The sequence below is a fragment of the Trachypithecus francoisi genome, unplaced genomic scaffold, assembly GCF_009764315.1.
Source record: "Trachypithecus francoisi isolate TF-2019V2 unplaced genomic scaffold, Tfra_2.0 Lachesis_group10, whole genome shotgun sequence".
In the NCBI taxonomy this organism is placed as follows: Eukaryota; Metazoa; Chordata; class Mammalia; order Primates; family Cercopithecidae; genus Trachypithecus; species Trachypithecus francoisi.
In genome coordinates, this window is record NW_022681455.1 from 56,324,568 (window position 1) to 57,370,410 (window position 1,045,843).

The 1,045,843-nt window shown below is 38.6% G+C and overlaps 7 protein-coding genes, 2 long non-coding RNA genes, 1 other non-coding gene and 4 pseudogenes across 43 annotated transcripts; 6 read left to right on the forward strand and 8 right to left on the reverse strand.

The window, feature by feature from the left end:
• Positions 1 to 168,807: 168,807 nt before the first annotated feature.
• On the reverse strand, positions 168,808 to 170,487 carry LOC117088547 (annotated as a pseudogene).
• A 26,037-nt stretch (positions 170,488 to 196,524) lies between these two features.
• Positions 196,525 to 703,151, reverse strand: DST (dystonin). 20 transcript variants are annotated; one of them, XM_033217521.1, is made up of 104 exons: positions 702,936 to 703,151; positions 702,314 to 702,348; positions 650,474 to 650,674; positions 603,190 to 603,397; positions 485,590 to 485,651; positions 445,822 to 445,911; positions 445,252 to 445,287; positions 443,447 to 443,524; positions 441,192 to 441,284; positions 411,009 to 411,175; positions 390,553 to 390,665; positions 390,347 to 390,453; positions 388,001 to 388,120; positions 385,228 to 385,323; positions 385,009 to 385,136; positions 381,590 to 381,683; positions 381,126 to 381,280; positions 379,354 to 379,816; positions 379,140 to 379,268; positions 378,912 to 378,989; positions 378,663 to 378,824; positions 378,472 to 378,576; positions 375,739 to 375,834; positions 375,016 to 375,141; positions 374,227 to 374,379; positions 373,891 to 374,045; positions 373,558 to 373,684; positions 372,601 to 372,784; positions 371,633 to 371,790; positions 370,643 to 370,821; positions 369,681 to 369,819; positions 368,683 to 368,876; positions 367,429 to 367,591; positions 366,635 to 366,718; positions 364,584 to 364,691; positions 363,971 to 364,069; positions 353,824 to 353,952; positions 350,937 to 351,025; positions 343,432 to 343,567; positions 336,850 to 342,351; positions 336,576 to 336,725; positions 336,217 to 336,432; positions 335,893 to 336,042; positions 334,346 to 334,579; positions 332,975 to 333,127; positions 331,364 to 331,597; positions 330,616 to 330,882; positions 326,544 to 327,074; positions 325,085 to 325,261; positions 317,227 to 317,350; positions 311,875 to 312,083; positions 310,947 to 311,264; positions 310,303 to 310,469; positions 308,069 to 308,225; positions 306,991 to 307,117; positions 300,711 to 300,773; positions 299,876 to 300,117; positions 298,860 to 298,989; positions 295,545 to 295,744; positions 293,588 to 294,083; positions 290,455 to 291,926; positions 275,155 to 275,316; positions 273,495 to 273,665; positions 270,715 to 270,881; positions 268,380 to 268,539; positions 267,855 to 268,181; positions 267,246 to 267,330; positions 265,899 to 266,140; positions 264,766 to 264,972; positions 255,849 to 255,968; positions 255,547 to 255,654; positions 253,856 to 254,074; positions 249,381 to 249,584; positions 247,833 to 248,064; positions 246,714 to 246,940; positions 244,850 to 244,972; positions 244,626 to 244,727; positions 242,175 to 242,276; positions 239,722 to 239,895; positions 239,283 to 239,438; positions 236,051 to 236,248; positions 235,573 to 235,701; positions 232,674 to 232,844; positions 231,581 to 231,736; positions 230,889 to 231,095; positions 228,161 to 228,280; positions 225,786 to 225,955; positions 224,317 to 224,476; positions 221,680 to 221,874; positions 221,031 to 221,159; positions 215,723 to 215,866; positions 214,541 to 214,729; positions 212,344 to 212,473; positions 210,541 to 210,704; positions 209,587 to 209,749; positions 208,615 to 208,769; positions 208,370 to 208,444; positions 207,461 to 207,478; positions 204,588 to 204,705; positions 203,201 to 203,272; positions 202,080 to 202,279; positions 201,561 to 201,671; positions 198,646 to 198,769; positions 196,525 to 197,798 (listed from the first exon to the last, which is right to left on the reverse strand). In XM_033217521.1, exons 1-104 carry the CDS (start codon positions 703,114 to 703,116, stop codon positions 197,536 to 197,538), a joined length of 23,388 nt encoding a protein of 7,795 aa, XP_033073412.1. In that variant the 5' UTR covers positions 703,117 to 703,151; the 3' UTR covers positions 196,525 to 197,535. The 20 variants fall into 20 exon arrangements, with proteins under 20 accessions (XP_033073412.1, XP_033073413.1, XP_033073393.1 ...); XM_033217510.1 differs by lacking the exons at positions 603,190 to 603,397; positions 650,474 to 650,674; positions 702,314 to 702,348; positions 702,936 to 703,151 and adding an exon at positions 594,879 to 594,996 and having other exon boundaries at positions 197,536 to 197,798; XM_033217513.1 differs by lacking the exons at positions 203,201 to 203,272; positions 603,190 to 603,397; positions 650,474 to 650,674; positions 702,314 to 702,348; positions 702,936 to 703,151 and adding an exon at positions 594,879 to 594,996 and having other exon boundaries at positions 197,093 to 197,798.
• Positions 624,644 to 625,345, forward strand: LOC117087397 (annotated as a pseudogene).
• On the forward strand, positions 693,931 to 694,040 carry LOC117088826. Its single transcript, XR_004439356.1, has one exon. It is a non-coding gene; the product is annotated as a U6 spliceosomal RNA (small nuclear RNA).
• Positions 703,152 to 703,508: 357 nt separating the features above from the next.
• On the forward strand, positions 703,509 to 776,799 carry BEND6 (BEN domain containing 6). 3 transcript variants are annotated; one of them, XM_033217524.1, is made up of 7 exons: positions 703,509 to 703,989; positions 732,639 to 732,858; positions 743,588 to 743,765; positions 767,389 to 767,603; positions 769,471 to 769,663; positions 770,993 to 771,129; positions 775,220 to 776,799. In XM_033217524.1, exons 2-6 carry the CDS (start codon positions 732,739 to 732,741, stop codon positions 771,118 to 771,120), a joined length of 834 nt encoding a protein of 277 aa, XP_033073415.1. In that variant the 5' UTR covers positions 703,509 to 703,989; positions 732,639 to 732,738; the 3' UTR covers positions 771,121 to 771,129; positions 775,220 to 776,799. The 3 variants fall into 3 exon arrangements, with proteins under 3 accessions (XP_033073415.1, XP_033073417.1, XP_033073416.1); XM_033217525.1 differs by lacking the exon at positions 703,509 to 703,989 and adding an exon at positions 715,328 to 715,367; XM_033217526.1 differs by lacking the exons at positions 767,389 to 767,603; positions 769,471 to 769,663; positions 770,993 to 771,129; positions 775,220 to 776,799 and adding an exon at positions 760,355 to 763,122.
• Positions 713,275 to 715,319, reverse strand: LOC117087395 (annotated as a pseudogene).
• LOC117087399 lies at positions 726,196 to 726,707 on the reverse strand (annotated as a pseudogene).
• LOC117087400 lies at positions 775,836 to 782,244 on the reverse strand. The gene is made up of 2 exons (XR_004438799.1): positions 781,477 to 782,244; positions 775,836 to 777,782 (listed from the first exon to the last, which is right to left on the reverse strand). It is a non-coding gene; the product is annotated as an uncharacterized LOC117087400 (long non-coding RNA).
• Positions 782,245 to 793,401: 11,157 nt separating this feature from the next.
• Positions 793,402 to 795,400, reverse strand: LOC117087398 (TOX high mobility group box family member 2-like). Its single transcript, XM_033217527.1, has 3 exons — positions 794,491 to 795,400; positions 794,406 to 794,440; positions 793,402 to 794,162 (listed from the first exon to the last, which is right to left on the reverse strand). The coding sequence occupies exons 1-2, from the start codon at positions 794,834 to 794,836 to the stop codon at positions 794,436 to 794,438; spliced, it is 351 nt and encodes a 116-aa protein (XP_033073418.1). The 5' UTR covers positions 794,837 to 795,400; the 3' UTR covers positions 793,402 to 794,162; positions 794,406 to 794,435.
• On the forward strand, positions 794,642 to 803,216 carry KIAA1586 (KIAA1586 ortholog). Its single transcript, XM_033217523.1, has 4 exons — positions 794,642 to 794,855; positions 795,417 to 795,500; positions 798,760 to 798,840; positions 800,683 to 803,216. The coding sequence occupies exons 1-4, from the start codon at positions 794,835 to 794,837 to the stop codon at positions 802,858 to 802,860; spliced, it is 2,364 nt and encodes a 787-aa protein (XP_033073414.1). The 5' UTR covers positions 794,642 to 794,834; the 3' UTR covers positions 802,861 to 803,216.
• Positions 803,217 to 837,684: 34,468 nt separating this feature from the next.
• On the forward strand, positions 837,685 to 920,907 carry ZNF451 (zinc finger protein 451). 5 transcript variants are annotated; one of them, XM_033217528.1, is made up of 15 exons: positions 837,685 to 838,717; positions 839,290 to 839,373; positions 847,499 to 847,579; positions 873,217 to 873,342; positions 877,525 to 877,636; positions 881,865 to 882,015; positions 883,590 to 883,716; positions 890,849 to 891,002; positions 891,494 to 891,641; positions 896,594 to 898,197; positions 900,195 to 900,338; positions 901,722 to 901,852; positions 903,343 to 903,529; positions 910,331 to 910,399; positions 919,024 to 920,907. In XM_033217528.1, exons 1-15 carry the CDS (start codon positions 838,697 to 838,699, stop codon positions 919,068 to 919,070), a joined length of 3,186 nt encoding a protein of 1,061 aa, XP_033073419.1. In that variant the 5' UTR covers positions 837,685 to 838,696; the 3' UTR covers positions 919,071 to 920,907. The 5 variants fall into 5 exon arrangements, with proteins under 5 accessions (XP_033073419.1, XP_033073421.1, XP_033073423.1 ...); XM_033217530.1 differs by lacking the exon at positions 903,343 to 903,529; XM_033217529.1 differs by lacking the exons at positions 837,685 to 838,717; positions 839,290 to 839,373; positions 847,499 to 847,579 and adding an exon at positions 850,563 to 851,338 and having other exon boundaries at positions 919,024 to 920,804.
• A 1,574-nt stretch (positions 920,908 to 922,481) lies between these two features.
• BAG2 (BAG cochaperone 2) lies at positions 922,482 to 935,614 on the forward strand. Of its 5 annotated transcripts, none has more exons than XM_033217535.1 (4): positions 923,205 to 923,333; positions 924,750 to 924,944; positions 932,506 to 932,615; positions 934,243 to 934,722. In XM_033217535.1, the coding sequence occupies exons 2-4, from the start codon at positions 924,931 to 924,933 to the stop codon at positions 934,653 to 934,655; spliced, it is 537 nt and encodes a 178-aa protein (XP_033073426.1). In that variant the 5' UTR covers positions 923,205 to 923,333; positions 924,750 to 924,930; the 3' UTR covers positions 934,656 to 934,722. The 5 variants fall into 5 exon arrangements, with proteins under 5 accessions (XP_033073424.1, XP_033073426.1, XP_033073425.1 ...); XM_033217534.1 differs by lacking the exon at positions 923,205 to 923,333 and adding an exon at positions 923,374 to 923,559; XM_033217536.1 differs by lacking the exon at positions 923,205 to 923,333 and adding an exon at positions 923,989 to 924,099.
• Positions 935,615 to 939,510: 3,896 nt separating this feature from the next.
• RAB23 (RAB23, member RAS oncogene family) lies at positions 939,511 to 972,335 on the reverse strand. 5 transcript variants are annotated; one of them, XM_033217541.1, is made up of 7 exons: positions 972,202 to 972,335; positions 960,169 to 960,388; positions 957,596 to 957,681; positions 947,118 to 947,274; positions 945,453 to 945,535; positions 944,674 to 944,766; positions 939,511 to 941,335 (listed from the first exon to the last, which is right to left on the reverse strand). In XM_033217541.1, exons 2-7 carry the CDS (start codon positions 960,321 to 960,323, stop codon positions 941,196 to 941,198), a joined length of 714 nt encoding a protein of 237 aa, XP_033073432.1. In that variant the 5' UTR covers positions 960,324 to 960,388; positions 972,202 to 972,335; the 3' UTR covers positions 939,511 to 941,195. The 5 variants fall into 5 exon arrangements, with proteins under 5 accessions (XP_033073432.1, XP_033073431.1, XP_033073429.1 ...); XM_033217540.1 differs by having other exon boundaries at positions 972,030 to 972,330; XM_033217538.1 differs by having other exon boundaries at positions 971,748 to 972,287.
• Positions 972,336 to 1,008,331: 35,996 nt separating this feature from the next.
• Positions 1,008,332 to 1,011,141, reverse strand: LOC117087405. The gene is made up of 3 exons (XR_004438800.1): positions 1,011,098 to 1,011,141; positions 1,010,239 to 1,010,460; positions 1,008,332 to 1,009,515 (listed from the first exon to the last, which is right to left on the reverse strand). It is a non-coding gene; the product is annotated as an uncharacterized LOC117087405 (long non-coding RNA).
• Between the last annotated feature and the right edge of the window lie 34,702 nt (positions 1,011,142 to 1,045,843).

Here is a 1,045,843-nt window from a genome sequence, read left to right on the forward strand (position 1 = left end):
AATGAACAAAACATCTGAGAAATATGAGATTATGTAAGGAGAACAAACCTACAACTATTGACACTCATGAGAGAGAAGGAGAGAGAATAAGCAACTTGGAAAATATATTTGAGGACATAGTCCTCAAATTTCCCTAATCTTGCTGGAGAGGTAACATGCCAATTCAAGAAATAAAAAGAACCTCTGCTAAATACTATACAAGAGATCATCCCCAAGACACATAGTCATCAGAGTCACCAAAATCAACATGAAAGAAAAAAATCTTAAAGGCAGCTAGAAAGAAGTGATGGGTCATGAACAAAGGGAACTCCATCAGGCTAGCTTGGACCTCTCAGCAGAAACCATAAAAGCCAGAAGAGGTTGCAGGTCTATTTTCAGCATCCTTAAAGAAAAGAAATTAAAACAAAGAATCTGATATCCTATTAAATCAAGTTTCATAAGCAAACGATAACTAAAATCCTTCTCAGACAAGCAAACACTGATGGAATTCATTTCAATTAAATCAGACTTACAAGGGGTTCTTAAGAGAGTGCTAAACAAGGAAGCAAAAGAACAACATCTGCTACCACAAAAGCACACTTAAGTGCATAGCCCAGAAACACTATAAAGCAACTACACAATCAAGTCTACAAAACAACTAGCTAACAATACAATGACAAGATAAAATTTCACATATCAATACTAGCCCTTAAGGTCCCTGCCCCACTTAAAAGACATAGAGTGGCAAGCTAAATAAAAAGACAAGACCCAACCATCTTCTGGCTTCAAGATACCCATCTCACATGTAATGATACCCACAGGCTCAAAGTAAATAGAGAAAGATCTACCCTGCAAATGGAAAACAAAAACAGAGCAGGGGTTGCTATTCTTATATCAGCTAAAATAGACTTTGAACCAACAACAATCAACAAGGACAAAGAAGAGCATTACATGATATAAAAGATCCAATTCAACAAGAAGACTTCACTGTTGTAAATATACATGCACCTGACGTCGGAGCACCCAGATTCATAAAACAAGTTTGTCTTGACTGATGAAAAGGCTTGGACAATACAATAATAATGGGAGACTTCTACATCCCACTGACAGTATTAGACAGACCATTGAGGCAGAAAACTAACAAAGGATTTTGGAATTAAATTCAACACTCAACTAATTGGACTAAATAGACATCTACAGAACACTCCACCCAACAGCCACAGAATATACAAGAAACACTCTGATATGTTTCTCCATAATCTCATCTCAAATTGTAATCCCCACGTATCCAGAAAGACATCTGGTGGGAGGTGACTGAATCATGGGGGTGGTTTCCCCAATGCTGTTCTCATGATCGTGAGGGAGTTCTCATGAAATCTGATGGTTTAAGACTGTGGCACTTCCTCCCTCATGCTCTCTCTCCTGTCACCTCATGAAGAAGGTGCCTGCTTCCCCTTCACCTTCAGCCACAATTGTAAGTTTCCTGAGGCTTCCACATCCATGAAGAATTGTGAGTCAATTAAATCTCTTTTGTTTATAAATTACCCAGTCTCAGGTGGTATTCTTCATAGCAGTATGAAAACAGACTAATACAGGAAATTTGTACCAGGAGTGGGGCACTGCTATAAAGATAACCTGAAAATGTGGAAGCAACCTTAGAACTGGGTAATAGGCAGAGGTTGGAAGAATTTGGAGGGCTAAAAGATGAGGGAAAGTTTGGAACTTCCTAGAGACTGTTGAATGGTTTTGACCAAAATGCTGATAGTGACATAGACAATGAAGTCCAGGCTGAGATGGTCTCAGATGGAGATGAGGAACTTATTGGGAACTGTAGAGTAAAGGTCACTCTTGTTATGCTTTAGCAAAGAGACTGACAGAATTTTGCCCCTGCCCTAGAGATCTGTGGAATTTTGAACTTGAGAGAGGGTATCTGGCAGAAGAAATTTCTAAGCAGCAAACCAGATTTAGGGTATCTGGTAAAGAAATTTCTAAGCAGCAAAGTGTTCAAGAGGTGACCTGGCTTATTATGAAAGCATTCAGTTATATGCATTCACAAAGAGATGACTTGAAATTGGAACTTATGCTTAAAAGGGAAGCAGAGCATAAAGATTTGGAAAATTTGCAGCCTGACCATGTGGTACAAAATAAAAACCCATTTTCTGGGGAGGAATTCAAGCCAGCTGCAGAAATTTGCATAAGTAACTAGGTGCTGAATATTAAGAGCCAAGAGAATAGGCAAAATGTCTCCAGAGCATGTCAGAGACCTTCACAGCCACCCCTCCAAACATAAGCCCAAAAGTCTAGGAGGAAAAAAATGGCTCTGTGAGCTTGGCCCAGGGCCCCACTCCTCTATGCAGCTTCAGGACTTGGTGTCCTGTGTCCCAGCCACTCCAGCTCCAGCCATGCCTCAAAGGAGCCAAGGTACAGTTTAGGCCATTGCTTCAGAGGGTGCAAGCCCCACACCTTGGTGGTTTCCATGTGGTGTTGGGACTGTGGGTATACAAGAGACAAGAGTTGAGCTTTAGGAGCCTCTGCCTTGATATTGGAAGATGTATGGAAATGACTGGATGTCCAGGCAGAAGTCTGCTGCAGTGGCAGAGCCCTCATGGAGAACCTCTACTAGGGCAGTGCAGAAGGGAAATGTGGGGTTGGAATCCCCATGCAGAGTCCCCACTAGGGAACTGCCTAGTGGAGCTGTGAGAAGAAGGCCACCATCCTCCAGACCACAGAAAGGTAGATCCACTGACAGCTTGCACCAAGCATCTGAAAGGCTGCAGGCACTCAACACTAGCCCAAGAAAACAGTCACAGGGGCAGAGCTGACCATGTCTTGGGAACTCATCCCTTGCATCAGCATTCCCTGAATGTGAGACATGGAGTCAAAGGAGATCATTTTGGAGCTTTAACATTTAATGAGTGGCCCACCAGGTTTCGTACTTGCATGGAGCCTGTGGCCCTTTTGTTTTGGAGTGGGAACTTTTACCCAATGCCTGCACCCCTATTGTATCTTGGAAGCAACTAACTCGATTTTGATTTTACAGGCTCATAGGCAGAAGGGACTAGCCTTGTCTCAAATGAGACTTTGGACTTTTGGGTTAATGCTAGAATGAGTTAAGACTTTGCGGGACTGTTACAAAGGTATAATTAGTTTTGAAATGGGAAAAGGACATGAGATTTGGGAGGGGCCGGGGGTGTAATGATGTGGCTTGGCTCTGTGTCCCCATCCAAATCTCATCTCCAATTGTAATCCCAATGTGTTGAGGGAGGGGCCTGGTGGGAGGTGATTGGATCATGGGGGTGGTTTCCCAGGCTGTTCTCATGATAGTGAGGGAGTTCTCATGAGATCTGATGGTTTAAAAGTGACAGTTTCCCCTGAACTCTCTCTCTCTCTCTCCTGCTGCCTTGTGATGAAGGTACTTGCTTCTCCCTCACCTTCTGCCACAACTTTAAGTTTCGTGAGGCTCCCCAAACCATGTGGATCTGTGTGTCAATTAAACCTTTTTTCTTCATACATTACCCAGTCTCAGGTAGTACCTTTGCAGCAGTGTGAAAATGGACTAATACACATTCTAAGATCATAGAATGCTTGGTCATAAAGCAAATCTCAACAGATTTTAAAAAAAACAACATCATACCAACCACTCCCTTGGACCACAGCACAATAAAAATAGAATTCAATATCAAGAAGATCTTTCAAAATTACACAAATACATTGCAAATAAACCACTTGCTCCTGAGTAATTTCTGGATGAACATCAAAATTAAGGCAGAAATTAAAAAGTTATTTGAAATTAATTAAAATAGGGACACAACTTGCCAAAATCTCTGGGATTCAGCCAAAGCAGTGTTAAGAGGAAACTTCATAGTGCTAAATGCCTTCATCAAGAAGTTAGAAACATCTCAAATTAATAATCTAACTTTTCACCTAGAGGAACTAGAAAAAAAGAACAAACTAACCCCAAAGATAGCAGAAGAAACGAAATAACTAAAATTAGACAACAAATGAATGAAATTGGAATGCATAAATTCATATAAAGATCAATGGAACTCAAAGTTAGTACTTCAAAAGAATAAACAAAATTGATAGACTGCTGGCTACATCAACAAAGAAAACAGAGAAGATCCAAATAAGCACAATCAGGAATGACAGAAATGACATTACAACTGATCACACATAAATACAAAGGACCCTCAGAGACTATTATAGACAACTCCATGCACACAAATTAGGAAAGCTAAAGTATATGGATAAATTCCCAGAAACATACAACCTCCTAAGACTGAATCAGGGAGAAAGTTCAAACTTGAGCAAACAAATAACAGGTTCCAAAATTGAATTATAATAATAAATCAAAAACAATCCTGGCCCAGATAGATTCCTAGCCAAATTCTACCAGGTATACAAAGGAGAACTGGTACCAATCATACTGAAACTATTCCAAAAAAGGAATTATATTCAAGGAGGAGGAGGAGCTCCTCCCTAACTCGTTCTATGATGCCAGCATCAGCATGATACAAAAATCTGACAGAGACACAAAGAAAAAAAAGAAAAACTTTAAACCAATAACCCTGATGAACGTACATGCAAAAATACTCAACAAAATACCATTAAACCCAACCCCAGTAGCACATCAAAAAGATAATACACCACAAACAAGTAGGCTTTACTCTTGGGATGCAAGGCTGATTGATAAATGTGATTCACCACATAAATAGAATTAAAAACAAAAACCATATGACCATCTTATTAGACACAGAAAAAGCTTTCAATAAAATCCAATATCCCTTCATGATAAAAGTCCTTAACAGAGTAGGCATTGAAGGAACATATGTCAAAATAATAGGAGCTATCTATGACAGACCCACAGCCAAAATCATACAGAATGGGCCAAAGCTGGAAGCATTGCCCTTGAGAAGTAGAACAAGACAAGAATGCCCACTCTCACCACTCCTATTCAACATAGTACTGGAAGTCCTAACTAGAGGAATAAGGCAATAGATAGAAATAAAAGGCATCCAAATAGTAAAAGAAGAAATGCTGATGATATGATTCTATACATAGAAAACTCTAAAGACTCAGCCAAAAGGCCTAGAACTGACAAATGACTTCAGTAAAGTTTCAAGATACAAAATCAATGTACAAATTTCATTAGCATTTCTATACACCAATTACATTTAAGCTAAGAGTAAAATCAAGAAAACAATATCATTTACAATAGTCACACACACAATAGAAGAATGAAATACCTAGGAATACAGCTAACAACTGGGTGACAGATCTCTACAAGGAGAACTACAAAATACTGCTGAAGGAAATCAGAGATGAAATTAAAAAATGGAAACATATTCCATGCCTGTGGATTAAAAAAATCAGTATTATTAAAATGGCTATACTCTCCAAAGCAAATTACAAATTTAATGCTATTTCTATCTATGCTATTTTTCACAGATAAGCTATTTAATATTTAGAAAAAAACTATTCTAAAATTCATATGGAACCAAACAAAAGCCCAAAGAGCCAAAGCAATCCTAAGCAAAGAGAATAAATCTAGAGGCATCACAGCACTTGACTTAAAACAATATAAAGCTACAGTAACCAAAACAGTATGGTTCTGGCACAAAAATAGTCACTTGGACAAATGGAACAGAATAGAGAGCCCAGAAATAAAGCCTCGCACTGCAACTATCTGATCTTTGTCTAAGCCGACAAAAACAAGTAATTAGGAAAGGACTCCCTATTCAGTAAATGGTGCTCAGATAACTGACTAGCCATATGCAGAAGACTGAACTGGACCCCTACCTTTCATCACATAGGAAAATTAACTCAAGATGGATTAAAAGTTTAAATATAAGACCTCAAACTATAAAAATCCTAGAAGAAAACAGGAGATCCCCTTCCCTACATTGCCCTTGACAAAGAATTTTTGGCTAAGTCCCCAAAAGCAATTGCAACAAAAACGAAAATTGACAACTGGGATCTAACTAAATCTAAAAGCTTCTGCACAGCAAAATAAATGATCAATAAAATAAACAACCTACAAACTGGGATAAAATACTCACAAACTGTGCATCTGACAAAGGTCTAACATCCAGAATTTATAAGGACCTAAAAAAATCAACAAGAAAACAAACAAATAATCCCATTAAAATGGGTAAAAGACAAGAACAGACACTTCTCCAAAGATGAGGTTGTATAAGCAGCCAACGAATGTATGAAAAAAATGCTCAACATTACTAATCATCAGAGAAATGCAAATCAAAACTACAATGAGATAGATACCATCTCACACCAGTCAGAATGGCTATTATTAAAAAGTCAAAAAATGAAAGATGCTGGCAATGCTGTGGGAAAAGGGTATGCTTATACACTGTTGGTGGGAATACAAATTACTTCAGTGACTGTAGAAAGGAGTTTGGAGAGTTCTCAAAGAATTTAAAACAGAGCTACCATTTGACCCAGCAGTCTCATTATTGGGTATATGAAGAAAGAAAAATAAATCATTCTACCAAAAATACATTTGCATGTGTATGTTCATCCCTGCACTATTCACAATAGCAAAGACATGGAATCAATCTAGTGCCCATTAACAGTGAATTGGATAAATCAAACATGGTACATACACACCATAGAATCCTATGCAGTCATAAAAAAGAGAGAAATGTCCTTTCCAGCAACATGGAGGCAGCTAGAGACCATAATCATAGGCAAATTAACACAGGAACAGAAAACTGAATACCACATGTTCTCACTTATAAGTGGGAGCCAAACATTGAGTACACGTGGGCATAAAGATGGGGACAATAGACACTGTGGATTACTAGAGGGGAGAGGGAGGAACAGGAGTGTGGGTTGAAAAACTGTCTATTAGGTACTATACTCAGCACTTGGGTGATAGGTTCAGTCATACCCAAACCTCAGCATCATGCAATACAGCCTCAATATACCCCTGCAACAAACCTGGACATGTACCCATACATCTCAAATAAAAGTTCAAATAATTTTTAAAAAGGTTTCCTGTTTTGATCTCTATGTGAGAAATTAAATTCTTTAATACTTGAACCATTATACATTTGGAGACTTGTTTGTTACTGCAGCTGGCATACATCACTCTAGCAGGTACTGTCATTTAATCAAGAGGTATTTTCATTAGTACTACTATGTATGAATAATAACTACCAAATACACTAAATAGTCATTTCTGTTAAGAATGGCACCATAATTTATAAAAATATACTAACTCATGTAGATATTTTACAACCGTGTAGCAGATTTTTCAAATGTCCTTAACTCCTTGATCTTAGAAATCCACATATTTTTATCACATTTTGGGTAAGTCATTCAGATATTAAACATTCTCAGTGAAACTTGCAAATACTAAATAAATTACACATAAGCATGTGAACTATAAAAATGTCAGTAATAGTTGGTGAATTCAAGTGAGACAGAAAGGTGGTTATTAAGATACAGATTACATGTATATTTCTGACAAAGGAACACTACACTAATTACACAAATGCATGTGAATCCTACTTAAATCATAATTTGTTAATTCTCATAGGTTTTTATATAATTTTGGTCAACATTAAAGACTCCTGGAACATCTTTCATTTGTTGAAGAATAAAATAATAATATTGTTCAAAGTGGCAAATTTTTTCCTGCAGATCTGGTCTTTATTTCAAAACAGCTTTGGATATTTTGTGCCACTTAGATTGGAATTGTTTCTGTATATTTTCTCTCTGGCAAACACAGAAGTAAACAAGTGCCAGAAAAGCTCATCTTTCCTTTCCCATAAGAATTCTTACGACCATTATCCACACCCTTGAGCATTAGACCCGCTTTATTCAGTTTATGTGAATCAGCTAAAATAAATGGTGGGATGTTTAAACAACTGTGAGATAACTGCCTGGGGGTTACACTTAATGATCTCCAAAAGCATTCCAGCTGACACATCCCTGTGTACAAGCCAGAAGGGAGCAAAAGGTTTGACAGTAGGGGGTTGAAGAGGAGAGAAAAAACAGCTCTTTTGTATAAGTGCTTTATTCTTTGTCCTCTCATCCTCTCATTCTGTGTTGCCTGTGGAGGGGCCTATAAACACTGCATACCCCACCATTCCCCAAATGAGCTAAACTCTTCATATGGCCCAAGAGGCTTCTTTCGCCCCATTCCCTTTGTTCCTTTCCTTCAGATATGCACTTTACAAAATATGCAGATTTGTGCATTCATACAGCATAGTATATTTTACAAAGCTCTTTCACATCTGTTTTCACTGATCTCTAGAACAACTCTTTGGCTGAACGGATCATGGTCACAATCAGATGAAGAAAATGAGGCTCATGGCAGCAATTTCCCCATGTCACACCCATTGGTGGTGAGTGACTGAACCTGTGTTGGAACCTCCACGTACCTCATTAAACACTCCACTAAATATGCAAATATCTTTACCTCTCTAAACACCTTCCTTCTTGAAAGAGTAATGAGATACCCTAATTTCCTTGTTCTTAGATAAATTATGCTCATGCATGAGAATGAAGTTGCTTAGGCTGGGCTAGGGATTAGTGAGGGTAGAATGAGGCTGAGATGGATTCAATGGCTTGTGATGTGGTTTGGATCTGTGTCCCCACCCACAGCTCATGTTGAATTGTAACCCCCAATGTTGGAGGTGGGGCCAGGTGGGAGGTGATTAGGTCAACAGAGATGTTTCTCACGAATGGTTTAGCACCATCCTCTTGGTGCCAATCTCCTTATAGTGAGTGAGTTCTCATGAGATCTGGGTGTTTAGAAGCGTGTAGGACCTCCCACCTCACTCTTGTTCTTGCTGCTCCCACCACATTTGACACCTTGCTCCCCCTTTGTCTTTTGCTATGATTGTAAGTTTTCTGAGGCCTCCCCAGAAGCCAATCAGATGCCAGCATGATTTTTCCTGTACAACCTGTGGAACTGTCAGCAACTTAAATCTTTTATTTATAAATTACCCAGTCTCAGGTATTTATTTATAGCAATGTGAGAACTGACTAATACAGTTTGTGGTGAAGTCGGCTGCTAGGCATCTTTGCCTGGGACCCCATAGTTCCTGGAATTGCTGATAGCAACAGCAGGGGCCAGAATGTCTTTCTCTTGGCAATCAAGCAGCAACCTCTCCTTTCCAATGCAGCTCTCATGAGGACCATTCCATTCCAATTGTCAGATTTGATAACTCCAGGATTGTGCAGGAAAAATTCTGGAAATACTTAAGGGTGACTCAGAAACCTCAGGTGCAAAATAAAAGCTGCATTCATTTCATCACTTAAAAAATAACATGAGATGCTTAAATGAGTCTTTGTGTATGTTGATTAACAATATTGTCTGTCAGCAGGTGAACCAGAAAGATACACCAGTGAGAACACTGAGATGCCATCTCTTCTTCTGACTAGCAATGTCAGTGCATCTCAACTATGTGAGTCAGATGATAACTTTCCCTTTATCTGTAAGACTACCAACCTCCTTCAGTAATGTAGGTTAATGTTTAATAGCATTGCAAGGAAGTTAAGTCTGATAAATCACCTAGTCCCTCAGTGACTCATCTGAATGCACTTCCTTCCCTCCTCTACCCTCCTTCTCTTCCTCACTGTCATAAATACACACATACAGACACACATAGAACACAAAAAGCTACCATCTTTCACTACTATGTTACCTTCCAAATAATGTTTTACTTACCCACAATCCACAAGTTGTACATCTATTATTTAATCTTTTTTTTCATTGATTCAATGAATATTTATTGTGTTCAGTTCATACCAAGGACTCATCTAGGTCACCTAATTTCAGTTCCACAAGCTTTTCCTGTGGGATTCCTTTACAAATATTCTTGCTAATATCATTCCTTCAACAAGTATTGACTAAGTCCTGAACTATCAAGAAATAAGTTCGGATAGATGGCACAGGACCAGGCTTTTATTGCTCTATTCTACTTGCTTCCAAGTTTTCAACGCTTCTCCAAATTCCTGATATTATCATGGATTCTTTGTACAACTGAATGCAGCTCAGTGTAACTGTCACTCATAGAGCCTCCACTCTCAGCCAAGCACTGACCTGGCCCACTGGAGATGAAGAGTGAACAAGACACCATTCCTACCCTTGAGGGGCTCACCTGTCTTTATGGTGAGGAAAGTGCTATCAGAAAAGCCCAATCAAGGACTCTGAGCAGGTAAGAAAGGAAGAAAGATGGAAACACTTGTGGCTTGCATACTGCCTGACCAGGCCAGGAATGTAGCACACAATCTTTTGTATGAAAGAGATTTATCCTCATCACTTTACAGATGAAGACACTGAGCCTTATAGGGTCAAAACAATTTGCCCTGACTGGCCACAGTGGCTCACGACTATAATCCTAACACTTTGGGAGGTCAATGTGGGTGGATTACTTGAGCCAGGAGTTCAAGACCACCCTGGGCAACATGGTGAAACCTCATCTCTACAAAAAATAGACACACCACACAAAATAGCTGGGTGTGGTGGCACATGTCTGTAGCCCCAGCTACTAGAGGGGCTGAGATAGGAGGATCACTGGAGCCCGAGAGGTTAAGGCTGCAGTGGATCATGATTGTGCCAATGCATTCCAGCCTGGGCGACAGAGAGAGACCCAGTCTCAAAAAATAAAAATAAAAAAGTAATTTACCCAAATCTCCCTGACTATAAAGCCAGTGTTCATCCTACTACACCACACTTTACTATGATCCTCACAGCTCAACATCTCAATCCTCTGTCTTCCCTCCAGCTTTCATACCCCAGGTATTCCTATTCCTAATTCCTAATTGAAAAGACATCAGAAACAGGACCACAGCTTAGCATGTTTGGGCTGACAGAAGAAAAGAAAATGAGAGCTTTCATATGTCTTTGAAGATCATTGCCTTTCAATGAACAATGATAATATCAAATAACAGTTATAAAGTTAGAGTTTACAATGCCATTTCACATTGAAGTCATGAATAGTAAAAACTGTGAGAGGGAACTAAGAACCTGTTTTGTCATTTTTACAGATAGCTAGCATGGTAATGAGGAAAAGCAAAGAGGTAACAGTCAGTGGGCATCACCCCAACCACCACTATTATCATTATCATCAACCTCAACAAGCAGAAAATGTTTAAATAAGATTTAGACACCAAGAATACTTCCAGAATTTCATAATTTTACTTACCTACAAAGTAAAATATCAAATTCTGCTGATATTCTTCCTCCTTGTGTAGTGGATGAATGTTTTATCATTATAGTATGGATTTGTCTCTTTCTTTATTTATCCCCATTAGCTTTGTGCTGCTAATCTGAAGCAGCACTTCCATGGCCTGTGAGTTGAGTGGTTGCCTCTAGATCTCAGTTTCAAAAATTAAGAAACAATAGAAATACCTGATCCTTGTATTAACTGAGCATGGACTAGGTAGAAGACTGAGTACAGGCATATATTAGATGGCACCTGGTCACAAGAGATAAAGCCTATAATTAAATAACTCAATACCACAAGAAAAAGCTGTGTCATAAGAAAGATATAGAAAAATACATTCTAAAAGCTTGAAAAGAAGAAACAGTGAATTCCAGAAAAACTTAGGAAATTTTTGTCAATACGAAATAACTTTGCTGTGAGACGATGTGTCAAGAGTGGGTTTTTTAGAATTGCTATTTTCTATGTGGTAAGTTTTCATTCCAAACATTTTTGGAGGAATACTAAAAGCACTGGTGCCTTCAAATTTCAGGTATGTCAAATAAGCAACTATTGGTTGGGGTCATACACAAAAGTCTGTGTTTCTAGACTAGAAAAGCACCTCAGGAAGTCTTTGTGTTAATTATCATCAAAATTTTGTTACAATTGTAGGTATCATGAGGATTTCAATAGAATTCTAAAGAATTTTTAAAATGGGAAATTTTAAGCTGGTAAGGGTAAACAAGAAATGTGTGGCCAGGCACAGTGGCTCACGCCTGTAATCCCAGCAATTTGCGGGGCCGAGGCGGGCGGATCACAAGGTCAGGAGATCAAGGCCATCCCGGTTTACACAGTGAAACCCCATCTCTACTAAAAATACATTTAAAAAAATAGTCGGGCGTGGTGGCAGGCGCCTGTAGTCCCAGCTACTCGGGAAGCTGAGGCAGGAGAATGGAGTGAACCCAGGAGGCGGAGCTTGCAGTGAGCCAAGATCGCGCCACTGCACTCCAGCCTGGGCAACAGAGCGAGACTCCGTCTCAAAAAAAAAAAAAAAGAGAAAGAAAAAAGAAAAGAAGTTTGTTCCTGTTGAGGAATGGTAGTAAATTTCCTCTTGTACATAAGATTTTGTTTTTTCTCACGTGCATGGTTTTTCTTTTTTCTTTTTTTTTTTTTGAGACGGAGTCTCGCTCTGCCGCCCAGGCTAGAGTGCAGTGGCCGGATCTCGGCTCACTGCAAGCTCCGCCTCCCGGGTTTACGCCATTCTCCTGCCTCAGTCTCCTGAGTAGCTGGGACTACAGGCGCCCGCCACCTCGCCCGGCTAGTTTTTTGTATTTTTTTTTAGTAGAGACGGGGTTTCAGCCTGTTAGCCAGGATGGTCTCGATCTGCTGACCTCGTGATCCGCCCGTCTCGGCCTCCCAAAGTGCTGGGATTACAGGCTTGAGCCACCGCGCCTGGCCCTCACGTGCATGGTTTTTCATAATAAGAAAAAATAACTTTGTAGCAAATATTCCCAGAAAAAAACTAAAATTACAAATAAAGGTACAAAGACTAGAGCCACACATACTATTGTTCTATTACTACGAAATATGTTCAGTCAAATGAAGAGGCCTGGATCCCAGATACACCATATAAATAATTCAAAGTTTGTCCATCATAAGTTTACCATGGGAAAGCTCCTCTGTGGTCAGAATAGCATGCAGAACATTGCACAGCCTGAAAACTTCTGCCAGATGCATTGTTTGAGGGTTGTATTAAATAAATCAAATCCAGACACCTCCGTCTGACACAATTTTCAATATAGAAAGGCTTCCCAAGAAATGTATAAGTCAATTGTAATTATCTCACAAAGACACATATTATCCATGCACACGTTACCTGGATGATAGATTGTCCCCCAACCAAGAACAATCATATCTCATCCAGTATGTAAGATTCCCCACCACTGAAAATCACATTCAAACCTATTGCATGGCCACTTGAGTTAATGAACTCTTGTTTGTAAAAATTGTGTCAATGGTCTACTGAATTACTACTAAGTTTCAATGGCCTTCTCAACATAGATGTGCTTATTTGAAGTAATCCTTCACTTTTAAAGAAATGTTGAAGGAACTTCTATTACAATTATGAGATGTTATAGGAATATGTATGCAAAATACAGTCTAATACAATAAATATGTTCAAAAAAATTTAAGTAGGCCGGGCGCAGTGGCTCAAGCCTGTAATCCCAGCACTTTGGGAGGCCGAGACGGGCGGATCAGGAGGTCAGGAGATCGAGACCATCCTGGCTAACACGGTGAAACCCCATCTCTACTAAAAATACAAAAAAAACTAGCCGGGCGAGGTGGCGGGCGCCTGTAGTCCCAGCTACTCGGGAGGCTGAGGCAGGAGAATGGCGTAAATCCGGGAGGCGGAGCTTGCAGTGAGCTGAGATCTGGCCACTGCACTCCAGCCTGGGCGACAGAGCGAGACTCCGCCTCAAAAAAAAAAAAAAAAAATTTAAGTAATTCAGCAATCTGTATAAAAAGACTTTCTAAAGTAAGTACACTTTAACCCAGTAATTCCACTTTTAACTATCTAAGGGAATCAAGACTTGCATAAAGATTTATGTGCAAGGTTCTCAGTGTAGCATTTTTTGTAAAAGCAAAAAAAAAAAAAAAAAAACTGTCCAACAAGCAAGTGTGGCCAAAAACTTATTATAAATAAATGTATTAGAATAATATATAGTCATCAAATGGCTTTTTGACAAATATTTAATCATGTAGAAAACAATTTCATAATAAAGGTTAAGAGAGAAAAAGGAAAAGAATAAATATTCAGCACAAAGCCATCTCCAAACTTAACAAATAAATTTAGGCATGGAATGAAAGCATACTTAAAATATACTAAGTTAACAGCACAAGAAAATATTATTATGAATAATTCTTATTTTCTTGTTCAACTTTCCTACATTCTTAAAATAATTACAATGAATATGTACTATTTTTTAAAGGAAGTCATATACCAAAAGCAAACCATTTTTGTAATTGGTGCTCAGTGACCAAAAAAAAAAAAAAAAAAAAATAGCAATGATGTTTGTTTGGAAGAACCACAAACAAGAAAATGAGACCATTTTCCAAGAGATGAATGAATGTGCAAATTTCACAAAGCTATGAGTAGCCATTTGGAGGAAGAACCAAATTTTTAAATAAACGTTGTGAAAGAATGTGTCAAAACTCAAAACTTCCAATACAAAAAGGATGCAGTCTCAGAGGGCATGGCAGAGATGAGTGGTAGCATTATATCTGTAGATTCTCTCTCTCTCTCTCTCTCTCTCTCTCTAGCAGTAGAGCAATCAAACAGTAAACATAACAGGGGTGGCCAAACTGGGGCAAGTCAACCAGTTACTTGGGGTGGGGCGATTTCCTCAATTAATAGATAACTAAAACTGTAATTATGATGATGTAGATGTTTGCAGTTTTGTTTTTTGTTGTTTTTTGAGACAGGATCTGGCTCTGTCACCCAGGCTGGAGTGCAGTGACACCATCTCAGTTCCTTGCAACCTCTGCCTCCTGGGTTCAAGTGATCCTCCCACTTCAGCCTTCCAGGTAGCTGGGACTACAGGCATACGCCACCACACCCAGCTAATTTTTGTATTGTCTATTTTTGGTAGAGTTGGGATTTGCCATGCTGCCCAGGCTGGTCTCTAACATCTGAGCTCAAGTGATCCGCCTACCTCAGCCTCCCAAAGTGCTGGGTTTACAGGTGTGAGCCACAGCACCCGGCCTGTAGTTTTTAAATTAATGTTAAAAAGCGATCTTCACACTTGAAAGCACAATCTGGAAAACTTACGGTTATCTTGGTATCCTGTTGTTGTTGTTTTTCCATCATCAACCTACTGCATTTGATTAACAAGACTGTGTGAATCTATCCCAGCAGTGTCTGCTGACTATGGCTTTTCCTCTCCATCCCCAATGCCATTATTCACCTGGACTAGTGCAATAGCCTCCTAACAGCAGTGTCTTCCCCTCCCGATACATGCCCCCACCCATGCCAGAATTACCATTCTAAGACACAAATTTTATTATACCCTTCCTTACCATTCTTTCTTAGCTCCCACATGACTACAGAATAAAATCAATCTCATTACTCTGGCAATTAGATGAACTTCATCGACCTACCCATTTCCTGTCTAGAAGTTTCATCTTCCGGCTATGATTAGTTCACCCTACACTTCACCCACTCCAAAATGTGCATTGCTTTTCTGACTTCCTGGCTCCATGGGCATGGTTTTCTCTCCTCTGTTTTCTTTGCCTTTGAACCACCTAAATTAGAATCATTTAGGATGGCATTTGGGCATTAGTACTTTTTAAGCCCCCAGGTGATTCAAATATGCAGCTAAATGTTAAGAGCCACTTAACTAGTCTCTATTCAAGCATTTCCCTCCCCGCACTCTATTGATTTTGGTGTCTGTGTCCCCAGTACTTTTTCCTACCCCTCCCAAAAAACTGAATCAATCAATAGCAGGGACCTGACCATTCATTCATTCCTTCATCCAGTGGATGCTATGTGCCAGGCATTATTCATCTTTATATCTGAGCTCTTTCTTCTTTCCTTCCACCTAGCTATGACATAACTTGGCATGGAATAAGACTAACTGACAATGTGTTATATTTCAATGAAACCATCACTAGGCTTTTCAAGCATTTCATCAATATCTTAAATAGCTTTTTCTTAAAGAGCAATCAGTTAGCAAAGGTGATAGGTTCTTCTTTTTTATTACATTAACTTCATATAATTTAGGGCTTGAAAAGGTCTTAGAATTGTCCTTAGAATAAAACCCTAGGAGTAGCATTTGTCTTGAGCAACTTACCTCAAACAACAAAAAATGGTTTTCTTCTTAGTAAATGTAGGTAAAACAGTTCCTTCACAGAAGCATAAATATATTTTAAAGAGGTTCATTTCTCATTTCTCTTCTCATTTCCTTTTGTTAGGACAAGAAGAAGAAAACATATCCAAAAGATGACATTTATTATATTAAATTGGTATAGTCTTCTCAAGTACTTATGTAATGTAATACTTAAATGAAAATTTTCTCAGCCACTACCCTCCTAGGGCTCCCTTATCTCTATGGAGCAAATCAAAGTCCTCTTCCCACTCATTAAAACCTTCCTCCAGAACCCTGCTAACCCTTCCCCCACCCTCCATCATTAGCCCACCTTCTCACTATCCTGAAGGCAGAGTATTTGCAATAAATTTTGCTAATCTCCCAAACACAGTTTGCTTACTCTTTCTTCCTGGCACAAATTATTCCCTTTTTGACTCTCACATGGAAAGGGAACAATAATGCTGATTTTTTTTTATTTTGCCTTTCCCTAAGCCTTTTATACTGGCAGTTAATTAAATTTGGATTTCATTAGCTCAATCTGTTTCAGGAAACAGAAAAATCAAAACAAGCAAAATATTTAAAGACACCCTTGATAAGTCTTAAAAACTGGCCAATCAGAAACCATCTTAGTGTTTGGGCTACAAACTAGGCCACGATATAGTTTATGCAAGGTTTAAACAGGGCATATTCAAAACAAATCTGTTAGAGAAGAAACCACTCATAAAATGAATTGAGGAAAGGTCAGTTTGATACAAAGCTGCATGCACTGAGCACTGTGCTATCACTGACATTCAGTTACAAATACACATGCACACACACTAATTTGTACACATACAAACACATGTGAACACACTCAGATACACAGGCATACACACACACACACACATACCAATACTCATGTATACACACATGCACTCATACACACATACACATACACATACCCATGCATACACACATACACTCATATATGCACACACACATACACATGCACACTTAAGCACACTTGCATTTTACTTCCCAAATAAAATTCTAAGTTCCATGAGGCTGATACCACGTAAGCTACTTCTTTTATATTCCCATAGCATTCAGCACAGGGCTGAGCACATAGTAAGTACTGAACAAGTACAAGTTAACTCAAAATGTTTACACGGTTTTGTGAATTGGTATGCCTAAATTTCTAATTATTTTGCCTTATGTACATTAACTTAACATCTTGTTTTTTCCAACTGAAAACTGTGGATAATAACCTCTACTTAACTCACAGGGTTATAGAGATACTCAAAGCAGATAATCCTCGACCATATATACTATAAAGTGATATACAAGTATGAGAAGGGGTCAAACTCTCCTAACAATCTATAAAAATAAGCCTGGAGATGAAAAGAATGTTCCTAGAGAGAGATGAAACTATCTCAAGGCAGAATTTCAATTTTCTTTTCTGAAAAGAGTAGTTTTATTTTGTTACCTTCTTGGCTTTTATTTGAAGATAATGCTGATTTGACTTTAATCTTTCATATATCATATTAATTGTTCTTAGGAAAACAAGAAATAAAAGGTGGAAGAATCACAGCTGACATTCAGGTCTATGAGTAGATTTCCATATTAATAGAAATCAAAAATGATCAATCCTCACATTGAGGCTAAAAGATATGAAAGACATGATATTGAACTTGATCTGCCACTAAATGGAAGTGCTTCAAGACTACTTGACATATTTGAAGCAGGATATTTTATCATAGGGTTGCATTTTTCAAACTCTTTTACATTGCAGCCCTGTGGTAGAAAATTAATGGCTCCCCAAAAATGTCCATGTCCTAATCTTCAGAACCTGTGAATATTTTAGGTTACACAGCAAACGGGATGATATGGTTTGGCTCTGTGTCCCCACCCAAATCTCATGTTGAATTGTAATCCTCAATGTTGGAGGAAGGGCCCAATAGGAGGTGATTGGATCATGAAAGACCTCCCCCTTGCTATTCTCATGATATTGAGTGAGTTCTCATGAGATCTGGTTATTTACAAGTGTGTAGCACCTCCCCCTTCTCTTTCTCTCCTGATTTGTCATGTGAAAATGTGCTTCCTTCCTCTTCACCTTCACCATGATTGTAAGTTTCCTGAGGCCTCTCCAGCCATGCTTCCTGTACAGCCTGCAGAACCAGGAGCCAATGAAACCTCTTTTCTTCATAAATTACCCAGTCTCAAGTAGTTCTTTATAGCAATGTGAGAATAGACTAATACAGAGGAAATAAGATTTCTAATCAACTGACTTTGAGACAGGGAGACTATACTGGATTACCCAGATGGACCATAAGTAATCACAAGGATTCTTACAAGTAGAAGAGGGAGAGAGCAGAGGAAGTCAGAGTGATGTGACGTGAGAAGGATTCAGCCTATCATTGCTAGCTTTGAAGACAGAGGGAGAAATTACAAGCCAAGGAATGCAGGTAGCCTATAGAAACTGAACAAGGCAAGGACAAGGATTCTTTCCTAGGGCCACCAGAAGGAGTACAGCCCAGTCAACATCTTGATTTTAGCCCAGTGAGACCCGTGAGTGAGTTCTAATCTACAGAACTATGAGGTAACATATTTGTTTGTTTTAAACTACTAAATGTTTGGCAAGTTGTTCCAGCAGCAAAAGGAAGCTAATACAGGTCCCTGTACAAACATTCATGCAGCAAAAGTTACATGAAATAACATTTATCTTGCTGCATGGAATGCTGATAGTTTCTATTCTACTCCAGCTTATTTCATTTAAAAAAAAAAAAAGGGAAATGCTGGCTATTTGACCGCATGAGCCACTAAAGGGTTTCACAGCACTCTGGTATGGAAAACACTCCCCTAGGGAATATAGGTTAGGATTGCTATGGTACACTTTAAATATGAATAAGGAAGAAAATTAGTTACAATTATAGTGAAATCATAAAAATGATTCCTGCAATTATGCTCAAGAGATGAATAAATTTTAAAATGACTCAGTGTTTGCTGACTTTGAAGTCACACTCCTTGTTTTCACACTACATTCACCTCCTAAGGGCCAGCCAAGACACAAAAGCCAGCGAAAGAGCAGAAAGAGTAGCTAAAAAGGCAGGTGCTTATGATAGTCACTCAGTATCTGTTTGGGGGTTCAAAGTATACAAGCCAAAACCAAGGAAGTCCGAGGGCCAGCTATCTGAGAACCAGTTAGCACTTTAATGATCAGCTGCCACTCACAGTTCCTGAAACCTGGGGATGCACAGGAATAGAGAATACTGTGCTAAAAGTGTCAGAGGTAATGATAGCAGTACAGTGATGAAAGATGATTATTAATACTCATTAGCAATGATTTTAAAGTTCTGACCTGTATATCACAGTGTCTGTGCCCCTGTAAATCACACAAATTCCCTATTGGGATGAAAATGTTTAGTATTCTTAAAGAGATATCACTTTCTAAAATGATACAAACTCTGAGTCCTAAGCTATGTAAAACTGCCATGTTATTTAAACTCTCCAAGTCTTGGTCACATTAACTTTAAAATGGAGACAAAATTTTTCCCCTTCAGAGATTAAAAGCAATACAGGTAAAGTGTGCCTAACAAAGCTCCTGACATAGTGCGGGCCCACTTGGTTGCAATTATTCATTACTGTGTTCACTCATTCATTCTTATAGATGTTAACCAATTGCTCAGTTCTTAAGGATATGCATTGAGCACCACGCTAGCAGCTAAAAGAAAGTTTCAATACACATGTCAGCTTTCCACTTTCGGACTGTCATTCTTGTGACATCAGAGTTCCTTCCAGCAACACACAATGAGACAAAGTACATAACATCTAAAGGTTCTGAGAGAATCCTTGCAGTTTGTACATACATTGGCAAGCACTGAACTACAGTTAATTTCCAGCACCTATAATAAGTAGCAAACAGAGCATACATCTTCACCTAAAATGCACATTATGGAACTATTTCTCTCTGCTAAAGTTGTGTGATAATACCTGACTCTGAAACTTTATGTAGTCTCCAGCATCTAGAAAAGCCTATAGTAATGCTCAGTAGATATATGTGTGTAGGGTAAACACCCGTGTAGTAATAACTTAACCATACTCTTAGAATGACCCTGTATAGCCAGATGCACCTGAATATGTGTTCTGAGCTAGGAAATCCAGGAATGGCCAACCTGGAGAATCATTCCTTATCTGGTAGGAACATCTGACCCCCTGGCCCCTTTCTTGGAATGCAGGCTATACAGGGGATTGAGGTCTTGAGTTTTAGGTTAAATGAAGGTTGCCAGGTGGAGGTCATTAAGGGGAGGATATTATGTGAAAATGCTATAAAAACTGCATAATGTTTGCAAGCAGCTGTGGTTTTGGTTTTCCTGCCCAGCCTACCGCCACTGGGCTGGGCAATTATCTTTTACAACCCACCACCATTGGACTGCAGGAAGGCTGATACATTGTCCAGCCCACCGCCACTGAATATAAGGCAGTTCCTAACCCAGCCCTCTGCCACTGGACTCTCTTCCTTATAAGTAACCCCCTATTAAAACCCCATGTCTCACTTGCTGGCTCTAGGTCCCTCCTTCGGCCTCTGGAACGTGGTCCCTTCCCTATTGAGGTTAACAGAGGTTTGGCCCAACAGAATGAATAAATAATGAATTAGCAAAAAAATAAAGAGATGAGCTGGGTTGATCTTGCCACGTATTCTAGATCAGGGTTTCTCAGCCTTAGCACTATAGATATTTTGGCTGGAATCATCCTTTGTCGTGGAGGACTGTCCTGTGCACTGCAGGATGCATAGCAGCACCCCTGGTTCCTTCCCACTTGACACTAGTAGCAATCCCTCGCTAATTCTGACAACCAAAAATGTCTCCAGACATTCCCAAGTGCCCCCTTAGGAGGACAAATTTGCTCCTAGATTGACAGCCATCGCACTAGAACAAAGATTCTCAATTCTAGATGCATGTTAGAATCACTTAGGAAGTTTTTTTTTTTTTTTTTTGAGACAAAGTCCCCCTCTGTCACCCAGGCTGGAGTGCAGTGACGCCATCTCGGGTCACTGCAACCTCAGCCTCCCGGGTTCAAGTGATGTTCCTCCCTCAGCCTCCCAAGTAGCTGGGACTACAAGCGCACACCACCACGCCCAGCTAATTTTTTTGTATTTTCAGTAGAGACGGGGTCTCATCATGTTGGCCGGAATGGTCTCCATCTCTTGACTTCATGACCCACCCGCCTCGGCCTCCCAAAGTGCTAGGATTACAGGAGTGAACCACTGCGCCCGGCCAGGAAGATTTTAACAACCCAGTGACAACTCAATGTTTAGGCGACACCTCAAACCAACTAAATCAAGCTCACTTAAGGTGACATATGGCCATTCCTATTTGCCAAAAGCTCCCAGGTGATTCAAATGTGCAGCCAAATATTGAGAACCACTTATCTATACCTTTGAGTAGCACTTCTGCTTGCCACTGAAAATGTGATCCATGGACCAGCGACTGGGCATTACCTGGGAGCTTGTCAGAAATGCAGAATCTTGGGCCCCACCTCAGACCTACTGCATCACTCAGGGTCAAGGGAAGGGAAGGAAACCACAGCAGTTATCTGAACAGTGAGAATTTTATATAAAGAACTGTTAACTAGGGATAAAGTTAACTAGGTAATTGAAAGAGTAAAAGTAAAACTCTAAAAATATATTATGGAGGTAACAATTGCAGAAAGCAGTTCCAACTCTAGAGTTAAGGGAACAAAAAGAAAGAGATTGGATCCCTGAGAAAAGGGCAGTTTCTTGGCCAGTGCTGGGGTCTTTAAAGGGGCAAGGTGAAGTTCATTCTGAGAGTGTTGGAAAAACACCTGCAAACTGGAAGCTGCTACCACAGAAAGGAACGGCTGCTGTCAGACTGAAGCAGCATTGCTGGGATGACACAGAAGCTGCAAGCAGGCAGGTGCCTTCTCCCACTTCTGGCCTTGCAGTCTCTCCCCTTAGCACCCACTACCCCAAAAGCTGAGCACAAAGGAGTGGGTGCTAGAGGGAGACTAAAAGTCAAAATGCAGGTCGCAGAGTCTAGCTCCAACACCACAAAGCAGAGCTTAGGAGGGTGGGTTTGGAGTTGAGAGGCAAAAGCTGTAACTGGCACAGCTACTGAATCAGACTCCGCATTGTAGCAAGAACCCCAAAGTAAAACTCTACATGCATTATAGTGTGAAAAGTCCTGTGTTAGAGGATGTCACTCTATTTCGACTTCTAAATAAGTTACCTCCCGTTAGTCAGTAGCTTGGCAGCAACCCCCATTTTAAGATAATCACATTTCGCTCCCTAATGCTGAAGATACAAACCAATACTTCACTGTCGTTTATCATCTTACATGTAAAGAGTATTTTCAGGCCGGGTGTGGTGCCTGTAATACCAGCACTTTGGGAGGCCAAGGTGGGCAGATCACCTAAGGTTTAGAAGTTCGAGACCAGCCTGGCCAACATAGTGAAACCCTGTCTCTGCTAAAAACACAAAAATTATCTGGGTGTGGTGGCACACGCCTGTAATCTGAGCTACTTGGGAGGCTGAGGCAGGAGAATAGCTGGAACCCGGGAGGTGGAGGTTGCAGTGAGTCAAGATCATGCCACTGTACTCCAGCCTGGGCCACACAGTGAGAATCTGTCTCAAAAAAAAAAATTAAAATTAAAAATAAAGAGTATTTTCAATGGGACAAAGAAATGAGTTCAGTCAAGGTGTTATCTCTAAAGTTAGATGTTTTCTTGCCTGTTACTCTGCTTTTATTTAAAATCATTACAAATATATTTTTCTTAGTCCTTCCTTAATTGCCCGAGGAAAATTCAAAAATTTCACTTTGAATTTATATATGGAGCAATTAATATCAACAAAACAGGGACCCCCCCCCCAACCCACCCACCCAAAGAGAGTCTGGGTTCTTTAACTCACCAGGGAAATAGTAAGTCCAGGCATTAAGTTTTTGGTTTTTGTTTTGTTTTGTTTTTTGTTTTTCCCCCATGCAGGTGCCTCAGCTTCTCACAGAGAAAGCCCTGTTAGCCAGAGCTTGGAGTATCTCCCTCTACCAGGCATCTGGCAAATGTGTCTGGTTCACCACAAGGGATACCAGGTGGGAGAACATAGTAGCTCAGTGCCAACACATGGCTACAGCTGAAGAAATAACTGGTCAGTGCATGACCTTCTTAGGGGCATCAGCATATTCTCCTGGATAACATCCATGCACTGACAACACATTCCCTGGGCCAGGGTCTATTTGTGAATATTCCTGGTACGCTTCTGCCACCCAGTGGAGGATCTCTAACTCAAGCTTAGATCATAAAGTCTAGTATTTTGAATTTAAAGCCTAAGCATAATTATTCCTGAAAATTGTCAATCTTTTCAACAATTGTTTTAAAACTTCATTTAAAGTATGACACATTCATGTATGTGTTAATATAAAGTATATATACATATGTATTCAATTTTATGCTTAAAAATTTATAGTATGCTTTTATCATTAGACTAGCTCATATCAAAGTGCAAATAAAAAGAAAGTGATTTTTTTTCAAATCTAGGGAGATTCTGCATAATTTTAAAATACACTAAGAAGATTGGGTTTGCATTGAATCTATAGTCAAAGCAGAAGATTCTATATATGCGTGCATATTCAGTCTTTAGTTTTAAACACATTATGAATTATCTTTCAACTTTTACATGAAATAAAACTAAGTAATGCAAAAAGTGTCAATAATTTTGATTCAAAAGTTCTCATCTGTGTTCCAGATTTGCCAAAACAATGTAATTTTATACGATCGTTTTCTTGTATATAGGATCCTTTTTCTCACATGTTTTATGAGTCATGTATTCTGAAATTTTCAGGTTTTTTAAAGTTTCCATGACACGTGACATTAAGGATTCTTTTAGGGTAGATGAATAAGCTGATGAATAAATATGAAGATAAAGATATTACGACAGCTTTCAGACAACAACAAAAAAGGTGTTACTCATCATAATCGTATTTACTATGTAGAAACTAGAAGACCTAGTATCTAATATTAAAAGAAAAACACAAAGTTAAACTGTCTTATAAATGTATTAATTTTAATCATTAATGAAATAAAACATGAGATTATAGATAAAATCTCTTCTAACTTTCACATTTCCTTAGGCAGCTTTGACTAGGTTGCCAAAAATATCTTATGGAAATCCTGATTTAAAATTAAAATCATCAAATAAATCTAAGAATTACTAAGAAAAATTTGTGATGAAGACACATGAAAGCTGACAATGATTTGAATTTTGAAATTTAACTAAAATAAATGAAAAAGTTACATGAAAATTTCCAAACAGTTGGCTAATTATACAAAATGCATTCAGCCATGAGAAACTTTCATGAAAGGAAGAAAGGTTTCTATTGTGTTAAGTTGCAACTATAACAGCTGAGATGCGCTAACTCGTTTTGGAATTTATCCTGGTTTATTGCAAAGTGCATATGGTGAAAACTGCATGTGGTGAGTCAAACGTAATTAAAATAAAACCAGAAAATTAATTTGAAATGGCAATTTAGTTGAACCAGAACTGCACCAGAACTGTTACTCTACCAATCATAATCACACGAAACTCCTATCTTCACTTTACTATACTAAATGGGACTATCACTTACAATTATATTTTGATTCTGAATCAAACAAAAAGGCAAGATTGAATTAAGTAGCAAATCTCTACTGCTTTTGTGAATTTACTGCATTGTGTGAGGGCTTAACTTTGCCATTTCAGTCAAAACTGAAAATCAATCAATCAATGCATTCCATAGATTAAAAACTTTCAAAGGTCAAGAAATAATGCATAATGCTCTACGGTGCATATAATACATTGCATATTTCTACAATGTATATTCAAGTGAAAAGCAATTTCACATTTTTTTGTTTATAATGTTAGGCTTTAGGTTTATAGAAAACTTATTAGAGAATATTGAGAATTCCTATCTATTCCCTTTGCCCATATACACACATACATTTTCACCTATTTTTAACATCTTGCATTAGTGTGGTATATTTGTTACAACTGATGCACTACTGATATGACAATACTAACTATAGTCCATAATTTACATTAGGGTTCACTCTTTGTGTTACACATTCTATGGGCTTTGACAAATGTATAAATGTATATAGTGGTATCTCATTGTTTTAATGCACAGTTCTCTAAATGACAAATGATGTCGAGTATCTCTCCTGTATATTTATTTTTTGGTGAGGAGTCTGTGCAGATCTTTTGTTCATATTTTAGCTGGGTCATTTGCTTTTGTATTTTTGAGTTTTAAAAGGAGTTCTTTGTATATTTTGGATACTAGCCCTTTATCAGATATGGTTGCAGAAATTTTTTTCCCAGTCGGTGGCTGTTTCTTCCTTCTCTTAAAAGTGTCTTTCGGCCGGGCGCGGTGGCTCAAGCCTGTAATCCCAGCATTTTGGGAGGCCGAGACGGGCGAATCACGAGGTCAGGAGATCGAGACCATCCTGGCTAATACGGTGAAACCCCGTTTCTACTTAAAAATACAAAAAACTAGCCGGGCGACGAGGCGGGCGCCTGTAGTCCCAGCTACTCGGGAGGCTGAGGCAGGAGAATGGCGTAAACCCGGGAGGCGGAGCTTGCAGTGAGCTGAGATCCGGCCACTGCACTCCAGTCTGGGTGGCAGAGCAAGACTCCGTCTCAAAAAAAAAAAAAAAAAAAAAAAAAAAAAGGGTCTTTCACAAAGCAGAAGTTTTTAGTTTTAATAAAATCCAACTTCTCAATTTTTCTTTCATGAATAGTGTTTTTGGTACTGTATGTAAAAAGTCATTGCCAAAGTCAAAGTCACTTTGAGTTTCTCCTGTTATCTTCCAGCAGTTCTATAGTTTTGCATTTTGCATATACGTCTATGATCCATTTTGAGTTAATTTTTGTGAAAGGTGCAAGGTCTGTGTTTGGAATCTTTTTATTTTATTTTATTTTATTTTATTTTATTTTATTTTATTTTACTCGTGGGTATTCAATTATTCCAGTACCATTTGTTGAAAAGATTGGTTTTTTTTCCCATTGAATTGCCTTTGTCTTTCATCAGAGATCAGTTAACTATATTCATGTAAGTCTATTTCTGGGCTCCCTATTCCATTCCATTGGTCTATTTGCCTGTTCTTTCACCAGTACCACACTGTTTTGAATACTGTAGCTTCATAGTATGTTTTGAAGTCCAGTTATGTCGACCTTCTGACTTTGCTTTTCTCCTTCAATTTTTTTTATTCTGGGTCTTTTGATTTTTCAAATAAACTTTAGAATCAGTTTGTCAACATCCACAAAGTAACTTGTTGAGATTTTAATTGGGATTCCACTGAATCCATAGGTGAAGTTAGGAGGAAATGACATCTTAACACTGAGTCTTTCTTTCTTTGTACATGGAATATATTTGCATTTATTTCGATTTTATTTGATTTCTTTCATCAGAGCTTTGTAGCTTTCCTCACAGATTTTGGACATATTCTGTAAAATTTATACCTATTTATTTCGTTTTGGAGCTAATCTGAATGGTATTATGTTTTTAATTTTAAATTTCAATTGTTCATTGCTGGTATATAGGAAAAAATTGACCTTTTATTAACCTTATATCCTACAACTTTGCTATGAGTAAGGTTGCTTATTAGTATTAGGATTTTTTTGTTGATTCCTTGGGATTTTCCACAGAGACAATCATGTCATCTGAAAACAATTTTATTTCTTCCCTCCCAATTGGTATACCTTTGATTTACTTTTCATGTCTTCTTACATTATCTAGGACTTACAGTATGATATTGAATAGGGGTAGTGAGAGGAGACATCCTTGCCTTATTCCTGATCTTAGTGAGAAAGCATCTAGTTTCTCACCACTAAGTATGATGTTAACTATAAGTTTTTTATAGATGTTCTTTTATCAAGTTGAGGAAGTTCCCTCCATTCTTGGTTTGTTGAGATATTGGTTGGTTTTAATGTAAATATTATTATATTTCAGCATTAAAGTAAACCAAAATCGCTTGGTTTTTCATTGATGGCAATGTGAAAAGTAAAATCCCTAAAAAACAAGCATGTTTTACAATGATAATAACATGAGATATTGGAAAGTAGAAACAAGTTATACACAATGAAGTTATGGTTCTCAAAAGGTCACAACACTCTGGACTGATGGCATCTAAATGCCATTATTATGACTCAGAATTTGGCCTTGAAGCCACTGCACATTATGTTACAGTTAGGGTTTAAAAGCTGGTAGCCTTCTATCATTTTTACCCTTTGGTTGGGGCCTCAATTCTTCACTGTTCATTCTTTTGGGGTGCACATTTCTCTAGACCTTAGAAGGGGCATCTGGAAGATGACAAAATCCTGGTGTGGAACCAGAATATCTGGCTCTAACACTCAAGGGTTGTGTTAGTGCCAGCAAGCTTTTTGGTTTTCCTAAAGTTCAATTTCTTTTATGAAAGTAATATAGTAATATGGATGTTAAATTAAAAAAAAAAAATCCTTGCACACATGGTTGTCACCAAGTGAGTAAACAGATTGGAAGGAGCCAAGTCCAATGGTGAAAGAAATACTTGGGGAGACGTGGCCACAGCTCATGAGAGGTGATGTTGACTAGAATTAATGTGAGCCAACAGGTTTGCAGAACAAAAAACAATTTAGATATATTTAACTATTAAAATCAATAGAATTTGACTTTAATGGAACACAGGTAAGTTAGGGTGGTGTCGAGTATTATTCTCAGATGTCTGTCTCAGGCAATTGCAAACTTGAGGTGCCTTTCACTGAAACACTAAGAGCATGGAGTAGATTTGACAGCAGGATGGTTGAGGATGGGAGTTAGAAGCAGTTGAGTGTGTTGTCCCTGTAACCTATAATGTGCGACTGGGAGCTGGACATATGGTCTGAGGATGAAGGAGAAATGATCTAAAAATAGTAATGAGGAGTGAAAAGGACACCACCCCACTCTCAGCCCCAAGGTCTAAACAGTTGGTGGTAAGGGATAGTATATTCAGGATAGAGCCAGTTCTAATTAAAGCGGGAGTTGGAAGGAGTCTTCAGAGAAACAGGTGACGTCTGGGAAGATTGCTGCAAGTATTCTTGCTCAGCACAGCTATAAACATACTGCCAGCCCCATCAACAGCAACAGCAACAGCAACAGAGACCAGATGCAGAGTTCCAATTTTCTTTTCCTCTATTTAATCTTTTTGAAATATCTGGCATAGTTTCTTGTTCAATTTAAGAAATGCAAGTTAGTACCTACAATTACAAATACATCATCATCCTCTTAGAGCTTAAGGGGACTTTAAAAGTCATATAACTCCTTGAAACAACTTATATTCAAAATCATAGTACCAAAGTATAAATTTCTATACAATCACAGTAAACAGAATCAAATAATTTTCTTCATGTGTCACTTGCAACAAAAACCTCATCTTTTGTAATGAGAGAGAGCAGGCACACAAACCTGGAAGGCAAGAAAGTCGGCTTCTTGTCTCCAAACTTGCTTTTTAAATGTGTGACCTTTAGCAATACATTTAATCCAGAGATGTCAGGGTTCAAACATGGAGCTGAATTAGATCACTTCATATATTCTATCCAGCTAAAAATTCTTAAGAGTCTGTGAATGGAATGGCTACATAGAACCTTTCTGCTTTGGAGAACAGTGGCATAACAGAGAGTTTCAGCTTAATGAATTTTCAAATGCCAACTTGGATTTGAAAAATTGATTTTACTTGTTCCCTCAAAAATTTCACGTCATAACTTTAAGAACAAAGTATTGTGATTCAGGTCCATTGCATGGACAAATTAGCTGTGCTTCTTGGTAGTTAAAAGTGGCAGAAAGACAGAAACAACTATTTGATAACATTATGCAGTTTTACAATAATAAGTTAATTCTCCAGCCCAACCACCTTAATGATGTGCACTTTTGTTAATATATTTAATATATTGAGAAAAGTCATTTACAATCCCTGTATACAGACTCATGAAAAAAAGACATTTTCATGCCCATAAGAAATATTTTATATTATACAAAAATCACATTTTTATGGCCTCATATTTTCTGATCAGACTTCCATCTTCATCAATATCTTATTTCTCAGTTAAAATTCTGGCTTCCTCTAATTATTATTCTGAGAAATTCTCCCTCAGAATGTTCCCTAATCCCAGAAAGTCTCTACATTCCTTCTACAACTGAATGATGTCTTACCTCAACATTATTTAATATATTCCTAAAATAAAGGGGAGTAGAACTTGGATATTTTTACTCATATTTCCCCTGTGGTTAAGAGTTCCCCTTTCTCCCAGTAAACAAAAATGTAAATATTGTTTTAACTCTACTTGCAATCTCATATAGTTCCACTTTGTAAGCTGTTTTCTAAAATATGAATTGAAGTATAGGAAAATTAAACAAGGCTAGCCAGCTTAGTGTTTTCTATATTTAGTTGTTATGTTTTTCCTTCAGCACAAAATTCCACATAAGGTAAAGAAAAGACAGTAAATGCCAGAAAGATTATGGAGTAGCCAAAATGTGCCGGAAGCCAACATGAATATGAGGAAATTCATTAACAGATCCTTCTAAATGTGTGTATAAATGATTAAATGTACAGATAAAATGATATTTTTATGGGATTTGCTTTGAAATAATCAGAGTAGAGGGTGGAAGTGGGGATAAGGAGTGGAGAGTGGAATTAGATTAAAACAAGATAGTCATGGGATGACAGTTGCTTGTTCAAGCTGAGTAACAGGTACCTGAGTTTGCTATATAATCCTCTTTGTTTTTGTATATGTTTAAATTTTGAAAAATAAGCTTGTATTACTTATTTTATTTTAAAAATTTAAATTAGACATTTTTTTATCCTGGAATGTCTTCTAAAAAACTGGGTAAATTGCTCATTCATTGGATATAAGCGTTTAATATATTCTTCATATATTAACTTATTTCATCAAATAATGTTTTAATCTTAAAATGTCATCGTGACCTTGTGAAATTTTTTCTTGAAACATAATCCATTAACTGTCATTCTACCATTATTTGTTCTTGACTTAATTTCCAAAGAACCATACAAACAGGCTTTGGCTTCCATTGCTTTCTTTAGCCCAAGACACATAATTAGACAAAATAAATAGACCAAGGTACAATTACTCAGTCTCTATTCGATTGGTGATTGATAAATACTGCTCTAAAATCTATTTTATTAATTACTTGGTTGATTGGTGAAGATTTCAATCCATGAAAATGGTCAAAATCTATTTCCTACACCAGGACCCACCTTAAGGGGCTTTATTTACCGATCTGAACCTATCAAATAGTCGATTTATCTTATTTCATTCCGACAAACATATTTTGAGCATCTGTGGTATGAAGGCCACAGTTTTAACCTAGGAATTAAAAATCATTCAGACTCAATTGTTCCTCTCAAGGACGTGGATAGAAAAGCACATGGGAAACTATAAGGCAAGGCAGAATAGCTACAGTGGTTTGGTAAGCAGAATAATGGTTTCCCAAAGATGTCCACATCCTAATCTCTGGAATCTGCAAATATGTTGCCTTGCATGGCAAAAGAGACTCTACAGATGTGTCTAAATTTAGGATCTTGAGATGAGATTACCCTGGATTATCCAAGTGGGCCCAATGGAATCAAAAAGATCATTGTAAGGAGGCACAATGTCTGAGTTAGAAAGAAATTTGAAGGTGCTATGCTGCTGGCATTGAAGATGGAAGAAGGGGCCACAAGCCAAGGAATGCAGGCATTCTCTAGAAGCTGAAAAGGCAAGGAAACGGATTCCTCTAGAGCCTCCAGACATGAACACATCTCTACCAATACCTTGATCTTAGTCCATATGACCTATTTCAGACTCTGACCTACAGAAGATAATAAATTTCTGTTATTTTAAGCCACTAAGTTTGTGATCGTTTTATAGAGCAGGAGCAAGAAACATGAAGATAGGAACAAGATTACTTCTAATTAGACATCAGAAACAGTTTTCTCGAAGGGAAGAACTGCAAATATGACAGAGATTACCACTTCATCCTTTAGATATGTACTTTCCAACACAATAGCCACTAACCACATGTGGCTATTTTATTTTTAATTTTAATTAAAATAATATTCATAATAGCCAAGATGTGGAAACAACCTAAGGGTCCATCAACAGATGAATGGATAAAGAAATTTGGCTACATAAATATAATGAGATGCTGTTAATCCTTTTAAAAGAAGGAAATTCTGCAATATTCAACAATATGCATGCTATGGTGTGAATGACTCCCAACACTCAAGTGTTGAAACTTAATCCTTATTGCAGTGGTATTAAGAGGTGAGGCCTTTTGGGGAGTGATTAAGTCATGACAGCTCTGGCTTATAAAAGGGCGGCTAAGAGCCTATAAAGAATCCCTTATGGTTTTATGAGACTAGTGCCTTATAAAAAGGCTGGTAAGAACTAGCTTAGGCTGTTTTAATGCTTCCATCTTCTGCCATGTGAGGATGCAACAAGGAGGCCCCCATCAGACATTGAACCACTAGTGCTTTGATCTCGGACTTCCCAGCCCTCAAGACAGTGAGAAATCAATTTCTATCATTTATAAATGACTCAGTCTGTGATATTTTTGTTAAACTAGCCCAAAAGGACTAAGACAATAAATCAACCTGGAGTACGTTATATTAAGTGGCATAAGCCAGTCACCAAAAGACAAACACAGCATGATTCTATTAATATGAGGCATATAAAATAGTCAAATTCATAGAATCAGAGTGGAACAGTGGTTTCCAGGAACTGGAGAAAATGGGAAATGCAAAGTTGCTGTATTTTATTATTCTTTGTACCCAGGCTCTAAAAGTCCAAGATTGACAAATGAGTGAAAGCATGAAGTCAAGTATCAAAATCCAGGATCAGTTAGTTGGAGGATAAACTAGCCACAGCAAGAGCTACAGAAGAAGACACCAAACATCTGTAATCAGAAAGGCAAAAAGAAGTGGAAGACATATGACAGAAAATTGAGCTAATGAGACTTGATTCATATAGATACAGCCTGGCTACTTTGGACTACTTTGGAAGGCTTGGGTGCCTATCTTTTTACGGCCACTGCAGAAAAATTTAAAGCTGGGGGTCTTAACACCAGCCATACATTGGAATCCACTAGAGAGGTTTTAAAAACACCAATGCCGAACTCCTCAGCCAAATCAGTTGAGTTGGAATCTCTAGGAGAAGAGTTTGAGTATCAGTATTTTTAACACTCCCCAGATGATGCTAATATTGAGAACCACTGTCTTAAAGGCATATTGATGCCTGAAAAGTGGGGAGGTCTACAAAGTAAAAACAAATTCACCACTCCTGATATTGTATACCATAGTATTTAATAGGATTACTACTGACCCATAATTTCATTTAAATGTAGGTATTCTGATATTAAATCTCTTTTTATTTTTATAAAAATGAGAGGCCACTTACAAATACATGTTGCAGCCCAAATAACTTGTCTGACTAGTTAAGTAAGTCTTACTCAAAAGCTTTACTATCCAATACTAAGGAATATATACAGACCAAATGAAAAAATACATATTAAGATATGTATGTATTTGATATGAATATCCATATTGTTATATAATATTTAGAACATATTATATAAACATATATTACATTAATAGACACATTGATAGATTTTTTTTTTCATTCTACCAGAAATCTATTTGACTATTTGAACCATAAGCATACTTGAGAAGTAGACATGTAAACCATGGATTTTAGTCCCTGGTACAGATGTAGCAAACTAATAGATACTTAGCTCACAAAAGCCAGGAATAATATATAGCTATTAGTTTTTAAAACATATGACAAGTATTTAGCAGTGCAATGCCAATGTATTTTAAAAGCACCATTTCCATAAAGAGAAAACTTACAAAACTTTTAATATTAGCCCATCAAATGCTAGTTCTACAGAATACAATGACCCTTTTCCTGGCCAAAATGAATATACAAAGATGGTGACTAAATAGCATAAACCAGAGATTACAATTCTTGGATTAGTGTGTAGAAACTAGTTCCAGGATATGAGTTGCTACATCAGAGCATTTGTTTGAAAACATGTGTTCCTAGTATAATGAGGGAGTGGTCCAGATCAGAGCCCCTTGGCAGAGAGTCACTGGGGCTCAGGCAGTGCCGCCCTACTTATTGTAATGCGTGCTCCAGTTCCTTTTCAGATAAGCAGTGAAAAGAAGGAAGAACATTGAGAAGAAAGCTAGTGGAACCCTTTATAATTATATTTTTATGAGGGGGTTGTACCGTGACAAAGTAACTTTTCTTTAAATGGACCTGTAGTACCACTCCAGATTTTTATAAGAGGGAAACAGGGTTTTACTTTTGATGAGAACAGCTACTTAAGGTGGTTATAGCTGTGTGTGTAAATATGTGTGTGTGTGTGTACGTATATTTCTGTAAAAATAGTGACCCACGAGATGTTGAAACTGAAGGCTTTAACTTTAAATGCTTGCCCTGGAAACACCTCTTGGGACCCATTAGGCCCTGGGATGAGCCTTGACATGGTCACTCCCTTTGAGGAAGGACTGAGGAAGGCAGATATACATGAAACTACAGAATAGTCCTTGCAATGGCAGAGGGATGTTCAAGATTGTATGTTAGCACAAAGAGGAAACACTTATCCTAATGCAATATTGGGAAGGCTTTTTGGAGTGGGCGGGGGATGCCTCAACTGAGTCTTGAAAAAATGACAGCAAGGATGAGGACTGAAGGTTTGCGGTAGTAAGTCATAAACACAGGAAAACAGCATAATGAACTGACAACAGAATTGTGTGAGCAGGGAACTATAAAACTATTCAGCAAATCTGGAATATGACATGCTGAAAAGGTGACTGGTGATGAGGCTGGAAGAAAAGGCAGTGACTAGAGTATAAGGACCATATGCGCCTTGTTTTGGAGACAGCTTTGTCATTTGCAACCAGTCACATCGGATCTTAAGATTGTTTGATCTAGCTGTACTATATAAGATTTAAGTGGGTCAACAATGGAAGCCAATTTTTGACTTAGAAGGTTAATGCAAGCAAGCAATGAAGAAGCTGTGAACTAGAGAACCAGCAGCAGGGAAGGAGAGGAGGGATGGGGTTTGTGATTATTTAGGTGGTAACATAGAATTTGATGATTGGTTATGGGAGAAGGGGTAAAAGAATCGAGACTGACTCCCAGCTTTCTGGCACATGTGACTGGGAACATGTTGGTATTTCAGATTCAGGGAATGATGAGGTTTGAGTAGGAACATTCAGTAAATCGAAACTGTAAGTTCAGATACATAAGTTGCTTGGTTTGAGATATCTCTCAGATGGTCAGATAAAAATATCCAGCAGGTACTTAGATACTTAGCTCACAAAAGCCAGGAATAATATACAGCTATTAGTTTGGATACATGAATTGAAGACTAGAAGAGATTTTAGGACAGGAATGAAAGAAAAAAAGCTATTTTGGAAGGCCAAAAAATATGAATGGTAGTGAAAACGAAAAACATTATAAGACACAAGGTTGCCAAAAGAGAAAGCAGTTACAATGAGAACAACGGACTGACACCATTTGGGGCACCTCAGTACCACTGAGGTGCATACAGAGGAAAGGGTGCCCTTGAGGGGAAGAGGGAAGGGTTGGAAAGGAAGCAAGACAGCCAGTAGAAACTGATTCTTTCACAAGGAGGGTATAGTCCACAGTAGCAAAAGTTTCAGAGATGTTAGTAAGGAAGTTGAATCCATAGCCTTCCACACTAGGAAGACTGGCCACATAGCACATATCTTTAATTGTTGTGACTATGTATCTGTGCTTGGCAAATCCCCCTGGTTTCTTGGGATCATTCAAGGTGGGGCAGGGGAGGAGGATGCAGTTTAGAGATAGCTAGTAAGGAATTAAAATGGCCACAGTATAGGACAAGTGGAATGATCTAGGGTATCTGGACATCCTAGTAGGGGAGTAGAATTTCTCATATATACACTGCACAAAACAGTCCTCCCTTATTTGTGAGAGTTACCCCAAAAAAAGATAGGGATGGAGCAGTCAGAGAACAGACTAGTTGTTCTCTAGTGAGAACAGCTCACTAGTCTCTAGACTAGTGAACACATTACCTAGCTGTAACCTATCTCAGCTTGGACTGCCATAACAAAATACTGTAGGATGAGTGCCAAAACAGCAGAAATTTATTTTCTCATGGTTCTGGAAGCTGGAAGTGCAAGAACAGGGTGCCAGCATTGTTGGGTTCTGGTAACAGCTCTTCTTCTGGATCACAGACAGTTCTTTCTCGCTGCCTTCACAAATCAGAGAGAGATCTCTCTATTGTCTCCTTTTCCCTTCTTATAAGGCCATAGTGTTATCAGATTAGGACTCCACCCTTATTATCTCCCTTAATCTTTATTACATTTTATAGGCCCTGTCTCCCAACACAGTTACATTGGAGGTTTGAGTTCAACATACAACCATTAGGAAAACACAATTCAGTCCATAGCATAGCCATTTGGATCCTTAATAGAAAGGGAACAGATGTCCCAGCCAAATCAGCCTAGTAACCTATTATTTGAGTAAGGAAAAGCACATGAGGTCAGAAACATGAAAGACTCCTGTAGTTCCTCTCCACTTGCATCTGCTCCATTCAGTCTGTTTTCTGCTCTCTTCCACTTTGCCAAGAAATAATACTCTGGAATCAATAAAGAAGGTGTGTGTGTGTGTGTGTGTATATATATATATGCATATATACCTTCTTTATATATTATATATATGCATATATATATATACACCTTCTTTATATATAATATATATACCTTCTTTATTGATTCCGGAGTATTTTATATGTATATGTGTGTGTGTGTATATATATATATATTTTTTTTTTTTTTTGAGATATAGTCTCACTCTCTCATCAGACTGCAATGAAGTGGGGTGATCTCAGCTCACTGCAACCTCCACCTCATGGGTTCAAGCGATTCCCCTGCCTCAGCCTCTGAGTAGCTGGGACTACAGGCGCATGCCACCACACCTGGCTAATTTTTTGTATTTTAGTAGAGATGGGGTTTCACCATGTTGGTCAGGATGACCTCTATCTCCTGACCTCGTGATCCATCCACCTGGGCCTCCCAAAGTGCTGGGATTACAGGCGTGAGCATCGTGCCTGGCCAGAAGGTATCCTTTTAAATTGTATTATTTTCTTAACAAAAAAAGGGTATATATGCTCTCCTTCCCAAACAAAAGAGAGATTCATTTTCCTGTTGGAGATGTCACACTTTTTTTTTCTTGATAACAGCCTGGACCTTGAGTCCTCTTCATATTGAGTAAGTCTAATTGTAAGATGTGGATTGTATAAAAGAAAGATTCCTAGAATCAGGAAACCTGGGTTCTAAGCTCAGTTCCAATATAAATTGTCTGCAACATCTCAGCCAAGATATTTAAATCTTGGAACCTTTTTCCCTCAACTTCAAAGTGATTGGGTTGAATTCAGTGATCTTAAACTTTATTCCATTCCTAACATTATATAATTTTAACAATACAAAAAGCTTCTAAAGTTCAAAACACTCAGCTTTCATAGTCTCCAACTTTGGATTTTCTATCAGAGTTTTATGTGCCATTTGTGATTTTCCCACGAGAAGAAATAGAAACATATTGTGATATTATGGCTCTTAGTGCATTCTCTAAATGGAACAAAAACACAGTTTCCCTTGTAATTTTGAATCAGTGAAGGTTGCTTTCTATACATGCAGTACAGTAACTGTAAATCCAAGCAAAAACCACTAGAGGGCAGGACAGCAACACAGATTCTTTGGTTCCTTGGCATTTGAGCACTTGTAGACAAGAATCACCGGAACCTCTGAGCACAAGCAGTATTATGGGGTGTTACCGCAAACGCAGACTACGTAACTTTACAAAAATCAATGCAACCTATAATTATTTAAAGCCAGTGTAATAAATGCTATAGACATTTTGACAGTCTTAAAAACAAGGTAAATACATGAATGTAAACTCAATAACTAATTGACTTTTTCTTTTCATCCAGATGTCTGATTGTAAAACACAGGACAGCTAAATTCTGTTTCCTTTGAAGGAATATCTCCTCATGGAGAGGCCCCGAGCTATTCCCTGAGCAAGGTGACCGTGTTCTCCACCTGTGAGAGCCTCCTCGCCCCTCAGGCCTACACGCCTGCCTTTTGATTGATCCCACAGGGCAGATGAACATATAGGCTGACCAGTCACCTATGAGGCAGCTTGAAGAGTTCTCTACAAACATGGTGAAGGATGACAGCTACACCGATAAGATTATCTCATTACGAAAGTTAAATTTAGAAGTATGGAGAGAATTAGTCATTTAATTGCAGGAAGAAATATGTGAAAAAGATAAAGAGTGATGAGCTCTGATTCCTTCTGAAGGACCAACAGAAAGGCCCATCTTTAGATCTGAGTTGAATCTTGAATCTCACATTTCCAAACTACAGTTTCTACTCTGCCCTAAAGGTTGTTCCTAGCTCCCTTTGAGACTTTTCTCTCCTCTCCCGCCATCCCTCCCTCTCCTTCCCTCTTCCTTCCTCCTTTTCCTCTTCCTTCTCATCTCCCCCTTCTCCCTCTACCCCTCCTCTACCTGTTTTTGCACATGGATCTTCGCAATTGCCTGAGTTAGGTCAATTAAGTCCTCCTTTATTCCCCATGAAAAGGAACTTAAAAGCATACCACAGTAAATAATAACGTATCATATAATCAAAATTTGCTAAGAGAGGGATCTCAAGTAATTTCACCACCAAAAAAAAGATAAGTACGTGAGGTGATGGATATGTTAAATTAGCTTGACGGTAGTAATCATTTCACAAAGTATGTGTCTATTGAAACATCACAGTGAATACCTTAAATATACACAATTTTTATTTGTCAATCATACCTCAACAGATTCGGGAGAAGAAAACACACCTATGCTAATTGCTATGCCATTGCTGACCGATTTTCTCTTTTAATCAACAAGTAAGAGTTGTATATATTTATGGTATACAGTATGATGTCTTGATATATGTATACACTGTGAAATGGCTAAATCAAGCTACTTAACATATGTGTTGCCTCACATTCTTAACATTTTTTTGTGATGAAAATAATTAAAATCTACTCTCAGCAATTTTCAAGTATGCAATATATTGTTTTTACTGTAATCATTATGATGTGCAATAGATCTCTTGCTTGAACTTATTGCTAACCAATATTTTTGCATGTGGTACTTAATGTGCTATTATATTGCAATTGTGTGAGCATATCCTTGAACTGCCATGAAGTTAAATTATAATTTTATTACATGCCTGCTAAGAAAAACCACAATTACAAACACATCTTTTAAAATTCTAAATAGTTTTTTTTTTTTTTTTTTTTTTTTGAGACAGAGTCTGTCTCTGTCACCCAGGCTGGAGTGCAGTTGCATGATCTTGGCTCACTGCAACCTCTGTCTCTCAGGTTCAAGTGATTCTTGTGCCTCTGCCTCCCAAGTAGCCGGGACTACAGGCGTGTGCCACCACACCTGGCTAATTTGTGTATTTTTAATAGAGATGGGGTTTTGTCATGTTGCCCAGACTGGTCTTGAACTCCTGGCCTCAAGTGATTCACCCACTTCAGCCTCCCAAAGTGCCCTCAGTTCACAGGAATGAGTTACTGCACAAGGCCAGTTATTCTTATTTTTTATAAAAAGGAAGTATAGTTTTATAAAAATACTTCAAGAGATGAAGTAGTTTGACATTTAAAATTCTGAACAGCAGGCTGGGATAGGGTGCACAAAATTTCAAGCCCAGTCTAGTCACTGGGGCATATTTCTTCTGCTTCAGAATTATCATTTAGTATACAAAGACTGCAGCCCCAAGGAGTCTCTCTCTTTTAGATTACTTCACACTCAACCTCAAGCAATGAATCAAAATTATTGTGTAAGTATTCCTACCAGTTTATGGCTCCAGCACCTTCTGTTCCAGGTAAGCAGATCTCGGCTGTGACTGTCTGCACTCACCTTTCTCTCCAGATGTCAGGGTGGCAGTTTATCCCTCAACCTCAGTTTGCTTAAAGACCAAGAAAACTCACTGATTTTCAATTTGTTCAGCTTTCTATTGTAGTAAAGGTAAGAGTGATGAATTCTGAGCTCTGTACTGCTGAAACTAAAACTAGAACCTCAGAAATGATATACTGACCACTTACTACCTGCCTGGCACCATGCAAAATGTTTTATAAGCTTCTATGCCTTTATTTTCCCAATAACAATGTGGCTGTCTGCTGCAATCCCCCGTACTGTCATAACGCCTCTTATATTGCAGTCATCTTCAGACCTCTAGGTGATTCCTCCTCAGTATGTGAAGATTTTAGTTCCTTATTCAGTTGTTGCTCCTCTCATAACTTTTAGAAATTTCAAAATCATGTAGATGACTCTTCCAATACCCCAGCCTCTTAATCCATTGACCACCTTCCTCTCTTCAGTAAATTGTGTCCTTCACCCTGCCTCAACCCCCAACTCCATGGTCACACCAATGGCATTGGTCACTACAAATAACTGAATCGCTTCATAATCTCAATCTTAAACATGTCACCTTCTGACTACCACCTCGTATATCTCCAGCTCAATTTCTCTAGTACTCCTATCCCAAAGGTATTTCAATGACAGTAGATATGCAACCATCCATTCTACTTTTCACCATCCCTTGCCACCTTCATGATCCACCTTCTTTCACCTACTTGATCTCTTGGAGTATTTTTACAAAACTGTATTTCCTTTCCTTAAAAAAATAAGAATAGTCTATTTACAATTTTAAGCATGTTTTTAATTGTAGTTTTTCTTAGCAGGCATGTAGCAAAGTTATAATTTGACTCCATGGCAGTTCAAGGATACGCTCACATAATTAAAATACAGTAACACATTAAGTACCATGTGCAAAAAGAAAATCGGTTAGCAATAAGTTCAAGAGATCTATTGCACATTATAATGACTACAGTAAAAACAATATATTACAGATTCAAAAAGTGCCAAGAGAGTAGATTTTAATTATTTTCGTCACAAAAAAAATGTTAATGACCGTGGTCCATCATTATTTTTCTCTTGCATACAGCCTCAAACCCATTTCTTCTTCCTTATATTCTCTTAGTATGACTCCCACTCTGGTGAAATCTAACTCTACTTACTCCTATCCCTGTACCTGTGAAAGTGAACATGGTCAAAAAATATTCAACCATCCTGACTGGTTTTAAGTTAAATATGTGTCCACTAACCCTTAGTGCTACATGGAAGTCCAATTGTACTTCCCAGTGCATTCACTCTTCCATTCCCCTAAATCCCTTTTCAGATTTTTTCTCTCCTCAACCCTTCAACACCTTCACCATACTTCTAACTCTCAGCTGATGGCCACATTTCCTTTTTCTATTGCAGGGGGAAATAAAAGAAGCCATCAGGAGAAAACTTCCATGCCCTCCCCTGACTACCTCTACCCACTTATCCTCCATCTCTGTCCATGTTCTCTGCCTTCATTCCTGCTACACTTGATGAGTGGTTATTTTATGTAACTAAGTTCAATCTTACCTCATGTGCACTGGGTCCTCGTCCTCTTACCTTCTCAAGCACACCTCTCCTGACTTCATTAACAGATTTTTCCTTCTCTAATAGATTATTCCCATCCAAAATATGCTATAAATTTCCCCATCTTAAAAAAGTATATATCTAGTATTGAGCTCACTAGCTACTAATCTATTTCTTTGAATCCATTTTTTCAATAAAACTTCTTGAAACTGTCTGTGCCTATTGTCCAAAATTACTTCCTACCCCACAGCTCCCCCCAAATACACACACATACATACGCGCACGCACACACACACACATACACTCTTAAACCTACTTCATTGAACCTTTTGCTCATCTCCAAAACTGCTCTTGCCATGGTAACCAACTACAATGTTTGATTAAATAGTCAATTCTCAGTCTTCACCTCCCTTGACTTTCCAGCAGCACTTGTCACAGTTGATCCCACCCTCCCTCTCAACACTCTCTTCGGTTTCTGGGACATTGCCCTCCTTTGCTTTTCCTAACCTGTTTTGGTGGTTCTTTTCATCTCTCTGTTATCAAGAAGTAACTCAGAGACATTTAAATCGTTGTTTGGCACTGTATGTAGTTATTTTGCATGCAGAAGTTTTCACAAGTGTCTGGTAGGCAGAGTCAAGAGGGGAAGGAAAGGTGGAAAAAAACTGCAGGTGGCCTGTAACAGAGATCTTCTGTACTGTTTGTTTGTTCATTTGTTTGTTTGTCAGGGAGTCTCACTCTGTCGCTCAGGCTGAAGTGCAGCAGTACTCTCTCTGCTCATTGCAACCTCCACCTCCCAAGTTCAAGCAATTCTCCTGCCTCAGCCTCCTGAGTAGCTGGGATAACCTGAGTGCCTGGAAAGCCAGGCACTTTCCACCATGCCTGGCTAATTTTTGCATTTTTAGTAGAGACAGGGTTTCACCATGTTGGCCAGGCTGGTCTCAAACTCCTGACCTCAGGTGATCTGCCTACCCTGGCCTCCCAAAATGCTGGGATTATAGGCCGGAACCACCGTACCCAGACTTTTTGTATATTTTTGAGTAAATTGATTAGCTGGCAGACAAAGAGATCAGCCTGAGTATTATGTTTTTGAATAAGCTGATTAGACCTACCAAATTTAAAAATCTCAGATTTTTGGGGATTCTCCATGAAAGCTTAGGAGTTTAGCCATGGGATATACCTGACAGGCTGTCTTAGGTCATGTCTGGCAAGATCCTTAACACCTCTACCTTAACAGCTCTACCTTAATTAGACCAGTTCCTCCATTTGAATTTTTCCCTACACTTTCCCTACACTTAGACTTTGTGGTCTCACAGAGATCAGCAATAGACATGTTATCTTTATCTGGTTACTTGTGGCTTCCTCCAGCTCACCTCTTTAAATATCATGAGATACTGACAACTCCAGACTCCTGCATGTCTAACCATCTACTTGACACCTCTACTTGGATACTTAATAAGTCTCTCAAAGCAACACATATCTTAAACTGGTATCTTACCTTCTACCACTCCCCAAATTATGTCTCACATAATCTTACATGTTACAATAAATAGCAACTTCATCCTTCCAATGTCCAAAACCCTAACGTCATCCTTGACTCTTTTCTTCCCCTAATACCATACATCTAATCATTCAGCAAATCTTGTTGGTTCTGCCTTCAAAATAAATCTAAAACTTGGTATCTTTACCTTGTTCCAAATAGCCATCAGCTCTCCTACATCAGCGTGAAGCCTTCTCAGAGCCAGGGTATCTTCAACTCAAGACTGTATTTTAAAATAAGGCCAGGACACTTCCAAACTCAAAGCCCTAAAATCTTCCTGTCTTATCCAGGGTCAATTTCAAAGTCCCTATTATAACCCCCAAGGTCCCACACAATCTGAACACACACACACACACCCCTCCCACTCTCATTTTTTTCTTCTCTCCCCTACAGCCTCCACTCCAGCTATACAGTCTTCTTGCTAATTCTCCCACTCACCAATCAGGATCTGCCTCATAGTTTCACATTATATGCTTCCCCTGCCTAGAAATCTCTTTCCATTAATATTCATGTGGCTTGTACCTTCACATCTTTCAGATTTCTGTTCAATGTTCACCTTATCAAAAACCCTAATACTTTTCTAAAATAAAAACACACTCTACTCAGGACTCTCTTCCTTTCTTTTCTGCTTTATCTTTTCCAAAGTAATTACATCTTTAACTCACTATGCACTGTTGATTTTTTTATGACCAATATGTACTCACTAAAATATAAAGTCCATAAGAGTGACTTTTTTATTTGCTACTTTATTTTAAATGCCTAGAACAGTGCCTGGGCACAGTGGGCATTCAATATATATTAATTGAAAAAATACTAAATTTCACAGATAAAAAATAAATTTTAGAGATGGAAAATAATAAGTAGCTCATCCACTAGGAGTGCAGAACTGCTAGAAATTGCAGAGCTTCTAATTAAACATAGCTCTTCCTCAGTTGATTCCAACATGGTTGGGAATCAATTCCCCATGGGTATCTCATGTTTCTGCACATCTTCTGAGTCAAGGCATTGCTTGCCATTTGTTTTAAACTATGTTTTCAAGAATTTTTGTACACTGATCAGTCCTAGAAATTAAGAGAGAGTATCTGCCTCCCAAACAAAGGTGTGCTTGTTGCCCATTATAAAAAAATTGGGTTCCCTAGGTTCAGGGTTACTCTCCTAAAATGAAGCCCATTACACATTAGTTTGGTGCAAAAGTAATTGAGATTTTTGCATTGTTGGAATTTGCCATTTGATATTGGAATACATTCTTAAGTAAATGTGGTTATGTTATACATCACTTTAGTGGGCATTTCTCACTTTAATTTTTTTGCCAAAAATTTATTACTTGCTGTTTATGTTTATTTTAGACCATGTAGATGATGTTAAACAAAAAGTAAATTTGAGCAATTTTCTTATTCTAGTTCAAACTGGGTCGTAAAGCAGGGGAGACAACTCACCATATCAACAACACATTTGGCCTAGGAACTGCTAATGAATGTACAGAGCAGTGGTGGTTCAAGAAGTTTTGCAAAGGAGAGGAGAGTTTTGAAGTTGAGGAGCATAGTGGCCAGCCATCAGAAGTTGACAATGACCAACTGAGAGAATCATCAAAGTTGAATCCTCTTACACTACACGAAAAGTTGCCAAAGAACTCCACGTCACTCATTCTATGGTCATTCAGCATTTGAAGCAAATGGGAAAGGTGAAAAAGCTCAATAAATGGGTGCCTCATGAGCTGAGTGAAAAATTTTTAAAGTTGTTTAGAAGCGTCATCTTTTCTTATTCTATGCAACAACAAACCATTTCTCAATCAGTATGCGATGAAAAGTGGATTCTATACGACAACTGGCAATGACCATCTAAGTGACTGGACTGAGAAAAAACTCCAAAGCATTTCCCAAAGCCAATTATTCACCAAAAAAAGGTCATAGTCACTGTTTGGTGGTCTGCTGCCAGTCTGATCCACTATAGCTTTCTGAATCCTGGCGAAACCACTGCATCTGAGAAGTGTGCTCAGCAAATCGATGAGATGCACTAAAAACTGCAATACCTGCAGCCAGCATTGGTCAAGAGAAAGGGCCCGATTCTTCTCCACGACAACACCCAACTACATGTCTCACAACCAACTCTTCAAAAGTTGAAGGAATTGGGCTATGAAGTTTTGCCTCATCCACCATATTCACCTGTCCTCTCATCAACCAACTACGACTTCTTCAAATGTCTTGACTTTTTGCAGGGAAAACACTTCCACAACCAGCGGAATGTGGAAAATGCTTTCCAGGAGGTTGTCAAATTCCGAACCACAGATTTTTATGCTACAGGAATAAGCAAACTTATTTCTCATTGGCAAAAATGTGTTGACTGTGATGGTTCCTATTTTTATTAATCAAGATGTGTTTGAAAGTAAGTAAAATCTCAGAGCATTCATAGGTCTTGACAAACACTATACTACTGTTCCTAGGTGTACCAAGTGAATACTAGCCATTTCTATCCTTGATTCTTATAAACCTTAAACTTATTAAAGATATTCCATTTGGTTGACCCTTATTCGATTCTCTGTATAACTTACATAATTAACTGTAGAGGAAAGGTTTAATCTTTTATTTATGTTAATATTTAATCCAAAATGCCAGGTAAATCCTTTGAAATCATAGTTTTCAATTATCTGATAAAAATATCATGTCATCAAAGAATACAAGTTTAAATTTCAAGTTTTTTTAATAAATAAGAGCTAAGTAATGTGTACACACAGACATAGAGAGTGGAATAATAGACATTGGAGGCTCAGAAACGTGGGAGGATAGGAGGCAGGGGTGAAGGATGAATTACCTGTTGGGTACAATGTACACTACTTGGGTGATAGCTACACTAAAAACGAGACTTTACCACTACACCATATATCCACGCAACATGTATCCCATGAAATTACAAAGATAAAAACTAAAAATAAATTAAAATAAAAATTTCAAGTATCCGTTAAGCCTATACTCATTTGTGTATAATTAAGAAACATTAAAGCAGAGAATTACAGATATGGTATCAACATCAAAGGTTTTCATATTGTTTTCTTGAAAAATCACTTGTTAATACCTAATTGGGAACAAACTCAAAGATAATTCACACTGTTTCTTCCTTAGGTATGCCTAAAATTAGGTCTTTTTCTTTTCTTTTCTTTTTCTTTTCTTTTTTTTTTTTTTTTTTTTTGATGGAGTCTTGCTCTGTTATCCAGGCTGGAGTGCAGTGGCACGATCTCGGCTCTCTGCAACCTCTGCCTCCTGGGTTCAAGCCTTTCTCCTGCCTCAGTCTCCCCAGTAGCTGGGATTACAGGCAAGCACCACCACGTCCAGCTAATTTTTGTATTTTTAGTAGAGTCAGAGTTTCACCATGTTGGCCAGGCTGGTCTCGAACTCCTGACCTCGTGATCCACCTGCCTTGGCAAAGTGCTGGGATTACAGTGATGTCATAATTTTAAGGTAAATGTTGCTTTTTTGAAGCAGTAGCTCTTTCCTAAATGTTCAATCTAAAATAGCAGAAAATACTCAGCTTAAAAGTCAATAGTACATTGTCAGTACACTATAGTTAATAAGTATTTACTTAAGCATTTGGTGACTTTAAAAATTATTACTACAATGTAACCTGAATTTTTTAAAATGTTAGTAAACACTTTCTAAAACTATATAAGGAGCTACGCAGATGGGGTTCAGGACAGAGGGTTCAGGACAGCCTGACTAAAGCTGGTCAAGCAAAGAATCTTTGTCAGTGTGTTCTGGTATTTTATTAAATAAATCATTTTGTGGGATATTATAAAGGCTGGTAGTATTGTCTTATAAAAATAATGGTTTGTGATCTTGGGTTGGAGATAATCCTCACAGAAACACAGATGTAGGAAGTAAAAATATAGCACAGAGATCAACATTAATTTAATGTAGTAAGATAGTAATTCAAAGCATTCCTTTATGGTCTTCCCCACCCCTGAGTCCATAATCCTTCAATCTTTGAGGGTCTTCTCCTTTAACTCAAATAGGTTTCAATGCTCACTTCTTGAGTTCTAAGTATAACATGGCACAATGGCTCAGATAGAAACTTGCAGAGCAAGCCTTTCCTGCCCTTAGACTAAATAAAAGATACCACAACCATCTAGAAAGGAGCAGAGTAAGGACAAGAGGTCTCCAGTCACCACAGGCACAAGAACCAAATCAGTGTCCAGTTGCCCTTCTCTCTATGGTCCAGTTAGCAGCCTGTGTGTTGCCTTGAATTGTCAGCAGGAATGACAGTCATCTCTGCCTCAACACGTTGCCTAGCACCCCCATCTGACCCCCTCATAGAGGCAATCTCTCCATTCGCCAGCCTGAATATGAGGTGGAGGAGGGTCCTGGATACCTGGCTGGGAGTAGTACCCACCCTGCACACATCTGATCATGGTGAAACTAGATAGAACCAGATGTCCTACCTCATCTGAACAGCCATGGACCCCCACTCCTATTACATTAGTATAATAACTTAGATACTCTATATTAATATCTAACTGATAGGGTTCAAAACATACTACCCAAATCATTGAAACTTGGCATACTGAATATTTTAACCTGAAGGTATTTGAAAAATAGCATGTGCAAGAAGGTCTCTCTGACCTTCTGCTCATCATCTATCTTAAAGCAGGTCAGTAAACCCAGGAAGGATTTTCTTATCTTGCCCTAAAGCAAGTCAAGAGACCCTCATATGAAAGATGCCTTCCTATATACAGAGTATTTGTATCTTTGAAGATGAAGGGTCACAAAGAATATGAACAAACAGACCTTGCCAAGTTTCTCCTAGTTTATTACCATTAGATCATGCCGTTTTTGCCCTATCCTGTTTCTCCATGACTCTTCATTCTTCATCAAGCTTAGCATAATAATACTCAGGTTTACCTGTTTCTCAGGTTATTTATTCTGTATGAAGCCTCCTATGTTGCAGAAAACTTATCAAATAAATTTGCATGCTTTTCTCTTGTTAATCTGTCTTTTGTTATAGGAGCCTTGGCCATGAACCTAGGATGAGGAAAATATATTTTTTCTCCCCTAGATAATATTATATATATTAATACATAATATTAATTATGATAACTGATTAAGAATTTTAACACAAAACAAATCTGGGAAACACATGGTTCTAATTTAATATCATATTTGATTAGATATGTTGTCTTTCATCATCAGATTCTTCATACATTTTAATTAAGTGCACATATACAAAATGAAAAAGACAATTACGTTTTAAAAATCTTTTGAACATACTGAAAGTAATCAATGGAGGTTATTTTGAATAACTGAATTATTCAGTTAGCTAAAATTTACTATATTAAAAATGCAATATGCAATTCACATATATTTATTCAAATAACCTGGAAAATTATAAAAATATATTGAGTTAGAAGAGGACAATAATGATTCCCCACTTCAGAAAGTAGCTGCAACATGGGCGGTAGCATGCCCATTGTTTCTTTCTTACCTAAAATTATCTTCTTTCCAGTTTCATTAGACGCTCAAATCTTGCCAGAGGGACAAAAACTAATCTACTTATAATTGAGTGATATTGTATCACACTAATATGAGATAGCATGACAAATCAAAATAACAGCCATGTTTTTCTCTCTGATTGACAGTTTTACAATCCTACCTAGTGAGTAGTAGACAACTTTTGGAATTCTTCAAAACATCTTTTTTTAGCAAAGTGACCATTTTGATTAAGTTAGGAAAGAAATTGTGGACACCTTTAATAAAATAACTTAGTTCAATAAACAACTCATCTGTTGAGTTAAAAACACATATTCATTTCTATTTTGACTAGATTAGGAACAATGGTAGGCAACACAGGAATGATTTAGTTTTAAATAGGACTAGACATTCACGCCTAAGTCTGTCTCTAAAAGTTACTTCCACTGGATAGCTGGACTCAATAAAAGGGAAATCTTAACAGAAAAGGGGGAATTCTTACATACCAGTTATATATTTAGGAAATGACTTGTAGGCCGGGCGCGGTGGCTCAAGCCTGTAATCCCAGCACTTTGGGAGGCCGAGACGGGCGGATCACGAGGTCAGGAGATCGAGACCATCCTGGCTAACACGGTGAAACCCCGTCTCTACTAAAAAAAATACAAAAAAATTAGCCGGGCGAGATGGCGGGCGCCTGTAGTCCCAGCTACTCGGGAGGCTGAGGCGAGAGAATGGCGTAAACCCGGGAGGCGGAGCTTGCAGTGAGCTGAGATCCGGCCACTGCACTCCAGCCCGGGCGACAGAGCGAGACTCCGTCTCAACAAAAAAAAAAAAAAAAAAAAAAAAAAAGGAAATGACTTGTAGAGACACATACATCTTCAGAATGGACTTTTTTCCTTTTTATGTAAACCAGTATGATCAAGTTAACATCCTAATTTGCAGTAGATGATGTAAAACTTTATTACTTTGCTTCGGTCCTTTTATTACTTAGACTTAGTCCTTTCTTGCAGCTATTAATATTATATATTGTCAAATGCTCTAAAACTCTATGTTTAAAATTCAACAACTTGGTTTTAGACGAGCTTTAGATTTCATAAGTTTGTTTTTACGTGTGAGTAGAAATAAATAATTATTATCTCATTAAATAAAAGATTTAAAACGTTAAAAAATATTAAAATGTTAAAAATACTTAATGAAATAAGACAAATTAAATAAAATATGAAAATATCAAAATTAGAAATAAAATATTATTTATTTAAACAGAAGTAAATAAAAATGTAAACCTTGTACCACAAGGTCAATAGTGAATTTTGACAACAGAATAAAAGTGTTTGGCCTGGGGAATGGAAAACACTAAGGTGATGGATTCAGAAACAAATAGGTGGCCACTTTTCCAGATGCCTACATGTGGTGTAGGGGAACATGAAGCAAAAGGAGAAATATCAGGTTTCAGGTTAGAAGCCAGAAGCCCCAGGTAGAGGAGCCCAAGGCAAGACAGTACTCTGGAGCCATGGAGGCACTTAGAAAACTGCATAAAACCATACCCAATTTGGAATCATGGGTGAGGTTTGAACTCAACAAATCAAGCAGGCCTGAGGTCAAATCCTGGCTCCAACAGTTAGATACTCCTATGCAACTCACTGTCCTGTCTAAGCTTAGGTTTCTTCAAAATGTAGATGGAGATGATCACAGTACCTACCTGCTAGGGTTGCTATGATGAATAATGAGACAATCATCCATAGAATGCCTGGCTAGGAAACCATCTCACAGTGGGACTAACCCAGCACCTGCAACTGAGAAAAGTCACTCTGAGAAATGGTTAAGTTTGGAGTCAGGCTAACGTAATAGCCTGATTACAAGTAGCTATTTTGTGGAATATAAGACAGATTACAAACACATAAATATGGGGTCAGGCTGCCCATCATACATTTGGGAGTTGGGTCATTTTAAATGTTTGTTTTAAGAGGCTCACAATTTACCCCTAAAAATTCTTGAACTATTTCTCAGATCCTTAATTATGTGAGTCAAAATAAATTAATAGTTATATAAACCAAGTATGTAAACTTGTCTTTTCACAGTGACAGCTGCAAATACTTTTTAGGTCAACTATTTTTAAAATATGAGCTCTTCCCATTAAAAACTCTTAAATACATTTTAATAGTCTGTCCTATCTCAAATTTGATAATACAATATGCATACTGAACTTTAGGTACAATACAGAACAGCTTTCGCACTACCAAAGCCAGAGTATAATTGTCTCTTCAATTGCCGTTTGGTTATAAGACATACTTCCCTATCACTCTAGTGGTATAGCATAAAACAGTACTTCACCTATACTAAACTGAAAGATGTTACAATTCATCAACTATTCACTAATTATATATCTGTCTTCTATTATACACGGAAAAAAATAAAGCAGAGACCCTGCTTGTCACATTTTCCACAAAATCCTCAAAGCCCAGGAAAGATTTGAATAAATAACAACTTATAATAAAGCATTAATATGAGTCACAGAAACAAAACTTCTTTCTAATTTGATGAAAGCTATGCATTCACAAACATATCCAAAACAAAAAGGAGTTACTTTGTAAATACTGAACTCTACTATTATAGTATGTCTTCCCACCTACTATCTTAAAATATATAACAGAAAATCACGCCTCCAAATAGCAAACAGGGAGAAAAATACTAACCAGCAAACTCTGCTAATTGAGTTCACAGACCGTCATTTTGGGGGTGCGGGTCTTAACACCATGATCACTTAACCAGCTGAATCTAAATACTCCAGTAGCAGCAAGGCTCCTGCGTCATCTGGACAATTCCAAAGGAAGAGTCGTATAGTTCAGAGCCTTCAGAGCCCAGGTTTAGGGTCAGAACAAGCCTGGATTCAAATCCCAACTTGGCACACCGGTTGTGTGACCAGCAGGCAAGCAATGCATGCCTCTCTCCTTTCAGTTTTGTCATCTTTAAAATGAAAAAAGCAACATCTATTTACAAATTGCTTTAAACGGTGTAAGGTATATAGTATAGGCTCAAAAATGATAGCTAGTATCACTATCATTATTACATGACATGTGTCTACTGCCATGTCAAATTGTTTCTTTAACTTTGACTACCTTAAATATTTTGTATGTACATATAATCATATACAGATGCACACACACTTAATAATTATGAGGACTATCCTATTATCACTGGTTCCCTGGTTCTTTGAGCTTTACCCAGTTGCAGGGCTGTGGGGGAGGAAAAAGATAGATGGAGAAAGCCAGGGGTGGAGGAAGTCAGGGAAATGTATTTCACATTAGTGACTATTCAAAAGCCAAATCTGTATAACCACAATGGACCATTTCCTATCTTGATTTTTATGTTGCTGCCTGGATAATGTAGGGCAGCTGCATTTTCTCCCCTCTTACAGTTTAGTTCAGAGGTGAGAGGAAATGAAAAGGACTGTTTGTCAGGAAATGTTACTGTTTTTCAGCTGAGAACACGCATGGAACAACAGCTGTTTGTGTAGCAATATGCCTAGATAGTTCCACAAACTGTGGTCACAGGTTTAGATAAGGCTGCCACGAACTTGGAAGGCACCAAACTGTCGAGAAGGTTCAAAAAGTTCCCCTAGGACTTACTATAGGTGTAGCACGTAGTCTCCAATTTCTGAACTAAGTTTAATAAAGGCTTCATATATCAGCATGTGATTCTTAGCATAGTCTAGACCACTGTAACTTCAGCATGGAAAAGATATGACATAGACACATAGAGAATGCAGTCATAACCACAAGGTTAATTTTCTCCAAGGACAGAACTTTAGAAGACTCTTACTAATGAAGTTTTTCTGTAGCTGCTTTGACCACGAAGTATCATACCACAAACTAATTTCATAAAAACTAAAATTATCTGCTCTTTTAAAAGTTTTCTATTCAATATAACCTCTATTAGATCTTAAAACCAGTGGAAGTCTACAAGCACATTTGGTTTTCTATGTCGTGAAACACAAGTTGCTTTTCTTTGAATATAAATGTATATTAATCTCCAGATACACTGGGCATGTTTAGGAATATGTAATTCATTTATTTAAATATTAAATTTTAGAATTATTTGGAAATAATTTGAAATTATTTGGAATTATTCCAAATAAATTTGGAAATTATTAAGATGGATTTTGGTATAAACCAAATTCACTGCTATATCAGCAAGGTAAAGCAAAAATAAAATATTTGTAAATAAACACAGAGAGAATACATTTTAAACACTAAAAACGCATTGGTTAATATTAACTATGCTCTTTAAGTAAATCATCAATAAAAATATTTGGATAGCAATTTCTCTGTTATTTTTATTTTATTTTTCTGCTAGGAAAACTGGACTACCAGGTAGAGAAACAGGCCTTTATTCCTCTGATATAAAGCCAAATACAAATGTTTTAGTTATATTTTCATGGATGTAGGGGTGCAAGGGCAGTGTTGCATGAACATATTGCACAGTGGTGAAGTCTGGGCTTTTAATTTACCCATCACATGGATAATAAACATTGTACCCTATAAGTAATATTTCATCTCTCGCCTCCCTGCCACCCTCTCACAGTTTGGAGTCTCCTATATTATCCAATTATCCACTGATGGACACTTAGCTTGATTCCATGGCTTTGCTATTGTGAATAGAGCTGTGATGAACATGTGAGTGCAGGTGCCTTTTTGATGTAAATGTTTTTTTTTCTTTGGGTTTATACCCAGTAATGGGATTGCTGAATCAAAGAGTGGTTGTATTTTTAGATCTTCGAGAAATCTCCATAATGTTTTCCATAGAGGCTGTACTAATTTACATTCCCACCAGCAGTGTATAAACATTCCCTCTTCTCCATGCCAACATCTGTTGTCTTCTGACTTTTTAAGAATAGCCATTCTGAATTGTGTAGGATGGTATCTCATTGTAGTTTTAATTTGCATTGATCTGATGATTAGTCATGTTGAGCATTTTTTCATATGCTTGTTGACCATTTGCATGTGTTCTTTTGAAAAATGTCTGCTCCTGTCCTTTGCCCACTTTTTAATGGAGTTGTTTTTATCTGGTTGGATTGTTTGAGTTCTTTGTAGATTCTGAATATTAGTCTATTGTTGGATGCATCGTTTGTCAATATTTTCTTCCATTCTGCAGGTTGTCTTTTTTTTCTGTGTAGAAGCTTTTTAGTTTAAGCTCCATTTGTCAATTTTTGTTCTTGTTGCTTTTTTTTTAGGTCTTTGTCATAAATTCTTTCTCAGGCCAATGTCCAGAAGAGTTGTTCCTAGGTTTTCTTCCAGCACTTTAATAGTTACAGGTCTTATATTCAAGTCTTTAATCCATCTTGAGTTAATTTTTACGTGGTGAAAGATAGGGGTCCAGTTTCACTCTTCTGTATATGACAGTGCAGTTTTCCCAGCACCATTTATTGAAAAGGGTATCCTTTTCCCACTGTATATTTTTGTCAGCTTTGTCAAAGATCAGTTGGTTGTATGTATGTGGCTTTATTTCTGTATTCTCTATTCTGTTCCATTTATCTGTATGTCTATTTTTATACCAGTACCCATCCTGTTTTGGTTACTAAAGCCTATTAGTATAATTTGAAATCAGGTAAGGTGATGCTTCCAGCTTTATTCTTTTTGCTTAGGACTGCTTTGGCTAATTGAACTCTTTTTTCGTTCCCAAAATGTGAACATAAATATGAACTATCTGTACCCACCTGCAGGTCTAACTCAGAACTAAGGTACATAAAATTGAAAGCAAAACTGAATGCTTTAAGAATAAAAATTAAAACTAGGACTAAACACTGCAATAAATCAGAAGTAGTGCCCCGTGTACATACTTAACTATTTACAGATAAAAACAGGCATTACCACAACACTAACTATACTCATTTATATATAAAAAACACAAGTTTCATACATCACAAAAAACCTTCCATTATAACACAGAAGTGATATTACCAGACAAGCATCAGTGAAGTATACTGCCTTTTCTAGTTATTATTGTACAATGCTGCAGGTGTTAATTTAGAATTAAATAATTCTATTAATTTTAGAATTCTTTTTTCTTTTTTTTTATTATACTTTAAGTTCTAGGGTACATGTGCATAACGTGCAGGTTTGTTACATATGTATACTTGTGCCATGTTGGTGTGCTGCACCCATCAACTCGTCAGCACCCATCAATTCGTCATTTATATCAGGTATAACTCCCAATGCAATCCCTCCCCCTTCCCCCCTCCCCATGATAGGCCCCGGTGTGTGATGTTCCCCTTCCTGAGTCCAGGTGATCTCATTGTTCAGTTCCCACCTATGAGTGAGAACATGCAGTGTTTGGTTTTCTGTTCTTGTGATAGTTTGCTAAGAACGATGGTTTCCAGCTGCATCCATTTCCCTACAAAGGATGCAAACTCATCCTTTTTTATGGCTGCATAGTATTCCATGGTTTATATGTGCCACATTTTCTTAATCCAGTCTGTCACTGATGGACATTTGGGTTGATTCCAAGTCTTTGCTATTGTGAACAGTGCCGCAATACACATACATGTGCATGTGTCTTTATAGCAGCATGATTTATAATCCTTTGGGTATATACCCAGTAGTGGGATGGCTGGGTCATATGGTACATCTAGCACTTGATCCTTGAGGAATTGCCATACTCTTTTCCATAATGGTTGAACTAGTTTACAATCCCACCAACAGTGTAAAAGTGTTCCTATTTCTCCACATCCTCTCCAGCACCTGTTGTTTCCTGACTTTTGAATGATTGCCATTCTAACTGGTGTGAGATGGTATCTCATCGTGGTTTTGATTTGCATTTCTCTGATGGCGAGTGATGATGAGCATTTTTTCATGTGTCTGTTGGCTGTATGAATGTCTTCTTTTGAGAAATGTCTGTTCATATCCTTTGCCCACTTTTTGATGGGGCTGTTTGTTTTTTCTTGTAAATTTGTTTGAGTTCTTTGTAGGTTCTGGATATCAGCCCTTTGTCAGATGGGTAGATTGCAAAAATTTTCTCCCATTCTGTAGGTTGCCTGTTCACTCTGATGGTAGTTTCTTTTGCTGTGCAGAAGCTCTTTAGTTTAATTAGATCCCATTTGTCAATTTTGGCTTTTGTTGCCGTTGCTTTTGGTGTTTTAAACATGAAGTCCTTGCTCATGCCTATGTCCTGAATGGTACTACCTAGGTTTTCTTCTAGGGTTTTTATGGTATTAGGTCTAACATTTAAGTCTCTAATCCATCTTGAATTAATTTTCATATAAGGAGTAAGGAAAGGATCCAGTTTCAGCTTTCTACTTATGGCTAGCCAATTTTCCCAGCACCATTTATTAAGTAGGGAATCCTTTCCCCATTTCTTGTTTCTCTCAGGTTTGTCAAAGATCAGATGGCTGTAGTTGTGTGGTATTATTTCTGAGGACTCTGTTCTGTTCCATTGGTCTATATCTCTATTTTGGTACCAGTACCATGCTGTTTTGGTTACTGTAGCCTTGTAGCATAGTTTGAAGTCAGGTAGCGTGATGCCTCCAGCTTAGACTCCCATACAATAATAATGGGAGACTTCAACACTCCACTGTCAACATTAGACAGATCAACGAGACAGAAAGTTAACAAGGATATCCAGGAATTGAACTCATTTCTGCACCAAGCGGACCTAATAGACATCTATAGAACTCTCCACCCCAAATCAACAGAATATACATTCTTCTCAGCACCACATTGCACTTATTCCAAAATTGACCACATAATTGGAAGTAGAATTCTTTTTTTCTAATTCTGTGAAGAATAACTTTGGTCATTTGATGAGAGTTGTGTTGAATATGTAGATTGCCTTATGCAGTATAGTTATTTTGATGATACAGATTCTCCCAATCCATGGGCATGGGCTATTTTTCCATTTTTGTTTCAACTATGATTTCTTTCATCAGTGTTTTGTAGTTCTCCTTTAGTTTTAGAATGCAAATTCTTAGCTGGTAAGGACTATATTAGAGGAACACTAATGTGATATAGCCAGAAGAATACTCAGAAGTATGTTCAAAAAATCATTTAGTTGTGGTTGAATCTAGCTGCAAATTGTGTAAAACATTTTTTTCTACATTAGTAATATTTTCTTTGGATAGATTACTATGGATGGAATTTATGTCTCAAAGGATTGGGGTTTTTAATACATGTCACCAAATTGCCCCCCAAAAGGGTTACATGTCTGCCCTTCCATTAGCAGAGTAGGGTAGGAGACTGTTTATTCTCTTGTCACCATTTGCAACACTGGGTTATATGTTTTTTAAAATCCATGTCAATTAACTAGATAGAGAATGCCATCTTTCTACTCAGTTATAATTTGCTTTTGTGTGATTTGTTTAAAAAATAAAAACTTCTAGATGTTTCTTAACCATTTGTATCTCTCCTTTTACAAGCTGCCTATTAAATGTTCTGTGCCCATTTTTCAATGGGTATGTTCTCATACCAACTACTTTGTAAAAATTCTTTATGCATTAAAAATTATAAGCAGATATGTCTGGACATATCACTAAATATTTTACCAACTTGTCCTTTTTCATTTAGTTTTCCATGTTGTTTAATTTTAAATTTTCATTTCATTAAATCTATTAACCTTTTCTCATGTTTTTTTTTCCTGCACTTATGCTTCAGAAGCTCTTTCCACTCTGAGATAGAAAGTGCCATATTTTCTAACTTTTTGAAACAGTTTTATTACTGAGGTATAATTGACATACAATAAACTACACATGTTTAAAGAATGCAATTTGATAAGTTTTGATAAATATACATACTTGTGAAACAATCACATCAAGATAATAAATATGTCTATCACCTGCAAGTTTCCTGTGTTCCTTTCAATCCTTCATTTCCAATTCTCTTTGCTCCCTCCCTCTCTCCCCTTCCTAGGCATCCACTGATATACTTCCTGTCATCATAGATTACTTTGCAGTGTTTGAGAAATTTATACAGATAAATTCATACAGTATGTACCCTTACCTCGATTCCTCCAATCAGCATAATTATTTTGAGATTTATCCACATTGCAGTGTATATCAACAGTTTATTGCTTTATTTCTTGGTAGTAGTTCATAGTATAAATATAATCACAATTATTTTATTCATTCATTTGTTGATGGACATTGGGGTTGTTCTAGTTTTGGCCTATTATAAATAAAGCTGCTATGAACATTCACGTGTTAAGTCTTTATATGGATGTATGCTTTCTCTTCTCTTGGGAAATATCTAGTAATTGAATGGCTGGATCATACATGTTAAGTTTTTTAAGACACTAAAAAACCTATATTCCAAAGTGGTAATATCATTTTACTTTCCGAGCAGTAGCATATGACAGTTTCAGTTCCTCCATATCCTTACCATCACTTGGTGTGGTGAATCTTTCATGCAGCCATTGTAATAGATGAGTGGCGGTATCTACTGCTGCTTTAATTTAATTCCTTAATGGTTAATGGTGTTGAGGATCTCTTCATGGGATTATTTTCCATTTGTACGTCTTCTTTGATCCAATCTGTGTTCAAATCTTTTGCCCATTTTTGATTCTGTTGTTTTGAGGGTTCTATATATGTTCTGGTTACAAGTCCTTTATCAGATAGATACAGTATATGCTTTGCATATGACAGTATGGAGTTTCAGTAATGACAGTATGGAGTTTCAGTAAAGAGTCATCGGTTAGCTAAGTGCTATAGAAGAGGAAGTAGATAAGAAGTCACTTATTCAGAGAAGCCTTTCACGACTGCTCAATAGAATTTGAGCACTTTCTTTTATTTGTAAAATTCATCACAATTTCTAATTATGTATATATTTGTCCATCTGCCCTTGAGAAACATGGCCTCAAAGTAGAACCCCAAGATTAGTAGCACCAGCATGAACTGGGAACATAGAAACCCAAGTTCTCAGACTGCCCAATCCCAGACCTGCTGAATTTGAAACTCATTAGTACAATAATGATACTACCCACCTTAGAGCACTTCTGTGGAGATTAAGTGAGATGACATATATAAAGCACTTTTGCACACTTTAGCTTAGTATACAAGGAAAACACAACCATTTTGAGTTATAATTGGCATTATTACTTCTGGTCCTGGTTTGGTGGCATAAAGAAGTTGCACAAAAAAATATAATCATAAGTTAATTGTAAACTACAATGAGATTAGGCTGTTTCCCATAGAAAGATGGCTGCATGGCCAGCAAGAGGCTTGTCACAAAGCATTAGCTTATAATTCAGTAAATTATAGAATCTGTTCCTTGGTTTTAGCTGGCTCAGAGTCTTGACTTGTGCTGTAGTTTGAATATTCCCTCCAAAATTCATGTTGAAATGTAATTGCCAGTATAACACTATTGGAAACTGGGGCATTTAAGGAGTGATTAGGTCATGAGGGCTCTGCCATCATGAGTGGATAAAGCATTATTGTGAAAATGGGCTAGTTATCACGGGAGAGGGCTCCTGATAAAAGAATGAGTTCAAACCAATTTCTTCTTTTTGTCTTGAGTGCATGTTTGCCCTTCTACCATCAAATATAGCAGCACAAAAGTCCATACCAAATGCTAGCACCATGTTCTTGAACTTCCAGGCCTTCAGAACGGTGAGAAATAAATTTATCTTCTTTGTATTATAGCAGCAGAAAACAAAGACAACTTGCCAGTGAGCCAAGAAAGGATTGCTTTTTTTGGATAGACTAATACTAACTGGGCTAATGATAGATGATGCAAAAATGAGTCACTCTATGAGCTGTCATAAGGGCTATAAGTACCACATGAGTTGGACCACTGGTTGGTGCAGTCAGAACTTCCTCTCTCTCTATAGATTGTCTCTGCACTGTGAAAGACTAAATATACAAATGGACAATGGCCAGGCTAGATATAAAAATCAAACTTTCACTCACAACCTGCAGCAAGCTTCCCAGGAACAAACCCCCTTACCTATAATGAACAGCCCAAATCAGCCTGCTACAAGTCAGACATGCGGGAAATCAGATTGCTATGTCTAGTGACAATCCCAGAAACTAAGCCACAACTCCTGTAACAATTGTCCTGAAATAGCCAGGATTTAATTTACAACTGACAGCTTCTCTAGTCTTTGTCCCCTCTTTCGACTTAGGACCAACCAGAGAAAACCAAATTTGCATCTCTAACCAATCACATAGGATGCCCCTCTTCTAGTTAGCCTTCCTACAGCCAAACTACGTGAACAGTCTCCAACTGGGGCATATCTAAACTCTTCGTTTTTTCCACTTTAAGTTTTACCACTCCTTTGACTGCCTTTGTGTCCTTGCCAAAACACAAGTGACGATGGCCAACTCCCTTGCTATAGCAACGTCAGAATAAATGGCCTCTGATTTTCTCATTTGTTTGGGCTTTATTTATTCCCACAACTACATGGTGAAGCCAGGCTGAGATGCCTACAGGGAGGCCTGCCATGGATACCTAGTTTAATTCCTTCCATGGTAATTGCCAAGGAATGCTGATACAGTCTCCACTGTGTTATTGCATTATTTTAACTGTGAGAGTTTGGGGCTCTGCTATTGACTCATTGCATTATCATCTACTCCATGATGGTGATAATGATGACTAAGAGAACTCCAACAATGATGAGGACAACAGACAAGGCTAATAACAGCTAACATTCACAAAACACTTGCTGTGTGTTAGGTTCTCTCAGAAGCACTTTCATCACATAAATTAACTCATTGAAGACCCCCAGATTTCTCAAAGTACATCAGCCTCTGCTGGGGACTTGTTAGATATGCAAATTCTCTGACTCCTTCCCCACTGACCAAATCAAGACCTCTGGGGCTGGGGCACAGCTATCTGTTTTAAGTGGTCCTCCAGGTGATTCTGATTCAGCTTAAGTTTGAAACCCACTGGAATACCCCATGAATTAATTCTAATCCCTATAATTTAGTTTAGAACATTGAAGCATACCTAGGGCAGTTAAGTAACTTAACTGAAGATATGGAGTTTCCTGTATTATTTTTAATCTAACTAGTCTATGTGGATACTATTCACTTTCGGAGATTTTAACTAATTAATGTGGTAGAACAAAAACAGATTATAAGAAAATATTCTGATATTAAAAATGTTTTACCCAGATCCCTGCAAATGGGAGAGTAAAAGCCAGACTTAGAGATTGTATGAGTTCCTTCAAAACCACCAAGATTAACTATTTTTCCCTGCAGCCATGTTTTCCTCAAGGATATGTAACAGTGAATTACTGAAGAACACAAATTGAAATCAGCCTCAACCAAATGAGATCATTTATATGAAAACAAATTTTTTAAGGAGTTATACAAATTCAAGTTACTGTCATTATTGTTAGGACCAATAGCAGCATCTGTAAAATTATCCTCCTGGTATTCTCACTGCTCTGTGATTTAGGTTGTGTCTACTCAACCAAATTTTGATCAGTGCAGTGGGAAAAAGAAATATATCAAACCAGTTATTTGGTACTGTCTAGCCCAAAACAATGGGTGGATCATTTTTCATCCAGTTATTTTGGCAAAACCAATCTGGGCTCTGTTGCTTTGTTTTGACCAAGTAAATACTCTCTATGCCTTTTTTCACATTTAAATATCCACAAATCTTCCACTGCCACCCTTAATTGTTTCATGGAACTGCTCCTAGCTCAGACCTTAGCTCACTCTTCCAAGAGATTCGTCTCATTTCTTTTTCTTTTACAAATGTGCTCCACAAACTCACTTTTCCTGGAGGCTCTTCTTGATCCACCAAAATAACAACTATGAGTGGACATGACAATGTTGGACACCCCTAGTTTTAAACATTTTCTGGACAATGAACCTTTTTAATTTAGAATGGGTTTCTGAAGGGCTCTACCACATAATAACAAAAATTGCTACATCAGTAGCAACTTATACCATTTACTGAAGGCCTGCATTGTTCTAAGATCTTCCAGTCCTACTCTGCAAGGCTGGAGAATGAAAGGATATATTCCTCTAAGAATAAATTATTTATTCAAGGGGGTCTGCCTATAAACAGCCATGAGGCCTGTTTCATGAGGACAACAAACAAGGCTAATAACAGCTAACATTTACAAAACACTTGCTGTGTGCTAGGTTCTCTCAGAAGCACTTTCGTCACATAAATTAACTCATTGAAGACCCCCAGATTTCTCAAAGTACATCGGCCTCAGCTGGGGACTTGTTAGATACGCAAATTCTCTGACCCCTTCCCCACTGACCAAATCAAGACCTCTGGGGCTGGTCTAGGTAAGGCTCTTACATTTGAGTATCTGCAAATGATCCCAAATGAATAGGATCACTCCAAAATACAGTAAAAGAAAAGTTTGATACAGCACACAAGGAAGACAGCCTATGATGAGAAAGGAAAACTTTTCATGTTTGTATTCCACTGAGTTTAGACACAGTCACACATGCATTATCCCAGACACAGTTTTACATTCACTGTAATGCTCATTTCTTCTCTTGGCTTATGGCACTCAAGGTGAGGAAGAAAAGGGTTTTTTTCTTTTCTTTCTTTTTTTTTTTTGAGATGAGTCTCGTTCTGTCGCACAGCACATTACATATTAGCCATCATCATCATCGTCTCAGATGGAAACTGGACTTAGAGAAGCTGCATCACTTCCCCCCAGGAACCACAGTTACCAAGTGGCAGAGGTGTGAATGGAACCCAGGCCTCATGAAAGTGTTCCACCACATTAAAAACTATCAGGATCAAAATGCTTTACCTTTGTGGTTCTTAATTCTTATTCTCAACCACCAATCCAGGCTTCTGGTTTAGAGCTTCAGCTCTGGAGTCGGGCATCCCTCTCTCTGGCCATCTTGAGGCCCATCTTGGGCCTCCCTCAGTGCCTCAGTCTTAACATCTGTGAAGTGGAGATAACATCTAGCTCACAGAATTCTAGTGAAGGTAAAATGGGATAACACATGTGTAACTGTGTCTGAACTCAGTGGAATACAAACATGAAAAGTTTTCCTTTTTCTTCATAGGCTATCTTCCTTGTGTGCTATATCAAACTTTTCTTTTACTGTATTTTGGAGCAATCCCATTGATTTGGGATCATTTGTAGATATTCAAATGTAAAAGCCTTACCTAGACCAGATCAATTTTAAAAACACAGTTTTACATTCACTGTAATGCTCATTTCTTCCCTTGGCTTATGGCACTCAAAGTGAAGAAGAAAGGGGTTTTTTTCTTTTCTTTCTTCTTCCTTTTTTTTTTTTTTTTTTTTTGAGATAGAATCTCATTCTCTCGCCCAGGCTGGAGTGCAGTGGCACAATCTCGGCTCACTGCAACCTCCGCCTCCCAGGTTCAAGCAATTCTCCTGTCTCATCCTCCCAAGTAGCTGGGACTACAGGTGTGTGCCACCATGCCTGACAAATTTTTGTATTTTTTTAGTAGAGATTGGGGTTTCACCATATTGGTCAGATTGGTCTTGAACTCCTGTCCTTGTGATCCGCCTGCCTCAGCCTCCCAAAGTGCTGAGATTACAGGTGTGTGGCGTTTTTTCTTTTATGTCACCCCACTTTATTTATCTTCCAGTGCTTTAGAGAGGAGCACTTTTCTCTAACCCAGCTGGTAGTGCTCCATACCTGTTGGCTGTCATACTCTCTAGAAGGCAGCATACTTCCCAGAGCACTGGAGCTTCCTGATTGCACAGTTCTCTGATAATGGAGATAGGCTCCACCCTGTCCCCTTCTGAGCCCTGCCCCCTCTCACCCTGGCCATCCACCCTTCAGCATCTTGCTTTTGGGGTGGGGTCCCTGCAAGGTGGCCTAAGCCCAAGTACCTTCCACAGTGTCCGATGGACCAACTGAAAACTCATTCACCTTTGCCAGCCAAGCTATCACCCTCTCTTTCTCTTCTCCCTTTGATCAAAGATTCAGGCGGAAGACCAGCCAGCCTGCTACGTAAGCAGATGTATAACAGACCAGGGCTCCATGTTAGGGGCTTCTCTAATAACTTTAAGAGATTCTCTTGGAGCCTCCACTTGTCTGTGGGAGAAGACACATTCACAGGAAGGGAGAAAGTAGTGGCTCACTATAAATACTGGATTCTCAACTCCTCTCTTGAATGAGTCCCTGGATCTTTTTGTTTCCTGCTTATATAGACTTCTGGGGAGAAAGGTGGTCCCACGATGGTTGGGGTGGCAGAGCCAGCTTACATGCTTCTTTATGATCTCTAAAAAAGTTGCTTAGCAGCTCTCTTTTTGTTATTATCTTTATAAAACGGAGTATTTCTTGTCTCTAGTAGGCATTTCCCAAACTAATAGGAACTACTCTGTAGCATGCACAAAGCACAGCACATTATATATTAGCCATCCTCATCATCCTCTCAGATGGAAACTGGACTTAGAGAAGCTGCATCACTTCCCCCCAGGAACCACAGTTACCAACTGGCAGAGGTGTGAATGGAACCCAGGCCTGGCTCCAAAGCCCTCGTCCTTCAGCAGGTAGCTTTCCCTGCAGGCTAGGGGAGCCTGTCTGGTGGTCAGAGGGCCTTGTGTCTAGTTCACAGGCTGGTTTCCTAAAATTAGTAAAGGTTTATTAGATGGCAATGTCTATGTTTTATTATCCAACATAAATTTATTACTGCACTTAATCAAAACCTCCTACAGTGTCTGAAAAGTAGTACTACCCTTATTATTTTGCTAGTGGTCTTTTAGATTTATTTTGTAGTTGTGGTTCTTATTGGTAGAACGAGGATTCATATGGTTTTCTATCCCTGAAATAGTATTAAAAACAAAAGAGTTTTGAATTACTGATCTAGAATATGAATTTATGTTGTTGATAGTCAATATTACCAAATCTTTGGTTTTCTCTCTGTTAATGAAGGAAAAACTCCAGGTAGCACACACTTCATTAAACAGACTCAGTTCACTTTTGAAAGCCACATTCTTTTGAACTTTATAGTAGATTTCCAAACATTGATATTCACCAGTGTTCAGTTAAAGCGAGAACTAAAGCTTGTGCAGTGGAATCTAAACCAGCTTTGGCGGCTTCCAGAATCATAAGAAAAATATTTCCCTTTAACTCAACTGAAAGAATACTTTCCAAATCTAGTTTTGTCATCATTCTTTAACGTTTTCTGTATAATGGATAAGTTTCTAGGCAGAATGCCAGAAAAAATATATAAATGCAAGCAGCTAGTCACAAATGAAAAACTTCCAAAAGATAATATGATGCAGTCATATCACATTTTTGGAAAAAATGGGATTACTTATGCTAGTAGTCTGGACATCTAAGTCAGGATTGGAGAGGCTCAATTTCCTAGCATTGGATAAAACCCCAGAGAGGAAAAAAATGCCAATTCAGAACGATACATGCCAAACAAATCTTAATTAAAAGTATTTTTCTTCAGAGATACATGGTTTTTCCTCTTTTCTTTGACCTAGATTTATTTTTCCTGAGCCCCACCTCGCCCCTCCCACTTCAGTGGCCTGTTCATCAGTCTCCTGGGAGCAGTTCTGGGTTTCCTCCACTCCATTCTCAGCACAAGGCTGTGGTCTTTCTCCTTGAGGACTACAGAGATCGTGGGGTTGAAATGAGCTATCAAGCCATGAAAAGACATAGAGGAAACTTAAAGGAGAGGAGTTTGGGATGGGGCAGGGACTTGGGGCAAGGCGCACAGGCAGGAGGAGACGAAACAGATACAGAGGTTGGAGAGGGAGACTTTGTGCCCTGCCACAAAGTCATACAGCTGGAGAAGGACAGCAGCTTTTCAAGGTCAAGTTTAATGCTTTCACTACTTTTCCTGGTTGATGTAGAGAGGAGGACCACCTAGGTCTAAGGACTAGTGGAATATTTCATATATAATTATATGAAGACACTTATTTGATCAATTTCCCACTAGACCTTTAAATTCAGAGATTCTTTGTTGGCTGTGTTTATATTCAAGTAGCAGTTTGGCTTTCCCTAGTGTTAATACAATATCAAACACCCTTCTAACAATGAATGAAGTTTTCCAATAGTTTTGTCACACTGGAGTCATTTGAAAATCATGATAAATTAGTTAATATCCACAAGTGATTTTAGATTGGGTTGGATTCCAGTCTAAAATTACCTGCATATTTTTCCATGAGGAGTTGTTAGCTTATGGAGCAAGTAATCTATGTTCCCTGGCAGCCCAAGGCGTCAGCAAGTGGAAAGAAATCAGACCCCTTTGTTGACTGAACACACAAAATCAGCATTCATGTCTCCTTATGCCTGTAGTACTAGGGTCTCTAGGCACTTTCGTGGGTGTGTGAAACATACTTCCAGGGCATGATAGAGTCATAACGTTTGTGGTCTGTGCAATGGCCGCCGCTTCAGAACTCATCTCCAAGGAGCTACATTGCTCAATTTACAGACAGGAAGCTGGAGCCCAATATTAGACTCCTATGCTCCAGAAGAGAAGAGAGAATACACTTGGAAATAAGAAATTTAAAACTGAACGGAAGAAAAGAATATCCGTATTTAAGAAAAATTATGATAATACATTTGTGGGAAACAGAAAATCCAAGAAATTTTTCTCAGCACATTTGAAAATTTTGATAAGATGTGATAGAATTTATTTTCACATAATGTCAATAAACTCCATTATTCAAGGATGGAATAATAATTATATTTGTTGTGGTAAATCCAGAGAATGGAAAAAAAGAAATGAATTGTCAAGCCATGAAAAGACATGGAGGAAACATGAATGAAAGTGAAAGAAGCCAGTTCTGAAGACCACGCACTCTATGATTCCAAACATATGATATTGTGGAAAAGGCACAACTATGGAGACAGTAAAAAGATCAGTGGTTGTCAGGGTTTAGGAGAAAGGAAGGGATGAATAGGTGGAGCACAGAGGATTTAATGGCAGTGAAACTATCTTGTATGCTATTACAATGATGGATACGTGTCATTATATATTTGTCTAAACCCATAGAATGTGCAACACCAAGAGTGAACCCCACGGACTTCGGAGGATAATGATATGTCAGTGTAGGTTCATGGCTTGTAACAAATGGACGACTCTGGTACAAGCAGTTGATAGTGAGGGAGCCTGTGCATACATGGGAGCAGGGCATATATGAGAGGCCTCTGGCACATTCCTCTCAATTTTGCTATGAATGTTAAACTGCTTGCAAAGATAAAGTCTATATTTTTAAATCTAAAAATCACAAAAAATAATGATAAAAATATTTTTGAAATTTAAAAAATTACACTTATAAAAACTGATACTGAAATGTTGTTAATAGTCAGAATTTTAAAATGATCATTTTCCCTCCCCTGTTCCAAATAGCATGTGACTGGGTTCCAATGTTTGTATTTCATGCTAAACAAAGTTTGTATTTGGTGCTGGTTTGGAAGTTCTGCTTATACATTCTAATTTGTGGTTCTAGTTTTTGAAAATAAAAACTTCAGAAAAGGAATAACGTGGTTTCTACTGTACCTTGGGGAAAGGGCGGGTAAGTCAGAAGCAGCCAAACTTCTGGAAAACAGAAGTTTGATTCTAGACATGTATATACATGGTTTCTATTACAAAAACTCCTCTAAACATTCTGGATTATTATGACTGCACCATTGGGTTCCAAACAGACCATCTAAGTGATTGTTGTTTTAATGTGGTTCATCCTAACTCCTGTATTATTTCTTCTTGCAAAAATCCCACTGACCTGAGGATGAAACTTAGGCATTAATGCTCTTCAGGAGTGGGCAAAGGGATTGCAGAGGAGGACAACTGAATTGTGTGCTGGCCTCACTGATGCTACACTAAGACAAAATCAATGCCTTGCTTTATGCTTTATATAACATGTTCACATATATCAGAATTCTACCATCGACTATATATGCCATTTCTACTTTCATTTTTCAGATGAGAAATACTCAAATGTGATTTGTACAAAATGGCTTGGCTAGTAAATACTGCGGCTGGAAAACAGAAATTCAAAATTAATCTTGTTATCTCCTTTTAATGGCAAAGGAAATGAAGACATGGATGCTTTGTAAAGCTCAACTCTGCAAATTAAAGAGACTAAGAGAACCACGATCTGAATCTTCTTTCTTCCATGCTCATACTTTTGCCAACACATCACCCTGAAAGGTCCGTGCACTTGTGGGGCAGGAATCCAGCAGAATATGTTCAGCTAGAACTTTCCTGGGAACCCAGTCACTTTCTCAGTAGGTAAGAGACTCTCCTGTGACTTGGTACTGTGAGACCACCACAGACAACTCATAGCTGATCAATTCAAATAAAATTTCAAGCTAGAAATTGCCTTTATGTGAGTAGAATCCTTGCCTTTATCAAGTAGAACCTCAGATTTCTCAAGACAGTTCCAGGAAAATATTTGCATTCCTGGGGACCCATCTGTAAAATACCCCAAGGTTTAGAGGGAAAATTTCCTTTAAAAGTAATCACCATAGGGATCACCCAGAGAAACATGTGGGCATTTTAGCAGGTAACTAAATGTCTTTATCTGGTCTTTGAAATGATCTACAAAAGAGCTTACAATTATTTGAGTTACATTTTACCTTCTGCTTTAAGGAGTAGCAGTTTACCTGAGCAAGGTAAGGCTTTTCAGTCTAGTTTCATCGCCCGAGAAGCCTTCCTAGTCTGTCCTTGTAAAAAACTTCCAGAACCTGCAATAATAATTATTGCCAAGCTTTTAAAAATTGCATGCTTCTCACATATGGAAGCAATAACTGTCATCTTCCATCATAATTTAAATGCTGAAACTTTATTTTGACCACATGTGGTTCTTCTTTGCTGGGTGAATGACTGTCTGTTTTTGTTTGTGGCTCTTTACTCATTTGCTGGGATAGAGCTAGAAGTTACTTCAGCTTGTCTCAGATGCCTCTTTCTGATTTAGAAGCAAAGTCAACTTCACAATAATAATTGATTGTAGGCCAGGCACAGTGGCTTATGTCTGTAATCCCGGTACTTTGGGAAGCCCAGGCAGGAGGATTACTTGAGGCCAGGAGTTGGAGACGAAACTGGGCAACATAGCAAGATCCTGTTTGTACAAAAAATTTTTTCAAATTAGCTGGGCATAGTGACATGAACCTGTAGTCCCAGCTACTCAATGGTGGGGGAGCTGAGGTGGGAGGATTGAGCCCAGGAGGTCAAGGCTGCAGTGAACCATAATTGTACGACTGCACTCCAGCCTGAGTGACAAAGAAAGACGCTGTCTCATACACAAAAGAATGTAAACCAATGGGAAGTTGAGACAGTGACAGTGATGGATAATCATATTTGACTATTTCGGCCAATTTTCATTGTGAAGAGTGATTCCAATTTCAAAATTCAAATTTGCCTTCAAAATTTTTCTACATTTTATTTTTGTGGCTAGTGTTACTCAGATGAAATGGATTCCTAGATAACATAGGGAATCAAAGAAAGGATTATTTTTCCTATAATCACTAACATAAAGCAACTGAATTTTTGTTATATTTCACCAAGGACATTTACCCACAGTATGCCTGCCATCATATAATACTAACAATCTCTTAAAACTTACTCTTCTAATCAAAATAACAAAAACTCCGGAATTAATGTTTCCAAAAGAATTACAGTTGTCCTATTTTCTTTCAAGACACTGCTATACAAATAAGAAAAAGAAAAGAGATGTTTTACAAAAAAAAATACAAAAACTTCCATGAAACTAAATTTTTCAGATATTCATATAAAAATTAAAGCAACATTCATCTAACTACAAAACAACTATTTTCTGTACATTAATGATAAACAATGTATTATCACATGTATGTTTACATAACAGATTAAGATTCATATCATTTGTTTATAATAAGTTGGATGAGAGTTCAGTTAATAATAGCAGATTTCACATTCATTCATTATTTCACTTACCCCATATTTGTGTCCCAGCTGAAATCTTACATCAAATTATAATCACCAATGTTGGGGGAGGGGCCTGGTGGGGAGGTGATTGGGTCATGGGGGCAGATTTCCCCCTTGCTGTTCTCATGATAGTGGGTGAGTTCTCACGAGATCTGGTTGTTTAAAAGTGTGTAGCACTTCCCCCTTCTCTTTCTTTTCCTCCTGCTCCAGTTATGTAGGATGTGCTTGCTTCCCCTTTGCCTTCCACTGTGATTATAAGTTTCCTGAGGCCTCCCTAACCATACTTCCTGTACAGCCTGTGGAACCATGAACCAATTAAATCTCTTCTCTTTATAAATTACCCAGTCTCCGGTAGTTCTTTATAGCAATGCAAGAATGGACTAATACAAATATCCTTCGAATTACACAAACATTAGGTGCTTACCTACATGGAACACTGCTGGACCTCTGTGGGATGCACAGTTGAACAAGGAACTTATCCTTTAAGATCTAACCAGGTAACAAGGGAGACAAAAGGCAGAATCTGGCTTATCCTGATGATAGCTATAATCCCATATCTTACCAAAGAACAACATGGATTACTTCTGGGTGGGAACAATAGGAAACAACATTTGAGTTAGGAGTAGAAAGACACTCCCAAAAGAATGCAACTGTGAACTAAGGTGCATAACTGCTGTGGGGAGATATCTGAGTAGGTGGCTTTTTGCAGTTCTTTAAGAACAATAATAATAAATACCCATTTGTTTAGGGTCTATCATATGCCAAGTGCCCATATATGATCTAATTTCATATTCATAGTATTATCTGTACAAGAATTATCTCCTTTTTATAGATGAAGAAACAAAGGTTCTGAAAAATCAAGTGGCTTCTCTAAGATCACCCAGATAGGAAATGGAGAAGTCAGTGGCCGAACTCAGATGTTTTTGATGTTGAAACCAATGCTCTTCCCACTACATGGCAATGAAATGAAGCAACTTTCCCAAGGACTCAGAACGTACACATGCCTGATCCCTACATCTTCTGGGCCCCTTATGTCACCATTCTTTCTTCCCCCAAAATGCCATTAGGATGTGTTGACAGCTAAGTTTTTATTTTAAAGGAGCCAGTGTGTCTTTCAACAAATCAATTCCAGGAGGAGAGTTTTGGAAATATGCTGTGGTAATATAATGGGATCTAAAAATTTCCAAGAGAGAGAATGAAGTTGTCAGAGCAGGCCCAGGGGCCTTCTGGTAAAACACATTTTCCTCATTGCTCATGTCTAAACTTTCTGTCTTCTCTCTCTGCTACTCAGGGGCCTGGCTGAGTCAAACATTGGTGGTTTTAAGCATCACGTATATTTCTATCTGTCCCATTTGCTTTTCAACACTCGGTTTTATGCTCTGACAATTTAGCCCAAGTCTTTGGGTGAAAAATGAGTAGAACTGTTTTCTTCATTTACCTCCTATCTTTTTTAGTATTTTTTGAATTATAATTTATATATAGTAAAATATACAATTTCAAATTGGACAACTAAATTACATTTCACATATGTACACATCTATATGGCCACTGCGCAGATCAAACTATACAACTTACTCATCACCCTAGAAAGTTTCCTCAAGGACCATTCACTCAATAACAACACTCCCACCAGCAGCCATTGCTGTTACTCTGACTTGTAATCCCATACACTGATTTGTCTATTGACCGTAGATTGGTTTGCCTATTCCTCAAATTTATATTGGAGGATTGATACAACATGTACTCTTTTGGGTCCAGCTGCTTTTGTTCATTGTTTGTGCATTCCACTCATGCTGTTGCATGTATAGCAATAAACAGTCTCCTTTTTACTACTGAATATCATTCTGTTGTACTAAAAGCTACTTTATGTGAAACAGTACTGAGAAATTATTTAGCTCTACCTTCTCAATATTTAAACTCATCCTTTATATTCTTTGTAGCATATCACAAATTTACATACCACAATCTAAACACACAAGAAACATAGCTTTCTTTACTGTAAGAAAGCCCTCTTGTTCCTACTTTCAATGATAGCAGAAGAAAAACACAGAGGTGAAAATTAAAAGTAGTTCAGTATGGTGTAAAACAGTGTGTACTGGCCTAAGTTGATTTGGAATGAATATTAATTCCACTCAAAATTCCACCTCCCAATGAGAGCTGTACCATTCCTCTCAGAGTCATGCCTGAATGCAGAGGGAGGCATTCCTATACTCAGGATAGTGACAGATGGAGTTTCGGGCAAAAAACAACGTTCAGGTTTTTGCTGGTCTCCAGTGGATGAGCCTCTGTCCTCTGTGAGGGTCTGGTCCCTCCTGGTCTCTTGGGTGTCATGATGCCACTCGCTGTAGCACTCAGCAGTCCCTGCCAGAGCCTCTTGCAGGAGGCCCCGGCACTCAGCAGTCTCCCCATCTCAACTCCAGGTCTATCCAGTTAACAGTCTACCACAACTTTTGCATCACCCCTGGGTCCCAGGAACACTCAGCTACCTTTGCTGCACCAAATTGAAGAATGTCGGGCAGCCTTTTGGTCCACCTATTTAGTCACATTCCTCAGACATTCCCAGCAGCCCTATGCTCAGCACCATGTTGAATTCATGGCTTCCCTATGTGGCTTGGGAGTCTCCTGTGAAACAACTGAGAAGCCATGCCTAAGACCCACACCAGGAATCCCCCAAACTTTCTGGGTGTTCCTACTGGCCCTTTCCCACCCCCTCACCAGGACTCAACACTCACAAGGAAATCAAGTCATTCCTGTCTGATCTCCTTGCCCTGGTCTTCCATTATCCTTCTTGCATGCAATGGGTCTTACCAAAAGTCATTTCATCCAGCCTTCAAACAATATAGTTTACAGAAGTGTTCTCCAGTTAGGCTGCACATTAGAATCACCAAGGAAATATTAAAAAAAAAAAAAAAGCAATATCACCTGAACTCCATCTCAGACCAGATAATTGAATCAGAGTCTGTAGAAGTACCTAAGCATTAGTATTTTTTAAGGCTCCCCAAGTAATTCTGATACACAACCAGGGTCAGAATCCACCCATTGCAATTAAATTCTGATTTGAATCAGGCTGACTCTTGATGAGTAAAGGGAAACTTTTGAGATTTAGAAAATGTCTTTCTGATGATAAGACATTATATTGCTAAAGACTCAAGAATGTCAGCTCTGAGAACCAAAACCAAAATCGCCTTCTCTGCTCTGGAGTAGGAGTATCTATTATTTTTCAGAAATAACAAAACCCAATGATTCTATGTACAGGTAGCTGAGAGGTATTATAAGCTAAAGAAATTTAAAAACATACCAATTTAATATTTTTAAAATATTACCATTTCATAGTCTATTATTTTTGTGCATTCATTTATGCACTCACTATGGCTCACATGACTACATACAGGAGTAGGCAGGACCAGCATATATAGAGGAGGAATATGCAGTCACATGATTGTTGTGATTGGAGCAGCAAGAGAGGGCCCTCTTCATACATTCATTTATTGAACAAATATGTCGTTTCTGAGTGCTTACATGGGGCCATGTGCTTTAGCATGTAGGAAGGGCACAGTGGAGAAACCTGCTTTCTTCCCTTAAGAAGCTAAGAGTCCAGAGAGGCAGGTGATCATATTGAAGTAGAGATCTAAGGGTGCATGGCTGTGGCTGGGTAAGTTGAGAAAGGATTTTCAGTTAAGTGAAAATTCCGGGATATGTGGGCACCAACTCAGGGCACACCTCTGAATTGCCCTTTCCTCTTTTTCATTTCGCTTTCTCCAATACCCCAACTTTTGTCCCCTGGGAACACTTTCCACATAAGCTACTGCACAGGAGCCCTTGTCTCAGGGGAAATACAGGCTAAGCTCCACCTGTCCATCATCTGAAATTTTTCCAGTAGAAGTAAGATTTCTGGCAGAATGAGAATAAGGAGGGAGAGGTTCTTCTGTAGCACGGGAAGGTGGCTGGGAAGAATTCTAGGACAACAAAAGAGGCCAGGGGGAGAGGAAAACTTGCTGGGAGACCAGAAAGAACCAATAACAGAAGTCAGCAAAGAATCCTAGTCCAAAAGGTGAGGGGAGGAAGGGGAAGCAAATTTGTCTCCTTTTCTGTTCAGGCTGGGGCCAGCCTCTCTCAGAACACTGGGATTAGATAACAGGGGCAATTGTCCTCCTTCCTGAAGACAGGAAGTGGGATCTTTCCCAATCCTATATAAGTGGACTTTCTTGTTTTAGCCAGAATGTATTATAAGAATCCTCACATCATTTATCTTTGAAATGGAAAAAGCAAAGGGGATAGGTGTTTCCACTTAATTTGCAGCAGATGGACCAAGATGGGGTAAAAATTCAATGTGAAAGTTTAGACAGGTTAAGCTGAGTGATGAAGATGCTAAACGCGTCTTTGTCACTTAGGACAAGACATTGACTTTCCTTTTAGAGAGTGCTCCTGAAGGGGAAAAATGCCCTTAAAGTGGAGAAAAGAGCAAAGAATAGCTTCTGAAGAAGCGAAATTTAAAATACTCTCTTTCTAATCCTTGGCTATGGAACTAGGAAAATGAACCTTGAAAATAATCCACTGCCCTGATAAAATAAATTTAGTGAGATGGGAAATTTATGGTTGGACAACTTAATACTGAACAACCCAAATGAAGTAAAACGGATTGAGGTAAGAAATGAAACCATATTTCTTTTAATTGTATGTTTTTAATAAAGAAAGCTTGGCTAATCCATAAGACCCACCTCCTGAAAAAAAAAAAAAAAAAAGTTAACCACAGACTGAGATGTTGAGTCATCATAAATCAAAATAACTCTTAAAAAGCAAACTCACAGTGCAAAGCCATAATTATCTGAAGTTACATTCTTGCCAGAAAATGGTTTTTGACCAAAAAAATGAAAGATGTTAAGAGCTATCACCAAAGTGGCAATAGAGATATTTCTACATGTTTAAATTCATTAAAATCACCAATCAGAAATAAAAACATTTAAAATTGCAGGACGCTGATTTTTTAATTTTTATTCTTAGAAATGTAAGGAGAAGCAGCACAGCAGTGAATTAGAAATGGTATAAAATGAACATGCCTGTCTTTTGAATTAAACCATCAAAATTATTTTTATTTCTTCTTTTGCATTATTGCTTATACTTGTATTTAGGTTGCATTTCCTTCTGTTTTGTCATTTTAATGAAAGAGCATTTTGTTGTTAAAAGAAAGCAAACAACCTAGAAATCTCCTCAAGTTGCCACTACTGGGAGTTTTATCATAAAGAATCTGGGCATCTTGTGGACTCCAAGGGCAGGAGGACAGCAGCCTGATGAGGGCCTGGGACATCATTAGGAACTAAGCAGGATTCTCTCTCCATCTCTCTTGGGGGCTGATGCAAACTCTGTTGGGATCCTCTCTGCATTCTGTTTTCCCTTTCTTTCTGTAGCAGACAGAGCAGTGCATTTCCCTTACTAATTAGCCACCAACTCCCAAAAGTCTGCTCAAAATGGCAGCTTCTACCTCTGAATGCACATCAGATGTTAGCCTAGCCAATTCAGAAAGTGGCCCCAAGTCAAAATTATCAGAAGGAATATAATTGACCAGCTAGGATTCAGTATGCGCTTGTGGTCCACTCCAACCTGGGGAGCAGGAGCAGGTGTACTCAAGGTCACATGGCCTGCCACTAACTTAGCAGGGACAAGACTGCACAAGATGATGGCATGGGCGGGTGAAAAGGATGATGTGAAGGAGCAACAGAGAGGATGATGGAGAATTGGTGACCTCACAGGCACTTGTACTACAGGGAGGTTATAGGTTTTGGCCTCCAGGAGAATGTTAGCTGGGGGAGAAGCAGGGAAGACAGGGCAGTGATTGTATCTTTTTAATAGGTCCTTTTTTTCATCCCTCGAAAGGGTATTAAATATTGCTGCTCACAAAACACTTTAAGCAGTGTTTACTAAATGAATAAACAAAAGGGAAACTAAAATACATTTTGGGGAAAACACACTCAACAAGAACACTGCTAACTTTTTAGTTAAGTTTGTTTTCTAGACCTTCCACAGGGGTCCTTGAGTGTTAGCAGCTCTCTCCTGGATGATTTGGAGATCTATTAATAGAAGAAGAAGACATAAGCATTGCCTCATGTGCACCCGAATGGTATTCTGAGACTCCCCACCAGTTGGGTCTACTTTCTACAAGTTAGCCCCTAGGGCCTTGGACTAGAGAGGAACAGCACAGAGCCGAGTTACAGCGTTAGTGTGAAATGCCCACACCCTAGGGCTCAGCCCATTCCTGTGGCAACCCAGCTACCGGAGGTACCCGTTTCTGTCATGACAAACACAGACACTTGCATAATATAATATTAGCTTATTACTGAATGTTTAAAACTTGGAAACATAATTTGCTGTAGTCAAGCTTTAAATGGCTACGGTGCTGGAGTCTGTCTCTCTAACGTTTAGCAAATATTTGCTTTGTGCCTACTCTGTGCCCAGCCTTCTGCCATGCATTAGAGAGAGAGCCATGACAACACAGGCATCAAGTTTACAACCTAGCAAGGACTCTAGGCTCTAAACAAATAATAAGCTGCCCACTTTGATGCAAAGAACCCATGCTCTGCATGACTTGAGCAGCACTGCTAAACTCTCTTTGGGTTCTTGGTTGTATTCCTTGAAGGCCACTACCAAAGAAAGTGACGCACTTAACAAATATTTTTGTAGTGTAGTGAACAACGCTGAGAGGGGTACAGAAAAGGGGGTCCCCATTGTGAAAAGAGTATGGGGAGGGGGAATTTCTGTTGTTTCCTTTCTCTTGTCTCTCCCAGCTTCTGCTAAGGGCAGCCCCTGTTACGTGTAAGTGCACACCAGCACATGAAGCTAAAACTGTGAAAATCCATCTTTCTGGACAGAAAACCAGTAAATGGGGACCTGGGAGCTGGAGAGTATTGTTGAAATCTCACAGAAGAGAGACTTTGGAGAGGGGAATCCGAAATCTGCATGTGAACCAACCCAAACCCTGGGATCAGCCCAAGCTGCACATGTGTATAACGCACCCGAAGAAGCAGAGGAAAGGCCTCAAGAACTGAACTGTACAACATATTCCATGCTCACATCCCAAACCAATCCTGGGCGGCCAGAGGCAGGCCTCTTTGAAGTCTGTACTGACATTGGAAGAAGAAGGTGAAATAGACCTTGCAGCCTAATGGGGCTGAGTGCTTGATAAAACAAAAATAAAGACAGACCAAAACCATCATTCTCCAGATGATTTTAATAAGACATAGAGTCTCACAATATGATATGTTAAATGTCAGGGCTGGGACTAGGGTGAGGTAAATGAAGCACTCACTTTGGACACAAAATTTAAAAGATGGGGGACCAAAAGACTCAGTAATCAATATAAAAGATATTTTAATGGCCAGGTGCAGTTGTGCACACCTGTAGTCCCAGCTACTCAGGAGGCTGAGGCAGAAAGATCACTGGAGCTCAGGAGTTCAAGACAACCTGGGAAAAATAGTGAGACTTTATCTCAAAAAAGAAAACATATTTTACTGCATCATTTTTTAAAAGCAAAATTGATGCAAAAATCCATGTGAACAAAATATCACAATTTGGGCAGGATCACTATTAATTATTTTTCCTTTTTTCCCAGGCTCCATTATGGCTCAGCACAGCACTGTTACTAATCCTGAAGGTCAGAACATAAAGGAGGCCCATGGTGTAGTCCACATAGTCAGTCTTCCAAGGCCCAGAGCAAGGGGGAGAAGAATGGACAGTAAATCTAGAGTGACAAAGGAAGGTTCCCAGAACACCCAGAAAGACTCAAGGTTTGCAGGAACCAAGTATCAAAAAATCAAACAGTTGTATGTCTGAAAATGAGGATCAGCTGGAACAGTTAAACTAGCTGGTTCCATGCAGCAAAAGACCAGAGCTCCCAGGGAATCTGAATTCAGAGAATGCAACTAAGGAAAAAAAAAAAAAACAATGCAGTTGAAGAAGGGGAGATCAAATGAAAATTTGTATAGTAAATCATGAGACACTGTCACAAGCAAACTGCAACAATCTCCTTCCTTCCTTCATTAAGTATACTAGCAGACAACTATTCAACTCTGACCTGCCTCCTAGTATAATGGAGAATTTATTTTAAGAAGAACTCAAGAGTCTTAAAGAAAAGAACTGTAGGCCGGGTGCAGTGGTTCACACCTGGAATCCCAGCAATTTGGGAGGCCAAGGAGGGCAAATCACCTGAGGTCAAGAGTTTGAGATCAGCCTGGGCCAACATGGCAAAACCCCATCTCTACTAAAAATACAAAAATTAGCTGGGCATGGTGGCACAAGCCTGTAGTCTCTGCTACTCAGGAGGCTGAGGCAGGAGAATTGCTTGAACGGGGAAGTGAAGGTAGCAGTGAGCCGAAACCGACCACTGCACTCCAGCCTGGGCCACAAAGCAGGACTCCATTTCAAAGAGAAAAAAAAGAAGTAGAAAAGATCTTCAGATCGTGACTCTAATGGTTTTAAAACATGCCTACAAATTATTTGGAATTTATCCCATCATGAAGTGGAGTCCAATTTTGCTCCCTATGAACTTGGGCTGGCTTTAGTAGCTCACTTCTACTGACTACATGCTATATAGAAAGTGATGTTGCATGATTTCTGAAGCTAGATAAGAAGAGGTCATTCCTACAGCTTCTGTCTATCTTGAGACACATGCTTTTGGAGCTACCATGTAAAAAATCTACCTATTCTGCAGCTGCCACACTGAAAAGACCACAAACAGAGATAAGCCTGAAGAACCCTACCACTTCCAGCTTCCAGCTATTTGAGTCTTCCTGGCCCAGGAGACAGAAGCTTCCAGATGACCTAGTCCCAGACATTCCTACAGCAACCACATAAGGGACCCTGAATAGGAACCATCTTAGCTTAGTTCATTCAACCCTTGGCATCATGCCAGATAATAACAATGAGTGTTGTCTTATGACACTAAGCCTGGAGTGGTTTATTATGAACCAATTAGGTAATCATAAAAACTTGGCTCTTCATCCAGTCATCCAACTGTTGCTTCCAAATGGCTGTTTAGCCCTAATATCGAAATGTGACTAACCAGTTAGAAATTACCTAAGAATGCCGATAGAATAAAAGACAAAGACCAAAACCATCAGGAATAAAAAAAGGAAAAACAAAACAAACACCCTATAGGGAACAGAAGAAAACTTAAACATAAAGCTGAGAAAAATCATCAAAAAGTAGAACAAAAAAAATTAAAATGTGAGAAATACAAGAGAAAATAATTTTTAAATTTAAATATCACACTCTACCCCATGGATATGTACAATTATTATGTGTCAATTAAAAACAAAATATAAAACATAATCTAAATGTTTTTAAAAGATTTTTGAAAGTGGGGAATCTGTCCAAGAGGTGTGACATCTGATAATAATGAACTATTACTACACAGAAGAATATGGATGAATTTCACAAACATAAAGCTGAGTAAAAGAAATCAGACATTAAAAAGAACAAACTGTGTGATCTCATTTATATAAAGTCAAAAACAGGCAAAATGAATCTGTGGGGCTAAAAGTCGGGTGGTGGTTATCTTTGAAGGGGAAATGACCAGGAAATGGCAAACAGTGTGTTGGTAATAAAAACTGTCTCTTGATATAGTTGTTATACAAGTGTCATTGTCCCATGCATATTCAACATATACTTTAATAAATTGTGCTTTTTTGAATATATGCTGTATTTCAACTAAAAATACATCTTAAAAATTAAAGGAGAAAATCAATCCATGAATTTATATTGCTAGGTAAAACTAATGACAAAAAGAGTATCCATTTTAGAAATAAAATCATACAGCTGCTGAAATTAGGAAAACAAAAAAAAGACACAGGAGCTGACATGACTAGATTCCCATTGACCACAGATGGGGCAATTTAAGTTGAGCATTAATGATAATAAAAATAATAAATACAATGGCTGGGCATGGAGGCTCATACCTGTAATCCCAGCACTTTGGAAGGCCAAAGTGGGAGGATTGTTTGAGTCCATGAGTCTGAGACCAGCCTGGGCAACACAGCAAGATCCTGACTCAAAAAATGGTGTGATACGGTGGTGCATGCCTGCAGCCCCACCTACTGCGATGAGAATTGCTTGATCCTGGGATCAAGTCTGCAGTGAACTGTGATCGCACCACTGCACTCAGCCTGGGTGATGGAGTGAGACTCTCACAGATAAATAACTAAGATGATAAATATGATGGATTAAAACATATCCAACAAGTTCAAGTCTATGAAAAAAAGTAATCCGTATTGGTCACCACTGGACAGTGATAAAAAGTTCAACTTATTATTTTAAGAAAATAATTGGGCCTTTATTCTGCCATTCCTATACAAATTAAACCTCAGAGGGACTTAAGAGGTGACTCAGGGGGTTCTTGTTGTAGATTATACTGGCTAATTAACTAAGAAGGAATGATAGGATTAGAATATCACCACTTTGCAATCTCTAATGAAGTATAGGTAAATGGTTACTAATATCACAAAAAGAGACAGGCATTACAAAGCTTAAGATAGAAGTACTGACACCCGCTGTGGAATAGTGCCGCCAAGGGGACTGAATCCGAATCTGATCAGACTTCTAAATGTAACTGCCAATTTCTAGAAACACAGTGGACAGAGAAGCTCATTAATCAACACCACACCATGGGGGTGCAATCAACAAGATTCAGACTCTGGGAAACACTAGAGCACAATTTAACCAGTTTTTCAGTGAGGAAATTACAAAGGAAAAAAAGGGAGAGATGGGGTGGGAGGTAAGCCTGTAGATTAAAAAGAGACGTAAGAATATATCAACCAATTGTAACACATAAACCTTATTTGAATCTTGCCTCCAAAAAAAATGTAAATTATAAATGGATGAATGGATGAATTTTAAAAATCATAGAAATGTAAATATTGCTGGATATTTCATGTTACTAAGGAAATATTGCTCGTTGTTAAGGTATGATAATGGTATTGTGATTTTTTTTTATTTTTATATTTTTATTTTTTATTATACTTTAAGTTCTAGGGTACATGTGCATGACGTTTATATCATGTATAACTCCCCAATGCAATCCCTCCCTCCTCCCCCTCCCCATGATAGGCCCCAGTGTGTGATGTTCCCCTTCCCGAGTCCAAGTGATCTCATTGTTCAGTTCCCACCTATGAGTGAGAACATGCGGTGTTTGGTTTTCTCTTCTTGTGATAGTTTGCTAAGAATGATGGTTTCCAGCTGCATCCATGTCCCTACAAAGGATGCAAACTCATCCTTTTTTATGGCTGCATAGTATTCCATGGTGTATATGTGCCACATTTTCTTAATCCAGTCTGTCACAGATGGACATTTGGTTGATTCCAAGTCTTTGCTATTGTGAATAGTGCCACAATAAACATACGTGTGCATGTGTCTTTGTAGTAGAGTAATTTATAATCCTTTGGGTATATACCCAGTAGTGGGATGGCTGGGTCATATGGTACATCTAGTTCTAGATCCTTGAGGAATCGCCATACTGTTTTCCATAATGGTTGAACTAGTTTACAATCCCACCAACAGTGTAAAAGTGTTCCTATTTCTCCACATCCTCTCCAACACCTGTTGTTCCTGACTTCTTAATGATTGCCATTCTAACTGGTGTGAGATGGTATCTCATTGTGGTTTTGATTTGCATTTCTCTGATGGCGAGTGATGATGAGCATTTTTTCATGTGTCAGTTGACTGTATGGATGTCTTCTTTTGAGAAATGTCTGTTCATATCCTTTCCCCACTTTTTGATGGGGTTGTTTGTTTTTTTCTTGTATATTTGTTTGAGTTCTTTGTAGACTCTGGATATTAGCCCTTTGACAGATGAGTAGGTTGCAAAAATTTTTTCCCATTCTGTAGGTTGCCTGTTCACTCTGATGGTAGTTTCTTTAGCTGTGCAAAAGCTCTTTAGTTTAATTAGATCCCATGTGTCAATTTTTGCTTTTGCTGCCGTTGCTTTTGGTGTTTTAGACATGAAGTCCTTGCCCATGCCTATGTCCTGAATGGTACTACCTAGATTTTCTTCTAGGGTTTTTATGGTATTAGGTCTAACATTTAAGTCTCTAATCCATCTTGAATTAATTTTCGTATAAGGGGTAAGGAAAGGATCCAGTTTCAGCTTTCTACTTATGGCTAGCCAATTTTCCCAGCACCATTTATTAAATAGGGAATCCTTTCCCCATTTCTTGTTTGTCTCAGGTTTGTCAAAGATCAGATGGCTGTAGATGTGTGGTATTATTTCTGAGGACGCTGTTCTGTTCCATTGGTCTATATCTCTGTTTTGGTACCAGTACCATGCTGTTTTGGTTACTGTAGCCTTGTAGTATAGTTTGAAGTCAGGTAGCGTGACGCCTCCAGCTTTGTCCTTTTGACTTAGGATTGTCTTGGCAATGCGGGCTCTTTTTTGGTTCCATATGAACTTTAAAGCCGTTTTTTCCAATTCTGTGAAGAAAGTCATTGGTAGCTTGATGGGGATGGCATTGAATCTATAAATCACCTTGGGCAGTATGGCCATTTTCACGATATTGATTCTTCCTATCCATGAGCATGGTATGTTCTTCCATTTGTTTGTGTCCTCTTTGATTTCACTGAGCAGTGGTTTGTAGTTCTCCTTGAAGAGGTCCTTTACATCCCTTGTAAGCTGGATTCCTAGGTATGTTATTCTCTTTGAAGCAATTGTGAATGGAAGTTCATTCCTGATTTGGCTCTCTGCTTGTCTGTTACTGGTGTATAAGAATGCTTGGGATTTTTGCACATTAATTTTGTATCCTGAGACTTTGCTGAAGTTGCTTATCAGCTTAAGGAGATTTTGGGCTGAGACGATGGGGTTTTCTAAATATACAATCATGTCATCTGCAAACAGGGACAATTTGACTTCTTCTTTTCCTAACTGGATACCCTTGATTTCTTTCTCTTGCCTGATTGCCCTAGCCAGAACTTCCAACACTATGTTGACTAGGAGTGGTGAGAGAGGGCATCCCTGTCTTGTGCCAGTTTTCAAAGGGAATTTTTCCAGTTTTTGCCCATTCAGTATGATATTAGCTGTGGGTTTGTCATAAATAGCTCTTATTATTTTGAGGTACGTTCCATCAATACCAAATTTATTGAGCGTTTTTAGCATAAGGGCTGTTGAATTTTGTCAAAAGCCTTTTCTGCATCTATTGAGATAATCATGTGGTTCTTGTCTTTGGTTCTGTTTATATGCTGGATTACGTTTATTGATTTGCGAATGTTGAACCAGCCTTGCATCCCAGGGATGAAGCCCACTTGATCATGGTGGATAAGCTTTTTGATGTGCTGCTGAATCCGGTTTGCCAGTATTTTATTGAGGATTTTTGCATCGATGTTCATCAGGGATATTGGTCTAAAATTCTCTTTTTTTGTTGTGTCTCTGCCAGGCTTTGGTATCAGGATGATGTTGGCCTCATAAAAAGAGTTAGGGAGGATTCCCTCTTTTTCTATTGATTGGAATAGTTTCAGAAGGAATGGTACCAGCTCCTCCTTGTACCTCTGGTAGAATTCAGCTGTGAATCCATCTGGTCCTGGACTTTTTTTGGTGGGTAGGCCATTAATTGTTGCCTCAATTTCAGAGCCTGCTATTTGTCTATTCAGGGATTCAACTTCTTCCTGGTTTAGTCTTGGGAGAGTGTAAGTGTCCAGGAAATTATCCATTTCTTCTAGATTTTCTAGTTGATTTGCGTAGAGGCATTTATAGTATTCTCTGATGGTTGTTTGTATTTCTGTGGGGTCGGTGGTGATATCCCCTTTATCATTTTTTATTGCGTCTATTTGATTCCTCTCTCTTTTCTTCTTATTAGTCTAGCTAGCGGTCTGTCAATTTTGTTGATCTTTTCAAAAAACCAACTCCTGGATTCATTGATTTTTGGAGGGTTTTTTGTGTCTCTATCTCCTTCAGTTCTGCTCTGATCTTAGTTATTTCTTGCCTTCTGCTAGCTTTTGAATGTGTTTGCTCTTGCCTCTCTAGTTCTTTTAATTGTGATGTTAGAGTGTCAATTTTAGATCTCTCCTGCTTTCTCTTGTGGGCATTTAGTGCTATAAATTTCCCTGTACACACTGCTTTAAATGTGTCCCAGAGATTCTGGTATGTTGTATCTTTGTTCTCATTGGTTTCAAAGAACATCTTTATTTCTGCTTTCATTTCGTTATGTACCCAGTAGTCATTCAGGAGCAGGTTGTTCAGTTTCCATGTAGTTGAGCGGTTTTGATTGAGTTTCTTAGTCCTGAGTTCTAGTTTGATTGCACTGTGGTCTGAGAGACAGTTTGTTATAATTTCTGTTCTTGTACATTTGCTGAGGAGTGCTTTACTTCCAATTATGTGGTCAATTTTGGAATAAGTGCGATGTGGTGCTGAGAAGAATGTATATTCTGTTGATTTGGGGTGGAGAGTTCTATAGATGTCTATTAGGTCCGCTTGGTGCAGAGATGAGTTCAATTCCTGGATATCCTTGTTAACTTTCTGTCTCGTTGATCTGTCTAATGTTGACAGTGGAGTGTTGAAGTCTCCCATTATTATTGTATGGGAGTCTAAGTCTCTTTGTAGGTCTCTAAGGACTTGCTTTATGAATCTGGGTGCTCCTGTATTGGGTGCATAGATATTTAGGAGAGTTAGCTCTTCCTGTTGAATTGATCCCTTTACCATTATGTAATGGCCTTCTTTGTCTCTTTTGATCTTTGATGGTTTAAAGTCTGTTTTATCAGAGACTAGGATTGCAACCCCTGCTTTTTTTTGTTCTCCATTTGCTTGGTAGATCTTCCTCCATCCCTTTATTTTGAGCCTATGTATGTCTCTGCATGTGAGATGGGTCTCCTGAATACAGCAGACTGATGGGTCTTGACTCTTTATCCAGTTTGCCAGTCTGTGTCTTTTAATTGGAGCATTTAGTCCATTTACATTTAAGGTTAATATTGTTATGTGTGAACTTGATCCTGTCATTATGATATTAACTGGTTATTTTGCTCGTTAGTTGATGCAGTTTCTTCCTAGCCTCGATGGTCTTTACATTTTGGCATGTTTTTGCAATGGCTGGTACCGGTTGTTCCTTTCCATGTTTAGGGCTTCCTTCAGGGTCTCTTGTAAGGCAGGCCTGGTGGTGACAAAATCTCTAAGCATTTGCTTATCTGTAAAGGATTTTATTTCTCCTTCACTGATGAAGCTTAGTTTGGCTGGATATGAAATTCTGGGTTGAAAATTCTTTTCTTTAAGAACGTTGAATATTGGCCCCCACTCTCTTCTGGCTTGTAGAGTTTCTGCCGAGAGGTCTGCTGTTATTCTGATGGGCTTCCCTTTGTGGGTAACCCGACCTTTCTCTCTGGCTGCCCTTAAGATTTTTTCCTTCATTTCAACTTTGGTGAATCTGGCAATTATGTGTCTTGGAGTTGCTCTTCTGGAGGAGTATCTTTGTGGCGTTCTGTGTATTTCCTGAATTTGAATGTTGGCCTGCCCTACTAGGCAGGATGTTATCCTGAAGAGTGTTTTCCAACTTGGTTCCATTTTCCCCCTCACTTTCAGGCACCCCAATCAGACGTAGATTTGGTCTTTTTACATAATCCCATACTTCTTGCAGGCTTTGTTCATTTCTTTTTCTTCTTTTTTCTTTTGGTTTCTCTTCTCGCTTCATTTCATTCATTTGATCCTCAATCGCTGATACTCTTTCTTCCAGTTGATCGAGTCGGTTACTGAAGCTTGTGCATTTGTCACGTATTTCTCGTGTCATGGTTTTCATCTCTGTCATTTCATTTATGATCTTCTCTGCATTAATTAGTCTAGCTGTCAATTCTTCCACTCTTTTTTCAAGATTTTTAGTTTCTTTGCGCTGGGTACGTAATTCCTCCTTTAGCTCTGAGAGGTTTGATGGACTGAAGCCTTCTTCTCTCATCTCGTCAAAGTCATTCTCTGACCAGCTTTGATCCGTTGCTGGCGATGGGCTGCGCTCCTTTGCAGGGGGAGATGCGCTCTTATTTTTTGAATTTCCAGCTTTTCTGCCCTGCTTCTTCCCCATCTTTGTGGTTTTATCTGTCTCTGGACTTTGATGATGGTGACGTACTGATGGGATTTTGGTATAGGTGTCCTTCCTGTTTGATAGTTTTCCATCTGACAGTCAGAAGGACTGTCTGTTGGTCTGTTGGAGATTGCTTGAGGTCCACTCCAGACCCTGTTTGCCTGGGTATCAGCAGCAGAGGTTGCCGAAGATAGAATAATGCTGAACAGCGAGTGTACCTGTCTGATTCTTTCTTTGGAAGTTTCCTCTCAGGGTGACGCCACCCTGTGAGGTGTGGGGTGTCAGACTGCCCCTAGTGGGGGATGTCTCCCAGCTAGGCTACTCAGGGATCAGGGACCCACCTGAGCAGGCAGTCTGTCCATTCTCAGATCTCAACCTCCGCGTTAGGAGATCCACGGCTCTCCCCAAAGCTGTCAGACAGAGTCGTTCGCGTCTGCACCGGCCCCTGCTCTTTCCCCTAATGGACTGCAGCTGTGCGCTGTCCGCAGAGGTAGAGTCTACAGAGACAGGCAGGCTTCCTTGAGCTGCTGTGAGCTCCACCCAGTTCGAGCTTCCCAGCGGCTTTGTTTACCTACTTAAGCCTCAGCAATGGCGGGCGCCCCTCCCCCAGCCTCGCTGCTGCCTTGCGGATAGATCGCCGCAGACGGCTGTGTTAGCAGTGAGGGAGGCTCCGTGGGCATGGGACCCTTCCGGCCAGGTGTGGGATATATTCTCCTGGTGTGCCTGTTTCCTTAAAGCGCAGTATTGGGGTGGGAGTTACCCGATTTTCCAGGTGTTGTGTGTCTCAGTTCCCCTGGCTAGGAAAAGGGATTCCCTTCCCCCTTGTGCTTCCAGGTGAGGCGATGCCTCTCCCTGCTTCAGCTCACGCTGGTCAGGCTGCAGCAGCTGACCAGCACCGATTGTCCGGCACTCCCTAGTGAGATGACCCCAGTACCTCAGTTGAAAATGCAGAAATCACCAGTCTTCTGTGTCGCTCGCGCTGGGAGTTGGAGACTGGAGCTGTTCCTATTCGGCCATCTTGCTCCGCCCCCGGTATTGTGATTTTTAAGAGTCCTGTCTTTCAGAAACAAGTTTTATAGATAAAAGTTTCTCCAGGGGCTTGAGAAGGATGGAGGAAGCAGGTGGCAATATGAATGATGCAGGATAAACCATGAGTTGAGGGTTGCTGGCGCCAGGTGATGGATCCAGAGACGTTCTTATACTATTCTGTATTCTTGTTGGCAATTCCCTACAACAATATAAAGACCTTTTCTCATCTTGTATGTCATAAATATAAAAGAAAAATAAATAATTACTCTCCTAAACATGTATGCCCTCAACTGAGGCTCTGCCATCAAACTGAAGCTCCCAAAAAAGTGGAAGGGTAGGATGCAGAAGCTGAAGAGGAAATGGATTCTGACCTTGCTGGAGCTGGGGTTTTCAGTATTTCCTGAGATTCTTTATTTTGCCTAAGCTAGTTCTAATTAAATTTCTGTCATTCATTTGTAACCAATGTAATGTATTCAAGCACAATGCCAGTTTCTAAGGACATAATAGAGACCAAGAACAGAATAATGAGTTCTGTGAAGGCAGTGAGTATAGGATGCCAGGCAGCTCACGGAAGAGGCACCCAAAAGGCTTTCCAGAAGAGACACTATTTTGTAGGAGCTGAAGTACTATAAGGGGCTAGACCAAGATGTCTCAGTCTCAGCACTATTGACATTTTGGGCCTGATCATTCCTTGTTGGGGGCAGGGAACACAGGGGTAGTGATTGTCCTGTGAACTGCGAGATATTTAGCAACATCCTTGGCCTCTACTCACTGTATGCCAGGGGTACCCACTCCCCTCTGCCCCCCATAGAGACAAAAAGATATTACTTCTACCCAATGTCTTCACCTTAACAACAGAGAGGTGAGTTGCATGAAATGTGGCCAACATAAAGTAATGACTGCCTTATGGAATAACAACATGATTTTCTCATAAAAGGTATCCTTTGTGGCCAGATGTTGACAACTTGCAGGCAGCTTAAATTCCTTAGGCAGTTTCTTGGCACACGCCTGGGAAAATTTGTTGACACATTCTTGTTTCGATAGGATGAATCTCTTAGCCACCAGTTCCTGCTGTGAAGCACTTCTCTCTGAAGAAGCTTTTAGATCTTTGCTGAAAATAATCAAAATTTCTCCATGGAGGAGCCCTGCTGCCCAGTTACAAAAATAACATCAAAGGTTCAGTCTTCACAATTCTGAAGCAATCATGGCAGCTTTGATGATTTTGGTACAGGAGACAATGAAAAAATGTTATGAAATGTATCTCTATTTGTTTTTCAGAAATCAAACCTAGAGGTTGGTTACATCTTATCAGTACTTTTACACATTCTGCAGTATCCTGTGTATTTTTTTTTCCGGGCCCTCTAAAGACGATATATATGATAAATTTACTTCTTTGTAAAAAAGATACATACCTGATACCAGGTCCCATGAACTGAAACAATCACTCCTCATTTCTTCTAATTACTTAAAAAGGACTAACTCAAGGTAACCATTCCTCTTACAAAGTCTGTTCTCTGTATTCTTAAATCTTCCTTTAGTGCTATAATTTCACTGAATCATCTGTAAATTAGAGAAAGCAATATCTACCTCACAAGGTTATAATGGAAATTAAAGAGTAACACATCATACTTCACTGCTTTGAAAAATTATGTCTCCCCATGTCTGAGCATCTCCAGAATGGAAGTGTATCTTACAATCTACAGCATCTTCAATTGCCATCGGTAAGAGTGTAGCCACATGTAGCTATCATCGCCTGTCCATGCACAAACCCGTTAACACTGGTAGCATGACTGGAACTCAACTTCCTGTGGAGGTGAAAGAAATACACAAGACGCCATACAATGTACGAAAGTACTTATAAAATCTAAGTGGGCTCTGATTGTGATTTTTGAAAAACAAATGAAGATTAATTCCATAACATTTTTCACCACATCCTGTACCAAAATCATCAAAGCTGCAGTGATTGCTTCGGGATTGTGGAGACTAATCTGTTGATGTTATTTTTGTAATTGGACAGCAGGGCTCTGCCATGGAGAAATTTTAATTATCTTTAGCAATGACAGAAAACAATAACAAAGTTCTCAGAACCATTTGAGAAAGGAGTTTGGGTCCTGGTTATTCTCTGGAAACCTTCTGCTGACACCTCAAGAATGCACCATGGCACACCAAGCCTTGCAGAAGAGGTTATCAGTGGCATGGGAGATAATAGGCATCTTTTAAGAAGTGCTGTTACCCACAGAAGACAATATTGGTAATGAATCAAGAACCTCAACAATTCTGAGTCAGAGTGATTCAGTGAAGATACATTGAATGCAAAAAAGTTTAGAAATACCTCAATTTCTTTGTACCTACCTTTTTATACATGCATGAGTGATATATGATGAATCAATGTCTAGCTAAGCCCAATACAGCTCTTTCAATATATATACAATGAAACTCTATGTGATATTAAAGCATTTAGCAATATTTTAGTTGCACCTTTTTCCTAAGGGATATATAAAATGATGATGTGTGTCACTTTTGATATGGTTTCAGGGAATGCAAGATAGAGAAGGACAAGTGCAGTGGCTCACACATAGTCCATTCTCAACAAGATGTAGATGTTCTTGCTGTTGTTGTTGGGACTTTTTAGTTGCCAAATCTGCTTGAATCAAATCAAGCAACATTTGAAGATAATCTGAAATTTTAATAATTTAATAAATTAATAAATTAATAAAAAAAATCCCCCAAACCAAGTTTGAGACAGATGATGCTACATTACAATTTAAACATAAATGTCCTCTCTAAACTATTGATTTAATGTCTGAATTTGAATCTTTAAATGATGATTACAAAGTGTAATTTGATTTATATCTTCCCTTCTCCTCTTTCCCTAGATCTCTTGTCTACATGAGTGATAAAATTCAACATCCTAAAGAGGCAGAAAGAGAAAGAAAAATAGAAATTAAAACAACTCTAACCCACTGGTATACACACCCATAATTCAATTCTGTATGTTTTTAAGCTTCTAGTAGTTTTGATTAAATCTTGCTGAAATTTAAATTGTATCAGAAGAAAAGTTTAGCATTAAAATATGGAATTCTACCAAATATGTCCCCAAGTCAGGAGAGATACTCAAAGAATATAAATTAAAGAAGAAAGAAAAAAACCTATAATCTCCAAATATTCTGGAAAACTCACATTTATTAATATTTTAAATTGCATGAAAATGCACGTTATAGTCATATGGATAAATAGAGCTATAGGAATATGTGTAGAAGTTTTGTCTTATACAACAGTATAATGTGATGTATTTTCCCTTCCCATGGTTAAAAAAAAAAAAAAAAACTTCCATTCAACAGATGTTTGGTTAAAGCATGGCAATTTTTCTATTTTATCAATGTTACATTTTCTATCTATAATATATTGAATAATTTTTCTCAAAACTTTCATAGAATTTAGTAAGAATTTAAACTGACTATAATTCACTTCTAAAATAAAATTTCATTGTCTAAAAGTTACCATAAAACACGTCAGGTCATTCCACACCAAAATTACTCTGTGGAAGAATTTTTCTGATAATATTTTCTGAAAACAATTTCAAGTATATGATAATTATATACTTATCTAGTAACCTTAACAAGAATGCTTCAATATGACTGACACAGGATAACGATTTCCTGGAACTTTGGGCCAGTCACTGGGCCCCATAGGCTCTGTTTTGTCTCCTATAGTTTGGGGATTGGAACAGATTTCCAAGGACCCTTCAAAACGAACCACGACTAAAACACATCTGTGTTGTTCAGATGATTACCCGCCAGAGGGCACCAAAGCACCTCACAATACCTTTTTTCAGCTCAGTTCCTGGAATCAGATTGCGGAAGTAGGTGGGGGTTGGTTGGTTTGGGTTTTTTTCTGTTTGTCTTGTAATTCGTTATTACATTAATAAAGTCACATTTCAAACCTGAAAATATGAGGTAATCGGACATCTGTTGATTATTCTAGAGGAGACATTTCTGAGCACATCCACAAATTTATCTTTATGAGTAATGTACCCATTTTTTAGTCATGCTTAAGATTGATATATTAATGGAGGATGGAAGATAAAGACTTCCAGTCTTAATCAAGTAGCCTATTAAATTAAACTCAGTGGTTTTGGCAGAGAGATCCTTTGCAAGATTGATGTTCTATTATGTGAGTCTGAAAAGCAGGACAAAGGAGAGTTGCTGGAGTCTCTGAAGTCCTATCCGTGTCCTAGATCAAAGGAAATGAAACATATTCCTTAATCTAATTTGTGATCCTCCTTCTGCAAAGAGTCATTGCAAACTGTGGAATAATAAACTAGCAAGATATGATGTGCTCAAAACATCACTGAATAATTGTGTTTGCGCTGCAAATAATCAGATAAATGAACATTTCTATTGACCTAAAAAGAATGAGAGAGAGAGGTTTTGAAGCACTGATTCTTTTTCACAGGATTTTAAATCATTCTCCTGGAATTGGAAGTCCTTGAAGATACAATGGTGATGAGAAAGCAGAAGGCTTAGACTACTAAAAGTGACAGGGGAGCGAAGGGAGGGTTGTGTCACATCTATCACATAATAGGTTGAGCACATAAAGAGAGTAAAGCCAGTTGCATTGTGCCATGGCATCTGTTCGACTTCACACTGGTGTGATATGGACCACTTTGAAGGTTACAATAGCAGAATTCAAAATTGCAAAGTCAGGGAGAACAGATGCTAGACTCAGGGATGTGCATGATACTGAGATTATTGCAAACCCGATGAAAGATATGAACAGTCCCTTTTATTAAATATGAAAAGAGTCCAAGCCATAATAAACACTGTGAACCTGAGGACTCAGAGTGATGATGTGGTGGCAAGAGTTCACAGAAATAGAAGCCAAAATGGAAGGGGATGGAACAATGCAATAGCAACAGGTAAAAACATTTTAGCAAAAAGTTGCCAGCATGAATTTAAAAAGGCATTGAAAAGATTTAAAACCAAAATTGTGTAGGTTGACAACACCAAATACACACGGTATCTTTCCAGGGAATCATCCCTAAAATAAGTGGAAATATATTTGAATAACAGAAATATGATTCTATAAGTCTCAGGTAGAAAGGATGTTGTAATTATTATCAGCAACAATCCCCACCTTTTTTGTTACTTATTCATATTTTTAGATCTAAGAATATTGGATTTAAATATTAAACAAATAGGCTGAGCATGGTGGCCCATGCCTGTAATCCCAGCACTTTGGGAGGCCAAGGTGGGCGGATCACCTGCAGTCAGGAGTTCGAGACCAGTCTGGCCAAAATGGGGAAAGCCCATCTCTACTAAAAATACAAAAACAAGCCAGGCGTAGAGACTCGTGCCTGTAATCCCTGCTACTTGGGAGGCTGAGGCAGGAGAATTACTCGAACCTGGGAGGTGGAGGTTGCAGTGAGCTGAGATTGCGCCAGTGCACTCCAGCCTGGGTGACAGAGCAAGACTCTGTCTCAATCAATCAATCAATATTAACCAAATAAAGGGCATAAGACAGCAAGTCAGGGACTTTCGGGTTTTATGATTTGCTTGTTCTGTGGTTGGGAGAGGTAGTTCAGGTTTGTTGACTCTCAGTTCCCTATAGTGTAAAACAAGAGGATGAGACTAAACTACATCCTCAAAAGCAGAGCCAGTGGGATGTCGGTCTCCTGAGATTTTTCCATGTCATGCTCTGTCTCATAAAAGACTAACCATGGTATTCAGTGATCATGATTTTGCTTCCAGGTTGTACAATTATTTGCTTAATTTTATTTTTAATATTATAAACATTATTTGAAAACAAGCCTAAAGTTGGAAATAACCTAAATGCTCCGTGACAAAGGATTCTTTTTCATCCTTATAGTCCATTCAATGGACTATCAGGTACCTGTTTGAAATGATGTAGAAGATTATCCAGTGGCTAAAGGAAAACACTTGGTTATTACAGGAAGAAGCAGCAGCTGCAAATCAGAATAACTACAATTTTGTTTTTAAAAATAATGACACCAAAATGGTAGTAAAAGGAATCTCTGATTGGTAGAATTATTTTAAATTAAGAACGAAAGATCCAAGCATAAAAAAATCAAAAAGTCAAAGCAGTTATCTCTGTGGGGTTATGAGTGACGTGTGTGTGTGTGTTCTTTTCTACAACATAAACAACACAAACGCAACCAATATCTCTTTAAGTCACATTTCTACTGAAGCCCGTGTAAGGAAGCACAGCTCAAAGTGTCCACGGTTCATCCACAAGGATATTAAGCATTGTTTTCAAACAGAAGTAATCTTTTCCTTTGGCTCACTGGCTGTTTGGCCTTCCATCAGGAACAGTCACCTTCCTGGTCACTAAGAGGATATGAATCAGGTCTCCAGGTTAACTGAACACAATGAGCGCTTGCCCCTGGAAACCCTTGCCCCATCCACCCCCGACCTGTCAGCCACCTCCTACTACGACAGGGGCACCCTGAAATTGCCAGATGACAAACGATTGACAAGTAGCAAGTTCAGCCAAGCTAGAGAGATACTAGCAGTATAGCAAGTGAAAAAATTATATAAAGTATGTTCTCATTTATTATATTTTAAATGTATAATAGTGTCTGAAGGAAACTCACCAAAATGTTAACGATGGTTATCTCTATGTGGTGGGACTGTGAGTGCCTTAAGTTTTCTTATTTTTGTTTAGCTCTATTTTCTAAATTTTCTACAATAAGTATGTATTATTTTTAAATTTTAAATAAAATAAGTAATTTTGCCAATTTGATCAAGCCAATAATTTGGGATCCCTGATTTAAAATAGACTGGTAGGCAAAGGATTGAGTGGTTTAAACTACTGAGACTTTTACTAAAATTGTTCAAATACATTTTACTAAATTTACTCAAGTTAACAGTGGCCCCATGATTAAGAAAACACTGATTTTGGCTCTCCCTCTGGCATCTCCTTCTGGGCCTTTCCTTGAAAGATATGCTCCTCTCCCAATCCGCCCACCGTGAAGACACCTCTCTCTACTTTCCACATGGGCACAACCTCTCTTGTTCCTGAATTCCTGCCAGCATTTATACACAGTCTGCATGGATCAGCCCTCCCTACTCCCACCAGCTCCACCACCTAGGCCCCTCTATTAAGAACCTCAGCAACCTTCTCTTGCTGTGCAAGTCCCTAGTTGTTTATGTGTTCCGTCCCAGATCTCGGGCTGGTGCGTATTTGAAAACTTTATAATTCTTCCACTTGGCAGCAAACCCTACAGCTCCCCTCCAACATTGCCCCTTACATTTCCAGGGCTTATGATAATGATGCCTTTCTCCCACATTCTTTGCAACATCTCTGCCCTGAATCTCCATCAGGACCAGGCACTACCAAAAGCTAGAAGAGACAATCAGTGGCTCAGTAACTTCTTTGGGGCATTCTTCCCAAAAACATGAATGTCTGACATCTGTGATGCACAGCCTTCAAAAGGAGTGTCCTACATATGTGCCCAAGAAATGGAGAGACAAATTGTCCTCTCTAAACTCATAAATGAATGCGTGCTTTTGGGGAGCAAAGCTCACTTCCTTAGCCTTCTGGGAACCAGGCTTAGGCCTCCTTCTCCTAAGTGTCCCAGACAGCAGAAGCAGCAGGTCATATACATGTAATAGGTATCAAGTGTATGGAGCTTCTTATTTGCAAAGTGATTACACACGAATCGTCTATTTTAATCTGCACAGCCCTGTGAGGTATGTTTTCACACCTTCATTTTTCTGATCTGGAAACTGAGGCTTACAGAGGTCAAGTCACTCAGCAGAGGCCACACCACTAGGAAATGATAGAATGAGACTTGAATCCAGGTCTTTGGACTCAATTAGGAGTTCCCGTTGTGCCACAGATCATGGTGGGCGCCGTTTTGAGGTCAGTCATGCTGTGGCATTACCAGTTGATTGTGTGTCTAAGATTTGCCTCATCCAGAGATAAGTGAAGTTCCTAAGAGGGGCCATCAGGACTGAGAGGTAGGTATTGGGTAATATTTGTCCATTTAAACTCACCTTGGACATTTGGAGTGAGGAGATCTTATACTGAATAGGTCTGTCCTGCGTGTTTCAGGAAGCTTAGCATCACTGCTCTCTGCCTAATAAAATCTGACTGGACAACCCAAAATATCCCCCACACATTCTCAAACAACCCCCAAGGGAACTGTGCCTTCCTTGGATGAGAACTACTTCAGGAATCTGAGAACCTCCGATTTAAGAGCAAGAATGCCTATATCGCTAATAGGTGACAAGTCAGAACAACAATTAGATCAATGAGCAAGTAATTACTGGGACAGACAGACCTGGACAAACTCAGAGTTTGCACTGGACAGCAAATGTGATGGCTGACATAATCAGCAAGCGTTCAATAGGTTGGAAAGCTGCCAAGATAAGTGCATTGTGAGCATGAGTGTTGTGTGATTTCATTAGAATGGAAAAAGCAAATATCTACATCTTTGACGGAGTGTGTGCCTCTCCCAGTTGTCCCTTGAGTTGCTGATGACGAGCTCTTTAGTGCCCCAGCCCCTCATTAATGTTAAATTCTTTGTAATTGGCAGAGGGAACCATCGAGACAGTACTAATGGATCCTGGCAGAAGTAGCAGTGTCAGGTGCTGTAAATGAGAAAACCTAGGCAGCGACCTTTCAGAAAAGAGGCAGGCAAGAATTAAAACCCTCAATGATTCCTCTACCTCCATGGAAACAAATAGTTTCTTTGACTAGCACACAATGCTTTTTCACAGATATCATCTTCAAGGGCCATTTTCTCCTGGCTGCTGTTAACAGATGAATAAGGTTTCCCGTTTGTCTAGAAGAGAGGATTGTGTGCTAGACCCTTTGGGGAGACCCTCTCCCATAAATCCAACTTATCTCCATCCATAGCAAACCATCTGAATGGCACAGGCAGCTGGTGAAAGGGGCTTTGTGCTCTGCTGCTTTTCCCATCACAAGCCTTGCCTGGTTCTCAGACAGCTGAGCTTGATGCCCTTCATTTTCTCTTGCCTGGCTTTAGGGCAACCATTTGCTTCTCCCTCAGTAAAGACTACAAAGAGCAGCTATGATTTTTTTCTACCCAATTTGCTAGATGTTATCTCTCTCTGTAAAGAGCCCAGAAAAAAAAAGATTCAGAAATTTAAGCAGCCTATTTCTCATGCAGAGGACACAGTCTCTTTTACGATAGCTATTATTGGGCACATTTTAAGGCTTATACAAGAGGGATTATATGAGTTTCAAGAAAGTATTTTATTCCATTTTTGTTTCTGAGTCACCGGTGAGTTGAATACTCTATAAACCCTGTGAGCATGTGTAAAATCCTTTCCCCAAGAGACTACTCTGGGATGCTCATGTTATCTCCCCAGAACTTTGCTTCATACATAACAAGTCCAGGAAACATACTTCTTGGGGTTCCTAAAATGGATTAAGGTAACCCCTTTAATCTCAGGAATCCTAAACCACCAGGAATCAAATCTATAAGGAAAAAAAAAAAACAAACAATTACAGCTCACCACAAACCTCTCCCCCACATTTTCAAATCTCTATTAATCTTACATAGCTATCTATACTTGACCAAAATGACTCACAGCAATAAATCATCTTATCCTCTGTATTGTTGAATATTCCCCCCCACACACATAAAAACTTGCATGATGCATTATTTCCTAAACTGAGGACTAGGATTCTTCTACTCTCCTAATGGCTAGACAAGGAAGAGAAGAAGACCTGTGTACCTTTCAACTCCTTCTTGATTCTAAGTTCAGAACTAACTTATATGCTGCTAAGAATAGTTTAATATAAATAATTTTCTGGTATAATCCTACCCTTGCCATTTAACTTCTTGGTTCTTGAATCTTTCTTTTTTTTTTTTTAGTGGTTTTGCTATTTTATTGCTTAGGATGTCTTAATGTAAGCTGCCTCCCCTTCCCTTTGGCTGTAGGTAGGACATAAATTTATTGTTTAGAATTTTCTAAAATATTCCTATCTCAATTCTATTCCCAATAGTCTAATGCACTAAAGTTACCAGGCCTCCCAAAGTTATAAAATTGTGGGTTCCAATGTGGTAATAAAATGCTCCCACCATTCTTACATGTCAGTGCCTCACGGATTGGGAGGGTGGTGAGTGGGTGTGACATTGAGCAATTTCATTGATCTGATGGGTTTAACTCTGAATCTTTACACCAGCTATAACAACCACTTCTTTCCAAGCCTGTTTTCCTTTCACTAAAGCCCTTTATAGATTAAGAAGCCACCTCAGTATATGGAAGGATTTTTTAGGACTGCAAGAAGAATTATAATCCCTAAAGAAGAATAAAAAGACAACCTTTCTTCCTGGCTTTTATGGAAAACCCAAATGTCACAATTAGAAATGCAGCCTTTGACTTAGAGATTTGTCTTACTTGAAAATTCAAGGAAAAGGTTAATGCAAATGTGTCTCTAACCTTATAGCATTTACCCTTGTATGTTATGGAGTTTATTTGATTCCTTCTCTGCAATTAGATTTGATAGAGGGAAAGAGATAAAAAGGATGCAGACACCGAAGCCACAGCAGGAGGGAACATGCAAAAAAGAACTAAAAGGTGAGACAGTCTCGCTCAACATACAAAACCTTGATTACAACACAGCCTCACCAAGCCTGAGCCTGAGCAGTGTTCTCCTTCCTCCCATAACCCTCTCTGCACTGGTGTTATACCAGGACTGACTTTTAGTTTTGACAGCCAAGTACTACAGCAGGAAAATCTGACGAGTGTCTGGTTGGGATCATGTCAATTCTCAGAAACTGAGAATCAGGAGTAAGAATGGGCTACTCCCATTTGAAAATAAATATGTTTTTAGAATGCAGAAAAATCCCAATGTACAACTAAGTAGTGCCAGAAAGGCAACTAGCTGGGAGGAGGATGTCATGTAAAGTCATATTTCTCTCTTCTCTTGCAAGCAATATATCTTGTGGAGCTCTGCCCCCTCTGTCAGGTTACAAACAAAGGGAGCATTCTTTACTCTTGAGGCCTTGCGGCAGGAGCAATTAGGTTGATGGGATTTGGTCTGAACCGCAGGCCAACACCTCTCAAAAGGATAAATTCAAGTTTCTTCCAGATGAGTGTTTCCACAGTTCCGCAAGTGGAAAACTGTTTCACAGCAAGAAAAAGAGCACAACACTTTTAGCAACTATTGCAGCAATAGCTTGTAAGATGGTTTCATTCCCATTGGGCCAGTTTGTGTGCTTAGCAGAACTGGTCAACCACGTAAGTGTAACTGTACTTCTAAGATTTTTAGGGTGTCCTTTGTACTATTAAAAACACATCCATCTAAACCTTATCTGAATTTACTTAACAAAAAATATAATCTTTTTGTTGGATCTTGATTAGAATGGTAAATATTTTAAAATCTTAAAATATCTCTGTGATCTTACAAATAAATAAAAGTTTTAATGGCTCATCAGAAACATGTTAATTTAGTAGCTTTTCCATTTTAGTTAAAATCAACTTTAAAATATTTAGAATTGATTTAAAATGCCATTATTCACTGATTACCGTTCATATATAATACATGGGAAATCACTTTCAAATGCTTGTTGTTTCACAATAGACTCTCCCTTCCACCTGGCTGGTAGAATCTCAATACTGTTTGCTTGCATGTTCACGCCTTCCCTATGTGATCCAAGTCTAAACTGATTGGTCCAAACCAACTACAGTCAGTTGCCAGTGATTAGTTTGGGAGTGGGCAATTGGTTTAGATCTGGCCAATAAGCTATGAAGGACGATCTTCTAAGGACTACGAGAAAACACTTCCTCCCTCTCAAGAGAAACAAGAGAAAACACTCACATTCTTCTACAGTATAATTTTGTGTCTACAAAGGACACTTTGACACAATAAGGGGAGATAACCAATCCCTCTCAGAAGCTGAGAATGGCAGAGCAGCAGAAAGTAGGAAGCTAAATGACCAAGCCAATGAATTCATCTTCTCTGGAACATTAACCTCTGAATTACTTGTTACGTAAGTTAGTAAATATCTTCATTGTTTAAGCTCATTCATCTAAAGTTTTCTATTACTTGGAACTGAGACAATGTTTTGTTTTTATGTCTTTCTTTGTCACCCAGGCTGGAGTGCAGTGGAGGAATCTCAGCTCACTGCAGCCTCGAACTCCTGAGCACAAGAGATCTTCCCGCTTCAGCCCTCACGAGTAGCTGGGACTACAGGCACATGCCTCTGTGCCCAGCTATTTTTTTATTTTTTGTAGAGATGGAGTTTCCTTATGTTGCCCAGGTTGGTCTTGAACTCCTGGACTAAAGCGATCTGCCCACCTTGGCCTCCCAAAGTGCTGGGGCAAGAGGAATGAGCCATTGCACCTGGAAGAAACAATTCTTAAAGGTATATCATAAACACCCAAAAACATTTGCACACAATCGCTTCAATTAAACTACCGTGAAAAAAAACTTTTTTTTTTTTTTTTTGAGACGGAGTCTCACTCTGTCGCCGGGGCTGGAGTGCAGTGGCCGGATCTCAGCTCACTGCAAGCTCCACCTCCCGGGTTCACGCCATTCTCCTGCCTCAGCCTCCCGAGTAGCTGGGACTACAGGCGCCCGCCAGCTCGCCCGGCTAGTTTTTTTTTTTTTTGTATTTTTTAGTAGAGACGGGGTTTCACAGTGTTAGCCAGGATGGTCTCGATCTCCTGACCTCGTGATCCGCCCGTCTCGGCCTCCCAAAGTGCTGGGATTACAGGCTTGAGCCACCGCGCCCGGCCGAAAAAAAACTTTTTTAAACCTTTTCTAATTTGTGCAAATCTCAGCAATCTAACCAGAAATTGTTCAACAATCTCTCCTTTGACACAACTAAGCAGGGGGGTATTTGCAGAATATTTGTAATTTTGTATTTCATAAATAATTCTAAACATTAAAATAAGTTATTCTAGGACAACCTTACTGTTTTAAATTATTCCCTATTTGTTGAGCTATAACTTTTATGTACCAGACAAATATAAAATTTTAAATCTCTACACCTATACACATCAAAAGTGTGTTCTTCAGAGATGTGGACAAATCAAAAAGAATTGAAATGACACTTCTTTCATATGATAATTTTAGGTGGATGATGACACAGCTTTATGCATTGCAGTGGGAAAAACTCAATGTGAAATGTCTTGATTTATCTACAGTAAGAAGAAAATCTTGGTTAAGAGCAAAACAGTGGCTACGCAGGGCAGTGACCACTTTGTTATTTGATTAAAATTCCAGTTGGTCATGGTTGGAACCACGTTCTTACTCCACAATCTCTTCTCCTCACCCCCCTTAAAATTCACTTACATTCCTTTTGTTTCAGAGTTATCTGCCATCAGCTGCCAGGGAAAGTTTGTTTCTATTTCTTGGGAACGAAGCTTCAAGGTCACTTCCTATCATTAATTCCCTGTGAGCAAGTGTCGCTTGGGACATTTCCTGTTCCTGTTCTCAGTGGTGCTGAGCAAGAGAAATTTTCGATGGTCTCTAATTTTTAATCTTCCACAGCAGTCTTCAAATATATACTGGATGCTGGCATACCATTCATTTTATTTAACTGTGACTATTTCAATAGAAAAATGTCCACATAATTTCTCCATTAAAAATGTAATATGCTTACTGCTGAGACTCTATCTGTTAGAATGGGCAGCACGGTATTTTCTGCCATTTTTGGAAACAAGCTAGGTGGAGTGAAATCAATGCAAATAAATACTAAGTATGAATCCAGAGTATCTAGTATTAGCTGAATATTGAGAACCAATTGTTTTGGTCATCTTTCCTAACTATAGCCAAAAGACAAAATTCAATCGAAAACACTTAAGTAAAAATGTTATTTTAATCATTGATGGCTTTTTAAAGAAGGAAATAATAGTACAAAGAGGGAGGACTGGCCTAGAAGATAATGAAGGCGAACTATAAAGTTATAATAGTTCAAGCAGTCTGATAATACGGCAAGAATAGCCATAAGTCAATTCAAAACAAAATGAATTCTAGATAAATGCAGGACCCACCAAAAACCATCCTACATATCACACAGCAAAAGAAATCTAAGATGTGAGAGGGTGTTAAATGTAAAATTGTGTCCATGAAAGAATGAAAATATGGATAAAAAGTGTCTGATGTTGAGACCCAGAGGTTTTTCTGAATATAAAGGTAGAAAAAAAATAAAGAAAAAAACCTGATGTATGTGACTGCATAAGAATGTAAATCTTCCCATCTTAAAAGAATCTTGAACAAGAAAGGAAACAATTGTGAAAAATTTTTAATAAGATATGATAAAAGGAGTTAATGTGTTCAAGAGAGAGAGATCTTTAAAATCAATTAGAATTAATTCAATGTCTCCATCATAGAAATATGGGTAAAGGATGTAAATAGGCAATTCACCAGAGAAGAATCACATAAATGGCCATAAATATGAAAAAATTGCTCAACCTCAATGAGATTCAAACAGATACTAATTAAAACAGCCACGGTAGCCACAGTAAATATGTATACAAAACCAACTGATATTCAGAGTGAATGTACAACTATTAAAGGTAATCACATCCAGCTACTAAAACTTCTTTCCTTTGAATTAGAAGCAAGGGAAATGCTCATGATATACTTTAATTAGAAAAGTATCATACAAAACAGTTTATGTGGAATGGTTGTAATTATTCAAAAATATGTGCTTATGTGTAAACACAAGCTAGAAAAAGACTTGAAGCCATATAGGCGTTATCTCTAGGTGGTGAGATATTAGGCTACTTAAAATTTCTTGTTATGCTTTTCTGTATTTGTCTTTTCCTTTATTAATCAAAAAACAGAAATGGTCAGTGGCCCATGTGGAATCTGATCTCCAGCTCCTTGCCTACATCACGTTCCCAGCAGTGGCCGCTTGAGGACACTAGGCTCCTGGTTGGCCTGATTCAGACCCCGATCCAGAAAAACCTGTCTCTGTTCCCAGCCTTCCTCACAGAGTTCAACTTCCACTGGCTTCACGTCCCTCTCTGAGCACACACCGTGAGAATTAATCAGAGCCTCTCTGTAAAATGTGAGATTTGTCAAATATATGAAAAACTAAACAGTAAAATTTGACAAACCAGCTAAATATAGGTGGTGTTAACATGCAGTTTAAAATAACTGCGGTCCCTCTGATGAGGGCACCGCACATGATTAACACAGAACTCTACCCTATGGCTGGTGTGATTCCTGCATTTTTCAAATGCTTTTACTTGGACCTTTTCAAAATAAACTGTACGATTGGGCTTTATGTGCTTATATGGCAAAGCTGCTCCCTGTGATACCATCACAAGGCGAAAGCATAAAATCTAGTTAAGAGTTCTTGCCAAAACATGAATCAGTTGTAGCATAATATTCTGAACTCTGGTCTTCTTTTTTTCCATTCTCTAATATTTCTTCACATCACAGCCCAAACAATTGCTCATAATTAAACTGAGTGCAGGAACAGGCCCTGGCAGGAAATGTACTTGGCAAGGATCCAACGGCTCTTCATTGTCTTCCACACAGAACAATTACATCAGTTCCTTCCATTCCCAGAGAAAGAATGGATTTTGCAGAGCAACAGATGAAAATAAAAGGAAGGAGGCAGCTTATTTACATATTTCTAATCAGGTTAATATATAATCTTTTTATGGAAAAAGGAAATGCCTTGAAGAATTGAATGATCATCTTAAAAACCTGCTTTCGCTTCCTCTAGGATCCACACCACATGCTGACCACAACTTCTGTTCACCAGTTACTCATGTCTGCTGAAAACCCTCCAGGTTCAAAGGGAAATTCAGCCAATAAGTGTGATATATTCCAGAGTCTGGAAGCTTCAAGAGAAGTTAAATGCCATCAAGTTGCTGTTTGAAAAGTTAGAAATGTATCATCACTCAGTTCTTCAGCATCTGCTATTTATTCAGTAGATTCACTGAAAATCCTAATGCAGAAAGAGGATTTAGGGTCTAAATTTGTACACTGAGATAGGGTAAGATAAGAGACATCTTATGAGTTGTTTGGCTTCAGCTCATCTGAATGGCAAGGAATCACAGCCCAACGTGCTGCATTCTGATGACCAATGCTTAAGGGCCAGCCAGGACCGTCAGGTGCCCAGCCCCACCTCAGGGGCAACCAAGGGGAAGAGACGTCAGCCTTCAGCCCAGGTTCCCCCCACTCACCCAGACCATCCCAGGCCTTTCCTCTTCTGCCTATTCACCAGCTCCTGGGTAGCCTGGAACTTCTCAGGGTTCCCCAGGAAAGGGTAGTTTGAGTAGAGGGACCCATCCTCATAAACCCAAGAAGTGCCAGAGACATGCAGAATCTGCAGTTCAGCCTCTCAATGACATCAGATGAAAGAACACTATATCCACAGGAGCGTCTGAGCCATTTAGGAGAAATGGGTAACGTTTTGGATGCCAAGAAGACCTTAGACTTTCCATTCATATGTTATTTGAATTCCTTGACCTCTCATCCATTTCTCCTAAAGGCCTCAGCTCCCTGGGCCATCAGAGAAGTGAAGATGATCAGACAAGTAGAAAGGAGTTTCCAGAATCCATACCCAAGTTCCTGCTCCACAGAGCTGGGGTGAGTCCCCTTGTGACTGGGTTGGATCCAAGAAACAGGGAGGCCAGAGGTGCTTAGGAAGGTGAAGGGGGACAAGGCAACAAGTATTCTGCCCCAGAAAATGAGGGGACAGCTCCAAGATGTTTATTCCCCCAGAGAATAAATCCTTGGGGTGTGTCCTACACCAGAACACTAATTCCACGGGGCCAGAGATATGCCAACTCCTGGAGAGGAAGGAGCCGGCCTCTAATCAAATGTTTACAAATGGATTCCTGTACAAATCCATAAATCTTAGAGACAGTCAAAGCAGACACCTTGACCCTGCAACTGGACACAAAGCACAGATTTCATGCTCTCTTTAGCTGAGAACAGTATTCCTTGAAATAGAGAAAGGAGCAAAATTAGAGAAAATCTGGATAATTTGATCTGAGAAAGCGTTTACACAGGACAAGGCAGAGACTGGCCAACCTACCAGGCCAGGTGACAGGCATGGTGGTTCTCTCCCTCCTCACTCAGGCTTGTCCATGTGTCAACGCATCAAGAGTGTTCAAAAAGTATTGGCAGGGAGAACTCTGTAAAAATGCCCCAATAAAGAAGCAAGAATATGATTTCTACACTAATAATGAATGCAGCACCATATAAGGCAGGAATCTCTTGTTTACAAGTGACAGATGCTCAACTCATAAGGGAGTGTGTAACTAAAGCCAAAAAGGGAATTTATCAGCTTACGTAAGGCCAGAGAGGGGAAAAAAAGCATCAGGCACATCTAGATTCAGAGGCTTCAATAATGTCATCTGGGCTTTGTCTGTCTCTCCATCTCTTGGCTTTTCTCCCTCCTTTATGTTGGCTTAATCCTGCAGACCAGTTCTCCTATGATAGGGAAGGTGGCTATCGTAATGGTATTGGTCATTCTTTTGTTCTATAGCATCTGGAACTCCTCTCTATGTTTAGGGAATTTCCTGCCTCATAAGTCTTGGTGGGGCGTGTGCCCTCCCAGTATAAAAGCTGAAAATGTCAGATGTTTGATTTCCCACACGCCTTTGCAAATGGGGATCTGGCATATAACCCAGACTACCCCAATCAGACATGGTCTTCCTAAATTGGAGCTAGAAAACAAAATTTAAAAAAAGAAACTTTGAGGCCTTCTCCCTGTTGAACTCACATTTTTGGGGCAACAGCAGCAGCTGCTACACTAATGTGATGCCCAGCATCCCAGGCTCAGTGTCAGCTCTGTGGGCTGGAGAGCTTAGGGCTCAGCCATGATGGCAACGGTGTCCTCACTGGACCAGGCCTGAGGTATAATTTAGAGCCATATTCCAGTTGGTGAACATAGCGCCTGATTCTCTGGCCACCCCAGGGATTCCATCTGCTACTTGGTAATAAGCTATTTTAAAAATTAATTTTTTATTAAAAAATGTTTAGGCCAGGTGCAGTGGCTCATGCCTGTAATCCCAGCACTTTGGGAGGAGGAGGTGGGTGGATCACGAGGTCAGGAGTTCAAGATCAGCCTGGCCAATATGATGAAATCTCATCTCCACTAAAAATACAAAAATTAGCCGGGCGTGGTAGCACATGCCTGTAGTCCCAACTACTCAGGAGGCTGAGACAGAAGAATTGCTTGAACCCGGGAGGCAGAGGTTGCAGTGAGCCAAGATCGGTCCACACGCCACTGCACTCCAGCCCGGGCGACAGAGCAAGATGCTGTTTCAAAAAAAAAAAGTTTAATAGACATATAAAATTGTACATATTTATCTTGTATAACATGATTTGAAATATGTATACATAATGGAATGACTAAATCAAGACAATTACCATATATGCATTACCTCATGTACTTTTTTTGGTACTGAAAACACTTCAAATCTACTGTATTAGCAATTTGCAAGAATACAATACATTGTTATTAACCAGTCAGGGTATTTTAAAATAGGTCTCTTGAACTTATTCTTTCTATGTAACTGAAATTGTGTATCCTTTGACCAACATCTCCTCCTCAACAGGCTTCTAACAAATTTCTTTTCTGCTTAAATCATCCAGAGTGGATTTCTACAGCTTCCAAATAAGAACCTGACTACAAATAGCTGCCCCAGATTCACACCTTCCCAACTCAGCCACCCTACTTCAAAAGGAATGTCTTTTCCAGTGTGTACATCAATCCAGGAAAGGATTTTTATTGATCTCTTAAGGGTCACATACTCACTTCTACCCCAAACATGTTGCTAGAGGAAGGATACTTTATTTTTGGCACAACTTGTATGAAATATCCATTTCTACGGCTAAGGATGATGGAGCTCATGGAAGACCACCTTACAAGTACCTTATGGAATGGATGAAGTGACATTTCCCCAAGAAAATAGGCGTCCATGATAAGCATTTTCCTCTTACATAGAATTTTCTTTTTACCAGCTTTTTGACAGCCACAAATGCCAAGCTGCAAATAATTGAAGACGTCTTGTTTGCTAATTCTACCTCCCCAGTAGAACAAAATAGGATACTTTAAAGTGAAAGGACCAAGAAATACGATAAGTAAAAGGGATCGTGTGTGTAAGGTTTCTCAAACCAAGATATATTACATTGGGAGGCCCAGGCGGGCAGATCACAAGGTCAAGAGATTGAAACCATTCTGGCCAACATGGTGAAACCCCATCTCTACTAAAACTACAAAATTAGCTGGGCATGGTGGCACACACCTGTAGTTCCAGCTACTTGGGAAGCTGAGGCAGAAGAACCGCTTGAACCTGGGAGGCAGAGTTTGCAGTGAGCCAAGATGGCGTCACTGCACTCCAGCCTTGCAACAGTGAGACTCCGTCTCAAAAACAACAATAACAAAATATTATATTTTCATGTCTCCAAACCCTGGAATGTTTGTAAAAAAGACATTCAGTAACATCTAGGCATTATTAGGAAATCACTGCTTCTAAACAAAATCCCTACCTCCCTCCCTTCTAGTTACTCATTTCTGGTCACCTAGAACTTGGTGAGATTCTTTAGACTCTCATGAACAGATGATTCTCCAGGTGGACGTTTGCCAGGAAACTTTGCTGAGGGAAATAAACAGTTTCAACCCTCATCTAATGTCACTGTCCCAGAGAACAGGAATCCTACCACATGCCTGAGTAGAGCCTTACATGATGCCAGAACTCTTGGGACATATGGACTCAGCCAGAGACAGAAAGCCAGTTTGAAAGAAAAGTGGGAGAAAGCCAGAGCCAAAGGGGAAAAACAGAAAGAATGTTAGAGACTGAGAAAGGAAACGTATGAAATTGCATCAAGGTCAGCAAAACCCTAGTATAAATAGTAACAGCTGTATGCTGAGTCCCCACAGGAGTCTGTCCTGGATATTTTCCACTTGACCCTCCAGATCCATCCTCCTCACTTCTCCACCCAGCTCTCTAACTGAGGAGGCTGATCTGTATGGACTGACTCAATCAGCTCCTTGTCCACTCGCTTCCAGTTGAGTTCAGCCAGTAGTAGGCACCCGTAGAAGAAGGATAGGAGGAAAGTGAGTCTCAGATTATTTTCCCTTCCTCCTTCCTGGCCAGATGACAGCTCTTACCAGGCAGTCTTCTCTGGAGAGGCACAGCCTCCAGGTTCTGGTCACCTCCCCTTCTTCTTGCCCTGTCAGGATGAGAGTGGTGGGCACTCTCTGCTGTTCTAGTCCAGTGCACGGTGCCATTCTTTTATGGTTTCCCTAAATCCTGCCCACACTTTGCAACAAGTCCCTTTACACAGTGGTTTTCACACTCCTTAGTCACATCATTTGCTCATGCCATCAGGTTCCTGCCAGGACTGTGACTGATGCAAAATCAAATCAAAATATGCCCTGAAAGACTTCACTATTGACCACATGTGGCTTGGGGTGACTTAGGATGGGTGCGGGGGAGAGCACATGGAGAAATCAAAGGCAGGAAGAAAGCAGGTTGAATAAGAATGAGGGTAGTAGACACGTTGCATTCAGTTCAGACATGTTCTTATGTGGCCTCAGGTGGAGATGTCAAATATGTTCATGGCTGGAGGGTTCACTTTTAGAGATGGAAGTTTAGTGATTCACATGTTGGAAGTAAATAAAACTAATGGATTTGGTTGTTTAGGAAACAACGATAGGGTAAGAAGAGCTGCGGGTAGCTGACGTATTCTCCAGAACATAGATGTTTAATGGGTAAAAGGAAGACTCGCTTCTGACAAGGAGTACTCAAGAAGTGGGATAAAACAAGTAGAGTGATGTCACCCAAGTCACAGGAGTAGAGGGTTTTAAGAGGAAAAAACTAGCTAACTAACACTGTGAATCCAATAAGAGGTCTCTTAAGACAAGGATTAAAACCTCTCCACTGGCTGCAACATTTCAGAAGACAAGTATAACCTTTGGCGTAACAGTTTCCAAGGAGTGGGGCTGTGGACAGTAGCTTACTGTGAATCCCACAGTGAAGAGAAAAGGGAGGAAGAGGAGGCAGGATGAAAAGACATGCTTTTGGGAAGCTTGGCTGAGAAAAGAAGCATGAGTAAGAAATACCAGTAACCAGAGTGGTAACAAGGTAAAGAGAGTTTTTTTTTTTTTTTTAAGGAAATGTGAGAATCTTTATATAATAAATCAGTAGAGAGGGAGAGTTTCAACCTGCACGAGAACAAAGAGAGGCAACCTCTAGCAAGTTGAACTTGGATTCAAGAAACTTCATCCTTCATCTATAAGGGGGAAAAGTAAGGCTAAGTAGATATCTAGACAAATCTTTTAGAGATAGGGGACAAGTCAAGACATTTTATACTTCATGGCTTCAATTTTCTCTATAAGTTAAGAGCTATGAAAATTTGATGTGAAGGGTTGAAACAGGACAGGGGTCTTGAGATTTTGAATAGTTACAGAAGATTAAAAGGAGGATTCAAAGCAAGACGGTGGAACAGAAGTCTCCACCAAGCAACCCACACACACAAGGATACCAATTTAACAACTGTCTATAGAAAAAAAAGCACTTTCATAAGAACCAAAATTCAGGTGAGCACTCACAGTACTTGGTTTTAACTTCATATCACTAAAAGAGGCACATAAGAGGTAGAAAAACAGCCTTTTTGTTTTTGAGACGGAGTCTCACTCTGTCGCCCAGGCTGCGGTGCAGTGGCACGATCTCAGTTCACTGCAAGCTCTACCTGCCAGGTTCAAACAATTCTCCTGCCTCAGCCTCCCAAGTAGCTGGGATTACAGGCGTGTGCCACTACGCCTGGCGAATTTTTTTTGTATTTTTAGTAGAGACAGGGTTTCACCATGCTGGCCAGGCAGGTCTCAAACTCCTGACCTCGTGATCTGCCTGCCTTGGCTTTCCAAAGTGCTGGGATTACAGGTGTGAGCCACCCCGCCTGGCCCAAAAAAACAGTCTTAAATCACAGATGTCATCCCTCCCCAGTCCCCTATTCCCCACTCCCTCCTCCCCCATCTGCCCCCTTCCTCCAGCAGCAATGGTGTGGGTGGAGAGAAGGGCATTTCAGAGCTCTAGGAGAGGGAAAGTGAAGCAATGGTGACACATTGAACTCAGTGCTGTCCTGTTACAGCAGAAAGGAAAACCAAACCACTCACCTGTAGAGAGAGCATTTAAACTAGCCCTAGTCAGAGGGGAATCACCATTTCCAGTGGGAGTTGAGCTCTTGCAAGCCTCTCCACAGCAGGCTAAAGCACTCTGGGGGTCTAAATAAACTTGAAAGGCAGTCCAGGCTGCAACTCCTAGACAAGTCCTAGGGCTGAACTAGGCCCAGAGACAGTGGATTGAGGAGGCACACAACTACTAAGACAACAGCTGTGGCAGCTAAGAGTGTACTGGAATCACCCTTCTCCTAATCCCAGGCTGTAGTTTGCAGCTCCAAAAGAGGCACATTCCTTCCGCTGGAGGAAAGGAGAAGGAAGAGTGGGGAGGACTCTGTCTTGCATCTTGGATACCAGCTCAGCCACAGCAGGATAGGGCACTGGCCAGAGTCATGAGGTCCCCATTCCAGGCCCCAGCTCCTGAACAACATTCCTAGACACACACTGGGGCAGAAGGGAATTTGCTTCCTTCAAGAGAAGGACACAGTCCTGGCAGCATTTCATCACCTGCTAACTGAAGAGCGCTTGGGCCCCGAATAACCAGCAGCGATACCCAGGTGCTACGTGGAGGGCCATTAATTGAGACTCTGAGACTTACTGGCTTCAGGTGAGACTCAGCACATTCCCAGCTGTGGCGGCTACAAGGCAAGACTCCTGCTTAAGAAAAGCAGAAGGAAAAGAAAAGCAGACTTTGACTTGCACCTTAGGTACTAGCTTGGCCACAGTGGGGTAGAGCACCAAGCAGTCTCTTGGGGTCCCCGATTCCAGGACTCAGCTCTTGGATGACATTTCTGGACCTGCCCTGGGCTACAGCAGAGCCCATTCCCCTGAGGATGAGTCCCAGGCCAGGCAGCATCCACCACAAGCTGATTGAGGAGCCCTTGCTTGGGCTTTAAGGGTACTTTGGAGGAAGTCTGGCAGTACCCCCCGTGGGCCTGCAGAGGCAGTGGCCACAGGTGAAGCTCTATGCCTTTTGAAAGAGGAAGGAAGAATGGGAAGGACTGTGTCTTGTGATTTCAGTGCCAGCTCAGCTGCAGTACAATAGAACACTAGGTAGATTTCCAAGGTTTTGACTCTAGTTGCTGGCTCCCGGACAGCACCTCTGGACCTGCCTGGGGCCTGGAGGAACTTTCTACCCTTAAGGGAAGGACATGGGCCTAGCTGGTATTGCCACTTGCTGATTGTAGAGCCCTAGGCCTTGAGCAAACATATGCCGTAGCCAGAGAGTGGTTAGAGGAGGCCCTGGGCAAGACCCGGTGCTGTGCTGGCTTCAGGTCTGACCCAGCACAGTCATAGTGGTGGTGGCCACAGGGGTGCTTGTGTCACTCCACCCCCAGCTTCAGGTGGCTCAGAATAGAGAAGGAGACTCTGTTTGGGAGAAAGTAAGAAAATAGAATAAGAGTTTCTGGGTAATCCAGAGAATTCTCTTGGATCTTGTCCAAGACCATCAAGGCAGTACCTCTACAAGTCTGCAAGAACCACAGCGATACTGGGCTTGGGAGGCCACCTAAAGCAGATACAGCTTAGATCACAACACCTAAATCTTTTCAAAAATCTGGACAGCCTTCCCTAGAAGGGCAGGTACAAACAAGCCCAGACGGCAAAGACTACAATAAATACCTAACTCTTCAATGCCCAGACACAGATGAACATCTACAAGTATCAAGACCATCCAGGAAAACATGACCTCACTAAATGCAATAAGGCACCAGGGACCAGTCCTAGAGAAACAGAGATATGTGACCTTTCAAACGGATAATCCAAAATAGCTGTTTTGAGGAAACCCAAATAAATTTAAGATAACACAGAGAAGGAATTCAGAATTCTATCAGATAAATTTAACAGCAGAAAAAAAGGAGAGGCATCTGAAAATAGCCTGAGACTGATCCGAAATGGGGAGAATGCAAGACCTAGATTTTTATCATTAAAGACCCAGGGTAGGAATGCTTGGTGTCCACTAGTAGGAAGATATAATTAGATACAAATAAGATATAAATGAATATAGAGAAGTAGGATAAAGCAATATTGCATACTCTCTTCTACCTTCTTCTCATCCTACGTTCCTGCTTAGAAACATATGTACATAAACATCAAAAACTATAACTTTAAAGGGGTCAGGGGTAGAGAAAAGAGTACTCTGGTATCCCTAAGTACCAGACGTGGTCATGGGGAAGGGCATGGGATTTAGTATTTAATATTGTATCATTTTATACCCACATAGGCAAAGTATGAGAGTGCCTATTTCCTCACTGTCTCTTCAACACAATCATTTATTAAAAATTATTTATCTTTGAAAATCTGATAGGTTTAAAAATGGCATCTCAATATAATTTTATCTTAATGTGATAATTTTTCTTATTATGAGGGAGGTTGAACATCTATTCATATATTTAGGAGTCATTTGTCTTTCCTATTTTGAGATCTGTCTGTTCATTACTGATACAGTTTGAGTGTTTGTCTCCTCCAAATCTCATGTTGAAATGTGATCCCCAGTGTTGGAGGCAGGGCCTAGTAGAAGATGTTTGGGTCATAGGGTAGATCCCTCATGAATGGCTTGATGCCATCCCCTTGGCGATGAATTGGTGCAATCCCCTCTAGTTTACACGAGAGCTGATTGTTTAAAAGACCCTAGCACCTCCTCCCCTCTCTCTTGCTCCCTCTCTTGCCATGTGACACAGCAGATCCCCTTTCTTTCCACATGACTATAAGCTTCCTTAGGCCTCACTAGAAACTGAGCAGATGCTGGCACCATGCTTCTTATACAATCTGTAGAACTGTGAGCCAAATAAACCTCTTTTCTTTGTAAATTACTCAGTCTCAGGTATTCTTTTATAGCAATGCAAAATGGACTAATATAATTACCTTTGCCCATTTTTCTAATGGGCAGGTGGTCTTTTTCATATTGTTTTTTGTAAACCCTTTAAATATAAAACTGATCCTCATTATTCTTGAATAATAATTATTCTTGAATTCAAGAATAATGAGGATCTCTCTCTTTTTTTTTTTTTTTTTTTTGCAAATCTACTCAATAAAATTATCTGTAATCTTCATATCAATACTCACAGGGTCATCATGGTCACTCACAGACAGGCACAGAGCAGCGAAACATTTGTTGGCTGAGGTCAAACAAGGTGACTCTCTGCCTTCCTGTTCTGGCTCTCATACTGTAAACAAGTGTCTTTTCGTGGTCTATTTAGTGCCATATTTTCCACATTTTCCACATTTTTGTGCTTTTTTTACTGGTGATTTTGCTGTTGAAAATGGCCCCTAAATGTAGGGCTGCAGAGCTCTCTAGTGTTCCTAAGGGTGAGCAGGCTGTAGTGTGCCTATGGAGAAAATCCAGGTGTTAGATAAGCTTTTTTAAGGCATGAGTTATAGCACTGCTGGCCATGAGTTCAATGTTAATGAACATTATATACTAAAGAATATATAACAACAATATGTATTCAATAAGGTATCTTTAAACAGAAACACATACAGAACAAGGTTATATATTGATTAGTTGAGGAACATGTTGTGACCAAAGGCTCTCACAGGAAACTAACCCTTTATTTCCCATCAAAGCAATAGTTCAGTAGTCACTAATTCAGCTTTCTCAGTGACTATATAGAACATAACTATCGTTAATGATGCCAATCTACTGTATTTAGGAAATTAACTCTTTGTTAATACCATGAAATTATTTTGTCCAGCTTGTCATTTGTCATTTAATTTTGCTTATTTGAGGGGCAAGAATTTTTGTTAATTTTTATGTGGTCTAGTTGACGAATTTATATTTACTATATGCCTCTGGTTGTTGTGATTTAGTTAGAAAGGGAAAAAATTGAATGAATGGAATAGACACCTAAATTCAGATACTACCTGCCACCTGGTTTGTGGACTGCTGCCCAAGCAGAAACAAGCTATCTCTCCATTCACTCAAATAAAACCCACCTGGTAGAGAGGAAAAGAGAGATTATATGACTGTTACTTCAAAGGAGCGCAATTAGACCCTCTGAGGTACTATTTCACTTTATCCTTGAAATATTTATTTAATGATGGCATAAGCCCATGGCCTCAGTTACAAATAAGAGCATGAAAGCTTTCACTATTCCTTTTACAAAACACGCAGCAAGGGTATTGTTATATTTTGGGTGTCACATTAAACTTCACCGAACATAAGCTACAAAAGTTGCTTTTAACAATTATATAAAACTTTCCCTTTAATCAAGTTTGACTGGGAGCATCCCTAAAAGAACCTTCTAGCAAAATACGGAATGTTTTGTCAATTATCAGCTAAGATCATCCACAGTTGTATTTTAATGAAGCTGAAAGTGACAAACTGACTCCAAATTGGAAGTCACACTTCCAGCACCTCAACTTGTCAAATCTTAAGTGAAGGCTGATTTTCAGACTCTGATAGCAACACTCTTGCACAATGCCACCATGCAAAAGCCTCTCCTTGCCCACAATCCTCCTCACCAGTAATTTGACTTCACCAACAGATATGAATCTGTGACCTACATGCAAATCATTCCTGATGACATGGATACTAAACTGTAAAAAGGAACTAACAAAAGCATCCTATTTGACAAGTGTTCAATTTTACCACCACTAGGGCAGTAAACAGATTATGCCTGTCAGGACTGGTGAGCTTTATTATGTGTAATCTACACAATAGTAAAATTGAATTTTCAGTGTCTGGTGATTAATCCCACGTTTGTGAGTTCTGGTGCCCTAGAAATGTGTTTGGAATGCTCAAGGCCTCCCTTCTAGTTCACCATTGGTTATTACAAAACACTTGTCTTTCATGTAAAGCAAAAGCAGTGTACTCTCTATATTCTCATAATTCTATTAGAAAAATGAAGTGGATTTGTTGTTCTTTAAAGAGGAAAGTGTTATGAAGAAACGAGTATCACTGGAGGTGAAGTTAGGAGATAGGTTCTCTGTTCTTCCCACCTCTTTCTTTCTTTGTCTGCTATGAACTAAATTGTGTCCCCCTTAACCCACTCCAAAAATTCATAGGTTGAAGCCCTAACCTTCAAAGGGACTGTGTTTGGAGATAGGGCTTTTAGGAAGTAATTGTGGCTAAATGATATCATAAGGGAGAGGCAGTAATCTGATAGGATTGGTAGTTTTGTAACAAGAGGAAGAGAAGAAGATCCTTTCCTCTCCCTCACCCTCTAGGCTCAGGACCCAAGAAAGGGCTTGTGAGGTCATTGCAAAAAAACAGCTGGAAGCCAGGAAGAGAGCCCTCACCAGAAACAAACCATGCTGGCACCCTGATGTCAAATGTCCAGCCTCCATAATTCTAAGAAAATTAATTTCTATTGCTTAAGCCACCCACACTATTGTATTTTGTTATGGCAGCCCAAACAAGACACTGCCTCTCCTTAGCCCAGAGACTCTGCTGCTTCTGCCATATTGGTTGTGAACAGTCTACTTTGCAGCCATACATTTCCTCACATAGTTCCCCAACCCATACCTCAATAGTACTCACAGTCCTAACCTTTACTAATAACTTCCTCCTCCTCCCAATTAGTCAAAATTTCTCCTTTCTAATCACTGTTCCCTTGAAACATTGTCAATACAGGATGCTATAACAGACTGCCATAGACTAGGTGACTTCAACAATAAGAATTTACTTTCTCACAGTTCTGGAGGCTGGAAGTCTGAGATTAGGGTGCAGCATGGTTGGGTTCTGATAGGGGCCCTCTTCTAGATTCCAGACAGCTGCCTTCTCCTTGGATCCTCATGTGGCAGACAGAGAACTAGCTAACTTTCTGGCCCAATCTTATAAGGGCATTAATCACATTTATGAGGACTCCACCCTCATGACTTAATTACCTCCCCAAAGCCCCACTGCTAAGCACTATCATATTGGGATTAAGGTTTCAACATATGAATTTGGGGAGACACAAATATTCATTCCATCTCAAGAATTGTTTTCTTAGGTGACTGGATGATCTGATAAACTATTCCACACCACAGTGATGATGTCTGGCAATAATTTCATATGTCACATTCATTTCTTCTCCTTCTTCTAACCGGTAGGTACCTGAAGACAGAGTAGGTCTCCTGAAACTTTCCCGGATTATTCTCACCGATTTTGATAAGGAAAGAAAAATCCTGAAAACACAGCATATTCTGGAGATGGGCAGAGGAAGTGGAGAGAAGCACCACCCAGAAGGTTAACATCAAAGGCAAACTACTTCCTTCACAGTCTGGTTCAATGCATTGGAAATTGACCCAGGTCTTTGGCTTTCTATTCAACAGTCTTTGCAACATATACTCTTGCCTCCTTCAGTGACTTTATTAAAATAAGGTTTTAAAAAAACCAAAATGTGATAATTTCAGGCACTAAAGCAGGTCTCCAGAAGAGATATTTGAGGGTGAGGGGTTCATTTTGATCCCCATTTCCTCCATAGCTTGATGCTTTCATCCATTTATCAATATTTAAGTGTGTATTAATCTTAGCTTACAAATTCAAAGATGTGAGAAATATAATTTTTTCCCTTAAACTAGGTACAATTCTTAGACCCCTTCACACTAATTTGTGGGGCTTCCATCCCTCCAAAGCCCCTTCACAGCATACAGTCACACCAGAATCCAAGAGGCTAGGTAGTGCATGGAAATTGGGGGAAAGACATTTAATGATCGGTGTCTCCCTAGTGCCCCTGCATCCTCATTAGCCAAGCCCAGAGTGTTTCCTTGAACAGGCATTTCTTTGCTGCTGCACCTTTTCTTTGCTTCTGGTCTTTCAGTAGCAATGAAGTATCTTGGAAAAGTTTTGGTGGGAGGAGGTGTCATATGCTAACAATTACAGGTCTTTTGCTTTGCTTTGTTTTGTTTGGGCAGCTTAGGTACTGCACCAGTACCTAAGGTACAACTACCACTCTCACACCCTCCCTGGAAGGTCTTTCCAGTTGCATAGGCCTTGACCATGCAATAGGGCATGGGTTTTCCTTCTCCCCTTTCATCTAATTCAAATACGTATATGTCTTTGACCTTTTATTTTGATCTGTGGGGGAAAAAATCTACCCCCTTCTAATTGTCCTTAAAATACTTTGCATGAACTTGTCAAAGCTGAGGCTTAGGAAAAGAAAAGCCAGGAAGAGAAATTATTACTGACAACTTCTGCTTCTGGTCCATAACAAAAACTTTTTCTAAGCCAAAAGATCACCAAAGGGTTTGGTTACACTTGGGGAACTGCGAAAGGAAAAGTACAAGGAGAAAGAGTAATATTTACTTAAGTATTCTGGCCCACAAACAACAGATTCTGCATAGACATATCTGACATTACAGGGCAATTTTTTTTCTGAATATTTTTAGGCAGCTGGTAAGAGCACCAACCTGGGGAGAAGACTCAACCCCACTTTTGCTAATAACGCTTATAAGCCACTTTTCCTCTGTGGACTAAATTCTGTACAGTTGTTCATTCAATAAACTTTTATAAGCACTATTCTCTGCAGGAAGTGAGGGAGGGTGTGGTATAGGTCCTGAAACTTTAAGGATATATATATGTTGACTTCCAGGAATACATAATCAGCACATAAGCCAAAGGTCACAATTGCAAGGATAGAGACGCTTCCAAGATGCTATGGAGCACTGAGGAAGGAAACTTAACATGGCCTGGAGAGGAGCAGTCTCAACTGAGTCCTGCAGAAGTAGAGGAAAATCAGACCAAGGGTGCTGGAAAGGAAGCACTAGAAAGGGTAGCACTGCCAACAGGAGTGACGTATGAGACTCATGGAGAGTTTAGTAGGGACCAAATTTGAGTGTGGCTTTCATGGCACATTGTCTTTCAGTAGCAATGAAGTATCTTGGAAAAATTTTGGTGGAAGGAGGTGTCATATGCTAAGGATTACAGGTCTTTGCTTTGCTTCGCTTCGTTTTGTTTGGGCAGCTTAAACAACATCAAATCATCTCACAGTTCTGTAAGTCAGAAGTCTGAAATAGGTCTCACTAGTTTAAACTCAAAGTGTAGGCAGAGCTGCATTCCCTTCCGAAGCTTGAGGGGAGGATCCATTTTCTTGCCTGTTCCAGCTTCTAGAGCATGGTCACAGTCCTTAGCTCATGGCCCCTTCCACCTTCAAAGTTAGCAAAGGCAATTCAAGTCCTTCTCACATTGTATCACTCGGACCCTTTTTTTAATAATGTCTTCCTGTTACACTTTTTCTGAAATTTTTTTAAAAATTGAGATAAAATCCACATAACATAAAATTAACTGTTTATAGTGTATAATTCAGTGTCATATAGTACACCCAGTGTTGTGCAACCACCATCTATATCAAGTTCCAAAACATTTTTATCACCCCAAAAGAAAGCCTGTACCCATTAAGTAGCCACTCCCCCCACTCCTCCCAGCTCCTGACAACCCTCAATCTGCTTTCTATCTGTGAATTTACCTATTCTGAATATTTCTTATAAAAGGAATTACACTATATGTGACCTTTTGTGTCTGTCTTCTTCCACTTAGCATAATGCTTTTGAAGTTCTTCCATGTTGTAGCACGTGTCAGTACTTGAATTTTTTTTTTTTTTTTTTTTTTTTTCGTGAGATGGAGTTTCGCTCTTGTCGCCTAGGCTGGAGTGCAGTGGTGCAATCTCGCCTCACTGCAACCTCCGCCTCCCGGGTTCAAACGATTCTCCTGCCTCAGCTTCCCTGTTATACAAAACAGCTTCCTGTTTTACATAACATTCCATAAGTCAATCCCATAGCTGAGATTATAGGCGCCCACCACCACACCCAGCTAATTTATGTATTTTTAGTAGAGACAGAGTTTCACCATGTTGGCCCGGCTGGTCTCAAACTCCTGACCTCAGGTGATCCGCCCGCCCGCTTTGGCCTCCCAAATTGCTGGGATTACAGGCGTGAGCCACTGCACCCGGCCTCACTCCCTTTTATGGCTGAATAATACCCCATTGTAGGGCTATGAAACATTATGTTTATCTATTCATTCGTTGATGAACATTTGGGTTGTTTCCACCATTTGGCTAATGTGAATAGTGCTGCTATACATAGTGTTTGGGTGCCTCTTTTCAGTTTCTTTTATGTACAAGTGTTTGATGTCTGTTTTCAGACTTTTTTACTATACCTAGGAGTGGAGTTGCTGGGTCATGTAGTAGTTCTATTTAAGAAACCACCAAACTGTTCCCCACAGCAGCTTCACCATTTTACATTCCTATCAACAAGGTATGAGAGTTCCAATTTCTTCACATTCTTGATAAAACTTGTTTTTTTTAAGTTATATTATAGCTAGCCTAAGGGGTGTGAAGTGATCTCTTGTTACGGCTTTGATTTGCATTTCCCTAGTGATTAATGATCCTGAGCATCTTTTTATGATTTTGTTTTTAAATAACTGAATTTGGAGGTTGTATGTAAGATGGATTTTAAAGGAAGTAAAAAGAACGTAGAAAAGCCAGTTTTCCAGATTAAATCTGATGACCTCATGAACAAACAGTGGCAGCAGGGAAAGGGAAAAAAAGATGAATTAGAGAAATATTTAGAAATTAAAACTGTAAGAATTTGGAGCCAGCTGAATGTGATGGTTTGAAAGAAAGGGAGAAGTGAAAGCCCTTTCATTACCCTCATTCCTAAAATGAAAGGGTTGGGCCAGATGGCCTAGAATGCTTCCCAGTACTAACATTCCCTCTTAAAAGTGAATTCATCTTGCAAATGTCAAAAGGGTTTATCAAGTGAAATTTACTCAAGGCTCCTTAAAACTGATGTTGCATGCGTTAACTGCTTCTAAGGATAAGCTCCTCTGATTTCAGGGACAGCTGAGACAGGACAAAATTTAAATGAAAACAACTCGATCTCATTATTTACAAATTAATTATTAACTTAATTAATTTAAACCATGTTAGCCTCTAAATATTCATCACCCTGTTTTACATAACATTCCATAAGTCAAGCACCAGGGATTTATCATGCTATTTGGGAATATGGATTCCAATGAGAATTATTTTTTAAAGTCTGTGCAAGAGGAGGACAGGACAAGATGGCCAAATAGAACCCTTCAGCAATTGTCCCCCTGAAAGAATATCTAATTGAACAACTGTCCATGCAAGAAAGTACCTTCATAAACACCAAAAAAAATCAGGTGAGCAATCATAGTACCTGATTTTAACATAATATCAAGGATAGAGGCATTGAATAGTATAGGAAAGACAGTCTTGCATTGCTTCCACCACCCCTCTCCCAGCCCTCCTCAGTGCTATACATGTGGACGGAGAATTTGTGTGCTTGGGAGAAAGAGACCGAAGTGAGTGTGGGACTTTGCACTGGAACTCCCTGTAGCCCTGTCACAGTGTTGTGAAATACAACCCAAAACAGATTTCTACTGGTACCCATGGAGGGAGCATTTAGCTAAACCCTGGACCAGCGGGAAATTATCCCCAGCAGGAGTCCTGGCTGGCTCCACCTTTAGCTGACTCACGTGACCTGTGGTTCAGAATAAATCTGAGGGGCAGTCAGGCCACAAAAACTATAGTCCTCGGGCAAACTTTAGTGTTGAGCTGGTCTCACAAGCAGTGGACTTGGGGTACACATGACCCAGTACAATACCAGCTGTGGAGGCCAAGGGAGTGCCTGCATCATCCCTCCCCCAGCTCCAGGCAGTTCAGCTCCAAGAGAGACTACCTCCACTTGGGGAAAGGAGAGGGAAAAGTACAGAGGACTTTGTCTTGCAACTTAGGTACCAGCTCAGCCACAGTAAAATGAAGCATCAAGCAGATTCCCGAAGCCCCTGATTGCAAGCCTTAATTCCTGGATTGTATTTCTAAACCCACCTTGGGCCAGAAGGAAATCTACTGAAGGAAAGGATCTAGTCCTAGCAGGATTTACCACCTGCTGGCTAAAGAGCCCTTGAGTCTTGAACAAACATCAGCGGTAGTCAGGCAGTAGTTGCCACGGGGCTTGGGTGAGGCCCAGTACTGCAATGGCTTCAGGTGTGACCCAGCACAGTGCCAGCTGTGGTGGATATGGGAGTGCTTACACCCTCTCTGCTAATTCCAGGCAGCCCAGCGTGGTCAGAGACTCCTGCGGATTGGAGGAATGAGAAAGAAAAAAGGAAGAGGCTTTTCAGGGTAACCTAGGAATTTGCCCTTATTCTACCCAAGCCAACCAATTATCTCCAATGCTGTGCCTCTAGGAGTTGGCAAGAGTGACAGTGCTTCTGGATTTGGGGAACTCCCCATCCCCTCTGCCCCCAGTGCTGATACAGCTGCAGCTGCAGTGACTACAGGTTTACATCACAACACTCAATCTTCTTTGAATATATCCTTCTCAAAAAGGATGAGTACAAACAAGTCCAGACTGCAAAGACAGAAATAAATAACTCTTCAGTGCCCAGATATTAACAAATGTCCACAAGCATGAAGAACATTCAGGAAAATTTGACATCGGAAAACAAACTAAATAAGGTACTAGTGACCAATCTCAGAGCAATAGAGGTATATGACCTTTCAGACAGAATTCAAAACAGTTGTCTTGAAGAAGCTCAGCGAATTTCAAGATAAGACAGTGAAGGAATTCAGAATTCTATCAGAAAAAAATTACCAAGAGAAATACAAACAACAAGAAATCCTGGAGCTGAAAAATTCAATTGACAAACTGAAAAATGTGTCAGAGTCTCCCAACAGCAGAATTGATCAAGCAGAAAAAATAACTAATGAGCCTGAAGACAGGCTACATAAAAATATGCAAAGGAGGCTGGGCATGGTGGCTCACACCTATCATCCCAGCACTTTGGGAGGCTGAGGCAGTGGATCACCTGAGGTCAGGAGTTTGAGACCAGACTGACCAATATGGTGAAACCCCATGTTGACAAAAAATACAAAAATTAGCGGGGTATGGTGGTATGCACCTGTAGTCCCAGCTACTCGGGAGGCTGAGACAGGAGAATTACTTGAACCTGGGAGGTGGAGGTTGCAGTGGGACAAGATCACGCCACTGCACTCCAGCCTGAACAACAGAGCAAGACTTCATCTCAAAAAACAAAACAAAACAAACGAAACAAAAAATACACAAAGAAGAAAAAGACTAAAAAAAAAACAACAACAACAAAGCACACCTACAACATCAAGAAAACAGACTTAAAATGATAGATCTAAGAGTTACTGGCCTTAAAGAGGATGTAGAAAGAGATACTGGGGTAGGAAGTTTATTCAAAAAAATAACAACACCGAACCCTCTAGACCTAGAGAAAGATGTGAACATCTAGGTGCAAAAAGGTTATATAGCACCAAGTGGATTCAACTCAAATAAGACTGCCTCAAGGCATATAACAACCAAACTCTCAAAGGTCAAGGAAAAAAGATCCTAAAAGCAACAAGGGAAAATAAGTAAATAACGTGTAAAGGAGCTTTGATACATCTCACAGCAGACTTCTCAGTGAAACCTTACAAGGCAAGAGAGATAAGATATTCAACATCTGAAGGAAAAATCTTCCAACTTGTAATATTATATCAGCAAAATTATCCTTCAAACATAAAGGAGAAATAGACTTCCCCAGACAAACAAAAGTTGAGGGATTTCATCAACATCAGACCTGTCTTATAAGAAATGCTAAAGGGAGTTCCTCAATCTTAAAGAAAAGGACATTAATAAACAACAACAAATCATCTGTAGGTATAAAACTCACTGGTAATAGTAAATACACAGACAAATACAGAATACTCTTAATACTATAATTAATGTGTAAACCACTCATGTACTTAGTTGAAAGGCTAGAAGACAAAACTATCAAAGAATACCCAGACAACTTTTTCAGAGATAGACAATATAAAAAGATATAGAGACAACAAAAAGTCAAGAGGTAGGAGATGAAGTCAGAGTGTAGAGTTTTTTTAGTTTTCTCTGCTGTGTGTTTGTTTATTTGTTTTGCAATCACTAACACTGTCATCAGTTTAAAATATTGGTTATAAGATGTTATTTGCAAGGCTGATGATAACCACAAAATGTAAACATATAACAGAGACACACACACAAAAATGCAAGAAATTAAAACATACTACCGGAGAAAATCACTTTTACACAAATAACAAAATGGCAGTAGTAAGTCCTTACCTATCAATAATAACATTAACTGTAACTGGACTAAATTCCATAATCAAATACATAGAGTGGCTGAATGGACACACACACACACACACACACGACCCTACTATATGCTGCCTATGAGAAATTCGATCTATAAAGATACAAACAGCCTGATAATAAAGGAATGGAAAAATTATCCAATGCAAATGGAAACTAAAAATGAGCAGGAGTACCTATACTTGTACTAACAGATAAAATAGATTTCATGACAAAAACTGTAAAAAAAAGAAAAAAGAGGAAGACAAACAAGGTCATTATATAATGATAAAGGGGTCAATTCAGCAAGAAGATATCACACTTGTAAATATATATGCACCCAATACTGAAGCATACAGATACATAAAGCAAATATTAGAGGTAGAGAGATATGCCCCAATACAATAATCGTTGGGAACGTCAACAACCTACTTTTAACATTGGACAAATCATCCAGACAAAAAAGCAACAAAGAAACATCAGACTTAATCTGTACTGTGGACCAAATGGATCTAATAGACATTTACAGAGCATTTGATCCAGTAACTGCCAAATACACATTCTTCTCCTCTGCTTATGGAACATTCTCAAGGATAGACCATATGGTAGGTCACGAAACAAATCCCAAAAAATTCAGAAAAACTGAAATCATATCAAGTAACTTTTCTAACCACCATGGAATAAAACTAGAAATTAGTAACAAAGGAACTTTGGAAACTATACAAACACATGGAAATTAAACATTACACTCCTGAATGGCCATTGGGTCAATGAAGAAATTAAAAAGGAAATTTAAAAATTTTGTGAAACATACACAAACGTATGAGATACAGCAAAAGCAGGACCAAGAGGGAAGTGTATAAAAATGGACATTTCCATCAAAAAAGCAGAAAAACTTCAAAGAAATAACAATGCATCATAAAGTACTAGAAAAGCAAGAGCAAATCAAATTCAAAATTAATAGAAGAAATAATAAAGGTCAGAGTAGACATAAATGTAATTGAGACTAAGAAAACATGAAGTATCAATAAAATGAAAAGCTTTTTAAAAAGCTTTTTAAATGAACAAAATTGACAAACCTTTAGCCAGACTAAGAAAAAAAGAGAGAAACCCAAATAAATAAAATCAGAGATAAAAAAGGAGATATTACAGCTGATACTACAGAAATTCAAAGGATTATTAGAGAACATTATGAGCAACCATATGACAATAAGTTGGAAAACCTAGAACAATTGGATACATTTATAGACACATACAACCTACCAACATGGAACCATGAAGAAATACAAAACCTCAATAGACCAATAACAAGTAACAAGATAGAAACTGTAATTTAAAAGTCTCCCAACAAAGAAAAGCCCAGGACCTGATGGTTTTACTGCTGAATTCTACCAGACACTTAAAGAAGAACTAATACTAATCCTACTCAAACTATTCCCCAAAATCATGAAGGGAATACTTCCAAACTTGTTCTGTAAGGCCGGTATTACCCTCATATCAAATCCAGACAAAGACACAACAAAAGAAGAAAACTATAGGCCAATAACTCTGATGAACATAGACACAACAAAATACTAGCAAACGAAATTCAATAACACATTAAAAGGATCTTGCATCATGATCAAGGGGGATTCATCCCACAGTTGCCAGGATAATTCAACATACACAAATCAATCAATGTGATATATCATAAAAACAGAACAAAGGGCAAAACCCATATGATCATTTTAACTGATGACAAAAAAGCATTTGATAAAATTTAACATTCCTGATAAAAACCCTCAGAAATGGGTAAAGAAGGAACATACCTCAACAGTATAAAAGCCATATATGACAAACTCATAGCTAGTATCATATTGAAGGGGGAAAAAACTGAAAGCCTTTTCTCTAAGATCCGGAACAAGACAAGGATGCCCATTTTCACTGCTGTTTTTTCAACATGTACTAGAAGTCCTAGCAAGAGCAATCAGACAAGAGAATGAAATAAATGGCATCCAAATTGGAAAGGAGGAAGTCAACTTATCCTTATTTGCAGACGATATGATCTTATATTTGGAAAACCCTAAAGATGACACCAAAACACTATTAGAACTATAAACAAATTCAGTAAATTTGCAGGATACAAAATAAACACACAAAACTCAGTAGCACTTCTAACAGCAGTGAATAATCTGAAAAAGAAACCAAGAAAGTAATCTCATTTATAATAGTTACAAATAAAATTAAATGCCTAGGAATAATCCTACCCAATGAGGTGAGAGATCTCTACAATGAAAACTATAAAACATTGATAAAAGAAATTGAAGAGGACACACAAAAAATGGAAATATATTCCCATGTTCATAGAGAGGAAGGATCAATATTGTTAAAAATGTTCATACTACCCAAAGAAATCTACAGATTCAATGCAATCTGTGTCAAAATACAAATAACATTCTTCACAGAAAAAGAAAGAAGTCCTAATATTTATATGACACTACAAAAGACCCAGGACAACTAAAGCAATCCTTAGCAAAAAGAAGAAAACTGGAGGAATCACGTTATCTGACTTCACACTATACCACAGAGCTATAGTAACCAAAACAACATGGTATTGGCATAAAAACAGACGGACCAATGGAACAGAAGAGAGAACACAGAAATAAATGCACAAATTTATAGTCAATTCATTTTCAACAAAAATGCCAAGAATATAACTGGGGAAAGGACAGTCTCTGCAATAAATGGTACTGGAAAAACTGGATATCCATGTGCAGAAGGATGAAACTTGACCCCATTTCTTTCAATGTACAAAAATCAAATCAAAATAGATTAAAGACTTAAATCTAAGATCTTGAACTATGAAACAACACAAAGAAAAAATTGGGGAAACTCTCCAGAATATTGGTCTGGGCAAAGATTTTTGGAGTAAGACCTCAAAAGCACAGGCAACCAAAGCAAAAATGGATAAACGGAGTCACATCAAGCTCAAAATCTTCTGCGCAGCAAACAATCAACAAAGTAGAAGATGGTGGATTGGCGGCATTGTTAGCATGCGTCTCCCACTTGGAAAGGCACAATAGTGTATAGAGATTCATGCTGTGAACATGTTACCAAGAAGCAACACAGAATCTTAACAGGAAAACTGAAAGAAAACACAGGCTCTTAGAAATAAGTGGCAGGCTGTAGCCTATATCATGAGGCAGGTAGAAAACTGCTAGTCTCCAGAGTGTGAAAGAGGGGTAAACTATCTCCAGGATTCACACTCCTACTGGCGGACCTGGCAATACAGGCCACAGGAGAAGGCCTGAACCCTACCCAGTAATGGAACTGACTTAGGGAGAGGTGGGAAATATAAAAGTAGAAATGGCGAGAAGAGCCTCACATGCATTCCCAGTCTCCAACCCATATGAACAGAAGCCATTCTTGATCCTACCTCACCGGGAACCTCACAGAAGTCGGCCAGCTAACTCACGTGGTGGCTGCAGGTTGAGAGAAGCTCCCAAGTGAAATTTGTAATATAATCTTGAGTGGGTAAGAACTCCCTTGGCCAGAATCAGGGATGTGAGCGGGAAGTGTGCTGCAGCCACAATGCAGGAGCTGGGTGCCCTCGCCTCATAGGCGGATTGGGAGGGGCGTGGCCTGAAAGCTATGGTTGCTATCTCCACTGGGAAAGCTTATGGCCTGTGACAGTTTTGAGTTCTGCGCACAGACTGCCTGGAACTTAGCTAGCTGCTGCTAGTGGAACCCTGCGGGTGTGAGGCCTGCCTTGCCAAGTGTGTGGGAGCTGAGTGTGGCTGACTTCTACCTGCTACTCCCCACTCCCGGTGTAAACTTCTGTGCAACAGAGACAACTGTGCTACTTCCTGGAACATTACCCCAGAGGTCAGAGAACTGGCCACAGACCTCCACTGGGGTTTCTGCTTGTCTTACACATGCAGAACCAGAGCATGGACTTGCCTGACCCAGCACCTACCTGGCTTTGCCCCTCTATCTGCTTTTGCAGCTCAACACAAAGGACAGAAATTTTGGGAGCTCTGTAGGGTAGCCTATTGCCCGAAACACCAAAGTACCTCTCCTGGGTAACATAAGGCAAGCACAAATCCCACCACTACCACCTCAGCTGGTGTTCTCTTGCAAGCATCACCTCCTGTTTGCAGGCCAACTGACACAATCCACTGCAGCATCTCCACGTAGCATAATGAAGTGCCCAGGAAGGAGAAAACTTGTACATGACCTCAGCTATCACCATTGCCTGTAACACCCAGGCTAACTAGGAAGTTCTGAGTGTCCATTTGACCAGTTCATTATGACTACAACTGGCATTTGAGAAAGCCAACACACTAAGGTTTTTTTTAATCAAGGAATCGCACAGAGTCTATATCATCCCCCTACCACCCCTGCCAGTGCTGGTGGTCGTACCTGCTACTGAGAGACTTGAGGATAGGTCACATCACTACATCCCTTGCAGACATTCCCCAGTACTAGCCTTGAGTGTGGCAACTCCACTGGGTGGCTAGACCCAGAGGAGCAGCAGCATTCATAGTAGTCTGGTTCTCAGGGACTCCTACTCCTAGGGTAAGGGGCAGTGCACCACATTAAGGGAACACCCCATGGGACAAAAGAATCCAGGTGGCAGGCCTTGAGTCCCCAAACTTTTCTGCTTGTAGAAAGTCTCTTTCAGCAGAGGCACAGGTGGAGTGCTGGGCTAAGGAGGTTGAGGAGAAGCCTGTGACTCTTCAGTGGTCAGGCAGCCCTGGTGCTCATGAAGTGTCTTGAAGAAGGGGAATTCTTTTCCCCTTATCTACCACTGCAGACACAGCTGGGGCTTCTCCCACAGGAGCTCGGCATGGGTGAACCTATAGACAGCCTTTCTGGAAAACTTCAGGATAATGGCATCCCCACAGGTGAAGTGCCCTCCAGGTTCAGGTTTGCACAGGGGTAGAGCCACAGTCCTCTCTACTTGGAACACCAACATACCTGCAGATGAAAACAGGTGCCTGTCTGATTGGAACAGCTGGAACACTGGGTTAGGAGTGAGTCTCAGAGCTGGATCACTTCCCTGCTGGCCCAGTAAGGGAGCTGAAGTGGCTCCCACCCTTCCCCCTGATGGGACCTCAGTGTGTTTTACTGAGAGCTCCCGCAGCCACTTCTGTCAAGCCTGGGACCTCTGCCCACCACTGGACATTGCATTTATCTATCTGCTTTAGCCACAACCAGTTTCTACCCAGGGGCACCTTATGTACTGGCCTGAAACCTGAATTATTCAACTCAGTAAATAAAATACTGGGGACAAATTAAATAGATAAATCTCATGGGGAATGAGATAAACTTCAGGAAAACTCTACCATTCCAGCTCCATAGGAGACAGTGCATTTGCTCACACACCAAGCACATTGCTACTAAAATCAACATCTGAGAAAGCCATAATACAAAGATCCATACAAAAAAACAAGGAACTCATACAAACTATTCATTCTGAAAGCACCAAAAGCCAAATTAGGCTACAATAAACTATAAACATTAAAGTCATATCCTAAAGGGAAAAAGTAAATTTAAAAAATAAACACAGTCAAATCACATATAAACTAAGAACAATTAGAAGAAGTCTACCCAAATGAGAAGGAACCAGAAAAATAATTCTGACAATATGACAAAACAAGGTTCTATAACACACCCAAAAGATCACATTATTCTCCAGCACTGGATCCAAACCGAGATGAAACCTTTGAAATACCAGATAATAAATTCAAAAGATTGATGATGAAGCTACTCAAGGAGATACAAGTGAAAGGTAAAAAGCAACATAAACCAACATAAAAAAGTATTCAAGAAATATGGGATTGTTAGAGCTCGGAGGCAGAGCAAGATGGCCGAATAGGAACAGCTCCAGTCTCCAACTCCCAGCGCGAGCGACACAGAAGACCGGTGATTTCTGCATTTTCAACTGAGGTACTGGGGTCATCTCACTAGGGAGTGCCGGACAATCGGTGCTGGTCAGCTGCTGCAGCCTGACCAGCGAGAGCTGAAGCAGGGCGAGGCATCGCCTCACCTGGAAGCACAAGGGGGAAGGAAATCTGTTTTCCTAGCCGGGGGAACTGAGACACGCAACACCTGGAAAATCGGGTAACTCCCACCCCAATACTGCGCTTTAAGGAAACAGGCACACCAGGAGAATATATCCCACACCTGGCCGGGAGGGGCCCACACCCACGGAGCCTCCCTCACTGCTAACACAGCAGTCTGCGGCGATCTATCCGCAAGGCAGCAGCAAGGCTGGGGGAGGGGCGCCCGCCATTGCTGAGGCTTAAGTAGGTAAACAAAGCCGCTGGGAAGCTCGAACTGGGTGGAGCTCATAGCAGCTCAAGGAAGCCTGCCTGTCTCTGTAGACTCCATCTCTGGGGACAGCGCACAGCTGAAGTCCAATAGGGGAAGCAGTGGGGGCCAGTGCAGATGCGAATGACTCTGTCTGGCAGCTTTGGGGAGAGCCACGGATCTCCCAACCCGGAGGCTGAGATCTGAGAACGGACAGACTGCCTGCTCAGGTGGGTCCCTGACCCCTGAGTAGCCTAGCTGGGAGACATCCCCCACTAGGGGCAGTCTGACACCCCACACCTCACAGGGTGGAGTCACCCCTGAGAGGAAACTTCCAAAGAAAGAATCAGACAGGTACACTCGCTGTTCAGCAATATTCTATCTTTGGCAATCTCTGCTGCTGATACCCAGGCAAACAGGGTCTGGAGTGGACCTCAAGCAATCTCCAACAGACCAACAGACAATCCTTCTGACTGTCAGACGGAAAATTATCAAACAGGAAGGACACCTATACCAAAACCCCATCAGTACGTCACCATCATCAAAGACCAGAGACAGATAAAACCACAAAGATGGGGAAGAAGCAGGGCAGAAAAGCTGGAAATTCAAAAAATAAGAGCGCATCTCCCCCTGCAAAGGAGCGCAGCCCATCGCCAGCAACAGATCAAAGCTGGTCAGAGAATGACTTTGACGAGATGAGAGAAGAAGGCTTCAGTCCATCAAACTTCTCAGAGCTAAAGGAGGAATTACGTACCCAGCGCAAAGAAACTAAAAATCTTGAAAAAAGAGTGGAAGAATTGACAGCTAGACTAATTAATGCAGAGAAGATCATAAACGAAATGACAGAGATGAAAACCATGACACGAGAAATACGTGACAAATGCACAAGCTTCAGTAACCGACTCAATCAACTGGAAGAAAGAGTATCAGCGATTGAGGATCAAATGAATGAAATGGAGCGAGAAGAGAAACCAAAAGAAAAAAGAAGAAAAAGAAATGAACAAAGCCTGCAAGAAGTATGGGATTATGTAAAAAGACCAAATCTACGTCTGATTGGGGTGCCTGAAAGTGAGGGGGAAAATGGAACCAACTTGGAAAACACTCTTCAGGATATCATCCAGAACTTCCCCAACCTAGTAGGGCAGGCCAACATTCAAATTCAGGAAATACACAGAACGCCACAAAGATACTCCTCCAGAAGAGCAACTCCAAGACACATAATTGCCAGATTCACCAAAGTTGAAATGAAGGAAAAAATCTTAAGGGCAGCCAGAGAGAAAGGTCGGGTTACCCACAAAGGGAAGCCCATCAGAATAACAGCAGACCTCTCGGCAGAAACTCTACAAGCCAGAAGAGAGTGGGGGCCAATATTCAACGTTCTTAAAGAAAAGAATTTTCAACCGAGAATTTCATATCCAGCCAAACTAAGTTTCATCAGTGAAGGAGAAATAAAATCCTTTACAGACAAGCAAATGCTTAGAGGTTTTGTCACCACCAGGCCTGCCTTACAAGAGACCCTGAAGGAAGCCCTAAACATGGAAAGGAACAACCGGTACCAGCCATTGCAAAAACATGCCAAAATGTAAAGACCATCGAGGCTAGGAAGAAACTGCATCAACTAACGAGCAAAATAACCAGTTAATATCATAATGACAGGATCAAGTTCACACATAACAATATTAACCTTAAATGTAAATGGACTAAATGCCCCAATTAAAAGACACAGACTGGCAAACTGGATAAAGAGTCAAGACCCATCAGTCTGCTGTATTCAGGAGACCCATCTCACATGCAGAGACATACATAGGCTCAAAATAAAGGGATGGAGGAAGATCTACCAAGCAAATGGAGAACAAAAAAAAAGCAGGGGTTGCTATCCTAGTCTCTGATAAAACAGACTTTAAACCATCAAAGATCAAAAGAGACAAAGAAGGCCATTACATAATGGTAAAGGGATCAATTCAACAGGAAGAGCTAACTCTCCTAAATATCTATGCACCCAATACAGGAGCACCCAGATTCATAAAGCAAGTCCTTAGAGACCTACAAAGAGACTTAGACTCCCATACAATAATAATGGGAGACTTCAACACTCCACTGTCAACATTAGACAGATCAACGAGACAGAAAGTTAACAAGGATATCCAGGAATTGAACTCATCTCTGCACCAAGCGGACCTAATAGACATCTATAGAACTCTCCACCCCAAATCAACAGAATATACATTCTTCTCAGCACCACATCGCACTTATTCCAAAATTGACCACATAATTGGAAGTAAAGCACTCCTCAGCAAATGTACAAGAACAGAAATTATAACAAACTGTCTCTCAGACCACAGTGCAATCAAACTAGAACTCAGGACTAAGAAACTCAATCAAAACCGCTCAACTACATGGAAACTGAACAACCTGCTCCTGAATGACTACTGGGTACATCACGAAATGAAAGCAGAAATAAAGATGTTCTTTGAAACCAACGAGAACAAAGATACAACATACCAGAATCTCTGGGACACATTTAAAGCAGTGTGTAGAGGGAAATTTATAGCACTAAATGCCCACAAGAGAAAGCAGGAAAGATCTAAAATTGACACTCTAACATCACAATTAAAAGAACTAGAGAGGCAAGAGCAAACACATTCAAAAGCTAGCAGAAGGCAAGAAATAACTAAGATCAGAGCAGAACTGAAGGAGATAGAGACACAAAAAACCCTCCAAAAAATCAATGAATCCAGGAGTTGGTTTTTTGAAAAGATCAACAAAATTGACAGACCGCTAGCAAGACTAATAAAGAAGAAAAGAGAGAGGAATCAAATAGACGCAATAAAAAATGATAAAGGGGATATCACCACTGACCCCACAGAAATACAAACAACCATCAGAGAATACTATAAATGCCTCTACGCAAATCAACTAGAAAATCTAGAAGAAATGGATAATTTCCTGGACACTTACACTCTCCAAGACTAAACCAGGAAGAAGTTGAATCCCTGAATAGACCAATAGCAGGCTCTGAAATTGAGGCAACAATTAATAGCCTACCCACCAAAAAAAGTCCAGGACCAGATGGATTCACAGCTGAATTCTACCAGAGGTACAAGGAGGAGCTGGTACCATTCCTTCTGAAACTATTCCAATCAATAGAAAAAGAGGAAATCCTCCCTAACTCATTTTATGAGGCAAACATCATCCTGATACCAAAGCCTGGCAGAGACACAACAAAAAAAGAGAATTTTAGACCAATATCCCTGATGAACATCGATGCAAAAATTCTCAATAAAATACTGGCAAACCGGATCCAGCAGCACATCAAAAAGCTTATCCACCATGATCAAGTGGGCTTCATCCCTGGGATGCAAGGCTGGTTCAACATTCGCAAATCAATAAACGTAATCCAGCATATAAACAGAACCAAAGACAAGAACCACATGATTATCTCAATAGATGCAGAAAAGGCTTTTGAGAAAATTTAACAGCCCTTTATGCTAAAAACGCTCAATAAATTTGGTATTGATGGAACGTACCTCAAAATAATAAGAGCTATTTATGACAAACCCACAGCTAATATCATACTGAATGGGCAAAAACTGGAAAAATTCCCTTTGAAAACTGGCACAAGACAGGGATGCCCTCTCTCACCACTCCTAGTCAACATAGTGTTGGAAGTTCTGGCTAGGGCAATCAGGCAAGAGAAAGAAATCAAGGGTATCCAGTTAGGAAAAGAAGAAATCAAATTGTCCCTGTTTGCAGATGACATGATTGTATATTTAGAAAACCCCATCGTCTCAGCCCAAAATCTCCTTAAGCTGATAAGCAACTTCAGCAAAGTCTCAGGATACAAAATTAATGTGCAAAAATCACAAGCATTCTTATACACCAGTAACAGACAAACAGAGAGCCAAATCATGAATGAACTTCCATTCACAATTGCTTCAAAGAGAATAAAATACCTAGGAATCCAGCTTACAAGGGATGTAAAGGACCTCTTCAAGGAGAACTACAAACCACTGCTCAGTGAAATCAAAGAGGACACAAACAAATGGAAGAACATACCATGCTCATGGATAGGAAGAATCAATATCATGAAAATGGCCATACTGCCCAAGGTTATTTATAGATTCAATACCATCCCCATCAAGCTACCAATGACTTTCTTCACAGAATTGGAAAAAACTGCTTTAAAGTTCATATGGAACCAAAAAAGAGCCCGCATTGCCAAGACAATCCTAAGTCAAAAGGACAAAGCTGGAGGCGTCACGCTACCTGACTTCAAACTATACTACAAGGCTACAGTAACCAAAACAGCATGGTACTGGTACCAAAACAGAGATATAGACCAATGGAACAGAACAGCGTCCTCAGAAATAATACCACACATCTACAGCCATCTGATCTTTGACAAACCTGAGAGAAACAAGAAATGGGAAAGGATTCCCTATTTAATAAATGGTGCTGGGAAAATTGGCTAGCCATAAGTAGAAAGCTGAAACTGGATCCTTTCCTTACCCCTTATATGAAGATTAATTCAAGATGGATTAGAGACTTAAATGTTAGACCTAATACCATAAAAACCCTAGAAGAAAATCTAGGTAGTACCATTCAGGACATAGGCATGGGCAAGGACTTCATGTCTAAAACACCAAAAGCAACGGCAGCAAAAGCCATGGATCTAATTAAACTAAAGAGCTTCTGCACAGCAAAAGAAACTACCATCAGAGTGAACAGGCAACCTACAGAATGGGAGAAAATTTTTGCAACCTATTCATCTGACAAAGGGCTAATATCCAGAATCTACAAAGAACTCAAACAAATATACAAGAAAAAAACAAACAACCCCATCAAAAAGTGGGGAAAGGATATGAACAGACATTTCTCAAAAGAAGACATTCATACAGCCAACAGACACATGAAAAAATGCTCATCATCACTGGCCATCAGAGAAATGCAAATCAAAACCACAATGAGATACCATCTCACACCAGTTAGAATGGCGATCATTAAGAAGTCAGGAAACCACAGGTGTTGGAGAGGATGTGGAGAAATAGGAACACTTTTACACTGTTGGTGGGATTGTAAACTAGTTCAACCATTATGGAAAACAGTATGGCAATTCCTCAAGGATCTAGAACTAGATGTACCATATGACCCAGCCATCCCACTACTGAGTATATACCCAAAGGATTATAAATTATTCTACTACAAAGACACATGCACACGTATGTTTATTGCAGCACTATTCACAATAGCAAAGACTTGGAATCAACCCAAATGTCCATCTGTGGCAGACTGGATTAAGAAAATGTGGCACATATACACCATGGAATATTATGCAGCCATAAAAAAGGATGAGTTTGCGTCCTTTGTAGGGACATGGATGCAGCTGGAAACCATCATTCTTAGCAAACTATCACAAGAAGAGAAACCAAACACCGCATGTTCTCACTCATAGGTGGGAACTGAACAATGAGATCACTTGGACTCGGGAAGGGGAACATCACTCACTGGGGCCTATCATGGGGAGGGGGGAGGAGGGAGGGATTGCATTGGGGAGTTATACATGATATAAATGATGACTTGATGGGTGCTAACGAGTTGATGGGTGCAGCACACCAACATGGCATAAGTATACATAAGTAACAAACCTGCACGTTATGCACATGTACCCTAGAACTTAAAGTATAATAAAAAATATAAAAAAAAAAAAAGAAAAAAAAAAAAGAAATATGGGATTATGTAAAATGACCAAACCTAAGAATAATTGGTGTTTCTGGGAGAAAAGAAAGCAAAACGTTTGGAAAACTAGAAAACTTCCTTGGCCTTGCTAGAGAATTAGATATCCAAATAGAAGAAGCTCAAAGAACATCTGGGAGCTTCACTGCAAAAAGGACATCGCCAAGGTATACAGCCATCAGGCTATCTAAAGTTAATGTAGAAAAGAATTCCAAGAGCATTGAGACTAAAGCATCCGCTAACCTATAAGATTAACAGCAGACTTCTCAGCAGAAACCTTACAAGCCAAAAGGGACTGAGGTCATATTTTCAACCTCCTTAAACAGAACATCTGTCGGCTAAGATGTTTTATGTCACAAAACTAAGTTTCATAAATCAAGGGGAAATAAAGTATTTTTCAGACAAACAAATGCTGAGGGAATTGTCACTACCAGACAAGCCCTCCAAGAAATGCTAAAAAGAGTTCTAAATCCTGAAATAAAAGATCAATGTGTGCCAGAATAGAACCTCTTGAAGCCATAAAACCCACAGAGCCTATATAACAAAAACACAATGAAGAAAATAAAGTACCTAGGTAACAATCCACATGATGACTGAAGCAATACCTCACATCTCAATATTAATATTGAACATAAATGGCCCACTTAAAAGATACAGATTGGCAGAATAGATAAAAATCATAAACCAAATATCTATTGTTTTTAAGAGACTCACCTAACATGTAAGGATTCACATAAACTCAAAGTAAAGGGATGGGAAAAGATATCCCATGCAAATGGAAGCCAAAAGCAAGCAGTAGTAACTATTCTTTTTTTTTTTTTGAGACGGAGTCTCGCTCTGTCGCCCAGGCTGGAGTGCAGTGGCCGGATCTCAGCTCACTGCAAGCTCCGCCTCCCAGGTTTACGCCATTCTCCTGCCTCAGCCTCCTGAGTAGCTGGGACTACAGGCACCCGCCACCACGCCCAGCTAGTTTTTTGTATTTTTTAGTAGAGACGGGGTTTCACAGTGTTAGCCAGGATGGTCTCAATCTCCTGACCTTGTGATCCGCCCGTCTTGGCCTCCCAAAGTGCTGGGATTACAGGCTTGAGCCACCGCGCCCGGCCGTAACTATTCTTATATCAGATAAAACAGACTTTAAAAAAATAACAATAAAAAATAGACGAAGAAAGTCATTGTATATGACAGAAGGATCAATCCAAAAAGAAGATATTACAACCTTAAATGTATGCACACCTAACTCTGAACCTGCCAAATTCATAAAACAATTACTCCTAGATTTAAGAAATGAGATAAAAAGCAACACAATAATACTAGGGGACTTCAACAGTCCACTGACAACTCTAGACAGATCATCAAGTCAAAAAGCCAACAAAGCAATAATAGACTTAAACTATACTCCAGAACAAATGAACCTAACAGATATTTACAATTCTACCCAAGACCTGCAGAATATACATTTTTCTCATCAGCATGTGTAGCATTTCTCAAGATAAACTATATGATAGGCCAGAAAACAAGTTTAATGATTTTTTAAAACTCAAAATCACATCAGGTATGTTTTCAGACCACAGTGAATAAAACTATAAATCATCTTTAAAAGGAACCTTCAAAACTATACAAATACATGGAAATCAAACAATCTGCTCCCAACTGATTTTGGGCTTAACAATAAAATGAAGATTAAAATTTAAAAATTATTTGAAATAAGTGATAATAGCAACATAAATTATCAATAACCCTGGGCAAGTAACAGCAAAAGCAGTGCTAAGAGGAAAGTTTACAATGCTAAATGCCTACATCAAAAAGCCTGAAAAATCACAAATTGACAACCTAACGTCACACCTTAAGGAACTAGAGAAACAAGAACAAACGAAACCCAAAGCTAGCAGAAGAAAAGAAACAACAAAGATGAGAGAACTGAATGAAATTAAAACAAAAAAATACAAAAGATCAATGAAAGAAAAAATTGATTCTTTGAAAAGATAAACAAAATTGATAGAGCATTAGCTAGATTAACCAAGAAGAGAGAAGATTTAAATAAGCTCAATTAGAAATAAAAATGGAGACATTATAACCAAAACCATAGAAATACAAGAGATCATTCATGACTAGTATGAACACCACTGTAAACACAAACTAGAAAATCTAGGGGAAATGGATAAATTTCTGAAAACATAAAACTCTTCTAGAGTAAATCAGGAAGAAACAGAAACCCTGAACAGACTAATAACAATCAGTGAGATTGAATCAATAATAAAAACAATTGCCGACAAGAATAAAGCCCAGGGCCACATGGATTCACAATAGAAATCATGCCTCTGCACTCCAACCTGGGTGACAGGGTGAGACCCCATCTCACACACACAAAAAAAGGAAGGAATCTAACTCACAGAATGAAAGTAAATGATATGATCCCAACAAGCACCTACTTTTCAAAATTAAAAGTGATAATTTTATTATGTGTGTTGATCCTAAATAAATGCAATTTGATAGTGCTATGGGGATGTGTGATTATAAAAGTACTTTGTTTTTTGAAAGATTGATGCATCCTTTGGTTTTATTATCATTGTCATTAAAATAGCAAAATAATTGAAACACTTCGCCTTTCATAGCTAAAACACCTTTCATTTTCTTGAGTGCTTTTTCCCCCTTCATTCATAATTGTTCATCATTTATTTTTCTTAGCTTAATCTTCTTTGAGGCATACATTCCATTCGACCACTAAATGGAATTAGCATCCTACCAAATCATTTCTGTTCTCTCAATCTTGTTCTTAACAAGATATAAAATGTACATTTTTCTAGAACTCAACCTGATCATGAGATCATTTCTACTGAGGGCTCACAGGAAGATCATGGTAAAGCCCAATTAAAAGTTGATCTATGAGGTTTGTGGGGAAAGGGATTCCAAGATATGACTTCTTCCCCCTGACTTTGTTTCTCCTAGCTCATATTCCTGGGACATTTTTTACTCTAAGGGGCCTCCCCATGTTGAGGTCTTCCCCAGTTCCTAAACCAATGATAAAGGAGTAAGCAAACATTGTAGTTTCAGATTCTCCCCTTCTTTCCGCTCATTAATTCCTCTTTGCAAGGTATTAGGGAATTGTCAAATGTTCCTCTCTGTCTCTAGCAACACTTTTTTCTTAAAGTCTCTTTCATTTCATCTTTGTATAGATACTTGAGATCTCTCACGATAGTTCAGCTTTTATGTTTGCATGGTGTGTGTGTGTGTATTTATCTGTAGTATAATAAAAAATAAATACTTGGTCTTTGATCCTCTATTCTTGGCACAAATCTCCTAAAATCTTTGGAATTTAGTGGCTTTACATCTGGATGAGATGACTCATGGTAGTGGGCAGCAGTGGGCTGCCTAGATACTTCAGGATAGGGGCTGGTCACCAGATAAACTAATCATGTAATTAGAGGGTTGTGACTTGCGACCCCACCCCCTGACCTCCAGTGTTGGGATTCACTCAGGATGGTGGCAGAAATATTAAAGGGAAATACTAGGGAAAGCTATAGGGAATAGTCACAAACCTTTCTGGAAGGCGGAAAGATTACATAGCTTGTAATTAATTGAACAGGCTGAAGGCGGCCAGTTCCTACCTTAGAGCATTATGTCAATAGGGTAAATACTAGGGATAATAGAGGCTTCCCAAGTTAAGTCCGTTTACCCTACCACCATTAACTAACCTTTGAGCCAGATAGCCCTCTCAGCGGTGGGGAGGTTGACCAGGGATATTGACCCCTAATGGCATTTACTTTAGACTGCAGTACCTGAACTTCAATCATTCGTAAAACTACTCTCTTAACCATGTTAATTATCCACAAGTGTGTTAACTCAGAGCTTCTGTTGTTAATTCAATACTGAATAAATGCCTGGAGTGCGAGCTACTGAGGGCCAGCCACAGTGACAAACCTCTCTTGGTGTGCAGGTGGTCAGACACTCAGCAGGACTGGCAAAACAGAATATCTGTGTGTCAGTGTACGTTTTATTCATCTGTCATTTGAGTCAGGGTCTGCGGGCAGACCCCCGCAGCTAATGCCCTCTTGTGAGGAGCAATACCTCACTCCAGTGAAGGCAGAGGGACTAGAGACTGAAGTCCATCACCAATGGCCAATGATTTCATCAATCATGACTATGAATGAAACCTCCAAAAACAAACAAACAAACAAAAATAAAACCCTAGATGATGAAGTTCAGAGAGCTTCCAAGTTTGAATGCATCTGCATGCTGGAAGGGAGATGCACCCTGACTCCATGAGGGCAGTGGCTCCTGTGCAGGGACTCTTCCAGATCCTGCCCTATGTACCACTGTATCTGGCTTTTCATTTGTCTCCTTTACAATAAACTGGTGACCAGCCCCTATCTGGAAGTACCTAGGCAGCCCAGTACTGCCCACTACCATGAGTCACCTTATTTGGACACAAAGCCAGTAATAGTAAGTAGAGTGCTTTTCTGAGTCCTGAGGGCTGTTCTAGCAAATAATTGAACCTGAGAGAGGGTGGGAAGCCCCAAACTTGTTGTTAACTGGGCAAGAGTTCGAGTCACCTGAGAACCCCACTCGCAGCTGGCATCTAAACTGAAAGTGATCTTGTGGACTAAGTCCTTTAACTTGTGGGATCTGACACTAACTCCAGGTAGATAGTATCAGAATAGGATCGAATTTTGGGGCACCCAGTTGGTGTCAGAGAGTTGGAGAACTGATGTGGGGAAATGATACATATGCAGTGCTGGGGAAAACAAACAAACTATACACCATCCTTTTATTTTCAACCTATTTTTAGATTGGAATCTAAAGTATTTCTTATAGACAGCAAATAGTTGGATCTTCTTTTTTTGTCAGTCTGACAATCTCTACCTTTTGATTGGATTGTTTCATTCCTTCACATTTAATATTATTATTGATATAGTTGGACTTGAATCCCATTTTGCTCTTTAGTCTCATGTCTTTTTTGTTTCTCTATTTTTAATTTATTCTTTTTGTATTAAGTGGATACTTTTTTCTGGTGTATTATTTTAATTTCTTTAATGACTTTTAGATTATATTTTTGAGTTATTTTATTAGCAGTCACTAGAGGAATTATAATGTATACCTTAATTTATTCGATTCTACTTTAGATTATTACCATCCTTGTCTTTTCTTTCTCTGGATTTGAGTTACCATATGATCCCATTTTCTTACTCCAGTATAGTTTTTTTCTCTCCTTGTGTCAAATATATTGTCAAATATATTATGCCTCTATATGTTATAGGCCCAACAATATGATTTCATAGATCTTGTGAAATTATATTGCAACTTTTAAATCAGTTGGAGAAAAAAAGAAGAAATATGTAATTATACCTTTTTTATAGCTACCTATACAATTGCATTTAACAGTCCTCCTTGAGTTTTTCATGTGAATTCAAATTACTCTCCAGTTTAATTTTCTTTCAGCCTCAAAAACTTCCTCATAGGTCTTGGAAGTATTTCTGCTATAAATAAATTTTCTCTGTTTCTGTTAATCTGGGGATTTTTTTCATTTTTAAAAAGATAGTTTTGTGTTTTTGTTTTGTTTTTGTCTTTTTTTTTTCCTTCAGCACATTGAATATGTTACCCCGTTCTCTTCTGAAATTCACTGTTTCTGACAAAAAGTCAGCTGTTAATTTTACTAGAAGTCACTTGTATGTGATAAGTCATTTTTCTTTTGCTACTTTTAAGATTATCTCTTTCTCTTTGTTTCACTACAATGTGTTGGAATGTGAATCTCTTTGTGCTTATCCTTCTTGAGGTTCATTGAGCTTCTTATAGGGTAGTTTAAAGTTTTTCATTAGATTTGGAAAGTTTCCAGCCATTACTTCTTTGAATACAGATGCTCCTAAACTTACAATTGGGTTTCATCCTGATAAACCTATTGTAAGTTGAAAATCTAGGTTGAAAATGCACTTAATACACCTAACTGAACATCATAGCTTAGCGTCACCTACCTTAAAGATGCTTGGAACATTTACATTAGCCTACAGTTGCACAAAATCATCTAACACAAAGTTTATATTATAATGAAGTTGTTATAAAGAATTTAAAAAATCAAAGTACAATTTCTACTGAATGTGTATTGCTTTCTCTACGTTGTAAAGTCAAAAAGTTGTTAAGTTAAACCATAGTATATTGAGGACTGCTTGCTTTTTTTTTTTTTTTTTTTTTTTTTTTTTTGCTGCTTCTCTCTCTTCTCCTTTTGGCACTCCCATTACACACAGTTTGGTGCACTTAAGGCTGTTCTACATTTCTCTGAGACCATTCATTTTTCTTCATTATTTTCTATTCTTCAAATGGTGTGGTCTCTACTGAGCTGTCTTTAAGTCTGCTGATTCTTTCTTCTGCCAGAAAAAAGTACCCATTTGAATCCTTCTAGTGGATTCCCATAGAAGTAGCTCTTGGCATTTCTTTCGGGTAGTTCATTTTTCAAAACCCACCAATTCCATTCTGCCTTCCAGAGATGATGCAAGCCTTATCCCCAATTACTCCCTCCTGGGGAATTTCTAGACCTTGCCTCTGCCAACTTTCATGGCAGATTGGTCAGTATTATCAGATATCAGATTCTTGCTACAATCCTTTATTCTCTGCAAGGCAACTATCATCACTCTTGTTTTAAATAAATGAGTGTTGGGGTTTGGTGCCCCTGTAAGAGGAATGCTGCCGCAAATGAGAATTTTTTTTTTTTTTTTTTTTGAGATGGAGTCTCCCTCTGTTGCCAGATTGGAGTGCAATGGCGCAATCTCGGCTCACTGCAACCTCCGCCTCCCGGGTTCAATCAATTCTCCTGCCTCCTCCTGAGTAGTTGGGACTACAGGCGCATGGCACCACACCCAGCTAATTTTTTGTATTTTAGTAGAGACAGGGTTTCACCATGTGAAAATGTAAAGCCAGAATTGAGTAGTAATTTGTCCAGAAATTGAAAGACTAGAACGCTGGTCTCTGGAATTTTAACCAGAGCAGTTATTGCATATAAGAATCACCTGAGACTTATTTAAAAGATGTGATGATTATCCAAACCTATAGTGAACATGCAACAAAGAGTTATTTGACTTATTAATGAGGAAATCAGCTGGATAGCAATGGCAATTCAAGGGAGTAACGGAGAGACCAACATCCATAGTAAATGAAAGAAAGTGCTGGAATAAGAATGCCAAAGTATGTATAAAGGGGGCAAATATCCTGTAGAGTTGTAAAACTTAACATCTGTAATTACCTTTTCTATAGCAATTATTTGGATGTCTGTCATCCAAAAATAATTTTAAATACATTAATCTCCTACAAGTTACCATCTAATTTCATGGAATCTGGGTCTGAATCAATAGTAAATAGAAAGTCAAACAAAGAAACAGTCCTAGAAAATTAGATAAACCTTGGACGGACCTGCTAGACAGTGCTTCCTCATGAAAAGACGTGTAGTCATCATTTCGTGTTATTTCCAACTTTTGGATTTTTTAAAAAATACGCATAAAGTGTTTAGCCCAGATCCTGCCACATAATAAATACTTGACATATTATAGCATCTTTGTTATTGCTATCTTTGTAATCCTGGCTCAGTCACAGCTAGCTGGGTGATCTTAGTCAGTGTACTCTCTTTGTTTTCCTTTTCTCATCTGTAAAATGGAGATAATGATGGTTTCTAGCTTACACAGCTATTATGAAGATTAAGGATTTTATATACACAAAGCACTTAGTATCTGGCACAGAATAATCACAAAATAAGTAAAAGTGAATGCTGTCATTCTTCACAGCATTTGGTGTCTCACTACAGTTGACATTTTTACAATATAAGGAAATGAAGCACTGGGAGGGAACCATTGCTGCCATGGCAAGAGGGTGTGTACAGCTAGCCAATGGATGCCCGAAGAACTTTTGCAGCTTGTACTCAAAGTGAAGAGCAAGCTATTTATAGCTGGGCTCCGAAACTAGCTCAGGGTTGCCTCAAATATTTTTAAAATGGACATATTCCAGGGTTCTGAAAGCAAAGATAAATTTTATACTCTTGTTTGTCTGCTTTTTGCCTTCATCCTGACACAGTAATAACATGGAACACACTTTCACAGATTACTACAAGAACTGCCTGAGGTTTTTCAACCAAGTCCAGGCCTATCGTGTCCATGACATATTTCCCTGGGGATGAAAATGTTAACTATTTTGTACTAAGAGCAGCTTCCTCAACATGTTTGACTGCCTTATTTGATGTGGAAATAGAAAGCAAACGTCACTGCCAACCAAACTCTCCATATAATCATAGCACAGATAGCCAACAAGATATTGCTATTTTCATAACCCCATTTTCTCCTGCATACAAGGAACGTCTAAAATGTGTGTAGAGAAAATTAATAACTATCTTTCCAGCAATGTTCTCTTGGCATTGGTATATTGGGAAACACATTTTAGATCAATGGCCAGTTTATACTGGCATTAATAAGACATCCTTTTGAGCTTTGTAGAAATCTCTTTTCAATGACTCATTATATGAAGGACATGGAAGATAATTATAAAGACTCAAAACTCAGAGACAGCCCAGTAATTTTTTTCAAAACACAATTAATATTGGTGAAAACAGGTTTGATGACAATTCCGGTAGAGACAAATTACTGGGCAGCGATCTGGATTCGTGACCTTTTCTTCTCAGGCTGTGTCTCCTAAGTTGAGAACGCAGCTTCTACGAAACCAGAGAACTTAGCACACTGTCACAGAAGGTGTGCGTTTTCTTTATTAGGTATATTTCAAGAATGAGATGGGCTATAATGTGTCACCTGTATAAATAGGTGATTAGTGTTGAAAGGCTTTCTTGACCTTTCTCAGAAGTGAATCATCTTTCCCTATTTATTTATTCAGCTATTCATTTATTTATTTCTCCTTTAATGATAGAAGTAATAAATGTATTACCAATTGCAGATAATGCATATGTCATTTTAAAAAGCACAAAGGAATAGACAAAAATTCTCCATAATTTGTAGGTAGCAGGAATCCTACCTACACATTTTGTTTTGTGTACTTCTAGTATCTTTTCATAATTTACAGATAGGGATAAGATAGAGGAAGTAGGGGGAGAGAGAGAGATCATACATATGGTTTGTAACTTGCCTGGCAGATAAGGGCTTGTTTGAGTTACTTAAGTGTGCATAAGAAATTACCTCAAAATTTAGTGGCCTTAAAAACAACAACATTGATTTCGCTCACAGATCTGCAATCTGAGCAGGGCTTGATGGGGGCAGCTTATGTTTGTTCCACTTCATGACCGGTGAGGTGGCTCAGGAGCTGGGGCTATGTTATCTGAGGGCTCTCTCACTTGCCTGCCTGATACCTAGGCTGGCAGACCCAAACAGCTGGGGCTGGAGCAAATGTGCTGCCTCAGGCATCCTTTGCTCTCTGTGTAGCCTCTTCTCATGATGTATCCAGTGTGGAAGCTTCAGAAGATCCAGACTTCTTATATGTGAACTTAAGGTTCCCAAGGCTTGTGGCTGGCAAAGAGCAGGGATGGGGAGGGAGAGAGGAAACTGTATCACCTTTCATGACAGCCTTAGAAGTACACAGAGCCACTAGCCAGTCCATTTTTACAGGGGGTGGCGGAGGACTGGAATCTATCCACCTTGTTGGAGGGAGTGTCAAAGAGGTTCTGAACTTTTTTAAAAACTACCAGCAACTGAATAGTTGAATAAATAAATAGGGAAGGGCAAATCACTCTGAGAAAGGTCATAAAAATCTATTAATACTGATCACCTGTTTCCACAGTGTCACATTATAGATCTATCTCATTCTTGAAATACACCCAGTAAAGAAAATACATACCTTCTGTGTGTTCAATGAATCTTTACTGGCTGAATGAGTTTAGCAAGTCATGAATATTTTCCTATATCCATGAATATTTTATAGCATATATTTAAAGGATTGCATTGGGGATATATAATTATTTATTTAACCAATCTCTAGTTACTCATTATTTGATATTTAGATTATTAATTTTGCTGTGTAGATAATTCTGAGATTAACATCCTAGAACAGAAGTCTCTGTTTTCTTTCAATCAATTTGGACATAAAATTTCTGGAAGAAAGGGCTAATATATTTTTAAGGTTTTTGGATAGCTACTACAAAAATGCCTTAGATTTTTTATGTCCTTGTTCCCTACTGCAAAAGCATCTGCCAATTAGCCTGGTAAGCCAATATATAAACATAGGGTGGCATATCAATATAAGTCTGGAAGCAAATACATAATAAATTGTTATTGATGTTATATTACATGATACAGTAATATTACTGATGTTTTCAGATTTTATAGGCATCCTGTTCATTTAGAGGAAAAAATGGAGGTAGAAATGGAATTCATTCAAGAAAAGAAAGCCATGAAATCCTATTTTCTTACTAGCGTTGGGCTACCAAGTTGACTCAATATTTCCAGGCAGGGTGACAACTAAAAGAGAAAATAACAAGTAATAACAGAATTGAAATGTATTTAAGGTAAGAGCAAACTGGTTGCTCACCAGAAGCATGGCTATTTTTGCTCCTAATTCTAGTGAGAAACTTCTTTGAGAAAGAACACTGTAAAAGTAATGCAGGGAATGCTTACTGGTTCTTACTTAGCCACTTGTGTCTTATCTGTAAAACTGGGGTGATAGCAAGACTTTGATAAAAACTACATGCATTAGTACATGTCAGGTGACTGGAACAATTCCTAGCACATAAATATTCTCTACATGCTAGCTGTTGCATCAAGAACTGACAGTACAGCAGCAGTTAAGAGACCAGGTCTGTAGTTAGACCACCTGGGTTCAAATCCTAGATCCACCACGTACTAGCTGGTCATTGGTGTTCATGAAATATTAGCTATGGTGATTATTAAAAGTCCTATAATAAACCTATTAACAGGTTACCCCAGGGCCACCTTGTAACAGATTCCTGATGTAAACTAGACACCACACCAAGTTTCATTTCAGTAAAATCAATTATGCAGAAGATACAACTGTGTGGCTCAGTTACAGAGCTCTCTGTAACTTTAAGAATAAAGGGGTTAAAAGTTGTAAGAATTGCCCATACATTATTTTTTCAGTCCAGCATTAAACTGAAACCCATACCTAATTTGCTTATGACCATAATACTATTATTTTTAGCTGATAAAAGTACAAATTTAACCACTGAAGGACTTCTATCATAGAACCCAAAACAAGGCTACCAAGTTTCAAAAGAGAGATTCTGGTTTTGTTTCTCAATATACTGTTGGGATGAGATTTAAATGTTTAATTATTGTTTTCTGAAACACCAATTCACAGTAGTGAATTCACCATGTCACTTTTTCTCAAGTAATGTTGATTTTAATAGCTTCAGCATTCTCCTTAGTGGAAAAAAAGAAAGAGATAAAAAAGGCACTATGAACCTTGTATATATCTGAAAACATTAAACATACAATACATATAAATATAATATAAATAATATGTAGAATTCTGCAGCATTTTGAGTAGACATAATTAAATATCTAGAATATATTAAAAGATAGACTCTACAACAACGAAGTACCTGCCCTTATATGTCCAATAAGAGCAATTCAGTCTACACAGTTTCAGCTCTTCATCTAGGAAGCCAAAAACATGTTCATATTCATTTGTTTTCTTGAATCATGATTCAAAGCTGATATCCAATGCAAAGGCTACTGAAAATGTGGCTGAAAAATAACTTAGAAGCACAGAACCATATAAAACAAAATGATATTTGTTTGGATAGTGTTTCATATCAGTTGTGCATCTTGATCTAGCATTATTTAACTCCTTTCCCTATTAACTGCTTTGCTATGGCCATTTTTTAAAATTTGCTTAATAATTTCTCTTAAAATGGAATGGTTAACAAATATATAGGATTTTATTGTCTCTTAATCTGTTTCTATTCTTTGAGATGAATTCCTTTCTATTGATCTATTTCTGAATTTCTTCAAAATTATGGCCTATGCTTAATATGCGGTGTAAATGTTTTTCTTGTTGGAACTGGAAATTGTGCTTCCCAGTCCCAGCTTTCCTCTAGCTCTGCTTTTAATTAAAGTTCAATTTTACCCTGTTGTTGGCCATATTATGAGAGGCATTATATGAAATCCAATTTGCATATACTGAAACATTAGAAGCACACCAGAGGCACTTCTTAGTTATTTAAATTCTAAAATGATTCCCTTATCCCACATCTGGTGAAATCATGTAATGTTCACTTTTCCTATCCTTTGAAATTCCCCTGTGAGCTGTTAGCATTAGATGAAATCATCCTCAAAGGCTCTTAAAAGAACTTAACTAAACATTTGTACCTCTCACATCATGCGTTCTTGTTTTATTCACATATAAAAACTACAAATTCACCTTAACAATTTAGTTTTACTTATTTCTAAAAGCACAAAGGCATTATATTCATACTTAGGAAAATAAGCAAAATTTATTATTTCTTTGGAATTCTTTCTCCCATACACACATACACACACCTCTACACACACATTCTAGACCTTGTATATACTCTACTTTGGTTATGACCCCTGTGGTTTTATATAGCAGAAACCCAACACAACTAATTTAAACAAGAAAAAAGTATTTAAAAATTCATATTACCCAAAAGTGCAAGTGTACATTTTTCAGACATTGATGTACCCAGGGACTTTAGCAGCAAGCAACATCATCAGGCCTTAATCTCAATCTCTCTCTCTCTCTTCCCCCTCCCCCTCCTACCCCACCCTCCGCCCCACCCCCTGCTTTTCTTTATTCTTACATAGGCATTTACCTACATGCACATAGAGCATTTACCAGTAGCTTTGGCTTACAGCCTGCCATCTCAGTGACCACAGTGAAAAATATCATTTCTTCTTGCAGAGTTCCAACAACAGTCTCAGACTGTGCTGCCTTGAATTGAACTGATTTGGATCAGGTGCTCATTCCTGAACCAAACATTGTGGCCAGAGGGTGAAACCTACTCATTGAACAGCCCCGGTCCTGTGTATCCCCCAAATCCAGGAGTAAAGTCAGGCCCACCCAAAACACTTGCACAGAGAGTGGAGACAGAGAGTGGTTCCCAGTAAAAAAAAAAAAAAAAAAAAAAACTATTGCCAGAAAATGGTGGACTATTTCCGGGAAGGTACATAAAATAAGTGTCCACGACACTTCCTGGATAGTTTGAGAAATCCAGTATCCCTCCAACCCAGATCTGATACTTGGCCTTCTCACTTAACTACTGTGCTTAAACAAACCAAACAGTCAGTAAATCAGGTCACTGAAAAACATCTGAAAACGTGTAGTGTGTTCAAATATAGAGACTTCAAGTATTTCTCTTCTCAAACAGTTGTGTTATCCCCCTATACACATAGCCCCTGACAACCAGTGCAGTAGCTTGTTATAGTCAACAGAATGATAAGAAACTCACCACCAGTAAAAAAGAGGGGTAAATAATTCAAGTTAAAATAACATTTATATCATCTATATTCCAAAAACTCATTCAAATGATAGTAAAAATAATTCTTTACACAAAAATCCCATGGCACAAAGTATCGTAGAAGAGATGACAGTAAAAATATTTTGGAAGCTGAAAACAGATGGAAAAGACCTGTGAAAGCTGAAAATCAAGTCAGCATGGAATCTGAGTCCCAGAAACAAGCCAGATGAAAGCAGAAGGGCCCAAGAGTTAGGGCATCAAGTAGAGTTCAGGTGAGTCTGAAAACAGAAGAACTAGATAGAAGGAGAGTAGATAGATATCCAGATCTGCTTCCTGATCCAGAGTAGCCTGGGACTGGCATCACAGCACTCAGGTATAGTCTCTGGGGAGGTTGGATGAGGGAGACTCTGTGCATGGCACAGAATGCATGCTTGAGTGTAAGGACATAATTCTGAAAAGTGGTGTTAGAGCACATACCTGAAAAGTGAGTCCCAAGCCCTCTTTCCCTCCCAGGAGTCTGAGAATTCCAAATTTGAGTATGGCTTTCCAAGTGATTACAAAGGTGTAGATCTCCTGGTAGAAGGATAGAACATTTTTTATGTAAAAGTTGTGATTTGATTTATCATTTTTGTGTTTTTGTTTATCATTCTTGGCTTTCTGCAAGAACACCAACTTCGTAAGTGATTCCATGTGCTGTCATTGGCATCACCTTCCACAGCTTCAGAAGGTAGGACTGAAGAGGGTCCCATGGAGCCGTGTGCTCATGGCAGGACCTCTCAGCCTTGCACCTTAGTGACTAGAGAAGATCAAGACCAGAATCTCAGCCTTCAGGTTCAATATACCTTTAAATGGCCAATCCTATTCTGTCCCCTAGCCCTAAATCACCACTGTGACCTCTGGAATATAGGGTCAGACACAAACTCAAGCACTGACAAAATCCCTACATCCTCGTTTTCTTTTCTGGAAATTCCCTTCACTTATGGTCATCAAAGAGACATGGCTTCTCCTGAAACTACAGTTTTCTGTGTTCCCTATTCAAGTGATGTCTGTTTATCTCCTAATCCCACACACCAGAGGGCCTGGAAGAAAGGAAGGCTATCCCTCTGCTCCTCATTGCCATCTCCATTTCGATCCATCCCTCCTCCCTCACCCCGCTCAGTTCTTCTGAAGCTCAGGTATTCACAGTCTATTATCCACCTCTGTTTATTAGATTCTTCTCCATCTCTGGGTCACTTCTCATACCATGAAGATTTTAGCCCCTAGCTTATGGTCACTTTCTCCAACTCTACCCCAGTCATAACACTTCATTATTTCAATTTGTACCTAATCTATCCCATCCTCTGGCTGCTCAGCTCCTTGAGCTCCTCCCCTCCAGTGATCCTTTCCTCAGCTCACCCATCCTCAGAATCCTTCTTTATTCCCTTGCATCCATGCTCAGCTCTCCCACATTGTCATATTCTCTTAGCCAAACACCAGCTCTGCCTGCTCCCCTGCTCCCCCCAACACACCTGTGCAGCTGAAGGTGGTTGGAAAAACATCAGGCCACCATGCTGACTGGTCTTACTCTAAGTTTGTGCTCAGTGACTCCACCTTGGCCTTTAGGACTGATCTCTAGCATCATAACACTTCCTTGTTTTGTTTTCAGTCCCATTTTTCTAGATTAATATTTCATATCTTCTTCTTTCTCCTCAAACCTCCAACATTTCCATGCCCATTCCCATCCTTCTCCTCAAATGATGCCCTTCCTTCTTATTTCATCAAGTCAATAGACACAATCAGAAGAGAGGATCTATGCACTACTACCACCAAATTTCCTAACCTCCTTGCATCTGTATCTTCATACTCTGCCTTTATTACCATTAAAACTGGATGAGTGGGCCAGGCATGGTGGCTCACTCCTGTAATCCCAGCACTTTGGGAGGCCGAGGTGGGCTGATCACTTGAGGTCAGGAGTTCGAGACCCAGCCTGGCCAACATGGCGAAAACCCCATCTCTACTAAAAATACAAAAATTAGCCAGGTGTGGTAATGCACATCTGTAGTCACAGCTACTTGGGAGGCTGAGGCAGGAGAATCACTTGAACCCAGAAGGCAGAGGCTGCAGTGAGATGAGATTGTGCCACTGCACTCCAGCCTGGGCGACAAGAGCCCGACTCTGCCTCAAAAAGAAAAAAAAAAAATGTATGAGTGGGCCCAGCTCCAATCTAAGGCCAACTCCATCAACACTTACTGGATTCCACACGTCCCCCACCCAAACCTACTCAAGAACAAGGGGTCCAGCAATTGTCTTGTCCCTATACTGAATTATCCATTTTCCCCTCTCAACTAGATTATCCCTATTGGCACTCCCATTAAAAAGGAGGAGAAGGGCTGGGTGCTGTGGCCCACGCCTGTAATCCCAGCACTTTGGAAGGCCAAGGTGGGCAGTTTCCTTAAGACCAGAAGTTTGAGACCAGCCTGGCCAACATGGTGAAACCCTGTCTCCACTAAAAATACAAAAATAGCCAGGTGTGGCAGTGCATACCTGTAGTCCCAGCTACTAGGGAGGCTGAGGCACAAGAATCGCCTGAACTCCAGAGGCGGAGGTTGCAGTGAGTGGAGATCACACCACTGCACTCCAGCACTGGCAACAGAGTGAGACTCTGTCTCAAAACAAAAAAGGCGAGGGGGAGGGGAGAAGGAGGAAGAAACAAGGAGGAAGAGAAGGAAAAGGAGACACCGTTCAATCCATATCCATCCAGCTCTCACTGTATCATTCTGCCACCCTTTCAGCAAAAGCCTCAAAAGATTATCCAACTGTTTGTATCAAATTTTTGCCTTCATTCCTTCTTGAATCCACAGCAGTTAGACTTCGGCCCTTGTCAATCAGAACAGATTTTTCTCTTGTCAGTGCAATGATTAATCCTCAGTCCTCATTTTATTCAGTCTGGCAGCAGAATTTGATAGTTATTCAGTCCCTTTCTCCTAAAACACTCCCTTCTCTTGGTTTCCAAGATACCATTCTCAGTGTTCCTTATACCTTGCTGAGCATTTCTCATCTGCCTTCTCGGCTGGTGCCTCTTCTCCTTCCCAGTCTCTGATTTGGGATGGACATTAGGACATTCCTTAGCATGCAGTCCTTCTGCAAGTCTTCTGCTTCCTTGTTCTTGCTTTGTATGTTAAATATAACCCTTGAAAAAGATATGTGGTTACCACTCAATACTAAAAATTATACATTTATATGCTTACCAAATAAAACAGTGGAAAACAATATAATGAGGTACATGGTCATACTTAAAAGGCTCTAATCAAACCAGAGACTGGTAGGAGGTCATTTTAAGAAGTCCTCTGGATTCTGATACTAGGTACTTTTAAAACCATGATTACAGCAAACTCATTAAATGTCATTTTTATTTTATAATCTTTTTCTAAAATGTTTATTTCTAGAAAGTTCATATTGGTTACACTGTGCTGCAAAGAAAACTCAAAATAGCCTGTTTGCTCCAGTTTTTGGATTTCAAATAAGATTCTTACCCACAAAACGAGAGTCACTAAGACTATATTTTATTAATTAAATTTGAAAATAATATTCTCTCTTTTTAAAGACAGTTTTGAAAGCCTTAATAGACCTGTTCACAAACCATTTTAAGGATCAGCCTCAGCAATACACATCTGGTTCATTTGGGCAGGGAGTCTTTGAGATGACAGACCAGGGTTCCCCTGTGGCTTTACGCAAATGGGAGCCCTAGAACCTTCCTGAACTTTCTGACTCTAACCATCCCTTTATTGGATAGTTTTCTGATGGAATGTCATTAGTAATCATAGCTGTGCTGTATTTAGATTTCATCCACTGTCATCTGTTGTGATTACCTTCATTTGGAGTAATACAAACTTTTCAACAATTTGTTCAAGAATAAAATGTATTGCAAATCAATGCCAGATGAAACTAATGATCAATCTGTGCCAAAGGTCAAAGCTATTCATTGTCACCCATTGTGTGCAAAATTTGGCCTTTATACTCACTTTTTCTTTTTTCAATGTCTCTTACTTTAATACATTAATATGAAATTGATGTTCCAACTGTTTGCTTTTACTGACACTTTGAAGTTTAGACTCCAAATATTAATCTATTAAAGAGAACTGGCAGAAAGTGTTGGTTTATTTGTATGTTTATTTTCCTCAGTGGAAGGTATAGAAGTTGAAAAGAAGATTAAGGAGGAGGTGGGGTTTCTATTTGGCCTAAACCAAAAATAAAAAAATTAAAAATTAAAAATATTATTTATAAAGATGTAATGCTTCAAAAAATACTTAAGCTTCTCACTAATACTGCACCTTACCATAGAATAACTACTAATGGTCACATGTGATATGGTTTGCTTTTAAAGTACTTTTTAAATTATTTACCTTTAATAACTCTATTAATATATTACAGTTGAGTTATTATGCACATTTTTATCAAGAGAAATTGTTCTATATTTCATTGCGTTATATAGAAGCTCTGTTATTTTAATTACTTGGGCACTTGTTAATTATACTAGAGAAAACTATTTTTAAAAATCTATTTGTGGCCAGGCATGGTGGCTCACACCTATAATCCCAACACTTTGGGAAGTCAAGGTGGATAGATCACGAGGTCAAGAGATCAAGACCATCCTGGCCAACATGGTTAAACCTCATCTCTACTAAAAATACAAAGATTAGCTGGGCGTGGTAGCATGTGCCTGTAGTCCCAGCTACTTGGGAGGCTGAGGCAGGAGAATCGCTTGTACTCAGGAGATGGAGATTGAAGTGAGCCGAGATCGTGCCACTGCGCTCCAGCCTGGCGACAGAGCGAGACTCTGTCCGAAAAAAAAAAAAAAAATTCTACTTGTAAATTACCACTACAAACTAATCCCTGTGGTGTTTGAGTAAAATTATCACTTGGCAGAAGTTAACATTTAATAATCTTATGTGATATGCTTTTTATGTCACTTTTTGTTTTGCTGCCCAGATTTGACAATATGCTTTTGCTAATAATATTTTATTTTATTTTGCCAAGAGATAATTAATCTCTACTTTTAAAAATGTATTTTGAAAACACTTATTTTACACAATAATTTTATATGCACCAAACTTTTTATCAATAAAAGGCTATTGTTTGGATATTTTCAAAACTTCTGAGAGAAAATCATTTTCAATCCACAATTCTATAAGAAGCCAAACTCTCAAACAATTGTGAGGGTAGGAGTAAGACATTTTCAAACATGCAGACTCTTAAAATGTCTATTACCCATGCAGCCTTCCTTTGGACATTTTCAGAAAATATATTCTAATAAAATGAATGTGCAAACCGAGACAGAGGAAGGCATAAGTCCATCAAGCAGGGGATCCAATCACAGGAAGAAAGGACTCCAGGGGTGATGATGAAAGCAAATCCAGGGACAACAGGCACAGAGAACAGTCACAAGGACAGAAGTCTCAGGAGCCGCTCTCCAAGAAATAATGCTGGTGATGGAGAGCAGGACATTTTCAGATATATATATACACACACACACATACACACATATGTATATATATGTGTATATATGTATATGTATATACACATATATGTGTGTGTATATATATCTGGAGGAGAGTTGGAGGATACATTTTTAAAAAACACCAAATATTATTTCGGGTTGTCATTTTAGGACACCAAAAACAAATTAGATTATTAGATCCAAAAGAAACAAAGTTATATAAAATAAATCTATTCATAGTACACTATGTGATCTAACTACAAATAAAATTTACACAGGGATAACAATGTAAGCAGTGAATGTTGAGCTAGCCAAATATTATTATTTAAATATGTTAGAAAAATGGAGGAAGGAAAATTGTGTGAGTGTGTGTACATGCTTGCATCGATATCTGCAATATCTTAGGCCTTTATGGGAGGTAACAAAGAGAACTGTACCCTCACTTTCTTTCAGTGGTACATCAGTGGATAAGAGCTAACATGGCAAAAGCCAACAAGAGCAAAATAATCATGTTATTTAGAAATAATGGCAGTTAACTCCAAAAGAAATAGTTACAAAAGTTGAAAGTGGTCGCTTACGTGAAGCAGAAATGAGATGCGTGAGTGCTATACTTTTACAGTAAACAAAATGAAACTGTTTATGAAAATATGTACAATTTCTATTTAAAAAATACAACTTTCTTAAAGGAGAGAAATGTAAGAAAAAATACATTCAGAACTCACTTTTCCTCACTATTTAGTATTCAGCTGTACACAGGAGAGAGAAATCTTACAAAAGGGGTTCAAAATATCTTGAATATATAAGTCTTTAGGAAGTGGTAATGAAGTTTTGTGGATGATCATCAATGACTCTCTTCAGAATCAAATGTAGATTAAGGTGTCTTTCCAAAAAAAATGGATTCAGAATTCCACAGTGTTCCACAGACTTCCCAAAACCCATTCACAGATGCTTTGGACATCCACATATCATAATTTAAAAGCCCTTGTTTTGGAGAAGATAATAAATATGCCAACATAATGTGAAAACCTTGAAGTGGACCACCTGAAAAGGGTTTCTTTACTCACCTGAGTGAGGTTCATAAAGCTGGCTGTGATCATGTGGCAAGGGGATGAGCCATGACATCTTTTCCAACAAGTCTACTCTTCCCAGTAGATCTCAAATAAAGCCAGATTCTGAGCCTCTGAAATTATTTCCTGCTCTCAGTATTAAGACCAGAGGGCAGTGTTTCCCTCAAGTATTAAATAGATCTCCATGCCAAGAGTTAAAGAAGGCAAACATTGGAAACTTAATGTTACGGGGTCTCCACAATTTTTCTCTCCATTGGCAACACATTGTTTAGTTAGAAAATGTAGGTCCACAGTTTCATCTTCTGGACCCAATTTGGCCATAAAAGATTAAAGAAACCAAAACCAGATTTTTTTTACATTAAAAATGATGAAGGTCTCATGGAATTTGGTGTATGAATGTTTGCAGTTAACATAGAAAGTCTTCAAAACACTACTGAGGCAAACCAGAATTGGCCAGGAGAACATAGTTTCCAGATTTTGAGTCATTTGTGGGGGTCCATTTTGGGGTTTTTGAGACATATTATAAAAGACATGCAAAGAAAAGAACTATATTAAGAAGCATTAGGTAAAGTGCTGGTTTGGAGTGACTTTGAACCAGTGAGCTTTCACAGTTGTACAATGACTATCTGTTGAGTAAGACTTTATACCAATCACTCCCTCCATTAATCTGTAATTCATATACAGCCTGCTGCCAGATTAAGGCATGCCAAATAACATTAGTTACAAAAAGCAGAAGAAAATTTGTCTCTCTTTTTGTTACACTGGCAGCCCTCCCTATCTTAAAGAAAAAAAAATTAAGATTTTGCCAGACACATAAAAGAAAAGAAACTTCATTTATTTTTCAGCCTTTTAAGAACTGGTCAATTACAAAGCTATCCTTCTTCCAAATTATTTTTTTAAATATAAAAAGCTACGAAAGTACCAATTTTCCATATTTGGGCCTGTATTCAACTGAATTTCACTACAACCCCCTTAGTTCCTTGACTGTTTCCAAAAAAGGCCCTTGTGAACAGGAATATTTAATGAAATTATTTTTCACTACCAGTTTAGAGGCTTCCCACACTAAACAAAACAAAAAAAGAATCCCAATGAAATTTAATAAGAATTAAGAATAAACTCTGACAAATTATATATTGATTAATCACATGTAATGAAATTGTAGGGATATAATTTTTTTAAAAACCAAGCCAAAATCTTTACCACTTAAGAGGCGCCTCCTCTAATAGCAGTGCAGAAGAGAGGGCTTTTAACCAGTCTCCATAACTGTACTCACTATGCCCTTCAGAATTATGGGCTAATACCCAGTCATTCCATCTCTCTGGCCCACCTCTCCAGCCCACTTCCCTGTAATCAGAGGCCAAACTGCTTTGGATACACATTTTAAATTCTATCAGCTACCTTTTAACTAATCTACCTCAGTACCCAGGATAGGAAAATTTGCAAGTAGGTATTTAACGGTACTTTTAAATAGTGGGGAATGGTGACAGGAACAATAGATGAACTCTTTATAACTCAGAAGCTCTGTTTTCACTGAAGTCATTAGTGCCCCCTAACAACCAAAGCTTTTCCCCTGCTTTCTTATTTACAGGTTGCTAACTGTAAGGTGGATAAGGACTGTCAAACTTTTTAGAGTTAGAACTCTCTCCGGCATGGCATGATCAAGAACACAAATTCATTTTAACTCTGTAACCCCAATGCTTTAGTGTCTTGCCTAATTCCTCTTTACTTCAAATATTTGAAAGATTGCTTTGTGCTTCTGGATCCATCCACAGACACTTGGAACAAGTCAAAAACCCAGTCTACATTTCTTGTTTTTCCAAAGTCTCCCCTTGATCATCCTCCAAGAGTACAGCTGAAGCTCTTGGTTGCCTACACTAAAGCCATTGCTCTTGCTGTCCCTGATTTCATCTAGATAACCTGCTCCCTCAAAAAGCTGCAAATGTCACCAAGGTATCACACCAATCCCATTCAGCTTGCTATTGACTGGTTTAGGAATAGTCCTGGCTGCAACTTTGGACACTCACTCATCAAGAAAGGTCTGGTGGAGGTTACATAGGAAAGACATGCCCTTAAAAACAAAGAAGGATTGGAAAGCCACCTACTGGGTTTTATGTTCACTATTTGTGTGATAGGTTCACTAAAAGCCCCAATCTCAGCATCATGCAAAATATCCATGTAATGAACCTGGGCACGTACCTCCTGAATCTAAAATGTTTTTAAAAGACACACACTTTCTCTGGGGACATTGTTAGGTCTGGGGATGATGCCTGGGATTGCTGCAGCCTCTCATTACCAGCCCAGGGATAAAGCCAATACTCAGAGGCTGACTGGGCCAAGGAATCACAGAGAAGGACAAACAGCATCTGACACGTTGTGCCTAGAACCTGCTCTGCTTCCAGATATCTGACAATGTGAAATAATGAATCCCCTTATTGTCCAAGATAGTTTGGGCTGAATTTTCTCAGACTTTTTGCAGACAGAGGGTAAATCCCTAAGACCTTTACCCAGCAGATATTTCCGTTTGTTCTCTGCTCTGTTCCTTGTTAGTATTCTCACAATCCCCATCCCAGAGTACCAATAAGCAGTGAAATAAACCAAAGGGGAAAGGCCCCTAGTCCAGAACACTCATAAAATTTCCAATAATGTCATCTGAAAGAGGCCAGATTTCTTGAAACATCTCAAGATATATCTTCAGAAAATTCTTGGAAACTAAGTTACAGTAATTACTAATGAAACAGAGTAGCACCCCTACAGAGTGAGTACAGAGTGAACTTATGGGCAATAACCAGTTGATCAATTATTGTCATTTGTGTTGGATGGTTTAAAGAAAAAAGTGACAATTTATAAACAAACAAACAAACAAACAAAAAGAACTCTTCCCAAATCATAGAGATAAGGATAAAGTAGGGGGGTATAAATGGAAAAAGAAAAGAAAAGAAAAGGAATTATAACACAAAGATAATTCTCCCCAATCAAGGGACCTTAATGTAGTTTTCTTGAGATACTTCACTTCTAAGTCAATCATATGTTAAAATCACCAATACATAAGCGTAATAAACAGCTTTCTTACCAGCAGTATGTTCTCAGCATTAAAGTCTACAATTCATATGCCCGTAAGTGGACTACTGCACATTGTAGGGGTTGTCTCCAGAGGGCTAGGTTTCCTCAACTTATATTAAAACAAGGTTTCTAACATGAACTACATACACAGTAGGGGCCCAGCAGTCAGAGGCAGTGCTGGGTTGCCGTGAGCTTTAGCTCATTGTTAGAATAACCCTCAACACAAGTTAGGAGTAGAGGATAGTGATCCCACCAGCTCCATACACTTTGCTTGGAACATCTGAGGGGATGTTATTCTGCTCCCGCCTTTCTTTCCAACAGACAAAATTGACTCTTCAGATGGAACTGACAGAAAGTGAACGACCGAGTCTAATGTGGTGAGGAGCTGTAAAAAGATTACTAATGGCTTTTGGTGGAAAAACAATTACGCTGAATTACAAACACATCTGCCACACACTCAGCAAACTATCAGAGAAGCCACATTTTCCTCACATTTTACTTCTTGGACCGTTTTCAATTTTCAAATAGAAGATAGCTCTCTAGTTATTGCTAACATCCATTTTCTTTAAATAAATTCAGAATAAAACTTAGAAAGCCTGATACTATTTCCTATAGAACTTGCTTTTATCCCCTCCATTTGCCTAACAGGAAATAAAAATAACACCCTCTATTTCTATAGTGCTTTACAATTTCAAAATTCTTTTATGGGCATTCATTTGATAAAGAACATTCATTAATCCATTTGCATTAATTCATCTGGTAAAGAACAATAAACTTATTCTCTTTGTAGCTCTGCTTAGAGTAAGTCCATAAAGATATAAGAGTGTGCACTCATGCCTGTTGCCTCATTCATTCAATAAATATCGATGGCCTAATCTGAGGCAGGCACAGTTCTAAACTCTGAGAATACAACAGTGGGAAAAAGAAACAGACAAAATCCTGTCCGCATGGTGCTTACATCCTCAGGAACACAATAGAATTGCTTGACATGTATCAATTTAGTCATGGGTCCATCAATACCAAATAGCTTAGTTTTTCTGTACTATGTTAAGTAGGGAAGGAGGTTTAAATAATTATTATAAGCAGGAAGACCAAAAACTAATAAATTGAGGTAAGTTAGTGCACAATAGTATGGGGAAAATTTATTAATTTATCATAAGAAAAAAAAACACTCCTTTGAAGTATTTCTCAAGTAAAAGAATGGATCTTTCCATTTACCATAAATCCAGCACAAAATAATGAACAGCATGGTACTTCTCACATCCATCACTCACGGATTCATTATGAGTGGAGCATATTACATTAGTTTTCACTTGAATTCTTGCATCAACTCTCAGGAGATAGTAAAATTATCCAAATTTTCCAGATTAAAACACACACACACACACACACACACACACACACACACAACTCAGAGAAGTAAGGTAATGAGCCCACAGTCACAAGTTTTTGGCCTCTGTGGTATCAGACCCAGATTTTTCCTCTTGATCTTTCTATTCCCGAGGACCCATGACTCACATGAAGTTAAACTTCTCATTTTGAAGAGATTCCAGGACGAATGCCTTTTCCATTAAACTTCCAAAACGTGTTTTCTGTGTATCTCCTGTGATATTTATCATCCCATTCGTCTATTAGGTTTATTGCATTCTTGTTCTTCACCTTCCTTTGGACTAGAAGGATTTTATGGTCATGCAGTCTGACTGGTTAAATGAATATGTGACTGTGTTTGCTTGTTTGTTTATTGAATAGAACAGTGGATTCTACTACGCAGTTCCTCTCATCAAAGGGGAACTGAAATTGCCCATGCAATAGATTATCAGAGCAGAACCTTCAGTGGAGCAGGTCTTTCAGGAAGACTGGTCAACAATATTATTATTGAGTACCCACTGCACATCAGGCACAGTTTCGGATATTTTCCATGTATTACACGGCAGAAGGTCAGCATTGGGGATTGGTATGTGTAGCAGTCAACCACATGAGTTCTGGAACTAGATCACCTTGGTTTGATGACCAGCTCTGACACCTGCTAGCTGAGTGGCTTTTGGCAAGTATGTAACCTTTCTGTGCCTCAGTTACCTTTTTTCATTAAGTGTATTGTGAAGCTTCAGTAAATTAATTAATATGACATGCTTAAAACAGTGCCTGGTTTCATTCTTCTACATGTGGCTTGCCCATGGTGCTGGTGGTTTCCCAGTACCATTTATTGAATAGGGCATCCGTTTTCCAATTTACGTTTTTATATGTTTTGTCAAAACTCAATTGGCTGTACTTACAGCCAATTGGCTTTATTTCTGGGTTCTCTATTCTGTTCCATTAGTCTGCATGCCTATTTTTATACCAGTACCATGCTGTTTTGGTAACTGCAGCCTTGTAGTATAATTTGAAGTTGGGTAATGTGATGCCTCCAGATTTGTTCTTTTTGCTTAGTGCTTTGGTTCTGTGCTTATTGCTTATGGCTTAGTGCTTATTGCTTTTGTTGCATGGGCTCTTTTTTGTTACAATATGAATTTTAGGATTTTTTTTTTTCTAGTTCTGTGAAGAATGATGATGATAGTTTGATGGGAATTGCATTGAATCTGCAGACTGCTTTGAATAGCACAGTCATTTTCACAATATTGATTCTTCCCATTCATGAGTATGGGCTATGTCTCCAGTTGTTTGTGTCATCTATGATTTCTTTAGTCAGTGTTTCGTGGTTTTCCTTTTAGCAGTCTTTCACCTCCTTGGTTATCTCTCACTATACAAAAATCAACTCAAGATGTATCAAAGACTTAAAGCTAAGACCTAAAACCATAAGAATGCTAGAAGGTAATATCAGAAAAAATCTTCTGGACATTGGTTTTGGCAAATAATTCATGACTAAGACCCCAAAAGCATATGCAACAAAAACAAAAATAAATAAATAAATGGGGCCTAACTAAACTAAAAAGCTTCTGCATAACAAAAGCAATAATCAACAAAGTAAACAGACAACCCATAGAGTGGGAGAAAATATTCGCAAACTATGCACCTGACAAAGGACTAACATCCAGAATCTACAAGGAACTCAAACTAATCAGAAGAAAAAAAAAATAATCCCATTAAAAAGTGGGCAAAGGACATGAATAGGTATTTCCCAAAAGAAGATATACAAATAGCCAACAAATGTAGAAAAAACTGCTTAACATGAGTAATCATCAGAAAAATACAAATTAAAGCCACAATGAGGTACCACCTTACTCCTGTAAGAATGGCCATTATTAAAAAGTCAAAAAACAATAGGTGTTGGCATGGATTGGTGAAAAAGGAACACTTTTACACTGCTGGTGGGAATGTAAACTAGTATAACCACTATGGAAAACTGTAGAGATTTCTTAAAGAACTAAAACTAGATCTACCATTCAGTTCAGCAATCCCACTACTGGGTTTCTACTCACAGGAAAAGAAGTCATTATATGAAAAACACATGCACACACACTTATAGCAGCATAATTCACAATTGCAAAGATATGGAACCAACCTAAGTGCCCACCAACCAACTAGTGGATAAAAAAACATGTGGTATATATACACCATGGAATACTACTCAGCCATAAAAAGGAATGAGATAATGTCCTTTGCAGCAACTTGGATGGACCAGGATTCCATTATTTTAAGTGAAGTAAATTCAGGATTGGAAAACAAAAAAAATATGTTTTCACTTATAATTGGGAGCTAAGCTACGGAAATGCAAACATATAGAGTGGTATAATGGACTTTGGGGACTCGGGTGGGAAACAGTTGGAAGGAGGTGATAAAAGACTACATACTGGGTACAGGGTACACTGCTCAGGTGACAGATGCACTAAAATCTCAGAAATCACCACTATAGATCTCAACCATGTAACCAAAAACTACCTGTACCCCAAAACCTATTGAAATTTAAAAAAAATTAAATAATGCCTGGAAAATAATTAAGCATTCAATAAATGCTATGTGTTACTATTATTTCGCCAAATTTGAAGATGAGAAAACAGAAGCTCGTAGAGGTAACTTGTGCAAGATTACCAAGCTGGTGAGTAACTATCCTCAGAGGGACTGAAGAGGGACCTGGGCTTGATATTCCCCCTCTAGAAGTCTATCATATCCAAGCTATCCTGCATATGATGGAATTAGCCACTACTAGAGTACTGTCTACATAACATGTTAAAGTACACTTAACTTGGGTAACAGAAATGAGTAGGCCGCCTAGCACCCACTAGTTATAAGTCTATCTACTTGCTACTTTAGAAATGGGCAAAAAGGGTTTTAAAAATATTAGACACAGTATGTTTCCCTTATGAGGAAGGGACAAGGTCTCAGTGACAGACAGGCCTGGGTAGGGTGAAATTCCACCCACACCCCATCAGGACAAGGCTTAGGGCACCAGGGGTTAGGAAACACCAAAGATAAATAGGCCTGTTTTGTCACTTTCCTGGGTTTTTGCTCTTCATCACTTACTAGACATACTTCTGGGGCAATAGAGACAAGGACAAGGACGGGGAAAAGCTTGGAGCTGTGTAACTCCTGATGGTTCTGTCCCCTTCCTTGGGCACAGTTCACTGAAATCTACCTGTGAAGAGGTCTGTGGTGATGGGGCACAGTTGAGGCAGAGAGAGTAAAGAAGCAAAATAAGAGTCCTCCCTTTGAGAGGAAAAATTGTCCCTATCCAAGTCAGTTCAAATTAGTCATCTTAAAAAAAAAAACAAAAAAAAAAACTAATTGAGTTTAACACTCTCGTCACTCCTCATCTGCCTCTCTACAGGGCGAAACTGTTTTGTCAAAAATTTTGTATGGTCTTCATTCTCTGAGGTTTGCTTTAATTACTAAAACATTTACCCAATGTAATAGCATCCTGAGTAGTTGGCATTAAGGTCTTTACTTCTTTAGACTGGACCTGTTAGATAATACAAGGAAGCTTTCTTGGATGATTTGAGTCTAAAGGCATCTCTTTCAAGACTCAGTGCTAGGGCTTTCCTGGGATACTCAGGAGCAGAGCATGTTCACCTTTGCCGAAGCCCTCTGTGCCACACCATCTCCTCCAAAAGGCCTGGCAGAAGAGTGCTCTCCTGTTCTGTTTGTAGCTAGCTGGGGTTACAGATGGAAATGAGCAGAAACTGAGCAGTGCCCTGCTATCTCCTGGGGGGCTGTCAGAACCCCTTCACACTAGAGGGGCTGTTGGAGCCACCCTCCTCAGAGCACTAAAGGCTCAGGCCCTTTCCTACTTTGGGGGCCTGTAGACTGTTTTCCATTTCCCCCTGAAAGCTGGAATGCTAGATAAGTGCTGGCTTTAGTTACAAAACCCAAGGGAATCCTAGAAAGCCAAGTGTGTGAGCCAAGCAACTCTGACCTGCAGTATCCATCAAGGACCTGGTTGCAACTGCAGTTCTTACAGTTTTAGAAAGGAATCCTGCTCAGAGGCCAGAAAGAATCATTTGGTATCACACAGGATCAATTTATTGGTTAGAAAAGGCTAATGATAACTGAAGAATTGTGAAATTTTCTTAGTTGTTATTTTAAAAGTGCAAGTATCCTTTGGCAGCCTTCAAATGATAAAAGCATGTAGCAAAGTTTAAAAGATTCTTGTCCTTTGTAAGCCTATCCACTAGGCCAAGAAGTCCTTTGAGCTCTTGAGAGGACCATGCTTGGCTATTAATTCTTTGGAGATATGAGAGGTGACGGATGTGCTGAAACCTCCTCAAGAACCATTTCCCTCCACCAGTCAGGAGTCAGGGAATAGTAGAGCGGAGAAAGGCAACCTTGGCAAAGACAAGAAAGTCACCCTGGATGCTCAGTTCAAGAGGAGGTCAAGAGCTGTGCAGTGAACACCACCCCATTATAATCTATTTGTGGAAAGCATAATGTGTATTTTTGTTAAAGGACAATCATGCATTGCGGAGAATTAAGTTGGCAGTCTGGTGTTTAAAGGATCAGTATGATAGACAAATAAAGTAAGTGTGAGAGGAAATTTTCACCAAAAAAAAAAAAAAAAAAAAAAAAATTGACTTGAGAGAAGATGTGCTGAGATGACAGCTACTATATGAACCATTTACTTAGGTCAAAGTGCCCGAGATGACAGAAAAGTCACTTAACTTTCTTAGACAAGCCCTGGAAAAAGAGGACCCTGTTCAAGCAGTTCATTTACTACCCAGTCAACCACAAACTTACCCAGGAGGGCATGAAATTGTGTCTGGAGCACCCTGTGGCCAATCCCATGAAGACAAATCATTACTTTCTGGAGTGGCCTTTAAAACTTAAAAATAGGAAAGATATTCCATGAAAAACTAGATCCTTTACTGGATAAGTCTAACTGGACTAAGAAAATAGCATGTTTAACTCTCTACTTAAAGGGCAAGAATCAAAATGAGGAGAGTTTTAAAGGACCTCCAAAAATAAATGAGTTAAGACCATCTTTTACCTGATGTTTTCAGACTGTGGCGGCAAGGGGTTAGCTGGGTAAGAGGGTGAAGCATTGTGAGGTTATGTTTCTGTGCTTCCTAAGGAATTATTAATATCACCAATCATAGAATTACCTCTGTTTCCTGACAGCATCTAATCCAGAATAAAATCCTACTTCCTTGAACTCTTACCAAAATCACCCAAATCCTATAGTAAGTCCTTTCTAACACCCACTTTTCAAGACACCCCACAATTTCCCATGGAGTGAGATTACCTTCACTGCAACAAATGAATAAACGCAAACTGTCTTATATTTACAGGCAGATTCCTGATTGTCTTTGACCAGAGAGCACTGACAATGCAATAATAGACAGAAGTGTTGGTAGAATTCTGCAGTTCAAATTGAGACAGCTCCCTTAGGCTGTGTCCACATGCATTAAAAAAGCTTGTCAGTCAGTGAATTCAGTTGGACTCACAAGAACCACTTCTATTCGTTCATTAAAACAGGGTCCAAAATCATTAGTCAATGGGTATTTGTAGCCTCTTTCCCTGTTTCTGCCTTTAATAAGACTCCTAGGCCATTCTTCCTCACTCCCTACCCCATATTCCTAAGGAGGAAAGATCCTGACTGGCTTAGTCAACCCTGGTCCATTGATTATACAAAATCTAGGGACTGAGAGAACCAGTAGTAATTGAGAGACAGGAAAGGTGAAGTCAATCCACGTAATAAAGAATTGAACTAGGGTGGGTGGGGAGAAAAAAGGAAGTCTGCAGCATCGGGTTTAGAGGGGCCAAATTGGAGATGAGGTGGGAATTGGGGAAGAGAGAGACTAAAGCACCTGCAGGAGTTGAGACAGTGGATGTGAAATACAATGAGGAAAAAGAATTTTAAAGAAGTTTTCCTGTGCTTTATGAAAGCGCTGTATACCCGCCTCTCCCAGCCCTCTCTCATGTTCACCACCTTCTTTACATAAAAGCAAAAACAAAATAACTTGGTATTTTGGAGATGGATTTAAGATTTAAACGCAAAACCTGAAACTATAAAAATTCTTGAAGAAAACCTAGGAAAAACTTTTCTGAACATTGGCCTAAGAAAATAATTCATGATTCAAGCCTCAAAAACAAATGCAACAAAAACAAAAATAGACAAATGGAAATCAATTAAACTAAAAAGCTTCTGCACAGCAAAAGAAATAATCAACAGAATGAAAGACAATCTACAGAATGGGAGAAAATATTGGCAAACTATGCATCCAACAAAGGACTAATATCTAGAATCTACAGGGAACTCAAACAATTCAACAAGGGAAAAACCAAATGACCCCATTACAAAGTGGGCAAAAGACATGAACAGACATTGTTCAAAAGAAGAAATACAAACTGCCAATAAGTATAAGAAATGCCGCTGATGAATATCACTGATCATCAGAGAAGTGCAAATTAAAACCACAATGAGATACTATATTATACCAGTCAGAATGGCTATTATTAAAAAGTCAAAAAATAACAGATGTTGGTGAGGATACAGAGAAAAGAGAATGCTTATACACTGTTGGTGCAAATGTAAATTTGTACAATCTTTATGGAAAACAGTGTGGAGCTTTCTCAAAGAACTACAAATAGAACCACCCTTTAATACAGAAATCTCCCACTGCTGAATATCTACCCAAAGGAAAAATATTATTATATCAAAGATACCTGCACTCATATGTTTAGCACAACACTAATTTACAATAGCAAAATCATGAAATTAACCTAAGTGTCCATAAATGAATAATGAGATAAAGCAAATGTGACATATGCATATGTGTGTGTGTATACATACACACACACACACACACACACACACACACACCATGGACTACTACGTAGTCATGAAAAAGAATGAAATCATGATTTTTTTTGCAGCAACATGGATGGAACTGGAGGACATGATCTTAAGTGAAATAACTCAGAAACAGAAAGTCAGATACTCCATGTTCTCACTTGTCAGTGTGCACTAGTTCCTACGTGTTTTATCCTCTGTATGCAACACAGTGCTTGGCATGGGGCAGTTACTCGACATACTTTGTTTTATCAAATAAGTGTTATCTGGCTTCTTGTTCTAGTCATCATCATCCTGCTTTGTCACCGGCAAAGCATTGTAAGGCACCTGTCTCTGTTCAACCAGCACGGACAAATACCCAAGTACTTCTGCTTTTTCCCTCCTTTTCTTTCCCAATTCAGGTTCTTTTTCAGGATAATAATAATGATAAATCCTGTTTATGGGCATTGTACTAAACTCTTCCTTTTTATTATTTCTACTAATCCTCACAATTCTGGAGGTAAACATTGCCCATTTTAAGGTTAGAAATCTGAAGCTTGGAGAGGTTTCATAACATGTCTAGGACATAGTAAGTAAGGAAACAGCGATCCAAAGCCCAGCCCCACTAAGTTTCAGACTTTACATAATTCTTTAGTCAATCCCTAACTTGCGTTGTCAGACCTATTTCCCATCATCTCCCTAAATTCCAGCTCGATAGGACCATCAGAAATTCCCTTCATGTATCCTCACAACTTTGCTTCTATTGTTGCCTCCTCCAGATGCCCCCTCACATGGTACCCTGCACAAAGCCCAACTCAAACATCTCCTCTGTCATGAGGTTATCTCTGCTTTCTCTACCCCTCCATTGGCTACGATCTTGCTTCTTTGTCACATTTAGTTTGAACTTCTCTTACAACAGGTATTATATTCTGCCTCGAATTAGAGCTATTCTGATGCACATCTTTCACTTTATCCTTCTTTACCTTCTCAACTAGGTATAATAATAGCAAACATATATACCACTTACTAGGTGTCTGAGAACAGTCTAAGCACTTAAAATATATTAAGTAACTGAATTCTTGTAATTAACTCTTTAAGGTATGTACAATGCATATGCATCCTCTCTGTTTTGCCGATGAGGAAACTAAGGCACAAAACAGTCAGTAAGCTTGCCGGGGGTCATAAAACCAATGAGTAGCAATAACGGAGCTTGCATCCAGGTAATACAGCACCAGCACCAGCACCCATGCCATGAACCATTAGGCCAGGTTGCTCAGGTGTAGCAAGATCTGCTGAGCCAAAGAATAAACAAATATACAAATGAATGAATGCAAGCCAGCAAATTCAGTGTAAAATCAAACAAGCCAGCCACATTATTTGGTTTATTTGACATCCAGTTATGCTAAATTTGTGGCATTAGAAAGAATTTTTATGTGTTAATCATTCACTTCAAAATGAATATTTTCTGAAGACACTATGCCTGGCCCAGGGCTAGAAACTGGCTAAGTTTGTGCTGTCAAGATCTCACAATCATCCAGGGTGGAGCTTGCAGGTGTCTGCCATTTGCACTGGAGTTGGTTGTGTAGAAATTTAATAACTGGGACTTTATGACTGTATTTAATTTTCTTCCTATTATGAACCATGAACTAAAGCAGTGGTTCTTCCCTCCTCATTTGACATTGTCTGAAGACATTTTTGGTGTCACAACTGAAGGTGCAGGTGTTACTGGCATCAGGTGGTTAAAATCCAAGAATGCCACCAAGCATTCCAAAATGCACAGGACAGCTGCCATGACAAAGATATATGTGGCCCAAAATGTCAATAGTGCCCAGGCTGAGAAACCCTACAGCAAAAATATAAAGAAAAATTCCTATGCCAAAAACCAAAGATGAACAAGAAGCTCTCATTGAGAGGGTACCTCTCAGACTCCTTGGAGGAAAGGCCAGTGTAAAATTGAGAAAAATTAATTAAACCACAGCAGTAATAAAGAAATAAACAAAGCATACACAGCAAAATAAAATCAAGTCTAAAATACTCCTTGAATCTGCAGTAGCATTTAGCAAATTAATCTAATTACTGGGATTTTTGCAAATGCTGCCAGTGGTACTGTTGCTCTGGAAGGAGGAAGATTCAATTGCCAGTCTCCCCAGAAATTCACTTAGGAAAATTTATTAGTTAGCTATCCTTGTGTGCTGCAGGGTTGAGGTTCTCGAATGAGCAAATGCTTCATCTAAGACAAAACTTCTAAACTCAATGTGTGCAGATGGCTGGCTCAGGAATACCCCCTCCATTTTAGAGGCTAATTATGTGTCCAGAGACCACATCCTGCAGATCAGCCCTCAGAGTGGAGGGTAAGACAGCTACTCCTTTACTGACTACATAGGAAAATGTGGGCTTCCTTGAAGTTCCAAAGACGGGACCCTAAGGGATCCTGGGGGGAAAATCCCCCCATTCTCCTTTTCCCAAAGTACTTTTTTTTTTTTTTAGTAGACAATGATGTCGTTCATTTAAAATGTTTACTTCAAGAAATATATATATGACAATTACAGCACTAAACCAAGCACCTTCGACCAAATCACATCCTCCTCTTTGATTCTGCTTCACTCTAAGCCTCTTTCAAATTCTTTTTCCTGAGCTGGAAGACCAGTCAGTTGCCCACGGGGTCAGCGCCTAACACGTTCCCAGCTGGGCAACTGTGTACCTCTCTAGGCGTGCACGACGCTCTTCTCCCCAACTCCTTGTTTTAAAGGATTTAACCCATTAGGAAGTTCATTTTTCAATCTAAGCCAAAAGGAGGTGGGGGACAAGGCAGTCTTCACTTCGAAGGCCACTTTCCTGCTCCAGGGTTCTAGAAGTGGCTGGCCACTGGAAGATCTAAGTCCAGCTCCACCCAGGGCAGCTCCAGCAAAGGCTGGGACCTCCAGTGCTGCTTCCTCAACCTTCTCCGTGACCACAAAGCAAAGGAGAGACCTCAAGGGTGCCAGGAGCACAGGTGACCGGGCTGCCTTCTAGGAAAGAGAACTGTCCAGGGAAACGGATCAGGTTATCCCATGGAAGCCTGAGTCAGAGATGGTGGTTTTGGGGTGATATGGACAAATTAGGTTAGTTCAGCAAAGCTCTGAAGTAGCAGAAGCTTCTCCCCTGGACTACTGATTGAACACAGAACAAAAGATGCGCCTGGCTCAGACTAAGTCTTAGAGAGATGCAGGCCAGTCTCCTCCCACAGGCCTTGGGACTGGGGGGACAGACACTGCTATGTGGCCTCCAAGGGCAAGAGTCACGGTAAGGAGAGACTGGGGTGGAGCAACAAGATCATTTTTGGCATTTTAACATGGAGACAGTGACAAGTGGTAACAATAGCAAAGCAAAACAAAACAAAAACAAAAACAAAAAACTTGAAGAGACCAATATTTAACTATTTCCCATCCTCCCAAGTCTCACACTTAAGTTCTATTCCCAACTCCCCATAAGCACCACTGAACTAAATATCTATTTTAAAGTACCCAAACCAGTCCAGACCCTCTGGAAACCAAGAACCCCAGCCAGAGCTGTCACCTCTCTTGGGTCCAGGCGAGAGGAGGGTTCCAGAAAAGGCACCTCATGACTCACTCAGCACAGCGCACACGGTGGGGAGTTCAGGCACTTGATGGGGATGCGGGTGGTAGTCACAGCATCCGTGCTGACACTCGAGGAAGGGGACTCTTCAGTAATCCCAACTATTTGGTACCAGAGCCAAGCAGACGTGACTAAAGGGAGCTGAGTCAGCAGAACGGTACCCCCAGTCTCAGCAACAGGACAGCCAGTGCAAGGTAGGATGCAGGCGGGGTAGAAAAGGAGGCCAAGGCACAGGGTGGTCAGCGCTGCTATGGAAAGGGCTGATCCTTCTTGCAAGGACTGGAGAATCCACTTGACTGCTGGCTGATCAGTCTCTAAGTGGCGAGTACGCCTAACAAGGCTCAGCCCTGGCTCCACAGGAAGCCACGAAGCCGAAGCCAACTCAACTGATACAAATGTTCCCACCTCTGCCCCACCTCCAAGTCCCCATGGTTCCACCATCACCTGATTTTCATTTGGACTTCATTAACAGCTGAGGTCCATATAAATGGCTAAACACAGACTCCCAATCTCCCATCGCTGGGGACAGGGCAGATTCTGTAGTGTCGCAGCCACAAGGCTGTGGGCGTACAGGCCGCCAAGAGGAGAAACAGAACCGACAGCGGCCTAGGACGATCTGCAAGAAAAAGCGGGAAAGGAGTGACCTGCTTCCGAAGCACGCGAGCATGATTTTGGATGGAAGTGGGCCAGCAAGGAACTGCCTTTGCCTAGCTGCTGCCGGTTCCTGTAAGGGACATTTTTTTTTTTTTTTTTTTTTTGAGTAAATGGCAATTCCTCTTCCATGTAGCATCTGCTTGGATCGCAATGCTAATTATAATTGGAAAGGGGTGTTTTGGGGAGTGTATTCAGGAGAGGAGGAAAAAACTTAAAAAAAACCTACATTGCTCAAAGTTTCTGCCTCTTTTGTAGGAATCGTAAGTCAACTATTAGCAAGTATTTTAAATCGACATCAAGGGGAAAAAATGTACTTTGGAAAGCATACAGAAAAAAGAAGTTAAGGTTGGATCACTTGTAAAATGGAACTTCAAGCCGGGCGCGGTGGCTCAAGCCTGTAATCCCAGCACTTTGGGAGGCCGAGACGGGCGGATCATGAGGTCAGGAGATCGAGACCATCCTGGCTAACATGGTGAAACCCCGTCTCTACTAAAAAATACAAAAAACTAGCTGGGCGTGGTGCGGGCGTCTGTAGTCCCAGCTACACGGGAGGCTGAGTCAGGAGAATGGCATAAACCTGGGAGGCGGACCTTGCAGTGAGCTGAGATCCGGCCACTGCACTCCAGCCCGGGCCACAGAGCAAGACTCCGTCTCAAAAAAAAAAAAAAAAAAAAAAAAAAGGAACCTCAGACAGTCCAAACAAAAATGCATCTTCGGTCAACTTTTACTTTTTAAAATTCCTTGTTTGACTTCATGTCCCAATGCATATGGAAATGACAGCTGCCGCGAGAGGTGTGGAGTCGGAGGAGTCTCCAGGAGCATCCAGAGGGTTCGGGGTTGTATTCTGGCAGTTTCTTGATCTTTTCTTTCTCGGTCTCACTTTTGTCTCTTGCTATCACCAAGGAGTGTGAGTAGCCCATGGCGACCTTCTCTGAGAAAATGTCATCCAGAGCCTTCACCACCTGGGCTGCAGTGGAAGACTTGGGCTTGTGGTCTCCGTAGACCAGTTTCCCGAAGGTCGGTGTTGGGCCCCAGCTGCTGGTGCTCTCATCGGCGGCCACAATGATGCTGCTCTTCCCACAAGCCAGGCTCCAGATTCTCCAGCCACAGAGGTCCTGCACTGCTTTCGGGTACATGGCAGATTCACGGCAGGCGTTGGTGGCCCCCCAGAAAAACAGACCACCCACTTCACTGAGGGCCAAGGAGCAGGTGTAACCAGCATAGATCTGGGACACCCCACGCCCAAGGAAGTCAAACAGCTTCACCAGGTGGGGGACCATCTCGTCCTTCTGCTCTGCGTGGCCCAGCCGGGCATAGCTACCGAAGCCCTAGGAGAAGGCTCGCTTCTGGGAGTCCAGGACTAGCGTGCGGTTAGCACCACAGGCCTCGTCTCGCACAACCACCTTTTGGTACAGGCAGAATCTGTCTTCTCGATGAAGATGGCCACTAGCGGGGATACCAGTTTGCAGTCGTACTCTATCCGCTGTGCCCGGGAAGTGAACTTCCCATGCGAGTTGTGTCCCAGCTGACCATATTCAGGCCACCCAAAGGAATAGAGGTTTCCTTTTCAGTCCATTATCATACTGAATTCAGCCCCACAGGCCATTTTAGTAAATGCTGGCCGTTATACATTATCTACACCGGGCTGCGGACAGAGTCTGTCTGGTTGGCAAGGCCCAGCTGCCACATCTTGTTCTCCCCAAACGCAAACACGGAGCCCGTTTCTGTCAAGGCCAAGGTGTGGTTCCGCCCACATGCTGCAGACATGATAACTTCATGGCAGAAACCCTCGATGAGTCTGGAGGCCTCTACTCTCTTCGTGTCGCCATGTCCCAGCTGCCGCCTTCTCATTTCCACAGCTTCCCTTCAGTGGTAATGAGAAGGCTGTGCGCAGCACAGGAACCGGAGACCACTGTCGGCACCCCGACCGCCGCCGGGCACCCATACCTGTGAGGCCCCCACACATTCTGGCCGAGACCGCAGTAAGCAGATTGCTGTTTAGGCACTCCTTTTCACCAATCATATCCCAGTGGGTTGCCCCCAAAATCAAAAGTTGCCCATTACACTTTGACCCTTCAAGTTTGACGCGCTCCTTGGCGCCCCGCGCGCTTGCCCCTGCCGGGGGCCCAGTCGAGCTCTAGGCGGTCCTAGTCACCGCTGCAGCCGCAGCCACTGCCGCTACTGCAGCGCTGGGGCCGCTCGCGCTTCCTGCCCGCTGGGCCGCAGCGCTTCCTGGGCCCGGCGCGGGCCGTGAAGTTGCCCGAGCTCGGCTCCTCCCAGGCCGCCGCCGCCGCCTTCTTCCTCGGCCTGGTCGCGGCTGGTTGGAGTGATGAGAAACCGGAGAGAAAAAACGAAGAGAAGTAACTAAAAGACGGATCTGAGGGCTTTTTTTTTCGGCCCAGACGAGGGCTTCAGCCCACTCACCAGATACGCTTTCCAAAGTACTTCTACCCAACCCTAAATCCTGGTAAGGAAAGAAGTGCTCACTCTCAAAGACGACTAACGGAAATAAGAACATGGGAGAGCGCCAGAACTCTGGGTTCAAATCCCAGATCTAGTACTTATTAGCCGAGCTGACCTTTGATGAAGTGATTGGCTTCTCAGTGCCTCGGTTTTGTCATCTGTGAAATGGGAGATAATAACCCATCTCACTGGGTTCTTGGGGGAATTAATACAAATAAAGCATTTGAAATAGTTGCTTGCACACAAAAACTGCTGTGTAAACCCTGGTTATCATTATTATTATTATTAAAGTATGAGTTCATTGAAGGAAAAGGCTGCACCTCATTTTTATGGATTTCCCTAGGCTTAACAGAGTGTCTATGTTACTTCCAGAATATATTATCATAATTCAGGTGACTTTAGTTTGGTTTAATATCAATACTTTAGTCAGAGTGCCCTCTCATCATCTAAGGCTGATGGGTTTTGCCAGGTCTGATTGAAACAGAATATATGCTGCAGTTTTGGGATACTGCCTTTTTGTCTTCTTATTTTATCAGTTACAGAAACAGATATTTTTAAATCTACATGTATGATTGTGAATTTTTCTAGTTTAAACAATTTTTGTTTTATATATTTTAAAGATATATTATTAGATGTGTATACATTTAGAATTGTGTTTTCCTGTTGAATTGACCCTTTTTATCATGAAATGTCACTCTTTATATATCTAGTATTACTCTTTGTCTTAAAGTATACTTTGTTTGTAACATAGCTGTGCCAGCATTCCTTTGGTTAGTGTTTGCATGGTATACGTTTACCATCCTTTGACTTTCACCCTATCTGTGTTCTTAGATTTAATGTGTATCTTACATGCAGGAATTATTTGGGATAATTTTTAAAATCCACTCTGGCAAGCTTGGTTTTTCAATTATAGTATTTAATCCACTTACATTTAATGTAATTACTAATATATTTAGGTATAAGTCTCCTATTTTGTTTTTCGTCTGTATTAAATCATCTGTTTTTTGCTCCTTTGATGATACTTTCTTGACTTCTGTTTAATTAGTGAAGTATTTTTTAGCATTCCATTTTGCTTTTTCCGTTAGTTCTTAAACATTTTTGAATTATATTTCTAGTGAATATAAAGCATAATTTAATGATTGTAATATGCATCTCATTCCAGGCTAAGTATAATTTACCTTTAATTAGTAGTTTCACCACTTCATGAATAGTGCAAAAACTTCAAAATAGTTTAGCTCCATTTACTTTCCTCCTGCCTTTGTGATATTGTTTTTAATATTTTACATTCACAAATGACACAAACCCTACACGACATGATTGTTGTTGCTGCTTTAAAGAATGTAAAAATAAAATAAAAATTTTTTTAAAATATGGGGGCAAGACAGTGACTCATGTCTGTAACCCCAGCACTTTCACTGGCCAAGGAGGGAAAAACACTTGAGTTTGGGAGTTCAAGACTTGCCTGGGCAACGTAGTAAAACCTCATCTGTACTAAATACTAAAACAAAAAATAAAAATAAAAATAAATTAGTTGGGTGTGGTGATACATGCCTATAGTCCCAGCTACTAGGGAGGCTGAGGCAGGAGGATTGCTTGAGCCTGAGATATCAAGGCTGTAGTGAGTGAGTTATGGTCATGCCTCTGCACTCCAGCCTAGGTGACAGAGCAAAACTCTGTCTCAAAAAAATACATATATTATTAATATATAATATATATTACATATACAAAATATATAATGTAAATAATATATAAAATTATATATATATATATATATATATATATAAACATCCTGGAGAATCTTCTTTTCTTCTGTCAGATATTTGGGGTCATTTTCTTTCAACCTGGAGAACTTACATTAATAATTCTTGTATTGCAGGTCTGCTGATGACAACTTTGCTCAACTTTTAATTGACTGAAAATGTCTTTGGTTTGCTATAATTTTTGAAAATTATTTTAGAATATAGAATTCTAGACTAGCAGGGGTTTTTTTTTTTTCTTTTAGCACTTAAAAATATCATTCCATTGACTTCTGCTTTCTTAATTTTTGTTGAAAAGTTTGCTATTTATCTTAGGGTTGCTCTTTGAAGAAGATTAGTCTGAAGCACATGTTTCTTATATGTCTATATTTTACAACTCCCTCCATCACATAATGTAAGCTACTTAGTGGCAGGGACCATGTGTGACTTGTTCATCAGCAGCATCTAGAATTGTGCCTGGCATATCTATATTCAAGGCATATTTTTGAAAGCATTTATAAATCAATGAATGAATTGTACATCATGAGCACAAGGCAATGCCCAACACGAAGTAACCACTTACCAAAGAGTGAATAAATTAAGTCATTGCTCCTGGAGAAGATCTCTACTGTTATTTCTAAGTTCACAATACCATTCAGACTGTTCCGTAGACCTCTAGCTTAAATTAAATTTGACCACTGCATAAACATTATCTTGACCACTTATAGTAGTTTTGAAAAATTCTACTTATATATTATCTTGATAATAACATCTGAAAATATGACATTAGTGATTCTTTTTAGGTTATTTATTACACTGAAGATGAGCCAAGCCAAAATGTGTTCTTTTGAAATTAGCTTTCAAACAAAATTTACTTCATAATGTAATCTCCAAAGAGTGAAACTTTTTTAGACACAGATATTAAAAGAAGTTTCAGGGGATTTTAATGAAATAAATATGGAGGTCATCCCTGCATCAGTTTTAACCATAAGAGCCAGACTTACAGATAGATGAAATTTCTTCTCCTTGTCAAAGGGAAGGAAGACCCTGTATTTTAAAACAGATCTGTCTTACAGTTTACTCTCAGCTACTTTTTGCAGCCTCAGGACATTTCATCATCTTGTTGGTTTATAAATGATACAGAACAAACTTAAGTTGCACCTAAGTGGTTACTTTACAATTCAAGAAGCAAGCCATTGAAGTTCAAATGCTTATCCAACCTCTAGTTCTTTGATGACATGATAAAAACAGATAGGCTATGCATCTGTTGGAGAGGACTACTGATGTGCCATATCTGATAAAGGGTGTAGAAAATTATGGAGAAATGAAAAACCTGACCATTTCTTTCTGAGTCATAATATAAAATGTAGCTTCATCTTTTGAATCCCTAAAATGGCAACCATTTTCAAACATAAGTGTGAAGGGTGCTATAGAGTTCACTACATAGTCTTTGGATAATCCACATCCTAGAACTTATCTAACACTGAGAAGACCTGAGACTTGGCTATCTTAGTATTTTGAAGCATTCATCTGAAACCAAGTTGTCTTAAAAGCAGGAACAGCAATGAATACCTTATTTGTTTATTCGGCAAATATTTGCTGGTCACCTGTTATGTGCTTAGGTTCTTGGGATGGAGTGGTGAATAAAATAGTCAACATCAAAATGGTCAAGCAACTCACATTCAGTGGGAGAGCCGGAGAAGAGGGACAGAGCATAGGCAGTGTGCCATGATCAGGAAAGTGCCCTGACCAGGAAAGGGCAGGTTACAAAGCTGGCAAGAATGGAAAGTACAGGAGTCAGCCAGATGATGGTAGGGCAGAAACTGTGGGGTGGAGATGGAGAAGGTGGGCTGGAGATGAAGAACTTGGGAACATTCACAATGAGGCAAGTGATTTTCTAGGAACTAGGAGCATGGAGATAGCAAAACTTTCTGACTATGAACACATTCCCCACTGTAATGGATGCCATCTGAGGCAGACAAGAACCCATAAAGAGAACGTTTCTAGCTCTGTGGAAATTTCTGTCTGGAAATTCCCATGAACCTACTGTTACTGATACTTATTTCTTGGTGTTTTTTTTTTTTTTTTGAGACGGAGTCTCGCTCTGTCGCCCAGGCTGGAGTGCAGTGGCTGGATCTCAGCTCACTGCAAGCTCCGCCTCCCGGGTTTACGCCATTCTCCTGCCTCAGCCTCCCGAGTAGCTGGGACTACAGGCGCCCGCCACCTCGCCCGGCTAGTTTTTTGTATTTTTTAGTAGAGACGGGGTTTCACCGTGTTAGCCAGGATGGTCTCGATCTCCTGACCTTGTGATCCGCCCGTCTCGGCCTCCCAAAGTGCTAGGATTACAGGCTTGAGCCACCGCGCCCGGCCCTGATACTTATTTCTTATAAGCATCTATTAATATGGTAATACCAGCAACTATTTGTTGCATGCTTGCTGTATCAAAGGCATTGCCCTGAGGGTGGTGGAGGCCAACTCATCTCATCCTCTACTAACCTAATGAGGTGAGCACTTTTTTTCCATAAAATAGATGTGGCCAAAAAGCCTTAGGAAGGGTAATTTGCTCAAGTTCACAGAACTAATAAATTGTGGAGCCAAGGTATTAACCTGGGTCTGCCAGATAGCAGAACTATTGTATTTGGTAGAGGTCAAAATATGTGACTAAGTATACGGAATTATTCAACAATTATTTATCCAGTATCTACCATGGCCAGGCACTACACTAAAATCATAGATCCAAGGAAATCTTAAACAGTTTCTGGCCCAATCCTCTCATTTTAGGTGTGAGAAAACAGGCTCACAGAAACTGACAGACTTAATAGTATGTCATGCTATCTATGTCAACTATGAATGGGAGAGAAAACATAAAAAGAACAGAAGAAATAATGGATCTGTGGATTTTAATTTTAAAACATTTAAAAGATTGAGGGTGTAAATATTCCCTCAAAGTTGCCCCTCTTTTCTCCAGTTAGTCACCCAGAATGAATATGCATTAGAGGAAAGTTTAAATCGAAATCATTTAAATGACATCAACTTTTCCCTCCAAAAATGCTTTTAAGGTGAAGATTGTAGCTTGTATGTCTTTGTGTTTTTGCGTTTTTATAATATACTCTTAGATACCCCTCCTGGAGTAATCCTTCGATGTGTTTATAATGACTTCTATAGACTGGCAGGAGATTGGTCTACTTAAAAATGGCAACTGAAAGACCTTGCAAGACCTTCCCAACAAACAACTCTTGGCTTTTAACTGGAGTCGGGAAGACTTTAAACATTCCCCACACTGGTCCACCAAACACTGGAATTTGCCATTGTCATGGCATCACATGAGATGCAGTCACTAAATTAACATCTGGGTATGGTTATCAGTTTCTTTTCATCTGGAGTATTCATTTTTAAAGTTTGACCCATGCTTCCCATTTATTTTCCAGAAGGTAAATAAGATTCCAAATGTTTTAAGCAAGCCGTAACACAGGCACCAACCTGCCTCCATTCTTGGAAACCACGCACAAGAGAAAAACTTCTATAAGCTAAGTCACACCCGAGTAATTTGGGCAAATTGCAGTGGGGAAGGAGATCAGGGCATATTAATTACTTGGCAAGGGTGTTCTTTATATAAACCACAAAGGTAAACCTTAATCCAGTTCCAGGAATGTCTGACTAATAGGCCATGATTTATGGGAAGTTCCTGGCCATGATAATTCTTGTCTTTGGCCGGTAAGAAATCAATGATCCAGAGCAGCCATTTTCGAAGTATGTTCCCTAGAAAGTTGATAGAAAATTAATGTGGGGAAAAAAATAACCTTAAACAAACATGTTGCAAGCAAATAGGTTTGGGGATATCTAAGGCCGAGGAGTTTTTCTGCTGACAATAGTTTAGAATTGTCAATGATCTATGGTGTATTGAGCCTCTCCAAACTAATTTAAAGATAGTCTTTCTTTTGCCGAGTAATCTCACCTTTACCTTTTCCTTGCTGTGTGTCCTCATGTCCTAGGCCCAGTCCCTAACCACTCTAATATTTACCTCTCTCATTTAAAAAATAGGATAACACTTCACATCATGAGGTTAATATGAGGATTAAGTGTAATTTATATACATCTATAGTTGCCCTGTAAATGATAAAGTACTAGACAAATGTCTGTGTTTTTAGGCAGGGCCATAACCCTGGTAGTAAAATTAAAATACATGTCTCTTCACACTTTTTAGCTCATTTAGACATGTATATAGTCCTTATGGGTTAAAAGTTTGTCTTTCTTGAGCAACCTCATCCCTGCTTAAGCTACTTTGGCCAGTTTCTTAAAATTCTGCCCATAGCCTCATTGTCACATTTGCCCTGCCCGTTGCAGTACACACGTGTACACAGCATTTTCCAAAGTATAAAATTTTGAGGAAAAATGGGAGGACAAATGTCACGTTTTGGTTCAGCTAGACATCTCAGTGCCTTCATTACGCATAGCATTATGAGACTCCAACAGGGAAATATAACTTGCAGCATCTTTTCCAAATTTATGTTACAATGGAATTCCTTTTGTCCCAGAATATCTATGAGTAGCAGTGGTTTGCAGAACACACCTTTGAAAAGCTGCTGTATAGGCTTGGTAGAAATCAAATGGCTTCACTGACAAGGAACATCTCAGAGACTATATTTCCAATAATCTCACATTATTCCTTGATATTGATCTATAATTTAAGTATGACACTTAAACCTAAGTATGAAATTATGGAAGTAAAATGTACAAATTGCAAGCGGTTTAGTTACGTATCATAAAAAGGTTTTGACAATGTCATAGCTAAACAACTTCACAGATAACATCTTGGGTAACTTAAGTTTGCAGAGTATAAAGTAACTGAATAAGTTGAGTTTTCTGATTAATTTAGATAAAATATTGGGCTAGAAATGTTTGTAAAATCTATAAGTGCACTTTTTAGGCTTCATCAACTCAAAAAATAAACATATTTGAAGCATATTTTGATGATTCAGGATCTTTATATGCGCAGGATGTTCATTTTATTCAGTGACTATCAGGTAGTCCTACAGAAGTAGAGGGTTCTGGGGTTCTGGGGCTTTGCCTGGAATTTGTACTGATCCACAACGTATGTTAGAAACTTTTATATAAAAACACTAACAAAAGCTTATTTTCTATGTATTTGTATAATATAACACCTCATGGGTTTAGGCAAACCAGTAATCATTATCTCTTCTATATCCTACTATCAGTGAACCTACAACACTGATAGTCTTTGGCTGGGGCAGCTGTCTGTACCACGTGACTTGCCTCCTCACTACTCAACCCCAAAACCCCAGTTATTTTCAGTTATAGATGATTAGACCAGGCTATTTACCTGACCTGAGCTTGGGCAATCAAATTCCTTCTCATCAGAATTTGGAAATGAAAACTAAGTATTTGGGTCGGTTGGACAATGATGAGTGTTTGTGATAGTGATTTGGGACCAAGAGAGGGCAAATCTACCCAAGCCCCTGAGAGTAAATGATTCATCTGTTAGGCCACAGATTCAACCACTGTATTAAAGACAAAATAAAATGCCTGAAAAAAGGTAGGAGATATTGTTTTTCTCAAACCCAGACTTGACATAGCAATTTCCCATTGGTGGGGACCTAGGCTTCTGGCCTACTCATTGTTAGGGTGGCACAGTCCAAAATAGGTTAATACCATACTTATGTCACAGTCAAAAGGATGCAGAAGGAGGCTGCCCTTTCCTATGATGACAAAGTTACATACGCCACCTGTACATGAACCCAGAACGTGATCGAGTGGCCACACCTAGCTACAAGGGAGTCCAGAAAATACAACGTTTAGCAAGGAGGCCATGTATCCAACAACTAAATGAAAGGGCTCTATTGTTAAAGGGAGAAAAAAAAGAATGAATATTGGAGAATGACTAGCAGTCTGCCACAGGATGTGAGTAAGCAGAGAAAAAAGGTACTCAGAGAATCAGTAGAGAGAAGTCAACAGGCAGCAAGAAGCAGAAATGACAGAGAGACAGAGTCAGAATCAGAGAGTCAGGGAGTGGTTATCTGTGACTTCCCATTTCCTGGACATCCATCTGTCCTTACTACATAGAAACTGGCTTATGTGAAATTTCTCTGTAGCCTTTCAACAAGTCCCATTGTTTCTTGAGCAAAACTGAGTTGGTTTATGTTTCTTGCGACTGAAGTAATGCAGATAACATTTATTGTGTTTATTGAGCACTCACAATATGTTAGGCATTGTGCTAAGTGCCTTCCATGGACTGTTTCATTTAAACCTCATAGCAATTCCATGAGGTAATTACTGTTCATTCTCAATTTTTGTGCCTGAGGAAAATGAGACTTGGGAAAACCTCACTGTTAGCAGGTAGCAGAGCATAATTTGAACCTGAACTCTAAAGTCTTGCTGCACACTGATGATCTTTACCACCACTGAAGTCAGGCATGAGCTTGTAGATCTATGGCAGGATGAGGCCAGGCAAGGCTGGGGCCTGAGACCAGGCTGACTCATTAAAATGAGGTAGGTACTGAGGAACAACACACAGTGATATGACCTGGGAAGAAGCTCAGTTGGAGGCAGGAACTCAATGTCTGGGGCCACACAGGTAAGCACCTGAGTATATCTAACCTACAGAGTTGGGGTTGCCCATTAGGCATAGTGATGATCAACTCATGAGTAGACAGAAAGGCTGGCAGGTGTACAGCAATGGATAAGCTTATCAATGGGATTCTTGGAAAGCTACTCAGTATGTTGTTGAAAATCATCCAATTATTCTACTATGAAGAGTTAAACAGTAAACTGATAAGGTTAGGTAACTAAGAGGTTAGGGCACTAAGAAAAGCCTCACAAAGGCATGGCAGGGTGTGTGAACTAGGTAGGTTATGATAATCCTTTGCTCCTTCCAGGAAGCTGAAGGGTTCCAGTTATAGCAAGTTAATTGCACTTGATAAATTGCAGTTTATACCAAACCGTGTAGACTTCTGACTCCTTGGTAAGGTCTAGCCCTATGACTTCTTGCTTAGAGGCTTATCTGTTACCACACCTCTTGTCTTTGTATGACCCAAACAACATGAAGCAGTCCCACTGTTGGGACTTGAGACGATTTTCACCAAGCAGCTCACAGGACTACAGATTGAAGTCATTGGAGAAAAGGTTTTTCTCCTAAGCAGATCTACACAAACCCTAACTAGCATCAAAGGAAAATGTTTACTATGTTTACCTCTTCATAGTAGAATAATTGGATGACTTTCAATAGCATCTTGAGTTTAAGGAATGAGAATTCCACCAGTCACAGATTCTAGAAGTGGTATGTAATGAGAGTGATTCCCTAAGTTGACCTAAAAGCAAAGGGTTCTGAAGTTTCCAAAGAGAGATAAATTGACTTAGTTTCTATGCAGTTTAAATTGCTAATCTTCCCGACTATTGTTTCTACTCATTTTGCTGCTAGTCTCATAATTACTTGCCTCTCCAGCTGCATATGTATCTTTAACATAGCATTCACCAGCTGCCATATCTTTAGATAATTTTTAGTAGAATTCTAGAATTACAGAAATCAGCCTCCAAAGGCTTTCCAACAAACCTTGAACCAAATATTTGCCAATGTGTATTCCTCCTTGTAGAAGGCGTTTGAGGGTGAAGTAGGAAAGATATTTTCTTCTACCCTATTCCTGACAGGCTAGAGAAATATGAAGGGTAAAAAGAGAGACACATGGCTTTCACAGCTGTAATAATTTCAAAAGGGGCTTTGTAATTGGATCAGAGAGCCTGAAGTGCAAACAATAATTAACAGAGGATAAAACCTTAGAGAACTAACTGTGGTGATTACCCCAGAGATAGCCCCATCTAGGATACTATTGAGGCAAGCCTTTTAAGTTATAACAGAGATTAAGATTTATTAATATCATTCATTAACAAGATTATTTTTTCCAAAAATTTAGGTCAGTAGTTCTCAACACTGACTGCACATTAGAATCCCCACGCTCTGGCTACAATTAAATCAATTAAGTAAAAGCCTCTGGGGGTGAGGCCTAGACATCAGTCTTTAAAAAAATCTACCCATCCAATGCCAATCTACAGCCAAAGCTGAGAACCACTGAGGTAGGGATATTCAGAAAGGAAGATAGAAAAGATCAGCACGAATTATCTGGAGCCTGATTAGGTAATTTCAGAATGCAAGAGCTGGTGAAAGTGGAAGTACTGATCATCTACAAGGGAATATGCACAACAAACATCCTCCAGTGGAAGATGCAGGTGAAGCCTGGCAGAAGAGAAGCAGAAGGATAGCAAAAGAACTAGGCCTGATTAGCGAACCTTTCCTTGACAGGGTTTGTTTAAACAATGGATGTCTTCAGGAGACCCAGAACTTACTGACTTGTCTCTCCCTCTCTAGGGAGGAATCTGGAGGAATGTGTCAGACAGAAAGTAAAGAGAGTTAAGGTAGTGAAGACACCATGATTCAGCAGTGTCTTTATAGCTTGTAGAAATGGCAAGAACTAACCTCAGAAGCAGACGAAGATTTTACACACTCAGCAGAAAGAAGTAGGGAAATGAAATATTGCTGGTATATTCCCCTACTACAAATAGACATGTGGCCTACAGAAGGGGGCACAAATGTTTCTGTTACTGTTGAAGCTGGCAAGTTATTCAAGGTCTGTAATAGGCAAAGGCTAAGGACAAAATGGTCAACAAGCACATGAAAAGATTCTTAATATCAGTCATCTCTAGAGAAACGCAAATCAAACCCACAATGACACCTCACACCCATTAGGATGGATACTATCAAAAATGAAACAAACCAAACCAAAAAATCCAGAAAATAACTAGTGCTATTTTTGAAAACTTGTGCACCATTGGTGGGAATATAAAATGATACAGCTACCACTATGGAAAACAGTATGGAGGTTCTTCAAAACATTCAAAAAAAGATTGATCATATAAGCCAACAATTTTACTTCTGAGTAGATATCCAAAAGAACTCAAAGAAAGGTTTCAGAAATACTTGTGCGCCCATGTTTATATCAGCATTATTCATAATAGCCAAGAGGTGAAAGTAACCCAAATATCTATTGATAGATGAATGGATAAAGAAAGTGTGGCCATATACATACAACAGAATACTCAACCTTCAAAAGGAAGAAAATTCTGACAGGTGCTATAACATGGGTGAGTCTCAAGTACTTTATGCTAAGCCAATCGCAAAAAGAAAAATACTGTATGATCCTACTTATATATGTACTTACCGGAGTCAAATTGATAGAGATAGAAAGTAAATAGTGGTTGCCAGAGGTTGTGGGGAGGAGAACATGTGGAGTTATTGTTCACTGGGTACAGAGTTTCAGTTTTGCAAGATGAGAGAGTTACAAAGATAGATGGTGATGATGGTTGCACAACCATGTGGATGGAATTAATACCACTGAGCTGTACATTTAAAAATGATTAATGTGGTACATTTTATGTTCTGTGTATTTATCACAATTAAAATTTTAAAAATATATATGACCAGATATTTTTAAGTGCAAAAAACCAAGGTGGAGTATAGTTTACATCATATTCAAACATTTTGGGGGTAAGAAAGGGGGATAAAATTTAGCATAATCTGTGTTATGACTTCCATTATTTGTATGTATACACACACACATTCATATCAAGAACCATTAGAAGAACAGAAAATGAATAAAATGAGACAGAGGTAGAACTAAGACTTCTCATGTACACATTACTTACAGTATTGACTTTTGAATCATGTAAATGACTTGCTTATTAACAATAATAAGACATTTTTAAAAAGTTGAGGAGAGGCAATGTTCAAGGAGAAGCTGGTGAAGCAAGAGCCTCCCTGGGCCTCTTGGGGTCCTTAGGATTTAATGGACATATCAACAGTGGCTTCATTCCAAGTGCTTGCAGCTTCCATTTGTATCTGGCTGAGACGAATGTGAACTAAAAAGGAAAACACTCCTGGGCAAGAGGGTGCAAGGGCCTAAGAATTCCAGAGCGGGAGGGAGTGGAGCAGCTACCTTGGTATAGTACTAACAGGGCCCAGTATCCTGCTGAGGATGGAAGAGTACAGAGGACTGGAGGGGTGGGAGTGTGCTTGGAGAACTGCCTGCCATACTTGAAGGGAGCCATGGTCCCAAGAGGGAGTGAAGGCCACACATCATCCTGAGCAGGGAACCTGAGGCTCAAAGGGGAAAGAGCAAAACATAAAGGAAGAATCCTAGAGTGTCTCAAATGCCACTGTTTCCAAGAGGATTCAGTGTGATAGGGATCCTCTCCCTCTATATGGAAATACAGTGTCCCCTGTCATCCCAGGCACTTTGGGAGGCCCAGGCGGGTGGATCACGAGGTCAGGCAATCGAGACCATCCTGGCTAACACGGTGAAATCCCCTTCTCTACTACAAACAAACAAACAAAAATTAGCCAGGCATGGTGGCAGGCGCCTGTAGTCCCAGCTACTCCAGAGACTGAGGCAGGAGAATGGCGTGAACCCAGGAAGCAGAGCTTGCAGAGAGCTGAGATCGCGCCACTGCACTCCAGCCTGGGCGACAGAGCGAGACTCCATCTCAAAAAAAAAAAAAAAAAAATAAGAAAGAGAAAGGAAATACAGTGTCCCAAGTAATTTCTAGACCAGCTCTCTGTATGGAATTAAGTTCACAAACTGTATACTTGCTCTAGACTCCAGCTCAGCTTGACCAGCATCCTGGCCATCTTGAAACCAAGGACATCTTCCTTATGCTCTGCTTTTCCCTCTGTTTCTTCCCCAAGGCAATGCTATTTTACTACTTGGGGCTTTGGTTGGCAAAGCAATATGGGTCTGACGAGGGGAATATTATTTTTCCAGGAGAATTGTTCTAGGTTAGCACACATGCTTGTTGGATACATTTCCAGAAGCAGTATTGCCGGGTCAAAAGGTATGTGCACTTAAAGCTCTGATAAACATTGTCAAATTGCCTCCTAAAAAGGCCACTTCAACTTGTACTCCTGGCAACAGCATAGGAGGAATTGTTCTCACCAATGTGATGTGTACAGCCAAACTTTTCTACATTTGCCAAATTACTAGGGGAGAAATGTAGTCTTATAACTCTTAAATTTCAGTAGCGAGAGCCATTTATACTACTTAATGTAAATTGTATTTTTCTGTCAATTAGGAAAATTTTTCCCTTCGCAATTATAATGCAAGTATTTCCCCCAGTTTGTCTTTTGACTTTGTAGCATTATGGTGGGCAGACATTTATCCATCTTTCCTTCATGGTTCCTGGATTTTTGCATCTTGCTTAGAAAAGCTTTCCCTGCTGGCCAGGTGTGGTGGCTCAGGCCTGTAATCCCAACACTATGGGAGGCTGAGGCAGGCGTATTGCCTGAGCTGAGGAGTTCAAACCAGCCTGGGCAACATGATGAAACCACGTCTGTACTAAAAATACACAAAATTAGCCAAGCATAGTGGTGCACGCCTGTACTTCCAGCTACTTGGGAGGCTGAGGCACAAGAATCACTTGAGCCCGGGAGGCAGAGGTTGCAGTGAGCTGAGATTGCGCCACTGCACTCCAGACTGGGTGACAGGGTAAGACCCTGTCTCAAAAAAAGAAAAGAAAAGCTTTCTCCACTGTAAGACTGTATTTCTAAAAATTCTCTCTTGTATTGTCAGACTCTTTCAGTTTCAGTCTTATTTTGAGGGAAGGCAGGTTTCCACCAGTTAAAATAACGAAAGTATTTCATAAAATTAGGTATTTTTCTTACATATTGGTTTTGCAAAAGTATCATAGTTTTGGTCTCTGCTTCCACTGGAACGTTGTCAAGCATTTCTCACAATTGTAACCTAGAAATATGTCTACAGACACATAATTACATGGAACACATGCGGGACTGATTCTTCAGGCCTTGGGCAGCCTGTGTTCTGTTCCGGCACCCAGACAGGAATTGTATTTACAGTCTTCACAACAGTCTCCAGTAAACAGATCACACTGCGTGGGAGAACCACATTTGAAAGGGGCCCCAGTTGAACTTTCATTATTTGTCAATTTTCAGCATGAAGCCACTTCTTATTAATTTCATGCGACAGGTCGTTAATACCATGTGCTATAAGATATCCATTAAAGAAGAATTCTCCTAAAGTGTTTTATTCAGAAACTTTAAGAAATGTTTCCAGAGCGATGGTTTTATCAACTTCAAAATAGGGCCAACTTTTAACTTGCCTTGTGTGAGTTGGAAGATGTTCCACAAGTTGTCATAAATCCCATCTCTAAGAAAAACACTCCCAATGCCTTATTCTTTTGGGACAAAACACAAAATACATTTAACATACTGCATCTTGGTGGTGAAAAATCCTAGAATTCTTGACAGAAACACAGTCCTTTATAGAGATGTGTTTCCAAGGATCCCCACCAACATAGTTCAAGAAATCTTCATAAGGAGTAATTTGTTGTTCTCTTTTGTACCCTCCACTGTCCAATGTACCTACCAGGAGCTGGTGAGCAGTGAGGTGATCCTGCCAAAGGAACAAAAAACGAGGAATGGAAAGAAGACTTTAAAGAGCTGCTGTTCCTCAAAGCCAAGAAATGTAGAGTCATTCATTTCCCCCCGACATCTAGCCCAACTCTGGACTCAAAGGAGACAGCTATGAAGATGATGAAATCACAACCCCTCTCAGAGCCTCAACACCACACCTCCATGGGAGCACTGGTGCTTTTGATTACCAGCCCTGGAAATACAATCCTTCTCAAGTAGGATTGATTGAGAGATTTAGCAAATAAAAATATAAATTGACTGGGTATGGTGGTTCACGCCTGTAATCCCAGTACTTTGGGAGGCCGAGGCAGGTGGATCATTTGAGGTCAAGTGTGTGACACCATCCTGGCCAACATGGTGAAACCCCCATCTCTACTAAAAATACAAAAGTTAGCAGGATGCGGGGGCATGTGCCTGTAATCTCAGCTACTTGAGAAGCTGAGGCAGGAGAATCGTTTGAATCCGGGAGGCGGAGGTTGCAGTGAACCGAGATCGGCCACTGCACTCCAGCCTGGGTGGAAGAGCAAGACTCCGTCTCAAAAAAAACAAAACAAAACAAAACAAAAAAACCCAGAATGCCTAAACTTAAATTCCATATAAGCAATGAATAATATTTAGCCTAGGAATTCCCTATGCAGTATGTGGGACACACACTTTAAAAGTTTTTTTAGTGTTTTTCTGAAATTCAAATTTAGCTGGGTGTCCTGTACATTATCTGGCAAAGCAGATGCTTCAAGGCAGCCATCTTGAGGACAGATGTAATGAATAAAAAATTCTTCCTTATGATGAAATAAAAACTTATCTTCTACCCATTGGTTGTCCTTCAAATATCGAGAAAGCTACAGAGTCATTAAAGTCAGAGAGACTTGGGTTTGGTCCTGTTACTGTGTGACCTTGCGCAGTTTTTTTAACCTCTACTTTTTCTGGTCCTTAAAATGGGTTATTATTACCTGCATTACAGGAAAACCACGATAATTACAGTTCTTGTAAGCTCCAAATGATCTTATTGAGCCCAGGTAAAATGGTAACTGTAATCAGTCACAATTGTGAATGTTAATGGAAATCTAGAAAAGACTATTCTCTTAAGGGTGAACCACTGACCTGACCGTTATCCCTTTCTTGGGGGATGGGGAGAAATATGAGAGAAATAGAGAATGGCCACCCTCTGATTACCATGGAATTTAAGTGAACTCTGTACCTATTCTGTATCTGGTTATTGTCAAGTTTCTAAATCTGCTGCCTAAAAAGTACAAAGAGTGTTCCTACAATACATGCAGGTTGTAATATTTTCCAAGTATGCTAATGATAATTGTGAGACTGTTTGTTTGTTATAAAAAAAGAATATTAGTTGTAAAATAATTCTTGTTAACCCACTTAAAGTTTAAGTAAATTTATTCACCAAAGTTGTGACAATTAACAGGCTAACTGGATTTAACTGATCTGCTATAATTAAAGTGTGCAGTATATAAACTTTGTAGATCCCTTTGCAAAAGAGATTTCCCTGCAATAATTAAATTGCAGTTGTTTGTATTAAAAATTACATAAAATCTTATTTTTCCACATTATGCCCATTTCCAGTAAGGTTTTGAGTTGCTTCCTGGTCCCTTGCCTGTAGAAGCTGGCCAGTTGCCCATATCTTATAATGAGGTACCACAGTGGAACGAACTTCCTTCCCCACACCCCCTGCTGAGCACTATATTTCCATGAATGCAGCTCAAAACCATTTGATAGCCACGTCACCAACTCATTTTACTTGAGCTGTCAACTGTAACTCCTTTTTTTTTGTTACCTATGCTGTGGATAAATTTATCTTATATCCTGCACTTCATTTTCCTATTCCCAAATGTATAAGACTTAGTAAATTTTTCTTTTTATTTGTAGGTTAAGAATCTAGCATGTCCAGATCATTTTTGCATGTTTCTAAATCTTCATCTGTCATCTGATTATTTTAAAAATACTTCTTACTACAGAAACTCAAGCTTTGAGACAGGAGGACAGAGGAACCTTAGGTTTAAAAACAAAAAGAGAACACTGTGTAGAGTTGCATTGGGATAAGGTGATTTTTCGTATCAGCAATTGTTTGGTAACCATCATTCGGGTCCATTAACAAGCAACAGGAGTGATCAGGTGTGTAGTCAATCCCTCTAGTGCATCTACCTCCCAGGGAGGCCATAGAGGTAAGGCAATTGACAAAGATGATAGTAGGTTTCTGTAGTATTATGAGCCCAGCAGAAAAATAGATAAGATTTATTTTACATTTTCAAACATATATTCAAGAACGTGAACTACAATCAGATAATCATTCTTCCCTACTATTTTTCCACCAACCTGTTGGTAAGTGCACATCATAGACTGTTACAGCTCTGGCATTTATAGTCATAAATATGGTTTTGGAACAGCTTTCTAACTGTCAGCCAGGAAGAAAAAGGCACTTTTCTCTGAAGGCCGTCCTTGGTCTTAAGAGACTCAAGCACCACATATCAAAGAGATAAGAGGCAACTATCAGCCAAGATCACCAACTCTTGGCACAGAGGGTGGACTCTTCCATCCTGTTGAAAACATAATTCAGCCTAATCCTAAACAGTGTTTTCATATTATCCTCTAAAGCCAAAAATTTTCCTGCAAAGCTGAGCATAAATCAATTATGCATTTTAAATTTACATCATGTCAAAGACCCACATGTCTTGTTGCTTCCCAGTAGCCATTTTAAATCCTTCTACCTTTCTCTTTCTCTTTCTTTTCAAAAGAATTTTTTCTGCTATTCTCTTTCTAATCTTTCCTCCACATTTAGCTGTCAGAGAGATACTCTTTGCATAAACTAGGTGAATTTCATGTTTAAAAAATATGTGCTGGGCTGGGCGAGGTGGCTCACGCCTGTAATCCCAGCACTTTGGGAGGCCGAGGCAGGCGGATCACGAGGTCAGGATATCAAGACCATCCTGGTGAACACGGTGAAACGCCGTCTCTACTAAAAATGCAAAAAATTAGCCAGGCGTGGTGGTGGGCGCCTGTAGTTCCAGCTACTGGGGAGGCTGAGGCAGGAGAATGGCGTGAACCCGGGAGGCAGAGTTTGCAGTGAGCAGAGATCGCGCCACTGCACTCCAGCCTGGGCGACAGAGCAAGACTCTGTCTCAAAAAAAATAAAAGAAAATAAATAAATAAAAAGTGTATGCTGTGTTGCTTTCCTTTTTTGTTGTTGGTGGTGGTAGTGGGGAAGCAGGATAAGGAAGAATATATTTTTATGTCTGTTAAATTGCTAAAGCATTCACATTAGGAACAAATAAGGTAAAAAATCAATCGATAAGATAAGGGCCAGGACAGAAAATAAATCTAAAAAATAGCCACTCAGAAAGTAGCACGGTACAGTAGAAATACTGAGGGCTTTAGGTTCAGCCAGAACTGGGCTATTCAACATGGAGTCCTCTACTTCTTGTGTAGCCTTCGGCAGGTTAATTCTCAGAGCCTTTTTCCTTATCAGCAGTTTGGGGTAACTCTTAACTCAGTGTCGATTGAGAATTAAGAAAACATGGGTCCTACCACAGAAAGACCTGCAAAATCCTAATTCCTTTCAGTACCTACCAACAGTATGTGTAGGTGAGGGGAGGCAGGTAAGGTAGAGAGGAAGGAGTCAATCTGTCCAAAATGGCTTCTGGATTCTTTTGGATTTTCTCCAGAAGCAATAAAAACTGGAAATTAGCTCTGTCTCTTAAAAGCCGGTGTATGTATATGGTATGTAAGCACTATCTCCATTGTTCATAGATTGTTTAACAATAATTCAGAGGCAAGTTGGCTGATAGCTCCTGCAAAATCTCTAAGCAGTGTGGCTTCATTATACATAAAATCTAGTGGATCAACGTCCTTTTGAGGTCTACAAAACAGGACCCTGCTCATGAGGTGCAGTTCATTTTTTAAATAGAACATTGTGAAGCAGTCCCTTTGAATATAAAAGGAATCTCACTGGCACAAACCAAATGTCCAACCATGCTGAAACATGCAGACAGGAGGGAGAGGACACAGGAGCGTGTTTTATCTGCTGCCATACTTATTTCCCTTGCTTCACAAAGGAGTATGGATCTTTTAAGATGCATGTGCTGCAAATGTGGGATTCCTTGGAAGAAAATTTGAATTAGACATTAACCCTGACCAGCTAGTTAATTCCTGGGAGCTCCTAGGCCAGGAGAGAAGGACTTAGGTGCCAATGACAGCAAGCATATATTCCCAACTGTGCGAATTATGTATTCCCTGTGGAGAGAATCTACTATGTCCAAGTGACAGCAACCTGGAGCCTCCAGGGTAACAAAAGAAGGGTGTGAAGAGAAGGGGAATGAGGTAAAACAACATTTCACCAAGGATGAGGTGGCATCCAGTGAGTTCCAACCTAAACAATATTTATCCCATGAATCCTCACAACCATATTTGAAGAATGCTCAGTAACTTCCCAGTGCCTCTCCCTACTGACCCTGTTAGGGAGTCACTGATGCCCATTTGGTCTCTAACCTTGTTTGTTGTTCTGAATGACAAACTCCTGTGGCTTGGGATAGACAACCTTTGCTTGGATGTTTGTGCTGCTCGTTTCCAAACATTTTAAGTAAACCTCTTTGGTAAAGTGAAGTTTTTAAGAAACACTCCTCTTCTAATCTAGATTGTGTTAAACCACAAATTCAATTTTGATATGTCATGCTTTAAACCATATAATGATGGAAAGAACTATAGAAATTTTTCAAAAGCGGTTTTTAAACCAGTCTCTTCCTTACATAAAGATTAGAGTCCAGCTTTTCTGATTTAGCACCGTGGCAGACAGTTTTCAAAGACAGCCCTCAATGATCCCTGCCTCCTGGTAATCAGGCCCTTCTGTAATCCCCTGTCCTTGAATGTGGGCAGACTTAGTGATTTGCTTCTAATAGAACATGGCAAAAGTGATAGGAGGTCACTTCTATACTTAGGTTATGAAAAACTTCATCCTGCCTTCTTGGTTTGCACACTTTGATGAAACAAGCTGCCCTGCTGAAGGGCCTCATGTGGCAAAGAACTGAGGATGGCCTCCAGCCAGCAGCCAGCGGGAAGTGAGGCCTTACTCCAACAGCCTATGAGAAACAAAATCTTGGCACCAGCCAACCAACGAGCTCAAAAATGGATCTGGCTCCAGATAAGCCTTGGGATGACTGCAACCTCATAAGAGACCCTGAAGCAGAGGACCCAGTTAAGTGCTGCTCAGATTCCATACCACAGAAAACTGTGAGATAACTGGCTCGAAGTCACAGTTTTACGACAATTTGTTGTCCAGCAATAGGTCACAAGTATCACCTTATTTCCAACTTTAAATACTAATTACTAACAACTTACAGTGTCTTTGGTCTATTTTAGTTTAAAAACATAATTGGGAATACCAAAATGAAAGTACAATATGACATCAAAAACTTAAAATAACGATCACCTCACCAATGTATCCGTGATTCATTCTGAGTTTGGGGTGATCCATGTTTTTATTTTCTTCTTAGTACTTTTATGTATTTTCTAATTTGTCTACAATTAACAGGCATAGTTTTAGAATCAGAAACTGACAATAAATGTATCACTGAATGTATAAGATATCCCACTCTCAGAATGCAGTCAATATAGATCAAATAAATGCACTAAATACAAATTCTTCACAGAATTAACTACCTTTCAAACATGGTTTCACAAAAGCAAATGATCCTTCTAACACTGATATATTAAACTGATACTTAAAAGATACATTTCTAGAGGTAAGAGTGAGCAAAAGAACACATACATGAAAGTACCAACATAATTTGAAATATATTTGAGTGACAGAATCAGGATAAATGGCCAGGACCACCTTATAAAGCACTGTACTCAACCTGACTAAAAATGAAGTAAGAAAATCTGAGTGTACATCACTCTGTATCTTTTGATTAGATAGAACCTTCTTTTTGTTAGGTTACATTGTATATGTCTCCACACTTGAAATATATTTTTTTGGGAATAACTTGATTTAAAAATGACACACCAAGCTGGGCACGGTGGCTCACACCTGTAATCCCAGCACTTTGGGAGGCCAAGGTGGACGGATCACAAGGTCAGGAGTTCGAGACCAGCCTGGCCAATATGGTGAAGTCCCGTCTACACCAAAAATAAAAAAATTAGCCAGGCGTGGTGGCAGGCGCCTGTAGTCCCAGCTACTCAGGCTGAGGCAGGAGAATTGCTTGAACCAGGGAGATGGAGGTTGCAGTGAGCCGAGATCGCACCACTGCACTCCAGCCTGGGCAATAGAGCGAGACTCTGTCTCAAAAAAAAAAAAAAAAAAAAAAAAGGCACACCAAAATATACTCAATGAAGAGTTTCAACACTTATTTATATATATTGTCAATGAACTTAAGCAGAAGGTAGAATATTCAAAAGTCTAACTCCAGTAAGTCATTTGGGATGCCTGTTGGGCAACAGGGGAGGAATCAGGACTCTGGTCGCTACATGATGAAATGACTTTACAGGGGAACTCATAATGCATTTTGTTATTGTTGAAGTAGAAAAGGATAGTAAATATTTAGCTACCTCAAAGCAGACCTGAGTTAGCAAATCGGTTTTACTGACTTGTTTGGAACCAGATCAGGTTGAGACATGAAACAATGGAAAATCTGTCTAGTTATGGAACATAAGACATTTCCAATGCTCCAAAAAAGAGCTTAAAACTATTTTAATATGAATTTTGCTACTCTGGAAAACCCAGATGTGGTATAGCTTCCTGAAAGAGGCCAAGATCATATCTTCCTTATGAAGTTACCATCTTTTTAGAAAAGAATGCATAAGCCCAGATATAATGGTGAGAGGCAGTGGGGTGATCATTGGTCTCAGCCTGAAAAGATCTATCTACTCAGTCATTTTTTAGCTGTGTGATCCTCGACAAATAAAAATCTCTCTAGTTTCATTTAAATTATTTATACAATTCAAATGATGTTTATTTACTATTTCAATGGCTGGTTGAAAACCTTATATGAGATATTAGAGCTTTATAAACCAAAATTGACACATAAATGTAGGACTTCAAAAAATCACTATGGCCGGGCGCGGTGGCTCAAGCCTGTAATCCCAGCACTTTGGGAGGCCGAGACGGGCGGATCACGAGGTCAGGAGATCGGGACCATCCTGGCGAACACAGTGAAACCCCGTCTCTACTAAAAAATACAAAAAAAAAAAAAAAAAAAAAACTAGCCGGGCGAGGTGGTGGGCGCCTGTAGTCCCAGCTACTCGGGAGGCTGAGGCAGGAGAATGGCGTAACCCGGGAGGCAGAGCTTGCAATGAGCTGAGATCCGGCCACTGCACTCCAGCCTGGGTGACAGAGCGAGAATCCGTCTCAAAAAAAAAAAAAAAAAAAATCACTATGAGCATAATGAAGTAGCTAAGACACAAAAGGTTTCCCAAGAGAAACAATGCAAAATTAATCCACGATCAGATATGGCACTGTAAAGTCTAAGAAAACATTGCTCCAAACCTATTATATTCCTCTGAATTCACTGGCCCATTCTCAAGCAAGTATGCCGTGACGAGACTACTGACCAGGACATATGTCCGCTGGCTGGTTATTTTTGAAACAAACTTTCCTGCACTGGATAATTAAAACCACAGCTATGTACATTGGTCTTCCTGGCTGGCACTCCTTTCAGAAATGCAGTCTTTATGTTCATCATTTTTAACTCATGCCCAGAGACATTTCTAAAAGTATATACCAAAATACTATACTTCTGCCTCCTCGAAAGCCAGAGCTACACACACACATACCGCTAAGCCTACTTGGGGCTTTGAAGCACAACCAACTGCAGCTGAAAGGCAGGCTCTTCTACTCTCTCCCTCACTCTAGGGACTCTTATTGCTTTCTCCACGCAGATTCTGCTGTAAGCACAATAAAAATCAATGAAGACTTGGAACAGCTAAGACTAATATTTAAAGAAATGCTGAGGCTCCCGAGGTTCACATTCTTGCAAATTTTAGATAATGCCCCAAATATAAGTCACTTTTGGTCATATACACACTCTTGTGTGTGCATGCATAGTGTTCTAGCTTTCTACCACTCTGACCCAAATACCCACCCACAGCATGCCTTCCTCCCAAATCCTTTCCTCTGGGTACCCTAAAACCTGCTTCTGAGGTAAAAGCCCATCCTAGAGCCCCCGCTTCCTTCCTTTGCTCTACCTGTTGAGCCTAACTGAAGAAACTCCAATTCCAGATAAATGAACTTTCTGTCCCCTCTGTTCCTAAACCAGCCTGTACACTGGAGATCAGGGTAACTATCAGTTCAGGGCCTTGGCTACTTCTAACCTTCTCTGGTCAAGTCAAAAACCTGTCTTCCAATTTAGTGAGATAAATAGTGAGTGCAGGGTAACTCCCTCAATGTCTCTTACCCCATTTCAATCTCCCTTTCTTCCAGTCCTTCATATCAAAAGGCATGTCCTTCCCCATAAGGCCAGTTCCTCCAAGCTGATGTCTAGAGGAGAAGACAGTGAAAATGAGGAAATCAATAGATGGTCGTTGTAGTAACACAAGTGAGAGGTAACAAGGGCTGGAACTAGAACTGAGGCTTCAGGAATGTTAGTATGTCCCCTCAGCCTCCCTCAACTGGAATTTTCAGAGAACCAGAAATCAGGGATATAACCACACATAACCAGTAGCACAGGTGTGCATGCCCTTGCAAAACTAGTATCAGAGGAGAAAGGAAGAAACTTTACAGCATACTTCCATTCTGTGGAAAAATATGGTTGAGAAGAGGTAGAAAGAAGAAAATAGTATAGAACAATGAACCCTAAAATTAGATTATGCAAAGTAACTTCATAGGATGTTGGAAGAAAATGTCTATTTATATTTACATTTCATCTTAAAAGAGGAGGAAATTAACCTTTACTAATATTTACTACAGACCGACACTGCTACCATCTCTCCAGTGACATCCACGTCGTTTGCATCTTCTCAGTATCTGTAGCTTTGGTGACCCAAGGGCAGAGTGGAAGTCCCAACAGTGCCCACACTCCTTGGTTTGCTTTTAGCATGCAGCAAACTGAAGTTTATTTATGTCAAGTTGGGTGAATGTACAGATTTTTATTAACTCTTCTGAATTAAATAATATTTACCAACAAAAAAAAGGCTTAGACAGATCCCTGCAACAGAACCATGGATTTAAGATGCTTATACTGCAAGAAACAAACAAGCAATAAGAAAAATGGCAGAGACAACGCTTCTCCTAGAACAAAGGAGTTAAACATGAGTTGTTAAACCAGAGAGAATCTCATCCGATTTGGCAAAACTCAGCCACACCAGGAGTTAAACCAGAAAGTCGCATCAGATTTGGCAAAAACTTGGCCAAAATAATTGTCAAGACTATCTGAACTAGGGATGTACACCAATGTTGTTAGGATAAATTTTAAGATTAGAGTGAGCCCTGAGAAATTAGCTAATGATAAAATACGTGCAAATAATATCTTGGAAAAAATATACATATATTGGAGGTGTTTGCACAAAAAAACTTTTACTGATAAGAAGATTCCAACCAAGAAGTCTAGAGGCCATTGGCATAGAAGTTGGAGTCTAAGACTGTGGGAACTACATTTCCTAGTCTTTGCGCTGGGGCAAAAATAGCTGTACTTTAAGATTAGTAACATTCTAAAAGAATGTTTTATTTTTATTTGGGGGTAATTGCTGAAAACTTTTTAACCTCTATTTTATTTTCTTCTCTGATGAAGTCTTTTAATTTGCAATAATGAAGTACGATAAAAATGTGGGTAAACTAATATTAAATTCCCTTAACACACTTTGCTTTATATATATTCTTAACTTAGCACATGAGAATTAGTAGCAAGAAAAAAAGAAACCTATTTTTGTTATACTTCACCCTAGCTAGACACTCAACATCTACATAGACGTAAGAGTTACATAAAATCAACCAAAGTTGCAGAGTTTGGTGGGTTAACTCAGATATTTCAAATAGTCATACAAACTGTTTCCTGCCCTGTCCTTGACTCTATTCACTTCCAAGCAGATTTTGGTAACTGACAAGTCAATCCCCAACATGACTGTGAGGACCTTAGTTACTAAAGTATTATACTAAAAGACAAAGCTCAAATGTCTTTGCCTTCTTTGTGGGACCCCAGTGGCAGTGGCATCAGACATACACAGAGAAGCAGGCACTGGCAAATGTACTGTTTGGTGGTATCAGATCACCATTTAACAATAAAGAACACACATTTCAAAGCACCTTGTCAAAAAGGAATAGATAACTGTATCTCATTACAATTTCCCTTACTACAAATACAGAAAGCAAGTTTTAAAATGATCCAAAAAAGGAAACAAGATCCTTTCTTCACCTCCCCCTCCTTTTCATTCTACAGGTCAATCCTGGACAGCCATGGGACACTTCCCAAACTCTCCCACCTATATCTGAGACTTGGCCAGGCCCATCTACTTCTGCATGGATATCAAAGGGGACAGTCCACTATTTCCAAAGAAGGTAGCAGTACATGCGAATTAGGAGCTTTGATTTTTAAAACAAAAAAAGTCCACAATTCAACTTCCCTAATGCTTAAGATCTAATTTTTCCAATTAAGATGTTTAGAGTTGAGATTCTCTAGTCTTCTGTTTTTTAAAGAAAAAAAAATGAAAAAAGAGAAAGAGAAAAAGAAAAGAGAAGGAATGTGTGTAGGGTGGGGAAGAGGTTTTTGTTACATTAACTGAAACTTACAGGAGGACGCTGGAGATGTCAGCCTGAGGCTCTGGGACTATTAGCGCAAGAGGAAAGAAATGAGCAGGCATCCTGTCAAAGTTTGGAAAGCTCACCTGGGGCAAATGCTGATAACTGGGAGCAGTTCCTTAAGACTTCTCTATTTTAAACCACTTATCTTTTTCAAAAAGCTTGTTTTACTACTTAAAAAGAAAAATCCCTAGCTCCTTCAGAGGGGTAGCATTGAAACAGACGGAGATAAAAATCATTGCCTTACATTTGTCTTTGAAGTGGAAATGTGATCATATGCAAAGCACTAAAGGAATAAAAACAATTTCAATTGCCTTCTAAGATGACATGTTAATAATCAAATGCATGAACTATACAGCATGTGATCTCATAGGTTAGAATTACCCTTTCCATCAAGGGCTCCCACCTGAGACCGATGCCTGGACAAAGAAGGGATTACTATTACTTAAAAATCTAATTTATGCCAGTAGAAACTCCAGGCTCTTCAGTGTTGGCCTCCATTAAAAAGGCCAAGAAGGAAAAATGTAATACTGTTCCCTTGAATCTGAACACCGTCACTGACACTTGCTAAAGCAAATTCACAAAGTTATGCAGAATGTTGGGACCCTTATGCCTAAAATAACAATCTGCCATCCTTCTGAGATATCTGATACTGTTTTCATATTTAGGAAAATTTTACAATTTCACTTTTAAATGTATACAGGCCAGAATACTACTACTATATTACCTTAATTAAATCTGTAATCCTGCCACACATCCCTTGCTTTTTAGTGATTTATTAACTGATTCCCTCTTGAAGAGGGGAGGGCAGGAATCTTACAGTCTCATGTCACTTACAATGGCTGGCACATGGCTGATACTCAGAAATATTTGTTGAACGAGTGGTTAACATTATTATAACTCCCTGTTTTTGATGTCCCCCAAATTTAGCCTATTTGTTTCTTAGTAAACATATATCATACACATAACCTTTATTTAAAACAAATAACAGAAGAAGTTCACTTTAAATAATCAGGTATTCCATATATTCAAGTGAATATGTTTTATTAAATGCATACTAATATCTTTCTATAGTATGTGAGTATACATAATAAATTAAAATGTATATATTTATTAAATATAGATAGATATAATACCAGAACATGATTATTTCAGATGAGAAATCAAAATAAACCCATTTTTAAGTATCTTTTGGTCACTCCAAATTTGATATTGCTCATAAAAAAATACACTAATTTTCCCTGGGGAAAAAAAATTAATTCCATAGCAATGCAGTTAAGGGACATGTTTTATTTCATAGCTTTCTGCAAGCAAAATTGCTCTGATACAAAATGAGTTCAATGATACAGGCGCTACTGTCCACTCAAGCAAAAGAAAACCCCACATGTATATGAATGCACTTTATACTTATATTCTTACAGTATAATAGGTCTAATATCCAGGATGCCTCTGGCCTCACTGAAAGCAATGGCACAGAAATGCTGCAAGGTACTTGAATATCATAGTACTGGCAAGTGCTTGAAGTAACTTCCTGTGAGTTCTCTGTCAGATACTGCAAAGACTGTGTGTGGGTGTGTTTGTCTTTCTGTCTTCCATCTTTTGGGTTACATTTAAATCATCTCAAAAAATATCCCCTGCATGTATCATTCAGCTTCTCAGAGTTTCCATAAAAACAGGAAAATGTCATGAGGTATCCTTAACGTCAGGGATTGATGTAGTGCTACGGCTGTCAGAGAGGATGTAGCCTTACCTGTAGGTACAGTAACTGAGTTTAGTGTGTGCCCTGCACGTTAAACAGTGCAGAAATGTTAGTTCATGTTAAACTTTTCCTCCTCACATATGATGTGATTTTAACCCCAGAATATCTGACAAAAACATTATACAGATAAAATAAAAAGACAAATACACAAATAAGGCCATCTGCAGAATTTTAAACTCGCCTCTTGCAATAATTCACAAGAATTTCTACATCATATTTTACATCGTTCAAACTTAAATAATAAATGCTCAAGGAAGGGCCTTGGTAGAACCAATTGCACTATCTCTTTGAGGACTTGTCCAATTTGCTGGCAGGTGATTTCCTCTGGGGTGTGGGGATTTTTGAAGGCTTGGCTGTGGATGGCCGAGAACCTGCTCGGGGTGTAGGCCTGTGTGTCTGGGGGACAGTTTCCACGTCTGAGCACACGGACTGGATTTCTGAAATGTCAAAGTCTGATGCATCACTGCCTCGGCGGCTGCTGGCCCTGCTGCCTGCTTTGCTTCCAGCTCGACTTCCTGGTCGGCTGGGAGTCTTCTTGGAATCTGAGGAAAGAAGGTAGAGACAGCTCACCCTTATTATTGGGTCCATCTGCAGCCAATTTTTGAAACCCGATGCCACCTTTAATCTTAACTTTTTTCCCTGGTGTGTAGTAGGCACTCAGAAAACACTTTTGGATTCACGGCCTTTCCCTATTACACAAGGGTATGATGCAGGCTTACTCTAAGTAGACATAATATAGAAAAGCCTAGATTTCTATCTAAAAGGTAAGTTTCAGCTTCCCCTACTTAAAACAGGATTCCATTTATTGCAAACAGACTTTAAGATTGTGCTTTCTAAAGTTTAAATTATGTATCCAGGGATATGTGTGATGCAAACATAGAACAAACAAGACAGGCTTAAGTCTTGCCCGAGAATAGGTAACTCCAAGAATATAGGAATTCAACAGAGGAGATTAGAAACTTTAAAGAGGCGTCTTGCTTGCTGAGCTCAGAACCCAGAGATTAGTAGGTTTGCTATTTTGTGAAGCAATGTGAGATATACTGGCGTGAGGTTCAGTGTGGCTGGGTTTTTCCAACCACCCCAAAACAGGGCCCCCTGCAATCTCTGAGCTGGTAGAAGAGCCAAGACCTTTCAGCTTGAAGGGGTAGAATACCACTGTATATTTTCTTCTGTTCTACAGTAATTCTTTCATCTTTCTTGGACACTTTTAGATAATTGTGCCCATGACTCACTTTATCCCTGACTTTTGGAGGACCAGGGCTACATATCATTTTAAGACCCCCTCAGGGTCAATTTGTAATTTCTTCCCCAATGAGGAGGAAAAGGGACTTTAATCCTCAGATGACCATGCTGCAAAAGCCATTAAGAAAAGAAAGGCACCACACTCACCGGCAAATTGTGTTCGGACTCTGGCAGCTGCAGTTGTTATCAAGCCACTGTCCTCCCCAGAGTGGAAGCCTTTCCCTGATAAATATCCTGGAAGTCGAAGCTTGCTTCCTTGTATTGGCGTTCCCTGTATTGAACCAGCGACAAGACATTTCAAAATACTGCTCCTGCATCGTGATATTCCACTGACACCACTTCTTTACACATGGGTGGAAACTCTCTACTATTCCTCTTTAGGAGGTGGAGGGGGAGAAACTCTTCAATTAAATAAGGCATGGGGTTCTCACTTAATTTTCTCTTCTAATTTCTTATTCTTTCTCAGAATTCAAAAGCAACATTCTAAACAATATGAATTCATGATTGAAGAGAAAACAAAATGGAGACCCCCAACTGAGCATAAAAGTGACGGCAAGGAGAAAAAGACAAATTAAACGGTGAGTGTGTTAGTATCTTTCAGACTGCCAGTGAATGTTACAGAGGTAATGGTGTATTGCTAAAAAGATGGTGACTCCATGCGTAGAGGGGGCATGGAGCAGAGAAAAGCTGTGCCTGGATATGCTGCTGCCTCCATTGCTTTTATGGAGCTAGGCAGAGACAGAGACAGAATGATAAGTAAATACATAATGGATACAGACATCATTTAAATAAATTTAACTGCAAAAAGAAAAAAAGTGATTTTTAAATAACTTGCTATCATATCGCTTCACTTCCTGCCTCTATCACTTCTACAGTCTTTATAGACAAAATATTAGGCAACATTTGGAGAATTTTGTTTTTACAATCTTTATACGAGTTTGTAGAGAATGTCTAAAACAATCATAACTATGAGATTTTATTATACAATCATTGCACTTTTTCCAGATCACTACAACATTTAAAAAATTCTCCTAAAGTTAAAAAAACAAACAAACAGGTATCTTGAGGAATACAAGGAATGTAATATAATATTCCTCGATGAACACACAGCCAGAGAACTATTTGGAGGAAATGCATCGAAACAAATTACATGTATATTTTTAAACAACTGATTTTCCCTTTATTAGCTTAAAATGTTATAACCATCTGATACATGAGTTACTTTTATTAAGTCATTTATCTACATATGTGTATACTACTCATATACTTTAGTGTAGTATTTATATGTGATTTGTACACACAGAATGCTCAAGTTTTCAAAATACTTTTACACACATAACCACAATTAATCCTCACACTCACCTAATCATAACCTTGAAAATATGAAAGATTGGAGCCTGAGGAGGGACATGATTTGCCCAAGATCTGACAATGCTGATCTAGCAAAATTCCTAACTTAAACAGAATCTCAACAACACGAGGGAGTGAGAACCCACAAATTATGAAACATATCACTCAAGGTGTCAGAATTCACAACCGTGAAAGACCACAGTCATTCTTCTCAGAATGCCTTCTTGATTGTTTCGATTTTATTTCACAGTCCCTCCCATAGAAACATGTTGTTTTTTGGGTGTTTTTTGTTTCATCAGGTTATTTGAAATGAAACACAGTTTTTCACTAGTCAAAATAACTACTCAGACTTTAATTTGAGAGAGTATCCACTTAAAAAAAATTTTGAACACAGCGTCATAGCCTTCAATATTTAAAGCAAATGTTAGTATGTCCCTTAAGGTTGTTTGAACCTTTTGCAGTTTTTTTCTACAATAGATCCATAATAATTGACAGACATCTCTAGAGGTAATATATAATACTAACATTGCCCACTTGGTGGGAAGGGGTGGAAATGAGGGGCTTGGGGAAATGAAGAGGAAGAAATGAGGAAATGCTAAAGAATGGGTTGTTTTTGTTCCAATTCTCCTACTTATCAGCAATGAGATTTCCATGGAGTCATGAAGGTAACACATTCTTTTCTCTGCCTGCCACTTATTATTAACGTGAGGATTAAGGAAGAGACAAGAAAGTGTTTTGAAAAGCATAAGGGGGCTTTTAAAAGTTATTATATTACTTCTATTTGAGGATCCTGGTCTTTAAGTTACGTCCTTTATAATTAAGGTGAAATACCTTCTTCAATTTCAAGAAAAGGTATTTAGGGATTTTTTCCCATTAATTATTGGATTCTAATAAAATATCTGATTATTTTGTGCCTATGTCTGTTGTTTTACAGTGAAGTTTCTTAAAAAGATATACGGTTGATTTTCAATTGAATGTAAATGACCTGATACATGAGTTATCTTGGCAAATTTTATATCACCTAAATATCTTCTCCCCATAAATCATGCCATATTAAAAAGTTAGAGCATGCTTAATTAAAATCTTAAAAAAACCATACATTTATTACCTGTTGAAAATGACAGGTAACTTTCTGCATACCTAAGCCTCCCTCTGACCCCCTGCACTGATACTGAGAGCTTATGACACACCCGCCCCAAGTTTTGGGGCAGGTATAAATGTAACAGACATTCAGAAGGACCATGCCCACAGTGAACATTCAGTAAACATTCTTTTCAGTGATTCTCTTGCAAATGATACTGCCTTTTACTCCCATCTGAAGGGAATGCGTTGCACTTCTTGCCCACATTATATCTAGTATATTTAGTAGCTTTAAAAGAAATTTTACTTAAGTCTGGATATAATCTACTATGTTTTACTCTCCCAAGAGATAAAAGTGGAACTAAGTATGAATGAGAACAAAAAGGAGGTAGTCTGCAGGAGTGACTGGCTCAAACTGACACTGTTTAAATTGCTGCAGACGATCTTTTCTGTTAACCCCTTACTCTCATATCTTCCAAGAACTGCTGGGTTGATACTTATTTTATAGAAGTGTATAAAAAGACATAGGATTGTCAAAGTACATATATTAAGGGAGTGGTGAAGCAATGTTAGTGGGTGATAGTTTCAGTTAAAGGAGACTGTTAAGACTGGACTCTGGGGCCTTACGATACCTCTGCAGATGGCACGGGAAAGTCTGAGCACTCTGCTGCTTTACAAGGAGTTGACATTTTGCTGTTTGTCAACCATGGTTTACCATAATTGCGTGTTAAAGGATGGAGAATCTGTATGGAACAATGGCAAATCAAATGAAAAGGATAGCAGACAAAAAAAAACAAAGCCACAGAAAGAGATATTCATAGCAAAGAGTCACATTTCATAGTAAGAATAATAACAATTTTAAATAAGTGGAAAGATCCAATGGCAAATCATACACACCAAAAAAATGAATGAAGCTTTAAAAAGAAAAATCAATCTGGAAGATCACAAAGGCTCCCTAAATAGATCACCTCTATGTGAGGCACTAGGCAAAAGCATATTTTTAAAAATCCTGTATTTTCTATATTGTGAGAAGGTGCACAAATGGAGATAGCTGGTCCTACAAATTCTAGGGCCCTAAATAGAACATTCAAAAGTCTACTTGGGAAATTGATTGCAAAAGGAGAGGAAAAGTCTTCATCCCTGAGTCTTACCTTGGGTGTGGTGGTGGCAGGGACCTGTGGGGTGGCTGCCTGTGCAGCCTGACTGGACACAGAAGTGGATCTGTTGGGTGAAGCGCCTCGTGATGATGGCCGGGATCTTCGGCCTCGGGGTCGGAAAGCAGCCATACCCTGGCTGGCACCGTCTGCTAAAATGAACTTCTCACGCAGTTCCATGTTTGTCCTTCCTTTGGCTGGTTTACACACACACAACAATGCACACAAAGAAAAGAAGGAAAAGAAGAGGCGCTCAATCGTTTATGGGAAGAACAGCCACCTGGCACCAGAGATCACGTTGAGAATTTCAAGAACATCTTTTTGCCATGCTAACTCCAACTCAGCATAACAAAAAGTTAAATGCATTCCTTTACAATGCATTCCTTTTGGATACAGGTGAGTTTGGGGAGGAAAAAATAAAGTGTGCTTATTCTAACACTAGACACCAGCAAGAATAACCACTATTAAAGAAAGTGTCAGCATGAAAATGGAAAGCTCATGCTAAAATATCATTAATCCACCAGCTACTGATGCCCACATGGTTTCACTACCCTCTCACCACACTGAGAAGACAGACCAGTAAGGCAGGGACTGTGTCTTTTGCATGTACTATTGACGTAAAGAGAATGCCAGTATTTCAACATTGGGATTAATTAAACAATATAATTACACAGAATGAATGATGGCTTGTTAGTCATGATGACAACATATAAACTTCTGGGTTTTTCACTTAAATGAGGCAGCTAGTATTTTTATTTTATGCCTTGAAAAACTGTTTTACCAACATGCAATAACAAACACCAGACCCAAGGATCTGTGAGGTAATCAGTGATGCAGCACTCATACAAACACATATGCACACGGAGAACACTCCACAAGAACCCGATGAGCAACGTGTTAGCATGTGTTTGATCACTTATAACACCTGCATTTGTAACACAACCAAAGTGCATCAAATTTTCAGACTTTAAATTTGGAAGCACCAGCTCAGTTGGATATGAGTTAAGCCATACGCGATGGATGAAGCATGTTATTTTAAAACAAATGACTGAAGCAAGAATGGAAAAGTAGGAAAGAGAAAAGGAAAGAGGGGAGAGGCAAAGAGAGAGGTTGCCAACCTATAGTAGGCTGAGTAGTAGTAATTGAAGAGTTTGATTCCGAACGTAACATTTTACTCCCATGATGATGAACTAGAAAAAATGACACAGGATACCAATCACATTAAAGAATACTGTTAGCAGAAGAAGAAAACAAAGTACAGTAGTTGAATATGCAAAGGGTGCTCAGATCCGGCCTTTAGCACACATTTTAGAAGAAAAGTTGCATCAGGAAAAGCAGCACTTAAAGAACTGGCTCAATAAGAAAAATGTATTTGGAAGACTGTGCCACAGCCATGCTAACCTTCGTAAGCAACCCAACAGAACACAATGTGTTCTGATTTCTTCATAAACGGAGATGCATTTCACCTTAGGCTACATTATTTTCAAAATATACAACAAACAGGAGCTTTTGTTCTTGTTTTACTTCTCTCACAGGTGTGTCTTTGGTCAGGAGAGAGCAGGGTTACTGCATATGATTGTATAACAATCCATGGTGGCCTTGGCAGAGAAGCCTGATGACTCTGATATGTCTATGTGTACCAGATGGTGACACCATCACCAAAATCAAGAGGACCTACAGGAGGAAACCTGGGCTCCCACTTGGGTAGCCAAAGGAGGCAGCACTGACATGAACATTTGCTGTTTGCTAAAAAGGATTACAGTGAGCTCACAGGTTAAAGAAAATTATAACAATTTTATTGGGTTTTCTTTGGGGGAGTGGGAGGGGAAGAAAAATGGGCCTACTGAGTAAATGGTACCTAATTAGAAATTGCAATTAAATGACCATGTGTAACATAAATTGGTTAAGAACTTAAACACTGACAGAAGGATCTGAAAACAGAAAAACTAAAAGCTAACTTAGGACTTGGGCTGGAAGATATGTAGAGAGCTATAGTATTATATGTTTATATTTTTAATGTTCTAATCTGCAACTTCAAAGAGTCAACTTAGCATTGGATTATTATTTAAACATTTTTTTATTACGGCTTTCCTCACCTGCCCTTCATTTCATAAAAACTTTGACCTTTAAACTTTTATTATCCAGTATTTTCAGTCTTCATCGCCTCAGTTTTCTTTTCTCTTACTTGGCTATGTAATAATAGACAAAATCCTTTCCTTGGTTGGTGTAATTGTTTGGAAAATCATAGATATAAAAGTCTTCTAAAGAAAATGGATTCTAGTATTTCCTGCCCACCATATTCATCCAGAAGAAGAAAAAAAAAATGAGAAGAAGATGGTTTACATGACTGCCACAGGTTCTTTGGGAACTTTAGGCTGACAGACCAATGTGAAACATTCACTATTGGAATAAATGACCAAAATTATGCCCAGTATGTTTTGGTGTTGGAAAATAATATAAAATTGAAATACTTTCATGATGTTATCATGATAAGCATCTCCTTACCCCTGCAAGGATCATTTTTCACTAAGAACTCATCAAGTGCCATCCATCCACCTCCAACACGAACCATCACAGTACTCCGCAGGATCCGGACCAGTCGCAGTTGCTGGGAGTCTCCAAACTGTTCAGTGAAGAAAGAAAGAACCTCTAGTTGTCAATAATAATTCTAAACTGTAGGATGATGTGCAATTTGCAGTAGCTAAAGCAACCGACTTTAATTTCTTGCTTAGTTCGTAGCGATTAGTAAAATCTCAGAAAAAGGGGTTTGTAATGATTTGCGTTAGACAGCTGCATGCTGATTTAGCCCAAAGGAAACAGTTTGAAAAAAAAAAAGATTACAAAGGTTATCAAGTATACTATCAAAGCTTTGGTCCAAAAAGTATTTTTCTTTCTTATGACAGAAACAGTATTAGTAAGGCAGTAATTTTAAAATGTTTCTAGGAATTAAACATAGCCATGAAAGTAAGCATTGGCCCACTTGCCCAGGGCTTATCTAAAATAAGATGATTCTAAGAAAAATTTAATAAGCTTTGATTCTTCATTAAAACTATCTCTTACAGTAAAACTGCTTTCCACTGAAATCTGTGAGAAATCTTTATAAACTCATTTTGTTTTCTCTAAGAGCAGTTTTGACTTAAGAATAAAGTAAATGAGTATGACTCGCACAAATTTTACAGTCAACTAAAATTTCTGCATCCCTAATGATCTGGTAAAGCAATTTGTTAAAGGCTGGGTTAATATGCCATTTAAGATTACTGTAATATTACAATAGCCAACGACACATTATTAATGATATGGCTGCCAAATCTAAAAGGTTTCTCTCACAGTTGTCTGTGCCATAATTGTTGATCCTAAGAGGCAATCATCTTTTTCTTGCCCTTTCAATAGATCTCCAATAATGTAGATATGCTACAAATTCTGCAAGTCCTGAATAAATATCGAGATTCCAGGTTTCTGATCATAGGTTTATGTTTTGAAAGCCTGTGAGAAATGATTTTATACTTTAAATCATTTCTAATAGGTTCATGTCCAACTCAAAAACTACCAGACTAAATTTCACGGTTGTTATCCCAGCAGACAAGAAAGCAAAATGAACAGTCAATTAAACATAAATGGCTTCTTTGTAAAGCAGGTAACATACAATTGTGACTTTATTTGGGCTCATTATGGATAAGCAGAAAACTCTAAGCAGAAAAAAATCTGCTACTTTTTAGTGTTTTAATATTGAGTTTCAAGAAGAAAACCCAAAAACAATACCAACCAAACCCCTCGGGATCCTAAAACTCAGAAGGACCTAGAAAGCATGTAAAATGCACCAGCAGGAACTCATGTTTTTCCATCAAACTTTTAAAAACCACTATTTCTAAATCTTTTTTTCTTAAACATTGAGACTTAAACTTTCCTATAATTGTTCCTGAAATGTTAATTACAATTTAAAAATAAAAGTGTCAATTTATTTTGTTAGAAAAAATTGGGTGCTGCTAATAAGCAAAGGGAAAGGAGGGGATTTAAAGAAAATTACCCTTAAGGAACCAGATAATGGGACTAGATGATTTTGGTTCAAGATTATACTCAAAACAAAAGTTATAAGGAAATAACTAAAAGTTCCTTATACAGATGATATTTCAAGTGTAATAAATACAAATAATTTTCTATTTTAATAAGGTATTCTCCAGACAACTAACGCTGTCTTCAGAATTTCTCTAAATTTTCCCAATAACCAAATCACAAGACAAGAGAAAACAGACTAATGTTGCTGACTGTGCTTTCAGTGAGTAAAACCTTTTGAGGTAGGTATTTCTCTCATCCTCTCTGCAAATAAAAGATGCTCTCTCATGTGCTGACTCCAAAAATTGCAAGGATGGAAAAGTAACATTTTATGTTTTATATCATAAATAATGGAAGTTTTAAAAATAAATTATTTGCTTGCAATAAATGAAGGTAATAGATAATTTGAAGCTTGAGATGTAATATGGCTTTAAAACGGAGTGGCAGAGTCACATCTAATGTAATATGGTCAGGTACTATAGACAGCATGGTTGTTTCCAAAGTATAAAGTTAAAAAAAAAAAAAGCTCATGAATATGTTTAAATCAAAACAGAGTATCTCTTGTCTTTAGTTTCAAAATTCTGATCATGATGTAGTGCCACTAGACAGTTCATACTGACTTAAATGTCAACGTAAACATTTTATATTGACTTAAGTGCCAATATAAATATTTGATCAAGATGGCATAAAATGTGACTTTAAGATTCTGCATATGTTACAGCAATAACTTTCCTCAAAAGGAATGATATTACTTAAAGCCTACGGAGTTAACATTTCTACTCAGAGGATGCCAATCCCCAAAAATCAGTGATTTTGAACAAATGACAAATAGCTTCTTTGGAGAGAGCTGGTTACTTGCGGCTGAGTGCCAAGGAGACCTCTTGGCTCTCTGTCTTCCCGTGTCACTGCCTGAGGCTGATCCTCCTGGGCTACTGTAGACCGTATGTCCTAAATAGTTAAACATCAATGAGCCTAACACAGAGATGTGTGGAGAATCAAATTTGTGTTCCAATAAGTATTAGCATAAAATATATGCCCATATTATCAAAAATGAGAATTAAAAATTGCATTTGTAACACTGTAGCAAGCCAAGCTACAATTCATTATCTGGTTTGCTTAAAAGTAATCTCCTCATTTAAGACACAAGGCAAAAAGGAATCCTGGATCAAGGACCCTTATAGCGCTTACAGAAACACCACGCCAACCAACAATGTAGTAGCTAGGGAGACAGCATGGGAAAGATTGGCCATGGCAAGCTTTAATGACTATGAATTAAAGTTAAAAAAAAAATCATCAGGAACTTGAGAATACATTCCACTGGTTTATACCTGATTTCCCAGGAAGAACTGATAAAAATGAAAAATGGAAGAAAGACACAATTAGTTCAACAGGAAACTTTCTGTATGACTCTAGAACATACACACATACTCACACTCTGTGCTTCTGGATGTAGTATCTAGTTTAGAGATGTGCAGGCACCCAGTTTGAAATCTGTCCCAATTTCAAACCAAATAATCAGACTATTTTCTGTACACATATTTTTGAAAATCTTAGGATTTCAAATTTAAGTTAAAGTTTTGAATACATTGATGACTATTTTTTAATATGGAAGTATAAAAATAAAATTAATGTTTCATTTGTAAGTAACACACTGTATTGGGAAAACTCAGCACATTTCCTATCTAGCTACTACATATAAGAGATGTTCCAAAAAAGAAAAAAAAAATAGAGAAAGAGTAATGAAGTCACACTGTTCTTCTGTTTTGAAGAGAGTGAACCAAGTTAACTGAGATTTTTAATAAAAGCAAAAATTACTGCACAAGTGGAGAAGACATTATCCTCTTTTTTCCTATTTATTAAAGTGAGTCCATATTTTTAACTTTGTGGTTCTGGATTAGAGTAGCTTTCTTGTTTGAAATCTGAAAACTTACCTCTAATCATAACAAAATATAAAATAATATGAAGCAACCTAAATATGTGAGATTTGAGTATTTTCTTGTGAATAACTTTTCTTTAAAGGCAATGTGCATGATGTAGATGTCAAAGATATTTCCTAATATGCAAAATGCAGGCTACCATTATACAATGTTAAACGTAAGAGTTTCATATACCATTAAATTTTGATATGAAGTAAAAAATAAATAAATAAGACTCCTGGAAAACAACGGAGATCAAATTATATACAGATTTCAATTTATGTCCTTTAAAGGAACTACAACATTATTTTGAAAACTTACCCTGTATTTATTATCACCAATCTGTTCAACTTGAAATCGCTTTGCACATTTACACTTAGCTACCTGCCTTGTCACCTGCCAAAAACAATGATGAAATATTTACTTTAATGTTAATATTACATAGTAGAATCCTTAAAACTTTGACACTACAATTAAAGTGAAAATAAAATGATTGTACGAATTGTGTATGATATCCTGGCAGAACATACTATCAGTGTTGTACGCAATGGAAAGATAATGAGTACCTCATCTTCGATTTTGTCAGCATCTGTGATAGGTTTATATGCATCTTTATTTGGGTGAAGGGCTGCTACAAATTCATAGTAGTCAATATATCCATCACCATCTCTGTCAAAGATGTCTGCAACTGCGCTCATCTCCAAGCGACTGGTTGGAAACTCTAAAATTTTGAAAACAATGATAAGTAGTGACTTGTTAGTTCTTTCTCAAGGTATTCTGAATTGCACATTTTAATTTCAATGTGGCTGGTTAAATAATCAGTGATCAAACATGTTAAAATCCTTTTTAAAAAAACGGATTTACATCATAGCAAATGAAGAGCTATATATACTCTTAACTTATCTTTAATTACTACATAGGTGAATCATATAAAATGCTGTTTTTTTAGGTTGAAAATGTTTAACATTGGCAATTTTATATGGTTCAATTACTAGTCAAAGAATAATTTATGTGAAATTTACCTTAAGAATGACATCTAGTAACATCTGTCAGGGAAATCACATACAAATGATTGGGCCATCAAACAAGAAGGTGATAAGTATCTTAAGAAGTTTTACAGAGTTCTAATTTCCTACTAATGACAAAGTTAGATCAGAATGTAAATTAGAATGAAAAAGAAAGGGACTTGAATTTATTGACTTCCTATTACACATATGCCAGGCAACACACACACACACATACACACACACACAGAAAATACCTTAAGAATCATATATTATTAACTTTATTATTCTAACAAGTTCTCAGCCTCAGTGGAGTGAGAGAACAACATATCTGTGATCACACAGGTAGTGAGTGTTCCTGAATCCAGAGCCACAGATTTTACCAAAACACACTTTTTTAAGGGTAGTGACTTCCTAGGCAACTTATAAGGCAATGCCTTATTAGTAACACAAGTTCACTGGACCCACAATTTTAAAATGTGCTTCTTTCCTTTAAAAACTGTATTAGTTACAGTCATCTGTCTTGGAACTTACTTGAGGAAAGAATTCCATCAATAAATTCCTGCCGTGTTATTTTCCCATCCTGGTCTTTATCAATTCTCCTGAAGAAGTCCATCACTCGAGATTTCTTGTGATTCATCCATCGCATGTATTTTTTGCGCCAAATATCAAAATCAAAGTTAGCAAATTCTCTCAGCTAAAAAGGACAAAAGGTATTTTGGTTGAGTTAATGTTGTACTAAAATTATAGATTATACATATGAATAACTTTTTAAATGATTCTCTAGGTAGTACACATATCCTTTCCATTTCAAAAAGAGGTATGATCTTGCAAAGGGGACTTAGAAACATTTTGGCTTTAAAATGTATTTCATTTCTGTCACTGATTTATCTTTACAAATAAAATTCCAAAAAACTTACGCTATAAATTTCTGATTAATGCCAAAGTCATAAAGGTGGTCTGGCTCTAAGTACCACCACTAGTCATGCTCACTGGGATAGCAGGTCCACCTCAATAGCACTTACCTAACCCTTCGCTCTCTCTCCCTCTGCACTATCAGCCACTCTCTTAACTCCCCAGGGCTTCTAAAAATTTCCCAATGGCAGAATCCAAAACTTGAAATCTTAGGTAATCAAATACACACAATCAAAAGATCTGAAATATAAATGATTATATTTGCCAGGCAGAATGGCCAGCAAACATTATGTCAAGTTAGATTTTATTCTTAAGGAATCAGCTTCTGATTGTTAAAATATAATCATTTTTTTGTTACTTTATCGATTCCCTAAATCCAAATCCCATATATCAATGTTTCACAAAATCACACATACTTGTGGTATTTATTTTGGAATTTAAAAATGTACTCAAATAGCAAGAGTTTGCTTATTATCAGAAAAGTTAAAAAATACCAAGATTTTGGCGATGGCAATGTGTTACGAGAAATGAGGGCAAATGACAATATGGTGATGAGGGTATGAATTTCCAAACCTCCTCCAGCCTGTCCAAGGCATCATTGAGTTTCCTCCTTCTTTCCAACGCCAGGAGCCAGACTTGCTGCCATTTGCTCACCAGTAAGTTTACCCTAGGATTTTTGGTTTCAATTTGTGTCTGTGACCCGGAGGGATACAAGCTTGATGCTGGAAAGCGTTTTCCTGTGAAGATATAACTTTAGTTAGGATGGCAGTTTCCAGGGTTCTGAAATGTGTTAAGGCTTGACCTTTTTTGCTCCTAGCTAAGACTGCATCAACTTAATTGTGGGTTTGTACAAGTAAAAGTATCCTAATTTAGATGATGTACAATGTCAAGGTCCAAATCTGTTTTCCATATTAAGGATCACACACTGTTCATGCAAGTTGAAGAAATATCTCTTGACAAGGGCATTTAAATACTGGAAACCTCTCTCAATAAATTTACACTTAAAACATCTTCCAGCTTAAAATTCATGCCATTTCAATGACAATGAAGCATGCTGTGATCCTCCTGTTTGTTAAAGGAAATCTCACAGGCCAGTGAGACTATCTCACAATCAGTTACATCAAACCCAGCTGTCCTTTCTAGAGAAGAAGGCAGAAAGGGAGAGCAGATGAGGGCAGCGGACACTGGGCAGTCACAGGAGTCAAAGCAAGACACTTCACAAATGCCAATAAAATATGGCAGCATGTGTATGGGACCCCAGCTTTTGCCCACATCCGTTTTCCACTGAGATTGCATGTTTCCTGTGCATAGTCTCAAACCAAGTTTACTGCCTTACTAAAGTTTCCTCCTGCTTTCTGGCTGTTTTCCACAAGTCTCAACAACTTCACAAAACAATGACCTTAACAAATTTTTCTCATCTTACTAAATGGCTAAATATGACCTAGAAAAATTACTGGCCTAGGGTCATACAGAATGTTAAGTGTCCCAGCTGAGATTTACAGTACAAGAAATACTTGAGCATTTAACTATATGCCTGGAAGTATGTTAAGCATTTTATATGTACTAGCTCATTTAATTCTCACTGCAGTCCAATGAGGTTATAATTATCCCCTTTTACAGATGAGGAAACTGAGGTTCAGAATGAGTTTAAGTAACGTGTCCAGGGTTATGTTTCTCAGTCTGGTAAGTGTTGGAGACAGCCAAGGAGTCTGGCTATAGGGCTCTTAATAGTTTACCTTGTCTCCTTGTGTAATAAGTAATTACAACAGCTCTGACATCATTTCTTTTTAATTAAAAAATTAAGTAATACACAAAATGCATTTCCATTCAGAAATGCATAAAACATATAACACAAATTGTGTTTCTTTTTTCTCCAAGCTAACTATGATTGTTTTTAACGTCATGTCATGTTGTTAAAGTAGCTCTAGAAGTAAACAGAGCCTGAAGTCACATGAACATGTGCAAAAGCTATCAGACTGCTGGCCACCAATGAACAACTAAGTCATGAACGTTATCCAGGTCATGGTCATTTTTATTATGCTCAGCTTTAAAGTTATATATATAACAGAAGAAAAATGAGACAATGCAAAGGGGGTGATGATTTCCGTTCTTATTGTAAATTTTTTCAATTTTCTTCTAGCTAATATGAAAGATACACTTTAAGACAATAAAGTTACATATAGAAACCTGGGTATATTTTTTCTTTATTTTTAAGTAAGTTTCTACAACACTTGAGCACATGTATTCTTTCAAGAAAGCATTTCATGATATCTAGTGCTCATGTAAAATCACCAACTGCCCCCAAATTTCAAATAACTCAAAATAAAATTAGCTCCCTTGTTTATTGACATTTTAAAGAAATTGATCACTGCTTACTTCCTGCTCGTCCCTTATCCAAGACTGGAATATGGGATTGTAATGAGGAAGGATCAGCAGCTCTCCTCTTATAGGTCTTCGTTACTTTATCAACATCAGGCTGTTTTCTGGTCATTTCCTCCATGAAGGTCTGAAATGAAAGAAATTATGTCAATCAAATAAGAGTATACTAGAGAAAACCATCTTCAGAAATGAACTAAAAACAGAAGGATGAAAGAACCATGTTATTATTTCTGAAGAAGAATAAATCATCATGCTTTATCTTCAGGGTAAAAAAAAATCTAAACCATCATAATGCAGCATTTACTAATTTTTAAAGAATATAAAATGTGACTGGGTGCAGTGGGCTCACACCTGTAATCCCAGCACTTTGGGAGGCCAAGGCCACCGCAGGTGGATCACCTGAGGTCAGGAGTTTGAGACCAGCCTGACCAATATGATGAAACCCCGTCTCTAATAAAATTACAAAAATTAACCAGGCATGGTAGTACGTGCGTGCCTGTAGTTCCAGCTACTGGGGAGGCTGAGGCAGCAGAATCGCTTGAACCTAGGAGGCAGAGGTTGCAGTGAGCCGAGATTGTGCCACTGCACTCTGGCCTGGGCAACAGAGTGAGACTCCGTCTCAAAAAAAAAAAAAAAAAAAAAAAAAAAAAAATATATATATATATATATATATATAATGTAAAGAGAATACACTGAAAATAAAAATAATTTGTTTTAGTTGAATAACATACATGAACATATGAGAGAAGTCATGTGAATAAAATAACCTGTCTGTGCACCAACCAAACTCAGGCTTCCAAACTCCTCAGAAGAATCTTTAGTGAGCATCTGTCTACAAAGAAACTAGTTAGCTAGGATGTTTCGAAGAACTTTTCTGTGGCACATTTCACCTACATATTTGAAATATTTAAGATGGCTTTGATTAGGCAACACAGTGAAACCCTGTCTCTACAAAAAATGAAAACATTAGGCCAGGTGGCATGTGCCTTATAGTCCCAGCTACATAGGAGGCTGAGGTGGGAGGATCACTTGAGCCCAGGAGGTTGAGGCTGCAGTGAGCCATGACTGTGCCATTGCATTCCAGCCTGGGCAACAGAGTGAGACCTTGCCTCTCAAAAAAAAAGATGGCTCTTTGATATATTATGACATACTGCATCCACATTTAATGTGGGCATATCAAAATATTCATAAATAGGCTATTCCAAGGATGGTAAAAGCTATTTGGGTTAAAGTATACTACCACTGTATTTAAAAGGTTTAACTACCTTGCCACTGCTTATCTCATCTCCTTGGGCTTATTATTATTATTTACTACGTCTCCCTATATTTGGAATATGCAGCAAAAGCTGAGGAAAGGCAGAGACTGTGAAAAATGATGGGAAAAAGGAGACCCAGACAAAAGGGAAAAGTGAAGTAACACCTTTCTGGAATATTTGTCACACTGAAGAATTCTAATACCTCTGATCACAGGGAACATGACCTGGTGCACTTAGGGCCATTATAGACATTGATGTCTTAGACTTTTAAAACACACACACACATGCACACAACAATGGCAACATTAATTGCTTAACCAACTGAGCTGACACTTAATATTTCTCTTTGTAAATGCATATTAAACAAATTGTGAGCAATCAAGTAAATCAAAGTGAGTGTGATACCCACCATTTGAGTTTACAACAAGTAGGATATATAGGAAAAGTGCTTTTTCTAAGAAAGACAACATGTTCCCTTTTTCATACGCTGTATTTCAAGTGGTGACAGTCATCTTCGAAGACATAAAAATGCAAACAGAGCAATCAAACAAGGTACCCACTGAAGCCAGGGAGGTGGAGGTGGGTGAGATCACCAAAAGAGGGAGCAGAGTGAGGGAAGTAGAGAGCTGAGGATAACACATAAGGAGTAAGGAGAGCTGACGTTAAGAAGGCAAAAGGGAGAGCAGGAGTGAACGTGTGACAATACCACGAGTATAACCCCACAGAGGACAAAGAAGGAAAGTTTTGCAAAGGTCACAGAGGGTTCCTGTAAAGAGAGGTTTTAGGGTGGCTACAGAATTGGAAATATAATTGTAAGGAGCTAAGGAGTCTGAAGAAGTGAAAATAATAACAAAGCAGTGTTTTGAGAAGTACAGCAGTGAAAGAAAGAAAATATCTGAGAAAATGGTTAACAGGAGTTAGGATTCTATTTATTTTACCTGGTGTTCTGCAATGAGTGCTTTCACCTCTTCGATCTCCTGGGGGATGACTTCTTTATCCTTATCAGTAAGTGTAGTTTCAGCCCATTGCAACCAAGCCAGCAAAGCTTCCAACAATTCCTGTTTGGCAATAAGCCCAGCCAAAGCACTTGCTAATCTCTGCTGATGTTGCTTTGCCCAGGCCAGCACCTGTCAGAGAAACTTCTCCAACTTAGTAAAATAATTGCAGTGATGTAAAATAAATAAATTTTAAATGACAATTAGGATCATCCTGGGCTAGACCCATAATGCTTCTGGTCTTTTTAGATTCCATTAGTGGCATCAAGATCTGGCTCGAGGAGGATATGAGAGACCACGATGATGTTCATCATCTTCAGAATTTAAAGATGCATGTCAATCACTCAGGCTTCCTTTTGCTTTCTAATTTGAGTTCAAATATGCATTCTCTGAAGGATCAGGTAAGCTTACTCCATGTGGCACAGAGTAGAAATGTAAAAAGCTAAGATACTGCCAGGGCACAGTGGCTGACGCCTGTAATCCCGGCACTTTGGGTGGCCGAGGCAGGCAGATCACAAGGTCAGGAGTTCAAGACCAGGCTGACCAACCTGGTGAAACCCTGTCTCTACTGAATGTACAAAAAATTTAGCCAGGCGTGGTGGTGCGTGCCTGTAATCCCAGCTACTCGGGAGGCTGAGGTAGAGGAATTGCTTGAACCTGGGAGGTGGAGGTTGCAGTGAGCCAAGATCGCGCCACTGCACTCCAGCCTGGGCAATAAATCGAGACTCTGTCCAAAAAAAAAAAAAAGAAGCTAAAATATTAAATACAGAATTAATTCACTTTATGTATACCAATTCACTCCACCAGTATATACTGCTCCGAAACACCATCCAACTGCTGGATTATTCAACAGAAACAATGTGGAAGGAGGCCAAAATGTTATATAGTGTACTAAATATTTGCCTTCAAATTTTCCAGGGATATAGCTGCAAAATGTCTTTGACCTTTTAAAGAAAAGTGAATTTCAGAGATTGTAATGCATACAAGAAGCGTATTTACAAGAACATTTTCTATGTAGAGGTCTCATTTTCCCATGGCCATAAGCGCATCTTAATTCCTAAATTTCCCACACCCCTCAACTCTCTAAGCTATTGCTACTCTGAAGATTATCTGAGACACACTGACCTCCTCAAACCTCGCCCGGATGATTGTTATCCAGTGCTTAATGGTGGTGATGGAGTCGGGGTGGCAGATAGCCAAAACAGTGTCGCCCATAGTGGTGGCTTTATTTAGTTCAGCTCTCTTTTCTTCCAGTTTCTTCATGAATTCCTACAGCAGAAACAAAGACTTCAATTAACTGTTGGCATTGGCTAAAAACAAAACTCTGGTGACATTTGTTTGATTGCCAGAATTAAACAAATAAGCAAAAACTTCAATTGGTTTATTCACAGTGGAAATCATTTACTAATTGGGGAGGAAAAGGGGACAAAATAGAAGAAATACTTTCTTTTTTTTTTTTTTTTTTTGAGACGGAGTCTCGCTCTGTCTCCCGGGCTGGAGTGCAGTGGCCGGATCTCAGCTCACTGCAAGCTCCACCTCCCAGGTTCACGCCATTCTCCTGCCTCAGCCTCCCGAGTAGCTGGGACTACAGGCGCCCGCCACCTTGCCCGGCTAGATTTTTGTATTTTTTAGTAGAGATGGGGTTTCACCGTGTTAGCCAGGATGGTCTCGATTGCCTGACCTCGTGATCCACCCGTCTCGGCCTCCCAAAGTGCTGAGATTACAGGCTTGAGCCACTGTGCCCGGCCAATACTTTCTAATATGTACTTTAAAATACAAGTACAGTCATCCCTTGGTATCCATGGGGAGTTGGTTCCAGGATACCGTGCATACTAAAATGCAAGGATGCTCAAGTCCCTCATATAAAATGATGTAGTATTTGCATATGACCTAAGTACATCCTCCCCATATGCTTCATATCATCTCTAGATTACTAATAATACCTAATACAATGTAAATAATTGTAAATAGTTGTTATGGTATTGTTTAGGGAATAATGACAAAGAAAAAAGTGTGTGTATCTTCAGCACAGATGCAACCATCCATTTTATTTTGGAATATTTTTAACTATTTTATTTTTGAATATTTGCATATAGAGGGCCAACTTGATAGGATATTTCATGCTTTAAAAATGTATTATACAAAAAACAACTCTCCCAAATTTGGATATAATTATATTATTAATGGAGAATAGCACTGGGAGAGGCAGTATTGCTAGAGATAGCAACAATATTGATTGACCAAAAATAAGTTCTAACAAATAAGATAAGGAGGTTAATATTTAAAATAGCATTAACTATGCCAGGAAATATAGGAGCATGAATGAAAAAGTACAAAGTAGAGAGAAGACTGGGTAAGGAAATATAAATGTTTGGGGGTACGGGAGACAGGGCCCAAAGTGTCCAGGTAGTAAAAAGTGAGGGGGAGGTTGGAGAGAGTGAGCCTGACAGCATGTCAGCCCATATGAGAACTGTCCCTTTAAGAGGCCAGTAAGAGGCACTCTCCTCTGTTCTGGCAGTTCTAGTGGTTCTAGCAAGTCCCTCTGAGCAAGCAGAATGAACAAAGCCTTGAAATCCTCAAGGAAGATCTTTCAAATAAATGTTTTACAAATGTCTCACATACATAATTGTACTTTCTACCATCAGAACTATATCCATAGATAAACAGATCATAGAACTCTGAAAATGGGATTACAAATTGAGAATCTTTGCCTTTAAAAATGCGACATGTGGCCAGGTGCGGTGGCTCAAGCCTGTAATCCCAGCACTTTGGGAGGCCGAGACGGGCGGATCACGAGGTCAGGAGATCGAGACCATCCTGGCTAACATGGTGAAACCCCGTCTCTACTGAAAAAAATACAAAAAACTAGCCGGGCGAGGTGGCGGGCGCCTGTAGTCCCAGCTACTCCGGAGGCTGAGGCAGGAGAATGGCATCAACCCGGGAGGCGGAGCTTGCAGTGAGCTGAGATCCGGCCACTGCACTCCAGCCCGGGCCACAGAGCGCGACTCCGTCTCAAAAAAAAAAAAAAAAGCGACATGCTTCCAAAATCTCATATAGAATGTCAGAGATCTGCAGACACCCCAGTCTCTCTGGACCCCTGCACCAAGAGCAATTACTTGATTATACAATGAGTGTCAGAGGCCGTAGACATCGATGATGCCCATACTACTCACACTATGTGAAGAGGGGTGTTCACTTTGAAATATAGGTGTTTTATGATAAAAATACTACAAGAAAACCTAGAAAAAACTCTTCTGGACATTGGCCTAGGCAAATAATTTATGACAAGGATCCCAAAAGCAAATGCGACAAAAATGAATATAGACAAATGGGACTTAATTAAATAAAAAAGCTTCTGCACAGTAAAAGACAGAATCAACAGAGTAAACAGTTAAGCTACAGAATGGGAGAAAATATTTGCAAATCATGCCTCTGAAGAAAGACTAATATCCAGAATCTGCAAGGAACTCAAACAACTCAACAAGAAAACAACAAACAACTCCACCGAAAACTGGGACAAGGACATGAACAGACATTTCTCAAAAGAACAAATACAAGCATACAAGCAGCCAACAAACACATGAAAAATGCTCAGCATCACTAATTATCAGACATATGCAAATTAAAGCCACCCTGAGATATCACATTACACAAGTCAGAATAACTATTACTAAAAAGTGAAAAAACAACACATGATGTGGATGCTGAGAAAAAGGAGTGCTTATACACTGTTAGTGGGAATATAAATTAGTTCAATGTCTATGAAAAACAGTATGGATATATTTCAAAAAACTAAAATTAGAACTACCATTTGACCCAGCAATTCCACTACTCTGTATCTACCCAAAGGAAAACAAATTGTTGTATCAAAAAGACATCAGCACTCATATGTTAATTCCAGCACTATTCATAATAGCAGAGTCACAGAACCAACCTAAGTGTCCATCAACAGTTGATTGGATTAAAAAAATGTGGTACATATATACCATGGAATACTACGCAGCCATAAAAAAGAATGAAATCATGTACTTTGCAGCAACACACATGGAGCTGGTCCTAAGTGAAGTAACTCAAACAGAAAATCAAATATCACATATTCTCATGTATAAATGGGAGCCAAACAATGGGAACACATGGACATAAAGATGGAAATAATAGACACTGAGGACTCCAAAAAGCATGGAGGATAAAAGGGGCCTGAGGGTTGAAAAAAAAAAAAATTACCTATTGGGTACAGTGTTTAATATTTGGATGACTGGTACAAAAGAAGTCCAGTCTCTACTATTACTGAATATACTCAGGTAGCAAACATGTACATGTACTCTCTGAATTTAAATTTATATAATATGTTTATATGTTTTACTCTAATATAAGTGGCCTTTTGTCTTTAACTTCTGTGAAGCAGCTCTGTGACATACCTCCTACTCTGGCATTTTGCTGTATTAGACTGTTCGGTCCACAAGATTAAAAGACTGTGTTTTATTCATTTTTATGTTCCCAGTAATCGGTTCAAAATAGCATGTGATTTACTGAATAAATGCTTTCTAGACCTTTTATTTACAAGTTTACTATAATGGAGTCAAGTTTCAATTAATGGTACACTCTGATAACATGACCTACTTTTTAAATATCATAACTTAAAAAATTATCATTTTTTCAATACAGATCCTCCTAAATGAAAAAAGTTAAAAACTGCAACATTATAAGGAAGAGGAAAAAATAGGTTAATCTAACATCTGTGTTTCCCCCAGAGAACAGCTGATACAAATAATGTACTCTCAATCACTTCTACACCTATTTGGTGGACTGGACTGTCAACATTCCACTGAATTCTATGCCCTTCCAACCTAGTCTGAACCTTACACCTTACTGGTTTGTTCTCATGTGGGAAAGCCTGCCGTTTTTAGAAACTGGATTATACTAAGAAGTCTCTAGTCCTAGTGTTAAGAAATTAAATATTCTGTTTTTCTTTGATTGGTGAATGGTGAATGTGTGAAGAGAAACAGAAGAGATGGAAAAGAATGAATAGTGTTACTGCAAAATATTATTAAGAAATGCTTTATAAAATTACAGGTAATTTTATGCTATTTAAAAATAATTTGTTGTAAAAACCACTAGCCCTGCTCTGGATACTTGCCTCCTGGAGGTTTCCTGGTCCTGTGAGAGTGGTGATACCACAAATAGGCTCCCTTCTGTAGGGTGTTAGATACGCACGATGGACTTTAAGTGGTGTCCAGCAAATATTTATTGCTACTCTGAGACCCAAACCTAAGTATGTTAATAGAACTCAATGCTGGCTGATGGTAAGCCCACAGTAATATAATATAAACTACATTTTCAAAATGTTGAATGGACTCAAAAATTTATAATAAATTTGATGTAATTGTCTTCTTCTTACATTATAGCTTCAAATTTAAATGGTGTATATAGCATTTCATTCTTCCAGAAAATGCTATGAAAGCTTGCACCACTTTTTAAATGACATGGCAATATTTCATTGCTATAGATTCAGCAACCTATCTTTGATAGAGAGTATTAATTAAAATAACAAGTCTCTACAGATGATGTAATCCATGCTACACTAAAATTAATGATGTATTTCCAGCCTGATCTCAAAAGACAAAATTATTTACTGGTGTTAAAAAGATCCTTTAAAGTTAATAGGAAATGCTGACATCAACACTACATTGAGTGTTACCATTTCAAATTCCTGACTTTTTGAGTCAAAGGTTAAAAAACATCTGTTCAGAGATATCTGGATCACTCTCTGAAGGGTTTTGGCAAGTTTCATGCATTGCCACAGGAAAGATCTTGATTTGAAAACTCAATAGCCAGATTTAGACTTGGTTAGTTATTCAACAGAATATTGGCTTGTGGAATTCATTTAAAAAATTTTTAATGTATACTATAGGTTACTTCTAAAAAGGATTTAAAAGGCTCTTGATTAAGAACAGAAGCAGTGGAGGCTTAAAAATAGATTTAAAGGTGAGTTATTAAATTACCTGTGAGTCTTGTTTACAAAGGGCAAAATTACTAATTTACAATCCTACAGGTGTAATTTTATAAATGCCAAACTGCCCATTAAAGAAGTTTTATTTTTGAAACCCACATAATGACTGCAACAATATCGACCAATTTTGGTCAAAAGCCAAAAAGCCTAGATAAATCAATATGCTTCCTTGAGATAGGAAACAGAATAACTACCTTCCCTAAAAAGGAAACATAAAAAGACAGATACACATACATGTGTGTGGGTGCACGGGGACATACATATGTAAGCAAGGTGGACAGAAGGACACTCTCAAATGTACCAGGTGTTTAAGTATTTCTCAGGAAGGAAAACATTCATGCAGTTGATATTTGTAATCGTGAGTCTATTTTCCCTGCTTTGATTTTCTAATTTAGCTTTACTTAGCATTTATATATTACTCACTTTATGCTGATCAATGAGAGTCCGGAGAGCATCCTCATCATCTGGGAGGACACCATGGAAACGCAGGGTTTGCTCTGCCTCAGCCAGCCACTCCAAGAGGGCATGTACCACCGAGTGGAATTCCTCTGCCTAAGAGTTCACACACATACACACACCAAACAAAATTCCCAAATATGCCTGTTAGCACAATTTACAGAACTGTATAGTGGATTCATCCTTTCAATGAAAAAAAAAAAGTTTTAAATTTAAATTGCTTCATTACTCCCATTAAGAAGATAAAGATATACATATTTTAAAAATAAGAAAACACCTAATATATAAAAAAGGCCTATATGAAGAAAAAATTACCACTTTAACAACTTGATTTTAGATGAATGGCAGTCCATCATACTTCCAAGCTGAAACATTACTCAAGCAGCACTTCTATGTGAAGATTAGAATGCCTCCCTCTAGCAGTAATTTAAATTCATGGGGGAGGGTGGGAGAAGGATCAAGGCAATGATGCTATTAGAATTTCCTTCTTCAGACTATCCTGATTGAGACACAAGGTTTTTCACTCACTGTTTACTCAGTTTTTTACTAGAATAGTTCTTGTTGAGGTTTCAATACTTTTCCCACTACACCCAGCTCTCATTTACATGATTTTTACCTGACGCAGGGCTGCTTCTAACCGTGTTTGCTTTGATATGGAAAGTGCACACACGGTCTCCCAGCGTGTGCTTAATTCTTGCATCTGGACTTTGACCCAGGAGGAGTCATCCCGACTGCCTTCTATGAGTTCTCGGGCTGAGCGCTTCAGGGCCTGCACACTGCTGGTCCTCTTCCCCAACTCTTTTTGGAAGGCCTAAGAAGACCATATTTTGAAAAATTATTTTTAATTACAAAACCAAAACAGCAACACATACTGTTTGAGACATATATGTGCACATAACATCATGTACAGATATCTAAGACCTAAAGTTTAATAACCATATTTCTGGCAGCATCTTCAGAAGATAAACGACACACTGCTCCTATTTGAGCACCATCAAGAATGTATAAATTTGTATAAATTGTATACAAATTTGTCTTGTATAAATTTGTTCAGTCCTATCACATTCTCGTGAGAAAACAAGATTATCTTATTTTAAAATGACATATTGGATTTAAATAGTCGCAGCCAGCCTTCTTTATTTCAATTTCATAAAACAATGCATCAGATTCCTTTTTTTAATTATTCTTTAATATGGTGTCCCAATTCCTCTCAAATAATTAGTGTGAATTCCAAGTGATGCTGGCTTCGGCACCACTTTAAGAGATGTATCTAAGAAGCTAAGAGAGGACTAAACAATCCTGACGTGTGTACCACGGAGTTCTTAGAGATAATGGCAGGGAATTCCAAAGGAAGTTGGCAGAAGGTCCTTTACTCCTATAAAACTCCTTGGTCTTTCATAATATATTAGGTACTAACTCATAATGTCAAATTTTAGAGGCTTAAATCCCTGTCTTTCACCTTAGAGGAAAAGTTTCTGGGTTTTTTTTTTTTTTTTTTTTCTGCCTAATTTTGACAAACTTTGATGTGCCAGAAATTAAATTGATTTATTTTGGCCACAGACTGATCTAAGAAGTGAGCCCAGTGCTCTTTATTTTTGATCCAAGAATCTGTGTATGCAACTAGATCTTTCAAACATTAATAACCAACACTCTGTCACAATAAAATTAATGAGTTTTTTAAAAAATCATCATAAACGAACATTACTATTTGGCCTTATCTATAGGTTTCTATTCTGATACTCTCAGATCATTCACAAAAGTGAGCCTATCACAAAAGTGATTAATTATTTGACGGATTCAACTCTAACAGTTATGAGATATGCCTGCAGATAGATACAAATGCGCACATATACACCCATACACACATTCACACACAAACACATGTGCATATGGTACAGTATTTAAATATTCCATTTATGATAGGACTAGTCCAATAGTTTTCAGTAGACTTTCCAAAGCATTTTGCATACTTGAACTTCTTGAGCCTTCTATTTGTATTACTAATGCTAAATGATTTATTCGTTCTTGATGACCTTTAATATATAAAAGATCTGGCAATTACCTAGAGTACTAAATATTTAGACAGTGAGTTTACAGAAATGGCATTTATGTAAAAAGTAACATTACGCTATTTATTACTCATTGAATAAATGCCAGAAAATAGAGAAGTATTAACCATACACAAAATATTTATTTCAATATAAGCAAAGCCATGTAATTTTTAAATTTTTAGCTTTTGTAGACCTAACCATTGTTCTTTATTTATTCTTTTATTTTATTTTAATTTGGTTTGTTTCACTTTTCGAGTGTAACAAACTCTCTTATGGGTATAACGACAGAATAGAAAGAAAAAAGGGAAAATAAATATGCAATAAGACTATTTTAAAAAGAATGGTAAGATCAAAATAGCATAACCAGTATAAAGAGAACATTATAGATGAAATAAGTTTTCTGAACTCAAACACTAGACAGAGGAAATACAAGATGAATTCAAGTAGAGTGATGTAAGACGTTTTCATATAAAGTCAACTCCAACACAACTATTCTACATTAGTACTATGCTTCATATTGTTTCCAGGCTAAGTTGTTTTATATGATTTGATCATAATTTAGGACCTTACACTTAGCTGGACACCTTGAATATTACCTTTGATTTACATGACACGACAGTTTAACATAAATATATCAGGATATTTCAAGAAAGCCAGTTTTCTTGAAGTAAACAATAATCAAATCCCTCATAGCACATGCTGCTGACTCATAAATTGCTATAGTTCAAGGGGCAAGGTTAAAACAGTTTTGGTTCCATATTTTTAAAAGCAGTTGGTCATGACCCCCACGGATCATGTCACAAATCTACACACTTATGCAATAACTTAAGTGTCAGGTCACTGAATGAATGATTTTAAATTTTATTACATAATTGTTTAAGTGCATAACTAAAGATAGTAAAACATTCTTGAAATCTGCTTTAAAGTACCAGAGAATGAAATCACCTTCCAAGTTCTAAAAAGGTTTTAGATCCGGTAATTAAAAACAAAAGTATTTCACTGACACTAAATAATATTTCCCCATCACTTTTAAAGGTAGCTTCCAGGTTCTGCTCAAACAGACACATATTTCAAAAATAAAGACTGATATGTCATATGTTCTATAGTCTCCTGATTTTAAAAGCTAATTTAAATGGTTTACATTTCCTTGTACACTCAGAATAATCAAACAAGATAAAATAAAATGCCCCAGATAACATTACCTTGTGATTATCGATCAGATTCATCACTAAATCAATGTCTCCATGAACAGGTTGGTCTTCTGCCAGCTGGGGTTCAACTCTATACAACCAATCAATGAGAGCCTGTAGGGCATCTGTGAATTGTCCAGAAAATAACAGGGCTTCCTCCAATTTGTTTTGTCTAGGGAAAAAGGTAGAAAAATTGATCCTTGCAACAAAAAAAGCCACTCATATATCTGAACATCTAAAATTAATTGATGAAGGTTGAGTGGTACTCAAGAGGAAGAGCAGTATATTGGTATTCATTGTTGTTTCTTTGCTCTTCTTAGAAAAAAAAAAAAAAACTTTTCTAAACTTTCTTTTTCATTCCTTAAATACACGGCATCTGTTCCAGGAAAATTCTCACCTTTGGAAACCATGGACCCTTCATGTTTCTTTATAAAAATCAACCTTTTAAATTGTTCAAATATTTTTAAAATTTTGTTTTAGATTATCAGGCAGTATACTTGACATTTTTTCGTATACACTTCTATACATTTTAACACATATATAGATTCATGTAACCATCACCACAGTCAAGATCCAGAACAGTTCAATCATCCCAAAATTCTCCCTCATGCTGCCTCTTTATAGACACACCTTGTCCCTGTCTTCAAACCCCTAGTACTCATTGATCTGTTTGTCATGACTTAATTTTTTTGTCTTTTCAAAAATGTTGTAAATAAAACCATGTATACAATACTGGAAAAGGTATGTAAAATTTTGTGGCTGAGGAATTTAAGATTTTTAAAAAACTGATGTGACAAAAACTTATTGAGTTCCCTAGAACTGAATATAATCTATTTAATCTTGATGCTGATAAAAATCATTAGGATTAAGGATCAACAGGAAAATTTGGAAACATTTACAAGATATTTGAACTCTACTACTATTGTACTTAGTTACTTAAAATTTTTGAAATATGTCTTGGGTTTTCATGGAAATGTAATAAGAAAGAGGGAGATCAAAAAGGGGTAGATGGAGTTAGAAAGAAATGCTGGGGCCAGATCAGTGGTACCTTGCACATCACATTAAGAAGCCTGTGTTTCAATGCATGCCCAGTAGTAAATCACCAAACGGTATGAAGGAGGGGAATGACAAGATTCCATTTACATCTTCAACAGACTATCCCAGTAGTTATGTAGAAATTGAGTTAAAGAAGTGATAAAGGTGGACGTGGGAAGACGAGTCAGAAGCAGTGGGTGTAGTCAGGTGTGAGATGGCAGAAGCTTGGACAATGATATCACTTTTTACTGTAATGAGTAGTTAAAAATAATGAACAACAAAGTCTTCTCAATGCAAATGATATTTGTGTAGGGTACTTAGGACAAACAGAAGTTCCTTAGGTAAAGGAAATATTTAAGGCTTCTGAAATGTCCCTGCAAAGCACCATTACTGTGTATTTGAAAGAGGTCTACAGAGTAACCAAACTGTCTTAAAGAACATTTTACCTTTCCACAGATTTTCCACATATGGTATCCCATTTGTCTCTGAGTTCACTCAGCATGTCATCCAGTTTCAGGTTGTCATCAGCCAGGGAGGTTTTCTCCTTCAGAGAACGTCCAGTCCTGTTGGTGGTGTCGTAGACAGAATGCTTGGCTCCGAGTGATTTCTGAAACTCCTATACATTTAACAAGAAAAATATGTGCATTTCTTCTTGGGACTAATAAATAGGTAAGAGGCATTAACAGAGGCATTCCTAATAAACGGAGATGAATTATAGACGGTCCCTGACTTATGATGACTTAGGATTTTTTGACTTTACCATGGTACAAAAGTCATAGGGATTCAGTAGAAACCATACTTCAGTCATGTATTCAATAAATTACCTGAGTATTCAATACTTTGCTATAGAAACAGGATTTGTGTTAGATGATCTTGTTCTATTGTAAGCTAATGTTAGATGTATTAAATGCATTTTTGATTTACAATATTTTCAACTTACAGCAGGTTTATGGGGATAAAAACCCATTGTAAGTTGAGAGGCATCTGTATAGTCTTTCTACACAACTCAGTTAAAAGCTTTTATAGAGCAGGGACATTGTCTTTGTAGACCTCTCATTATCATCTTACACCTAGTAGATGTTTATAAATACTCAACAGGAAGAGTAGAAAGAATGAGATAACTGCTACTGAATATCCAATAGCAGGAATGAGAACAAAGAAAGGTCAACTGAATGGGAAGCTTACAAACTCACAAAATATAATGGAAACATTAATACAGTGATTCTCAATCCTTGTAGCAAATTAAAATTACCTTAGATAGTAAAATGCTATGCAAATGTACAATTTTCTAAAATAATCTCAAGGTTATAGTTACCTAAGAAATTTTTACTGCCTTTAAAAGCTACATACTTTAAAATGTTTTAATATGACTAAATTATTTAGTTTGTCATGGGTAATAGGCAACTACATCTGGAAATTTCTAAGTAATAGACAACACAATTATAATCACATTATTTCTACAGTTTGTTATCCATAAATATTTTTTTCATATTATTCTAAACAGAATGCCAATGTTATAGAATCATGGTATTGACAGAGATTTTCTTCACAAAGCAGACATACAAAAAGTGTTATGGTTGAATACACATCACTGTTGACAAACAGAGACTCTAAAAAGGTAGATATTCTTATTTATAGGACTCTCTAACGTTAGTATGCAATACACTTTCACAAGACTACATGATACAACATCCATGTTCAAGTTCAAATAAAGCATTCTATTTTGAGAAGGAAGCTCTCACTTCGCCATCAGAGGGGAAGGAAGGAAGGTGCTGTTCACTGTCACTGTGCTCCCAATATTGAATGTGGCAGCTCACAGGGGTGCCAGCAGAGCAAGCCATTCATTAGCCCTCATCTGGCCAGAAAGCAGATGCTCAATATGTTTCCTCCCATCCCTCTAATCATGACCTCCAAAGGTTAGACCCACTGATGGAAGCAGCCACCTGTGTGAAGATGATGGCCAAGATTTCCTCCGGATAATGATAAAATTTTTATCAGCCCAATTTTTCCAGCCTTTTAAAATTATGTTTCAAGCGATAATTTATATGTACATGCCTAAAATTGTTAAAACCCTTTGCAAGAATCAAACTCCTTTTACCCACATCCTCACCCTGAATGCTGGTGGGGTCACTTTATAAATAGAATTACATAGAAATCCAAATTCAAAAGAGCTGGGGAGGGTGGGAGGGAATGCTCTTTGAATGTTATGTGGTAGGTATAAAACATGATAGACATAGAAAAAGTAGAAAATATTTAAAAAAATAGTGTTTCTACATGCTTTACCAGTCTATATAAACATGTCTTTGGGTATCTTTGAGGTTGGGTGTAATTTTATATGTGCACAAACACAATGAAATATTAATTTTGAATTTAGGTATGGGCAACCAATTTTTCTCATTCTATTGTTTAAAAGAATCTATATTGCAAATATCTATTACTTTTTCTACAGAATTATCTTCAAGGTGCTATTTTGTCTGTCAAAGAAAGTACAGAAAAAGATAGCTATCATGAAAAATTGAAATGCCAATGTTCAAAACCGCTACAAATCCTTTATATGTTTTAGAATGTAGAGGACTTCCACTTTTATTTTGTGTTTTTCTTTGTAACAATTAACCTTGGAATCATTAATGAAATGGTCACTGAAGAGTAAAGATATTGCAACACGACCAACATGAAGAGCAATAGGTTTTAAATTTAATATAGGTTCACACTGGACAGCCTTTTTTCTTTAGTGATGAATAAACACGTGATGAAGCAAGGATTTTAAAGTGATCTTGAACTATATAATGAGACAGTATGCTCTTCTTAATTATGGACCCACCTTATGTTGTGCAAGTTGTGTTTTTATTTTGTCTGGATCATTTGCTATTTCCAGTTCAGAATCCAAAGACTTTTCTGATTCTTCCAGCCACTCCATAAGTTTACTCCAAGCTTCATGGAACTGGAAAGAAATTCACATCTTTGTCTGAAACATTTTTAAGCATATTATACTTGAGACCTAGTATAGTTTTAAGACAGAGATTAATAGTAATGAAAATGCTGAAAATTGTTATTTCAAAATTTCCGCTGAAGAAGAAAAAAGTAATGCTTTCATTGGCAAATTACCAAAAAAGTCTTGATAATGCTTAGCATTATCAGTGGCTGTGCCCCACTGTCACTTTGTTTTAATTCATTCAACATACCAGCTCTAAAAGAGCCTAGAAAAAAGTTAGGAAGCTCCAGAAAGAACTTCTTCCTTATACTTTCTTCTTGTTCAATAATTAACATAAACTCTCAGAAAATGTTTTGTATTTTTATTGTTGTTGTTGTTTACTGCTGTTGACAGATCTGGGTTTACTTCTAGGGAATTTAATCCCTATGTTAAGAAAAAGGAACAAAAATGGGGAGGGGGAAGTATAAAGCGTGTAAATTGATTTTTTAAAGTAGCAGAAACAACAAAGAGACCATTGCATTCCTATTTAATGCAAAGATATTTCAACATCTTTATTGCTGCTATCAAAATCCTCAAATTAATGCCTATGCCTCACATAATGGTTTTATATGTCTGAGCAGCCACAATATTTGGGTTCTAACAAAATGTTATTCTCTTTGGCATCTATAACCTTGCAAACATTCTAGTACTACACATATTTGATTTTGAGCACAGTTTTCTGTTTGCCATAAAGAACCAGCAGGTACTATTTTCTGATACAACTGTGAAATTGGTTATAAATTATATCACAATAAGCTTAAGTGAACGGATACCTAACAAAAAATTTAGTAATCAAAATTAAATCTATTGTATACCAAAGCACATGAATAATGAAACAACAACAAGATATTTAACAATAAGAGCAGATTAAGGACACAGACTCACAAAACTGTAAGGGCTCTCTGGATATCATCTCATTACAAACCTTCATATACCTCTCACAACTTTAATCAATTTAAACATGGAAAAATGGAAACTAGAATAGACACACGAATTGTGAAAGTCAGAGAAGTATGATCAACATCTGAGCCAAAAACTGAGATATTAGAATAAGAAAAAATAAATTGAAGAAACAGCGAGTCAAGGTGTTAGGTAGTTTGACTCCAAATAATACAGGCTATAACAGTTGGATGGTAAGGTCAATGATACAAATGCACAAGTTCTGAGGCTGGTTCTGCTTTCAAAACTATTTTTAAGCCATATAAATAGAGGAAATGCTATACATTTGCACTAAAAACAGCAGCAAATATTTATAAAGTTAATTAGACAATATAAGAAAATAAAATTGATTAAATCAAGAAAGGAGGAAAAAGATGAGTAACTGGCTACTGATATCCAAGAAACATTTATAAATTGATGTTCATAACTCAAGAAATGCCTGCACTACACATGCTATTGCACCACATAATGTGGAGAGAAAAGTGTCAGGCTCAGAATTAATACTGTCTTAAAGAAACACTAGAGACCAAGTCTATCCCAGTGACTCATCTGTAATATTGAACATTTCACACCTCCCATTCAAAATGGGGTCTATGGTGTGTAATGCTATAACAATGCAATTTGTCATTTCTAAAGCCTTTAAACATTTGTACTGTTAGCATTAAACATTGAAACACTTGACTCTCATGACATCTTTTTTGCATCACCCAATTGAGCCTAACTCCTCAAAACAATGGGGTATAACACTAAGGCTAGAAAATTGCAGCTGACTGAGGCAAAAAGTAATTGTAAAATCCTCCTACAATATGACACTAAATTTCTAGTAAGAATCAAAGATTTAAAAATATATATATTTGTCAAGCAAGGTAGGTACATCTCTCTCTTCCATGGAGTACAAAGACACACAGAGATTGCATAACTTTACCTCTTTGTGTTTAGTCTAGAATGGAATGCTAATAACAGGTAAAGGGAGTAAGGAGAGTTCTTTGTGAAATTTGTGAAATTCCCTAGATTAAAATTTTAAAGTGGCCCCAAAAGATTCAAAAAATTAATTTCAAAGTGAGATGGAGCTCTATTATCTGCTCAAAATATTAGAAAAGAAATGAAGGTCTGTCAACAAGTGTTCAGAGAGGTGGGGAGTGCCGACCAACTCAGACAGAGAATATGACCCTTCAGAAAGCTGTCGGGAGGGCTCTATGTCTGGCTGTCAGCACTGACAGCTTGTGAACAAAGTCTGGCTTAGGAGCTAAACAAAAGGTAGCAATACAATGAAGTATGATGTCTCACTCTGATTATGAGAATGGAGGTCAAAAGGACAAAGAAAAAGAAAACAAACCCAATAAAAACAAATTCTGAGCTTCTTTCTGGGCCTCAATGATAATTAGCCCGTCTATAAAGTCAAGCTGTAATCAGTCTTCTTAAGATTAGTCCCCAGGGGCTGAAGTTGCTGCCAGGTCAAAAAGTGATGTCAGCATCCAAACTGAGGCCACAGCCCTTTCAGGAAAGAACCACCATGGCACCATGCCATGATTGTTACGCCTAATACAGCCTGTGATAAAAGTACATCCATAACATAGATTTCAACAGCTAGAAGTGATTTATTGACAAGTTTAGAAGAATTTTTCTAAAGGATTATTACCTGCTTGGCTCTCTTCCTTGCATCATCCAAAGATCTTCCTCTCTCTACCAACCGTTGAACCACTTTTTCCCATCGACTTTGTACACTGATAAGTAGATTCTTGATTAGAACAACATCTTGTTTCTGACTAAAATATTTTAGGTGGGTTCCAGTTTTGTCCAGTTCTATTATCTGCTCACGATGAGAATTTACTTCATTGGCAAAAACCTTTCCCAGAAAAAAAGGACATAAGTAGAAACAAATGAAAATCAGATCAATATTAAAAATGATTCTGGTGTCATAAACCTGAAAATGTTTTAAAGGACAAACAAAAGCTTTCAAAATATCAAATGCATTCTTTTGACTTTAAAAAGGCCTGCTGTCAGCCAGGTACAGTGGCTCATGCCTGAGATCAGCACTTTGGGAGGCTGCGGCGGGCGGATCACTTGAGGTCAGGAGTTCAAGACCAGCCTGGCAAACATGGTAAAACCCCATCTCTACTAAAAATACAAAAATTAGCCAGGCATGGTGGTGGGTGTCTGTAATCTCAGCTACCTGTGGGGAGGCTGAGGCACAAGAATCACTTGAACTGGGAGGCAGAGGATGCAGTGAGCCAAGATTGCACCACTACAGTGAGACTCAGTCTCGGAAAAAAAACAAAAAAAAGCCTGGTGTCTGAAAGGAGAATCCTATCTATTTGACTCACTACATACCTTGTGTTCGTCAATTTGAAATAAGACGGTGTCCAAGATAAGACTTGGCCGAGAAGCTACATTTAGGGTCTGTTCAGCCTGAGTAAGCCAGTTGATGAAGTCTTGGAGAGAATTGTGGAACTCCATTGCCAAGTTGAGAGCCTCTTCCAGTTTAGTCTGCAAGAACAGATTGTTTAGTATGTGATGTTTAAGGGCCTTGGTTATTTTGTTTGTTTCAGTTTAAACATTCTCTGGCAGATTCCTCTCCTATCCCCACTTTATTTATGCATATCTATTAATATATTAACTAAATATCTTATAAACGTAATGGGCCATACTAAAATACTGGCAAACCAAAATCCTTTAAGCCTAGTAAGCAGCATCTTACTGTAACTAGAAAAAATGTAATATACACTAAAGCATGTTTTTTGGAAACTAACCAAAGAACACAATTACAATCTATAAAAAGAAAAGTTGGTATTTATACAATTAATTTGGGGGCTCAAAATATTATGAAATATACTTCATGCTCCATCAGTGATGGCATATAATCTCGTATTTCTAGCCTATTGTTTTTTTCATAGCATTGAATAGCAATATTGAGATTTCTTAGATTGTCATTTTTGTGGTTTTACAAACGTAACAAAAACATATTCATAATTTAATATACATTTTAATCCATTCTCATGGATTTTTAAATGTAAGTACTTAAAAGAATATATACAATCATCTCACTCTCTTGCTTTCCCTCCCTCCCACCCCCATATACATATAACTTTTTGTTTAATTAATTAAACAAATTAGACTAAAATAGAATTAATTATTTAATGGCCCAGAAATTGAGTAGTTCTTAACATTTAAAAATATACCTTAGTAACATTCGATCTATATCTTTATCTGTTTTTGAATATATCCCCCTTTAAATCTGTTCTCATGTTAAAATAGAATATTATTTTCAACTAACCCCATGAAATCTCCGAATATATACAAAAAACATGTTTAAACATGAATTACTGAAAGTTCTACTCCTGATAGCTCTACTCAGAAATAAGACAATGTCCAAGAAATGGAAAAACTAAAACACTGATTCCATTATATTAATCAAAGCACATACTTTCCTTTCATTGAGTTTGGTTTCCACCGATTCCCATTTTTCTTTCAAGTTATTTATGTCTTGGTCAATATTTGTCTCTGCAGATTTTGGGCATCTTGCAAGCATCTGCTGGCCTTTCTGCATCAGACTCTTATATGTTTCTTCTTTAGCTTCAAAGGCAGCACAGACTTCCTAAATTGGGATACCCTCAAGTTATATCACTTTAAGAAAGTAAAATTTAAGAGTTCTATTTTTCTAGGTCATTAGTCCCAAGCCCCTCATCATATATTCATCTCTCAGAGCAACCCTGACGCACTTACATTTTTTACTACATTGAAACAACAACTAAACCTACAGTCATACCCTGTCTACTGAGAAATCTCAAAAATGGTGTTATCTTTATCAGCCCATTCTGGCATACTAAGATTTGAAGCAGTAGTTTAAATGCTGTCAAGAAAGCTTTCACTGTAAAGTAATTAGTTAGTTCTGTGACTTTGGGCAAGTAATTTCACCTCTCTGAGCCTCAATTCCTTCCTCTGTAAAATGAGAGTCTCCCATAGATCCCTCCTTGTACTATGACACAATGAATGTAGTATTTCATTGGTACAATTTAATTCTGCACTCAGAGGACATGCAATGGACAGAAAGTAAATATATAAATAATTTGATTATTCAGACTCTGGAATTATAAGAATCAAACTTGTGGTACTATGAATATTATTCTCATTTAGAACATTTCTAAAGCTTCTAACTAGAATGTTGTGTGTATCTTCTATACAGGACATAAAATATTGCTTAAACAAATTCAAACTTTAAGACCAACAAAACAACAGTTACTTCTCATTTAAAACATTAAGACCAGTTCTATTCTACTTATTTAACTATAATGTGGGTTAAATCATAGTTCTCACTGGAAGATTATATATTTCTCACTTACATTTCCAACTTTATAAGTTTTAAAACCTGAGATATAACTCATACAATATAAAATTCACTATTATAAGTACACAATTCACTGTTTTTAAAATTATATTCACGAGGTTTTGTGATTACCACTAACTCCAGAACATTTTCATCACCTCAAAAGTTTATTTCTTAAGCTTTAAAAAAAAGCCCTATCTATATGTATTTACAATATCACCTACTAAAACCTTTAAATCCTAAAGCAAAACTTTCAGATATAGCTAAAAACTCAGGAAACTAATATTGTAAATTTTGTACTTTTCTTCATTTCTAGCATAACAAAATCAAAAGAACTTTATTGAAATGATATTACAAATATCAACAACTCTTTAGAATGCTTTAAATCACAAATTTAAACTTATTTAAACAGATTTCTATAATTTATTATATAGGGTTACAAAAGATTCATTGTAAATACTCCACCCAAACTCAGTTAGCTGAAATGGAATATTTTTCTAAAAGTAAAGTATTCTAAAGATAAGTTCTTTGCTTTCAAGTTCTTATACCCTTCTAAACTAACATTTTAAAAAATATTTATATTATTAGAAAATAATCCCAAGCATCCATCTGTTCATGAGTTCATTAAATTTATAATTAATGGACACTGTCAAAGCTGTGCAAGTACTTTCCAGGAAAGTAAGGAGCTATCTGGAAGTCTCTCAGGTTTTTTTAAAAAGGAAGATAGGCACTTACAAGTTATTTAGTCTATTACTTTTCCAGTGAAACAAATAGGTCTCCTATGGCACTAAAAACCAATGACGACAACAAAAAAAACCACACACATAACTTTCAAAAACAGTAACTATACCATAAAGATTTCTAGAAAATTGTATACCAAATTAGTAGGACTTACATTACTGATGGTGATTGTAAAATAAATGTGATGCTACCTACTGTCATAGTCTGTTTTATTTCCTTACAACATCTACAAGATGGTTACTTCCTCTTCAAATCACCAAATTCAAAATTATTTCCAAATAAGTGCAGTTTTATTGAGATCTTACAACAATATGATATCTCTATTAAAGAGTGTATATATTGATGTACACTGATTCATTTCTTTTGCCAAATTTCTAAGTACTTCTACTTTTATCTCCCAAGATAATAATCATCAGTATTTGAATATTTTTTAAAATTTCTGATGTAAATTCACAAATGTAAAAATTAGGGGACTCTTTCAAAATCTGAAACATTGTTTCCTCTCAGAACTTCTAGTGCTGAATTATAATGGAATATGAATTTAAAATGTCAATAAATCCAACGTAGCCTAAATTTAACTTGTCAGTGCCTATTTCTATGAAAGAAAGCCCATATTTCAAATCTCATCATTTTTTCCTCATCCTTCTTAGGAGCCAACTGTGTCACATGACCTAGGTAGGAACAGCCCACAGGTACAATACTCTAGACTGGACAATTAAAACGGAAGCCTCCTCTTCGTGTCTGTATTTGTTGTAAGTATGAAGTGGAAGATAAAGCTCTATCACCATTAAAACAAACAGGGAAGTTTTCTTTTTTTAACAGAACAAGAGTATATTTTCCAACCTTCCATGAAACCAAATGAGACAATCATGCTTATAACAATAATTTTAAGTCATTCTGATTATTTTGGAGGTTTTTGTTTACACTTCAATGCACAATAATTTTATAATTTACACTGTGTTACAGTACTACCCATACAAGCTTATCATTTTGTGAGGGAAGGTTTGTGTCTAAAAAGTGTCTAGAATTCTAAAACCTCTTTTCATATACTGACACACTAACCTTTGAAATAAAGAATAGGTTCTGACTTTAAATTTTTAATCAATAAATGGTATGTTTCTAGCATGTATACCGTGATTTCTGCCATAAACTCTATATCCTTTAGGGCCTTCTCCCATGATTTATGTATCGCCAGGGCCCATATAAAATGGTCAGTTTGTTATTCTGAGGCTAAAGCTGTAGGAAATATGTTGCTTACCATATGGACATTAAGCTGCTCCTTGGCTGTTTCCGGTAAACCTCCCAGCGGTTTAGATGCCAACAGATGACGCTCCGTGTCAGTCAGCCACTGCTGCAAATCCTCGATTTCGCCATGGAACCCTTTGGCCTGAAGTAACAGGGAGTTTTAAGTTGGGGCTATAAACGCTGTCAGTTTCAAGCAGGAAATAAGCTTCAAACAATCCCAGCCTGCTAAGCCTCTCTATGCATTCTTAAGAACAGCCAGGTACCATTAGAGTTGCCTTTCTTCATGAGGAGAGCTCTAGTAGATAAGAGTATTATGCTAAGAACTAGAAAGCTGTGTTCTCTTCTGCTGTTCTGTTCTTTATTTCACTTATTTTTACTCCTCTCCTTAAGGTATAAAAATTAAACAGGACTCTGTGAACTAATAAAAGAAATTCCATGCTATTTTGGTCTTGAATGCTATAGAAACTTTCACAATTTATTATCTTACTCACCTGGCGCAAGGCACCATCCAGCTGCTGCTTCCTTTGTTCAGTTTTTTCCAAAACATTTTGCCAGCGTTGATTCAAAACCTGTAGCTTGTTCTGAAGGTTGCTTGCTTCTTCTCCTGCACTTGATTCAATTAGATCATTTCCTGCTTTATTAACGGCTTCCACTGTGGACTGATGGGCTAATACATCATTTTGCAGCACCTGAAAATATTAAGATAACACCATGTTTGCTAGTTTGTAACATGTTAATATCAGCTTTAATACAACTGTTTTCCTTTCTGGTTATGAAACATCCTGAAGAAAAAAACATTATATGTGTAGAATTTTAATTTTTTTTAAGAGGATAGGGTCTTACTGTGTCGCCCAGACTTCAGTACAGTGGTTCTATTACAGCTCACTGCAACCTCAACACTTGGGCTCAAGCAATTGTCCAGTCTCAGCCTCTCAAGTAGCTGGGACTACAGGCACACACTAGCATGGTTGGCTAATTTTGCTTTGTTTTTTATATAGATGTGGTCTCACTATGTTGCCCTGGCTGGCTAATATTAAGTTTTTAAATGATGAACTTCCTTTCCCTTAAATTTGCAACCTTCGTGGATATACCTTTATTCTATCAATGTCCCCTGAAATGACTGTGTAAGAACACTTTGCTAGTTATTCCCACTAGAATGACTTGGCAATTGATGACACTAAATATCTGGAGATTATAATTAAAAGGTTCTAAAATTTCTCACTTGGTTCAAGCTAATTTTAGTTTAATTCTCATGTCAAGTAACCAAAATATATTTTTACTCCTACATATTCACTTTCAAATATAAAATTATCATGTCTAAGGTATACAGTACCATATTTCACAATTAGCAATCTGAAAGAGAAAAAAAAATTCTAGAATATTCCTTTACTTTCTCTCATTGGAGGGGTCCTGGAATTGACTGCTAAGTTGAAATATTAGAAGGCCCTAAAACTAACACTCTATATCAGAGATACTTAAACCCAGCATTCCAAAATTCAGTTGTTCTTTAAGTAGAAAACATATATAATGAAATGCTTACTACAGAATACAGCAAATAATGCCTTCCTTTTATAAAGTGGAAATATATGAATAGGTTAATAATGCTTAAATGCACTAAAATGGGGGAACTTAGGTTGCAGAAAGCAACCCTAAGGTTAAAAAAAACAATTTCTTTTACTGAATTAGTATAGCCTTAGTAATATTAACAGTTTCATTTCAAGGAGGCTACACTTACATTTTTGGAAAGCAGAAGAAACCTCCCTCTAATGTTGGTAAAAGTTGATCCTACCCTGTATGCATTGACTCAGGGTTGGCAATACTAAAGAAAAAGAACATCATCTCCCATCCTATGTAACACATCACACATCTGGAAGGAAATTCAGACCAGGGAGGATTTTCAGTGAATATCAGTAACCCTCTGATATCACTGTTTCTCTGACTGTTTTCATTCATATTCTGAGGCATCTGGTTAGGGAGTGTTTTTCAAAGGCTATAAAACCAACTGAGTAAGAAGTTATCTTTACAGAAAGCATTCACTTTGGTATGTTAAGAGTAGGATCACTCTGAAAATCAAAAAGTTAAATGTTTTCATGGCCAAAATATAAAAGAGAATTCTATAAAATTCATTCTTCTGAATGGTCTGAGTCCTGCTACAAAGTCAGAGCTTAGGAGTAGGAGAAGAAAGCAGGAAAGGAACAGAAACATTTGTCCCTTCCTCCAGTAATTCTGCTGGGAATTTTATGTCCTCTAATTTTGATCTTTGAGGAATGCAAAGAAAAGAGAAAAGGAAAGAGAGAAGGAGCCATTTCAAAGTACTTAAAAAGAGACAAACAGAAGTAAGATGTCTTCATCTATCCTGAGCCAAAATAACTGGATCAGGGTGCCTCATTTTTCCATCCCTACTTTATTATACAAAGTTCCTATCCTGATGTATATTAGTTTTAAGACAATCAATAGGTTTATAAAAATGTAAATGCAGCTATAAACTCACACCATGAGAATAAACATATTTTGTTGCTAGGCAGTTGGTCTCACCAGTCATTATGGCTCTAAGCAAATGTATGATGTAGACATTAAATAATGAAACAAGCTTCTATGTCAACTTTAAATATGCAAAACAAATCCAAATTGTTTAATCAAATATGGCTGGGCAATGACTACCAATGTAGACAGACAAGGTAAGAGAAAAATAAAATTTTAAACAAGGAAACAATTACTGTAGGGAAGTATAAAAGAAGGAGAACAAAAGCAAGAATAGTCAAAAACTGTACAGCATAAAGTGCTAAAAACCCACCTTTTTAAAAAATGTTAATCAATATGTAAAACAATCAGACATTTCCTATTTGATAATCAAGGAAAATTTATTTTAGTTTAGGATTTAGGACTCTGAAGATACCACTATTACTGTGAATGTCAAAGTCTATGAAAGATTGTTGAATGCCAGAATAAACTCTACTGTGCATAATCTTTTATTCATTAAGTCTAGTGACTGAAGGGATAGGGAATGATCTATTAAGAAGTGTCACAAAGGTGACAACAATACAAGATTGCTTTGCATATATCTCTTAAGACAAAAATTTTTCAACTTACTAGCTTTAAATCAAGTACAGGACACATAACAACTTTTTAAAACATAATAAATATTTTTAAAAATTCAGAAAGAAAAGGAGTAAGATACAAAAATCCAAAGACAAGAGTGACATGGAGACAAAGGGATAAGCCCCAACATCATAAGAGATGTACAGACAGATAAAAATACGTCAGAAATGACAAGCTACAAATGAAAGAGACATGGAAATATGGATGCCCAGAGTGAAAATATACATAAAACCTGCAGTAGGACATTTTCAGCCTATGATATTTTAGGCTATCCCTAACAACTTTAAAAAATAGGTGACATTATCACAATGACAGGTATAATTAAGGATTTAAACCTTCAGTGTTTGCCATGCAGCCCTAATAAACTTTAGCACAAATTGCTCATCCTTATTTTGTTAGATAATAATTGCCTTGAATGAGAAAAATATTTTGAACACGGTATTTTAAGAAAAATATTTTGACTATAATGTTTTAAGTAGTTAACCTTTAGTTATAAATGTCAAATATGAACTTGTGTCAAAACCATAAACTTGAAACATGAATAAAGAAGAAATATATCTGAGAAATCTGATGACACTAGAAATGGACAGAGAAGAAACATAATATGCATTAACAACTACATACATGATGCTTGGCAAGTTCAATTTCAATGGCTTTAGGGTCTCCTCCAACAGGTTTCTGCTCACTTAACAAGCCCTCGGTGTGTGTCAGCCACGTCAGGAGCTCATCCAGGGCATGCTGGAACTGACCCAACGCTAATAGAGCACCCTCCAGTTTATGCTACAGAAAAAGTGGGAAGAAAATCCATTTGTAAATTTGATATTATGAATGACATGTCCATAAAACAAGGGCAAAAAATAATTGTTTCATGCTGCATAAGCCCATAAACACATCTAATGAAGCCTAATCATCACATCTTTCTGTTTTAAGTTTGACGCTCCTCGTGGTTATAAAAGAATATATGAGAAGCAGAAAGAATTCTAATTTTATCTTTAATAAGTATTTTACATTAATATCTGAAATTGAAAAGGTATAATTTCTTAAGAAAAGTCTTGATATTTACCTGTCTGTTGATGATTCTCTCCTCCAGGCTATCCCATATCAATTTCAGTTCCATTAATGGGTCTTGAACAGTGTGTTTGTCACTCTCTTCTGTCACTTTCTTTAGCAAAAGCTCTGCTTGATGGTTCAGTCTTTCCATTTCTATCTGCTGTTGATAGGCCTCAGACTTAAATTGCTATTTTAAAAGAGATATACAAAGAAAATATTGTTAAAAATCACTAACTCCAAACAAAAAAATCTATTGGTTATATCATTATTCTAATTCACACTACTTACTGAGAAGAGGTGATGCAAAGTAAAAATCTCACATGAGGCTTACCAATGGAAGAATTGTAGATGAAAAAATAAGGAAAATATTTTCTCTTTATTCAGTATTTTTGGATGGATAGATGTTTCTATTTATAATTTTGACATTTCATTTCATTTTATTCTCTACAATAAAAAACTAAATTTCAAGGCTGAACTTATTCCAATATCTTGTATGGAAAAATGAGTTTTAAAATTATAGAAAGAAAATGAAATATATGTTGACACATATGAAAGCCAAAAAAGTCTTAAGAAACTCAAATTAGTATTTCTTGCTCTAAAACATACACACATCTTGTATCCCCTGATAATTTTATGTTTTCTGTAGCTGTGCTGTGTTTATTAATATTCCTATGCCTCACCCACTGCTGACACAGAATGTTATTCTCTATCCTACTTTCTAAGTCACTGACATAGTTAAAAATCTTGACTTTGCCAACCAACAGGTTAGCAAACAATTGCTTGTAATAGGTAACTGTCCTTTCATAAAATATTTCTTTTAATATGTAATAGTAAAAAATTAATGGCTAGCAGTCCCTTAACTTTGTTCAAAAATACATGAACAATAATTTGAAAATAATAACAAAGGTATAGTGAGCACCTGGTATGTTCAAGTTACTTTCAACCAACTTATTGAGGAAATAATTTTATCCTTAATGTAAGCTAAACACATAGGAATAAGACCAGTTAGTAAGACCAGGAAGACCATTGAGTTCATATGCCCTAAGTGGATGAACTAGGACCTACACTCAGATAACTTGATTTCAGAGTGAGCACTTCTAACCAGGCTGTTGTATAAAAACCACTGAGCTATATGCAAATATCCAAAATAAATTATCCACACCCATAACTGTACATAAAGTATATCATATATTTGCCACATAAGCAGATTAAAGTAAAAAAAAAAAAATCTCAATTTAGTGATAACGATAAAATTCTCAAAAAGAAAATTTGTTTCTAAATGAAATATTCTATGTCACACTTAGATGTGAAAATGCTACAATTTTAAAGCCAGATAATATTTCACATAAAATCTAGCAAAGTTCATTGCAAACAGTGTGATGTCTCTGCATATGGAGAGCTAAAATTGGGAGGGAAATAGCTGATCCCATTTTGATAAATGATTATTGGTACAGAGGAATTCAAAGAGGAAACAGTTCTGCCATTTTCACATCTGCCGATAAAGAATTACAAAAGCAAAAATTACAGAGAACAGCTATGGAAAACAACAAACATTTACAAATCAATCATTTTGGGAAACATTCTTATATCATGGATGTGTTTTTAATTTGTTAGACTAAACGAATTACTCAGAACACTCTAAAGAAAATAAAAATGTTGGGTTAATGGGTATAAAATAAAGAAAGAATGAATAACACCTTGCATTTGCTAGCACGCCAAGGTCATTATAGTCAAAAATAATTTTTGTACAATTAAAAATAACTAAAAGAGTATAACTGGATTATTTGTAACAAAAAGATAAATGTTTGAGGTGATGGGTACCTCCATCTTCCCTGATTTAGTTATTATATATTGCATGCCTGTATCAAAATATGTCATGTAATCTATAGATATATACCCCTACTATGTACCCACGAAAATTAAAAATTAAAAATATGTATCAGGAAAAGAAAAATGATGCTGTGGTGTATTGACAACATACTAGTGTAGTGACAACAATATACTACTGAATAAACAAGTTAAACAAGTTATAAAAATCCTTACAGTATTATCTAAATACATCTCTCTCTCTACCTATACACACACACACACACACACACCCCATGTCCCTAACATGAAGATATCAGAAAGGCTATAAATCAAATCTAAGAAAGGTAATCTCTAGGTACATAACATTTTGGGTGACTTCAAATAATTTGTTTTCTTCCTTTTTATTTGTATTTTCTGATTTTTCTATATGAACAGTTATTAATTTACTATAAAAGGAAAACTATTAATAGTATTTTCTTTATTTAAAGAGCACTTATATATATATTGTTTAGTATGTGAAAGCACTATGTACATTAAACTAGCTTTATAATTAAGCTGTCATACTTACATTGGGTAAAATAAATTGATGTAAAAATTACGTGAATCAAGAACTTAAAATTGCAAGGAAGTCTTTGATAAATTAGCCCCCCCACATACCTTTAGCTCTTCAATCTGCTGCTTGACAGTTTCAAGATCTGTTCCGATTGGAGACATTGAAGCTAATTTACCACCTGCAATATCCACCCAGTCAAATACTGCCTGAAAGACACATTAGTCCATGTGTTGTTACAACAGTACATTTGAAATTGCCACAGTATTTCAAGTACTACAGAAAAATACAATCATAAATCTAAAAGATATTATGGAATGAGACTATTTTATAAAAAATTAACATGGTTCACCTAAATTAGTAAAAGCAGTAATATACCAAAATGGTTGTACCAAATATGAAATAGATACATACAAGTTTGCAAAAGAAATTGTTTATTCAATAGATTCTTGAAATATTATGACCTTCTAAAAAATTCATTTGAAAACATTTATAGAAATCCAATCACATAAAATTCTTCACTATGTGTGCTTAAAAGGCAGCTTGTATAAATACACTGAAAGAAAAAGATTCAAATCTATTTGCTCATTCAAATAAGAAATTACTGTTTAGAACTTAAGCAAAATATTTGACTCAAACCCTTAAATATTATTTAGATTAGCATTAAAATCCTGCACATATAAGTTATTAGTATTAAGATCATTATTCTGAATTATAACAGGTCTCAGACTCTCCTGTTTTTCTTATTTATTTAGGTAATAAAAATAGTCTAAAAAGGCTCAAGTCACTTTTTTTTAGGTAATGAATACAAAATAAAAGCATTTTGCCATTACGCTGTCACCCAAGCTGGAGTGCAGTGGCACAATCAAATAGCTCACTGTAACCTCAAACTCCTGTGCTCAAGCAATCCTCCTACGTCAGCCTTCCAAGTAGCTCAGACTATAGGCACTTGCCACCACGGCTGGCTAATTAAAAAAAAAAAAAAATTGTAGATGGGGTACTTCAGCTCTTGTTTTGACAGGACTTTGCTATCTTTCCCAGGCTGGTCTTGAATTCCTGGCCTCAAGTGATCCTCCCACCACAGCCTCCCAAAGCACTGGGATATTTTGCATTTTAATGAAGTTTCCAAACCATACAGGAGGGCGATAAATCTTGGATTTTTAAATTATCATTAGCCAACCCTGACTAAGTACTTAAGCAGCAACCTGGGAAATAAAACATATTTTACTTTACAATCAAATCTTGAAAATTAGCTTCCAGAGCTTTGACATCTAGCTACAGCTAGCTGAGCTGTAGCTACTTAATAAATCAATCTGCCCTTTGCTAGCACAGGTGATGCTACTAATACATGATCGACAGGACTTACGACGGGCCTTGTTTTTCTAGTAGTGATAATGAGACTGTACAAGCCATGGTGGCTTGCCTGTGATCTCCTAAATGGTTGCATGTGGTGGCACTGCCACCTCTAGCCATGGAAGAGATCACAACTCAATGATTTAACAATGACCTAGCCTCACAGACAGGCTGGAACCCGGATTAGTTACTTGTCATTGATACCTAAGAGTAAATTATCACTTAGGTTACAAAAAAAAAAAAAAAGAAGAAGAAGAGGGAGGGAGAATTATAATAAAGTGTTATGTTATTTGTAGTAAAATTTTTCATATATTTCCAAAGTCCAAAAAACTTCTCAGCTGGCATAAAGCCTAGCTGTGACATTTATTTTTACAAATATAGAAATGGAATGGCATAGTGAAAAAGGAAAAGATGTTCTCATCTGGGCTTTAAAAATAATATTCACTTAGTGTTATGGAAATACTTAAGCTTTTTCCATATGGTAAGAAGGATGAAAGATTAAACTCCTGCCAGCCTGTTAGGAAATGGAGCAAGGTTAAGGGAGGTAGGGAGAGAAATATACCCGAGTTGGCCTCAACTGACAGGAGAATTTTTAATATTAAAAAAAAACCTTTTAAATGGTTAATGAACTGAATGAAAACCCTTAAGTGAAAAACAACTATTAAAACAAATTATATACATGGAAAAGAAGAAAACAGTTTTTACACACCAGATTATGACCTAACAGAAATCTATTTTTGTCCATGGAGAACATTGGCTTCAAATCAAATTTCTTTACTTCTGACTTTAGTTAAACTTGGTGATATTTTTAGATAGTGTTTACTCCTTTCATCTTATTCCACTCAGAACAGAATTCAGATTTAGTTCCATTTCACTGTCTGGTGCTGAGCCATTTATAAAAAATACTGTGTGGGAACATTTACTTTCACTTAAAAAAATCAAAATATTTCTTTTCAAAGTAAATTTCACTGAATGTGTATACAGAAATGTGTTTAGATGTGCATATAAATCTACACATATCCGAAAGGTCAGAAATATCTTCTAAAAGACAAAACATGAACTGAGATACACAGGCAACTGCAGGAATAATTTGCCCACAACTGCACATGCACTGGCAGGTCTTGAGGTGGTGCCAATATGTACACATCAATTATTATGATTCCTCCTTCCAGCTAAGACCAGCACATACACTGTAATCCCCTTACCTGCAGTCCATCCTGGTACTGAACAGCAGCCTGCATTGCCTCCTCAAGTTTGTCAATCCGGTCTTTCCAAGCTTTATTTAGAGAATCCCATGCTGAATTTAACTACAAGATGTATGTTAGAACTCTTTTAGTGCCATATTTTAAATTTTCAACTACTTTTAACAAAATATTTTAGTTAACTAAAAACTTTTTAAAAGCCATTCTCATAAGTAAGCCAGTTGTACCTCATCTATACTCTTCTTGACAATGGGTTTATCAGGCTCCCCACATGCCGCAATGAGTTCAGAACCTAGGTTAATAACTATATCCAGTTCCTCCTGTAGTCCATCTATTTCTTCCCTTATGGCCTAGAATAAGAAAATGACAGCCTTTGAACTTTAAGCAAAACCACATCAAAACTTTAAAAAGTACACAACAATATTAATGGTAGTTATTTCTAGAAGGTGGCATTCTAATCATTTTTCTTTCTGTTTTCTAAGTTTCTGCAATAAATTTTTTCAACAAGAAATATTTTAAAAGAAAAACAGCACCCTTTTAGTAACAAATGCCAAATGTTTATTATAAAGATAATATTTAAGAAATGATAAATAAGAAATACCTTAACAGATACCAAAACAAATTTTTTAAAATATCAACAATACTGCAAGGCTTAGGAAGACATTTTGGTTTCCAAACAATATACATTAAAATAGACAAGTAAAATATGAATTCAAAAACTATACAAATTAATATATCTGTTAGTAGATGCAGAATAATCTAGTTATGGATTTACATTTTATGTCATTACCCTAGATAGGACCAGGTAGGACCGGTAAGGTACAAAAATATCACAACAGAAAGGCAGTATCCTACTTTTGCTTTCATCTTCTTGGTTAAATATATTCATTCATTCAACAAACACTGAATAACCATAAACCAAGCCCTAAACCAGGCACTGGGGATACAAAGAAAAACAGATATGGCTATTCCCCTCAAGGGAATAGCAGGAAAGACAGAGGCATAAGCAACAGTAAATCATACTATGTGCAGAGTCCTTTGCATGAAGAAAGCGTTATGGGAACACAGGTGCACTAACTCTGCTAAGTATACAAGAAAAGGTTTTATATGGGGGTAATAATCCAACTGAACCTTGAGTGGGCTTTGCCAGAAGAGTGGCAGGAAGGACATTCTAGAGTGAGGAAATAAGATGTGCAAATGCACTGACACTAGAAAGAGCAAAACAGTTTGTTTTGGGAAACGTCCTTTCTAATCAGTAGCAGGGAGGGAGCTCGGTAAAGGAGCAAGAGAAAAACATAATTTTGGAAACATAGGCACGAGCTAGGCTGGGATGCAAAAAGCTGCATGCCCTGCTCTAGGGAGTTTGAGCTTTATCCAGAAGGCAGGGGATGCCTCTGAGTGGGTTTAGGTAGCAACAGAGTAAGAGCAGATCTAGAGGGAAGACTGGCGGCAAGGTGGGAGGCCTAGCAAGGAAAGACAGTCTGCACTTTGGATTACTTTGGAAGCTAAAAAGAGAAAGAGAGATAATGAGACCCTGAAATAAGGCAAAAACAGTGAGGATAAAGAGAAATTTTTTGTTGTTGTTGTTTTGTGGGGTTTTTTGGTATGTTTTCTGAGACACGGTCTCACTCTGTTGATCAGGCTAGAGTACAGTGGCACGATCTTGGCTCATTGCAACCTCCACCTCCCAGGTTCAAGTGATTCTCATGCTTCACTCTCTAAGTAGCTGGTACTACAGGTGTGCACCACCATGCTTGACTGATTTTTGTACTTGTAGTAGAGACAGGGTTTCGTCATGTTGGCCAAGCTGGTCTCGAACTCCTGGCCTCAAGTGATCCTCCCACCTTGGCCTCCCAAAGTTCTGGGATTACAGGCATGAGACAACATGCATGGCCTGAGAAATCGTTTTAAACATACAATCTCAAAGCGAAATTTGTGGGTATACTGTATCTCCTACTGTATCACTGTACATTCCACTTTCAGAACCAAAAATAAATGTTAACAGAGTAACACCTAATATTTACCCAAGGAATCTGGATTTCATTATGCCACAACTTATTTTTCTAACTTTAAATGAGATTTTCTGCTTACCTCTGCTGCTTCTTGCTGTTGTTTTACTACTGAAGGATCAATTCCAGGATCTTCTAGGTCCCGGATGAAATCTTGAGTATCTTTAATGGTAACTACCAATGACATGTGATCACACCAGAACTTTTCTGCTAGCTCCATCACATCCAGTAGTTTGGCTTCCCTTTCTTCCACCAGTGTGTGTATGTTCTCCCAAATGAAAACCATTTGGTCAAGTTTATCCTGAACAGCTACGAAGCAAAACAATATCCACAAGGTGATAGGTTAGCCCCATGGAACCAACAAAGCAGAATGTTACAGTTCACACAGAAAGTAGTGATCCAATTTGCTAAATATCTAAAACTGGACCAAGTTTTGAATGATCCCAGTCCAGTGGATATCAGTAGGTCCAAGAGTCTATGCCAAATAACACAGTATCTCTGGGTCTCCTATTCTTACCAAACCAAGGTTCTTCCTGACAAAAGTGAGCTCAGAGTAGAACCAAATTTATCAAGTTTCAAGTTCATTAAGGCTGTCCTTAATCCCAAAGGGAGTGAAATAATCACCTAGGTAAACTTTTATGCTCTCCAAATCAATAGTAAAATTGTCTGTTCAGTCCCAGGAATGTAACAATGTATGGTATGTATTTTGAGCTTGCTTCTAGAGTACTCTCATTGTGAATTTCCACTACACACATGCTCTGCCTTTTGACCCTCAGCTCATATCTCAAAGATGGCTGGCTGTGGTAGTGGTTCTCATTTTTGTGGCTATGTGACGCAGGATGCATGCTATGTAAGGTAGTAAAGTCAGTAATGAGGAAAAAACCCCAGATATAGCCTTATTAGCAATACGCTTTAACCTACTGATTTAAAAGGCCTGAGAACACATGGTCTTTGAACATATGGTATTTATACATGGTCTATGTATAATGGCATGCTTTGTATTCAACTGATTAATTTCACAAACACAGGAAGACATTAATAAGGGATTTGCATACACAGCCCTTCAACCCTAAACACATCACATTTGTAATACCTTTTTTAAAATGCAGCATTTTGTTATCCAATTGGACGTTGAGTAAACAGCATAAACATTTAGAATGCTTTAAAAATAAAGTTTGTTTCCCTATTCCAAAAGTATTACCTTTGGCAGATATGTCTTTATCAGTCCCCCCAGATCTAGCGATCATTTCCTCTCCCCTCTGTTTAAGAGTTTCATACAATGGCTGTAGTTTTTCCATGTCTACTGACACATTCTTATTTTCACTGATCTGTTCCTTGATCTTCTCGACCTCTGCAGAGATAGATGGCGGCTGCCTCAGACGCTCCACGATGCGTTCCAGGCTCTCCAGGATCTGATCTATCTTGTCATGGAACTAGGGGCAAAACAAAGAGATCTTTTATGGAAAAAAAATCTGTAATACCAAGTGTGAAATTTAAATGAAGAAACATTTTTTACCATTTAGTGTCAGAATTAAGAATAAATCTTAGCCTCTTTATCAACAGACCCATTCAAAAGTTACATCCACCTGGTACATGAAGACATGCCTAAAATCATGACGTATATGCACCTCTGTGTCACGTGATCTATGTACAATAGACTTAGTTTCTTGTGAATAGTTGAGTGTATACATTAGGAAATGGTATATGTTAATATGCAATTGGACCAGAATGACATGGCAGCGGCATGTCTTTACCTGTTGCTTCATCCTGTTATCATAATTCAAATTAATTTTAAAAATCAAGTTCAATAAGCTGAGTATTTGTCTATTACAATGGATTGTTTCCTTCATTTTTAATGAACTATTTTGGCATCCTGAAAAGTTACATTATTTAATGTGAAATTCATGGAAAGTTTTGATTAGATTCCAGGGAATTCTTAAGTTATGCATTTCCTGAACTGAAAAATGTTAAAAAAAATTTTAACAAAAAAACCTCCCCAATGTTTTAACTTCTGATATAACAGAAGTTACAAGTTTCAGAAGTTTTTATTTACTTCATGGTTAAATACATAATCAGACACATGAGAGAATTTAAAATTTTTATTTGCAACCATAGACAATTCAAGCTATAAAAACTTGTTCATTCGTATCTATGAATGAACTTTGTTCTATACTATCTCAAAGTTAAGGAATAATCACACAGGACTGTGACACTGGCCTACTCTAACGTGCCATATCTAATAATAAAACCCAAATCTTGAAAACGGAAAATCTTTGGGTATTTCAAAATTCAACTTCTTAAAAAAAGATATTTTCAGAAAAGAAAAAACCATCAATATCCAACTTTATATTCTTTCTCTTTTCATTTAGCCTATCATTCTTTCTTCTCATTGCCTTCTTGAGAGTATTTTATTAATAATTATAACACTTTCCTTTATCTCTCCCAATGGCAAATATTGCATTCTACTCAGGATGGACACTCAATTAAATATTTGGACAATGACGACAACTGCATGTTTCTTAAGTCATTGAAAATTATTTTTATTATATCTATAAGCAGGCAGAGAAAAATAAGGAGATAAAGGCTGGATGCAAGCACACATCACCTCTGAGGGACACAGACATCAATACTCAAGAGTTAATGTGGTGAAATGATTTTAGTTAAAATTTAATCAGGAGATCCAGGAAAATGTCTTTCTGTGCTCTGTTGTCTGCAAGAACCCAATTCTATTTCTAGTATAAACAATTACCTGAGTTGATTGAGAAATGGCTTCATCCAGTGCCACAGCTCGCTTTTTGACATCTTCTTTAATTTGACTGTAAAGGGTGTCGGCTGCCACATACTTCTCTTGGATAGAAAAGCCTTCCCCAGGGCTCAATTCCAGTAACTGTGGCCCAGTTTTGTTCATCTTATCTATATGAGGCTTGTGTTCAGCTATTAACTCTCGCAGTTGCTATAACAAACCAAACAGCTTTTGAGTATCTCAGGGTCACACCTCCATATTACAGCTGTCTACACCTGCAATGCATCCAGCTGGCAAGAAACTCCAAACAAACCCCTCCCCATCACAAGGCATTTAACACATGATGGCTCATACAGCTCTTTGCCAGGAAGAGAGGGCCCTGATACAAAGATTAAACAACACTCTGGTCACACCAGAGCCCCTTTAGGGTACAAAGTTGCTGGTTCAGTGAAATAATGAATCCCAGTTTATTATGCATCTCATACCAAGAACAGCACATTTTGACAAAAGCTTTAGCAAAGGGTCGTATTATATAAAAGTATTCTGAACTCACTATGTCCCCAACCTACAGACACCAAGTCATATCTCATGGTGTTCCTTCTGCACACTCATGGTATACACAAAAATAGTAGAAAGAAAAAGAGAGAGAGAGACAAGATGGGGGGAAGGAGGGAGAAGAGAGGGAAGAAAAAAGAATAGAAAGAAGTTCAATAGAAGTTAGATGCAATGCTGAGACAAAAACCTCAAGATAAGGAATGCTAGGGTAATGTAAGCTCACAAGCCATTGCATTTATATATATGGACTGATAGAAAATGAATGAACATCTATTCTACATATATATGATATATAGATATACATATAAATGAATATTCATTATTTTAAAATATAAAAGGCTGCAAGGGCAATCTATCAATACACAGCTATATACTGAGCATTGTTTGTAAGGCCTATTTAAGGAAAAATGCATGCCATATGAATGTGTTGCACAATTTTGTTAGCTAATCAAGAAATACAATGATATTTATACTAGGGGGTGGGTGTAGAATTCAAGTGGAGCCCCATTCCCTTTAATAGAGAAGATGTGTTGGAAGCCTGAACACAGAATATCTACATTTCTTGGATCCCATGGATTTCAATGAGCAGTTTTTCATGGGTCAAAGCCAAAGCCACCCCTGCCTGCAGGTTTTTCTGAGGCTGGCCTCTGTGCAACATTGAGGGGTCTTTCATTGTACTACATTATTGATTAGGTTCTCTCAGCAGCAGCTCTTTGTCCTCACCAGAACATGTATCTCCAAACTCCAGCCCCTCACAAAAGCTTCTCTGGGGAAACTTACTTTCAGGAAAGATAGTCTAGAGATAAGCTACCAATCTCTTCCTGCAAACTCTAATTTCTATCAGTCACCAGGAAAAATTACCAGGATGGTCACATACCTAGATTTTTATTGAAAGTGTCTAATAAAATCAATTTTGACCATTATTTTGAGAACTTGTTGAGGAATTACATCATTAACTATCACCAATGTAATAAAATATTTTGAAGGTTTTCAGAAGACTGCCTCAAAATAGTTTTGGAAATGGCTAAATAAAGATGAATGTGATTTTAAAAGAAGGAAGAGTCTAATGTAGCATGCTGCACATAAGAATGTGGGAGGGCATATTTGCAATCTAGCTCCTGGGTGTCCCAGGCCAAGGTTTTATTTTTTATTTTGCATAATTAGATATCTTCATGCTACTTTACCGAATGGAAGTGGTGATGGTATATCAGCTATAGATAATCTCATGGAAAAGGAAAACTGAAGATGTTACATACGTTCTCCTGTCAATGTTCTTTCATGAACGCTTGGAAAACAAGCTTTCACTCAAGAGTTATCAAGAGACTCAAATATTTCTTGAGTTCCTTTGAGTTTAGGCAGATCTCACCTGTATAGCACCACTATAAGGCAACTTGGCTTGGCAAGTAGTGACAGGAGCCGTGTTTTTTTTTTTTTTTTTTTTTTTTTTAAAGACAGTTTCACTCTTGTTGTCCATGCTGGAGTGCCGTGGCGCGATTTTGGCTCACCATAACCTCCGCCTCCAGGGTTCAAGCGATTCTCCTGCCTCAGCATCCCAAGTAGCTGGGATTATAGGCATATGCCACCACACCCAGCTAATTTTGTATTTTTAGTAGAGATGGGGTTTCTCCATGTTGGTCAGGCTGGTCTCGAATTCCTGACCTCAGGTGATCCACCTGCCTCGGCCTCCCAAAGTGCTGGGATTACAGGCATGAGCCACCACATCCGGCTAATTTTGTATTTTTAGTAGAGATGGGGTTTCTCCATGTTGGTCAGGCTGGTCTCGAACTCCCGACCTCAAGTGATCCACCCGCCTCGGCCTCCCAAAGTGCAGGGACTATAGGCGTGAGCCACTGCGCCTGGCTGAGGAGCCCTTTTTAAAAGGTTTTTTTTTTTTTTTTTGAGACAGAGTCTCGCTCTGTCGCCCAGGCTGAAGTGCAGCGGTGCGATCTTGGCTCACTGCAAGCTCGGCCTCCCGGGTTCACGCCATTCTCCCGTCTCAGCCTCCTGAGTATCTGGGACTACAGGCGCCTGCCACCACGCCCGGCTAATTTTTTGTGTTTTTAATAGAGACAGGGTTTCACCGTGTTAGCCAGGATGGTCTCGATCTCCTGACCTCGTGATCTGCCTGTCTTGGCCTCCCAAAGTCCTGGGATTACAGGCCGGCCTTTTAAACCATTCTTAAACTGTTCCATGACAGGCAAGAGAACACCTACTGGCCATCTACTCAGGTATGTGCGTGCATCAGAAAAGGGCCCAAAAGGAGATGCCTTTTGCCTTATATGTGACAAAATGATTCTTGGCAACATGCTGTCATAGAACTCCAGTCATGCTGCAGCTATCCGGTGTGACTTTCAGATATCTATCATGTGGCAACATGGCCCTTGGAGCCATTTTTCATTCCTGGCTAGAATGAACTAGATTTCCCCCCAAAATACACGGGGAAGATGCTGTAGAGCTGGAGAAGAAATGCCATACTAGGAGACTACAAATATTCTGAAACACCAAAGCTTTTAGTTTAAACAATTTGAAAATGTGGCTACAAAGCTTTCTACCTCCTTTTATATAGACAATCACAAATTTGTTCTGAGAGCTTAAAGATTATGCAAAAAGGCAAAAAACTCAATTTTTAAAATTTCAGCTCAATAACGAGCCTTTCCATACTATTTGATGCTATGCTAAAAACGTGGCTATTCAAATCACCTCAGCATAGAAATCCATGAAACATTTTTTATTTAAAATAATTCAGTGAGTAGACATCAGATTTCTGCCACAAATAAACCTTTATACAAAAATTGAATTCTACATACTTGTCTTTCTCCTGCTGAATCATTTAGATAAAACTCCATAAGATTCCCATTCTATATTAAAGAAAGTTAAAGTGTGGTCTCTAAAACTCTCTTTTAAATAAATACTCCAGTATAGTCTTCAATGACAATTCATTAAAAAGGTAAACAAACAAGATTAATAAGTATGTCACATATTCCAAACAATGATGTAATAAACCCTGAACTGAACTTTTCTCTCCTTTCTCTCTCTCCCTTTCTCTCTCCCTCCTTCTCTCTTGGGCACAAGTGTACACACACACACACACTCGTGCATATACACACATACACGCACACCATGGTTAGTCTCAGAGTACATTCCGTACAGATCTGGAAGAGCAACTAGGTTCAGAAGTCCATAAATAGCAAGAAATCTAGTTTTCTTTCTGACAGTCTTGAATGCGCTCTCACATAAACCCTTACAAAATTTTAAGCCATGTTAACAATTAAGTGACTGCTGAAAAGAGGGCTTCATGTGCCATTTCATACATGTTAAAAATGTGACGTAACTGTCGTTGTAAATGTGCTCCTCCTACTTTATCCATTTACAGTTACAGGAACAAGAACTTCAAAGGAGTTCCATGTACATAAGGTGAACAAAATAATCTGTCTTTACACTTCAGCATTTTTTCTTTTCATAGCTTTCATAATATTGCTATTTTGACACATTCATTATATTATACATTTTCTCCAAGCTCAATGGCTTTGTCTGTATAATCGTTCTCCCATATATTTCCACTCTGCATTTACATTCTAAATGTATAAATTTAAAACAATTCAATGTGTATAAATTGAAAACACTTCAAAAGCTTATTTCTATAACATTTTTAAATGGGAATTTTTTTCTACCTAGATGATTTATACTGCATATTTTATACAAGTTGTGATGTAATTAATGACATATACAATAAGTCTATCCACATGAGTCTTCTCACTATAACTCTGTATAAGAAGCAATTATGAGGTAAGCAAATTACGCAGACCAGAACACAATATTCTAAAATGCCTTAATCATGTAAATGTTTAATAGTACTAAAAACCACCATAAAAATCATGATTCCCTTTTAATGGGGAATACAATATTCTCTTTCACACCAGGCTTACCCGATGTTCTTCCTGCTGCTGCCTTAGAGTTTCATATTCAAGGGCTGGGGCAGGAAGCTGAGAGATGATTGATTGTGTTTCTGTCAGCCATGGCCAAAGTTCTTCATATGTTTCCCAGAATTGGTTAACCAGGGACTGTGCCCGTTCCAGCTGCAGATACCTTTCTGAATTAATCTGGCAGATGGTATCATAGTTCTTCAGTACTTTGTCCAGTTTTTTCTAGAAAATAAAAGGATGAAATGTTTAACTGGTCAGGCCAACAAGGACACACACTCCAGAGTGCTCTGTCCAGCACACTACACCTGGACAGAGTGGGCATTCGACAAATGTATGTTAAATGAATACATCAGTAAAAGCTATTCAGATTTTAATGGTTTATATGTACAAAAGTTCACTTTATATTAAAGTGCCTCAAGTTTTTATGAATAAGACACTGAGATTTCTAAAAACAACAGGCAAAATTCTCCAGTCATTCTTACAATGGCTTCAAGATTAGAGAACAAGTCTCATATGATTCTGGCAACATTTATTTTGCAGAAAAAAAACAAAGACTACCTTTTGCAAATGAAATTGTAAAAATTTTTAGTTAACAAAGTTAATTTTTGACATATACACATATATATGTGTGTGTATATATATATACACGTGTGTGTGTGTGTGTGTGTGTATATGGAGAGAGAAAGAGAAAGAGAAAGAGAAATGGAAAGAGAGGAATCAAGACAGAACATTGTGCCATAGTGCTATACACTGATTTAACGGGGTAGTCACAGTGATCTAGATTATGGTATAAATTATAGCAAAAACTAATAGCAGAAGATAAAGCACAATCATAACCCAAAAAACCACTCAATAACAAAGAAATTATTTCATGACAATCTGTATTTTTCACATCAGAGTCTTTACAAAAATAATAAAGATTCAATTACAAACAAGCAAATTGCTATTGTAGAGTATAAATAAATATAATAGTGCATATCATTACATTGTGCATTCTATTATTTTGTGTATGGTCTACCTTAAAAGCAATGCATACTCTTTAAAATGTGATTTTAGGCATAGAGATTCCTATATTTTTTTGCCATGGGATATCTTTCCTACCAGAAGCATGAATATACATCAATTTCTTTAGGCTGCTTAGATGTTTGAATATGAATTGAACATTTTTATTTGTAGCTGGTTTTCTGCCAATTTAAAGGATAATTAAAACTACACAAACTGAATGCTTCCTTAATTACTCAGCTCATATTTTCCCTAATAGTTTACTGTAACTTTATATAAAATGGATTTCAGCATTAGAGAGAGCCACATATTTTGGTTTTTATTAAGAGGTCCAAATGTCTCTGAAGCATATAAACAATAGTTGATACATATAAAAACAATAATTTATACTGATAATAATGGCAATAATACAGCTAACATTAACTGAATGCTTAATGCGTGCCAGTTAACCAAGGTCTCAAACCTTAATAGCTTTTGTGCCTATTCAAAAAGATTGTCCTCATAGTGATTCTCTTAAGAAATATTCCTTTTACTGTTATTCTATAAACTTGAAAAATGCCTTATTTAAACTAATTATTTTTGCTGCTTAAATGGCAGCTGTGGATAACGGAAAAGTGTTTTTCTAGGACTGAAAGCTCAACACCTGCTGTTTTTTCAAGAGTCCCACTACCAGTCCACAGACAAGATTATACCTTCATTGATTGCTTTTCCTCTTCACTGCATGCGGTCATGATTTTATGCCCAGATTTAACAAGTTCATCAATAATATCCTTGTGTCTCAAAATCTCCATGGTGAATGTCTGTGATTTACCAAAATAAAGACAAAAAATAAAACAAGAAATTGTATGACTAAAATGAAAACAATTAGGCGAGTAGTTAAAAATACCACGTTACACTAGAGGGGTCTTAAAAAGTAAATCATACAAGCACATTTTATAGACTTGGAGCACACCAGCAAATAATTTATATGGCAATTGGAAATGTATTTCTTCACCTTTTGAACTTGAAGCTGAGCAGAAGTCTGTTCTTGCTCAAGCCTGATGTCACCCAGAGACATCAATTTTTTCTCTGTCTCAGTAATCCAGGATAACTCAGCATCAGCTGCTTGGTCAAACTAAACAAAAGATAAATAATTAGGTCAGCACGTTCCTGTTCGTGCCAGAAAATACCAGCACGTGCCAGAAAATACCTATCTACTGTTCTTTGAAATATCCTTATTACACAAGTGGAAAATCTGAGCTCGTCTCCTCATGGCATCCTAAAGTAATTCATGATAATGACTAAATTTTAAAGAAAAGAGAACTTTCCACAGAGTAATTAAACACAAGCTTTTAAAACATGTTGGATTTATAGCACTGTATTAATGATTTTAGGACAGCTAGCACTGTTGCCTTCTTTTCAGGCAGTCTTAATAATTTGCACCTTAGGAGTACTGTCCAAATGTAACAGCTATGAAAGCCAACAGCCAGGTACCATCTTTTCATCATTTCACCCATCACTTCAACTCCTATGACATGCACCTAACATTCTGCTATCAAAGTACATGGTTCCTAGCAAAAAGAATAGAATATTCCCATTTATTTATTATACTATCATGTTTATAAATATGTGTAAATATACATCTCTATATACGCAGAGTATATCCCTAAATTATTCATGTATAATTTTTAAGCATCTCATTTAATAATGGCAGAAAACATTTTTAAGAGCATTCTTAAATATTTTAAGAAATATTATTTTCCTGATCATAACAGTAATCTATAACAGTAATTTATAAGTACAGTACAAATTCATAAAGCAGAGAAAAACATATAGAAGAAAATTAAAACCTAGAATTAACACTGCTGGTACTGTAGTGAATTTTCTTTCACAAATCAAGAGAGAAAGATTTGTAAAAATGTCTGGGATGACACTGTATAAACAACTTTATATCCTGCTTTTTCATTTGTTATGAACATTTCCCAGGTCATACTCCTTTAAATATGATTTTCAAATAATACCATTATATTCTAGCATACCTGGATTTTCATTTAAGTTTTCTGCATTTTCATTATTATACAAACAACCCTATAATGAAGATACTTGTACATAAATTTCTGTTGGCATTTCTAATTAGTTCCTTAGTGTAGATTCCTAAAAGTGACTATCAAGTCTAAGAGCATGAACATTTTCAATGTCTTCCATCAGATAAACCCTAGTGCCTTCCAGGGCGAAGCAGTTACCATAAATGGATAAAATGGGCCTGTGACACCACAGTACCGAAAACAAGTGATCACTAAAATGACCTCAGTTGGAAGAATTAATGACGAATGAACATTTTGGCTATTCAAGTCCAGTACTGCCAGATCTTCTAACTTTTCAAAGGAATCTGGAAATCCAGATAGGGTGGGAAAACAGGTAGTTGGGGAGAAAGATGGGTGGAGATAAGAAACTAGATTTTTTAAAATTCACACTTTTAAAACTCTCTGCAACACTATGCCAACTCATGGGAAGATGGAGTACATTAGCTTTTCTCTGTTCCTCATGATAAGCAAACCTAAAAATCCTAGGCATTATATATAAAACACATATAAGAAGATTCCGCAAAGTGGAGAGAAGAGGACAGAACTACCATGGAGCTTGGGCTGCCAGGAAGAACACAGTGGTGAGTTCTCTGGGATTTTCTTTTTGCCTCACGTATGTAAGACTAAATACTAGAGAAACTGGCAACCACACAACACTAATGGGTACAAAGTCCCAAAACAAGCCTGCTCTCTCTAGCCAAAGGACCAGGAAAGGAGTAGTGCAGCAAAACAGACAACTTTTAAACAATAACCACTCTATTCCAACCAAACACTACAGAAAAAATGGTTGCTCCATTCACACTCATGCCAAGAAAGGACAAATGGGGGCCTACACTTCCACCCTTGTAATGCCGTGACAAGGTCCTCAACACTCCAGCTGGGAGATGTTAGAGAATGCCAAGTAGGGAGCCAGAAGTTTCATCCCTTCTGCCCCAAAACAAGGCCCAGACCATCGTATCAGTTGAGACCATGTGGGGAGGCTGGGCTTCCACCCCCACTAAGCAGTTGAACTGCCCCTCCCTCCTCTCCTCTGGGGTGATGTCAGAGAAGGCCTAGTGGAGAGTCAGGATCTCACCACCACTCAGTGTGTCACCATCACGGCCACCCGCACTGTGGTACCAGTAGAGACCACATAGGGAGCTAGAACTCCCACTCCCACCCAGCAGAAATGACGAGCCATCTCCTAGGTGTCAACAGAGGTTGAATTGGGAACCTAGACTTCTACCTTCATCTAGTAGAACCTCCAGCTTCTTCTCCCAGAGTGGTAACAGAGGAAGGCAGCTAAAACAGAAAGCTTAAGCTCTAACACTCATAATATCATATAAGAGCCAGGAAAATCTCAAACTGAATTAAAGAAGATAATCAAACAGATGGCAATACCCAGATGACAGACATGTTAGAATTATCCGACAATAATTTTAAAGCAGCCATGATAAAAATGCTTCAATGAGTACTTATGAATGTTCATAGTTGAAACAAATGAAAAACTAGAAGGCTTCATCAACAACATAGAACATCTCAGCAAAGAAAAAGAATATACAGTATAAAGAAGAACCAAATCAAAATGTAGCACTGAAAAACGACTGAAATAAAAATCTCAGTGGATGAGCTCAATGAAGGGGACAGAAGAAAGAATCAGTGAAGGAAAATAAATTACCACTTAGAAATTGAAATTACCCACACTGAATAATAGAAAATAACTTAAAAAATAATTAGAACTGCAGGAACCTGTGGAACTACAACAAAAGTCCTAATATTCATGTTGTCAGAGTCCCAGAAGGAGAGGAGAAAGAGGTTGTGACTGAAAAAATACTTGAACATTCTTGAAATGATAACATTATAGAAATGGAGAAAAGCTTTGTGGTTGACAGAAGTCAGGGAGGATAGGATGTGATGGAATGGGTATGGCTCACAGAGCAGCATGAAGGATTCTTGTGGTGAGGGAAATATTCTGTATCTTGACTATATCAATGTCAATATCCTGCCTGTGATATTTTACTATAAAGATGTTGCCACTGGGGAAAACTGAGTAAAGGATACAATGGGATCTCTCTGTATTGTTTCCTACAGCTGCAGGTGCATTTACAATTAACTTAAAACAGGTTTAATTTTAATAAGACATTGTATGCCTGTATCAAAATAACTTATGTACCTCACAAATATATACATCTACTATGTACTCATAAAAATTAAAAATTAAAAGAAAATATATTAAATTAAAAATTTTTAAAAGAAAAACAACTCTGTGGGTAACCTCTCACCTATAAGTTCCTATTTGTGTTTGCTCTCTTCGATATATACTGCCCAATTGCCCTTCAGGTAGAATGTGCTAATGTACACTCCCACAAGCAGTGTTTTGCTGTAACTTCATCAACGTGGGGTATAATTTATTTTTTGACATTGAAAATTTAATATTGTTAAGCTTATAGGTAGACTTTCTGTAATTACAAGGAAATCAAGAAAGCATTTAAAATAATCTATCTTAATCTGGTTCAACAGTTTCTGTGATGTTATTTAATTTCAAATGGAGTTATTCATTAGCAATTATTGATCAATATGAAAACAAAAGAAAAACATTTCATCAACTAATTCAGCAGCTTCAGATGTGGAGAAAGAATCCCCACGAAAAACAAGTGAAAGAGTCTTCTATGTGGATTCTTACTTTTCAAGGCATATACAATAAAGCTATAGGTAAAAACTGATTATATGATTCACTTAAAGAATATAAAAGAGAGAAAAACAGTCCAGGCCTTTCTATCTGAGGGCAAATACAGCAAGATATCTGAATAAAATTTAACAGTTATGAATTTTTTTCTTGTACTGGTTCCTGAAAAAAACATAAAGTGACACCCCACCTGTTTGTGTTCAGCGGACAGTATTTAAATGAGTGCCCTCATAAAGAAAGTCACGCTGTGAAATATTAATATTCGTTTAACACTATATTTAAACTAGATTTAACACTATATCTAAACACTCCCGTATTTAAAAAAAAGATACAAAAAACTTTCCAGCAATAAACAGTACAGTGATACCAGCTAAGGTGCCAAAAGAGGAAAGCTGAAATCCAAACAATGTTTCTTTGATCAAGTCAAACATTTGCTCTGCTAAGAAAAAAAAAAAAAGACTTCAAGCAGATATTTCCCATCTGTCATTTGAGAAAATTTTTAAATTAAATTATCAAATATTGTTAAGTAACAAAGGGAGTAGCTACAGGATCTACATTAAGTAATTTATAGTAAGGCAAGGCATTTTAGGCCTATGACTCACTCAAATGACTAGTTAACGTGCATTTCTAACAGACCATAAAAATGGCTCATTTTACATGTAAGCAACATGGAGAGAAATATACTAGACCAAATCTTAGTAAATTTGTTTACTACTCATATGAGTAGCAAAATTTGACTTAATATAAAATGTTGATAATCTTGGCATCCATAACTACATTTGGGTAAATACTTTAATAGCATCAGAGGAGTCGAACCACCAACTCTAGCTACTGTAACTTCTATTTATAGTTGAATTAGCATTTCAGGAATTTTCTAAAAGTTACTGCAAGACATTTTAAGTAGCTACGTCTAAATATGCCTGAAAAACACTCTCTAAAACAGTAACAGCCAACATCCTACTGAGCACATTGTTCGAAGTGCTTAACATGCAATACCTCCTTTAATCCTGACAGCTGCATCATGTGAGTATTACCATTAACTAACTCCATTTCCAGCTTAGAAAAATGAGGTAAAGGGAAGTTAACTAATTTACCAAAGGTTACTCAGGTAGTAAATGCTGAGTCTGAGATTCTAACGAAGGTGGTCTGACTTCTGGACTGCCAAATATCACAACAGTCAATACATAATAGGTTTTAATAGAGGTTTAAGGCAAAGTGATAAGCAAACCTTAACCTCAAGGACACCCTTTTTACTCCCTTCCCCTGACTGGGGATCTTATCACTTTCTTTTGATTAGCATTTCCTCCCACATTGCTTCTCATTATTTATAATACAGCCCATATTTTCCCATCCACAACACCTGGAGGGTCTAAACAAATCTCATTTCCGTAGGAGATGTTTCCTTCTGGTCCTTTAAAAGAAATAAACAGGTGGTATTTTTCTCCAGGCTGGTTCCTAATGACCCAATGAGTTGTTTGCATTAACTGCACCCAAACCACCAATCCAAGGGCCTTTCTAACAGGGTTATTACGGGGCCCACTTACATAAGCCAAGCAATTAGAACTGCTGAAGAATGCTTGGGATTCCCAAACTTGGTGAGATATACATATTTTAGCAACTACTGACAACTGTACATTATAAGAAGCAAAGGATGATGAATTGCTCTAAGGCTTAAAGAATCAAGGTAGTCCGAATTCAGAACCCAAGTCTGTACATTTTTCAAGCAAAAGTGCCTTTCCCCATTTCCACAAAGCTTGTAGAAAGAAAGCAACAAAGATATGCTACTCTGCGTAGGTTTAAAATGCAGAAATACGTAGTTTATAACTCAGATAATGGTATGTATTGTAAAAGGGAGGCAGTTTAGCTCAACATCATTATTTACTAAGCTGCCTTGTCCCATTCAGATTTTTCTTAAAAGTAATGAATAGACCCAATTGCTTTAAAAAATAATACCCTTTTCAGAATATCAATGCCTGCAAATCTAGAGTGAGACTTGGGCGCCTGGTGGGTGGTATCAGCAAATGTACAAGTTCTTACTCATTCACCCATTACTGAGGCTTTTCAATTATTTCTCAGATAATAACAAATAGGACCTTCACACCTATATTATGAAGGTTCAATAGCATATCTTTTCAAAACTGTTATTGTGATATAGGATTAACAAGAAAATCTAACCCTGTCAAATCAAAACTTTTTAAAAACCTAAATTTATACATGGTGGTTACAAAGTATATGCTAATTAGAAGATATCTGTATGTTCCCTTCTGTTCTCCCTTCAAACTTTTAAGTCTTTTCCATGTTTTTCTTGACATCTTCCACACTGATGTTTGAAGTCAATACATTCTGTGGTTGTGGCTTCACAGTTGACAAACTGTTTATGCTTTTGTTAAATTCCAAAAAGCAGGTTGGCACAAAGGAGGTATATCTGTATACATGCAACCTTAAAACTGGGAAAAAATATGAAGTATCTTAAGAGATATTTCTGCTCAGAAAACAGAACACCTAGTCATTTAAAATCTAATTTAACTCTCCCTGATTTAACTGGGAGAAATCATTAAATCTAAAAATTTTAAAATTGTGAAGTATTAGTTAAGGCACATGTCCTTACCCCATCACGTGTGAGTATTGGTAGGCTGGGGGCAGGGGTTTGGGGGAAGAGTCACTGTTAATAAATTGCATATGACTAAATGTGTGTCTAAAAAGGTGAGCTCAGGTCATACCGTGTCCATATTTCATACGGAGAAGAGACTCAGAATGGTAATTTGCTTAAACAATATAAAACAGATAGTCCAAAATATGTGGCTAATATTCAGGTCTAAAGATACGTTTTTTTCATCACTCCTTTTTATATTTCATGGATGTACTGTTATTGGGTAAAACAGAAAACAAACATTTTTTATTAAACTGTACTCTGGTCCTAATTCCAAACATCTATAAGTAGGTAACCTTATAAAATATTTCGGTGATATATTAGCTCCTTTATAAACTTGAAATTATGAGTTTAGAAACTTATCTTTTAAGTGCGAAATCTCTGCCACACCAGGAAGACAGATACCTACTACTCTATTCCACCTACTACTCTATTCTTAGGGGTTTCCCTACACAGTAATGTTTTATGATCCTTCTAGTGTTGCATTCTCATCCTCCACAGTCTTTATAGCTGGAAATATTCTCATTATATACCTCTACTTTGTTGTAATAATGGAACCTGCAGATTGAAGAAGTTTAGAAAAAAATGGTTTACCACCCTCGAGGGTTTTTCTCTATATATAATTTATGAGGAGGCACAGCAGTGAGAGAGAATGAAATATGGATTAAATTTTAGTTGCTACTCTGCCACTTACTGCTCGTGAGACCACAGGCAAGTCACTTCATCCCCACGCAGGCTGTGTACGTTCCTCTCAGCTCTGAACATCTGTGTGTCTATGTAGCCTAACTGGAGGTATTTTCATTGGACAGACTTGCAGGTATTTCAAAGAAATGAAGATAAAAATACACACATGAACAACCAGAAGATATTAATGGCATTAAGATGTGTAATCTATTGGTAGTAAGATTTTTACTATATACATTGTCTTTCTCTTGCAAAAGGATTTTACTACATAAATTCTTCTCTCTCAAGAGGAAGACTGGAAGGATACAGACCAAATTGCTTACATATGCTTTCTTTCATGAATTTTTCTGTATTGTTTGAGAAAATCTTGAAATTTTAAATAAGGACTGATTTTATCAGAAAAAAAAACAAAAACAAAAATCATTATTTTCCTAAAGGATATATATTTTGGATTCCGGAAGACTTATGCTGACTTACTTTCCCCCACACCTTTGGAAAACATATGCAAAACCTTGAAGAACCTGGCCACAGTTAATGACCTTGACACATACCAGAGATTACTAACCAATGAAAACTCAATCTGTGACCGTGCCCTTATTACTGTCTCACTTTACTGAACCAGCCAACCATAGTCAACTTCTCAAGAAAATCTTACTCCCAAGAGTACAGAATAATTTTCTTGCTATTTAGAGAAGATGCCAGTTCTGAAACGTTCAAATACATTTCAGTGAAAAAAATATATTTTTCAATAGTTGAATAAACTTCACAAATAAACACCCTCATTTTCCTGTAATAATGAGGCACACAAACTCCTCTGTTTAAAAAGAGTCACACAAATACATTCCTTAAGCATGAATGCCCTCCTTCACAAAAATTTCTTAGGCAGGGCTTTTGCTATCACTATATTTCATCAGTTGTTGTGATCCTACAGCACAGCACTAAAATGAGGAGTGGAACATTATGCTTTAGAACTAACTATAAATTCCATTTCTATGGCAACATTAGAAAATTAATTTTGGATGCTCCCATAGAATCTGCTTGATTTATGCTTCTTGCTTTTGGCTCACACTAGTGAAAGCTTAGTCATACACCATCACAAACTCTGTTCTAAAGTACACTGCAATATCATACTACCCCCACACATAAACTTTGTAGTAAATCTGATGACTTAATGTAAATATTCTCAGAAATTTCAACTAAAGTTAATCAACACATGTATTATAAATTTCTATTTCCAGGACCCCACTCATTGCCCATAGTCTTCCCAGGGAGCTGTGGCTAAGGGCTGAATGCCTATAAAACTCTGGGAGTATACATTCTGCAGGAGTTACAGACAAATCAGAACCTATCATCTTTTCCCCCTTCTCTCATCTTCAGAAAAAAACTTCACATTACCAACAAAACTGCTTCCTTTTTAAAAAGAAAACTTTCTCTTTGCCCCAGCTTTCTGTAAATGAACAGTTAATACATCCTTACATAACAATTCACAGTATTTACTCACATACAGATTAGACTTAGTCAATACATAAAAATTAATAGCAGCAATATGCATATGTGTAGACAAAAGCATTTTGTTTGGAAAGCTGGGCGGATCTTCGCAGTGTCTGACTTGGTAAGGATAAATCTGTGAAACAATGAGGCAGATGGCTGTTAACAATGTACAGATTAGCCTTGCCCTGGTGCTCAGACGTTGAAGGAGCCCAGTCAACTTCTTTTCAAATCTACCCTTTCATTTTGGAAGCACAGCAAATGAATGGAAACAGTATTAACAGGCATCTTTGTTCAGGTAAAGGCTCTGGGAACAGCTGGAGAAAATTTATTGCCTAGACAACAAACCATTTTCCCCTACCTGCTGTGATCGCAGAATGGCAGCATCGATCTCCTCCACCTTCTGAGTGATGGTGTCGCTCACTAATCGGTAGCGTTCATTGTCCTCAGCTACCATTTTCTCAAGTCCTTCTCTTGCCCTCCATGGTACCAGTTCCAGCAAAGCACTGCTCACTTCATTAAGGGAGTCCAGTAAGGCTTTGTTGTTCTTAGCTTCCTTTTTCAGTTCCTGAAAACATACAAATAAGTAAGTAACACTTAAGAGCTTCAACAGACTTTAACTGTTCTTGGAGCTCAAGTCCTTTGCAGGCGAATAACGTGATGGTTTGCCCCACTCCCCCTTCCCTTAGTTTCAGTTAAGTTAAATAAACCTTTTTTATTTAAAGCTATTTTGCAAAAAGAAAAATGTTTCCTGAGAAGTTGAAAGAACAATTCATTTGTCGACATGGCAAGATTTTATCTTTGAAATTTAATATAAATATTTAAAATTTCAGAAGCAAAAACAAGCAAGTTAACATGTATTATTCTTTGCTTTCTGAGAACCTCTAAGTAATCAGGTAACAGAAAAGTAAAATGAACAGGATATTCCAAGCCAGAATTAAGTGACTCTCAAAATGAGGACAAACTGGCTTTAAATCATGACAGTAGACTCATTACAGGCTCAGTGAGCCTGACCTCACCAACTCTCTTTCACCCACATGTGATCATACTTCAAGGATGATAAAAACAGAGGCTGATATCTTGGAAAAGAGGAATGATTACCATGCAGTATACTACCTCTGTGATACAATTAGAAAACCCACCCCATGTTATCTTATAGAAATATTGGTATTCCAACCAAATTATGTGTATCTCCGAAACAATGATCATTTTCCTTTTTTTTCTGTTTTCATCATTCTTCCCTTGGGTAATCAACTATACTCCCAGATATAAGACTCTTGAAACAATTATAATATACTGTTTTCATTTCAACTTTTCATCTGGGCTCTTAAAAGTTTAAACAGTTGATCTGCTGCCAATTTCTATTGGGTCTCCACCCACCAAGGCATCCTTCAGCATATGTAATGACATAAGACAAATATAATTTTATTTTTGTGTGAATAAGACTCCCTAAAAGATAAAAGACTAATCCAAAATGCAGAAATCAGAGCTTACTTTTTGTCTCACTTGTGCTTGACTTGCTGCTTCTCCTTTCAGAACCTGAGTTTCATATGAAAGTAATTCCACCTCCACTTTGTCCAGCCAGGTACACAGCTCTTCGTGTGTGGAGTGCAGCCGCCTTGCAAGCTGCAGTGCCTGTTCCAGAGTCTTGGCTACATCAGTGCTCAATTTAGTAATGTCTTTGTACCTTGCTTTAATGGCTTCCAATTTATCTTGGATTATTAAAACTTCATCACCTAAAATTTCAAAGTCACGTTATTTCTTATGAAAGAAAAAAAGGCAGGGGGAGGGTTTCTTCAGATATTATGGAACACTGATGAAATTTTCTAGAGAACAAAAGGAGACATTTTTCTAAAGATAATCCTACTCAAGAGAAGCCCTTTTCTAAATCTTAATCTTTCCCAAGACTTCAGGCAAATCTAAATCACTCTGAAAATACAAATGTAGAAACTGGAAAAGGCTAAGTGTCTTTAGTTATGTGAAAAGCAGTACTTTTGTGTCTATCTGTAAGAGACTTTGTTTTCAAAGAATAGGGGTTAAAAACTGCTTGAGTTCAAATATTGACTTCATGCGTGGCTTAAAAGCTGGTTACTTTGGGCAAGATACTTAGCCTCTCTGCTCTTAGTTACTCATCATTACTCATCTGCACTATTCCAACAGATCTTTATTTGCCTCTACCTCATTTTTTGACACACAGAAAAATTGTGTCCTGAGCTTTAGATGTCTAGCTCAAAGCTCTTGATTCTACATTTAATTTCTTCAATACATAATAAATGGTACTTGCCCCTAACATATACATATTGCTGAACTGGATATAGGTATAGTGAAATTCCTATGGCCAAAGGAATCACTAAAACTAGTTTCCCTGAGTTGTCCTAAAAATCTCATCTAGATACTAAACTATGTATCAGTTTTCTCAGTGATTCAGACATGAAGAAATGCAGCCTGTGTATAGCTCTGCACATAGCCATACTGTGTGCCACTGCAATGCAATCTATCTTAAAAAGAAATTGTCTACAACCTACGTGTTCATCTGCCTTTCACAAGTGGAAAAGTAATGTGACTCTGTCCTGGGCTTCTCTGATGAGCTCCCGTGCCAAAGTGCTTTATGTTATGAGTAATACACACAAATTCCATCAAGAACTCAAGTGAGATCATGAGAAAAAAGTGAGATCATATCCTAACCACCCCCTTGATTGGTCTTCAAAGTATTCTCCAGAATGAAAGTCTTGGACTGGACCAAAAACTATAAAGTGTTTTGGTTTTCTCCCATCCCTAAAATATTTTGAAAACAATATAAAATGCTGACCACATGATGATTTGATTTGAAAGATATCTCACCTGTGGTTTGTTTAAGTAGTTCTAAACCATTTAGTAAAGCCTGATCTACATTTTGTTTCCTGAGTAAGATGTCCTCTTGCAGAACCTAAAAACACAGGTACCATTTTTATGTGGGGGGGAAAAACATTTAAGTTAGCATTAACATTAGTTAATCTCAGAGAACTTTAATTAGATTTCACAGAGACATATTTGAGTCAATATCTCACATTTTCAAATGTTCTTATTGTTCCCATGGTTAAACCTCTTCTTTTCACCACCAGGCCCCATGTCCCATGTTCGTCTACCATAATTCACAGCATATGCCTTTTCAGAAAATACCTAGGGCCCTATGAAAATGGGCTTTGTGGACGTACTGAAGTACTGGTTAATATACGTCTTTGTATACAACAATAAAATAGCAAAATGAAGAGTGAAATATCCAGCTAATTGAATAGAGCCACTCTTTTCTTTAAAATGACTTCATTAAAAGTAATCTGTATAAACAGTCTTTTTTGAGTACAGTGATTCATCAAAATCATCATAAACATAAAATGACACAGAAATAAGGACTAAGAAATGACAATTGAAATGAAAAAATAAGATAAAATAAAATAAAATAAATTAAAATACCCGAAGTTCAGACTGCTGCTTCCATAGCCCCTCAGTGCTGTAATCCTGGACTGAGAGCTTGCTCAGTTTGTCATGCACTTCATTCAGCCAGTTCATCAGTTCAACTTCATCTTCCCCAAAAATCTTAGCATTACATAAGGCCTGCTGGAGGAGCTCAGACCTGCTGTGACTTTTCTCTTGAATCTCAATGTACCACACTTGAGAGAAGTCTAATTTACTCTGCACCATATCTTTATCCTCCCTGGAGCTCAAAACCTTTAAGGACTGGCCAATGCTAACAGCCTGGTGTAAATGTTTATTGTGATTGATGATGTCATCTTCTAAGGCCTAAACAAAGTTTAAAAAAATAAAGAAGAAAAAAAAAAGAATGGACAAATAAAAATGAAAACATAAATAAAACTAAAGCATGACATGTGAAATGGATTTAGTTTGCAATTAAATAAAACAATAGTACATAACTCAAATTTATGTCACAAAACCACACAAGAAAAACTGAACCTCTCTAATGTGTGATTTATATCTTACTTTGTGCTGTGAAATTTGTTCCTCAAGTTTAGATGCTTGGGTTCCTATGGGTTCACAATTCACCAGCCTCTTTTCTATGGTTGTAAGCCACTCGTTCAGTGGTTCTAAGGTTTCATGAAATTGCTGTGCTACCACCGAGATACCTTCCAACTGACGGTTCCTACAAATGTGCCAAAAGGTCATTTAGTGATGAAGAATGTGTGAAATATTCAACAAAAATCTTCAGTCATGCTCCTGCAATCTATTCTAAACATTTTCTGTAGAAACTATCTTAGGTTAAAATTTAAATCTCTTAACATTTAAAGAACATATTAAAACAATTCTTCTGTTAAAAACAACTAAACTTGAACAACAGATCATCCTCAAGTTCGTGAATCTCATGAAAGTCTGAAGTAATCTTTTGTAACAATACTTCCAATAATTACAGTTATAATAATGAGAGCAATGTTATAATAATAACAGTAGCAATAGTAATGACAACAGGTAAAATTTATTGAACACATATTCTGTGCTAGGCCCCATTTTAAGTGCTTTATATATTAATTTCAATTGGAGCAACAGTTACTGAGATTGCTTTTAATCAAATGGTCAAAACGGGTTTCAAATTTTAAAGAGCATACATAGCTTCTTCCTCCAATGCTTAGTGGAATAGTGATTCCCTATTTTATAAAAGCGCAGTGTTAGGTTTACTTCCCAAAACCAATATTAATATTTTACGGATTAAAATATCACAAACAGAGGAGGACTATTCATTGGACTTTTACTGGCATTTTAAAATACCTTTGGAAACACGTTTCCTCAGTTGCAGAGGACTAAAGCTAAAACCTGTTTCCACCGCCCTCAGTATTTATCTAGGGCAAGCTATTGTTCTGGTCTGTATATGGAGTACCTGATTCACTATCAAATCCTGTATACATAATTTCTGCTGGGATCAAGAGATACTGTTGCCTCAACTTCTTATCATGTTTAATTTTCAGGGAATTACATGTTTTGAAAAATTAGCTTTCTATGAGGAAGAAGGGAATTATAGAAAATTGGCACGAGTTATTAAATGTAATTTCTATAACATCAAAATACACACATATTTTTAAAAACTTTCAGTTGATACATTTGATCCTAAAAAATGAATAAAATTACTATATTCATAATTACCTCTGGATTATCACTATCTATGACCTTTTTTACTAAATTCAAATATCCAATCATCTAAAATCAGTGGAAATAACTATTCTGTGATGGGATTTCACTTACTATGATTTAAACTGTCCACAGTAAATCTGGGCATGAATCATAACTATTACCAATATCCCTCAATTTAATATCTCTGTGAAGAAAGTTTTAGGAAAAGAAGACTATTTATGGCAATAAAGCAGAGATCTAGACATTCACTCATTTATTATTTTAATATTACTGAGAGTATCTCCCATGGCAGCCAGGGCACAGCTCCCAGGGCACTACACAGAATGGTTAATCTGTTGACACATATCAAAAGACAATATGAGATTTTTCACCTTTTTGGGAGCACTTCATTCTATGGCCCTAAAGCTATAATTAGTTATACTGTGTATTTGAAGTTTAGACAAATCCTTCTCTTTACTATTCTGGTTCCAAAGAAGGCGGGAATTTATGTAACATACTCATTCAAGTCAGTGATTCCTCTATTTTTATCTATCTTCAACCCAACCAGCCTAGGTGATGACTCTTCAATGTAGCTACTACTATGGTTAGTCAATGTGGCATCAATGCAGATACTGAAATATGGGTTGGGGTTCTGGAATAAAATTGTTGAGAACAAACACCCAGTGGAGCCAGGCTCTAGGGTTCCTAGCCCTCATGAAGTTAGAGCACCCTTCTACCTTCTTTGTTTCTTAGCTCCCATTCCCCTCTAAAACTTAGCTTAACTGTCATTTCCCTGCCCCTAGGCTAGGTTATTCCTGTCATATGCACCTATAGCAACCTGTATTTCTACTTTGAGACATGACATTTATCATTACTTCTCAATGACTATAAACCCTCTTAGACTGTACCCTATAACATAAGACCTAACTCTGTGCCTGATGCATGGTAAGCAGGAAGTAACTATGTAATAAACAAATGAATTAACCACCCCCAAGGGAAATGCTTTCCTTAAAAAGTTGGAACATAGAGGTGACAAGCCATTACCATTAGAGGAATGAGGAAAGAGGCACTACAATCTTTGCTATCTCTGTTCACATACATGATAAACACAGGAAAATCATGATTTGAAGAAAAGTATTACCGAAATACAAAATGTCAGTTTTGTAGACAGAGGCCACTGCTACTCTTTCAAAAGAACTGGAAGTATATAAGTTACCTTGTTTCAGCTTTATTAAGCAGTGCCTCCCATCTACTATCCAAGAGACTGAGCTGTTTCAAAATTTTCACTTTATCTGCAGGCTCTGCTGTTGTAGCAATTTTTTCTCCTTCTCGTTTGATTACTTCCACCGTAGATTTGCGGTCATCCAACAATCTTTGAAGAAGCTTGAGACAAAACATTAAATATAAAAAAGCAAGGGAATAATTATATGAATATAAAGTAAAACGTATTCTAAGTACCTCTGAAATATGACAAAAATGTATTTTGTATGTATGCACATATGAAAGGATGTGAAAAGTGGGATTTTAAAGGTAATTCATTTGTCTAATGATTTATTACTATTGGGTCAGACACCGTGGCAGGGGCTTCTCATAGTAGACAAAACTAATATTGGTAAGGCCACTAAACTCATTATTAATTTTTTAATATAGAATAATATGGTAGAAGGTGCCGTTTAGGATAACTCCAATGAATCATGAAAAAAGTGCAAAATCTCCATTTTTGTAATGAAATAAGAATGCCTTAAACATTCAACTATCTGCCCTGTCAAGATGCAAAAGGTTCCTATAAATCATTACTGTTTTCAAAACCCTTTCCCAAGTTAAACAATCCATTATAGACAAGGAAGTTAAGACTCAGCCCAAGTTCACAAGTTAACAAGGGTAAAACGAAACGAGAGACTCTTGGCTCCTTTTACCAGGTGGGACTGGCTCCTAAAATCTGTGTGAGGCTGCAAACTCAAACAGCTTTTACACATCATTGCCAACAGGAAGAGAGGGCAGAAGATGTCAGAAATCTCCAAGGCTGGCTAAATAAGACTAATATTTCAGGATTTAGCACCAGAAACAAAATTCAATTTGATTTTAAGTAAACATTTCAAAGTACCTGAAATGAAATGTTTGTTGTAAGAAGCCTTTTACCTTGCTCTAATCTAATCAAACAAATAGCTCATGAGCAACTGCTGTGCACAGGCACTGTGCTGCCAGCAATGAGGAAGGCCTAAGTGTACAAAACAGTATGCTTCACTGCTTCCTTAATGATCCTGACTGATAATTAAGGATTAAAGATTTGACAGTTACCCAGAAGTAAAAAGCGAACAGAGTATTTTGAGATCAAGACCACCAAGGCAGAAGGTAAGAGGAACTTGTTTAAAGAGAAGGGTAAGACATACAAACTGTTGGCACAGGTTTTTATATACTAAAATCATGATATAATCAAAGTACAACAGGTGCTCTGGCAGCAAGAATTAATTACTTTGATACATTTTAATAACAAAGCTTCTAGCAATTAAAAAAGCAAAATCAATTAATAGGTTTTGTCGGCTAAGCATCATGACTCTGGGAGTTAACTTTAAATTGTGAATGGTAGACATTGTATTATGCAAAAATCACACAAATGCAATGTGTTTCCAGTTATGTTTCCTTAAATGTTTCCTTAATCCTTACCTCTAAATCTATTTCTAATTGGTATAGTTTCCCAATATGCTGAAGTTTTCAAAAACTTTTAGGGAGACAGTATTAAATGTAGAAATTAAAGTAAACAGTAAGTCTTAAATACAAAAAAGAAATTGAGGGTAAATGTGGAATTTTTGTTTTTTCCATTTTTAATTGATGAATAATAATTTAATTTATGGGGTGCAATTCGATGCTCTGATATATGTATACACTGCGGAATGATTAAATCAATCTGATTGACATATCCATCACCTCACCTACTCATCATTTTTTTTGTGGTGAGGACCTTTAAAATCTATTCTTCTAGCAACTTTGAAATATACAGTACATTATTATTAGCCATGCCAAATGAAATAAGCCAGGCACAGAAAGAGAAATTTAAAATGTATCTTTTTAATAAATTTTTTTAAAATGTAAAATTTGTAAAAATGTCTTCAAGTTTTAAATTAAAGTAATTAACATAATCCACCCACTTCTTTCTAAAGTTCCAGAGGGGAGCAACCTTACCAGGACGCCATGCTCTAGGATCCTTCCCACATGTCATTTCAAGTCATGGCTGGCTGATTACTACTCAAAGTAGTATTAAATGCTTCATACCTGACCATTGCCATCAGGGGCACAAAAACTATCGTGTGGTCACTCTCAGGAACATATCATCCCTCTGAAGACCCTATTTTCCCAAATTGGCCCCATTTTAGTAGTGTCAAAAGACACAATGGCACATTCCTCAGCATATATGAATCAAATATTTGTCTCTTTAGTAATAGGCTGAACCAAAAGAAACTTTCAATATTTAATATATAAAAAGACAATTTCATAGGGATCAACCTAATATGTAAGGGAACAATGATATTTCCATACAAATGCCATCTTGCCAGTGAGGCCTTCCTTGATGACCCTATTTAAAATTACACACACACCCTTCCTCCATTCAAGCTCTTTGGGTCCCTCATCTTTGCTCTATTACTTCCTGATGCCTCTCCCCCATCTCTGCTTTATTCATCACTTGCTAACTTGTCATCATGCATTTATTTACTTTACTTATTGTCTCTCAATCCTGCCACACCCTTCCCACTTGGTTTCGAACTCAATGAGAAATTTTCATCTTTTTTATTCAGGGATATATTCCCAGCATCTGGAACAAGGCCCGGCCCATGGTAGATGTTCAATAAATATTTGTTGAATGACTAACAAAATAATGTCTACAGCAGCAATAACGGGTTAACTAGGTTATCCCATTAATTAAAAGAGTCACAAAGAGTATTTTTTCTCTTGTTATTAAGATTCAATATGAAACACAACACAAAAGCATGACTAACTTACCTTTTGTTCTTGTATCTGGGCCTTTACCACTTTGAACTCGGCCGACGGGGGCTTCTGATTGGCCACAAGCTCCTCAGTGTCCACCATCCAGCTAAGCAGGGACTCCAGGGCATCCTGGAATCTCCCACAGTGCAGCAAGGCCTCCTGCAGCTGGGCTGCTCGCTGAGCCACCTGCAAAGTGCCAATTGTTTCCACTTATTTATTTGTTTCACAAAATAATGCAATCTGAGCACAGATCACTACTTTACATGCTTATTTTCCCATGTGTTCGCAAATTTTCTTTTCCTTTTCACTTAAAATTTACCCAAAGCATCGACAGTGGGCAGGATACAAGTGAAAAGGAGACAAACTTTAAGCAAGTAGGCGTGAAAATAAGGTCACCATCACAAATAGTCAATGGAGAGCACTCAATCTTGGAGATTTTTGAATTGTCTAATACGTTTATGATTAGCAATGAATGATTCAAATATTTTAGAGTTATCGTAAGAAACAACACATTAGTCATTTTTATCAATATCGCATTTTATTTCCTTCTGATAAATATCAGAGATAACGATTTTTAAAAGACTAAGAATAAATGGAACTATTATAGCAGAGAGAATCAGAATTGTATTTTGCTAGGCAAGAATAACAAAAGTATCCAATTAAGTTCTGCTAGCTCCAAGCTCTGGAGTCTTTTTTCAACCAACCAGGCCCTTTGTCTTCTAGTAAATGGAGTCTCTGTGTCCTACATAGAGATATCTTATTGCTTGTCTCACAGATATTTTCCTTTTGGACTGAATAAAGTAGCTGGCAAGATATTGTAAGTGCTATGGATTATATTTACACCTGACACAGCATTCCAACTGTGTTTAAGGTGCACTACAATATGTATCAGACTTTAAAGAATGAATAATATAGTTTCAAGACCTGGCACCTGCTTAAGATTTCAATGGAAAGAAAACAACAAGAATAACCACCACTGCCACAACCAGATATGCACTGCCATCCCATAATAATTTTCTGATAATTTATGTCGCATAAGAGCTGCCTGCCGTCGTATGGTCAGCGTTATTTCCCTAAGATATCAGAGCATTATTTCTAGTGGTTTCTCTCATGGGAATTTAGAAAAAGGTTAGATCTACATCTTACAAGTAATTGGGGGTTGATGGTCTATAGTGAGGGTGGCAGGACTTAGTCCAGGAATGACATAAAGATATAGCTTTGTTTGCACAGTGTGAAATTAGTTGCTGATATTTGAAAATAGGAAGGTGTCACATAGAAAGTGAGATTTCCAGGTTATTTTGAAAGTAAATAGAATATCTGGCACCAGTGGGCCTACCTCCCTACATGTCAATGATCTTCTAGAACTAAGCAGTGACTGGTACCCTTACAGATGCATGTGCCCATCATACCTGCACTGTTCTAACTGTGACCATGTCTTGATTAAAGGCGAGATAACAGCAGGGAGAGGCTCTGTCTTACCCAGTTTGCTTCCTTTCATTTAGATTCCCTACCTAGCTCCAGTAGGCATCTGAGTTTGAGCTACCCAGTTTACAGTAATATAAGACAATAGACATATTTAGAAAAGTTTGGTTACCATAAATATGATTCATGGTCATAACAAATGCTCATGAATAATCATCAGCAAAAATAGCAATGAAGGGGGTGAGAAAATTACCTTCTTATTGAGAGTCTTCCACCGTGCATTGACATCATCCAGGTCATGCTCCAAGCCCTGAGTGTTAGTGCTTTTGGCAGCACTCTGAATAAGGCCTTGACCTAACCAGTTTACATCTTGCTGTTTACCTTGCAAGGGTTCAATCTCTTCTTTCTGGAATACCTGCAGTTAAAAGAGTCATAATTATATGAGTTATATTACTTATCAACCACCAAATATATAATAAGCATTTCTTTAGGCATCAGGTTGTGGAAACTATCAATTATTACAGAGGTAAAGGTAATTTTTATTGTCTAGCCATAGGTCATAGCTACCTTCTGAAGAACAGAAAGAAACTAAATATAAATTAATAGCACATCAAAAGCATTTGAGAATACTAAAGAATGATGTTCTGAGTACACTTAATCAAGTTACTTATAAAACCAAGAAGACAGTACATGTCTCCTCTCTTTATTACTTATCATAGGATGAGAATGTTTCTATTTTCCCAGTTTAACTGTAGAAAAAGATTTACAGAAAATGCTAAAGAGCAAAAACATAAAATAAGTAAAAAATGAGCCTTCATGGGCAAGGCAATCCTAATAGGCTCTCCTAAGAATGGCTGCTGCTAGCTGGCAACTGAAGCTTGAGACACACATTGGAAATGGAAAATCAGGGACAGGATGAGGTGAGCCAAGTGGCCAAAACATGGGTTGGCAGGAGGGCCAAAATATAGAGATAGGAAAATGAAAAATACATAGGCATGTGCTGCAATAGTATGGATCCCTACACAAATAGCCTCCTCAATGTCTATGAAATTGCCAGTGGACTCTTAAGAAATGCAATGATCTCACCCCATGGATCTGATCACACACCTCACTAGCACAGCAACTCTGGATACTCTGTGGTCACTGTCACCCATACCTGCCCTGACAGTCATTTCCCAGCAATCTTTCTCTTATTGTCTATCCCATCCAACTTATGGTTCCCCAGTTGCCTCTGACTGGCAAAGGATTTAATGTGCTAGATTAAAATACAAGTGCCATGAAAGCAGAAATTTCTGTTTTCCTTACAGTAGTTCTATGACCTGGGCCTACCAAGGTACCTACCATGTAATATGTACCCAATATTTATTTGCCAAATTAATATCAGTATAGAAATTTGTATTTCTATCTTAGGTAGATGACATCAACCCCTTAACAGATAATACTGGGAGTGGATACATCAATATTATTATTATTTTTTTGAGACAGGGCCTCACTCTGTCACCCATGCTGGAAGGCAGTGGCACAATCACAGCTCACTACAACCTCTGTCTCCCAGGCTCAAGCCATCCTCCTACCTTAGCCTCCCCAGTAGCTGGGACCACAGGTGCATGTCACCATGCCCAGCTAATTAAAAGAATTTTTTTTTTTGGTAGAGACAGGGTCCCATTATGTGGTCCAGGCTGGTTTCAAACTCCTGGGCTCAAGCAACCTCCTTACCTCAGCCTTGCAAAGTGCTGGGATTACAGGTGTGAGCCAACTCTTTCATAGATAATATGTTTTTAATATAGGGCTTGGAGGATGCCATGAGGAAAATAAATTATTGGAACTAAGGAAGGAAAGTTTCACATAGATATTAAGGTAAAACATAGTTTGAGATTCTGAGTCATTATCCTGAAGGGTACTATATAAGTATACCAATGATTGGACAGTTAATTATAATACATGGAAACAGAATAAAGGCACATATTAAAATAGCACTTAAGAAAAAATTTACAGACAGAGTATGAAAAATAACTTTGAAAGATGTAGAGGCTGCAGGAGACAAATCCTCCAGACTCTGGTCTAAGGCCTAGCATACAGGATACTCCTGTGTTACTGTATATATGAGTAAATTAGAGAACAGCAAACAAATTAATGATCATTTTCTCTAAAATCTCCTCATAGCTAAAAACTCAAACTGCCTTTTCCACAGAATATACATATAGACAATTTCCATACTGGCAGTTTACATATAACAATAATAAATATTTAAAAATCAATTACACATAATCAAATAAATTACAAGATTCACCCAAATCACTGAGGAAAACACTTAGGAAGTCTCCATAATTTTGCAAAAAGGTAAAATTTATCAAATATGTAAACAGACACTTGGGAACAAAGTGTTAAAGATAGAATTTGGCATTATAATTCAATTTCATTTCCATACCACTTTCTAAGTTATAACTTCTAGGACTAATAGCTTTGGATATGTTTTACTACTTAGTGGGGATGGGGGGGGGTGTACAAAAACTGCTACCTTTTAAATTCCAGGAACTTGTAAATAAAGATTCAAGGAAACGTTTTATTTTCCCTCTTATATAGTTTTCAGGACAAAAGGGTAATAATAATGTTCTATTAAATTGTCTTAACCTCTGATCTTGGTTTTAAATTAATTTCAGGGGTATATATCAGAGCAGATCTAGGTAAATCTGATAATTTTCTAAAGTGCCACCAAAAATATACAAAGAATTTAAAAAGATAATTACTAAGGAGTATATACTCCCCTAAGATTTAAATTGTTTTCCACAAATAAACTGACAATCCTTTACAGTAAAAAGTTAATTTGCTAAGCTTTTTAATTAGCATGCCATCTACTGCATGCCTAAGAAAAGGGCATAACAAGAACAATTATTTCACAGACTGAGAAGAGGAACTGTTTTGATACTGTCTAAGTTCCTTATCTGTCAATGTTAACAAAATACTTATGAAGCGAGACTTTCCCCCTAATCTAACCGATAGCACACAAGCATGAAGAGAAGTTTAAAATAAAATAAAATAACCTCTGAGGCAAAGTTTACCAGAAGAGTTTAGTAAAAGTACCAAAATAGCTGAACTTCAATCTGAGTGGGAAGAAAAAAATTACAGGCTTGACAAACAACCTCTACTTATTACAAGCCTGCACCCTTTACTTTCTTACCTCATTCACCACTCACAAAAAGCTGGGAGTTATAATGCCTGCAAAGTACAGCATACTAACTCTACTCTCATATGCAGAGCTCCTGAGAGAAATTTTTCAACGTATTAAAAAAGGTCCTTAATGTGGATAGAGTACTTTGCAGACCATAACAATATGATACTGTTTGTACCTTCATGACTAAGCCAGTTCAAACTTAATAAATCCAATATAATGGTCCTTAAATGGCAGTGTCTTTACCACAATTTGCATAAAAGCCTAACATTAACATATTCACAGTGGAGGCCTTCTAAATGAAGGGGAATGCTCACCTTCTGCACAATCAATAACAGGACCCTGAACAGCTGGGAATAACAATTCTTCTCCAAAACAGTCCCTATTAATTTGTTATAATGATCAATTTATCAATATGTGGCATCTTGCAGGGTGCTAGTCAAACCCCCAAAACAACAGTGTGGATTTGATTATTATTAGAAACACTAGTGACCACTCTGAAACAGAACCACAAACTTTTAGCGGAACCACAAACTTTTGACACTGCAGAGTTTCATATTTCCATGAATTACCTGAACCAACTGAAAGCCATTGCAGACAGTGTCCAGTATTCCTGCCTGGGTCCCTGTTTTTCTGGGTGCTGCTTTCTTTCTTGCTGGTATGAATTTCAGGGAGTACTTCTTATATAGCATTTCGCTCTCCTGGGCAGAAAGAGGAGCCTCCAGTTCCCCTTTAGATGCAATATTACATTCTCCTGAATCATATTGTGTCAAAAGTGTCACATTTTCTACTACGTTGGTGCTACCACAATCTACATCACTCTCCCCTAGATCTGTGTGAGAGAGATCTAAATCTTGAGGGGAATCCTTCAAGAGTTCCCTACTTTGTGCTGTGATCTGGGATTCTCCTGGTCCGTATGTTTTGTCCTCTTCTGCAAGGTTAAAAATATGTTCATTTTCTCTATTTCTTGGCATAATTAATGGGTCACACTTCACAGGGCTCTCTTTCAAATTATTCCGCAGGCAACAATTTTCATCGTGGATTTCCCTTTGACCGTTTAAACGTTTTGCTTCCTCTAGTAGAGAAACATCATGTAAAATCATTTTGAAATTTTCATCAGGGTGGGCACTTTGACATGAAAGCAGTGGGATTTTCTGTTCGCTAATGGAATTAACAGAAAAAAATGGTCTGTATTGGTCTGTTACATGAATATCTTCAGCAGAAGACAAACTTCTAATTCGTGACTGGTCTCCAGTTAAAATGCCCTGTTTTTCTTCCCTCTCTGCTGGAGGGCTACATAAACCAGAGTCATCCTCCTCCGAAGTGAGAGAATTAGTACCCCATCTGCACTTGCTGGCCTTGGTAACAGCATCTGACATATCAGTAGGTTCAACAAAAGAGCTTTCACTTTTGTTTGCATAATCCATAAAATTGGTCGGGACAAACATTCGCCATGACCGTCTATGTTCTTTCTTTTCTGCATGAGATTTGGCTTTAGGTAATCCTGTGGTTCGAATGATATCACTATTTAGTTTGAGTGCATCAAAGATCATCTTTTCATCTAGTTTGTTAGCTTCCCGACCTCTCAGCTCAAATACACTGGAAGAAGTAAGGGCACCATTAGAGCATAAAGAACTAACATCCAGTGTTCTGTGACTGTAGGGTAAAGTTCGATCTGTAAAATGCCTGGAAGATAGACTACCTTTTGAACCAGAGTCTATCTGTTCATTTAGTCTAACAGTATCATAGATTGACCGCTGTGGGACGTAACAGTCTTCGATATTTAGGTCCTCCTCTTCTTCACCCTTCCCTACACATGGGGGATTCTGACGTAAACAGTCTGGTCTGCTGAGTGGCTTCCCCATTTTGCAGATAGTTAAAACGAATATTGCAGCTCTTGACACAGACAATAAGAAATAAGATAAAGCATCTTTCAAGAAAGTATACTTCTGAACAGAGCTATAAAGTGTCTTCAGCATAAAGACACATGCTCAAATAATATATGTCATAATATATGAGGTGTTTAAGGTCATCAGCAGTGCATCAGTAAAAATGCAATTATCCTTTTACCTGGTTGACTTTAGGATGATTCTAAACAATAAAGTGCATCAGTAACAGAGAACAAAAAATCTCCTTTGTCCACCTTTCCCAGCTCCCAAAGTTCCCGTTCACACACTCCAAAACACAGAAAATAAACAAACACACACTTAACAGTGGCTCAAACACTCAGAACATTCCATTGTCAGTCCATTTCCCTTTTTAGTCTGATATTTCCAGATTAAAATTTCCAAATGAGCAAGCATTTTAACAGGCTGAATGTTAATTTCGGCAGAGCTCTGGTTAACTGTAATCCACTTAAAGATGGCTTGCAGAACTCCACCATTCTAGTAAATAAACCATGCTCCAGAAATTTAAAAGACAAACACAGGGACCTGGTATTGTTCACATCAAGGCAAAGAACAAATCTTCAGAGAAAAATAAGTCTAACGTTATGAGAAAGTTAATTTTTCTTTTACTTTTTTTTTTTTTTGGAGGGGGGAGTAGCTATAAATAAACTTGATTGAAAAGGCAGGTTTTCTTCCTGTTTTAAGCTTCTTCAATGCTATTCAGAACTACTCAAAGGAAGAAAAAAAACACCAGACATTTAGACACCCAGGGCAGTACAATCCAGCAATCGTTTCAAGTAAACAGAAAGTATGGTGTACTATTAAGCTTCAAAAAAAAAAAAAAAAAAAAGCCATTTCCAAAGATTCTTATCTGGTCCTCCTTAGGAAGGCTTATTCCACCTGAGGCAATTGCAGCAACGAAGAGCTCCGCGGCTTCCTCTAAGGCACAGGCAGCGTAATTCACATTCAGCAGAAAACCCAGGGACTACACTAGCTTTTGAAACTGAACCAAGTTCTGTGGCCACAGTGTGGCCTTCATTTCAGCTGGGGCTAGAGAGAGACGGCGGCGGTGGAGGCAGGAGAAAGAGAACTCCGCAAGGGAGCTCCGGCGCTGTCCGCGGCTCTTCAGGGCAGCACGGTGCCGGGCAGGCATCCTCTCCAGCCAGGGCTCTTGCAGCAACTGGCTCTCTCTTCAGACACCATCTGCTGCGTCCCTGGGCCTGCCGGGCGTTCCGGAGCCGCAGCTCTCTACCACTTCGGTGCTACGCCCTCCTGTGACTTAACTTCGCAGTCATCTTTCCTCTGACTCTTCGCTTCTTCCCGGGAGTCGGCGAGCGGTTTCAGTGGGAGGTACCTCGAAGCCGAGAGGCTGCAATGCAACAGCTTGTGGTGACATCAGCGCAAAGCAGGCCGAGTCTGGCGACTGGGGAGAGGGGCAGCTCGGGTTCAAAGACCGCGGAAACCCGGCCGACTACTTCAAAATGGGAAGGGATCCCTAGTACTTGCGGAGGCAGAACCTGGCACTGGGAGATCCGCGAAGAAATTATTTTGTGAAAGTCGGGAGACCGCACTCATTTGAATGCTAAATGGGAAAAGGGGGGCTACATAGGTCCCTATCCTTCAGTTGAAACCACACTTTTACACTGAAGAATCTGATGCTTCAGCAGCATCTGCGATGCAAAGTGCAGATCACTTTGAAGTTGAGAGTGTTTTGCCGTTCCTTTTTGAAGCCCAAGTTCAAATCTAACTGTTCTCCAGAGTAAAGTATTCCTACCAGTGAGGGGCTCTCAGCATTGCTGACATGAATATTAGTAGTTACTAATTACCATACAGTACTCTTGAGGTTAACACAAGGCCCAAGAGTGGTACTCACTGACTCCAGATATTTATTTTAATCACCTCCACAGATTTTTATCTACTGAACACTCTTTTAAAAATACTGTTTGCAAATAAATTCAGCAAGCCAACTCTTAGTCTTTGTAGGAAAATTAATAGTTTTATTTAAATAAAATCTAAACATTCTCTATTTTACAAAATAAGAAACATCATCAGAGTATCAGAGTTACAAATGAAGTGGTCTTTCTTCAGTCTCACAAAATAATCATTTGAACATGAACAAAACTGTGCTCACTCCAAATGAAGAAGGCAGTTCTAGTAAAGACTTTCTACTTTCTTTGTTAATTTTACAGAAAAGATGTGGAGGAAATTTTTGTGCCTTTAATGAGAAAACATTATCTCAATATTCATTATATAAACATAAGAGTTTAATCTTTAAAAAAAAAAAAACCTTTTCATAATGAAATCTCTATCAGTAACTCATCCATTCAACAACTATTAGATTATTAGATGCAACTCAGTATGTGGCCATCATTGACTATAAATATGACTATCTATAAAGAAAAAGAGAGAATTAAAAATATCCATCAACATCACAATATCAGTGGCAATTTTTCATGTTCAAGACGTGAAATATTTCAACAAGCACCTGATTCTGTGGTGGTCAGGCACACAGGCTGTAATAAGGCACTGATAAGAGAAAGAAAAATGGTCTCATAGTTACCAGGCTTGAACAGTGGACTGGACACTAGGCTGGGAAATAGTAGAGACCAAGAGTCTTACTCCCAACTGCAGCTCTCTTGATATGTAAGCCTAGAAAACTACTTATTCATGGCAATATGAGTAATAAAGTTTCTTTGAAATCTGTATGAGTGCCTTTCTCTAAACACTCTAAGATCCTTACAGAACGTTTCATAATAAAGAATGGCTCTAATTCAGTCCACCTTAGACTCTAACTCTGAATAATCAAGCACAATATTATTCTAGGCTTATGAAAAGCTAAGAGGAGCAACACATAACCTCACATTTGAGGTGGGTAGTACATTTTGAAACTACACAGATAATTCATTCATAAATTAAATGATTCAAAAACATAGTGCTCACTGTCTGCCAAACAACATGGTAAGCACTGGAAAAATGATGTTGTGAAGACATAGCCACCACTGTCCTTACACCACCTACACTAGAGTGGGAATGTGAATGAGAAAATGGCCATGACACAGTTTGGAAGTAAACAGTGCTATGGGAAAATATTCCCTAGTTAATTATGTTCAAGTATATACCATTTATTTAACAACTAAATTCCTTTTTTATTGAACTGATTTTTATATTGATTAAAATTTGTGACAATAATTTACACATATCTTTGTTACTTGAAATCACATTCCAAAGTCTTACCTGGATGACATGTAAGAGCTGATATATAGAGCAGAACCGGACTGGTCTATTTTTCCCCCAAAATTTGGTTTAGACAGCTACTATAAATGTGATAGTCTCTAATGTTAATAAAATCAAGGTATATTAAACCATGTTAAATATTAATCATGACATCTAGATCCCTCACATTTTCTTTTTTTCTGAGACAGGGTCTTGCTCTGTTGCCCAGGCTGAAATGCAGTGGAATGATCATAGTTCACTGCAGCCTTGACCTCTTGGGCTCACGTGATCCTCCTGTCTCAGCCTCCCAGGTACAGGTGTGCACCACTACACCTGGCTAATTAAAAAATTTTTTTTGTGGAGATGGGGTCTCACTCTGTTGCCCAGGATTGTCCTGAACAGCTGGGCTCAAGCAGTCCTCCTGCCTTGGTCTCCCAAAGTGCTGGGATTACAGGCATGAGCCACTGTGCCCAGCCCCCTCACATTTTCATAATGAGAGAAATACATAATAAGGTAAGTAAAGCTTTCCTGAAAAATAGCAAACACTATTATTTCATAATACAGAAATCATAATGCTGTTTTCAAACTGCAGCTTTACTTACTTTATGTAGCCTACTAGATATAATCCAGCTAAACTATCTACTAAAGCAGATGATTTCAGAAAAGTACACACCACTAACTGAATTATAAGCAAAACAGTAACATTTTCTCATTTTATATTCCTAAAGTTTAATTAAATCTTTTAAAAGGAAAGTCCCTGAACAATCTTCCCACTAAGTGCAACAATGTACATCATGGAAAAGTTTTATCATTCACATTTATTATTATTTATATATTATTTACTCATAGAAAAGAGCAATTTTATCAGCCGAAACATGGAGGTTTTAGGCTTGAAGGATTGGAGGTATTAAGTTCAATGCACAGTCAGTGACAAATATCTATGTAAGTAAACGCACTATTATCCATGAAATAACTCTTGGCCTGATAGCTCTTGAAATTAGGATTAGAAGTCAAACAAGGGATATGCGTTTTGTGCTGCAAGTACAAAAAACAGGCAGTAAGAGCAACAATTGTTCTTTCTAAAACAAATATGCCATTAGCTAATGAAAACTGAAAGCATACTATATTTTGAGTTTTCAAACTATTAAATTTCTTCACATAAATGGCTAAAGGTTTCCAAAGATATACATCATATGAATATGCAATAACTACTTATTTCCTGGGAATATAGTTTATATTTAGAGGAAAGTAGAATGTTCTGACCCTAAAGTAAACCAATTTAAAAACAAGAGTTCACGGACTGATCTTGACAGGAGTTTATCTTGATGTGAACCTTAGTTAATATCTTTAATGAGCACTTGCCGTTCTTCCTTAAGTTACGACAATACTAAGACGATGCCTTTCCCATATCTTCAATGAGGTTTTCTGGTAACAGTGAAAAAAAATTCTATGTAACAGAAGATGATTCTATATATAAATCTTATTAATTGAAATATATACATATTTCACATATTTTATTTATATATATATATATATATAGTCAAAAAGTTCATTTAAAGAAAAGCTATCTAGCACGCAGAAGCAACTAACATGTTAATGGCCCTATTCAATTTTCTTCAGAGCAACAAAAACCAAACAAAATCTGGAAATACTTTTCATATTAAAATACTGACAAAAGAAACAAAGCTTGAAATGAAGATAACTGGAGATATGTGAGAACAGGATCTGTGAGCACAGACATTTTCTTGTTGTATCCAGTTCTTGAGCAGCTCCAGTTATTAATGAATGATTAGAGACCTAGATAAACATTTACCAGTCAAATGTTCTTTTCAAGAAACCAGTGTATAATTTCATAACAAGGCAAATTCTTCTCTCTCTCTCTCTCTCTCTCTCTCTCGCACACACCTTTAGGCAACTTTCCATATTAATAAAATACATTACAAAGGTCTCCTTTTATCAAAGGAGGGCCTATAACAATGACAGTAGATCCCACAGTTTGGCTCTTTTGTTGGATCACTCTAAAATGGTGATAACAGGTTTATCAAGGTAAAAGCAAAACAAAATAACAAATACCAAAAAATCCGACATTATAAAATCTCTGGCTGGAACTGCCTTCAGAACAACCAACTTTAATTCCTCAATCTTAAATGAAGGAATAAAAGTTAAGAGGAGCTCTGTGACATAAAGGGTCGTAGTATTAGCGGCAAAACTGAAAAGAGAACCCATGTTGCAAAGTTCCCTTTTGACAGTCCTTTCTGAGAAGTATGGTATATTCCTTGTATTATGTGAAAAAGAAGGCATCCACCTGTTATGCCTAGTTTGTGTGAATAAGAATATGAGGTGTTAATAATACTACACAGCAGATCAGCTCCACCTCTTCATAGCTAGGTGTGGTCTCTGCCTCAGTAGGGCTTCTCTCTTGACCAGCATATGCAGTCTTCTTTCTTCCTAAAACTGTTAAATGCCACTTTGCTGTAGGTTTATTAAATAATGTGACCTTCCTATAAAAGTCATGCATCAAGTTACAGTGTCTATAGTACAAATATTTTCACCATTAAAAATACCAGAGGAAGGTAACAGGCAACCCCTTTGCTAATGTAGTAGCTTCATTAACAAACATCCAATCTATTAAGGAATTTTCCCTAACAAAAACCTCTTCTGCAAAACCTTTATCTCATTTCCCCATTCTTAATAAAAATGGAGAATAATTTGTCAGTGACCTCTATATAACAATATGAACACTTTAAAAGTACTATTAAAGCATTTTTTGGACAGTTTGATTTTCAATATGGTGACATCAGAGGTTATTTTTGAATCACTTGATAAACACCATAATAAGAATTTGTGCTCAAACTGCCTGTCTTCCTTAGCCCCATGCTACTTGGCATTTTAGTTTCCCGAATATTAAAATAATGATGCCTGGGTTAAACAATGCCTTCACCTGGACCAAACAAAATTTATTACAGTATAATTAGGCATAGGTTCTGCTCTTTGTCTCTGGTTTCAACTTCACTTAAAAATCCTCTGCTCCATGTAATTCTATGTCCATTTGAAAATAAAAAGATGTATTCAGAGAGACTTCTACTGGAGATGTATTCATTTGTGGGGACAAAATTAATTACAATTGGGACAGCAACAGAGTGGCCAGAAATAAACTGTAAGCAGGTTCTGAGGTAAGGCATTTTTCACAATGGTCTAGATCGGGGTATCCAATCTTTTGGCTTCTCTGGGCCACACTGGAAGAAGAAGAGTTGTCTTAGGCCACCCATAAAATACACTAACAGTAATGACAGCTGATAACCTTAAAAAATGGCAAAAAAAAAAAAAAATCTCATAATGTTATTTAAGAAAGTTTATGAATTTATGTTGGGCCACATGCAAAACTATCCTGGGCCACAGGTGGGCAATGGGCCATGAGTTGGACAAGCTTGGCCTAGACAGAGGTGGGAAGGGTACAGATTTAGCTAGGACTCATTAAAGCATCAAGTTTCTTTGATTTTCATTGAAATTAAATCATTCAATATGGTGATAATGGTTACTTCATAATGATCAGAAGACCTGATTGGCTGTTCATCACATAATAGGAATTACTGGGATGCATTCCTTGTATACAGTCAGTTACATATGTCTTTGATAAATAATAATGTGGAAATATTGTTACTTAATAATGTGGTTTAGATTTGAAGATAATCTTGAGCTAGGAGTCTTCAGATAGGAGGTAGGGATAGAGGGAACACCAAAGGGATTTCTTTCTTCTTGCCTGGAGACAAACAGAATCGCTCTGCTATTCATTCCAGCAATTTATAACAGTGTGCATAGAATTTAACTGTCATAGAGAAATGTCAATGGAAAATGGTACTCTAACTTACCAACAGTATAGAAAACACCTCAACCTTCAGATATGTTAGTCCAATGACTAGTATTTAGAAGTAGAAAAACTTATGAACAACAGCCCTTATATACAATCTAAATAGTTTTAAAACGTCAAGCTAACTAACATAAAAGATAACACCAATCTATTTTCAAAATCTCAGAATAGTTTTCACTGAGTGAGTTAGGACATTTAGTTTAGAATAGCATTTGCTTTAAGTATTATGTTTGGGTTGGTATCTTAAACATGAATGAATGAATTTTGTCCTTGTCTTTATAAGAAAATCTCAAGTAACTATTAACAGCTATTTCTTAAATTATAGAAAGAAAAACAGAATCGGGGAAGTCTATCAAACCTGCTTTAAATCCTCTATTATGGGCCCAGTGAATACAAGGCACCCCCTGCTGAGTGACTGGGTAATAGCTTTTATTCTCAGTTCTGCTCAGAAGGCAGTTTATTTTGCATTAAGAAAAACTATTATAGGATTTTATCTGTGACGTTAGGTTAAACTAAAGCTACCAGATAGATTAATGTCAAACTAGATTGTATTTCAAAGTCAATAAGGAGGACAGACTCAGTCCTTCACTTCTTTTCTGTTTTACTTTTAGGAATTATAAGTAGCTTTCACTCAATACAAATCATTCCATTTAAAAAATTTTAAAAACTTTCTAAAAATTATGTTAAAACTAATGTTTAACAAAAGTCTAAGGCCCAACAGAAACTAAATTAAGTACTGAACTGTAAACAAGTCAATTTACTACTTTAACCAAGAAAGAATCACTAAAACAATGAAATGTTTGGCTCCATCTCAGTAGCAGCAGTAGTGGTGATCACTGGAACCACTACCATCAACATCATCATTATCATCATCACCCTTATCATATCACAGCACCTACATAACATCAGTTTCTAAGACTGTTTTACATGTTTATCTCACATTTCTCATAGCAGCTAGTTTTATAGAACATGTTCCTTAAGTGGGTGTTCTTGGTATTTTGGATTAAAATGAACAATGGCTGGCTATTCAGGCTGTCTAAATTAGGCTACAGCAAAGATGATAAGAAAATTCCCCAGAGAAAATACTAGATGTGAAACATGGGTGACAAATAAAGTTTACACAAAACATTGCATCATTTTCATCAAAAGAATCAGGTTCTGACACCATCTGTGTGACCTTGGACACGTCACTTAACCTCCTTGGGCCTAGGCTTCTTTATAATAAGATGGAGAATAGTAACAGCATCTACCTCTCATGACTGTTAACAGGATTAAAGACAAATTAAAGTAGGGCTTGACACATAGTAAGCCCATAATAAATTAATTTATTGATTATTGTAATTACTATTTTTAAAGAATACACACACACATACACAGATAAATGGAATTAGTGGTTGTGTGAGCTACCATAATCATATTCTTGTCCTTTTTAACCTATGGCACTGGAATATACTAAATGCAGAGTATTTGTCTACTTGAAAATTTTTTTTTTAAGTCACTGGGTTTCAAGATACTGAAAGTATGCCATGATGTTCTTTATTGCTGAATTTCAATAAAATCAATCAACTCTTTCCAAATAATCTGAAAGCAAACAAACACAGCATGCTAAATGGTTTATTTTAGGAGAAATTATCACTCTGTATTTCTTCACAATCAAATAAGACAATCATTGTAGCTATTAATGGTAATGTTTGGGGTTTTCAGTTTGCAAAACACTTTCAGTGCAATGGTGAGAAAGCTCCTCCTATCTCTTGCTTTTTCTTACTTTCAATTCTCCACATGAAGAGCCACATTTTTCACTGTACTTGGGAAGACCAAAGGGGAGGCACCCACAAGTAGCAGCACCAGTACTATTACTTTTGTTCATTGTCTTACAAGTAGTTAGAAGCAGCAAAGAGAAATGAAGGTCTTTTTTTTCTAAACAAATGCACAGGAAACCGAAAGAAATCATGTTTCACAATTTAACCACTTAATGTGGTTAAATTTCATTAGTATAAACACTGCTTGATTACTGTCATTTAATCTTTAAGGTGCTGACAGGGTTCTACAGAGAATTCCAAACTTACTGACAAAGGAAGAGTTGCTCCCAAGATCTCTCCCAGTCTTTGATGAAGCAATTGCCACAGAACTATGCTTTTCTAATAGAGGATTCTCTCATATGAAATCTTTATTTTGCAAATCAGAAATATAAAATTTTGACAGAGCAATGAAGGAGGTCAAGTCAACAATAAGAATGTTTCTTTCACCTTCAAGAATCAAGAACTAAATACAGAATCACAGACTTGTGAGCCCTGAAGGAACTAGGCTTCAAAGGCGTTTAATAAACTGCAAATAATCATAATAGTAATAACAATATAAAGAAAAAAAAGGTATTTTTCAAGAATGAGTCATCTAAATAATGTTATCAAAGACAAGCAAATGAAAGAGTATGTCAAATATAACTGCATAGAATTTGGAAGTCCACTTGATTCATATTCATTTCTCAAAGAAAATAATTTATGGTTTTATAAACTGTTATTTGGTCTTAGTTTATTCTTTATGCACTAATGGTGCAATATATCTTTGCCAGTAAAACACATCTTATAAATATAACAGGAGCTGTGAAACCTTAAAGGTTTATATCAACCGCATATAGAAAATCGCTTGCTATTTAGGACCCTTTGTTTCCAGGGATGAACCTATCTTTGTCCCCTATACAGATGTGACTTCTGTTCTCACTATCATAAATAAGGACAAATCCAATGTCATGGAAACTGGCCCACCATTTTTATTAAATGTTTCATTCATTAAGTGTCACTGATCACTGTTGAGTGGCAGTTATTTCTTGGCACTGAGGAGCTTATATCATGCAATAAAAAAAATTCACCTCTAATCCTCTGGGGCATGAGCCTAAGATCTTTGTTTAATGAAACAGATTACAACATAGAACTCCATATTGCCTTTAAAAATATGAGCTTTTAGAAGAAAAATGTCTGTGGAAGAAATTAAATTAAGAAGGATGAGAAGACAGTTATAAAAAGAAAGGGCAGAAAAGACGGTAATTCACCATTGAAGAAAATGCTGGGAGATAAACATCTGCAATAGAGTTCAAACCACAGCCCCAGTCACCACGGATGGCAATTGTGAATGACTTCAGAAATGGACCCTATGATGTCAGTTTCTAGCTTGCCTGGAACTTTGCCAAGCACCCTTTGATCTGATTTTATCTCAGGCCTTATTCCACAAAGTCCCATATCACCAGTAGCCTTGCAACTGCCCCACTTGTCTGGGTGTTACTTCCATATATGCTCATTCCGGCTCAAATATTGTATGACAATCATTATTAGAAGGTTCTACGAAATAGGCAATCTCCTTTCTATACAAATTAGAAACTTCATTTACAATAAAAACACTTCGTAAAAAGTGACAGTTTCCTACCTTGAACACCTCAAGCTGCTGACTAATTGTCTCCGTTTCCATACCAACAGGGCCTTGCGACTCTTCATGTTCTTCGGCTTTCTGGAGCAGAGTAGAGAATTCTTTCAATTTGCTGTAAAATTCTTCAAGACGCTTAATTGTTCCTTCAACCTGCTCTTCTCTGGCTTGGGCTCGGTCCAGTAACTTGTTGCATTGTTTGCTTAAGGCCTCCAAGTCCCTTTTGATTCCAACAAGGTCAGGAGAGGTTTCTTCTGTGGCTAACATCATCTTGCAGGTTTTATTGGCATTGTCGTTGCTTGCTATGAGGGCTCCTAGTTTCTTTAGAAAGGCTTTAATAGTTTCCTTTTGCTTTTGCAATGTTTCTGCATCTCTCCCCACTGGAGCCATGCTATCCAGTTCATCATCAAACTCTGCAAACTGAGAAAACATTTCTCGAATGGTATTCTGGAAATGCCCAATGCCCTGAAGCTTGGTTTCTAAGAAAGAACACTTTTCATCAACCTGCTGACTTAGTGCACTATGCTCTTGAGCTAGGGTTTCCGCTTGTAATAAAACATCAGAGGTTCCCTTTGAGTCTGAGGCCTCTACCACAAGGTCCTGTGCAAGTCTTTTAGCCAAATCTACCTGATGCTTCAAGGCCTGAAGTGATTTCTGCTGAGTCTGCAACATGGTCAGGTATTTGTTACTGTAAGCCTGGGGTCCCAGGGAATCATGGATATCTAGCTGCTCCTTTGCACAGTGAAGCTGCCTTTTAGATTCTTTGGAAACTTCTTGAAATTCTTTAAACTTCTGAGCCATGTTCTCTAGAGAGAATTTCTTACTGTGAAGTTGTTCAGTGACCATGTCCACCTTCTGGATCAGTGACTTATTCTCATCTGTAACAACTTCTTTATCTATCTCACAGACACTGAGCAAGCTATTGGCTGTGTTGTTCAGTAATTCTACCATACCAAAGTGTTGGTCCATTTCCTTCTGCAGAGACTTTAACTTGGCAATAGAATTCTCTCCTTCAGCAGGATCCAAGCAAAATTTTATTTCCTCCAGGTTGTTTTGGCATTTGTCTATCCACGGCCAGAGAGTCTCTACTTGCTCTTTATACTTAAGGGCTTTTTCCAACGAATCTTTTAACTTGTTTTCTCTTTCTTTCACCTCCTTATTAAATGTATCCCAATTGGTTTTAATTGTATTAAGCTGTAACTGTAAGGCTGCCTTCTCAGACCCTTGGGTTTTTAATAACAGATTTTCACCTTCTGCAATAGTTTTTTCATAAATATGAGACTGAGCAGTCAAAGTTTTACTAAAGTCTTTATGATCTTTAATTAATGACTCCAAGACATTGAGTTTGGCGGATATTGGATGAGACTTGTTTTGCTCTTCTTTCTTTGTATCTAGCCAAGCCTGAAAATCTCTAGACATTTGCTGAAATTGATGAGAGCTTGCACAGGCTGACTGAAGGTGCTGGACATGACTCTCTAGAAATAAAATTACAAGATATGTTTATTTTACATCAAAATGTTAATCTATGAAAAGCCAAAATAAAAATCTCTGAATATATAGAATTGTAGAAAAGCAAGGGCTTTTAGCATTGACTATAAGAACTACAAGTGAACTTAAGACATTGACAAAGGGGAAAAGAGGTAAGAGGTAGGCACAAGAAAATACACAATCAAGAAAAGATGCAGGAGACAGATGAGAGGGGGAAACAAAGAATAAGGAAATAAGTAAAAATGTGTCAAGGTGCAGGGAGTGGCCACGCCATACATCATCTGCTGTGCTGGTGTCTTCTCTATTCTAGTATGGAGAAGCGATGATGGCCAAGTTCTCAATTATGTTGAAAAATAATCCATCTCTTATCAAATAAGACTTTTTCACATCTATGACTTTTTTTTTTTTTTTTTTTTTTGAGGCAGAGGCTTACTCTGTCGCCCAGGCTGGAGTGTAGTGGTGCGATCTTGGCTCACTGCAAGCTCCGCTTCCTGGGTTCACGCCATTCTCCTGCCTCAGCCTCCCGAGTAGCTGGGACTACACGCCTGCCACCACGCCTGGCTAACTTTTTGTATTTTTAGTAGAGATGGGTTTTCACTGTGTTAGCTGGGATGGTCTCGATCTCCTGACCTTGTGATCCACCCGCCTCGGCCTCCCAAAGTGCTGGGATTACAGGTGTGAGCCACTGCGCCTGGCCATGTCTATGACTTTTACATATTACGGAGGCAACATAATGTAACACATAAAAACTACATGAGTTTGTATCTTGGTTTAACCTCTTCAGAGTTGGAAGACCCCAGGCAAATGATTAAACCTCTAAGCCTAATTTCTACCACTGTGAATTGACAATATTAATGGTAGGTGCTGTACAGATTATAGTACATGTAAAGTTCTTAGTTTAATACCTATCACATAAAAGTGTTCGTACCATTAAGAATAATAATGATAATAGCTGATATTTACTATTGTTAATATCATGTCAAACAAAGGAATAAGTCTGAAACAGTTGCTGTGATCAGTAAATCCAACCAATTAAAAAGCATAACTTGAGTATTTACTAGGTGCAAAAAACTAGAAACTTTTCAAACAGAACAAACTTAACAAAATGTGCCTTTCTTCATCAGGGCTTTCTGAATTCTAATAACTCACTGCTACTTCTGACAAATATCAACACATCTGCCACAGAATTATAGCCCCAGTGAGAGAGGAAAATAGTGACAAATGCCTCTCTTGCACACATTTCTCTAGAAAAGTTTTCTATGACCGAATAGATAAAGTAACAGCAGATGACAAGATAATGCAAAGCCTTTTACTAACTATTCATGTTTTTTTTCTGGCAAAATAAGACTGTCATACAGCAAAAAACATTTACATCTTTTAAAAACCAGTTTGGGGTACCTGAGATTTTAATAGGCTTTCAGGAAGTCAATTTTGCCAACAGATTATATGTGTAGAATGACCCTAACATTACATATGCCTATGGATACAAAACTACTCTCTGAGCTCCTGTATTCATCCTCCCCTTCACTGATGTTAACAGTGGGGCAGAGTCTCTTTGGGGTCCTGGATTATTGGCAACATCTTGGAAATAAGCAATATATGACATCTATTTCTGACCAGGAAATACATGTATTAAAAGTAGACAAACCTGCTTTCTGTTCAATATCCTTAAATGATTTTAAGATGCCTTCTAGCTGCCTACTAAGTTCTGCTTTCAAGTACTCTTCTTTAACCAGTGCTGACAAATCCTCACAGAGTGCCTGGGCCACTTTTATCTGCTTCTTTTCCTGCTGTATTTCCTGCTTCATTTTTTGGGCTGTTTCCAGCTGTTGGTTCACAGCGTCAGGGTGAGTGCTCACAGCCAGACTGCTGCTGAGTTTATTATCCAAGTCACTCAGTTTATCAGAAAGGCTTCTCAGCAGGCTTTGATACTGTGTGCTTTTAACAATGGCTTGGTCAATCCAGTCACATCTGTCACTCAGTTGCCCTGTTAGGCTATCCCATTTTTGGGTCACAGCTGCCAGTTGCTCTTTCACAATCCCATGTAAAGAAGGGTCTTCTCCAGGTCTGCTCAGAATGCCCTGACCAGCAGCTGTGAGCTGTTCATATTGAGGTTTCCGAGTGGCGAATTCTTGCAGCAGAATCTAAGGTAATAAGGGTAAATAAACACAAGTTATTATATGATTGATTGTAGAAAACACAGATTTGGTGTCCAAACAGACAGAAATGGTAATTATTTCTCTAGTTTCTGTTTTTTAGTTATTACTTTCCTACTTTTTACTTAAAGGGCAGTACAATTATCTTAAATCCAAAAAGCTATGGTGCTTCACACAGATATCCTGTCTAGACTAATCCCATCCCCCTAAAGGAAAAACCTGGACAAAACGAACAAAAATTCATGTGTGAATTTTCATATAAAAAGAGAAACACTGCTGTTAGACAAGTTCACACTGCACTTACACCAAATTTGTTTTTACACATTCACATTTTTGTCTTTGTAGGATTTTTGGAATACCCTATGGAATTTTGTATTAAAGAAAATGCACAGTGATAAAGGTGTTAGAATATATTAACTCATGATACACTGATTTACAAAGGTTTTTGTAACATAAAATTTATTGATGTTTATAGTCTTTATTATAAAGGTTTTAGCCAACAAATCATGCTGCTCAGAATGTACAGACTCAACCTGACTCATAAAATGAATGATCCAAAAAATTTCATTCTTTTAGTATCATATTTTATCTATCTTTTATACTTTTATCTATATTTTATTTATCTGTGTATCTCTGGGAGACTACCAAGAGTAAAGGTAATTATTTCTCCCCAGATATTTACTTTTATCTTTTGTTTTTATTGTCTTTGGATTATGAACAGATATGAACTCAAACATCTGACTTTTACCAAAACTTACTTGAATTTTCAGCTTATAAAACAGCCTCCCTGCTCTAAAGCCAGTACTCATACATTAAAAAAACTAACTGAAACCACCACTGAACTTCTGCTATTACGCCTGACTATAAAAACATTAAACATTAAAAAATAAAACTCTTCTTTTGGATATTTTTTCCCTTGTGGATTTATCTGCTTTGTAACTAGACTAATCTAACTAACACCCTGGGTTTCAGGGTTCCCTCTCTGCTTCCCTTCTTCTTTGTCCTCTTCTTGTTCTCTCTGTCCCCCATCAGAACTCAACTGCATGAGTTTTACAAGTTTCATGATCTACTACCATCATCAAAATAAATAAAACCTCAAAGGAGTAGTTTCTGAACAGTAAAAAGTATATACTAGCCTCTCATAAAGATATTACTTAATTGCATTAATACTTCAAAGAAGGCCCTTTTAACAGGATCTGTACCACCCACAATATGACTGAAATAATCAGGAGACTTGGCCCATGTAAGATGCCTCATAGCTTTAGTTCTCTGGGGGATTCCCCTTAACATCAGGACAGTATCTTATGGGCATCTGAAACGTTACACATATACTTCAAAGCAGTTAAATAAAACACCTACTGACCAAAGTTAATATATTTATAATGAAAACATTGGTCTCAGTAACTCAAATTGCTGTGCATGAGAGACAGGTTATTAGGTAACACTCACCTGCACCTGCTGCCTTTGTGTGTTTAGCATATTTGGGTCAATTGACAAGGGCCCAAGAACACTGACCATAAGTTCTTTTTCCACAAGCCACTGTTTCAGTTGGGCCTCTAGAGTCTGGAACTGGGTTAGATTATTGGAGGATTCTTCCAGTTTTTGTTGTCTATCAATTGTTAACTGATTGAGTTCTTGCCACTTAGAATCTAAAAGAAAAAAAATGAAACTGGTGTTTGATTTTTTTTGCATTTAACGTGACTATGTCTATGAGGACTGTATGATATGATTCAAAATGATATATAATGGCTATGATCCCATTTTTACGACTCTTGTTACATAGTTACTTAAAGGACTAACCTAAGATTTTATAGGTCTGATGATTGTATGTCAACTGAAGTATAGGGAAAAAAATTGTGAATATGATTTTAGAAGATATTGTAGAATATGGAATATTCATTAAAGCAGACAGGATTCTAAGATCTCTCGTTCCTTCTATAAGTCCTATAGAGTGTGTTTATTAAACTATGACTTACTAAAACAATGAACAATAATCCTCTTAATATAAAATCTTCACTTATCCATTCTAGGCAAATTGCTCCCACATTTGTATATCTATCCCCAATTATTCTTTCCCATTCAAATTACACATTAACAACCAGCTGCTGGAAAGTTCCAGTAGGAAGTCTCACCAATTAAACTCAACATTAAAAAATAAAACTCATTATATTCTTCTCAAAACTGGTGGACTTGTATGACTTTTAGATGTCTTTCAAAGGTTATGTCTTCTCCCATGTCATAAAGATGCAATAATTCAGTAAATGCTTTTATGAGCTTCCTAACTCTATTATACCCTTGATCATAAAACCTTAAAGCCCTCCTTTACATTCTCAATGCCATAACTCCATTTTGGCCTTCATCATATGTTTTTTTTAATTATTTGTATTTTTAAAATTGATATATAATAGATATGTATTTTTAGAGTGCATGTGATAATTTAACACAATCCATCCAGGTGATGAGCTAACAGCATCATGTTTTACCTAGACCAGTAGTTCTCACACTTGAGCTGCATTAAGAATCACCTGGAGGCATTTTTAACACAGATTTCCAGGCTCTACCTTGAGTTTTTGATTCAGTAGGTCTGGAGTAGTATCTGAAATTCTGCACTTCTAAATAATTCCCAGGTGATGCTGTTGCTGCTGATCCCAGGAGCACATTGGAGAAGTAATGACCTAGTCTAGCAGTCTTCTAACTAGTATCCCTGCTATTAGTGTTTCTCAACTGCAAGCCACTTGTTTCTAATACCATTTCCCTAAACAATGTCACTTTTAAAACTGTCACTTCCCTGCTCAAATCCTTCAACAACTAACTCCTTGTTACCTAGACAATAAAATCTGAAGACCTTTGCCTGACATTCGAGGCCTCCCACAATCTCTGAAGGTTTGTACTCTGAGATGATCCTCTAATCTAGCCCTGATGATTTCACCCTTGTAATCCAAACAGGCTTCTGCTCACACAGGTCCTGTACCTGAGATTCTATACCTCCTCCCCATACATCCCAACCCTATCCTTCCTTTACATTCCATTGGATTTACCCTTGCTAGGAAGCCTTTTCTGTTCTCTCCATCCGCAAGACAGTATGCTCCCTGTAGTCAAGGGTTACTGATCAGAGCACTTCTTCCAGCACTTCAACACAGTCACTCAATAAATATTCACTGATAGTGTGATCAATTGATTTGAGAGATTTTTCATTTAGCATAACACACTAAAGGGATGACTTTAATAGAACACAATCACTGAAACCTTATCTAATAACATCATTCCATATGACATTTTCTGGTCAAACACAATCTCACAACAAAATAATGCCATTAAAACAATAAATCAGGAAGGAAAAATATAAAAGCTCATCAAGAAGGTTTTCTGAACTACATATTCCTCATTCCCATTCCTATTCTAAAATAGTTTTTTTACATGATATTACTTGGGTTTGCTAATACTCTCCCCAAGTAATTCTGAGATCCTAGAAGACAGCCACTGAATTAGGGGCAAATTAATTACAACTTGATAGGAATCTCTAAAGTTGGATTAAATATATCTCTGAACATGAAGATCCCTTAGGGTAACCTTTATCAAACTAAAATATACTTAGAGATTTCTACATTTATCATAGCACACCGGACTCTAAAGGAAGGACAATATTTAGTAATGGAACAATTGAAAGTAAAATAATTATTATAATCATAGTATATACTTACATAGCACTTAATATGTGCCAGGTACTATTTGTTTGAGGCACATACAACTTAACTTATTGGGTTCTCCAAATGAAACTATGAAGTGGGGAAAATTATTACCGTTCTCTTATACTCATTTTCTTTTTTTTCTACCCCCTTTACACTCATTTTCTACATCATGATAGTAATAAAAATTGGTAAGACAATAGGGCTTATAAAGAAAATTCTGTACCTCTGAGGAGCAGTGTATACTCCTCTGTTTACACAAGGACAGAATGTGGGTAGGAGGATAATTTTGGATAAAAAATTGGGGAAGAGCAGAAGAGCAAAAAGCATGGAGCAGGAGGGGTCCCAGAAGTAACTGCATGAAGGAGAAGGGAGCACACCTTTTCCAGATGAATGAAAGAAATATTTAAAATATAATACAGCTTGAAAATATATAAAGCATAATAAAGCACCAAAAGCTAGTAAAAAGTAAAGAAACATTAATGACAACAGGTACTCAATGCACAGCACTTCATTAACTAGTATCTACATTCTTCATAAAAATAAATTTAGGCCGGGCGCGGTGGCTCAAGCCTTTAATCCCAGCACTTTGGGAGGCCGAGACGGGCGGATCACGAGGTCAGGAGATCGAGACCATCCTGGCTAACATGGTGAAACCCCGTCTCTACTAAAAAATACAAAAAACTAGCCAGGCGAGGTGGCGGGCGCCTGTAGTCCCAGCTACTGGGGAGGCTGAGGCAGGAGAATGGCGGGAACTCGGGAGGCGGAGCTTGCAGTGAGCTGAGATCCGGCCACTGCACTCCAGCCTGGGCGACAGAGCAAGACTCCGTCTCAAAAAAAAAATAAATAAATAAATAAATAAATTTAATTACTGTGTTTACCATAAAAAACATAAGATATGCCAATTTTCTGCACAATATAATTTGAAATGATACTTTATGCAAAAATTGATTCTGAAACATTAAAGCAAATCCAAAAATAAGTGACTCTGTTGAATGTTTTCTGATAAAGATTATGATTAACATGAAAAATGATTGCACTTTTCTTCACAGGCGTTCATCTAAGTAACGCAACATACCTATTTCTGTCAACATCTGTTTCCATTTGGGGGCCTCAGGAGTATCTGGGTTCTCCTCCAACAGCTCTGTCAACTTGTCTTTCAACTCCTGTACTTTGTTTACATTCTGCTTCAGTTCTGCCTCAAATGACTAACAAGGGAAAAATAATAATAAACTATGTGAACAGCAAAAGACAAAAATACAATTAATGATAGAGGATTTTTTTTCTCTAGAATGACCAAAAGAGGAAAAAATCTACTGTTAAATGCTGTGGTGGGTGAGAGCCTGGATTTTGCAATTAATTATTTTCCTTTCCTCTTCTTAGCTCATGTTCAACTGTGTGATAAAGGAATCCCCACAGAGGAACACTATGACTATGGAGATAATGACTCTTGTCCCCATTAGTGAGAAAGAATTTCATATTTTCAAACAAGCCACTCTGGAATAAAGAAAGATGACATCAGTAAATTTTAATAAGTAAGAAAGTCAGTCTTAATAAAGGCTGCCAGAAGTGGAGAATCTACATGTGAATAAGCACTTTTTTTGGTCAACACATTATAGAATTCAGATATAGGTTGTTAATTTGTAGAAATTTTGCCATCATTGCCACCATTATATAAAGCCATTTTCCCAACCTTGGCAGCTGTAGAAAGAAATACTCTCTATTAAAGAAAAGGAAGGCATTAGCTACCCTATTTTTATACTACAGAGAATGGATCCCTCATACATTTAGCCCTTAAATAAATCTTTTCTAATAGCTGACTGGTTAACATCCCAGGCTTACACTGATTTAAAGGTGGCAAAGTAGCTTACACCAAATAGTTTGCTAATCTATAACGTGGCTGTGCCCAAAATTTTAAAACAGTAACTATTATTATCAGTCTCTACAGAAAGGCACATTAAACAAAACTGTCAAATTATGTGCTAAAGTTTATAGAGCTAGAAAACAGAACAGAGCTTCTGACTACCAGAGCTCCGTTCCAACTGCTAATCCATTCTCTTTCATGTCTTCCATAGGTGCACCCACAGAATATACCTTATTCTGCTCAACTTGAGTCTTCACAGCTTCAGTATCTGTAGGTGCAGGTGTCTGATGCCATTTCGTTGCAGTTTTGTTCATTTTCTGTAACCACTGCATCATTGCACTTGATTCTTCCTGAGCCTTTTGCAATTTGGAGAGTTTAGTGTTCAGTTCTGCTATTTTGTCCTTGAGTAAGAGGCCAAGATCTTCATAATCATGACTTATGTCAGTCATGTCCTTTTTAATGGATGTTAAACCTAGGAGTAAGAAAAACAACTATATTGACATATTTTCAGGACATTCGGAGCAGAGGTCTAGAAATAAAAGTTTTTTTTACATGATATTTTATAACGTCTAGTTTGTCACTATTAAGCCTAGTATGATAAAGTCATAAATATTTTAGAAATAAAAAGTTGGATCATCTTATAATGCTATTTAATCACAAATAATTCAAGAAAATTGCATAATACAAGTAAAATAAAAAAGATATTTTAAATGTAATAAAAAACACAAACCACAAAATGTTACTTAGCAATATCTCAAACACCAAATTCAATAAATCAGGTCAAATAATGTTATCCCATGTGACAAAATATCTCAAATTAACCAAAAAGCAAGCAACAAAACCAAGAGTCAAACTGAACAACTTGATTTTATTCATTTCAGATACACAAAACTGCATAAAATGTTATATAAATATAGTATTTATGGAGATTGTGACTATTAGATCAAATACCATTGTAATTCAGGCTTGAAATTTCAATATAACTACTGTTTGCCTCTAAGATTTTCTCTCATTAAAAAAATACCAAAATACATTAATCAATAACAAATTAAAATTAATATTCACCTTTATTTGCCCAAAATTCCTCAGTATTTGTGGCTGTTCCTTCACCATTTAATATTGCTCCACCTGCAAAAATATTAACACTAAAATAATCACAGAGTTTCATAGCATTTATATACATTAACAGTAGATGGCATTAAATTAAACCCCATCAACAGTAATCACTTTAAAATGTTACTACTATTTGAAAACATAAAATACTGACTCAACTTCAAAATCAAATGAATGTCCAAAATTTAAATATCAAACAATATCCTCTCTTTTATGTAAAATTTATTCTTAAAATATTGTCTTAAACACTACCATTTCAGTATGTTTATATTAATCATTAAATATTAATTCATAAACATTTTTGTGATGAAATCGCTTTATCATAAATTCCTCTATTCTAGGAAGAGTCATATTTATTAAATTGCATTTTAGAGCAATAAGTGGAAGCTTAGTGTTTTTTTAAAATTTATATTTATTTTTATTTATTTATTTTATTATATTTTAAGTTCTGGGATACATGTGCAGAATGTGCAGATTTGTTACATAGGTATACACGTGCCATGGAGGTTTGCTGCACCGATCAACCTGTTATCTACATTATTTCTCCTAATGCTATCGCCCACCAGCCTGCCCACCCTCCAACAGGCCCTGGTGTATGATGCTCCCATCCCTGTGTCCCTGAGTTATCATTGTTCAACTCCCACTTATAAGTGAGAACATGCGGTGTTTGGTTTTGTGTTCCTCTGTTAGTTTGCTGAGAATGGTTTCCAGCTTCATCCATATCCTGGGAAAGGACATGAACTATCATTTTTTTTATGGCTGCATAGTATTCCATAATGTATATGTGCCACATTTTCTTTATCCAGTCTTTCATTGATGGGCTTTTGGGTGGGTTCTAAGTCTTTGCTATTGTGAATAGTGCTGCAATAAACATACATGTGCATGTGTCTTTATAGTAGAATGATTTACAATCCTTTGGGTATATACCCAGTAACAGGATTGCTGGGTCAAATGGTATTTCTGGTTCTAGATCCTTGAGGAACTGTCACACTGTCTTCCATAATGGTTAAGTTACACTCCACCAAGAGTGTAAAAGTGTTCCTATTTGTCCACATTCTCTACAGGACCTGTTGTTTCCTGACTTTTTAATGATTGCCATTCTAACTAGCGTGAGATGGTACCTCATTGTAGTTTTAATTTGCATTTCTCTAATGACCAGTGATGATGAGCTTTTTTTCATATATTTGTTGACCGCATAAATGTCTTCTTTTGAGAAGTGTCTCTTCATATCCTTTGCCCACTTTTTGATGGGGTTGTTTTTTTCTTGTAAATTTGTTTAAGTTCCTTGTAGATTCTGGATATTAGCCCTTTGTCAAGTGGATAGGTTGCAAAATTTTTTTCCCATTCTGTTGGTGGCCTGTTCACTCTGATGATAGTTTCTTATGCTGTGCAGAAGCTCTTTAGTTTAATTAGATCACATTTGTCAATTTTGGCTTTTGTTGCCATTGCTTTTGGTGTTTTAGTTATGAAGTCTTTGTCCATGCCTATGTCTTGAATGGTATTGCCTAGGTTTTCTTCTAGGATTTTTATGGTTTTAGGTCTTATGTTTAAGTCTTTAATCCATCTTGAGTTAGTTTTTTTATAAGGTGTAAGGAAGGGGTCCAGTTTCAGTTTTCTGCATATGGCTAGCCAGTTTTCCTAACACCATTTATTACATAGGGAATCCTTCCCCCATTGCGTTTGTCAGGTTTGTCAAAGATCAGATGGTTGTGGATGTGTGGTGTTATTTCTGAGGCCTCTGTAGTGTTCCATTGGTCTATATGTCTATTTTGGTACATGTACCATGCTGTTTTGGTTACTGTAGCCTTGTAATATAGTTTGAAGTCAGGTAGCGTGATGCCTACAGCTTTGTTCTTTTTGCTTAGGATTGTCTTGGCTATGCGGGGTCTTTTTTGGTTCCACATGAAATTTAAAGTTGTTTTTTTCTAATTCTGTGAAGAAAGTCAATGGTAGCTTGATGGGGATAGCATTTAATCTATAAATTACTTTGGGCAGTATAACTATTTTCACGATATTGATTCTTCCTACCCATGAGCATGGAATGTTTTTCCATTTGTTTGTATCCTCTCTTATTTCCTTGAGCAGTGGTTTGTAGTTCTCCTTGAAGAGTTCCTTCACATCCCTTGTAAGTTGGATTCCTAGGTATTTTATTCTGTTTGTAGCAATTGTGAACGGGAGTTCACTCATTATTTGGCTGTTTGTCTATTATTGGTGTATAGGAATGCCTGTGATTTTTGCACACTGACTTTGTATCCTGAGACTTTGCTGAAGTTGCTTATCAGCTTAAGGAGATTTTGGGCTGAGACGATGGGGTTTTCTAAATATATAATCATGTCATCTGCAAACAAAGACAATTTAACTTCCTCTCTTTCTATTTGAATATCCTTTATTACTTTCTCTTGCCTGACTGCCCTGGTCAGAACTTTCAATACTATGCTGAATAGGAGTGGTGAGAGAGGGCATCCTTGTCTTGTGCCGGTTTTCAAAGGGAATGCTTCCAGCTTTTGCCCATTCAGTATGATATTGGTTGTGAGTTTGTCACAAATAGCTCTTACCGTTTTGAGATATGTTCCATCAAAACCTAGTTTAAAGAGAGTTTTTAGCATGAAGGGGTGTTGAATTTTATCGAAGGCCTTTTCTGCATCTATTGAGATAATCATGGTTTTTGTCATTTTATTGTGGTGGATCAGCTTTTTGATGTGCCGCTGGATTCAGTTTGTCAGTGTTTTATTGAGGATTTTCGCATCGATGTTCACCAGGGATCTTGGCCTGAAATTTTCCGTTTTTGTTGTGTCTCTGCCAGGTTTTACTATCAGAATGATGCTGGTCTCTTAAAATGAGTTAGGAGGAGTACCTCTTTTTCTTTTTCTTTCTTTCTTTTTTTTTTTTTTGTGACGGAGTCTTGCTCTGTCACCCAGGCTGGAGTGCAGCGGCACGATCTCAGCTAACTGCAAGCTTCACCTCCTGGGTTCATGCCATTCTCCCGCATCAGCCTCCCGAGTAGCTGGGACTACAGGCATCCGCCACCCAGCCCAACTAATTTTTGTATTTTAATAGGGACGGGGTTTCACCATGTTAACCAGGATGGTCTCGATCTCCTGACCCCATGATCCACCCACCTCGCCTCCCAAAGTGCCAGGATTACAGGTGTGAACCACTGCACCCAGCTAAGAGTCCCTCTTTTTCTATTGTTTGGAATAGTTTCAGAAGGAATGGTACCAGCTCCTCTTTGTACCTCTGGTGGAATTCAGCTATGAATCTGTCTGGTCCTGGGCTTTCTTTGGTTGGTAGGCTATTAATTACTATTAATTACTACTTCGGTTTCAGAACTTATTGGTCTATTCAGGCATCTTCCAGATGTCAGCCGGAGCTCTCCTGTATGAGGCGTCTGTCAACCCCTGCTGGGAGGTGTCTCCCAGTCAAGAGGCATGGGGGTCAGGGACCCACTTGAGGCGGCAGTCTGTTCCTTAGCAGAGCTGGAGCGCTGTGCTGGGAGATCCGCTGCTCTCTTCAGAGCCAGCAGGCAGGGACGTTTAAGTCTGCTGAAGCTGCACCCACAGCCGCCCCTTCCCCCAGATGCTCTGTCCCAGGGAGATGGGGTTTTATCTATAAGACCCTGACTGGGGCTGCTGCCTTTTTTTCAGAGATGCATTGTCCAGAGAGGAGGAATCTAGAGTGGCAGTCTGGCTACAGCAGCTTTATTGAGCTGTGGTGGGCTCTGCACAGTTCGAACTTCCCTGGCAGTTTGTTTACACTGTGAGGGGAAAACCACCTACTCAAGCCTCAGTAATGGTGGACGCCCCTCCTCTCACCAAGCTCAAGCACTCCAGGTCGACTTCGGACTGCTGTGCTGGCAGCGAGAATTTCAAGCCAGTGGATCTTAGCTTGCTGAGCTCCGTGGGGGTGGGACCTGCTGAGCTAGACCACTTGGCTCCCTGGCTTCAGCCCCCTTTCCAAGGGAGTGAATGATTCTGTCTCGCTGGTATTCCAGGCGTTACTGCAGTATGGAAAAAAAGACTCCTGCAGCTAGTTCAGTGTCTGCTCAAACAGCCACCCAGTTTTGTGCTTGAAACCCAGGGCCCTGGTGGTGTAGGCACCCAAGGGAATCTCCTGGTCTGTGAGTTGAGAAGACTGTAGGAAAAGTGTAGTATCTGGGTCAGAATGCACCATTCCTCAAGGCACTACAGTCCCTTACAGCTTCCCTTGGCTAGGGGAGGGAGTTTCCCACGCCCTTGCGCTTCCCAGGTGAGGCAACGCCCCACCCTGCTTCTGCTCACCCTCCGTGGGCTGCACCCACTGTCTAACCAGCGCCAGTGAGATGAGCCGGGTACCTCAGTTGGAAATGCAGAAATCACCCGCCTTCTGCATTGATTTCGCTGGGAGCTGCAGACTGGAGCTGTTCCTATTCAGCCATCTTGCCAGTCACCTCTCACTTTATTGTTAAAATTATCTTAATGATAAAGGTCCTGAAGCTCAGAAGGCACTCAGTATGTAAGTGTGTTGAACAATGCATATGTGACTGACAAAAGAGTATCTGCCTTACTTAAGGATTGAAAATTGTCTGGTGCAGTTAACACGGTGCTATCATGGGCTTAATGCAGGCAAAATAATTTTTTAAAATACATAAGAAGTTGAAAGTGAAAAAGAAAATAAACAAATCAATTATTAAACCCATATTAAGTCAACACGAAGAGAAAGCATGGTGGTTAGGAGTACCTAGGTCTTGCTGTATAACTTACCTGATTTTAAACTCCAGCCTCATTAATTACTAGTCAGGTGATTGGATAAAAATCAGACAAACTGATGGGAATAATAACACCTAACTGTGGGAACCAAACACCAATGTGGGAACCAAAGATCCATTGCTTAGCAAGTAGAAACTAGTCAGTAAACAGTAAACTAATAGTTCACTTTTATTACATAACAATCTAGCACTGGTACTTTTTCATAATCAGAATATTAAAATATCAGTTAGACTTTCTCATACTAGTATCTATTGGCTATGTATCTAAAACACAAAGACATTTCTCAGATCAACCACATAATAACAAGTCTAAACAGAAACATTAAAACATCTGAATCTTAACTTTGTCCCTTAAAAAAAATTAAACATAATGGGATTTCAGATGGAAGTGAAAATATCCTGTAGACGCTCAGTACTAACTCCTACCATGCTTGGTAGTTACCAAGAGTCAAAAAAAAAAAAAACCCTAAACAACAGCAATAACAACAACAACAACAACAATCACTTGATATTTATGGCAAATATAAAGGGGACATGAAGAGCTAAAATAAATAAAGCACAATAGAATTCCTCTTCTAAAAAAAAAAAAAAATCTTGACATTTCAGGAAATCTGATTAGAAGAAAAAGGAGAAATCATCACACCATTATAATACAGGTAGTCCCTGAAATAGGATTAATAGAGTGGAATAAATGGTTGGCTGAGGAGGGCCCAGCTGGAACATCAGTATCACAATAGGGACAGCTGGGGGGCTGGTCAGGCTAGATACCCCACAGAGGATACTCAGAACTCTCAGAAGAAAGATATCAGAGCTGCCTTCTGCCAATTATTTTTTTTAAAAACTTGTTACTGTATGTTTCAAACTAAAAACTATAACCATAACTTGCTTAAATTAATTTTAGAATCAATATTTACACATGACTCTCCCATTTTATTGAGAAAAGTGGCTTAACCATGCGTTAGATTGTGATACAAATATGCTGGCTCACATACTGCATAATTGTTTACTTTGGGAATGATGTACAGAATAAAATACACAGGAATAAAATAAGAGAGTGTCCACTCTATAGAAAAGGGTCTATTTCCTTCCCTCACTTCTTTCCCAGCTGCCCAGACTCATTTCTTTATCAAATATTACAATTAAATATTTTAAATAGAATTTCAATATATCCATCTAATTAAGGTAAAAAGCACACAAATTTGAATATGATCTGTTTCCTTCCCCAATATAACATTCCTTATTCTTACATATTAATTTAGCTACATTTTAAATACAGTCTACTAAAATAAAACATAAGAAGGATTTGAAATTTGATTAGTACAGATACATTCCCAACACAGTGTGCTTATAGATGCCATGTTTCTTGCCACTTTCACTTTGTATTTCTGAGGTTATTTTATGCATTAGTTTAAAAATAACATACACAAAATTGACATGAGTAAACTCAATGCTTACAGTTTTTGCCATAAATGTAAATAAAGCTCATACCTGATTTAACTGCTGCTATTGCCTTTGCAGGGGTGGTCACAGCACTTATTAAGTTACATAGTGAGATCCCACTGTTGTTTACTTTCTGAATCTCTGATGTTTTTAAACTCCACTTCTCTTGTAATTTCTTGAGATATAAAAACACATTATTTTTCCATCTTAATATTTTCAAAGTTGCACATTATAATTCAATTTCTTAAACATATCTCAAAGTAGTAATAATTGTAGACCCTGATTTGTGAGGGAGTCAATGAAAGAAAAAGGTACTTATTTGTTCCCACAGCCCAGGTGACTGTCAACTCAGTTAATGGTGCGGTATGTATGGCCCATTCTGCCTTCAAAGGTTTCGTAAGTGGCAAGTAAAATCCTAGCCACAGTGGGAGTCAGGCTATTCTTGGCTGCTATGGGTTCCAAAATAACTGTCAACTGTAAGTCTGTAAAACTGTACTAGGTAACAGACCAGTTACAAGATAAAAGGTACAAGGAACAATAAAAATAAATAGGAATTCAGAATTTCATTTTACAGTGTATTTTAATCCTACAAATTTCAATTACTTTTAAAAACACACACACATCCACAAATTTGGAGTGGAAAAAAAAAAAAAAAAAAAAATGCCATACTGGTCACAGGTGTTACGCCTTGAGGCAGATGACAAAAGACTTGTGCACTATTTATGCAGGAGATTCAAATAACTTCTCTTTCCAAATACTCGTTATAGTGATATATACAAGCTAGAGTAAAATGCTGAGTGAAGATGTTTTACTTAATATTGTGAGAAATGGTATAAAAATTACTGAAACTAAGTAGAGATTTGGTAGGAAAGCAAACTTGATTACTAGAATAGTCAGCAACTCATTAATATATTTTTTAAAAAAGCAAATCAACTGAAAAGTTTATGTCCTTTTCCAAAAGAATTAGTTAAGCCCCATGCCATGATTTCCAAAGGTCAACAAAATATACAGTACATATATGAGGATCAAACTTAGATGATATTAGATCAAAGAAAACTACCATTAGTCTTTTAATCTTTCATTACTGGCACAAATGAAAATTTAGTATTAGATAACAATGATTCACCTTAGTGTCTTCCAAAGATTTTCCTAAATCCTCTGCACCAAAAGAAGGCTGCACAATGGGAACTTTTTTTGTTGTTTCTTTTATCCATGACTTCAATGATTTAACAAGAACTTGGAAAGCATCCAACTGTTCTTGACAAGAAGTTACAGCTTCTTTTCTACATAACAAAAATCATACAAGAATTTAAGTCACAGAAAGAAGAATAAAATTATTATTCTCATGACACACTTAATGTTAAGAAACCATCTTCCATGTGTACTCTAATCCTTTGATACAGGAGGAAAAGTTTCACAGGTGACAAGTGAAATCAGCTAAATCAGTAGTCCCCAGCCTTTTAGGCAACAGGGACTGGTTTCGTGGAAGACAATTTTTTCCACAGACCAGGTAGAGGGGATGGTTTTGGGATAATTAAAACATGTTACATTTATTGTTTGCTTTATTTCTATTATTATTACACAATGTGATATATATTAAAATAATTATGCAACTCACCATAATGTAGAATCAGTGGGAGCCCTGAGCTTGTTTTCCTGAAACTAGGCAGTCCCATCTGGGGGTGATGGGAGACAGTGGCAGATTATCAGGCATTAGATTCTCATAAGGAGCATGCACCCTAGATCCCTTGCATGCAGTTCACAATAGGGCTCGTGGCTCTATGAGAATCTAATGCCTCTGACTATCTGACAGGAGGCAGAGCTCAGGCAGCAATGCAAGTGATGGAGAGCGGCTGTAAATACAGATGAAGCTTTGGTGCCACCACTCACCTCCTACTGTGTGGCCCAGTTCATAATAGGCCATGGACCTGTAGGTACCTCAGGGTTTAGGGTACCCCTGAGCTAAATAACTATTGGTCTATTTCTCAGGCAAGGTTCATAAAGATAGGAGTATTCAAGAAATCTGTAGCCCGTATGTAATGGCACTCTCTATAATGCTACATAAACTCTAAGAATACACAAACAGTTTTAACATTATTTAGATTCGATGAACTTTGATCTGTCCACTTTATGTGATGCTGAATGCCAGTAGGCACAGAACCAGAAGGGAAAGGTTGACAATAACTGACATGAGGAAAACATAATGCCACCTAGTGGTTTCTATGCTATACTACAGCCACGTTTATGGATGGATAAACTGGGACAGGCAGTCCAGATTAAAGTCTCCCAAAATGAGATGAAACCTAGTGACTGGAGAATGCTCATGTGTGCCTCCTCTATAGAGACTCAGGAAACTCCCTGGTGAACTGTATGGGTTGTTCTGTATGCTCGGTACCATGGAGGCAGTACACATGCCCAGCACATGAACAACTGTGAGAACAGTTAACATTTGGCATGTGGATGACACGTACATATGCAAGGGTGCAGAACACTGGCAAATAAGAATGACTGCAGCTGGACTAATTACTGCATTATTTTAAAGTTGGACCCATTTGAAAGAAGAAACGACCTACATAATACCTAAGAAAACCAAGAACACTTCTTCTATGCAATGTGAATTAAATACCATATAACAGGATGGAACATATAGCTCTGTGAGAAGTAAAGGCAGCACTCAAACATTTTAGGTAGAGAATTCTGAAGAAATAAAGAAGAGTAGTTGGAAGAGAAATGACTTTTCTATGTTTTGAGGCTTTTCTATATAAACTTTAGCAAAATCCAATGTATATTCTAAACTAACACAAGATCAGAAAAGCAAAAAGCTCAATCACAAGGTCCTGTATAGCTTTCTAGCTCAACTTAGGTTCATTCACTTGTTTCTAATCTTGTTTTTTCACAGTTTCCTATCTCATCTACTGCTCTTTAAAAAGTAAACTATTATATTAAAAAGGCCATATTGAAACTGCACATCATTTCTGAGTTGAGCTCGGAAAGCAAAGAACCACGAGCTGTTTTTCAAGGTTATTTCTGCCTTTGCAAATAAAAATGTGATATTTGCCATAGGCTTCAGAGACTACAGCAAGTTTAGACCATTTTCAGTAATATACTACCACCATCATTTTTCTTATGTAACATTTTCCACTTTTATGTAAGAAGTATTGAATTTTCCTCCTAAATGTTAAAGCAAATAATGTAATTTTAATAGCAAAAAATGATCAAAATATAAAAACATTTATAAAGTAGCCCTATGCTTATTCTCAAGTTTTCAAAATTGTTTCAGTTATCTATATAAATAAATACAAGTATCTCACTCTAATTAATATAAATAGAATAAAATACAATTTTTAAAGTGGTACTTACTTTTCGTTGATGGTATCTTCCATTTCCTTGAATTTCTTTGACAAATTATTTGTTTTTTCAAAAACCAAAGCCTTATCACTTGGTAAGCCATGGCTGGATATCTCCTTCAAGAGACTATGCAAAACTTCAAGATCTTTCTTGTGTTCTAAAAATTCAGAAGTTGATTCCTACAAAGCATTAAGATATTTAGTCAATATAAATACTGCTAGATCTTCAAATGGCATTCCATTCAGAGGTCTGTATGGAATCAGAATGGCTCTATTCATAATTTCACATAAGAATGAGTCTGCCTATGGCCAGTATTCTAAATATAATAAACATGCAAATAGGCTTGAAAGAGAACACAGTAAACATTATTTAATTTAAAATGCATTCTATATTTTGTCTCTTTGTAGTTTCTGGTACGTAAGATGATACTTATACTACCTATGATATGTGTGATAAATGATACTTATTTCCAATCAATCAGCAAAGGCTTCAAGGAAAAGATAAGGTTTGAGATTTTTAAAGGAGTAAAACATAGATCTTTACTGATCTATAAGCAATTAAAATGATTGCCAATTATAATTCTGGCAATAAGTATATCAGTTTGCCCTAACTATTAATCTATCTGATTAGCCTCCTGAGTAGTAAGGAAGACATACCTGCATATACTGAGACAATTCAGTAACATCTTTTCCTGGCACATCCACTTCAGTAAGAGCCTGAGTTTTTGTTTCTAAAAAGGTTTGGAGCTTTTCTGAGAGGTTCTCAAACAGTTCTACTTTGGTTTTTAGTTCCTCCATTTTAGCAAGAGTTTCTTTGTGTTTATGACTTGCTTCTGAAAACCGAGCAGACAAGTCTTTCATTTTGGCTTGCAGTGAGGATGCAGTGGATGGATCTGTTGTTTCCATAAATTTCTTCACTTTTTCATTCATGGCATTGATACTGCTCTGACGACCTGTAATATCCTGTTCCAACATCTAAAATAAACCAAGTATTGCATATGTTTTATTATTATGTTTACCAATCATGTGACAGAATTTTTTAAAATGACTATTCCTAACAACATAAGCTTGCACAACCTGTGACTAGGAAGGTTAACCGTTGAAACTGAATGACAAGTTTGATCTGTCCCTTGAGGAATGCCATCCTAAACCTCTCCGAGAGAGTGAAGAACAGCTGGCTAGTGGCTTGAATGAGGCAGGAGGCTGCTGCTACTCAGCAACCCCTAGAATCTAATGGAGCCTGGGGATTAGCCATGGTCCTAATTCTTAAAAGACTAGACAAGACTGATCTGATTAACCTCATGTGCAGCTGGCTGAAACAATGATAAACAAGATAAGACTCAATGTATGCATAAGCCCTCTATAAGGAATAATATTCAAGAAAAAGTACACAAAGCCCTTCCTACACTTCTTCACAGATAAACCATTTTACACACTTGATTTTGTGTATTACTTTCCACACTCACATTCAGTATATGTCTCTTTTTCATATCCTTAAATTTATCTTAAATCTATCTATACTTTGAACCTATAAAACTGTTTTTTTAAAAAACTGTAAATGGGATTTTTTTTTAAAGTCACTTACAATGTTTTTACTGATGATATCCTGAAGAGCAGCAGAGTTTAAAGGCACTTGACCTTGTTCTTTCAGAGAACTTTCCACACTTCCCATCCAGTCCAGCATTTCATCCAAGCCATCCTGCACACTCAGTGAACGGGTCAAGGTTATCTGGAGTTTTTCATTTCGTTCATTAACAGACTTGGACAGATCCTCGTATCTCCCAACAATGTCATCTACTCCAAACAGATCAGGAAATATTAACAACAAAGTTCTCTTTGCCCTATCCCTTTTCAAAAACACATGAAGGTGAATCATACAATTTCCACACAAAAATTTTAAAAATAAAAAGTTCAATGATAAATTCCTAATGCATAATCAGAGCACCACCTAAAATGTTAAAATATAAAGAAAGAAAAGAGCCCAATGGAAAATGAAAACTGAAATCTTTTTTAAAAAGTTAATATATATCCCATCTGCATTTGAAAAGAGATTTTTTTGGATGCATAAACATTTGAATTGTCTCAGAGAGATGAAAGAGTGGTACGAACAGCAAATCTTTGAAATAAATACTGGTTCTCAATCTGACATTTCACATTAGCCATACTTATTGATAATTACTCACGGGGAGAGAAAGGTGAGTCGCACACAGCTATTCTCAAGACAATACAAAGATTTATGAAGAATTAACTTCTACATATTAAAATCATCACCCTCTCTCCCTCCCTCACACACACCCATGCTAAGCTTTTGTCATACTTCACAACTTAAGCAAATCACTCAAATGCACAGAAACTGGCAGACGCAAGTAAATTAAGAAAATAGGCAACAATGAAAATCCATTTAAGTTGAGATTATGCTTCTAAAATATACACTAATTGAATTTATTTAAAAGTTTAACAGCAGACAAAAGAGAAGAATAAACTTAACAGGCTAACCTATCTCATATGAGGATAAACTTTACCTTCAATTTTAAAGATTCAACATGCTTAAAAAAAAACCCTTTCTGGTTTAGTTTTCACTTGACTAAAGTCCCACATGTTAACATCCTACATTCTATATTATAGACCAATGAAGAGTTTGAACAATAATGGTTTTTAATGTATTCATCTCTTTCTCTCTGGAAAACAATGTTTTAAATGGTGGATTTGTCACTTATTGTCCGAGAATTTGAAAAATATTTTAATTATTTCTGAATGCTGTAGTCTTACACATTGTAGAAAGTTTCAGTAAGGAAAAGCTGTGTCCTGAAACATCTCTATAAAATGAAATATCTTACTGGCTTGCGTTTGGCCCATGAAACATAATCTATACAACAAAATAATATAATTGTTCTAATGCTACATCATGAGAAAACATCTTGAACATTTTCACTGGAGTGAGAGGTTAAGTTTGGATGATTTAAAGAAAAAATCATGCTCCTCTTACTAAAACACAATGAAGCCCATCAGCATCCTGAGTGGGGAGGGAGACAGCATTTAATATGCAGGAGAATGCTGTCAGCAGAGGAAACAAGCAGTGTGTTCAAAAATAAGCTCTAAACAATAGACGCTGGAGACTACTAGTTGGGGGAGAGGGGTGGGAAGGTAAGGGCTGAAAAACTACCTATTGCAGACTATCTCATTACCTGGGTGATGGGTTAGATCATATGCCAAACCCCAGCATCATACAATATACCTTTCTAACAAATCTATATATGTACCCTCTGATTCTAAAATAAAAGTTGAAGAAAAAAATGAGCTCTAATTTGGAAACTCACAAGAGCACATGCTCTGAATGGCAGCTTGAGGTTGGCAGGTTAGCGACTTCTCAGTTGGGCAACTGCATCAACAGGGTAAGTAAAACCAGTGATCTGTTCGGCCATAATAAGTGACTTCCCAAGGAAAGCCAGCTATTTTCATATAATTAACAGATCTGAGTGTTACTGTCTGCTGTAGACTAAATGTGTCCCCCAAAATTCATATATTGGGGCCAAAGTCCCAGTGTGATAGTGTTGGGTGGTGGGGCCTTTGGAAGATGTGATATTATCATATAATAAGAAATATTTGGTCTCTGATCATAGCTCTTGACATAAAGTTCCTAAAACCCTTCTGATTTCCTCAGTAATACAGACACTAAGGACAATCTTTTGTTCTGATATTTGGTCATTGACCCCAGTTCCTGACACAGAGTTCCTAAGACTTTTGTGATTTCCTGAGTGATAGGAGTGTATGACAGAGCTCCTAAATCCCTTGGAATTTCCTGAGTGAGGGGCATCTTTTGTTTGAATGAAGTGATGCCTGGTGCCTCCTGGATAGTCTTAGGGTAGGGGGAGCAGGGGAGAGTGGCAGATGTTGCCAGGGAACAAACCATGTGATTAGACAGTTGGAACTGTCAGCCCCTCAACCTCTGAGGAGGGAAGAGGGGTTGAAGGTTGAGTTGCTACCAATGGCCAATGATGCAATCAATCATGCTTATGTAATGAAGCTGCCATAAAAACCCAATAGGATTGGTTTGGGGAGCTTCTGAAGAGCTGAACACATGGAGTCCTGGGGGTGGCGTGCCCATAGAGGGCATTAAATTCTGCTCCCCTCCTCCCATACCTCACTCTGTGTATCTCTTCCATCTGGCTGTTCATCTGTATCCTTTGTAATATTCTTTACTAAGTGGGTAAATGTAAGTAAAGTCTTTCTCTGAGTTCTGTGAGTCACTCTTGCAAATTAATTGAACCTGAGGAGGGTCAAGGGAATCCTAATTTATAGCTGATCATTCTGAAATACAGATCACAATTTGGGATTTGTGATTGGTATCTGAAGTGGGGGCAGCATTATGAGACCCCTTAACCTGTGGGATCTGAAGCTAATTCCAGGTAGACAGTGTCAGAATTGAATTGAATTGAATTGTATTATGGGACATCCAGCTGGTATCTGTTGGAGAATTGTTTGGTGTATGGGGAGAAATACACACACACATCTGGTCACAGAACTGTTCTATGTCTTGATCAATGGTGTATGAGAGTGAGTAGCAAAAACACTCAGATTTTTTCTCTCTCTCTGAGGAGGTAATTAGGTCATGAGTGTAGAGCCTGTGTGAATGGGATTAGCACCCTCAGAAGAAGAAATAGGAGAGAAATGATGTCTCTCCACCACTCTCTACCAGCAAGATAGCAGTCATCTACAAGCCAGGAAAAGGGCCCTCACCAGAACCCGACTGTACTGGCACCCTGATCTCTGACTTCCAGCCTCCAGAACTATGAGAAATAAATGTATGTTGTTTAAGGTACCCAGACGATGGTATTTTTGTTATAGTAGCCTAAACGAAGACATTGTTTGGTTTGTACTTCTTAGTGATAAAATATTGTCACTGAAGTAAATTCTTGATTTTAGTAAAATAAAAATTATTTTAGAAAAAGGTACAAAAATCTATAAGAATGTTATTTTCTTAAATCATTGGTTTTCTTAGAAGTCAGAAAGATCTTAGAGAAACTCCTCTATATCTTAAATAGTTTCACGTATTTCCTAGAAAATTATGCCAGAAGTTTGTTTTAAAATAATGTAACAAATGAATTTTAAGCAACTAAAAGTGAAACTATGTACACTTAACAATGAGAAAAAATGTCAAAATGCCTCTTCAAGTAACAGAAATACAAATAAGATAGTCTTTCTTTCTCCTTCATATCCTTATACCCAAATCCTCATAGCAGTGCTATCTAAGGGGGATATATGAGATGCTGCACTGGGACAGAGGAACAAAATGTTAGAACTTCCATTCATAATTTCATTTTATACTTTAAAACTCTATACTTTTGTGTTTCATAATTATAACACATATGATATAATAATATAGTAATACGTTCATATGACTTATAAATATATCTGCATGTATGGGGATGCAGGCTGAAGATAATTTTTGATGGGGGTACACAATAAAAAACATCTGGATATGTGTAAGAATAAAAGACAGGGTTTCCCTTCTACACAGTGATCTTAAAAGAGCTAAGTTCCGGCCGGGCGCGGTGGCTCAAGCCTGTAATCCCAGCACTTTGGGAGGCCGAGACGGGCGGATCACGAGGTCAGGAGATCGAGACCATCCTGGCTAACACGGTGAAACCCCGTCTCTACTAAAAAATACAAAACCTAGCCGGGCGTGGTGGCGGGCGCCTGTAGTCCCAGCTACTCGGGAGGCTGAGGCAGGAGAATGGCGTGAACCCGGGAGGCGGAGCTTGCAGTGAGCTGAGATCCGGCCACTGTACTCCAGCCTGGGTGACAGGGAGACTCCGTCTCAAAAAAAAAAAAAAAAAAGAGCTAAGTTCCATTCTTCTCTTCAAATAAAATTTTGACTCAGATTTTAATTTATGCTCTATTTAGGGCGAAACATATGTCTAATCATCTGTTGTGGAATATTTTTACTTCACATATTCACACATAGAAATATACAATAACATTAAATATTGTGAAAAGTAGGGCAGTGAAAACAAAAAATACATATGTAAGATAGTAAAAAATATATATTGATAATCCACTGCACATTTGATATAAACTAAATACTGTGGGTAGATACATAGATAATATACAATAGCTCTTTTCTCAAGAAACACATTAATCACAAACTCTTGGGCTTGAATGATCCTCCCCAAATGTTGGGATTACAAGTGTGAGCTTCTGCACCTGGCCTGAGAGATGTGCTTTGAGAAGTCTTCCCACTTCTCTGTGTTCTAGAAATTTTTTATTGGCCGCACTCAAATTGAGAATTCAGTTACCCCAATTCTTCAGTGATAATAGAAACTTGATTACAGCTGTAGTGGTACTTTTGTGCACAAAACATTTGGGGAGGATTATTTAAGCCCAAGAGTTTGAGACCAGCCTGGACAATATAGTGAGACCCCATCTCTACAAAAATATTTTAAAAATTAGCTGGGCATGATAGAGCACTGCTGTAGTCCTCACTTCTCGGGAGGCTGAGATGGGAAAGACTGCTTGAGCCCAGGAAGTCAAGGCTGCAGTGAGACATGGTTGTGCCACTCCACTCAGTCTGAGCAATAAAGTCACCCCATCTCTAAAAATAAATAAATTCAATTTGATCCAATCCCATCGACCAAGAGAATTTTGTGAAGTTCTGCTTCCTGTGGTGGACATTACATAGCGAGTTTCTGTTACGTTTTCTAAATATCAAATTTACATTTAAATATACTATTTTCAAGATACACAGCTCCTGCCCCTAACATTCTAATATACCTGCCAAAGAAGGCATGCCTTTTCCCAGATTCAGGAACACCATTTCACAGAGAAAGAGCATACAGAACACAACCTATAACTAGTGAACATTTTTCTCCATATCTATTAGGACACCTTTCTTCAGAATTTACCTGTGAGACAGGAAGCAAGGACATGAATATCTTACCAAGTGTTTTCTGGATATCATTCTTGGCTGGAAGTAAAGAACCCCTGGCATCTAAAAGCACTTCAGCCGTTTTCTTCAGTTTCTCTACAGCAACCTGCTGACTTGATATCTGTCCTTGCAGAGCCTATAGGATTAAATGCTTTTCAATTATACTCAGTAGGACTAAATAATAGATTTCTAATATGGACAAAATGATTTCTAATAAGATAAAGTAAAATTGGACAGAATAAACTTCTCATCATACCAACTTTCATCATCAACTTACTCCAGAGTTCTTAGAAAAAGGCCAGTTATAAAGCAGCATTAGCAAAAGCATCAGCCAGTATGGATAATACAAATTAAGTTTTGAAATAAACCCTTGAGCATATGTTCATAATAATTTCCCTGGTTCCTGGTCATACAATCCTCTAACTTTATCCCTTGAGTTGCCCCTTAACCCCTACTTCTAGGCTTTGTACAATACCCCAACTACTACTAAAATGAACAACAACAAAAAAATTTGAGACCATTTTTGACTCCAGGTAAGGAGATAAACAAGCTCACCCAAATTAGTAGATCCTGACTCAATACTGAGTCATGTTTATTTCTGTTAATTCAATAAAAGTTACTGAACATCTAACAAAATCAAAAAGTCTTGCTACATTTTGTGAACAAACAAAAATAAAAATGGACATGAAGCTTACTTTCAGGGATTTTATGGTCTGAGGCAGGAAGTGGTAAGTGCCACAGGTGAGTATGAAAACATGCTACTGGAAGTTAACACGAAAAAAAAATGGGAGGGAAATGAGGGCCACCTCAACGGTAGTGACACTGACATGGCTCTGTAAGGAAGTGTGGATTTGGGAGAACAACTCCCTGCAGAACAAACAGAAGACACAAAGATGAGGACAGAAAAATCACAGGAGAAGGGGAGAGTCCAATCCAGTTTGACAATGCGTACGGGTGACTAAACAGAAATAGGCCTGGAAAGGCCTCAAACGTCAGGCTAAGGAGTGTACATTTCATCCCACAGCAATGGGGAGTTATGCAGGGCTTTTGAGTAAGGGGTTGACATGCTCAGGGCTGTCCTATAGAAAGGCTAAATTTGTGGCACTGCATGGGAAAAATCCAACAGAAACGAAAGAAAGCAAAGATACCAGTTGGGGACAACTTCAGCAGTAACAAAACAGTGAGGACTACTGAAGGCCAAGGGCTGAAGACAATTTCACTGTTCGGTCTGTTTGAACTGAGAAGGTGGAATTAGTTAGAGTTGGGAAGAGTCCAAAGGACTTGGTAACACTATGTAAAGTTGTGTTACCCACTATGGTAGCTACTAACTACATGTAGCTTTTAAAATTTAAATTAATTGAAATTTTAAACAATTAAAAATTCCTTTTCTCGGTTACACTGGCCACATTTCAAGTGCTAAGTAGCCACTGTGGCTAGGGGCTACCAATTGAACACAGCAGAGTACCACTGGCGTGGTGGCTCACACTTGTAATCCCAACGCTTTTTGGGAGGCCAAGTTGGGAAGATCACTTGAGGCCAGGAATTCAAGATCAGCCTGGGTAATAAAGTGAGACCTTGTCTTTACAAAAAAATTTAAAAATTAGCCGGGCATGGTAGTCTGTGCCTGTAGTCTCAATTACTCAGGAGGCTGAGGCAGGAAGACCGCTTGAGCCCAGGAATTTGAGGCTGCAGTGTGCTATGATCATGCTACTGTTAACTCCAGCCTGGGTGGCAGAGTGAGATTCCTACTTTCTTAAAATAAATACATAAATAAAAATTTTTAAAAATAAAAAATTTCATCATCACAGAATGATCTATTAGACAGCACTGCTGTAGAGGGCAGGAACAAAGGATAAGAGGAGACAAGAGTAGAAATGTCCAAAGATTTTGAACCTAGGTAATCATTGGAATTTACTTTTGCTTTCTTTTTTTGGGGGGCGGGGGGGAGGACAGAGTCTCACTCTGTCGCCCAGGCTGGAGGGCAGTGGTACAATCTCGGCTCACTGAAGCCTCGACCTCCCAAGCTCAGGTGATCCTCCCACCTGAGCCTCCCAATTAGCTAGAACCACAGGTGTATGCCACCATGCCCAGCTAATTATTTTGTATTTTTTGTAGAGCCCGGGTTTTGCCACATTGCCCAGGCTGGTCTCAAACTCCTGGGCTCAAGCAATCCTCCCGCCTCAGCCGTCCAAAGTGCTGGGATTACAGGAATGAGCCAATGCTCCCTGCCAATTAGTGGAATTTATTTAAAAAACAAAAAAGTGAGAGCAAGCTTAGAGTAAAGGAATGCCTGTTTTGGAATTCATGATTTCAAAGTGCTTTTGGGACCCTCTTCCAGAAGGAAATAGCAAAACTGGAAATGGGAGAGACTTGGAACCCAAACTGGAAACAGACACAGAGAATTGGAAGTCAAGACACATGATGTGACTCCCAAACAAGAAAGCACAGGCATGCTAAAGAAGGAGATTCTAAAGAATCATGGAGAATATTTATATATAAGTGATGGGGAGAAGAAAAAAAAAAGAACACATGTAATTGGTGGGGTGGAAATGGGCCCAGAACAACGCCGTCCCCAAAGATTAAAGGAAGAGAGAAGTGGAAAAGGTTAACAGTGTCAATTGCTTCAGAAAGGATAATGTAAACTGAAAGACTAATGAGTCCTTGAATTTAATGAATAGCGGTCCCTGCATATCTCTGAGTGAACAGATGTGGCTCAACAATGGGAAGGAGGAAAAAAAAGGTAGAAGCAGGAGTCATAGATACATCTTCCAGCAGTTGGACCCTGCATTTCTAACAGCTCTGACAGATCTCTGCAAAAGTGGGCTGCCTGGCCACACAGGTCTATCCCCCGCTTTAATTTCTCTTAAGCAACTCACGCTCCTCTTCTACTCTTTCATTTGGATTTCAAAGCCCCCAGTGTCCAACTGTAGATGTGAATTCATCCTTGGCCATGGGCCTAGCTTTCCAACTGCCTCTTGAGTGTTTCCATCTGGATGTATGCAGTCACCTCCAACTCAAAAAAGCTAAATCTGAACTCATCATCTCATTCTCTGTACCTGTACTTTCTCCTGGGATATATCTACCTACCCAAGTAGTCAACCTGAAGTTCCTCCTACATTCCATCCTAAGGCTTCTTTTCCACATGCAGATCAACCATTTAAAGCTTTTTTTCTATACATGCAAATCAATCAACAATTTTACCTGCTTAATATTTTTTAAAAGTCAACTTTTGCTCCACATTTCTGTATCATTACAGGATAATCTCTCACTTGGATTGTTGAAAAAAGAATCCTGTGTTCCTTTCTCCAATCACTTCTCTAATATAGCTCCTAATGTGTTCTATCTAAAATACATATCTGACCACATGTCACCCCTGATATAGTTTGGATATCTGTCCCCGCCAAAATCTCATGTTGAAATGCAATCCTCAATGCTCAAGGTAGAACCTGGTGGGAGGTGATTTCTCATGAATGATTTACCATCATCATCGTGGTGCTGTCCTCAAGACAGTGAGTGAATTCTAGCAGGATACGGTCATTTAAAAGTATGTAGCACTTCCTCACTGCCCCATCTCTCTCTCTCTTTCTCTCTCTCTCTTACTTGCTTCTGCTTTTGCCATGTCACATGCCTGCTCCTGCTTTGCCTTGCATGGTAAGTAAAAGTTCCCTGAGGCCTCCCCAGAAGCTGCGCGATGTCAGTGCCATGCTTGTACAGCCTGTAGAATTGTGAGCCAACTAAACCTCTTTTCTTTATAAATTACCCAGTCTCAAGTATTTCATTATAGCAACACAAGAACACCCAAATATAACCCCCTGTTAAAATCTCTTAGTAGTCTCCCTTCACAAAAAGGCCAAGACTTGAGCATGCTACAAAAGGTCCAACGAAACCTATTCCCTAATTCTACCTTCAATCTCAACTTTCTGTTCCAGAAATGTCCAATACAGCTATTTCTTAGCTATTTATTCATGCTGGACCCAATGTCTTAGCAACTCTACATAACAACTTTTTCATGTAACCTTCCCCCATCATCCTGAACTTGGCTCTTATTCACCTTTTAATACTCAGCCGGAAAACCTTCCCTAAGTCTCTCCTCACTCCTAGCTTTGGTAAGTACTCCTTACAGGAACTCCCATAAATATCCTGTGACTATTATTGGATTTATCTGTGTCTTCTATCAAACTATAGCCTTCTTGAGAACTAGAAAGTCATCCCTTTCAGCTTTCTATTACTAGAGCCTAGATCAGTGCTTGACACATAGCAGGCTCCAAAAAATTTTTTCTGGAATAAATGAGCAACTAAGTAAATCAGATGTAAGACCTAAAACGGTTATCTTCTATTTCAGCACTATTTATTATGATTATTTATATGCCTAAAGCTAATGGTAAAAATTTCCTCAACTAATATTCATAATCCAAGAAACTGAGATTACATACAGGCAGTCTGTGCATATGTCAAAAGGCCCACCAAACCATGACCAACATAGGATCTAGAATACCAGAACCTATAGTTGTTTCAAGATGCCAAAGAATCCTCATCAGAGTGGATCTGTTTGAAAAATTCTCCTAGCAGTTTAATTACGGAAAGTGTAAATTCTCCTAGCAGTTTAATTACGGAAATCCCTCAAGACATGAACTTTTTACCTGTGACCTGACTGAATTCTAGACCACAGGGACAGCTTATTCACGTAACATGGTGATTTAGGAGATGAAGTAAGTGAAGGGTGCCCTCCGAAAATTGTTTTTCAGAATGTGAGTTCACCAAGGGCAGAGACAGGGTTTTAACATCTTTGTGCCTTCACGAAACTCAGCTTACAAACGTTTACGGAATGAATGAGTACTTCTAAAAATGATCATGGGTCTATTAGAATATCCAATACCAAAGATGGCCCTGACTAGCAGCTTAAAACTTACAAGTGAGTTATAAAAGAAGCATGTCTTCTTCACCTCTTCTTGTCAAAACATCCCATCCCTTTACTCTTGACAAATATATTCAACAGAGTTAATCATTTTTAATTCCTAGCATGCATCATGGTCCTAATTTAACGATAATACTTGTCTGTAGTGCTATTTTGGAACAAAGCTGTTAATTACAGTATTCATATGGGTACCTTATATTGTTTTGAATGAATTTCAAGGAAATTAAAACATGAAAGAAGGATCTGTGAGAAGAGAATACCTGTTGGGACCAAAAGACAGCAAAGTCTATAAACTTCCAGGCATTTGTCCAATTCATAAAAGTTTCCTGACTTAACACCACCCCAGAGATCAGTGCAAGTCTGGAAGGCTGACATTGTCAGTCAATGTGATCCCCATTGCTGGTTCCACACCCAGGCCTTGAGACTGGTCCCAAAATCCTGTTTTCTGCACCTCTTATGGGGCTAAAATCTTGTTTTATCCACTAATTTCCCTGGAAGGGGATCATGAGGAGTGTTATTACGGCCTAGTAGTATCAGACTGTTGACAACACAGTTAACAGTTCTTTGAATAATAATGCTAATAACAACATGCTATTGGCCAAACGTATTTCAAATGAAATGAACAAATTGGGTGCCCCAAAATTACATTTACGATACCTCAGAATATAAGTAGAAGATAACATGTTACAGGTAGAAAGACTGACTTTTTGTTGTAGTCTCATGGGTTTATATTATTGTTAAAAGTAATTACACAATGTTAATAAACATGAAAGAAATGAAGGCCACCTAATCCTCATAAAAACTTATCCTTGATATATTCTGAAATCTTCTGGGAGAAAAATATGTGCATTATCAGCAACAACTTTAATTGTACATTTAATTTTTAAAATTACACTGTGACTTAATTAGAGTTCATTCTCCTTTGAGATCTCTTTCCTCTTCATATTTCTTTAACTGTCTAGGACTGTAAGAATCTTCTTCTGCAGCAATTACTAAACAGGTTTTTCCATTTTAAAATTTATCCATGTATCTGTTTAATTAAAAAAGCATCACATTCTTTTGGGTTTTTTCTTTTCTTGCTCTAGTTATATAAAAAATACTTTTATATGGAATATAATCTGTTTACTAGATCTAACTTAAGATGTGTTATTTCTATTTTATGTATTTTCTATACTTAAAATAACTAACTTCCTAATTAATTGTAATATATGCAATCAATAATTATTTTAAATGAGATGTACTTCCTACTAAAATAATGACCTTAATGTCACAGTATCTCCTCTACCCCACCACATATCTTGTCCTTGAATATACAATATATTGGGAACTAAAAACTTAATTAAGATAGATTTGTTCTTGTACCTGTGGAAAAAGAGAAAGAAAAAAAAAAAAAAACAGGAGTAAAAATGCACATTGGAAAAAAGGAAGCAACCCTGAGGAGGTTGCATGGATCTGGGGATGCTGACCTGGCCCACGACATCCCCCTAGTGTCCAGTGAAGGGCTGGATAAACTCTTCAGCCCGGGAAAGAAGCAGTGCCCTCCACCCTCTTGACCTCCTGGCTTGACCTCCTTCCCTGCTCTCACCCTATGCTTCCCACCCCTTCACAGGCCTTCTCTCTGCCTGACATTAACCTGCCACATTTCACTCAGGTATGACTTAGCTTTCCTTAGCTTTCCAGAGTTGTCAATCTCAGGCAATACCTAACTGTAAGCTTGCCCATCAGGGTACCTGTTTCCTGTGTCAACAGCACAATGACAATTTTTGACTCTGTAAATAATATGCAATTAACTTCTGAAAGACAGTTGTCTAACTGACAATCCTGTGTTTATTTTCTAGCTATAGCAGTAATAACCTACTAGTATTAACCTGAGAAATTGAATCATATAATAGATTTATGAAATGAAAATTTTAAACTCAAAATTATTGGTCACATTAGCTCTCATCCTTTACTTTAGAATTTTAAAATAAGTTTTAGATTATAAAAATAGATTAAAAACTCTCTGCCACTGTATGACTGAGAGTCCCACAGTTAGGCAGTTTTGACACTGAGCCTATATTTCTGAAAGAGCAGGTGAACTTTTTGAGAATTGTACTGAGTAATTACTCAAGTTTGTGTCTCTATGAATCATGAAGATATTCAGTAAGAACCCTAATCCTGGTCCTTAGAACTGCTGAATATGATGGTAGCATCCCTTCTTCCCTTCCAGCTGTCCATTCTTTAACAAATATTTATTGAGTATCAACTTTGGGCCAGGTAATATTCTAGGTGCTGGGAATACAGCAATGAGTAAAACAGACAAAAACACCTGTTCTTGTGGAGCTTAATTCAAATGCAGGAAAAAACAGTGAACAATATAAGTAAGTATATAGATAAATAAGTGGCCAAAATAATGAGTTTTGTTTGGGGATGGGGGGGGCATTGGAATGCAGGTCACAAGCCATAAGAGCAATGTCAAACCTGTTAAAAAACATCAGGAAAGCCAGGCGCAGTGGCTCACACCTGTACTCCCAGCACTTTGGGAGGCTGAGGCAGGCAGATCACCTGAGGTCAGGAGTTCAAGACCAGGCTGGTCAACATGGCGAAACCCTATCTCTACTAAAAATACAAAAATTTGCATCTGTAGTCCTAGCTGGTGGCAGACGCCTGTAGTCCCAGCTACTCGGGAGGTTGAGGCAGGAGAATTGTTTGAACCCAGGAGACGGCGGTTGCAGTGAGCTGAGATCACGCTACTGCACTCCAGCCTACACGATGGAGTGAGGCTCCATCTCAAAAAAAAAAAATCGGGAAAAAAAAAAAAAAAGAATGTCCTGTGGAGAAATAGAGTCAAAACTACCTCTGGAGGCAGAAGTATACTTTTCACATCATTTGTTTCCCTCTCTTAGCTGAAACTATCACAAAAGAGTGAGAAATTGAAAGCCTTCTGGAAATTTGGATCTTTTCCTCTCTTTTTACCTTGGTCTCTTCTAATTGCCTTTGAAGATTTTTGGGGTCCACCGCAATAGGTTCAGATAAGTGTTTGCTCGCTGTGGCCTCACAGGCCTGGAGTCCAGAAAGAAGTCCACATGAAGCATCTTCATAGTGTTGATATTTATCCACCAGATCTTTAAGATTATTTCCAAGAACATTGCACTAACAATCAAAAGAGAAAAGCGGTAGGAGATTAAAACCCACTATTTTCATATGCATCAAATAATCTTAGGACCTATAAAATCTGTAACTTGGAAAAAAAACAGACTCCACCAAAGTTAATAAAAGCTCTGCAGGGCTAAGATTTTCTCCTTTATATGAAGAGGTACGCTATAAGAAGCCAAAAAGTAACATAAAATAAAGAGACAGTTCTGGATTTATACCAATTCAAAAACATATTTATAAGAGCTGAGTCTTAACATAGAATAAAGGATAAAGATATCAATCATCAGAGGAAGGAGATTTTGATACACCATGTGTATAGACATGGATTTGATAGAAGGGTTTTAAAGGTGCTTAATAAATTTCTATATGTTGCACAAGATTAATTAACAAAAGGAAGACAGAGTCTATATTAGAATGGAGCAAAGTCCAAGAGCCAATGATGGTCTTTAAATCATTTATGCAACTTGGCAAGTCTGTTCAGATTATATTACAAACCAGAAAATATTTTCTTAGATTTTTTTTTTTCAAAAAAAAAACCTTTCACTTGATCACAAAAATAAAAGCAGCAAAACAGTCTTTTATTCATTAAGTATTAAAATAATATTATCAATACTGATCAAATATACAAGAAACACCTGCAGTGAGATGAAACCCGTTCCCAAGCTTGAGAGGCTGCAAGCATCTGTTTTCGCTTAGAGTCAATGCACAACCGCCATCTTGTGGTCACATTGGATATTAGAGTATTTGGGAGCTGGGACTTCTGGAAACCATGCTCTCAAAACTAAAGTAATTTTAAGTTTCTAATCTTCAAATATATCGTTCAGAAGTAAAGCAGGTGAATATGATAGAGAGAAGGCCAGGCACCATGGCCCACGACTGTAATCCCAGCACTTTGGGAGGCCGAGGTGAGCGGATCATGAGGTCAGGAAATTGAGACCATCCTAACACGGTGAAACCCCGTCTTTACTAAAAATAAAAAAATAAAAAAATTAGCCAGGCATGGGGGTACGTGCCTGTAGTCCCAGCTACTCGGGAGGCTGAGGCAGGAGAATTGCTTGAACCCAGGAGGCAGAGGTTGCAGTGAGCCAAGATCAGGTCACTGTACTCCAGCCTGGGTGACAGAGTGAAACTCCTTCTCAAAACAAAAAAATAGAAGTGGGCTAAAACTACCTTTTCCTCCTGCTTTGGATTTTAGGTTTCTTGCCTCTTAGTCCAAAACTATAACTGAAAACTATAATTGCAGATTTACTTTTCCCTTAAAAAATCAAAATAACATTACCTTAGAGTAGAGAGACCTGAACCGATCAGTAGCATGATCCAACTTGTGCTGCACCTCTCTGTGGGTTGCAGAAGTATCAACCTTGCCACCATCTCTCTTGCTGCAAGATTTGGCAGCTTCTAACACTCTGTTTCCAGAAATTGTGATGTATCTCAAGTCACCTTTGTGAGAAATAACGTCTTCTGAGAAACTCTTCTGCCTCTTCAATTTGGTCATTAAACCATTGAGGTCATCTGCACCTGCCTCCAGGTTTTCAAGTTCTTGTTCTGACTGCTGTAGCCAGTGCTCAAACTCGGTATAGTCAGCATCAAACTTTTCTAGTTCTTCCTGCAGAGAGTGAGTTAACTTCATTTTCTTCTCTGACTCAGCCAGTGCAGTTTCATAATGAGCTTTCAGTTCTTTCATGTTCTTTTGCAGTTTCTCTTTTTCTTCAGGAGAGAGATACTGACCCTGTTTCTCAAGCAACACTTGTGCAGACTGAGTGGCTATGATGACTGCTTGGTGCTGAGAGATGATCTTCTCATGTTGGGCCTATGTGAAAACAAATTGATCATAATCTTCAAGCAGTAACAGGGTTACACCAAGGCTGCAGGGAGCTCCTTGCCACCTCAAGACTGACAGGTTTCAATGATCTACTGGGCTACAACTTGCTTCTCATTCCCCTTTTCAAGCTATATCATACTCCCTTTTATTGGTGAATTTCAGAATAACAAGGCATTTTGAGCACGCTAATCTTATTTTAAAGGACATTTCCAATCTTCTCTATGTACTTAATCAGATAGGACAGACACCATTTTTCAGAAGTTTGGAAAAATGAATTTCTATTCCAATTCTAAAATAAGTGTCTATAATCTGATCTCATTTTATTCCCTGCTTTCTCACAACTACCAAAGAAAAATGTCTTTACCTAATTTTGGGGCAAACAAGTACAATATTTTTTATTACAAAATGATTCTAGAAAAACTTTTAAATAGGGAAAAAGAATCCGTAACTTTAAATAGGGAAAAAGAATCTGTAAGCTTTAAAAAGGTTTCAAAAATAACTAAGCTAGAATACTGTACATTCAGAGAAGCCAATGGACATTAGAGAAGCAGATATAATAAAAAGAGAATCCTGGAGCTACTCAGCTTCACTGGACCTCAGTTTCCTGCATGTGAAAGTGGAGACAGTAACTCCTACACATTACAGGTTGCTCTTAAGGAGTACATGAGATCACACATGTAGAGCACTCCCTGCAGAGCTGGGCATGTGCCAGAAATTCAAATCCACTCTGAAGGCAGGAAGGTAGGGCTCCCAGGCAGGTGTGCTGCAGGCAGGTCACAGGTATGAAGAGCTACTGATCCCCTCAGTCTTCAGGGCAGCAGGGAGGCATCAGGCAGGTGAAGTCCCTTTCCCTCCAGCCATAAGCACCTTCTTCCATTCACCCCAATATGCCATACAAGTGTGGCAAAAAGGACACCAATCCTTTGGGAGGGCAATTTCCCACATTTCTTATACTGGCTTACATGGAGCCAAATGACCCGCTCCCATTACCTCAGAGCCCCTTTTATTACCTCCAGATTCTTTGCTACTCCCACCCTTACCTCCATCCCCACCCTGGTAAACACTTTAGGACCTTTTTCTCCCATTGTTCTTTGTCTAGTTACAGCTCTTTCATCAGATTATCTGCTTGGCTAATTGCGCCCATCTCCATTGAGTCCTATTCAAATCCTGAAAACTGGTCCCCCACCTCACACTCAACCACCCTTACCTAACTCCTTTTCTCCCTTAGTAGTCACTGCCTTCTAACCTACCATATAACTTAGTTATTGTCTGCTGTAACATTGTCACCAACCAGTGTGCAAGGGGGGACGCAGGGAATTTATTTTGCTCACTGTAGAATCCCAAGTACTGAGAACAGTGCTGGCACACAGGAGCTGAGTGAAAATAACTCTGTGCTGTGAAAAGGACTTCTTTAGAAGGACTGCTATGGGGCAGCCATTCACTTGTAAGTCTGATACCAATTCGTCAGCTCAGAACTGGCTCATTAACACTGGCATCCTCACTGTCTATAACAGTGCCCGCCACCTAGTGGGCACATAGTAAATATTTTTAACTAACTTCTTTCCCATAGACTTGTGTTTTTGGTATTTGAAATACATTCATATGCTACCCCCCACCTCCAAGAAGGGCTTTGCACAAAATAGGATGGACAGACATGTACAACACCATATAAACGATCAGATCTGTCCCCTTCCTCTTATAGATGAGGAATCTCAGGCTGAAGGAGGAGAATGGCTTGGCCCAGGACATATAGGACAACTACTGAAAGCTAGAAATTCCTGGCTCAGGCGCTTTGGCCTTCTCTCCACGCTACCAGATTAGGACTTTTTTTTTTTTTTTTTTTGAGACGGAGTCTTGCTCTGTCGCCAGGCTGGAGTGCAGTGGCATGATCTTGGCTCACTGCAACCTCCGCTTCTGGGTTCCAGTGATTCTCCTGCCTCAGCCCCCTGAGTAGCTGGGATTACAGACTGCACCACCACACCCAGCTAATTTTTGTATTTTTAGTAGAGACAGGGTTTCACCATGTTGGCCAGGATGGTCTCAATCTGACCTCGTCATCCACCTGCCTCAGCCTCCCAAAGTGCTGGTATTACAGGTGTAAGCCACCACACCCGGCCCAGATTAGGACTTTCTAAAGCACAGATTCCCATATTCTTTGAGGTAAAATGATCAGATAGGAAATGCCACACTGTGCCTAAAACCAAGGACTTTCCTGTGCAATATCTTTAAGTCTACCCACCAGTATTTCTCACTATTTTGGTCAACTTACTAACCTTTCCTGACTTCTTTGTAACTGACTCATAATGTTCCTTTATGAATTCACTAGATTTTTTCATTTTAAGAGACTTTATTTTTCATAATAAGGTCCTATAGGAGCCCCTTAAAATTGTGAACAGTAAATACTCCCATTCTTCTTCTGGTTTAATTTGTATTTTCTATAAGAACCTCACAGGGAGTATCCTATTCCAAAGATTCCAAATATGAAGAGTGGGAGGAAAATAAACAGAGCTGCAAAAGTTTCTGAGGTCCAGTCATCTAACTGTCAAAAGCCAAATACTGAAATAAAATGACTGACACTTTATAAATGGTTCTACAGAAGTCACCTTTGCTCCTATAGTAGCATTAACGTTAGCTTTAATTTATGTCATGGAGTAAACTGGTAGAAGGGCTTTTATATCTCTTCTCAACAACAGCCTTAACTGAATAGATGAGCTGAGCTCAGAAAGAACTTAAGTGAGCTCAACTTAGGCCGGGCACAGTGGCTCATGCCTGTAATCTCACCACTTTGGGAGGACGTGGGCAGATTGCTTGAGCCCAGGACTTCGAGAGCAGCCTGGGCAACATAGTGAGACCTCATCACTACAAAAAATATAAAAATTGGCCAGGCATAGCAGCACAGACCTGTAGTCCCAGCTACTCAGGAGGCTGAGGTGGGAGGATCAACTGGGCCAGGGAGTTTGAGGCTGCAGTGAGCCATGCTTGTTTCACTGTACTCTAACCTGGGCGACAGGGTGAGATCTTGTCTCAAAAAAAAAAAAAAAAGATTGTTCTCTTAGAACACAGATTCAGATTTAGCAGAGTGAGCATATGGCCTAGTTTTAAATCCAAATTCCAGCCCTTTCTAGATGTGTAACTTCAGAAAGCTACTTTAATACTGTCAGTCACAGTTTCCTCATCTGTAAGATGAAAATAAAAACCCCAAAGAGTACCTGGGAAGACGAAATGAGTTAAAATGGAAAGAACTTAGAAGAATGCCCACTTTAATTGTTCTATAAATGTTAACTATTATTATTTTTTATTAAATCTTTATTCTACTTCACTTACATGGAGAATGCCAACTCTACCGTTTATTTCTCATTATTTTTTGACTTGCTTAGAACTCTCATAATAATTTATATCTCACATGATGAACTCAGAAAAAAACCTCTTTCATTATTAAGGTTTGAAAAGAATGCATGTGCTAGGTTATTTCTCTCTTTACCGACCTGGAAATAGAACTGAACGATATCATATGTTTACAACAACATACCTTAACTTTCTGATATTGCTGATTCAGATTCTCCTGAGTGGGTCCAACTTGCCCATCAACATCAGTCTCCAATAGGTTACCATTAACTTCATCCTCTTCTCCAATTGCTGACTTGCCATCACCTTCTTGAAAATGGGTCCCGTTCTGTTCGATTACCTGTTTGTGTTTCATCCCTGCCCTGTCTGAGTCTTTGTCAACATTTGACAACCAGTCCAAAAGATTTTCTATTTTGGTTTTGCTCTCTTCCAGCTGCTTCACCGCTGCAACCTGGGGAGGGAAAGTTCACGGAAGGAATTCAGAATGTGGGCCAAGGCATAGTTTTAAGACATTCCAAAAGTAAATACTTAGAACATTTTAAATTAGAATGAGGGTACTAAAAACTGACACACATTGAAAACTTAACACACTGAAATTAAGCCTTAGAGCAACAGGCAGTTACTCTGAAGTTTCCCCTGTTCTTAAAAATACATACCAAAATTTTAACTATAATTGATGAGTGATCACACATTTCACAGGAAGAACGTTTCACAACCTCACTTAAATATTAAGAAAAAGTTAAGCAAAGCCAACTCTTCAAACCTTTTGTAGTACTTGGTCAATTATGTACCTGGAAATCCAGAATCCTATAATAATCCTTAGTGATAATCCTTATTTACTACTACTGGATATCACTTAATAATAAATCAAGTAGCTGTTAAGCTAATCATTTTTGACATAGCAATAGTGCACCACACATTTGAATAAGGACCTTTTCAGTTTCTTCCTTGATTGCTGTTGTCACAACTTTATCCAGCTCCTTTTTAGACTGTTCTGCTTTTAAATTAAGCTGTTCACACTTTATCTTAGCTTCATTAAGTTTCTGTTCAATCAAAGCCTTATCTTCCCGTGACAGCTTTTCACCATTCTCTTTTAAGAAGTTCTCTGTGTTTTTCACTACTTCAGCCAATGCCTGTGCACTTCCTTGCATATCTTTCTGTAATTCCTTATAACACAAAAGAAAAAAGTATATTTGATTAAATTATTACCTATTTAGTTCTTCCAGAGTTGTAATTCTAAAAGACAAGGTGAGTAGAGAGTCTAGTACATGTAGTCTGAATAAACACATTCAGTATGTTAATTTGAGTTGATTTATTTCAATAACAATACTTACTATAATTTGAAACTCAAACAATATTAAAGAAAAGCATGGATTTTCATGTTTAACAAAAGAACGCAGTCAGCGAAACACTGACAATGCATTAAGAATTCAGTATATGATCTATACAAATTTGTACACACCAGATTTTTTAATATTATATAAGCACATGTACAAAGGCTTGTAAATATATGGTAATATTTATTGTTTCTACACTTGCATTTTTTAATGTGTTTATTGCTCAGGATAAAAATGAACTAATTTTCCTAGCGAACTAAGACACTTCCCTTTTCTAAACACCACAATCTGTAACATGTAATGTTTGCTTCTTCGCCTGGCTGCTAGGTACCTCAAGATTAAGATCTCTCCTCAGTAGTTATAGCTTTCCTACATCCAGATTTTTCCATGTAGTTTTTCCTCTTCTTTTCCTCCTTTATCATGCATTTTCATTCTCTATATTATACTGTTTTGAGTTTTAATATTTTTTCATACTTTATTTTAATCCTCTTCAAATTTGTCTTAAATAGTATTTGAATTGAAAGAAATCCTATTAATTGAGCCATGACTATGTGACCTTAACTGTGCTAGTGACTTAACACACAATATTTACTTAACTTTTATAATAATGTAACAATGAAAGTGTGACCTATGAAGAAACCGAGGCTCTGAGAGACTGTTATAAAGCTAACTAATGTATAGAGTCTGGAATCTGAACCAGGAGCTATCTACTTACAATGAAAATGTTCTCTCTCCTGACACCAAAATAAAGATATCTTTATCTGTTGTTACTGTTATTTTTCCCTTTCCTTCAATAAAAAGGAACAAATTACGAGAAAGATAGAGTAAGACGGAGCTAAGAAAGAGAAAGAACCCAAACTGATGGCTATTTCCTCTCATTTGCAAGTCATAATTAGGTTGGCCTTAACTGGATTCAAATTCTAATTCATCAATCACACAAGGTATTTTCATTATCAAATCCCCTTTAATATTGCCTCCACTCAATATCTCTTACCAAAAAAAGTCAAAAAAATCACCTAGCTTGCTTGAAGTTGGAAATCTAACTTTTAGTATAAAGCTTAAAGATCAAGCCCAGGGTGTCTTGTGTATGCCTTGCTTCTAAAAAGCTAAAATTACTGGTATTTTCAATAATCTTCACTGACTTCCAAATGATAGTAATCGAACATAACATCAACATAGAGCTGCTGATAGAAAACCAAATTCTACCTCTTGCTTGGACTGATATTTCTTTAACTCAACTGTGCCATCTCCAATCATGAAGGCTTCTTGGTGACCAATTAGGCGGTTTTCAGTTTGGGTAAGAAGATCACATATCCCTTGGAGCTTCTCTTTATACTCCTGCTGACGCTCTGCTACAATCTAAAGTGAAGAAAACCCAAAACATCTGAAATGTGTAGTGGTCACAAAATCGCTATTGTGATAGCTTCTTATTAGAATACATTTTCCAAGTTTTGTCTAATAAGCTTTTATAAGTATGCTGTAAACATGATAGCAGTAGGGTACAAACTGAGCAAGGTGAGACAGAAAATATGAGCATATTCCATAGACAAGGAAAGTGATCATGTTTAGATGAAACTGCTCAACAGAATACTGGCCATGCATATTTGTAAGAGATGGAACTTCTGATCAACAGGAAGAAACATTCCATTTTCTTAAGCTCTTGAAACCTGCGACACATAGAATTAATTCTGCAAAAGGACATCAAAAGAGAAGTTAGTTGTGATTTGTAAGTTAACATATTTGATATGTGTATATAGGTTATCATGCTAGAGACAATGTCTAATGCTTCAAGAAATAATAAAAGGAACACTGCATGCAATATTTTTACTTAATCACTATGTCTAAGTGCATTCTCACCTCTTTGCTCATTATTGCTATTAGATATAGTACTCACATAATTCATTAAATATTCTAAAAGATTAAGAAGCCAACACTAATTACTTGCACCTTTCATTTTCCTACTATATATACACTAATTATTCATCTTATAGCCATAGATCATGTTTACTAAGAGCCTAACACAGGCTAGGCAAGATACTAAGTGTTTTACATACATTCTTTTTATCAATGCTCACAACACTAGCAGGTAAGCACTATCGTTATTTCCAATCTACCAATGATTAAACTGAGGCTAAATGACTTGCCCTAGTTCACAGAATGAATGAGTTGCACAGCTGGGATGTGAAATCAGTCAGTCTAGCTCCAGAGCCCAGAATTGTTGTGCTGTATTGCTTCCCAGAAGAAAACGAAACTCTTAATTAATCTTCTTTAGCCATATGTTCATCAATGTGTTAAATTTCTAAGTGCATTCAAATTTCCTAGTCTTGGGACAGGGGGCAATCAAGACTTTCACTTGAAGTTAAGTATTTTGGGGAGTCAAAAAATTAAAATCAACTAAATTATAGCATCATTAGTGAAAACAATATTGTTATACACTGTAGGATTTGTATGTACACTGTATCTTATCCACTAATGCCTTTCCAGAAGATCTTTCCTGTCACACTATACTCCTTGGGTATCTACATTATGGTTTCACACTAAAAACAAAGAATGCCAACTCCACGGAGAAAGGCAAACCTTCTGATCATCAAGATCTTGTTCTAGATGTAACTGAGTCTCTAAACGTTCCACCTGGGTAGTCACTGACTCCTGTACATCAAGAAAACACTTCTGAGTTGTATTTAAGAGCCTCAGCAGTTGTTTGCTTTGGTTGGGAGACAGATCCTGTGCATATTCAGAAATGAAGAACTGCACATCGAAGGCAGTAGTGTCCAGCTGCATTTTGGTATGTCCAAGGTCTTTTAATACATTCTGTTAAAAAAGTGGTAAAAGTTATCAGTAGAAAGCTAAGCCATGATAACATTTATATTAACAATAACATTTATATTTTGTAAATACACTTCTCACATCAGGGAATGCAAGTTTTATGAATTTTTTTGCTATTCATCAAAAATCTATTTATCATCCAGTAATAAATGATAAATTAATTATTTAAATACCATGGTAGTTAGTATTATATAAAAAGATAAATAGAGGCGAGAGAATGGCATAAACCCGGGAGGCGGAGCTTGCAGTGAGCTGAGATCCGGCCACTGCACTCCAGCCTGGGCGACAGAGCGAGACTCCGTCTCAAAAAAAAAAAAAAGATAAATAACCCCTCTAAAAATGGTTTCTCTTTACCTGTCACATTGCACTTAAAATATAACTGACAAAAGGAAAAGACCTAACTTAGGTATATTTAGCACACTGAAGAGAAACATCTACCTTAAAATATTACTTGCTAACATTTACAACATCCATGTAATTGTGATAAGATATAAATAATACTATGGGGGATTTGAAATATGAATGAAATATGCCAGAATTTCAGTTTTCTGACTCTCAGGCCAGGAGCCTAATCATTGTTCATGAGGAATGCTGTTCAAATTAAGAATTTGGAAAAAAAAAAAAAAAAAGGATGCCAAAAGTGACTAACTTATAAATACAGTCATGAGCTACATACAACAGGTCACATATAAAATGGTGGTCCCATAAGATTACAATGCCTTATTTTTCCTGTACTTTTTCTATGTTTAGATACACAAATACCACTGTGTTACAACTGCCTACAGTAGTCAGTACAGTAACATGCTGTACAGGTTTGTAGCCTCGGAGCAACAGGTACATCATACAGTCTAGGTATGTAGTAAGGGATGCCATCTAGGTCTGTATAAGTACACTCTGTTGTCTGCAAAACACAAAATCACCTAACAATGCATTTCTCAGAATGTATCTTCATCATTAAGTGAGGCATGACTGTACTACATAATCTATTATGTATTTACATGATGATTTTTATATGGCTAATTCATATTATTATATATTTATGTGACTAATGCATAAATAAATATATAAATAAAAATCTCAACACGTCAGTGGTGTAAGAGTTTGATAAAGCATTTGGGATAGCATCAGAACGGTACCCTTAAGGATTTTTATAGTTGTGTCAACTATGAATAAAGACATCTCTAGAGACAAAGGAAATAATCCTTTATAGCCTTAGCAAAGTCGTATTTTCTAAACACTTGTTATATTAAAGCCACAGGCTTTAAAATATATTTTGTCATCTTTGTTTTGATACTTGCCTTGAGAAATTCCAAACGTTTCTTTACATATTCAGAATCTTGAAGATTCACAATCTCAATATCCTTCACAGATCTGCTCTTCTCTGATATCCAATCTGAGAATGACTTAAGTTTCTGCAGAAATTCTTCATGGGAAACTGCTAGTTTAGACTAGAAAAAAAAATTGTGCATTCAGTTGTCTTTCCCCAAAATGTCAAATTCTTACAAATAATGACTCCGGTTTACGGGTTTAACACTCCAAAAATAAAATACTCCATCTTATGACTAAATCCTCAAATAATAAAATTTTCTTCATAAATCAAAATTTTGACATTTTATGCCTACCATTTCAGAGTCAATTGCAAGCATGATCTGTTTCATTCTTTCTGAAGCCACGTTGCTGAGGGAAGAGAAGGCGGTCTTCAAACTCTGGTGGCTAATACTCAGTTCTTCAAGATGTCCTCTGGGAAAGTCACTGGGAAGAGACTTTAAAAACTCTTCGGCCAACTTCATATCTTTTCTTAAAATAACAGCAATTGGAGCTAATCCCAATTCAAATGTCTGCAAAGAAATATATCCCGGACCTATTTACTATTTAGTGAAAAACACAAATATAAACATGAAACATAAAAGTGTTCTGCTTCTTTTTCCCAGTCATACATCAGCTGACTACCATCCATAAAAAGGCAGTAGAAAATTCTTACCTCCAACTGTCTAAGTTGATTCTTCAAAGCTTCCAGATTGTTATCCAGAGATTCCTGGTTGTCTAAGGGGGGTTTCATATCTTGAAGCAATGTCAAATACTCATGCATTTTTTCAGTGTGCTGTAAACACTGCTGTAATTCACTGGAAAACTAAAAACAAGGTTGGACATTTAAATTCAACAACCTTTATGCAGATTTTTTAAGCAAATTGTATGGGATTATTCTCACATGGTTCATGCAGCTATTTCTGTACAAAATGTGTAAGTCAACTTACTTGTTCGGTTGAGCTATCTCCAGAAGCCATTTCTTTTGACCCTGAAATACATTCCAAATGGCTTGGGAAATCATTACACAGATCCTTAAGCTTCTCATCTCTTGGCAATGTTGATGCACACACAGTAGAGCTTTCTAGTCCAATTTCTTTTACAGTTTCTAAATTAGGAGAATAGTGGTTTACTTCTTTGCTTTTAATATCACTAAGAATGTGTGGCTTTTCTTCCATCATCTCAGATGTAGAACATGCTTTTTGATTAAAGTCTCCAGCATGTTCTATTTTTTCTGAATATCCATCAGCAAGCAGCTCGTAGAAAATATTTTCAAGTTGCAGTGGAAGTACTTTAGATGTAATGCCTCTTTTCTCTAGGTCATACTCCATATGAGTTAATTCTCTCATCAATTCAAATAGTCCTGTAATATTTTGGCTCTGTTGATCTTGCTTCAATATATTAAAGAGAAGCTCAGACTTAAGATTTCCAATACAGAAAGGATCATCTCTACTTTCTGCCTTTAGTTCTGATGAGTTACTCATGGGGGAAACTCCAGAAGAGTCATTAATCTGAGAGTCGCTGGGCACAGTAGATGCTTCATTTACCAACTGTGATGTGGTAATCTGTTTAATTAAATTTTGAACTAAAATTTTAGTGTCTGCACAGGCTGAAGGTTCTTCAACCTCTTGAGGGTTCATATGACCTTCTTTCAACCTGCTTTTTAAGATATCCTTTACATCCTCCACAAACACCTGAGACAATTCAGGAATCTCAACCTCCTTTTCTTGGGGTCTTGGAGACAAGGCTTGTTCTTTTGATAGCTGTTGCTCAATTCTTTCTTTCTTATTACTAATTTCTAAGAATGAATAGTCAGTATTTAAAGTGTTACTGGAGTTATCATTTCCTAATCCATTTGCACACTGGTCTGACTGCAGAAAATCATTCTTCCCAACATCTTCTACATGTTTAAGAGATAATATTGAAAGTGTGGCTTCAATACTTTCTGGTGTGAACTGAGAAATTTCTGTTTCTCCTCCTGAGATGCTTTCTTTACTACAAAGATCATTACTTTGGATCATCTCATTAACAGGTGAGTCTTTTTGGGTACTAGTGGACTTCTCTTTTGTATTATTAACTCCTAATTGTAAATGTTCTTTCATGGGAGGGGCAGTTATTAAAACATGGCTTGGGACATCTTCATTTGGTTTGGCTACATCTTTTGCTTTTGTATTTTTAGCACAATGTTTTAAATAAGTAAACAGATCAAGCTCTTTCTCAGGTCCATCAGTGAATGACTCCTCAAAATGTGTATTCCCTTCCCATGATGTAATGTCTGAAGTGATGTCATCACTAATCTCTTTGGAAACTGATGTGTCAAAAATTTCTTCAAGATTCTCAAACTGAACGGGACTTTTACTAACTATTATTTGTAGATTATTTGGTTCATCTTTAAGAGTTACAGTTGCTTTTTTAAGGCTTCCTTTCTGATTAAGCTCTTCATTGTTTGTGATTTGTGAAAATGGAAACTGACTATTAATTAACTTGAAACTATCCCTTGTATTTTCACCAGGCAAAAGTTTGAGATGCCTATTTTCTTCTTCTACTAGACCTTCTACAAGCACTTCTCCTTCAGCCAAGTACATTTTCTGAATTGATGTTTCATCTTCTATTAGAATATCACTTTTGCCATCTCTCCCTTTAATGAGATCGCTTCCATTTCCTTGAGGATCTTTGTCAGTTACAGAGGCTATCAATGACAAATGGCTTTCCTCAGCTGGTTTTCCCATCAAATCAGGCTCAGTACATATGATGTGATCAAGAGATGAGTCAATTTTTGGTGCCATATTCTTAAAATATTGATCTTTACCTTTCACAGAATCAGTCAATTCTGGCAATTCTGACCCTTGAATCAACTTAACCTTTGTGTTTGCTAGATCATTACCTAATTCAGAAGTTGAACTGATATTATTACGTGAAATACTGGCAGGGCCAAAAGTTTTTTCAGATTCAGTGTCTTTAATGATAGGCAGCAATAAATCCTTAAGTACCATCTCACGATTCAACAGATTTTCTTTGCTTTTTCCAACAATCTCAGTTGTATATTCTGAAAGGTTGCTTTTTTCAGTAGCTAAGCTATTTTCACTGGGTGATGCTAGCTGTACAACATTTACCCTTTGCTGTTTTTCTAAAGAGCTACAACTGTGCATTTTATCCAGAAGAATCGTTTTATTAATATTTTTATTTTCATCACTGTTTTCATTTACAGTAGAGGCACACAACTGGATATCCGTATCTTCAGCCACATCTTGGCACCTGGGCTTTCCATTCTCATCTCTTATACATCCCCCTTCTTCATCAATGCCATCATTATCATCATCATCCTGATCATTACTGTCATATATATAATCCCCATAACTTTCTTCACTTTGCATAGAATCTAAATGATCAGTATCAGAGTGAAATTCCTGTACAGTTACATACTCTTCCTTTCTTACTCTCCAACTGCCATTGTCATCAAATTTTAATGATGCAGTGAAGCTCTCTTTTCCTCCTACAATATCATAATCAGTCAATGAGTCAGATTCATCTCCTTCAAGGATATTTGTGCATTCCCTTTCTGATCCAGTTTCCAGTGACTGTCCATTCACCTTATCTGAGCCAACGGGATTTAAATGTATTTTTTCACCAGAATCTAATTCATCTTTCTCAACATCCATGAGGAAATCCTGAAGACACTGTGCTTTGCCCTTCACACTTAAGCTACCAGCTAGTGCCCCCTGGGGAACCACGGAATTTTCATTCTCTTTTGAGACATCATAAAAAACATCAGCAGAAGAAGCCATCTCATCGTTTTCCTCTTGCAGTGTGTCATAGTCCTCAGGGTGCAGGCAATCATGATCATCACCATCAAGAAGCAGAGAATCATGGTCATCGTCTTCAAACAAGGGAGTATCATAAAAATCATCATCACTATCAGTGTCTGTTCCTGTGTCATTCTGCTGATCATTCAGCAGTGACGTTTCATAGTCACCAGCACTGATGGTTTCATCAAGCAATGGTGTAGCAGAGGTAAGAGATACAATGGCATTATCAGTATCACCCCCTGGAGTCACAGCACAAGAATACTCTTCTATTTCAGACTCATTTTTCTTGTCTTCAGGCATGTGCTGAAAACCAGGATGTGTTTTCTCATCCTCACCAGAAGTATCTGAAATGTATTTATCATTGTGATATTGTACTTGAGGATTATGAGAAATCATATTTAAAGATTTCTGTCCATACTGCTCTCCTGGTAAACTGATGTTAATAGCCGCAATTCCCAGAAACTGGTCTTGAAATTTTTCTCCTATTATTTGACCTGATAACATGGTTTTGTCACTGAATGATAATGTTTGGGCTTCACACTTATTTCCATTGCTCTCTGGGGTGTGTGTATCATTAAAACTTCCCTGATGGTGCCTCAATGTATCATGACTTAACAAAGCACTTAGCCTGGGGGAATAGTCAAAGATAGGCGAATCCCTGTTTGTATTATCTTCATTCTCTGTTTCATTCACACCACAGAATTTATTCATTTTTGATTTTACAATAGGATTTTCTATCAAATCACCTGGAAAGTTTTGAATGTTTTTAGAATGACTACATTCACTTGCATGTTCATTTGTTTCCACTTGGCTTTGATTTTCATAGTTTGTAAGTATGTTTTTGGAGTCACTTCTAAGCATGCTAATGTCTGCAAGTTCAGTCTGTGTTAAATATGATATGGGAATGGGAACACACACACTGGGTGAACTGTTAACTTTAGGATCAATTGATATTGCACTTGCCGGTTTTTCTGACTGAGAAAATTCACTATTGATAACATTATCTCCCATTTCATGAAATTCTTCATCTACAGCACACTTTCTATTTTCAGGAGTCTCTTCATGTTCAGGTTCTCCACAGTGACATTTATTGAAACTACTTGGTGCAGTTGTACATTCATCCTTTTCTCTACCTGAAGCATTACTAAGAAATACACCAGAGGAGCTTAAGACATCAATACATTCTTTTATGGCTGTATCTCCATCAAATTCTGCATGACAGCCTTCCAGTAGCATGCCAACAGCCTCATCCAAGTCTCCATCGTACAGCAAAAGCCTTTGCCCTGTGTTTGCATCCATATAGCTATTTATCATTAAATAAGATAGAAATAATTTTTTAGTTTGTTCTGAGGTCTGAGTAGTGACAGGTTCTTCTCCATCAAAAACATCCTCTTCTTGTCTGTAATCATGAACTGTGGAGGGTTGAAATTTACAAAAAGAGAGCCATCTTCTGGCATTTTTACAAGCTTCTAAATCTCCTAAATCTGGCATTTTATCAGGCAGTATTATATTTTTTAAAATTGATGCTGTGTTATTGTCTATAATTCCTAGCTGTTTAGCAGCATCCAAACCAATGACTTGAGAACTTTCTGGAATATAAAGAGCAGCTATTTTTTGCCTGCTATTCAGGATTTTGTAGGCCAATTCATTTGTAATCAACTCTTGCTGCAAGGAAGATGATGTGGGAAATATTTCACCAGAATGGGGCCAAATTAGTCCAACATAGCCTCGTTGAGCTTCCAATACCAAAAGAGCACTGCTGGACGTTATTAAATCACACTGTACTGCTTCGTCTACAGTTAAACGCTTGGCAGGGTTTGACTGGATGATTCCACCAGTTTGAACCTGATATGTGAGGATACTGCTAGCAGTGTCCCTGTCAATCACCCCTTCTCTGACAGCTTCTTCAACAGTCATTCTTTGGCCAGAATTGGAATTGATTAGACCTCCAGAAAGAAGCTGTGCACTTAACAACCTAAACATGGTTTCACGGTCTATGAGACCTTCATGAGCTGCTCTTAAAATGCTTAGGTTTCTTCCACATTTTAATGTTATTCTACCTCCTTCTTGTGGTCTCACAGGTAGAAGCCACATCCCCGTGTTTTCCTGTAAAGTACTTCTTTGTACCATATCTATTAAAGAAACCTTCTCAGAGGTGCAGGGGTCAATAAGATCTTTGCACATATTTTGCCTTTCCAGAACTTTAGAAAATAATGCTGAGGAAACCAAGTTCTGTTGGAAAGCCTTCTGTAGGGTCAACTGTTCTCCTGTGGCTGGAATAATCAGAGAGCCTGTAGAAAGCAGTATCTCAAGAACTTTGATGGCCATGGATTCTGATATCATGCTTTGAGCCAGAGCATCCAGTACTGGAATTGTGGTAGGTGACGCAGCAGAAATAATCTCCTTAGCTTTATCTAGTTCTTTGAGTTGGCACAGAATCTGTTCATCAATAAGGCCATGACTTTTGGCATCTTTAAGGTCAAAGCACTTTCTCAATTCTGGTGAAATTAGACCAGAAATCATTAGCTGTGTCTCGAGCAACCTAATTCCTGTGTCATAGTCAATGAGGCCTCTTAAAACTGCTTGAAAGACTGAAAGGACTTCTCCAGTTGTCTGATCGATGGTGCCTGCAATCACTTTATCCAGCTGAAAGGAAAATGCAAAAATCTCAGGTCACTCTGTTACACAAGGGTGGGTGGAGTTTCATGCAAGTTAGGTTTTTAAAATAGTAAATAATACATTTCAACATAAAAATCCTCTACTTACCAAGGTGCAGCAATGTTGTGAATGTTAGGCAGTTCAAATGCACAAGTGATCTATGTCAGTGATCTATTCAACAGCACAGGATGTGATAAAAGCTTTGAAAACAACATGCATCTGTGAATTGAAAACTTAATATCGTGTATATTGACAAGGTTAGTGAGGACACAACAGAGTAGATGATGATAGTGAGAAAACAGAACACATATCTAGAAGGCAAACCATGCTTTCTGCATTTAGGTGAGATTAGAGTCTAGCGGCAAGAAAGAGATTATCAAACCCCATGCTATTGATGTTCACAGCATACAGACTTCTTCAAAGATAGTCACAAACTAAGAAACTAGAAACATTGTTACATACCCCTAAAATGTGACAAGTATATGGAAAGTATTCCCAGGAGTAATGAAATTAAATATAAAGATAACTTTTTGAATACTGAATATTATGTTAGGCCTGTTGATATACACTGTCAGGTTTTAAAAGTTTAAGTACCAGTCAAATTTTAAATGATTTACACTTTAAGAAGATGCTAGGGCACCCTCACTATAATGTATGGCCTTGTATTACTCAAATAAATCTCATGGATATCTCTGAAAATCAAACACTCTATAATACATCAATGCCACCATTAGAGATGACCCACAGGCTCTTTTATAGCCTATCATATTAAAATACCTACTACACCAGAAGAATGGCTTTTAAAGAGAAGAGTTAGAAGAATGAATGGTCTTTTTCTTTTACCATGCAAGGCAGAGATTAAGATGTCACAGAAACTGATGATCAGCACGTATAAGATTGCATTTAATAAACAACACTGGAATCTCCAAACATTTAAATAAACTCAATCCATGTTTTAACTACGTACAAAATTCAAGGTCATTTCTTTATTATTGACATAGATTTCCGGAGCCATGCAATCAAACTAAGCTTCTTGAAACAGCCTCATGTTTAAATAAATAATATTACCTTCTCCTCTACCTTTACATCTCCTGAGGTTTGTGATTCTTGTAGCTGTTTCAGAGATTCACTGAATAATAAATTATAACTTTCTTGAAGAGTTTTCACTTGTTTTTCCAATTCATTTCTTTCTTCATCTGTCATTCTAAAATAACCAGAAATGATAAAAAGACTAATGCAAGTCATCTTCAAGAGATAAAGATGATGTATTAGGTTCAATAATTTTGTCACATTATCGTAAAATAAAATACAGCCTCACATACATACTGCTCAGGTCTCATCAGTATGACTATATAAAAATTAAGAACGGCCTTAAAAATATCTAAGGATCTTTCCCTTGCCTGAGAAAAGGACTGAAGGAAAGGGTGTACACTAATGTATTGACACTTATTTAACATACAAACTTTCAAAATAACAATTGCTGCTATCTGACAGAGGGTAAGATCTCATTGTTAATCCCAACATGGGAAATGGGATTTCCATTTCCATCAGTACCATTTCTCAAGATGAAACTTGTTTAGACTAAAGCACAAATAAAGAGGAAATTTATAAGGGGATTAACCTGATTTGCTAAGGTATACTATAAAGTCATTATGAAATAATCCTAAGGAGGACATCCAAAAAGGTTTAAGAAAAAGGTGGATTCCTTCCCTGAGTGAAACATTGATTGAAACATACAAAGTGCTTTGTAGCAAAAAGTAGGGATAAAATATGAGAAATGAGGCTGCCATAGGTCTCAGCTAAGAAAACGAAGACCATATTTATAAATATTTTCCAAAGAATAAGTCTCACAGAGTACTACTTAGATTTAAGACTTGACTTGGAGTCTGTACTCTACCTCTCACTTGCTATTAATTCTTAAGCTCTGAGCCTGTTTCCATGGGGATAATAAGAACATTTCAAAGTTGTAATAAAGATTAAAAGTGATTGGCCAGGCGCGGTGGCTCAAGCCTGTAATCCCAGCACTTTGGGAGGCCGAGACAGGCGGATCACGAGGTCAGGAGATCGAGACCATCCTGGCTAACACGGTGAAACCCCGTCTCTACTAAAAAATACAAAAAGCTAGCCAGGCGAGGTGGCGGGCGCCTGTAGTCCCAGCTACTCAGGAGGCCGAGGCAGGAGAATGGCGTGAACCCGGGAGGCGGAGCTTGCAGTGAGCTGAGATCCGGCCACTGCACTCCAGCCTGGACGGCAGAGCGAGACTCGTCTCAAAAAAAAAAAAAAAAAAAAAGATTAAAAGTGACAATTGGGGGCGGAGCAAGATGGCCGAATAGGAACAGCTCCAGTCTCCAACTCCAGCGCGAGAGTGACACAGAAGACCGGTGATTTCTGCATTTTCAACTGAGGTACTGGGGTCATCTCTCTAGGGAGTGCCGGACAATCAGTGCTGGTCAGCTGCTGCAGCCTGACCAGCGTGAGCTGAAGCAGGGCGAGGCATCGCCTCACCTGGAAGCGCAAGGGGGAAGGAAATCCGTTTTCCTAGCCAGGGGAACTGAGACACACAACACCTGGAAAATCGGGTAACTCCCACCCCAATACTGCGCTTTAAGGAAACAGGCACACCAGGAGAATATATCCCACACCTGGCCGGGAGGGTCCCACGCCCACGGAGCCTCCCTCACTGCTAACTCAGCAGTCTGCGGCGATCCATCCGCAAGGCAGCAGCGAGGCTGGGGGAGGGGCGCCCGCCATTGCCGAGGCTTAAGTAGGTAAACAAAGCAGCTGGGAAGCTCGAACTGGGTGGAGCTCACAGCAGCTCAAGGAAACCTGCCTGTCTCTGTAGACTCCACCTCTGGGGACAGGCCACAGCTGAGGTCCAATAGGGAAAGCAGTGGGGGCCGGTGCAGAGGCGAACGACTCTGTCTGACAGCTTTGGGGAGAGCCGTGGATCTCCCAACGCGGAGGTTGAGATCCGAGAACGGACAGACTGCCTGCTCAGGTGGGTCCCTGACCCCTGAGTAGCCTAGCTGGGAGACATCCCCCACTAGGGGCAGTCTGATACCCCACACCTCACAGGGTGGAGTCATCCCTGAGAGGAAACTTCCAAGGAAGAATCAGACAGGTACACTCGCTGTTCATCAATATTCTATCTTCAGCAACCTCTGCTGCTGATACCCAGGCAAACAGGGTCTGGAGTGGACCTCAAGCAATCTCCAACAGACCAACAGACAGTCCTTCTGACTGTCAGACGGAAAACTATCAAACAGGAAGGACACCTATACCAAAACCCCATCAGTACGTCACCGTCATCAAAGACCAGAGACAGATAAAACCACAAAGATGGGGAAGAAGCAGGGCAGAAAAGCTGGAAATTCAAAAAATAAGAGCGCATCTCCCCTGCAAAGGAGCGCAGCCCATCGCCAGCAACGGATCAAAGCTGGTCAGAGAATGACTTTGACGAGATGAGAGAAGAAGGCTTCAGCCCATCAAACTTCTCAGAGCTAAAGGAGGAATTACGTACCCAGCGCAAAGAAACTAAACATCTTGAAAAAAGAGTGGAAGAATTGACAGCTAGACTAATTAATGCAGAGAAGATCATAAACGAAATGACAGAGATGAAAACCATGACACGAGAAATATGTGACAAATGCACAAGCTTCAGTAACCGACTCGATCAACTGGAAGAAAGAGTATCAGCGATTGAGGATCAAATGAATGAAATGAAGCGAGAAGAGAAACCAAAAGAAAAAAGAAGAAAAAGAAATGAACAAAGCCTGCAAGAAGTATGGGATTATGTAAAAAGACCAAATCTACGTCTATTGGGGTGCCTGAAAGTGAGGGGGAAAATGGAACCAAGTTGGAAAACACTCTTCAGGATATCATCCAGGAGAACTTCCCCAACCTAGTAGGGCAGGCCAACATTCAAATTCAGGAAATACAGAGAACGCCACAAAGATACTCCTCCAGAAGAGCAACTCCAAGACACATAATTGCCAGATTCACCAAAGTGAAATGAAGGAAAAAATCTTAAGGGCAGCCAGAGAGAAAGGTCGGGTACCCACAAAGGGAAGCCCATCAGACTAACAGCAGATCTCTCGGCAGAAACTCTACAAGCCAGAAGAGAGTGGGGGCCAATATTCAACGTTCTTAAAGAAAAGAATTTTCAACCCAGAATTTCATATCCAGCCAAACTAAGTTTCATCAGTGAAGGAGAAATAAAATCCTTTACAGATAAGCAAATGCTTAGAGATTTTGTCACCACCAGGCCTGCCTTACAAGAGACCCTGAAGGAAGCCCTAAACATGGAAAGGAACAACCGGTACCAGCCATTGCAAAAACATGCCAAAATGTAAAGACCATCGAGGCTAGGAAGAAACTGCATCAACTAACGAGCAAAATAGCCAGTTAATATCATAATGACAGGATCAAGTTCACACATAACAATATTAACCTTAAATGTAAATGGACTAAATGCTCCAATTAAAAGACACAGACTGGCAAACTGGATAAAGAGTCAAGACCCATCAGTCTGCTGTATTCAGGAGACCCATCTCACATGCAGAGACATACATAGGCTCAAAATAAAGGGATGGAGGAAGATCTGCCAAGCAAATGGAGAACAAAAAAAAGCAGGGGTTGCAATCCTAGTCTCTGATAAAACAGACTTTAAACCATCAAAGATCAAAAGAGACAAAGAAGGCCATTACATAATGGTAAAGGGATCAATTCAACAGGAAGAGCTAACTCTCCTAAATATATATGCACCCAATACAGGAGCACCCAGATTCATAAAGCAAGTCCTTAGAGACCTACAAAGAGACTTAGACTCCCATACAATAATAATGGGAGATTTCAACACTCCACTGTCAACATTAGACAGATCAACGAGACAGAAAGTTAACAAGGATATCCAGGAATTGAACTCAACTCTGCACCAAGCGGACCTAATAGACATCTATAGAACTCTCCACCCCAAATCAACAGAATATACATTCTTCTCAGCACCACATCGCACTTATTCCAAAATTGACCACATAATTGGAAGTAAAGCACTCCTCAGCAAATGTACAAGAACAGAAATTATAACAAACTGTCTCTCAGACCACAGTGCAATCAAACTAGAACTCAGGACTAAGAAACTCAATCAAAACCGCTCAACTACATGGAAACTGAACAACCTGCTCCTGAATGACTACTGGGTACATAACGAAATGAAAGCAGAAATAAAGATTTCTTTGAAACCAATGAGAACAAAGATACAACATACCAGAATCTCTGGGACACATTTAAAGCAGTGTGTAGAGGGAAATTTATAGCACTAAATGCCCACAAGAGAAAGCAGGAAAGATCTAAAATTGACACTCTAACATCACAATTAAAAGAACTAGAGAGGCAAGAGCAAACACATTCAAAAGCTAGCAGAAGGCAAGAAATAACTAAGATCAGAGCAGAACTGAAGGAGATAGAGTCACAAAAAACCCTCCAAAAATCAATGAATCCAGGAGTTGGTTTTTTGAAAAGATCAACAAAATTGACAGACCGCTAGCAAGACTAATAAAGAAGAAAAGAGAGAGGAATCAAATAGACGCAATAAAAAATGATAAAGGGGATATCACCACCGACCCCACAGAAATACTAACAACCATCAGAGAATACTATAAATGCCTCTACGCAAATCAACTAGAAAATCTAGAAGAAATGGATAATTTCCTGGACACTTACACTCTCCCAAGACTGAACCAGGAAGAAGTTGAATCCCTGAATAGACCAATAACAGGCTCTGAAATTGAGGCAACAATTAATAGCCTACCCACGAAAAAAAGTCCAGGACCAGATGGATTCACAGCTGAATTCTACCAGAGGTACAAGGAGGAGCTGGTACCATTCCTTCTGAAACTATTCCAATCAATAGAAAAAGAGGGAATCCTCCCTAACTCATTTTATGAGGCCAACATCATCCTGATACCAAAGCCTGGCAGAGACACAACAAAAAAAGAGAATTTTAGACCAATATCCTGATGAACATCGATGCAAAAATTCTCAATAAAATGCTGGCAAACCGGATTCAGCAGCACATCAAAAAGCTTATCCACCATGATCAAGTGGGCTTCATCCCTGGGATGCAAGGCTGGTTCAACATTCGCAAATCAATAAACGTAATCCAGCATATAAACAGAACCAAAGACAAGAACCACATGATTATCTCAATAGATGCAGAAAAGGCTTTTGACAAAATTCAACAGCCCTTTATGCTAAAAACGCTCAATAAATTCGGTATTGATGGAACGTACCTCAAAATAATAAGAGCTATTTATGACAAACCCACAGCTAATATCATACTGAATGGGCAAAAACTGGAAAAATTCCCTTTGAAAACTGGCACAAGACAGGGATGCCCTCTCTCACCACTCCTATTCAACATAGTGTTGGAAGTTCTGGCTAGGGCAATCAGGCAAGAGAAAGAAATCAAGGGTATCCAGTTAGGAAAAGAAGAAGTCAAATTGTCCCTGTTTGCAGATGACATGATTGTATATTTAGAAAACCCCATCGTCTCAGCCCAAAATCGCCTTAAGCTGATAAGCAACTTCAGCAAATCTCAGGATACAAAATTAATGTGCAAAAATCCCAAGCATTCTTATACACCAGTAACAGACAAGCAGAGAGCCAAATCAGGAATCAACTTCCATTCACAATTGCTTCAAAGAGAATCAAATACCTAGGAATCCAGCTTACAAGAGATGTAAAGGACCTCTTCAAGGAGAACTACAAACCACTGCTCAGTGAAATCAAAGAGGACACAAACAAATGGAAGAACATACCATGCTCATGGATAGGAAGAATCAATATCGTGAAAATGGCCATACTGCCCAAGGTTATTTATAGATTCAATGCCATCCCCATCAAGCTACCAATGAGTTTCTTCACAGAATTGGAAAAAAACTGCTTTAAAGTTCATATGGAACCAAAAAAGAGCCCGCATTGCCAAGACAATCCTAGGTCAAAAGGACAAAGCTGGAGGCGTCACGCTACCTGACTTCAAACTATACTACAAGGCTACAGTAACCAAAACAGCATGGTACTGGTACCACAACAGAGAAATAGACCAATGGAACAGAACAGAGTCCTCAGAAATAATACCACACATCTACAGCCATCTGATCTTGACAAACCTGACAAAAACAAGAAATGGGGAAAGGATTCCCTATTTAATAAATGGTGCTGGGAAAATTGGCTAGCCATAAGTAGAAAGCTGAAACTGGATCCTTTCCTTACCCCTTATACGAAAATTAATTCAAGATGGATTAGAGACTTAAATGTTAGACCTAATACCATAAAAAACCTAGAAGAAAATCTAGGTAGTACCATTCAGGACATAGGCATGGGCAAGGACTTCATGTCTAAAACACCAAAAGCAACGGCAGCAAAAGCCAAATTGACAAATGGGATCTCATTAAACTAAAGAGCTTTTGCACAGCAAAAGAAACTACCATCAGAGTGAACAGGCAACCTACAGAATGGGAGAAAATTTTTGCAACCTACTCATCTGACAAAGGGCTAATATCCAGAATCTACAAAGAACTCAAAGAATACAAGAAAAAAACAAACAACCCCATCAAAAAGTGGGGAAAGGATATGAACAGACATTTCTCAAAAGAAGACATCCATACAGCCAACAGACACATGAAAAAATGCTCGTCATCACTCGCCATCAGAGAAATGCAAATCAAAACCACAATGAGATACCATCTCACACCAGTTAGAATGGCAATCATTAAGAAGTCAGGAAACAATAGATGTTGGAGAGGATGTGGAGAAATAGGAACACTTTTACACTGTTGGTGGGATTGTAAACTAGTTCAACCATTATGGAAAACAGTATGGCGATTCCTCAAGGATCTAGAACTAGATGTACCATATGACCCAGCCATCCCACTACTGGGTATATACCCAAAGGATTATAAATTACTCTACTACAAAGACACATGCACACGTATGTTTACTGCGGCACTATTCACAATACCAAAGACTTGGAATCAACCAAATGTCCATCTGTGACAGACTGGATTAAGAAAATGTGGCATATATACACCATGGAATACTATGCAGCCATCAAAAAGGATGAGTTTGCCTCCTTTGTAGGGACATGGATGCAGCTGGAAACCATCATTCTTAGCAAACTATCACAAGAAGAGAAACCAAACACCGCATGTTCTCACTCATAGGTGGGAACTGAACAATGAGATCACTTGGACTCGGGAAGGGGAACATCACACACTGGGGCCTATCATGGGGAGGGGGGAGGAGGGAGGGATTGCATTGGGGAGTTATACATGATATAAACGTTATGCACATGTACCCTAGAACTTAAAGTATAATAAAAAATAAATAAATAAATAAATAAAAAAGTGACAATCAAATTACTAAGTTGATACTCTTTACTATATTAAGTAAACTGTGATTAGTTTGAGTCCCATTTTTAACACTGCAATGAAAATTTACCACCTCTGTTTTGCTGAAAGCTTTTAAGAACACTTCCCCACTTAGAATAAAAGAGCTAATGACAACCAACATACTTATCTCCATGTTTTGCCAAAAAAAGCTGCATAGCTTGAAGTGCTTCCGATAACTGTTCCTTTTTGGTTGATATTTCCTCACTGGAGATCTGTAAGGTAAAGAAAGCACATTCAAACTCTTCCTCCAAAAGGAGTAAACAACAGTATTTAAAAAAAAGAAATTCATCAAACTTTAGTCAAAACCTAGTCTGTTTTCTGGGTGACCCAAGTGAATAACCTATCAGTTATTAGCAGTCTATAGGTCTAGATAAGAGTATTTTATTTAGAATCCATCAGCAAAGCTCCTCTCTCTATCCTTAATGCCATCATTTTCAAGAGAAAATAATAATACATTATACATTTCCTGCATCTGTCCTAGTCCAGCTGTGGATAAAGGTGGTCTCCACCTGCAGGTGGGCACTCAGCACTGGCCCAGTGTCATCCTTGCGCACTGCAGTACTCAAAAAGACACATGACTGTGGGACACTACTTCCAAAGGGCATCTTCCTTCTGCCAAGCTCCTAGACACAATGCTCCTTTTGAAAAAATTATGGTGGAAGTAATAATCTGTAGGTATACAGACCCAGAATAAAGAATTTCTAGCTGAGAGTGGTGGCTCATGCCTGTAATCCCAGCACTTTGGGAGGCCAAGGCAGGCAGACTGTTTTGAGCTCAGGCATTTGAGACTAGCCTGGGCAACATGGTGAAATCTTGTCTTTACGAAAAACACAAAAAGTATCCAAGTATTTTTGGCTCATGCCTGTAGTCCAAGCTACTCGGGAGGCTGTGGCAGGAGAATTGCTTAAGCAGGGGAAGGGGAGGTTACAGTGAGCTGAGGTCTTGCCACTACACTCCCACATGAGCGACAGAGTAAGATCCTATCTAAAAAAATTTTTTTAACTATTAAAAAAAATTAATTTATAATGCTAAGATCCACTTTGTAAAAGTCATTTGTGACTGTCATCTGTCAGAGAAATAAAATTGATCTGTTTGGGGAAAAGCTAGAGGTCATACTTTCTCCTAATCCCTCAGTGTATCATTTCCAAATCCCTTATTTCAGAAATTGCCACTCTTTTAAATGAGCAGAAATAAGAGGAAATAATGGGCCAATGAAAATATGGGCCAATGAAGTCTATTTAGAGTCAATTTAAAGTTTATTTTTCATGACTATAGATAAACATGAGGCTGCACTGACTTTTGAAGGACACACTTATATTAACTAAAATTTCCTTTAACAGAACAACCATCAACTGTTCTTAGTTATAATTAACGCCATTATCTGCATTAAGAAGTATCTAGGGTACTAGGTCTAAATCTGACTTAGTAATGTTTTGGAGAATTTAAAACTAAAGAATGTCTACAAAAAATTTTTTTTAATTTGCCAGGTGTGGTGGCATGTGTCTGCAGTTCCAGCTACTTGGGAGGCTGAGGCAGGAGGATCACTTGAGCTTGGAAAGTTGCGGCTCCAGTGAGCTGTGATCACTCCAGTGAGCTGTGATCATGCCACTGCACTCTAGCCTGGGTGACAGAGCAAAACCCTGTCTCAAATATATAAATATGTATATATATTTTCAAAAAAACTATAGAATATAAAAATACCAAGGGTTTATAATCCATATTTCTTAAAAGAAACTTATTATCCCAAGGAATCTTTGTTAACCTTTATGTACCCATTTTAGTTGTCTATTTAATGAGGGGAAAAAAAGGGAAAAGGATATTTTACATCAAATATATGTATTAAAATTACTTGAAGCTTTTTGGTATAAAGCACCAAATGCAAGTGTTTTCCCACATCTCCCACATATCTTCCACATCCCACATATATAGTATGTAAGACGATGAGTGAATACTTTATTTCAATTGAGCAACGTTTCAAGTATATACTCTGGTCTGTAAACTTCTCCAAGGAAGAACCTCAAATAAGGAACACTTGCCTCATATCACAGCCAAAATAACACAAGGCACTAATGCTTTCCCCTATTTAGTCATGTCAACAATGTCTATTTTAATAGATGACAAGTAAGTACTGATGCAGAGCTAGATAAAGTGGGAGCTAATATTAAGATTGGATGATAGCCCTTGAAATTTCTAAATGTCAGACAAGAGCAGGAGGGCAGTGTAGGAAAGTATTCCTTGAGAAAAATGCTTATCTTAGCGGAAATTTATTTTTTTAATACAGCAGCAATCCCACTGCTATCACCAGCAGCAGCAGTATTAAAATTTACACCCCAACTACCAACATCCTAAGAGTTTCAAGTGGTACAGTCCGATAGATACCAGGGACATCTCCCAAGCTGTGGCCATCCAACATAACACTAAGCAGTTGGGATACAGAAGACAGCCCGTTAAGACTAAAGAATTCACTAGGATAAAAGATGGTATCTAGAATTTCCAGTGATTGACTGTAGACACTTCCTTATGAGATGGAAAAGACCCAGAAAAGCACAACTAAAATCAATAATCAAGAATGTTAATATCCTGGTTTGTATTTTCATTGTTCTTGAAACTTTTTTTGTTTACATCTGTAAGAATAAGATGACATATCTTTATGACATGGAGTGCGTGGATCTACTCCAGACATAAAACAGAATGACTATGCTCTTCAGCTATTCTCATTGTAATAATCAGGAAGCAGACCTAACTACTAGGAAAAGCAGTATACTGAATTCATTTACTAAAAATAAGAACAATATATATCATTCAGGCTTTGGAATTAAACAGCTTCTTCTGCCACACACTAACTTTGATTCTTTGCGCAAGTTATTTAATCGTTCTGATTTGCATTATAGTGGCCTATAACAATGTGAAAATTAAGGTAAAAATTAAACATTGTGTTAGGTAAACTGTGTCAACTCAGTTAACATCCCTGCTATTATTATTATTGTTAAACCAGGACTTCTGCGAATACCTTTTGCATAGAGAAGGGAGGTTTCCCAGCCTTCTCTGCATCTTTCAATGTCTTGCTGATATTTGATACCCATTTCTGCAATTCTTTGGCTTTTTCAACATGCTCTTTCTTTTCTTCTTCCAGTGACTTCTGACAGTTGTGAGCAGTAAGAAAAATATACACTCCATTAAATGACTTAGCTATTAAACTGACCTCTCCATAGCAAACAAGAATGTAAAAATGTTTTTTTTCATCACACACAGGTTACTAAAACATTTTATTCATTCACTTGACCATATTTGCCATGTCACAAAGCAGATGCACCTCCAAAATGTTTATGGTAGCAAAGAAAGCTATGGCATACATTCCTTAATGATTGGTTTAACCTCCCAGCTGTTTCATCAATGTCACAAATTTTAAATCTCAACTTTATTCATGAGGCACTAGAAGATCTTTGAATTGCTGCCTTTGCATTAGCATTACAATCATAATTGTACTGACAAAAAGGTATCATAGAAGGCTGACAGAATACAGAATGTCTACTATACACATAAGGAAAACACACAGAATGAAGAAAAATCCTTCCCCTCCTCCAACACACAATATTCATAATGTTAGCTTTCAAGTGCAAAGACTTAACTAGAAATGAGATGTTGTGGTAAATATTTTAATACGCAAAGAAGGTCACTACATACAGAAAAAGGCAAAACTTTTTCATTTTTTTAAGCAATCTAAAACACGGCAGCTTGAAGGCTGTGGGAACGAATTTATATCTTTCTCTTTGATTCCACGGTGCTTCATGACGTGTTCTTTCAGTGAGTGCAATGTATCATTTAATAAATGATCACTATTCAATGAAGGGGAGTTCTGAAGAAATGATGCTGTGAACTTGGAGTTCATCAAGTTTATCCCATATTCTATGTAAAAAAAAAAATCATTTTAGTGTGGCCAAGTTTCAAAAAGCCATTCTCAAGGCTAAATGAAACCATTTGAAGGGCATTAAATCTTATGTAATTTTCAATTTAAAACTTACTCTACTTTGAGCACTCAGCAATTTGCAGCCCTCAAGAAAGAGCATGTTACATAATTCACAGACTGCATACGTAACCGATATGATCATACTTTGAAAAAGTGGCATGAACCAGCCAGCATCACCCCTTGCACAGTTATTTAAACATGTCCTGTTAGGAAGAATAGTAGAGGCTAGAAATTCCTGTCATCAAGGGCTCAGATACTTCTAACAGTTTAAGTCCTGTGTGGAAATCAAAATCAGCTTTTTCTAAGGCTTCTTTATATGTCAACTTTCTTTTTGTCTGAGGACATATTATATTTCTGACATATGACTTTTGATCTTTGAGTTTTGTGGCAATGAGGACATCTATAATACCTACTTGGAGAGCCTCTTCTATTGATAATCGAGAGTGACCCTGTGGCTCTATCAACCCTCCTGTCAAGTACTGAAATTCCAAACATCGGATTCCCATTTCCTTATTTATAATATTTGCATTCACAGCTTCCACCACTGACATCATTTTGTTAGTGATGGGATGGCCAATCCCTGTGATTACTAATTCACACTGTCGCAACTGCTGGGCAAACCCCTCATCAACCAGGCCTCTATGCAAAGCTTCGGCTACCCGGTACTTTTTGCCAGTAAGAGGATCAATTATGCCCCCTGTACTGACTTGGGCTTCAAGGCATCTGAGGGCAGTAATCCGATCAATCAAATTTCTACGGGAGGCTTTTAGTACAGAGATCCTTTCCCCACTAGCAGTCAGCCAATACCCTGCAATAGGACTGTGCAAATCTTTCTTGGGAACTAACCGGCTCAGCAAAGAATCAGCAAGTTCTGTAAGTGTGATGAGACCTTCCTGATACTTTTTGACCAAGGCTTTGTCAATTGTTCCCTGCTCTATAGCCTCATTAATATTGAAATTTAATCCTGTTTTAGTATCAGTCAGCATATGAGAAGAATGCCCATAGGATTCAAAAAATGTAGCTTCCTTCCACTGATATTGCTGCCCTGAAAGTTCAAGATATATACTTTTCTCAATCAGGTTTCTCTGGAAAGCCTCATAGGCAGTCAATTCTGACCCTGTTTTAGTATCTACAACAGAAATTCTATGAGTTTTTTGGACATTGAGATTGGAAATGTTCCTCTCCCCAAATGGAAACAGAAAGCATTGGGACTCTACATCAAATACACACATTCGCAGTAATTCTGAGTAATATAGAGCTTGCTTGTTATTGGGATTAAGGAAAACTCTTGTGTTGCTGGATGGCTCATGTAAAAACTGTAAGATGGCATTATTCAACAACCCCTGCTGCAGAGCAATTTCTGGAGGAACACGAATGCCTCTCACGGGGTCAATGACACCCCCGCTGGCAATCTGGGCTTCCAAGATATGTTTACCTTTTTGTCTGTCAAGCATTCTATTTTCCATAGCTTGAAACACTGACAATGTCTTAGAAGAATATGAATATCCCACAGCTGCCTTCTCTGCCTCAAGAAGCCTAATTCTGAATTCGGGGTCAACAACTCCTTTAAGAACTGCATCTTCAACAGAATATATCTGACCTGAAATGGGATCAATTATAAAACCTGTTGCAGCCTGAGCTTCTAAAAATGCCAAAGCCATCATTTTGTCTATTATGATTCTCTTGGCCGCTGAGGCAAATGAAATCTTTTCTTTTGCAGATTCTAGGTAAAGCCCTGCAATTGAGGTGGCTTTCGTCAGAAACTTATTAAGAGTTTTCTGAACTTCTTCAACAGTCTTAAGACCGAGTCGCAGCTGCTCAATTGTTCTCATGTCCAGAAGCTTAGCTTCCACCAACTGCCTGGCAGTCACAGTGTGCCTAAGCCCTTGGAATTTAAATTCATCATCCCTAACTGAACATGCATGATCACCATCAAAGTTCTGGAAGGTCTCTGGTTCTAAGCCCTTCTTAAGGAAATCCCCTTTCTTGAGTCCACCAGATGCTCTGCACCCTTCAAGCAGCCATTCTTCAGCACTGGGAACTGGGTTATTTTCTTGTTTTAACGTTGTGACTTCTGTATGTATATCATACTGCTTGTTCTTAGCTATCTGTAACAGGAATTTATAAAATGTTAAAAGTCACCTCAAGAACATTATGTCACTTTACTCATTCTCAATCCAAACATAATTCTTTAAATTACAAAGATGAGATTAGTGAAAAGAAGAAAAATTTCAAACCAAGGAGGGTTCATGAATAAGTATCATATTATTTTCAGAGTCTGAATTTTATCTTAGATGACAATTAAAGGTATTAAAATTATATCTTTAAAGACTAAGACAAAAATCAAGCCACAGAATATGTTAGAAGTTAAAGCTAACTGCTTGGTTCTTCTAGCTTTTTTGATAGTCACGTATTTCAAAATGTATCTCCACAGATATAACAGCATATCTACTACATCCGTATATTTAATCTCAAACATTCAAAAGTTAAAGTGTTAATTTATAATAAGGATTCAAGTAAGTTACCAGAAAAAGTATAGCATTATTTTTCTGTCAGAACTACAAAGAGCCAATCATATTCAAAACTGTTTTAAAAATTTAGTCTAGGAGAGAAAGGAAACAAATGAAGAAATTTGACATTAGGTAGCTGATAAGGTCTCAGAACACAGAGCATACCTCTAAGGGTGTCAAAAGCTTCACCAGTTCCATTTCACATGTGTTATCTTGATACCTAACAGGTGGTCTAGAATTGTTCAGGGCTTGGTCTCTTATCTTCTCAATTTCAGATAGTCTTGTAATAGGCTTTGTCTCATCAAAAGTTATCTGTAATTCGGTGCTTGTCTGAGAAAAGTACTCAGAGTAACACTGCTGGCTTTTCTCTTTCTCAAGTGGAGGCCCTGGTGGCTGGAATTGGACTTCTTTTGGTATTTGTTCAACAACCCGATGTTGCCTCTTTTCTTCCAATGGCTGTGGTTCTTGAGTCCATCTCAACAGAGGGGATCTGGGTGTTGGGTGACGGTGTCCAGTGTTTCTAGAGGACAGCTCTCCAGAGTGTTGGCACTCCTTCACTGTCATCTCAAAATCTGGTTTGAAGGTACAGTCTTTGGCTGTGTTCTTTTTTTGAATTTCACACTGGAGCAAAACTAATTGATGTTCATGCTCTTTGATCTGCTGGTCCATTTTTTGCTTCAGGTTTTCAACCTCACACTTCTGGGCTATCAGCTCATCCTCAAGTTTCCGACATTTTTGGTAATGATTTGCTTCCACATGCTGCCCTTGCTGCATTTGTTCACGATACTGTTGAAGCTGTCTTTCAAGTTCTTTAATGTTTGTTTCACAAAGCTTAGCATTTTCTTGGGCTCTACAGTTTTCTTGTTGAAGAGACACAAAGTCAAGCTTAATGCCTGAAATATCATTTTCAGTGATGACTTTGGACTCCATTAATTTTTCCATCTTCTTCCGAAACTCCTCTGCTGACTGTTTGAATTTATCAGATTCTTCCTGAAACAGAACCATCTTTCTGTGGGTCATCTGCTCCTCTATGGTCTTTAAGTGTAACTCATCTTGTACTTTTTTCAACCTGCTATTTAACTCTTGCACCTGTGCTTGCTGTAGCTGAACTTTCTGCTCCCCACGTCGCTTCTCTTCCTTGGAAGCATTCAGCTCCGCATTCAGATTTCTAACTTCTTTCTCGGTATTCTGGATGATAATGTTCTGTTGGTCACACTTTTGCTTAAATTCACTTACTAAATTTTGACTTTTCGCCAGGTCTTCTTCTAGGCATTTAATTTTTCTTTGAAAATCCTGCTCTGTTTTTGTCTGTTTATGCAAGTGTTCATTTGTGCTGCGTAGCTGATCTTTAAAACCATCTGCCTGAATTTTCAGTGCTTCACATCTTTGCTGGATAGTTTGTTTCTCTAAAACTATATTCTCTGATTCTGCCTGAATTCTCCGCATCATTAATTTGGTTTCATTATTCTGCCTAGTAAGCTCCTCGACTTTTTGTTTTAGCATTTCTGCACACTCATTACTTTTCTCCAATTCTTCATTGAGCCTTTGGATTTTATCATTATTTTCTTTTTCAGCTTTGATATTTTGAAGCAACTGCTCATGGCTTTTCTCAAATTGTTCTTTTAGATGATCTGATTTTCTCTGGCAGATTCGTAGTCTTTCCAATTCTTTCTCATCTCGAAAAGAATGAATTTGTGAATTTAAATGCTGAATACTCTTCTCAGCTATGGCATGTGCCCTTGTGACTCTGTCTACTTCTCTTTGTAGCTTCCCTTTTTCTTGATGAAGAGATTCTAATTCTAACTGATAATTATGCTTTATTTTCTTGAGATCATTAGCTTCTTGCATGGCTTCTTCAGCCTTACCTGTGGTTTGGTTCAATTGCCTACCAAGCTCTCTGAGTTGTTGAGAATACCCTTTCTCTGCCTGATCCTTCCTTTCCAACTCCAACTTAAGGCATCTGAGTGTATTATTTGTTTCATCTAGTTTATCTTTTAGCAAACGAGCCTTTTCCTCAGATGACGTTTTTTCAAGCTGGAGGGCATTAAGTTCATATGTCAGTTCTCTCATGTCTTGTTCAGCCTTTCTATTGGCAGCTGTTAGTTCATCTACCTGCTGTTTGAGTTCTTCTGCTTTCTGTTTGTCATGTTCTTGCTGGAGACCTGTTACTGCCCTGCATGATGTAGCCTGCGTGATCGCACATACTGGCAATGCATTTTCTCTACATGTATACTGAATTTCAGTTATTTTTCTTCTTGCTTCCAATTCAATTCTCTGCTTTTCTTTCAACTGTTTCTCTGCCACCTGTTTCTGAAATGCAAAGTCTTTTTCCATCTGCTTTATCAGCTTCAAGAGTTCTTCCTCATTGTCTCTCTTTCTTCTTAATTCTTCCGTTAATTTATTTTTTTGTTGCTCCAAATCATTGAGACTTAAATCTTTTCTTTTAAGATGGTCTTCCAGTGTTCTTCTGGTGAAGGTGTTCTCCTCCAACTGATTCCGAAAATTCAGGAGGTTCTCTTCCACGGCAGCTCTTTTGGCCTCGGCCTCTATGGTGAGCTTCCTCACCCGCTCCAGTTCTCTTTCAGCGGCTTCCTTCTCTCTCACAATGGTTTCAAGTTCCCTGCGGTACTGCTTGGCTTCACTTTCAGCCCTTATCTTCTGCAGAGAGATATCTTCTACATTTCTCTGCTGCTTTCTCAATTCATTTTCTGCAGCCTCCCTGACCTTCGGAAGTTCTTCCTCTACTCGGGATTTTTGTTTCTTTAGTTCAGCTACCATTCTTTCCAGCTCACTTATCTTTCCTGTAAGTTTGCTATTCTCAAGCACTGTTGCCTTCTGACGCTGAAGCAGATCTGAATATGCCCCATGTTCAGAAGTCTCCTTACACCTTTTAATCTACAAGAGACGTTTTGAAAGTGTCAAGCCTGTTCTGTTCAAAATAGCTTACAATGTATGAATCAATATTCATAAAAGTACTTACAAAACCAAGTGAACTCAAATGCAGAACAAGTGCTATCACCACCACCACCAGCAGCATCACCTTCTTCAGAGAGAAAGCTTCAGAAAGTCAGCAGTAGAGGACAAAAAATCCTTCACGACAGGTTTTCTGAAGAATATCTTTTTGTCCCTCAGGAATAATTGTATTTTAAAAATTAGCTAGCTTAGAATTTTATAACAAGAAGGGAACTTACAACAGATGAGGAAAGGGAGAAATGAGGAAGAGAGATATTCTGCAAACCCACATTGGGTGAGTGACAAAGTGGGAAATAAAACTCTCACAACGGTGCCCTTTCTTCTCTTGCATGCAACCCTAAGAGGTAGGAAGAACACCCAACACATAGGAACCAAATGACGCTAAAGAATTTAGTTTTCTAGCCTGATAGAAATTAAAAAATGATACTTACATTCCCATGTCTTATGGTTAAAAAAGCAAAGCACAGAACTTGAGAACAGAGAGCCAAATTAGGAAATAACATGGGGAAGAGGGAAAATTATATAATAACTTGAAATTTGTAAAGTCAGATCCCTTATTTGTTTATACTTGCCATATTATGACAATTATAATCATCAGAATTGCTAATGCAAAGACAGCTACAGTCCTGACGGCTTTGGAAAAGATGTGCTTCATATACTCAGAGATTTTGTTGCTGTTGTTAATAACATGCCTCATATGAATCACTTTGACAAGTACCTTTAAATACTCCATAAATATAAAGATATTTGTTAAGTATAATAGCTTTTAAATATATACTTAGGGATTCAGCTCCAATGTATAGAAAAAATCATAAGAAAATTTTTTTACTCTTCTAGGGACAGAATCAATGTCAGCTGGGAGGAGTATGCTTTACACTGATTACAGAACTACATGATCAGGATTAGTTTATAATTACAATTTAATTTCTCTTTATTAATACTCTAGTGTTGTTAGTTTTGTATCATCAACTCAAGATCACCATAAAATAATTTAAACAGGAATAAAGAAATTATTTTAGACAGATTTGTTTTCATTGAGAAGCTTTGGTGAATTTCAAGAATTTAATTTCTATTATAGACCATACATCTTATTTTGCTTCCTCTAATTTCTTGATCTCCAATAATTTTGATGAGAATTTCAGTTGTTTTCTCCGCTAACCTAAATAAGGTTTCTAATAATAATTCATGCAGAAACAAATCTCATAACCTGTTATCTCCAACACTCTATTTTCTTTATTTTAGTATCAGGGTCAATCCTGTGACACGTGAGCATTTTATCTATTTAAATACTAAGTTTTCAATATTTCTTGAGGAGGTTATTTCTAAAACAGTCTCAGTTCCTTATCAAACCTCCTTTAAAACGTAGCTATTGCTAAGAAATTCTGAGCCCTTTCTTTTTCTTGGTCATGCTCAGATTTAAAAAAACTAAAATTTCCCTCAGAAAGAAAGAATCTGTTGTTGAACCCTCAATGTCTTCATTAGTCAATGCAATGATTTGTTAAGAATCTATTCTGGGCATGGTGGCTCACGCCTGTAATCCCAGCACTTTGGGAGCCCAAGGTGGGTGGACTATGAGGTCAGGAGTTCAAGACAAGCCTGGCCAACATGGTGAAACCCCATCTCTACTAAAAATACAAAAATTAGCCTGGCGTGGTGGCAGGCACCTGTAATCCCAGCTACTCGGAAGGCTGAGACAGTGAATTACTTGAACCCAGGAGGCGCAGGTTGCAGTGAGCTGAGATCGCGCCACTGCACTCCAGCCTGGGCAACAGAGGTCTGTCTCGGGAAAAAAAAAAAAAAAAGAATCATGTTGTCTGGATAACTCCTGAGTTTTTTAGCATATGTGAGAAAAATTACTAGAAATAATTTAGTCCAATTGCTGACTTGCTTTCTTGTGGATCTCAAACTTAATTGCATAAAAATAACTTCCTTAACTTTTATCTAAATCTTCCTCAATCTTGCCCTTTAATCACAGTGATTAATACTTTGCATATTTTGTTCTCAGCAGACTAAAGAATCTCTCTTTCATATCTAATATCTATTACAGATATTTTTAGTAACATTTCTTTTAACTAAATCAGTATTACTTCTGAAATTAACTTGCATCCATCTTTGATTTTATGTTTATTATAGAAAATTCTGCTTTAAACCAAGGTTTTTCATGTGGGTCTTCAAACCTCAGTTGCAGAAACACCAATCTTTTGAGTCTAAAAATTGAGCTATGTATCTTTTACATGACATTCCATTAATGTAATCTTAAGTGGTAGTTTTTTTTAACCTATTTTAAATTATAGCCTTCGCTTGTTCTTCCATAACTATATTTGCTGGTTTCAATTAATTATAAATCTTTGACATTTTTAAGGATGACAATAATAACTTGCATTCAATTACGGCCTTCTAAAATATTCTTTGTTTCTATCAATTGCTAGTATTCTGCTTCATCAGAAAAATCAAGTAAGTGGCCCATATATGTATAATCAGATACGTACTATAAGATTTTATTTTATATTTAACTACTGCATATACAATTTAAAAGATCTGCATACCATTTAAAATGGAATAAGATCTCTCAAAAACTAAAAATATAAGAAAATTATGGATGTTCTTTCATAGATGAAAGATGCATGCAATTAAGATGGTCACAAATATCCTGGTTCTCTTAAGCACAAAGGAAGAGTGTTATAAAGTCTTGCAATTAGCTATGTTAGTGATTTAGCTGCAGAAAACTGTTAACTCTGAACAGACTAAAATAGTTTATAACAGTGGTCACATTTTTAGAAAACTGAGAAAGTAACATCCAATAGATGTTTACTGCTGTTTCGGCTCTCATATGAACGGAGTTACATTAAGCATAATCACCTTTAGAATTTCAATAACAGTCCAATTTAAAATGGCTAATGTCCCACAATTTATTTATTTCAACATTCATTCTACTATTTTTGTCTGTTCTGGGGAATAGAAAGTATATCAAGATAATAAAGCATAGCATGCTCCCTTTTACATCAGATACAAGAGCCTTTGGTGACCACTGATTTTTATAAATAACTCCTTACTCTTCCTATTTCTGAATATAATTTTTAAATGCAGAATCAAAGCTGCAGAAGTTCTCCAAATCAGAATGGCATTTAAATAGCCTTTTTAAATGCCATGTGCTATATCTTTTTGGAAAAAAAAAAAAACCCAAACTCCAAAATTCTTAAAAATATCATTTTGTAAAAACATCTACTACTTTTAAATTAGCATCTTTACATTATATATAATAATTTTAACTTCTTGAGATACAAATTAATTTAAAATGCTTAAGACAAATGTGTTAATGTAGTATTCCTGTAGACATCATACCAGCAGTAACTATACTTCAAAGAAATATACTTCTCAGCTGTGAGAAAGCTGAAAAATATTCTGCCAAACTGACAAAATTTCATAATTTATTTAAGACATTAACCCCACCATATTAGAGTCCCGAAGTGAAAATGTAAAGTCATGAAATGAAATGACTTTCTATTTGAGTGAATCTTAAAGACAAACCAAAATCCTAGGCCTTCAGTCGTTTTCACTGTAATTTTATAATTCAATATTTATTTGTACATCTGCTACTAGCCACATAAATTTATCATGAAACACATTTTGCTTTCCCAAACTATACTGCAGTTACTGCTCATCTCTAGCTCCTTTATATTTACAGGCTGCTCACTGTTAATGATTACCTCCTCCTCTTCCAGCCTCTTCAATGAATCACCAGCAAATTTAATATATTGTGTCATGAGAGTGACCAGGGCAGTATACCGAGTCCTTAGGTCCATGAACTGCAAGTAAGGAAAAAAATAATAAAAGCATTACCTCCGTTACTCTTAATAAGTTGAATGAATTTTGAATAATAATTACATTAGGCTTTTAGACAGCAAAACACACAACTCCCCCATAATAAATGGCAAGAATGAGCTTATTACCATTGTGCAAATCATAGTAAAGGATAATTCTCTTCTAAATTTCACCATGAAGTACATTTATTTATCTCTATAGTTAATAATTAATCTTAAATAAAAATTTATAAAGGGTTTTTAAAAACCCTTAATAGAATGTATTGTCCTCGGTACAGACTTTCTGTTTGGGATGATGAAAAGGTTCTGGAAATAAACAGTGGTACCAGTTGCACGATATTGTGATATACCGCAATACCATTAAACTGTACATTTAAAATTGTTAAAATGGTCTAAGTTGTATACTATGTATGTTTTATCACAATAAAAAATAAAATTCAAAAAGAAAGTGTTCTTTCTTTTATGCCCTTTCCCCCTCTTTCTCTCATACTTTTATTACCTCTTGAATAATGAGATCTGCTGAACTCTGCATTCTTCGGCGTTTCACTGGAGATTTTTGTTGTGAATCTACCATGGCCCGGTAGGTCATTGTTTGTAATTCATAGTCCTGTATAAAGGAGTCAATAAAATAAAATGAACTGAAGCAAAGTACTAGAGTTTCATTCTACAGTAAGTTAACACAGATAATTAGAACCTAGATTCACTAAATTAACTTTAGTGATTTGACATAAATCATTAGAACCTAGATTCATTAAATTAAGTTTAAATACAGAAAATATAGTCGTGTTTCACATGACAATATTTCAGTCAAGGACAGACTGTATACATGATGGTAGCCCCATAAAATTATAATGGAGCTGAAAAATACCTATTGCCTAGTTATGTCACAGCACAATGCGTTACTCACGTTTGTGGCGATGCTGGTGTAAACAAATTTACTGTGCTGCCAGTTGTACAAAAGTATAGCACATACAATTATGTTCAGTATGTAATACTTGGTAATAAATGACTATGTTACTGCTATATATTTACCACACTATACTTTTCATTGTTATTTTAGAGTGTACTTCTACTCATTTAAAAAAAAAAAAAAAAGTTAACTGTAAAACAGTTTCAGACAGGTCCTTCAGAAAGTATTCCAGAAGAAGGCATTGTTGTCATAGGAGCAGACGACTCCGTACATGTGATTGCCCCTGAAGACCTTCCCGTGGGATTTGGAGGTGTAAGACAGTGATATTGATGATCCTGACTTTATATAGGCCTAAGCTAATGTGTATGTTTGTGTCTTAGGCTTTAACAAAGAAGTTTAAAAAGTTAAAAAAAAAAAATTAAAAATAGAAAAAAGCTTACAGAATAAAGATAAGAAGAAAGAAAATACTTCTGTATGGCTATACAATGTGTTCACTGCTTTAAGTTAAGAGTTATGACAAAGGAGTCAAAAGGTTAAAAAAATTACAAGTTTATAACGTAAAAAAGTTACATTAAGTTAATGTTAATTTGTTATTGAAGTTTTTTTTATAAACTAGTATAGTCTAAGTGTACAGTGTTTATAAATTCTATAGAGGTGTACGGTAATGTCCCAGGCCTTTACCTTCACTCACAACTCACTAACTCACCCAAAGCAACTTCTAGTCCCACAAGCTCCATTCATGGTAGCTGCTCTATACAGATGTACCATTTTTTATATTTTATTCCCTATTTTTATTATACTTTTTCTATGTTTAGATACACAAATAGATACCATTATATTACAGTTGCCTACACTATTCAGTATAGCAACATGCTGTACAGGTTTATAGTCTAGGAGCAAGAGGCTGTACCATATAGCCTAAGTGTGTAGAAAGCTGTAACATCTAGGTTTATGTGAGTACACTCTACGATGTTCACACAATGAACAAAATCACCTACCAACGCATTTCTCGGAACATATCCCCTTTGTTAAGCAACACATGACTGTACTGCAAAATTACATTTTTAATAATTTATCCAATCCTGGAGATGTTTCCAAGATGGGGACAAAATCAGAAACATGTAGGGTGGTCAGGTAATTTCCCAAGTCTGTTTGGAAGCTCATGGAAATATAGGTAACAGTAGTGTAGCCCTATGCAGCCCCCCTTTCCCAGCTAAGCAATGGAACTATGGATCTGGAAGGCTAAAACTGAAAAGTTGTCAATGATAACTTTTCATGCTTAGGAGCATGAAAAATGTCCCCCTAAGTGAGGAAGTTAGAAGTTCTCCCATGAAATACCCTAACAATGTTAAAGAAGAAAGAAAGACAGAAAAGTGATAAGAAACCAACTACAGAGCTGATTATTGTGGTGGCTGGGAGTGGCAGGGGTGTACACATGTGAGAGAGAAGAAGATGAATGAATTGGGGGGCTATCATGTGACTAATTTCACAAAGAATTATTAGATAAGTGTCAAAACAGTTCAAATGAAGATTCTTTTTACTTTTTAACACTGAATGAAATGACTTGTATGGCTTTGAAAGTATATGTAGAATCACATACCTGAATATTAAATTTTACTTAAGTTAATGAATCTTCCTACCTTCACCGTAGCTGAGTACTGTTCTGCATATTTTTGACACTCGTCCATTTTGCTCTGTTTCATTTCTATTTCAGACACCAACATCTATAAACATACACAGTTTAGAAGAAAAATTACAAGGAATTCAGCTATTCTACTACATAAGATGCTCAGTAACTAAGACATATCTACACCACTTCACAGTATAGCCCCTTAGCCCTTTGCACTTAATATGCAACTTGACTTATGGGTAAATTACAAACTTCCAGATTAAGCCACAGAAGTGACCCACCCCATGTTGCTTTCAAAGCAGAAATTACTAAACTCCTTAGGAATTATCCAAAAGCAGACTCGATGCCCTTGGCCACCACTTATTCCTGAAAAAAACAGAGGTAGCTGTGACTGGCCCCTAAAGATAGAACAAAAATCGCAAAGCATTCAAACTTTCTGTCAAATGTGGTATCTAATTTTCCATAGATAACCATTTTTACTTATTTAGGAACCCAGAAAACTATTGTGGCCAGCAAAGTGTCAAAGAGATTTCTATACCTATGATTAAATAAATTATCATCAGGAATTTGGAAACCATCCCAACACTCTCCACTTTTGGATTACTCATGCTTTCAAAAATTACTTCCAAGAAATAAAAATAAGTCATGTATGCAGGTTTGGGTTGCAAGATTTTAATATTTTTAATATACTCTCTACCTTCCTCTAAAGAGTTGACTTTTTCATTTAACATAGGAAAGGAAGATGAGGAGCATGACTGACCAAATGCAGACATAACCTCAGTAGAGGGAGTTATTTTTACATACCTTCTGTTGATTCAACTGTGTGGCTAGGGTTTTACTATTTTCAGGCTGATTTTCCTGAATCTTTCTCTGAGTAATTTCAACCTGCTGGATCCAATCATCTAAAGGGTGGTAAGTATCTCTGTAGTACTTCAGTGATTTGCCAATGCCCTCTAAGTCCCGTAACCTAAGAGAATAGTAATGGAATAGTCACAGTGTCCAACAATATCCATCAGGAGGGTGGAAGATGTAGAGATAGGAGAGACAAAATAACTGGACCGCAATGCACTAAGCACAAGAGGGGTATGTATAAAGAACTCAAGGCTGCAGCACCCTGAGACACATCTCCAAGAGCATTCCTTGTTGGCTTTGGGTTGAATATAAACATTCTGCTCCTTGAATTGTGCAATTTAGTGACAGTGATTATTATAGGAACAAGCCCAAGAGGCTAAAGCTAAAAAGCAAGAAAAGTGGAAACTTAACCATAATTATTATTAATTACAGTATCTTGAATAGTAAGGCTTGCATCAAATGGCAGTTCAGTTTTGAAATAACAATAAGGTAGTCCAATGAATGGTTCAACATGGTCTCAAACGGTATTTTCCAGAAGTTGTGATTACATACTTGTCTCTTATGATTTTAAAAACCACCACATTAAACCTATGTATCATATTTGTCAGAGATAACACATATTTGAACATAATTTTATTTTTCGAGAATGGCACTGTATCATAAGAGCATTTGATTTGCATTAATATAATCATGAAAATGAACAAGAAAGGACAAAAATTCATTTATTTTAAGATGAACCCTAAAATCTTTTTTAATTCAGTAACTGAGCAAATGATTTTGACTTTCTTGTATCTTCAATTACAATGAACATTAGGGCATTTCCATTTATTTACATTTCTTAAGTCCAGTATAGAAGCTACACACAGCCCTATCACATACATGCTTCATGCTCTTACTAAGTCATGGTTATTTGAATATTATAAGTTGGTAATAATTAGAGAACTACATTTTTTTTTCCTTCAGAAAAGGCGAGCAGATTAACTACATAAATGCTAGAATACATGAATAGAAACAGAGTTGAAAAAAATGCTTATTTTGAAGTTAAACGTCTTACTAAAGTCGTCCAAGAAAGAAAGAAATATGGCTAAGTAGAGATATTGTAATTAACTATGGAAGTAAAAAACATAGCCTCATGTTTAGATTTTACTCATTTACCATAGATAGACATTAAATCTGTGCTAAAACTGAACAAAAAAGGATACTAACCTGTTGTCAATCTGCACATGAACATTTTGCCACCTTTCAACTAATTGATCTGCTTTTTCTTTGTGCCAGTCAAAATCAAGGTCCCGTTCTTTATACGTTTTAAACATTTCATCACTAATGGCTTTAGCTTTCTGCAACTCATCCTCTAATGCATGGAATACCTGTCTCTTTTCATCTACTTCAGATCTCCATTGCTAAAATACATTAATTGGTAAAAGTTATAAAAATGTTAACCAATCACTGGGTAAATACATTATTTACCTAATTACAATTTATTTACAAATGACAGGTAGAAAACAAGATAAAGGAAAGAATGTCTTTCATATACAAGATGTTACATTAGTTCAAACCTTACAAAATTTTCAATATTTGACTGTACTCTGATTTTTTAATGACAATTTTATAAAGTTCAGCCTAATAAAATTTGTATATCAACAAAATAAAATATATTCCATAATCAAGTTTGCTACGTCCAATAATAAAGTAAGTCTTTTCATTGTCTGCTTTTAAGTGCCTACTAATCCCATTGTTAAAAAGGAATACATGCATTAAAAATCACTGAGATAACTTTCAAAAATTGATTTGCAATAGTTTCAACATTGCTAAATAAATACATATAGATGAGTTGAACTACAAGTCTTTTTCCTTTCTCCGATTAACTTTTCTATTTACCTCCTTGATAGCTTAAATTAACTTCTTTTCTAGCAAGTTATCTATCACAAATAATTTAATGTTTAGCTTCGACTCCTCTTGCTACCAACATGAATTGACTATCAAAAGCTACTGTCAAAAGGGTTCGAACTTCAAATGAGAGCTCTCCTCAAGCTAAAATGATTGAAGATACTTATTTAGAGTAAGCTGTGAGATCATAGAGACACAAATGGAATAAATCCATTCAAAAACCCAAGATATTTAATGCTTGATGTTTGAAGATCTAAGTGCTAGAGATATACCTGTAGAATATGATATTTAAAAATAGCCAAAAGTGAATCTCATACCTTTAAAGTACTTATTAGATTCTCAATATTATTCTTGTCAGCTATAACTGCTTCTTCTTCACACAATTTAGTTTCATAGAGTTTTACAAGGGCTTCTGCAGCTTGAGTGTTTTTTAACACCAAGTTAACAGTTTTTAACCTTAAAAAGGAAATTAAACAATAGCCACCTATTGTTAAATGTTTACTTTTGCATAATGTAGTCCTGAAGCACCATTATGACACATGACATAACATGTTCTTCACGTTGGAACACTGATACATTTACCATGAAACTAACATTTTTCTGGCTTTCTTCTTAATAGAGAGTATGTGCTCCAACCCATCCCCTGACCCACAAATGGTATTCAGCAAGAGATTGCAACATAAGATGGTTTCTTTCTAACTTTGTTTAAGTATGAGACGACAATTCATTGGCTACAACTGCTGAGCTACCCAAATTACATGCAAAATGTGGGAGGACCATACATTACATGCTAATGTCTGAAGCACACCCACTATCAACATAGAGAAGTGTCATCACTCCATAAAAATAACGTATTTCTTTTTTTTTTTTTTGAAACGGACTCTTGCTCTGTCACCCAGGCTGGAGTGCAGTGGCGCGATCTTGGCTCACTGCAACCTCCACCTCCCAGATTCAAGCAATTCTCCTGCCACAGCTTCCCAAGTAGCTGGGACTACAGATGCCTACCACCATGCCTGGCTAACTTTTGTATTTTTAATAGAGATGGGGTTTCGCCATGTTGGCCAGGCTGGTCCTGAACTCCTGACCTCAGGTGATCCACCCGCCTTGGCTTCCCAAAGTGCTGTGATTACAGGCATGAGCCACCGTGCCCAGCCAATAATGTATTTCTTAAGACAAAATAAAATGTAATATTTATATTAATAAAAAAATTTTAAATTAATACTAAATAAAAATGAGAGTTGTATGAAGCAATTTATATATTGAGATAGCAGTTACATACTTATCTATGTAAGTGGAAGACATAGAATAGACTTGGTTCATGTTCTGAAGGACCACATTAAGCTCTGATCGTAGGGTAGGGACTGATGAAGAGGCTGCTGCTTGACTGAAAAACTCCTCACACTTATTTGTGATAGTTCCCAAATCATCTTTAAGTCGTTCCAGCTCTTTCTTTAGTTTCTATAAAACAGAGAACAAACAAAGGTATCAGGCCATCACCTGTGATTAGGTGTTTTTCTTAAACTAGTTTAAAAACACACATTTCACATTAAGACCAATGACTTAGAAATATACATATTCTTTGCTTTTTATCAAAGAAACCACACCATGGCATTCAAGTTTTACAATCAATAATTCCTTTACTACTCATCTCCTTAGGCTCAACATCTAACTTAGTACTTTTGCACACAGCAGGTGCATAATGACTTTTTTTTTTTTTTTTTTTTTGAGACGGAGTCTCGCTCTGTCACCCAGGCTGGAGTGCAGTGGCCGGATCTCAGCTCACTGCAAGCTCCGCCTCCCGGGTTTACGCCATTCTCCTGCCTCAGCCTCCCGAGTAGCTGGGACTACAGGCGCCACCACCTCGCCCGGCTAGTTTTTTTTTTTTTGTATTTTTTAGTAGAGACGGGGTTTCACCGTGTTCGCCAGGATGGTCTCGAACTCCTGACCTCGTGATCCACCCGTCTCGGCTTCCCAAAGTGCTGGGATTACAGGCTTGAGCCACCGCGCCCAGCCGCATAATGACTTTTATTACAAGTCCTTATGTCCTTCATCACAATGAAGGTGAGAGTGTACATATTCTCATGTTTACCTGAGTCAGAGGTAGACTGAATCCTAGTTTATAATCAGCAATAATTACATAATCAGACCTCACCTCACACTAGACTGGCTAGTGTGAGTGTACAAAACTGAACATTAAGAAGTCACAAGAGATGATACATAAGGTCATTAAGAGAGTTAGTTTTTTTCCCAACATATTTACAGCTCTCACCTCTTGTTCTGTGATTCTGAACACACTTTCATGCAAGTCATCTCTTTCCAGGGGGGTTCGAATCTGTCTAATCAGCCGATCTTCACAGTTCTCTAACCTAAGTCTAATGTTTCGAACTTCAGAGATGTAGAGGTTATAAACTGACTCCTCTTGCTCCTCTGTGAAAATAAATATGATGTTTAGAAAGACCTTGTTTTCTATCTCTTAGAAGCTTCTGTTTATGTTTTAATATGACAACTTTATTATTACTGGGACATAGCTAGTCAAGCGAATAGTTCCTGTTTTCATCACAAACCCATTCTAAGGGTATAAATCTTAAAACATATATCTTAAAATTTAAGAAGAATTAATAAAATTTCCCAAATGCCATTTGAAGTACCAATTTCTGATTAAATGCTGTCCAAAGTAATATGTTGCTATTTTATGTTCACAAAAATGTGAATTATATTAGCTACAGATTAATTACAAAAATCAAATAAAAATCCTTAACAGTAAAAAGTAGGTGAATAACATTTAATGTTTACAATTTTTTAAAAATAGAATATTACTAATAGAATTGTCTCTAAAATCAAAAAAGTTCAAAATAAAATCTTTATCTAACAAAAGTTAACTAGGCAAAAACCTTTTGCTTTAATCCTTGTATAAAATCCAAGTTTGGTAAGTGGGAAAATAATTGAATCTTTTCTGAAACTGAAGGATTGCAAAATAGTGAAAATGATGAAAAGTAAGAATTCGTTGTTTGTCCAACCAGTTGGTTGGCACCTTTTATTAATTCATCATTTGGAAACAAATAAATCCCTTCTTGAGTCTTCCTACCTCAAACATGCTTTTACTGTTCCAGCAATTGTGTCTACATATCATAGGCTGAGTGATACGCTATACCTAAGATTGAGATTCCCATTGAGAGCAAAAATTAGCCAGAACTAAACACCTATGGGGAAAAAAGGATAGGGATCCCCATGCTTTACCTCTTTCTGCAGACTTAAGAAGTTCTTGATAATACTGCTTACATACATTAACCTCCTTTTCCAGTTGTGTTATATCTGAGCCTGAAAAGATTTGGGACTCCTGGCTATCTTCCAGAAAATCTTCAAAACGAGATTGTAGATTACTTAGAACTTGCTGATGTTCACCAGGTAGCATTGTCTTTATCTAAAGAAGACCAAAGACCCATGTAATTCATTCTATTACTAATAGATTTGAATGGGATACACTTCAAATTGGTTGTATGGTATATGCCAATCTAAACGAATAATCATAAATAGAAACATTTGAAATTAACTGTCTTTTTCATTAACAACTTTAGTGTTTTTTTTTTTTTTCTTTTGAGACAGAGTTTCACTCTCGTTGCCCAGGCTGCAATGGTGCCATCTCAGCTCACTACAACCTCCCCCTCCCAGATTCAAACAATTCTCCTGCCTCAGCCTCCAGAGTAGCTAAGATTACAAGTATGTGCCACCACATCTGGCTAATTTTGTATTTTTAGTAGAGACGGGGTTTCTCCACATTGGTCAGGCTGGTCTCGAACTCCAGACCTCTCAGGTGATCTGCCCACCTCGGCCTCCCAAAGTCCTGGGATTACAGGCGTGAGCCACCGCACCCGGCCAACAATTTTAATGACAAAGAAAAACAAGTCTACAAAACTCAATAAATGAAATCAACTGCACCCATTAATGTATATCCAACAACTACATTCTGTCTCCCCATCTCACAGTAAGCACTGAATGAAATTTGTGATCTCTGGATTTCCTCAATTCTTAAAAAGTGCCTTATATGCATATAACAAATATTCACTGAATAAATGAATATTAGCATGGATTTGCCGGACTCCATCCTATTCTACAGCAAATACAAATTCCACCACACATACGAAAAGGCACACACATTTTTGGACATATTGGGTTGACATATAGATTCACACTTACTGAAGCCACATTGCTGGCTCGAATTCTATCAATTTCATTGATGAGATAATGCCAGGATACTACACTCTTCATGTTTATGTGAGACTCATGCCAAAGAGTCAGGACATTCTGATACTGTTGCTCAATTCTGAAATACATGAAAAATAACTCAGATTAATCTTTTTACTCCCTCTGAAAACACACTGCAATTTTTCTTTATGTGTGAAATATTCCTTGTTTATTAGTTCTAGAGACTTCTGATCCTGTGGGGCGTTGACAAAGTATTAATTGTTTCTTCAACCTTCAGAGAGCCCCCAAAACTAGATCAGTGTTTTCAGCTAATATATAACAAACCTGTTGGCAAAGTCTACCGCTTCTTTGTTTGGCGGAGGAACGGTGAAGCACACAGATGGGACCATAGCCTCATTCCCAGTAGGACTAATGACCTTCCATTTAGCACGATGAGAGTTATTCGCCAAAACACATTCATCATCTTTGTAAATGGTTATCTGGTTTTAAATAAAGAGCAGAGTAACTCAATGAGGTCACTGTTAACTGTTTTCCATACTCAATCTTAGGATTTTTTTTGTTTTATGAGGTGGGAAATCATCACTAATTAGCAATATGATCTCATTTACAAAATATATGAATAATGACAGAAACTGGTGTGTTTCTAGGAGTTGCAAGTACCTCAATTTGTCTGTAGTCACAGATAGCTTTGATTGGAATAGAAGTTTTGAGTGGACAGTCAGAATTCCTTGGCTTCAGTTGAATTATTGTTTTTGCTTTTCCCATTAGGCTTGCTATTGTGCTTTTGTACTGCAGAAGTTCTTCTTTCTCTTCCTAGGTAATAAACACAGTGAATTTTAAGAAGTAAAAGACTTATACTCTCCATGCCTTCAGCACTTCACACAAATTAAACTTCATCAGAAAAGTCTTCTCTGACTACCTAGTCTAAATTTTCAATCATTCCCCCTCCACTCTGTCTTGTATCCCTCTTCCTTTCTTTGGTTTGTTTGGTTTTCTTTTTCTTCTTTGACATTTACGCTACCTAACATACTATATAAATTTTACTTATTTATCCTATTTATTGTCTAACTCCCTCTCTAGTATGTAAGCACAATGGTAGAGATTCTTGTCTGCTTTGTTCACTGCTGTAGCTCTAGAACCTAAAACAGTGCCCAGGATATATTAAGAACTTAAAAAGTATTTGCAGAATGAATGACTAAACACACACGTGTGTGTGCGCACACACACACACACCACTATAAAACCATCTTAAAATATCAAAGCTGTCACATAAAAAAACACTTTTGTTGTATCTGTTGCCAAAAGAATACTAAAACTGAATGTGCAAATGTGTAATTGAATTAGTGGGAAATGTCAAGAGTGCCAATAAAATACAAAGCTCTGCTCATATAAAACACTAATGTAATCACTTATGCATACTTATAAAATGCATAGGTTTTGTATTAGTACCATTGATTCCTGAACAAGGTCTTCTAGCTTGTGAATGCTGCTTGATCTATCACAGCTGTACTTCCGCTGAATGGCATCTTTTAGATTCCTTAAGTAATCAGTAGCTTCTTTGGCATCATTGAAAAACTAAGGAAAGAAGAAACCTGGCAGTTAAAGTATGTTAAATACCAGCAAAGCACACAGTTGTCACCCTCCAAAACCAAGGTCCTATGTGTACCCCTCATAAGTGAGAAGAGAATAAAAGCACAAGATAGCTTAATAGTCACATCCTTCCTTGAATCAAAGAATAACCCTTGAAGTTGAATGGTTACGAATGAATATACTAAGTGTCCAAAGCTTATGTGTATACGATGTTTTGACTCTTTTATTTTGACTGAAGGTCTGTTTTAAATTAGGATTTAAACAATTTTTAAGTAGGAGTAAAATTCCAAGAATACTTAAAAACTTCTATGATTTTAGAAGTTCAGCGGTTATAGATGGTTGATTCTCTATATGAAAACAGTTCCTAAATAAGAGGCACACTTGTAGAGTAGAATAAAGATTTTAGGATATCTTGAGATTTTTAAAGGATTCCTGCATTAACAGAATACTTCAATCTATCTCATAGGACATAAAACCAACTCTTCCAGCCTACAAACAAAACAATTCAAATTATTTATATATATATATATATATATATATTGAAGTTATGATTTTACTGAAGTTATGATTCTACTCACATACCTCAAAATATGCTGTGTTCTCCTTTATGTGCTGCTCCACACACTGGCAGAGCTGTAAGATCCAGCTCCACTGCGTCTGCATTGCTGCTCTGTAGGCCTTAAAGATAAAACAGAGCCATTTAACTAACTGGAGAGAAACAAGGCACACATACCTTTTGATACTGATGCTTCTAAATGCTAACTCCACTATCGAAATAGATGACCAATTGTTTTGGCAGAATAAGACTTGAAAATCAGGGCAGTGACTGGGCATGGTGGCTCATGCCTGTAGTCCCAACACTTTGAGGGGCCGAGGCAGGCGGATCACCTGAGGTCCGGAGTTCAAGACCAGCCTGGCCAACATAGTGAAATCCTGTCTCTACTAAAAATACAAAAATTAGCCAGGTGTGGTGGCACGTGCCTGTAATCCCAGCTACTCGGGAGGCAAGGCAGGAGAATTGCCTGAACCCACGAGGTGGAGGTTACAGTAAGCCAAGATTGCGCCATTGCACTCCAGCCTGGGGAACAAGAGTGAAACTCCATCTCAAAAAAGAAAAAAGAAAAGAAAAAAAGAAAATCAGGGCAGTAAAATTTTCCTCTTACCTAAGTCTTCTCACTTATACAAAGTCAGTCCTAAAGTTTAAATACAAATTTTTAAACCACGCAAGTTGATCTATTTTCAATTTTAAGCTTCTTGAAATTTCTTCTTAAAATATAAGAAAAAAATTAACTCTTGCTACAGGAAAAAAAAAATCTAAAAACTAAAATAAATGCAAGCTATCCCTCCTATTTACAAAACCAACTCCTGACTTCTTTGCCACCAGCTCTTACATCTGCTTTGCAGAATCCTCCGATATGTTTTCTTTTGTGGCACATTCATCTCTCCTTTCTCTGAATTTTTATGGTGCTAGATCATAAAATATACCTTCTAACACAGAAATACATGGTTATGTAGTTTTCTCTTTGTTTTTGCTGGGGTAAGGTTTGGGGAGGGTGGAAAAGGAAATGTGTGTACTCCCAAATTAGTGTAATTCTGAAATTATAATGATGATAATACTAGGAATTTTTATTTTCATTTTAAAAATGTGTTTCTTGAACTTTAATTCAATACAGGGTGTATCTTTCATGAGGGTAAACAATATTGTAGAAAGGATACCTACTTCCTTAAGGAAACATGAAATACTCTTTTCTATTTAAGGTGCAATTCACTGATTTCCAGAAGAGGGCACTCGAGATGCTTTAATAACTTTTAAGTAAGCCTGTCATTTTTTCTCCTTTTGGAAAAGCTCATTCCTGCTGAGCTATAGTTAGGCAGCGTTTCCGAATGGAATGCATGATGCAGCATTGAAAATCTGGCAACATATCATGATCATATTCTACCTCAAATTAAGCTACTTTCAGTAAATTGGCTAGAAAACATGTATCATATATTACTTTTTCATATAAAACATTAAACAGTATTGATAATTAACTAAATATTACCCATGTACCCAAACAAGACACTGGATAGGCCAATGGGATCATAAAGATGACCAAGGTTTCATTTTACTTAAGAAATTTTTCATTAATTAAATTATAATTTCTACATAAAAGTGATCAGAGTGACATTCACATGTTCCATTCCCATCAAAATTCTTGGCCCATAATCATATTTCGTAACAGTTTTCATCTCTCTACCCTAAGAAATACTCTTTTTTTAGTTTAGTAGTGTACAAAACCACATACCAGGCCCTCCATTATTCTACTTTCCTTTCCCGAAAGGTTCCCTACTCTTCTACGTTTTTAACATTCATATGTGACATTTCATGTAGACACAAAACTGTATTTTATATAAAAGATCATACATACCATCCTTAAACTTCCTGATGAGCCTAGAATTATACTAATATTTTGAGTTATTATGATTTCAGTGAACCTATCAGATTCCTTTCCTCAATTGTGAGTTTGAAGCATGACAACTTTCAAGACAAGCATCATTTTTTTTCCTCTGGCAAAATATCACATCTGACTGCCCATGAATGACAATCCCTAAGCCCATGTGTGACAATCCCTACTTTCTTACATAACCCCCCATCCTCCATTCAGAAAGTCACTAACTCTGTCTAATATACAATTTAAAACATTGTTCCAACTGCACAGGCAACCTGATAAATCCCATCTCAATTTTCCGCTTCTTAACTTGAAATGTTCACTGCACATTACAAAGCCTTGTCACAATGCTGTCCCAATACACCTCACAAAACCAGAGCATAAATAAAAGTAATAAACTGAATCGTAACAGCTGATATTTTTTTGAGAACACATAATGTACCAAAAACTATACTAAGCAGTAAGAGTAAATTATTTCCTTCTTATTCTCATCACAACTCTATGGATTAGAGGTAATTTCTCCCATTTTTGGTAGGAAAATGAGGCTTGGCAAGACTATGTCACTTGTGCAATGTTACACAATCAGAAATAAATAATATCGCAATGCTTATACAGAGAAGGTATACATATAAAGGTATTTATATTTACAGTAATACATCTTCTCAGCCAGAGGCTGACAAGGGTACTTTTATTCTAAGTGATGGGTGACATACTTAGAGCCAGAGAACAGAAGGCAGTCAGTACAATTTGTCATAAACATTATTTTTGAGCCAGGTTTTAATAAAAGTTAGATGGCTTGTAATTTTCAACTGCTCAGCAATAAAAGAATCTGAAGGGAAATAATCATATCAATATTCAACTAACACCATTACACTGTCCAGCTTACCTCAATAGTTAACCGGGCTGGATGGTTTTCTAGAAGTAGCTGCTCTGCTATCTCCTGAACTGATTTAATATTTTCTTCCTTTTGATCAAGTTCTCTCATTAATTCCTTCAAGAAAGAATTAAGAAGTGTGTTAGAAAAATATATAAACCTAAAATGCAACCCTAGTATGCAAGTACAAAGGGTGTACTTACAGCATGATAATCTTTTTTCCTAGCTATGTTGGTGTTTCTCTCACTCCAGTCATAAGCAACTTCCTCCTCTTCTTTTTCATTCAACCAAATAAGTTCATTAGTCGCACGACTTACAAAATTATGGAGTGTATCAAGGTGCCGTTCCTGATTCCTGGATGTATTCTTTAGTAAGGAAAATCATTATAAGAATCACGTTTTTGCCAAATATAGATAAGGAAAACAGAAGGTTTAAAAAAAAAAAAAGCTTACCAAGAGTTTTGCATACTGACTCTCTAATCTGTGCAACTTTTCTGCATAAGTCAGTTTAAGAGGTGCTGTCATCTGAATCTATGAGATTAAAAAGACACTCCAGTTAGGAATCTGAAGGAATTCTGACTCACACTTAATGTATCTATTATTGATTTACAGGGTCTTTATGTAAAAAGCAAAACAAGAGTAAACTAAAACAAAATATATACAAATTTTAAATTCACATACCTCACTGATTTTAGCTTCTTTGAGGCTAGATTCAAATTCTTCAATAGCTCTATGAACATTTTTATGATTTTCTAAATGGCTTTCAACACTTGACAAATCTGAGCCCCATTCAGTGCGGTCCAGTTGTACCTTCAAACAGTAAAATACTGAGTTTAGAAAAGAAATTGCTAACAATAAAGATGGAAACACTCAGGTAAAGTAAACTTTGTTTTACCTGCATCTCTTCAACCCAGTTCAAAAGATCCTGAACAAATTTCATGTTGATTTCCTCTTCTGTTAAATTTTGATCTAGCAAAGAAGACTTTAGAAGAGGTTTTCGGATCTGCATCAACTTCAGAGTTTGCAATGAATTTGGCTCTACTCCTGAACTGAAATTTGGAACTAATCCTGATGGGAAACCAGGTGTATAAGCTGGAGTGACAGACGGAGTCAGGCGGGAAGTCATCCCTGATGACAGGCCGGAAGTCATACTAGAAGAGGTTAGGGAAGGTGTTAAACTCTGGGTCAGCCCTGAGGTGAGACTAGGGTGTAAGGTCTGCGCAAATCCTGAGTTTAAACTTTGAGTGATTCCTGATATCATGAGCTTTGTCTGTTCTGTTGTCAGCATGCGTCCTTTGCTGTATACAGAAGAACATTCATTTCTTAAGGCCATAATTTCATCACGCAGTTTTGCAACCCTAAAAAGAAAATCCAAAGGGATAAGGTGAAATACAAAAGGCACTTGTCACAAAGAGTGAACTCTAATGTGAATTATAGGCTTTAGTTAATAATGATGTATCAATATTGGCTTATCAGTTTTAGCAAATGTGCCACACTAATGCAAGACGTAAATAACAGGGGAAGAGGGAGGTATAAGGGAGCATATGGGAACTCTGTATTCTTCACTCAATTTTTCAGTACGCCGAAACTGCTCAAAAATATAAACAAGAAAAACGAGGAGATAATAAGTGTAGTTATATTGGTAAAATTTTGAATCATGATTTTTTTTCAATGAGCACTGTACTATGAGGACTTTCAGTCTTACTTGTCTTTATAACTATCATTTATAATGAATACAGTTACTATAGCATATGATCATTTTTACATTTATGTATATATTTTTCATATTTTGAATTACTATAGATTCCTAAAGGTGAAATTACCAGGTCAAAGGATCATTTAAAATTTTTACATTTATACATTCATACTCACACACACAGAAAGAGAGAGAGAAACTATAGCCTGAAATATTCCATACCTATCCCCAAACACACACTTCTCAGTGATAAAGGTTTTCATACACATATTTTCTTTCAAGATTTTGTTATGAACATTTTCCTAATAGGATAAACCGAAAGCTAAAAAGCTGAATTAAAAATGACACTTTTTGGCCAGGCACGGTGGCTCATGCCTATAATCCCAGCATTTTGGGAGGTCAAGGCAGGTGGATCACTTAAGGTCAGGAGTACAAGACCAGCCTGGCGAACACAGCGAAACCCCATCTCCACTAAAGATACAAAAAATTAGCCAGGCATGGTGGTGAGTGCCTGTAATCCCAGCTACTAGGGAGACTGAGACACGAGAATCACCTGAAGCCAGGAGGCAGAGGCTGCAGTGAGCTGAGATCGCACCACTGCACTCCAGCCTGGGTGACAGAGCAAAACTGCATCTCAAAAAAAAAAAGACACTTGTCTTACATTTTTTCTCTTTCAAACATCCCATGAATACTTTAAATATATGTAAATGTATGTGTGTAACATACATACATCTAGTGTATTCATTTTAATGAGTTAGTTACTGCAGCAGTATTATATGTACCATAAAATATTTTTTCTATTGCTAATCTTTAAAAAACAAATATCTACTTAAACACCAAAATATACAAAAATGTGACACACATTTTCAACTAAAAAAGAGCAAAGAAATATATTTCATAAAATTTTCATATTCTACATTCCTATTTCAGTTATACAAAAAAAGGACAGAAAGAATAAGTAGCACTCTTACCTCTGTACCAACTGATCTGCCTGGTAGTATTTTCCATCAATAAGAATCTGTACATCAATTACATGCTGGCGTAAAAGGTTCTCACATTCAAGTATATACCCAGCAATTTCTGCTTCATTCTGAAACTGCACTCCTGATTCTAATCTTTTAGAATCCTGTATTTTAGAAGAACGCAGTATTAATTCTGTGAAACAAGTTTAAAAACTACCTCAAATATAAAACATCAAATATTGGAACAGAGGCCTACTTGGGCTTTCTTTAGTTTTCCTTGTTGGTTCAAAAATATGTTTTCCCTCTTCTTGTCTCTCAGAGAGCAAACAGCAATCATAATCTTTAACAAACTTTAAGTTTCAGTGGAGAATAGTACCAAGAATCAAGCAAACATTATGCAAAAGTTTTAGTTCATCCAAACGCACAGTGAATCCTCTACACCACAACTTCAATGGCTCTTAAAATTAACTTACAGACTGAAGAGCATTTCGAGCAAGTATTAGTTTGTCTTCACAGATGACACTGTCCCTCTGAACTCGGTGGGCAATCTGTTGCAACATTTCTAACCTAAAAGATGAGACAAAATAAAATAAAGCTTTTCCCTTTGAAGTCAAAGAGCTCGCCATTCCTGAAAAGTGCTGCCCATCAAAAAGTAAAACACAATCCCACACCAATGATTCAATACCTGCGTCCATCAAAGGATTCATTGCCGAAGCTAATGCAAGAGTTGATCAGTGTTGGACCATAATGAACCGAGAGAAGATTTTCATTCGAATCAAGACTGGTTCGAGTGCTGGTAGTGTTACTAAACACAGAATCACTGCTACGGTAACTATAACTACTACTGTGCATTTTTATTCCTGAAACGATGTTCTTTCTCTGACCATTCAAAGTAGACTAAAAGGTAGGAGGTCTGGAAAAAGCTCTACTTCTAATGGTGAAAAGTGGCAGCTGAATATTACAGCTTTTAATGGCTCCTTAAATATGCTTCAACATGCATATGCAACACACAGCAAATAATATGCTGATAACTATTCAAAAGAATCTAGCCTAAAGCCATTCGTTTGCTAGCTGAGGTTTTGCCTTTTGTAGCTTGTATTAAAACCCTACAAGTATGAACAAAGCAGGCAGATTGGGCGTCACCGCAAAGGATATGCCAAATATTTGCACTAAGAGTCATCCAACAGCAACCACCTAAAAAACAACTCAGATGCCTCACAGATGTCCAGGACAACTAGTAAAGATTATTCTGGCAATACCAATCATTAGCTAAAAGAACACAAATATCCAGTCATAGTCTGACTTCTGAAAAGACCAGGTCTGTGCTGAATAATGTAAGGAAGGCAAACAGCTAGAAGTTATGAAGTACCTATAAACAAACGAATTTGATAAGAAGGAAGTACACTTCCATTTTAACCACCAGGTCATTTGTTTATCAGGTTAAATTAATGGAAAAATATCCATTTACTTTTCTTTATATGACATGCTCCCAGTAATGTTACTTCTAAACCTACTATAAAGTGCCAAGTAGAATACTGATGCAATGCTTACAAATTTGTCTGTGCTTGTTTTTCCATTCTATAGGGTATTACATGGCATAAGAACACTGACTCTTTCCCATTTGTTTTTCATAGACTTCCATGCCACAGAGCTATTATTCGCAATACATAGACAATGCCAAAAAATTCGCATGAAGAAACATGAAGGCATTTATCCAACCAGGCTCCTAAATATTTTCCTACCTCCAATAACACTGTTACTTCTACACTCTAAGAATAGATATTTTTCTTTTTGGGGATCAAGAAAGGGGAAACTTGAGAGTGCCACATCAATCGCTTCTCAGCCTGTTGGCTAAGATCAAGTGTGAGAGTACCACATCAACTATAGTGAGTGAACAGAACAGCTCAGAACAATAACAGTGGCACCTATAAATAATTATTATGTGCAATAAATTAATCATTTTAGATACATAACTCAATCTCATAACCACCCAATGTAGTAGGCACTATTACATCCTGTTTACAAATGAGGAAACCGAGGCTTAAACAGTTAAAGAACTTGTCTAAGATCATACAACTTTGCAGGCTGAGCTAATAATCTAATTTAAAACTGAGTGGCTTCTAGGCCCTGAACTCTCAACCACTCTCTGCTTTCTTTTATGAGCATATCTTAAAATTCAGCTACTATTCTGATGCCTAAAAATCTACTCTGTATCCTCTGGAATACTTCTCCATTATTTCAAATGATTAACATAGTATCTCATTTCAATCACCCAGAATTACCTCTTCCGTAAAAGCTGCATCCTGTATATTTCTGGCTTGTTTTGGTTTTAATAATCCAGTTATGTACACTTATTATTACAGTTTAACATAAATCTAATCAGTAATTTAATAAAGGACTGACAAGTTAGACTTGCTCTCATATATTTATTTTATGCATTATTTCACAATGTTGAATCTTGAAGTCAATGTGTAAGGCACAGAGAACATGACAATACTGAGCACCTCTAATGTGTGTCAGGCGCCGTGTAAAGCATCGGCAATACAAGGGACAGAAAAAAACAAGGGTTTCTCTCCACATTTTTGGAGATCATATCTGTGGAATAGGCAAGCCTTAAGCAATAACAGAAATAAATATAAAAATACAACCAAGATAAGCACTATGAAGGAGCAATACATGTAAACATGAGAATTCTAAGCAAGATATCTGAACTAGCCTAGGAAACCATGGAAAGTTTCTTGAGAAAGTAATGTTGGAGCTGAGATCTGCGAACGTTTAGGTGTAAAGCAGCCAGTGTAGCTGCTGTGCAGAGAGCAAAGGGGCTGGAAAGTTGTGTCTGACCACACAGGCCTTACCCTGTAATATGGTTTGCCTGTGTCCCCACCCAAATCTCACCTTGAATTGTAATAATCCTCATGTGTCAAGGGTGGGGTCAGGTGGAGATAATTGAATCATGGGGGCAATTTCCCCCGTACTGTTCTCATGGTAGTGAATAAGTCTTATGAGATCTGACGGTTTTGTAAATGCGAGTTCCCCTGTATAAGCTCTTGCCTGCTGACATGTAAGATGTGACTTTGCTCCTCATTCGCCTTCCACCATGATTGTGAGGCCTCTCCAGCCATATGGAACTGTGAGTCAATTAAACCTCTTTACTTTACAAATTACCCAGTCTCGGATATGTCTTTATTAGCACCGTGAGAATGGACTAATACACCCTACAAGGTCTAGTTCCTATAGACATCATGACTAATAAGGAACACAGATCACAATACTCAGGTACCAGGTTAAGACTGTAATGGAGACAAATTCATCCGCCAAACATTTCCTGAAGATTAAATGGTACCTTCCCAGGCAACTGGGTGTAGTGAGAGACAAAATGACAAAGAGCTAGTGATGATTTCATGGAGTAAACGCACTTGTAGAAGTGTGGCAGAAAGGGAACCTGAACTAACATTTATTGAGTGTGTTCTAGATGCCATCCATCACCCTTTAAATGAAGGCAAGCTAGATTTTGGTTTCCACTCCCCCTTGGAAAGAGAACTATAGCAAAAAAATGCAATAAGAAATAAAATCAGTTCCTTGTTGACCTGTAAGCTTTTAGATCCAGGCCCTGGTGACTTAAGGTCAATATGAGAAATCACAAGTAATTTTGACTGGTTTTAAAACTGTAAAGCCTTATTAGATGAGACTTCACATACCAATCCAGCCTTACTTCACTGACTGACTCCTTAAAATCTCTTAGAAGAGTTTCTAGATAAGAAAATGCAGGATCAGAAAGATTAAGTGACTTATCCAAGGCCATGTAAACAGAAGTTTAACTTAAGTTATTTCACAACAACATAGAGGCTCCCTCCGCACTTGATATTCATGGCAGAAAACACCTCTGGCCTACCTTTCTACTTCTGGACGAAGTGCCTTCTCTCTCTCAAGCATGGCAATAATGAGTTTCCCCCACTCTTTTTCTATGTCATTTGGATGATAACCTTGAAGGAGCTTGATGCGTCCAAATTCTATCCAAATCTTGAGAAAACAAAAAACTTTAATGTGAAGCAAAAATAAAAACAAAAAAACAAAGATTATGTTTGACAATATAAAGCAAATCTGAGCTTACCTCTAATAATTTATACAGACGCTTAATTTTTGATTTTTCTGTCTCCTTTGGTGGAATTTCTGTTTCTTTAAACTGTAAATACTGATTATAAAGTGCCTAAAATAAAAAGGACAAGAAATTAAGGACCAAACTTAAAAGATCTGTTTTCATTATCTCACTAAGTCACCACTTCAAGTGTTATGTACTGTATCATATGCAGTCAATGGAATTCCTTTGTTAAACTGACACTCAAAGACAATACCAATTTCCAGCCAGTTGGTGACGTGGGTTATCTAAAATTTGATGAGGGTGTAATTATTGATGTGAGCCACGCTTTAGTGCCACAGGGGGATCTGGATAATAACAGACCATGCAGTGTTTACTAGTGCTCTACTAAAAATCTCTCATCCTCCAAACAAGAAAACCTACCCTTTAAAAGATGCACTTCCCAAATGCTGTACTTTAGCTTTCAGTCTTTGGAAAAATAATTTGAAGCAATTCCCATAGAGAAAGGAATAAAACCACTCTCTTCTACTGCATGGTTCTATCCTTCAGAAAAAAACTTCTTAGCAGAAAGGGCTAAAATTTGGTTTCAATGTCCCAATGGCCAATGTAAACAGATTTTTTTAAACAAATGAAGGTAGATGCTATTAGTTGATGGGGCTATTATTACAGAAGTTTCAACCGTATAATTAAATTGTTATCTAGTTTGTATGTATTAATTTGGGAACTTCTTAAATATAGTGTATTTAGTAAAAGGGACCTTCATACAAATTATGTAGATAATGCATCTCCACATTTAATAAAATAAGTGTGTACTAATTACTTCATTCTAATTCATGCAGCTGTAAAACAAGACCCTGTAAATCTTTAGGATGACACATTTCTGAAAGATTCCATTCAAAGTTCTGCTAATGCAATTATCTGGCATTTTCCCATGACGTATTTTCTTTTCTAATCTATGTTTTGTTCTAGTCATCAGCAAGTACTCTGATCACTTCTTCTATAACTAAGGATCTACACTAATCAGAAGCCAGTACAATTCATCCACGGGTCTGAACAATAGAAATGCATTTGGAAATAAATGTATTGGAACATGAAATCTGAAAATTGTTTTGAAATCAGAATACAATGTTTCAGAATGTCTGCTGGTCATTAAGCACCGAATGCTCCTATGTGCTAAACACTATTCATGGCACCACATGGTAGTTGTAGGGAAATGTTTTCCTGCCCTGGAAAATTACATGTCCATGTAGGGAAACATCATACAAACAGCTTGAGAACACTTAAAAAGTATCATATCATCAGATGCCAAGTAAATTCGTGCCAAGGGCAAACTCTCTGTGGCAACGGGAATGAAAGCTGTTCCACAGATGTTCTGTACGGATGCAGGAGCACAATGAGTAACTCTAATGGAGCTCACCCTGAGTTATTACAGTTTTCTCTATCCCAGTTTGATCATGAAAATAAAGCTTACAAACCAAGGAAGTAAGGCTTTGTAGGCAATATTCGCATTATCAGCTTCTAGAAATAAAGTAGACCACCTTGCTATTATAAAACCAAATATGCAAAAGAGACAACTTACTCTTTAATAAGTTTACATATTTATAATGACCTTTTTTTTTTTTTTTTTCAGACGGAGTCTTGCTCTCTCACCCAGGATGGAGTGTAATGATGCGATCTCGGCTTACTACAACCTCCACCTCCCAGGTTCAAGCAATTCTCCTGCTTCAGCCTCCTGAGTAGCTGGGATTAAAAGTGTGTGCCACCATGCCAGGCTCATTTTTACGTTTTTAATAAAGATGGTGTTTCACCATGTTAGCCAGGCTAGTGTCAAACTCCTGACCTCAGGTGATCCACCCACCTTGGCCTCCCAAAGTGCTGGGATTACAGGCATGACCCACCGCACCCGGCTTATAACGGCTTTTATATCTGCAATGTCTGCCTCAAAAGCGTGCCCTAAGTTTTTCAGTATTAGAAAATGGTTTACTAAAATATAAATTCACTTATAATGGAAGTCATACATGTATTTTCAAATTCATGGTGAAATACAGTGTGTACCTCTTCCTGCACAAAAAATGCCCTCTGAAGTAGTTTTTAATAGGACTCAACCACAGGCATACCCCCAATCCAGTGCCACATTTGTGTGTACTTCCCAGGGGCCCTCCTACCTCAGCCATCCCCGGGGACTCCAAGCATTTCCTATGTACTAAAATCAATTTGACAATGTCAGTTTCAGAGACTCTCTCAAATTAAACCTTTAACCTCTCAACCAAAGCTGAGAGACTACAGCTAATCTGTTTTAATTGTTAATGTTTTACCTCCATTTTCTCTGTGTAACAAGAGAGATGAGTAAATAAAAATTTTGCGCCGGGCGCGGTGGCTCAAGCCTGTAATCCCAGCACTTTGGGAGGCCGAGACGGGTGGATCACGAGGTCAGGAGATCAAGACCATCCTGGCTAACACGGTGAAACCTCGTCTCTACTAAAAATACAAAAAGTAGCCGGGTGAGGTGGCGGGCACCTGTAGTTCCAGCTACTCGGGAGGCTGAGGCAGGAGAATGGTATAAATCTGGGAGGCGGAGCTTGCAGTGAGCTGAGATCCTGCCACTGCACTCCAGCCTGGACAACAGAGCAAGAATCCGCCTCAAAAAAAAAAAAAAAAATTTTGCCTACTTATTATTGGCTTTCCAAGGGCAACTTTTGTTGAATTTCTAAAATTACAGAATTATTATAGCATTACTTAAGGGTTTGTAATCGAATCAATCCTATGTAATTTCTATAGTGACACTAACCTTCAGTTCCACAGGATTATTAGGAAATGTTCTCTCAGACATTGTGGTCACATGGTGTCTAATCCATTGGATGAGGTAGTTCACCATATTCTGGTATTCAATCCATTTGACTTCAACATCCTAGAACAATCAAATGATAGAAAAGGTTCACATCTGTAGATAATAACATTCATATCTAAGACAATTTAGTCGGAAGTCATTCTGTAAACGTACGTATTTGAAGCCTGACAGAGAGAACCAGCTAAATGTTTTCTTACTTTCACCCAGCCCCAATCCCTGTCACATAAACACCTTTAAAAAGATGCTATCAACATTTGGCCACTAACACTAGCCTTATGAGTGCCAATTCTGATCCAAAGAAAGGGGCTGCCTGGGGTATTGTATTTAGAAGACTTCTGAGGCTCAATCTAAGCACTACAGAAAAAATCCAAAGTCAATTTGGGGTGTTTACCAGGGCTCAGGATGGGGGAGTAACAACTTGCATAAGCCAAGTTAGTTGCCATCTTTGCCAACTATTTTAGATCTAAATCTACTATGTATCTGAAACTCAAAAGACTTACCCAACATGTAGGAAACAAGATATGTATGCAAACTACAGGAAATGTATATGGTGGGATTATCCAAGTAACTCATTAGGCAAACTCTAAAAATGGAGGAAACTGGAAGGCTGACAACTGCTCTGTTTAAGTATTTGATGAATGCTTATTATGTTCAAAGGTTGTGCTGAGTGTTACAACAAAAAAAATACTTTAAGACATAATACCTATTGTCAAGGAGTTACTGTCTAAATGCAGAGGCAAGAGAGATACATAATATAAACAGGCAAAATGAACAGCAGTATTTAATTAAGTGTTGAAATGCTGAAATAAATGAAATGGGTAGTATATGCTAGTTGAGATAAGAAATCAGGCAAGCATATCTGTGCCTTAAAATAGTTTCTAAAGGCTTCTTGGGAAAGGCAGCATCTGAGATGTTCTGCAATGACCAGTAAGTAATTATTGGTGGGGGGAGGTGAGTGGGGGCGCTGAAAAAGTGGACAAAAGGGGAGTCCCAAGTGAGTAAGGACATTGACATGGAAATGCCCTGTCTACCAGTAAACAGTTCATATTGGGAAATCATAGCTAAAAAATGTAGATAAACAGAATAAATATATGCAGTTTTAAATGTCAGAATATCTAGATTGCATTTAACTTTGCAAGGAATATGTAGCTACTGAAAATTTTCAAGCTAAAGACATCAGGTTTTAGACAGATTAATTTGGCAACAGTGTGCAGAGGCAGTGGGAAGAACAACAAAATGGAGATGGAAAGCTGTAAGAAAGCTATCAGCCTAGTTCTGCAGTGATAGGCAGCAGGATCAACATGGAGGTAGTGAGAAGCAGCAGCAAGAGATGGCCAAAAGAAACATTCTGAAGCAACGCTCAACACTGAATAGTCAGGGGTGAGCATGGGAACAGGCTACTCAGGGACCCAAAGAGCATAAAGACTTTGAAAAGAAGAACCTGAGGAAGAATATGGAAACAGGTCTAGAAACAGCACACAGAACTGACAGAAGCAATCAGAAAAGAGAGCTCCTAATCTAAGGGAGCTGATCCAAGATGAGCTCCTAAGTCTTCAAAGTAATGTAGGGGGAAAAGGTATCTGCAAAGGGGAAGGCAGAAATCCAAGTGAAGGGGCTCATTCCCAAATATGTGACACATCCAGGGTTTCCTGTTCTCTTCCAGAAATGCATAAGCACTTGTTAGCATAACCACCAAAAAAAAAAAAAAAAATGCATCACTGAAGTGAATTATACAAACCTTTAAGAAATAGTAGACTAATAAAGAGCTGAAAGCTATGTGTCAGAGACCTTCCCTGCTTACTAAGTGGCTCTGCTACTTTGGTCAAATTCAATAACTTTCCTCTGGGGCCCTCCTTTAAATCCTAAAAATGTTATCTAGCCAACATTTCACAGAATTGTATGAGGTAACAAATTTGAAATTGTTTTCAAAAGTGAGATATTCTATACATACAAAAAGATAGCAAATACAGCAATGTAAAACAGCACCCAGCTAAAAATGGAAAACTCTAAATTTCAGAAAGTTAAAGCTTTTATTTATAAAATTATCAGTAACTATAAATAGTCTCTTTTATTTATGACACAAAAGTTTTAATGAGTTATACTTTAAATTTAATGATAGAATAATATCATGAAATACACAGAATATCAATTCATCAAACAGCATATTAACTCAAATTCTTTAAAATATATTCAACATTCAAAAACTGCAGAAAACATTATCAGTAAATGCAGTCAACTGGTCATTACTGAATCAACAGCCTCCAGTGTGGAAAAATCAATACTCACATTTGCACCAATGCCTTCCCCACCTTCAGGGACTTTAGGAAATGCATCATAGAGAGATGATACATAAGTTATTACTGATTTTTCATCAGGTGAGGAGACATCGACATCTAAAAACAGCAACATAAATCAATTATTTCACGAGGTTGATAAATTACTTTTGGTCAGACTTTCATGCTGGTCCACATATAATCAAGAAAACAACTCACCTTCAGGGTCCAGAAGTCTTATAACACCAATTTTTTCTGCTACATAAAAAGCATGCTCTAAATTTGCAAGGTTGCTTTGAACAGCAACAGTATTCATATCTATCAGGTCCGGCCTAGGAAAAAATTCACTGTGTTAATTAGGCTTTCCCATGTGCCAATTCAACATTACATTTATATATGTTTCCATTTACATAACAGCATCTGCTAATATTAATACCACGCCTGCTTTAAAATGCAGACACTTTCATCAAACATTTAACATTGCTCACTTATCTCAGAAACTTTTGTATCTAAAGCAAATATAACAAGGAAAATATAACAATTTGAACATACATAAATTTCAACAAAGTCTACAAATATATCAGTCAGAATACATATGAGTATTTGTCCTATTCAACTGATTTAAGCTATACTACTCCAACAGCATCCTTCCAATCCAACCAACATCCTATCAGTATTTCTCCTCCAAGACAAAAAGTTTGTAGCTTAGTACAAAATGGTGTCCATGGCCTCCCCATTGCACCATACCCCTTTCACATCACCTGTCTTCTATAATCCTATTCATTCTTCCAAGGAGAGATCAAGCTCCACATCCTCTGTGGGGCCTGGCTGATCTTCCTAGCCCTTATGTCTGTCTCTGTTCCCTGCACTCATACTTCCACCCTGCATCACACGATATGGCACTTAGGATAATCGTAGGCTTCCTTGCCCTATTAATTCACTGTTTCATGTACATGCACATGTTGTTTCTCCCAAACCATCAACTCCAAGATAGCAAGTACTATGTATTTTAAAAATTTTGTCTTTTATCCTTCTGCTGAAATAAAGAATGATATATAGTACACCCTCAACAAATACCTACTGATAAGTTTGTAAGTAGGTTGGTTCCTTAGTAATCTGAACCGTAAATGAATGTCTAAAATAAGCAATAGTTTATGTTTTCACGAGCACACATGTATGCATGTGCCCCCACACATACACAGTCACACATACCAGACTTCATATCTTTCTAATTTGTGAGATTTACATAACACCCTAAACCATGCAAAAACTTTGAAGCTAGCTCTATCTACATGAGAGAGAAAAAGATTCCTCAAATACTTCTTACAGAGAAAGTGGCAAAATATGGACATTGGAGACTTCACTCAAGGCTAGACCAGTCAGGAAACTTGGATCTCAAAAACTAAAGCATTGAAAGAATACAGGAACAATGTGGAAACAGGAAAGCCTTCCAAAAGAGTGGTACTCACCACCCAAAAAAATCACTGAGTAAGAGCCTGTTGATAACTTACAAAGAAAGGCTCTCTACAAGCTCCACAAGCATTCTTGTTTGCTCAAAATAATCATTTGGGGAACCACAGAAAGAGTGGGAGGGCTCAAAGGTAGTGTGGGAAAAATGAAATGCAAATGATTTTGTATACTACTTGGCAGGCTGCTTATACGAAAAGCTGTTTGAAAATAAATCATTAATATTAGAAAGGTAAGTGGCAATTTGTACTCTTTTTTGTGGTAAGAAAACAGACCTCTCAAGAAAATCTTATACTTTTATATCACTTTGCACTGTTCATAATCTAGAAATGTCGTTACCATTACCTACATGCTCATATTCCAGGAAATTATTAGGAAATCCTTTAATGTTTTCAATCTGCCATCAACACAATCACTCAAAAATGATCCTACAATTATTATAGGAACAATAAATCCACTGACTACTATGGAAGTAAATGACAGACCTCTAAAAATAACATTTTTTATTCACATAGAAACATACTGAAGAATCTGCCAACCTCAAGATTATTAAATAGGTATGTATAGCAGTCTAGACAAAAACAAGTATCTGAAGTTCTTTCATTAAAACACTGTTTTGTTTCTGTAAAATTTGCACCTTTTGGGGAAATAAAAAACAGCCTTTCTAAGTCTGCCAAATCTCAGAACAAGACATGGCATGTTATTATGAGAACCCTGCCATTAGCAAAGAAAGTAAACACTGAGTAATCCCAGAGGGAATGAATAAAGTCATTGAAGAATCAAGTTTTTCAACTAAGAGAATAAAACACAAAACTTCCTTCAGAATGACACAGTCATTTCAACACAAAAGCAGCTGTAGAATACAATGAGTCTGAGTAAGTCATCTCTTTTATCATGATGTTTAACACTTTAATGGAACAAAAACTGAAATGGTTTTCCTCCACTAAAAGACAGCAGATAAAGAAAATTAGTTAAACAAAAATGGGAAAAGGGAAAACTTTTAAAACCACTACAAAGCTGGGTGCGGTGGCTCATGCCTATAATCCCAATATTTGGGAGGCTGAAGAGAGCGGATCACCTGAGGTCTGGAGTTTGACACCAGCCAGACCAACATGGTTGTCTCTACTAAAAATACAAAAATTAGCCGGGCATGGTGGCAGGCGCCTGTAATCCCACCTACTCCGGAGGCTGAGGCAGGAGAAACGCTTGAACCCAGGAGGCACGGGTTGCAGTGAGCCAAGATCGTGCCACTGCACTCCGGCATGGACAACAAGGGCGAAAGTCCATCTCAAAAAAAACACAAAAAACCACTATGAAAATGTAATAGCCTATAGTACTTGAAATGCTATTCCTCCCTTAGCTCATATCCTAACAGAGTGGTGGTCCCTTTGTCTTTCAAATCTGTCTTTCCTCTACCTGCCTGAAGCAACCAGAAGAGGCCTGTGCTGTGTGTGTCCTGTCTACCACCTTCTTTATTCATAGTCTCACTGGGATAACACAACTTTCAAAAACTTCATTTATTTTTCACATATAAAAGATACTTTCATTCTAAAGGTTTCATTCTTTGTAACGCCTTTTTGTGGAATGTTAACAGGAAATGTCTTTTCCATCTTAGGTTTGACTAACCAAAGAGCATTAGACTATATTATAGTGACCATGTTCTCAAGTTATATTTTAGATAGTTGAACATTAACTACTGTAACTTGCCTGTTTTATGGAAACCTTTCAAAATCATATAATGTGATCCTTCACCACTTAAAGTAATAAATACTAGTCTTTTTATGGAAAAAAAAAGGCCATTATCTTACTTTTTTATTATTCTATGATAATGTTATCTTTTCAAAATAACCCAATCATCATGCACTATAATTCTTTAAACATGTTTAGGCCGGGCACGGTGGCTCAAGCCTGTAATCCCAGCACTTTAGGAGGCCGAGACGGGCGGATCATGAGGTCAGGAGATCGAGACCATCCTGGCTAACACGGTGAAACCCCTTCTCTACTAAAAAATACAAAAAAACTAGCCGGGCGAGGTGGCGGACGCCTGTAGTCCCAGCTACTCAGAGGCTGAGGCAAGAGAATGGTCTGAACCCGGGAGGCGGAGCTTGCAGTGAGACGAGGTCGCGCCACTGCACTCCAGCCCAGGCGACAGAGCGAGACTCCGTCTCAAAAAAAAAAAAAAAACATGTTTATATCCCAGCTTTTCTTTCATAAGCAATTAAAAGTAGCTTACAAAGAAAATACATGATAGCACAAATTTTAAATTAGAAGTATAAAACCAAGGAAAGGTCTTAAAATGAAATTGGAAGTGAGACTAAAAAATTACAAATCACTTATATGCAAGCTTAGTGCCCTTAATTTGTTTTAAAAATATAGGGTAGAAAGGTATCAAAAAATGCTATTGTCATAATACAAAACAATTTTGGGTAAAAGTAATGTTTATCTTTCATACAACACCCATCTTAAAACAGCAATCTCCTCTAGACCAAATATATATATATATGTATCTCCACAGGCATATATACATATACAGGCATGTTGGCATTTATGTATAGATAGGTATATGTATGGATATAGTATAAGGATATCACCGCCTACCCTATCAGGTAACCAAAGCTAGCTGAACATAAAAATTTCATGAGAGATTTTTTTTTGGCATAGATACTTCCAAGGTAACATTTCAGTACTCCAAAACTTTATTAATACATTAGCTCGCATGAGAATTAAACAGGATTCTGCAGGAACACATGACTTCCACAGTGTTACAAATGGCTAAAGATTAGCACAACAAGCCGGGCGCAGTGGCTCATGCCTGTAATCCCAGCACTTTGGGAGGCCGAGACGGGCAGATCACTTGAGGTCAGGAATTCCAGACCAGCCTGGACAACATGGTGAAACCAGGTCTCTACTAAAAATACAAAAATTAGCCGGGTGTGGTGGTATGCGCCTGTAACCCCAGATACTCGGGAGGCTGAGGCAGGAGAATCACTGGGACCCGGGAGGCGGAGGTTGCAGTGAGCTGAGGTCGCACCATTGCACCCCAGCCTGGGTGACAGAGCAAGACTTTGCCTCAAAAAGAAAAAAAAAAAAAGATTAGCACAACAGACTACCTAAGGCTTCCACAATATATCATGTCAAACACCAATACACTCAACTGCAAGGAGCATGAAACAACATCAAAACACTTGGAAAGGAAACTCTTAGAAACATGGCAGAGGGGACACTAATTAAAGTTAGCTAAGAGAAAGAGAAAAATGTCAGCTAAGAGAAGAGTACTTTAGTGCAGACACAACGTTACCAAATCCTGAACCAAAAACGTGACAACAGCTGAAAAGACACATATGGGAAATATCAATGGCCACAGTCCAAACTTGGATTTTTTTTTTTTTTAAGGATGAAAAAATAAAGTGACTTAAATTCATAGAGTCTGTTAGGTCATGCTGGCTCTCAGGTGGCACTCAATAGTTATTTATGTGGATACAAACAGTAAGGTTCTGGCTACCCTGCATCTGCTTTCCTATGTTTGAGAAATTTCCCTTTCATAAGTCTTGGGGGTAAGGAGAGGAGCAAAGCCCATTTCCCAATACAAAAACAGAAACATGTCAGGTTTTTCCTGACTCTTTTCTTTGCCCAAGAAATGTCCACTGCATACCTCACCCCTGTACATGATATTACCTGGCCAACTCAAATTCTTTCAGTAGACTCGGTTCCACCATCATTTCCTCCAGGAAGTACTTTCCTCTGTTCCCAAATGCCGTCTGTTATCTTCATTTCTGTATTTACCACATTTTTCACAACTATACATCTGTCTATCTCTCATACTGAACCGTGGGCTTCCTGAAGGCAGAGCTTGTGTTTTGTCCATGTTTATGTCCTCAATATCTAGCATAATGCTTAAAACATGAACTTTTGAGGATTAAATAAATAATACAGCAATAAATGAGCTATGGGGGCTGGGACATACCAGTGCTTCAAATTCCTTGAGATATTTTCCATCCTAGACTTGTTCCTTCTCTTTTCACTAATTTCTACTGACAAAACCACCATCTATGGCTTCCAGTCAAGTTTTGGAATCCTTATCGAAATCCACATGGACCAGGGTACAATGTCATAGCTTCCTCATATCCTACACAAGCACACACCCTTTCGAGGTTTCCTAAAGGCTTTGTCTCTCCTAAAAAACAATTTGGAAAGTGGGCACAGAGTGAGGACAACAAACAGTGGTGAAGTATAAAAGTTTCAAAAAGCACACATTGCTGCTTCTAGGTTCTCCTCCCCTCTTATGCTCTCATGTGCCCTCAGCTTCAGCTTCTGATAATGCTGCCAGTTGGGATACCTTATAAAGTAATAACAATCACAAAACAACAGGGACTAATAAATACTGATACCTACTATGTGGCAGGCAATGCATTAAAGGACTTAAAGCATTATCTCAATCGTCTCAATGACCCTAAGCATAGGTTGTATTATTATCCTGAACTTACAGATGGAAAAAAAACAAGCATAAGGAAGTTATATAACTCGACCAAGAACACAAATCTGGTAAGTGGCAGTCAGAGTTTGAACTGAGGTCTGACTACAGAGTCTGATTTCTTCTCTGCAATATCCTGGTATCATAAACTGAGAACTAACTAAACAGTAACACCCAATATGAAGCCGAGAATACAAAATAAAGAAAATACAGAACAAATTACACTTCTACTACTGGGCAAATCAATAATGATGTTGGTAACTCCCATAAAGAAACACAATAATGTGTATGCATATGTATGTGTGTGTGTTGACACACTCAGAAAAAATAAATCATAAGAAACATGATGAAGTTCCAGATTATTACCAAAACAGAACTCATCAATGCATCCTATACCAATGTTTCCCACACTTGGGTCCCAATACAGATTAAGAATAGAAAGAAAAGCCTGGTTATCTGCATTTCAACAAGTTTCTCTCCCCTCCCTCAGGTGATTCTTATCAGGCGTCTGATAACTACACCATATTAAAAACCCTTGTTTCCAATAATTATTTAATTTTCTTTCAAGATTATAAGCATTTTGTATTGGGGAAAAAAAATCCACAATGTCATCAGGCAATTATATAACGACACAAACAAAAGCACCCACAAGCAGAAACATGCTACTGCCTTATGCCCTCAGCAGGAGACAGTGAACCTTTTAACTCTTTTTCAGTGTTTATTTTTATTAAATATACAAGAAAAGAACGTATTTAAATGTTCGCAAGGAGGGAGGGTGGGCGTGTCATTTTATGTTTGCCCAACTCTGGAGTACACTATAAAATAATGAAGCCTGGAAAAGACAGCCTTTGGTCACACATATATATATTTTTAATCAGAATAAAAAACCCACCTAAACTTTGTGACTTGAGATATCTTATTACTTGAAAAACCACTGGGCCACAGTTTCATTCCTCAATTTAAAAAGGAAAGACAAGATAGAAAGAAGAATGGTGGTTGTCAAAAGGATGGGGGGAGGGAGAAACAGGGAATTAGAGTTTCATGGGTACAGAGTTTCAGTTACGCTGTATGAGAAGAGTTCTGGAGATGGATGACGGTGATGGTTGTACAACAAAATAAATGTACTTAATGCCACTTAACTACCAACTTAAAACTGATGAAGATGGTAAATTTTATGTACCTTATCACAATCTAATTTTTTTAATTTTTTTTTTTTTTTGAGACAAGAGTCTCGCTCTGTCACCCAGGCTGGAGTGCAGTGGTGCAATTTCGGCTCACCGCAACCTCCGCCTCCCAGGTTCTAGCGATTCTCCTGCCTCAGCCTCCCGAGTAGCTGGATTACAGGCACCCACCATCATGCCCAGCTAATTTTTGTATTTTTAGTAGAGACGGGGTTTAGCCATGTTGGCCAGGCTGGTCTCAAACCCCCGACCTCAAGTGATCCGCTTGCTTCAGCCTCCCAAACTGCTAGGATTATAGGCGTGAGTCGCTGCGCCTGGCCATAATTCTTTTTTTTTTTTTTTTTTTTTTGAGATGGACTCTCACTCTGTCGCCAGGCTGGAGTGTAATAGTGCAATCTCGGCCCACTGCAACCCCCGCTTCCCAGATTCAAGTGATTCTCCTGCCTCAGCCTCCCAAGTAGCTAGGAATTCTTTAAATTTTTAAGAGACTGTTTTTACATATTTGAGAGAAAAGGCTAAATTGAGGTGGAACACACACACAAAGCACAGAACTGTGAGTCTGGTGTCCTGTGATTTAGTCCTAATTTGCTCTCTGACTTTGGACACACATCCTGTAACCTGTGTCTCAGTTCTTTCTGCAGAAAATGAGTATCAAGAATTATGGAAGTTAGGCCGGGCGCGGTGGCTCAAGCCTGTAATCCCAGCACTTTGGGAGGCCGAGACGGGCGGATCACGAGGTCAGGAGATCGAGACCATCCTGGCTAACACGGTGAAACCCCGTCTCTACTAAAAAATACAGAAAAACTAGCCGGGCGAGGTGGCAGGCGCCTGTAGTCCCAGCTATTCGGGAGGCTGAGGCAGGAGAATGGCGTAAACCCGGGAGGCGGAGCTTGCAGTGAGCTGAGATCCGGCCACTGCACTCCAGCCTGGGCGACAGAGCGAAACTCCGTCTCAACAAAAAAAAAAAAAAAAAAAAAAAAAGAATTATGGAAGTTAGAACAAAAATCAGCTACAGAGCATCTGGAAATGTGTATGAGTATGGGAGGCAGGACCTTACGGGCTGGTGGTAGCATAAGGTTCAAAGAACTCAACTGATTTACCCAAGATCTCAAGAGATTTACGTGAAAATAGTTGTGAAACTTAGTATAAAGAGCAATGTGCACAGGTTACTAAGACGTATCTATCGGCATAAAAGCAACACCACAAAAGGGTAATCAGAGAAGACAACCTGATGCTTTGGTATGCTGCATAGAAATAATTCTTTCCAGTCAAAAAACTAGCAAGTTCATTCATTTATTCACTCACTCAATATTTAATATGCATTTACCATGTACCAGGAAGTAAGGCACTGAGAACAGCCGCTGTGCATATGGAGAGCTCAGAGCTCCAAAGGTTGCTCAGGAGTAAACCAGGAGAAAACCTGGTGGAAGAGCACTCAGGTGATGACAAAAGACATGCATAGGTCTGTGGTTGAAGGGCACAGGACTACAAGGAGACCAGTGCATGAGTGGGGAGCCAGCAGCAGGGGAAGAACGTGGTGAGACATGGGGCTGGATGTGTGGCAAAAGGCCAAGACAATGCTGACTCTCATGAACGTCTTAAAGGATTGTAAACTTTTTTCCTAAGAGCTATGAAAAGCCATCAAAATGCATTAAGGAGGATTGGAAGAGATTAAATGATCAGATCTGGGGGTGAGAAAAAAATTTAAATGGTCAAAGAACTCCCACAGAATCTAGTTAAGTGGCCATGGTGGCTTGCAGAAGAATGTGGCAGCAGTAGATAAAAAGTGGTCACGTCAGGAGATATTTAGAAAGGCAAATCTACAGAACCCAGTTACATGACAATGGTTATAGTAAATAGGGCTGTAAGCATGGATGAGAGACAACATACAGAGAAAAGAAAAAGTCCAACACGCAATCTTGAAAAACTCTAGTGTTTACTGGTCTTGTGAAAGAGGCCAAGTTTATAGAGGGAACTGAGCAGGAGCAGACAAGAAGTGGGAGAAAAACCAGGAGTACAGTGTCATAAAAGCTAAAGGAAAGAGTATTTCAAGAAGAAAAGAATGGCCAATAGTGTGAAATACTAAAATGTAAGGAAGATGAGGCCTGAAAAACATCCACTGGATTTAGCTACACAGAAGTCACCCATCACCCAAGAATAAGTGTTTTAATGAATTATGGAGTAAGAGACTAGATTAGTATGTGTAGAAGAATGAGTATGAACTGAAGAAATGATGATGGAGAGAATATTGCCAACTCTTCTGAGGACTTTGGCCTTGAAGGAAAGGAATGATATAAGGTAGTAGCTGGAATAAAGCATGCAGTTAAGGGAGAGTGTTTTTGTTGATTGTTGTTTTATTAACAGAAGAGGCTGCAGCATGCTTAAAATCCAATAAGAAAGATCTACTGAAGGAAAAAGATGAATATATACAAGGCAATGACAGAGATAAGATCCAGGGCACAGCAGGAGGGGACAGGCTTTGGGTAGGTGGAGAGAGGACTCCTGTGTTGAAAAGAACTAGGGGGGTGAGGATGGGCGCAGATGAAGATAGGTTTGTGTCTTTGGTAGCAAAAAAGACTTTCTACTTGTTGGCTTCAATTTTCTCTGAGAGTAGGAGTCTAGATCACCTGTCAACACTGAGAAAAGGTGGTGGGAGGAGGTGCTGTGAGGAAGAGAAGGGTTAATCACACAGATAGAAAAAGACTGCTGGCCAGAACCATTTGAGACTGCTGCTGATGAAGTTCTAATGAAATCAATCTACCCTGAAAGATCGCTTTCTCTGGTGTGCTTCCTGTGTGGGGACATGCACAGACAAAGCATATGGCTGGGCTCACACAGGCTCAGCCTTTGCTGGCGAAACAGTACATACTCAGCAGTTTGCAAGGAACTGAAAAGGGACTGGGTGGAAGTGTAAAACAAAACAAAAAAAAGCCTCATTCCATTTACCTAGACACCATTTTTAGAACACCTTCTATGCTACAGAACAACCCACACAGAGGTGACTGAAGACACATATGCCACTTAACATCTGCTTTTCAAAAGATCACAATAAAAATATATATTCAATATGTCTCACTATCCTATGACAGCAGAGAAGTTACCATAACAAATTCCTGAAGATGACTGTTTTGATTAAATCATGTTCAGGCTTAGCATGTCCTTACTGTTCTTATTGGTGCAAAAAGCAGCTCACCTTGCAATTGCCAAAAAAAAAAAAAAGCCTGCATAACTCAGTGTGGACATCCCTTCATGCTCATATTTGGGCACAGATTAGAAACAAGCTATGAAGGTAATTTTCCCTTGTTCTCAAAACTAGGTGCCTGAGTTTTTTCAAATATTCTTTTTTTTTTCTACAAAGTGACTCTCCATTAACAAGGTAGACAGCAAAAATGAGCAACAGTATATTTAGAGCAAGTTTAGTACTTCGAGGTTAGAGTCTAACAACTTCAATAATTAAAAGATACCTAATGAATTATAACTTTCTCACTTCACAAAGAACAATAAATCCCATAACAGCCTAAATTTTAATGAATACAGAGAATGGTATTGATGTTGATAGAGAAGTAACTCTTCCAGTACCTATATTTTAGTGAACTAATAAAAGTAAAATTTAAGTAAACTTTAGTGACTAAAGGATAAATACACCCTCCCCAAAAAGGTGGTAGTGGGAATCAATTTATTTTTATTATGGTAGAAAACTAAATCTCAAACTACTTCATATCACAGACTAAGATGAGAATGTGAATAATCAAGTCAAAATACAAGAAGTGTTAAAACAAATAGATGAACCTGTCAAAGAAAAACAGGTGGAGTTACATATACCGGCTGCTCCTGTAATGTAAAAGAAATCTTCATGTGAGAGAAAGGTAAGAGAATGCTAAAGGGAAACATGACAAAGGCAGGACTTGTCAAGTTTCTAAGCAAGGAGAGTCTTGATCAAAACCCCATCGTCCCTCAAGCTTTACAGCCCTGTTGTTAGTGGATCAGCGGCAGCATGCAGGGGGAGGGGAAACTCATGTTTATTACATTCTTCTTGAATTTCCAGGAGAGTAATAGGCAGTCTCTCTTATGCTACCTCAAGACAGCCCCACTCTAATTTTTTTTTTTTTTTTTTGAGACGGAATTTCACTCTTGTTACCCAGGCTGGAGTGCAATGGCGCCATCTCAGCTCACTGCAGCCTCCGCCTCCCAGGTTCAAGCGATTTTCCTGCCTCAGCCTCCTCAATAGCTGAGATTATAGGTGCCATCAGTTAAAAAAAAATACAAAATGTTAGCCACCAGGCCTGGCTAACTTTTTGTATTTTTAGTAGAGCTGCCATTTCTCCATGTTGGCCAGGATGGTCTTGAACTCCTCACCTCAAGTGATCCACCTGCCTCAGCCTCCCAAAGTGTCAGGATTACAGGCGTGAGTCATCACGCCCAGCCGACCCTCTAACTTTTTCAATGATCACATCACTGAAAGTTGTCAACTTATTTAGTCATTTTTTCCCCCTAAACTCTTAACACATGCATGCTTAGACTAACAGCTTGCACATCAAACAGAGTGAAACATGGGCCTGCAATTTCATCACTGGTATAGCTTTAAAAGCTGAAAAGAAATAATTTTATGAATGAAAGGGCAAAGTAAAAGAGAGAATAGAAAAAAAAAAGAGTGGAGCTTAGACCTGCTAAAAGGTACTTAACAATTAAGAGGTGTTTGTTTCTCAAAAGCATCATGGAGGGAAATAGTGCAGAAGGGGTATGCATCAGTACAACTCTTTTGGCAGACAATTCAGAGGTACGACTCAAAATTTTAAATGTAATACCCTTTGTCCCAGCAATTCCACTTCCAGGACCTTATCCTATGGACATATTCACACGCCTCACAAAGACACATACAAAGTTCAATACACAGTTTTAAAAGCAAAAAAAAAACCAACATAATATCCATCAATAAGGCACTCTAAATAAAACATTATATGCATACAAAAGAACACCATATGGCATTTTTTAAAAATCACAGATACGAGAAAAAGTAGGACTGTGGTAAAAAGTGACTGCTGTAGAAACTGCAACCAGGTTTGCCAGGCTCCCATGAAGAGGACAACCAGATGAGCTATCTCCCTACTGTGGCTGTGTCACTTTTTCAGTTTTCTGCCTCAAAAATGGAAGTAGGAGAATGTGGGCTATACCTTACATCACATCTATAAAGATCTTTTTCGGCTGGGTATAGTGGCTCATGCCTGTAATCCCAGCACTTTGGGAGGCCAAGGCAGGTGGATCATTGAGGTCAGGAGTTTGAGACCAGCCTGACCAACACGGTGAAACCCCGTCTCTACTAAAAATACAAAAAAATTAGCCAGGCATAGTGGTGCATGCCTGCAGTCCCAATTACTCAGGAGGCTGAGGCAGGAAAATCACTTGAACCCGGGAGGTGGAGGTTGCAGTGAGCCAAGATCACGCCACTGCACTCCAGCCTGGATGACAGGGCAAGACTGTCTCAAAACAAAACAAAAAACACACAGTAATGGGAGGCTTCATATTACAGAGAATTTCTGTAAAATTAATCTGGGCAAGAAGGCCAGGAACATAAAAACAAAGTAATATATTCAGGTATTTCCTCTAAATATTTACATGCCAAATTACATCCTCCAAATTGTACGTAAAACCATTTAGCCACAATAAAAATGGTCACTAGATGCAGATACTAACTCTTACAACTCGCTTGGATGCAGATGCATTACATTATAAGCAGTGTGCATTAGCTCTTCACGAATTTTAAAACGTGATAATGGTTAGAACTCATCCATTCCTGCTCTCAAAGTTCAATCATTTTGAGTTCATTTGGCAAGGTAAATAAGTAATTTGATTTTTTTCTACACAAGCTGAAATACTGGTAACTATTTTTTAATTGATAACTTTCAGGCTCTGTGTGTGTCTGGCTTGTGGCCAAACTACAGCCCATGGCTGTGTGTATGCACACACATACACATACCCTCATACCTCTGCATTCTGCAGCTTGAAGGCTAAGTCAACACTAAGCCAACTTCCTATTGGAACATTTCAAACCCTAAAGGGCCTTCTCTGGGTATTAAACCAGTCCAATCCAGTTTAGCTTCTAAGGTGTGACTGAATTCATGCCTATGACTGAATCACCAGCCTCCAGGTCATACTATTAAACAAGCTGACTCTGACCACAGCTATACAATCTAACCTTCCCAGTTACAGCATCTTTAAACTTTAATATAATGAAATATGATGGCCCTATTATATTCTCATTCAAAATACAAACAATGGACAAAATAATTGCTATCCAACTACATACTCAGACAAGTGAAAAGTTCCTGCCTAATTAGAAAACACTTAACTGCTTTGCTCCCGCATACAACCTATTCCCAAAATTTTGCATCTTAATTGGTTAATATATTTAAAACAAACCTATGAAAAGACTGCCAGGGGCATTAAAAGGCAAATTATTTATTTATTTACATTTTGTTTTATTTTTATTTTTTAAAGGCAATTTAAATAAACAAATGAGATAAATTAAAAACAAGAATAAGACAGGCAGAAACTAGTAAGCAGAAAAAATCTCTTCAAACACACACACCCCTAGTTTTAGTCTTGACATACTTAGTGTCTTTCCATAGCGCCACCTCTGATTTGCAAGGCCCTTCCACACATTTTGCACTGTTCTCTCTGGCCTTCAGGTACATATTCATGTTCATGCCTGCTCAGGCAGACTTGTTTTTACACAGAGCAATGTTAGGCACTGTTGTTTTGGAATTTGGCTTTCATTAATGTTCTAGGGCAGATATCCACTTGGAGAGAATGAAAGAAGCCAGACAAGTCAGAGGCTCAATTTCAAGCTGGAAGTCAGAGCTTTACCTCTCTCAAAAAGAAACAAGTCAATTTTACTGTGATGCCTCGGCAAACCCTTAAATAAGAGGAGAGTTGAACCCTCTGCTTGTAACACCTACCTCTGAAGAACAAGCACTACTGTCCTGGATTTCACTCCTCTATATCAACCCCAACTCTTGGGGACTTAGTAATCCACTAGTGTTTAAAGGATACTCCTAGGATCCCTTGCCTATTGGCTCTTGGTTAATTCTACTTTATTCTCTCTTGCTTTTAACCTGCTTACACAACAGATGTTTTTGTGACATTCTTTTGATCTAAGTTCATCAAATCCAGTATTCTTTGTTAGTCTTTTGATTGAAAATTAAGGTAAGATTGGGGCAATAGTAAGGCTTATTTACCCACAGTTGTGGTTTTTAGCAAAAAGGTTGTATTATATTCTAAAAAAATTAAAGTATACAAACAGAACAAGCAGAAACTAGTACATGTACGTAATATTTTTATTATTTGAACCTTTTCCATTGAAAACTGAACATAACACACAGAAGTTCCTAGAAGGAATTATGAACAGAATTTCCTAACACAGGTTTAAGGGAAAGACATAATGTATTTATCAGTGACCTATTTAAATAGAAGCTATAGAACTATCCCTTGCAATCTCTTCCACTAAAGCATATAACTTTCATTTTTATTACCCCCATTGCATAATCCAGGCTCTTCGTCCTCTTTAGGATAATGTGACATACTAAAACTGCTTAATTTCGCTGTAATTTTGCTCTTACTCATTCTAAGAATCTTAATGTTCTTTTATTATCCATAATTTTCCTTAAGTTGTTATGAGTTGCTGCTGATGCTATTTTCATAGATGGCTAACTATAAGTTAAACTGTAAGGCTAACTGTAAGTTAAACAAGTTCATTAAACCCTCATTAATTAAACAACTTTAGTAACTAATTAATTAAACAACTAAATTAAACCCTCATTAGGCACTGTTGTTTTGGAATTTGGCTTTCATTAATGTTCTAGGGCAGATATCCACTTGGAGAGAATGAGAGAAGCCAGACAAGTCAGAGGCTAAGTTTCAAGCTGGAAGTCAGAGCTTTACCTCCCTCAAAAAGAAACAAGTCAATTTTAAAACGAATTTTAAAACGTGATAATGGTTAGAACTCATCCATTCCTGCTCTCAAAGTTCAATCATTTTGAGTTTATTTGGCAAGGTAAATAAGCAATTTGATTTTTTCTACACAAGCTGAAATACTGGTAACTATTTTTTAATTGATAACTTTCTTACAAAAGGCAAAGACCTTAGTTGTCAGTTGTATATGGTACTATTCATTTAGTCATTTCTTAAGTTCATCGATAATTTTCATATACCATTCCTGAAAATATAATTGATCTTCAACAATGCACTATCACAGTTGTTCTGGTCAACAGTTCCATTTCTTGAAATCTAGTTTACCTAAAGGAAACTATGTAAGTAGTTACATAGAAGTACATGAAGATGAGAATTCAGAGCAATCACCTCTGTTATGTAAAAGGTATGTGATGTCAAAAACATGAGTTACTCTTTGAGCCTCAGTTTCTCTATTGACAAAAATGAAGTCATGCATAAAGACAGCAACAACCGGACACTGGGGACTACTATGGGGTGGGGGGCAAGGGCTGAAAAACTACCAATTAGGTGTGATGCTCACTACCTAGGTGACAGGATCAGTTGTACCCCAACCTTCAGCATCATGCAATATACCCAAGTAACAACCCTGCACATATACCCCTAGAATCTAAAATAAAAGTTGAAATTATTTTAAAAACAGAGTCACAATCTATTTCACAGGACTGTGGTAATTTTAAAAGCTAACACATTAAAAAACAGCTAGGACAGAAACTGCCACAACATGGCCAACATTATACATCTATTTCTTAAGTAATTATTTTGTGACTGTTACTTACTTTTTACCTTCATGGATCATTTTTATTCTGTAACATCTATAAATTACACTTATTATAAAAATTTCTCTTCATTGTTATTTCATATATTAATTATTTCAAGAAACATGAAAATTATATTTTCCATGGAAAAATTTAGGATACTGAATTGTTAGGAAAACAAATATTCTTTATGGGGTTAATAAACATCTTTTTTATTTTCAAGAGTCATATTCTATATGGAAACACTAATAAAAATGTGCTGGACAATCCAAATATATTTGATTAATAACTTGTAACTGTATAATTTATATTAATACAAAAGGTGAAGGATGCTATTGCTCTGTTCCTATTTCAGATCAATATTTCTAAATCTTTAGAAGATATGCACCAAAAATCTTACTAAGTAAGTCACCTATCACAAATAATACTGGTTTGCTTTAAGTCAAAAATATATTTTCCTTCTAATTTCTGGAGAAAAATTTCCTATTCTATCTTGAGGATGCAAATTTGCTGCATAAGGATAACCACATCCCTCTTTTCATCCACTACAGCAACCAACAGAAACCAAACCCACTGTATCACCTCAGATAAATTTTATTGCCAAAGCCAAGTAAAATCCATATAAATGTTTGATCTAAATACACAAAATAAAGCCCAATAAAATGGACATTTTCCACAACAAATCCAAATACAGCACAAAACTTATGGAAATAATTATCAAGTAAAAACAATTATTAAGTAAAAAACTACTCTTTTTTTGAGACAGGGTCTTGCTCTGTCGCCTACCCCGGACTGTGGTGACACAGTCACAACTCACTGCAGTCTCGACCTCCTGGACTCAAGCTACCTACCCACTACCCACCTCAGACTCCCAAGAAGAAAATGAGGAGGAGGCAGAAGCAGATAACGTTTAGGACCCTTTTTAGTCTAAAGCTGTACTAACAGACTATAAACACAACACAGAAGTCAGGTCACAACAGGCAGAGTCAAGCAACTGAAAGTAGAGAATTAAAAAAATAACTCCAAAGAAAATTCTAAATTCCAGTTTTAAATTCTCTACAGGTGTGTGCTACCACGCCTGGCTAATTTTTAAATTTTTTGTAGAGATGGGGTCTTGGTGTGTTGCCCAGGCTGGTCTCCAACTCCTAAGCTCCAGCAATCCTCCTGCCTCAGCCTCCCAAAGTGCTGGGATTACAGGTGTGAGCCAGGGCACCCAGCCAAGACATTACTCTCTAAATGTGATTATGATTGTCCAATATCAAAAAATTTGCTCATGGTGATATTTTGACTGTTTATATTTGTTTCTTTTTTCTTCTAGAGTAAATCAAGGTATTCAACGGAGAGAAATACATACAATTCAACTCTCTTCATTTAATTATTTCACATGCTGGAAGAAAAGTATTCTTTTTTTTTTTTAAGAAAGGTTCAATGACTTCAACTAAAAATGAAGTTCTACAGATGAAAGGTTTCTTCTAGTGAAAGAAACCACAATAATATTTTATAAGCCACAGAACAACAACAGAATTTCAGCAACAAAGAAATCTTGTAAGCATTTAAACCTGATACATGGTGTTTTAACCATGAATTTTAACAAAGGAAAATAAAGCAAACTAGGAAAACCAAAGTTCTAAGTTAAAGCTAAACATTGTTCTAAAAAGTTATTTCTGTCAAAATAAAAGTTCAAAACAAATAACTAATTCAAAGACTCAAATTCTCACCTAAAGCAGTAAGAGCTCTATGATATCAAACTTTCATAGGAAATTTTAGGATCTCCGACACACACAATGAAATACTTAAGTACTTAGGAGAAAAATGCGTTATATATATATACACACACACACACCCCAATTCGTATTTATAATTTTTCATGAGTACTAGAGGGATAATGTCCAGAGGCCATTGTTTTTAAAAGTAGGGGTTTTTCTAATCTATTTTATTTTTGTAGAATTGGGGTCTTGCTATATTGTCCAGATTGGTCTCAAACTTCTGGCCTCAAGCAATCCTCCTGCTTCATCCTCCCTGCCAAAAGTAGGTTATTTTAGAAGAATAGCTGGCTCCTATATTTTGCTTCTGCCTAAAAAACTTCAAAGGAGAGAGCAGAACACACCCTCAAAGAAGCATTGTTACAAATACTTTAGGTATCACAATTGAAATATTTTAATTCAAAGGCCACAAAGATTCTATCATTCCAAGTATAGAATGTGTCCAGCTGCACAGCCTTCTCATGGCCTCTCATTCTAAGTCACCTGGACAGTGCAGTATGATGATCGCTGTGTCTGCAGCCACTAAACCTTCACTCAAGAAGATCTGGTGCTTTAAACAAGTGTAGGCAAGTTGATCGTGGTTTTTCTTTTTGATTCAGCAACCTACACCCACCTCTATTTAAATGTTGTTCCACAAAGGAAGGATACAATTATAATGTTTAAAAATAGGGGTCAGGCATGGTGACTCATGCGGCCAGGCACGGTGGCTCATGCCTGTCATCCTAGCATTTTGGGAGGCCAAGGTAGGTGGATCACCTGAGGTCAGGAGTTAAAGACCAGCCTGGCCAACATGGTGAAATCCTGTCTCTACTAAATAAAAAATAATAATAATAAAATTAGCCAGGAGTGGTGGCAGGTGCTTGTAATCCCAGCTCCTTGGGAGGCTGAGGCAGGAGAATCGCTTAAACCTGGGAGGCGGAGGTTGCAGTGAGCCAAGATCATGCCATTGCACTCTAGCCTGGGCAACAATAACGAAACTACATCTCAAAAAATATATTAATTAATTAACTAAATAAAATAAAAATAGGGGCTCCTGAGTGTGCATATATGGAGGATTCAACACAGTTTTTAGATGTTGAAATTTCCAAAATAAAAAGGAAGAAAGGAAAGGGGAAAGAAAAGAGAAGTGAAAGGAAAGAAGAGGAAAGAGAGAAAGAGAACGGGATGTCAAGTCAAACAGAGCTGGCTTTGAGTCTAAGTTCTCTAACTTATTAGCAGTATAAACTTGGTAAACCTAAGGTTCCTTATTTGTAAATTTGGATAATAACAATTCCTGCTTTATGAGATTGTTAGGAGATTTGAATGAGATAACATGTGTATAGCATTTAAGACAATGTAGAAAGTTATCAAACCATTAACTATCCTATATAATTATTTTTATTTTTTATTTTTTTTTTTATTTTTTTTTATTTTTTTTAATTTTTTTTTTTTTTTTTGAGACGGAGTCTTGCTCTGCCGCCCAGGCTGGAGTGCAGTGGCCGGGTCTCAGCTCACTGCAAGCTCCGCCTCCTGGGTTTACGCCATTCTCCTGCCTCAGCCTCCCAAGCAGCTAAATTTGTCAGTTTAATGACTTTATAGTTCACATATAGTTTATAATTTAATGACTTCATAGCTTTAGGAATATAGTTAGTTATTCAACAACATGACATAATATTTGTAAAACCAAAAAAAAAAAAAAAACCTGAGATCAAGAAATATATCTTGATATATTTCTTGAAAACTGAAATCAAGTTTTCAGCCTGTAATCCCAGCACTTTGGGAGGCCGAGGTGGGTGGATCACCTGAGGTCAGGAGCTCGAGACCAGCCTGGCCAACATGGTGAAACCCCATCTCTACTAAAAACATAAAAATTAGCCAGGTGTGGTGGCATACGCCTGTAATCCCAGCTACTCAGAAGGCTGAGGCAGGAGAATCGCTTGAACCCGGGAGGTAGAGGTTGCAGTGAGCCGAGATCGTGCCACTGCACTCCAGTCTGGGTAACAGCACGAGACTTTGTCTCAAAAAGAAAAAAAAAAAAAAAGAAATACATTATTTTCAGTAAATACTTTCTGGGGATTTAGCTTCTTAATAAGGCAATAAGAACATGAACCCAAGAGCCAGAATGCCTAAGTTTGAGTTCCAAGTCTGCCACTCACTGGTTGTATGACTGCAAGTCAAGTATTGACTGTGTCTCAGTTTCTGTCTGTTTACTGGGATGACAATAGGGATGTTGTGAGGAGTAAATGAATTAACATATGTAAACTGCTTAGAACAGTGCCTGGCACTTAGTAAGTGCTATGTAAGTATTAATGTGGATTTAGTTGTTAATAATTCTCACCAGGAAACTATTTACCACCCCAAAACTGGCAATTGCTAAGCCCACTCACTAGAGTAATTAGACTAGGAGATACGAACTGGAAACTTGTGGGCTACAAGTCTGAACTAAACTCTAATCTTCATACTCAGCAGTTCTTCAGAGGCAAAATCAAAGTTTGCTATCTGCTAAGTTACTGCCAATATCCAAAGACATATTACAGCCGTGTGTGTGCGCGTACGTGTGTGTGTGTGTGTGTGTGTGTGTGTGTACACACTACAATTCAGAATGATGGCCTCTAAGTAGTGGAAATATGATTTAAAAATTTTTTTTTATTTTCTTAAGCCAGAGTCTCACCCTGTCACTCAGGCTGCAGTGCAGTCACATGATCATGGCTCACCGCAGCCTTGGCCTCCGGGGTAGCTGGAAATACAGGCGCCTGCCACCATGCCAAGCTAATTTTTTGTATTTTTTTTTGCAGAGAGAGGGTTTTACCCTTTTGCCAAGGCTGTTCTCCAACTCCTACGCTCAAGCAATGTACCCACTTTGGCTTCCCTAAGTCCTGGGATTACAGGGATGGGCCACTGCACGCGGCCAATTTTTTATTTCAATTTTTCTGTATTTTCTAATTTTTTGCCATGCTTTTGCTTCTATAATAATAAAAGATAATTTTAAAATTCAGAAATGAAAGAAATGTGTCTTACAGTTGTATAAGGAAAATATCCACAAATTCCATACCTGTATTTATGAATGATGGCATTAAATAATTTTCCATCTCTCCAGCAGGTAGTGAAATTTTCACACCGAATTCCAGCATAACCCTCTGTTGCCTGCTGTGTCCAGAGTAGCAATCTCTCTTTTGCAGACATATCCTCTGACTCTCCAGTAACATGGATATCAGATATCTAGATATAACAGAAAGTGTTAAACCTTTAGAAAGGAAGGAAGCTAACTCAGATTAAGAACCTACTATGTGCCAAGCACTTTCCAAATGTAAGATTAGGATAATAACAATTCTCGCTTTATGAGATTGTTAAGAGATGTGAATGAGATATTATGTGTATCGCACTTAAGAGAATGCCCCACATGTAGAAAGTTATCAAACCATTAGCTATTCTATATAATTATTTTTATTTAGCCCTCATATCTCTCCCTTACAAATTTTCCCCGTTTTACATATAGGAAATAAATAAATTTTCTCCATTTTACATATAGGAAATCTGAGTTTCAAAGAGGTTAACAACAGATCGAAAAAGTCAGATTGAACTCATTTGTGTCCAATTTAAAAGCATTTATTCTCTTTTTATTAAACCAAAACTCTACAGTATTGAAAATATTACATTCTTCTTTCCGAATCAGATTTGTTAAAACAACTTAAGGAGACACTTTTCCAAGTTCAATTGGATCAGAAGTAAAACCTATAAATTACTCTACACTACCACCTGCAGAGCAGAATTTGATCCAACAGGTATTCTGTGTAAAGAACAATGAAAGTAGTATTCTCTCCTATTAACCATATTATATAATAATTTGGCCAGAAGTCTCTAATGTTCTCATGAGTCCTTGCTCGGCTTGCTCAACCTGAAACCTTTATCAACTGATTTTTTCTCCTGTATTTTGTTTTCATGAAGTTTTCTAAAAGTCTCTTCCACCGAATAATGATAAAACAGGCCACCAGTTTCCCAAGAAACCTCTTTGGAAATTTTTTACATTCTCCCAAGAGCACCTCTTTGATAAAGGTCCTACTTAATCTGCTGATAATTATATTAAGGCACAAAGTGACTTTACCAGGGGTCACACAGTAATTCCAAAGCTGAGATTAACACCACCAACAACTGTTCCCTCAATCAGGGCAAGACACAAAGCCAAGGGATCAACAAGATGGGCGGCACGCCAGAATCAGGATGAGCAAGTCAGAGATGAGAAGCAAGACATAGGAAGAACAAATCATTCTGTAACAGGGAAAATATCACTAGACTAGAGTCACGAGACAGGCTTCTAGACCTGCTTCCTAGTCCCATAGGTTTGAATAATTCATTTCGTGTTTGAGAGTCAACTTCCTTATCTATAAAATGAGGAGGAAGCAGAAGCAGATAACGTTTAGGACCCTGTTCAGTCTAAAGTTTTACTAACAGACTATACACACAACACAGAAGTCAGAGGTACAACAGGCAGAGTCAAGCAACTGAAAGTAGAGAATAAAAAAAAAAAAAACTCCAAGGAAAACCTGTTACATGTGGCAGTGCCAGGCTCAAACAGGAAGCCCTTTATTCTTCCCAGCTGCCACAGAGCCAGAGGCACAGCCAAGCCAGGGACCCGGGGCAGGAAGGCTGTGGCAGTGAAAGCCCTTGCCAGGCCTGGCAGCCCCTGACAACTTCACTTGTTGGAAATGACGGGGGGGCCTCACACACTCCTTCTCCAGTGTTCAGGAGAGGCTGCCATGCCCCATGGAGCTTCACTCTCAGTCACAGTCTGAGACACTCTGCTTGACAAATGGCCAGGATTTAAAAGTGGAACAAACAGTCTCAATTTTAATAATCTTTGCCAGGGATCCATGCCAGTCTCCACAGCATGGAAAAGAACTCTGTACATAAACACATCATATAGTATATATAGAAGAAATTTCTTTTTTTTTTAATGTGAAAAAAAAACAGCATAAAATTTACCAATATTCTTTAGCCCAAGTTCCAACGATATTCTGGTCAAAAATTATGCTACGGTACCTTTCCAGCACATTCCAAGAGTTTAAGTCCCATGTCCACCATTTTACATGCTCAAGTTACTTAACTGCTTTAAGCCCATTCCCTTACTTGTAAAATAATGATGATCATACTGTGTTGTGAGAATCAACAACATTAGCACAGTGTAATGCCTGGCCCACAGTCAGTACATGCTCAAAATAGGTGAGCTATGTTACTACTGTAGTTATTGTTATTCTTTTTGAAAAAGGGAGAAGTAAAACCTTGACATTATTATTATTATTACTATTATTGTTATTATTATTTTTGAGATGGAGTTTCACTCTTGTTGGTCAGGCTAGAGTGCAATGGCACGATCTCGGCTCGCCGCAACCTCCACCTCCCAGGTTCAAGCAATTTCTCCTGCCTCAGACTCCCAAGTAGCTGGGATTACAGGCATGCACCACCATGCCCGGCTAATTTTCTATTTTTAGTAGAGATGGGGTTTCTCCATGTTGAGGCTGGTCTCGAACTCCTGACCTCAGGTGATCCACCTGCCTTGGCCTCCTAAAGTACTGGGATTACAGGCGTGAACTTTACTATTTTCTTAACTCTCTTCCCATAAAGAGGAATAAAAGAATAAGTTTTTAAAATTTGCTGCCTTAAACCAATTAAAATCTATGATCACAAGTGTTCAGAGAAGCTAATCTAGGAAACGGTGAATGAAGAAGTTGAGGCCAGGCGCCGTGGCTCACGCCTGTAATCCCAACACATAGGGAGGCCAAGATGAGAGGATCACTTGAGCCTAGGTGTTCGAAACCAGGCTAGGCAACATAGTGAGACCCCATCTCTATTAAAAAAAAAAAAAAATTTTGCCTGGCATAATAGCATGTGTTCACAGTCCCAGCTACTAGGGAGGCTGAGGCAGAACGCTTAAGTCTAGGAGGTCGAGGCTGTAGTGAGCCATGATCACGCCACTGCACTCCAGCCTGCATGACAGAGTGAGGCCCTTAAAAACAAAAATAAAAAAACCAAAAAGAAAAGAAAAGAAAAAGTTGAGCCTCTTGGTCTCTATAACCCTTTAAAAATTGTAAAATCAACTGTTTTGGGGAACCCTTACAATTCAAGAGCCACCTAGATAGTATGTATAATGAGAGATAGAAAAGGTAGATAGCTGGGGTTGTGTGGGACTGTTTTCTGCTAATTCCATGCCAGTCAGTTACAAAAGTATTACCTGTTAACTAGGGAAGTCAGTAAAGTTCAACTACAAGGTACTAGCTTAATAGGTTCAAGTGCTACACAGTAGTTTTACCAGAGGAAGGATGTTAAAGGAGTTTAGAGGTCTGAAAATGGTCTACATGTCAAGAGAAAATAATGTATTCTTACTAAATAAGTTTCTAATAGATGAATTTCAGATTGTTACAAATACAATTTCATACTGTTATATATACACACAATTAAAAATCTATAATTTTAAAGTACATATTCAAAAGTATATTCATATAATTTTACAATGCATAATCAAACATTATGAACCAAGCTTTAAAATATCAAAGATTAAACCAAGTCCCGACTCCACTAGGCCCACAAGCAGGGCAGGTGAATTCTAACTCCTCCACTTTCAGCTTTTCCTGCTATTTCCAATAAACTGAACATCATCCTCTTATAGCAATTTAAGGCATTTTTTAAAATACTGTTACCATTAGCCACTAATATATCACACTTTTCATGATACTATGCAACCAAAATTAAAAAGTAAGTTAAATGCTAAAAATTGTTTAAGTCTTCAGTTGTTATTCATAATCCCTGATCTGAAAACTGTGTGTTCAACAGAACAGCCTGAATCTTCCACCAATGACAGGTTAAAGGTGGTTTCACATTTGGGTCAGATTCTAGAAAGTAATCAAGCTACCTCCCTTCAAAATCTGGAGGCAATGTAGTGATAATCAGAGAGGGTTCAATTCATGCTGCCTGGGTTTCAATTTTAATTCCAACAGTTAATGAAATGAATGACCCAGACTACTCACATAATCTCCTAAAATCCATTTTCTTTATCTTTTTTTTTTTGAGATGGAGTCTTACTCTGTCACCCAGCATGGACTGCAGTGGTGCCATCTTGGCTCACTGCAACCTCCACCTTCCAGGTTCAAGTGATTCTCCTGTCTCAGCCTCCCAAGTAGCTGGGACTACAGGTGTGTGCTACCATATCCAGCAATTTTTGTATTTTTTGTAGAGACAGGATTGCACCATGTTGTCCAGGCTGATCTTGAACTCCTGACCTCCGGTGATTCACCTATCTTGGCCTCCCAAACTGCTGATTACAGGCGTGAGCCACTGTGCTTGGTCTCACTTTCTTCATCTTTAAAACTTAAATAGGCCGGGCGCGGTGGCTCAAGCCTGTAATCCCAGCACTTTGGGAGGCCAAGACGGGCGGATCACAAGGTCAGGAGATCGAGACCATCCTGGCTAACATGGTGAAACCCCGTCTCTACTAAAAAATACAAAAAAACTAGCCGGGTGAGGTGGCGGGCGCCTGTAGTCCCAGCTACTCGGGAGGCTGAGGCAGGAGAATGGTGTGAACCCGGGAGGCGGAGCTTGCAGTGAGCCGAGATCCGGCCACTGCACTCCAGCCTGGGCGACAGAGCAAGACTCCATCTCAAAAAAAAAAAAAAAAAAAGTAAATAATAACGACAATCTATCAAAAATAGAAATCAAGAAAGCAATCCCATTAATAATAGCTTAAAAAAAGACCTAGTGATAAATTTAACCAAGGAGATAAAAGACCTTTATACTGAAAACACTGATGAAAGAAATTAAAGAAGTCATGAATAAATGGAAAGATATCCCATGTTCATTCATGAATGTGAAGAATTAACACTGTTAAAATGTCCATACTAGCCAAAGCAATCTATAGATTCAATGCAATCCCTATCAAAATTCTCATGACATTTTGCATAGAAATAGAAGAAACAATCCTTCCATTTGAATAGAACCACAAAAGACCCCAAAGAGTCAAAGCGATCTTGAACAAAATGAACAAACCTGGAAGCATCATACTCTACCTGACTTCAAAATATACTACAAACCTATAGTAATGAAAACATCATGGTACTGACATGAAAACAGACAGACCAGTGGAACAACAGAGAGCCCAGAAACAAACCACGCATTTATGGTCAATTGATATTTGACAAAGATGCCAATAACACACAATGGAGAAAGAACAGTCTCTTCAATAAATGATGTCTGAAAAACTGCATATCCACATGAAGAAGAATGATATTAGACCCTTATCTCACACCATATACAAAAATCAATGCAAACTGGATTAAAAACTTACATGTAAGACCTAATATTATAAAGCTACTAAAGAAAATATAAGGAAAAGTTTCCTGACTTTGGACAGGACAATGATTTTTTAGATATGACTCCAAAAGCACAAGTAAAAAAAGCAAACATAGCCGGGCGCGGTGGCTCAAGCCTGTAATCCCAGCACTTTGGGAGGCCGAGACGGGCGGATCACGAGGTCAGGAGATCGAGACCATCCTGGCTAATATGGTGAAACCCCGTCTCTACTAAAAATACAAAAACTAGCCGGGCGACGAGGCGGGCGCCTGTAGTCCCAGCTACTCGGGAGGCTGAGACAGGAGAATGGCGTGAACCCGGGAGGCGGAGCTTGCAGTGAGCTGAGAGCCGGCCACTGCACTCCAGCCTGGGTGGCAGAGCAAGACTCCGTCTCAAAAAAAAAAAAAAAAAAAAAAAAAAAAAAAAAAAAAAAAAAAAAAAAAAAAAAAGCAAACATAGAAAAATGAGATTACGGCAAACTAAAAATCTTCTGCACAGCCAAAGAAACAATAAACAAAGAGACAAACTGCAGAACGGGAGAAAATATGTGCAAACCATTCATCCTATAATGAGTTAATATCCAAAATATATAAGGAACTAAAACAATCAGTAATAAGAAAACAAAAAACTCGGCCGGATGTGGTGGCTCATGCCTGTAATCCCAGCACTTTGGGAGGCCAAAGCAGGCAGATCACGAGGTCAGGAGACCGAGACCATCCTGGCCAACATGGTGAAACTCTATCTCTACTAAAATACAAAAAATTAGCTGGGCGTGGTGGCACGGGCCTGTAGTCCCAGCTACTTGGGAGGCTGAGGCAGGGGAATCACTTGAACCCAGGAGGCGGAGATTGCAGTGAGCTGAGATTGCATCACTGCACTCCAGCCTGGCAAGAGAGCAATGCTCCATCTCAAAATAAGTAAATAAATAAATAAAAATTTAAAAAACTCAATTTAAAATAAACACAGGATATCATCATAGACATTTTCTCAAAAGAAGGCATGCAAATGGCCCACAGGTATATGAAAAAAATGATCAACATCACTAAGCATCAAAGAAATGCAAATTAAAATCACATGGAGATATCACCTCACACCTGCTAGAATGGCTAGTCTCAGGGGGAAAAAAAGGAGGATAACAAGTGGTTTTTTGTTGGTTTTTGTTTTTGTTTTTGAGACGGAGTCTCACTCTGTTGCCCAGGCTGGAGTGCAGTGGGGCAATCTCAGATCACTGCAATCTCCACCTCCTGGGTTCAAGCAATTCTCCTGCCTCAGCCTCCCGAGTAACTGGCACTACAGGCACCCACCACCACGCCTGGCTAATTTTTTTGTAGTTTTAGTAAAGATGGGGTTTTGCCATATTGGACAGGCTGGTCTTGAACTCCTGACCTCAGGTGATCCACCCGCCTCAGCCACCCAAAGTGCTGGGATTACACGCGTGAGCCACTGCACCTAGCTGATATCAAGTGTTGAGAATGTGGAGAATAGGGAACTTCTGCGCTATTGGTGGGAATGTAAGTTAGTAAAACCATTATGGAAAACAGTATAGAAGTACCCAAAAACTTAAAAATAGAACTACCATATAATTCAGCAATCTCATTACTGGGTATATATCCAAGGGAAATCTACATATCAAAGATAGACATGCACTTCCATGTATAATGCAGCATTATTCACAATGGCCAAGATAAGGAATCAGTCTAGGTGTCCATCAGCCAAAGAATGAATTTAAAAAATGTGAGATATACAAACAAAAGAGTACTGTTCAGCCTAAAAAAAAAAAAACTCAAGCCTGTAATCCCAGCACTTTGGGAGGCCGAGACGGGCGGATCACGAGGTCAGGAGATCGAGACCATCCTGGCTAACACGGTGAAACCCCGTCTCTACTAAAAATACAAAAACTAGCCGGGCGAGGTGGCGGGCGCCTGTAGTCCCAGCTACTCGGGAGGCTGAGGCAGGAGAATGGCGTAAACCCGGGAGGCGGAGCTTGCAGTGAGCTGAGATCCGGCCACTGCACTCCAGTCCGGGCGACAGAGCGAGACTCCGCCTCAAAAAAAAAAAAAAAAAAAAAAAAGAGGAAATGTAGTCATTAACAACAACATAGATGAACCTGGAGGGAATGTTAAGCAAAATAAATCAGGCACATAAAGACAAATATTGAATGATTTCACTTATACGTGGAATCTAAAAAAGTTGAACTCATAGAAGTGAGGAGACTAGAATGGTGGTTACCAGAGGCTGTGGTGGTTGGGGTGGGAGTGATTGGGGTGATATCAGTCAATGAATGCAAAATTTCAGTTAAGAGGAATAAGTTCCTCTTATACAACATAGTGACTATAGTTAGTAACAATGTACTGCATTCTTTAAAATTGCTAAAACAGTAGATTTTAAGTGTTTTCACCTCAAAAATGTAATTCTGAAGTAATGTATGTGTTAATTACTTGAATTTCATGCGACGTTGTATATGATATATATAATTTTTGTCAATTTAAAAAAACTTAAATATAATAACGTCCTCCTTTGGTGGTTCTAAAGATTAAATAAAAACAGTCATATCAAGTGCTTATCATAGCACCGCAGCATAGAAAATTCTACAAATGTTAGCTTCTCCCACCACAACTTATCTATCTATCGATTTTCTCCCACCACTACTTATCCATCCATCCATCCATCCATCTATCTATCTGAGATGAAGTCTCACTCTTTTTGCCAGGCTGCAGTGCAGTGGCAAGATCACAGGTCACTGCAGCCTCCAACTCCTGGGCTCAACTGATTCTCCCACCTCAGCCTCCCAAACAGCTTGGACCACCAGCATGTGCCACTATGTCTGGCTAATTCTTTTAAATTTTGTGTAAGACAGGAGTTTCTTTTTGTTGTCCACAAACTCCTGGCTTCAAGTGATCCTCCCACATTGGCTTCCCAAAGTGCTGGGATTATAGGCATGAACCACGGCACCTGGCCCCACCACAATTTTATTACCTTCAGTAGTATTGCTTCTTAAAGCTTTTCACCAACAATCTGTCAGCCAGCACCAAAACAAAATACTTTATACCAGAGTTCCTTTCAGAAACTTGAAGCCTTCATGCCTCACATCCTGGTCATTGCTGGCTACTGCTCAAATTCAAGTTCTTCCTGTCACTGAGCTTCTCCTGCCCATATTTGATCTGGGCTTCATCTCTCCTGACTCAGCTTGCTACCATTCCCAAACTTCCAAAAATATCTACCCCATGGTAAACAAAGTCTCACGTCTTCAATACCTTAAACTGCTTTTATCTTTTTACTGAACCCAAGTATCCCCCACTGCAATAACTAAAATTCAGCCAAGTCGCCCAACTCCACTAGGCCCACAGGTGGGGCAGGTGAATTCTAACTCCTCCAGTGATGCAAAACCAGTGGTTTTCAAATCATTATCTGTAAGCACAAAAAAAAATCATTTTTACATTGTAGGCCACTCTTACTCTCTGGCTCTCCTCCTTCCTCTCCTTAAACACGACGCTCGCATCCCCCAAAGATGTGGCACCTGGCTGTGTGCCTGGACACCCAAACGCCATCTCCACGTAGCACCCACCATCAGTGCTTTCTTTGTCTCTTCATTTCAGCCAGTCATACACCTACATCCTGGATCTCACCATCTTGAACCGGAACTAGTCTACCTGAGGTATTTAACTTCAAAAAGCAGTTTCCTATTCTTCCAGCCCTTTCCTTTGCTAACTCTAGCTAACCAATTATCTGGCTTCATTAACATCTCACATTCCTTGACATGCCCAATTTTCTTCCTATCTATGAACTGTAGAGGAAGAAAAATAATTTTTTCCTCAACTCTCATAAATTCTTAATTGGAACAGACCCCTGTAACAAAAGATAGATTAACAAGAGAAAAACGAAGAGCAGTTGATTGATATATTTCATATATACTTGGGGGACAGGGTGGGCTGTGGGAGACCAGAAGATGCCATGTCAAAATAAAAGGGTTGTTGAGCTGAAGGCAATTAAGTAGCAGCAGATGCAGGAAAGCTCTCTGCTCTCCACTTGCATAAAAGCAGGACATAGATTTACAAAGACAAAAGGTATCCTGTCCCCCTCTACCACAGGGAAAAACATTAACCAATAAAGATAACTTTAGTCAGTTATGGGCCTGGAGACGGGACCAAAATTATCTATATGAACAAGCTTTACTAACTGGCCTTTGTCTGCCATTTCTTTCCCTTCCCACAAGTTGCTGCCTCCAGAGACACAGAAGTTTTCTTCTTTTGTCACGTCATTTCTCTAAAAATACACTGCCTTTTGTTGAAGATGCTATATAAAACGGAATTCAAAGCCGCCTCTGAGAACTGCTCATTCCCTGGGCTCTCCTATGTACGTATGAAACATACATGTTAATAAACTATCTTTCTCTTATCAATCTGTCTTTTGTTGTAGGCATCCATTCCAACTAACTTAAGAGGGTTGAAGAAAATTACTTTTCTTCCTCTACAGATGTTCCTTCTATCTTTACATCCTTCTGTTTGTCTTGTACTATATTATTTATCATTTCCACCACTTCCTTGCTAATATCCGTAAGTCCCTCACATCTTTGTCCTTACCATGCAACCACTCCACCACCAAACCTTAATCCTGATCAGTCCAGCTGCATGTCTTCTCTGCTTTCACCCTAAGCTATAAACTTCTACCAGAGAAAAGCACACCACCATGCGGACTCCTGCCACTACAAATTCCAGGTCTGTAACCTCAGCTAGGTACTCAAAGAAATGTGGCAATTCTTCTTGGTGTCCTAACTGGCCAGCTCTTTCACCTCTCACAATATTGTTTCAATTCTTTACTATTTGGCTGAGTGTGGTGGCTCACACCTGTAATCCCAACACTTCGGGAGGCCAAGGCAAGAGGATCACTTGAGCCCAGGAGTTCAAGACCAGCCTGGGCAACATAGGAAGACTCTGTCTCTATTTAAAAAAAAAAAAAAAAAAATTAGCTGGATACAGTGTCGCATGCTTGCGGTCCAACCTTCCTCGAGCTCCTGAGGTGGGAGGATCACCTGGGCCCAGGAGGTCAAGGTTGCAGTGAATCATGATTATGCCACTGCACTCCAGCCTGGGTGACACTAAAACTCCATTTCCAAAAATAAATATTCTTCACTATTTGTCTACAACTACCTACCCTACCACCTCTACTTTTATGTTTTTATGTTTAGCAAACAAATTTCATCTCCTCCTTTAGCCACGTAAGAACCCCTTTCTGTTCTGCTATCCACAAACTTTGCTCCCACATGATCTCCTTTTCTCTTGGAGTTTAAATCCTTTCACCTCCTACTTCCTATCAATCTCCTTCTATCAATAATCTCCTCGCATGTGGGTCTCTCAGTATTTAAAATACCCAAGTCTCTTCCATCCTCAAATAAATAAAAATAATCTTCATGAACTCAATTCCTTCTTTACTTATCATCATCTGTCTCCCATTCTCTTCTTAGGAAAGCTACCTTAAAAAGTATTCTATATTTTCTTGTCTCTATTACCTTCACATCTCTACCTGTTTTGATTTGGCCTCTTTCTTACCATTCCACCAAAACTAAGTAAAGGTGACCAGACAAAGTGAGGGAGTTCTTGTTCCTAACTCTGTTTTTCCAATAAAGAAGAAAATTAGATTGTTAACATAATAGAAGTGATGGGTAGGGGGATGCTGACTAGTTGAAAGATATTGTGTGAGATTATCTATCACCTCTTCCTTCACAGTCTCACTCATTCAGCAAACACTCATAAATGTCCACTTGTACCATTAATAGGCATTGGTTATACAACCATCCTCATAGAGCTTACAGTCTAATGACAGAAACACACCATGGACAAGAGCTCAAGAGTTGTTTTCCCATCCTTCCATTTTCTAATACTGATCTCGCTGAGGCGTCTGTCACTGGCAATCTTTCTTCTTTGGCTTCCATGACGTCACCCCTTCCAGGCTTTCCTCTGGCCTCTCTAACCATTCCTTCTCAGTCTTCATTAGAGGCTCCTCTGTTGCCCAACCTTTAACATTATTCCCAGGGCACAGGCCTCGGGCCTCTTTCCTCCCCTCTCCTCACGCTCCCTAGATCATCTGTACCACAATGGCTTTGGCTGCCACCTCCACACAGTTGACTCCCACATCCCTACACCCCATCCCAAACCTTAACCCTAAACCCAACTCCCTGTCATATACACTTCCGTTGCAATAGTAAAACTAACCATAAATTGATGACTTAAATGAACCACTGTGATTAAGTACTTCATAAAAATTACCTCTTATAATCTTTACAATATACAATATTATTTTACAAATGACAAAGAGACATAAAGTAATAATATGACCTGCTCAAAGTTTACCCAAATTACTAACAGGTAGAAGTCAAATTTGAACTTGAATCTGTCTGGCTACAAAGCTAATACTCTTAATCACTGTGCTATATCTCACAGTCCCTTCAAACTCAATGTATTGAGAAATTAATTCCTCTTTTTCCTTCCTGTACTTCCTCCTGCATTCCTAGCTCAGAGAATGGCCCCACCATTTACCCAGTTGCCCCCAAATAAACGAAACTGCTGGGGTCATCCTTGATGCCTTTTCAACCTCTGTGCCCACATGCAATTGGTAACACAGTCCTACGCAGCCTCATCTCTCCTCCCTGCCCTCTAACACCCACCCCAAACATTCTTCGTGCTCCAGCCACAGTAAACTACTTCTAGTTCATCAATAAGAATGCATTTCCACAAGATACTATGCATTTATACGTACCACTCTTTATCCAGAGAAAGCCCTCACCAATTCCCATCCCATGCTACTCCTCCACTCATCCTTTTCCTTGAGGAAGCCCCAGCTGATTCTGCCTCAGGGGTCTGTGTAAGGGACCTGACTATCTTCTGTACTTTTAAAAGTACTCCACACATACTGGTATAATAGCAGTACCTCTTGTGTGTCATTATTGTCTGTTGTTAGATCTTCTACCCCTCTAACATGTGAGCAGTATATCCTGAAAGATAATGTCTTATACGCCTTAGTATTGCAATGCCTACCTAGGGCAGTGCTTGGCACATTATAGATACTCAGTAAATATCCAATGAACAAACAACTTTATGATTGAGTTGGACACCTTGAGAATCTGCATTAATTCACTAAGGAGACCAGGATTCTCTTGGTCACTTCTGCTTTATCACATATTTCAAAGTCCCACTGGGGAGAAGAGGCTTTATTACCTATAGCTGACATGCAGCCCCCAACCAATCCACCCATAAAAATGTCACTAAACCAAATGGGTTTTCTTTGCTTATTATTTACAAAATACAAAACACACGTCTGACAACATTTTTCAAAAAACCTATTTTGGCACTGTGTAAAAACAACTAAAACCTAGTGTTTGTCCTACAAGTTCAAAGAGAGTGTAATGGGAGGTCAACATGCCTACATAAAACGTCTTATGTCATGAATCCAAGTGAACTCATTCTGGGCCTTGACAATCAAGAAGTCATCACTTCTATTTTACTTTTTCATGTGTTTGTTTTTGAGTCAGAGCCTCACTGTGCCACCCAGACTGGAGTGCCATGGCACCACCATGGCTCACTGCAGCCTTGATTTCCCAGGCTCAAGCAATCCTCCCACCTCAGCCTCCCAAAGCACTGGGATTACGGGCATGAGGCACCGTACCTGGCCTATTTTACCTTTTCACTTCACATAAGTAAGCTCAAAAACTGAAATAAAAATATTGAAAACTAAGCTCAGCCTAAAAAACATCACTACCAACAACCAAAAAACCCTCATACTGTTTCTTACATCTGCTTCTCTTTTTCCCTCATTACCTCTACTCTTACACACAACACTGATACTTTACCCCAAGTTTTCCCTTCTCCCTCTGGATAGAGCTGAGGCAACAGTCAATGACTGAAACACCAATAACTGAAACTAAAAGAAGAAGGTGCAGAGGATTGTGGTGAGAATCTGCAGGGAGGGAATTTGGACAGGCAAAGTTCAAACCAAAGAAGAAAGCTTGACCCCATTTCACATAGTTCCAACAGTGCTGTCACCAGACACATGCCTGCTCATGGTCAGTCAGGGATGTAAAACAACGTTAAGTTTTGTTTCACTGTGCCAGTGTGACCAAGTGTCTCATGGAGCATGGTCAAGCAATGTGAGCCACAGTCCCAAAAAACAGCTAAAAAACACAATAAATATGAGAGATCAAGCAGAATATTTTGCTCTGCAGTCTGGGAACCAAAGCAACCAGTACTGGAACTCTCAAAGCATAAAAGGATGACTAAACCCAACTTTTCTGAATCTTCCTTATGTTTGTTGGCTCATTCTACAAAACACTCAACTGCTAGTTTCTCATGCCCCTAAGGAAGATACTAAGTTAGTGCAAAAGTATCTGCAGTTCTTGGCAATTTATTCACATACGTAATAATATGAATATATTAACTGTTCTAAGATTGATTTTTGTAGGAAGAAGGGGGTCTTATATCTCCATTTTCTCTCTTCCCACTGTCAACTTGAATCAAGGCAACCATTATCTCTACTCTAGATTGTTACCACTAGTCTTCAATGTCAATACCAACAACGTGTTTTGAAATACAGTCGTGAAACACCTCGAATAATATTGGGCTTCTACCTTCTTCTGGTACTAAGCCTCCATGTCTGGATTAGTAACAGCTGCCTACCTAGTCTCGCTGTACCAAATATTATTATATTCTCATTCCCAAAACGGTGTGTTCTTTACTCTGCAGGTATGGTAATCCAAATTCAAACAATTCTCCTCTTCTCCTATATGATCACATCATATTAATATCAAGCTATATGAACCATATGTTCCCTCTCTCTCTCCTACAGTAGTTTGTTCAATCTACTTCTCCCCTTGGAACAGTCTCCCCATAATCAGCGTGGCCTGGCACTTATCAGGTGCTCAATAACTATCTACTGAATAAATGCAGAGCAGGAACAAAGGAAGTATTAAAGACAGAAAAAGTACGAAAGATCAGAAACACACTTAGAAAACAGTTTCCTGTTTTCATTTTGTATGAATGAGTTTTAACCCTGCCATGTAAACGTTGTCATTTCAGAAAATTAAAAGGTTTCCAATTAACCTCACTTTCCGATAATAGCAGAATACCCTTACCAATGCACAAAAGTGTCCAATGGGGAACACAGGCCTAGAGACCACTCAGTGAGAACCTAGGGTTGAGTAAGAAAGCTAAGCTTCACCTGAATCACTTATCTAAAAAAATTTCATGAACTTGACATTGTATATAGCTTCAAAATGTCTTTTTAATAAAAGAAAACAAGCCAACATATCTCATCTTATAGCATACTGATTTCATTCACAGCTTATTACTAAATGACCCACTTACTGCTAAATGAATTGCAACAGCCTCACCCGTGTTAGTCAGCTGAATCTGTAAACATGAAAGTCCTATGAGCAAAGTCAATGCCACCAGACAACTGGGCAACAGAAACACCCTATTTTTACAGATGCTGTCAAGGTTATGGCATGCACTGAGTACACAAGAACTGTCAACTCCAAAGTTGAATTGGATATTCCCCGAAAGCTTACTCACTTTTTAAAAAAGTATGTATTTTATTATTCCATACAAAGAAAATAATGCAATTTTTATTCTTAAACATTTTTAAATAACTACATAATTTACAGTGTTATCAAATTATCTAAATAATTCATGTCAATAGCAGAAAAAGCAACATCTCTGAAGTTAAGAAAACAGAGATAGTTAACTTAAAGGAAGTTATATAATGAAGATTAGGAAATCATGAGGATTCAAACTGAAGGAAAGCAGAGATATTTGGTGGATGCCCTCTTCTCATTACTGAACAAGCTGAGACTAAAAGAGGTGATGTCATGTGCCTAGGGTCTCACAGCATGCTAGTAGGAGACCTAGGATATGAACCCAGGTCTCCTAAATTCTGGCACAGAATTTATAAGAGAGGGGCATTTCTCCTTCATGTTTAGAAAAGAAATCTATCCTTACAAGTCAGACTAATTTTTCTTCTGTTTCAGTAGCCACAGTCATCCAGTTTCCTCTCAGTGCACCTACTGCCAGGAAAATGGCTGCACATAGATAGGTCACGAAAGGGAATCCCCTGGCTTTGCCTCACTCCTAAAGGCAGACCCTTTTCACTGGAGCTTCTCAACTTCTATATTGGCAAAGGAGCTGATACACAGAACACTACACATTTTCAGAGGAAGATACAGTCCTGGATCTCTCACATGAACTAGATGTCAGGGTCCATAAAAATTTTCCTCACTAGACCAGTTGTACCTCCTTAATCAACAGCCCCCACTCAATCCCCCCACCACAGAGAGAAGACCAGATTTGCCTTTGGCATTATGTTCTCTTCCTCTCTGGTATCAGTTACTCTCAATAACGCCTTTGAAGTGTATCTGCACTAGTGAAGTGTAAATAACCAAAATGAGCTTCAAGAATTGGTTCCAGACCTAAGTAAACTAAAGAGCTTCTGCACAGCAAAAGAAACTGTCAACAGACTAAACAGATGACCTAATTTTAAAATGGAAAAAAAAAATTTGCAGACTATGCATCTGAAAAAGAACTAATATCCAGAATCTATAAGGACCTTAAACAAATCAACAAGGAAAAAACAAATGACACTTCTATTCATGTCCATTGCCCACGTTTTAATGATGTTGACACTTCTCAGAAGAAGTCATACAAATGGTCAAAAAGCATATGAAAAAATGCTCAATATCACTGATCATTAAAGAGATGCAAATCAGAACCACAATGAGATACTATTTCACACCAGTCAGAATGGTCATTATTAAAAAGTCAAGGCCGAGTGGCTCATGCCTGTAATCCCAGCACTTAGGGAGGCCAAGGCAGGTGGATCACCTGAGGTCAGGGGTTCGAGAACAACCTGGCAAACATGGTGAAACCTCGTCTCTACTAAAAATACAAAAATTAGCCAAGTGTGGTGGATGCCTGTAATCCCAGCTACTCGGGAGGCTGAGGTAGAAGAATCCCTTGAAGAGCAGAGATCACACCACTGAACTCTAGCCTGGGCAACAGAGTGAGACTCCATCTCAAAAAAGTAAAAATTAAAATTAAAAGAAAGTCAAAAAAATGACAAGATGTTGGTGTGGTTGCAGAGAAAAAGGGATGCTTAAACACTGTCAGTGGAAATGCAAATTAGTTCAGCCCCTGTGGAATGCAGTTTGGATATTTCTCAAAGGACTAAAAGCAAAACTATCATTCAACCCAGCAGTCCCACTACTGGGTATATAACCAAAGGAAAATAAATCATTCTTCTAAAAAGACATATGCACTCATATGTTTATCACAGCACTAGTCACAATAGCAAAGACATGGGAATCAACTTAGGTGTCTGTCAACAATGGACTGGATAAAGAAAATGTGGTACATACAGCCATACATAGAGTACTACACAGCCATAAAAAAAAAAGCAAAATCATGTCCTTTGCAAAAACATGGATGCAGCTGGAAGTCATTATACTAAGTGAATTAACACAGGAACAGAATACCAAAAACCACATGTTCTCACTTGTCAGTGACAGCTAAACACTGAGTATACACAGACACAGAGATGGGAATAATAAACACTGGGTATTCCAAAAGTGGGGATGGTATAAGAGTGGGACAACGGTTGAAAAACTACCTATCAAGTATTACATGACAGGATCATTGGAAGCTCTAACCTCAGGATTATGCAATATTTAACAAACCTGCACATGTACCCACTGAATCTTAAATATTTTTTTAAATGGTTCCTTCCAAGGGTATTTCCATTCCAACAAATTGACAGGGTTTTCATTGTTGTTGTTTTTTTATTTTTCTTTTACTTTCATGCTACCTTGTCTAAGAAGGCTGACAAAGTTTTAAGCTAACTATGGAATTGGAAGAATACAGTCAGCACACTGTATGACACATAATAGATACTTAGTAAATATCTGCTAAAGAAATGAGAGGATGAATGGAGATGGGATCACAGAGGGAGGGGAAGGTGACAGCCTATTCTGGTTATACAGAATGTTCTGTGTCTGAAAGAGAGAAAGATGTGCCCTGTTAAAAGTTTTGAAAACTTACAGAATTCTTTCTATTTACAGGATAGTCACAAAGCATTTCTTCTCTTCTCCAGAAACAGAAGACAAAAAGATATACGTTACAAAGCACTTTACAGTCTCCTAAGCCTTTTTCACGTATGTGACCTCGTTTAATCCTCAAAACAAGAAACCACCCCAATTTTAAGGATGGGAATAATAAGACCTGCGTTGATGTAAGCCTCCTGACTCAACATCTTGTAAGTTCTCTTCCCCTGCTCTGCCAAGCTAAGTGACTCTCCACAACACTGCTGAGGGAGCTTTACCTATCCATGGACCACCTCCTACAGAAGCAGAAACTGACTTGTGGGACACACAGTGGATGTAGAAATGACAGTCAAATGTTCTTCTGTGCCAAACGCAAATCCCTAATGATTTAGAGACTCAGATACGAAAACACTAGCAAATGAAAATTCAATCCTCTTATATGTTTCTATTAAAATAAAAATAAGGATTATATTCTATTTCAGAGAGTGTAGGTATTAGTAAGAATGAAAGCAGCAAGCCGGAGAAGGTGAAGCTCAGGATTCTTCTCCTACCTCATGAATTTCATTATTGCAAGAGTAAAAGCTTAACACTGGGAGGAAGACAGGTGCAAAGCTGTGGATGGCAGAGACTGGAATTCACTTCCTGTTCCCACTATTTTCTAGCCCTGTGACTTCTCTGGGCCTCAGTTTCTTCTTTTGTAAAATGAGTATAATAATAGAACCTTCTTGGTGTGAGAGACTAAGAGATACACACACATGGCTGAGAACAGTGCCTGCCCCACAGTGAATGGAGGCGTGTAAGAGGGTATTATATTTCTAAAACTCTTATTCACATCACTTGACACTATAGTCAAGCTAAAGCAAATTCCATATTGAATTTGTCAACACAGACAAATATTTCCAAGCCAAGATGTTTGTTTCCAAGGACAATTTCTTTTAAAATGTTTAAACTATTTTGGCAGAAACAAATGTAATCAACACATTTTTAGCATCTGCTTCCAAGTTAAAAAAAAAAAAAAGTGTGAAAATGCTTCACAAAATATTTTTAACTGTAAAGATGGCACAAACATTTTTAAAATTTTAACTGGTACAAACTGCCTATATAAGGGAGGGGTGAAATGGAGAACAAAAGTAATTAATAAGTTGATAAAGTCCAAGTGCTAATGCTCTAAATTGATAACTACTTTGAACAAATTCTCATTTACTTATCTAAACAGGGGGAAAAAATACCTTTTTTTGTAAAGCAAAGGATTCAAACTGTGTATGTCCTTCATTTAACTTAAAAGGCAGAGAAAGACATCATAATGCTGATAGGGACCCAAATTCTATGCAATTATTCTAAAACTATATTTTCACAAACTGGTTATGAAATCTAAATGACTAGAAATAGTCAAGAGAAATCAATATGAATGTTCATGTTTAAAGAAAGAGGTAAAATGGTTCAGCAAGAAATGAGTTAGTCAATTATAGAATGAATGACCTTCATCTTCAAGATCTGTGGAGCAAGGCTAAACACATTCAGATTTTATCCTGGTCCTTGAATTCCAATCATAAATTTTATAGTCTAAACTTCATAAAAGAGTTGGTGAAAGAAAAAATAATGAATAAATATATTTCAGGTAGGTTGAACGTAATTCCTCTCACATTCTGAGATGGTTCTTAATTTTTTTCAAAGTTTTTTAAATACAAAAGCCAATGTAATAAAAATATTCAACTCTTCATTATTCAGAGACTGACAATATATTGTGTACAACAGCCACACTCATTTCTTAACCTTCTCTCTTTGTTTTTTTTACTTTAGGCCACTGCACTACTCATTAGCAACTCACCAAAGGATGGAAAGGAACAGAAACGCAGTTCAATTTTCATTACTTAATAGAGCCACCACATGTTTTGCTGAGAAGTTAAACTTACACTGATCATCATCCCAGGTGACTAATTCTCAGGTGATTAACTTTACAGCCATGGTCCCTGTCATTTGTTATGAACAAACAATGAGATATAATGCACAAGGAAAAGAGCTACGTTTTACTTATCTCAGGGTGCCTAGTTTGGGTTCAAAAGGCATACACTTATATACATGAATTCACAGAAATTTAAAACTGGAAGAGATGCATGTAGGAAAAGGAGGGTAAATTGCATCAGGTAAGAGTTCAGCCTGGCAGACAATTTTGGGTCAGATCAAAGCTCTACCACTCATTGTTAAGTGAGTTGAGTAAGCTACTTAACTTTCCTAAGACTCAGTTTCCTCATCTGTAAAGATGGAGCTCATAACAGAACACTTCTGAGACTTGCTCTGAAGATTAATGTAGTTGTGGAGTGCTTCGAATATAGCAGGACTCAACAAATAGCATTATTATTAGCAGTAGGATCATGACCTAGTCCAGTATGCTCCTTTTATACAAAATAAAACTGAGACTTAGAGAAATAAAGAAGACTGCCTAAGTCATGCAGCTCTCTGGTGGCAAAGCCTGACTAGAAGAACTTCGATCTTCTGCCTGCCAGGCCATAATCCACATTGCTTATCAGAAAACCTACATTAAGAAGAAAATGAGATGGCAAACGCTAAGCTAAGGTGATGCTGGTTCTCTAAATCTGGTGTGTTTTTAAAAACATATGAGCAGGTGCCTAAAACATATATAATACTGTCTCATGACAGAAGATATTCTGATTAAATTAAATCTCAAGCAAGGTGTTTTTCAATAAGCAATCTAGAGGATTCTTCTGCAGGGACCCTGGGGCCAGGCTTTAAGAAGTACTGCTGTAGAATAAGAAGAGTAAAAAGGTCCCTATCCAACATCCTGACCCTTAGAATCACCTACAGAGCACCCACCCTTATCTATTACATTAGAATAACTGCAGGTGACATCCAGGCATCTATCTTTTTTGAAATATCTTCAGATGACTCTTACATGTATATGGTCAGGTTAGAGAACCCACAGTCTATAGATGATGAAAACAACGATCTTTGCTAATTATCAACTTAACAAAACTGGGAAGAGGTGGGATTTGTGAAACTAAAGAAAAAAGAATGTTTTCTGGAAAGAGCTCAAGGACAAAGGTAGGAAATCTTGTCACAAGGTACAAGGTGAGTCTTGGACAAACAGAAGATCCTTGAAAAAGGTACAAACACTGAGCTCATTACTCCTTGTCTCCCAAAACGATCCACCTTCTGCCACCTGTTTATAACATATCCTTCACAGACGACACTATTAACATCAATTCCTGCTCTAACTTTTTAGCAATCTCCCTTAAATTTCATTGACAAGCAAAACAAGTGGGATGTCGTGCCATAATTTAACTCAGGTAATCTTATTTACCATATTGCCTTAAGGATTTATTTAACCTCTTTGAGTTTCCATTTTTTCATTCTGTATATGAGGCATAGTCTATTTTGCCTATTTCATACAGTTGTTGGGATGATCAAATGACACAATGTGTCTGAAACCATTTTTCCAATTCCAAAGCAGTATACAAATCTAAGATACTCCTTTTTTACCTACTTATCCTAATAAAGATATAACATGTTGATAACATTTATATGCAGCAGGAAGAGCTGGATGAGTGGCCTCCACAGAGTCCCTTGAGCCAGGAAGACCACTCTAGGTCAGCGTGTCATTGCAACGACTCAAAGGGGAGGTAGACTGAGAATGATGAATGTCACAGGACTAGGGGAGATCAAGTCAGGTTAAGATAAGTTCAAAAAATTGTGCACTATTCTATTTAGAAGTTAACTCAAAAGTTGAGTCCAACCCTATATGCAACTCAGAGCAAAAACTTATCACATAGGGAAGCTATGAAAAAGAACAAACAAAAGGAATGTTGGTTACTCGGCCATTTCCGGGATGAAATGCCAATGAAGCGGCTGGAAGCTCCCATTTGCTTCCAGCAATCTCACTAATTCTCCAGCGAAAAATGTAGAATCCCATGCAAGATAAAGAGTTATGTGGAAGTTTCCAACCAAAGATAAAGAGACAGAGTCAAACAACTCCAAGGTAACAGGAAGAATGTCCTCAGAGGAAGAGCCAAACTGTTGATTTTGACTCTGTGTGTGCCACAGAATAAACAAATAGTCTTTATCTGAACTACAGGGACATGAGACATCGAACCCTTCAGAAAAAATAATGACTACCCATCCAGCTTTGACCAAGAAGATGTCAGGCTTTATATACATTGCATCACAGTTATTTCACAAATCTGATTGGTCAGTTTATGACTTATTTCCACATATATTTTCCATTGAAGGAAAGGCTAATATACCACTAAGGAAACAGATTATAAAAATTTCCATTAACGCAAAAATGTACAGCTTACTTGAAGCCAAATTATGCAAGAAAACAGTTGGAAAACATATGTGAAATTAAACCAACTGCTTATATTCATAAACATATAGTAGTCAAGTAGTTTTCTTTTGCACTGGCCTTTATGCCCGAGCTACATAGATAATGACACAGACTGAATGTTTTCTTTTTAAAATGTAACCACTGTAAAATACAAACAGAACTGATGACATAATATTGGCAAGGTGTAGCAGAGTATATAAACAGGACACTTTCAGGAGAACTCAGCCACCAAGGTCAGTGATGATGGCGTACGCTAACCCTCATAAAACCTCATTCTATCATTATGCAGATGATCTCTGCTCATTGATACAATGACCTTGCCAAGAATGATTAACATCACAAATACTCTTTAAGTTCACATGTTTTATTAAAAGATAAAGTTAGGAATAGCTTAAAGAAAAAGCCATCAACTCCTCAGTAGTAACATGTAGAGGTTATTTGGATAATACATTTCTTAAGCAATTAAATAAATACCTATCTAATTATACTTTAAAGACAAGTAAAAACCCCAGAAAAGTAACTTCTCTAAAGCTAAATATCAGTGTTAGGAATAAAGATCTAAACTTCCTGGCAGTCTGTGTCATTTTCAAATTCCTATGGCATGCTACCCTAACAATTTCTGATTTTAGACTGGGGTTGGGGAATAACATAAAGGAAGAGAAAAGATGTGCCCTGACCCTCAAAACATAAGCACAGAATTGACAGCAATTATGTGAATGTTTCTGCACATGAAAATCAACAAAGAACCAGAATCTGGCTTTCCAAACTTATGAATCAGCAAGTCAGTATTGACTGATAGTTTTATAGTCCTATTATTTGTTACAAAGCTATTGTCTTCTCATGACTATTTTCTAATTGAGCTTTTACCTACAGTCCAACTAAGTTTCCACAGGCTATTCCACAGGCAAAGTCAAGAATCATGAACTAGAAAAATTCGAAAGATATGCACTCTCTTACTGTAGTGCTTTTTAAAGGCTCCCACCAATAATGAAAATGTACAGGATTTTTAGATTAAAGTGGGATCAAAGAATGTGCACAGCATAAAAATAAAATCATAATAATCAAACCCGAGGCTACAAATAAAACGCAACGAAACTCTATGGCTTTTACATGCACTAATATGAAAATAACTTTATAAAAGACAAATTAGATGTGAGTCTGATAGACCACCTGAAATACTTATTTACTTGAACTCAGACTCCACATTTCACTTACCTCATTTCCATCTGTGTCCTTAGAAACAGAGGACACACTAGTACAAAGGGAACGGCATCTCTTTTTTTTAAACTGAAAATGCTGCGTTGCATGAGGGCAAAATCTCTCAGAGTTTTGCTTTTCTTGTATACTGCTATAACTTTTTGATGGGTCTTCAGCAAACCCACTTTTTTTAAGAGATCTTTCTATACTCGAGGGAACAGAGCTTAAGCTGGCTGCCTTTCGAAAAGAAAAAACATCAGTTTTTTCCTGGAATGTTATTTCGCTTGTGTTGACATCATCTAAATGTTTCTTCCTCTTTGCGCAATATGGAGTGCTGTCTGTTTCTGAAATCCTTTCATCCAGTTCACTAACTTTTACTTCTGTTTCACTGTCTGCAGCAGGAGAAGTGTTCACATGGTCAGACCAACTGCTTACAGCACTCTGCAGAAGTTTCTGTTTAACACTGTCAGCTACAACTTCTGTCTTCTTTTGCTGAATACCATCTCCCAGGGCAGAGTGTAGGGTAACAGATTCCTGCTGTACCAGTCCCCTGGATAAAGGAGCTGGCTGTTCTTTTGAAGGCTGACTGCTGCTCTTCTTCTTGTCTTCATTTTCATTGTTTGCCTCAACTGACTCTTTGTCACCTCCAGTTTTCTTGATTGGTTTTCTTCTGAAGTATTTTCTTCCAGGAGAGTATTTTTCAGGGTTCAAAGGAGTTTTGGCAGGATCTACATATTGTTCTTCCTTCTCAGCTCTTACGCATCCACAGACATTCCCCATTTGATTTGTAGGAGATCACAGCTCCACAATTTCACTCATTTCAAAATCCAGAGCTTACTTAGATCCTCTCCATTAAGTCTGAAAATTCCATTCTGACGTCTGTTCCACACAGACTTCATGACCATCCTCTTCAGTCTGAGGCCATTTTGCTTATGAGAAAGGCACACACAAGAAATGCTGTGGCATCCTGCCCAGCCGGTCCCTGTGTCTCATTAGACACTGTGGCTTATTTCTGGCCACCAATCCTCTTAGACAAACATTACTGTTCACTGTCAAATTACAACACTGATGAGCTCGCAAGGCAAACCCTTAGCTTCACTGTATGAGAAGATTATGACTGTTTTTAACTTTCAGTTTTCTGAAATGCAGATACACTAACGAAGTTTGCACTTAACCTTTGAGACTACTGGTGGTTCAACGAATGAGAGCAAACAGAAAGCAAATACCAGTCAGGAGAGATTTGGGAAAGTGCCCTTCAAATTTAGTTTCAAAGTGCCTTTCAAATTGAACTTCAGAGACTCTCTACCCTCTACTACATAATTTTTTTTTCTTAAGAAATACCAACTAATTTTGGTACTTGCACACAAAGAAACAAACCAAAAGCTCAAAAATCTCTGTAAATTATATTAAGACTCTTATTCAAAACAAGTCATAAAAAATAAGATGATTCAATAGCTAGCAGGAGAGATAAGTGGTAAATGCTTAGAATTCTATAATAAAATTGTTTCTAAAAAATCAATCTTTTAAAATAGTTTATAATACTTTTCAAATAATATAAATTTCCAAGCCATCACTTTATCTAATTATTAGGACTTTAACGTGAGCAAATAGATAAATTATGTAATTTAAAGCATGAAACATTTAGCAAAAGGAAATATATGTGCTATATATATATACATATATATGCAGTTAAACTTTATATGTAACTTTTATAATTATACCCTAGTTAAATATTACACAGTTTTTATGAGGGACTTGCTGGAAAAATAATGAGTCAGTATGAAACTTGATTTCCAAGGTGTGCATATTTCTAACACTTAGTCATAGATATGGTAAAAAAAAAAAAAAAAAATAGAATGGCATGAAATGGATTTACACGTAAGCAGAAATCATTTCACTCTTAAAAACATTAGTAATTGCCTTTCACTAGGTAGTCTTAAAAGATGGAACTCATTATATTTTACTAAGTAAGAATATTCAATTAGTCAAGTTAGCAATGATACCACAGATGTCTGTCAATAACAGATCCTGCATTGTAAAATTTTCCTTATTCATTTAAAAACATTCTCCAGTAGCAAAAACTGAATATCCCAGAAGACAAGCTGGTAAAAATAAGGTCTCAGATTTTTTTTGTTTTTAACTTGATTTTCAATGTATTCAAAGGCAATGAGTGGTACCTTTTTCAAGAGAATATAAATGTATAATGGCTGGTATTTGTACTAACATGATGGAAAGGCAACCAGTGATCTGCACTCCCCCAATCCTTCCCTCCATCTCCACTGATGAAGTTTAGATATTTGTCCCCTCCAAATCTCATGTTGAAAATGTGACTCCCAATGTTGGAAGTTGGGCCTAGTAGGGGGTGTCTGGGTCATGGAGGCACCTCCCTCATGAACGGCTTTGTGCCATCCCCACAGTAATGAGCTCTTACCCACTTAAGAGTTAGTTGTTTGAGGCCAGCAATGGTAGTTCATGCCTGTAATCCGAGCCCTTTGGGAGGCCGAGGCAGGTGGATCACTTGAGGTCAGGAGTTCAAAACCAGCCTGGCCAACATGGTAAAACCCTGCCTCTAATAAAAATACAAAAATTAGCCAGACATGGTGACGCATGCCTGTAATCCCAGCTACTTGGGAGGCTGAGGCAGGAGAACACTTGAACCCAGGAAGTGGAGGTTGCAGTGAGCTAAGATTGTGCCACTGACTGTACTCCAGCCTGGGTGAGACAGTGAGACTGCATCTCAAAAAAAAAAAAAAAAAAAGAGTTAGTTGTTTGAAAAAGCCTGGTACCTCCTACCCCTCCTCCTCCTTCTCTCTCTCTCTCTCACCATGAGACAATCCTGCTTCACCCTTTTCTTCCACCATGACTAAAAAATTTCCTGAGACCTTATCAGAAGCAGATGCCAGGACCATGTCTCTCGTATAGCCTGCAGAACTGTGATGATTCAAATAAAGCTTTTTTCTGTTCTTTATAAACTACTCAGCCTCAGGTATGCCTTTACAGCAACACAAAATGAACTAATATACCTGCCAAACTCACCAGCTGTCCATTTCTAGGCCATATACACTGCTACCTCTCCCAGAAATAGCCCAACTTAGTCTGCCTGGTTACTGGTATTCATCTTTCAAAGCCTATCTCTAATATCTGTGAAAATGTCCCATATTCTCTAAAACCATCCCGATCCCACTACAATGCTCCTTTCCCATACATTTCTATTTTCATTTATATCATCAATAATATTCATTACCTTATGTTATAGCTAATTTCATGTACACTCTCCCAATAAACAGAACAATATACTTCATTATCTTAGTATCTCTGGATCTAGCATGTGGTGGCTAATGATATAGGATTACTGTAATGATAATGCTTACCTTCAGAAAGCCTGACTGAAAAATAGATTCCATTTATGATGCTACAACAAATATTGTTAAAATAAAACAAATTGGTCTTTTGAAATCGCTTCCATTATTTATGTAAAGTAGAGAGAAAAAGGCTGAGAGTCACTCTGAGTTAGGATGATTACCACTCATAAATCTTTGTATCTTGGCATAACCAAAAAACAATTCTAATCTCAAGTTACTGTAGTACTAAAAAAAAGTTATTTCATTTAAATAAGAGAGAACACTTCCATTTAACCAAAACATAGATGTGTTCCATTCCAAACAGACCTTGGTCTAATTTTAAAATATTGGTGATAATTTGTTATATCATCTTATAATTAAAGCCCTAAAATACAATGGATTCTAGAACATTATGCCACAGGATATTAGAAGCAATTTTTTTTTCAAGACAGAGTTTTGCTCTTGTTGCCCAGACTGGAGTACAATGGCGTGATCTCAGCTCACTGCAACCTCTGCCTCCTGGGTTCAAGCGATTCTCCTGCCTCAGCCTCCTGAGTGGTTGGAATTACAGGCATGTGCCACGACGCCCGGCTAATTTTATATTTTTAGTAGAGACTGGGTTTCTCCATGTTGGTCAGGCTGGTCTTGAACTCCCAACATCAGGTGATCCGCCTGCCTCGGCCTCCCAAAGTGCTGGGATTACAGGTGTGAGCAACCGCACCCGGCCTGCGAAACTGCTTTTGGTACTTCTGTGACTAGTCTTCGTCTCTCCTCCAAAGGCAGCTGAACCCAAAAGGGCTCTATTAGTATATAATTCCTTTTTGAAGACTTTTGCTTTAAATTTTCTCAAACTCAGCCTCTAAATACATGCTTCTACCCCCCAATCCTTCTGCACATGTTGGCTTGTTATTTTCTAGTCTCTGCTCCCAGGAGCTTGGGTCTCCAAGGTCTTCTTTCTAGATGAAACTATTGACCTATACTCCACCTTCATTTTCTTGTGGTCTCTAGTGGCATTTCATACTGCTCACCATTCTTTCTACTTGAAATTCTCTTCCCTTGTTTTTGTCAGTACATTTTCCTATTATGTCATTCATCTCTCCAAATGCTTCTTTTCTCTTTCCTCAGCAGAATCTTCTCCTGCTCCCATAACCATGGGCCTTCTCCAAATTTCTATCCTTAGCTCTCATCTCTTCTCCATTTGTGCTCTTCTTTTGGGTCCCCTGAAGATTCCTTCTTTATGATAAAAACAGTGATCACTTGTGTAGTGGTAACTTCCCCAAGTTTATATCTGTACCTCTGGCTTCTCAGCTCCACTCATGTCTCCAACTGCTCAGTAGACAGATGCACAGGATATCCCACCATCCCATCAAGCCCGCCCAGAAGGTCACTGCTTTTCCCCTTAGCATCACCCCCATGTCTCTCAGTAGTCTACTGTTTCTTAATCTCTCAGGCTAAAAAAAAGTTTTGTTATCTTTAATAAATCCCTTTCCTTCATCCTCTATGCCCTGTGTCCAAGTCCCTTTCTTTCTTTCTGCGAAGTGTGATCTCTTCTATTCAATTTTGCATCCCAACTGAGTCCTGACCTTTATCACTAACTCAGCTTCACAGCTTCTCTCTCTTACTATGGACTCTGCTCATTTCTATATATTTTACATAGAACTAATGGATGTTGTTTCCTAAAACACACTTTTTTAAATTTAGCAGAATTTAATTGAGCGAAAAGCAATTTGGGAATCAGGCAGCCTCCAAACCAGAATGGATTCAGAGAGACTCCAGCACAGGTCCTGTCATTGAAAAAGATTTATGGACAGAAAAAGGAAAGCGATGAACAGAAACACATTTTTTTTAAGCTCAGAGTAGTAACATGACTTACCCACTGGCATCACAACAATAAGTAAAAGAGCCAAGAACGAAACTTAATTCTGCCTCCCTCCAGTCTGAATGCTTTCCATTGCCCCAGTGATCCTCGGTCTAACATTCAAAATTCAGACACAGCCTACCAAACCAGTTGGTGGTGAAGTGATTGATTCTCTCCAGTAGGTCTCCGACTTTCCCAGCTGGGGTTCTTGCAGTTTCAACCCTACTAAAAGCTCTAGGATCTGACCCACTTAGGGCTAATTAAATGATCCCCAACAAAGTCACTGAAGAACTCCATATGAAATCAGCTTTTTGGTCAGTTCTACTTAGACTTTACACAGTTCTGATAACAAGGTCTGGTTCTGTGCTTCATGCCAAATTATTGCGTTCATTTAGGTTCATATATTTGATCCCCTAAGGATAGAGTCCTCCAGTAATGGGATCCCTCAGTCCTTTGGGGTCCTGGCTTCCAGTTCTGGTTACTGGCTCTTCTTGACATTAACAGCCCAGCTAAGTGGACATCCACCTGTATAAGCTGCCCTGTAGTCTGGCTGGCTAACACCTTTTCCTTCAATTACCTGGATCTCCATGAATGTCCTTCTGCTGAAACTATTCAGTTGCCTGTTCAGGTCCTAGACCTACCTAGACTCTGCTTCCTGTAACTCTCCATACCTGTCAAATCTATCCTGTTCCAACGAGCCCCCAGGTGCATTATTCTTCACCATTTGTCTACATAACCTGTATTTCAGCCAATTTAAAAAAAAAAATTTTTTTTTTTTGAGATAGTGTCTTGCTCTCTGGCCCAGGCTGGAGTGCAGTGGCACAATCTCAGTTCACTGCAACCTCCACCTCCTGGGTTCAAAAGATTCTCCCACCTCAGCCTCCTGAGTAGCTGGGACTACAGGCACATGCCACCACACCTGGCTAATTTTTGTAATTTTTAGTAGAGATGGGGTTTCACCATGTTAACTAGGATGGTCTCGATCTCCTGACCTTGTGATCTGCGCGCCTCGGCCTCCCAAAGTGCTGGGATTACAGGTATGAGCCACCGTGCCCGACCTTAAAAAACTTCTTACTCCTCACCAGATTTGTTTCAAAACCCCAAGTCCTTTTTGAAGCTGGCAAGGGATCTTTTCCTCCTTCAAGATCCAACTGTATAGTAATCAATTGGTAAGATGTACTGAGTGCCTACTGTGGGTCAGGCTCTGTGCTATATACACAACATTTCTGGGGTTTTTTATTTTAGATTCAGGGGGTACAAGTGCAGATTTATTACATAGGTATATTACATGATGTTGAGGTTTGGGGTACAGATGATCCCATCACTCAGACAGGGAGCACAGTGCAGAAGAGGTAGTTTTACAGCCCATGCTCTTTTTCCCCTCCTTCCCACCTCTAGTAGCAGAACAGTTCTTGAGCAGACCAGCAGTTAGTAAACTAAAGCAAGTTCTAAAGTTAGGAATCTCCTTAAATCAAATGAAGATTCTTTTTAATGTATCATTTCCCCAAAACTAAGTCAAAATCAGTCCTCAATTGGCTCAGGTTTATTAGATAACAATTCAGTCAATAAATATGCACTTTCCTCAAATCTAAAGAGAGAAAGCACAGCTCTGCAAAAAACATGAAGAACATGAAGACTTTTCTTCTGCTTCACATCTCTTTATAATTATACTGCCATCTAGTGTCTATCAAAGGAGGAAATAGTTGACATAGCTAAGAAACTGTATTAATAAAAAACATTCTAAATAAGGACTAATCATAAAACATTTAAGTATCTAAAACAGGTAATACTTTCCAATGAGCAAAAAAATATGTCTCCAGTCAACAAAAAGAAATATGTCTTTCAATTCTGAGATTACAAACATTGTCTTTAAAACTATATTTAAGTTTATCAAGAACAGGAAACTAGTTGCCAGATTCACAAGCAGCATGTTGCTTAAAATAACAATTCAAATATATTATTAAAGAAAGAAGTTTGAAATTTATTTTTCTTCCATAGAACATGAATGTGTCATTCACCCTTCATATGAACCACCTGAAAACTAGCAATTAGAAGCTGAAATTAAGAAAATTTGGGCTTACCTGAAAGTGCAAAATTATTGTCCAGATTAATCCCAAAGTCAATTTGGGATTTCCATCTGTTATGTCATCATTTCTAATATTCACTAATTTCACCTGTTTTGTATGTGAAGAAGAGACAAAACCAACTGTTTATCAAACCTGAACCAGTTATCTTTACCTACATAAAAGCACTTCTAAATTATACGAAGAAAAAAATTGAATAATTTAAATACCAGTAGTCAACTAAATACTGTTTCACTCTTATTCTCAATCATTTTATATTACAAATTATACGATAACAACAAAGAAAGAGCAAGTATTATTGCGCTCTTGTCTTCCACCGCAGACATCCCCAACCCAACCCCCAAACCTATACAATAGGGACTGGGCTGCACAGCAGGAGGTAAGTGGGCCAGGAAGCATTACCACCTGAGCTCTGCCTCCTGTCAGATCAGCCACAACATTCGATTCCTATAGAGGTGCAAACCCTGTTTGTGAACTGCGCATTTGAGGGATCTAGGTTGCGCACTCCTTATAAAAACCTAATGCCTGATGATTGGAGGTGAAACAGTTTCATGCTGAAACAACCTCCACTACCCCTCCCACCCACTTCATGGAAAAATAGTCTTCCATGAAACCAGTCCCTGCTGCCAAAAAGGCTGGGGACTGCTGTTCTAGAGCAAGTACTAAAAGCATTCACTTGTCAATACAAAAGTACAACTCCTCAAGTGAGAAGTCCTAAATACTTGAGATCTTAAAATTAGAAATAATTTTGTCTTTTAAAAATAAATTTTATTTTACTCTCACCATTAAGTATGAAACTATTCTAACAATTCTAACAACTTTCTCAAATTTCCATTACAAGGTTTTAAAATAACTAGCATTATTTTGCTATCAATATGCCATAAATATATGTCACTGAGCATTTCGAAGGCTGTTCAAATATTTTAAAATAATATAATACTCAGACTTAAAGCTTATCAACTGTCAAACTGTGCATTCAGGTAAATAAATCCAATGATGATCCATTTACTTCCTGGACAAAATCATTTAATATCATGAATTTAAATACTGAGAATTATATACTATGATATTTAACATTTTACTTATTGGACAAAATACTGCCAGAAAACATTTCAGAAGTACCCTTCTGGAATCTTCCATGAGAATGATGAACAATGAGCAAACATCAATAACATTTAAAATATTTAGGCACTGAGGATTTAGTAGTATTTAATAGAGAAAAGCATTTTAATGTTCATAATATTGACAAATAATAAGAAATAATAAAAGCTAGTGTTTACCTCTCCCTCTCTCCCTTGCCTTTTTTTTTTTTTTTTTTTTTTTTTTTTTTTTTTTTTTTTTGAGACAGGGCTCATTCTGTTACCCAGGCTGGAGTGCAATATTGCAATCATGGCTCACCACATCCTCAATTTCCTGGGCTCAAGTGATCCTCACGCCTCAGTCTCCCAAAGTGCTGAGATTACAGGCATGAGCCACCACACCCAATCTCTTCCCTTTTTCAAACTATTAAAAAAACAAAATTGTTGCTGTCCCCTCTGACTCTCACTGTCTTCAATAATTTTCAACTCTCCTACATTTTTTTCTACTAATTGAAAAAATTACTAACATTTTGACTTATGACACTATAATATGTAATGCCATCAAATCAAGATCATATCCAATATATTATTAATTCTTTTCCATGATTTCTCCTGATACCTCAAGCAAGTTGGGGGCTATTGTCAGAAATGTTGTTATATCTTTACTCATAAATTATCCAATATTATCTACTTATAAAAAACAAAATATTGCCTTATCACTACTAAGTATGAAAAATGCTTACACTTAATTAAAAGTATTATATAAAGTATTTTTATAAAAATTGACTATTTTCATATATCAAGTATAAAAAATAAAGTATTGCATCCCCACAATTAAGAACTGTTCATAGGCACTCTTAACATTCTATTGCTACTAAAATGTCACTAACTTCCTAGGCAAATGCAATCCAATTCGAACAGAAAGAAAATCAGTTGTTCTTATATAGATGGAAATGTAGTCACTTTTAATTCCTCTGGGCTTATCTCCACTACTAACTTCTTTTCTTGGGAGCAAATGTTTAAAAACATTTTTAAATATTTGCTTCACCAAAGCACAAGATTACTGGTTATAATTCACAAGCAAATTTAATCTTGTCATTCCTTGACATGTCTCTACATAGATGTATTAGTAACATATGTTTATATGATTATAGTATTTTCAAAACATCATACCTGGCGTCTTTTCAAATAATCAAGTGCAATTTGTACATTCTGTAGTCTGTGAAAACGCATCCGACCTTTTTCTCTGGGCTAAGAACAGAAAAATACAGGTATAAAAAAGAGTTTCTGTTATCACAGACCATGCTAATTTAAATATACTTTCTGTTCATCTTAATACATCAAAACAGTATTTACGGTTGAGGTAAGGCCGTAAGATTTTCTAAGAAGTTTTTAATTTCTTTATATTGTCTGAGATTGAATGTAAACTATTACGGATTTTTTTCCAAGTATGTTTTATTTAAACATATACTTTATGACAATTTTTTAATTTAAACAAAAGGAAAGAGAAAATGTCACGGAACATACAGATTTTTAATATTTGGTAATAAAACAATGCTAGCCTACAATTATTTAGCCATGGAGGCACAAAAATAATTAAATATCATTCATCATTTTACCTTCTTATTGAACACTATTAGCAAGAGTGTTTTATAACTGTATATACACACACACACACATATATACATATGGCATATTAATGGAAATGAGATAAAGTAGCATGCAGTTAGTATAAAAATCACCAAGAAGGAGAAAGACAGAGAAGGTTTACTTAGCCATGATAGAGAAAGAGAGAAAACCAATTAAAACCATATATTTCCTCTTTATTTTATTTTAGCTTTTTCACAAAAGTGGACGCTATGATAATCAGAAAGGACACTATACTCATTTTACACTACTTGGGATGGACACAATTATTTTCTCAGTCTCAGCAAAAGTGACAGACGAGAATTATTTTCCTTAATGCCGTTTCCCTTAAGAAACGTTACAAGTTAGCATGAAGGAAAACATAAGGAAATAGGGCTGAGAAATTCTTAGAAAAAAATATAAAGAATGGAGCTGAAATTTATCACATAAAATCTTCCAAAAGGAAAAAAGAAAAAAGACAATTGACAGTTTGGCTTCTTCAGTATGTATAGGTTGCTGAAGCCAAAGGTGCCATAATAAAACAGACAGCACACCACAGAAGGAAAAGTAAGTTCTGCATAACAAGTAGAAATTATGTTGATAAATTTACCCACTGGATCCAACAAAAGCACAATTTCCAGTAAAATCAAGGGGCACCAGGTACGTAGAAGACAAAAGAAGAAGCACGTCTGTCTTGCAAAGGTAGGCTGCAGTCAACTAAGAGTCATGGAGATTAAACAGCTCTGTGAGTTCTATCGGGATACTGGATTTTTAAATCTCCCTCTTAAATACATGAGATACATTAGAGAGGTGAAACATGTCCATCAAATACCTATTGCCAACAGGTGTGGTTTAAAGCAGAAACTTAAATACTAAAAAAAATTTCCCTAAGTTCTTTCATAAAAAGCAGTAAATAGTTGCCATGTTTGAAATATCACTTCCAGAAATTGAATGAATTTGCAGACTTGTAAAATTTCCATGTTTATATACAATGTATATAAAATTGTTTAACTAAAATGCCATCATGTACTTTACGTCTGTTTAATTACCATGCAGTGCACAGTAATGTATACATAATTCAATCAATTTTAGCCCTCTGAAGGTAATTTAAAGAGAAAATATTTCCTTTGTCCAATTTTTTGGTACAAACACATCTACCTCAATGTGGGTTTTGGTCCTTTCTATGCTTTTCTAAAAAGGAGCCTGAACCCAGTAGTTACTTCTCTATCAGGTTAGCGCTCACCGCATGGGAACGGCTAGGTTAGTCAAGTTATGGGGGCGACACCTACCCCCTTATCCTCATCCTCCACATCCTCATGCTGTTCATATTCGCATGCTTCTGTTGCACTCACCAATCGTAAGGTCTTCAAAAAATCTCGCTCCCTTGGCTAATGAATATAACAGACAGAAGATAGGACAGCAAAGACACAAGACAGACCAGAAATGAAAAGAAGAGCATGAACAGAACATAATGAAAGAGAACAGGTAACAAGAAGGGGAAGTAATGTTCACAAAAAGGAAAAAAAAAAAATGACACCTGCGGAATGGGTTAGATCATTTTTCAGAAAGCAATGTTTATTTTCTTGCTATTTGTAAGTCTTTTAATATGTGGTTATATTATGCATCCAACTTCCGCTAAGCAAAAAAACCCAAAGGTAAAAAAGAAGCAAGAACAAAAATAGTATTTTAATTATAGAACTGATTATGTAAGTGAAGTAATCGAAGTGCTTCAATCTCAAATTCACGTCATTTGAAGCTTGAAAATGCTTAGGAATCTAACCAAAACTTCTTTTTCAGGCAGAATTCACAGCTCAAAAGATGAATGTTGTAAAAATCTGAATAGTCTGCACTGAAAACACACTGGTCCTATGCAGAAAAGATTACATGTTCTTCAAAATAAAATAAGAAAAGTTAAAACTTACCAAGGTATCTCCTGAAAGAACCTCTAAAAGAGAAATCAAATTGTGTCCATCCCTTAAGTCTTCATAGAGATCATTCACATGCTTTCGAACCTACAAAGAGAAAAGCAAAATTTGGGGGCCTAGAACTCAGAATCATCCTTAACATTCTTAAACATAAAAAGAAGACAAGTAGAAAACATTCCTCACATGGTATTCATTCACACACCTATTTTTAAATTTTTAAAACGCTTATTACTTAAAAACTAAATTTAATTTAAAAACTTTAAAAAGTGAATTTCAGATTAATAATTCAAAAAGAAAATTCAAATTATTACATTTTTAAGACACTAGAAAAAACACAAGCCTGGACTACTACATGGGGTTACAATTCTTCAAATACGGGCAATGTTGTGACTTTATTCATGATTCCCGATACAGCGGCCAGTGCCACCTTAACAAGAGGGTAGAGTTTTCACCCCCGCAGTTGAACTTCTAGCCCAAAACAGGATCAAGGATGCAGAGGAACATTTTTAGAAATCCATAGACGTGAGCTGGGCGAAGGGTACATGAGACTCTACATATTATTTTGTCAATATCCTATGAGCCTATAATTATTTCAAAAAAATTTTTTGAAATCCATACGTGTCAGGTTAGAAGGCCTCTGTCCAAACCCTCCTCTGCACAATATAAGTCTTCTTATAGTGGAAGATTTTCGTAAATAACACTAGCACAAAATCAACAATCAACCTACAATAGCTTCCTCCATTCCACAGGCCTGATTTAGAAGTCTGTGATTTTAGAACCCAAACCATCAAAGATTTCCCAAAAGCTTTGTTCAGCCTGCCAAGTAGGGATAGCTCTAGTAACCACGTGGCCCACTACAAGGTTTGTGTTGGACAGACACATGTCAAAGAAGGCTATTAAGATTACTGTTCCACAGTGGGCCGGCACATTTCCATTTTCTCACCTTTCAGTAATTCTGAGCTGCTCCCATGAAAGGAGACAAAGAACTGGGCCAGAAAGAAGCAGGAACCAGAATCCCGCCCACTTCACCCATGGCACAAGCCCTGTATACAAATGAATCCAACTCCTTTGCTTCCAACTTCCAAAATGTCAAGTGATATAAAGCACAAAGTAATGAAAAGATCTAAACTTATGATCAAAACTATATAACTACACAAACACAAACACAAGAAGAGGCCTAATGTAAACTGGAAGCAAACTTTTATAGTAAGTCTTTCAGTTCCGAAAAACAGTTTAAATCCCATAAAATTTTATTATCTTAATTGACTCTCTCTCTATATATATGTTTTACAATATCTTTTGTTAGTGTCAGAAAATGTTTTTGATTGATGAAGAAAAAGTTCCCTTAGGAATTTCTTATCAAATTTACCAGCTTTTACATCCAGTGTTCTGGCACTATTTACGTAAGTCACAGAACCTTTTAATATTCAATTACCCATCTAGGCATAATTAACTACAAATAATATAAATACTAAGCTTACACTCAATAGCTCTACCACAAAGTAACTGTTCATGTCAACAGTACCATTGAAATGACAGCAAAACTGAAGGCGAATCAAATTACTTTTAACCAAGTCTCCATCTTTACAAATTGACATTTTATTTTGATTTCCTAATTCCCAAGGAGTATCAGTTGAATCTCTGATGTCATAATACCAACGTAAGACAAAGTATAAAAACACTTTATTCCCCCCAAAAAATGTTATAACACATTTTAAGCAATCCTTGTTTAGAAAAACCCGTAAATACGGCTGGATGCAGTGGCTCACGCCTGTAATCCCAATACTTTGGGAGGCCAAGGCAGGTGGATCAATCACCTGAGGTCAGGAGTTCGAGACCAGCCTGACCAACGTGGTGAAACACCATTTCAACTAAAAATACAAAAATTAGCCGCGCACGGTGGCAGGCGCCTGTAATCCCAGCTACTCAGGAGGCTGAGACAGGAGAATCACTTTAACCCAGGAGGTGGAGGTTGCAGTGGGCGGAGATCAAGCCATTGCACTCCAGCCTGGGTGACAGAGTGAGACTCCATCAAAAAAAAAAAGAAAGGGGAGGGGAGGAGAGGGGAGGGAACGGGAAGAAAGGGAAGAAAGAAGGAAAAGGAAAAGGAAAAGGAAAGGGAAAAGAGAAAAGGAAAAGAAAAGAAAGACCTGTAAATAACCAAATAATTTACAAAGGAATTATCCATTCAATTAGAATATTTACCTTGAGATACCATGAAATGACAACTCTCTCAACTTCTTAACTGTATTTCAGAGATTAATGGATTTTCAAGGGCCTTTTCAGGAACATATCTACTACATGCATGATATGTACACGAAGGGATAAGCACTTACTGAAATGAGTACTAATACTGCAATTTCCTACTCATGGAAGACAATTTTTCCACAGATGCAGGCGAGGGCGATTTTGGGATGAAACTGTTCCACCTCAGATCATCACGCATTGGATTCTCATAAGGAGAGCACAACCTAGATCCCTCACATGCACAGTTCACAAAAGGGTTCGCAGCCATGCGGTGGCTCATACCTGTAATCCCCAGCACTTTGAGAGGCCAAGGTGGGCGGATCACTTGAGGTCAGGAGTTTGAGACCAGCCTGGCCAACACAGCAAAACCCATCTCTACTAAAAATACACACAAAAAATTAGCCAGGTGATGTGGTGTATGCCTGTAATCCCAGCTACTTGGAAGAAGAATCACTTGAACCCGTGAGGCGGACGTTGCAGTGAGCCGAGATTGTGCCACTGCACTCCAGCCTGGGCAACAGAGTGAGATTCTGTCTCAAAAAACAAACAAACAAACAACAAGGTTCATGCTCCTATGAGAATCTAACACCATCACTGATCTGGACAGGAGGCGGAGCTCAGGTGCTAATGCTGGCTGGCCCAGTGCTCGCCTCCTGCTGTGCAGGCCACTTCCTAACAGGCCATGGACCAGACTGGACCAGTACCTGTCTGTGGCCTGGGGGTTGGAGACTCTTGTATTAAAGCACTGTAAGGATTCATTCAGTCCCATTCTAAGGCATGAGCTTGAATTTATAAGGCTAAGACCTACTTAAAAACAAGGTAGAAAAGCTAAGCTTGTGAATGTCATGTACATTAACACATCTAAATCTGTGTACTTCTCAGTTATATCTCCAATATAACCAGAAAGCAGCCAAACTCTAAAAGAGCCTGAATGGGAACACTAAAAGATTATATTTATATAAACAACATTATACAGCTCCTGATCCTCAGCCAGCTGCTTCATCTCTCAAAATAAATGACTTTATTGTGCAGGTCTGATACCCTCAGTACACAGAAGGACAGTAGAATCCAAGCACATGATTGGGTTGGGGCCTTCCAGAACTGTAATAGTGCTGGTCCACTATGCCTACAACCTACCAGACTCACATTTCACTCTATATTCCACTTGTTGTGTCTTTCTCACTCCAGGACAGTTAAAGATGGGGAGTGACTTGCCAGCTTGACTTGCCAGACTGAACAAAACCCTCTACATAAGGGAAACTTTCCCAAACCAGGTGTCATTTGTTACCACTGTATTTATGCAACAACAAAGAAAAATTAAAACACATGTTTAGAGAAGGAAAATAATATTACGCCATGCAAATCTAAATTAGGAAAAGAGGGCCAGGTGCGGCAGCTCATGCCTGTAATCCTAACATTTTGGGAAGCCGAGGTGGGTGGATCACGAAGTCAGGAGTTCAAGACCAGCCCAGCTAAGATGGTGAAACCCTGTCTCCACTAAAAACACAAAAAGTTAGCCGGGCATGGTGGCAGTGAGCTGAGATCATGCCACTCCAGCCTCAGTGAAAGAGCAAGACTCCCTCTAAATTAGGAAAAGAGAAAACCTGTGATAAGGGAAAAGGCATTTTAGTCCTGCTTCTGCCCCTGGCCTTATGAATTTGTACCAACAGCCTAAACTCTCTAGGCTTCAGTTTTTTTATCTTTAAAATAAAGGTTGGAAAACAGAAAACTCCTAGTTCAACCTAAAGAACAAAAAGTCTGTAATCTTTAAATCAAATTATTATCATTTTTAAAAATCAATGACCTGTCAACTTAGAAAATGTATAAAATAAAAGTTACTCTTAAGACTTACGGCTTAATTTCTCAAGAATTTTAGAAGGAAATGCAGAAATAAACTAATTTAACTTCTATGATGCTTGAAAAAAATCTAGAGAGACTGGCTATCCCCGATACGGCCTGCTTTTCCTGTCTCAACTGATTATTCTGAGGGTCCACAGAAATACTGTACATGGAAAATGTCCTATAAAATATAAGATATTCTCTGAAAAGCAAATGTCACTAACAATAATAAACAAAAACATACACATCATGAGTTACTACTAGATGCCTCACTTTGTGCTAAGTACTTTATAATACTGGGTCAGTTTCCTCAGCACAAATGAATGGAATAAAAGAGGATGCTATTAAAAATTAAAAATCAACATTATGGGTAAAGGGTAGTCAGGAATGAACTGAGGGGAAAGAATTGGGGTTCCAATCTAATCTAGCAAGAAATTTAAGGGAAAGTAAACAGTTAAAGCTTTTCTTTTTACAGAGAAAAGCTTTTATTTTACCCCAGGAGTGAGTCATAGGCATTTGGCCTGGTAACTGTCCTTCACAGATGACTATACTAACTGCCAATATCCCTAACATTCCATTCCATTTTCAGTTTTTAATAAAGCATTCCTTCTTCTCTTTTTGGATGCTTTCTCCCTATGGGACAAAAAACTGTCTGGATCAATAGTGCTAGAGGAAGTGATGAGCAAAGTAAAAGCACTATGAAATACTCTGGGATTAACTTACATAACTTGAATTACATAACAAGGGTGATACAGCATTTTCCGTATTTCACACAATTCTAGTAGAATTTTGCAGTACTTTTAAAAAATATGTATACAGCATTGCACCTAGAGTTTACCTCTAGGGGGCACTAATATTTTACTTAAAAGAATATCCCAAGAAAGAAAAATAGACTAGAAAACATTCTATGGGCAACAAAAATTCTAAACAAGATGCTGGTGATGACATGGACAATATTTCAAATTTATTTTGGGGAGAGAACAGAGTAGATCACACCAGGTCTGTATTACCTAACTGGCTTAACTGATCAAAAACACTACACTGAAAATTTCCTTCTGTTAACCTGTAATTGTTTGGTTTTATATAGGCTAAATCAAATTCAGCTTTGAAGAAAAGAGAATCATTATATAGCTGCTTGCTGAATGTTTAAACTTCTTTTTTTAAAAGTCTAATGTTATAGTGATTGATGTTAATCTAGACAAATTTCTTTTCTTTTTTTTTTTTTTTTTTTTTTTTTGAGACGGAGTCTCGCTGTGTCCCCCAGGCTGCAGTGCAGTGGCACGATCTCAGCTCACTGAAAGCTTCGCCTCCCGGGTTCACACCATTCTCCTGCCTCAGCCTCCTGAGTAGCTGGGACTACAGGCGCCCACTACCGCGCCCAGCTAATTTTTCGTATTTTTAGTAGAGACGGGGTTTCACCATGGTCTCGATCTCCTGACCTTGTGATCCGCCCGCCTGGGCCTCCCAAAGTGCTGGGATTACAGGCGTGAGCCACCGCGCCCGGCCAATCTAGACAAATTTCACAAAAATTTTACTTCTCATTATTTAAACATATTACTATTGTTTAGCTGCAATTCAATTCAGGTCACAAAGTATTTATTGAGCATCTATCCATCATATGCCACAGTATCCTTTAACTTCTATGGGTACAAAGATGCATAATAAGAAGCCTGTAATCTGAGATGAAAGAAATTTAGGAAAGAAATTGCAGTATAAAGTAAATGCATTCAGAGAACACTCAGTAAGCTATGAGGAGCTTAACCCAATCTGGGGTCTTCCCAGCAAAGAAGAAGGGAATGTTCCAGGTGAAGGGAGGCGGAAGAACAAAGGAAAAAGGCAAGGACACACAAAACTCTATGTGAGTTAGAAGGAAGGAAAGCAGTGATGAAGTCAATGAAGCAAGAGGTGGAAGATGAGGCTGGAACGAAGCACGAGTGGACACAGAGGCTTCATATCCCAGGTTAAGAAACTTGAACTTTTCCTACACAAAGAAAACTATGAATTTTAAGCAGAATGAGGCCATAATATCTCTGACCAATATAAAAGCTTCCCTGTAAACTGTTATCTTAAGCAAAAACAAATCAATCACAGGTAAAATCAAGGGCCCAATCATTACACAATAATAGAGGAAAGGTCCCTCAGGAAAAAAGGAAACTGAAAGAGACATTCCATTAATGAAGCTTGGGTAAAATGCAGGCATCCTAGTGTGCTCTGCAGCAGGGAGCAAAACATCAGCCACACAAAGGGTTCACAGTCCTCTCTTAAAGAAGTTCTATATCTAAAGGATACAGTATTCTGGAAAACAATCAGCTATCTTTAGAAAGAAACATAAATAATAAAGGAAGGCTTGTCCCAAATGAGATCGCCTCACTAGTTTGAACAAATTGGGTGACGAGAAGAAGCATAGTTTGCTTTAGTGAAAATTATAAATTAAAACATTTTTCAATGCAATTTTTTTAGATCAAACAAGTACGTTCATAAAAAATAAGCTGTCAAGTTCTCCTGGGCGAGTTCCTTAGACAGCCTACTTGAAAAAATAAAGGTAACATAAATATCAATATATTAACATATTAATTATTGATAAGAAAATTAACGCTTTTAAAATACACAAAAAAATGCTCAGAAACATTGCATTATCTTAGGTAGCTGCCTTATCTAAAGTGGTTTTTTCATTATAAATGTCTTTCAGTACTACTTCTTCAGGAGTTGTGAAAGAATAAAACTACAATTCATATTCTACCTAAATTATTATAAATGTGAAATTGGTGCAGTTGAGTATAATAGGCAAATATTCTTCTTTGGCATGAGAAAAAGGTGGTTATGGTTTTTTAAGATACTATGTTAAGTCAACATTAATTAAGGCCACATAGAATTCATCTCCTTTAGGCTATTTTTAAACTATGAAATAAAGATATTAGTTATACATCTTAAGGTATTAATGGATAACATAATAGAGACTTTTTTAAAAATCCACATTGGCACTAGGCAGTACAAATAATGTGTCTACTTTCTTTGGACCTGATTCACTCCTTGACAAAGAATGTTTCTCTTTTAAGCTTTTGGGTCGACAATCTATAATTAAAATGCAAAAACTGAATGGCCTTTTCTAGTCTTTCACCACAAGGTGGAACTAGGTAGTTAAATAAAATAAAAACATTTATTAATATATCACAGATAAACACTTTAAGATTTGGGGTATTTTAGTCACTGTTTCACCTAGGTTATTTTTATTCTCTTCTATACAGTTTCGTCATGGTTTCAGCAACCTTTTTAAAAGGCTATTTCCATTTGTAAATATTTTCAAGCAGGTAACTTTTCTGTAACAGTTTGAGGTTTGGGTTGGTTGGTTCTGGTTTGGTTTGGGTTTAGGTCTCTATCTTTCCTATCTTCCCTTGTATTAGCAAGAAACCACACAAAAAATCTATTTTTGCTCACATTTTCCCCTGAACCTGTAGATTTTTCATCTCTTGCATAGCTGTACAGATCTTGGTGTGGGGCAATTATAATGTAACTGAAAGGGAGAAATAAATTCAGAAATCCATATACTCTGCATAGTGTATCTTTATTGCTATCTGTACAGTTCCTTGGAGTTAGTTTTTATTAAAGATGTATTCTAGACAAACTCCATACTACAATGTCTAACAAACGAGCATTGGTTTGTAAAGGCATCAGCATTACCCATTCCATATATGAGGGAAGAACAGCTAATAAATATTACTGTGCAACCTTTAAAAAGAGGAGGAGGTTTTTTAGATAAGACAGTATTCTGTCTGTTTGGCAGGAAAATATGGGCATTACCTTTTACAGGTTTTTCAAATATCCTCCTAGCTCCTTACTTATATAAATCTTTCTTTAAACTCTTTATCATCACCTCAAAAAAATCATGGTAAGTACTACTATGTCAAGAGCAATTTTTAACACCAGCATAAGAAAAAGAGGAGAAACCAATTGATATCCTTGTTATGCTCACCTTTTTCCTACTCCTCCTACTTTCTCATAATTTGGGCAAAAGAAAAAGCTGGGAAAGGAAGGGTCATAATCACTTAACATGTCTAACGAGAAAACCTACTCAAGGAAACAAAATTTTGATTGAAACAAGTGAAAATGTGTGGTTGCAATATAAAGACTGTTAGGCAGGAATCTAGACCCAACATGGTGGCGTTACCCGGCGTAGCAGGCCTTTTGTTAAAGACTCCCTTCACCCTTGTACACACCCGCAGACTTACATGCGTCAGAGTTCCGGCTGGGCAACCACACTCCCCCATGACCTGCAGCTCACCTGCATTCCACAAGTTGGTAAACAGCAGTTTCAGTTGACAGTTTCCAAAGACCCCTTCCTCACGACCCTTACTCGACTCCTGCCCTAGTAGTTTCAAGACCCCCCCAGGCCCTGTTTGTACAGCCAGCTTCTCTACCTCTCAGGCTATAAAAAGCCCCTACCCTCCTCCCTCGGCGCGACTTTCTCGGCCTGCACCTTTGGACCGAGGAACCTCGCCCATGAGTCCTAATAAAGGCTATTCTCACTACCATTTGCCTTGTGTCTTCGTTCCCGGTTCGGCTCTAGCCTCAGTTTACCTTTACATTTGGTGCCAAAACCCAGGAGGAGACCCCCCTCCCCAGACCCCTGCTGGGTCGGGCAGGCCCTCCTCTTCCCGAGCCAGTACCTCCTTTCCGAGCCGGGAGCTGTTTCACCAAATCCAAGTGGTGATCAATTCGATCACTGCTGGGTAAGTGTTCCCCCGTCCTGTAGGCTCCTTCCGGGAAGTCCCTGTCCGAAACGCGTGGCCACGTCAGGGGCTCCCTCCGGTCAACTGTGACCTTGGCACCAGGGACTAGGAGACGTCCAACCTCCCCAGAAGCCACTGTACCCCGCACTCTGCGTGGCAGTAGGAGGACGCTCTCATTGCCGCCGGACTACCCGCCTTAGGACCATGGGAACTACCCAGTCCAAACCAAACCAAAAATCCCCTCTGAGGTGCCTCTTGGCTAATTTCCAGACTTTAAGTCTCAGCCAAGACCTAAAACAAAAGCGGCTCATTTTCTTCTGCACAGTAGCATGACCACAGTATAAACTGGATAATCAGTCTCAGTGGCCTGCAGAAGACACTCTAGACTTTAACATCCTCATGGATCTGACTAACTTCTGCAAGAGACTAGGCAAATGGTACGAGATACCCTATGTTCAAGCCTTTTGGGACTTGCGTTCTCACCCAGATCTCTGCGCTCAATGCTCGTTAGCTCAGGTCCTATTCGCAAAGTCTCTTCCCTCGAGCAAGGAGAGGGATGATTCCTCCTCTTTTTCTGAGCTTCCTGACACCCTATCCTAGCCACCCCTTCGGTCTCCCACCCAACCTTCTCCTTACCCTGACCCGCCATTATCCCCATCCTCGTCAGCACCTCCCTTCCCTTCTACCCCTCCTGTGCCCTTGCCAAACCCGACAGATTCTGTCTCCCCTACCTCCACCTTCTCCCCTTCCTCGCCTATCTCAGCCCATACTCGGTCCAGGACTGACCTCCTGTGTCCCTTACGAGAGGTGGCAGGCGCCAAAGGAGTAGTCTGGGTCCATGTGCTGTTTTCGCTGGCAGACCTGTCTAAGATTGAAGAGCGTGTAGGCTCTTTCTCGGCCAACCCCACTCAATATTTCAAAAAGTTCAGATACCTGTGGCAGGCGTATGACCTCACCTGGCATGATCCTCATGTCGTTATGACCTCAACCCTGTTCCCTGAGGAACGGGAACATATCCTAGCAGCAGCCAGGCAGCACGCTGACCAGGTTCATTTAACTGACCACACCATGCCAGCTGGCACTGAGGCGATGCCCTCAGCCGAGCCCAACTAGGACTAGCAGGTTGGTCGGGCAGGCCGCCGCTGCCGAGATATGATGGTCCAGTGCCTTCTTGCTGGCATGCAGGCAGCCTCCAATAAGTTAGTCAATTTTAATAAGTTAAAGGACGTAGTCCAAGGCTCAGATAAAAATCCAGCTGTTTTTCTTAACTGACTGACAGAGTCACTTATTCAGTACACCCACCTTGACCTTGCCTCCCCTGCAGGAGGAGCCATCTTAGCTTCATACTTTATTTCTCAGTCGGCCCCCAATATCCAAAAAAAGTTAAAAAAGGCGGAGGAAGGCCCTCAAACTCCCATCCAGGATTTAGTCAAACTGGTCTTCAAGGTCTGCAACTCCAGGGAGGAAGCAGCTGAGGCCCAATGACAGGCAAGGCTAAAACAGAAGGTACAACTCCAAACCCAGGCCTTGGTAGCAGCCCTGAGACAGGCTGGCTCCAGGAGCTCCCAGAAAGGAGGTACTACCCGAGCGCCACCTGGTGCCTGCTTCAAGTGCAGCAACAATGGCCACTGGGCCAAGCAGTGCCCCAACCCAAAGGAGCCAACCCACCCCTGTCCGAACTGTTGGCAGATGGGCCACTGGAAGTCGAACTGCCCCAACCTGAGAATGGTTGCTATGTCTCCACGTGACGACCCTCCTCCAGGTACTGGAGGCGCCTTCCAACTCCTCGACACCGATGAAGATTGAAGAGGTCCAGACTCGGGAACCCCTCTTACTCTCGCCGAGCCCAGGGTTATGCTCCAGGTAGCGGGTAAGTTCATATCTTTCCTCATGGACACGGAGGCTACCTACTCTGTTTTGCCTTCCTTTAGTGGCCCCAGCCACCCCTCCACTGTCACAGTCATGGGAATTGATGGCACTCCCTCCACCTACCGCCAGACTCCTCCTCTGTCTTGCCGCTTGGATGGCTCCCTCTTCTCGCACTCATTTCTTATCATTCCTTCGTGCCCAGTCCCCTAGTTAGGATGAGATCTCCTCTCCAACCTAGGGGCCTCAGTTCACTTCTGACCCAACCCCTCCCCATACCTAGCGTTCCTCTTCCCCCTTCTCTAACCTGACAAACCCCGCCAGGCTGACCCCCAACTCCCATTTCCAGTCCCCATTAACCCTGAGGTGTGGGACACCTCCACCCTGATCATTGCCCAGCACCACACTCCAGTCTGCATCTGGCTAAAAGACCCTTCTAAGTTTCCCTCTAGGCCCCAGTTCCTTACCTCCCTTGAACACCGACAAGGACTAAAACCCATCATTACACGCCTGCTCCGGCAGCACATTCTAGTTCCCGCCAACTCACCATGCAATACTCCTATCCTGCCTGTACGGAAAAGCTCTGGGGCCTATCGTCTCGTGCAGGACCTACCCCTCATCAATGAGGCAGTAGTCCCTACCTTTCCAGTTGTTCCTAATCCACATACACTCCTCTCGCGCATTCGCCCTGACACCACCCATTTCACTGTCCTTGACCTGAAGGATGCCTTCTTTACCATCCCTCTACACCCAGACTGCCACTTTCTGTTTGCTTTTACATTGGAAGATCCAGACACTCACATTTCTTCCCAGCTGACTTGGACTGTTTTGCCTCAAAGGTTCCGTAATAGCCCCCATTTTTTCGGGCAGGCACTGGCACAGGATGTTGTCCTCTGTCCCCTGACCCACGGCACACTATTGCAGTATGTCAATGACTTATTACTATGTAGTCCTTCCTAGGAGTGTTCCCTTGCAGATACTGCTACACTTTTAAATTTTCTAGGCGACCGAGGTTATCAGGTTACCCCGGCTAAGGCTCAACTTTGCAGCCCTTCTGTCACCTACCTAGGCATACTCCTCACACCCACTACAAAAAGCCTCACAGCAGATAGAATAAGCCTCACTGAAACTCTCCAGCCTCCTCAGGATGCGGAAGAGATCTTGTCCTTCCTACGACTGGTGGGCACAGTGAGTCTTATCCCGTGGCCCGAGACAGGATCTTTAAGGCCTACATCAAGGTCGTAAGCAGCCTCGTCAGCCTGGCCTGACGTCAGACAACAGGAGGAAGCCATCTCAGCTCTAGCCCAGGCAGCAAGCCCCAGGACAGCAGCAACCCTTTTTCCTGGCTAACCTTAGTCAGGGAAGGGGTTCAAGTGGTACACATGGCTGAGGTACACATCTCTCATTGTTTCTTGTGTGCAGCCTTGAATAAGCCCCCACTGGTTGTGGTACCCTTACCCAGCCCTTTTAACTCCTCTAACCTAACCCCCTCCTTTCCCCTTCCTGGCCGAACACTACATCAATGAGTCAGGACTAGTAGAAACCAATCTCCTCACTTTAGAAAAGATTCGGGAAAGACTCCACCAGAAAAACCTTGGATCAAGGCCCTCACTTAGATGGTGGCAGTCGTCTGTGGCCAGTTAAATCCTACCCTTTCTAAGCCCCTTACTAATCATTGGCTTCTTGCTACTCATAGCTCCCTGTGTCCTCTGCTTCATCCAGGACTGCATGAAAAAAGTCTCCCAGGTCACTTTCAATCAGATGCTGCTCCACCCCATACCCGAGTTCCGACCTCTGAAGAACCCCACAACAACCCATACCAGCAGGAAGCAGCCAGATGAACACGTCACCCCATTTTCTTATTAGAAAGAGGTCAGAATGTAAGGCAGGAATCTAGACCCAACATGGCGGCATTACCCGGTGTAGCAGGCCTTTTGCTAAAGACTCCCTTCACCCTTGTACACACCCGCAGACTTACATGCGTCAGAGTTCCAGCTGGGCAACCACACTCCCCCATGACCTGCAGCTCACCTGCATTCCACAAGTTGGTAAACAGCAGTTTCAGTTGACAGTTTCCAAAGACCCCTTCCTCACGACCCTTACTCGACTCCTGCCCTAGTAGTTTCAAGACCCCCCAGGCCCTGTTTGTACAACCAGCTTCCCTATCTCTTGGGCTATAAAAAGCCCCTACCCTCCTCCCTCGGCGCGACTTTCTCGGCCTGCACCTTTGGACCGAGGAACCTCACCCATGAGTCCTAATAAAGGCTATTCTCACTGCCATTTGCCTTGTGTCTTCGTTCCCGGTTCGGCTCTAGCCTCAGTTTACCTTTACAAAGACAAATAAACACAACTAAGTAGAACACTATTAAAATACTAATAATAGCTAATTAGACATGGTTCATCTGTGTGCCATGACTTAAAAAATATAATTAGGTGTAACAAAGTCTGTTTGACACAGGTAGTCTATAATGACACCATTACAGTCTTATCCTTTACCACCACTGTTTTAAAGAGATTCCACTATATTTTTAAATTCCAGCTTTTACTGAAAAGCTTTTAAAACAGAATTGTAAATACTTTAAAATTAAAATCTTGCAAAGGTTATTTTAAAGAATTTTAAATTAGTTTTATTTAAATTACATCCATGACCAAAATTCACACTAGTTCAAAAAATGTGTATTTCCTCATCAAATCCTCCCAGCTAATGACTCTCTTGTAATGTTACACCAAATTCATAAATCAGATTCAAATTAATCATTATAAACATAGAGATGTATTCAAGTAAAAACATTCTGTCTTTGAAACAACAAAAAGAGAGAGCTCCTGGGACAGATACAGCAACCTCTCAAGTCATCTGCTTCTAACACAAGGTCACTTTACCAGACTGACTTTCTCTTCATTCCTACCTATCATTGGTTTCAAAAAAATCTTAATCATGGTTGGTGACAAGATGGAATAACATGTAGGGGAGTAGCACTGCAGGGCAGGGGCATGATATGATTCCAGGTAAAAGGCAGTCTGAAGACCCTAGGCAGCTGGTGAGTGGGGAGAGAAGCGTCAGAAAAGGAATATAAGGACGTGACAAATAAAAATTTCAACTACTTTGCAATTCTGATTAAAGTGCTGGTTGTGGCAAGTGCCCTGAATACTTCTGAGCTAAATCATCTTTTTTGGGGCTTTTGTCAAATGAACTATAGGTTGTCAATGCCTGACCTATAACCTCAACACACACGTGCATGCACACACACACACACGTGCATGCACACACACACACACACAGAACTACCTGAACCTCAAAAATTAACTTCATCTACTTCCTGGATAATGTCTTATACGGCTCTGTCCTTAACCGAACAGTGAGCCACTTGCTGGAATGGTTACAATATGAGTCACGTTGCAGACTCAGAGGAAGCAAGGTCCTCATAGAGTGGGGTAAGTGCTGGGCAAGTAACAGAATCCACTGGTAGATACAGCTCCAGGAAAGGTGCAGCCAGCCAGGAGTGCAGATACCTTCTGGTCATGCCATCATGGGCACTTCCTGGTGTCCCTTTCAGAGCATTATTCCCTAAGGTGAGAGATTAGGATAGGCATGACACAAGTGGTTCCTTCATGTCCTTTTTTCAAGTCTCAACGATTGGAAAATCTAGGGGTCTCTTCATAGCATATTTTACAGTTTTAAGACTTTGATGATACTCTGATACTTTCAGATACTTTATATGCAAAGTAATTCACTCCTCTTTAAACATAAGCTCATTTCCTTGGGTCCCTGCAAATAAACAACTGAGAACAACTGGTTGCATCCTCTTCATTAAACCTTTGAAATAACCCAGGATTATGATCAAGACAACTGACACAAGGAGAGGAACACTAAACCTATTTTTAAAGACACCCCCAGATGATGAGATGCCACTGCCACTGCTACAATCCATTCTGATGCTTAACACCTCTTCCCTGTAAAAGAACGTTTCCTTAAATCCAGATGACACTCCTGGTCCCCAGTACCACGATTCACATTTTTCTAAAATAAAACCACCCAAAATCATATCTGGGGAACTGATATGTTTGGAATGGAATTATAAATGCAGGTTTATTCTTTTAATTACTTAATTAAAAATTTGACAGATGCTATATACACTCTTGTTAAATTAATCTCTGCAACAGAAATATACTTTCTGTAGGAGGATTAAAAGTTTCAAAGTGATCACTTCCTAAATGACATCATAAGTTTGCCAAACTTCCAGATTCTAGTCTACTCAACAGAGATCTCTAGACCACAGATGCTCAAAAACTAGTTTTCCCAGTTGTAAAAGCCCAGTGTCACAGAAGAGGTACTGCATTAATGTCTCTTACTAAAGCTTAAATCTAAGTGGAAGTTATTTTCTCTCCAGCCCCTGAGCACCCTCCCTTTTAAAGTGACAAATTTCACCAAGAGCAGATTAGAGCCAGGTAACACCTAGCAAATCAGAGGCCACACTTCTGAAAGTAAACCACATGACAGCTTTGGGTTTACTGCAAGATGCTCAGGTCCCAGTGCTCTAACTAGAGCCTCATGTCCATTCCTGAAAGCTAAGAGAGATTTTGAAACAAAATGTCTGCTGAAGGCCAGGCGTGGTGGCTCATGCCTGTAATCCCAGCACTTTGGGAGGCCGAGGCAGGAGGATTACGAGGTCAGGAGATCGAGACTATCCTGGCTAGCACGGTGAAATCCTTTCTCTACTAAAAAATGGGAGAAATTAGCCTGGCGTAGTGGTGGGCACCTGTAGTCCCAGCTGCTTGGGAGGCTGAGGCAAGAGAATGGCGTGAACCCAGGAGGCGGAGCTTGCAGTGAGCCGAGATCACGCCACTGCACTCCAGCCTGGGCGACAGAGCGAGACTCCATCTCAAAAGAAAAAAAAAATGTCTGCTGAATACTTGAGGTCACAGTCTAAAACCTCTGCTGTGATATTTCTCTCTACTTATACTCAGTATTCCTTCTACCTGAAATGCCTTCCTGTCCCCACTCCTCCTCTAGTTATGGAAATCTTACTTTTCCTACTGGGTCAAGTTCTAATGTCATCCAGACAGTGATGGCTTCCCTCTTCTGCACTCCCATATTCTTTGGATTACACCAGTACACCAATCATCCTTTTACTTATAGAATAGTTTTATGTAGACAATATACATAAATGTATTCATAATTCCCTTAAGAAGACAGGACCCTGTCTTGGGTACTCACTGCAAATGCTTAATGTCTGGCACAGTGCCTTTCATACAGCAGATATTCAAAGAACTTTTGTTGAATAAATAAAAGATTAGTTACCTACACTTTGCATTTGACCTTAGCCATGCACTCAGCTGTGGGTTCTTGAATGCCTGCCGGATCATGGGGAAAAAACAGAAACTCAGGAAATAGATTCACAAATCCCATCAAATGACTTCCTAGCAGGGGATTTGTGTTTGCCCCAAGGCCCACCATGGCATCTATGGGAGTTAGTGCCTGGCATCATGTTCTGCCACACAGTTGGAGTTAAGTAAATTGCTTCTGAATGACTAACACATTGAAGAGAAATGTCCACTTCTGTATGCCAAACTTCCTAAGTATTTCCCCTATTAGGGTACAGAGAATGACAACTCCAAAGCATGATGCTTTGGCATGCTGAGCACTTTGAATAGAAGAAATTAGAAGTCCTTAGAAGCTGCCTAACTTTCTAACCTTCTCTTGTTTCTCTCCCACTCCTCACCAAGAGCAAGGAGGGAGGATCTCTAGAATTTCCTTAGCTGACTAGCAAAATTTCTGTCCAAAAGAAATGCAATTGCCTTAAGACCTCTCTCTAGGAGTTTCATCAAATAACCAGGAAAGATTAACCACAGAAAGGAGAAGAGATTAAAAGTCATCACCATGCCCAGAGAGACTTTTCATTTATTCTTCTGAGGGCAGCTCAGAGAGATTACCTAAAAGACTTTTACCTGAATAATAAGACAAATGAAGTTCTGCCCCTCACCTTCCCGCAGCTTCCCTAGAGCTCAGAGGAACTTTGTCCCCAGGCCATTGTTATTTGGGCTCATTCATTTCCCCTGAAAATCATTTACTGCCCCTCTAAAATTTCCTACAGCCCCCACTTCCCTCTCCCCTGTGAAGAAGGTACATAAGCCCTGACCATCTGGCCCTTCTTTGAGACTCATATTTGAAGGACTTCCAAGTCTATGCACACATAAATAAATCTGTATGCCTTATTCTCTTATGAATCTGTCTGCTGTCAGTATTTTAGCAAATCTTCAAAGACGGCAAAAAGGAAGCTTGCCCTCCACCCCTACAACCCTTACCCATCTAAATTAGTCTGATAAATGGCTGGCTGGAAAGCTTCCAGATAAATCAAATTTCAAGACTTAATAATGAATCATAAAACAAAACACTTTCAATAGAAACAGATATATAGATCAATGGAACAGAACAGAGAGTCCGGAAATAGACCTGTACATTTATGGACAACTGGTGTTTGACAAAAGAACAAAAGCAATTCAGTGGAGAAAGGACAGTCTTTTCAACAAATGATGCTGGGAAACTGAGTATCCTTATGCAAAATCATTTGTTTGAACCTTTTCCACAAAATGAATCACAGACTTAGGTGTAACAGCTAAAACGACACAATTTGTTAGATAAAATTATGGCAATAAATCTTTATGACTTTGGGCTAGGCAAATATTTCTTATATATGATACCAAAAGCATACATTATTTTTCAAAAACTTAACAATAAGAGCATTTAAACCCAATCTAAAAATAGGCAAAGAGAACCGGGGGCGATGGCTCACAACTGTAATCCCGGCTACACGTGAAACCGCCTTTGTGAAAATTATATGAACAAGAAAATTATGGTAGTGAAAGAGATCTGATCTAACCAACCCCACCAAACTGGGCAGTACAGCCTTCAAACTGCCCTTAATTATTCCTGAACTTGGACCAAGCTCACATTGGGAGACATTTCATTTATAATTTAAATCAGTGGCCTCCTACATTTTTGGCACCAGGGACTGGTTTCATGGGAGACAATTTTTCCACAGTCCAGGGTCAGGGTGGTGGGGATGGTTTCAGGATGAAACTGTTTCACCTCAGATCATCAGGTGTTAGATTCTTATAAGAAGCATGCAACTTAGATCCCTTGCAAGCACAGTTCACAATAGGGTTCACACTCTTATGAGAATCTAATGGCACTGCTGATCTGACAGGAGGTGGAGCTCAGGTGATAATGCTTGTTCACCCACTACTCACCTCCTGCTGTAACAGGCCACAGACAGAAACTGATCTGTGGCCCAGGGGTTGGGAACGCCTGGGAACCCCTGGTTTAAATGAAAAGAGCCATTCCCCCAAACTCAACTAACTGCCTTAGTAAAGCTAATGAGAGACCACCAGGCTAAGGGATGAGAGGAGTCTAAATTCTGCTAAGGTACAGACATAAATGATTACCCATCATTATTCCAGAGGTCACAAGATATGCAGCTTTCCCAATTACTCCTGCAGATAGCATCACTATTGCAGAACCTACGATGGCCTTTTGAGATCTCTTTTCAAGCTTTTTGCCTATCTGACAACCGCTGGCTCCACCTGAACCCACCAGTTACCACTTTGGCTCCATCCAGAAGTGACACAGGTGCATGAGGACCATTTCCAACAGCTCTATGAGAGCACCCTCAACCAATCAGCAGCAAGCACCCATTGCCTAGCCAACTCCCTCTCTTCCCCCAAGCTATCCTTGAAAACCCCAAGCTATCCTTAAAAACCCCAAGGCTCCGAATTCTGGGGAAGACTGATTTGAGTAATAATAAAACACCAGTTTCCTGTTTCGCTAGCTCTACATGTATAAAACTCTTCTATTGCAATTCCCCTGCCTTGATAAATTGGCTCTATCTAGGCAGCAGGCAAGAAGAGTCCACTTGGCAGTTACACTCAGGAGGCTTAGGTGGGAGAATTGTTAGAGACGTGTTTGAGACCAGCCTGGGCAACATAGTGGAACCTTGTCTTAAATAAATAAATAAATAAATAGTCAGGTGTGATGGTGTGTACCTGCTACTTGGGAGGCTATGGTGGAAGTCTGAGGCTGCAATGAGCTATGATCTTGCCACTGTACCCTATCCTAGGTGACAGAGCAAGACTTCATCTCAAAAAATAAAAAACAAAAATAGGCAAAGATCTGAACAGACATTTCACCAAAGAATGTACACAAATGGCCAATAAGCACATGAAAAGATGCTCAACATTATTAGTCATTAGCAAAATAAAAATTAAAATTACAGTGAGCTAGCACTTCACACCTTCTAGAATTGCTAAAATCAAAGACAATGACAGGTGTAAACAAGAACGCAGAAAAACTGGAATCCTTAAACATTGCTAGTGGAAAGGTGAAATGATGCAACCATTTTGGAAAATAGTTTGGAGGTTTCTTGAAATGCTAAACTAGATCTACCATACGACCCAACAATTCCATTTCTAGGGAAATGTGCAAAAGAAATAAAAACGTGTCTACACAAAGTCTTGCATATTTATGTTTATAGCAGCATTGTTCACAAGAGTAAAAAGGTGGGAAAAAACCCAGATGTCCATCAACTGTTAGGTGGACACATAAAATGTGATCTATAGAATGGAATACTACTTGACAATAAAACGGAATGAAGGAAGATACATACCACAACATGGATGAACCTCAAAAATATTATGCTAACTAAAAAAAACCAGACAGAAAACGACATATACGATTCTGTTTATGTGAAATATCCAGAAAGACAAATCCATTGATATGGAAACTTTATCAGGGGTTGTCTGCGGCTGGGGGCAGGCAAGAAACAGGAAAAATGGGTTCAAGGTTTCTTTTGGGGGTGAGGAAAATGTTCTAAAATTAGGTTATGGTAATAGTTGCATAACTGTATAAGTTTACTAAAAATTGTTCAATTAAACAAATGAATTTTATAATACGTAAATTATCTCAATAAAGCTGAGATTTAAAAAAAATATTTTAGTCATACTTCCTTTGAAAAAATGGAGTGGCAACTGTGTTCACACATGAAAAATGTTTGTATCTGTCAAAATTCAACAAGAATTAATAATGGTTCCCAGAATGTAAGGCAGAACATTAGACTATTCTAATATGGGTCAGTACATACAACTGAAATACACTTAAAGAGATGTGTAATTTGTATTTATTGAAAAATAGTCCCAAAGATTATAAATAAATAAGTGAAAAGACTGATCATAATATTAATAAATAAGGAAAATCTGTCAGTGTCAACCACTAAAATCCTTAACCTAGACCAAAGCGGGGGTTATATATTAAGAGGGCAAGAAGCAAATGGAAAGTCATGTGCAAAAGGTTACCAAGTGGTCTAGTTAGGAAACAGATTAATTTGAGTGATAAAGAAAACATTTCCTCAGTTTTACATTAGCATAGGCTTTAACCTTGACACACACGTAACGGAACTGTTATTTGAAAGTCACATTTGCAATGAGATCATTACTCATGACCACATCTTTCCTCAAAGAGAATTATCACAGAAATAAAATTCTGCGTAAGTAGTAAAGCAATATACCGAACTGGCCTATTCAAATACCATTTTGCTAAATAAATCAAAGAGGAAAGCTCATTCAGAAAAGCAGTTATGGTAGAAAATCACATTCATAGAACCACAGCTGGATTTACATACAGGAAAGGAAAGCCACCTTCATAAACGGATTCAGGGAAAATACAGAAGGCCATCCTGTCTTCACCATTCGAGTGAATATACACAAAACTTTCCCTTAAATTTATACAAAACCTCACCCTAAGCCAGAGGTCAGCAATCTTTTTCAATACAGGGCCAGACAGTATTTTTGGCTTTGAGGGCCATATAGTATATAACCACACATAAATGAATGGGTGTGGCTGGGTTCTATACAATTTTATTTATGAACAATGAATTTTAGATTTCATGCAATTTTCATGTGGTACAAAATATTCTTCTTCTTTTGTTTTCAATTATTTAAAAATGTAAAACATATTCTTAGCTCAAAGACAGTACCAAAAAAAAAAGGCGGTGGCTGGATTTGGCCCACAGGCCACAGTGTGTAGACCCCTGTCCAAAGGCTCCTTGGTTAGAATGGAAATACACTTAGGAGGAATTAGCACATTAGTCATTATCAGCCCTCAACTCCTTTAAAAGAGATGAATTATCCAATTGTCTTGCCCTGGCAAATTAAGAGTGGGAATGACTAAGTTTTTATAAAGTAACATTACCTTGTTCTTTTTTGATAATAAAAGTAGTACATGTATTTTTATTTATTTTTATTTATTTATTTTGAGACAAGTCTCACTCTTTCACCCAGGCTGGAGTGCAGTGGTGCGATCTCGGCTCACCACAACCTCCGACTCCCGGGTTCAAGCAATTCTCCTGCCTCAGCCTCCTAAGTAGTTGGGATTACAGGTGCACGCCACCACGCCTGGCTAATTTTTGTATTTCTAGTAGAGATGGGGTTTCACCATGTTGGTCAGGCTGGTCTCGATCTCCTGACCTCGTGATCCACCGGCCTGAGCCTCCCAAAGTGCTGGGATTACAGGCGTGAGTTGCTGCACATGGCCTAAAAGTAGTACATGTTCTTTTTAGAAAAACTTTAAAGTAGTTAAGACTAAGGAATTATCCTACATTGTAGAAACAAAAAGTGACTGTAAAGGTAAGTAAATAGGTAAACAGCTGAACATGTACAAAGGTAGGGAGGTGAAAAGTAGAAGATAATATAAACATAGTTGAGATCATAACATAGATAACTTCTGTGCATGCTCTGGCAATGTATAGCTCTGATTACATGGTAGACCTTCCTTCAACTCATTTTCTGTCTTCATCTCAATAGCCTTAATACTTTCCAATATAAAAACTGAAAGAGAATATGTTAGAAAAAGAAATGTATGATGGAAAATCTTATCACATGAGAATAAAATAAAGGAAATGGAACTATCTGGTTGACAAGTTAAAAGAAAAATTCGGTGAAGGAGGACAAAATAGTTTCTTCAAGTATTCAAGAGCTGCCTATACATCTTCTATCATTCTGGAGGGCTGGCTCAAGATAAGCAGGTGGAAGTTAGGGTATGAGAATTTTAGACAATTAAAGAAACAGCTCAGTTATAATTCAAGAGAACCAAAAGGGTAAGTCATCCATAAATTAGAAAATAATTGACTTATAAGAAGGGCTGTGAGGGCTGGGTATAGTGGCTTACGCCTGTAATCCCAGCAATTTCAGAGGCTGAGGAGGGCAGACCACATGAGGTCAGGAGTTCCAGACCAGCCTGAACAACATAGTGAAACGCTGTCTCTACTAAAAATACAAAATTAGCCAGGCGTGGTGGTGCATGCCTATAAATCCCAGCTACTCCAGAGGCTGAGGCAGGAGAATCACTTGACCCCAGGAGGCGGAGGTTATGGTGAGCCAAGATCGCACCATTGCACTCCAGCCTGGGCAACAAGAGCAAAACTCTGTCTCAAAAAAAAATTTAAAAAGAAGGGCTGTGAGAAAACATTTCTGCAATGACCACCACATTAACTAGGCCCCATCCAGATCTGTAACTCAAATTAATACAAAATTAATTAAATTTGGTTGAAAGCACTCACTTTAAAACTCTACTGCAGGATTTCTCAAACGGAGGTTAATAGATACTCTTTGACAAAAGATTCCAAGACCAAATGAATTACGAAACACTGGATTAAACAGCGTTCTCTCCCACAGAATTTTTCTCTTTTTAATACGCTAACGTGTACCATAAATCTCTTCAACCAGAAAATGCTGCTTTCCAAACTCTTTGGCAAATGGAACCTTCCTCCCCTGCTCCCCGAACCCAGGGTATCCCACAACACTGGTGTTCCTGGGAACCTGATTTGAAAACTGCTGTTTCTCTTCCAAGAAACATGTTTTTATTTACTCTTGTCAACACTAGAAAATTAATTTTAAAATTCAGCAAGAAAGTATTAATCAGAAATTAAATTTGAATTCTATTTAGCAACCTGGAAGACACGTTAAAACTGCTCTACTGTATATGCTGCTCAGTACAATCCAAGTGTCCATAAGTGTGTTTCTTTTTTTAAGTTAACATAAAATTAAAGTTAGATGTTTAAGACATTTGGGAACAATAACAAACTGTGAGGTAAAAGAAAGGATAATATTACAACTCATTAACTCGGACAATAGCTCTATAGGAATCATTTCTACTTTTAGAATATCTGTGGATACTGATGCTATGTCCTTCTGGTGTAACTGTACTTAAATCTAAGATAAGAAATTTTTACACTATTCTCCAAGAATTCAGTAAGTAGAATTGGTATTTGGAGATTCCAAGTGTTGAGTTTGTTGGTTTAAAAAATTTAATACTAACACTGGAAGGCTGCTAATGCTGTTGCAGAAAACCTAAGTGCTAGAATCTCTGCTCAGGCAGGAGGTTGAAATGCTATGTTGTGGCTGTGACTCTACTGGGCTACTGCTCTGCAAATTATCTAATCTCCACTCAACTTAACTAGTGACATGATAGCTCACAAATAATCCAAAAAATTGTCTGCCACGCACTCACAGCATCTCACCTCACACTGTCATATCCATGCAAGAGGGAAAAACTGGTGTTAGAGTGGTTCTTGGCCAGACCACAGAAAACACATTCCTTATTTAGAGCTCACTCTTTAACTGGCATTCATCACTGTAATACTATTATAAAACCACTATGGCTGCATATTGCAGGCATTCTTCCCTTTTCAATATACAGGCAACGTTATGACTCAAACACATAAAAAAACAATCAGGACCACAAGCCACTGTTAGAAAAGACAGGGGGACAAATCTGAAGCTTTTTGACAATCTTAAGGGTCTACAGATATAAAGATGTTACATAATAGTCTGTTTTACACACACACACACACACACACACTAACAGGCACTGTGTTCAAAATTGTATGTACATTATTTCATGTAATATAACCCCAGTAAGAGGGCACTATTCTTATCTGTTTTACAAATGAGAAAACTAAGGCCTAGAAAGGTTCAAAGTCATACTACTAGAAAATAGTTAAGGAGGGATGTGAGTCTGAGCAGCTCAATCCAGAGCCTGTGGTGCTCTTAGCCACCACACTGTGCCACCTACCCTGGGTCCCAAAGTACAATGAGAGAAGATGTTGCAAAAAGTAGGAATATCTTAGAATAACTAACCACTGAGGCAGACTCCAGGTATGACTAGCTTACTACCCTGTTGACCTTCCTATGCATAGCTGACTTTTCTTCCTGAATCTATTTGACATTCCACTGGAGATTTATTTTCCAGTGGGATAGTTAATGTGCTCTATCATTCACAGACTACAGTGAATGAGGTTCCCATCAGTCTTTCTTCATGATCCTAGCTGAAACCAGCTGTTTTAGGAGTCCAGGATGAAACATGAACAGTCTGGAAAAGAGAGTGTCTCAGGAAGACACACACACGCACTGGGCCCCAGGGTAGAAGAGGGTGCTTCTAAGGAATGGACAAAGGAAAGGAGTTAGGTACTTTGAAATTTAAATCTATTTGGGAATGAGAGGAGGAAACCACTCTTTCTCCTCTAGTATATGGCTTCTTGAGCATTAACATCTGTAAGATGGGATATGCATTAAATAAGATCTAGAGGGCTAGCCTGAGAACAAGTCCAGTTCTTGTTCTATATTGTAACAAGTTTCACCCATTTAGGGAAATGCAATTTCAGTCCTCTAAAAATGACTTATGAAACCTCCCATTCATATATTAAGAACTCTATACATATGTAGCAGCAAAAACTGACATATTAATGAATGCCATGGGTTCCTTAAATTTTAAACCTAGTGGATTTTCCAGGAGAGTGTTTTTAATCACAAACAAGATTACTTGAAATTTTTTGATAAAAATGTAAGCAAACAACAGTGTCAGAATATATGAACACTATATATCAACAACACTGTGCCATCCAGTCACGTATGAATTTCAATACTTTTAGAAGTATGCAATAGCCTTTCCAGCTTCAACAGCTTCCCTTTGAGTCAGCCCTGTTTCAAATTTTCACAACACAGTGATTTCTTCTATATTGCATTAAGATCACATGACTCAGTTTCCAAACTCCTCAGCAAGTCCAATTCCTTCCCTGGAAGGAATGGCCTTCTACCTCTCTGATTACAGGCTTCATTTCCTTTGCTATTTGTCTTCCTCTGTCAGTCCCTCCGTCAGACTAAAACTAGTCTCTGAATTCTCCCTCAGGTTTGCGATATGTTAAACCCTCACTAGAGCCTAGAAATGGGGTTTTCTTTTTTTTCTTTTTTTTTTTTTTGAGATGGAGTCTCTCTCTGTCGCCCAGGCTGGAGTGCAGTGGCCCGATCTTGGCTCACTGCAAGCTCCGCCTCCCAGGTTTACGCCATTCTCCTGCCTCAGCCTCCCTAGTAGCTGGGACTACAGGCACCCGCCACCTCGCCCGGCTAGTTTTTTTGTATTTTTTAGTAGAGACGGGGTTTCACCAGGTTAGCCAGGATGGTCTCGATCTCCTGACCTCGTGATCCGCCCGTCTCGGCCTCCCAGAGTGCTGGGATTACAGGCTTGAGCCACCGCGCCCGGCCGGAAATGGGGTTTTCTATTTGATTCTATGGAAAAGAATATATTAGACCTTCAAAGAAACCTGGCTACATCTACAATAAGACAACAGTGGTTAAGAACAGCAAAGTCAATTAGTAACTTTGGACAAATACATTAATCTCACCTATGAATATGAGTAAACTTCCTACTACCTAGCTATAAATGGAGAAACTGGTTTATCCAGTGGACAGAACATAGAAAGCAGTCAGAAAAATGAAACCTAACTTGGGCCCCCACTGGTCAACCTGTTGGACTTGGGGCCTCAGTTTCTATACCTATAATTAAATAGACCTTTTCAGCTTTATAAGAAGAAAGTCACCATAAGTTTATTTTTCTTTTCCTGCAGACTAACGTTTATCTCACGCCTACCAAAGCAAGCCTTTCACTTCTCCATCACAGAAGTAATATATTATACTAGTGGGAAAAAAAGCTTTATTTAGTTTCATATTCATTCATTACACATCAAATTCCTTAGTACGGCCTGAGGAAAACAGCAGTGTATCAGACAATATGCTAGAGGCCGCAGATGTGTTGTTTCTTTTAACAGACATAACCCTGTCCTCATGCAGCTTAAAGTCTAGTTTTGAACAACAAACCAAGTCTAGTGCTTTAATCCTCCTACTACAGAACTGTAAAAGGAAAATAAATCTTGGGGCCCCAAAATCACTAAGCTAAAAGAGAAAAGTCAAGCTGGGAACTGCTTAGGGCAAACCTGCCTCCCATTCTAGTCAAAGTCACCCTCTGCTCACTGAGATGAATGCATATCTCATTGCTTCCTTTGGAAAGGCTAATCAGAACTCAAAAGAATGCAATAATTTGTCTCTTATCTACCTGTGACCTGGAAGCTACCTCCCCACTTTGAGTTGTCCCACCTTTCTGGACTGAACCAATGTACATCTTACACATATTGATTGATGTCTCATGTCTCCCTAAAATGCATGAAACCAAGCTGTGCCCCAACCACCTTGGGCATACGTCTTCAGGGCCTCCTGAGGCTATGTCATGGGCACACATCCTCAACCTTGGAAAAATAAACATTCTAAATTAACTGAGACCTGTCTCAGATTTTCAGCGTTCACAGAACACATACACTTCCAAAGTGAAGATCTGTACAACATGATTTAGAATCTGTTGGCACCACTGAAGAAAGTGAAATTTTTTTTCTGCTTTGAAAACGCCTTAGAAATTACCCTTTTCCAGCTAAAACAATGACCTTCAGGAATGCTGCCTGACTGCATACTTTTATCTGTATCTCTAAACTCTTGCATAGTGTGTCTACTGAAGAAGAATGTAAATAGAAATGTATAGCTACACAACAAGGGCGGGGCACACCAGCCAAGATAGAGTATATGAGGGAATGCTGAAAGAAATTAACATAGAGCAAAAAGGCCATGTGCCCTAGCATATTGCTTTCTTTCTACACCTCTGTCTCCATTTCTTCTTCATGATTCAAGATTCTGTGTCTTTCTAATGTGGCATAATGCAATGGCATGATGTAGTTCTGTGGAGGCAGGAAGGACGAAGGACTAAATCTCAGCTCTGCCAACATTTTAGCTACTTCATGTTGGGCAGATAACTTCTCCTCCCTGAGCCTCAGTTTTCTCACTGATAAAATAAGGATTAAATCAGAAAATGTATGTAATGTATCTAGTGCAGGGCCAAGCACATAATAAGCACTAAATAAATGGTATTGATAGTAGTGGTAGTAATAGTGATCATAAGGAATAAGAAAGTCAAGAAGAAGAAAAACTATAAATTGACCACAAGATAGAACTAAAGTTATTTGAGGGAATTACTGAATAAAATTTTGGTGTTCTTAATTTGAAAAGATAGTTCACAATTTTATCAACAAACACTAAAATGACTTATAATTGCTTAAATGACCCTCATAAGAAAAAAGAAAAAGTTTGTCTTCTTGTCATGAAATAGCTTTAGGTTCAAAAGACATTTTGCTATTAATCCATTTTCTCCACTTAAGGAGACCAAGGCAGGAGGATCATTTGAGAACAGAAGTTGAAGACCAGTCTGGCCAACATATTGAAACCTCGTCTCTATTAAAAAACACAAAAAATTAGCTGGGCATGGTGGCTCATGCCTGTAATTCCAGCTGCTCAGGAGGCTGAGGCACAAGAATCCCCATGAATCCAGGAAGGAGAGGCTGCAGTGAGCCGAGATCATGCCACCGCACTCCAGGACAGATGACAGAGCAAGACTCTGTCTCAAAAAAAAATAATTAAATAAATAAATAAATAAAGCAGGTGAAAGAGACATGACACTTAAATGCAATACCTGACCCTGAGTTGGTCCTTGCCCTCGGGGAAGAGAGGATGATGAAAAAGATCAACACACAAGACTGAAATACAGACATTAAAATATTATACCAATATAAATTTATGAAGTTGCTAACTGTGTGGTCCAAAACAGAATAACCCTACTCTTAGGAAATACATACTTAAGTATTTAGAGGTAAAAGATCACGGTATATATAACTTACCCTCAAATGGTTCAGATAAAAAGTACACACACACACACACACACACACACACACACACGCAGTTGGGGAGAGAGAAAAATAAAGCAAACCAGGTAAAACATTAACAAGAGCTCAATCTGGGTAAAGAGTATATCAGTGTTCCTTGTACTACTTTATTTTTGCAACTTTTTAAAGTTTAAAATCTTTCCAAACAAATAGTTTAAAATACAAAAATAAATCTCTGGTCCATCCCTACTTAGTAGTCTTTCACATATCTTGTCATCCAAAATTGTCATGTGATTATATAATCTTGCTCTTGGAAAGCATATCAGACACCACCTAGTTCACCTTCCTAACAATACACCAATCAATTCTTTTCCATTTCTGATAGGTTATAACTCAAGGTCCACATGATTTTGTTGGAAATTCCATGATAACTAGGGAGTGCTCTGTCCCATGAAGCTATTGGTAAGGGTTTTATATCAGGCAGTTGTAACTATTCATACATGTAGTAAGCTGAATGGCAGCCCGAACATATCAAGTCCTAATCCCTGGAAACTATGAATGTTATCTTATTTGAAAAAGATTACAAGTTTGTGTAATTTGTCACAGCAGTCATAGGAAACTAATAATAACATTGTCCCTCAGTAACTGTGGGGAACTGGTTCCAGGACCCCCGAAGGATATCAAAATCCACAGATGTTCAAGTCCTTAACATAAAATGGCATCATAATTACATATAACCTACATATATCCTCCTGGATACTTTAAATCATTTCTAGATTCCCTGTAATATCTCATACAATGTAAATGTTATATAAACAGTTGTTATTCTGTATTGGTTTTTTATTAGTATTTTTTAAAATTTTGTTATTTTTTATTTCTGATATTTTAGATTCATAGTTGGTTGAATCTTCACAAGTGAATCCTCCAGTATATGGAGGCCCAACTGTATACCTTTAGATCAAAAAACACTTAATGGGCACTGAGGATGTATCAAGGTATTTTTTACACTGATCTTAAATCATCATTCCTGAAACTATCCAGTAATATCCTCCTAGGATTAAATAAGTTGAACACTGCACCCTTTCTTACATGACTGCCCAATGAACATCTGAAAGCATTCTGATCACCCTTCCCCTTAATCCCCTCTTCTCAAGACCACTTCTCCAAGTGCTTCCATCCTTCCTCATCATCATAGATGCCTCCTTGTAGACACTTTCTCTTAAAACGCATTGTCATGAACTGTACAAAACAGTTTGGTTGTGGCCTCCCCAGGGAAGAGCACAAAAAGGCTATGCACCCTCAGCTCTTAAGATAGCCTGAGACAGCATTCAGCAGCACCACTGTTGTAAATCTGAGGTCAACAAACCCCTAGTCTTATCACATGGATTACTGCTATGACAACCCTTCTGCATCCTACAGGTGGGCATTTCAACCTTTGAGCAGAACTTCACATTTTTCATTGTTAAATGTTGTCCTTTTGATGAGACCAGAGGTCAAACTTTTAAAATTACTTCGAGGATATATTTCATTCATCTATTACAAAGGGTATTGTTCCTGTCTGTAAAACTGATTAAGTGTGCCTTCCCTGACTTCATCCAAGTGTCTGCTACAAAGCAGAGGGAAGAACAAGAGAGAGTTCCCTGGGCTAAGCCAGTAGTCACCTCCCTACAGATTTCTCACCCAGTGAGGATTTACTGAGCTCCCATGTCCATGAAGATAGTCAGACATGTCATGGAATTCACAATACAGTTTAGTTCCCTAATGCCTGTGTATGAAATGTAGGATTCTTCCTAAAATGCCAGTATGTCACTCTTGTTCTCAAAAACTTCCAACAGTCTCCTTGGCTAACCAATCATATCTGTTTCTTATCTAGCTTCATCTTTTTCTGTCCAAACTGATCGCCTTCTAGCAAGCCTTAGCAGTCCAGCACACCAGCCTCCTTGTGACCCCCACCCTCCTCTGCACCTAGCTTAAGTCAAACTCCCTGCCCTGGCACAGACTCATACTACTCAAAGTCACCCCAAGTCTCCAGGCTCTGACCTCGTAAAACGCTTACTGTTTGTCTACTCATTCTGGCACTTTATCATATGCTGTTGTACATGACTGTTTAATAGTTTCACACATATATATTTAATATCTCCAACAAATGGCAAGCTATATAAAAACAGAGAACTTCCCAAACTGTATTTCAAATACAGCCCTCGTCATACTAGAAGTGCAACATACAGGTCTATTGAAAGTAAGCACAGTGTTATTGAGAGAAGAGAGACAGACTCTCTCATATTGTTTTACATTGTTTTATACTCAGAAAAAGAAAGAGAAGCAAAACTAAAGGTAGGTAGCCCAGCGCCTAGGAACCAGACCCGAAACCAAGGAATCAGACCCAAAACCAGGCCTGGGCCAGCCTGACCTAAGCCTAGTAGTTAAAGATCTGACCCCTGACCTAACTGGTTATCTATAGATTCTAGACATTGTATGGAAAGGCACTGTAAAAATCCCTGTCCTGTTCAGTTTCGTTCTGATTACTAGTGCATGCAGCCCCCAGTCACGTACCCCCTGCTTGCTCAAATCAATCACAATCCTGTCACACGGACCCCCTTAGAGTTGTGAGCCCTTAAAAGGGACAGGAATTGCTCACTCGGGGAGCTCGGCTCTTGAGACAGGAGTCTTGCCAATGCTCCTGGTCGAATAAACCACTTCTTTCTTTAACTCGGTGTCTGAGGAGTTTCATCTGAGGCTAGTCCTGCCACATTATTCTGGACTTTTTTTTAATTGATTAAGGAATTTATCACCAATAAATCATTATTCTTCATGACAGCAAAAAAATTCATAATTTATTAATCCCAATCTGCTACTTATCTAAAAAAGAATCTTTCATACTCTTCTATATATCTCTTAAAATCTTGAAGCTGTCAACTATTTTTTCACATTTATAAAAACCTGATTTGCAAGATTTGCTCCTAAATTCTACACTTTGGGGTGTTAATCAGACATTTCTCCAAAAACCAACTCTTCCTTAACTACATACACTGTTATCTCTTACAGTATAACAGACATAACTTAAACGTGAAGTCCTATTTGTAAAGGTATCAGACCAATGTCCAAATGTCAAGTTCAGCTTTGGCCTTTTTTATCTTTCATCACTCAACTAAAAATTATTCTCAAGAATTCAATATAACAGAAAGAGCAAAGAATATGGAGTCAGGGAGAGTGAGGCATAATTTTAACTTTCTCCTTAGACTTCTGTGTAGCCTACAAGAAGTTGGGTAATCGCAGCCTTGTTTTCCATAGCAGCCTTGAGAATTACTAGCTGTATGCCCTTGGGAAATTATGGAATCTGGGTATCAGTTTCATCATCAGTCACACAGGCGTAACAATAATCAGGACCTGTCCACAGGATTGCTGTGAAAATTAAACATATTAAGACATGAGAGTGACAGATCCTGGTTAGCTCTAAAACAACATTAGCTATATTGTAAAGTACTGAGCATACAGTAGGGGATCAATGAAAGATAGCTACTATTAGTCTGTACACTATATTAGAATACTTACTGGTTATGCTAAATGAAAGAGATGGTTATTTATATGTTTATAGCCATTTATCTACAACAGGATTCTCAAAATATAGCCCCAGGTCAGCAGCATCAGCATTTTGTTAGAAATGCAAATTCCTGAAATTTGTTAGAAATGCCAGTTTTCAGGCCACCCCACCAGACCTAGTGAATCAGAAGCTCCTGGGATGGGGCCCAGCAATTTTAACAAGCCCTCCAAGTGAGTCTGACAAGGCTACAGTTTAGGAACTACTAACATAAATCTAAGGTCTGGGGAAAAAAAGTCTTATTTGTAGGTTTTAAGAACCCAAAGCAATACACTCTACTAAGCAGTATTTTTCATTAGTCCTTTATAAAGTTAATGCTTCGAAAATTCCCCTATTTTGGCTGGGCGCGGCGGCTCACGCCTGCAATCCCAGCACTCTGGGAGGCTGGGGCGGGCAGACCACCTGAGGTTAGGAGTTCGAGATCAGCCTGACCAACATGAAGAAACCCCGTCTCTACTAAAAGTACAAAATTAGTTGGCATGGTGGCACATGCCTGTAATCCCAGCTACTCAAGAGGCTGAGGCAGGAGAATCGCTTGAACCCGGGAGGCAGAGATTGCGGTGAAACAAGATCGCACCATAGCACTCCAGCCTGGGCAACAAGAGCAAAACTCCATCTCAAAAAAAAAAAAAAAAATTCCCCTATTTCATCTGAGCCCACAGATGTAAAATTTTCTTGTTATGTAAAATTTGATAACTTTGCAATGGTCATATCCACAGAGGAAACAGAGCTTTTTTTTTCTATTCTCTCAATGATACCACTGTGTTCTCAGCTTGAGGATTTATATTTTCTTCCCGCCACCAAATCAGACAATAAAGAATAGTGTGATTGATTTGGTGGAGTCATGAAGTCACTGACTTCATTACGTGGGCAAAGAGTATCTGTGCCATGAGTAATTAAGCTTTCCAAAGTCATGATGGAAGAGTGATAAAATCTGTGATAGTTGGGTGTCTCCCATGTAGTAACTAAGTAGATGACTCACAAACAGGGTGTGTCCAACAATGGCATCCAGGGCCTCTTCCTCTCCAAATGCATTTATGTGTCAATAAATTAAAGTTTACAAAAAGAAAAAATATTTAGACCAAACAGCCTCTTACAAATGTGAAGGAATAAATTTACAATATAGCTGATCAGGATTGAAGAATGTATTTCCACCATAAATTGCCAATTAGATGGATCCTATGCAAGGAAACCACATTATATAGACTTCTCTGGACTCCAACCTTCCCCTAAAAATCATTCACCCCCTTAAATTACTCCTCCTAAACAGTCTCTCATGGCTCAAGTTCTAATTCCAGGTCCAAGTAAGTGATTAAAGGGAATCTTCCAATGATAGCTGTTAACGTGCTTCAGAAAAGAAAGTCCTTCCTTCTTTCTCTGTCCCCCACCCCATTACCTGAGAAAAGCAAAAGCTAAATCAGTACTTAACTCGTAGGTGCCATTTCTCATATTGTTGTCCTGTGAATTTCTAGACAGCAAAGTGCACGAGATGAGTAACAAGTAGTTATATAAAACCCTCTAATATAAAGAGGGAGTACCTAGTTTCTTAAGTAGAACAGACAGAAATAAATGCTGTAAATGACAAAAGAATCTCATCAATTTTATATTTTGGAACAATTCTCCAGGTAAAATTTAGCGAACTGAAGACACAGGTATTTCCAATAACAACCAGCTCTTACTCTAGTTCTGCAGTTTAAATTATGCTAAAGAATAATACATAAATGTTCCTGACACCAGTAATTTATCTAGAAACCATGATTTGCAAGGTAAATGATCTGTGTTAACTGCACTTTATTCTTAAAAGTATTCTGAAGAATGATGAATCAAAACAAAAACATTCTTAGCAGAACAATCAGTTTCAAGGGCAGGCTTAGTCACACAACTGAATCACTGGAACACTAAAATTTAAATACATCTGGAAAAAAGCCACAGATGTCTGCTCACCAACAAATACAAGTTTTAATTAATTCGCCAATTTGCTTTAAACAAATGTAATTTTAGCTCTGAAAAATACAAAATAAGGCCATATTAATTTTTTTTCTGGAGAAAAGGTTACATTTTAAAAGTTCTCAGGGCCCACCCTCAAGCAGCCTTGGCCCAGGGCTGGGGTGTGTAGGGCACCAGGATGTGAGTGGGAAAGCCAGATGAAGCAGCAGTGGTTGAAGGCCAGGCTGAGGGCTTGGCGTCATCCGCTGAGACTATATAGAGTTTAGTGTCATCTGCTGGACTGTTGAGTGAAAAATATTCTCTGACCTGATCCTGAATTTTCCTTGATAATCAAAAGATTAAGAAACAGGGTCACACCATGTTACCCAGACTGGACTCAAGAGACTCTCCCACTTCAATCTTCCAAGTAACTGGGACTACAGGTGTGCACCACTGTGCCCGGCCCAGAACTGTTTTCTTAATTTCATTTTTGGATTGTTCTTTGCAGGTGTATAGAAACACAATAGTTTGTTAAATATTGATATTGTATGCTTCAACCTTATGAACTCATTTATTCATTCTGGTAGTTATTATGGTGGTCTCCTAGGGATTTTCTTTAAACAAGATGCTATCATCTGCAAATAGAGATGGTTTTACCTCTTCCGACTCAGTAAAACCATCAATAAGAGATTGATGTGTTTTATTTCATTTTCTGGCCTAATGCTCCTGATTCTTTCTAATGTTGTATTTCGCTGTTTGGATGTATCATAATTATTTTTACCAATCTCTTATTGATGAACATGTAGGTCATTTCCAACCTTTTGCAGTTATAACAGTGCTGCAATAAATAACCTATTACATAGAGTAATATTTCTCAAACTTTTGGTCTCAGGATTACTTTACCTTTTTATGTATAAGTTGCAAGTTTGGCCTTAGAAAGAATTTAATAATCACGAAAATTTTGTTTTCTTATACAGTTGCTTTAATATTTGACATTAATTGTTACCGTATCTAGATATTTTACATGATATAATAAAACAAATGATGTCACAAATCAAATATTTAACTTTTTTTTTTTTTTTTTTTTTTTTTTTTTTTTTTGAGGCGGAGTCTCGCTCTGTCGCCCGAACTGGAGTGCAGTGGCCGGATCTCAGCTCACTGCAAGCTCCGCCTCCCGGGTTCCCGCCATTCTCCTGCCTCAGCCTCCCGAGTAGCTGGGACTACAGGCGCCCGCCACCTCGCCCGGCGAGTTTTTTTTGTATTTTTAGTAGAGACGGGGTTTCACCGTGTTAGCCAGGATGGTCTCGATCTCCTGACCTCGTGATCCGCCCGTCTCGGCCTCCCAAAGTGCTGGGATTACAGGCTTGAGCCACCGCGCCCGGCCAAATATTTAACTTTTTAAACAATAATATTTTTAGAGATTGCTTTTTTCTGGATAAACAAGGACTTTTAAATCAAGGAACTAAATATCTTGAAATTTTTAATCAGGTTCCATGTTCCTAATTTTAATGGGTGCTAGTTCATAAGTGGTAGTTAATTCTTCACTAATCAGCCAGATGAAAGTGGAGATCCAAAGGGACCCTCTTCTAAGGGAGCAACATACGCAAAGCTTAAACATAAATGAGACCATGGTTTGAAAATATAGAGTGGCACACACTCGGTTAAAAGCAATTTGATCATCACGACCATTTGGGCTAAACAGCCATTTGGCTGAAAAGGAATATCCCCCAGTTATGGCTTTTTTTCAAGTATCGGTAATTTTGGTACATCACGGGTTGTTTTTCAAGCTTTTGTGCCAGAGTTTTCAGGAAACCTTTTTCTAATAAATGCTTTTGTGTTTCTAACTGATTTTCCAAAAACATTTATAATTTTGACTTTTTTCCTTTTAATGAGCATGCTTTTGAAATAAGCAAAAAAACAGTAAAAGAAGCTATATCAAACAGCAAAAAAATCCTCACCAAATATTTTAAGAAGAAAATATTTATGCATATAAATGTAACAGTAACTTACGCAATCATTTAAAAGTTCCACAATGTTTACTTTTGCCAGTTATATAAAGTTTTAAAAATTGACCATGCCAGTATCAACCCTGAGCACTGTGTATATGCTTCTTTATAGCTACATAAATCACAACTTCCCAAGTCACAAAAATTAGCAAACAGTTGAAACTAGAAGGTAAGAAAAGTAAACACAACCCCACATCCCAGGGGGACCTGCTGGGACCTGCAACCTATTGCAGTGCTCAAAGAAGTCAAACACTGGAGACAGCATCTCATTCGAATTCATATTCTCATTTCACGACTTCTAGTGCAGCTCTACCAGTAGTAGCTGTGTGGCAAGTTTAACCTACTTTTAAATGAGGGAACTGAACCAGAAGATTTAGAAGATGCCATCCAAGTATAACTCTAAGTAAAATTAACTTTGAGGTCCAAAAGCTGCCAACCTTTCAGAAGTATGATGAGTGTTCATTGACTCCCTTTCTGTGAGAAGAATGTGCAGGAGAAGAAGAAAAGGAGATTTAAAAAAGGACTCCAGGCCCCCAAATAAACCTTTAAAAATCTGTGGAGGGGTAGGCAGGGGGCAAAGAGAGCGCAGCTAACAGGATTACCACAGGTAAGCCATTCAGTGTCCCAGCAGGACTCTAAGGTAAAGAGGCAACACACCTATCAATCTCCTCAAAAAGATTCTGAATCCCAAACTGTAGCTTTTTCTAAAATGAATAAACTAAAAGGAAAAGTACTCAATGTAATAAAAAGAGACACAGATAAGGGAAGTAGATAGGCACCAAAAGCAACTTACACTTAACTTCACAATTTTGACACCATCCAAGTCAACCCACCCTTCTATACCATAAGCTCCCATTTATAGAGTGCCTAACAATATGCCAAGTGCTATGCTTTATGCTTAGTTAGACTATCTCATTTAAATCCTCACACCAAGCTGGCATTACCACCATTTTACAGATGAGGGCATAAAGAGATTAAGTTCACACAAATAATAAATTGCAAAGCCTGGACACATCCCCGTTTACCTGACCTCAAAGGTGAGGCTTTTTCTGCACCTCTGTATGGTGTACATGTCACAGACTGATAACCTTGCAAAAGATGTTTTCCTTTCAAAGATAATTTGTTCAAAGTTAACACAATATACCTTTTACAAAAATGACAAAAAAATATCCAGTAAAGAAAGGCCTGTCTGGAGACTAACCTCTCAAGCACCTCACTGTCCAAAGGAACAGAACAAACAAGAACAGTTCTTGGAGTCATGACAAGGGTGAAAAAAGCAGGGGGAAATAAGTGAATAATATTAAATTTAAATTAACAAGATAAAAATTCAGAAAAGGCAAAACTTTTAAGAATTATTTAAAAGATAGGGAACACATCCCTAGCCTGAGTCAGCACTCCAGGCAACTTATTACAGTACACAAAGCCAAGGACAAGAACGAAGGGTCTCCAGATACAGGCACAGGGCTCCTTAAGGGCCATCCAATGTGTGTCTCCAATTCTCCCTTTCTCTCCCTTCTCTGCCCCATGATTTAAAAACTACTTATGCCTACAGTTAAAAAAGGCAAATCAAAAAATACACACAGAAATATTTTTATCTGAATGATCCTACTTCCATTTCTTCTCTCCTTACTCCTCGTCTTTTATCAACTCATCTTTTCATTATCATCCTTTCCCTTAACATGCATATTAACATGATCCCATTTTATTAAAAGCTCTTCAAATAACACATTTGTCATTAATTGGAAAGGAATATGGTAGGCCCCAAGAAAGATATAGGACCTACTGCTTACCTTTCCCTGTTTCACCTTGAATATATTCAACATTTCAAGTAAAGAATATAAGAAAACCAATACAGAAGAAATATTTTCCTAATATTAAGACATTTTATCCAACATTCATATATTTACTTTATATGTCCCACTAACTGCATTATGACCAAATAGCCACCCAAACAAAAGTGTTCAACAATCCTCTTAGTCAGACAAAATGAGGCTGACTGCCTAGTGCAACGTTCCTTTCACCGATTTTAGGTCCAGCATAGAAAAAATCCCATGAAGACTGAATTTTTTCTGACTAATGAATAATAACATGAACCTTAGCAGCCTGGTACCCCAAAATGTTTCGGGATATTTAATCATTTTTCTTCACTTGATTTAATGCTATAACTTCTAGACATAAAAAAAAAAAAAGCAAGATAAGAAGCTATGTTCTGACACACTTGCGTTCTCTATTAGAAATTTTAGTGCACAACTCAGGATTAAAAGAAAAGTCCACGCTAAGCTGACACTAAAATAAAACAGAACAAGAACTTAAGCACCTAACTGACAGTGTGAGTTAGCCAAGACCATATTGTCCAGCTTTCCCCCTCCCTAAATGGCTCCTTATCTAATAAGAGCTAATTTTAAATTCTGACCCATCTAATAAGAGCTAATTTTAAATTCTGACCCATCATAGACTTCAGGAAACAAACTAACTTGATTATAACTCTAAGCAGTTAGACTGGCATATATCTATCTATTGGCTACTGTGACTAAAATACTTATTTTCCCAATTCTTAGTATGTTACAGCAGAATTAAGTCTTATTATCTTGGAGATCTATCTAGGAAGTCATTTTGCCCCCCCCCCCAAAAAAAGGTACATATTCCAGGAAAATCAAGATTTGATCACTTGCTGTCTGACTTTAAAGACTACGTATGTGTAATCACTACATTAAGCCACCTCGAAGGGCTGCTGGAAGGACTCAACAATTTAATGTATGCAACGTGTATTAAACATGATGAGAATATTCTTGCCAGGCACTATGATGGGCCCTCAGAATAAGTAATACAGCCTCTGTCCTCAAACAGCTCAACTAGTATTTTGATGCTTTTAGCAAAAGCAGTCTCTTTATACTAAATCATCTAATTTATGAACCATCCATAAAATGAAAGTCCAAGTCCAACATGCTTGGCACATAGTAGGTCCCCAATAAATATGTCTAGTGCCAGAGCTATGGTTTCCATGAGTCATTTTCATTTGTGCTTCTACTTTTCTCTGGTGTCCACTGCCAGCATCTGTGACTTGATTACCAATCTGGAACCGCAGTAGCTACAGAAGATACGAAGCAACCCTCTTTGCTTCCCTATATATGCCCACCCCTAGATCTCCATAGCTACAAAGACTGCTTAGGACAGCTGCAGCCAAGGGGGCGCCTCTTCAAAGAGCTTGCTTCCCTTAAAGCCACCTCAGGGATAGGAAAATGCCAATGGAGTCTTTAGCTCCAAAAGTCCACACCCCAAACTTTACAGAGGTATCATAGCCTGTAAGGAAGAGATCCTCTCCCATACAGTATGTGCAGAATGAAATAAAAGCTTGGGAGAGGACAGATGAACTGCCACATGCAACATCAGAATTCACAATATATTTCCTCACAAAGCAGAGGGTCTCGACCTTTTATCACTTGTGATTCTCAGTCAGAGAGTGGGTGATGTGCCCTCCCTGAGGGATATTATCGGAATTTGAGAAAAAGGTTCTGTCAAGTGGTGAGAGAGACAGGACTGACACATCTCTAAGGTAATTCTGATATGCCCCTGAAATAAAAATCACTTTTACAGAAGATGATTAGACACTATTTACATTACTGGTACCACTCTTAAGCTTCATGATAGTTTAAATAAGATATGTTGGCTAGCTTAACAATATAACCACATTTAAAATAATGTTTCTACGCGAGAAAACTCCAAATAGAAACATGACCTATTCTAACTTTAGGGCTCTCCATAAAAGGTGGGAGAAAGGGGAAAGTGACCAATAGTTTATTGTGAAATCCTAAGGGTTCCTTACACAAGATTTACAGAAGGGCTTCAATGGGGTCTAGTAACTCCATGAAATTATATGCAAATTTTGTGTCTATCTATTTTCTGGATAGTTTATATTCTCAAAATTACCCATGGTACACAAGTACATATTAATTTAAGAACCACAACCATTAACTGCTTCATAAAGAAAGTTAAACATAAGCACCAATCACTGGATTAAATTAAGTATAAGAATAAAATTAGTCTAGACTTCTGTCTCTACAATATCTTTATTCCCATCTAACCTTCTGCCATAGACATACATCTGATGCCAGAATTTGGTTTGAATCTTGAAAGAGAAAAAAAATCTTACTAAGAAATGTAGGTTTTCCATGCACTAACATATAAATATGTACAGACTTCTGAAACTGTTGAGATTTTATAGATTCCAGTAACAGGTTTTACTAATGTCACAGAATGCACTGTAATCACTGGGTACTTATCTTTCCACCTCCATCATTACCCACCGTTCACACACCAAATAATTACAGATGCCTAAAATGCATGCAAAATTCTCTAGAATTTAAACTTTCAAGATGATTTTCAAAAGCTGTGCTTCAGAACTATATAATCAATTACTGCAAAATAAACTGAAATTTTCAAAACAATTCCAGGAAGTGAATGAAATAAAAACTGACCTTCATGAGATGCTGATTTATCCATTTTGTAAATGTTTTCTTCTGAACTTTGTCCCGTTCATCTGGAAGAAAAAAATATATATAAAGATAAGGTTGGTAAAATCTATGAATAGATGACCTTGTGGTCATGGATATAAACAAAAATGAGATATTTAAAAGATATGGTTCAGTGTATTCAAAGTTTCTTGTTAAATTTTGGAAACTTCAGGCTCTCTGTAAGAAAGTGTTTAAAGATCTGCTTGTCAGGTTGGTCTCTTCCCAATACTGCATTTACCAATATTCCTCCATTAAACAAATGCCGTCTGCCCCTCTGTCCCATAACCCTTTATTACCACCACCACCACCATGAAGTTGTCTAACCTAAGCCTTGTCCTTGTACTGAATTTCCCAAAGCACTTTACCATATGTACGTCCCATTTGCTCTTCACAGCCATAAGAGGGAGGGTAAGTAGTGTTACTCCCATTTTGTAGAATAAGAAACCAAGACTTAACAAGGATAAAAGACTTGTTCATGATTACCCAGCAAATAGTTTAAAGTCTTGACAAAAGGCAAGGCCTAAATTGAGACTTTTTGGCTTGAAGTGGACTCTGGCTGAATATTAATTATTATGCTTAACTATTCAGTGGAATCACTATACTTTTTTTTTTTTTTTTGATACAGAATCTCACTCTGTCACCCAGGGTGGAGTGCAGTGGTGTGATCTCAGCTCACCGCAACCTCCACCTCTGCCTTCCGGGATCAGTCCCCCGAGTAGCTGGGACTACAGGTATGCACCACCATGCCCAGCTAATTTTTTTCTTCTTCTTCTTTTTTTTTTTGTGTGTGTGTGTGTGTGTTTTTAGTAGAGACAAGGTTTCACCATGTTGGCCAGGCTGGTCTCGAACTCCTGAGCTCAGGTGATCCGCCCACCTTGGCCTTCCAAAGTGCTGGGATTACAGACGTGAGCGACTGCACCCAGCCTATGCTATTTCTTTCCTAGAGTTCTGTGTTGAACTGTGTAACAAAAAAATGCCCCAACTAGATCTTCACTGTGGACAGTGATCCTGCCCTGGTTCCTACAGACAGTGCAAAGAAGAGTGACAAAAGTTTTCTTCTGATTTAAGGAAAAAGAGCAATTGGAATGCTGTGGTCCCTCAAGCTATTATTTCAAAGGAGAATGAGAACCATCCAACACCTAGAGCTAGCATTCAAAACTATATTATACTATCTTCCTCCTCCCTACCTCTAGACAGCAATTCCTTACTTTCTTATTTCCTTCTTCTGTCCTTTCTGCCTCCAGTGCTACCTCTTTCTCCTTCCCTGGTGGTCTTCTTTCCTCTTCTACCACAATTCAGATGTTCTCCATCTTTTCTCTGGGAGTAAGATATGTCTCAGTCTCTTTCTTCACCTCTTTTTCTTCTCATTCTTCAATCTCTTTTTCTCCTCAATACCTCCCTTATTGTAATATAATTAGAGTTTCTTTGAAAATGTTTGTCCTATTTATTAAAAGTATTTATGTTCTCTAGAATAATTTGAATGTAAACAAAAATATATCAACTGGGGAAAATATATACAATATGAGACAAATGTTACTAATATTATTACAAAAAATCAGCAATAAGAAAGAAAAAGATTAACATCATAAAGCATAAGTGGGCAAAAGCAGACAGTTAATTAATTTTTAAAAAGGTAATGCCCAAGGGTTGAGTGTGGTGGCTTATGCCTATAACCCCAGCACTTCAGGAGGCCAGTGAGGGCAGATTGTTTGAGCCCAGGAGTTGGAGACTAGCGTGGGCAACATGAGGAAATCCTTTTTACAAAAAAATACAAAACTTAGCCAGATATGGTGGCATGCACCTGTAGTCCCAGCTACTTGGGAGGCTGAGATGGGTGGGTCATTAGAGCCCAGGAGGTCAAGGCTGCAGTGAGCCATGATGGCGCCACTGTACTCCAGCCTAGGTGACACGGCAAGACCTTGTCTCAGAAAAATAATAAAATAACAATTAAAATGTAATGCACACAGGTACTCAACGTCACTAACAATAATAATATAAAATAACACACATAAGGCTTTCTAACTTATCAAATTGCCAAGATTTTATTTTTTTAAAAAATTTCACGTTAAAAAGGACATAGGAAGCAGACACACATACTGCTAATGAAAATGTCATTTAATTTAAACTTTCTACACCTGCATTGTTCAATACTGTAGCCACTAGTCACATACACCTATTTAAGGTGACAAAGTTAATTAAAGCAAAATAAAATTAACAATTCAGTTTCTTTGTTGCCCCTAGTCACAATTCAAGTACTCCACAGTCACATGTAGCTAATGGTTAACATATTGAAAAGCACAGAAACAGAATATTCTAATCATCACAGAAATTTCTATCAGCACTGCTCTAGAACAAAGCTCTACTGGACAGCACTGCTTTAGAATAATTTGATATAGACTAATCCCATCACCACAGAAGTTTCTGTTAGACAGAAATGCTCTAAAACAAAGCTCTATTGGACAACACTGCCCTACAACCATGTGTCAATACACATAAAAAGCCCTAAAAATATCTATGACCTTTCCCAGCAAATCTACTTCTAAAATCTCTTCTGAAGCTATAATCACAGTATGTACAAAATGTAACTATGAGAATATAAATCAGAGTGTTTACAACAGGAAAATAAAAATTCTGAAAAAACACAAGTGCTCAAGAAAAGGAAACACAGAAATTTTAGTAAAGTGATACAATGGTTTGTTCAGATTCAACTTGTAAAACTACTCAGTGACAGCATTATCATTTAGAGGTCTCCTATTCTAATAAGAATGGGAGGCGGGACATATAAAGTAGTTTTTATTTCATAAGCATTTCTTCTCCAAAGTACCTCACTGAAACACCTTCCATTTCCTATCACTGTCAGGGAGAAACAAAAGGTGCTTATATACAGCCTATCTTTAGATTCTGCCTATAACACCTTTTCAGTGCCCCAAACTTCTAATCTACTTCTTGACTTAACATTGAGTACTTAAAAATTAGAGAAAGGGGTGCAGAAAGTATTCCCAGACAATAGAAGTTTGCAAATTCTGATTATAAAAGCTCAGAATTCATACTAATTTTTTTTTTCTTTTTTTTGTTTTTTGGAGATGAAGTCTTGCTCTGTCGCCTAGGCTGGAGTGCAGTGGCATGATCTCGGCTCACTATAACCTCTGCTTCCCAGGTTCAAGCGATTCTCCTGCCTCAGCCTCCTGAGTAGCTGGGACTACAGGCATGTGCCACCACACCTGGCTAATTGTATTTTTAGTAGAGACAGGGTTTCACCATGTTGGCCAGGATGGTCTTGATCTCCTGACCTCGTGATCTGCCCGCCTCAGCCTCCCAAAGTGCTGGGATTACAGGTGTGAGCCACTGTGCCAGGCCTGGTTTTTTTTCTTTGCTTTGTTTTGTTTGAGACAACAGAGTCTCGCTCTGTTGCTCAGGCTGGACTGCAGTGGCACAATCTTGGCTCACTGCAACCTCCACCTCCCCAGGCTCGAGTGATCCTCTCACCTCAGCCTCCCAAGGAGCTAGGACTACAGGTGCAGGTCACCACGCCTGGTGAATTTTTGTACTTTTCGCAGAGATGGGGTTTTGCCATGTTGCCCAGGCTGGTCTCAAACACCTAAGCTCACGCCATCCACCTGCCTCAGCCTCCCAGAGTGCTGAGATTACAGGTGTGAACCACTGCACCTGACCCTAAAATTGTTTCATTTGCCTGATTCCAAATGTAAAACCCCCAGGCACTTTGCTTAAAACTGCTATCAAAAGCAATGATATTAATAATTGTGAACTAATAATATTATCCACAAAATGTTTATTAATTCCTCTGTTGGCCCCTTAGGGGCATCATCTATACCTCATTCATCTTTGTCTACCACATACTAGATACCACAAAGCCTCTATGCCACAATGCCTCTATGCACTGGACAGATAGTGTGAAATAATTTTATTTCAGGAAGGACAATCCAACTCAGGAAAACAATATAGAATTACTTGTATATATACAGTAGTATATACAACTATATCTCTTAAAGCAATAATGGTGTCTTAAATGTCTTTCAGCCTTGCTATTCCTAAACAGTTGGAAACAAACCTGAATTACCAATTTGTATGTAAAGCAGGAACAAGGAAACAGAAACAATTGACTAGTTCTCTTCACTGATAAGTGCAGATTCTGTACTTCCCTCATTTACTCACTCTTCATCCTAGCAGCTATCTGGTCATTTTATGAGTCCAGTGCTATGGCAGTGCTGGTGTCAGAGAGGTATGGTCCATCTTGAATAGGAGCTAGGTAAAAGGAAGCTGAGACCTACTGCGCTGCATTCCCAGATGGTTAATGCAATCTAAGTCACAGGTTGAGAGAGGAGGTCAACACAAGATACAGGTCATAAAGACCTTGCTAATAAAACAGATTGCAGTAAAGATGCTAAAACCCACCAAAACCAAGATGGTGACAAGAGTGACCTCTGGTCGTCCTCACTGTGACACTCCACCAGCACCATGACAGTTTACAAACGCCATGGCAATGTCAGGAAGTTACCCTGTATGGTCTACAACGAGGAGACATGAATAATCCACCCCTTGTTTAGCATATCATCAAGAAATAACCACAAAAATGAGCAGCCAGCAGCCCTCAGGGCTGCTGTCTACAGAGTAGCCATTCTTTATTCTCAGCTCGCTGCAACCTCTGCCTCCCAGGTTCTCTTGTCTCAGCCTCCTGAGTAGCTGGGATCACAGGCATGCACCACCACACCCGGCTAATTTTTATATTTTTAGGAAAGACAGGATTTCGCCATGTTAGCCAGGTTGGTTTCGAACTCCTGACCTCAGGTGATCCTCCTGCCTCGGCCTTCCAAAGTGTTGGGATTACAGGCATGAGCCACGGCGCCCAGCCTACTTTCTTAATAAACTTGCTTTCACTCTACTCTATGGACTCACCCTGAATTCTCTCTGGCAAGAGATCCAAGAACCCTCTCTTGGGGTCTGGATCTGGACCCCTTCCCTGTAACACTGGGACCACCAGGCTGCAGAGAAAGCACTGGTCTTGGTTTCTGAAGCTCATCACCTGGAAAGGACACCTGACAGAAAGGCAGTGTGGTAAGCATACCAACTGAGAGAAGTACATGGCACTCACCATGTATGCAAGCACCAAAGAGAGAAGGACCAACCTCATCCAGGGCTGTCACATGGGGCGTAAAGGAGAGAAAGTAGGGTAGCGAGACAGAAGCCAGCCATGTGTCCATTTCTCCACCAGAAAGAAACTCTGACTTAATCATTTAACACTGAAAGAGCTGTGGTTAGGACCCAACTATTATGCTTCCATACAGAGTTGCTTCCACTATCCCCAAGATACTGTCATTTTTCAAATGGAAGTGCTGACCACATCTCAGTCACAGACAGGGAGCTGGGGAATCTGGCTCTGTGATGTGATGTGAACTTTGGACAAGTGACTGCAAACAATGGAAGTTCTGTGCCAAAGTCTAGCACTCATATCACATTTTCAGCAGTGCTTTTCTAAGCATCCAGCAAAAACAGAGTAAACGAAAAAATTACTTCCTAGGTAATATCCATATTATTCCCATTAAATAACAGCCAAGGCCCCGATGCTAAATCCTAAAGAAAAAAAAATTAATAATACATTAAAAATCTTTGTAATTCAAGAATAGAGAGTTTCTATATCAAGTCACAAAATAAATTTAATGTATTATGTGTATTATATAAACTACTTTCCTCTTGGGTACAAAAGGGTTAACAAAATAGATTTCTTCTTTTCTAAGTGAATAAAAACTGGTCCTTATAGTTCAAGGAATATGAGGTAAAACAGATTCTATAGATAAATTGGCTAATTACTTACCCAAGTGGTATATTAAGAAAGCTGATTTAATCAAATAATTTACCTCTAAGTACAGAGGATAGGTTCACTTAAATAATATAACTATACAAAGGTTCTTTCAATCAATGAGGTTTTGTTGTTGTTGTTGTTGTGCTAGAGGCTCAAAAGCACTGCTAATAACATGATATTTGGTAGGTACTACTGAGGTAATACCTAGGAATTACGATCCATAACTAAAGTACATAAGATACAAAGACTAAAGTTAACTAAGTAACACACGTAAATCATAAATTATGATACTGTTTTCTAACAGGAACAACCTAAACCTTTTCTTTAAAACCACAATCAACTTAAATGAGTCCCATTCAAATACCAAAGTATGCTCTTTAACGTGAGAAGATTCCCACAATGCTACAGTAATGACAAAAGAGTTAATGTGAATTTTAAAGGCTTCAACTTTCTTCAAGAGAGCAGAGAATAATTTAAGTCTGGGAAGACTTTGTAAATCACACCACTTTCCATACACATTATTTCAAAAGGGAGTTATTTCAGAAAAGAGTATTCCAGATTACACCATCTAATTTTCCAATTACAAGTCTCATAATGGTTCTTTACTTCATTTCAGTTAGAGATGTCTAACACTGAGATTTATATTTAGGGCAATGTTGCTACGGCAACAAAAAGGAAAAATCATTCCTGTGATTTTAAACAATTGAACTTTTATAACACTCCTCTATTTGAAAATTATTTCATTTATAGATTAAGTTTTCAATAAAAATATATATTTATATCCCCCTTATAACGTGCAACAGCTGAAAATATGTAACAACACTGAAGACAAAGAATAACAGAATTGCAGGGGAACAAATAAATGCAAAAAGAGCACTGATTATCACAATCTATATTGACTGGTTTTCAGTGAAATCCAAAAAAAGCTAAACTCACTCAGTACCACACACACAGTAAGTATTGAGATTATATAAATACATATTCTGTGGACCACAATAGGCGGGGGCGTTCTCTCCAGGGAGCCTCAGAAGTTGTCCTGATTTCGGTACAGGTTTTTGAAAGGTGCCGGACAATCAGCTAAACTATCGCCATGCAAACCAAAGCAGGTAGTGCAACTTTCCCTTCCCGGTTCTGAAAACATGAAAGTGATAGTATACGTAATACTACTAACCCATACAGCACATCAGTCCCACCAGCTTTGCATTCCAATCTTGACCATTTTTCATGAGCTGTCCCATCATTCTGCAGGAAATCTGTGCAGCAGTTCCCTAAACTCTCTCCGTACAAACTCTGATGTGTCAGAGTCCTGTTAACTTTCTATGTAGAAAAGAAAACACTGACTAGACACTCCTACTTGCAAGCTGAAAACTAGTCAACACCTCCTTTTAAACAAACATTAACAAAGCCAGACTCCTCTACTATTTTTGTAGGGGATATATACAACTGTTACTAAAAAGAAACTAAATTGTCTATTTCTCCTTTCCATTTTAAAGTTGTTCTTAAGAAGTCCTTTTAAAAAAAGTTTTAATTCCTTTTTTTTGTTTTGCAATGAGGCAAACCAATAGGATGTTAGATTTCACAGCTGAACTAACTCATCACATTCTCTCTTCTAACACCCCAGGCAGAATTCCCCTGCAATAAAAAGAAAAAAAAATCCAGCCTAACTTGTTTAACTTATCCCTGATATGTGTGCTAGGAACATGATTTGGAAGGATCACCTTTATAGGTTAGACATACATCCTTCTGGGAGAAAACTACTTTTGGGTATTTCTTTATGTATGCCTTATAGATAAATTTTCATTTGGTTTTCACAATAATTCTGAGTTGGGTAGTACTGTCCTCAGTTTAAAGCTGTGAAAATTAAAGTTCTAGAGATTAAGAATGTAGCCTAAAATTCCACAGCCAAAGTGGGATCTTAAGAAGTCTGATTCCAAACCCTTTATGTCATCAAACAATAGAACCCCTAATCTAATAATGCAGGAAAAGCAAGGTGCCTCCAATTTAGGAGCACTTCACTTCTAAGTATGAATGAATGAACAATGAAAAGTCAAGACATGAGAACTCTTGTTCTAAACAAGCAAAAGACCAACTATCTTCAGCATTCTTATGTTTGTCTGAAACATTAGACCAATAGACCTTCCTGAATAGAAACTGTATGTATACACATTTAACTCCAAAAAGAAAAAAAAACAAACAAAAATGATCACTACTTATTTCAACAATAGAGAACCAGCATTCAATCATACCACAATACTGCTGGATTAACAGTTGCCAAGATGCTTTGAAACATCTTTATATGATTTTCTAACCATATTCTAAATATACTATAAATGAATAAATTGTACCTGCTCCTGCTGAGAAGTTCAAAGTATCTGCTTAGTAAATAGCCCTTCTCTTCCTATCTCTCCTTTTCAAATTATCTTTAGAGTCCTTGCCTCCACTACAGGAAAGTCTGAGCCTGTCTATTTCACTGAAACCAGGATGATAAAAATAATAGCAAACACTTAGAGAGCACTCATTATTTGCCAGGTATTGTTCTCAATTACACACACATATATAACACACATACACTGCACATTATACTCATAACAATCAGTGAGATAACTTCCATTTACACATGAAGAAACTGAGGCACCTAGAGGTTAAACAACTTGCCCAGGATCATGAAGCTACCAAGAGCAGAGAATGCAGTTTGTAAAAGCCTACTCAATATTATAATTTCATATTTCGGAAATAAAATTCTAACTTTAAAAAAATGAGTTAAAAATAAAAAGTAAAGCTTGGGCCAGGCATGATGGCTCACGCCTATAATCTCAGCACTTTGGGAGGCTGAGGCAGATGGATCACCCGAGGTCAGGAGTTTAAGACCACCTGCCCAACATGGTGAAACCCCATCTCTACTAAAAATACAAAAAATCAGCAGGGCATGGTGACAGGCACCAGTAATCCCAGCTACTTGGGAGGCTGAGGCAGGAGAACTGCTTGAGCTTGGAGGCGGAAGTTACAGTGAGCCAAGATCACGCCACTGCACTCCAGCCTGGGCGACAAGAGCCAAACTCCGTCTCAAAAAAAAAAAAAAAATGTAAAGCTTGGCCCAATTGTCAATAGTGGGAATCCACAGAAGATGGAATTTACCTTCTGTAGCTTAATGATTCTAAAGAGTGGGAGGGAGGGGAACTGCAATGCTTTACTAAGAAGTTACATCAGAATTTAAGGCAGGGATGAGATTTCTGAGTTTAAGGATCAGATGTGAATTTTAAAAGATGGAGAAACACTTTGAAAAGGACTGTATCAAAAAAAAAAAAGGTAAACATGAAGGTAAAATGGAGGGAGAAGAAAGGATGGTAGTCAGTTTCCCTATTACTGCCTGGAAATAGCTCTGTGGTACAACGCAGTAAAAATATTGCAAGTGAACAGCTGTAATATTGTTGGTGTTACAGAAGAAAGAAGAAAGGAATAGTTGGGATTGTTGAAAAGATCACTTCCTGAAAAAGTCAGATAATGGATGGTTGGTGAACAGGAGCTGGGTGAGAACAAATCAAAGAGGCTGCACTTCACCAACCCATCCCCTGTGGAATCCCATCTCAAACCACCTGTGAGCTACCAGCTCACACCCAATCATCAGCTGACAGCACTGCCTCACTCTAGTAACACCTCACTTGCCTACCTGATTTGATCTTCAACCACAGAAATCTCAGCCAACGTTACTTGGTGACTGGAAGTTGTAGCTGCCACATAGTTGAAATGGGTAATAGGAAAAAGTGTCCACTCTCATTTTAATTGAAAAGTCTTACCAAATATTCATTCCACAGGAACATCAGTATGGTTTATTTCTATTAGTATAGACCTACAACTGATGTTCATGTTCTAGTCAATCCAACTTTCATTCACTCGTCTGTGACTCACCTCTGTGGAAGGGCAGACTTAGAGGAAGCTACTTAATAACACTGAGCCTTAGCCACAGACCACTCTCCAGCCACTAGCCCCTCCACCTTACTTTTGTTAAAAGGAAGGTCCTCACCTGGAAAATTCTACCAAATTTATCACATAAAATTATTCATCATTAAGAAAGTTTGCAAAATACTTTAGGACTCCATAGGTGAAAGTATACGAATGCTGTTATTTCCCAGTAATTTCTTAGCTTAGTTACTAATGCAAAGTCCTATATACATAAAGCCTACAGTTGATCTCACAATAATAAATATTGTCTGCCTCTGTTTTGGCAACAAAAGATTCTCATGTTGCTGCATGTACAAAGAAATATTGTAAGGCATTGCTTAAGAAAAGCTTTCTTCTTGCGCATTTCAAAAGAAGTGTGGAAATAACAAGTCCGACACACAGCTACAGTAAAATCTTCAGATTTATACTACCTGGCAGTACATGAAGAAATTATACAATATTAGAAATAAGACAATTCTTTTTTTTTTTTTTTTTTTTTTTTTTGAGACGGAGTCTCGCTCTGTGGCCGGGCTGGAGTGCAGTGGCCGGATCTCAGCTCACTGCAAGCTCCGCCTCCCGGGTTTACGCCATTCTCCTGCCTCAGCCTCCCGAGTAGCTGGGACTACAGGCGCCCGCCACCTCGCCCGGCTAGATTTTTGTATTTTTTTAGTAGAGACGGGGTTTCACCGTGTTAGCCAGGATGGTCTCCATCTCCTGACCTCGTGATCCGCCCGTCTCGGCCTCCCAAAGTTCTGGGATTACAGGCTTGAGCCACCGCGCCCGGCCGAAATAAGACAATTCTTAAAACAAATAAAACCATTTAAAAATATAGAAAACAATGCTTTTAAAATAGTTGGGTGGGAAGAATATTTCAAAACAAGTTATGAACCAAAAAAACTAAACAAATAAAACTATCAAATTTGACAAACCACTGATATAACAGCAGACACTGTAGACAAAGTTTAAAAACTCACTAGAAGAAAACATCTGCTCTCTATATAAAATATACATCAAGAATATCCAAATAGAGTAATAACTCCTATTAATTAGTAAGAAAAAAGGACAGCTCTTCCTAAATTATAAATGATGTGAGCATACAATTCATAGAAGAAATGCAAATGGCCAACAAAAATATGAGGTAATACTAAAGCAACTTTCTAATCAGGAAATGCATATAAAATGATTTCACATTGGCACAAATTTGTAAGAATGATAATGCTGAATGCGAGAAATAGATAGTCCCAAGCTACGGTAATGTGGGTATGTAAAATGGCAAATACTTTTTTTTTTTTTTTTTTTTTAACAGACAGGGTTTTACTCTGTCATTCAGACTAGAGTACAGTGGCATGATCACAGCTCACAGCAAACTCAACCTCCTGGGCTCAGGCGATCCACTCACCTCAGCCTCCTGAGTAGCTGGGTCTACAGGCACACCCCACCACTCCCAGCTAATTTTAAAAATTTTTTGTAGAGATAGGATCTCCCTTTTTTGTCCAGACCGGTCTCCAACTCCTGATTTCAAGCAATCTCCTAGCCTTGGCTTCCCAAAGTGCTGGGATTAGAGGCATGAGCCACCATGCCCAGCCACAAAGTCTTTTTTGAGAACAATTTAGTAGTGTCCATTAAAACTTAAAATCCACATACTTTCTGAACCAACAACTCTACTTGTAGGAAACAAATACTTGCTTATGTATGATTAGCACACAAAGATGTTTACCATAGCAAAATATTTGAAACAATTTAAATATCAGTCACCAGGAGACTAAATGAATTATAGTTCACCTTTCACCTATCCTATAAAATTTTAATAAAGGAAAATCTGCACATAGTAACATAAAAGATGTTTACAAAATAAGTAAAAATAATGGAAAATAATAAATATATATAAAAGATGTATATCATGAGGAACAGCGGTTTCATCAGGAGAAGACAGTGGAAGCTGCAAGGAGAGACAGGCTGGTAGATGGTGTTTTTCATATTTCATTCTACATATTTCTAGATGGAGTGCCTGATTATTTTACAAAGAGGGTGTATGTGTTTATTACTATTAATAATAACTGTGAGGGGAAATGTGTTTCAAGTTATCTTATTCATTTATGTATTACATATCTTGGTGAACTCTATGGTAAAGATATAGAAAAAATACTGAGACACAGGCCAGAGTACCCCATTCTGGCCTGAAGTTAAGCACTTCAGGTGTGATTGGACTTGCTCTTAGGCTGATGGCTGCAGGAGGGAAGGCAAAGGGAAGAAGACAGGGGAGGGGTGAGAGTTGGGGAGCAGAGGTGGAGGTGCAACTGGTGATACCTTCTTCAGAGGATGGTTGCCCAGTCTGAGATACAAAATAGAGAAGGCACAGGAGGTCTCTGAAAGGAGAATCAGTTACTGAGAATATAGTCAGAAATTACACCGCGTGAAGAGTCTCCTTGTTCAAAGTTTAATTGCCACAGAACAAAACAAATGGTTTTGCTGGCATCTGTCATGAATCCAGACACAGGACAAGAGTAGAATGGTAGAATGTGCTAGGTAAGCTGAGATGTAAACTACAGATGCCATAAATCTCTCCATACAAATGCTTTCTTGTGTATCTCATCCTCTACCACTATCTGTTCTCCCAGTCATCACATCTCCTGCCTTCCTGTAAGTGCAGTTGCTGAGCAGCTGAGGTTCAATCGTATAGTTGGCTGGGATCTAGGGGATCAGGTTCTGCTCTAACAAGAAATTTACTGGTATCTGTTCTCACAATTGGCTAAGAATTGAATATAAAACTCCTAGAATCTACCTTCTCCTACCTGAGCATCCTAAAAACATATAAACATAAAGATATTTCTAATTACAGTAATACTGCTACAACATTTAAGTATTATATATAATCTAACTTCTGCTGATCTGAGTCACTGTTTAAGGACAGAAAGCTTCTGCGACTCTTAATCTGTAACATGCTAACCTTAAGAAATTAGATTTTTAAAGGTTTTCACTATCAGCCTTTCTTTCTAGATTCAGAGATCTAGATAAGAATATACCCCAAAGCACAGAGATATGTAACTTGATGAAAATAAATTAAATAAACATCATTTCTACATTATTTATATGTAAGGTAAATCCATTATATTATGAAGACCTTAAGTAATTTGGTGTTTTAAAGTATTCAGTTTTGAAAACTTTTATAATTAGTACATATGTATAAGGACAAAAACAGAATAGTTCACTTTAAAAATCAAATTCATACAAGATACCTTCAAAATTTATCAAAGCAGGACCTCCAGTAACTCAGATAAAAATAAAATCAACAAATTATAAGGAATACATACAGTTTTTCAAGTTTCTTTGAAATTTTATGACTTGTTGGTTTCTGAAAGAATCCTATTTCTTCTTACCTTTATGCTATTTTCCGTCCCAACCAATAGCCTACCTGGACAATATATGCCTACATAAGTTCATTAAATAAGTAGGTGCCTTTAGAATTCAAAATATAAAATAATATATATTCCTATATACGGTTTCATATATGGTTATGGTTGTATATGGTTGTATACCCTGTATATGGTTTCACTAGACCGTATTTGGTAGGTTTTGGTAGGCAGCTATGGTAAGGACAAAAAACAAGACTTAAGAATCAGTAGAGGCAAGGAATCTACATAAACCTGGGTTAAAATATTAGCATCAACACTGGCTAGCAATTTCAGCTTAGGAAAATGATTTAACTTCTGTGCAACTCAAGTTTTCTCATCTATAAAGCAGAATCATAGGTATTACTAGACACCTATTCACACAGTATTCTTATAAGCACTAAATACGATAATAGAGTATAATTAAGTTTATGTACTAGGCTCTCAAGAAATATACTGGCTTCCTAGACACTTCAATCAGCAAATTCTTATCAAGTGCCTACAATAAACATCCAGGTCACAACACTATGCACTACAGAATTTCATTTCATCTCACAACAATCTTACTGCTGTTTTTATCGATCATCATCCTCTTATTACTGATTTTTAAAAAATAAATTTCAAAGAACATAACCTAGCCCAAGATTTCTGTAAGCAAGGAAACAGCAGAGCTGGAATTTGGCCCAGATATTCTAATACCTTTTCTACTATACAAAATTCAGAGGTAAGGGTGAATCAAACTATACAGTCTCCAACATCAAGGAACTAGGACAGGACATAAGATAAACAGATGTGATTTCTTACTATATCAATTCCAGAAAAAGAAAAACCAAAATAAAATGTCCTTGGCTGTTAAAGGTCAAGTCCTTCACTAAATAAACTGCATAAAAGTCCCCTATATTAGAAAAAGGTACAGAGAAAGTTTCAGTCTTCTCAAGGTGATGGTATAAATCAATACAAGGTCAAAAATAAGAGCTTGGGCTGGGCACAGTGGCTCAGGCCTGTAATCCCAGCACTTTGGGAGACTGAAGCAGGTGGATCACTTCAGGTCAGGAGTTTGAGACAGGCCAACACGGTGAAACCTCGTCTCTACTAAAAACACAAAAAAATTAGCCAGGCGTGGTGGCATGCACCTGTAGTCCCAGCTACTCAGGAGGCTGAGGCAAGAGAATTGCTTAAACCTGGGAGGCAGAGGTTGCAGTGAGCCGAGATCAGGCAACTGCACTCCAGCCTGGGTGACAGAGTAAGACTATGTCTCAAAAAAATAAAAAATAGGAGCTTGGGAGCTCTTGTTTTTCTCTGATACTGTAGGTTACCACACAGTGTAATGCTCTAATTCTGTTTACCCTGAACATAATCAGAGTCTTTCTTGATAAGTATTGACTGGTACCATGAATATGGCCTAAGGAATAAAATCAGATATACCTTAATACATGGCCTAATACTCATATAAGAAGTTCCATTTTTCATGAAAAAAAAACGTGATCTAGAATTCTTAGTAACTACTTTCATATCACTGTGGTCTCTTTAATTTGACCAGGGAGTTTAAGAGTATTTTCTCAGGTTGTGAGGCCACATTTTTTAAGGCAATGGAAATTACAGGTATGATTCACAAGCGTAACACTTTTCACTCCTATAATAGAACAGGGCCAGTTGCAGAGTGAGTCATCAGCAGGAATAAATGGGTGGAGAACACCAAAGACAACTGCTCTGAACCACTGGAAAAAATTTTCATTCTGGGTTTGTTCATAATCACATGGCCTCCCACTTGAAGTTGCTTATTTAAATGTAGTTTACAGCTGGTATGGACAACTGCTTTAGTTACAGGATCACCATGAATGCTCCAGTGGGCTTTAGGAACCACACTCCAGGTAACCCAACACCATCCCAGAAGGGCTCTGCCGCTACCACCACCATCACTGCACCCTCTCCCTGCAGCCACACCCGGGAGTACAGATGAGCAAAAGGAAAGGCACACAATAAATGTTAAGTGTCTGGGGTGCCCACAGACTTCTCTCTGAGGCTTAATTCCTCTTGGGAAAAAGATCTTTAAACCTGTTTTAGCTAGGGACTCATTCTCCCAGTGAATACTTACCCAAAACACAACATGTAAAACAGACAGAGATAAAGTTGCTCTAACTGGAGTCAGAGGAGAAAAGAACTTCCCCCTAAGTTTACCCACTAGAGAATATCACCTTGGGTTGATCATCTCCATACCTCAACTTTCTAGTGAACTCTTGCCTTGTCCACTTGCTTGTCCTGAAAACCAAAGACAAACTTTGAAGAAGTGGACACTCTTCTCAGATCTCCTTACAGACATTTTGAAAATAATCTACGCTTCTTTATTATCTACTATGAGAACAGTGGTCTCAGATTTTCAAACTCCATAGCTCCTCCTATCTATTTTCATGAGAAAGTAACACAGTCACCTTCTAGTCCCTAAGAAAGAAAGAAAGAAAGAAAGAAAGAAAGAAAGAAAGAGAGAAAGAGAGAAAGAGAAAGAAAGAGAGAAAGAGAGAAAAAGAAAGAAAGAAAAAGAAAGAAAGAAAGAAAGAAAGAAAGAAAGAAAGAAAGAAAGAGAAAAGAAAAGAAAGAAAACGAAAAGAAGAGGAAATTCATTTTTCTTTGTTTCCACACTTTTATCAATAAGTAGACCAATTATCTAACAAAAATCACGGCTAGAAGAGTAAAGAAGAAAGACTGAATGATGATGTGCCAATAACAACAGATGCATACTGAGGAAGTTTTGCTAATAGCTAATTCTGTGTGGTAAAAATAATCACCCTGAGATAGTACTGATGGGAGACTCAACCGGTATAACCTTTCCAGAATTTGGCAATACTGAGCAAAAACTTTAAAAGTTTTCATAAAGTTTTGTGTTCTATAAGCACTTACTATATGCAAGGCCCTGTCCCAAGCATTTACATTTTTCACAACAGCAGATGGTTATTATTCCTTTGTTACAGATTTAAAAAAGAGGCATTGAGAAGTTAAGTAATTTGTTCAAGGCCCCAAAATCCATGCTTTTAACCCCTAGTACTTAAGGCTCGGGAATCTAAAAAAATCCAAACTTCAGATGTAAGCAAGAAAATATTTATTTTAACATTAAATGCAAGTCATGCCTGTTAATAGTCAATATCTTTGGCCATTATTATTAGCTACTAGTAGAAAATTGTGAAATAACCTAAACAAGAACAGAAAAATTATCAAGTCAGTTATGATAGAGCCACAAAGGAAGATTATGTATTAATTAAACAGACATCACCAACAGGGAAAAAATGCTTGGAAGTGCTTAGGAAAAAAGGTTATAAGGAAATATGCCAATATAATATTGGTAATTAAATGTAGGTGGTAAGATTATCAGTAATTTGTATTTTCATCTTTTTTCTTCCAGTTTTTCTTCAAGGAATATCTATTTTTTTTTTACAATCATTTATTTTTTTTTACAGCAGGCATTCTTGTGATATTTTTGTTTTGAGAATCTCTCAATTTGTACAATACTTTCTTAAATGTGTGACACTACTACTGGTGTCATCTTGAATATATGGGGTTAATGCTGAAATCCCAGGTTCAGGCAGCCATTTAAAATGTTACAGAATTTTTCCCAAGAGATTATAAGCCACTGGGTTCCCTCAGAGAATAGAGAATCACCATGTAGCCCATTACCTACAGACCAAGTGAGCATTTAGCAGCTTCTGTCTAACTATGAAATTAAACTTAGCAACTAAAATTTATTTCCATAATGAAGTACTTTCAAGACTTCTAAAGCCACAGATGTGACTCCAGGATCCGTTCCAGGCCAAAATTATTCCAAAATAAAAGGAAAGAGGAGGATAGAATAGGGAAATTATGGAATCTTAAACATCAGGCATCACCTGACACCTGACTAGAAAAGCTCAAAGCAAATTACTAAAAATGTAGAAACTCAGTCGACACTTTTTATATACAAATCTCCGTAAGTTAATAATGGCTTGAATCACAACTCTTATGAAGCTTAGATTTCCATGCTTCTAAAGATTGTATCAAGCACGTAAGTGGGTCTCCAGTATTTCCAAACTATTCTTTTTTTCTTTCAATGGGCCAGCCTTTCTAACAAGGTAGCATTCCATTCAGTCAACAAGCATCTCTTGAAAACCCACTAAGCACCAGGCAAGTGCTAAGCACTGGCAATACAAAAAGGCATCATGAGTAATCCTGTCTTAGCCCAATGGCAGACAGACTAGGAAGACAGAATTTGCAAAACTGCATGGTACGTGCTATGACAGAACTATGCAAAAAGAGTTTAGCTTGATTCTATGTTGCTTTTTCTAAAATTAAGGTACAACCAACATAAAATAAGTAAATTTTAAGTGTTCTGTTCAAAAAGTTTTTACAATTGTTTGCATCCTGTAACCAGCACCCAAAACAAGATAAAGAACATTTTCATCCCCCAATAAAGTTCTCTTGTGCCTCTTTGCCATTAATACCCACCCCAACTCCCACAGACGACCTGATTTCTGACATTGTAGATTAGCTCTGCTTGTTCTGTTTCACATAAACAGACGCATGCAGTCATTTGAATCTAGCTTCTTTCACTCAGCATAATACATTTGGGACTCATCCACACTGTTACATGTGCAGGTGATTTCTTCCTTGTGATTACTGAGAGATATTTGATTGGAAGGACTTACCAGTTTGTTTATTCAATACCTACTAAGGCTGTTTGGGCACTTTCCAATATAATAGCAGTTTGTATTACTATAAACAAGATTGAGGTTTTTTGTTGTTTTTTTATTTTTTTGAGAAAGAGTTTTGCTCTTGTTGCCCAGGCTGGAGTGCAATGGCACGATCTCAGCTCACTGCAACCTCTGCCTCCCGGGTTCAAGTGATTTTCCTGCCTCAGCCTCCTGAGTAGCTGGGATTACAGGCATGCACCACCACGCCTGGCTAATTTTGTATTTTTAGTAGGACAGGGTTTCTCCATGTTGGTCAGGCCGGTCTCGAACTCCCGACCTCAGGTGGTCCACCCACCTCAGCCTCCCAAAGTGCTGGGATTACAGGCGTGAGTCACCGTGCCCAGCGCAAGACTGAGTCCATCTATCTGTTTCATCTCTTTGATTTGTATTTGTGTGGTTTTACGTAGGGGGCAGTGATATGGCGAGTATAAGGTAGAAGAAAGCATAACTGTGAGAGTGGATATGGTATGCAATGCCTACAGAAGAGTCATGAATGGCTACACTAGAATAAAACACTTACAAAGATATACCATGCTAAAAAGCTGGGAGTCTATCAGGAAGACAACAGAGAACAGTGAATAGAATGTGCAAATGGCTGCATAGAAGCATTTTCCTCTCAGTTTAGAGAGCACCAATTTCAAAGGCAGAAATACCAGACCTCAAATCCCCACTCTGCTACTAACTCTGTTGGCTACAGCAACAGTCTTATTAAAGACTCCCTAAGATTTATTTGCATTATCTGTAAAATAGGGATAATAGCACCCATTTCAAACACTTGCATAGAAGTTAAAAAGAAATAATGAATGTTATGCACCTAAGAGAATGCTTAACATAAAACTGTAGTTCTTCTTAGTGCTATGTGATGGACTTAAATGCATTTGATCTCAAATATTTCCTGGAATCTAAGTAATGGCAACATCAGAAGCATCCTTCTGGCTTCTGCTAATCTCAATCTACTTTAGTAACCACAGAATTATCAAATGGGACTCCAATAAACCTATTGTTTTAAATTAAGTTAACCAAAGTTCTCTGGAGAAGATGTTCAGGAAAAAAAAGAAAAGAGTAAGCACAAGTTAACAAAATGAGGTTTGGAAGTGGCAACAGGACAGGTATCATGGAGGCATATTCATTAACTAGACACTTGTTCATAGTTATTTCTACGCTTAAAACACATCTGATTATCCAGTTAGAGTAACAGCATAATAGCATAGCCAGTGAAATGCCCATAATTCCAAAATGCAGCCTAGAACAAAGAACACAGTAATGCTTCTTAAAATGGAGCTTTTTGTTTACATGAGCCATTTTGGAAATTCACTTCATACCACTGATAATGAAACTTTCAATTACAAAAGAAATGACTTTGTTTCTTTTAGCAACAAGAATGAGAAAGAAACTGAAGAATATATAGTGATAGATGGCGTTCCAAGTGATCCCTGGTAAGAGTACAGTAACTTTTTTATAAAGTACAACTTATAAAAGGAAATCACTTAATTCAACAAAAGAAATAGGTAACTTATTTATAGATGCTAACCTTTTAAAATGTGTAAACAAAATAAGCAACATTCATAATAAAGGCAGATTTCTGTCTGAATTTATACAATTTTTCTATGAAATTTTATTTCTGCAATGGGGTCTCTGTGACTGATTCTTTTTAAGTTCTATGCTCTTAACTCAGAGATCCAGACTTAATTTAATCCACTTTAGCATGTCATCTATCACAGGTCCTTGAGAGTAAATGTGCTCAACTGCTTCTAAATACAGACCATTCTCATTATCACTAGTTTCTCCCACATGGCAACCTCATAAATATTTATTAGCAAAATATAGACAAAATCTGCTTAATTACAGAAACTGAAGATATAGCCCCTGAGAAGATCCAAGAGCTATGTAAACACGGCCACTAAAATAAAAATGTTACATATATTAGAGCTGGATTCAAACAAACCAACTGTTAAAAAAAAATTAAAAATTAAATCTTTGACCCATGAATATTTTCGTGTGGTAAAATAAATGACTTCATGGTTCCAAGATAAATTTGTAAAACCTAAAAATATTTTCTAACAGTCAAAACTAGATATGGATAAAGTATTTAAATTAAACATATGTTCTTTAGTTCATAAGTCCTGAATAATTTCAGTTAGTACAAGTTATTCAGAAGTTAGGTACTCTTCAGAATCATAAAGGAATGAGATAAATCAGAAAGGAATGAGATAAACAACAGGATTATAAAGAAAATATAACAGGATTATCCCTTCTATTTCACTAGCTTATAGTAATACCAAGTAATGTCTATTTTTTTCAGCTCCAAAGTATGCTCTAGGACTATAAAAAATACCAGAAAATGTAAGAAATATATAAAACATATATAAAGTATATATTCCTTGCCATCATTTCAAATCTAATGAAAAAAATAAAACAAAAAAGCACAAGATATTAGACACTAAATAGGAAACTGGTTGACTATATGCAGAATAGGGACTGAGAGAAGAGTTACCAGCGTAACCCTGAGTACTCGTAACAGACCTGTGGGCATGCAGGAGGAGTTGTACAGGAGTTGCACAGTTGTGGGTAGCTGGAAGCTCAGAGACTGACTTTGATGATGTAAAATTTAAGAAGACAATTGTAGGTAGCAGTAGCAGAAATACACAAATAGAAATGAGCATAATGTGAGACAAGGAAACTATTATTAATAAAATCACACTACCTTGGCAGAATACTTTCATGTAATTGCCCCACTTTCCATTCACATATACTCTGTAAGTAAGGCAGATACTTACATTTAAAGATGAAGAAACTGAGGTACTACCCAATGAGGGCAGCTTATCCTTATCACTGATCTCGTAACCAAGGCTTGATCACAGGTCTTCAGATTACCAAATCCCCTATTCTTCATAACCAAGGCTTGATCACAGGTCTTCAGATTACCAAATCCCCTATTCTTCATAACCAAGGCTTGATCACAGGTCTTCAGATTACCAAATCCCCTATTCTTCATAACCAAGGCTTGATCACAGGTCTTCAGATTACCAATCCCCTATTCTTCATAACCAAGGCTTGATCACAGGTCTTCAGATTACCAATCCCCTATTCTTCATAACCAAGGCTTGATCACGAGTCTTCAAATTACCAAATCCCCTATTCTTCATAACCAAGGCTTGATCACAGGTCTTCAGATTACCAAATCCCCTATTCTTCATAACCAAGGCTTGATCACAGGTCTTCAGATTACCAAATCCCCTATTCTTCATAACCAAGGCTTGATCACGAGTCTTCAAATTACCAAATCCCCTATTCTTCATAACCAAGGCTTGATCACAGGTCTTCAAATTACCAAATCCCCTATTCTTCATAACCAAGGCTTGATCACAGGTCTTCAGATTACCAAATCCCCTATTCTTCATAACAAGGCTTGATCACAGGTCTTCAGATTACCAAATCCCCTATTCTTCATAACCAAGGCTTGATCACGAGTCTTCAAATTACCAAATCCCCTATTCTTCATAACCAAGGCTTGATCACAGGTCTTCAGATTACCAAATCCCCTATTCTTCATAACCAAGGCTTGATCACAGGTCTTCAGATTACCAAATCCCCTATTCTTCATAACCAAGGCTTGATCACGAGTCTTCAAATTACCAAATCCCCTATTCTTCATAACCAAGGCTTGATCACAGGTCTTCAAATTACCAAATCCCCTATTCTTCATAACCAAGGCTTGATCACAGGTCTTCAGATTACCAAATCCCCTATTCTTCATAACCAAGGCTTGATCACGAGTCTTCAGATTACCAAATCCCCTATTCTTCATAACCAAGGCTTGATCACGAGTCTTCAAATTACCAAATCCCCTATTCTTGCTAAACACTACTAGCTCAGAGACTGACTTTGATGATGTAAAGTTTAAGAAGACAAAAATTTTGGCAGACTTTAAGGCAAGTATTATAAAATAATATTTTGAAATTTATTCCCATTTTCTCTTTTGCCTTTTGGCATGAAATGTTTACCAGCCTGAAAAAAGAGATTATAGAAATTCTATAAAAAGATAGGAATAACCATTTCTGGTTTATAAAATAGGATTATTCAGCAAGACACATAGCCTTGCTAGCCATACTATTGCCTGGAGAGATTTTTCCAAATTACTTTTATTTCTGTCTCCCCTCCCTGCCTCATTTTAATCAGGTGCCTGACCTAGCTCTTCTCCAGGGTAGAAAAGACACCCTACTTCCAGCGATGACAGCAGAGCCACAGGGCTAGCTGAAGGAAGGATATGATATAGTATATGTAGGAGAAAGATGACAGAGTCAAGCAAGACTAATTTCTCCTGTTCAAGCTTTGGCCCTGAGAGGAGGAGGTGCATTCAGTGAATAAGGAGTGATGTGGAAGGCACAGGGGGCTCCTGACCCACTCCCTATCTGATACCCTGTAAAGGAGGCTACCCTTGGTTCTGCTTGGTACAGCCCAGACACAGAAGTGTCTGTGTGTCTGGCTGGGACACCTCCCAGAGGGGTCATCCTAGCAGGGAGAGGGGGCTCTCTAGCAAGGGATGCAGAGAAGATCACATGTGCCAGGAACAATCAAGCATCCCAGAAAGACTGCAGGTGGGTGTGGAGCGCTAGTGAAAAGCCAAGGGGAAGTCAAATCAATGTGGGACATGGTCTGAGTCACAAGAATAGGCCAGAGTTCACTGGTAGCTGACTTAAGAATCAGTGGCCCACAAGATACCAGGTATCCAAGACAGAAAAGGGGTACAAATCACCCAGCAAGCACGGGTCCTAAAAGGCAGGATAAAGACGCTGGCAGGAATGAGCACAGTGTCTTCCCCAGAAATGCAAGGTTGCAGAAGCCACATCTGTCTCTCAAGATACGCTGAGAGAAAGAGAGGGAGGGGAGGCTGGCTTCAACAACCACAGAACAAAGATCAGAAGTGACTGTTCAATTTGCCACATCAGACTATGCTTTAAAACAGATTCAATGTTAGCACATTTTCTCACTAATCAGAAGGTGAAACTCATAAAGATGACTAGATCAGCCATAAAAGAAAATATTTTCTCTGCATTTCCAAGTTCAATCATGAATCAAATCTTTCAAGCCTAGTACACAGGGCAGAAAAGTTGATTTTATACAGACAACAACAAAGAGTCATGGTCTTTTCTCAAGAGAAGTATTAACACGACAAAAGCTCTCAGCAACTGTATGTGATACTGGATGAATCAATGCCTTGCAGCAAGCTCAGTCTCATTCCAGAAAGGGCTAAAATACTCATTCAGACTATTTTCATTTTAAAGCAAAGGAACAGAGATGGTTCCAGGAAGAAAAAAAAAAAAAATACACTTTTAGAAAAGCAGGACTTCAAACAATGCAACTTTAAACAACTGAGAAACAGTGACAGATGGCCCTATTATGTATATATTAGAAATGGGATTTATTTTCTTCAGGAAAGCCTTTGAGAGTTGAGGCTAAAACAGTGATAGTCTGTACACGGCATGTCATCTGCCAGTAAACATCAGATGTCCCTACAAATCCAAGTGTTTATAATAATGGGGAAAGAATGGCTGAAGTTTTATGTGAACACAAACATAAATCACAACATAATAAATGCACAGTAAATGTAATAAATGCAACGCAAATGCACAGTTTCTAACTATTCTGTTTATGGTGCAATATACAGTGTGGCCCAAGTTCTGGCAAACCACATAGCTCTTTTCAAATTGACAGTATAAGGAATATGATGTGAGCTGTGGACTCACAACTGTGAGCTGTGCTACATTTCCTAGTAAGAGAAACCCTGATTCTGATGGGAGCACATGGTAGCCTGGAATAAAACTACACCTCCCCAGCCTTACCTTCATTAACAAAGTTCCAGTAAATGAAATAAAAGTTAACGTGTTATATGGCAGCTTCTAGAAATTTTCTTTGTAAGACATCTGGCATGAGCCCCTTGTCCCTTCTTCCTTCCCTCCTCCGTTCTACTGGCTGGGGACACAGACCCGACGAATATGGCTCGAGCAGCCATCTAGGACCACAAAGCAGCAGCCTAAGTCTGCAGGAACAAGAAGTAAGGAGCCTCTGAGGAGGGTGGTTATAACCATGCCAGTCCTGGACTGCCTCCTTCCTACTGGACTTCTCTCACGTGAGCGAAAAGTAAACTTCCTTCTCTTTAAGTTACTGTTGTTTTGTTTTCATCTGCAAAATAGAACCAATATTAGTCAACCTAATGCCACCCACAAATACAGTGTTTTTCAGCAAACCTACTACTAAGAGCTCTTTGAAATGGAAAACTTCCCAGGAGAGAAACAACTACCATTAATACAGCACAAAGTAAAGAACTTGGTATAATCAAGCGCATACAACTGTAGTAGAAACTTTTCTCCATATCCTTGTATCCCTAGCTAGGTGCAAACACACAAGGAATAAATACGCATTTCCCCACCTTCCTTGAGCTAGATGTGGCTATGTTCCGGTTAAGTTGTGGCCATTGAGATGAGAACAGAAGTGACTGTGCTACTTCTAAGGAGGACCCTCGAAGGGAAATGCAGTGCCTTTTTTTGTACTTCTTCAATCCAGATGGCTGGAATACAGATGTGGTGGTGAAACTTGTAAAAAAAAAAAAAAAAAAAAAAACACACATGCAAGAGTAACACCCTAGATTGCAAAGCAATGTGACAAAAGGAACCTGGGTCCCTGTTCTGGTTACCATTGCTATGTGACAAACCACCCTGGAATTCAACTATGAAAAACAACCATTTTTTATGTTCAAGAATTCTGTAGGTCAGAAATTCAAACCAGGTACAAGGAGGACAGCTTACCTCTGTTTCATGATGTCTGGGCCTCAGCTGGTAACACTCAACAGCTGGGTGGCTTGACCACTGGGGACTGGAATCATCTGTAGGCATCCTCACTCACATGGCTGGTGGCTGATGCTAACTACTGGCTGGAACCTCATTGAAGCAGTCAGCCAGAACACCCACAAGTGTCATCTACATGTGTCCTGACTTTCTCACTGAATGGCAGCTTCAAGGTAGTCAAACTACTTTTGTGGTAATTCAAGGTTCTAAAAGCAACAGACTCAGCAACAAGGCACAGGCTGCATCACCTTTCCTGACCTAACCATGAAAGTCATGTGGTATTCTACTGGTTACAAGAGAGCCAGGTGCCCAACCAGATTCAACCAGAGTGCACAATGGGAAAAAGCAGCAAAGAAACTGCACACGTTTTAAAACCCATACAGTGCCTGACCCTGAGCATCATACCAGCCCTGGCTGACCTCATAAAGCTGAGCTGCTTATCATCCTGCACTCCCACCTCTGGACTGCTACGTAAGTGGAAATACAAATGATCACTTAAAGCCACTATTATTGTGGGTCACTGTAGCAAATTTATAAAGAATACTTATGTACTCCCAATATTTAAAAATAAATCAGGCTGGGCGCAGTGGCTCACGCCTGTAATCCCAGTACTTTGGGAGACCGAGGTGGGCAGATCACCTGAGGTTAGGAGTTGGAGAGCCTGGCCAACTCCTGTCTCTACTAAAAAGATACAAAAATGAGCCAGGCGTGGTGGCACATGCCTGTAGTCCCAGCTACTCAGGAGGCTGAAACAGGAGAATTGCTTTACCCAGGGAGGCAGAGGTTGCAGTGAGCCAAGATCGCACCACTGCACTCCAGCCTAGATGACAGAGTGAGAGACTCCATTCCAATAAATAAATAAATAAATAAATAAATAACAAACCACAAGGAGCAAAAATGTCTATCTCAAGAAACTAATTTTACAACTACAGGAATGATCTTGTAGTTATAATTTATTTGATATTATTAGCTGCTGGCATATTTTTTTCCATTCGAAATTGTTAATGAGTATCAGAGACCTCTAATATATTACAATCCCTTTGTCAGTCATTTGCATGCTGCCAGTTTCCCTTCCTGGTTTGGTGCACTAAGGGATTTCTGAGCTCAGACAATAAAGATGCTGACACAGCCAAGGAACTGCAGTCTGAAAACAAAGAGTTCCAGATGCGCATGTGAATCTGACTGGATGTGTCCTAAAGACTCTCATTAAACAGCTACTCCCCATCAAAGACACTACTCTAGGCAAGGCAAAGAACACTCCTTCCACCTGCCATTCTTGTCCTCTAAGCAAAGTGAGTCCTTGAAGAATCTAATAGTTTCACAGAATCATTTTGTGGTCTAACCATACAGTATGCATTGTATATGTCAAAATCCTTTTATTTTTTAAATTAACAAATAACAGGATTTCTATCTCCTTATACCCACTCAAAAAAAAAGGAAAGCATATAAAGGATACTTTGGTTCTTCCATGTCCCCCAAAAGCAAAAACAAAAATAACTTTGAGAGGATACAAATTTAAAAGAAAATTGTGCAAGTCTGAACATTTCTAAATATATTCAAAGACACATATCTAACTTTGAAATATGTACCTAGAGGCAAATAATTTAATAGCAAATCCATGGAACGAACTGTTAAGAAATGCCACAGGATTAAGCCATGTTTTGGGGTAATATGGGTAAGGACATTAAACAACTTTGAGAATGAATTACCTAAACACATCTTTTAATATAACTTACGTAAAACGTATTTAAAATTAGTTTCCAGCATCTCTTAATCCTACTTTATTTTTTGTATGTCTCTCCATCTGTATAAGCCACTAAACTCCAGTAAGACCCATTGTGTAATGATGCTTAATCTTCTTCCTTTTTAAACTCTAATGTGTATCAGCTTTCAGATTTATGAGTTCAGATCTTTTGGCCAGAATTTGGTTAAGTAAAAAGCAAGCTGATCAGGTCATAGATAAAGGCCTTTGGTGCCAGGGCAATTATAAATACAAGCAAATATTATATTTGCCCCCAGCTCTTGCCCATAAGGTAGCTGAAAATACATCCTAGATTTTCCCTTATTCTGTCAATACAGGAATTACTACATTGAATACTACTAAACACATCTTTAAAGTAATAAAAGGTAGCATTTGCTAGGCACTTATTATATGCCAGGAACTGTTTTGAGTACTTTTCATGTATTAAAGTCATTAGATACTTCAATAACAACATAAAGCAGATAGTATAATTAAATCTCCCTTTTATGGATGAGACTGAGATTAAACAAACAAAAAAAAAAGTGTAGTGAAACTGCACAGACAACTCATGTGGTGGTTTTAAAATACGTCCACACATGGAAACTTCTCCCTTCAAGAGCTAATTCCAATCACTGTGCATGTAGGGACACTAGCTAATGGAATATAACTAAAGTAACTGTGTTACAGTTCTGAGACTAGGTCATAAAAAGCAATGTGGTTTCTTTCTTGCTTTCTAGATCACGTATCCTGGGGGAAGCCAGTTGCCACGTCTCCAAGGTACTTAAACAGCACTGTGGAGAGGCCCATGTGGCAAGGGAGGCCCTCCTGCCCTCTGCCAGTGAGTGAGCCATCTTGGAGGCAGATCCTCTAGCCCCAGTCAAGCCTTCAGAGGACAGCAGCCTTGGGCAACATCTTAACTTTAACCTTACCCTCACTTAAGCCATTCCCAAATTCCTGGTCCACAGAAAGAGTTATTAAACATTTACTGATTTAGTTGCCAAGTGGGAGGCAAATTGTTTTTTTTTTTGTTTTTTTTTTTTTTTTTGAGGCCGAGTCTCGCTCTGTCGCCCGGACTGGAGTGCAGTGGCCGGATCTCAGCTCACTGCAAGCTCCGCCTCCCGGGTTTACGCCATTCTCCTGCCTCAGCCTCCCGAGTAGCTGGGACTACAGGCGCCCGCCACCTCGCCCGGCTAGTTTTTGTATTTTTAGTAGAGACGGGGTTTCACTGTGTTAGCCAGGATGGTCTCGATCTCCTGACCTCGTGATCCACCCGTCTCGGCCTCCCAAAGTGCTGGGATTACAGGCTTGAGCCACCGCGCCCGGCCGCAAATTGTTATACGGCTAGAAATAACTAGCCCAGCTAACAAGTGACTGAGTCAGGATCAAACCCAAGCAGTTCAGTACTGAAAGCTGCTACTGGTCAGGTAAATGCACACCATATATTATGTTGGTGCAAAAGTAATTGTGATTTTTATCATTGACAATAGTTAGGAATTTAACCAAGCTACAATTTTACTAAACACCACGAATGTTTCCAAATTCCAACTACCCAAATTAAACAGGCATAATAGAGTGGTTCTCAGCCCTTCTCAACATTAAAATCATTTCTACAACTTTGTACAGATGACTGGGTTTCATCCTCAAAGAGTAAACAGGCCTAGGGGTGGGTCTTAGCAATCTTAACCCCAGGTTGGGAACCTATTTTAAAAAAAATAACAAGCTTGAATTCTCACAACTGTGCTGAAATTTCCTTCTGACAACTAAGATAAAGACTAATCGGTTCTACTCACTTGACACTTCAAGTCAAAAGAGAAGAACTTACATCACAATCACTTTTTACCAAATAATTATATATAGAAACTTGATTTATGAATCTGAATACAGCTTTTGCTTTCAGTACACATTAGCAGTTATTTAGTGCACCTTACAGCTGAGTATCCAAAACCCCAAAAGCAATTTCTATTAGTTAACCAATCTTCTGCCTCATCATGGCACAGATGTCAACCTGACTCCAGAATTTTTTTTTGAGACGGAGTTTTGCTCATGTTGTCTAGGCTGGAGTGCAATGGTGAAATCTTGACTCACCACAACCTCTGCCTCCCGGGCTCAAGCAATTCTCCTGTTTCAGCCTCCCGAGTAGCTGGTATTACAGGTATGTGCCACCATGCCTGGCTAATTTTCTGTATGTTTAGTAGAAACAGAGTGTCTCCATGTTGGTCAGGCTGGTTTCAAACTCCTGACCTCAGGTGATCCACCCACCTTGGCCTCCCAAAGTGCTGGCGTGCCGGGCAAGACTCTAGAAATTTTAAAACAGTTTCATATAACTTGAAAGTGAGAAGGGGCTTTAGAAATCATCTCAGAATGGCCTACTTGCCTTCACCCAGGCCCAAAAAAATTAACAAAGCAGAGGTGGGCTTCAAAAGCAGCTCCTCCAGAGTCCAGCCCCAGTGTTGCTATCTGGAAATTGTGAATGGCTGCCTGCACTCACAATTAGTACTGCATCCCTTGATGTTATCTGTGCACTTCTGCCTCCCGTTCTTAACTATACACTTCTTTAAAGACAAGAATGCTATCATAACTTTGGTAGTCCCCTTCTTTCACTATCACAGTTTCATTTAAGAGTCACCCAGTAACTGTTTGCTTAACAGAACAATGTAAAATACCTGCACAGTTACTTTCCCTTCATCTCTTTACCTCTACACATACTTTTGGATTTTGAAATGTGAGATGCTTTTTGCTTGATTAGTTTATTGCACTCATTCAATAAGAACTTATTTTAACAACCACTTTGTACTATACCATAGGCAAAATAAATTTATGAGAACTTTTTTTTTTTTTTTTTGAGATGGAGTTTCACTCTTGTTACCCAGGCTAGAGTGTAATGGCCTGATCTCGGCTCACTGCAACTTCTGCCTCCCCAGTTCAAGCAATTCTCTTACTACACTGCAACTTCTGCCTCCCCAGTTCAAGCAATTCTCTTACCACAGCCTCCCGAGTAGCTGGGATTAAAGCCATGTGCCACCACACCCAGCTAATTTTGTATGTTTAGTGGAGATGGGGATTCACCATGTTGGTCAGGCTGGTCTCGAACTCCTGACCTCAGGTGTTCCGCCCATCTCGGCCTCCCAAAGTGCTGGGATTATAGGTGTGAGCCACAGCACCCGACCGAGAACACCACCTTTATAGAAAGCATTTTCTCCTTGTTTACCTCAGGGATTTGGCATACATGACCATGCATTCTAGTTTTCTCCTTACATATTTCAGGCATGTCCATGTAAGCATTAATTCACGCCTCGGCTTCCTGATTACTTACCTAATAAGTCAAAGCGCTGCTTCTTTATGCCTGGATCAAGTCCAACATGTCCCAGCTTTTCTCTATGATTAATTACTTTAAAAATATAGGGATGGGCCAGGCATGGTGGCTTACGCGTGTAATGCCAACACTTTGGGATGCTGAGGCGGGGGGATCACCTGAGGTCAGGAGTTCCAGACCAGCCTGGCCAACGTGGTGAAATCCCGTCTCTACTAAACATACAAAAATTAGCCAGGCATGGTGGCACGCACCTCTAGTCCCAGCTACTCAAGAGGCTGAGGCACAAGAATCACTTGAACCCAGGAGGCAGAGGTTTCAGTGAGCTGAGATCACGCCACTGCACTCCAGCCTGGGTGACAGAATGAGACTCCTCTCAAAAAAAAATATACATATACATATATATAAAATATACACATACACACACACACACACACACACACACACACATATAGGGATGGGTGGTGGTGGTAGGGAGAAAACCAAAGGATGTGCCTAGCAAATTACCATTTGTCTTAAGGAATGCTGGTCCAATCCCACAAGGAACTCTAGTCCTACATCACCTCCAGTTTTCAGTTTGAGAATGTACTTAGACTAAGTACACGATGACCTAAGGTTTGAAAATATTTCTGTTCTCTAGTGTGGAGAGCTCCCTCCAATGAAACTACATACTATAAATATAAAGATTAATATGCAATAGTCCAACCTATCAGTAGTAATAGCCCAATAATTAAGTATAGTATTAAGTCTGCAGTCAAAATTCATCTACCTGTTCCTGAGCACCCTTCCTCACAGTCAAAATATTTTCCTAGTGTGCGCATGCACACACACCCACACACACACACAGAGCCTCAGATACCTCTGGAGGAGACACCAACCCTGCTTTGACCACTTCTACCTAGACAAGGGCCTCTGTGAAACTCTATGCCCAGTTTTCCTATGCTCCCCAGTGGCTAAACTGAAAAATGCAAGTCACCAACAAGCAAAGCAACAAGCACATTCTCTAAAATGTTTTCTCTTCAAACCACTGTAAGAGCAAATACCATATGCTATTCTGCTTTGCTGGTAGCCTTTTCTTTTACTTCCTTTGGTCAGTTTCAATATTCTGCAATTTCGGAGCCCCACGACATGCTGCTTAACTTTCTACACTCCCTTTGCACTAGTAGCCTAGGATCCCCTGGCTGCAGGGTCACGTCTGTTTACTCATCTAGCTCCCTAACTTTACTCATCTAGCTTTGCCTAATGGCAAAACTTGAGAGCAATGACCTTGTTTCATGTATCTTTGTATCTGCAGCAGTAAACACACTGCCTTGCTGACAGAAGACATTCAAAATATTTATGGAAAGAAAGAAGAAAATTTAAAAAAGAAGGAGTGGGAAGAACATTAGAAAGAAGGATGTTAGGCCAGGCGCGGTGGCTCATGACTATAATCCCAGCACTTTGGGAGGCCAAGGTGGGTGGATCACCTGAGGTCAGGAGGTCAAGACCAGCCTGGCCAACATGGTGAAACACAATCTCTACAAAAATACAAAAATTAGCTGGGCATGACGGCGGATGCCTGTAATCCCAGCTACTCGGGAGGCTGAGGCAGGAGAATCGCTTGAACCCGGGAGGCAGAGGTTGCAATGAGCCGAGATCATGCCATTGCACTCCAACCTGGACGACACAGTGAGGAAGGGAGGGAGGGAGGGAGGGAGGAAGGGAAGGGAAGGGAAGGGAAGGGAGGGAGAGAGAAAGTTAGAAAAGAGATAGGAAAAGGAGGAAGCAATAGGCACTAACTTCAGGCTCAGGAAATCTGTGTATGATTGCCTGCTACTTGCTAGCCATAAGAGTAGGAATAACTTATTCAGTGGTTCCAGTTTCTTATCTGTAAGATTACTGGACTATAGTCTATAATCCCTGAAACCCCATAACCTCTAGATTCTAACATCCTATTGTTTTATACAAAGTCCACCATAACTTGTGAAAGTTTGTCACCATGACAAACACCCATTTTCAATGATATTTTCAAAAGCAAAGTGTTGACCTTCTTCACTAGTTTCTACAGATATCATTTGTCCCCAATTTTATGTTTTGAAATATTTTGAATTTCATAACAAATACTGAAATGCAGTAACAGAACTTGCAAGTGTTATCAAATTACTATTCTAGAATCATAAGAAGTCACTCAAGGAAGAAGTCAAGTGGAAACTAGAACTGCCAATTAAGAGAATGAATTCCAATCAACCATAGTAGAAATAATGCAGGAAACACACCCATGCCAGGATATCATAAAGGAGAAGACTGTAAAATAAACATATAGTGCAGAGGTGAGATATGCAAGAGATTTCTGGTTTTTCTTGAGGCAGAGGTGATGAGAGGCGGCAGAAAGCAATCTGTGCTTAGAGAACAGAGATATTAAGATGAATGGAGAAGTTTGAGTTATGAGATATAAGAGAGATCTTGAGGTACTGCCAGAGAGACTCAAGTTAAAACAATTACTAGCGTCTGGAAGAAGTCTCCAAAGATTTTACTGAGACTTCAGTTATTGGTCCCTGACAACTATCAGGAATGGAGCTATGACAGCCTTTTCTTCAACTTTCCTAAGCAGGAAAACAAAGGCATCTCTACCTCCCAAAAACTCAAAAATTTTAAACATTATAAAAACACCTAAATAACATTTCCTCTAAAGACTTAGCAAATTTGGTTTTGGGTTCTTGTGTTTACTCGAACTATATGTGGGCAAAGAGAATCTGAGCAAAAGGATTTGTCCTACTTAGCTAGTCACACACACAACTTAGTATTCTTACACTACAGCCTCATGGGACCAAAACCCAATTCATCCACTTTAACTGTGAAAGTTGAGCCTTATCTTGATTAATTGAAGCATGGATTCACATTTTGTAGAAAGCTTACATGCCTGAGACTTTAAGTCAAAGTCAATTTGCTTAATACAATTTTTTTTCATTTTCTTTTTTTATTTTTTTATTTCACTTTTTTTTTTTATTATACTTTAAGTTCTAGGGTTCATGTGCATAACGTGCAGGTTTGTTACATATGTATACTTATGCCATGTTGGTGTGCTGCACCCATCAACTCGTCAGAACCCATGAATTCATCATTTATATCATGTATAACTCCCCAATGCAATCCCTCCCTCCTCCCCCCTCCCCATGATAGGCCCCAGTGTGTGATGTTCCCCTTCCCCAGTCCAAGTGATCTCATTGTTCAGTTCCCACCTATGAGTGAGAACATGCGGTGTTTGGTTTTCTCTTCTTGTGATAGTTTGCTAAGAATGATGGTTTCCAGCTGCATCCATGTCCCTACAAAGGACGCAAACTCATCCTTTTTGATGGCTGCATAGTATTCCATGGTGTATATATGCCACATTTTCTTAATCCAGTCTGCCACAGATGGACATTTGGGTTGATTCCAAGTCTTTGCTATTGTGAATAGTGCTGCAATAAACATACGTGTGCATGTGTCTTTGTAGTAGAGTAATTTATAATCCTTTGGGTATATACCCAGTAGTGGGATGGCTGGGTCATATAGTATATCTAGTTCTAGATCCTTGAGGAATCGCCATACTGTTTTCCATAATGGTTGAACTAGTTTACAATCCCACCAACAGTGTAAAAGTGTTCCTATTTCTCCACATCCTCTCCAACATCTATTGTTTCCTGACTTCTTAATGATTGCCATTCTAACTGGTGTGAGATGGTATCTCATTGTGGTTTTGATTTGCATTTCTCTGATGGCGAGTGATGACGAGCATTTTTTCGTGTGTCTGTTGGCTGTATGGATGTCTTCTTTTGAGAAATGTCTGTTCATATCCTTTCCCCACTTTTTGATGGGGTTGTTTGTTTTTTTCTTGTATATTTGTTTGAGTTCTTTGTAGATTCTGGATATTAGCCCTTTGTCAGATGAGTAGTTGCAAAAATTTTCTCCCATTCTGTAGGTTGCCTGTTCACTCTGATGGTAGTTTCTTTTGCTGTGCAAAAGCTCTTTAGTTTAATTAGATCCCATTTGTCAATTTTGGCTTTTGCTGCCGTTGCTTTTGGTGTTTTAGACATGAAGTCCTTGCCCATGCCTATGTCCTGAATGGTACTACCTAGATTTTCTTCTAGGGTTTTTATGGTATTAGGTCTAACATTTAAGTCTCTAATCCATCTTGAATTAATTTTCGTATAAGGGGTAAGGAAAGGATCCAGTTTCAGCTTTCTACTTATGGCTAGCCAATTTTCCCAGCACCATTTATTAAATAGGGAATCCTTTCCCCATTTCTTGTTTCTCTCAGGTTTGTCAAAGATCAGATGGCTGTAGATGTGTGGTATTATTTCTGAGGACTCTGTTCTGTTCCATTGGTCTATATCTCTGTTGTGGTACCAGTACCATGCTGTTTTGGTTACTGTAGCCTTGTAGTATAGTTTGAAGTCAGGTAGCGTGACGCCTCCAGCTTTGTCCTTTTGACCTAGGATTGTCTTGGCAATGCGGGCTCTTTTTTGGTTCCATATGAACTTTAAGGCAGTTTTTTCCAATTCTGTGAAGAAAGTCATTGGTAGCTTGATAGGGATGGCATTGAATCTATAAATCACCTTGGGCAGTATGGCCATTTTCACGATATTGATTCTTCCTATCCATGAGCATGGTATGTTCTTCCATTTGTTTGTGTCCTCTTTGATTTCACTGAGCAGTGGTTTGTAGTTCTCCTTGAAGAGGTCCTTTACATCCCTTGTAAGCTGGATTCCTAGGTATGCTATTCTCTTTGAAGCAATTGTGAATGGAAGTTCATTCCTGATTTGGCTCTCTGCTTGTCTGTTACTGGTGTATAAGAATGCTTGGGATTTTTGCACATTAATTTTGTATCCTGAGACTTTGCTGAAGTTGCTTATCAGCTTAAGGAGATTTTGGGCTGAGACGATGGGGTTTTCTAAATATACAATCATGTCATCTGCAAACAGGGACAATTTGACTTCTTCTTTTCCTAACTGGATACCCTTGATTTCTTTCTCTTGCCTGATTGCCCTAGCCAGAACTTCCAACACTATGTTGAATAGGAGTGGTGAGAGAGGGCATCCCTGTCTTGTGCCAGTTTTCAAAGGGAATTTTTCCAGTTTTTGCCCATTCAGTATGATATTAGCTGTGGGTTTGTCGTAAATAGCTCTTATTATTTTGAGGTACGTTCCATCAATACCGAATTTATTGAGCGTTTTTAGCATAAGGGCTGTTGAATTTTGTCAAAAGCCTTTTCTGCACCTATTGAGATAATCATGTGGTTCTTGTCTTTGGTTCTGTTTATATGCTGGATTACGTTTATTGATTTGCGAATGTTGAACCAGCCTTGCATCCCAGGGATGAAGCCCACTTGATCATGGTGGATAAGCCTTTTGATGTGCTGCTGAATCCGGTTTGCCAGTATTTTATTGAGAATTTTTGCATGGATGTTCATCAGGGATATTGTTCTAAAATTCTCTTTTTTTGTTGTGTCTCTGCCAGGCTTTGGTATCAGGATGATGTTGGCCTCATAAAATGAGTTAGGGAGGATTCCCTCTTTTTCTATTGATTGGAATAGTTTCAGAAGGAATGGTACCACCTCCTCCTTGTACCTCTGGTAGAATTCAGCTGTGAATCCATCTGGTCCTGGACTTTTTTTCGTGGGTAGGCTATTAATTGTTGCCTCAATTTCAGAGCCTGTTATTGGTCTATTCAGGGATTCAACTTCTTCCTGGTTCAGTCTTGGGAGAGTGTAAGTGTCCAGGAAATTATCCATTTCTTCTAGATTTTCTAGTTGATTTGCGTAGAGGCATTTATAGTATTCTCTGATGGTTGTTTGTATTTGTGTGGGGTCGGTGGTGATATCCCCTTTATCATTTTTTATTGCGTCTATTTGATTCCTCTCTCTTTTCTTCTTTATTAGTCTTGCTAGCGGTCTGTCAATTTTGTTGATCTTTTCAAAAAACCAACTCCTGGATTCATTGATTTTTTGGAGGGTTTTTTGTGATTCTATCTCCTTCAGTTCTGCTCTGATCTTAGTTATTTCTTGCCTTCTGCTAGCTTTTGAATGTGTTTGCTCTTGCCTCTCTAGTTCTTTTAATTGTGATGTTACAGTGTCAATTTTAGATCTTTCCTGCTTTCTCTTGTGGGCATTTAGTGCTATAAATTTCCCTCTACACACTGCTTTAAATGTGTCCCAGAGATTCTGGTATGTTGTATCTTTGTTCTCATTGGTTTCAAAGAAGATCTTTATTTCTGCTTTCATTTCGTTATGTACCCAGTAGTCATTCAGGAGCAGGTTGTTCAGTTTCCATGTAGTTGAGCGGTTTTGATTGAGTTTCTTAGTCCTGAGTTCTAGTTTGATTGCACTGTGGTCTGAGAGACAGTTTGTTATAATTTCTGTTCTTGTACATTTGCTGAGGAGTGCTTTACTTCCAATTATGTGGTCAATTTTGGAATAAGTGCGATGTGGTGCTGAGAAGAATGTATATTCTGTTGATTTGGGGTGGAGAGTTCTATAGATGTCTATTAGGTCCGCTTGGTGCAGAGATGAGTTCAATTCCTGGATATCCTTGTTAACTTTCTGTCTCATTGATCTGTCTAATGTTGACAGTGGAGTGTTGAAATCTCCCATTATTATTGTATGGGAGTCTAAGTCTCTTTGTAGGTCTCTAAGGACTTGCTTTATGAATCTGGGTGCTCCTGTATTGGGTGCATATATATTTAGGAGAGTTAGCTCTTCCTGTTGAATTGATCCCTTTACCATTATGTAATGGCCTTCTTTGTCTCTTTTGATCTTTGATGGTTTAAAGTCTGTTTTATCAGAGACTAGGATTGCAACCCCTGCTTTTTTTTGTTCTCCATTTGCTTGGTAGATCTTCCTCCATCCCTTTATTTTGAGCCTATGTATGTCTCTGCATGTGAGATGGGTCTCCTGAATACAGCAGACTGATGGGTCTTGACTCTTTATCCAGTTTGCCAGTCTGTGTCTTTTAATTGGAGCATTTAGTCCATTTACATTTAAGGTTAATATTGTTATGTGTGAACTTGATCCTGTCATTATGATATTAACTGGTTATTTTGCTCGTTAGTTGATGCAGTTTCTTCCTAGCCTCGATGGTCTTTACATTTTGGCATGTTTTTGCAACGGCTGGTACCGGTTGTTCCTTTCCATGTTTAGGGCTTCCTTCAGGGTCTCTTGTAAGGCAGGCCTGGTGGTGACAAAATCTCTAAGCATTTGCTTATCTGTAAAGGATTTTATTTCTCCTTCACTGATGAAACTTAGTTTGGCTGGATATGAAATTCTGGTTGAAAATTCTTTTCTTTAAGAACGTTGAATATTGGCCCCCACTCTCTTCTGGCTTGTAGAGTTTCTGCCGAGAGATCTGCTGTTAGTCTGATGGGCTTCCCTTTGTGGGTAACCCGACCTTTCTCTCTGGCTGCCCTTAAGATTTTTTCCTTCATTTCCACTTTGGTGAATCTGGCAATTATGTGTCTTGGAGTTGCTCTTCTGGAGGAGTATCTTTGTGGCGTTCTCTGTATTTCCTGAATTTGAATGTTGGCCTGCCCTACTAGGTTGGGGAAGTTCTCCTGGATGATATCCTGAAGAGTGTTTTCCAACTTGGTTCCATTTTCCCCCTCACTTTCAGGCACCCCAATCAGATGTAGATTTTGTCTTTTTACATAATCCCATACTTCTTGCAGGCTTTGTTCATTTCTTTTTCTTCTTTTTTCTTTTGGTTTCTCTTCTCGCTTCATTTCATTCATTTGATCCTCAATCGCTGATACTCTTTCTTCCAGTTGATCCAGTCGGTTACTGAAGCTTGTGCATTTGTCACGTATTTCTCGTGTCATGGTTTTTATCTCTGTCATTTCGTTTATGATCTTCTCTGCATTAATTAGTCTAGCTGTCAATTCTTCCACTCTTTTTGCAAGATTTTTAGTTTCTTTGCGCTGGGTACGTAATTCCTCCTTTAGCTCTGAGAAGTTTGATGGACTGAAGCCTTCTTCTCTCATCTCGTCAAAGTCATTCTCTGACCAGCTTTGATCCGTTGCTGGCGATGGGCTGCGCTCCTTTGCAGGGGGAGATGCGCTCTTATTGTTTGAATTTCCAGCTTTTCTGCCCTGCTTCTTCCCCATCTTTGTGGTTTTATCTGTCTCTGGTCTTTGATGACGGTGACGTACTGATGGGGTTTTGGTATAGGTGTCCTTCCTGTTTGATAGTTTTCCGTCTGACAGTCAGAAGGACTGTCTGTTGGTCTGTTGGAGATTGCTTGAGGTCCACTCCAGACCCTGTTTGCCTGGGTATCAGCAGCAGAGGTTGCCGAAGATAGAATATTGCTGAACAGCGAGTGTACCTGTCTGATTCTTCCTTTGGAAGTTTCCTCTCAGGGGTGACTCCACCCTGTGAGGTGTGGGGTGTCAGACTGCCCCTAGTGGGGGATGTCTCCCAGCTAGGCTACTCAGGGATCAGGGACCCACCTGAGCAGGCAGTCTGTCCGTTCTCGGATCTCAACCTCCGCGTTGGGAGATCCACGGCTCTCCCCAAAGCTGTCGGACAGAGTCGTTCGCGTCTGCACCGGCCCCCGCTGCTTCCCCTATTGGACTTCAGCTGTGGGCTGTCCCCAGAGGTGGAGTCTACAGAGACAGGCAGGCTTCCTTGAGCTGCTGTGAGCTCCACCCAGGTCGAGCTTCCCAGCGGCTTTGTTTACCCACTTAAGCCTCAGCAATGGCGGGCGCCCCTCCCCCAGCCTCGCTGCTGCCTTGCGGATAGATTGCCACAGACTGCTGAGTTAGCAGTGAGGGAGGCTCCGTGGGCATCGGACCCTCCCGGCCAGGTGTGGGATATATTCTCCTGGTGTGCCTGTTTCCTTAAAGCGCAGTATTGGGGTGGGAGTTACCCGATTTTCCAGGTGTTGTGTGTCTCCGTTCCCCTGGCTAGGAAAACGGATTTCCTTCCCCCTTGCGCTTCCAGGTGAGGCGATGCCTCGCCCTGCTTCAGCTCTCGCTGGTCAGGCTGCAGCAGCTGACCAGCACCGATTGTCCGGCGCTCCCTAGTGAGATGACCCCAGTACCTCAGTTGAAAATGCAGAAATCACCGGTCTTCTGTGTCGCTCGCGCTGGGAGTTGGAGACTGGAGCTGTTCCTATTCAGCCATCTTGCTCTGCCCCCCGCTTAATACAATTTCTATGATACAGTATAAAAAGCATGTTCTTACAAAACAAGAACACATGAGTATAATCTCTCCCATGTCCATGACATTTCCACATCATGAATGTGACCACTGTTCGCTGACAATGCATCCTTTCAACAAGTAGTTTCTGAGCACTTACTGCATGCCAAGTACTAACCAGGCTAGGTGCTGAGATACGAAGATGGGTAAAACAGATCAGGCTTTGATATGCTGGCTATCATGTTGTTTGGGAAGACAGCACTGCTGTCTTTCTAAAGCTTGCGGTTTCTCATCAGACATACAGGGCCTTTCTCTGCAATTGCTGTGGTATCTTTTTTTTTTTTTTCTTTTTGAGATGGAGTCTCACTCTGCCACCCAGGCTGGTGTGCAGTGGCGTGATCTCGGCTCACTGCAAACTCTGCCTCCCAGGTTCAAGTGATTCTCCGGCTTCAGCTTCCCGAGTAGCTGGGATTATAGGCACGTACCACCATGCCCAGCTAATTTTTGCAGTTTCAGTAGAGTCAGGCTTTTACCATGTTGGTCAGGCTGGTCTCGAATTCCTTACCTCAGGTGATCCACCCGCCTCAACCTCCCAAAGTGCTGGGATTACAGGCATGAGCCACTGCACACAGCCTTGCAGTACCTTTAATAGTTCTGATTATACAGGGAAACCCCAATTCTCTTAACCTAGAAACACAAGTGGACAACCTGTGCTTTAAAAATCTAATGAGTCAGTGCTTTTTTTCTATTTTGACTTGGCTCATGCCCTTAAGCTACTCATAAATAACACAGTAAGGAAACCTATTTATACCACCACAAGCAGCTGCAGCTTGTCAAAAAATCAATGAATTTTCTAAAAACATTTCCTTGGCTTGGTTTCAGTTTTCAGCTCATTTTATAAGGTCATCAGCTAGAGATCAGGTAAGATCTAATGAATCAGCATTCTTGCACACAACTAATGCTCTATCAGTCTCAACTTACACATTCATACATTTTTTTAAAACTAATGTTTATTGAAAACCTACTATGCTTTATGAGTTGAAGATACACTGGTAAACAAAATAGCCCTGCCAATGTGGAATTAAATTCTAACAAAAAGAGAAACAGCAAGCAATAATAATAAAAATAACAAGTAGGCCGGGAGCAATGGCTTACATCTGTAATCCCAATATTTTGGGAGGCCAAAGGGCAGATCACTTGAGGTCAGGCGTTCAAGACCAGCCCGACCAACATGGCGAAATACCGTCTCTACTAAAAATACAAAAATTAGTGTGGCATGATGGTGCACATCTGTAATCCTAGCTACTCAGGAAGCTGAGGTACGAGAACTGCTTGAACCCAAGAGGCAGAAGTTGCAGTGAGCTCATATCGCACGACTGTACTCTAGCCTGGGTGACACAGCGAGACCCTGTCTTAAATAAATAAACAAACAAACAAATAAATAAAACAAGTAAATAAGTATTAGAAGATGTTCAAAGTAATGATGGCTGTGAAATAAAACAGAGCAGGTTAAGAGAAATGGAGGGTGTGGAGGTTGAGGGACAAGTGAGAGGCAAGATGGAATTTTAAATAAAATGATCAGAGAGTCATTGAGAAGGAGGCATTTGAATAAGACTTGAAAGAGATGAAGGAGTTAGCCATACGGGTATCTGGAAGAAAGACATTCAGATAAAGCCCACAGCCACTGCTACAGACCTAAGACAGGATATGCCTGGTGTACTCAAACAAGAACAAGGAAGCCATTAGGTATGAAATAAAGAAACCAAGAGAAAAAGTATTAAAAGATGAAGCTAAAGAGGTAACAGAAGAGCCAGGTGCCGTAAGACCATATAAGCCATTTCAAAGGACTTCAATTTGATTCTCACTAAAATAGGAAGCCACTGGAGGGACCTGAGGCAAAAGAATAATAGCCCTGACTTGTGTTTAAAAAGGTAACTATTGTGTACTGAGAAAAAGTTTCTCAACACAGAAAATTTACCAAGTGCTTATTTCTAAGATATAAAAAATTATTCCAACCTAGCACAGATAACACTATACTGGAAAATAACAAGTTGAAGGGCTAATATTACCCCATTTCAATACCTATGACAAAGCTACAGTTGTCAGGACAGTGTAGTTTTGGCAAAAGAAAAGTCGAACAAAGGAATATAACAGAGGGCCCAGAAATAGACCCACATAAATTTAGTAATGATCTTTGATGGAAAAGCAAAAGCAATTCAACAGAGAATGGATAATCTTTTCAACAAATGGTGCTGGAACAACTGGACATCCATATGCAAAAAATATACAAATTTAGGCACAGACCTTACACCTTTCACAAAACTTAACTCAAAATGAATCATAGACAAAATGTAAAATTCAAAACTCTAAAACTTTGGGAAGATAACATAAGAGAAAATCTAGATAACTCTCGATTTGGTGATGAATTTTTAAATACAATACCAATATCATGATCCATAAAAGAAAAAACGTGGTAGGTTGGATTCATTAAAATTAAAAAACCTCCACTCTGCAAAAGACACTGTTAAGAAAATGAAAAGATAAGCCACAGACTGAGAGAAAATATTTGCAAATCATGGCTGAGCAAGGTGGCTCACACCTGTAATCCCAGCACTTTGGGAAGCCAAGGCGGGCAGATCACAAGGTCAGGAGATCTAGACCCTCCTGGCCAACATGGTGAAACCCCATCTCTACTGAAAATACAAAACTTAGCAGAGCATAGTGGAACCAGAGAGTCAGAGGCTGCAGTGAGCCGAGATCACGCCACTGCATTATGGCCTGGTGACAGAGCAAGACTCCATCTCAAAAAATATATATATATTTGCAAATCACGTATATGATAAAAGACTAGTATCCAAAATATGCAAAGAAATCTTAAAAAATCATAAGAAAGCAAACCACTCAGTTTAAAAGTGGGCAAAAGATCTGAACAGACAGTTTACTAAAGGAAATATACACTTGGCAAATAAGCATATAAAAAGATGGTCAACACCGTATTAGAGAATTGCAAATTAAAACAACAAGAGATACCACTACACACCTACTGGAATGTCTAAAATCTAAAAAGATTACACCACCAAATGCTGGCAAGGAGGTGAAGCAACAGAAACTCCCTTTGACTGACTGGGGGAAATGCAAAACAATACAGCCACTTTGAGTAGTTTCTTACAAAGCTAAACATAGTCTTACCATGTAATTCAGCAATTACACTTCAAGGCATTAACCCAAATAATGTGAGAAGAAGGAGGATACAGGAACTCTCTACTTTCTGCCTAATTTTTCTGTAAACCTAAAACTGCTCTAAAAGTCTATTAATAAGAAAAACTGGTCAGGCACGGTGGCTCATGCTTGTAAGCCTCACACTTTTGAGAGGACGAAGCAGGTGGATTAATTGAGTCCAGGAATTCGGGACCAGCCTGGGCAACATGGGGAAACCCCATCTCTACAAAAATATATAAAAACTAGCCATGTGTAGTGGTGGGGACCTGTAGTCCCAGCTACTCAGGAGGCTGAGGCAGGAGAATCGTCTGAGCCTGGGAGGTCAAGGCTGCAGTGAGCCAAGATCACGCCACTGCACTCCAGCCTGGACAACTGGAGTTGCCAGCCCGGACCCTGTTTCACAAGGAAAAAAAAATGTATTCCTGTCCACAAAAAGTTTATACTCTTATTACTTTATGATCCATACTCTGCCCACTTCCAAAATGGGGTTAAGATAACACATATAAAAAGGATACTAAAAGTAGAAACAAAATATCAAAAATCATGTGCAACGAAATCAATACAGCTACATCAAAATTTTGGCTAAAGAGCTACTAACTGATGTTCCTTTGCTGACTTCCTTCAGTCAAGCCTCACTATATGCTCTCATTGCATATGAATCTGCCCTTTAGAGCATCCATTCCAGTGTTATAACTTAATCAGTGTCTGCCCCCCACATCACACTCCTAAGGAGCAGATAAGGGAGTTTAATGATGCAATAGTAACCAGGAAACCATCAATTTGGTAAAGAAACTGAGGTACGGAGAAGTTAGACAAATCATGAAAAGTCTCACTTAAAAATGGTATAGCCAGGATTTCAACATTTGGTCTGTTTGACTCCCATGATATAATTTTTGTACCTCAAGTTATCTTCAAGTTGTAAAAGGCAGTGATTAAATAATTCAGCTAAGCTGAAAATCAGCTGAACTTAATTTAAAAAGATCATAATTTCTCCTAATTTCAAACCCTGCTAATACAATAAAACCCAGAGTGTGGGATGCCCTATTTTATTCCATGCATCCACCCAGAGTTGGGGGCTCAGGTTCACTACTGGATAAACCAGAAGTTGGCATCCTCAGTCAATTTACCTGAGTGCTGCAACTTCATAAGGGTTTGAAATGGTGAACCAGGACTTTTTCCAGACTAGTTTTTGCTACACCTGTGAAATGGGACTCTTACAGTAAAATCTGCTGCCTTTTAAAATGAAAACAAAGTGGCCAGTCACGGTGGCTCACGCCTGTAATCCCAACACTTTGGGAGGCTGAGATGGGTGTATCGCTTGAGGTCGGGAGTTTGAGACTAGCCTGACCAACATGGAGAAGCCCCGTCTCTACTAAAAATACAAAATTACCCACGCGTGGTGGCACATGCCTGTAATCCCAGCTACTCGGGAGGCTAAGGCAGGAGAATCGCTTGAACCTGGGAGGCTGAGGTTGCAGTGAGCCGAGATCACGCCATAGCACTCTAGACTGGGCAACAAGAGCGAAACTCCATCTTAAAAAAAAAAAAAAAATGAAAACAAAGAAAAATCCAGCAAAGAGCCTAAATTATCAAGGAATAAAGTAGGAATTTGAGAAAAGAAAAGCTCTATTTATAAACATATCTCTTCTGGTCAATATAAACACAGCCTTAGAGCTACCACATCCCAAAATAATTTATCTGAAAAAAAAAAAAAAACTCGGATTATACAATTACTAGGAGGAATCTTAACTATATTCCCTTTATATAAGTCTCTTTAAAAGGGAACGGAATCATAAACATTACCTTAGAAACCTGAGTATTATTTTAGAAGTTCATAAATTCTTTAACACGGGGCCCCCAATTCAGGCTAATGATAATCCTCACACTAGTATGTGACTAAAATTGTCTGCAAAGAGCAGTTGTCCAACTGACATTCTGAATCTGTCTGTAATATAATAGGTAAAGAATGTGGTGTCATTTAAGGAGACACTATAATTTCCTGTACTGAATGCAGAGTATGAAAATATTGCTGTAATATTATTTTTTCTAACATTTCTAAATATATAAAGCATCATCTAATAGACACAAAAGCCTTGATCAAAATATTTAGGTATATATTTTATTATTGACTACTTATGGACAAGATGGTGAGGCTCCATTTTCCTATCTAAAAAATTGGAAATACCTGGACATTGTTTGCCATGAATACAAAGTGCACACACGTAAGAGCAAAATCAATCACAACTACAGAGAAAAAATTGCATCAAACACTAGAAATCATTAACAGTTTTTGGATCATAGCTCTCTGCAAGAATCTGATGAACCCTGTGGGCTTTTCTTCTAAATGCACACAGTACATGTATGTACACAAAACCGTACCTACAAACTTAGAAAGTACCTGACCTTTTACCCCAGCCCAAAAATTTCTATCCGGGAGTAAAATTCCATTATAACATTGCATTGAAGAGTCACTAGACTTGTACTTTGGCCTCTAAGACATGGGCAGAATGACTTATACATAAAGTATTAATACTCCCATAAGAAAATAAAAGAATAACAGAATTACTTATAAAACGTTCTTCAAAAGGGAAACTGAAATAAAAGTAAGGAAGAGTAACACCCTAGCATGTGGGGTCCAGGTTATTTTAGACATGAGGATTGAGTAATGCCAAGAAAGCTGACATGTCAAAATCTCAACTTTTAAAACAGGTATATTTTTAGGCTTCTTTAGCAGGCTTCAGTTATGTAAGTGCTTAACCATTTGGTAAAGCCAAATGTCAAATTTACATACAAAAACACTTACATTTTCAATATAACATCTAAATTATTTCATGTGATGGAAAATAAGAATTAAAAATACATGTTACTTATTAGCTGAATCATAGGCAGAAGTTTCTTAAAGTGATCTTTTTATGTGATGATACTGCTTGTACTAGAGGAGCGTGGGGCAGGAGACTGCATGGCAGAGCAGAAACGCACTCACTGCAAGCCAATTCTCTTCAGTCTGCTCCTAGAATTGCAACTGATCAGCCATGTGACTCCGATCAAGTCATTATCTTTCGGGATCCCAATTTTTAAAACCTATGAAGTCAAAGGAACGCACTATATGACCTTTAAAACTGCTCATTATTTTATTCTAAAGTCAACTAAGAGTATATCAAAAGTAAACAAGAATCGGGGTCAATTAGTGGAGCAGAACAATTAAAACCACAAATAATTTTCATTAGAGGTTATCCCACAACAACATTTTATACATGAGCGAAAATTCCTCAGGAACGCTGCTGTCACAAATACTTTGTCCTTCAGAGTCACTGTGGTAGCCAGCCTCCAGGGGACTCCCAGTAATCCCCACCTCTGTTACGCACAACCTTACACAGTCTCCTCTCACAGTGCACTAGGGTTGTCATTGTGACCACTGAGCAAAAATGGTATACTTCCAAGATTGGGTTATAAAAGACAAAATCTTCAGCCTGGATGCCTCACTCTTGATTTCTTGTTCTGTAGAAAGCATGCTGTCATGTGGTGAGCTTGCTTGTGGCTTCTGGCCAACAGCAAGCAAGGAACTGAGGTAGACCAACAAGCATGTAAGCCTGAAAACAGATCCACTAACTCAGCTGAGCCTTGAGATGACTACAACACCTTAACTGCCACCTGATGGGAGACCCTGGGCCCAAAACATACAGCTGAACAATTCCTAGATTCCTGTCCCTTAGAAACTGTGAGATAGTAAATATTTATTGTTTTAATCTAGTAGGTTTTGGGGTAATTTGTTATACAGCAATAGGTAACGGATACAGTCATTTTTTATTCTTTTCTTTTTTTAGCTTCTTGGACCTTATAAGTTATTGGTCCAGATTTATTTAGTTCTTCTTTCACCCTGTCTCTTATATAACTACTCTCTATACATATACTTTTTTCATTTCCTTTGCAACCACCCAGATTTGGGTCACCTGAATCTTACTATTACAAATACCACAAAAGACTATACCACTAAATCAAGAATCCCAAATTCAAATATATATGAGATGTTCAGGCAATGTCAAGTGGACTAAGCATAAGGTAACGGGGAGGCTGGGGACAGTGGTGAATATCAGGATGAATGTGCCTTCTTAGGGTGCTGTCTTCTGCTCAACCCCAACCAATTATTGCCATGTGAGCATGTGGGCCCAGTGCTGCCAGATCACCTGCTTTTCTACGAAGACCCTAAAGCCTGTATGCCTATGATATTTCTCAATTTTTGAATATTGGCTTAAAATTGTTACAGTGTGTAGAACAAAATATATCTACCATCTGGACTCAGCCTGTGAGCCACCAATTTCCAGTCTCTACTCTAAATCATTCTTCCTAGAATTTCTCTCAGGCCGGGCGCAGTGGCTCACGCTTGTAATCCCAGCACTTTGGGAGGCCGAGGTGGGTGGATCATTTGAGGTCAGGAGTTTAAGACCAGTTTGGCCAACATGGTGAGACCCTGTCTCTACTAAAAATACAAAAAATAGTCAGGCATGGTGGTATGCCCCTGTAATCCCAGCTACCTGGGAAGCTGAGGCAGGAGAATCACTTGAAGCCAGACAGTGGAGGTTGCAGTGAGCTGAGACGGCACCACTGCACTCCAGCCTGGGCAACAAAGTGAGATTCTGTCTACAAAAAAAAAAAAAAAAGAATTTCTCAGATCTTGATTCCCCTGCTCAAAACATTTAATAGTTATCCATGACTATCCATGGTTCTCTAACTGAGGAAAGCTGACACTCACATACCTCTTCAATCTACCTGACCCAAACTTACCTCTCCAGCCTTATAGTCCCTATTGAAATGTTCTGTTAGGGCAGACAGGCCTATCCAACACTCTCTAAAAAAGCCATTTCCCACCCACAATGTTCCAGCCAACTTGCCCCATCTATGCCCTACCCATAGCTTAAAACCAAACCAAATATCACTTCCTCAAGTAAGACTTCCCTGACAGCCCGTCGTCCACTAAAATCCTGCAACAAACAACAGTCAAGATATTCATTTAGCCATTCACTACATATCAGTTCAATGGCTCTTTTACTGCCATCTCGAACTTTTCTTTGAACCCTGCATGTTTATCTTTTCAGACATTTATATTGTTCACTAACTATGATGAAATATGCTATCTACAACATGCTGAATTCACTTCATTTCAAATCATAATTACAGAACACCCAGAAGTCATCACCTACTAAATTCTGTGCAAAAGATTATACAAAGAAGAAATACAAGGCTGGGCATGATAGCTCATGCCTGTAATCCCAGAACTTTGGGAGGCCGAGATGGGCGGATCACCTGAGGTCGGGAGTTCGAGAGCAGCCTGACCAAAATGGAGAAACCCCATCTCTACTAAAAATATAAAATTAGCCAGGCGTGGTGGTGCATGCCTGTAATCCCAGCTACTCGGGAGGCTGAGGCAGGAGAATCGTTGGAATCCGGGAGGCAGAGGTTGCAGTGAGCCGAGATGGCGTCATTGCACTCCAGCCTGGGCAACAAGAGTGAAACTCCATCTCAAAAAAAAAAAAGGAAAAGAAATACAAATCCCTGACATCCCGAAGTTTACAGATTCTTGCAAAAGCAAGATGCAAACAGCTTCAATAGTACAGTGTAATAAGTTTTGAGGGGAAAATATACAAGAGTAACTAAATTCTCCCAGGAAGAACAGAAAGAACAAGGAAGAGATTATAGTTGAGCTGGGACAGGAAGAACAGTTTACTAAAATAAGCCTCTCCTCATCCTCTTCCACCAAGGGGCATCCTCTAAACAACCCTAGCAGTCTCCGTTAAACTCAAGCACACCTGCATCCATAGCCAGCATCACTACTATGCACAAACTTTTAGGCTGCTTTGTTTATTTAACCTTGAATATCTCCTTTTTATCTCTAAATGGAACTGTGGCCATCATAATTACATAAACAATGGGTACCAAAAAGTATTTCACTTACTAACTAAAAACAGGTCTAAAGTTTTATAAGGTATGATTTCAAAATAGCAGTATTACTCTTAAAGATAGATGGCAAAACATTTCAAAGGCCCAGTGCTTAGATATTGGTTTCTAATATCAGCTTCCAATAAAAGGAACCAGGGCTCCTTAGAGAAATGGTTGATTGCAGGGTTAGGGGAGGAAATATACAAGATGAGCCTGGAGCACCTTGGAATGTCAGAAAAGGAAAGAAGTGCTCAAAAAACAAAGCAAAGGAGCATAGCGAAAGCATACAGGAGCAAACTTGAAAGAGCTCCCAATGGTCAAAGCTGGAATAATTGAGCAACAAAACAAGTAACATAACAATGGATTATAATCCAAAGTATAAATATCTACAAGTCCATATTGACATAGATAAGTGACTGAATGAATTAAAAAATTAGAGAAGAAAGAAGTTTCCTTCACACAAGAATCCAAATAATTTATGCAGATATTCTCCTCTCAAGGATGTGAAGCTTAATTCCCCATCCCCCATTGTGGGCTGCACTTACAGCGCTTTGCTTCCAAAGAATAATGTAAGTAAGGATGGGGGAGGAAAGAAACCTGGCAAACTGTACTGCAGTCAGGTAATCAAGAATAATTACATCACAGTGATGAGTCATGTGGGTAGCACCTACCCTTGATAAGATATGTGAATTGATATGTTAATAATGGCATTTCACCTCTGTGATCTTCCTTGCAAAGACCCATAACCTCAATCTAACCATAGGAAAAACATCAGATAGACCCAAATTGAAGGACATTCTACAAAATACCTGACCACTACTCCTCAAAACTGTCAAGATCATCACAAACAAGGAAAGTCTAACAAAATGTCACAGACCAGAGAAGACTACAGAGATATGACAATGAAATGTAACATGGTATCCGGGATAGGATGCCAGAAGGCAAAAAAAAAAAAAAAAAAAAAAAAAAAAGACATTAGGGAAAAACTAATGATACTCAAATCAAGTATGGAATTTAAAGATTATGTACCAATGTTGATCCATTAGTTATGATACATGTACATACTAATTTAAGATGCTAACAACAGGAGAAATTGGACACAGGGTGTTCAGGAACTGTCTGTAATATTTCTGCAACTTTTCTGTTGCAAAGATCTAAAATCTATCCTAAATCTAAATCCATTACTATTTAACACTATTGTAAAATCTAAACTATTCTAAAATTAAAAGTTTATTATTTTTTTTTTAATTTCAAAAGGGTCACATATATTGAAAACTTTCCCGAGTGAAAAAGAGGACTCCACACTTATTAAGATTCATAACAAAAAACATTTTTAAAAAGGCAAACTCTACACCTAAATTATGTATTTTTATTTTTAAAACATTTTTTCAAAACTTACTGGCACTAAACAACCTTCATCACATCCAGAGATTTTATTCTGAATGGCATTACAAAAGCAAATTATTTAAACATCACAATCAAATCAAGACTTGAATCTCATCAACATACCAGGGAAAAGTCAGTTTTGAGGAGACAGACATTGTGACAGCTTAATTTGAAATTTTAACAATTATAGTAATGGAATACACACACAAAAATACTGTCTGGTCATCCTAACAGGGCCTATTATGTTTTACAGATTACTTGGTTAGAAATTAAAAACAAATACTGCTCAACTTCATGCAGAGATAAAAATGCTTATCTTTACTGCTGATTATTCTTTACTTGGCAGTGGCTCCTAACACTTGACTTGAATTAACCCTGGTTTATCTAAGGAAGTACAAGACATTTATGTTTAAGGCAATCCAACAAATAGGAAACCCTGTTTCTGAATGAACTCTGAATCAACTAAGAAGTGAGATAAAATAGATAAGAAGTAAGAAAAATAAGTTAGATAGATGGATAAGAGAAATATGAAGGCAAAAGACGGAGCAAAATATTACTTTTACTACCAATATAACCTAGCTTAGAGAATATTACTTACTATAGGCAAGTAGATGGTTTCCAAACACTAAAGTCCCTTAATTGAAGACTTACCCTCCCAGTCACAGGCAGTGTAGCGTCATGCAAGTGGGATAGCCTGACCCTGTAAAACTTATAGCATGATGGAACAGGCTAAATCACAGATAGCTTGCTCATAAAAGAAAGAGGAAAAAGTGAGTGGTCCAAATAAACCCACTTTCTAATTTCAAACTCACCAATCAGATTCAGTCACTTCCAAAAGGCACAGGAAGGCATAAATATTACACTAATGGGGTCTCTGTCATATGAAGTGAATCATTAGAAATGGGAAAGAAGCATTTCCCACATAAGATTTTTGTTTTTTTAAAGATAGGGTCTTGCTTTGTTGCCCAGGCTGGAGTGCAATGATATGATCACAGCCCACTGCAGCCTTGACCTCCTGGGCCCAAGCCATTCTCCCACCTCACTTTCCAAGTAGCTGGACTGCAGGCATACACCACCACACCTGGATAATTTGGGGGAGTTTTTGTTTTTGTACAGATGGAGTTTCACCACGTTGCCCAGGCTGGTCTCAAGCAATTCACCCACCTCAGCCTCCCAAAGTGCTAGGATTACAGGCATGAGCCACTGCGCCTGGCCTGTAAGGAGTATTTGTAAATGCAAAAGAAGGTCTAAGAAAACTTAAATGTAAATATTCCTTGGTTCAGTTATTCCAGTGTTACAACTTTATTATATGATGTATAAGCACAAAAATTGAGTAAATCCAAGGAGTGTTTCTACTAGCATAGTTCTTTAAGTCAGCAGTATAAACAAAATCAAGGAATTGGAAGCCTTTCATTCATCTGTCTCCCTAAGCAACACCATGAATTAGGCTAAAAACAAATCCAAATTGTCCAGGTTATCATGGTACAGAACGGAGGCAGAAATTTTACAAGAGGATTACAGGTCTGAGGGCCTACTGGTGCCCAGAGTCTTCCTTATTCTTGATCTTGTTTGTAACTGTTTCCTTACACTTGAGGGAAGCTGAGCAGCTACAGGCTCTATCTGTATTCACATATCGACATTATCACATCTATATTCACACATCAGTATTATTATTCTATTAAACTTTCGTTGTATTATAGTTAACTCTCTGAGGACTCATCTTCACGTCCCTAGCACCTAACTAAGATACTGTCATTACTGAGTAAAACTGTGTGTTTGTGTGTGCATGCACATAAGGGCACGTGTGTATATGTGTGTGTGTCTTTAATTTGTGGAGGGAAAGAAAATTAAAGAGTCTACTTCCAGTGATGATCCATTCCCCCATCTCCAAGTCTTGAATTGTTACAAGATATAGTCTTTACTGCTTTCAGGTTCACCCATTTCTTAGACATCCCTTGTATTTGACAGATGTGTGTTTGTTCTATTTGCAGATACTAAACCTGCATTCTTCAGAATTTAACACTAATCCCGTCTGGCCATTTAAAATGTTTGACTTCCTGATCACCTCATGATAACAATACCCTAAGAACCTACTTGCTGTTTCCTATGTGTTCATGACCAAGCCCTATAGTTACTGATTATTACTTCCTTTGATATCATGCCCCTAACATCCCAGTCCCAGTACCTTTTGTTTTGTTTTTGAGACAGAGTCTCACTCTGTCACCCAGGCTAGAGTGCAGTGGCACGAACTGGGCTCACTGCAACCTCCGTCTCCTGGGTTCAAGTGATTCTCCTGCCTCAGCCTCCCAAGTAGCTGGACTATAGGCACCAGCTACCACACCCAGCTAATTTTTGTATTTTTAGTAGAAACAGGGTTTCATGTGTTGGTCTCGAACTCCTGACCTCAAGTGATCTGCCTGCGTCAGCCTCCCAAAGTGCTGGGACTACAGGTGTGAGCCACCACAGGAAGCCCCAGTACCTTTTTAACCCAAGAAGAACCTAGAAGTGCCAAGTAAAGGATACTGAGAGTCCATCAATGAGGGGACAGAAAATCATCCATCACCTGAACGTGGGCCATGTGGTTCCTTTTTAAAATTAATGCATTACATACTCTGAACTAAGGTAATGGCAATAACTAATATTCACTGGATTATTAGTCACCATGTGCCAGGCACTGTTTCAACAAATTTACGCGCAACAAATAATTTCAGCTCACAATAACCCTACGAAGTAGGTACAATCACTGTTCTCATTTTATACATGAGGTACTGGAGGCACAAAAAAATGGTCAAACTATCAGAGGATAAGAGAACTGAGAACCACTGAGGGAATGTGAATTCTTATGCTCTCTTGGGAGCGTGAGTTGGTAGGATAGACTCTGCATGCTGAGCACGTATAGTGAAATGCACTATAACGGAATGAATAATATTCAATTCACACACAAAAAATAAGGATGTGTCTATTTATTATCATCTCTTCTTTTATTTCAGATAAGTAAAGTGAAGCTCAAAGAGATGAAGTAATTTAGCCAGGGCCACTCAAACAGAAACTTGACTTCACTTGCAAGTACAGGATTGAGTCCAACAAACTAGACTAAATAGTCTACATTCCTAGACACTATACAAAATGATACAAAATAGCTTGAAGTATTTTATGGGCTGAAGTACTTCAACAGCTAAGACAGGCTGCAATCCTCACCAGGGTTGGCATGGACAAATATGAAATTGTAACACAAACCACAAAAAATAATACGTAGACTTCTAGCCTTTAGAATTAATATCAAAACTTACAGAGAAGCACAGTAATTAACCATAGCAATTAATCATTATGCTTGAGTGATCAATAACCAAATAAATGCCAAACTTTGTTTTAAAACTATGGTTATTAGATTCTAACATGAAAGTGTTTAATAACTTCTTCTATGAAAGTAAGTACTCTAAAGTTAACTTGATTAAATGAATATTAGGTAAGAAAAATGCAACTTCATGAAGTACATACTCTCTTAAAAATCAGAGTTTGAGGCTGGGTGTGGGGGCTCACACCTGTAATCCCAGCACTCTGGGAGGCCAGGGCGGGTGGATCACCGAGGTCAGGAGTTTGAGACCAGCCTGGCCAACATGGTGAAACCCCACCTCTACTAAAAATACAATAATTAGCCAGCTGTGGTGGTAGGCGCCTGTAATCCCAGCTACTCGTGAGGCTGAGGCAGGAAAATCGCTTGAACCTGGGAGGCAGAGGTTGCAGTGAGCCGAGATCATGCTATTGCACTCTAGCCTGGGCAACAGAGCAAGACTCCGTCTCAAAAAAAAAAAAAAAAAAACAGACTCTGAAAACATTTAAATTTAAAACGTATTAAGTTCTTTTTTTTTGGAGACGGAGTCTTGCTCTGTCACTCAGGCTGGAGTGCAGTGACACAATCTCAGCTCACTGCAGACTCTGCCTCCCAGTTCAAGCAATTATCCTGCCTCTGCCTCCCAAGTAGCTGGGACTATAGGTGTGCGTCACCACACCCAGCTAATTTTTGTATTTATTTTAGTAGAGTTGGGTTTTCACCATGTTGGTCAGGTTGGTCTCGAACTCCTGAACTCAAGTGATCTGCCCACCTTGGCCTCCCAAAGTGTTTGGATTACAGATGTGAGCCACCGCACCCAGCCTAAGTATTATGTTCTTTATCATCAGGTAATCTGAAGATCAAAACCTTATAAAATACCAAATTATATAAGTAACAAAATTGTGTAAGTAATAAAAATAGCAAAATTAAGAGAAACATTTTGTTATAGTGGCTAAAGCACAATATGTAGAATTAAGAAATCATTTCTGTTATTTATATATGCAAGCTACTTTTTTCCCAAGTATTAACAGTTTAGATATTTTTCAATGTCAAGATACGTTTCTGCAATACTCTATTCCAATGAGTTGATAAATGTACGATACTTACTTAACGAATTCTCCAGTACTGAGCAATTATGATTGCTTCCAACTTTTTGCTATTACTACAAATAGTTCTGTGAATCATTTGTTAAACTTTTGTAAGCATACTTATATTAAACTTGTTAAACTTTTATACACATGCTTCCTTATAATTCCTGAAAGTGGAATTTCAGAGTCAACATGAATCTGTACCTTGTCCTGCAGAAAGGTTGTATGATTTTTAGTCTTAGTAGAAACATCGTTTTAAATTGTACAATATGAAATACATATGATTAACTTTTAAATATTTGTATTCATAACCATTAATATATAGTGGTACAGTGGTTCACACCTATAATCCCAGCACTCTGGAAGGCCAAGGATGGAGGATCCCTTGAGACTAGCCTCAGCAACATAGTGAGACCCTGTTTCTATAAAAATTTTTTTTTTTTTAATTAGCCAGGCATTGTGGGAGGCTGAGGCAGGAGGATCATTTGAGCCCAGGAGTTCAAGGTGACAGTGAGCTATAATCGCACTACTGCACTCCAGCCTGGGCAACACAGTGAGACCCTGCACCTAAAAAATTAAATAAAATTTAAAATAAAAAAAATATAGTTATAGATGCATAGGTACACACCTCCATTATACAAATGACACCTTTTAAAATGCTGTGCTTACCTTTTTCTATTGTAGTAAAACGATCACAACATAAAATTTACCATCTTAACCGTTTCTAAGTATAGTTTACTAGCATTAAGTATATTTATAATATTCACATTATTGTGCAATCAATCTCCAGAAATTTTACATCTTGTAAAACTAAAACGCTATATTCGTTAAACAACTCTCAATTTCCTTCTCCCCCAGCCCCTGGGAACTACCAATTTAACTTTCTGCTTCTATGAATATGACTATTCTAGATGTTTCATGTAAGTGGAATCATAAATATTTGTCTTTTTGTGACTGGTTTACTTCACTTAGCATAATGTCCTCAAGGTTCATCCACACTTTAGCATGTGTCCGAATTTCCTTCCTTTTTAAGGCTGAAGATATTCCATTGTATACGTACATACGACATTTTGTTTATCCATTTACCCATCAATGGACACTTAGCTTCCACCTATTGGCCATTGTAAATAACACTGCTAGGTACAATATCTGTGCTTATTTATAAAATATTCATACATAGCAGGAACTCTTCCTAGCCTGACCTCATGATATTTCAGATTCCAGTCTCTACCATGGATGCTCAGTAATCACTTCACCTCCAGGTAGGGATACCCTCATTTCTCTTCATGCACAGACTGCTCCCAGGTTTTCAGGTCATACTTCTCCTTCTGTTACTCTTCCTGGACATGCTTTCCTTTGCTGACACTGGGGACTTTCCCATTATTTCTCCAGAGCTGGAATTTCTGTCTTGCCAGAAAGCATAAAAAAATGTTTTTAACCATCCAATCATCTGTGATTTCTCATTTATACAGTTACCATCTACTATGATAGATAGTAAGTCTTATCATGCCCATTTTACAAAAGAAGAGATTGAGGCTCAGAGTACATTGGTAATTTGCCCAGTGTCACAGAGTTTGAATGAGCCAAGCCAAATGTGGACCTCAAGTCTGTCATATTCGAAAGCTTGTGTTCTTTTCACTATGCATGCTACATTTTAAAAACTGTCTTATTAATTCTCAGTCAGTAACACCTACCCCAGACAAAGCCTATTATTATTCTCAGAATATCAGGTTTACGTACTTTGGATACTCAGAGCCCAGGGAGAAAACTCACCTTCTTCCTCCTTTCAGGCTTCCTCTAAGAATATGTCATTAATCACTAAATATATCTGTGGACTGAGTTTCATTTGTTTAGAAATAGACTACAGTTTTCTGGCTGGCAGCTGCAAATCAAATATATTTTACTACCTTATTTTCAAAATTACTCATGAACTTTAAACACGCCAGGGTAAAGGAAATCTACCACACTAAGAAAAAATGAAAACCAGTTTGTACTGGACCATAAAACCTAAAAGTGCCCAATGATTATACTGACCAAACGAAAGAAAACTTACAGTTGTTGTTAACAAAAGAGGTCCCCATTGCCTACACTTTGGCCAACAAGACCAAGATACCTGGATCAGGAGCTGTCCAACAGAAATGCTACTTAGAGGGTCAGCAATCAACCTAGTAAATTCCTTCGCACTTAGCAAGGTTGAAGGTGAGAGACACATGGAATGAAAAAGAGACGCCAACAAAGAAGGCCAAGAGAGTGGGTGAATGAGAGTAGCTGATGCCAGAAGCTACCTTAGATCCATGCTACTATATGTATCCTTACATGAATCCTTTATCCTTTTGTCATTTTCCAGTAGCCTGAATGAATCTCTGTACTTTGAATCCAAATAAGACTGGTAAGGCAGTGAGCCGAGATGGCACTAATGCCCTCCAGCCTGGGTGACAGAGCGAGATTCCGTCTCGAAAAACAAACAAATAAGCAAACAAATAAGACTGATAAAGGTAAAGGTATAGTCACTGAAACACTGTATTGTATATATTATAGGTGAGAGCAATTATATAAATACAGTAATGTTGTGAACCAGAGTTCTTTCTCACTGCTGGGAACCAGGGAGATAAAAATGGGAGGTTTTTTAAAAAAGAACCCTACAGTATCAAATCTGAATAGTGAATATCAGTAATAAATGTACGATTTAAAAATTAGCTATCCAGCCAAGTGCAGTGGTTCACACCCGTAATCCCCACAATTTGGGAGGCCGAGGTGGAAGGATCACTGAGCCCAGAAGTTCAAGACCAGCCTAGGCAACATAGGAAGAGTCCATCTCTACAAATAATCTAAAATTAGCCAAGTGTGGTGGCACATGCCTGTGGTCCCAGCTACTCAAGAGGCTGAGGTAGGAGGATCACCTGAGCCCGGGATGTCAAGGCTACAGCAGTGAGCCACGATCACACCACTACACTGCAGTCTGGGCAATAGAGTGAGACCCAGTCTCAAAAAAAAAAAAAAAGAAAAGAAAAAGAAAAAGAAAAGAAATGAAAAGAAAGCTATCTGTTTCCTAGGTATTCCTATTGAAAGAGTTTAGATGTAGTCATAACCAGCAGCAATAAACATATCTAGTGCCCAAATATTGATTTATAACTATGAAGAACCACTGAAACAAACTGAATTCTCAGAGAAACCATCTATTCCAACTCTGGGGCAGGGAAAGCACAAAGTGAGCCTGAAACATCTTGTTGTGCCAAAAAGCAAAGGAAATGCTTAAAGATTACTGAGAATATGGTAAAAGGACACAGAAGTCAGCTTCAAAAGGCTGCCACTAGCCAAACTTGGGACAATTTAATCATCAAAAATAATTGCAACGATAACGAATTCTAATACACTGAGGTTTTTTTTTTTAAAAAAGAGACAACAATGACATTAAAGAAGAGAAAAGGAGGAGATGAGGGACAGCTCTTTTTTGTCCTGGCTAATAAACAAAGAAATGATCACCATTTTTACAATTAAATATTAATAACTCATTCAGGTAAGGATCAAGGAATATCATTAGGTAAAAGGCTTTGGGGGAACATGACATGTACAAATTTCCCAGTTTAACCATTAATTACAAGAGACAAAAAGTAGTAAAACAGGTTCTTTTACAATGAAGAGAACTCGCAGATACCATCTCAACTAAATGATCGATTTTTTTTTTAAGAGATAGGGTCTCACTATGTTGCCCAGGCTGGCCTGTAACTCCTGGACTCAAGCAATCCTCCCATCTCAATATCCCTAGTAACTGGGAACACAGAGGTATGCCACCACACCTGGCTAAGTGATCAAAATCAATACCACCATTAATGGAATACACTGATATGTGCTTCCTGATATGCTGCAATAAGAAGTAAACACTATCACTGCTATAATAATTTTGCCACAAATGTTCTAACCTGAATCCAATCACAAGGAAATAATAAGACAAACCCAGCTTGTGGGACATTCTATAGGACAAATGGTTGGCTGGTGTGGTAGCTCACACCTGTAGTCCCATCACTTTGGGAGGCCAAAGCAGGTGGACTGCTTGAGCTCATGAGTTTGAGACCAGCCTAGACAACATGGTGAAACTCCATCTCCACAAAAAATACAAAAATGTAGCTAGGCATGGTGGCATGCATCTGTAATCCCAGCTACTCAGAGGCTGAGGAGGGAGAACCACTTCAGCCCCAGAGGTCAAGGCTGCAGTGAGCCCATGATCGCGCCACTGCACTTCAGCCTGGACGACAGAGTGAGACCCTGTCTCAAAAAAAAAAAAAAGAAAAAGAAAAAGAAAAAAGAAACAAGTTAGGAGGAGCACTGTTCTAGCAATCCTTATTTGCATCTTGGAGTCCCAGAGGGCCAGGAAGAGCGAGAAGTTAAAGGCTAGGGAATATTCAGGAGGGATGCATATTATATTTTAGATGGTATCATAGAATTGTTTCTTGGAGTTGAAGATGGTATTATGATTATGTAAAGAGGATGTCCTTATTCTGACAACACAAATAATTATTTAGAGACAGAAATGTCATGATGTCTAAACTTAAATTCTAATGGTTCAGTAAAAAAAAATTGAGAAAGCACGGATTTGGCAAAATGTTAACACTCAGTGAACTAAGGTGACAGGTATACATAGGGTTTATATAACTATTCTTTCAACTTTTCTGTAGATTTTAAGTTTTTCAAAATAAAATGTTGTTCTCTTAAACTACCCATGGAGAATTCTAACAAAAGAGGTCCTAAGACAGAGAAGAACACTACGCTTTTGAAAAGAAAAACAATATTTTTTTAAAGGTTGCTTTTGGTAGTATAAAAAGTTTTAATCTGACTTTTTTTTAGTGCAGCAAATATACACAAATTCCAGACTGGCTTTCTAACTTTACGTGAACATGCAGTGAAGAATGTACATATTGTCTCTGATAATAAATAATATAATCAATTTACCAAAAAACAGTATTTTTATTAAAAGTTCCTTAAAGTGCTACGTTATCAATTCCCTTAAGGAAGAAAAAATCTTAAAATGAAACATATTTTAAATGCACAATAAAAGAATGAAAATGAGTTATAATTTCTTTTTTTTTTTTTTTTTTTTTGAGATGGAGTCTCGCTCTGTCACCCAGGCTGGAGTGCAGCGACGCAATCTCGGCTCACTGCAAGCTCCGCCTCCCGGGTTCACGCCATTCTCCTGCCTCAGCCTCCCGAGTAGCTGGGACTACAGGCGCCCGCCATCTCGCCCAGCTAGTTTTTTGTATTTTTTAGTAGAGACGGGGTTTCACCGTGTAGGCCAGGATGGTCTCGATCTCCTGACCTCGTGATCCACCCGTCTCGGCCTCCCAAAGTGCTGGGATTACAGGCTTGAGCCACCGCGCCCGGCCATGAGTTATAATTTCTCAATTTTCTATGTGACATCACTGAGGTGTAAATGGTACCAAGAAAACAATATTTTAAATGTTAATACAGTCATGACTGATTTAAGGAGAAAAGCCAAGCTTTTTTGGTTGAAACCAACACAGTGTTTTTAGGGTTTCTAAACCAAACCAAACATTTTATTTTAATACAGGCTGTCAACCTGCATTGCAACAGAAGAGTTTAAATAACTTTTCCAAATTTAACTTTCAGTCCAACTGATTGCAGCAAGATCTGCCACCAACCAAAGAACACCAAGTATGAGTTACTGCTATGCTTCTGCAGACGTTATACACACCAAGTATTCTGACTGAACCTCAGAGCTGACTTGCAAAATAGAATCTTATGACAATCTGAGGCGTTTTACCATCTCTTTATTTTTCATTTACCGCAATCATATTATTCAGTCCTGATTATACAGAGCAGATGACCTTGAGATTGATTACCTCCACTCTCTCCTGAAAACACATTACATTGACAGTAATGGAATCTGTGTTTAGGATACACACTTACCAACAAGGAGAAAGGAAAAGGAGTTGAGAAAAACAAAATTTGGTAGCTGGAAAGCCAAAGAACAAGTTGTACCTGACTCAAGAGAGAGGTGACCCCTAAGCCAGCAGCCAGGAAAGCTGAGAGAAGCAATCTGATTCACACCTTGAAACCCCACAAAAACCCCACCAGAAAAGGATAGCAGCAGGTAGCCATGAAAGCTGGGGTGGGGTGGGCCTTGACACAGAAAGGAAAAGTCTAAGAAAGAGATTTCTCTCCCTTGCCCAACCCCCAGGAGGCTGGAGGTTTATTCTCTAGAGAGAGTAAAAGAGAGAGGGGCTCTAATTGGCACAACAAGAGACATAAATGAGAAAGGCAAATTAAGCATGGCTTCACATTCTAAAAGCTATCCTCCAATCATCTTCTGCTTAATCAGCTCCCAAAGGTGGAGTTGAAAAGAGTACTCTCTAAGGAACATAACCAGCCCAAGAGAAAAGATCCCAAGATTCTGATCCCAGGAGTAACCCCACTGCAATGACCCAGCCAGATCATCCTATGGTAAAGGCTAAGGTTGAGAAGTCCACCACACAGATAGCATGTCCATAATTAGCTTTTAAACATAAATAGGTATATAGCCAAGGAAGGCTTCTGAGCAAACTCCCTTATAGGAAAAACCAGGAGACTAAAACAAGTAATAGATTTTCAAAAACTAATTTAGAGGAAACAGAGCAAGGAAGGGAGGTAAAAAGTTAACAAAAAATTAATATCCTGAGAAAGGAGGGAAGATACTGCATCCTTAAATATAAACAGGATTCCACAAAATCAGAATAATTAGAGCACAAAAAAAAGAATTCTCAGAAAAATTAAAATAGGATTACAGGAAAGGAAAACTCAATGAAACAGTTGGAAGATCAAACTGAGGAAATCACCCTGTAATCAAAAGGAAAAAGTTACAGAAAATCAGAGGAGAGACAAGCAGAGGAACTACAAATAATAGAAGATTTTCAAAATAATAGATTAGACAAACTGGAGAAAGTAAAAATTTTAATTACTAAAATTAACATAACCCTCCAGATTAATGGAACAATCAAGTACCTAGCACAACAGATGGAAAGGGACCCACATCACAGCGTATCATCAAGAAATTTCAGCAATTAGAGACAAAGAAAAGACACTAAAACAGTGGTTCTCGACTCTGGCTACATCTTAGAATTACCTAGGGAGCTTTTCAGAAATATCTATGTTTAGGCTCCGGTCCAGACCAAGTACTTCAAAATCTCTCATACCAGGATTTGGTCAAAGTCCCCAGATAAGTCTAAAGAGAAGCCAGGGTTAAGAATCACAGTCCTATAATGTCAAGAAAGAGTGGGGGAGGGAGAGTAAAGGAAAGATGATCTCGATATTTTGTAATAGCAATAGTGAAAGCCCAGAAGACAACAGAACAATCAGCGCTTTCAATATTCTAAAGGAAAAATTATTTCCAATCCAGATAGTACCAATTAAGTGCAAGAGCATCAATAAAAAATTTTCCCAGGACACACAAAATTTCTCTTCCATGCATCTTTCCTCATAGTACTACTAGAGAAGACAGTTTGCCAAAACAAGGTTGTAATCCAAGAGTCTCAAGACCACAGGATCCAGTAGAAAGGGATCTCACACAGAAAGAGGCAAACAGCATCCCTGGAGCGATGGTTACCTGTGCCCCAGGGATACAGGGCAACCATACAGAACAAAACAGAACAGTTCACAAGGTTCTGTGCAAGTAAGACCCAAAAAGATGCAATACCTGATGTGTCTGAATATTTGGAGAAAATAATGTTAACAACTGGGGATGAATTTATGATAAGTACATAGAAAACTAAGCAAAGAAGCAAGACAATTATTAACTACAGAGCACAAACAAGGAAACTCATGCAAGAAAGAGTCATAATTTACTCATGACTCAGCTGCGAATAGCATGTACTACATCACAATAATGTGACAAAGAATAGTGATCTAGACAAATGAATGTGGTAACTACACTGGGAAAACCGAGAATGGAGAGTATGACCTGTCTAGGGGTAGAAGCAGTGAGAGAGAGAGCTAAACGTTCTCCTTCCAGAGAGGAAATCCAATAGATAGGACACAAAACAGAAAATCAAGAAGTAGATCCAATATATGTTATCTAGTGATGTGATTTAAATATCAAAAGAATCAGCCGACAGTGTGAAATGCTTGTCTCTAGGATGCAGGCAATGGTTGGGAGTGGTGGGGGTGAGTGGCTACAGAAGCAACTGCAGATTTTCATAAGTTTTATAGAATTATTTCACTTTTAAACTATCTACATAAACAGTCTGATAAAAAAATTAAATTTTAAAAAAGTAAATATTGTTATATCCTATAGTAATATAACAAGGAAGGAGGAGGGAAGGAAGGAGAGAAAAAGGGAGGGAGAGGACTATAAGCAGAGTGAATCCTCATCTATTTTAACAGGAATTAAGAGCAAATGTCTGCAGTCTGCATATTTTTCTAAAAATCACACCATAAGCATTTTATTTAGAGACACAGAAGTACAGGCATATCTCGTTTTACTGCATTTGGCTTTATTGTGCTTTGCAGATACTGCATTTTTTACATACTGGGGCAACCCTGAGTCAAGCAAGTTTACTGGCATTATTTTTCCAACAGCATGGGCTTACTTCTTATCTCTGTGTTATATTTTGGTAATTCTCACAATATTCAAACCTTTTCATTATCATTATATCTGTTATGATGATGTGTGATCACTGATCTTTAAGGTTACTCTTGTAAATTATTTTGGGGCACGACAAGCCACACCCATATAAGACAGTCAACTTAATCAAGAAATGTGTGTTCTGACTGCTCCAACAACCAGCCACCATACCCCTGGCCTCTCTCCCTTTCCTCAGGCCCCCTTATTCCCTGAGACATAACAGTATTAAGAGTAGGCCAATTAATAGCCCTACAATGGCCTCTATGTGTTCATGTGAAAGGAAGAGTCGCACATCTCTCACTTTACTCAAAAGCTAGAAATTATTAAGCTTAGTGAGGAAAGCATGTTGAAAGCCAAAACAGGCCAAAAGCTAGGCCTCTTGGTCCAAATTAACTAGCCAAGTTGTGAATGCAAAGGAGAAGTTCTTGAAGGAAATCAAAAGTGCTACTCCAGGCTGGGTGCGGTGGATCACACCTGTAATCTCAGCACTTTGGGAGGCCGAGGCGGGCGAATCACCTGAGGTCAGAAGTTTGAGACCATCCTGGCCAACATGGCAAAAACCTATCTCTACTAAAAATAAAAAAAATGAGCTGGGCATGGTGGCAGGCACCTATAATCCCAGCTACTCAGTAGGCTGAGGCAGGAGAATCGCTTGAAACTGAGAGCGGAGGTTGCGGTGAACAGAGATTGTGCCATTGCACTCCAGCCTGGATAACAAGAGCGAAACTCCATCTCCAAAAAAAAAGTGCTACTCCAATGAATACATGAATGATAAGAAACAGTCTTGCTGATGACATGGAGAAAGTTTCAGTGATCTAGACAGAGGAATTCCCTTAACCAAAGCCTAATCCAGAGCAAGGTCCTAACTTTCTTCAGTTCTATGAAGGCTGAGAGAGGTGAGAAAGCTGCCGAAGAAAGCTTTGAAGCTAGCAGAGGTAGGTTTGTAAGATTTAAGGAAAGAAACCATCTCCATAACATAGTTCAAGGCAAAGCAACAATTGTTAATAGAGAAAATGCAGCAAGTTATCCAGAAAATCTGGCTAAAATCATTGATGAAGGTGAATCTAAGCAACAGTTTATCAATGTGGACAAAACAGTCTTCTAATGGAAGACTATACCATAGAAGTCTCTTTATTATAGATGCCACATAGGACTTTCATAGTTGGAGAGAAGGCAAAGCCTGGCTTTAAAGCTTCAAAACTCAGGATGACTCGCCTATTAGGGACTAATACAGCTGAAGCTGAAGTTGATGCTCATTTGCCATTCTGAAAATTTTATGGCCCATAAGAATTAGGCTAAACTACTCTGCTCATGCTCTATAAATAGAACAACAATGCCTGGATGACAGCGTATCTGTTTACAGAAGGGTTTAATAACTATTTTAAGCTCACTATTGAGAGTGCTCAGAAAAAAAAGATTTATTTCAACTTCACTGTTGTTTTAAGATATTGCCACAGCTACCCAAATCTTCAGCAACCACCACCCTGATCAGTCAACAGTCATCAGCATCAAGGCAAGACCCTCTACCAGCATAAAGATTATGACTTGCTGTGTTATGCCCAGACCGTTTGTTCCCCAAAGAAGACCACCAGAGTCCAGAGTCAAAGCCAAGCGGCAAGGATCTTTAATGCAAGTTCGAACTTGGTCCCTCCGTTCTATAACATACAAGAGGGCCTCAAACAATGCGTGCGCTTGCTTTTTATAGCTCGAGGTAAACAGGACTTGTCAGGTTACAGAGGAACAAGGCATTTCTCTAGGCTACAGCATTACAATTGGTTTACATGTTAATGTTAAGTTATGCTTTTAGCAGCCTTCTTATGGGTTCCTGCGCTTTTACAAACGGTTGTAACCTTATTGGAGCTTCCCCAGGTGTTGTTTTTCTTAATGTGCTTGTCCTTACAATGTCTGGCGTCTATAGATAACCTTAATTGGTTAGGTCCGGGGTCGATCTTTAACTAGGCTCAGGGCGCCGCCCGGGCTGTTTGCCTGTGGACTTCATTTCTGCCTCTTAGTCTCTTCATTTGATCTCTTTCAGCTGAAGGCTCAGATGACCCTTGGTTTTTTTTTTTAAAGCAATAAGGTCTTTTTGTGGTTTTTTGTTTGTTTGTTTTTGGGTTTTTTTTTGTTTTTTGTTTTTTGTTTTTTGAGACAGAATCTTGCTCTGCTGCCCAATTGGAGTGCAGTGGCACAAACCCGGCTCACTGCAACGTCCGCCTCTTGGGCTCAAGCAATTCTCCTGCCTCGGCCTCCCAAGTAACTGGGATAACAGACACGCACCACCATGCCCAGCTAATTTTTGTACTTTTTTAGTAGAGATGGGGTTTCACCATCTTGGCCAAGCTGGTCTTGAACTTCTGACCTCAAGTGATCCACCCACCTCAGCCTCCCAAAGTGCTGGGATTACAGGCACAAGCCACCACGCCTGGCCAGTACAATCTTTTTAAATTAAGGTATATACATTGTTCTTTTAGACATAATGCTATTGCACACTTAGTAGACTACAGTATAATACAAGCATAACTTTTATATCCACTAAGAAGCCAAAAAATTTCTCTGACTTGACTTACTGCAACACCTGCTTTATTGTGGAGGTTTGGAACTGAACCCACAGTATCTCCAAGGTATGTCTGTAAGCACCAGGCACACTTAAACATGATTTCAAATAGACTGTGGGAACCAAGTAGAGAAAAGGAAGAAGGGGAACTGAAACAATTCATTTTCATTATAAATCCTTCTGTACTGTTTGATTTTGTAATCATGTGCATATAGTATAAAGTTTTTTAAAAATTATTCAAAGGTGTGTTTTTAACTGGCAACCTACTTTATTTACTAACAATTTATTTAGAGTTAACTCTATTGATATTATTCTAGTTCATTTTCTTAACTGTACATAGTACTAATTGCCCACCTATACAATCATTAACTTATCCATTTTAATATTGATAAGCATTTAGGTTGTTTCTGAAGTTTCTCTGTTAAAAGCAATAGCACAATGAAAAACTCCTATCCCCAATCTCCATGGTGTCTCAGATATCCTAGGACGAGAACATCCCCAGTGAAAAAGAAGCTGCCTCTCTCTAGAACAGAAAATTAGGTTTTGTCTGGTAGAAGATTCAAGAAACTCAACAAATTTCAAAAAGTTGTAGAGAAGCATTTTCAGAGGTCTAATAGTTACAATACCATGTATATAGCAACAACCTGACAAAAATAAATAAATAAAAAACAAAAACTCCTATCTAAGGCTGGGCATGGTGGCTCACGCCTGTAATTCCAGCACTTTGGGAGGCTGAGGTAGGAGGATTGCTTGAGCCCAGGAGTTCGAGACCACCCTGGGTAACATGGTGAAACCCTATCTCTCCAAAAAATACAAAAAATTAGCCAGGCATGGTTGTTGCAGGAAGTCAGGGACTCCGAACGGAGGGACCGGCTGAAGCTGCAGCAGAAGAACATAAATTGTGACGATTTCATGGACATTTATTAGTTCCCCAAATTAATACTTTTATAATTTCTTACACCTGTCTTTACTGTAATCTCTGAACATAAATTGTGAAGATTTCATGGACACTTAACACTTCCCCAATCAATACCCTTGTGTTTTCCTATGCCTGTCTTTACTTTATTCTCTTAATCCCATTGTCTTCTTCATAAACTGAGGAGGATGAATGTCACCTCAGGACCCTGAAATTGTATCAACTGCACAAATTGTTTGTAGAGCGTGTGTGTTTGAATAATATGAAATCTGGGCATCTTAAAAAAAAAGAACAGGGTAACAGCGATGTTCAGGGAACAAGAGAGGCAACTTTGAACTGGCCTCTGGTGAGCCGGACGGAACAGAGCTATATTTCTCCTCTTTCATAAGCAAATAGGAGAAATATCCCTGAATTCTTTTTCTCAGCAAGGAATATCCCTGAGAAAGAGAATGCGCCCTGAAGATAGGCCTATAGACAGCCCCTTTTAAGGGGCCCCGTCTTTTATGGTCGAAGCTGAAGGGATGAAATAAGCCCCGGTCTCCTATAGCGCTCCCAAGCTTATTAGGACAAGGATTATTCCCACCTAATAAATTGTGGTCAGACAGGTTATCTGCTCTCAAACCCTGTTTCCTGATAGATGTTATCAATGACAATGCGTGCTGAAACTTCATTAGCAATTTTAATTTTGCCTCATCCGGTGGTCCTGTGATCTCGCCCTGACTCCATTTGCTTTGTGATATTTTATTACCTTGTGAAGTATGTGATCTCTGTGACCTACACCCTATTCCTGCACTCCCTTCCCTTTTGAAAATCGCTAATAAAAACTTGCCGGTTTTAAGGCTCGGGGAACGTCACGGATCCTGCGGACATGTGATGTCTCCCCCGGACACCCAGCTTTAAATTTCTCTCTCGTGCTCTTTCCCTTTATTTCTCAACCCAGCCGAGACACTTAGGAAATAGGAAAGAACCCACGTTAAACATCGGGAGCGGGTTCTCCCGATACTTGGTGGCACACACCTGTAGCCCCAGGTACTCAGAAGGCTGAAGTGGTAGGATCACCTGAGCCTAGGAAGTCAAGGCTGCAGTCAGCCATGATGAAAACAATGTACTCCAGCCGGGGCAAAAGAATAAAACAATGTCCTAGGAAAAAAAAAAAAACCTCCTATCTACTCACGCACGCAAAATTTTCATCTGTTCGATTGTCTTCAATTTTTTGTTTGTTATCAACAAACAAACAAATTTGTTATGTTCCCCCAAAGAATTTTTAAACTTTTCCACATTTTTTAGAACACAAACTCCAGACTTCATATGGATTTCATTGGTTTTTCATTAATAGTCTCTTTTTGTTCTAGGATCTCATCTAGTACGACAATGCATTTAGTTGTTGTATCTCCCCAGTCTCAAAGGCTGTTTTTCACTTACACTCAGGAGATACTTGTTTAAGCACCGTCATTTATAAATTTAACCAAAACATTTAACTTCTCTGATCCTCAGGTCTGTTTGCTGTAGAATGAGGAAATACCGCTGAGAATATCTAATAAGATAATAATATGAAAGGGCCCTATAAATTGTTTTCATACTGGGAGTGTATATTTGCTTAATATGTATTATTCACAAGCTAGTCAAGAATCTGAAATGTCTTCTCTTATAAAATGTCCAGAGAGAATTAAAATTCTCTCCCCGCCACCCTGCCAAATATATAACTTCATCTTTATAATTACATGGAGAACCCAAAGACTCTTAAAATGTTCATAAAGGACTTACATATAATAAGATGTCTGAGAAGCCCCAGGGAAAAAAATCATAATGTAAGCCTAAAGAAGTGATAATATAAAATTTATTTAATGTTCTAATCTTACTAATACAAGTCACATAATAATTTTTTTTTTTTTTTGAGTCTTGCTCTGTCACCCAGGCCAGAGTGCAATGGTACGATCTTAGCTCACTGCAACCTCCACCTCCCAGGTTCAAACGATTCACCTGACTCAGTCTCCCAAGGAGCTGTGATTACAGGCATGTGCCACCACACCTAGCTAATTTTTGTATTTTTAGTATAGGAGAGGTTTTGCCATGTTGGCCAGGCTGGTCTTTAATGCCTGACCTCAGGTGATCATCCCAAAGTGCTGGGATTACAGGCGTGAGCCACCACACCCAGCCACACACCACACACCACATAATAATTATTAAGAGAGAAACTAAAGCCAATTTCTAATTCATTAACATCTACCACTATTTCTACTTCTTGTTTTTTCATTCATCTATTTAATTTTTATATTTAAGGAATAATCTGACCGAGCATTATAAGGAGAATGAATGATGACACGGAATTAACAACATGAGTACCCAATTTAAATATTTATAATTCTATAAATAATCAAAATTATATTTTCTGATATCCATGGACAATGAGCAACAATTTTCTTAGCTCTGTGAATTTAAGTACCACTTTTCTTAAAACTCTTAGGGAAAAAATGTAAGTCAACCTTTTAAATTTGGTAACAGGAAACTCAGCCAATAACACTTTAACAAAGTGTAGCATGTAAGATTTTAATAAATATTTTTGTTTGGGCTTTAATACTACTAGTTTTTTTTAATATACAAACTATGAAGATCCTAGTAGGATTCAACTACTGAAAATTATATCAAACACTGACTCCTAACTGCCAGCTAGACTCTAACAGGACATTAAGACAAAGACATCTTTTAGGACAAAGCATGAGCTCATGGGAACGTACTAATTTATCTGATATAGTACAGTGCCCTACTTTTTAGTAGCAAGACCTTTCCCTTGCTCTATACACATTACACCCATTGATATCCATGGGAGCCTGATGCAGGAAAGGAGCACCATGTGGCCTCTTGGAAGGGAAAAATTTATGTCTGCTTTTGAATGTTGTTTGCCACCTGGAAGCCAGCCAATCCAATATAAACATCCCCATTCATAAAGCACTGGATAATTCCTTGTCTTCAGTAAATTCCAGACTTTTGAAAAGGTCAAATTCAATTTGAGAAAAGGGAAATCATTATACTTTAAGAAGGCCCAGAACATAAAAAGAATATCATACATTAAAAGATAGTACAGTACTGACAGATAATCCAAACTACTGTAGCCGAGATGAAAATCTGCAATAATAGCTGCCATTTGGGGGCTGTTTTTAATGTGTTAAGTGTTGAGCTAAATGCTTTACATAAATCATCCCATTTGACTCTCACAAAAATTAGGTAAGTGGATGTTATCCATATTTTGCAGGTGAGGAAAATGAATCTTAGCTTAACTGGCAGAACCAAGACTGTAAAACCCTTGTGCTCCTAAAATACTACAGCACACCTACCAGTAACTCTAGAACAAGGGCAATAATACTGGCCCAGTGTCTGGATATAGCCTATTCCTTGGGAAATCACTTTTAAAATTAATGCTGCAATCTTACTTGATAACTTTGCTTAGTTTTCCAAGGGCGTTGTTTTTTTCTTTCATAATATCTATCATAGTGACACTATTGATTAAATACACCTTCAGTTTCTTAAATGTTAAGGAGACTGCAAAATATGAAAAAGAACAATAGAATAGCCTATAATGGGACAATGTTTTGAGTACAAGCATCTTCCATTTAACCTAACTACTACCTTTTTCTTTTGATATAATTATCAAACTTTCCATGCAATCATTTTCTGCACTGCCAGAGGCAGAGCTCCCTTTCAATAAAAAAGATATGAGGAGATGCTTTTCCAACTCCCACAACCCCTGATATGAATCTTACAGGCAGACCAGGCTGGCTGACAAAGTCACCTCCCATCCTGACAGACCAACAGTTCAAATACTTTAATACTGTGGTAACCCCGACCTTTTACATTATTCTAAGATGCCTTCTGTTAAAGCTGAAAACAACTCCCTAGGAAGCAGTGCCACAGGAATTTCTGTAGTTCATGGAAAAATCTGAAAAGCACAATTTCTTTGTAACCCAATCTCCAAAAATGGGAGATTTGAAGTGAAGATTTGTGTTAGAAATAAAGGCAGCTTTCCCATCACATAAATGAAAGCTAAGAACAAAGGTCAAGGGTCACAACCCCATTTCACTGAATCTAAAGTCCTCAATACCAAACATATGACCAAATTCAGTCTTCCAAGTTGTTACAATTTAGCTGGGTATCTTTGCTGCATAAATTTGAATATATTGTTTAAATCATAGATTTCATTTACAAAATCAAACTACCAAGATACAGGATACACTAAGGTGTATATATTGCATAATTAAGTAGCAAAACATCCCAAGGGCTCCAACTACAATTAGATTTATACCGTAAGGATTGAATGCATGGTAATCAGACAGATCATCTGTGACTCTGCAATGAGAAGGATTTAGACAATCCCCAAATTCTGAAAACCAGGTTATTGCAATGCCTTTGAAATACAGTTCTAGGAAAAGAGTCATTAAGTAACATTAAAAATAAATGTTAAAAAAATTTAAGGTATGACCATAGTTTCACAGAGATAACTATTTTGGTATTACTAAAATTTATTATTGATACTATATACTGATTTAAAGAGAAATAACATGAAATATTATATTGCTTGCTCCAAAGAAATCTTAATATACCTTAGTCTCTTTTGACAAGTAAAATCTGCTGAGGCTCGATACAGGTTTACCTAAAATTCCACTGCAATAATACATTTTTTTAAGACCCCATCATAGAAGAGAGAATGCTCTAATGACCATACTAAAGAAGTTCCATTAAATACATTTGCGCAGAGGAAATGAACATAACTGTATTAAGCCAAACTGTAATCCTCCCCAGATCTTGTTAGAGTAAGCCTTTATTCTGTTGATAATAATTATCAGTAATCCCTTACAAACAAGAACACTTCTCACCCATGACTGATTCATAAAAAGTAGAATCAGCAAGTTTTGCTACTGTAGTGTCATTTCAAGCAGAGGTTGCTTAACTGATTTTGAATTCACTTTACAAGATGAAAAAATTATATCCCTTTTAATTCTAAATTCTTGATTAAATGTCATTTAGGGTACAAAATTGTGAGAGTTTTGATTATATAAAGACCATTTCCATATTTTTAATTTTATATTTAACTTTAAACATTTAAATAAATATATACGTATTCTACAAATCATCATTTATTCATTAAAATTACTCAGATTATTTTTGTCTTTAAACAAGGTCTGAACAACTGACTTCTCAAGTTAAGTTGATACATAATTCATAAATTATGTGCATCATGCAGTTTCTAAGGAAACTGAATCATCTGGGACTGGGGAAACAAACGAGGTAGCCAAGAGTTTTGATTTCCTATGTGGCCGTCAACAAATCAAATACCTTCCTTATGACTGAGTTAATTTATATAGAAACAAGGTAAAATACAAGGTCTTTGGAAAATTACATTCACTACTGGAAGACAAAATTTCCATGTTATCTTAAAAAATAAAACTGAACTTACTATTACCCGAAATTTGAAATTAACATCACCATGGAGTCAAAATACTATCCCTGAACTACTACAGTAGTTATACCAGCTCTTAAGTAAAAACAAACAGATTCATATTAAAAACAAACAAAAACACCTTCAGTATTTCCTAGTGAAGCAGAATGATTAAAGAACAAAACAACTGGTTAAACTATCAATTTGGTTAAATGATTTTTATTGAATAAAGCAAGCATGGGATGTGACTCTTCAAAGAACTAGAATAAGCTGCTAACATTTATTACCTACCATGTGCCTACTGGCACTATTCTAAGAGTGTAACTTAAATTAATCCTCCAAACAGGCAGGTACTAGTATCATGCCCATTTCAGAGAAAAGGAAGCTGATACACAGATGGGATACACGCTTTGCCCAGATTTAAACAGTTGGGAAGTGGCATATTTTGTTCTAAAACCAACACTGAATACAATGTAATGATTATTTGATGATTCAGAAAGGAATAGAATATTTAGTCCCAAATACAGACTCTTTCTGAAGCTAAATCATGACTGTACAAAAATGTAGACACCACACAGGCGCAGATGTCCCAAATCTTCCCATAAGAAATTGCTTTGCATTTCCCTGAAGGACCCTGAGAGTGCCGACATGCAAACCTCATCAGGATGGGGGCAAGTGACAAGGTTCTGATTTCAAAACAACGGACTTTCTGAATTCATAAGACTGAGAATAACAGTGTAACAACAAGTGATTTAGTCACTATCAAATTATTTTCACATCTCATCTTCTAAAAAGTTTTAAATCAAAAATATCCTGTTTTCTGTCCCACTTTCCCATAAATGAGGCAAAATTTTAAAATATATATTCTGTGTAAACACATAAAATATGTTATTCTAGTAAACTTAAGTTATTGTCCAACCTACAAAATGCTCAAGTGGAAAATGGGGTGATTGTGAGCTAGCCCCAAACTCTGAAAATTAAACTCATAAACACATAGTAGGAGAGATTAAGACAGTGACAGACAAAAAGAGCAAAATCTTCCAAGCAAAAGCAGAAAGTAATATTGGAAAATCAAAGGATGACTGGACTAAATGCAAGGAAAGCTGTGGCCTAATCAATGGTATTAACATAATCCAAAGAAAGAATGTGTAAACAGCTACAGCTGGAGAATGGTAGTGTGGAGTAGAGAAAAGAGAGGCCCTAAGAGCAAGCGTTTGGCAGTGTTCATCAGCCACGCTGACCATAAAGGGAGCCCTGAGCAGCTGCTACGAACCATCTGGTTGCTGGGCAAGAATAACTATTTGGCAGAGGTGACTCCAACAGGCCATCACTACTTGATGGTAAAGATGGCAATGACGATAATAATGACAACAACTTGTATTGTGCAGTAAACTTTTTGCCGAGCATAACATTAGGCCTTTAACATACATCAGTTCACTTAACTCTTAGACAAAACCAGTGAGATATTACCCTTATTTTATAGACAAGGAAGATGAGGCTCACAGAAGCTAAGAAACTTGCCCAAGGTCACTTCATAAGTGACAGAGCCATGATTTGAACCAAGATATGAATCTATATACCTATAACTCTACATGCCTATAAAAATGGCTGAGATAAATTAAAGGAGACCTAAATACACACTATGTTCATAGATCAACTGACTCAATATTGTTACTTGTGAATTTCTCCCCAACTGGTCTTCTTTTCTTTGAGACAGGGTCTCACTCTGTCCCTCAGGCTGTAGTGCAGAGGCACAATCTCAGCTCACTGCAACCTCTGCTTCCCAGGTTTAAGCAGTACCCCCATGTCAGCCTCCCAAGTAGCCTGGACTAGAGGTGTGTGTTTTTTGTAGAGACAGGGTTTTGCCATGTTGTCCAGATTGGTCTTGAACTCCTGGGCTCAAGCGATCCACCCACCTTGGCTTCCCAAAGTGTTGGGATTACAGGTGTGAGCCACTGCATCCAGCCTCCCAACTGATTTTTAGACTCAACACAATTACAATCAAAATCATGGCAAACATTTTTATAGAAACTGATAAACTGGGCCGGGCGCGGTGGCTCAAGCCTGTAATCCTAGCACTTTGGGAGGCCGAGACGGGCGGATCACGAGGTCAGGAGGTCGAGACCATCCTGGCTAACCCGGTGAAACCCCGTCTCTACTAAAAATACAAAAAACTAGCCGGGCGAGGTGGCGGGCGCCTGTAGTCCCAGCTACTCGGGAGGCTGAGGCAGGAGAATAGCAGGAACCCGGGAGGCGGAGCTTGCAGTGAGCTGAGATCCGGCCACTGCACTCCAGCCTGGGTGGCAGAGCGAGACTCCGTCTCAAAAAAAAAAAAAAAGAAAGAAACTGATAAACTGATTTAAAAATTTACATGGAAATATAAAGGAACAGACTAGCCAAAACAATTATGTAAAAGGACAAAACTGGAACTCACATTACCTGATTGCAACATTTAAAGCTATCATCATCAAGATGGTGTGGTAATGGCATAAAATTAAACACATGGGTCAATGGAACTGAACAGGGTCCAGGCAGACCCAGCAATACAGGGTCAACAGATTCTTCACAGAGGTGCCAAGGTAATTCAATGGAAGAAAAGACACTCTTTTCAACAAATAGTGCTGAAACAACTAGACATTCATACATAACTAGCATATGTACCTAGCATCATACACAAAAGTTAATTCAAAACAAACCACAGTCCTAAATGTCAGGGACAAAACTGTAAGACTTCTAGAAAAAAAATGTAGGTGCATATCTTTATAATCTTGAGTTAGGCAACAACTTCTTAGACGTGACATCAAAAGCATGAATCACAAAAGAAAAAAATTGGTAAGCTGGACTTCATCCCAGTAAAAATTTTTTGCTGGTCAAAATATAATTCCTATTACTCCCAATTCCATGCACACTATGGCTTCTCATACAGCTTTTCTGATAGAAAAAAAATGTACTAGTCTTTTATCCAACATGAATGTCCAATCCACTTGGCTGTTGAATTCTTTTCACTATACGTTAATAAACTGAAGTTCTGGTTTATGCATCAGGCACCTCGGAGTTTGTTTACCTAGAAAGGATGAATCTCCCTGGGCTAAGAACCAGCCCCCAAGCTATGATGACTTCATCCAAGTAACACCTCAATGACTTCTGGCCCACCTACCCAAGCCCTAACAAAGTCCCACAACTGTTTGTTATCGTTTCTTTTGAAACCAGTACTTTGTTTAAAAAAAAAAAATCAACTGAGATTATCCATGCTGCTACCTTTTTCTCAAAAATACAGAAGTCTACAGGACTCATTAATATTTGCTATTAAATACTTCAGCAAAAAAGTTTGAGGACAAAAAGGGTTGAGAGACATGAAACATGAATAGTTTGAAATAAAAACAAATCACAGCAACGCATTAATAAAACCTAATAGAGTGCAGAAAAAATATAAAATTCATGTTTTACATTCTTATTTTTAAAATCATGGAGAAGAAATGGTAAAAAAAGATCTACCATTTACCTAATATGTTGTGACTGTTTCCTAAATGAAAATAATAGTTATCCACAATTGGGCTGAACCAACATTTCTTCAATAAAGAAAACTATGGATGTGGCTACTTAAATTCAGCATAGAATATTCTATTTACTTCTTGCTATTCAAATTAAATTTGATTTCCCATAACTAGTAAGATATATTCTACAATTTGTTTTCCTGCAGTAAGCTTCAACTGAAAGGTTACAATAAATGAACCAGTGAAACTTTTATAATCAGCAGATGGAGCACAAGCTAATAATAGAAACTAGACAACATTTCCTCCCACCTGCTGGTATTCTGTGTTTATCAGTCAGTGATAACTTCATTAATTTGTGAATAATGGTTAGTGAGCAAATTTGTTGCATGAGTCTGGTGTAAGTCTGGTTTATACTGGACTGCCTAACGTGAATCCCACAGTGCTGTGCAGCCTCCCTCATCACCCACAGTGCCCTCCATGGTCGTCTGTAATGTCAAATCACCCAGCATCTGATGGCAGAAGGAACAGCTGGGAGGCAGGATTGTGTGAGGACTCTACACTATTGACTCACTCCTCCCAAACCTCCCCACCCTCTCTTGAAAGGCACTCATCCCTCTTCTGCCCTATGATCTGCTTCTCGGTGCTCTCCCTTAAGCTTCCAAGATACTACCGCACCCCAAATTCTTTCTCTGTCTCCCACTCCAAAGTAAATCTCATCAGTCACAAAGTATTCAAGGAATGGGTCTGGTATCAGGGAACAAATCTCAACTGCCCCTCCCTGAGTGAGGCATAACTTCTGAATGCTCCAAGCATCTTTTTCTGTCAGGGCATCAGTCAGGGTGCTAGCTAGAGTCTCAGGAGTATACAAATCTTTCAAACACTATTAAACAACCTTATTTCACAACCTAACCATTTGAGTGGTAGCATAAATTAAATTTCATAATGAATATTGCCATCTGATTATATTTTTATATAGTCAAACATTAGAAACCAAAGAAATTAGAGCCTGCAATATACTATCCCTCATAGTTCTACTTGAAAGAAAAAAAGCTAAGCATTAAAATATTTAACAAATTTTTGGCTGATGCCTGCACACATTTAATTTAATCTCCCACCTTCCACATAGGTCACTGATAAAATCACAGTAAATGTAACCATTCATGATTCATTCTGTGGCAAGATACTCAATAAAGCTTAATTATGTCTACCACCTTGAACCAGGACAAGAGACTGGTATATTTTAGACAGATTTTCAATCACAAGAGTATAACTTTTAAATAATCTTCTTTCTGCTTCATTTTCCCCTAAGAAATTATATGAGCAACTTAAATTTTGGCACGCAAATTTTCAGGAATTTTAAATACAGCATTTTTACCTATTGGCATTACTTTATTATTTTTGTCTTCTAGTAGCACTAAGTGTGTTAGCCTATAAAAAATAAAAGGATGATAACCTGTACTTTCAGGAAACAGATAAAGAGCACATTTTAGTTATAATATTAATATATTTATGGGCCAGGTGCAGTGGCTCACACCTGTAATCCCAGCACTTTGGGAGGCCAAGGGAGAAGGACTGCTTGAAGCCAGAAGTTCGAGACCAGCTTGGACAACACAGCAAGACCTCACCTCTACAAAAAATTACCCAGGCATGGTGACGTTCCAGCTACTTGGAAGGCTGAGATGAAAAGATCACTTGAGCCCTGAAGTTCAAAGCTGCAGTGAGCTATGACTGTGCCACTGTATTCCAGCTTGGGTGACAGAGCAAGACCCCCATCTCTTAAAAATATATATATTATTATCTATATATCTATATATATATGTATATCTATACACAACATGATACCACCCCTTCCAGAAATGGTGGCATTTTATAGTAATATACTGAGACTATCTCAGTTATTCATTACACATCCAACTTTAAACATCTTAATTCTAAGAAACTGAACAAGTTTCTTATTCAACCATGTGTAAAAGTTTGTATATTCTATGTAAAAACTCTTATGTTCCGCCGGGCGCGGTGGCTCAAGCCTATAATCCCAGCACTTTGGGAGGCCGAGACGGGCGGATCACAAGGTCAGGAGATCGAGACCATCCTGGCGAACATGGTGAAACCTCGTCTCTACTAAAAAATACAAAAAACTAGCCGGGCGAGGTGGCAGGCGCCTGTAGTCCCAGCTACTGGGGAGGCTGAGGCAGGAGAATAGCATAAACCCGGGAGGCAGAGCTTGCAGTGAGCTGAAATCCGGCCACTGCACTCCAGCCTGGGTGACAGAGTGACACCCCGTCTCAAAAAAAAAAAAAAAACTCTTATGTTCCTACCTTTTAAGAACCTAATAATTTGCAAATCCCCTTCTGAAATATGTGATATTTGCAAATCCCCTTCTGAAATATGTGATATGCTAAAGCAGTGAGGGACATCAGATGTAACATAATGCAAACTACACACGACATACACTAAACTCCCACCACCCCTACCAAAATTAAAAGGCAAATGATTTGTTCAAGGTCTCACAGATTTAAAAAAAAAAAAAAAAAAAAAAAAGCAGCATCAGGATAACTCCAGGTACATGTGTTTTATTCCTCCTCCTACATCATGTTCTCTTCATTAAAAATAACAAGACACAGCCTCCTTTCAGGCTAGACCACTTCAGGTTTTCAAGGAGTTCTGACAAGCAAAAAGCCTGGGAGAAAAAAGTAGAATGGGAAGCTGGGTATAGTGACTCTTGCCTGTAATCCCAGCACTTTGGGATGCAGAGGCAGGAGGATCACTTGACCCAGGAGCTCAAGACCAGCCTGGGCAACATAGTGACACCCCCATCTCTACAAAAACTACAAAATTTAGACAGGCATGGTGGCATGCACCTGCAGTCCCAGCTACTTGGAAGGCTGAGGTGGGAGGATCACTTGAGCCTGGGAAGTAGAGGCTGCAGTGACCTGTGATTGTGCTACTGCGCTCTAGCCTGGGTGACAGAGCAAGACCCTTTCTCAAAAAAAAAAAAAAAAAAAAACAAAGTAGGATGGGAAGCATGTTCCCAGCTCCAACCTGAGAGACAAAGCAGGAAGTACTGGGTCCCTGACAGTAGAGAAAGGAATAAGCCAGGAAAGTCTCTCAGCTGACACCAGGGAGGGATCCAGAGAAAAGCCAGGTCCTCTCCCCATGCTACCAGAAGGAAATGAGCCAAAGATCCAGCGCTGGATTTTCTGAATGGAATGAAGTAAAACCTCAGGATGCTATAGTATCATCAATATTACACCTTGATTTCCTAACAGAACATGTTAAGGAAATGTGCTATTATGAGGTCCATTTAAGTCCATTTAAAAAGAAACTTGGAAGCAAATTCATTTGTAAATTGGACACTATCTTTCATTTAAAATGGAGAAGAAAAAAAACAAAACTTAAAGTTAACCCACAAGCTGATGATGAAACTGTGTCAGCCTTATTTTCCCATTTGCCTGGTAAACACATGGTGACCTGCCAAAGGTCTTTCTCATTTTCACCAGCCACAATCTGATATATCAATGTCAAGGCCACTTTGAAAACAAGAGAAAGCACTCACTTTTTTACTAACAGATAATGTGATAAGAAATATAAGTTCCTTGATAAGACAAAAATAGGCCAGGCACAGTGGTCCACATCTGTAATCCCAGCACTTTGGGAGGCCAAGGCAGGTAGATCACTTGAGGCCAGGAGTTTGAGACCAGCCTGGCCAATATGCTGAAACCCTGTCTCTACTAAAAATGCAAAAAAAAAAAAAAAAAAAATTAGTCAGGCGTGGTGGAGCACACCTGCAGTCCCAGCTACTCAGGAGGCTGAGGCATGAGAATTGCTTGAACCCAGAAGGTGGTGATTGCAGTGAGCTAAGATCACACCACTGCACTCCAGCCTGGGCGACAGAAAGACTCTGACTCAAAAAAAAGAAAGAAAGAAAAAAAATATTCTATGGTAACTGATATAAATCTAACAAAAATTCTTCACAGTTCTATAATATGGATAGCACGTCTTTTAAACAGCTTACTTAATTTTATATTAGGCTTTCCTTGTTGTTTGTTTGAAACTGAAATTACTCCCTTAAAAATAAACTCAAATGTTTTTCTAGCTGCTAAAAAAAGACAGAAGTGAAAGAAATGTCTTAATCAGGTCATAACTCATTCTAATTAAGATGAAAATTTACTAATAAATCTAAAATAAAATTTTTCAGAAAAACATCTAAAAATAGTAAACCTGAAACATAAACTGTATTCTATAGGAGGAGAAAACATCCTGAGGCAAATCTTATAAGGGGTGAAATATTTCAAATAAGAGATCTAAACTAAGATTTACTTGCCAATAAAACAGTTTTTAATATTCTGAAACATTTGTGCTAAATAAAGTAGACAAACATTTTAAATGTGGGACATTATTGAAAAATCTCAAATTCTGCTGTTAAACACTGGAATGAAACACTCTTGAATATCAAACCTCAGAATATGCTACCATATTACAACTCTAGATGCAAATATTCTCATTTAATTTAAAATGTCCACTTACGAAGCAAATACTTTTTAAAATTTGATGTTAATATACTTAATTATTATGCTATTTCTTAAGAAATACAAATTTGCCTAAAGAAACTACAAAGAAATACTAAAAATATTCCAGTTCTTTTACCTACCAACAGTTACTCTTTTACAATATGAATAAAACACATATAAATAAAACTAGTTTCCTACTATTTAAAAAGCAATTAAAATATAAATTTCAGATACACTTTTCAGAAAAACATTCTTTTAAGCTGGCCAACTTTCAGAAAAACAGTTCTTAATAGATAATTGCTATAGGAAAGGCAGGGAAATGAAAATTCAAAAATGAGATGGTGTTTTTGTGGTTGCTCCTTAATATTTTGCTATTTGTTTTTACAGGTCTATTCCTTCTGTGGAAATTTTTCTAATCCATTATACTAGAGTTTCATTATGATGCTGTTCTTTGGAATTCAAGATTATATGACTCAAGAAATTAAAACTTCAATCATTAAGAACCTTATAGGTATTAAAACAGACCTATCTTATTTTAAGCATGAGAAAAGAAAAGTTACCATGTAGTCAAATAAATAAAAATCTGTTTCTTTCATTACTTATTTGAAGAAATTACTAAGTCTACACATGCTTTTTGTATTACTAACTCAAAAATACATTGATTCTCAAAGAAAATAAAAACAAGAATGCAGTAATTGTGATGGTCTCAATATACAGACAAAACTACACATTATTATTTATTATTACATTTATTATATAAAATACAGGTTCACATAATGAAGATATATTTCTAAATTATTTTATTTTTAAACACAAAATTCATGTATGTGGAAAATAAGCAAAGAAAACAAACTATTTCACTTTGTTAAGTTCTACCATTACACAAGGCATTTTTGTATGAAATATGATGCTATTGCTCACTAAATAAATAAAAAGCAAAAACACTCTTTGATCAAAATCCTTCCACAAATGGAAGGACTGAGAGAATGACAGAAGGCTTCTACTTGGGGATGTTGCCGCATTAAAAATTAGCAGACACCGTCCTGGTGACAGAAATAGCACCTGCCACTAACAGTCCTGCAGAGCAGGATTTAACCTCCTAATAAGTCTATGACAGACCAAAGAAAACACTTAATTTGAGGCATCTCTTTTTCCACCCTGTTCACAATGCAGCAGTTTCCTTCAACAGCATTTGTCACAGCAAGTTACAGCTGTGCTTTCAGAAAAGAAAAGCCTAATTGCACCATGCCAAAGAACTATTAAAAGCAAACCCTGAAAAATGAAAATGAACTCTCTACTCTTAAGATGTTTGGCAGAAGACTCCAAAAGTAACTCTAGAGGTATATTTGGTCAAAAATAACTAACGGTATCTTTAAAGTTTAATTGCTGAATCAAAATATTATTGAACAAAAACAGTTAGAGGCATAATGTATGCTGAAAGCTTTTATCTGTTTATTCAGTGGTACTCCCACCATGTTCCAAAATGATTTGAAGTCACTTACAAAATTACAGCAAGATAAATGAGAGGCAGGATGGTGGCAGAGACAGCACAGTGTAGGTGAGACATGAGGGGGCAAAGGCTGCAGAGCTACACAGCCGAGGTTAGAATCACTGCTCTGCTACTCACTATAATCCAGGTGTGGCCTTGGGCAAGTCACTTATCCCCTCTGTGCACTCATTTCCTCATCCACAAAATAAAAATTATAACGCTTACTTCATGGGGCTATTATGCAGATTAATGTAACATATATAAAGCCTTTAGAACAGTATCTGGCAAGCAGAAAGTTTTATAGAAACATTAGCCTGAAAGAGAAAAGCAGGGAGGAGAATAGGGTATGAATAGAAAATGGAGCTATAAATAAGGCCAATGCACACAGCTTCCTATAATGTGCAGTATATATAAGACTTGTTTTTCTTTTATTCATAGTTGCCTGTCACACCAAGGTATACAAACACAAGTTTTAAATTTGAGACATTTATAACCACTTTATTTTTACAGGGCAGGACAGCTTTAGTATATCATGTCTACACTGAGCAAGTTAATTAAGCACTGTATTTATCTAGCTCAAGTTTGTCATCTTTTTCCAAAAAGGATTATGACCAATTCAAGCAATTTTAAAATCACAGAAGTACTCCGCTTTTAGAACTGGGTGAAAGGTCTGTGCCCATGCCCTTTAAAGATGATCCTCACAAAGAGATATGGAAGATGCCTCTGAAGCCCAAGTCCCAGCATCTCTGCCTCCCCTAAGTTCGGAGCTTGAGCCATTTCAGAGGACACCAGGAGTGCAACTAAGGTTAAACTAGAACAGCTGACCCTGAAAGTAGATTATAAAATATTGTAAACATCTGGTTTCCCACTCCAATTTAAATATTTTAGCCAATAATGACACAAACAATGTCAACTATATTAAATGAAAAACACTGCAAGACTATTAAATAAAATGTGTTTTAATCTACTATTAGCAAATATTTGCTAGCATCTAAATAGACATTAGGCATTCAGGACACAAAGATGATTTCATACAATTTGGGTATTTGATAACAAAATGGTGAAAGATCATGGTCTCATTCCCTGACTCTGAAGAAAAGTAAGATGGAGTAATCTATTCTGCTTTTCTTTCTTCCTCCACTCTCCATGAGATTTTAGGGTTCTAGCAATAAATGTCTGTACAGAGCATCTCTGATCAAAGAGCCAACTTTAGGGTAGCCAACTCCCTCAATCCCATTAATATCACAATCTCTCCCCTAAAACTGCCTGCTGACTTAATTCCAATTTTATATCCCCCTTTACTGAAGTCGGTTCAATAACATGAGGTAAACCCAAAGTCACAGGGGTTAATCAGCTGATGAAAATTTAAGAACCTTGACTGCTTACCTGATATTTTTTTATCTTCCTATAGCGCCAAACTAATGCAAAAAGTACTTCAATACTCTTTGAGGAGAATAGTGAGACCTGTTTCTATAGCCCGTTTAATATTCCCTTTTTTGCACACAGGAGAGGCTTCATCCACTTCATGCAGATTCAGCAAATAAAGAGATTTAGCAGAGTACCCAAAAGCTGTGGCATGTGTAAGCACACATATCTTTGTCCCTAATGTATTATTATAGGCCTATGGTTCAATTGCATAGCAACAGCACTCTTTTGTAATTGTTCTGGTTGCTTATTACAAGCATCCTGGCAGTTTATTGACAAGTCTTATCTATGAAAGAAACAGCACCAAAGGAATCCCCTATTGCATGCAGGACTGAGGTGATGGTAGTTAGCAGGAGACATTCAACAAGCCTCAAAGTTCACAGTCTGGTTGGTCTATGTTTCGCTTAATTTCAAATTTCCTATGTTCATAAATATATTCTAAGTAAAAGGAGAAAGCTATTTTAAATAGGCTGATTTTTTTTTTTTGCTTTTTCTATGCTCTTCAGAATATTCCTACAATATATAAAGTACAGCTTGTTAGCAGTAATGTTCATATTTATTTTTAAAATTCTCTCTTTTGTAGTCTTTGCTAGATTACAATTTCACAATGCTCCAAAAACCAAATACAAATGCAGCCTCGGTGAGACCCTGGTCAGAGAACTCACCTACCAAGGAATGCCCAGACTCTTGACCCATGGAAATAGTGAGATAATAAATGGGGGTAGCTTTAAGCCACTTACATACACACACACACACACACACACACACACACAATTTTTAAATTACATTAAATAGTTTTTATTTTTTATGAGGTATCATAAATATTTTTTTAATGAGGAGGGAAAAAGAGAGGACTAAAAATACTTATTAAAAAAACTAACAAGGACTATTACTTTTCACTCTGGCATCTCTCTTTCTAGCGTCTCTTCAGATAACCTTACTGATCTAATATTATAATTTTCTTAAATGAACAAGAATAGAAATAGTTCTATTAATAAAAGCAACTTGGCCGGACGCGGTGGCTCAAGACTGTAATCCCAGCACTTTGGGAGGCTGAGATGGACGGATCACGAGGTCAGGAGATCGAGACCATCCTGGCTAACACGGTGAAACCCCGTCTCTACTAAAAAATACAAAAAAAAAAAACTAGCTGGGCAAGGTGGCGGGCACCTGTAGTCCCAGCTACTCGGGAGGCTGAGGCAGGACAATGTCGTGAACCCGGGAGGCGGAGCTTACAGTGAGCTGAGATCCGGCCACTGCACCCCAGCCTGGGTGACAGAGCGAGACTCCATCTCAAAAAAATAAAAAATAAAAAAATAAAAATAAAAGCAACTTCACAACTTAAATCAACTAAGAAAATAACATAGCCTTTCTAAAACAATCGGCCATATGACTTTATCTTACTTTTCAGATGAAGAAGACAAAAGATGTTCATAAGATATGCAGGTTGGATGTTTGGGAAGCAATTTATGAAAATAAAACTTTTGATGGGACACTGTGGGGGAAAAAAATGTCTTTTGTTTGGTTTCAATAGCCTTAGCATTTTATTACAAAACTCTATGGCAAAATATCAAGTCATATTTCATTTGAGTATTTTCTCCATTTTTATTCAAAACAGTATATAATTAGCCAAACTTGTCATACTTCATTTTTTATGAAATCATATTTTTCTGTATTAAAGGAAATAGTGATGATTTTTCTAAAGGTTGCAGACACCATCTCTGGTCTCCATTATGATAAACCAATACAGCAATGGTTGTGCTACCTGCTATTTTAACTTAAAGTTCTAAAAATTTCTGCGGCAAGCAGAATAATAGTTCCCCAAAGATGTTCATATCCTAATCTCAGAACCTGTGAATACGTTACCCTAGGTGGCAAATGGGACTTTGCAAATATGATTAAGTTAAGGATCTTGAGATGGGAAGACTATCCTGGATTATCCAGGTGGACTCAATGTAATCATAAGGGTTATCAAAAGAGGGAGGTGGGGAATCAAAGTGACAGAAGATGGGAAAATGAAGCAGTGGTAGAAGTGATGTGGCCGTGAGCCAAGGAATGAAGCCTGTCTCTAGAAACCTGAAAAGGCAAGGAAATGAATGTCCCACAACAATGTCCAGAAGGAACATGATTTTGCTGATACCTGTAAGGTCCATGTTGAACTAATGACCTCCAGAACTGTAAGGTAATACGTTTGTGTTGTTTAAGCTACTCAGTTTGTGATTATTTGTTATAGCAACAATAGAAATCTAATACAATTTCCTTCTGGGGAAAAAATGCCAATTTTTTTTAAAAAGCAAGGACCGCTGCTATCATAAAGGGAAGGAGGGAAAGCAGGGGGAAAACTAAGGATCAGAAGGAAAGGTTTCTGTCTCCTGGCTTCTCAGCAAAGGAAACATAGGTGTATACATAACATGGGTAAATGCATACTGTTTTTATCTTTTTTTTTTTTTTTTTCAGATGGAGTCTTGCTCTGTCACCCAGGCTAGAGTGCAGTGGTGCAATCTCGACTCATTGCAAGCTCTACCTCCTGGGTTCACGACATTCTCCTGCCTCAGCCTCCTGAGTAGCTGGGACTACAGGTGCCCGCCACCATGCCTGGCTACTTTTTGGATTTTAGTAGAGATGGAGTTTCACCGTGTTAGCCAGGATGGTCTCGATCTCCTGACCTCATGATCTGCCTGCCTCAGTCCCCCAAAGTGCTGGGATTACAGGCTTGAGCCACCACGCCCAGCCTGTATCTTTTATTATAATAGATTGATCTGTGATGGCATGAGAAGTCATAAGACAGACAAAATGGAACAACAATCATTAACCTTTTCCATAATAAACACCCCCTTTACTCCATCTCATGCTCCATCCTTCATAGCTCCAATGATTTGAAGAGTGTCATCTCCCAAATGAACTAAACATAATAAATAATTGATTTTCCTCTTTAATAAGTATAAGACATACTACATTGTCAGTCAGATATATGCTGATCAATATAAAATTCACAGTAAGTTAATATAACTTCAGCCAAAAACTTAATATTCTGGCCAACTTTATTTGGGATGTTTTTGGAATACAGAAAAGGGTTCTGATCCCAAAGGTTTCAAAGTACTCTGATATGTAACCAATGTCATAGAGCAATACTATTACCTTTTAGTGAATTGCATATTTTCCATAGGAACTGGTTTCCTACCACCCCCGCCAACTGCTTTTTGCGAATTGCTGAATAAGAAAGCTTTTACTCTGATGAATAATGCACGTATATACTTAGCACTGGGTCTGACCCTAGGTCATCATTCAATCAATATTCATCCATTTTTCCCACCTTTACCCTTACTGACTTTTCCATCTTCAGAAAAAAAATACCACAGCAAGGTCTTGCTTATCTATACCAAGGATGACAAGTCTGCTAATGCAACTTACCTTCTTTCAAAACCAATTCAGAAATTTCAAGTTCCTAATCTCCAAAATGCAGCTGTTAGCACCAGAAATATTGCTCTGATACGTTTTATTGTTTCTCAAAATAATTCACAACATCCATCAGAAATATATTTGAGCTCTGGCATGGCCAAAACATCTACCAGAGAGGAGAAAGAGATGGCAAACTGGAAAAGCCGCAAAGGAAAAACATCAATCTCTGAACTTCCAGGGTACGCTGTTCCTCAACAAGGTTTGCAGATAAAACAGCTCAATGCATTAAAACATCACTACTTCTATCCTGGCTAACATGGTGAAATCCCATCTCTATTAAAAATACAAAAAATTAGCCGGGCATGGTGGCGGGCGCCTGTAGTCCCAGCTACTCAGGAGGCTGAGGCAGGAGAATGGCGCGAGCCCCGGAGGCAGAGCTTGCAGTGAGCCGAGATCGTGCCACTGCACTCCAGCCTGGGCGACAGTGAGACTCCCTCTCAAAAAAATAAAAAATAAAATAAAAAATTCACTACTTGTAACTTACAGTTTCTAGAAATTACACAGAGATTTCTCATAATTTCAGTAGGTCTCTTAAGTTTAAGAACATCCATTTTACTTAGGGAAATTATACACAATGGCCTACATTGATTAATTATAATTAAGAAAAAAGTAATTTATTAGGCCTCTTCATCCGTGTTTGAACTTAGGGAGTTTTAATAACAAAATGTCTCTAACTATATAATCAGAAACACTTTCTTTAAAAATTCAATTATTTAAAGGCAACATTAGAAAATAGCTTAGTATAAGCAAAAGGACAAGAAATATTTATATACTTTATTAAAATGTATAAAAAATTAACAGGTACTAAAATAACATTTATAGAGCCCTGCTATGTGTCAGGCACTCTGCAAGGGTTGGGTTAATATTGCAATGAACAAAATGGACACTGTCCTTGCCTTCAATGTTTACTGGCCATTGTTAGTTCTTCTCTTATGAACTGCCCATTGAAGTCTCTGGTCTGTTTTTCTACTGAAGAGAGAATAGCTTTTCTTGTTGATTTATATAAGCATTCATATATTAAGGATAGTAACATTTTGTCATAAATAAAACTCAAATAAATAAAATCCAAACAATTATTGAAACAAGTCATAAAATAATTCTGAACCATGAGTAATTTACTTAAAAATTATCATAGCTGCTACTGCCTCACATTCAAGAATATCTGTAACCTCAACAGGCAGTATGGCAAGATAGTTAAGAGCACAGGCTCTAGAAACAGATGGCCTGGTTTAGAATCCCAGCTCTGCTATTTTCAAATTGTAACCTTGGGCAAGTTATTTAACCACTATGTGATTCAATTATAGCAACTGCTAAATAAGGATACTTTAAGTACCTACTTCAAGTCATTGCTTTGAGGACGACATAATTCACAGAAAACACTTATGCTATGCTTGGAAGGCAGTGTACATGTTCTGTAAGTGTTACCTGTTTTCAGTGGTATGCTAGAGCTAACTCATAACAACTTGAGAGTGGATTCTTGAATTTTCAGAATTGTGTTAGCCAATCGTTAAACAAAGCCATCATTAAAAATTAAATTACATCAGCCTTCAATTAAATAAATTACACCAACAGCAAAGATAGTAACTATTCAAAACTCATCACTTAACTAATTACATGTACTATTATCTTTGCACGAGTTTATTTACATCTAATCCATCTGTATAGTGGAAATACTATGTGATATAGATATGCTACTGCATATCTCTTCCCAACTCTGCACTCAGTGACATCAACTTGGTCACCCGAAATCAGCCATAGTAAAAGTATTCACACCAGAAAATGAACAAATGCTATAAATCAAGACTTTTCCCCCAAATAGCTGGTTGCCAAATACTTACCAGTACATTACTGCCTATTATTATAGTGATTATTACAACAAATTATCTCTAATTTCTTTCACTTTTAGTTTTTTTTCACAGAAAAAAAAGAAAGGGTGACAAATCTAAATGTTAGTTATCTTTACTTCTTCTCCCTATATGTGGCTGTGTACACAAACTTGACTGCCAAGCTGAGACTGCCTTTCAAAACTGTGTCCCTAAAGGACCACATACCTTTGCCTACAATTACACCAGACGGCAGCCTTGCCTCTTCCAAACTGCCAAGGCCCAACAGATTCAGTATTCTTTTAAAATAACAAAGCCAATCTGCTAAGGTTCAATATGGAAGCCACCTTAAGGAGATAAAAGCTAAGTGCCAAACTGTCATCAGATACAGTCCATACATCTCTTAAAATTGTTTTGACCTTCTGACATTACTTAGCAACTCAAGTCAATATCAAACAGGCCCATAGTCACTCTAGCTGAAACACAAATATTAACTTTCAAAATAATGGTCAGGTACTCCAATTGCTCACTGCATGTCTTCTGTTGGGATTTAGTGCAATACATGGCATAAATAATGTGTTCAAAGGGATCAGCTAAATACTTCGATTCAAGTCAAATGTGTGGCAATGTTTACACAGCACAGAATGAAACTTGCAAGGCAGCAAGCTGGCTGGGCCCTCAAGACTCACCCTATGTGTTCAGGACCAGGAGGTAGAAGTATACTGCATATGTCTGGGGGCTTAAAGACTACAAGGACTCTCGCTGAGCAGCATGATTAAGTGGAAAAAGCATTAAACCAGAAATGAGAATACCTGGGCTCCAGCTCCAACTCTAGTACTAACTAGTTCTATGAGTTGAATATCTCTGAACCTAATTCTTCTCAGAAAAAAAATGCAGGAGCTAAATTATACGATCTTGGCATTATTATTCTGCCCTATTATTATTCAGAATAAATGTACTGTCACTACAAAAAGAATCTTTCTTCTCTGACTGCCCTACGATAACAGTTTTACTAAACTGATCCAAATTTAAATATCACATAGGAACATTCACATTAGTAGAAAAATTTAGAAATCCGACCTATCATGTCTTAATTCTCCAGCTACGACCCAACTTTATTATTTTTAGGGTTAGCCTAACACAAAGGCAAACACATGAACTCAAACTATACTTTTTTCCCTACTATACCATCACCAAGCTCAGTCCAGAGCTTCCATCCAAGTCTTCCATCAAAGACTTTCATCAAAGTCTTTAATATACACTTTATCCACATGTTTATTAAGAGAGATGTGGATAGAGAGTATATTAAAGACTTTGCAGATTACAAGCCCACAACATTTCTATAGTCTATCTAATTGTAAAGAAAATTCATGCAAATTTTATGTACCTATGAGTCTTATTTAAAGAGAAAAGGAGGACATTCTACCTCTGGGCATGATACTAACAGAGACGGGATTTATTCTCCACTGTAAATAACTAAATATACAGATACAAATTTATGAAATCACAGTTTTGGGGCATTAAACAACAGGCAGCACAGGGGAGTGTCATCTCTGAGAAAAGAGAAATAGACAAAGTGAATCCTACTATTACCCTCAGCTTACTGCTTGGAGAGTTTCCAGGATACAGCACAGGAAGAAGAAACTGGGGAGGGGATAAGACGCAAGGGGAGGCAGCAGTTCTCCCTCATGTAAAGAGATAGTTCATCTGAGGGGGTCAAGACAACTAGAATTTGCAAGCAGAGAACCAAAAGAGACTGCACAAAAGCAAATTCCAGAGATCTGCAAGGGGTTGCATTCTTACCTGAGTACTATGTATATGTGTGTAAGGAAACTATATGAAGCCAAGTGAAGAACCATCAGAAAGGAGTAGACAGAATCAAGAGTATTGCCTCTGAAGTAAAAAGTAAAAGTTCATAGCAACAAAAATTTCCCAGATCCTCAAATAAATCATTAAAATGGTAGAACAGGTAACATTAAATTTCCTGTTATCTGAAGTTGCTATATATGTGCTGACCCTAGCAGTATACCTCTAGATCTTTTATATTTAGAGGTTCTAGAATTATATACAGGCACTTTAAAAAAAAAAAAAAAAAGCTACACTATCATTTATTTATTATTTATTTATTTATTTATTTATTTTTGAGAAGGAGTCTCGTTCTGTCACCCAGGCTGGAGTGCAGTGGCGCAATCTTGCTTACTGCAAGCTCCGAATTCCGAGTTCAAGGAGAATCCTCCTGCCCCAGCCTCCCAAGTAGCTGGGACTACAGGTGCCTGCTACCATGCCTGGGTAATTTTTTTTGTTTAGTAGAGACAAGGTTTTGCCATTTTGGCCAGGCTGGTCTCCAACTCCTGGCCTCAAGTGATCCACCTGCCTGGACCTCCCAAAGTGCTGGGATTACAGGTGGTGAGCCTACACTATCTCTAAAGTAAACAAAGAACACCCTGGGACAAGACTATTCTCTGAGTTCCCAACAAATGTCTAAGTAAGTCTGGCCATGAATTTTGCCATTGTTGTCTAAAGGCACACTCCTATTCTGAGCCTCCCCTCAGTATTTCTGCTCCACATGTTCCAGCACTACGTTATTGTATCTAAATTGAATCTTTTCTCCCTAGAATTTCTTTTGTCCTTCACTATGGAAACAGTTCATTTTGCCTATCTTCTGCATAAAGAAATTATGTAGCATGAAGTAAGGTAATTTGCATAATTTTGTTTTTTGTTTTTTGTTTGAGACGGACTCTCGCTCTATTGGCAGGCTAGAGTGCAGTGGCACAATCTCAGCTCACTGCAACCTCCACCTCCCAGATTCAAGCAATTCTCCTGCCTCAGCCTCCCTAGTAGCTGGGACTACAGGTGCACGCCACCACGCCCAGTTAATTTTTGTATTTTTATTAGAGACGGGGTTTCACCATGTTGGCCAGGATGGTCTCGATCTCTTGACCTCGTGATCCGCCTGCCTTGGCCTCCCAAACTGCTGGGATTACGGGGTGAGCCACTGCGCCCGGCCTGTATAATTCTTGAAAATTACAAAACTTACTTCAAACTTCATCTGCTTGGCAGTTTTTAAATTGCTGGGAGAAAATTAGTGAAGGTAGTGTACTTGACTGGAACTATTATCTAGAGTTAGCTTGGTTAAGAAACTGAATTCAGAAAATCTTTTTTTTTTTTTTTTTTTTTTTTGAGACGGAGTCTCGCTCTGTCGCCCCGGTTGGAGTGCAGTGGCCGGATCTCAGCTCACTGCAAGCTCTGCCTCCCGGATTTAGGCCATTCTCCTGCCTCAGCCTCCCGAGTAGCTGGGACTACAGGTGCCCACCACCTCGCCCGGCTAGTTTTTTTTTATTTTTTTAGTACAGACGGGGTTTCACCATGTTAGCCAGGATGGTCTCAATCTCCTGACCTCGTGATCCGCCCGTCTCGGCCTCCCAAAGTCCTGGGATTACAGGCTTGAGCCACCGCGCCCGGCCCAGAAAATCTTAAAAACCCAAAACCCTCAATAGAAATTCATTCAACCTTTTCAGAAAAAATAATTATTGAGTATTTACAATATGCCAAGCACCATGATAAAAGCAGAGATATTAAAAAGACTTACATAAAAAAAGTTTTCTGTAGTTTTCTAACTTGCTTTTGCAAACATCAAAAGTATTCCATCTTCTGTTTTTATAAACAAATATGCAACTTGCTTTTCTCTAATATCCCTACTATTTCCATATCATCTCTTAGTATCAGGTATTTCCTTACAACTGTGGGGTTAATTTCTATGACAATTTTCAGAAAAAGAAGTTGTACTATACAGGACTTTACTAAAATTTCTTTATCCCTGCTGTTGGAGAATTAAAACTATGAAACAAGATAATGGGTACAGAACACACTAGGCTCACCAGGTAAAGGATTTAAGAAAGTGGCTCTAGAGTACTTTATTTGTACTGCATATACAGCACCTTAATTGCCCCATGACAAACTGAGCTGGTTTTCCCCAACAGACTGAGATCTCCTAAAGGAAAGCAACACCATCTTTTTTCATCTTTGTATATGCCATGGCACTCAATAACATTATATGTAATTTATTAAATAAATGAATGAAAAAAGTAAAGTTAGGTAAGGAACAAAACAACGGATCTTCTGGCTTAAGATGGCACTTGTTAGGGACCAGTATTACACACGTCTGACTTATTCAAAGCAGTGTCTTCTCATCCCACTGTACTTTGCCTAGAAAGACAGCCTGCAAGTGATCAAATCAGACACTGAAAATAATAGCGAGGGCCATTATGGCCCACTTCAGCCATAAATGACCACACAAACAATAAGTCTGTAAATTGTTTATGAAAGTACCAGATGGTCTATTAAGTCAATGTCACTTAATGCCCACAATGTTGCTTATAAATTATACCTGTCAGAATCACATGGAAGAAGCTTTTCTCAAAAACTGGCAATATTTTCTATGCATGAAAATATTTAATAATTTTATTCTTTTAAACTTTCTACTTTATTTGTGGTGGTATTTATGTTTATTATAGAAGTAATACATATCTGTTTTAAAATGTCAAATTCAGAGATGAAAAGAAAACTTGTTCTTGGGAGCTAATCACTCTTGTTTGGTTTCTCTATTTTCATAGCTTTCTAAATTTGCATATAGAATTTTTTTCTTTTTTTACAAGAATACCAAACACATAATCATCTGTCTTTTAATTTTCCTTTAAACTATATGGCAGACAGAAGTCAATACTTAGAGATTTAACTCGTATTACTTATTAGTTGCTTAACATTTGAGTATCAAAATTTATTCAACTATTCCCTACTCCTGATCATTCAGGATGTTTCCAGTATTCCGCTATTATAAACAATGTCACAATAAATATCTTTGCACTTAAATTCTACCTGCAGGAAAGATTCTGAAATACTAATGGATCAAGGAGTAGATGTGTCTTCAGCAGCATGCTTTCTCCAAAGACGGTAACAAATCACACTCTCAAAAGCAGTGCAGGACAGCACTGTTTCCCCATGTTCTTGCCAGTGCTGGATGTCATAATAAATGCTTTTAGAAGATTGTAACAAGAAAAGTAGTTTCTAACTTTAAAAAAACCATTCCTAGTTTTGTTTTTTAATCCTTTAAATCTCTCTTTAGATTTGCTCACTGTCAAAAATGTATCTCCAATTAACCAATGGCCTGTGCTATAGAAATTCACTTATCAGTTCCAAATGACCAACTTGTATCACATTTTCTCTTAAAAATGCTGTTTAAGTGAAGGTTAGATCATCCAGGCTAATGTACAACTACATTTTTCATTTTAAAAATGGTAAAACACGGCTGGGCACAGTGGCTCTCGCCTGTAATCCCAGCACTTTGGGAGGCCGAGGCGGGTAGATCACGAGGTCAGGAGTTCGAGACCAGCCTGACCAATATGGTGAAATCCCATCTCTACTAAAAATACAAAAATTAGCCAGGCATGGTGATGTGTGCCTGTAATCCCAGCTACTCAGGAAGCTGAGAATTGCCTGAACCCAGAAGGCGGAGGTTGCAGTGACCTGAGATCGTGCCACTGCTCTCCAGCCTGGGCAACAGAGCGAGACTCCATCTCAAAAAAAAAAAAAAAAAAGGTAAAACAACAGCAACAATATGATCAATGTAAAACATTTACTGACATTTTGTAGTCAATCTAGAATAAAAATTGAATATAGAACGTTGGAGCTATAAAAAGTATATTTAATAAATATAAACTGTAGGCATGTTTATATTAGAATCATGCTTTCCAAATCACATCCTTCCCAAGCATGTATTTACCTGCTGTTAGCATAGAGGGAACTGAGGACAGCCAGAAGAAAGAGAACTGAGCAGGGGAGGAAGAGTTGCAGGGAATGTAAAATGTATGTGTGGAGACCCAAATGATAAGAAATGGAGTTGGGTTACCATTCATCTAAAAGCTTCTGTCTCCCAAACTCTCAGAAACAGCATGAGATACGTTCCCTTTCCCTTTTTCACTGCACATTTCCTTCTTTGTACCACACCCCCACCACCAATACACATACACACAGACCTACCATATGCCCACATGAGGTGAGGGCAAATCAAACCTTTCATGCCTTCCATTGATGCTCCTACTCTCTAGCTGTGTTTGAACTGATGCATGTAGCATCACATTATCCTTTATTCACTCCTGATCCAGAGCAGATGGGAAGGATCCAGATCCAGCATATTCTCAAAATGCAGGCCATGGGGAGGGGTGATGGCTGGGGTGGTCAGTGGCCTAGATTTGCCTGCCTGGAGCCTGGATCTTATAGTTAACTAGGAAACAGCCAGACAGCAATACACTAATCCAAGACCTGCAGCCAAATTTTCATCCAACTCTTCAAGGTGGGAAATATTTTAGTTCCATGTTATAATGACAGCTTATATTAGTCTGAATCTATTTCTTAAAGCCCCAGAACACAGACATCCTCCTGCATACAATGTACCATCACCAACATAATGCAAGGCCCTAAAATACAGAAACATCAACGGTAACACTGAAACCTCAGCATTCCTCTTATTGCATGTAAAGAATAACACTGATATCACTACTTCTGTCTTTGCTATTGCTTCACTTGTTCCACTCATTTCTTCTAGATTCTTGACCTTACTTTTCATTGACTTGGACATAGCCAGCGAAAGCAGCCCTTCTATACACCAGTGAGAAACAAAGGAGACTGAACAATGTGAAGAATTAATAATCAGGAGACCTCAGTTTTTAGCTTGCTTTTTCCTTTACTGACCCTCCTTTTCTAGACTTTAGTTTTCTTGAGGATAAAATGAAATAAGTGAAAAATCAACATACTCAATGTTTACATCTTTTCCCTACAGGCAATTGCAATTCTCAAAGGCTGGGCAGGTGGGAGAGCAGAATCAGGGTTAGAAATAGAACTACCCAAGAGTATTTCTAGAGTTCTGTACCCTATAGTATCCTATAGTTCTGTTAATGGAGAGGAGGGGAAAGGTAGAATAAGAGAAGGGAAAAACAAATCTATAAAGCTTCACTAATCCTCCAGAATGAAGCCACTTCAAAGCTGAAGACCACAATCCCTAGTCTTGAAGCTGTAGTTCCCCCAAGACTCAGAACACTGGTTTAAAAATCTTGAAGAAATGGCCAACCAGAAATAGCTTGTTCAAGTTCACTGCTAAAGTGGAATTAAAAGTACTATGAAAAAAATCTTCCATTAACTGGAGATGGAAAAAGGAGCCTTGGAGGGGACAACATTTAGGCCTTTCCTGAAAACTGCATGTATATGGTGATCACTTAGCCAGCCAAACACAAAAGAAACACTGACCTAGACATCCAAGAACAACACATAGAGATAAAATAGATAACAACTTTAAAACTTCCCAAAAGAGGCCATTTGCACACACTCCAAGTCTACATAACATGAATACATGTAATGAGAGTAAAAACATTTTTAAAAGGGTGAGTTTCTTGCAAAGTTTCACTTCAATGTTACCGATAAATCTAATGCCCCACAGTGCTCCCTGATTGAATACCATTAATAAATAATACAGTCTTGAAGCCTAGTCCAAGTAATGAAATACAAATGCAATAAACGATTGCAAACTATATCAAAAGGCTGGAAGGAATTTTAAAAGGGTTTTCAAATGGAATCAGTAACGGTTTCTACAAAAAATTAAAATCATGAATGTGGTGATCATTTCCAAAATAAAAGATGAGGTGTACACCATAAACAATGGAAAGTATATCAAAAAATGATGTCAAGAGTAACCAGATCATATCAGTATGAAGTGATATATTCATAACTCAATAAAAAAAAAAGACCACTAATTTTTTATGTCTAGCACCCCAAGAACCTAACACGGTTGTTGGCACATAAGAAACACTCAAGAAATAAATAAATAACGAAGTAATTAATTAAGGCTGGTATAACTGGATGATAAAGAACCTTGGCAATCATTCATTTTCATGTATAAGCCATCCAAAACTAGCTACTTAGCATGAGTCAGGAATGAAAATCAGATCTCCTGAGTACTAGTAGTTGCTTCCTTTATTGTTGAATTTCTAAAATCCAGAGTGATTAGAATTTCTTAATTGGATATATAACTCAAGAATCTACTCGAACATGAATTAGGCACTATCTTATAAATATTTAATTGCTAATTGGCTTATATCATCCATATAATTTCTTTCTTATCTTGAAAAACTGTGTTTCTGAAGCTTGTAATTACATGGAAAAATACCAATGTAATAATATTAACCAAAAACTATCAGTATACAAAACTGCTTAAATGTTTCATCAGACTGTTTAACCACACATAGTAGAATGCATGCATTGTCATTAAAATGGTTTGAAATGATATTTCATGGCATTAAAAAATGCTGTGATATATTAAGTGAAACTGTAGGATATAGAACTGTACACGCAGTAGTCCCAATTTTTAAATGTTGTATATTACTGAGAAAAAAATAAATGGAAAAGGACATATGTCATAAAATTAATGTATATAGATAATTGAACTACAGACTTTTACTCATTTTGCCTACTTCTGTCCACTTCTTTATTTTCCAAAAATGTTAGCAAGTATATGTCATAAGTTTTCTTTCCATGTTTCCCCCAAGTACTTACACAGTTCCTCCTTTGTCACTGTGTACTACAGAAATTACATCTTTAGTCTACAGGTTAGTTTTTCTGTCTAAATGTACAACCCTCTAATTTTAAGAGCCGCTTCAATTAACAACAAAAACAAGAGGTAATAATGGAGTTTTTCCCTCAAGTAACTAAATCCTCTACAGTCAGCAATAGAACTTTTCACCAAAGTTTATGGACTTGGTAGCCCAAGACCACATTAAACAAAAGGTAAGCCATACTTCTTCCTAAATATGGACTGTAATTCCAGAACAACAGCAGTATTCAACTGCGGTTTACTTAAACAGAGACTATTTACCTCTCACCACATATATTATGTATAGTCCACATTATTAATGATAACTTTCACTGCATAGAAGGATGAGCCACAATTACCTACAGTACAGTGTTCTCTAGACTGGCTATCAGAAGACCAGAATTCGAGCCCCAGTCCGCCATCGAGTCAATGCAATCATGGAAGCCTGATTTCCTTGCCTGTAAGATAAGGGCGCTGGTACTTATGTTACCTGTCTCAGAGAATTGTTACAAGAATCAAATTGTATCATATATGTTAAAAAAAAAAGTGCTAAAATTATTATGATCATCAATCTAATTGAGAGTTTCCTACACCATATTAAGAGTGTCACATCCAATCTTTACATTTGCTGAACCATGGCTAAAACTTATTTCTCCTTACTGAACCCTCAGGTTTCATAACATATGTATGATAAAGCAGAGTTCTTAAAAATGGAGGATAAAATCTTCAACTCAACCAGTTACCTATAAGCAAAATCTATCTTGTTTATATTAAAGCAGTAGTTAAATTTCGCGATAATACTTTTCCTACAATGCAAAAGGTGAAATGCAAGCTCAGATTGTCCAAATGACATGGTAAGGCCAAGAAAAACCTCTGTCTACACCATCCACCCACACATAACACAAAGCCTCTCCCTTTCCCCAGCTCCCACTGAAATTCTGCCTTCCTTCAGATGCCAGCCCTGCTTGTGAAACCCTTGGATGCTCGGATCACTCCTCTTTTGCAGCACTCACATATAATGAGTGTAGCTGGCCCACTTTTGTCACCAAACTGTGCTCTTTGAGAGGCTACAAACCTGTGTTCCTCTTCCTTCTGTAGGCCCTGATTCCTTAGCATATTTTAATGTATAGGATCAATAAGTATTTAGATTAAACCACATGTTCCAAACTGATGAAGATCTGCTTCTCCCGGTTCTAAACCCTTCAACTCTTCCCAGTTTTTCCAGGGAAAGACTGAGTACAAAATATGATGGGGGTGAGGGAACAGAGAATATACTAGATGGTAATATGTTCACTTGAAGCATATGATCAATTAATTTCTGACTAGAACTATGAGAAAGGTTGGGAAAAATGCTGCTTGAATGTTTTCAAAAAATGCTAATTATAAAAGTATTTCATTCCATTTATAGTATTTTACTTCCACTGAAGCACAAATTTAAATTTCTATATGGTTTTCTAAATGGAAAGGGATATATAAGTACATCTCTTTTTCCACAAGAAAACTAAGGCATCCTTGCATCTTGCTTTCTGTAATTTAGAATCCTTCAATTCTGCTTTAGATCTTCCAAAAAGGTTCAAAGAAAAAGTACAAAGACTACATATTATATATAGTAGTCACATTGCTAGAGCTTCTGAGATTATTTTAAAGGACACTGACATATTTTGGCCAAATCCCATCTTGAATTTCCACATGTTGTGGGACAGATCCAGTGGGAGGTAACTGAATCACGGGGGCAAGTCCTTCCCATGCTGTTCTTGTGATAATGAGTAGGTCTCACGAGATCTGATGGTTTTAAAAAGAGGAGTTCCCCTGCACAAGTTCTCTCTCTCTGTCTGCTGCCACCCATGTAAGACGTAACTTGCCCCTCTTTGCCTTCCACCATGATTGTGAGGCTTCCCCAGCCATGTGGAACTGTAGGAACTGTAAGTCCAGTTAAACCTCTTTATTTTGTAAATTGCCCAGTCTCAGGTATGTCTTTATCAGCAGCGTGAAAACAGACTAATGCAGACATATTCAAATAGCACTGCAAAAAAAAAAAAAAAAAAAAATGCCTCTATAGCATACACTATTGCTTCAAGAGGTAATAAAATTCATATTATATGCAAAATCAAACTCTTTTTTTTATTTTTTTGAGGCGGAGTCTCGCTCTGTCACCCAGGCTGGAGTGCAGTGGCGGGATCTCGGCTCACTGCAAGCTCCGCCTCCCGGGTTCACGTCATTCTCCTGCCTCGGCCTCCTGAATAGCTGGGACTACAGGGGCCCGCCACCTCGCCCGGCTAATTTTTGTGTATTTTTAGTAGAGACAGGGTTTCGCCATGTTAGCTAGGATAGTCTGGATCTCCTGACCTCGTGATCCGCCCGCCTCGGCCTCCCAAAGTGCTGGGATTACAGGCGTGAGCCACCGTGCCAGGCCAAAAGCAAACTTTTAATTTGAATCACTCCGCTTTTTATCTACTAAACTATTTTTAATATCCCTTTTTTTTCTTGAAACAGAGTTTTGCTCTTATCGCCCAGGCTGGAGTGCAATGGCACGATCTCAGCTCACTGCAACCTCTGCCTCCCAGGTTCAAGTGATTCTCCTGCCTCAGCCTCCTGAGTAGCTGGGATTACAGGCGTCCGCCACCACACCCAGCTAATTTTTGTATTTTTAGTAAAGATGGGATTTCACATGTTGGTCAGGCTGGTCTCGAACCCTTGACCTCAGGAGATCTACCCACCTCAGCCTCCCAAAGTGCTAAGATTACAGGCATGAGCCACCATGCCCGGCCTTATTTTCAACATTATCTAGTTTCTGTTACACAAATAAGATTATCACAAGATCACAAGATGAACAACCAAGTACTCCTTTAATCACTCTCTTTTTTCTAGCAAAGGCAGTCAATGGTGTTCCAGAAGTCTAAACATTTAGGAATTGCAACTCTTCTAAAATATACTAACAGAAAAAAATCAAATAATCTTGCTGTAACTCAACTCATATTTTTTAAAGCACATGTAATAATTTACATGAAAGCACTGTCTTAACTCTAAGAGGCAACAGTGTGAAGCCTTGTGTTTGTGGATACTGTATACATACAGCACTAATCCAGGCCATAATCAAGTTATCATAACAAAACATTCTTAAAAATGAACATAAACTAACTTTCTATCCAACTCTACTTCTGATTACATTTTAAAAGAAGTAATTCAATATCCTAAGAGTTTTTAACTTTCACATGTTTTATATGACATGGACTACTAATTTCAGTCTACCCTTAAAATAGAACAGTTCGACTAATTTTAGACTCAAGTGTTATAAAGCATCATAGCTGCCAACCAACTGGATACCTGAATTGCAGCTGCAACAGCATATTAGAAACACCAAAGCAAACTGTCAGACTGCTGAACTCAGAGTCACCGCATATAACTCTATTAAGCAGATATAATAAATAACATACTTAGCTATAACAAAATAGTACTTAAGAATGCTATGAACATATAAAAGGAAATAATCAGGTCCTTATTTATTTAAATAATACCTATAATATGCAGTGGCTCAAAGGTGTCAAAAGGAGGTAATGGTATAAGAAGGTTACTGATCATTTGCAAAACATATCTGATAAAGGACTGGTATCCAAAATATACAACAATTAAAAAAAAAATTTAAGTGGGCAAAAGGGCCAGACATGATGGCTCACACCTGTAAATCCCAGCACTTTAGAAAGCCAAGGCAGGAGAAACACTAGAACCCAGGAATTCAAGACCAGCCTGGACAACATAGCAAGACCCTGTCTCTATATAACATAAAAATATTAGCCCAACATGTAGTCCCAGATACCTGGGAGGCTAAGGCAGGAGGATCTGCTGAGACAGAAGTTCATGGTTACAGTGAGTTATGATTTTATCATTGCATCCAGTCTGGGTGACAGAGTGAGACCCTGTCTCAAAATAAAAAATGCTTAAAAAGTGGGCAAAAGATCTGAACAGACATCTCAGGAAAGGAAATACACAGATGACAAGCATATAAAAAGATACCAGCCAGGTGCAGTGGCTCATGCCTGTAATCCCAGCACTTTGGGAGGCCAAGGCAGGCAGATCATGAGGTCAGAAGTTTGAAACCAGCCTAACCAATATGGTGAAACCATATCTCTACTAAAAATACAAAAATTAGCCAGGCGTGGTGATGGATGCCTGTAATCCCAGCTACCCAGGAAGCTGAGGCAAGGGAATCGCTTGAACCCGGGAGGCAGAGGTTGCAGTGAGCCGAGATCACGCCTCTGCACTCCAGCCTGAGTGACAGCGTGAGACTACATCTCCAAAAAAAAAAGATACGCACCATCATATGTCATTTAGGGAATTGTAAATTAAAACAACAATGAAATACCACTACGCACCTATTTGAAAGGCTGAAATACAAAACAGTGACAATACCAAATGCTGATAGAATGTGAAGCAACAGGAACTCTCACTCACTGCTGGTGGAAATGAAAAACAGTACACCCACTTTGGAAGACAAGTTAGACAAGTTTCTCACAAAGCTAAATGTACCATATGATCTAGCAATCATACTCCTTTACACAGATGACTTGAAAACATGTCCACACAAAAATCTGCACTCAACTGTTTAGAGCAGTTGTATTTATAACTGTCATCCCTTAGGAGCAACCAAGATGTCCTTCAGTAGGTGAATGGATAAGCAAACTTTGGTACTTCCAGACAATGAACTTAGCAATAAAAACAGATGAGCTATCAAGCCATAAAAAGACATGGAGGAACCTTAAATGCATATTGCTAAGTGAAAGAAGCTAGTGAGAAAAGTCTATATACTGTAGGATTCCAACTATATGACATTCTGTAAAAACATAAAATATAGAGAAAACAAAAAGATCAGTGGTTGTCAGGGGTTCTGGAGCTGGAGAGGAACAAATAAGTCAAACACAGAGGATTTGGGAGCAGTAAAACTCTTCTGCATGATATTATAATAATAGACACATGATACATTTGTCAAAACCTATAGAACTGTACAAAGGAAACCACAATGTAAAATATTAATCTTATAATCAACTATGTAGTTGATGAACCAATTTATCAATATTGGTTCATCAATTACAACAAATGTACCACACCAGTACCGGACGTAAATAGGAGAAACTATGGGGGAAGAAGAGGGAGGATATGGGAACTATGTAGTTTCTGCTCAATTTTGCTGTAAACCTAAAACTGCTCTAAAAAATAATGTATGCATTTTTTTTTAAAGACTACTGGTGTAGGAAGAGCCACAGTACTTGAGTTCTTAGGTCTACTTAATTCATTGACTACCACATAATCTCTACTGCACAGACTATTCCATATGCTCTATTTTATCCCACCTTTATTACCCCAGTGTCTACCTCACTAGACAAGTAGTATTGTTTCACACCAAAAATCAAGAAAACACATCATTACACTGGCATGGCCAGCATGAAGAACCATAACACTGAATACAGGAGCACTAGAACAATAGTATGTTTGTATAATATCTTTAATACCAGGGTTCACTGGGAAATATTTTCACCCACTAGAGTAAAATCAAGACTTTGTCAACTTTCTTTGACAATTCTTTCCAGGAAACATTTCAGGCATGTATCAAAGCAGCCATATGCATTGGTGACATTTACAAAAACAGTTCTTTTCAAAATCTTCTCGACCCAAATACACACTGGAAATGCTCATATTAAAATTTTATTTTCTTTTTATAACTAGTCATTAGAATTTATAATACAAATAAGACACAACAGTTTGACTTCCAAAATCTAATATTTGAATAAAAGTAGTATCTATAAATTTATAATCTATTAACTTTAATGTCATGTATTTATTTAACATATCTCAGAAAGCTGTATTAATCAAAATCAGAATCTTAATAAATATATTTTCTTTTTTTTTTTTTTTGTGAGACGGAGTCTCGCTCTGTCGCCTGGGCTGGAGTGCAGTGGCCGGATCTCAGCTCACTGCAAGCTCTGCCTCCCGGGTTTATGCCATTCTCCTACCTCAGCCTCCCCAGTAGCTGGGACTACAGGCGCCTGCCACCTCGCCCGGCTAGTTTTTTGTATTTTTTAGTAGAGACGGTGTTTCACCATGTTAGCCAGGATGGTCTCGATCTCCTGACCTCGTGATCCGCCCGTCTCGGCCTCCCAAAGTGCTGGGATTACAGGATTACAGGCTTGAGCCACCGTGCCCGGCCAATAAATATAATTTCATAACTATTTCTGCAATATCTCCCAGTCAATATAATGACACTCAAAATATATAGTTTAGGCCAAATATACATTTGATGTTCAAATGCCATTTCTACCACTATAGCTATGTGATTCTTTAAACTTATATATATACATAACATACATGTATTTCACATGCAATACCCAGCATCATGCCAGGCATATGAGTAGGTCGACATATAAATGGTAGTTATTGTTTTGCAATTTTAAATTAAAAATTTAAGACTTAATGCTCAAATTGTAGGTAGCTGAGAACTTAAATGAAGATAAAACCACTGAACTTTTTATACACCAAACTAACTCTACATATTTGCTGAAGTTTATGTAGGAAATAAACAATGAGTAAATTAAGATTTTTGAAATAAAAACAAATATTAAAAATTATTGACATATATTGAAAGTTTTTTCATCATATATATTTACCTTTTAAAAGGATATGAATTCAATTATTGTATTTGCTTATGGAAAACAGATCCACTGCTCTAAGATGCTACTAATCATGCTCAGAGGATTCACAACAAACAGATTGATAAGGTATTACTTTAAGAGCTCTACATTAAATAGAGCATTCCAGTTTTCTAGGGCACACTACTTGCTGTATTTCCAAAGTCAAGCAAAATAGCTTTCGTTCCATTTAACTACCAAGAAAGGTCTAATGGTGATTAATAATAAAAATGTTTTACAAACACCTTTTCTAATAAATACTACAAATTTTTTAAAAACTCAAAAAGGAAACACCTCAAGCTTTTTTGGACATAACTTCAACAACAAAAGTTGCTGCACCCACCTCCTGTCCCCACATGCAGAACCAACTAATCAGCCATCCTGACAATTTCTGAAATTTCTCTTGAATTAGCCTTCCATTCCAATCACTGTAATTTTACAGTACCCACTTAACCTGTCTCCCTGCCTGAGTCTTCCCTTCCACTCAGTCCTCCACACTGCTGCCAGATTGCTCTTTGTAATATCTATCTAACTTCCTGCTGGGGATCATAAAGGGTCACCCTCACTGCCTAAAGAATAAAGGCCAAACTCAGTCTTGGGTATGCCACTCAAGACTGCTTTCAATCTGGTACAGCATAACCCTCCATCATTCATCCATTTCCATCTTCCTACAAATTCTATCCAATCCTTTCTCTGAAACCTACGGTGCACTTCAGCCAACAACCAAAATGATTTTGGCAATCATGTCAATGAAATGGAACAGTCATGCTAGTTTCTCCTCTTGGAGTTTTCCTCTCTGGTACTTTTCACCTTCTCACAGGGTGAAATCCCATTTGACCCCAAATACATAGCTTTCCCCAACACTCAACCTAAGCAGAATTATTTGCTCTTCTTTTGGAAGAGATGAAGCAGGCAGAAAACAAAAGCAAACAAAATTGCATTAAAGGACAAGCAAAAAAAAAAAAAAAAAAGAATAAGAAGGGGTCTCATTTGATCACTTACAGAAACAATGCATACTTCAGTAAGTAATTACCTGAAATTCCTCCTTGGAAGTAGGTAGAATGTAATCCCTAAAATATTAAGAACTAAGAAATGGACACAGAAGTCTTTCCTGTTTTTTCTTCAAAGCCATTATAGAGAGAAGACTTCCATGAAACAGAAGCATCTGTGTTCAGTTAATATGAAATAACAAATATTCTAAACTACAAATCATCTTCTCTTCCCAATTAGTCCACCAGGTCACATGATTTGGGTACGTTCTTCTACACTTTTATACTCAGTTGTGGAACTAAAACAGAAATGAACATGATAGCCTAGATATTCCATCTTGTTGTCACCTCTATAGCTTCAGATATTTTCATATCTCCAATTGCATGAAGATGCTTTGGTCAGAACTAGGATCCTAAGGCACATATGACCCAAAGGCAGAAATACAAGCACTTCTTTGTCAGACAACAAGATAGCAGTAAGACAATAAATTGGTCTCACCACCTGTCCTTACACTGATTACCTAAAACATTTATTGAGCCAGAAAATAAGGTTCTCCAAATTGTTCAAATACAAAAAAAAAAAACCTAGAAGTTTTTTTTTTTTTTTTTTTTTTTTTTTGAGGCGGAGTCTCGCTCTGTCGCCCGGACTGGAGTGCAGTGGCCGGATCTCAGCTCACTGCAAGCTCCGTCTCCCAGGTTTACGCCATTCTCCTGCCTCAGCCTCCCGAGTAGCTGGGACTACAGGCGCCCGCCACCTCGCCCGGCTAGTTTTTTGTATTTTTAGTAGAGACGGGGTTTCACCGTGTTCGCCAGGATGGTCTCGATCTCCTGACCTCGTGATCCGCCCGTCTCGGCCTCCCAAAGTGCTGGGATTACAGGCTTGAGCCACCGCGCCTGGCCAAAAACCTAGAAGTTTTAAAAAGCATAAGCCTTCTTTTTAAAGTCTCTGGGCTAAATAAATGTTGAGATAACTTTCTAAGTCAGAACAAAAGAAACTGAAAAGAGAATCAGTAGAAGTTTAAAATTAAATTCACTAACAATACCTAATAATTTCCCACATTTCTGAACTGATACACACTCCTTATTGTGTGAGGCAATAAACACAATTTAATCCTAATTATTTGGTGAGAATGATTTTTCAAACCCATATTGTAACATAATACATTCAATTGTGTCATTTTGAAAATACTCAGAAACCTCATGGAGCTCTCAGATCTTCCTCAAACTTTAGTGAAGTCAAATAGATTGTGTGATGATTGTTAATATGTATCCAAATCTTAAGTTTCCAATTCTAGCACAGACACTCTGCCTTCCATATGCCAGACACTGCTTGTTGCAAAACCAGTTGCCATTCTTTCCTTATTCTTTAAAAACAAAACTTCAATTTTGTTCAGGGCATTAAATGAAGCCAGCTTTAAAATCTACATTTTCTAGTCTACCTGTAGATAGAGATGGCCCCTGGAGCAGCTGTCCCCTGGAATGGAGACATAAGGGCTGGAAGAGGAGCAGCCATCTTGTGATCACAAAACGACCACAAGATACACTATAAATAGCTACACAGAAATAGAGGAGTCTGAGTCCCTACTGGCAAATGCGATTACCCTACAACCCAGTTTTGCCTATTTAGGACCTCTCAGTACCTGAGAAAAAGAAAATATCTCCTTGGCTAAGCACTATCACTTGTTTTCTGTTACAAACAGTCAAACATAATCTTAACTAACACTCAGCAAATTCAGCCTGTTTCACTTTTAAAAGAAAACAAAAATCCCAGACTTACACTATTATGACTAGCTACAATATAACATTATTATGATGCAGCACAGTTAAAGTTCACTTATTATGTAACTATTAACCTATGAACAGAGCATGAGCAGAAAAAATTCAAAATCAAGTTTTTGCAGAATCCTAGAAGCCAAATGAAAACCACTGAGCTAGATCATTATACGCTGCAGAGAAATTCCTTGAAATCTGTATACTCCAATTTTCAAGGGAGTGTCCGAGCCAATTTACAGAGTAAAATGACAGAATGTTTACTAATCATCTATCAATAAAGGCAATAAACCCGAACTGAAAATGAAAATTATGGTAGTCTGAGTTCCTTTTGTCACCATGCACATAAGCAGATTTTATAGCCCTAATGAGAGAAGAAACTAAAGCAATTATACAAGGTATCTGTAAAAAAGAGAAAACTTTGCCTATTGCCTAAACAGCAGTTTGCAGGGGGTGGGGGGGGTGGAGTGGGATTAGTGATATTATAGATAAGTAAGCAAAACGACCATTCAGCTTTCATAGAGAATGATAAAGCAACACTTTCATTACAATTGTCTAGGAATAACGGATTTACTTCCAGATCAATAGAAAAATAACCATTTTGGTGAACCAAAATAATGTAACATTTTAAAATTACATCTATAAGGTATAGAAAAAAATGTATTGAATTCACATTATCTCATTTTCTCACTGAACATCATACTACAAAGTAACAATGTGTTGAGAAAACAAAATATTCCAATGATACACTCATAAAGCTGAATTTCATAATATGAGAGCTAATTAATCATTTATAACAACAGCATATAGGTTAGTCTCTTTAAACTTAAGAAGAAAAATAAGATATCACTGTTTCTTTTAAGCTAAGCTACTAAGAATGTTTTGTATTACACCGTATATACACTGGATAATTTACTATAGATATAAAAGAAACTCACTCTGACATAGAAAATTTCCAGCATAAACAATAATAAAGAATTATGTTTTACTCAAAAATAAATGCCTTTATTTAGCCAAAGTTTGGTATCAGCTGAAGAAATATGTTTTTTTAATCAGATGGCCCTGAATATTTCATGAATACATTTTACAAATAACGGGACTCGAGTATGAATCAGAACACTGCACCCTTCTTTGTAGCAAATGGCTCTTTCTGTGTTATTCTAATTCAGCAAACAGTTGCCTATTTTTGCCCAGAAGTAATGGACCAAAGCAAGATATGAGAATAGACTGACTACACATAAATAATTAGCGTTCACTCTCCACTATTCTTGTTTTTCTACAGAGAGTATGATTTGAAGTCCTCTCAAGGCTGTCTGAATACTAGGCCTAACAAAGCTCTCGACTTCCAAATCTAATGCTTATAATTCCTAACATTATAGATTATTACAATTCTACATTTCTGACAACAGGCAGTTTTTGAATTGGTTCCAGCTGACTCCACCGCTTACACTACTCAACAGCTGAGGCATAGGATAACTTGGCAACCTGATAATATTCTAGATGAATGCAAACTCATTCTGTAACCAAAGAACTCTGTCCGAAATAAAAATCAAAATAACTTCTCTTTAAGTTTAAATGAGAACATAAAATGTTTTGAACAATGCATGATTTCAGAAAGTGAGCAACTGTATTCTGAATGTTTAGTGAATTGACACTCCCTATTCAAAGCCTACAATTCTTTTCTGATTAGATCAGTCCCCACAGCAAGTCATCAGGATAATAAGCACTGTAGTGAAGTCATCATACTGGATACTGATGGGAAATCAGAACTGGCTTCAAAACACATCGGGAAACAATGAGTTTTCCAGGTCTCCAGCTTTTCATGGAATACACTGCCCAATACTCTTACTTTCCTTTCCACGACTAAATAAACATAGAACAACTATAAAGCCAAGTACAAATTGATGAACTAAGCATTTTAAAAACCGTAAGTAAAATGAGGAAAACTCCCATCACTTTTTCAGTGACGTCTAAACAATATGTTTGAAAATGTATATGTTTAAGGGCAATACTGATTGTTGTACACTGGCCTTCAGATCTTTAATTTCCTTTTATTTCCAAAGGCAAAGACAAGCTTTTAAACAATGCCCCCTTCTTTAAGACAAAGTCAAATAAGCACTTGTTTTCAGTCACCTGAAATCACCCACGTGTCACTTAGGTATAACTTCATGTGACTAAAATTCATTCAGCTGTAATTTTTTTCAAAAGTATAAAATGTATATACTTTAGAACTTTCAGATTTTTTTGTTTCTGACTATATAGAGCACAGATGTATTTCTTCGGTAAGGTTTGTTGGTCTATATTCCAATATTTCTCTTTTATAAAGCTCTGGGAACAACTAATTACAAACCTTACTTTAAAACGGAGTGATGCAGGTAAACATGAGTATATTATCCACACACACACAAATGTCACAAATGTGCTTTAGCCTAAAATATCATTGCACTTGCTCGGTGGCAGTATTATACACAATAAGAGTCTTGGCACAAAGGAATCCTCATTGTACTGTTCACAAAATTCTACATGGACTGCAAGAATTTCAGTTATAAAACATATTCTACAAAGACAGAAAACAATTGTGAGTGGATTTGAGCTTTCTGGGGATTTGGAATTTTATTGTTTAGTTCAATTTTTTTTTATTTCTACTTTCTACTAATAGAAAACTACATGTATTGTTAACCATATAATACCACTGCATTTACAGACATTGAGTTACCAAACCCAAAGCAAATATTCAAAAGAAATAAAACCATTTGAATCCTACCTATGAAATGGGCCACTATTCACTATAAACACGTTAAACCTCTCTGAGCTGCTCTTGATTTCGGAGTGTTTTGGGAGCCACAATAAAAAGATGGTATATACACACTTAAAAATACATTTCCAGAGACAAAAAGACTTACAAAATGGACAGCTGCAATTTGTATTTCGTCTTTATATTTAGCTATGAAGTCAAAGTAAACATTATACTAAAACATAAATATCAGGTTGGCATAGAATTTCCTGAACATAAAGGATGGGCAGAAAAAAAATCTCAAAATATATTCTTTACATTTAAATTTACAACAAACTCACTAACTAAAGTCTTTTATCCATCACGCTATAAAATAATTTTTAAAATACATCAGAGTAAGTATATAGTCACAAACTTTTTCAAATAAGTAAGATCATTTTAAGGAAAATGATCTAGTGATGCTGAACCTTTTTTACAGGGCTAACCAATACCCTAGCCAAGCAGCAGCAGCAATGCCTTAGTAATCCCATAGAGAATAATCAGTATCCACCCTCCCAGGAAGAATTATGATTATGCGTAGTGCTTAAGAGCTTTTACAAGGAAGAGAAAACGCAATGTGCTTCTTGGAAACCAAACCCCCTTCCCCCCTCTCTACCGCTCATCTAAGGGCGTCTCCAGACTGTCGCCCACCCCACCATCCTCCCTGCGCTGGGGGTACTAAATCCCATGCAAAAAGACCTGGTCCATTCCCAGAACTGGTCCAGACACCTGTTTACTCGTGCCCAAGCAGTGGTGGCTCTGATTAAGGAAAGGTAGTGGTTGCCTGTCTGATCCGTGTCAAGCTTCGCAGCCCCAGGGCAGGGACCACATACCTTTGTACCTCTCCAGGACATCCTCGTAGGCCTGGAGGTACTCCTGCTCCTCTACGTACAGGTAAGCAGCAGGGGAGAGGTAACCCGCCATGCCGAAGTTTATTTAAGCGATGACTGGCCAATTCCCCTCTCCCCCTCGTAACCCCCGGACAGTAACGCAGTCAGCAAGACACAGCCTTGGGAACTGGAAAAGAGGAAGGAGCAGCAGGCTGGCGAAGAGCGCGGAAGCCGAAGACGCAGAGCGGGGGCGCAGTAGGTGGCGGGCGGCAGACGACGGGGGCCAGGCGCCGGGGCCGGTAGAGGAAACGCCCAGGCCTCCTGGCGGACCGAGGGTGGGCCGCCCTGCTGCGGGAGCCCGAGTCCCTCTCGGGTTTCAGCAGCGGCAAATCTCGGCGAGCCCAGGGGCGGCGACGAGCAGCGCCACGCCAAGCGCAGGAGCCGGGAGTGCGGCGAGGGCCGGCTGGGGCCGGCGGGCGCCCGGACCCTCTGCGGCCGCGCTGACCGCTCTGCTGGCCCTGCACGGGGCGCCTGCTCCGGGCCGGGCCGAAGCCGTGGCGGCGGTGCGGGAGGACCAGCGCGCTGCCTCCGCCGGGGATGCTGCGCGGCGCATCTGCGGCATTTCCTGGCCGCCGCGCTGCAGACACTCGCCCGCGCCGGGGACAGAGGGAGGGAGGAGGGAGGAGGGTGGAGGGCGGAGGGCGGAAGGGAGGGGGCGAGCGCGGCGGTCAGCGCCCCGGCTGGCTCAACTCAGTCCCCGGCGCCGCTCAGCCCCTCCCTCCCAGGCAGAGCCACAGAGCCCCGGGCCCCCTCCCCAGGCCCGCCCACCCGGGTGGACCGTGCAGCCAAACACGCCCACCCCCGGACACTGGCTGCCCGGTCCCGAATCCCCAAGGGCGACGTTTCTATTTGGGATCCACAACAGGTGCCTGAGAAACAAAGCCGCAGATCGCTCCATGCCGTGCGCAAGCCCCTGCTGAGGGGCCAGCGGCTCTCCCTCGGTAAGGGATGATCGGGAGGAGCGTTGGAAATACTTTCTTCCACCCATTTTTTTGGCATGGGAGGATTCAGGTCACTCTGTGACAGCACAGGGCAAGGAGGGCACGGGGGTCCGCGTCTAGGGGACATCCCGGGAACAGGGTGAGGAGGCCTCTGCAGGTGGCCCCGCGCATCAGCGCCTGACAGCCGGGCCGCGCCTGCGCCTGAGCGCCCGGCCGCCCTGAGGCTGCCGAGGACCAGCCGGCGCGGTCCCTCCCTTCTGCCCCCCAGAGCCCGCAGGCGCATCTGCTGCTGGGCTCCACGGCGGGCCTATAGGTTCACAACAGTCCCGTATTTGTCACCTCCCTCTTGCTCTCTTATTATTCATTCTACATAGTACTAGTATCCATTAAACTGAGTAAAATGGATACAGTTCCCTTAAATTAGATATATGTGTATCATATACTAAAGTGAGTTTAAGGGTCCATTGGAGGAACCAATTGATACCCAGGCATGTAAATAGATGTGTTTAAGGGTAATGACTAGCCAGGCACGGTGTCTCACCCCTGTAATCCCAGCACTTTCAGAGGCCAACGAGGGTGGATCACGAGGTCCGGAGTTCAAGACCAGCCTGGCCGAGATAGTGAAACCCTGTCTCTACTAAAAATACAAAAATTAGCCAGGCGTGGTGGCGGGGACCTGTAATCCCAGCTACTTGGGAGGTTGAGGCAGAGAACTGCTTGCACCCCGGAGACGGAGGTTGCAGTGAGCCAAGATCATGCCACTGTATTCCAGCCTGAGTGACAAAGCAAGACTCCGTCTCCAAAAAAAAAAAAAAGAGTGAAGTAAGGCTGCTGTAGATAGAATCTTCACTCCTTACTGTGTCACATAGGTAAGTTACTTATCCTCTCTGAGCTTTCTTCATCAGTAAAACAGCAATAATAGTGCCTAACTCATAAAGTTGTATAGTAAATGAAGTTTAGAATAATGCCTGGTGTTATATAAGGATTAGCTGCTGCTTCTACTACTTTATTTAGGAGGTAGAGTCTCATTCTGTCATCCAGGCTGGAGTACAGTGACAGGATGATACCTCACTGCTACTACTATTAGATAAATCAGCTGATTGTTGATGGTCTGACCTATGTCAACTTCACCTCTTGTCTAAATCTTCCTTCCCTATTTCCTCCTTTCATATATACTGACCTTTTGCCCTCCATGATTTTTTATTTCTTTGTTAGCGTTGGATGTTGTGAACTGTTGACCATTTTCCATTAATGCTTAGACAAGGATGAGTTGGGAAAAAAAAAAATTGTGTACTCGTGGAAAAAAAAAAACTGACTTGAGATAGAACTGAAGCACTCCTCCTCAGCAATTGGCCTAATTTTGTTACTCCAAGCAAAGCAAGACCATATCTCTTTTTTCTATCCTGACCACTGGTTTATAATCTGAGTTTGAACCCTTATGCCAGTAAGTCTTTAAGGTTACTAGAGTTTTATTACAGCATTTATGTGCACATTTGTTCATGAAGTAACAACCACGTATCATATGGGACACTTTCTTGAAATAAAAGGGTTAGCATTAGATCCCTGAGAGTCATTCATTTACAGACCACACATGCACAGGCATAAGTCTCTCAAAAATGTCTCCTTTACAATCAGCAAGGTCACTGAAGGCACATCTGAGCCTTCATCAGAGACTGACACCCAGTAGCACCCAGTTTTATGAATATAGTCAGCACATACTTAGTAATTTTAATCATCTATTTAAGGAACCAGTCAAAATGAGCAGAAGCAGCATTTGGGATTATTTTTAAAAATAGCTTTTGCCCCATGCATTCTTGGAAGGGTAACATTGGGTTAATATGCTAATAATAATAATGTATTCCATAGAGAAGAGGCAAAAGCATAGCAGTAAATAGCTTGGACTTTGGAGTAAAGACTGCCTGAATTCAGGTCCTAGCTCTACTACTTCTTGACACTACGACCTTAGCAAAGTTTCTCTTCCTTTCTCAGCAGATTCTGAACTGAAAATGGAGAAAATCATAGTACCTACTTCATGGGGTTCTTGGGAGGTCTAAATAGGATACCATATTAAGTGCTTAGAAGAACATCTGGCCATGGGTAAGCTATCATTTATAGAGCATTTGATGTGCCAAGGAGTTAGCAGAATTGTTTGCATTCACTATTATATTTAATCACCACAACCATGACCCCTTTGATAAAGAAACTGAGGCTAAGATAAGTTTGGTAAATTGTCCAAGTAAACACAACTGTCATGGACAGAGGAGGAATTAAAACCCAAGTTTGCCTGAGTTCAAAGTCTGATTCTCCTTTGATCCTTCAATTCCAACTTCAAATTATTTGGATAGGACAAAAATCCTTTTCTTAAAATGGCATTATCACTGACAAAGCATGTAACTTTATAGGTAGTTTATGACTGAAAAACCCAACTTACAATATCCTGTAGCTAAGAACAGCAGATCTGTATTGCTCATATGTAAAAAGCATTTATATGATGTGTGTTTAGAAGCCCATTTCCTTATATTTCATTGTTTTATTCTCACATTGACCCGAGGAGATAAGAAGTAAACATACTATAGTCTCAGATTTTAATATGATGAAACCACAACAGATACAAAAGCACTAAAAATGTGAAGTTGGGCCAGGCACAGTGGCTCATGCCTGTAATAGTAGAATTTTGGGAGGCCAAGGTGGGCAGATCGCTTGAGCCCAGGAGTTCAAGACCAGCCTGGGCAACATGGTAGAACCTTGTCTCTACAAAAATACAAAAATTAGCCAGGCATGGTGGCACAAGCCTTTAGTCCCAGCTACCTGGGAGGCTATGGTGGGAGGATCGCTTGAGCCCAGGAGGTAGAGGTTGCAGTGAACTGAGATCACACCACTGCAATCCAGCTTGAGAAACAGAGGAAGACCTTGTCTCAAAAAACAAACAAAATAAAGTGAAGTTGGCCAGGCCCTGTGGCTCACTCCTATAATCCCAGCACTTTGGGAGGACCAGGCGGGAAGGATCACTTGAGCCCAGAAGTGATCACTTGTCCAGCCTGGGCAACACAATGAGAACCCATCTCTATAAAAAAAAATTTTTTAATAAGCCAAGCATGGTGGTACACACCTGTAGTCCTAGCTACTCGGGAGGCTGTAGTGGGAGATCCCTTGAGTCCAGGAGTTAGAGGTGGCAGTGAGCTGTGATCACACCAGTACACTCCACCCTGGGCAACAGAGCAAACCCTCAACTCATAAATAAATTTTTAAATAAATAATAAGAAGTGTTCGTCATGTGACACCATCACTAATATGACTTTCCAAACCGTAAACCTGATTATGCCACTCCATTGCTTAAAAATCCTTCAGCGGTTCCCTAGCACTTACAACATAAATAGTCCAGTTGCCTCAGGATTGCACACAAACATCTTTACAGTTTCTGTCTTTCCCTTCCAAATCCCACACTTAGCAACACACATTACTTGCAGTTCTCATTTAAACCATCTCCCTACCTTTGTTCCTGTAGTTCCATCCCTCTAAAGTGGGCTTCCCTTTCACCCTAATTCCATCAAGCTCTTTAAATCTCAGTTCAAGTGGCACTTCCTCTCAGAAACCTTTCAGGAACCCCCCATGCCTCCCTTCTCCCCCCAAGTTAATTATACTCTCCTCTGGGTTCTTCTAATTTTACGTGCTTAGAGCCATCACAACTAATCCCTGTAACAACTAATAATTACTGCATTGTAACTGTTTAACAACACATCCATTTATCATATTAGACTATGACCTTTCTTTTCCAGCTTATTCTTTTTTATTTTATTGATACATATTTTATATATTAATGAGGGTACCGTACTGCAAGTATTTTTTACATGCATAGAATGTGTAACGATCAAGTCAGAGTATTTAAGGTATCCATCACCTTAAGCATTTATCATTTCTATGTATTGGTAATATTTCAAGTCCTTCCTTCTAGCTATTTTGAAATATACAATATATTATTGCTAACAATAGATATCCTCCTCTGCTATGGAATATTAGGACTCATTTCTTTTAACTGTAAGTTTGTATCCATTCACTAATCTCTCTTGAAACTATGACTTTGTAAAGTTAGAACTGTGTGCTAATCTTCATTTCATGGCAGGGGCTCAATAAGTAGTTGCTAAATGTGGGTGAATTAAGGTATCCCATAGACCACATAGTCTTTTTGACTCAATAGACATTTTCACAATCAATTCTATTTTTAGGACCTTAAAAACAAATAAAAATACTAAACTCTCAGCTCTTTTATTACTAAGTAATGACCACTACAGACATCCTCACACCATTTCTGAACTTCACCTCATTTCCTAAAAAGGGTGAATTTCAAGGAGGGGGTAAGTTTCAGGAAGAATGAAAATATGTAATAAAATTAGAAGTTGAAATTCCAATTGTATGTCTTCATATTATCCACAGCACCAAATTCCATTAGATAACATGTACCCCTCATCCTCACACTGGGTGATCAGTGGCCAGTTTAACACATCATATAGCTGAATTTCATAATTTAGCCACATTATAGGTTAAACAGATATTTGTGGACTCGTCCCCCAAGTCTGTCCTCCATGTATGATTATTGTTTATGATTTGTCTAGCAAAAAGCTAATTTACCAATATTTATTTAAAATACAATCTTAGGCCAGGTTTGGTGGCTCACGCCTATAATCCTAGCACTTTGGGAGGCTGAGGTGGGTGGATCACTTGAGGTCAGGAGTTCAAGACCAGCCTGGCCAATGTGGTGAAACCCTGTCTCTACTAAAAATGCAAAACAAAACAAAAAAAAATTAGCTGGGCATGGTGGCGCATGCCTGTGGTCCCAGCTACTTTGGAGGCTGAGGCAGGAGAAACACTTGAACCCATTAGACAGAGGTTGTAGTCAGCCAAGATTGCGCCACTGTACTCCACCCTGGGTGACAGAGAGAGAGAGAATCTGTCTCAAAATAAAATAAAATAATATGCTTCCCTACTGTTTGTTGTTTCATTTTATCTTTTACTGCTTTTGAAGAATTCGTGTAATTGGTTTTTTGGGGTTTTTTTGTTTTGTTTTGTTTTGTTTTGTTTTTTGAGACAGAGTCTCACTCTGTCACCAGGCTGGAGTTTAGTGGTGGGATCTCAGCTCACTGCAACCTCTGTCTCCTGGGTATAAGCAATTCTCCTGCCTCAGCCTCCCAGGTAGCTGGGACTATAGACGCACACCACCATGCCCAGCTAATTTTTGTATTTTTAGTAGAGAAGGGGGTTTCACCATATTGGCCAGGATGGTCTCGATCTCTTGACCTCATGATCCGCCCACCTCGGCCGCCCAAAGTGCTGGGATTACAGGCATAGGCCACCGCGCCTGGCCTGTAAATTTTAAAGGATGGAATTTTGAGGTCCCCAGTGCATCAACTGCCACCAACTTCACAGCTATCCCTACAAACTCAGTAAACATTTTACAATTAACAAGCGATGGCCCCTGCATCAATGACTCCACAGTCTACTAACAGCATCAGCACCTTCACGTACACTGCATCCCATTAGAACATCAAGTTCTTCAATGTCTTCCCCACCTGCAGTGTACACTGATGGTTACATTTCTCATAACTTCCTGCCCAGTAGAGTTTTTCCCAATTTATATAATCTCATTCCCCCTAACAAACACCTGCCCTGTCCTTCTGTCATAACTCCCTCCTTCATTACTGAAAGCAAAATATCCATCTCTGCCACTACTACCAAAACTCTCAGCCCAGAAGCAACTTCTGCCTTCCAAAAAATAAATAGAACAGGCATCCCATTTTGATGCCCTAAGTGGGCCATCAGCCCCCAGTAACTTCTCATTCACACCCTTCTTTCACCTATCTTCCCTTTCTGCTGAGTCAAACATCTGGTATGGGCAGTGTCATCTGTATAGGCATTCGTCTTGCTGGAGCCTCAGACCTGCGGAAAAGTTCTCAATAGGGCAAGGAGGCAGGCCTCAGTGACTAAACATTTTCTGGTCTGCCTTGACTCTCCAAGGCTACCCCTGCTCACTCTCACAGTTTCTATCCTCCCTCCACCTCCCCTTTCTCACTCGACCCCTTGCTCTTCAAAGGCCTGGGTGAGACCAGCCAGCATCTCACAGCGGAAACCAGAAGAAGCTCAAGGCTGTTGCCCCAGAAACCCTGACTAAAGAATGGCTGGCAAGGCACTGTTTGTTTTTCCCGTAATCAGAAAATCCCATTGGGAGGACAAAAAGGGGGTTCTCAGCTGCCTTGATGGCTGGAATCTGGGCTGGTCCCCACCAGCCCCCTTGGAGGAAAAGAAAGTACCAACTTTGCAATATAGTATAGGAGGCAAAAAAAAACTGTGGAAAGGGACCTCCAGAGTTAAGAGTGGAAGAGAGGGAAGGAAAGGAAGCCTGAACCACTGGATGCAGAAACAAACTTAAAGAACACCTGGCCTTCTGCCTTTGTAAGAAAGTCCCCAAGGACATACTCCATCCTTCCCTGTTACCATTTCCAAGAAAGAAATATATATATATATTATACATAGAGAGAGAGAGGGAAGAAAGGAACAACCACCCCTGGAAGCACCTCTCATGCACGGGACACATACACACAAACCACACCGGGGTTGGAAGGTTGATTTCCACAGTGTTCTCAGCTTTCAGCTGGGTAAAACAAGCCATCACTTCTGGTTCAGCTTTTAGGGCCAATGCAAGGCAACACCGGGTAACACAGAACAGAAACACTGGCACGTCTCATGTATTAATTAATCAGGAAGGCGTGATGGCCAAACCCTCAAAAGCACTAAGGACAGAAAGCTGCTATGGATACGATGATGCAGACAGAGATGCTACATTTAAAGAAAAACAACATCCAAGTTGCTGGAATATGCTTTGCAATCCTGGGTACCGAAAACCGTGAATCTTCTTGAGTTAAATCTGCGTAGCTCAGTGCCCCTGGGCAAAAATGAAAATAAAGGCTGCTCACTTCCAGCTTCCCGCAAATATACTAGCAATCACTGGAGCTAACACTTTCAGAATGTTACGGTAACTAATGCAGTAAATAGGAAAGTTTAGTTCAATATTTCCTTGCATTTCAAAGGAATCAATTCATCCAACCAGAAGGCAGGGCCAAACAGCTTAGTCACCAGCAGGCAGGGCAAATGGCTCTATCAGTAAAACAAGGCATAAAGTAAACATGGTCATCATCCTCCCCCACCTTGAGCACAGATTCCTGCCCAGTGCATCAGCTCCCGCTATGGCCCCCCAGGAAGCAGATGGGCGAATTTCCACAACTCTCTTCCCCCACTCCATCCCCTTCCCCAGATGCTCTTACCTGCTATCCGAAGCACTGCCCTCTCAGCAGGGTCCAGCACTGAGCCCCCTTGAATCTTTCTTTTCGACCTCTCATGTTTAGGCAAATTCCAGGGTAAGGTGTCTCCCGGAGCTGGGGATGCGGAGCCAGATTTCTGGCTGAAATCATCCTCGTCGGAAAAATCCGCAGAGGAAGACATAGAGCAGCGATAGGACGCGTTCCCGGAACTCTACAGAGAATGACACAGAAAAAGCATTAACAGCAAAATACTCACATATGCTCATCGATTTAAACATCCCCACCATCACCACCGCCGCCCTCCCTGCCCCCAAACTGGGTCTGGCATATCCTGCACCATCCTCAGAGCTGAGGGAATATACAGAAACCAAAAAAATGAAACCCGGGGCTCACCATCTTTTCTTGGCCAAGTCTCCAATCGTAAAAACAATACACAGGCAGTTCCAATACATGAAGATTTGCACCGAAGAAGTGTGTGGCCTGTGGTCCGGCCACCAGCTCTCAAATGACTGGCCCAACAATGAAGCCAGAATCAACAGCCTTCCTGTTACAAATCTATAGTATTTGGCTCCCCCACCAGGACAGTAGAAATATTTTCCATTGCTAGCCTGCTGGTTAATTCATTAATGCAACTAACTCGAAGTTTCGAAAACAAAGCACAAATGCAGGATGTTGAGTCCCAACTCCTTTCCGCTTCAAGTCACCTCACCACTGGAGTCTCTGTTCCAATCAATTTTAAGCCCCTGTTCTCTTTATTTAATTTTCTTCATGAGACTGAAGCAGGTTCCCAGAAAAGAGCAAGGAGGGAGGAAGGGCTGATTCTGAGAAGAGCCTTTTCTTAAGACTGGGAGAACACAAAAGACTGTTTTCAGAAGCCTATGTCAGCGCCAATAAACAAACATCTGAACTCGGTTTAGAGTTCTTGAGGTAATTTAAACTTCCAGCAAAGTAACAGCTGCCAATAATGTAAATGAGAATGATGCAGCTCAGTGACAGGAAACAGAGCTCTTCTCAGCTCCTGGTCATTACACTGTGAAATGAGAAGCATGATGCTTTTACCAAAGCACTTGGCCTGAAGGTTAGTCCTCCCTTCATCTAGCTGGAGCAAATCTGCAGGGTCACGTCTTGCATAAAAGTGTTATATCCTCCATAGAGGGAAAAGGCACAAGGTGTTATTCCTTCCTTCTTTGTTGGGTTGTGTTTGTGATTATTTAGAGAGCCACTTGCTTACTAATGAAACAAGGATGTTGACTATCTCTGCTGCAAAATCATAAACATAACAGCACATCAAAAAGAAGTCTTGACTTTCCTACTGAGAATTCTACTTCGCTGAGACTCATGGTAAAGATGCAAAACTGGTATAACTCGAATTCCTGAAATGTAACTTGCAGCCATGGATTCCTAAGAAGCAAGTTACAGGCAGAAATCAGTGAGGCATGCTCCAATTTGAGCAAAAACACTGGGCTTCCCACAAAAGCAGTGGCAACTGCAGCACAAACAGGCTGTGTGAGCCACATCCCAAAACACTCACCCAAGGTACGTGAAATAAACTCTAATTACATCAGGACTACTAACCTTATCTCAATCTGTTTAGGCATGTGGCTATGCATGGTCAACACCATTATTTTATTTTATTTTTCTTTTTTGTGGGCACATAGTAGGTGTAAACCCCATTCTTTTAGAAGTTCACGTAATATTTTCCACAAAGTGAGGTATGTAAGACGTAGCTCTCTATTCTTTCCCCCCAAAAAAAGCTGTCTTCCATTTCACTTTACATAAAATGTCACCATCTTGGCTAATTTATTTATTTAGAGTCTGTATATTTTTCTAATGACAATAAGGTATTAGGCAAACTTGAGGCAAAAAGTAAATAAAATTGATTTTCTGTATTGTAGCTACAATCTATAGGGAGTTGTGAGTGGCATTAGGTCAGTCACAGCATGCTATTATCAACCCAATTTATTTTCCATGCTTTTCTGAAAATCCATCTTGAGCTTTCTGAGATTTTGTTTTTGGCTGGCTCTGTATAAAAGGGTGACATTCTTAAAGACTTTTAAGAGGGTATTGGGTTTCTTTGGCTGCTTTCTATCTTCCTAAAAATGGCTTCCAATCTGTCCTTACTTAAGGTCATCCTTTATCTGTGAGATTATATTTCTTGTTACCTGTACTGTTTTAGTGAGTATAGTAATTTGATTATTTATCTTTACAGACAGGCTTGGAGAATAACTGTTAAAGAACTGCTCCTTTCCAAAACCCACTGGTTATTGATTTTCGTAGGGTAAATTTTTTTAATGGCCTGAGTCTCAGCTGATTGAACAACGAAATGTGATTTATACCATGACATAAACACCATTAATCACTCATAGCCAGATGGGAACAGTTACCACCCCTGGACCCATGGGTGTTGACTGGTGCAGCCTCTAATCTAGTAGTGTCATTGGTAAACAGATAAGAGAGAAAAAGAGGAAAAGACAGTCAACAACACTCTTTCAGCAATATATCATAGGAAAATATGGACCACACACACACACACAAACTGAGGGAAATCATACATATTTATATGTGGTAAAGTCTCTCCCAGGCTATATGATCCAAGTGTTTTAACAATTAAAGTATTGGATTTTTTCCCACAAAAATTTTCATGAATACTTTTTAAAAATATAAAGTAAACTATACAAAAGTAGGCCCATTTGAACCCTGAAAATTGGGAACAAATTTAAATGGAGCTGCTTTAAAGTGGATTGATCCTAAAGAAAACCTATTATATTCTTTATTGATTTGAAATGATTTGCCAAATCATGTTACTATCTTGGGGGCTAGAGAAGAATGTGGAACTACAGTTCCCTTTTGTTTTAAGAAAAGCAAATGTGTTCTCTCACCCAAAGGCCAGAGTCTAACCTTTGATGTGGGGCTTGGAAAGGTAGGACAAAGGAAGAGGGCTCCTGTAATCAACAAAAGCCCCAGGTTCCTATCTAGTATTCCACTACTGTTGCCTAAGGTTTGATTCCTATTACAATACAAATATGGTAGCTATGTCCATCAATAGGAGACTGTTTAAATATAGTTATATGGATACCATAGTCTATAGCAATTAAACAAAAATGTTATTGTTCTATATTTAGTAAAGAAGAAATAATTCATCAAGAATGATTTCTTAAAATATGTGCATGTGCGTGTACATGTAATAGTTACCCATATGTAAGTAGCGATTATTTTTGGGTGATGACTAAGATTCTGAATTAATTTAATTTTATTCCTTATAATATTTTAATCCAATACAAGTACATAAAAAGATTACCAAAAGTAAAAAGATTTTATGTCAAGGGTTAGAGAAAATATGGACAACTCTATGAAGAAGTAACTAAGTCAGTGTTTTTAACATTTCTGGGCTCATGGGCACCCCTGAAAAGTTAATGAAATCTATGAAAACCTCTTTCCAGAACAAAGTACAAGAGTAAATACATGCAAAACCTTGCATATCATTTTATGGGATTCACTGACCCACTGACCCCAGGTTAAGACCCCAATTCACACCATCATTTGTCATCCCCATTTGGCATGTATGCTGAAAATAAGAGATACATGAAAGAGCTGTGGAGTAACCATACCAACAAGGGGGCAGAGTAATTTGGGTAGTGAAGATAAAGCTGGCCTAGGTCATAATACTTTTTAACAGCTGGCCTTTTCCATAAATGACCATGAGCCACTTCTGGACTGATACTGAATCTCTGCAACCAAAAAAGCACTAGATGGTTACAAGCCAAAAACCCTGTACAGTAAATCCTCACTTAAAATCATCAATAGGTTCTTGGAAACTGCTGCTTTAAGTCAAAGGACATATAATAAAACCAATTTTACATAGACTAACTAATATAAATGAGAGTTAAGTTCCGACAGCAAATAATATTTCTGGTCATAAAAATATCACCAAACCTCTAAATAAAGACCAAAACACTTCTAATATTAAACACTGAAATAAATGTGAGTTATACATACATTTACAGAAGATTAATACAAAATAAGATAATTACCCAATTTTTGGGTGAATCAGTAAATGACGGCAGTCATCAGGGTGGGGGGTTAAATCAAGGAATAGATGTTTGCAAAATGAAAAATATAAGAAGGACCTCCTACCGCCATGCAATTCAAAGCCAATCACAAATATGGCAGACCCACTGAGCACTTTCATACCACATCGTTTATTGTCATGCATTTGTAGGATTATTGTAGACCTTACAAATTTTTTATTTTACAATAATTTGCATTTATTCATGCGTTCCTTTTCCAACCTGCTTATTACAGTTCAGGATTAAGGGTGGCCAGAACCCATCCCGGCAGCTCAAGGCACAAGGCAGGAACCACACCTGGACAGGACACCATCCCATGGCAGGGTGCAATCATAATCTATGCCCACAGTCACTCAGAATGGGACCAATTAACCTCACGTGCACATCCTTGGAATGTGGGAGCAAACTGCAGCATCCAGAGAAAACCCACGCTGGCATGGGGAGAAAGTGTGAACTCCACTGACAGTGGCCCCAGCCAGGAATTGATTTTTTTTTTTTTTCTCATCAACATTATAACAAAAAGACATTGAACAAAACACTATTCAAGGACCTGCTATATTGTGTCTTCTACAACTTAGTTATTAAAGCAGTTTTAACAATTGAATTAGATCACCAAAAGCTTTAAAATGACTTTCCTGATAGCCAATTCATTCACATGGTATAAAAACAACCCGAATCTCCTAAAGCCAGGATAATTACATAATAACATTTTCAGAAGGGGAACTGAACAATAACTTCTTTAACTGAAACCCCAGTGGGGGATCTGAGATAAGTACAATGGACTGCCTAAATTGGATGCTGCCCAGCCTTAGCACCCTGATCTGTAGGAAAGTGCCAGGAAATTGTCTTGGCAATAGGCATTCTCTACATGCAATGGAGAAAGAAGTGCAGAGATAAGGGTTTGCAAAGTAGCCAAAAGTTTAAAATCCCAGAGGCTGAAAAGTAAACTTTCACAAACCCACATATTTAGAACTTAAGCACATTTCTGTATGTGTATTTCAAAATATTCACCAGGAAAAAACCCAAAAATAGAAAGCACACAATGAAACAGAAAAATCCTGATTGTGAAGCATTCTACAAGACAACTATCCTAGATCCTTCAAAAAGGTCAATGACACGAAACACACACACCCAAAAAGGAAGAATTATTCTAGATTTGAAAGGACAAAAGAGACACAACTAATTCATGAACCTTGGTTGGATTCTGGGTTGATTCTTTTTTAAAAGCTAAAAAGACATTTTGGGGACAACTGTCTTTTGGGGACAACTGGGGAAATCTGAACATGGAACATGGATTGTTTATTAGACAAGAAATTATTGTTAGTTTTCTAAGGTGCAATAATACTATTGTGGTTATGTAGAAAAGTGTCCTTATCCATAGGAGATGCAGGCTGAGGAAACCCAAGATGTCTGCACTTATTTTTATTGTTTCAATAAAAACAAGGAAAAGTATTAAATGTGATAATAGGCTAACAATAAGTATTCACTGGTCTACTCTTTCAACTTTTCTATAAATCTGAATCTTTTCAAAATGAAGAATTGAGGGGAAAATAGCAAGTTTTTTTTTTTTTTTTTTTTTTTTTAAAGAGACAAGGTCTTGATCCATTGCCCAGGCTGGAGTACAAAGACATGATCATAGCTCACTGCAGCCTTGAACTCCTGGGCTCAAGAGATCCTCCCACCTCAACCTCTTGGGTAGTGGGTCTACAGGCACATACTACCACACCAGGCTAATTTTATTTTTTAATATTTTTATAGAGACGGGGTTTTCCTATGTTGACCAGGCTGCTCCCAAACTCCTGGCCTCAAGCAATCTTTCTGCCTTGGCCTCTCAAAGTACTGGGATAACAAGCATGAGCCATTGCACACAGCCCATAGCAAGGTCTTTTGCGGTGTGTTTAAGTGTTGCTTAGTCTATTCCTGTGCTCACAAAATCAACATATACAGGTTACAAGGACAAAGTGATAGTTTTGATCTAAGAAATTTCTCGTAACATTTCTTCATAAACACTTAGAGAAGCACTAGAAGCAGTAGCCTGTGTCAAGAAGTCACCAAAGAAAGATGATCTGCTTGCCTTAGTCCTAAGCATAATTCTAGACAGAAAAATATAAAAGAAATTCCTCTGCTATTCATTTATTAATAATGTAAAATATAGTGAACACAAGATAGGTTCAGTATCACATAATTTTGATATTTTATATGAACAAAAACAGAAAATTTTTTCTCCAAAATTAGGAAAATCAAAGACACAATTTTCTTTAAAATTCCCTTAGGTAGGTAGGTAGGTACAAATACTAACTTCCTCAATGTTGTATCAAAATACATGTTATGGTCCAAAACTATCATTATATAACTAGTTTTTTACTTAGAAATAAGTTAGAAAGCAAGAGCACATTATCTGATTTTAGAGGTCCCAAGGAAAATAAGCTCTACCACAAATAAATAGACATAGGAGAAAACAGTTAAGGAAAATGTGCTTAACTCCTTGAAGAAAAAACGAGATATGGTAAATTTGGGGCAACTTGTGCTTGCTTTAGTTAATAATTTTCAAAACTTGTTGAACAATTAAGGTATGAAATCTTTTATCAAATAAATAGCTCTCAGTTAAGTCTTACCCGGAAACCACCTTTAAGTTGTAAGTGGGGGAGAGGGGGTCTAGTAGTGAGGCCATTAGCTGGCTCTCACTCTCTTCTGTTAGGGGAGATATGCAGGAACCCTCAACTCCAAGAGGCAGAAGAGCCTGGGTGGAGGTGAGAGGAAGGGGGAACAGAGGGAGAGGAAGCAGGTTACTGCTAAGTTCTGACTCAAGGGAAGCAGTGTCAGGCAGAGTTAAAGAAGTCAAAGGTTGCTTTCTAGGTAGAGAAGCCCAGTTCATCAGCCTATGAAAGAACACTGGAATTCAGAACACAAATTATTTCTAGGGTATAATGATTGTACACTGGTTAGTGTTACTTAGTACCATATTTCTAAGGACACCAAGCTTGCTGATGGGACAGAGGAAGGTTGATTTCATAACTTGACTATCATGAATAATGCTGCAATGTCTATGGGAGTGCAGATATCTCTTCAACATATTAATTTCAGTTCCCAATAGGTATATCACTTTGAATCCTAGACAATCAAGGCTCAGCACTAAGACATTCTGCAAGACTTCTTCCTTTCTTTCAGTTGAGTATATTCTATCCAGATGCCTCATTTATTGGTTGATTATAATTTAAGCATTTTCACTAACTATCTTATTTAATACTCACTGAAATCCAATGAAGAAATGCACAGTTAGGGATATTAAATAACTTGTCCACAGTCATTGTCAGTACAAGGTGCAGCCAGGATTTCCATATAGGTCCTTTTGACACGAAAGCCTGTGCTCTTGACCACATGTGGTCCTTGGCACTAGGGGAACATATACTCATAGCCCTAAAGATTACCATATATTTGGGGATCCCAAAAAGACTAGACTTGTTCTGGGTTCAGTACTAGGGCCAAAGCATGGAAATGACAGGTATCAGTTCACATCAAAGAAAAACCATTCAAAATGCACAACTACAGTACTCCCAGACTGCTTTGTGTATAGTAAGCACTCCTATTCCAAGGGACCAAGCCTTCGCTTACTCTGTGGTCTCTTTCCACTCAAAGATTCTTTGGTCCTATGTGTTCCCACACCTCCATAAATCTCCCCAAACAGATTACAGATAAAATAAAAACTATGCAAAGTATCAAAATACAAAATTTTTCTAAAAATGTAAAAAAACTTTCAAAAAATTTCAGACATCTTTTTTTTGCAAGTCCACCTAATCCCAATCATGTGAAAACTATAGAAATAGAGACATCAGAACTAGTTTACATTTGAGTATCTACAAATAGTCTTTCCAACCAAAGGAAGAACATTTTAAATAACTTGCCTAAAAGAAAAGCAAACATATCTCCAAAAATAGCCCCACAAAACAAATGCATTAGGAAGACAAACTCAAATACCGAAAACATACATTTAACTAGAAAATACTTAATCTTATAGTTTAAATGGATGTTTATGTCAGTTAATTAAAAACATGTCTTAAGTACCCATAGGCTTCTTTCTTAGAAGGGCCTGAAATCTAACTGGGAGAGCAGAAGTGACAAAATAGCCAATTTATAATCAAATATCAGTCATCTTATCATCACTTATTAGGCTTAAAAATATGTATTTTGGTGGAATAGTATAAATACAGACATGAAAATATGGCTCACAGTATAAAGTTGATGAGGAGAGAGAGGCTAAATCAAGTCGAGCCTCCACAGTCCCTTCAGAAGCCAGGTTGGAGATACAGTTCCCCAGCTCCCTCACTTCACTCTTCCAAGAGTATCCTATCCAAAACTGTTCACTGCTGATAGAACCATCATTGTAGATGCACTATGGCTGGCCTACTCATTTTTAAAAACAAATTAACAGCAAACACGTAAAATTTGGGAATTTTCACATGAAAATTCAGATGTGGAATACCGGCCCTAGTGGTTTTCCCTTTAAAGAAAGGACACGTAAAAGACCTGTGCTTTCCAGTCTGACACTGTCCTTGCATGTATGATACCTGACCCCTGAAGACATATGACTTTGGAGCCCCTGACATGAAGTCAGTGATGGATGACATTGCTGTATTCAGAAAGTAAAGGAAAAGATAGAGGAGGAGAGGTAGGGATCGTGATAATTGATAGAACGGGGATGAAATTTTTAAACATATGAAAACTGGAGAAGAGGCGATAAAACAAACAAAAAGCTTTCAAAATATTTCAGTTAAATGGACAACAAACAAAAATAGGTAATTCCATGTTTCTACTGACATCCTAGTGTTCACTTCATTCTGCTGTATCCCCAAACACCCTGGTTAACATTTCCAGTGCCCAGGAAATGGAAGAAAGCTGTATGACTCATGTAAATGCTGGCTCAGGATCCCCACGAATCTAGCTAGACCCACCCACCCATCACTACTGCTGATGACTCCCTGCTGGATTTTGCTCCCATACCTACCCTTGGTCAACATGTAGGAAGCATTAGTAAATTTTAGCTATTAGGTGATGTTGTCTATTCACACTTGTTTGACCCAGGGGTAGATGATTAAGCCAACATAATTGTCACTTCAGGAAATATAGAAACTAGAAGTTATTGCAACTGGGTCACCTTAGTAACAGCTCTCAGTATGCAAAGTCCATGAGTTCCATATCTATCCCTCCCAAGCTTGGTTGTTAAATCTCCTTTGAGATGTCCCTGTATCTTTCCAATACATAACTTTTTGTAATTCAGAAGGTTTTTTTCTTTTAAATTCATTGTCTCCGTTACTGGAGACAACAAAAACTTAGACAACCATTTTAGTATAAATAAAAAAGCAATTATAGATATTCAGTTCTTCCCTATTGACACATAAGCAAAGTTATGTCTTTATACCTTCTTTATGCTTCCATTTTCATTACCTGTCTTCATTAATGAGACTTCAGAAAATTGCTTTCGATAATAGCTTTTACACACTTACTCTTTCACTTCAAACAGTAGGTACTTAAGTAAAAGAATTACTTTTTCATTAAAAACAAAAACTTCTATTATTGCACAGAAACAAGGTCTATGAAACTTTAAGTGCCTGGCACTCCCACTGCCCTCTTCTGAGGAAAGCAGGGCTATTCCATGTACATTAAGTGCAAACAATTCTGCTGCTACCTTAAGCCACACCCAATTGGAACCAGGGATCAGTGCCTGATCCCTCTGAGCTGGTTTGGTGGAAAATTCTGCTCAGGTGCCATGCTTCATATTGCACAGTGGCAAACCAATCCAACCACAGCCTCCTCTTGAGAATAAATGCTAAGTTCATTCCAAATGTCCTTAACTAATATTGGGATTTTCCCTGACATCTGTTGCACATCCTCATCTTAGAACACCTGAGATCCATCTGGAACAACTGTGTGGCTCAAAGCCCCCATATCTGCACTAAAGCCCACAGATTTCATTTTATCTCTCTTTCCTGAGGTGATCTGGACCTGTCCCTTCCTTGCTTTACCCCTAGAGGAAGCTATATGGCAGGACAGAAAGCAGAAACAGCCTGCAAGAATACCTTTTTCACAAGCCTAAATCTTTTGAGATGGGCATAACCTGGAGGCACAAATGTTCCCTCCCATTCCCTGACACCTTGGCATGCATCTTACAGGACCCAAGAACCTTAACACAATTCCGAAGTGAAGGAAATGGGGAGCACCAGGCCTGGCCTCATGGAGACCTGGGAGTCAGAACCTGAGGTGAGTTGAAAAAAAGACAAAGGGACACCTCTTACCCCAGAGTGTATAGACTGAGATTAAACCTCACCGTGTGGGTAGCAACTGTTTCTTCTGTACTTCAGAATCCCAGGTCTTAGGAGGGGGCCCCTGATGAAAGTCTGTTGGGTGAATTTATTGGCTTGGCAGCTTGGCTTCAGCAGCTTGGTCAAATGTGAGTAGAAATTCAGAAAGAAAGCTCTGCCACAACCAAGGCTAAAAATGCCCCAAGGGTCTGTCCATCTGTCTGTCTCTTGCACACACACATACACAGAGCCCACTAACAGGATCAGCATGGCAGCTACTTCCTTCCTCCAGCATCATTTCTCATTTTAAGGCTGCTTTGAATTATTCTAGATCCAAGGAAGAAGGGAATATATTTCCTTACTTGCTTATTGACACCTTATTCCAAATCAGGTAAGAAAAGAAGAAGATAGTGTTTGAGAGGGGAAGATGTTAGGACCTTTGAGTTATCCGATCAGTCTCCCAGAATGAGAAGTGAGAAAAGCACAAGGTGCTTTGAGAGCATCAGGTGGAAGTGGCAGCAGAGGCAGCTGGAAAGCAGGTGGTGGATGAAGATCACAGCAGGGCTTGCATGTGACACTGGGGCCCAGACTTCATCTTGTAGGACCTGGATTGTTGCTGACGGGTTATAAGTAGTTTGCCTGTAGAGCTGCGTGACTCATAGACTGAAGAGGGATCAAACTCAGACAAGATTAGTGAGCAGTTACTGTAACAGTCCAGCAATAAATGATGAGAGCCTGAGCTAAATCATTGGAATTGGGGGTGGAAAGGAGAGGATGAATTTGGGAAACATTTAGAGACTGGAAAAAAGAAGGCTAGACAAAGGTAGGGCTGAGGCTGCTAAGGTAAGAAGTGAAACTAGCTTACTATGCGGGAATGAGAAGAAGGTCCGAAGTCAAGCAAAACTATAATAGTGGGGAGACGGAGAATAGTAGTAGGAAAATCAGTGAGTCCCAGTCAAGTCATACAAGGAGAGCTCGAGATGATGATGTTCCTTTTGGTAAGCCTCCTAGTTTGTGGTGACTCAAACTGGTTTAAGATACAAGGCTGTCAAATTGTCCCTGTTTGCAGATGACATGATTGTATATTTAGAAAACCCCATTGTCTCAGCCCAAAATCTCCTTAAGCTGATAAGCAACTTCAGCAAAGTCTCAGGATACAAAATTCATGTGCAAAACTCACAAGCATTCTTATACACCAGTAACAGACAAACAGAGAGCCAAATCATGAATGAACTTCCATTCACAATTGCTTCAAAGAGAATAAAATACCTAGGAATCCAACTTACAAGGGATGTAAAGGACCTCTTCAAGGAGAACTACAAACCACTGCTCAGTGAAATCAAAGAGGACACAAACAAATGGAAGAACATACCATGCTCATGGATAGGAAGAATCAATATCGTGAAAATGGCCATACTGTCCAAGGTGATTTATAGATTCAATGCCATCCCTATCAAGCTACCAATGAGTTTCTTCACAGAATTGGAAAAACTGCTTTAGAGTTCATATGGAACCAAAAAAGAGCCCGCATTGCCAAGACAATCCTAAGTCAAAAGAACAAAGCTGGAGGCATCACGCTACCTGACTTCAAACTATACTACAAGGCTATAGTAACCAAAACAGCATGGTACTGGTACCAAAACAGAGATATAGACCAATGGAACAGAACAGAGTCCTCAGAAATAATAACACACATCTACAGCCATCTGATCTTTGACAAACCTGAGAAAAACAAGAAATGGGGAAGGATTCCCTATTTAATAAATGGTGCTGGGAAAATTGGCTAGCCATAAGTAGAAAGCTGAAACTGGATCCTTTCCTTACTCCTTATACGAAAATTAATTCAAGATGGATTAGAGACTTAAATGTTAGACCTAATACCATAAAAACCCTAGAAGAAAACCTAGGTAGTACCATTCAGGACATAGGCATGGGCAAGGACTTCATGTCTAAAACACCAAAAGCAACGGCAGCAAAAGCCAAAATTGACAAATGGGATCTAATTAAACTAAAGAGCTTCTGCACAGCAAAAGAAACTACCATCAGAGTGAACAGGCAACCCACAGAATGTGAGAAAATTTTTGCAATCTACTCATCTGACAAAGGGCTAATATCCAGAACCTACAAAGAACTCAAACAAATTTACAAGAAAAAAACAAACAACCCCATCAAAAAGTGGGCAAAGGATATGAACAGACATTTCTCAAAAGAAGACATTCATGCAGCCAACAGACACATGAAAAAATGCTCATCATCACTCACCATCAGAGAAATGCAAATCAAAACCACAATGAGATACCATCTCACACCAGTTAGAATGGCAATCATTAAAAAGTCAGGAAACAACAGGTGCTGGAGAGGATGTAGAGAAATAGGAACACTTTTACACTGTTGGTGGGATTGTAAACTAGTTCAACCATTATGGAAAACAGTATGGAAATTCCTCAAGGATCTAGAACTAGATGTACCATATGACCCAGCCATCACACTACTGGGTATATACCCAAAGGATTATAAATCATGCTGCTATAAAGACACATGCACACGTATGTTTATTGTGGCACTATTCACAATAGCAAAGACTTGGAATCAACCCAAATGTCCATCAGTGACAGACTGGATTAAGAAAATGTGGCACATATACACCATGGAATACTATGCAGCCATAAAAAAGGATGAGTTTGCATCCTTTGTAGGGACATGGATGCAGCTGGAAACCATCATTCTTAGCAAACTATCACAAGAACAGAAAACCAAACACCGCATGTTCTCACTCATAGGTGGGAACTGAACAATGAGATCACTTGGACTCGGGAAGGGGAACATCACACATCGGGGCCTATCATGGGGAGGGGGGAGGGATTGCATTGGGAGTTATACCTGATATAAACGACGAATTGATGGGTGCTGACGAGTTGATGGGTGCAGCACACCAACATGGCACAAGTATACATATGTAACAAACCTGCACATTATGCACATGTACCCTAGAACTTAAAGTATAATTAAAAAAAAAAAAAAAGATACAAGGCTGGCTAGACACCAACCTCCAAGAGACCTGCATTTTCTTCCAACTACAGCTCTGGCTCCTGGAGCTGCTGTGAGTGAGTGGTGGAAACCTTCCCCTTAGAGAAGCTGCAGCTGGTCAGCATCATGCAAGGGACTGCTGAGATGGTAGCACGCTGGTAATGAAGTGTTATGGAGCCACTCCATCCCTTATTCATCCTTTTTCTCAAACACATAGAGAGCAAGAGTATATAAACCATCTTGTTCATTGTCCCCTTTCACACAGGATTGTTTTGGGGAACATAATACTCACGCCATTTACACATACTTCTTATAACACTTTATGAACCATGATATTCTGCTTAAAAACATAAAAATAAAAATACCCCTATTTCTTCTGACTTCCAATTGTCTCTAAGTAATAACTGTTCCCACTGCATTTATGAAGCAAATTCACTCATTCTTTCACAGTGCCTATCACAGGGCAGTTAGAATCCCGTGCTACAGCTGTGCAGCCCACACCCCTCTCCTCCTTAGTCATCATGTACACTTAGGATTTGTGTGAATTCCAATCCCCTGACCTTCCTCCCCTTCGCAGCTGCCCTTCTGACCCTGAAATATTGCTTGGGTGTTTTTTCTCCTCCCTTGCTCAGCTGGGGATTTCCAAGCCAGCCTAATAGCTTCTTCCAACAATAATAAAGCAAAGAAGAATTTTAAAAAATGTATATCTGTGTCTATAAAACAATATGATGAATTCTATCACAAAAAACAAGCACACCATAGAACATATGACTATCTGTTCCATTGTGCCATCCTTCTTTCTCTTCCTGAACTGGCCTTGTGTTTGTGTCCACAGCACACGAACCAGCTACAGAATTGCAGGTGGAGAATCCAGGTACCTAGGTAACTTTAAAAGTCTATTCAGTGAAAATCGCTGGCTATTGATGTGATGGTTAATTTTATGTGTCAACTTGGCTAGGCCATGGTACCTAGTTTTTCATAAAAGATCAGTCTAAATGTTATGAAGGTATATATTTAAAGGTGAGTAACATTTTATTCAGTGGACTTCAAGTAAAGCAGATTATCCTCCATATAGTGGGTGGGCCTTCTCCAATCAGTAGAAGGCCTTAAGAGCAAAGACCATGATCTCTCAAAGAAAGAATTTTCCTCAAGACTGCAATGTAGAGACCTTGCCTGAGTTTCCAGCCTGATGCCCTGCAGAATTTGGACTCAAGACTGCAATATCAGCTCTTTCCTGAATTTCTAGCCTGCTGGCCTGCCCTACAGATTTCAGATCTCCCAGCCCGACTGCATGAGCTAATTCCTTAAAATAAATAAATCTCTGTGTATGTATGTGTGCTGTAACTAATATATCCTATTGGTCTGTTTCTCTGGAGAACCCTAACTAATACAACTGTCTACCATATTACTGTATAAAAGACTTATGACTCACCTTTACTACATTTCAGGGAAGTGGAAACACCTGCCATAATCCACATTTTACAGTTTTATGGAAAGTGTGCAGGACTTTTACCAAGCTGAGTTAGGAAGCCAGAGTGCTTCACCCAGCTCCATAATTAACTGCCCATATACTACCACACAAGAAAATTACTTAACATCTTCAACTTGCTCATATTCTAAACATGAATAATCATATCTACTTCACTAGATATTATTAAAATTAAATAATATATGTAAATCCTGTAATATGATGCCTGCTCAGCACATACTACTCAATACATTTCCATAGCATTTATTATAAAATAAAAAGATAAAATAAAAACTAGACATCAAGTATTTAGAATTGCAGTGATTATAGCTATATGACCAAAAATATATCATTTTGAGGACTTGAAAAAAAATCTACCTCCCTTCACATCACCTGCATGCTGTCGCCTAAATTTCTAGTAACAGATACATTCTTTTGATTTAAAGCTTTTTATTTCTAACCAAACTACCCATGGATGAAAAATATTAAGTAGCACAGTATCAGTTATTTATACTTCAGTATAAATAAGGCCACGAGACCATGTCCTGCAGAAGTGTTTAGATAAAACAAAAAGGGAACACTGAGGCTCCTAGAAGTAGATAAGCTGCCTACATCATGATTTTTCCTGGAGTCATTTCTGACAATCACAGAGACAGAGATTCAAGGAGTCAAATGAGTCTTTCCTAACAGAAACAGCCTAGCCCAATTCAGAATACCACTCAAAAGAAATATGGCCTGGAACACTTTAATTGTGACAATCCACCTCTCTGCTTCCCTAGTTCTCTCTTTCTCTCTCTCTCTCTCTCCTCTCTCTCTCTCTCTCTCTCTCTGTGCGTGTGTGTGTGTGTGAGAGAGAGAGAGAGAAAGAGAGAGAGAGAGAGAACGCGTCTTGCTCTGTCATCATCTAGGCTGAAGTGTGGTGGTAAGATCACAGCTCACTGTGTGGTGGTGAGATCCCAGCTCATGGCAGCCCTGACCTTCCAGGCTCAAGCAATCCTCCCACCTCAGCCTCCCAAGCAGCTGGACTACAGGTGTGCCACCACACCTGCCTAATTTTTTTATTTTTTGAAGAGATGGGCAAAGAGTGGCCAGGGGATTGTCTCACTGTGTTGCTCAGGCTGATCTGGAACTCCTGGGCTCAAGCAATCCTCCCGCCTCAGCCTTCCAAAGTGCTGGGATTACAGGCATGAGCCACCATGCTCAGCCCTGCTTCCCTAGTTGAAAGTAAAAGCTCATCATTACTGCTCTGTTGAGTCATAGGGACAGATGGCCTTACCTTCTCACCTGCCTTCCTGATTCTCTAGGTAGAATATAATCTTTGATGTGATCTGATGGGAGTCTGAAAATCTGCTACCAAAAACTGCTACCATAATGTCTGAAATGCTCCCATTAGAGCAATTCTAAGCCACTGGGAGATTTTTAGTTTTATCATCTTCTAAAACACAAGGATAGCTACATTGAACTGGATTACTAAAATGAAATACATAAAGTACATAGTAGGCATTCAATAAATTCGAGCTATGTGTTTTCTTTGTTTTGTTTTGTTTTGTTTTGAGACGGAGTCTCGCTCTGTCCCCCAGGCTGGAGTGCAGTGGTGCGATCTTGGCTCACTGCAAGCTCCACCTCCCGAGTTCATGCCATTCTCCTGCCTCAGCCTCCCGAGTAGCTGGGACTACAGGTGCCTGCCACCACACCCGGCTAATTGTTTTGTATTTTTAGTAGACATGGGGTTTCACTATGTTGGCCAGGCTGGTCTCAAACTCCTGATCACAGATGATCCACCCACCGGGGCCTCCCAAAGTGCTGGGATTATAGGCATGAGCCACCATGCCCAGCCAGAGCTATGTTGTTCTTATTCCAAGTCACATTCACCTCTTGCCTGAACAATTATTGCAAAATATCTTCCAACTGATCTTGCTTGCCTCCTTGTCCTCAACAATATATTCTCCATACAGAAGCTAAATCCAGTCTTCAAAGACCTAAGTCAGAGTACATCGTGCCTGTGCTCAAAACCCTCCTGTGGCTTTCCACTTCACTCAGGATAAAATCCAAAGCCTGTACCATGACCTATAGGGCCTCCTGATGTGCTGTTAGGTCTCTGCTCAAATGGCACCCTTTTAAAGAAAGTTATTCCCCTAAAAGCCTTATGTAACTTTACCCTCCCCACCTATTTACTCTATGCCCCTTATCCTGCTTCACTTTCCTCCCCCGCCACTTATTACTATCTGACATATTATTTATTTACCTGTTTATCTGCTTGTTGTCTGTCTCCTCCACCAAAAAGTAAGCTCTTTGTTTCACTCATGCTGTGTCCCCAGTTCCTAGCATGGTGACAAACCCATAGCAGATGCTCAGAAAATATTTGTGAAACGTGAAAATGAACAGTAAAAGAATTTTGCAAAAGCACCTGTACTAACTAGCACACAGTATGTATGTACTCAGTAAGTACCAATTTCCTGCAATAAATATTAGTTTTTTCTTATTTATCCGCATTTATCTTATTTATCATTGCCTGCAATACTTGCCCTGAAGCTTGATATAGAACAAGAGATTTAAAGCACAACATAGTCTCACAACCCACAGTTAAACCCTCCTAACCATAAATCAAAAATGGGATTGCTCTCAGCAAGCTAACTAGGGAGATAACAGAGGACTGAGGCTAGACCTGGCCCTGTAGTCTGGCAGAACTCTTTGCCTCCTGACCCAGCTTCACTACTTATTAGCTATAGGACTTTGGACAAACTACTTAAACTTTCTGAGCTTTGGCTTTCCAATTTATAAAGAACATCTACCTCTTAGGTTGGTGTTAGGATTAAATGACCTAATGCCCATTGCCAAGCACAGAGCCTGACTCATAGGAAGTGCTTAAGAAATGTCCACTACTGTTAATGTTGTTGGTCAGCATCAATAAAAATACTGTTGATACGAAATGCCTGTCTTTATAACTTCATTTCTTTTACATTCTCATTTATGGTTATCTCGGGAGTTACAGGGAGCTGATAAAGTTCCAAAACAGTTTTTAAAGGATTTAAAAATAGGAAATAATCATAGTCATTTGTTTATAAAAAGCAGAGCTTGGCCAGATGCGGTGGCTCATGCCTGTATTCCCAGCACTTTGGAAGGCCAAGTTGGGTAGATCACGAGGTCAGGAGATCGAAACCACCCTGGCCAACATGGTGAAACCCCATCTCTACTAAAAATACAAAAATTAAGGTATTTTGTGGTGTGGTGGGGCACGCCCATAGTCCCAGTTACTCAGGAGGCTGAGGCTGAGGCAGGAGAACCACTTGAACTCGGGAGATGGAGGATGCAGTGAGCCAAGATTGTGTCACTGCACTCCAGCCTGGCAACACAGCGAGACTACGTCAAAAAAAAAAAAAAAAAAAAGCAGGGCTCTCATTTCAGAAAAAACTATTTTTCACTTCCCTAGTATCCTGAAACGTCTGCATCTCAGACTTCCTGATTCTTTTGCTTTAATAAACAGACGGGTGTGCCTGGAGTCACGGTGATTACCCATGTTCTAGAAATAAACTTGAGAAAGCTGTGTTGCCTGCTTAATACTCCCATAAGCTCCAAATATTATTATGTAGTTTTTTTTAAAAAAACATTAAATGTCTGGGTTTTCTAAGTCAATTTTAAACATGGAGGGGGGTGTCAGTTCATTTTACAAAACATGCAAGTAGAAATCATGTTTTTTAATTTGTAAGTATAAAAAAATTTTAAATGCTTAGCTAAACATGGCATATAAACAGGGAAACAATGCAGCATTGAAGAGAGTGTTCTCAACTATGAGGTCTTGCTTCCAATCGTGGCTCTGATAGTTCAGTCACTCAGATCACTGTTCTGGACCTTGTTTCCTCAAAATGACAACTCAGACTGGATGACTTTTGATGTTCCTAAATTGTCCACGAATCCCTCATCTCTAAAGCTTTTTTGATATACAAATTCCATACCTTTAATGTTTCATTTTCACACTTCTAAAGAGCCTCTTTATATAGTTACCCTGAACTAAGTTTAAATGCTAACGAGTCAGAGATATTGTATATTGAGTAGCACATGTAAGCAAACAGAAAATACCCTGTCCCAATGCCACAATTCACTGTCCTCTCAAAAAAAAAGAAGTGTATTTTGGACTACAACATTTTTTTAGAATATTGTTAATTACCAAAAACAACAAAATAAAAGCCAATGATAAAATAAATCAACAATAAAATAATTTGACAATCACAACTGCTATTTAATAATTTATCTGATTTTATCATAAAAATATTCCATGAACAATTTCTCTATTGGGGGTTTTAGGTTCAACTCCAAATTATAACCCAACATTATGCAATTAGGAAGTTGATTTGGCCTAACAGAAATGACAAATATGTACTGAAATTTGAGACTTGAAATAAGTGAGTCACTACAGCACTTCTCAATACCCTGTGTAAACATGAATTCTATCCTCTGTGGGAAATGAAGGTCCTTGTCATCTGCTTCAAGACCAAGAGATGAGAAATAATTGGCTAACTGTACTACACAGCCCTACATAGAAATGAAATTATACTAAAGATAAGGACTAAAGCTATGTCTTGGCAGACAATGACTGGTGTACTTTGATAATGATGGACAGATTTTTTTAAAACTTTTGGTGGCTCTAGGGATGGATGCTAGAACTTTGGGGTACATATGGCTCTGATCTGAGGGGACCAATTTTGGGGAGTCTCTTTAGTCATACAAAAACAAGGCAAAGGTTTCTCAGATATATCGCAGACTTGACTTCCTAACAAACCTCCCTGCTATACAGTAGCTAAAAATGCTGGATAAAATATTTTTAAGTGAATCAGCAAAGGGGCAGGAAAATAAGAAAAATTCTTAAGAGGCTAGAGCGATAGAAAAGCAAAAGCACAAATACAGAAATGTTAGGCTGATTCCCTCTCATCTAAAGTTTCACTTGATGCCCAGGGGACAGAAGAGCAGGACGACCTGCTCAGGGGACAGAAGACAAAGCCAAAGGAGACTCAGTGAAAAAAACAAAAACAAAAACAGAAACAAATAAAGCCAGGGAAGCATGAACTAGGAAAACCAAACAAAAATACCCTGAGAGTCCAAAGACACTTGCCCATGTCAAGCTTGTGGCTGGACAGAGTAGAAAAAAAAAACTTCAAGCTGATTCTCATGTGCATTTTATGGCCCAAGTTCGCAGAATCTATGCAGTATGAAAAACTCTGAAACTGAGATTTTATTTTTATTTATTTTTTTTGAGACAGGGAATCGCTCTGTCACCAAGGCTGAAGTACAGTGGCACAATCTCAGCCTTAACCTCCCAGGCTCAAACGAGCCTCTCACCTCAGCCTCCCAAGTAGCCAAGACTACAGGCAGGTGCCACCACCATGACCAGTTAATTTTTTTGAGTTTTAGTAGAGACGACGTCTTGTTATGTTGCCCAGTCTAGTCTTGAACTCCTGAGCTCAAGCAATCTACCTGCCTCGGCCTCCCAAAGTGCTGGGATTATAGGCGTGAGCCACCCTCACCCAGCTGAGATTTTTTTTATTTTAGATTTCCCTGGCAAAACTAAGAGAATATCCTCTCTGGAGAAATGTACCTTCAATCCTAGCCTCTAAAAATTACCACAGATAAAGTTCAGTCAAAAATGAGCTCGTGGTGAGACAGGACTAGCCGACTAAGAATCCCTAAGCCTAGCTGGGAAGGTGACCCCATCTACCTTTAAACACAGTGCTTGCAACTTAGCTCACACCCGGCCAATCGCGTAGTAAGAGAGCTCACTAAAATGCTAATTAGGCAAAAACAGGAGGTAAGGAAACAGTCAATCATCTATTGCCTGAGAGCACAGAGGGAGGGACAGTGATCAGGACATAAACCCAGGCATTCGAGCAGGCAACAGCAACCCCCCTTGGGTCCTCTCCCATTTTATGGGAGCTCTGTTTTCACTCTCTTAAATCTTGCAACTGCAAAAAAAAAAAAAAAAAAAAAATGAGCTGGTGGTAAAAAGTCACAAAGCAGCCGGGCACAGTGGCTTACGCCTGTAATCCCAGCACTTTGGGAGACCGAGGTGGGCAGATCACCTAAGGTCAGGTGTTCAAGATCAGCCTGGTCAACATGGTGAAACCCTGTCTCTACTGAAAATACGAAAATTAGCCAGGTGGTGGTGGCGGGCACCTGTAATCCCAGCTACTTGGGAGGCTGAAGCAGGAGAATCGCTTGAATACGGGAGGTAGAGGTTACAGTGAGCCAAGATCATGCCATTGCACTCCAGCCTGGGCAACAAGAAAGTCACAAAGTACACAATGAAACAAGGCCCCACTGGTGAAACTATAGAAACAATAGACACAAACCCATAGGCAAAAACTTCAGGTATGTTAATTATCAGATATTACCTATAAAATAAACATATTTTATATATTTAAATAGAGGGAAAAGAGTATCAAAAGTAGGAGTTAGGAATAAGAGATTATCAAAAATACCAAGCAATGAAAAATATAATAAAATACAATAATATAAATTAAAATTCAGTGAACAAAGAATATATATATACAAAGAACCCATTCAAATCAGTAAAAAACATACAAACAACCAAACAAGAAAAATGGCAAATGAAATGGACAGGCATTTTGCAGAAGAGGAAACATATATGGCTAATAAACATACAAAAAGATATAAACTACGAAAAAATGTGTGGGGCTCTTCTTCTTCCCCTAAGTGGCCTGAGGTAATCTGTGAAAATGGTTCACTATTCACTTGACGCAGACAACCACACAAAATCATGCAAATCAAGAGGTTCAAACCTTCATGTTCACTTTAAGAACACTCATGAAACTGCCCAGGACATCAAGGGTATGCATATATGAAAAGCCATGAAGTATCTGAAAGATGTCACTTTACAGAAACAGTGTGTACCATTCCAACGTTACAATGCTGGAGTTGGCAAGTGTGCCCAGGCCAAGCAATGGGGCTGGACACAAGGTCGGTGGCCCAGAAAGAGTGCTGAATTTTTGCTGCACATGCTTAAAAATGCAGAGAGTAATGCTGAACTTAAGGGCTTAGAGGGAGATTCTCTGGTCATTGAGCATATCCAAATGAACAAAGCACCTAAGACACGTCACTGGACCTACAGAGCTTGTGGTTGGATCAACCCATACATGAGCTCTACCTGTCACATCGAGATGATCCTTACTGAAAAGGAACAAATTGCTCCTAAACCAGAAGAGGGGGTTGCCTAGAAGAAAAAGATATCCCAGAAGAAACTGAAGAAACAAAAACTTAACAGCACGGGAGTAAATTCAGCATTAAAATAAATACAATTAAAAGTAAAAAAAAAAAAAAAGAAAAAGAAAAGATGTGTGGCATCATTAACAATCAGGGTAAAGCCAATCAAGCCCACAATGAGGTTAACAGATTGCATGTATTCAACTGGAAAAAAAATTAAGTCTAATATTACTATGTGTTAAAAAGAATGTGGCTCCTCATGCTCGCTTAGACATGGCTGAGGAAAGTATAAAGTGGCGCAGGTATTTTGAAAAAGAGTTTGGCATTATTTCCTAAAGTTGAACTTTTATGTATATCCAGCAATTCTACTAAGAATTGATCCAGTAATTCCACTAAGCATATACACAAGAAAAACTGCACGTGAACAGTAAGAGGCATGTACAAGAAAACTCATAATGGCACTCATACAGTAAAGGCCTGAAAACAAATGTCCACTTACAAGACAGCAAATGAGCAAACTGTGGTATAGTCATACAAAAGTCAAAACAAATAAACTATAGTGAACAATATTATTAGCAATACTATTAGCAATAGCATATTAAGTGAAAAATGTTAGTTTCAAATAATTACACAAAGTATGATAACGTTTTTTATTAAGTTAAAAGCAACTAAAATTTTAAAATTTAAACTTTTTACGCTAGGCGCAGTGGCTCATACCTGTAGTCCCAGCTACTCAAGAGGATGAGGTGGGAGGATCACTTTTTTGAGCCCAGGAGTTTGAGGCTGCAGTGAGCTATGATGGCACCACTGCACTCCAGCCTGAGCAACAGAGTGAGACTCCACCTCTAAGAAAACACATAAATAAATTAAAATTTTTAATTTTTTAGGAATAGACTAGCAATAAAACTCTGTGAACAGGGAAACAAGAGAATGATGAAATATGTTTCAGAATGATGGTTATCTTGAGTAAGAAGACTCAGGCCAATGGAAAAAGAGACCATATCATTAGACATAGGTTACTACCAAGATCTTAGCTTTTGTTTTGAGTGGGGGTGTATAGGTACTTATCAGATAGATAGAAAGATAGAGTAATTTAAAAATAAATAGGTATGGAAGTGTAGAATCTCTTCAATACACTGATTTCCCTTTTTTTTTTTTTTTTTGATATATACCCAGCAGCAAGAACTACTATATGCTGGATCATGTAGTAGTTCTATTTTTAGTTTTTTGAGGAACCTCCATACTTTGTTTTCCATAATGGCTGTACTAACTTACATTCCTACCAATGAGCATTCTCCTTTCCCTGAATCCCTGCTAGCGTTTGTTATTTTCTTTTTGATAATAGACATTTTAACCAGAGTGCGATGATATCCCATTGTAGTTGTAATTTGCATTTCCTTGACAATTAGTGATGTTAAGCATCTTTTCATACACCTGTTGGTCGTTTGTATGTCTTCTTTAGGGAAATATCTATTTAGATCTTTTGCCTATTTTTTAATCAGATTATTTGCTTTTTTGCTCTTGAGTTGTTTGAGTTCCTCACATATTCTGGTTATTAATCACTTGTCAGATGAATAGCTAGCAAATATTTTTTCCCCATTCTGTGGGCTGTCTCTTCTCTTTGTTGATTGTTTCCTCTGAAGCTTTTTGGCTTGATGTTATCCCACTTGTCAATTTGGTTTCCTGTGCTTTTGAGGTCTTACTGAAGAAATCTTTGCCCAGACCAATGTACTGAGGCATTTCAATAGCAAGATATGAAATCAACCTAAGTGTCCATCAATGGATGAAATTATAAGGAAATTGTGAGATATATATATATACACAAACACACACACACACACAATGGAATATTATTCAGTCATGAAGAAGAATGAAATTCTGTCATTTACAGCAACATAGATAGAACTGGAAGGCATTATGTTAAGTGAAGTAAGCCAAGCACAAAGAGAAAAATACCGCCTGTTCTCACTCATGTTGGAGTTAAAATAGTGGATCTCATGAAGATAGAGAATTGAAAGATGTTTACCAGAAGCTGGGAAGGTTGGACAGAGAGGGGAGATGAAGAGAGGTTGGTTAATGAGTACAAAAATACACTCAGAAGGAACAAGATCTAGTGTTTGGTAGCAATACAGGATAGCTGTGGTTATACTTTATTGTATAGTTCTAAATAGCTAGAAGAGGTTTGGAATGTCTCCCAGCACAAAGGAATGGTAAATGTTTGAGGTGATGAATATCCCAATTGCAATTTGATCATTACACATTATGCTTGTATCAAAATACCACATGTAAGCTAGCCTCAGTGGTGCATAACTATAGTCCTACTACTTGGGAGACTGAGGTGGGATGATCACTAGAACCTAGGAATACAAGGCTGTAGTATACTTTACACCTGTGAATGACCACTGCACTCCAGCCTGGGCAACACAGAGAGACCCTGTCTCTTAAAAAACACAAAACAAAAAAAAATATACCCCATAAATATGTACAACTATTAGTATCCATAAAAATTAAAAACAAGGTTGAATCTGATGGGTCACACCTGTAATCCCAGCACTTTGGGAGGCCAGGGTGAGAGGATCACTTGAGCCCAGGAGTTCAAGGCTGCAGAGAGCTATGAGTGCACCACTGCACTCCTGCCTGGGCATCAGAGCGAGATCCCATCTCTTACAAAAAAAATCAATAAATAAAATTTAAAATAAATTTACATAAATTAAATAAATAAATGAAAGTGGCACATGAGCCAATGGGTGTCATGAATTCACCATCTTACTTTCTTTTCATCCCTCTTATCACCACCTAAAACCATTGTCAATCATAACTACATCTGTAGTGCATTTAATAGCTCATAAAACTTTTCAAAAATATTATCTCATTTAATCCCTGCAACAATCTTATGAAATGTGCTTTGCTATCATTCTCATTCTACGTAAGGGAAAAACTATGGCTAAAAGAGATAAGTGACTGTTCCAGTTTAAATCCATTTCTTAAACTACAAATTCTGCATTCTTTCCCACATGAACCTGAAAAATATCCTTCCTAATCGCTCCACACGCATCTCAAATCATGGATATTTAAGAGATCTTGAAGATATAATAAAATTAGCACCAAATCACCAAAAGCAGATGCCAAAACTAACACCCTTGAAAGGTGAGATTCCTCAGACTAGTGGATCCCTTTCTCAGCCACCTAAACAAGGTCACATTAAAGGCCTGGTTATCTTTACTAATATCATCTTCAATCGCACACAAACACATAAACTTCTGAACAACTCCTGACTGAGCTTCTATTTGGAACCTAAGCCAGATATGTTTTTTGTTTTTTTTGTTTGTTTGTTTGTTTTCTGTTGCCCAGGCTGAAGTGCAGTGGAGCAATCTTGGCTCACTGCAAGCTCCACCTCCTGGGTTCACTCCTTTCTCCTGCCTCAGCCTCCCTAGTAGCTGGTACTACAGGTGCCCGTCACCACGCCCGGCTAATTTTTTTTGTATTTTTAGTAGAGACGGGGTTTCACCATGTTAGCCAGGATGGTCTCTATCTCCTGACCTCATGATCTGCCAGCCTCAGCCTCCCAAAGTGCTGGGATTACAGGCGTGAGCCACCGCGCCCGGCCTGCCAGAGATGTTTTAAGGCCCACTCACAGGGCCCTGAGCCACTGTTTTACAGATCCCATCACGTGAGACATATACTCAGACACATTCAATACATTTTCCATTAAATGCTTGAAAGGGCTTTTATTATTCGAAAAATATATTTTGTTAAAAGTTATTTTTGTGTAATTTTAAATTTCACTTATGCACAATTATACAAAAGTTGAATTGCAACTGGGCAGTTGAAATTATGACTAGTATTTAATTAAAGATTGTTTTTAAAGTTAAGTTCCAAGCTTCTTATTTTGGAATCAATAATATATATTTAGGTCCCAGTGATCTCAAAAAGCCTTTGAAGAACTCATGGACCCTAAGGACAGACCAGAGTGTCTAATGGACACACCATCGGGCCAGAAGCAAGGCTACAGACTATTGGTTTCAATGGCAGAGGGCTGTCTGGGGCTACCCCCGGCTTCATCCCTAGAGCTGCTGGAATCTTAGCACAGGTGAACTTACCCACCACACCACTTCTCCCTACCATACTTGAATACTACCCCAAATTCAAGCCCCATGGGCAACTCTTTTCTCAAAAACTATCATCCTTTTGCTACTGTGTAGCTGATCCACTGCTGCCCTCCTAGTCAACTCTTTTCTAGGTGCCCTTTGAAACCGTCATTTAATTGTCAGGAAGCTCTAACTCCTCACAAAAGTGCCATCTCCAATGCTTGTCTTACCTTAATCATTCAACGTGTATTTCTTAAGTGCCTGCTCTCTATACCTCTGCATCTCTCCAGCAGAGGCTTCTGCTTCTCCTGCATGTCTCATCGAAATCTCAGAAGGAACCATCATCCAGCGCCACTCTCTTCCTTTCCCTGAATTGTCACTGTCTGACCTCCAGCCACACCCCCTCATTTGCTGAGGACTTTGGAACCTGACTCATTGCTTCTTCTCCACTTTGAGTGTAGTCATCTGGGAAGATTTCCACATTCATGTGGATGGGCCAGCCAACACCTCAGCCACAAAAGTTCCTAGCTTCCTGAGCTCAAATAATCTTTATCTTCTCTCCTCTTCTCCCAGCATGCCATGGCCCCATTCTGGATGATGACATCACCTGGTACTGAACCAACTCTGAGACCTCTCATTGTAATCCAACAATGTGACCTACAATTTCTGGCTCACCAGCTCTCTCACAACTCTTCAAGCTAATCCAGACCTCTAATGTTCTGTTCCTGGTCAGACCCATGATTGCCGTTAAGATTTCCTGTTCTTCCTCATCAAGTCTCATGATGCATCATTTCAAGCATTCTCTCGACATCAATATCCCAGCCGCCTCCTCTAGAGCTATCAATTCCACCCTCTATCTTGGATCAGTTGAAACATTCACCTTAACTCCCAATTCTAAATGGCTGAAACGTGCTTTGAAAACACTACTCAATGAAGCAGCTTAATCCCTCGACAGATGTCAACGATCTAACATCAGCTGGGTTCTCAGCACTGTTTTTCTTTAACAACTTCTAGCTATCCCCAAATGTATCCATTTCTACTCTTACTCTCACCTGCATTCTGTCCAGGCCCAGGAAAGGCCCCCTTTCTTCTCCCTAAAATATCTCAAATGTCTCCCATCTTATGAAAGACCTTTCTGAATCCTATATCCTCCCTAGCTTACTGCCTTAATTCCTGGTCTATTCTTAGGCAAACTCCTTTAAAGGGTAATTTATAAAGGCTCTTTCCACGTCTTTATCTCTAGTCATTTTTTCCCTATTCATTTTTAAATTGACTTGTATTTGTATCAAAGTAAAACATGCCTGTAAGTTAAAAGCAAATAACGCTAAAAAACATTTGGCCTAAAAGGCTCTTACCTAGATACCCAGCTCTGATCAAATGTCACCTTATCAAAGAATGTTCCCTGACTGTGCAATGTAAACCCATCATCCCACCTCAACACTATCTTCCCCTTTACCTGAAGCATTTTTCTTCATACCATTTACCATCTCTTAGCATAATGTAAATTTAGTTATTTGGCTGGGCGCAGTGGCTCACGCCTGTAATCCCAGCACCTTGTGGGGGCCGAGGTGGGCAGATCACTTGAGGTCATGAGTTTAAGACAAGCCTGACCAACACGGTGAGACCCCATCTCTACTAAAAAATACAAAAAATTAGTTGAGCATGGTGGCAGGCAGGCAGGCACCTGTAATCCCAGCTACTTGGGAGGCTGAGGCAGGAGAATCACTTGAACCCGGGAGGCAGAGGTTGCAATGAGCAAAGACTGTGCCACTGCACTCTAGCCTGAGTGACAGAGCGAGACTCCATCTCAAAATAAATAAATAAATAAATTTAGTTATTTGTTTTTATTTTTATGGGATCCGTGGCACAGAGCAAACACTTAATAAATATATGTGGAATTAATAAAAATCTATTCTAATTATAACAGGGTATCAAATTAGAACTTTTTAAGTTAGTTTCAACTGATATCCCATAGGCTGGGAACAATGCAATAAATGCCACTATCTCCCAATCCTAAAGGAAAGTGTTGGAACAGTACAACTCAAAGTATGCCCATGGACAAATGCCAGTCTGATAACTGTTTTTATTGGTTTGCTATAAGATAAATACAGAAATTGGAAGTATTTAGAGACTTTTAGAATAATTTGACGTTGCTTTGGAACTACAACTGGTCAATAGACTTGTCTTCTTGAACAGACTATTTCAGGTGCTGTTGAACTCACATAATACGTCACCAGTGTGATGTGAACTGAAGACCAGTCATGCAATAAAGGGCCAGGTACAGACCTGTAATGAATTGGAAGTTAAAAAAAAAAAAAATCTTTCCCACAAATGTACAAAATGCCCTATGCTAAACCATCTGTGATAACCATGTTAAGTTAGTGTGACACAGATTAAAGTAACATGAGCCCATCACCACTCTGAGAGAGGTAGACAAAGCCAGAAACCAAGAGGAGAGATCGCTTTGGAGAAAGCTATTGATGCCTTGAGCATTTCCTCCTAGAAGAGACGTTGGTGTGCATATCCTATGCCTTAAACCAAGGGAGAGGGCTTCAAGGAGACACCTTGAAGGGCAAAACATGTCTCCCCTGGAGTTTAAGGAACATGTGACTAGAATATGACTCTCACCAAAAGACTCTAAAGGTGAAGACTGTCGCCAGAATAAAAGATCTGCTTGGCATTGAGCTGCCCCACCATGGCACATGATTTTGGGAGGTCTGTCATAGACCCAAGGACAGAGGGAGCTAGTTTAAGCTCCTATTCAAAGGGATCCTATCCAAGAGGACTTTGTGAATGGAAGGAGAGACCAAATAGAAGGGGTGAACCATCAGAAGTTCAGAAGACCAAGGCAGGAATACACAAGCAAAGAAAAGACTCTTCCCAGATGAAAGGAACTACAACACATTCAGAGGACACCAACTGCCAGGTCATAACTATAAGGGCTGTGCAAAACTAGGCCCTCGTCCCCTAATCCCCTTTCTCTTTGGCCAATCCTAGAGCAGTCAGAAGCAACAACAGGAGGGTATAGGAGAAAATGAGGAGAGAAGAGAGGAAAAAAAAACCATGTTCTTTGCCACTGCAGCCTGAATCTCTGTCAAGCTGAGAGAAGGGAAAAAATATTAACGTTGAATATGAAGTTGTAATAATTCATGAGGCCAGACTGGAGTTATATTATTATCAGACGGAGCTAAAATCTTTAATGCTTGACAGTGACCCAAGGACTTTCCATTATCACCAGTAAAGCTGAATCACCAGTAAAGCTGTGGCACCTGCCTTGAGTTTTTCCTTAGGAGTAGAGAGTGAGTTAAATGGTGATTGGTGAGGAAGAATAAATTTAATTTCTCTTTGCACTCGAATTAATAAATAGATTATACACAAAAATTGTGGTCCCCTGGCTCCTCTTCCCACCTTCTCAGACACAACCACTTTCAACTTTCTACATATCTTACCGCATTTATCTTAATAATGCATATAGTGGTATGTCTAGGTTTATTAATTATAGTCATCATCTATTCAGTCCCTATTAAGATAGATAAAGATTATGCCTTTCTTACAGAATTTTTGCATAAATCCATATTCAGTGATATTCTGGTTAATTGCATCTTAATATTATTCACTCTTGAATTAAGCAGTGTATCATGGTTAAATTTTCTTGCTTACTCAAATCTATAAATAGATTAATCCACAAAATAACACTATAAAGTTATGACCCCCATTCTAAAGTGGAGGAACCTGAGCCACAGAGAAACTAAATAACTCACTTGCCTAAAGGCACTGAGCTGGTAAGTGCTGAAACCAAAATTTAAACTCACATTAGGCTGTATAGCTCCAGAATTCACACTCTTAGCCCCTCCATGATAGTGCTTACGTTTGCTAACAGGTTTAAGTCGTAGCTCAAGCAAAATTAAACTGGGTCTAGCCCATTACTAAACTAGGTGCTATTGTAGCATATGATAAAGACATTTTTAAAATTTCTATTCCCACAATGAATAGATAACTTTCAAAAGAGTATCCAGAAAGGTACTTTGGATATGTAACATACAACCCAACTTGTTAATTCATCACAATAACTGAACGTATGATTTTCCTTTTATCCATTCTTTACTCCGACTTCTCACCTTACAATTTTCTCTTAGCAAAAGTTAAGCAATAACTCTTCAGAAAAATAAAATAGTCTAGAGATTCATTATTAAAAATGTATCAAAATCTTACAATTCCCTGGGGCTAAGGTTTAGAACACAAAGCACAGTCTCTTTCCTCTAAAATGACATAATTCTTATAAATACTAAGGTCAGAATAAGAGATAGAACTACAATGAAGAAATTTCTTTGGAGGAAACATTTTAATATGTTTCTAAGAAAGCAGTATATTAGGCCAGGTGCAGTGGTTCATGGCTGTAATCCCAGGACTTTGGGAAGCCAAGGCGGGCAGATCGCTTGAGGTCAGGAGCTTGAGACCAGCCTGGCTAACTTGGTAAAACCCTGTCTCTACTAAAAGTACAAAAATTAGCCAGGCATGGTGACACACACCTGTAATCCCAGCTACTTGGGAGCCTGAGGCAGGAGGTGGAGGTTGCAGTGAGCCAAGATCGCACCACTGCACTCTAGCCTAGATGACAGAGTGAGATTCCGTCTCAAAAAAAAAAAAGAAGAAGAAGAAAAGAAAGCAGTACTGTTCTGTTTTTCAACTTATCTGGTCCCATAATTAGTGAAAGAGATGTTTTAAAATATCGATTAATAAAACACTTAGTATAGTCCCTAGTAATATAAAATACTGTCTTTCTCAAAGTTATATATACCTAAAGAAATAAGGCCGGGCACAGTGGCTTACGTCCGTAATCCCAGCACTTTGGGAGGCCAAAGGGGGCAGATCACGAGGTCAGGATTTCAAGACCAACCTGACCAACATAGTGAAACCGCATCTCTACTAAAAATACAAAAATTAGCCGGGTGTGGTGGCACGCACCTGTAGTCCCAGCTACTTGGGAGGCTGAGGCAAGAGAATCACTTGAACTCGGGAGACAGAGGTTGCAGTGAGCCAAGACCACGCCATACACTCCAGCCTGGGTGATGGAGTGAGACTCCGTCTCAAAAAAAAGCAACAACAACAACAAAGAAATAAAAGAACAAGTGAAAATTAGAATATAAAGCAAGTAACTGATAAAAGAATCAGACAATGCCTGACATCCACTTGACTGATCTTCCCACCCCATTTCCCATCTTCAAACTCAAACGTTTATTTTTATGTTTTTAAAAAACCCAAGTTTTAAAGAGCAAGCCACAGGCCACAGAATTCTAAAATTCTCCAACCGTATTCAACCTTTTACTCCTAGAAACAGGAAATAGTACAACTCAAAAGATCAACAATCTAAAAATTTAATCCAAGTGGTTTCTCTTTACTGGTAAAAAAAATCGTAATTTCTGTAATTTGCCATCAGTGGAAGAATTCAAGCCTAACTCGCTCGCCTTTTATTAAATAGGTGGCTAATATTTAGTTTCACAGAGACCAAAAAAAGCACCAAATAAAGGGAGGGGGTAGCACGTGCACAAGAAACTTGGCTAACGATTTTTCAGACGCTTCTTGGTTAAAACTGCAAGAGCTGAATGAACACAGAAATCCACTTTAAAGTATATGTTCAGGTTGAATGTGTAATTTTTGCCCTTCTGAACTCCTGGGACAAAGGTTTATGCTCAATAATGTTTAACCTTCTTGAAATGCAGAAGGAGAAAAGGCTCAAAGCAATATGTCAGAAGTGATTATCATAGTTCAAGGGAAATGGTTATTCTGATGGCCAAGAAAAATGGACTGATTTTCAACATGAATGCTAGCCACTTAAAAATAACTATTTTTCTGTGGCTGCAAATTATGAACATTAGCAGCATGAAAGCACATGTCCTGTAAGGACCCCATTGCTTCTGAAAGATATCCACATCCAGCTATCCAGTTTTGGAGAAAGTAAATGGGGTATTTTTATTGTATTTGGCAAAGTAGCTAAAAATTACACTCCATTCTCAATTAACAATGCCTATTTCTAATAGGACTAATATATAAATAAAATTCACAGATAATTCTAAAGCATCCTAACTTAGGATAGTTTCAAACTTTCTTAATTAAGCTATGAACAGTTAGAAATGTATAAATCACTGGCTTGCCTCCCTATTTAGTAACAGAAAATTAAAAGTATGAGCAACAAAATGAAAGCAAATAATCCACCACTGGAAAGGTATCTCCTGAGCAGAGAGTCACATAATGGCATGTGATGTTAATATTAAAGATTAACTCAAATCGATTAAGCAACTCAATATCTTGCATTTTAGCCATCATCAAAATTTCATGAGCTCTGTGAAAAGATATATGTGTAATTTGCTAGAATAAAGTAATACTAAAATGAAACAATTCTACTTACTAAGAAAAAATTGTTAGAACAGCTATCGTTTGAATTTCAGCAAGACGAAGTCAAGCGATGTGATAGCATGTTGCTTTGTTGTTGTTATTGTTGTTTGTTTGTTTGTTTGTTTCCGAGATGCAGCCTTCCTCTGTCACTAAGGCTGGAGTGAGGTGGCGCGATCTTGGCTCACTGCAACCTCTGCCTCCCAGGTTCAAGCTGATTCTCCTGCCTCAGCCTCCCGAGTAGCTGGAATTACAGGCGCATGCCACCACAACCAGCTGATTTTTATATTTTTAGTAGAGATGGGATTTCACCATGTTGGCCAGGCTGGTCTCAAACTCCTGACCTCAGGTGATCCACCCACCTCAGCCTCCCAAAGTGCTGGGATTATAGGTGTGAGCCACCACACCCAGCCCATGTTGTCTTTAAGGTCAGTTTTATTTTGATGATGATTCTAGTCTCAGACCAATAAATCAGCAAAGAACAAAAACAGCAGTCTTGGGGGAAAAAAATCAGTTGTAGATTTTAAAACAGAAGAATATGCCTATATAATTCCTTGTCTATTTTATATTATTTGTTTAAGTTTTAAATAATAAGCACAGTTTATACACCATTCACTAATATGGTTTGCCAAATGTTCTAAGTAAAAAGTCAACAAATAAGCCAACAGTTCTTTGTTAAAAGAAAAAAAGAAGTAAAAAGAAATCAGAAGATGGTCATAGGAACAATATTTCCACCTTCTGCCTTTCTAAACACAATATCTAAAATCTCAAAATGTTATTACCAAAAATTTAGGCTTACTCTATGGAAAACAAAAATGTCGATGATGCAAACTTCAAGTAAAGGTTTGTTTCTTTTATCTAACATCTTAAACCTTTCATTATGGAAAATCTTATGCTTATACAACAAAGGAAAAGTATAGAGAACTGCCATTTACACACCCAGCTTTAACAATCACTATCTCCTGGTCTGTGCTATTTCAACTATACCCCATCCACATTTTCTGCCCTACCCCACCAGATGATTTTAAAACCAATCTGAGGGATTTTACTTCATTATTAAATATTTTAGTATGCATCTCTAAAAGATAAGGATTATTTTAAATCAAAATACCACTATCAATCTAAAGTATTTTTATAAGTGTCTTGATATCATTAAATATCCAAGCCTGGGCAACAAAGCAAGACCATGTTTCTTCAAAAAAACTTAAAAATTAACCAGGCATGGTGGCACACATCTGTAGTCCCACCTTCTCAGGAGACTGAGGCAGGAGGATTACCTGAGTTCAGGAGGTTGACGATGCAGTGAGTCGCGACTTTGCCACTGCACTGGAGCCTGGGTGATAGAGTGAGAACTTGTCTCAAAAAAAAAAAAAATTCATTGTTCATATTTCCCCCACTTTCCCCTTTTTTATATTTGGTTTATTCACCCAAATAAGGCATACATGTTACATTTGGTTTGTAGGTCTTTTAAGTCTCTTTTCATGTATAGACTATCACTCCCACATTTTTTCTTATACTCTGTCAAAAAAAACTGGGGGTATTTGTTCTAGAGTTTCCCACACTGCAACTTTGCTAAATCCTAAATGTATCTTCACTATCTTCACCTTATCATTTAATATATTCCTCTGTCACCTGTATTTTATGTAAATCTATAATTAGAACTAGCAGTTTGATCTGATTTACGTTCAATTTTTTAGCAAGAATACTTTAAGTATTTTTGTATACTTTCATCAGGAGACGCATATGTATGGTTGTCTCTCGTGTATTAGCAGTCATCGATGTGTCTAGGTTCGTTATTTTATCAGGGCTTGCAAGATGGTGAAATTGTAATTTCATCATTCCTTCTTCCTTCAACAACGATTTGATTACCATGTATAATAATCTTTAAAGCAAAGACAGGAAAATGCTTGCTTCTTTCCCTTTACCACTTTTTAGAAAAAAAAGAGTTAGTTCCCTAGCATTCTCCAAAAGTCACCAATAAGATGGTTTTAAACAATATCATAGATTCATAGATTTTGAATATATGGATGTATTTCAATCTGCCATGATCATTATTCTTATTGATTGAGCAGTAGGTGCCTCTCCCAGTTTACTCCTGGTCCTGACATGATCCCAGTAGTCTTTGATGCCTCCTTACTTTCTGGTTTGACCAGATGTGCCAAGCTCATTCTATATTTTCTGTTTCAGATCTGGAATCAGCCATTTCTCCAACAAGTTTGTGACTGATGGTTTCCACGGGTGTCCTGCCTGCATCCCTTCCACCTGGCCAATGGACTCACATACAGGCTACTGTGAGCGTTGGGTGCTAATGGCTCATAGCCACCCTCTCCTTCAGGGACTCCCCTAGCCTAAAGCTTCCTCACACCCCCAGCCCTAGCAGCCCATAACCAATGACTGACGGAGGTGAGGGACAAAAGGCTTGCTTCAAGTTGAGACCAAGTCTAAAGTACAATTCATGTGCCAGAGTTCAATATTCAAAAGTGGAATTGTTGGCTCATATGATAATGCTATTTTTTAATTTTTGAAGACCTACCATACTGTTTTCTATAGCAGTTGAACCATTTTACATTCCTACCAAGAGTGCACAAGGGTGTGTAAACTTAATTTTAACACCATATTAGCTTAGGTATCTGCTTTGGTTTGAATGTTGCATCCCACCCAAAATTCATGTGTTGAAATTTAATCCCCAATGTGACAGTATTAAGAGGAGGGGCTTTTTGGAAGTGATTAAGTCATGGGGGTTCACCATCATGAATGGGTTAATGCCACTACAGAAAAAAAGGCTTCAAAGAGCTCCCTTGCTCTCTCTTGCTGTATTTGCCTTCTGCCTTCCACCAGGTGAGGATGCAGAAACAAGGTGTCATCAGTGAGGAACGACACTTCACCAAATACCAAACCTGCCGATGCCTTGGTCTTGAACTTTCTAGGTTCCAGAACAGTGAGAAAATAAATTTCTATTATGTATAAATTACCCAGTCTCAGGTATTCTGTTATAGCAACACAGATGGACTAAAATAGTATCTGATCCTCATCAATCTTAGTAATACTGAGCTGCACATAAGAACGGTCAATGTAGAGTAGCCAGTGGTATTCCCCAGCATCAGAGTTGATTATCTACTTTACTAATTGATAATTGAATAGGATGTGTGGAGGCTGCAGCATGGGCTTGATAGTATTAGACCAAAGTGGACTTGCCAATGCATTGGTACCCTAGGGTGGCCAACACACATAATGCAGGCTGTCAGCAGACTCTCAAAGATGTAAAGCTACTCCCTGGGAATGAGTCACACTGGGATGATGAATAATCCCTCCAGTCAAATGGAATCTACATTATTCTCCCTGGAAGTTCTCACCCAATTCTCTAAGCATTGTCAGAGATAGAGACTAAATAAACATAGGATAAACACAAGAGACAACAGACTGCAAGGATGAGAGATGTCTGCTTCTATCTGACCTTATGAACTTAGGCCAATCACTTACTCACTGAGATTTAGTTTTGTCAAACTAGATCAATAATATATGCCATACCCAATACACAGAGTGTCTGTTCAGATTAAATGAGATCATGAATATGAGCATTCTTTGAAAGTATGAAGTGCTATTTAACTACAAAGTACTACTCCAAAGCTATAATTTTCCTGAAACACTAATGTCATTTCCAGAACTGAATTCTCCTCTCCCAAAGCACAAACTAAGTTTTGTTCAATTTCCAGAGATTGATTTTTTTTCGAACCACACTCATCATTTCACAACTAAAATAATAAAGAGAGAGAGAGAGACAATATTGAGAGAAATCAGACCCTTATCACTTACTTGGAGGTGGTTTAGAAGAGTAAAACAAAGGTGACGTTTGGAAAAATTAAGAATTAGTCTTAGGAAAAAGGGTTCAGAGAGATAGAACCATGAGCCTAGAAAAGAAACAATTTATTGATTTTCAAGTACAATTAACTTGCTGCTAATTAGAACTACTTAATGGTAGGAGATCGTATCACTAAAAGTACTGAAGCAGAGAGGAATCTAGCATTATGAAAACTGTTAAGTCAAATAAGCTCTAAGATTCCCTCAAGCTTTAACATTCTTTGATTCACAAAGACTGATAGTGACACAGTAGCAGGTGGCTATGCTTCATCCTCTCCAGAATAAGAAATGGTCTTAAATTGTAAGCCATGGGATTTAGGGCAAAAATCAAGGAGTTGTTTCAGGCAGAGATGGCTGTTAAATTCCAAACAGAATTCTGAGGTAAGCTATGGCTGTGTCCTTTAAAATAAAGGAAGCTATACCCATCTTACCAGAACAATTTAAGGATTACTCTGGTTAGAGGTGAAATAATAAACTAGACCATCTTTGAAGGGGCTTTCTTTTCAGTCCTTTGATCTATAGTTGTCCATGAAAATTTTCAAAGTATAAGTGACTATCCATATGTTTTCTTTAAGTTTCCTTGGTTTGGAGCTTAAAGAATTTTTTTTAAGACAAGTTGTCATCACATAAAAGAAAGACATAAAAAGAATGGCAAGAGGTCTTGCTTCAGTCAAAATATTGACCTCAAAAAAGAATCATGAGTTATAAATACATGCTTATTTTTCTCTAAGCAGAACACATGAATCCCTTTACCAAGTTAATCTTGGTTTCATGAGTTGTTTATAGAGACTAAACTGTTCATTCAATACAGTCTACCTACCTTGCACATTCCTGTGCACCTGTGCATTAATTATTCCTATACCTTACTATAATTTATTATAGCAAGACTACAATAAATGAAATCTTTTTTTTTTTTTTGAGATGGACTCTCACTCTGTCACCAGGCTTGAGTGCAGCAGCGCAATCTCGGCTCACTGCAACCTCTGCCTCCCAGGTTCAAGCGATTCTCCTGCCTCAGCCTCCCAAGTAGGTAGCACAGGCACGTGCCACCACACCCAGCTAATTTTTGTATTTTTAGTAGAGACAGGTTTCACCATGTTGGCTGGGATGGTCTCGATCTCTTGACCTCGTGATCCACCCACCTTGGCCTCCCAGTGTGCTGGGATTACAGAAGTGAACCACTGTGCCTGGCCATAAATGAAATCTTTCATAAAATTCTATTAATTATGAACCAAAAAGGGAGGTATAGCAATGTGTAGCAAAGACTCAGCACATTGAATGGGTGTCATTCAAAAAAATTCTTTTCAGATAATTAGCAAAAGAAATTTGACTTTATTAATCAATTCATTCTCTAGAATTCCAAAGGGGAAAAGGAAACAAATGTTTCCTCTAAGAGCTTTGGATTTGCTAGTTAATTAGCCAAAGTAAGGTATGAGTTCTACAGTTATGCCTTCCACAGAAGGGGAAATGTCCCGAGGTTATGCAAATAAAGCTGCCTGGTCCTACATATTTGAAAAGGAAAGGGAAAAGGAAGACCATTTTAATAATCTAAGCAGGAAAGGAACACAGAAACACCCTGCTATATTTTCAATGAGATCAAGGATATATGCTTAAGTCTTTCCTATACTGCAAAAAGTTCCCAACTACAAAGATGACAAAATCTGGTTAATATTATCACAAATTAAAGCTATATAATGTTCTAAAATATACTGCAGCCTTACAAAAACCTAAGCTGTTATCAGAAAAACAGAAAATTTCCCCAAGACTGAAAAACAGAAACCCACAAGAGAAGGAAAAGAAGGGTGAGGTCAAGGAAGTGGTGGTTTAGTGGGGGAGAGTTCAGGGAAGGGAAAACCTAATGAGTACGTCTGGAACTTCATTTCCTGCTATTTTCTCTAGTCTCTACCTGAGTGGCCTTTTCTTGGCCTAAAATGAATACCCTTAAATGAAAGTCAAGAGCTACCTGGACCCATCTCTGCTAAAGGCATTTATATTTCTGAGAGAAGAGTTGGAAGCTATAAGCGATCCTCAGTCCTCTTCCCAGACTCTCATCACTGGCAGACTCCAAGGCTCAGATATCGATTGTCTTCTCTTCTCTATCAAATTCATTTTCTGAATCATCCCACCTAGTCTTATAGATTTAATAACATTTATGTACAAATAATTCCCACATCTTCCATGAAATCCAGACACAAGAATATCTAATAGATATTTCAAACTTCACATATCCAAATCAGAAATGTTTATTTCCAATCCTCAATCCAAACCTGCTTCTTCCTTTGTGCTTACCATTTCAGAAAAGAGGATCACCCAATCACCTGTGTTAGGCCCATATGTCCTCCAACTCCTCAGTGAAAACTGTCAGGCTCAAAAATACCATTGCTTGATGGTAGTGGGAGCCCAAAAGTAAGAAAACAGATGCTCACAGGCCAAGATTTTGCCAGCATGGAGAACAAGCTGCAGCTTGGGCTATAACCTGGGAACACTAGCAATTTTTAATTAGACTTTTTCAGCTCAGTGAGAAAGTCTCAGAAATTCTAAGTCACCAGGAAATGCAGGCAATGCTGTTGCAGTGTGCCAAAAACTGGAATCAGTGAAATATAACAGGAATAGAGTCATTATGTTTGATTATTTCCTAATGCTCTAAAACTGTTATTTCCCCATACCCACCCCCAATCTCGAACACATAAATACTTCTTGGGCCTGAAAGTTGTACATTAACAGGTTCATGTGAGCAGGCAGTAGGGCCTTGCTACCTCCTAGGTGCTCTGCCACAGAAAGAGGGGGCCAATAAAATGATGGCAAAAACGATGTCTGAGGTTTACCAATGGTTTTCAATACCATTTTTAAGATACATTCTAATTGATGTTACAGTTTAAAAACACAAAGATTTCATCTATATCTACCATCTACACAGTTAGAAGAATGAGACTCAAAGTAATTAAAATACTTCAGGAAGGCTGACAAGGATAAATGGCTAGCACTAGAATTGTGATCATGGGGAATTCTCCATTCCTTATTCAAAAACTGCTCAAGCCAAGAGTGCCTAGGTTTAAATGTTAACTCCATTATCTACCAGCTGTACGACCTTGACACGTTTCCTCCCTGGAAAGTGAGCGCCAACCCCAGAGAACTGCTGAGAAGATAAAATGAGAGAAAAATGGAGAATAGTGCAGAGAACAATGCCCGTGTATTGCCAATGAAGTAAACATGCAGTAATGCAAGAGTTCTTGTTATGATGATGATGATGTTTAAAAATCCTGGGTTTCAGAAACAAAATAAAATGTTTTGTAATGTGAGAACACTAAGGAATAAATGGAAATCTGGATCTAATTATCTTTTCTGTTTCAAAGTGATAAAAAAATTCCTAGGCATCCTAGTGACACATCTTAATATAAATTATAAATCCAAATACCTATGTACTGAGAGGAAATCAGGATAAAGTTTTAGTTTATTCACTTTCAGAAACATCTAAAACAAGGAGTAAAATAAAAAATCTAGATATGATTAAGTTTTTATTAGTGATCCCCATTACAAATTCTTACAGGTATATTTGCGTATAGCTTACAAATTCAGAATAAGTAAATAGGTTAAAACAGCTAAGGATGCTAAACTATTTACATTTCAAGTAACACTTCAAGAGGATGATCTGACTGAAAGTAGCTAAAACTGCACAGTCACGCTTTCTGACTCATCTCCTTTGCAGTTACTTCTGTTTTCAGTCTTTCTCACTCATGGGCATATTTCTTATTTAGATTGCCACTAGAAATGCCTGGAGTGCTTCATATGAAGTCATTCAAGTAATCCTGAATCACCATAACTGATTTATTTTTACTCCGTCTCCAAGCTATAATCAGAGTTGCTTTCATGGCAGCACGTTGTAACACTGATTTTCTACAAATGTGTAAGTTTAGAAAAGACACAGGTTTTGGACGCATGTTGAATAGGGTGGCTCTAGCAGGCACTACTGGCTGCACCTAACCAAATCCAGAAGAGGACACAAAGCCTCAGTTCAAGTTCATGTACGGCATTAAAAGCAGGGAAATGTCAGCAGAGGCCATAAGGTTCTAGAAGCCTGCATAGGAATCGTGTGAGACAAGGAGCCAACAGCCTTCTCACTACCAACTCTGACAACGTCCAGTCTCTCAGACAACTGACAGGAGATGCAGTAAGATGCCCTGAAGAACTCTCCCAGCTGGATGTGGTGACTCATGCCTGTAATCCCAGCACTTTGGGAGGCCAAGGTGTTCTCTTGAGCCCAGGAGTTCAAGAACACCCAGGGCCACACAGAAAAAGTTAAAATTAGCCAGGCATGCTGGCACATGCCTGTAGTCCAAGCTACTCAGCAGGGTTAGATGAGAAGGTTGAGCCCAAGAGGTTGAGGCTGCAGTGAGCCGTAATTGCGCGACTGCACTCCAGCCTGGGCGACAGAGCAAAACTCTGTCTCAAAAAAAAAAACAAAACACGCTCCTTGGTGGAGCTTGCAGTGAGCCGAGATTGCGCCACTGCACTCCAGCTTGGGCAAGAGTGAGATTCCGTTAAAAAAAAAAAAAAAGAGGCCGGGAGCAGTGGCTCAAGCCTGTAATCCCAGCACTTTGGGAGGCCGAGACGGGCGGATCACGAGGTCAGGAGATCGAGACCATCCTGGCTAATACGGTGAAACCCCGTCTCCACTAAAAAATACAAAAAACTAGCCGGGCGAGGTGGCGGGCGCCTGTAGTCCCAGCTACTCAGGAGGCTGAGGCAGGAGAATGGCGTGAACCCGGGAGGCGGAGCTTGCAGTGAGCTGAGATCAGGCCACTGCACTCCAGCCTGGGAGACAGAGCAAGACTCCGTCTCAAAAAAAAAAAAAAAAAAAAAAAAACTCTCCTCAAAATGGTTTTTTGCCCAAGCAACTGAGTAGTCTCCACTGCCATTTGCTGCCCTCTCATCTCCCTCTCTTCCAACAGATCCTTCAGGAAAGAGGGTGAGGCCATCCTCTGATTCCCCAACAGCAGTCATCAGCAGATGTCAGCAGAAGGCCATGGGTTAGGCCCAAATTCAGGCCCTAATCACCTCACTGCTAGGCTGCTGCAGCTACCAAACTGTCCTGCTCTCCTGACGCACCCTGCACATGTTTAATCTTTCTAAAATCATGCTGTGATCACACTACTCACCTATTACAGCGTCTTCAGAAGCACAGAAAAGAAAGCTTAAGCCAGTGGTCGTCTGAAATGTATGTTGGCCCCTATCTATTTTTTCCAACTTTATCTTGTATTTCTCTCATATAAATCCCCACATCCGGTCAGTTCTCAGCACTTTTGTTTACTCCACTTCCCAGCCCCAGCATCTGCTGCCCAGCCAATTCCTACCTTTTTTTTTTTTTCGGACAGTATCTTGCTCTGTCACTGAAGCTGCAGTACAGCAGCATGATCATGGCTTACTGCAGCCTGGAACTCTGGGCTCAAGCAATTCTCTCACCTCAGCCTCTCAAGTAGCTGGGACTACAGGCGTGCACCACCATGCCTGGCTAATTTGTTTTTAATTTTTAGTAGAGATAGGGTCTTCCTGTGTTGCCCAGGCTGGTCTCAAACTCTTGAGCTCAAGTGATCCTCCCACCTCCGCCTCCCAAAGTACTGGGATTACAGGTGTGAGCCACCACACGCATAGCACTGTCCGTATTTTAAAGCCCAACTCAATCCCAACTCTTCCATAAAGTAATTATGCCCTAACCAACCTATTTAGAGGTAGGGGTCCCCTCTTTGTTCTCTAAATTCCTATAATGCTTACTAATTGTACCACTCATCATAAGCTATCTTTCATATATCACTCACTCACTTAGTCGATAGTATTCACTCAGATGCCAAATGCCAAATGCCAGATGCCAGGAGATATTCTAGACCCCCTGACATGGGCTTCAAAGAATTAATGGTCTAGGGGAGGAGGAGAAAAAGGAAGAAACTATTTATTGTTTATTCTATGCAGGTCATTACCATGAAATCTCTTTCCATATGTCAACTCAGTTCATCCTCAACACTCTACGTAGTAGCTATTGTTATCACTTTATTTATTTTTTTATTTTTCCATAAGTTATTGGGGTACAGGTGGTATTTAGTTACATGAGTAAGTTCTTTAGTGGTGATTTGTGAGATTTTGGTGCACCCATCACCCAAGTAGTATACATTGCACCACACTGTTGTCTTTTATCCCTCATCCCTCTCATACTCTTCCCCCCAAGTCCCCACAGTCCATTGTACCATTCTTATGACTTTGCGTCCTCATAGCTTAGCTCCCACATGTCAGTGAGAACATATGATGTTTGGGTTTCCATTCCTGAATTGCTTCACTTAGAATAATAGTCTCCAATCTTATCCAGGTCACTGCAAATGCTGTTAATTCATTCCTTTTTATGGCTGAGTAGTATTCCATCGTATATATACACCACAGTTTCTTTATCCACTCATTGATGATGGGCATTTGGGTTGGTCCCACGACTTTGCAATTGTGAATTGTGCTGCTATAAACATGCATGTACAAGTATCTTTTTTGTATAATGACTTCTTTTCCTTAGGGTAGATACCCAGTAGTGGGATTGCTGGATCAAATGGTAGTGCTACTTTTACTTCTTTAAGAAATCTCCACACTGTTTTCCATAGTGGCTGATATCATTTGGCTGTGTCCCCACCCAAATTTCAACTTGAATGGTAGCTTCCAGAATTCCTGTGTGTTGTGGGAGGGACCCAGCAAGAGGTAATTGAATCATGGGGGTCAGTCTTTCCCGTGCTATTCTCATGATAGTGAATAAGTCTCATGAGATCTGATAGGTTTATCAGGGGTTTCTGCTTTTGCTTCCTCCTCATTTTCTCTTGCCGCCACCATTTAAGAAGCGCCTTTCACCTCCCACCACGATTCTGAGGCCTCCCCAGCCACGGGGAACTGTAAGTCAAATTAAATCTCTTTTTCTTCCCAGTCTCAGGTTATGTCTTCATCAGCAGCATGAAAACAGACTAATACAGTGACTGTACTAGTTTACATTCCCACCAGCAGTGTAAAAGTGTTCCCTGATCACTGCATCCACACCAACATCTACTGTTTTTTGACATTTTGATTATGGCCGTTCTTGCAGGAGTAAGGTGGTATCACCTTGTGGTTTTGATTTCCATTTCCCTGATCATTAGTGATGTAGAACATTTTTTCATACGTTTGTTGGCCATTTGTGTATCATCTCCTTTTGAGAATTGTCTATTCATGTCCTTAGCCCACTTTCTGATGGGACTGTTTCTTCGTTTTTTTCTTACTGATTTGTTTGAGTTTGTTGTAGATTCTGGATATTAATCCTTTGTCAGATATATAGATTGTGAATATTTTCTCCCACTCTGTGGGTTGTCTGTTTACTCTGCTGACTGTTCCTTTTGCTGTGCAAAAGCTCTTTAGTTTAATTAAGCCCCAACTATTTGTCTTCGTTTTTATTGCATTTGCTTTTGGGTTCTCAGTCATAAAATCCTTGCCAAAGCCAATGTTTAATAGAGTTTCTCCAATGTTATCTTCTAGAATTTTTATAGTTTCAAGTCTTAGATTTAAGTCCTTAATCCATCTTGAGTTGATTTTTGTACAAGGTGAGAGATAAGGATCCAGTTTCATTATCCTACATGTGGCTAGTCCAACCTTTTCCATTTGTTGAGAAGGGTGTCCTTTCCCTTATTATCACTTTATGAAAAGGAAACTGATTCTCAGAGAATTGAAATACCTTGGCAAAGGATACCTTTTTTGTTTGTTTGTTTTTTAGTTTTTGTTGTTGTTGTTGTTGTTTGTTTTTTTTGAGATGTAGTCTTGATCTATAGCCAAGGCTGGAGTGCAATGGCATGATCTTGGCTCCCTGCAACCTTCACCTCCTGTTCAAGCAATTCTCCTGCCTCAGCCTCCTGAGTAGCTGGGATTACAGGCATGTGCCAGCACACCCAGCTAATTTTTGTATTTTTAGTAGAGATGGGGTTTTGCCATGTTGGGTAGGTTGGTCTTGAACTCCTGGCCTCAAGTGTTTTGCCCACCTCAGTTTCCCAAAGTGCTGGGATTATAGGAGTGAGCCACCACATTTGGCCACCAGGTAGGTATGTTTTTATTCTCTGCTGTCCCTGTCACCCTCTCAGATTATCTGTCCATCTCTTCCTTGCTCAGTCCTTGGGAGACTGATGTCTGTGATCTACATCACCCAAGTTCCTTTGCCCTCTGGCTTCTAGGTAGGTTGGGTCAAAAGGAGGTACCACTGGGAGCAGGAGCTAAGAGAGCAGTATATTTATTTGCCCTGCTCCCTCCTGACTCACTAGGTTCTGGCAGTAGCTGCATCCCTCAGGTACCGGCCTTGTGGAAGGGCTCTTCTGTTGCTCCAGCTCTTCCTACCAGGATCCATTAAGACCACTGCCCTCTGCTACCCCTAAGACCAGGAGTTGAAGATAAATAGGCTCCACCTAAAGGCTGATGAAGCATCTTAGCCCTGCCCAGATTTCTGTAAATACTCCCTTCATTAAGCTCTTTTCAGTTAAATCCTCTTAGTGTGCTGTTTCCTGCAGATACACAGAGCAGGATTTGAACTCACGTGGGTCTTACTGCAGAGACCTCTTTTTTTTTTTGCTGGGGTAATTGCTATGTTGGAGGTTTGTACTGAGTGCTGAGGATCAAAACTAAGGGCACCTTACTCTGATAGGAAGGATCAGAAAAGACTTCACCTGACCCATCCAAGCATGAGTCAATCTCAAAAGGTGAACTGAAGTTTACCAGGCAAACAAAGAAAGAGGATAAACGTTCAAGGGCAAAGTAGACAGTAAGATTCAAAGTCACAGAGGCATAAAGACTATGTCTTATTAACCAAGGCAGTTATGTAGAGGGCTTGTGAGATAATAATGATGGTTGAGTGTTTCTAAACTTTAATGATAATCACTTACTTCTCAATCCTGATCCACATGGGGAGATTAGAAGAAGCAAAGAACTAGCTAGACTCTGAGCAAGAGAAATAATTCACCTATTCCCTACCTTCAACTGATCCCTATTACAGAAAGTAAGTTCAAATATTTAGCACAATATACAAGCCCTTTCTAATCTGGCCTCTACCCAACCCACCAGTCTCATCTGCCAGGACCACCTCAAGCTGTTCACTGAGAACGCCATACCCTCCCACATCTCTGCACTTTTATACATGTTTTTCTCAGGCAGGAGATACCTACTTCTACTTTGTACTTGGTAAATTCCTCCTTATCTTCAGGACTCATCTCAGGTGTCTGCTTATCTGTAAATATTTCTGGAGATCCAAGATGATTCCATAATGCCTTGTGTATAACTCTAGAACAGTACTTTCAAAGCACAGAACATGCATTATAATTACTTGTTTTCATGTCTGTTGATTGACTCGACTGTGATTTCCTAGCGACCAGGTACTAATGGAAGGTAACAGATGGTAGAGGTTCATGCTTGGGTTCTGGAGGCAAGCCACCCAGATCCAAATTCTAAACTGTACCCCAAACAACTAGGAAACCTGAAGCAAGTAATGTATCCTCTCTGGGGCTCAGTTTCATTATCCATAGAATAGGAATCATAACATCTGCCTCATAGAATTGTTAAATGAGTGACATAAAATAAGGCCTGTTACACACTAAGCCCTCAGGAAATGTTAGTTAACATATATCTGTATGTCCCTTATTTTCTGTATAAAATGCATGTTTGTTGAACGAATAAATTTTCCTATCATTTCGTATTTCTCTGCATAGATACCAAATACTACTTAGCCTTTGTTTTATTGAATCATGAAAAATAAACCCTCATTTCTAAATATGTACCTTTTTTCACTTGGTTATGATAAACAGATCCTTTTCTGTAAAGGAATTTAACTTCTTTCCACTGTTTTTGGCCTGGTTACTGAGTCAGACATTTTTTTGGCCTTCTCACAGTCTGCACATGTGCCTGCCCCACAGTTACCCCCACAGAAGAGCAGTTCTGTTTCAATAATTTACAAAGACATTTTCAAGTCAAATCTTGATGGCTCCCCTATGTTGGCACAAGAAGCAACAACAGGCTCCCCACAGCATAGAGATGAACCATACAGACACTTTTTTCTAATGCCAAAGTAACATAAAATGATTGCAGTCATAAAATAACTTTACGAGTTTTAAAATGGCATTTTCAAGCCCCAGTCTTGGTAAAAAGCCCATGAGCCAGAAATGAGGAAAGAAAAATCAGAGCATATAGAACAATGTGCTCAGAATGTGAGAAGGAGATGAAGACCAGCTCCCAGTTGAGCCCTGCGTTTCTGAGGAAAGGTGAGGTTGTGGCCAACAGAAACACAGGGCACCGGGTTACAAAGGGACAATGGTGCTGCCTTATAACAATATAAAGGCCACACCTGAGAAGGCCAGGACACTTACAGAGTTACCCTGGGCTGGGTGCAGAGGGATGCACAGGCCTCACTGGCTCAAGAGCCTCCAGGAGGAGTTTAGCCACTGCTACTGCCCAAGACTCCAGCCCCACCTTCCTTCACTGCTTCTCCTATCCTGACACTGGTTTTGTTGTCATCCTCTTCACCAATTCTCTCATTACCACACCTAGATTTGTTGACTCTATGTCCCCATCCTCATTCTAGATCCCCAGCTTCAGGAGGGCTGGGAATTCACCAGCTTTCATATCAGCTGCCTGACAGTGACTAACTCTTGCTTCTTTGCCAGCTATCTATCCACCCTAGAACATTCTAGGAAACCATATTCCTTGCTGGAACTCATGTGAGTACACTGCCACTTGTTGGGAATAATAACAACCGAATTATTCAAAGTTAATCTGATAAGGTTTTTAAACTAAAAGAACAACCACATGATTTGACAGTGAATTTAATATTTTTATAAAAGACAGTTCTCTACTTACAGGCCTCCTGATTGAAGCACCTTGAACAGAGTGATAAAATTCTGGCTGGACTCGGCTGCTCTTCTTGATTCTTCGTTTCCTCACTGAAGTTTCTTGCTCACTCTGATGGTGAACTTCCACCACGGGCTTCACTTCTTCCAGACGGGCAGCTGCGGCTGCTGCAACTCGTCTTCTAATATGCCGAGGGCTTGCTCTGAATCCCTGCGACAGAAAACACAACCAAGCAAATCCAGATTTGTATTGAGTTAGTTTGGAAGTTCTCCAGGGCTAGTTACACAAAGAGCTCCAAAAGTCACTATGTTCAGTGAGATCATGTGCACCCCCAAAGTGAGCATGGAGGAGGCTCAACACGCAAGTAAGTTTTCCCCACAAGTGTTCTTTAAAGCACCCCAGTATTTCAGGGTCCAGAGTTATTCTACATTAAGAAACGTTCTTAACTGAGTAAAGTCAGTCCAAAAAAAAAGGAGGGAAAAAAAGCAGGTGGGCACACTGCTTGACTGAAGCATCAGGGAGATTGTGAGTGAAGAAGGGTATTTCCACTTTGGCCTGAAGTAGAGTGTAGGGAGCGGGACAGGATATCATTCCAGGGTAAAGTGCCACTTTACATTCCTGAGAGAGACTCTTTCTGAGGAAGGAAAGAGCAGGAATGCAAAGCATCACTACAAAACACCACAAAGTGAGGGTTCCAAACTCAAATGGAGGCAATGCGGCAGAACAAAGGTATGGGTTTGGGTGTCAGATGGGCCTGGGTCCAAATGCTGACTTCTTAATTATAGCTACACAATGTATTGAATAATTCTGAGTCCAACTGTTCCAACCTACAAAATGTATAACATTCTACTCACAGGGCTTTTAAGTTTTAAATAACATAAATATTAGTAAAATTCCAGCTGGGCGCAGTGGCTCACGCCTGTAATTCCAGCAGTTTGGGAGGCCGAGGTGGGTGGATCACCTGAGGTCAGGAGTTCAACCTGGCCAACATGACGAAACCCTGTCTCTACTAAAAATAAAAAAATTAGCTGGGCATGGTGGCAGGTGCCTGTAATCCCAGCTACTCGGAAGGCTGAGGCAGGAGAACTGCTTGAACCTGGGAGGCAGAGATTGCAGTGAGCCAAGATCACGCCACTGCACTCCAGCCCAGGTGACAGAGTAAGACTCTATCTAAAAAATAAAATTATGTGTGTGTGTGTGTGTATGTGTGTGTGTGTGTGTGTGTGTGTGTAAAATTCCAAGCATGATATCTGACACATAGGAAGTGCTTAATAAAATTGTCATTTTCCTCTTCTTTTAGAGCAAGATGAGTATAAGGACAACTCAGACTATGGAAACATGTTAGCTAAGTCATATTATGCAGCTGAGAACATGCAATTTTGGAAAATATCAATAATTACATAAAATAGTCTTGGTCCTCATGGCTTACAATTTACTGGAGAGCAAAAGGAGAAATCTAACACAGAGTTCAAAAACACATGGGAATGTGTAATGAAGGGTTAAAGTGGTTAAAGTAGTAGACTCTCAGTGTTAGCAGATCTCAGAGAAGGAAATCAATGAATGAAGCTGAGAATAGTTACATTTGGCTTAGTTGAGTCGGTGGCATTTGAAGAATGAATTGAATTCATATTGAATGCAAAGGAAACAACATAAATGAATGAATAATAGATAGATGATAGATGAGTGGAGTATTTACAACAATAAGAAACATTATTTGCTAATGTGCTGGAATGAGGGTACAAGCTAAATATGGTGGGAAACTAGTGAGAGATAAACAGTAAATGATACAAGAAGGGCTTCTTTGAGTTTGTGTGTCTTCTGAATTTTTAAAGATGTACAAAAGGCTTAAAGTTTGCAGTAAATGCATAAAAAATGAGGAGTAAGAATTTCAGAGGGATCAGCAGTATGAGAAAAGGTGTAATAGTGGTTCTGTGGGATTCTGAAAGGTTAATGTATACAGTGGGATTCTCACTGAGGGAGCTGGAAGATAGGCTACTATCCAATCATGGAGAGCCTGCATACCAGGCTGAAGGATATGAAGAAGGAGAGAACTGAAAAAAAGGAGGGGGTTACCCACAGAGCCAAAAGTAGCAATGAAGTCAACAGAAATCAGTAAGGAGAAAATGCAAATGGATTTGGCAAAACCAAGGTCATTGTTTGGGCTCTCCTAATCCATCCCCAAATACATTAGTCTTGTTCCCATCCCGCCCCTGTGTGCAAGCTCAGCTGGTCCTCTTCAACCCAAAATAGTCCCAGAACATCCTCACCACTCCCACGTAACTCAGGAGGTACTATAGCAGCTGCTGGAGAAGAGGATTAAGGAGGAGAGGGAACTGGGCCCAATGCTGAACCAAATTCTAGGGCAGTTTAGACCACACACATCAAAACCAACAACCATACAGGCTGCTTTTTACGCAGCTTCCTGGACATTCTCCATCCAACCACCCGCCCCCTCCACCCTCTACACACACACATTTTTTCTCTCTCTCTCCTTCTGAATCTCATTTTTTAACAAGCTTCTCTGGTAATTTTTCTACACTTTGAAGACTAAGGAACCTCTAGGAACCAGAATTTAGTTTGACCACTAGATGGCATTATCTCCCATAGCCCCTGCATTCTCTCTAATTCAGAAATCGGGTGTTCTGGTAGAATGAACAAAATATTTGATGATATAGTAGGTTCTGTAATAGTGGAGTAAGTTGAGTACATTTCTTTGGTAAGAATGTAGATTCTCTTATGAATAATAAGCAACCAGATTTTGCTTAACTGGTATTATTATCAATAGTCCTCAGTGGCCCACAAATTCTAGAAACACTTAGGGAGAAAAACTGCGTAAAACTTTGCTAAAGTAACCAAACAACAGAGATTAAAATATGTTGGCACAGCCATTCTGCAAAACAATAACTCAGTGAATTCATATCCCTGTGTCTACCCCAGAGAAATTCTACCAAGCGTGCCCAGGAAGATATTCAATGCAGAATTATTTATGATATTAAAAAAAATTTCGAGACAGAATCTTGCTCTGTCACCCAGGTTGGAGTGCAGTGGCGCAATCTCAGCTCACTGCAACCTCCGTCTCCTGGGTTCAAGCGATTCTCCTGCCTCAGCCTCCTGCAGCTGGGATTACAGGCATGTGCCACCACTCCCGGCTAATTTTTGTATTTTTAGTAGAGATGGGGTTTTATCATGTTGGCCAGGCTGGTCTCAAACTCCTGACCTCATGATCTGCCCAGCTCAGCCTCCCAAAGTGCTAGGATTACAGGTGTGAGCCATCGTACCTGGTAAAAAAATTTTAAACCACTTAAATCAGTCTTTCCTAAACTTTAGGCATCTTCATTCCACCTTAACATTTTTTTTCCAGATCTGAGCACTGCCTCAGCGATTTCTGTTATACTCAAATTTACTCGTACTATTTTAAAATAACTTTTTATAAGCACTGTAGTATACTACACAGACTTTGCAGCCACTATCTGAGTTCTAATACTGCCTTTGTCACTTCCTAGTTGTGTGATCTTGAATAGTTACTTAATGATTTCCTCACCTGTAAAATAAGGATTAAAATAGTAATTCGTAAGGTTGCTGAAAAGAATAAACTAATGTAGATAAAGTACTTCAAAGAGTGCCTGGCACGTAGTAGTACATAAGCATTCACTATAATTACCATGTATATTACTTGTGTGAATAAAATATATTCTTGAACACAACAGTGTATTATTCATACTATCTAAAAAAAGAAATCAGATGGAAATAGGAAAATGAGTCACACTGCTGGTATGCCTTGAAGACAGACACATGTGAGGTACCGATCATTAGGAGAGTTCTTTGTTACTCTCCAGTGAGTCCAACTACCTGGGCTCAAATATAATACCAGCTCTATTACTTACTAGGTGTGTGATCTTGGTTAAATTACTTCTCTGTGCCTTGCTTGTTTTTTAATTTGTCAAATGCATATAATAATACCTCTCTCGTAGAGTAATGGTGGTGTTTAAATGAGATAATCCACATTACGTACTCAGAACAGTACACAGCATAGAAAAAATACTTAATACATTATTATCATTATTACTGCTTCACTTTCTGGATCTTGCAGCAGCAATTTACACATCAGCAGTGCACAGCTATGATTACAAACACTACAAACAACGGTGAGCGTTCACCTTTATTTCTCTAAACAACTGCAAAGAATTATAGCTCCTTGATTTTTGACACTTTCTTGTCCTAAGTAATAAAAAAAAAAAAAAAAAGTCTTTTAACGAAGGAAATTTTAGCTTGAAACAGTAGGTGGTGCTATAAGTTCTTCCAGGTGTTAAGAGTTACTCTCTCTTTTTTTTGAGAGGGAGTCTAGCTCTGTCGCCAGGCTGGAGTGCAGTGGCGCGATCTTGGCTCACTGCAACCTCCACCTCCCGGGGTCAACTGATTCTTCTGCCTCAGCCTCCCGAGTAGCTGGGATTACAAGCATGTGCCACCACGCCCAGCTAATTTTTGTATTTTTAGTAGAGATGGGGTTTCACCATATTGGCCAGTATGGTCTCGATCTCCTGACCTCGTGATTTGCCCACCTCAGCCTCCCAAAGTGCTGGGATTACAGGTGTGAACCACTACGCCTGGCCAATAAGAGTTACTCTTTAACCATTAGGTGATGGACACTTGGAAGCCTGTCAGTAGTGCACTTCTATCATTTTTAGGCCACCCCAAATTATCAGCACCTTTTGGAAAATCATTTCCCAAGATGTGCAGTCGTGTGTGTGTGTGTGTGTGCGTGTGTGGTGTGTATGTGCATGCGTGAGGAACATTTACAATGAGATCCCTCTTCAGCCTTTAAGTGCACAATACAGTATTGTTAACTCTAGGTACAATGTTGTATAGCAGATCCTTAGAACTCATTCAGCTGGCATAACTGAAACTTTATACCCACTGAACAGCAACTTCCTATCTCTCCTTCCCTCCAGCCCCTGGCAACTACCATTCTACTCTTTGATTTTATTAATTCAACTAATTTAGATACCTTATATAAGTGGAATCGTGCAGTATTTATCTTTCTGTGACTGAGTTATTACACTTAATATAATGTTCTCCAGGTTATCCATACTATTGCATATGCCAGGATTTCCTTCACTTTGTAAGGCTGAGTACTATTCCATTGTATGCATATATTGCATTTTCTTTTTCTCTACTTTTTTTTTTTTTTTTTTTTTTTAGACAGAGTCTTGCTTTGTCACCCAGGCTGGAGTGCAATGGCACAATCTCGGCTAACTGCAACCTCTACCTCCTGGGCTCAAGTAATTCTCCGGCCTCAGCCTCCCGAGTAGCTGGGATTACAGGTACGCACCACCACACCCAGCTAATTTTTACATTTTTAGTAGAGATGGGGTTTCACCTTGTTGCCCAGGCTGGTCTTGAACTCCTGATCTCAGGTGATCCACCCGCCTCGGCCTCCCAAAGTGCTGGGATTACAGGCGTGAGCCACCACGCCCAGCCTATATTGCATTTTCTTTATCCACTCATCTCTCCATGGACGTTTAGATTGTTTCCATACCTTGGTTACTGAGAAAAATGCTGCAATGAACTTAGGAGCATGTATAACTTTTCAAAATCCTGATTTCAACCCCTTTGTACATATAGCCAGAAGTGCGATTGTTGGATCATATGGTAATTCTAGTTGTAACTTTCTGAGAAACCACCATACTGTTTTGCATAGCGGCTACACCAGTTTACATTCCCACCTACAGTGTACAAGGGTTCCAATTTCTCCGTAGCCTTCTGATACCAGAGTTAAGAAGAAATTACTAGGCAGATAGTAAGGGTACAAAAGTCCTCAGTCAGGTTTTCCTTTTAATGAAAAGCAGCCCAAAATCATTTTCTAACAAAGAACAGCCTGTAAAGTCGAGTTACAGACATAGACAAGCAAGCTTAGAGCTTTCACGGGTGGATGCCCGCAGGAAAGAACTACCTGGGACTAGACGTGTTCAAGATGGCTCCATCTTCCCTTCTCTGCCAGCCACGTGTACAGTAAGGAGAAGACAAAATGGCACTGGCCAAGGGAAGAGTTCATTAGCATAATAATATTAGGGTAGGGTAACCAGCCCTCCAGGCCCGCTATGTAGACGTTACACCTGATCAAACCAATCTGTGAGCCCTGCAAAAATCAGATACCACCTCCTCAAGCTGGACTATAAAATTCGGGGCGTCCACTGCCTACCAGCCTTTTCCTCTCAGAAGTCCCCTTCTCTTTCACTAAAGAGAGATGTTTTTCTTTCTCTTTCTTTTGCCTATTAAACCTCTGCCCCTAAACTCCTCAAGTGTGTCCCTGTCCTAAATTTTCTTGGTGCAAGACAATGAACCCTGGGTATTTACCCCAGATAATGTAGCCACTTCATTTCCTCATCAATACTTTTTATCTTGTGGCTTTTTTATGACAACCATCCTAACAGATGTGAGGTGGTATCTCACTGTAACTTTTATTTGTTATTTCCTGATGATGAGTAATGTCTTGATACATAGTTACATCAAGATGCTCCAGAGCCCACTCTAGATCTTCCCGCTTAATAACCCAGTACATCTCATGGGTAGGTCCATGGCCAAAACCCAGTGAATTCAAGTTTCTCTGCTTGGACTGTGAATATTATATGGAGGCAGGTAAAGACTGAAAAAAATCAGTAGGAGTTCATCAGTTCCAATGGCTACACCAAAGACCTTCTGAAGCTGCCTGGTTTTGTTTGTTCTAACCAGACATTCGGCCTTGATCGTGAGTTCCATGATCTAGGTGTATTAAATTCTCTATTGGCTTAAATCAGACAGTCAGCTCCTATTATCTACAAACAAAAATCTCTAATGCATACACTTTCTGTTAAAACTTGCAGGTGGTTAGCTATTTTCCTTGGAGGTCGAATACTCAGACAACCAGGCTCTTTGACTGTGTATGTGTAGATGGGCATAAAAAGGGAGGAAATATTAATAGCAATAATTTACTAAGCGCCGCTTAGGCACTAAGCCTACATATGCCCTGAAGAAACAAGCAAACAGGCTTTTCAGGGTTAAGTAATCTGCTTAAAGGTAAAAAGTTGCAATTAGAAAAGCCCAGATTAGAACCCAGGTTTATCTAACTCCAACCAGTGCCCTTCAACACTCTGCTCTTATGTAAAGAGATTATAAGGCAGTAATGCATTTAGAATTAATCTTCTACATGTATCCACAGGACTGGAAGCGCTCGGGAATACATGTTGACTGATTAAAACAAGAAAAGATCTATTAACAGTTTAGATGAATGAGGCAGAAATTGAGAAAAAAATATTTTCGAGTAAGCATTATTGTTTTATAAGGTCAAACTACTGTCAAGTTTATTGATTACACATCTGAAAAGATGGAAAATTAACACATTGACCCACTGAGCATTAATATATAATTACTTTTCAGCCTGGGCAACATGGTCAAACTTCATCTCCACCAGCCGGGCATGGTAGCACGCACCTATAATCCCAGCTATCTGGAAGACTGAGGCACAAGAATTGCTTGAGCCCAGGGGCAGAGGTTGCAGTAAGCCAAGATTGCGCCACTACACTCCAGCCTGGGAGACAGGGTAAGACTTTGTCAAAACAAAAAAAGAAAATACATATATATATGTTACTTTTGTGTTATGCAAGATATAAATTTTACCATATGTAAATATTATAAAGCCCAATAAGCTGCTGCTTATAAAATCTATAATGCTCCATTAAAAAATCAAATGATTCCCCTCATCCCAGGCTAGAAATAAAGTGTACAGTAGAAGCTCTTTAATCCATGGATAAAATTTAAGGGAGATGAAGAGGGCAGTCCATGAACTTGTACGCAGAAAAAATACTCCTTGATTTTCAATAACTTATAATTGAAATTTAAAACATGGCTCAATTATGAATGTAGGCCATAAACCTGGTATCATTAGCAGTACCTGTGACTTTTGCCACCAAAAGTCATCACAGATTTAAATATTAAGTTGTAGTGGCTGAAGATCTCTTGAAATACTATTTATACTTGTTACTTCAAAATCACAGTAGTTAGTAAATGTGCCACTGTCAAAGGCATTTGAACCAGAGCAACTCCACCTTAAATAGGAGCTAGGTAAAATGAGGCTGAGACCTACTGGGCTGCATTCCCAGACGGTTAAGGCATTCTAAGTCACAGGATGAGACAGGAGGTCGGCACAAGATACAAGATACGGGTCATAAAGGCCTTCCTGATAAAACAGGTTGCAACAAAGAAGCTGGCTAAAACCCACCAGAATCAAGATGGCAATAAGAGTGACCTATGGTCATCCTCACTGCTACACTCCCCCCACTGCCATGACAGTTTACAGATCCCATGGCAAGGTCAGGAAGTTACCCTATATGGTCTAAAAGGGGGATGCATGAATAATCCACCCCTTGTTTAGCATATAATCAAGAAATAAGCATAAAAATGTGTAACCAGTAGTCCTCAGGGCTGCCCTGTCTATGGAGTAGCCATTCTTTTATTCTTTTACTTTCTTAATAAACTTACTTTCATTTTACTCTACGGACTCGCCCTGAATTCCTTCTTGTGGGAGATCCAAGAACCTTCTCTGGGGGGTCTCAATTAGGACTCCTTTCCTGTAACACCACTAGATCTTGTTATTCAATGCATTAATTAAAAAGTACCTATACTGCTGTCAAAAATATTTCTAATAACTTATATTTCAATGTAATTGGTTTTCTTTCATAATTCTGTCTTTTAACCATGTTTGCCTTTTTTTTTCTTGGTCACAAGCTAGGCTACATTTCCCAGCCTCCCTTGCAGTTAGATAAGGCCATGTGACTGAGCTCTGGCCAGTGAAATGTGTATATATGTAAGCCATTTCTGGACCTAGTATATAAACACTTCCCACAGCCACTTCTCCTTGCTCTTCTCCTCTTTTGGCCGGCATGACCTTTGAAGCAACCTTGAAAGTCACACAATGGCCGGGTGCGGTGGCTCAAGCCTGTAATCCCAGCACTTTGGGAGGCCGAGACGGGCGGATCACGAGGTCAGGAGATCGAGACCATCCTGGCTAACACGGTGAAACCCCATCTCTACTAAAAAAAAATACAAAAAAACTAGCCGGGCGCGCTGGCGGGCGCCTGTAGTCCCAGCTACTCGGGAGGCTGAGGCAGGAGAATGGCGTGAACCCGGGAGGCGGAGCTTGCAGTGAGCAGAGATGGTGCCACCGCACTCCAGCCTGAGCCACAGAGCCAGACTCCGTCTCAAAAAAAAAAAAAAAAAAAAGAAAGTCACACAATGAAGATGACAGTGCGTCCATCAGCCCGATTCCCTGAATAACTACAGGAAAGAGGCCACTCTACCAACCTGTTTACCCACATTTGCGCCTTTAAATAAACAACAAATACATTTGTATTTTGTTTGAGCCAATGAGTGTATATTTGCTATAGGAGTTTGCACTACCCTGACTCACTGGTTCTCAAACTTCATCAAGCATCAGAACGACCTTGAAGGCTCATTAAAACACAGACTCCTGGGCCACACCCTCGGAGTTTCTGATTCAGTAAGTCTGGGATAGGGCTAAGAATCTGCATTCCTGACAAATCCTCCAGTGATGCTGATGCCACCATCACGTGAGTACAGTCTGAGAAACCAAAGGTCTGTCCCTTACTGTGTGGTGAGTGAGTAGTTTTGGTCATAATAATACTGTATCCCATTGTGCTATACACAGGGGGACCCTCAGGATTAGAGCAATTTAGCTGTTTGTTGTTTTAATAACTCTACATTAAAAGATTGGTCCTGGAAGCCACTTTGTCAGCAGTGGGGGAAAAATAATGTATCTAGAAGATACCTTTCTGTTTTCAGAGAGAATGTATTCCCTGGCAAGTAAAAGTGGGGCAAAATGTTACCTTTTTAAAATCTTTTCTAGTAACTAGTCATTGTTTGGTATAGAATATTGGTCCCTGGAGATATGATGACAACAAATAGTCTGTTTTGGAAAAGTCTAAGGAACTGCACATTTCTTTTTAGTTATTATTTTATAGAGATGAGGTCTCACTCGGTTGCCTGTTTGTGTGTGTGAGAACAGTTGTGTGATCATAGCTCACTGTAGCCTAGAGCTCCTGGGCTCAAGAGATCCCCCTTCTTCAGACTCCTGAGCAGCTGGGAATACTGGTATGCACCACTACATCCACTTAATATTTTAAAGAGACAAGGTCTCACATGTTGCCCAGGCTGGTCTCAAACTTATGGCCTCAAGAAATCCTCCCACCTGAGCCTCCCAAAGTGCTGGGATTACAGGCATGAGCCACTGTGCCTAGCTGAATTGTACATTTATTTTATTTTATTTATTTATTTATTCATTTTGAGATGGAGTCTCACTCCATCACCCAGGCTGGAGTGCAGTGGCATGCTATCAGCTCACTGCAACCTCCACCTCCTGGATTCAGGCAATTCTCCTGCCTCAGCCTCCCAAACAGCTGGGATTGCAGGCATATACCACCATGCCCGGCTAGTTTTTGTATTTTTAGAAGAGATGGGTTTTCACCATGTTGGCCAGGCTGGTCTCAAAGTCCTGACCTCAAATGATCCATCCACCTCGGCCTCCCAAAGTGCTAGGATTATAAGCGTAAGCCACCGTGCTTGGCTGGTACATTTATTTTAGATAAACTTTCACAGGTTAGTAATACAGTGTTTCTTTCATATTGACTGATATTATATCAACTGCTTATTAGTTTCTTCTGGTAACAAGCTCTGACTTACAACCAGAGAGCCTTAATGTTTTCTAAATTGTAAATGAACTACAACTTAGGTGCAGTTTTGTAAATGAAAATATTTTAAAATCTCTTAATAATGTCAAGCATTCCCTTCTTAAACAAAAGGCTCCACCCACAGTCCCTGCTGCCTGAGGAAGCATGTTTTGTACCGTAGCCTCACACCCCTCCAGCTATGGTTGCTGGGTCTTTACCTTAGGCTGTGTCTATCAGAGTTTTTCCTTTGAGAGTCTGAGGAAAACTGAGAGCCTGGGCTGCTTAGCATAGAGGTTGCAAGGGAGGAAGGGAAGGAGGAAGGGAGGGAATTAATTCTATAGATCAGTGCTTCTCAAACTTTAACATGTACATGGATCACCTGGAAATCCTATTAAAATGCAGATTCTAATGCAGTAGGTCTGATTTGGGCCTGAGAGTCTGCTTTTCTAACAGGCTCCCAGGGTATTCTGATGCTGCTGCTCTGCAGACCAAACTTGAGCAACAAGGACGTAGAAGGATTCTGGAAACTGTGTGCCCCCAGCATAGGTTGAGGCTATCAGGGGCCAGAAATCACAAGTGAAACAGGCAAAAGGAAAAGAAGCATCTAGTGGAGTAAAATGGAGTCATTCCTATGGCATCTCGCTACTGCAAGGAGTGAGGCCTTTAATCTGTAACCAACTTCCAGTTCTATCCATGTAAAGCCAGACCCTCGTATGGATCCTTTTCTTTGATTTCCATTAAATTATACATACAACATGCCTTAAAATATAGTATGTCTCTGATTCTGCATCCAAATGAGCCTACGACACTAAACACAGTCTTGGATGGGGGTGGAGAAAAGACTAAACAAAGACTACAAGTTGAAGCTACTTGAGATACAGCATCTTCTCCTTTAAAGAGCTTTAAGTGCCTTTTAATTAGAAACGTTAGATTAGCCCAAGCAGGGATCATAGTGTACACTCAGAAAAAAACTACATTTTCTTTCCTGGTTGACCTCTGAAATCCACAATGAGGGGTTCCTTTTCTCTCAACACTACGTAAGATTTTGTGTAGATCCTATAATTTTTCTGGTCATTCTCAGATAATTAAAAAGTCTCCCAACCACTTTGAGTCACAAAAGCATACCACTCTAATGAGGTCGCATCACTCCTTCTGGTTTCCTCCTAGACAGGCTTTAAAGTGACTCCAGCCTCTTTCTCCCAAGACAGCCGTAAGAAATACTCACGTATCCTTTGCCCCAGCAAATTCTGGGAGAGCAGGCTGTTTCCAGCACAACCCTTTCTGCTCATTCCACCATTAGAACAGCGGTCCAGCCACAGTCTCTGGCCCTTTGGAATTACTATGGAGGCTTGGGGTGGGGCGCAGCACACTGCTAAGACATTTCCTAGTCTCTAATCCTGACCTGTCTAACAGAGTAGCTCCTAGCCATATATTTTTATTTAAATTTTAATTAATTAAAATTAAATTAAAATTTCAACTTCTCAGGCACGCTAGCCATTTTCTAAGTACTCAATACCATATGTGGCTAGTAGAGTCCTTATTGGATAATGCAGATAAAACATTTGCGTTCTCACAGAAAGTTCTACTGAACAGCACTTCTTTAACCTCTCACAGCTGAAACTTTAGCCTTTATCCATATACCTAAAATTGGTGATGGCTGACTATAACTATCAGCATGGACTAATGGCTATAGCAAGCAACACCAAAACCTCAGGAACTTAACACAATAAAAGTTTATGCCTTGCTCATGTCAGGCATAGATCAGCAAGTGGGGGTGGTGCTCTGCTCCAAAGAGTCATTTAGAACACCAGGCACCTTCCATCTATGGCTTTTTAGGTCCTCAATATCCTCTCCGCTCTGCTGAATTATGGAAACGAGGGCCAGGATTGTGTGCATGGTTTCAGTACACCAGACCTGTAAATGGCACACATCATTTCTTTCATTTCATTAACTAGAACCCAGTTACAAGGTCATCACCAAGTTGCAAGGGAAGCTAAAAAATTAGTTATGTGCCGAGAATAAGAGATCACAGACATTGGTGAGCAAAACACAGTCTACCACAGAGCTGGTGGCAAAATCAAATGTATGGCTACCTCCTACATAGGGGTCTACTCCTCTCTCTGGCAATGTGAGCCTTTCTGACTACAACTATTGGGGCCTCAAACAAAACTAAGATAAAAAGAGCTCCATTTACATATCTTATTACATAATCGAACAGAATCTGAGTCCCATTTAACACTTTTCCAGCATTGTTCAGCCCCTAACTACATTCAACTCTCTTTAATTCTTTACAGTTCCATAAACAACAATAATTTCTACTTATCAAGCATTTCCTATGTGCCAAATATTATGCATGCATTATCTCACTATTTCTTGTAATATTCCTAGTAGGTAAATACTATTTCAATGCCCATTTTACAGATAAGGAAATGGACACTTAGAAGTTTGCCTAATACTTTGTAAGTAACTGCTCTAGGACTGAAACTCAAGCCACCTAATACGTGCTCTCCACCAAAGGTCAGCAAACTATCGCTCTTTGGACAAACCGACCCACTATCTGTTCTTGCAAAGTTTCCATGGAACACAGCCATGTCCATTCATTTACATGTTGTCTATGGCTACTTCTCTGCCACAAATGCAGAATTAAGTAGTTGCAACAGAGATCATATGACCTGCAAAGTCAAAAATACTGTACTTACTATCTGGCCCTTTACGGAAAAATGTTGTCAACCCCTGCTCTATAGCATCCTATAGGGCCTTGAGCACTCTATTTCTGACATAGACTGAAAAATAATTTTGACTTGATGTTTTGGTCTGCTAATCTGTACTCTCAGTCAACAACCTAGTCTGTGAAATATAAGGTCAGCCTAATTTCCCTCTGGCAGCCATGTCTACTCCATCTGTTTGTAGTTTCTAGGCAGATCAAACAGCATCTGTTATGTTATTTCATCAAACACATAGATGATGCAGTTGGATTATTTTTCTAATCTGGTGATTTTCTTTATATTTAGACTGCAAATACCAGGCAAAAGTCTGCACAAATTTTATCAACCATACTGCTTTCGGCACAATAGATTTCAATCCTTTATCCTTCCCATTTCCTGCTTTGGTTTTTAGGGATAAACTCATCAGCCAGTGAGTGACAGCAGATTTTTATGAAGAGTGGCTGTTCAGTAAGGCAGGGTTTATTCTGTTGAAATTGGCCTACACTCTATTTTTTCTTAGACCGAATTCATCAACTTCATGTTTTGTACCAAAATGAACCATAAAAAGAAAATAAATATGCTTGGCTTTCAGGCATATTTATGGAACCAACAATGCATCCATATTAAGTATGGAACAAACAATGCACCCATATTAAGTATGGTACCAACATTGCATCTATGTTAAAACTAAAGGAGGGTACGAATTGCACTACATTCAAAACTATGACAAGTCTGGATAATGTGGAGCTTCCCCAAATTTTCCTCCATTCCTTGAGCCAGTTGCTGAGAGGGTGGCAGCATGGCTTTTAGCTGGGAATTGCCCTCCAGCCTAAGAGCTAGCTTTCACATCCCGTCCCCCAGGCCAATGCTGTTCCACAGGGAAGGGCTAGTGATAGTTTCTTCTAGGGACAACTCTGAAACTTCCTGTGGGATCTTGGGGCCATCTGTATATGCAACATAATTCATCTTCTCCCTGACCCAGTCCTGCTTCCCTCACTATCTTAGGGTGTTTTTCCCGAGGGCACTCCCCAGTAAATATCCTGCATAGAGTCTCCATCTCAAAGTCTATTTTCCTGGGAAGCTGACCTGAAACAAACAGTCTGATTTCCTAAACAGTGCCATCAATAACTTATGAACCATATTTAACATTCAATGACAAGAAAGATTCAGCAACAAAGAGCTTCTAGAGGACAGGAAATTCATCAATACAAAAAATGAGAGTAATGGCAAAACACTGGGCAATATACACATCAGAAACAGGTAACAGTAACCATATGAAAAAGCAAAGTGGGAATAGACAAGAGTTCTAGAGAGAAAAAAGCTCCATTCAAAGCTAAGGAGGGCAAATGAGGAAGGCTGACTGAGAAACAGGAGCAGCAGTCAGTGCAATCTGCTCTTGCGGCAGCCAGAGCTCAGCTCCTCTCAGCGACGGGCCCACAGCCCTGGGCACAGACAGTCATGCGCAATGACAGACTCTATAAATAGCTGTGCCACCAGCAAATCATAACCCAGCCTTCATAATTATAGACGAAGGGATTTTATAGATGAGTCTTTAAATGTGAGCACAATCTGTTTGCATGCAGCCTTTTCTAAGATACTACTCACAGACATTATCACTAGTGACCATGTCTACAAATAAAAAGAGTCTTGGATTAAATATATGTATTTCTAAGATAACGTCCTTCTCAAGACAAGAAGCTAGGAAATATAAAATTAAAAAGCATGTTTTATGGGACATTTACAACTTCCCAACTGCAAATTCTAAGAAGCCAAATAGCGCCCAAACAGCAAGATTTCTGAAGTGGTAAATGTTCACACTAAGCAAAGGCCAGGAACACTAATCATAAGAAGACAGCCTAGAGGGGCATGATGAGAAAAGAAAGCGGTCCACAAAAAGAGCACAGGAAGGAAAGTCAACCGAGATAGATGAGGCTGTGCAGTCCACTGAGTGTGCAGCACAAAATACGGGGATGGAGAGTGAAGATAGGGACAGAAAAAAAGGTAAGAAACAAGAAGAAAAAAAGAAAAGAAAAAAACGTGTGCTAATGTGCAATAAGTCACAGCAAAGTCCTAACTGAGTCTATTTCAAGGGCATCCTTAAGTGACTTTCAATATCACTACAAAATCAGTCTTTGGAGACAAAAGTCAATGTATCAGGCAGTATATCAGAAACCACTCAAGACACAGGAGAGGACAAGAAGACAGAATAAAGACCTAAATGTATATGCAAACTGAACTACTAACACTTTACGCAAGGGAAACATGAGTGGTTCAACTAATCTTAAAACAATAGCTGTATCAATAGCATCCCCAACAAACTATTCTCCAGTAATATCTTTGTCTTCAAGTACAACGTAATCCTAACACTGTTGCTCTGAGAATTTCCTGCACCGAAGCCAACCCTATCATGACACAGGCAGACTAAGCCACAAGACAGATGGGAAGATGGCAGATAGTTTAGATGGTTCAGATAGTTCAGACTAGTTGAGATGGCAAATATGTGATAGGGAGGAAGTAAAACAAGTTGGCTAAGAGTCATGAATATGTACAGGCAAGAGCTCATACATCAGCACAGCCATGAGAGGATCCATGAATCAAATCCTCAAAGCCAGGCAGACAAGAGCCATAGGACACTAAGTGATTAGTTCAAGCAGAGCAGGACCTGGGCAGCCATAAGGGGTAGAAGCCCTAAGACCCCTGAGTGTCCTCTTGTTGCACACACCCTCCCCAGAGTTCCTGATCCTCCCCCAGGATCTAGAAACTACAAAGTATTGGACCTTCAGCTGGCATCTGTTCTGACTGCTCAGTGCTCACTTTCTACTGGTTGTTAAATATTTTGAGCATCACCCCTGCCAGTGCCTGAACTTAACAAAAGCTATTCAACGCCTGGGTGCAGTGGTTCATGCCTGTAATACCAGCACTTTGAGAGGCCAAGGCAAGCAGATCACTTGAGCCCAGGAGACCAGCCTGGGCAACATAGTGAGACCCTGTCTCTACAAAAAATACAAAAAATTAGCTGGGTATGGTGGCACACACCAGTAGTCCCACCTACCTGGGAGGCTGAGGTGGGGGGATCTCCTGAGCCCGGGGGGTCAAGCTGTAGTAAGCCACAATGGGGCCACTGTACTATAGCCCTGAGACAAGATCCTGTCTCTCTCTCTCTCTCTCTCTGGCCCTGAGACAAGATCCTGTCTCTCTCTCTCTCTCTCTCTCTCACACACACACACACACACACACACACACACACACACAGAAGCTATTCAGGCTTTTGGGCTGGAGTTCCAGGCAGGATTTCAAGTCCCAAAGGTAAGCTACATTACTAAGGTAGGGAAACAGCATTCACTGGGCCCCCCATGCCAGCAGTCAGGAAATGGATGCTTGCCAAGACTCACCATCAAGCCCCAGGCATGCCAAAAAAAAAAGAAAAAGAAAAAAAAAAAAAAAAAACAACAAGCAGAGGCTCCTAGCACACACTGCTAGGACCAGGTATTTCTCAGGAACAGCAACAGCCCACTGAGGATACACGCCAGAAAGGACTGACCACTCCTGCCCTCTGTCTGGGGGCTGAACCATTGCCCTTGCATAGATCAAATGTGTATTTGGTCTGTGTTCAAATCTTAAGTGCTTTTTCTGGCAGCACTTTCTCTCTCAAAAATCTGCTTACTCTGAAGACACACTTAGCATGAAAGGAGAAAAATATTTTCATGACCTAAAATCTTCTGATAGTTTATACTGAGTAAAGACAGAGAAAAAGCAGCAGGGAAAGCCAACAGGAGCAGGTTTTAAACAAAGATGGTTAATCAAAGGTTTGTGAGAAATGCTTGTGGCTAGTCCATTTTGTGGTGGCTACAACGTTTTTTACTGTTCACTTCTGCTCTGTCTTTGACAATGCATTACATGGATATCTGCATAAACCGTGCATAAGAAGTCACCTTGTATTGACTCCTTTTCCTAAGATGATGTTATTGAATCTGGATCAGTAGCTAAAAGCTTTGAAGAGATTTTTGTTACCTTCTCTTGCCCCTCTTGCAGTTATTTAGGCAAGAGCTATGAACTTTTTAACCTGAATCATATGATTCCTGTTGACTTTTCCCAGTAGACTGATTTAAAAGAAATTTATTCCAATGTGGCTTTTTTCATAGCACTTATCACAGTTTGACTTATCATGGATATGAAGGGAAGAGACAGTTTATTTTTCATCTTTGTGTCCTTCATTGCTCCTACTTATGTTTGAGCACAAAATAGATTCTCAATATGCTTTGGGTTTGATTTTTCCTTTTTAAAGATCTACTTGTCTGAAAATTTCAGAAAAAAACAACTAGAAACTTAAATCCACCTATAATTGCAACCCTTTTTGGAACCCCATAAATAAGTGTGAATGTCCCTGTTTTGTACCTTCAAATACATCCCTCTAGAGTAATCACTGTGATGTTAGTACCTATCACCTTGACTTTTCCTATAAAAACAATTCAACAAAAATGGGATCTTGTTTTATATATATGTTTTCTACGTTGCTCTTTTTACAACACTTCAGGAATACATTCTTTTTTTATTTTTTGAGACAGAATCTTGCTCTGTCACCCAAGCTGGAATGCAGTAGCACAATCTCGGCTCACTGCAACCTCCACCTCCCGGGTTCAAGTGATTCTCCTGCCTCAACCTCCTGAGTAGTCGGGATAACAGGCATGTGCTACCACTTCCAGCTAATTTTTGTATTTTTAGTAGAGACGGGGTTTCACCATGGTGGCCAGGCCAGTCTCAAACTCCCGACCTCAAGTGATCCACCCACCTCAGCCTCCCAAAGTGCTGGGATTACAGGCATGAGTCACTGCACCCTCTTTTTTACAACTGAATAATTTTCTAGTTTATGCATGTACCATACTTTAGTTAACTATTCTCCTACTGACTACAATTCGGACATTTTAATTTCTTTCCAGTATAAACAGTGGAATAAACAAAGTATCTTCAGTTAAATCTTCTTTACTTAGAAGTGGTATTTCCAGTCCATAAGAAAAAGTTTGAGAGATACTACAGGTACCAAATTTGTCTCCTAAAAATGTACCAAATTACATTTCTAGCAACACTATGAAAGTGCCTTTTTAATTATATTATCTCCATCAACACTGGATAATATAAATCTTTATATCTGTTGCCTATGTGTTGGACAAAAGGCATTTTGGCATGCACCTCTAATCCCAGCTACTTGGGAGACTGAGGCAGGAGAACTGTTTAACCCGGGAGACAGAGGTTGCAGTGAGCTGAGATCGCGCCACCACACTCCTACACTCCAGCACTCCAGCCTGGGTGATGGAGTGAATTTTAATTTACATTATTTATTAGTAAAGTTATAAATCTTTGTATATTTTTGTAAGTCTTTTTCTTTCTCTGAATTGTCTGAATTTTTTTATTTTTTATATTTTTGTAAGCCATTTTTTTCTCTGAATTGTTTTCTTCTCTGAATTGTCTGTTCACATCCTTTGCTCATTTTTGTACAACTTATATGTATTTCTTATTGATTTGAGAATTTTTTTTACATAATATGAATAAAATAATTTACTACATATGCAGCAAGTATTTTTGCCTAGGTTGCAATCTGTCTTTTCATTTTGTTGTACATAAGTTTAGAATTCTTTTATTCAAAACTGCCAATCTTTTCCTTTATGACTTTTAAATTTGTTTGTCCTAGAAAGATTTTCCCAACTGCAAAATTATAAAACATTCGCCTATACCTTCTATTTTTTTAAGTCCTCTAAATGTACACTTATAATCCATCTGGAATTAATCATATGTACATTTTAATCCATCTGAAATTAATTTTTAAGTATAGTGTGAGAGACACAACTAATTTTATTTCCTGCCAAGTGGGGAACATCATCTATGGAACTATCTTTTCTCCAATGAATTTATTTTATTCATTTTTTAATTTCCTAAATGTGTTAACTTTTTATTACAGAAAATTCCAAAATATAAAAAGATTTTAAAAAGAACCTTCAGTAGCCATCACCCAACAACTTTAACAACTATTAGTGCCTCTCTATTGATTTCAAATGCCCATCTTTATCATTTACTAAACTCCTACATATATTTGGATATATATATTTGGACCAGGCAAGGTGGCTCACACCTGTAATCCCAGCACTTTGGGAGGCCAAGGCAGGCAGATCACTTGAGCCCAGGAGTTTGAAAGCAGCCTGGCCAACATGGTGAAACTCCATCTCTACTACATACAATAATTAGCCAGGCATTCTGGCATGCACCTGTAATCCCAGCTACTTGGGAGACTGAGGCAGGAGAATTGCTTAACCCAGGAGACAGAGGTTGCAGTGAGCTGAGATCGCACCATTGCACTCCTGCACTCCAGCCTGGGTGAGGCTCTGTCTCCGGGGAAAAAAAAAAAAGTATATATATATATATATATATATATATCTAAACACTCTGCTCTGCACCAGTTCAATCAATGTGGTTATTTTTACAGCAATTATATAAACACACAAAAATTTTGATAAAAACAACAAAAATATAGACTGTTTACACTGCATTGTAATGAGATAAAAAGCATAGTAAGATACAGGCTAGCTACTGTAACAAAGAGATCCAAAAGTACAGCTATTCAAATAAGATCCCAGTATTCAAGGGATCCAAGAACCCAAGATCCTACTCTATCATTGCTCAGCCTTCCCCTCCAATATTACTTGCCCACAGGGTTGAAGTTAGCTTACCACCACAGTTCTTTCCCAGGCATGAGAAGAAAGGAGCTATGGGAGGCAAGCTGCTTTCTTTTAAGGGCTTGACCTAGAAAGTGTATATATCACCTCCACTTATATACAATCGGCCACAACTTAGCCAAAGAGTCACACACAGCTGCATGAAAGGCTGGGAAATGAAGTCTCTAGCTCACTCACCATGCGCCCAGCTACAACGAGGACATTTCTATTACAAAAAGAAGAGAATAATAATTCTTGGTAGAAATTCACAGTCTCTACTACAGTGAGCAACCGTTAAAAATTTTTTGGATCACGGAGTTTCATTGGTTGTCTATAAAAAGTACTTCAAAGCGTTGCCAAATTTAAAAGCGAATTATGCAGCTTTATTTTATAGAAAGACAAGAGTTCCAAAGCAAGATGCCATCAGCAGCAGTTTTTCTTTTTCTTTCTTCCTTTTTTTTTTTTTTTTTTTGAGACAGTGTCTTGCTCTGTCACCCAGGCTGGAGTGCAGTAGCACTATCACCACTCACTGCAGCCTCAACCTCCTGGGATCAAGTGATTCTCCTGCCTCAGCCTCTGGAGTAGCTGAGACCACAGGAACACACAACCAAGACTGGCAAATTCCCCCCCCCCCCCCCCCCCCCCACAGAGACAGGGTTTCCCTATGTTGCCCAGGTTGATCTGGAACTCCTAGGCTCAAGAGATCTTCTCACCTTGACCTTCCAAAGTGCTGGGATTACAGGAATGAGCCACTATGGCCGGCAGAGCAGCAGACATTTTTAAACAAATAAACAAATAAAGGTGATATTTGAACAATGAATGAGAAAGTAATGGCTCTTTTAAATTCGTGGAACAGAAAGAGCATTTTGAAAATATGAATTTGAATATATTTCTACTAACATGATTCTGTTCCTCCCAAAGAATATAGGTTTATTATCTAGAAAAGCTCTAATTTTGCAGATTTTAAAATTTGAAAATAGAGTTTTCTAATATGTTTTGAAGCCAACCAAATGAAGATCTTCAATAAGTTCTGTAATCATTTGTTAAAAGTAGAAATATCAACACCTTCAGATTAGTTTATAAGAAAATCAGTTGACATCAAGAAAGATGAAAATTTTCTAGAAATTTTATTTTTAAATAACTTTGCATAATCAATGGATGAACTAGAAACACAAATGTCGTGATTAGTAAGAGCAGTTATCAATGCATTTCTTCCATTTGAATCTTTTGAGATAGCAATGACTAAAATCAAATATCAAAATAAACTGACTTTAAAACCAGACATTAATTACTAAATCACACAGTGTTAAAGACTTATTAATGAACCATGTTTAACTGCATTTTTCTCATGTTGAAATTTGTTTTACATAATACATTAGAATAGGTGTCTATGTATATAATTGATACATAAATACATATACATATTGAGTGTGCATGCTCAAATTTATTTCACTGGTGGGGGTGCAATCAAAACTGTGAAGACTACCAGCAGAAAAGGATCCTTTTTGTTATTTCGTATATTTATCTTCAACATATAAAAGGAAGAAAAATCTAAATGGACTATAATCATAGAAGATACGAAAGAGGATAGGAGAAAGACCTAACATGAAAAAAGGTTCTAGGCACAAAGATTTTGCACACATAGCCCCTATTAAATGCTACACACAGCACTGAATTATTATTATATTGCTGTTTATGAAATTATTTCCTTAAATACACACATATATACATATGTATCCTTTCTCCACATATACATATCTCATTAAGATATATAAGTTCCCATTACCATTGACTATTAAAATCTCTGTTTTCCCATGCATTGACTCAGTTAGCACTCCCATTTCCAGAAGCATATTGCTTATGTTAAAAAGGGCTGTGTGTGTACAGTCAAGTACTATCTAACCTACAAGCCTTTCCTATATTTTTCAAATTATTCTAAGAAATAGAAAAAGATAAAAATTTTCTCATCAGGCCAGCCTACGGAGCTGCAGCCACCCTTCATGCCCTCCTTACCTTCCCTACCAACATCATGGTCCAGTTCCTGCTTTGATTTACTTTGGGCAATGTGGTTGGAATGTATCTGGCTCAGAACTATGGCATACCATACCAAACCTGTCTAAAAACAAATCTTGAAATTAAAAAGGACTTGGATGCCAGGAAGATTGGAGCCTAGTTCATTAGGCACTGTCTTATAGATACACTGATTCTACTGCTCTTTAGGGCCTCCTTTACCTTTGAACCAAAAGCTTTTGTTCACATCTCTAGCCTCAGTGACTTTTTTCTTTGCTAGACCCTCTGTTTTCTTGCCTTAGAGCAAGCAAAATGGGGCTCCAACTTGAGAACTACCCTTACATTTCCCATATTCTCACCTCTTCCATATCTTCCTTCCAGCTGCATGGGGGGTTCTAAGACTGGAATTATGGTGCTAGATTAGTAAATATGACTTTTAATGAGTAGTTTCTTCTTTATTGTTTGGAATTTCTACTACCTTTTGTCAAAAGAAAAACGGATGAGTTTTGTACAGCTGGTCAGATACAAATAATGCTGATTTCACAGTTTAGCAATTATAATGGGTGCTTATTAAACATTTACTAAATTTTATTGTTTCAAAGTAATTAAAATTAACATCCAGAAGCCAAAATTAACTCTAGATTCATGTTAAGATTCTAGCACAACCTAAAAACAAAACTTGATAAACTCAAGGAAATAAACAATACATCAATCTAACATGTAAGTTTTAAAGTCCTAAATAAAATCTTGCCAAAACTATCAAAGTTAGTTAAAATAACAATATTCCAAGACTAAATAAAGTTTATTCCAAGAAATCAAGGCTGATTCAATAGGGAACTCATTACTATAATTCATTACAGTTATAAATTAAAGAAGAAATAATTATATCAATAGGTACATCAAAAATTCCTTTAAATTTTTAAAATTCAATTAAGTTCAGGAGAAATTACTGATTTTAAAATTGAGTAAAATAATAATAGAAGGAAACTGCCAGAATATTAAAAAGATTACCTATCAGGAAGTTCTTACTTGGGACTTGTTGATTTTTTTCCTTAGCTTAGACAGAGACAGTGATCAGGAAGTACTTATTTGGGAATTTTGATTTTTTCCCTAGCTAGATGGAGAGAATGGGTGCTGGTAAACCGGCTCACTGGAAAAGAAAAAAAAAATTCCGGATGTAAGGTGTATTAGAGTTCTCCAGAGAAACAAAACAGAGAAGGAGCTGGCTCAGGCAATTTGGAGGCTGGTTAATTCAAATATACAGGATGGGCCAGTAGTTCAGGAGATGCAAGTAGAGCCAATGTTTTAGTTCAAAAGTCATTGAGCAGGAAGATCCAATGTTCCAGCTGAAGGCATTCAAGGGTAAAATTCTCTTACTCAAGGGAAGGTCAGTCTTTTTGTTTTATTAAGGCCTTTATCTGATTGGATGAGGCCCACCCACGTTATGGAAGGCAGCCTACTTTACTCAAGTCCACCAATTTAAATGTTAATCTCATCCAAAAACACCCTCCCTATGATCAAGCACGGTGGCTCACGCCTGTAATCCCAACACTTTGGGAGGCTGAGGCAGGAGACTCACTTTAGGTCAGGAGCTAGAGACCAGCCGGGCCTACATGGCAAAATCCTATCTCTACTAAAGATACAAAAATTAGCAGGGTGTGGTGGTACATGCCTATAGTCTCAGCTAGTTGGGAGGCTAAGGCAATTGAATCTCCTGAGCCCGGAGGCAGAGGATGCAGTAAGCCGAGATCGCCCCATTGCACTCCAGCATCCACCATCTAAACAAAAATGGGCAACAGAGCGATCCACCATCTAAAAAAAAAAAAAAAACCCCTCCCAGAAACACCTAGAATAAATGTGTGGCCAAGTATCTGGGTACCTCATGGCCCAGCCAATGACACATAAAATTAACCATCACACAGTGCTTGCCAAAATTCATGGTATAAACACTCCCATCGTGGCCATGATATTACTGAACGCAGAGTTGGAACGATAAGCATATAACTGGCTCTCCCTAGGTGATATAGCTCCCTATCAGATAGCTCTCCCTGGAGAGTCAGTTATATGTATATCGATCCCCAGCTCCAGCTCACCAATGGATGGAGACTGATGTTACATATTTTTAAATATTTATATTCATGTTTATCTATATGTATATACATACACACACAGTTCAGCTTTTCTGTGTTCAAAGATAGCCTGAGGACAGTTTTAATATGCTTAAACAAGAAAGTCTGAGAGCATGGTGTCTTGCTGATACAAGCAATTATATTGGTTTCTTCTCAGTTTTGATCATCTTCAATTTCTACCAATGTTTTCTTATGGTAAAACAAATTTTACTAAGGCAATAAATTAAACATATAGAGAGAGCTAGTTTTTTTTGGTACTGAAAACATACAAAGCCATCATTTCTAATTTTCAAACATATATGTCACTTATTTTAACTTAATCACAAACCCATACTTTTTATGATTAAGTTAAAATAAGTGACATATATGTTTGAATAAGTGACTCTCCATCCACAGTGCAAGAGAGAGCTCACATTTCACCCTATCTTACATCCCCTAAAATGTTCCTAAGTAACTTCTCATTCACAGTAAAAATTCAAAATAGGCTTAATGAGAGGCCTCTTTCCTGTGCTGTGGAAATGGACTTAATCCAGCTTACTCCTTTTATAATTAGAACACCTGTAACAAAGGACTGAAAACTACATTACCAACAGCATAGTAGGAAAGAGATGGGGAGGAGGGGGACACCGAGTTCTATATGTGGTCATTTAAGTTTAAAGAAAAATTCATATTACAAATGCTTGCTTTAATAAAAGTATTTCTTTAATTTAATAAAATAGGAGGAGGAGGATCAGGACATTCCATCTCATGCCAGACTTTGATGGAATTGGCTAACATCACACTAGTGTTTTTTTTCATAGGGATTAAAAATCATCTATTTGAGCACCTCCACGGTTAGTCCATTTAAAAAGCTTTCTTAGCATAATAATGCTAGGCCAATCAATTATCTTTTAAAAAACATACAGTCAAAATAACATTAATAGGGAGCATATGACTTTTCTCACCTAGACCCTATGGAGACTGGCAAAGCTAGCAGTCAGGAGTTAAAGCACACTTTGCCCCGGCAGAGACGGCAGAAACAGGGAAGAGAAATAGGCACCCATATTGACTTACAGGTAAAAATTGGCCTTCTTATATCTCTACATTTTGAGTAGGAAAAGGATCACAATGTTTATACAGTTCAGAATAATTTTGGTGGTTAAAGCAGTTCCAAAGAATTCTAAATTCCTCTCTTTGTCTTCCAAACACAGCTTGCCAATTAAAATTTTTCCAGCAGCTTAAGATGGGAAAACATTCAAGCTAAACATAATTCCAAGCTCTCTTTATATTTATACTTTCCAAGTAGAAGCGTCATGGAAATAGGTTTTATTTCCCTCAACCCCCTCAATTTAATCCTCTGCTTTCAGGTCATCTTATCTCCCAACAAATCTATTTTTTGCATCCCTTATTAATCCCTTTGATTCCCTTATCTCTACTATCATTTCCTGAAGCAGGACATAATTTCCTGATGCAGGAAGAATAAACCCAAATTTCCTGACGTAAAAGCTAAATTACTGTAAAGCTACCAGAGGATTTCAGACTTCCATAGCCTTGATGACTGGCTTTCTGACTTTTTCTGATATATGTCTTCTGAGTAAGCAGATGTAGAAAGTGTGCTGCCAGAAAAGCTTCCACAATGTGAACATAAATCAAATATAAATTAATTTCACTCTGACTGAAACACTATGTTTACTTTTCATATAGTATAGGTGGATTTAAAAAAGCCAAACAAACCATTTTACCATCTGGAACATGTCTGGAACATGTTACTAAAAGTTCCTACATGGTCCATTTATCCATTTGCCACTCATCTTTCTTTCTCTCCACCTTTTGTTGGGTCTCATTTATTCAGTAATTCAACTAATATATTTTGAAACCTACTATATATAGAGCAGTGAGCTAAGCATTGGAAACAAAAGAGAACAAACATGAAATGCACCCTCAGGAGCAACCAGCCTGGTGAAGGAGACAGACTTATAAGTAAATAACACAATGATGGTAACATGATAGAAGTAAGCTCAGGAGACAGTAAGGGGAAATTGAGGAGGGAGTCAGTTCATGAGGGGAAGGAGAAACCACTGTGTGAGGGAAGCCAAGGCCATTGCTTCAAGAACCAGTGAGGATTCAATAGGGACAAAGTCAAGGAAAGACCTGCTGCCCAGAGAGAGGAGGATGCATGAAGGCACTGAAAAGAAATGATGAGTCAGACAGCTAGCCACGAGTTCACAATAACAGGTGTTATTCCACCTTTTCCTTTACTCATACTAAAGGTAGTTAAGTGGTGACCTTCTTTATATTAAGAGGAAGACTGGAGGCTCTCTAAGGTTCCTGAGTGTAGAGCTTATTAAATCTGTGTAACTAAGTCAATGGGAGGATACGCTCTCCTCAAGCTGCTACGCTTATGCTTCACCTCAGGAATACATGTACTTGAAGAACTTAGAAGGCAGAAGGGACACAAAACATACAGTACCAGGATCCAAGATTCTGCCAAGAGCATATCATAATTCTATGAAAATGCAAATATTTAGGCCGGGCGCGGTGGCTCAAGCCTGTAATCCCAGCACTTTGGGAGGCCGAGACGGGCGGATCACGAGGTCAGGAGATCAAGTCCATCCTGGCTAACAGGGTGAAACCCCGTCTCTACTAAAAAAATACAAAAAACTAGCCGGGCGAGGTGGCGGGGGCCTGTAGTCCCAGCTACATGGGAGGCTGAGGCAGGAGAATGGCGTGAACCCAGGAGGCGGAGCTTGCAGTGAGCTGAGATCCGGCCACTGCACTCCAGCCTGGGCGACCGAGCGAGACTCCGTCTCAAAAAAAAGAAAAAAGAAAAAAGAAAATGCAAATATTTATTTGCAGAGTCATACCTCCAAAAACAGGATCAGTAGGTAACTTCAGCAGAGACTGGCAACAGAATTGGAGGGAAAAGAGCAGGTAAGAGGGAGAATTAATTAGACGCATATGTACAACAATTAAAGGATAAAAAGGGCACCAGAGACATGTTGCCTATTTCACAGTTTGGTCTGAACTAATGCTGGTAGCTAAAAAAGCTTTTCTTTTTAACTAGCCCAGCTAATGCAGATCATACAAACATCATTTTATCTGTTAGTCATTTCTGGATTCATTTAATGAAATAAGTTTCCCATTATATGATACCAAACTAGTACCCGTCCCAGAATCTCACAAAGCAATGCTACCAAATCCTAAAAAATAAAAACAAGACAAAACAACAACAAAAGCCTGAAAATGTTAATGTTAAGTGCTATCTGAATTGTTATAGAGATTAGCAAAACTATGGGAAATCCAAAGGTTTTATAAAGCAAATATAACATTGAAATAAAAACCTGACATGGATTTCCCCAAAAGAGAAAACTTAAGACCAATCTCAGATATAAATATTAATATAAAAAATCCTAATTACAATATCACCAAGTAGAATCGGAACTGCATTAAAATAATACAATATGATGAAGGGAAATTTGTTATAGAAATTCTAGAAGTATCTAGGGTTAGAAAAGTTCCTATCATATTTCATAGGTCTAAAAAGAAAAACCATACAAATCACCCTCTTTGACACAGAAAAAAGAGTAGAAAAAAATGAGCAACTGATCTTGACAAAAATGTTCAATAAAATAGGAATGCATGAGTCACTCAGGATTGGGTCCTTTCAGGAAAACAGAAAACACATTAGATATGTCAACAGAGGGGATTTAATAAAGGGAATTGTTTAAACAGGTACTAGAGGACTCGAACAGCAAAACTAAGACACTGAGCAAGCTGCAGACAATAAATGCAAGGAAGCAGCTACCACCTCCAGTTTGAGGGATTCCAAAGGGATGAGATTAAGTTACAAGATCATGGGAGCTCAAAGGAAGGGCCCCACAAAGCTGGGGCTGTGAGAAAGGGGCACTGCTCAGCTGCTCAGCTGCTGTTAGTTCTTTAGGAGCTCAAAGGAGAGAAGTGCCTCTGAGTTGGGGCTCATACCTCTGAGGTAGGGGCACTGCCTAGCTGCTGCTGGTAGACCTACAAGGCGGAGTGATGAGGCTGGCTCTGGCAATCTAGAAAAACAAATACATAAAGCTGAGGTGAAATACCCCTACTGGGGCACCTCTGACAGGAAGAGCAAGAGAGACAGGAAGTGCTTCTCCCTCCTTCCCCTTTCCAAGCTCCCTTTAGTGCCTCCTATTGGCAGAGCCCACCAGAAAGTGCAATCACTTTCCAAACTCCCTCTAGTGCCTCCTATTGACAGAGCCCATCAGGAAGTGCTATCAAAGGAGTCTGGGAACCATAGTCAGCAGAGTCCCAGCCCCAACACCAGAGAGTATAGAATAGAAGGGTGAGGTGAAGCCGGAAGACGAAGAGTAAATGACCAGCAAAGATATATCTCAACCCTAAAGCCCACTTGTGCTAATTAAGGAAACATCGGAGACTTTCCCAATAAAGTCAGGAATAAGAAAAAGGTACTCACTCTTTTCTTTTTGGGTGGGGCGGGGACAGAGTCTTGCTCTGTCTCCAAGGCTGGAGTAGTGCAGTGGCGCGATTTCGGCTCACTGCAAGCTCCGCCTCCTGGGTTCACGCCATTCTCCTGCCTCAGCCTCCCGAGTAGCTGGGACTACAGGCGTCCGCCTTCACATCCGGCTAATTTTTTGTATTTTTAGTAGAGACGGGGTTTCACCGTGTTCGCCAGGATGGTCTCGATCTCCTGACCTCATGATCCGCCTGCCTCGGCCTCCCAAAGTGCTGCGATTACAGGCGTGAGCCACCGCTCCGGGCCAGTACTCACTCTTATTTCGATTATTTAACATTTTGCTGGATGTCCTAGCCAATACAATTATACAAGAGAAATAAATAAAATGCAAAAGTTGGAAAGGAGGATATACAATAATCACTATTTGCAGATGATATGTTAGTATACTTGGAAAACCCAAGAGAGTCTACTACAATAAAATCCACTACAAAGAGTAAGATAAGTTATCAGATTATAAGATTAAGGTAATGAAACCAATAGCTTCAAATATAGAAACTACAAACAGAAGACATAATGTAAACAAGACCTGTTTTAAATTACAACCAAGATAAAATACTAGATATAATTTTACAAGAAATATGAAAGAAATACATGAAAAAACTCTACCAAAAAGGAAGAGTTGAACTACAGAAAAGTATACCTACTGATAGGAAAATTCAAAATCATAAATATTCCATTTATCCTTTAATAAAAATCACATTTAACATGTTCAACAAAAATACTGATTTTTTTCCTTTGGAATTAGACAACCCAATTCTAATATTCACATAGGAATAAAAAGAATACAACTAAAAGAGTATACCAACAGACATTTCTCAAAAGAAGACATTCGTACAGCCAACAGACACATGAAAAAATGCTCATCATCACTGGCCATCAGAGAAATGCAAATCAAAACCACAATGAGATACCATCTCACACCAGTTAGAATGGCAATCATTAAAAAGTCAGGAAACAACAGGTGCTGGAGAGGATGTGGAGAAATAGGAACACTTTTACACTGTTGGTGGGATTGTAAACTAGTTCAATCATTATGGAAAACAGTATGGCGATTCCTCAAGGATCTAGAACTAGATGTACCATATGACCCAGCCATCCCATTACTGGGTATATAGCCAAAGGATCACAAATCATGCTGCTATAAAGACACATGCACACGTATGTTTATTGCGGCACTATTCACAATAGCAAAGACTTGGAATCAACCCAAATGTCCATCTGTGACAGACTGGATTAAGAAAATGTGGCACATATACACCATGGAATATTATGCAGCCATAAAAAAGGATGAGTTTGCGTCCTTTGTAGGGACATGGATGCAGCTGGAAACCATCATTCTTAGCAAACTATCACAAGAACAGAAAACCAAACACCGCATGTTCTCACTCATAGGTGGGAACTGAATAATGAGATCACTTGGACTCGGGAAGGGGAACATCACACACTGGGGCCTATCATGGGGGGGGAGGGGGGAGGGATTGCATTGGGAGTTATACCTGATGTAAATGATGAGTTGATGGGTGCTGACGAGTTGATGGGTGCAGCACACCAACATGGCACAAGTATACATATGTAACAAACCTGCACGTTATGCACATGTACCCTAGAACTTAAGTATAATAATAATAATAATAATAATAATAATAAAGAGTATACCAATAAGGGAGAACTAGAGCATATTATGAAGCTTCAATAATTAAAATAAACCATTGTAAATGGCCATGTGATCATATTTACCAAAATCGAAATATGTAAATATTTGATTCCATACTTCTCCTTCTGGGAATTTATCCCACAGATAACATTTGCACACATGTAAAAGGCTAAGGTTTTACATTTCAGCATTGATTGTAATAATGAAAGATTAGAAAAATCCCAAATACATTAATAAGCGGATGGTTAGCTAAATTATGTTCATATATCCAGTAGAATACTATGCACCTATAAAAAGAAGTATTTCTCTATGGAAAGCTCTTCAAGATACACTGAGTGAATAAAACAAGATGCAAAACAGTGTATACAATATACTACTATCCATATAAAAAGGGGAAAATAAAATACATTTTTATTTCCGTGTGTATGGAAAAATAATGAAAGGATTTAAGAGAAACTAAGAATAGTCATTACTTAGAAGATTTATTCTTCCAGAAATAAAAAACAAGAATGAGATAAAGAATTCTCACTGACATACTTTTACATGCTTTGATTTTTGAATCATGTAAATGTTTTACCTTCTCAAAAATCAAATAAAAAGAGTAACAGCAAAGGTTGTCACACTAAATTTTTAATACCCCAATTTACCCTTTAATTCTATACAAAACATATATAAAATGTTAATAAACCCAATTACCTTTAATTCTATATAAAATATATAGAAAACTCTCAGATAAATGCAAGCATAGCCAAAGAAGAGAAGAAAAGAAGCATCAAGAGAAAAAGAGAAGAAAAGAAGCATCAACACTAAATTCAATGAATGATTCATTTCTTATCTGATCACCCATCACTGTAAGATAAAGGAAATGAAAAGAGAACTCCTCAAAGGTAGAGACAAGTCTTATTCAACTTGATTGTATTCCATTTAAGCTTCTCACAGAAGCTCCTCTCAGTTGGGTTAGTAAGACCAAGTCCTTCAGAACTAATGGCCCAAAGTGAGCTGGCCTCCAGGATCTGGTAATTGTGTCTGAGTAAGGACACCAACAGGTAAGGAAGGTGATGATGGTTTGCAGGCCTCTGGCCTCATCTTGTAGCACTCAGTGCTTAGCCCACAGGCCTATGCCATATCTTGGTTTCTCAGGGCCCTAACTTTGGGATCTACTAAAGTAGTTGCAGCAAAGCTATTACCTAGATGCCAGTTGTTGAAAAGATCTAAGACAAGAATTAACGACTTCGAAGAAGGGACAGCTTGAAGGAAACCCAGGCATTTTTCCTAACCTTTTACCAGCAGCCTGTCTTGTGCATAAAATGTTTTCTTGAAAACACACAAAAAAATGAAATGTGCAGGAATCTCATGAGAAACTGGATTTCAGGGCCCAAAAACTAAAATATAGGTTTAAAAATCTTTAGTTATATCTTCCTTTTTGTATATAATATTCAATGATAGAGTTCCAGAATTCCATACAGTTCCTTGCTTTTGCTTCTTTTCCTACCAATAAAACAGATTCTAGATGGGCTTAAATTCAGAGAGTATCCACTTGAAGCTAAGAATTTCTTCTTTCTGGCTCACCTGATTTTTTATATCTTTATCTGAAGTGAATTGCTGTATGAGACCTAATTTCCCATCATCAGGATTAGCAGTAATTTTTCTAGTGTTCATTCATTTATATAAGAAAGATATGAAAAAGCAATAAAATATTCAAGTAATTACACAAATGCTGCTGAACAAAGACAGCAATGTTGCTGAAACTGGTTACAGGCAATCAGCTCTCAGAATATTCCTTTGTCACGATTGCATGACATAATCCAAAACCGTTGCATGAAAACATATTTAGGATGGCATTAATCTACTATGCGAAAGAGAAGGTTATATACACAGTCAGAAATTTGAACACCAAATCAATCACTTATATTGTGGAATTCAAAATCCAAACACTTCCTGTTGCCTCACTGTCAGTCATTTATAGCCTGGCATAAATTAGGTTGATGTGATAATCCCCTAATTATATCTAGCAGCATTCCTCAGTACAGAAATGGCATTTTGGTTGGAGTTAAGGGTAGAAGTTTGGGAAAGAAAGGCAGAGGGTATTCTGGAAGCTCAGGGGCTGATACGGTTTGGCTCTGTATCCCCCAAAGAGTGCCGTGGCTTCAGAGGGTTCAAGTCCCAAGACTTGGCAGCTTCCATGTGGTATTGAGCCTGCGAGTGCACAGAAGTCAAGATTTGGGGTTTGGGAACCTCTGCCTAGATTTCAGAAGATGTATGCAAATGCCTAGATGCCCAGGCAAAAGTTTGCTACAGGGGCAGGGCACTCATGAAGAACCTCTGCTAGGGCAGTACAGAGGGAAATGTGGGGTCAGAGCCCCCACACAGAGTCTCTACTGGGTCACCACCTAGTGGAGCTGTGAGAAGAGGGCCACTGACCTCCAGACCCCAGAATGGTAGATCCACCAACTGCTTACATTGTTGGCCTGGAAAAGCCACAGACACTCAACACCAGCCTGTGAAAGCAGCCGGCAGGGAAGCTGTACCCTTCAAAGCCACAGGGGCGGAGCAGCCCAAGAACATGGGAACCCACCTCTTGCATCAGTGTGTCCTGGAAGTGAGACCTGGAGTCACAGAAGATCATTTCGGAGCTTTAAAATTTGACTGCCCTGCTGGATTTTGGACTTGCATGGGCCCTTGTAACCACTTTGTTTTGGCCAATTCCTCCCATTTGGAACTGCTGTGTTTACCCAATACCTGTACCTCCACTGCATCTATGAAGTAACTAGCTTGCTTTTGATTTTACAGGCTCATAGGTGGAAGAGATTTGCCTTGTCTCAGATGAGACTGTGGACTGTGGACTTTTGGGTTAATGCTGAAATGAGTTAAGACTTTGGGGGACTGCTGGGAAGGCGTGATTGGTTTTGAAATGTGAGGACATGAGATTAGGAGGGACCAGGGGCAGAATGATATGGTTTGGCTGTGTCCCCACCCAAATCTCATCTTGAATTGTACTCCCATAATTCCCATGTATTGTGGAGGGACCCAGTGGGAGATAATTTGAATCATGGGGGTGGTTTCCCCCAGACTCTTCCCGTGGTAGTAAATAAGCCTCATGAGATCTGGTGGTTTTATCAGGGGTTTTCGCTTTTGCTTCTCTCACATTTTCCCTTACCACCAACATGTAAGAACTGCCTTTTGCATCCTCCCATGATTCTGAGGCCTCCTCAGTCATGCGGAGCTTTACATCCAATTAAACCTCTTTTTCTTCCAGATAAAGTCTTCCAAACCTAGTCTCAAGTCTGTATTTATCAGCAGAATAGAAGTGGACTAATAGAGGGGCATTTAAGGGAAGAGCAATTCCTTGACCAAGGTGTTCTGGGAAGCCACAGAACAGGCATGGGAGGAACAGGCAGCCGGAAGGCAAGGAAGGGTGGGAGAGAAGGAGGAGGGAAAACAGCAGAACTGAAGTTCAACTACTCTGAGTTTTCTCAAATATGCCTGATGACTCTAACTCGTTTTTTAATTCCATTCCTATATACATCAAATATTTATCCAAAGTCAAATATTCAACAAATAGTAAGTGCCTATTCCATGCCAGATGCCACACAAGGCTATGGAAACAAGATAAAAATTACATACCACTTGCCTTGGTGCGTAAATCCCTATATCTGGTGCCCTCATAGATGGGGACTTAGATCCCCATATCCAAGTCCCAGAGTGAGATGGAGCAGGGACACTTCTTAGGGTTCTGTGGGTCCCAAGCATAGAAATAACAGAAAATCCTGATTTCCTTCAAGGGAATTTCCAGGCACCTAGCTCTCCCTGAGAAATAAATGAGCAACTACATAAGCAATAAGGTATTAGTAGCTTAAAACAATACCCAAGGAAGTTAAAATAATAGGATGTTGGGTTCTCTATAGAAAGTAAAGATAAAATCTTAACATATGTTCCTGAGTTGTTTTTCAGAAACCCGGACCCCCACCAAACAGCATGTAGACCTCAGATAGGGGGAACTGAGGACAGATCTCTGACCACTTCTCTTTGCTGTAAATTTCTTCCTGATGGGCCTGAAAGAAGTCATACCACAAACCAGAGCTAACAATCTTCTGCTGACCCAAATCTTAAACAAAGCTTCCCTTCCTTAATCAACAACAAATCAGAAAATCTTTGAATCTACCTATGACCTGCCCCCACTTCAAGATATCCCACCCTTTGTAGGCCAAACCAATGTGTAACCTCCACATATTGATTTATGATTTTGTTTGTAACTTCTGCTTTCCTAAAACATAACCATGCCTTTAAGAACTCGACTTGCAAGCCATATAAGCTGTCCTATTCTCCTTGCTTGGCACTCTGCAAATAAATGCCCTTCTTTCTTCCACTGCAAACCTCAGTGTGAATGTTTGGCCTTACCATGCCAGGTGAGCAGGCCCCAGTTAGTTCAGTTCGATAACAAGAAGGGAGAATGTCCATGAAGACTAAGGGAAGAATGTGAGATAAAAAAAGGAAAAAAACAATGTTTAATCCTCATTTTTAAGTAGAAATGGGAGTTTGCAACAACAAAAAAAGTAGAATAGAGGGATTCCAGCATGAGCAATGGCATGAAAACAGAATGGGGCAGGGAACCAAGCAGCTGGGTCTTGTTTGAGTTTAAGGTGTGCATTAGAGGTATGTGGGAGCTGATACCGAGAAAGGGTGTACTTACCCTGTAAGCAACAGGAAGCCATTAAGCAAAGAAAAGCCATTAAGCAAAAGGAGTGGAAGATCAGATCTGATTTTAGATAGCTTACTCTGCCAACAATATCATAAAAAGTGAACTGAAACCGAAAGCCAAGGAAACCAGATAACAGGCTTTTTGTAAGAGCCAATTCCTACACTGTCTCTGGCTTAGGGGCTTTTACATTTGTCACTATTACATTTTGTTTTATTTTATATATATATATATATATTTATTTATTTATTTATTTATTTATTTATTTATTTTTTAGAGATGGGGGTCTCACTATGTTGCTCAGGCTGGTCACAAACTCCTGGCTCCTAAAAATCTTCCCGCCTCAGCCTTCCGAGTAGAAAATTTTATTTAATCAGGTGCTACTCATCTTTCCAGCTATTGCCTTCACCAGGTGACTGCAATTTATCCTCAGATAGGGGAACTTTTTAAGACGGGATGCTAAAACAATAGACATAAACTCAAACTCTCCCCCTCGTCAGCCCCCACCAAAAGGATAACAGAATCTGCCTATCACTGGGGGTTGTTAGCATAACACATACCTGACCCTCAAAAAATGACAACTCTTGCTTTTCTACTTAGTTTTTGTTTTTTTAATTTGGAAAGCTAGAATAATAAATTACTTTTTGTTATGATCTGGACTTATAAATTCCAGCACACCACTTGTAAATGCATTAGCTCAAGGGGACAGTTTACTAATTTGTCAATCATCAGCCCACTAGTGCACTTTTATATATATATAAAATACATATATAATAGGTATTACATATATATAATAGGTATTATATTTTATATATATATATAGTGAAAGAGAGAAACACAGAGCGGGGAGAGAGAGAGAGAATGACATGGAGAGAGAGAATGAAGGCACACTAATGTCTCCATCACCAAAATGGAGAGATCATTGGTTTTGTGGACTGTCTCAGATTGGCCATCTGATATTAAGGATGCCTCTAGGCTGACCCTTCCAATAACTTCCAACTCTCAGTTTAACATGTACTCAGAAAACACAAAATAATTTTAATATTATTCTTAAAAATAAATTTGGAAGCTATATATTCTTTAAAAAATATTGTAACATATTCCAAAGCCAAATACTGATGTCCACTAAAAGAGTTTACTAATGTTTCTTTGAACAATATAGGTAACAAAGAGTTAACTGAATATATCTAAAAAGAAATTTCTTGTTAGCTTCATGGATGATTCCCATACTGTCACCCTATCAATTGGCAGTATCTCTGTTTTCCTAAGCTACACACACTACTTCAGCTTTAATTAAAAGGCCCGTTGCCATAGTTTCTCAGCGAACAGCTCAAGGCATGCTTGAGTTCATTATTTACTGAGGTTTCTAGAGAAATTGTAATATAGCAGTAGCCAGTCAAAATTTCCCAATTTTATCTCCCACCCAGAACAGCTGATGATTCAGACATATAGCTAAGTAATCCAAATATTTTAAGAGAGTCTAAACAATTAAGAATGTATTTGGGATTCACTTTGGGATGCCCCGCAACCATTTTTTAAAATAAGAGTCAGTCACACTCTAGATCAGTCTGAAATGCTGACAACTGCCTGCTGCCTGCTGCATGCAGCTCACTGCAGAGTGGGCAGGCGCAGGAATATACTTATTTAATGTTCTTTTAATGATTCTTCAAAGTTGGTCAGTTAGTAATTTAAAACTTGTTAATGGTCTACTGCTTAATTACTTCTTAATGTGAAATTTCTACTCTTTGTAAACTCATCAGTAAACATGAAGAGACACATACTGTTTTCTTTAAAATCTGCAAGTAGTTCTTTAATCTCAATCTATTTTATGTTCAGAAGTTGGAGGGAAATGCAGAAAATAATAAAGAATAATGAGATTGCCAGGCACGGTGGCTCACGCCCGTAATCCTAGCAACTTTAGGAGGCCGAAGCGGGCAGATCACGAGGTCAAGAGATCAAGACTATCCTGGCCAACATGGTGAAAACCCATCTCTACTAAAATACAAAAATTAGCTGGGCATGGTAGCGTGTGTCTGTAGTCCCAGCTACTCAGGAGGCTGAGGCAGGAGAATTGCTTGAACCCAGGAGGGAGAGGTTGCAGTGAGCTGAGATCATACCACTGCACTCCAGCCTGGTGACAGAACGAGACTCTGTCTCAAAAAAAAGAAAAAAGAAAAAAGATTAATGAGATGGGACCAAAAAATAAGAAAAGAAACTTTTCCAAATGAAAAATCTATTGACGTTTGATTCCTAAAAAAATTTGTATAATGGTAAAATAAATGGAATCTTCAGTATTTCATGAGTTATATGTAGCAAAACACATCTCTACCAGCATCATCTTACCAACTGTCAAAATCCTACAAGATTTTCTAAAGGGTAGATAAATAAAAAGAGAAAAGCGACAGGCTTGAAATGGATGGAGGACAGACTAAAGTCAGTTTGTGTTCCCAAGTACAATGAAGTAGAATAAGCGCATCTCTCATTGAATGCAACTGAAAACTGAACAGAATGCATTGAGCAGCTACTTGAGGATTCTGAAACATAAACAGCAGCAGGCCAATTGAAGTAAAAAAGCCAAAATTCAGAGTATATGAAAACCAGTGGTGAGTTTGCCATTTTTGACCTCCATTATTCCCCAGACTGAATGCAATGCAGCAGTGCAGCCTGAAACCCAGAAATGGGTACTGAGGTTCAGATACAGAGTTCCAGAAAAAGTGCCCTAATTCTGGGTAAAGAGGTGAGAAGGAGAATTCTTAAGACTCAGAGAAAGTACAGAAATCACTCATTTTTTTTTTCTTTTCTCACAGCCCCTAAACAATATCAAAGGCAGGGCAAACTCCTATTCCTTTATGTTTGGTTTTTATCTTGCTTCCTGGATGCAAGTGTGGTCACAGCAGTGTGTGACAGGACAGAATAACAAAAGCCCCAACTTTTTGGCTAGACAAACAAAAAGGGAATCTGAAAGTACTATCAACCATACAGAATTAAAAGGAGCAAAAGAGAATACCATAAACAACTTTAGGCCAACAAACTAGATAACTTAGATGAAATGAACCATTTGTGGAAAGGCACAAATTACCAAAGTGGCTCAAGAAGAAAAATAATCTGAAGAGGCACATAAAAAGTAAAGAAGTTGAATTAACAACTTAAAATGATCTTCCCACAGAGAAAACACGAGCCCCAGATGGGTTCACTGGTGAAATATTTCAAATATTTTTTAAAAACTAATACCAGCAATTTACAAACTCAAAAAACAGAGAAAAACTCAAACTATATGTAAGAACCAAAACTAAATTGCTTTGAAAAAAAAGCAGCAGAAAACTTATTTTATTATCTTGGATGAGGCAAGCAATTCTTATAAATGACACCAAAAGTATAATCCATAAAGAAAAATAATTGATAAATTGGATGTATTAAAATTTTTTAACTTTTGCACTTAAAAAGACACCATTAAGTAAATGAAAAGACAAACCACAGACCATAAGAATATGCAAACTATATATCTATTAAAGAATTTGTATCCAGAATGTATAAAGAACCCTTAAAATTCAATAAGAAAAAAAATCAATTTTACAATGGACAAAAGATTTTAACATTTCACCAGAGAAGATATATGAATAGCTAAAAAGCATGTGAAAAGAGGCTCAACATCATTAGTCTTTAGGGAAATGCAAATCAAAACTCAGAGCTATCACTACATATCCAACAGAATAGCTATAGTAAAAAAGACAGACAATAACAAGTATTGCCAGGGATGTCAAGATACCAGACTCCACATACACTGCTGATGAGAATATTAAATTGTACAGACATTTTAAAAAAACAAATCAACAATTTCTTTAAAAATTAAATTTACCATACAACCTAGCAATTTTATTCCTAGGTTATCTGCCCAAGAGAAATGAAAGTATATGTCCACACAATGGTTTTAAGCACATATTCATAGCAGTGCTATTTGTAATAGCTAATCATTAGGGAGAAACGCCAAAGTCCATCAACTGGTAAATGGATAAATCAAGTATAGTAGATTCACAGAATGAAATATGATTCAGCAATAAAAATGAACAAAATACTGATACATACTACAACATGGACAAACCTCAAAAACATTAAGCTACATAAAAGAAGCCAGATGCGAAAGACTACATATTATGATTCTACTTATATGCAATGTCCAGGAAAGGCACTATCTACAGATACTGAAAGCAGCATGGAGTTAGGGATTGGAACAGAGATTGACTGCAAACAGGCATAAGAAATCTTTTGGGGGCCGGGCGCGGTGGCTCAAGCCTGTAATCCCAGCACTTTGGGAGGCCGAGACGGGCGGATCACGAGGTCAGGAGATCGAGACCATCCTGGCTAATACGCTGAAACCCCGTCTCTACTAAAAATACAAAAACTAGCCGGGCGAGGTGGCTGGCGCCTGTAGTCCCAGCTACTCGGGAGGCTGAAGCAGGAGAATGGCGTAAACCCGGGAGGCGGAACTTGCAGTGAGCTGAGATCTGGCCACTGCACTCCAGTCTGGGCGACAGAGCGAGACTCCGTCTCCAAAAAAAAAAAAAAAAAAAAAAGAAATCTTTTGGGGATGATGAAAAATATTCTAAAATTAGAAATTAGAATATTCTAAAATTAGAAATTTCTCTCTATATATTTTTTTTTAATTTTTTTTTTTTTTTTTTTTGAGACAGATTTTTGCTCTGTTGCCTATGCTGGAATGCAATGGCATGATCATAGCTCACTGCAGCCTCAAACTCCTGGGCTCAAGTGATCCTCCTTATCTCAGCTTCCCGAGTAACTGGAACAACAGGTGCATACCACCATACCCAGCTAATTTTTTTTATTTTTTGTTTCACTATGTTGCCCAGACTGGTCTTGAACTCTCGTCCTCCAGCGACCCTCCCGTCTCAGCCTCCCGAAGCACTGGGATTACAAGCATGAGCCACAGCACCCAGTCTGAAATTTTTGAAAAACTAAATTGGGCCTAAAAATGTCTGGTGGAAGTAATTTCTATACATATGAAAGCCAAGAAATTGGAAAAGACTGTCCACTGAAAAGAACAGAAAAAGCTTACCATGAGTACTTTAGGGATAGCAGAGAGTAGCAAACCAAAAATAAATCAAAAGATTACCTATGGTAGATTGCACAAATGGCCACAATACTATGCAACTCCTCCTATCAGGACTCTTCTTCTCTACCCGCTGTGACTTACTTTGGCCAAAACAATGTGTCAGCAGAGGCACTGTACAAGCCCAGAGTCCAGACTTCAAGAGGCCTCATGTACTTCCACTCCTGCTGCTTTTGGAACCCAAATCTAATCACATGTGAACCAACCAGGGCTGGCTTACTGGAAGAGGAGAAACCATGTAGTGGAAAACCATGAGTCAGCCAGAGCACATCAAAAACATATGAGTGCAGTGGCATGATAATGGCTCACTGTAGACTCAAACTCCTGGGCTTAAGCAATCAGCCGCCTCAGCCTCCCAAGTAGGTAGGACTATAGAAGCACATCACCATGCCCGACAAATTTTTAAAATTTTTTTTTGTATAGACAAGGTCTTGCTATATTGTCCAGGCTGGTCTCGAATTCCTGAGCTCAAGCAATTCCCCCGCCTCCGCCTCCCAAAGTGCTGGGATTACAGGCATGAGCTACCATACCAGGTCCAATATTTGCCATTTCTGATGCTCTTTATTCAAATATACCACCACATTTCTCAAAATTAGTTAAACAGCTTACCAAAGCACAGCATTTGGCTCTCATCTGGCATGAATGCATAAATTATAGATAAAAAATTGCCTCAAATCTTTCCTTTTAAGCTTATGACAGTGAAAGCAATACCACTTGGCACTAATGTGACTGTAGGTAAAACACAAATTCAGGAACTGGAATTGGATGACAGTACTGGTTATAAGGTAAAATGGTTACAAAATAATTCAGAACTATTTTTAGATTACAAATTGAAATAAAAACATTAAATATCAAACTTTGATTTAAAACTCTCAAAGGATGAAAGTTCCTTCAATTAAAAAAAAAAAACAGGGATATTTTCAACTCATTTTCTTTTTTTTTGAGACGGAGTTTCACTCTTGTTGCCCGGGCTGGAGTTCAATGGCATAACCTCAGCTCACCATAACCTCCATCTCCCAGGCTCAAGCGATTCTCCCACCTCAGATCCCGAGTAGCTGGGATTACAGGGGCCCGCCACCACACCTGGCTAATTTTGTATTTTTAGTAGAGACGGGGTTTCTCTATGTTGGTCAGGCTGATCTCGAACTCCCAACCTCAGGTGATCTGCCCACCTCGGCCTCCCAAAGTGCTGGGATTACAGGCATGAGTCACCACACCCAGCCAATTTCAATTCATTTTCTAAAGTGTCTGAATTTGCGTATCCGTGAACAAAACACAGGATAAGACATAAGTAAGGTATAACTATATGTCTAAAATAAAATATGGGGCCAGGCAGAGTGTCTCACTCATGTAATCCCAGCACTTTGGAAGACCAAGGTAGGTGGATCACCTGAGGTCAGGAGTTCTAGACCAACCTGGCCAACGTGGTGAAATCTTGTCTCTACTAAAAATATAAAAATTAGCTGGGCATGGTGGTGAGCGCCTGTAATCCCAGCTACTCAGGCAGCTGAGGTAGGAGAATCACTTGAACCCAGGAGGCAGAGGTTGCAGTGAGCTGAGATCACGCCACTGTATTCCAGCCTGGACAACAGAGAGAGAGACCCTGTCTCAAATAAATAAAAAAATATGATACAATATGAAAAGCATCTGTCTCTTTCCCCTTAAGGAAAAGAGGGATACCAGATATTTGGGGAAGCTGGCAAATTCATGAGAATTGAGAATGAAACTGACTTGTAGAAAACTTCAAATATTCATTCATTCATCCAACATTTACTGAGCTTCACTATGTGTCAGATTCTAAACTAAGAACTGGGGTTATAGACTGCCTTTCAGAGTCTCACAATAACAACAACAACAAAAACAAACTAAATTGTTACTATGAGGCAGGAGTCATGAAAGTTTCCTTAAGGAGATAACTTATGAACTGGACTTTCAAGAAAGAGCAAGAGTTACCCTTTTTTTGCTTGAGTATTTTTGTTTTTGCTAGAGGTGTATGAGAAAAGAGAGGAAAGAAATAGAAAGAGACTTTATTAGTTGGAAATAACATGGACAAAAACAATAATCCTAAAAGATCATGGTCCATTTGAAGAATTATAAGAAGTGTGGACAAATGGTAGACTCGACCTATCACAGGACATCAGTACAAGGAACCCTTTGACATTATACTAAGAATGAACTTTGTGATCTTGAAAGAAGTGGAAAGCTACTGAAGGATTTTAAGTAGGGGAGAAATATGCATTACCCAACTCTTTCTCCCTTGCCTACCTCTACTACACATACTAGGAAAGATAAAACCTCACATCCCAAGCCTCCTTTATAGTGACAGATGGCCTGTGGCAGTTCTGACCAGTGAAGGGTAAACAGAAATCTAACTGAAAAGTCTTCTGGCAAATATTCAGATTTTCTGATAAATAACCATGGCTGGCTCTGCCCGTTCCCCTCCTTCCTTCCTTGAATTTAGACACCATGTCTGTAACTGTGCCACCCATTCTCCAACCACAAGGGAATGACCAGATTATCCCAAATATACCGAAAAGGACATGGTAGAACTGCTCAAGCAAAGCCTGTGGCCATCTCTAGCTTTCTTGTTATGAGAGAATAGAAATCCCTGTTTATTAATAAATCATTTTAAGTTTGGTTTTCTATTACTTAAATCTGAATGTCTTCATAAATTATAGAAGTTTTAATAATTAATTTGTCTTTTCAAATGATCTTTATTAAGTTGGTGTTGATGGGCTGGGGAAGGGGATGCAGAGAGACTAGTACAGAGGTTTATGATAGGGCTTGAACCAAATAAACGGCAATGGGAATACAACGAAAGGCAGAGTCCAGAGACATTTAAAAGAGAAGACAGATGGTGTAGGATGGATGAGGGAGCCGTCTATTCTATCTTCTATATTCCTAGTTTAAAAAACTGTAGGGGTTTGGGGACTGGATGTGAGAATATTGCCATTCTCCAATAGAGGTACATAAGATGTGGTAAAGGACTGATGAGTTCAGTTTTGGACATGTTCAGTTTGAGATGCCAATGGGACATCTATGGGAAAATGAGGAAAAAGTAGGTGACTCTGAACCTAGAGATCAAAAGTGAGGTCTAAATGTGATAGATTTCAGAGTAACCATGATATGGGGGTAAACTAAAACAGTGAGTATGGTGAGATCCCACAAGTAAAATCTGAATAGGCAAAAATGAGGCCCAGCAAATCTATTGCCAGAAAGTAGTGCTCGGTTGGGCAGCACATATATTAAAATTGGAAAGATACAGAGATTAGCATGGCCCCTGCACAAGGATGACACTGAAGCACAAATTTGTGAGGCATTCCATATTTGAAAATAAAAAAAGACAAAAGATTAGTGGCTGCCTAGAGTTAAAGGATGAAGGAGGGAGGGGAATAGGGAATAATTGTTAATGGGTATAGGTCTATTTTGGGGGTGATAAAAATGTTCTAAAATTAAATTATGATGATGGTTGCACAACCTTGTGAACATACTAAAAACCACTTAATTATACACTTAAATGGGTGAACTGTATGGTATCTAAATTATATCTCAATAAAGCTGTTTTCTTCTTTTAAGTAGGCCTAAGACAGGGAATGTCAAGTTATAAGTAAGAAGAGGATTCAGTGCAAAAAGAGAGAAAGCCAGGGCCAGAAAGGGGCAGGGGATTAAGAGGGTGTTGTCTAGAAACCAGGAAGGAAATATCAAGAAGGAATCAGTGGCCAACAGTATCGAATACAGGATAGATCAACTAAATTAAAGACTAAAATAATCAATTTATCAATTTGGAAATAATTGGTGAGCTAAGTGTGAGTTGTTCTAAATAGTAGCAGCAGAAGCCAGATTAAATTAAGTTGAGGAATAAATGAGAGGTGAGGAATAGAAGGTAAGGAAGCTTTTTCAGGAAACTTTTCTTGTCAAGAGAAGAGTTGGTGGCATAGGGAGGTTCTGGGCTGTTGCTATTATTTCCAATAGGAAGCACATGTGATGTTTATAGGTAAGGGAAAGGAGCCAGCAGAGAAGGAGCGATTGAGGATAAAGAAGGAGGGGATGACTAATAGAATATCCCCCAAGAGATGGAAAGAAAAGAATTTACAACATAAGCATAAAATATCAGTGTGGACAACAGATTAATTTTTCACTGGACTGGGAAGGAAGGCTAAGATGCCAGTTGGTTCTTAGGTGCAATAAGTTTAAGGAGCTATTACTTGATGCATTAATACTCTTTGTGAGTCAGGAGATAAAAGGTCACTGGCTGAAGGTGAGAGAGTAGGCTTGAGGACTTCAGAGGAGGGTAAACATTTAGGAATAATTACTAGGGGAGAAATTTTAAAGGAAGAAGTTGAAAAGTTGCTACATACATTTCAAATACTTTTAAAAACTTTAATGTATTTCAGTCAATAAAAAGGTCTTTTTACATAATGAATTACCTGCAAATTTATTATACTTCGTATTAAACTTTGTAATGACCACACTAAACACATGAGCAGGTTGCCATAAATCCCTGGAGAGATGGTGTCTGCAGTCAGAATATAACCCAATGATGCTGATCCTTGGACCTCAGAAACATGGTACCCTTCAAAAGCTCAGCCTCAGGGTCACCAGAAAGGCCCCCAACTGGCCATTTTCCAAGGCCCTCCGCAGCAGAGGCCATAACTCTTTGTTCTCCCTGGGTGAAAGAAGAGTGATTGGGTTGTTTTGTTATAGTTGCTGGAAAAGAAATCAAAAGGTGATTTTTTTGCTTCTCTCTTTTTTTTTTTTTTTCCCCTAAGACAGAATCTTGCTCTGTTGCCAGGCGAGAGTGCAATGGCACTATCTTGGCTCACTGCAACCTCCACCTCCCAGGTTCGAGTGATTCCCCTGCATCAGCCTCCCGAGTAGTTAGGACTACAGGCATGCACCACCACGCCCAGCTAATTTTTGTATTTTAGTAGAGACAGGGTTTCACCATGTTGACCAGGATGTTCTCCATCTCCTGACCTTGGGATCGGCCCACCTCGGCCTCCCAAAATTCTGGGATTACAGGCGTGAGCCACTGTACCCAGCCTGCTTCTCTTAAGAGGACTCATAGCAGATGCCCTCCTAAAGTGTTCAAATAAAATAATGCTATGTCAAAGCCTTTTGTTAACTGTCATGTAGTATACACAAATCATTTCTATTGTAGCTGACACCTATGTATACTTCCAGCTCTATATTCCTTTACGTGATCTCAAGAGTCCCTCTCTCTAACCATACTGGTGTACAACAAGCCCTGAAAACAGGCATGTGCTTTCCTAAATCTTCTCTATTCTCATGCCCTTATACCAACCTGGGATTTTGCTCTCACTGTCTCTGAATCTACTCAGGTATAGTAGGCCCCACTTATCCACCACAGATCCATTCCAAGACCCCAGTGGATGCCTTAAACCATGAATAGTACTAAACCCTATACATACTATGTTTTTTTCCTATACATACATACCTATGATAAAGTGTAATTTAATTATGTAAATCTGATGCAACACATTGCCATCAATCAGAATATGTTTTCTATTCATGTCTTCCACCCACATATTTAATGTCTTTTCCATCTTAACTAAGCACTTATCATGCACTATGGCCATAACTTTTAGAGTTTAAAGTGTGACAGCAAAACTATCATGAATTTCTTTTTCCTTCTTCACAATTTCACAGATAGAGGATTCATTCTTGTGGCATATCTTTGAAGCTTCAGCATACGATTTTTTTTTTCCTTTCCTTACTAAGTCAAGAAGTTTTACCTTTTCATTTTAAGGAAGCATTTTATGGCTTCTCTTTGGCATATCTGAATTGCCAGCATCACTACTCTTGCACTATGGGGCCATTATTAAGTAAAACAAGGGTGACTTGAACACAAGCATGGCAATACAGTTGACAGTAAACCTGATAACTGAGATGGTCAGAGTATAAAGTACGGATTTGCTAGACAAAGGGATGATTCACATGTTGGGAAGGACAAAGTGGGATTGGAGAAGGGCAGCTCAGGGTTCCTTCGTGCTACTCAGAATGGCACGCAATTTCAAACTTATGAATCATTTATTTCTGTAATTTTCCACTTACTATTTTCAGACAACAGTCGGCCATGGGTAACTGAAAGCATGGAAAGCAAAACCACAAAGAGGGGACTACTGTACTTACCATACAACCTTAAGGCTTCAGCATAAATATCACTCCTCTCGGAAGGCTTCTCTAATCACTTGAGCTAGAAGCAACCATTTCACCAGAACTATTCCAATCATTTCTTTTCTATACATAATTTGTTACTTGGTATTTATGCTAATGATGCTTTTTTATTTACCTGCCTTAAGCACCTAGAAGACAGGAATCACGTTTTCATGGTGCCTTTACAGCATGACACTTTGTATGTAGTAGATACTTGGCCTATTACTTCTGGAAGCGGCTCAGAGATCATTCTCACATTACCAGTCAAAATACAAAAACCTAAGTCTCAACGACAAAAGAGACTTGACCAAGGTGACACAGTTAGTTCGTGGCAGAGCTAGAACCCAAAACCAGAATTTTGAACTCCTATTCTTATAATCCTTACATTATGCCAATAATTATTGTTATTACTCTAGTTCTATTTTGCCATCCAGATCTCAAAGACAGTCATTCTTGAGCCTTAAGACTACATAAAGATGCAAACTTCTCTGGAAAATATTTTGTTTCAATTCTAATCTAGATGAATTTAATTGGCTTGGATGCATGAAAAAAAGTGGGAGTTTTTTTTGTTTTTTGTTTTTGTTGTTTTGTTTTGTTTTTCTGTTTTGTCACCAAGTAGCTAAAGTCAGGGTTAATTATACGATAGTGTTGACTCTGGTATGACAAACTCTGTGAATAGGATTAATTTGTCTTTTTTACATATGTATTGGCTGTACACTTTTACACAGCAGCTTCCGATGCTCTCATCACATTTGTGATTCATAGTTGGAAACGGCACAGCAGTTCAGTTAGCGTAACAGAAAAAAACCAGTAACTATAAAATTTCAGCACCGATATTGGGAGTGACCTAGAAGGAACTGTCAAGGGCAGGGGCTCCATCTCCAACCCTTTGTTAGCCCTATTGTCTAGCACAGTACTTTGGACAGAAAGAGAAAATAAATGTGTTTATTTGAAAAATAATTGGGTGACACTTAATGAATACTACATCATGTGCACACTTACAACTTATGGCTGACTTAATTAGTATAAATTAATTTAGACCTAAATTATAACTCTAGACAAATAACTTATTCATAAAGATAACCTAATTATAAAGGATTGCTCAATAATAAACTATCACTTTCCCTAATCCACTAAATTAGGTAATTCTTAATGAAAGATGAAAATTTAATGAGATGCTGTGAAATGTGGTTATTTTGCTGGCCATTCTCCAATGATTTGGTACAGGGACACTTGAGGAACATAATGAGGACAACAAGGCTTAGGTGGACCATTGTTTCATTTAGGATAACTTACATAATCACTGGAAAAAACTAAATGATTTGCCAATTCAGTATTGTAAGAAATGTCAACTAAAAACTCAATTTCTTTCAGCGAAAATTTTGGGCTATGATTCTCTGGGCTTTGAGTGGCATGATTCAACACCACAGGACAGATAATATGTAGCCAGATAATTATTCTGTTATTCAGTCCTTATCTTGTTATGTGACTCTTTGCGAACTGCTTAACTCTTTTGTTTCCTTTGCCTGAAACAGGAAATGGAGATATTTACTCAAAAACTGGTAGATATAGAACACACTCTTCTCCTTCCTTATGTCAGACAAGGCTTCCCTTATTCCACTGAGCTCATGAATAGGGATTATCTACCACTATTCACTCTGGATATTCTCAAAGGGCATTATAATAGTCTCCATTCTACTGAAGTACTCCCAAGACCCTTTCTTATAATCTAATGGTACCTCAATTACCCATATCACTTTCTGAAATTTCCTTAAAATCAGGATTGTCACAGCCTGACTTTCACCACAGGAATCTAAGGTAATAGGTAATCACTGTTTAAACTCACAGCATAAAGCATTATAAATCCTCAGGAAAAGTACACTTCTTAGATAACAGGATTCTAGAAACCAGAATGAACACTTGGTTTCTAGACTGTCTTACTACATCAATGTGAAATCACTTCTCTTCATTAGCTGTTTAGAACAAGAAGAACAAAAACACTGTGTAAGTGTTTAATAAGGATACAGAAAACACATATTTCTGTCCATTACTGAAGTTACACTGGTCAGGTCTTGCTAGTGGCATTAATAATTTCATATTCTCATATGCTATTTATTAACATTTAGAAGACTACTAAAAAGCTAGTAAAGTTTGCAACTATGTAAAAATAAAAAGGGTTGGCAGTTATGGTTCCAAAACATCATATAAACATCATATTATTTATTGCTAGCTTCATGAGGAAGAAACTGAAGAAATGTGTTTACTATATACTTAGTGAGGAGAAAATAGCTGGAGCTCCTCAGATGAGGAAGGTGGCTTTTTTCCCTACTGCAGAACTTCTCCAAAGCAAATTGAGTTCTGGTATCATGATTTTTTTCTCTAGGAGTATTTCTCTGACTACCTGAAAAGGAACTGGCTAAAACTTCCTGTGCAATTGGACTCCTTCCTGGGCATGTGGGTACCAGAAGCAATACCTTCTGCCAAGTAAAGCATCAAAGTGCTCACTGAACTTCTTCATCTGTACAAGGGCTGGCCCAAAGCTTTTTCCTGGTTCAAAGTGAGTCAGCAGATCCTAAACTCATTTTCCTTCTTTGAACACGGTAGAAATGCTGAAAGTGAATTATCTGCTTACTGAGAATGGAAGGAGAAATAGAAAGTACTAAATTCTTAGTTCAATATGACTATGATTTGTCAGAAATGAAAATATTTTCTTGGATAATTATTTTGCAGCAGCTACTACTAAAAAGCAACAAGAATATTCATTATGCTACACAAAATCTTTTTTTTAAAATATGCTTAAATCCAAGTAAATTCAGAGGTATTTCTCAAAGAGAAAGTCTTGCAGAAAATGGCATCTTGATAGAAAAGAGAAAGGAAAAATATTCCCTATATTTTCCTTAAGGGAAAATATTTCATTTGTGTAAGCAACGTAGTGATGAAATATGACATTCTTTTGCAACACAGTCCCATAATTTTCACTTATAAAATAGCATTCTTTGAGTGGTTTATCAAAACAGCTTGCTGATGGGTAGCCCATAAACAAATTAAACTAATAATGCGTTTAAATTTTTCAGAAACAAAAATCAAACCAAATCCATTTTGTTTCAATTTGTGACTTACATTTTTAGCACAAACTCCAGGGCAATTTTTACAAGCCTGGAAAGATCCAGTAAGAGTTGAGATTTAGCAAATGTTGAATTCTGAGCAATGTCCTGAGAATGTGCATTTTTCTTTTCTGCCCAACTCTGAGTTCTATTTGCCCAGTTTCAGGAACCAGCACTCACTAGGATATTTTTTTCATCCATTCATTCAATAAATATTTATTAATAACCCACTGTATACAAGGCACTGAGCCAAATAGTGGGGATACAGCCCTACACAAGAAATATATGGTCCTGCCCTCAAAGAGCTCACAGTCTAGTAAACAAGGCAAATATCACACAAAGATGTCAAACTGTACCAGGAATCTTATGAAGTGAGTTAAGGCATTAAACAACTACCCCCAGCTTTCCTAACCAAATGCAAGCTCAGGACAAAAACATTCAACTGAGAGATAACTAAACAAGACATAGTTGTATCTCATTTTTTGTTTGTGCTTTAGCTGAAATATCTGATGGCTAGCATAATAATCCATAACAAGATTATTATTCTGGTTCTATCATTTATGTGTGTGGAACTGGTTATCTCCTTTTAAAATCAAAATCCTGTATTTTGCTGTTTGCACTCTGTCAATTATTTACTTCTCATCACATCTGAATGGGCTGTTCTGTTGAATTAATCTCCCATTTGAAAACTGTTGCTTTACAATAGTCCCGGTTTTTTATGTTTTCCATAAACTTGAATTAATTAATTTAATAAAGACTTGAAAATTTGCAAACATTATCATTTATTTTTATACACTTCAAAATTCAATTTTACAAAATATAATAATAGCTACCAAATACTGAATACTTATTATGAGCTAAGCGGGATTCTTCTTTACACAGTTTCTTGTAATTTCCTCCACCTTCCTATAACCCTGCAAGATACTAATGGCTCTATCTTACAGATGGGTAAACCGAGGCACCGAGACATATCACACAGCTAGTTAATGTAAAGCCAGGAATGGAACCTCTGATTACCTGACTGGTTAATTTATCCTCTCAAGAATCCTAAATTGAATAGAATTCTCGCCCTCCAGGGCTATATGCAGTAGAATTACTCTTTATGCAACATTTTAATGATATTGCCAAAATACAGTTAAAGTTTTTTTGTTTTTTTTTTTTTTTTTTTGAGACGGAGTCTGGCTCTGTCGCCCAGGCTGGAGTGCAGTGGCCGGATCTCAGCTCACTGCAAGCTGCGCCTCCCGGGCTTACGCCATTCTCCTGCCTCAGCCTCCCGAGTAGCTGGGACTACAGGCGCCCGCCACCTCGCCCAGCTAGTTTTTTGTATTTTTTAGTAGAGACGGGGTTTCACCATGTTAGCCAGAACGGTTTCGATCTCCTGACCTCGTGATCCGCCCGTCTCGGCCTCCCAAAGTGCTGGGATTACAGGCTTGAGCCACCGCGCCCGGCCCAGTTAAAGTTTTTAAGCAACTAGAACCCAATAAAACATCTAGGGTGGCATAAAATATCTAATTAATGAAATGAAAGGTAAGATAACTTCAGGTAAATGGAGGGCGTTTAACTATGAAGTCTTTGCCAACATGAGTAAACTGCACCAAGCAGCAACTTCCAAGCCTGGCGGCGTGCAACTTTCCTAAAAAGAGGGGAAATTATCTTAGGATAAGTGGAGGTTGGCCTGAAAACTCCTAAAGAAATCCTAGGTCAGGGAGAACTTGCGTTTCTTCAGTGGAGCTGGTTCCTGGGTGCAGTGATTAGGAGTTAATTGCCCTAGAGGGACGGTCCACGTTTCGAGAGTGGAGACTAGCACAAGCATTTAATTTAAGCACACACTACCGTCATCGCTTTGCAAAAATCATCAGATGGTCCCCATTAAAACATGGAGAGCTTTATGAGAGAACAGAAATGTAAACTTGAAAATCGAAAATGAAATGCATATTGATCAAACTGTTCTGCACTAACCTCTTCGTTTATCCCAGTGAACAACCAGAGTCAACTGACAGCACCCAGAAAACACTTCCACCAGCAAAATACAAACTGTAAACTCAAGTGACATCCAGCCTGTGGCTAAGTTTTTTAAGGTCTGCAGCACTTTTAGGGTTTGCCTTTTCCCCTCTTGTACAACAGCTCCACTACATAAATTTGCTAAAACCGTTCGCTGGGCACTAATATGGAATCACTTAAAAAGAAACATGCCACTTTCAGCTAGGGGACAGCATGCTCGTCATTCAGTGTCCTACTGGTTTCTTAACACGCATATAATTAATATTGGTACTCAGGAAAGAGAACTTCTTCTGACCTTGAGCGTGCGCGCTAAATAAATTACCTCAGAACGAAAGTGGTGCGATCTCAAAACAGCATCTGGGGAGAAAAGAGAGAAATGAGACTTCATTTAACTCCTTGTTCTTCACCTAAGTGATTCATGACTTACCTGGGAGACCAGGGTCGGGAAAGCACATCGCAGACGCCTGGAATTCGGTGGGACATCCTGGGGGAAGGAGGAGGAGTCCTGGGGCCATCGGTCTCTAGGTGATTTCTCCGCGAGAAGTTTGCATGAAAGTTCCGGGGGAGTTGGGGAGTCCCGAACTTTCCATGCCTTACTTTCTTACCCCTACGCTCCAGCGAAGGACGGGTGAAGGCAAGGCTGCCGCAGCCCCGGACTACGCTCAAATTACCCTTAAGGCTTTAGCAAACTGACTGAAAATTTGAATTCGTTTCTCCCCTCCCTGCCCTCTGCATCGCCGTGGTTATTCAAACCTGGGAGACTGGAGGGCGGAGGTGAGGGCAAAAAGGGCAAGGGGCGTTAAATAAAGAAACGTACTCAGCCTGGGGAGTGGGCAATGATGGGGCTAGGGGCAGCCGAGGAGAATTGAGGGAGCCGCGCTTCACTCTCCAAATCGGCTTAAATGTTCCTGGTAGCCGCAGAAACCCGTCGCGGCGTGTCTTACCTCGGCTTCTCGAACGACCCGAGAAGACCGATTTCATCGGATGCCTCCCTTTCTGGAGCTTGCGGTGCCAGCAGCAGAAGAAGACGATGGTGGCGATGGTGCCCAGCAGAAGCAACAAGAGGAAGAGGGCACATTGGATGCTGTAGGGTCTCAGCAAGACGAGGAAAGCCGCGGCGATCATGGTGCGGGCGAGGCGGGGGCGACTAGACGGCGGGGCTGGAGGGCGGCGGCACAGGCACCCGCGCGGGGCGCACGCCGGGACGGCGGGCACGGGTGAGCGCGGCTCAGCGCGTCATGCCCGGCGCTCGCGGCCCCGCGCCCAGCCCAATGGCTGCGCACCCCGCGCCAGCCGCGCTACGCGAGTGATCCAGGGCTGCGGGGAGCGCTTGCCATGACTCAGCAGACAGCGACGAGGCTGCGACTCGGCGACTGGGATCCTCTCCCCTCCCTCCCCAGGCGCCCCCGCCCCCGTCCGTGCGCAGCCCCCGGGCGCAGCCCCGCCGGGGACGCGGCGAGTGGGGAGGAGCAGCGCCGCCGCCGCGGCCGCCCGGGCTCCGCGCATCGTCCTGCGGCCGCCGCCGACCTCAGCATCCCAGAAGCCGGGCGCACGTGGGTCGGGGCGGGGACGCGGCGCCCGGGCTGCAGCCGCGGCAGCCTGCTGGGGGCGGGAAAGGGGCGCCGCGGCGGGGGCTCGGCTGATGACATCACAGCCGGGCTGCGGCAGCGCGGGCGCGCGGACATGGCTGCGGCAGTTTCGGCGGCGGCCGCGGGCTGCGCCCGGGCCTGAGAGCCCAGCGCCCCCCTGCGGGGCCGCCCGCCAGTCCGCGCCGTCTGCAGGTGCATTGACCGGGAGCCCCTAGCGTCCCGGACACCCGGGGCTTCCGCTTATCCAGCCTGCCTTGGCCAAATAGCTGCGGAGCCCATCGTCAGGGGGCGCCAAGGAGCCAGGGGGAAAACCGTGAGGCGCTGACAGAAGCCTCCCGGCGGTGCTACCCCCCACCTCCCACCTCCCTGCGCCCCGCCCCGAGGTTGGGGCTTTGAAGGATGCAGCCGGGTGAGCTATTGCTTGTGGGGGTTCCTCGCACGCTGAAGCGCGATCGCCGGGAAGGGCCTTCCCTGGGAATTGGGATACTCCAGGAACGGGAGGCCCACTCCTCTCCAAGCCTCTGTAAACTAGGAGCGCTCTGGGGGTAGTACGCTCTGGTCTGCAGAGGTGAACTCTTCCACCCCAAACTTGGTACTTATTTCGCAGCTAAGAATTAGGCACTTTCGATCTTCTTGTATCCCTGGGTTTGCCCTAAAAACCCTGACTCATTTAGTGCATTTGAAGGGCGAGGCGATTTCAGATTTAGGGACCTGGCAGATGAAGTAAGTTGGGACTTGGCTTATAAATATTTGGGGGAGAAATTTTTTAGGGAATGTGAGGCAATAGTGATCTCTCACACTTGCAGGCACACTGTCTCCCTTTTGTCCCCTCCCCACTTTTCTTCCTAACCAGCAAAAAGTATATGTCAGTTGGTGGCCAGGGGATTTAACACTGATGCAATGCCAGCGCGGAAGGTATGGCTAGAGCGCTGCAGTGTGCCTTTCTGCGGACGGCAACGGCCAGCTGGCCAGGAAGCGGCTGCTGCAGCAGTCAGTCTGCGGCATCTTGCGGCCTTGGCGGGCGGTGCTGTGCCGCGTTCTGCTGCCCCCAAGGCAATGCTGGCTTTCCCTGTGTGGGGCTGGATTGTTGGTTTCATTTACTCGCATAAGAAAACTTTAATTATAGTGACAAGGTAACACTTGACTGCATTTGCAGAGTTTCTTATAACGACTGTATTAGCCTCTTTTTTGGAATACCTAATAGACTGAAGAAATTGTGTCATAAAAATTTATAAAATTTTGAAAAGTAGGTAAATAATTGGGAGGAATAAAAGTTTTCTTTGCTTGTAGTGATCTCAAAATCATGTTGTTTTCCAACTATACAAAGCCGTACAGCTCTGCGTAAAAGCTTAATCATTGATGTCCTAAGGCCAGTAACACATTACCGTGTGTAAGTATTAAACCTAAAAAGGCATTGCTTAATGCAGTCTCTTAGTGCCAGATTCATAAACATGGAAAACAACAGATACGTTTTGTTTACAGCTGGTTTCCTAAAACAAAATAAACATTTGAATTGTTGACATGTTGCATCTCATTCATTCAGTTGTTTTGGATTGAACTCAGAAGGGACCTTGCTTGGAGACACTGCCTAAGGTGGGAATTTTGAATGGCAGCATGTAGGCTGCACTGCATTCCAGGATAGGCTTCATGGGTCTCTAGTACTCAGAGGGGGTGACAGGTAGCACTACATCATGTACATATGGCTAAAGGTTTCCTGATACCGCAGCCCACTGCAGTGGGACACTGTATTCAACAATTATGCAGAGGTTGTTGAAGAAAATCCTGAGAGCTTGCAATGTGTGGCACATGAGGAAAGGAAGAATTCTCCACCTCATTGACTCAACAATGGCATGGTGGAGTAATTTTAAACAACAAAACTGAACTAATCGTGTGCAAACATTGGGGGAAATAACTAACAGAATTTTGGAAGGTCATCTTTATGCTTCTCATTGACTGAAATTTGTAAGTGAGCTGAAATAGCCTACATATCCTTGAACAGAAACATGTCAAAAACATAGACACAGCATAGTATTCAAATTGCCCCAAACGCTATATTTTTTAACAACAAAAAGCAACTAAATCGCTATTATGGTTTTCTGAGCTATTACTTTAGCACAATTGTTATCATCCTGCGTCTTGCTGCAGCCATTTATAAGTTTCAAGTGCACACAAGAACATCATTTATCTCTCTTGGCAGGCAAATGCTTAACTGCCGTGCAATAGGATTACAGATATTTCTTTTTAGATGCATTCATTTCTGTTCTTTCCATCAATTGTCTTAAAGATGCTAATAATAAACAAACCAAATCCTTGAAATAATTTAGTATTTAGTTCCATTGTTATTTTGTTTGTTGCTAATTTATCATTTTTTCAAAATAATAGCATACATATTATTAATTGCTTCTTTCTGTGTGTTTACGTGGTGCCTAATGCATTGTGGAATTCAGTAACTACTAAATCAGCCAAGCAGTGCTTTTTGGAAGTTAATTTAGTAGAAATTATACCTTGCCTTCCTGGTAGGTTTTTGCTTAAAAAAAAGAATAATTGACATTGTATAAAAGTCACACACACAAAAAGAATTGTTAAGTTTGAGGGTAGGGATAGAGGGGGAGAGCCATGGCCAAATCTTTCATACAAAAAAATGAAAATTCATAATGGAAAAGTATGTATAATTTGTTGACTTATTTATTTATCATTGTCACCCAAAAGAAAACAAAAGAGTTGGGAAAGATAGCTCAGAGAGTTTGATACCACATATGTAGAAGATGGTCCATTATATAGCCTTTCTTCCCTTTAGAGTCTCAACCAAATGGGGACTAGACACAAGGAACCATAAGGAAATTAAAATATTGTGTTAACTCTATTCAAGATAAAGTCAGATTGAAGAAGACAACTTAGCCTCAAGGTCAAAATGGGCCATCTTATTCCTTATTCTCACTCAGCATGCCCATCCTTATTCTCACTCAGCATGCCCACCCAGTCACAGCTGAAAAATGACAGACCTCCCCAACATTAGGGCAGGAAGGAACCCAACCTGTTCAAATTCCGGCATAAACACCAAAGGCAAAGGGAAGCCTGACACTTCCATAAGGCCCACAGCATGTATGAGCAAGAGACAGGCCCATGTGTGAGAAGGGAAGTTTATACATCACTCCTGCCCACTAAAGGCTAGTAGGTCCTCCTGAGTTTTTCCATCGCTAACTCTTTTCATTCCTGAAAGATAACAGTGAGTAAGGTACTTTAATAAGGTGGCAGAAACATCTTTCTCAGTACTTTCCTAGAGGCAGAAAGTTGTGGCACAAGTTCCTAATGTATGGATCAGGAAGAAACATCAGAAAGAAGAAAAGTTTCCACCCTAAGCTATGTAGCAACCAGTTGAGAAAAAGGGAGGAACTGAAGATAACTCAGGTTTCGAGCTAGGGTAGAGGAATAATTTGGAAGGAGAAGATAAAAACTGTGTTTTAGACCCACTGAGGTGAAAGCGTCAGAAGGACAGCAGTGTGAAAATATCCAGCAAGCCCATGGAAATGTGGAGAGGTCAGAACCAAAAACAGATAGGGAGTCATCAACATTGTAGTTGGAGTAATGGAAATTAATGGAAATAGAGGAAATGACTAAGGAATAGATGTTAAAGAGCATCTCAGAATCAGAACTTTGGAGACAGCTTCCATTTGTGGCCTGGAGGATAGCAAAGTGGTCGAAGCCAAGTAGGGAGTGTTCCAATTTAGTGGCTCTCTGGAACAGATGCACAAATTGGGAGGCTAAGAAGGGCAAGGACTGAGGACTGGTGACTAGGAGACCTCTGGAAACCTTTCAGAGAACTGATTCAGCATGGCAGGAGAGGCTAAAACCAGACATTAATGAGTTGAAGAGGGAATGAGAGATGAAAAAGAGGAGAGGGTTGTTGTCTACAATCTTTGCAGAAGTTTAACTCTAAAGGGGATGAGTAGAAAATCAATTAAATCCTGAATAAAGGCCAATGGTGATTATTTTGTCAGGCTAGGGATATTTGAACAAGTTTCTAGGGAATTTGGGAGACGGAGCCAGAAGAGGGAGAGAAATAATTAAAGAGAGGGGAGAAGAGGACATTCTCCTGGGGATTTGTGATTTAGTAATTTGTTCAAAATACCTTGAGTCCCCCCACGGACTGGTCTTTCTAGTCTCAGGTTGCTTTGGACTCTGCAGAGTTAAAATTGAGCCTGACTAGTTAGGATGGCTCCATGCCCATGGTTTCTTCCCCATCAAATCTGGCTACTAATACTCAGACCTGAATAATAACTTTTAGGGAAAGATAAGGAATGTCTTGGAATGTAGCCTAGGTTGTCTGTGATTATTACCAATTTATGTGGAAGTGAGTAAATTACCCAGTTGGTAATCACACAAGGACATTACATTGAAATATTACCCCCTTGAAAATAAGAAGTTTAGGTAAGAATGGCTCTAGCAATAAATTATTAGAAATAAAGCATACTGATTTTGGCCTGGTAACTTCCTTGTTTCTAGGTGAAGTGTTTTACATGTGCTTGTATTAAAAGGTAAAGGAGCTGTATCATCTGGAAGAACCTACTTCATCTAAAATAAATTTGGAGGTGATTTCCAGCCACCAGAACCAGGGAAACCATCATGTGGATAGATTACTATTTTCTTTTATCCTTCTTCTTGAAAAACAAATTTTTTGAAAAAAAATTTAGAATTTTTGAAAGGAAAATAATTGTAACTTGCAGTAATATCAAATATTATTTTCAGCAAATATTCCCTGGTAAAGGGCTTTATTTTACCATGATAAAAACTTTTAAAATAACTTAAAAGTATACTGAGAAAATATTGCAAATGGAATTATTTCAGATTGTTCTTTTAACATTTTAGCTATCGTAGAGCCTAATTAGATTTTGTTGTTCTACGGGTTACCAAACTGCAGAAGCCATGATAATTCCAGGGGGGTGAGAGGGGCGTTCTTTTTGTGTGTGTGAACATTACAGACTTTTCAAAAAAGTCAGCTGGGTTTAGGAGCTTAAAAACATCAATATAATTGAATTCATCTACTATATAATGCTTTGCAGACAGTTTTTGGAAAGTAATCATTTATTATCCACAAGCAAATAGAATTCATTTATATAGTTTCCACACTGAGTGTGGGATTAGTCATGTGGCAAAATACTGAGTCATCTGGCCAGAAAATTTACTCATAGTTGTATGCACTGCCAATGGAAAATTTGAGAGCTGTTCATAAATCAAATTATAAAACTCTTAGAGTTATAAATCACTGAGCAATATTGTTCGTTACTATTCAGATGGTATAAAATATTTCCACCATTTCTAAGAATGGGAAATTTACAAAGCAAGTTTGAAAGCTGAAGGTATTGCCTTCTAGATCCAAGATGAAACTTGCCATATAAGTTACAAACATTCTACATCTGAAACTTCTACACTTCTTAAGTAAAAAGATAAAAAAATAAGGTAGGAGCTTTATCATTGCATAGCAAATGTTACAAGATGAATAAAATTTTGGTTATTATTTAAGAATTAAGTTCTAAGTTGTGTGATAATAAAACTACAGCAACATTGAATAGCTAGAGTTCTCCTATTTCTTACAATAATTCTTTGTCATTTAGGACTTTTGCATTAAATAGTTTGTGCTAATAGAGTTGTATGCTAATGCATCAGTGCACTTGTAGCCGAAAAAATAATGTCACTAGGAGAGCAGAAGTACTAAATGTACCAAGGAGAGCAGAAAATTGTGATGAGCAACTGATGATTAGTAAAAGATGTATTAATAATATATAGTTCCAGAGGTTATTGATATCTCCATGTAAGGACACCCCATGAATCTAGGAACAGAAAGAAAAGTACATCTTGAAAATGTCTTTGTAGCCACAAATACTTTATGGAGTAAAACAGGGCAACAAACAGCAAACACACTAAATTGGAATATAGCAGAGTTTATATTTCAAAGAAGAAAGCCATAAAACCTAAAGCCTGTTCTTGCCAGTCCTATCTCTACTGTAGAAGTTCAAACTGGAATTCATTTGTAGGTTTCTAGAGACCTGAAATTACACGTAAAGACTTGTGTCTCATTTTGAGGACATGATCCATACCTTTCATTAGATTCTTAATGAGTTCTCCAACTTCCCCAATGAGAATCATAAGAATCATACAAATCCACATAGGTACTGAGGCTTCTGAATGCAGTATAAGTCATTTGATCCATCAACAATGGCAGCACCTGCGTACTCCTGAGATTATAAGAAGTGTCTCGGGGACTATCCGTCTATGATTAGCAAAGGAAACTTTCTGTTCTAAACTATAAAAGTTTAGATAAGTCTACCAAGTGCAGGTGAGTGCTGCCACCCAAAGACTAAATGGAGATGATGTGCTGGGAGTTTCTTTGTCCTCTAGCATCTTTAAACACATTGGGAGAGAGACAAATGAGTCCCCTAAGGTAACTCCCACTGGGATGTCAGTTGTAACCCTAAGAGAAGAAAAGACTGTATTAATGATCTAAGACCACTTCCATAGACTTCTGTCATGGGCAGAAGGACTAACTTGATTCCTAAGCTGCCTTCATGCCAATTAACTACCCAATTTATATCTAGATGTTTGAATGGATAAGCCCATTCTAAGCCAACAGCACTAGTCCTGAAAGCTAGTCTTGGGTTCAGAGTCTGCATAAATTGCTACAGTCTTAAGGCCTAAAAGAGGGACAAAAGGAATTAGTATTAGGTTCCCAAAAACAACTCATAGACATTCTGGTAAATATAGCCACCATTCTTCCTAAATCCTTCCCCAAGCCCACATTCAACAGTCTGCTGTGGAGTCTGCAGACCTGGCAACTGGTGCCCTCAATCCCACCAGGGTGATTGTGCACTCTGGTGGGAAGACTGCCCATCCAGCTGTTCAGTTTCACCTACTCGTCATTTCTAGCTTCCCACCAGAACTAGAATGCGATGGTTTAAATTTTTTCCTTTGCAAAAACTCATGTAGAAATTAGATTATTGTTGTAACAGTATTGGTAGGACTTTTGAGAGGTGATTAGACCATGAGGGCTCTGCCCTCATGAATGGATTAATGCTGCTACTTTAGGAGTGGATTTGTTATAAAAGAGCTAGTTCAGCCTCTTCTCTCCTCTTTCTCTCTCTGTCTCTCTCTCTCCCCCAACCATCTTCATCTTCCACCATGTGATGACAGCAAGGCACTCACCAGATGCCAGCACCTTGATATTGGACTTTCCAGCCTCCAGTACTGCGAGCCAGTAAATTTCTGTTCATTATGAATTACTAAGCCTGGGGTATTCTGTTTCAACAGCACAAAACAGACTAAGACACCACTCTTGCCATATTTGTGGACCTCAACTCCCTCCCCACCACCATATTTCCAGGATACTAGGTCTCAATGTCACATCATCATGATCACATATTGTTATAGTATGAAGCTGGTTATTTCATTATGTTACTGTCTTACTCCAGTGGGCAAGTCCAGTTTCCTGAGGTATCCCGATCTCTCAGTCTGGCTAGTTCTTTTTCCTCCAAGTTCTCTTCTGACCCTCTAGGCTTGAAGGGTTTGGTGACACAACATTCATGCATTCCACACAGAAACAGACCTTGGATCAATATGATTTTCTGGGTGCCTCAGACCCCCTCTGGGCCTAGTGGGCGCTGTTCTTTGCACACTTTCAGTCTGTGGTCACTTGTAATGAGACAGGAATCTACCTAGAGAACACATTGCAGGATTGTAGTTAATGTATCAGACTTCCTGGTGGTCTGCAGTCTGGTGAGCTGTTAAAAGTCTAGGTCTTAGTGCCTAGATTAAGGGGCACCAACAGCACCCTGGGAGTTGACAGGTATGATCATTGTTCATCTGTCCCCCTTCCCCAAAAGGCATGGAACAACATGTACCGGTCATCCTCATTACTGAATGGCTACCTTGATGTGGACCACCTAGTTATTTGTAGTAATAGCTAGCTCTTATTGAGTATCTACTCTCTGCTAAATGCTTTACATGCATTCACTCATACAATCCTCACAGCAGCCCCAAGTAGGTACTACTCTTATTCCTATTTTATAGATGAGAACTCCGGGACTTAGAGGTGTAAGGAATAACCTGAAGACCGCACACCTAGCAAGTGGCATCAAAATTCTTCAGCACTTCACAAACCACACAAACCGTTCCTGTTGCATGTTTTTCATTTGCACTGCCTCCCTGCTTCATTTGCACTGCAGCTCTTCCCCTAAAGGAAACCCTCTTAGTTACAGCTTGCTGAGCCGCTACTCTTGCTACTCTTGCTCTCTTCCGGCTCTCCTTAGGCTACCACTACCCAGATTAATGAAGGCCAACCCGACACTCCAGCAGAACGTCAGATGTTTCCTTGTACACACAGAGATGCGGTCCTCTCCTTTAGCCTGTGAGGAATTTGCCTAGGCCACACCTCCTAATCCAGCAATTTCACAAGACTCCTTGTATTAAAAAATTATAGTTACACCCTTACCATTTCATTGCCATGTCTCCATCCTTATCACTTGGGTAAATTTGACCCAGAATCTCCAGAAAGCTGAAAAAGCTTAGCAGGGCCAAGCTGACTCCTACTTTGGAAAAAGGGCTCTATGTGAGACCACCTGGTTGTCCTTTATAAAAGAGAAAGTTATAATAATTTTTTCTTTATATTTTTACAAAAGATTGAGGTTTGTCTAATATAGACTCATAGATATCAAGGTTAATTAGCTATATTTATTGAAGCCCTCCCCTGTACTCAGTGCTATAAACTCCCCTCTTACTCTCACATGTTTGACCTAAGCTTGTATGGGGGTAATCTGGTTCAGTTAGCTTTAATTAATAATAAAATATTAATAATAATTAACATAATTTATTACTATTAATAAATTAATATAATGTAATTAATCTACTAGGGGTATAGTAAAATACTATTAATAAATTAATATAATTATAATATTAATGATATACTTAGTTATAAAATAAAATATATTTTGTAATAATGATATAATTGTATTAACTAATAATATAAATAATTTTATAAAATAAAATAAAGTAGTGATTATATTATTACAACTAATATTATAATTAATAATAATTACTTTATATTATTATATACCTAACATATCAACTCATAATGGGATATTTTATTATTCCCATTTCACAGATGGAGAAACAGAAGCATGGAAAGATTACATGGGTAGTAAGTATTGGAGCTAGGGTTGTGGATCAGACAATTTGGTTTTAGAGCCTATGATTGTAAATACTTATGTGACCTGCTTCACCATCTAATACATTTGTAAGGGTTTCAGACTGGAAGACTATCTTGAACTAACTACATAGCAAAACTGTACCTCTACCAATAAAAAAGAGTAGCTCACTAAGCTTTCTATCTTTTCATAGAAGGACAAGTTTAGTCTTTCCCTCTTTCTGTGAACAGGATGTACATTTGCCCAAGGTTCTATGTCCTGCTGACTATTCTAACAACTTCTCTACCATAGAATTAAGGACTGACAACACTGTCCCCAAATGCCAAGTCCCTTGTTCCTCTTTCTTTTTGTCGTTTGTTTGTTTTTTTTTTTCAGATGGGGGCTTGCTCTGTCGCCCATGCTGGAGTGCAGTGGCATTAGCATAGCTTACTGTAGCCTCCGTCTCCCAGGCTCAAGCAATCCTCCTGGCACAGCCTCCCAAGTAGCTGAGACTACAGGCAGGCACCACCATACCTGGCTAATTTTTTTTTTATTTTTAGTAGATGAAGTCTCATTAGGTTACTCAGGCTGGTAATTCTTGGCTTCAAGCAATCCTCCTACCTCTCTGTCTCCCAGGTTGGGATTACAAGTGTGAGCCTCCTCACCTGGCCTCCTCTCAGTCTTTGACACTTCTGAACCTCGAGGTTAGGTTGCATACTTTGATCTCACTCTACCCATCTATCCATCGTTGCTTTAATATAGCTTCCTGGGCCTCAGGTGGCTTCAAGAGATTCATCCCATTTCCTTGAGCTTTCTTCTTTGATCAACACTTGCATTCTCCATCCTTAACTGGTTTCTTAGTTCTAACTTGCCCTATGGCTAACCATACCCAGATTTGCCAATACACTGAGAGAAGATGGCCTTTTACATTCCTTTTCATTTTGATTACGAGTTTATTGACAGCGCTTTCCCTCATAGATATATAAGTGTATTTTTCTCTTTTTTTAATGTTTTGTAAAAAATATTTTATTATTAGCCCACCGATCAATTTGGAAAGATGAACTTTGCTCTTATTCCCATCACTGATTTTGAAGTCTGGAGCCAAAGCCGAGCGATAAAAGCAGGTTAAGTGATGAACAGATTAACCGAACTGCGAGGAGCAGCTGGGGGCAGAGGGCAGGGCCCGGTCATTATTCTTTTTTTTCCCACACTCTCACTCTCTCTTCTCTCCACGATTATTGACCGCCCCGGGGGCCTGATCACAAACCCTGCTTGGCCAGGAGGCAGACACCTCGTCGGCTAGCGTAGCAAGCTGGGGCGAGTCTACCATGTCGATGCTGCCGGTGGAGGAGACATTGCTGAGGTGCTGTGGAGACGTGTCCCCAGACACCACCGGCGACTTGTTCACGATTTCCGCCCCGTGGTCTGTCTTGGCTTTGGCGTTCTTGCGGAAGGTCAGCTTGTGGGTTTCAGTCTTTTTATTTCCTCCACCAGGGACATGAGTGATATTGTCCAGGGACCTGATCTTCGACTGGACTCTGTCCTTGAAGTCCAGCTTCTCAGATTTTACTTCCACCTGGCCACCTCCTGGTTTATGATGGATGTTGCCTAATGAGCCACACTTGGGAGGTCACCTTGCTCAGGTCAACTGATTTGTAGACTATGTGCACCTTCCCGCCTCCTGGCTGGTGCTTCAGGTTCTCAGTGGAGCCGATCTTGGACTTGACGTTCTTCAGGTCTGGCATGGGCACGGGGGCGGTCTGCAGGCGGCTGTTGGTGGAAGACGACACTTGGGTGGAGTACGGACCACCGCCACCTTCTTGGACTCCCGGGCTGGAGGGGTTGGAAGGGACGGGGTGCGGGAGCGGCTGCCAGGAGCGCCCGGGGAGCCGAGACTGCTGTAGCCGCTGCGATCCCCTGATTTTGGAGGTTCACCAGAACTGGGTGGTGTCTTTGGGGCGGGCGGGGTTTTTGCTGGAATCCTAGTGGCGTTGGCCTGGCCCTTCTGGCCTGGAGGGGCCACTCCCCGGGGTGTGGCGATCTTCGTTTTACCATCAGCCCCCTTGGTTTTTTTGTCATCGCTTCCAGTCCCGTCTTTGCTTTTACTGACCTAGCGAGCTTCGGTCACGTGACCAGCAGCTTCATCTTTCAGGCTGGGGGTGTCTCCAATGCCTGCTTCTTCAGCTTTCAGGCCAGCGTCCATGTCACCCTCTTGGTCTTGGAGCATGGTATAGCCCTCTTGATCTTTCCTGTCCCCCAACCTGTAAGTCCCAGCGTGATCTTCCATCACATCGAACTCCTGGCGGGGCTCAGCCATCCTGGTTCAAGGCTCCCCTGATAGTCGACAGAGGCGAGGACGGGAGAGGACAGCGGAGGAGGAGAAGGTGGCTGTGGTGGGGGCGGCAGAAGGTGGGCCGTGGCAGCAGGCGCTGCTATTGGTGCCGGAGCTGGTGGGTGGCCATAAGTGTATTTTTCTAAATGACCTTCATAGGGATAGGGAAATAACTTGATAAAATGTGTAATGTAGCTGATGATTTGTTTTTTTTAAATTTTACTGTTGCTTCAAGGTGGTAAGAAAGAATATCAGAGCAAGAAGATAAATGATTGGTAACAGGTAAGAGGGGAACTCCACTTAAGATGATTTATTAAGTTAATTATGTAAAATATGTGACTCAGCACATTCATTATATTTAGACCTAAACTTCTGATAGTATAAAAGTACAAAGTTAATGGAGATAATGGTGAATGATAACCAGTTATTTCATTAATATATGATATTAGGCCAGGCATAGTGACTCCTACCTATAACACCACGACTTGTATCAAAAAACTATTTAGAAATATTATTTAGCAAATAGATATGTTGATGTTGTTAGGAGCTAGGATTTTCAGTGAGAGAGAAAAATGCGTTATAAAATCAGAGGATCTCTTGAGCCTAGGAGTTCAAGGCTGTAGTGAGCCTTGATAGCATCACAGAACTCCAGTCTCTGTGACAAAGCAAGATCCTGTCATACACACAAAAATTTATATATATACATATGTGATATTAACATAGTGTATAATGGGATAGATATTTCAAAAAGAAATGATCTCATTTTTTCACATTATAAGTTATTAGATTAATATTTGAGAGTTGAATAGATCCTGATTTTGATGCATAAGCATTGATTCTTGGATCAGAACCACATATTACATTTTATGAATTTAAAAAATTGGTCTAAAAGTTATTAATGTTGTAGAATACATTTACTTAAAGCAAAAAGCATAATAATCTCATTTTGCTCTCAACTTTCAAGATGAATTGAAAGTTCCACGTTAGTCAAAAAAATGTGAAGTAGAAAACAGTTGACATGACCTATAGTCCTCCTAAAATAGAACTTTTAATTGATTTTACTCCTCTGTAGGCTTAACTCTGAACCTGTGGTTTGTTTTTTGTTTGTTTGTTTGTTTTTTGAGACTAAGTCTTGCTCTGTCACCCAGGCTGGAGTGCAATGGCATGATCTCAGCTCACTGCAACCTCCACCTCCTGGGTTCAAGCAGTTCTCTTGCTTCAGACTCCGGAGTAGCTGGGGTTACAGGCACTTGCCACCATGCCTGGCTAATTTTTGTATATTTAGCAGAGATAGAGTTTCACCATGTTGGCAAGGCTGGTCTTGAACTCCTGACCTAAGGTGATCCGCCTGCCTCAGCCTCCCAGAGTGCTGGGATTACAGGTGTGAGCCACCATGCTGGGCCTGTTTTTTTAATAAATATAGGGGAAGGAACATAATTATTGGGGGGACAAGTAGTAACACAATAATAGCCAAGAAGAAAATGTTCTTGTGCAAATTTTCAGATAGTTCCGCCTGTGCCTACAGGCTTTTTATTGACAATTGATTGGGATAAGTGACACTGTGGAGCAGGTGAAGATTGCCTTCCACTTTTCCCAGCCTCTTATTTCTGTGCTATTACCTCTGTGCTATAGTCTTCTTCGTGAACACATCAAGATGAAAGTAAGCCAGCCACATTGTTTAATTTCCGATAAGACAAAGACTGGGTCATTTAGTACTTGGTTCTCTTGCCAGGTCATTAGCAACAAAGAGACTCTGGTACAGATGATGAAGCTAACATGTGGAGCCAGTGATACCAGCAATACTAGGGGTATTGATCCAGTAATACACATATAAGCATGCATGAAGAAAATAGCAAAAAAATAAACCCCTTTGCCACTGGAAATAGAGCGTGATCAGTGGTAGGATGGATCATGTCAGAACATGGAAATTAGAAATACAAGCCATATCCAATAGAACAGTAATAACCCAGTAAACAAATAGTGTAGATCAGGTACATTGTCAGTATCAGATGTCTGTAGGGAGATAACAGGTGGAAGTACTGGCAACGGAAGCAATCCACTGACTGGCAGCAAATAGACACACAGGCAGTCAGGAGGTATGAGGAGCCCTGCTATGTTGTATCAGCCAAAGTTCCGGCAAGAAATAGATGGCCCACTGAAATTTGGATGATTTGAAAGGCTTTAACTAAGGGACTATTTAAGAAAGTGTGGGCTGGGTATAGAGAAACCATGAGGGATCATGCTGTACCTCAGGGCTAGTCACAGTGGAAATGTTACCAGCCCTGGACCAAAGGAGAAGAAAGGCCAGGTTATTGCAACCTGAAAGGAGAGGGGTACATGAAATCTGAAGTGACCCCACAGGGTGGGAGCCAGGAGGATAAATTCTCCTGACTCACTGTCCTCTCTCCCTCTGATCTCATGCCTGGACACTCATTGGCTGAACTCAGCAGGAAAGAGAGTGAGGAGCCCAAACAGGTCAAACTCCAGAGTCAGAGAGTGACACAGAGACAGCCAGAGAAAGGATCTGGAGGGCCAAAGAAAGGATCTCCTTCTCTAGCATTTAACTAGGACTATAGCCTAATAAACACTAATGAGCAAGCCAAGACTCCAGTCTCTGTGGGAATGGTACTACAGGGCAGAAACTTAGCCTAGGAGGGCCCTGTAAGGGACTACTTGAAGTGAAAAAAGCAAAAATCTCATTGGAATTGACAACCTGTTACAAAGCTGACTTGATGATTAGTTTCTAAGTTCTGGCTTGAGCCTGTTTATGGGTTACCAACTAGGAGTGGTTGCCAGGTTCCACTGGGGACCTCAGCTGCCTCATCTGTAAAGTGTGGATAATACTTGTTGCTACCCCAGAGGGTGTCTGTGAGGATTAAGTGAGTTAGTACAGGTTAAATGCATAGACTAGCACCTTCTACATACTGAATACTCAGTAAATGTTAGCTATGTTTTTATTGTTATTAAGTGAAAGAGGCAGGATTGGAGAGATCCGAGGATGTCATATAGGGCAGTATAGGGAACTAAATTAATTTCTTTTCTAGATAATGATTACACATATGAAAACACATGATATCACTGCTTACTCATTCAATTAGCTTCAGTAAAAGTACATCCACAAACTCCAGAAAGATAAGAATGTTTTTCTTTCCTTTCCCATCATGGAAAATATAAAATGATTCAGGTCTATAGCCCCTCAAGCATAATGTTTCTTTTCTTTTCTTTCTTTCTTTTTTTTTTTTTTGAGACAGATTCTCACTCTGTCACCCAGGCTGGAGTGCAGCAGAAGTAACAAAGCTCACTGCAGCCTCAAACTCCTGGGCTCTCGTGATCCTCCCACCTCAGCCTCCCCAGTAGCTGGGACTATAGGTGTGGCCCACCATGCCTGGCTAATTTTTTTTAATTTTTTGTAGAAATGGATTCTCACCATGTTGCTCAGGTTGATCTTAAATTCCTGGGCTCAAGCAATCCTCCCACCTCAGCCTCCCAAAACACTGGGATTACAGGTGTGAGCCACTGCACTTGGCGCAAACATAATGTTACTTACGCTCCTGCATAATCTCTAATCCAGTCCAAGTTATGCCATAATAGTTTGGCAGCATCATCGAACCATCTCAAAGCATATTGACCATCTTTTTAATCATGATATTGCCAGAACAACTTGGAAATTGAAAATATTTATGTTATTTGAAAATGAGGGAAGTGGCCGGGCCTGTAATCCCAGCACTTTGGGAGGCCGAAGTGGGCGGATCACAAGGTCAGGAGCTTGAGACCATCCTGGCTAACACGGTGAAACCCCGTCTCTACTAAAAATACAAAAAATTAGCCAGACGTAGTGGTGGGTGCCTGTAGTCCCAGCTACTTGGGAGGCTGAGGCAGGAGAATCACTCGAACCCAGGAGGCAGAGGTTGTGTGAGCCGGGATCATGCCGCTGCACTCCAGCCTGGGTGACAGAATGAGACTCCGTCTCAAAAAAAAAAAAAAAAAAAAAAAAATCCAAAGAAAAAAAACCGAAAATGAAGGAAGTAAAAACAGACAGTAAGTTGAAATGCTGCCCAATGGACATTAGTAAAACCCAATCGTTTTCCCTCTAGAAATCAGAACGCTTTGGTGAGAAAGCCATTCATGCATTTGTTTTGTTCAGCAGAGTGCTGTCTCAGGGTTGGAGTGCTCAGAATGCACCCAATAATTTACAGCCATTTCAATCTTGATTTGTCTTCCTCTAGAGCATATATAACTAAAAATACATAATATAGACATCTCGTTCCTCCATGCCCCATCTTGCTAAGCAGCTGGACTGAAACTAGTAGTCCATTTTATAGAAATCATTAAGCCAGTCACTGGCTATTTAGAATTATGTTGGCACTAGTTTCCTGCCATTTTTAATTCATTAACAGGGAGTCTTCAGTTCATATTCTGACCTGAGTACTACAAGGGCTCTTTTATGTCTATACCTTTTGAAACTGATGTATGTATACAGCAATCCAAAACTTTTGAAACCTATGAAAGGGTACTTAGGTTTTATTGTAGTGCTGTACTTGCCTTTCAAAATTTTTAATTGAATCCCTAATGGAGGACTTATATTTAAATACAAAGGCAGATGAGACACCTGTATTATATTTTGATATTAATTTAGTTTCCTTAGGTTTGGTGACTTTTTTTTTTTAGAATTTCAGAGGTGGCTTTTGAATTCCTGCATTAGGTATGTCATTGATTTGTTAAAATTAAACATAAATGCATTGAGAATTTATGTTTTGATTTGCTTCCATTAATTACAAAAATTCCCCTTTTGCTAGTTTTCAGTGCTGAGACACTGTGTTTTTCATAATTTGGATGTTGCTTAGGACATTGTTTTTCGAACTATGGATTTTAATCCATTAATGGGTTGTGAAATCAGTTTAATGTGCTATGACCAGCCCCTTTTTTAAATGAAATAAAATAGAGCAGACAGAATAGAAACTGAGAGAGTGCATTGCATGTAGTAAGGGAAATATGTTTCTTAAAATTTTGTTTTAGTTGTGTGTGTGTGTGTTTTCTAGAGCAAAATGTATTTTTTACTGTAACAGTCAAAAAAAATTTAAAGCCATTGGCTTATATATTCTTCCTCCAACTACTTTTTCTTTTTCTTTTTTTGAGACAGAGTCTCACTCTGTCATGCAGGCTGGAGTGCAGTGGCATGATCTCAGCTCACCACAACCTCCGCCTCCCAGGTTCAAGCGATTCTCGTGCCTTAGCCTTCCCAGTAGCTGGGATTACAGGTACAAGCCACCATGCCCGGCTAATTTTTGTTTTACCACGTTGGCTGGGCTTGTTGCAAACTCCCAAACTCAGGTGATCTGCCCACCTTGGCCTCCCAAAGTACTAGGATTACAGGCGTGAACAACCGCACTCTGCCCCAACCACATATTGTTAAGTGTTATCATGGCTGTGTTCACGTTTCATCTCATCTCCTGCAACTATCTAAAGAATTAATAAGATGTGTTCTTTTAATAAATAAATAAATAAATAAATTGGGAGCAGATAGCCACATAGTGAATTTTTTTACTACCTATCAGAAACTGGTAGTATGTAATACCTAGCCATATTCATAATACTCCTTCTGAATTTGCTAATTGGCAGCTAACGTAAACATTGAATCACCTGTGTATGGAATTTATAACATAATATTGACCTGAAATCTACTAGAAAGTAGACATTCTAAATAAGGTCTGATATGTCTATATCTGATTGGTTTTGAGTGAACTGTGTGTTTGTGAAGAAACTTGAGGATTTGCTCTTTAACCAAATCATATCTGCAAGAGAAAAGTTTAATATTAATACAACTAGGGATAATATAAAAACTATGCTTTTGTAAACTAATTTGTTTTTGTCCAAGTTTTTTCTTGTGGTAAAACACACATCACATAAAATTTACCATCTTAATCATTTTAACTGTTTGGTTCAGTGACCTTAAGTACCTTCGTGTTATTGTGCAACCATCACTGCCATCCATCTCCAAGATACTTTTCATGTTACAAAACTGAACTTCTGTGCTCATTAAGCAATAATTCCTATTCCCTCACTTCCCCCCAGCCCCTGGCAACCACCATTCTACTTTCTGTCTCTATGAATTTGACTATTCTGGTACCTCATGTAAGTGGAATCATACAATATTTGTATTTTTGGAACTGGCATATTTCACTTAGCATAATGTTCTCAAGGTAAATCCATGTTGTGGAACATCAGAATTTCCTTCCTTTTAAAGGTTGAATACTATTACATTATATGTTTGTGCCCATTTAGCTTATTTATTCATCTTTCGATGAACATGGATTGCTTGCCCCTTTCAGCTATTGTGAATAATGCTGCTATGAACATGGATATGCAAGTCTCTCTTCAAGACTCTGCTTTAATTCTGTTTAGTATATATCCAGAAGTGGAATTGCTGGATCATATCATAATTTTATTTGTAATTTTTCTAGAAGGTTCTGTACTGTTTTCCAGCAGTGGCTGCACCATCTTACATTACCACCAGCAGTGCACAGGGTTCCAGTTCCTCTATATCCTTACCAATACTTATGATTTTGGTTTTTTGTTTGTAGCCATCCTAATAGCTATGAGGTAGTTTCTCCTTGTAGTTTTGATTTGCATTTCCTAATGATTAGTGATACTGAGCACCTTTTCATGTGATATCAGCCATTTGTATATCTTCTATGGAAAAAAGTCCATTCAAGTCCTTTACCCATTGTGAATCATTTTTTTGTTAAATTTTAAGAATTCTGTGCATTCTGGATACTAATCTCTTATTAAATACATGATTTGAAAATATTTTCTCATATTCTATGGGTTGCCTTTTTAACTCTGTTAATAGTGACTTTTGATGCACAAAACTTTAATTTGCATGAAGTCCAGTATTCCTATTTTTTTGTTTTATTGCCTATGCCCTTTGGTATCATAGCCAAGAAATCTTTGAAAAATCCAGTCGCATAAAGTTTTGCCATACGTTTGTTTTCTTTTTACTTTTCTTTTCCTTTTTTTTTTTGACAGGATCTTATTCTGTCGCCCAGGCTGGAGTGCAGTGACATGATCTCAGCTCACCGCAACATCCCCTTCCTGGGTTCAAGCAATTCTCCTGCCTCAGCCTCCTGAGTAGCTGAAATTAAAGCCATGTGCCACCAGGCCTGACTAATATTTGTATTTTTAGTAGAGATGGAGTTTCCCCACTTTGGCCAGGCTGGTCTCGAACCTCTGAGCTCAAGTGGTCCACCTGTCTCGGCCTCCCAAAGTGCTGAGATTACAGGTGTAAGCCACCATGCCCAGCCACCATATGTTTCCTTATAAGAATTTTAGGCCGGCCGCGGTGGCTCAAGCCTGTAATCCCAGCACTTTGGGAGGCTGAGACGGGCGGATCACAAGGTCAGGAGATCAAGACCATCCTGGCTAACACGGTGAAACCCCATCTCTACTAAAAAAATACAAAAAAAAATTAGCTGGGCGAGGTGGCGGGCGCCTGTAGTCCCAGCTACTAGGGAGGCTGAGGCAGGAGAATGGCGTGAACCCGGGAGGCGGAGCTTGCAGTGAGCTGAGATCCGGCCACAGCACTCCAGCTGGGCGGCAGAGCGAGACTCCGTCTCAAAAAAAAAAAAAAAAAGAATTTTATAACTAATTTGTTTTTAATGATTTTGCAAGACTAAATTAATTTTTAGCAGGAATTAATAAAGTTTAAAGTAACAAAGTGTAACTCTTGTAAACTATGTACTTTAAAAGGAAAAAGAATTGAAAGGAAGACTTTTACACTTTTATTTCATACACTATGTGTGATCTTTCACTTTTATAATGAGCATTACTGCCTTTCAGATAAAAAGAAGATGTGTTTCTCAATTATGTCACTTTCTACAGTAGTCTAAGCACTTAAGTTCTCAGTAGAAAACTGAAACCCCATTTTCCAATAGAAATGTATCAGTAAGCTCAGGCTGCCGTAACAAACACCATAGACTGGGTGGCTTAAACAATAAAAATTTGTTTCTCACAATTCCATTAGTTAGAAAGTACAAGAACAGGCCCAGCAAGGTTCAGTTGCTGGTGAAGGCTCTATGTCTGGCTTACAGGTGGCATCCTTCTTGCTGTGACCTCACATGACAAAGAAAGAGATGTGATAGGATTAGTGGCCCTATGAGATAGCTATATCTCTCCCTCTCTTCATCTTCTTATAGGGCCACTAATCCTATCCCATTAGGGCCCCAACCTTACAATCTCAATTAATCTTAATTGCCTGCTAAATGTCCTATCCCTAAACACAGTCACATTGGCGGTTAAGGCTTCAACATATGAATTTGGAGGATGGTGAGACACAATCAGTCCATAGGAAGAATATTTCATTTCCTCTGAACAGGGAAACTTGGGTGGTTGAGAAGAGGAGGAATCATATAAAAGACTTGGGGTTACCATATAGTTTTACTGTTAAAATTGATTTTCCAGTGGAGCATTGATCTACTGTACAAAGGAAGGAAAAATAAAGAATAATCAGAAGGCATCTATTGCCCTGGATTTACTGAACGTGTGATGATGATGCATTTGGCAAAACATAAACCAAAAGGGAGACAGTGGGATATATGTTGAGAGAACCCTTCCTGAAGTAAACAATCTTTTCTTTTGACTGTGGAAAAAAGAGCTCTCCACCCATTCTGAATTATCAGCAACCCCAGTGAAGTAAGATTCTGGCATCTGTTGCCGTCACTAAATAGTACTTAACAGGTCCATATCAGTTAAACCTGATGAAATTTAGTTTTATCAAATAATAATTCTGTTGTAGGAACTTAGAGGGTGCATATTTTGTCTCTCAAGTACAAGTAGTGCCCCCTTATCCACGGAGGATTCATTCTAAGATGCTAGTGGATGCCTGAAATGGTGGGTTGTACCAAACTCTGTATATACTGTGTTTTTTTCAATACATACCTATGATAATGTTTAATTTATTAATTAGGCACAGTAAGACATTAATAACCATAACTAATAGTAATATAGAACAATTATAATGATATGCTGTAATAAAAGCTAGGTGAATGTGGTCTTCCTCTCAAAATATCTTTCTGTACTAAGTATGGTAATGATGTGAGATGATAACTGAGAAGACTACCTTAGTGTATACAGTATGGATATGCTGGACAAAAGGACAACTCACATGCTGGGTAAGTGGTATAGCACAAGATCTCATTACACTACTCAGTATGGCATTCATTTTAAACTTACAATTTTTTTCTTTTTTTGAGACAGGGTGTCATTCTGTCACCCAGGCTGGAGCGCAGTGGCACAATTAGGGCTCTCCACAGTCTCAGCTTCCCAGCTCAGGTGATCCTCCCACCTCAGCCTCCTGAGTATCTGGGACTACAGGCACACCTCCATGCCCAGCTAGCTTTTTGTATTTTTTGTAGAGATGTGGTTTTGCCAAGATCAGTTGTCCAGACTGATCTTGCACTCCTGGCCTCAAGTGATCCGCCCACCTCAGCCTCCCAAAGTGCTGAGATTACAGGCACAAGTCATTGCACCCAGCCTAAACTTGTAGATTATTTATTTCTGGAACTTCCCATTTAGTGTTTTCAGACTGTAGTTCACTGAAGGTAACTGAAACTGAGGAAAGCAAAACTGTTAGTAAGGGGAGAGTAGAGTACTGTTTTTAATTTGTCAGTAATATTTGCAGTAATGTAAGGCAATGGAGGAAAAGGAATTAAAACAAATGGCCTGCCCACCAGAGAAAGAAATGAAGATGAAATAAAAGAAGGCAGGTGATACCATCTAAACTCCTTTTAAATATGATAAATATATGGATCTCTAGGTCAAGTTTTCACAAATTATGGTTCATCTGCCTGCTCTCTATTATTGTACAGCCTTAAGGTAAGAATATTTTTTACGGATTTAAGAAGTTTTTAAAAATCAACATAACATTTTATTATATATAAAATTATATAAACTTAAAGTATCAGTGTTCATAAATATCCACATTGCCACACTTGGATGTGGATGTTCCACAATTGGAACATCGCCACACTTAATGTGTTTATGTATTGCCTATGCTTGTTTTCATACTATGAGAGTAGAGTTAAGTAGTAGTGACAGAGACCATATGGGACAACTTCATTGCTTTAAAGTACTGCTAAGTGGACCACAAATCATAGTGATACAGCTTTAATAACTGACAACATTTTGAGTGGCATGCATATTGTCATGCCATGGCATTTTATTTTATTTTTAATTAGAAAAATTATTTCTGCTCCTCTCATATATCTTATTGTTCAGGAAAGAGTTTACACACATATCTCAAGTAATCTACCATCACATACTCTATTTAAAGACAAAGCAGGCCGGGCACAGTGGCTCACACCTATAATCCCAGCACTTTGTGAGGCCAAGGCAGGCAGATCACCTGAGGTCACAAGTTCAAGACCAGCCTGGCCAACCTGGTGAAATCCCGTCTTTACAAAAATACAAAAATTACCCAGGCATGATGGCGGGCGCCTGTAATCCCAGCTACTTGGGAGGCTGAGGTGGGAGACTCACTTGAACCCGGGAGGTGGAGTTTGCAGTGAGCCAAGATCGAGCCATTGCATTCCAGCCTGGGCAACAAGAGCGAAACTCTGTCTCAAAAAATAATAATAAAATGAAATTAAAAAATAAAGGCAAAGCACCTTAGGTAAAGCTGATCAGCTGTCCAGAGTTCTCAGCCTATGGAATCTTGCTTCCTGATTTTATGTTAATTTCTGAAAATCAGAAATGTCATCTCCAAAAAATGTTAAGGGGATTGTAAAAAATAATCACTTTATTCAATATTATAGTTGTAGATATGGAGTATATTTTCTTTTAGAAAATGGAAAACTAAGAAGAAAATGCCTCTCAACATTGTTGGTATATCATTAGGTCAGCAGGAAAAAAAAAATACAGTGATAAACTTGTCTCTTTGATACCAAGAGGAAATTCTAGTCCAAGCTTCAATAGACTTCCTGTTTTTTCACAAGGTATTTCTTTTACTGCTGCTCTCCATTCTTTTCCACATTTCACATTAGAGGATTGGTACAGCCTTTAAAACTTCATTGACAGGCACAAATCCAGTATCCACTGATTTCTTCTCAAAAGCACTCTAACCCATCAGATAGCCCAGCAATTTCCTTCTCATGAAGTTTTTTCCTTCTAGCCATGAAAAAACTCAATAGGACACAGATGAATTTAATGAATAGAAGAAGAAATCTATTGAGTTTTGGGATTTGGTGCGTTCAATTGTTCCAGGATTACGAAACCTAAACCTCCCATTGTAAGCAGGAAGCTGGATGCAAGTCCTTTCATAATATGTTGTCCATTTACTCTGTAGGCCAAGAAAGCTACTGGCCTCTAATGCCTGTGTTCATCAGTCATAGAGCTAACACTTGCAGGTTCAACAATAACATCATAAATTATTCCTCCAGTGGTAAGGAAGTAAGACACCACCACCAGAGCATACACAGTCATGGCCAATACCATGTGCAGTCAGGGCGGCTTCTTCAGCTTCAGGTTAGGACATTCAGGGACATTCAAGCACTAAGAACAGGACACAATACAAAGTCTCCATGTTGGTGACAGCAGGGGCCATTCTTGGCCTCAAGACCCACACACTACCTGGAAACAATTTTTAAATTTATTTTTTATTATCAGTGCATGCCAATCATGCCAAATAAGAAAAAAAGATAAAATTAGCATTAGTGCTTTTAAGGCAGAGTGGAGCGTAGATTATTTTGTTATAAAATTAGGTGGCAAAGGATTGTGGGGTTTCTTTGTTTGAGACAGAGTCTTGCTGTGTCACCAAGGCTGGAGTGTGGTATCTCAATCTTGGCTCACTGCAACCTCTGCCTCCTGGGTTCAAGCGATTCTCCTGCCTCAGCCTCCCGAGTAGCTGGGATTACAGGTGCACATCACCACACCCAGCTAATTTTTGTGTTTTTAGTACAGATGGGGTTTCACCATGTTAGCCAGGCTGGCCTTGAATTACTGGCCTTAAGTGATCCACCTGCCTCAGCTTCCCAAAGTACTGGGATTACAGGCATGCGCACTGCAACTGGCAGATTGTTTTTATTATACAATGACATTATAGTTGTGCTGAAAGAAAATCGTATATGTTAACATTAGCCAACTAAGCACTCATCACAATATTTGCAACTCACAGGAAAATAGCAGTGAGAAAAATTAGAAAATTTAAGATGGAATATCTCATATTTCATCACAGCAGAATTTCTTCACAAAAATTAAAAAATGAAAATTAGTGCAACCAAATAAATTTCTTATGGCTCATTTGTTAACCAAGAAGGAAAACCATTTACAGATAGTGAAATTATAATAATTGAATTATACTTGACTGCAGTAGTTTACAACTTTTAGCCTTTCAGCCAAGATAGTTGCTCAAGGGGTTGGGGACATTGAGAGCAGCACAATAATCAATTAAATAACAAGCAAGTGACTATCAGTTTTTATTGGTTCTTAATGAGTCAACAGGTTACTGCTAAGTTGTTTTTTATTTGAGAAACAAATGCTGAGTTTAGAGGGACTAACAAATTAGTCTCTATAAATAGCCTTTGTGAAAAAAACTGTGGGCAAAAATAGTTTCAAAGAAACTGAGAAAACACTAATTGAGTACAACCTGAGGTGGAATCTACTAAGATGTGTTACAAATTTATGTAGATCAGAAAAATAATTAGATAAATTTACAGAACTTATGAAAACGTAAAGTGTTTAAAGCCTGTGGTTCATTTTATTAGTCATTAGCAGGTGCTTTGCAGAAAATATTTGAACCATTATGTGTATTTTTAAAAAACAGCTTTATTGAAATAGCATTCACAAACCAAGCAATTGACCCATTTAAAGTGTATGATTCAGCCAGACACAATGGATCATGCCTGTAATCCCAGCATTTGGAAGGCCAAGGCAGGAAGGTCACTTGAAGCCAGGAGTTTGAAATCAACCTAGACAATATAGTGAGACCCCATCTCTACAAAAAATAAAAAAATCAGCTGGGCATAGTGGCACACACCTGTAGTCCCAGCAATTAGGGAAACTAAGATAGGAGGATCCCCAGAAGTCAAGGCTGAAGTGAGACAAGATTGCACCACTATAGTCCAGCGTGAGTGACAGAGCAAGACCCTATCTCAAAAGCAAAAAAAGGTGTACAATTCAGCCAAGTATGGTGGCTCATACCTGTAATCGTAATGCTTTGGAGGGACAAAGCAGAAGGATCACCTGAGGCCAGGAGTTCAAGATCAGCCTGGGCAACATATTGAGACCGTGTCTCTACAAAAAAAAACAACTAAAAATTAGTCAGGTGTCATGGTGCATGCCTGTAGTACCAGCTACTCTGGAGGCTGAGGCAAGAAGATCCCTTGAGCCCAGGAGTTCAAGACTGCAGTGACTTAGGATCATGCCGCTGCGCTTCAGCCTGGGTGAGAGAGCAAGACCCTGTCTGAAATAAAATAAAATAAAATATACAATTAAATGTGGAGGTTTTCTTTGTATACCCACAGTATTTTGCAACCATTGCCACAATTCCATTTTTAAAACATTTTTCCCTCTAAAAGAAACCTTCTACCAATTTCCTCTCCCCAACATACTCCTCACCCCTAAGAAACCATTTATCTAATTTCTGCCTCGATAAATTTGACTACCCTTCTTCTTCAAGATTGTTTTGGCCATTCTAAGTCTCTTACATTTCCATACAAATTTTAAGATCACCTCAGCAATTTCTGAAAATATCATGTATTATTGAACCAATGTCAACAGTGAACATTCATTCTTGTGGACTTGGCTATCATCAGTTCCATGAATTTTTTCATGGAACTTCAAATAGAAGTTGAATATTCTGACTTGCCGTATTATTACCCAGCATTTTGATAGCTTAGCAGTGGCAATATTTTACTGCAAATATTTGCACTGGGGCCAAGACTAAATTTTTTGTGAATGAAACTGTTGTTCCATACGTCTATGGAGAACTGAATGGCTTTTGAAATAAGCTTTTGCTGTGAACTTAATAATGTTTCTTAACTGAATTGATTAAGAAATTATAAGACAAAATTATATACAAGACAAGCACTTATAGCAAAACTTAAACTGAAGTAAAGTCATTTTAACAACAACTAATTTATGATGCATAAGTCAAACTGCTTTGCTTTATATACTTCCCCTGTTGTCAAAAGTTAAAATGTGATACCTTCATCCCCACTCAGATTTGCAATAATATTTTCAAGTTCAAATTACAGTTCCAGCACTGCCTTTCAGATCTCAATGCAAATGCAAGATAAATTTCTATATTTCAAAATCCATTTTATTGTGCAATTTGAGGTGCTTCCACCTAACCTTTAATTGGGAATAATTAGTTTTCAAGTATGACATGCCAAAAGGCAAATATCAAGAGAAGAATCTAATAAAATTCTATGAAAGTCTTCTAAGAAATTAATATGCTCCACTAAAATTATAAGCTCATTTTGGGATGTATGGAGTTTCTTGGTGATGGTTATGCAATATGATAAACATACTAAAAATCATTGTACACTTTAAATGGATGTACACACTTTTAAATGGTTAAAATGGTGAATTTATATGTTGTGTAAATTTTATCTCAATTAAGAAAATTATAAATTCATGGATTAATACCAATATATGCCAGTACCTATCAATGTGAAAGACATTTTTAAAGAGGAAATATGTAAAATCTCATTACAGGTCATATGAGCATTTGCAACTGATTTTGATGATAGAGAACACTAACTCTGAACCCCAATTAAGCAAGATGGTTTTTGTTAATTCCATTCTTTTCACTAGTAAACTTGGCTTACAAAAAGTTGTAGTCAGTTATTAGATTTTGAATTTTGTGAAAATTTGTCTTCACTCTTGCTATGTAAATACCTGTATAATATCCTACATTTGGCCTGTTGGCTTGCAGTGCCTAAAATATTTACTGTCTATCCCTTTGCAGAAAAAGTTTGTCAACCCTGTTCTCACAAACAGACTTATGTATTTACCAGGAGGACAGTTTGTATCTATGGAATGCTGTTAACAGTATATCCTTGTTTAGGGATTGCTTATTGCAAACATACCTAGAATCTGGATTTATAACTTCCTAGAGAATATCATACAAGCTACACAGCTCTGAAATATAAAATGGAGATATATCACAACTTAAACATTCTCCACTGTGTGAGGTAACCCTTTAAATTAATTTAGAGGCCTCACCTATTGTTCTGGACCACAGAGTGCATGATGTGAGAAGGAAGGAGCTAGGAAGCCAGCAGGGCTTCCCTGGATCTCTTCCTACTTTGCCTATGCCTCTTGATTGCTTTTTATCTTGCTTTTGTGAGTTCTTTTGTTTTTTTCTTTTTTGGAGACAGAGACTCCCTCTGTCTCCTGGGCTGGCGTGCAGTGGCATGATCTCAGCTCACTAAAATCTCCGACTCCCAGGTTCAAGCAATTCTCATGCCTCAACCTCCAGAGTAGCTGGAACTACAAGTGTGAGCCAACAAGTCCTGCTAATTTTTTGTATTTTAGTAGAGATGGGGTTTCACCATGTTGCCTAGGTTGGTCTTGAATTTCTGAGCTCAAGCAATCTGCCTGCCTGGGACTCCCAAAGTGCTAGGGTTACAGGTGTGAGCCACTGCACGTGGCTTGATTGCTCCTATCTTTGAAATTCTTAGTAAAGATTGATACTGGGCAAGCTGTCTGGTATTTGTGAGTCAGATTTGACAGTACAGTCCTGTGTTATCTCAAGCACTATTCATGTGTTTGAAAGGCTAAAATAAGTTTTTTCTTGTTTTTTGTTTGTTTGTTTTTGTTTTTTGTTTTGTTTTGTTTTCTTTTTGAGACGGAGTCTCGCTCTGTCGCCCAGGCTGGAGTGCAGTGGCACGATCTCAGCTCACTGCAAGCTCTGCCCCCTGGGTTCACGCCATTCTCCTGCCTCAGCCTCCCAAGTAGCTGGGACTACAGGCGCCAGCCACTGTGCCCGGCTAATTTTTTGTATTTTTAGTAGAGATGGGGTTTCACCGTGTTAGCCAGGAAGGTCTCAATCTCTTGACCTCGTGATCCGCCCGCCTCAGCCTCCCAAAGTGCTGGGTTTACAGGCGTGAGCCACCACGCCCAGCCAGGCTAAAGTAACTTTTCAAAGAAGAGTTGCAGCAAGCATTTTTGGCAAGACCATCCAAATATTTTATGCTTAGAGTAGATCATAATGACTTTCACTTAAAATAGGCAAAGAATTATGTTTTCTAAAATAGTGACTTAGTGTAATTTGGTAAGGAGCATATGTTACTTTCTGTTCAACAGTAAACATATTCTTTTTTTTTTTTTTTTTTTTTTGAGGCGGAGTCTCGCTCTGTCGCCCGGACTGGAGTGCAGTGGCCAGATCTCAGCTCACTGCAAGCTCCGCCTCCCAGGTTTCCGCCATTCTCCTGCCTCAGCCTCCCGAGTAGCTGGGACTACAGGCGCCCGCCACCTCGCCCGGCTAGTTTTTGTATTTTTTTTAGTAGAGACGGGGTTTCACCGTATTAGCCAGGATGGTCTCGATCTCCTGACCTCGTGATCCGCCCGTCTCGGCCTCCCAAAGTGCTGGGATTACAAGCTTGAGCCACCGCGCCCGGCCGTAAACATATTTCTTGAAGATATCTAAGCTCAGTCCTTTCTATAAAGTTTTATTATTTATAATTAAATACTTTTTCATGAAAACAAGCCAATATATGCAAGTAGTAAGGATGCTAAGACCTAACATGCTGCATCATTTGTAAATAGCAAAAGTTAAATTTCATCATTTAACATCATTCACCACACCCAGCAACTTTTTTGTATTTTTTATAGCAATGGGGTTTTGTCATGTTTCCCAGGCTGGTCTTGAACTCCTGGGATCAAGCAATCCTCCCACCTCGGCCTACCAAAGTGCTGGGATTACAGGTGTGAGCCGCCACACCCAACCTACTTTATCAGATTTGAATAAATGATTATTCCTTAAAATCTTTATGAAAGTACTATTGCCCTTGAGATTTTTTCCCCCATTTTTTATGGCACAATTCTTCAGTTTGCACCAAGGAAAATCTTGCATTTCAAGACTTAAGAACTTTTAGGGGAAAAAAAACCTTTTAAGAAATTCTTACTGATTTCCCTGGAATATTTTAGTCTTTGGTTCTTGTGATATCTATTATTAACGTCTTTTTCCTAAAGATATATAAGGTCAGTTCTCTGAGATACTGTTATTATAACTTTGTAATGTTTCTAGTTTTTTAGACTCCTCATAATATAACTTTGACAAGAAAAAAACTTATAAATACGAAAAAGTGTTACAATGTTTGATTTTGTAAATGACAACTCACTGCATATCACATCATGAAAATACGAAAATCTTTGTGATGATGATGAAATTGGAAGACTTTTGCATCAAATGAAAATGTGTATGAAATTCATCAGTGGAAGAAAGAATAGGAAACATTAATAAAAGTGGTTTATCTGAGTGGCTAGTACCATTATGAAACATACAGTTGTGAATGTGTTATGTGTCATGTTTTTGTTTTTGTTTTTGTTTTTAAGGGAAAGCATTAACTTTTGAGCTACGTCCAGAATAGCATCATCTTCATGGGTATTCCCTACTCCTAGGATTTCAGAAAACCTTTGATAACTAATTGAGAAAATGCAGAAGATCTTGCAGACAGATGAAATTACCGATACACAAGCTGTTAGAAAAGGAAAGAGGAAAAGGACAGAGACAATGGACTCAGAAAATGCAAATAGTGACATGGAAAAAGGACAGGTTGGTTTTTGTTACCTTGATTCAACTTTATTATCTAGCTCAATCATAATTTCATGATTTCTTTCATAATTTATTAGTGATTCTCCCTCTTATTTCATTCTTTTCATTTCTTTGTTCAATGGAGAAAATATAATCTTATGTTCTTTTTCTTTTTAAAAATGTTTTGTAGAGAGAGGGTCTCCCTGTGTTGCCCAGGCTGATTTCAAATTCCTAGGCTTAAGTGATCCTCCCACCTCAGCCTCTCTAAGTGCTGGGATTACAGGTGTAAGCCCCTGCATCATCTTATGTTCTCTTTTTAATGTTGAACAGTTGAGTTAGAAATATACTCAACAATTTACCTGCTTCTGTTTTTCAAACTTTCCTTAATAGTCTGAGAAATTAAAAGGTCAGCAAACAGTCAGAAAATATTTTTTCCTCCCCCCAAATACTGAAGAAGTTGGAATGCCTCATCTTTAAGTCATACTGTTTGTTTTTCTTTTTAGACCCCAGTTTGTGGCCCGTCTTTATCACTGGTTTGGTCAGGGCGCCTCTCCTATTTTTATTTATTGATTTGTTCCTTTTAAATATGAATTCCCCACTCCCATTCCCCACCTATACTTTGGACAACCAATCAATATGTTTATTTCTGTATCTTTTTATTTGTGTGTTTTTGTAATACATATATTTGTGTATGTCTCTGTAATTTAGTGTTTTATTTCATATATTCTTATTTAAATAAATATTACATTCTTATGGTTTAAAATATTTTTAAAAAGTTAACAGTGAAAAGTCTCCTTCACATCCCTGTCTCCCACTTACCCTGTTCCTGCCGCCAGCCTCCCAATAAAAGTAATTACATTTATTGCTTTCTTGTTTGCTTTTCCAGTGTTTCTTCATTCAAATAAATCAAATGTGAATATACATTCTTATCCCTGTCTTTGGCACAAAACTAACCATATATACTGTTTTATACTTTTCTTTTTTACTTAATATATTTTGAAGGTATTTCAATTATTATACAGAGAGCTTTGTATTTTTTATAGCTCCATGTTATTGCACTGTGTGTATTCACCATCCTTTATTTAACTGATTCCCTATGATAAGTATCAGTTGTTTCCAATCCTTTTCTTATTATTTAACACAAACCACACAACCCTGTGCCACCTTATGTGTACATCATTTGGTAGTACAGTAGTATTAAAATATAGACCTTAATCTGTTTCTGATTTTCAATCAGCACTGTTTTTTAAAAAATAAATTTTATCATGTGTATTTCAGGTATACAACATCACATTATAGGAAACATATAGATAGTAAGAAGGTTACTATAGTGAAGCAAATTAACATATCCATCACTCACAGTTACCCATTTTTAAAATTTTTTTGACAAGAGCAGATGAAATCTACACATGTAGCATGAATCCCAAACACAATACAATTTTATTACCTATGGTCCTTGTGTGGTACATTAGATCTCTAAACTTGTTTGTTCTATGTTTCTGCTACGTCGTATCCTCTGACTTACATCTCCTCATTTTCTCTCCTCTAAGCCCCATCTGCCCTGGTAATGACTGTTTTGTTCTCTATCTCTGTACATTTGAAAGCTTTTTTTAGATTCCATATATAAGTGAGATCATGCAATAATTTTCTTTCTGTGTCTGGTTTACTTCACCTAACATAACATCCTCCAGGCTCATCTACATTGTGGCAAATAGCAAGATCTTGTTCTTTTTTAGAGCTCAATGATATTCCATTTATAAATATATTAATTCTACAGTTTCTTTATCCATTCATTCATTGATGGATACTTTGCTTGTTTCCACACAATTAGCACTGTTTTTAATACCTATCTATATTGCTATGCATACGTCTGATCCATTGCTTCTAGCTGCTGCATAGCACCATGTTTTATTTATCCTTTCCTCAGTGATGAATACCTAGATTGCCTCCAGCATCTTGCTACCACAAACAATGACAAAGTAAATATCCTTACACATGTCCTTTTAAGAAACTTTGTGAGGCCGGATGCAGTGGCTCATGCCTATAATCCCAGCACTTTGGAAGACTGAGGCAGGAGGATCACTTGAGCCCAGGAGTTTGTGACCAGCTTGGGCAACACAGGGAGACCCTGGCTCTACCAAAAAATGTTTTAAATTAATCAGGTGCAATTGCTCACACCTGTAGTCCCGGCTACTTAGGAGGCTGAGGTGGGAGGATCGCTTGAGTCTAAGAGTTTGAGGCTGCAGTGAGCTGTGTTCCCATCACTGCACTTCAGGCTGGATGACAGAGCCAGACCTTGTCTCAAAAAAAAAGAAAAGAAAAGAAGAAAGAAAAAAAAAACTGTGTGACAATTTATCTGGGATAAATCCATAGGAGGGTGATTTATACCTTATAAGTTGTGTTTATTTCCAGTTCATTTGACTGGATATTATAAAATTACTTTTCGAGAATGTTCACATCAGTGTACGTGCCCAGCATCAGTGTTTAAGAGGTTCCTATATTTGTACTTGCCTACAACCATTAGTGTTAATATTCAAATTTCTAGTTTTTGCCAAATTGATGGCTGAAAATGATATCTCATTGTTTTAATCTGCTGATGCAGGTTTAGGGGAACTCAAGGATTGCTTGAGAGGTAAAAGCAGTCACATGCTCTTGTAGGCCGGAATTGTGGCTTCTTTGGCAAAAACTTAATAGCTTTCTAAACCACTTATTTCTTTTTTGTTCCATTGAAATTCACTATAGCCAGAGATTTTATTTGCTCATAGACTGTAAGCCTGAAAACTGTTCTCTTCAATTATGGCATCTGTGTTCAACCTCTTTTCTCTCCAATTCATGACAGTTATCTAAACACCATACAAAACAAAAAGCTTGAAGGTAACACCCTGCATGTGAAGCTTACCACTGGGCTGGATCCCACTATCTGGCAAGAACACTTAAAGAAAAGCTCCTGAGAAAGCCTTAAGGATACAGTCTTCTTACCTCCTGCTATTTAGATATAAAAGTAATTGGCTTTTTCAAAACTTGAAGATTGAATATCACTGGACTCTCACTTAATTTAAATTGCATGCTGCACTCAGAGAGCCTTCCATGTCTGCTTGCACACTGACCAGCACTGACAAGGAGTAGCTGATACATACCATTCTTTTTCCAGGCTCAATAAGCTGGTGGTCTGCCTTCAAAGGTATTCCGGGTGACTGTTGTCCAAATACGCCCCAAGATCTAACAAGAATCAATGGCTATCCAGCATGCCATGCCTGCGAGCTTTTTGCCTACCAGCTGACCTCTCAGTAATTCAAATATATTTCAGGGTTTAGGTATTCCTACTTCTGGGTACTAAATTTTGGACTAGTTATGATATATGTTGCAAAGGCTGTAAAATAGACCCAAATAACATAATAGTGGCTTATACAGGATGAAGTTTATTTCCCTCTTACCTAATAGTAAGAGTAGTTTAGGGGTGCTACCACAGCTTCACATGATGAGGGTCCCTCTTACTTTGTTGATCTACCTTCATCAACACACAGCCTCTATCTCTGGGTCTACCCTCCCCTCACTCTCCCATCATGCCTTCCCCTCTGCCAACAGAAGAAGTAGAATACAGGCAGAAGAAGGCATGCTTGTTCCTTTAAGGTTATGAACAAGTCAGTGGTCCAAAACACTCCTGCTCATATCCTATTGGAGCGAACTTAGTCATAGTCACACTGAGCTATGTGGGAGTCAGGGAAATGAAGCCTTTAGCTGACAACTATGAACCCAGCTAAAACCTTTATTGTACTATAGAAGAATGGTAGAACAGACACCTGGAGATAGCTAGCAGTCTCTGCACTGTCCATTTTTCTATTAGGTTTTTGTTTTCTGTTCGTTTTCTTGGTTTCAATTCTTATTGATTTGCACAAATACCTTATCTATTGTAGAAATTAGTCTCTTATGGTTTGAGATATTACAAATATATTCTGCCAATCTAATATGTGTCTGTTAACTTTATTTCCTTCAATTGATGCTTACAAATGGGTTACTTTTGCCTGATGTCCTTTCCCTCTTGTAGCAACTTGCTAAAACTTGCTAACAAGAACATAGATTCTAATTACTACTAATAGAATTGTGGTCTCAGTAGGTCATCTTCAGTTTTTAAAATTTTCTTATTTCTATTTAATCAACACATAATTTTTTCTTTAGGATTTATACATTTAATATGAGTATATTAGCTATTTACCTACTTATGATATTAGTAATTTTCATCATTATAAGGTGTATTACACATGTATATATATACAAACACATATATAACAATGACATATACAAACTTATACATATATTGGTACATTTATAAAATAAAGGTTGGGACCAGGTATGGTGCCTGGCACCTATAATCCCACCTACTTGGGAGGCTGAGGCGGGAGGACTGCTTGAGCCCAGGAGTTTGAGGCTGCAGTGAGCTAAAATTGTGTCACTGCACTCCAGCCCAAGCAAAAGAGTAAGACCTGTTTCCAGAAAATAATAATAAACAAACAAATAAATAAATAAATAAAATAAAGGCTGAATGTAAATGCTATAAATCATATACAAATGTAATTGTATTTTCTATAGCCAATCTCATCTGGCTTTCAATTCTCCATTCTTGATTGATAAGACAATAAAAAGCTTAAACTTGTTTATTCATTTTCTAGTGTAAAACAGTCTTTTTGAGCTAATGTTATTTAAGTCTCTTCAGGATTTGAGCCTCAGTGAACTCTAAATTCTTCCCCTTCTCCACTTTTTACTTCTTTTCCTGGGAAGTGAACCAAGTTTTTCGAAGTCTTACACTCAGCCTCTGGGAAAAAATATCTGATCTTTTACTGAGGTTTTAACTTTCCTGCCTTGTTTCAGGGTGTCCCTTGGTGTCACTGTTGAGCCAATCCTTACAGGTCCATTGGGGATTCTATTGGTAGCTGCCGCTGAATTTTGCCATCCTGACACGCACTGCCATCTTCCTATAATGTTCTGGCAACTTGTGGCCTCTCTGTCTAGATATGAAGCTGTTTGTGTTTCTCTTCTTTTCTTTTCTTTTCTTTTCTTTTTTTTGAGATGGATTCTCGCTCTATTGCCCAGGCTGGAGTGCAGTGGCAGAGTCTCTGCTCACTGCAATGTCCACCTCCTGGGTTCAAATGATTCTCATGCCTCAGCTTCCCAAGTAGCTGGGATTACAGGCATAAGCCACCACTCCTGGCTAATTTTTTTTTTGTATTTTTAGTAGAGATGAGGTTTCACCATGTTGGCCAGGCTGGTCTTAAACTCCTGACCTCAAGTGATCTGCCCACCTCCACCTCCCAAAGTACTGGGATTACAGGCATAAGCCACCACGGCCGGCCAGCTGTTTATATTTCATTAGTTCCTCCAGAACTTACCTATCCCCTAACTAGGACACAAGCACCATTTGGATTCTCCAGCTGTTTTGCATGAGCTCTGGGAAATCTGGATGTTGTCTCTGGCCCATTTGTCTGGACACCAATTTGGCCATTTCCAATCTATGGCTCAGAGAGACACCATATTACCCTGATGCTGAACATGAGGGCTCTTTAGGGAACTTAAGAATGCACTAAGCAAGGATCCAGCCTGCTGTTCTGGGATTACCCCCATTTATCTGCATGTCTCTACCATATACTCCCACCCCTGAGATTCATCTCCTTTCCCCCTAAAGTGCAGGGCCAGGAAAAGCAAAGACATTTAAATCAGATTTCATGCTAATCAAGTTCTTATTCCCCAGGCTCCTCCTCCATGCACCAGATGTCTTTTCTTTTCCTGGGCAGTAGAGGCTTTCTTTATGTTATACCTTTACCTTTTCTACTCTCAGGTTAATTTTTTAAAATTTTATACAACAAACTTCAAGGTTTGTATCCTTATAAATTCCACTCTGTATTCCAATTTTCCAGATGTGGATATATATACTATATATATATGTGTGTGTGTGTGTGTGTGTGTATACGTGTGTGTGTGTGTGTGTGTATAAAGGCCAGTTTGGTAGTTTGAAAAAATCCTTTTATCTCAACACAGCTTGAATGTTACAACTTAAAAGCATATGTTTTCAAATAATTGTCTTGCTATTGACCTTTAAAACTATTTTTTAAACTAAAAGGTAAATGTGAATGCTTTTTTTTCCATTTTTTGTTTGTTTGTTTGTTTCTGAGACAGAGTCTTGTTCTGTTGCCCAGACTGGAGTGCAGTGGTGCGATCTCAGCTCATTGCAACCTCCGCCTCCTGGGTTCAAGAGATTATCCTGCCTCAGCCTCCTGGGTAGCTGGGACTACAGGCACATGCCATCATGCCCAGCTAAATTTTTGTATTTTTAGTTGAGACAGGGTTTCACCGTGTTAGCCAGGATGGTCTCGATTTCCTGACCTCATGATCCACCAGCCTCAGTCTCCCAAAGTGGTGGGATTACAGGCGTGAGCCATCGCACCCGGCCATGAATACTTTTTTTCCCATTGAATCCGCTCTCCCCCCAATACGCCCCAAAATTGACCTTATAGGATAGTCTCAATCAGAAGGTTGTGAATGGGAAATACGAAGGGAAGTGGAGAAAGGAGACGAATTACAAAGAAGGGAACTTATGTTGTATACTAACATGATAAAAATGATTATTGAATGTTTACTATGTGCAATGCAATATGACAGATGTTCTCTATATATTGCCTCATGTCAACTTTTATTTTTTACTTTAAAAATACAATGAGCTCCAATAAAGCTGCTGCCCATCCCAAGACCTAAAACATTACTATACCTTGTAACTTCCTATAGACTCCTAACCTACCCCATTCCCTGCCTGCCTCATTCTAGAAGTAATCATATTTAGTTTTGTTTAATTTACTTGTGTTTTAATAGTTTTATAGGCCGGGCATGGTGGCTCATGCCTGTAATCCCACCACTTTGGGAGGCCGAGGTGGGCAGATCACTTAAGGTCAGGAGTTTGAAACCAGCCTGGGCAATATGGCAGAACTTTGTCTCTACTAAGTGTACAAAAAAAATTAGCTGGGCATGGTGGCACATGCCTGAAATCCCAGCTATTGAGGAGGCTGAGACAGGAGAATCACTTGAACCCAGGAGGTGGAGGTTGCAGTGCGCCATGATCACGCCTCTGCACTCCATCCTGGGAGACAGAGTGAGATTCCATCTCAAAAAGTAAATAAATAAATAATAACAATAATAGTTTTATAAAAATATATATACACAACTATAATGTAGTCTCATTATACATTTCTATATAAATATATATTATGGATTATATATCTATATGACATATATTTACCTAGATAATGTATCATTAGTTTTATCTGTTCTTAAACTTTGCAAAAAGTATACCATATTATGTTTACTTCTGGAACTCATTTCTCACTCAACATTTTACCAAAATTCATTCATTTTGGCTATAATTTATTCACCATCAATGCTGTATAATATCCAAACTTGTAACTTACACATTTACCCATTGTCCTATCAATGGGAATTTGGGCTGTTTTCAGGGTTTTCGCCATTATGAACAACAGTATTATGGAACGTCTTGGACTACAAATATTGAAAATTTCTCTTATGTATAAACCTAGAAATCAATTGCAAGATCAGAGGGTAGGTGAATGTTAAAATTTACAATATAATGTTAAATGTTTTCCAGAGTAGTTCTGCCAGTTTACATTTCCACCAGCAATATGAGGAAATTCCATTGATCTATGTCTACTCCATGCTTTTGTCAAGCTCATTCATATCTTTGCCCCAAATCATATCTCATTGTCATCTTGATCTTCTTTTCCCTGTTAATGAGGTTGAGCATCCCTTTGTATATTTATAAGCCCTGTGGGTTTTCTGTTCTGTAAAATGTTTGTTCATGCCATTTGCCTGTTTTTCTATTTAATTGTGGCTTCTTTTTCCTTACTGATTTGTCACCTAACAGTATTGCAAATATCCACCAGCTGTGATGTGTCTTTTCACTTTCTTTAATGTGCCTTAATGAAGAAAAGTTCTTAATTTTAATTTAGCTGAATTTATTAACCTTTTTTATTATGATCAATGATTTTATGCCTAAGAAATTCTTTCCTGCCCCAAGTTCAAAATACCTGCACTTATATTTTCTCACAAAACTTAAACTTTTGTTTTTGATGTTTAAATTCTTAATCCGTATGAAGTTGTGTGTGTGCATGTGTGTGATAACAGATCCATTTCCTTTACTTTTTTTTTCCAAACGGTTAACCAATTTTTTCAAGCTTTATTTATTGAACAGATTCCATTTCTGCAGTAAGCTGCCATGCCATCTCTATCATGTCAAAGTTCTTCATCTGCATGCATCTATTTCGGGCCACTCTCTTTTTTTTTTTTTTTTTTTGTCAGACAGGGTCTCGCTCTATCTTCTAGGCTGTGATGTGATCATGGCTCACCACAGCCTCAATCTACCAAGCTCAAGCAATCCTCCCATCTCAGACTCCCAAGTAACCAGGACTACAGGTGTGCGCCACCATGCCTGGATAATTTTTGTATTTTTTGTAGAAACAGGGTTTTGCCACGTTCCCCAGGCTGGTCTTGAACTTCTGGGCTCAAGAGATCTGCCTACCTCAGCCTCCCAAAGTGCTGGGATTACAGGCATGAGCCACCATGCCCAGCCTCAGGCCACTGTCTTCTATTTCTTGGTCATGTTGTCTATCCCTGAACCAGCACCCTACAGTTTTCTAGATTTTTAATAAACCTTTGTATTTCTGAAGAAACACCCTGCTTCGTATAGTTCTTTAGCATTGCTTTGGATATTTTTGGCCTTTTGTTCTTCCATATAAATTTCCGAACCAATTTATTAGGTTACCAAAATGTCTTTTTAGATTTTTATTTAAACCATATTAATTCCATGGCTCAATTTTGGGATAATCAGTTTTTTTAAAAAATTAAGGATTCTACAGGAGTCAATCTTGAGATCTCTTGCAAGTTCCAACATTTACTAGATGCGTGACCTTTAATAAATGACAGTTTCTCCAAATCTATTCTCTTCATTTGTAAAGGCATTTCATATGAAGGTACAGGTAAAGTACCTACACCACCACTAAATGCCTGGTGGACAATCAACAAATAACTTTTATCATTTTCACTAATAGTGTTGCAATCTAATGAAAACAATATTACTTGTAAATAATGAGCCATAATCATGGTTACACAATAAAAATTGATAATTGAACAAATTGCACACATTTAAAAATAAATTAATTAAGCCTTCTTATCTCTGAACATGATGTCTCTCTACATTAATTTAGAAGATTATCTTTGGTAGCTTTCAGTCAAGTTTTTTTTTTTTTGCTTCCTTCATAAAGATCTTGCAAATCTTTTGTTGTGTGTCAATGACATCTGTTCTCAGGATTTAAATATAAATACAGAATATTTAAGCTCTAGGGATTGAAAACTGTCAAGAGAATCTGTAAAAATTTACTTTCTGGAGTTTTTTTTTTTTTTTTTTAATTTTTACTTTGTTTTTGAGACAGAGTCTCCCTCTGTCACCCAGGGTGGAGTGCAGTGGCACCATCTCAGCTCACTGCAGCCTCAGCCTCCCTTTAATCCAGTGATCTCCAGAATAGCTGGACAACAGACACGTGCCACCATGCCCGGCTAATTTTTTTTTTTTTTTTTTTTTTTTTGAGGCGGAGTCTCGCCCTGGATCTCAGCTCACTGCAAGCTCCGCCTCCCGGGTTTACGCCATTCTCCTGCCTCAGCCTCCCGAGTAGCTGGGACTACAGGCGCCCGCCACGTCGCCCGGCTAGTTTTTGTATTTTTAGTAGAGACGGGGTTTCACCGTGTTCGCCAGGATGGTCTCGATCTCCTGACCTCGTGATCCGCCCGTCTCGGCCTCCCAAAGTGCTGGGATTACAGGCTTGAGCCACCGCGCCCGGCCGCCCGGCTAATTTTTATATTTTTTTTGTAGAGATGGGGTTTCACCACGTTGCCCAGGCTGGTCTTAACCCCCTGGGCTCAAGCGATCACCCTCCCTGGCCTCCCAAAGTGCTGGGATTACAGGTGTGAGTCACCATGCCCAGCCACTTTCTAGAGATTTTTAAGAAACATTTTAGGGAAGTGTAACATATATACAGAAGAGTACATGTATAAAAACTGTATAGCTTGATTATCACACAGTAAACCCATCCATATAAAAAATAAAACATCACCAGCATCCCAAAGATTCCCTCATGTCCCCTGTCAGCTACTACCCTACACCCCTCCACAGGTACCTCCTGTCCTAATAAATGGTAACCTTTTGAACACTGTATTAGGAATTGTTTGCAGCTGGCAAGTAGAAGCACTAACTCTGGTACACCCTGCCATCTTGTTAAGCTTTTCTATTTATTAAATCATTTGTCTGTGTGTATTCACAGGTGAAAGAAATAAGGTTTAGATGGTGAGGCATTCTGCTCAAATCCGGGCTGTATATCAGAGAAGAGCAGATTTGAATGGTGGTCTTATTGATTTTATTCTGTTTTGCTAAATTATCTACTTTGCATTTTTTCACTGAAGTTAGGCAGAAATTCAGAATCCTGGTTTCTGTTTCTCAAGAGGCATATGTACATGAAACTTTGTTCTGCCCTTATTTTGAGTTCCTCTGCCTGCTGGAGGACAAAGCTTCAGCTAGATCCGCAGCAGAAAGTGCCTGTGAGAATGAGAAATTTGTAGTCCCAACAACATGCAATGGTTAACCTGGGATAAACCACTAAAGATGCTATGAGGCTTCTTTTATTGTGCCTACCTTCTATTTTAGAGAGACCCATATTCGGGAAATGCCTTTCTGCCTGGTGAAAGCTCCAGTGAGGATGAGGAGCCTTTAGCAGAATTGTCAAAGGAAGAATTGTGCGCCAAAATAAAAAGCCTGAAAGAAAAACTAACAAACACCCGGAAAGAGAACGGCCGACTTCGACAGTCTTTGGTCATGCTTCAAGGTAAACGTTGAAAACATTGACATTTTAGATAAAAGGGAAAGTATATGATCAGTGGAAAGTATTGCAAATTAGCTGTCAAGAATAAAAAAGAAAATCCATACCTCTGGGAACTCAAAATTCACAGTTTTAGAAAAAATCACTGATTATATAATTTAAACACAGAAGCACTCTATTGAAAGATCTAGCTTATGGCTCAAAAAATTTTAGATTCTCCTACAAAATACTAAATATTGTATTCATTTAATAGTGTTTAAGAGACATTTATTGAGCATTTAATATACACCACTCACACTGCTAAGCCCTAGAGAGAAAAGATTGTTAAGACAGAGCAAACATGTTAAGATGCCCATGATGTGCTTAGGTCACCCCTCTCTGCTAGGGAAATCTCTAGAGAATGGAGCTTATTGTGATTCTTTATGAAATCACTGGAATTAGAGTCTATAGAGTACACCTTCATTTTTTTCTGTTGGGAAGAGTGACTTGGGAAAATAATAGCATTCCACTGGAAAAATATAAAGAAGAAAACTCACCACAAAATACTCCAGTGTCTGGAAAAAAAAATGAAAAAAGGAGAAAGAAGCATAAGCAAATTAAAAACTACTTGGCTTAATGCCTTTTTGTAGGATCCTATGTGATGTTCATGTGTTTATTTTTTCAAAAATTATGCTTTCCATTTGTAGTTAAGCACTATACATTATTTTATACAGCTGAATATTTTGTAATTAGGATACTATGTTGGCAGCACTCAGTTGTAAAACAGTAAATACACAGAACATTTTTAAAATAAGTCCTTCCAGTTGCTGTGTACAGAATGAGTACAAGTGGTACAAGAAAGTGAGGCAGAACCACCAGAAAGGCCATACAATCGTCCAGTCTCACATAGTAGCCTACCCTATAACAATGGCTTATGAAAATAAAGAGAGTGGTTCACAATGCATTTAGAGACAGAATAGTAATAAGAGACAGATAGAACATGGTGATGAATGTGGTTGAGAGTAATGATTCACATCCTTTCCTAAGAATATTTGTTAAATTAAAGTCTTCATACTTTTAAGTAGAAATAGTCACATGTAAGAAGAAAGATGTTATTCAATTAACAAGCCATTACCTCTTTATTTCTTCACTTCATTTTTTTAATTTTTTTTGTTTGTTTTACAGAGACAGGGTCTCACTCTGTTGCCCAGGATGGAGTGCAGTGGTGAGATCATAGTTTACTGCAACCTCAAACTCCTAAACCTAAGCAACCCTCCTGCCTCAGCCTCCTGAGTAGCTAGGACTGTAGGCATCCACCACCACACCAGACTAGTTTTAAAAATTTTTCATAGAGATGGGGGTCTCGCTGTGTTACCCAGGCTGGTTTCGAACTCCTGGCCTCAAGCCATCCTTCTGCTTTGGCCTCCCAAAGTGCTGGGATTACAGGTGTGAGCCACCGTACCTGGCCTTATTTCTTCATTTTAAATATTATGTTTTTAAAACTGATGTTTTCTTTTGACTAGTTTTTTATGATTTCCAAAGAATAGATAATTCCCATTTTTACATAATCTCTTCCAGAACTTAGCATAGGATGAAAAGCTAGTTTATAAAATTAGCATGAATTGCTAGTTAAAAGCATTAATCTTGGAGCTATAGACCTTGGAGTGAAGCCCAACTTTGCTTTAAAACTTTGGCCATATTATTTCACTGTGCCCTTATCCCCCACTGCAATTTCCTCATCCAAAAAGCAGAGGAAGGCAATATATGACTTCCTTGTGGCTATGAGAATTGAATGAGCGAATTAGTAGAAATGCTTACCCAGTACCTGGCACAAGAGAAGAACTCAGTAATGGTAGTTATTACTGCTGTTATATATTTTTATTGACACCTGACACATAATCCATTCCCCAAAAAACTGTAGGCTAAATTTCATTATAAATATAGAAGAGAAAATTTTAAATAAAGCGTACCAATCAGCTTCAATAGCATATGAAAATAATCACTTACTATGACCAGTTTCTTCTCTCTCCCAGGCTCCAAATTGCCATTTCATTTTCTTCTCTTTCTGCCCATTCCCAGTCTTCTTAACTCTCAGTTGATGGCTTGACTTCTTACTTCACTGAGAAGTGGGAGGACGTGAAGCCACGGCCACCTCCCTGCACCTGTGCTTCTATCCCCCTTTACTTCCTATTATTCATGAATAACCTATCCTTGTGAGTCTCAATCTCCTTCAGTGCCCCAGATCCCATCGCCTTTTTTGTAATCAGGTACATTGCTCCAGAGATTCTGACCGTCTCCTGCAAGATCAGATTTTCCTTCTCTAATGAATCATTCCCATTAGTATCAAACATACTATTATTTCTCCCATTAAAAAAAAAAACCTCACTTTCAGACCATTTGCTTCTCTACCTTCTGTTTTTCTCCTTCCTCTTATGGAAAAACTCCTTAAAAGTCTTGACTATACACACTCTATTCAGTTTCCTCCGTTATTCTTTCTGGATCCCACTCCAATTAGATCCTTTAATTTCATTGTAATTTCTCTTCTCATGATCATCAGTCATCTCCATGTATTAGCTTGGTAGGGCTGCAGTGACAAAGTACCAAAAACTAGGTGGCTTAAACCACAGAAATTTATTCTCTCACCAGTATGGAGGTTGGAATTATAAAATCAAGGTGTCAGCAGGGCCATACTCCCCCTGCAGGTGCTAGGAAGAATCTGTTCAGGCTTCTCTCCTAGCTTCTGATTGTTCCTTGAATAAATCAGCATAACCCCAATCTTCACAGGATGTTCTCCTTGTGTGCTTCTCTCTCTGTATCTAAACCTCTCCCTTTGTATAAGAACACCAGTCGTATTATATTAGGGCCCACCCTAATGACCTCATTTCAACTCAATTACATCTGTAAAAACCCTATGTCCAAATAAGATCACATTCTGAGGTAATAGGGGTTAGTCTTCCGACACATCTTTTTGGGGGACACAGTTCAATCATGATATTCTGCATTGCTAACCTCAGTAGTCATTTATCAATTGTCATCTTAAGTGTCCTGTTACCAGCATTTTGACACATTTGGACAACTCTCTGTCCTTGAAAAAGGTTCTTTACCTGCTTTCCAGGATACCAAATTCACCAGCTTTCCTCTCATATTGTTGGTCTTTCCATCTTATTCCATTTAGCTGATTCATTATCTCATCCTCTAAGTATTTTATGATTCCCCTGGCTCCGTACTTGGACTTTTTTCTTTTCTATCTGCGTTCATTCTCTAGATGACCAACTCCAATAATATGGTGTAAATATCCATCAATGAGGCTGGGCGCAGTGGCTCACACCTGTAATCCAGCACTTTGGGAGGCCAAAGAGGGTGGATCACTTGAGACCAGGAGTTTGAGACCAACCTGGGCAATGTGACGAAACTCCATCTTTACTCAAAATACAAAAATTAACCAGGCATGGTATTGCACGCCAATGGTCCCAGCTACCTGGGAGGCTGAGGCACAAGAATTGCTTGAACCCGGGAGATGGAGGTTGCAGTGAGCTGAGATTACATGACTGCACTCCAGCCTGAACGACATAGCGAGGCTCTGTCAAAAAAAAAAAAAAAAAAATCAGTGAGCTATGATTGTCAGATTTCTATCTCCTGCCTGGGCCTCTTTAACTCATCGTCTAACTGCATGCTTGACATGACTGATAGGCTAACATGTTTCAAACCACATTCCTCACCTCCCTCAACCTGTTTCTTTCTTCCTCATCCTAGCTAATGTTAATTTCATTGTTCAAGTTCCTTAAGCCAGAAACTATGTTATCTTCATGTTATCTTCTCTTTCTGTATTTATTTTACACCCCACACTCAGTCCATTAGCAAATCCCACTAGCTTTGCCTTCAAAATATTTCTGAAACTCGATCCCTTTTACCACCCCTACTGCTGCTACTCTGGTCCTAGCCACCATTACCTCTCATCTGTATAATTAAGGTGGCATTGTAACTTGCATCACTACTTCTGTCCTTGTTCATATGAGGTCTATTCTCAACACAGCAGTGAGAATGATTCCGTTAAATGTAAACCAGTTCATGTCCTCCTGTGCTTAAAACTCTCCAGCGAATTCGTACCTCACTCAGTATAGAAATTAAAGTCCTTTTATGATCTTTGGTTCCTTACATGATCTGGCCACCTCCCCTCCACTTAATTCTCTGGCCTTGTTTTCTACTCCTCATCCTCTCCTTCTCTGTGATCCAGACAACTGGACCACTTACTTTCCCTCCGAAGACATCAGGCATGATATTATCTTCAGTGTCTTTGTGCTTTCCATCCCCTCTGCCCAGAATGTTCTTCCTCCAGTTATCCATAGGCCTTGAACCCCCACTTCTTTCAGATCTTCACTGCTAATTCAACTTTTCCCTGATCTTCCTCCCATCTACAATTTCAACCTTTCATCTCCCAGTTTATATTATCTTCCCCTGTTTTGTTTCCTTTTTGGCACTTGCAAGTCTGTGTAATCTACTATGTATTTAATATTGGCTATCTCCACATGTCCCCACCACATACACACACACTAGAATTTAACCCTAGAAACGAAGTAGTAAAGTTGGCAATTGACTGGACTTGTGGCAGCAGAAGTCAGGAACTGCCTACTGTCACTGCAGTGTTCATTTCTGCATTTATTCATTTTATTTATCTATTTATTTTTTGAGACAGATACTCTGTCTCCCACGCTGCAGTGCAGTGGCACCATCTCGGCTCACTGCAAGCTCTGCCTCCTAGATTCATGCCATTCTCCTGCCTCAGCCTCCTGAGTAGCTGGGACTACAGGCGCCCACCACCACGCCTGGCTAATTTTTTGTATTTTTAGTAGAGACGAGGTTTCACCATGTTAGCCAGGATGGTCATGATTTCCTGACCTCGTGATCTGCCCACCTCCGCCTCCCAAAGTGTGCTGGGATTACAGGCGTGAGCCACCGCACTCGGCCCATTTATTCATTTAGTAAATATTTATAAAGTCCCTACTATGTGAAAGGGGCTATTCTAAGTACCTAGGAAACTCAATGGACGAAACAGTCAAAGATTCACGCTTTCATGGAGTGTGTGTGTGTGTTTGTGTGTGTGTGTGGCAAGAGGGGATGGTTAAAAAACATACAAAAGATAATTAAGTAAATTATATAGTATGTTGGATGGTGAAAGGTGCTTTGGAAAAAATAGAGGCTGCAAAAAAGGATTACATTTTGAGGGAGAGGGAATGGCTTATAATGTTAATGGCATGGTCATAGCAGGCCTTCTTGTAAAGCTACAGTTGGAACTAGGAAGATAACAGAAAGTTGAAATCTCTTGTATAATACTATTAAGAAAGGAGTCTAAGGGAAGACTATATGCTGATTATTTACTTTGTTTGCAATAATGTTCCTAACTCTTTAAGAATCAGGGCTGTTTCTATGTTTATAAAGCCTGGTAACTAAGAAAAATGGCAGAATGAATATGCCATTCTAGACATTCAGGATGGCAAACGTGTGTGTGTGCTATGTGTGTGTGTTAAGCATTTAATACATATCTTGTGCACTACAACTGACCAACACAATAGGATGTGAAAGAAAATAAGTGATATATTTATTGTACAGAAACGTATTAAATAGTCAATATTTATCATGTGTATACCTAAGAAAAACAAAGCATCAGCCAAAAACTTGACTCTTGTAAGTAATGACATTTTAGTAAAGAATGAAAAATCAGTGTTTTTAGACTCCGAAAAACAACCGAAAATGGATTAAAGACAAACGTTAAGACCAGAAACTGTGGAACTTCTAGAAGAAAACATTGGGAAATGCTTCGTGGCATTGGTCTGGGAAAGGATTTTTTGAATAAGACCCCAAAAGCGTAGGCAACAAAAGCAAAAAAAAAAAAAAAAAAAAAGACAAGTAGAATTACATCAAACCAAAAAGCTTCTACACAACAAAGGAAACAATCAACAGAGTGAAGGGACAACCTCCAAAATGGAGAAAATGTTTGCAAACTCTGCATCTGACATGGGGTTAATATACAGAAAATATAGGGAACTCCAACAACCCAATAGCAAAAAATCAAATAATTCTGTTTAAAAATGGGCAAGAAAATTGCTGGGTTCATCAGCCCACTCCCCTGAAGTCATGGTGCAGCAGTTTCCTCTCTGCTTCACTCACAGGACCCAGACAGGTGTCCAGGTATTAGGAGCACCCCCTCACCTGGTTCAGCAGCCTCAGTTGCTCCCTACCCTTCTTGGGCATAAATCTTGGTGCAATGGGACTCTCTCCACTCCATGCCCAGGCAGATCTCCAGGTATTCAGAGCACCTGCTCATGTGGATCAGGAGCTTGATTCACCCCACCCTTTCTGTACAGAGATTCACGGAGATTCTGCACAGTGATGGCATGAAGGCCATCTCCGCTTCATGCCCAGGCAGATCTCCAGGCATTTGGAGCACTTGCTAAGCTGATTCAGCAGCCTGAGCTGCCCCACCCTTCTTGTGCAGAGAACCAGGTGCAGGGGGATCCTTATTGCTCCACATTCAAGCAGATCTCCAGGCATCTATTGCACTCACTCTCCTGGATTAGTTTAGGACACCTCCCTCATGCCTGTGCAGAGAGCTTGGGGCCAAGGAGATTTCCCAGCTCCACATCTAGGCACACCTCTGGGCACTTGGTGGCCACCCACTGGATTCCCCCTCAGTACTGATGCTTGTGCCTGCTATCAGGGGACCTGTAGGTGGACCTGTCCATCCAGCCCTGCCCATTTTGGTCCCTCCTTCCCCTGCGGATAAGCAGAGAGCACAGACCACTGTGTACTCTACCAATCAGCCCATTGACTGAGACCACAGAGAACTTCTCTCAGTAAAACAAGGATCAAGTCCATACTCAGCCACTTTGGTTGCAGCCAGCTCTTACCTATAAGTGCCATGTACTGGCCTGTAGGTCAAACTGCACAGCCCAATATGAAACCTGCCAACAGAAGTGCATAGACCTACAGAAACGAAGCCAAAAGACCCTACCCAGTATTCACTACAACCACAGGGAGAAAAGGGAAAGAAAAAGAAAAAACATTTTAGGGAAAGAAAAAAAATCATACCCACATGAAAAAGAAAAAGAAATCCAGAGAACACCTGTTACATCCTCTACAAAATGAACATCACCAAGACATATAGTCACCAGACCCTCCAGGGTCAATGCTAAAGAAAAATTCTTTTTTTTTTTTTTTTTTTTTTGAGACAGGGTCTCAGGGTCTCTGTTGCCCAGGTTGGAGTGTAGTGGTGCCATCACTGCTCACTGCAACCTCCACCTCCCGAGCTTGGGTAATCCTTCCACCTCAGCCTCCCAAGTAACTGAGACTACAGGCATGCACCACAATGCCTGGCCAATTTTTCTATTTTTTGGAGAGATGGGGTTTTGCCATGTTGTCCAGGCTGATCTTGAACTCCTGGGCTCAAGTGATCCACTACCTTGGCCTCTCAAAGTACTGGGATTATAGGCATGAGCCACTGCACCTGGCAAGAAAAAAAATCTTAAAAGCCACTAGAGAAAAATATCAAAGGGAACCCCATCAGGTGAACAGTGGACTTCTCAACAGAAACCTTGCAAGGCAGGAGATGTTAGGGGCCTATTTTCAGCATTCTTAAAGAGAAGAAATTCCAACCAAGACATACATATCCTGACAAACTAAGCTTCATCAGTGAAGGAGAAACAAAATATTTTCCAGACAAGCAAGTGCTAAGAGAATGAGTTATTACTAGACCAGCCTTACAAGAGTTTCTTAAGGGAGTTCTAAACATGTAAACAAAATAATGATACCCACTACCACAAAAACACACTTATGTACATTTTCCACAGATACTGTAAAATAACCACATGAAACTACAAAGCAGCCAGCTAACAACTTTACAATAGGATCAAAACTTCACATATCAGTATTAACTTTGAATGTTAATAATCTAAATGCTGCACTTAAAAGGCACAGAGTGGTATGTTAGAGTAAAAAAAAAACAAGTAGACCTCATATGTAATGACACCCATAGGCTCAAAGTAAAGGGCTAGAGAAATATCGCAAATCGAAAAAAACAAAGAGCAAGGGTCATGATTCTTATATCAGCTAAAACAGACTTTAAGCCAACAATAGAAAAAGAAAGGACAAAGTAGAGCATTACATAATGATAAAAGGTTCAATTAAATAAGAAGACTTAACTATCCTAAATATATATGCACCCAACATTGGAGCACCCTGATAAATAAAACAAGTACTCTAGACCTATAAGAAGACTTAGACAGTCATACAATAATAGTGGGGGACTTGAAAACACCCCACTGACAACGTTAGACAGATCATTCATGCAGAAAACTGACGTAGGAATTCTAGAATTAAATTGGACATTTGATGAATTGGACCTAAGAGACATCTACAGAATATTCCACCCATCAACCACAGAATATACATTCTTCTCATCTGCTCATGCAAAATATTGCAAGATTGAACACATGCTTGGCCACAGAGCAAGTCTCAATAAATTCAAAAAAATTGAAATTGTATGAACCATACTCTCAGACCATAGTGGAATAAAAATAGTAATAAATATCAAGAAGATCTCTCAAAACCACACAATTACATGAAAATTAAACAACTTGCTCCTGAATGACTTTGGGTAAACAATGAAATTAAGGCAGAAATTTTAAAAATTCTTTGAAATTAATGAAAAAGAAATACAACATACCAAAATTTCTGGGATACGGCAAAACCAATGTTAAGAGGAAAGTTTATAGTACTAAACATTTACCTCATGAAGTTAGAAATATCTCAGTGATCTAACCTTTACACCTAGAGAAACTAGAAAAACAAGAAAAACCCCAAAGCTAGCAGAAGAAATCACTAAAGTCAAAGAGGAACTAAACAAAGTTGAGACCCAAAAATCCATACAAAGAATCAATGAAACTAAAAGTTTTTTCTTTGAAAGGATAAACAAGATTGACAGACTGAAAGCAAAATTAACAAAGAAAAGAAAACAGAGAAAATCCAAACAAGCACAATCAGAAACAACAAAGGTTACATTACAACTGATACCACAGAAATACAAAAGATCCTCAGAGACTATTATGAACACTTCTACATACACAAACTAGAAAATCTAAAGGAAAAGGATGCATTCTTGGAAACACACACTCTCCTAAGGTTGAACCAGAAAGAAATTGAAACCCCAAACAGACTAATATCGTGTTCTAAAATTGGACCAATAATAAAAAATCTGCTGGGCACAGTGGCTCATGCTTGTAATCACACCACTTTGAAAGGCCAAGGCGGGAGGACTGCTTGATCTCAGAGTTCCAGATCAACCTGGGCAACAACACAAGACCTTATATATATTAAAAATAAAAAGAATTAGCCAAGTGTTGTGACACGTGCCAGTAGTCCCAGCTACTCAGGAGTCTGAAGCAGGAGGATTGCTTGAGCCCGAGAGATGGCGGCTGCAATGTGCTGTGATTGCATCACTGCACCTGAGTGACAGAGAGAGACCCTGTCTCAAAAACAAACAGCAACAACAACAACAACAACAAAAACTACCAACTAAAAACACCCAGACCAAATGGATTCATAGCCAAATTCTACCAGACATGCAAAGAGGTGCTACCAATTCTACTGAAACTATTCCAAAAAATTGAGAAAAGGACTCCTCTCTAGCTCATTCCACAAAGCCAGCATCACTCTGATACCAAAACTTTGCAAAGACACAATTAAAAAAGAAAACTACAGGCCAATATCCCTGATGAACATAGATGCAAAAATCCTCAACAAAATACTAGCAGTTCAAATCAAACAGTGCATCAAAAAGTTAATTCACCACTATTAAGTAGGCGTCATTCCTGGGATATAAGTTTGGTTCAACCTACACAAATCAATAAATGTGATTACTACATAAACAAAAGTAAAAACAAAAACCTTATGATCATCTCAATAGATGTGGAAAAAGCTTTAAATAAAATCCAACATCCTTTCTTGATAAAAACCCTTAAGAAACGAGGCATCAAAGGAACACACCTGAAAATAATAAAAGCCACCTGTGACAAACCCACAGCCTGTTCATACTGAACAGGTAAAACCAGAAGCATTGCTCTTGAGAACTGGAACAAGACAAGGATGACCACTGTCATCACTCCTATTCAACCTAGTACTAGAATTGGTAGCTAGAGCAATGAAGCAAGAGAAAGAAAGAAAATGCATCCAAATAGGAAAAGAAGTCAAGCTATCTCTCTTTGCTGACAATATAAGTCTATACTAGAAAACCCTGAATATTCTGCCAAACATCTCCTGGAAATGATAACAACACTAGTAAATTTTCAGGATACAAAATAAATGTAGGGCAGACGTTCTTCACCGAGAGTCGCCAAGGTCCTGCTTCAACAGTGCTTGGACAGAATCCTGCGCTCGTTCCCCCCACCCCCGCCAGCCGCCCATAACCAGCCCTCCGCCGCCTCCTCACCGCACCCTGGGACCGTCGCAAGGCATCCGCCGCCGCTCCAGCGCCGCGTAGCCACCGCCACCGCCATGACTACCACGTCCCCCTCGCAGGTGCGCCAGAACTACCACCAGGACTCAGAGGCTGCCATCAACCTCCAGATCAACCTGGAGCTCTACACCTCCTACACGGGCTAAATGCAATGGAGTGGGCATTACATTTGGAAAGAAAAAATGTGAATCAGTGACTACTGGGACTGCACAAACTGACCACTAACAAAAATGACCCCCATTTGTGTGACTTCATTGAGACACATCACCTGAATGAGCAGGTGAAATCCATCAAAGAATTGGGTGACCACGTGACCAACTTGCACAAGATGGGAGCACCCGAATCTGGCTTGGCAGAGCATCTCTTTGACAAGCATACCCTGGGAGACAGTGATAATGAAAGCTAAGGCTTAAGCTAATTTCCCCATATCCATGGAGTGACTTCCCTGGTGACCAAGGCAGTCCATACATGTTGGGGTTTCCTTTACCTTTTCTATCAGTTGTACCAAAACATTCACTTAAGTTCTTTGATTTGTACCATTCCTTCAAATAAAGAAATTTGGTACCAATAATAATAATAATAAATGTACAAAAATTAGTAACATTTCTACACACCAATAACATTCAAGCCAAGAGCCAAATCAAGAACACAATCCCATTTACACTAGTCAAATAAATAGATAAATAAAATACCTAGGAATACATCTGTCCAAGAAGGTGAAAGATCTCTACAAGGAAAACTACAAAACACTGCTGAAAGAAATCACAAATGACACAAAAAAAATGGAAAAACATTCCATGCTCATGGATTGGAAAAATTGATACCATTAAAATGAATATACTGCTTAATCTACCAATTCAACATTATTCCTGTCAAACTACCAATGTCATGAACTGGAAAGCAACTATTCTAAAATTCATAAGAGACCAAAAAAGAGCCTGAATAACTAAAGCAGTCCTAAGAAAATAGAACAAAGCTGGAGTCATCACATTATCTGATCCCAAACTATACTATCAATATACAATAACTAAAACAGCATGGTACTGGTACAAAAACAGACATGTAGACCAATGGAACAGAAAAGATAACACAGAAATAAAACCATACACCTACAGCCATCTAATCATCAAAAAAGTTGACAAGAATAAGCAATGGGGGAAGGACTTCTTATTCAATAAATGGTGCTGGGATAACTGGCTAGCTGTATGCAGAAAAGTAAAACTGGATCCTTACCTTTTACCATATACAAAAATTAACTCAAGACGGATTAGAGATTTCAGTGTAAAATCTCAAACTATAAGAATCCAAGAAGAAAACCTAGGAAACACCATTCTGGACGTCAGTCCTTGAAAATAATTTATGACTAAGTCCTCAAAAGCAATTGCAATGAAACAAAAAATTGACATGTAGGACCTAATTAAACTAAAGAGCTTCTGCACATCAAAAGAAAATGTCAACAGAGTAAAGAGAAAACCTGCAGAATGGGAGAAAATATTTGCAAGCTACACATTTGACAAAGGTTTAACATCCAGACTCTATAAGGAACTTAAAAAATTGAACAAGGAAAAAACAAATAATCCCATTTAAAAATGGGCAAAAGACATGAACAGACGCTTCTCAAAAGAAGACATACAAGTGGTCAACAAACATATGAAAAAGTGCTCCGGCCAGGCGCGATGGCTCAAGCCGGTAATCCCAGCACTTTGGGAGGCTGAGATGGTTGGATCAGGAGGTCAGGAGATCGAGACCATCCTGGCTAACACGGTGAAACCCCGTCTCTACTAAAAAATACAAAAAGCTAGCCGGGCGCGGTGGCGGGCGCCTGTAGTCCCAGCTACTCGGGAGGCTGAGGCAGGAGAATGGCGTAAACCCGGGAGGCGGAGCTTGCAGTGAGCTGAGATCCAGCCACTGCACTCCAGTCCGGGCGACAGAGCGAGACTCCGTCTCAAAAAAAAACAAAACCGAAAAAGTGCTCCACATTACTAATCATCAGAAAAATGAAATCAAAACCACAGTAAGATACCATCTCACACCAGTTAGAATGGCTACTATTAGAAAGCCAATATTAAATATACTGTTGTCAGTATATTTATGGTCATACTGTTGTCCATAATGGCTGTACTAATTTATATTCCCATCAAGCATATGAGTTCCTCTTTCTCCACACCTTGCCAGCATTTGTTATTTTTTGTCTTTTTAGTAGCAGCCATTCTAACTGGGGTAAGGTGATATCTTTGTATGGTTTTCATTTGCATTTCCCTAATGATGAGTGATGTTGAGCATTTTAAAATATATACTTGTTGGCCAGTTCTGTGCCTTTTTTTTTTTTTTTTTTTTTTTTTAGAAATGGAGTCTTGCTCTGTTGCCTACGCTGGAGTGCAGTGGTGTGATGTCAGCTCACTGCCAACCTCCGCCACCTGGGTTCAAGCAATTCTCTTGCCTCATCCTCCCAAGTAGCCGGGATTACAGGCACCTGCCACCACGCCTGGCTAATTTCTTTGTATTTTTAGTAGAGAAGGGGTTTTGCCATGTTGGCCAGGCTGTTCTCGAACTCCTGACCTCAGGTGATCCACCCGCCTTGGCCTCACAAAGTGCTGGGATTACAGGCGTGAGCCACTGCACCTGGCCTTCTGTGTCTTCTTTTGAGAAATGTTTATTCAGATTGTTTGCCCACTTTTTTTTTAAGTAATGTCAGCTTTCATTTTAGATTCAGGGGGTACATGTGCAGGTTTGTTACCTGGGTATATTGCATATTTTAAAATATTAAATATAGGGCTGGGCATGGTGGCTTATGCCTGTAATCCCAGCACTTTAGGAGGCCAAGGCAGGGGGATTGCCTGAGCTCAGGACTTGAGATCAGCCTGGGCAACAAGCTGAGACCTTATCTCCACTATAAATAATTAAAAAATTAGCCGGGCATGGTGACTTATTCTTATAGTCCCAGCTATGCAAGAGGCTAAGGCAGGAGGATTGCTTGAGTCTGGGAGGTTGAGGTTGCAGTGAGCTATGATCATGTCACCACACTCCAGCCTGGGTGACAGAGCAAGACTCTGTCTCAAAAAAAATAGTAATAAAAATAGCACTACCATATGATCTAGCAATCTCACTACTTGGAATTTATGCAAGGTGAAGGAAATCATTATGTGTAAGAGATATCTGCACCCCCATGTTTGATGCAGCACTTTTCACAATAGCCAAGATGTGGAATCCAAGTGTCCATCAATGGACAAAGGGATGGAGAAAATGTGGCACATATATGTAGTGGAATACTATTCAGCCATAAGAAAGAATGAAATCCTGTCATTTGCAGCAACATGGATGAACCTCAAAGACATTATGTTAAATGAAATAAGCCAACCACAGAAATATGAATACTGCACAATCTCACTTATACATGGAATCTAAAAAGGTTGATCCAGAAATAGTAGAATAGTGGTTACCAGAGGCTAGGAGGAGTAAGGGAGCGGCAGATAGGGAGAGGTTGGTCAACAGGTACAAAATTATAGTTAGTTAGGAGAAATAAGTAGTAAAATCCATAAAACCACAAGGACCAAGAAAACTCAAGAGAAGACCACACCAGATAAAAGATACCAATAAAATTTTAGAAGCTGAAAAGCAGATGGATGAGTGGTGACTGACTTAAAAATCTGAAAAAAGCTGAACTCCAGTATCTGTAATGGAGGTGGGCAGAAGACAGGGAGAGAAGTTAAAAAGAAATAGGCTAAATTACATCAAGAGCAAAAGCTTTCAGGAATTGGACCTGTGAAAGGAATTATGGTAGTACTGGTAGTGTGAAAACTGGAAAACTCATTGAAAAACCTATAGGAAGACACTTTCAGGCCAGGCACAATGGCTCAATCTTGTGATCCTGGCACTTTGGGAGGCCAAGGAGGGAGGTTTGCTTGAGGCCAGGAGTTTGAGACCAACCTGGGCAATATAGTGAGACTCTTGTCTCTACAGGAAGTATAAACTGTAGAGACTCAGTCTTTACAGTTCTTGGAAGAAGCAGTGTGGCATAGGAGCAAAGAGGTAAAAATTTGAGGAAGCAAAGCACCTGAGTTCAAGCCCTGCTCTGCCACCTAGTGTCTGTGTAACCTTGTGCAAGTTGTTTAACCATGCTGTGCCTCCTTTTATTCATCTCTAAAATGAAAATAATGGAAATAATAAATGTACTCACCTGAGTGACAGGGAAAGCATTCAGAACAGAGCCTGGCACATAGCAAGTATTTGTTGTTACAATGTTTGCTATCACAATTCAACACAACCAGCTTTGTAGATGTGTGACGTGCAGTTACATAAGGCCCTGCTCTTAGAAGGGCCCACATACTGGTTAAAGACTCTGCTGTCACCATCTTAAAATTCTTTAGAGGTTTTGAACAATGAGCCCTGAATTTTTTGTTTGTGTTGGGCCCTGCAAACTATGTAATCATGTAGCAAGTCCTGCAAGTCAATCAGGAAAAGGATGAATTACTCAACAATGTGTTGGGAAAATTGATATTCCAAGCTGCCTTCTCATTTCACACCAGGTGGCTCACTAAGAACATAACTATACAGTTTAAATTAAAACTCCATGTTCCGATTTTGAATGGGAAGTACTGGTTTGAACACATAATAAATGTTGTCTTTAAAAAGTTATAGTTTACCCAAAGCAATGTATAGATTGAATGCAATTCCTATCAAAATACCAATGACATTTTTCACAGAAATAGAAAAAGCATTTTTTATAATTTGTATGGATTCATGAAAGACCCTGAATAGCCAAAGCAATTCTGAGCAAAAAGAACAAAGCTGGAGGTATCACTCTGTTGACCTCAAAATATACTACAAAGCTGTAGTAGCCAAAGCTGCATGGTACTGGCTTAAAAATGACACATTAGACCAATGGGATGGAATAGAGAACTCAGAAACTAATCCACATACTGATAGTCAGTTGATTTTTGACAAAGCCACCAAGAACATTCGCTGGGGAAATGTAGTCTCTTTAATAAATGGTGCTGGAGCCAGGCATGGTGGCTCACACCTGTAATCCTAACACTTTGGGAGGCTGAGGTGGGAAAATCACTTGAACCTAGGAGTTCGAGACCACCCTGGGCAACACAGGGAGACCCATCTCTACAAAAACTGTTAAAATGAGCCTGGTGTGGTGGCACACACCAGTGGTCTCAACTACTCAGAAAGCTGGGTGGGAGGATTGCTTGAGTCCAGGAGGTTGAGGCTCCAGTGAGCCGTGATCACACTACTGCACTCCAGCCTGGAAGATGGAGTGAGACCATGTCTCAAATTAAAAAAAAAAAAATCGTGCTGGGAAAACTGGATAATTATTTACAGAATGAAACTAGACCTGCACCTCTCATCCTATGCAAAAATCAATTCAAAATAAATCAAAGACCTAAATTTAAGACCCAAACAATGAAACTACTAGACGAAAACATAGGGGAAACACTCTGGAACATTGGTCTGGGAAAATATTTTGTGAATAGGACCTTAAAAGCACAGGCAGCAAAAGCAAAAATAAACAAACATTCTGATTTTAAAATGGCCAAGACTAGAGGATCACTTGAGGCAAGGAGTATGAGACCAGCATGGGCAACATAGCAAGACCCTATCTCTACAAAAAAAAAAAGAAGATTTTTTTTTTAATGAGCTGGGTGTGGTGTCTTATGCCTGTAATCCCAGCTACTCGGGAGGCTGAGATGGGAAGATAGCTTGGGTCCAGGAGTTTCGGAAGTTTACAGTGCGCTGTGATCATGCCACTTTGTTCCTGGAACCAAGCCGGGTCCAGCTGTGTTTTCTCGAGGCCCAATAACAGGAAGCAGACAAATTAGGAAAGAAGGGAATTTATTGCTGTAACCGGATACAGGGAGAAGGCCAGAGATAATTCCACCAGACCAACTCAAAGTGTTGCAATTTTCTTAGTGCTTATATAGGTTGGGGTTATGTGCCTATGTGCAGTATAGCATTGGCCTAAGTCTACTGGTAACTAATTTTGTTTCAACTAGAAGGTCAGAGACAAAAATGCTTGCTAAGTCTGATTAAAATGGCCCCAGTACCTTCAAGGCCTGTCTACTGTGGTACCGGAGTGATTATTTCTATCTTATCTCCTTTACAGCTTGGTCCAGAGAGCTGCCTTAGACTCTCCAATGAATCTGTTCAAACAGCTGCCTCTGTTACCTTGACTCATCTCAGATACAGGTCCTGGTACTAGGAATCAAAGACTGTCTCTGTTATTTTGGCTTGCTCCAGCTTAGGGAGAAGCCCATGCAAGGCTCCTACTGATCATGTTTCATTTCTAGTTTGATGTCTGGGCACTGATTTCCCTAGGTTTAACCATTTGCTCAATGTCAAGGCAGTGCTGTGGAAATCTGTCTGTGTAACTGGAGTACTATGCAAGCCTGTCTGTGTGACTGTCATGCAGGCCTGTCTGTGTGATTGTCAGGGAGAACTGGCCTGCCACAACTTCACTCCAGCCTGGGTGACAGATAGAGACACCATCTCTTAAGAAAAGAAAAAATTTAAAAAATGGGCAATCTGAACAGATATTTCTCAATAAGACATACAAATGGCCAATAGGTATACGAAAAAAATGCTCAACATCACTGATCACCAGGGAAATGCATATCAATACCACAGTGAGGTAGCATCTCACCCCAGGAAGGATGGCTATTATCAAAAAGATAAAAAAATAACAAATTCTGGTGAAGATGTGGAGAAAAGCGAACTCTTATACACTGTGGGTATGAATGTAAAACAGTACAGCCACTGTGGAGACGGCATGGTTCACAATAGATAACGTAGGGAATCAACTTAAGTGTCCAACAACAGATGAACAGATAAAGAAAATGTGGCATATATACACAATGGAATATTATTCATCTGTAAAACAGAATGAAATCCTGTCATTTTTGGCAACAGGGATGATCATTATGTTAAGTGAAATAAGCCAGGAATAGAAAGCTAAACAGTGCATTTTCTCATTTGTATATGGAAGCTAAAAAAAAAAAAGGTTAATCTCGTAAAACTAAAAAGTAGAACAGAGGATACAAGAGACTGGAAAGGGTAGGGGGAAGGGAGAGGTAGGGAGAGATTTATTAAAGCATACAAAATTACAGCTAGATAGGAAGAATACGGTCTAATGTTCAAGATCCCTGTGGGATTACTATACTTAACAATAGTATATATTTTCAAGTAGCTAGAAGTAGGATTTTGAATGTTCCCAACATAAAGAAATGATAAATGTTTGCAGTAATAGATATGCTAATCACCCTGATCTGATCATTATACATTATATGTATCAAAACATCATTATTTGCCCTATTAATATGTATAATTAAATAATAAATAAAATCAAATTTTAAAAAGTTTTCTAATATGGTTCCCTGAATAGTCCTAAAAACAGAAACTCAATAGCCAAGAGCACTCCTAGTAATTAGATATGCCCTTGTAATATCATTAACCATTAAAGGGAACAATGACTCCTTGGATAAATGGCAGACTCCATGTCTTGCATAGGAAATGTACAGAATAAGACTTGTGAAGAAGCTTAAGCAGGAAATATACAGGAACATCTTGTCATATCAGAAAGCAAGGAAGTTAGAACACGCAGATGTGTCAACTAGAAGAGCTTCCCACCAGCCAAAGATGGGACAGTTTGAGCATCAATAAGAATGACAACCACAATAGATAAATACATATTGTATTAATATATGTTTAAATGCATGAGTTCATAGCGGTATTCAAAAAAGAATAAAAACGTAATGGTCATCTGAAAACAACAAACTCGTAATTTTGAAAATTGGCACATACAAACCAAAATCAAGCATGTATCCTGCCATTACTATATGAAATGAACTTCTGGGTAACCAAACAGTTGATAAGAGGAAGTTTCCCTTTGTAGAACTCCAGCTAATAAATGAAGAAGAAAATTATTAGAATGTCACTATTTTACAATCCATCGTGACATAATGAATCTATGCAGTGATCATCCATAGCTGCTGAGATGACAAAAAAGCTAGCCAGGCATTAAATGCCACCGGACGGAAGTTAAAAATACTGCCTGAATCCGATCAAACCTTCACATCTAACTACCAATCTACATCAAATACAGGGAACCAGAGAATATGTCAAATACCACCAAAGGGTGCAATCACAGCAAAATCCAACTATAGGAAATTCTCCAGGACAAATGACCCAGTTTCCACAATTAATAAATTGCAAGGGAAAAAACTAGGAAGGGAGAGGAAACCTATAGTTTATATGGAAGAGACAGCAACCAATTGTAACGTATAGTCCTTACTGGATCTTGATTCAAACAAACTGTTAAAAAATAAGACCATCAGAGAAATTTGACTATTGACTAGGGTTTTTAAAAATGATATTAAAAAACTATTGTTAACTATTTCTGGGTGTAGTAGTGGTGTTAACAGTTATATTTTTAAATACACCTTTTAGAGATGCCTACAGAAATTTTTACAGATAAAAATGAGATGATGTCTGTGGTTTGCATCAAATGATTTGGGGGAGAAAAGGGATCAGGGTGTAAGTGGAATGAAACTTGCCATGAATTGAAATGGGAGAATATGCTATTTTTGTTTCTGTTTAAAATTTTCCATTAAAAGTTTTAAAAAAATATCCAGGAAAACAACATACTTGTGAAAAGATATTTAAACTCTACAAAATTATTGGTGAATATTTACTGATCTGAGTGATGAATGACTTTCTAAGTGTAAAATAAATGGAAAATATACTAAGAAAAGACTACTACTTTCAACTAAAATGAAAGTTTAAATTGTGTGTGTTTAAAATGTTTTAAAATTAAAAGATAAACACTTTGAGAAAAATATTTGCAACTCAAGAAAAATAAAAGGTTAAAATGCTTAATATATAAGGGAGTTAATAATAAAGCTAATACATTCTGCTTATAATGTGCTAGGCACTCTTGTAACCACTTTACAAAAACCATTTCAGTTCTTATAAAATAGAAAAAGTACCAAGATCCCATGCTCCAATAGATAATTGATAGAAGAAATTCTAATAATCAATAAACAAATTACATTTAACTTCACAGTAATTAAATAATTGTAATTTAAAATGTACTAAGATTTTAACCTATCAAAACAATGAAGATGGTTGTTACTGATTAACACCTGTTATTGGTGGCACAGTGATATGGTCAATTTCTTATATTGCTGGTGGGAGTGTAAGTTGGAAAAATCTTTCTAGAGAGCAATTCAGCAATATGAATTGAATCTTGAAAGCATTTATATCTCTTAATGCTGTTATGCTCTCAGGAATGTATAGCATTGACATGATCAGAGGTGCATATGAAAATGCAGATGCACGAAGGTTTATCAAAGCTTTATTTGTAATTAAGAAAATTGGGCCTAGCAAAGTGGCTCCCCACTGTAATCCCAGCGCTTTGGGAGGATCACTTGAGCCCAGGAGTTCGAGACCAGCCTGGGCAACATAGGGAGACCCCATTTCTACAAAAAATAAAAATATTAGCTTGGCAGAACCAGCTACTTGGGAGGCTGCGGTGGGAGGATTGTTTGAGCCTGGGAAGTCAAGGCTGCAGTAAGCTGTGATCATGCCACTCTACTCCAGCTTGGGTAACAGCAGGGCCCTGTCTAGAAAAAGAGAGAGAGAGAGAGAGAGAGAGGAAGGAAGGAAGAAAGGAGGAAGGAAGGAAGGAAGGAAGGAAGGAAGGAAGGAAGGAAGGAAGGAAAAAAAGAAAAGAAAAGAAAAAAGAAAAAAAGAAGCATTGGAAGCAACCTAATTTCCAAGTGAGAAAAGGAGCATTTAAATAAGTTATAGGATCGGGCATGGTGGCTCACGCCTGTAATCCCAGCACTTTGGGAGGCCGAGGTGGGCAGATCACCTGAGGTGAGGAGTTCAATACCAACCTGGTCAACATGGTGAAAACCCATCTCTACTAAAAATACAAAAATTAGCTGGCATGGTGCACACCTGTAGTCCCAGCTACTTAGGAGGCCAAGGCCAGAGGATCACTTGAACCTGGAAGGCGGAGGTTGCAGTGATTCGAGATCATACCACTGCACTCCAGCCTGGGTGACAGAATGAGACTCTGTCTCAAAATAAGTAAATAAATAAATAAGTTACAGAACATGAATATATTGGATATTAGGGAAAATAGCCCATCAACAGGTGAATGGATACATTAATTATGAAGTAATGGAATGTTAGCAATAAAAAGGAATGAATTATGGTACACACAACATGGATGTGTTAAAATATTATGCGGAGAAAAAAGACAAAAAAAGGGAGAATACACTGTTTGAGTTCATTTATATGGAATTCTAGAACAAGTAAAATTTATCTACAGCTAAAGAAGTCAGATTAGTGGTTGCCTCTGAGGTAAGTCCAAAGATTGATTTAGACAGGATGTAAAGGAACATTCTGGGAGGATGGAAATGTTCTATATCTTGATTAGGTGTGTTTTAAATGGGTGCACCCATTTGTCAAACTCATCCCCTTTACCTATGTAATTTCTGCTCAGACTTCATGTAAGGTTTTGCCTTTAACTGTATGTAAATTGGACCTTAAAAACTCATATTTTCCAAGAAGATTTAATAAAACAGGCAAAATATTCACGTTACCATTTTAATTGGAAAAAAGAGGCATGATACAATGCAATGTATACAGCATGGTTCTTACATAAAAGAAAATACATTAATAAAACTAGAGATACACAGGCAGAAATAACAAGAATGATGTATGCCAATGAACATATACAAACATAATTTGAAAAAAATAGTAAATATTCTTGTAGTCTCACTTCATACCAAATTCCCTTTTTCTTCTTATGTTCTAGATTTCACCTTCTTTCAGTTCCTCATATGAAGAAGGTGCTATTCCCATGCCTCTAATGACCCCCTCATTCTCTTCAGCAATTTAATCCCTGCTCAGTCTTAAGTTGTCAGATGAATCTTGACTTCCTCAGAGAAGCCCTGCTTGCCCCACCCAAGTCAAGCCCTCCCATTCCCCAGGCTGGGTCAAGCACCTTATGCTGCTGCTTTGTGCCATTTAAGAATTGTGATTTTTTATTTTTTGCATATACCTCAGGTAAACCAAATTGCAAAGTTAAGGGCAGTGTCCTCCACACTGCCAAGAGTGCCTAATACTTCTGACACCAACTACACATGCAGGAGTTTCCCAAAACCACCCTCATATTCAATAATTTCTGTAATAGGAAAACTCACAGAACATTCGTTACAAGGAAAGGATACAAATTAGAATCAGCCAAAGAAAGAGGGCAGAGTCTGGGAGGTTTCCACATATGTCAGGCTTTGGTTGTCTCAGGATGCCTTATGCCCATAGCATCTATATGTGACAATCCACATAAAGTATTGTCTATCCAGGAAGCTCACCAGAGCTCTACTGTCCAAACTTTTTATTGGAGCTTCATAATGCAGGCATGATTGATCGGTTGATTGCCTGCCCATGTGGTTGAACTCAGTCTCTAAATCATATGGTTGGTCTTTCTGGATTTCAGGCTGTGGCCAGCTGCCACCCTAAGTCTATTGCCTGTGACTTGGCCCCACCATGGCCAGCTGCCACCCTAAGGCTATTGCATGTGACTTGGCCCCACCATGAGTCAGCTTATTAGCATAAACTATCAGGCATGGTCCCAGGAGCTCATGATGAGTGGTGAAGACACTCCTGTCAGTCAGGAAATTCCAAGGATTTAACAGTTACTTCCCAGGAACTCGGACAAAGGCTAGATCGTTCTCTGAGCAGGGCAAAATTCTTGCTACACAGGCTGGTTTGTAAATAAGTCTCCCCTTCACCCCTCAGACTGTAAGCTCCAAAAGGACATGGATCACATCTGGTTTTGCTCCCAGTTTTATCCCTGACACCTAGCATAGTGGTTGGCAAATACTGAGAATCTGCATAACATGGACTTGGGAGGCAGCCAGTCTGAATTTGAATCTTGGCTCTTCTCTTCACTGACTGTGTGTGACTCTGGATGAATTACTTAGCTTCTTGTTGCCTAACTGACTTCATCTGGAAATGAGAGGTAAAGATAATACCTATCTCAGAGAGTTGCAATGAGTATTGGATGAAAGAACATCAGTTAAGATCTCAGAATAGTGCCTGGCACAGAGAAAAAAAAACTAGATAAATGTTTAATATTATTAAATGCTCAATAAGTAATTACTGATGGAATAAGTGTCTGGCACATGAGAGGTGCTAATAAATGTTTTTGAAAGAACAGAAAATAATATTTTCTTCTTTATTAGATTTTCCTTTAGCATAGTACCATATACCCATATATACTGATTTGCACATCATTAATTATTCTAAAATTGTAGCTCAATAATATGCTTAAGAAAAGTATAAAAAAAGTTTCAGAGTTTTTTCACCTCTCCAGCAGGCTGTTCCCTCAACCATGTAGTGAGGAACTGAATTAGACAAGGTTCAAGATCTCTTCCAACTCCAACAACATGTTATTTGTCCTTAGGAAACAAACTAGATATAACAACAGAGAAGACCATTTTACATGGAGACATGAAAACTTTGAATGTGTAAGTTTCCATTTTAAAAAAAGGAACAAAGAAAATATTCCATTGATTACCAAAATTCATCTTTAATATATCACAAGTTTGATTTGTAACAGTACATTTTTAATAATTTGATGAAATTTAACTCCCTTGTAAACCATACATGGTCATAGAAAATTTATTTTCATCTGTGAGAAATGGCTAGTTTTATCTTGGCACATAAACAGGCCTAATGTAAGCTTCTAGAAGGTTATTGATAACAGAATCAGTAATAGCTCCAAACAAGAGATTCAACTCAACATCTTCAAATAAAACCCCAACAACTAGAAAAAAAAGAATCAACTTTTAAAACATTATTTTTAGTTACAAAGTAATACACATTCATTTAACTGCAAAAACCAAATGTTTTTTAATTGCTTTATTATTATTAAGCAATTACTAAATTATTTAATAATAAAAGTAAATATGTTCCAAACACCTTTCCTGCCATGTTTATTTTCCAAAGACAGCAAATGTTAACAGTGTGTTCTGCATATTTCTATGCACATACACTCAACAAAAAAAATGTACATATGCACCTTTTACCAATGGTATTTGTAAAGTGTACTTTTTCTTGCCATTTTAGTGTTACCACAAGCAGTCACCCAGTTTGAAGAATTGGTTGGTATGGCTGAGGCTCTGCTTAAGGGTGGAGGAACCATGTCTACATCTGCATCTACCCTCTGGAGAGCAACAAACAACTCCTCGCCAGATTCATTTGCCTCAACATGCAGTAATTCTAACTCCAGTTCACCAGATTCCTTAAAGCCTGAAGAAGAGCATCAGACTGATGAGAAACAGGTCAGGTGCAATAACCGCTTTATTGTTCTTTGGAATATGGTTAAATAAAAAATTTAAATAAGGGTAGACAATGATCATTGTTTTATCAGATAACTATTGGATAAACTAGTTTTATGCAATAGGAATATTACAATTCTTAAGTACAATTCTTAAGTACTACAAAGAAGAGACATAAGGTGACTGGGCGCGGTGACTCACCTCTGTAATCTCAGCACTTTGGGAGGCCGAGGCGGGCAGATCACGAGGTCAGGAGATCGAGACCATCCTGGCTAACATGGTGAAATCCCATCTCTACTAAAAATACAAAAAACAAACAAACAAAAAAAATTAGCCGGGCGTGGTGGCAGGCACCTGTAGTCCCAGCTACTCGGGAGGCTGAGGCAGGAGAATGGTGTGAACCCAGGAGGTGGAGCTTGCAGTGAGCCGAGATCACGCCACTGCACTCCAGCCTGAGTGACAGAGCAAGACTCCATCTCAAAAAAAAAAAAAGAAGAAGAAGAAGCATAAGGTGCTTGACCTAGCCTGGGGAAAGGGAAAGGAGGGCTTGGCTTAGGAGGGGCAAGAAGATCTTCTCTGAGGAAGTCAAGATCAATCTGAGAACCAAAGGCATAAAACTGTTGTCTTTTTATAATAAAAACTAATATTTGTGAAACAAATACCCAGTTTAGAACATTAAAGGCAAATTGGGGACAAAGATAAAGTTATTGAACTTTAAAATTCTTATACCAGTGACAGAAGGATACCTATGCATTCAGGATTATACAATTTTATATCATTGAGAGGTAAATTTCAGCCTCAGCATGCTGGCTGAACACAATTCTTTTTCTATTTTTCTACTTAATCAAGACACAGATGCTAAAAAGACAAAGTTTTGTTAGAATCAGGTAGTCTCAGTAAGTATACCATCAACAATGATACATATTAACTAACAATCTAACGTTCAAAATATTTGAATCTTAGTGTATCAGTTACCTATTGCTATATAACACATTATCACAAATTTAGTGATTTCAAATGACCCAAGTTTACTATCTTAGAGTTCTATAGATCAGAAGTCTGGTACAGGTCTCACTAAAGTCAAGGTGTTAGCAGGTGCATTTCTTTCTGGAAGCTCTAGGGCAGAATCTGTTTCCTGCTCAATCAGGCTCTGGTAGAATTCATTTTCTTGTGGTTGTAAAACTGAATTCCCCGTTTTCTTGCTGGTTGTAAATTGAAGGCCATTCTCACTTCTAGAGGCAATCATATTCCTTGGCTCACAGCCCACTTCTGCCATCTTCAAAGCCAGCAACAGCTGGTGAAGTCCCTCTTACACTTCAGTTCTTTCCTCCCTCTTCTGTCTCTTTTTCCTGATCTACCCTTTTGCTTCCTTCTTCTGCTTTTAAGAACTCATGTGATTAGATTGAGCCCACCTAGATAATCCAGGATAATCTCCCATCTCAAGGTACTTAGCTTTAATCACATCTACAGAATTGTTTTTGCCCTGTGAGGCAACAGGTTACAGGTTTCAGGGATTAGGATGTGACCTTTCAGAGGGCCATTATTCTTCCTACTACATTTACCATGAAGCACTGAGTATGGGACTAAGCCTGAAAGGAACAAATCCAGTTTACATGACAAGAATTTGTATACACCTTGGAACAAATACCCCATAAATAGTGAAGACTATCACACAGATAACACTTAACTCTAATTCCTGACATGTAAAATATATATTAAATTAAAATGTAAAATATATATTAAAATATATATAATACATTACCTTAAAAAATGTTGACATTGTTTTCTTTTATGCCTTAACTCAATTAGTAATATATTTCTCCATATGGAACTTTCTTTTTCCAACTTCAACTCTTTCTTATCTTTTTAGTTCCAGATTGAAAAATGGCAGATTGCCCGTTGTAACAAGAGCAAGCCTCAGAAGTTTATTAATGATTTAATGCAAGTACTTTACACAAATGAATACATGGCCACTCACAGCCTGACAGGGGCAAAATCCTCTACTTCAAGGGACAAAGCCGTAAAACCAGCTATGAATCAGAATGAAGTTCAAGAAATCATAGGTGATAATATGATTGCGTTACATTGTCATATGAATTTTAAGTCATGTTACCACTCAAGGTCAAGGTAGTCTTTCATGGTCCTTTTATTTTTTAAAGTTTTTTTTTTCTAGGAAAGAAAAATCTCAGGTTAGTCTAAAGCTCTCATTAAATATGGGAAATTTTGGCCGGGCGCGGTGGCTCAAGCCTGTAATCCCAGCACTTTGGGAGGCCGAGACGGGCGGATCACGAGGTCAGGAGATCGAGACCATCCTGGCTAACACAGTGAAACCCCGTCTCTACTAAAAAATACAAAAAATACTAGTTGGGTGAGGTGGCGGGCGCCTGTAGTCCCAGCTACTCGGGAGGCTGAGGCAGGAGAATAGCATAAACCCGGGAGGCGGAGCTTGCAGTGAGCTGAGATCCGGCCACTGCACTCCAGCCCGGGCGACAGAGCGAGACTCTGTCTCAAAAAAAAAAAAAAAAGGGAAATTTTATAGAAAAACTTTACATTAAAAATGGTTATTAAAATAAAACTAAGTTTTATATCACCAAAAAGTTTGAATTCATACAATTTATAGCTTTGGAAATGTAAATTTTCACAATCTTTTAAAGTAAAATTTCAATAACAATTTCTACCTTGCTTTTGTTATATTTCTTATCTTTCTAGAAAGATAAAGGCTAATTCGACCATCCTATTTGTGGTTTTTAAATTAATGAATCTCCTTAAATAAAATCTAGATTATCCAATTAATTTTTTAGCAACATCCAACAAATTTAAGAATTCTCTGAATCCCAGCTCCATATATGTCATTTCTTAATGTACAACAATGTCTGTCTTCCTGAAACAAAAAAACTACTACTTGTAACAACTGCAGTGAAATTCTTTCCCTTGGCTCACACATACTGTTAGACTGACTTTAAAAGTTAGAGAACATGGCTAGGCGTGGTTGCTCATGCCTGTAATCACAGTGGTTTGGGAGGCTGAGGCATACAGACACAGAAAAAGATCAGTCAGAGTTTAGTTGTTTCAGCTAATGTTGGGAATGGATAAAAATACATTCCTAACGTTTTACAGCAAGAGGACTTAGAGTTTAAAGCAAGTAGGAGGATTAAAGTTAATTGCTACCATAAGATCTCAGTTGATAATATAGATCTGCTGATATCTCTTGCTTTACTTAGAAAAACCTGCCTATATATTCATCTGTTTAAATATCTCATGGGTTTTTGGTCTACTTTTGTAAAATGGAAACAAAATGATAATGTAGAATACTTGATGTTTTACCTCAGTTCATATCCTAAGATGCAAAGGACTCATAAAGTTTCTTGTGTGTTGTTATTGGTTTTTTACAGGTGTAACAAAACAATTATTTCCCAATACGGATGATGTGTCAATTAGGAGAATGATAGGGCAAAAGCTAAACAACTGTACCAAGAAGCCAAATGTAAGCAAAAATCTTAACTCTCAGGATATTAAATAGATCCTTTTGGTAAGTCTTTTAAATCTTCAGTCCTTTCAATGTGGCAAGAAAATGTTGTAATACTTTTATCTGTGGAATAGCATTTTCCAATTACTCTGCTAGAAAATACTAGTGACCTGTGAAAGGCTAATAGGTATTCTTGGTGGCAAAAGGGGAGAACTTGGAGCGGGGTTTAAATTTGGAAAATGCTGGGTTCAGTTTTTCTTTCTCAGAACCTCTCAGATATTTTGACACCCTTTTACCATGCCCATGTGCGCCAGAAATCTCTAAGACAGGGATATAGTGTGTAGTGTTTTCCAAATGTGTTTTACTGAGGAAACTTTTTCACAGAAATCCTGTTAACTTGGTAATGATAGAATGGAGCCAAAGGAAGGACACATGACAATTTAAGAAGTATTTCTCTGTAAAACAGAGGAGATTTAGACCCTTGGGAAATCTCTTAGGTACATTGATGAGACTGAACTTGCAGCTGTAAAAGTGGTCTGACGTTTGCACAAACTATTGGCTGAAGTGTGGAGGGTTCTTCTCCACCATCCTACATGTTGCTTCTCATGGTCTTTAACTTTTAAAATTAGTTGTTATTGTTTAATAAGGATTTTTACCAAGATGCATGTCCTATACTAAGAAAAAGAATAATTTTTTAGTGAGAGTGCTAAAGTAAATATGCTTTCTAGTGAGGCCTCGACCCAGGCAAAACTGTGAAGTGGCATTTTTCTACCCACTGTCCTGGCCAGCTCACTTGTACTTACCCTTCCTCTCTCTCTACTATTTTGATGGAAAATATATGAAACCATGTGTATGACTGCATTAACATTTTCATTGATTAATAGAGGCATGTGGGTAACACATGATGGTAAGGCCCACCACATATATTCCTTTTCTCCTTCCATTTTCCTTCCACTTCTATCTTTGACTTGTACTTTGCCTGTCCTCTGCCTAATTCCAGCCACTTTTGAGACCATTTTACCTGTCTTCATTTCTTCTGACCATGTTTTAAATGACATGTGGAGCTGAATGTAATGCAGTAATCCCCTGCCCCCGACGCCCTACACATTACTGACTATCACTCCCATCCTCTCCCCGAGAGGCTGAGGTGGGAGGATAGCAAGGTCGAGGCTGCAGTGAGCTGTGATGGTGCCACTGCACTCCAGCCTGGGGGACAGAGTGAGACCTTGTTTGCAAAAAAAAAAAAAGTTATAAAAGATAAGGTTACCTGTATCTTTTTTCTCCAAGTGATTATAAATTTCAGTAGATTGTGACCTCACAACTTTTCAATTAGATAATTGCTTAAATATGCCCTTAGTACTTCCCATTTTGACATGAGGTTAGCCACCTAGTTACCTTGATGTATAATGACCAAATTCTCTCTCTTTTTTTTTTTTTTGAGACAGGGTTCTCACTTTGCTGCCCAGGCTGCTTTTGAACTCACGGGCTCAAGCAGTCTTCCCCAAGTGGCAGAAAGCACTCCACCCAGCAACTAATTTCCTTGTCTTTTCTTTTTTCTTTTTATTTTTTGAAAACAGAGTCTTGCTCTGTAGCCCAGGCTGTAGTGCAGTGGCACGATCTCTGCTCACTGCAACCTCTGCCTCCTGGGTTCAAACAATCCTCCCGCCTCAGCCTCCTGAGTAGCTGGGACTACAGGCCCGCACCATCACACACGGCTAATTTGTGTATTTTTAGTAGAGACGGGGTTTCACCACATTGCCCAGGCTGGTCTCGAACTCCTCACCTCAAGTGATCTGCCCACCTCATCCTCCCAAAGTGTTGGGATTACAGGTGTGAGCCACTGTGACCAGCAAGTTCCTTTTTTAAATGCTATGTTACCAGACCTCCAAGCCAAGTGGCTATCTTTTGGGGCACACTGTTATATTTCAGAGGTCTGTAAAGCATTTTAATATCCTAAACTCTTGTATTTTTTTAATATTTCTGACTTCCAAGGATAGGCACAAAACTCATCCCTAACTGTATCAGTCAGCAGAATGCTAAAGAAGTGAAAGTTAAGAGATTTTTATATTAGTTTTGCTTGTACTTAACAATAGAAGTGTTATTAAATCTGCTAGCTATGGCATTAATTAAAATTGAAACAAGGAACAGACATTTTGCTATGAACCTTGTGCCTTTTGGACCTGAGCCTGGCTTAATAGTGTCAAGTTGTTTAGACTAGAAATACATGTATTTTGAATCAGTAATGGAGATAAGCTAGAATGGAATTTTTTAAATTTGCAAATATCTTTCATTTTAAGTATGGCTGAATTCAAATTATTGCAAAAAGGACCGAGGAAAATATGCTGGAAAAGACAGGGTCATGTAAGACCTAATTTGGACATGCTTGATGAATTCATCAGATATAGCACCGTCTAGTGGAATACTGTTACATTTTTCTGTTCTGAGTCATTTAATTCACAGGAGCCTATGGCCCTGCCCCGCCACCAAAAATACTCTTTGGAAAAATTACTTTTCTAGCATGGTCCCTGTAGTAGACCATGCCCTCCGCTCAGTCCTGAGCTCAGGTTGTCACTGGTGGCTTATATTTAAAAGGGTAACAATTTCCCCGTTATGGCTCAGGTCTGTGAGGGTAAGGCCTAAACTCCTCCCTTCTTTTTTTTCATCTATTCTCGTATTCCTGTGGCTGCCCTGAAGTTGCCTGTAGCTCTCACATGCCAAGAGCTTGATTTTTTTCCAAGGTGTCTCCATTTTTCACTTCTTTCTTGCAGGCATTGAAGAAAAATGTATTTATAAGATTTACAGAATATTAGGCTAGCACCTCTATAACATCCAACTAAGTGACCAAACAGCCTTCTCCTGAAATTTCCAAAGCGGCCTCAGGGTATACAATCTCTGGCGTAATGTTACATAACATATATTATAAGTTCTAGGTGATCTACTACAGTGATGCTCAAATGGTGGGGGACGGCGGGGAGGGAGGTGTGATTTAGCCACCTTCCTCCAACACAGGGTATTTAAAAATGTCTGGAGATATTTTTGATTGTCAAAACTGGTGGTACTTCTGGCATCCAGTGGTCAGGGGCCAGGGATGCTGCTAAACATCGTTATTGAATTTGGTTTGCTAGTATTTTGTTGAAGATTTTTGTAACTGGTTCATCAGTGATGCTGGCCTGTATTTTGGTTTTTTGTTGTGCCCTATCTCTGTTTTTGGTGTCATGGTAATACTACTTTGTAGAATGAGTTTGGAAGTATTCCCTCCTCTTTCTTTTTTTTTTTTGAATTAGAGTAGAATTGGTATTACTGTCTCTTCAAATGTTTGGTAGATTCAGGAGTGAAGCCATCAGGTACTGGGCTTTTCTTTGATGGAAGACTTTTTATTATAATTTTGATCTTGTTACTCCCTATTGATTTATTGAGGTTTTCTATTTCTTCATAGTTCAGTCTTTTTAGGTTGTATATGTCCAGGAATTTAGCTATTTCTTCTAGGTTTTCCAATTTGTTGGCAAAGAGTTTTTCGTAATTGCCTCAGTTCTAGCCAACAATTGGAGTGCTGCCTGACCTGAATGGGGGATGTCCCAAAGAGGATATCCTGGTTATGTGAAAATGCTGGCTAGGGGTCCATGCTCAGGGGACCTGTGGAACACACCTCTTACAGTGTAGTGCTGCTAAACAGGCACTCTGATTTGGTGCATCAAGATGATGAGGAAGTTCACTGTCCACCTTGATCTCACTTTTTGCAGTGTAGAAACTGTGAGTCAGAAATAAATTTTCCTTGTGCTTAATGCTGGGGATATTAGGAGAGAGCATTATGGATAAGGAAGCCTGAATCTCTTACCACCTGCTTGGAGCTTTTTATTTTTATTTTTATTTTTTTTACTTCTCTGTGGCCTGGGAAACTGTTTCATCCTCTTACTTGAGTTCTGGGATATTGCTGGTGATAATCTTGGCACTGTATGTTTGTTTTTGGTTTTCTGTGATAGGGAGTGAAGCCAGCTTGCTTCTACACTGCTATTTTGGAACCAGAGTCCCTCAACAATTTGTATTTTTAATACAGGTTTGTAGTAGATACAAAAATGAATAACTCATATGACTGTTAAAATACTATGAGAATGTTAACATAAATTTGTATTTCTTTGAAATTTGCTTTTTATAGGTATTACAGGTATCTGAAACAAAGCACCTTCAGTTCTAAATCTAGCACTGGATTTTGTTGGAGAATCTGCAGCCTTCCTGGCAGTGAGCAAGGACAGACATGTGCAGTGACAGGCTGTAAGACATATGTAACACTGCTGAGCTCTCCTAAGGGACCAACAAGCTTGCTGAAGAAGCTGCATGTAGATTCTACCCTCAGTACTAGTGATGCATCAAACCAGAGAATTTCTGCCAGTCAAATAAGCATGCAATATGGTTTCTTTGGAAATAAGCATTTCCCAATCCCCAAATACCCCTCTGTACAGTTAATTTAACAGGATAGTCAGAGCTCTTATCATATAGCAGTCAAAACTTCGGCCCATAAGATTAGTCATTGTCCTAACCAATCATTGTACATTGATTATTACCAATGACTTCCCATTATAGTTTTTGGATCTTTAGCATAAGCACATGTTTGCAAAAGTAGACAGTGAAATAATTAGTGTTGGCAAATATGGGAACAACAAAGTCACCCCAAAATCTGATAATCATGTCTAACCAAGTAATAATGTTTTAGCAATAAAATTACAGGATTATTCTGTTATCAAAAAATGTATAAAATAAGAATATGAAAAAAATGACAACAGCAAGATGTTTTATTTTAATATTAAACAATTCCACCACACTTCTGAAGAATAAAATTTTTGTGATTGTTAAAACAATGTATCAATTTTCAGGGAAATCTTTTTGTTTATCTACCAGACATGTTCTAACTTTGTATTGCCCAAAGTATATTAAATACAGATGTGTAATATAAAGCATCAATATCACCTGAAACATCCTATATAAGATATAACCTGATAGATAGTTTGGTCGATTACATTGCTATACTGCTTAGTTTTAACTGGTTTATTTTTATTGTAGCAGAAGAGAAATGACCTGAAAAAAAAGTATGGGTTTGATAATCACACACATGAAAGTACCATTTTGTAACTCAACAAAAGATAAAAGATAAAATATATTTCATTAAAAGGCTTCTCGCTTGGTGTCAGGTTGTTACATGTGACCACTCTGCAATGCGAAGCCATACTTCTTCAGTGCACAAAGTCATGTTTAAACTTGGAAAAGAAGATGCTACAATAGTTTCAAAGTTCAGTGTTGTGGACCCAGGAAACTTTCTATAAGTCTTGCTTGATAACAATGTGATTGTACAAAATAAATGTTCTTAAGGAGACAACTTATGTAACATTTGCTACCTTTACTTAAACATAAATAAATCCCATTAAAAAGATAAAAGTTATTTTCTTGTTTCTTTATTAATGTATAAAAATTAGGAAAAAATTTTTTTCTAGGCTGATAGCTCTTTCACTCATCCATTAAGGCATTACCATTACAATTTGACTATGTAGCTCTGACTAATTTTTCTTGTAAAGAGCCATGCTATGTAGGATATGTAGACCAAATCCAGGAAAGTAAATACACTTAATATTTTTATTGAAAAAAGATAATCTTACTAAGACATATGCTATTTGCTTTATTAAAAATGCTACTTGATAATGTAAGTTTTGCCTACTAAAGGCAAATAAAATAACCTTTGCAAAACATAACTGTATTATTCAACTGGAACTTGTATGGTCTTATGTATTTTGAAATATGTTGACATCTTTATAGATAATAGAATAAATGTATTTTTGATTCATCTTTGTAAATTGGTTCTAAATGAGTTACAAAATAAGAAAACTAATAAAACTGAAGAGAATGCCCAGTAAGCAATTAATATACATGTAGGTGTCTATATATACGTATATTATGTATTCACATGTATAAGACTTAAGAATATGATTAAAGCAGAATCTTTAATAAGTAGGGAAAGGAAGGTTTATTCAGTGATACTGAGACAACTAATAAATAGAAAACATTGTTATATTCCTACTTCAAGTCATATTACATAGAAACTTTCAGATGAATGAAAAGCAAAAAAATGGACTCAGATGAAAAAAATGTTAAATACAAGAATATTTTTATGTTCTCTGAATAAGAAATACATTTTCAGTCCAAAGATAGTTCAGCCAAAATGCCAAAGAAAAAACTTACTAACACATGAGTTCCTACATGTGTGTTTTGTGATTTTCCTATACAGAGGTGATCATTTCACTAAAAACTTTACCTTGTGGTAGGTATATGACATGATCAGCATTCTCGCTAGTTCTGTGACATCATCCTTCTTGTGAATGTTTTCATGCATTTATCCATTTTTCCAGCTTTATTGAATTGTTTCTTATAAAATCTTTGTATTGATGCTGCGCTATAGTCTTTCTTGAACACTTATTGTTTAGTGACATAGTTTTTCCTGGACCAGCAATTTACGGGCAGTTTCATGGATGGTAGGAGACTCCAGGGTTTTCTTTTGGGCTTTAAACCTTGCAAAGGCCCTTTCTTTGCTGTCACAGAGACCAGTGATCCTGACAGGTATGGCTTTTCTGGGAAATTTTTTTGTGCATCCTTGCTTCCTCTAGTTCTGTGATCCAAGCTGAATTTGGAAGGGTTTCTGTCACCAGCCCTGCATTTCCCAGGCCCTTCAGGACCTGTAAACAAAAGAGCAAAGTCCTTGGCTGGGCATGCAACATCACAAAACCTGTCTTTACTTAAAAAAAAAAAAAAGAAAGAAAAATTAGCTGGGCATGGTGGCCTGTGCCTGTAGTCCCGGCTACTTGGGAAGCTGAGGTGGAAGGATCATTTGAGCCCAGGACATCAAGGCTGCAGTGAGTTATTGTGGATGTCATGGGCTCTTGACCTCATGAAGATTTGCTAAAAATAACTGAAGCCGACTTTGTGAAAATAATAACTGAGGAAATTATGACAGTGAAAGAGATCAGACCTAACCCACCCCATCTTCCTTCTAACCTCTAAACTGTCTGTTCATTCCTGGGCATAGGCCTAACTAACCTTGGGAAAGAATTTATAGTTTAAACTCTGAAACAAAATTGATAATAGCCCTTTCCCGAAAAACGCCTTCTTCCTTGGCCACCAGTCTGCTTTTGTAGGACTAACAAATTAGCTACAAGATTAGAAATTACGGTTTAGGGGCCATGCAGCCTCTGGCTGCAAGAGTCTGAACCTCCCCAAATTCCTCCTGGGAATAACATCACTGTTGCAAAACCTAAGATCAGTGCTTGAGAGATTTTGCAGACCCTGCATTACGACAATGATGCAGCAGATGACACCACCCAGACCAACAATCTGGCTCAACCAGTTCTGCAATCCCACTCAGGAACAGAAGTCAGCAAGAACTCACTTTGACCTCCTATGATTTCATCTTCAACCTGACCAATCAGCACTCCCCACTTTCTGAGCCTATACCCGCCAAATTATCCTTAAAAACTCTGATCCCGAATGTTCGGGGAGACTGATTTGAATAATAATAAAACTCTGGTCTCCTACACAGCAGGATCTCTGTGAACTACTCTTTAGCCTTTGCAATTCCCCTGTCTTGATAAATTGGCTTTGTCTAGGCAGCAGGCAAGGTGAGCCCATTGGGCAGTTACATCACTAACATGAGGTAGATTGAGCAACAGTAGAAAAAGCGTACAAATTTATTTAACACGTATACACAGGAGTCTTCAGAATTGCTACCGGCAAATCCACAGGGGTCTGCAGCAACTTCAATTTTTGCCTCCTCAGGAGAAAGAATTCAATGGAAGGGCATAAAGTAGAAGGAGACACCGAGGCAAGTTTCAGAGCGGGAGTGCAAGTTTATTCAAAAGCTTTATTTAGAACAAGAAGGAAAGGAAGGAAAGGAAAGAAGGAAAGTACAACTTGGAAGAGGGCCAAGCCAGCGACTTGAGAAACCAAGTTCACCTCTTTGCATCTTTAATATTGCAACAATGTATCTGAACCTATCTTTTGCACTTCTCTTTCACTAGTATTAAGTAGCATTATGTGTATATCAATTCCTCTGATACAGTTTGACTGATTGTGTTCATGTCTGCGTGAGTGTATATTTATACTTGTTTATTTATATACCATTGATTTCCAAAAGAAGAAATATTGGCAGCAGTTTGCAAAGAAACTACTATACTGGTTAATAATAGATGTTGTGACTGAGTTAAAATCGAGTTTCTGAGGTAAAAGTTGTAAGTTACATAGTTTATTTTTATTTTTATTTTTTGAGACAGAGTCTCACTTTGTCAGGCAGGCTAGAATGCAGTGGCGCGATCTCAGCTCACTGCAACCTCTGCCTTTCGGGTTCAATCAATTCTCCTGCCTCAGCCTCCCCAGTAGCTACGATTACAGATGCCCGCCACCACACCTGGCTAACTTGTGTATTTTTAGTAGAGACAGGGTTTCACCATGTTGACCAGGCTAGTCTTGAACTTCTGACCTCAGGTGATCCACCTGCCTTGGTCTCCCAAAGTGCTGGGATTACAGGCATGAGCCACTGCACCCGGGCAAATTACATATTTTATTAAAGAAACGAAGATGCAAGAAGTTGCTCAGCAAAATAAAGGTTTTATTGCATTAAATTCTGGAGGAAATTTTAATAAGGAATATCATGTAAAATTTTACAATGGTCAATCATATTTGTTTTACAGCAAATGTAGAAGATGTTGACTATTGTTCTAGACTAAAAATAGCATAGACTTGGGTTTTACTTCTGTTTCTGACACATCCAAACACCGTACCTTTGGACAAAATACCATTTTATTTATCTCAGTTTAGTTAATTATAAAATAGGGATGATACCACTTACTCACAAAGTTTAGATTTGAATGAGGCAATGTATATCAGGTATCTGTCATATGGTGGGTTTAAGCATATCTTAATTCACATAAATCTCTTTTCACAATGATTTTCAATAAAAACTCAAGGGCATACCACTAAGTTTACCCTCAATGAAAGTAATTTTACAAGGGATAAGCAAATATCTGCAAGGTTCATACCTTCTGGGAGTTTGGTATAAACCAAAAGAACACCTAAGTAGCTGGCAGGGTAGATGGAAGACATGTGTCTTGAAATATTTTTCTTGAACTTTGGCCAGGAATGAGCAAGGACAGCTTGGAGGTTAGAAGCCAGATGGAGTTGGTTAGGTCAGATCCCCTCCACTGTCAAAATTTTCTCACTGTTATAACTTTTGCAAAGGTGGTTTCGTTTTCAGGAAGTATACTTTTGTTGATGCTCACTGAGATCTACCATTCATAAAGTACCTTGACATTCTCTTTGCATTTTTGCCCAATTTAACTTCTAACAGCAACTTTTAAAAGTCTTAGGATTCTGTAGAGATTTTCGGTCACTTACATCACTAAAACTACCAGACCAGGTATTTTGTTTTTACTGCTGTTGCTCTGTTTTTATTTCTCTGTGTTGTTTTTTTCTTATTTCTTAGAGGAGCAAAAAGGTAAGAAAGTCCACTTTAATAATCATATAGAAGAGTTAGATCCAGTACTTCTACTGCAGGATTGCTGGTAAAGATGACTGCTCAGTTAAATTTGAATCAGATGAGAAATGAATATTTCTCACTATATCTCATGTAACATTTGGCATAACCTTACACTAAATTGTTATTCATATGAAATGCAAATTTAACTGGGTGTCCTATATTTTTTTTACTAAATCTGGAAACCCTATGTTACAATGAAGACTAACATCACTCTAATTCTCGTTCTTTTATTCAGAAAATGTCCCTCCATTCTCTCTGAGGGTCCTTTAATTTTCTCTTTCCCCAACATAGTAGAATTTGATGGAAATGTGCTTTGTTGCATATCCTTTTTTATTCATTGCACTGGGTACATGATGGAACCTTTCAAACTGGATTCTTATGTCCTTTAATTCTGGGGACATACAGAGATATAGATATAGATAGATATTTCCAGTATTCCAATTAATTTGTCAACTTAATGATAATATATTGATTCTGTTGATTTCTTATCTTTATAATTTGTTAATCTCCTCGATTCTTTCCTTTTTCTGCTTTTTGGAAGATTTTATTATATATTTTAAACCCATCTATTAAATTATTTATTTTTTCCATCAAAATTCTAATTTCCAAGAGTTTTTTCTTGTTCAGTGATTCTTTCTTTTTCATAAAATTATAGGCTTATATGTGTATGCTGTATTGCTATAAACTGGACGTTTGTGTTCCACTCCCCATCCCTCTGCAAATTTATATTTTAAAATCTAATCCCTAAATTGAGGGTATTTGGAGGTGGGGTCTTTGGGAGGCTCTGCCCTCATGAATGGAATTAGTGCTCTTACAAAAGCGGTCCTAGAGAGGTCCCTCACCTTTTCTGCCATGGAGAACACAGCAAAAACACAGCAGTCTATGAACCAGGAAGCAGGCCGTCACCAGACACTGAATCCGCTGGCACCTTGACTTTGGACTTCTTAGCCTCCAGGACAATAAAAGATAAATTTCTGTTGTTTATACGCCATCCAGTCTATGATATTCTGTTACAGTAGCTCAAGCTGACCAAGATAACCACCTGTATCTCTCTGACAAATTTTATTACTGCTGTCCTTTTTGAAATATTTTTTCATACAAAATCTGTTTCACCCAAGACTTCTTATTATTATCATTTTGGTGTCTTTTTCCTTATGACACTCTTACTATAATATCTATAATTTTTGGTTTTTTCTTCTGTCTGATGGGTCTTTAGATAGGAACTCAGCTGTTTTGTTGTAATAGTCATACATATAAGCTTATGCTGACAGTTATTTATTGGGACTGAGCATTTCTCCAGAATGATTCTGTGGGTCTTCTGCTTGCTCATATGTTTCATACAGGACCAAAAAAGGGGGCTAGCAGTGACAATATTCCAAAGCCAGACTTGAGCGTCGGTAGCTCCCCTATTCCCAGAAATACACCTAGAGTCATGGGCCTTGGGCATCTCCTATGACATTCATATAGGCAATGTCCTGTGAGGAGATGCCTTCCATAAGTCACCTCCTTTTCCACCTGAACTTGTATTGGTGACAATAAAAGTATAATTTCCACTTAAATCTAGGGAGAGTAGATTTTGGATGAGGCCAAATGCAGATTTGAGAGTTATATTTAAAGAATTTCTAAACCTTCAGGAGAATGACATACATTTAAGAAGGAATTTTGAATAGTCCTCAGTACTAAAAGTCTCAGTTTCCCTGATTTAAGCCAATTCATGCATTTATTAGTATGTCCCTCAGGAACAAGCACTTGATTATAAAAGTAAGTTCTCTAGAGAAGATACATCTGAAGCACACAGGCATACCTCAGAGATATTGCAGGTTTGGTTCCAGACCTCTGCAATACAGCAAATACCACAACAAGCAAGTCACATGAATGCTTTGGTTTCCTGGTGCAAATAAAATTTATGTTTACACTATACTGTAGTGCAATAAATTATGCCTTTTAAAAGTACATATCTTAACTTAAAAATACTTTATTGCAGCTAGGTGCAGTGGCTTACACCTATAATCTCAACACTTTGGGAGGCCAAGGTGGGAGGATCACTTGAAGCCAGGAGTTTGAGACCAACCTGGACAACAAAGCAAGACGCTGACCTCGTTTCTATAAAAAAACAAAGAAACAAAAAAAACTTTATTGCTTAAAAATGATAACGATTATCAGAGCTTTCGATGAGTCGTAATCTTTTTGCTGGTGGGCAGTCTTGTCTCCATGTTGATGGCTGCCGACTGATCAAAACGTTGGTTACTGAAGGTTAAGGAATCTGTGGCAATTTTTCAAAATAAGACAGCAATGAAGTTTGCCATATTGATTATTTCATGAAAGATTTCCCTATGGCATGTGATGTTGTTTGATAGTATTTTAACCACAGTGGAACTTATTTTGAAATCAGTCAATCCTCTTAAACTCTGACATGGCTTTATTAGCTAAGTTTATGTAATATTTTAAATCCTTTGTTGTCATTTCAACAATGTTCACAGCATCTTCACCAGGAGTAGACTCCATCTCAAAAAACTACTTTCTTTGCTTATCCATAAGAAGCAACTCCTCATCTGTTCAAGTTTTATCATGAGATTGCAGCAATTCACTCCCATTTTCAGGCTCCATATCTAATTCTAACTAAGATCCGAATTAGAATTAGAATTAACTCTAGAATTAATCTAACTCTTGCTATTTCCTCCACATCTTCAATGAGTTCCTTTGCTGAAGTCCCAAACCCTCATACTCACCCATGAGGGTTGGAGTCAACTTTTTCCAAACTCTTGTTGATGTTGATATTTTGACCTCCTCCTATAAATCACATATATTAATGGTATCTAGAATAGTTAATCCTTTCCAGAAGGTTTTCAATTTACTTTGCCCAGATCCATCAGAGGAATCACTCTCGATGGCAGCTATAGTCTTATGTATTTTTTTTTTTTTCTGAAGCTGAGTTTCGCTCGTCACCCAGACTGGAGTGCAGTGGTGCAGTCTTGGCTCACTGAAACCTCCACCTCCCGGGTTCAAGTGATTATCCTGCCTCAGCCTCCCGAGCAGCTGGGATTTCAGGCGCCTGCCACCTTGCCCTGCTAATTATTGTATTTTTAGTAGAGATGCAGGGCCAGGCTGGTCTTGATCTCCTGACCTCAGGTGATCCACCCGCCTAGGCCTCCCAAAGTGCTGGGATTACAGGCATGAGACCCTGCGCCCAGCCTGAAATGTATTTCTTAAATAATAAGACTTGAAAGTCACAATGACTCCTTGACCCATGAGCTAAAGAATGGATGCTGTTTTAACAGGCATGAAAACAACATTAATCTTGTTGTACATCTTCATAAGAGCTCTTAGATCACCAGGTGCATTGTCAATGAGCAGTAATATTTTGTAAGAAATCTTTGTATCTGAGCAATATATCTCAACAGTGGACTTAAAATATTTAGTAAATGCTTCTGTAAACAAATGTACTGTCATGCAGGCTGTGTTGTTTTTCCTTTCCTTTTTTTTTTTTTTCTTTTTTCGAGACTGAGTATTTTGCTCTTGTCGCCCAGACTGGAGTGCAGTGGCACGATCTTGGCTCACTGCAACCTCCGCCTCTGGGGTTCAAGTGATTCTCCTGGCTCAGCCTCCCAAGCAGCTGGGACTACAGGTGCATGCCACCACGCCCAGCTAATTTTTGTATTTTTAGTAGAGACGGGGTTTCACCATGTTGGCCAGGATGATCTCAATCTCATGACCTCGTGATCTGCCGAATGTGGGGAAAAGAAAGAGAGATCAGCCTGTTACTGTGTCTATATAGAAGGAAGTAGACATAAGAGACTCCATTTGGTTCTGTATTTGAGATGCTGTTAATCTGTGACTCTACCCCCAACCTTGTCCTTGCAAGAGACATGTGCTGTGGTGACTCAAGGCTTAATGGATTTTGGGCTGTGCAGGATGTGCTTTGTTAAACAAGTGCCTACAGGTTGCTTGCTGGTTAAACATCATCACCATTCTCTTAATCTCAAGTAAGAGAAAAGCATTTGTCTCTGCCTGTCCCTGGGCAGTGGAACATCTCCGTGTAAAACCCGATTGTATGCTTTGTTTACTGAGCAAGGAGAAAACCGCCTTTAGGAATAAAGTGGGACTTGCTGGAGCAATGCTGCTAAAAGGTTTATGGAGAGTTTGCATATGCATCTCAAGGCACAGCATTTTCCTTTAAACTTATTCATGTCACAGGGATTTTTGTTCATATGTCTTATTGCTGATTTCCTCCCTACAATGATCCTATTGTCCAGCCACTCCCTTATCTTTAAGATGGTAAACATAATTATCAATAAATACTGAGGGAACGCAGAGACCGGGGCCAGCGTGGGTCGTCTGTATGCTGAGCGCCGGTCCCCTGGGCCCCACTTTTCTTTCTCTATACTTTGTCTCTGTGTCTTATTTCTTTTCTCAAGTCTCTCATTCCACCTAACGAGAAACACGCACAGGTGTGGAGGGGCAGGCCACCCCTTCAGACAGGGTTTCACCATGTTGGCCAGGATGATCTCAATTTCTTGACCTCGAGATCTGCCTATCTGGGCCTCTCAAAGTGCTGGGATTACAGGCGTGAGCCACCACACCTGGCCGGTTTTTCCTTTTCTTGGAGGCAGTGACAAGTGCTGAGAAAGCACCTCTTATGGAGGAGATGGAGTGGGGCGGGAGAGTGGTGGAGAAGGTTGGGGGAAGGAGAGAACAGAAGCTGCTGTAGAAAAGGAAAGAAGCCCTCCAATGGATCCCTCTTCCCTGCATCTCTACGAAACACATCTTCAGCTGCTGGAAAAAGGGCATGGAATTCAGTTACCCTTCAGAGCCCTGGTGAATCCCCCTTGCAAGAAAGAGAAAAAAAAAAGAAAAAAAGTAACCCTGCAGGGAAATAGAACATTTATTGGGCTCATACCAACAGCTGGGGGAAAACTGGATCACTGGGAAGTCCCCACTCTGAGACTCAGGGGCACATTGCCTGAGATAGTCTTAATCAGAATAGAGAATGCCACCTGTCAGCCATGTGTGGTGGCTCATGCCTGTAATCCCAGCACTTTGGGAGGTGGGCAGATCCTTGGGCTCGAGAGTTCAAGACCAGCTGGGACAATGTGGTGAAACCCTGTCTTTATAAAAAAAAGAAAAAAATACAAAAATTAGCCGGGCATGATGACATGTGTCTGTGGTCCCAGCGACTCGAAAGGCTGAGGTGGGGGAATTAATTGAGCATGGGTGGTTGAGGTTGCAGTTAGCCATGATGCCACTGCACTCCATCCTTGGTGACAGAGCAAAACCCTATCTCAATGACAAAAAACAAACAAACAAACAAAAAAAACATCAAATAACAGGTAAGGGTAATCTACCCCTGGGCTGCTGGGAGAGGGGTAAAAGCTTGGGGGAGCGGCCTTTTCCAAGGAACATCAAAAAGAGAAGACCTAAAGTTTGAGGTTGAAGTAGACACTGAGATAAACCCTCTAGTAAGCCAGCCCCCAGCCTAAGCACAGAGCAATCTGAAGCCTGATGTGCAGTGAGAGAAGCATGACAACAACAAATTCCACACCTCACCCACCTCCTAATTAGACTGGTTCAACTCCACACACTAAAAGACTACCAGAAGGAAAGAAGTACTCATTTCCAGGCAGAAAACTACTAAACTGAGGGTTTTGATTTGGATCAAAATGAAGTATTGAGGATTGGATTTACCCTCCCAACTAAAACACTATGTAAAATACATGAAACAGCAGCCTTCAACATATTGCATGTCAAACACTGAAGGACAGTGATCTTCAGAAGACAGAAAACCTTAAAATTGACCCAGCTTTTTCCTGAAGGAAGTTTCTAAGCCAAGAAGAGAAACCCAAGAATAGCCTGTTGGTCTCCCTAAATTGAGAAGATGGACTTGAGAGTCCAGGGAAGTCAAGGTAGTTAGAGCACAGAGAGAAGACCACTAGAGAGGAGGCAGCCAAAGAACTCCAGAGATCTGCAGAGGCTGTGCCTTGCAACTGAGTCTCATCAGCACATGTATGTGAGAAAAATATCCAATCAAGAGCAAACACTGCTCAGATTTCAGAGGATGCTGCCTGCCAGATTTATGATTCCTACTGAAAGCTTCAGGTGGGGAAGGACACATGACTTGGAGTCCTTCCCTGCCTCTCCCATCTGTCCCCATTTTTCACTGACTGAAAATCATCAGACTTTCAGTCACCTCTTAAAGATACATTATTGATATTGAATTATTGTGTTTGGCTTTCTAGACTATTTGCAGTCTGAGAGTTTGTACCTTTAATGGCAGAAGTTATTCAACAATGAGCTGATCACATGACTCTACTAATCTTACTTTTTCCTTTTATATACTTCTCAGTAGTTTGATTGTTGTCCCCACAATGTGATTATAATGGGGTGTCCTCATAATGGGATTATCTTTATTAGGCTGCTACTGAATATGATTGGAACAAGAGGTATGGGAAGTTATACAAATCTATTTTGAAAATTTTGAACATTCAGAATTTTGCTTTGGCCTGGCTTCATGCATTGTTCCTCTTCCATTATTCTTTTTCCTACAGCCTGGCTTAAGGGAGCCTAGGAGATATCAGACTTAATTCTGGTTAAGTTGTATAAAAATGCTTTTCTATGAAAATATTTTTCTCCCTCTTACATCCAAATCCTCTTGACAAAAGTTCTGAGTCAAAGTAGCAAATAAATGGGAAAGAAACATGAGGCGAGACATACAGAGTGTGTAATAATCAAGGAAGAGCAAAAACTTTGGTTCCCAAAGAGGTAAATTTTAGACTCCAGAAAAAGTGTGCGGGTGGTGGTTAAGGAGGGAAGAAATAATGATTTGTTTTTATTTTTAAGAACTGCCTGTGGAAGCCTTCTCCTCCTGAAAAAACAAAAATACTATCAGTGAGCAGGTGGAGCAAGATGGGCAAGTAGAAGCCTCCACCGATCTTCCTTCTTGCAGGAATACCAAATTTTACAACTATCTACACAAAAAAGCACTTTCGTAAGAACCAAAAATGAGGTGGATGATCACAGTAACTGGTAACTGGTTTTACCTTCACATCATTGAAAAAGGCACTGAGGTGGATAGAAAAGACAGTCTTGAATTGTTGACACCACCCGTTCCCCATCTACCAGCAGTGGCCACATGGCATAGAGAATCGTTTACTTAAGGGAGGGAGAGCACAGCAACTGGAGGACTTTACAGTGGAACTCAGCGCTGCCAACATGTGGCAGAACTCAGCCTGTGCCCACTGAGGGAGCATTTTAAAAAGCCCTAGCAAGAGGGTATTCACCCATCCCAGCAGTTGCAATTGAGTCTTGGCTAGCCTCGTAACCACAGGCTAAACTGCTCTGTGATCCTAAATAAACTTGGTAGGCTGTCTAGGCCACAAGGACTGCACCTTCTGGGTACATTGCGGAGCTATACTGGGATTGGAGCCAGTGGATTTAAGGGACACATGACCAAGTCAGAGAGCAGCTGGTGCAGCTAAGGGAGTGCTTGCATCACCCCTGCCCCAACCCTAGGTAGCACAGCTTGCGGGTCCAAAAGAGACCCTTCCTTCTGTTTGAGGAAAAGAGAAGGAAAAGTGAAGAGGACTTTGCCTTGCAACTTGGATACCAGCTCAGCCACAGCAGGACTGGGTACTGGGTATCAGTCATGAGGCCCCCTTTCCAGGCCCTAGCTCCTGGACAACATTTCTAGACACACCCTGGTCCAGAAGGGAACCCACTGCCTTGAAAGGACTCAGTCCTGGCAAGATTCATTACCTGCTGACTAAAGAGCTCTTGGGGCCTGAATAATCAGTAGTGGTAACCAAGTAGTACATGCTGTGGGCCTTGGGTGAGACTCTGAGAGCGGCTGGCTCCAGGTGTGACCCAGCTTATTCACAGCTGTGATGGCTACAGTGAGAAACTCCTTCTGCCTGAGAAAAGGAGAGGGAAGTATATAGGGGACTTTGTCTTGCAGCTTAGGTACCAGCTCGCCTACAGTGAGGAAGAGCACCAAGTGGGCTCGTAGGGTCCCCATTTCCAGATCTTGGCTTGTGGATGGTATATCTAGCCCAGGGATGGACCTGCCCTGGGCTAGAGGGGAGTCCATTGCCCTAAAGGGTGAGTCCCAGGACTGGTAGCATTAACCACAAGCTGACTAAAGAGCCCTTGAGCATTAAGGGAACATTGGTGGTACTGTGGCAGTACTCCCTGTGGGCATGTGGTGGTGGTGGACATAGGGGGAGGCCCTTCTGCCTGGGGAAAAGAAAGGGAAGAGTGGGAAAGACTTAATCTTGTGGTTTCAGTGCCAGTGTAGCTGCAGTAGAATAGAGCCACCAGGTCTATTTCTAAAATTTCTGAATCTAGTCCCTGGGTCCTGGACATCATCTCTGGACCCACCTGGGGCTCAGGGGAACTTGCCACCCTGAAGGGAGGGACACAAGACGGGCTGGCTTCACTACTTGTTGATTATAGAGCCCTGGAGACTTCAGCAAATATAAGAGGCAGCCAGGTAGTGGTTACAGCAGGCCGTAGGTAAGACTCAGTACTATGCTTGCTTCAGGTTTGACCCAGCCCAGTTCCAGTAGTGGTGGCCACAGCGGTGCTTATGTCACCCCTCATCTAGCTTTGGGAAGCTCAGCACAGAGGGAGAGACTCTGGGAGAAAGTAAGGGAAGAGAGCAAGAGTCTTTGTTTGGTAATCCAGATAATTTTTCTGGATCTTATTCAAGACCACCAAGGTGGTACCTCTATGAGTCTGCAAGAACTACAGTGTTACTGGGCTTGGGGTGCCCTTAATGTAGATATGGTTGCAGTGACCAAAAACTTAGATTACAACACCCAAGTCCCTTCAAATACCTGGAAAGCCTTTTCAAGGTGGAGGTGTACAAACTAGCCCAAACTGTGAAGACAACAATAAATACCCAACTCTTTGGTGCCAAGACAGCGAGGAACATACACAAGCATCAAGATCACTTTGGAAAACACGACCTCACCAAATAAACTAAATAACGTAGCAGGTGCCAATCCCAGAGAGACAGAGATATGTGACCTTTCAGACAGAGAATTCAAAATAGCTGTTTTGAGAAAACTCAAAGAAATTCAAGCTAACACAGAAAAGGGATTCAGAATCCTATCAGGTAAATTTAACAAAGAAATTGAAATAATTAAGTAGAATCCAGCAGAAATTCAGGAGTTGAAAAATGCAAATGACATACCGAAGAGTCTCTTAGTAGTAGAGTTGATCAAACAGAAGAAAGAATAAGTGAACTTGAAGACAGGTTACATGAAAATATACAGTCAGAGAGGACAAAAGAAAGAAGAACAAAAAAGAATGAAGCACACCTACAAGACCTAGAAAATAGCCTCAAAAGTGCACATCTAAGAGGTATTGGCCTTAAAGAAAAGCTAGAGAGAGAGAGAGACAGGGGTAGAAAGTTTATCCAAAGGGGCTGGGCACAGTGGTTCACGCCTGTGATCCCAGCACTTTGGGAGGCTGAGGCAGGTGGATCAGGTCAAGAGTTCAAGACCAGCGTGGCAAACATGGCAAAACCCTGTCTCAACTAAAACTACAAAAATTAGCCAGGCATGGTGGCGGCTGCCTGTAATCCCAGCTACTCAGGAGGCTGAGGCAGGAGAATCACTTGAACCTGGCAGATGGAGGTTGCAGTGAGCCGAGATTGCGCCACTGCACTCCAGCCTGGGCGACAGAGCGAGACTTCATCTCAAAAAACAAAAAACAAAAAACAAAAAAAAAAAAAAGGGAGAGAGAGAGAGAGAAAGCTTATCCAAAGGGATAATAACAGAGAATTTTCCAAAACTAGGGAAGCATACTATTATCCAAGTACAAGAAGATTATAGAACATCAAGCAGATGTAACCCAAAGAAGATTACCTCAAGGCACTTAAAATCAAACTCTATATTTAAGAGACATAACTTAAAGTAATAAAAGCCTTCTATGACAAGCTCATAGCCAACATTATACTGAACAGGGAAAAGTTGAAAGCATTCCCCCTGAGAACTGGAATAAAACAAGGATGCCCACTTTCACCACTTCTGTTCAACATAGTACTGGAAGTCCCAGTCAGAGCAATCAGACAAGAGAAAGAAATAAAGGCATCCAAACTGGTAAAGACGAAGTCAAACTGTTGCTGTTTGCTGATGATATGATCATATACCTAGAAAACCCTAAAGACCCATCCAAAAAGCTCCTAGAACTGGTAAAGTTTCAAGATATAAAATTAATGTCCACAAATCAATAGCTCTGCTATACACCAATAGCGACCAAGCTGAGAATCAAATCAAGAACTCAACCCCTTTTACAATAGCTATAAAAATTAAATACATAAATACAATAAGGTACTTAAGAATATACCTAACCAAAGAGGTGAAAGACCTCTACAAGGAAAACTACAAAACACTGCTGAAAGAAATCATAGGTGACAAAAACAAATGGAAACACATCCCATGCTCATGGATGGACAGAATCAATATTGTGAAAATGATCATACTGCCAAAAGCAATCTACAAACTCAGTGCAATTCCCATCAAAATACTACCATCATTTTTCACAGAACTAGGAAAAACAATTCTAAAATTCATATGGAACCAAAAAAGAGCCCACATGGCCAAAGCAAGACTAAGCAAAAACAAGAAATCTAGAGGCATCACATTACCCAACTTCAAACTATATACAAAGCCATAGTCACCAAAACAGCATAGTGCTGGTATAAAAACAGGCACATAGACCAAGAGAACAGAATAGAAACCCAGAAATAAAGCCAAATACTTGTAGCCAACTGATCTTCAGCAAAGCAAACAAAAACATAAAGTGGGGAAAGGACACCCTTTTCCACAAATGATGCTGGGATAATTGGTGACCCACATGCAGAAGAATTAAACTGGATCCTCATCTCTCACCTTATACAAAAATCAACTCAAGATGAATCGAAGACTTAAATCTAAGACCTGAAACCATAAAAATTGTACAAGATAACACCGGAAAAAACCTAGACATTGGCTTAGGCAAAGACTTCGTGACCAAGAACCCAAAAGCAAATGTAACAGAAACAAAGATAAATAGACGGGACTTAATTAAACTAAAAAGTTTCTGCACAGCAAAAGAAATAATCAGCAGAGTTAACAGACAACCCACTGAGTGGGAGAAAATCTTCACAATCTATACATCTGACAAAGGACGAATATCCAGAATCTACAAAGAACTCAAACAAATCAGCAAGGAAAAAAAATAACCTATTAAAAAGTGGGCTTTGGACATGAATAGACAACTCTCAAAAGAATATATGCTGGCCGGGCGCGGTGGCTCAAGCCTGTAATCCCAGCACTTTGGGAGGCCGAGACGGGCGGATCACGAGGTCAGGAGATCGAGACCATCCTGGCTAACACTGTGAAACCCCGTCTCTACTAAAAAATACAAAAAAACTAGCCGGGCGAGGTGGCGGGCGCCTGTAGTCCCAGCTACTCGGGAGGCTGAGGCAGGAGAATGGCGTGAACCCGGGAGGCGGAGCATGCAGTGAGCTGAGATCCGGCCACTGCACTCCAGCTTGGGTGACAGAGCGAGACTCCGTCTCAAAAAAAAAAAAAAAAGAATATATGCAAATGGCCAACAAACATATGGAAAAAACGCTCAACATGGCTAATTTTCAGGAAAATGTAAATCAAAACTACAATGCGATTCCACCTTAGTCCTGCAAGAATGGCCATAATCAAGAAACCAAAAAATAACAGATGTTGCCATGGATGTAGTGAAAAGGGAACACTTTCACACTGTTAGTAGAAATGTAAACTAGTACAACCATTATGGAAAACAGTGTGGAGATTCTTTAAAGAACTAAAAGTAGATCTACCATTTGATCCAGCAAGCTTACTACTAGGAAAAGCAATACCCACAGAAAAATAAGTCATTATACAAAAAAGATTCTTGCACATGCATATTTATAGCAGCATAATTTGTAATTGCATAAATATAGAACCAGCCTAAATACCCATCAATTAACAAGAGAATAAAGAAAATGGTGTATGTATACACACACACACACACACACACACACACACACCACGGAAGAGTACTCAGCCATAAAAAGGAGCAAATAATGGTATTCACAGCAACCTGGATGGAACTGGAGACTACTATTCTAAGTAATGTAACTCAGGAATGGAAAACCAAACGTTGTACGTTCTCACTCACAAGTGGAAGCTAAGCTATGAGGACACAAAGGCATAAGAACGATACACAGGACTTTGGGGATTCAGGGGAAAGGGTAGGAGGGGGTGAGGGATTAAAGACATTGGGTACAGGGTACACTGCTTGTTCACAAATAATTTTAAACATGAAATTTATGAAAGCAAATTTTAACAGAGAACATTCTGTTAAAATGTTAACAGAATGTGCACCAAAATCTCAGAAACCACCACTAAAGAACTTATGCATGTAACCAAACATCACCTGCTTCCTAAAAACCTATTGAAATAAAAAACAAATTTGTATAAAAAAGAAAAGAATGTCCATACTACCCATACTACCCAAAACAATCTACAGATTGAATCCAATCCCCATCAAAATACCAATGACATTCTTCACAGAAATAGAATAAACAATTCTAAAATTTATGTGGAACCACACAAAACTGAGAATAATAGCAAAAGCTAACCTGAGCAAAAAGAACAAAACTGGAGGAATCACATTACCTGACTTCAAATTCTACTACAGAGCTATAGTAACCAAAACAGCATGGTACTGGTACAAAAACAGACACATAGACCAATGGAACAGAATACAGTACCCAGAAATAAATCCACACACTTAGGGCATGGCTACACATAGGAAGGGGTTTCTGAGGACAACACTCTGTATGTGTTAACTTTTTAGTTTTGAAGTTAACAAGACCCTGGGCTCACCATGCAGTCCATATGTGATGTTGAACCCTTTACACACAGCACTAGACGGTTTTGAACCTATCAAAACACTGCTTCACTTAAATTTCACCAACTCCTTAAAATCCTAGTAAGTCTATGTTTTCCTTTGTTCCTATGTTTTCCTTTTCTCCCACTTTATGGGATGTCTGTTTACTCTGCTGATTATTTCTTTTGCTGTGCAGAAGCTTTTTAGTTTAATTCAGTTCAGTCTATTTATCTTTATTTCTGTTACATTTGCTTTTCGGTTCTTGGTCACGAAGTCTTTGCCTAAGCCAATATCTAGAAGGTTTTTTTCGGTGTTATCTTGAACAATTTTTATGACTTCAGCCCTTAGATTTAAGTTTTTGATGCATCTTGAGTTGATTTTTGTATAAGGTGAGAGATGAGGATCCAGTTTAATTCTTCTACACGTAGGTCACCAATTATCCCAGCACCATTTGTGGAAAAGGGTGTCCTTTCCCCACTTTATGTTTTTGTTTGCTTTGCTGAAGATCAGTTGGTTAATCAGATACTTCCTAGCTCCTCTGTTGCATGACTTTGTGCATTGTAGGTCAGGGTCAAAATGATAAAGGTGATTTTCTGGGACTACATACTTGTCAATAACAGGTGGTCCTATGCTGATAGAGGTAAAAAAAAAAAAAGTTTTAAAAGAATGTTCTCTGTTAAAATTTGCTTTCATAAATTTCATGTTTAAAATCATTTGTGAATAAATATTAAAAGAAAAAGGTAAGCCGCGATTTTGGTAAGGCAATTTCTGAGCAAATTATGCACAATTTTTTTTTATCCCCACTGATCTATTACATAGACCAATATTTGGTTGCGAAAAAAGTGAGAGAAAGAACTCGGCTATTTTATTTTAGTAGAGCAACAGCGAAAGAACGCACCTTCGCTGGAGTTCAGAGTCCTTTTCCATTCTATTTTAGTAGAGCAACAGCGAAGGTGTAGTTCACACTCCTTTTCCATTCTTCACCCACGCGCGGGGGAGTCGCGAGCCGCAGTCGCCAGGCGGGTAGGAACTACCATCCCAGCATCCTACGCGGCGCGGGGAAGGAAGCCCGGGAATGAGAGAAAGCGGCTCCTGGGGGATAGCGGGCCAGTGAGGGCCGCCCGTCTTTTGAGGCGGTTTTCGTCTCTTTCCGCTGGTGGCCTCGGAGCTCACGCTGGGGCGGGTCCGGTAGCGCGAGGCGGTGCAGGGCGGGAAGGGGAGTCGTGGCGGCTGCGGCGGCGGGGACAGCAGCGACGGCGGCGGCAGCGACAGCAGGAGCAGTGGTGCTGTCAGCACGGCCGTCGGAGACATGGGAGACCCGGGGTCGGAGGTGAGTAGTCGAGTGAGGGCCCTGGCGTTCTCAGAGGCGAACCGCGAAGGGTTTATGTTTTCTGCGGTCTGAGGCCTGGTTCTCCATCGCAGCCTCTGGGCGATACCTCTTCAGGGTCTTGGGCCGAGCCCAGCTCTGGGGCCTGGTGCGTGTCTGAGCGAGGAACCCGCAGCAACAATGGCCGCTCGCCACCCCCCGCCCCGCACGGGTCCCGGCTGGGCCAGTGGGAGCGACGTTTTAAGGCAGGATTGCCCTTCGGTGTTGAGCTTGCATTGCTTCTTCTGGAGTAGATAAGGGGAATTCCGAGAGTCCTCCTTCTGCAGTAGATAAGGGGGATTCTGAGAGGCTGGTACTGCGTTTTCAGCGTTGGGTCCCTGCAGCTCCGCACATGCTGTGGCAAGAGCCGACTGCTCGAGTTCTGTTCCTGGTCGGGTTTGCGCGAAATCGTGCTCAGTTCGTTTTCCTCAAGAGCTCTTTGTTTTTAATTGTTCTTTTCGGAAACGCTCTCTTCCTACAAGAATGCGGCTGAACAGATAAGCATGTTTTGGCTTGTTTTTATAGATAATAGAATCTGTCCCTCCAGCTGGCCCTGAGGCATCTGAGTCAACAACGGATGAAAATGAAGACGACATTCAGTTTGTCAGTGTAAGTAGCAACTGATGATTGGGTTTTTCCCAGAGTAAAAGACTATGGTGGGCCCTTATGTAATTTTACCTCACCTGGTCATTTAATGTTTATGAGTGTCTGATACATACTAGACACTGTGGAGCATGGCACAGGATTGGGAACTTTACCAAAAGAGCTGTCTGAGCCACCCCCGTAGCCATCACAAAGAGCATGGCCTAAAGAACGTGCTGTACACTTAATCTCACCCCCTGCCTTTCATTTAGACTTAAGATAAAACGCTGGTCTCTAAGACGCTGTTTTGAAATGGAGCAAGAGTGACTTCTAAAGGCGACACGGAGGAAGGAGCTGCTAATGATGAGCAAGGTGGTAGAAAACAGGAAGGGTTGCGAGAGCCCAGAATCTTAGCGTTATGGTGCTTCTAACATGAAGGCAAATAGCTTGAAGATTTCGCTAACCTCTGAGATCATCATGTTACAGCATAGTACAGTTGATGCTCATAATGAAGAATCCTGCATCATTGGGAACATACTCTATTTTTCTGAGTTTCTTCCCTTTGAGACAGTAGTTTTCAAGCCTTAGTAAGTATAGACAGGCAAATTCCTGGGCCCCACTGCAGACCTACCGAATCAGAATTTCAAGGCGGGGCCTAGGAATTCTCATTTTCAGACAAGTGCAGGGACATGTGGATTTCTGAGCACACTTTGTACAGCATTGGTTTCCAAAGCAGAAGGGAGTGTTTTATGATGTATTTTGGGGTGATTTTCATCCATAGTTATTGGAGTTTTAGAAAGGCTTTGCTTAAAGTATCTCAGCTAGCTAGGCAGAAAATAGTTGTGTCCCAAACTCCTCTTTCGGAATGCTGTAGTTAGTTGCAGTTTGATATTCAAGCTGTAGAAGTTTTCTTTAATGGAGTGTCTAATGTTTCTGTGTTTTTTAGTTTTTGTAGGTTTAGGGTGACTTTGTAAGTCACTTGTTTTTTAAATTAAAATTTCCTCCGTAAACATTGTTTTGTTAACATCGTTGTTTTTCATGTTTTGTGTAGAAGTTCTTTACACTGTCACTTTCTGGACATTTTTCCCAATTAATATTGTGTGTATATTTTGTTCCTGACATTTGGGAACCTTTCTAAATATTGCTAGTACCAAGGGGGATTATATACCTACTCTGCCTTCACGGTTATGGAGTAAGCAACGTAACTGGAAATCGAAGAGCAGTGGTTTCTGTTTTTGTAATGAGAAACATTTGGGAAGAGGATTTCATGGGTCTTTAGGAAAAATAATTTTGGTTCTTCTTAACTGGTATAAAAACAGGAATAACTGGGTCAGATGATCTTGATGAGTTTTTGTGCATCTGTATGTAGAAGTGACACACGTCTGATTCATGATCCATGTATCGTTGAGAAACACAGATGGGCTGTACAAAATTAAGTTTGGAAAAGTAAATAGGTATAGATTTGTGTAATATCCTGAGGAATAAATCACTATATTTTAAATTCTGAGTTAATATATAGGATGTGTTTAGCTGGGGTTTAAATTACTTTAAATTTTATTTTAAATATAAATATTCTTCTACATCTTTTCATAAAATATTTTGTGTATCCAGCATGATAGAACCCTTTATATTTAACCCTGTTCAAAACAGAGGATCAAAGGTTTGACAGCTCTTATATGGAGAAGTGAGTTACATGCTGTCAGTGTAATTGCAGTACCAGAAAGAACACAGTAAAACATCCCTGTTGCATTTCAGTGGTGCCACGTAAAAGACAAAAACTTAATTCTACTTTAAAATGCACTCAGAGACAACTTTCCTTTGTAACCCCATCCTATACTAGGCTCTACCAGGATATGCTTATTTCTCTGTGTTTTTTATAGTACCATCCAGTAAAGATGCAATGCTGCTGGGTATAGTTCTCCACTTGTAGGTTCTTCAGATTAAAAGAAAAAAAAGTTTGTTACTTCTTGCTATATTCTGCTTTGGATTCTTTAGTCTTTTCATATAAATGTTGATTATCCAGGCTTCATTCTGCATTGTGGCACCGAATCCTCTTTGTGTTCTGTCGTGTACCTAGCCTCCAAAATAAACAATATGCTGAAAGAAAGGGATGATGAAAGATTTGGGGATATAAAAAGAGCCCTTATCTTGATGTAAATTTTATTGAAATATAGTACATATACAGGGAAGTTTACTTCCTCCTTGCATGCATCGCTATTTTTGTACCACATTGCCATTTGTCTAGATTGATTATCTTGTTGGTATTCTTCCCACATACTCTCTTATGTGGTTAACCTTCTTGAAACAGCTCTAATAATGTTCCCATCTTGATGTTATTTATTGATTCCTTTGCCTGTAGAATAAAATCTAGACTTTTGACTAGGGCATTTATGGCCTGGTCTATGATGAGGGTAGTGTATATGTAAAGAAAGGATCAAGAAGATTCAGAGTTTGATGTTTGGCTGTATAGTGATGTGGAGGATAAAGCAGGGTTATCAAAGAACTTCGTTATTTTGAACTTAGCTATCTAAGAGATTACTGATAATCATTTCAGTTAAAAAGAAATTGTACTATGAAATCTATATCTTTTTTTTTTTAATGAGGTAGTGCCAGGGGTGGGTTTTTCACTGTGTTGCCCAGGCTGGAGTTGAACTCCTGGGCTCAAGGGATATTCCTGCCTCAGCCTCCTGAGCAGCTGAGACTGGCACTGTGCCTAGCTGAAATCTGTATCTTTTTAAATAAATGTCTGTGTTATTTCCCATTTTGAAAGGAATCTACATGCAGGAACGTTATTACATGTTAATGTACTCTGACTCTTTTCCCGTGCCTTTTTTTTTTTTTTTTGAGACAGTGTCTTGCTCTAAATTTTATCTAGGCTGGAATGTGATGGCATAATTATAGCTCACTGTAGCCCCAACTTCCTGGGCTCCAGTGATCCTCTCACCTCAGCCTCCCAAGTAACTGGGATTACAGGTGTGAGCCACCACACCCATCCGATTTTTTATTTTTGTAGAGTTGGGGTCTCACTATGTTGCCCAGGCCGGTCTTGAACTTCTGGGCTCAAGTGATCCTCCTGCCTTGGCCTCCCAGTGTGCTAGGATTACAAGTATGAGCCACTGCTCCCAGCCCCTTTGCCCCTTTTGTTTCTAATTAGTCTGTGCCACTTGCAAGATTTTCTTGAGAATCTTTGCCGATTCCAACTAAAAAAATCTCCCACTAATTGTTATATTTAAGTTTAATTTGAATGATTGTTCATGACTTGTAAAATTGCCCACTTCCTTTTTAGGAAGGACCATCGAGACCTGTTCTTGAATACATCCATCTGGTCTGTGGTGATAATGAAAATCCTAGCACCTATTACCGTGATGTAAGTACATTATATTTGTGTTTGTTCAGTTTTCTTATTAAGTGCAGTAGTGTGTTGGAGGTGGCTTGAACTGGATCATAAGAACTAATCGTTGGCCAGGCATGGTGGCTCTTGTCTGTAATCCCAGCACTTTGGGAGGCTGAGGCGGTTGGACCACTCGAGGCCAGGAGTTCGAGACCAGCCTGGCCAACAAGGTGAAACCGCTATCTCTACTAAAAATACAAAAAATTAGCCAGGCATGGTGGCACGTGCCTGTAATCCCTGCTACTTGGGAGGCCGAGGCAGGAGAATAGCTTGAACCTGGGAGGTGAAGGTTGCAGTGAACCGAGATTGTGCTATTGCGCTCCACCCCGGGCAACAGAGCAAGACTGTCTCAAAAAAAAAAAAAAAAAAAAATCTAGTTGTTAAACTTTGAGAAATTTTGTGAGCTGATTGTAAACAGAGCAGTTATTACAAATTAAAGTATATAAATGTACAAGTACATAAATGATCATTATATTTAAGGTAATACTTAATACATCATTTCCTGCTATCTGTGCACTTGAGGTTTTTTGCATCTATTGGTGGAAAAACTATTAATACATAATAGTGTCCTGCTGTGGTATTGGTAGAACATTACCCCATTGTAATCAGTCAAATACAAACTAGAGTTTGAGTTATTATTTGCTGATTAAACTTAAGAAAGTGAAGGATAGAATGTTAATGCAGATTAAATTTTAAAGTGTGATGTGTCTCTGCTAGACTAAATGCGATACAAAAAATTTAGGAAGTTGCTTTGCAGTATTCCAAAACTCAACCAGGCATGGTGGCTCACACCTGTAATCCCAGCACTTTGGGAGGCCAAGGCTGGCAGATCACTTGAGGTCAGGAGTTCAAGACCAGCCTGCCCCATATAGTGAAACCTCATTTCTACCAAAGATACAAAAATTAGCCAGGCATGGTGGTGCATGCCTATAGTAGCAACTAATCAGCTGGTGTGGTGGCTTGTGCCTATAATTTTAGCTACTCAGGAGGTGGAGACATGAGAATTGCTTGAACCTGGGAGGTGGAGGTTACAGTGAGCTGAGATCGCACCACTGCACTCCAGCTTGGGTGACAAAGCAAGACTCCGTCTCAAAAAAAAAAAAATATATATTTTAAAGTCTTCATTGGTTCAGAAAGATGTCGATGTCATTGATGAATGAGTAAAACTCTAATATATGTATTTATTGTTTCACTTTCATCTTATTCATTAATGTAATTGAAAATATTATCCACCCTTCATGTTGCTACTACAGTCAGCCCTTCATATACTGTGAGTTCCACATCCATGGATTCAGCCAACTGTAGATGGAAAATATTTTTTAAAATAATAAATAAAAATACAATAATAAAAAACACATTAAAAAGTAATATATTATAAAAACTTTTGTGGCATATTATATTAGGTATTAAAAATAATCTAGAAATGACTTAAAGTATACAGGAGGATATGCAAAGGTTGAGTGCAAATACTTCATTTTATACGAGGGACTTGAGCATGGGAGGATGTTGCTATGGGGAGGTGCAAATAGCATACTCATTTGCAAATCATATGACCAACCTTTTTGCTAATTGGATGATAATAATTCATAGTCAGATTTTGTGAAACTGTTGTTGGTTGTAGAATTTTAAAAACTAATAGTGGTTTTTTCAAGAAGTAGCAAGTTATATTGATGTTACAGATATAAACTGAAAATCAGGTTAAATGTTTAAGTTTAAAATTTATTTCCAAAATTAGATAAAGAATCACTAAGAGAACTTTTTACATTGACCCTTAAAGCGTTAATGAATTTTACTTACATATGTAAAATTATTTTTCAGATTCTGTTTCCTAAAATGCCAAAACGACAGGGTGATTTTTTGCATTTTTTAAATATGAAGAAGGTGAAAACAGACACAGAAAATAATGAAGTGAGCAAAAATCATTGTGGATTGTCTAAGGCAAAGGAACCACATTTCGAGTATATTGAACAACCAATCATTGAAGAAAAGCCATCACGTTCATCAGAGGAAGAAATAGATAACCTTGTGCTTCCAGATTGTTGGAATGAAAAACAAGCATTTATGTTTACAGAGCAATACAAATGGCTTGAAATAAAAGAAGGTAAATTAGGCTGTAAGGATTGTTCAACAGTTCGGCATTTGGGATCGAAAGCAGAAAAGCATGTCCATGTGTCCAAGGAATGGATTGCATATTTAGTAACCCCTAATGGCAGTAATAAAACTACTAGACAAGCTTCTCTACGAAAAAAAATTAGGGAACATGATGTTTCTAAAGCCCATGGTAAAATTCAGGATTTGTTAAAGGAATCAACGAATGATTCAATTTCTAATTTAGTGCATAAACAAAATAATAAAAATATTGATGCTACTGTAAAAGTTTTCAATACTGTCTACAGTTTAGTAAAACATAATAGACCTTTATCTGATATTGAGGGGGCAATAGAATTACAGGAAAAAAATGGAGAGGTAAATTGTTTGAATACACGTTACAGTGCAACAAGAATAGCAGAACATATTGCAAAAGAAATGAAGATGAAGATATTTAAGAATATTATAGAAGAGAATGCCAAAATCTGTATCATAGTTGATGAGGCATCTACAGTTTCAAAGAAAAGCACCCTAGTGATTTATCTCCAGTGCACAATTCAGTCAGCTCCTGCACCTGTTATGTTATTTGTGGCTTTAAAAGAATTGGTGTCAACTACAGCAGAGTATATTTTCAATACATTATTGACTACTTTAAATGATTGTGGTTTTACAAATGAATATTTGAAAGCAAATTTAATTGCATTTTGTTCTGATGGTGCTAATACAATCCTGGGAAGAAAGTCTGGAGTAGCTACAAAATTGTTAGAAAATTTTCCTGAAATCATCATTTGGAACTGTTTAAATCATCGATTACAATTGTCACTTGATGATTCTATATCTGAAATAAAACAAATTAATCATTTTAAAATATTTCTTGATAAAATTTATTCTATTTATCATCAACCTAATAAAAATCAAACCAAGCCTCTAGGAACTGTAGCTAAAGAACTTGAAACTGAAATTATTAAAATTGGTCGGGTAATGGGACCAAGATGGGCAGCATGTAGTTTACAAGCTGCTACTGCTGTATGGCATGCATATCCTATATTATATATGCATTTTTCTCATTCTTTCTCTGGTTTGGCAAAGAGATTAGCTAACATTAATTTCTTACAAGACCTTGCTTTAATGATTGATATTCTTGAAGAATTTTCAGTACTTTCAACTGCATTACAGTCAAGATCAACTAATATTCAGAAAGCACAAAAATTGATCAAATGTACCATAAGAGCTTTGGAAAATTTAAAAATTGGTACTGGAAAGTATGAATCTCAAATTGAAGATTTGATCAAGTCAGATAAGTTTAAAGATATTCCATTTAATAGAAACAATAAATTTAATGCTCTTCCTAGGAATATATTACTAGACAATATAATTCAGCACATGAACCTACGCCTTTTATCTGACGGAAACCATGAAAGTATTTTTAATTACTTCGATTTGCTAGAACCTTCTACATGGCCTTATGAAGAAATAACTTCACCATGGATAGCTGGTGAAAAAAAATTATTTCATTTGTGTGAAATTTTAAAATGCGAAGTTGATTTGAATGATTTTCGGGAATTTGTAAATAATAATATAAAATCAAGCAATGTTTCAATTCCTACAACTATACAAAAAGCTAAAAAGATAGTTAGCACCATTGCAATCAATAGTGCTGAAGCTGAAAGGGGTTTCCATTTAATGAACATAATTTGTACAAGGGTGAGAAATAGTTTGACAATAGATCATGTGTCAGATTTAATGACAATAAATTTATTGGGGAAAGAACTAGCAGATTGGGATGCAACACCATTTGTAAAATCCTGGTCAAATTGCAACCACAGGTTGGCTACAGATACAAGAGTTCGGCAAAAGTCAACAAAAGTCTTCCATGAGAATCAATTGGCTATATGGAACTTACAATAGCGTATATGTTTTTTATCATCTGTAAATTATGTACTGCACATCCTTTATATACATAAAGGTTTTTGTTTTTTTTTTTGGAAAGCCAGTTAAACTTTTGTCAGCATGTTGCTGTTTAAAAGGCGTTCTCTAAGAAGATAATCTTGAAGATTGGTTTTAGGAGCTATAGGTTTTTAGAGATTGGCCCATGTTTCCCAGAATGGGTCATAATACATATTCCATGAAGTTCTGTACAGAACAAACACCATTTATAATTTTGTACTGTTTTACTTTAAGTAAGGATGCAAAAAATAACAGGACTCAGATAAGTTCTAAGCCCTGGAGGTTATATCAAATAAAAGAGAAATGGAATAAAAACTATAAGCCTTTTGGCTCTTGTCTTTCTCATTTCCATATCTGTGCTATCTAGTGTGGTAGCCACTAGCTACATGTGGCTGATCAGCTTAAGGACTAAAAGTAAAATTTTAATTTATTTAATTTTACCTAAGAAAACTGAAACGATGTAAAATATTTTTCTGCTTAGTTTTACTGTTTTTCAAGTAGACATTTTACTCTGTTACCTTGCATAAGATATGGTTGTTGTAGTGTGCCTGTCAAATTTGTGTGTCATTTCCAGTATTGAATATAAACATATTGCTCATAGATAGGATACTGCTGTCAGCAGATGGATTCAATGCAAGTTATTTTTTCTATGAATTGATGTAACATCATGTGTATCAGAATATTTTATGCAAACAACAGGAATTACAGTGATTCCTGTGTAAATTGTAACTGGTAATTGAAATACTTATTTTAATCATGATTAAATTATTTTTCTAGTTTACACATGAATATGAGCAAATTTTTAAATTTAAAATGAAGGCATACTGAAAAAGAATCAAGTGGAGATGCAGAACCTAGTACAACTGGAACAGTAAAGAGACTTGAAGGTATGTTGCAGATTTGACAATGAATGGCAATTGCAGTTTGCTGTGGCAGAGCAAAACAAGCTGCTGTTTAAGAAACAAAGATGAAGTAGGAAGATTGAGACTTCAGCACATGCAGAATGAATTGGGTAAATTATATTTCATATGCCAAAAAGAATCAATGAAATTAAGTCACCTGAAATCAGAATTAACAAGAGTTTTTAAAAACAATTTTAGAAGGAACTAAAGTTGTAAGTTTGGCCAGATGTAAAATAGCTGAGATTCTTTTTTTGTTGTTATTTTTTTCAAGGAGTTTCGTTCTTGTTCCCCAGGCTGGAGTGCAATGGCGCAGTCTTGGCTCACTGCAACCTCTACCCCCCGGGTTCAAGCGATTCTCCTCCCTCAGCCTCCCAAGTAGCTAGGATTACAGGTGTGGTGGCACCACACCTGGCTAATTTTGTTGTTGTTGTTGTTGAGACAGAGTCTCGCTCTGTCACTCAGGCTGGAGTGCAGTGGTGCAGTCTTGGCTCACTGCAACTTCCACCTCCCGGGTTCAAGCAATTCTCCTGCCTCAGCCTCCCAAGTAGCTGGGATTACAGGTGCCCGCCACCATGCCTGGCTAACTTTTTGTATTTTTAGTAAAGATGGGGTTCTGCCTTGTTGGCCAGGCTGGTCTCAAAGTCCCGACTTAAGGTCATCCGCCCACCTTGGCCTCCCAAAGTGCTGGGATTACAAGAGTGAGCCACCATGCCCAGCAAAATAGCTGAGATTCTTACGTGAAAGAATTAGGGGTTTTTTTTTTTTGGATGGGAGAGGGGAAGGTCTTGCTCTGTCACCCAGGCTGGACTGCAATGGCTCACTGCAGCCTGTTCCTCCTGGGCTCAAGCAGTCCTCCCACCTCACCCCTGAGTAGCTAGGAATACAGGTACATGCCACCACACCCAGCTAATTTTTATATCTTTCTGTAGAAATGGGGTTTTGCCATGTTGCCCAGGTTGGTATTGAACTCCTGGGCTCAAGCAGCCTTCCTGCCTTGGCCTCCCAAAGTGCTGGGATTATAGGCATGAACCACCATGCCTGGCCAAGAACTAGTTTTAAATGGATAAATGTGAAATTATTTCAGTTGACGAAATTGTTAGAAAATTATGAGTAAAAGCCTAAATAAGATGTGTCATTAAAAAGTACAAGGCCTTGCCGGGCGTGGTGGCTCATGCCTATAATCCCAGCGCTTTGGCAGGCCGAGGCAGGTGGATCACAAGGTCAGGAAATCGAGACCATCCTAGCTAACATGGTGAAACCCCATCTCTACTAAAAATAGAAAAAATTAGCCAGGCGTGGTGGCACGCGCCTATAGTCCCAGCTACTTGGGAGACTGGGGTAGGAGAATCGCTTGACTCCAGGAGGCAGAGGTTGCAGTGAGTCGAGATCACACCACTGCACTCCAGCCTGTGTGACAGAGTGAGACTTTGTCTCAAAAAAAAAAAAAAGGCTTTTTGTTAAGCCACCAAACAATTGCTTTTAGAATATAGGACCTAGCAATATTAAAGATTAATTGATTCTAAATCTGAAAAATCATAAGTACATTTCTGTAGTTTTAGAACAGTTTCATAATTTGAGAAACTACCCAACTAACACACTATGTTGTGTCTCATAGGACTTAAAAATTATGAAGAAATTATTTCAATTGATGGCTTCAGAAGTCAAGTTTATGGCCCGGTGCAGTGGCTCACACCTGTAATCCCAGCACTTTGGGAGGCTAAGGCAGGTGGATCACCTGAGGTCAGGAGTTTGAGACTAGCCTCACCAACAAAGTGAAACCCCACCTCTACTAAAAATACAAAAATTAGCCAGGCATGGAGGCAGGTGCCTGTAGTCCCAGCTACTCGGGAGGCTGAGACAGGAGAATTGCTTGAACCCAGGAGGCGGAGGTTGCAGTGAGTCAAAATCGCGCCACTGCGCTCCAGCCTGAGCGATGGAGCAAGACTCCATCTCAAAAAAAAAAAAAAAAGGCACATTTATGCAGCTTTTTAAAAATAATTAACTTTTAATTATTATTATCATTATTATTATTTTGAGACAGGGTCTTGCTTTGTCGCCCAGGCAGTGGCACGATCTTGGCTCACTGCAACCTCTGCTTCTAGGCTCAAGTGATCCTCCCACCTCAGCTTCCCAAGTAGTAGGGATTACAGGCACATGCCACCACCATCGGCTAGTTTTTGTATTTTTGGTAGAGACAGGGTTTCCCCATGTCGCCCAGGCTAGCCTCAAACTCCCTGGTTCAAGTGATCCACCCGCCTTGGCCTCCCAAAATGCCGATAGTACAGGCGTGAGCCACTGCGCCCATCTCATGCAACTGTTTTAAAATGTCTACGCATGTTAAAACAGTTTCAGCTAAATGAGAAAAAAACTACTTTCTGTCACAATAAATGGCACTCCAGATAAGTTAGGTTAAAAAAAAAAATCAGATTCCATTAGAATTTTAAAACAAACTTGATGTTTCTGTTATTTCTTCATTCCACTAAATGATATGGTTTGACAATATTTATGCTCAGTTTTTTTTAAATAGTCTCTACAACAAATTGTCACTGGTTGGGTACAATTAAGTGCTCATTGTATAAGTGCACATGGTACAAATCAACACCAGCTTATAGGATTGTGGAAAGAATTAAGAGGTTAATTTAGTGATCTTACATACCCTGTCAGTTGGTCATATTGTGGAAGAGCTCTACAAAACTTACTGTACTGTTAACTCCAAGATTTTCTTCCAATAACAGGAATGCTAGCCAGATATTTAATAATCAAAGACCAAAAATGGCAGTTTAATTTTTCTACCCAATATCCTATGGCATATGAATGATCTAAATTTGAAGCTCCAAGGATAGGAAAAAGCTTACGTGTGCCTGTCCTAGACAAGTACTAGAGTTTATATTGAAATCAAAACTTCTAAAAATAAAAATCAGTAAGATTAATTTTACTCATTTTTCTAACATGAGTCAGTATGCTTGAAGTTTTCATTGTATTTGATAATGTCATGTAAATTTACTGTAAAAACTAAGAAAAAATTTTAAAATGCATTATTGATTAAATTTAGGGTTGCTTTTCAGTATACTCAGTAACTCCAAAGTCAGTGTTAACAGTACTGAGCTTACATAAGATTTATTGAATTTACCTAACTTAGGCAAATGTTTTCAAACTGATATGCCTTTGGTCCGAAGTCAAATCAATTATTTTGAAAAAGATGAATGGGATTTTTTTTAGTGTGGATATGAAAAATAAAAGAAAATGATAACTATGTTTGGAACAATTTGGGTTTGTGAGTCTACTTTGTCATCTGTGAATTTTATGAAATGTATATACACATCAAGTATGATGAAAACAGGAATTGAGATGTGCCTTAGGTGTGAAATACACATTAGATTTTAAAGACTTAACGTGCAAATTATCACATTTAATAACTGTGTTGATAATATGTTGAAATAATATTTTGGATATATTTGGTTAAATAAAATAATCACTGTATTTTAGAATTATATATGTGAGCCAGGCACGGTGGCTCACACCTGTAATCTCAGCACTTTGCGAGGCAGAGGTGAGCGGATCATGAGGTCAGGGGATCAAGACCATTCTGGCTAACATGGTGAAATCCCATCTCTACTAAAAATATAAAAAATTAGCCGGGCGTGGTGGTGGGCGTCTGCAGTCCCAGCTACTCAGGAGGCTGAGGCGGGAGAATGGCATGTACCCAGGAGGTGGAGCTTGCAGTGAGCCAAGATCACCCCACTGCACTCCAGCCTGGGCGACAGAGCAAGACTCCGTCTCAAAAAAAAAAAAAAAATTGAATTACATATGTGGCTTGCAGTATAGTTGTATTAGACAGCACTACCCTATATGATAGTTATTCTCAAAACCAAGTTTCACCAATCTAGACCTTACTGTTGACTTCAGGATCCATAGTCAACTGTCTTTTCATCAGTTTCACATTGTTGTTCCATAGGCATCTTAAAGTGAATAGGTCCAAAGCTGAATTTATTCATCCCTCATCATATCTGTTTTGAAAAATGGCCCAACCATTTCCCTTGATGCTCAAACTAGAAATGTAGAAGATATTTGAAACCTTTTCTTCATCCACCTTGCCCTGTCTCTTCCACCTCTCCTACTGTAGTTATCTTGGTTCTTGGTTCAAGTCGTTATTTTTCTTGCTTAGAGTAATGTAATAACTTTCTAACAAGTCTGTCTGCCTTCATTCTTGCCCCTTGTTAATACTAACATATCCTTCATACTAAGGATTGACTATTCAAAAGTTTACATTTATTTTTACATAACTTTTATTAGGAAGACATTCAGACAACTAGATCTAGAGATGGCTACAGTCTTTGCTTGAGTAGCTCAATAGTGTCATTGTTGTGTTATCTGGGGTGATTTTGGTCTTTCCCTCATAATTGCAGGATGCCTGGCACAGTTTTAGGGATGCTCGATTTAAGACAACATGGCAAGGCCTGGATCAAGCCCTGCGTATTCATCAGGAAGTCAAAAGCTTTGCCAGAAGCTTTTCCAAACAGACTTGCATTTCACTGGCTAGAACTGTGTCAGCATGGCCATACTCACTGCAAGGGAATGTTGGAATGTGAGCTTTTACCTTCCATAGCGTCTGTATTAGAAGTAGACAACGGAGAAAGAATTGGGAATGGGTGGTTGGTTAGCTGGTCTATGAAGTCTAACATATTTCTCTATTGAAAAGGTTTTACTGGCTCCCCACTTTGTTCAGGATAGTTTAAGGTTATAATGAGTCTATGCCCTCCGTCTGGTACTGAGCTCAAGGTAACACTCACTGGCCTGGTTATGAAAGGGCAATTTAAAGATTATCTAATTGGGTCTCTTTGTTTTGTAGGTAATAAAACTGACATTTCAAGAGGTTTAGTCAATTGCTAGGGTCACAGTTTGTTATGAACAGATAGCCAAAGTTATTGAATGTTTTGGGAACTGAAAATGTGATTGATTTATTTATTTTCATTATAGAAACTGGGTCTTGCCATGTTGCCCAGGCAGGTTTTGAACTCCTGGCCTCAGGTGATCCTCCTGCTTTGGCCTCCCAAAGGGCTGGGATTACAGGCACGAACCACTGCACCTGGCCTGAAAAATGTGATTTTAAATTATGTTCCACCTTTTTTTTTTGAGACAGAGTCTTTGCTCTGTCGCCAGGCTGTAGTACAGTGGCACGATCTCAGCTCACTGCAACCTCCAACTCCCTGGTTCAAGCGATTCTTCTGCCTCAGCCTCCCGAGTAGCTGGGATTACAGGCACACGCCACCACGCCCAGCTAATTTTTGTATTTTTAGTGGAGATGGGGTTTCACCGTGTTGGCCAGGCTGGTCTCAATCTCCTGACCTTATGATCTGCCTGCCTCGGCCTCCCAAAGTGCTGGGATTATGGGCATGAGCCCCTGCGCCTGGCCATGTTCCACCTTTTAATATCAAGATGGCCTGGGAGAGTTGATTGATGTCTCTGAGTATTAATTTATCTGTCTTTCAACAAGGATAATAATTGTATCTTGAACAGTTCTATTTATTTATCTATTGAGACAGTGTCTCACTCTGTTGCCCAGGCTGGAGTGCAGTGGCACAGTCATGGCTCACTGCAGCATTGAACTTCCAGACTTGGGCAGTCCTCTTGCCTCAGCCTCCCAAGTAGCTGGGACTACAGGCATGCACCACCATGCCCAGCTAATTTTTAAATAATTTTAGAGACAGGATCTTCTTCTGTTGCCCAGGCTGCTCTCAAACTCCTAGGCTCAAGTGATCATCCTGCCTCCGCCTCCCAAAATGCTGGGATTACAGGTGTGAGCCCCCACACCCAGCCTAGTTTCAGGTTTTATGGGGCCTGTTGATTATTGAATTTGACACACTCTAAGAAAAATAATCCCACAAAATTGTGAATATACCATTAGAAATGATTTGAAATATTTAGATTAAGAAAATAAATCATTATAATCTTCACAATATTTAAAAGTTAATATTACAAAACATAGAGGTGAAAAATACATGATCTTTTTATTAATTTCAGCTCTACAATTATTTTTTCCTAGGTTTTGTTTTCTTTTTTTCTTTTCTTTTCTTTTCTTTTTTTTTTTTTTTGAGACAGAGTCTCACTCTGTTGCCCATGCTAAAATGCAGTCTCGACTTACTGCAACCTCCACCACCTGGGCTCAAGAGATCCTCCCACCTGAATCTCTTGAATCGCTAGGATCACAGGCAAGTGCCACTATGTTGGGCTAATTTTTGTATGTTTTTGTAGAGACAGGGTTTCACCATGTTGCCCAGGCTGGTCTCAAACTCCTGAGCTCAAGCAATCCACCTACCTTGGCCTCCAAAAGTTCTAGGATAACAGACATGAACCAGATTAATGTCTGGCCCCTAGTTTTCTTTTGGTTATATATGCACTGATTGTCTCCATTGACAATTCTGTAATATCTTTTTCTATAGAGGTATAGAAGGATAATTTACATTATCCTCTAGCATAGTTGATGGAAATTTGCTTTTTTATTTTTGACAGTTTACATAGGTTTCTTTCCAATTCTCTACTGTGACTAACATACAGTGTAATTTTTAGGATTATTATCACATATGGGGAAACTCCTATTAAGAGTCACATCTGAACTACAAGATTTCAGAGCATTTCAATTTTCCCTGGAGTGACTGCTCTTAAATATTGTTTGAATTGAGCATTCAAAGTATTCCCAGAAGACTTCCCAACTGAGATGGCCAGCAATAGTTTAACTATACATGGAAGAAATTTCAAAGTACACAAATATATCCCAGTCACTCTTTAACAAGAGCTCAGAAATGTCTACTGCCACTATATGGTTAAAACAGGAAGGGAAAATACACAGAAGGTGCAGCTGAAATGGAAAGAGATGATAGTCTTAACTGACTATGGTAAAAATATTTTTGTGGTCGGGCACAGTGGCTCACACCTGTAATCCTAGCACTTTGGGAGACTGAGGTGGGCAGACTGCCTGAGCTCAGGAGTTCAAGACCAGCCTGGACAACATGGTGAAATCTCATTTCTACTAAAATATAAAAAATTAGCCAGGCATGGCAGCGTGTACTTGTAGTCCTAGCTACTCGGGAGGCTGAGGCAGGAGAATTGCTTGAACCCGGGAGGCGGAAGGTGCAGTGAGCCGAAATTGCGCCACTACACTCCAGCCTGGGTGACAGAGCGAGACTCCATCTCCAAAAAAAAAAAAAAAAAAAAGCAAATTTAACAAAAATATGTAAATGTGAAGAGATATTTCTGTGGCTCCTTTTTTGGAAGGTACCCCTTCAAGTAAGTTTCATAGTTATTCTGCCTCTGACCTAGCTCCTTTGGTTTTTTGGATTCTTGAATGAGGTAAAGCAGACTTGGGAAATTGTTAGACACTTAATAAGTAATCAACAAATATTACTAGAAAAATGATAGAATTGTGGATAATTTTTTAAGTTGGTTGTTGAGTATTTGTGTATGGAAGGGGGGCTTTGTTTTACTTCCTATTTAAAATTTTCCCAGTGAAAGTATTTTTAAAATCACATGAGGTAAATGTAAAATAATTTGACTTTTTTCTATGCTGGAATCCTCTAAATAGATTATGTTATTTTTATTTATTTATTTTTGAGATGGAATCTTGCTCTGTTCCCCAGGCTGGAGTGCAGTGGCACAATCTTGCCTCAATGCAACCTCCTCCTCCCATGTTCAAGCAATTCTCCTGTCTCAGCCTCCTGAGTAACTTGGATTACAGGTGCGCGCCACCACACTTGGCTAATTTTTGTATTTTTAGTTGAGACAGGGTTTCACCATTTTGGCCAGACTGATCTCAAACTTCCGACCTCAAGCAATCTGCCTGCCTCAGCCTCCCAAAGTGCTGGGATTACAGGCGTGAGCCACTGTGCCCGGCAGATTATGTTATTTCTAAATAATAATAGCTATTATTAACAATTTTTATTTTTAAGCAAAAACACCTAATAGATACAGAAACAACTTACAAATACTTCAAATACTATAAAACGATATTGTGAATTGGCCCTTTTAAAAAAATTTGCTTTTTAAGATATTATATGTACCTGAAACAAAGTTCTAAATACAGCCTTGGATTTTGTTGGAGAATCTGCAGCCTCCCTGGTGATGAGCACACAGAGACATGTACTGTGTAAGACATCAGTAACACTGCTGGGCTCCCCTAAGGAAGCAACAGGCTTGCCGAAGAAGCTGATGTAGATTCCACCCTGTATAACACAGTGATGCATCAATCCTGAGAATTTCTACCAGTCAAATAAGCATGCGTAACGGTTTCTTTGAGATACATATTTCCACATTCCAAAAATATAGTTGGTGTATGAGAAAAAGTTAAGTTATATTCCTCCTCAAACAAAATTCTAGAAAAAATTAAAGATGGAATAAAGAATAAACGTTGAAGTCATAAAATAAAAATAAGCTGATGAATATTTTTGTGTTCTCTGAATAGGAAGGATATTTTCAATCCAAAGATAGTGCAGCCAGAGTGCTCCAACAAACCTTAACTAACTCATGAGTTCTGCCTATATGGAGGTGAACAGTTCATTAAGAATTTTACTCTGTGGTAGATGTGTGGTCAGCATTTTTATCTCTTCAATGACAACATTTTTCTTGTGAATGTTTTTCATGCATGTGTGAATTTTGCAGCTTTCTCACATTTTTTCTTATAAAATCTTTGTATTGATGCTGTGCCACAGCATTTCTTGAACACATATTTTAGTGACGTGGAGTTTCCTGGACCAGCAGTTTGCAGGTGGATTCATGGATGGTGGGAGGACCGGGGGTTTTCTTTCACGCTTTAAACGTTCCAAGGTGTTCTCTTTATTGTCATAGAGACCACCGATTCTGGCAGATGTGGCTTTTCTGGGAAATTTGTGTGTGTGTATCCCTGTTCTCTGATCCATGGTGAATCTGGAAGAGCTTCTGTCACCAGGCCTGCACTCCCAGGCCCTTCGGCACCTGCAGCCTCATGTGAGCCTTTCACCTCAGGGAGTATGATTTTGCTGGGCCTTTCTGAGATGTGCTGCTAAGAGCCCTCTAGATATTCTCTGTGCTTTTTCTTTCTGCATTCCATCCTCATGACTTTTGCTGAAGCTCAGCTTCTACAGCTCTGTGCTCACTCAGTTGTTAGATTTTTGGGTTGACAATTTTGCATTTCCTGGTGAGTTCCTCCTTTCAGGAAGTATTGTTTTGCTGAGGCTCTCAGATTTGCTATTCATAAAGGACTTTGATATTCTCTTTGCATTTTCTTAATTTTAATTGCTTTTCCTTTTGACTCTGCAGGATTTATGTGACCTACTTGCTGAAAAAAAATGGGGCAAGTTTTTAAAATCTTCTATATTTTGTTCCTAAATTTTCCTTGTTACATTGTTTGCTGTCTCAGAGGAGAAGGAGAAAGAGGGTAAGGCTACCTACCAATGTGCTAGGTAAGATTGGCCGGGTGCAGTGGCTCATGCCTGTAATCCCAGCACTTTGGGAGGCCAGGGCAGGTGGATCACCTGAGGTCAGGAGTTCGAGATCAGCCTAGGCAACATGGTGAAACCCCGTCTCTACTAAAAATACAAAATTAGCCCAGCATGGTGGCACATGCCTGTAATCCCAGCTACTGGGGAGGCTGAGGCAGGAGAATCGCTTGAACCTGGGAGGCAGAGGATGCAATGAGCTGTGATCGTGCCTTTGCACTCCAGCCTGGGCAACAAGAGTAAATCTCTGTGTCACCAAAACAAACAAACAAACAAAAACAAAGTAAAAAGAACAAAACTCTTAAGATTTTGATTGGAATTATACTTGAGTAATTTTCAAATCTGGGGAGAAGTTATATCTTTACAAAACTTATTTTTCCAATCCAATAAAAAGGTCAGCTTAACGTATACTTTTTCTTTCTCCTCAGTAAATATTTGCATTTTTCATGTAGGCCCTACACACTCACTAGTTTAATTTCTATGTATTTTGTATATTCTTACTTTACATGTTGCTACTATAAATGGGATATTATTTTATTTTTATAATTGACTATTGCTGTATAGAAAACATATATTTATGTATTCCTTTTTATGTGTCCAAATTACTTTTTTGATTCAAGTGGGTTTTCTGGATGGGGGAAAAAGTTTCTTTTTCAAATAATGATCATTTTACCTCCTCTTTCTAACATTTATGACTAGCATTCTTTTTCTTCTCTCATAGCATTGCTTATGACTTCAGAAATAATAGAAGTGGTTACAAATACGTTTATTTTATCCTTCACTTGAATAGGAATGTCTTTAGGATTGTTATGACTGATATTTGTTGGCTGCACGTAGACATTCTTTAAACAAGTGTCCCACTGACTTGTGTTTTGCTTTTGCTGCTTTAAGCTAGAATGTCCCAGGAAGTACGCAATCTCTCTCACACACACAACTGTCATAATACACTCATGAAAAGAAAAGAGTTCTTTGAGATTCTAATATCTGGGATTTTTGTGGTAGACAATCAGGCTCTATCCTCAGAGGAAAAAAAATTGGACATTTTGATTTGAAAGTGGCAGGATCCAGAGGCAAAAAAAGAGGAAAGGAAAAGAAAGAGATTCTGGATTTTTGGAATTATGTGGTTCACATTCCTGGTACCACTTCCAGTTTCATTTGCTTTCTACATGATTCTATTTTATGATCACAGTGAAGACTGTACCCCATGATTAAAAAAAAATCTACTTGGCTTTATTTTATTCTGTTAGTATGAATCAAGCTGAACTCGTGAACGGTGATTGCTGTATCGTAAGTTCAAAAGTTATTGAATAGGTGGGACTGTTTTATCCTATACCAAACAGTCCTGACTGTATTACTTCTTTGGTTCTTTAATCTATGTTTTAAATATTTGTTTTCTACCCTGCACTTTCCAGCTGTTATCTTTTCCTGCAACTTTGAGTATATTTGCTTCCAGTAAACCTCCCCTGTCTCTACTGATCTGCTGCTTCTGATCATCTCGGACTCAAGAATGCAATAAACCTGTTTAATGTAACTAAATCTAAAGAGTAAATAGGGTATGTTATAGGGTCTGAGTATAACACCCATGAGTAATTCAGAGTAATTTTTATGTAATGGTAAAATTATTTTGGTACCCAGCAGGCTAATAAAAAGTAATTATTTTAATTAATTTTGAATGGGTAATATGTGCACATAGTGAAGTATTTTTAAAACTTAGGCCAGGCACATGCCTGTAATCCCAGAACTTTGGGAGATCAAGGCAAGAGGATCTCTTGAGGCCAGGAATTCCACATCAACCTGGGCAACATAGCAAGACCCTGTCTCGATAAAATCTTTTTTTTTTTTTAATTAGGTGGATATGGTAGCATGTGTCTGTAGCCCCAACTACTCAGGAGGCTGAGGCGGGAGGATCACTGGAGTCTAGGAGTTTGGGGTTACAGTGAGCTATGATGGCACTACTGCACCCCAGCCTGGGTAGCAGAGACCCTGTCTTTTAAAATAAAGTACAAAATCCAAATGGTCACACGTTGAAAAACAGTTTGTCCGTCATCTGTACCCCAGACACTCACCAGAGGAAACCACTGCTATCACTTCCCTATGTATATTTGCAGCATGTATATATCATATATATAACCATATACATATATTTTTCACAAATGGTAAGATTTTATATACACTTCTGAACTTTGCTTCTTTTAGGTAAGAATGTATCTTAAAGATGAGTGCATATGTCTATTTAAAGCTGCTTTATTCCTTTACAAATTTTTTCTTGAAATATACATACAAGAAATATGAATTGTAAATGTACAGTGTGATGATTTTCCACTGCACCTGGCCTGAAAAATTTTTTAAAGAGAAGAATATAGTGAGAGTAATCAATCTACCCAATTTCAAAATATCATATAGCTATAGTACTCAAGACTTGGTGGTATTGTGGGGATATAGACATAGAGATCAGTGAAACAGAATAGAAAACCCAGACATAGACCCATACAAGTATGGCCACCTGATTTTTGACAAAGGTGCAAAAACCAATAGAGGAAAGACAATCTTCTTAACAAATACTGTTGGAGAAAGTGAACATCCATAGTAAAAAAAGAAAAATGAACCTCAACTTCACATCTTATAGAAAGTTAAAGTGGATTACAAACTGAAGTGTAAAATGTAAAACTATAAATCTTCTAGAAAAAAACAGGAGAAAAATCTTTGAGAACTAAGACTAGCAGAATTCTTAGAGTTAACACCAAAGGCATGATAATAAAGGAAACATGGATAAATTGAACATTAAAAGTTTTACTTTGTGAAATACGCTGTTGAGAGGAAGAAAGACAAGCTATATACTGGGAGAAAATATTTTCAAATCGCATATGTGATAAGGGACTAGTATCTAGAATATATAAAGAGCTCTCAAAGTTAATTGCAAAAAAGCAATCCAGGCTGGTTGTAATTGATCACGCCTGTAACTCCAGTGCTTTAGGAGTCTTGAGACAGGAGGATTGCTTGAGCCCAGGAGTTCAAGACCAGCCTGAGAAACATAGTGAAACCTCATCTCTATTAAATTTTTGTTTTAACTATCTGGGAGTGGTGGCATGTGTCTGTAGTGCTGGCTACTCAGAAGGCTGAGGTGGAAGGATTGCTTGGGCCCAGGAGATTGAGGCTTCAGTGAGCTATAATCACACCATGGCAGTCTAGCCTGGGTGACAGAGTGAGACCTTGTGTCAAATAAATAAAATTTTAAAAAAGCAATCCAATGAGAAAATGGGCAAAAGATATGAAGAGACATTTCAACACACAGGATATACAGGTGGCATAAAATAACATGAAAAGATGGTATCATTTACCATTAGGGAAATAAAAATTAAACCTACAATGAACTATCAGTACACACTTACCAGAATGGCTAAAATAAAAAATAATGACAACACCAAATGCTGGCAAGGATGTGGAGAGATTTGTCATTAATACATTGCTGGCAGGAATGTAAAATGGTGCAGCAACTTTGGAAAACAGTTTGGCAGTTTCTTTAAAAAGTAAACATGTTAAACCCTATGGCCCGGGAATTGCAGTCTTGGGTATTTCTCCCAGAGAAATGAAATCTTATGCTCACAGAAAAACCTGTACATGAAAGTTCATAGCAGCTTTGTAATAGTTAAAATCTGGAAACAACCTAGGTGTCCTTCAACATGTAAATAGTTAGACTGTGGTACAAACATACCATGGAGTGCTACTCAACAATTAAAAAAAAAACAAAAAACCTCTTGATACATGAAATAACCTGGAAGAATCTCCAGAAAATTATTCTGAGTGAAAAAAGCCATCCCCCAAAGGTTACCTACTGTATTAGTTCAGTTATATAATGTGAGAAATAGGCTCACACATCCAAACCCAAAGAATGGACTCAGAGGCACAGAGAACAGTGAAAGTGAGACTTTTAATAGTGGTCTTGCAAGATGGGATGTCTGGTAGGCAGGCACACTCGGGGCAGCATCAGCGTGTAATTTATCTCCTAGCCTGCAAGTCCCTCCCCTAGTTCCTCATTGATAGAGTACTAATGGGGTTACAATCTGCTCTAACACCTAAGTTTCATTATCCACCTTATAAGGTTATACCCTTGTCCCCTTCCTTGCTTAAGTTTCGGTTTCACAGTAACGAAACTTTCTTCCCTTTGATGGGCTGACCCCTCCTCTACATTCTGTTCACTTATGACTTTCTAGGAGTGTGAGCCATACAGTTTGTTACATCCACAGGCTGGCTGCCAGTGTGTAGATTTATCATGACTTGAAAATGGACCATTTAAAATGTTTTCTCACATATAGCATTATTGATATGACAAAAATAATAGTAATGGAAAACTCATTAGTGCTAGGTAAGAATTAAGGAGGAAGCAGGGCTGGGAGAAAAGTTATGGCTATAAAAGGACAACAGAAGAGATCCTTGTGGTAGTAGAAACATTCTGTATCTTTGTAGGAGATTGGTCAGGGTGCTGGGAAAAGTTATAAAAATTATAGGAAAAATGTAAACCTTCTTGGAAGGCCAGGAGTTTTTGCAAAAGCTTCGAAATAAAATTTGGCTGAAGGAAGCTGAATTCTCTCAGGGCAGACAACAAGGAAGTGAAAGAGAATTGATCTAGATAAGTTAATTTCCTTAGGCCTTGGAACCTGGCCTTTACTCATCGCATGTAGGACTGCTGTCTGGGGGGTGGGGGCGGGCAGGGTGGCGACCATGTTAATTACACCAAGTTCTGTTGACTCAAAGCCTTTGTCATTAAATCTGTACTAAATAAATGCCTGCAGCGCAGGCTTGTCGGGGCTGCTGTGACTCTTTATGGCACCCTCCTTGGTGTCTATGAGCAGCCTGGTCCCCTAGTTGTGGGCCCAGGCAAAAAAGCTGTGTCTGCGTACATTTTTTCATCTGTCGCTCAGCCAGGGTCTGCGGGTCAGACCTGGCAGTTGGTGCCCTGTGTGAGGAACACTGCAACAGAGTGCAATGGAACCCTCAAAGGTGAAGAGACAGCGCAGTCAGAAAGTCACTAAGTCATTGGTGCCCTCTCAGGATTTCCAAGTTTGAGGGAATAGTTCAGGCCAGGGTTTCATCATGGGACAATAGTTATCAGTTCAACAGCAACAGTATATAACAGTATTGAAATAGCTGCTTAAAGCTAGTGGAGCCTCAGTTTCACAGACTCAATGAAGGGACCTAATGCAAGCTATTGTTTCCTGTAACCTATGGTTCCCAGAAGAAGGTATGCTAGACATAGAGCTCTGGGAACAAGAGGGGAGGAATTTTAAACAACATCATGCACAAGGTCAGTGGGTACCGGTAACATCTGTAACATTATGGGCTTTAGTTAGGGCTGCTTTGGTCCCGCTCTACACAGAAGAGCCTAAAAAGGGAAGGGAGAAGGAACCATCACCTACCTTACCACCACCTCTTTCTCTCTCAGCCCCACCATTAATGGGCAGAAATACCAAAGAGGAAAGAGTTTTTTCCTGAGCCTCCTCCTCCAATAAATTGGAAAAAAGACAAGGAATATGCTACAGCTATGGGATCCTGTCTTAAGCAAGCGGCATTAGAAGGGGAGCTCTTAGCCTGCCCAGTAATGCAAGATTGACAAGGCAATCAGGTGTATGAACCCATTTCTTTTGATGCTTATAAAGAGATAAGAAAAAGCATTAGAAAAAATGGAGCCACTAGCCCATTTACGAAAGGGTTAATTGAGGTCACTCTGCAGACCTCTTTCTAATCATGGCCACTGTTATTCCTCCCCTACCCCTAACGTGGCTCTCTCAAAATCCTATTTGGGTAGAACAGTAGCCTTTAAAGGGAGAGAAATTACAAAGAGCTCATGAATTAGTTGAGGAGCAATTAAAAGCCGGCCATATAGAACCATCAAATAGCCCTTGGAAATCGCCCATTTTCATCATTCTCAAAAGAGTGGTAAATGGAGACTTTTTGCAGGACTTACAGGCTATCATGCTAATTTGCAACCTATGGAACCCCTTCAACAGGGCCTCCCTTCCCCTGCAGCGATTCCTCAAGATTAGCCTGTAGTCATTATTGACTTAAAAGACTGCTTTTACACTATTCCCCTTGCAGAACAGGACAGAGAAAAATTTGTGTTTACGATACCAGCTATTGATAATGAAAGGCCAGGTTGCCGATTTCACTGGAAAATACTTCCTCAAAGAATGCTGAACAGTTCTACCATGTGTCAGTATCATGTGAATCAGCCTTTGCTCCCCAGTAGAAAAGAATTTCCTAGTTGCAAGATTATTCATTTATGGATGATATTTTACTAGCAGCCCTAAGTAAGCCAGTACTTTCAAGTTTATACACCTCTGTCGTAAAGAATACACAGTTAAGAGGTTTAATCATAGCACCTGAAAAAGTGCAAATATCCTCTCCTTGGAAATATCTTGGATACATACTAACTTCCCAGTCAGTAAGACCTCAAAAGGTTAAATTACTAGCAACTTACACACCTTAAATGATTATCAAAAAGTACTAGGCAATATTAATTGACTTCATCCCACCTTGGGCATAACTACTGATAAGTTACAAAACCTGTTTTCTATCCTAAGAGCAACATAGCCCTAGACTCTCTCAAGTATTTAACTCCTGCAGCAAAAAGGGAAATTAAGGAAATAGAGCAAGCTATTTCTCAGAGGCAGCTAGATCACATAGACCCAAAATATTCAGTTCAATTGTTTTTCCTATAAACATTCCCTAACAGTATTAATAGGACAGATGACCCCAGGGCGGTGCTTCCTAGAATGAATTTTTGCTCACATACCAGGAGTAAAACTCTATCTCCATATATCCAGCTAGTTAGCAAAGTCATCTATTCTAGCTGCAGATGATGCCATCAGTTGCTAGGTTATGACCCTGATGTCATCAGAATTCCTTTGAGTAAAGAGCAGTTTGAAGCAGTATTGCCCCTATCTCTAGATCTTCAAATAGCACTCTCTGATTACACAGGCCATATAGAGCATGCTCTTCCTGCTGACAAACTAATTCAGTTCTTATCTCATACTTCTGTAGTTGTGCCTACAAAAGTAGTTCACTCCGCCATACTCAATGCTTTAATGCTTTTTACCGACGGCTCTGGTAAAAATGGAAAAGCGGCAGTTCGGTGGAAACCACATAATTCCCTCACTTGTTCTGGATTTACTAGCACTCAGCTAAGGTTGGAGCCTTAATATTGGCTCTGGAAACTTTTTCTGCTCAGCCCATCAATACCGTTAGTGACTCTGCTTACTCTGTTTATTTACTGCAGAAACTTGAAACAGCCCTCATTAAGTCCACTCTTGAGTCCACCCTGTGTGCACTTTTTCTTCAACTTCAGCAATTGCTAGGTCAACGTACACATCCTATTTTTATCACACGTATTTGAGCCCACAGCTCACTGCCTGGACCCTTGGCTTATGGCAATGAACAAGCTGACCTGTAAATTACGATGTCACTGCTTGACCAAGACACCCAATCGCATCAATTTTTCCACCAAAATTGGAGAAACGTAACTAAACAATTTAAACTTACCCAAAGACTAGTTAAACAAATTATCCTGCAATGCCCAGATTGCCAATTCACAGGCACAAACCCTCCTTCAACAGGTGTTAACCCTAGAGGACTAGAACCTAATCAGTTATGGCAAACAGATATTACTCACGTCCCTGAATTTGGAAAACTAAGATAGGTACATGTATCTGTGGATACCATTTCTCAATTAGCGTGCATGCTTTTCCTGGAGAGTCCACCCAATATGTTATTAAACATCTTCTCTTAACTTTTGCATTTATGGGGCAGCCCCACAAAAATTAAAACTGATAATGGTCCAGTTTATGCCAGCTCACAATTTCAACAATTTTGTCACACGTGGAATATCCAACCTTCCACAGGCATCCTGTATAAACCCCAAGGACAGGCCATAGTAGAATATGTCTATTCCACCTATAAAAATGTGCTTAGAAAACAAAAAAAGGGGGAATATGAGTAAGAACCCTGCAACACTACTAGCACAAGCCTTATTTACCCTTAATTTCTTTTTTCTTTTTTTTTTTTTTTTTTTTTTTTGAGGCGGAGTCTCGCTCTGTCGCCCGGACTGGAGTGCAGTGGCCGGATCTCAGCTCACTGCAAGCTCCGCCTCCCGGGTTTACGCCATTCTCCTGCCTCAGCCTCCCGAGTAGCTGGGACTACAGGCGCCCGCCACCTCACCCGGCTAGTTTTTGTATTTTTAGTAGAGACGGGGTTTCACCGTGTTAGCCAGGATGGTCTCGATCTCCTGACCTCGTGATCCGCCCGTCTCGGCCTCCCAAAGTGCTGGGATTACAGGCTTGAGCCACCGCGCCCGGCCTTACCCTTAATTTCTTAAATTTAAATGATAAATTTCAATTAGCTATAGAAAAGCACTTTGCTAAAACCTCTCAAGACATAAAACCTGCAGTTTTATGGAAATACATAAATAGTAATGTATGGTGTGGTCCAAATGAATTGCTAACATGGGGAAGAGGATATGCTTGTGTTCACACCCCCTCAGGTCCTCTTTGGATTCTAGCATGATGCATCAAACCTTACCATAGCATGGCTAGGACCCAACCCGGTACCAGAAATAAAGAAAATGACCCTACAAGACCCACAACCCTGAAAAATGCGGATTCCTCAGATGACACAGGCCTCCTCAGATGACACAGGCCCACAGAGGCCCCAGACATAATGCTGAAGAAGACAAGTCAGAAGACTGAGCAAATGCTGCCCCAGACACAGACACTATTCACTCCAGATAATTTGTTCCTTGCTAGGCTTGATTAACCTTTTTTAATTCTCTAACTCTGCCTGCAACCAGTACTTGCTACACTCTATTGGGTCCATTTTCTAAATCCACCTTTCTTCCACCCTGTTACCTGGGCAGACACCCACTTCCCAGCCTCTAGTAATGTAACTGCTTGGCCGGAAGGGGTTAACATACCCCCAGTGGGGTTCCTTAGTAACGGCACACATTGAACTGAGGTGCCAAGTAACACTACGTGTCATTCCTTCATTGGAAAAGAATGTTACTGATTATACTCATGTTTGTCTTATTTACTAATTCTAGAATGCAAAGCCAGAGTACAAGCAGTGACCACTATGCCTGACAAGCTTGTTGCTGCACACATCTGTACTCTTCATTCAACAAAACCTGATGCAAAAAATAGAAAAAGGGAGAGATGTAGGAGATCAGTCAGGGTGATGGAAAAAGTTATAAAAATTATAGGAGAACCACAAACCTTCTTGGAAGGCCAGAAGGTTTTGCAAAAGCTTCGAAAGAAAATTTGGCTGAAGGCAGCTGAATTCTCTCAGGGTAGAAAACAAGAAAGTATAAGAGATTGATCCAGATAAATTAGTTTACTTAGGTCTTGGAACCTGGCCTTTAATCACCTGCGGGCAGGACTGCTCTCTGGTGGGGAGGGGGGTCGCAACCATGTTAATTACCCACAAATTGTATTGACTCAAAGCTTTTGTCATTAAATCTGTACTAAATAAATGCCTGCAGCGCAGGCTTGTTGGGGCTATGGCTGCTGTGACTCTTTATGGCGCCCTCCTTGGTGTCTCTGAGCAGCCTGGTCCCCTAACCGCAGGCCCAATCAAAAATCCTGTGTCTACGTACATTTTTTCATCTGTTGCTTGGCCAGGGTCTGTGGGTCAAACCCAGCATATCTTGACTATAGCACTATCAATGTCCTGCGTAGGATGCAGTACTATAGTTTTGTAAGGTGTCACCACTGGAAAAGTGATACATGGAATCTCTGATTCTTTTTTTGAAACATTTATTGTAATATGACTCACACACCATACAATTCACTCATTTAAAGTGTACACTTCCATGATTTTTAATATGTTCACAGATATATACAGCTATCACCACAATCAATTTTGGAATCTTTTTTTTATCACCACAAAATGAAACCTTGTACACTTTAGCTATCATTCTCCTATCCTCATGTAACCCTCCACAACTGTAAGAAACCACTAATCTCTTTTCTATGTAGATTTCCCTCTTCTGGATGCTTAATATGAATGGCATCATATAATATGTGGTATTTGTGACTGAGTTATTTCACTTACCATGTTTTGAAGGTTCATCCATGTTGTAGTATGCATCAAGCATTTTATTCCTTTTTATGGCTGAATAATACTCCATTATGTATGAACATACCACATTTTATTTACCTATTCATCAGTTAATGAACATTTGAGTTGTTTCCACCTACTGGCTATTATGAATAATGCTGTGATAAACATTCACAGACAAATTTTTGAGTGAACATGTTTTCACTTCTCTTGAGTATATATCTAGGAATGGAATTGCTGGGTCATATGGTAACTCTATGTTTAATCATTTGAGGAACTGCCAAATGGCATTACACGATGGCTACATCCTTTTATATTGCCACCAGCAGTATTTTAGGTTTACTATTTCTCCACATTCTTGTGAATTCCAGTTATTACCTGATTTTAAAATTCTAGCTATTATTGTGGTTGTGAAGTGGTATTTCATCATGGTTTTGATTTGCATTTACCTGATGATGAATGATATTGAACATATTTCCATGTGCTTATTGGCTGTTTGTATATCTTCCATGCAGAAATATCTATTCAGATCATTTGTCCATTTTTAAATTGGGTTGTCTTTTTATTATTGAGTTGTAAGAGTTCTTTATATTCTGAATACAAGTCTCTTAACATATATAATTTGTAAATATTTTCTCCATTGGCTTTTCTTTATCAATGGTATCCTCTGAAGCAAAAAAGTTTTTTTTTTTTCTTTGTTTTTCATTTTGTTTTCTTTTTGAGACAGGGTCTCACTCTGTCACCCAGGCTGGAGTGCAGTGGCACCATCATAGTTCACTCCAGCCTTGACCTCCCCAGGCTCAGGTGATCCTCCCACCTCAGCTTCCTGAGTAGGTGGGACTACAGGTGTGCACCACCATGCCTGGCTAATTTTTGTATTTTTTGTAGAGACAGGATTTCACCATGTTGCCCAGGCTGGTCTCAAATCCTGGGCTCAAGCAATCTGCCTGTGTTGGCCTCCCAAAGTTGTAGGACTACAGGCATGAGCCACTGTGCCTGGTAAGCACAGAAGTTTTACATCTTGATGAAGTGCAGTTTATTTCTTCTTCTGTTGCTTGTGCTTTTGGTGTCCTATCTAAAAATTATTTCCCAAATTCAATGTCATGAAGATGTACCTCTGTGTTTTCTCCAAAGAGTTTTGTAGTTTTCACCTTTTACATTGAGGTCCTTGACCCATTTTGAGATAATTTTTTTTTGAGATGGCATCTTGCTCTGTTGCCAGGCTGGAGGGCAGTGGCACGATCTCAGCTCACTGCAACCTCTGACTCCCCGGTTCAAGCGATTCTCCTGCCTCAGCCTCCTGAGTAGCTGGGATTACAGGCATGCACCACCATGCCCAGCTAATTTTTGTATTTTTAGTAGAGACGGGGTTTCACCATGCTGGCCAGGATGGTCTCGATCTCCTGACCTTGCGGTCCATCTGTCTTGGCCTCCTAAAGTGCTGGGGTGAGATAATTTTTGTATATGGAGTGAGTTAAGTTCCAGCTTCATTCATTTGTATGTGGCTGTCCAGTTTTCCCAGCACCATTTGTTGAAAAGACTGTTCTTTCCCATTGGACAATCTTGGACTCTTGCTAAAAATGAGTTGACCATGGATGTATGGATTTATATCTGGACTCTCAGTTGTATTACATTGGTGTGTATGTCTGTCCTTGGGCCAGTACAACACTGTTTTGATTGCCATTGCTTTGTAGTAAGTTTTAAAACTGGTGAGTCCTCCTACTTGATCTTTTACAAGATTGTCTTGACTATTCTGGGTCCCCTTCAGTTCCATATGAATTTTAGAACCCATTTGTCAGTATCTACGAAGAAGTTATTCTGATAGGGATTTGAATACGGATGACATTGAATTTGTAGATCAAGGTGGAGAATATTGTCATATAATGATGTTAAATCCTCTGACACATGAACATGGGATGTTTTTCCAGTTATTAAGATCTTTAATTTCTTTCAACAAGATTTTGTAGTTTTTCAGAGTATAAATTTAGCACTTCTTTTCTTAAATTCATTTTGATGTTATTATAAATGGAATTGTTTTCCTAATTTCACTTCTGGATTATTCATTGTGACTGTATAGAAATACATTTGATTTTCATATATTATTTTGCTTGTTTGTTTTTTTGACACATTGTCTTGCACTGTTGCCCAGGCTGGAGTGCAGTGGCATGATCTTGGCTCACTGCAACCTCTGCCTCCAGAGTTTAAGCAATTCTCCTGCCTCAGCCACCCAAGTAGCTGGGGTTACAGGCACGTGCCACCAGGCCTGAGTAATTTTTGTATTTTTAGTAGAGATGGGGTTTCGCCATGTTGGCCAGGCTGGTCTTGAACTCTTGACCTCAGGTGATCTGCCTGCCTTGGCCTCCCAAAGTGCTGGTATTACAGGTGTGAGCCACTATGTCAGACCAATTTTCATATATTAGTCTTGCATCCTGTGGCCTTGTGAAGCTTGCTTTTGGGTTTTTTTTTTTTTCTTGGTTAATTCCCTGGGATTTTCTATATACAATATTATGTCACGTATGAATAGTTTTACTTTTTCCTTTTCAATATGGATGCCTTTTATATCTTTTTGTTTGTTTTGCCCAGGCTGGAGTGCAATGACATGATCTCAGCTCACTGCAACTTCCACACCTCCCAGGTTCAAGTGATTTTTCTGCCTCAGCCTCCCAAGGAGCTGGGATTACAGGTGCCCACCATGATGCCTGGCTAATTTTTTTTGTATTTTTAGTAGAGATGGGGTTTTACCATGTTGGTCAGGCTGGTCTCAAACTCCTGACCTCAGATGAGCTGTCCACCTCGACCTCCCAAAATGCTGGGATTACAGGCATGAGCCACCATGCCTGGCTGCCTTTCATATCTTTTTATTGCCTAATTGCCCTGGCTAGAACTCCCAATTCATTGTTGAATAGAAGCCTCAAAGAGGACATCCTTGCCTTGTTCCTGATCCTAGGGGGAAAGCATTTACTCTTTAAATACGATGGTAGCTGTGGGTTTTTCATAGATGTCCTTTATCAGGTTGAGGAATTTTCCTTCTCTTCTTAGTTTCTTGACTGTTTTTTTATCACAGAATGGTGTTGGAGTTAAGATGATCATGCAATTTTAATTTGTTATTGATAGCATAGAATGTATTACATTAATAGATTTTTGGATGCTAAACCAGCCTTGCATTCCTGGGAGAAGTCTCACTTGATCATGGTGTATTATACTTTGTATATATTGCTGGATTTGGTTTTGTAGTATTTTGCTGAGGATTTTCATGTCTATATTTAGAAGAGATACTCGTCTATAATTTTCTTATTTTGTGGTATCCTTTTTTAGTTTTGTCATTAGTGTAATATTGACCTTATTTTATACATAAATTCATAAATTGCATATATTTATGGTGTACAGTATGATGTTTTGAAATATATTGACTTCATTAAAATGAGGTCAATATTACTAATCCCAAAACTAGAAAAGGATATCACAAGAAAAGAAAATTGGGAAATACTCCTGCTCTTCTGCTTTTTGAAAGAGCTCATGAAGAATTTGTATTAATTTTTTGTTACATGTTTGGTAGAATTCATTGGTGAAGAATTAATTGTACTTGGGCCTCAGCTTTTCTTCATGGGTAAGTTTTTGATTACTGATAGAATCTCTACTTGTGATAGCTCTATGAAAGTTTCTATTTCTTCTTGAGTCAGTTTCAGTAGCTTGTGTCTTTCTAGGAATTTGTCCATCTTGTCTAAGTTATCTAATTTGTTGGTGTACAGTTGTTCATTGTGTATTTTATAATCCTTTTTTATTTCTGCAAGGCTGGGAGAAATGAACCCTCTTTCATGTTTGATCTATTAATTTCAGTCTTCTATACTTCTTGGCCAATCTAAGATAAAAGTCTATTTGTTGATCTTTTTAAAGAACCAGCTTTTGGTGTCATTGATTTTCTCTATTACTTTCCTATTCTTTATTTTATTAATGTTTGCTCTGTTCTCTACTATTTCCTTCCTTCTGTTTGCTTTAGGTTTTGTTTGCTGTTTTCTCCCCTCCCCCCGCCCCAGGGGTTAAGGATAGAATGTCAGGTTATTGATTGGAGATCTTCTGTCTTTTGTTTAGGTATCTATTTATTTATTGAGACAGGGTCTCACTCTGTCGCCCAGGCTGGAGTGCAGTGGCACAGTCTTGGCTCAATACAACCTCAACCTCTTGGACTCATGTGATCCTCCCATCCTAGCCTCCTGAGTAGCTGGGACTACAGGCATGCACCATCATGCCTGGCTAATTTTTGTATTTTTTTGGTAGAGACAGGGTTTCACCATGTTGCCCAAACTGGTTTCGAACTCCTGAGCTCAAGCATCCACCTACCTTGACCTCCCAAAGTGCTGGCATTACAGGTGTAAGCCACCGCACCCAGCGTCGAGATTTTTTTTTTTTTTTTTGAGATGGAGTTTCACTCTTGTTGCCCAGGCCGGAGTGCGATGGTGCAATCTTGGCTCACTGCAACCTCTGCCTCCCGGGTTCAAGCGATTCTCCTGCCTCAGCCTCCTGAGTAGCTGGGATTATAGGCACATGCCACCATGCCCAGCTATTTTTGTATTTTTAGTAGAGACAGGGTTTCTCCGTGTTGGTCATTGGTCAGGCTGGTCTCGAACTCTGGACCTCAGGTGATCCGCCTACGTCGGCCTCCCAAAGTGCTGGGATGACAGGTGTGAGGCATTGTGCCTGGCCATGAGCTCTTTTGTCTTAAAAAAAAATGATTTATTTTTTAAATTGACAAAGATTGCATATATTTATGGAGTACAATATGACATTTGAAATATATGTATGTTGTAGAATGGCTAAATGAAGCTAATTAATATGGGTATTACTTCACATACTTTTGTCATTCTTAATATAGGCATTTATAGTTATAAATTTTCCTCTAAGTGCTGCTTTAGCTGCATCCCATCAATTTTGGTATGTTGTGTCTTTATTTTCATTCATCTCAGAATATTTTTTATTCTTTTGCTTTCGTCTTCGAACCATTCGTTATTTAGAAGTATGTTATTTAATTTCCACATATTTTGTGAGTTTCCTAAACTCTTTTCTGTTACTGATTTCTAAGTTCATTCCATTTTGGTCAAATAATCTATTCTGTATGGTTTTTATTTTTTTAATTTATTATTTTATGGCCTAGCATGTGATCTATCCTGGAGAATGTTCCATGTGCATTTGAGAACAATGTATATTGTGTTTTTGGGTGGAGTGTTCCATAGATGTCTCTTGGTTTTAGTTAGTTTATTTTGTTGTTTTCTATTTCCTAGTTGATCTGCTATCTATTTTGAGAGTGAATTATTAAAGTCTTCAACTATGATTGTTGAATTATCTATTTTTCCCTTAATTTCTGTCATTCCTTGTATCATGTATTTTAGTGCTCTGTTATTAAGTGCAAATTAGTGTATCTTCCTAATGAGTTAATTGTTTTATTATTACAAAATGACTCTCAACTAGGTATAGTGGCTCATGCTTATAATTCCAACATTTTGGGAGGCTAAGGTGGGTGGATTGTTTGAGCTCAGGAATTTGAAACCAGCCTGAGCAACATGGCAAAACCCCATAACTACCAAAAAATATTCAATTATTAGCTGGGCATGGTGGCATTTGCCTGTAGTCCCAAGTGACTCCAGAGACTGAGGTGGGAGGATTGCTTGAGCCGAGGAGGCAGCAATTGCAGTGAGCCAACATTGTGCCACTGCACTGCAGCAGAGTGAGAGACCCTGTTACAAAATAAAATAAAATAAAAATTCTCATTTCTAGTAACGTTTTTTGTTTTAAAGTCTATTTTATCTCACATTAGTATAGTCACTCCAGCTTTCTTGTTACTGTTCTCATGATATTATCTTTTTCCATTCTTTTACTTTCAATCTATTTATGTCTTTGAATCTAAGTGAGTTTCCTCTAGACAGTCCATACTTTGGATCATTTTGTTTGTGAAAGAAGCTTTGTTAGATACAGGATTATAGTTGGATATAGGAGTCCTGACTCACAGTTGTTGTTGTTTATTTTTTTCTCTGAGCACTTTGAATACATTATCCCACGTTTTCTTACCTCTATGGTTTCTGAGAAGCCAACTGTTAATCTTATTGGGGTTCCCTTGTAAATAAAGTCATTTTTATGTTGCAGCTTTTATGATTTTTGTCCTTGTCTTCAACTTTTAGCATTTTTACTCTGATGTATCTGTTGTGGCTCTTTTCATATTTAACCTACTTGGAATGCATTGAGCTTCTTATATATGTAGATTTTTGCTTTTCAATAAACTTGAGAAGTTTTCAGTCATTATTTCTTTGAATAGTTTTCTGTTCCTTTTTCTCCTCTTTGGTACTCCATTATGTTTGCATCAGTGTAAATGATGGTGTCCCACATTTCTCTGGGCTTTCCATTTTTCTTCTTTTTTCTCTTTGTTCTTTGGCTTACATAATCTCTATCAATCTACAAGTTTGCTTATTCTTTCTTCTGGCAATTCAAATCTACCATTAACCCTTTCTGAGTTTTTTTTTTTTTTTTTTTTTTGAGACGGAGTCTCGCTCTGTCACCCAGGCTGGAGTGCAGTGGCCGGATCTCGGCTCACTGCAAGCTCCGCCTCCCGGGTTCACGCCATTCTCCTGCCTCAGCCTCCTGAGTAGCTGGGACTACAGGCGCCCACCACCTCACCCGGCTAGTTTTTTGTACTTTTTAGTAGAGACGGGGTTTCACCGTGTTAGCCAGGATGGTCTCGATCTCCTGACCTTGTGATCCGCCCGCCTCGGCCTCCCAAAGTCCTGGGATTACAGGCTTGAGCCACCGCGCCCGGCCTTTCTGAGTTTTTAAAAATTATATTTATTATAACTTCTAACTCCAAAATTTCCATTTGATTCTTTTCTATAGTTTTTTTTCTTTATTGATATTCTTTATTCGATGCAACATTGTCATACCTTTCTTTACTTCTCAATCATGTTTTCCTTTAGTTCTGTGAATCTGTGGATAATGGCTAATTTGAACCTCTTTTTTAAAAATTATAAATCTATTCTCACAGGCAGTTTCTGTTGTCCACTTTTTTTCCTAGTGTATGATTCATGCTTTCTGTTTCTTTGCATGCCTTGTAATTTTTTGTTGCAATCTGGACATAATAGGTAATATATTGTAGCAACTTTGTGTATAGGTACTCCCCTCCCTCCAGGACTTGTTGTTATTTGCTCATTTATTTGTTTAGTGACTGGCTGGGTTATTTTAATGAAATCTATTTCTGCATCCTCCCTCCAGTGTAAAGCCTCTATGTTGCTCCTCAGGGAGATGCAGCATCCTACAGTCACCATGGGGTAACATTGGTTTTGGTAGGGTTCTCTTCCTCTTGTTCCTTGACCACTCCCAGGTATTAAACTCCACTAATTCTTGCTGATTGCTCTATTGTTTTCAACAGTTCTCTGGTTTATAAATAGCTCTACAATATAATCCAATCAAATTCTGGCTCTTTTGAAGGAATAGTTTCTGAGGTCAGTGTTTGATATTTGTTCTGACCCCTAGAGGGCTCCTCTAAGCTGTTTTATTTCATGGTTTTCCTGAAAACTAGGCAGCTTTCAGTTTGTTCCAGCATTCCAAATCCCAGTTGGAATGTCCTCCCAGTTGAGTTTTGTCACAATCTCCAATGTTCCTGAGAGCACCCTTAGGGTTGAATGTCTCCACTACCTGTTGCAGATGAAGTCAACTCCTTTGTGAAAGGATTGAGTTACTGTTTTACAGCTTGCTTCTCACATCAGGCAAAATCTCTAAGCCAAAGCTCTGGAGTTGCAAGTGGGAACAATGGCAAACTTCTCTCTTAGGAAGCTCTAGAAGTTGAGTGCTTGTTAGAGGATTGAGAGCAGCAGACTGAGGTCCTCTTGTCTTGCTTCTCCTGGTAAGGCACGGAACCATCACCTTTCCAGACTGAGCAAGGGTGCTAAGAGGCCCAGTATTCTCAATGTGATGAGTTCAAGGTAGAGCATCTGTCCCAGTGGAAGAGGAGAGCTACTACCTCTCAACTGCACTAGCCCAGTGCTTAGCTTCAGCAAAAGGTAGCTGAGGACAGGATGAGAAACAGTGATGTCTTGCTTTTTACACGAAGAGGGCCCTCCAAGTGGAAGCTGAGGAAGGGGGATAAGGTGGAGAGGGAGCCTGTGTTCTTGATTATAGCAGTCTGGAGTGAAGTCTGTCTTGCTGATCTGGGAAGGGGGTGGGAGCAAGTGGTCTTGGTTTATATACCACAGACGCTTTCCTTTCTTACAGAATTTTCAGATTTTCTTTGATATATGTTTCTTCATTTGCTGTTGGCCCTTAGGACTATTTCCATAGGCTTTAAGTGATTTTTTAAAATTTTTTTTTTTTTTATCAGTTTCACATGAGAGCAGGCCAGAGGAGCTCCTCATATTGTCAAGCCAGAAGTACTATTCTTTCTTTCTTTTTGGAGACACAGTCATGCTGTGTCGCCCAGGCTGGACTGCAGTGGCATGATCTCCGCTCACTGCAACCTCCACCTCCTGGGTTCAAGCGTTTCTCCTGTCTCAGCCTCCTGAGTAGCTGGGATTACAGGCGGGTGCCACTATGCCCAGCTAATTTTTTGTATTTTTAGTAGAGACAGGGATTCATCATGTTAGCCAGGCTGGTCTCTAACTCCTGGCCTCAAGTGATCTGCCCACCTCAGCCTCCAAAGTGCTGGGATTACAGGCGTGAGCCACCATGCCCGGCCAGAAGTACTATTATTTCTTATAACTGCATATGAATCTAAAATTATCACAAAAAGAAACTTCTTTTAAGAAAAAGAAAAGAATCAGAACATAAATATACAGCATGGCAAAACTACATCTAAAACAAGTATTATAGGTCTCATGGTGGAAAAATTGGACCCACAAGAAAAGTTGTTAATTATCTCTGATATTCTGAACCATTGATATCTGCAAAATGATTACTAGGTATGTGCAATGAAGGCTATTGATGTTATCCTGTATATCTGCACTCTCTGTAAAAATGCTGTCAAATGATGTAATAAAAAGTTAAAAAGGAAATTAATGAATTCATATTTAATAAATTTTAAAAATGGAGAAGGTAAGACTTTCTTACAGAAAAATGCCAATTGAAATCATTGAGAAAACAGTAGTATTGGACAATTACCACTTGCAACCATCATAGTAAAAACTGATACAGGCAAAAATCATCAGAAAATGATATATTAAAGGGAAAAGTTTCATGAGGAAGATGATGTTTGCATGCCCTGAAAGTATATCCTCACAGATTGCTTACTAGTTGTAAGGGGAAAAACAGCAACTACATAGTGGTCATACTAGATGACACCTTGACCAGCTGGCTATAATTAGTATCCTCAGTGAGGGACAGATAGCCATCATGTGCCTCTACATGTAATAATCAAAAACACTTATAATGTCACTGATAGTATTTTGTTTGGTCTAACCTATACCTAATCATGAGGAAACATCTGACAAACCAAAATTAAGGAACATATGATAAAATAAGTGACCTTGGTTCTTCAAAAACCTCAATATAATAAAGCAATGGCTGAAAAATGATTCTAAATTAAAGAATAAAGGGAAATAACATCTGAATGCATTATGTGATCCTGGACTGGGTATTGAATTTGCACAATTGACAAAATGTGATAAGGACTGTAGATTTTTTAAAAAGTATTTTATTGTGGCCAGGCACAGTGGCTGTAATCCCAGCACTTTGGGAGTCCGAGGTGGGCGGATCATGAGGTCAGGAGTTCAAGACCAGCCTGGCCAATATAGTGAAACCCCATCTCTACTAAAAATACAACAGATTAGGTGGGAGTGGTGGTGGGTGCCTGTAATCCCAGCTACTCGGTGGGCTGAAGCAGGAAAACCGCTTGAACCTGGGAGGCAGAGGTTGCAGTGAACCGAGATCACGCCACTACACTCTAGCCTGGGCGACAGTGCAAGACTCCATCTCAAAAAAAAAAAAAAAAAGTATTTTATCAATGTTAACTTCCAGATTTTGATTAATAGTACTATTAATGTCAAAGAAAATCCTGGTTCTTAGGAAATATATACTGAAATTTTAAGGGATAAGGAGGCACAATACATGAAACCTACTTGCCAATGTTTCTGAAAAAATAATATGTAAACATATGTCTCAGACAGAGAATATGGTAAAACAAATATTATTCTTTCAATTTTTCTATAGGTGTGAAATCATACCGAGATGTCTTGCTTCTGCTTAGAATTTTTCACTCTCCTTTAGCTTGTAGGAAGTAACAAATGTTAGTTATATCTGTCTTAAATTCCTCCTCAGTTGCTCTTAAATAAATCAATTTTGACAATGATTTTAACATGTAGATTATTGTAAAAGAGGTTAGACAATATAACCTTCTAATAAGATTGTTACAATTATACCTACCTACTGCACTACAGACAATTTGTTTAATGAATACAATCTGGTTCTAATATTTTTGGTTGTCTATGGTGTTTTCAAACCCCTTGTTAACCACCACAAGTTGAACCATCAGTAGTTTTGTTCAGTGGCCTGACATGGAATAATACTAATAATATGATCCAAATACACTGAACTGAACTGTGATCCTCCAAATCTTTCTAGAAAGAAAATAGGATATGTAGCAAATTACTCACAATGTTTAGTAATAACACCAAAAACTACTGTCATCAGTTTACTCATAAGGCAAATGCATTTTGCTTGAAAGGGAGAATGTCCATATTCTAAGCCAATTATGATAGCTTGCTCTAAATGAGTCAAGCAGCTTGTGCTTATGAACCAATGACAGAAATGAGCCACCCTCTTTTGTCCTGTGTTCCAAGAGCCTGCTTTTTCTTATGGGTTAGTCCTTTATACTTTTTCAGAATCATATGCTCTTTATTTTGCTCCCATAACTCCCAGGCAATATCTATGACACCAGGTTGCTAAGAGCCATTTTCTTTCCTGGAGAATATTTTAAAATGCCTACGAATCTATTTCCTACTTCATCAGAAATTGTTAAGAGTATTCCAGTTCCACATCTTTTTTTCTTTTTTTTTTGAGGCAGAGTCTCGCTCTGTCACTCAGGCTAGAGTGCAGTAGCACGATCTCAGCTCACTGCAAGCTTCACCTCCTGGGTTCATGCCATTCTCCCACCTCAGCCTCTTTCTACAGGCCTCAGCCTCACTACAGTCCTCAGCCTCTCACTACAGGCGCCTGCCACCACGCCTGGCTAATTCTTTGTTTTTGTACTTTTAGTAGAGACGGGGTTTCACCACGTTAGCCAGGAAGGTCACAATCTCCTGACCTCGTGATCCGCCCGCGTTGGCCTCCCTAAGTGTTGAGATTACAGGTGTGAGCCACTGCACCCAGCCAGTTCCACATCTTAAAACCAGAGCATGTAATCCAAACCAAATATCGTTCTTAATAGAATTGCATTGGAAGTATCTATGCTTTACTAAACCTTAATAAAATTTTGTGCTGTGTATACATGAACTCTTCTGCCCATGTTGAATGTTCCTTAAATAAATTAAAGGCTCATGGTAGTCAGGATGAAAATATCAATGCTGATACTTTCCCTTTTTTGAAATTTATGAGTATCAGATAATGTTTCTAAACAGGGGTTCCAAACTGATGCATTTAATTTGCCTCTGGTGGCACACCCTTGGCCAAGAACACAATCTCTAGAGTCTTAAATGCTGTTAGCAGCCAATGTTGAGACAGATGGTTCTATAAATTACCATTCAATACAAATAGTAAGACAGTCAATGGAGATCTGATGAAAAATTTTAGTTTTGAAAACAAAACTAGACTTCTTTGATACATAATGATAATGAGTTGAAGGAAGAATATCAACATAATGTCACTGATATAGATCTAGAAACCTATTATGATGTCATTTGGGAAAAAATCTAAAAATATTACATTTAGGGGGGTTGTCAACCCAATGATGGGCCCTCTTCAAGATCTTAACTTATAAGGCAAAATAATGGATTCACAGCTCAGGTAAAACAACAACAAAAAAAATTTCCTCAATCACACAAAGAACATTTCCCCATAGTTTAAAATCTCCATTTTGAACCTTGAACCAGTCAGCAAACAACCCCGCTTCTTCCAGTTCTTACCAGCTCCTCACTTCCCAAGATTGGCTTAAAATCACCCAACCCAATTCCTTCTTAACTTTCTAAGATTGGGAGATTCCTAAATTTTGCCTATGGCTTTTTTTCTCTTTTGCTACACCAAGCTAAATAAACCTGGCTTTTGGGGACTACAAGCACGTCTCTAATCTTCTCTTTGTGGGCTTCAAAGGATTTTCTTTCTTTTTTTTTTTTTGAGATGGAGTCTTGCTCTGTCGCCCAGACTGGAGTGCAGTGGCATGGTCTCAGCTCACTGCAACCTCCGCCTCCCAGGTTCACGCCATTCTCCTGCCTCAGCCTCCCAAGAAGCTGGGACTACAGGTGCCCGCCACCACGCCTGGCTAATTTTTTGTATTTTTAATAGAGACGGGGTTGCATCGTGTTAGCCAGGATGGTCTCGATCTCCTGACCTCGTGATCAGCCTGCCCTCGGCCTCCCAAAGTGCTGGGAATAGAGGTGTGAGCCACCGCGCCCGGCCTAGGATTTTCTTTTTATTTTCTTTTTTTGAGACAGGGTCTCGCTCTGTTACCCAGGTTGCAGTGCAATGGTGAGATTAAGGTTCACTGAAGCCTTGACCTCTTGGGCTCAAGCGATCTTCCCACTTCAGCCTCCTGAGCAGCTGGGACCACAGGCATGTACCACCACACCTGGCTAATTTAAAATTTTTTTGCAGAGACAGGGTCCAATTATGTTACCTAGGCTGGTCTTAAACCACTGGGCTCAAGCAATCCTGCTGCCTCCCAAAGTGTTGGGATTATAAGTGTGAACCACCACCCCCAGCCTGGATTTTCTTGTAAACACATAGTCCAGCTGCCCAGAAAAAAAATAAATTACTACTCCTATTTAAGTAGGTTTCCTCTTTCAGGGATGCTTTTCTTGATGGCTTGACATGTGATATGGTTTGGACTTGTGTCCTCACCCAAATCTCATGTGGAATTGTAATCCCCAATGTTGGGGGAGGGGCTTGGTGGGGGGGTGATTGGATCATGAGGGTGGATTTCCCCCTTGCTGTTCTCTGATAGTGAGTGAGTTCTCTGTGAGATCTGGTTGTTTAAAAGTGTGTAGCACCTCCCTGCTTTGCTTTCTTCCTCCTCTGGCCATGTGAAGAGCTTCCTCTTTCCTCTTCACTTTCTGCCACAATTTTAACTTTCCCAAGACCTCCCCAGCCATGCTTCCTGTACAGCCTGTGGAACTGTGAGCCAATTAAACCTCTTTCTTTTATAAATTTCCCAGTTTCAGGTAGTTCTTTATAGCAGTGGAAGAACAAATACAACATGGTTCTAATTATCCTATATATTTCTTGAATTTTTGAAAAATATGCTTTGAGAAATGTTAGGTACACATTTTCAGTGGAGATAAAACACTAATGTTATCTTGATAGTGTACATACCACAATTTAAACATTACATTCCCCAATTATTAGACATTTAGATGTTTTCCAGTTTTTTGCTGTTAGAAACAAACCTGTGATATATCAGGATAATCCCTGCAACTACAGTTACTGAGTTGTATGGTATGCTATGAGAAGTTTTTGGGTCTAACCACAGACTGCTTATTTGTATTCCAAGAATTTTACCCATTAACTCCTGCCTCAACCAATTAAATATTAGAGGAAACTATCACCAGCCCACTAGGAAGATGTTTTAAATACAAGTTTTGCCTACACATTAACGTTTTAAAAATATTTAATTTACATACAGCTTTTGAAGAACTCCCCATGCAGGTCTGTCATTCTCAACTGGCCTCCACGAGTCTCAAGCTTACTAGGTAGAAAGTAACTAAAGTCATAAAGCACTTGGTGGAAATGCAGGAAATGTCAAATAGTAAACAATAATTACTACAGGCTTAGGCAATTAGATGGTAGTTTTGCATACAAACAAAAACAGGAATCTAAGATGCTAAATAATTTGTTTTTTTTTTTTTTTGAGAGTATCTCGCTCTGTCACCCAGGCTGCAGTACAGTGACATGAATTCGGCTCCCTGCAGCCTGGATCTCAATCTCCCGGCCTCAAGCGATCCTCCTACCTAAACCTCATGAGTAGCTCGAGGACCACTATGCCTAGCTAATTTTTGTATTTTTTTGTAGAGATGAGGGTCCCCCATGTTGCTCAGGCTGGTCTCGAACTCTTGGGTTTAAGTAAACCGCCCGCCTCGGCCTCCCAGAATGTGAGGACCCGCCTGGCCTAAAATAATATTATCACTTAATTCTTTTCATAAACCTTATTGACAAAGATTGGTGTGTTTTTTTAAAAAGCCTTTTTAAATTTTTGGTAAAGTATTACCTGAGAAAAGATTAAATGCATAGTTGAATATAAAAGATCTATTTTATAGACTTGTTTATGAGTGTGAACACACAAAAGGTTAAACGGTCAGCCTTACAGCAGTCGATAAAATAGATCTCTCACATTCTCTGAGTATTATCTGAGAATTTTCAAAATCACTGGCTAGGGTTTAGTGACAGCTAGGTAGACCTCGGTTCCCTTTCCTATTGGGCCCTGGACTTCCCATCCCTATTTTCTTCCTCAGGTGTATTAATACTGGCAGGGCCTCGGAGACTGACGCTAGGGAAGAGGTGTGTAATGTAAGGACACTTCAGATTCTTTCCTGACCTTAGAATTCAGCTAAACCTCCATATAGCCCCTCTGCTCAAAAATGAGTAAATACGTAAATTTAAAAATGAAAAAAAGAGAAATCCGTTCCCACCACCCACCTTCAGGGCTAAAAAAGAAAAATCAATGCGCTGCGCTTCACAACCATACCAAAACCAAACAAATACCAACTCAAACCTTCCCTCACATCCTCCCACATCTTCCCAGCGCTTCGCTATCTCACAGGACCCAGCTGGCCCCTGGCTTCGCCCAATTGCAGCTGGCGTCTACTAGGCGCAACGCATGCGCCTAACCTCGGGGTTCTTTTCCTCTCCTTTCCACCCCGGCGAGGAGCGTCTCGGGGTCGACCCGAACTACAATTCCCAGCATCCTGTGCGGCGCGGGGAAGGAAGCCCGAGAGTGAGAGAAAGCGGTTCCGAGGGGATAGCGGGCCAGTAAGGGCCGCTCCTCTTTTGAAGCGGTTTTGCGTCTCTTTCCGTCGGTGGCGTCGGCGCTCACGCAGGGGCGGGTCCCGGTAGCGCGAGGCGGTGCAGGGCGGGAAGGGGAGTCGTGGCGGCGGCGGCGGCGGCAGGGTCAGCAGGAGCAGTGGTGCTGTCAGCACGGCCGTCGGAGACATGGGAGACCCGGGGTCGGAGGTGAGTAGTCGAGTGAGGGCCCTGGCGTTCTCAGAGGCGAACCGCGAAGGGTTTATGTTTTCTGCGGTCTGAGGCCTGGTTCTCCATCGCAGCCTCTGGGCGATACCTCTTCAGGGTCTTGGGCCGAGCCCAGCTCTGAGGCCTGGTGCGTGTCTGAGCGAGGAACCCGCAGCAACAATGGCCGCCCGTCCCCCCGCACGGGGCCCGGCGTTCGTTGTGGCCCCGGCTGGGCCAGTGGGAGCGACGTTTTAAGGCAGGATTGCCCTTCGGTGTTGAGCTTGCATTGCTTCTTCTGGAGTAGATAAGGGGAATTCCGAGAGTCCTCCTTCTGCAGTAGATAAGGGGGATTCTGAGAGGCTGGTACTGCGTTTTCAGCGTTGGGTCCCTGCAGCTCCGCACATGCTGTGGCAAGAGCCGACTGCTCGAGTTCTGTTCCTGGTCGGGTTTGCGCGAAATCGTGCTCAGTTCGTTTTCCTCAAGAGCTCTTTGTTTTTAATTGTTCTTTTCGGAAACGCTCTCTTCCTACAAGAATGCGGCTGAACAGATAAGCATGTTTTGGCTTGTTTTTATAGATAATAGAATCTGTCCCTCCAGCTGGCCCTGAGGCATCTGAGTCAACAACGGATGAAAATGAAGACGACATTCAGTTTGTCAGTGTAAGTAGCAACTGATGATTGGGTTTTTCCCAGAGTAAAAGACTATGGTGGGCCCTTATGTAATTTTACCTCACCTGGTCATTTAATGTTTATGAGTGTCTGATACATACTAGACACTGTGGAGCATGGCACAGGATTGGGAACTTTACCAAAAGAGCTGTCTGAGCCACCCCCGTAGCCATCACAAAGAGCATGGCCTAAAGAACGTGCTGTACACTTAATCTCACCCCCTGCCTTTCATTTAGACTTAAGATAAAACGCTGGTCTCTAGGACGCTGTTTTGAAATGGAGCAAGAGTGACTTCTAAAGGCGACACGGAGGAAGGAGCTGCTAATGATGAGCAAGGTGGTAGAAAACAGGAAGGGTTGCGAGAGCCCAGAATCTTAGCGTTATGGTGCTTCTAACATGAAGGCAAATAGCTTGAAGATTTCGCTAACCTCTGAGATCATCATGTTACAGCATAGTACAGTTGATGCTCATAATGAAGAATCCTGCATCACTGGGAATATGCTCTATTTTTCTGAGTTTCTTTCCTTTGGGACAGACAGTCGTTTTCAAGCCTTAGTAAGTATAGACAGGCAGATTCCTGGGCCCCACTGCAGACCTACCGAATCAGAATTTCAAGGCGGGGCCTAGGAATTCTCATTTTCAGACAAGTGCAGGGACATGTGGATTTCTGAGCACACTTTGTACAGCATTGGTTTCCAAAGCAGAAGGGAGTGTTTTATGATGTATTTTGGGGTGACTTTCATCCATAGTTATTGGAGTTTTAGAAAGGCTTTGCGTAAAGTATCTCAGCTAGCTAGGCAGAAAATAGTTGTGTCCCAAACTCTTCTTTTGGAATGCCATAGTTAGTTGCAGTTTGGTATTCAAGCTGTAGAATATTTTGTTAAGTGTCTGATGTGCATTTGTGGTGGATGCTGGGAAACCCTGTAAAACTGGTTATTAAACAGTTTGTTCCCCAGCCTTAGGGCCGTTTTGGTAATTCATTTTTGTATGGTATTTTAATAGATTTGTTTAGGAGTCCTTCACAAGATTGTTTTATTGAATTTCTTTCCCTTTACCAGTGTATATTGTGCTCTCTCCTTTTTATTTTGAATTTCTACGGATTTGGAGTAGAGGATGGGGTTGAATTGTATTCTGCCCTTTCCTTCATCATGGGCTGAAATATGTTTAGTAACAGGATTCCATGGCTCTTGAGGACAGATATTTCAGGTTCTTCCTGAATCTTGGTATATTTGTGAACCGAGTGTTTTTCTCATGGTGTTTAGTAGAATAATACTAGGAATGACATACTTCTTTATGAACTGTGGCCCTTGGAGAAACACAAGTAGAATCTCTTAATATTTGAAAAGTGTTTTGTGTAATGAATTACAGTGTAGCTTGTGACTAGTTAATATAGGCTTGAGTTCAGCTTTGGTTTAAAGGAGTCTTTTAATTTAAATTTTATGTTAGATGTAAAGGATCACTTCCATCTTTGCATCAAGAATAAAGAATGTACAATCATTGACTATCCAACGTGATACAACTTCTTACTCTTCTTCCCAAATAAACGTTCAGAGGTTTCACAGCTCCACATGGAGAAGTGAATTACATGTTTTAAGTGCAATTACAATACTAAGAAGAAGCCTATTAAAATTTTTCACTTTACATTTAAGTGGCACCACTTAAATGACAATAATAGCTTAATTATATTTCAAAATATGTTCGGAGACAGAGTATTTATTTTTCTCTGGAATCCAATCCTATATGTGACTCCTCCAGCCAGTAATGCTTATTCAGTCAAGGTGAAAAAGTTTGAGTTCTTCAGATAAAAAGTGAGTATTGTGATGTCACTTCATTTTTAAGGTTTGGATTTCATAGCTCTTGCTAATCTGATTTTCCCACTTTTAGTCCACTTGGTGGCACAGCAGTTATTCTGTGATTTGTAGAATACAGAATCTGAAACTAAACCCAGCTGAAGGAAAGGAGTGATATAGATATGGAGGGGAGGTGCAAAAATGAGCCATCGCATTTAAATTTTATTGAAATAAACATAAAAGTGCACAATTCATAAGTATACTTGTTGAATAAATTTTTGCAAAGCCAATACATACGTGTAAACAGCGCCTAAACCAAGAAATAGAGTGCTGCCATAACAAAAACTTCTCATTTAGGTCTGTTGTTCTTATTTCTGCTTAGTAATATGATCCTTTATTCAAGTACTATTTTTATATCTTTCTTTGAAATTGCAGATTTTTTATGTGGTTTACTTCTAAAAAGCTAATAGCTGATGATGTGATAGTTCACAGTGCTATTCTAGATATAAAGGTATACAAACTGCTGAGGGAACCTATCGTAATCTTGCTAACAAAACAATAACAAGAGATTCAGGTTTCAGCCAAGATTATTGATACAGCGTACAATCATTGGAAATTTCAAAATAGTCAGTGAAATCAGGATATAATTTCCTAAATAGCTTCACTACCACATAGGTCAAGTATTAATACTTTAGCTACAGTAGACAGAAGTCAGGCAGAAAATAGGATTATTTGGCTGGTTGTCTTGGGGCTGTGATGTAAATAAAAATAGTGTTGAAGCTCATAATATGCAAAGCCGTGAGTTAAGTTCCTTAGAGCTACAAAGATTAATTTGAAATACATCCTACCCTTAAAGATCAGTATTTTAGTATGAATGACGAGATAGGAGGTGAGAAGTATGTAAATAGTCCTTAGAGGTAGTAGAAAGTTCTTTTACAGAAAGTACATAGGGCTGTTAAAAAAGGACATTAGACTTGCAGTTTATCATCGTAGTAGTTAGTGGTAGTAATAAGTAGTAGTTAGTATTTACATGTGTTTGAAAGGGCATTTTGAGTAGAAGAAACAAGGAAAAGCATCAGAATGGGAAAGCAGAGAGGATTATGTGTAGTTCTGAAAGATTTTTTGTTTTTTTAAAGTGGGAGGAGGCGGCATGGGCCAGGTAGTATAGATCTTGAATGTTGGATTAAATTTGAACTATAAAATAGACACAATTGGAAACTGTTCGAAATGTTGCCTGTCAGGACTGCATGAGTAACCTGTGTCCCTAGCTTCTCTATATGGGGGAAAAAAATGATGAATTATTTAGGGTTTTAGATTTATGCTCATATCCATATTCTTTGTTTTAGAGAAAACTTTGGTTGTAGTCAACTACCTTTTTAGTAGACCATATTTTGGTATATTGACATCTCTTTCCAATTAGTAGGAAATTGATGCTTTGGCCTAGAGAATCAGTTTTCTGATAATAGGAATGAAAGCTTTTTATTTCATGAAACATATTTTAAAACTTAGAATATTGGTTTAACTGTTTCCCTAAACTGTTTTGCCATGCTTCTACATGTGCTTCTGCCCCTAAATTGTGTGGTATTGGGAATAGAATTCTTTAATTTTTAAATTTTATTTTTATTTAATTTTTTATTTCTATTTCAGAGTCAGGGTCTCTTGCCCAGGCTGGAGTGCAGTGGTATGATCCTAGCTTACTGCAGTCTCAAACTCGTAGGTTCAAGCAACCCTCTCGCCCCAGCCTCCCGAGTAGCTAAGACTACAGGTGCACTCCACCATGCCCACCTTAGAATCCTTTATTTTTTGTTAGTGGTGCAATAGGGCATGAGAATGATGGTTTACTAGTTGATGGATAGAACAAATGCTAATAAAAATACCTTGTAATTATAGGACCATATGCAGTTATAGTTTAAGATATAAGTACTAATTATAAATATTATAGCAAATTTTTTTTTTCTTGATGTTTTTATTATAAATATAACTTCTTTTGAGAAATTGGTAGTTTATTTTTGGTCAGTATTACAAAGTATTCAGAGATGGGGTAATAGAGGTGGTCCATTTTCTCTTACTGAAGGAAGAAAACGTGTTATTTCAGAAGCTTAGGTTAATAAACATTGTTTTAAAAATAGTATTTATGTTTTGAACCACCTGACAGTTATAGTGACTATACAGCCAGTTGTGTTTAGAGAACGAAGTGTACCTCACTCAGTTTTCCCATCTGTTAAATGGGATAGTAGTGATAATTCAGTATCTCACCTTGTAAAGTAATTTGGGGATCAAGTGAAAAGTACATGAAAAGCTTTGCACAAGGCATGGTACAGGTCTCAATAAATGTTGCTGACTCTTAGTAAATAAATGGAGAACTAAATGTTTTACTTCTGTAAGCCCATTATCATGGAAGTTTTTCCATATCCACTGTGAAAATTAGCTAGTGTACACTATTTGTGTATAAGTAATCTTTTCCTTTGGGGTACATGTCTGTCCTTATTTTTCCACTCAATCTCTTTGCCATTTTAGTGATGTTTAACATGATTCCCCTTCTCATTCTACTCTATCACTTAAAGCTCAGTAATTATTTGTTGAATGTATATTCTAAATGACTTCTGCTTTTTCTCAATTTTGGATTTTCTGTGATACTTTTTCTTTTCTTTCTTTCTTTTTTTCTTTTTTAAGAGATAGGGTCTCACTCTTGCTCAGGCTGGAGTACAGTGGGATAATCATAGCTCACTGCAGCCTTGAACTCCTAGGCTCAAGCAATTCTGCCACCTCAGCCTCCCAAATACGTGGGACTACAGGCACGCACTACTGTGCCCAGCTAATTTATTTTATTTTTGTAGAGATGAGGTCTCACTATTTTGTCCAGGATGTTGTCAAACTCCTGAACTCACGTGATCCTCCCTCATCAGCCTCCCAAAGTGCTGGGATTATAGGCGTGAACTACCACACCTGTCTGGATTTTCTATCCATATTTTCCTTTTTTTCTTTTCTCTTCGTGTGAATCATATAAAATTGTTGTTCTTCAGTAGTTGAAAAATGTTTGCATATTGGTTTAATGGTTCACTGCAAGAATAAATTTCTGATAACCTTATCTGTCCTTACTCCTTCCCTTTAAACATTACTACAGATTTTTTTTTTCTGAGACAAGCGTCCCCCTCTGTCACCCAGGCTGGAGTGCACTGGCGTGATCTCAGCTCCCTGCAACTTCTGCATCCTGGACTAAAGAGATTCTTGTTCTTCGGCCTCCTGAGTAGCTGGGATTACAGATGTGCACCACCACGCCCAGCTAATTTTTGTATTTTTAATAGAGATAGGGTTTCGCCATGTTGGCCCAGTTGGTCTCGAACTCATGGCCTCATGTGATCCACCTTCCTTGGCCTCCCAAAGTGCCGAGATGACAAGCATGAGCCATCTTGCCTGCAGCTACTTTTAAATTCTGTTTTTGATCATTTTCTTTTTTCTTTTCTTTTCTTTCTTTTTTTTTTTTTTTTTTGAGATGGAGTTTCGCTCTTTTCACGCAGGCTGGAGTGCAGTGGCATGGTCTTGGCTCACTGCAACCTCTGCCTCCTGGGTTCAAGTGATTCTCCTGCCTCAGTTTCCTGAGTAGCTGGAATTAGAGGCACCCACCACCATGCTTGGCTAATTTTTTGTATTTTTAGTGAAGACAGGGTTTCACCATGTTGGCCAGGCTGATCTCGAATTCCTGACCTCAGGTGATTTGCCCGCCTTGGCCTCCCAAAGTGCTGGGATTGCAGGCATAAGCCACCGCCCCCATGTTTTTCTTATTTTTTTCCAGCCCATTTTACTTTTTACCTTGCATCCTGTCATCTTTCATCTTCCTCTTTACTTTCTGTGCATGGGAACTCTGCCTCTGTGTATTTCTGGTTGCCAGTTGGGGGGCTTTTGTGGTTTGCTATTTCTGTGGGCCTATAATGAAGGTTCCTAATGCATATTTCTTAAAGAGAGCAAAGTAAGATCATTATATCAATGGGAAAAGCTATCATATTTTAATTTTTCTTCTTGGATCGAACATACGATTTTCAGTCTTCTTTTTTCTTTTTTTGTGACAGAGTCTTGCTCTGTTGCCCAGGCTGGAGTGCAGTAGTACCATCTCAGCTCACTGCAGCCTCTGCCTTCAGGGTTCAAGTGATTCATCTGCCTCAGTCTCCTGGGTAGCTGGGACTACAGGTGCCTGCCACAACGCCCTATTCCTATTTTTAGTAGAGTCAGGGTTTCACCATGTTGACCAGGCTGGTCTTGAACTCCTGACCTCAAGTCATCCACCTGCCTCTGGCTCCCAAAGTGTCGGAATTACAGGTGTAAGCCACCGTGCATGGCCTATATTCTTCATATCAGGTGTAGATTTTAAAGTAGGTGATTCAGCTCTGTTGACTATATATTGGAGAGTATTGGTTCCTCTCTTTCTTTATTTTTTACTTCCGCCTTATAGTTTGAGCAAAAATCTCAGTTCCTTTGTTACAGATCCCTGCCCAGTTTTGCCCTCTTGTTTTATATGATATCTGAATTAGTACCCAAAAGATGGCAGTTTCTTGATTGAGCGGAAGTCATAGTCTAGGGGAGAAAGAAGCTGTCTTTGAGACTGGATGCCTATTCTAGGGAAGAAGATCATTACCTAGAGCTCAGCTTCTGTCTCCAACAGTCAAGTTTCTACATGCTACAAAATCCTTTCCTCAGCTATTATTTCTTCTGTGTTCCTTTCTCTTGTTTCCAACATACTGGATTTCTCAAAAGAATATGGCCTTTTCTCCTGCATTCTCAAGTGTTTTAGAGCCTGGCTTCTGTGCTTGCTACTTTCTTGAAAGTTGCTCTCTCAAAGACCTTTAAAAATGTCTGGTTGCCACATTCAGTGGCATTTTATTGTTTCTGTGTTTCTGGCCATATTTAACACTGACAGCTTTTTATTGAGGCGATACGATAGTTCAGTATAGTTCTAGAGTTTAATAGTCTTCTAGGGGAGCAACTCTCAAATCTTTATTTCCAGGTATGTTCATACTTCCCAGATTAGAGGCCTGCATTTTCAGCTGTCTGCTAGATACATCCTGTGTACTACTGTTACTTCAGCCCATAGGAATGTCAGCTTTCTGTTTCTGCTTTCCAAAGTTATACTAATGGCATTACACCTGAGCTTAAAACCTTAGAGATCACTGACTCCTTGTTTTGTTTTTTTTAAAAATCTTTTAAATGTATTTTTATTTTATATATTTATTATTATTATTATTATTGTTGTTGTTATTATTGAGACAATCTTGCTCTGTTGCCCAGGCTGGAGTGCAGTGACATGATCTTGGCTTACTGCAACTTCCTCTTCCCAGGTTCAAGCGATTCTCCAGCCTCAGCCTCCTGAGTATCTGGGACTATAGGCACGCACCACCATGCCTGGCTAATTTGTATATTTTTAGTAGAGATGGGGTTTTACCGTATTGGTCAGGCTGGTCTCAAACTCCAGCCTGGCCAACATGGTAAAACCCCATCTGTACTAAAAATACACAAATTAGCTGGGCGTGCTTCTAACCTCAGGTGATCCGCCACCTTGGCCACCCAAAGTGCTGGAATTACAGACATGAGCCACCACACCCGGCCTAATAATCAGTCTCTTTTAGTTTTCCATTTTACTTGTATTCTCTTGTATGTCCACTACCATACTCTTCTTGCCATCACCACCATTAGTTCTGCATTATCGTGTGCCTGTACTGATTTTCTTGCTTTGCCTGCTCTCCACACTCCTCTAAGTGATTGATCTTCTTGAAGCACAGTTCTCATGTTATTGTCTTATTATTATTTTTTAATTTTCTTTTGCCTATTGAATAAAATCTAGGCTTTTAAGCCTGACATTCAAGGCCTGGTTGATGAAGAAATTAGATTGGATAGAAAGAAAGAATGCAGAATAATTCAGGTTTGACGCTTGACTCTGCAGTGGTGGGTGATGACGCTGAGCTATAAGTCAAATTCATTTTCGAACTTGGATATATTAACAGACTTTTGATACCAATTCTAGGTGTAAAGCACTGGATTATAATATTTGTGTCTTTGTAGCACTGTTCTTGTATTAATTTTCCTTTCCCAAGTAATTGACATGGCCTTAATATTCTACAGGGGTGTAGGTACTTTTTAGGTCTTGTCATCATTTTATATTTACGTATTTTGAATATTTTCCTCTGCTGCTTTTGTTCTGGTTATTTTCTGCTATCCACAGAGCTCCCTCTTCAGAGTAATTCTTGCCAGTCCCAACCAAAAAAACTAGTAGGTTTAAATGCTAATTTGGTTTGAATAACTGTTAATGGCTTGTACATTTGCTTGATCGTTTATAGGAAGGACCATTACGACCTGTTCTTGAATACATTGATCTGGTCAGCAGTGATGATGAAGAGCCTAGCACCTCTCATACTGATGTAAGTACATTACATTTGATTTGTGTTTCTTCACTTGTATCTTTTAGGAGGTATTCTCTAAAGAGAGTTATCAAATCAGTGATGACTGTTTAGAAATAGCCAGTTCTATTAGAATGGGCTAAAATAGGTAGTCCAAGGAGTTCTTTGCCCAGATCTCCTACTTCCAGTTTTTTTCCTCTACTTTGAGTGACGATATGAAAAAATGATAATAAGACTCTGGGAAATTCTAAGCCTTAGAGGTGGTATCTGATAAAAGGGAAATGGAATAAAAACTGCAAGCTTATTGATTCCTCTTTCCCTTCTCTTTTCTTATACTCTCCTCAGGTGCCCTATACAACAGGATTCTTTTGTTCCAGAACCACATGACCACAGAAAATTTGTTTTCTCTTAGAAAAAAGGATATGTAGAGATCCTTTTAGGAATGAAAAGTGAGGGAAGGGTTTATAGGAGATACATTACTTCAGTCATCATCCCTTTTACCTTGTCTGTGCCCCACATATTTAGAGTTACTTATCTTACCTGTGATGTACTGGTTGTAGGTTTGACCCTTGGACCAATACTTTCCTTGCTCTGAGAAGTGAACTAGTTGAGCCCTTTGTAACAGTCTTGCCTTTCATTTGTCCTTGCTTTAGCCCAAACTTCTGTTAATGGGCTGTTTTCTTCTTGGATTAGAAAACTCTTACTGTTCAGAGTGGCCACAGACTTCTTGCTCTGTGATATAGGGGATTGAGACTTGGACTTGGAATCAGAATACCTGGGTTTGAGTCCCAGCTTTACTCTTTACAAATTCTGTGACTTTGGATAAATTAAGTAACCTTTTAACCTCTGGTTTTCAATCAAATAAGAATAATACCTACCTCACAGGGTTGTTGTGAGGATGAAATGAGGTAACAAATTATAACTCCTTAGCTACAAACCATAAAGTAGGACTATACAACTAGAAAGTTTTGTTATTCGTGGAGAGTGAATGACAGAATTTTCAAAGTTGCTTAAAATGACTCTAATGGGGGAGTTTTAGATTTTTTTTTCTTCTTAGTGGAACTTTCCTTAAGTTCTCTTTGCCATCATTAGCTTCTTGCATATCTTGAATAGAACTTAACATATCTTGAATGGAATATTTTTTTTCTTTTATTCTTATGAGTGGTCTCAACACTTATTCTATTCTTATGCTAACACGGGACCAAACAGCAGGCCAGGATAGCACCACATGATCTGAGCTTGTTTTTACTCTCTACTTTTTCATAAACAGAGTCTCAGATTAATGCCAATAGTTGATATTGGGTCTTTGGGGTAGCGAAGTTTGTGGATTTGACTTCTCTGATTCCTTTTGCTGACCTTGAGTGGATTGTATCTTTCACTGTTAATTATAATAATTTAAAAATTGAGTTCTACTTACTGGACGTGAATCTCTGCACTTGAAAGTTAACATATTAAAAGCATTTTTTTTTCTTCCTTGGTTTTCTTGTTCATGTGGATAACCCAGAGAATGCCTGAATCTAAGGTGCCATCCTCTGAGAATCATCGCCCAGAAATGTGCTCTAGCTGCAGTGTTCCTCTTCCCATTGGAGATAGCAGCTCCTTCTCTGGGAGTTGTTCCAGCAGTCCAGAAAGGATAGTTTCTCAAACTTCCTCTGTTGAGAACCCATTGGAGAACCAGAAAAATGATCAAAATAATTCAGATACTAAGATCTGTGAGACAGAGACCCTTAAATCATCACAGAATTTTCAGACTCTGCCTTCATCTCCACTTCTGGTCCCCCAAGAATCTTTGGCCTCTTCTGAGGTCAAAGAGAATTTACGTATAGATTCTTCTTCAGCTTCACAGCATGGACGGGATGCCATCCTCTATCTCCAGACACAAGTAGCTGAAATGTCCCGAGTGATACGTGATCTGCAGTCCAGGAGCTGTTTTAGATTTCATCATTCTAGGCCAAGTGAGAACTCCTCAGTTCCTTGGGACATCTCCACCTCTAAGGAGGAAAATTTATCCACAGTTGAAGAAGAAACTGATTACAAATCACCATCAGCTGATGACAAAGGGCAGCCATCTGACCCCAGCCAATCTAGTTTCACAGGTCTTTTGAAGAGAATGGAACAAAGAGGTGTTATAAAAAGGGTTACATTACAATCTGAAGCAGAGTCATGTGAAGGGAAACCTGATTGTGTGACTTCTAAAAAACGTTTGGTTCCTCCATTGCATCCTCTTCTGAGAATTGCCACCACTGAGGTTTTTAAAGACCCTGCTGATTGCCATCCTTCTTCCTTCATGGGACACAGGGTATATCCTGTGGCCAAGGACACCTCTCCTTTCCAACCAAACCCACCAGCTGAAGGCCCCATTGTAGAAGCATTAGAACACAGCAAAAGAGGAAATACAACATCCCCTCTAGATTCTACCTCAAAAGAAATGGAGGTCATGGGTTGTAGGTTTTACCATGCTGCCTCCATTGCAGCCCGAGCTGCTAGCTACATGGCCTATATGACTCAATATCAGCGTAAACTCTGGGAAGACATGGAAGATCTGGTTCATGACCCAGAGTTTGATCGTGGAAAAGCAAGATGTATAATATCTGATGGTATGGATGCAGGCCTTTGGCAACTTTGTACTACTAGGGACATAATGGATTCTGTAGTCAGAGTTATGGCCATGGCCATAGACTATAGAAGGCAGGCCTGGCTTCGACTTACATCTCTTACTAAGAAAACCCAGGAGAAGATCTCCCACTTGCCCTTTGATGGTACTTCCCTTTTTGGACAAGATGTGAAAGCTGTTGTTGCAGAAGAGAACAGTGTAAAAGAAAATGACTATAAAGATCACAAATACTATAATCAGCATCGATACTTTTATAGTCATGATCAGAAAGCACATTATCACAATAGAGGATACTCCAAAGGGGATTGGTACAAACCTCGAAACCACCCCTATAGATATAGAAAGAAGGGAGACTCTCCAGAACGCCATGGGTACAAGAATTAGTAACCTGTTTAATGTTCAGCAGAATAGTCATTCAAGATCCTAACTATTTTACTTGTTCCTCCTCGTACAAATAGGATCTACAGGTAGGAGATCATCTCAAAAACTGAATGCATGTCTGGAATGATCACAGCTGACATTTGAATTGTAGACTTTTGAAATGAAGTATAAAATAAACTCATGACTTACCAAGTGAGCAGGGGAGACTTTCTTGAAAGGGTTGGACAAATGTTTATCCTTTATTTCTGGTCCAAAAATAAGTTTGGAGGAGGGCCACTCAGGAATCTGAATCCTCTTGTGATTAAAGAAAAATATAAAGATTTGTTCCTCAGGAAAATCTTATCTGTAAACTGAGGACTAGCAGATATGTTGAATCTAGAAATAACCTAATACTAGATCTCTGTTTACTAAGACCAGAGGTAAATCCTTCATTTTTAGGTTATCAGTGCTTCCTTGTTCAGGCTTCAGTTTGACAGATCTTCACAAAATGATACATCTGTTAAAATGTCTTTATGTCAAGATGGTCAACTCACCAAGAGTTCATACTACTGTCAAGCTCTGTGAGACTTCAGAATCAGCCATGAAGCTTTGTGTCAACTGGAATTCAAGTCAAATTTTGCCAAATCCAGTTTGCTTCCCCTTGGAATGGCTAGATGTCACAGGTCTTCTATGGACACCAACTGGAAAAAGACTTCTACCTGTAACATCTCTGTAGAAATTGCACAGTAACTATCTTCATCAAGACTTTGATGGCCACCATACCATCACTACTTATAAAGCTACATGTGAGAGAGTTCTTTGTTGTCATCAATCCTAATAGTCTTTGACCTATCAAGCTCTCATATCAAGTTGTAAGACTGAGTCATGGTAGTCTCTCACTGTAAGCTGGGCCTTTCACCAAGATGGCCTTCTTAAACAACCTACCTTCTAAACATTTAATTCTTTTGAGCTTGATAGTGCATCACACTCTAAATACGAAAAAGATACGCACATCAGTGCCCTGGAAATAAAGGATGTTACACGATCCAGGCATGAAAATCTGAACTCCTAAGAACAAGAATTCCAAACATGCCTGACAATCTTGTCCCCTTATTGTAATAAAGAGGGATACCATCAGTCTAGATTTTATTGAGAATCCTTAAGATTTAAAGCATAGCTGTGGATTTAGTGAAGACAACATGATATCCATTAAGAATTTGAAAGGCTGAAATCAAGACTTCAGTGATACATTCTTGGTTACTTGGTTACTTAATTTAGTCAGATTCTTAGTGTAAGAGACAGCTTATCTTTTTGCTCCCAGTTGGTCCCAGTAATAGTTTTTCACCATACGGGAACTGGCAGCAGATACCTCAGTTATATGTCCCATAGTATCTTCTCTTTAGACTCAAAGTAGTGGATGTATGGTATATCAGCCCTTAGATCCATATCTTCACAGCATGACATCAGGAATGGAAAATATGTCAAGTTTGAGGGGTCTGAATACATCACCTAGTATTATTTGCTTGGCAGCCAAAAACAGTTGTTTTTCTTTTAATTGACAGACTTAATTCTGTAACTTCTGTGTTTTTTCATCTGCTTGGTTGAGGCATTTTGGATATACTACTAATTGAATATGGCACTGTTTTATGGTGTATGTGGCTTCTTGCCATAGTTGTTGCACAGTGGTAATTGACATTTTCTCTGGTGCCACGATTTTTAATAGTTTATTGGAAGCTCATTCCTCCTCCCCCATCATAACTATATTCAGCACCCATTTTAAAATCTACTTTTCTTCCTTTCCTTATTTGTGCTACAGAGGTTGTTGGTGTAAATTTTCCTACTTGGAAGAAATTATTTTGTCAGTTAATTTCCGGGTACTGTATTGGTCATGTTTGTCCTATTTGTAGATTAAACTTGAACTAGTCTTAATAAAGGGGATATTGTTTTGCAGATTTAGCCCAGTCATATAAAGAGTTAATATTTACCTTATTTTTCTGTATTTTACACAAAATTTTATTTCCACTTCTGTGGAAAAGGTCCATGCCAGTGTTCTTTACAAACTGTCTTTCAAACTAAACCCTAGAAGAATATTGATTACCTGAACAGAAACAAAGGCCTAAGAAATCATACATTTTTGTGGCTTATGTGTATTGCACCAATCAAGCAATCCCATGTGCTCTTGATACTGGCACTGTAGTTTTATCTTAGAGAACTTGCCACTGGAGAACTCAGTGTTGAGAGACCTTGGAAATGTTTTATGTGACTGCACATAAGTGTTCCTAACTAGCTAAGGCTACTTCAGACTCTTTTCACTTTCCATTTCTCCCCTTTCCCTTCCCTGAATTAGATGCTATGTCATAAACTTGGTGGTTTTTGAAATACCCTTATTTCAAACCTTAAACTAAACCAAAATAAGTTATGCCTGAAAATGTGTTTGTCTGAAACTATTTTGGCACTTCCCTTTAATATACTTCCCCTCCCCTTTGCCTTTTAAATTGTGGTTTAAAAAAAAAGAAAAGAAAAGAGGCACATAAAGCTTAGCACCTTAACCATTTTTTAAGCATATGGTAGTGTTGACTATATTTGCATTGTTGCGCAGCTCCTCCATTCTTAAATATTTGTAAGATGATGTTGCTGTTCTCTTTTCCTCTTGTGATATTTATGTTGCCCAGTAATAAGTAAAAGTATCCTTTCTTAGTTACTCTAACTGATATGCCCAAGTGTCTCCAGAAACTCTGTTTTCCTCGAAGTGTAAAGGTATTAGGAAATCATCAAATTGGTGACCAAGTAGTTCTGAAAGGATTTGACTGTTTAATAGGGATGGGGACAGAATGCAGATCAGGAAGAGTTTTTCGTTGTAGATTAGTTTCTTGAGTGCAAAAGAAATATCTTTAATGTGTTTATTTTTTATTATTTTAAAATCTCTGGCATACTTGAATGATGATAATGTTATAAAATTTAAAGTGAGGATTTGGCCTAGGGAGATTACCCCAGTAGAATCAGAAACTCTTAGATAATAAATATTCGTATTATGCCTGCCATGTTCAGAGCCTGCAACAAAATTCTCTAGTAGGCCAACCTCTAATGTTTAAATACCTCTAGGTTTTCTAGGAGGCCTTGGAATAGTTGCAAGTTTAATGATCTGTTATTCTCAAAAAGGATGTATCTAATGATCTTTTTTCTTCAAAATGTTACTTCTTGATTAGATATACAATGTATACAGAGACAATATGGTTTCTTGTAGTTACTGTGTATAGAGAAGTACTGTTTCCTTTTTTATATGAAGTGCCTTTTTAAATTCTACACTTTTCTTTAAAACTTAAACTTTGATGTCTTGCATATATTGCTGGTGGTATTTATGTGAATTTTGTACAGCGATTTAATCTTGTAGTTTATTACTCTATCATTTGTACAATTGCACTATCTAAATGTACTCCCTTCTGAATGTTAATTTGTTTATAGCACTGTTGATTCATTTCAGAAGGTTGTAGAGTATACCTCCCTCCCCCTTATTTAACTAACTAGACAGTAGTTCTTTTTTGTTATTAGTGAGTGGCCAATTTTGGGGGGCCTTAAGACAGCTTTGTTTTCTATAGATATGCTCTAGGTTTTCTGATTGTCTCATATCTAACCTTGTTCTTAGCCATGGTAACACAATATTTGATAAGTGGATGTGTTTACTTGGTTAGAATAAGCAAGGACATTTTTAAAAAGCAGTAAATTTGCTGACACTTTTATCTTTTTTTTTTTAAAAGACTGAATGACAGCTTCCTTATCAGTATAATTACATTTAAACATTTTTTTTAAACTGTGTGGCAGCTTCTTTATCAGTATAATTTCATTTATTTACTTAGCCCTCAAAATGACATTTTGAAGGGAGCATAAACTCTTTCAGGCTACTTGGACACTATTTAGTATGCTTTATTAGTACTACACTAATAATTTACTGAGTGATACCTAAGTGACCTGATTGATAATGTCCTTAAGGACCTGATACATCCAGGATAACCTCTCAGGTACTGTAAACAAGGAGGTTGAAAAAGACACATTCCAGAATCCCTTTGTCTGGTAAAATTGGATACTGATGTGGATGGACATGACATTCATTATTCTTGAAGATATAACTAGTTGACTGGGATTCTGATGAAGGTTTGAAATTATGGATTAGATATTTGTAGAAATAGTTTAAAGATTGCAATAAGTGAAATCTTTTTTTTTTAATTTTTTTTTTGAAACGGAGTTTCGCACTTGTTGCCCAGGCTGGAGTGCGATGGCGTGATCTCGGCTCACTACAACCCCCACCTCCCGGGTTGAAGCAATTCTCCTGTCTCAGCCTCCCGAATAGCTGGGATTACAGGCATGCATCACTATGCCCAGCTAATTTTGTATTTTTAGTAGAGATGGGGTTTCTCCATGTTGGTAAGGCTGGTCTCAAACTCCTGACCTCAAGTGATCTGCCCGCCTTGGCCTCCCAAAGTGCTGGGATTACAGGTGTGAGCCACCACGCCTGGCTGTGAAATCTTTTTTTTTTTTTTTTTTTTTATGTGAGGCGTATTTTGCCACAGTCTCGCACTGTTTAGTTTCTCTTGTCTTTTGGAATTTATCATTCTGTATTTAATGTTAGTGGCTAGTCCAATAATTGATTGTTTCATCTGTATGCATCTTATGCATGTGATTCAATTGACTAGATCAATTCTGTATGGTTTATCATAGTAGATACACAAACCAGTTTTTATTTTTTACCTAAGAAAATATATAGGTGGAAGTTATCAGTAAACTGGTGATTATTGTATTGAATGCAAATATTTTTATTATTTTTCCAGATATATTGAGTTTTATAAACCATTAAAATATTATTTTATGAAATTTCCCTTCCTGGATGAGCAGAATATTGTTTTATTAAATCTTCTCTTATTAGTGGAATATTTTTGTATTTTTGTCTTTTCATTTACTTGTTTTTTGTTGTAATGAAAACTTTAGTAGTGTTTGGTACCATTGAGATAACTTATTACTGGAAATTTTGTTTGTTTCCTGTGGGATATATCTGAAAGTGGTCACAGTCCAACCATGTCCTTTTGATGTTGTTAGCATATCAGTTATTCTTTGTATTGATCCTTTCTTCTCCTGTATTCAACACCTGTTTCTGAAAGGATGTCTGATCTTCCCATAATCTCTTTGATGTAGATGATATTTATTCTATCAGTGTATACTAGACAAAATTTTGATGTGGCTTTGTGTTTGTATATTTAAATACCATATTTTTAAAGCATTAGTAGAAGAGATATTCTAGTTTCTTCTAATGTCCCTTTTAAAAAAATAATAGCCAGTCCAGTATCTCAAACTACTTTGATTTTTGAACTTAAATCAACTTTTAGTGCTGCCTTGTTTAATGGTAGTATTATTTTCTCATTTCTACATGTTCACACACATTTATTATATATAGTTTATGGTTAGAGGTATCTTATAAAAATTTTGAAGCCCATCCCCATGGATTTATTATAATACAGCCCTGATATATCTTAAAGTTAACCCGTTAGAAGCTTTGCTGGTTGGGGTAACCTATTTCAAATGGTGTGTTGGGTTTTGTGATACCTTGTCAAGAATTCAATAAGAATTTTCAGGTTGTCTGTATTTTCTTTTGGGACTTTGGAGATCTCTCAAGTTGTATTGTTTTGAAGGTCTCTCAAGTCGTATTGCTTTCTGTATTCCTGAGTATATTCCTTTGGTAACATGAAGGTAAATAGTTTATATTTGATGATTTTTTTTTTTTTTTTTTTTTTTTTTTGAGTTTCACTGTCACCCAGGCTGGAGTGCAGTGGCGAGATCATGGCTCCCTGCAAGCTCTGCCTTCTGGGTTCACGCCATTCTCCTGCCTCAGCCTGCTGAGTAGGTGAGACTACAGGCACCCGCCACCACGCCTGGCTAATTTTTTGTATTTTTAGTAGAGACGGGGTTTCACCATATTAGCTAGGATGGTCTCAATCTCCTGACCTCGTGATCCGCCCACCTCGTCTTCCCAAAGTGCTGGGATTACAGGCATGAGCCACAGCGCCCGGCCTATATTTGGTGATATTTTTTAAAGTTCTACTTTGACCTTAAGTGTTTCAAGAATTGTGTTCAGTTAGTAGTACTTTTGTAAGACTAACCCTGCTCATATGCTATCTTTGCTCCATGAGCTATCATAGTACTGTTTTCTTTCATTACCCATAAGGGTGGCTGTATCACAGCATTCACTTTTAAGGGCTGCAGTTAGACCTCTTGTTAACTCCTACTTTTATCTGTGATGGCTATGTTTCACACTACCTTTATTTATAAATGTAGTAATGTGTTAAATAACTATCATGTTGTGGTCCCTTAATACCTCTTTTGATTGGTGAGGTAACAGTGATGTGGATGATGAAATAAAAATGTTTCCCCAAGTCACTAAGCACAGTTTTCAACTCATTTTTTTTTTTTTTACATATTTAATTTACATTTAACTACTGTTAGGTATACAGCCAGTTCCTTTTTGCCTTCATTAGAATATAGTTACATAAATAGTTTCATTTAGATTCTTGGGACAGAGTGGCCTGTGTATTGATCTTTCTTTAATGGCTTGGAACCGCTTCTATATATTCTGACAGGTCTTGGAAGCATGTTGATATCCTTGAGTCTAATTGTCATCTTCCTGCCTGGGAAGGCAGTAGAAGAAAGAATTTGCATTTGTATAGTCTCTGTACAGGCTCTGTGCCTTTTGCAAGGCACTCTTGAGAGAGAAATTCATTCTTATTATGCAGATGAAAAACTGAAACTTAAGAGTCATTAAGCAACTTGCTCAGGTAGTGGAACTGAGCATTAAATACAGACTTTTTCCAGTCTCAATTCAACATTGTACTAGGCTGTCTCCGTGTGTTTTTCAAAGCCCCATTCAAGTTTTACTTCTATGGTAAACTCATTTTACATACACAAATCTTTTTCTTTTCTGAAATTTGTTTATGGCTTTACTGTCACTCCACTAGTATTTGATGTCTTACATTAACTGATTCCTGATTATTTCACTTGTCAGATCAGGAACCCTATCCTCTTAGTTCTCTCATTAAGATTTCACTGTACTGGACTGAGATTATTCTTGATTCATAGTCATTGGTTTCTGTTTCCATTCATTTTCAGCACTGATTATGTTAATCGTATTGCTTGTGTTTTTTCTTTGTTCTATGTTGTTTATTACATTCATTTTGTTTCATATAGACACTTAATTTTTTTTTTAACTGGCATTTTGAGGATATTGGTTTAATGGAAGGAAAAAGGAATGGTGCAAAAAGCACATGGTATTTGAATTCCAAAGACCTTGACCCTCAGTATTAGCAAGTCACTTATTTTCTGAGCCTCAGTTTTCCTACTCTCAAATGAGGTAATATCCAAAAGTACTTTGAAAACACTAAAGCTGATACAGATTTCCTTTTTTAAGTAATTTTGCTGTTTCTATTCATATTGGATATGGTATTCTATGGTATTAACTATAGATACATACATTTTAAAATGTATCTAACAGCATGTAAATGTTCATTTCATGCCATGTGATCATGTTCCCCCTTTTATGATTTTTTAAGACTATCTTACAAGCCTAACAGTGTACTAAGTCATTAGAAGACATATTTAAATTAAAATAGTCTCTTTTCCCAAGTACAAGCTAAGAAATGCTCATAATAAACAATAAAAAAAAAAGGTAATGTAGAATGAAGAGCTAGATTGTATATGTGTATACAATTTTTTGATAGATGGTATTTTGTTATTTTATATCTGTGTTGAAAACAGTCTTTTAGTTCGTCAAACATCTTTTTCAGTACCTGCCATGTGCAGGCAGGTGTTAAGAAAGGTCTGAGAATACTGAGGATTAATAAGAGATGGCATATTCTCAAGAGAAGTAAATACCAATAAAGTATAAGAGCAGATGTCCTTTTTGGAAGAATGCCTGTGGTGATGGAACAAAAAAAGCCATATAGAGGGATGAGGAAAGCTTTTACCAAGTGTATGAGCTGAGTTTTGGAGGAGGATTAGGCAAGAGTTAGTTGGCCTGGTGGAGAAACAGGAGCCAGGCATTCAGGTGGAGGAGCAGGAGAGTGCAACAGTGTGGGTAACATAATGGAGTGTGTCTGGTTTCAGAATTATAAAAAATAGTCTTTAGGGGAAACAGAAAAGGAGGAGACTAAACTAAAAGAAGTTGATACATTATCCGTGAATATGTACGGGTTCCTACATATTCAAAGTGTGCTAAGTTTGTGTAGCCATGTAAAGTTGTAGGAGTTGTCTCTCTAGGAGTTGGTTTGTACCATAGTCCATTATGTACATCTAGAACAATTCTTTCTTTCCCGGAACTGAGCCCAAGCTGGGCTTTCACCAGTGCACCTTTGGCTCTGGGGCAGCTCAAGCAATTGGAAAGAACTGAGGCACTGGTAGAGAACAACTCTGAGGATGAACAGGGTAATGCCCCTGAAGTGGAATGTGGTATCCCTTCATGGTTAAATGGTTGGAAACTTCAGGGTCACCTGTGGAAAGGTGTCCTCAGGGTAGCTAAAAGTGGTTAATTTCCTTGTGTTTTGACTTACAGATGATTTCTAGGTGGACTTGGGGAAAATAAAGATACTTATAAAAATATTGCCTCATTGGCATTTGGAGGTGTTGTATTGAAGGAGGAAGTGGGTTCCTATCACCAGAACCCTCTGTAGGTGATTCAGATAGGAAATTGGGTTGTAGATCTTGTCACAGTAATATCTCCAGCAGCTCCAACACATTTTGTCAACTTCATGTTTAAGTTTTTTTCCTTGCTGTTGGCCACCTTTAGCTTCTTCTTCTTTTTTTCCTTCTTTTCCTTTTTTTGTTTTTGAGACAGTCTCGCTCTGGCTCCCAAGCTGGAGTACGGTGGGGTCATCTTGGCTTACTGCAACCTCCACCTCCCAGGTTCAAGTGATTCTCCTGCCTCAGCCTCCCAAGTAGCTAGGATTACAGGCACGTGCCACCATGCCTGGCTAATTTTTTGTATTTTTAGTAGAGATGGGGTTTTGCCACGTTGGCCAGTCTGGTCTCGAACTCCTGACCTCAAGTGATCTGCCCACTTTGGCCTCCCAAAGTACTGGGATTACAGGCGTGAGCCACTGTACCAGGCCCCATCCCACTTTTACTTTTATTTTCTCAGTTCATCCTTTTTTTTTTTTTTCCTTCTGTGCCAGAGGCGAAACAGTGGCATTCAGGGTTAAAAAACTGTAACTCCCTTTTGGTTTGTCACACATCATATTCAGAGTTACTGTGTTTTTTTTGTTTTTTGTTTTTTGGTTTTTGGTTTTTCTTTTTGAGACTGAGTCTCACTCTGTTGCCGAGGCTAGAGTCAGTGGTGCAATCTTGGCTCACTGCAACCTCTGCCTGCCAGGTTCAAGCGATTCTCTTGCCTCAGCCTCCCAAGTAGCTGAGATTGCAGGCGCCTGCCACCATGCTCAACTAATTTTTGTATTTTTAGTAGATACAAGATTTCACCATTTTGGCTAGGCTGGTCTCGAACTCCTGACCTCAGGTGATCCACCTACCTTGGCCTCCCAAAGTGCTGGGATTATGAGTGTGAGCCACCACGCCTGGCTGTATATTTTAAAATTCTCTTAAGTTCCAAAGTTGCATTGTTACTATTATTTTTTGGTCCTGTGCTGAAGGAGGATGAAAGTCATTTTCCTAAAATGATTTTTATAGAGATAGATGTTGGCAGTTTACTCAGAATATAGGAAAATCTTTTTTAACAGGTTTGGTGGGACTAGCCTTCTTAACTGAATAAAGTACTTTACAGAATGGGGTATATCTATGTGTATGTTTTAAGATTTGTTCGTACAAAGCAGATGTCCTGTGTACTTTGTATTTGTAAACAACTAATTGGGGGTGGGAAGGAGATTGCTTTGTAAAAAGAGGGTTTCCTGGTCCTAAAGCTTTGCTGCTGGAGATGGTAAGATAGTAAATAAATATTGTACTGTTATGCTGTGTTTATCTCTTCTGCTTTATCTGTATTTGCATATAAAATTATTGAGAAAAACCATTGCTTTTCAAAGTGTTATTTGGGATACGATTTGAGTTATATAAGTTGAGTGGAAGGGGCTTCTGGTAAACAGAACTTTGTTGGGAGGTGGTGCAAACTTCAGACCAAACTATAGATTGAAGCTTTAGGATGGGCAATATAATAAGCAGACTTTGAAATTGGGTTTCTATGAAGTAATCCATTCGTTGCAGGATTTCTATTCAAACCAAATGCACTAGTCAGATACTGTGATGATGTGCAAAGTTAATTCTTTTGCAGTTGGTTGTTCCTTTGAGCTTTCTTTGAACTTGGAGTCCCTTACATATAAGATAGAGATGATGAAAGAAATACTCTCTAGTTGGTACTCCTCTGGATAATCAGTGCCAGCTGATGTTCAGGGAGATATTATGACTGTAAATAAACCTGCCTTGGATTGTTTTGTGTATATGCCCTCACCTTATTCTTTACCTTCCTCCCTCCTACAAATTGCATCTTTTCCTATTACTGGCTTTTTCAGTACCCAAAAGGTGCCTATGATGAGTCAGATAGGTAACTGGGTTGTTGTGGTCACTTCTCTGGGTAGTAACTGTTCTTGCAGAATGCTTTTTTCCTAGGTTATGTCAGCCTGTGTGGTATATGGAGCAAAATTGTTCCATTTCACAGAGAGGTCTAGTGACTTCATATTCATAATGTATTCATATTTCTATTAAAGTAATTTTGTAGAAAATGTAAAATGGAAGCTTTTTGGTTCATCAAGAACTAAAGTGCTTTTTAGAAATTAGTAATAATGATTTACAAATATAGGTCATTTATCATTAAAAAGCCACAAAGTAGTACAATGCTGTGAGCTATTGTAAAATAATTTCTTCTGTGAAGCCCTGCTTTTTGTTGTTTTTTTTGTTGTTTTTTTTTAGCCTTTATTTTAGGTTCAGGGGTACATTTACAGGTTTGTTTTATAGGTAAACTTGTGTCACGGGGGTTTGGGATACAGGATTATTTTGTCACCCAGGTACTAAGCATGGTAACCGATTGTTATTTTTCTGGTGCTCTCCCTCCTCCCACCCTCCTCCCTCATGTAGGCCCAATGTCTGCTGTTCCTCTATTTGTGCCCTTTGGTTCTCATTATTTAGCTCCCACTTATAAGTGAGAACATGCAGTATTTGGTTTTCTGTTCCTGTGTTAGTTGACTAAGCCCTCCAGCTCCATCCATGTTCCTGCAGAGGACATGATGTCATTCTTTTTTTTTTTTTTGGCTATATAGTAGTCTGTCGTGTATACGTACTACATTTTCTTTACCTAGTCCTGCTTTTTACTATTGTGTTCTAGATATTGCTTTGCAAAAGCAAAATCACTCCATTAATTCCGCATTCCTTTTGAGTTGGTATTTGCAAACATTTAAAGTAACTGATTTAGCTAGTTACCATAGTAAGTTACTCAGAGGCTCAACTTTTCGGTGAGTGATGTGTGAAGAATAAAGTGAAAGATCTGCCTGAATTTAATGTTTGTTAAAAATGTATTCATGGATCTTTTAAGAAAAAATTTTTTATAAAACAGTTTAGAGCCAGTTCTGTCTGGCATTTAGCTTCCTAAACCATACTACATTTTCAGGATCAAGAGTGAATTGTTCAAGAAAGAAACATTTGTAGATGAATTTTAAGAGAAAGTTCATCTATGAAGTCATGTACATTCATCTGAAGTTACTTAAGTAGAAGTTTAGCTTCTACTAAAAATTTATTTTGGTGTTTAATTGGCTTCCTTTGAGCACATTTGTTAAACATACCTGAGAGAACTTATCTTCGTGACTGGAAAAACTAAGAATCCTGCTTTCTATATTTACATTCCAAACAATAATAGAGAAGAGTCAGGTCTAAGTGAGCTGAATAAGCATATATTTTTAAGTTTCAGCTTTTAATTTGACTATGTATACTTTCATCAGTATTTTAAATACATTTTAAATGCAAAGTCAGACATGCTTTTAGGAAAACCATATATGTAAAAAAAAAATACAAATTTGTGTTTTAGCTAAATGTTTTTTGCTTTAAGTGATAATGATGTTTGGCTTGAAATTTGTGTAAAAATATTTTCCCAGTAGCCATTAAGCTTGTTGAGCTGAAACTGACTTTCTTTAATTATTGATTAATATGTTTCTGTTGGGTTTGGAAAATAATGTAACCCAATATTATACATCTAGGGACAAAAATCTGAGAAAAGTTATATACAATTTACTAATAGATTATGTCCCTTCTAGATGCAGCATTTCTGTCTATATTTGTGTAGGATAGATATTAAACATATTTTTATAAGGCAAAATTAGTGATTTAAAGCAAGACCATTATGTTCCCAAACAAAAGACTGAGATCCTTAACATTTTTGTCTTTATATAGTCTTCTTGATTAATAATTACAATTTGTTAACAATTTTATTACATATGCTGATTGTAGAAAAATTAGAAGATAGATGTATAAAAGGAAAAAAACCTCGAGACAGAAATAACCACTATTTAACATTTTGATTTATATAGCCTTCTAGATTTTATTAATATATACATTTACAGGATCATTTTCATTTAAAAGCTACAAGTGTTGCTTGGCACAGTGGCTCATGCCTATAGTCCTAGCACTTTGGGAGGCCTAGATGGGAGGATTGCTTGAGGCCAGGAGTTCAAGACCATCTTGCGGTATTGCAAGACTCTGTCTTCACAAAAAATAAGAAGAACTTGCTGGGCGTGCTGGTACATGCCTGTAGGCCCAGCTACTCAGGAGGCCGAAGTGAGAGGATTGCTTAAGTGAGCCCAGAAGGTTGAGGCTGCAGTGAGCTATGGTCACCCTCTAGCCTGGGTAACAAAGTGAGATCCTGTCAGAAAAAAAATTAATTGGTCGATCTATTAGTACTAATAGGGAAGATATGTTGAAATGTAAGTTTAACATTATCATTTCATTGATTATGGGATTTTGTGTCAGGTTGTCATTTCTAGACTTGGACTTTTTGCTGTAACTCTACCAGGACACATTAAAAGATAAACATTGTTCTTTAGAAGTGTTGCTTTACCTGTATATGCTTAACTTTCATGGAGATGTGTCCTCAGATATAACCAGTATCCTGAATATGGTTATCATTTATAGGATACAACCGAAATTTGCTCTGTGCATGTTTTATCTAAAATTTTAGATAAAAATGTAAAGAAGTATATTTGAGAATGTAAGAATTTCATAGTAACTGAACCCAGAATCTGTCTTTAAGCTTATTCTGGCTTTACATCCTCCTTAATTCTATGCAATTGTGGGTTTGGAAGAAAATTGATGCAGAGATTGATCTGAAGTATTGGCAAACAGAAGACCCCCAATTTCCCCAATATTTTTCTTAATGCTTTCCTATACTTCTCCCCGACACCAATTGGCTAACATTGATAGTTTATTAACTGTCAGTATGGACCCTTTAATATTATGTGTTTTATTTAAAGACATTAGTATAGTTTAAAGACATTAGTCTTTAAGGTCTTTAAAGAAGGGTGACCACAGGAAGTACTTCAAGGAGGATAACCCTGAAGATCCTATAGCTGCTAATACTCAAAATGAAACTTAAAAAAAAAGATTTTTGCCATGGATCCGAGCCAATTCAATTTTAGCTTGAGAAGTGAATTCAGGTTATGTCTGAAAGCCTTACCTTTCTTAGAAAAGCTCCAAAGACCTAAGTGATAATTCAGGTTACAGGCTTTGTGGGAGATGGCAAATCCAGCCTAAGGAAAGCAGTCTGGAATTTTACAGTTTCACATTAAATTACACTTCAGCATTGTGGCATTAGGGGAATGGTAGAAATTCGCAGTGCTAAGAATTGAGTGACCCCTTTAACCAGCTACCTTAACCCCCATACCCAAGGTTTGTAGTGAAAAAATATTGTATGGGCTGGGTGCTGTGGCTCACGCCTGTAATCCCAGCACTTTGGAAGGCTGAGGCTGGCGGATCACTAGAGGTCAGGAGTTTGAGACCAGCCTGGCCAACATAGTGAAACCCTATCTCTACTAAAAATGCAAAAATTAGCTGGGCGTGGTGACACACACTTGTAGTCCCAGGTACTCGGGAGACTGAGGCAGGAGAATCGCTTGAATTCAGGAAGCAAAAGTTGCAGTGAGCCGAGATCACACCACTGCACTCTAGCCTGGGTGACAAAGTGAGACTCCGTCTCAAAAAAAAAGAAATCATATGACTAATAGAGTCTGCCTCATATACCTAATCTTTTCCCGGTTTAAAACATCTTTCTTTAATACATTCGTTTTCTCAGTTTTAAAGTGCTAGCTTCAAAATTGGCAAAGATTTCAGAGTTGAAGCCCTTGCTTTCTCTATTACCATTCCTTTTCCTCTAGATTTCCCCCAAATCTGTTTTCAATATTGGTAGCCAGAGTTCCTTTTTTTCTTCCTTTTTAAGAAGAAAATAGAACCAGGCACGGTTGCATGTACCTATAGGCCCAGCTACTCTGTAGGATGAGGTGGGAGGATTGCTTGAGCCCAGGAGTTTGAGTCCCGCCAGAGGACCTTATCGCTAAAGGGGGGAAAAAATCGGAGAAACTATCTCCTCAGAGGGAAGAAGAAAGCCCAGAGTCAATTCTAAGATGTCTTTTGTTTTCAGCATTAGGGCTTGTGGGTCTTTTCAGCCCTTCAGTGTTGTGAAAGAGAAGAAACAGATCAGCAGAATTAGTAGGGAATAACAGAGGCAATTCACTGAGACATAACCATGTACAAATTGAGTGTCCTTTATCTGAAGTGCTTGGAACCAGAAGTGTTTGGATTTTAGATATTTTTGGATTTTGGAATATTTGCATTATAGCTTTTGGTTGAGCATCCCTGATGTGAAAATCTGAAGTCTGAAATGCTCCAAGGAATGTTTCTTTTGGGCTTCATACGGGCACTCAAAAAGTTTTGGATTTTAGAGCATTTTTTTTTCAGATTTTTGGATTAGGGAAGCTCAACTTGTCATTAAATAAAATATGTAAGCTACTAATAGCTAAATATAAGAAAAACAATTATAGTAAATAACGACAATGTCAACAGGTTTTAAAACCTCCAAAACGTGATGTTAAGCTAGTGATTAATTTTAGAGTGAAGTTGAAGAGATCTAAATGAATGTTTAAATGCCTAAACAACTTCTCTTCCTAGTGTTGTATGTTTTGATAGCACATGAGTATAATTCGAAGGGAGTAAAATTTTAAGAACATACTTATGTGACTAGTGGATTACTGAAATTTTTTTCTACTGGATATATAATTGCTGTGTTTCTATATTTAATTTTCATTGACCTTTGCATCAAGAGTATATGCAAAAGTCAATGAAAAGTATTGCATCAGAATCATTAAGTATGCTTTAAAGTAAACATTAAGAAGAATAAATATTATGTAAAGCTTTCCTGAATGACTGTAACTTCAAAAGTAACTTAAAATGGTTTTATTATGGCCTAGAACAAAGTAAAATGATAGTGGAAACATCAGTTCAAGGATAGTTCTTCCTGAGTTAGGATTATCTAAATTTATCTAAAACATGACCTTCTTCCTGTCCCTAGAATATTCACATTGTTGCTGTGACACAGGAATTTCAGAGAGACCAAAAAATCCCTTGATTTCCTATCCTCACACCCACATGGCTGCATAAGTGACTTAATGTTTGAGTAGGAAATATTGTGTTTGGTGTAAGGGTAGCAACTTGAAATATCTTGATAAATTTTCTGCAGCTTATAGTCTCCAGATTTTTTTTTTAGGCATAAGATATACTTTCTATTTAGGAATGTCAGTCCTTCTCTCAACCTTATAGGAGGAGAATTGTCATTACTGTCTCTTTTTTTTGAGGGGTGGTAGGTAAACAGTAATTTATACCTTGTCCAGTTTGCCTATATGTTAATGTGACCTTGGTTTACCAGGTCAAGCGTGACTTTTGCTAAAGTTTAAAACCTAGAAAGTATTATCTCTGTCAAGAAAGTTAACACACTCTATACCTATGTTTAAATTTTACTAACATCTTTAAATTAAAATGTATATTTGTGATCTACACTAAATTTCCTTCTCAAGGTAGTACCTACATTTTGTAGTTTTTGCAAGGAGTAAATTTAATTTGCCCTTTTTTCCCTCTTTTTTAGAAGACAGTCTCGCTTTGTTGTCACCCAGCCTGGATCATAGCTCATTGGAGCCTCAATCTCCTGGGCTCAAGCAGTCCTCCTGCCTCAGCCTCCTGAGTAGCTGAAACTATAGGCACATGCCACCACGCCCAGCTAAGTTTTTAATTTTTTTTGTAGAGACAAGGTCATGCACTCTTAGCTACACTGGTCTCCAACTCCTGTGCTCAAGTGAACCTCCTGCCTCAGCTCCCAAAGTGCTGGGATTACAAGTGTGAGCTATTATGCTCGACCACTAATTTGCTTTTATAAGACAGATTTGCCTGTACTGAGGGATCAAAGTTAAGAAAAATAACTTCCTGTGACTGCCATTTCTGAGGACTTGCATTGCCTTGTAACTTGTAAAAGGATATTTTGAAGTTAGTAGAATATCACCTACTACCTGGGTGCAAGGCTGTACGCTGTCCAAGTGGTCAGAAAGTGAGCTGGGGTTACTTCTACCTAAAGTGGTCCTATAAACAGTCCCTACTGCAAAGGTGTACCCTCATACTGAAAATACCACTTTGGCCTTTTTATATGTGCTTACTTCAGTATAACTTCTGTCTACTTCTAGAAGTCATACCTGCTGTTTGACTTGTCTAGTGCATCACTATCCCACTTTAGATAAAAATTGGGTTGTTCATAGGTGACTGATTTGCCCAAAGAGTGGTATTTTGTTTGTAACCAATTATTCTGGTAGAAAAAGCCAGGGAAGGCCAGGCATGGTGGCTCACGCCTGTAATCCCAGCACTTTGGGAGGCCAAGGCAGGCAGATCACCTTAGGTCAGGAGTTTGAGGTCAGCCTGGCCAATGGCCAACATGGAGAAACCCCATCTCTACCAAAAATACAAAAATTAGGGGGTTGGTGACACATGCCTGTAATCCCAGCTACTCGGAGGCTGAGGCAGGAGAATCACTTGAACCTGGGAGGCAGAGGTTGCGGTGAGCCAAGATCGCGCCACTGCACTCCAGCCTGGGTGACAGAGTGAGACTCCGTCTGAAAAGAAAAAAAAAAGCCAGGGAAGATCTATTATTTTTCTTTTCTTAAAATAAACTTTTTTAAAAGAGCAGTTTTAGGTTCACCGTAAAATTGAGCAGAAAGTACAATCAGACAGTGTCCACTTACCTCCTCCCCTCCCACCCCTCCATGCAAAACCTCCACTATCCTCATTGGAAACCACAGGATACATTTGTTTCAATCTGTGAACCTCCATTAACACATTATGTGCTTCTAGTCTCCAGAAGAATTTAGGCATAAGATACACTTTCTATTTATGAATGTCAGCCCTTCTTTCAACTTTGTAGGAGGAGAATCGTCATTACTGTCTTTTTTTCTTTGGTAGGTAAACAGTAATTTATAAGTTGTCCACTTTGCCTGTATGTTAATATGACCTTGGTTTACATTAGGGTTCATAGTTTACATTAGGGGTCACACTTGGTGGTGTCTATTCTCTAGGTTTTGACAAATGTATACTGACATGTATCTGTCATTGTGGTATCACTGAAAATAGTTTGACTGCCCTAAAAATCTTCTGTGCCCTGCCAGTTTATCCCTCCTCCTTGACTATCCCCTATCAATCACTGATCTTACTACAGTTTCCGTAGTTTTGCCTTTTCCAGAATGTGATATGTGGCCATGCAGTATATAGCCTTTTCAAATTGGCTTCTTTCACTTAGTAATAAGGTGCTTTTTCCTCCATGTCTTTTCACAGCTTGATAGCTCAGTTCTTTTTAGCATTGAATAATGTTCTATTGTCTGAATATACCAAAGTTTATCCATTCACTGATTGAAGGACATCTTGGTTACTTCCAAGTTTTGGCACTTATGATAAAGTTGCTGTAAACAGCTGTGTGCAGGTTCTTGTGTGGACGTAAGTTTTCAGTTCATCTGAGTAACTACCAAGAAGCCCAATATGTTTAGTTTTGTAAGAAACTGCCAAACTGTTTTTCAAAGTGTGTTTACCATTTTGCATTCCCACCAGCAATGAATTGAGAGTTGGCTCTTGCTCCACATCCTTGCTAACATTTGATGTTGTCAGTGTTTTAGATGTGGCCATTCTAATAGGTGTATATTGGTGTCTTGTTGTTTTAATATATGCTTCCCTAATGACATATGATGTTGATCTTTTCATATGCTTAATTTGTCATCTGTATATCTTCTTAGATGAGGTGTCTCTTTAGGTATTTCCCCATTTTTTTTTTTTTTTTTTTTTTTGAGACGGAGTCTCGCTCTGTCGCCCAGGCTGGAGTGCAGTGGCCGGATCTCAGCTCACTGCAAGCTCCACCTCCCGGGTTCCCGCCATTCTCCTGCCTCAGCCTCTAAGTAGCTGGGACTACAGGCGCCCGCCACCTCGCCCGGCTAGTTTTTTGTATTTTTTTAGTAGAGACAGGGTTTCACCGTGTTAGCCAGGATGGTCTCGATCTCCTGACCTCGTGATCCGCCCGTCTCGGCCTCCCAAAGTGCTGGGATTACAGGCTTGAGCCACCGCGCCCGGCCGATATTTCCCCATTTTTAAGGCAGGCTGTTCATTTTCTTATTGTTTAGTTTTAAGAGTTCTTTGTATATACTGGATTACAGTCCTTTATCAGATGTGTCTTTTGCACATATTCTCCCAGTCTGTGGCTTGTGTTCTCATTTTTTGACATTGTCTTTTGCAGAGAAGTTTTAAGTTCTAATGAAGTGCAGCTTATCAATTATTTTTTTCAAGGACCATGCTTTTGCTCCTGTATCTAAAAAGTCATTGTCATGCACAAGGTCATTTAGATTTTCTCCTATGTTATCTTTTAGGAGTTTATAGTTTTGTATCTTGTATTTTGTCCTGTGATTCATTTTATGTTAATTTTTGTGAAGGGTGTAAGGTCAGGGTGTAGATTCATTTTTTTTGCATGTGGATGTCTACTTGTTCAAACACTATTTGTTAGAAAGACTATCTTTTCTTCATTGTATTGTTTTTGCTCCTCTGTCATAGATCAGTTGACTTTATTTATGTGAGTCTGTTTCTGGACTCTCTGTTATGTTTCATTGGTCTGTTTGTCCCTTCTTTTGACAGTACCACACAGTCGTAATTACTGTAGTTTTCTAATAAGTTTTGAAGTCAGTTAGTGTCGGTCGTGTGACTTTGTTCTCCTTCAGTACTCAGCTGGCCAATAGGAGTTTTTTGCCTTTCCATATACACTTCAGAATGAGTTTGTCGTTATACACAAAATAATCTGTTAGGATTTTGATTGTGATTACATTGAATATATAGATCAAAGATCAAGTTAGGAGAACTGACATCTTGACAATAGTGAGTCTCCTATCCATGAACATGAAATATCTCTCCACTTCTTGAGAGGTTCTTGGATACAAAATCAACTACAAAAGTCAGTATCATCTCTATATACCAATAACAGTTAAGCTGAAAACCAAATGGAGAATACAGCCCCACTTACAATAGCCACACAAAATATTGAATACCTAGGAATACACCTAACCAAGGTGTGAAAGATCTCTATGAGGAAAACTACAAAACACTGCTGAAAGAAATCATAAATGACAAACAAATGGAAAAACATTCCATGCTCATGGGTGGGAAGACTCAATATCATTAAAATGGCCATTCCGTCCAAAGCTTTCTATAGATTTAACACTGTTCTTATCAAACTACCAATGTCATTTTTCACAGAAGTAGAAAAAAATATTCTAAAATGTATATGTAACCAAAAAGCCTGAATTGTCAAGGCATTCCTAAGCAGAAAGAACAAAGCCAGAGACATCACATTACCTAATGTCTAATTATACTACAAGGCTACAGTAACCAAACCAGTATGTTACTGTTATAAAAATAGGCACACAGACCAATGGAATAAATTAGGGAACCCAGGAATAAAGCAGCACAGGCACAACCAACTCACCAACTCATCTTCAACAAAGTCGACAAAAATAATCAAGAAAAGATACTCTATTCAATAAATGATGCTGGGAAAACTGGCTAACCATATGCAGAAGTGTAAAATTGGACTTCTTACATATATAAAAATTAACTCGATGGATTAAAGACTTAAATGTAAGACCTGAAACTATAAAAATTCTAGAGGAAAACCTAGGAAGTACTCTTCTAGACATTGGCTTAGGCAAATAATTTATGATGAAGACCCCAAAAGCAAACAGAACAAAATCAAAAATAGAAAAATGGGACTTAATTAAACGAAAGAGCTTCTGCACAGCAAAAGAAACTATCAACAGAACTAACAGACAACCTACAGAATGGGAGATAATATTTGCAAAGTATGCACCTGACAAAGGACTAATATCTAGAATCTATAAGGACTTAAATGAATCAACAAGGAAAAAAACCAATCCCATTGAAAAGTGGGCAAAGGCCATGAACAGACACTTCTCAAAAGACAACATACAAGCAGCCAACAAACATGAAAAAATGCTCAACATCACTAATCAGAGAGATGCAAATCAAAATCACTATCAGATACCATCTCACAGCAGTCAAAATGGCTATTTCTAAAAAGTCAAAAAGTAAAATATTGGCAAGGTTGTAGAGAAAAGGAAACATACACTGTTGGTGGAAATGCAGCTTAGTTCATCGCCTATGGAAAGCAGTTCAGAGATTTCTCAAAAAACTAAAAATAGAACTGTGATTCCACCCAGCAATCCCATTACTGGGTGTATATCCAAAGGAAAATGCTGGGCATAGTGGCTCACACCTGTAATCCCAGCATTTTGGGAGGCTGAGGTGGGAAGATCACTTGAGCCTAGGAATTTGAGACCAGCTTGAGCAACATAACAAGCCTCCATCTCTACAAATAAGTTACCCAGGTGTGGTGGTGTGCACCTGTAGTCCAGCTACTCAGGAGGCTGAGACAGGAGGATTGCTTGAGCCTGGCAGGTCAGGGCTGCAGTGAGTTGTGATTGTGTCATAGCCCTCCAGTCTGAGTGATGAAATGAGACCGTGTTTCAAAAATAAGTAAGAAATCATTTCACCAAAAAGACACGTGTACTCATATGTTCATAGCAGCACAATTCACAACAGCAAAGACATAGAATCTACCTGTGTGCCCATCATCAGTAGAATGGATAAAGAAAATGTGGTATATGTACACTGTGGAATACTACACAGCCATAATAAAGAATGAAATCATTCTGCACAGGTACAGCAACATGGATGCAGCTGGAAGCTGCTACCCTAAGCAAACTAATGCAGAAACGGATAAACAAGTATCACATGTTGTCATTTATAAGTGGGAGCTAAATCTTGGGTTCACATGGAGAGTAAGTTGGGAACAAAACTCCAAAAGGAGAGAGAGAGGGTAGGGGGACAAGGGCTGAAAAACTTCCTATTGGACACTATGTTCATTCTCTGGGTGATGGAATCAGTAGAAGCCCAAAGTTCGGCACCATGCAGTATACCCTTGTATACTCTCAAATGTACCCTTGAATGTGAAATAAAAATGAAAAAAAAAAAGTTTTTTGAGTTCTTTCATCAGAGTTTTGTAGTTTTCTCCATACAGATGTACACATTTTGTTATATTTATACCTAAGTATTTCATCTGGAGGGAGTACTAATGTAAGTGGTGATTTTTAAATTTCAAATTCCACTTGTTCATTGCTGATATATATGAAATCGATTGACTTGTGTATTAACCTTGTATCCTGCAACCTTGCTATAATTGCTTATTAGTTCCAGGAATGATTCTGTTAATTATTTTGGATTTTCTACATGGATGCAAACAAAAAGTTTTATTTCTTCCTTCGCAATCTGTATACCTTTTATTTCTTTTTCTCATCTTACTTCATTAAATGGCTAGGACTTCTAGTACAATGTTGCGAGTGGCAAGAGGGGATATCCTTGCCTTGTTCCTTACCTTAGTGTGAAGAATTTCTTTTTCTCATCATTAAATGGTGGTGTTAGCTGTAGGTTTTGTGTAGATGATCTTTATAAATTGAAGAAATTTCCCTTCTCTTCTTACTTTGCTGAGAGTTTTTATCATGAGTGGGTGCTGGATTTTGTTAAATGCTTTTTCTGCATCTATTAATATAGGATCATATGTGAGGGTCCCTCTGTGGCTGGCTCCCCTGGAATTTTTAACTCTCAGGCTTCTCCACGCTAAGCATCCATTAGAGTTTAGTTTCCTATGGAGGTTCCTGCTAGAAGGTTTCCCCTTTAGTAAGTTGATGTTGTTTATTTACCTCTCTCTTTCCAGTTTTAGGGGTTGGCGCTTTGCCTGATGACCCCACCGCTCTGACAGATCTAAGAAGAGTTTATTCTTCAGCTTTTAAGTGAATAAAGATGATAAATGTCCTAGTAGCTCATTTGTCTAGCTTCCTGAAAACCAAAGATGCTGGTGGATACTTGACAGACCTACAAAATACTACATAAAACATACAATACACAAAACAGGTTCTTACAAATATAACTCAAGTAAATGGTTCTTTAGTATAGTAGCTGTTTGATGAATGGATGTATGTTATCCAAATGCTAATTTTGTTAATTAAAAGGAATGAAAATTATTTTTCTATTATAGGAGAATGTTAAACGTAAAGACCATATTGATCATCAGAAGGATAAAGTTGCTTTAACTCTGGCTCGTTTAGCCCGCCATGTTGAAGTGGAGAAACAGCAGAAAGAAGAGAAGAATAGAGCGTTCAGAGTATGTGGCTATTTTAATCAGTATTTTATATAATTAAAAATTATTTATAATAAAGGTTGTAAAGAGAAGCCTTTAATAAAAAAAGATTTAATCAAAGCTCAGCATGTACCCTAGATCGCTCGTAAATTTGATAATAGTTATTGATAATAGCTTTTTACATCTATTTTTAGTTTGTTGGATTCCTATCTGTATATAGGAAAAGAAGAAAAATAGAATTAACTGAGTGGACTTCATTTTTGAGAATTAAAAATAATGGATTTCTCAAAGCAGATGAGCAGTTAACAAGTTTCTGGTTATTTTATCATAAGAGTGAAAAGAGTTTATCAGGGCTTTTATAGATATAAGCTGTTGAAAGATTATTTTCTACTGGATAGAACCAGACTGCTTTCTCAAATTTTAGCTTATCCTTCCAAATTAAATCCATTACTGAAAGGAAGAAATTTGAAGCAGGTTTGTAGATGAACGGCTGTGTGGAAATGAAAGCCCATTTTTAGAATCTTCCATGGTATAAATTTTTTCCTTGATTTGCTTTAGAAGGCCCCAAATGAAATTACTTAAAGAATTCCCTCAATACTGACAAATGTCCTTTAGGAGCAGAATGTTGATACGTTGGGTAAAAAACTCCATACTAAAGTACAAAAATAGAAATTTAAACCATGCCTCTGGCCAGCAGCTGTTTAGATTTCAGTAGATCACTACTTTTATAGACTTTGGGTTTCATTCTGTGAATAGACAGTTTAGAGATTCTCCCGGGTCAGAATAAGCACTATGATTTTGTAATTTTAGCATGCACGTTTTGGATTCCTTATTCCATTGGTTATTATAAAGTAATTTGTGTATTTCTGTGGCATCCTAATCTGTTATAAAATGGTGTTTAAATTTAGAAATAAGCTAGTTTGAGGGCTTTTACTTTATGATGTAATATCAATCAAATTAGACTATGGTATTCTAATTGTATGTTTAAAATGTTTATTGCATATATACATATGTGCACACAGACACACACATATATGCAAACACACAAAATATTATTTTTATCCTGGCAGAAACACTATTCAATTTTAAGGAAGTTCCCCGTCCCCCCCACCCCCGCTTCCGGAACTATAAGTATGTTGTTTGATTTTTTTTATGTGTCATATCTCTTTGACAGAGGAATTACTTGCAAACTGTCTTACTTTCCCTCAGGTTTCCTAAGTGATGCTAGCTTCTTTTCCCAGGCAGTCTTAATGGCTACATAGATAATAAAGTTTTTGTGATGAGCCCAGAATCTTGTATAGTCACTGTGACAACTAAGTTTTTTCTCAAGGGTAGTTTCAGCCTCCACCCATGTAAATGGTCATTCATTTTATTAAATACTTTACATTGAATATCTTTTTAGAAATTTAGAAATTTTGAATTTTTTGTTTAACCAGTTGGAAAGAATAAATTTGTCTAGATTTCATTCTTCTTTAAGGAAGAAAATGACTCACATAGCAAGCTCATTGCTTGCTATTCAGCCATAATTTTGTTTTTCTAACTTGATTCCCTTTATGGATTACTTATTTTTTAAAAGTAGATGACAAAACAACAACAACAACAACAAAAAACTACCCAGAAAGGAAGATAATGAAACTGAAATAGAAATAATTTTTAAAGAATTCTAGTGAATGATAATTCTGGCTAAAATTAGACACTATAGAAAATGTCTTTCAACTGTTGTAGGCCTTTGTGAATTGTTGGTGTCTTCATTATTAAAAGTAAGTTGTCTTACTTTTGTGCTGGAGAGGTTTCAAAGAAGAAAAAAGGAATATTCATTAAAATCTTCACTGGAGTCTAGACCCCATGGCTCATGCCTGTAATTCCAGCACTTTGGGAGGACGAGGCGGATAGATCACCTGAGGTCAGTAGTTCGAGACAAGCTTGGCCAACATGGGTGAAACCCCGTCTCTACTAAAAATTAAAAAAAAGTTAGCCAGGTGTGGTGGCACATGCCTGCAATCCCAGCTACTTGGGAGACCGAGGCTGGAGAATCGCTTGAACCCGGGAGGCGGAGGTTCCAGTGAGCCAAGATCGTGCCAGTGCACTCCAGCCTGGGCGACAGAGCGAGACTGTCTCAAAAAAACAAACAAACAAAAAAACCCAAAATCTTCACTGGATACTTCAGTTTCAGAGATCACGTGTTGTGCTGACCATTTGACTAGCTACCAGCTTTGTGTATTGATATTCCAGGAATTAAGACGACTTGCAAGAAAGGGTGTAACCCTGAAGTTTTTGAAAGTTGCTTTGTGATAGAGAAAAAGGGTGGCTAATTTTAGGATGATTTCAATAAGTGTTTTTTGAGCATTGACTATGCGTGTTCATAGAGTTCAAATTCTATTGTAAGAAATGCCAGAGAACTTGAAAAAAACAACCTATTTAATTTTAATTATTGGAAATTGTTAAAATAAGTATGCTAGTAGTTGGTATGTAGTAATATTTAATCTCAATTATATTACTTTAATTGAAGGGTTTTTATTGTAATGGATTATTGCAAGGAACTTTGATAAATGGTCTAATTTAATATATAAGATGGCTTAGAATATATCTGTTGGGCTATTGCTTTCTTTGGATAGGCTAACTTTGATTTTACCATTGTTTGTTTCTTACTGTATGTTATTCAGTATAGTGATCCTGTTGGATACACTTTGAAAAAGTATTTGGTGATTTTTGAAGTTGGGATACTGCATACTCTGTATGAAAAATACAGTGCACATTAGCACTTTAGGACTTTAGTAGTCCTACATGAAAGTAACCTTTTAAATTTTGTGTTAAAACTAGTGTTTCTATACTTAATTTGATTACAGAGAATTTTAAAAAAGGCATGTAATGCATATTAACATTCATGAGAAGTAGTATTCCATGGATCTAATTTGAACAATGTCATGTAGATTTTCTTCAGATTAAAATCTTGATCTACTCTTTCCCCTCACTTATCCTTCCTGATAGAAAACCCTGTTACACTGATAGCTAGGCCATACATTATTATGGTTTATATCTTACAAATCCAGTGTTGCTGACTCTGATTCTTTTTGAAGTACATGTAAATCTATCTGAGAGGCAGTATGATTATACTCGTTAGTGCATGAAGTCTAGAATCAGATTGCCAGGGTTTGAATTCTGACATTGTTATATATCCTTGGGCAATTTATTTGACCTCTCTGTACGTCAGGTTTTTCATCATAAAATGGGAATAATAATACCTAAAATCTAAAGTCTTTTTAAAACTGCCTCACACATGGTTAGTGGCCAATAAGTGTTAATTTTAATACACATGATTAGAAAATATACAAATAGTTTTATGGATAACTAGAAAGATTAGGCTTTTAGCAATATAGAGCATCTAGTTCAGCATTGTCATTGGCCTGCTGCTTGCTATAAATAAAGATTTATTGGAACACTGCTATACTCACTTGTTTATATTTTGTTTGTGGCTGCTCTCCTGCTACAATGGCAGAGTTGGTAAAGACTCTATGGCCTGCAAAGCTGTAATGAAATATTAACTAGCCCTTTGGAAAAGTTTGTCAACCCTTGGTCTAGATGGCAACAAATGCTTTATACTGGCACATATTAAGTGCTAATGAGTTATGTTATTAATATTACTCAATGAACAAATACTTATTAGGTTCCTTCTGTATGTTCCAGATTAAACATGGAAAATTTGAAAAAATACCTAAAAGTTTGAAAATAATCCTTTAAATGGAAATTCCTAGAAGTAGCCTTAATAACTTTTAATACATCTATTTTCAGGCTTTTTTTTTCTCTGCAGATATAGTTGCATATGGATTGAAATTATTCTTTGCTTGTATTTTGCCTCATTTGTTTAATACGATGTGACAAACTACTTGATATCAAAAGTATATTCCCACACCTTTGAAAAATTTGGCTAATGTTTTTAATGACATTCATCAAATGTACATACCATAATTTATTTAAACAATACCCTGTTAGGGATGTAGGTTGTAGTGAATTTTGTGCAGTAACACTGGTATACACATCTTAGAGCGTGCATTTTTATTTTGATGTATTTCTTTGGCATAAATTTCTAGATGTGGAGTTCTAGGGATAAAAAGTAATCAGTATTTTCTGATCACTAATGTGTCAAAATCCTTTTCTCAAGCAAAACAGGTTAGTAATCTTAATTGAGTTTTTTCTTAATGTCTTCAGGAAAAAATTGATTTTCAGCATGCTCATGGGTTACAAGAATTGGAATTTATTCGAGGACATTCTGATACAGAAGCAGCAAGACTGTGTGTGGACCAGTGGCTAAAAATGCCAGGTATTCTTTAGAAATTACACTAAGGTTACCTAGCTTCCCCAAAGCCTTAAGGCAGAAAGTACGTCTGTTTTACGCTGTTGCTAATAAGCATATAAGGTATTAAATTTTGTTTCAGTGATACTAATATTAGCTCATAATGGCCTACTTCTCCCATTGTCTTTCTTCTTTGGCACAAGTATATTTGAGTATAAGCAATATAGGTCGTACCTGAGCTCATTAGATATTACTCATTTATTCATTTATATATTTAATAGTTATTGCATGAAGTAGTACATATGTCCACGGGAGGTGTGTAACAGATTATTTGAGGTCGTTAGCTTCTCTAAGGAAATGGAATTTAAACTGAGATCTAGAGGATTCATGTTTACTTATTTATTCATCAGTGCAGCCTATGTACATATTTAATAAGGAAGCATCATCATAGGAGACTTGTCAAAACATTTGGTAGCTTCTTCATTACTAACTCTTTGCAGATCTTAGATTCCTTGAAGAGTTGCTGTGGAACATTTCTTACTCCACCAGATAATTTGGTGGAATTTTCAAGAGCCAGTAGGAGAGTCCCACCATGACAACTTTCCTGTCTTGTCTTTAAGAATATCTACTCTGCCTTTAAAGGGTTAGGATATCCACAGAAACCTTAGCTGTGGATTTAATCCAACAAAGTTTAATTGCAAAAGGTCACAGAAATATCTATGCATGCGATGCTTAACTTTGTTGAGTCTAGGTATCTTGGATTCTAAAGTTAGTTTTCAAGGGCTTTCCTTTGAATGGGATCAAATTGCCACTTATAAAAGAATTTAATAATTTATATTTATTGGTACTTAGCAGTTCATTCCATTTGATACCTGACATAATCAACATTTTTGACACTTGGCCACCCCCTGAAACTGTATTTTCTCCTTATCAACCTGCTTGTGCCTCGCAAACTCCCCTCCTTCCCCCAAAAACCTTTTTCTTTGTTTTCTTCTTATTTGCCTGTGGGGTTTATACATGGCCAACAAATAATACAACAAATAATAGGGATTGCTGAGTTAATATGGTTATTGTATATCATGTCCAATTATATGATAAGCCTATCTAGATTTATTCTATATAAGTTTGGTTGCTCAGCCATCTGTGATCTCAGTACTTTATTCATTTCACTAACACAGTATTTATTTTGTTGGATTGATCCGTTTATGTGTCTGTCTCTTCCACCTGACTATATGCTTCTTGGGCAGAAAGACCAAATCTTACTAATACTTTTTAGTGTCGATTCCTTAAAAGAATGCTCAGCGTAGAGATACTCAATGAATGTTGGTTGAATTTTTATAGAGGTAGGCTATAAATATTTGCATAATGAACACAGAAAGGAAGCCTAGAACTTGGGTTCCAAATCTTACTGTTATTAAACAAAAAAATTATATGACGTTCCAGATCTACTTTGGCAAAAGACACATAGAAAATATGGTAAATGGTTTTGCCTCTTGGGGTGTTTTTTGAAAACTTATAGTTTTTAAAATCCCTCTTCATGTACATTCAGTTCTCAGTGGAAGAAGTTAATGACTAGCTCAGTGGTGTCATCTTTGCTGCATCAGAATATTCTGGGACCTTTTAAACAGATGCCTACACCTCATTATCTCCAGAGATTCTTAGAGGACATCTGTACTTTTGGGAAAGATCCCTGGGTAGATAGGAAAATGGGCTAGAACTAGAAGACTTTATCATCTCTAAGGTCTCTTCTAAAAATTATCTCATGAGTCTGACACTTTCAAGTCCTATATAGAATGGTAGTTGGGCCAGCAATACGCCCTTCAGGCTTAATATCTGGCCTCCAGATTGTCAGAATATTGTAATGCATTGTAAGTTGAATCTTGAGCATCTGTTTTTGTATTTCCCTGAGCAGGTCAAGTAGGATCAAATGAGTTATTTAGCTGTGTCTTTATGGTACTTTCAAGATTAGTGTTTTCTCTGCCTTTCAGTACTGGCTTTCTGATGGCTGATGACCTTAAGCCTGGAGTTAAGGTCTGTAGTTTTGCTCTTTTTTGTGTGATGGACTCAGCTTTTTGCTTGGTCTCTGAGGCAATGTAAAAATAAAGTTTGGAATCTATTGCCTGAACAGCTGCTATAGTATTGGGCTATATTTGGTATGGTGCTATTCCATAAATGAGCTTTAGAGAGTGCTGAGATCCTTTAAGAGCATGTAGCTGGGGAAAAGAGAGAGAAATCACTGTTCTCTTTAATTATAGAGAGTGAGATTCTACTTCTCAGGAGCATTAAAGGACTCATTCAGTCTATTTCAAAATACAGTACTCAGCTGTTACAATTCAGTTCTTTCATTAGAAGTATTTTAAGTACCTTATTTATAATTATTCTAATGTTGGACAATCCATTCTTTATGGATTTTTAGAGTTGGCCAGTTTGCATAAATTTGAATACTTAGTATTACGATTTTTTAAAATGCTGTCTGTACTATTTAAGAAAAAAACTGTTTAAATCTCTGTATTTTGCATTTCCATGGGGAAGCCTCCCCACCCCTCCACCCAGGAATTGGCTTCCCCAACTTTATTTTTATCCAGAGCCATTATTTATAGCTAAATAAAGGTCCTAATAGGAAACATCTGGAATGTGGGTGGACAATTATAAAAGTTGTCATAATTCTTACTACATTAAGAATGTTACAGATAAAAAAGTATATTGTCATTTTAATGCCTCTTTAAGACTAAAATATGATTAATTCCATGCTGTCCATTATTTGTTATCAGAACACATTTATAAACATTTTGACAGTTTGATAGAGGCATTCCCCCAATAAAGACTAAAGGAGAGGAAAAGCAATTAAAACCTTAATCATATATAATAATTTTGGGATTTAAAAATCATATTGTCTTAAGAGAATAATTCTATTTAAATGCTTAGGGCTTTATAGAAAATTCAATAAAGATAAATATTTAGTTTTTTGCTATATGAAATATTCAAAGCATTTGAGTGAAATAGTCCACAAGAGATAGTAATAAAAGAGAGAGTAATCAAACTGTCTGTGAATCAGAATACTTGTGGTTGTTTTGCAATTGTTTTTATACAACTTAACTCTTTAAATTTTTCTTCATATATCATGTGTTGGGAGTTCCCCTGAGGACATTTGGCTGGGGGATTCATCTGCAAGTTTTGTGACTTTAAGATCAAAATTATAAAGAAAGAAAGGGGTGAAAAATGGACCAGGATAAAGGAGGATTAATTAATTAAGAGAATAAAATGGTAGACAAACTATTTCCTAATTGGCTTTTTAAAGGGAAAAAGAGAAAAGACAAAATAGGATAAGTAGAAAGAGGAGAGATATCAACAATAAGTAAATCTCTGGTTTGTGTTCTATAAATTTGTTATCCCTTGCCCTTATATTACTTGATGTCCAAATTGGAGCTGATTGATCAGTGGCTTGATTCCTCAGAAAATAACACACTTACCCTCCTTGCATCCCTGCTGTCTTCACTCCATCCTCTCTACCCCAGTTATGTTGTTTAATATAATTTTCATAGAGCTCAGACCCTCTATAGTATAGCTAAATTTACAACACAACTAAAATAGTTAAAAGAGAAAATAAGACTTAGAGGAAAAGATCTGGCTGGGCACAGTGTCTTATGCCTGTAATCCCAGCATTTTGGGAGGCCAAGGTGGGAGGATCACTTCAGGTCAGGAGTTTGAGACCAGCCTGGGCAACATTGAGAGACCCTGTCTCTACAAAAAATAAAAATATTAGCTGGGCATGGTGGCATGTACCTATACTATAGTCCTACCTGCTCAAAATGAAGGGAGTAGGGGCGTAACCTTCTAATGCATTTGGTCTTTAACACATCTTAGCTGTTGAACTTAAAGAAAAGGATTTTTTTTTTTTTTTTTTTTTTTTTTTTTACCTAAAGGGAATGCTACTTGGAGCTGGGCATGGTGACATGCTCCTGTAGTTTGAGCGGCAGCAGAAGGATTGATTGAGCCTAGGAAATATAGCACGATGCCCATCTCAAAAAAAAAAAAGAGAGAGAATGCTACTAGGTAATATTAAGGACTTTTTTTGGTCACAACTTATTTACTTTTAGATTATTATATCTTTTATAAGAGAGGTAAACAATTATAATTAGGATCATCCAGTTGATGCTATATCATAATTTTCATTGTTTTGTCCTAATTTTGATCACTAGCCCAAAGGATAAGTATCTGAAATAATAACCTAAGAATTCATATTCTGATGATACAGGACTCAAAACAGGCACAATTAATTCTGGAACAAAAAGTTCATTCCGAAGAGGAGGCCAAATGCGGGTGTCTGGGAAACCAATTTTATGTCCTATAATGCACTGTAACAAGGAGTTTGACAATGGGCACCTTCTCTTAGGACATTTGAAAAGGTAAGTAGGATATTCAGAATAGTGAATGCTGAGGATCTAGTGAGCTACAAAGTGATTTCATAAAATGAAAGCGTAATGCACCTTTGCCATTATGATTATATAGCTTTATATTCCAAACCCAAATTATTTTATGCCATTATGATATAATTTTTTCATAATTGGTGCAGTCAGATTCTTCTAGTGGGTGTACCTTTTAGCTTTATGGGTATAGCTTTTAAATATTGATTTTTCCCTGATATAGCTTATAAAGTTCTAAACAGACTTTTTCCATTGAAATCCAGATAGGTTAGTTTTAGAGAAATCTAGCCCATAAATGTAAGTTTCAAGAGACAAGGAGCACGTACAGTTATTTAGTCTAGCCTGAAGAAAGGTAATAGGCATTACAAAATAAATGTTAAAAGCAAACTAATGTAAGCAAAATTAATAATAAAAATTCTATTTATTGAAACCCATTTTATCAATTTACTGAGTTTGGTGGTGTTTTTTTTTGTTGTTGTTGTTCGTTTGTTTTTGTTTTTTTTTTTGAGATAGGTTCTTACTCTGTTGCCCAGGATGGAGTCCAGTGCAGCTTCCACCTCCCGGGCTCAAGGGATCCTCCCATCCTCCCATCTCAGCCTCCTGAGTAGCTGGGACTACTGGTGTACGCCCCCACACCCAGCTAATTTTTGTATTTTTTTGCAGAAACGTGGCTTTGCCATGTTGCCCAAGCTGGTCTTGAACTCCTGACCTCAAGCAGTCTGCCCACCTCAGCCTTCCAAAGTGCTGGGATTACAGGCGTGAGCCACCGCGCCCAGCCAGTTTACTGAGTTTTTGAATAGTGAAGCTTGAGAAAGTAGGTATCAAGGGAAGGTTGTATTAAACGTTTGAATCCCCATAGCCTCCCTTTCTAACAGTTGAAGAATGGGAAATTGAGAGTTTGGGGCTCTAAGTCATTGCCTTTTCCATATGTCTTACCGTACTTATTCCTTACCTTATCAATAGAAGCTTCTAGAGGGAGTTGCAGCATTCTGTGAAAAACCACGTAAAGTCAAAGCTGGACCTGGGGTCAGGGAGGGAACAAAACTCAGTAGCATACTATATCTTAGCTAAAGTGCTCCAGGCAGTTTAAAATAATGCAGATTTATTAAATGTTAAAAATGAACATTAAAAGGATTAAAAGCCATTAGGGGGAACAAGTGTACTAGAAATCTTAGCATGAGATTATTATTGCAGTGATTAATTATTTAAAGTTAATTGTAAGTCTTGTGGTAACCAAGGCAAGAAGTAAAAGACGCTGGACTTACAATTTTCAAACGGGAAGTTTACCAGTTTGGTAAGATGCCTAAATCTGTTTTATCGGCTAGTTAGTACATATGAAATCTTGCATTAACTTTTGCTCACTTTCTGAGGGAGTTACTGAGCATATGGGAACCACTTGATATTTACTATATATGAAGAACATTACTTAATATTTCAGTAGAAAAGTGCAAAGTTCTGAATATGTGTGTGTATGTGTTTAGCTTCACAAATGAAGTGACATAGTTGTTTCCCTAGAAGGCAGATTTATCTAATGTTACCTCTCTTTTGCTGAGTAGGTTTGATCACTCTCCATGTGATCCAACAATTACACTACATGGACCTTTCTTCAGCTCCTTTGCTTGTGTAATATGTTATAAAAAATTTGTTACTCAACAGCAATATAGAGATCACCTTTTTGATAAGGTAAGAGCATGTCCTAAATTAAGAGTATTATTTTTCTAGGTAGCCGTGGAGTTAAGTATAGGTTTTTTCATGCTGCTCTTAAGCTTGCAGTTACCAGTGATACACATAAGTACCAAAACTGTGATTGTCAGTTGAAAATAAAATGATTTGGGCCATTAAGTTATTATAGGCAGGTAAACTTGATACCTTACAATCAGCAGTCCTAGAGATATCATCAAAATCCTTTCATGGAGTTGCTGTGTGAAATTAAATTACCTCGTTCAAGATGCTCTGAGTGAGTCACTTGATGAGAACCAAAACCCTGTTCTTAAGTCTTTCACTGCTTGTTGAAATGTTGGAGCCATATAGTAAATGACAAGTTATTAATGCTAGTTTTAAGGAATATAACTAGTATTTTAAAAGCTATGTTATATAATTCTAATTAAGTGTTAAATCTTAAGGGATATGAGTTGATTCATGATATGCAAATCCATGTAATACAGAATTCTAATGGGTTTTTACCATATTTGATAATAGGTATCTTTAATGACTTATTAACATGGCAGAAGTAATGTATGTTACTTATATTACTTGATGTATTTTTAAAAAATATTAACAAAGACAAGAAATCACCCTTAATCTCACAGAGATAAGGACTATTATTAACATTTTGATATATGTGTTTTTAGTATTTCTCCATATATAGATAAATGTTTTTACGTAAGGTATCTAAATTGTTTTGTGATTTAAGGCGGTGTGTTGCAAACATAAAAGCTTAAATAATCATCAAATCAGTGCATACATTTCTACATTTTAAGTCAATGAATAATTTTCTTCTGTATGAATATAATATTTAATAAATTTCCCATTGGATGTATTGTTTGTTTTCTATTATTAAAAGCAATGCCATATTAAATATTCTATTAACTAAAAACCTTTGAGAATATCCATATTTGGATATTTGAGTAAATGTCAAATTGGATTTACCAAGTAAATATTAGATTTTGAAATAGTAAAATATTTCTTCGGTTATGTTTTCAAAATTTGCTTCTATCTAGAGCTATACCTGGGAAGTAACATGGAGAATAGCTTGGATTCTGTGTAGGTTCACAGCAGAGAATTAAAGCTTGCATTCTAAGTTTATCTAATTGAATTCTGCAGTACTCCCCATCTTTGTCCTGGCACTAGAGAACATTTCCAGAACAAATGTGCATCTTGAAGCAGATTTTATTTTACACTTTCTTATGAGTTTTTGAGAGCCTGTGTCTTGTTCATTGACTAGGCCCTATAGTACAAGTGAACTTAACTGTAGTTCTTCCACACAAGGAGCTTGTGCTCTGGAATGAACAAGCTTTAATGGTACAACATAAGTGAAATAGGAGTTCAGAGAAAGGGGAGAGAAGTATGAGAGAATTTGGCAAAGCTTTATGGAACAGAAGAGGTTCTCCAGGACTGGATTTGGATAGATGGAAAGTAAAAATGATAGAATTCTAGGTAAAATTGCAAAGCCTAACCAGAATAGTGACTATAGGAATAGATAGCATCCAGAAAGGAGTTAATGTAGCAGGCCTGAGACTACTGTTTTTACAAAGACTTCCTTGCAATGTTGGCTCTTGGCTGGTGTATGAAAACATGGATTTTGAGAGAGTTTCTTCTATTCTCTTTATATGAGTCGCTTACTGTGCAAACAGTAATACTGTGCAGTATGGTTTATGCAGAACACCTGCTTTCCTTATGGGAGCCTGGAATTTTGGTACATGCTAGGCAGAGGTTTCCTGTATGACGAGACTCCAGTAAACACCCTGGACTCTGAATCTATAATGAGCTTCCCTAGTAGACAGTAGTTCACATGTGTTGTCACAGCTCATTGCTAGGGGAATTAAATGTGTCCTTTGTGACTCCTTTGGGGAAGATTTCTTGGAACCTTGTACCTGATTTCCTCTGGACTTTGCCCTTTGTGCTTTTTCTCTCTATTGATTTTACTTTATATCCTTTCATGCTGAGTCTAGTGAGTCCTCCTGACAAACCATTGAACCTTAGGGTAGTCTTGGGGATTCGTAACAAAAATAAATAGTAACATGATTGTAAAGGCACAGGATTTTAAACTTGATATTGGCAAGAAGGAACTATTATAGAATAGTGACATGATGAAAATAACACATTATTCTTTTAGAGTTAGAAGGACTTCTAATTCTAGAGCCCAATTCCTTCCCTTTTTTAGAGACACTGAAGAGACTGAGTGGCATTAGAATGGCAGTATTGTTCAGAATGGATTCAAAGATGTGGACAAAGAGACCAGTTTAGATGACTTTTGCAGTAATTTAGCTCTGAGATGAGCTAATGGCTAATTAGGTAATGGCATTCAGAATGAAGACCTTAAAGTGAAACCAAGAGACATGTTGAAGAAAGAAATGATAGGGTTATCCATTTCCATGACAAATGGAAGATTTGGGGAAAGAAGGGAAAAAAGGTGAAAGAGAACTGCATTCCATACTTTAGTGTTTGCAATAGGTTACTGATGTTCTGCATTTTTCAGAATTAGAGTTCTTTCAGGACATGTTTCCCTATTCCAGGTACTGAGTGTTTTCTCTACTATAATGAGTGTATATGTCTGTTTTCTTTAGTAAATTTGAGTAGGTAGTTTAACTTTAAAATGAGTTATTTCACTTATTTTTTCCCCATATTTCATTAATTTGTTTTTTCTTTTTTTTTGGAATCACACATTCCATGCTGTTTTGCACTCCTTTTTGCCTTCTCTCTAGGAAGATTTATGACCTTCAGCATTCTGAAAAGCAGTATGGTAACATAGAAAGGGCAAAGGCTTTGGTATCAGACAGACCTGGGTTCCACTGTTACTTTTATTAGCTTCATATTCTTAACAGGTTACTGAATCTGTGAGTTTAGTTTCTTCATCCCTAAAATGGTATCGTTAGACTTACGTACGAGATTGTTAAGAGAAAATGTAATACTCTATAAAGCACTTCAGGCCTGACCTGTAACCCTCAATGATTGCTTATTCCTTGATATTTGTGTCACCACAAGGACCCTAAGGAAACTAGTATGCATGGGAGGTTGTAATTGCCTCTTTTAAATTAACCAGAAGAGGTCACTAGAAGATTGTATAAGCCTCGCTGTTTTTTATAGGTATGAATTCTGTTTTGTAAAGATGGCAGTCCCCAATGAAAGAAAGTCAGATTATTCACACTTTGCATTGTTTTCCTTGCTTCCCTCCCCCATTTCTTTCATCTTCAATTTCTTCCTTCTAGACTAGGCCTTCTCAAACTTTAATGTACACACAAATCACTTGGAAATTTTGTTAAAATGCAGATTCTGACTCAAGATGTCTCAGGTGGAGCCTTAGATTCATATTTCTAACAAGCTTTTAGGTGATGCCATTGCTGTTGTTCCTTGAGTCATACTTTGAGTAGCAAGTTTCTAGTGGCTTTTGACACCTAAACCCATCCAAAGGCTATTATATCACTAGATAACACACTGCTTTTCTCCCTTTTGTGTGACAGTGGTGGTAGATGTACTGTAAGCTCCTTTGTACCTCAGTGTCATTTGTGAGTTGGTTGAAGCTACCACTGGTTATTCTGTTTCTAGGGCTACTGTATCACCTAAGGTGACTTTTCTTCTTTGCTAACCCATCTTCCCCATCCCTAGGCAACCACTAAGCTACTTTGTGTCTCCATGGATTTATCTATTCTGGATATTTTATGTAAAAGGAATCAAACAATATGCAGCCTTTGTGACTAGATTGTTTGACTTGTCATAATGTGTTTCAAGGCTTATTCATATTGTAGCATGTATCAGTACTTCATTTCTTTTCACTGCTAAATAATATTTCATTGTAAGTACATATGCCACATTTTATTTAACAGTTCATCAGTTGATGGACATTTGGGTTGTTTCTACTTTTTAGCTGTTATGAACAATGCTTCTATAAGCAAACATCCAAGTTTTGTGTAAACATACGTTTTAAAATTGCTAGGTCATATGGTACCTTTTTAATTTTTTTGAAGAAGTGCCAAACTGCTGCACTGCACCATTTTACTTTCCCTCCAGCAATGTTTGTGGGTTTCAGTTTCTCTACATCTTATCCATACTTACTTCCTGTCTTTTTAAATTTAGCCATTCTAGTGGATGTGAAATGGTATTTTGGTTCTACCTTTTTTTTTTGAGACGGAGTCTCGCTCTGTCGCCCAGGCTGGAGTGCAGTGGCGCAATCTCTGCTCACTGCAAGCTCCGCCACCTCCTGGGTTAACGCCGTTCTCCTGTCTCAGTCTCCCGAGTAACTGGGAGTACAGGCGCCCGCCACCACACCCGGCTAATTTTGTTGTTGTTGTTTTTTTGTATTTTCAGTAGAGATGGGGTTTCACCGTGTTGACCAGGATGATCTCAATCTCCTGACCTCGTGATCCGCCCACCTCGGCCTCCCAAAGTGTTGGGATTACAGGCCTGAGCCACCGTGCCCGCCCTACCTTTTTTTTTTTTTTGTACAAGTTTGTATGGTGTCTTTTAATGTAACCAGAAATATAGTAAAAAGGAATTGAGCACTTTAACTTATCAGATATCTTATTTCCCATTCCTTCTCCCAATTTGTAGAATGTATTTGCAGGTATGCCATATATATATATAATTTTTTTTTTTTTTGAGAGAGAGAAATGGGGTCCTGTTATGTTACCCAGGGTGGTCTCAAATTCCTGGGCAAAGCAGTCCTCCCACCTCAGCCTCCCAAAGTGCTGGGATTACAGGTGTGAGCCACTGCTCCTGGCCAAGTATGCCATATTTTTGTAACAAGTATATTCTAATAAAATTTTATATAGAATCACATTTTGGTTCTGTTGAGCAAATCATTTTAACAACTTTATGTGAGTTCATTTATAACTCACAATTAAACTAAAAATGATTTAATGAGTTTAGGGTTCTTCGATCAGGAGAAATATGTATAAATTGGTGGCCTTTATTACTCTTATCATTTAGAATCATCAAATTGGAATGAAAATGCCCTCCTTGGTGTTATTTCTTCTGTGTGGCACTCATCAAATTGAAACAGGAGGAGAGTGTGGTGGGGAGGGTGTAGTGACAGCAGCATAGAATTCATAACCAGTATTGTAAAGCTGGGTTTAAATGGAAGTTTGTCTTTTCTATGGAGGGGTACAACTTGGGAGGAGGGGTAAGTTGGTTGACTTATCAGAAGTTCAATTTTCTCATTTCTAAATAATGAAAATGGTACCTTATGGGGTTATTATGAGGATTAAGTAGGTAAACATATTTAGAACCTCAGTGTGGTTCCTGACAAATGCTCAGTATAAATAAAAATTTTTTCTCTCTCTTCTAGTTGCATTTCATAAGCACTCCGCAAACTATACTGATGGTTCTAGTGTTAATAATAGTAAATATGAGGCACAATACAATTTTTAAGGCTATTACTCTAAAGACCATTAACAAGAAGTTAAATTATATTTATAACAAGCACACACAGATATACGTACACTTATAAATACACACTTTTTAAAATTTCCTATTTTAAGATAGAGGAGGCTCTTAACAAGGTTTAGAAACTTAGATGCTAGAAAAGACATACTTATTTGACTATGTCAAATTTTAAAAGTGATCATAGGCTGAGCACGGTGGCTTATGCCTGTTATCCCAGCACTTTAGGAGACCAAGGCGAGAGAATTGCTAGAGTCAAGGAGTTAGAGACCAGCCTGGGCAACATGGAAAGACCTTGCCTTTACAAAAAATAAAAAAATTAGCCAGATATATTCGTGTATGCCTGTGGTCCCAGTTACTTGGGAGGCTGGGATAGGAGGATTGCTTGAACCCAGGATGTCAAGGGTACAGTGGGCCAGCCTGGGTGACAGAGTGAGCTCTTATCTCAAAAATAAGTAAATAAGACTATAAACAACATGTATATTTGAAAAAATATTGCAAAATGGAAAATGAGGCAGAGAATTAATTTCAGTAACAGGACTGATACAAATTGACCAGAAGGAGAAAAAACAAAACAATTGAGAAATAAAGCTAAAGAATATGAATAAAAAATTCACATAAGAACACATCTGGGTAGCCAAGAAATGTATGAATAAATGCTCAAACTCACTTATAGATAGGAATTGCAAATTAAAGTACCAATGAAGGCCAGGCATGGTGGCTTGCGGCTGTAATCCCTGCACTTTGGGAGGCCAAGGCGGGTGAGTCACTTGAACCCAGAAGTTCGAGACCAGCCTGGGCAACATGGGGAAACCCTGTCTCTACCAAAAATACAAAAATTGACCTGACAAAAATGAAAAAGATCTATAATATATATTACTGCCAGGCTCTTTCAGTACTAGGGGATATGTGAATTGGTATATCCTTTTTGAAAACCAGTCATACAGTGTCTTTTAATATTGAAATATATATACCCATTAGCCCTATAGGGCTACTCTTGAGAATGAGAAAAAAGCACCTACCAGAAAGAATATATATTCAAGGATGTTTACAAGATCATTATTTCTAGTGGGAAAAAAAAAATCAAAACTTAAGAAAAAAACTGGAAATAAATGCTGATTGAGTTGAATAGATTCACACCCTGGCATAGTTTGCAACCATTAAGAAGCATTAATTAGAGATACACCAGCTGAATTTTAGGGATTTCCTTTAGGTACTATGGAATGAGAAAACTGATAGGCAGAAGAGCCTATAAAATAATATTTGATAAAACAATGACATTCCCCCTTATTTCTATGTGTCTTTGTAACTGATTAAGCATGGATAAATTTATGGAATAATAATAATGCAGGGTAGAGTGAATAAAGCCAAACATTAGGAAAAATGTATGTGGTGTGATCACATTTATGCATTTGTATATTACATGTGAATGTGTATGTAAAAATGAAAACTATGTAGAAAGCAAATGTTCTTCTATATTTATTACTACAACAGATGGCTGTAATTTGGTTTTGAGGAAAAAAAACTAAAAATTTGACATTTGAGACCTCGGTTATGATAAAAGTTCTATAATTCACACTCAGGAAAGAACATCTTTCATGTTAAAAATTGATACAGGATATTGCAAATAAATGACAAATAGGAAATTTTGAGTTTTTTTCAAGAACTTAAGTATTTATTTTAGTTTTCCATAATACAGCTTTGTCTTATATTTTAGGAAGCCACAGATGATGGACATAACAACAACCTTCTTCCTCAGATTATTCAGTGTTTTGCATGTCCAAATTGCTTCCTTCTTTTTAGCAGCAAGGATGAGTGTTCGAAGCATATGTCTGGAAAGAATCATTTCCATCAGAGTTTCAAACTGGGTGGTATGTTAATACTCTCTTCTGCTGAAAATTATTAAACTATTTTAATCTTTGTTGATTTATCGTACTTCTCAGATCATTCTTGAGATTACATATCCTCATCTTAGTTTTAGAACTATGAAAATAAAAGATTATCTCAATTCTTACTTAAAAACAAAGATTCTTAATATTTATTTGTATGTATGAGTAAAGCTTACTAACTTTGAAGAGTGAAGAAAAACTTGGGAAGCAAATATTTATTCAGGATAATGTTATGTTATATCATAATATTTTGAAATTTTTCTGTTTCTTGGCATTTAAGACTCAAATTTTAATTTGAGTATGAGTAAGGCCTTCTTTGTATTTAAGGCCAGAAAGTGGCTTCCCTTAGATTTTTATTGCCAAAATAACTGTCTTCTTTACTTCAACTAATGTTGAGAAGGGCTAAGGAGAGGAAGGTTGGGTTACTCTATACTCAGATAACTTTGCAAATTATAGTTTATTTTGTCTTTCAGAGAACAAAGGAATTGCACATCCAATATCTTTTCCATCTTTTGCAAAGAAACTATTGATCTCTCTGTGCAAAGATGTTCCATTTCAAGTTAAGTGTGTGGCCTGCCACCAGACACTGCGTTCCCACATGGAGCTCACTGCCCATTTCAGGTTTGTATGGGTCTGGAGCTATAAAGGAGTACGGATGAGCTGTTTGCCAGTGAGAAGAATCAACAAATACATTTTCTATTCCATGTTCCTCTCATTTTAAAATGAGAATATACAGTTGCCTGGAAATTAACCAAATTTAGCATAGTGATAGAAGTTAGAGATGTGGAAAACGTGGATATATTGATATTGCTGCAAGTGTAAAGCAAGCTAACAGTTCTAAGTTTTGTGTGTTTTTCTGTGTGTGTTCTGTAAGTATGAGTAGGAGAAGAAAGGGTTAAAGTAGAACCTTGGCTGTAAGTCAACCAGAATGGAAAGTGTCATATACAGTTGAAAGATTAAATCTCAAAGGCTAAATTTATCAAGCAACCAAGAAAAGATTCCAGTATGATTTGTGATTGCCATTGTATCTGTGAGATTATCTATATTGCTTAGTACATTGTTCCTCTTTATTGGTAAGTGGTATTATGTGAATATAGCACAATTCATTGATCCGTTCCCGTGTTGATAGATATTTGGATTGTTTACAATTTATAGCTTTTATGAATAAAGCTGCTTTGAGTATTTTGTACAAGTCTTTTCATGGTCATATGTTTTCATTTCTCTTGGATGGACATTGAAAAGTGGAATTGTTGGTTCAGAAGTAAGTGTATATTTAACTTTATGAGAATGTACTAAATATCCAAAGTTGATTGTACTGGTTTACATTCCTACAGGTAAGGTGTGAAAGTTCTAGTTACTCTTCACCCTTGCTAACATTTGATCTTACCACTCTTTTTCATTTTAGCTGTTCTTATGTCTCATTTTAGTTTATTATGCGCATTTTCTTGATAATGATGTTGGGCACTTTTTCATGTGCTTATGGACCATTTGTTTATCTTCATGAAATCTCTGTTCAAGTCTTTTGCCGATTTTCAAAATTGGATTGTTTGCCTTAATAGTGAGTTGAGGTTCTTTACATATTCTACATACAAATCTTTTGTCAGATTTGTATCTAGAATATAGGAATTTCTAGAATATACAAATGTTTATGAGTATATTTTCCTAGCTGTGATTTTGCATATTCATATTTTTAATTATACCTTTTGATGAACAGAAGCTTTTCTTTGCATTAGGTGTAATTTGTTGATTATTTTCTTCTTTTATAGTTATGCTTTCTGTGTCCTGAGAAACCCTTGCCTCTTCTTGCTTAAAGAATGTATTTTATTTTCCTGAATTCAGCTTTGATATTTTTAAATATTTATGTTTATTTCTATAATCTATTTCAAATTTTTGTTGATTTTTACACCAACCATTGTCTGGTTTCCCTGGCAGTTCTCTGTTGTTTGCCCATTTTCTAGTTCATTAATTTCTGCTCTTTAAACTTTGAGTTTAATTTGCTTATCTTTGTCTAGCTCTTAAAGGTAGAAGTTTAGATTGGATCTTTGTTTTCAATGTAAACATTCAAAAATATAAATTTGCCTCTAAGCCCTGCTTTACCTGCATCACACAGATGTTGATAAGTTGTTTTTTCATTTTTATTCAGTTAAAAATACGTATCTCTTTTTTCCTCATTTAACCCGTAGAGCTACCATATGATCCAGCAATTTCTACTTGTTGACAGCCAAGAGCAGTGTGAACGTATGTCCACACAAAGACTTGTATGTTTGTTAATAGCAGCATTATTCATAATAGTAAAAAAGTGGGACCATCCCTAATGTCTATCAGCTGACAAATGGATTTTTTAAAATGGACCTATCCATACAAGGGAATATTATTTGGCCATGAAAAGGATTGAAATCCTGATTACATGTTACAACCTCAATGAACTTTGAAAACATTATGCTAAATGAAATAAGCTACTCACAAAAAATCCATTTGTATGATTTCATTCACATGAAATTCCAGAATAGGGAAATCTGTAGACACAGGAAGTAGTTGCTTAGGGCTCAGTAGTTGCTTGGAGTTGGGGAGCATGTCGAAAAGGGAGGTGGGGAGGTGATAGTTAAAGGGCATGTGTTTTCTTTTTGACATGACGCGATGTTCTAAAATTGACTGTATTGATGGTTGCACATATTTTATGTGAAAAACAGTTGAAGTTATATACCCTAAATGGGTGAATTATGTGAATTATATCCTTTTTTTTTTTTTAAAGACAGGGTCTCTCTCTGTCACCCAGGCTGGGGTGCAGTGGTGCAATCTCGGCTCACTGCAACCTCCACCTCCTGAGTTCAAGCGATTCTCGTTCCTCAGCCTCCCAAGTAGCTGGGACTATAGATGTGTGTCACCATGCCTGGCTAAATTTTGTACTTTTTGTAGAGATGGAGTTTCACCATGTTGGCCAGGATGGTCTTGAACTCCTGACCTCGAGTGATCCGCCCTCCCAAAGTGCTGGGATTATAGGCATGTGCTACTGCACCTAGCCGTGAATTATATCTCAATAAAGCTTTTAAAAACATTTTTGAAAAATGTTGTCTTTGCCCTTTTGATTTATTCTTTGACCTATAGGTTTATTAGAAATGTGTTGCTTCGCCAGGCATGGTGGCTCACACCTGTAATCCTAACACTTTGGGAGGCTTAGGCAGGTGGATTGCCTGAGCTCAGGAGTTCAAGACCAGCTGGCTAATATGGCGAAACCCCATCTCTACTAAAAATACAAAAAAATTAACCGGGTGTGGTGGTGTGTGCCTGTAATCCCAGCTACTTGGTAGCTGAGGCAAGAGAATCGCTTGAACCCGAGAGGCAGAGGTTGCAGTGATCCAAGATTGTGCCACTGACCTCCAGCCTGGGCGACGGAAAGATTTTCTGTCTCCAAACACACAAAAAAGATACGTGTTGCTTAACTTCTAAAGGTTTATAGATGTTACATTTAGGTATTTAACTTATAAACATTTAAGGATTTTTATTATTTCTCATTTCCAATTTAATTCCAAAATAATTAGAGAACATATTTTGTATAATTTTTTTCTTTTGAAATATATTAAATGTATAAAATTGTAGCTGGTCTGTTCTCTCTGGAGTTTAGTAGTGAAGAGAAGACACAGTTTTTCTATTTTTTTATTTTCCTAGAGAATTTGATTTATTTTGAGTTAATTTGTGGAATAGTATGTGGTTTTATTGAGCCTAGTTCTTCAGTGCAAAAGCAACTATGGGCATGATATTTGTCTGACATAAAATTAATCAGTTCTTTATTTTTATTTCTTTACTTACAGATTTAGGGCATACGAGTGCAGTTTTGTTACATGGGTATATTGTGAAGCTCAGATATCTGGGCTTTTAATGTACCTGTCATCCAAATAGTGAACATTGTACTCAATAGGTTATTTTTCAACCCTCACTTGTTTCCCAACCTCCCACCTTTTGGAGTTTTCAATGTCTGATTATTATTCTACTCTATATGTCCATGTGTACCCATTGTTTAACTCCCACTTAGAACTGAAAATTTTCAGTATTTGACATTCTGAGTTATTTCACTTAGGATAATGGCCTCCAGTTCCATACATGTTGCTTCAAAAGGCATGATTTCATTCTTTTTTATGACTGAGTAGTATTCCATGGTATATATGCCATATTTTCTTTATTCAGTAATCCGTTGATGGACACTTAGGTTGATTACATTCATTATTGCTATTGTGAATGGTGCTGTGGTAAATGTATAACTGTAGGTGTCTTTTTGATATAATGCTTGCTTTTTCTTTAGGTAGATATCAGTAGTGGGACTGCTGGATCAAAGTGAGGTTCTATTTTTGTTTTTTTTTTTGAGAAATCTCCATATTGTTTTCCATAGAGGTTGTACTAATTTACATTCCCACCAGCAGTGTATAAGTGTTCCCTTTTCTCTGTATCCTTGCCAACATCAGTTGTTTTTTGACTTTTTAATAACAGCCATTCTGACTGGTGTAAGATGGTATCGCATTGTTGTTTTAATTTGAAGTTCTCTGATGATTAGTAATGTTATTTGTGGGCCACTTGTATGTCTTCTTTTGAAAAATGGCTATTCATGTCCTTTGCCCACTTCTTAATGGGATTATTTGTGGGTTTTTTTCTTGTTAAGTTCCTAGTAGATTCTGAATATTAGTCCTTTGTCAGATGCATAGTTTGCCGATATTCTCCCATTCTATAAGTTGTCTGTTTATTCTCTTGATTATTTGTTTTGCTATGCTTAAGCTTTTAAGTCCCATTTGTCTATTTTAGGGCTTTGTTGTATTTGCTTTTGAGGACTTAGTCATAAATTTTTTGCCTAGGCCATTGTCCAGAAGGGGTTTTCCTAGGCTTTCTTCTAGAATTTTTATAGTTTCAGGTCTTAGTCTTTAATCCATCTTGAGTTATTTTTTGTATATGATGAAAGATATAGGTTCAATTTTATTCTTCTGCATATGGCTATCCAGTTTTCTCAGCACCATTTATTAAATAGAGTGTCCTTTTCCCAGTGTGTATTTTTGTCAGTTTCGTCAAAGATGAGTAGGTATGTGGCTTTATTGCTCGGTTCTCTGTTCTGTTCCATTGATCTGTGTGATTGTTTTTACACCAGTGCATGTTGTTTTGGTTTCTACAGCCTTATAGTATCAACATTAATCAGTTATTAAAGAATAGGTTCTGGGTTATCTAGAATCTTAACCATAGTATTCTTTCATACAGTTTAATTACCATGGAGAGTCTAATAATTTGCCTATTCAATAAGGTCCTCTGTCAGTGCTTTTGATACAGATTTTAGTTTTCTAAAATTTGCCTGAATTTTAAAAAATTTGAATCTAGTTTTAGCCTTTTGTATTTTAACTAGAAATAGATAAAATGCAGATAATACTCAAGTATTTGAGATGATAGAACATCATTATGTCATCTGCATCTTTATTGAAAAGTATCTTTTAGTGCTTATATATACATTGGTTATTTTATAGTTCCTTCAATAAAATGCGGCAATGGTATATTTAGAAAATACTTCTGAAAGAGTTTCTGTTTCTTTTTATCTAATTTAGAGTTCGTTGTCGAAATGCTGGGCCTGTAGCTGTAGCTGAGAAGAGCATTACCCAGGTTGCAGAGAAATTCATATTAAGAGGTTATTGTCCAGATTGCAATCAAGTCTTCGTGGATGAAACCAGCACCCACAATCATAAGCAGAATTCAGGACACAAAGTCCGAGTCATTAACTCAGTGGAAGAATCAGTCTTACTCTATTGCCACAGCAGCGAAGGGAACAAGGATCCTTCTTCTGACTTGCATTTATTGTTGGATCAATCAAAATTTTCATCACTTAAAAGAACCATGTCTATTAAAGAATCTAGCTCACAGGAGTGCATTGCCATTCCAAAAAAGAAGATGAATTTAAAAGATAAAAGCCATGAAGGTGTTGCTTGTGTCCAGAAAGAAAAGTCAGTAGTTAAAACCTGGTTCTGTGAATGCAATCAGCGATTCCCAAGTGAAGATGCAGTAGAAAAGCATGTTTTCTCAGCAAACACAATGGGTTATAAGTGTGTGGTCTGTGGAAAGGTATGTGATGATTCGGGGGTTATTCGTTTACACATGAGCCGGATTCATGGAGGAGCACATTTAAATAACTTTCTTTTCTGGTGTCGGACATGCAAAAAGGAGTTAACAAAGAAAGATACTATCATGGCACATGTGACTGAATTTCATAATGGACACCGATATTTTTATGAGGTGGATGAAGTAGAAGGTGAAACTTTGCCATCATCTTCTACAACATTGGGTAATTTGACTGCTAACAAGCCTTCATCAGCTATTGCTATTATTGATCATTCCCTGGCAAATAGTTCTCCAAGGGGCAAATGGCAATGCCGGATTTGTGAAGATATGTTTGATTCCCAGGAATATGTAAAACAGCACTGCATGTCTTTGGCAAGCCACAAGTTTCATAGATACAGCTGTGCTCACTGCAGAAAGCCTTTTCATAAGATAGAAACATTGTACCGACATTGCCAAGATGAGCATGACAATGAGATAAAGATTAAATACTTCTGTGGGCTTTGTGATCTTATCTTTAACGTGGAAGAAGCATTTTTGAGTCATTATGAGGAGCACCACAGCATAGACTATGTATTTGTGTCAGAAAAAACTGAAACTTCAATTAAAACTGAAGAAGATTTTCCAGTAGTAGAGACCAGTAACCAGTTAACCTGTGGTTGCCGTGAGAGTTACATCTGTAAAGTCAACAGAAAAGAAGATTATAGTAAATGTCTCCAAATCATGCTGGATAAAGGAAAACTGTGGTTTCGCTGCAGTTTATGTTCGGCAACAACACAGAATTTAACCGACATGAACACTCATATCCATCAAGTGCACAAAGAAAAGAGTGATGAGGAGGAGCAGCAGTATGTAATCAAGTGTGGCACCTGCACCAAAGCATTTCATGATCCTGAGAGTGCGCAGCAGCATTTCCATAGAAAACATTGCTTCTTACAGAAACCTAGTGTGGCTCACTTTGGATCTGAAAAGTCAAAGCTGTACAAGTTTACTGCCAGTGCCTCACATACAGAGAGAAAACTGAAACAGGCAGTAAACTATTCAAAAAGTTTAGACCTGGAGAAAGGAGTTGAGAATGACCTAAGCTGTCAGAATATAGGTATGGCTTTAAAGCTCTGTGCAAATTTCATATACTAATATTGAAACTTAACAATGTACCCACCTCGATTTTGAAGCAAGAAATAGGATAACTTCTTGATGATATGTTAATTACTACAGTATATACATTTTAGGGGTTTGTATTCCTACTGCTACATTTATCTGCTTTCTAAACTTAAGGGGACAAAGAGTATATATTGGCTTTAAATAATATATATTTTAGATATCATTTTATTTTACAAAAGGTGTGGAGATTTTGAAGATGAAGGAAGTCGATAGTCTTTCTGAAAGTTAGATTTCAAAGTTATCCTAGTATTAATATAGTTTAGATTTTTCTTGCAATATTTGGGTTCACTAAAAAGATAAATCATGTGAATTCTTTTTGTTTCTATTTGGCCATATTCTTTAGTGTGAGAAATTTTAAAGGTCATTTCAGCATTTGTATATTTTTGTTATGATTAACTTGGAAGCAAAGCTTTAACATACAATTAAAATAGCAATTAGAGGTAGAGTTAAAGTAGTAGCAAGAAACCAGGGGGAAAATTGAAATATGAATTCCTTCTTTGTACTTACTCCAGTCTTTCTGTCTTCCATATGATAGGATTAAATAAGTCTAGGCAGGTGTTATGTTTTTATTTTGTTTAGAAGTATAATTTGTTTAGAGTATAATTTTAAGTGTATATTCTTTTATTTTTTAATTTTTTTTATTAAGATGGGATTTTACTATGTTGCCCAGGCTGGTTTCAAACTCCTGGCCTCAAGCAATCCTCCCATTTTAGCCTCCCCAAGTGTTGGGATTACAGGTGTAAGCCACCACACCTGACTTAAATCTATATTCTTTTAAATAAATATTAACTCTTGGTGAGTTATACAGTGTAGTGTATTTGGATACAGTGAGAATATGTGAAAATTTTGGCCAGTAATGTATTTTTACGAACCATTGAATTTTTACATTCTTGCTCTATAGTGTATGTAGATCTTAACATCACCTTTAGTCATGGCATGTTTTCAGTGATAAAGAATTAAATCATGAGCTACCTAGTCAACTCTAAACAGTGAAACACTGGTTACGCCATTTTACATTCTCTTTGGCCTTTTTTTTTTGTGCTTCTGTTTATTTATTTATTTTTTTTTTGGAATTTGTATTAGTCTGCATTTGATAGAAAATGCAATATCTAAATCTAGAGTTACTGAGAAGTTAGAGAAAAGACATAAGGTGGCTTGGGAATGGCAGTAATATATTCGAGGGAACTATTAGAATAGAAACTGCTCATTTTTTAAATAATATAACATTCTAAAGTTTGCATTGTTACCACAGGAAACTTTAAGGCCTTGTCAAAGTGGAAAAGTATGAAACAAGATAAAGGGGAGAGAGAATGAGAGTTGGGGCATGGGGGAAGGTGAAAGAAGAATCTGAGAGAACCAAGAAGATGTGTTTATAGGGGGAGGTGTCACTGTACCACTGGCACCTATTTGTAGCACTGCTTTATGGCAGCAGGATTCCAGGTGATCTTATTTCTGCTCTCTAGGGTGTTTAATCATAGAACTAGAGGGCTACTAATAAATCAGTTTAGACTGGGAAAAGAACCAAATTCTGGTGGGAAAAATGTTCTTAATAGGTAACTTTGGAATTTTATATGGGTGGTGGTAGTTTTTGCTTATTTAACCTTAAAACTTGGTTTTCTAGTTCTAGTACGTTAATGTTTTTAAAAAATTCCCTGTATAAATGACTTTTTAACAAGCCTTAGAGTTGATGGAAAATATTTGCAAGAAGGATATATAATCAAAATTTGTGAAATATTCACAATATTTTTATCTGATTTAAGTGTAAATGGTGTCATGTACAGATTTGGATTTCACGAAAAGGTTTAGCTAGAAATGAGTAACATTCAGGGTTAATATTTTTGCATGTTAGCCTTCTAATATCTTTTGGACTTGAAATCAGAATGATTTTAGCAAATTCTTACTGAACTCATGTTGATATTTCTCTTTTCTCAGAGGAAGAAATTGTTGAGCTTCCAGATTTGGATTACCTGCGAACCATGACTCATATAGTCTTTGTAGATTTTGATAACTGGTCAAACTTTTTTGGTCATCTACCAGGGCATCTAAACCAAGGAACATTTATTTGGGGCTTTCAAGGTACGGTTAATAAGAAAAACAAAAGAAAACCGTTTTTCCCACCTCTTAGACTATAGTTCAGTTTAAAAGCCTCCCCTTAAACCTTCCTGGATAGATCATAGGAACATAATTGGAATATTGTTCTTTTGTATTATAGTTACTCTGCTAGAGTCATTTTCTCTACATGCCTCTGTGGTAAATGTTAGCTCTATCTGGTGACTCAAAGTTCATGGATCTTTTGGCCGGGCGCGGTGGCTCACGCCTGTAATCCCAACACATTGGAAGGCCGAGGCGGGTGGATCATGAGGTCAGGAGATCGAGACCATCCTGGCTAACACTGTGAAACCCCGTCTCTACTAAAAAAAAAATACAAAAAATTAGCCAGGTGTGGTGGCGGTTGCCTGTAGTCCCAGCTCCTCAGGAGGCTGAGGCAGGAGAATGATGTGAACCCGGGAGGCGAAGCTTGCAGTGAGCCGAGATTGCGCCACTGCCCTCCAGCCTGGGCGACAGAGCGAGACTCCGTCTCAAAAAAAAAAAAAAGAAAAGAAAAAGTTCATGGATCTTTTGATACTGATTGAAAAAGCCTTTATTCAACACCTAAATTGTGTCAGGCACTATGGCTTTGTACTAATATGGCTACTGATTATTATGGTTTTATCCCTTTTAAAATACAAAGAAGCAGATGTTTTGTTTTTGTTTTTGTTTTTTTCCCTCAAAGTTTTAAAACTAATAAATAGCAGAGTTAACTTTTGAAATTTGTCCTCTCAGCTACAGGACTAATGTCGTTTTCAACATGTCATAACTGCCTCTTCGGTTCATCCTTGCTGTTCTTAAGTGTTCAGCTTCATCTACACCTCTTTACAAATTGTTGACCAAACCTGGGGGAGAGGCTTCTTTGGTTTACAGAGGATTAGTATAGTGAGCATCTACTGTTGTTCGTGTTTGATAGAAAATAGCATGTAAAGAGAAAGATTGGGATTAAAGATAGAAACATACTGACCTGGATAAGTTAGCCAGTATAATTGCTTTAGTAAGTTGAGCTTTGGTGATTGCCCAGCATTTCTGCATTGAACAGTGATGACATTTGTAAAAATGTCACCACTTATGCTTACACTTACAGAATAATGCCATTCAAAGAATTTTTGCACACATTACTTTTGATTTTGCTTAATATCCATGTGAGTTTTAAGATGAGTTGACAGATTCAGGGAATTTAGTCCACTTTCTCAAGACTGTACAGCAACAAGATGTTGATGCTTATGCTCGGATGGAGTTCTTCCACATTCTGATTTAGTACTTTGCCTCTAGAAAAGTTTTTTTTCTAGTATGTGTTTTTTCTTGATAAAATTTTTGGCCTTTCCTCTCGTGTTTGATTATCATTTTTGCTTTTTCTGAAATTAATAGGAGGAAACACCAATTGGAAGCCGCCGCTCAACTGTAAAATTTATAATTACCTGAACAGGATTGGATGCTTCTTCCTTCATCCTCGCTGTAGTAAAAGAAAAGATGCTGCTGATTTTGCCATATGTATGCATGTGAGTCATTGTTTTATTTAAAATCTAATGTGAATCTCACACCCACTTGCATTTTTTTCCCACTTGTAATGAGAGTTACAGACCATTCTTCAGTACTTCAGGTTCTACCTGTGACTATTATGAAGGCAGGACCCCATAGCATATTTTTATTGCTTTATCGTCAACTTCTAGCAAACCTTCAGCTATCCATGGTAGACCCTCAACTATTTGTGGGATAAATGATCAAGAGATGATACTGTTTTTTGGTTTTAAGACAGTGTCGCTCTGTTGCCCAGGCTGGAGTGCAGTGGCACAATCTCAGCTCACTGCAACCTCAGCCCCCTGGGCTCTAACGATTGTTGTGCCTCAGCCTCCCAAGTAGCTGGGACTACAGGAGCATACCACCATGCCCGGCTAATATTTGTATTTTCAGTAGATGGGGTTTCTCCCTGTTAGCCAGGCTAGTCTCAAACTCCTGGCCTGAAGTGATCCGCCCGCCTAGGCCTCCCAAAGTGCTGGGATTACAGGTGTGAGCCACTGCACCCGCTGATGATACTGTATTTGATATATATTAAGACATTTTCATATTTTAGTATCTCTAAAATTAAGAGGTACGTTAACAATCACTGTTGGCCTAGATAGAATTTGCATTTGCTTCTGCCTCTGCCAGGTACCTAGAGAAACTGCCAAACTGAGACCCACTTTACATTTTCTGCTTGAGGACTTACATGTCACACTGATAATGTGAATTTACTCTGCAAACTTGTTGACTACAGCTTATGGTTTAAACAACAAAAGATTTCTTTTTCCCTCTATCTAGTGCCAAGATTGAATCATGCAAATTGCCTTGCTTACCTTTTCTCTATGACAGATTTATTTCTTATTTACCCTTATATTGAGTGTATAGTCCATTGGTATTCCAACTTTATGTGAAGTCTGTTGGACTTCCATTTTGGCTTTTTCTTTTTATGGCACATAAAATAGCTTATCATATAATTTAATAGCATCTTATATTTGATTAAATGTGGGGTATTTAATTTATGAAGGAGGTCTTTCTCTCTGTTTTTTTTTTTCTTTTTGAGACGGAGTCTCACTCTGTCGCCCAGGCTGGAAGGCAGTGGCGCAATCTTGGCTGCACCTTCTACCTCCCGAGTTCAAACGATTCTCTAGCCTCAGCCTGGAGAATCCCGAGTACTTGGGATTACAAGCACATGCCACCACACCCAGCTAATTTTTGCATTTTGTAATAGAGACCGGGTTTTGCCATGTTGGCCAGGCTGGTCTCGAATTCCTGATCTCAAGCGATCCACCTGCCTCAGCCTCCCAAAGTGTTGGGATTACAGGCGTGAGTCACTCACCCAGCCGAAGGAGATCTTTGTGTCATACTTTGGTAGGGATTAGGGAACAAGCTGAATATACCTTCCTAGGTATGTGTTCATTGTGAATAGATATAACTTGTTTTGAAACTCGTGCTGATTTTTTATCAACCTGTGCCATTTGTTCTAACTTAGGCTGGCCGTCTAGATGAACAACTACCCAAGCAAATTCCTTTCACCATCCTCTCAGGAGATCAAGGTTTTCTGGAGCTAGAGAATCAATTTAAGAAGACTCAGAGGCCAGCTCATATACTAAACCCTCACCACTTAGAGGGAGATATGATGTGTGCCTTGTTAAATAGCATATCTGATACCACCAAAGGTACGCAGCTGCAGTCACAGTGCAAACCACCCAAGAGGAGGAGACTTCACTGCTGAGAGAAACCAATAAACTGCTGTCTGCTAGTGAACTGTTGCCTGCTTACTAAACCATCATGTTCTCTTACTTCTATCTTACTTATCTTTTTAAAAAAAATCTCACTTTCATTCTTTAGTGTTTTGGAAGGAGGATGAATTCATAATAATTTTCTGGAGCCTTGTTTTGATCTAGTAGATAAGATCTATATTGATGTATATAAAATATATATTCGTGCGTTATAGTATGTTACTACAATTTTCAAAGCTCAGAATTCACATCTTCACTTTGTTCTTGAAATTCCAAATTGACCTTCAGTCTTTTAGAAAGCAGTGTGTTTACAGTTGAAAACCAGAAAGCAATAAACAAGGCAATCATTTAGGAGATTGACAGTGACAAAATGAAATGCTATTAGGCTTTTAGGTCCTTAGAGAAGTGGGTACATCCTATCTTATTGCTGGGACTTGCACTTTCTTCTATACATTTGTGAGATTGTTCAATGAAAGGAGTGCTGATATCCATTTTCACTTCCTAGTATATAAGAAAAGATGTAATTCTAAGGATTCAGAAGTTTTGTTTTTCATTTCTCATAATTTCTGCAGTCAAATGTTCTACCACTGAGCTATACGTCTCTTTTTCGTAATCTCTGAAGAAATATGGATAGAATAATTAATGTTTAAATATCCTAATAATTTAAATTCATGAATAAGGTTTGAAGGTATTAATGAATTATCTTAATGAAAAATAGTGGCTTTTTGGCATTTTTATTGTGTGCCTTTAAAGTTTTCAACTCTGCTTGCCTCCTAGATTTTTTTTTCTTTCAATATATTTGGAAGCACATTTTGATTGAAAACCCATTTTGGAGAATTTTGCTCTAGTCACTGATTACAGTGGATCAATTCACTTCTGCAAAGTTAGGAATCAGTAATCTGTGCTCTTTATACTCTTTAAAGCAGAGTAATGATGAAAGATTATAAAAGAAAATGAACTCGTGTCTTTATGTCACTTCCTATTCTGTAATTTTTGTTTTCACTTGTTTTTTCTATCTGTGAATTTCTTTTTTCTTAACAACAACAACAACAAAACAAACAAACAAAAAAAACGGACAGTGTGCAGTGGCTCACGTCTGTAATCCCAGCACTTTGGGAGACCAAGGCAGGTGGATCACCTGAGGTCAGAAGTTCAAGACTAGCCTGGTCAACATGGTGAAACCCCGTCTCTACTAAATATACAAAAATTAGCTGGGCATGGTGGCTGTTGCCTGTAATCCCAGCTACTCGGGAGGCTGAGGCAGTAGAATCACTTGAACCTGGGAGGCAGAGGTTGCAGTGAGCCGAGATCGTACCATTGTGCTCCAACCTGGGCAATAAGAGCAAAACTTCATCTCAAAAACAAACAAAAATCAAAAACACCTCTTCTACTCTTTTGCGATCCCTTTCCCAGTCCTCAACATCTACTTAATATCCTGTAAGATAAAGTTTTACCTTTGCCACACAAGGCCAACCTCCCTTTCCTTCTCTTACGCTTCTGCTTTTGGGAACATTTATAACTCCAAATGTGAAAGCTGTTAGGGTTTTGCCTCTATTTCAATTATGTTTGGAATGAGAGGTGAATATGAGTAGGCTTTCATGGGTATATTAGGGTTGGAGGTAAGATATAGGTTATTAATATCTGCTGATTATGCCGTTCCAAATGACTCTTATGTTCTAGATATTCTTTTTTTTTTTTTTTTTAATCACCTGTACTCAGTACTCATTTGAACTAACTACTTTTTGGAGGCACATGTGTACTTATTCTTAATTTCTGTGACATACAGAGATTGTGCACTGCATGAAGAAAGATATAGGTTTTGATTCAAATGCTAACTTTGCTGTTTCCTAGTAGTGCGATTTCAGGCGTGTTACTTAACTTTTTTGGAGCCTCATTTTTTTCTGTTTATATGGTTGTAATAGTGATGTATGTAAAATGTCTAGCACAGTGTATAAAGCACTTTAGCTATTTAACAAATAATAGCTATTTTTTATTATTACTACCATAAAAAGAAAATGTGATTCCTAGCCACTACATTTTTAATGTTACACTGAATCATAGTATGTTCAGGCTTGGTTATCTGATTTAAGATCAAATTTTTTCTTCATGGAAGACTTAAAACCATCAAATTGCCTGTAGTGAACTTTATAAGGAATCAAAGAAAAATCATTTTCTTGGATAACTTTTTATTCTATTTCTTTTCCTAACAAATAGCTTTGTGAATAGTTGAGTGATAGTTTCTATTAAGGAATGGTATTTAATATATAATGGGACTCAGTAAATCTCTCAATGTCCATTAATATAATTTTTGTTACTAAAGAATGCCAAGATAACTCCTTGCACATAGCTAAACATGGTGTTCCTTCTTGTTTTCAGATTTGACAGCCAGTCAGTTTCTTAAGGCAATATGGTTTTTGGGATGAAGGGGTCAACTGGACCTTTTTGAGGATCTGATGAAAACTTTCTATACCTTCCTTCCCCCAAAATAAACATATATATACTACATTGCATACAATTTCAAGGGATTTGTGGTCTCAATGCTTCTAGTTGCCAGTCAACAAACAAAATTGTCCTTTGGGATGTAACCTAAGTTTATACTGTAAGTCAACAGTCCCCAACCATTTTGGCACCAGGGACTGGTTTCATGGAAGACAATTTTTCCATGGATGGGGGCAGGAGGTGGAGCATTAGATTCTCATAAGGAGCGCACAACCTAGATCCCTTGCATGTGCAGTTCACAATAGGGTTTGTGCTCCTGTGAGAATCTAATGCCGCTGCTGATCTGACAGGAGGAGGAGCTCAGGTGGTAATGCTGGCCCACCTGCTACTCACCTCCTGCTGTGCGGCCCAGTTCCTAACAGGCCACAGACTAGTACTGGTCCATGGCCTTGGGGTTGGTGACCCCTGCTATAAGTAACATAGAGTGATAAGTTCTCTCATATTTGTTATACAGCCAGGCTGGTGTTTTTCAGATTTTTGAATTTTTCACCAGAGCATGGAGAAGTGATACAAGTTTGAGTCTCTTATTCTTTATAAGTTTTCAGAAGTTTACCATTAGCAGGACTAAAAAGTGGTTTTTATTAGACTGAAGATTGCTGTATAAATAGGATCTTGGGAATATTGTAATCAGAATCAATGATCGTATGGTATCATACTAGGAGAAATTAGTCTTCGTTAATTTCTCTGTTAATTGAAAGTCTTTCCAGAGGTACTTATTTCAGTAAAAATACAGATATTTGGAGTTGCTGGTTCTGTATATCGGTGTCCAGTCATTTGTTCCTAAGGCATTGTTTTTTGCGTGGTGGGGAGGGGAAAGGTTAAGTAGCTTTATTAGTGGTACTTTTTTATGCCTCCGACTTGGTTAATTAGGGTAAAAGTTCTTTTCTCTCCTTGTAAGCATCAGGGTTTCAACATGAATATTTTAATTATAGCTGTGATATATGTATAAATTATTGTAGAGACATTTAAAAAATCTGTGAACTTTAATTTCTGCCCCCACTTTGGTCTTCTTATCCTTCATCATTTCTATTTTATATTGTACTTTTCCTCACTTTCTTAACACTTAAGATACATGGATCCTTTCTGGTAATCCCAATCAGAGAAGCTAGGTAGACTTTCTTAGACCATTTACATTTTATTCCCAAATACTTCCTCATTTTAACTCAAGCCTTATGTTTCAGAGCAGATATAACTTGTCACTTAAATGTTGAAAGAAAAAAAAGTGAACTTTATTATTGAAAAAAGTGTATTGAAGTTTATTGTAGTTTATTGAAGACCTACTATGTACCAGCCACCATGTTAACTGCTTTTTATGTTTGTAGTGTTTAAAGATGTTTAAATATGTTTAAAGAACTTCTTCCACATGCTTTTTAATCCACTTTGCAAGCTGTGAATTAGATGTTGGATTACCCCATTTTGTAAGTGTGGAAGGAAGCAGAGGTTCAGAAAGGTTAAATAATCTACCTGCAGCTGCGCAGCAAGTGCTTTGCTTTTCATTAGTATCAGTGAGTAGGGTGAGACTTTCACTGACACAAATACCTGATTTCATGATGTAGAGCTAGCCACCCAGGGTGAATTACTGGCTCTAACCATGTCCTTGAAGAATGAAGATAATGGGAAATATTCAAACCACAGTATAGTGACATTACAGAATTTATATAAAGATATCAAACAAGTTTTTTCATTTTAAATAACATTCAGGAAGAATGCACTTTTTTTTTTTTTTTTTGGTCAGAAAAAATGATTTGGTTGTAGGTTCTGGTGCTTTAAAAAGTAAAGTGATTATATCCTGAATATAGCCAAGGAAAGCAATTAGCATTCTAATTTCTCTAGGATCTTTTGTCTCATAATTAAACGAGTAAGCAACATCTTTACAGGCTCCTCAAGAAGTTGGCACTAGACCTACAAGCACTGCAGTGAACTTATTTGAGTACTGCAACATGCAGTTTCAAAGAAATTCTGCCTGAGACTTTTTATATCCATTTAGTTGTGACTTCATTGTGAACGAATGGGTTAGAAGCAGTAAGTATGGTTGGTATCTATAGAGTCATACCAATTACACAGATTTTTAAATCCATCTTACAAATATAGAGCTTAAACATTCACCTAGGTGCTATGAAAGTGTAGGTGATTGAAGCATCATGGCCTGTGGAATAGGTATTACCTAAAATAATTGTTGAATTATTTCTAAAAGTCTGTCTGCCTATTGTTTCCTCAGCCTGTTACTGAAAGCTATAGGTTGTTTCTTTGGACACCATGATAAAAATATGTTTGATAAAACTAATTCCATGCAAAGGTACTGAAAATAAGAAAGAATATTTACAATTTTCTCTGTTCTTCTGAGGAGGTTGACTGAGGCAAAAGAAACCTTTTATGATATTAATATTTGCAACCCCATGTCAAGTCAATCCTTGAGAAATCAAGGATTTGTCATTATTCAAACCTGAAGTGTAGCCTTAGGCCTTGCAAGCAATGATGAATTGTTTGGATGAGTTATAACATACTGCTTTTGACTAACCTTGACTTTAAATTGTAATAACAGAAACCTGTGGGTATTTTCCTTTTGTTCTTAATGTTTAGAGCAAGCTTGTTTAACCTGCGGCCGATGGGCCACATGTGGCCCAGTTCATCTTTGAATGTGGCCCTACACAAATTCATAAACTTTCTTAAAACATTATGAGAGTATTTTTTTTTGCGTTTTTTGTTTTTTGTTTTGTTTTGTTTTGTTTTGTTTTGCTCATCGGCTATCATTAGTGTATTTTACGTGTGGCCCAAGACAATCTTCTTCCAATATGGCCCAGGCAAGCCAAAGAGTGGACACCCCTGGTTTAGAGGTTTAATTTTGTTCTTTAATTTGTAAATGTAATGTTTTATTTACTGAAAACATTGCTTGAAATATTTGAAGTATTTTGCTGGAATTCATAGCAAAGATGACTTGTAAAAACAAATTTCTGCAGCAAAAAAATATAGTGAAATATAGTGATTTAATTTTTATTTATAGATACTTAAATGTCTTTTTAATGTATATTTTAAGTTTTTAAGTTTGCACAGAAACAAGTATGTCTGTATGGTTTGTATTTAGTTAAGTGCTGATTCAAGTCACTGACATATCATATATAGATGCATATCTGTTTATATTTGTATAATTATATCGATATAAATATATATTGATTTAAATATAGTTAAAGTGATAAGCAAAACATTAGGTCATTGATAGTACCATGTTTCAAATTTTTTAAAGATGAACTTTATTTTTGAGAATAGTTTTAGACTTACAAAAAAGTTGTGAAGATAGTACAGTGTTTCCATGTACCCATACTCAGTTTCCCTTATTAGTAACATCTTATATTAGTGTGATACATTTGGCATAATTAACGGAACAATATTAGGACATTATTACTAATTCCAGCCTTTAGTTTTCCCCAGTGTCCTTTTTCTTTTTTCCCTTCCCCTCACCTCTTTTCTTTCTTTTCCCATCTCGTCTCATTTCGTTTCTTGAGACAGGGTCCCACTCTGTCACTCAGGTTGGAATGCAGTGGTGTGATCTTAGCTCACTGCAACCTCCACCTCCCAGGTTCAAGCAATTCTTCTACCTCAGCCTGCCAAGTAGCTGGGACTATAGGCACATGCCACCATACCTGGCTAATTTTTGTATTTTTGGTAGAGACAGGGTTTTGCTATGTTGCCCAGGCTGGTCTCGAACTCCTGAGCTCAGGCAATCCACCCACTCCGGCCTCCCAAAATGCTGGAATTACAGGTGTGAACAACCACACCTGGCCTCAATATCCTTTTTCTACCCCAGGACCTCATTTTTGATCCCACGTGACATTTAGACATTAATCTCCTTAGGCTCCATGGTTCAAATTTTAAGTGAGTTTTGCAGTGCCTTTTCATTCATACATTCATACCGTATTATAAAGCCTTCGGTCTCTCATTATGAAAGCATGTAAAACATCAGGTAAGTAAGCTTGTGCTATGCAAGAGGCATTGTTAATTAAAACCTATGGTGTTATCTCCATAGAGATGAATGCATATGATTTTCAAAATATAGGAGAATTTAATCTGTCACAATTTTTAATATTTGGTAAGCATTGGAAAAAACCTAGTGTGGGAAAGTAGTGTAACACTAATGAACTGTATTGTAATGAGTAAGGTTGGGTATGAGAAGTTATTGAAAATAATATTGAGAATACATAAATTTATGGGACAATAACTGTATGTATTGATTCTTCTTTACAGAATGTGACAGTGATGATAACATGGGTGCCAAAAATACTTCCATAGGAGAAGAATTTATATCCACAGAAGGTAACCTAATAGAGTTAATTTCTTTTCTGCTTGACTGTATTTGTATTTTTTTTATTTCTCTGTCTCTCACCCATTCACCCCTCTTACTCCCTTCTGCCCCCAAGTTGAAACATTTTCTCAGTTTGAAGGATAGCTTTGCATTTTTCATGTAAGATAACTTAGGGGTAATACTAATTTAGAAAGCTAGAATGTGTCAGCCAATTATGGCCCTTGGATCAAATCCAGTCCACTACCTTTAGGAACACAGCCATACATTTAAGTATTGTCTATGCTATTGCTTTTGTACCACAACTGCATGGTTGAGTAAGTGTGGCACGGACAGTAGAGCCCATCCACCCCCACCCCCCTCAAATAATTATTTTCTAACCCTTTAAAAAGAAAAAGTTTGCTAACTCCTGGGCTAGGAGACAATTCTGATTTCCTAATTGTTATTTATCTTGAATAGTATTAAGAGTATTAAAAGACAGGCAGTGGAACTCTAAAAGCAAGCACCTATATCTAAATGTAAATGGGCTTTTTTAAATAAATTTTTTTTAAAAGGGTTTTTTTTTTTGGTTTTTGGTTTTGGTCACTCTGTCACCCAGACCGGAATGCAGTGATAAAATCTCACCTCACAGCAACCTTTGCCTCCTGGGTTCAAGAGATTCTTGTGCCCCAGCCTCCAGAGTAGCTGGTATTACAGGCGCGTGCCTCTGCCACGCCCAGCTAAAAATTAAAATTCTCTTGTACTCTTCTTAAAGGAAAAGCTATTTCCTTCCGTAGGTTAAAGAGAACTTTTTATGTCACTTGGCATCAAATCATTTGCTGGCTGTACCATTATTTGGTTGTGTCTTGTAACCATTCTTTTCTTTGGTTTTTCTATAACAGGCTGCACTTTTTAATAACCAGGGGGAAATGAGATAATGGATCTTAGAAAATACTTTGAGCTTCACTGGAGAAGTTGAAAGTATTATATCAGCATCTTTGACGTTAAAGAAAAACAGCAGGAGTCTTCACGTACATTCCAGTATAATGTTTATTGTTGGAGACTGTAGGGTAGGAATGTGGAGGCTGGAAAGTAGGGATGGAAATATGTGACTGAACACACAAACAGAATGGCCCGACTGATATGTTTTCTTTGCATTTCTTTGATCTCAGATAATACAAGTAGTTTAAGAGCATACTAGAGCTTTATGGTATTAAGAGTTTGGGAAATGGAGTCTGGCAGTGGAATCGATTCATCCATTAGATGAAGTAGATAGCTGTAATCTTTCTGCCTTATAGCCAGATTCATTGGTTAAACAAAACTGGCAATGAATCTACAGCTAATTGGAAGGAAGCAAGTTTTTTGACCAACTTCTTTTCCCAGCATGGTCTTTCAAGGTCTAGCTCAATGCTTAGCAGCCACATAATAATGAATTAAACAAATGAAAGAACTTTTGTGCGTTTTGAACAAAAACTGCCAATTAAGTTGTTTATCAAGGCCACTAAAAGATAAACAGTACTGAACGTCTAAAGAGTTCAGATTTTGCAACTTTTATTTGACACCTCGTGACTCATCCCGTGGAAAATGCCAGGCAAAATTACAACTTTTAAATAGTTATAAGCCGTCACAGTTTTGTGGGCTCCTACCTAACCTAGGAAATCTGAGATTTGTGTAACTGGATATGTACCAGATATTATCTATGTAATGCATTTTATGGTTTGGAGCTGGAGATGTGACATTTTTGTGATTATTTGGTTTGGAAAAATAATAATTTTTTATAGGATTCAAGAGAAGATACTTTAAACCTATAACTAGTTGTCATAGTTAAAATAGAGGTGGGGATAAAATCCTTTAATTCAAAGAAAAACCAAAGGTGTTTGTGTTTTGTATCCTGATGCTTTATATAAAATAAGTGTGAGAAGCACACGATGTTTCACATAAGTTAAGGAATATGGGCTCCTTTGCACTTTTCTCTAACATTCTTCTTTTTTTCCCCACCTCATCACCCCAAAAGAGCTAACTCGAATTTCATCTCTTCGGTTGAACCATATAGAATTGCCGTTTTTGTAGGCACTGTTGTATGGTCAGTGCCTTTCCTAGATTGTCCATCTTTAGACACAGCCAACCACTCTCTATTCTGGGCTCCCTCTGTATCAGGCCAAATGGATTTAAAATACTTCTGTCTATATCTTTGATCTCCACAGACTGTAAGCTCCTTAGGGTGTAGGATCATGTTTTATTTATCTTACTTCAGCAGCACCTAGCACAGTGTTTGGCACAAAATGATTGCTTGTGAAATGAATAAACTTTTAACAAACTTAAAACATGTTAGAGCCACCATTTCCCTATAAATGGATAAGGGAAATTGAGATAGAGGCTATTTTGTTGTAGAATATTGGGTTATTTTGTTGACCTTGAACCACAGAAGCAAAATAATGTTCTCGTCTATACCTGATAACAAAACTGAAAAAAAATTTAAGCAACCTCTTAAGTCTCTTTTTATTCCTTCCTGTCCCAGTACAACTCTGTAAATGCCTGAGAAATAGTGGCAGAAGACAGGATAAATTTGCTTATGGCTTTTTGCCTTAGGGTAATCCCCCTCCTTCCGTGATTTGTCTTATTCTTTGTTGTTCCCCATAGACCAATATCAAACTCTGACCACACAGGCCAGCCATAACAATCCTATGTAATCTATTTCCTGTACTTGACAGAGGAAACAGATGCCGCATAATGTGGTGGTGAAAAGTACAGTCTTTGGATTCATACTGCCTAAGTTAAAACTCTGCGCTTACAAGTTGTGTAATATTGGACAAGTCACTTAACTTCACTGTGCTTCAGCTTCTTCCTTTTAAATATGGGAATATTAGTATACCTATCTTACTAGAATAACATGACATATGATAAATAGTATATATTGGTTGCTGCTACTGTTACTGGGATTATGATGATCATTATGTCATTATTTATATCTTCACCTAAGGTCTCCTCTAGAGGTATGTCTATTAACTAGAGATATTCTGACTCAAATTGCTGGAAGAGACAGAGAACAGCATTGCATAGATAATTTTCTATGCAAAACCATCTTCCTATAAATGTTAGCGATATGCTTTATTTGGAGAATACCTTCAATTAATAGCAGTCAAAACTACTCTTAATCTTAACAACCTGTGAGAGTCAGACTATTCTCTTCATTTTATATGAAAAACTGAGGCTTCTAAACATTAAGTAATTTGGCCTTACATCGACAGTTTTAAAATGATTGGGGCACCATTTCTATATGTCTTGTACCTCCTCCTACTGGTTGTTTTTGCTGTTTGTTTGCCATAATTACTGCTCTCAAAGTAAATGAAATTAAGGCAGAGAGAAAGGAGGGTAAGGGGAACACAGACCTAGCCACAGAATAGAAAAACACAGATTTTTCACAAGTGCTCTTTAGTTTTTCATATGGCTTCAAGTTACTGTTCGATGTTCTTTAATTTCAATCTGAGAGATTCTCTTTAGCATTTCTTATAGGGCAGGTCTACTAGTAAATTCTGTAGTTTTTGTTTATCTGATAATTTCTTTAAGAATAGTTTTGTCAGATGTAGAATTCTTGATTGACATTCTTATTTTCTGGTTTCCATGGTTTTTTATAAGAAATCAACTGGTAATTTTATTAAGGCTCTCTTGTATGTGATGAGTTGTTTCTTTCTTGTTGCTTTCATTGTCTTTGGCTTTTGACAGTTTGACTATAACATGTCTCAGTGTGGGTCTCTTTAGAGTTCATTGAGCTTCTTCGATATGTAGATTCACCTCTTTCATCAAATTTAGGAGTTTTTTGACCATTATTTCTTTTTTTTTTTTTTTTTTTGAAGCGGAGTCTCGCTCTGTCGCCCAGGCTGGAGTGCAGTGGCGCAATCTCGGCTCACTGCGAGCTCCGCCTCCCGGGTTCACGCCATTCTCCTGCCTCAGCCTCCCCAGTAGCTGGGACTACAGGCGCCCGCCATCTCGCCCGGCTAGTTTTTTGTATTTTTAGTAGGGACGGGGTTTCACCATGTTAGCCAGGATGGTCTTGATCTCCTGACCTCGTGATCCGCCCGTCTCGGCCTCCCAAAGTGCTGGGATTACAGGCTTGAGCCACCGCGCCCGGCCTTTTGACCATTATTTCTTCAAACATTCTTTCTGATCCTATTTCGCTTCCCCTCTCAGGATTCCTGTAATGCATATGTTAGTTCGCTTGATGGTGTCCCACAGGTCCCTTGGACTCGGTTTACTTTTCTTCATTTTTCTTTCTGCTCCTCACACTGGATGACTGACTGATTGATTTAGACTGAACCCAAACCAAGACACATACTGGAGTAATTAATTAATTAATTATATTATACTTTTAAGTTCTAGGGTACATGTGCACAACGTGCAGGTTTGTTACATATGAATACATGTGCCATGTTGGTGTGCTGCACCCATTAACCCGTCATTTACATTAGGTTTATCTTCTAATGCTATCCCTCCCCCCTCTCCCCACCCCACAACAAGCTCTGGTATGTGATGTTCCCCTTCCTGTGTCCAAGTGATCTCATTGTTCAATTCCCACCCAAGTGAGAACATGCGGTGTTTGGTTTTCTGTTCTTGCGACAGTTTGCTGAGAATGATGGTTTCCAGCTGCATCCATGTCCCTACAAAGGACATGAACTCATCCTTTTTTGTGGCTGCATAGTATTCCATGGTGTATATGTGCCACATTTTCTTAATCCAGTCTGTCATTGATGGACATTTGGGTTGGTTCCAAGTCTTTGTTATTGTGAATAGTGCCACAGTAAACATATGTGTGCATGAGTCTTTATAGCAGCATGATTTATAATCCTTTGGGTATATACCCAGCAATGGGATGGCTGGGTCAAATGGTATTTCTAGTTCTAGATCTTTGAGGAATCGCCACACTGTCTTCCACAATGGTTGAACTAGTTTACAGTCCCACCAACAGTGTAAATGTGTTCCTATTTCTCCACATCCTCTCCAGCAACTGCTGTTTCTTGATTTTTTAATGATTGCCATTCTAACTGGTGTGAGATGGTATCTCATTGTGGTTTTGATTTGCATTTCTCTGATGGCGAGTGATGATGAGCATTTTTTCATGTGTCTGTTGGCTGCATAAATGTCTTCTTTTGAGAGGTGTCTATTCATATCCTTTGCCCACTTTTTGATGGGGTTGTTTTTTTCTTGTAAATTTGTTTGAGTTCTTTGTAGGTTCTGGATATTAGCCCTTTGTCAGACGAGATTGCAAAAATTTTTTCCCATTCTGTAGGTTGCCTGTTCACTCTGATGGTAGTTTCCTTTAGAAGCTCTTTAGTTTAATTAGATCCCATTTGTCAATTTTGGCTTTTGTTGCCATTGCTTTTGGTGTTTTAGACATGAAGTCTTTCCCCATGCCTATGCATACTGGATAATTTAAATTGTCCTATCTTTAAATTTGCTGACTCTTTCTTCTTTGTACTCAAATTCATTAAGTCCCTCTAAAGATTTTTCATTGTATTTATTGTACTTTTCAGTTCCTGAGTTTCTATTTGATGGGCTTTTAATAATTCTGCCTCATTATTGGTACTCTTAATTTTGTTCATACATTGTTTTCCTGGTTTCCTTTAGTTCTTTGAACATACAAGACAGTTAGTTTAAAGCTTTTGTCACCCATGCTATATCATGTAGCCTGTTGCTTCTAGTCTACAAACCTGTATAGCATGTTATTGTGCTGAATACTGTAGACATTGTAACATAATGGTAAATATTTGTGTATCTAAACATAGAGACATAAAAATACATAAAAAATGGTATACCTGTATAAGGTACCTACCCTGAATGGAGCTTGCAGGATGGGGAAGTTGCTCTGGGTGAGTGAGTGAGTGACTGGTGAGTGAATGTGAAGGTCTAGGTTGTTAATGTACTCTACTGTAGATTTTATAAACATTGTACAATATACTACATTTTTTTTTTTTTGAGATGGAGTCTCGCTCTGTTGCCCAGGCTGGAGTGCAGTTGTGCGATCTCTGTTCACTGCAGCCTCCGCCTCCTGGGCTTAAGCGATTCTCCTGCCTCAGCTTCCCAAGTAGCTGGGATTATAGGCATGTGCCACCAAGCTGGCTAATTTTTGTATTTTTAGTAGAGATGGGGTTTCTCCATGTTGGCCAGGCTGGTCTCGAACTCCTGACCTCAGGTGATCCGCCCACCTTGGCCTTCCAAAGTACTGGGATTAAGGCATGAGCCACCAAGCCCGGCCTATATTACATTAAAAAGAAATTTTTTTTTCTTCAATAATCAGTTCACCTTAGCTTACTGTAACTTGTATAAACTTTAAAATTTTTAACTTTTTGTCTCTATTGTAATGACACTTAAAACACAAACACTTTGTACAGCTATAGAGAAATATTTTCATTATATTCTTATTCTATAAGCTTTTCCCTACTTTTAAATTGTTTTATTACTTTTAAAACTTTTTTTTATTGAAAACTAAGACAAACACATATATTAGCTTAGACCTACAAAGAGTCAGGATCATCAATATACTTTTATAAGAAGCAGTACCCTCTAAAATAGTAATAAAAAGTATAGTAAATACATAAACCAGTACCAGAGTTTATTATAATTTTCAAGTGTTATGTACTGTACATAATTGTATGTGCTATACTTTTATACAACTGACAACAGCATCACCACAAACACATGAGTAATGTGTTGTGCTGCAACATGAAGATGGCTATGACACCACTAGGCAATAGGAATTTTTCAGGTCTATTATAATCTTATGGGACCACTGTTGTATATGTGGTCCATTGTTTACCAAAAGTTGATACACAGCACATGACCATACTTGCCTTTTGTTTTTTATAGCCTTTCAGCTGGCAAGTTTAATACCTATAAGCTCACTGGAGGTATGATATATTTGTATAGATGTTGCTGTACTTAACAATGGTTTGATTTATGATTTTTTGACTTTATAAGGATGTGAAAGCAATATGCCTAAACTTGAACTGTAACTTGTATAAACTTTAAAATTTTTAACTTTTTGTCTCTATTGTAATAACACTTAAAACACAAACATTTTGTACAGCTATAGAGAAATTTTTTCTTTATATCCTTATTCTGTAAGCTTAAACCTACTTTTAAGTAGGGAAACAGTGGTCCCATAAGATTATAATAGACCTAAAAAATTTCTATTGCCTAGTGGTGTCATAGCCATCTTCATGTTGCAGCACAACACATTACTCATGTGTTTGTGGTGATGCTGTTGTCAGTTGTATAAAAGTATAGCACATACAATTATGTACAGTACATAACACTTGAAACTTGAAACATTTAGTATAAACCGTACTTCAGATTTTGAATTTTAGTTCAAAAATTTTTATAACTTTAATTGTAAAACAGACATTGTGTTAAGACTATTTCATATATATATATATATATATATATACGTATACATATAACCTACTATCATTTATTAAAAAGACCTTTCCCTATCATTCTGCAGTGCTACCTTTGTTATAAATCCAATGTCCATATATGCATGGGTCTGTTTCTGAGCTGTCTATGCTGTTCCTTTGGTCTGTTTATTCTTGCACTAGTACCACATTATTAATTACTGTAACTTTATAATGTGTTCATATCTTAGACAAGTCTTGTCCCCTTGTTTTTCTTTGGTAAGAGTGTCTTCGCTTTTCTTTGCATTTCCTCATCCCTTTTAATTCATCTTAGGGGCAACTAACTGATCCTAGAGTGTAGCTTTAACTTGATACACAGTTCATGCTAGTTTGTGGTACTTTAAATTAGACAACACTAGTGTCCCCACTCAGAGGAACATGCAGTTGCATCTTAGGGAGATCACTGGTGTCTGCAGCCGAGTAGCCTCTGAGAGACTGTGGACCAGATGGGATGAGATAAATCTGGTGTGAGAAGCTAGTGAAGGCCAAGAAATTGACACCAAATTTCACCCTCCTGGATTTTAGCATCATTCCCAAGGAGGAGATATAACCCAACTATTGTGAACCCAGTAATGTCTGTCTTGTTCACTGTTACATTGCTGTTCCTGGTATATAATGGGCATTCAATAAATATTTGTCAAATGAGTTTACATACATCTGCATACAGCCTATATTATATGCTTCTCAGATGACATTTATGTGGCTATGAGTTTCACTACCTTAGATGCTAGGATGCTTGAAGCTAATTTTTCCCCAGCTTTATTGAGGTATAATTAAAAATTAAACTAAATTTTTAATGTCCTATGACATTTTGTCATTTCATGGAGTTGCCTTTCTGTTTAAAGTCTTATATGTATCACCTCGAGTCTTTTAGGAAATAAGTGGTACAGATTTTGTGTTGAAACAAGTTATTACCTGTCAGTGATTTTAAAAGTTTGTTGACTTTCTACATCCCTAAGTGGAATTAACTTGCAAGTTCCTTAGCACACTAAGTTCATATATAAAATTCAATCAAGATCATATCTAGATTTTCATATTTCAAAATACTCAATTTTTTAGTAGAGAAATTGCCAAGTTATCCTATATTTTTCCATTTTGATTTTACTTTCCTTCTTGAAAAGATGAATATAGTTGATGAAACTTAAATAAATACAGCACATGTTGAGTAGTTTTCTGCCCTAAGTGTTAAAATTCTATGTTTTTTAATGCAGATGTGGAATTAGAAGAAGCTATTAGAAGAAGTCTTGAGGAAATGTAATTAAAGATATTACCACACAACATCAAGTGGCCTTGAAGAGACTCAGATAATGAATTCTTGAGTTTGTTTTCTAAAGGAGACCAGAAATCCACTATTACAAATGTATTTGAAAACATGGTTTTGCTTTCATATGTTCAAAATCTGATCTTTGTTTTGTATTTTTGTGTTAATGTGCAAAAATGTACAGAAGGAATAGAATACATGTTAATGCAAATATAAATCATGTATTCTAATATAGGTATAACATTTTCCCAGTTAACTTTGAATTTATATATTTAAAGGATTTAAAAAAAAAAGGAAAGCTCTTAACAGTTGTTTCCCAAATAGCATTAGTTCTTTAATTTTATTTGTACTGTACAAATGATTCTAGTTTATTTTTTTAGGAGTGAAAATGAATATAAAAAAGGTGACATAGGTCAAGTTTTCCATAAATTCTACTTCTCATGTGGCACTATTATATATTACCTTTGAGATCTTTGTTTATGTTTATTAGAAGAGGGTAATGAAAACTGATCATGGAAACACTTAAAATTTTATCAGCAGTGTTCTTTGTGGGTGCCATGCAGATGTGAATTATTGCTTTAATTAGAGCAGCACATTGCTAAAATAAAAAATACATCTTAATTTTTAAGAAATAATTTAAATGAAACAATTTCCATTCCTTTTACCTGCTTAGACTTTTATGTGACTTGTATGATCTCCTGTTTAAAGGGAATAGTGTCAAAATATTTGCATAAAATTATTTTTCATAATACTAGTCCTTTTTTATATATTTGTGTAAACATAATATTCTTCAAGAAATAATGTTGAAAGCCTACTCAGGAATAATCTTCCTTAACTCTTTAAAATTTTTATTTCATATGGAGTGTCTTCAGTTTAGTTATTCACTGAATTGTCAGTTTCCTTCATTTGGTATTACATATTTAATTCTTAAATATTGAGGCCCCATTGTGAGTAATACAAAATTTTACGACATAAGTAGAAGACTAAGAAGGGCTTGTCATATTATCTTTGTGTATATGCTTCATGTTATTTGACCAGAAATGTCTTATCTCTAAAAATTTTTAGTAGTGATTATTTACCAAACTTAAAAACATTTCCATAAATATAAAGCTTTCCTTTATATTTAAGACAAAATATAAAGGCTAGAATTTTGTTCCTTCTCTGTAACACTAAATATTTTAGTGTGAAATTGAATTTTTTTATTACTATAGTCTTTTCAATCTACAATTTGTGTTTTTAATTTCTTGATATGTCACTTCTGTTCCTCCCTGCTTGCATTTTTTAAAAAGTAGACATTGTGGCTTGAGAATTTATCAATCATCTTTCCAAAATGACCACATTGTGCTTTTAGTTTGTATGTTTAAGTGGTCAAGCAAGGCTCTAGGAGGTAGTCACTGAGCTGGACCTTTAAACACATCTGCAGGAGCTCACAAAATAGGAGCAAAAGAGGCATTCCAGAAAGATGAGTGGTTAAGCAGATGTGGGGGCAGGGCAAGAGGAGACAGCTCCTTGTTGCTAGAGATTCTACACAAAGGTGTCATGGACACTGATGCTCTATTAAGAAGCTTTTGTGGTGTGTGTGGTAGAGAATAAGGCTTTTGATATGACAGGAAAGGGATATTTCATCATGACTCTTAAGAAAAGGTAACTGGGTTGTTTAATGTTTTAATTGATAATTGTCACTGATTGTATTTCTACCTGTTAAATAATTAAAAATCATCTTAAAATTCATACTTTGGCTTTAATTTAGACAAAAGGAGATGTAATCGCTGTGTAACGTTAGAGAAAGTTATATGGATTATCATCAAAAGTAAATGTTTCTAACATTGACAAAGATGTTTATCTTTTCATTACATCATTCACTCATTAATTCATTCAATCACAAAATATTTATTGAGTACCAACCATGTGCCAGCAACTATTCTAAGCACTTGGAATAGACCAGTAAGCAAAACAAAGCCCTTTACCCCTCTGTGGAGCACACATTGGTGGAGAGAAGGAGATTGTACAATGTTAGTAAGCAAGCAAATAAAACTGCCTATCTGATGGTGATACATGTAACAAAGGAAAATAAAGAAGGGAAGGGAATAAATAGTGCAGGGACAGGGATTTGCAGGGAGGCTTGCTATTTTTAATAGGGTGGTCAGAAAAGATCTCACTGATAGGTAAACTTGAGCAAAGACCTGAAGAAGGTGAGGGAATGAGGATGAAAATATATATAGGGAAGAGAGTTCCAGGTGGAGGAGGGGAAGGTCCAGACAGGAGCTTAGTATATTCAAGGAAAAGCAGGAAGACTAGTATCACTGACAAGATGAGCTAGGAGAGTAATAGGAAATGAACTTGAGGTTTTTCTAATGACCTTGGCTTTTACTCCAAGGTGAGGAGCAATTGAAGGTTTCTGAGAAATGGTATGATCTGCCTAATTTAGGATTGCTGTAGTTGCTGCACTGAGATAACATGTACGTGAGAGGCAAGAGTAGAAGCAGGGAGACCAGAGAGGAAAGTATTGTAGTACTTCAGGTACTAACTTACCAGGTAGCTTGAACCAGAATGGTGGCGGTAGAATTGGGAAGAATCTGGATATATTCTGAAGGTAAAATTAATGGGATTTACTAATGAGGTGGATCTAGGATATGAGAGAAAAACAGTTCAGGATGATTCTAAAGTCACTTGATAGACTTTCAAACCACTCAAAATGTGTTTTGTTTTTGTTTGTGTCATGATAAAGTATTTTTAATAAGGTCAAATAATCCCCTACCCCAAGAGTTAATTAGGATTTAGAATGAGTTCAGAGGGAATTGGGATCCAGCCTTAAGGGCTTCAACTCTGTTCAAGTATTTAAATGACTTTGATCTCTGATTAAAGGTGCTGGGTCAGCTTTAGACTATTATTATCTATCATTTTCTGTGCTGTGTACATTTTCATCCTTGCAGTGAGAGGCATAGAGCTATCAGGAGAGAGGACCAAAGCCTAACTTTTTAAGTAGACTAATCTTTGTATCCTCCGTTCTATTCCATCTTTTACTGACAGCTGATGCCTGACCTAGAGGCCTACTGCATCTTTTTGTTAACATTAAAAGTTGAGGACTTCTTAATGCCAATTATTTCACTCAATATTTATTTATTTATTTATTTTATTTATTTACACAAGGTCCCAGGACTTCTTAATGCCAATTATTTCACTCAATATTTATTTATTTACTTATTTATTTATTTACACAAGGTCTCGTTCTGTTGCCCAGGCTGGAATGCAGTGGTGAGATCTCGGCTCACTCAACAGGAATAATTTTAATAGCAAAAATTAAAAACTCCTTCATTAAGCCGGGCGTGGTGGTTCACAGCTGTAATCCTTAGAATGGTAAAAATCTAGCTAGATAGGGAAAGATGGTTTTTCTTTTTTACTTAATAGCTTCAGTGTTGTCCTGGCATTCGTTACTCTCATTTCAGAATAAAGTGGTAACAGGAAGGTCAGGTGAATGTGGGCTGCCTAGGTAGGAGCTGTACTTAACTGCCTTCTGTTTCACAAAAGGACCTTTTCTCCCTATATCACAGGACCCTTAATGTCGTTGTTCTTGCTTTGAATTATGGGTGCTGGGAGAAACTAAACGAAGCCGTCACTGAGCAATACACCCACAACCCATCGACCGATAGGAACCTTCGCGTGGGGGGAGTTGGTTACTTTTAGGCTGCACGAAGAGGCGGGGCCACGCGGGGCGGAGCTGGGGGTGGTCTGTGGGTCCGGGCGGGCTTCGGGTAGTTCCTGGGTCCGGGGAGCAGACGATCTGCTGGCCACATTAGGCGCTCGGTCTCTGCGTCCGCCCCTCCCCGTTCCTCAGAGACTTGCGCTCCCCAGGCCCGAGCCCCTGTCTGCCCATCCTCGAGCCCCTGTGGCCCGCGAACCTCTAATTCCAGCCGCTGCAGCCCCGTCCAAGGCCCGGCGTCCCCGAGCCCCGCGGGCGCCGCTCCTGCCCTTCTTTGGCCACGCGGCAGCCGCGGTGTCGGCGAGTCCTCCCGGGTTGCCCCTGCGGGCGTCAGAGGGAGGGCGGGCGCCCGCGTGGTGACGGCGACGCCTGCCGCCCGAGGAACGCTCCACTCGCCGCCGCCGGAGGGGCCGGTGACCTCTCGGCTGCCCCGCGTCGGAGGCTTAGATGGCTCAGGCGAAGATCAACGCTAAAGCCAACGAGGGGCGCTTCTGCCGCTCCTCCTCCATGGCCGACCGCTCCAGCCGCCTGCTGGAGAGCCTGGACCAGCTGGAGCTCAGGTGAGCCGCGGGCGCGCGGGCGGGCGGGCGGTCATCGGGCGTTCTGCTCGCCGCGCGGGCGGTTCGCGGGCGGTTAGCGGACGGAGGCCGCGTGTGGCGGGCCGGGCCCTGGGGCACAGTGAGGCTGCGGCGACAGAAGTTGCTTGTTGAGATTTGTTGTGGATGGACGTGGTGTAGTTTTGTTTATTTCTTGGATTTTCTCCCCGGTCCGAGAGAAAACGCATTCGTAAGCTAAACCTGTGAGGGCGTGATGGTGGCCACACTTTGATTAACTTACCTAGGTGTTGGGGAGCAGGAAAAAGTAAGAGGAGATAAAAGTTAAGAGGTGAGATTCCATGCGATTAAGGACTATGGCAGCGTGGGTCTGCAGAGCTTCTAGAACCTTCTGTGTGGCCCCAAATGTTTTTAACTTACTCTTCTCCCGTTATACATTTTTAAGGGAGGCAGCAGTTTCCAGTGGCCCTCCACGTGAAGTTAAGTTTGCTTGCTTCAGAACACTAAAGAGCAAAAATGAATAAAACAAAACCAACCCAGCAATCCATTGAGACCAAAGATTAGGGAGGAGTGAGGGGTAGGCAGTAAGTTACCGGGTGCTTCGTGCAGTAAAGACGTTGCGGCTTCTCTTTATCCCCTAACGGGATTCCGCGGTTCCGTTCGTCTCTCAGTATTTATTGGGCACCTCCCTACCTGGAAGACGAAGTGCTAGTCACTGGCCTGAAAGCATGAAAAGATAGTTTTCCCCTTTTCTTGCTTAAGATTTTATTAGGTAATATAGCAGTAGACTTGTACAGAATTTCTAAACAATTTAATGTTAATAGATTTTTGGAAAGACTTTAACAGTATATTGAAAAGTTTTATCTACTTCCTGTGAACGTTTGTCTCAAGTTACTGTGTAAATTTTGTGAGCAGGTGTAGTTAAAAGAAAACCTTGTTAGGCACCTGGAATTCCCTGAAACTGTACACAGGAGTTGGTTCCATAGTTTTCTCTAGGTTGTGCATGAGCAAAGAAGCATGTGAGCCAAAAAGTTCAGGAAACACTGCATGTGTGTTTTATCTCCCTCCATTAATACACCCAAACATGAAGTGTCCATTTGCCGAGAAAATACTTAAATAACCACGGCATCTCTTTTAACAAGTAAGGCATTATTATTGTTACTATTGGGAGAAAAGAGCCAGAGAGTGAGAGATTCTCCACTCAAAATCACTTCTTGGATGGCAGCAGAGAAACCTAAGCCCTACACAAGGTTCTGGGGTTCCACTCAGAATGAGGCAAGTGAAAGAGAGAAATAGTGCTTCCTCATGGATTTTCACAATACTAGTAAACCTGACCCGTTCCACTCCCAGAAAAAGTAAAGCGCAAGTAGAAATTGGTGGCCTCAGTTACTGGAAGTCCCTCTAACTGATGTTTCTTTTTAGGGAGCCGCATAACAAGTAACACACCTCTCTCCATGTCTTCAGAACGTTGAGGGCATATTCTCAACCACTTCACTCGCTCTCCCTTAGTCAGAAAGAAAAGATTTTTTCCTAAAGGAATGGGGAGGATGTTACTCCACCCCGCCTTCCTTCAAGCTGAGTCATTGTCCTCCAACTTGAATTAATGCCTCACATGTGGTAGGTACAAAAGCACTCTGAAGTGCTCCTCTTTAAAAAGAAAGCCTCAGGTTTTGAATATTATTATATTCTAATGTTTGATTAATGTAAAATGAATTCTGATTACTGCACATCAGTGATTAAATTACAACTTGCTTAATTAACATTTGAGCTGAGGAGAAAAGTGATTAATATGTGGCTGTTCATTTCAAGGACTGTTTTTTAGTAATTCTAGACTTTTGTAGGCCTTTTTTTTTTTCTTTTTAAAAAAGTAATACTAGCTGAAAAGGAAGGATTTCCAAAGGTAAGCAAAAATAGAGAAAAATGCTAATATTGATCCTATTAAAGTTTTTTTTGAAACCACATGGGCAATGGCACAGAACACTACACTATTAAAAACTAGAATCATGCGTACAAGATCGATTTTTAAACGAAAACATGAAACTCATATGTAATTTTGCTCTAATAGTTTGATTTTATGTTAACTAATAAAGTAGTGTAACTGGGTAGAATAAAACCTTACAGTTTGTACTTAGAAGTGTGCACGTAATGTTCCCTAACCACATGATCCTGTCAATTGTGGAAGAAATTTCATACTTCATGACCTGGAGTATGAACTGATCTACATGATGTTTAAAATGTTTGGCAGCAGTTCTACAAACTGTTAAAGGATTTCCATATATCTCTAATGGAATTTATCAATACATTAGCCCTTTTTTTAGACTGCATTTTGTCTTCTGTATTTCTTCCTTCTACAGAGGTGATTCCCTTTTCTCCCTGTTTTTATTAAAGATCAATTCTAAATGGAGTCTGAGTTTTGCATTCCTCAGTGGCTCAAACCATCTTGCTTATTGTTACTTTTAAACAATTATTGTAATTTATAAAAAATACTATATTACAATTATATATATATAATGTTTTCATCCACAGTTCCTGGCTCATAACTCCCATAACCCTTGTGACAGTCTTACGTTATAATGTTGGGGTGCTTTAGGCCTCAGGAAAAAGAATCTCTGTCTGACCTTCTTTCACCTGCCTTGTTTCTAGTCTGATTGTGGATCAAAAGACCCTCATTCCAGAGAGGGTCCTGTCCCATGCCCTGGAGGAAGGAATTCAGCACCCAGAGGCCAAGAAGAATCTGAATAGACTGGTCTTGTGTTAGAGTGAGAGCATACCCATTTTGTTCAGTCACATTTCTACATGGTTGTCATTCATGCTTATATAATGAAGCAAGCCTCCATAAGAACCCAAAAGGACAGGGTTTGGAGAGCTTCCAGATAGTTGGGCTCCTGGAAGGTGATGTGCCCAGGGACGGCATGGAAGCTTTGTGCCCCTTCTTCCTTGTACCTCACCCTCCACATCTCTTCATCCATGTCCTTTATAATAAACTGGTACATATCAGTAAGTGTTTCCCTGAATTTTGTGAACTGCTCCAGCAAGTTAAACCCAAAGAGGGGGACATGGGAACCCCAATTTGAAGCCAGTTGGTTGGAAGTTCTGGAGGCCTAGACTTGCAGCGGTGGGGAGTGGGGTCTTGGGAACTGAGCTTTCAACTTGTGGGCTGTGACACTGTCCAAGTGTAGATAGTACTGGAACTGAGTTGGAGGATACTTAGCTGCTGTCCACTGCTTGTTGGTGGGGAAAATCCCCCACATATTTGGTCACAGTAGTCTTCTGTGTTGTTACAGTGTGAGAGCAGAGGAAAAACACAGTGTGAAAGTTTTTTTCTAAAACACATGCTATTGTTTATTCATTTAATGTACACGGATTATATGCCAGGCCCCATGTCTTTGTGGAAGTTACTATTATCACCATTCTACAGATAGGGAAACTGACGCTTAGAAGCTTAAATGACTTGTCCAACGTCACACAACTAGAAAGTAGTAAACTCCACATTTGAACCCAGGAAGCCTGGCTCTCCAGGCTCTAATACTTTATGCCTGAATTTTCTTAAATATGTCACATTTCAAAATGTAAGAATGATATATGGATGAACAGATGAGTTTCCTCAAAGAGATAAACATTCAATCTAAATTGGCCTTAAATTCAGGGGCTATTGAACACCCACTATGTGCTAGGTATTGGGTAGCTCATAGAAAGCTCAAGATGGTAATGAAGATGTTTGGGGGATGGGTTTTAGAGACTGGCAGGGGGGAAAATGATAGGACTGGGAGATTGGGTTGTTATGTGTTTCCCAAAACTTATGACATAGTGGCTCCTTCTGCCTTCCTGTCATTCTTTCGTTGTGGCTTAACCTGCACCCAGGTAGTGAAGGGCTGGGGTCGGGGGTGATAGGGATCATTCGTCTGACTTAAAGTTTCATGTTAGGGTGTGCCTGTGTTCCAGGAGTCACAAAACAAGATGGCATCATAGTTAATATTGTATAACAGCCTGTAATTTAAAAGAACGCTTAATATACGTTGTTATTTGAAACTTTAAAAACCCTTTGAGTTAGGTGGAGGACACATGCTCTCTCTCCTAGAAATGAGGGAAGTGGGGTCCATAAGGATGAAGTGGCTTGCCTAAGGACATGCCACTGAGGAGTGGCTGTTCACACTAAAAACACTAGTCCCTTCTTTTACACCAAAATGTCTCGACAGTAAATGTAATTTCATATTTTGGCAATTAGGGAAACCCTTCAGAATTTTACATTGCCTAAAAGTGATCATTATAGCATTCTTTTGATATAGGAGTACGGAATAAGAGACAGAACTATGAGTTTAAGAACCTGTTTTAGGCCGAGTGTGGTGGTTCACTCCTGTAATCCCAGCACTTTGAGAGGCCGAGGTGGGCAGATCACCTGGGGGGTTCAGGAGTTTGAGACCAGCCTGGCCAACGTGGCAAAAACTATCTCTAATAAAAAATTCAAAAATTAGCCAGACATGGTAGCGCATGCCTGTAGTCCCAGCTGCTTGGGAGGCTAAGGCAGGAGAATCACTTGAACCCTGGAGGTGGAGGTTGCAGTGAGCTGAGATCACACCACCGCACTCCAGCCTGGACGACCAAGCGAGACTCCATCTCAAAAAAAAAAAAATCTATTTTAGAAATTCTTTCTTTCAAATCACGGTATGAGCATTTGCCATTTTCCCTCCTTTTTATGAAAGCACAAATTCTCATTAATAAGCCCACATTCATAATGGTAAGAATATAATAGCTATTAATACTATAAATACATGCCAGTGCCAATTCTAGACACATTATACATATTAACTTGTGTGTGTGTGTAATTTTTTTAGTCAGTGCTATCAGTCACTTAAACTCTACCTGCTTTACTTCATTTAGTCACAAGCACTGTTTCCTTATTATCCCTGTTTCATAGGCGACTGACCCCTTTGCGCAGCTAGTAGTGGCAGTGCTGGCGCAGTTATCACTGCATACTGTATTAGCTGACATATTAATAGTAGCCACAGTTTGGGCAAAATTGCTGTTGTACTCCCCTAAGTCTCCCAGCAGTTTGCCGTTTTGATACTGAGGCTACAGAGGTTTGTGAGGTGCCCAAGACCTGGGAGCTAGCTGAGGATGCATGCGCTCCGGTTTTGTCTTCCTATTGAGTGCTCTAAAATGTCTTTTTGTCAAAGCCTGCTTAGTTGTGATTTCATGCAGAGAGTTTTCCAGGAGCACAGCCCAGGCCAGCCTTGATGTGAGGAAAAGTTCTTTCCCAATTTGGATGTGTAGCTGCTTCCAGGATCTGTTAGTAAAAACAGAACTGCCCCTCTCCGCCAAGAAAAGTGTTGTCAGATGAGATATTAAGAAACATGAAGGATAAAGTGAGATGGTCCAACATTTCTCTAACCAGAGTTCCAGAAGAAAATAATAGAATGGGAGACAGGGAATATTCAAAGATACAACGGCCAAGAATTTTCTAGAACTAATGGAAAAATTGTAGACAAAAGACATGTATGAGTTTAAGGATAGCAATAGCTGACGAACAGTACAAACATTACTTAAATTAAGTAGAGATCTAGGTTCAGCTTTTTAAAAGAAAAAATGTAAAATATGAGGTAGTCCATAGAGTAAATGGATGTACCAGGGCCAAAGGGAGCATGAATTGCCTTAAGGGAGGGGATGGGGGAAGCTAAGGAAACAATTCCTGCCAAAGCGATTGGGTTTTGAAAAAGGATCACCCAGTAGACAAGGGTCAGGGAGAAAGAATGCTACCTGAAGAGGGAATCGGACATGAAAAGCCCATGTTGCCAAATAAACCCTGAGATCTTTACATTCTGGGAATGACATTTTACCTTTGCATGAAATGAAAAAGGTATACATAAAAATGTATGTAAGAAGTTCTATAAATGATAAAATCTGGTTTTCACAGGGATAATGCCCTGGTAATTTCTATTATGTATTTTTAAAAGCCTTGTGGGGTTGGGGGGGTGGTTCCCAAAAACACAAAATTTAGCAGTTCCATCTAATTATTTGGTCTCATTTAATGATAAAATATTTTTTTTCATATGAATGATAGGCTTATTTTTTTTTCTAGAATGTCTTTTTTTATCTATTTTGTTAAGAACATGAACTTACTGCTGTAACTCGTAAATGAAACCTTCCTTTTCAGAATAGTGTTGTTCTCTCTTATCATCTTACAATTGAATACCAGCTGAAAAAGTGTTGAAAAATTAATCTCTTCTTTCAGCATCTTCTCATTTACCAATGAAATGATTCACCTGTGTCATTTGTCTAAATATTGGAGTCATGGTTTGTGCTTTTAGCATAAATATTTAGTGCCAACTCAGTCTCTTTCCTATGTTCTGGGCCCTAGTTTATCTTTCTGAGAGACTGCTAATGTAAAATGTTTAAGTAAATAGTGAATGGTCCTGGAATAGGGCCTGATACTTGCATTGCTGTTACTTTGTAGAATATTGTATTTTGATTGTGTTCCCTAGCCAAATTTGTTACATGAGATTCTTCCCAGTTCTTTGCTTTTAGTGGCTCTTATAAACACAGACTTTGACATATATTTAATATCTTGAAGAATAAAGATACCCTGTGATGTTATAGCCTGTCAGTACTATTTTGGGGTATAACAGGTGGGTAACCGAAGGGGAAAAGGCACGTGTGTGCTTGGAGTAGGGGGAAGATTCTTTTATGGAATTGAACATGCTAAAACATTGATGAAGTTGTTCAATTTCTGTGCACACTTAAGACAGCAGTTAGGATTAGATCTCTCATGAACTTCTAAGACCATCCAAATACTGGGAATAGGTCTGTCACTATTTCATTTTGCAAAAGTTGGCAACTTACTGTAATTCATAATAATAAGGTACCCTGGAAGTATACAACATGTTAAATATACAATATGTATATTTTTATTTTGCTCTCATGATTCCACAGCTTAGTTTTTTAGTGACTGGGCATATTCGTGTGTATGTATAGTGTGAGTGCATGTGTGTGCAGTTGAGTGAAGTGGGGAAAGTAGCGCTTCTATAGTTTGATCAGGGCTTTACACAAAAAAGCTACAGAGACTTTCCCTTAAATTTGGGAAAAGACAAAGATACCCCCATCATTGCCCCTGTTTAATACAGTACTGAAGGACCTTTTCTTAAAAAAAAAAAAAAAAAGTAATAGAAAAGTAATAGGATTGGGAAGGAGGAAATAAAAACTATGGATGATATGGATATGATCATTTACCTAGAAGAACCAACAGAATCAACAGACTGAACACTAAAATGAATACATGTAAATCAAGGTCGCCAGTGACAAGATAAACCTACAAAGACAACACTTCTCAAACCAGTAAAAATCAACTAGAAAATACAAATTCACAAGAGCAACAATATCCACAAAGACTACTATGAAGAATACATGGAACTCTATAGAAGATCTGAATAAATGAAGAGACATATATCATGCCCTTTAACAGAATGACGTTATAAAGATGTTGAATTTCTCTCGTTTTTTTGAGAAACACAATAAACTTACCCTAGAATTTATATGGAGAAGTAAAAGTCCATAAATAGCTAAGTTATCTTTAAAGAAGATTGAGGGGCCTGTTCTATCAAATATTAAAGTATAGTACAAGGCTAGTGCTATAAACAAACAAAACAAAACTGGGCACTGGTATAAGAACAGTTAAATATACTAATGCATGGGATAGAGATTTTAGAGAGAAACTTAATATACATTTGCTAGGGGAAAGATGGATTGTTTGGTAAATAATGTTGGGGAAAATGGCTATTTGGAAAAAAAAACCAACATTCTTAACTAACTACATACAAGGGTTGATTCTAGGTGGATTAAAGATATAAGGAAGGTAGAACTATAAAGTTAAGAGAAAATATAGGAAAATATGACCAAGGGGTAGGGGGAAGACCTTAGGTCAAAACTTCAAAAGCATAAGCTATAAGGCCAAAAAAAAAAAAAAAAAGATGAATTGGATCACATCAAAATAAGAGTCTCTCTTTAGTGCAAGACATCCCAGACGTGGTTCATATAAGAGAGGATGAGAGATGGTTGCAATGCCTGTAACCAACAAGAATTTCTTGAGTATACAAATCAGCAAGGGGACAGTAACTCCTGTTTAAAAATAGAAAAACAAAATAGGAAAAGTCTATGAATAGGCTAACAAGGATACAAAGAGATGTCTGAAATTATTAGGAAAACGCTAGTTAACCTGACATACCAGTGTATTTCTACTACACTGGCAGCAAATAGAAAGTTGCAAAATGCAGAGAGTTGGTAGGGATATGGGGACTCCTGTGCTTTGCTGTGGAGAGTGGACAGGTACAGGTATTCTGCAGAATAATCATAGTACTAAGTCAAAAGCGTAGTACACATACCCTTTGTCTTAGCAATTCTGTCCTGGTGTATGTCCTAAGGAAATCCTCACCAAGGTCCAAAGGGGAGATGTATTCATAGAAGTGTTATTTGTAGTAATAAGAAGTTGGTAGACAACCTGAGTGTCCATCTCTGGGAGAGTGGAGAAGGAAAAGCAGGTAGGTATACACATGGAGTATTATAAAATAAGTAGCAGCAACTGATTAGAAGTACACATAGGGGGCCGGGTGTGATGGCTTACACCTGTGATCCCAGCACTTTGGGAGGCTGCGGTGGGCAGATCACTTGAGGCCAGCAGTTTGAGACCAGCCTGGCCAACATGGCGAAACCTCATCTCTACTAAAATTACAAAAATTAGCTGGGCCCGGAGGCTGAGGCATGAGAATCAGTTGAACGCGGGAGGTAGAAGTTGCAGTGAGATCGTGCCACTGTGCTCCAGCCTGGGGGACAAAGCAAGACTGTCTCAAAAAAAAAAAAAAAAAAAGTACACATAGGATCCTGGATGCTAAGTGAAAAAATAAAAACAGAATGAGATATAAATTCAAAATATACAAATAATACAGATCTTGTAAAAACAAATACTATTAATTAGATAAACACTAAATAGAATGATTGCCTCATGAGCTGGAAAGAAAATAGAAAGGCAAGTGGATAAAAAATAGAAAAATGAAAGAATTTTAAAGCAGAAATGAAGTTTTAAAAAGTTTGGTGATCTTTAAACTTGATTTGGGTTGAATGAGAGATAAAGAAAATTAATAGGAAGAACATCCTGCATACAATAACCATTTTGTTTTCCCAATTTCTGTAGGGTTGAAGCTTTGAGAGAAGCAGCAACTGCTGTTGAGCAAGAGAAAGAAATCCTTCTGGAAATGATCCACAGTATCCAAAATAGCCAGGACATGAGGCAGATCAGTGACGGTGAGAGCCATCTCCACAGAAGGGGCTCGTCTTTTACACTCCTTTAAAGAGTTTATGATAAGTGTGGGTCAATTTTTGCTTGACTTCGGTATGCGTACACTAGGCCACAGCATTTAATGTGAGCCACAGAGAGCAGCTGCAGCTGTCAGTTTATTATAGCAGCCACTTACTCAGAGATTTCTTCCAGCATGCTCTCTACCCCGAGCCATGGCTGGGAGAGATAGGAAAAAGCCTGCAAGCTCAGAAGAGCTGGCCCCAAGCAGTAAGGCCATGTGTTTTATCCTAGGTTCACACTCCTAACTTCAGTTCTTCACAAGTTACTGGACTGCAAGAGACTAAAAAACACAGAGGAAAAGGGTGAGAGTGGAAGCAGGGAAGTAGAGACCAAAAAAAAAAAAAAAGATGAATTGAGGTACAACATAAAGAGAGGGACAAAATGCAGAGAAAATGAGGAAACTTGTAGGACCAGTAAAAGGCATGAATGTAAAAATGTGCTGTCATTTTCTTTTTTCTTTTTTTGAGATGGAGTTTCACTCGTCACCCAGGCTGGAGTGCAGTGGCGTGACCTTGGCTCACTGCAACCTCCGCCTCCCGGGTTCAAGTGATTCTCCTGCCTCAGCCTCCTGAGTAGCTGGGATTATAGGTGCCTGCCACCACGCCTGGCTAATTTTTGTATTTTTAGTAAAGACAGGGTTTCACCATGTTGGCCAAGCTGGTCTCGAACTCCTGACCTCGGGTGACCTTGCCTGCCTCGGCCTCCCAAAGTGCTGGGATTACAAGCATGTGACATCACGCCTAGCCTGTGCTGTCTTTTTCATGTGAAGAACATGTAATAGGTAGGAATAGGTCACTTGTGATTTTCTTTTTATTGGCAACTTCCTACTTGGGCTCCTTTGGTGCCACACAGGCCACATGTTACTGGGCCAAGTGGCTGGTCAGATAAGTAAGCAATCTAAATCCAGATCAAAACTGTTACACATCTGTGGTAGGCCATGATCTAGTCTCTACACTGTCCTGCCCAAAGATCAATGAATTAGGAAGTTACAGAAGCAGGAGATTGCTGACTTTTTCATATAAATAATGAAATGTTGATAGAGCTCCTCATGCCGGTCAAGACTTTAGACCACTGTCCTGTTTCTATCTGGAGAAGCATGAAGTCAGTGCCTAGTATTGATGCCAGCTTATCTTCTATCATGATTATATTTTCTCAACCAAAATTTGGGGCAGTGTATTCTGATAAATGCACATGTTGTTATGGAGAGATCTGGGACATCTGATCTCTGGAGCTGTACCCAGCATAAATCCTGTATGTGCTTACTGCTCAAAAGTGTTAAGACTTGATTTCCATCCCAGTTACAAATGCATACCTACCCAAACTTTTGCAAACATGCCAATTTGAGAAGTCATCTGGTATCCCATATATAAAGATTGTCAGGAAATGGTATTCTACAACCTCTGTCTATAATCTAATACATTTCATCAGTTAATGTTACATGCTATAATTTTAGCTTGTATCTTTAAAAAAATTTCATAGCAGAGATATTTAAATAATAAATTTAGTCACAAACAAATGCCTTAATGTTCTTGACACAGATAAGTTTATGTCTCATATTGATTGATGTTTTAGGAGAAAGAGAAGAATTAAATCTGACTGCAAACCGTTTGATGGGAAGAACTCTCACCGTTGAAGTGTCAGTAGAAACAATTAGAAACCCCCAGCAGCAAGAATCCCTAAAGCATGCCACAAGGATTATTGATGAGGTGGTCAATAAATTTCTGGATGATTTGGGAAATGCCAAGAGTCATTTAATGTCGCTCTACAGTGCATGTTCATCTGAGGTGCCACATGGGCCAGTTGATCAGAAGTTTCAATCCATAGTAATTGGCTGTGCTCTTGAAGATCAGAAGAAAATTAAGAGAAGATTAGAGACTCTGCTTAGAAATATTGAAAACTCTGACAAGGCCATCAAGCTATTAGAGCATTCTAAAGGAGCTGGTACCAAAACTCTGCAACAAAATGCTGAAAGCAAATTCAATTAGTCTTCAAACCCAACAGCATTTACACAATACATATGGTGTAAAAATGATAAAATATTATTTTAATTGATAACTAGTTCTTTATGTTAGATATAACCACTTAGTTGATACTGACAGTTGTTTCAGATGAGGAAAATATTCCATCAAGTATCTTCAGTTTTGTGAATAACAAAACTAGCAATATTTTGATTATCTATCTAGGGATTTTTTAGATTGAATTCTCGTCTTGTACTAGGATCTAGCATATTTCACTATTCTGTGGATGAATACACTTTGTGGGGGAAAACAAGTGTTCAGCTAGGGGCAAAAGCATCACTGCTTTTTCCTGTGCTTTGGCATGGAATCACGCAGTCACCTTGGGCATTTAGTTGACTAGAAATTCTTTACCTTAAGCAGCACACACATTTACTACACACAGTGTTAACAAAGCACTGTGCTTAGAGGGATAAAAAGGAATCACAAAACAAGAATCTTTCCAAAGTTGTCTCATTCCGCAATGTTAAATTATTTTGGATGTAAAGATTCCTGTGTCTCATAATATGAATGTATTTTTTGATATACAAGAAACTATGACATAAAATGTGAGAAAACCACCTATAATTTGCCACTGTGAACAATTATATATCTGCTTCATCTTTTCTCAAATGCATCAATTCTCTAGAATTCCTATATTGTAACTTGCCTTTTTTAAAAAGTTAGATGCTGATATAAAGTCTGCTTGTCAACTTAATGAGCTCTATTTTGTGTAGTTATATCTTTCTTTATCCATTCCCATCTTACGGACATTTAGGTTGCTTCCAGCTTGTTGCTATTACTGCAACATATTTTTGTACGCAGGGCTTTTTCCTTCTTTTGTTTTCGATTTTCTCTGTATAAAGGCCCAGCAGTGAATTATATTGGATCAAAGGGTATAGACATTTTCATGGCCTCACACACTTATTAAACATTTTTTGTACAAAGGTTATAGCAATTTATACTTTTTTCAGTAATTAAAATATAGCTATTTCACTGAACTCGTTCCAGCACTGAGCATTAACACTTAGTTTGCATTTTGTTTACTAAAAAGGTTGGCCAGTGTGTTGATTCTTCTTTTATCTGTGATAAAGTGAAGCAACTAGAGAACACTTATTTGTTGAAAGTAACTAGTCCTATTGATATACAAAAAATGCAACAACTTCCCTGGATACTACTTTGAAATGAACACATCCATTTTTATTTGAATGTAGGTATTCTTCACACTGAAAAACCAAATCAGGATCCAAACTGGTTTTATATATGTATCTCTCTCTCAATGCAAGCAATATTGAACTTTTTTCTCTACAAAAATGCCAAGTTAGTCTCTTTATAAAAAGCAGTTACAATCTGAAGACATTTATGTTACTTCCTTTGCCAGCTCCAACTCTGGCTTATTTAAATCATTCCATTTCATGGGAAACATTAATTCTATCTATGGCAAAGCCACTTGGTTTGTTAACAGACTCTGATTTGCTGTCATCAGACTGTGAGATGGTTTTTTTGTGTGCATCATTTTTTTCTTGACCAGCTTTTTGAAAATTAAGAAATGGATAGTCAGGTTTTCTTCAAGTTCTCAAGTATTGTCAGCATTTGTAAATCCCTTCCACTCTGGGAAATACTACTGCTCCCTGCTTCCCATGGCTTCCACATCAGCCCAGGACTTTTTCTACCACAAATTATTCTGGTTCTGCCTCCTTGACCTTGGTATTCTTAGCATTATTTTTCCCATTTTTTTTGCAATGGAGTTTTTTTTTTGGAGGTCATTAATATCTGATCACAGACTTGAAGAGCTATGATCCACATTTCCAAGCTGCTTGGGGTCCCTGGTTTGCAGTGTCTCCAGCATTCTGTACCTACAGCCACATCTAAAGGGCAGGGAATCTCGTTTTTTTTGTTGTTGTTGTTTTTTTTTTTCAGTCTCGCTCTGTCACCCAGGCTGTCTGACAAGTAGAAGACATATCCACTGTAGCAAGGAACACTGTGGAGTATGAGTTAGAGAAAAGAGACTGTGAAGGAAAGGAACAAACATTTTGTAGACGTTTAGTGAAGAATATATTCTAGGGAGGCAGTTTCTATAGTTTCTTTCGTTTACTTCATGAGGTTTCTTTTTGTTTTTTTTGAAACAGAGTCTTGCTCTGTTGCCTAGGCTGGAGTGCAGTGGCACGATCTCAGCTCACTGCAACCTCCACCTCCCGGGTTCAAGCAATTCTCCTGCCTCAGCCTCCCAAGTAGATGGGACTACAGGCGCACGCCACCATGCCTGGCGAAATTTTTATATTTTTAGTAGAGACAGGGTTTCACCATATTAACCCAGGCTGGTCTCGAACTCCTGACCTTGTGATCCACCTGCCTTAGCCTCCCAAAGTGCAGGGATTACAGGCATGAGCCACCGCGCCTGGCCAATGTGTTGATTCTTAACATGTATTTTTATTTATAAGAATGGGAGTATAATTTATTTTCAAATGATGATCAATCTCCTGAGTCACATTTTTACCCTCATTTAAACTATTGTCTTTCATATAGACTATAAGTGCATATAGAGTATGTTTTGCCCTATCTCAATTCCATACCATTCCCAGCATATAATATACAATTTTAGGGTAGCCCTCCTGCCATTTCTTGTTAGCACTGCTTTCAATATAATGAGGTTATTAAATATTGGCAGAGTATCTGAAATATGAAATAATTTTAGGTTGCTTTGATCGTTAAAGAAGTTGCATTATATATTTTACCATTTAGTTCCACACTGTTGATACAATCATACATATCACACAAAATTTTAGCTTTGAAATGCATTTATTTTTTGATTATTGGAATTCATCCTTCATGAAATTTTTATTGAGTAGTGTGTTTTAAATTAAGCTCCAGAGTATAACTGCAACCAAATAGCAATATATACAAGCGGTTTTCCATTCAAATTTACAAAAGCATTATTTATTAGTAACAAAAATATAGAAGGAATTCAGTTTTCCTTTTATCCCAAATTTTTTATTTTTAAAAGACCATTTACTAACATCCTACTGTAGATATTTTGAGGGAGAGATGAAAAGAAGTACCACCTAATAAAGATTATTATAGCCAAATCATCCAGTTAGCCAGGAGTTTGAATATTTCAGAGTCTACTGCCGGTTTTAAATATTTTGTTAGCAAATGAATTCATCTGTATGATGATAGACTTACATGTTTTACAGCTGAAAACGTAAGGAGTGACAGTAGTACACATGACATTCTTAACAGTTAAAACTCAGTAAGTCCTGTTCATTAGGTAGGTGCCACGTGGAACAAGCTTTCACCTCATCAGTTCATTTTGTTTTCAGAGAAACAGACAAATGATAGATTAATGGGAACATTTTATCAGGTTACCAGTAACTATTCCAAAGGTTTTGAAAAGGATGCTAATAATTAACAGTATCTTATATTAAAAGGGTCCAACACTAAGTTGGGACACTAGGTCCTAAGGCCAACTCCCTATTCTAAGGTCTTCAGAAAAGGTCCAATTTCCTAAACTCACAGGTCCAAGGAGTACATGTTGAGAGTTCTTTCTGAGCACTGCACTGCCAACTTCTAAAGCAACCACCTAAAACTTCACTCCATAATGAGGAAAGCTTTCATCCTCTTTTTGGTAGTTTTAGCTTTATTTTGAAAAAATACATGTGGGCTATGAACTTTGGGCAGATACAAAGGAAATAATTTAACCTGGTTTTATTTAACTATATTGCCTTATGTGGGTTATTCTGTATACTATTTAATTCATAGCGACTGGAAAAGGAAAGGGAAACCTGAGGAACTTGGAAATACGGCAATTACTCCACAGCAATATGTCTATGCAAAAGATTAGCCGTAATGTTAAAAAAGTAGAGTACAAATGCACAATCACCTGGAATCTTGGCAAAGTTTTTCTTCAGTATACATGGTTTCATAAAATAATTAGAGTTATCTAAGAGAATGAGGCCGGGCGCGGTGGCTCAAGCCTGTAATCCCAGCACTTTGGGAGGCCGAGACGGGCGGATCACGAGGTCAGGAGATCGAGACCATCCTGGCTAACACGGTGAAACCCCGTCTCTACCAAAAAGTACAAAAAACTAGCCGGGCGAGGTGGCGGGCGCCTGTAGTCCCAGCTACTCGGGAGGCTGAGGCAGGAAAATGGCGTGAACCCGGGAGGCGGAGCTTGCAGTGAGCTGAGATCCGGCCACTGCACTCCAGCTTGGGCGATAGAGCGAGACTCCGTCTCAAAAAAAAAAAAAAAAGAGAGAATGAAGGGTCTTGGAAAAAAATGTCAATTTTTGAAGGCTTTAAGAATTGATTAAATTGAGAAATTAACATATGGCTGACTTTCAGGCCTACTTAATTATTTTAAATGACTAATTATGGTTAGTTTTAAAATACGGCAGTGCAAATTAAAAATTCAAATATGTAACAAAGATCTCTCTTCAGTTCTTATTTTAAAAAAGATAAAACTAAGTACATAAAATTATATTGCAAATATTACAGGAACTGCAACTATCCTCAGAGATTACTTTTTTAAATATAGGTAACATGCCTTTAGCCACACAACTAATATGAAAAACAACTAGAACACATATAACAAGTGATTTTTCTGCCAATAAAGACCAAAAGATTATTTACTGCAAAATATTATTTTTGCAAAAATTAAAGAGACAATTTGAAGAGAGTAGAAAAGATGACTCATTAGCAGTATCCACTGTTAGGAACTGAGTTTTGCCCCCTTTTCTATGTCATTGTCAGCAATGAGAGTAGTGACAACTGGTGACATAAAAATAAACATTTTATATTACTGTGAAATAGATAATGCCAGATCATTTCAATATAATGAAAAGCGAAATTTACTCTTTTTAGTTTTTTTATTTTTCAATCTAAAATAGCAAAGAGAACATTTACTTTTGATCACTTAACAAGGACACACCCAGGAAATTTGATTTTCTCAACATTAGGAGGACGAGGGGAGTGCAGATGGAAGACTTAAAAAACAAAAAACAAGATAAAACACGAAAGGCATACGTAAAACATTTTTTAGTACAAATAATGAAAAATGACTTCATGACACATTTTCCAAGAAAAGTTATTTTTACATATTTTGAAAGGCTGTAAAAACCAGGTATATTGAAAGGGGTTATTTATAGGTTAAAAATAAAGCCATTGATGAGTGATAATCAGTTTTCACAGAGTTCACGCAATTATCTTAGCTGGAAAGCTATTGTCCCAAGTGACAAAATTTATGCTCTGACACATGATTACATGTTAAATCATTTTGTAAAAGAAATGATTTTGTATGTGGGACTGACACCTCCTGAGAAAGTGCTATACAAACTGAAGGTTATAGAAATTTTGAAGTGATAATCTTAAAATACCATACAAAAATGTGTAAACAAAAGGATGGTTTAGAGTTGCAGGGCATTATAAAATCTGTAATTTTAGTTAAGACTAATAATAATATTTTTGTGCACTTTAAAAATGGTTAGTATAATCTTGTAAGTTCAAAGCTGGGTTCTCAGTGAGCAGCAAAAGGTGTTAGATGCATCATCACACTTCACAGGACCTCCTGAATGATTACAGATGTGCTGTGTACCTTCTTAAGGGGCTTTGGCTGACCTGATGACAGCAGGCAGGAGCTCACCATGCTTATGGGTGACTATACCAAAAAGATTTTGCAATAAGGCTCACCTGGGAGATGCTCTAGCATTCAAATTCCTATACTCCTCTTTTATCTATGCTGTCAGACGAAAACTGCTTACTGCTTTTAAGATATAATAAACTATAAATTCTGATAGTAAAGCACTATAAAAATTAGGCATGATATTTTTGGCACAAAGCGCTTTTTAAACCCAAGCTCATTTTGCAAAATATATGTCTAGAGTTTCTCATTTGAAAATAAAAACATATACACAATATGTAAATGGTTTTATAAGTGAGTTAGAATGTACATTTTCTTAAATAATGCACATACCTTCAGCTTACTCCAGTACCAGACATCTGCATGCACAACTCACATTCTACATTACACAGATATTGCACAAGTACCAATGCCAAAATACTAATGCAAGCTGGCAAGATTTAGGGTTTACCTTTCAGTATTATTTTGTGAAAGTATTCAGATTCAATATTATTTCACAGAAAAGCTAGATGATCAATTTCAGGAAAAGAATGCTATCTTTCCTTGATCCATAGTATTAAAATCTGTAACAATATATTTAGGCATTTCATTTATGTTTTCCAGCATTTAAAATTCAGCAAAACCTGTGTTTGAAATTTCTTATAGCATTCGTTTAAAAATAGGAGAAGCTTCGTCTAATGTAAAAAAAATTAAAGGAGTCCACAGGGCAATAATTTTTCCACCAGAGGTCTCACTCTACATTCTGAAAAGCACTGCAGAGCAATATTTAAGTCTGTCACTTTCAGAGAGCCATTAGGTGCAAAGTCTGCTGAAAACCTTGTAACATACCATTACAGCTGGATGGGTTTCTTAATGAACTGCACAATGTAATTCAATTATTTTCCTCCCAAAACATCTTAGGGTATGCTACAGCTGCTAAAAGGATTTCTGTTTTTCTTGGTCCTTTGTTTGTTGGGTCTAAGATTGATGACATCTCCACCATTGAGGGTACTTGAATTCTGACCCGAGTGACTCCCACCAGATGTATTAAACACACCTGTATAAATTGAGGGAAAACAGTGATTGCCACTGACACGCCTCAGAGTTACCTGTTGCATCCAGCTTGTTAGTAAAAGTAATACTTTCAAGTATTTACAGTATCTTTAAAATTGCAGTAAAATCCAACAAAATTTACCATCTTAACCATTTTTAGGCATACGGTTCAGGGGTATTAAATACATTTGTAATGTTGTGGAACGATCACCCCTGTCCATCTCCATAACTCTTCATATTTAAAACTGAAACTCCATACCCATTAAACAGTAACTCCCATTCCCCCTCCCTGCAGACCTTAGCAACCACCATTCTATCTTCTGTCTCATGATTTTAACTACTCTACCTTATATAAATGGAATAATAGTGTCTTTTTGTGACTGACTTATTTCATTTAGCATAATGTCTTCAAGGTTCATCCGACGTTAGAACACTGAAGCATTTCCTTCCTTTGTAACGGTAAATAATATTCCATTGCATGTATATACCACATTTTGCTTATCCATTCATACATCAATGGACACAGATTTATGATTTTAAAGCTTTTGTTTTGGTTTTAATAGCTAATACACATGGTACAAAGTTCCAAGGCTATAAAAGAGGTCACATTAGGGCTCTTTTTCACCCAGATTTTCACCCCTTGCCAGTTTTCCTCCCCTAAGGTATGCATGTTATTACTCTTCCTACTTATCCCTCCAGATACAGTTTATGCATATATAAGCTAAAATGCATATATATTCTCTTTCCTACCTAAGTTGTGGCATATTCTACACAATGTTCTGCATCTTTTGACTAACAATTTATCTTTGACATTTGAAATCAGTAAATATGATAATTTTATTTATTTATTTTTTGGAGACGGAGTCTCGCTCTGTCGCCAGGCTGGAGTGCAGTCGCATGATTTCAGCTGACTGCAACTTCCGCCTCTCGGACTCAAGTGATTCTCCTGCCTCAGCCTCCTGAGTAGCTGGGACTACAGCCGTCCGCTGCCACGCCCGGCTAATTTTTTGTATTTTATAGTAGAGACAGGGTTTCACTATGTTGCCTAGGCTGGTCTCAAACTACTGAGCTCAGGCAATCCACCCGTCTGGGATTACAGGTGTGCTAGGATTACAGGCGTAAGCCACTGCGCCTGGCAAATACAATAATTTTAATAACTTATTAACTTCACATCATGTCACTTCCTCAAGAATACCTAACTTCTAGTTAACAACAGTAACAACAGTATTTGTGAGGGCTGTGTGTGTTTTAATTTAAGAGATGGGGTCTTGCTCTGTCACCAGGCTGGAGTGCAGTAGTGCAATCATAGCTCATTGTAGCCTTCAACTCCCGGGATCTAGCAGTCTTGCCTCAGCCTCCTGGGTAACTGAGACTAGAGGCACGGGAATGTGTCATCAGCTAATTTTTCCTTTTTTTTTAAGAGAGAGGATATTGCTATGTTGTCTAAGCTGGTCTCAAACTCTTGGCCTCAAGCAATCCTCCTGCTTCAACCTCCCAAATAGCTGGGATTATAGGCACGAGCAACCACACCCAGCTATTTGTGAGATTCTGTGTTAATACTAGTAAGATACGTTTTTCCTACTTGTGCTAAAACAGTAAAAAAGTGGCCCACAGATAAAAGTGATGAGTAGCTAAAAGATAAAGAACTTTATAGTTTCCATTTTGAACTGTGGTATTCACAAAATGAAACCTTCAATTTATGAATGATTTAGCATCCATGACACACAAAATTCTGGGCCAAAGACACTGTCAGGGATACAAAGGTGACTAAGACCAATTCTCACCCACAAGAAGTTTACAATGTAATAAGACAGTAAACAAGTAATGCCATATGAAATTATATGTTAAGTGTCATAAAAGAGACAAAATCTTACAGAAGGTTCAAAGGAAGGACAGATTACATCTGATACATAAGAAAGGAAAAACTACATGAAGGTAGAACTGGGCACTTGGCAATGCCCTGGACTTAGATGTCTATTCTTTTAGAAGATGGAGGCTGGGCAGTGGCTCACACCTATAATCCCAACACTTTGGGAAGCTGGGGCAGGAGGATCACTTGAGCCCAGGAGTTCAAAACCAGCCTGGGCAACACAGTGAGAGCGTGTTTTCTTTAATTAAAAAAAAAAAAAAAAAGAAAGAAAGAAAGAAAAGAAAGAAAAAAGAAAGAAAGAAAGAAAGAGTACGGAGGCTGTGTGTTCTTCAGGCAGGCAGATACACAACTGAGAACTTTCTAGAAAGGCCTTGAGGAATGAAGTGTTCCTTCGACAAAAGATGGGAAAAAGGTCATTCTCAATAGAAGAAAAAAAAAATGACCAAAAGTGAAGAAGCAAGAAAGCATGGGGCATACTCATAAAAGATCAAGACCTCTGAGAGAACCAGTAAATGGGGTACATATATATAATGGTGTGGCAGGAGGCTACACAGAAAGAAGGGCAAAACCATCTTTAAATGTTGGAATGAAGAGAATCTGCATTTACTTTGTTCCACAATAAGTCTTATTAGATAAAGCATTAATCACTAGATATGAAGAAGACAAGAGTAGGGCCAAGGAGACCACACCAGGTAGAGGCTTATTGTAAGTGTCCTGTGTTCACAAAGCATTTAAGGTCTCTGATGGCAAGAAATTTTGCAATGAAAATGGCGAAGTCAGGGAAAAAAAAAAAAGCCAGAATCCAGGAAACATCTAAGTTAAAACAGGTCTAGAAAATAATGTGTTTCTATGTATGTACTGAAGGGGGACGGAATACAGATATGAATTCCTTAAGAGACTATACAAAAGATTTAGAACCAGCAACTTTGGCTCTCATTTTCCTGGAATCCAAAGCAAGAAGAGAGACATGGTCAGGCAAGAAGAGAGACATGGTCAGGCAGTTATTGTGTAAGAGAATACAACACACTTGTTCTTCAGGGAATGCTAAAGTTTTGCTAGCATTTAATATAAGAAAAAGCAAAATTAGTAATGGGTAATAAGAAAGATGGTAAGAAAAGGAAAAGGTAAGAGCCAGTGTAAGTACAGATTCAGAAGAATAAGTGTTATAAAGCTCCTTTATATACAGGACAGATCTTCACAAAAAGTCTTTATCTCTGCTGTGTTTAATCTATCAAATGGATTTATAAAATTCAATGGCAAAAAAAAAAACCCATTAACGCAATATACCTTTTAACAAGAGACCTGATACTTATCAGTTTAATAATCAGAGTTATCAGTTTAATAATCACTTTTAAATCACATTTCTGAAAGAAATTAGCATATTATATGTATTTTTTAAAGTAAATATAATAATAATGAATGGAAAACAACCTTACCAAGTAAATATGGGCTAAAATTTCCTAGGTACTTACCAATTTTGTTACTACTTGAATGCATTAGCTCTGGATCCTCAGCTATTTGTTGTTTGAGTTTCTGAAGGTATTTTTCGGCCAAATACTTAAAAACTAGAATAAAAAGAAAACATCCAGAACCAGGTCAATGATTTATGCATGTAAATCTGTTATTTCACATCATTTATAATATTTATGCTTACTAAACAAATTTAAAGTTAGAATTAGGAGCATACAATCTAGTTAAAAATTCAACTTTTAAAAATTATTTGGGCAGTATCTGAGTACAATGATAATATTAACAAATGTGTAATGGTATTAGTAAATGAGTGAAATAATACTTGCAGTGATTGGCTCTTCTAAGTATCTGAATAGTGATTAATATTAAACAACACTAAACAGACTCAGTCTTGAAAAGATGTCTACTTTCTTTATGTGAAGAAAAGTATCCAAAACAGACATCCAAGAGAATATCTAGTTGCAGTCTAAATAATTGGCAATTCTAGAATGAGAAAAATAACTGATCATCTTTCTCTAATTCCACTTTCTTAAACTAGGAAATGCTATTAAACAAATTAAAGTCATTGTAACTACCTAGCGGAATATCGACACCGTGGAGTTCTAAAACAACTGAGTTATTTTTAACGGGTAGGCATCAAAACCACATATGCATATACTCTACATACACTGCATATACTAAAAACTTGTTCTCATTATAAATATAATTTCTAAACAACACAATTTTAAAAGTGCAAGAATAAAATTTTGTTTGCAATATGTATCCTTAAAAGGCAATTTACCTTCATTCACATTTAGATCTTCTTTCACTGATGTTCTGTAGAACCTTAACTTTAACCTTTTTGCCAGTGCCTCAGCTTCCTCACTGCACATCAATTAAAAAAAAATACTTTACAAAGGTGCCTTCTGATAGCTTGTTTTTTAAATCACTTTTAATTACATTTACTGAATACAGTTTGGCAGGGAAGGGGGATCAGATCTTTTAGAAAATTTTCGTATTTCTTTTTAAAGGAGCTTGATATCAATGCCCAATTAAGTAAAATCAGTTGAAAGCTATGTTTTCACTTAGTGCCTGAACTGATTTTAGTCTTCACTACTCTTGAGAAATAAACACCAACTATTATACCGTATGTGTACACAGAAGACTTTTCTATAAAGTCATTAATCTCTAGCCCTAAAATAAGAAAATATCACTTTTCTTTACATAATATTTTAATTAATTTTCTCTCCTCCTAAGAACACCTGTAGTTAAACTCTAATAATCTTATAGCGAATTACTTATTTTATTCTTACTGGCCATGAAACAATTTTGCTGCCTAAATCCGAAGTCACTATATTAATGACTGTATCTCCAAATTGTACTCCTAATTTTAGTTTTATCAGGAGTCCTGGTTGTGGACTCCTGATATTAATGTCATTAGAGAGTTGTAAACATACCCCATAGGCTCCCGCTATTCCCCTGGCTTCTGGTCTTCAGCCCCTTGGGTAGTCTCCTCCGACACTGTAATCAAGGTTGGTCTGGGTGTCCACTAACATACAAGGGACAGTATGTGACTTCTAAGACTGGGCCATAAGAAACACTGTGGCTTCTGTCGTGCTCTCTTGGATCACCCACTCTGGCAGAAACAGCCGCCGTGTTGTGAGAACAGGAGAGGCCCATCTGACAAGGAACTAAGGCTTCCTGCCAAGTGAATAAGCCATCATAGAAATGGATGGTCCAGCACCAGTGAAGCCTTTCTGTGAGAAGAGGCCTAGCCAACATCTCGACTGCAGCTTCATGAAAAACCACCAGCTAAGCCACTCCCAAATTCCTGACCTACAGAAACTGTGATATAATAGACGTCTGTTGTTTTAAGATACTAAGTTTTGGGTTAACTTGTTATACAGCAACAGATAACTAACATAAGAAGACTTAAAAAAAAAGGTAAAAACCAAGCAAATATTTTCAAAGCTAGCAAAAATATTAATAATGCAATGAGTAAATATTTATAAACAGAAATTATCTGTTCACAAATTTGAGCATAAGAGTTCTGAATATACAAAACAATATGAATCTGAACCCTTAATTAAAATTCATCAACAAGAATAGCTACTTATTCTGGATATTACAAAATCTAGGGATGCTTTTCTTAACATTCTTAGTATATTAAGGTTTGACTTAACATGAAGAATTAGATTTCTTGTGCAAAGACAAGAAATTCTAAAAGAGCCTTCAAATTTTATTCCTTTAATTTTCTCTACTTAGGAATCAGAATGAATTTTTTAACCCAAACCAATCACACAGAATAGCTCACAGAAATTTTAAGTAAATTAAAATATTTATGTAATTAAAGCCTTCAAAATGACAGTATAGAATTTTTCCTAGACCCTGTAAAACTATGCAAAAATTAAAATGTCTTAACTTTATAGAATTACTGTCCCTCCTCCCCCAAAAGTAGCCGTCTTACTTCTTTATACAAGAATCATCCAAGAGATCAATCTTGTTTTGTACAAGTACAGTTGGTATATCTCCCACTTCAGCTACTACTTTCTCTCTCCAACTGGAAACTGCTTCAAAAGATTCCCTATCTGTGGTAGAAAACACGAGCACACAAGCCTGGGCTCCTGTAAGTTCACAGTCAATAAATCAATCAATCAATCAAGTTATTGACATTAACATATTACATTTACATTAATAACACAATCTCACGCAGAATGGGGGCAACTATCCACTCAAAACAACTTTTATGTAAATAAATGTTGAACTCATCTTTGTACCACTCTTCTTTACTTTTCAACATATAAACTCTATTTTCATTTTTACCAAAAACAGTGGTTCTCAAATGTGTTCAACTGTCAAAGTACCCTCAAAACCATACACATTCTTTTTGGAATACCATAAAATACTGATTTAATTCCATTATAAAGGCTAGAGAGAATAGTAAACTAAAATTAGAGGTTGTTGCCAAATTCTTCTTGTTAATTTGCTTCTTAATTTCTTTCAGTGCAGATTTCAGAAAAATTTGTCATTTGCTTAATTTCTTTCAGCAAGGATTTATGAAAAATTTATGAGAAAAAAATCATAATTTGCTCATTCTATTCACTTTTTAAATAAATTGTATTATTTTATTTCAGTAGAATACCAGCAATCCTAAGGAACATAATTCGAAAGCCAATACCGAGAGTTATACACACACACACACACACACACACACACACACACACACACACATATATATATAGAGAGAGAGAGAGAGAGAGGGAGAGAGAGAGGTGGGGGAAACTTAGTTTTACCCTGTTTAACTACATAATTTTACCTACCCATACTGTATCCATTGACAATATTTTAACCATCAACTGTCATTTTAGGCTGACAATATCAAAGACTTTATAAGCAGAAACCTCTTAGAAGAAGCAGTTTTATAAATTATTAGCTATTGATTCAGGTAGCATGGTGATAAAAGCAGGCATGTAAGCAACAAGAGAAACTCATCCTGGGGGTCAAGAGGATTTCCTGAAATCAAGGCATGTTTTCTTACCATTACTGCTTCTTTACAGATCCCTCTGGTATAAAAGTTTTCTACTAAGACTCAAGATATGTCTGGGCTATCTAAGACACTCTAGAGCCAAAAATAGTCTATATATCTATATATCACCGGGGGGTGATATATGACCAAAAAGCCCTTTCTAATATTTATTTTAAAAAGCTCAAAAGATGACCCCTTAGCCCTCAGCCTCTCGAGTAACTGGGACTACAGGAGCGTGCTATCATGCACAACTAATTCTTTGCTTTTTGTTTGTTTGTTTTTTTGTAGAGATGGGGACTCCCAATGTTGCCCAGGCTGGTCTCAAACTCCTGGGCTCCAGCAATCTGCCTGCCTCAGCCTCCCAGAGTGCTGGGATTACAGGTTTGAGTGACTGTGCCTGGCCTAAAAACAGGTTTTAATCCAAATAATAAATGAATTATTCAAAATGCAGAAAGAGAGAGACAAAGACACCCTGAGACCTCCTCAGAATGTGTGGGAAAATAAAACTGAATGCTCAAGATCATAAGATCACAAAAATAAGTCCTAGAAGATAAACTACAATCTCTAGAAAGAATGGTACACAAATCTCCAAAGTAGGATGGTTCACGTGATACCAAGCCTTTATATCAAAATAAAACTGAAGAGACCACATTAGTATACAGATAAATACACTTATATGTACTTGAGCTGTAATATTTACCTCAACTATAAATTTTTTAAAAAATTATGTAATCATATTTTAAGAAACTGTGCTGGGCACGGTGGCTCACACCTATAATTCCAGCACTTTCGGAGGCCAAGGCAGGTGAATCGCTTGAGCTCAGGAGTTCGAGATCAGCCTAGGCAACATGGCAAAACCCCATCTCTACAAAAAATACAAAAATCAGCCAGGCGTGGTGGCGCACGCCTGTAGTCCCAGCTACTCAGGTGACTGAGGTGGGAGGACTGCTTGAGCCTGGAAGGTTGAGGCTGCGGTGAGCTGTGATTGTGCCACTGCACTCCAGCTTGAGAGACTCTGTCTCAAAAAAAAAAAAAAGAAAAAGAAAAAAATTTGTTCTTTATCATAAAACTCAATGAATTACCTTTAAGCCTACAGCTTTATGTCCAGCTCACTGCCATTTAAATTTGAGGGCACAATAGGATATTTCCAAGTGTTCAAGGTCTCAGACACTTAACCATAAAAACCTCTTAGAGGAAGCATATATGATGGAGAAAAAAAAAACCAGATAGTGCCAGAGATATAGGCAGTAAGAATGATTAAGAAAAGCTCAACGTTATTTAAAAAAATCAAAGACCAAAAGATAAAGTATGTCCACAAGAACCCCAAAATTATTTAGCAGGGGACAGAATGGGGAGAGACCAGAGAAATGTGGGAATGTGCCAAAGTGCTTGTGTGAAGAAAGGGAAGATGTTTACATAATCAAGGGAGGTAAATAAACAAACCCTACAGCTGAGGCCTGTGGCCGCATGCATGGCATGTCCCCTCAGCCGGGCTTCAGTGCAGCAGTGGAAGACAGTTCCTGTGCCAGTTCTCTTGCCCTACCTCCAGCCTATGCTGCAGGGGGCTCCGCTGTTCTGCTGGGGGCTTTTCTGATACATTCCCAAGGGGGAAGCAATACCTCTTGTGGGGTGGAAGTAACAGCTCAGCCTCCCTTTGCTGGGCTCCTGACGCCTCTCTTCATGGTTCCTCAGGGAGACTGGGCCCCAGTGGCCCACAGTGATACTTAGAACACTTTACTGGTTTTTCTCCCTTCCTTGCCTCATTCTCCCTAGTCTTTCACTATTCTTCCTGCGATCATGTCCCAAATAAACCTGCCCCGCTCACGTGGGGCAGTGGGAGGGCACAGAAATGCTCAAACTAAGACAGTAAGTGCCTTAAGTTAAAGGCAATCACCTTAAGAATAAGAGAATGTATGACTATTAAACCACAGAAGAAAAATGGATTTGTACAGTATAAACAACAAAATCAAAAAACAAGAACTGCAGGAAATAAAAAATCTGAAATAAGATCACAAAAATAAGTCCTAGAAGATAAACTACAATCTCTAGAAAGAATGGTACACAAATCTCCAAAGTAGGATGGTTCACGTGATACCAAGCCTTTATATCAAATGCTGCGCCACCTTGTCTGATTTGACCTAATGTATTACTAAAATAGAAACAAAATCAACTGGATTACTTTCTATGGATGACTTTTATGGTTACAATAATTCTGACAAATGTTGGACAACCACTTGTTTCCATTTCCTCTAACTGAATATCATCTTCCATTCAGACAATTAAAATACTTTGTCAAACTGTGATTCATCATGGTTCTTTTATGTTTGGAAAAATCCTAATAACCAAAAAGGCCTCTCTAATATTTATTTTAAAAAGCTCAAAGGATGACACCTTACCCTCCACCCTTTAAAAAAAAAAAAAATTGACTGAGGTACCAATGAAGCATGAAACACATAAAAGATTCCAAGATTGATAAGACAGATCATCATTTGCATAATTTAGAAAGCAAATGGCTGATGATCCTGCTACACAACTCTGGAACTCCCTCAAGCACGTCAAGATTTTTTTTTTTTTTTTTTAAATATGAGAAAGGGGTTAGAAAGAAAAGGGATCTGTAAAGAATTTCTTTAGAGGAAGTACTGTACTCCAGACCCTCTCTCCTGCAAAAAGGTGCGGTAGGATGGGTGAGGGTGCTATCACCACCTCCTTCCTCTCAAACCTTAAAGAATGGATGCTGGCAAGACCACTTAAGGAGGATGTTATGTATTTCCAGCAACTGGGGGACATTTGGGACTAGTGATGCCTTGACTCAAGCCTGAGAAAGATGCAATGGCTGAGAGTGAGAGTGAAAAATCAAAACCGACAGACAAAAAGCAGAGAACTATAATGGGAAGGAACTGTGCTTCCCCCAGTGGCAGAGCAAAGAATGCACATGCATTTCATAGGGGCAGAGATGAACCACATCTAAGAGAGACCAACAATGGGGCTCTGGACATGCTAAACTAAAATATGGCACCTTGATGTACTGAATATTTTAAGCTGAAGGAATCTGAGAAAACAGCAGAAGCAGGAGGGTCACTTTGATGTCCCCCAGCCCCTTCTCCGCTGAAGCAGGTCATAAAATTCAGAAAGGATTTTCTTTCTCTTTTCTTTTCTTTTCTTTTTTTTTTTTGAGATGGAGCCTTGCTCTGTCGCCCAGGCTGGAGTGCAGTGGTATGATCTTGGTTCACTGCAGCCTCTGCCTCCTGGGTTCAAGCGACTCTCCTGCCTCAGCCTCCTGAGTAGCTGAGATTACAGGTGCCCACCACCACACCCAACTAATTTTTCTATACTTTTAGGAAAGATGGGATTTCGCCATGTTGGCCAGGCTGGTCTTGAACTCCTGACCTCAGGTGATCCACCCACCTCGGCCTCCCAAAGGAAGGATTTTCTGACCTTCACCTGAAGGAGGTCATAAGCCCCTCAGGTGAGAGGTGACCTCCCTATACCCAGAGGAAAGGAGAATCCTCATTTCTGAAGAGAGAGGGACACCAAAAGGAATCTGAATGAACCTCTGCTGATGAATCTTGCTAAGTTTCCTCCAGTTTACTGCTCTTAGCTCCTATTTGTCCTATCACATTCTTCAACGACTTTGCACTTTTCCTCAAACCTGGTATAAAAATGCTCAGGTTTAACTGTTTGTTTGGGTTTTCATTTCCTTATGAAGGCTCCTTTGTCACATAAAACTGATATTAAATAAATTTGTAAGCTTTTCTCTTGTTAATCTGTCCTTTATTAGAGACCCAATCAAGGACCAAAAAGAGTAGAAGGAAAAAGATATTTTTCCTCTCCTACAAACGAAAGTCAACAGTAAAAAAACTGTAACAGAAATCTATTTCATGTTGTCTGCATCTTTCTGTACTAACTAAAAGCACTGGTTCCTACTGCCTAGAGTCGACTTTCTAAAAAGCTTTAGAGAAACCATTTGGGATCCCAGAGGCTTCCTAATCTGTGCTCTGTTGTAACCTATTTACAAGAAGGTCTTGTTTCAAAATCTCTCGCTATACAGTTAAGCCAGCATTCCAAGTCCATAATCATACCTCTGAGCAATGGCTTTGATATAATGGGTCTTTTAAATGAACTACAGTAAGATTTTTCTTTTTAAAATTTTAGTTTGATTTTTATGCATCATTAATAATACATTTCTTGGATTTAAATCAGCAAGTCATAACTGTATATGGCATAGTGTTTCTACCACTACATTTGTATCTTAATTCATTCTTTCTAGCCCTTACCTTCTCTTACTTTTATTTCTATTTAATTTCATCACTATCTATATCTGTACTAGCAGCAAATACTGTCTGACTGCCTAGGTGGCATCTCTCCCTAAAAACACCTTTTCCCCACTGTATAGCAGCCATATGGTTTAGGTAGACTAAACCTATTCTCTGCTGGAGGTGGGAGTTGTTGTGGTGGCAAGGAGAACAATGTGATCCAAGTCAGTTAATCACATCCCTCTCATTACTGCAATCAGGTCAAGGGTGGTCTAGTCAGAGAAAAGCTCAGGGCATCTGAACCACTGCTGTGGGAAGTAACCCTCTCTCCCCAAGGATGGAAACAAAGCATGTGGCCTTCATTGCTCCTGGTGGTAATCTTGCAACCCAAAAGGAAATCAACATGAGGAGGTACCTCACACAGAGAGGAGACAAAGCCAGGAGAATCAGTAAGGCTGAACAAACAACTAAAAGGGATGCTATTTCCAGACTTTTCTATCAAATCAGTAAATCTCTGTGGTTTTAAGCCAGTTTGAAATTCCTTTTCTTTGGCAGCAACCAAAAGCATTTTAATGGAACCCCAAAGAGGTTTCCCCAAAGGGAAAACATAAAATAATGTTCAATATACTGTTTTTTCAATTTTATGTATAATTGCTGTTTTTTCTTTAATTCATATTGTATTGTGATAAATGTTTGTTTTTACCATTTAGAAAAAGAAGAAGTTGAAACTGAGGACCTGTCTCAGTATCTCACCCTCTTTGCCATTTTAATATAGTTGGCTAAAAAACAAGTTAAATTACTAAGATAGGCCTTTTTTTTTTTGAGACAGAGTCTTGCTTTATCACCCAGGCTGGAGTGCAGTGGCATGATCTCGGCTCACTGCACCAGGTTCAAGCTATTCTCAGGCCTCAGCCTCCCCAGTACTGAGATTACAGGTGTGCACCACCATATCAGGCTAATTTTTGTATTTTTAGTAGAGACATGGTTTCACCATATTGGCCAGGCTGGTGTCAAACTCCTGACCTCTGGTGATCTGCCTGCTGCAGCCTCCCAAAGTGCTGGGATTACAGGCCTGAGCCACTGCCCCCAGCCAGTTTTGCCTTTTTAAATTACAGAAACATAATGTCAAATATATTCTCTAAAAATAACCCTATTGGTTAAAAAGTAATAACTGCCACATCAAACTGTGAAAAGCTTACAAAGGAATAGGCCATCTATTTCCTAAAGAAAAAGAACAGACATTTCATGCAGAGAATTTAGAAGACAAAATTCAGTAGATAAAAGTAAAATAATGAAAATCTCAAGTAATCCTACTTCTTTTTGGTATTTCCACGTAGGTTTTATGTTTACTTTTTTCCTGAGTGTGGGGAAGGTAGTGGTAATAACACCATTAAAAAATACAAATAACTTTTACTCAAGAATAAAACTGTACATTTAAGACCTGTTAATCAATACTGTCAAGGCTGATGAAATTCATAATTTGATTAAAATATCATCTACTTGAATGACAGAGCCTTGGGAGAAAAAAAAACAATACCATCTACTCCAAGAACAGCTTGGGGTAGTAAAAACGTAATTCTCAACCTTACAGCACGATGTAGGTGCTCAGGATCCAAACTGGTAGCCATAGAGAACAACCAAAGCTACTGTGGATGGGAGGCCTTAAAGTACACAGTAAATAGTGGTAAGTAGTGGTGGCAAGAAACCAAAATGTGTTTTCGAGCAGGCAGTGGAAGTCAAGTTTCCTTGGTACCAATTTAGAAAGGCAACTTCTTTGGTCATTTATATGTTAGTACAATTATTAAACCTTAGTTGTCATTATTACAATAAATTCTACGTTTTCAAAAGTGAAAAAATAAGCTATATATTCAAAAGTTACTTGAATTCACCCAATTTCTCAAGTATATTTATTTTATATAACTGGTATAAATTTGTAAATAAAAAAGCAAGCCACTTCAATAAAATCAGTGGTAAATCCTGTCTAAAAGAAGAAATTATGTGTTTATATGAAACTGTACCTAAAAGTTCATAACACTGTCACTTGGAACTTTCATATATATACAGATTTCTTCAAGAGACATATACTGGTATACTGCTATTCAATATATCTATTCTGTTTTCAAGTACTTCTTCTCTGATAATCCAGGACACACAAACATAGGCTCCCTTTCAAGTTGGGTAAAGTGACATATTAAAGAAGACTTCCATGAAGAAGTCAGAAGAATTTCCATTGTACACATAACTAGTATTTCAGTTTCATTAAACCTGTATCTTTCAATACAGGATGTTTAAAGAGACTTTGAAAAAATAATTCATAACTGCTTCCATATCATCTGTTCTTTAGGACTGTTTAGTATTCAACTACTAGCATTCTACTAAGATAGAATATATTTTAATTTTTATGATACCAAAGAGTAGATTTAAAAGGAGAAAACAAAAGGAGATTTAAGAAGTAAAAAAGATAATTATCTTAAAGGAAACTTTTCAGATATATTTCTAAGCAATGTTATTACATGAATATAAATACAAGTTAAGACAAAGAAGCCAGGGCAAGGTTTATTATGCCTATTATATCCCTAGAACAACGGAGACACTTAATATACATTTTCTGAATAAAACTTCAAATCTAGAGAAACAGTCATGGGGGCAACTAAAAACAAGGTAGATCCTACCTTCCTGGGGCTTCTAGTTCACAGAGCAAAAACCTTTAAGCAAAATCATTTATATTTATAAATATAGATATATGTATATATACACACATATACATATGTGTGTACATATGTACACAGACATGTTTACATACACATATATGTGTGTGTATATATACATGTTTATATTTATAAACATATGTATACATATCATATATTTGCATTTATAAATATATATACTTTATGCATATATACACATATATACACTTAATATATACATATATACACTTAATATATACATATATACACTTAATATGTGTATACATATATACACGCATATAAAGTATATATATTAAATATATATATGCGTGTGTGTGTGTGTGTGTGTGTGTACAGAATTTCATCCATTACTTAAGGTCAGAGTATCAAGTTATAGCATCTGGTAAGTAAAATGAGACTGTGTGATGAACCAGTAGAATTTCACTTTATAAAAAAATGAACCAAAATGATACTGTCTCCTAAGGACAACTGAATTCACTTGAGCCAACAGGTGAGATAAGAAAGCATTGGAGGCATAGTGTAAAAAGAAAAGAAAAAAATGGGGGATTTCTCAAGGATGAAGTACAAGTGAGGAATCAGCAGATGACGCTGGACAGACAAGGAGAAACACAGTTGTCAAGTCCTGTGTGTACGATGCTGAAGAGTTTTAACCAAGAACGTGATTTGATAGTGGGAAGGATAAAACAGTTTCACTGATTCCTTCTATTTTCTCAAAAAGTGAAGCAAAGAAATCGGCAGAGAGTGGAGAGGAGGAAGGGATTCCCAAGGTGAAGGCAAGAGAAAACACAAAAGAGCTCTTTTGGAAAATGACAGAGACTTGAGTAAAGAACACTGAGAGTGCCTGGCAGCACTCCATACTCATTAATGTTATGTGATGGTAGCTTTAAAGTTCAGTCTGAATGGTTGTCTGATATTCTCTATATGGTTCAGGTGCTTGGATACAGACTGGTAGACAGTCGGGTTTAACTGGGTTGGGCATTTTGCTGAGCAAGTATTATGCAGAGATTGCAGGTCAGGGAGTTAAAGGTCTTTGCAAGCAAATGCTTACAGGACTAGAAAAACTAAATTGAGGAAGGAAAGAAGTAAAGCCATGTGGAAAGTCATATTTAAAAAGTAGTAGGGTCAATGAACACAGCAGCTCTTGATGGTTTCAAGACAGAGTCTGGGTATTAAAGTTATCAAGCCACAAGCATAGGCAGTAGTGGTCAGAGTGGGAGACTATAGAGGTTTAGATTTTGGGGTAATGAAACAACTGTTGGCCTTGAAAACAACAAGGAAATGAGCAACAGGCTGAATATTCAAAAAGTAACCCAAACAATTGTGGAGAAGAAACTGAGCCAGATGCCAGTGTTATCACAAAGGAGGGATAAAGGAAGGTGATGGACCATTGCAAGCACGAGGATTAGTGATGGGTAAGTCTCATGACCTGGACTTTCAAGGTGCTAAGGTTTTTGAAGGAGAAAAGAGGAGGAATGGTGTGGAAGCAGTAGTAAGAAACAAGATATCTTCTGCCCAACATCCTTTAAGTCTTGAATAATGTGAGTATGCAGGGATATGGGTAAAAAGCCTCCCTTAGAGAAGGCAGCAGAGGAAGTTGTATCTTTAGGAAACAAGTTTTAATTATGACACGGTGAAAAGTTCAGAAAAGAGGGACGTCATAGAAGGAATAATCAGTATGTCAGCTGTGCCTTTTTATTTCCCACAGCGTCTGTGAAATGCAGAGTATTAAATGCTTGTCAATATGAATGATCAATTAATATTTACTTGGCATCAGCAGGCTATAATGCTACATGGTATTCCACCAAGCTTTTGTTACTGTGTTCTCTCACTTCAATCACTATTGGCAGCTGAGTTACAGGAACACTGAAAGTGGTGTTTTAAATTCCAAAAGAAAAGGGCAAAATTTTATAAGAAGATGTTAAAGAAAACTTTTAAGTTCCATTCGGAAGTTTAATTTAGCCTCTTAAAAAATTTTAGCCCACATTTTAGAGCCTTAAATCTTTAGTCATGGTTCCTTCCTTTCACAGGTGTCTCACACTTCTCTGAACTCCTACAACACTGAAAAGGCTTTACCATGCGACTTCATGTGTCATAACAAATGCCATCTTATTTGCCAGGGCTTTACTTTTTCATATGTTAGCTTCCACTCTCTGACTACACAGTCATTTTCTTGGGGTCAAAGTAGGCATTTAAGAGCTTCTTACTGATTTGGCCTGGGAATGCCTACATGAGTCACATAATTCTAAGGCAGAGACAAACTGTCTACAGTACCAGGTGTTATTTGCTAACATACAAGATCTTTAGAAGAATAATGAACTGGGGTTTTAAAAAATACTTTGAAATTATTTTAACTATTCTTCAAGAGAAACACTTACATGGGAAACAAAGAAAGCAAAATTAGTTATTTAGCCAAAATAATGTGCCCAAACAAAATAAATAAATCAATCCTGTGTTTTACCTCGATAGTAGGCCTTTGTAATTGCATCAAATTCCTCTTGACCTGCAGTGTCCCATAACATTAGTCTGACATCTTCATCATTAACTCTAAAACAAGAGATGAATTTATTTCTTATGTAAAGGAAAATGTTTTTGGTAATATAGCTTTGTGTATATTTTTCATTTTCAAATCCGAAGAGATTAAAACTACAAATGCTCCTTGACTTATGATGGGCTGTCCCAATAAACCCCATTGGGGGTTACATCCTGGTAAGCCCATTGTAAGCTGAAAATATTGTAGTCAAAAATATCTTTAAGTCAAAAATGCATTTAACACCCCATTACACCACTGTAAATTCAAAAAACTCATAAGCTGAACTATTATAAATCCTTATGCTCCTCAACTTATGATGGGGCTATGTCTCAAAAAACCCATGCTACAGTTGAAAAACTCTGAGTCAAACCATCTTGAGTCAGGGACCACATGGATACTGTCAGTTTCACCCTGAAAAACTCTGAGTATTCTCAGATGTTGATATCATTACCAACAGTGAAAGAGTGAAAAACATTCCCCTAAAGCTATAGCTTTCCACGTGATTTGGATTTATCTGCCATGTTTTTTTCTTTGACACAGTCACAGGTAGTGGTGGTCTAAGATTAACGTCTTGGGAAGGGGAATTCCCTTAGGTCACTGCTTGCTCTCCTTTCCCTACATCTTTCCAATGGGTTCTGGTGCTTTCGTGATAAAATGAGAATAAGAATGCAAAAAAGCAATTTACCGCCAGTAATCCCAGCAATTTATGAGGCCACAGTGGGCGGATCACTTGAGGCCAGGAGTTCAGTACCAGCCTGGCCAACATGGTAAAACCCTGTCTCTACCAAAAATACAAAAATTAGCTGTGTGTGGTGGCACGTGCCTGTAGTCGAGCTCCTCAGGGGGCTGAGATGGGAGAATCGCTTGAGCCTGGGAGGTGGAGCACGAATGCAGTCCAGCCTGGAAGACAGAGTAAGACTCTGTCTCAAAAAAACAAAAGGAATTTACCTCCCTGGCTCCCTGGTTGCCCTTGAACTTAAAATTTACTCTATTTTGTCATATAGTCAATTATCATTATTCACAGTAGTTATGTTCTATAATGCCAGTGTGAACACTGAATTGGCAAATACTGAACCACTGCTCCTAAGGGAAATACAGGGTTAGGTTCTTGAGAACCCCTGGTTACATTTTCATCAACTGATCAATACGTAACCTTGCTTTATGTGTTTCTGTTTAAAGACACCTTACTGATATATATTGTTAATTCATTAACACTGAATTCACGACCAACAGTACTGTAACTCGTGTCTGAACAAAGCTTATCGAACATATTTATTTTTTCTGTAACACACATCATAGCCTTCCTATATTTAGGAATGCTAGACAGCACTGCAGCACTACACTTAGGAGCATTCTTAAACAGCAAAATCGCCAAGAAAAAGCACAAAACGTAAAAAAAGGGGCATTAAACAGAAACACAAAAAGGACACGTGTTTACTGTATGAGGGGCTGAAACAAGAAAGAGACTTGTTTGATGACCTCAGCTGGGAAGTGCACGCTGGGCAACTTAAATTTTTTTGCTGCTCTATGTATGTCCACAAATGACCACAAATGCACATAAATACTGATTCTGGAGTTACAAATAAATATTTTATTATAAATAAAACAAAGTGGGTGAATTTGCATATGCAGAACTTATAAATAATAAGGATTGACTGCATACTTAAATATTTATTTGGTTTCAGGTAGTAAGTACAAAAAGCAAACATCATCAAGACTTAAAATGCTTGCTCTTAAAATATATTCTGAGGGAGGAAGCAAATATGGAAATATTTTTAAAAAGAGAGTAATTTTAAAAAGAATGCAGACTAGAAATTAATCTTTAAAATGATAAAATTATCTTTGATGTTAAAGTTGGGCCAGTAACCAAGTTTGTAGTATTTCTTATTTGGGTAATACATTTTAGTTTGTCTGCTACAATTTAAAATATCCTTAGACGTTCTCAGGACTAATGACAAAAAATATTACTCTGATGTGTTTTAGAATCCAAATGAATTTCCTAAAGTAGGATTTCCTTTTCATAGGCAAATTTTGCCCTCCCAAATCTGTTTTGTCTTATTTCTTTAGAGTAAAGCAAACTATTAATTCTCTAACTTCCATAGTCTTGCCTAGTTTCAAAAAGAGAACAGACATTCTAATAACAAGGAGCCCATAATACAATTTTCATTCCAAAGAAAACAGCAGTTGGAAATCTCACTGGAGTCAGTATCAGTTTGTGTTTAAGACATGCCCAAGGTGTCACCAATAAATATAAAACAGATATGAGACAGAAAAAAACGTGGGAAGGAGAGTAGAAAAAGAAAAAAGTGAAAGAGGAAGGGAAGAGATGAAAGAAAAAAAAAGGGTAAAGTTATGTGATGAAACCACCATCACGGTCGCATGAGCACTGCCACTAGTGGCCACATCTCGAAATCCACTGCAAGTAGTTAACTATTATTCCAGTAAGTCTTGGATAAAGTTCACAAATCAAAGCCAAAGGAATAAAACAGCCAAGTACTTACTGAATTTGTCGCTCCAAAAAATCAACTCCAATGGTTTTCTTGTAGTCTTTTGTAAAAATGCCTTTGCAATATCGCTGAATCATACTTGATTTTCCAACTGCTCCATTCCCTACAACCACCATCTTTATGGCGACTTCCATATCTTCCTCCAACATTTTTGGAGCTGAAATGGTTTCTGTACCAACTCTAATTCCAGGAGATCAGATCTTCTCTCTCAAATCTGTGGTTTAAAATGAAATTATTTTTTCATAAAAATGTACAAAATAAACTAATTGTTTTATCAAGAAATCATCACATTGCATTGCAAGGATGTGTTTTCATACCTGAGGCCCCTCCCACTCTTTTTAAATAATATAAATTCTTTGAAAGGTACAGCAATAACACAATCCATTTTTGAATGAATCCTCATCAATAGCACAATGCATGACATTCATATATCAATAAATACCTAGATCTACTTTCATAGAGACGATGATTAGGGTCATTAGACTTGATGCCTGATTATTTAAAGGCACCACTTGCTAGTTCTGTGCTCTTAGTGAACACGTTGCTTAACTTCTTCAGGCTTCTGTTTCCTGGCAATAATATCCATCTCATACGGTTGTTGATCAATGATACACATAGAGCACTTAGCATAGTGAAAGTTACGCATTCAAAATTTAGTTGAGCATTCCTGATCCAAAAATCTGAAGTCTGAAATGTGGCAAAATCTGAAACTTTTTAAGCACTGACATGATGCCATAAGGGAAAATTCCGTATCTGACATGTGATAGGTCACAGTCAAAAGAGAGTCAAAACTTTATTTCATGCACAAAAATACTGAAAGTACTGTATAAAATTACTTTGAGGCTATGTGTATAAGGCATATGTGAAACATAAATGAATTTCCTGTTAAGACTTGGGTCCTGTCCCCAAGACATCTCATTATGTACATGCAAATAGGGCGGGTGTGGTGGCTCATGCCTATAATCCCAGCATTTTGGGAGGCTGAGGCAAGAGGATCGCTTGAAGCCAGGAGTTTGAGACTAGCCTGGGCAACATATGGAGACCCAGTCGCCACTAAAAAAAATAAAATAAAATAAATTAGCCGAGTATAGTGGTGCATGCCTGTAGTCGCAGCTACACGGGAGGCTGAGGTGGGAGGATCCCTTGAGCCCAGTGATTTGAAGCTGCAGTGAGCTATGGTCATGCCACTGTACTCCAGCCTGGGTGACAGAACAAGATGCTATCTCTAAAAAAAATTAAAATAAAATTTTAAAAAACATTGTAAATTCTCCATAGTGTATCACCAAATAGGCAACAAATTCAAAATCTGTGGAAATCGCTTTTCAACCTCACGGGTAATAATCAATGTCCCTAAAAAAGCACCCCAAAGAAGGTTTCGTATAATAGTGTATGACCATGTGTCAGCATTGGGCTCTTAGTTATAACGATTTAGTGTTTGGCTTACAATGAATCCTGTACAAATAAATATCTTACACCACACATTCCTGCTTTAGTTTCAAACCTTTATAGTTACACATACAATGAAAGCAATAGAATGGGCACTGTTTGCATTTTAGGAATGAAAAGAACAGAAATTCAATTTCTTCATGTTTCTTCTTAAAATTACTGTTAGGCTACTGCCCATTTAGCTATTATATTTCAACTACTTTAACTGAAAATCCTTCTATACAACCACTACACCAAGAGAGTCCAAAAATGTGAAGAACATTCCTTTCTTTGTCCCTAATAGTCTCAGCAATTGTCTCCGGTACTTTACAAACCTGAGTGATCATAAGAATCACCTAAAAGTCTTGTTAAAGTATGGTCCTGGGTCTCCGCCTCAGACATCATTTATCAGAAATTTCACAGAAGGCCTTGGAATCTGGTTTATAGAACAAGCACAAAAGGTGCTGCTTAGCTCTCCCTTCACGAGCTGCTAGCTGGCAGTCTCTGCTACCTCACCTTCAGGATCCACTGCACTGTCCACTCCCGTTGAGGCCACATTCTCCCCAGGAAAAGATTAAACAGGCAGGGCCATTTGAGTTGGGCCAATTCTGCACAACGTGGATCCTCTTTGGTCTGGGGCTCCCATCAGACTAGCTGAGATTTTTACAGAAATGCACTGCAGTCTGGGGCTCTTTCCACCTCATCTTTCTTCATCCTTTCACAAGTATAAAAAACTAGCATTGCAGCCTCTTTATCCTTCTCAGGCATTTCCTCCAATAAATCTCTTGCACTTCTAATTCCATCTTGGTATTTGCTTCCTGGAGAACCCAAATGGATATACATCCCAAGTGATTTTACATTTAGGTAAATGTCAGAGCCAATACCCTACGCTAGTGATTCTCAATTTTGCCTATACATTTGAATCACCTAGATAACTTTTAAAAAATACTTGGCTGGGGGCAGTGGCTCACACCTGCAATCCCAGTGCTTTGGGAGGCTGAGGCAGGAGGATTGCTTGAGGCCAGGAGTTCAAGACCAGCCTGGGCACCATGTGAGACCCTGTCTCTATCAAAAAAAAAAAAAAAAATTGGCCAGGCATGGTGGTGTGAGCCTGTAGTCCCAGCGACTCGGGAAGCTAAGGCGGGAGGATTGTTTGAGCCCAGAAGTTCAAGGCTACAGTGAGCTATGACTGTACCACTACACTTCAGCTTGGGTGACAGAGCAAGACCCTGTCTTAAAAAAAAAAAAAAAAATCCTGATGCCTGATACCTGCATCTTATCCTCTGTGTATACAATCAGATGGTCTAGGGCAGTGGTTCCCAACCATTTTGGTACTAGGGACTTTTGTTTTGGTGGAAGACAACTTCCACAGATGGGAGGTTGGTGGGGGGCATGGTGGAGGGATGGTTTGGGGATAAAACTGTTCTACCTCAAATCATCAGGCATTAGTTAGATTCTCATAAGGATATAAGGAGTGCTGCAACCTAGATCCCTCACATGTGTAGTTCTCAATAGAGTCTGGGCTCCTGTGAGAATCTAATGCTGCTGCTGATGTGACGAGGCGGAGCTCAGGTGGTAATGCTTGCAGCCACTCACCTCCTGCTGTGTGGCCCAGTTCCTAACAGGCCACAGAATGGTACCAGTCCACGGCCTGGGGGTAGGGGACCCCTGGTCTAGGGTACAATCTGGACATCAAGTATCACCATCCTATTACCCTACACAAGATGTAGTCTTTAGGACACAGGGTCAAATATAAAATTCTGACCAGGAGCTGACCCTTGTTCATCCAGCTGTATCTCACACTGGTTCAGTTCCTAGAAGGCAACTTCCTTTCTCTACCTAAATAATTCTTCACCCAAGAAGACTGTTATGTTCATAAAAAGGCAACAACAAAACTCTTATCACATTTTATCCTTTTAAAGATACATACTTCAGACACTTTTGCTTCTGAAATGGTAGACATTTTTCCCTATTCCTTCCTCTAAATATAACTAAAATTTGTGAATATTATATATAAACAAACATTAGACATCGAAAAGTGAAAAGGTACCACAAGGCACAAAGAACAACATGGTAATGAGTTTTCCTTGAGTTCTTTTTACCTCATATATCCCAGACTGGATTATAGAGAAGCTAGTAACCAGGAAATTCACCACCAATGACAAAAAGAAACATAGAAGCTACTCTCTTGAGTCAAAGGACCAGGAACGGGAAAGCCTAGCAAGGCGGAGCTTGCAGTGAGCAGAGATCGCGCCACTGCAGTCCAGCCTGGGCAACACAGTGAGACTCCGTCTCAAAAAAAAAAAAGAAAGAAAGAAAGAAACATAGAAAACACCTCTACCCTTGTGAGGGCTATATTGATGCACCCCAACTCCCTCTATGGGGTGGTGTCAGAGAAGACCAACCGGGGAGGACTGGAGAGGACTTTCATCCTCACTGGGGAGAAATGAAGGCTCCTCCAACCCCTGCCCAACCACCACCAAGGCATCCCTGGAGTCCATGTGGGAGGATGAACTTCCACCCATCCACCAATTCAGTCATCCCTACCCATTTTTACCTCCACTTTTTTGCTGGCGTGGTGTCAGATGAAGCCTATTAGAAAGTCAGGACTTCCACTATCTCTCACAGGTAATAAGGCCATCTGCTGACTCCCCGCAGTGTCAGTGGGTCAGCCTCCTCCCAGCCAGGGTGGTATCAGTGGCCCCAGCAGAGAGTCATCATGACCAGTAGTAAGAGGAGCTCTTCCCACTCTCAGTTTCTCTATTTTTTTTTTTTTTTAGACAGTCTCTCATTCTACACTCCAGGCTGGAGTGCAGTGGGGTGAACACAGCTCACTGCAGCCTCAACTTCCTGGGCTCAAGCAATCCTACCATTTCGGCTGGGACTACGGGCGCACACCACCACGCCTGGCTAGCTTTTGCATTTTTTGTAGAGACAGGGTTTTGCCATTTTGGCCAGGCTGATCTCAAACTCCTGGGCTCAAGCGATCTGCCTGCCTTGGCTTCCCAAAGTGCTAGGATTACAGGCACGAGCCACCGCACCCAGCCCACTATGTTTCAATGGAAGACAAGCAGGAAACCTGGAGTTTTATCCTCACCTGGTAGTAAAGAGGTACTGTCCCACCCTTCCTGTTTTTGGAGCACAGCAAAGGAAGAGAATCAAGCTAAAAGAGTATGTAATGAGACCAGAGAATCACAACATAACACTCCCAATGTTCTGGTTTCATCGAAAATCACTCAGTACACCAAGAACCAGGAAAATCTCAACTCAAATGCAAAAGACAATCAATAGACACTAGCAATGAGATGACAGACATTAGATTTCTGTAATAAGGATTTTAAACATAAAAAGTTAACTGGCAGTCAATGAGCAATTATGGATATATTTGAACAAATGTAAAACATAGAGTCTCAAAAATAAACAGAAGATATAAAGAAGTACCAAATGGAAAGTAGAACTGAAAATTATAATAACCATAATTTTAAAAACTCAATGATAGGTTCAACGGCAGAATAGAGAGGACAGAGGAAAGAATTAGTGAACTTGAACATACAATCTGAGCCAAGCAAACAAAGACTGAAATAAAGGAAAAAGCCTTCAGGACCTGTGGAACTAAACCACAAAAAAACTGCATATTTCTGTCATTGGAGTTCCAGGAGGAGAGGAGGAAGAAGATAGGGCTAAAAAAGGACTTGAAGAAATAATGACTGAAAATTTCCCAAATATGGAAAAAGACAAAGCTACAGATTCAAGAAGCTGAGTAGATCTCAAACAGGATAAACCAGTCAAAATCTAGATCTAAACAAATCAAAGTCAGACTTCTGAAAACTAAAGACAAAATATTTTGAAAGCAACCAGAGAAAAACGATGGGGAAAAGTCATTTGAATGACAGTGAATTTCTCCTCAGAAACCATGGAGGTCAGAAGGAGGTGGCACATCATTTTTTGAGTGTTGAAAGAAAAGAACTGTCAACTCAAAATTATATATCCAACAAAAATATCCTCTAGGAATGAAAAGGAAATCAAGGTAATCTCTGATGAGGGAAAACTGAGAGCATTTGTTGACAGCAGACCAATGCAAAAGAACAGCTAAAGGAAGTTCTCAAGTGGAAAGGAAATAATTTTTTAAACAAAGAACTTGGAATATCAGAACAAAAGAAAGAACATGGTAAGAGCAAAAATATTGTTAAATCCAATAGACTTCCCTTCTCTTCTTGAGTGTTCTAAACTATGTTTGATAGTTGAAAAAAAATTATAAAACTGTCCAATGTGGTGTTCAATACATGTAGGGAAAATATTTAAGACAATTAATTATAAATGGGGATGGATAAAGGACTATACAGGGAGGTAAGCATTCTACACTTCACTTGAATTTGTAAAATATTGACTACAATGATAAATTATGGTGATAAATCACATATACAGTCATGCACCACATAACAACATTTCGGTCAATGATGGATTGCTTATACAACAGTAGTCCCTTAAAATTACAATGCCATATGTTTACTATGCCTTTTCTATGTTTAAATATGTTTAGATACACAAATATTTACCAATGTGTTACAAGTACCTACAATATTCAATACAGTAACAGTGTACAGGTTTGTGGCTTAGGAGCAATAAGTTATAGCATACAGCCTAGATGTGTAGTAGGCTATACCATCTAGGTTTGTGTAAATACATTTTAGTATGTTCACACAATGACAAAACCATAATGTGCATCCCCATCGTTAAGCAATGCATGACTGTATGTAATATAATACCAAGAACAACCACTAAAACAATAATACAAACAGGTACACTCAAAAACACACAGATAAATCAAAATGAGATTCTAAAAACACAATAAAGTCAGAATCTAATTGATATTTATAGAACTGTCTATACAGCAGCACAATATATTTCCTTTCAAGTACCCAGATTGAACATATTCTGGGCCATAAATCAAACATCAACATGTCACAGGGCAAACCCCAAAACTGGAGTTCAGCCCAGGAGGCCACATGGGTTTTTGGCTTCGTGCAGAAGGAATTCAAGAGTGAGCCGACAGAGTGAAGTGAAAGCAAGTTTATTAAGAAAGTACAGGAATAAAAGAGTGGCTACTCCATAGACAGAGCGGCCCTGAGGGCTGGTGGTTAGTTATTCTTATGGTTTTTTTTTTTATTACATGCTATACAAGGGGTGGATTATTCTTGAGTTTTCTGGGAAAGGGATGGGGAATTCCCAGAACTGAGGGTTCCTCCCCGTTTCAGACAATATAATGTAACTTTCAGACGTTGCCATGGCATTTATAAATTGTCATGGTGCTGATGGCAGTAACCTTTACTATGCTAATGTATTATGATTAGCATATAATGAGCAGTGAGGACAACCAGTGGTCACTTGCATGACCATCTTGGTTTTGGTCAGCTTCTTTACTGCATCCTGTTTTGTCAGTGGGGATCTTTTAAGACCTGTATCTTGTGGAACCAGATCTATCGACTTCCTGTCTCAAACACACTTAAAATAATGGAAACCATACAGAATGTGTTCACTGATCACAATGGAATCAAACTAGAAATCAATAACAGAAAGATAAAACAGGGAAATCTCCAGACAGAAACTAAAAGCACACACTTGTAAAACAATCCAACATTCAAAGTAGTAGTCACAGGGAAAGTAAAAAAAAAAAAAAAATTAAATGAAAGTGAAAATACATGTGAAACTTAGTGGGGCACAGCTAAAGTAGTGCTGAAATGGGAAAATATATTTTATTTTATTATTACTATTTTTGAGACAGAATCTCACTCATCAGTCCAGGCTGGAGTGCAGTGGCCCGATCTTGGCTCACCGCAAACTCCCCCTCTCAGGTTCAAGCAACCCTGCCTCAGCCTCCCGAGTTGCTGGGACTACACACATGCATCACTATGCTGGGCTAATTTTTGTATTTTTAGTAGAGATAGGATTTCACCATGTTGGCCAGGCAGGTTTCTAACTCCTGGCTCAAGTGATCTGCCCGCCTCGGCCTCCCAAAGTACTGGGACTACACGCATGAGCCACTGTGCCCAGCCTGAGACACGAAACTTTGCAGCACTAAATGCTTACCTTAGAAAAGGAAAAAAGTTTCAACTCAATAATCTAAGCACTCACCTCAAGAACTAGAAGAGCAAAATAAACCCAAAGCAAGCAAAAAAAGGAAGATACTAAAAAAGAAGAACAGAAATCAATGAAATTGTAAACAGAAAAACTGATGCAACAAAAAGCTGGCTTTTTGAGAAGATCAATAAATTTAACAATACCTCAGTGAGACTAACACAAAAAAGAGAGAGGACACAAATATCCAATACTAGGAATAAAATAGGGGATAGCAACATAGACTCTGCAGACTCAAAAGGATAACGTAACAACCCTACATACATAAATGTGACAACCCAGACAAAATGAACCAAATTCTTCAAAAGCATAAACGACCATAATTCACCCAATATAATATAGGTCTATTTGAATACCCCTATAACTATGAAGGAAATTGAATCTGTAATGTAAAAACTCGGAAAGAAATCTGCAGGATCAGGCAGTTTCACTGAAGAATTCTACTAAACATTTAAAAAATTAACACCAATGTACACAATCTCCTCCAGAATAGAGACGAGGAAACACTTGCCAACTCTTTTTATGAAGCCAGCATTATCTTGATACCACAAAAAGACACTACAAAAAAGAAAATTAGACAAACTCTTCTGAACAAAGATGAAAAAATCTTCAACAAAGTATTAATAAACTGAATTCAGCAATATTTAAAAACAATAATACATTGCAACCAAGTAGACTTTATTCTGGGAATGCAAGGCTAGTTAAATACTCAAAAAGCAATCAATGTAATCCACCATATAAACACAACATAATATCAATTGATGCAGAAGAAATACTTGACAAAATTCAACATTTGTGAGAAAACTCAGAGCAAACTAGAAATAGAATGGGACTTCTTTGACCTGGTAAAAGGCACCTACAGGCCAAGCACAATGGCTCACGTCTGTAATCCTAGCACTTTGGGAGCCCACAGCGGCAGACTGTCTGAGCTCAGGAGTTCGAGACCAGCCTGGACAACATGGTGAAACTCCGTCTCAACTAAAAATACCAAAAATTAACTGGGTGTGGGGTCGCTCACCTGTAATCCCTGCTACTCAGGAGACAGAGGCACAAGAATTGCTTGAACCAGGGAGGCAGAGGTTGCTGTGAGCTGAAATCGTGCCACTGCACTCCAGCCTGGATGACAGAGTGAGATTCTGTCCCAAAAAAAAAAAAAGCATCTATAACATAAAACAATTCTGGAAGACAGACTGCTTTCCTCAGATTGGGAACAAGGTAAGGATATCTATTCTCACTACTCCTATTCATGATACATGAAGTTCTAGTCATTGTAATAGGAAACAAAAATAAATAAAACACAGATTAAGAAAAAAATAAATAAAACTTTCTCTATTCACAAGTGACATGATTATCTCTGTAGAAAAATCCATAGAATCTACCAAAAATTTAAAAACCAAACCCTGAACTAATGAGTTTAGCAAGAGGACATATGTACAACACACAAAATTCAATTGTATTTCCACATACAATGTACAATTTGAAACCAGTATTTTTTAGAATGAGATTTACAATAGCTCAAAAAACATTAAATACTTAGGTATAAATGTAACAAAACATGTACACAATCTGTACGCTGAAAACTACAAAACACTAAACAAATCAAAGACCTAAACAAATGGAAAGACATATCATGTTCATGGATTGGGAGACTCAACAAAGTAAACATAGCAATTCTCCCTAAACTGATCTGTGGGTGTAATACAATTTCAATCAAAGCACCAGCAAATTTTTCTGTATCCACAAGTTGATTCTAAACTTTATACACAAAGGTAAAAGAATCAGAATAGCTAAAACAATTTTGAAAAAGAATGAAACTGGAGGAAATTATACTACCTAGTTTTAAGACATTACAATGCTAAATTAATAAAGTGTGATACTGGCCAAGGGAAAGTTAAGTAAATCAGTGGAACAAAACAGGCCCAAAACAGACCCTCACAAATAAAGCCAACTGATTTTTAACAAAGGTGCAAAAGCAACTCAATGGAGAGAAGGCAGTCTTTTCAACAAATGCTGATGAACCAACTGGACGTCCAGAAGCAAAAAAGTAAACCTTCACACCTTATACAATTAACTCAGATGGATCACAGATCTAAATGGAATACTTTTATAAAACAATTTTTAGAAGGCGAAAATCTTGACCTGTTAGGCAGAGTTCTTAGACATGACACCAGAAGATCCATAAAAGGAAAAATTGATACTGGACTTCACCAAAAATTAAAAACACTGCTGTCTGAAAGACACTGTTAGAATGAAAAGGCAAGACAGACTGGAAGAAAATACCTGAAAAACATGTAACTGCCATAATTTGTATCCAAAACATATAAAGAACCCTCAAAATTCAATCTAAGAAAACAGACCAATTTAAAAATGGGCAAGTGACTTGGCCAGATACCTCACCAATGACTCCATGTGGCAAATGAACACATGAAAACATGTACAATATCTTTAGCCATTAGTTAAAGGCACATTAAAACCACAATGAGATACCACCACACACCTATTAAAATGGCTAAGTCTTGAAAAACTGACACTACCAAATGCTGGGAGTATGTGGAGCAACTAGAACTCTCACATGTTGCTTGTGGGAAAGCAACATGACACAGACACTCCAGAAAAGAGTTTAACAGTTTTTTGAAAGTTAAACATACATTTACCATTGCTACAAGTGCAATCCACTTGTAGCAATACTCTAGAGAAATGAAAACATGTCCATACAAAAAACTTTTACATGGTATTTATAGCACATCGATTCATAATCACAGAAAACTGAAAACCTCAATGTCCTTCAATAGGCAGATGTAGAAACAAACTGTGGCATTTCCACATAATATAACAGTACTCAGCAATAAGAAAAGAAATTATCCATACACGAAACAACTTGGAAAAATCTTAAAGGCATTTTGCTGAGTGAAAAAAAGCTAATATCCAAAGATTACCAACTGTTATGATTCCATTTCTAGAAAATATTAATAATTGCCAGGGGTAAGGAGTATGATATAAAGGGATCACATTAGGTTTTTTTTCTGTGAGGGCGGGGAGTGACAGATTTGTTCTACATCCTTATTGTAGTGGTGGTTACATGAGTCTAAAATTCGCAGAACTGTACACCGAAAAAAAGATCAATTTTACCACATACTTTTAAAAATAATACATTAATTTCCTTAAAATAAATTTAAAGAAAAAAGCCAAATTAAACGTTAACAGGCAGTCGGACTCTTGCTTTTTAGAAACTACTCTACAGACTTAAAGCACTAGATCAAAACAATTACGTTCCTAGAAATAAGCATAATTCTGAGTACAATTAAAGACCTTGACAATAATATTTTATATAAACACCCTTTCCCCAAAACATTTTGCTAATGCAGTCTAATAAATTAGAAAAGCAAAGGGTGAGTTAACTCACCAATCAAAAGGTTGTTTTCTCACACGGCCTTTATTTAAGTAGAAGTACAGTTATATTTGTAAAAATACTGAAAAACTTAGGGTCAATGAAATTACCTAGATGTTAGGAGATATATAAAAACCCAGAGAAGTTAACAGCCCTTTTCAGACCCTACTGCCACTTCACTAGCTCCTGATAAGGAAGTTCTTACTCTCACACGCTCTCACGTTCTTACTCCAGGGAACTGCCGATGGCTCCTTGGCTCCTCGGATCTCCGAGTAAAGTTAAGTCTGTAGCAACCAGTGTCAATGGAATAGCACAATTTGGCTCATTTATATTCCAGCACTCTATGAGCAAGAAACTAGGGAAGGGTGGGGTCGCGGGTAAAGAGGAGTCGCACTGCAGGGAGAAGAGGAGTCTACATGCCTTGATGGAGCTGAGGACCCTCTTCGCCGCCAAACCTAACCTGAGCACTTCACGCCCTCACCGGTGTCTGGCCCAGCCTGGGTCGCCCCTTCCCCATGCAGGACTTGGGGCAGGCAAAAAGCCGAACTCTCGGCCAGACTGGGGACGCAGCGTCGCCCTCGCTCCATCCCTCTTTCCCGCCCACCTGGCAATTCCAGGTACCGACCGCTGGGAGCTGGAAGGGGTCGCCGGGCTGGCGCTGCCGCCCACCTTCTCTAGCTGGAACTTGGGATCGGTGCTCAAGGGCGGGAGAGCCGGCGCTCGGCTGTTGGAACAGGGGGATGGGGGAGCCGGGCCTGGAGGCCCCTGCCCACTCCCGAGAGTAAGGCACAACCCGGGACCCCGGGGAGAAGCTGACTCTTCCCCAGTGGAGCCGGACAAACCCCCAGCCGCTGGAGACGGCGAGTGAGTGCAGCGCCGCTGCACCGCAGCGCGAGCCACTACTCACCGTCCCCCGCCCGCCGCGGACCCGCCGCCCGGCGCCACCGGCTCCTCCTGGTCGCGGCGCAACCGCTGCCGCCGCTGCCTCCTCCCGACGCGCCAGTTCTCCCTGCGGGGCCGCGCGGCTAGTTCGCACCCTCTTTCGCTCTCTTAAGAATGATTATGATTTTTAAACGAACTTTATTGGTAGCCAGGGCTCAGATTGAGTGGCTCAGCTGCAGCTCCGATAGGGATGGTGGGGCGCGGGAGTCTCGACTCCCCTCATCTGTGGACCCGCCGCGCTACGGAGCATGCGCCGTGCCTCGTTTGCGCAAGCTCTGTGCAGACCAGCGGCCCTGCCCCGCCCATGTTCTGGCGGGTGGCGGGCGGCTGCTCAGCTTTCCAGGCGCCTCCAAGGGATCCCGGGAGGGCAGTGGGGAGACCAGAGGCGAGCAGGATCTCCTAGATCGTGAACTCTAGAAAAGAGAAATCGGCCAATGACGGTCTGCATAAGTTTCACAGAGTTATCACACTTCCAGAGTCCTCAAAGGGCTTGCCCCGCATCGGACACATACCTTATTTTCTTGACCAGATGATATCTTAAGTGGCCGAGTGAGCAAAAAATGTCGAACAAAGTCGAAAACGCACACACACAGCCTGCAGGATTTGGCTGGACAAAATAGAAGCCTGAGATGGTTAATTATTCAGAGGAGCAAACCGAAAACGAAAAGGTCCCGCAAAAGCAATCTCAACTTTGTTTGCTTCAGTTGTTTTTATATTTCAAAATAAAATAGAATAGAAAAAAAGATGGAAAATACCAAGTGTTGGCCAGGATGTAAAGTCACTGCATTCTTCTACTCTGCTGCTGGAATGTAAACTGGAACAACTCCTTTGAACAACAGTTTGGGACTGTCTGCAAAAGGTGCATACCCTATGGCCCCGCAGTTCCACGCCTCCATATAGAGCAAAAAGAAATGAATACTTAGGGTGCACCGACAGGCAGATATCAGAATGTTCGTAGCTGCATTTATTGTAATAATTCCTTAATGAGAATAACCCAAAGACCATCAACAATAGAATAAATGAATGAAATTACACAGGGTTCGCATAATGAAACACTATACAGCAACGCAAAGAACCATCTGCAATAATTACGGGCAGCAACGTGGATCAACTGCAGAAACCTAATGCCCAGCATAAAAAGACAACAAAAGTACACATGGCATAAGTCCATTTCTATAAAGTACAAGAACAGAAGAACTAAGCTGCTCAAAGTTAGCATAATGGTTACCTTGGTGGGCAGGGGATAGTGACTGGAAGGAGTTAGCAACTAGAAGAGGGGCTTCCAGTTAGCGACTGAAAGAGGGGCTTCCTTCTAGTAAGGTTCTCTTTGTTGATTTTGGCGCTAGTTATAAATGCGTGTCCATTTGTGAAAATTCAAGCTGTACTCTTATGCACATTTTTCTGTATGTGAATTATACTTCACACTTAATAATTTTAAAAATTAAGTGGCGATTGTTTTACTTAAAATAGCAATAGTATTTGTAAGAAATTTAATATCAAGTAGCTAACAGATTTATCGCTAGGATTTGGCTGGCAGTCTCTTAAATTTGAGTAACGTACTGGTGCCCTTTCTGAGAAAAAAAAAACGATTAAAAAGTTGGCAAATGACTTGAATAGACATTTCTCCAAAGAAGATCTACAAATAGCCAATGAGCCCATGAAAAGAGACTCAAGGTCACTAATCATGAGGGAAATGCAACTCAAAACCATGAGATACAACTTCACACTCACTAGAATGATGATTATAAACAAAGCAGAACAGAAAATAAATATGAGTGTTGGCAAGGATGTGGAAAAATTACAACCTTTGTGTGGGAATGTAAAATGGTACTGCCACTGTGGAAAATTGTATGGTTCATCAGAATATTAAAAATAGAATTATCATATGATTAAATAATTCCATTTCTGAGTATATATCCAAAAAGATTGAAAACAGGGACTCAAAAAAGACATTTGTTCAACCATGTTTATAGCAGCATTATTCACAATAGCCAACGGGTGGAAGCAACCCAAGTGTCCATCAATGGATGAATGGATGAACAAAATGTGGTATCTACATGCAATAAAATATTATTCAGCCTTAAAAAAGGAGGGACCCAGGCGTGGCGATGTATCCCTGTAATCCCAGCTACTTAGGAGGCCGAGATGGGAGGATCACTTGAATCCAGGAGTTCAAGACCAGCCTGGGCAAATCCTGTCTCAAAAATAAGAGAGAGGGAAATTCTGACACGTTACAGCATGGATGAAGCTTGAAGACATTATGCCTAGTCACAAAAGGACAAATGCTGTATGATTCAACTTATCTAAGGTACATAGAGTAGTCAAATTCATAGAGACAGTTAGGGGGTGGGAAGTGGTTGTGGGGAAGGAAGGGCAGGCGGTGGATGGGGAGTTAGTGTTTTCTATCTACAGTTTTAGCTTTGCAAGATGAAAAAAGTCTGGAGATAGATGGTGGTGATGGTTGCACAATGATGTGAATATACCTGATGCTCTTGAACTTTATACTTAAAAATGGCTAAAAATGGTTAATTTTATGTTTTATGTATATCTTGCCAAATTTCTTTTTAATGGGGGAAAAAAAAAAGAAAATCCTAGAGGGTCTCAGGGAGTACGTCTGAGATCCAAATCTGAGAAAAACTTCCTGAAAAGGGGTTCTCCCAAAATCATTTCTTTCTTCCACACCTTTCCATTTCCTTGGAATTGTTGGACATTGAAGGAAATCCAGAATATGCCATCCCAAAATATGCCACTTTGTCATAACGATTATTTTGAGCTGAAGGCAATTAAGAAACAGCAGAACAGAAGAAACACTGTGCTTTTCCCATTTCTGTCTAAAAGCAGGCTATAAATTTCCCTTTGTGAAGTTGCTCCTCCTCCCCATCCCATACTAGGAGGAGGAGATTCCTATCACCAGAGCACCAACTTGAGTCATATGGCAAACCTTGCAAAATAACCTTTGTCTTCCAATAGTTCCCCTCATATAGTTTAATCGGCCACAATTTACCACCTTCACAAGTCCCACCCCTTTTTCCTTTGTCTTATCACTTCTGCACAATTTATCACCCTTTTAAAAAATGGTATATAAGTTCTTAGGCCTAACTGTTTTTGGGGTTTTCACTTCTTTTCTGTGAGGCCCCCCATGTGCATATGAAGTAAACCTTTTCTCCTGTTTATCTGTCATTTGTCAATTTAATTTGCAGGCTTCTGCTACTGAACTTACAAGAGTAGAGAAAAAGTGTTTATCCTCCCTGCAGACATGCTCAGTGCAATTAAAGTCTACTTTTTATTTGACTTGAGGCTGCTCTCAAGGACACAGCAGAGATTCTCATGCTCTCACTGAAGGCAGTGAAATCATGAAAGCCTGCGTGGAAATCTGATCTTTTAAATCATGTAGTTGTGCTATAGTAGAAATAGCAACAGAATTAACCTAAAAGGGTTTGAAAGAAATTTTACCTGCAGTGACTAGAAATGAGTTTCACAAAATTATTTTAAGGAAAACATTCTGAAAAGTTAGTTATTAAGTCATTAAATGATTGTTTGAATCTAGTACCTCCACTGACCCAGCCAAAAATGTCCATTTGGTCCCTTGCTTGTTCTTTCATTGTGTCTGACTCTGATGAGCTGAATAGTGTCCAAGCATCATGAATTGTAGCTGAGTTGAAAGAAAAACAAAAAAATCAAAAAATATTTTCTCCCAAGAAAGAAAGCTTTGAAAATTTTTACCACTTAGAATGTAAGTCTGCATATAAATGTGAATGCATATGTGGCCATCTGGAAAAACCTAGTAGAAATCACAGTATTGGTCTAGACAGTAATAATCTACTGTTCTTCAGAATCATACAGACCATCCTGGAAAAAAATTTTTTTTCTAGTACTTTCTAGCCAGACATTAAAATACTGATCCAGTTCCTCTGTTGCTTAAGCTTGGATCTTAGTATCCTCATCTATAGTAAGGAGTTACCCACCTTACAAGGTCATTTATCCATTCAAAAACATATGTATTGTGCCGAGTACTGTGCTGAACACTGGGTATTTAGTAATAGACAAAAGGCAGATGGTTTGTGTCCTCTGGGAGCTTAAAACGTGTTAAGGGAGACCAAAAAAGAAAGTATACAAATATACACATATGCACACATATACATAAATAAATGATTACATACCCTTAGACCTTATGTGAAAGTAAATAACTGGTATGATAGAATCGTGTAAGAGGGAGCCCTAATTTATGTTGGAGAACCAAGGGAAGGCCTTTCTGATATAGTGATTTTTAAGCTGTAATCTGAAACAGAAATGAATTAGGTAAAAAATAGACAGAAATAGACTTCAAGCAGAGACAACAGGAAGTACGATGGCCTGAGGCAGCAAACAACTCACTGGGTTGAAATAATTGAAAGGGAGCCAGTGTGCAGGAGTGAGGTGGAAAGCAGCGGGTAAAAAATAAAGAACAGTAGTGGGGGAGGCAGGGGGCAGATCATGAAGACCTTGCAGGTCACGTTAGGTAATTTGGATTTTATTTCAAGTGTATTGGGAAGCCACTGGAGGATTTTTTAGTGCACAGACTAGGAGATTCACTGGACAGTTTTAAAAAATTCCTCTGACTGCTATCTAGGGAAAACACAGAGTAGTGGAAAATGGGAGAGCAATGGAAGGGCGGTTCAGGCAAGAGATGATGGAGGGTTAGATTGAGGTGGTTACAGGGGTGATACAGAAAAGTGCATTTGTTTTTAATCTTGGAAGTAGAACCTATAGGATTTGGCTATGGTGTAGGAAAAAAACGGAATGTCAAGAGTGACTCACAGGTTTCTTGAATGACGGCCTTGCTGAGATTGGTCACTAAGGAGCTAGTTACTACCCCTCACAGTGTGAGTCGGGGAATAATCTGTTCATTCTAAATTCCTTTTTGTTTTGTCCTTGACTGTTCTTGTATCATGGTCTAGTCTGTTCCAGCATATACACTTCTAGATTTAGGGCCCTTACTAACAAAGAATAATTAGAAAATTAAAAAAATATATTATTTATTTATTGCCCAAGTCTTTCTCATATATATATTTAATATATATTTACTTTTGTTGAAATACTCAGTATACTGAGAGACCTCCTCTCTAATGGAAAGGGCTGAACTAGACAACTCTCTGACTTTTGGGAACTTCACTTATGGTAAATAAGGAAACGTCTGTGTGATATTCTTCCTCACACTTCTGTTGGAACATTTGTTCACTTCACTTCAGTGAATTGATGCATTTTTTAGAGCTTATTCACAATCAATGTTTTGTCATCATTCCATGATTTAAATTCTTCTCAGTAGGCCGGGCACAGTGGCTCATGCCTATAATCCTAGCACTTTGAGAGGCTGAGGCAGGAGGATCACCTGAGGTCAGGAGTTCAAGACCAGCTTGACCAACATGGTGAAACCCCATCTCTACTAAAAGTACAAAAATTAGCTGGCCGTTGTGGCTCACGCCTGTAATCTCAGCTACTCAGGAGGCTGAGACATGAGAATTGCTTGAACCCGGGAGGTGGAGGTTGCAGTGAGCCAAGATCGTGCCACTGAACTCCAGCCTCAGCCACAGGGTGAGACTGTCTCAAATAAATAAATAAATAAATAAATAAATATAAAATAAATAAATTCTTTTCTCAGTGCTCTCATAAAATAAGTAGAGGGACTACTTGATTAACCTTATTTGTACATATAAATAAAGTAGGTAAAGGTCACATACCCTACAGGTAGGTTTGATACAAGAATCCAGTTCTCTTAATGGGCAGTTATGAATTCAAACTCATCCACTTGCCCATTCCCTGGTTTTGCAATTATTAAGTCACAAAAAAGTGGTGAGGAAATGTTCTACTTATGCTAATAATCAAATACTTAATGCTCATGACAGAATATTTTTTCCTCTTAAATATAATCTTTTCAACATTAATCAGTAATTGAGGTTTTGTACTTAAAGTTTTTTTTTTTTTTTTTTTTTTTTTGCAACCAGGACTAATTCTTAATTTTTTAACCACTTCTACTCAACAAATATATAAAACGCTTTAAATATTGATGCATCTCCTGGTTTTTGGTTTTTGTTTCTTGCATCCTATAGAAGATCTACAAAACTAGAGTTAGACGCCAAAAAGAAGCTTCAGATGGTGACAAATAAAAATGTTCTGTCTCAATGCTGATTTTTTCAGTAATGAAGTGGTATAAACTCATTACCTTCATGAAGCTCCATAGGTCATGAAAATAACATTGTTGTAGAGCTTCCATGTGCATCAGCCTTGACTGAATAGTTTGATGCACTTGCAAATCACAAAGTGCTTTCCTTTGAAATGTGTAAGGCAGGTTGAGATGCAGCTTGTCAGATGGATTTAGTCCTCCTAGGACTGGATGTCTCCTTGTTGCAGCTGAATTCTCATTTCATTTACCCATAACTAGAAAGATCTCATGAACAGCTATTTTAAACATAGAGTTGCCGTCAACCTGGGGGACCAAAGAAATGGATTGAGGGCAGGGAGTAGTTGGAAAGAGCAGGGAGTTGATTTAAAGATGAGACATGTGTGATAATGATGTACAGGTACTTTGTGGGGTACAGGAGGGCCCCAGGTAGACAGGTAGACAGGAGCTGGCATATGGCTTACAGTCATCCAGCCAATGTTATTGGGCTCTTACAACTCAGGCTTTGGAGCCAGAATCCCTGTATTTGAATTCCAGCTCTACTACTTACTAGCCGTGTTACCTTGGACAAGTTACTTAAATCTCTCAGTGCCTCAGTTTCCTCACTTGTAAAATGGAGATAATAGTAGTACTTCCTGGAGTTATCAGAGGAATTTAATGAGTTACCATATGTAAAAGCACTTAGAAGAGTGTAAGCCCTCAAAAAAAAGTTAGTAGAAGTATTAGTAGTATCTAAAAGTTACTAGTTATATGAGAATAGAAGGGGCAGAAATGTCTCCAAGTTGACTCATCTCTAAGTGGTAAAGTGCCAATGGCATTGCCAATGATATATCTTTTTTTCCTCCTTGCTAGAAGTTTTCTTCAGCTTTACTGCTGTGCAGTGTCCAAGTATGGATTGTTTTTATTATATCTATAGTATTTAGTGTGCTATTTCAATAATGTCTTTCTTCAGTTCTGGAAAATTCTCAGCCTTATATCTTCAAATATTGCCTCTAACCCAATCTATTTTCTTTTTCTGAAACTCCTATTAAGAGAGGCTGATCCTAAACCCTTCTTATAGTTCTCATATCGTTATCTTTCTAGCTTTATTATGTGTAATGGCCAGTCTTCCAGTTTACCAATTTCTTCTCCATCTATTTCTACTCTACAATTTAAATTTACCCATCAAGTTTATAATCCCAATGAACGACATTTAAAATTTTCCACATGTTCTCTGTTTTGTTAAAATTTCTTTTCTCCTGTAGTCAAATTATTGTATTCATTAGGCTTTTTAATCTTTTTTGCATTGCTTTCTTTCTTTTTTTTTTTTTTTTTTTTTTTGAGACAGAGTCTTGTTCTGTTGCCCAGGCTGGAGTGCAGTGGTGCGATCTCGGCTCACTGCAGCCTCCGCCTCCCAGGTTCAAGCGATTCTCTTGCCTTAGCCTCCCAAGTAGTTGGGATTACAGGCACATGCCACCACCCATGCCCAGCTAATTTTTGTAGTTTTAGTAGAGACGGGGTTTCACCATGTTGGCCAGGCTGATCTCGAACTCCTGACCTCGTGATCCGTGTGCCTCAGCCTCCCAAAGTGCTAGGATTACAGGCGTGAGCCACTGTGCCCGGCCTGCATTACTTTAATTCTTTTAAACAAAATTATTTTAGTTCCTTTGCTATTGTTCCATTATTTCCAATTCTTTTTTATTGCACTTGACGACTCTCACTCATCATGCCTCCTTTTGTGGTTTTTAATTTAGGAATGTGAAGTCATCTTCACGAGGGCTGCATTTTCTATGGGACTTCTATATGCTTAGCCCCTGTATAATGGCTTGATATCTGCTTTTGATATTTGCTTTTGTCAAAGCCAGGGCTTCAGAATGTTCAAGGATGTGGGAACAGCATTTATGTTAAATTCTCAGCTTGGAACGCCCACATCACATAGGTAGCATAAATTCAGAAAACTTGCCCATCCATGGTGTTCGTTTTGGGTCTTGATTCCTCCCAGAAACATTTCCCCATTCAGAATCCTGGGGGATGGTAATCTTCCTTGTTGCTTCCCTGTTCTCCTTGACAAAATTTTTCTAGCTCCCTTTTCATTGAATTGGTGCCTATTCTAGTGTCTTGTTTTTGTGTCTGTGTCTCCCTTCCAGCCTTCTCTTTCATCTAGACCAGGACATCTCTGCAATCACTTGGGAGCATTCAACCTTCTGTTTCCGCCCTCAGGTGGGGCACTTTCTTGCCCTGTCAGGACCGCTGGGGAGTCCCCTTTCTTTGTTTCGATTTAGGCTATTGTATTCTTTTTTGTTGTTACAGTTTATCTTAGTGTATCTGTTTAAGTTTATCAAGGCTGTGCTTATCTAGTGAGAGGGTTGACATCAGTTCAGTTAGCATTGTTACAGGAACAAGAAGTCTTGCTTTATTTTGTATTGCAAATTAATTCTGATCTGAGACATCACTTGCCAGGGGTCGTAAGATACCCAATATCAGTCTTTAAATTAAAGATTTCCTTCTCTTTTCCACAGTTGCACAAGACTTGTCAGAGGCTTGCACAGTTTGGAAAACTTAGGCAAAGACCCCTGGTACTCAATTGTGATCATCATTGTAATGTGAATTGCCCAAATACATTGAGTCTATTTGAATAAATCTACATCCTTTGTGCCCAGTTTGGTCTTAAGCATCTTTTACCTCAACTCCCAGGGTTATGGAGGTTGGTGTTCATGTCTTCATCACTGAGAAGCTGAAGCACCTTCAGAGACTCTACTGTATCTCCTGGTAAAGCCAGGCACAGATACCTATAGTTTTTGGTACCTGCTACCTCCATCAATCTCTAGGAAGCTAATTACATTTTTTCAATCCTAAGGATCCACCTCTTGAGCAGAATGGTGAGGACATTTGAAATGTGTAGATACATTTTTTGGTTATCTTAATGACTAGGGTATACTATTGTTATTTAGTGCCTAGAAACCAGGGATATCCAATGAAGCTTTCCAGAAAGTCCACTGGAGACTTTTCTTTGAGAAACATTGTCTTTTCCATCCATACGTGAGGTGGTCCAACCTAATCCTCTTAGAAAGACTATACTTTAAAAAGTTTTTACTTTTCCCCTAGGGAAGGTGTAATGAGCTCAGATCTTTTTAAAAATACAATGTTAGGCTTCTCTTCCTGTGGTAGGGAAGGGAAAGAGATTACTTTATTCTACTTGGTAAATACCTACCTCAAAAATTCACCTTAAATTACAAACAATGATGCAAAAACAAATTACAAACTGAGAAAAAAATACTCTCAACATATGACAGATAAAGGGCTAAATTTCTTTAATATACAAAGATCTCTTACAAGTTAATAAGCAACAATTGGGCAAAAACTACTCACATCCAGATATTGGAATGAAAGATAATGAAAGATAATAACCTATTGACACATGAAGATATTTAATATCTTCCCAATTCAGAAAATGTAAATTAAACAATAAGGATATAATTTTCCTTGTGTCTGATTGACAAATTGAACAGGTTAATATTTAATATGGGGAAGGATGTGGGAAAACAGAAATACTTTGTTGGAATGTAAATGGAATTAACCCTTTTAGAGAGCAATTTGGCAAAATATATCAAAATTATAAATGTGTATTTCCATGTGTAACAATTTTATTTACACCATTTTCTATGAGTGCTTAAAAATATTAGTATATTCCAGGTAGAATCCCTAAGGAAAAGAAAAAAAAAACTAGTACAATGAACTTAATTATCCCAAACGCTAGGGAAAATGGATATGGAATTTATGACCTAAGCAAAGCATTAAATGCTTTTCTTCTTTTCATCCTGAGTTATAATTGGTTCCTTCCAAATGTAAAGGCTAAACCTTGGCATTGCCATGTTTTCAGAGATTCAGAAATTATTCTATTAAAGAAGATAATCTGTCTTTAATTTCTTCCAAAGATTTCTTTTTTTCAAGAGACGTTATTTAAGGAAGATAGAATGAATGCAAGACAAAACAAGTTCTGCAAAACAAAACAAATGTTCCATTGTTGCATTAATGATGGTTATAGACATCAAGTTTCAGAGCCACATTGATGAGTCCAGATTCTGGTCTTCAAATTTGTAAGTTTAAAAATTAAAAATTTAGGGACTGGGCGTGGTGACTCACGCCTGTAATCTCAGCACTTAGGGAGGCCAAGGCAGGCAGATCACGAGGTCAGGAGTTTGAGACCAGCCTGACCAATATGGTGAAACCCTGTCTCTACTAAAAATACAAAAAATTTGCCAGGTGTGGTGGTGCATCCCTATAATCCCAGCTACTTGGGAGGCTGAGGCAGGAGAATCACTTGAACTCAAGAGGCGGAGGTTGCAGTGAGCCAAGATCGTGCCACTGTACTCCAGCTTGGGTGACAGAGCGAGACTCCTTCTCAAAAAAAAAAAAAAAGAAGAAATTAAAATTTTACCAAGGGATGGTTAGGTACCGGGAAACCAACCATCTTTCAAGAGATTTATATACATAAATCAGAATGCTAGCTTATTAACCTGTAATAGGATATATAGCAAGCATGATAACCAGATTTAAACTTGTCACAAAACACCTTCTCTTTCTTACAAATAGCAGAAGTCTCCTTCTTGTCCTCTCCCTGTTCTTCCCTGAATGTTTTCTTTTTGGTGTGCACATACACTTAGGACACCAAATTTAAGTCAGAAAGTTGTTGGGTGAGCACACAGTTAAAACAAATGGAATTGGATGCTTTTGGGATGGATTTCCAGCAAACTGAGGAATGCTAAGGAATTGTCCTTCCACATTTTAGAGGCATTTCTTCCTAAAAAGCTGGCCACAGATCAAGAATCAGAATACTCTTTCTCTGGCCAGTACAGGAGAAATACTAGCAAAGATATATTTTCTAATTCTTCTTTTTCTAGTTTCCATGGAAACCATCATATTCCTCTGTATGAAATCATATACCCACAGACATGTCGGAATTTGGTCATAGCCTAGTTTGCATTTATGTTTTGAATCGATATCTCCAGCAAGAATTTCAGATATACTCTTGCTTTACTGAAATTTTGTCTCAGGGAAGTTTTCTGGGATGAGTTTCCATAAATGGGGTAATGTCAAGTATTTTATGTTGCTTCTTTCCCATTCCTGAAAGTAAGAATTACATTTTCATTTATTCATCCAACATACATTCAGTGGCGTAATTTGTCAAGCATTATGAGTGATACAAAGATACATAAAACATTGTTCCTGAATGTATTTAATCTTTGGGTTTTATCTAGACTACATACTATTTTAAAAATTAAACTAGCTTTTATAATTCAAAAAGTTACAGCTTGCAACTGGTAAAACTTCAACCTCTACACAAAATGACGTAAAATGAACATTAAATGTCTACCCTCTCCATATGCGCTTACCTGATGCCTGTTCCACTCCTAGGGGTAACATCTTGTTAACAATTTCTTTCCTCCTTCCCTCCTCCCTCCTCCTGCTCCCTGCCTCCCTCCTTCCCTTCTCTTCCTTCCCTCCCTTCCTTCCTCCCTCCCTCCCTTGACAGGGGCTCACTCCATTGCCCAAGCTGGAGTGCAGTTGTGCCATCATAGCTCACTGTAACCTCAAACACATGGGCTCAAGTGATTCGATCCTTCTGCTTCAGCCTTCCTAGTAGCTAGGACCACACGTGCACAGTACTACAGCACAACTAATTTTTAAAATTATTATTTTTTTTACAGACAGGATCTCACACTGTTGCCCAGGCTGTTTTCAAACTCCTGGGCTCAAGTGATCCTCCCACCTTGGCCTCACAAAGTATTGGAATTACACATGTAAGCTGCCATGCCTGGCCCTCTGTTAACAATTTCTTATGTATTCTTCCAGAATTTTAGTGTATATGAATAAATATATATATGATTTTCTGCCAAATGCTACATACATCTGTATGTGATAAGCAATTCTCAGTTTGAAGGATAGACTAAATTTCTTTCAAACACAGCCTTGGATCTTTAGATGAAAAGTCATTAGGCAGGAATGGAGGTAGGCCTGGTCTAAGGTCTCTTACATGTCTGGATTCACTGACTTTCAATGATGATACAGGGAAAAAAGTTGTAAAAGAGCAAAAACAATTAAAAATAGATGTGTAATTATATTTTTCTTCTTATATAGACCTAACTTGTGAAACACAAAAGGGTTATCTACTCCAAGTTGTGTTATTTTCAAGTTTTCAATACTAACTCATTTAGTATTGTCATTGCAGTGGCATCACTGTTGGTGTTCTCCAGTGTGAGAGATATTAATTAAACTCCAGATTAGAAAAGTTGAAGATAACAGCTACTAACTGAGGATTATTAATTTTATGGCTTTAATAATAATTTTAGTAACTTGTGTCTGATGTGTTTTATTTTTATTTTATTTTTTGAGATGGAGTCTCGCTCTGTTGCCCAGGCTGGAGTGCAACGGCACGATCTTGGCTCACTGCAACCTCTACCTCCCAGGTTCAAGCAATTCTCTTGCCTCAGCCTCCCAAGTAGCTGGGACTATAGGTGGTAACCACCACACCCAGCTAGTTTTTTGTATTTTTAGTAGAGATGGGGTTTCACTGTGTTAGCCAGGATGGTCTTGATCTCCTGATCTTGTGATCCACCTGCCTTGGCCTCCCAAAGTGCTGGGATTACAGGTGTGAGCCACCATGCCCAGCCCTGATGTGTTTTATTAAGTTAATTTTTGGGAAATGACTGAAGTTTATCTGTAACAAATAGGTATTGATTCCAAGGCCAGTCACAGTGGTTTATGCCTGTAATCTCAGCACTTTGAAAGGCTGAGGCCAGAGGATTGTCTGAACCAAGGAGTTTGAGACCAGCCTGGGCAACATAGCCACCCCATCTCTAAAACCAAAATAGCCAAGTGTGATGGCACATGTTACTTGGGAGGCTGAGGTGGGAGGATCACTTAAGCCCTGGAGGTCGAGGTTGCAGTGAAGAATGATAGTGCCATTGCACTCCAGCCTGGGTGACAGAATGAGACACTTCTAAAAACAAAACAAAAACAAGGTGAAAGACCTGGCACAGTGGCTCATGCCTGTAATCCCAGCACTTTGGGAGGCCAAGGGAAGCAGATCATGTGAGATCAGGAGCTCAAGACCAGCCTGGCCAACATGGTGAAACCCCGTCTCTACTAAAAATGCAAAAAATTAACCAGGTGTGCTGGAGCATGCCTGTAATCCCAGCTACTCAGGAGACTGAAGCAGGAGAATTGCTTGAACCCAGGATGGGGAGGTTGCAGTGAGCTGAGATTGTTCCACTGCACTCCACCTGGGCAACAAGAGCAAAACTCCATTTCAAAAAAAAAAATGAAAAAAATGTTTACATGTAGGACTGGATTAATGAAATTCAAAGCTTCATGCAAACATAGTGTCACTTTAGTGTCTGTGATAGGCAAAATAATGCTCCAGTCTCTTCTACCACCCCAAAGTTGTCCACATCTTATCCTTCAAACCTGTGATTATGTATGTACCTTGCGTGGCAAAAAGGACTTTGCAGATGTGGTTAAGAATCGTGAGATGGGGAGATTGTGCTGGATTATCCAGGTGCGCCCAGTGTAATCATAAGGAGTCTTTATAAGAGGGAAGCAAGAGAGTCAGAGCCAAAAAAGTAGATGTGACACAGAAGCAGAAGTCAAAAAGAGGGGTAGAGAAGAGAGAGAGATTTGAAGATGCTGTGCTGCTGGCTTTCAAGATGGAGAAGGGGGCTACAAGCCAAGGAATGCAGGTGGCCTTCAGAAGCTGGAAGAGCCAAGCACAAAGATTCTCCTCGAGAGCCTCCAAAAAGAACTAGCCCTACTTTCATTTTGATTTTAGCCCAGAGAGACTGATTTTGGACTTCTGACCTCCAGAATGATAAAGCAATTAATTTGTGTTGCATTAGAACACTAAGTTTGTAGTAATCGTGACGGCAACAATAGGAGACTATATCCTGAGCTGAATTTAATATGTCTCCTACTATAAAACCTACCTCTTTTCCTTGCTTCACTGACTTAGTGAATCCACCTAATTCTGATGCCTAAAGTCAGATACCTGGGAGTCATTCTTGACACTACTCTCACCATTCATATCCAAATCTGACCTGTCATTCTTCCTTCCCTGTAGCTCACTGGTACATCTTCTCTTCATTCACCTAGACAAGTGTGTAATAGCTTCCCAATTCATTATTATTATTATTTTTAGCCTCTAGCCTCCACCTTTTATTCATCCTACACACTGCCGCCAGAATGATCTTTCTGAATCTTCTGCTTAAGAGCCTTGAATAACTCTTCTTTGGCATATCATTGTCAAGCTCCTTAGTATGCCTTGCCTTTGTCGTGCTGTCTAGTTGCATGTCTCTCTGTATCCCACAGTGTGTTGCCTGTTATTCTTTTTTTTTTTTTGAGATGAGGTCTCCCTCTGTCATCCAGGCTGGAGTACAGTGGGATGATCTCAGCCCACTGCAACTTCTGCCTCCCGAGTTCAAGCGATTCTCCTGCCTCAGCATTCTGAGTAGCTGGGACTACAGGCATGCCCCACCATACCCGGCTAATTTTTGTATTTTTAGTAGAGATGGGGTTTCACCATGTTGGCCAGGCTGGTCTCGAACTCCTGATCTCAGGTGATCAGCCTGACTTGGCCTCCCAAAGTGCTAGGATTACAGGTATGAGCCACCATGCCTGGCATGTTCCTGTTATTCTGCTACACTGAATTTGTTGTAGTTCCCAATATGTATGAAGCTATTTAATGTCTCTGTGCCTTTGATCATGCTGTTTTCTTTCCTGGCATTTTTTTTCTCCTCTCCTTCCTAGTTTTACCACTTCTTTTCTATTTTTCAAGAATTTGTTTAGGCTAGGTGTAGCGACACACGCCTGTAATTCCAGCACTTTGGGAGGCCAAGGTGGATGGATCACTTCAGCTCAGGAATTGGAGACCAGCCTGGGCAACATGGCGAGACCCCAAATCCCATCTCTACAAAAAATACAAAAAATTAGCAGGGTGTGGTGGCACATGCCTGTAGTCTCAGCTACCTGGGAGGCTCAGGTTGGGGGAGGATCACCTGAGCCTGGGGAGGTCGAGGCTGCATTGAGCCAAGATTGCACCACTTCACTCTAGCCTGAGCGACAGAGCAAAACCTTGTCTCCAAAAAAAAAAAAAAAAGAACTTATGTAAATGCCACTATCCACAAGGAGTCCTCCTTTAAGTGCCTTCCCCTCTTCCCCTCTTTTCTTCTAGTGCCGTGATTATATTTATATCATACTACTTCTTAATCTGCAATGTAAATTTGAGGCTGCGTCAAATAACTAATATTTTTGAGCCCCTACAATGTTATGCACCATGCTAACTCTAACTCATAAAATAGTAATCAAAAAAGACATAGTTCTTGCCCTCATGCAGCTCAGAGACTGTAGGGAGGAGAGATATTAAGAACATAATTATAAGTACTCCAAAGAAGAGACATAAATTATAGTCTCTTAAAATGGTAGGTATTAGCAGGAGGATCTAGGGGATCAATAAGCTTTCTTTTTTTTTTTTTTTTTGAGATGGAGTTTCACTCTTGTTGCCCAGGCTGGAGTGCAGTGGCACCATCTTGGCTCACCGCAACCTCCACCTCCTGAGTTCAAGCAATTCTCTGCCTCAGCCTCCCAAGTAGCTGGAATTACAGGCATGTGCCACCATGCCCAGCTAACTTTGTATTTTTAGTAGAGATGGGATTTCTCCATGTTGGTTAGGCTGGTCTCGAGCTCCCGACTTCAGATGATCCTCCTGCCTTGGCCTCCCAAAGTGCTGAGCCACTGTGCCTGTCCAGGATCAAGAATCGTTAGGCTCAGACATTTCTGTCTCCCCAGTAGACCATGAGCAGCTTGCATTCAGGGAGGAGACTATGTTGGACCTAATGGGAAGCTACTGGAGAAGATAAAATGAAAGAGTACACAAAGAAAGAGGAATACTCAGGACCCAGGAAACAGGAGACCAGCACAGGTGAGAGGTAGAAGGAAGTCCCAGGACAGCAGCTGTGTGTGACAGAGAAAGCCACAAGTCCTGATTGGTAGAAGAGGCAGAAGACTCCTGAATGGCTGTCTCCAAGGAGAAATAATTGATAGAATACAAAACATGTTTGAAAAACATGTTGAGAAAAGATTTACATTTCTAGAGTACAGTATATGGTAAATTAATATAAGATAGAAAACTAAGCAAATAACAAAAATACTAAGCTGGGCACAGTGGCTCACACCTGTAATCTCAACACTTTGGGAAGCTGAGGCGGGAGGATCGCTTCAACCCAGGAGTTCAAGACCAGCCTGAGCAACACAGCAAGACCTCATCTCTACGAAAAATAGAAAAATTAGGCCGGGCACGGTGGCTCACACCTGTAATCCCAGCACTTTGGGAGGCTGAGGTGGGTGGATCACAAGGTCAGGAGATTGAGGCTATCCTGGCTAATGTGGTGAAACCCCATCTCTACTAAAAATACAAAAAATTAGCCAGGCATGGTGGTGGGAGCCTATAGTCCCAGCTATTCGGGAGGCTGAGGCAGGAGAATGGCGTGAACCTAGGAGGCAGAGCTTGCAGTGAGCCGAGATCGTGCCACTGCACTCCAGCCTGGGCGACAGAGCGAGACTCCTTCTTAAAAAAAAAAAAAAAAAAAAAAAAAAAAAAAAAAAAAAAATTAGCTGAATGTGGTGGCACCGACTTGTGATCTCAGCTAGTCAAGAGGCTGAGGCTGGAGGATCGCTTGAGCCCAGGAGTTTGAGATTACAGTGAGCTATGATCACATCACGGCACTCCAGCCTGGATGACAGAGTGAGACCCTGTTTTAACAATAAAAACAAAAATAAAAAAACCAGATTCCCCTCTTCATGATAGGATAGATGTGTAAAACTGAAAACTTTTTCGGGAAACTGCTGAAGGAATGGGAAGCAGAAAAAAAAAAAACTTTAAAAAACAGCAGTATTAACAAGGATAGAAATTGCTGTAAATACCAAAAGAAACAGAAAAAAGGGTTAAGTCTTTGGAAACAAGAATTGGCGGGAGGGGGAGGGGTATGGAATTACTAGATTACTGTTTTAATACTAAACTATGCAGAACTATGTAATTTTTGTTTTGTTTATTGTTTTGTTTTTTGAGACGGAGTCTCGCTCTGTCGCCCAGGCTGGAGTGCAGTGGCGCGATCTCGGCTCACTGCAAGCTCCGCCTCCCGGGTTCATGCCATTCTCCTGCCTCAGCCTCCCGAGTAGCTGGGACTACAGGCGCCCGCCACCTCGCCCGGCTAATTTTTTTTGTATTTTTTTTAGTAGAGACGGGGTTTCACCATGCTAGCCAGGATGGTCTCGATCTCCTGACCTCGTGATCCGCCCGCCTCAGCCTGCCAAAATGCTGGGATTACAGGCGTGAGCCACCGCGCCCAGCCAGAACTATTTTTTTAAACTATGAATAAGAATATGTAAATAGATAAAGACATTACATTAAAATTTTCTGTGTCAACTGTAAAGTGACTGATAAAGGCTCACTATTATTAATAATATTAACAATAATAAATTGTTTCTTCAGTTAGTTTGGTACAATGTTCTGGTACAAGGTAATGAGATCATACATCAATATCTGGAACACAGCTTGGCAGACAGTAAAGACTCAGTAAATAATTCTTTCTTTCTTCCAGTATCTTTGAATAAAAATACCTAAAAACTTCCCTCATATTAAAACACACTAAACGCAATAAAGCATTAAAAATTTCCTGCCAATAAAATGTAAATTTATATTGTGTTTAAATATTGCTTTTAAATAAATAAAACAGAAAACAGTGAGCCGTTTTGATTTTTTTTATCTACTAAAAATGTTTTGTGAGGGAATTATTGTGATTTAAATTAGGTTATTTTTAAGAACAATAATTTAATACTAAAAAATTATGTTTTGTGGCTACAAAATGGAAATAAAATAACTTACAATTGACTTAAATTGCATCATGTTTTTCCAAACCAATATGATGGTTACCAAATCAGAAAGAAAAACATGCTAGTTAATCATAGTGTAGGCGTTTTTCCTAATATGGTATAAACAATTTTAAAGTTCTTACTGTATGACATCTCAGGGTGTGTATTTACTTAACTCTCAGAGGAAGATTAGTAACATATCATGTGCCTCTTTTTTTCTTTTTTTAAACCAGTGTTGCTGTCTGAACTTTATTTGGAGCCTTGAAAAGTCCAAGCTCCTTACATTATAATTAAGCAATAATGTAATCTGATCTAGATTTGTATCTGAGGTAATCACAGGCAGTTTCACAGTGATGTCTGCCTTGAGTTTTGTGCTTTAGGAGTAAATTTTCATGGAAAAGAATTTTCTAGAAATTCTGTTTTAAATATCTTTTGTGAATTTCACAGATGTTCTCAAAGAATGTAGTATTACTTGTTCCGTAAACCCATGTTCTCCAATTTGATGTCAACTATCAGTATCATCTTCCAAGGTCAGTCATCTATGAAGGATAAGTGGCTCTTAGAAGGTTCCTAATGTTCAATCTGCTCTCATTTGCAATCTATAATTCTTCATTCACATCTTCACACATTCTGAATGTCAATATTACATAGCCTCTTAGAATGCAAATGGCAAAAACATACAAATGATGCTGGTCATTCACTACTTAACCATTTCCCCTCAATAACTGCCTGGGATCAGGAAAAGGGAGCTTTAATGGGGAAAGGAGAAGCATAAGGAGTGTTTGTGTGTTACTGATGGTTGGTGGCTATTGAGAGCCTGAGTACAGAATGGGAGGCTGTGTACATATGGGAAAGGGGGAAGAAAGATGAGGAAGGGAATGGTGTTGGTCCCTAAGATAAAGATTAAGAGGGTACGTTAATTGGAATATTGGGACAGATGAGAAGGTTAAATCTTGTTTTATTTATTTACTTGTTTGTTTATTTATTTATCTGAGACAGAGCCTCAGTATGTTGCCTAGGCTGGAGTGCAGTGGTGCTATCTCGGCTCACTGTAACCTCCGCCTCCTGGGTTCAAATGATTCTCCTGCCTCAGCCTCCCAAGTAGCTAGGACTACAGGTGCACACCACCACGCCCGACTATTTTTTTTCTTTTTCTTTTTAGTAGAGATGGGGTTTCACTACGTTGGCCAGGCTGGTCTCAAATTCCTGACCTCTGGTGATCCTCCAGCCTCGGTCTTCCAAAGTGCTGGAATTACAGGTGTGAGACACAGCACCCGGCTAAGATTTAGCTTTTCATACAAATCTGTTTGAAAGATTCTTCCAACATTTCCTGTAACTTGCCGAGGTTGTGGGAGAACCTGAAAGTAGCTTCTTGACTTCTACATAATTCAAAGGACCTAATTATGCATTCTATGCTGTATTTTTAATTATACGTGTTAAAGTATACCCTGGCTGACAGACAGAATGGACTCCATGGCTGAGGTGCTCAAAAACAGAACTATGCAGCCATAGCTGGACGAGGAAGCAGTCACATATTCTGTTCTCAGAAAGATGTAAAAGTATCACAGGACCTCCCTTTCTGCAATCAAACCAGTGATGTCTGAGTTTGGGCTTGGAAAACAATTAATCAGAGCTCACCTACCCCAGCCAATCAGAAACCAGCTATATTGACCAATCAGAACTTAGCTGCATCAATCAATCACAACTAAGCAAGTTTGAATCCTTTATTTGCTGGAAGCTGGGTGGGAACTTGAACTCCCTCCTTGTTTAGCAAAATGCACCTTCATTTTGCACCAAAAGCTGTATGTCCCAGTTTGTAAACTGTTCACTGGAATAAAGTCTCTTTCTTCCAAATTCCTTGTCAGAGAACTTTTGTTCACATAAGGAAAAATAAATTTTAAAATTGTCCTCCTCATTAATAATTGGTTCAGCTGAAACTTCATATGAAAATAGTGTTCTTTTCCATTTAATACAATTTTGTTGGCTGAGTATGGTGGCTCACACCTGTAATCCTAGCACTTTGGGAAGCCGAGGCAGGTGGATCACTGGGGTTGGGAGTTCGAGACCAGCCTGACCAACATGGATAAACCCCGTGTCTACTAAAAATACAAAATTAGCTAGGCATGGTGGTGCATGCCTGTAATCCCAGCTACTCCAGAGGCTGAGGCAGGAGACTCGCTTGAACCCAAGAGGCAGAGGTTGAGGTGAGCCGAGATCACGCCATTGCGCTCCAGCCTGGGCAACAGCAGCCAAACTCCATCTCAAAAAAAAAAAAAAAAAATTATTTAATTTCTGTTTTCATGCCTGTGGGTTTGCTCTGCAACATTGCAGCAGTTTTCAAAACCAAAGGTTCTGAACTCCTTGAGGAATTCTAAAAACTCCCTGAAATGCTTTATTACCATGTCTGTATGCTTTTATTTTGTATTAATTACAGAACACGTTTGCTAAGTTACTTCCTGAGCACAGGCAGCTCCTCTCACTCTGCTCAAGTCAGTGAGTTAGGTGATATATGTGCAGATGCCTCAGGTATAGGCTGCAGGGATGGATCCCAGCAGGGAAGAACTGCCCTCCCTCCATGAGTCCCAGCACTGCCCTACGTTGAGGCCCTCCTCTCTCCACTGTTTCTGCTTCTGCATTTGCCCCCACCAGTCTAGGCTTAGGTGCAGGCCTACCCACCTTGGGGCCCTATGGTGCCCAGGATGGCCCCAAGGCATGTTACCAGGCCAGGTCACCAGGATGCCAGGTTGCTCGATGACGTCTATGCTGCTGTTGAGCATGCTCCATCGTCCTATCATATGAAGCTAAAAACACAAGATCAAAGATAAAATTGTTAATTATTCCAAGGTAGTGTAGGTCTTTCTGAGTGCAAGGCTGTGCATGAATGAACAGATCATACACCCATGATGCACCCCTGCCTACCTCTTACAGACTTTATGGGTTAGTTATATTTGCCATCTCTGGAGGGGCCAGTAAACTCACAAGGTAGCCTTTGTCTGAAGTTTGGTAACTAAATTAGCAAGTTAGCTCAGGGAACTGCAACTCATGTCCACCTTTCATCCACTTAGGTCTTGCTGTCTTCCCCCTTTCAGATTTCAATTTTGTGTGTTTTGAGCCTAGATTCTCTTTTTCCATCTCTTAGAGACAGAGCACAACCTAAGATAGCATTTTGATAGTCTAAGCTCCTGGTCTGGTATAACTGCTATCCACTCAGAAATACTTCCTCTTCTCTGGAAAGGAAGGGATCAAACCATAGCTCAGTAAGAGCATAATGATCAGATCAGGAGTCCCTGCAGATGTAAAGGTTCTGGTGCCAGAGTGTGGAGGTAGAGGGAGTGTGGAGGTGGAGGGAGTGGTGGTGGGGTAGTGCAGGGAATGGGGTTTGGGGTATGAGAGTGCACTTGGATTACCTGATTTAAAATGGCAGCACATTGAATTTTTAATATAAAGTTACAGTTTTCAAATTATTGAGAAAGATTAGATGATTAGTGTCACTCTAGTCATAGAAAACATACAAATCTAATTCTGATTTTGTGCCAACAGATCTATTATTTTTGTGCTTGATCACTTATTGTATCACATTCATCTCTAACCATCTATTTATATATCTACAAATCATATATCTCAACACTGTAAAGAAACTCCAGTTCCTTATAAATTACTATTTTATTTTCTCTTATTCTAAGCTTCCTTCCCATAACTTATTTAAATGTTAACAAAATGTGTTATAGAAACCTGTGTTACTTGTTCTGCAGGCCATTTATGGGGGAGAAGATATTATGTTTCCTTGGTTTATGTTTCAAAGGGATCAACTCTCTTTGTTCCTGTATAACTACTTACATGTTCCTTATACTACTTTGTTCCTGTATAACCTCTGGGAAGTTAAAAACTCCCAGAGGCCAACAGAAAATGGCTGTGAAACTAGAAATAATACTATTCTACCTACACTAGTGTCTAAGTTTCCTAAGATGTTAGTGAAATACAGCTGGAGAAGTGCTTTAGCTGAAAAGAGAAAGTGGCTCAGTTTTCTTTTGGCCCAACTCTTACCAATAGCTCCTCTCCAGTCTCCAGGAGATACGCCATCCTATCTGTGATGGGAGAGGAGCAGGAGTGAAAGACAGGATGGTGTTGCAACAATTCAAAACCCCAGAGCACACAGTTACCCACGATGCACTAATCAGGGTGTAGGTACTATGACTAACTAAGACTGTTTAATAAATCCATGCCTGTACCCAGGTGAATGGGGAATGGTGAGAGAAGAGAGAACACTGTGATAACCAACCAGCTCAAACAGGGAGGCACAGCCCACCATTGCAAGGAGAGCTGAGTAAATGTCTATCAAGGTAACCATTTCTACTGCCTGCCGATTCTCTCACCTGGCAGTTTCTGCATCTGCCCATAGAGTACTCATGTGCTCCTTCCTGTCCCAGATGATCTCCCTGGACTTAATTTCTTGATTGCCTGCACCTAGGGTATCCATTGTCTCTCCTATATGGCTGGGCAACTAGGTTTATCCCTTTCAGGCTAGCCCTCCTTCATTGCCATTACATCTAGCGGTGACATTGACTGAGTTGTGTATGATTATTCATCATTTCTCAGGCCTAGATAGATTGTAATGAGTTTTAGGGCTTGCCAAATTTCAAGGCTCTGTTTTATACCACACATAATTTTGAGAATTTGAAAAGTGCTTAATAATTATCCATCAATGAGTAAGCTTTGAAGGAAGATTAAAAAGTATTATGAAATAAATTACAGAGTTACAATTGAGGCTTATTCAGAGCAAAATTATTTTTGGTGTATTTTGAGCACTAGATAAATGTCAAAGGCACCCATGAGAAATAGCAAAAACTGCTGAAATAGTAGAAATTCACATTTATAGGTGCTGCAGAAGAGATGAAAATGTCCTCTCTGTGGTTGGTCTGTGTGAGAAGGTGTTTCATGGCACTATCAAAATCCTATCTTAGGTTGTCATTTTGGACACTACAAATTTTCAAGTAGTAATTTAAAGAATCTTGAGATTTCCTTTTGACATGGTCTAGAAACCTTTGGTAACTAATTTCTGTATGACTCAAAGGATTTCCCCTAGAAGGGAATCCTACTATTGGGGCTTTTAAAAATAAACTCTGTCATTCTGGATACGTTTGTAGCCCTAGCTAGTGGGTGAGCATGAGTTTCATTCTGAAATCCAGAAATAATGAGACTAAAGAAAAATCAAGATGCTGAATACAGTACATTAGTTAATATAGCATATAATTCAATGTTTGCTTTAGAATTTTGAATTTAGCCAAAAAATAATTGGATCAGGTATCAATGATCAAAATAAGACCAGGTGAGGAATTAAGGAATGTACATAAGATCTTGGATTACATGTTACATAGTCATGTGGCATGAGCAGATGTATCCAAGTGTATTTACATGTGACTTTGAATTATAATGGCAGAGAGGTGGTCAAGGAAGAAGAGTACCCAGGCATCCAGCAAGTTAACACTGGAAACAGATGGTAGGAGCAGTTTGAAATTGAGCCAACTTCTTTAAATTACAAAGAGATCTTCAAGTTCATTTTGCTAGCCATAGAGAGCAATAAATCACACCTATTAACTTACCTAATTGTCTTTCGCTAGCAATATTAGATTCAGTCTTATACTCCTTTAATTTTCATTTAGTAGTGTTATAGGTTGAGGATGGTTGTCCAGGTTCTTGGTGTTTTGAACAAATAATTGAAGAAAACGCACAAACAAAGCAAGGCAGCAAAAGCAGAGATTTATTTTAAACAAAAGTACATCTATAGGGTGGGAGCAGGATTGAGCAAGTGGCTTAAGAGCATAGGTAATAGAATTTTCTGGGGTTTAAATACCTTTTAGAGGTTTCCCATTGGTTCATTCATTCTATGCAAATAAAGTAGTGGCCCACTAACAGTCTGATTGGTTGTTGGAGGGGACCAATCAAAATGAAGAGTAGGCCCACAACTAGTCTGATTGGTTGCAGGTGGGGACCAGTCAGAGGTACTTTCATTTTTCAACTTCCCCTCGGCAAAAGGAGGGGTTGAAAAGGGAGTAGCCTCTGATATCCAGTCAGCATGAATCAGCCTTAGGCTCCCTGGCTCCAGACCCTATTCTCCTGCCTCAATAGCAGTTTGAGATCAAATGCAATGTTCGGAACGTACCTTACAGTGGGTTAGTGATTTCTGTTTAATATCCTTAATGTATTACTTCAAAATAACAGAATTTATTGAACAACACACATGTCAATTTGCTTAGCACATTGTTCTCGCGGAACTGCTGGCCACCTCACTGCCCCACTTTTGAAGCCACCTTAATATACTGGGGGAAAAAAGATTTAGTTAGCTTTGAACCACGATCAAAGGACAATTATGAAAACATGAAAATTTGAAAGGTTAGACTATGACACCAAAAGATTTTTAAAATAATTCCTCTCCCAAAACATTTGCTTCTAGGATGTGACATGCTTGCATGTAATAATGTGAACATTTTGTAAGGAGTGAAAATCTGAACTAGCTCTTCCTTTCCTTCCCTGCTTCTGCAAAAAAGCATATTTCTCCCTACATATTTGCGGAGCAATTTTTCTTTATTATGAATATTAGGTCAGATGTGGAAGAAAGAAGTCTTTTTCTAGTCGGATTACTTGTTTCAAGGCTTAGACTAGCTTAGATTGAGGGTAAGCATAGCATAAAACTGCCCAGTCCAAGTAGGGTCAGGTTTGCCAAGATGGGTTATAGGTTATCTAATGTGACATAAAGAATACCCAGATTAGGTTGGGCATGGTGGCTCATGCCTCTAGTCCCAGCACTTTGGGAGGCTGAGGCAGGTGGATCACTTGAGATCAGGAGTTCAAGGCCAGTCTGACCAACATGGTGAAACCCCTTCTTTACTAAAAACACAAAAATTAGCCTGGCGTGGTGGTGTGTGCCTGTAATCCTGACTACTCAGGAGGCTGAGGCAGGAGAATCGCTTGAACCTGGGAGGCAGAGGTTGCAGTGAGCCGAGACCTTGCCATTGCACGCTAGCCTGGGTAACAAGAGAGAAACTCCGTCTCAAAAACAAACAAACAAACAACAACAACAACAACAAAACCACAAGAAAAGAATACCTATGCTAACGTGCTGGTCAAAGGCTTGGAGCTACAAATTGGATGGAGACTGGAAATGGCACACTGAGTTTAAGGACCTAGACCTGAGGGAAGAATTTAAATGGAATATTGTGACTGCAAGGTGGGCTGTTGCTCTGCCATGAGCCTGACACCCCTGGCATTACTACACTCTGCCTGAACTAGTTCTTGGCCTTCCTGCTATTGGGAAGACCAGTATCTAAATGTGTATCTTCCTGTGTTGGTGCAAGTTCCACAGTGGCTTAGATTGTTCATCTGGTGGTTTGGAGCACACATCCTGAGAGATGGAGGAATGGAACAACTGTTTGTTTATTGACCTCGTCCTGTGTGCCTGGACACTGCACCAGACAATTGATGTTCCTTGCCTGGTTTTTCATTCCCTAAGTCTTTAATTATTTGGTTTTACAAATACTGGTATTTCTCCAATATGTGAACACTGATTCGGACAATATGGGTCATTTTTCTAGTGCTTCAGATTTGAAATCTTGGAGTTTATTCATTCACTTACTGAGAAAATATGTATTAGGTATTTACTAGTGTCAGGTGCTGTGCTGGGCATTGGGTATAAAATGTAAACTAAGGCCGGGCGTGGTGGCTCAAGCCTGTAATCCCAGCACTTTGGGAGGCTGAGACGGGCGGATCGCGAGGTCAGGAGATTGAGACCATCCTGGCTAACACGGTGAAACCCCGTCTCTACTAAAAAATAGAAAAAACTAGCCGGGCGAGGTGGCGGGCGCCTGTAGTCCCAGCTGCTCGGGAGGCTGAGGCAGGAGAATGGCCTAAACCCAGGAGGCGGAGCTTGCAGTGAGCTGAGATCCGGCCACCGCACTCCAGCCTGGGTGACAGAGCGGGACTCTGTCTCAAAAAAAAAAATCAAAAAAAAAAAAAGTAAAATAAAAGAGACATGACCACTATCCCTATGATACTTATAATTCAAGTGAACAAATCGACTTCAAATAAACAAATGCCTACATAGATATAGATATATAAAATTACAAATTAAGCAGTAACTTATAATAAATACTGTGAAAGAAAAATCAGGGGGGTATGAAAAGCATGATGACATAATTTAGATTGAGGAGTCAAGGAAGACAACTTTCTGAAAATGACATTTGTGTGGAGACCTCAGAATAGGCAACAGTTAGTTAGCCATATGAAAACAAGGAGTAAAATAATTGCAAACAGAAGGAAGGGCAGAGTAAATGTCCTGAGGTGGGAGATGGCTCAGTGGGTTCAAGATACTGAAAGCAACAGGAACTTGGTGGGCAAGCAAGGAGTGGTACAAGATGAAGTAGTATCTGACTCCTTCCCCTTTTCACTCATCACATCGAATTACAGGTTGAACATCCCAAATCTTAAAACCCCAAATCCTTAATGCTCCAAAATTAAAAACTTTTTGAGCATCGATATGATGTCCAAAGGAAATGCTCACTGCAGCATGTCAAATTTTGGGTTTTTAGATTCGTGATTCTCAACCGATATAACGCAAACATTCCAAAATCTGAAAAAAATCATAAATCTGAAACACTTCTTGTCTCAAGCATTTCAAATGAAGGATACTCAACCTGTGGTTGTTTTTATTTCTCTCTTATAATCTTCTTCCCAGCCGTATCTTCTTTTCTGTTTCTTTCCTGCCCCCAAACTCAGGCTCCTATTACATTGAAGCTAAATTTCTGTGTCAGATTTGTAACTTGAGTTCTCTGCCTCCATTTCCTTTCTCTCCTTGATCCATTTACAGATCATTTATAGACAAGATTTTTTAAAAATCTTACTTTTATCAATAAATCTAAAGTTTGAAGAGATATTTAGAGGTGACATATATTTTAACTTACTGTATTAGTTGAGGTAGGTGAACCGCAGTTACAAACAAGTCCCAAATCTCAGCGGCCTACCACAATAAAGGTTAATTTCTTGCTGTGTCTGCCTAATGCAGGTTGGCAGGGATGTTCTCTGCCTGTGCAGTCATTTGGTGGCTCAGGTCTCTTTCATTTAGTGGATCAGTCATCCCCTAGGTTTTTGACTCCTCTGTTGAATCAGTCTCAAATTTCTAGAAGACAAAATCTGACTACCTAGCTTGGATCAGATGATTTCCCTTGGTTCTATTAACTGACACTGAGGAGGCATAAGTTATGTACATCAAACGCAGGTGCAGTAGTCATTCTTATGGGTTGGGGCCATTTATACAGAAGGAGAAATGAGCTGGGCAGATCCCATTAAAGGATATATTATTCAAGCAGACATTTTTACTTCATATATTAGATCTTCATATATTTGAAGAAAATCATCCAGTCTTCTTCTTTCCCACCAGCTTTATTATTTTCTCATCAGAATGCATATTTCCTGCTTTCTTAGGCTCAGCATCCAGGTTATTACAGTAGCTTATCAACTTTCCTTCTAAAATTCAACTGTAAACTTCCTTCCAATTTCACCTGTTTGGTGAAGATGTCCTTAATTAACTACACTCTTAATTAATTATTCTCGAGTTCTGAATTCCTGCATGGCTTGATTCAATCAATCAAGCAACCTTTAGCCTTGCTTGTACAGTTGCCTAGCATTAATTTTCAGCTTTTCAAACTCCATATCTTGCCCCATTGAAGTTGAAGACCATGTCTTATTTGCCCTTTGAATTAATCACAATATAGTGCTGACTGTATTCCTGTCTTAATCCTATCCAAAAACTTAATAATCTCTCCTTCCTCAGGAATACATGTATGTTTATAGAAGGAAATCTTCATTTATCTCTTGATTCTGTGATAAGCATTGTCTTTAATTGGTCTACAGATGTGTCATTTACTCACAAGAAATGCAAACTCCGAGTTACCATTTATTGAGGCTCGCTATGTACTGGGAACTCTGCTATGCACTTTTATATGCATTATTTAATCCCACAACAAGCCTATGAGATAGTTACTATTATTATTTCCAAGATCAAACGGCTAATCTAATTTTGGAACTGTAGTCTCTTGAGTTTCCAAGCTCTCGCCTTCTTTTTTTTGTTTGTTTGTTTGAGACGCAGTCTTGCTTTGTTGCCGAGGCTGGAGTGCAGTGGCGCAATCTTGGCTCACTGCAACCTCTGCCTCCCAGGTTCAAGCGATTCTCCTGCCTCAGCCTCCCAAGTAGTTGGGATTACAGCCACACGCCACCACGCCCGGCTATTTTTTGTATTTTTAGTGGAAATGGGGTTTTGCCATATTGGCCAGGCTGATCTCGAACTCCTGACCTCAGGTGGTCTGCCCGCCTCAGTCTCCCAAAGTGCTGGGATCACAGACATGAGCCACTGCACCTGGCCTTGCTCTTGCCTTCTTAATTGCAACTCTGTACTGACATGCATGTTAACAAATTGGCCAAACTGGCATTCTCACTGTTCTTTTTCAATCCTTGAACCTCTCATTATGGATGCCTCATCTCATCATGTTGCCTTTTCCACTGTGGGTTGTATTGATCAGAAAGCAGATCTGTTTATGGAAGGAAAGATAGGTATTGGGTTTAGTAGTTATTAGAAATAGAAATATTAGAATAAGGGCGACATTGAAAGAAACAGACAAGATAAAGAGGAGGAGGTTCCCCGTGTTTACATTCCTGTGACTCAGGAGTGCAGAGAGCCAAGAACAAAGCTGAAGTTTAGCCAGGGAAAGGAGAGTGTTCAACTATAATTAACTCTGTAGGCACCATTCCCAGTTGTTTGAGTTTCAGGGTCCCCTCCTCAATTTCCTAAGAAAAACAACACGCAAGTTAAAAAAAATAAACAGTAGTTAGGGGCAAAGTGTAATTAGGGCTAAAGTGATCTGTGGTATCTCTAAATGGTAGCTCCATTTAGAGAATGATCTCAGAGGCAGTTTTGGAAGGTTTTGGATCAGAGCAAGGAGGAGATCATGAGTGCAAGACTATAAACTATGGTCTATAAATCAGAAAGTTTATACCAAATTCAGAAACTTTAATGCTTCTTGGGTATGGTGGGCTTGTTAATATGCTACTGGCCTGATTTTGTTTAAGTCTAAGGATAAACTGGAAAATCATTAGTCCATGTGGCTGTATCTGTTCTACCTGGTACTATAATTGTGCAGAGGGCTGGTCCCACCCTTCAGCACCGAGGTCATGGAGCTCGTCCTCTTGGTGGTTTTTATGATTGAACCTGGATTAACAGTTACTGATTACACATATATATAGTATGTATGTGTGTGTATATATATGTATGTGTATATATATATAAAACTATCAATAGTGTAATCATGGTTATTATGAAATATTGATATTATAATTATTAATGCAACTACTCTCCCTATATTCTCCTGTCTCTAGTTTCTAACAAGGAAGTCTGAGCCCACACAAAGACTTAAGATAGGAGGAGAGTCAACATTCAGGGCTGCCTCTGAAACCCTTGTGCTATCGTAAACAGATTTCTCTATTCCTCCAGAGAAAGTTGGAAAGTGGAAAAGTTGCCTTTTGCTTCTTAGCCTTAATGCTCCTTCTAGTTTTTGGCTTTAATTGAAATCCGTCTCACAGGTTACCAAAGACATTGTTGTGATGACATTGCTGTGGTGATGATGATGGCTAGGTGGTGAACTGTTGTTCAGCTGTCTGCATTACAACTTCTAAACCAACAGTTGTCCAACTTTAGTGAACATCATCATTTGGAGGGCTTGTTAAAACACAGATTTCTGAGTTTCATCCTCATTTCTGATTCACTGGGTTTGGAGTAGAGCCTAGAATTTCATTTCTAACAAGTTCCTAGGTGACATTCATGCTGCTGATCTGGCAACCACACTTTGAGAATCATTGTTCTACATCATTACTGATGAAAATGCTCAACTTCCTTTGCAACCCCTGGCAATAACCTACACCATGCACTCTCCAACTAACAGCCCAGTCGCCACATATATACACTTTTGGAAGATATTATGGCAACAAGCCCACTGTTTCCTTTGCTACTGCAACTTCTCTGTAACCCTAACTTCCACTCCTTCCAATTCTCACACTTCCTCACCACAATTTCACCTGTTCTTTGAGCACAAGGACAGTTTTGTGGCAGGCCAGGTCTCACTAACACAGGCCTCTGGAACAGCTGTTTTAGCACTGATGGAGTGGCCAAGTTAAATATTAACAGCTGATAGAGCCCGTGCCCTTATACAAAGGCTGGAATGTAACAAAAGCCCACTAAGAGTTTTGCCCAGGCCTTTCCTGGGCCTTGAAGTGTGACAAGATAGCAAATGAATTCTTAACAGGACCTGTTTAGGATTAAACAAGTTTAATTGGAGGTCTGAAGAAACTCCCCAGACCTCCACAAACAAGTTTATTGGGGGTCTAAAGAAACTCCCCAAACCTCCATGATTTAGCAGGAGAGAAGATAAGGGTAATCATCCAGCACCTGGACCCATTAGGATTAAGTAAACTTACTGAGGCTCCAGAGGAAGGTCTTCAGGATTCAGATCTTAGTTATGGATTAGAAGAAGTTTATCACTTACGTCTTTAGATGAATGTACACTAACACACAGACAGATAGCTTAGAAGGTATATAAGCTCTGGAAAAGTTTGTAACTTGGAGTTGGCCTAGCGATATTTTCCAGGTCTTTTCCTTGTACCCAGTTACATAAATAAACTCTCTTCATTATTGGGCTGCAAGAATAGGCAGCCTGACCCTCGGCTTGGTCCGGAAACAGTTTGGTCACCTTGATTTCTTTATTTAATTCACCTTTTGATCTCTTCTTGGCTTCTAGACCTTCTCTATACTGCCTGGAATCCAGAGTTGATTATTAGAATTACTCTCCACTGGGCCGGGTGTGGTGGCTCAGGCCTGTAATCCCAGCACTTTGGGAGTCCGAGGCGGGCAGATCACAAGGTCAGGAGATAGAGACCATCCTGGCTAACATGGTGAAACCCCGTTTCTACTAAAAAAATACAAAAAATTAGCCGGGCGTGGTGGCAGATGCCTGTAATCCCAGCTACTCGGGAGGCTGAGGCAGGAGAATGGCATGAACCCGGGAGGCGGAGCTTGCAGTGAGCTGAGATCACACCACTGCACTCCAGCCTGGGTGACAGAGTGGGACTCCATCTCAAAAAAAGAGAAAGAATTACCCTCAATTTACTTGCATCCTTATATTTCCATCCTATTTCCAATGATCAATGCTGGGTCATTGCCACAACCTGCCTTTTCCATTTTTACACTGGTTGGGGAGGGAGTGATAAAGTTGATAAGATGTAAACATAAATAACCACAGTATGCAGCCATGTCTCATTTAAATCATAAGCATAATACAGAAATTCATGAACTTGTAAAGGTAGGAAAGAGAACGTCTAGTTAGAATGATCATAAAAAACTTCAAGGCTGTTATGGCAGATACAACTATGAATAAGACGCTACTAGACTTTTTTAAGCCCTTAAGTATAGGAATGGCATAATTTATATTCATTTCATTGATAGCACCAAGCACTTTTTAAAAAGAGAATTAATGAATTATGTCTCCTCTAGTGTGAGTCTTTATCTATTACACAGTGCAGTGTGAAATGCCCTAAGGGGGCTCAAATGCGAGTAAACAAATTTTTAAAAGCAATTTAGACACACACACACACACACACACACATTAGATGTACAAGCATAGAAAAATCTTGGAAGGATAAATACTGTCTTGCTTTATCCATCAGCATACTGATTACAATTGTGATGAAGTAAGTACCTGCACCTTTTGTAATGTAAAATTGTGCCGCAAAACAGCAAAAATAAAATATTATTTGGAGGAAAAAGACAAATAACTTGTTTTTGGCCAAAGGTGATAGAAATAATAATACTTGTATTTCCTGAGGCCCTACCATATGTCAGGCATATGCTACCTCATTTACCCCTCACCATCACCCTGCAGGGCTATCTTATGTATTATCTTCATTTTGCAATTGGCAATAGTTGTTGTATTTCTTTCATTATAAGATCAAATTTAAACATACTTTAAATCGTTGAAATTTGTATGAATGTTATCATTTACAGTGTCTTAGACTTGATAAAATAACTCAAGTCACATTATTATATAGAATTAGATATAATATTCTAACTTATGATTTAGTTGGCCCTAAATTCTGTGCTTTTCTCCCATTGGATTGTATTATTTTTTCTAATAAAAGCAGACTTTTGTTTCTTCTCCAAGTTTTCTTTCTCTCTTTCTCTTACACACACACACACACACACACACACACACCATGCAGGCACACACACACAGTTTTGTTTTTCCTTTCTCTTTCTCTCTCTCTCTCTCTCTCTCACACACACACACACACACACATACACACACACACACATTCTTACATCTTAGTCCATACTAAAAATATCCTACTCATCAGATGCTCTGCCTTATTTTTAAGGCTTATGCTTATTTTGAGTGTAGCCATGGTGAATTTCATCTGTCTAACTGGTGTGCTAGTCTAGTCTCCTACCTACTGCTAAATTACCCAATTAACCTATTTTGTTCAATTCCATTTTAGCCACAACCCTTTAGTTTCAGTTGCCTTGACATTAGGGAGGAAAAAGAAACTTAATCTTTCTTATCTATTTGGTTAATTGGCCTAATTAATTCTAACAGATATAACATACGTATTTTTGTTTTTCTTGGGTCAGCTAGCCACCCTGGGCCAGTGCTTCTCAATCTGGGCACACAAGAAACAACTGGTGTACCTTCTTGAAGCAAGAGTTCTCCTTGAAGATTTACTTAAAGAGAAAGTGAAAGCGGGACACTGAAAAATGTAGATGAAAATCTTTGAAAGAAGTATTTTTTATCTTAAAAGAAAAAAGAAAATACTATGGAACAGAATAAAATATCTGTAGGCATTTTTTTGTTTGTTTGTTTTGAGACGGAGTCTTGCTCTTGTCGCCCAGGCTGGAGGGCAATGGCGCAATTTCAGCTCACCGCAACCTCCACCTCCTGGGTTCAAGCGATTCTCCTGCCTCAGGCTCCTGAATAGCTGGGATTACAGGCACCCACCACCACGCCCAACTAATTTTGTATTTTTAGTAGAGACAGGGTTTCTCCATGTTGGTCAGGCTGGTCTCGAACTCCCAACCTCAGGTGATCTGCCCGCCTCGGCCTCCCAAAGTACTGGGATTACAGGCATGAGCCATTACACCTGGACTGTAGGCATTTTTAAGGCACAACTTTAATGGAATTTTGAACTGGTGGTAAACTACTCATGGCAACCTGTGGTTGAAACCATAGGCTTTGGGGCAAGACTGAAACTTAGCTCCTCCCTTTTCTAACTGTGTGCCCTGGGGCAAGTTGCTTAGCCTTTTTGTGTCTCAGTTTCTCATCTGTAAAATGGGAATAATATCATCTGCCTCATAGAGTTATCATGAGAATTAAGTGACAGGTATATGTTAAATGTTGGAACAGTGGGTGATTCATAGTGAATGCTCCCTAATGTTAGCTATTTTCATTTTCATTTATATTTCTAGATATTCCAAGGGTTATTGTTTTGTCCTCCTCTTTTGTTAAGTTATCTCCTAACACAAGTTTGAGCAGCCCTGCCTTAGTCCTTCCCCAGGATTCTCTCCAGTATGCTGCATTTGATTCTCATCTGCTGGTCTTTTGTAATGTTTCAGGAATGTACTGTTTTCCTTTTTCTCTTCTCTCTCTCTCTCTTTTTTTTTTTCCCAGCACCATTACAAACAAAGAGTAGCTGTTTTAGGAATTTGGGAAGTGAAGAAATAAGACATTCGACTGTGAGTTCCACCCATGTTTAAAATGAAATAACCTAACAACTGGGAGTAGAGTGCTACCGTTAAGATTTTGGAGATAGAGACGTGACGATTTTCAGTCTCAACTCCCTTTAGAACCATGGCTTGAACCCGTAAAATATGAGGGCTGCCCATAAAACTTTCTGTTGTAAGATGTGGGGTATGTGCAGTCTTGTCTAGTTATGGCTCATCTGGGAATGGATTTTCTGATGCAAATGAGGTTTAAAAAAGGCATAGTGTCTCTTTATTTGGTTAACACTATTTCTGCACTTTGCTTTTGCTTGTCAGCTTTAAAAGGAAGAGAACAAAAGCCAAGCACCCTGCCAAAACTTGGCAGTAGAGTTTCAGTAAGTGAAAATTCTCCACCTACAGTAATGTTTGAAGTGGTTGCACAGTGAGGGCCCCCCAGCTCCCAACCCAACCCACTTACCGCTCTACTGCAGGCCATTCTTGACCTGTTAGGACACCATCTTATGCAAAGTTAAGAAAGCCCAAGAGCCTAGAACCCACAGAAAAAGGCCAGAGTAAGACTAAGGGTATCTATCCCCTCTTCTTTTTTCCCTCTTCCATCTGATATTATCTTTGGCTCAATAGTCCTAGAACTCAGAGGGCTGATACTCCAATTTACCCTATAGTTGTTAGACTCAGCTCTACCATCTCCTCCACTCCCAGAACCTAGACTCTTGGAGGGCAGAGAGCAGGATAGGAGCAGCCTCAAGGATGGGAAAGCAATGGAGACTGACCTATGTTTTGCTATTTCCCTTTGCCAGCAATATCTTCTAGTTACAGGATTTTTGCACCTAGAAATAAAATATAATACAAATATTGACCATAACTTATAGTAATTCAGTGCTTCTAAGTTGCTATGTACCATGGTAAACACATGGCTATATTATAGCAACATCATAAAGCAGACATGATTATTTCTATATCAAGGATAAATCTGAGGTTTAGAAGAAAGGTTGGGAAAATTGTTGAAGGTCACAAGTAGGTCACAAGCTAGAAGTACATGGCACTGGAACAGACCTGACTTTTGAGTCCGAGCCTATTGTATTGACTTACTATCAATGCATAACAAACCACATCACACAAGACCAGTAGGATCTATGAGTCATCTTGGGGTTGGCTGATTTAAGGTGGGCCTGGCTAGGTGGCTGGGGTAGCTCTGTTCTATACGCCTCTCATCTTCCTCCTGGGACCAGTAGGTTACCCTGGACATGTGTAAGAAGAAAATTGGAAATATGCAAGGTCAAGGCCTAGGCTTGGAACTGGTGCACTAATTTCTGCCTCATCCTGTTGGTCAAGGCAAATTACAAGGCTGAGCCTAATGTCAAAGAGCAAAGAGACACACCTCATTTTTTTTTTAAGAGATAAGGATCTGACTATTGACTAGGTTGTACTCAAATGCCTGAGCTCAAGGGATCATCCTGCATTGCTGGGACTACAAGTGTGCACCACTGTGCCCAACTGAGATATACTTCACCTTTGTGGAATGTAGTAGATGCTGAGGTGCACTTCCTGGTCCCTTTCCAGAACCAAGGCACTTACTTTATCAGCTGCTAGGAATATTGCTTGCCGCTGATGGCTCACCAAGTCCACTGACTCCCATTCTCTCACCTCCACCCTCACCCTGGAGTCCCCATCCCACTGCCCACCAGGAATTGTCCTCAGCTGAAGGGCACTGCCTTGCCCAAGGGTGCCCCTATGGTCAAGCCATATCCAAAGACTAGTCAGATATGAGTATGAGGTCTGACCCCTTACCTCAGTTCAAGACATCTCTGAAGGGCTATCCCAGCATCAGAGCTTCCCATAGGATTGGGTGAGGCCTGGGTTGCAACTAAATTAGTCCCATTTTTCTCTGCGTCAATCTTGCTTCCCTCACTCCCTTAAAATGGCTGTTTCCAAGAGCATTCCTCAATAACTACTCCATAAAATCTAACCTTCAACATGAGAGGGACTCCAAAGTCAATGGTGAAGGGCACAGATACAGTATAGGAAAGGATCAGAACCAATAATGCAATCTACCACATCTTTGTGTTTAACAAGTAGATTAAACTGCATCCCAGCTCCAAAAACAAAAGCATATAGTGGAGCAGACAGAATCTCTGTCTGACATGTCTTAATATATATCTAAACCATTGATATTGGACCTTGAAATATATTTGAGTTGGAAAAGGCATGTGGTCCTGAAGAGTTGTGGGCAAATGGAAACTTTGTAAATTGAATTAAATTCCAAATGCATGGTGGGGGTTTGGTATTCTAAAGTGAAAAATGTGGTGAATTATTTTATGAATAACCGTTTTAATAACATACTGAATTTTCTATGATGGGTTTTACATATCAGCAATTTATTTCATTTTTATGAACCCATTCCATTTTTAAAATAATTCTCTCTGTGTGAAATTATAGCATGATGTCATACATTTGTTTTTTGGTCTCCAATCCTTAGTGGATTTCCTTTGCATAAATTTTAAGTTTACATGAACCTGAAAAGATTCCAGGGACTCTGGGTAAAGCCATGGGTGCCTGGTTGTTGGAAATGGGTACAATGGATATAAGTAACAGGGCAAACATCCCAGGAGAAGAAATTTTGGCCAGGTAGTGTTCCTTTGTCCAGTAAAAAAAGCAGGAAGAGAGAAAATAGATAATTTATTGTACCTAAGGATAGGGACTGACAGAATAGCTACAGCAGAAGGACAAGTCAGCAGGAAAATCAAGAATTCTCATAGAATATTGCTGATATGATTGTTCATGATTTCCAGGGATATGAAGGGCAAGCCAGGCTAAAAAGTGGACCAGAACACTGGTGGTTGAGGGACTGGAGGCCCCAGTGAGAGGAGGGAATAGGCACACAGCAGTGACAAATTCAATGGAAGTTTTTCCATATTTATGATATGGAAGTCATGTTTATATTCATTCCCTTCATGCTTTTCTGGGAAGGTTGAGGCTCTCCCATGTGAGAGTTTCCTCTATCAGTCAGGATTCTAAATATTCTTGATATTTTAAAGAAGAGATTTAATACCAGGAGATGACAAAGGTAAGAAGCCTAAAGTGGGAGAGTAAGGTATCCTTGAGATTATCAAGAGCAGAAAGCTACTACCACTGCCTAAAGCTTAAGGGACAAAAGGAGCCAGGCCACCAGGGAGAAGCTGGAACCACAGAAACTCTTGGAGCAAGAACTGGGTCCATAGAAGAGATGGCTGCTGCCAGAGACAATACTTGAAGCTGAGAGAAGTGGGGAGAAATACCCAGCTTCTTCTTTTCTGCTCTCTCTTCAGGGCCATCCAATGGCTGAACTGACCCAGAAACCAGAGGGCAAAGGAACAAGGAAAAAGTAATTCTCTGTGATATGAACAGGGTAGAGGGGGGACAGAGAATAAATCTAAGAGCAAAACAGGACAAGCCTAGAACATGGCCTCAACTTCTCTGCTCTCCATGGCAATGTCCTCCTCCTCTTCAGTTTCCAGGAGTCTCTGATTCCTGCCACCTGTTGCCCCAGGCTCCCTTGATAGCTGGTTTCCAGGTGGGGGTGCAGCCAATGGTGGCAGCAGCAGGAGACTGGGAGATAAAGGAAAGGTTGTGTTATTTTTCCCCACTCCCTCTCTGCTTTGGCGCCAACTCTCTGGCAGGCTCCCTCCACCATTATAGATCCTGCTAGTGGCCTGTCTTTTGTGGCTGTAGGTCTCACCAGCTCTCACTAGGTCTCTCTAGGAGTGGTTTCCTTCTATTGCTGGTCTCTGGGTGTCTCAACATCCCTTGCTAATTCCCTTAATCCTGCCCACAGCTATGTCACTAGTATCTTTGTTAAAGTCCCTTCATTTGAATAATTTGGCTTGAGTTCTGTTTTCTGCCAGGAGCCTGGCTAGTACCCTGACCTACTGTGTTCTTTTCCAAGCTCCTTGCAAGTGTCAACTTTTCCCTACTGTTGCCCAGATCAACAGTGTGATATAGTAGAAAGAGTACTGGCTTTACTGGCAGACACACATGGATTTATTTCCGATTCAGTCACTTACAGAGTTACTGGCTGGGAAAGTTATTTAACCTCCCGAGCTTCAGTTTTCTTGCTGGTAAAGTGGAAAGGGGATAATGATGAATTTCAGTTGGATATATTAGAAATCTGTGTCTGACCCATGTGTTCCAGGCCTCATCTGCCAGTTGTCTTTTTTTTACATACCGATATTTATGGCATAAATCCCCTTCCTACTTGACTGAAAGAAATGAACCCCCTTCAAATTATTTCCAGTTATTTCTAGAAGTTTCCGAAGAAGTTTCCCTGCTCACCAGTCTTTCTTTCGCAGTTGCCATGGTCTTCCGCCTTGTTATTTTGCTTCTGCCCCAGCTCCCACATGTCCAGCTTCTGCTTGCAGGGTCACTTGCTGAGGCTTTGCCAAGGCTGAAACTTTTCCAGGGTCACTGTCCATCATGAGAACATAGCCCATGCCAAGGGTGTTGCCTCTTAGTGTTCCCAAAGAGTCTTGTCCTTGGGAAGCCTCCATTTGGCCTCTGTGGTGCAGAGAGGAGAATGTCCTTCCCTGGCTCAGCCCCAAATATGCTGGGCTTGTGCCTAGAGCCTCTGAGAGTCTCTTTGACTATTTCCTCAGCTGGTTTCACATGTAAACAAAACAACTCATAGAGGTTCTGGAAACTGCTTCCACCATCTTTCTAGAAGGAGGTCAGAAAGGGAATAGATGCTTTGCCCTCTGCTTCACCCTTTTCCCCTCTTCCCTTCACAGCTCTCCCAGCCCCCAAACCAATCTTCCTCTTCTATTTACTAAACTAAACATTTTATACATATCAACCACTGTGGGATAGAAGGGGGAGGGTCAAGGAGGGAGGTGAGGTCTAGATGACTTCTGTATATAAGCCAGAATCCAATCCGTTTATATATGAATGACTCCTAGTGCAATACCTGGCACATGGTGGATTTTCAACAGATGATGAATACTATCATCATGTAAATAGGAAACCACATTTCCTACCATTTAGATGGTATAAGTTCTTCAAAGTTCAATTTATATGTCGTCTCTTACCGGAAACCTGGCCCTAATCCCAGTAGGATGAGATTACTCTTTGCCTCTGTATTTGCTTCTTAGGGCTATGGTTATAATATACCAAGAACAACGAAAATTTATTCTCTCACAGTTCTGGAGGCTGGAAGTTTGAAATCAAGACAATGGTAGAGCCATCCTCTCTCTGAAGGCTGTAGGGAGAGTCCTTCCTTGCCCCTTCCCAGCTTCTGGTGGCTCTTGGCAATCCTTGGTGTTCCCTGGCTTACAGCTGTTTCACTCCAATCTCTGCCTCTGTTGTTGCACAGTCATCTTCTCCCTGTGTGTCTTTGTTTCCACGTGGCATTCTCTTCTCTTATGAGGCCATCAGTCATAGTGGATTAAGGCCCACTCTAGTAACCTCATTTAACTTGATTATATCTGCAAAGGCCCTATTTCCAAATAAGGTCACATTCTGGGGTCCTGAGAGTTGGGATTTCAACATACCTTCTTGGGGGGTGCAAGTCCACCCACAACACCCTGCAATAAGATTCTAAAATTGAATAGCAACAATCTTATATCTCTTTTGACATCTATCACATCTATCTCCCCCTATAACACGAAACAGCCCAAGGACAGAATCTATTTCTGATTCACTTTTGTGTCCCTGACCATACCTACATGTCCCATAATAGGTTTGATAGGTAGTAAGTGACCGGGCTGAGGCTTACACCCTCCCCTCCTGACTCACGACTAACACTTTAGACTAGAGCATGCTGCCACCAGTGTGGTACATGCATTTGTGAGTTCCTTGGATTTTCAACTCCTTGGTTGATTTATTTTTTGGAAACACTATATATCAGAAAGATGGGTTTGGCTAGCTGAAATAGCTGATTATAGCTTGCCTTGGGTGGTTAAATATTTATGTCTTTTGAGAGTGAACAATGGGCTTCATTCTACCAGGGAAATAATCTTGTTTGTCTCCATTTATTGGCTCTTTTTTCCTCTTTTACATTTTCAGCATCCTAATGATGTCCTTAGTGATAGTTGCTATGGAAGTATTTTAGTGTTTTCTGCAGTGTTGGGTGGTGCAGTACCTGAAGCCTTCTTTAGTGTGTATTTATAATGACACCAAGCCATGGATTTCATTTTTGTGATAGCTTTCTTGCTTAATAACCGGTTGTCATCAGGGGAGTGATGTGCATTTATTTTGGCCTCCTGATTTATCACACTGATTTTTCTTCTCCTTTTCATTGTTCCTGGAGTGCTCATCATCACTTTAAATACTCAACCCATTATTTCACAGAATATAATGACAGAGTCAGCCCCATCATTTTATCATGTATAAACTGGTAAACAGTTGCAGCCCCTGTGATGAGGGGTGATTTAGGCTTGTAAAAGTCAAACACTTGGGAGGCCGAGACTGGCAGATCACGAGGTCAGGAGATCGAGACCATCCTGGCTAACACGGTGAAACCCCGTCTCTACTAAAAGATACAAAAAATTAGCCGGACGAGGTGGTGGGCACCTGTAGTCCCAGCTACTCGGGAGGTTGAGGCAGGAGAATGGCGTGAACCTGGGAGACGGAGCTTGCAGTGAGCTGAGATCCGGCCACTGCACTCCAGCCTGGGTGACAGAGCGAGACTCCATGTCAAAAAAAAAAAAAAAAAGTCAAACTTTTTTTTTTTTTTTTTTTTGTCTCACTCTGTCGCCAGGCTGGAGTGCAGTGGCACGATCTTGGCTCACTGCAACCTCTGCCTCCCGGGTTCAAGCGATTCTCCTGCCTCAGCCTCCCAAGTAGCTGGGACTACAGGTGTGCCCCACCACACCCAGTTAATTTTTGTATTTTCTGGTAGAGATGGAGTTTTACCATGTTAGCCAGGATGGTTCCAATCTCTTGACCTTGTGATCCGCCCACCTCGGCCTCCCAAACTGCTGGGATTAAAGGTGTCAAAAACTTTTGAGGATGTACAGTTTGGAAACTGAGACTCAGTAATGGGTGGAGGAGAGAAAACTGGGATATCTAGAGAATTGGATTGTGGTGTCTTCGGTAAAACAGTAATAGTAATACATGTTCTACCTACTTGATAGGATTGTTATGAGGGTCATGTGATTAATGTGTGTGAGAGCAATTTGTAAGCTGTACAGTGCTATAAAATGTGTATGAATGTTATCATTAGTAACAATTAGATTGTTAATAATCCTGATTGCTTTTGACCTGGATGTCCATGGGGAAGCAGCTTAATCTCTCATGAAGACATGACTTGACCTTTTTACTGAACCATGTGGGCAAATGCTCAGGCCATTGTGCAGCATTTTCAAGGCCATCAGGTTATCTGCGTCAGCCTCTTTCATTCAACTCTTACCTTTTATTTGAGGAGGAGAAGGGACAGTATGACTTTAATTATTAAGCTGACGAAGTGGAGAAATATTGACTTCTTGAATATCTTTTTCAAGTCAGCTCTTTAATATAAAGTCTCTCTGGTGCCTCTGTTGCTAGCTTGCCATGTTGATATATGCCATTTTAATTTTGTCCCTCCAAAGGTTTGGGTTATTTTTCCATACACTTTCGTTTACGGTAGGCGCTCAACCACTTACTGGAACACACTTAGGCATGTAGACTTTGACAATTCTAGGGAACAGTTCTGAATGCATTTAGTGATTTCATTTATGTGTTTTAGTTTAAGTACTCTATCAATTTATCCTAGAGATAGCCCAGAAATTGATGTCACTGCGATTAAACAGAATTTTTTTTATAAAGAATTCTGTGCCTGACAACTCTAGAAATATTTGTTATGCAGCTTCTCTTAAAGGATTTTCAATTTGCTCATTTGGAGCAAATTTTGTGTGTTAAATGCAGTTGGTTCCTAGACACTGACTCATTTTCCAAATCTGAGTACACTTTCTTCCTCAATTGACTTTCCTCTGCCAGTATGTCATCCAACTATTCTTTAATGTACTGTCAAAATACGGTCACCTCATCATTAACAGGAAATGGGCTTCTTGCCCACTCTTGTGAAAGTAGAATAAAGTCAGACAATTTGATTTTTAAACTATAAGAAAAGGAGAATGAAAAAACAGCAAAACCTAACTAATTTCCAAGCTCAGGGCTGTTTATAAAGAGCCTGAACAAATAAGACACCCAGAAACAAAAGTAAAACTGTGATTTGCTTGGCTTTGTGTAGAATACAGAAGAATTTCCATTTTACTCTAAATATAATGTAGCTGCAATGTGAGTCAACATAAATAAAATGAAGAAACCAAGTCTTTATGGAAGACGACAGAAGTTTCATGTGGGTAGCTTCATGTGTTTAAGCATCTCAACGTGAAAACTTGGCCATTTGCTCAAGATTGTTTCTCTGTATTTAGATTTTGGGTGCAAATATCATCTCTGTCTCTAGGAAACAAACCAGACGGCCTACAGAGTCAAGAATGAAGAATTCATTTTACTGAAATGTTAATGTCAACTCTAAAAATACCAGCGCTTTCAATTTTACCTAATCAAATAATTAGCTCGAGAATTTTTTGCAACCACAGTTGCTTATATGGCTGACCAAAGTGACGATTTGTTTAAGACCAAGTTCGAGGTTAGCAAAACATATAATATATAGCGCAGATTTCATTTAACCATGTGGATAATTCAGCAAAATATGTTCTTCATGAATTGCTATGAGAAAGAGTAATTTGCTGCATTTGAATTATCTGATTACCTGTCCTGATCGTCTACTTCACTTTGAGTGTATATGTAGACTTTATTAGAATAACATTTTGTGGTGTAAAAATAGTCTATATTGCCACAGCTTCTCTCTACTTGCTAGTTCAAAGCTTTCTCTTTAATTTTTGATCAGTGCCGATTTGGAACCAATCTCTTTTAGCTCAATTTCCTCATTTGTGGAGTGGGTATCTTAACATCCAAAATAATATAAAGTTACAATGATTAGTGGGATGGTGAAAAACACTTCACACAGAATCCGGCATATAGTGAATGCTCAATGAATTTTAACTATTTTGACTTTTACTGTTAAAGATGTGACCTGGGAAGTCATTAAAACTTTTGTAGCTTAGTTCTTTACATGTGAAAGACAAATGTCTTGATATAATTCTAAAAATGTTCTTAAAATGCATACAGTGCCTCCACATGCAAAGTGAAGCACGGAATTTAAGTAATTGCCTTCATTAATTAATCAATGCATTGCTTTACCTAAGAGGTTGATACATGTTTTAGAGCAAAGCTTGAGGCACAAAGTTTCACTTTGCTTGGATATTACTTTTATTGTCATTTTGCTATTTTTTGGTATTCATTATTTACTGTGGTGGGGCAAGAATTTGGGTGCAAGTAGTTACTTGGGAGGTGATCCCAGGAGGCATGATCAGGGAGTGGGCAAGTAAGACTGGCAAAAAAAGGAACACCATTAAAGGATACATTGAGAAGCAGGTTACTGTCCTGAGCAAGTGAGCTCAATCCCAGTGGCATCTCTTTGAGAGACTGCATAAAACCTTTGAGCAAATTCATCCATTTAGTTCAGCATTATACTAATATTATCACTTTCTATGAGCAATACCGCATGAAAAAATTTGAGGAGCATTGCTATAAAGAATGGTCGAGAATGCTGAAGAGAAGCCAGGAAAATAAAAAGCAGAATAAATAAGAATGGTTGACATGCATGGCATGGTGGCTCACACCCGTAATCTCAGCACTTTGGGAGTTGGAGTGGGAGGATCACTTGAGGTCAGTAGTTAAAGACCAACCTGGGCAACATTGCGAGACCCCGTCTCTACAAAAATTTTAAAATTAGCTAAGCATGGTGGCACATGCCAGTCTCGAACACCCGGCCTCAAATGACCCTCCCACCTTGGCCTCCCAAAGTGCTGGGATTGCAAGGGTGAGCCACCGTCCTGGCCTGGTTGCATTTAACTATGTTACACAGAAGATCATGGATTCATTCAAAATGAAATCATTGTTGCTGGGTTCTTGTAAAAGTAAGGTTATTGAGCTATGGGCGTTGAGCATATGGGAGCAGAAACAATCCTTTTAATCTACTCAGCATTTTGTGGGCTTTAAAGGAATAATGGCTGTTGTTTCTGGCTTTGCAGTTCAAGTGAGATGGATTTAGAAGCGCTCTAAGCACATTCCTAAAGTATTGGGTGGTTGGAAGGGTCTATGAGTTACGTAGTTGTTACTTCAGTCTCCAGGGGAAGGGAGGGGACATGTGTTCCTGGTCACATTCCTCCTTGGGTGCAAGAAACCACGTTTTGTTCCCAAGAAACCACGTTTTATTCCCAAGAAACCACGTTTTGTTCCCTTCAAGTCAGAAATGTAGCCAGAATGCCCACTAGGTGGTGCTCCAATTACTTTACTGTATAACATTTGTAACCTCCTGTAGTATGTAAGAATATTAAATGTTAGAGCCAAAAACACAGAAAGTATTCTATAACTCGAGCTTCAAGATGTAAAGGCTTCATATATTGAGAGGATTAATATGGCTTTTAAAATATCACATGATATCAAAATACGCATAAAAGGTGAAAAAAAATGCTACCTCAGAGCCAAGGTTCTTGGTAGAAAAATAGATTACATTCAATATTTTTTAAATTGAGCTTTAAAAAGAACTCTGATGCACTAGGTTCTGAGGCAATACAAGGATTTATATAATATATATAAATATGGCAATTCCCCCCCAACATTTATTTATCTATTTATTTATTTATTTATTTTGAGACAGAGTCTTCCTCTGTTGCCCAGGCTGGAGTGCAGTGGCATGATCTCACCTCACTGCAACCTCCGCCTCTTGGGTTCAAGTGATTCCCCTGCCTCAGCCTCCCAAATAGCTGGGACTACAGGCCGGTGCTGCAACACCTGGCTAATTTTTTTTTTGTATTTTTAGTAGAGACGGAGTTTCACCGTGTTAGCCAGGATGGTCTCCATCTCCTGATCTCGTGATCCACCTGCCTTGATCTCCCAAAGTGCTGGGATTACAGGCGTGAGCCACCGCGCCAGGCCCCTCCCCACACATTTATACATGTGATGTCTTTCAGTATCATCTCAGAATGGATAAGATGTAGATCAAAAATTCTGTCAAAAACAGTGCAGAAAAATGCAAGCAGATGAAATACCAATTTTCAAGGTAAGCAAGCAAGAGTAGAGTTAAAAGTAGACTATGTGGCTGGGTATGGTGGTTCAGGCCTGGAGGCCAAGGTGGGTGAATCAAATGAGGCCAGGAGTGATATCCTGTCTCTACTAAAAATACAAAACAACTTAGCCAGGCATGGTGGAGCACACCTGCAATCCCAGCTACTCAGGAGACTGAGGCACGAGAATCACTTGAACCCAGGACGCGGAGGTTGCAGTGAGCCAAAATTGTGCCATTGCACTTCAGCCTGGGCAACAGAGTGAGACTCTGTTTCAAAAAAACAAACAAAAAAAGTAGCTTATGTTATTACTGGACGGTTACTACTGAATGAATCCAAATATTTGCTTTCTTCAGCCTTACACTTGGACTGCCAGGCTGCTAGAGAAACATAACAGGACAATTTCGTGTCATCTTTAAGTCAAGACTTTGGACAGAATTTCTGGAAAGAAGCAACTTAAATGCATTTCTCTCCACTTTCATTGCCAGCCCAACACAGCTGACGTCTCCTGAGCCATTGAGTTCTTGGGCCTACAGTGGCTGGAGAGTGCTGGCTCTGTTGGAGTCCTCATGGAAAAAATAGAATTGGACTTTTTCCCAGTGAGCCAACTAGAACCCCTTCACTCCCACCAAAAGGGTAACAAAAATGTCCATAGCAATGGTGTTCATAACAGCAAAAATGCAAAACTACCTATACATCAATTAGTAGCAAAATGAATTAATCAGCTGTCATATTTTATATAGTGAAATATTATATAGCAGTAACGAGGAAGGAACTGGAGCTCCATGTTTCCACATGGGTAATCTCTAAAATATAGAACTGAACAAAAAGAAAGAAAATAAGCAAGTAGCAGTAGCATGCTAGAATATTATATAATTAATAAAAAGTTAAAAACTGGGCCAGGCGCAGTGGCTCACACCTGTAATCCCAGCACTTTGGGAGGCCAAGGTGGGTGCATCAGCTGAGATCAGGAGTTCAAGACCAGCCTGGCCAACATGGTGAAACCCTGTCTCTACTAAAAACACAAAAATTAGCTGGGTGTGGTGGCTCACGTCTGTAATCCCAGCTACTTGGGAGGCTGTGGCATGAGAATTGTGTGAAGCTGGGATGTAGAGGGTTGCAGTGAGCTGAGATCATGCCACTGTACTCCAGCCTGGGCAACAGAGTGAGACTCTGTCTCAAATAAAATAAAATAAAATAAAATAAGATAAGATAAAATAAAATAAGATAAACCAAAAACAAAGTTAAAAATTATAAAACAATACCATATACACACATGCATACATATGTATGTAAATACATATATAATAGTCGCAAAGGTGGTGGTTACTTTTAGGAAGGGAAAAGCATTGGTGGAAAGACATATATAGGAGCTTCAATTTTAATGGTACTATCTTAATTTGTAAACTGAATGGTAGATGAAGAAATGATCATTAAGATGTAATGATATATTTGGGAGGCCAAAGCGGGTAGATTGCTTGAGCTCATAAGTTCGAGACTAGCCTGAGCAACATGGTGAAACCCATCTCTAAAAAAAAAAAAAAACAAAAAACAAAAAAATTAGCTGGGCGTGGTGGTGCATGCATGTAGTCCCAGCTATTCGGGGGACTCAGATGGGGGAATGGCTTGAGCCCAGGAGGTTAAGGCTGCCGTGAGCCAGGGTTGCGCCACTGCACTCCAGCCTGGTTGACCAAGTGAGACCCTGTCTCAAAAAAAAAAAAAAAAAGATATAATGATATATGAAATGTAAGATTTTTTTTTTTTCTTACATGTCTCAAATAAGTCAAAGAAACATGGGGGAGAAGAAGAAAAAGGAGAGGAGGAAGAAGAAGAGGAGAAGAAGAAGAAGGAGAAGACCAACTTGGAAGGACAAAGAACAGGAACTAGCAGGCCCATGAGTTCCAGTGGGTGTGTGGTTTTGGGCAAGAAGTTACCATCAGAGAGACTCAGTACAAGAAAAGGGAATGCTGAGAGGCATTTCTGAGGTCAGAGAGTGTGTTTGCTGGGAAAATCAGATGACATGGGATGGGAAGGTATCCTATCAAAAGGGGCAGGTCCATCCATTCATTCAACGTATACTTATTAACTATATGTGCTCTGCACTGTTCTAGGACACAGCAGTGAACAAATCAGCCCAAAATCTGCCCTCATGAGTTTAGGTGTCTGGCAGGCAAATTCTGTATCCAGCCTGTTTGTCTGAACTTCCCAGCTAGGCATTCAGGGAAAGACAGAGATTTATTTACTCTACAAATATATATTGAACACTTCATACATGTCAAACAATGCTGGATGTTGGGGAGATGGAATGAGTCCCTGTCTTCAAAAAACTTACAGTTCAGTGGGAAAAGCCTTATATGCAGTTACACATTTAAAGTTAAATGTGTTGGAGGCAAGCAGAGTATCTTGGGAACACAGCAGAAGCTGTGGGGTGGTAGGGAGTGTTGGAGCCTGCTTCTGCTTGGAAAATGAGTTGATTTCAGAGAACCAAGATGTTAATTCAGAATCAGTGTCAGTTCATTAGCATAGATTAAAGATTCTGGTAGGCGCAGTGGCTCACGCCTGTAATCCCAGCACTTTGGGAGGCCGAGGAGGGCGGATCACGAGGTCAGGACATCAAGACCATCCTGGCTAACACGGCGAAACCCCGTCTCTACTAAAAAAAATACGACAAAAATTAGCCTGGTGTGGTGGTGGGCGCCTGTAGTCCCAGCTGCTCAGGAGGCTGAGGTAGGAGAATGGCGTGAACCCAGGAGGTGGAGCTTGCAGTGAGCTGAGATCACGCCACTGCACTCCAGCCTGGGTGACAGAGCGAGACTCCATCTCAGAAAAACAAACAAACAAACAAACAAACAACAACAACAACAAAAAGATTCTGTGTTTGGGCTGGGCTCGGTGGCTCATGCCTGTAATCCCAGCACTTTGGGAGGCTGGAGATGGGCAGATCACTTCAAGTCAAGAGTCTGAGACCCTCCTGGCCAACATGGTGAAACGCCGTCTCTACTAAAAACACAAAAATTAGCCGGGTGTGGTAGCGGGTGCCTGTAATCCCAGCTACTTGGGAGGCTGAGGCAGGAGAATCGCTTGAACCCAGGAGGTGGAGATTGTGGTGAACTGAGATTGCACCGCTGCACTCCAGCCTGGGCGACAGAGAGAGACTGTTAAAAAAATAAAATAAAATAAAAAATAAAAAAATAAAAAAATTCTGCCTTTGGAGCATATACCTAAGGTAGCCTTATGCTCTGGGGCACTAGGAAGCTTGTTATCCAAAACCATCTCTCTTCCCTCCCATGTGTCCTCCTACCACCAGTCCGTTGCTGTTAGAAATTCATTCCATTGCCTCCATTTTATTATTTTAAATAATACACTATTCTATTGAAAATTATTTTATAAATACAATTCTTATAATCGAATTTGCAACTTTAATGTTTTGACAAGAGCTATGTCCCAAAATGTCTTATTGACAAAAACACCAAAATATCTGTGACATTCTGAGAGACACAATATGATACACAATCAGGACACAATGTGTTTATTTTTTTTTCTTCTTCCTGTTTTCCAAGGCATGAAGAGTACTGTAGAGAAGAAAGGAGTTATGGATGAGGGAGTGGCTTCAGCCAGGAAAGGATCCATGAAGAAGGAAAGCGTATCCAGCAGTTGGGGAGGTAAAAGAGAGTCTAGTTTTTATGAACAAAGCTACAGACTAGGGAGAAAAAAAAGATATAGACTATGAGATCTTTCCCGTCAACATTACTCTGGAAATCTGTGGAGCAGTTTTTTCCTACGTGAGAATTATACTGAAACAATGAAGCAAATAAGAAAAAAAGACTGTTTATTCATTCAAATATTATGTTATGCTTATTTGATGACCCTGTGATAGATACTAGGGGTACAGTCTCTGAAGCGCCCATTGAAGGCAGTGGATTGTGACTGCTTATAGTGTTCATTCTCCTACCCAAAGGGGTGAAATTACGGTCTGTGAAACCCTCAACCCAATTCGTTGTGGGCATGGTACTAGAAGTTTGGCTTCGAAAATCATGTTTCCAAGTCTCGTCTTAGGGAAGGACTTGAGCTTATGAAAGTTTTTTGTGAGGGAAACCACACATTAGAGCTGGAAAATCTTACAGCTTACTTTACTGCTTTTTTCTTTTTTTAACTTATGGCAAGTGCATTCCCTAAGTCTGGGAGGAAAAGGAAATTTCTGCTTCACACCCTTTTCAATTCTTGTGTGGAGTAGTTTGCTTTTACGTTGCGGGGCACCAGCTTCAGGAACTACTAGAGAAGCTTTTGTCAGCTTTTTTCAGAGAAACATTGTGTGGATCAGTAAATGCAGTGTCCTTGGGAGAATTTCCAGGAACTCATGACTGCTGGAACCATCTACCTCAGGCAGGCTCCAGTCACCCTCTTTTTCGGAGAACTATATGACTAGATTGTGGCAAGTTTCTCTTTGCATCTAGGGATGTTAGGGGAAGGTGGTAATGGCAGCGCTGCAGGAGAAACAATGAATATGGTGAATGAAATTAGTCTCATTCAAAAAGTGGTGGAGGTTCTACTGTGTGCTAGCACTGTGCCAGGCTCCAGAGCCTGGATAGTAACGCAGAGACCCTGTGCTCAAGGGGATCACAGACAAGTGGGTGAGACAGATCAATGTGTGATAAATGCAAAAAGCAGACAAAATATGGTACTATGGGAGCATGGGGTAGAGAGGAGGCAGGGAAGTCCCACTGGATGAGGCTGTGGCTGAGTCTTGAGGGATAGTCCTTAATAAGGGGAAGATTTACCATGGGGTAAGTTTGGGGTCTGTAAGTAGCTCATAATAATGAGAAGGGAAGAGGACAAGAGATGAGGCTGAAGAGGGAAACAGACCCAGATATCATGAGGCACCTTGTCTGCCATGCTAAGAAATCTGGATACCCTCAACAGTACTTAGGGATACTGAGGGAGCTTGAGGAAGGCAGTGAGCACTTTCAAATGGTTTTTGTTTTCATTTTTTTCTCCTATAAAACTAAAAAATTCTCACTGAAGAAAATTCTCACTGAAGAAAGGCATAAAGAGAAAATATATCACCTTTAATTTCTCCACACAGAGGTAACCACTGCTAATTTTGGTATGTTTGGTATGTATCTTTTTATATGTTTGTGGTCACTTTCTTTATATAACTTTACATTTGCTTTTTTCATTAACATTCTTTCCTGGGCATTTCCATGCTTTGTATTCTTCTTTTTTTAAATAAACTTTTAATTTTGAAATAATTTTAGACTAACAGAAGAGGTACAAAGACAATGCAGAGTTCCTCTAGGTCCTTCCCTCAGCTTCCCAGGGTGTTAAACATGTACTTTCTTTCTTGTTTTTTTTTTGAGATGGAGTCTCACTCTGTCACCCAGGCTGGAGTGCAATGACATGGTCTTGGCTTACTGAAACCTCTGCCTCCCAGGTTCAAGTGATTCTCCTGCCTCAGCCTCCTGAGTAGCTGGAATTACAGGCATGCACCACCACGCCTGGCTAATTTTTGTAGTTTTGGTAGAAATGGGGTTTCACCATGTTGGTTGGCTGGTCTCGAACTCCTGACCTCATGATCTGCCTACCTCGGCCTCCCAAAGTGCTGGGATTACAGGCATGAGCCACCATGCCCAGCCTGTACTTTCTTTTTTTAAAAAAAAATTTTTTTATTGAGGTAAAATATCCATATATAATTTACCACCTTTACCATTTTTGGGTGGACATTTCAGTGTTATTAAATACATTTATATTATTTTTTCCCTTTATCTCCCTCTTTCCCCATCCCTCCTGGCCTCTCTAACCACCAGTCTACTCTCTATCTTCATGAGATCTACTTTTTTAGCTCTTGCATATGAATGAGAACATGCAATATTTGTCTTTCTGTGCTTGGCTTATTTCACTTAACATCACGGCCTCCAGTTCCAAATACAAATGTTGCAGTTGCTGCAAATGACAACATTTCATTGTTTTCTATGACTGAATAACATTCAATATGTACCAGTTTTCTTTTATCTATTCATCCATTGATGAATACTTTGGTTGATTCCATACCCTGGCTATTGTGAATAGTGCTGCAATAAACACAGGAGTGCAGATACCTCTTCTGTACATTTATTTCCTTTCTTTTGGATATATACCCAGTAGTGGAATTGCTGGATCATGTCCTGTTTTTAGTTTTTGGTTTTTTGAGGAAACTCTTTACTGTTCTCCGTAGTGGCTGTACTAGTTTACGTTCCCACCAACAGTGTATGCAGAGTTCCCATTTCTCCACATCCTCAACAGCATCTAACAACATACTTTCTATCTTTCCCATCACGGTGTCGAAATATATGTACCTCTATCATATTTTCACTGATACTCTAAAATGACCACTAACCAAACTGGAAAACTGACCCCGTAGTACTCTGAGTTCATAGACATTCCCAACCTGAAACCCAATTGTACTTGAGTAAGAGCCTCCTGGAGTCACAGTGCATTACCCTGGAGGGTGAGAATTCTGGACAAAAGTAGCGTGCTACACAGAGAGGTGCTCCTGGGCAGATGGGACTTTCAGGACCCCACAGCTTAGCCTGCATGTGGGAGCAGCTGGTGTGTACTACTTCCAGATGAATTCTCACTCACTAAGATAGTGATAAGTGATCTGCAGGTGTTTCTTCTTATGTTTATTAAGAAAAGCCTTACAACTGAGTTTCTTTGTGGTCTTCACCAGTTTTAACCCTAAGTCTGATTGATCCAGCGTTTACTGACGTTGCTTAAAGCCAGTACTAAATGATTTGTGCTCAATTCTAAAGTCCTGGGTTGAATCACTTGGTCCTCCCAGATTGTCCAAGGAAAATATCATGTGCTGGGAAGGGTCATCATTAATGAGAGAAACAAATGATCCCTGAGGCTCAGTTCTAGCCCCTCTGCCTGTTCCTTTTCACCATCCAGTGTGACCTCTTGGCACTCATCTGTCCTCTTTGGGGGCTGTTTTCATCCTCTGTCATTTACATAGTTGTGTCTGTGTATATTTCTTATTATATTGTATATTTCTTGAGAGTGTCTTCTCCCTTCTTATGTATTTCACAGCATACCACCTTACTATTTGATGCTAAACAAGTATTTACTCCTTTGAATTTATTAATTCTCTACACTTTTTCTTTGGAGGTGTCATGGAGTCTCACAGCTTCAGCTAAGATCTTTTAGTATGTAAACTCTGTTGGGTATCTCCAACTGCTTCCTAAATGGTTCTACCCAGTAACCTACTTTCATTGCTAATTCCAAAAGGCTAATACTGAAACAGTCCCTCCCTTAGTCTCTCCCTGTTATGAGTTGAATTGTGTCTCCCTGCTCCCTCTACCAAATTCATATATTGAATTCCTAACCCCCAGTACCTCAGAATGTGACTGTGTTTGAAGATAGGGTCTTTAAAGAGGTAATTAAGGTAAAGGTAAAATGAGGTCCTATGGCTGATTGTCTTCATGCAGAGAGGATATTAGGAGGATATTAGGACACAGACACACACAGGTGGAAGACCACGTGAAGACACGAGACAGAAGACAGCCATCTGTAAGCTAACAAGAGAGGCTGTAAAAGAAACCAAACTTGCAAACACTTTGTTGAACTTCTGGCCTCCAGAACCATAAGAAGATACATTTCTGTTGTTTTAAACCACCCAGTCTGTGGTATTTTGTTATGGCAGTCCTATGAAACGAATATACTTCTTTTACCTGAATTATAAGCTGACTTTCCCAATACACCTACACATTCTGTCATGTACCAGCACTCTCTCAGGCATACATATCTGGAGGTCTTTTTTTCTAGTACTCTCATTCCTCTCATCATCACTAGATAATTGTTTTGCTCTTTAAAGAAAAAAAAATTTCCCCTTATTGGCACAGCTATTACTCTAGTCCTCTTCAGTTTTTATTCTTATTTCATAGCCTCAACACATTTTCCTCAAATACAGTTTTATACAGATCTCAGTATCTGATTTCTCTGTTATAATATACTCCCACATGCTTTCTCAGTGCCACTCATATGAAATGATCAACAATTCAACCATATGTTTGCCCATATTATCGCCTTTGCTGGGAGTGGCCTTTCTTCTCTTCCCCAGGGCTTAGTGATTTGTGTATCTGGACATGTAACTATATGCCTTCTTGTTGACCTCTTATATTCCCTGTACTTCTGAACGTGTCATATGTTCTTGACTTCCCTAGTCTCAACCTCCAAATTTACCTCTATGCTCTGTTCTTACTCCAGTTCCAGTTTAAAATATTAGATTAACATTGGATACCCCCTGATTTCAAAGAGGCACTTCTCCAAATAGTTATGCCACCTATATAGGTGGCAGATACTGAAGATTAACATAGCGTTAAGTTAGAGATTTTGGTTTTGTGTCAGGTTTTTTATTAACTTGGTAGCTTTGGGAAAGTGCTAACACTTTTTTTCAGCCTCAACTCTAAAGTGAAGATAAAAATATGTGATTTCACTTGAGCATTATGAAGAAAAATAGATTAAGTATGTGAAAGATTTGTAAGGCATCTACAAAGCAATATTCAGTATTATTTGTTGAGTTTGGCCTTCTTGATGCTTCCCATATTGTCTTTTTTTTTTTTTTTTTTTGAGGCTGAGTCTTGCTCTGTCGCCCAGGCTGGAGTGCAGTGGCCAGATCTCAGCTCACGGCAAGCTCCGCCTCCCGGGTTCCCACCATTCTCCTGCCTCAGCCTCCCGATAGCTGGGACTACAGGCGCCCGCCACCTCGCCCGGCTAGTTTATTTTGTATTTTTAGTAGAGACGGGGTTTCACTGTGTTCGCCAGGATGGTCTCGATCTCCTGACCTTGTGATCCGCCCGTCTCGGCCTCCCAAAGTGCTGGGACCATATTGTCTCTTATTACCACTAATCCTGTCTTCCCAAGTGGCTGACAAACTTGTTCGGGGCCCAAATTATAGGTAATATATTCTTTCTGACTCTTAAAGTAGCTGATCATCATTTAATACTGGTTTTTTTTTTTTTTTTTTTAAAGCTAACCCCTAAAATCACAGTAGTTGAAAAGCCTTTTAAGTAGGGTGATTATTTAATTAACTTTGCATGACATGGTTCTAGCTCACCTTGTAATCTCAGCATCATTATTTTAGTATCTTTCTTACTCTCAAAAGTGTGTTTATTTGGACAACACATTATATGGTCACCCTCCCCATAGATATCCCGGCTTAAACAGAAACACAGAAGTTTGTTTCATGAAGATAAAAAGGACACAGAGCAAACTTTTTTCTGTGGGAAAGAAGAACATGAAAGAGAGAGAGTTGAGTCTCTACTTGGGAGAATATTTCAGCTAGCAGAGATTGTGAAATCTGTGGGTAAAATTTATTGTACTTAAATGTTTGTATGTCAGATAAGACAAACCAGCTGCACTTCACTACAATTGCCAAGTCTGGTCTTTGCGTTTAACTTTTGGCAGATGTGCTTGTATGCTATTCAGGTCAAAAAGCTATTAATCAAACTGTTAAAATACATTGTTAAAAGTTGAAGACGTAGTCTATATTCTGATCTCAAACAGTTTTTATTTGTTTTTATTACTCAAATAATACATAGTTATTCCACACATACTCAACATACATAGTTTTATTGTCTACTTAAAATTATATCAAAATATATAGATTGAAAAATGTCTCTTTCCATCATCTCTCACCCCTCATTTACCTAATCTCACTTTTCCATATGTAAACCAGTTTTTAACCAGAAACAATGCAAAATAAATATTTAGTATGAATAAATTATAAATATCAAGACATTCCATTAAAGTAACAAATTACTAATTTTTAATAAATAGTCCAACTTTTCTGGAAGAAGATTTGTCAAAATACATCAAAGTGTCAAACACACATTTTTAGACTCAGCAATTTCAATTCAAAGAAATAATTGTGCAAGCATACAAGGATATACATATAAAGATATTCATTGCAACCCAGGAGCTGAATTTTGAAAAGATTAACAAAAAGATAAACCGCTAGCCAGACAAATAAAGAAGAAAAGAGAGAAGAATCAAATAGACACAATAAAAAATGATAAAGGGGGTATCACCACTGACCCCACAGAAATACAAACTACCATCAGAGAGTACTATAAACACCTCTACACAAATAAACTAGAAAATCTAGAAGAAGTGGATAAATTTCTGGATACATACATCCTCCCAAGACTAAATCAGGAAGGAGTCAAATCCCTGAATAGACTAACAATAAATTCTGAAATTGAGACAGCAATTAATAGCCTACCAACCAAAAAAACAGTCCAGGGCTGGACAGATTCACAGCTGAACCAGAGATACAAAGAAAGCTGGTACCACTCCTTCTAAAACTATTCCAAACAATAGAAAAAGAGAGAATCCTCCCTAACTCATTTTATGAGGCCAATATTATCATGGTTCCAAAACCTGGCAGACACAACAAAAAAACAGAATTCCAGGCCAATATTCCTGATTAACACTGATGCAAAAATCCTCAATAAAATACTGGCAAACCAAATCCAGCAGCACATCGAAAAACTTATCCACCAGAATCAAGTTGGTTTCATCCCTGGGATGCAAAGCTGGTTCAACATACACAAATCAATAAATGTAATCCATCACATAAACAGAACCAATGACAAAAACCACATCATTATCTCAATAGATGCAGAAAAGGCCTTTGATAAAATTCAACGGCCCTTCATGCTAAAAACTCTCAATAAACTAGGTATCAATGGAACATATCTCAAAATAATAAGACCTATTTATGACAAACCCACAGCCAATATCATACTGAATGGGCAAAAGCTGGAGCATTCCCTTTGAAAACCAGCAAAAGACAAGGATGTCCTCTCTTAGCACTCCTGATCAACATAGTATTGGAAGTTCTGACCAGAGCAATCAGGCAAGCGAAAGAAATAAAGGGTATTCAAATAGGAAGAGGAAGTCAAATTGTCCCTGTTTGCAGATGACATGATTGTATATTTAGAAAACCCCATCATCTCAGCCCCAAAACTCCTTAAGCTGATAAACAGCTTCGGCAAAGTCTTGGGATACAAAATCAATATGCAAAAATCACAAGCATTCCTATACACCAATAATAGACAAACAAAGAGCCAAATCATGAGTGAACTCCCATTCACAAGTGCTACAAAGAAAGTAAAATACCTAGGAATACAACTTACAAGGGATGTAAAGGACCTCTTCAAGGAAAACTAGAAACCACTGCTTAAGGAAATAACAGAGGACACAAACAAATGGAAAAACATTCCAGGCTTATGGATAGGAAGCATCGACATTGTGAAAATGGCCATACTTCCCAAAGTAATTTATAGATTCAATGCCATCCCCATCAAGCTACCAATGACTTTCTTCACAGAACTAGAAAAAACTACTTTAAATTTCATATAAAACCAGGTATTGATGGAACATATCTCAAAATAATAAGAGCTATTTATGACAAAACCATAGCCAATATCATACTGAATGGGCAAAAACTGGAAGAATTCTCTTTGAAAACCGGCACAAGGCAAGGATGCCCTCTCTCACCACTCCTATTCAACATAGTGTTGGAAGTTCTGGCTAGGGCAATCAGGCAAGAGAAAGAAATAAAGGAAAAGGGGAAGTCAAATTGTCCCTGTTTGCAGATGACATGATTGTATATTTAGAAAACCCCATCATCTCAGCCCCAAAACTCCTTAAGCTGATAAACAGCTTCGGCAAAGTCTTGGGATACAAAATCAATATGCAAAAATCACAAGCATTCCTATACACCAATAATAGACAAACAAAGAGCCAAATCATGAGTGAACTCCCATTCACAAGTGCTACAAAGAAAGTAAAATACCTAGGAATACAACTTACAAGGGATGTAAAGGACCTCTTCAAGGAAAACTAGAAACCACTGCTTAAGGAAATAACAGAGGACACAAACAAATGGAAAAACATTCCAGGCTTATGGATAGGAAGCATCGACATTGTGAAAATGGCCATACTTCCCAAAGTAATTTATAGATTCAATGCCATCCCCATCAAGCTACCAATGACTTTCTTCACAGAACTAGAAAAAACTACTTTAAATTTCATATAAAACCAGGTATTGATGGAACATATCTCAAAATAATAAGAGCTATTTATGACAAAACCATAGCCAATATCATACTGAATGGGCAAAAACTGGAAGAATTCTCTTTGAAAACCGGCACAAGGCAAGGATGCCCTCTCTCACCACTCCTATTCAACATAGTGTTGGAAGTTCTGGCTAGGGCAATCAGGCAAGAGAAAGAAATAAAGGAAAAGGGGAAGTCAAATTGTCCCTGTTTGCAGATGACATGATTGTATATTTAGAAAACCCCATCGTCTTAGCCCAAAATATCCTTAAGCTGATAAGCAACTTCAGCAAAGTCTCAGAATACAAAATCATTGTGCAAAATTAGTTGGGCATGGCAGCACGCCTGTAGTCCCAGCTATCGGGGAGGCTGAGGCAGGAGAACTGCTTGAAACCCGGGAGATGGAGGTTGCAAAAATCACAAGCATTCCTATACACCAATAGCAGACAAACAGAGGCAAATCATGAGTGAACTTCCATTCACAACAACTACTACAAAGAGAATAAAATACCTTGGAATACAACTCACAAGGGATGTGAAGGACCTCTTCAAGGAGAACTACAAACCACTGCTCAATGAAATAAAAGAGGACACAAACAAATGGAAAAACATTCCAGGCTTATGGATAGGAAGCATCGACATTGTGAAAATGGCCATACTTCCCAAAGTAATTTATAGATTCAATGCCATCCCCATCAAGCTACCAATGACTTTCTTCACAGAACTAGAAAAAACTACTTTAAATTTCATATAAAACCAGGTATTGATGGAACATATCTCAAAATAATAAGAGCTATTTATGACAAAACCATAGCCAATATCATACTGAATGGGCAAAAACTGGAAGAATTCTCTTTGAAAACCGGCACAAGGCAAGGATGCCCTCTCTCACCACTCCTATTCAACATAGTGTTGGAAGTTCTGGCTAGGGCAATCAGGCAAGAGAAAGAAATAAAGGAAAAGGGGAAGTCAAATTGTCCCTGTTTGCAGATGACATGATTGTATATTTAGAAAACCCCATCGTCTTAGCCCAAAATATCCTTAAGCTGATAAGCAACTTCAGCAAAGTCTCAGAATACAAAATCATTGTGCAAAATTAGTTGGGCATGGCAGCACGCCTGTAGTCCCAGCTATCGGGGAGGCTGAGGCAGGAGAACTGCTTGAAACCCGGGAGATGGAGGTTGCAAAAATCACAAGCATTCCTATACACCAATAGCAGACAAACAGAGGCAAATCATGAGTGAACTTCCATTCACAACAACTACTACAAAGAGAATAAAATACCTTGGAATACAACTCACAAGGGATGTGAAGGACCTCTTCAAGGAGAACTACAAACCACTGCTCAATGAAATAAAAGAGGACACAAACAAATGGAAGAATATTCCATGCTCATGGATAGGAAGAATCAATATCATGAAAATGGCCATACTGCCCAAGGTAATTTATAGATTCAATGCCATCCCCATCAAGCTACCAATGACTTTTTTCACAGAAGTGGAAAAAACTACTTTAAAGTTCACATGGAACCAAAAAGGAGCCCACATAGCCAAGACAATCCCAAGCAAAAAGAACAAAGCTGGAGGCATCATGCTACCTGACTTCAAACTATACTAGAAGGTTACAGTAACCAAAACAGCATGGTACTGGTACCAAAACAGATATATAGAACACTGGAACAGAATAGAGGCCTCAGAAATAACACCACACATCTAAAACCATCTGATCCTTGACAAACCTAACAACAACAAGCAATGGGGAAAGGGTTCCCTATTTAATAAATGGTGCTGGGAAAACTGGCTAGCTATATGTAGAAAGCTGAAACTGGATCTCTTCCTTACACCTTATACAAAAATTAACTCAAGATGCATTAAAGACCTAAATGTAAGATGTAAAACCATAAAAAGCCTAGAAGAAAACCTAGGCAATACCATTCAGGACATAGGCATGGATAAAGACTTCATGACTAAAACACCATAAGCAATGGCAACAAAAGCCAAAATGGACAAATGGGGTCTAATTAAACTAAAGAGCTTCTGCACAGCAAAAGAAACTATCATCAGAGTGAACAGGCAACCTACAGAATGGGAGAAAATTTTTTCAATTTACACATCTGATAAAGGGCTAATATCCAGAATCTACAAAGAACTTAAACAAATTTACAAGAAAAAAACAAGAAACAAACAAACAACCCCATCAAAAAATAGGCTTTTACACTGTTGGTGGGAGTGTAAATTAGTTCAACCATTGTGGAAGACAGTGTGGCAATTCCTCAAAGATCTAGAACTAGAAATATTATTTGACCCAGTGATCCCATTACTGGGTATATACCCAAAAGATTATAAATCATGCTACTATAAAAACACATTCACACGTATGTTTATTATGGCACTATTCACAATAGCAAAGACTTGGAACCAAGCCACATGTCCATCAATGATAGACTGGATTAAGAAAATGTGCACATATACACCATGGAATACCATGTAGCCATAAAAAAGGATGAGTTCATGTCCTTTTCAGGGACATGAATGAAGCTGGAAGCCATCATTCTCAGCAAACTATCGCAAGGAGAGAAAACCAAACGCCGGATATTCTCAATCATAAGTGGGAATTGAGCAATGAGAACACATGGACACAGGGCAGGGAATATCACACACCGGGGCCTGCCAGGGGGTGGGGACCTGGGGGAGGGATAGCATTAGGAGAAATACCTAATGTAAATGATGAGTGTTGATGGGTGCAGCAAACCAACATGGCACATGTAAACCTATGTAACAAACCTGTACATTGTGCACATGTACCCTAGAACTTAAAGTATAATTAAAAAAAGAAAAAAGATACTCCTTGCAACATAGTTTGTGATAATGAAAATCTAGACATAGTTTAATGTCTCATAATTATAAATTGGTTAAATATATTATGGTATAGTTGTGCAATGAAATACTATGCAACTATAAAAAAAAATGATGTAGTGCTGTATTTATTGGTATGGCAGGAGGTCCACAATATATCACGAAATGAACAAAAGTAGATTCCAAACAGTTTGTATAGGCCAGGCGTGGTGGCTCATGCCTGTATTCTCAGCACTTTGGGAGGCCTAGGTGGGTGGATCACATGAGGCCAGGAGTTTAAGACCAGCGAGGCCAACATGGTGAAACCCCGTCTCTGCTAAAAATACAAAAAAGTAGCCAGGTGCGGTGGTGCACACCTGTAATCCCAGCTACTCAGGAGGTTGAGGCAGGAGAATCGCTTGAACCCAGGAGGCGGAGGTAGCAGCGAGCCAAGATCGTGCTACTGCACTCCAGCTTGGGCAACAGAGCGAGACTCCATCTGAAAAAAAAAAAACCCGAAACCAAACCAAAACAGAACAAATACAGTGTATATAGTATGATTACATGTGCATGTATATATTTATGCATACATTTATATATAAGTATGTGTGTACATATGTATTTAAATAAGTATATGTATAAATATATACGTACGTAGCATGTGTATGTATATATTGAAGCACATATATAAATGTATGCATACACATATAAATATACTTTAAGCATTTATGTATATTGATTGAAAAAAGTACGTGGAGAAAAATACAGAAGTGTTCATAGTAGTTATTTTTAAGTGATATAATATTGACATTTTTTACTCATTTTATAACTTTTTTTTTTTGAGACACAGTCTCACTCAGTCGCCCAGTCTGGAGTGCAGTGGCACGATCTTGGCTCACTGCAACCTCCACCTCCAGGGTTTCAAGCAGTTCTCCTGCCTCAGCCTCCCCAGTAGCTGGGACTACAGGCATGCTGCCATGTCCAACTAATTTTTGTATTTTTAGCAGAGATAGGGTTTCATCATGTTGGCCAGACTTGTCTCCAACTCCTGACCTCAGCCTCCCAAAATGCTGGAATTACAGATGTGAGCCATCACGCCCAGTCATACTTTGTAACATTTTTGATACCAACTTTATTTTTCATAATAAGGGTATATTACTTCTAGAATCAGAAGAACAAACCTCTTTTTTTGTTTTAAAAAACTTCACCCAAAAAGTCATCCATTCAAGAGTTGTTTTTCTCTCCCCCAGCTGATGTGACAAAATGCTGCCAACATTTTTGGTGCCAATAATGACTTCTACATATTAAATACTTCTACATACTGACATAAAATTATCTCTTAACAGCATGAATTGAATTTTATTAAAAAAAAAAAAAACAGGTTCGATTGGGAATATCTGCTCCAGTACTTAGGGGTTTAACTAGTAGCAAACCACTGGTTTATTTTGGAGTGAATCAATCTACATTGATTCTATGGAAAGAGTCCTAAATCTCTCTCCTGCCAAAGGAAATATTTGGCATGAAAAAAGGCAGCTTGTATATTTGCTTGACAGCATGTTGTGGTTTAATGAATTAGAACCATAATTTTTAGCTTTGTTCTTAACAACAGACTGATTTTAGAGAAATAGAAATAAAATGTATGGAGGTGATAGAAAATACAAATTTCCCAGGTACTAAAGGAGGGCCTGTTTTACTCCTTGTTTTAAATCCTTTCTGAGTGCCAAATCTTAATTACCAATTGCCTGATGCTTATCTCTACATGAACAGCTACACAGGCACCTTTACTCATTTACAAAATTAAATGTATCATCTTCTTCCCACAAATCTTCCATTTCTTCCTCAGTTCTCCAACATGTATCTAAGAGCAAAAACCATCCTTCCCAACACCCAGATTAAAATAACTTCTAAGTTTGGATGAAAAGAATGGAGGAATGGGAATAAGATAGAAGGGATGAGAGGGGACTGGCATTTTTGTGACTTTTATAACCATAGTCACAACCATTTTGTGACATTTATAACCATATCAATGTTTCATACATTCAGTAAATAAAACCAACAGGATGGGTGGGGAGAGGGGACCTGAAATGAAATACTAGCTATAACAAATGAACTGTAACCATATTACAAATGAATAACAACTGCACTGAAGGATGTGGAGAAGAAAAAGAACAAACCTCAATAACTCTGGAAAATAATATTTTCACTACATGCTGTAAGGCTAAAAGACAAAAAACAAATAGAAATGCACATAACTAGAACTGTATACAAATAATTATATACACGTATTGTACTTTAGTTAGTAAGTTTATTTTTCACAGGGGTATGAAATGGCAATTCAGAATCTACTTTTTATATATATTATAGGATTGAGCAAACTAATTTAGATTTTAAAAGACAAAGAAGGTCTGTAAATAATTCCTGAGAGCCAGGGATCTCACTGTTGGAGAAAGAAGTCAAAAATGAATAAATAAAAGGAAAGGGAGAAAGGTAGAATGAATCTTGTGATATATGAGCTATTAATTTGAACTGCAAATTAAACTATACATTGTATATATAGAGAGGGTGGTAGGGTGGTGTGATGATGGTGGTGGTGATGGTGGTGATAGCAGGGGTTGGCAGTGGCGATAGTGGGTGGTGGTAGGGGACAGTGGTGGTGGTGTCATGTGCATGTCTGTGCATACTTAGGTTTGTTTCCTAAATCTGTATGCAGAGAGGGCCTAGAATCAACACCACAGTACCAATGAGCACACCTAGTAACCAGTAATCTTATTTCTAAATAACCTAGTAACCTAGTAATCTTATTTCTAAATATCATTCTCTCATTAAAAAGAACCAGGGTTCTTTGGAAGGTGCTTGATACCAGGGCAGGGAAAAGAAATATAAAAGATGGGTCTGTAACATTGTGTGGTGTTGAGAAGTAAGAAGGTGCTCAAAAACAGATGGGGACATGTTGAGAGGATATAGGAGCCACCTGAGGGAACTCCCAGTGGTAAAATTGGGCATAATTTAAACAAAATAATATATAAGGAGAGTAATGGACCATAATCCATAGAATAAAATAAGTTTCCATGAGTACACTGATACAAACAATTTAATACATAATAAATAAATAAATGGCGGAAGAAGGGAACACACTCTTTTTTAAACAGAATTCTAATCTAATTCACAAATAAAGAAGAAATGATGGAAATAGAAAAATACCGAGTGCAGGGGCTCACACCTGTAATCCCAGCACTTTGGGAGGTCGGGGAGGTCGAGGCCGGTGGATCACTTGAGGTCAGCAGTTTGAGACCAGCCTCTCCAACATGGTGAAACCCCGTCTCTACTAAAAATACAAAAATCAGCCGGGCATTGTGGCGGGTGCCTGTAATCCCAGCTACTTAGGGAGGCTGAGGCAGGAGAATCGCTTGAACCTGGGAGGTGAAGGTTGCAGTGAGCCGAGATCAAGATTGTATTACTGCACTCCAGGCTGGGTGTCAGAGCAAGGCTCTGTCTAAAAAAAAAAAAAAGAAGAAAGAAATAGAAAAATATCATTTGGCAAACATCACATTGATAATTGTTTCAAGCAAGACTCACTAATGGCTACTAACATCATGCTAACATATGATGAGAAACAGGATGTTTACATAGCCTTGAATATGTCCCCTCAAGATAATCACAGATTATAAACAGAAAAATAGAAACTTTTCAGTGGAGAAACCTAGCAGATAACATCTTAACCAAAGGACAAAAGTTATCATTACCAGTAATGAGATGTTCCAGCACCATGTCTCCAAATACATGTACTGAGAAAGGCACAACATCTTCTCTTGGGAGGACATAATTCTGCCAAAAATGCACAGTCTGAATTTAATCATGAGGAAACATAGGCAGTCTACAGAATAACTGACTAGTAATCTTCAAAAATAGCGAGGACATGAAAGACAAAGCAAGGCTCAAGAACTGTTCTAGGTAAAGGAGACTGAGAAACCACGACAACTAAATGCAACGCGGGATCATGGATCAGAAAAAAAGACATCAGTGGGACAGTGTCTTTGGGGATAGCTGAAGGTCAATAGGGAATTTTTAATGTTACTTCTCACTTTTTTTTGAGACGAGTCTCACTGTGTGCCCAGGCTGGACTGCAGTGGCATGATCTCGGTTCACTGCAAGCTCCGCCTCCCGGGTTCACGCCATTCTCCTGCCTTAGCCTCCCAAGTAGCTGGGACTACAGGTGCCTGCCACCAGGTCCAGCTAATTGTTTTGTATTTTTTAGTAGAGATGGGGTTTCACCGTGTTAGCCAAGATGGTCTCGATCTCCTGACCTTGTGATGTACCTGCCTTGGCCTCCCAAAGTGCTGGGATTACAGGCGTGAGCCACCGCGCCCGGCCTACTTCTCACTTTTTATACACCTGAACTTAGTCTGAAGTGAAAAGTAATAAAAACTTCAGACATTTGGTCTGGTGCGGTGGCTCATGCCTGTAGTCCTAGCACTTACGTAAGCTGAGGAGAGCAGATCAAGAGGTCAGGAGTTCGAGACCAGCAGGGCCAATATGGAGAAACCCCGTCTCTACTAAAGATACAAAAAATTAGCTGTGGGTGGTGGTGTGTGTCTGTAGTCCCAGCTACTCGGGAGGCTGAGGCAGGAGAATTGCTTGAACCTGGGAGGTGGAGGTTGCTGTAAGCCAAGATCGGGCCATTGCACTCCAGTCTAGAGGACAGGGTGAGACTCTGTCTCAAAACAAAACAAAACAAAACAAAACAAAACAAAACAACATCATCATCAACAACAACAACAAACAAACTTTAGACATTCGTTTTTTTAAAAAAATGCATCAATTCACAGACTGGTACACTGTGCTGAGGGAATAATGAGAACAAAGAGATGAGGAGTGGAAGCTTGGGAAGGCTGGACGCAAATGGGGCCTTCAGGCGGATGGCCCTGGGAAGCAGGGCTCCCGACAGAAATGAAGGGGGTTGCATGTCACAATGGAGAGCAAAATTTTAACAGCTACAAAATTGGACCCTCATATAAAGTAGTGGATTCCCCTTCATTCCCCTCTCCCTCCAAATTATGAGAAGCATTTGCTTCCTTTAAATAATAAAAATTGCCATCTTGCTAATTTATTTTCATTTGTGTAAGATGACTCTCAAGCCCAAAAGAATGTGCTGCTACATAATTTAAAATAACATGAAGAAAATGCGTTTTAGAATGAAGCAGTTATAGGAGAAAACCAAACCTAAAACAAACAAAACCTGAATCATTTTGATTCTGCATTCTCCTCTCTGCCTGCCTTGCTTTTCCTGCCTCCCCCATTCGATTCTCCCTTATTCCATCTGTCACCAAGTCCTGCCAATTATAACTTCACACTATTTCTTACACTGGGATTCAAATCTAAAGGCCTGAGTTTTCATCTTTACTTTGTACTTACTAGCCCTACTACTGTGAACGATTCTTTCTGTGCCTGAATTTCTGTCTCTCTCTCTCTCTCTCTCGCTCTTTTTCTGTGTGTGTATATGTGTGCGTGTGTGTGTTCAAGGGGAAGGTAGGAATTCAGTGAGATAATGCACATGCCCTTTATAAACTATAATCTATTATAAAATGCTAAGGTTTATTTGGGGCTTTAATGTGTATTACCAAATTTTATGATTTTATGAAACTAAAAACTTTGATTAACTGATAGAATTTTCAACTTGGTAAAATAAAAAAATAAAATCTCCTTACTATACCATCTCATATTAATAAAAGAAAGGACATTTTAACAAAAAAAGGACATATTCTCAGAAAAAAAAAACTTTCCCAACCTTGCATTAGTTACATTTCTATACCTGTGGTTCTTTTTTTACTCATTTTAAGCAGACCGACTCCATGCCATCAATGGTTCTAGGGTCAGCATTTAGGAATTGTCCTGGACTAAAATGTCCAATGCGATAACTTCCTGAGCTCCTCGTATCCTATCTTGCCTTCTTTTCCAGTTCACCCCATGCTCGGCATCCAACAATTTTTTGTTAAATGTATCAATGGATAGATACACATTTTGAAACCAATGAAGAATTGAGCCTGATTATTTTGGAGTTAATTAAAGGGAGGGGATATAGGAGACAGATGAGCCAGAATACTCATGTTTGGATATAGAGAGGAGAGCTGAGAATCTATATTCCACTTCTTTTCTCTTATATTTTCTGATTTACTCTTCAGTGATTTTACCTAAGTTGAGGGTGTGTCTTTAAAGTAGCAGAACCTTGCTGGAATAATAAATAAATAAATGGAGGTGCTCCTCAGGGGCAGAGGGGTTTAATTTATTCTGCAGGCAGTGCAGGTGGTGGTTTAGCATATGAGTCTCTTTCTTTTCCAAGCACCACTTGGCAAATCCACAGGACTGATGTTCTTTATATGCTAAACCCAGGGGAGAGAGAAATGGAGCAGACACCCTCCCATCCAACCCCCCAACTTTTCATCACTGTGTTCACTCTATATTTCAATATGAAGTTATTTACTGAGGGTAAGGGTAATTTCAAAAAGAACTTACAATATGAGAGGGACAAGTGTTGAAGTTTAAGCCCTCTTGGACTTTCCCTGCATCAGGAGCCAAGGCCTGCAGATGCATTGTCCATTTTGGACTTGACTTTTCAGCCCTTCTAGTTGCATCTGCACCCTATACTCCCTCTGTCCTCACAAGCACCTAATGCTTGGAATATCTTAGTACAGGAACTTTAGCCCCTCTTGAGAACCTTCAGCTCCTCTGCATGAGAGGAGATCTAGAATAGAATAACATCCTGGTCTTCAGCTCTGAGTGGGCAAGGATACTTGCTGTTCATTGCTGTCCTGTCTCATGTGCCTGTGTGAGCTCGTGTGTGTGTATGTGCGTGAGTGTGTGCATGTTGAGGGATCTGAAAACCGGATAGTGGATGGGCTTCGGACCCTTGAGTATAGTTTACTGTGTACCTTCTAGTTTGAACTCAATCTTCCCATAGGTAAGAGTGATGAGGCTGTTGGTTTCTTTATTAGTTGACTTAAATGAGCACATTTTTCAAAGTTAGACATTGATTTTTCTTTAATAAATCATAGTTTAAAATTGGGTTGCTATTTTCTGTACTAGCATAGTTCTGGTTCGGCCTTTAGAAACAACAGTCTCTGGCCAGGTGCAGGGGCTCACACCACTAATCCCAGCACTCTGGGAGGCCGAGGCAGGCGGATCAAGAAGTACCTTTATTTCTTTATTAAAGTATCTCGATTCAAAAGGTTTCCCTCTTATCAAAAAGGGATAGGGAAAGTTGTCAGTTAAATTTTCCATCCTAATAGTAACGTTGCTGTGAGAGAAGGAGATTTTGGAGAAATAGGTAACTGATTTCAAACACATGATGCTTTAGGGCTATTTATTTATTTTTGCTTAAAGGTCTTTGTTGTGAAAACAGAAGTAAGATCTGACTATCCTAAGAGCAGGATACCACTGCTTCAGTACCTAGTATGCATAGGACCCTTTTTCTTCTTTTATTATCCTTCCTACTACCTCTCTTTTGAAAGACTGTTGTCAGAGCTGAAACTCAGGTTGACCCTGAGCTCAAATCGTAGTCAAGTATGGTAGTCTTAAAAGTGGGAGAGTCGGCTGGGCATGGTGGCTTATGCCTGTAATCCCAGCACTTTGGGAGGTCAAGGCGGGTGGATCACCTGAGGTCAGGAGTTCGAGACCAGCCTGGCCAACATGGAGAAACCCTGTCTCTCTTAAAAATACAAAATTAGCTGGGCATGGTGGCCCATGCTGTAATCCCAGCTACTCGGTAAGCTGAGGCAGGAGAAGTGCTTGAATCTGTGAGGCGGAGGTTGCGGTGACCTAAGATTGCGCCACTGTACTCCAGCCTGGGCAACAAGAGCAAAACTCCATCTCAAAAAAAAAAAAAAAAAAAAAAAAAGAAAAAAGAATAGGAGAGTCTGGGTGCAGTGGCTTGCGCCTGTAATCCCAGCACTTTGGGAGGCCGAGGCAGGCAGATCACTTGAGGTCAGGAGTTTGAGACCAGCCTGGCGAACATGGTGAAGACTCTGTCTCAATAACAACAACAACAACAGAAAAAGAATGGGAGAAATATACCTGACAATAAACCCGTAGATTATTGATTCTATGAGTGTTGAAGTCAAGAATGAGTTCAGACTGAATGTGATGTAACTCTGGTTCTGCTCTTCTTTGCTTTCTCCATGGCACCTATTCAGGACAGGCACTTCAGAAGACATTCCTATTTACTGGCTGGGAGGCCAAAAGCTAAGACAGAACTTTCAGTCTCACCCTGAGGGGTCACAAAATTCTTGCTTTCAAATTTAAACTTTTGCTTCCAAATTCAAGCCCCCAAATATGAAATACTGCCTCACCTGGGCCTTTTATGCTGAAAATATAAAATATTTTAGGAAAAGAAACACATTTTAAATATTAATATCTGCTAAGTAATTTTGTTATTAATTTAATTTCTGAGCAGAGTTTCATTTGAAAAAAATATATAAAAGTTAGAATATGGATAGAGAGACAGACAGACAGAGAGAGAGAGCGAGATAGATTCATTCCAGGTTAACTCTTGACTCTTTAAGAGCAGCATTTAAGTACATACTTGAATCATTAGAAGGCATTTTTTTACTTTTCAGTGTTTTCCCCAGCACTTTTCCATGGGTTTAATTGATTTTAAGGTAGTTGTTGAGTTTTAAATTGTACATTAAAAATTAGGTGTCTAACAGATATAGGAAAATTATATGGTTATCAACATAGAGTTAAGAAATAAATATATAAAATGTCATCGCTAAGACATTTTGTTTATTTAGCCTCTAGCCTCTCAAAGGCATAACTACTAAAGCATATTTTTCTGCCTTAATATTTTGTAACTCCATTAGGGTTAATGGATGTTCTAAACAACCTTAAGCTATTTGGAAGAGTGCCTTATATAACAATGTTGTTTATCTTCCACAAAATAAATACTCGAAAGGCCTAGTACTTCTCTCCCTAAGCCAGTGCATTCTGGAAAGAACTCAGCCATAACAGTCCATTATTCAAATAAAATGACTGTTGAAGTGGAAAGTAATAATTGATTTTTTTTAAAGAAGACAGTTTTCTAAGATTTCTAAATTTGTCAAAAACCATTTTAAGTTACTAAAGGTGCACTTATTCTATGAGTAGCATTATAAATCAAAAGATTTCCTGTTAACCTATTTTAGGATTAAACTTATAATTCTCAAACTTGAGTAATGTAAGGTAATGTAAAAAAGTCCTTAAGAGGAAGAAAATATTTAGATTATTAGAATACCCAGAGTTGATGTCTATGATTTTTATGTCATTGTTATTGCTATGTCTTTCTATGTTTATAGCTAATATGTCCACATAAAAGCTAAGTTTTTATATATTTATGCATGAAATATGCACATAAAAGCCAAATACATTTACATAGTAAATACAAGCCAAAAGATAAAAACCAATATATTTAAAATTGACATTAATTTAATTTGCTAGATGATGCTTTGCTGAAATTCAAGAGCATATGTTGAGGTTAATGATAGGAAGATTTAGTCACTTATTTTTTTACATGTTTTTTTTTGAGTGCAACAGATTATCATCTGAATCACTGGCATCATCATAGTTATTTATTTAGATTTTAAAAATGATTTTGTTTTTATCCACTACAATTTATTGGTGGGCCAATTTAATTGTTCACTTCAAAATGCAAGAGAGAAAATCTGACTGGAAAATCCTTCATTGTATATTTATTGTAATAGATACTACTTGCATATTGTTGTAATTTGGCACATACAGAGACAGAATCAGAACAATACTTCCACTTGTGACACCAGTAAAGCACTGGCTGGATAACCTGGGCAGCCTCACTTATGTCTTTTTCAATTAATTAATTTTTTTATTTTTTATTTTTTTTGAGATGAAGTCTCCCTCTGTTGCCAAGTCTGCAGTGCAGTGGCGCGATCTTGGCTCACTGCAACCTCTGCCTCCCTGATTCAAATGATTCTCCTGCCTCAGCCTCCCAAGTAGCTGCGATTACAGGCGCCCGCCACCATGCCCAGCTAGTTTTTGTTTGTTTGTTTGTTTCTGTTTTTGTATTTTTAGTAGATATGGGGTTTCACCATGTTGACCAGGCTGGTCTTGAACTCCTGACCTCGGGTGATCTGCCTGCCTAAGCCTCCAGAAGTGCTGGGATTACAGGCCTGAGCCTCTGCACCCAGCCTACTTCTTTCTTTATAATTGTTAGGGGAAAAAAATCCAAATTGAAAGCAATAATGATGCAGGGTGATGGTTGATATTTTTACTTTATAACCTGCAAATCTTTGATCAGCTAGCTAGCTATGTTTACCAGTACATTTTAAGCCAAGCTGTGTCATTTCAGATGCTCATATGTGTCACCAATCCCATTGGGGTCACATGAGTGGCTGGCGTATGGTACAATTTGGAAATAACATGGTCATCCAGATGACCCAGGATATGCTTTTTATGAAACTTTTCATAAAAATGGATGGAAAAGAATGGAAAGAATAAAAAGGAAATTATAATACAATAAAGGGACCCCAGAGAATCAATTAGTTGGAGAAATCCTGGGTTAAATCATACAAATGAAATTGCTTTGAAAACTATAGTGTGCTTTACAAGTGCTAATACTGTATTATTATTATTATTATGAAACAGATATAATTGGAAAGATCTGGACTTACTAGACAATAAAAAGATTGCATTAACTCTACACAGCAGACAGAAAATTCCCACAGTGAAGGTCATTAATCAATTTCTAGAAAAACAGCTGCTCCTGTCATTCCACTGGAGAAAGCACAAAACAACATAATTGCTTCATAACTGTACTCTGGGGAAGACTGACCTTGGTTCTAAGAGTTGCCTGTGTGGCCTGGTTCTATGTGTGGGTTAGGTGAGGAGGAGGAGGTGTTGAGTGGGGAGGGGAAAGGACCCCTTCCCTGTGAAAGAAACTGAAGCATTTGATTTGGGGTCGTTCCCTGGGGCACTGTGGGGTAGAGACCCTTAAAGAAAGCAGTTGGTGAGATGCCTAGGTGAGAAGTAGTAGAAGTAGGTGAGAAGTCTAGGGTGTAGTCCCAAGTACATACTCGACTACTGCTAGGGCACTGACCCTAAAATAATTAACCTCATAGGAAAAAATCATGTACCCTATAGAAAGATAAAGTTTTTACTATTTGGTTCCTAAGTGATAGATTATATTTTGTTGCTCAAAGAGACGAAAATGCAGATGAAGTGATTCCACATGCATCAGGAAAGTCCCTTTCCTCTCTGTACTCTGGATAGCTCTCAACATTGATCTTCAAGTTTTGATTAGTCAGAGAAAGGAAGATTTATTATTTTTCTCTAATTTCCACTTTCTGAAATGTTAATATTGTTTTCTCACTGAGAATGCGAACTCTTGGATGTGATTATCAGCTAATCAAGTTGGAATTCAATCTTGGCATTATAACAGGATCATATTTACACCTACTTCAGTTTCCAAAAATCAGCCAACTGAGAGAAAATATTGTGATCAGGAATTTCACTGGGAAAGCCAAAATCTAGAGTGAAAACACGTCTTCTGTGAAGGATTACATCATAAAGTGTATGTAAGCCCATCTGGAATTAGGGATAAGTACAGAGAAGTTCAATTTAGTTCAGCCGACAGCTTTGGACTGTCTGGTCTATGTCAGGGACTATGGTAGAGGCAGGGGTGCAGAAATGGGCGAGATAGTCTGCTTGGTCGCAAGGAGCTCATGATCAAATAATCAGTCTCATGTTAAAAACTCAAATATTCAGAATCGTTTCAGCTCAAACAGAGAGCAACTGATGTTACCAGGATCGAGATGGATTCATGTGAAATAACTAAGTCATTTTAGAACAGAACATTGAAAAGTGCCATCAATTATAGAGCATAAAGTGAAATTGTATTTGAAGGTAGTTTCTTTGTTACTTAGATTCTTTTCTTAGGCTCCTTTCTTCAATTCTTTTAAATACAAATAAGATGATTCTGGGTAGATGGGTCTTCAAGTAGATTTTAGTCCAGCTTAAATTTAAATAGGGAAAGAACAATCAGGGATATTCTACTAAATTGTTAGGCACCATATTGTGTTATGTTCTTACTAAAAATAAGTATTTCTTATAATCTTCAGATGCTCTAAGCTGGCATGAATAATTAGTACTGTAATAAAATAAGTTCTGCCAAAAAGTTAATCTGACACACAGCAATGAAATGCCTGAAGCTGTGGGTCATAGAGTCATTATCCATAAATAAGCGGTGCTCATAAATACCAGTATTGAAAATTATTTCCCCATGGCTAAACCAAGGTGAGATTTTTTTTTCCTGCACTCTTTTTTAGTCCTCTGTATCTATAGATAACACCAAGAGTGAACGGTTTTGCTGAATACTATGTTCAGGGTGAGATTCATTTCTCTTCATACCCCTACTAACCTCACTTACCATATGGAAAAACTGAAAGCAAAGATATTGGATTAAACTCAATATGGTTCCTATCCTGTGTATCTCTTCCTTCCATCCTGTGGCCAGACTCAGCGCCAAAGTATGGTACACCAAGTGAGAGGGCCAGACTAGTACATCCAAATGCTTCCCACTATCATGTCTCAGATGCATCTAGGATGCTGTGAAGCTCCAGGTAGGATGAATTCTGTCTGGGAGGTTCAGGTGACTCCCGACCGTGTCATTACAGCAAGAGACGAAATTCGCCATCAGGTTGTGGTAAGAATTTAGGTGAGCGTGCTGACTCAGTAAAAAGCACCTTTGCATCCTGGCACCAGAGAGATTCAGAGACAAGGGAGACAGATAAGGAAGAGGAACAGTATTGTCAGGGTTTGCTCCCTTCCCAGATCTATGCACAGAAGTTGTCAGGGGACCTAACAAGTGTATGTGCTCTGCAGGAAACTTCCCCACTGAGGCATCAGCAGTCCGTGCCCTGAAACCTCAGCCTCTATTACAATGTTAGATCTGTCTTGGGTCTAACAGGGAGAGAAAAGAGAGGGCCGAAGGTCCCCACCTGTGCATCTTCTTTCTTCTGCCCAGAGTTAGCCACTATCTTGAATTTGATCATTTCCCACTGACAGTATGTACTCCAGTATGTATTATTCCACTTTCAAAAAGCTTTTATAAAAATGCTGAATAGTATCAGTCATGGTTCAACGAGGAACAGATGGCATACTCAAAATAGGCTAATTTGGCTGGGAGCAGTGGCTCACGCCTGTAATCTCAGCACTTTGGGAGGCCAAGGTGGGCGGATCATGAGGTCAGGAGTTTGAGACCAGCCTAGCCAACATGGTGAAACCCTCTCTCTACTAAAAATACAAAAACTAGCTGGGCGTGGTGGCATGTGCCTGTAGTCCCAGCTACTTGGGAGGCTGAGGCAGGAGAATCACTTGAACTCAGGAGGCGAAGGTTGCAGTGAGCCGAGATCAAGATCGTGTTACTGCATTCCAGTCTGGGCGACAAAGCAAGATTCTGTCTCAAAAAATAAAAAATAAAAATAAATAAAAATAATGCTAATTCAAGGATGGGTTTTTTTTTTTGTAGAGATTATTTACAAAGGTGTGGGAGTAGGGAACCACAATGGATAGTGCAATTAAGCAGGGCTTACTCGAAGTCAATATGTTACTGTCTCTAGGCCTGAAAGGTAGAGGAAAAGGAGCTGTTACCAGACCCAAAGTGAGAGAGTCCTTTAGAGTCCGTTGCCACCTTGAGAGAAGCAATGACAGGTTGAGGGACACAGGTGGCCTTGCAGGGAGGCAGCTGTGGGGATAAATACATTGATCTCACTTTCTTCTCTTCTTCCTATTTTCCTTTTGGGGCTTTTAATTGACCTAACCTAACTGGAAGCAGAAAGCACAG

Bases quoted from the DNA above. Each gene is read 5' to 3' on its own strand.
- DST (XM_033217521.1), bottom strand. From the start codon at position 703,116: ATGATCGCCGCGGCTTTCCTCGTCTTGCTGAGACCCTACAGCATCCAA. The intron at 310,470-310,946 runs GTATGTCTTCCT...AATGCTTTGTAG, and splicing joins AATTGTCTCAGTATATGCAG to GAATCAACTTCTGAATTTTT. The intron at 270,882-273,494 runs GTAAGTTAGTCA...TTTTGTCTCAAG, and splicing joins CCCAGATACAAGAACAAAAG to CTTCTTCAAAGATTGTTGGA.
- LOC117087398 (XM_033217527.1), bottom strand. From the start codon at position 794,836: ATGTCTCCGACGGCCGTGCTGACAGCACCACTGCTCCTGCTGTCGCTG.
- RAB23 (XM_033217541.1), bottom strand. From the start codon at position 960,323: ATGTTGGAGGAAGATATGGAAGTCGCCATAAAGATGGTGGTTGTAGGG. The intron at 957,682-960,168 runs GTAAGTACTTGG...CTCTTGTTTTAG, and splicing joins TTTTTGGAGCGACAAATTCA to AGTTAATGATGAAGATGTCA. The intron at 947,275-957,595 runs GTAAAACACAGG...GTGAACTTACAG, and splicing joins TACAAAGGCCTACTATCGAG to GAGCCCAGGCTTGTGTGCTC.
- KIAA1586 (XM_033217523.1), top strand. From the start codon at position 794,835: ATGGGAGACCCGGGGTCGGAG. The intron at 795,501-798,759 runs GTAAGTAGCAAC...CTTCCTTTTTAG, and splicing joins ACGACATTCAGTTTGTCAGT to GAAGGACCATCGAGACCTGT. The intron at 798,841-800,682 runs GTAAGTACATTA...ATTATTTTTCAG, and splicing joins CTAGCACCTATTACCGTGAT to ATTCTGTTTCCTAAAATGCC.
- ZNF451 (XM_033217528.1), top strand. From the start codon at position 838,697: ATGGGAGACCCGGGGTCGGAG. The intron at 883,717-890,848 runs GTAAGAGCATGT...CTTATATTTTAG, and splicing joins GAGATCACCTTTTTGATAAG to GAAGCCACAGATGATGGACA. The intron at 910,400-919,023 runs GTAACCTAATAG...TTTTTAATGCAG, and splicing joins AGAATTTATATCCACAGAAG to ATGTGGAATTAGAAGAAGCT.
- BAG2 (XM_033217533.1), top strand. From the start codon at position 923,221: ATGGCTCAGGCGAAGATCAACGCTAAAGCCAACGAGGGGCGCTTCTGC. The intron at 923,334-932,505 runs GTGAGCCGCGGG...CAATTTCTGTAG, and splicing joins CTGGACCAGCTGGAGCTCAG to GGTTGAAGCTTTGAGAGAAG. The intron at 932,616-934,242 runs GTGAGAGCCATC...TTGATGTTTTAG, and splicing joins CATGAGGCAGATCAGTGACG to GAGAAAGAGAAGAATTAAAT.
- BEND6 (XM_033217524.1), top strand. From the start codon at position 732,739: ATGCAGAAGATCTTGCAGACAGATGAAATTACCGATACACAAGCTGTT. The intron at 743,766-767,388 runs GTAAACGTTGAA...TTGCCATTTTAG, and splicing joins GTCTTTGGTCATGCTTCAAG to TGTTACCACAAGCAGTCACC. The intron at 767,604-769,470 runs GTCAGGTGCAAT...TTATCTTTTTAG, and splicing joins ATCAGACTGATGAGAAACAG to TTCCAGATTGAAAAATGGCA.